This window comes from Mastigoproctus giganteus, chromosome 8 (assembly GCF_048544385.1).
Source record: "Mastigoproctus giganteus isolate SK-2022 chromosome 8, ASM4854438v1, whole genome shotgun sequence".
Taxonomy (NCBI): Eukaryota; Metazoa; Arthropoda; class Arachnida; order Uropygi; family Thelyphonidae; genus Mastigoproctus; species Mastigoproctus giganteus.
The window spans coordinates 122,290,845-123,320,954 of NC_143582.1; the positions used below are offsets into that span (position 1 = coordinate 122,290,845).

General features: G+C 37.2%; 3 protein-coding genes across 5 annotated transcripts; 2 read left to right on the forward strand and 1 right to left on the reverse strand.

The window, feature by feature from the left end:
* Nucleotides 1–56,047: 56,047 nt before the first annotated feature.
* LOC150081794 (RNA-binding protein 25) lies at nucleotides 56,048–825,159 on the reverse strand. Of its 3 annotated transcripts, none has more exons than XM_090378890.1 (21): nucleotides 824,996–825,159; nucleotides 772,617–772,653; nucleotides 727,265–727,375; nucleotides 676,479–676,519; nucleotides 662,227–662,337; nucleotides 639,862–639,966; nucleotides 622,637–622,694; nucleotides 574,749–574,840; nucleotides 554,678–554,939; nucleotides 552,796–552,899; nucleotides 418,451–418,531; nucleotides 239,830–240,140; nucleotides 212,906–213,008; nucleotides 209,744–209,833; nucleotides 200,284–200,357; nucleotides 184,028–184,178; nucleotides 170,640–170,660; nucleotides 113,807–114,062; nucleotides 93,936–94,240; nucleotides 88,361–88,507; nucleotides 56,048–56,289 (listed from the first exon to the last, which is right to left on the reverse strand). In XM_090378890.1, exons 2-21 carry the CDS (start codon nucleotides 772,642–772,644, stop codon nucleotides 56,197–56,199), a joined length of 2,544 nt encoding a protein of 847 aa, XP_090235016.1. In that variant the 5' UTR covers nucleotides 772,645–772,653; nucleotides 824,996–825,159; the 3' UTR covers nucleotides 56,048–56,196. The 3 variants fall into 3 exon arrangements, with proteins under 3 accessions (XP_090235016.1, XP_090235017.1, XP_090235018.1); XM_090378891.1 differs by lacking the exon at nucleotides 824,996–825,159 and adding an exon at nucleotides 813,107–813,164; XM_090378892.1 differs by lacking the exon at nucleotides 418,451–418,531.
* Nucleotides 790,123–790,581, forward strand: LOC150081795 (uncharacterized). Its single transcript, XM_090380323.1, has one exon. The coding sequence runs from the start codon at nucleotides 790,123–790,125 to the stop codon at nucleotides 790,579–790,581; it is 459 nt and encodes a 152-aa protein (XP_090236449.1).
* A 27,682-nt stretch (nucleotides 825,160–852,841) lies between the features above and the next one.
* Nucleotides 852,842–984,427, forward strand: mRpL33 (mitochondrial ribosomal protein L33). The gene is made up of 5 exons (XM_090379672.1): nucleotides 852,842–852,896; nucleotides 874,407–874,493; nucleotides 884,179–884,204; nucleotides 912,008–912,111; nucleotides 984,094–984,427. Exons 3-5 carry the CDS (start codon nucleotides 884,185–884,187, stop codon nucleotides 984,267–984,269), a joined length of 300 nt encoding a protein of 99 aa, XP_090235798.1. The 5' UTR covers nucleotides 852,842–852,896; nucleotides 874,407–874,493; nucleotides 884,179–884,184; the 3' UTR covers nucleotides 984,270–984,427.
* The last annotated feature ends 45,683 nt before the right edge of the window (nucleotides 984,428–1,030,110 follow it).

Consider the following 1,030,110-nt stretch of genomic DNA (forward strand, 5'->3'; position numbering starts at 1 on the left):
TAGGAGAATGGCAGAATTACCAAACAAGTACAGGTGAATGTTGAAAAAAAAAACCACGAGTTAGGGTTAAATTTGAAAGTGCCTGCAATTCTGCCCAGACATGAGAGGATGGAACATATGAGACAGCTTAGTCAATCAATTTGGCCCTGGAGAGATTGTACAAGGCTCATGGGGTAGAATTTTTCTCAGTCTGGTTTGTGCTTGTTAACAGGAGAGACTGCTTTTACAGGAATGGGATACACTTAAATAGAAAGGGTGCAAGAATATTTGCTGACACTATCAAGGCATCATTAGGTGGTAACTTATGTGGGTCAGAAAACTGCTAGCATGGGAGGATACATGGACTAATAGATTAACAGTAGCCACTGGCAGAGGTGAAAGTGATTATTGCACTGATTCTATTGGAATGAGAAGAAGCCTGGAAAACAAGGTTCAGGGGATTTCAGAGACTGATAGGAGTTATTGTGGAACAAGTGAATACATGTGCTGTGTTATGGTAGCTAACAATAACAAAAGGTGCATGTATATGTGTACACCAATGCTAGGAGTTTAGTAAATAAATTTGACGAATTTGAGGTGTTGGTCAAAATATCAAAGGCATATATTGTTTGGATATCAGACACGTGCTGTCACATAGATATAAAGAATGCAGAATTGGAATTTTGGGAGTACAATGTGTACAGGATAGGAAGGGAAGAGGGGTAATGCTATTAGTTGAGAAACACATAAAATCTATAAGCAAGTGCATCCAGTTGATGTGGATGCAAATGCAGTAGGTTTGGTGTGACCTAAGCACTGGGAAAGCAAAATCGAGATTAGGAGTGTGTTATAGGCCTAATGATTTCGATGAGTATATTGAACTGGGCAAGTAAATCAGATTGTTGTATAATGCGCGTTTTTAATTTCCAAAATATTGACTGGGAATTTATGGTTGGTCAAATGCACACTAGGAAGACTTTTGTGGATTTACTGGTTGATTGTTTTCTACAGCAGCATTTTTGAGATGCAACCACAGAGAGTAATGCTCTTGATCTGATTATCAGTAGTGATTCTTCATATATTAAGAATCTGCAGATAAAAGAACCATTAGTTGGCAGTGATCACAGTGTGCTGATGTGGTATTTACTCAAAGAAGTACCTACCATTAGGGGTAACGGGGAGGGTTTTTGCTTTCATGAAAGTGACTACGGTGCTCTGATAGTTTTTAAATTCTATACCATGAGGCCAACTGATGATGTTACCAATAGCAAATTCTAAATGGGAAGCAATCAAAGAATTAATCTAGGAAGCTACTAGGTTTTTCATTCCAACTAAGAAATATTTTTCAAAGTTTAGGACTAAATGGATGTCAGATGAACTAATGAGACGTGGCAGAGAAGAAAAATGAATGGGATACATTTAAATTAACAGATGACATAGAAGCCTATGATAGATGTAAACAGGTCTGTAATCAAGTTACAAAGAAGGTTAGACGGGCAAAGGAAGATTACGAAAAATCTTTACAGAGACTGCTGGAAGTCAGTCTTCCTTCTTCCTTCTAGAGTTCTTTACTTATGTAAACTCTAGAAGGAAGGTGATGAATTAGATTGATCCACATGATATCGATGATTCAACTGTTGATGATCCTGCTCAGGTAGCTAACAAACTGAATGAGTATTTTGCCTCTACATTTACACATGTTATTCAGGGAGGGGAATGCCAGAGTGTATTAAATTCTGGCTGTGAGCCAAATGATTTTGTAATAACTGAGAGCAAAGTAGAGCAGAAATTGTAGAAGATAAACATAAGAAAGACACCTGAGGCGGATGGGATCTATCCAGTTATATTAAAGGAGGCAGCAAAGGAAGTAAGCAAATCCTTAGTCATAATTATGAGAGCTTCCTTGGACTCACGGGAGGTACCATGGACTGGAGATGTGAAAATGTGACCACAATTCACAAAGGAGGATTAAAGGGTGCCACAAGTAATTACAAACCTGTTAGTTTAACTTCTGTTCGGGAGAAATTAATGAAAGCTTTAGTTAAAGAAGCACTGCAGGATCAACTAGACAAGGCTTCAGTTATACCTCGGACACAGTATGGGTTTGTTAAGGGGAGGTCCTGTCTGACCAATTTGATTGAATACTATGATGTGGTCACAAAGGAACTGGAAACAAAAATAATTTTGATATCATATACTTGGAGCTTAGGAAATCTTTTGATACTGTTGCACATGGAAGACTAACTACTGTAACAGCTGGAACAGTACGCATTAATGCCAAATTGCTGCTATGGATAAAGGGATTGTCCAGTAGAAGAAGTCAGAGAGGTAACCAGTGGCCACTGCTCTTTGTGGACTAATGTTATTAGTGGAGTCCCCCAGTGTACAGTGTTGGGACCATTGTTGTTTTCTGTATTTATTAATGACATTGATGAAGGTATATCAGACTTAATGTCTAAGTTTGCAGACGATACGAAGGTTGGCAGGGTTGTTAGCATTAGAAAAGGCACATGATGCAAGAAAGCAAGCTTATACAGCATCAGCCAAAAAAAAAAAAAAAAAACCCCTTATTTCACCCATCCACTCGCTACAAATGTTTGTCAGGTTCTGCCTTGAATCTATTTAAGCTATCATCTTCTACAATGGCAGATGGAAGTTTGTTCCAGCAATCAACCACCCGCTGGCTAAAGGCAAACTTCCGCACATCTATCCTACAATCGTCTTTCCTCAATTTGAATTTATGCCCACTCAGGCATAAATTCAAATTGAGGAAATTCCTTTCTTCATAAGAGGAACCCTTTTTCCATTCACTAATCTTGTTGCCCTTCTCTGAGCAAGAGAAAGAATCCTTCAGCATTCAGCATGCTCAAACCATTCAAGGCTTTATACACCTCAATCAGATCACCTCGCAGGTGCCTAGTCAGCAGACACTGTAATTTGCAAAACTTAAGCCTTTCTTTGAGGCATTGATACCCCATATATTATGATTTTGAAGAAAATATACGAGAGTGCTACCTCCTTTATTAGTCTAGACAAAGACAGTAGGAAATTTAAAATTGAGAGGGTGCTAAGAATCTCTGGGTACGACCAGGCTGCCATGCACGGAAACTGAACTTGGCCTGTTATAACGTAAGAACACTCATCGGTGAAGACAGGATATTAGAGCTGGAAAAGGAATTAGAAAATGTGAATTGGAATATCATCGGTTTGGCTGAAACAAGAAGAAGAAATGAATCACTTATAAGTTTATCAAGTGGAAATCTGCTGTACACCAATGGAAACAGTGAAAGGAGTGAAGGTGGAATTGGGTTTCTGGTCCATAAAGATTTTAAAAACAACATTTTGGAATTCAAAAGTACATCACCAAGAGTGTCAAGACTAATACTCAAGATTTCTAAGAGATACAAGCTAAAGATTATAATGATTTATGCACCAACATCGAGCCATGATGATGAAGAGGTTGAAGAAATGTACACTGAAACTGAGAGTCTTCTAGATGAGCAGAAAACCCACTACACTATTATTATGGGAGACTTCAATGCTAAGGTTGGAAAAAGACAAAACAGCACAGAAAGGGGAACTATAGGAAATTTTGGAATTGGTGAAAGAAATGAAAGAGGTGAAAGACTTGTGGAATTTGCAGAATCTCAAGGACTGTCAGTAATGAACACTTTTTTCAAGAAAAGGGTGAACAGAAAGTGGACATGGAAGAGTCCAAATGGATTAACTACTAATGAAATCGACTTCATCCTCACTAATAGAAGATATATTGTGAAAGATGTCACCGTCCTGAATAAGGTAAATGTTGGAAGTGATCACAGAATGGTAAGATGTACACTTGATATAGATGTGGGAAAGGAAAGGAAAAAACTGACTCGAGTAAATAATACAAAGGTCTTTGAGATAACAGAAGAGGAGAAAAAGCAGTATGTACTGGAACTTAAGAACAAGTTTGAGCTTCTGCAGACTGCTGAGGACCAAGATATCGACGAGGAATATTACAACTTTTTGAAAGTGATAAAGCCCAAGAAACCTATAGGGAAAAAGAAATCCAAAGAAGAAAAAATTAGTCAAGAAACACTTGTCATGATGAACCGAAGACGACAAATGAAAAGTAAGAAAAACACTGACAGGGAGAAAATTGAGTATACTGAGTTATGCAAAGCCATTAGAAAGAGACTCAGAGAGGACATAAGAAGATTTAACACAAGAAAAGTAGAACAAGCATTAAGGGAAAACAAAGGATTTAAATCAGCAGCCATGAGCAGTAATACAGAAAGACAAATGATACTGAAACTGAAGAATAGCGATGGTGTACTTATAAACAGCAGAGAAGGCATAATTCAAATAGCAGAAGACTACTATAGAGAATTATACAAGGAGCAGGGGAATGATGCCAGCAGTGGGGAAGATGGATTGCAAAGTAGCAACACATACGACATACCCAATATTCTTCCTGATGAGGTAGAACATGCATTGAAGAAAATGAAGAATCAGAAAGCCCCGGGGGAAGATGAAGTTACTGTAGAGTTGTTAAAATTGGGAGGAAGAGACATAACACAAAAACTGGCAAGGCTCTTCACAAAGTGCATTAGAAAAGGTGTGACGCCTAAGCAGTGGAATAATGCAATCATAGTTTTGCTGCATAAGAAAGGAGATAAATTGGAAATTATAGACCAATTAGCTTGTTATCCCAAATCTACAAGTTGTTCACAAGGGTCACTACTAACAGATTAGAAAGAATACTGGATGAGAATCAACCGAAAGAGCAAGCTGGCTTTAGGACAGGATTCTCAACTATGGATCACCTTCATGTAATATCACAGCTAATGGAGAAAGCAAATGAATATAAAACACCATTATGCCTGGCATTTGTGGATTATGAAAAGGCATTTGACTCCATACAGCATAAGGCAATGTTTCGGGCACTGGAAAGACAAGGCATTGATACCCCATATATTATGATTTTGAAGAAAATATACGAGAGTGCTACCTCCTTTATTAGTCTAGACAAAGACAGTAGGAAATTTAAAATTGAGAAAGGAGTTCGACAAGGAGACACAATATCTCCGAAGCTGTTTACTGCTGCCCTTGAGGAAGCTTTCAGAAGATTAGACTGGTCGCAGAAAGGAGTCAATGTGAACGGAGAGTACCTAAACCATTTGCGATTTGCAGATGACATTGTGGTCATAAGCCATGATCCCAAAGAATTAGAGGAAAATCTTAATCAGTTATGCACAGCTAGTAAGGATTTTGGACTAAAGATGAATATGGCTAAAACAAAAGTAATGATGAACAAGTATGCCACAGAAAGGGAAATAATGATTGAAGGAGCAGTAATTGAAAAGGTGGAGTCATATACTTATCTGGGACAAGTTATTAGCTGTAATAATGATAAATGGCTGGATGTCAAGAGAAGAATAAATTTTGGATGGATAGCATTCAGGAAATATAGTCACATACTGAAGAGCAATATCCCAGTTTGTCTGAAACGTAAAATAATGGACCAATGTATACTCCCTACCATGACTTATGGAAGTGAAACTTGGGCACTCACCAAAAGAATGGAAGAGAAGCTGAGAACCACACAGCGAAGAATGGAACGAATCATATTGGGAATAAGACTGTTAGATAAGAAGAGAAACACATGGATTAGGCAACAAACTCAAGTAAAGGACATTCTTATCAAAACTAAAGAACTAAAATGGTCTTGGGCAGGACACATAGCTCGAAGACATGATGACAGATGGACTAAGAAAATAACAGAATGGTATCCAAGAGGAGCTAGAAGAAAACCTGGAAGACAAAGGCGGAGATGGATAGATGAAATTCATGAGTTTGTGGGTAGTAAATGGATGTCCAGTGCTCAAAACAGAAGCAACTGGAAAGTTGCTGGAGAGGCCTTCATCCTGCAGTGGATTGAAAATGGCTGATGATGATGATGATGATGAAGCCTTTCTTTGTAAGAGGAACCCTTTTTTTTTCTATTCACGAATCTTGTTGCCCTTCTCTGTACTCGTTCCAACTGATCTACATCCTTAAAATGAGGCCTGCAGACCTGTATACAGTACTCAAGGTGTGGCCTAACCATTGCCTTATACAAGGGAATAATCACCTCCTTATCCCTGCTAGAAAAATTCCTGTATATCATTGAAAAGACAACATGAGCTACTCTTGCAGACTGCACAGAAAACTTCATATCTGCCTGCACAATTACCCCGAGGTCCTTTTCATTCTCTACCACTGGCAGTGTGGTACCACAGAGTTGATACATTACTCTGGGATTACAGCTTCCCATATGTAGTACTTTTCATTTGTCAATGTTAAATTTCATTTGCCACCTCTCAGCCCATCTGCTCAAATTTTCTAGATCCTGTTGCAGCAATGTGCTGTCATTGTCATTAACAAGCCTGCCAACCTTCGCATCATCTGCAAACTTGGACATTAAGCTTGATATCAATATCATCAATAAATACAGAAAACAACAATGGACCCAACACTGAACCCTGAGGGACTTCACTAATAACAGTAGTCCACGAAGAGCAGTGTCCATTGATTACACCACTCTCTGTCTTCACCCACTCAGCCGTCTCTTTATCCATATCCCCTTCCTTCTAGAGTTTACATAAGGAAAGAACTCTTTGCTGTTTTTCTTTAGTATTAGTAAATTGATAAGAGGAGTTTACCTCAATATAGTACGTGGAACACTTCCGTATGATACCCTCCAGAAATTAAAACGGAAAAAACGAAAAAATCGACAACTTACCGGTACATTAAAGTAAAATATAAATAATTAAAGTGAAATATAAATAATTAAATAATCAATTTAACACAATTCAAAATCAATTCAAAACAATTAAAATTCAAATTAACGCAATTAAAAGAATCTAACGAAAATATTCAAAACGATTTTCCTTCCTGAAGCTGACAATGCTTTTCGACCGACTGTCGTGATCACAGGAATGAAAATTATCGAATCAGGCTAAACCTGCAACTTAAATAGTGATTATGTGTCTTCGCGCATGCGCGTAAAGGTCCACGCATCGGAGATCAAATATGGCCGCCGAACATTAACAGAATTCTCGTGTAATTTAATTTCAACGGTTTCTGCAATTAATAGTCGCGTATAATTACGTTGAACGTTAAGTATTTTGGCCTCGTTAACAGCCTCGTTGCTGTTTTTCTTTGCATACTTTGCCAAAGATTTCTCGTAATCTGCCTTCAACTGCCTAACCACCTTTGTAACTTGGTTACAGACCAGCTTATAATTACAGACATTATAATTACAAACCATGTTAATTTATATGTGCCGACCGGGCTAGCCGAGTGGGTAAAGTACCTGCCCGGCAACCCAAAGGTCGCGGGTTCGATTCCCGCCTCGGGCTTGGATCAAAGTACTGCAAAAACCTTGGGAGGTGCAATATGGCCACAGAAGCCGATGCGCCAACAACTACCAAATCAAAAAAAAAAAAAAAAAAAAAAATTTATATGTATCCCTTGCATTTTTTTTCTCTGTCACGTATAATTAGTTCTTCTGAAATCCATTTAGGCCTAAATCTTGAACAATATTTCTTTGTTGGTATAAAAAGCCTAGTAGCTTCCAAGATTAAGTGTTTGAATGCTTCCGATTTTGAATTTGCTGTTGGTAACATCATCATCAGTTGGTTCCACTGTGTAGAATTTAAATACTGTTTCAGACCACTGTAGTCACTTTACAAAAGCAAAAACCCTTATCTTTACCCTTGATTGTAGTTATCTCTTTGAGTAAATCCCAGTTCAGCACACTGTGATCCTGCCACCTAGTGGTTCCTATATCTGCAGATTCTTGATGCATGAAGAATCATTACTGATAATCACATCAAGAGTATTACTCCCTCTAGTTGCCTCCCAAATATGCTGATGTAGAAAATAATCATCCAATAAATCCACAAAAGCCTTGCTAGTGTGTGAGTGACCAACCCACAAATTCCAGTCAATATCTGAGAAATTAAAATCTCCCATTATAAGACTCTCTGATTTACTGTCCCACTCTATTTCTCTGCACAATTGCTCATTATACTCATCAGATTCATTAGGCCTATAACACACACTTACTCTCATTTTTCGTTTCCCAGTCACACAAAAAAAGACTCAACGTTGCATTGTCCACCAACATCAATCGGATGCACTTCCTTAGATTTTGTGTGTTTCTTAACTAACAGCATAATCCCTCCTCCCTTCCTGTCCTGTGTATCCTTTCTGTACACATTGTACTCCCCAAATTCCAGTTCTGCACTTATGTGCAGAACTGGACATAACCTCAAGGACCAAAACATTCTCTCAGATATGCCAGACAAGCTGTACTTGCTACATGAGAGTCTAAAACGCTGATGGAACTGATATTTGGGTGACATTCAAGTCAATTGGACCAAATTTCGGTGAAGTCTGGACGGTCTGTGACAGCCAAATCCTCTGCTTGCACCTTCACAATGGTGCGATGGGTAGTAATCCTGGGTATAACCTCCATGCACAAGCATACTGTGGTTGGCCACCCAGGTGTGAACCGACATAAGCAGGGGTCGAGGTGTGGCACCCACACCACATGGAAGAATGCAGCTCCTCTGTGTTACCAGGCAATACTAGGTGGTAGATGACTCCCATCAACCGGTGCAATACCACCAGTTTGCTTATTGGAGGCTTGAACTGGTATACCCATGTTTAGTCTCCAGAGCCAAGTTCCGGTCAACCCTTCCCCACCTCTTCCGTCATGCATTATGACTGATGAGTTTTGAGGTTATGATGAACATCACGGCGAGATCCAATCTTCCTTAGTTTTTGAGTGTTCAGCTCTAAAACTGTGTTCGCAGGCTGGCCGCCAGTTTGTATACTGGACCGAACCTATTGGTAACTCTTTAGGAGGCTTCCTGATCCGCTAGTGTATAATCTTGCTACCTGTACTCTACCAGATAGTGACTGGAGGGAGTCCGAGTAGTTTGTATGCGGGGCGGGGGATTTCAAGGATCTGGGTGTATTCTTACCACGTGTACGCCATATCCAAAAATTTCATTACTTCATATAGCATGCCCCCCCTCCTACTTTTTCTTAGTATTGAATACACCATGAATTATCAAACTAATAGAGTAAGCTTATCTGCGAAAAGATCTAAACCTCCCAAACACTTCCCAGTTCATTTCACAAATATGCATGGTCTCAATTCTAATCTGAATGACGTCCATTTCCACTTGCAATCTACCTCACCCCATGTTCTCTTTCTGACAGAATCTCAGTTTTCGGTTGATTCAACTACTGGTCATCTCATTTGTCCAAATTATTCACTGTATGATGCCTTTCACTTCAAATGTGGTACTGGTCGAGACGCTTTTGCAATTACTAATGACCTTGCACAAATTGTTCATTTACCTACAAGGATACCAGACAATCCTAATTAATCAGCGAACACGCTTGATCTTTTTCTCACAAACAACACTTCTAAGTACACGGTCGAAGTGAGTGGTCCATTAGGCACCTCAGATCACAACTTGGTGATTGTCTCTTCTCCAATGGAGCCTTTATCTCATGGCTATTCCCAACCTCATATTATTTGGCATTAAAAGAATTCAAAATAGCATGACCTGCGAGATTTGTTTTCCTTGTTGGATTACTGTTTCAAAACTTCTGATGTCAACGTTTGCTCAGATCGTGTCATTGAAATTATTCTTGTAGGAATGGAATCCTTTATTCCACACTCCACTTTAAAATCTCGTCCTTTATCTAAAACTTGGTTTTCCAATAAATATGCTAAGGCTATTCAAGAGAAGAACGTTGCATATCGTAATTGGCTTGTTTCCAATTCTTCAGTTTCTTTTTCTGCCTACACCAAATCTCGCAACAATTGTAAAGCAGTTATTAATCTCTCCAAACTAGATTTTGAACATACTAAGAGTAGAAAACTTGCTTCTTGCCCTAATGGTAGCTGAGCATTCTGGTCTCTTGCCAAAGCTATTGGCTGCAACTTTTATCCATCTCTGTTCCCACCACTGTCAAAACCAGATGGTTCTGTTGTCACTTTAGCCAAGAATAAAGCTGACCTGCTAGCATCCCATTTTCCTTCTAACGTATTTATGATTGTATTTATGTATTTATGATTTTGGTAAAACCCCTCCCACCATTCCCAACACCCCTCCATTCAGTGCCTCCTGTGGTCTTAAGTCAAAAGGATGTCAGAAGGATTTTTACGAATCTTGATGCAAAGAAAGCTCCAGGTCCTGATGGTATTTCTCCACTTGTTCTCAAAACATGTGCTCCTGAACTTACTCCTGTTCTTTGCCACCTTTTTTCACTTTCTTATTCCAAAGGTATTTTTCCTTTTATTTGGAAATTTGCTCATATCCAGCCAGTTCCTAAAAAGGGTGACAAATCCCTCCCATCCAATTATCGCCCCATTGCAATTACTTCTACTCTTTCTAAAGTAATGGGGAAATCGATTAACCGCCAACTCTTAAACTACCTAGAAATCATCCTTCTGATCAACGTTCACCAGTATAGATTCCGTCAGTGTCGATCTACTGGTGATATTTTGGCTTATGGTACTCACTTATGGACAAATTCAATGGAAAAGTTCGGTGAAACTTTTCAATTGAATCAGTTGCTCTTGACATTTCAAAGGCTTTCGATCATGTTTGGTATAAAGGTCTTAGCAAGCTTCCATCTTACTTTGCCAACTGTTTTTTGTAATTGGTTACCAGTTTTCTCTGTGATTGCTCACTGAAGGTGATGGTAGATGGCTTCCTGTCTTCTAGCTTATGCACTAATGCTGGTGGCCCCAATGTTCAGTTCTTTCTCCCACTCTTTTCCTCTTGTATATTAATGACCTTCTTCCATTGATTGGAAATTGTATCCATAGTTTTGCTGATGAGAACACATTGCATTCCACTTTCCATTTTGACAAATCTTGCCCTTCTCAATCAGCTTCAGCTTTTGGAATATCTGCTGCCAAATCCTTAAATGTTGATTTCCATGTAATTCTCCAGTGGGGCAAAGATAGCTTATTTGATTTCAATCCTTCTAAAACTTAGTCTTGTCTTATAACTCGCAAAAAGGATTCTTCTGTTGCTATGCTTATCTTTGGTGACACTCAGATTTCTTGGCAAAAGGTGTCACCACTAGCCAACATCCATTTACCTTCCAACTTCAGACTCACAGAATCAACTTTTCATTTTCCTGGTTTATTCATTCAACTGCCGTTTTCTGGAACAACCTTCTTTTATATGTATTCCTGATAACTACAGTCTACGGAAGTTCAAGTCTAACGTCAACAAATATCTTCTTTCATCTTCTCAACTTCCAACCCAAGCACGGTACTAAGTACTATTGGTTCTAATACCTCTGGTGTTTGGGGTTTTCATAAAAAAAAAAAAAGAGGGAGAAAAAAAATGGAAGTAAAGATGCAATGTAGGTATTTAATTCTAATGCAGTAAATCATTAGGAGTTGAAGTCATTCTGCCAGTTGTGTAGAAATTACTTATTTCTTTAGAAATAAAAATTTCTTATCTCTGTGTAATGATGTTCTGGCTTTAGCAATAACTTCGGCAGTTTTGGCTTCCTTTTCCACTATGTGTTCAATATACAACTGAGCGCATTTTATATTTTGCAGCTTGCAGCTTTTGTGAGTCTAAGCATTTACTTGCAGTGGTTGAAATTCATGCATATATTAAATGTATGGCGCGAAAGCATGCAGCACAATTAATTTTTGAAAGAGTAAATTAAATATTATTCAACTTCCACTTAATTGGGTGCTACTAGCTTTCATAAAATGGTGTAGTATCACTACTTGAGTATTGGAGGCTTGAAGTAGTGAAATCCATATGTAGTCTCTAGAGAAAGCTCAAGCAACTTCCATATCATCATGCAGCATTATTGTTGGCTTTTGATGGTTATGATGGGCATCATCGTGAGATCCAAACTTCCCCACATTTTGAGCATACAATTAGAAAATGGTGTTTTCAGGTCTGCTGCTAGAGAGAAAATGCACCGGATGGGCTGAAGCACTTGGTAACCCTCTAGCTGGTATCAGGACCATTTATGCAGTGGTTTCAAACTGGCGGGCTGCCCCCTCCCCCGAAGCAATTCTACACGGCCTGCAAATACATTTCAATTATGTATTTGTTGTAAATGTGGTGCTTATATTCACTGTCATTTTGTTAAAAAAAAAATTCCGGCCCGTCAGCTGCTTTCAGATTGTGCATTTGGCCCGCATGCAATTTGAGTTTGAGACCACTGATTTAGTGTATAAATTTACTGCATCTACACCTCCAGATAGTGACTGGAGGGAGTTTGAGTAGTGTGTGTGGTGGGCATTTGCGAGGCCACACTGTGTCAAGGAGCTGAGTATATTCTTGATGTGCATGTGCCTTTTCCAAAATTTCATTACGTCATACTCCCCCCCCCCAACACTTTATTCGTACATCTTTCCCCCCACCCCCACACTGACACTTTCTCTTTCACTTCACAAATATATTTTCTCTCAATTCTATTTACAGTCTGCCAAAGCCCAGTTACTTTTTTTGACAGAATCCCAATTATCGGATTCTTCAACCACTGCTTATCTGTTGTTCTATTTATTTGCTGTATGGTACCTTTCACTTCTAAGTTGGCACTTGTTCATATATCTTATCTGATATTCCATGTCAAAGACATCGTAATGTGGAAAGTCCTCTTTTCTTTGGAATCCTCTTTTGTCTATTGATCACTTTGAACTCTTTGGCGTTCTTTCTCTGAAAATCATCATTCTCCAGTCTAACTTTCCTGACAGTGAGGTAATATTCCTTGGCAATTTGAATGGTCCGAACTCCAACTGGCTTCTGTGTTGTAGACACGAATTCAGCTTGTTGAGATGCTGAAGCTTTTGCAATCTAGGCACCTCAGATCACAACTTCTTGGTGGCCTCTTCTCCAATGGAGACATTCCCTAGTGGATGTTCTCAGCCTCATGTTGTTTGGCATTACAGCAATATGGAATGGGATGATCTGTGAGAGTTTTGTTTTGCTTTTCCTTGGTTCAGTCACTGTTTTAAATCTTCTGATGTCCATGGCTGCTTACATTGTTTCTATATAAATTTTTTTTGGTGGGATGGAATCCTTTTTTTCCACACCCCACCTTAAAATTGCCTTGGTTTTTTAGAAAATGTGCCAAGGCTGTTCAAGATAAGAATTTTTATACACTTGGTGTTCAAGAAAGTGCATCACCCCTTAAAATTATAATTGTCCTCTGAATAACGTAAGTTTATGGCAATATTTCTTACAGATTGCATCAGATAAGATTGACACACGTAGGTGATGACGTAATATTGCATCAGCTGCTACTTTCAGTTATATAAGAACACTCTGCAATAGTTGCAGTCATTCCTTGATTGTGTCAGGATGGTGAGTTACGTGCAGTTGACGCCATGAAGAAAGAGTGCTATTGCTGCTTTATGTGAGGAAGGATGTTCTTCCCATCATATTGTTTATAGAGTGTCTTGTAATCAGTCGACAGTGAGTAAATTTCTTTCCAAACTCAAGAATACTGGTTCTGCTGATAGAAAAAAAGAAACCGGACACAACGAGTCTCTATACCAAAATAGGGCCACGTTTTGAAGAACTTATGCCTTAAAAACCGTAAACCTTCGTCTGAGCTGAAGATAGAATTGGAGGAACATACAGGATTGGTAACAAGTGCAGTAACAGTCAGAAGACGCTTCTACAAAAATAACTTGTAACCCGTTGTCCTAAGAAGAAGCCCCTCCTCACACCAAAAATGAAAAAGGCCCAATAAATTTGGTGTAAGGAGCATGTCAAATGGACCCCCAAGCAGTGGAAGTCGGTTATTTTCTCGGATGAGAAGAAATTCAACCTGCATGGCTCTGATGGGAGACAAACGATTCACCGTAGACGTGAAGAATAACATCCAGACTGTGTATGGTGTCTACAGTGAAATCCCCTACCAGCCAAATGATATAGGGGGTGTATTTCGTATTGCAGAGTAGGTTATCTGCAGTTTATAAAAGAGCGAGTGGATAAGAGAATTAGAAGATTTTTTTTTTTTGGCTGATGCTATTATAAGCTTGCTTTCTTGCATTATGTGCCTTTACTAATGCTAACATATGATAACTATGAAAGTGTAGTGCAATTTACATTATAAATATGACCTTTTAGAGAGATAAATAGCTTAGTTATAAATTATCAATGTCCAAGGACTTGAAACGAATTAAAAAAAAAAAAAATTGGGTTCACATTACGATACCTCCATTTATTCCTACTGGATGCAAAATATGTTTCCATGATTTTTTAAGTTTGCACAGGCCAGCAAAAACTTACGTAAAGTCGAATTTCTGTAAGTTGGAGAGTTCCTATACAGGCACTCCCCGACTTACGTAATACTCGACTTAAATAAATTCAACTTTACATAAGTTTTTTTCTGGCTGGTGTAAACTGAAAAAAATATGAAAACGTATTTGCAACCCATAGGAATAAATGGAGGTATTGTTAAAAAAAAAAATAACACATTGTCTTTTTTTTTTTTTTTTTTTTCCCCCGGTAATTCGTTCCACGACCTCAGAAGTTGAAATTTTTGCTATATAACTATGCTATTTAACTCAATAAAAGGTCATTTTTATAATGGAAATTGTATTAGTTTTATACTTTATATGTTAGTCAAATAAGCTCAACACAAAAATCACTTTTAACTAAAGGTGCATAAACAAAACATGCTGCCAATATGTGTGCAAATGCTACTATGGTTGAGAGGAAGAGCTATATGTCCGGCCAGACAATGCACTACACTTTTATCGTTATCATATCTTCCATTATGAGAATCAATTTTGAACACTTTTGTGATATTTTTCTAAAGCACATTTCTGGAGGTCACGGCTATAAAACAGTAAAAACAATTTGCCCTTTCTTGTTTATTGGGCTTCTCTGTTAGTGAAATCTATTATAAAAGGGTAGTAAACTTGATCCTACTGCCCTTGCGTTAATACCGATAGCCGGAATAGTGTGGGTTATTATGGGGAAATGCGTTTTACATTATTATGGTGAAATCTTCAATCATATAAAAAAAACATAAATAGATTTTCAGAATCTGCTTTTCATTCCTATTTACTTATTACAATGATGAAGGGAAAATGACCAACAGAAAGTTCAAGTGGTGGCAGTGCAAGGTAAAAAACAAAATTGATTTAGAAATGAAGATTAAAATGATTAAGAAGCAGGATAAAGTTTATCTATTGCATGGGAATTAGGTCGGTCTCGCTGCTTCAACAGTGAGTGCTATTTCAGAGGACAGTGTTGCTTATAAAGGAACATGTTAAAGGATCAATGGATTTAATGTCAACAGTAATCACAAAACCGCATTCGGTGCTAAATTGAAGATGGAAAAGCTATTAATAATATGGATGGAAAATCAGATTCAGAAGCAAGTGCCCCTGAGTCTAATGGCATTTCAGGCAAAAGCAAAAGTAATTATGAAGATATTAAGGATAAGTACGGCAAATTCGTGGCAAGCAACAGGTGGTTTAATAGGTTGAAGCAGCACTCTGGTTTCCATAATGTTAAAGTAAAAATTTTGTAATTTTGTACACTTTTGAAATTTTTCTTCCGCATGAGATAAAAAAAATTGAATAAATAATTCTATTTCCATGTTCGCTGAACATATATTTTCTGCTTAATTCAAATTCAGTGCGCATAGTTGCGAATGCTGCATAAGCCTTGAAGGAAATTCCGACTTAAATAGAATTTCACGGAATGAAACCCTTACTTAAGTCGGGGAGTGGCTGTAGTTTCCAGCTATAGAGGATGCCCACAAGGTTCAATGCTTGGTCCACTCATCTGGGATTCGCTCTTAGATGAGTGGCTTTAATATGGTTATCTAGAGTGGATTGGTTTTGCAAAAATTATACTAATATTCAGTCATGATGCTTTGTGATTCTTCAGGCTATGTGAATCTCTGATATACTAGTTCTTTTTATCAAATTTTTTTGCTTAAGTAGCTGGTGAGGTTGATTGACCTATAGTTATTTCTTAATAAAGGATATTCCTTGGCTTTGGCGAAAAGTTGTGAAAAGAGCGACACCAAAAGCACAGATAGATATTTTCACTTAAGAACCTGCTATAGAAGATCAAAAGAGTTTTCAAGGCTTTATCATTTAGGTGTTGCAGTGTGATATAGCATATGCCATCTGACTCTGCTAGATGAGTTGTGTAAAGCTTCTTTTGAGTTATATTATTATTAAACTTTATTATGTGCATAGAAAATGGTCATACCAAAAATTATTTCATACTGTTTTGCAGAGGTTTTAATACGTTTAAAATGCTGATCATAAGCAACAGTCTCAGGGGGAGAGGAAAGATTATTATCATTCCATTTCAGGGTCTCTAGTGTAGTCCATTGATATTTTCGATATGATACCTTGTACCTTTGATAATGACGAAAGTGAATTTTTATTCCCAATGCTTGGTTGCTTTTTTTTTTTTTTTTTTTATGAAAACCCCAAACACGAAAGGTATCAAAACCTATAGTACTTAGTACCGTGCATGGGCTGAAGGAGAAGTATGGGGGGAAGAGGATGCCGGAAACTTTGCTCTAGAGACTAAACATGGGTTTCACCACTTCAAGCCTCCAATAAGCAAAGTGGTGGTATTTCACCGGTTGATGAAAGTCATCTACCACCTGTCTTTCCTTCTGCATTTTCAGGCTTCAGCTTTTAGTTTCTTCTAGGCAAGGGAGCAAATTCTGTTTCATTGATCTGTTTGTGATTATGGTACTGTTATAGGAAGCAGCTAATATTTTGTTGATGATATTTTTAATGACATCTTTAGTGGGAGAGCACTGAACTAATGGTTATCAAGTTTTGATATGTTTTGAGTTTTCATTCCTGCCTGCCTGCCTTATGATGGGTTCAGTATATGTGTTGGTTAGGGGGGATAGTGATTAGTTGTGTGGGATCAAAGGATGCAGTATCATGTAGAATAGAGTCCTTTACTATCCTCTTTGGATGAGATGCCTCAAAGTTAATTTTATACTCCTTTTGGTCCCAAGGGTTGATTTTTTTTCACTTTTGTTACTCATTCCCAGGGGAGGCAGGTGTAATGTCAGGATTGGATATGCTGTGTTATGTTATGTTTTGTTCGATAATAAGAAAAATAAGTCCCCCCCCCACCTTCTGACTTCACTTACTGTTAGTAAGACTGAAGTTTGGTGAACTGTACGAACATACTCAGATTACTTGGTCATTGAATCCTTAGCACTGGACCATCCCATTCCATATGGCCAGTTTACAGGTGATTTTAAAAATGCATAACTGCAGTTGTAAGGAAATTGTTTTGTTTGGTTTATGGATGAATTATCTACTATGACATGGTGCATCTTTCAACTGGTTTTGCACAATGTACATTTCTATCACTTCTGTGTAAACATAAGTTTTAAAAAGATAAAAAGAGCAGTGATATCCTGACTGACCTGTATGGCAGGATGACATCTGTTTGAATTAGGGAAGAAAATGCTCTTTGTGTTGTCTGTTGATAGAGAGGATATTGACACTTGACTACACAGATTACAAACAGTCAGAGCACAGGGGAGTGTCTTCTTGCTTAAACAAGTGAATATATAAAAAAATATATGTTTTGTTTGGACTCTTGCAAGTGTTTCTTCCTATGTTCTTTGATATGTGTATTGGATTTCTGGTATTGTTATTCTTTTTTACTGTGAAGAAACATACTATAACTTTGATCTTACCATTATTTTTATTATTTCTCCCTGGTGGGGGTTTCTGCTCCATGATGGGCACTGGTACCTAGTGCACAGGGTGGATGTTATGTCTGGCTATTACTGTTGGTTGAGGAACTCTCAGACTTACAGGTGTTCAGGATGGTTGCTTTCTGAAGTTCCATGTGTGTTTCCATTGCTACTTGATTCTTATGGAGGTTCTTTGGCATCATCCCAGTGATTGACACTATGATTGGGATGGTCGTTACTTGTTCCCTATGCCCCATCTCTTTGATGAACAGAGACCTAAACCTCCTGCTTTAGGTTTCTGTTCGTCATCTTTTCTTTGTAGGTTTTCTGGAGGTTGCGGCTGTTGGGCACTGCTACGTTGATCAGGTAGGTAGGCCATTTCTTCTTGCCAATGAGGGTTATGTCTGGTCTGTTATGCAGGATTGCCTTGTCCATTATTAAGGTGCAGTCCCAATATATGGGGACTGCACCTTAATAATGGTGCAGTATATGGGAAATAGCAACCCCATATATGGGGTTGCTATTTCCCATATATAGTACTTTGCATTTTTCAATGTTATTTGCCACCTCTCAGCCTATCTGCTCAACCTTTCCAGATCCCGTTGCAGCAGCATAGCATCAGTAGTGTCCTTAACAACCCTGCCAACCTTTGTATGGGTGTGTGGGTTGAGTTGGGATCTCTAGTACATCTTAGGGTTTCTACTTTAATATGACACATTTTCTTTGATCATCTGGTATTTCCTTGCTAGCTTCTGATGTATTATTCTGGTGACAGAGTTGTGTCTATGATTGTAATCTGCGTGATCATCTTGCAATGATGTGTTGGATCGTTTCTGAGGACAGGAGGCATTGTTGTCATCTGTCACACTGAGCTCCTTGTCAATGTATTTTCTATAGTTTATGGTGTTGATTTCCTGGCCTTGGAGGATGAGCATAAATGCTTCAGTCTCGGTGAAAAGCATCCCACTTGTGAGCTGTGAAGTTGAAGCTATATTATCTGTGTGGACTTGGAGTAATATCTGCTACAGAGTGTCTTCTTTGCCCATCTTCTATCCTCATTTCTTCCATCTGGATGGGAGGCATCTCCCCACTTAGGATGATCGTGTATGACGCTTGTTTGTGTTCCTTATGGCCTAGCATGTGGCACTGTGATTTTCTGGAAGTTCCTGGTGAGAAACTTCATTCAGGTTCTCAATTGCTTTTTTCTGTTACTCAGTGAGGTCTGCAAGTCCCTTCCCCCCTCCTCTCTTAGCAATGTCAGTCTCTCTTCAGCTGGCTTAGAGCATTGACAGTTTTTGGTCATCATTGTCCTCGTCTTTCTCATGATCTTCTCCAGCTCAGGGTTAGTCCCTTCTATGATCCCGAAGGATATGTCAGCACTGGCACTGCAGAGGTATTAGCATTAGTAGAGGCATATGATGCAAGAAAGCAAGATTATGCAGCATCTGCCAGAAAAAAAAAAAAAAAAAAACACTTCCATTTCACCCCTCCATTTGTTCGAAATACCTCTGAGCCTTAAATTTATTTATGCTATCAACTTCCACAACAAGGGATGGAAGTCTGTTCCACCAACCAACTACCCTCTTGCTAAAGGCAAATTTCCGCACGTCTATCCTACATTTGTCTTTCCTCAATTTGAATTTATGCCTTCTCAGGTGATTATTCTGAGCAAGAGGAAAAATCCCATTGGCATTAAGCATGCACAAACCATTCAAGGCTTTATACACCTCTATCATATCACCTCGCCGGTGCCTAGTCTCTAGACACTGTAATTTGCAAAACTTAAGCCTTTCTTCGTAAGAGCAACCCTCTGTTCCATTCACTAATCTTGTTGCCCTTCTCTCGTTACAGCAGATCTACGTCCTTCTTGAAATGAGGCCTCCAGACCTGTATACAGTACTCAGAGTGTGGCCTGACCATTGCCTTATACAAGGGAATAATCACCTTATCCCTGCTAGAAAAATTCCTGTATATCATTGACAAGACACCATGAGCTACTCTATTAGCTCGTCTGCACTGCTCAGAAAACTTCATATCTGTCTGCACAATTACCCCCAGGTCCTTTTCATTCTCTATCACTGTCAGTGTAGTACCACAGAGTTGATACGTTGCTCTGGGGTTGCTATTTCCCATATATAGTACTTTGCGTTTTTCAATGTTATTTGCCACCTCTCAGCCTATCTGCTCAACCTTTCCAGATCCTGTTGCAGCAGCATAGCATCAGTAGTGTCCTTAACAACCCTGCCAACCTTTGTATCGTCTGCAAACTTGGACATTAAGCTTGATATACCATCATCAATATCATTTATAAATACAGAAAACAATAATGGACCCAACACTGAACAATGAGGGACTCCACTAATAACATTAGTCCACGAAGAGCAGTGTCCATTGATTACCCCTCTGTCTTCTTCCCCTCAACCATCCCTTTATACATAGCAGCAATTTGCCTCCAGTGCCACACTGCTCTAATTTGTGCAGCAGTCTTCTATGTGCAACAGTATCAAAAGCCTTTCTAAGATCCAAATATATAATATCAAAGTTATTCCCTGCATCCAGTTCTTTTGTGATTGCATCATAGTATCCAATCAAATTGGTCAGGCAAGACTTTCCCTTAACAAAACCATGCTGTGTCCGAGCTATAACTGAAGTCTTGTCTAGACGATCGTGCAGTGCCTCCATTAATTTTCCTGGAACAGAAGTTAAACTCACAGGTCTATAATTACTTGTGTCAGCCTTTGATCCTCCTTTGTGAATTGGGTCACATTTGCACATCTCCAGTCTATGGGTACCTCCCCTGAGTCCAAAAAGCTGTCATAATTACGGCTAAGGGTTTGCTTACTTCCTTTGCTGCCTCCTTTAATATAACTGGATTGATCCCATCCACCCCGTGTGCCTTTTTAATCCTCAAGAATTTCTCCTCCAATTTCCTCTCTGTTATTACAAAATCATCTAGCTCACTGCCAGAGTTTACTTCACCTCTGTGATACCCCTTCCTGAATAACTTCACCTCTGTGATACCCCTTTATTTCACCTCTGTGATACCCCTTTACTTCACCTCTGTGATACCCCTTCCTTCCAAAATACTCATTTAGTTTGTTAGCCACCTGAGCAGGATCCTCAACAGTTGAACCATCAGTATCCAGTTGAGCAATCTGATTCATCCCTTTCGTTCTAGAGTTTACATAGGTAAAGAACTCTTTTCTGTTTTTCTTTGCATCCTTTGCCAAGGATTTCTCATAATCTGCCTTTGCCTGCTTAACTCCTTTGTGACTTGGTTACAGACCTCCTTATATCTATCATAGGCGTCCATGTCACCCATTAATTTATATGTATCCCATGCATTTTTCTTCTCTGCCATATGTCTCATTAGTTCATCTGACATTCATTTAGGCCTAAACCTTGAAGAATATTTCTTAGTTGGTATGTAAACCTAATAGCTTTCAAGATAAGTTCTTTGAATGCCTCCCATTTTGAATTTGCTGTTGGTAACAACATCAGTTGGTCCCACTGTATAGAATTTAAATACTGTCTCAGACCATCGTAGTTGCCTTTACGAAAGCAAAAACCCTTCCCTTTATCCTTGATGGTAGTTACCTCTGAGTAAATCCCACTTCAGCACACTGTGATCACTGCCACCTAGTGGTTCCTTTATCTGCAGATTCCTAATGCACGAAGAATCACTACTGGTAATCAGATCAAGAGTATTACTCCCTCTAGTTGCCTCCCAAACATGCTGATGTAGAAAACAATCATCCAATAAATCCACAAAAGCCTTGCTAGTGTGTGAGGGACCAAACCACAAATTCCAGTCAATATCTGAGAAATTAAAATCCCCCACTATAAGACTCTCTGATTTACTGTCCCATTTTATTTCCGTGTACAGTTTCTTATTATACTTATCAGAGTCATTAGGCCTATAGCACACTCCTACTCTCAATTTTGATCCCCCAATGCTTATGTCACACCAAACTAACTCGACACTGCACTGTCCAGCTATGTTGACTGGTTTCACTTCCTTAGATTTTATGTTTCTTAACTAAGAGCATAACCCCTCCTCCCTTCCTATCCTGTGTATCCTTTCTGTACGCACTGTACTCCCCAAATTCCAGTTCTGCATTCCTTATATCTGTGTGACACCATGTCTCTGATATCCCAACAATATCTACCTTTGATGTTTTGAGCAATACCTCAAATTCATCAAATTTATTTACCAAGCTCCTAGCATTGGTGTACATGCAAGTATACATGCACCTGTTCCTATTCTTAGCTACCCTAACGCAACCCATGTGTCTACTTGTACTGCAATGACTCCCAGCAGTCTCTGAAATATCCTGCATCTTGTTTTCCAGGCTGCTGCTCATTCCAATAGAAGCAGTGCAAGAATCGCTTTCACCTCTGTCAGTGGCTACTGTTAATCTATTAGTCTTTGTATCCCCCCCCCCAAACTAGCAGTTTTCCGACCCACCTAACACTGCCTCGATAGCATCAGCAAATATTCTTGCACCCTTTCTATTTAAGTGTATCCCATCCCTGTAGAAGCTGTCTCTCCTGTTAACAAGTACAGACCAGGCTGAAAAAAAAAATTCTGTCCCTTGAGCCTTGCACAATCTTTCCAGGGCTGAATTGATTGACAAGGCTTTCATCATATACCTCCTCCTATCATGTCTGGGCAGAATTGCAGACACTTTCAAATTCAACCCAAATTCACTTTTTTTCAACAGTGACCCGTACTTGTTAAGTAATTCTGCTGGTCTCCTACTCTTAACACCATTAGTGCCAACGTGTACAACTATATCACCTTTTGTGCTTTAAAAGATGATATCCGCTCTACAACGTCATCAACCTTTGCCCCTGGCAGACATACCCTGGTCCTGTTCCACCTATCCTTTTTACAAAGCATGTTCTCCATTTCCCCTGACAATAGTCACCAACAACTACTAGTTCCTGTGGGACCAGTTGTTTCTGCTGTATTGCATGATGACCAAGTGCAAGCTCTGGCGTTGATGTGGGCAGCTGAGAGCTTGATGGACCCCTCAATTTAGATCCTTCGAGGGCATCCACCCTGTCCGTCAAGCTCTCATATAGGCCCATAACAACGCTGAGTTGTCGCCTGATTTCCTTACACTCCTTATATCGCGCACACAGAAAGACATCCCCCATGGCAATATCATGTCCCGTACCCAATTGCTCCACAAACATCATGCAACTAGTGCATTTTAAAAGGCTGTGATTCAGAGGGCAACTGCCCCCCTCAGTTCTTCCCTGAGCCACAGCACTCCCATTAGCTTGAGCCTTTTGCTTTGCTGCTCTGGTCTGAGTCATGATTTCGATTTAATTTCAATTTCAGTACCAAATTATAACCCTAAACTATCCCAACACAGTTATAATGCTATATATATTTTTCAGTATCAAGTTTTATCTACGAGTTCCACATATATAACTTCCGTATCAAGTTATGTATTAATTAATTATGTTATTTTTGTAATCTAAGTCGTTATATGTATTTAGTTAAAAAGTACAATTTAATTGACAATGAAGTTTAACAAGATTTTACTGATTGATTGAAAATATTATATTATATACTATGCTATACTAAACTAAGCTTACGCTATCTAGTTTGGGATATAACGTTGTATATTTATAACAATGGCGGCAAGTTACGAACGGTAAATCTATGGACACTTAAGTATTAATTAACTTCCAGATCTCGCTGTCTCAATTCAGAATAAACTAAGGATGCTGACTAGGTCTATAAGCTACTTATAGAAAATAATTTGATATAACTTTATTGGTCAATAAAGCGGGTAAATATTGCTAAAAAACTTCTCGTTCAGCGGAGCTGAAACTTGTAAGACGTGGATTTGATACCCTTACCGATACTAAGTAATAACTACAAAATCTCTTAAGTTAAACTTTAAACTAAATATCGTAAATAATAATAAAGCTACTCTAGAAAATAAGTTAATATACCAATTTAAGCTAATAAAACAGAAAACTTCTCTATTCCAGGAGCAGTAAAAAACTTCACCTGCACAAGGCTACACTCGTTCTCAGAAGGTATTTATGGATTTAACTGTGTTTATTCAGCTTTATTCAGCTTTATTTTGAGCAGTCTCTGATGGTATTTTTTCTGTGATCTCTTTGTACTCTAACTGCTGACTTTGTCATACACAGCTATTTGTCCCCCCCACCCCTATGATTACTTTACAAGTCTGCAGTTGGCGGAATCAGCTGACTAATTTTCCCTGATGCAGATCAATGGGTATTATTATACAAAAAAAAGAAAAGAAAAGGGTCTTGCATTTGTATTATTGCTGTACTTGGGTTGTCCCCAAGGCTCTATGACAGGCTCCTGAAGATATATCCCAACGTCACATAGATATTTGCCGATGACCTTGTCATTCTCGATGAAGGACCTACCAGAGCCCTTTCCGAGTGGGCTGATAACAACAATCTTTCAGTCTCTACTGAAAACAGCAAAACCCTTATACTGAAAGGAAAGTTGGATGTGAGGCCTCCCACCATCCGTTATAAAGGGCAATCGCTCAAAAACCAACACACTGTCAAATATCTGGGTAATGCACTGGATGACTGAGGAACTTTCATTCCTCACTTAGTCCATCAAAGATAAAATTAAAGTCTATATTACCATGCCTGCACGCTTCCCCTGCAAAGACTGGGGTCTCAAAGGCTGGGTTTTACATCTTCTTTATACTGGAGTATTTATTCCCATTGTCACATATGGCACCACAGTGTGGTATAACAGGATGACGATATGAAACGTCTGATCCTTCAGGTCCAACAGCTTATGATGCTGCAAATGACTTGTCATGTCAGACCATGTCAACCTCCGCATTACAAGTTTTTACTGGATGCCTACCTCTAGATCTCCATGTCATATACTTTGGCCTCTTGCATACCATCAAGAATAATAAAGAGGTTGAAATACTCACCATTAAACATGTACGGACACTAATGTCAAACATGAGATGACCCGTGTGTGGACAGAACTGGTTGTCCAATGGCAGACACGATGGAATAGTTCAACAGGTGAAATTATTAAACTCTTTATTCTGGATGTCGCCTTCCTCAACAAATGACGTTGCCACTGCTTCTATCGTAATGTCTACACATCCTACCTTTTGACTGCCCATGGATCATTTAAAAGGCATCTTCTTGGCTTTGGTCTGGCGAACGATGCTTTTTGCAACTGGAGAGCCAGAGGACTGGAACCATGTGATGCATTCCTGTCTGATCTATCTTGACCTTTGCAACCAGCTTCTTCTGGCCTTCAATGCACTGTCAATCCATCCAGAGGCTAAAGTATTGGAATCAGAAGAAGCCCATAAAGCATTCTCGACCTATGTCACCGCGGTCTTCAACAGACGCCGCTATCACTCACAACCTTCAACTGGCACGCCTATGACTACAGCAGCTCATTCTGTCGACTTGTTCCCCACTGCCAGTCACACCAAAAATTAAATGACTTGTCAGCCATAGGGATATACCAATCCCAGTAATGATTCTGTGCTTCACAGGATGCACCATTCCAATTACATCACCAAGCCTCTATAATGTGGCCACTTGAGAGCCACCTCTAGCTTTGCCCTGTCCATCCATAGTAACTTCATCTTCTCCTGCAATGCTCCAATGTGTTCTCTGCTGCTCCTAGAAGACTTCACCGGGTAATGTTCAACTTCTCTTGACAAAGCATCCACCACAGATTCTTGCTGAAGCTGACACTTCTCTCTGCAGGAGATAAATCAAAGGGATTCCTGCCTTCACCTCTTCTCTTCACCTCTTTCCAATGGGGTGAGATTAGATGCTTTTGGGCACTTTTGCTGGCCTGGGACACTCCCCAGGAGGGATTTTAACCACCCTCAATGAGTCCTCATCAAAGGGTTCTGCTGATGCTGGTCAACTAACAGGCATGGAATCACCTGGCTGTTTGGCGTTCTGCTGGGCCCTTCTGCTCTGCTTACCCCTGCTTCCTTCCCCCTTTTCTTATCTTTCCTATCCAACTCGTTCCATTAATCTAACTTGGTCCCTCTCTTCTCTCACTTTGTAGTTGGGTAGAAAGCCCATCAAGTGTCCCTTCTGCCTTCCTGGCCTAGCTCCTCGTGCGGTGGACAGATGCTGAAAGGCTCCTTCTATGGTGATGGAGCCTCCCAGTAACTAAGAGGCCAGTTAAATAATACAAACAACACACTACTTACACATAACCCATATTGACTGGCAGTGTTGGGCATACATTGCAGAGTGCTCAACAGGGATTTATGGGAAACCACAGGAGCCACTTGGCAAAAACACTGTCCACTATTTCTATTATTACACACACACAGTACCGATTTCATCTGTCAATCCTTTCTACTAATATGCTTAATTCCTCCTTAAGTTTATTCAAAAAAACTGGTAGATTACTCCAACAATCATTTACCTGCCGGCTGAAAACAAAGTTTTCACATCATCTACCTTCATGGTGCTTTGTGTTCTTGAGTAATTTGGTTCTGAACCAGATTATTCTAGAAAGATATCTTTCTTAGAATAAGGCCCCTAGACCTGTATGCAGTACTCAAGATGTGGCCTAATCATTGCATGATATTATGGGGTAATCATCTCCATCCCCCCCCCCCAGAAAAGTTCCTGTATAGTATTAGCAGAACCCAGTGGGCAGTTCTTGCACCCTGTCTGCACACCACAGAGAACTTCTTATCTAACTACACAATTATCCTTCCACCACCAGATATTTTTCATTCTCAACCACTTTTAGTGTGGTACCACAAAGTTGGTATTACTGCTACCCATACGAAGTACCTTGCCTTTGCCAATGTTAAACTGCAGTTGCCACTTCTCAGCCCATCTAGACCTTGTTTGGAGTAGCATACCCTGATTACTGTCATTAACCACCATGCCAACCTTAGTGTCATCTGGGAACCTAGGCCTGATATTCCTTCATCATTATCATTACTATGAGTAAGTACTGAAAACAACAATGGGTCCACCACTGAACCTAGGAACTCCCCTAATAACAGAAGAGCAGTGGCCATTGGTCACAACTATCAGTCTTCCCCTACTCAACCATCCCTTTATTCAGAGTAGTAACTTGCCCTTAATGACACAGAATAAAGAGGTTGTTACAATTTGTACAGCAGTCTTTTATGTGCTGTATCAAAAACGTTAGTGAAATCCAAGTACAGCCACTCCCTGGCTAATGTAATACTCGACTTATGGAAATTCAAATTTACGTAGGTTTTTGCTGGCAGGTGCAAACTTAAAAGAATCGTAGAAATGTATTTTGCATCCTGTGAGAATGAATGGAGGTATCTTGAAAATATCGTAATGTGAACCCAATAACACATTGTTTGGTTTTTTTTTTTTTTTTTTTTTTTTTTGATAATTCCAGACTTCGGAAGTTAAAATTTTCGCTGTATAACTAAGCTATTTATCTCTCTAAAAGGTCATTTTTATAACGGAAATTGCACTACATTTTCATCGTTATCATATGTTCTGTTATAAGAATAAATTTTGAATGCCTTTGCGATATTTTTCTAAAACACATTTCTGGAGGTCACTACCATAAAACAATTTGTGCTTTCCAGTTATTCAGCTTTTCTTTTAGTGTAGTCTATTATAAACGGGCAGTAAACGCAATCTTATTGCATTTGCAATAATACCGATACCTAGTATTCTGTGGCTTTTTACGTTACTGTATTATGGTGAAATGAGTTTCCTTTCACTGAAATCTTCAATCATATAAAAAACAAATAAATTTTCAGAATCTTCTCTTCATTCCTATTTACTTATTGTAATGGTGAAGGGAAAAGGACCAATGGAAAGTGCAAGTGTTGGCAGTGCTAGAAAATGAAACAAAATTGATTTAGAAATGAAGATGATTAATTGAGAAGTACGAAGCAGGACAAAGTTTGTCATCTGTTGCATGAAATTAGGTCTCGCTTCTTCAACAGTGAATATTATTTTAAGGGTCAACGGATTTAAGATCAACAGTGTTCAGGTGCTATATTGAAGATGGAAAAGCTATTAATAATATGGATGGAAAATCAGATTCAGAAGCAAGTGCTGACAAGCCCCCTGCTGATTCCATGCCTCTTCCCTCAGGCATGTTAACTGCAGATATCAGCTCCAGCTGGTGTGGGATCTTATGCAGAGATGTACTGTGCAATCTAATCCCCCCCATAGGGCACTCTGGCCTGACCCTTGAGTCCAATGGCCATTCAAGCAGAAGCAAGAAGTATTTATGAAGATATTAAGGATAAGTATGGCGATCCCAAGCCAAGTTCATGGCAAGCAACGGGTGGTTTAATAGGTTCAAGCATTGCACTGGTTTCCAAAACATTAAAGTATGTGGTGAAGTCGCCAGCTACAGAGAAATTTTGTGATGCGTTGGAAAAGGCCCCTTTGAAATCTCCACAGCCCTCAACTTTCGCAGTGGCGTTCTTATCAGCTGGAGAGTTAATTTTGGTAACGATGCTCGAAAGATATAACTTGCTGACGTTATCCTGTCTCCTCTACTTTGTAGTTTTCTACACTTTTGTAATTTTTCCTGTGCATGAGATAAAAATAAAAAGCTGAATAAATAATTCTATTTACATGTTCGTCGAACATTTCTTTTTTGCTTCAATCAAATTCAATCAAATTTGTAAATGCTGCATAAGCATTTAGGGATACTCTGACTTACGTAAAATTCAGACTTATGTAGAGTTCCGTGGAATGCAACCCTTACGTAAATCGGGGAGTGGCTGTATATGGTATTATTTTTATATAATTTTTTAATTTTTGCTTTTAAAATTAATTTCAGAATTTTGCAGAATTTTTTTTTGCTTCCAGTTCCTTTATTCCTGCATCATAGTATCCAATTAGATTGGTCAGACAAGGCTGCCCCTTAACAAATCCATGCTGCAACTTCAATATAGTTGCATTCCTGTGTAGGTGATCCTTCATTACTTCTTTATCCAGAGACTATTATTTTCCCAGGAACAGAAGTTGAGCTAACAGGTCTGTAAATTCTTATGTCTCCTTTTGATCATGAAATGGGGATACGTTTGCACAACTAGAGTCCACAGGGATCTTCCCTGAATCCAAAGATGCTCTCATAATTATGGCTAAATGCAGGGCTGCACCAAGCTATATAGTCGCCCTGGTTCAAACTTCTTATTGCTGCCCCCCTCCCACGGTAAATTTTTTATATTAATTTTTTTTTTGGTAATTAAAAAAAAATATATTTCCATAATAATTTTATTTTGTAAACACAAAATAACATATATGATGATACATGAAGTAAATGTATCATATATGTTATTAATAAAATAAAAAAACAAACACATTTATTTTGATTTCGTTGCAGACAATAAAATAAAACTATATAAACTAAAAATAAAAATAATAAAATAAATAATAAAACAATAACAAAACATTATATAAATTTAGCTTGTCTTGCTTTGGGTGTAGCAAAATCAGTCATAATATTTTTTATATCTAAAGAATCACAAATATACTACTTTCTATAGATATTATTCATATAAAACAATGTTTCCCCAAACATTGTTCTATATGAATGTTTAAGAAAGGTCTGCAGATTCCTGGGGGGGGGGTCTGTAAACCAGTTTCAGGGGGATACACAAAACGTTCAGAAAGTATCAAATAATATGTTTATTTTCTTAAAAAATATACTGATAGAATCACAACAAATTTTGTCATAGAACATTACTTATTTTCAATAAGATTAGTGTATATTATTACTACTAGGAAGCCTGAGGCTTATGCTGCACCAGCTAAAAAAAATTTCCGAGTTACCCTGAGAGAGAGAGAGAGAGAGAGAGAGAGAGAGAGAGAAAGAGAAGAATGATGATATCCAGCTCAGGACCCTGGGTGTGCCAAGCCCATTTCTCACAAGATGTGAGACCCTGGGTGTGTTTTTGTATACTATTACAAATTAGCATTAGCATTAGTAGAGGCATATGATGCAAGAAAGCAAGCTTATTCAGCATCAGCCAAAAAAAAAAAAAAAAAAACCCACTCCCATTTCACCCCTCCGTTCGTTCGAAATACCTGTCCAGTTGATCTTTAAATTTGTTTAGGCTATCAACTTCAACAACAAGTGATGGAAGTCGGTTCCACCAACCAACCACCCGCTGGCCAAAGGCAAATTTCCGCACATCTATCCGACATCCGTCCTTCCTCAATTTGTATTTATGCCCTCTGAGGTGATTATTCTGAGCAAGATGAAGAATCCCATTGGCATTGAGCATGCTCAAACCATTCAAAGCCTTATACACCTCTATCAGATCACCTCGCCGGTGCCTAGTCTCCAGACTCTGCAATTTGCAAAACTCAAGCCTTTCTTCGTAATAGCAACCCTTTGTTCCATTTACTAATCTTGTTGCCCTTCTCTGTACCCGTTCCAGCAGCTCTACATCCTTCTTGAAATGAGGCCTCCAGACCTGTATACAGTACTCAAGATGTGGCCTAACCATTGCCTTATACAAGGGAATAATCACCTCCTTATCCCTGCTAGAAAAATTCCTGTATATCATTGACAAGACACCATGAGCTACTCTTGCAGCTCGTCTGCACTGCTCAGAGAACTTCATATCTGCCTGCACAATTACCCCCAGGTCCTTTTCATTCTCCACCACTGTCAGTGTAGTACCGCAGAGTTGATACGTTGCTCTGGGGTTACTGTTTCCCATATGTAGTACTTTACATTTGTCAATGTTAAACTTCATTTGCCACCTCTCAGCCCATCTGTTCAACCTTTCCAGATCCTGTTGCAGCAGCATAGCGTCAGTAGTGTCCTTAACAACACTGCCAACTTTTGTATCATCTGCAAACTTGGACATTAAACTTGATATCCCATCATCAATATCATTCATAAACACCGAAAACAACAACGGACCCAACACTGAACCTTGAGGAACTCCACTAATAACATTAGTCCACGTTGAGCAGTGTCCATTGATTACCACTCTCTGTCTTCTGCCACTCAACCATCCCCTTATCCATAGCAGCAATTTGCCTCCAATGCCACACTGCTCCAATTTGTGCAGCAGTCTTCCATGTGCAACAGTATCGAAAGCCTTTCTAAGATCCAAATATATAATATCAAAGTTATTCCCTGCATCCAGTTCTTTTGTGACTACATCATAGTATCCAATCAAATTGGTCAGGCAAGACCTGCCCTTAACAAAACCATGCTGCGTCTGAGCTATAACTGAATTCTTGTCTAGATGATCCTGCAGTGCTTCTTTAACCAGTGCCTCCATTAATTTACCTGGAACAGAAGTTAAACTAACAGGTCTATAATTACTTGTGTCAGCCTTTGATCCTCCTTTGTGAATTGGGGTTACATTTGCACATCTCCAGTCTATGGGTACCTCCCCTGAGTCCAAAGAAGCTCTCATAATTATGGCTAGGGGTTTGCATACTTCCTTTGCTGCCTCCTTTAATATAACTGGATAGATCCCATCCACCCCAGGTGCCTTTTTTATGTTTATCCTCAACAATCTCTCCTCCACTTTCCTCTCAGTTATTACAAAATCATCCAGCTCATTGCCAATGTTTACTTTACCTACATCATTCTCCTTCCTGAATAACTCCTCATGCGTGAATGTAGATGCAAAATACTCGTTTAGATTGTTAGCCATCTGAGCAGGATCCTCAACTGTTGAACCATCAATATCCAGTGGGCCAATCTGATTCATCCCTTTCCTTCTTGAGTTTAAATATGTAAAGAACTCTTTTCTGTTTTTCTTTGCATCCTTTGCCAAGGATTTTTCGTAGTCTGCCTTTGCCTGCCTAATCTCCTTTGTGACTTGGTTACAGACCAACTTATATCTATCATAGGCTTCCATGTCACCCATTAATTTGTATGTATCCCATGCATTTTTCTAAATTATTTTTCTAAATTTTTCTTCGAATTATTTTTCTTCGAAAATTATTCGAATAATTTTTCTAAATTATTCGTTCTATGGATAGCAAATTGATGATAAATAAAGTATAAAGTTATTATTATGTATATTGAAAAAAAAGCCCTGAGTTATGGTTGAATTTGAAAGTGTCTGCAATTCTGCCCAGACACCTTAAGAGGGACTGTATGATGACAGCTTTGTCGATCAAATCGGCCCTGGAGAGATTGTGCAAGGCTCAGGGGGTAGAATTTTTTTCAGCATTGTCTGTGCTTGTTAACAGGAGAGGCTGCTTCTACAGGGATGGGATACACTTAAATAGAAAGGGTGCAAGAATATTTGCTGATGCCATCAGGCAAAGTTAGGTAGGTCGGAAAACTGCTAGCTTGGGGGGGGGGATACATGGACTAAAAGATTAACAGTAGCCGTTGGCAGAGGTTAAAGTGATTCTTGCACTGCTTTTATTATAATGCAATGAGCAGCAGCCTGGAAAGCAAGGCAATGGAGATTTCTAGGACTGCTGGGAGTCATAGTGGAACAAGTAAATACATGGGCTGTGTTAGTGTAACTAAGAGTAGGAACAGGTGCATGTACACCAATGCAAGGAGTATAGTTAATAAATTTGATGATCTTGAAGTGCTAGTCAAGGCCTCAAAGGTAGGTATTGTTGGGACATGAGAGATGTGGTGTCACACAGATATAATCTGTGCAAAATTGGAATTTGGGGAGTACAATGTGTACAGAAAGGATAGACAGGACAGGAAAGGAGGGGGTTATGCTGTTAGTTAAGAAACACATAAAATCGAAGTGCATCCAATTGATGTTGGTGGACAATGGAATCTTGAGTCTGTTTAGTGTGACATAAGCACTGGGAAAGGAAAAATGAGAGTAGGTGTGTGTGTGTGTGTGTGTTATAGGCCTAATGAATCTGATTAGTATAATGAACAATTGTGCAGAGAAATAGTGGGCAAGTAAATCAGAAAGTCTTATAATGGGGGATTTAAATTTCCCAGATATTGACTGGAATATGTCGGTTGGCCCCTCACAAGGCTTTTGTGGATTTATTGCATGATTGTTTTCTACAGCAGCAAGTTTGGGAGGCAACTAGAGGGAGTAATACTCTTGATCTGATTATCAATAGTGATTCTTCATGCAGTAAGAATCTGCAGATAAAGGAATCACTAGGTGGTAGTGATCACAGTGTTCTGAAGTGGGATTTACTCAAAGAGGTCACTACCATCAGGAGTAAAGGGAAGGGTTTTTGCTTTCAAAAAGGTGACTACTGTGGTCTGAGACAGTATATAAATTCTATACAGTGGGACCAACTGATGATGTTAAAATTCAAAATGGGAATCATTCAAAGAAATAATCTTGGAAGCTACTAGGCTTTTCATACCAACTAAGAAATATTGTTCAAAATTTAGGCCTAAATGGGTGTCAGATGAACTAATTCGACATGTGGCAAAGAAGAAAAATGCCTGGGATGTATAGAAATTAATGGGTGACATGGAAGCCTATGATAGATATAAGCTGGTCTGTAACCTAAGGAAGTTAGGCAGGCAAAGGCAGGTTACAAGAAATCTTTGGCAAAGGAAGCAAAGAAAAACATCAAAGAGTTCTTTACTTATGTGAACTCTAGAAGGAAGGGGATGAATCAGATTTGTCCACTTCATATCGATGGTTCAACTGTTATGATCCTGCTAAGGTAGTTTACAAACTAAATGAATATTTTGCATCTACATTCACACATGAGGAGTTATTCAGGGAGGGAATAACTTCTCATATGGGAAGCAGTAACCCCAGAGTAACATGTCAACTGCACGGTATAATTTTGTCTAAAACACTGATATAAAAAAACTAATCTCTATTATCAAACAAAAAATCTGAAGCTAATTCATTGTACTGTGTATATTGTTGTTTGTCTTCAAATTTGGGATCTACCCCGAACTCCTTGGCAATTTGCTCAGATTCGTATGAATTTCGAATGTTTTGTAAATTTTTACTGACTTGGTCCAGTACAGAAGTACATTCATTGAGGTTTATACTATGCTTCTGCAGAGTTTTTGATGCATAATTAATTTTGCACATCACGTTATTCAAAAATATACAAATGAAAATAAAATCAAATGTCATCATTTGCTTCATTTAGTTGATTTAAGACTAATTTCTGTCAATGCTTTTATAATATCTGTAAAACGAACTTTCACAGCTATCATTGACTGTAATCTACCAGACCATCAAGTAGGAATGAGTTTTTTTAATGTAACTTCAGATTCCCCAGTAAATTTAGAAAGAAGTTCCCATCTTTTCGTACCATTTCAAAAAAAATTATACAAAATTTTAAGTAAGTCAAAAAACGATGAAACGTTATTACAGCAATTTACGCTATCATTAATAACTAAATTTAAATTGTGACTTGCACAATGAATGTACTCTGCATTTGATTGGATCCTTTTAATGTGTGACTGCACACCATTATAAACCCCACTCGTAGCATTAGCCCCATCATATCCCTGACCATAACATTTTTCAGTGGGAATATTTAGTTTGTGTAATATTTTAATTATATTATACATCACCATTTCTGCCAAATGATCATTCATGTCATAGAATCCTAAAAGCATTTCACAAATTTCAAAATCTTTGGATTTTTCATTTTCATCGCGAATTATGTGAACATGTCATACAATAACACTTAATAGGTCTTTTTTTGTGATATCTTGAGTAGTATCCAAAATTAATGAATAGAATGGTGCTGAATTAATTTTAAAAATTTAATTTTTAATGTGGTACCTAACCATTCTGTTAACTCATTTTGGATAGTGGATCTTAAATAAGTAACTGAACCAGATGGCTTATTAATAATTTGTTTCCTTACGTCATCATAGCAGGAAAGTAAACGGACTTGAGATAAAAAATTGCTGTTGTAATCTTCCGAAAATCGTTCCTGATGACTGCGAAATCTAAAGAATTTTTAGCCAACATAAGCGTTAACCGAAAAAACCGTTCTAGTACCGTTTTCTAAAATGAGCATCTGTATCTTACTTGTTCCTCAAGAGCTTTATCAATCATTGCGTTCTTTTCACATTTAATGTATAGTACATGCCTCGATATGATGTTGAGAAACACTGTCAGTTTTTATCTGAAAAGATAAGATTTTTCCAGTCTTGTAGTCCGGAGTAGCACAGCCACGAGGAACTGGACCATTCATTAAAGTAGAATATAAGTATGTGTCACTAAAACTTCTATTTTGTTGTTCAGGATTCCTTGGAAATGGTCCTTTAGGTCTCTGTGGTGACATACTCATAATTTTTTTCTTTTTGTTTCATCAGAAATGTTGATGTCAACATATTCTCCAAGATTGGTTGTTTGTTTGTGTTTTTTAGTTAGTTGTTGGCGCATCAGCTTCTGTGGCCATAATGCACCTCCCAAGGATTTTGCAGTACTCTGATCCAAGCCCAAGGCAGGATTCGAACCCGCGACCTTTGGATTGCCAAGTACCAAGATTGCTTGAGGAAATAAATGGTGCAGTGTGTTCAACACTAATTTCTGACAAAGGCATATCTATTATTGTCGAATTGTTTTCATTTGATGACCCTGCTTGATTTAAATGATCCACAGGTATATTTACCCCAGCAGCAGCATTCTTTTCCGATTTACCTTTACCTTCTTCTGGACATCATTCATTACTATGTTTTGTAAAGAATGATCTAATTTAGGTAATTTTTGACTGCTTGTTCTTTTGCTTTCTTCATTGTTCTTTTTTGGGCTACACTCTTTCCCTTTTTCTGTTCATCCATTTTTAACCAAAATATTTATTAATTTAATTTTAAACTTTATATTTTAAAAACAACAGCAATAATAAACAAATACATTTTTGTTTGTCAATTGCTGTTTTGATAATAACTTGAACTTGAACAAACTTGAATTGAAATTAATCAACTAACAACATTTGACCACCATATATGGCTAAATGTTCGTATACGGTGGGGCCTGTCTTCCTGTCAAGTTGGGGAATTCCGAACGGCATACGATATGACGCATACACATACAGTAACTAAATGGGTGTCTGATCACTATACAAAGTTGCATTTGTAAAAGCAAAATAAAGACTGCTGCCCCCTGTGTTTATGTTTTGGTGATAAAATATAAGAATTCATTTCTTATTCATGTATAACAAATATTTTCAACATGTAATGAAAATATTTTCATTACATGTTGTCTGTCTATAGGCCCTAGGGGCCTATAGACATACCTATAGACAGACCTGTCTATAGGGGCCTCTACTTGCATCTGTTTACGGGTCCTGGTGAAGTAGGGCCCTAGGCTTTGCCTACTTTTGCTATATGGTAGCTACGCCCCTGCTGACTACCCACGTCAGCTGGGTGCACTCCTCAGATTTAATGTTTTTTTAGCTAAGAGCATTTCCCCCCACCCTCCTGTCATTTCTGTAGAGTAGAGTTGGGGGAACTCCCAGTGCCAGTAAGTCTTTCTGTACTCATTGTAGTCTCCATATGCAAGTTCTCCATCAGTGCGGAAGGAGCCCATCCTCCACGTGGGGGGGACTGCCAAAACAGTAAAATTTTTGTGGTGGTAGGCCACCAGGTGAGAGATTTGGGTGGGTCGGTGGGGGAAGGTATTGGTTGGGGACAGTCAGGCCCGAGTGCCCTATGGGGGGGATTAGATTGCACAGTACATCTCTGCATAAGATCCCACACCAGCTGGAGCTGATATCTGCAGTTAACATGCCAGAGGGAAGAGGCATGGAATCAGCAGGGGGCTTGTCAGAACACATATTTGGCCCCATCTATACACCTGTGACATATATACAAGTATGCTTTTTTTTTTTTTTTCTTTTTGTATTAAACTTATTTATGGGCAGACTTCTTATATTCAGCCAGACAGGACACAGGCGCTACTTAAACAGCATTTGTCAGGCAATCACATTTATTTTATTCTTATTTTTTTATTGGTCCTATTCACAATCAAGTCACCGTATAGTTTACACGCGTGACCTGACATTCTCTCATATATATATATATACAGGGTGTTTCAGTTAAACGTTTCAGAACTTCTAAGAAGGGTAGGGTACATCCTGACAACTCGAAATCATATAGCAATGTGGGGTCGGAAATGCTTTCCTGAAGCGGTATTGTACACAGAAGTCGTCGTGCGACGTCGTGCAGCACAGATTCGATTTTCGGTCAATGTATGGGCCGGTATTATGGGAGATCACCTCATCGGACCTTACCTGTTACCGTGTCGTCTAACCGGACCTATCTACTTGATCTTTCTGCAGCAAGTATTGCCACAACTTTTGAGAGATGAACAGATTTCTGCATCGACGCAACAGACAATGTGGTTCCAACACGATGGAGCCCCTGCCCATTATAGCGGAGATGTTCGTAACTACCTGGATGTCACATTTGGTCAACAGTGGATCGGACGTGGTGGTCCCGTGCGTTGGCCTGCTCGGTCACCCGACCTATCATGTCTTGATTTTTATTTCTGGGGTCATATGAAATCGCTAGTTTATGACACCCCTGTTGACAATGCTGAGGAGCTGGTTGCAAGAATCGCAGTAGCTGCCGAAGAAATTCGAAATTCGCCTGGAGTGTTCCAGAATGTTCGGATGTCCATGCGTCGGAGATGTGAGGCGTGCATTGTAGCCCGTGGAAGAAACTTCGAACACTTACTTTAATCCATGTACCTTTTGCTTCTTTTCATGTATTATTAAAACGATTTCTCACTTACGGTCTCTTTTCTTTATGGTGCTTCTGTGTACAACACCGCTTCAGGAAAGCATTTCCGACCCCACATTGCTATATGATTTCGAGTTGTCAGGATGTACCCTACCCCTCTTAGAAGTTCTGAAACGTTTAACTGAAACACCCTGTATATATAACTTTATCTGCAGGTACAACTTTATCTATTATTATTTACTCTTTGTTTTTTTATAAATTTATTTTATTATTAGTTTTCATTTTATTTATTTATTATTTTTTATATACATATTCAGGGTACAACACTGTACATATATAGGACATTCTCATTCAGCCATCCTTATCCCACTGATTACTATACCCTTACTACACTTTTTTTTTTTGCAGGTTGAGCAGCCACATTTAACTGTATCCTATCCCTGTAAAAGCAGTATTTTCTGTTCTTAATATCATTAGAGGTCAACATATACAGCAATATCACCTTTCGTTCCATTAAAAGATCATATCTGCTATACGTTATCTACCTTTGCCTCAGGGCTGTTATACACTGCTCCTATTTCACCCATCCTTTTTGCACAAGATATTTCCCTGACAATAACTACTTCCTGTGGGACTGGTGAATTCTGCATTGGGGGCTGCTGCTGTGTTGTCTGATGATCCACATTGTACAAGCTCTCATATGTCCATCATACTTGAGTTTGCACATAATTTCCTCATGCTTTTGCACAGAACAAGCAAAGACATCCCCCCCCCCCCGGCTGCATGTTGACCCATTCTAGATAGTCCTCAAACATCACACAAGTAACACTGCCGACCGGGCTAGCCAGGTGGGTAAAGTGCCTGCCTGGCAACCCAAAGGTCGCGGGTTCGATTCCCGCCTCGGGCTTGGATCAAAGTACTGCAAAAACCTTGGGAGGTGCACTATGGCCACAGAAGCCGATGCGCCAACAACTACCAAACCAAAACCAAGTAGCACTTTTCATAAGGCTGTGATTAATAGGAGAAATGTCTACTTCATTTCTCCCCTTAAAGTAGCACACCCACTACTTTAAGCCCATTGCTTTGCTAGTCTAGTCTGAGGCATGATTTCCATTTAAATTTAGTTTAATTTGTGAATATTACACTAAATGGAGTAATACCTATTTTGCTGTCAGGTTATATGTACGGGAACTCCCGGACTTACGCAAAAACGACTTTACACAAGTTTTTGCCGGCCGGCGCAAACTGAAAAAAAATATGGAAACGTATTTTGCATCTGTAGGAATAAATAGAGATATCGTAAAAATATCGTAATGTGAACCCAGTAACACATTGTTTTTTATTGGTAATTCATTCCAAGACCTCAAAAGTTGAAATTTTCGCTATGTAAGTAAACTATTTATCTCTCTAAAAGATCATTTTTATAATGGAAATTGCACTACACTTTCATCGTTATCATATGTTCCGTTATAAGAATCAATTTTTGAATGCCTTTGTGATATTTTTAAAAACTACATTTCTGGAGGTCACTACCATAAAACAATAAAAACAATTTGCACTTTCAGGTTTATTGGGATTTTCTGTTAGCACAATCTATTATAAATGTGTAGTAGACTCAATCTCATTGCATTTCCGATAATACCGATACTGGAATTCTGTGGGTTTTTACGTTATTATGGTGAAATGTTCAGTCATATAAAAAACAAATAAAATTTCAGAATCTTTTCTTCATTCCTATTTACTTATTACAATGATGAAGGGAAAGGGACCAATGAAAAGCGCAAGTGCTAGGAAATGAAACAAAATTGATTTAGAAATGAAGATGATTAATTAAGAATTTCGAAGCAGAACAAAGTTTGTCATCTATTGCAAGAGAATTAAGTCTTGCTGCTTCAACAGTGAATACTATTTTAAATGACAGTGCGCACATAAAAGAACATGTCAAATGAACAATGCACTTAAGATCAACAACCAGTCAAGTGTATGAAATAAATTTGGGGGTGCTATTCCCCAAGTCTAAGAATGTGCATTTAGCTGCATTAAACCCTACCTACCACTTTTCTGACGATTCTCCTTGAAGGCTGTTTAAATAATGAAAGATGAAATAATTTCCCAATCTTTACACCTGCAAATTTGAAATCAAGCCTTCTATCCCATTGTGGATGTCATTTATGAATATCAGAAGCAACAGTGGTCCAAAAACTGATCCTTGGGAGACCCCACTCTGATGTTACACGAATCTGAAGAATATCCAGTCATTATAACCCTCTACATTTCAGCCACCCTGCAATCCATCTTGGAACAGAAATGCTTACATTTTCCAGCTAATACAGTAACCTCTCCTCAAGGACAGAGTCAACAGCCTTGCTAAAATTGAAATAAAATATGTTGAAACTGTTTCCTACATTTAGCTCATGAGTATATAGCTTACACTTATCAAAACCATGCTGTGTGCCCTTTACAATGTTATTTCTATCTAAATATCCCTGAAGTGCACTCTTGATCATTGCCTCTAAGGTTTTCCCTACCACCGAATTCATTCTAACCAGTCCGTAGTTGCTGGCTTCACTCTTAGAACCACCTTTATTTATTGGCAAGATAGCACTTCTCCAACCCAAATTTGTCCTCATAATTAACCTCAGTGGTTCAATACACTCAGGCCACCTCCCTCAAACTTATTGGTTATATGCCATCAAGTCCAGGGGCATCACTAGCCGTTAGGTTTGAACACTTTTCTGAAAACAGTAATCTGTAATTTTGAAATTAATAATTTCATATGGCTCAGCCTCAATTGCACAGCCTTTCCTCAGCATAAAGGGTCATTTGTCAGTGGAGACTTATGTGAAGTGCCTATTCAGTTCATCAGCTGACATTATCTAGGAGTGTGGTACACCCAAGTACACAAGGGTCTGATCTGATCTGATTTGATTTCTTCTTTGTACAGTAATACCCCGACTTACGCGAACTCGGAGTTACGCGGTTCTTGATTTTTTCGTTTGGCAACGCTGCTGCCCACTATCTTCAAGGTCGTTTTTCATATGTTCATATGTTATCGATATACGGTGCGACGGCGGAGAATGAGAGCGAAAGATGAACAAAATTCAACTTTGCTGCTTTTATGTTTTTTATATCAGTGAAGGGGAAACACATTTCACCATAATAACATAAAAACCAACACAATTCCAGCTATCGGTATAATCGCAAATGCAATTAGATCGAGTTTACTACTAGTTTATAACAGATTTCACTAGCAGAAACGCAACTGGATTTTTATTGTTTTATGGTAGTAACCCCTAGAAATGTGAGGTGTTAATAGTGTATGTTAATAGTGCCTTTATGGTGTTTTTTATTCAGTTGCTACATGCGCGCAGCTTTGTTTATGCGTATCAAGCGTGCCTCCTCGTTTTGTAATTGTGCTTTATTCCCTAAAAATGAGTAAAATACTTAATTAAAAGGTGTGAAAAGGAAGCGTCCTGGTGAAGACACTGCAGATTCAGAGAGAAAAAGAAAAGCAATTATCGATAAACAGAGGCGGACTGGGTCAAAAATTCTTACCCGGGAAAATTTATAGTGGCGTCATACTATGGTTTATGGCCAAAATCACACTGGCCCACCGAGGTTTCCCCGGTAAGGCTTATTGCCAGTCCGCCTCTGTCGATAGAGAAAAAATATGAAATTGTGAAACGCTTTGAGCGAAATGAAAGACCATGTGATATTGCACGTGCTACAGGCCTAAATGAAGCAACGGCGAAAAGCACATGACAATTGCAAACTTGACAGTTTCAAAATTGAAAAGGGCTCAATTGTAAAGGGCTTAAAAATAACATAAACTCCAACGAAGAACGCGTTATAGCTACAAAGCAAGGAATAAAAAAATTATTAGCTTGCTACGAAGAAATTCTGCGTGAAAAAAAGAAGGCGCTGTGTCGTCAGACGAATTTGTTAGATTTTATGAAGCCATCGACATCGAAATAACTTTTTAACATAAGTCATTTGTTTTTTTAATACATATTTTGTATTAATATGTATAAAGAACTGCAATTTTATTAATATTTTTCTTCTAAACTAGTGTTTTTGTTAGTCCTTGGTCACAATTAAGTAAAATTTATATGTATTTATATGCAAAGTTGTACCCCGACTTACGCGAATTCGACTTACACGATTTTCGTCGGACCCACCTATCGCGTAACTTCGGGGTATTACTGTATTCACATATTTGACAAATTCCTTGTCCCCATTCTCTGCTCTCTCTTAGCCAGTGCTTTCTCATACTTGTCCTCTCTAACCTTATCAGTGGTATTATTGTAGGTGTCAGTGCTTTTCATCGCTCTGTAACTTTGCCCTCCTTCTGCAATCTGCCCATTTAATAATGCACTGTCTAGAATTTCCATTGTCCCCTTTCTGAAATTAAAACCGATGCATTTACTTGTGCAAAAATCTGAGATCTCTTCTGCAAAATCTTTGTTCATCTTCCAACAACTACCTGTCAGTGGTTCCAGTATTTTAAGACCTGTGATGGCATCTGATCAATAATATTCTTATCCATTTTCTCTAACATGCCGATACAAATAATCATCTATTTTATTTAAAAATTTTGTTCCCAATGGCAAGTTTCCCTCTAATGGGAGGGAAAATCAGTTAGTGACAGTCACCCATAATGAGACATTTGCTTGGGAATTCTATATGCATGCAGAGACCCTTGTTATATAACCTTCTCAATCTTCTGATCTGTAGATTATTCCCACTTTCATTAAACCTTTGCTTCCAACTAACTGACATCACAAAGATCCCATGTTGGCAGAAGTAACTTTTGACCCAGCAGCAGAACTTTTCACAGTCAGGCTTCTTTTCATAAGCATGATTCCACCATCCCTTTTATCTTTCCTATCTCTTCTAAATACATACATACCATAATGGAACTCATCATCCCCAAATGTCCTACCAAAGATTTCATGTTCACCCATTTTGTTCATAGCACCCCTGATATCACTCTATTCTTCTATAGTTTACTACCCTGATATATACTTCTTGAAGTTACATAAGATTGTTTCCTTAGCTTTATCTGTCCACTCATTTGAAATGTTGCTACCCTGAGAAAATCTTGCCATCATTGGCTGTTGTGCTAACAAACAAGAATTCTTGGGAGGTGTTCCAGCATTACTTTGACCCCTATTATCAGATAAGCACGTGTATATTACCCCCTCTTAACCGTCAGTTTCCCTAAACACTTAGGGTATACTCAATGATGCTGGCAAAAACACTTCATCACCTTTGTTAAAATATATACCATCTCAGCTAAATAAATTACTGATACCTACAAGTGTGGGCAACACTGATAATAATTTTCTCTCTAGAGTTTGCAGATTCTCTGAAGGCTAGAGTTAATCCACAAGGCTTGCAGATTATAATCCCTCCTTTTGTGTCTTTGGAAGAATTGCAGACAAATACAGATTCTTACCTAGCACATGTCATTTTTTCAGTATGGGCCTATTTTTATCCAACAAATCGTCAAATCGTGTTCATTTAATATCTTAGTCCACACATGAGTGATATTACCCTCTCTTTACCCTATCCCCCCTCTCCCTTAAAATCTGACTGTCTGTTAGTAACATCAATTGTTGCTCTAGGCAAACACACTCTAGTTCTAGCGCACTTATCTCTATTACGAAAAACGTTACCCATTTCTGCAGCAGTAGAATTTCCCAAAAAAAATAAATATCCTTTAACAAGAGTGGTATGCACTTAACTGTTCTGGGACCCAAATCAAGGGTGCATCATTTGGGCAGGTGCACAAGATACTTGAGGTCCTGATGAGCATCCAGTTACATTTTTTTTAGGGAAAGCACCAATTTCTTTAACGCCTCAAATTCTACTAATGCACAAAGTTTTACTTTGAGATTTGTACACACCATATGTTGGATGCAAAGAAAAGAATCAATTGGTTTGTCTACTAGACAAACCTTTGACTACATGCCACAGGAGAGAGAAGCAACAATTCATGACACCCCAGAAAAGACCATTGGCATTTTCGTCTGGATAATGATGTCTTTGGACTTTGCATTAAAAGTGAATCTTTAACCATTATTTAGGTAAAATTAGGAATTAAGAAATATTACAAAATTTCAGTTTACAATATATTACAGAAATTAACCTATTAACAAAACTTGACCAAAGTTTTGATGTCTGATGAATTTTAAGTAATGAAATATAAACATTGTAGAGAATAATGGAGATATGGTGTCACTCAGACATGAGGGACAGGAGTTATGCCCTTAGTTAAGAAGCATATTAAATCTAATGCATTGCATCCAGTTGACATACATGCATAAAATGAGGGATTTTAACTTTTCAGATGTTGACTGGAACTTCTTGGTTGGTCCACCACACATTAGCAAGATGTTTGTGGATTTCTTAGTATTGCTTTTATAATGGTGATCACAGACAGTTTTTAAATTTCATGCAGTAGGACCAACTGAAGATGTTAGCAACAGCAAATTCTAAATGGGAAACATTTCAGCAAGTAATCGTAGAAGCTAATACGATTTTCAGACCAACTATGAAATACTGTACAAGGTTTAGAGTTAATTAATGTAAGATGATCTGATGCGACTTGTGGCAGAGAAGAAAAATGAATGTAAATAAATTATGCATATAAATTATCAGGTGAGAAAGAAGCCTATAGAAGGTATAAACTAGTGTGTAATTGAGTCACAAAGGAGGTTAGGCAGCTTAAGGCAAATTATGAGAGCTGCCTTGCAAAGAAAAGTAGCAAATACTTCTTTCCTTACATTAACAGTAGAAAGAAGGGATTAATCACATTGGTCCACTCAATGTTAATGGTTTAACTGTTGATGATCTTGCTCAGGTTGCTGACAAACTAAATAGATATTCTGCATCTACATTCACACAAGAGCAATTTGTTAGGGAAGAGAATGCCAGAAGTTTAACAGACAGCTAAATGATTTTGTGAAAAATGGAAGGGTAGCAGTAATCTCAGATAAATACTACATCCAGGTTAGTGGAAAATGAAAAAGTATTAGTATTAGTAATGGCCACATGGTGTAAGGAAGCCTATGGCTTATGCTGCACCAGCCAAAAGAAGAAAATAACTAAATAACAAAAAAATAAATAAAATAAAATGATAAGAATAAAATAATAATAATAAGAAAAAAAAAAAAAATAAATAAGAGAAAAGGAAATGCACAACCTAAGCATTTCCCTCCTCCTGTAGGTAATTATCCACCTGACCTTTGAATTTCCCCAAACCTGTCAGCCTCTACCACCCATGTAGGCAACTTATTCCAGTAATTTATAACTCGGCTAAAATAAAACTTCCTGCAATCCAGTCTAAAATAGGTGGTAGATGACTTTCATCAACCGGTGAAATACCACCACTTTGCTTATTGGAGGCTTGAAGTGGTGAAACCCATGTTTAGTCTCTAGAGCAAAGTTTCCGGCATCCCCCTCCCCCCATACTTCTCCTTCAACCTATGCACGGTACTAAGTACTATAGGTTTTGATACCTTTCGTGTTTGGGGTTTTCATAAAAAAAAAAAAAAAAAAAAAACCGTCTCCCAGCCCAGTAACTTGAAATTATGGCTCCTTGTTCTAGAATCATTTATAACTGAAAATTTCGTCCTGATTCATTTTGCTTATGCCTCTCAGAGCCTTAAACACCTCAGTCAAGTCTCTAAGGTGCCTAGTTTCCAAGCTCTGAAACCCACATAAATTTGGTCTTTCATCATATGGACACCCTTTTGGCGATCTCACTAGGTGAGTTACCCATCTCTGGACCTTTTCAAGAAGCACAATGCCTTTCTTTAGGTGTGGTCTCCATTCCTGAACACAGTATTCCAAGTTTGGTCTAACAATAGCCTTATACAATGGAATTAAGAAGTCCTTATCTCCACTAGCAATTGTTTGATACATCATCAATAGGACATCATTGGCCTTCCTTGCAACCTGTCTACAATGCTCAGTGAACTTAGGCTGACCGTATCGTACCCAAGTCTCTTTCCTCCACTACTGGCTTTAGTTCAGCTCTGCCAATTGTAAAAGTTATTTTGGGATTACTGTTCCCCAGGTGCAATACCTTACACCTTGCTGGATTAAAGCATGGCTGCCATTTTTCTGACCATCTCTGAAGTCTATCTAGGTCATTCTGAAGCTCTGCTTGGCGGTGATCATTAACTACTTGACCAATCTTTACATCATCTGCCGTGACCACCAAATACGGAGGATGCGGAAAGGTCAGGGAATAACCACCGCATATCCCTGGAGCAATATGGCCTTAGTTGCTAATGCTCCTAAAAACCAAATAATAACAGCAACAACAACATCATCTGTAAATTTAGACATCACGCCCTCTATACCTTCATCGATGTCATTTATGAAAATCAAAAACTGGTCCTAATACTGATCCTTGGGGAACCCCACTTCTTACAGAAACCCAATCCGAGGAATAACCACCCTCTGCCTCCTTGCCCTGAAGCCATCCAGCTATCCATCTAAGGATTTTCCCTATTCCAACCTGTTCCAGCTTATAAATTAACATGATATGAAGTTCACTGAACACTGCAGACAGGAAGAATCATGTGGTTTCTTCCCATGTATGCAGTGTCCTGTATCCAGTACAGCAGGGGTGGCCAACTTGTGATGCGATCTATTTTTTCCCTTCAAAATGTGCCGTGATCTACCATCTCAAAAATTTCATTGCACAAGGTTAAAAAAGTTAATCAACACATATTGAAAAATGTTTATAAATTTTAAAATTCAATACAATTCAGAATTCTTATTTTAAATTTCATACATATTTGAAATTTTAATTTATGCAAAGTTTGTCTTCATGTCATCTGCCAAGCTTTTAAAATTGGAGATATACTGTGATAAGGCCAACCGTAAAGAATATTCTGTATGCAAGTTCGTAAGAGCACAGCGATTCTTCGTCCTTTTTTATTTCAAATAAGAAAAGGCCAATTTTTTTTTTTTTTTATGAAAACCCCAAACACGAAAGGTATCAAAACCTATAGTACTTAGTACTGTGCATGGGTTGAGAGAGAAGTATGGGGGGAGGGGGATGCCGGAAACTTTGCTCTAGAGACTAAACATGGGTTTCACCACTTCAAGTCTCCAATAAGCAAAGCGGTGGTATTGCACTGGTTGATGAGAGTCATCTACCACCTGATTGACATAGATATATGGAACCAAAACAGGAATTTAAAAGTTCACTGCATTTTTTTACATCCGGGTACTTTTCTCGGCAAACATATTTCCAAAAGTCTTCTTCTGATGATTTGGCTTTTAGGAAGATATCATTTCGCAATGTAATATTTTCTCCATGTGAAAAATCGCAGCGGTTTTTCCTGCAATTTGTTTCTTATCTAATTCGACATTAAATGGATAACAAATATATTGAACAATATCTCCAATTGTTTTAAAATCACTGATTCTGGTTTCAAAACCGTCCACAACATTTTCAATTTCAGAAACATATTTCTCACTATTAAATTGAAAAACAGGATATTTTTGCAAATGATCTTGCATATTTGCAAAATAGTCAAATTTTTTTTTCTTTGATATCCTTAGCCCTAGCCAAAAATTGATATTTATATGTAGAAATACTACTAATCACTGTCACCTACATTTTTATTTTTACCTTGTAATTCCAAATTCAAATTACTTATTTTACTGGTAAAATCTGCCCAAAAAAGCTTGATCACACAACCACTCCGTATCTTGAAGATGCTGATAATCATCTCCCCTCTTTGATCAACAAATTTTTTTAATTTCAGTCAGAAAATTTCGAAATCGATGTAGAAACTTGCTCCGACTCAGCCACCTCACATCTGTGTGTAATATCAGATCTGGTTCTTTTTCATCGAGTTGCATTTTGAAAAGTCTCCTTTTCAGAGATTGGCCTCTGATGGAATTCACGATTTCGAAAGCAATGTCCATAACACTTTTAGTATTTAATCTTTTGCTGGCTAATACTTGTTGGTGGATGATACAGTGGTAACTCAATAAATCTGGGAATTCATCATCCTTTTGGCACAATGCAATGAATCCGTTAAGATGCTCGTCATTGCTTTAGCTCTATCTGTTACTGATACGAGCTTAAATAGTGGTAATTTAATTTAATTTTTTCAATAAACTGTTTGAATGAGTTGAAGATATCAAGACCTCTAGTTCTTTTTTTTAACGAAACCATACCCAGTAGTCCTTCTCTAGTGGCAGAATCATAGAAAAACATACCAACAAAAACAAGCAATTTAGCTGTATCAGTGACGTCTGTAGATTCATCTAGTTGTAAAGAAAAGGACACACAATTAGCAATATGAGCACACAATTGTTTGCTCACATTTTTACTCATTTTTTCAATGCGTCGCATCGCAGTATTTCAAGATAATTACAGATCTTGAGGAGCACTTCTAATTTCATTTTTGAAGAGAATATAAAAATAGAATCTATTATTTCTAAAAATGCGCCTTTGATAAATTGACTATCAGAAAATGAATTGCATTTTTTTGCAAGAAGATGACTCACCTTAAGTGATGCTATACAGTTACTGCTTTAGATTGTAAATTAGGTGTCATGAAGAAATTTTGTTGCGCAAATAATCTGGATTTAAGTTCTAATTTATTTTTTGGTCATTGGGTGGAAAATCCAATTGGTATTTACCATAGAGTGCGTTAAAGTGCCTTTCTAAATTTTCTTTTTTGGGTCTAGCCAGGAAGCATTGCAAATCAAACAGCAACATTTTTCTTTCACCATTACAAAAAAAAGTATTCTAGTTCCCACTCTTGATGAAAATGATATGTTTTACTCTTTTTTGTAGTATTTATTTTAAATGAAACGGTATTAAATTAACATATAAGTACTGTCCACTTATTAAATCAGCAAAAGCAATGCTTACCGATTAAAACGCTTTGATCGGTAACAAGTTGCGTGAACCGGAAAAATATTCTGTCTGAACAGCTAACGTAGGATAATTGATGAAGAGGATTCCCGAATGAGGAAGTTGTTTCCAAAATAACTGGACAAACACGCCACCGTTTATTCCTCTGTTTCGTTATATTGTTATAAGAATCAGTTTTGAATGCCTTTGTGATATTTCTCTAAACTATTTCTGGAGGTCACAACCATAAAACAATAAAAACAATTTGCACTTTTCTGTTAGTGCAATCTAATTTTAAATGGGTAGTAAAATCATTGAATTTGCAATAATACTGACAGCTGGTATTCTATCGTATTTTACGTTATTACGGTGAAATGTGTTTCTCTTTCAATGAAATCTTCAATTATGCAAAAAAAAAAAAAAAAATACATTTTCAAAATCTGCTCTTCATTCGTATTTTTGAAGCTTCGTAAAAAAAATAATAAAATAAAAAAGTGCAAGTAGGAAAACCCTCTGCACAATATAAAATTTTGGTAGTATATCTGACCACGCAAATCAAAGGATGACTGTATATTTAAAATTTGTCGCCATGATCGACTCGTTTGCCACCCCTGCAGTACAGAATACAGCATCAAGGAGCATCCTGTATGCATTACTCAAGAATCATCTTGAGTACTGCATACAGAATGCTCCTTGAATGGGTGAGGGTTGCCCCTCCAAGAAGGGCAACGAGATTGGTGAGGAGAACAAAAGGTGTTCTGCAAATTGCAGCTTCTGGAGACTAGGTACCTGCGAGATGATCTGATTGAGGTGTTTAAGGCATTGAATGGCTTAAGAAATTAATTTTCTGATCCAACTAGATTGCTTTCCTTTTCTTGATAGATTTACTAGTACCGCTGTCACTTACTCTCTTAGTCAGCATCATGATAACGGTCAAAATTAAATTTTCTGAAAAGAACTTAACAGGGTTAAAGCGAAAACTCACTATTATCACCCCATGCGAGCTCACATTTTACTAAAGCACATTTCTGGAGGTCACTGCCATAAAACAATTAGCACTTTCCAGTTCATCGGGCTTTCCTGTCTCCGCAATTCATTATAAATGGGCAGTAAACTCGATCTTATTGCATTTGCAATAATACCGATAGTTTTTTTATGCTATTGTAGTGAAATGTGTCCGCTTCACTGAAATAACGTAAATCTGAACTACATATGTCAGCTACTTACTGTATCAAAATATGTTCAGCAACATATGTAAAAAGTATGGTGAAAGGTAAAAACTTACCACGTACTACTCGCATGTCCAATACAATGCTTCCCTCTTTATTTTTTACAATGTTGTGTATGGTTTGGTCACCAACATTTCTGTACAATGGTTCTGTAGAGATTTAATGGATGCACTGTTTTCAAACTTTTGAATAACTTCAAGTTTTTGCCCATCATTTTTGCGATTTCTAAACAAAAAAAAAAAGTTACTATAAAAAAAATTCCAACATTCCTAACATTAATAACGAAAGGAAATTTGTCCATTTTCAGTGCGATGGAAACCAACAATCGATGCCACACAATAAAACAAACTAAACATTTGGTCTCTCTCTCTTTTTTTTTTTTTTTTTTTTTTTAGAGACTAATCACTTAGGAGATTACGACTTGCAAGAACATTTATACCTATTCTAGTTATTACTTGAATTTTATTTCTGGTTGATTTTTTTTTTTTTTTTAAATTTGGAGTCTTGAAATGTCCTGGTTAATCCGATCCCGGTAAATCGAGAGTCTGCTGTGTATATACAGTGAAACCTCCCTTTAATGGACAGCCATGGGGGACGAAAATGTGTCCGTTAGAGAGAAGTGTCCGCTAACAAGAAGTCTGAGGGAGAAAAAAAAAAAAAAAAAGAAAGAAAGAAAGAAACATCGTTAAATGTTTAATGTAAAATTAAATTAAATCATATACAGATTTTGCACAATATTTTTGTAAATAATATACATACAATTGTGCTATGCATATTATGACTTTATCTTAAGAAAAATACATACAGTAATCATTTATTTTCTTCTGCACCTTCTTCCGGCTGATAATTTTGTTTTCAACATTTGTTTGGAGTGAAGAAACCATCGAAAGTTCTTCAGTATCTTCTTCAGCGGCGAAAAACATTTTTAAACGATTGATTTGTATGAGCGCTTCTATTTTCATCGGTGGTTCGTCGTTAATGTTCTTCGACAGAATGACCTCCTTCCATTTCTTCATCCTCATGAGGAACTTCTTGAAAAATATCGATGATAATGTCGTTCATATCATGTTCAAGTTCTTGCTCTTCTTGGTGCTCCACATTGCTGTTCACAATTTCAATTTTTGCGTTTGAGAAGCCAGACTTTACAAAACAGTTCACGACAGTTTGTTTTCTAATTGCATTTACTGAAAAGGAAATCCATTGAATCGCATCTAGGATGCTGAGTTTCTTTGCAAGGTCACTCGCACATGTTACATCGTTCATGTTTGCAATGAGATGTCTTAAAACACGTTTTCTGTAGTGAAGTTTAAAATTTTTTATTATCCCTTGATCCAAGGGCAGATGTGTTGGGTGGTAGATAAACGATTTGAATGTTGGACAATTCAATGTGCGGGTCAGATGCAGCATTATCCATGAAAAGAATAATTTTTCTGTTTTGACGAATCATGTTTTGGTTAAAGTGACTTATCCATTTGCTCGTGATATCTTGTCATCCACGCTTTTTTTATTAGACTTCCAGTCAACATCCAAAAGATTCAACTTTATGCCCTTGAAACAACGAGGATTTTGTGGTTTTCCTATAACAAGAGGTTGTTCAGTCTCCCAGCATATTTGTACACAATAGTACAATCAAGCGTTCCTTAGAAATGTTTCCGCCCTGGCACTTTTCGTTTTTTAGACTCACTGTTTTTTCAGAAAGAGCTTTAAAAAACAACCCTGTTTCGTCACAGTTGTAAATATCCTTAGCTTCAAAATCACGACATAAATCTTCCAATTGGACGGTCCACTCTGTTACAACCCCAGTATCAACAGATCCACCTTCACCACTTACGGTGTTCCAAGAAATTTTATGCCGAGTTTTGAACTTGTCTAGCCATCCCACAGAAGCTTTGAACTCATTTACTCCCATAGATTTCGCAACCTCCAAAGCCTTTTCCCTAATAATAGGCCCATTAATGGGAATTTTATTAGCACGCGCGCTACAAAACCACTCATACGTAACATTGTCAATTTGAAGTCCAACAGTTTTCGGGAATGATTTTTGAACCTGATCATTTCCGTGTTGCCAAAATTGTTTGAGCAGTTCATTTTTTTTCTTTAGGATGTTGCTTACCTGCGTCGTCCCGATTTTGAATTTTGCAGCGAGATTGCAAACACTATTTTTTTGCCGATCATACGCATTAATGAGTTCGACTTTATCTTTTAAAGTTAAATGTTTACGAGAAGACATTGTGCACTTCACACGACACTGAACAAAACTGAAAACACGACCATATCCCCCCCCCCCTGAACACACCGAATTTATCAGAAGTTTTACACGTGCCTTAAAATTCTTGAAAAAGGGTTTAGAACCTTGATAAAATTCAGAGAATCGGAAATAAAAAATAAACAGACGATTGAGGCAATACGTGGAAGAAACGTTCCTAGAAAAAGGGCCGTGAGCTCGCCCGCTGTCCGTTATGGGGAGATCAAATTAAGTGCTAATCTAAACGAAACAGTGCAGATATCCTGTCTGCGTCCGTTACAGAGAATGTCCGCTAGACAGAAGCTGAAAACACCTTAAAACCAATGGAGGTGAGTTGGGGAATTTGAAGATGTCCGTTAACGAGAGGTTTCCGTTAGGAGAAGTTTCACTGTATACAGTAAGTTCCAGTTATTGGAATCAGCTGTTTTAGAGAACCAAATTTCAAATAACCGATTCAGATCAATAAAATGCGCCCTTTCATTGTTTATTAGAATCACATCTTCGGTTATAAGAAATAATTCCAAAGGTCACAACCACAAAATAATAACACTTTGCAATCTAGTATAAATGGGTAGTTACTGTAGCTTTAACAGAAGAAATTGCACAGTCTGTTAATGATAATTTTGCCAAGGAGGAAAATGAAGATGAACAAATTCCAGTTACAAAACGGCAAACTCATGAAGTTATAGATGTCCTGAGGAGAGCACTGGATGAAACTGGTGCAAGTGATCGTGAATATGGACTATTATACAATATTGAGAAATCCACAAATAGACCTTGTAGTGATAATTTAAAGCAATCTAAAATAAGTGACTATTTTAAATTATAATCATGTTACAAAGTGTTATGTTAAATTAATATTTACAGTGAAGCTCCACTTTATGGCATTCCGCCAATAGAGCGGTTTCCAATTACAGTAAACCCCCGCTGTTCGCGGTTTCACGATCGCCGATTTAATATAAAATGAAACCTAAAAAAATGTGAATTTTAAAGCGCCGTGAATATTTTCCGCCATAAAAAACATGGGCGTGGCTAAAATTATCTTTCCCGGTAAAAACAGCACTCAGTGGGTGGGGGGAGAGAGGTGACAAAATCGCGAGTGTGGATGTTTCTCGCTAATCCTTGTTCAGTATGTGTTATGCGCTTGTCATGGAAGGTTCGTCGTTTGCTTTTAATTTATATGCTTATAAATTGAATAAATTTATCAATTTATAAATCGATATGCTTACAAAAAATGATAAATCTACCGTTTTGCAGTGTAAAACAGACTTTTTCGAGTGTGTTAACGGAAGAGTGACTTTATTGTGGACAAGTTCTTTCTAACCCCTACAAAAATATGGCTACGTATAACAAGAGAAATGTGAAAATATCAAAGAAGGTGATGACATTAGCGAATAAAATTGAGTTATTAGACAAAATTTCTAATGGTGATAGTGTCTCCTCAGTGGCAAAACATTATAAAATCAATGAATCAATGGTACGATCAATGAAAAAATCATCGGAAGAAAAAATCCGCTGTTGTGTCCGTGAAAACGCGCTAATTGTTTCAAAAATTTGCTCTGTAACTCGTGATGTTAAATTAGAAAAAACGGAAAAAGCTTTAAATCTGTGGATAGAAGACCGAACTCAAAATAAAATTCCGTTAAAAAAGGCAAAGCACCTTTATCAACACTTGAGCAAAACTGGTGATAGCACTGGCAGAATAAGTTTTTTAGCTAGCAAAGGCGCTGGCTTGAAATTTCTAATAAATATTACATTTAATATTAAATCGTTTCTTATTTTCATTTTGATGCCATATGCTTGCATTTCACTACGTACTGTCTATGTACATAATATTATGTAGGTACATATAATATATACATAGACAATATTCTAGACTAGTTTTTCTTATATATTTCATACTTTGGAACGGAACCCCTTTATTATACTATAGGAGCCATAACTCAGTATTTTTCTCAGGAACGTAACCCCCGCGAATAGCGGGGGTTTACTGTATATCCATGTTTGTTTTGTTCAGTGCTTCCACTTTTTCGGCATTTTTGCGTATGACATGCTCAAGAGAGGGTCCAAAAATGGCGTCGAATGCCATTTCATTTACATTTTATTTACAGCACTTGTGCGCTCTAGATCTCTTTGTATTCTGGTAATTTTCCAAACCTTCAAACGAATTATATATAATATTTTTGTGCTAATTACAATGGCATCTACTAGTGATAAAAAAAAGGAGTCATAAGCCTCTTACTTTAAATGCCAAGTTAGAAATGCTTTCCAAAAGAATTTTGGGAAAGCTTCAGTATTTTGGATGGTAAAAAAAACTATTAGAGATGCATGGGAGGATGTCAAAGAAACAACAACGAAAGGTGCTTGGAAGAAGCTAATTCCCACACTTATGGACGATTTTTAAGACTGAGAATTCAGCGAATGAAGTCACTACAAATGTTGTGGAAATGGTAAGGGAATTAGAATTGGAAGTCAAGCCTGAGGATGTGGCAGAATTGTTTGTCTCTCATGATGAGACCATAACGGATTAAGATCTTTTGATTGAAGAGCAAAGAAGGATGTTTCACGAAGAGGAGTCACATCCTGATGATATTCCTGCTATACCTAGAGAAATGACCACTGAGGAATTGGAAAAAGCTATGAACTGTGTAGAAATGGTGATGGCAGCTTTTGAGAGAATTGATCCAAATTTCAAAAGAAGTTCTAAAGTGAATGCAAGACTTCTAGATATTGCATACTATAAAGAAATTCATGAGGCAAAGTTCATTGTTTTCCTACTTTACGAAAGTACCATCGCAACAGCTAGCCTTGAATAATCTTCAACGTCACCAGCAAGAGCTCCAACTAAGTTTCCATTGTCAAAACGAATAAGATTCATTAATGAGTCAGATGATGAAAATGTGCCCTCTCCTTCATACAATAAATGTATAAAATTATTCAAATTTACATTCATTACATCACTGTAAGTTAAGGGCAAAAATATTAACATAAGCCATATGAGTAGTGCATATTCATTTGATTTTCATATCATTTTTGAAGCCTAGCTATTGCTCACTTAATATATGAGAGTTTAAACATGTTATTAGGCTTTTATATGCACTGGCAAGTGAAAAAAAAAGATTATGTTCCACTTTTCGGCAGGGTCTGGAACCTAACCCGCTGTATATTAATTAAGCTATCTATGTAAGCATAAATTTATTTTCATTGTGCTGACCTGTGGATAATATTCTTCCAATTTTCGCGCATCATTTAATTCAGAATAAAGTGTAAAATTGCTTTATCTCTATTTTTTATAAATATTTGTAAAAAAAATATATTTGTTGATTTTTTACTCATTATAATCAAAATTCAATTTGCAAATGCGATCACTTAACTGGTACTTACTGTATATAGACAAATAATGCAAGTGCTAAGTAACCTATGTGTTATGAAGAATAAAAAGGATAATGATAGTTCTAAATTTGAAAGAAGTCGATTTTACAGAAGTAGTAATTGACAGATTCAGATTTGAAATGTGAAAGTTCACCTGATATGTTCTCTGAAAGTTAATGATTTTGTCTGTATAACAATACAGACAAACTGTTTTGCTTTTGTATGGCTGAAATTAAAGAATCCAAGTTTTATCACTAGCAGTATGCTTTATTAGTTCACTGACTGTCTTTATATTTAAAGAAGATATTTAGTACATGTAAAAATAACCTTGGAATCCTTGCTGATTCACTTATGAAAAATAATACTTGCTTGTATGTTTAGTTCTTTTCTAATTATCTTCTCTACAATATATTAAATTCATGGCAGATAGTGCTTTCTAAAAGTATACCCAACCCAATATGGAGTTTTTCTGTGATGCTATGGAAAATATTTAATGCAGTGCTAAAAGCCATGTCAAAACTTACAAATAGGCCGCCATAGCCTAGTGGTCAGGCGCGCGGGTGCATACGTACACGTGCCTTGAGTAACCGGGGTTCACACCCGTGACTGCTGAATACGGTGCTGTTTCTTGTATTCTGTCTATCTTGTGAACTCCCCTGATCATTTGGTCGTCCCGGAGTATAAACAGAAAATTTATTTTATTTATTATATATGTCAGCATGATCATGGACAACACCCCCCCCCTCCCTCGCACATCTACCAGCAGTTTGCCATCAGTGAATTAAATTATCAGCCTGTATGTGTAACAAACATTATTATACAAGACAGAAAATGAAATAGAATTTTATGAACAATATTTTTTATTAATACCTACACATCTTGAGACAACAAAAAATGATGGAAATGTTCACAATATGAAATGAAAAATGAGTACAGAATTTCAAGATGATAAATCCGCACGGTAATTTTGAAGCACTTTTAGGCCTCCATGTGAAGAAATTCTCTGAGACAGTCTTTGACATTACTCTATGTAACAGAGTAAGCTGCAAGCAGATTATACAAGCACAGTTCTGGTGTATCTAATAAATTAAATGTTCCTGTGCTACCTCATCAGTCCTAATCTTTTGGCTTCTATTTCATAAATAAGGAGACGCCACATTTTTACAACAAAAACTTCAGCTTCTTCATCCAGCACCTAAAATTAATAAGAAACTTAACAATGCAATTTTGCCTACTTATTCAAAGATATTATTATACTACAATACACTCTTGAATGAATGTTATGGAATTTTAACCCTTGCAAAACTGGGTATCAAATTTCTGACTGGAGAACAGGGAGTGAGTTTTTCACTAAATTTTTAAAATAATGTTCTTATTAAGAACAAGAATATGATCTTAATGCTCAACACAAGTAAAATTTTTGTAAAAAAAACAAAAATAAATCCACTATTACATTTTTTGATATAGAAATGTCCTATATATCTATTTATATATCATAATTTAATTTTATCAACCTGTGGATCTGATTCAAAAGTAAATTTGCAACAGGCAGAATCATCCTATTTCCATGCTGTCTTCTATTTTAAACTGTGTTTAAGACTAGTAGAAAACACAGAAAAAAAAGATCACAACATATACTGGAAACTTCAACATGATTTGATGCAACCTTCAAAACATAGATATATGTACTGAAAGGGTTAATCATATTTTTACTAAGTAGCATTCAACTTAACTTCTTAAAGTATGCAGAAAGAAGATTAATTTTCTAAATATGAAAAGAAATTAATTGCTAATTATCATATTAACAGTCTAAGGTTTAGCTATGTTCACATAAATACACTTTAAGCCATTAAATAAAACATTTTCAATTTTGTGTTAACTTTACAGTTAAACAATTTTATTAATCCTATTTAACCAGCTGGCATTCTTCATTTTTTTGAAGAATGCCAGCTGGTTAAATGGGGGGGGGGGGTGATAGCTTTAGTAGAGTTTTTCAATCATTGTTTGGATAAACAGCAAGAGATAAACATCAATTTTATGGGTGATCCATTTATCTGACTGGCATTCTTCATTTTCTTGATAGTGTTCTCAGCTGATACCTTCAGTTTTTCCAGTTTTGTTTGGACTGCAAAAAGTTTAGATTTTTTTTCAAACACTTCTTCATTCAGTAATAATGGCACCTAAACAGTGTAGTAAGAAGTGTGCAGCAGCAATAATATTAGTGACCAGATGAAAATTATTAAGAAATCACACAGAATATTCAATGACTAAGATTGTCGACGGGTTTGGAATAACAAAGAAACCATGTCTGAGTAAAGAAAAGCTTTGATGTAAAACCATTTGTGTAATCAATTGCTATATTTTTGGGCTTGAAAAGAGCACGCAATGCTACTTTAAAATGGAATATTATTATGGAAGCAGGATGAGTGGTACCATTCTGATTATAGGTGGGAATTTATCCAGTAAACACAATGGTCTCTAAAGAACCTGACGATACATTCTTCAGATGCCTGACAGGTGATTCCGAGCAGTTGTTGAGGAGACAGCTGATGCTTTTTTTGGCAGGCTTGCACTGGAGAAATAAGGATTCTAGTGGAGGTTAGACTACCATCACCAGCATATCAAGTAACAGCATACAGCTAAATGATTTTGTGATAAAGGAGAAAGAGATACTGAAGTGAAAAGTGAATAATGCACCTGAAGGCTGATGAAATCTGTCCACTTATATTTAAAGCAGTAAAAAAAAAAAAAAACCTTGAGCCTTTATTATAAGAGAATCCTGGGATTTAGGGATGTCTCTATAGACTGGAGATGAAAGTGAGTAATTACTAACTTGTAAATTTCATTTCTGTTTGAGGGAAAATAATCGATAAATAAGTGATTAATGAAGTTATGCAGTTATATTGCATTTTTAGCGCTCATCTCTTAAGAGAAAACATTGTCAGACTAATCTGATTAGCTACTTTGATGCAACAACTAAGGAACTGGATGCCAAAAATAATTTTGATATCACACACCTAATATCAACAAAGCTATTGTACATATACATTTGCTTACAAATTACAGTACTATGGTGTTGTGGATCAGGAAAATACAAGCAATGTCTATCTCTGAGTGTATTAAACCCCCCACCATATGTACACATTCTAGGTTTTTGATATTCTTAATCACTTGTGATGTCAAAGTTAATCATAAAATTCAAGTAAATGGCACCACACAAAAAGTATAAAAAAAACTTGATTCTTTTCTTGAAATAAAGATTAATGTAATTACACTTATTTGCTGTCAAGGCCACTTTCATGTAAAGCAGCAACTCTATTCCGTACCCATCTTTAACCAGTACTCTGTTCAAACAACCGTAATGTCATTATGCACTAAAATTTGAGTTTGAAACAATTATACCTTGCTTGCCATTTATTTTGTTAGCCAAACAAAATATCAAATTTAATTTTCACTTGGAAGAGTTTTGAATATAACTTACTGTTGGATACTAAGCTTTCCTTTCATAAAAAGAAAGCTTACTACTTAAAAGGAAACGTAATTAAGTCTTATTAGTTCAAGTGATATTATCTCTAACATTATAGTTAATGTGTATTTTCCTTAAATAAGCTTTATATGTGTTGTGTACTTTAATATCCTTATTTCAAAGCACGCAATTAAAATTTAATTTACTCTCCTTGCCTTTAGTTTTATAACCATGCAAAATTATAATTTCAACAATAGCTTAACTTGCATTTTCAATTTTCTTCTATTCTGCTCAAGCAACACATGATATTGTGTTGCGTACACAACAATCATACTTTCAAACAGCATGCATCAGACCTAATGACAATATTTTTTGCTACTGAGACTCAGACTGTTTGGAGCTAAATAGCAAATCTAATAAATCTATGAAGAGCAGTAGTCATTAGTAACCACTGTCTGTCTTTTGGCACTCAATCTTCCCTTTATTCATACTGTGCCCATAATGGCACACTGCTCCAATTTCACAACAAACTTTCATGTGGAAGTGTTACTAAAAAACTTTACTAAAATCTAAATATACGATGCTAAAAATAATTTTGACATCAAAATCCTTGAGACATCAATCTTGTGTGACTACACAGTAATCAATCAGTTTGGTCAGAGAAGTTCCCTCAACAAATCTGTATAGTGCATTCCTGTCAAGATGATTTGGTATTACTTGTTTAATCCTTCTTCTTAAAACTTTTACCCATGATTGGTAATGGAACTTGCAGGAATGAAGTTCTCAGTATTCTCACCCTAATTTACATGTGATTTAATATCATCTACTCTAAATAGTTTGAGTGAAAATTGAACTTGAGAAGGACAATATTCATCCATGCAAGTCACATTAAAGTTTTCAGTTTTCATTTCTTTATACACTGTGTTATTTTATCATATCATATTTAATCATATAGTTATTTTATTCTGCACTCATTATTTTGGCATCAGATTTGATTTAACAGTCCAACATTCCAATTCGCAATATAATTAAATATTTATTTGATTGATGGGCAATAGATGTGCATGTTGTATAAAAAAGAATTGACATACATAGGTAATTTTTAGTGCTGAAAGAGAAACACGACTGTTTCGTGTTTCTCGAGTGGATTAAAAAAGGTACAAATTATGAACTAATTAGATTTGACTGCCCTAGCCCCAGACATTGAGTAGAGGTCCAGACTACTGCCATGGATTACAGAAAAGAGAAATTGGAGGAGATAGATAGGCTCAGTGCAGTGGTTCATTAAAAACAGCCCATGCTGGCTTTTGACATCCTGGAAATACAAACCATAATTCCACTACAACCAGATAGCAGTGGAAAAAGGTTTTAGTGAATTTTCTCTAATAGTGCTAATGATGTTCATGTAAACTGCATGATTGATTGTGCATACAAATTATATGAACATACAATTTACAACTGAATCAAAATCATTATATAATCATTGATGAATAAAATTAAAGTGAAGGTTTCTATATACAATTCAATGGTAAAATTTCTTGGAAGTCGTGAATGTCCTGAACATCATCTGTAACAATATAAATTTTAGATTTCAAAATATAAGAGCAACGAAGCTCAATCCTTCCTACTTAAGTTACTATTTGAAAAATATAAAGAATTGCTCATACCTTTTGATAGGAAACTCCTACTGCCCGTTCACATGAAATTAATTCGATTACTACATTATATTATATAAAAAAGGTCTCAGTATATAATGCAATTATGCTTTTTAAAAGTATAGTTAATATATACGGGCTCGTTAAACACTAATCTTGTCTTCAATTTCCATTATTTACTTACTGCCAGAAGGAAGAGTAAAGTGCAGCCGATGTACATCAACTCACCTAAAACTAAACCAACCAGCAATAACAGACCGCAAACAGAAGACAATTGTTGAAATATCTTAAAATATTTTTGACTAAACTTCTTAATAATGGACTAAGTTATTTCGGGATGATCTGTGCTCACAAAAAGTAAAGTGAATAACTTAACAATATCCACTCCCTTATAAAACAAGATTCAATTAAAATTAGCACTCTGGGGAGAGATTATTTTGTTAACCAATGTAAGGTATATTTACACGATAAGGCCACCCAAATGGCTTTATCGCGAAAATCAATATTGAACTAGTATATTTAAACTCGTATATTCCCAGTTTAACATTTTATGGTAGGTACCTAGACGACATCCTGGTTATTTCTCGTAAAGATATTGTCTCATGGGGGCTTTAAACAAAATTCATACGAGACTAAAATTCATTTTAGAGGAGGAGAAACTGGGAGAGAAATCTGTAAATTTTCTTAACTTTACATTAACAACAGTCAATGATAAGATACATATTTTTTTTAAAAATATACTGCAAACCAACAAACACAGGAAAATTTTTACATTATTTGAGTTATCACCCTTTTATTTATAAAAGAAATATCATTTTCAACCAATTTTATAATGCATACAGATCTAGTTCAACACAGAATCTCTTAATGATGAACTTAGGGAACTCTACAAAATTTTTGAACAGGGGATATGCATTAGGTATAATTGAGAGTATTCAACATTAGGCGAAACAAAAATTGGAATCGGTTTCATTTAGTAAGAACACTACGAAAAATACTTTATTAAAGTTCCTTATGTACAACAGTGGTATAAACAATTTATTAAAATTTTTAAAAACACGGAATTTAAAATTGTTCCACAGACCATAAGTAAACTCTACACAGTATTGAAGATGAGGAAGACAACTACAACTATAAATACAGAACCTACCAACATAGTCTATAATAGGGGTGGCCAGCAAGTCGATTGTGGCTTTAATTTTGGTCAATCACGACGAATTTTAAATATATACCATATTTCCCCATGTATAAAACACATCCTTTTTCGAAAAATTTGGGGTCTAAAAACTGAGTGCGTCTTATACAGTGATTGTAGATTTTTTTACTTGCATTTCGCGCTTGTTTTCTTTGCACTCATTGTTTCCTACTTGTTACTGGTATATTAGGTTATGTATTGCCATGCCCAGAAATGGCTCAGAAAAGATTTTCGTACAGTGCTGAATTCAAGTTAAAAGTGATCCAGTTTGCAAAAGGGAATGGAAATCGTGCTACTGAACGTAAGTTTGGTGCTCCTCCAACTGAGAAAACAATCGGAGACTGGCTACGGGAAGAAGAAACCCTACTGAAAACGGCACGGCAAAAGAAGGCCATGAGAGGCAAGTCAGCAAGATGGCCTGATTTAGAGAGGGAATTGAAGATATGGATTGAAGAGCAAAGGGCAATTGGAATTCCTGTGTCCACAAAGATGGTTCAGCATGAGACAAGAAGAATTGCTGATGAAAAAGAAGTTACTGATTTAAAAGGAGGACACAATTGGTGCTTCAGGTTCATGAAACGGAATGGACTAAGCATGCATACACGCACCAGACTTGCCCAAAAGATGCCTGAAAGCTATGAGCAGAAGGTCCTTGAATTTCATCGTTTTGTCATTCAATGTCGGAAGACACATCAGTTTGAGTTGGGGCAGATTGCAAAATGGACGAAGTCCCCCTTCAATTTGATGTCCCAAGTAACAGAACTGTTGATAAGAAGGGGTCAAAACCGTAACTGTGAAGACAAGTGGACATGAAAAGAGCCATTATACAGTTGTTCTAGCTTGTTGTGCCGACGGAACCAAGCTGCCTCCTATGCTGATTTTCAAATGCAAAACAATGCCAAAAGAAGACATTCCTCAAGGAGTGATTGTCCACGTTCATGAGAAGGGTTGGATGGATCAGGATGGGATGAAGATCTGGTTTGAGAAAGTTTGGAGCAGGAGACCAGGTGGGCTCTTACGCAAACCTGCCCTATTGGTGTTTGATCAGTTCAGGGCACACATAACAAAAAAACTCAAAGAAGATTGCTGCAGAGCAAAAAACAAAACTTGCTGTAATACCTGGAGGCTTGACATCCCAGCTCCAACCACTTGATGTCAGCATTAACAAACCCTTCAAAGCTGCCATGAGAGACGAATGGAACCAATGGATGAAGTCTTCTGGGGACAATTTGACACCAGCAGGAAGAGTGAAGAAACCAACTATAGAAGTTTGTACCTGGGTGAAAAGATCCTGGGATAATATCAAGATTGAGATCGTTGTCAAGTCATTTAAGAAGTGTGGCATTTCAAATGCCATAGATGAAACTGAGGACGAGGCAATATATGAAGACTGATTTGTCATTCAGACACAGATGAGGACAAGCTAATGGATGGGAGTTTTGACAGTGATGAGGAGTTGTATGAATTTTATGATGAATAAAACTTGAGTTCAATAACTTTATGTAATACATTTTTTTTTCAAATTCTGGGCCCCAAAATTAAGGTGCATCTTATACATGGGGAAATATGGTATAATAAAATATCCCCAGGGGCTCACATCTAGTGAGTATGGGTTTGGCAAACCCAGGAACTTGAGCTGGATATCATCATTCTTCTCTTGCTTGGTGATTCCCCTCTACTTCTGACTCTTGTTTTCTTTCTCAGGGTAATTCAAAAAGTTTCTTTTTTTGCTTGGTGTAGCAGAAACCTCAGGCTTCCTTGCAACATATGGCTAATAATAATAATAAATAGATTAGTCAAAATCTAAATGTTTTATTATTATTAATGGCCCCACTGCATACGATTATCACCAATCCATTGAACCATGTGACAACTCTTGTTGCCGCGCAGAGCATAGTGTACGTGTGGAATTCTTATTTAGCTTACTTAATATTAATAACTGGCCAGTACTTACACATTAATTTGATTGGATTTAAAATGAATACTACGAAAAATAGTAAAACATAATTTTCATCAAGAGTTGGAACTAGAATACTTTTTTGTAATGATAAAAGTAAAATGACATGGAATAATATACGAAATATACTAGGACAATTCAGGAAAAACTATAAGAAGAGGGGGGGGGATTAAGATATGGAATGAAGAAATAGCTAAAGCAGTACAATCTTAAATATATAAAAAACAAGACAAGTGAGAATGAAGAAATATATAAACAAGAACGCAATAAAACTCAAGATATAACAAGGAAGGCTAGAATAAATATAATAAAGGAAGAACAATGGAAAAAACATTATGAAGAATTATGGAAAGACCCAAAATATCAAACAGAAGATATACAGCTAGACCCAGTTAGCGATACAGATCCGATAACGAAGGAAGAATTGGAAAAGGCATTGAAAGCAGTAGGAATGGATGGTATAAATGCAGAACTGATCAAGTATGGAGGAAGTTTTTTAAAATACAGGATACTAAATTTATTTACTAAATGTTGGGAACAATATAAAATGCCAGATGAATGGAAGATAGCAAAATTATTTCAGTATTTAAAAAAAGGAAACAGAAATGATGCAAAGAATTATAGAGGGATTAGCATACTAAATACAGTACAGTCACACACACGATAGTTGTGTTCCTAGAAACCCTTGTGCAATATAAATAACAGGCCCAATGGGAAAAATAGGGTTATGTGCCGCGACCACCCAAGATCGAACCCGCATTTATAACCAAATCATTACCAAACAATAAATAATCGTAATAAAATGCATAAGTATTTTATTACGATTATTTACTCTATTTATTCAATATTTTATTACGTAATAGTCGTAATAAAATACTTATGTATTTTATTACGACTATTATGTAATAAAATATTGAATAAATAGAGTAAATAATCGTAAGGAAACTCGTTCTTTGTTTGATTTTCTATCCAAACAGATGATAGCGGTTCCATGTCTTGCTCAAATGGATTTTATTACACTTTGAGTTGTTCCTGCTATGAAAGTTTTTATTTTCTCTGCATTCTTTCTAATTCTGGATGTTGCCTCATTTAGACCTGCACGTGCATTATCACATGTTCTTTCAATTCGCTCAAAGCGTTTCACAAGTTCATATTTTTTCTCTCACAGAGGCAGACTGGCCATAAGCCTTACCGGAGAAACCCCAGTGGGCCGGAGGCCAGAAGTGTGATTTTGGCCATAAACGCTAGTAGGAGGCCACTACAGATTTTCCCGAGTAAGAATTTTTGAACCAGTCCGCCTCTGTCTATCAATATTGCTTTTCTTTTTCTCTCTGAATCTGTAGTGTCTTCACCAGGTGCTTCCTTTTCGTACCTTTTAAGTATTTTACTCATTTTTAGGGAATAAAGCACAATTACAAAATGAGGAGGCACGCTTGATACACATAAACAAAGCTGCACAACTGAATAAACAACACCGTAAAGGCGACACATTAACACCTCACTAGCTCACATTTTACTAAAGCACATTTCTGGAGATCACAACCATAAAACAATACAAACAATTTTCAGTTGTGTTTCTGCTAGTGGAATCTGTTATAAACTGGTAGTAAAGTCGATCTAATTGCATTTGCGATAATACCGATAGCTGGAATTGTGTGGGTTTTTATGTTATTATGGTGAAATATGTTTCCCTCTCACTGATATAAAAAACATAAATACATATTCAGAATCTTCTCTCCATTGCTATCGTGTTGTGTTCAGTTGGGGTGATTCCACGTTCGACTGCCATTTCTTGTAAACACAAAGGCAATCGTGCATAAGCGAATTCGGTTCGTGTTATACACGATATCGTTCCCCTATTTATAAATCATGTATGATCGAATTCGTGCAGTGTAAACACGTGTTATACAAGGACTGACTGCATGTAAAATGTATAGCAAATTAATAAATAATAGAATTAAAATGATCTCTGATGAAATATTAATAGAAGAACAGGCAGGATTCAGAAAAGGAAGATCATGTACAGATAATATATTTATATTAAAACAAATAATAGAAAAACAAAAAGAGTTTAATTTTTAGAAACGCATTTAGCATTTATAGATTATGAAAAAGCATTTTATCGAGTAAACAGACGAAAACTATGGGACATACTGAGTAATAAAGGATACCCAAAGCATCTTACAAAAATAATACAAGTTTATATTAAGGAACAAAAATAGTAATAGATACAGGTAATAAATTAACAGAAGAAAGTATAATAAATCAAAGAGTTAGACAGGGATGTAGCTTGTCACCAATGCCGTTTAACATATATATCGAGGATATGATTTGTAAATGGAAAGAATATATTTAAATACAAAGAATAGGATTAATACACTATTATTATTTGCAGATGAGCAAGTAATTATTCAAGATAGTGAAGATAATTTACAAAGAGCAGTATTTAAATTAAACCAAATAACAGAAGAATATAAAGTTAAAATATCAACGATGAAAACTAGAACAATGGCTTTTAAAGGGAAAAATATGGTGACAATAAAAATAGTTATAGACAATAAAATATTGGAACAAGTAAAACATTTTAAATATCTAGGAAGTGATATAACATATGTCAAAGAAGATAAGAACCAGAAATTGGTGAAATTTCAAAATATATGTGGAACAATAAAAAGAACTCTAGCTAAGAAAACAAGGAAAGAAACACAATTGAAATTTTACAAAGTAATGACAATTCCAACACTTCTTTATGGTTCTGAAACATGGATACCGAAACAAAGAGCATTAATAGAATACAAGCTGCAGAAATGAAATCTTTAAGATATGTTAAAGGATGTACAAAATAAGATAAAATACCAAACGTAAATATTAGAAAGGAATTAAAAGGTTTACTCAATTAACGGAAAAATTATAGAATATAGACAAAGATGGAAAGAACACGTAGAAAGAATGAATGGAAGATAATAAATTCCCTAAATTAGCTTATACATATAGAGCAAAAGGAAAAAGAGACAGAGGAAGACCAAAGAAAAGATGGGCAGACCTCTTCGAGATTGGAACAGACGGATCCCCTAATCCATGAAGGAAGATAAGATAAGATAAAAGAAAAATGTTTTGATTTGCAATGCTTCCGTGGCTACACCCAAAAAAGGAAATTTAGAAAGGCACTTCAACGCACTCCATGGTAAATGCCATTTTCTGCCTAATAATGACTTCAGAAAAAATAAATTAAAAGAACATAAATCCAGATTATTCGCAAAACAAAATTTCTTCATGACACCTAATTTACAATCTAAAGCAGTAACTGCAGCATCATTTAAAGTGAGTCATCTTCTTGCAAAATAAATGCAAACCATTTTCTGATGGTCAATTCATCAAAAATGTATTTTTAGAAATAGTTTCTCTTTTTGAAAATTTTAAGAACAAAAATGAAATTAAAAGTGCTCTTCAAGATCTGCAATTTATCTTGAAATACTGCGATGCGACACACTGAAAAAATGTGAGCGAACAATTGCATGCTAATATTGCTAATGATGTGTCCTTTTCTTTACAACTGGATGAATCTACATACATCAGTGATACCGCTAAATTGCTTGTTTTTATTCGTATGGATTTTGTTAAAAGAAAGTACTAGAGGTCTTGATATATTTAACGGATTCAAAAATTTTATTAATTAGAAAAAAATTAAATTACCACTATTTAATCTCGTATCAATAAGAACAGAGGGAGCTAAAGCAACAACAGGGCATCTTAACGGATTCATCGCATTGTGCCAAAAGGATGATGAATTCCCAGATATTTTGAGTTACCACTGTATCATCCACCAAGAAGTATTATCCAGCAAAAGATTAAATACTAAAAGTGTTATGGACATCGCTTTTGAAATTGTGAATTCCATCAGAGGACAATCTCTGAAAAGGAGACTTTTCAAAATGCAACTCGATGAAAAAGAACCAGATCTGATATTACACGCAGATGTGAGGTGGCTGAGTCGGAGTAAGTTTCTACAGAGATTTCGAAATTTTCTGACTGAAATTAAAAAAATTTGTTGATCAAAGGGGAGATGATTATCAGCATCTACAAGATACGGAGTGGTTGTGTGATCTGGCTTTTTTGGCAGATTTTACCGGTAAATTAAGTGATCTGTATTTGGAATTACAAGGAAAAAGGCACCTCCATAGCCAGGTGGGCAGGAGCGGCAGTGCGTAGCACATGCTTCTTGATTAGACCGGGGTTCAAGCCCGTGACCACCAAATACGGAGGATGCGGAAAGGTCAGGGAATGACCACCGCATATCCCCGGAGAAATATGGCTTTAGTTGCTATTGCTCTTAAAAACCAAAACAAGGGGAAAAAAAAATTGTGGGTGACATGATTAATAGTAATTATGCATATAAATATCAATTTTTGGCAATGGTTAAGGATCTAAAAGAAAATGAATTCGATCATTTTGCAAATATGCAAGGTCATTTGCAAAAATATCCTGTTTTAGAATGTAATGGTGAGAAATATGTTTATGAAAGTGAGAAAGTTGTGGATGATTTAAAAACAGATTTGGTAATTTTAAAACAAATGAAGACATCGTTCAATACATTTCTTATCCATTTAATGTCGACACGAAACAAATTGCAGAAAAAAAAATTGCTGAGATTTTTCACAAGGAGAAAATATTAATTGAAAATGAAGTTATTACATTGCGAAACGATATCTTCCTAAAAGCCAGCTCATCATAAAAACATTTTTGGAAATAAGTTTGCTGAGAAAAGTACTCAAATGTAAAAAAAAAAAAAAAAAAAAAGCAGTGAACTTCTAAATTCTTGTTTTGGTTCCATATACCTATGTGAATCGGTCTTTTCGTATTTGAAACAAACAAAGACGAACAATCGCTCTACTCTTACGGACCTGCACACAGAAGATTCTTTACAGTTGGCCTTATCACATTATATCCCCGATTTTGAAAGCTTGGAAGATAACATGAAGACACAAACTTCACATAAATTAAAAATTGAAATACGTATGAGTTTAAAATAAGAATTTTGAATTGTATTAAATTTTAAAATTTATAAACAACATTTTTCAATCTGTGTTGATTTACTTTTTTAACCATGTGCAATGAAATTCTTGAGATGGTAGATCACAGCACATTTTGAAGAAAGAAAGTAGATCGCATCAGAAATTAAGTTCGCCACCCCTGGTCTATAACATTGAGTGTGGGGAATGCAACTCTTTTTACATTGGTTCTACTCAAAATTATCTATCGATGCATATTCAACAACACCAGGCATCGGTGAGGACAAAAAGGACAGGTGGGTCTGAATATTCCTTTCATGCCATCCATGAGAACCATGTTTTTCTTTTTAATGAGGCAAGAGTAATTAAAATACAACACGAATATACAAAGCTCTTAATAGCAGAAACACTGGAAACCCTAATTCTAAAAATGTATGTAGACCATACACTATTTCAGACTCATGACTTTAACGTTCCTGCGTAAATAGCACTGTTTACGTTGGTTAACAAAATAATCTCACCACAGAGTGCTAATTTTAATTGAATCTTGATTTATAAGAGAGTGGATAATGTGAAGTTAGTCACTTTACTTCTTGTGAGCACGGATCATACCGAAATAACTTAGTCCATTATTAAGAAGTTTAGTCAAAAATATTTAAAGATATTTCGATTTCGACAATTGTCTTCTGTTTGCAGTCTGTTATTGCTGGTTGGTTTAGTTTTAGGTGAGTTGATGTACATTGGCTGCACTTTGCTCTTCCTTCTGGCAGTAAGTAAATAATTGAAATTGAAGACAAGATTAGTGTTTAACAAGCCTGTATATATTAACTATACTTTTAAAAAGCATAATATGATGTGAGCGTTGGGCAGTATGAATTTCTTATGAAATGGTATGAGCAATTCTTTATATTTTTCAAATAATAACAATATAAGGATTTCAGAATGTAGTACTAGATCAAAAATTAGCATTTTTATAAATTTCCTGTTTGGCTTACAAATACCAATTCTGTGTTTTTTCAGAAATAATAAAATGTAAACTAGTCATTATAAGGGAGAATAGTGAATATCTTAGATATTTACAATTTGCATAGAATGTTCTCTTTAACTTTTGAAAGGAATATAGGTAATTCTCAGATGTTTTGTGGTATCATGCCACATTGTAATAAGGGTGGCAATTAATTCCCTGGTAGAAAATGCTGAACTGTTATTCAAACAACACTTGAGCCCTCTTGTGTCTTGTTCAAAGGCACTGGTTGAAACGCTTGTCCATTCAGATTGCTACTTGTGTTATGATTCTACTACATCTTCATCTAATCATCTTGTTGACTAATTAAGAGTAGAGCAAATATCATCTTTTAAGGGCACAAAAGGTGATATAGTTGTACACGTTGGTACTAATGATATTAAGAGTAGGAGACCGGCAGAATTACTTAACAAGTACAGGTCACTGTTGAACAAAAGCCGAGAATTAGGGTTGAATTTGAAAGTGTCTGCAATTCTGCCCAGACACGATAGGAGGGAGTATATGATGAGAGCCTTGTCGATCAATTCGGCCCTGGAAAGATTGTGCAAGGCTCAAGGGGTAGAATTTTTTTCAGCCTGGACTGTACTTGTTAACAGGAGAGATTGCTTCTACAGGGATGGGATACACTTAAATAGAAAGGGTGCAAGAATATTTGCTGATGCTATCGAGGCAGTGTAAGGTGGGTCGGAAAACTACTAGCTTGGGGGGGGAGACAAAGACCAATAGATTGACAGTAGCCACTGGCAGAGGTGAAAGAGAATCTTGCACTGCTTCTATTAGAATGAGCAGAAGCCTGAAAAACAAGATGCATGATATTTCAGAGACTGCTGGGAGCCATTGCGGTACAAGAAGACACATGGGTTGTGTTAGGGTAGCTAAGAATAGAAACAGGTGCAGGTATACTTGCGTGTACACCAATGCTAGGAGTTTAGTAAATAAATTTGATGAATTTGAGGTATTGCTCAAAACATCAAAGGCAGATATTGTTGGGATATCAGAGACGTGGTGTCACACAGATATAAGGGATGCAGAACTGGCATTTGGGGAGTACGTCTACAGAAAGGATAGACAGGATAGGAAGGGGGGAGGGGTTATGCTATTAGTTAAGAAACACACAAAAACCAAGGAAGTGAAGCCAGTCGACATCGCTGGACAGTGCAGTGTTGAGTCAGTTTGGTGTGACATTAGCATTGGGAGATCAAAATTGAGAGTAGGAGTGTGCTATAGGGCTAATGACTCTGATGAGTATAATAAGAAACTGTACAGGGAAATAGAGTGGGCCAGTAAATCAGAGAGTCTTATAATGGGAGATTTTAATTTCCCAGATACTGACTGGAATTTGGGGGCTGGTTACTCACGCACTAGCAGGGCTTTTGTGGATTTATTGGATGATTGTTTTCTACATCAGCATGTTCGTGCGGCAACAAGAGGGAGTAATACTCCTGATTTCATTATCAGCAGTGATTCTTCATGCATTAAGAATCTGCAGATAAATGAACCACTAGGTGGCAGTGATCACAGTGTGCTGAAGTGGGATTTACTCAAAGAGGTAACTACCATTAGGGGTAAAGGGAAGGGTTATTGCTTCCGTAAAGGCGACTACGATGGACTGAGACAGTATTTAAATTCTATACAGTGGGACCAACTGATGATGTTACCAACAGCAAATTCAAAATGGGAAGCATTCAAAGAACTTATCTTGGAAGCTACTAGGCTTTACATACCAACTAAGAAATATTGTTCAAGGTTTAGGCCAAAATGGATGTCAGATGAACTAATGAGGCATATGGCAGAGAAGAAAAATGCATGGGATACTTACAAATTAACACATGACACAGAAGCCTATGATAGATACAAGTTGATATGCAACCAAGTTACAAAGGAGGTTAGGCAGGCGAAGGCAGATTACGAGAAATCCTTGGCAAGGGATGCAAAGAAAAACAGCAAAGAGTTCTTTACTTATGTAAACTCTAGAAGGAAGGGGATGATTCAGATTGGTCCACTTGATATTGATGGGTCAACTGTTGATGATCCTGCTCAGGTAGCTAACAAACTAAATGAATATTTTGCATCGACATTCACACATGAGGAGTTATTCAGCGAGGGGAATGCCAGAGATGTATTCAACTCTAGCAGTAAGCTACAGAATCTTGAAATAACTGGGAGTAAAGTGGAGGAGAAACTGTTGAAGATAAACACAAGAAAGGCACCCTGGGTGGATGGGATCTATCCAGTTATATTAAAGGAGGCAGCAAAGGAAGTAAGCAAACCCTTAGCCATAATTATGAGAGCTTCCTTGGACTCAGGGGAGGTACCCATAGACTGGAAATGTGCAAATGTGACCCCAATTCACAAAGGAGGATCAAAGGCTGACACAAGTAATTATAGACATGTGAGCTTAACTTCTGTTCCAGGAAAATTAATGGAGGCACTGGTTAAAGAAGCACTGCAGGATCATTTAGACAAGACTTCAGTTATAGCTCGGACACAGCATGGCTTTGTTAAGGGGAAGTCTTGCCTGACCAATTTGATTGGATACTATGATGCAGTCACAAAAGAACTGGATGCAGGGAATAGCTTTGATATTATATACTTGGATCTTAGAAAGGCTTTTGATACTGTTGCACATGGAAGACTGCTACACAAATTGGAGCAGTGTGACATTGGAGGCAAATTGCTGCTATGGATAAAGGGGTGGTTGAGGGGGAGAAGACAGAGCGGTAATCAATGGACACTGCTCATCGTGGACTAATGTTATTAGTGGAGTCTCTCAGGGCTCAGTGTTGGGTCCATTATTGTTTTCTGTATTTATAAATGATATTGATGATGGTATATCAAGCTTAATGTCCAAGTTTGCAGACGATACAAAGGTTGGCAGGGTTGTCAAGGACACTACTGACACTATGCTGCTGCAACAGGATCTGGAAAGGTTGAGCAGATGGGCTGAGAGGTGGCAAATGAAGTTTAACATTGACAAATGTAAAGTACTACACATGGGAAACAGCAACCCCAGAGCAACGTATCAACTCTGTGGTACTAAACTGACAGTGGTAGAGAATGAAAGGGACTTGGGGGTGGTTGTGCAGGCAGATATGAAGTTCTCTGAGCAGTGCAGACAGGCTGCAAGAGTAGCTCATGGAGTATTGTCAATGATATACAGGAATTTTTCCAGCAAGGATAAGGAGGTGATTATCGCCTTGTATAAGGCAATGGTCAGGCCACACCTAGAGTACTGTATACAGGTCTGGAGGCCTCATTTCAAGAAGGATGTAGAGCTGCTGGAACGAGTACAGAGAAGGGCAACAAGATTAGTGAATGGAACAAAGGGTTGCTCTTACAAAGAAAGGCTCAAGTTTTGCAAATTAAAGTGTCTGGAGACTAGGCACCGGTGAGATATGATCTGAAAGAAATGTATAAAGCCTTGAATGGTTTGAGCATGCTCAATGCTGATGGGATTCTTCCTCTAGCTCAGAATAATCACCTGAGAGGGCATAAATTCAAATTGAGGAAAGACAGATGTAGGATAGACGTGCGGAAATTTGACTTTAGCCAGCGGGTGGTTGGTTGGTGGAACAGACTTCCATCCCTTGTAGTGGAGGTTGATAGCCTAAATAAGTTTAAGGCTCAGGCTGGACAGGTATTTTGAACGAACAGAGGGGTGAAGTGGGTTTTTTTTTTTTTTTTTTTTGGCTGATGCTGCAAAAGCTTGCTTTCTTGCATCAAATGCCTCTACTAATGCTAATGCTAACACTTCACTATTCATTACTCTTATATTGATGATCTTCATAACTACCCTATTCGCCAAACCCTTTCATTAAATGCCTACTTCAGTTGTCCAACTGACAGATTAGGACAAAGGGGGAGGGGTTCCCAACAGATGTTACCCTTGACCCACTGGTGCAACACAACCCCTTTCAAGTATGCCACAAGATTAGGAAAAATTCCATTGAGTTCGATTGCAATCCCTATTTTGGTATGTTGTTAATATTCATCTTTTAACTAAAAGTATGACTTGAATGACAAAACATTGGGAACCACTGGATGAAAATAATGAATAATGAGTGATGTCAAGAAAATTTCTAGGTCTTGATGGTATTTCTCCACTAATCTTTAACACCTGAGCTTACACCCATTTTGTACTCTCTCTTCCTCCACTGATATTTTTAGTTCTGCACAGAAATTTTTCTCATATCCAACAAATTAGAAGGAGTGAGAAATCCACCCCTTCTAATTATTATTCTGCTAATCTTATCTCAACCCTTTCTGGGATAATCCATCATAAACCGTCTCTTATAGTCCTGAAACCTATGTGATTGTCAATTGGCATTACAGATTCTGTCAGTACTGGTCCACTTGAAAAATCTTGAATTATATTACTTGTTTGTAAAGAAATTGCACAGAAAAGTTTGGGTAAATTCACGCAGTTGCTCTCAACATTTCCATTGCTTATGATCATATTTTGTAAAGACCTAAGAAAACTTCCATTATTTGCAAATGGGTAACCAGTTTTCGCAATGACTGCTTACGGCATATGATTGTAGATTTACTTTCTCAACTAATGCTAGCATTTCTCAAGGTTCATTTCTTTTACCCACTCTTATTCTCCTGAATATCTTACCTTTTTACCAATGACTAGAAATGCTATCCACAGTTTTACTGAATGAAAACACATTATATTCCAACTTTCCAACTCAACTAACACTGCTCTATCAAAAAAAAAAAAAAAAAAAAATTACAATAAAACTGATACAGTCCCAAGTAGCCTAGAGCACTTTCTCCGGCCATTTATTAATGGGGTGTGCACTTTTCTTTTATTTGGCCACCATTATTAATGGGGTGTGCACTTTTCTTTGCAGCTTTCAGTCTGTTCTTTATCCCACAACCACAGCCAGTTCTATTTTTGAATATTAACTGTCTGTTCCTTTTTTAAATATTCACTTCAGTGAAGAGAAGGAACTTTGATCCTAACATAAATATTCCCAAACATTACACGCAGGCAATTTAATGTATATTTTATTATTAAATTCCAAAACGGATATATTTCATGTAGATTTTTTGTGATCTCAGTTGCCCTTTCTTGGAGGGAGGGAGGGTTGGTTGTTTTTTGTCTGTAGTCAATGTTAACAATTTATCCTTACTGCAGAATGCCATATATTTCATTGCTGTGTTGATCACTTTGATTTTCAATTCACAAAGCTATCCAAGTCATGTTACATGGCTCCTAATTTTCACCTCTACTTCTAACAAGGAATTTTTATATGATTCTAAATGCCTGCTTTGTTTACTCATTTTAAATTGAATTCTTTGCATTCTGTATAATGTGCTTAACTGTAGGGGCATATCAGGATATCACTATAATCTGTGATATCAGCACTAACTTGATAACGTATATATCGAACTTGATAGCTAAGGTATAATGCAAAACTATATAATGGAATACGTATTACTGCATTAGTTTAATATAACAGTGTATAGTCAAGTACAGTATATAGTAAATTAATCAATTAAATTTATTAAGCTTATTAATTTTCATTGTTAATTAATTAAATTGTATTTAAACATAAATCATGCCCCAGACTAGAGCAGCAAAGTAGCGGGAGTTCTGTGGAGAACTAAGGGGACAATTCTCCAATGCACACGCCTAAAAAAATGTTCAACTTGTGAAATGTTTGTGGACTTTCTGGAATGGGACATGATATTGCCAAGGGGTATGGCTTTATGTGTGCTAGATGTAAGCAGTGTGAAGAAGTTAAGTGCCAACTCAGCATTGTTACGGACCTTTGTGAGAGTTTGAAGAACGGGGGTAGAAGCCCTCAAAGGACTTAAATTAGGAGACCCATCAAGTTCTCAGCTGCCCACATCAAAGCCAGAGCTTGCACTTGATCATCAGGCAACACAGTGGCAACCTTCAGGGTAAAATGCGCTGGTCCCTAGCTACTGTCGGTGACTCTGTAGTCACCGAAAATAGCTAGGGACCAGCGCATAGCTATTGTCGGTGACTCTGTAGTCTGGGAGATGGGAAATATATTGTGCAAAAAGGATACGTGGAATAGGACCAGGGTATATCTGCCAAGGACAAAAGCTGATGACGTTGTAGAGCAGATATCTTTTAAGGGCACAAAGGGTGATATTGTTGTACATGTTGGCACTAATGACATCAAGAGTAGGAGATCTGCGGACCTACTTAACAAGTACAGGTCGATGTTAAAAAAAAAGTTGCGAGTTAGGGTTAAATTTGAAAGTGTTTGCAATTCTGCCCAGACACGATAGGAGGGAGTATATGACGAGAGCCTCGTCAATCAATTCGGTCCTGGAGAGAGATTGCGCAAGGCTCATGGAGTAGACTTTTACTCAGCGTGGACTGTATTTGTTAACAGGAGAGAGTATTGCACCAGTTCAAATTCCATTTTTTATATCTGTTTCTTAAAACCATAACAATTGCATTTAATTTTAAAGTAGCTTATGCGGAGGTAAACCTGGGGGCTCCAGAGAATAAAGTATTTTGGGTGTTACAGAGTTGTATTCTTCAACATTACAACGATCTGGCATAATTTGGTCTGATGAATAAACTATTTTCAATTCTCCTGGAATCTTTAAATTCGGATAAAATTTTTTCATTCAGCAAACAGTATTATTTTGGTTGCGGCTAAATTGAGCTTTTCTTCCAAAGGAGTTTTGGTACTTAGAAAAACATCATGTATTAAATTTCCTGGACTGTGAGTATTTTCAGGAATCTCTATTTGATCGTTTTTGTCTTTTACCACTTTATCATTTTTATGGTTTTTTTTTCTTTTTTATCAACGATTGGAGTTTTTTTTTATCACAAATTTGTGATTCATTTTTTTTGCTCTTTTCGTATATCTTTCCTTTCTTAATTGTTAAGCCTTTAACTTATTATAATCGCATTGTTTTCTTCAATACAAGGATTTTTCAGTGTTGTTTCATACTCTTCAAGATCTTTTCTTTTTTTCTCAGATACAACCTTTCTGATACAACCTTTCTCTTTTCTGTTACTGCCATTATTAACAACATTGCTAATAGCTGAAGAAAGTTTTAAAAAAATTGAGTCATTGCCTTGAGACATGTAGAATTCTAAAATTAAACCTCACATTTAACAATGGCCGACCATCAACTTTGTGTGACATCATAACGCTACTAAATGCTATCAGGTAATGAGTCACTGCTGTAGTATATGCAGCTTAATTTAAGAGCAAAGTGTCTAGGCATGGTCTTTGAGACAGACCTGTCAATCACTTTGCTGTAGTATGATGCAATAGCAGTTAGCCCCACGTTGTGGAAAGCAGAGTATGTACGTGAAAAAGCCCCATTTCCCAATATATTCTTTTATTTTATTTATTTATTTTTTTTTATGTAAACCCCAAACACGAGGAGTATTAGAACCTATAGTACTTAGTACCGTACATGGGTTGGAGGTTGAGAAGACAAAAGAAGATATTTGTTGACATTGGACATGAACTTCTGTAGATTGTAATTTTCAGGAAATACGTATGAAGGAAGGTTGTTCCAGAAAACGGCAGTTGAATGAATAAATGAGGAAGATGAAAAGTTGGTTCTGTGGGTTTGAAGTTGGACAGTAAATGGATGTTGGCTGGTGGCGGCATGTGTTCGAACTGTTTTGAAAGAGAGAGCGGGAATTATAGAAGCCAATTCAGAAGAACAGTGCCCATGGAAGTATCTGTAGAAGAGGCATGCAGCAGAAACAGTGCGTCTATGAGAAAGCGAGTGGAGAGACTCAGTTAGAGATGAATCATTAATTAACCTACCCTCTTCTCAATGGAATCAAGAAGCCTGAGAGAGGTTTTGGGAACACCACCCCAGATGTGGGAACAATATTCCCTGGCTGGGCGGATTTGCAATTTATAGAGTGAGCAGCTGTTTAGAAGAAAAGTAACACTGAGAGCGAAAGAGAAAACCAAGTTTTTAAGATGCAGAGGAAGCAATATTTGTAATTGTGCTTGTGCCAAGAGAGATTAGAAGTCAGGGTAATCCCCAAAAGAGATATATCATTTTGCCTAGAAATCGGAGTGCAACTAAAGATAAGCATAGGAGCAGAAAAATCCTTTTTGCGAGATATAAGACAAGACTGAGTTTTAGAAGGGTTGAAATAAACTACGTTGTCTTTGCCCCACTGGAGAATTACCTGAAGATCGGCATTTAAGGAATTGGTAGCAGATTTTCGAGAAGTTGAAGCTGATTGAGCAGGACAAGGTTTCTCAAAATGGAAAGTGGAATGCAATGTGCTATCATCGGCAAAACTATGGATAGGATTTCCAGTCAATGGAAGAAGGTCATTAATATACAACAGGAAAAGAGTGGGAGAAAGAACTAAACTTTGGGGGACACTGGCACTAGTGGAGAAGTTAGAGACAGAGAGCCATCTACCATCACGCTCAGTGAACGATCAGAGAGAAAACTGGATAACCAATTACGAAAAACAGTTGGCAAACCATAAGATGGAAGCTTGTTAAGAAGACCTTTATGCCAAACACGATCGAAAGCCTTTGAGATGTCAAGAGCAACTACATGTGTTTCACCGAACCTTTCCATTGAATTAGTCCATAGATGGGTAACATAAGCCAGAATATCACCAGTGGATCGACACACTGAGGGAATCCATACTGGTGATCATTGATCAGACGGAAGGTTTCTAGGTAGTTTAAGAGTTGGCAGTTAATTGATTTCTCCATTACTTTAGAAAGCGTAGAAGTAATTGCAATGGGACAATAATTGGATGGGAGGGATTTGTCACTCTTTATAGGAACTGGCTGGATATGAGCAAATTTCCAAGCAGAAGGAAAAACACCTTTGGAATAAGAAAGTGAAAAAAGGCGGCAAAGAATAGGAGTAAGTTCAGGAGCACAGGTTTTGAGAACAAGTGAAGAAATACCATCGGGACCTGGAGCTTTCTTAGCATCAAGATTCGTCAAAATCCTTCTGACATCCTTTTGACGGAAGACCACAGGAGGCATTGAATGGAGCGTGTTGGGAATGGTGGGAGGTGTTTTACCAAGATCATTAATACATGAGTTGGAATAAAAATGGGATGCTAGCAGGTCAGCTTTATCCTTGGCTGAAGTGACAACAGAACCATCTGGTTTGGACAGAGGTGGGAGCAGACATGGGCAAAAGTTGTGGCCAACAGTTTTGGCAAGAGACCAGAATTCTCGACTACCATTAGGGCAAGAAGCAAGTTTTCTACTCTTAGCCTGTTCAAACTCTAGTTTGGACTGATTAATAACTGCTTTACAATTGTTGCGAGCTTTGGTGTAGGCAGAAAATGAAACTGGAGATTAAGAAACAAGCCAATTATGATATGGAACATTCTTCTCTTGAACAGCCTTAGCACATTTATTGGAAAACCAAGGTTTATTTAAAGAACGAGATTTTAAAGTGGAGTATGGGATAAAGGATTCAATTCCTGCAAGAATAATTTCACTGACACGATCTGAGCAAACGTTGACATCAGAAGTTTCGAAACAGTAATCTGACAAAGGAAAAGAAGAAAATAAGTCTCGCAGGTCATCCCATTTTGCATTCTTGTAATTCCAAACAACACGAGGTTGGGAATAGTCATGAGATAAAGGTTCCATTGGAGAAGAGACAATCACAAAGTTGTGATCTGAAGTGCCTAAAGGACCTCTCACTTCAACCGTGTACTTAGAAGAGTTGTTTGTGAGAAAAATATCAAGCGTATTTTGGCTGTATGATTAGGATTGTCCGGTAATCTTGTAGGTAAATGAACAATCTGTGCAAGGTGATTAGTAATTGCAAAAGCCTCGGCACCTTGACCAGCTGGGTCAGTGTGGCTAGAAAACGGAAGCCAGCTGGAGTTGTAAACATTAAAATCACCAAGTAAAATTACCTCACTGTTAGGAAAGTTGGACTGGAGAAAGTCAAGTTGCAAAGAGAGAGGAAGTCAAAGAGCTCCAAATGATTAGTGGAGTTGGGAGAACGGTAGAGACAACAGATGAATTTGACACAATGAGATAGAGAGATTTTAAGCCAGAGAAGATCAAAGAGAGGAGATTCCAAATTGCCAAATTGTCAAGACATTTTATATTAAATCAGCGACCGTGAATAAAGGGGGTTTACTGTACAGGAATTCTGCTAGCAGGGATAAGAGGGTGATTTTCCCCTTGTATAAGGCAATTGTCAGGCCACACCTTGGTCTGGAGGCATCATTTTAGGAAAGATGTAGAGCTGCTGGAAAGAGTACAGAGAAGGGCAATGAGATTGGTGAGTGGAACAAAGGGTTGGTTTTACCAAGAAAGGCTTAAGTTTCTGTAAATTGTAGCTTCTGGAGACTAGGCACCTGCAAGGTGCTCTAATTGAGATGTATAAGGCCTTGAATGGTTTGAGCAAGCTCAATTCTAATGGGATTCTACTTCCTGCTCAGATTACTCACCTGAGAGGACAGAAATTCAAATTCAGGAAAGACAATTGTAGAATATATGTTGGAACAAACTTCCATCTGTTGTACTGCATATGCAACAACTTAAATAAGTTCAAGGCAGAACCAGACAAATATTTGGAGTGAATGGATGGGTGAAATGGGAGGGTTTTTTCGGCTGATGCTATATAAGCTTGCTTTCTTGCATCATATGCCTCTACTAATGCTAATGCTAATAACAGTCACTACATAAATGCAAGTTGTAACCCATGATATCTTCTAATCACTCTGAGGTTGGAAAAATGCAGTAATTTCCAAAACCCAAAATATTTAAGTAATAAAGGATTATTGCTCCCCAACTATCATAAAGGTTAGCTGCTGCCTATTAACTTTATTTCCATCCTTCTAAAATTAGTGTAATCTGATTTCTGATAAAAAAAAAAAAAAAATCAGATGTGATGGGACATCAGCAGCAGTAATATGGTTTTCTTGGATAATCTTCAACTCCTCCCTTTCCAAGGAAAACTATGTCTTTTCTTAGCTTTTCTTTTCTCTATAGATATTTCTATGGGCTCTGTTTCGCTCAGTTGCCATCTACTGCCCAAATCGTCTTCTCTTTAATTATTTGTGTTACTATAATTTAATTCTTTGAAACAACCACACTTCCTATGTATTTCCTGAAAATTATAATGTATCGAAATCCAAGAAAAAGATAGTAATTCTATCCGATGGATTTCAATTTCTATCTTTTTCTTAACCATAACAGCACGAATTGTACCAGGGTATTATAAATTCTGATGACTTTTCAGTCCAAACATTAAAAAAAAAAAAAAAAAAAGTATAAATAAAACCTAAAAAATTCAATTTCTGTTTTCACATTCAACAGATTCCTAAGTAAAAAATATATATTTCTTTGAAGAAATTATTGGAGCATTCATTACAATAAAGAAACATACAGTAGAACTTGGATAAGAAATTCCCACATAAGAAGTTTTCCCCTGTACTAGGTTTGGTTTCTTAATTCCCAATTTCAACTCTCTATATTGTAATGTATTAGTTTTCCCACAGAAGTTTCTTGGGTAAAAAGCATTCCCACATAAAAAGTACATGATAAAGAATACACTGTGCATTATTATAATACTTAATACGTTTTTCAACTACAGTAATACCCCGAAGTTACGCGATAGGTGGGTCCGACGAAAATCGCGTAAGTCGAATTCGCGTAAGTCGGGGTACAACTTTGCATATAAATACATATAAACTTTGCTTAATTGGGACCAAAGACTAACAAAAACACTAGTTTAGAAGAAAAATATTAATAAAATTGCAGTTCTTTATACATATTAATACAAAATATGTATTAAAAAAACAAATGACTTACGTTAAAAAGTTATTTCGATGTCGATGGCTTCATAAAATCTAACAAATTCGTCTGACGACACAGCGCCTTCTTTTTTTCACGCAGAATTTCTTCGTAGCAAGCTAATAATTTTTTTATTCCTTGCTTTGTAGCTATAACGCGTTCTTCGTTGGAGTTTATGTTATTTTTAAGCCTTTTACAATTGAGCCCTTTTCAATTTTGAAACTGTCAAGTTTGCAATTGTCGTGCTTTTCGCCGTTGCTTCATTTAGGCCTGTAGCACGTGCAATATCACATGGTCTTTCATTTCGCTCAAAGCGTTTCACAATTTCATATTTTTTCTCTATCGACAGAGGCGGACTGGCAATAAGCCTTACCGGGGAAACCTCGGTGGGCCAGTGTGATTTTGGCCATAAACCATAGTATGACGCCACTATAAATTTTCCCGGGTAAGAATTTTTGACCCAGTCCGCCTCTGTTTATCGATAATTGCTTTTCTTTTTCTCTCTGAATCTGCAGTGTCTTCACCAGGACGCTTCCTTTTCACACCTTTTAATTAAGTATTTTACTCATTTTTAGGGAATAAAGCACAATTACAAAACGAGGAGGCACGCTTGATACGCATAAACAAAGCTGCGCGCATGTAGCAACTGAATAAACAACACCATAAAGGCAGAGATACACTATTAACACCTCACATTTCTAGGGGTTACTACCATAAAACAATAAAAATCCAGTTGCGTTTCTGCTAGTGAAATCTGTTATAAACTGGTAGTAAACTCGATCTAATTGCATTTGCGATTATACCGATAGCTGGAATTGTGTTGGTTTTTACCTTATTATGGTGAAATGTGTTTCCCCTTCACTGATATAAAAAACATAAAAGCAGCAAAGTTGAATTTTGTTCATCTTTCGCTCTCATTCTCCGCCGTCGCACTGTATATCGATAACATATGAACATATGAAAAACGACCTTGAAGATAGTGGGCGGCAGCGTTGCCAAACGAAAAAATCAAGAACCGCGTAACTCCGAGTTCGCGTAAGTCGGGGTAGCGTAAGTCGGGGTATTACTGTATAGAAATTCTTTATTTTTACATTAAAAAAATATAAAGCAACAAACATTTTGGTCATAAAACAAGTTAGTGCATAGCATCACTTTAGTTCGTAGTTAATCACCAAAGTAGGTGGAATGCATCGCTTTTGTTACATCTCATATTGTGAATGCCTTTATAATTAGTTGTGCTGATATGGCACTGCCTCGAATAGGCAACGCTTCGCCAGTGGAGAAGACTAATATTAGTATTCTTGGCAGATACTGGTGGCGATATTCTCAGTGGTGGTATCGGTTGAGAATAAGTAACATTAGTCTTCTGCACTGCTGAAGAGTTGATTATTCGAGGTCTCAGCAACTTGTGAAAGCATTTACAATATGAGATGTAACAAAAACGATGCTTTGTCCAGTTCTTCCTTGAATTTTAGGCTATTATAAATTTTAATCTATCAACTTCCACAACAACAGATGGAAGTTTCTTCAGCAATCAACTACGGCCGCTGCAATTTGAAGAACTTAAGCCCCTCTTGGTAAGAGGATTCTTTGATATCCTTCGGTGATTTACTACAAACTAAAATGATGCTACGCACTAGCTTGTTCGATTAGTGAATTTTCCATAGTTAAGGCTTTCAGCCCAAAAACCTTTTTAGGCTGAAACCAATGTTGCCATGTCTTATAATAAAAGACATAGCAAAGGTCACAAGTAATTGTGACCTTTTACGGTATGTTGAAAGCTGAATTTATAACACTATTTATTTCAGTAGATTGCTATTAGTATTTTTGGTAATTCTTTAAAGAATAACTGTATTTTTGTCTATCTTCCATATTGGCCCTAATCATTCGTCCCTCCTTGGCAGTTTTATTTTAATGCTACAAATATTAATAAGACTGATTATATTATAGTATACTGATTATATGAGTATAAAAATTATTAATTATACTGATTATACTAATTATATTATATTTTTCTAATTTGAACTTATATTTGGAAGGATGAGCTCCTTTGAAGTTCATCCTTCCAACTTGGTATTGAGTTTAATGAACAGAATGTTAAGAAATTATAAATCCTCAGTTTAGAAATGTTTCTCATAGGCAGAGTAAAATATTTATTAATTCTGAATAGTACTTAAAAATCATCTTTATCTTATGTATGTGTGTATATTTTCATTTGTATTTGTGTAGTTTTTTTAATATTTCATACCTTTAGGTTATTTTCCCTTCTAAGAAGTTTCCTCTCGTAAGAACTTCTAAACCTCCACTCCTTTGGAAGACTTCTTATCTGGGTTCTACTGTATATTTAATTAAGAAGAAATTAAAATTGTTGGGATATCAGAGACGTGGTGTCACACAGATATAAGTAATGCGGAACTGGAATTTGGGGAATACAATGTATATAGAAAGGATAGACAGGACACGAGGGGAGGAGGGGTTATGCTATTAATTAAGAAACACATAAAGTCAAAGGAAGTGAAGCCAGTTGACATCGATGGACAGGGCAGTGTCGAGTCAGTTTGGTGTGACATAAGCATAGGGAAATCAAAATTGAGAGTAGGAGTGTGCTATAGGCCTAATGACTCTGATGAGTATAATAATATATTGTACAGGGAAATAGTGGGCCAGTAAATCAGAGAGTCTTATAATGGGGGATTTTAATTTCCCAGATATTGACTGGAAATTGTGGGTTGGTCACTCGCACACTAGCAAGGCTTTTGTGGATTTATTGGATGATTGTTTTCTACATCAGCATGTTCATGAGGCAACAAGAGGGAGCAATACTCTTGATCTGATTATCAGTAGTGATTCTTCATGCATTAAGAACCTGCAGATAAATGAAACACTAGGTGGCAGTGATCACAGTGTGTTGAAGTGGGATTTACTCAAGGAGGTAACTACCATCAGAGGTAAAGGGAAGGGTTTTTGTTTTCGAAAAGGCGACTATGATGGTCTGAGACAGTATTTAAATTCTATACAGTGGGACCAACTGATGATGTTACCAACAGCAAACTCAAAATGGGAAGCATTCAAGGAACTAATCTTGGTGGCTACCAGGCTTTACATACCAACTAAGAAATATTGTTCAAGGTTTAGGCCTAAATGGTTGTCAGATGGACTAATGAGACATGTGGCAGAGAAGAAAAATGCATGGGATACATACAAATTAATGGGTGACATGGAAGCCTATGATAGATATAAGTTGGTCTGTAACCAAGTCACAAAGGAGATTAGGCAGGCAAAGGCAGACTACGAAAAATCCTTGGCAAAGGATGCAAAGAAAAACAGAAAGGAGTTCTTTACATACTTGAACTTGAGAAGGAAAGGGATGAATCAGATTGGTCCACTGGATATTGATGGTTCAACAGTTGAGGATCCTGCTCAGGTGGCTAACAATCTAAACGAGTATTTTGCATCTACATTCACGCATGAGGAGTTATTCAGGAAGGAGAATGATGTAGGTAAAGTAAACATTGGCAGTGAGCTGGATGATTTTGTAATAACTGAGAGGAAAGTGGAGGAGAGATTGTTGAGGATAAACATAAAAAAGGCACCTGGGGTGGATGGGATCTATCCAGTTATATTAAAGGAGGCAGCAAAGGAAGTATGCAAACCCCTAGCCATAATTATGAGAGCTTCTTTGGACTCAGGGGAGGTACCCATAGACTGGAGATGTGCAAATGTAACCCCAATTCACAAAGGAGGATCAAAGGCTGACACAAGTAATTATAGACCTGTTAGTTTAACTTCTGTTCCAGGTAAATTAATGGAGGCACTGGTTAAAGAAGCACTGCAGGATCATCTAGACAAGAATTCAGTTATAGCTCAGACGCAGCATGGTTTTGTTAAGGGCAGGTCTTGCCTGACCAATTTGATTGGATACTATGATGTAGTCACAAAAGAACTGGATGCAGGGAATAACTTTGATATTATATATTTGGATCTTAGAAAGGCTTTTGATACTGTTGCACATGGAAGACTGCTGCACAAATTGGAGCAGTGTGGCATTGGAGGCAAATTGCTGCTATGGATAAGGGGATGGTTGAGCGGCAGAAGACAGAGAGTGGTAATCAATGGACACTGCTCAACGTGGACTAATGTTATTAGTGGAGTTCCTCAAGGTTCAGTGTTGGTCCATTGTTGTTTTCGGTGTTTATGAATGATATTGATGATGGGATATCAAGTTTAATGTCTAAGTTTGTAGATGATACAAAGGTTGGCAGGGTCGTTAAGGACACTACTGACGCTATGCTGCTGCAACAGGATCTGGAAAGGTTGAACAGATGGGCTGAGAGGTGGCAAATGAAGTTTAACATTGACAAATGTAAAGTACTACATATGGGTAACAGTAACCCCAGAGCAATGTATCAACTCTGCGGTACTACACTGACAGTGGTGGAGAATGAAAAGGACCTGGGGGTAATTGTGCAGGCAGATATGAAGTTCCCTGAGCAGTGCAGACGAGCTGCAAGAGTAGCTCATGGTGTCTTGTCAATGATATACAGGAATTTTTCTAGCAGGGATAAGGAGGTGATTATTCCCTTGTATAAGGCAATGGTTAGGCCACATCTTGAGTACTGTATACAGGTCTGGAGGCCTCATTTCAAGAAGGATGTAGAGCTGCTGGAATGGGTACAGAGAAGGGCAACAAGATTAGTAAATGGAACAAAGGGTTGCTCTTACGAAGAAAGGCTTAAGTTTTGCAAATTACAGAGTCTGGAGACTAGGCACCGGCGAGGTGATCTGATAGAGGTGTATAAGGCTTTGAATGGTTTGAGCATGCTCAATGCCAATGGGATTCTTCATCTTTCTCAGAATAATCACCTCAGAGGGCATAAATTCAAATTGAGGAAGGACGGATGTCGGATAGATGTGCGGAAATTTGCCTTTGGCCAGCGGGTGGGTGGTTGGTTGGTGGAACCGACTTCCATCACTTGTTGTTTAAGTTGATAGCCTAAACAAATTTAAAGCTCAACTGGACAGGTATTTCAAACGAACGGAGGGGTGAAATGGGAGAGGGTTTTTTTTTTTTTTTTTTGGCTGATGCTGAATAAGCTTGCTTTCTTGCATCATATGCCTCTACTAATGCTAATGCTAATTAGCATTAGTAGAGGCATTTGATGCAAGAAAGCAAGCTTATGCAGCATCAGCCAAAAAAAAAAAAAAAAAAAAAGTAACATAAATAAATAAAAATAACCACTTCCACTTCACCCCTCTGTTCGTTCGAAATACCTGTCCAGCTGAGCCTTAAACTTATTTAGGCTATCAACTTCCACGACAAGGGATGGAAGTCTGTTCCACCCACCAACCACCCGCTGGCTAAAGGCAAATTTCCGCACATCTATCCTACATCTGTCTTTCCTCAATTTGAATTTATGCCCTCTCAGGTGATTTTTCTGAGCTAGAGGAAGAATCCCATCAGCATTGAGCATGCTCAAACCATTCAAGGCTTTGTACACCTCTATCAGATCACCCCGCTGGTGCCTAGTTTCCAGACACTGTAATTTGCAAAACTTAAGCCTTTCTTCGTAAGAGAACCCCTTTGTCCCATTCACCAATCTAGTTGCCCTTCTCTGTACTCGTTCCAGCAGCTCTACATCCTTCCTGAAATGAGGCCTCCAGGCCTGTATACAGTACTCTAGGTGTGGCCTGACCATTGCCTTATACAAGGGAATAATCACCTCCTTATCCCTGCTAGAAAAATTCCTATATATCATTGACAATACACCATGAGCTACTCTTGCAGCTCGTCTGCACTGCTCAGAGAACTTCATATCTGCCTGCACCACCACCACCCCCAGGTCCCTTTCATTCTCTACCACTGTCAGTGTAGTACCACAGAGTTGATACGTTGCTCTGGGGTTGCTGTTTCCCATATGTAGTACTTTACATTTGTCAATGTTAAACTTCATTTGCCACCTCGAAGCCCATCTGCTCAACCTTTCCAAATCCTGTTGCAGCAGCATAGTGTCAGTAGTGTCCTTGACAACCCTGCCAACCTTTGTATCGTCTGCAAACTTGGACATTAAGCCTGATATACCATCATCAATATCATTTATAAATACAGAAAACAATAAAGGCCCCAATACTGAACCCTGAGGGACTCCACTAATAACATTAGTCCACGATGAGCAGTGTCCATTGATTACCACTCTCTGTCTTCTCCCCCTCAACCACCCCTTTATCCATAGCAGCAACTTGCCTCCAATGCCACACTGCTCCAATTTGTGCAGCAGTCTTCCATGTGCAACAGTATCAAAAGCCTTTCTAAGATCCAAGTATATAATATCAAAGTTATTCCCTGCATCCAGTTCTTTTGTGACTGCATCATAGTATCCAATCAAATTGGTCAGGCAAGACTTCCCCTTAACAAAACCATGCTGTGTCCTAGCTATAACTGAAGTCTTGTCTAGATGATCCTGCAGTGCTTCTTTCACCAGTGCCTCCATTAATTTTCCGGGAACAGAAGTTAAACTCACAGGTCTATAATTACTTGTGTCAGCCTTTGATCCCCCTTTGTGAATTGGGGTCACATTTGCACATCTCCAGTCAATGGGTACCTCCCCTGAGTCCAAGGAAGCTCTCATAATTATGGCTAAGGGTTTGCTTACCTCCTTTGCTGCCTCCTTTAATATAACTGGATAGATCCCATCCACCCCAGGTGCCTTTCTTGTGTTTATCTTCAACAATTTCTCCTCCACTTTGCTCTCAGTTATTACAAGATTCTCTAGCTTACTGCTAGAGTTGAATACACCTCTGGCATTCCCCTCGCTGAATAACTCCTCATGTGTGAATGTCGATGCAAAATATTCATTTAGTTTGTTAGCTACCCGAGCAGGGTCATCAACAGTTGACCCATCGATCTCAAGTGGACCAATCTGATTCATCCCCTTCCTTCTAGAGTTTACATAAGTAAGGAACTCTTTTCTGTTTTTCTTCGCATCCCTTGCCAAGGATCTCTCGTAATCTGCCTTCGCCTGCCTAACCTCCTTTGTAACTTGGTTACAGATCAACTTGTATCTATCATAGGCGTCCGTGTCACGTGTTAATTTGTATGTATCCCATGCATTTTTCTTCTCTGCCATATGCCTCATTAGTTCATCTGACTAATGCTAAAATGCTAAAATAAAACTAATGCTAAAATTACCATTGATACGTCATCAAGAATACTCTGGGGAGCACTTCGTGCTAATACTTTAGAACAAATGAAGTCCACCAACGTTGGCTCTTCTTCTCCAATATACTCTATAATTTTCTTATTAATCCATGGGCGTATACGTTTTTCCATCAAATGCTATGAGAGAAGAAAAAAAAAAAAATTGGCAGAATTTTTTATACATTACTAACAACATTTAGTAATGACAGTGTGAATCCCCATACATTTCTTCTATAACTCTGGGCATCAGCATGCGCAAAACAGGGGTAATTTATACATCTTGACTAAATAGTTCTAATACCATTGAACATATCGATAATTTTAAACTGTTTTCAATATTATGATATAGGAGTCAATATTATAATATTGGCTCCTATATCAAAAGTCAAAGCCCTTAACCTAGAAACAGCGACCCCCAGCATATGTTCTATAATATATAGCGTGTTTGTTGTTTTCTGATAACTTAGGAAAAAAAAATTATTAAAGTTCAAATTCTCTCTCTCATTGAAGAACTTTTCTCCAAATTTTTTTAATTCATATAAATTTTAAAACAGATTTTTTACAGTTTTCAAATTACAGATACACAAGCTTGTCTGAGAATTAAACAATGTTATAAGTTGAAATATGAATTCGAAAGGACAACTTTTTTTTCATATTATTATTATAAAGTATCGGGCAGTTCATGGGTATCCAATCTATTTAGGCTATGGGTGAAAACAGATAAAGTGCTAAAGTATGTGGATTGTAAGAAATTGAACATTTTCAAATAGAATTTAATTTATCAACAATTGTATTTACAGTTTAATAAACATTATATATTTAATAAATAAATAATTTATTCCTAAATGCATATATAGAAAATAGAAAAAAATCAATTATTAATGCAGCCATACTGCCAACAGCAAAGCAGACATATTACTAAAAACTCATATTTCCAAACTCAGTATGAAAATATAATTTGTGATGTGCTAATTTTAAACTTGTGGGAAGGGAGACAATTACTACATAATTAATATTTATTGCCATCATGCTTACATTATTATTAGTACTAGCAAATGATGCAAGAAAGCAAGCTTATACAGAACCAAAAAAAAAAAAAAAACCACACATTTCCCTTCCCTTCCAATAGTTTGTCTAGTTCTTCCTTGAATTTATTCAAACTATCCATTTTGACAATGAATGTAAACTTGTTCCAAAAATCAACAAACTGCTGGCTAAAAGCAAACTTACACACATCTATTCTGCAACTATCCAACCTCATTTGAATTTATGCCACCTCAAGTGCATAGTCTGAGCAAGAGGAAGAATCCCATCAGCCTTGAGTTTGCTCAAACTATTCAAAACCTTAATCATTTCAATCAGATCACCTCACAGGTGGCTAGTCTCCATATGATGCAATTTGCAGTAATGTAGCCTTTCTTGCAGCCTAAACATTACCATATACAATCAGGTAATCACCTCCTTATCCCAGTTAGCAAAATTCCTGCATATCATTGGCAGCCTGCCTGCACTGCTCAGAGAACTTTGTCTCTGACTCCACAACTACCCCCCCCCAACAAATGTCCTTTTTATTTTCTACTACCTGAGTGTAGTAACATACAGTTGGTGTGTTATTTTGGGACTACTGCTACCCATATGCAGTACCTTGTTTTTGTCAATGTTTAATTGCCATTTAATTTAATTTAATTGACAAACTTTAATTGACATTTCTCAATCCATCTGCCAAATTTTTCCAGATTTGTTCCAGAAGTAGCATACCTTTATTACTGTCATTAACCACCCTTCAAACATTTGTATCACCTGCAAACCTAGGCATTAAGCCTGAAATACCTTCATCGATATCATTAATAGATACAGAAAACAACAATGGGCCCAGCGCCGAACCCTGTGGAACTTCATCAATAATATTAGTCCATGAAGAGCAGTGTCCACTAATAACAACTCTGTCTTCTCCCACTCAACCACCACTTTCTGCATGGCAGCAACATGCCTTAAGTGCCACACTGCTCCAATTTGTATAGTAGTATTTCATGTGCAACAGTATCAAAAGCTTACAAGAAATACAAGTATATGATGTGAAAATAATTTTTTGCATCCAGTTCATTTGTCACTGAATCATAGTATCCACTCTAAATGATCAGACAAGATATTCCTCTAACGAACCCATGCTGTGTCTCAAGTATAACTGCACTGCTGTCTAGATGGGACCGCACGACTTCTTTAACCAATGACTCCAATATTTGAGCTGGAACAGAACCTAAGCTAACAGGTCTGTCTTGTATCATCCTTTGATCCCCCCCCCCCTTGTGAATTTGGGATATATTTGCACATCTTAAGTCCACAGGGACATACCCTGAATCTGAAGATGGTCTCATAATTATGCCTAAGGGTTTGTTTAATTCCTTTGCTTGCTTCCTTAATATAATTGGATAGATCCCATCCACACCAGGTACCTTTTTTATGTTTAACTTTGAGAATTTCTCTTTCATTTGTTTATGGGCATGACAAATGCAAATTGCACCAGGCCCAAAAAAAAAAAAAAAAAAAAAAAATGCTATAGTAGCTGAATGCTCAATGCAAATGTAAAGTATATGCATTTGAGTGACTGTGGTTCAATTTTTTTTTTTTTTTTTGGTAGTTGTTGGTGCATCGGCTTCTGTGGCCATAATGCACCTCCCAAGGTTTTTGCAGTACTTTGATCCAAGCCCGAGGCGGGATTTGAACCCGCGACCTTTAGGTTGCCAGGCAGGCGTTTTACCCACCTGGCTGGCACGGTCGGTAAACTGTGGTTCAAGCCTGCAGGACTACTAAGTACAGAGATGTTCTTGTATTCTTTCCTCATTGCATGTGGTTGTTCCAGAGCCTAAGCAGATTTTTATTCTTACAAATATATTTTTTATTCATAACTTATGAGTAGAGTTTTATTTGCAGCGCTATTCAAAATTGTTTATTGAGCATGACAATTGCAAATCAAATGGGGAAAAAAAAAAAAAAAGCTAATTGCTGCAGTTGAATGATGATATAAAAAGATTTAGTATACACACACTCGAGTGACTATGGTTCAAGCTTGTTGGCTAAACATCCTGATGTTCTCATATTCTCTCTATAATGTGAATTCCTCTGATCTTATAAAGTTTTTCTTTCAAGATAATGCATTTTCCCCATTGTATATCCAAATCATTCGTTTACAGCTTTGACAGCCAACCGCCACGACTGATGATATCCTCCTTTTTTTTTTTACATAAATGACATGAGAATGTTGCTGCATCTAGTCCATCTTCTGAAAATTTTATGTGATTTAGACAGACTGGTCATGGTGGCAAAGGAAAGAAGTCTTTCGACAGCAGCAGAAGATGGTAATGATTTATTGTACTTAACAGAAACATTTTTTATTCCCAGATTTTTTCAAAGTTAACTAATTCCTGACCGTAATGACATTCTGCCTTACTATTAGCTGTATAGTACAAGTTGTTAAAGGAAACCACCAGCACTGCTAAAATGGCAAAAAAGTAAATAAAATAAGATAAAATAGAATAAAACAAAACGAACATAAAATATAACTAAGCATAAATAAAGAGACATATAAAAATAAATACTAATAAAAAAAAAAAAAAAAAAAAAAAAAGGTAAACACAGAAATATAAAAAACTAGTGTGTTTCCCTCTTCACATATGAAACTACCTAGCTGACTTAAGTATCAATTCATGGAGTTAACTTATTCCTGAAATCAGCAATTTGTTGGCTGAAAAAGAAAACTTCTTACAATCCACTCTAAATCTCTTTTCCTGTAATCTGAATTTATGGATACTAGTTCTAGATTCATTTATAACAGTGAAAATTTTGCCACTGTCACTTTATTATTCTTTCTCAGAGCCTCACAGACCTCAGTCACATGCCTCCAAAGGTGTGCCTAGTTACCAAACAGAAGAGAATACAGTTCACATTGAATCCAGTGCAGTAGCTGAATCTACCTCTGAGATGTGTGGAGTTTGCTTTTGGCAGTGTCTACTGTGAAATTAGTGTTTGGCCATAAGGTGCATTTCTATTTTTTTTTTTTTTTTTTTTTTTTTTGTGCTCTTGTAAACCATGAACACACTGAAATTACAGCAGAAAACAATAAAACAAAGTGCAATTTATCAATATTGCACTGTATTTAAAAGGGATTTTATTTGTCATAAAATCTGTTTCTCACATTTTCGAAACTACTGTATATTTCAAAGACCAGCTCACTTAAAATTGATAAACAATGGCAGAGGAACATTTCAATCTCCAGCTCTCTCTCTCCTTTATTACAATGATGGTGATAAAAATATTTATGTGGATTACATAAACTGTTCCTTTTACTTCACTTTTAAATATCCCTTTATTTATTTATTTATTTATTTTATTTTTTAATAGTGGGTAGCCATTTGATGAAAATTTTTCACTAGCAATGGAAAAATGCAGCTGAGTTTTTGCATATATAAAAAAAAAGCTCTGATACTACTTGGAAATATATTTAAAAACATCCACTTAACATTCTTCAACATTCCCAACTGCAAAGAAGAACAGAAGTTGAAAAATAGATATCCTCTTATGCTGCTGGAAAAAAATTGAAACTATTGCACAATACAGAGATGTGTTTGTTGTTGTGATTGAAGCTTAATGAAAAGATAAGTCCTGAACTCTTTCAGTACGATACAATACAGAAAATGTATTATCCTGTATTTCTATCTTCTTTGTAGACTAACAAACTTAATGGCAAAGTTATTAATAAAAATATTCAGAAATTCATTGTACTTATAAAAAAATTTCAAATTTTAGCAGTTTTACTATTTATTTTGCAAAAAGAAAAAAAATGAGAAAAAAAACTGTCTTTGTGAAAAGATGGAGAAGCGCTTTATAACCAACTATATGATGACAGCGAAAAAAAAAAAAAAAAAAAAAAAGGGGGGGGGGTAAAATTTAGTAAAAAAGAAGGATTATCCATCAGAGATCCATAGAGCTGGCAGTTAAGGTATCCATTCCTTGAAATATTTGGTGTAATACTTGCATTCCATGCAAAAAAAGGAGTGGCATTCTCTCTTTTAGCATTATTACATATAGTAATATTTGTAACTTGTATAAATTGCTCTTGCAAATTACAGCTAGATAAGTTGGTCATACGTCACTTGCATGAATTGGTGAACAGAATGCACAGTATGAGTGCAGCTGGAAAAAGGCATGCTTGATTACATTTCTAAATTTTTACCTTGATTGTGTGGAAGTAATCCATATTTTTGTGTTCATAAATAAGTTGCTATTTATGGAAGAGGTTAACCATTGAAGAACCATGAAAGGAAAAGAAAACAAGCAACTCAATTCATTCTTTCATTCAAAATAAATAAAACATAAAAAGAAAGCATCCATCAATTTTCAAGACATTACAATCGTCCAATTCAAATGTAGATATATGTGCGATAATTTTTATGTTTTTGTACGAACGAAGTGGTATTACTGAATATCAACTGCATCTTTTTTTATATATCTGTTTGTAAAAATTATAAATTTTTATTACAATTGAAAATAACAAAGAACCATATCTTACTTTGTCCACATAGTTCCATTCTAGATTATATGCAAAAAGTTCATTTTTAGCTGTGGGAATTTGGTCAATTAAATTTTTAACATACTTCCTCTTCTCTTCTGAGTTCATCTGCAAAGTTCCGCTAGATGTTTTAGGATCTTCTTGAGTATCATCCAGAAGAATCAATTTTCTTTTCTTCTTTTGATCAGACTCATCATCATTTGTGCTGAAGACTTCATCAACTGTCATTTTTCTTTTTTGTCCTGTATGGGCTATGACATTCTGGGATGTTGAAGGACTTGTTAATTGCTGAGTTGGACTATTTCCTGATATAAATGAAAAGTAAATGCAAAATAAAAGAAAGAAAAACTGGTACAACATTAGAGCACTATACATAATGTATATTTTGTTCAATCTTATACTATCACAGGTTGAAAATTGTTGTACAATTTTCAATTGTACAAAAAACAAAAACAAGTTTGCATTAAAACACATTACCCAGATAGCTTTAATTCCATAACAATGATATAACACAGTGCTATTTTTATAAAAAAAAAAAGCTTAGTTTATGGTCACCTGAAACACCTCATTTCATCAAGTAATTTTTTTTTTCTCTTAATATTTCACTCTACATATGCTGAAAAGCAATACAAAATAAACCACTCGCAATAACCCTCACACCTTACTCTACACACTTCAAATGGTGGGGGGAGGGATGCCATAGAAGAGACCAGATAAAGTGAGCGACATAAGAAAATACAGAAAGTTGTGCAGGGGGAAAAGTTGGGAACAGTTCACAATCATGGATGCAAACTTTTGACTTTGAAAAAGCTGAAGATCAGGTATTTGTAAACAAGAGGTTTTTTGAGACACAACAGAAGTAAAGGCGATTTCTCAGAAAAAAGCAGAGGTTTTACCCACGCTGCACTAGAAATAAAAATAGACTGACAAAATACACATTAAAATATAGACAGATGACTGTCTAACAGCGCTGTATGCTTCTGCACATTATCTTTTAACAAGTTTCTGAATATGTATTTCAGTCTGGATATTGTATTAGACAATAGTTGGTTTTTATTGATTCAAGAAAGATTCTGTTGCAGACTATGCTCAATTCACAAACATTGTGAACTGAGCCAACCCCCAACACCCCTCGCTCCCGGTCGAAGGGTGTTGGGGGTTTCAGGGACGGATGGCAGTCATCGTGAAATAGGTGGGTATATGGGATGTGTTAGGGTAACTAGGAATAGGAGCATGTATGCTTGCATGTATACCAATGCTAGAAGTATAGTAAATAAATTTGACGAATTTGAAGTGTTGGTCAAGACATCAAAGGCAGATATTGTTGGGATAGCAGAGACGTGATGTCACACAGATATAAGGAATGCAGAACTGGAATTTGGGGAGTACAATTTGTACAGAAAGGATAGAAAGGGAGGAGGTGTTATGCTGTTAATTAAGAAAAACATAAAATCAAAAGAAGTGCACCCAGTTGATATATTTTGAACAGTGCACTGTTGAGTCAATTTGGTGTGACATAAGCACTGCGAAAGCAAAAATAAGAGTAGGAGTGTGTTATAGGCCTAATGACTCGAATGAGTACAATGAACAATTGTACAGAGAAATAGTGGGCTAGTAAATCAGAATGTCTTATAATGGGGACTGCTTGCGTACGTTTGGTTGTTATTTGGACATTAGCAACTAAGGCCATATTGCTCCGGGATATGCGGTGGTCATTCCCTGACCTTTCAGCATCCTCCGTATTTGGTGACGGGCTCGAACCCCGGTCTAATCAAGAAGTGTGTGTTACGCACTGCTGCTCCTTCTCAACTGGCTATGGAGGCGCTTATAATGGGGGATTTTAACTTCCCAGGTATTGACTGGAACTTGTGGGTTGGTCACTCACACACTAGTCAGACTTTTGTGGAATTATTGGATGCTTGTTTTCTGCGGCAGCATGTTCGAGAGGCAACCAGAGAGAGTAATACTCTTGATCTGGTTATCAGCAGTGATCATTCGTGTATTAAGAATTTGCAGATAAACGAACCACTAGGTGGCAGTGATCACAGTGTACTGATGTGGGATTTACTTAAAGATTTAATTACCATCAGGGGTAAAGGAAAGGGTTTTTGCTTCCGTAAAGGTGAGTACAGTGGGATCAACTGACGATATTACCAACAGTAAATTCTAAGTGGGAAGCATTCAAGGAATTAATCGTGGATGCTACTAAAAGTTTCATACCTATTAAGAAATATTGTTCAAGGTTTAGGCCTAAATGGTTAACAAATGAACTAATGAGACTCGTAACAGAGAAGAAAAATGCATGGGATGCATATAAATTATCAAGCGACTCAGAAGCCTATGGCAGATATAAGCTAGTCTGCAATCAGGTCACAAAGGAGGTTAGGCAGGCGAAGGCAGATTACGAGAAATCCTTGGCAAAAGATGCTAAGAAAAACAGCAAGGATTTCTTTACTTATATAAACTCTAAAAGGAAGGGGATGAATCTGATTGGTCCACTTGACATCGATGGTTCGACTGTTGATGATCCTGCTCAGATAGCAAACAAACTGAATGAGTATTTTGCATCTACATTCACACACGAGGAATTATTAAGGTTTGAAAATGCCAGAAGTTTATCAAGTTGTAGCAGGATACTTAATGAATTCAGCCTCCGTAGCCGAGTGGGCAGGAACGCGAGTGCAGTAGCACACGTTCTTTGAGTAGACCGGGGGTTCAAGCCCCTGACTGCTGAATACGGTCGATCTGCCAACCCGCACTGGACCAGCGTGGCAGATTTTGGATTATGGCTGCACTTTACTTTTACTTAATGATTTTGTACTAACTGAGAGCAAATTGGAGTTGAAATTGTTGAAGTTAAACATAAGAAAAGCACCTGGGGTGGATGGGATCTATCCAGTTATATTAAAGGAGGCGGCAAAGCAACTAAGCAAACCCTTAGCCATAATTATGAGAGCATCCTTGGACTCAGGGGAGGTTTCCATGGACTGGAGATGTGCAAATATATCCCCAATTCACAAAGGGGGATCGAAGGGTGACAAGTAATTACAGACCAGTTAGTTTAACTTCTGTTGCGGGTAAAATAATGGAGTCACTGGTTAAAAATGCATTGCAGGATCATCTAGACAAGACTGCAGCAATAATTCAGACACAGCATGGGTTTGTTAAGGGAAAGTCTTGTCTGACAAATTTGATAGGATATTATGATGTGGTTACAAAGGAACTGGATGCAAAAAATAATTTTGATATCATATATATGGATTTCAGGAAAGCTTTTGACACTGTTGCGCATGGAAGACTATTGTACAAAAGGAGCACAATGGTATTAAGGGTAAGTTGCTACAATGGATAAAAGGATGGTTAAGTGGGAGAAGACATAGGGTGGTAATCAATGGGTGCTGCTCTTCGTGGATTAATGTTATTAGGAGTCCCACAGGGTTCAGTGTTGGGTCCTCTGTTGTTTTGTATATTTATCAATGATATTGATGAAGGTATATCAGGCTTAATGTCGAAGTTTGCAGATGATACAAAGGTTGGCAGGGTTGTTAATGACATTAATGGCAGTGTGCTACTGCAACAGGATCTAGAAAATTTGGGCAAATGGGCTAAGAAGTGGCAACTGAAGTTTAACCTTGACAAATGCAAAGTACTGCATATGGGTAGAAGTAACCCCAGAGAAATGTACCAACTGTGTGGTGGTACTACACTTAAGGTGGTAGAAAATGAAAAAGACCTGGGAGTAATTGTGCAGTCAGATATGAAGTTTTCTGTGCAATGCAGACAGGCTGCCAGGGCAGGTCATGGGGTTTTGTCACTGATATATTTGAATTTTGCTAGTAGGGAAAAGGAGGTGATTGTCCCTCTGTATAAGGCAATGGTCAGGCCACGCCTTGAGTACTGCGTACAGGTCTGGAGGCCTCATTTTAGGAAGGATGTAGATTTACTTGAACGTGTACAGAGAAGGGCAACGAGATTGGAGAGGGAAATGAAGTGATCCTCTTACCAAGATAGGTTTCAGTTCTGCAAATTGCAGTGGCTGGAGACTAGGCATCTGCGCGGTTATCTGATTGAGGTGTATAAGGCCTTGAATGGGTTGAGCACGCTGAATTCTGATGGGATCCTTCCACTTGTTCAGATTACGAACCTCCTAAGGGGGCATAAATTGAAATTAAGAAAGGACAGATGTAGAATAGATGTGTGGATATTTGCCTTTAGCCAGCGGGTGTTAATTGCTTTAAGGAACTTTCATCTGTCGTTGTGGAAGTTGATAGGTTGAATAAATTTAAGGAGGAACTGGACAGGCATTTGGAGGGAATGGTGGGATTTTTTTTTTTTTTTTGGCTGATGCTGCATAAGCTCATTCACTTGCTTTCTTGCATCACATGCCACTACTACTACTACTACTACTACTATTGCACAAAAAAAAAAAAACCACTGCACTTCATAAAATTGGACCTTTTGTCTACACTTAGCCACATAGTCATATGCAGGCATAGAATATTTCTGAATGCTGAGCAAATGAACAGAATTTTCTCATTTTCGACTTTCCAGAACTTTGCTAGTAGAAACATCTATGATTAAGTCAGAATCATCTTTCTAGTTTAGTCTGCTATGTTAATGAATTTCTAAAATGGAAATGGAAGATTTGAAAATTGTTGTTAAAAGACATTTGTACTTATCATTTTTAGCATACAGCAGACTTTATTTACTGGGATTGGATTAATTGGGAAGCAAATTAATCGGGACACTTCAGATTCCAATTAAAAAAAAAAAAAAAAAAATATTAACCAGAATAAAATTCAAGTAATAAATAGAATAGGTATAAACAGATGTTTTGCAAGTCATAAATATGCAAAAAGAAGCGCCGTTATAAGTCGTCATGAGAAGATTAGTGTGCTTATTATCTTGCAACCACGCTATCTTCACACCTGCCACTCAAAAAAAAAAAAAAAAAAAAAACCTGAATGTTTAGTTTGTTGTGTTCCAACAATCGAATGCATCGATTGTTGTGTTCTATTGCACTGCAAAAGGACAAAATTTGTTTCGTTATGCGTCAGAGATTTCAGAATTTTTTTTTTGCTTAGAAATCGCAAAAATGATGGGCAAACACAAGAGTTGTCATTTCATTTAAACAAAAACTTGAAATATTCAAAAGTTTGAAATTGGCACATCTGTTAATCTCTAAAGAACCATTATAATATTGGTGACCAAACCATACATGACACTGTAAAAAAATAAAGGGTAGCATTTTATTGGACACGCAAGTAGTGCGTGGTAAGTTCTTTATCTATTGCCATACTTTTTACGTAGGTTGCTGAACATTTTTCGATACAGCAAGTCCCCAACTTACGTAGCTTTCACTTACATTAGGTTATTTATAATTTTTTTATATGACTGAAAATTTCAAGTGATATCAGTATTATTGCAAATGCAATAAGATCGAGTTTACTACCCATTTATAATTAATTGCATTAACAGAAAAGCCCAGTAACCCGGAAAGTGCAAATTGTTTTTATTGTTTTATGGCAGTGACGTCCAGAAATGTGCTTTAGTGAGTTTTTGAAAATAGTGAGTTTTTGCCTTAACTCTGTGAAGTTCTTTTCAGAAAATTTCATTTTGACAGTCATCATGGTGCCGACTAAGAGAATAAGTGACAAGAATAAGTACTAGTAAATCTACGAACAAAAGGAAAGCAATCGATTTGGTTCAGAAAATTAATATAATAAGGATGAACGAAAATGGCCAAAGATTAACAAGTATGGTGCAGAATTCAGATTTGTCAGTGGCAACAGTGAACACAATAAAGGAGAAACACAGAATACGAGAAGAGGTCAGCACCAATGAAGGTCAACTATAATAATAACCAAGGCTACAAAATATAAACGTTTTTACAGTACAATAACATGAGTTTTTCCTTCCTTTTATGTACCACTCCGGTTACTTCACCGCTGTCCCCTGATAAAGTTTTTAATTGAACTTATTAAAAATATATAACTATCTTTCTTCATTCTTTTGAGGATATCATGTGGTTTTTTGTAATTTTGGCATATCAGGGATATAGCAGCAATATTTTATTAGTCATTCCCGAGTTATGCAAACCTCGACTTACGTAAGAAGACCTGGAACGTATCTCTTACATATGTTGGATTTTACTGTATTTTTGGATTAACAGGGAAATCCGAGAGTCTACTGTATATGGCAGCTAAGTAAATGGATATGAAAGAGATATTTACAGATTTTCAAAAGAGCTATTTAAAGATTTTTAATATTGGCATAATGTTATACAGAACACTTCACTTTGTGGATGGGCTGGCCCTGCCCAGCCCCCCCACCTAACCAGTGGATGCAATGAATTATATAGTGAAAGTCAGGAATTATATAGTCAGGAAAAATACCTGATGGTTATATCAGTGGAGATGGAAGGTGCATTTGATGAGGAGGCTGAGCCATACGGAGGAGCCCCTTAAACCCGTTTAAGATCATACTGGACTACTTAAAGAATAATACATGTTGGGTCTACCAGATTGAATGGAATCACATGCACAGCAAGCAAAGGATTTCCACAAGTGTCAATACTGAGTCCCTTTTTCTGGAATTCAGTATTTGACAAATATCCAAATGTCATTTTCTTCTTAGGAGAGGTAACAACAAAATTGTACTGGAACAGGCCAATCTTGTATTATGCTAACTAGAATAGTGGGCAGGTGCTTTTTTTTTTTTTTTTTTTTTTTTTTTATGAAAACCCAAAACGCGAGATCTGTTAGATCTAGACTATAACTTTCAGGAAATACGTATGAAGGAAGGTTGTTCCAGAAAACGGTAGTTGAATGAATAAACGAGGAAGATGAAAAGTTGGTTCTGTGAGTTTGAAGTGGGTCAGTAAATGGATTTTGGCTAATGGCAGCACGTGTTCGGACTGTTTTGAAAGATAGAGTGGGAATTAAAGAAGCCAATTCAGAAGAAAAGTGCATGGGGAAGTATTTATAGAAAAGAAATGCAGCAGAAACAGAGCATCTATGAGACAGCGAGTGGAGAGACGCTGTAAGAGAGGAATCATTAATTAACCTAACTGGCCTCTTCTGAATGGAATCTAGACAGCCTGAGAGAGATTTTGGGGGCATCGCCCCAGATGTGGGAACAATATTCAGTGGTAGGGCGGATCAGCAATTTGTACAGAGTGATCAGCTGTCTGGAAGAAAAATAATGCAAAGAGCGAAAGAGAAAACCAAGTTTTTAGATGCAGAAGAAGCAATATTTGTAATGTGCTTGTGCCAAGAGAGATTAGAAGTCAGGGTAATCCCCAAGAGCTGTATCAACTTGCTTAGAAATCGGAGTGTCACCAAAGATAAGCATGGGAGCATAAGAATCCTTTTTGCAAGATATAAGACAAGAAAGAGTTTTAGAAGGATTGAAATCAACTAAGTTGTCTTTGCCCCACTGGAAAATTACCTGGAGATCGGCATTTAAGGAATTGGTAGCGGATATTCCAAAAATTGAAGCTGATTGAGCACGGCAAGGTTTCTCAAAATAGAAAGTGGAATGCAATGTGCTATCATCGGCAAAACTATGGATAGGATTTGCAGTCAATGGAAGGTCATTAATATACAAGAAGGAAAGAGTGGGGGGAAAGAACTGAACCTTGGGGGGATACCAGCATTAATGGAGAAGTTGGAAGACTGAGAGTCACCTACCATCACCCTCATTGAGCAATCAGAGAAAACTGGATAACCAATTACAAAAAACAGTTACAAACCATAAGATGGAAGCTTGTTTAGAAGACTTTATGCCAAACACGATCGGAAGTCTTTGAGATGTCAAGAGCAAATGCTTGTGTTTCACCTAAATTTTCCATCGAATTTGTCCATAAATGGGTAACATAAGCCAAAATATCACTAGTGGATTGACACTGATGGAATCCATACTGGTGATCATTGATCAGACGGAAGGTTTCTAGGTAGTTTAAGAATTGGTGGTTAATTGATTTCTCCATTACTTTAGAAAGAGTAGAAGTATTTGCAATGGGACAATAATTGGATGGGATTGACTTGTCACCCTTTTTAGGAACTGGCTGGATATGAGCAAATTTCCAAGCAGAAATTTGCAGAAAAAGGCGGCAAAGAAAAGGAATAAGTTCAGCAACACAGGTTTTGAGAACAAGTGGAAAAATACCATCGCAACTTCGAGCTTTCTTACCATCGAGATTTGTCAAAATCCTTCTGACATCCTTTTGAAAGAAGACCACAGGAGGCATCGAATGGAGTATGTTGGGAATGGTGGGTGATATTTTAACAAGATCATTAATACACGAGTTGGAAGAAAAATGGGATGCTATCAGGTCAGCTTTATCCTTAGCTGAAGTAACAACAGAACCATCTGGTTTTGACAGAGGTTGGAGCAGAGATGGGCAAAAGTTGCGGCCAAATGGCTTTGGCAAGAGACCAGAATGCTCGGCTACCATTAGGGCAAGAAGCAAGTTTTTTACTCTTAGCCTGTTCAAAATCTAGTTTGGACTGATTAATAATTGCTTTACAGTTGTTGCAAGCTTTGGTGTAGACAGAAAATTAAACTGAAGAATTGAAAACAAGCCAATTAAGATATGCAATATTCTTCTCTTGAACAGCCTTAGCACATTTATTGGAAAACCAAGGTTTAGATAAATGACGAGATTTTAGAGTGGAGTGTGGAATAAAGGATTCCATTCCTACAAGAATAATTTCCCTTACACGATCTGAGCAAACGTTGACATCAGAAGTTTTGAAACAGTAGTCCGACCAAGGAAAAGAAATCTCACAGTCAACCCATTTTGCATTCTTGTAGTGCCAAACAACACGACGCTGGGAATAGCCATGAGATAAAGACTCCATTGGAGAAGAGACAATCACCAAGTTGTGATTTGAGGTACCTAAAGGACTTCTAAGTGCACTTCAACTGTGCACTTAGAAGGGTTGTTTGTGAAAAAAAGATCAAGCGTGTTGGATGTATGGTTAGGATTGTCTGGCATTGTTGTAGGTAAATGAACAATCTGTGCAAGGTCATTAGAAATTGCAAAAGCCTCAGCATCTCGACCAGCTGGGTCGGAGTGGCTAGTAAACGGAAGCCAGGTGGAGTTGTGAACATTAAAATCACCACGGAAAATTACCTCACTGTTAGGAAAGTTGGACTGGAGAAAGTCAAAGAGCTCCAAGTGATTACTGGAGTTGGGGGAACGGAGAATTTGACACAGTGAATTAGAGAGATTTTAAGGCAGAGAAGATCGAAGACAGGAGATTCCAAATTACCCAGTCTCTGACAGGGAATATCGGAATGGACATACGCACAAGTAGTACCTTTTAGGCGAAAGGCACCATACAATGAATAATTTGGACAACTGAGATGAGCAGTAGTTGAATCAACCGATAACTGAGATTCTGTTCAGAAAAAGTACATGATGTTTGGCAGACTACAAGTGGAAATGGACATTGTTGAAATTAGAATTGAGACCATGTATATTTGTGAAATGAACTAGTAAGTGTTTGGGAGGTTTAGATCTCTTTGCAGATAAGCTTACTCTATTAGTTTGACAATTCATGGTGTATTCAATAGTACGAAAAAGCGGTGGGGGGGGGGGACATGCTGTATGAAATTTGTGAATAGGGCATACACATGATAAGAATATACCCAGATCCTTGACGTAACGTGGCCTCGACAATGTCCCCCCCCCCCCCCCCCCGCATACACACTGCTCGGACTACCTCCAGTCACTATCTGGCAAAGTAGAGGTAGTAAGTTTATACACTAGCTGATCCGGAAGCCTCCTAGAGAGTTACCAATAGGTTTGGTCCGATGTACTAACAAGCGGCCGGCCGGCAAACACCGTTTTCTAGCTGTACTCCTCAAAATGTAAGGAAGATTGGATCTCGCCATGATGTTCATCATAACCTCAAAAGTCATTAGTCATACTGCATTTTGGAAGAAATGGGGAAGGGTTGACTGGAACTTAACTCTGGAGACTGAACATAGGTTCCACCACTTGAAGCCTCCAATAAGCAGTGGCGGTATTGCATCGGTTGATGAGAGTCATCTACCACCTAGTATTGCCTGGTAACACAGAGGGGCTGCATTCCTCCATGTGGTGTGGGCACCACACCTCGACCTCTGCTCACGTTGGTTCGTACCTGGATGGTTACCCCACAGTGTGCTTGTGCATGGAGGTTATACCCAGGATTACTAACAGTCCCACCATTGTGAAGGTGAAAGCAGAAGATTTGGCTGTCAAAGATTGCCCAGACTTTGCCGAAATTGGGTCTACTTGACTTGAATGTCACCCAAATATCAGTTCCATCAGTGTTGCAGACTCCCAGGTAACACAGAGGGGCCAGTATAGCTTGTCTGACATGTCTGAGAGAATGTCTGTGAAATCCTCAAGGACAATTATGAGAAGTATCTGGAAGAGAATGCAAAGAAGAGCAGCGAAGACATCTCTACTTATATTAAGAGTAGAAGGAAGGGACTGAATCACATTCGGCCACTTCAGGTCAATGAGTAATGATGCTCAGGTTGCTTATAAATTGAATAGGAATTTTGAATCTATATCCAAAGGGGAAATTCTTTAGGGAATGGGTGCCAGAAGTTTATCAAAACTCTAATGGGGAGCTAAATGATTTGTGACAACTGAAAGGAAAGTGAAAGAGTAACTGTTGAAGCTAAACATAAAGAAGACACTTGGGGGTGGCTGGAATATATCCAATTACATTAGAAGATGCAGCAAAATAGTTAAGAAAATCCTTAATCCACAATTATTTGTGGATTAAGGGATTTGTGGATTAATTATTTGTGGATTGTGGATTTGTGGAAAATCCTTAATCCAATAAAAACTGGAATTTGGGGAGTACAACGTCTACAGAAAAGATAGACTGGATAGGAAGGGAAGAGGGGTTATGCTATTAGTTAAGAAATACATAAAATCCAAGGAAGTGAAGCCAGTGGACATCGCTGGACAGTGCAGTGTTGAGTCAGTTTGGTGTGACATAAGCATTGGGAGATCAAAATTGAGAGTAGGAGTGTGCTATAGGCCTAATGACTCTGATGAGTATAATAAGAAACTGTACAGGGAAATAGAGTGGGCCAGTAAATCAGAGAGTCTTATAATGGGAGATTTTAATTTCCCAGATATTGACTGGAATTTGTGGGCTGGTCACTCACACACTAGCAAGGCTTTTGTGGATTTATTGGATGATTGTTTTCTACATCAGCATGTTCGGGAGGCAACTAGAGGGAGGAATACTCTTGATTTGATTATCAGCAGTGATTCTTCATGCATTAAGAATCTGCAGATAAATGAACCACTAGGTGGCAGTGATCACAGTGTGCTGAAGTGGGATTTACTCAAAGAGGTAACGACCATTAGGGGTAAAGGGAAGGGTTATTGGTTTCGTAAAGGCGACTACGATGGACTGAGACAGTATTTAAATTCTATACAGTGGGACCAACTGATGATGTTACCAACAGTAAATGCAAAATGGAAAGCATTCAAAGAACTTATCTTGGAAGCTACTAGACTTTACATACCAACTAAGAAATATTGTTCACGGTTTAGGCCTAAATGGATGTCAGATGAACTGATGAGGCATATGGCAGAGAAGAAACATGCATGGGATACATACAAATTAACACATGACACAGAAGCCTATGATAGATACAAGTTGATCTGTAACCAAGTTACAAAGGAGGTTAGGCAGGCGAAGGCAGATTACGAAAAATCTTTGGCAAGGGATGCAAAGAAAAACAGCAAAGAGTTCTTTACTTATGTAAACTCTAGAAGGAAGGGGATGAATCAGATTGGTCCACTTGATATCGATGGGTCAACTGTTGATGATCCTGCTCAGGTAGCTAACAAACTAAATGAATATTTTGCATCGACATTCACACATGAGGAGTTATTTATCGAGGGGAATGCCAGAGGTGTATTCAACTCTAGCAGTAAGCTAGAGAATCTTGTAATAACTGAGAGTAAAGTGGAGGAGAAATTGTTGAAGATAAACACAAGAAAGGCACCTGGGGTGGATGGGATCTATCCAGTTATATTAAAGGAGGCAGCAAAGGAAGTAAGCAAACCCTTAGCCATAATTATGAGAGCTTCCTTGGACTCAGGGGAGGTACCCATAGACTGGAGATGTGCAAATGTGACCCCAATTCACAAAGGAGGATCAAAAGCTGACACAAGCAATTATAGACCTGTGAGTTTAACTTCTGTTCCAGGAAAATTAATGGAGGCACTAGTTAAAGAAGCACTGCAGGATCATTTAGACAAGACTTCAGTTATAGCTCGGACACAGCATGGTTTTGTTAAGGGGAAGTCTTGCCTGACCAATTTGATTGGATACTATGATGCAGTCACAAAGGAACTGGATGCAGGGAATAACTTTGATATTATATACTTGGATCTTAGAAAGGCTTTTGATACTGTTGCACATGGAAGACTGCTGCACAAATTGGAGCAGTGTAACACTGGAGGCAAATTGCTGCTGTGGGTAAAGGGGTGGCTGAGGGGGAGAAGACAGAGAGTGGTAATCAATGGACACTGCTCGTCGTGGACTAATGTTATTAGTGGAGTCCCTCAGGGCTCAGTGTTGGGTCCATTATTGTTTTCTGTATTCATAAATGATATTGATGATGGTATATCAAGCTTAATGTCCAAGTTTGCAGACGATACAAAGGTAGGCAGGGTTGTCAAGGACACTACTGACACTATGCTGCTGCACCAGGATCTGGAAAGGTTGAGCAGATGGGCTGAGAGGTGGCAAATGAAGTTTAACATTGACAAATGTAAAGTACTACACATGGGAAACAGCAACCCCAGAGCAACTTATCAACTCTGTGGTATTACACTGACAGTGGTAGAGAATGAAAGGGACCTGGGGGTGGTTGTGCAGGCAGATACGAAGTTCTCTGAGCAGTGCAGACGGGCTGCAAGAGTAGCTCATGGTGTGTTGTCAATGATATATAGGAATTTTTCTAGCAGGGATAAGGAGGTGATTATTCCCTTGTATAAGGCAATGGTCAGGCCACACCTAGAGTACTGTATACAGGCCTGGAGGCCTCATTTCAAGAAGGATGTAGAGCTACTGGAACGAGTACAGAGAAGGGCAACAAGATTAGTGAATGGAACAAAGGGGTGCTCTTACGAAGAAAGGCTTAAGATTTGCAAATTACAGTGTCTGGAGACTAGGCACCAGCGAGGTGATCTGATAGAGGTGTATAAAGCATTGAATGGTTTGAGCATGCTCAATGCTGATGGGATTCTTCCTCTCGCTAAGAATAATCACCTGAGAGGGCATAAATTCAAATTGAGGAAAGACAGATGTAGGATAGACGTGCAGAAATTTGCCTTTAGCCAGCGAGTGGTTGGTTGGTGGAACAGACTTCCATCCCTTGTCGTGGAAGTTGATAGCCTAAATAAGTTTAAGGCTCAGCTGGACAGGTATTTTGAACGAACAGAGGGGTGAAGTGGGAGTGGTTTTTTTTTTTTTTTTTTTTGGCTGATGCTGCATAAGCTTGCTTTCTTGCATCAAATGCCTCTACTAATGCTAAATGCTAATGCTAATGCTAATTATGACAGAATCCTTGGTTTCATAGGAGTTCCCTATTGACTGGAAACATGCCAACACCACCCCATTCCCAAGGGAGATGAAAACGTCACGAGTAATTACACAACTGTTAGCTTGATGATGTTCGCGGGAAAATAATGGAGTTAGTGGTTAAAGTAGTGCAGGATCATTTGACAGTAATTCAAATACTCTTGAGCTACAGCATAGGTTTGTTAAGGGGAGATCTTGTCTGACCAATAAGATGACAAATGAACTGGATGCAAAAAAAAAAATTTTGATATCATATATTTGAATTTCAGAAAGGCTTCTGATACTGTTGCACATAAAAGAATGCTGTACAAACTGGAGCAATGTTGCATCAAGGGCAAATTACTCTTAGGGATAAAGAGATGGTTATCAATGGTCACTGCTCTTTATGGACTAATATCATTAGTGGAGTCCCCAGAGTTGATTAAAGGCCAACCTTTGAATTTATTCCAATTGTGAGCCTCAACTGCCTGAGAGAGCAACTCGTTCCACAAAAACAACTTGCTGACTAAAAGAAAACTTCCTACTAGTTGAACCCCTGTAGCTTGAATATATGACCCATAGTTCTGGAATTAGTATAATGATCATATGGTGTAATGAAGCCTAAACCTTATGCTGCACCAGCCAAAAAAAAAAAAAAAAAAAAAAAGGAAAAAAAAAGTGTAAAATAATAATAATAAAAAAAAATTAAACAAAATAAATAAACAATACAATAAAAGGAAACAGACAACCTATGCATTTCCCTCCACCTCTAGGTAACTATCCTTTGAATTTCTCCAAACTCATATAGGTAATCATTGCAGTAATTTATAACTAGCTGGCTAAAATAAAACTTCCTGCAATCCAGTCTAAACATCTCTCCCAACCCGTAACTTGAAATTATGGCCCTTAGTTCTAAAATCATTTATAACCGTGAAAATGTCATTCTCATTCATTTTACTTTTGCCTCACAGAGCCTTAAATACCTCTATCAAATCTCCTCTAAGGTGCCTAGTTTCCAAGCTGTGTAACCCATATATTTGAAGTCTTTCCCCATATGGATGCCCTTCTGCCGATCTCATCAGGCGAGTTACCAGTCTTTGGACCCTTTCAAGAAGCTCGATGCCCTTTTTTTATAGGTGCAATCCAGCGATGCTCTCATAATTAGTCTCAATGATTCAATGCATTCACTTGCCACCTCCCTTAAAATTATAGGGTATATACCATCAATCCCAGGAGCCTCACTTGCCTATAGACTTGAAAGTTTTTTTCATTAAATAACCATGTGAAATTTCAATATCATTACTTAGATATTTTTCAACTTCACTCCTACTCCCATAATTTCTCACGGACATAACAGTTTTTCTTCTGTAAACATTGCTGTTGTAACTGTTGAGTTCATCCACATTTCTGTAAGTCCTATTACAGTATGTCAGCATTGACTGTCCTAACCAGCAGTTAGAATCACTCATTTTTATTGACGACACTTCTGACATTACTGTATAAATAATTACGACAGTTTCTTGTATAGTTAACTACCCTGACTCACCCCTTGAAGCTATTTATGCCGCTTCCCTGGCTTTAGCTACCTGCTCATTTGAAATATTTCTACCCTCAGAACATCTTGCTAATATGATCTGTTGCGGTAACAAACAAGAACTCTTGAGGTATATGCAAGCGGTACTTTTACCAATATTATCAGATAAACATGTATGTATATTACCCTTACCCCCCCCCCCCAAACTAGCAGTTTCCCTGAACCTTTAAGGTATTCTCAATGATACTGGCAAAAACTCTTGCACCACCTTTAAGTGTATCCCATATCTACAAAACAGACTGATTCCTCCTACCTACACGTGCGGGTCAAGCTGATAAAAATTTTCCTCAAAAGCCCTGCAGAGTCCTTCAAGTATTGAGTTAATCCACAAGGCTTTCAGCATATAATCCCTCCTATCATGCCTGTGCAGAATCGCAGACACATAAGGCACCTCTGTAGCCAGTTGGGCAGGAGCAGCAGTACGTAGCACACGCTTCTTGATTAGACCGGGGTTTGAGCCCGTGATCACCAAATATGGATGATGCGGAAAGGTCAGGAATGACCTCAGCATATCCCCTGAGCAATATGGCCTTAGTTGCGAATGCTTCTAAAAATCAAAATAACAACAACAGCAGCAGACACATAAGACATTTTGATCTAACTCGCAGCATTTCTTTAGCATAGTCCGATATTTGTTTAACAAATCATCAGATCATGTGTGTTTAATATCATTAATATCCACATGGATAATAATATTCTCTTTATCCCCCATTAGAACAAGACAATCTGTTGGTGACATCATTAATTGTTGTTCCCTGCAGATATACCCTGGTTCTAATTCACCTATCCTGTAACAAAAAATATTTCCCATTTCCCTGCCAATGGAGTCTCCTAACAGAACTAAATCTTTCTGAACCAGAGCAGTTTGGGTTATTCTGCTCTAGGACCCAAATCGGGAGTGCATCACTTGGTAGGTTACTAGTCTCGAGTGCCTGACAAGCTTCCAGTTACATTATTCTTTAGATCGGTACACTCCATACAATGGTGACTAAGAAAAGGATTGCCAGATAAGCTACGATTATCCACTGGATTGACCTTGGAATACATGCCACATTTTCTGCAAACGATGATTCATGACTCACCTGATAATTGGCTGTTTCTGTATGAGTCATGATACCTCTGACAAAGAGGTCAAGGTTAATCTTGTCACAACCATTGTTAAAATTAACTAAAAATCACAGAAAGTAACTTTTAAAAAAAAAATTATATTTATATTATTATAAAAATTAAATTTACAAACTATTACAGAAAAACACTAATATCAAAATAAACTTTACAATATAATAAATTATTTAAAAGCAATTATCTAACCTTCTTAATCCTAATCTAATCCTCTCTAATCACCATGCTTTCCCTAGTGAGAATTCCACTTAATTCATTTTACTAATCCCTCTCATAGTCTTATAAACCTCAACTATGGGCTTTCCTGGCTGCCTGTTTACAACTATGCAAATTTATCCCCAATCACAAAAGGAGATCAAAAGGCGACATGAGTAATTATAGCCTTCTTAGCTTAACTTTCATTCCAGGGAAAAAGAGTCACAATTAAAGGAAGTAATGAAGAACCATCTTGATAATGAATATTTTACTGCTTCAGTATGGATTTGTTAATAATGCTGTAACAAAGGAATAGAGTACAACAAATAATTTTGATATCATATGTGTGAATTTCAGAATAGATTTGATATAGTTGTGGCTTTAAGGGCAAGTTATTGCTATGGATAAAGGGATGGTTGAGTGGGATAAAACTGACAGTGATTATTAATAAATGCTGCTCTTCATGGACTAATGCTATTACTGGAGGTCCCCCAGGGTTTACTGCTGTACCCACTGCTGTTTTTTATATTTATTAATGACACCTGATGAAGGTAAAACATGCAGAAATTGGAAAATGAGACTGATGTTATGAGAAGAGCTGATGATACCATCTACTAGAAGTAAACATGAAATGAATGAGTTGTGTTTGTGTTGTGGAGAGAAAATGGAACAAAGAACAAACAAAGTTTTGTGTTCAACTGGGAAAAAGTGCCACAAAAACTTTCAAATGAAGAAACAAATATATAGAGGGAACTGTCTGTCTTGTGCACATGTGTTCAAGTGGCATAAACATTTCACCCGTGGAAGAGAATCACTGGATGACGAAGAACATCCAAGCCCAGCAAAAATGGTCCAAATGACAGAGCTGATCGAAGAGGTATAGTAAATCATTAGCAACGACCGATGTGCAATGCTCTGAATGATTTCGAAAAATCTGTGCATTAACAAGAAAAAAAATTCAACAAATAATAACTTAAGATTTTAAGAAAATGGAGGCTTGTGTGTGATTTAATCAACATTCGTTAACACACAGTCAATGACAGGAACGAGTTGAACACTGCAGAGAAGTCACTGAGGCAAACCCAACTATCCGAATTCAATCATCATGGTTTGTGCTTGATGGCCAAAGTGTTACTGCTGCCTACTATCTGGATGTTTTTTGCAGAGAACATGTTGTGAGCAGCCTCAGTATGGAGAATATGGCAGTTGGTTCCTATAGCATGACAAATTACCAAGACACAAGGTTCTCTATGTTTGGAAGTTGTTGTAAAGCAAAAAAAAAAAAAAAAAAAAAAAAAAAAAAATGTTATTGTCAGCCTCAGCATATTCACAAGACAGCCTGATGTGACTTTTTTTTTTTTTTTGATCCCAAAGCTCACGACACCACTAAAAGGGGCGCACTATAGCCTCAGATGCTGACGCACCATAAAAATCCTAATAACCAACCACTAAAAGGTCGTTATTTTGATGACTGATATACTGTTACTGATGTTTAACAGTATATCAGTCACGGTTTTCCAGCAGTTGTTCGATTCTCTTCATGATTGCTGCATGCAGTGTATGGATGAGAGAGTAAGTAAATTTGCATAAATCAAGTTAGATTTCTCATTCAGGGCATCATTATTTTTTTCTAGCATCAGTCTTCTTTTCCAAATTGCTGCATTGTGTATATTGGGCTTAATATCCAAGTTTCCAGATCAGATAAATTATAATCATTACAGGGTGTCCCAAAAGTCACTATCTATTTGGCTAAATAAGATGAATTCATAAAAATGTCCAAATGACATGATTACATGCATATTTTTCTATAAAATATAGGTATTTACATTCTTCTACCACTTTTCATTATTCATTAATTATTATTTTTTCTTTCAGGACTCTTATCATTCGTGATGAACATGCAAGAAAGTATTAATGAAGTAACATGTAGGATAAGAGGAATTCGTGACCTTCTGGTGAAGTTTAAGCAAACTGGAACTATGCATGATAACATAAAATCTGAACACTCAGGAAGACCTAGTGCAAACATTGAATCTGTGTGGCATTTCTTCAAGGAGGATCAAAAATTATTGGTTCGGGATGCATTGCGCAGATTGGGCATTCCAAAAACAACAGTTCATAGAATCTTATGTTCTAACCTGCATAAAAAGCCTTACCACATTCAAATTTTTCTCAACTTGCATGAGGATGCCCATCCATGAAGAGCAATGTATGGCAATCTTTGCAATTAAACTGAAAACGAAAATCTAATGGACAACATTTTGTTCAGAGATGGAGCGACCTTACATACCCGTGGCAAGGTCAATAGAAATAACTGTCACATCTGGTCACAGGAAAAACCAACCGAAGTCATCAAATGTGAAAGAGACTCACTGAAAGCAAATGTGTGGTTTGGTATGACTAAATCAAAAATCTACAGGCCCTTTTTCTTTGCAGAGGCTACAGTTACAGGAACGATTTACCTTGACATGCTCCAACAAATAGAAAAGCCCAATAAACTGGAAAATGCAATTTGTTTTTATTGTTTTATGACCTCCAGAAATGTGTTTTAGAAAAATATCATAAAGGCGTTCAAAATTGATTCTTATAACGGAACATATGATAACAATGAAAGTGTAGCGCAATTTTTCCTTGAACTCGAACTTCAACAGGATGGTATTTCCGGAACTGTAGTCTTTCAGCAGGAGGTACCACCATTCAATTATGCAAAAATTGTTCAAGGCTACCTCAAAAATTATTTTCCTAATCAGGGAATCAGGAGATATACCCATAGCCTATGTCCTCGGCCATGGTCTCCCGATTTAACACCATTAGATTTCTTTGCCTGGGGCCTCATTAATTTGAATGTTAACAGAAGAAGAATTAAAGATATACCAGATCTTAGAAACCGTATTATGGAGGCAATTTCAAAAATAATCCCCGAGATGCTTATGCGTTTCACAATAATGCAGCTGACCGGTTTGATATAAAGTTTTGAACTATGTACGTATGTAATGATTTTTTCAGTTAATTTTCTGTATTATATATACAAGTATATGCATAATATTGCCATTAAATTTCTTTGAAATTTGCCTTATTTAGCCTAATAGATAGTATTTGTGATAGTGACACCCTGTATAAGTAATTAATTTAATCTGTCTAAATCTGATATTATAAACAGGGAATTACACATATTATAAATGATAATATAAGGACTTCCTAACCAATAGAAAAAATAATAACAATGCATTTTTATTATATATATTGTTCAGCAAGATGCTACCAATTAAACAACTTAAACTTCTTTCAGAAAAGTCAACTTTTTAAATTCCTTAAAATGAAATTCTTTGTCTTTCTCTCACACACAATCCTTTCAAAAAACGTACCCAAACGAAGGGATGCAAAACCCATTGGCTTAACTTCCTCCTGAATAGTAATTATATCAGAAAAACCAGAGAAGCTATTTTCTGTATTTTCTTCATCTAAAGACTGCTTTACAACTTTTGTTTCTTCAGGCTCTTTTGGAGTAGGTGATACTGGCTTGCTAATTGGTTTCAATTTCGATTCATGGTCAGGTTCCTGATCAGATTCTGGGGGCTCCTGTTTTACTTTCTGCTGTAATTTTGTGTCGTCTTGAAGAAGCTAAAATAAAAGTTAAAATTGAATAATTGAGTTAAAAGTGCAACTACACCATCTATGCACCTATCTGAAATGAAATAAACATAAGTTTGTATAAAAGTCACCATTCTACTATATCTCATATTGTGAACTGTTAATAGAAGCTGCCCATCTCTTATACTTTGAATAATTAACACTTCCCACCTCAGAAGAATATTGTTACTCATTCTCAGTTGAGCACTACAACTGAGAGAGCAGTTTGAGATGACTGATCCCACATTAGTGGAGGAAGGGTAGATACCCAAAGCTGCGACTTATTTATGCAATGAAACCTCGATTGTGATCACTTCAAACTATTGAACAAATTAGTGAAATGAACCACATATCATGTCATCCATCATGAGTTAACATTTCACACATATAAAAATTACTTAATATAAATAAGCAAAAACAAAGAACTCCCTTTATTGTTTTGATTTTATATTTTTATCTTTATTTACTATTTTATACCTAAAAGAACATTCAGCTTTTGGTAGCAGAGTATAAATCGTATTGAAAAAGTTAACTGTTTAGTATGATTTCAAATTATTCAACAACTGCGCACTCTGATTAATAAATTTTCATATACAATGGACATGGATATGAAATTCCTGCATAAAAAGTTTTCCCCTGTACTAGGTTTGGTTTCTTAATTCCCAATTTCAACTCTGTATATTGTAATGCATTATTTTCCCACATAAAAAAGTATGAGATAAAACATGAAACGTGTATTATTATTATACTGATGTTTTTCCACTTAATACGTTTTTTAAATATAGAAATATTTAGTTCATAGTAAATCACTGAAGTAGATGAAATGGCATTGTTTTTGTTATATCTCATATTGTGAATGCCTTCACGTGTTGCCCTGATATGGCACTTCCTTAAATAAGCAACGCTTTGCCAGTTGAGAAGACTAATTACTTATTTAGTTACTTATTCTCAATAGATACCACAACCCAGCACTGTTTCAAGGCTTGCTGGCCTTGAAACAGTGCTGTCTTTACTACCTTACTTTTGCACACCACCTGGCATCTCTCATATTGTTAAGTTATACTTCGTAACTGGGTTGTCATTTATTGTATCACCAGGGTATCTGCCAAGAATGAGAAACATTAGCCTTTTCCACCGTTGAAGCATTCCTTATTTGAGGTAGTGCAATATCAGGAAAACTCGTGAAGGCATTCACAATGAGATATAACAAAAACAATGCTATTTCACCTACTTCGGTGATATATTACAAACTAAAATGATGCTATGCATTAACTTGTTATAGAAATTCTTTGTTTTTATATTAAAAAAAATATTAAACAATATAAACATTTTCACATGAGTATTTAAGAGCTCTACTTTCAAAGAGGGCAGGAAAGAATAGAAAAATTATTTTATTTGTCGACAACTGCCCTGCTGATACGAAAAACAATCTGCACTTAATGTTCACGTGGGGTTCTTCTCTGGGGATTCCATGTCAGTTGTGCAACAAATGGATCAAGGAGTGATCAATGTTTTAAACATGCATTTTCGTTAATACCTTGTACATAAATTGCTTACCCTTGAAAAACTGAAAAGTTTCCTTGTTAGATGCAATGCATTATTTTTAGCAGCATCATGGGATACAGTAAGCCCTAACCTTATAATTAATTCTTTTAAAAAGCCTGGGTTCTATAACGATATAGAAGAAAATGTTGATAATGCTGAAAGTGATGAAGAACAGGAAGGGATTCCTTTTGACGAATGGTATTCTGTACACACAAATCCTGTAATGATCTGTCCTCAATTTAAAATTATGCCCAGCTTTATGCATTGTCTGACCAAGAGGAAGAACGCAATCAGCATTTAGCTTAATCAATTCATTCAAAGCCTTAATACCTCACCTCAATCAGATCTCCTTGCAGGCTTCTGTTCCTTGATGTAGAAATTTGCAGAAATTAAACCTTCCTTGGTAAGAGTACCCTAAGTTCCCCTCACTTATCTCATTGCTTTTTTCTGCACCCATTCCATCAGATATACATCCTTCCTAAAATGAAGCTTCGTGACTGAATGCAGTTGTCAAGATGTGGCATAACAATTGCCTTATACCAGTGCTGTCCATATACACCCCGCGAATAATTTTTATACGGCCTGCTCGGAAAGTGAACTAAAACAGCATTTTTGAGTCATGCCACTACATATACTGGCATGCAAGCGTCAATCTGGCCTATCAAACATGTACATGTAGTCCAGTGCAGTCATACGTACGCTAACCAGTTATGTACGTATCAGTCTTTTCGTATTGTGAAATTCTACTATTTTGATATAACTTGTTCATTGTACTGAATTGTTATTAATTTGTATTGAAATAAAAAATCACCCTTAAAAATGTTCCAAAAGAGAAAGTCGATTTGGAGTGTTGTGTTTTTAATCAAAGGTGGACTGAAGAAAACACAATGAAAACGTATCAATCAAGAAATTTATCTGCTGTAAGTGCAAGTTATCAAGTTGTACATTTGATCGCTTTTGAAAGTAAACCGTTCAGGGATGACGAGTTTGTTAAAAGCTGTGGAAGAAATTTGTCCGGAGAAACGAATAATGATAAAAGACATTAGTTTGTCTCGACAAACAATTAAGTGAAGAGTAGAAGACATTGGAAAGAATTTGTTCGAACAACTTTTGGAAAACATAAAAAAATGAAATTTTTTAGTATGGCACTGGATGACAGTATTGATGTATTAGCATTAGCATTAGTAGAGGCATTTGATGCAAGAAAGCAAGCTTATGCAGCATCAGCCAAAAAAAAAAAAAAACCACTTCCATTTCACCCCTCCGTTCGTTCGAAATGCCTGTCCAGCTGAGCCTTAAATTTATTTAGGCTATCAACTTCCACGACAAGGGATGGAAGTCTGTTCCATCAACCAACCAACCACCCGCTGGCTAAAGGCAAATTTCCGCGCGTCTATGCTACATCTGTCTTTCCTCAATTTGAATTTATGCCCTCTAAGGTGATTATTCTGAGCGAGAGGAAGAAACCCATCAACATTGAGCATGCTCAAACCATTCAAGGCTTTATACACCTCTATCAGATCACCTCGCTGGTGCCTAGTCTCGAGACACTGTAATTTGCAAAACTTAAGCCTTTCTTCGTAAGAGCACCCATTTGTTCCATTCACTAATGTTGTTTCCCTTCTCTGTACTCGTTTCAGCATCTCTACATCCTTCTTGAAATGAGGCCTCCAGACCTGTATACAGTACTCTAGGTGTGGCCTGACCATTGCCTTATACAAGGGAATAATCATCTCCTTATCCCTGCTAGAAAAATTCCTATATATCATTGACAATACACCATGAGCTACTCTTGCTGCCCGTTTGCACTGTTCAGAGAACTTCATATCTGCCTGCACAACCACCCCCAGGTCCCTTTCATTCTCTACCACTGTCAGTGTAGTACCACAGAGTTGATACGTTGCTCTGGGGTTGCTGTTTCCCATGTGTAGTACTTTACATTTTTCAATGTTAAACTTCATTTGCCACCTCTCAGCCCATCTGCTCAACCTTTCCAGATCCTGGTGCAGCAGCATAGTGTCAGTAGTGTCCTTGACAACCCTGCCTACCTTTGTATCATCTGCAAACTTCGACATTAAGCTTGATATACCATCATCAATATCATTTATGAATACAGAAAACAATAATGGACCCAACACTGAGCCCTGAGGGACTCCACTAATAACATTAGTCCACGACGAGCAGTGTCCATTGATTACCACTCTCTGTCTTCTCCCCCCTCAGCCACCCCTTTATCCACAGCAGCAATTTGCCTCCAATGTCACACTGCTCCAATTTGTGCAGCAGTCTTCCATGTGCAACAGTATCAAAAGCCTTTCTAAGATCCAAGTATATAATATCAAATTTATTCCCTGCATCCAGTTCCTTTGTGACTGCATCATAGTATCCAATCAAACTGGTCAGGCAAGACTTCCAATTAACAAAACCATGCTGTGTCCGAGGTATAACTGAAGTCTTGTCTAAATGATCCTGCAGTGCTTCTTTAACTAGTGCCTCCATTAATTTTCCTGGAACAGAAGTTAAACTCACAGGTCTATAATTACTTGTGTCGGCCTTTGATCCTCCTTTGTGAATTGGGGTCACATTTGCACATCTCCAGTCTGTGGGTACCTCCCCTGAGTCCAAGGAAGCTCTCCTCTGCTGCCTCCTTTAATATAACTGGATAGATCCCATCCACCCCGGGTGCCTTTCTTGTGTTTATCTTCAACAATTTCTCCTCCACTTTACTCTCAGTTATTACAAGATTCTCTAGCTTACTGCTAGAGTTGAATACACCTCTGGCTTTCCCCTCGCTAAATAACTCCTCATGTGTGAATGTCGATGCAAAATATTCATTTAGTTTGTTAGCTACCTGAGCAGGATCATCAACAGTTGACCCATCGATATGAAGTGGACCAATCTGATTCATCCCCTTCCTTCTAGAGTTTACATAAGTAAAGAACTCTTTGCTGTTTTTCTTTGCATCCCTTGCCAAAGATTTCTCGTAATCTGCCTTCGCCTGCTTAACCTCCTTTGTAACTTGGTTACAGATCAACTTGTATCTATCATAGGCTTCTGTGTCATGTGTTAATTTGTATGTATCCCATGCATGTTTCTTCTCTGCCATCCATTTAGGCCTAAACCTTGAACAATATTTCTTAGTTGGTATGTAAAGCCTAGTAGCTTCCAAGATAAGTTCTTTGAATGCTTCCCATTTTGCATTTGCTGTTGGTAACATCATCAGTTGGTCCCACTGTATAGAATTTAAATACTGTCTCAGTCCATCGTAGTCGCCTTTACGAAAGCAATAACCCTTCCCTTTACCCCTTATAGTAGTTACTTCTTTGAGTAAATCCCACTTCAGCACACTGTGATCACTGCCACCTAGTGGTTCATTTATCTGCAGATTCTTAATGCATGAAGAATCACTGCTGATAATCAAATCAAGAGTATTCCTCCCTCTAGTTGCCTCCCGAACATGCTGATGTTTTCTACATCTATGTATATGACATAACTCAACTATATAAACTATGTTTACATAGTTTACATAGTTGATAGAAAACTATGTAAAGTTTTCTATGTAAAGAGCTATGTCATTTACATAGAAAACTATGTAAATGATATAGCTCAACTCCTTATCTTCATATGTGGAATTAATGATAATTTTGTACCAGTTGAAGATTTAGCTTATCTGCAGAGTATACATGGAACAACTACAGGTGAAAATCGTTTTGAAAATTTTTGCCAATGTATTGAAAAGTTAGGATTAAATATTAAAACCATGGTAGGAGTCGCAACTGAAGGTGCAAAAATATGGTTGGTAAAACCATTGGGCACATGAGTTGAATAACCAAGAAAACGATAGATATCGGAGATGAACCTGAAGATTGGAATTCACTGCTTTGTGCATCAAGAAGCTCTGTATGGGAAGGTATGAGGGGTTTCCAAAAAGTAAGGTAACAGATTTTCTATCTTGAAGATGTTTAATTATATGAAGTTGAAATTACACACCAAGAAATAAGTGAACATGCACTACCTCTCCACAGAGTCTCCAGTTTTATTGATGCATTTGGCCCAACGATGGATCAGTTTATCAATACCAGTACTAAAGGAGTCCTTGCCCACATGCAGTAACCAATATCGCACCGCCTGATGAAGTTCCTCATTCGTGGTGAAATGCTTCCTGGTTGTTTGAGTCGAATGTTGGCTTTCAGTTTTTTCAACATTGCACAGTAAAGCTGTGCATTGATTTTGTTCCTTACTTCGGCAAGAAATCTACCAACAGTACCCCTTGGCAATCCCAGAACACTAGGCCATGACTTTTCGGACACTGGGAACAGTTTGAATTTTTTGCACAAAGGAGATTGTGGATGTTTCCAGGTCGCGGAGTCTTGTTTTCTCTGCAGTGTAAAATGATGAATCCAGGTTTCGTCTGCTGTGACTATGCGAGAAAGAAAATTCTCTCCGTTGCTGTATCGCAATAGGTTCTCCAGACATCCCCACGCGTTTTGCTTTGTCCTCTGATAATTGTCGGGGCAATGAGTGGCAGCACGCCTTTCGAAAGCCAAGGACATTGTGAACAGTCGACTTACTCACGTTCACTATTTGTACAATTTCACTCGCCTGTTTTCAAGAACGATGCCCTTAAAGTGCGAAATGTTATCTTCTGTCTTGCACGATGAAGGCCTGCCCACCCGATGTCGATCTTCAATGTCATCACCTTTAATCATATAGATTTAATCTTCTTTCAGATTTAATCATATAAAGGTGATTTTAAAACCATCAAACAAAAATGATAAATATTTACAAAAGTATACTGCAGCAGAATTTGGCAAATAACTTGTCATGCAATTAGATTCCAAAGTTCATTTGGAACAGTTTATTGTCCATGCTTGAAAGCTTTTTAGAGTTGAGATATTGTGTGCAGAAAGCTTTAACTGATTTAGATTCAAGTATTTATTTTTACGAGGATGAATTTAACTTATTATCTGCCGCTATATCTACAGTAATGCCTATAAAGTTAGCAGTAGATGCGCTATACCGAAAAGAAGCAAATATTTTAACTGCAGACGCGAACATAAAATTTATGATGGAATTCTTGGCAATCAAAATTCTGAAATAGCTAGAGATTTGGATACAGTTTGGTTTGGATTGGTTTTTAATGGCGCATTGGCAGCTAAGGCCATAATGTGCCAAGTCAAATTTAAAATGCTACTAAACATTTTGGTAGCCAAGGCTACCATGTCAAGCAATTAATTATTATGTTAAAAAGGACAAAGTAAAAGCATAAAAAGTATAAAAACTTAGATCCTTGTATAAAAATTAATAGATTGTAAAAAGTTAAAAATGTCGGACATATTGTCTCTGTCACCTATTATCTGACTGAGTGTAAATGGCTCAGTCAAATTATTAAAAGCAGTAAAACACAAGCGTCGTGCTTCTATAAAAACAGGACATTCTATTAAAATATGTTGGACGGTTAAAATAACATTACACATCTCGCACATAGGTGGGTCATCTGCCCTCAGCAAGTAGGAATGGGTTAGATGACTATGACCTATGCGGAGCCGAGCAAGAACAACTTCCTCTCTTCGGACCCTGCGTAGACTGGACTGCCATTGCATAATTACAGGCTTAATGTGATGTCGTTTATTTGTGGTCTGCCCGTGCCAAGAATCTTGCCATTGGGGAAGTAATTTAGAACATATTATTTGCATGTAGTCTGTATAGGGGACTGACAGGCAATGACTATCCAGGAAAATGGCTGATTTGGCAGCGGCATCAGCCGATTCATTTCCCCGAGATCCCAATGTGGTTTGGGATCCAGCAAAAGCGAATATCGAATTCTAATTTCATGAGAGAAAAAAGAATCTGCCGGATCCTGGACAGGATCGGGTGAGGGTTAAAACTCACCGATACCAGAGCCTGTAACACGCTCGATGAATCGCAATAAATCATATACCTGTGGTAGTCACAATTTTTAATGTGATCTAGGGCTGTTTGTATTGCATGCAACTCTGCAGTATAAATGCTAGTTTCTTGTGGGATCTTATAGGATGTTTTGTGAGGGAACACAACAGCAGATCCCACATAACATTCTAACTTTGAGCCATCTGTATAGACTGGCAGAAAGTCAGAATACTGCTGTCTATGTGATGCAAAGAGTTGCTGGTAGACAGATGGCGGTGTAGTAGCCTTCTCCCAGATCTTAAGGGAGAAGTCGCAAGTTGGAAGATAAGCATGCCAGGGTGGAAAGAATTGCCTTGGTGACTGGGCAACGTTGTCTACCGTCAAGTTTAGCTCATTCAGCAGCCCTTGAATGCGAATACCAAAAGGTTTGTTGGCAGTCCGACGGGTGTTGTAGAGGTTTTCTCAGCGCGGCTCAAAAACAGATGGCCACATGGGATGATCGGGCAGGGATTTTAATTTGAAGGCGTACTGTAAGGACAACTGCTTACGTCGAAGAGACAGAGATGGTTCATTTGCTTCAATGTAAAGGCTTTGGACAGGAGATGTGCGAAATGCTCCAGTGGCTGTCCGGATGGCTTGATGGTGGATTGGATCTAACCACCGAAGTGCACTATCTCTAGCAGAACCGTAAACCTGAGACCCATAGTCGAGTTTGGAATGGACAAGTGCTCGGTAAAGACGAAGAAGGGTAGAACGATCTGCGCTCCATTAAGTTGACGAAAGGGCACGAAAGATGTTAATCCCTTTGACACAACTTGTCCTCAGCTGACGAATATGTTGTAAAAATGTCAGCTTTTTGTCGAAAATAAGTCCAAGGAATTTGAATTCTGCTACAACTGGGATGTTAGTTTTCCCAAGCCTTAATTTTGGGTCAGGATGTAAATTACGTTTGCGACAGAAGTGTACACAGTCTTCTGTGATGAAAATCTGAACCCATTAGCCAAAGACCAAGCTGTAAGATGATCAATAGTTTTCTGCAGTTGCCTTTCAATGACTCTCATATTGCATGAATGACAAAATATAGCAAAATCATCTACATAGAGGGCATTGTTAGCATTAGCATTAGCATTAGTAGAGGCATTTGATGCAAGAAAGCAAGCTTATGCAGCATCAGCCAAAAAAAAAAAAAAAAAGTAACAAATAAATAAAAATAACCACTTCCACTTCACCCCTCTGTTCGTTCGAAATACCTGTCCAGCTGAGCCTTAAACTTATTTAGGCTATCAACTTCCACGACAAGGGATGGAAGTCTGTTCCACCCACCAACCACCCGCTGGCTAAAGGCAAATTTCCGCACAGTAGGTGGTTGTTTACAGTAGGTGGAAGTTGTTCTGCGATAGAGTTTATTTTGATTGCGACAAGCGTGACACTTAGAACGGATCCTTGTGGGACTCCCTCTTTCTGAGAGAAAACTCGAGAGAGGGTGGATCCTAAACGGACTTGAAAGTTTTTAATAAAAACAGGAAGGTTACCTCTAAGACCAAAGTTATAGAGGTTTTTTAAAATTCCAAATCGCCAGGCTGTGTCATACGCTTTTTCAGTATCAAAGAAAACTGCTACCAAATGCTCGGATTTAATAAAAGCATCACGAATGGACGTTTCCAATCGGATTAAATGATCCAGAGTGGATCGATTTCTTTGGAAGCCGCACTGTGTCCTGGAAAGCAGACTATTTGTTTCTAAATACCATACGAGGCGTGCATTAACCATTCTTTCCAGGACTTTGCACAAACAGCTTGTCAGAGCAATAGGACGATAGTTACTTGGATTGCTAGGATCTTTTCCTGGTTTTGGGAAAGCAAGGACGATAGCCCTTTGCAAGGAATCCGGATATTGTTTGTGAATAAAAATTCTGTTAAACAAAACTAAAAGGTGATCCTTAGATTGTGGTGAGAGGTGTTTTAGCATTTCGTAGTAGATGTCATCGGGCCCCACAGCACTTGCATGCATGAGAAAGAGTGCTGCATTTAACTCTTCCTGTAAAAAGGGCTTGTTATATGATTCAAGCCCTTTTGAAGAGAAGTTCGGTGGGTTTTTCTCAATTTTCTTTTTCAGGGCCAAAAACGCTGCGGGAAAAGATGTTATTGCAGAGATTTTTGCAAATGTTTCCCCTAAGGTATTTGCAACTGCAGTTCAATCTGCAATTGGACATCCGTTGTGCTTGAGGATCACTGAAGGGCATGGTGAATATTTTCCCTTCATTTTCTGGATCTTATCCCAGACTACTTTTGAGCTAGCAGCCTGAGTTATGGAAGATGTAAAACGAATCCAAGATTTCCTTTGGCTCTGACGTCGTACATAACGCGCTTTCGCACGTGCACGTTTGAATGATATTAAATTTTCAGTCGTGGGATATCGGCGGAATATCCCCCAGGCTTTCTTTTGTGCTTTTTTTGCTGCCGTGCATTCTGAATTCCACCAAGGTTTGGGAAATAGTGGGAACCGGCTGGATGATTTTGGGATTGCAATTGCAGCTGCTTGGACAATCGTTTCTGTGACATGCATGACTGCTTCATTGATTGGCTCCTGACTGACTGACTGTAGCGATGTCAAGGTTTGCCAGATATTGAAAGGCATTCCAGTCAGCCTGATCAATCTTCCACCGTGGTAAGCTAAATGGCAAACATGGTCTGCCACTAGTTAGGGTGGTTATCACGGGGAAGTGATCGCTTCCATATGGATTTTCTTCTACCTCCCAAGTAAGTGAAGGAAGGAGAGAAGGGGAGCAGATAGAAAGATCAATGGCAGAGAATGTACGGGTAGGCATGTGGAAGAATGTGTTTGTTCCCACATTTAAGAGGGAGAGGTCATTGTCAGTGAGCATATGCTCTATGACTCGTCCCCTTCGATTGATGTTAGCACCACCCCACAGAGTATTATGTCCATTGAAATCCCCAAGAATTAAACAAGGGGAAGGCAATTGCATGATAAGATCATCAAGGCCTTTCTGGGGGATGTCAATCCCAGGTGGCAAATAAACAGAGCAGACAGTTAATAAGAACCCCACTTTAAGGCGAATTGCTACAGCCTCAATGCTAGTTGTAAGCTGCAAAGGCTGAAATGGGATCTGGTTGCCGATGAGGATTGCGACTCCTCTGTGAGCAGGACCATCCACAATTCTATCGTTACGAATGATGGTAATGTTATGCATGGTGGGGTTATCATTTGCCTTTAAATAAGTCTCCTGTATGCAAAAGCAAGCTGGTTTGTGCTTTTGCGGGAGTGTCTTGATGTCATCAGTATTTTGCCGGAATCCACAACAGTTCCACTGTAGGAATTTAGCCATTATTTTGGCTTGGTGGGTCCATCAGGCGGCTTCCGAGGTGCTGAGGGCTTACCTTTTTCAGTTTTGGCTTTCTCCTTCCTGGGGAAGTACGGAAGCTGTCCAGTGTCCATTTCCTCCTCAGCAAAGAGCTCCAAAACTGAGTCTTCTTGTACCTCCTTCTGCTCGACATCCATGTTTTCTTAATCTTGCGTATTAAGGGATGCTTCACCTTTCTTATTCTTTTCTTTTGCAATTGCTTTTGTTACTTGTGGAGCATTAGGAGGTACCGATATAGGAGTGGCAGCTGATTGGTCCTTCTGTGCAGGTTTTTGGGAGCTTAAGAGATAACGTGCGATGGGAGTAAATGATTCTTTTGGAGGGATGGACATGTCCGTCTGAGTTCCAATGGAACACCTCCCTGCTACCTTCTGGGCATAGGTATGTTTGTTGATGTTGAGAGGTTTCACCGTTTTCCTTGCCTCCTGGTACGATATGTTTAGCTCTGCCTTCAGCCGTTGAATTTCTTTTTCTTCTCTCCACGGCAGGCCATTTGAGAATGTCCATATTTCTGGCATTTAAAACACCGTAAAGGGTTTGGAACATATGGACGCACTGGACAGTTGATGTAGCCAGCTTTAATCTCATCAGGATGTTTGGGTGAGTTAAAAGTCAGGATAATGCTCCTGGTTTTAATAAGTTTCCCATCCCTACACGCATTAATTCTCTTAACGGCAATAACTCCCTGTGGTTTCAATTCTGAGCTTCACTTACGTCGAGAAGGCCCCATTCCGAAATGACACCTCTTGATGAATTGAGTGTTCCATGTGGTGTCACTGTTATGGGTACTCCTCCGATTGATGTTGCACGGAGTAGCTGCTCAGCTTGCCTGTCAGTTTTGGTTTCAATTAAGAGGTCTCCAGAACAGAGCCTCTTAACTGATTTGGGTGACCCTGCTAACCCATCTAACCCTTTCTGTATAAAGAAGGGTGACATTTTGCCAATCGGTTTTTCAGTGGTAGAGTGTATAATTAAAAATCTTGGGACAGGCTCTGATAATGTTTCAGTTCGCTGCCTGTTTGTAGCAATAATGCTATCTGCCTCTCCGTCTGTATTTTCAGATAGGGACCGGGTTGGGGCCCCTGAAGAAGTAAGTTTATCAGGATTCATGGAGTTTTTTAAATTGTTCAGTGCCCGAGCTGCCTACCCACCATGGAGCCCAGAGGAACGCCCACTACCCGGCATGCAATAAATGCGCTCGGGAGTGGAACGCCAGGGCTACCCAGACACCATACCCGCACCGCCGGCAGCCTGAATCCTGTCCCTCGGACCATGAGGGTAGGGGCATGGCATTGACACGGTTGACCCTAGTAGGCGAGCCTACTAGCCGATTGATCCTAGCCGGGCCTTCCAGGACCTCCCGTCTTGTTGAAGCAGGGGGCCAAAGTGGTGTATTGAAGCTGGGCCCCTCAACCACCAGGATCCCCCTTTCCGAATTTCCATGGGTCGCAGCGCACGGCAAACACGCCAGATTCCATTGATGTAAGCCTGGAACCTGGGCTCTGGGCGTTGGATCCCAGTGATGCTAGTCTGGAAGTCCAGCAGTATCACTGGGAGATCCCCTCACCACGTACAGGTGCCCACGTCAAGGGGTTTGGATACAGCATTGAAACTCTGTATTTCAGGCAGGCTTACACATTTATCACAGGTTCTTCAGTATTTGCAGAGTGGGACACAATACAATAGCAAATTATTTAGAATAAATGTTAGTAATGGCCATATATGGCGCAAGGAAGCCTAAGGTTTATGCTGAACCAGCAAAAAAAAAAAAAAAAAAAAAAGTAAACTAATAATAATAAAATTAAATAAATTAATAAATAATGAAACAAAATCAAACAGACAACCTATGCATTTCCCTCTTCCCATAGGTAACTACCAGCTGACCACTGAATTTCCCCCAACTATCAGCCTTAACCAACGATGTAGGTAACTTATTCCAGTAATTTATAACTCGCTGGTTAAAATAAAATTTCTTGCTGTCCAGTCCAAATCCCCCCCCCCCCATAACTTGAATTTACGATTCCTAGTTCTAGAATCATTTATAACTGTGAAAATTTTGGTCAGAGACTTAATGCCTCAATCATATCTCCTCTAAGGTGTCTAGTTATAAAGCTGTGCAACTCACATATTCGAAGTCCTTCCCCATATGGTTGCCCTTTTTTGATCTCATCAGGCGAGTTACCAGTCCTTTGGAACCTTTCAAGAAGCTTAATGTCTTTTTTAGGTGCAGTCTTCATACTTGAACATAGCATTCAAGTGTGGTTTAACAATAGCCTTATATAATGTAATGAGATTATGACTTACCTCTACTAGCAATTATTCAATAAATCATCGATAAGACACCATGGGCCCTCCTTGCAACATGTCCACAATGCTCATTGTTGTTGTTGTGTGGTGTTTTCTGGTGCAAGGGCTATTTAGGCCATATTGTGCCTTCCAAATTAATTGAGTCACTTATGATAACTGCACAGTGAGCAGTTAGAAATGGTCATACATTTTTATTTGTTTTAAATAGAAAAAGAATTCAGAGAGATTTGCTTTTTTACCTATTATGCTATTCAGAGAGAGAGGGTTCGGTAGATCTGAAATGAAACTAAAAGACATTCGTCGGGCATTGCTGAACAAGTTACATTCATGGAGTATATATTTTACTGTAAGTGGTTGCGAGCAGTGCGCACACTGCGGAGGATCGTTTCCTGTAAGCAGATACAGATGTGTGAGGTGAGTGTGACCCATACGAGTTCTGGCTAAGATTACTTCTTCTTCTCTATTTTTACGAAGGCCAGAAGTCCATAATTGTGGTTCAGGTATTATTTGAAATAGTTTGTTATTAGTTTGCATTTTCCAGAGAAGTGTCCATTGTTCCATAGATGTTCTTCGTATATTATGTCTATAATCAGGATATGGGCCTAGATCATTTGTTGAGGCTATATTGGAAGGATGCTTGGCAGCATCATCTGCACATTCATTTCCTGGAATACCAATGTGGCCAGGGATCCACGAAAAGATAAGTTTTCTGATGCTCATGAAGACGCATCAGCTTATGTTTTATGAGCTTTAATAAATTATTTTAAGGTGGGGAAGTGCTTTTCAAAGCTAAAAGAGCACTCTGTGAATCAGTACATATATTATACTTATATTTTTATTTTTTTAAATTATACTTTTATTTATTGACAGTGCCTCCGTAGCCAGGTGAGAAGGAGCAGCAGTGCATAGCACATTCTTCTTGATTAGACCGGGATTCGAGCCCGTCATCACCAAATACGGAGGATGCGGAAAGGTCAGGAAATGACCACCGCATACCCCCGGAGCAATATGGCCTTAGTTGCTAATGCTCCTAAAAACAAAATAACTAACAAACAAACAAATTTATTGACAGTAGCAAGATGTTTTCCAGAGCAAGCTTAATGGCATGCAGCTCAGCAGTGTAGCTGCTGCATTCGGTTGGAAGTGAAATTGAAACAGTTTTATTAGGGAAGACAGCAGCGGCACCCGCTCGATTGTCCGATTTTGAACCATCAGTAAAGTGGGGATACTTTTTGTGAGTGAGCAATATGTAGTTGTTGGATGTTAATATTTGCTATAGAACCTTTACCCTATTGCTCAAAGTATTCATCAGAAGAAAGTATGAAGTTAGTCCATGGGGGATCCGGATCTTTTAATTCTCTGAGGATATTATCAAGCTGAATATTCCAGCTTTCTGTTAGATTCTGCAGCCTGATACCAGTAGGCCAAATTGCTCTAGGTTTATTTGCATAATGGGTTGGCCATTGAGGATTATGCAACAGTGGCCAAACAGGATGAGTAGCTCATCAGCAACATCTTTCTTCTGATGCTAAGTGGAGGTTCGTGAGCCTCAATATAAAGACTTTGAACTGGTGGTGTTCTATATGCACCTAGGGCTATCCTAAGAGAAGTGTTAGATGGGCCAAGGTGTTCTCCCTAGCTGAGTCATTAACAGGTGCTCCGTAGTCTAGCCGAAATCTAATTAGAGATTTATATAAGTGGAGCAGGGTATAATGATCGGCACCCCAAGATGTACTGGAGTTGACCTAGAGTATATTCATTTTCTTTGTGCAAGTGGTTCTTAGATACTTTATATGCTCCTGGAGGTTTAAATTCTTATCAAAAATTAGTCCTAGGAGGTGAATACTGTTCACAATTGGTAGAGCATGATTGGCCAGGTGCAACTCAAGTTCAGGATGCTGTTGTTGTTTTGGTTTTTAGGAGCATTAGCAACTAAGGCCATATTGCTCCGGGAATATGCGGTGGTCATTCCCTTGACCTTTCTGCATCCTCCGTATTTGGTGGTGACGGGCTCGAACCCCGGTCTAATCAAGAAGCGTGTACTATGCACTGCCCCTCCTTCCCACCTGGCTACGGAGGTGCCTAACTCAAGTTCAGGATGCATTGTGCACTTGGTGCAGAAATGTATAGCTGTAGATTTGTGGCTTGACAGTTTGTATCCATTTTGCGCCATCCATAATTCAATGTTATTAATGGATATTTGTAGATGCCTCTCAATATAGTTCATATTCTGGGAATGGCAGGATATGGTAAGATCATCTGCATAGAGATACAAGTCAACATGTTTGGAATACGGTTTGTGATGTTGTTTATTCGTATTGAAAACTGAGTGGCACTAAGAACAGAGCCACTGTTCATTAACATACATTCAAGAAGGAGTCCCACAAGGAACTCCTTCTTGAACGTATGTTTGAGATAAAACCTGCCAGTAGTTCACTTGGAAAGATCTGTGCTGAATGAAGCTTTGAATAAAATATGGTAAATGGCCTCTCATATGAATACGAATGGAGATCTTTAAGGATACCGTAGTGCCATGTGGTATGAAAGGCCTCTAAATGAAGGCATATCATGACAAGATGTGAATCCAACATAAGAAATGAATGCATTTCTTATGTTGGATTCGGCTTTGGTCATGAGATCTAGGGAAGATTCTTCCAAAAGCCAAACCGATTATTACTGATTATGTTTTTGGATTTAAAGTACCAGGTGAGTCAATGGTGAACCATTTTTTCCAAAATCTTACTCAGCCAGCTGGTTAGAGAAATTGGTCTATAGTTGTTAGGAATTGAATGATCTTTTCCAGGTTTAGGTATGGCTATTACATAAGAATGTCTCCAGGAAGTAGAGAATATATGTTCTGAGAATATTCTATTGTAAAAGTTTAGCAATGAAATTAGTGATTTCTGATTGAGGTGCTGAATCATTATATTGTAGATTCCATCAGGGCTAGGAGAGCTATTTCTTGAGGTATATATAGATTCTTCCAGTTCAGATATTGTGAGTGGTTGGTTATAGGGAAAAAGGACATGTAGTTTTGAAGTTCAGTTTCCTTTTCTCAGCTTCCACTTTAATTATTTGAAAAGATGGTTGATATGCAGTTAAGGTGGACAATTCACAGAACACTGTTCCTAAGGCAGCAATTTCATCAGCAGATGATCTCCTTCCCATTCCAATTAATAATAGGAGAAGGCAACATATGATATTTACCATTTAGTTTATTTTTTCCCAATTATTCGGGTATCGGTATCTTTGTTGATTGAGGAGGCAAAATTTATCCATCAGTTTTTTTTCGCCTGCCGTCAGATATAACGAGCTTTGGCTCTCAGTCTCTTAAAGTTAATAAGGTTGGCAGTGGTGGGATGTTTGCGGAAGGTGTTTCATGCTGCGTTTTTTCTCCCTTCGCTTTGTTACAATCACCATTTCTCAAATAAGAAACCATCGGCAAAGCAGTGATTGGTATGCCGATGGTTTCTTATTTGAGACTGTGGGATGACAGCTTTTGCAGCTGTTAGTATCTGCATTGTGATACGATCGATGACAGTGTCAATAGCAGAAGACTATGATGTCATCATCAAAAGATACATGACTGGTAAATTTTGTCCAGTTTGCATTGGAAAATTTCAATTTTGTTTTTGTTTCAGTTTGTTTGGAATGGGTGGTTTGAATACTACAGATCAGTGGATAGTGGTCACTGTTTAGAGGATTGACATGTACTGCCCACTCTATAGTTGGGAAGAGGATCTGAGAGCAAATTGAGAGATCTACTGCACTGGCTGAGCCAGTAGGAAAATGGATATATGTCGGTAAGTCAGTATTCAATAGTGTCAAATTCTCTCGATCAAGTAACATTTTATTTCCATCTGAGACCAGTGATATCCCCTATATTTACTAGGAGTGATATCTCCTAGTAAAGAAATAGGAGGTGGTAACTGAGAAATTAGATTTAGCAGTTGCTGAATTGTACATGATTGGTTCGGTGGAAGATAAATCGAGGCCAATGTCAATGTGATACCGATTACTATACGGTTAGCAACAGCTTCTAATGGTGTTTGCAATGGAATGTGCCTGGCAGGGACTCGTGATTCCACTAGTATTGCTACTCCTCCAAGGGGGGGGGAGCTGTTCGTTTCAGATTGAAACGGATATTTTTGTTATTAGATTCGTTTCTTGCAAGCATATGGCAGCAGGATTGGTAATGGTGAATTATTTCATAGATATCATCAATATTGCTGCGAAAACTTCTGCAATTTCATTGTACGATTTGTTCCATTATTTGGTTTTGTGAGTAGAAGAGGAGTCTGTTTCCTTTTTGTGAGTGGCTTGTTTACATCTGTTGGATTTTGATTTTTCTTTTCTTGAAAAATTTGGGTGTCTTGAGTCATTGCCTTCTTCCATATCATCATCTGCATGTATTTCAAGCAGATATTCTGAGTTGGTGGTATCATCTGTGTCCATGCTTGATAGGGGGAGATTGCATCACATCAACAGGATCAAATTTCTGCAATTTATCCATTACTTGACAAGGGGGAACTCTCTGGGATGGAACTGTCAGTGGTGTATTACTGCATTGGTCTACTACGTTTGGTGGAGATGGATCGAGAGGACTGATCGAGCCCAGTCTGAGATCGATATGCCTGGAGGGATGGACACTTCCATTTGATCCGTCAGGTCTGACATGCTACTGCTTGGTGACTGTAAGTTTGGCACACTTAATTTTATTTGTTTTCTTGCCTCTTTGTAGGAAACTTTATTTTCAATTTTATACTTTTTCTCCCAACTTCCAGAGGTCGCAGTCTTTGGAATATGCTGGAAGGTTGCCCTTACAATTTGGACTCTGAATGGTTGAAGCCTTACATTCTGTTTGTGTATGAGTTTTACACCCACAGTATGCACATGTTGTGTCTCCACGGCATGCTGTCTGAGAATGGCCGAATTTCTGACATTTAAAACATCTTAGGGGGTTCGGGATATATGGCCAAACATGACAGTTTAAATATCCTGCCTTGACTGAAGCTGGTAGGTTTGGAGAACTGAAAGTTAAAATTATACTTGGTTTATCCCCATAGGTAGGGACTAAACTGCCATCTTTTTGGATCATGATCATCTTTACCTGAGTGACTTTTTGTTCTTTAAGTTCCTGGACTATTTCATCTTCAGGAAAGTTCAATAGATCCTATTCAGTGATCACTCCCTTTGAAGAATTGGGGGTGGTATGTGGTGTGATTTGAACTGGGATGCCACTCAAGGATGTCAGTGTCGAGAATTGGTGGTCTCTATTAATAAATTTCCAGATTGGAGACGTTTCACCATTTTTGGTGAACCTGTGGCATGTTCGAGGCATCTCTGAATGATGAAGGGGGGAGAACTTGCTCACAGGTTGTGTGGACAGAGAATGTATTATCAGGAATGCTGGTAATTCCTGTCTGCCAATGTCTTTTTTCATTCTCTTTGAAAGAGAGAAGTCATGGTCAGTGTCATGGTTGTCATTTGGTTGAGAGCTCGTTGGCTCTAAACGTGGAAAGTCATTTGTTTCCATCTCTGCTCCTTTTAGCCCTAAGGGTTGGTTTATCCCCCAGGTTACTGGCCCGCCACATGAAGGCAGGAGTGGTGCCACCAGTAACCAAGGGGTTGTTTAAATTAGAAGAGTTGGTTAATAATAAATATAAAAAGACTAAGAAAAGAAAGGTGGATTTTTTTGACCTTTAAAGTGCAGAACCACTTCAAGTAAACAAAGGAATAAGCACACAGAAAAGAATCAAAACTATCACTTTAGAGAGCACACTATAAATCACAGTAAGAAAATCGCACTGTTTGTGACTATTGCTTGGCACTCAGGGCCACAATGCTCGTAGAACTTTGTGTCTGACCATATTGTAACTCCCAAGTCCCTTTCTTCCATTACTGATTTTAGTTCAACTACACCAAATGTATAAGTTATTTTGGGGGTTACTTACCTTGCATTTTGGTGAATTTAATCATAGCTGCCACTTTTCTAATCATCTCTGAAGTCTATCTAGGTCATTCTGAAGAAACTCTGCTTAGCGGTGACCATTAACTACTCTACCGATCTTCACACCATCTGCATATTTAGACAACACGCATCTATCCCTTCATCGAAAATCAAAACCAACACTGGTTTTGATTTTCCAATACTGATACTTAGGGAATCCCACTTCTTACATTAACCCAATCTGAGGAATAAGCATTTATCACAACCCTCTGCCTGATTCCATCCATCTAAGGATTTTCCCTGTGATTCTAACATGTTCCAGCTTAAAAAGTAACTGTTCATGTGGGACTGAGTCAAATGATTTGCTGAAATCTAAATAAGCAATGTCGAAATTATTTCCTAAATCCAGCTCACGAGTAACCTGTTGAAACAGATAACCAGATTTGATAAACATGATTTTCCCTTTACAAAATAATGCTGTGCATCCTTCAGAATTCCATTTCTATCTAAATGATCCTGAATTCCATCCTTGTTCATTGCCTCCATAATTTTCCTACTACTGAATTTAGACTGGCTGGTCGGTAATTTCCCATTGCACCCTTAGAACCACCTTTATGCACATTGGCAGTTTTCCAATCCAACGTAAACTCTCAGAGTCCAGTGATGCTCTCATTGTTAGTTTTAAGGGTTCAATACACACTTGCCGCCTCCCTTAAGATTATAAGGTACATGCCATCAACCCCAGAAGACTTACTCACCTGTAGGCACAAAGGTTTTTCATTAAATAATCATGTGAAATTTCAATATCATTAATTACCTATGTTTTCCACTTAGTTCCCATGTGATCATTGACATAAAGGGTTTTGCTTCTGTAAATATGGATGCAAAGTAACCGTTAAGTTCATCTGCAACATCAGCTGTGGTATCTAATACTATCCCACGCAATTACATATAGTTCTAATACCTTTCGTGTTTGTGGTTTTCATTAAAAAAAAAATATATATATATCTTAACAATAAATCCATGCTGTGCTGCAGTATAACTGCATTTCTGTCTAGATGACCCGCCCCCTTCTTTAACTAGTGACTCCATTATTTTTTGTGGAACAGAATTCAAGCTTACAGATTTGTAATTAATCACTTTAACATTCCTTTATAAATTGGGGACATTTACATATGGACGATTACATATGCTGTGACAATTACATATGGATCCTATCTGATTTGTCCTCTTCTTTGCCTTTATATATGTGAAGAATTCCTTATCTACAATCTTTGCTCTTTTCTTTATTCTTATCCCCGCTCTTTGGTTTCTCCTGAACTGACTAAGGATATTACAGTGAAAATTATACTTCACTTAATAAAATGTCTCTCTCTTGCAGAAAATGATGAACAGAATTCAACCTTGGAAGATCAACATGGAACAGAACAATGTTCCGCAAATTCTTTCCAAAATAAGAAATTGCTTGACTCTAATGAGATTTTAAAAGATAAACTTGAGTCAGTAATTAATGAAATACTTTTAACTATTCTTGCTAAAGAAGTTCAAAGCCTAGAAAATATGTAGTGAGATCGTCTACAACTATCTCAGTACAAAAGCATCATCCAGCATAGAATCCGAAAGGGCGCTTTCTGCAGCTAATCAAATACGTACCAAAATTAGATTCAGTTTAAATGATAACGCTTATGTTTCTTAAGAGCTCACTTTATTTAGACAGATAGTACGGATAAAAAAAAGGTAAAGTGCAGCCATTATCAACCCACTGCAGGATGGAAGCCTCCTCAACAATTCATGATGAGGGAAATGGACCATAATCTGCCACGCTGGTCCAGTGCGGGTTGGCAGATCGACCGTATTCAGCAGTCAGGGGCTTGAACCCCGGTCTACTCAAAGAGCGTGTGCTACTGCACTCCCGCTCCTGACCACTCGGCTACGGAGACGGATGCTTAAACATAACTAATCTTTGTAGTATCAATATGTATTTTTTTGTTTTTAGATTAACTGTATTTTTAATATATTTTTTTCAGAATATTTATTATTATAATAAAAGTTTTAAATAAACATGAATTCAAGTAATTACAGTACTTGTTTTTTTTTTCCACACTTTATTGCACCTAATCATCAAAATTTATTGAGAAAAATGTTTCTTTTTGGAACACCAGTAGCCTGGTTTCATAAATTAAAAGTACTGGTATTAAGATTTTGACCGGTATTGTAAGCCCTACTTTCTTATTGGTTTCTAATACCTCTCGTGTTTGGGGTTTTCATTTAAAAAAAAAAAAAAAAAAAAATCTCTTAACAATAAAATCCATGCTGTGCTGCAGTATAACTGCATTTCTGTCTAGATGATCCCCCTCCCACTTCTTTAACTAGTGACTCCATTATTTTTAGTGGAACAGAATTCAAGCTTTCAGATCTCTAATTAATCACTTTAACATTCCTTTATAAATTGGGGACATTTGCACATCTCCAGTCAACAGTGACTGCCATGACCCTAAGAATGTGCAAGAGTCCCCATTTAATTGTTTTTACAAAGTGTTTTTTTTTTTTTTTTTTTTTGTGTTCATTATTATTACTTATGTCAAAGGGTTTCTTGCTTTGATTACTATTATTTATCTATTTCATATTCTTGACAAAAATGTGAGGCAAATAAATGTAAAATAAAGAGGAACTACTTTCCATAGCAGATGCTTGTGGCAGCCAACATCAGTTGATGCACTAATTTCAAAATAAATGTGAAAGAAGTAGGGGACTCACACCCACTATTAACTGAACCAAATCTGTTTCTGAGATACTGAAAGAAAAACTAGCAAGCAAAAGGCAAAAATGGTAGATACATATGTGGACCTGGCACATTTGAAATTTAAAAAAGAATGTTCCTCAAAAAAAAAAAAACATCTTGAATAAAAGACTGCCCACATTTAGGAAGATAAAACAAAAATTAAATTTTTCATTATTACTTTTTGGTTGGTGAACATCAGATATTTTCAAATGGGATTGTCAGGTTCTTAGTCTTTGGGGGGGGGGTGTATATGTATTGCCTTTTGTCAGTTGAACTTTTTTGAAAAAAAAAAAAAAAAAAAAAACATGCAAAGTCTAAAAAATTAAATTCTCCACTCTGAAAGATTTTCCTCTCAGTGCTTATTTCGGTGTAATATATTTAAATAAACTTGACTATTTGATGATTTCTATGACTTATCAGAATACAGTGGATTCCCACTCTCTGACTGGTTCATTGTACAATCAACTCTTCCACAATAAAATATCATTCACTATACAATACTAGATTACAATGACCAGTAACTGCTGGTCATTGTAAGTTTGCGAATTGAATTTTAATTCTATTAAATGGCGATTCTAATAAGAGGAAATAGGAGGAATTTTATCCACAGGCTATAAAAGTAAAGATATAAAGGACAAATTTAATTTTATTACCTTACCAATTAACAAAATTAAATGACACTTGAAAATACTGTCTATTTGAACTACTGTGTTCAAGTATGGAGACGCCATAAAGAAAGACATTGCGTTTCTAGAAAGGGTCCAAAGACTGGTAACTCGCCTGGTGAGATCAGCAAAAGGGTGTCCATATGAGGAAAGTCTTTGAATATGTGGAATGCAGAGCTTGGAAATTAGGCAACTTAGAGGAGACTTGAATGAAATGTTTAAGGCTCTGAGATGCACAAGTAAAACGAACGAGGATGAAATTTTCATGGTGGTTATAAATGAGTTTTAGAACTAATATAATTTTAAGTTACGGTGGAGGGGGGGGTAGACTCGATTGCAGGAAGTTTTAGTTTAGCCCGCGAGTTAAAAATTACTGGAATAAGTTACCTCTCAGCCTCTACCACATACGTGGTGGAGTCTGACAGTTTGGAGAAATTTAATGGTCAGATAATTAACCCCTGGCACCTCTGTAGCCAGGTGGGCAGGAGCAGCAGTGCGTAGAACACGCTTCTTGATTAGACCAGGGTTCGAGCCTGTGACCATCAAATACAGAGGATGCAGAAAGGTTAGGGAATGACCACTGCATATCCCCGGAGCAATATGGCCTTAGTTTCTAATGCTCCTAAAAAACCAAATAACAACAACAGATAATTACCTATGGGAGGAGGGAAATGCATAGGTTGTCTATTTCCCTTTCTCTTATTTTTTTAAAAATTTTCTTATTATTAATTAATTTATTTATTTTTTGGCTGGTGCAGCATAAGCTATAGGTTTCCTTGCACCATGTGGCCATTCCTAATAAAGGTACCGGACCATTTATCCAGCTTCTAGAAAACTGGCTAGTTTCAAATCTGGTGGACTATTTTTTTTTGACAATGTGCAGGTGCAGAATATAGCAAGTGTGAATCATAGCAATCAATCACATGTCAGTTTCAGTATGACAGCTGCTGTGTACAGTTGCCCCTCTACATTTATGTGATTATTTGTCGCAATTTATTATAATTTTCATTTAATACAATGTCTAAAAGGAAACATTTTGCGCTCAATATATATCGATGAAAGTAGAGTTACTTATGAGACTTGATAAAGAAACAGAAGGAACAGATACTTAACTTATATGGTGACAGTGATGTGCCTAAATTAATAGAAAACAAAAAACTTGACACCAGAGTGTAGACATGGACAGTGTTGCTTGAATGGATTAGGCAGCGTCAGAGTGAAAAGTTTCCACTTGATCGTTCCATTATAATGGCCCAAGCTAAACTTTTTCACAACTCTATGTGAATATTCATCTGGGTGGTTCAACAGATTTAAACAAAGGCATGGCATTTGCAAGCTGAAGGGTCATGGAGAAAAGGCTTCTGCAGAAGATGCTGCAGAGGTGGATTTAGATGAATTTGCCAAGTTGGTTTCTGATGAGGGTCTGTCAGCAGAACATGTGTACAATGAAGATGAAACTTCTTTATTCTGATGTTACATAACAAGGAAATTGTATGTAACACAAGATGAGTCAGCACCAGCAGGATATAAGAATTCCAGGGAATGGCTTATGATTCTTGCATGTTTCAACACAGCTGGCACCCACAAGTGCAAATTACTCACTGTTGGGAAAAGTCAGAATCCTATGGCATTTAAGGGAGTCAGATTTGCCTTATAAATCACAGGTGTTTCCTGTGATTTATAAGGCAAATAAGAGAGCTTGGATTACAACACAGATTTTTACCAATTGGTTTCTAAAGAACATTGTGCCTGACACCAGGGGTCATTGTAAATCTGTGGGGCTGCAAAATTATTTTAGTGCTTGATAACTGTTCTGCACACCCTCCTGCTAAATTCTATTCAAGGACAATGTATGTGCTGTTTACTTGCATCCCAAATGTATTAAGCCCAGGTACAGGGATGTATTTCTGCGGAAAATGCTAGACACTTGCAACAAAAGTACAGGGATAAAAGAAATTCAGAAAGCACTTAATATTAAAGACACACTTTGGAGTGCAGCAAAGTCTTGGGACAATGTACCCAAGGTTATTTTCATAAACGGTTGGCATAAACTACGGCCATCTAACTTATTTCTTGACGGTGATGATGATGAACCTGGTTTTTGTATGTCTGGTTAGGAAGAAATAGTGAAGAATTTATTGGAATAATCAAAAGGTTTTTGTCATTTGAAAGAGCCAAGTCACTTGATGAAGGGGCTATACAAGAGTGTACAAATAATGATGGTGATGCTCTAGTTGTGCTCCAACTCACTGATAGTGAAATTGTAGATATGATAATGACAGTGCACTGAAAGGAGATGAGAAAGTGTCTATAGATGAATGGAGCAAAAGAGCTTCATCAGTGAGCAGCATATAATGTGGATGTATAAAATTCAAGAGGTTTTCATTAAAGAAAAACCAAAGTATAAGAAACAACAGAATCTGCAGGACATATTTCCAAAGATCAATCAGAAACTTTCAAGTGAAGGTCAGCCTCAACCTTCAACCTCCAATATGCTTCTTCTCTTCCTGTACCTGACATGCTAGAGGTTGAACTGTCTTCAGATGAAGATTAGTGGATTAATATTGATTAAACAGACCCTCCTTTAGAAGTGTATTAAGTTGTATCTGTTAAATACAATTTCTTTCTTTACTTTTCATTGTTCATTTTATATTTTAAGTATATATTAAGCCTTGGTCCAGAAAACCGCAATATCCAGAAATCTGGATCACCTCTGGCCCAAGCTTGCTGGATAAATGGTCCAATACTAAATTACTAAAAAGGAAGAACATTTTACTATGGGTTAGAAAAATAAAAATAAATTTACGCTGAAATACAAAGGTTAATTAATATGTACATACAAAATAATTGATATTTCCGTCCACTCACATTTTTTTTTTTTTTTTTGGTTGTAAAATTTAAAACAGTAAAAAAGATAAGCAATCAATAACAAAGAACAAGGCATGCACAAATGCAACTAAAACAATGCATGTAAGTGACATATAGAGTAGCAAGTTTATGAAGCTTAAAAAAATAGGAATGAAGAGAAGATTCTGAAAATTTATGCTTTTTTATATCATTGAATAGTATGGCAGGGGAAACACATTTCACCATAATAACGTAAAAATCCGCAGAATTCCAGCTATCAGTATTACTGCAAATGCAATAAGATCGAGTTTACTACCCGTTTATAATAGATTGCACTAACAGAAAAGCCCAATAAACTGTAAACTGCAAATTGTTTTTGTTTTATGGTAGTGATCTCCAGAAATGTTCTTTAGAAAAATAACACAAAGGTATATTCATAATTGAATCTTATAACTGAACATATGATAACAATGAACGTTTAGTGCATTTTAATGATTTGAAATCTGATTCTATATAGTGGCTAATAACCAGTGATCATGTTAACCGGCGCCTGCTTATTTCGATTTATGATGTGCTTAAAACTGTTTTAGACTGGACCACGTGGTCCTTCCTCTCAGTCAATAGTAGCGTTTGTAAAAGTGTTGGCCATGTGTTTTGTTTTTGCATCGTTTAGTTGAAGTAATTTTTTTGTATTGTGCTTATTTGACATAAATTTACTGTATTGAACTCGTATATGTACAACATTGTGTAAACTGATAAATAATGTTTTAGAGAGATAAATAGCTTAGTTAGCAAAAATTTCAACCTCTGAGGTCTTGGAACCAATTAATATTGTAAAGCAGCAGTCTACTGTATTTGCTTTGTGGATATGACTCTTTCTTCATCTGCAGGTCTTGTTCTAGAGGCAGCTGAGTTGCTACTTGATTTATATCTAAGTGAAATGTTAGTAAAAAAAAAAAAAAAAAAGTCTGCTCCTCTTTCAATGTTTTAAAGCACTTTACAATGAGGTAAAGCAAAAAGTGTTTTCCTGCCCTTATTATTGCATACTTTCCTCCAAACACAAGTCTTGAAAAGTATATAATGAATTAATATTATGAATTATTTATTCCTTTAACATAAAAGTTCCTATGCCACTTGTCCGTGGAGAGTAATTTTCCTTTGCTTCTTATGAATGAACTGTGGAAATTAAATGATAGTAGTCAATTCATGGCTCTTAACCTATCTCAAATTATTACCTTTTCCCACCAGCAATATTCAAACTCTCTTTCTATTCACTACCATTAATGTATTTAATCCTGTTGTCAATGATATTTCCTCTGATTCAAAGTATTGTTTCATTTAGGTTTTGGTATTAAAAATATTCACTCTTCTTTCTCTCAGATATCTAAGAAGCTCTCTATGCAAGAAGCTTTCCCCTCCAGAAATTTCAGACCGTAAAAACGTCACTGTCAGCTCGGAAATCTCTTTCTCGTTCCTAGCCTCTCCTGGGTATCTAATTAACTCAGAAATAGTAATGGCATCAACGACCTTCCATTGAACAACACCTCTTGTACTGACATGTTTCCTGTCTTTATATTAAAATTTGCTGGCCCTTTCGTCCACACATCATTTACTGATAACCTCAACAAAATTTTGGAACAGATATAATTTCCTATCTACTGAAATCAATACATCATCTTTTCTGGAAGAAAAGTCCTGACTCCTACACAATCAAAATAAATAATTTGAGACCTATCTCCATCTTGTCCTCCCTGCCAGAACTTCAGAAAATTCTTCTTCCTGCTTAACCTCTCAAATCTTTTCCTTTAACTCTGATTAGGTTTATCTCAGCATATAATGCCTTTTTTACATAAATCAAATAAAAAAGACATCACTACAACTTCCAATTTACTTTATACTACTTGACCCACTACTTCTGAAACTGACAGTAATTCTCAGCTGGACTTTTTCATGTGTTTACTGCTTTTGGCACAGTGTCAGTTTTTAAACATTTATTCATTTTCTTCGGGGAAATACCTTTGGTTAAACGGTATCAGCAAGAATGCCTTGTGATGAGGATATATACACTATCAGCTCTGCTTTTCTCTTCTTTAATCCTTCCACTAATTCAGAAGAACCTCCCAGTAATTGCTCACACAATGATTTAAAGATTTGGCCCTTTTTTTTAATTTTTTTTTTTCCCATTCTCTGGAAGAAGCAAGGGCAAATAATGTTTCTTTAAATGAAATTTTGATATCATTTGTGATGTCCTCCTTTTTCTGTTTTAATCTATATCCTCAAAAATCTGCTCATCTCTCAATAACTAGGAAACCTTTTCCACTTCAGTTCCTGTCACTGGCAATACAGTAATTCAAAAGATGACAGTACATGTGATCTCCATAATTATTTTTATTCTAAACTCATCTAAATTTAATTTAATTTTCATGCCTTTTTAATAAAATAATTAATTATAATTCTATTAACAATTTATACTTATTTTATTAATAAACTTCACACCTCTGATTGAACCATAATAGTGAAGTGCATAAAACTGACCTCCATCTAACAATGCTTTATGGCTCACTCATTTGGAGTGGTGCTACAAAAATCCATCCATTCTCTTCTCCTATTTTGAGAAATCAATATTCTAAAATGAGTAAATATTAAAGCTGGTAATTTTACTTGGTCTAGTTTAGAAAAACATACAACTCTCCTAACTAAATGTCTAAACTGGATGTCAGATGAACTAATGAGACATATGGCAGAGAAGAAAAATGCATGGGATACATACAAACTAATACGTGACACAGAAGCCTATGATAGATACAAGTTGATCTGTAACCAAGTTACAAAGGTGGTTAGGCAGGCGAAGGCAGATTACGAGAAATCTTTGGCAAGGGATGTGCAAAGAAAAACAGCAAAGAGTTCTTTACTTATGTAAACTCTAGAAGGAAGGGGATGAATCAGATTGGACCACTTGATATCGATGGGTCAACTGTTGATGATCCTGCTCAGGTAACTAACAAACTAAATGAATATTTTGCATCGACATTCATACATGAGGAGTTATTCAGCGAGGGGAATGCCAGAGGTGTATTCAACTCTGGCAGTAAGCTAGAGAATCTTGTAATAACTGAGAGTAAAGTGGAAGAGAAATTGTTGAAGATAAATACAAGAAAGGCACCTGGGGTGGATGGGATCTATACAGTTATATTAAAGGAGGCAACAAAGGAAGTAAGCAAACCCTTAGCCATAATTATGAGAGCTTCCTTGGACTCAGGGGAAGTACCCATGGACTGGAGATGTGCAAATGTGACCCCAATTCACAAAGGAGGATCAAAGGGTGACACAAGTAATTATAGACCTGTTAGTTTAACTTCTGTTCCCAGAAAATTAATGGAGGCACTGGTTAAAGAAGCACTGCAGGATCATCTAGACAAGACTTCAGTTATAGCTCAGACAGAGCATGGTTTTGTTAAGGGAAAGTCTTGCCTGACCAATTTGATTGGATACTATGATGCAGTCACAAAAGAACTGGATGCAGGGAATAACTTTGATATTATATACTTGGATCTTAGAAAGGCTTTTGATACTGGTGCACAAATTGGAGCAGTGTGGCATTGGAGGCAAATTGCTGCTATGGATAAAGGGGTGGCTGTGAGGGAGAAGACAGAGAGTGGTAATCAATGGACACTGCTCATCGTGCACTAATGTTATTAGTGGAGTCCCTCAGGGTTCAGTGTTGGGTCCATTATTGTTTTCTGTATTTATAAATGATATTGATGATGGTATATCAAGCTTAATGTCCAAGTTTGCAGACGATACGAAGGTTGGCAGGGTTGTCAAGGACACTACTGACACTATGCTACTGCAACAGGATCTGGAAAGGTTGAGCAGATGGGGTGAGAGGTGGCAAATGAAGTTTAACATTGACAAATGTAAAGTACTGCATATGGGAAACAGCAACCCCAGAGCAACGTATCAACTCTGTGGTACTATACTGACAGTGGTAGAGAATGAAAAAGGACCTGGGGGTAATTGTGCAGGTGGATATGAAGTTCTCTGAACAGTGCAGACGGGCTGCAAGAGTAGCTCATGGTGTCTTATCAATGATATACAGGAATTTTTCTAGCAGGGATAAGGAGGTAATTATTCCCTTGTATAAGGCAATGGTCAGGCCGCACCTTGAGTACTGTATACAGGTCTGGAGGCCTCATTTCAAGAAGGATGTAGAGATGCTGGAACGAGTACAGAGAAGGGCAACAAGATTAGTGAATGGAACAAAGGGATGCTCTTACGAAGAAAGGCTTAAGTTTTGCAAATTACAGTGTCTGGAGACTAGGCACCGGCGAGGTGATCTGATAGAGGTGTATAAAGCCTTGAATGGTTTGAGCATGCTCAATGCCGATGGGATTCTTCCTCTTGCTCAGAACCTGAGAGGGCATAAATTCAGATTGAGGAATGACAGATGTAGGATAGACGTGAGGAAATTTGCCTTTAGCCAGCGGGTGGTTGGTTGGTGGAACAGACTTCCATCCCTTGTCGTGGAAGTTGATAGCCTAAATAAGTTTAAGGCTCAGCTGGACAGGTATTTCGAACGAACAGAGGGGTGAAGTGGAAGTGGTTATTTTTTATTTATTTATTTATTTTTTCGGCTGATGCTGCATAAGCTTGCTTTCTTGCATCAAATGCCTCTACTAATGCTAATGCTAAACTCCTATTTCCAAACTGGTCTTCTCTAAAATGTATATTCAGTTCTTTCACTACTCTCTATTGGGATAACATTGATATGAAAATCTCTCATAAAAATTCTAAACATGATATTCTCTATATGCATTAAAAACAGAATAAAAACTCTTGGAGACATTTCATCACACCCGATATTGAAGCTGTATACGATAAGAAAACAAACATGTGCTTGTTTGTAAATGATACACATCATTCATCAATAATAACTTGTACAACTCTAAATATTTTTTTATTTTCATTTTCTGCCTGCTCAGTATGATATTTAAATCACTATTCATCTATTAGGGGTGAACAGGATACATAATCTGCATAGCAGATATAAGTGGACTAACAGACTGAAGGAAGACACCAGTGTCGTATCCATTCATCAAACTCAAACTGAATTTTTCTTTGTTTATGTATTAAACTTCCTTTGCCTATAAACCTGTATGAAAGTGTATATTTGTATGTATAGTCTGTTTTCACAATGAATAATCATGCATTAAGATACATATTTGTTTTCCTTTTAGTTTAAGTGCATTTGCATATATAATAATTGAATATATATTAAGTTTAATATATATATTTTAAGTTTAATACATACATACATACATATATATATATATATATATATATATTAAACTCCCAGCCATATGGCAAGCCAAATATATGACAAATAGAAAGTAAAGCAGTGTGTAATTACTGCAACAAATGGGGGGGGGGAATAAATCAAGATAATGGGTGCTACAGAAGGAATGCACTTAAGAAAGAATACCAAATAATATAGATTCCAACTGATTCAAATTTAGCAGTGCCTCCTCAATGGCATCAGGTTCAAATTACATGAAATATGACACTAACAGAGATGGAAACTAGCCACAACAATACAACAAACAGGGTGAAACGAAATAAAATATAATAGCCCTAGCATTATTCTTCATCTTGTCATAACGTTACAAGGCCAACAATAGCTGGGGAAACAAATCAATGCATCACTAACCTGAGAGATACACTAATCATGGCCAATGAAATAGATGAATAATGAATGCAGGCCCTTATGTAGTGAAAAATTATATTACAACAGATCAGAGTGACTCAAACAGCAACACCATACCACTAACACAAAGTATCAATTAAATAAGAGTACATACAAAAGATATTAGACATAAAAGACCCAACATCAAAGACATACAAAAACACTGAGAGAAATATATAGACAATGAGTAATAATTTTTTACTAAAGGAAACAGTTAGCAAAATTGAAACTCAAAGACTGCGACTAGCTTGAAACTGCAATAAATAAAGCATCCAAACCATTTCAAAAAAGAAACAACAGGAAACAATCAAAAATATCAGACTACACTAGAAATATGAGGTTAGAGGGAAAGACCATTGTGGTGAAAGGGTGTACCTGGTCAGCAATTATGTTTATGTAGGTAGTAGACATCAGAGTGCCCAGCATATGATTGGACCCAGGGAATCCCATCAGAACATCACCCAAAGCATGACACATCCGCCACCGGCCTGTTTTCATCAAAAGGTGCCATCACTTCCCCAGGTAAACGCATGCCTACTCGGCTGTCAACAGGGTGCAACAGGAAATGTGATTCATCAGACCAAACGACCTTCTTCCAATCACTCAAGGTCCAGTTTTGATGCTCATGTGCCCACTGTAGGCACTGTCACCAGTGAACCGTGTTAGCATGGGAACTTGGAACAGCCTGCGGTAAGGCAGCCCCATTTTCAGTGGGGTTTGATGTACCGTGTGTTGCGACACATTACTCCCATCACCAGCATTCCAATTACTGGCCAGTTGCACCACAGTTGCCCTTCTTTTGCCATGTAACATCTGGGAGAGCCTTTGCTCACCTCAAGCATCGATGAGAGATGGTCGTCCAACACCTCGCCGGCGGTTAATGGGTTTCTCCTGCTCGGACAAGTTTCGGTAGGTACTAACCATGGCTGACTGTGAGTATCTCACCAGCTGTGCCGTTCCGGACATGCTTCGACCCAGTTGTCTGGCCATTACAGTTTGGCCTTTGTCAAATTCACTTAAGTCTGCTGCCTTTCCCATCTGAAGAACAACACTTATTAACAGAGATCAGTATCAGGTGTTTTTTATACTGTGTCCCGACCTGTGCCGCAGTTCACCTGCAGTTGCTTAGATTTGCATAACGACTCGCTGGTAATAATGTTCTGGCTCATCGGTGTAAATAATTACAGACAAATAAGTCTGATACCACAATTACAAAATATTCATTATAATCATCCAAAACAGATTCTCCAATCAACTTGATGAGAACCAACAGTAATATCAAGCAGGATTCAGGAAAAACTTCTCAACTATCTCCACACCATTAATCAGGTCATCAAAAAATATCAAGTATATAACCTACCACTCTAAATAGCTTTCATAGACTACCAAAAGGCATTTGACTCAATTGAACACCAACCTCTTATGAGAGATTTTCAAAAACCAGGAAAAGAAGACCAAGAACATCAGACTACTTCAAAATATCTATAGCAACAACAACGCAGCCATCAAGCTACAGAACAGGACCTAAATTTAAAACAAAGGGGAGTAAAACAAGGTTACCCAATGGCACCAAAGTTCTTCACTTCAGTACTAGATATGGTATTCAGAAAACTAGACTGGAGTGATATCGGAATAAACATCTTACCAAACTCTGTTTTGCAGATAACATAGCCCTCTTCTCTACAAGCTGTTCACAATTGGAATGAATGATCAAAGATCTAAACCTAAAAAGCAAAGAAATTGACCTAAACATTAACTATAAAGAAACATCAGATTCAAGACACAACGATGAAGAGCAGTTCAAATATCTAGGCTATATAATATTCTCCAATAATAGAATATACAAAGAAAAAGAATCTGGAATCAACAACTCTTGGAGAAGTTATTGGAGAATGAAAGAATGGATGAAAGGAGATTTCCTTAAAACGAAAGGTATACAACATTACCATACTACCCACTCTAACATATGCAGCCCAAACATGGTCTTTCACAGCAAAACAAGTAAACAAACTTAGAACATGTCAACGAGCAATGGAAAGAAGTATGCTGGGTATAATCAAAAAAGACAGACTAAATTCTACTTCTATTAGACAAAAAACTAAAATCAATGATGCCATCAAGATATCCAAGTCCTTAAATTGAAAATGGGCAGGTTATCTCATCAGGAAACAAGAGGACTCGTGGGGTAAGCTCACAGAGAACGAAAAAGACAGAAAACCAGGTGGAGAGATGAGTTAACATCTCTCCACCTGGATAGACTGGCCCCACACGGATAAGACTGGCATTTAACTGAGAAGAATGGAGAAAGTTGGGAGAGGCTTTTTCCCAGCAATAAGATTCTACAGGCTAACACAACAACATACAAAAGAAACTGAACTACAGATGGCATTATGAGCAATGCATTAACATGTGAATTAAAAAAAGAAGAGGAAAAGAAAATAAGAAAACACATTTCCTATAAGTAAAATGCTTTGCCACTTCATACATTAGATCAGACCCAAACCTTTTTAGTCACAGAACACTTTTCATTTCACAACACATTCACAGAACACTTAGGACACATAAGTTTAGCAGGAGCCAAAGAACTGTTTTGCTAATATTTTATTACATACAACGTACTATGCATCAAGAGCACCTTTATTTCTAACACAGGTAAAGCCGAAATTCAAATAATTGTCATTATACTTTCGTTTTGCTCTTTTATTAGTTGGTTTCTGTTTTTTCTCTTCGGATTTTTGGGGAACAAAAGGCTGAGATTATTCATCCTTACTTTGAAATGCGTCAATATTGTGTTTGTTTTCATCGACCACAGCTGCACCACTAGAAATACTTTGCTTCTCATTTTAAAGTTCCTTTTTTCAACCACAAATCCATGGTCACATATTTTAATAATATTTCGAAATACTAATAATTATCAAAAAAAAATTTATACAACGAAGCAAGTTTAGTTATGATATCGGTTCGCTTCCTCCTATCCTTTAACCCATGTACTCCAAGCTAAATTGCATATGAATGGCATACTAGATCACCACATTGCTACTTTTTCATAGGTGTCATTACCTCTATGCAGTGTAGTACCCAGGTTTTTCCTTGAGGAGGAGGAGGAGAGCAAAGGTGACAAAATAGGCACTTTAACTGCCTGTTTGTAATATGGTCTATTTACCTGTCAAGAAATTGTGCAGCCTTCCATAGGTGCCATTTAAGGCAAAAATGTTGCAGGGGGGAGCAAATGCTGCCCCCTGCACACCCCTTGGTATGCTACTGCTTCTACACATACTTCTCTATGCAAAGCCTGCCAAAATAAAGTGATCCGCGATCTATTTGATTATTACTCTATGCCAATATATTAATAACCAAAAAAAAAATTTATGTTAAATATCATAATGATACAAAAGTAGTGTACGCTATAAATAATAATAATAAATGATACAAAAATAATAATAAAAAATTATTATTATTTTTTTTCAATTATGAATTACAGTTTTTTGCAGAACACTTGTTCACATCTCACAGGACACCAGTGTTCCGCGGAACACAGTTTGGGAAATGCTGCATTACATAATGTGAATTATTTCATCATATTAGTTCATCTAGAAACCGGTTTTTCAAGAGTTTCCCATGAACATTGCTACTTGCAGAAGAGTCTAAGCTACAGCAGTCTAGCTAATGAGCAGAGTTATGAGGGATAGAGCCCATAATATAGGGCAGAGTTCTCTTAATAGGGAAGATCTCTTTTAATATTGCTCAAGTAAAGTTTAAGATATTTGTTTTTTAAGATGATAATGGATGAGCAACAACCATAACGATTCTATGCTAACATGACTGCAACTGCTTTGACTAAAGAATTAGCTGCTATATTTCCTAAATTTAATAAGGCTAGCTGGTTTCAACAAGATGGCGTGACATCTCATACTGCCGGAGTGTCAATGGGCATTGTACAACTTCTTTTTCATAATATCATCTCCAGGAATTGTGGCATTTCTTGAGCTTCAAGGTGCTCAGTCTGTCAGCATGTGACATTTTTTAAAGGGGCACTTAAAAAGCAAGATGTACTCTCATCACCCACACAATATTGAACAACTGAAAGAAAGAATTCGTATAGAAATTGCCGAAATTCCTTTGGAAACGTTACATCACTTCAGGAGAAACATGCATGGAAGATTAGAAGATTGCCTGCACAGAGACAGAGATCACATTGAAGATACTGTATTATCTTCAAAAAATAAACAGTTAAATAACTGAGACTAAAATTATGCCTCTGACTACAGAAAAATGCTCAAAACAAAATGGTGGAGAGTGTTCCTAGGACATTAGAAGTCCATCTTTATTAGATAAAGGTTTCAGCACACTTTATCAGCTTTCCTATTAATAAAGGTTATTTGTAGATATGCCGGTGTCTGACTATTAATAGTATGACAGGGTATAAAGAACTAAGTGAATTGTTGAACAGTATCCTGAGCCCTACTGCATGATGGAGGAACTTCAGTAGCCATCATCCCTTATGGGAAAACTCCAATTTAGCCAGTAAAAGAAGGCGTTTCAAGAAACTAACTATTAGCCACAATTTAAAAAAAAAATTAAATGATGCAATGCATACACATATATTTCATGACCTGCTGGTTTAAGTATGGCTATAGAACTGGCCAAATGTTCAACAGCAGTCTGCCTTGGACTGGAAGATGTACAATGAACAATTAAACAGCAATCACTATTAAAACATTGATCATCTGTAATGATCAATGTTGTAACAAACACTCCATGCAGACTATACGGAATTTCAAAATAGAAATTTGATGATGCAAACTGGAGACAATATAAAAAAAAAAAAAAAAAAATGACATATCATAACCAGATATTATGTAGAGTCTTATATATGACAGGCATTGCAGCAGAACGTGTCAGAAATCAAACAAAAGCCAGACCCATACTCGCTAGATACATACCCCCCAGGGGTTCACATCTGGAGAGTATGCGCTTGGCACACCCAGGGTTGTGAGCTGGATATCATCATTCTTCTCTTTCTTGGTGATTCCCTTCTACTTCTCTCTCTCTCTCAGGTTAATTCAGAATTTTTTTTTTTTTTTTTTTTTTTTTGCCTGGTGCAGCATAAGCCTTGGGCTTCCTTGCACCATATAGCTAATAATAATAATACTACCACTGGACATAAGCCGAAGCTAAACAGGTCCACCTCCATTGATGGATGATGTCGCAGAGAAATATTAATCATACTGCATCGAGTGTGGTGCAGGATAAATTCACTCACATTCAGGCCTTAGGCAGAGGGGTCGGCTCGAAAAATCAGAAACAGTCTCCCGAGGAAGACAGTGGAGCGAGTGGCGCTGTCCCCCATATGGCTACCACAAGAGAAGGGCAAGACCATCCAGCCCCACCAACTGGAAGTGCTTCCTACGCAACTGTGCTAGTGACCACCCAGGAAGGGAGAAAATGGCAACATATGAAGTGGAGCATAGAAATGAATACGTACATCATGCAAGCATACTACTAAATCATGAAGCTGGAGACCGATATGACAACTTACAGGGTGAGACTACATACCAAGTGGCTGGAACGATTCCCGGATATTCAGGTCAAGGAACAGCAAATAGTAGACCAGAGAAAGACCATCATCATGAAGAACCTGATAGCTCCTGCAACCTTGGAAAAAATCAAGCAGAATGTGAGCGATCAACTACAAAGAACAAAGAATATGGAAACAGAGGAGGAAGAATATACCACCACCAAACCAGAGGAAGAAGAGCAAGAAGAAATACAACCCACAGCAGCTGAAGTGGAAAGAGACGAGATCGTGATATCCAGAATAGGGGACGAGTGGAAGAAGGCCCTAACAGAATTCGAAGGAATGGACCCCACAAAGACTCACGTGATACCGAATAGAACCTCGCGGAGAGTCACAGACCACCTCAATCGGCATATAATACCACATTACCTCGACAGCAATGGTACAACACTGGGGGCCATCCACACAGCCGTGTATTGTGCTGTGGTAGCAGCCACGAGGATTAATGGAAGAGAAGCGAGAGACCAGCAGCAGAAGAACCAAAAACAGAAGGAACAACCAGCTTGGGAAAGAAGATTTCAGCAGAAGATAGAAGAATTAAGAGTCAAGATAGGACAATTGACCCAGTACCAATGGGACAATAGGAGTAACAAATTAATTGGAAAAGTAAAGAGCATCCTCAAAAGAGACAGCGACCACAGCAAACATGAGATAAAAAAATCAGGGAACAGGAGAGTACTTGGACACATTGAAGCAGAACCTCCTTGCACTCAGCAAGAGACTACGCCGATACAAAGAGCTCCCAGAGGAAAATAAACAACAGAATCTTCGATGAGGACAAAAGAGGCTTCTACAGGAATTTTGGAGAAGACGGGAAAGAAGGGTACGGACCATCTGAGAAGATGATGATTGAGGAGTTCAGGGGAAATATATGGAGCAAGGAAGTAAGATATAAGAGCCGAGTCATCTGGATAGAACTAGAAAGCAAGAAAACCAAGGATGTACAAGAAATGAGAGGGTGGGAGATTCGGGATGAAGAAGTAAAACAGACGATCAAGAACTCTCACAACTGGCGAACTCCAGGAATAGATAATGTCCACAACTACTGGTACAAGAAGCTCACTTGCACACACAAGCACCTGGCAGAGCAGTTCACCTGAAAGATAAGGCACCAGAGACAATCCCGAAGTTTCACACAAGGAATCGCATATCTGAAGCCTAAAGACGAAGATGCAAGAAACCTGGCGATACAGAGGCCAATCACCTGCATCCCAACAATGTACAAGATCCTGACCAGCTGCAACGGTTGAGCAAAGGATGCAAGGAGCAATTAACCAGAGATTCCGCAGTTATGGAGCAGGCCTACAAGAAGTGCCGCAACATGTACACAGCCTACATCGTTTACCGCAAGGCCTTCGACTCCGTGCCTCACAGCTGGCTAATAGAGACCTTGAAGATCTACAAAGTCAATCCAATAGTGACAAACTTCCTAGGAGAAATGGTGGTGAAATGGAGTATCACCATTAAGGTCGAAAATATCACAACCAGGTCAATCGCCATCAGAAGAGGAATCTTTCAAGGAGATGCCCTGAGTCCAATGTGGTTCTGTCTAGCACTTAACCCACTATCTACCATGCTCAACAAGTATAGATATATCCTCAAAGAAGGAAGGAAGGAAGAATCTGTACACCCTCACCCAGCTGATGTACATGAATGACATCAAGCTTTGTGAGGGAACCGAGAAGCACCTCCAGCAACTACTCCAGATCACTAAAGAATTCAGCGATGACATTAGGATGGAATTTGGTCTACACAAATGCAAGACAAACGGACTGCACCAGAGAAAATTAGTCAATTGAAACTACCAGCTGCAGAGCTGCAGGTAAAAAGATCGAAGCCATGGCAGAGGGAGAGGCCTACAAATACCTGGGGACGATGCAGGCTCAGCAGTTACAGCACAAGGAAATTAAAGCCTGCCTGACCGAAAAATACCATCAGAGACTCAGAAGTCTGTTGAAAGCAAAGCTGAATGGAGAGAACACAGTTAAAGCCATTAACACTTATGTAGTCCCAGTGCTAACATACTCCTTCAGGGTCATAGATTGATCTAACAACGAGCTGGAAGATATCATGAGAAAGACAAGAACGATGATGACCAAGAGCAGCCAACACCACCCGAAATCTGCCGTGGAGAGACTGACCAATGCCAGGGAAGAAGGAGGAAGGGGCTTGATAGACTTCATTGAGCAACAGAAGACAGCGATAGTTAACCTGAAGGATTATTTCCAGAAACACACAGTAGCACTCCATCAGGCCATAAGGAAGATAGACAAGCGGTAAACCTGACTCAACCTAAGCGAGGAGTACCCCCAAAACAAGGAAGTACAAACAAAGCTAAAAGGATGTGCAGAGAAGACACTCCATGGCAGACAGTACAATCATCTCCATCAAGACCACATCGATAACATTGCTTCCAATGCATGGCTCATGAGTGGGACGCTCTTCCCCTAGGTGCCTCCGTAGCCAGGTGGGAAGGAGCAGCAGTGCATAGCACATGCTTCTTGATTAGACCGGGGTTCGAGCCCGTCACCACCAAATACGGAGGATGCAGAAAGGTCAGGGAATGACCACCGCATATTCCTGGAGCAATATGGCACTAGTTGCTAATGCTCCTAAAAACCAAACAACAACAACAACGCTCTTCCCCGAGACTGAAGGATTCATGCTCGCCATCCAAGACTAGGTAATCAACACCAGGAACTATAGAAAATACATCACCAAGTAGCCCAGAGTGTTTGATGACATATGTCGACGATGCCACCTGGCCTCAGAAACGATCCAACAGATCACCGTGGGATGCAAGGTGATCACCAGACTGAGTACACTCACAGACACAACCAGGTAGCCAGGAAAATACATCAGAAGGTAGCAAGGATATACCAGTTGATCGAAGAAAGTGTATCGTACTACAAGCACGAACCCCGGGCATTACTAGAGACCCAACCCACAAACTGTACTGGGACCGCACCATAATAATGGATAGAACAATCTCGCACAACAGACCAGACATAACCTTGGTGGGCAAGAAGGAATAGGCTACCTATCTGATTGACATAGCAGTACCCAACACTGGCAACCTGCAGAAAACCCATGGGGAAAAAAATCAGGAAGTACACGAACCTAAGACAGGAGATCAAAGGGATGTGGCATATGCAACAAGTAACGACCATCCCGATCATCGTGTCAACCACAGATATGGTGCCAAAGATCCTAAGCCCAGCAGCAATAAGTCTCCCAACGAACATCTACAAGGAACTCCAGAAAGTTGCAACCCCGAACACTTGTAGGATAGTCAGAGAGTTCCTCGACGAACAGTAACACCAGACATAACAACAAACCACCCTGTGTACTTGTTAGCAATACCAGTCACAAGGTGGAACCCCCAGTCAGGGAGAAATAATAATAATAATAATAATAATAAGATATTTCAGATGTTGGATTGCAGGATATTGATCACTATTGTGTTATATTGGAAACATGTTTTGGTAAAATGTAGACTTTATTTAATGGTCTGTAAGCTATAAAACGAAATTCTACTTAGTCGCTGATAGTCTGTCACCTGCTAATTGTGAATAAGCTAATTTTTTCATACTTAAACAAACCTAATTCTTTCTAAACATTCTAGTAAAGGAAGGAAGAATGCATTAATACAAGTTATTTAGCATTAGTAAATTTCTCCCAGTATTTGTGACGACAGGAAGTAAGCTGCTTAATAAATTTTTACTTCAGTCATCATCCGATATCGTGGGAAATTTTGTTTTGGCAACTATTCTAAAGAAAAAAAAAAAATAAGTTATTTGCAGCCTAATTGAATTAAAATAAGAAATTGAGAAGGTTACATAAATGAAGTTTTTTTTATATTTTAAATTTGCTGTATGAAAAGCTTGTATACTTCTTTAATCAAAAATTAAAGTCAGCAGTTTAGTTATGGAACATTCAACAGAAAGGTATAAAATAAAAAGGATTTAAATTTAAGAAGTAGTTGGAAAGTTATTGGAACAATGATCTTAGTAAAGGATATTTTGAAAGGAAAATAGATATATCTATGACCTAAAGTTCGAATACATTTGAAATTATTTTTTATAAACATGTTTTCTTGTGAAATTATTTATGAGGGCCCGACAAAAAACATTAACTTATTGAAACTAAGGTTAGTGTATCTGTGGCAATAGTGAAAACACTTTTTGGATCTGAAGTGACTGTTTTAAAGGGAAATTTTCTTATTTAGATTTGATTTTTAAAATTCAATTAACTATCATAGTTGGTTGCATCAAATGACACTGATACCTGCATATGAATGCTCTGACGTCAGTGTGTTGAAGCATTCATATGCAGGCACATTTCCTGTTACTGCTCAACACACAACTGCTTGGGAACATGAGAGAAAATATTTATTTTGTATTGTAGTGTTTAGTTGAAAGGTACTCTAATAAAAATGCTGAAAAATATCTGCATACCATAATATTTTGTTATATGTGAGTCTCTGAAACTTGTAAGCCAGTGTTATTTTTGTCATGTTAGTTTTGATGTAAGAACACCCTTCATGTGATGCCCAGGGAGGATTGTTCTTCATATACAATGTAATTTCTTTGATGAGTGACTAATAAATTCACATATATATTTATTTATATACCATATGCAACAATGTGTAAGGTATATAAATGGATATACAGCAATACACCACATAACACTGATAATTGGTACTGAAACTATTCCGTGTTATGTGAAACCGTGCTAATTGAGGTATAATTATAATGGATTTTAGTTGAATGCATTGCAGAGAAACAGTCTATAAACAAATTATAATAAACCTATAAACAATTTGCTCTTGATAGCCAATTAAAAGGTTTTGAAATAAAAAAATATCGCAAAAATTTTTTAATGAAAAGGAAACATCATGAGAGATGAGAAAAAACTTTATTTAGGTATTTCAATAATACTTAAAATTTTTTCTCAGCTTTCAAGTCTTTGTAGCATCAAATTCCATCTTGTAAAATTTGCGTATCTTAATGCTGTGTTCAACATTCGGATCTCCAATCAAAATCACCTCGCAGGCCATGACAACCCCCTGAAAAACTTTCTCCAATTCTTCTGTTGAAAATACTTTTGGTGCCACTTCAGAATTATTTTCCTCTTCTTCATATGCAGTTTGCTCATCAATTTCAAGGACAGTTGCTTGTTTGTTTGCTATTTGGATTTTAGGAGCATTAGAAACTAAGGCCATATTGCTCCGGGGATATGCGGTGGTCATTCCCTGACCTTTCTGCATCCTCTGTATTTGGTGGTCACGGGCTAGAACACCGGTCTAATCAAGAAGCCTGTGCTACACACACTGCTGCTCCTGCCCATCTGGCTACGGAGGCGCCTAAGGAGAGTTTCATCATCTAAGTCACTTGCATGTGAGTCAATGCAGTCACGTACATTAACAGTGTCCGAAGTTCCAAATCCCAAGTCTTTTCCGATCATCACAATGTCTTCGGCAATTGTCTGAACTTGCGATTCAAAACCAGTGAAATCATTTACCAAATGGGGCAAAACATGCTGCCAAACAGAATGCATGTTGTTGGCAGTGCTTTCTAACCAAGATGTGGATGTATTTTTGATCGTATTAAAAGGGTAAAAAATAAATTGTGAAATGAAAAGTTTGAAAAGCTGTCACATCTTCTCGTCAAGATGAAATTAAGAATACTGAACAATGTTGCATGTTGCAGCTGACTGCCTGAGGGAAGCTATTTTCACATGTGCATGTGAGACAATAGAGTTGGCACCGCAGCATACATGTACTGTAACTAGGGTACGGCAATGCAGCATACGTGCAGAGTACGTGTCTAGGCTATTGAATGAGTTTTAATATGTACAGTAAATTTTCCATTTAAACTTAACTGAAAACTGTGTTATAGTGAAACCCGTGCTGTTTGAAGCTGTGCAAAACGAGGTATTGCTGTACATATAGCTTCAATTATCTCTTTAAAGGAGAGGTTTTCTTCAAGGGTGTTATCTCAAAAGAAATAAACTATGCAAATACTTTATACAACAAGATGCATACATTTAACAGACAAGCCTCTCGAGTTCGAGTACGAGGGTAGCCTGTGCGAACGTACATTTCTGCCGTTCCTGGAACAGAGAAGTTTTTTCTGATTTATTTTCTGTTTTATTAGCTTAAATTGTCATATTAACTTATTTTCTAGGGTAGTTTTATATTCTTATTTACGATACTTAGATTAAAGTAATTTAGATAGAGATTTTGTAGGTATTACTTAGTATCGGAAAGGGTATCAAATCCACGTGTTTACAGTTCGTAAATAGCTGCCATTGTTACGCGATACAAAATATCTCGAAATAGATAGCATAAGCTTAATATAGTATAGTATAGTACATAATATTGTCAATTAATCAGATAATTAATCTTGTTGAACTTCATTGTCAATTAAATTGTACTTTTAACTATACATATAATGACTTGGGTTACGTAACATAAATAATTAGTAAAAAATAAATAATTAATACTTAAATTGATACGGAAGTTATATAAAGCGATTTTGTAGATAACACTCGATACTGAAACATAAATATAGCGTTATAACTGTGTTGAGATATAAGTTTAGGGTTTTAATTTTGTATTGAAATTGAAATTTTATTGAAATTAAATCGAAATCATGACTCTGACAAGAGCAGCAAAGCAAAAGGCTCAAGCTAATGGGAGTGCTGTGGCTCAGGGGAGAACTGAGGGGGGGGGGCAGTTGCCCTCTGAATCACAGCCTATTAAAATGCACTACTTGCTTGATCTTTGTGGAGCAGTCAGGTACGGGACATGATACTGCCATGGGGGATACCTTTGTGTGTGCGCGATTCAAGGAGTGTAAGGAAATCAGGCGACAACTCGGCATTGTTATGGGCCTATATGAGAGCTTGAAGGACAGGGTGGATGCCCTCGAAGGATTAAAAGTGAGGGGCCCATCAAGCTCTCAGCTGCCCACACCAATGCCAGAGCTTGCACTTGGTCATCGTGCAACACAGCAGCAGCCCCCAAGGCAGAATGCGCTGGTCCCAAAGGAACTAGTAGTTGTTGGAGACTCTATTGTCAGGGAAACGGGAAACATGCTTTGTAAAAAGGATAGGTGGAACAGGACCAGGGTATGTCTGCCAGGGGCAAAGGTTGATGACGTTGTAGAGCGGATATCATCTTTTAAGGGCACAAAAGGTGATATAGTTGTACACGTTGGCAATAATGATATTAAGAGGAGACCGGCGGAATTACTTAACAAGTACAGGTCACTGTTGAAAAAAAAGCCGTGAATTACGGTTGAATTTGAGAGTGTCTGCAATTCTGCCCAGACACGATAGGAGGGAGTATATGACGAGAGCCATGTCGATCAATTCGGCCATGGAAGGATTGTGCAAGGCTCAAGGGGTAGAATTTTTTTCAGCCTGGTCTGTACTTGTTAACAGGAGAGACTGCTTCTACTAGGATGGGATACACTTAAACAGAAAGAGTGCAAGAATGTTTGCTGATGCTATCGAGGCAGCGTTAGGTGGGTCGGAAAACTGCTAGATTGGGGGGGGGGGATACAAGGACTAATAGATTAACAGTATCCACTGGCAGAAGTGAAAGTGATTCATGCACTGCTTCTATTGGAATGAGGCGCAGCCTGGAAATTAAGATGCAGGATATTTCAGAGACTGCTGGGAATCATTGGGGTACAAGTAAATACATGGGTTGTGTTAGGGTAGCTAAGAAAAAGAACAGGTGCATGTATATTTGCATGTACACCAATGCTAGGAGTTTAGTAAATAAATTTGATGAATTTGAGGTATTGCTCAAAACATCAAAGGCAGATATTGTGGGGATTTCAGAGACGTGGTGTCACACAGATATAAGGAATGCAAAACTGGAATTTGGGGGGTAAAATGTCTATAGGAAGGGAGGAGGGGTTATGCTATTAGTTAAGAAATATATAAAATCCAAGGAAGTGAAGCCAGTCGACATTGCTGGACAGTGCAGTGTCGAGTCAGTTTGGTGTGACATAAGCATTGGGAGATCAAAATTGAGAGTAGGAGTGTGCTATAGGCCTAATGATTCTGATGAGTATAATAAGAAACTGTACGGGGAAATAGAGTGGGCCAGCAAATCAGAGAGTCTTATAATGGGGGATTTTAATTTCCCAGATATTGAGTGGAATTTGGGGGCTGGTCACTCACACACTAGCAAGGCTTTTGTGGATTTATTGGATGATTGTTTTCTACATCAGCATGTTCGGGAGGCAACTAGGGGGAGTAATACTCTTGATTTGATTATCAGTAGTGATTCTTCAAGGAATAAGAATCTGCAGGTAAATGAACCACTAGGTGGCAGTGATCACAGTGTGCTGAAGTGGGAGTTACTCAAAGAGGTAACTACCATTAGGGGTAAAGGGAAGGGTTATTGCTTTCGTAAAGGCAACTACGATGGACTGAGACAGTATTTAAATTCAATACAGTGGGACCAACTGATGATGTTACCAACAGCAAATTCAAAATGGGAAGCATTCAAAGAACTTATCTTGGAAGCCACTAGGCTTTACATACCAACTAAGAAATATTGTTCACGGTTTAGGCCTAAGTGGATGTCAGATGAACTAATGAGACATATGGCAGAGAAGAAAAATGCATGGGATACATACAAATTAACACGTGATACAGAAGCCTATGATAGATACAAGTTGATCTGTAACCAAGTTACAAAGGAGGTTAGGCAGGCGAAGGCAGATTATGAGAAATCTTTGGCAAGGGATGCAAAGAAAAACAGCAAAGAGTTCTTTACTTATGTAAACTCTAGCAGGAAGGGGATGAGTCAGATTGGTCCACTTGATATCGATGGGTTAACTGTTGATGATCCTGCTCAGCAGCTAACAAACTGAATGAATATTTTGCATCAACATTCACACATGAGGAGTTATTCAGCGAGGGGAATGCCAGAGGTGTATTCAACTCTGGCAGTAAGCTAGAGAATCTTGTAATAACTGAGAGTAAAGTGGAGGAGAAATTGTTGAAGATAAATACAAGAACGGCATCTGGGGTGGATGGGATCTATCCAGTTATATTAAAGGAGGAAGGAAAGAAAGTAAGCAAACCCTTATCCATAATTATGAGAGCTTTCTTGATCTCAGAGGAAGTACCCATGGACTGGGGATGTGCAAATGTGACCCCAATTCACAAAGGAGGATCAAAGGGTGACACAAATAATTATAGACCTGTTAGTTTAACTTCTGTTCCCGGAAAATTAATGGAGGCACTGGTTAAAGAAGCACTGAAGGTCATCTAGACAAGACTTCAGTTATAGCTCAGACACAGCATGGTTTTGTTAAGGGGAAGTCTTGCCGGACCAATTTGATTGGATACTATGATGCAGTCACAAAAGAACTGGATGCAGGGAATAACTTTGATATTATATACTTGGATCTTAGAAAGGCTTTTGATACTGTTGCAGATGGAAGACTGCTGCACAAATTGGAGCAGTGTGGCATTGGAGGCAAATTGCTGCTATGGATAAAGGGGTGGTTGAGGGGGAGAAGACAGAGAGTAGTAATCAATGGACACTGCTCATCGTGGACTAATGTTATTAGTGGAGTCCCTCAGGGTTCAGTGTTGGGTCCATTATTGTTTTCTGTATTTATAAATGATATTGATGATGGTATATCAAGCTTAATGTCCAAGTTTGCAGACGATACGAAGGTTGGCAGGGTTGCAAGGACACTACTGACACTATGCTACTGCAACAGGATCTGGAAAGGTTGAGCAGATGGGGTGAGAGGTGGCAAATGAAGTTTAACATTGACAAATGTAAAGTACTACATATGGGAAACAGCAACCCCGTATCAACTCTGTGGTACTACACTGACAGTGGTAGAGTATGAAAGGGACCTGGGGGTGGTTGTGCAGGCAGATATGCAGCTTTCTGAGAAGTGCAGACGGGCTGCAAGAATAGCTCATGGTGTATTGTCGATGATATATAGGAATTTTTCTAGCAGGGATAAGGAGGTGATTATTCCATTGTATAAGGCAATGGTCAGACCACACTTAGAGTACTGTATACAGGTCTGGAGGCCTCATTTCAAGAAGGATGTAGAGGTGCTGGAACGAGTACAGAGAAGGGCAACAAGATTAGTGAATGGAACAAAGGGATGCTCTTATGAAGAAAGGCTTAAGTTTTGCAAATTACAATGTCTGGAGACTAGGCACCGGTGAGGTGATCTGATAGAGGTGTATAAAGCCTTGAATGGTTTGAGCATGCTCAATGCTGATGGGATTCTTCCTCTTGCTCAGAATAATCACCTGAGAGGGCATAAATTAAAATTGAGACAGATGTAGGATAGATGTGAGGAAATTGGCCTTTAGCCTTGCTTTAGGTGGTTGGTTGGTGGAATAGACTTCCATCCCTTGTCGTGGAAGTTGATAGCCTAAATAAGTTTAAGGCTCAGCTGGACAGGTATTTCGAACGAACAGAGGGGTGAAGTGGAAGTGGTTATTTTTTATTTATTTGTTTTTTTTTTTTTTTTTTTTGGCTGATGCTGCATAAGCTTGCTTTCTTGTATCAAATGCCTCTACTAATGCTAATGCTAAGACTACATTACAAACGTTTATAGGGTTCTTGTAATGACCTGGTCAGGGTCAAGGTCGTAAACCTTGAACCTGACAAAGGACAAGGTACAGAGTAAAAACAGGTTCATGTGTACTTGCTTTTATACTTAAGCTAGAGAATAGTGAATAAATTTCATAAATTTGAAGTACTAGCAAAGTCAACAAAAGGAGCCATTGTGGAGATATAGATGGATTGTGTCAGGTATAAGGAGGTTCCGAAATTATTTGGATATGGGAAATACAATGTGTACTTCCCATATCCCAGGAAGGAAGAACAAAACAGGAGAGGAGAGTAGGAGAGGAGGGTTATGCTCTCAGTTAAGAAGCACATAATATCAAAGGCAGTGCATTCGGTGGACATGTGTGGCCAGGCACTGTTCTGTACATTTGGTTTGGAGGCATTAGCACTGAAAAACAAAAATGAGAGTAGAAGTTGTTATAGACATGATGACTCTGATGAGTGCAAGACACAACTGTACAGAGAAATATAGTGGGCCAGTAAATCAAAATGTCTTATAATAGAGTATTTTGACTGGAACTTATGAATTGGTCACTCACACACTAGCAAGGATTTGTGGATTTATTGGATACTACATGTGTACAGAGAAATATAGTGGGCCAGTAAATCAGAATGTCTTATAATAGAGTATTTTGACTGGAACTTATGGATTGGTCACTCACACACTAGCAAGGATTTGTGGATTTATTGGATGACTGTTTTCTGCAGCAGCTTGTTAAGGAAAAGGGAAGAGTTCTTACTTTCGTAAAGGTTACCACCACGGTCTAAGAGTTTTCAAATTCTATACAGTGGGTCCAACTGATGATGTTAATCATCAGATTAACATCATCAGTTGGACGATGATGTTAATCATCAGATTTCTAAATGGGAAGCATTCAAGGAGTTAATCATGAAAGCTATTATGCCTTTCATACCAAGTAAGAAATACTGTTCAAAGTTTAGGAAAAAATGATATATTAGATAGACTAAAGAGACTCGTGACAGAGAATGCATATAAATTATCAGGCGATACAGAAGCTTATGGTATATATTGGCTAGTCTGTAATCAAGTCACAAAGGAGGATAGGCAATCTAAAGCAGATTATGAGAAATCTTTGGTAAAGGATACAAAGAAAAACGGCAAAGGAATCTTTACTTTCATAAGCTGCAGAAGGCAGGGGATAAATCAGATTTGACCACCAAATTCTAATAGGAAGCTAAATGATTTTGTAAAAACCTGGAGGAAAATGGAAGAGAAATTGTTTAATTAAAACATAAGAAAGGGACCCGGGGTGGTTAGGTTCTATCTAATTATATTAAGAAAAGCAACAAAGGAAGTAAGCAAACCCTCAGCCTTAATTATGAAATCATCCTTAGATTCAGGGAAGGTCCTCATGGACAGATGCGTAAACGTATCCCCAATTCACAAAGGAGATCAAAGGGTGATAAGAGTAATTATAGACTTGTTAGTTTAACTTCTGTTCCAGGGAAAAATAATGGAGTCACTGGTTAAAGAAGTAATGTAGGGTCATCTAGACAAGACTGTAGTTATAGTTCAGACATAGCATGGGTTCGATAGGGGGAAATCTTGTCTGACAAATTTGACTGGAATGATGTGGTCACAAAGGAACTGGATTAAAAAAATAATTTTGATATCATATACTTGGATTTTAGGAAAGTTGATACTGTTGCTCATGGGAGACTACTAAACAAATTGGAGCAGTGTGGCATTAAGGGCAAGTAGCTGATAGGGATAAAGGATTGATTGAGTTTAGTGTTGAGCCTATTGCAGTTTTCTATATTTATCAATGATATTGATGAAGGTATAGCAGGCTTAATGTCCAGGTTTGCAGACGATAAGAACATTTGGTATGGTTGCTATTGACAGTAAGGACGGTACGCTACGGGAATCTAGAAAAGTTAAGCAATGGGCAGAGATGTGGCAATTTTAACAATGACAAAAGCGAGGTACTGAATGTGGGTAGCAGTAACTGTAGATTAACTTACCAACTGTGCACTGCACTCAGGGTAGTGGAGAAGGAAGAAGAAGACTGGTTAATTGTGCAGTCAGATATAAAGTATATAATATGCAGGAATTTTGATAGTTATATAAGGCAATGATAAAGCCACAGTGGGTGCTGCATACAGGTCTGGAAGCCCCATTTTAGGAAGAATGTAGAGCTGCTGGAATGAGTACAGAGAAGGGCAACGAGATTGGTTGATGACTGGGGTGCAAGAAGGTTTCAAGAAAGGTTTCAGTTCTGCAAACTTCAAGGTCTGGAGAGTGGATGAGGTGATCTGCCTGAGGTGTTTAAGGTTATGAATGGTTTGAGAAAGCTCAATGCTCATGGGATTCTTCCTCTTGCTCAGATTACATGCTCAAGGGGGCATAAATTCAAATCAAGGAAGGAATTGAAAAATAGATATGTAGAAATTTTCGGCAAGTGGTTTATTGCTGGAACAGATTTCCATTTAAATTGAGAGCTTAAATAAATTCAAGGAAAAATTAAGAATACCTTATGGAGGAAATGGATAGGTGAAAGGGGAATTTTTTTTTTGCCTGAGGCGGTATAATTTTGCTTTCTTGCATCATATGCTAATGCTAAATTGGCATTATCAAATCAGTATTAAGTGCTTTTTTGAAGGAATTCCACATGCTTTCAGGTTGTTCACCCTGTAAAGTCACCTTCCAATGCCGGCAGTGAGAGCTGTCAGAATTGGAAGAAATTTTTGATCTTTCGATCTGGTAATGTTTTTTATAATAATAGTTCAACACAATGGAATAGGTTGAAATCACTCTGAGTTATACTATATGGAGCAATTGGCCAGTTTTTCAGAGCCATCACTACCTCTTTCCTCTCCCCTACCCATGCAGTTTCACTAACAAAGTCTGGTGTTTTAGTCCTTCTGTAACCATTTCTGTTTTTTATGTCACTATTGAGAAATGCATATCTCAACAATGTACTTGCACGATCAGCACAACTAGACAAATATTATGTTCTATGATAACTGCAAATAAACATTTCTCACAAATGATATCATATCACCATGAAATGTGACATCAATTTTTGAATTTTTCTTTGTACTGCATGCTGTCAATTTGCATATTTTTTTGCAAATATCTGATTACATCCCATTTTCTGCTGCTCGAAATTGAGAAATAACTTGTGTATGGTACACAAGGCTTATTGTCTTAATTTATATTTTACAATCCACGGAATCCACCCTTGAAATATCAGAAATAATCGATTTCACCATAATGCTCATCATAACCTCAAAAGGCATTACTCATACTGCGTGGTGGAAGAGTCCTTTCCTATTGGGCATGTGATCATCATATACAAAACTACAATCACATGGATGAAATTTGTGAAACCAAGACTACAATGCATGGTATGGTGCCACCAACTACGTGAACATTGTGAACTACAATTCCGAAAACAAATGCATCTTATCCTACAAAATATTCAAATATCTCAGAATAAAATCCACATATATGAGGGCTGTTCCGAAAATACCCAGACTGGCAACACTGCTTCATTGCTATGGAAACAAGTGATGAGTTTGCACTCTAGGAATGTTCCCCCAATTTTCTTAATTTGTGCAAGCGTATTATGTAGTATTCATTTTTGTGTTTGTTATAGCAGTTTATGTTGGGGAATGAGAAAGATATTTCATTAATTATTAGACAAAGAAACGCAACTGAATTTTGTCTAAAGTTAAGGAAAAGTGGTTTTTGAATAAAATAATCACATATGACGAGTCCTGGATCCAACATTTTGATCCTAAGTCCAAAAAGCAGTCAAGCATAAGCAAACACCACAATTCACCACCTTCATAAAAACTGAGTTTTTGGTTCATCAAAAAAAAAAAAAAAAAATCCCGATGTTGAGTTCTTGAGAAACAAACTGTAAATGGAGAAAATTATGCTAACTTGTTATGAGTTCACCTCAGCAGGGCTGGCCTCAGGCCGATGGGCCCTGAGCTTGGCAGAAAAATTAAAATTAAACAAAAAAAGAAATAAATAAAAATAAAAAAGAGAAGGAAAAGGTTTTTTTTTTTTTTTTTTCAAAGTTAAAGGGCTCCTGTGAAACCCAAAACAATGACTTTTTTACATATGTTTAGAAAATATGATCAGCATTTTATTAATGAGTATAAAGGACACAGATAAAAATAATGTTTTTATTATGATTTATTTAATTTTTAATTCATAATATGTGAACAGCAAAGTCTGTATAATTTATAAAGGTGTGGAAATTTTGGCCATTATCTAGGTAATTATCTCAAGGCCAGTTTTTACATATCCCTTGAAATATCAAAAGTAATTAATTTTCACACATGTATACCCCACTTTAGATATGGGCCAGACATAAGGTGGGGTATACATGTATGAAAATTAATTACTTTTGTCTGGCACTCACAGTATGCATCGCTATAAAGTTGTATTGTAACATTGGTGTGTTTTTATTTGAATAATTGTGCTCCTTATTGTGTAAGTAAAATTTATATTATTCTTCATTTTATTTATTGAGTTGGAGCTGGAACACAACACAAACTCAGTGGAAAAACTATGCCAATGCAGCTGCATTGGAGCCGAGCTGGAAATTTGGCCCTGCGAAATTTGGTAGACATATTCATTTGTCAAGACAATTCACAATTTTAATTCATAACAAAGCAAGTTTTTTAAATTAAATGTAACACATTCTTATTGACTCAGCAACTGGCCACCACCTGAGTATTGTTTAGACTGATTCCAAGCTTATAGAAATATTAGTAAATAAAAGAGTCATGAAATATTCAGCAACACCAGTGTCAAATATTAAATATACGTACATCACAGTCTGATTTTATTTTAGTGTTGGTGAATTTACATTTTTTGTGTACATACTCTGTTGTCAGAGGGGAATATGTTTTATTTTACAATACACAAATTTGTTGCTTAACAGTCTGGCTATGGACAGTGTTGTCGTTTTTAATGCCTATCGCGCTAGATTTGGCTTTCTTTTTTATTTTCATCTGAAACAAAAAACTGCAAGGACTAGGAATGAGCTATTACTATGCTAACAAGAGACATATTTCAATCACGGATCGTTTGATCCACGTGTATGGTGTTCGGAAGCTGACCAGTGTATTGGGAGGGACTCTTCCTGTAATTAGCATTTATCCCATGGTGTTCAGAGAAGGAATAAGTAACGACAAGGCAGAGTAAAGCATCTACTTCAGTCACTATAAAGCATTAAGTTTCATTTAGTTTATGGTTTTGAAGTTTTCATTTGCCATTTTCAAAACAACATTCTACCCTTGTCTATTGCTCTGTTTCTATACAGCCAACAAGACCTGGACTATGCTACTGGCCATGAATAATACATTTTATAACCGTTTTATATGTACAGTATCTGTTCTGTGTTTGTTTGTGGTGGAAAAATTTGTTTAAAAGTTAATTGAAGAAGTAACTTGGGAAAAGAGAGTGGGAAATAAAACAAAAAAATTCAGCCAATCACAGAGATTTTCATTTGCTTTATTGGCAGAAAAAGTTCTGCAGCTCTTATCAAGCATCATGTACCATTCTGTGATTCTACATTTCTAAATTTCTCAGAACATTAAAAAATTTACTCATTACCACCAATTTTTTTTCCAACTTGTGATAGAAAGGCTGAAGATGTAAGTAAATTTATTATTCCAGTTTTCATTCCCAAATTGTGGATTCATAATTTGTGAACGTGGGCCATTCACAAATTATGAATGATCCACATGACGTTGTCCAGTTTTGATACTAATATATGTTACTCATTGCTGTAGATCTATTTATTTTTTATTGAAAATTTGTTGAAGGGTCATTTATAGATCAGAGAAAGATATAATATGAATTTCAAAAAGCTGTTTTTCTTGTCCACACTTATTTATTTTTTATTTTTATTTTTTGCGCTTATTGCACAATCAATGCGCACCTCTGAATAGAGAAGTATGCATTGATTTCCTTTGTGTGCAATGCAATGCCAACTTTGTAACATTTATGTAATAAGAGATTTTATTATTGCAGTTTTCATAAGGCAATCATTATATGTTGTATAGTTTATAATAATATATGATTATTAATAGCCGTATGGTGCAAGGAAGCCTGCGGTTTAGGCTGCACCAGCCAAAAAAAATTCCCAAGTTACCCTGAGAGAGAGAGTCAGAAGTAGAAAGGAATCACCAAAAAAGTGAAGAATGATGATATCCAGCTCTGGACCCTTGGTGTGCCAAGTCCATACTCACCACATGTGACCTCTTGGGGTTAATATGTTACTCATTGCTGTAGATTTATTTTATTTTATTTTTTATTTTTCTTTGTTTGTGTGGGTAGCACAGTGGCATCGCCACCATCCTTTCTCCACACCAAGTAGAAAAGGGCCAGGTTCGAATCCCGCGAGGAACTTTAATGGGGGTTTTTTCAGTGCGTGGCTGAGTCAGTCGGTCTCCAGGTATTTTCCCCAGAAACTGGGGTTTTTCGTTCAACATCAAGCAAATCGACCAGAGAACACACGCAATTTACAGACACAAAAACATATGGGTAGATGTAATCAATTACGGGAGATTAATAAATTTTTTTTTCCCTGGAGCCCCTGTAAGAATGATGCCCCGGGCAACTGCCCTGTTAGCTCGTGCCTTAATCCGGCACTGATCAGGAACAAACATCTTGGACAATTAGATGAGTCTCCAACGAAACATTCTGGGTCCCATTAGGAGCTCAGTGGCTAAATGACTAGAGGAACAACGGTACATGACACTACACATATACAAAATCCATATACCTTTAAACCTCTGGCATTGACAGTGTTCTGTTTCACACCCACAATGTATACTACGCGGAGATTAGGGTAACCCCAGGTGTCGTTTGACATTAAACACTCTACTCTCTAATATGCCAGTCGGTGTGTATGAACAGTTCATAAAATTTATCAATGTAAAGAGCAGTACTGGAGAAAATTTGTGCAATGTGCTTAAACAGGAATTCGAAATGTTAGGATTACACAACTAATATCCCAGGGAAAGGTTATGACAATGGAGCTAATATGAAAGGAAACGTTTCAGGTGTTCAGGCAGGAATTTTACAGGAAAATTCAAGGACATTTTTTACACTATGTGCTGTCACAGTTACAATCTAGTTCTAGGGGATATGGCAAAAACCTGTCCTGATGCAATGACCTTTTATGGGACACTTCAACGTCTGTACGAGCTCTTTTCAGCATTAACAAAGAAATGGCGATTATCCGAAAATATGTGAAGGGTCTTTCTTTCTTTCTTTAAAGTTTCTCTGTAAAACAAGGTGGGAGTGTTGAATGTGTTGATTTCGATGATGCACCTTTTGAAAATAGCATCAGAAGATGCTGAAGCAAGAATTGAAGCTGAATCACTAGATAACCAGATTAAGGAATACCAGTTTCTTGTTTCTTTAGTATTTTGGCATGATTTTTTTGTTTCAGGTAAGTAAAGAACTGCAAAGTGATTCTACAGATCTTGCTACAGATCTTTCTTCTTCATTTAAAAACCTTCTGCACTGGATGACCAAGTATAGAGACAATGGCTTTAAACAAATCTTAGTTGGTGCCACAAAAAAAATTATTATTATTATATTTTTGTCTGTAGTCGACTCTCTGGTCGACCTGCCTGTTTTGCTGGACGAAAAATTCCCAGTTACTTGGGGGAAAAAACCTTGCTATCTACACCTGAGACTGGAGTGAAAAAAGCCCATTAAAGTTCCTTGCATTATCGACAGAATTTGAACCCAGGCCTTTTCCACCCGCTGTGGGGAGTATGGTGACAATATCACTGTGCTACCCACACAGACTAGTTGGTGCCACAGAACTTGTGACAGAATTGGAAGTATCTCGAGAATTTCACACAAGAAAAGGCACTTCAATTACCACCTACTGATGAACCTATAACAAATCCTAAGGAAGCTTAGAAGGTAAATTGCTTTAATAAAATTGTAGACAAGCCTTTGCAGTCTCTAGAGTCATGTTTCTAGCAGTTAATAAAACATAATAATCTTTTTGGTTTCTTGAGTCAATTTTTAAGAATTCCAAAGGACGAGTTAAGAAAACAGCTTGCAGATTTAGAAATCACACTTTCAGAAGCTAAAATCATTGAGGGCAACGAATTGGTCAAGTCTGTGCAGGTGGCAGATATTGATGGCCATATGCTAGTGGAGGAAAATGTAAGCATTGAAACCAATTCTTCCAGAATTGTGCTTCGAAAATCCTTTAAATATTTTACAATTTCTCACAACTAATGAAAGAGCCACTGGATTTTTGAATTTAATGATATCACTAAGAATATTTTTAATGATTCCAGTGACTGTAGCTTCTGGGGAAAGAAGCTTTTCCCATTTAAATTTATCAAAACTTAATTAATTAAATAATAAATATTTAAATTATACAAATTATTTAATTAAAACATATCTAAGGCCAACAATGCTTCAAGAGACTCATCAGCCTTGCTATTGTATCCATTGAAAGAGAAGAAGCAAGGAATTTAAATTTTGAGAAAGTCTTCAAAGATTTTACCAATAAATACGCAAGAAAAATATCCTTCTGATTAGTTTTGTTTATATTATCAACATTTCTGGTCACTTGTTAACAAGTTGTAATAATATAAAAATAATAAATAATTATTAATAGTTTTAGTTTTTCATTTTTTCATTATTTCAAAATATTGAGGGATTAATATAAATTTTTCAAGGAGCCCTGCCAGCACGCTCCAATCAGGCACCACATTTTTTTCCACCCTCCATACAGTCCAGACCTTGCACCATGCGATGTCTTGGCTTTCCTGATCCTTAAAAAAGAGTTCAGTTCAAAGGGAAAAAAATTTAACCCAAATGAAGAAGTTAAATCTGCCACATCCGCTATCCTGCAATGACTTTCAGAAAATGGGCTGCAGAAAGTGTTTCAGAAGCTAGTGAGCCGCTGAAAAAGGTGTAAAGAATGTGAAGGACGTGTTTTTTGAAAAGGAGACCTATACCAACCCCCCAAGTGACTCAGATTTACAGCAATGATCTCAGTCCGCACATTTTTGGATCATCCCAAGTTTGTGTATGGCTTGTAAGCATGTTTTATGGCCTGTTTGTTTGCATAGATAATTACTGAATAAATAGCAAGTAAAAAAAAAAAGAAAAAATTTTTTTAAATACTACCTTGATAAGATAAATTTTCAAGATAAAATATATGAAATTCATAAAAGTTAGAAAGGTATATAGCAAAATGACAAAAAATAAACTTACGGTATGGTCAGTCCACAGCAACTTAAGCGAAAAAAATTAAAATAGACAATTAAGTAAGCAATATTGGAATTTCTTCAGAAATAGTAAAAATGTTAAACAATGCAAGTAAATCACACTTTCAAAATTACTTAGAATATCTTGAAAATATAAATTTATTTCTTAAATAGAATTCCAAATATCACGAAAAATGAAATCTAGAAGTGGGGAGAAGAAGTGTCAATGTTGCAAAAGTTTATTTAAAGTCCTAACTGAATTAAAAATTAAATGCTGCTGACAAATTATTCTTTATTTTATAATAAAATACAGAACAAAACATCATATACCAGTACATACATAATATGCTATCAAACATTAGTTTCTCTAGAATTGTTCCATATGCAGATTTTTGTTTGGATTTTCTGTTACAGATGTTCAACTCATTTAAAATGTTGAGCCAAACTTTTATAACCAAGGTGCCTAGACTTGCCTGTCAGGATCATTTCCAAACTCCAACAGAAACACATGCGAACTAAGTTTTTGTTTCTTTTACAGGGCTCAATATTTTGAGACTCAGAACTGTAATAAGGAAATGTCAATAGGCCAAGCACCATTTGTGATAATTTAATTTATTCACAACCGCCTTATGCATCTGTTAGTTCTCTGACAAAGGACCACAGTAAATCAATTCTTTCCGGTTGCTTCATATATTTATTTTTTTTTATTGACAAGTACTGGAAACTTCTCTGCAAATATTTTTAAATTTCAAAATGATATGCTGCCAAGATATGCGGGCTTTTCTAAGAACATTACTTTTCAAAGAAAGAAAGTACACATTGTGCTCATATTCATTAAGTATTTTCTAATAAACAAAAGAATAGAATCTTCACCTCTTGTTTTAATTCTCAACATGATCTTACAGTAAAGGGTGACCAGATTTATAAAATTTATAAATATTTTTGTCATATTTTTTAGATGACTGAATTTCTTCCTAAAGGTGTTCCTTTATGATATTGTTGAAGTCCATACAAGGAATGTCTTTAAAATGTGTTTTTGTTATTAATTATTGCCTGTACAGTTCAAGAGACAACTGATTCCTTTCATCAATTCAAAATGCATTCATTAAAGAAAACACCCTCTCTAATGATGCATTTGTGCCAGCTATTCCTAACACAAAACTCACAATGCATACAGGCAGTTCTTGCTTTACAAGATTTTTTTTTTTTTTTTTTTTTTTTCAAGTATCAACAAATTCGAAAATATAAACATTAATTGCAAAAAATGAATGATAAACATTCATAAATCCCACATTTCAAACCACATTTGTAGCTATACAATACAGTGCACCCCGATTTATGACATTAATCTGTTCCAGAGACACCATTGTATCATGAAAATATCGTAATGTTAATCCAATAACACATTGTTTTTTTTTTTGCTTATTTTGGTTATTCGTTCCAAGAAAGTTGAAATTTTTGCTATATAACCAAGCTATTTACCTCTCTAAAAGGTAATTTTTATAATGTAAATTGTATTAGTTACCAATTCAAATTATTAAAATGCACTATACTTTCATTGTTATCATATGTTCCATTATAAGAATCAATTTATTGGGTTTTTCTGTTAGTGCAATCAATTATAAATGGGTAGTAAATTCCATGTTAGTGCATTTGCAAAAATACTGATAGCTAGAATTGTGTGGGGTTTTACGTTATGATGAAATGTGTTTCTGCTTCATTCCAATCTTCCATCATATGAAAAACAAATAAATTTTCAGAATCTTCTCTTTCTTCCTATTCTTTGTAAACTTGTTACTCCACACGTATTGTGTTAGTTAGTTGCAATTTGTGCATGCTGTTAAAAAATGCTTATGCATGCTATCCTGAAATTTATAAAGAAAAGAGAAGGTCTTGGAAACAAACAAACACCTCGACGTATTTCTGAAGAAGACGACTCCTTGTGCTTCCAACAACGAGTGCCGAGCCAACAATGAGTGATCAACATGTGTGCATTTAGTCGATGATGAAGAATAAACATTCTTTAAATAACATTTGTAAGTCATAAATAATTTCTTTATGCTCATTTCTTTGATAAATCAATCATTGTTTAGCTAACTAATTTCATTGTTGAGAATGTAACTCCTGTTTTCAACATTATGTCTATAAGAAATAAATTCCACACTTTATGAACATGCGCTAAGAATGAATTAACTCGTAAAGTTGGGAACTACCCATATTATGTTCCCAAATTTAATGTCTTCATTTTTCATTGTCTGAATGGTCTCAGTTCACCTGTCACTAGTCGTCACACCACATTTCTTCCAATGATCAATCTTAGATTCACATATATTCATCATGCGAAGAATATATGTGAATCTAAGAATGTGTTATGGGGTCAATTTTGGATATGTTTTAGAGACACTGTTGATCAACACACCAAGATGGAGGGATATTTAACAAAACCCATTTAAAGTAACATAGCTCTGCAAAAGGCTTGGCCCAGTTTTCCACATATTCTAGGAAAGTATCAAAAGAAATTAGTGACAGTTTCAGAAAATTCAACGTCTCTGATGACACCATCCTCTATCAGTTAGTTTTTCAGGTCCAGGAAGCAGATGTAAAAAAATGTTGTTCCTTTCTATTGAGCATTTGTTCTGTCAGGGCAATCAGTTCTTGTGCCACTTCACTGCCACAAATGTCCTCTCGCTCAACCTTTTTGATAGTTCTTACACATTTTAAGTTGGCTGTGAATAAACTTGAACCAGAGAACCAGACTATGGATTATTAAAAAAGTCCTTCAAGAGTTTGATGGCTTTTTTCTTGTGATAGAAAATGACTTGAGACCATCGAACATTTCAATTATTCTTTCCACTGCAGGTAGCAAGGAAAGCCATCACGTCTTCACACTTTCTAAAAGTTGCTTGTATTAAACTTCAGCAAAATTGGAAGGATTTCAGTGCCTAAGCTCTAATAGTGAAAACATGAAAATGTTGAAACACTTTGTGAATAATTGATTCTACATCATCAGCACTTGTTTGCAAAGTGTTATGCATGATATGTGCAGCACAGCCTACTCCCAAGATGTCCAGTTTCACATTCTTGCTTAACTTAAGAAAGACATTATTCTTGCCTTTTCTTGCAATGCCTCCGAAGTTGGTGTTGCAGTTGTCACCACAAAATGCTATTATCTTGTTGGTTAATTTATATTTCTCCAATATGGACAATGTGATCCACTAATGTCTCAGATGTTTCTCCTACGAGATTTTGGAATTCAAACAATTTCACTTGTATTCCTTTTGTAAGTATGAAATACCTCACCAAAACTCGGACCGACTTCAGGCTTGAGTGATTTGATGAATTTATCATAACAGATACACATTTTGCCTCACGTTAGTCACTCATCACATCACGAAATACAAATGGAGCCAGTACATTCACAACTACACTTTTGCATTTTGTACTTTCACATGTGAAACATTTTTGAGAGTAAGTTTTGTATGATGCTAGATGTGCAATCCACTGATCTCAATGAATTGTTATGCTTGATAGAATGGAAAGCTAGCAATCCTCCTTGTGCAGCGAGATGTTTCCATTCACCATTTACATCTTGTTGTTTTGTGATGAAAGAGGTTAATTTTTGGCTTGCACTTTTTGCTAACTGCTTCTTTGTACTTCTTTTTAGCAGTGCGCTGTGTAATATCTGAATGACCACCGGGTTCAATAGAAAATTCAACTGTACAAAAAACAGTGCATAAAACTTTACAGTTATGGAAATGGAATTCTTGGTTCAAAGTCTCCGTGAAACTACATGTTTACTTGGGCATTTTCAAATAATGTTACTGAGCTTACATCAGCACCAACAAATCAATACTTTGAAAAACACCAGAGAAAATGCTACTAAGAAAATACTAAGCTCTCTTCGATGCTGAATAAAGTGTGAATGATCATTTGTGTGAAAACATAATGTTTCCTTGTGCTCTTTACACCACTGTATCCTCTTTTAAGCATTACCATCAGTAATCAGTGACTTGGCAATAGCAGCCCCACCACAATATACACAATGCTGAATTGGTCAAGAAATACGTTCTTCGATGTCTCTACCCCATTCCTCTTTATGCAACAACTATTTGGTCATCAGCCCCTACAACACATTTCGAAAAGTTCCTCAGCCTGGAATACTGGCTCCTGAAATGGCCTTACTGGCGGACTAGCAACCAGTACAGTATTTCTAGGGCCGAACTCTACAAAAAACAAAACAAAACAAACAAACATCACTGCATGTTCATAAATATGTTGAACAGCAATTACAAGAACTACTACTTTCATATCAGGTGTCTCCATTATTTTGTCCCCTTATGCATCAGTAAACACAGATTTTAGTTTTTTTTTTTTTTTTTTTTTGTTAATTTTGGCAGTGCCATTGTTTGATAGCTTCCTTCAATAATTGGTACATGTAGAAAGAACATGTCTGGTTCTGGGTTAATTCTCAGAGGCAGAGCTGCATGCCACCGGATGGGTCCCCAGGTTGCAGATAGGGTGATGGCTTTCAGATATGGAGGCTAGCTACTTTGGTGGCCCCGAACAAGCAGCGCCAGCTACTATCAGAGCATGGTGGGACAAACCTGGCAAGTTGTCCCTACAAAATGCCACACAAACTCTACAACGGTGCTGGGACTGTGGCGAGCCTATGCTGCCACCTTAATCAAAGCACAATCAACCATGAGGGAGGGCAGCAGTACCCCTCATCATCGGCAGAAGGCAGAAAATGGACTTGGTTTCTGAGTGAACATGCAGACGCACCCTTGGCATACATACTCAAGACTTTGTTTCTGCTACTGCGATGTGAAGAGCAAGGGGAAACTACCACATTATCTATCCCATGTTTTAGCACACATGAATTTTCCACACATTTCTTCAGCGGGTGACTCCAACGAGACCTTGATCATTCAAACACCAGGTGTCATGTCCGGCAGGAGGCGATGTAAGGCTTCTCAGGCCATCAACCAACGAAATCCTTACATGAACCTTGGAACATCAGAATTCTGCTCCAGACAGGAAAGTTGGAATGCATTAAAAAAGAAATGAGACAATACCAACTCAAGAATTTAGGATTAAGCGAGGTCAGATGGAAAGAAGAAGGAGACTTCTGGAGTGATGAATTCAGAGTAATTCACTCTGGCGCCACAAATGGACAAGGAGGTGTAGCACTAATTATGTAGCACTAAATAACAGACATACTAGTCATAGGTACGAGAATAATAACAGCAAGAATAGCAGCAGTACCAACAGACATGCTGATCATCCAAGTCTACATGCTAACGTCAAACCACGAGGAACAGGAAGTAGAAGACATCTACAAACAACTGGAGGAAGTACTCAAAGACACACCATCAAACCTCAATGTGATAATCATGAGAGATTGGAATGCGATGGCAGGAGAAGAAAGAGAAGACAAGATCACTGGAAATTATGGACTGGGAAACTGAAATGAACGAGGGCAGTGCCTTGTAGATTTCTGCAGACAAGAGAAACTCATCATCACAAGTTCCCAAAAGAAGATATCAGCTAGATTATATCCTAGTAAAAGAAAGATATCGAAATCAAGTCACAAAGTCCATATCTTACCCAGGTGCAGATACAGATAGTGATCACAATCTTGTAATGTTAAAGAGCAGACTAAAATTTAAAACACTAAAGAAATGGACCAACAGGAAGAAGTGGAATTTAGAATTATTAAGACAAGAAAAAGCAAGGCAAAAATTCAAAGACACAATAGGCGAAGCGGTACAAAAAAACCTTAATGAAAACAAAACAGTAGAAGAAATATGTAAGTTTATTAAAGAAACCATCACCAGAGCAACAACATGAATTGTAGGCTTCAAAGGAGCAGAAGCGAGGAAACCATGGATCTCACAAGAAATATGGGCAAAAGTAGAGGTAAAAAGGAAATGGAAAACCAACAGTACTGAAGAAGGTGTAGCAAAATATAAGAAATTAAGAAATGAACTACAAAGAGAGTGTAGACAAGCAAGGGAAACATGGTGGAGCGAGAGGTGTAGATTCATTGAAGATCTAGATAAAAAAAGGCAGATCAGATCTAGCTTTCAACGAAATTAGACACTTCACAAGGAAGAAGGGAATAAGATCCAGCACAATAAACAACAAACATGGTCAACTTTTGACAGAACCTGAAGAAATAAAAAACAAGATGGAAAGAATATATCACCGAACTCTACCAAAAAGACCACCAACAAGAAATAGAAATCAAAAAGAGTGGCTCAGAAGACAACACGGAAGACCTGTCAATAACCAAGGAAGAATTTGAAGCGGCACTAAAAGCAGTGCCTAATGGAAAAGCAGCAGGAATTGACTCCTTGTCCATTGAGCTCATTAAAGAGGGTGGTGATGAGCTACATGAATGTATTTTCACCTTAACAAACCAGATGCAAAAAAAGTTCATGGCCTGAAGATCACTGCACAGCAGACATGATCCCATTCCCCAAGAAGCACAATACCAAGGAATGCAGCCAACACAGGACTTTCATTCTTATCCCGCATGTATCCCAAATACTAAAAATAATAAAACAGAGAATCAGTGACAAAATTAACAGATATTTAGCACCCAACCAATTTGGTTTCAGGAAAGATAGGGGAAAAAGGGATGCCATCGCAGCCCTAAGGCTCATGGGAGAGAGATTTATTGGCCTAGGAAAAAATCTCTACATTTGCTTCATTGATTACGAGAAACCCTTCGATAGAAAACAATGGCCAAAACTCTTCTCAATCCTGGAAAAAATAGGAATGGACGAAAACATACTAAACTTAATAAAAACATTGTACAAAGACGAGAAAGCCATAGTATACATTGATAACTTTGAAACAGACCGAAGAAAAATAGAAAAAGGAGTACGACAAGGCTGCCTACTTTCACCAGGCATATTTAACCTCTATGTGGAGGAAATGATGGCAGAAGCCCTTGGAAACAGCAATTTAGGAGTGATCATAAATGGCGAACAAATAAAAGCAATAAAATTTGCGGACGATCAAGCAATTGTAGCAACTAGGAGTGACCTGATCGAGATGTTAAAGCTGATCAACCACACAGCAGAGGCTTATGATATGAAAATTAACATGAACAAAACAAAGTGCATGACATTCTCAAAGGACCCCAAAGCTATGGACATCAAAATAGGAAACAATAATATTGAACAAGTAGCAAAATTTAAATATTTAGGAGAAATGCTGAGCCAAGATGTAAGATGCACCAAGGAAATAAAAGCAAGAATTGGGCAAGCAAAACAAGCTTTCAAGGAAAAACAAAAAATTCTGACAACAAATTATTTGAATGAGCATATAAGAAAAAGAATTCTAAAATCCTATGTTTGGAACACGGCCCTATATGCATTCGAAACCTGGACAATAAACAAACAAGATGGACAGAGAATTTAAGCTTTTGAGATGTGGTGTGGAGAAAATAAGCTGGACCGAAAAAAAGACCAATGAAGAAGTTTTAGAGGAGCTAGGAGAAAAACAAAAAATGACAAACCTAATCAAGGAGCGAAGAGGAAGGTGGTTCGGACATAACCTAAGACACAGTGAAACGTTGTGCCTGATTATAGAAGGAAAGATTAATGGAACTAGACCCAGAAACAATTTCATAAAGCAACTGCAAAGGGATACAACAACAAGATCATACCAGGACTTGAAGAAGCTGGCACTCAACAGAGAGATGTGGAAAAAAGTCATCAGTGCTACCAACCAGTTGCAGAGACTGAAGGAACCCATGATGATGATGAGAAAGAACATCCTACAAAATTATTTTTCAGTCTTAGGAAAATGTAAAAATTAAAGAGTAGGTCAAACATGAGTCTAGATTATACAGAACACCACTTCAGGTGGTGGCTTCTGACTGGATTGCAGGTTTGTGCATCAGTAGTTATTTTAAATAAAATAAGGGCTGTTATACAGTTACAAATTATTTTCTTTACTTGGTATCCATAATTTCCCACGAAGCAATATTATTTACATTTACTATAAAATTACAATTTTCTCACATGGTGCATGCAATGACAACATTTTGCAGTGACGGCCTCAAGCACAGTAGCTTTCAAACTGTGTATATGTGGACCTGATGCAGGATGAATGCAGTATTAAGGATTTCATCCCTACAAAGTTTAATTTTACAGTCAAGATCTATGAAAACACCAAATTCAATAGATTTAAAACTGATTCCAACAAGCAAAAGAGGAATAGAAATCAGCTAGTTCATTCCATGTGGCATTACTGTGATTCCAAATGACATGCAATAAAAGAGCCATGTGATAAATTCTCAATTGGGGAAGAGATGATCACCACATTGTGTACTGACATCCCTAGAAGACCACTAAGATTGCCCATATATAATGAAGGGTGCAGGTAGTCAGATTGTGTGATATTCTGGTAGATAAATAAACAAGTTTGTGAAGGTACCAGTAATTACAAAAGCCACAACATCTCAATTAACTGGGTCTGTGTGACAAGAAAACTGAAGCCAATTGAAGTTGTGAATATTAAAATCACCTAACCATTGGGAAAGTTAAACAGCAGAAAGTCCAGTTTTAAGAAAAGAAGTCAAAGAGTTCTTGGTGATTAGGGAATTTGCAACAGAAGTAACAGATATTAGCTAGAGAGATTTTAGCTAGAGGAGACCAAAAAGAGCAAATTCCAAATTAAGGAATGTGTGACAAGAATATCAGAATGGGCATATATGCAAGGAATCACAGAGATAAAAAATTATGTAAACCAACATGGGTACTGGTCAAGGCAAATGAAAATTTGGAATCTGTCAGAAAAATTAAATGGGATGGTTGTATACTGTAAACTGTATACAGTGAAACTTCCCTTTAACGGACAGCCATGGGGAACGAAAAATGTGTCCGTTAGAGAGAAGTGTCCGCTAACAAGAAGTCTGAGGGAGAAAAAAAAAAAAAAAGAAAGAAAGAAAAATCGTTAAATGTTTAATGTAAAATTAAATTAATATATACACAGATTTTGAACAACATTTTTGTAAATAATATACAATTACATACACAAGAGATAAAGAAAAATCGTTAAACGTTTAATGTAAAATTAAATTAAATTATATACAGATTTTGCACAATATTTTTGTAAATAATATACATACAATTGTGCTATGCATATTATGACTTTATCTTAAGAAAAATACATACAGTAATCACTTATTTTCTTTGGCACCTTCTTCCGGCTGATAATTTTGTTTTCAACATTTGTTTGGAGTGAAGAAACCATCGAAAGTCCTTCAGTATCTTCTTCAGCGGCGAAAAACATTTTTAAACGATTGATTTGTATGAGCGCTTCTTCTATTTTCATCGGTGGTTCGTCGTTAATATGTTCTTCGACAGAATGACCTCCTTCCATTTCTTCATCCTCATGAGGAACTTCTTGAAAAATATCGATGATAATGTCGCTGATATCTATAGCACCATCTTCTGTAGTGAGGTTCGAGTCTATATCTTTGTAGCCTGGGTCACTTGTAGCCGAAGTGTCGCACATTATCAATAGATGATGAAGTTCTTGTTCTTCTTGGTGCTCCAAATTGCTGTTCACAACTTCAATTTTTGCGTTTGAGAAGCCAGACTTTACAAAACAGTTCACGACAGTTTGTTTTCTAATTGCGTTTACTGAAGAGGAAATCCACTGAATCGCATCTAGGATGCTGATTTTCTTTGCAAGGTCACTCGCACATGTTACATCGTTCATGTTTGCAATGTCTTCACTACGTTTTCTGTAGTGAAGTTTAAAATTTTTTATTATCCCTTGATCCAAGGGCTGACACTCTGCAGATGTGTTTGGTGGCAGAAAAACGATTTGAATGTTGGACAATTCAATGTGCGGGTGAGATGCAGCATTATCCATGAAAAGAATAATTTTTCTGTTTTGACGAATCATGTTTTGGTTAAAGTGACTTATCCATTCGCTCATGGTATCTCGTGTCATCCACGCTTTTTTTATTAGACTTCCAGTCAACATTCAAAAGATTCAACTTTATGCCCTTGAAACAATGAGGATTTTGTGGTTTTCCTATAACAAGAGGTTGTTCAAAGTTTCCCAGCATATTTGTACACAATAGTACAGTCAAGCGTTCCTTAGAAATTTTTCCACCCTGGCACTTTTCGTTTTTTAGACTCTGTTTTTTCAGGAAGAGCTTTAAAAAACAACCCTGTTTCGTGACAGTTGTAAATATCCTTAGCTTCAAAATCACGACATAAATCTTCGAATTTGACGGTCCACTCTGTTACAACCCCAGTATCAACAGATCCACCTTCATCACTTATGGTTTTCCAAGAAATTTTATGCCGAGGTTTGAACTTGTCTAGCCATCCCACAGAAGCTTTGAACTCATTTACTCCCATAGATTTCGCAACCTCCAAAGCCTTTTCCCTAATAATAGGCCCATTAATGGGAATTTTTTTAGCACATTCGCACAAAACCACTCATACGTCACATTGTCAATTTGAAGTCCAACAGTTTTCGGGAATGATTTTTGAACCTGATCATTTCCGTGTTGCCAAAATTATTTGAGTAGTTCATTTTTTCCCTTTAGGATGTCGCTTACCTGTGTCTTCCCGATTTTGAATTTTGCAGCGAGATTGCGAACACTATTTTTTTGCCGATCATACGCATTAATGAGTTCGACTTTATCTTTTAATGTTAAATGTTTACGAGAAGACATTGCGCACTTCACACGACACTGAAGAAAACTGAAACTGAAAAGACGAAAGGCCGACCAATCCCCCCCCCATCTCAGTTGTCCTAATTATTTGCGATATGATTTCTTTCACTTCAAAGGTGGTATTTGTGCACAATGTCTGCTCTGATATTCCCTGTCAGAGAGGTAGAAAATAGAAATTTCCTCTTTTCAATCTTTTCAGGCTTAAAATTTTTCTACCAATTCTGTCATATTCATCTATTGCCTCATTGATCCCAATTCCACCAGTCACCTGGAACTCATTGACTTCCTCTCTTTACAGCTCGACTTTCTTCAGTCCAACTTTACCAACAGTAAGATAATTTTGCTTAGTGATTTAAATGCTCACAACTCCACTGGCTTCAGTTTTCTAGTCACACAGACTCAGCTAGTTGAGATGCTGAGCCTTTTGCAAGACAGATTTTCATGCAATTTAGCATGCAGTTCATCAGAGCTTGAATTTGAAAGTTGACTTGAACAGTGATCAACCATGGTAGATTCTTGGCCAATTTGGAAACATTTTTCCTAAGAATTTCTTAGCATTTGGAGGATGTCTGCTCAGGTTTACAGAAAACTTGGTGCGCTTGTTCTGATTTTATATGCATTATGATTGTGAGAGAGGCCCAAGGCATCTGAATATCAACATAGCCATTTTAGTGTTTTGGTGGAGTTGAAAGTGGCTTAAACTGATAATGTAAATTTACTTGTCATCTTGTTCACTGCTTCTTTACTAATAAATAAAGTCTTCTAACTTTCTGATCAGATCTTAAGTATTCTGAACTGTTCCATTTTTTTAAAATGACTCTGAATACCATTTTAAACCTGACAACAGAACCATTCATCATGCAAAATCTGGTTATGCATAGTTGTATCAAAATGGTTATGATTTCAGAAAACTTTTCTGGCCAGCCATCTTCAGTTGCAAACTTCATTGAAATTATAAGGATTCTGATTACAATGTAATCAGTGACGTAACAGGAAATACTGTTACAAAAATACACATATTTCATCAACTATATAAATCCCTGCCACACTTAATTAAGTTTCAATTCAGAAAACAGACACTTGGTTAATAATATTTTAGCTATGTAGTGTATAAATCTCAATAACGCTGAACTGGTTTCTGATATGCTGAATAAATATTCTGCTTCAATTTTCACATTTGAAAAAGTTTCCTAGCCAATGGTTTCTAGGAAGTGAACGATTTTGCATTAGTTGAAAAGCAACTAGACTTTAGTTAGCTAAAATAATAGCTAAGACATGCTTTAAAAATGGCACCAACCACAGAACATATAACAAAGAAAATATCTTTTACTTATTAAAACTTTGAGAGAAATTAGCATTAGTAGAGGCATATGATGCAAGAAAGCAAGCTGATGCAGCATCAGCCAAAAAAAAAAAAAAAAGGACAGCCTTCTGTTGAAGGCGTCCTTTTTTTTTTTTTTTTTTCTAGAAGGCTGCTACTCACAAGTTATAAAATGATGTTTTGAATGTGCTACTATTTACATTTATCCCACAAATATTATCAAAATGAAGACAGCATTAACTTTCATAATCATATATTTACACAGGACATCCATTCTGTTCTACCTATAATTGTATCAACCTCTAGCCATGTTTTTTTTTTAAATTACCTTTCTCTCTGAAAAATATGTACTAAGATATGTTGAATTGTTTTCCAAACTCAGTTTAATTCACCATTAGCCTAACATGTTGTCTAGCATTACTAGCAGCACCATACATGTCATGTTAATAACTCAGGTTAGCAAGGAGAATTTATTTCTCTTTTTTTACAGTGGAAAGCTGTTATGAAAAAAAATAAATAAATAAAAAGCAATATGGAAAACAAGCATTAAACATTTTAATGGTAATAAATAGGACAAGCTTCTGCATTTAAAGGAAGTAAAGTTCAGAGCACTTTTTAAATATTCTATATTGTTAAAGCTATAATAGAGATTAGTTTTTTTCTATACAAGGATAGCCTTATTATGTAGAAATCTTGTTTGTTAAATTGCTCAAACTGACAATAAATTTATCAAGTCAGTAATAATAAATTTGCTAATGTTTATCATTGTTTTGCTTAACAATTTACTAAGCTTTTTGCTAAGCTGTTTTATCTTGGAATAAACAAGGTAACAGCTATAATTTTTCTCATCTTGCTTTGCATGGCTGTTCATATGTTAAGTCTTAATGAGGCCATTGCACGAATTTATGTGTAATAATCTGCATCAATAACCCATTTGTTTCTGTGAAACCTCTTGCAAAGCAGGTGGTTTTTTTCATTCGTGGAGATAAAGAAATGTTCATACTGCTCTTAATTTGTGTAGAAAAACCTGTGAGCAATAGAAGAGATCCCAAATTTAACCTACAAAAAATATCATTAGTTTACCACATAGATACTGTAGACCAGTATCCATGTGGTGAACTAATTAAGCTATAATAAATTAAATATGAAAGACATATTGACTTCTATGAGTTGACTACATAGTGGGAGAATTATGTGATCACATTTGTTTCCGTTTTTTTGGTTGAAATTCAAAAATTCTGCACATAAGGCGACTTTCAAATTAAGTCATTCTGTGTGCTAGTAAGTCATTACAAATAATCATTCGTTATTCAAGAGAAAAATCCTGTGTAATAAAATAAACACTTTTGTATATACTTACACGTTTCACTTCTCCTTCTGGATCGGGATGACCCTCTTCTGCTAATTTCTTCCTCAGCTCTTCAAGTTCTTCTTTCTCTTTCTGACGGTCATAATTATCTGCCTCTACTTCTTTCTCTCGATCTTTCATTCGGCGAACTAGAGCACTGCCTCTATCAACATGAAATACAGATCTTATTTTAATATGCTTGTAATTTACTATTCAGCAATTACATCAATAAAACTGAAATGAGAAATTCAATGATACCCTCCCAGTCATGAATATAATGTTTGAAATAAGGACAAGAAATAGCTAAAGATTCTCCAATTTGTAATATGACCTTTTATTTTAACATTAAAATGGAGAATTAAAAGTATGTATTACATATAACACATTTTTCAAAATTTAGAAGGGCATCAAGAAAGAGTGCTGTTATTGTTCATTTTTATAGGTGAAAACATGTTGTGCATTTTATACATCATTCATTAATTATGATGCCTCAAAAGATGTATGCAAAGATCATTATATTTTTATATTTTTGAAATAAAAGCAAATGTGTGCTTTTGGTGACACGGACCTTCAGTACACTTCTTTTGTCACTAAATAGTAGGGTGACCAACTCTTGATCAGCCAATTCCGGAATATCAACGTTAAAAAAAATCAGGAAACAACCAAAAAAAAAATCAGGATATTTTCCTGTTAATAATACAAAATACCTTGTAATATTAATGCATGTACATGTCCCTTCTTGGTTATTGTACATATATAGGTATACCGTGAGGTAGGCTGAATAAATTAGATACATGTAGGCAAACTGTTTATTCATTATTAGATCAACATCAAACAATCAACAGAACATAGCCTTCTATTATTTTTTAATGATAAATATGTGATAAATTGGGACAAATGGCATCCCACCTAGGGTTCTTTTGGGACGCCTCTATAGAGAGCCAAAAATCAGAATGTCCCGCAAAATTCAGGGCTTTTGGTCACCCTACTAAATAGGCACATCCAAATTTAAATACTAAATGTCCATATCACATTTTATACACAGCGAGCTCTATACATCTCACTTATTTGCTCAATGGTTCTAGATATATTGATATAAATCACGTTCCCCAAAATGGATTAAAAAATGCTATACACCCTGTCCTCGAGTAACACAAGTTTTTCATGAACACAAATTTAGCTTAATAGTATTTACAGTGGGACTGGTTTTTGACCAACTCAGCTGGTCATTAATGAGACTTCTCCATAATTGCATAAAGTGGAAGAACTTTATACTGTGAACATTTGTTTATGCAAATATTATTGAATAAAGCATTGTTGAATAATGTCACAGGACATCCTCCACCATGCAAACATTTAACAAATATATTTGCATGATGAGGGATGTCCTGTGACATTATCCTGTGTTTTTCACCACTTAGAAAATTCTTTAAACAGCAAACACTATTTAAAAGTGTTAAATTCTGCAAAGAAAGTAGCAACTACCATTTATTAATTTTTTTTTCTACATGTATTATTGTTTCTTTTTTGCTAAAAATGAGTTACACAAAAGAAATAATACATAAACAATACAAAATAAAACATTAAACAAACTAGCCACAATAAAGGTTAAAATTAACAACGTGTCAATCCTGTTAGAATTACATTCCTGTAATTATGTTATTTCTTAAGAATTTGTGTTCAGTTAACATGAGTTCAGTTCACTCAATTTCATTTAAAAACAGAACTACTCTCTGCATTTTAAACAGGGTGTATATAAGAACCATTAATTTTCTTCTGTAAATTGATAAAGGTAAACATCTTCTGTACCTGTAAGGGGAACCCCAGCTACTGTATTTAATTCTACAGAACTCAGTATCCAATTGTTGACTTACAAGAATTTACTGAAAATTGTTATAAACAACCAGCATTAAATAAGGATAATTACCGTAATCAAATTTCATCTGATTGTATATCAAGTTCAGCCTCTAAATAGACATGCAAATTTAAAAATCTTACCTCTAAGAGTGAGCCACCTCTCATCGGTTGCACTACATTCAGTTAGAAAGTATATTTTTGTGAACAATGGCATCACAAAAATCACACACACACACTGAGAGATAGCTTACTTATTACTAGTTTCAGTTTTGCTGAACATAATTAGTAAAACACACATTTATGGCAGGAAAAAGAAATAAAACTTATTTATTTTTGCAATTGTATAGAGAAATGCACTTCAGTTCTCCCTTTCAAAGTTAAAATCTATACATTGCAACTTTTAGTTATTTCAGAGAGCTTTGTGTTCCACAACTGTAAAAAAATTGCATCACTGCTTGACTGTACAGAGTATTCTTCGATGTTTATTTAAAAAAAAAAAAAAAAACAGTGACTATCGACTTTCCTTTTCTATTTGGTTTTATTTTATAAACAAAGCAATACATATGACTGATGATTGGAAACACTGAAATTTTTGGACACACTCTGAAAGAGTAGGCAGAAACATTACAGCAAAGTATAGTGGTGTAATTTATGAGAAAAATATATTAATATATCCAGGAAAACCACCCTAATTTAAAAGTTTATAAAATCGGTCAAGTAAATTTAGTAATAAATTTACTTAAAATTACTTTCTGCCTTAAACTGCATTAATGACCATTAAAAGGCTGAACCCCAACATAATGACATATCTACAACTGAAAAATAATTTTTAAGATAGAGTGAAAAAAAACAAAAAAATTTCACACTCTTTAAATAGCAAGCAATTACAAAACTTAGTTCACAAACAGATAGTTACAGGCAAATGTTCTCAAACATTTGACAGAAAATAAAACTTGTTAATTCTTAAACTTGATCTAAGAAAACAGACAACAAAAGGTGATATCTGGCTAATAAAAACAGCAAATTGCCATTTCTCACCCATTCAGCAGTATCTGGACATAAAAGGAATTATTCTAGTCAATAATGATCCATGCAGCCTCTTTGTGCAATAAATTCAACCATACTTCCTTCACACAGAAATTCAGTAACTTCAAAGAAATAGAGAAAAAAAAAACTTATCAGTATCCTTTTAAGTTGACAAATGTTTTAAATATTTAAGTGAATCCAAAGCTAGCTGTGAATGTCCAGGTGTTTGTGTGTGTAGTTGTGGGAATTATATTTCTATTTACTGATAAAATCAAAGTTTGATGCTATTGCAAGAGGTTTATAATTTCTGCTCTTTAATTGACTGAAATAATATACCTATTTCCCCTGAATTCATATCAGCACCATAACCAACAATAAAAATAAACATACTATTAAATAAGTAGTCCCCATCCATACATTTGTGACTCATGACACTTGAATATCGACGATTTTACTTTTGTACACTTGCTCACAATTCACAAAATAATCAGGAAGAAAATAAATAAAATGAGGAAGTTGCAACTTCCACAGCCACCGCTTTTAACAAACCAAAATTGGTACATGTGCTCCGTGTTTTCTCACGAAATCTCGATGCCTCTTACATAAAGGTGGTAGTTGATACCCTAGCCGATGCAACAAGCACATCAGCTACCACTTTTGCTGCACCATTTGTTCTTCTGCATGAAATTTATATATATTATTGCATTGCTAAAAGTTAGTGATATGTTATGTTAGTGGTATTTCAAACGTTGCTGGATTCCTTTAATATAGCATAGAATAATTCTCTTTTCCCATATACATGGTGATTCACAAGGATACGGAGTAACCTAAGGATCTGATTTCTGAGACTGAGTTAAAGTTCATGTGAACATGGCCCAATTCTGATTCATGCACTCACACAACTTTGATAGAAAGAAGCAGCATTATGTACAGAGCAGTGTCACTCTTTTGCATTCAAGATGCCTTTTACACTTACAAGTACTAAATATGCCAATATGGTGCATATTCATGAACTTTGCGATGCACATGCTACTGCTGCTGAATACCAGCAACAAGCAACAAATAACTGACATGTTATTTACCAAGTTTTAGAAACATTTGCAAGATACTGCTCACTTTTAAGATGAGCATGCGGTTTGACAAGATGTGAAGAGCAAGACCATTGTTGAGGCAATACAGCATATTACCCATGCTAATATGCAAAGGATATCCCATGCATTATTGTGCTTTCTAATCAAGAGTACAGAAAATATTGCATAAAGAAGGCAAGTATCCAAACCACATGCAGCCTGTTAAACACCTTAAATCTAGAGACTCTGCTCAAATTTTGCAATTGCTGAATGATAACCACCATTTTAATCATTACATCCTATTCAGTGATAAATCTCAATTCACCGAAGACAGTCAATAACACAGACAACTGCCATGTTTAGAAGGAAATAAATCCCCAGAAGGTAATTTTCAATACTGATTCTGTGTTGGTGTGGATCTGGTATGATAAGCTGATTGGTCCATTTATATTTGAGAGTCATCTTACTGGACAAGTCTACAATTTTTGCAAAATGAATTAATGAAACTGTTACAAAAGGCATTTTTGTCTACACAATGTTGAACATAAGTGAAACATGACAGAGCCCTCCTCACTATTCATATGCAGTGGTTCATAAAATTGCCCACATACAGTGGCAGACAAAAAACTGCATCGCCTTAAAAAAATAACTTTTGTAGTGAAATGTATAAGACATTGTTTGATTACATTCATTTTGTTTGTTGCAAAGCAAAGGTAAAAGCTGCATCACCATAAAAAAGTAACTTTTGTAGTGAAATGATAAGACATTGTTTGATTAGTCATTTTATTTGTTGCAAAAGAAAGGTATTGCCTCAGATAACAGTTCTATTGCATCAGGCAGCAATTGCAAGGTATTGCATCAGCTGTTTCTATAAATACGGAATTGGAAGGGTATACACACTCATTAGTATTCTGTTTTGCGGAGGTATAAGCATAGCTCCAATATGTTCAATTGACACTAAGAAAAAAAATTATAGCTGTTGCTCTATCCAAGGAAGGGCTTTCTATGTGTGCGATCACTGGTAAAATAGGCTGCCACCAATCAACAGTATCCGGGATCAGGCCATAAGAGAGTGATTATGCCTTCCAAAGATCGATATTCTCTCACACATTTGAAGTTTCACATGTTTACATGTGAGCTCAATGTATGAGATGATAATAGTGTGTTTCTGCCTAAAAAAGAGAAACACTACAATTCTCACCTAACACACATGAACCTCATGTATCTCTTACCTCAGTTAACCGGTGTGTGTGTTACCTACAAGTGTGTGTGTGTGTGTGTGTGTGTGTGTGTGTGTGTGTGTGTGTGTGTGTGTGTGTGTGTGTGTCTTGAACTGTTCTCCCGCATATGTTAACTTTTCTTTATAAAAAGTATATTCATACAGCATCCCAGACATGGGTGAGCATCCTGGTTTCAAGAAGCCAAGCAGTGAGTGCAAAAGGAAAGCATTAAGTATAGAAGAGAAACATGAAATAATAAAACGTTTTGAAAGAAATGAGAGAACGTGATATCTCGAGGGCAACAGGCTTAAGTGAATCCGCATTGCGCACCATCAGAGACAATTAAGTGAAATTAAAAGCTAGCTGGAACAACTTCAAGTGCTGCAGAGTCAATTAGAACAAGGCCTAAAGAAATAGAAGAAATGGAAAGACTACTAGGCATATGGATTGAAGACCAAACCAAAAGAAAAAAAAATAAAATAAATAATTGGGAGCAAGCACTAACTATATATGAAGACCTTAAAACAAAAAATCATCAAATCCTGCAGAAGTGGTTTCTTTAATGCTAGTAGTGGCTGGTTTAATGGCTTCAAACACCTCTACTCTTTTCACAATGTTAAGCTGTCTGGTGAAGCCGCAAAGGCATTTCCACCTGTGGTACAGAAAATAATTGAAGGTGGTGGCTACACATTGGATCAGATTTTCAATCTGGTTGAAACAGGCCTCTATTGGAAATGTATCCCTTCAAGGACCTACATATCTAAGGCAGAAGCACGTGCCACAGGATTTAAGGCTAAAAATATCGCTTAATTGTGATATTCGCCGACAACGCCAGCGGAGACGAAGTTACAACCAGTAGTGATTTATCACTCTGCCAATCTGCAATCCAGCCTTGGTGTTCATTATAGGTCTAGCAAGAAAGGTTGGATGACTGGGCAAATATTCACGGATATTTTAGTTCCAGCTTACCATGACGCTTTCAAGAATTATTGCAAGAAAAAGAACTTAGATTTTAAAATTCTAATAATTCTTGATAACGCACCAAGCCACCCTAAGACGGTTGCTGAACTCTATCCGAATATCAAATTCATCTTTTTACCTCCTAAAACAATCTCTCTACTACAGCCCCAGTGACCATGGTATGATAGCTGCATTTAAGGCTTACTATTTAAGGCGTGCATTCAAGATGATAATTGCTGCTACTGAAGGTGACAAGGCACAACTGTTATAGAATTCTGGAAGACACTTAACATCAAAGTTGCCATTGATATGATTGTAGAAGCCTGGAAGGATGTAACAAAAGACTGCTGGAATCGTGTGTGGCTGAAACGTATCCCTCATTCAATTTGTTTGAAGGCTTTGAACCTTCAGAGCAACTAAAACAAATCCAAGCAGGTTGTGTTGTGTTGCTCTTGCAAAAGAAGTTCATTTTGAGGAAGTAGAAAACGAAGATGTAGATGGGCTTTTAGAATCTCACAATAAGGATCTATATACTGAAGGTTTGCAACAACTTGTTGCAGCCAGTCAAGTGGAAAGTTTAAATGAGGATGGCGACAAAGTCCAGCAGGCTGCCCCACGAGAACTTAAAACAGTAGAGTTATCAGCTGCTTTAAGTGGAATTCAAAAGCACCTGCAGTGAATTTGAAGATAATGATTATAATGCTGAACTTAGTAGGATAGCACTTGGTGGCATTCAGACCCATTTGAAACCATACAGGTAGCTCTTGTATGAAAGGAGGAGGCAGGAAAAGCAAGAAAAGTTAGATAGATATTTTAACCAGTACAGAAGAAAGAAGAGCAGGACAGTGGATCACACCCTTCCACATCGGGTATAACAACATTTCGTTCTAAGAATGATAACCCTTCTTCTATCTCTTCATTATAACTCACCAGCTACAGCCCTTTACCACACCTACTTCAAACAAGCAAGCTTCATGTCTTGCAAGATACAGTGCTATATTTACTGTAATATTTATTTATTTATTTATTGGGTTTCTTTTGGCAATTTTATTGGGTTTCTAACCTTTTTTTTTTTTAGTTTTACTTACAAGACAACATTTTTTTTGAGTGCTCTGCCCCTCTCTCTATTTTTCTCATAAGCATTGTTGTTTTTAATGCGTGAAATACCATAATGCGGAGTTTCTAGGATCACATGTACCGCATTATAGCAGAACTGACTGTACTTAGTAGACATTTTTCATCACATGAACCAGTTGAAGAAGTCTCTGCAAGGCCCTGGAGAAAATGTTTTCACTTGAAGTGACAAGATTCTTGGATTTAAAAGGAAACTGAATCTTGGACAAAATTGTTGCAAAAGGAAATCTGGAAATGTTTCCACTGCTGCTTGGGTTTGAGAGTGAGGAAAGATATCAGCAAGTCCTCCTAAGTCTTATTCAAAACCACCTCGAAGAACTGCAGAACAAAATTAAACAGCATTTTCCCTCCCTTTCAACACAAGTTTATGACTGCGTGAGGGACCCTTTCTCTGAATCTTCTGCTCAGCCTGAGAATTTGACTTTGAGAGAAGAGGAAGAAATTTATGAGCTGCAGTCTGGTTGTACACTCAAGGTGGGATTTACTGGTCTGCCAAATCAAGACAAATTCTGGGTTTCTTTGAAAGAAGAGTATCCTGCCATTCATAGGAAAGCAATGAACATTTTGCTGCAGTTTTCAACTTCTTACATTTGTGAATAAGGACAGAAATTGTCTCATTTCAGTTGAAGATGAAATACGTGTGTGCTTATCTCAAGTTCGACCCAGAATTGAGTATTTGTGCAGCAGAAACAAGCACAGGTTTCCCATTAAAGAGGTAAATTTCATTCATTTATTTTTAGTTTCAAAAATAACACATTTTATGCATAATAGGCCTATAAAAGAGATCAAAAAATTAACACGTCTATAATAATTTTGTAACTCTAAATATATTTCTTGATGAAATGTCAAAGAGTATGAAAAAAGCTGATTAAGCATAGGTAATGCATCTCCATCATTTCTACTACCCAGGTAGTATGCATGAATCATTTTATTATATCTCATATTGTGAATACCTTCACAACAAGTTGCCTAGGTATTGCACTACTTCGAATAAGTAACACTTCTCTGGGAAAGAAGACTACTGTTACTTATTCTCAGATGAGCAGCACCACAACCACCCAGATGGCACCGTTTCGAAGCTGGTTGGCTTCATCATTCGTGGGAGGGCAGGTGCCCTGTTGCAACACCATCAAGCATCTCTCATATTGTGGAGTTATACTTAATAACTGGGTTTTCACTATTGAACAGGGTCCTGCCCATCCAAAGATGATGAAGCCAACCAGATTTGAAACGGTCCCATCTGGTCTGGGTGGTGGTGGTGGTGGTGGTGGTGCCCCTCTGAGAATAACTAACAGTAATCTTCTCTAGCAGAGAAGCGTTCCTTATTCGAAGTGGTGCAATACCTAGGCAACTTGTTGTGAAGGTATTCACAATATGAGATATAATAAAATGATTCATGCATACTACCTGGGTAGTAGAAATGATGGAAATGCATTACACATGCCTAAACAGCCTTTTTCATAATTTTGAAACTACTAGGCCTATATTTGAGCCTGATCATGTCACTCAGTAAGAAAATGTTTCTCAAATCTTGATAAAATTGCGTCTTAGACTATATTTGTATTCACATTGCTTTGGCTAATGGTTTTAGTTGCTTTACTATTCAACATTGTCAATTTAAAAAAAAAATTTCAACTTGTAAATAATATTAATTAAAATCAATTTACAACTTTTATTTAAATTAATTCTACCAAGCCAACCTTTAGAAAAATTAAATCCCATTTTGGCTTAAGCCAGTTATTTAACAGAGCTTTATTATGTTTGCCTTATGAGTTTTTAAAATTTATAAAAAAAGTTTAATTTCAAGAAAGGTAAGCTAATCTAATCTTAACTATCTGTTTTTTTTTTTTCAAGAAAGGTGGGCTAAAAAGTCATTTTTAATTTTAAATAGGGGAAAAAATTACTCTTGCACATACCATACCTCATTACCATCTTGTATAGCAGAAATATGTGATAAAACTTTTAGGCTACTGGGATAATGTAAAAAAATGGAGTAGGAAATTAAAAAAAAAAAAAAAAAGGATAAACTAAAGTCTCCTCTACATACACTACTGACTTGTATTACAGTTGATATCTTTTGTGGGGGATGGGGAACCTCACAAAAAGAGTAGGCCAATAAGTCGGCAAAAATAAACAGATTCACAGAAAATTATTATATCAACAAATTACTGATCACACTATCATAGATATAATAATGCATTATTATACCAACAGCTCATGCTACCATGAGCTGTAGATATAATAATATTTAAGCAAGGGTTCCCTGAGACCTGAAAATTATTTCAAGGGTTCCTTCAGGGTAAAAAGGTTGAGAAAAGCCGTGCTATAGTTTTAATGTAGATGGCAAGTGAGTACATTGAACCATTGAGGGAAATTATGAGAGCATCACTGGACACCACTGGATTGGAAAAGTGCCAACGTATTGCAAATACATAAAGGCAGTTCTAAGTGTAGATGGAATCTACCAACTTGTTAATCTAACTTTTGTAGTAGGCTTATATAGCAGAAGCCTACTACGAATTGTATAATTGCATGGAGACAAATGATCAAGGGTGGAATTCAGGATCACTTTGATAGAAATAGAATTCTGAAGGATACACAGCATGGATTTGTAAAAGGAAAATCACGTTTAACAAATCTGGTTAGCTATTTTGACAAGATCACTTGAGAGCTGGACTTAGAGAATACATTCTACGTTGTTTATTTGGATTTCAGCAAAGCATTTGACTCAGTCCCACATGAGTAGTTACTTTATCAGCTGGAACAGGTTGGAATCACAAAGAATATCCTTACTTGGATAGCAGGATGGCTTCAGGGCAGGAGGCAGAGGGTTGTGATAAATGGTTAGTCTTCTGTTTGGGTCAATGGAAGAAGTGGAGTTCCCCACGAATCAGTATCAGGACTACTGTTGCGTTTGATTTTCTTAAATGACATCGATGAAGGGATAGAGGGCATATGTTTAAATTTGCAGAATGGTAGAGTAGTTTATGATCACCACCAAGCAGAGCTTCTTCAGTGACATAAATAGACTTCAGGGATGGTCGAAAAGTGACAGCTATGCCTTGCTTGGTATGCCTTGGATGGTCGAAAAGTAGCAGCTTCCTTGCATTAAAATGCAAGGAAGGCACAGGGTGTTCTATAGATGATATATTGAAAATTTTCTAGTAGAGATAAGAATGTCATAATCCCAATATAAGGCTATTGTGAGATCACACTTGGAATACTGGGTTAGACCACATTGGAATATTGTGTTCAAGTATGGAGACCACACCTAAAAAGACATTGAGCTTCTTGAAAGAGTCCAAAGACTGGTAACTCACCTGGTGAGATCGGTAAAAGGACGTCCACATGAGGAAAGACTTCGAATATGTGGGTTACAGCTTGGAAACTAGGTACCTTAGAGGAGACTTCATTGAGTTATTTAAGGATCTGAGAGGCAAAAGTAAAATGAATGAACATGAAATTTTACTTTTGTCCATTTATAAATGATTCTAGGAGTCATAAATTCAAGTTACGGGGTGGGTGGAGGGTTAAATGGATTACAGGAAGATTTATTTTATCCAGTGAGTTATAAATTTCTGGAATCAGTTACCTACATGGGTGGTTGACAGTGTTCGGGGAAATTAAAAGATCAGCTGGATAGTTACCCATGGGTAGAGGGAAATGCATAGGTTTCTATTTTCTTTTCTTTTATTAATTTTATTATTATTTTACTCTTTTATTTTTTAAGCTGGTGCAGCATAAGCCTTAGGCTTCACTGCCCCTTATGGCCATTACTAATACTAGTCTTTGTTATCGATATCTTTGTGGGAACTTCTTAACTTTCAACACCTTAAATTTAACTTCTCTAGTGTTCAAAATTTACCTTAATAATGGATGCTACAAGATCAACTTACAATATAAAGTCCACGGACATCACGATCCATATGGACCACATCTGGATCATCACTCACACCAGAAATGCAGATTCACATCTGCAAGCATTTCTGGTGTGAGTGATGAGTTTGTCATTTGTATAGCCTGCTGCATGTATTCTAAGGTTGGTCTAGTGGACAAACTTAGCTGAACTGACGATTCTTTTCTTTTCACCTGATATAAGGAGTTTAACAATCTCGAATTAGAACTTGGTGCATTATGAGAAGAATCTGAGTCACTGTAGAAACAAGTGTCCTGTGACCTGCCAAGTGATGCATCCCCAATTTGGGTCCTAGATAAGAATAGTCAAATGCATGCCACTCTGGTTGAAGGTGATCTGGTTTTATTGGGAGGAAATGGATAATATTTTTTGTAATAAAGATAAGTGGAACAGAACCAGGGTGTATTTCCCAGAGCAACAATTGATGATGTTACTAACACGATGTCAGATTTTTAGGGGGGGGGGGAGGTGAAGAGAGCATTTCCATAATATTAAAGGAACACAACCTGACCATTTGTTGAATAAATATAGCACCATGCTGAAAAAAGCAGTGTGTACTGGAACATAAGAACAAGTTTGAGCTTCTGAAGACCTTTCAAGACCAAGATAGCGGCAAGGAATACAACAATTTTCTGAACATGAGAAACCTATGAAAAATTAGGAAAAATTAGTCAAGAAACACTTGTCATGATGAATTGAAAACGACAAATGAAAAGTATGATAAACACTAACAAGGGCAAAATTGAGTATACTGAGTTATGCAAAGCCATTAGAAAGAGACTCAGAGAGGACATAAGAAGATTTAACATAAGAAAAGTAGAACAAGCATTAAGGAAAAACAAAGGACTTAAATCAGCAGTCATGAGCAGTAATACAGAAAGACAATGATACTGAAACTGAAAGAACAGTGATGGTATATTTATAAATAGCAGAGAAGTCAAAATTCAAATAGCAGAAAAGGCAAAATTCAAATAGCAGAAGGAGTGAGGAAATGATACAAACAGCGGGGGAAGATGAATCACAAATTAGCAATGCATATGACATGTAATATCCTTCCTGATGAGATAGAACATGCATTGAAGAAAATGAAGAATCAGAAAGCCTCAGGTGAAGATGAAGTTACTGGAAAAGAAGCTGAAACATAAGCCAGAATATCAGCAGTGGATCGACAATGACGGAATCCATACTGGCGATCATTGACCAGACGGAAGGTTTCTAGTTAGTTTAAGAGTTGGCGGTTAATTGATTTCTCCATTACTTTAGAAAGAGTAGAAGTAATTGCAATGGGATGATAATTGGATGGGAAGGATTTGTCACCCTTTTTAGGAACTGGCTGGATATGAGCAAATTTCCAAGCAGAAGGAAAAACAGCCCTGGAATAAGAAAGTGGAAAAAAGGTGGCAAAGAAAAGGAGTAAGTTCAGGAGCTCAGGTTTTGAGAACAATTGGAGAAATACCATCAGGACCTGGAGCTTTCTTAGTATCAAGATTCGTTAAAATCTTTCTGATCTCCTTTTGACGGAAGACCACAGATGGCATTGAATGGAGCATGTTGGGAATGGTGGGAGGTGTTTTACCAAGATCATTAATACAGGAGTTGGAAGAAAAATGGGATACTAGCAGGTCAGCTTTATCCTTGGCTGAAGTGACAACAGAATCTGGTTTTGACAGAGGTGCAAGCAGAGATGGCAAAAAGTTGCAGCCAATGGCTTTGGCAAGAGTCCAGAACGTTCGGCTACCATTAGGACAAGAAGCAAGTTTTCTACCCTTAGCCTGTTCAAAATCTAGTTTGGACTGATTAATAACTGCTTTACAATTGTTGCAAGCTTTGGTGTAGGCAGAAAATGAAACTGAAGAATTGAAAACAAGCCAATTATGATATGCAATGTTCTTCTCTTGAACAGCCTTAGCACATTTTTGGAAAACCAAGGGTTTAGATAAAGGACGAGATTTTAAAGTGGAGTGTGGAATAAAGGATTCCATTCCTACAAGAATAATTTCACTGATGCAATCTGAGCAAATGTTGACATCAGAAGTTTTGAAACAGTAATCCAACCATGGAAATGAAATTTTGCAGGTCATCCCATATTGCATTCTTGTAAAGCCAAACAATACGAGGTTGAGAACAGCCATGAGATAAAGGCTCCATTGGAGAAGAACAATCACCAAGTTGTGAGCTGAAGTGCCTAAAGGACCTCTCACTTTGACCGTGTACTTAGAAGGTTTGTTTGTGAGAAAAAGATCAAGGCCGTTGGCTGTATGGTTAGGATTGGCCAGAGTTGTGAACATTAAAATCACCAAGGAAAATTACCTCTGTGAGAAAAGTTGGACTGGAGAAGGTCAAGTTACAAAGAGAGGAAGTCAAAGAGCTCCAAGTGATTAGTGGAGTTGGGAGAACGGTAGAGACAACAGCCGAATTTAACACAATGAGGTAGAGAGATTTTGAGCAAGAGAAAATCGAAAAGAGGAGATTCCAAATTCCCAAGTCTCTGACAGGGAATATTAGAACGAACATATACCCAAGTACCACCTTTGAGGCGAAATGAATCATACAGCGAATAATTTGCGCAACTGAGATGAGCAGTAGTTGAATCAACCAATAACTGAGATTCTGTCAGAAAAAGTACATTGGGTTTGGCAAACTGCAAGTGGAAATGGACATCGTTGAGATTAGAATTGTGAAAACAACTAGGAAGTGTATATATATATATATATATGTATATACAGGGTGTTTCAGTTAAACGTTTCAGAACTTCTAAGAGGGGTAGGGTACATCCTGACAACTCGAAATCATACAGCAATGTGGGGTCGGAAATGCTTTCCTGAAGCGGTGTTGTACACAGAAGCACCATAAAAAGAAAAGAGACCGTAAGTGAGAAATCGTTTTAATAATACATGAAAAGAAGCAAAAGGTACATGGATTAAAGTAAGTGTTCGAAGTTTCATCAACCTCGTATTGCTTTCGCACAGTGGTACCTTGGAAAATGTGCTACAAATCCCCTTTTTCCTGCTGAAGTGTTGTTTTCCGATGAGGCATCCTTCACAAGGGAAGGAATTTTCAACCCGCATAACGACCATATCTGGGCGGTCAAGAACCCGCATGCAATACGACGTCGTGCAGCAAAGATTCGATTTTCGGTCAGTGTATGGGCCGGTATTATGGGAGATCACCTCATCGGACCTTACCTGTTACCGTGTCGTCTAACCGGACCTATCTACTTGATCTTTCTGCAGCAAGTATTGCCACAACTTTTGAGAGATGAACAGATTTCTGCATCGATGTGGTTCCAACACGATGGAGCCCCTGCCCATTATAGCGGAGATGTTCGTAACTACCTGGATGTCACATTTGGTCAACAGTGGATCGGACGTGGTGGTCCCGTGCGTTGGCCTGCTCGGTCACCCGACCTATCATGTCTTGATTTTTATTTCTGGGGTCATATGAAATCGCTAGTTTATGACACCCCTGTTGACAATGCTGAGGAGCTGGTTGCAAGAATCGCAGTAGCTGCCGAAGAAATTCGAAATTCGCCTGGAGTATTCCAGAATGTTCGGATGTCCATGCGTCGGAGATGTGAGGCATGCATTGTAGCCCGTGGAAGAAACTTCGAACACTTACTTTAATCCATGTACCTTTTGCTTCTTTTCATGTATTATTAAAACGATTTCTCACTTACGGTCTCTTTTCTTTATGGTGCTTCTGTGTACAACACCGCTTCAGGAAAGCATTTCCGACCCCACATTGCTATATGATTTCGAGTTGTCAGGATGTACCCTACCCCTCTTAGAAGTTCTGAAACGTTTAACTGAAACACCCTGTATATGTATATATATATATATATATACATATATATATATATATATATGTATATATATATATATAGTCAGTATATTTTTCCCTTGCAAATATTCAAAAAGTTATGAATTTTTGAGATTATAAAATATATAAACTTGCCTTTAAGAAATGAGTTGTAAATTAAAACAACTTACAGAATAAATATAATTTTAAATATAATACCTATATATAATTTTCATATAAGAAAATATTTATATAAAAATTTTCTTAAAATGAAATGCCACTTTCACTGTTATTGGTACATATTGTATATGTCATATGCAAAATTTTTAAAACATCATCTTAACACAAGGCAAATTTACATGAGTATAATAACTAAATCTTGCTACAAAACTCTACATTATCAACAGCATGCATGCAGTGGCACATTTTTTTTTAAAGGCCACAACAGCATCCATGAGTGACCAGGTTTAAGTACAATTTTGTACAGCAATGATAGAGATTAATATTATTATAACTGAAGAATTGTATTATTAATGGATCATAGGATATACTAAATATACACAATTATTTCTTACCATTTCATTTTGCCTAAATCACCTGCTTAAACAATTTTACATATATGATTCTAAATTTCAGTTAAAAGCAGTACTTTATATAACAAAACAAAATCTGATAACAATCATTCATTGCAGAACTAATAATTCTACAATTACAGCCAAGTTAGAACCACTATCTTCTCACTTGGTTGTTAGGAATATTTCATTTCTAAAATTCAGTTTTAGCTGATAAGCAAGTTGAAATTGTATGTAAAACGGAACCGATAGTTTTTCATGCCTGGATTCCAGTTTGATTGTCTATGGTACAGCAGCAACAGTGATTATGAGATTTTACTCAAAATCAAATGCCATTCTAGTACAGTAGACTTTCAGAATAACGGCACCTTTGGGGATTCAAGATGCTGTTAATTAATGTAAAACACCATATAATCCGTGACATCAGTATAGAATTCACTTTCAAAATGGCGAACTTAAATAAATACAGTAAACAAGTGAAGCCGTTTTCTTTTTTCGGCACTGATCTCAATGTGACATTATTTCCAGTGCCATTATTTGGGGTGCCGTTATTTTGACAGTTTACTGTACTATTTTTTTATGGAAGCAAAATGTGATAAAGAGTTACATTAAATAATTAAAACAGAATTATATGCAATTTTCAAAATTATTTGATAGTTTAAAAAAAAATTATGCTAATCTTTCAGACTATTATGGAAATTAAATTGAAACTCACTTGAAATATTTTAAATCATCTCTTTCATCGTCGTAATCTTCAAGAAATTCTTTTAGCCTTTTTGTTTCTTTAGCCTACAAAAAACACAGAATAAGATTTTGAAGATTGCACTTTTATCTGCATTTCCTCCTCCTCTACTCTACTCCAAAAAATAACAGAAAAAGCCCTTCACCTTAATTTAGTTCCTATGGATCTAGAAATTACTGTTCAAGATGGACCCACTGGAACAAAAATGTAATGCACAGCATTCATTTTAAATATTCAAGGATTTTAAAACCTTTTTTTAAACACTAATGTGTGCAAACTACATAAGACCACTGGTGGAGTATTACTTTAATATGCAATTCAAGCATTAGGAAATTAATTAAAAATAACTGAACTAACAGGTTCACATCAATTACTTGCAAGATAATTAACTGTATATGAAAAAATAATGTGCTTGACAGCTGTATGAGACATTTGGATGTATGACAGTTCAATGTATAATATAAACTGGTGCATGTTTAACAGTTTGACAAGTCCAACAATTCAGCAATTTCAATGTAAGAATTTGGGGTATGGAAAAAAAAAAAAAAAAAAAAAAAGCAAGACAGGCAATGCAAACATTTAACAAGCTGCTGTAAATGGTTAATTAACTATTCACAATAAAATTCAAAATTTTCAAAGTGCACACTGACCATCTTTGTTTTCTATGTTTTTAGAGGGCCTATAACAAAGTACCATGGACAGTTTAAATTTTGAGAAACAATTATATTCCTTTCTATCACACTTTACTTTCACTTCTGTTGGTTGTATTTTTAGGAATTTCATACCGAGGTAACTTGCTCTAGAGACCAAATGTAGAGAAAATTAATGGATACTGGCTGGTTAAGATGTATCTTCTACTGCTCATTTTGAAAGCTGCTTTATACTTTTAATCAAAAGCAGTTAAAATTAGTGCTAGACTAGTTCCACAGATGGTTATGGGCAGGTGAGTAAGCTTGCCTGGGTACTGTGGAGGGGACTTCGAATTGGAGTCAAGGCCCACCTACAGAGAAAGGAAATCTAGCCAGTGAGGCATTTTCCCCATGGAGGCTCTTGGTATTTCTGATTAAGGGTTGGTAAGACAGAAGACACTTGGTTAGCATGAAGGAGAACAGATAAAATAGTGTTTATTTTTGTAAGAAACAAATAAGGCAATGGAACGTCTGTATAGAACTGTAAATTACTTAAATTACACTGTTGATTTTCCTTGTTTACTTAATAAAATACCTGATGTACCCTGATGTATCAGATCATGATGGGATTCGATGTGATGCACAAATGCCCCTACACAGAAGGGATCCTCAAAGCATTTCTTAAAGGGTATTAAGATAGAGATAACAAAAGAAAGAGGGAAGAAAACCAACTATGCACCAGTTTTTCCATTTATGACTGAATGGTTCTGGAATAGCAGAATGGATTGGCCAGTAAATTCCTATTATCCTTAAGAATAAATATGTGCCTCTTATCTTCAGCTTTGTGCCTGTGGACTGCTCATTCTGAAAATTTATATTTTTCCTTTTACACAAAAACCAAAACATGAAAGGTATTAAAACCTATAGTATTTAGTACCATGCGTGGGTAAAAGGGCACGACAACAGAAGATGCTTGTTGACACTGGCCTTGAAATTCCGAAGAAAGTAGTTTTCAGAAAATACACGTGAAGAAAGGTTGTTCCAGAAAAACAGATGTTGAAAGATAAAAGAAGAAGAAAAGTTGTTTCTGTGAGTTTGAAGTTGGACAGTATATGGATGCTGACTGGTTGCTAGATATGTTTGGACTGAATTGCAAGAGAAAGGGTGAATTATAGATGCATATTCAAAAGAAAACAGTGCTCAGTATCTACAGAAAGCTATGCAGCAGAAACGGAAGGTCTATGACACAGAGTAGGAAAATTTGTAAAGATGGATCATTAATTAACCTAACTGCACCCGTTCGAAAAGAATCTAGAAGCCTGTGAGAGACGGTTGGGGCACATCTGTGGGGACAATATTCCATAGCAGGATGGATTTGAGATTTGTATATAGTGAGTAGTTGTTCAGAAGAAAAGTAATAGCAAGAGCTGAATAGAAAACCCAGGTTTTTAGATGCAGAGGAAGCAATATTTTTAAGGGGCTCATGCCAAGAGAGATTAGAGGACAGGTTAATGCCAAATACACACGTGATTCTGTCTACATATCTGAGTGTTGTCGAAGATAAGCATAACAGCAGTAGACCTCTTTTTGCCAGATATAAGACAGTACATGATTGCTTAGTCAAGAGTGCTGTCATCAAAATGGCTGAATTTCAACTACCAGTTAGGACAACAGATGCTGATATAATATGGCTAACAGACACCTGGTGCCACGTGGAAATTGGTGATCACGAGTTCCACTATACTATGTATAATGTATTTATTGAAGACAGAATGTGTGAAGGGATCATGTGTCTTATTAAAATCAGCCTAAACACAAAAACAGCTTTTGCTGAGTCTGAAGTTAATGAAAATAAAACGGTGGAATTCTCACTGTTATAAAGAATTCCAGAACAAGGCCAAATAAAGAAATTAATATGTCATGAAGAAATTAATATGAGGGGCCGATAAAGCTCTCAGCTGCCCAACTCAATGCCAGATCTCACTCCTGTGCACAGGCAACACAATGGCAACCTCCAAGGTAGAATGTGCTGGTCCCACAAGAACTAGTTATTGTCGGTGACTCTACTGTCAAGGATTTACTTTACTTTACTACTGTAAAGTATTTAAGGGCAAAGACCTTAAATACTTAAGCCTTAAATCGGTATCCACTGAGAACAAATAACGATAGTCTTCTCCACTGGTGAAATGTTATTTATTCGAGGTTACAATACCGTGGAAACTCGTTGTGAAGGTAGTCACAATATGAGATATAACCAAAACGATGCTAATTTAATTAATTAATTAATTTAACTACTTTGCTGGATAGCTATGTTAAAATGATTCACTTGCACTAACCTACATATTAGGAGATAGGGAATATATTATGCAAAATGGAACAGAATTAGGGTGTACTGCATGTCAGTAGCAATAACCCCAGAGTAAAATATCAACCATGTGGACTACACTCAGCATAGTGGAGAATGAACAAGACCTGAGGGTAATTGCACAGTCAGATATGGAGATTTCTGAGCAGTATGGACAGTCTGCAAGAGCAGCTCACGGGATCTTGTCAATGTTATATAGGAATTTTTCTAGCAGGGATAAGGAGGTAATTATTCCCTTGTATAAGGCAATGGTCAGACCACAACTTGAGTATTGTATACAGGTCTGGAGGCTTCATTTCAGGAAGTATGTAGATCTGCTGGAACGAGTACCTAGAAGAGCAAAGAGATTGTTGAGGCTGCTAACAAAGGTTGCGCTTTTGAAGAAAGGCTTAAGTTCTGCAAATTGCACCATATGGAGACTAGGCACCGACGAGTGATCTGATTGAGGTGCATAAGGCCTTGAATGGTTTGAGCAAGCTCAATGATGGTAGGATTCTCCCTCTTTTTGAGATTACTCGCTTGAGGGGACGTAAATTCAAGTTGAGTAAAGACAGTTGTAGCATAGATGTGCAGATATTTGTCTTTAGCCAGCAAGTGGTTGATTGCTGGAACAAACTTCTATCTGTCGTTGTGGAAGCTGACAGCTAAAATAAATTAAACGCAGAACTAGACAACTTTTCGAGTGAATGGATGGGTGAAATAGAAAGTGTTTTTTTTTTTTTTTTTAGCTGATGCTGTACAAACTTGCTTTCTTACATTAAATTACCTCTACTAATGCTATTAGCAGAGCTATATCATATACCTCTACTAATCCTAATGCTTTACTTAATCTTACATTTTGTAATTAAGTAAAAGAATATTACCAGCTTCTTGACATAATGTGGGTCCGCAATGACCCTTATAGAAATAGTACTCGGATTCCCCCCAGTCACTATCTGGTAGAGTAGAGGCAGAGAGCGTATATACTAACTGACTCATATGCCTCCTAGAGGTAAGTTACCACTGTTCGGTCCAGTGGACTATCTGGCGACATGACTGTGAGAACTGTACCCTTGAAATGTTAGGAAGATTGGATCTCACCACAAGGCTCATCATAACTCAACAGTCATCAATGATGACTAACACACTTTACACAAGGCTCATCATAACCTCAACAGTCATAAGTCATACTGCATGATGGAAGTGATGGGGGTTGTGGGGGCTTTGCTCTGGAGATTAAAGATAGATTTCACTACTCCAACCTTCTAATAAACAAAGTGGACCGGATGATGAGAGTGATCTACCACCAATTATTGTTTGGTGATACCGGTAATTCCTCTGCATGGTGAAGACACCCCACTCTTAATCTCTGGATAGTCGCCTGCAGTATACCAGGTGCAGTGTTTTGAAACTTGCATCTGGAGACACAGCCAAGATTATTAAAAGTCCTACCATTGTGAGAGTACAAGCAGAGGATTTCGTTGTCACAAAACAACTGCACTTCAACAAAATATTCTGATTACTTAAAATTATCAACAGAATATCAGTCACATCAGCGTTTTAGATTCTGAGGTAACAAGCTTAAGCTCGTCATACCTGAGAGAATGTCAGTGACAAACATAAAGGACCGATAACTTGCTTGAATACTTTTACACAAAATAAATTGATAAAAAAAAAAATATATATATATATATAAATTCTTTCCTTTTTTCTATATTTCTTTATTTCTCTTGTCCAGGTTACTAATATTTCTCTTACTTTCCCAAACTTAATTTCCGGCTTGTTTGCAATACACTGAATTGTAGTGCATATGATATGAATCATAGTACTCACCAAATTTTTTCATACCTCAGATTGTTATTTACAAACTACCATACAACAAGTTCTCTTACATCCAGTTGATGTGATCATTAAAGTAACATCTCCAAAAATCCCAAATGGGCAATTTTACATTCCGGATCATTTGTCAAAATTAAAGATAGGACAGACATGTTATTAACCGAAACTGTATGTAGGGAGCTGTATTCTGCTGAGAAACGGAATAGAGTAATAGCGAGAATGCAGGAACTTATAGCAAACTATATTGGGAATTTGTGTTTACCTTTCTAACTAAATTTCTCATTATAAATTTCTAATGCAGAAATTTTCCAACTTCCAAGGTTGAAATTTCAAGAAAATTCCAAATTTCACCAGACTACCAGCTGACAGTGGAAATGTCAGCTGGTAGTCAATAAGAAGATAAAGTTTAATAAAGAAATGTTGCAGAATCTGAAAACTTTAGAAATCAAGTTAATAATATAAACACGACTTTCCCGAGTCACTACTTTCTCACACTTATTGCATATTCCATTTTTTTGGCAGATAGCAGTTCCTGGGGGGGGGGGGGGGAACTTTGCTTCATTTACTGATATGTTCATCCTATCTATAACTGTAACAAACAACTAAGAATGTTAATGTGCAATTCAGTGATCTGGGGATGATTTTAGTTTGCTGTTAATTCACGCTTTCAACTAAAGTATAGGTTTGTGCTATAGCATCATGTTTACACGAAGCCAACTACTAATTAGTTAAAAAATTGGCATAATTTAAGTATACCTCATATTGTAAATGACTTCATAACGAGTTGCGATGTTATTGCACTACCTCGAATAAGTAACGCTTCTCTAATAGAGAAGACTACTGCTACTTATTCTGCGGCGCCTCCGTAGCCAGGTGGGCAGGAGCAGCAGTGCGTAGCACACGCTTCTTGATTATACCAGGGTTCGAGCCCATGCCCACCAAATATGGAGAATGTGGAAAGGTCAGGGAATGACTACTGCATATCCCCGGAGCAATATCACCTTAGTTGCTAATGCTCCTAAAAACCAAACAACAAACAGCTACTTATTCTCGGCAGATACAACCTTCCAGACAGCACCGTTTCTGAGCTTATTAACTCTTCATCGGTGGGTGGACAGGTGGGCAGGTATGATGGCGTTGCAATAATGACAACTCAGTTGTAAAGTATAACTCCACAATGTGTGAGAGAGGCCCGATGGTGTGCAGTATTTGAAAATTACGTAATTTGTTTAGGGCAATAGCCCCAGGTTATGAATAAGTTAACTAACGTATACTTTTAGGTTACGAAGAAATTAACTAATGTATACAAGCAGTCCTCACTTTGCACAGTACTGCAGGACCATAAAAATGACCGTGCAAAGTGATCTTAATAATCAAAGGGAAAAATTACGATTGTTCCGTGACCTTTAAAATTTTTTGTCAAAACATTAAAACTTTCTTACTGTTGGTTATAAACGTATGAAAAAAGGAGTAAAACTAATATTTATTTATTACACTGTAATTTAAAACATTAGAAAAATTCAGAATAAAGGTGTTTTATTTCTTTGTAAACCACTTATCAAGAGCAGGTTGAGCTTGCCTGCTTCTTGTCATATAACTTACGATATGGAGCGAGCATCTTTTCTATGCCTTGGCGAATTGTCATACTCCTTTATAAGTTTGGATCAGCTTCCAGCATTTTATCCTTTGCGCTTTCAATGTCATGAAATTTCACCGAGAGTTCCTATAATGTAAAGTTTTTGCCGCTGTCACTTCCTCTGGGATATCTTCATCACAACCACTTTCCTCATTTATGTCAATAAGTTATCCTTCACGAAATTCCTCTGGCTGCATATCTAGAGTCTCTTGAACGGCAGGAGTGTCAATATTCCTACAGTCAGCTCTTTCTTGTATAATTTCATTTATGCTCGATTCAAATCCTGCAAAGTTATTTGCACAGTGCAATAAAGGTTTTCGCCATACTGCACGCAAATTACTTGCTGTTACTTCCTGCCCCGATGCTTGAATATTTTCAATCGCATGCTTTATGTCACATTTCTTCCAAAACTCAGCTAAAGAAATTGCATGATCTCCAGTTGTAGCATCAATAGCCTGTCCGAAAGTCTGTCTAAGATAATATGCTTTAAAAGTTGAAATAACTCCTTGGTCTACTGGCTGGATTAATGAAGTTGTTTGGTAGTAAAGAGCAAATTTTCACATTTTCATTGAAGTCCCCAAGAGAACCAGGGTCACATGGAGCATTATCCAACAGTAGTAGGGCTTCAAAAGTTAAATTATTTTGCATACAGTATCTCTCTACAGCTGGACAAAAAAAAAAAAAAAAAAAAATCCTCATCTCTACTAAAAACCTTGAAACAATGTTATTGTAACCCATAACCTTTTATTTCCCTGCAAAATGACTGGTAAAGATGCTTTGTTATGATTTTTTAATGCTCTGGGATTCGCAGACCGATAGATAAGCATAGGTTTTAATTTAAAGTCACCCTCTATGTTGCCTCCTAATAAAGCAGTTAATCTATCTTCAATTCCTTCATGGCCACTTCACAATCCTACATCTTTCATTGCTTAAGTTCCTGATGGGGTTGCCTTCCAAAAAATACCCATCTCATCTCATGAATATTAAATATTTGATGATCATTATAACTAATTGGAATCTGGGTGCAAATTTCAGAGAAGTCAAAATTCCACCTGCCTTAACTAATCCTTGGAATCTGGGTGCAAATTTCAGAGAAGCATCCTTATCTGTGCTACCAGCTTCAACAGATAGCTTAAAATTAATCAGTTCATGCCAACTTCTGAAACAATGAAATCAGGCTTTACTGGCTGCAAAAGGTTCTTCAGTCTCCATGTAACTAACTAACTTCAATGCTTTGGCCTGAATGCTCACCAAACTGATTGGGATTATTTTTTTATTATAGTCTTCAATCCAATGTAGAAGTAAACGCTCCATTTCAACCTTAAGCGGCTTTCTGTTCCTGGTGCAATTTAAACTAAAAGATGTTGAAGCGACTTTACCTTGTTTTTTGTATTCATCGGCTGCTGTAGCCGAGTGGTCAGGCATGAGGGTGCTATTTCTTGTATTCTGCCTATCTTGTGAACTCCTCTGACCATTTGGTCATCCAGGAGTATAAAGAGAAAATTTATTTATTTATTAATATGGTTCGTACTGTAGCTTCATGCATGCTTAAGTCTTGTCCTATCTTCGCTTTGTCGTTGCCAATTTCAAATCGTCTAATTACATTCAATTTCACTTCCAGAATTTTTCGTTTCTTTGCTGCACTTTCATCTTTGCTGGCCAATTCCCTCTTTCGATTATCCATTTTTGTAAAATGTCATGTGGATTTATCTCTGAGAGACAAGGAGGGAATACAACTACACACACTTTGATGTCTGTGCTTGAACTGAATAACAGATGTGCAGTGACCAATGACCAAACAGACTTAGAAAAAAGTCACGTGATTGGTCATGGTCATGATGTGCATCAATTTTTTAGTTATTTGTGGATTGAAAAGCTAGAAACGAAGTTTTTACTTTATGCAGTTATTCACAGTCAATATACCGTGGCAAATGAAAGTTGAACCGTGTTGTTGGGGGACTGGTATTATTTAACTAAAATTCGTGCATATCGGAACTGTGCAAAGCAAGGACTGCCTGTATTACCCCCAAACAAATTATGTAATTCATGCTTTCAATTAATTTAACAGTCATATTATGCATTAAAGAAACACCTGCATTCTTATCTGTTTTCTACAGGTGAGTGTTGTAAATAGATAATGTTTATCAAACTTCAGACATTGATTGACAAACGAACACTACAAATTTTGATCTTAATTAAAAACTCTTGAAATTGATTTGAATTTAATGCTTTGTCAGAAATGTTAAACAAAAAACATTAACAGGCAGTTGATTGATTTTTGTCTCCTGTTTGAAATAAATGCATGAAATTCTTAAAAATTGTTCACTTTTTTTTTGAAAAACCACATTTAATTTCAATTTATTATGAAAAACATGAAAAATCTGTGTTTTTATATTGAAAAAGTATATTTTTATTTAAGTTTTTAAAATCCCCTTCCCTGACACATTTTACATATGCATGTTTCATTGGGGAATTTTTAGGTGCATCAGCATCTATGGCCATAGTGCACCACTTTACACATGCACTTTCATAACAATTTTTAATGCTCACATTTACACTTTATCTTCTCTGTTGGTGAACAAAACTTGAAGCAAAATTTGAAACTCCTAAGTGTCTCAGTAACTGGAGAAGTAAACAACCTCTGACACTAGTGAGCATTTCTATTCATTTGCTTCAGATTTTAGTGGAAGTTAAAGTAGTCATTAATTGTAAATTCTTGCTTTAGTGTACTTGATAATTATATTCAAGAATTGGCTTTGCAAAGTTGAACCAAAACTTTCCTTTTATTATTTTTGATGGCCAAACTTCTTCTATTACAAATGTATTAAAGACAGAGATCAAAAGTCAAACCAATAATGAAGAAATACTGAAGTTCAGATTAACATCACTTTTTTTACATTTTTAATTTCAAATTTAAGACATTTTGGCAGGCAGGCCTGACAAAGAACTACACACAATCAATTATAATGCAGAATTTTCCATTACCTCATCTCGTTTTTGTTCTTCTAATTTACTTCTCTCTTTTTCATATTCCTTAGCCCTTCTTTTTTCTCTTGCTTCCCAGTTTTTCACTCTCTGAAAGAATCAAAAAATCATGAAATTTAGAATTCGAAAAGAGGTACAATTAGTAACAAATTTTGAAAAATTCATGGCTACAGTAGGGCCCAACTCATATGGCAGGATAGGTTCCAGACATCCGCCAAAAAGTGGAAAATGGCCTTTTTTTTTCACTTGTGAATGTATATAAAAGCTTGTTTTAATATAAAACATGTTTAAACTATCATATATTAAGTGAGCAACAGAGCTATGCCTCAACACGATACGAAAATCAAATGAATATATAGTACACACATTGTTTACATTAATATTTTCGCCCTTAGATTATAGTGATTGACGATTGTAAATTTGAAAAAAGGAATATATTTATTGTAGGAAGGCTAAAGGAGATGGCACATTTTCATTATCTAAATAATTAATGAATCTTATTAGTTTTGACAATGGAAACTTGGTTGAAGTCCTTGCAGGGATTTGTGTTGCTGTTGACGGTGAAGATTGTTCAAGGCTAGCTGTTGCTGTCGAAGGTTGCGATGGTACTTTCGTAAAGTAGGAAAACAATGAACTTGGTCACGTAAATTTCCGTCTCCTTTCCCTTAGAATTTCTTTATAGCATGCAATATCATCTAGAAGTCTTGCATTCACTATAGAACTTCTTTTGAAATTTGGATCAATTCTCTCAGAAGCTGCCATTTCTGTTTCTATACAGTTGATAGCTTCTTCCAATTCCTCAGTGAACATTTCTCTAGGGATAGCAGGAATATCATAAGGATGGGACTCCTCTTCGTGAAACATCCTTCTTTGCTCTTCAATCAGAAGAAGATCTTTGTCTGTTAGGGTCTCATCGTGAGAGCTAAGCAATTCTGCCACAACCTGAGGCTCGACTTCCAATTCTAATTCCTTTGGCATTTCCTCATTTTTAGTCACTTCTTTCACTGAATTCTCAAAGCCTTCAAAATCGACAATAAGTGTGGGAATTAACTTCTTCCAAGCACCTTTCGATGTTGTTTCTTTAACTTCCTCCCATGCATCACTAATAGTTTTTATACCATCCAAAATCGTGAAGCCTTTTCAAGATGCTCTTAATTTATTTTGTTTATGCCCAGCTACTGTACCACTGTCTAAGGCATTTATACCCATAGCAAAAGTTAATACTTACTTAATATGATTTAAATGCTGCAATTATACCTTGGTCCACAGGCTGCAACAATTAAGTTGTATCTGCAGGTAGAAAAATAACATTTATCTCCTTGTACAAACCAATCAGAGCTCTAGGATGGCTAGGGGAATTATCTGCAAGAAGTAAAATCTTAAAAGGAATTTTTTTTCCCTTGCAATAAGTCTCAACTGTTGGCTTAAAATAGTTCGCGAACCAATTTGAGAAAAGATCTCCAGCCATCCATGCTTTTGAATTAGATTTATAATAAACAGGGACGCTAGCTTTTGCATACTTTTTTTTTTTTAGGACCCTACGATTTTCTGAGTGATAAACCATCATAGGTTTTAACTTGCAATCACCAGCTGCATTAGCAACTAACAAGAGAGTTAGCCTGTCTTTCGCAGTTTTGAAGCCAGGCAATTGACTTCTCCTCTTTAGCAATACAAGTCCTAGACGGCATCATCTTCCAATATAGGGCTGCTTCGTCCAGGTTGAAAATCTGCTGCTTAGTATACCCACCCTCTTCGATGATCTTAGAAAGATCACATAGATAACTTTCTGCATCTACTGTATCAGAACTAGCTGCTTCACCCTGCACTTTGATATTGTGGAGATGGCATGGCTTCTTTCCTTAAACCCATTAAACCAGCCTCTGCTAGCTTCGAATTTATCCTCAGCAGCTTCCTCACCTCTCTCAGCCTTCACAGCATTGAAGACACTTATGGCCTTGTCCTAGATGATGGCTCGGCTTAAAGGCATGTTGTCACTGGTTTGATCTTCAATCCACATCAGTAAAGGTTTTTCGCTGTCAGCAATAAGGCTATCACATTTTCTTATAACTTTAGTGTTCACTGGTGTAGCACTTCTAATTTCCTTCAACAGTTTCTCCTTAGCGTTCACAATTGTACTAACTGTATGGCGAGCCAAACCTAGCTTATTGCCTCTCTTAGCCATAGACAGCATGCTCACTTAGTTTAATCCTTTCTAACTTGGCATTTAAAGTAAGAAGGTTATGACTTGTTTTTTTATCGCTAGTAAAAAAAGTACTACGCTTAGATGCCATTGTAATTAGCACAAAAATATTATATATAATACAATATAATAAATTAACCCCAGGGGCTCACATCTGGCGAGTATGGGCTTGGTACACCCAGGGTCCTGAGCTGGATATCATCAATCTTCTCTTTCTTGGTGATTCCCTTCTACTTTTAACTCTCTCTCTCCTCTCTCTCTCTCTCTCTCTCTCTCTCTCTCTCTCTCAGGGTAACTGGAATTTTTTTTTTTTTTTTTTTTTGGCTGGTGCAGCATAAGCCTCAGTCTTCCTTGCACCATATAGCTAATAATAATAATAACTTTAAAAAGTTTGAAAAATCACCAGAATACAAAGAGATGTAGAGCACACAAGTGCTATAAACAAACTGAATTACTGCCAATAAAATGGCACACCATGCCATTCTCGGACCCTCTGCTCAGCGTGTAATGTGCAAAAATGCTGAAAAAGTGGAACCACCGTCGAACATAACGAACATGGATATAATTGGAAACCGCCGTATTAATTGAAACTTTAAAAAATAATATTAAACAGGATTAAACAGAAAAAAAATCGAAACTGAATTTGAAAATGTTACTATTTCAAGCAAGATCATTTTTTAACAGGAAATTATTAACTAATTTTTAAGTCTCTGTAGTAAAATCAGCTAAGTTTCAAAAAACCTATATTATTTGCTCTTAAAATAGGAGTTAAGGGTTTTCGATTACTGAAGTTTAGTTTAGTCCCACATAATGCTCTATGCACAAGTAATATTCAAGTTGCATCACTATACCTATGATTTCATAAAAAGAATAGTAATGCTCTATGCCCCACATAATGCTCTACGCACAAGTAATATTCAAGTTGCATCACTATACCTATGATTTCATAAAAAGAATAGTACCTCTTGGTATGCAGCCTCCTTTTCTTTCAATTTTCGTTCCATTTTCTTTCTTTCATAAGTTTCAGCCTCTTCCTCTTCTTTATCCCAGTCTTTGTCTCTGGATCTGTGGGAATGGGGGGAGGGGGGGGGGGTAATTTTTACCTCAAACTTATATAATTCATTAAGAAAAAGAAATCAACAGTCATCAAAAGCAAAATCATATAATGAGTACAAAAAAGGATAATACTGTTAACTTTATCACATTATTACTGGCTTTCAAATTAATGTCTGGTTTTAAGTTAATGGTCTGAAGTTAACAAATTCTTTACTCCGATTATCCAAACGTTGTTAAGAAGTAATGAAAACAATCGTACAGCAAATCTCAAGATGAGTTACGTTATTTTTGGGAAATAATAACATTAAAAAAATAAGTCAGCAGAAGTAATGAATGGCACTCTGAGAAAGTACATATAACTTATGTCTGAAAATATTTGAAGGGTTACTTTAACCAGTGGGCGGTTAATTGCTGGAACAAACTTCCATCTGTTGCTGTGGAAGTTCATAGCTTAAATAAATTCAAAGAGGAACTGGACAAAGTTTTAGAGGGAATGAATGTGTGAAATGGTTTTTTTTTTTTTTTTGGCTGATGCTACATAAGCTCATATGCTTGCTTTCTTGCATTACATGCTCCATTATTACTATAACTATTAGGTCATGAAAATGTAATTTCTCAGCCTAAAACATGATATTCATAAAATGAAATTGATACGATAAAAAAAAAAAAAAAATATATATATATATACACACAGTAATAGTGATCATGCTTGAAAATTGAATGGTGATCCTAATAAATGGCGATTTTAATAATCGAAAATTGACGAATATTAACCACAGGCTATAAAAATAAAGATATAAAAACAAATTTACACTCTATTACCAATTAAATGATATGTGAAAATTGTAAGAACATTATCCACAGGTTAGCAAAATAAAAATAAATTTATACTTATGTACATACCTTAATTTATATACATATTAATTTAACATTTGTAAAATAATAAGAGGAGTTTACCTCAATATAGTATGTAGAACACTTCCGTATGATACTCTCCAGAAATTAAAACGAAAAAATCAGCAACTTACATTAGAGTAAAATATAAATAATTAAAAACCAATTTTACACAATTCAAATCAAAATCAATTTAAAACAATTAAAAATCAATTTAACACAATTAAAAAGAATCGAACGAAAATATTCAAAACGATTTTCCTTCCTCAAGCTGACAACGCTTTTCGACCGTATGTCGTGACCAAAGGAATTGAACCTGAAACTTAAATTGTGATTATTTGTTGACGCATCGGAAATTAAATATGGCCGCCGAACATTAACAGAATTCTCGTGAAATTTAATTTCTATGGTTTCTGCAATTAATAGTCGCGTATAATTACGTTGAACATAAGTATTTTGGCCTCGTTAAATAAAAAAGTATGTTTTTCGTTAATGGCATGAAAGGCTAATTCTGACGCTGCCAAATGAGAAGCACTAACTGAGGCTTCATGTTGATTTACATGAATATTAAGAGAAAATCGCGTCAAACCTTGGTAAGACGAGACGCAATCACAGCAAGAAATGTTGTATACAAGATCATTAATTTGTGTTGCGAACGCGAAAAGAACCGAGCGATTGTTCAGTATAGCGTGTAACTTCCATATTGGCCTGGCCACAATTTTAAACTCGGAATCTTTAAAGAATCTATTAAGCTGTTTGTGCCATTGTTCAATATGGGACAGAAATGAAGTATTTATTGATATTACTATTGTTGGTTGGTGTAGTATTTTGTATCCTATCCTTAGCCTGTACCCTAATTCGGTTTATTGTGGCAATGGAATTAAAGATGTTTTAGTTTTTTTTTGTAGGTGAATGGGCCATATTGGCCATATTGCTCCGGGGATATGTGGTGGTCATTCACTGACCTTTCCGCATCCTCCGTATTTGGTGGTGACGGGCTCAAACCCCGGTTTAATCAAGAAGCGTGTGCTACGCACTGCTGCTCCTTCCCACCTGGCTACGGAGGCGCACCGTTATATACATGTGTGGCTAAGGATGAAAATGCCGAGTTCCTGTAGGAAACAATAGGTCGAATAGGAAATATTGATTGACCAAATTGGTAAACAGTGCCCGGTCTACTTCAAGATAAGTGGAGGTATCTGAAATAACTGAATCTAACTTATTAATATAATCAAGTTTATCTAGTATTATCACTGTATCTCCTTTATCTGCCCTCTGTAAATAATGCCCCTATTTCTCCGAAGTTCTCTTTAGGAATTCGCTTTTCTTTTATGTTATTCACTACTTGGTTAACTTGTTGAATAAATAAATCTTTTTGTGGAACATTACGAAGTCCAAATTCAATATCAATTACACATTGCTTTTTAGGTAGTTTTCGAGGTGGTAAATTATAATTTAGTCCTTTGGACAAAAGTGAAATCTGGTCCTGCGATAGCATACATGAGGAAAGATTTGTAACCTGTTGATATGTCGGTTCGTTGAATACTGGGTGAGGGGATGTTTGTGAACTAGCTGACATATTCTGTGGTAGTACGTTGTGTGTCTGTGGGAAGGTTGTCACCCAACTCGTATGAACTTGGTCGTAAGCCCTCGACAATGTGTTAGAATTCGCATGAATGCGTCTTGACCTATCCGATAATGTTTCCAACTTATTAATGTCTGTTTTTTTATTTCTGAGGCCTGTGCTTCCCGTCGGATATCTATGGAGGTCATCAATACAGACCAATCGTTCGGATGTAGATAATTTTTTAATTTATCGCGAAGCTTCCTAACCTGGAAAAGGAATTTTTGTTTATTCGAATATCGAGATTTTAAGGCAAGCTTAACAATATTACGTGATGTGGCCAGTGTTAGTTGTTTTATGCCTGAAATTTTTTGACTTAAATTAACCCTGGCAAACTTCGGAATGATGTTGTTTTGAAGGCAATATTTTAGAAAAGAAATGTGTAACTTTGGGCCGAGTACCTTAGTGTTGATTTAATGTAATTTTGCACCAAGCCATTCAAAAAATCTCCCATAATTGTGTGTATCGATAGTTTACTACTGGAGAGACAAGAAGTGAATGAAATAGTCAATAAAAGTTTAAAAAATGAATTAGATAGTATGAATCACAGCTGTAATATTTTACAAATATTAATACCAACATAGAACATATTGAGTATTACAGCTCTGATTCATACTATCTATATTAATTTAACATAACACTTTGTAATATGATGACAATTTAAAATAGTCACTTATTTTAAACTGTTTATCACTGAAAAGTCTGTTTATAGAATTTTCAATATTGTATAAAAGTCTATATTCATGATCACTTGCACCAGTTTCTTCCAACACTCTCCTCAGGACGGCTGTAGCTTCATAAGTTTGCTGTTTTGTAACTGAAATTCGTTTGGGTTCATCTTTCTTTTCCTCCTCCTTGGCAAAATTATCAGTAACAGACTGGGCAATTTCTTCATCTGTTAAAGCTGTAGTAACTTGTAGATCACCATCTAGTCCATGCAATCATTAAACTGCTATTACTCATGTCTTTAGACTTTCAAATTGATCAGTATAGTGACTTAGTTGACCATCACATCCACATTTTTTGAAACAGTTGTTAATGCAGGTTTCAAAAACTTAATTCCAGGCACTCATTGTTATATGAAGTGCATCTAGAACAGTTATCTGCTTTGCGATATCAGATGATATGCCCAAATGCCCAAACCATCATCTATAGACTGGATGATTCTTTGCATCATATCTGATTTAAAAAAGGTCTTAAAGGTTTTTATTATTCCCCTGTCAAGAGGCTGAATCAGTGATGTGGTATTCGAAGGTAGAAAAAATTAATTAAATATTTTTGAAAGTAAACTTTGAATGAACTGTGCAGTTGTCCAAAACCAATGCATTTTTTTTTTTGTTTTTGTTTTTCTAATCCAATTGCAAATCCCATTTAAGAAGATAATCTCCAAATAAAGAAGCTGTCACCCAAGCATTGGCATTTCAACATGCATCTCTTTTACTCCTTTAAAACATCTAGGTGATTTACTCTTGCCTGTAACTAACAGCTGTATCTTGATTGTTCCCATCATGTTGCATGTTAAAAGAACTAATTCTGTCTTTGATATTTTTTTCTTGCGGATGCAGAGGAATATTTAAAAATCATGCAAAGGTCTGGGGTAGCCTTGTAGTACAACCCTGTTTCATATGTATTAAAAATGTCTTCAGGATTATAAGAGCTTAACACAGTTTGTCAAGAGGTTTTCAACCAGGTGTCAGCTGCAGAACCATCGGAATTCTGATTTTCTCCATGAAGTCATTTGTACACAATATCATACCTCTCCTTCTATCTTGTCAGCTCTCCATCCGTCGCCATAAACTCTTCATGTAGTTTTTCAGAAAAATCATTATCTTTTTGGAGAAGAATGTTATGATTGATTGGTGCATTAAATGAGCTGGCCTGTTTGAACCTAACGAATAGAGCTTCATCTACTGTTCGCCATTTCCCTTCACACTTCCAGTTTCACTAATCACATTAGTGTTTAATGTGTGATGCAATTTTATTAATTTTGACAAAGATGACTGAGGCACTCCTAATTTTACTGATGCTTCCCTGTGAGACATATTGCCTCAGTTTAATTTATTGTACGTTTCTATATTTCGTAACTTATCTTTTACACTCAAATTCACTCTCTTTCTGTTCACTGACATTTTTTTGGGTAGTAGAATTTAAAACACAGTAAAAAAGATAAGCATCAATCAATAACAAAGCACACAGCATCCTCAAATTGGAACTAAGGGAACACATGCATGTGTTGAAGAGCAGATTTCAGTGAAGGGGAAACACAATTCAACAAAATAAAGTAAAAATACACAGAATTCTAGCTATTCGCAAATATAATAAGATTGAGTTTACTATCCGTTTATAACAGATTGTACAAACAAAAAAGCCCAATAAACTAAAACTACAAATTGTTTCTGTTTTACGGAAACAATGTGTTTTAAAAATATATTTCAAGTGTGTTCAAAATTGATTCTTATAACCGAAAATATTATTCTAATAAACAAAGAAATTGTGGTGCATTTCATTTATTTGAATCAGTTCTTTGAAATTTGATTCTATAAAGAAGCTGTTCTAATAACCAGTTATCACTATAACCGGCGCTTACTATATATATATATATATATATATATACAGTCGATTCCGGTTATTTGGGACACATCGGGACTAGTGCATTTTGGCCCGATAAAGCGGCTGCCCCAGTTATCCAAAGCTTCACGTAAATACTTAAAATTACAATGGATCCCTGCTTTACAATTGGTTCATTGTACAATCAAATCAGCCACTGAAATCTCGGGAAACAAGGTAGCAGGACCTGCCAGAGCAACTTGTTGTGATACTGGACACACCCGGCTAGCCTCCAAGTGGCGAGGTATGGGCAACGTCGGGCCCCCACTAGGGACCTGACAGCCAATAAGCTGGACAAACAATGGGCACAACACATCACACTGCACAGACATGGCCCACACACTTTCAAGTCTCTGGCTTGACAGTGCTCTGTCCTCGATACAGCGAACACACGTGGAGATGGGAGAAATCCCAGGTGCCGTATGACACAAACATACCTTATACCTTATGTACAATCAAATCATGTTATGATGCACTCACCATAGTAAAGTACCGTTCACTATACGATGTGTATTAAGCGCTGGTCATTGTGATCAGGTTTGTGAATTGAATTTTAATTCTAATTAGCAAAAATAGGAGGATATTATCCACAATCTATAAAAGTAAAGATATATATTAAGCACAAATTTACTCTTCATTACTTTACCAACTAAAAAATTCAATGATACGTGAAAATCGGAAGAATAAACGTGAAAATTGGAAGAATAAACGTGATAATCAGATTAATTAATATATACTATTAATATGTAATACATATTAATTACATATTAATATGTAAAATTAATATGTACATACTAACTAGTTGACATTTCTGTTTACTGACATTTGTGGGTCGGGGTTAATATTTAAAACAGTAAAAAGATAAGTAATCAAAACAAAGAACACGGCACACACAAATTGCAAGTAATACGATACGCGCAAGAGAGAACGGAATAACAGTTATGGAATAACGGTTACGTAGCTTTAAAAATACGAATGAAGAGAAGATTCTGAAAATTAATTTTTTCATATGATTGAAGATTCCATGGAAGTGTAAACACATTTCACCATAATAACCCACATAATTCCAGCTGTCGGCATTATCGCAAATTCAAAAAGATAAGAGTTTACTATCTGTTTATGATAGATTGTACTAACAGAAAACCCCAATAAAGAGGTGATAGCTAATTGTTTTTATTGTTTTATGGTTGTGACACCCAGAAATCTGACTGAACCACGTGGTACGGTTGGAGACAATCGTAGGGTAATCTCCAGTGCTGCGGTCTCCTGCCCCAATTAAATGGAATCTTGTCCTAATTAAGTGAAGTAAATCCTGGCTATTTTCTTGATTGGGTTCTGTTTTTTAAGATTTGCCCCAAATAAATGGCTGCCCCAATTAACTGCAATCCACTGTATTTATTATTATTCTTAGATATACAGTATGTATTAAAAAAAAAAATAAATAAATAAATAAAAAAATGTAAAATTCTGACATTTTTGGGGGATCTCGTTATTACAAAACGTGAAAATCTAGTTCCCTTGAACTTTGTATTAATGAGATTTGACCGTAATTATAAGGCATACATATACAGTAAACCCCCGTTATTCGCGGGGGTTACGTTCCTGAGAAATGTTGCAAATACTGAAAACACGAATATTGAGTTATGGCTCCCATAACTGGCTCCGTTCCAAAGTATGAAAGAACGGAGTTATGGCTCCGTTCCAAAGTATGAAATATATAAGAAAAACTAGTCTAAAATTTTGTCTATATATGTATTAGATGTACCTTCATAATATGACTATGTACATAGACAGTACATAGTGAAATGCAGGCATATGGCATCGAAATGAAAATAAGAAACAATTTAATATTAAATGTAATATTTATTAGAAATTTCACACCAGCGCCTTTGCTAGCAAAAAAACTTATCCCGCCAGTGCTATCACCAGTTAGGCTAAAGTGTTGATAAAGGAGTTTTGTCTTTTCAAGAATGATGAGTGAACTTAACAGAATTTTATTTTGAGTTCGATCTTCTATCCACAGATTTAAAGCCTTTTCCATTTTTTCTAATTTAACATCGCGAGTTACAGAGCAAAATTTTTAAGGAATTAGTGCGTTTTCACGGACACTACGGCGGATTTTTTTCTTCCGATTTTTTGATTCATCGTACGCTTGACTCATTGATTTTATAATGTTTTGCCAGTGAGCAGACATTTTCACCATTAGAAATTTTATCTAATAACTCAATTTTATTCACTAATGTCATCACCTTCTTCGAACTTTTCACATTTCCCTTGTTATTCGTAGCCATATTTTTTGTACGGGTTAGAAAGAACTTGTCCACAATAAAGTCAAATTCTTCCGTTAACACTCGAAAAAGTCTGTTTTACACTGCAAAACGGTAGATTTATCACTTTTGTACGCATATCAATTTATAAATTTATTTAATTTATAAGCATATAAATTAAAAGCAACCGAAGAAACCTTCCATGACAAGCGCATAACACATACTGAACAAGGATTATCGAGAAACATCCTCACTCGCGATTTTGTCGCCCCTCTCCCCCACCCACTGAGCGCTGTTTTGACTGGGAAAGATAATTTTAGCCATGCTCATGTTTCTTTATGGCGGAAAATGTTCACGGCACTTTAAAATTCACATTTTTTAGGTTTCATTTTATATTAAATCAGCGATCGCGAAATACGCGAAACCGGGAATACAGATACCGCGAATAGCGGGGGTTTACTGTATTTCCTGGCTGACCCGGCAGAGGCAGAATGCAAAGAGAAAGGTTAAAATGAAAGAAAACTTACTGAGGTCGCACTGGTATATGGCTGAGAGAGAGAGAGAGAGAGAGAGAGAGAGAGAGAGAGACTATACTGCAGTGGAGAATGACGAAAACGTTTCAAATAAGTTTTTCGGTATACACTAGCAACCCATGCACAGAAGTAGCAACCCTACTTCTTACAGCTAGCACACTAGCTGTAAGAAGTAGGGTAAAGGTAAGTTAAGGAAATAATCAAAATTAAAATTATCTAGCTACCCCATGTATGATTTGTAACTCAGTCAAAATCAATTAAATTAAATCAAATTAAAATTCGAATGTATATTGGGGGTAGGAATTAAACACATGAAGTAGAACATCCCAGAATAGCAAGAAATAACAAGCTTACAAAGTAGCAGTAAATAGTCACTGAATTTTGTTTAGGTGAGAAAAGTGTGTTAAAGTAGAAAAGGAGCATCTTGATTTTGCATTCGGTAAACTAATCGCTCACAAGAAATAAAATACAGCTCTGCCCCCATAACCACTGATTCGTTTACCCACTATTAACCACAGAAAAAAAACTTGACACGTACTACTCACATGTCCAATACGATGCTTCCCTTTATGTTTTATGATGTTGATTTTAAATCAAATAGCTTCCCTTCATTTTTTTACAATATTGTGTGTGGTTTGGTCACCAACATTATAATGGTTCATTAGAGGTTTAACAGATGCACCAAACTTCTGAATAATTTCAAGTTTTTGTTTAATTTGAAAGCACAACTCTTGCGTTTGCCTATCATTTTCGCAATTTCTAAACAAAGAAACAAAAAAAATTTTGACATCCCTGACAAAAATAACGAAACAATATCTGTCCTTTTGTAGTGCAATGGCACACAACAATCAACGCGACACACTAAATCAAACTAAACATTTAGTCTCTTATTTATTATTTTTTTTTTTTGTTTTGAGTAGTGTGAAAGCCAGCGGGGATTGCAAGATAATAGGTACACTAACGTCCCAATGACAACTTATAATGCCGGTTCTTGTCGCTTATTTAAGACTTGCAAAATATCTGTTTATACCTATTCTATTTATTACACAAATTCTTTGATTTCTGGTTTATTTTTTTTTTAATCTGGAGTCTTGAAGTGTCCCTGTTAATCCAATCCGGGTAATTCGATTGTTTGTTTGTTTGTTTGTTATTTGGATTTTAGGAGCATTAGCAACTAAGGCCATATTGCTCCGGGGATATGCGGTGGTCATTCCCTGACCTTTCCGCATCCTCCGTATTTGGTGGTCACGGGCTCGAACCCCGGTCTAATCAAGAAGCGTGTGCTACGCACTGCTGCTCCTGCCCACCTGGCTACGGAGCGGGTAATTCGAGTCTGCTGTACTTCATTATTACCATATTTAATGTTGATAATGTCTTACTGTGTGTTTCATTTATCAATTAAATTTATTTTATGTATGTATGTATAAGAAAATCATGTTATAAGATGCATTGCAGGATCATCTAGCCAAGACTGCAGCAATAATACAGACACAGCATGGGTTTGTTAAGGGAAAGTCTTGTCTGACAAATCTGATGGAACTGGATGCAAAAAATAATTTTGATATCATATATTTGGATTTCAGGAAAGCTTTTGACACTGTTGCGCATGGAAGACTATTGTACAAATTGGAGCAGAATGGTATTAAGGGTAAGTTGCTACAATGGATAAAAGGATGGTGGAGTGGGAGAAGACAGAGGGTGGTAATCAATGGGTGCTGCTCTTCGTGGACTAATGTTATTAGTGGAGTCCCACAAGGTTCGGTGTTAGGTCCACTGTTGTTTTGTATATTTATCAATGATATTGATGAAGGTATATCAGGCTTAATGTCGAATTTTGCAGATGATACAAAGGTTGGCAGGGTTGTTAATGACAGTAATGGCAGTGTGCTACTGCAACAGGATCTAGATAATTTGGGCAGATGGGCTAAGAAGTGGCAACTGAAGTTTAACCTTGACAAATGCAAAGTACTGCATATGGGTAGAAGTAACCCCAGAGAAATGTACCAACTGTGTGGTACTACAATTAAGGTGGTAGAAAATGAAAAAGACCTGGGAGTAATTGTGCAGTCAGATATGAAGTTTTCTGAGCAATGCAGACAGGCTGCCAGGGCAGTTCATGCGGTTTTGTCAGTGATATATAGGAATTTTGCTAGCAGGGAAAAGGAGGTGATTATCCCTCTGTATAAGGCAATGGTCAGGCCACACCTTGAGTACTGCGTACAGGTCTGGAGGCCTAATTTTAGAAAGGATGTACATTTATTTGAGTGTGTACAGAAAAGGGCAACATGATTGGTGAGGGGAATGAAGAGATCCTCTTACCAAGAGAGGCTTAAGTTCTACAAATTGCAGTGGCTGGAGACTAGGCGCCTGCGCGGTGATCTGATTGAGGTATATAAGGCCTTGAATGGGTTGAGCACGCTGAATTCTGATGGGATCCTTCCACTTGTTCAGATTACGAACCTAAGTAGGCATAAATTCAAATTAAGAAAAGACAGAGGTAGAATAGATGTGCGGAAATTTGCCTTTAGCCAGCGGGTGGTTAATTGCTGGAACAAACTTCCATCTGTCGTTGTGGAAGTTGATAGGTTGAATAAATTTAAGGAGGAACTGGACAGGCATTTGGAGGCAATGGTGTGATTTTTTTTTTTTGGCTGATGCTGCATAAGCTCAAACACTTGCTTTCTTGCATCACATGCCACTACTACTGCTACTACTACTACTATATTAAATTTAATACCTTGCCCTTTACCCATTCTTGTTCTAAATTGTAATTTTAATTAATCTAATTTCCACAAAATTCCAACACCAAAAAAATTTTTTATTTTTATTTTTTTCCAAATTTACTTAAAACCTACATTAAATTAAAAAATCTTTTTTCCTAATCTAAAAACGCTTATTTATATTTTATTTTAACATTACCCTTATTTTTCCTTAATTTTTTATATCATTGACACTGCGTTAGGACTACCTTGTCCATACTGTAAGAGAATGTGCTAATTTTAATCTTTTTGCCCCTCTCTCCAGGTGTGAAGGAGCAGCAGTGCATAGCACACGCTTCTTGATTAGACCGGGGTTCGAGCCCATCACCACTAAACACTGGAATGACCACCGCATGTCCCGGAGCAATATGGTCTTAGTTGCTAATGTTCCTAAAAACCAAATAACAAACATAACAACAGCCCCCCCCCCCTCTCTCTCACTGTTATGGATAAGTATAAAAATGCAGTTCCTCCTGATACATTGTCAGGTGTAGTCCCTGATGAAATACCTGACAGGTATCAATATTTACTTCAGCTTGCATCAGATTTTTGCATTTTTGCTATCCCTATATTTGACTTATAACTAAATTTGCCAACCTATATCTGAATACAGCTATCCCAGCTTTTATTTTATTTGTTTAATTAATAATTGGTATTAATCATTTTACTTGGCAGTTCCCTCACCTCTAATTGGTCACTGATGCTGTCACAGACAGGACAGATAAGCTGTGCTTGCTACCTGAGAGTCTAAACCACTGACAGAACTGATATTTGGGTGATACTGAAATCAAGTGGACCTAATTTCAGCGAAGACTGGATGGTCTGTGACAGCCAAATTCTCTGATTGCACCTTCACGATGGTGGGAATGTTAGTAATCTGGGTATAACCTCCATCTGCAAGCAAACTGAGGGTGCTTACATTGGTCCACCCAGGTGTGAACCAACGTAAGCAGGGGTCAAGGTGTGGCACCCACACCACACGGAGGAATGCCGCTCCTCTGTGTCACCAGGTGGTAGATGACTCTCATCAACCATCACTTTGCTTATTGGAAGCTTGAAGTGGCAGAACCCATGTATAGTCTCCAGAGCTAAGTTCTAGTTATCCCCCTCCCAACTCTTCTATCATGCGGTTTGATTGATATCATTTGAGGTTATGATGAAACCATGCCGAGATCTAAACTTCCTTACATTTCAAGGGTACAGCTCTAATACGGTGTTCACAGGCTGACCGCTAATTAGTACACCAGACCAAACCTATTAGTAACTTTCTAGGAGGTTTCCATATCAGCTAGTGTATTATCTTGCTACCTCTACTGTGCCAGATAGTAACTGGAGGGAATAAGAATAGTGTGTATGTGGGGAGCATTGTCGAGGCTACGTAATGTCAAGGATCTGGGTATATGCTTACCATGAGTGTACCATATCCAAAAATTTTATTACTCCATAGAGCATGTGCCCCCACCCCCACTTTATTTACTATTGAATACTCCATGATTTGTCAAACTAATAAAGCAAACTTATCTGTGAAAAGATCTAAACCTCCCAAACAATTCTTAGTTCGTTTCACAAATATATGTGGTCTCAGTTCTAATCTCAATGATGTCCATTTCCACTTACAGTCTGCTAAACTCCATGTACTTTTTCTGACTGAATCTCAGTTATCGTTGGATTCAACCCAATGCTCATCTCAGTTGCCCAAAGGTGGTACTTGTGCATATGTCCGTTCCGATATTCCCTGTCAGAGACTTGGTAATTTGAAATCTGCCCTTTTCGAACTTCTCTCACTTAAAATCTCTCTACCTCATTCTGTAAAATTCATCTGTTGTTTCAACCGTTCTCTCAACTCCACTAATCAGTTGGAACTCCTTGGCTTCTTCTCTTTGCAACTTGACTTTCTCCAGTCCAACTTTCCTAACAGTGAGGTAATTTTCCTTGACGATTTTAACGTTCACAACTCCAGCTGGCTTCTGTTTTCTAGTCACACAGAACCAGCTGGTCCAGATGCTGAGGCTTTTGCAATTAGTAATGAACTCACATAGATTGTTATTTACTTACCAGAATACCAGACAATCCTAATCATACAACCAATAAGCTTGATCTTTTTCTCAAAAACAACCCTTCTAAGTACATGGTCAAGTGATTTGACCATGTGGTCAAAGTACATGGTCAAAGTCAATATGAGGTCCTTTAGGAACCTCAGATCCACAACTTGGTGATTGTCTCTTCTCCAATGGAGTCTTTATCTAATGGCTATTCCCAACCTCATGGGATGACCTGCGAGCTTTCTTTTCTTCTTTTCCTTGGTCGGATTACTGTTTCAAAACTTCTGACGTCAACATTTGCTCAGATTAATTAGTGAAATTATTCTGGTAGGAATGAAATCCTTTATTCCACACTCCATCTTAAAATCGAGTCCTTTAAACCTTGGTTTTCGTGTTAAGGCTGTTCAAGAGAAGAATGTTGCATATTGTAATTGGCTTGTCTCCAGTTCTTCAGTTTCATTTTCTGTCTACACCAGTTCTAATTCCAAACTAATTCCAAAGCAGTTATTACTCGATCCAAACTAGATTTTGAACAGGCTAAGAGCAGAAAATTTCCTTCTTCCCTAATGGTAACTGAGCATTCTTGTCTCTGGCCAAAGCTACTGGCCACAACTTTTGCCCTTCGCTACTCCCTCTTTTTTTAAACAAGATAGTTCTATTGTCACTTCAGCCAAGAATAAAGCTGACCTGCAAGCATCCCATTTTTCTTCCAACTCATTTATTAATGATCTTGGTAAAACACCACCCACCATTCCCAGCACACTCCATTCAGTGCCTCCTGTGGTCTTCCGTAAAAAAGGATTTTGACGAACCTTGATGCTAAGGAAGCTCCAGGTTCTGACGGAATTCCTCCACTTGTTCTCAAAACCTGCACTCCTGTACTTACTCCTGTTTTTGCCACCTTTTTTCACTTTCTTATTCAAAAGGCGTTTTTCCTTCTGTTTGACAATTTGCTCATATCCAGCCAGTTCTTAAAATGGGTGACAAATCCCTCCCATCCAATTATCGTCCCAATGCAATTACTTCTACTCTTTCTAAAGTAATGGAGAAATCAATTAACTGGCAACTCTTAAACTACCTAGAAACCTTCCGCCCGATTAACGATTGCCAGTATGAATTCCATCAGTGTCTATCCACTGGTGATATTCTGGCTTATGTTACCCATTTAGGGACAAATTCAGTGGAAAAGTTCGGAGAAACACAAGCAGTTGCTCTTGAAATCTCAAAGGCTTTAGATTGATCGTGTTTGGCACAAAGGACTTAACAAGCTCCCATCTTATAGTTTGCCAACTGCTTTTTGTAATTGGTTTAGCTTTCTCTCTGGCCGCTCACTGAGGGTGATGGTAGAAATCTCCCTCTCTTCTAACTTCTCCACTAATGCTGATGTGCCCCAAGGTTCAGTTCTTTCCCCACTCTTTTTCTCTTGTATGTTAATGACCTACTTTCATTGACAGGAAATTCTATCCATAGTTTTGCTGATGATAGCACATTGCATTCCACTTTCCAGTTTGAGAAACTTCGCCCAGTTCAATCAGCTTCAACTTCTCGAATATCCGCTTCCAATTCCTTAAATGCTGAGCTCCACGTAATTCTCCAGTGGGGCAAAGACAACTTAGTTGATTTCATTCCTTCTGAAACTCAGTCCTTGGTCCACCCAGGGTACTGATCTGGATGGATATCATCATACTTCTCTCCCTTGGTGATTCCCTTCTCTCTCTCTCTCTCTCTCTCTCTCTCTCTCTCTCTCTCTCTCTCTCTCTCTCTCACTTTCTCGGAGTAGTTCAGACTTTTTTTTTTTTGGCTGATGCAGCATAAGCCTCAGGCATCCTTGGCACCATATGGCTAATAAAAATAATAATAAACAATATCTCCCAAAAAGGATTCTCCTGCTCCCATGCTTATCTTTGGTGACAAATGGTATATCTCTTTTCGGGATTGCTCTGACTTCAAATCTTTCTTGGCACAAACACATTACAAATATTGCTTCTTGTGCATCTAAAAAACTTGGTTTTCTCTTTCGCTCTCTGCATTACTTTTCTTCCTAACAGCTGTTTGCTCTGTACAAATTGCAAATCTGCCCTACCATGGAATATTGTTCCCACATATGAGGTGGTGCCCCCAATACCTCTCTCTCAGGCTTCTTGGTTCCATTCAGAAGAGGGCAGTTAGGTTAATAAATGACTCATCTCTAACAGAGTCTCTCTGCTCTCTGTCTCATAGATATTCTGTTCTGCTGCATGCCTTTTCTACAGATACTTCTATGGGCACTGCTCTTCTGAATTGGCTTCTATAATTCCCGCTCTCTCTTTCAAAACAGTCCGAACACTTGCCGCCAATATCCATTTACTATCCAACTTCAAACTCACAGAACCAACTTTTTATCTTCCTCATTTATTCATTCAACTGCCGTTTTCTGGAACAACCTTCCTTCATACGTATTTCCCGAAAATTAGTCTACAGAAGTTCAAGTCTAATGTCAACAAATATCTTCTTTCATCTTCTGAACCTCCAATCCATGCACGATACTAAGTACTATAGGTTCTAATACCTCTCGTATTTGGGGTTTCATTAAAAAAAAAAAAAAAAAAAAATTGGCTTTGCAATTCAGCCTATAATTCTCATAATTCATTATAACTTATAGGATATTCACATTCTTTCTCCTTTTACAAACCTACATTATTTAATTTTTCTACTATCCTCATCCGTATAGTACTTGGAATTTTGTATATTTTTCACTTCTATGCAAACGTTATCAAGACTTTTCAATTCTTACATACTTATATAAACTTTTGCATCCATTTCTACTGCTTTGTGCATTTTAGTGCATCTCTCATACCCAGCTTATTTTTATATTACACATACACACACACTGTTTTGTTTGTTATTTGGTTTTTAGGAGCATTAGCAACTAAGGCCATAGTGCTCCGGGGATATGCGGTGGTCATTCCCTGACCTTTCCGCATCCTCCGTATTTGGTGGTCACTGGTTTGAACTCCCCCCCATCTAATCAAGAAGCGTGTGCTATGGACTGCTGCCTACCTGGCTACGGAGGCACCTATATATATATATATATATATATATATATATATATATATATATATATATATATATATATATAGTAAGACCTCATATCTGTGGGGGATATGTTCCAAGACCTACCTTTGATATAAGCGAACACCTGCTGACCCCATATATAACTTGATTTTCTTGTACATATATAAGTATAATAAAGTTTAATTGATAAATAAAACACACAGTAAGACACTACCAACATTAAATGCGGTAATAACAAAGTACAGCAGACTCCTGATTTACCGGGATTGGATTAACCAGGACACTTCAAGACTCCAAATAAAAAAATGAAAAAAAAAAATTAACCAGAAATCATAAAATTCAAGTAATTACTAGAAAAGACATAAATAGATATTTTGCAAATTGTAAATAAGCAACAAGAACCGGCGTTATGATAAGTCGTCATTGGAAAATTAATATACCTATTATCTTGCAACCCTCCAATGTCTTCACGCCTACCATGGGAAGAAAAAAAAAAAAAAAAAAAAAAGACCAAATGTTTGATTTAGTGCATCGCATTGATTGTTGTTATCTCGCACTGCAAAAGGAAAAGTTTTGTTTCGTTACTTCTATCAGGGATGTCTGAATTTTTTTTTTTTTTTTTTGTTGATAAATTGCAAAAATGATTGGCAAATGCAAGAGTGGCACTTTCAAATAAAAAAAAAAAAACCTTGAAATTATTCAAAAGTTTGAAAACAGTGCATCTGTTAAATCTTTAAAGAACCATTATAATGCTGGTGACCAAACCATACGCGACATTCTAAAAAATAAAGGGCAGCATCGTACTGGACATGCAAGTAGTACGTTTTAAGTGTTTTCGTTTTTTTTTTTTTTTTTTTTTTTTCTGTGGTTAACCACAGGTAACCGAATCAGCGGACACAGGGGCACAACTATAAATATACAGTGGAACTTCTCTATTAAGAACTTCTATTTAATGGATTTCTCTATATTACGAATTTTTTCGCAAAACACTGCACCTTGAAATGAAATTACAGGTAAAATTAACCCCCTTTTTAACAAAGTGTTAGTCTCTCTATAACAAATTTTTAAAAAAATTAGTAAAAGCATTTTTGAAGATTTTCAAGCATTTTCTGCTAAACAGCTGCTCAAATATACTGACTCCTTCCTTCCGAAATTGCACATTAGCATCTGGAATTAAATAATTATCCTTTTAGTGAACACTTGTGGCCACTGACGACCATAGGAGTCTTTGTTTCATTTTTCTTACAGTTATTAAACCAAATGGGTTTTCTTAAAAGTGGTCGTAAACTTTACAATAAATAGGGTAGATTTGTAAATTGATGTTGGCTCAGGGAAAAACGAAATTCACTGAGGTAAACCTTTAGCATGCTGTGGCGGCAATACACAGAATGCTACCATAGTCGGTTTTTAGTAACGCCTACTGAGTGACATTCACTTCTCACCCCAATTGTACCATGTGACCTTCATATCAATCATTATATGATATGTCCGTTCTCATCTAACTGGACTCCCAGTAGATGGTTTTCATGATTATTTTTTTTTTAAATTTCGTTCGTCATCAATCACATAGGCTATATGCTCTTGTCTTTCTTCAAACAGGCCTCTGAGGTTGGGTATATTCATACTGTGGATTTTTATTGTTTTGCACCAACCTTACGTAAAAATAAAAACACAAAGGAAACTGGACTTTTAATAACTGTGTAAAAACACAAAGAAACTGGACTTTTAATAACTGTGAAAAAACCATAGCTTTCAAAGGCTCCAGCCTTCTTCTTCAGCAAAAACCATAGCTTTCAAAGGCTCCAGCCTTCTTCTTCAGCCTAAAAAACCATAGCTTTCAAAGGCTCCAGCCTTCTTCTTCAGCCCAATTGTAATTAAAAGTCCAGTTTCCTTTGTGTTTTTATTTTTACGTAAGGTTGGTGCAAAACACTAAAAATCCACAGTATATGCTCTTGTATTTGTTTTTTCTGAAAAGTAACATACAGCATACATTAATCATAAATTTTCTTTTGTGTATATATGAATGAAAGCAGAATAAAATAAATTCATAAAGTCGTATATTTCTTCAAAGGCAGTGATACTGAATACTTGAATTGGCGAGTTTGTTCCCCTTTTTTTTTCGAGGAGCCGGTGTGAAGACAATAGGCACACTAATATCCCAATGACGACTTATAATGCCGCTTGTCGCTTATTTACGACTTGCAAAACATCTGTTTATACCTATTCTATTTATTATTTGAATAATATAAAATACAAACTTTTGAATAATTTCCATTGAGTAGGCGGCACCTGTACTAACAATTCATTATATGGCCAGCGCAGCGAAGTTTGCGGTGTATGTATCGGCAAGAGCTGCAGTCCAGTAATTTTTACAATTGCAAAAACTATGTCAAAGAGAAAGTGTTTAAGTATTAATGATAAAGCAAAGACTGTTTTGATATTGACCAGGGCTTTAAGAAAAAATATGTTGCGGAGAAATATGGCATATCTGCAAGCAGTTTATCTACGATTTAAAAAAAAAATCGAGAATCAATTTTAAATGCAATTGAAGGAGGAGCAGACAAGAATCAAATTAAGTTGTGTATATATACAAAGATGTTGATAAAGCTGTTCTAAAATGGGTGCAAATGATACGTGAAATGAATATCCCGATATCGGGCCTAATAATTAAGAAACAAGCTCTGAAATTTGCACAGTCCCTTGGACATACAGAATTTAATGCGAGCACTGGGTGGCTAGATAATTTTAAGAAGCACCACAGAATTGTGGAAAAAGTTATTTGTGGAGAAAGTGTTAATGTAAGTGAAGAAGATTTGCAACAGTTGGAGGAACAATACCTTAAAGAAGATTTTAGAAGAATATATGAGCGTAAGGATTTTTTAATGCTGATGAAATGGGTTTATTCTTTAAATGTTTACTGAATAGAAAACTTGCTTTTAAGGATGATAAATGTTTTGGCGGAAAACAAAGCAAAGAAAGAATCACTGTGCTAGTTGGAGCAAATATGACAGGAAGTGAAAAATTAAGACTTTTAGTCATCGGAATATCAAAAAACCCAGGCATTAGAGGCACAAAATCTTTGGAAGTTGACTACACCTTTTAATAAAAAAGCACGGATGACAAGTGATATTTTTGAAGAATGGATATTAAAACTAGACAAGCGTATAACAAAAGAAAAAAGTAAAATCGTGTTGGTAACTGACAACTGTCCAACACATCCTGCCAGTATTTTTGCCAAACTTAAAAGTGCGAAGTTGTTTTTACCACCAAACATAACATCAAAACTCCAATCAAGGAACCAAGGCATTATTAAAAATTTTAAATTTCATTATCGAAAGAGAATAATAATGAAGATTATCAATGCGTTATCAGAAAATAGAAACTTTGAGGTTACAATTAACCTTAGAGATTGCATCTCAGAACTGGCAAAAGTTTGGACAAACTTTTGCCAGTTCAGAGAAGTTGTTTTTCGAAACGGGATTTGCATTGAATACCGAAGTCGAACAACGACTGGACGAACAAGATGAACTGGCCCTTCCACAACTGAAAAACTTTTGGACCTTATTAGAATCGTCTGGAAACATCGAAAATTAAATAACACTGGATAGTTATGTTTATGTTGATCACAGCAGAACATCCAAATGAAGATGAAATACTGCTGAACAGTGTTAACCACTACCATGATCACAAAGAAATTAACGATGACGCATCAGAACAACCTGTAGAAAAGCCAACTCGTGAAGAAATGATTAACAGTTCATATGGGTCTACAATTTTCTGAAAATGTTCCTGATAATGTTTTTAATGTTCTGAACAAATATGAGGTTTTCTTTGAGAATCAGACAATTTTTTAATTGTACTGTGCAAACGAAAATTACAGATTTTTTAAATCTGTGATACTTACTGGTGAAAATTGTGTAAACGTAATTTAAATAAGTATGTTTTTGAAATAAAGTACATTAAAAATAAATGTAGATTCGTTTTCATTTTCTAATTAGATAACAATTTCTAATAAAAAAGATATTCTCTATATAACGAAATTTCTCTGTAACAAATTTTTTCGCTGGATTTATCAAATTCATTATATGGAAGTTCGACTGTATATACACACTGATTTACTCTTTCTTTTCTTTATTTAAATCTGTAATTACTGCACACTGAGTATATATCATGGTTGAAACAGAAGATTTTACTTTTTGCTACGTTTACCTTGGTTTTGAAGGCTGACTCCTGAAGAAAAACGCCGAAATCATCATGAATGTATCACTAAGTTCTTTTTACATAACATAATTTTATTTTATTTACAGGTAGAGTAGACTCTCGATTTTCCATGATAGATGGTAAAATACATAACCCGGATAATCGATTTCCCGGTTAATCCAAAAATACAGAAGTCCACGACATACATAACAGATATGTTCCAGGACTTCTTACTTTGTCAAGTTTTACGTAACTCGGGAATGATTAGTAATATATTGCTACTATATTATTACTGTCAAATCTGATTCCGCGCTATACATGTTAATGTTTGAACATTTTCATACATCCTTATTAGTCCAATTTTCTGATCCAAATCGATCGCTTTCCTTTTGTTGGTAGATTTACTAGTAGCACTGTCACTTTTTCTCTCAGTTGGCACCATGATAACAGTTAAAATGAAATTTTCTGTAAAGAACTTCGTAGGGTTTAGGCAAAAACTCACTATTATCACCACGCGAGAGCTCACATTTTTGCTAAAGCATATTTCTAGAGGTCACTACCATAAAACAATAAAAACAATTTGCACTTTCCACATTATTGGACTTTTCAATTCGTGCATCTAATTATAAATAGGTAGTAAACTCGATCTTATTGTATTTCCAATATTACCGATAGCTGGAATTCTGTGTTTTTATGTTATAATGGTGAAATGTCTTCCCTTTCACTGAAATCTTCAGTCATAAAAAAAAAAAAAAACCATAAATAAATTGTACGAATCCTCTCTTCTTTCCGACTTTTTTGCTTGTTACTCCGTATCTCATTTGTGCAATTTGTGTGCGCAGTGATCGTCATTACTGATTGCATATTTTATTTATTTATTTTTTGTTTGTTTTAAATTTTACAATCCTTAAAAAAAAAAAAAAAAAAAGAGTGAAAACAATTTTATGTAAATCCATAGTTGCATAAATCGGGGACTTACTGTGTCGAAAAATGTTCAGCAACCTATGTAAAAAAATTTAGAAATAGATAGAAAAACACCACGCACTACGTGCATGTCCAATATGATGCTTCCCTTTATTTCTTGTGATGAAGTTTATTTTTTTTACGATGTTGCGTATGGTTTGGTCACCAACATTATAATGGTTCATTAGAGATTTAATGGATGCACCGTTTTCAAACTTTTGAATAATTTCCAATTTTTGTTTAACTGAAAGCGCAACTCTTTTGCATTTACCCATAATTTTTGCGATTTCTGAACAAAAAAAAAAAATTTTTACTATAAAAATTTTTTTTTACTCTAAAAAACAATGTTGACATCCCTGACATAAATAACAAAACAAAATTTGTCTTTTTGCGGTGCAACAGAACACAACAATCAACGCAACGCACCAAAACAAACTAAACATTTGTTCCCCTTTTTTTTTCGAGCAGCCGGTGTGAAGACAATAGGCGCACTAATATCCCAATGACGACTTATAATGCCGCTTGTCGCTTATTTACGACTTGCAAAACGTCTGTTTATACCTATTCTATTTATTATTTGAATTATTATGATTTCTGCTCTTTTTTTTTTTTTTTTTTTTTTTTTTTTAAATCTGGAATCATGAAGTGTCCCGGTTAAACCAAACCCAGAAAATCAAGAGTCTGCTATACTTATATGCATCTTTTCCTATGGTTTTGCTTGCTGGTTCCTTAGACTATACTTGACGTCACATTCATTGTCTATATAATTTATTATCTATATATAAATATATATATATATACAGTCCATTCTCGTTATTTGGGACACATCGGGACTAGTGCATTTTGGCCCGATTAAGCGGCTGCCCCAATTATCCGAAGTTTCACGTAAATAGTTAAAAATACAATGTATCTCTCCCCTCCCCCTTTTTATAATTGGTTCACTGTACAATCAAATCAAGTTATGATGAACTCAACATAGCAAAGTACCTTTCACTATACGATGTGCAGTAAGCACAGGTCATTGTGATCACGTTTGTGAATTGAATTTTAATTCTATTAAACAGCAATTCTAATTAGCGAAAATAGGAGGAATATTATCCACAGGCTATAAAACCAAAGATATATTAAGCAGAAATTTACCCTTTATTACCTTACCAAATAAAAAATTGGTGAATATATACGTGAAGAATATATGCGATAATCGGAATAATTAATACGAACTAGTTGACATTTCTGTTTACTGACATTTGTGGGTGGTGGCGGTTAAAATTTAAAAGAGTAAAAAGATAAGCAATCAATAACAAAGAACACGGCACACACAAATTGCAAGTAACGCAATATGCACAAGTGAGAACCGAGTAACGAGTTATAAAGCTTTAAAAATAGGAATGAAGAGAAGATCTGAAAATTAATTTTTTTATATGATTGAAGATTTCATGTAAGTGTAAACACATTTCACCATAATAACCCACAGAATTCCAGCTGTCGGTATTATTGCAAATACAGTAAGATTGAGATTACTGTCCGTTTATGATAGATTTCACTAATTGTTTTTATTGTTTTATGGTTGTGACCTCCAGAATTTCGACCGAACCACGTGGTACCATCGGAGACAATCGGAGGGTAATCTCCAGTGCTGCGGTCTCCAGCCCCGATTAAATGGCATACTGTCCCAACTGGTGGCCCCGATTAAATGGCATACTGTCCCAATTAAGCGAAGTAAACCCTGGCTATTTTTTCAATTGGTTTCTGTTTTTTAAGATTTGCCCCAAATAAACGGCTGCCCCAATTAACTGGTGGCCCAAATAACCAGAATCCACTGAATATATATATATATATATATATTTTTTTTTTTATTATTATTTTTTTTTCGGAAAAAAATAAAATTTAACTTTTTTTTAAAAATTTTTTTTTTAAATTATGGAAACAGCAAACACAAGAGGTATTAGAACCTATAGTACTTAGTACCGTGCTTGGGTTGCAGGTTGAGAAGAAGAAAGAAGATATTTGTTGACATTAGACTTGAACTTCTGCAGACTGTAATTTTCAGGAAATACATATGAAAGAAGGTTGTTCCAGAAAACGGCAGTTGAATGAATAAATGAGGAAGATAAAAAGTTGGTTCTGTGAGTTTGAAGTTGGATAGTAAATGGATGTTGGCGGCAAGTGTTCGGACTGTTTTGAAAGAGAGAGAGCAATATGGCCTTAGTTGCTAATGCTCCTAAAAACCAAACAACAACAACAACAGCAGTGTCCATTGATTACCACTGTCTTCTCCCCCTCAACCACCCCTTTATCCATAGCAGCAATTTGCCTCCAATGCCACACTCCTCCAATTTGTGCAGCAGTCTTCCATGTGCAACAGTATCAAAAGCCTCTCTAAGATCCAAGTATATAATATCAAAGTTATTCCCTGCATCCAGTTCTTTTGTGACTGCATCATAGTATACAATCAAATTGGTCAGGCAAGACTTCCCCTTAACAAAACCTTAAGAAAACCATGATGTGTCCGAGCTATAACTGAAGTCTTGTCTAGATGATCCTGCAGTGCTTCTTTAACCAATGCCTCCATTAATTTTCCTGGAACAGAAGTTAAACTAACAGGTCTATAATTACTTGTGTAGCCCTTTGATCCTCCTTTGTGAATTGGGGTCACATTTGCACATCTCCAGTCCATGGGTACCTCCCATGAGTCCAAGGAAGCTTTCATAATTATGGTTAAGGGTTTGCTTACTTCCTTTGCTGCCTCCTTTAATATAACTGGATAGATCCCATCCACCCCAGATGCCGTTCTTCTATTTATCTTCAACAATTTCTCCTCCACTTTACTCTCAGTTATTACAAGATTCTCTAGCTTACTGCCAGAGTTGAATACATCTCTGGCATTCCCCTCGCTGAATAACTCCTCATGTGAATGTCGATGCAAAGTATTCATTTAGTTTGTTAGCTACCTGAACAGGATCATCAACAGTTGACCCATTGATATCAAGTGGACCAATCTAATTCATCCCCTTCCTTCTAGAGTTTACATAAGTAAAGAACCCTTTGCTGTTTTTCTTTGCATCCCTTGCCAAAGATTTCTCGCAATCTGCCTTCGCCTGTCTAACCTCCTTTGTAACTTGGTTACAGATCAACTTGTATCTATCATAGGCTTCTGTGTCACGTGTTAATTTATATGTATCGCATGCATTTTTCTTCTCTGCCATATGTCTCATTAGTTCATCTGACATCCATTTAGGCCTAAACCTTGAACAATATTTCTTAGTTGGTATGTAAACCTAGTAGCTTCCAAGATAAGTTCTTTGAATGCTTCCCATTTTGAATTTGCTGTTGGTCCCACTGTATAGAATTTATATACTGTCTCAATCCATCGTAGTCGCCTTTACGAAAGGAATAACCCTTCCCTTTACCCCTAATGGTAGTTACCTCTTTGAGTAAATCCCACTTCAGCACAATGTGATCACTGCCACCTAGTGGTTCATTTACCAGCAGATTCTTAATGCATGAAGAATCACTACTGATAATCAAATCAAGAGTATTGCTCCCTCTAGTTGCCTCCCCAACATGCTGATGTAGAAAACAATCATCCAATAAATCCACAAAAGCCTTGCTAGTGTGTGAGTGACCAGACCCCAAATTCCAGTCAATATCTGGGAAATTAAAATCCCCCATTATAAGACTCTCTGATTTACTGGCCCACTCTATTTCCCTGTACAGTTGTGTGTTTGTTATTTGGTTTTTAGGAGCATTAGCAACTAAGGTCATATTGCTCCGTGGTCATTCCCTGACCTTTCCGCATCCTCCGTATTTGGTGGTGACGGGCTCGAAGCCCGGTCTAATCAAGAAGCGTCCCTGTACAGTTTCTTATTATACTCATCAGAGTCATTAGGCCTATACCACACTCCTACTCTCAATTTTGATCTCCCAATGCTTATGTCACACCAAACTGACTCGACACTGCACTGTCCGGCGATGTCGACTGGCTTCACTTCCTTGGATTTCATGTATTTCTTAAGTAATAGCATAACCCCTCCTCCCTTCCTATAGACATTTTACTCCCCAAATTCCAGTTCTGCATTCCTTATATCTGTGTGACACCACGTCTCTGAAATCCCCACAATATCTGCGTTTGATATTTTGAGCAATACCTCAAATTCATCAAATTTATTTACTAAACTCCTAGCATTGGTGTACACGCAAATATAGATGCACCTGTTCTTTTTCTTAGCTACCCTAACACAATCCATGTGTTTACTTGTACCCCAATGATTCCCAGCAGTCTCTGAAATATCCTGCATCTTAATTTCCAGGCTGCGGCTCATTCCAATAGAAACAGTGCAAGAATCACTTTCACTTCTGCCAGTGGCTACTGTTAATCTATTAGTCCTTGTATCCCCCCCCAATCAAGCAGTTTTCCAACCCACCTAACACTGCCTCGATAGCATCAGCAAACATTCTTGCACCCTTTCTATTTAAGTGTATCCCATCCCTGTAGAAACAGTCTCTCCTGTTAACAAGTACAGACCAGGCTGAAAAAAATTCTACCCCTTGAGCCCTGCACAATCTTTCTAGGGCCGCACTGATCGACAGGGCTCTCGTCATATACTCCCTCCTATCGTGTCTGGGCAGAATTGCAGACACTTTCAAATTCAACCCTAATTCACGGCTTTTTTTTCAACAGTGACCTGTACTTGTTAAGTAATTCTGCCGGTCTCCTACTCTTAATATCATTAGTGCCAACGTGTACAACTATATCACCTTTTGTGCCCTTAAAATATGATATCCACACCTGCCCACCTGGCCACAGAGGTGCTATATTAATCGTATCGAAAATAAGTAATGTTCTATAATGAAATTAATTGTGATTCTATCAGTATATTTTTTAAGAAAATAAACACATATTACTTGATACCTTCTGAACGTTTGTGGACCCCCAGAGGTCAGCAGACCCCAGTTTGGTAAACACTGGCCTAAGCTATTGGTAAATTGGATTTTAAAAAAGATATACCTAGATGCAGTACTGCATAAATTCAATCTTATTAACACCATATACCAATAGAAGCATACAGTATGTGGCCATGTACCATATTTAACATAATTACACATGAGGGCAACTGTGTTCCAGACTAAATAAACAACCTATATCCAATAAACCAGATAAGTGACTAAGCAGAACAACCTACTTTTTTTTCTTTTTTTTTTTTAATAAACCGATAATTGTAAGGATATATATAAACAGAAAGTCTAACAAATTTTAAGATTACAATTGTTATGAATTGTGAAACTAATTCTAAAAATGTAATTCACTAATGAACAAATCATAATAAAAGCTGCTTTCATTAATTAAACAAAAACAAAGAAGAAACTTAACAATGGAGTTGTTATAACCAAAACAGATAAAAAATATTACATAAGGAATAGATTAAATTATAGAAATTATAACGAAAAATTAAGTTTCCGATCAACACAAACTATGCAAAATTAATTATCACAATCAAAGCAAAACGGTGTTTATCAGGCACCATAAGTAGCAGTATATCATGTAAAACATTTATATGTTTTATGTCAAAACAAAAACAAAACAATATAAAGATCACCCAAATTCTCATTTAGGTATTCCAAAATTATATAAAGTTACTTCAACATAAAATAAGTCAGTGCACATGATAAAATGGAATAAATAAAATAAAAGAAGCATTTGCAGAGTATTAAAAAAAATTTGGAACGATACTTAAATAAAGTTGTTGATAAATTTTCAGATTGAGTCCAAAATCAAATTCCTTTCTAAAATGTTTTGATGACTATCAGTGAAAATAGATATAATGAAATAATGTTTTGAGTTAATATTCCTGATTTTAAATATAAAAATTATGTCAGAGATTGTTACCTTTCCACAGAATAATCTCTCTCTCGTGACCATTCTCTATCACGTGACCGTGAACGAGAGTGTTCTGAATGTCTGTCTCTTGACCTATCCCTTGTCTCACGATCTCTATTTGCAGGTGACTCTCGAGGAGACTTGTGATCTCTCTCTCGCTCTCTCTCTCTACTTCTGTGCTTTCGGTCTTCACGACTTCTGGTAAGCACTCTTTCCCGAGATCTTCTGCCACTCCTATTTCTCTCTCTTGCCTCTGGAGAACTGCGATCCCGTTTCTTTGATTTGCGTTCTTTTTCTTTCTCTTTTTCTTCTTCAGCTCTCTGAAGAGGCAAACAGCCTTTTAATTTTGAAATGTATTAACACATAGAGAAGTAATTAAAACAGTACACTTGGTTAATCCTAAAGTATGCATCTGCTACCAAAATGAAAAAAATTCTGAACAGCTATTGAGTTTTGTAAAATACTGAAATCGCAAAGTCTAATTGTATTGTGCAATAATTTTCAAGTTGTTTTAAAAACCTTATTTGTAACAAGCAATCATTGACAGCATCACGATAAGACTGAAATATAAACAGAACTAACGAAATCTAATAAGAAATATAGAATTATGCTGTCGGCTGTCAATGTTATTAATCCTCTTACTCTAGCCATAATTCTTTGATATAAGTATGTGATTTAAGTAGCAGTGATTACTATTACAGTGCCAGATCAATGAAAACATTAGCTGCACAAGAGTAATTATCCAAGGAAATTCCAAATCTATACTACTGTATGTAGGGGGAGGGAGGGAGAGAGAGAGGTTGCTCATTTATAATTAAAAGAAAGAAATTGTGTTTTTATATATATATATATATATATATATATATACCCAATTGTGGGATGTGGTTGGGAAAGTACAGCTATAGTTTTTGGAAAAAAAAATAGACGACTGTAATCAAGAGAAAAAAAGGGTGGGGAGATGGACAAAATAGAATGCAGAAATACTTAAATAACATATTATGCCTGCCAAATTGCATTTTTGATGTATACAATGCTTTTCTAAGAAAACAGTGGAAATTTATATACTGAACTGAGCATATGACATAGGATTTACATACATTATGTTAACATGATGAGAGAGAGAAATTAAACACATGCATATGTATTCTTCCCATCTGTCATACTGAAGCAATATCGACAGGCGAGAAATTCTGTCACAATGACAGAGCTAAAAAAAAAAAAAAAAACAGGACTGTCTCATTATTGTTATATTTATGCAGTTAACAGGCAAAGATGAGGCAAATTTACCAATATTTTTTTCTGAACAAAAATACTGTATTAACTTGAAAGAACAATTTGAAAATAATCAATATAAATATTACAAAAAAAAAAAAAAAAAAAAAAGATAAGAATGGCTAGAGCATCAAAATAAATAAAACCAAAGCAAGACATCCACAGACAACCAATATTCTTTGACACTTTCAAATTCCTGCCTTCCACAAATCATTTTTGAACTTGCCTTTAAGATAATTAAATAAATTCCTCTTATGTGAATAATACATTCAGTGAGAAAGCAGAGAAAAAGTATTCTTGCTTAAATATATACAGGTTGTGTGTTAGAAAGTTGTATTAAAAAAAAAATGAAGCTAATATTTATCCCCATTTTAAAACGTTTAAAAGTTTAATACTGAAATCAGCAAAAGGACAATTTAAGAGATACTCACCCACTGTTCGGTGTAAGAAAATCAACAAGGATGAGAAAAATCATGGAAAAAAAAAATAATAATAACCAAACAAACTTGTGAAAAATGGCTCTTAATCTGAGTAAAAGAGATTATAACTAAACAAAATAAAGAGACTGTGACTATATATAATTGAGTTCATAACAGCAGAACTTGCATCCTTTTGCCATTATAGGCAGAAAATGAACCATCGACTATGAAAAACTGAAGTAACTACTCAGCTTCTTGTGTGATAATAATACCACAGAAGCAACGACATGGTAGTCGCTACCATATATTAATAAAAGTCAATAATACTTCTGAAAAAGAGAAAAGTGTTTTATTGGTAGAGTGATGTCAACAGCATCATGGTGAAATTACTGTATGAAAAAGACAATGCATCCGAAAAACTTTATATTTTATAATGAAAATTTCAAATCAAACTTACGATAAAGGCTACAATTAGTACTGCAAAAGGCTGAAAGTTTTGCTATTATTCATAAAACTTTCTCTAACTTCTTCAGGTTTTTTTTTTTTCTTTATAAAGTAACACATATTCCTAAAATATTAAGAGCAGCAGTAAAATAATACCAGTAATAAAATATATAAATAAAAATAACAGAATATACGTCAGGTTTGTCTATTTTAATGTTTTTCTGGCAGCAACTACAGAGAAAATTACAATTTTCAGGCTCTATTAATGCATTGTAATTTTGACTTACAGCAAACACCTTGCAGGTACCAGAATTACACTAATACTGTACTGGGTTTAATACAATACAATACAATGGAATACTGTACTGCGCAAACTGTACAATAGATTGTATAGTTTCACAGTACAATATAATAATGTCTACGCAAATGTACAATACATTTGCATAGGCATTATCAATTTGAAAAACACTTTATTTATAAAAAAGTACAGGACTGTATAAACATGAATTAAAAACAATACAGATGATGTATTTTAGCATTTCTTTTCACATGTTATTCCATTAACTAATCTGTTTCTAAAGTTAAGTTTACACTAGACACCAAAGTTGCAAAAAGAAGCTATCTGATAGTGATCGGTGCTGAGAGCTAGCTGTTAGACACTAATGCCACATGGACTACAATAAATGATTTAAGTAACAAGGATTACCATTTCCGTACTAGATAAATGAAAACATTTATTAGTTTTTTGTTGATCTAGACACCTCGAGCAATGAAACAAGTGGAATTTGTGTGTTAGACAATTATGGAAGAGCAAATAAGAGTAGAATGAATAATAATACAAATTCCATCCAAATTTGATGAGATGCATGATTTTTCACACTGCAAGAATATAAAATTATATTTTAATACAAAAACATACATTACAACTCAGGAATTACATTGACAAAAAAATTTTTGTTCAATTTTTGTTTGAACAAAAGAATTAAACAAAAAAATTGTTTCACTTTTCACGTCATTTTTATCGGAACATGCACAAAGTTAACTTTTAATAGATATAAAAAATTAGTAAATGCTATGTTCAATAAGCAAGTTTCATAACAGAATGAATCTTTTAAATTCATTCACTAAATTTTAAGTAAATAAAGCATCATTCAGTTTATATATATAAAAACACTTATATATATATAAATAAAAATTACAGATTAAATGTAAACATTACAAAACATTTGGTAAAAGTTTTATTTTTTATATTTACTTGTTATACAAGTAAATATAAAAAATATTTTTTTTATGTTTTATTTTTTATTATTTACTTGTTATTTGTTTACTATTGTCATTGTTTTCCTGACTCAGCATTTTATGCTCAGTTTTCCATTTCCTATACTAACGTAAAAAAGTAACAACAAAAATAGGGGTAACAACAAAAATAGGGGCATACAAAAGTTCTCCCCTCCTAGAGTCATACCTGGCACTAAGGTGACAGATTATATTGAAATTTATTATCACCTGTACTAACCTGCTGTTATTTCCAACCTAGAATGAACAAATGTGCTTGTTTTTTGTTTTAATTATAAAAATATCAATTTTAGCTTTTTTTCCTGAAATGAAAAATAGTGTTAATACTTATTATTTGCTAATAACAATTATTATTACAAACAATAGTACAAATAACAAACAAAAATAATCAAGAAACCAATATTAATAATAATTTTATTTTATTTTTTAGTCACACAATCCCAGAATTGAAACTCAGATGCTTGCAAGGTACTTGACAATGTTAACATTTGTATTTTTGGTAGCTGTATGTGTTTAGCTGATTAAACCAAAGATCTATATCAAACAGCTCTTACTGGCATCCCACAGACTGTATGAAAATAGGTGTTTCTTATAATAAAGATAAATGCTTTTTTTTTTTCCTATTAAATATTAACTTAACATATTCCAAAGAAACTATTGGAAATATTTTCAGAAAACTGAAAATAAATCAGAAAACTGTAAAACCAGCTGGAGAATACTGTCAAGAAAAGTTACACAAGATGATGTTATTTCATTTACAAATTTTTCAGAGCCATGTAAGTCGCTTAGGGTTACCCAAAATTTTCAATGCTATGTTACCAGTGTATGGTTAATTATACTGATATTAACACAGATGGCACGTGAATAAAAATGTCGGAAGTATTAACAAGCAGAGATGCAATGGCTATTATGTGGCCTGTGGACAGCAGCTGTTGGTAGATTTGGCAGCAGAAGACACACCCCTAATATTTCCGGGAATAAAAAGTGACACTTGTCTAGCATAAATGTGCCCTAATCTTTATTTTTTGCCCCGAAACACAAACATTCAATTTTAGCATAATAATTTCAGATTGCACTAAAATTAAATAAGATTATTGAATAAAGCTTTTTTGTACCGGAACAAAAAAAAAAAAAAAAAACTGATGGATTTATTTCTTTTTTTTCCAGGGGAATAGGCACAATATGTGCTATATCATGGAATACTAGAGTAGGGTGGGTGGGTGGGGGGGGGGTAGAGAGAGATAAGTTCCTAAATTGGAATCACCTAGACAATGTGTAGAACATAGACAGTGTTATTCTGAATTCCTCTGCAAACTTTTACCTCAAGCTGTGTGTTTTGTTATCCCTTCCTTAGCTATACTAGCAAACTGAAGGGGAGGGATGCACATTCAACACTATACTGGTAAAAACAGTTGTGGCATTAGTCATGTCCACAACTTGCAGCAAATTCCACATACAGTTCTTTCTTTGTTTCTTTATAAATCAAAATAAAAAAAAAAAAAAAAAAAAACACATTGTGCTGTGTGTTAAGTCAACTATTCATTCAAATAAGACTTGCAAAGCAATAATAATAATGGAAAGTATTGAGGACCGACCCAAAAGTATTTTTTGTTAAATCAGTAGCTATTGCAATATGATTTTACTGTATTTCAAATGATTCATCACGACATCAGGTTTTCCAATTGCAACAGAATCATTAGAATTTTTAGTGATTTCGCAATTGCCTTGTGAATAGGCAATTATTACATGCCTTCTTTACACTTCAAATATAGTGATAAGAACAAAAGGCATCAGAATCACAAGATGTACAGAGAAAAAATAAGCTTAGCAAACAAAAACAGCCAGGATAACTAATTTCCAATAATGAAGTTATAATACACACACAGGAAAATATAGCCTTATACGTTAGTTACAATTCCACATAAATAATAAAAACAAAACAAAACAAAACAAAAATAAATATTAAAATCAAAAATAAATATAAATAAATACCAATAACATCAGCAATATATGTATCAAAGTATTTCATTTAACTAAAATGATAATTTTTCCGGATCAGAAAAGCAAGTTCCCTTTAAGAAATTTTTCATTCAATACCTTGATAACAATCATCCTGGCAAAGAACATGAATCTTCAACCTTTAAATATGTCAATATAAAAATGCAATAGAGGATGATGGCAATACAACTTTGAAAAACAAAATTTGCATTTTTTACTGTTATGTCTCTTTCTTTCCCTCTACAGAGTATAGGTGAAGACAGTATACTGAGTGCACCTGGGTTGGACGTTCACTCTGGTTTGAAGTTAAGGACCACATGTCTACTGAAATTTCCAGCATTCATTATAACAACATATTAAGTTATATAGCTTTGCAGTGGGCTTAGGTAATGAGTTGAGGATCCTTCTCCTAAAAGACATATGGGTATTACACACAGTTACATTCCTTCAAAATAATCTCTGGTTTCCATTCAACTTGATTCAGAACAAGCAGAAGGCATATAATACCACAGGCCACCTAGTTTGTTGAAGACTGTGGCAAGGGTGTGATTATTGCTCGTGGTAGGACTTGAATTGTTCAGAATGGTTTGATTTCTAAGTGTCTCCTTTTTTATGTGGGAGGGGAAAAAAAAATTAGTTATATGAATTTGTATACAGGAAATGGGAGTTCATCAATGATTTCCCACAATCACCTGATCTAAAGATCTTGTATTCACATAAGATCTTTAAAACACCACTCAAATGTAATCTGCATTATCATGAAGGACTACTGCCACTGTCTCCAGGAATTGGTGCTAGCTCACAACATTAAAAGCAAGGTTCCCGTAACAGCATGACACAGAATTTTCCTATCCTAATTTTCTAAAGTAATTAGCACAAACTTCTTGTCTGAATTCTGCTGGACAGACTCTGTCTAAACAATGCTGTCAACAGGAGCAAGAACATCAGCACAGAACAATAATGCTTGACTGTTGATTATTTAAGAACTCTACTCAATACATGTAAATTGTTTGCATTTTACTACTATGATGAATATGGAATTAAAAAGGCTGTTCTCTACAACCAATTATTAGATGCCTTCTTTACACTTAAAATATAGTGATAAGAACAAAGATATCAGAATCACAAGATGCATAGAGAAAACATAAGCTTAGCAAACAAAAACAGCCAGGATAACTAATTTCCAATAATGAAATAGAACAGGAAACTAATTCTGCAGAAACAAATTCATCTTGTTCAAACAGAAAAACAGTTTTTCCATAAAACACTAGCTAAGAAGCAGTTTTTGGGTAAAAAAAGTTTCGTAACCACTTTGCCCAGTGGATGAAGGATTTATTTTATAACATGGAGCACTTATATTTCCTACACATGTAACAAGCCAGGATACCAGATAACAGATGAAAAAAAAGTGATTACCAATTTTTTTTTTTTTTTTTTTTTTCAAAAGATGGAAAAAAAAAAAAAAAAACATCGTACAGATACATCTTATAATCATTAAATAAACAATACTGTGAATATCTCTAATGCCACAGGAAAATTGCCAATATGGAGAAAATGCATAAAGAAATAAGAAGAGAGCGGGTTATTATGATGACAGTTTTTCTTCAGATTATTTCCAGACGGACACATTGGAAACATACTAATAAACATATTGCACATATTTTCATTACTGACAGTGTATAAATGAAGCTCATGTTCACCATTCACAATGTTTAAATTAAAAGCATACTCATCTAAGAAATTAGAAATTAATGACTCTTGACTATTAAAACATTTCAGTATAAACATTCTTCCCCATTTTTATCAGTAATATTTTGAACATTAAATTCTCCCCAGAAAATTCAATAAGTACAACTTTACATTAAAACAAAAATAGAACACATAACCCTCCATAACATAAGCTCACGCATTACTTTTCACTTTTTTTTTCAACACTGGATGTGAAAAATCACCAAATAGCTATATTTTACTAATTTTTACATTCTTAAAAATGAAGAACTGTAAAAACAAACCAAGAAGCACATTCCTTTGAGAAATGTGTTTATAATTTTGGCCCCCATCCCATATCTTTTAAAACACTTTTATATTTTCAATTATCCCACTCAATAAATGGATTGAAAGGAAGACCTAAACCTATAAACAAACTGGTTTCAAGTGCCATGTACAATTAGCTGCTGCTGTTACAAAAAAACCCTCTTCTTTATGGAATAAAAAAGATCATATGTAGCGAAATGACTAAGTGACACCGACAAACAGTAGTCTGCATTGGCCTACATTTTTTATTTTTACCCTGCCTGGCCCGAGCTTGTTTTTCAAATTCATTTCCACCCAGGACCAATTTTTACCCACCCCCACCGCATTCAAATTTTTTATATAAATGAAATATCTAGCATTACTTTGAATTTCAATATTAATAATTATACAACAAGAAGGCAGATTATGAGAAATCTTTGGCAAACGATGCTAAGAAAAACAGCAAGGATTTCTTTACTTATATAAACTCTAAAAGGAAGGGGATGAATCAGATTAGTCCACTTGATATCGATGGTTCGACTGTTGATGATCCTGCTCAGAGAGCAAACAAACTGAATGAGTATTTTGCATCTACATTCACACATGAGGAGTTATTAAGGATTGAAAATGCCAGAAGGTTATTAAATTGTAGCAGAGTGCTTAATGATTTTGTAATAACTAAGAGCAAAGTGGAGGAGAAATTGTTGAAGTTAAACATCAGAAAGGCACCTGGGGTGGATGAGATTTATCTAGTTATATTAAAGGAGGCAGCAAAGGAACTAAGCCTTAATTATAAGAGCATCCTTGGACTCAGGGGAGGTCCCTTATGGACTAGAGATGTGCAAATGTATCCCCCCCAATTCACAAAGGAGGATCGAAGGGTGACACGAATAATTACAGACCAGTTAATTTAACTTCTGTTCCGGGTAAAATAATGGACTCACTGGTTAACGATGCATTGCAGGATCATCTAGACAAGACTGCAGTAATAATTCAGACACATAATGGGTTTGTTAAGGTAAAGTCTTGTCTGACAAATTCGTTTGGATATTATGATGTGGTTACAAAGAAACTGGATGCAAAAAATAGCTGCGAGGTGATCTAATTGAGGTATATAAGGCCTTGAATGGGTTGAGCACACTGAATTCTGATGGGATTCTTCCACTTGTTCAGATTACGAACCTAAGGGGGCATAAATTCAAATTGAGGAAAGACGGCTGTAGAATAGATGTGCGGAAATTTACCTTTAGCCAGCGGATGGTTAATTGCAGGAACAAACTTCCATCTGTCATTGTGGAAGTTGATAGGTTAAATAAATTTAAGGAGGAACTGGACAAACATTTAGAGGGAATGGTTGTGCGATTACTTTTTTGGCAGATGCTACAGCAGCTCATACGCTTGATTTCTTGCATCTCATGCCATGATTACTATTACTATCACAATAATAATTATCCAAAATAATTATCAATATTAATTATATAAAAAAGAAAATGTAATAAATTTTCAATTTATCATATTTAATATAATTCCGAATATCGATATCCACCTCTACTTAAATTAAAAAATTAGAACCGACTGTCACTTCTGTCACCGGCAATTCTCACTATATGAATGAAGTGTAAGCATTCCCCTTACCTGTATTTCTAAATTATTGGTCAGTACTGAATGTAGCAAAGAAGCAGGTAGAATGTGTTACAAGTGAATGTTCTTAGAATTGAAATTAGGTCAAACCAAAATCTCAGATGTAGTAGAACTAGGGATTAATGGTATCACACTTGTAATAAATACTGTACACATACAACTAAAAAGGAACCTTTTGCCAGGGGACATAATGACTCGTTATACTCTTGATGTAACATAAATTGAAAACTTAATACCCACTTAAAAGGTAAAGGCTACTTTACTGAGAAAAAATACAGACCAGGTCATTTCCATGAGAGAGTACAAATTTCAGTGAATTATGGAGATGTTGGCAAGGTGTGCCTTACTGGTCAATTAAAAGTGTGCACAGACAACTAATACACATTTTTTTTTCTTAATAACCTTTAAGAATTTAAATACATAAAAAAATATTTAAAAAAATATATGTAGGAAATAGCCTGAAAAATTCCAAAATGTTTTGAAATAACAATTTGTCATGATTATTTGTACACGAACCGAGGTCGAACACCATCTGTGTCACCCAGCCCAATTCAGACCGAAGCCCTATGGACAGACCCGGGTCCGTGGAGACCTCTAAGATGTAGTGTTGCATATATTTAAGAGCAGTGAAATTTGTATGTCCTTAGAATAAATCATTTTGAAACTAGATTGATATTCAACATATTTATCTATTTCAACCTTGTATGAAAACTTTACTGTTACTTTCAACCTTCCCATAAAATCATACAAACACAGTAGCAGCCACAAAAACTGTATTATTATTTTCTGAACAGCAATAAAACTGGAATAGCCTCTCCCTCCCAACAAATAAATTTTCTTAGAAAACAGTCCAGAAATGATTAAAAACTGTATTATGCTGATAATGGAAATCATAAACACAACTTGAAAAACAAATTTATTTAGAGAAAAAGTTGGAGAAATATCCAACACTACGTGCCAGATACGGGGTGTATCAAACAGTTGATGTGATTGTTGCTTAGGTATGAGACACAAGTAGGGTTTCTTTGCATAAATTTTCTATGTGATTTAAACTCAAACTATTTCTGGGCCACGAAAAGCACCAGATAAAGGAATCTTACATGAAATTAATATCATAATAAAACAACACAACATAATACAATAGAGCATCTGATACAAATGGATCATTAACATACCAGAAATTACATGAAATGATCGTACAATGTTATCATATTACACCTTGCATGCAATGCAGAGAGGGTCAGAATCATACAGGAAAATAGTTTCTGTTTTCTGAATGTGGTGTATAATAAAAGGCTGTACTTTCACATCTTGAGTACTGGAAACATGTCTGGAAGTGTAATTTTAGAAGGATGTGGATCTCCTAAAACAGGTGGAGAACATGCATTGAGATTAGTGATAGGAACAAATGATACTCTTACGAAGAAATGCTTTCGTTGTAGAAAATTTCAACTTTTGGATATTAAGCACCTGTGGGGAAGCCTGAATGAAGTGTTTAAGACTTTAAATTGATTGAGTAAATATGGATGGCATCCTTACTCTTTCTCACTGGTGTACATAGGGAGAAAAGAGAGATGCATGAAAATTTCCTTTCAGCCAGAGTTTATTTGATTGTTGGAACAATCTTGGTAGTTTCAATAAATTTAAAGGAGGATTAAGAAGGGTATTAAAGAACTTTGGTCTAATTTTTTTTTCCCTTTCCTGTTTTTTTTTTTTTTTTTATGTTGATGATGTTTCCTTGCATCATTTACTACTACCAATACTACATTCCACTCAGGGAATACTCAGTGCTCTTTCCACTAGTACTTTAGGTATATTAAAAAGCTATGGATGGCCACCAAGGAAGAATAGTAAGCATGAAGTTTTAGTTAAGAGATGAAGTCTAGAACATGCAATAAAACTGCACAGAGGATATAACGTGCAATTTGTATACTGGTAAGCTCATAAAAGAGAATGTAATAAATGAAATGAAACACACATATATTTAAAGTGCCACAGTACTTCCCCAATAGATCCAAGACTTTCTGTTACAACATACAACTGCCGAAGCTATTATAATAAAAAAACAGATAGACTATTGTGTTGTTAAATGCAAATAACGATGCATTTAATTTGGAAGAAAAGTCTCAGGAAAGCACCTCTAGTGCTTATATTATAACTCATCCAAAATTATATAACGAGGAGTGATTGAATTGAAGAGCAAATCAATTCGGCCACTCCTCGTTTATTTTCTGGGCAGAACTTCTCCAAAAGGTATGGGGTCATAAAAAAAAAATATATATATATATATACTGTATATATAATTTTTTTAAGGCAATAAGGAAGGAAACAAATAATAAATCTTGGAAGCACAGCAATGTCAAAACTATATGAACACCAGAAATTTAACCCCAGGGGCTCACATCTGGTGGGTATGGGCTTGGCACACCCAGGATCCTGAGCTGGATATCATCATCGTTCTCTTTCTTGGTGATTCCCTTCTACTTTTGCTCTCTCTCTCTCTCTCTTAGGGTAACTTGGGAATTTTTTTTTGGCTGGTGCAGCATAAGCCTCAGGCTTCCTTGCACCATATAACGAATTATAATAACAATGTTAATTTTGTATCAAGTAGATAAAAAGATGATAAAAATTACATTAAAAGAAAAAAGCCTGGGAATTTGCAGAGTTCGGGGAGACAGTTCTTCGAAGATAAATAAACAAAAAATCCCATTTCACTGAATGCTCATTTTTCAACACAGATCGCATTTGTTTTGAGTAGAAACTTACTATCAGGAAGACCGTGTTATAAACAATTGAGTACACAGAAATGGTAGTGTAGCCAATGGCTTCTACTAACATTCATAAACTAACCAAGTGTTGGCATTATCAATGATGGTGATGATGGACAAGTCAAGAGTCTAGTGGAAATTTGAAAATCACGTTGAGCAACATGTCAGATGAAATGCTCCTGTAAAGAGAATCTGCAAATAAATGTTAGGTTATACAAATGAGTTCCGATCAATGAGGAAAATACAAATTTAATTATATTAATGATTCAAACTTTAAATGAGACCACAAGTTTCCAAAATCTGCACTCCCACATGCCATGGTAAAACTTAATTCAATAACAAAATTTTTAAGAATGAACCCTAATGAGATAATGTATATCTTCTTCCTAGAATGACATAAGTTATACAAGGAACAAATCACATAATTAACAAGATAAGTGTGTGGAGCATAGAATTCTGGGATCATCAGTCCTCTTCTACTTATTATTGCTACTGATGGATGCCTAAGGAATGGAAACCATTACTTGTCTACTATTCAATTAGTAACAACAACTGGGTTATCTAAGATTTTGGCATATCCCTCTGATCTGATTTGCTCTTTACTTTGTTGCATTCATTATATGTGAATATATTCTTATGCAGTGATTTCTCTGATTCAGTCTTTGCAAGTATCTTTTTTATTGTACCATTTCAGATCAAGTTACAGTTGATATAAGCTTCAGTACTTTTCACCAATATCAAACTCTCAATTTCTTCTAGTCCATTAAATTGGTCAACTCCTTATTCATCCATCTCTGCATCCCCCACACACTATATTTTCTTAATACTAATATTTGTCACTAGCTTCTATAAATAAAAAGCTTCCATAGTTGCCCTGTATTTTCCATCTATGTTAGCTGCCCAAATGATACAATATAGCATCTTAAATTGTAATAGTCTCCTTTCCTGAAATTAAATCCAACTAACCCGAGGGGCTCACATCTGGTGAATATTGGATTGGCACACCAAGGGTCCTGAGCTGGATATCATCATTCTTCTCTTTCTTCGTTATTCCCTTCTACTTCTGTCTCTCTCTGTCTCTAGGTAATTCAGAATTTTTTTTTGTCTGGCGTAGTATAAGGCTCAGGCTTCCTTACACCATATGGCTAATAATAATAATAATAGTATTCCAATTCTAATGTTATCAGAAGTCATCCAACTCCTGTAAGATTTCCTGTAACTAGGGTTGCTAACTATTTGAGAGATAATTCCAAGACAGGTCTTGCATCATAATGCCCACGAGTGGGTTCTATTACCCTGGACAAGGGATTCAATTCCGTGACCATCTCCATCAATCCTGAGATACATACATATCATTGTGCCCTTTCCTTCTAGAGAGTATGACCTTCATATCTTTCTATCATGGATTGAGATATATATGAAATCATATGCAAAAATAGAGTTTAAAAAGTAATGCTTTATTGTTAAACATTTGTCACTACACTTTACTTGTATTATAGAAATCCTTTAAAATATGTAAAAGTATATGGAAGCTGCAAAAATATCAGCATTTTTCCAAAAATATATATATATTTCACTCTTTAATGCAGTGGTTTTCAACCGGGGTGTCGCAACAACATTCCAGGGGTGTCACGTAATTTGGATTTAAGTTACTTAAACTTATTATTTTTTAATTTATATGTTTATTTCATTACAAAATGGTGTACAGTACCTTTTTAATTTTGTGGTGATCTATAATTGACGTTTACTTATTACTTCTATATAAAGAATAAAATTATATACTGTATATATATAATTTGTATTATGAAATGTAATTTTTATAATTATATTATTGTAATAAATATCATATAACATATATATTTTTTAATATTATATATATATATATATATATGCGGATATATACAGAGAGAGAATCAGATCAATCAGGCAGAAGTAGTAAGTACAGCTTGTCTGGCATATCTGAGAGAATGTCTGTGACAACCTCAAGGACCAAGGTCTAACAGATAAAACAATGTCACTGAATTCTCACATTAAAGGGTCATCAACCATTCAATGTGCGAGTTCAAACCATCAGCATAAAAAAAAAAAAAAAAAAAAAGCATAAGATGACTGTGGCTGAGAAAGAACAACTTCTACTTCATGATCCCTGCATAGACTGCATTATCTGTTTTGACTACAGGTTTAATATCATATAGATATTAAACTTGATACTTACCTGTGCCAAGCATTCTGCCAGAGGGAGAATAACTTATTGTGTATTATTTGACTATAGTCTGTATATCAGACCAATAGGCCCATTTTCACTTAATTCAATGCAGCTAAGGATACAACAAAAGTTAACATCAAATTCATGTTCATGAAGAGAAATTATCATCTCCTGAATCTGAGACAGGGCTGGATAAGCAGTGTACAGGCTGACTTCAATTAACGCGATTAATTGATGCCGCGAGCACATCGCGTGAAATGGAAATGCATTAATCGAATATTATAATCAATAGGAAAAATTTGTAATTTGTCCTTGACCTTCAGGAATGTCCATAAACTGAGAAGGTTTGGGGACCTCTGACATAAAATATACAATGAAGAAACAATTAGTTAAGGAAATACTTGAACACAGTTGTTTGAATGGTGTTGACTTTCTCTTTTCATCAATTAATTTCCAATAGCTGACAACAATCTTTTCTGGACCCTGGCAAAATAAATATCGCAGAGAACCTCAAACCTTTTGTTTGAGGTTCCCTGAGACACAAAAGATTTCATCTAGTTCTTTTACTGTTATCTCCTTCACGGTAACATGTTCATCTGGCTCATTGAAAAATTACAATTTTTAAATGCAAGTCTGCATTGACTTTATTAGCGGGAGACAAACAAGCAACATGGGTTTTTCCGATGGTTGATGGAAAACACCGAGGAAGGTAGCATGCAAACATCTGTTTATTGCCCGTCCAATGTGTGATTCAAATCTTTTTCAACTATCACACCTAAAAAAAATGACTGCATTAACTGGAAATCTGCATCGTGTAAAGTGAAAAGTGGTATATTTTTTTCAAATAGTGGTAACTGAAAAACGTGTTAATCAAACTAGCATTATGCAAGGCCTGGATGTATATCAATGCCGATAAAGCTACTAATACACTCGAAGAATCAATAGATATATAATGAAGCATTAGTTTTTGAGTTAGCATTACCATTAGTTGAGGCATATGATGCAAGCAAGCAAGCTTATACAGCATCAGCCAAAAAAAAAAAAAAAAAAACCCTTCCCATTTTGCCCATCTGGTCACTCCAAATGTTTGCTAGTTCAGTCTTAAATTTATTTAAGCATGATGGAATAGCATGAGTTGTTACATAATCCAAGTCTACGGCATGCAGCTCTCCCTGAATATGCTGCAGTCAGGAAGATTCAGCCCAGATATAGTGCCTCTGAGGGGCACTACATTATCAGAGCTCATGTGAGATCTGCTGGACATGCAGCAGCTCTCACATGAGTTTGATTTTCAGCTCTGCATAAACTGGCTAGAAGTCAGAAAGTACAGCTAGTGTGCTGCAGGGAAATAGAGTATCAGGCTTCACCCACTTCTTAAGGGAAAGGCCACATGCTAGAATATAACAATTCAACTTTGGTGGGCAGGCAAACATGTCTATTGTGAAATAGACATGTTTGCCTGCGTAAATAAATCTGAAAATTGCTTTCCGATATGAATTCCAAAAGTACAATTGGATCTGGTAGATTTGCTTTATTGTGGTTTTGGTTTATCTGGTGCACAGACATTTCGATTACAAGCTTAATCAAATAGAACTTGTTTCTGACGTGTCCATGTCGTGTTTCTTGCCAATGGGTTAATAACATGTTATCTGTAAGTCTATACAAGGGAATCTAACTGCTGAATAGCATGGGAGCAATAGGCTGGGATTTTTCTGAGTTGTTCCAATGTGGTTGCAGCATTTGCCAGGTCCTTACCCTGATCAAAATGTGGCTTTAGATCACCAGAAGTATATGTCATATATGAATTAATAAAGGAATAAAACTTCTGCTGAACCTTTGAAAAACTAGAAAGAATTAAACCCCATCATCTCCTAATACTTTTTCTTTTCAGTAACTGACTCTTACATTAATTCTTGGTTCTGCCAGGGAATTTAAATAATTGTTTACAGACTTTCTTCACGTACACCTCTTTTCTAACTTCCACTGGAATTCCGGAAATTTTTGCTCATGGTCCTGGAGGCTGTTGCTGACATTCTCTCAGGTATGCCAAGCTGTGCTTGATGCCTGGGAAGTTAAACCACTAATGATCAGTTCCATTAGTGGTGTGCTGGAGCTGGCTCACATGAGAAGATTGTTAAATTTTCGAGAATTTTGCAAGCTGGTTGTTAAACCAATAATGGCTATAAAATGTAGAGGCACACATTTCAATACACAATGGCTAGCGGCATTTGGGCAATAAGCTTGTGTATGGTGGCATCAAAAATACAGCCGAAGTGAGCTTATTTTGGCACCCTTTGTGCTTACTTTCTCCAGCCCCTTTCATATACGGCAGCCTGTGTAGGGATTATCTGCCCTAGCAATTTTACAGGAATATTATTTCCAACAGACATCCATTTAATTTTGCCTGGACTTCTTGTTTAAAAAAAAAAAAAAAAACCACCCCAGTGATTTATCTCCGGTGTGCAATTCAAATCCACTCCCACACCAGCAATATTATTTGTTGCTTTAAAAGAATTAGTCTCTATTACTGACTGAATCTCATCAACTGGTGCAATACCACCACTTTGCTTACTGTAGCTTTGAAGTGGCGTAACCAATGTTAAGTCTCTACAGCAAAGTCCTGCAACCCCACACCATCTCTTCTGTCATGGATTGATGTCTTTTAAAGTTATGATGGACACCATGGCAAGATCTAATCTACCATAAAGTTCAAGGGTACAGCTCTAAAATGGTGTTCGCAGGGCGGCCACTAGATAGTTCACCAGACCGAACCTATTGGTAATGCTCTTGGCAGCCTCTGGATCAGCTACTGTATAATCTCGCTCTCTCTACTCTGCCAGATAGTGAATGGAGGGTTGTTTCTTTTTTTGGGAATTTATTAGGCACATCGCCATCTGTGGCAATGTGCATGGAGGTAGTCCATCCATCCAACGAGTGTGTATGCGGGGCATTGTTGAGGCCACTTTATGTCAAGGAGCAGGATATATTCTTACCATGTACATGCCATAATCAAGAATTTCATTACTTCATATAGCACATCCTCACCACCTTTTCTTACATCGTAAGTGGTCTCGGCTCTAACCTCAATGATGTCCATTTCCACTTTCAGTCTGCCAAACCACATGTACTTTTTCTGACCAAATTCCAGTTATCAGTTTATTCAACCACTGCTCATCCCATTGTCTGAATTATTCACTGTATGATTCCTTTCACTTCAAAGATGGTGCTTGTGTATATGTCCATTCTGGTATTCCCCCTCACAGACTTAGTAATTTAGACTCTCCTCTTTTCGATCTTCTCTGGCATAAAATCTCTCTTCCATATTTTTTCCAATTCATTTTTTGCCTCTATCGTTCTCCGAACTCCACTAATCACTTGTAACTCTGGCCTTTTCTCTTTGAAACTTGACTTTCTTCGGTGCAACTTTCCAAACAGTCAGCTATTTCCTTGGTGTTCACAACTCTAGCTGGTGCCTCCGTAGCCAGGTGGGAAGGAGCAGCAGTGCGTATCACACGCTTCTTGATTAGACCGGGGTTCGAGCCCTTCACCACCAAATATAGAGGATGCGGAAAGGTCAGGGAATGACCACCGCATATCCCAGAGCAATATGGCCTTAGTTGCTAATGTTCCTAAAAATCAAATAACAAACAAACAAACAACTCTAGCTGGCTTCTGCTTTCTAGTTACCTGGATCCAGATCAGAGCGATGCCGAGACTTTTGCAAATATTAATGATTATTAATGAATTTACCTACCAGAATATCAAGCATTTTTAACCACACAGCCAACTCGTTTGGTCTTTTTCTCACAAACAACCCTTTGAAGTGCACAGTCGAGGTGAGAGCTCCTATAGGCCTCAGATCACAAATTTGGGGTCTCTTCCCCAATGTAGCGTTTCCCTAGTGGCCATTCTCAACCTCATTGTGTGGCATTACAAAAATGAAAAATGGGATGAGATGTGAGATTTCTTCTTTTCCTTGGTTAGATTACTGTTTCAAATCTTCTGATGTCAATGTTTGTTCAGATCTTTGTCAGTGAAATTAATCTTGTAGGAGTGGAATCCTTTATTTCACACTCCACCTTAAAATCTTGTCCTACAGCTAAACCTAGGTTTTCCAATAAATGTGCTAAAACGCCAGGGAAGAATGTGGAATATCGTAATTGGTTTGTTTCCAAATTTCCAGGTTCATTTCTCTGCCTACATCAAAGTTCACAAGAATTGTAAAGCAGTTTTTAATCCGTCCAAAACTAGATTTCAAACATGATAAAATTAGAAAATTCACTTCTTGTCCAAATTGTAGCCAAGCATTCTGGTCTCTTGCCAAAGCTACTGGGCCATAACTTTTGCCCATCTCCGTTCCCACCTCTGTAAAAATCAAATAGGTCTATTGCCATTTTATCCAAAGATAAAGCTGACCTTCTAGAATCCTATTTTATTTCCAACTCATGTGGTGATCTTGGTACACCACCTCCCACCATTCCCAGTACCTCCCATTCAATTCTGCCTGTGGTCTTCCGTCAGAATGATGTTGATTAATCTTTATGCTAAGAAAGCTTCATGTCCTGCTGTTATTTCTCCACTTGTTATCAAAACCTGTGCTCCCAAACTTACTCCTGTTCTGTGTCTACTTTTTTCACTTTCTTATTCGAAAGGTGTTTTTCCTTCTGCTTGGAAATTTGTTCACATCCAACCAGTTCCTAAAATGGGTGACAAATCTCTCCTATCCAATTCTTGTCCCATTGTGCTTAATTATACTCTCTCTAGAGTAACGGAGAAATCAATTAACTCCCAACCCTTAAACTACATAGAAACCTTCTATCTAATCACCAATCGTCACTGTGGATCAAGTAGCATTTGCAATTGATGAATTCAAAGTCATATCAGCCAACTTTTGACTTTCTAAAAAGCTGTACATAAGATATTTTGTAAAAGGGAATAAAACGGCACTATTTTTGCAAAAAAGGTGGATAGCTATCAAAAAACAGAAGGACAAACAGATTTTTCAGAAAAACAAGGTTTCTGTAATATCCACACTGCACTTGAAATTAAATTTTACTGGTAAACTACATTTTTTTTATTAAAATGCAGAGCTCATATTTAATACAGAGCTTTCATATTAAAATAAATTAGCATGCTTTTAAAATTTGGGATACCTAGGATTTTTGTATCTGCTGAGTTCTTTTTCGATGTTCTATTAGACATCAACTGACTTTGATTGCTTCAATAAAGATACTGTTGTAGACATTGCACTCTTCACAAATGTTAAAACAAATTCTTTGTTGTTAAAAATGGCCTTTATGTGTACAATTGGCTTCCAGGAAAAGTTTCAAAGTTTCAAAGCTTCACAGGAAAGAGAAGACCTTGGTTTTTGTTTTACTAAACTGGCTGAATATTTACAAATATTTATGAGGAACTGTTAAAATGCCAAGGCTGGAAACTGGATCATCTGTTAAATTTCATGCTTCCTTGAGCTCTCAGTGCCCTAACCAAACAACCAGTTTACATCAATTATTTCTTCTTTCATAATAGCATCTGATAGTTTTCACAGAGAAGCTGACAGAACTGATGTGATTAAACATCTATGGCAAAATCTATTTATTTTTATTTAAGGACTAAGAAGTACTAGAAATACTTCTTAGTCATTCTATAAAGTACTAGAAGTAATTTTTTTGTGGGCAAGTACTAAGAAGTACTTGCCCACAAAAAAATTTCAAATTTGGAAATGATGCACTGCCAAATGATGAAATCTGTGTTACTTCAGCATTTATAACCTTTTTTTCAATGGGAATTGGGTATCAAGTAACCATATGCAACAATTAAGTTCTTTGTCATGAGCAAAATAACACAATCTGCTTCTCTTAGACTTACCATGATCTAGGTAATCACGACCAATGTTTAAGTCAGAATCATCCTTCAGGTTTAATCTGCTCTGGTAATTTATAAAAGAAGTGACATTTGAAAATTGTTGATAAAATGAATTTGTACCTTAACATTCTTCAATATCTAGTAGAAATAATGACCTCAGTACAAGGTTGTAAAGTGCATTGTATTGAAGAGCTATGTTCAGATTGTCAACCATTCACTTTCAATCCTTTTCTTTTCACCCAAAAGAAATAAGTCCCTTTTCTGCACCCAAATTAATAAAATGACACCAAATGCAAATCCCATTTTTTAATACTTACTCTTGCTAATCTAGTTTTATGTCTACTATAACATTCACATTATCAACATCCAGTGCCAGACAGTTTTTAAAGGAATTGCAAATACTAATGTTGTGCACAAGCTGTGATCCCACTGCAAAAACTTTCAATGCTGTCCCTGAGAACAAGCATTTGACTTGACATTTTTTTTTTTTTTTTTTTTTAATCATTATTATGAATCAGCACAATGAGATTTAACTTGGAATCCCTTTGTTTAATGTCATCTGTAGCAATCAAATGGACAAAGTTTTCAGAGTATCACTTTGTCTTTTTTTCCTATCCAAGCACTTTCTCTAAGAAAGCCTGTATTTCTTGTATTATCATTTCATTTTGCCAATTTTTTTTTGCTAATGGGAAACATAACATGCCTGCATGCATAACCCAGAGAAAGATTATGATCTACAACAAAAGAGGGAAGTAAATACTCATATGATGACATCAATGCTAATATGAAACAACTACTCTATTTTTACCTATCTTTCCATTCACTGCACATTGTTATGCTTATCTGTTGGCAAATGTCTGATTATATTACATTTCCAACATTTTTTGAAATTGAAAAGTTCAAATCAATATACAATGGACAAGGCAGACATATTAGAAAAAAACAATTTACAATACATGCAATACCTTGCATATATGTCTTCTGAAAATTTTCACACTTTTTTGGCATCACTAAAAGACATTATTATTTTACTTCGCCCCACACAAGTCGGATAAAATTTCATATATTACTAACAACAACTGTTCATGCCCATATCTATTTGAGTGTATGCTATCACAGCATATCTCACAGCCAATTTATAAAAAATAAATTAAAATAAAATAAGCAGAATTCATAAAATTGACGGGGGAAAAAAAAGGAATCTCTTTGTTGTTAACTATTTTTGACAATAAGACAGAGTAAAACAAAAGGGTCAAATTGAGTAAAAAGATGGATTCTCCATTGTACATGCAGACAGTTGTCAGCAATGAAAAAAATTATGAAGAGGTCAGGGTTGGCAAGAATATGAGAGACAGAGGGAGGCTCGGAAGCAGAAGTGTTGTAAGTGGAAAGTCTAATGTTGACACAATCTGGAGAGACAAACTCTGGGAAAACTAAAATGACAGTAAGAAGATGTTAGCAGTCAATAACTGTGACAAATATAATGAACAATTATAGAGATAAATAGTGGGTAAGTAAATAAAAATATTTTATAATGGGGAATTCTGCCTGAAATCATTGCACTTTGATACAGGAATGATGTTTCCAAATGCAAATTCTTAATGGGAAGAGTTCAGTGAAGAATCACAGAAGATATTAGGCTTTTCATACCAACTAAGAGACAGTGATCAAAGTTTGTCCAAAAATGTATGTGACATGAATGGATGAGACAGATTAAAAAAAAAATGCATGGCATGATTATAAATTATCAAGGAACACACACTCTTAAAACACAAACTACTCTCCAACTAGGTCACTCATTGGGTTAAGCAAGTCAAGGCAGATCACAAGGAGTCGTTGGCTAAAAATGTGAACAAGTAGGAAAGAATTTATTGCTGATATTAATAGTAAATGGAATGGGATGAAGAACTTTGTTCCTCTACATATATGAATTACTAAAACAGTAATGACCTGTTTTATGTTGCTCACAAACTATAAATTTTTAGAAACTATATTCTAGACTGCCATAAGATATCTGAGAGCTAAATGATTTTGTGGTTACTGCGAGGGAAAGTGGAAGAAAAACTGTTAAAACTAAAAGTGGATAAGACATCCAAGGGCTAATGAAATCTATTCAATTATATTCAAGGAAGAAGCAAAAGGGCAAACAAACCACTGGTCATAATTATGTGGGAATACTTGGATTCAGTAGAAATATCCAAGGTTGGTTACTCAATACTCAATGTCATAAGTTGCCATTCACAAAGTAGGATTGGAAAACGAATCACAGGATTACATACTTAGATTTCGGTAAATCTATCAATACTGTTCCACGTGAAAGACTGCTGTATAAATTGGAGCAGTGTAGAATTATGGGCAAGTTACTACTATGAATAAAGGGGCAGTTGAGTGGCGTGACACAGACAGTGGCTATTAATGGGCATAGGTCTTGGATTATTATTATTAGTGAACTTTGCTCAGGACACAATACCTTTGATCTGCTTTTGTTTTTCAATATTTAACAATACTGATGAATCCCTATTTAGTTTAAGTTTGCTGATGATATTATGGTTGACAAGGTGGTTTATGGCAGGAAGGAGAGAATTCATGGGATACCTGGTTCCTGGGCAACACGACATTGTCACCCCTCTCCCTAGTTGGGTGAGCCCACTGCTTGGCAGGTATACAGGTACCCGGCATCACTGCAGTTATGTAGACGGTAATTCAATGTCAGTATGGATGAATGTCGTGAGTTAGCTGACTTTGAAAGAGCAATGATAGTGGGTGCCTGATGCATGGATCACTCTATCATGGAGGTGGTACAGAAATTGCACTATCCCTGTTTGACACAAGAGTCGGGAATGTGTCATTTCTGAAATAACATCCCATCGTGAACAGCATTGTGGGCAGAGAAAGGTAGTGGATGAACGTGGGCGTCAATGTCTTCTCACATTGTTTCAGTCAACCGGAGAGTGACAGTGACACAAATCACCACCAACTTCAACGAGGGAGATGTCAGAAACGTCTCCACCATGACCGAGGGCGATCATTAGCCGCAATAGGTTATGGGAGCTGCCGACCCACAAGAGTCCCACTGCTAACACTACAACACAGGACTCTAACCTCAAGTGGGCTAAAGAACATTGGAAATGAACATTGGATGGTTGGAGAAAAGCCTCCTGGTTCCATGAGTCCCATTTCCAGTTATTTAGAGGATGGGAGGGTGCACATCTGTCGGAAATCGCACGAAGCTATGCACCCATCATGTCAACAAGGAACTGTTCAAGCAGGGGTATAGTCAGTAATGGTCTGGGGCATGTTCAACTGGCACATGTTGGGACCTCTGGTACATCTCTGAACAGTCCAGGTTATGTGTCAATCCTTGCAGATCATCTGTATCCCGTCATGGTCATCGTGCACCCACAGGGCAATGCACTTCCCCATAGAGGCATGATGGCTAGAATATGGCTGGAAGAGCATTCTGCAGATTATCCAACCATGGAAGTGCCTCCCCATTCACCAGACATGAACCTTGTGGAGCATCTTTGGGATACTGTGGAAAGGTCTGTTCAAGCTTTGGATGGAAGTACCTGTGGAATGCTTTCGTGAACTAGCGGACTCAAGGTCTCACCATGACTGCCCTTATCCGCGAAAAATGTGGGCCTGCCCATCACTAGGTAGGTATCCCATGATTTCAGTCCACTCAGTGTACTACTATTACAAGACCTGGAGAGAAATTAAGAAAATGAGCTGAGTTGTAGCAATTGGCATTCAGGCATTACTAAATGGAGAGTAATGCTAAGGGCTACCTATATTTCCAGAATAACATAGAAATTGGGCTGGGAACAAAAAAAAAAAAAAAAAAAAAAAGAGTGTAGTACAGTTTGAAACAAAGATCTTTAAGCACTGCAGAGAGATTGCTAGTACGGCTTATGGAGTTTTGTCAATGATATACGAGAATTTTTTCAGCAGGGACAAGGAGGCGACTATAATATCACATAAAGCAATGTTTGGGCCAAACCATGAATGCATACATGTCTGATTTTCAGGAAGGATGTGAATCTTTTGGAATGAATGTAGAGAAGGACTAGATTTTATTAATTTTTTTTTTTTGGCCAATGCTATATAAGCTTCCTTCCTTGCATTGTCTGCAAATACTATTAATTGTTGGCAATTAATAACTTGAAAGATAGCATTTAAAGTTAAGTAAGTAGTCGAATATCACACATCTCTACTCGTAACATGCCACCACAAGAATTCAATCTGTGATTTTTTTAAGTCTAGTTCTACCTGCAACATTCAAATTAAAAAAAAAAAAGGGGGGGGGGGGAAAGCATGCTTAATATATTTTTTAAATTTTCAAGAACTGAGTTTTTTTAATTTGTACCATGACTTTTGTTGACCCTATACTGATGGTGCAAAAACCGCTAAACCCAGCACAATTCGCCATCCTTTGTAATAAACAAAACCACCAAGGCATTTTTTAAATACAGTAGACTCTCGATTTTCCAGGATAGATGGTAAAAAAAAAAATCCCAGATAATCGATTTCCCAGTTAATCAAAAAATACAGAAGTCCCCAACATATGTAAGATATATGTTCTAGGACTACTTACGTAAGTGGACTTTTACGTAACTCGGGAATGACTAATAACATATTGGTACTATATTATTATTGACAAATCTGAATTTGGCACGTTACTTGTTAATGTTTATTTTAATTTTCTGATCCAAATTGATCGCTTTCATTTTGTTGGTAGATTTACTAGTATTGCTGTCATTTATTCTCTTAGTCGGCACCATGATAATTCAAAATGAAATTTTTTTTTTAAGAACTTCATAGGGTTAAGGCAAAAACTTACTATTATCACTCCACATGAGCTCATATTTTACTAAAGCACATTTCTGGAGGTCACTACCATAAAAATAATTTGCACTTTCCAGTGTATTGGTCTTTTCTGTTAGTGCATCTACTTATAAATGGGTAGTAAAGTCGATCTTATTACATTTGTGATAACAGATAGCTGCAATTCTGTGGGTTTTTACATTATTATGGTGAAATGTGTGTCCCCTTCACTGAAATATTCATATAAAAAAACCAATTTTAAGTCTTTTCTTCTTTCCTATTTTTTTGCTTGTTACTCCGTATCTCACTTGTGCAATTTGTGTGTGTGCCATGATTGTTATTATTGATTGTTTATTATTATTTATTTGTTTGTTTTAAATTTTACAATCCTAAAAAAAAAAAAAATTAACCTGAGTCCGAAGTTCCACAAGTTGGGGACATACGGTATCGAAAAATGTTCAGCAACTAAAAAGTATGCCGATAGAAAAAAAAAACTTACTACGTACTACACGGATGTCCGGTACGATGCTTCCCTTTATTTTTTACGATGTCGTATATGTTTTGGTCACCAACATTATAATGGTTCTTTAAAGATTTAACGGTTGCGCCACTTTCAAACTTTTGAATAATTTCAAGTTTTTGTTTAATTGAAAGTGTAATTCTTTTGTGTTTATCCATCATTTTTGCAATTTCTAAACAAAAAAAAAATATTTACTATTTTTTTTACATCCCTAACATAAATAACGAAACAAAATTTGTCTTTTTGCGGTGCAACGGAACAAACACAAGAATCGACGTGACGCAGTAAAACAAACTAAACATTTCTTTTCTCTCTCTCTCTCTCTCTCTCTATATATATATATATATATATATTTTTTTTTTTTTTGAGCGGCAGGTTGCAAGATAATAGGTACATCATCTCCCAATGACGACTTATAACACTGCTTCTTGTCGCTTATTTACGACTTGCAAAACATCTGTTTATACTTATTCTAGTTATTACTTGAATTTTAAAGGCGACTCCGCATCCCGGTGGGCAGGAGCAGGAGTGCGTAGCACACGCTTCTTGATTAGACTGGGGTTCCAGCCTGTGACCACCAAATACGGAGGATGCGGAAAGGTCAGGGAATGACCACAGCATATCCCCGGAGCAATATAGCCTTAGTTGCTAATGCTTCTAAAAACCAAATAACAATCAAACTAATTTGAATTTTATGATTTCTGTTTGATTTTTTTTTTTTTTTTTTTTTTTATATTTGGAGTCTTGAACTGTCCTGGTTAAACCAATCCCGGTAAATCAAGAGTGTACCAAAATTTTTGCTCACTCTGTATTGGAATGAGAATCGCTTAACTTAGCACCAATCATGCTGCTGTTTGTTACAAATGCAGTCATGCAGAACCAGACAGGTGCCGAAATAGTTTCTCTTTAATTTTTTTTTTTTTTTTTCGGTCTCCCTGGGAAAAGTTTTTTTTTTCTTTTAATATATTGCTTTTGGAAGAAAAATATGGGAATGCTTAAGAAAAGATGAAATACTGCACCAATATTGCTTCTTTTCTTAGTGGATAATTATATTTGCTGTGTATTTTTTTTTTTTTAATTTTTAAGCAAGATTTAAAGAATGCTGTGTTTTGTTACTCAGCATTTAAAAAATATATATAAAATACAAATAATCTTGCTGAAAATGAAAAAAAAAGGATTTTTATTTTCAGCAGCATTAATCCTTCAGAGATTGTGGTCCCCTTAAGAAAATAGTGGGATGCAATGTATCTGTCAGATACATCGAGAAGTTTTTTTATTAGCATTTTCCATTTTTCAAGTAGTTTCACACTGAATTTAATGTATTAATTAAATATTAATATTTTGTTAATGTTTTAAACCTTAACTTGTTAACATACATTTTTTCTTGAAACTGATGAACAAAAAATTTAAAAAAAGTAATTTCAATTTATTTGAAATCTGAGCATACATTTACACAAAAGAGAAAATAGTGTGGATAATATAATAAAATATTTGCACCAATCATTGTCAATGTTTTGCATTCTTTGAAAACAATGGCAAAAAAAAATCAATCACAGCACTTACAGGAAAACTATTATTATTATCTTTTTTTTGATAAGTAATATGTCAAACAGCATTTTCTCTTTTTTCCGGTGGGGGTCTCAAGCTTTTTCGAAGCTTGTCGAATTTCTTGCAGTTTCAAATGAAGCACCTTATGGATCCCAGTACTACAATCTGATCTTTTTCTTCTTATCTCCTCAGACACAATGGTGACTAGGTTTCTCAAAAACTTCCTCTTGTATTGACCCTCCTGCTCATTTCCTATGCGGTTTGTGCATTTTTGCCACTTAGATTGAGCATGGTATAAAAAAACAAAAAGGTTGTGTTTCTTGCTACATTATATGTGGCACACATTTTATCAACAACATTCACACCCGATTTGGTGCTATTGTAGTGTGAGATAATTTCAGTCTTTCCTGCCCTGGGTAAATGTGTTTATCGAAATGCACATTTGAAATAAGTCTAACATTTTTCCCACTTCTTGGAATAGGTGAAAAAATTGTGCAATCAGGGTCAAACCCAAATAAGTTAGATTCTCTTGTCTGTTTTTGGTGGCAGTAAACTCGAGCAGAAGCTGCAGCCTATTTTTTCGTAATGTACCAACGTATGACAGCCTTTGTTTCTTCAAATCACTTACTAGTTTAATATCAGAAAGCTAGTCTTGAAGATAGGTTCTGCAAGCCTCTTTATAACATCTACCAATTTGTTACTAAAGCAATACAAACCTTCAGGCTATTTCCCTACATAAATTTCAAGGTTTGATGTGCATTAAATTTTATGCATAAACTATACAAAAAAATTTTATGCATCAACTGTAAAAAAACTTTTATGCTATACTTATTAGGGCTTTGAGGGAATATACTGCTGAAACCTCATAAATGCACAATTTTCCCCCTGGATCCGGCTAGCGTTTCATCTATCGTAACATTTTGCTCCAAGGAATAACAAGATTCGAGCAGTTTTAGACAAATTTCATTAAAACTTGCCTCACAGCTGCCAACTTGTCGAGCTTGAGGCAGTCTCCATGGGTCTGCTTGTCATCGAATCGCATGCAATTATGAAGGAATTCGAACATTCACAGAGGCACCATCAATCTCAACAATTCTTCACCTGTTCCATTTGTAGCCCAAGGACTACAAATGGAACAGGTTTGGTATGGCCTTCTAAATTTTGGCAGTTACTCTTATTTATGCCGTCCAAATAAAATAAGCCTCAAAATGCCTTTAATTCTGTAATGTCCACTGTTTTTGCATCTCTCAGGCAATTACAATATTTCATTATCGATAAAACAGTTCCGTACATCATACTCTGTTTTTGCATGCCTACCTTATTTTCTTGCTAATGGCAATTGGGACAATACATTTTGTGATTGTCTTCTCCACTTTTTTTTTTTTTCTTTTCCAACAAAAAATTTTTTTATCTTTGCCAACAGCAATATTTTCGCTATCTCCACTGCTGTTATTTGTTGTTGTTATTTGGTTTTTAGGAGCATTAGCAACTAAGGCCATTTTGCTCCGGGAATATGCGGTGGTCATTCCATGACCTTTCCGCATCCTCCGTATTTGGTGGTGGCTATCTCCACTGCTGCAAGCAACTTTTTGAAAGAGATATCGTTACATCACAATCATATACTTTATTGTCATAATCTGAATCATCTGTCTCTAAAAAAAGTCTATATACTTCTGCAACATTGGCAGGGTTGGATAAATTATAAAATGTTTTCTGTGTTATGTGATCACTACCCATATTTACAGAAACAAAAAAAAAAAAAAAATTACATTGTGTGTCATAGTATCTGACAGATACAAAAAACAGAGTTCTGACAAACATCAAACAAGAACCAATACAGGTAGAGCTGCTATAACAACACTGTTTGTGAAAATTGTAGAGAAGGGGGATGTACTTGAGGCTACATGGAAGCTGGAGTTCATACTTATTTAAACTTTCGAATTATAAAAGAAAATATCATTCATGTATCTCACAGATATATCGCAACCCCCGAAGGGTTAATGTTTATATTAATATTTTACAGTATAAAGTAATACATTAAACTAACAGACATTTACAATTTCCAATTCAGAAAATTGATAGGAAATACAAAAACTTAAATCTTAAATTTGCCCATACATTAATTAATGTGTACAAACAAATAAAAAAATATACAGGTAAATGATAATAATCAAAGAAAGAAGTAATATAATAATAATAATAATAGAAGAAATAAAGAATTTTACATCAATAATAATCAAGAAAAAACATTCTGTACAACAATTAAATATAAATTAAAGAGACTAATTTCTGTAACAAATGCTTCTGCCATATATCAGCCAATGCAATGTGTTGTTTGAAAGATGCTGAAGACAAAACTAGCACCAAATACACATTTGGAATCGAACAGTTCTTTTCATATTGAATTATAAGTAAACAATAATTTTACACTTCCAAAACAAGTTAATCATATTTATAAAAGTAGAAAAAAATTATAGATTTTTAATCATTAAATGACGATTAACGTGCAACATCTTTTTGGAGGCCACATATCAGGTCCTGTGGACTGGTGCCAGGTTAAAACAATAATTATTAAAATATTTTAAAAAATAAAATTGTCTACTCCTAGACTTTAAAGTGCTTCAGTAACAACTTTTCCTTAGAGAAGGGGAGGGGCAAATGCTCTATTCATTTTTGTAACACAGATAACCTTAAGATGCTAGCTGATTTATTACTATATATTATTATTATCATTAGCCACATGGTGCAAGGAAGCCTGAGGGTTTTGCTGCACTAGCAAAAAAAAAAAAAAAAAAATTCTGAGTTACCCTGAGAGAGAGAGTCAGAAGTAGAAGAGAATCACCAAGTAAGAGGAGAATGATGATATCCAGCTGTTGCATATCTCATGAATTGTTGTCTCTTAACAATTTATTATAAATTTCCGTTGAAATATATGAAGAATATAAGTACATATACACTTTGTATCATTTTCCTGCTGTTAAAGAAACTCACTATTTCATTGTGCTTTTAACAAATTGAATTAAAAGATTATCAAATCTTTAATAAGTGTTAGATAAGCTAATATATATATTATTAATAGAGTAAGGTTTTAAATTGAAACTTAATCATTTAGATTTCACAAATATGACTAAAGTCTCAAAACCTTAAGGAACAGAGTGATAACTGAATTTTTAAAATTTCAACTGAAATAGCACCTAGTTTCCAATTAAGGGGGTAATATAAATGCAAGTTCATGTTGCATGTTTTATGGAGAGAGAAAAAAAAAAAAATATATATATATATATATATATATATTTTTTTTTTATATCTTTATATTTGTAATCACTATAAGGCTTATTTACATACTAATATAAATATATGTTTCAATCTTATTCATTAAAATAAAATAGTTCAGTCTGACCTCATCTGAAATCATCCCAGAAAGGTGTCCTATGTGAATATGGAGGATAGGTTGTATAGCCTTAGATTATTAATTTAGAGTCATCAATAAAAATAAAATCTCTACAGACACGCATAAACAAAAAGATCATTTTCAATATGCAATATATACAATATACATATTACATAAGGAAAATGAATATCAAATATTCTGAAATGAGCCTCATGAAATTATAATAAATTATTATGCACTGTTATAAATTATTAATAATTCATTAAACATCAAACTCATTTCTAGGGTGCTGAAAAATTAAAAATAATTATTGTTATTACCTATTATATCTATTTAAGGAGGAAGACTGTTGTTAGGCTATACTTAGATTGGCATGATGGGGCATATCATAAAAATGTGTTATCTAACATGGAACATGCAATCATAGGAAGATATGCAAAGGAAGGTATACAATCATACAGCCATAACATGGTCAGGTATCAACTTTAAAAATGGGAATTCATGTGTGTGCACGCACGCATGCACACACACAAACAGAACAGGTAGAAAATGTGGTATGACTTGTGTAGCTTGCGACAGACTGGGACAAATTTTGGTATGGTGATGTACAACAGAATAACAATAAAATTAGGAGACAGCGAGATACTTCACTTAGCTTTAAGGGACATTTACTGGGGTTGCATGAGAATTTACAAAAACCATACATTACAAAAGTCGATACAAGATGCTTTAAAATATGTTCACATGACATCACTACTGCATACTGACCCCATACATACAGCTATACAGGTTTGATGGCAGTGAATAATGTTCGAGATAATGGTGGCTATAAGATTTTATGGCAACAAATCCCATTCTTCCACCAGCACAGACCTTAGTAACCGAGGAGTTAGCTGTCTGCCTGCAATGCAATGCCCAAGGCTCTCCCACAAATGTTCAATCGGATTTGTCTGGTGATCGTACTGCCATGGCTGTCACTGGATATCTTCAATTTTAAAATAATCTTCCACCACTTGAGCTCTACGTGCATTCGCATTGTTGTGCATGAAGAGAAAATTTGGGCAAAATGCACCCCTAAAAAGCCACACACAGGGTTCAAGTATCTGTTGCTGGTACCTCTGCACAGTTACGGTACCCCTATCAAAAACAGGTGGGGGTGCAGATGTGTATCATTATTCTGCCCACACAAAAACAGTGCCCCTATCATAAAAGATAGGCTAAACAGGAACTCATCAGAGAACAAAACTGTACCCCATTTGTCAGGGCGACATGTCACATGTTCATGGAAACAGTTTTGATGAGATCTGTGGTGGTTTGGGGTTAATGGGCTAAAAACTAATGGCTTCATTGCATAGAGTACACTTGAATTGAGTCTTCTTAACACAGCGTGCGTGGAAATGCTTTCACCTGCGGCTGAAGCAACCTCAAGCGACAACTTAACGGGACATCCTAAGGTTCCATCTTGCTGTTAGAGCAAGATAGCAGTCTGTTTTGGTCGATGAAGTCATGTGCAACCTCAGCCAGCTCTTGTAATGGCTTCTATCTCCTGACACTGCTTCCATAGTGCCCAAACAACAAAAAAATGTGCCACTTCTGCCAACAACTACCCGGCTTCAAGTCATCCAATGACCCGCCATCTCAAAGAATCATCAGAACAATATGATGATTTGCCATCCTGAGTACTGGAGATGTGGCCATCCCCGTAAGTAAGCAAAATAAAAATAGGGGGGGGGGATGAAGTGATGTGGTCACAACCTATGTTTTAATAAACATGAACACTTTTCACGATGTGCAGCTGTGTAATGTGGTACATTGATTTAATTGAACACTTGGAATTTGCATGATTGAATGCTTAGTATATCAAATATTTGCTTTTGGCCACAATGTTCACAAAAAATTAATTGTGATAAATATTTTGTTCTGTTAATTCTGTCGAGCAGTGTACAACTCTTAAAATTTAAGCAAACAATACATGGCCAAAGGCAGTGTTAGCAGCTTTATGTTAGTTATGCATAAATGGACAAATTTTCAGAAAAAATAGCAGAAAAAAAAAGTGAAAATATTAGCATTAGTAGATCCATATGATGCAAAAGAATGTAAGCTTATACAGCCCAGGCCAAAAAAAAAAAAAAAAAACACAACACTTCCCATTTCACCCAGTTGTCCTGTGAATTTATTTAAGCTATCTACTTACACAATGACAGATAGAAGCTTGTTATAGCAATCAACTATCCGCTGACTAAGGTAACCTTCCACACATCTATTCTACAACTGTCTTTCCTCGATTTTAGTTTATACCCCTTCAGATTCCTAGTCTGGGCAAAAGTAAGAATCCAATCAGCATTGAGCCTGCTCAAACCATTCCAGGCCTTATACACACAAATCAGATCGCAAGCAGGTGCCTGGTCTCCAGACAGTGCAATTTTAGAACTTAAGACTTTCTTGATAAGAGCACCCCTTTGTTCCCCTCAACAACCTTGTTGTCCTTCTCTTTACTCACTCTGGCAACTCCAAATACTTTCTAAAATGAGGCCTCCAGACCTCTATGCAGTACTCAATGTGGCCTGAACGTTGCCTTATACAAAGTGATAATCACCTTGTTATCCCTGCTAGCAAAATTCTTATATATCATAGGTGGCCAACAAGTCGATCATGATGAATTTTAAATATATATAAAAAATAGACTAGTCAAAATCTAAATGTTATTATTATTATGCACCCCACTGCATACGCTTATCATAAATCCGTTGAACTACATGACCACTCTTGTCACTGCACAGCAGCTATGCATGTCTAGTTAAAATTCACGCAGTTATGTTACGGAGAGCATAGCGTATGTGTCGAATTCTTATTTGGCTTACTTAATATTAATAAGTAGACAGTACTTATATGTTAATTTAATACCCTTTGAGTTTAAATGAATACCACAAAAAAGAGTAAAACGTATCATTTTCCTCAAGAGTGGGAACTAGAATACTTTTTTTGTAATGATAAAATAAAAATGTTGTTATTTGATTTGCAATGCTTCCGTGGCTATACCCAAAAAAAGTAAATTTAGAAAGGAGCTTCAAAACGCTCCATGGTAAATACCAATCGGATCTTCTGCCTAATAGTGAGCTTAGAAAAAATAAATTAAAAACTTAAATCCACATTATTCGCACAATAAAATTTCTTCATGACACCTAATTTACAATCTAAAGCAGTAACTGTAGCATCATTTAAAGTGAGTCATCTTCTTGCAAAAAAAAGCAAACCATTTTCTGATGGTCAATTCATCAAAGATGTATTTTTAGAAATAACAGATTCTCTTTTTGAAAATTTTAAAAACAAAAATGGAATTAAAAGTGCCCTACAAGATCTGCAATTATCTTGAAATACTGTGATGGGACGCATCGAAAAAATGAGTAAAAATGTAAGTGAACAATTGTGTGCTCATATTACTAATTCTGTGTCCTTTTCTTTACAACAGACTTCAGTGATATAGTTCAATTTCTCGTTGTTATTCGTATGGTTTTCGATGATTCTGCCACTCGAGAAGAACTGCTAGTTATGTTTTCATTAAAAGAAAGAACTAGAGGTCTTGATATATTTAACACATTCAAAAATTTTATCGAAAAAATTTAATTACCACTATTTAAGCTCATATCAACAACAACAGATGGAGCAAAAACAATGACGGGGCATCTTAACGGATTCATTGCATTGTGCCAAAAGGATGATGAATTCCCAGATTTTTTGAGTTACCACTGTATCATCCACCAAAAAGTGTTAGCCAGCAAAAGATTAAATACTAAAAGTATTATGGACATCGTTTTCAAAATCGTGAATTTCATCAGAGGACAATCTCTGAAAAGAAGACTTTTCAAAATTGAAAAAGAACCAGATCTGAAAGTACACACAGATGTGAAATGGCTGAGTCGGAGTAAGTTTCTGTTTGTTTTGTTTGTTATTTGATTTTTAGGAGCATTAGCAACTAAGGCCATATTGCTCCGGGATATGCGGTGGTCATTTCGTGACCTTTCCGCATCCTTCGTATTTGGTGGTGACGGGCTCGAACCCCGGTCTAATCAAGAAGCGTGTGCTACGCACTGCTGCTCCTTCCCACCTGGCTACGGAGGCGCCTAAGTAAGTTTCTACAGATTTCGAAATTTGCTGAATGAAATAAAAAAAAATTGTCGATAAAAGTGGAGATGATTATCAGCAGCTGCAAGCTACAGTGTAGTTGTGTGATCTGGCTTTTTTGGCAGATTTTACTAGTAAATTAAGTGACCTTAATTTAGAATTACAAGGAAAAAATAAAAATGTGGGTGTAATGATTAGTAGTATTTCTGCATATAAATATCAAATTTTGGCAATGGCTAAGGATCCCAAAGAAAAAAAATTCGGTCATTCCCAAAAGTATCCTGTTTTTGAATTTAATAGTGAGAAATATCTTTCTGAAATTGAGAAAGTTGTGGATGATTTTAAAACAATTGAAGACATTGTTCAATATATTTCTTGTCCATTTGAGGTCGACTAAGAAAAAAAAACAAACAGTAGAAAAAAATCGCTGAGATTTTTAACAGGAGAAAATATTACTTGAAAATGGAATTAATACATTGCAAAATGATATCTTCCTAAAAGGCAGACCATCAGAAAAAGACTTTTGGAAATATGTTTGCAGAGAAAAGTACTGTTAAAAAAATGCAGTAAATTTTTAAATTCCTGTTTTGGTTCCACATATCTATGTGAATCACCTTTTCGTATTTGAAACAAAAAAAGATGACGAATCTCTTACGGACTTGCATAGAGAAGATTCTTTACGGTTGGCCTTAATACAGTATATCCCAGATTTTGAAAGCTTGGCAGATGACACAAAGACACAAACTTCACATAAATTAAAAATTTATATAAGTATGAATTTAAAATAAGAATTCTGAATTGTATTTAATTTTAAAATTTAGAAACAAAATTTTTGAATATGTATTGATTAACCTTTTTAACCATGTGCAATGAACTTCTTGAGATGGTAGATTGCAGCACATTTTGAAGAAAAAAAGTCGATTGCATTACAAAATAAGTTGGCCACCCCTGCTATATATCATTAACGAGACTCCATGATCTGCACTGAAGTTTAACATTTGTTAATGTTAAACTTCATCAAAATTAAGTTTATCAAAATTATTTTTTGCATCCAGTTTCTTTGTGACCACATCATAGTATCCAATCAAATCCGTCAGACATGACTTTCCCTTAACACATGTACTGTGTCTGAATTATTATTGCAGTCTTGTCTAGAGGATCCTTCTTTAACCAGTGACTGCATTATTTTCCCCGGAACCAGGTCTGTAAATACTCGTGTCAACCTTTGTGAATTGGGGATACATATGCATATCTCCAATCTGTGGAGACTTCCCAAGTCCAAGGATACTCTTGTATTGATGGCTAAGGATATGCTTACTTCCTTTGGAGCCTCCTTTAATATAACTGGATAGATCCACCACCCCAGATCCCTTTCTTGTGTTTAACTTCAACAATTTTCCCTCCATTTACTCTCAGATAATTACAAAATCATTTAGCTCCCTCTTATAGTCTTATAAGCTTCTGGCCTCCACTTCCCTACAGAACTGCTTATGTGTGAATGTAGATGCAAAATTCTCCAATTTGTCAGCTATTAGGAACAGGATCATCAACAGTCAAACCATCAATAACAAGTAGGCCAATCTGATTCATTCCCTTCCTTCTACAGTTTACATACGTAAATAAGTCTTTGCTGTTTTTATTTGCATCATATGCCAAATTTTTCTTGTATTCTGCCTTAAGTTGCCTAACCTCCTAGTGCCATGATTACAGACTAGTTTATATCTACCATGGGCCTCTGTTCACTTGATAATTTGTATTCATCCCATGCAATTTTTCTTCTCTGCCAAGAGTCATTATTTCATCTGACATTCATTTATTCTTAAACCTTGAACGGTATTTCTTAGTTGGAACAAAAAGCCTAGTAGCCACCAAGCTACTTCCAAGATATAGGTATAAAAAAAATTGCAAAAAATACAAAAGAAATAATTACATATTTTATTCATACTATGTTAAAATTGCTTCATCACATCATTGGAATTCTGAGTGGACTAAAAATAAATAAGAATAAATAAAATAAATAATTGTTTAAAAAATATGTTTTGTTAACCTTATCCAATTTTACTAAGTTTTATTCTTTAATATACAGTAATATACAGTCTGGAATGTATCTCTTATATACGTAAGAGATACATTCCAGAACTTCTTACATAAGTCGAGTTTTATGTAACTCGGGAATGACTAATAAAATATTTCCACTATATCCCTGATATGCCAAAGTTACAAAAACAACATAATATCCTCAGAAGAATGAAGAAAAATTGTTATATATTTTTCAATTAATTAGTTATTTTTTTTATATTAGTTATATATATATAGAAAAATAGTTATGTTTTTAATTAGTTCAATTAAAAACTTTATCTGGGGCCAGGTGTGAAGTAGCCAGAGTGGTGCATAAGCAAAGAAAACATAAAAAAAGGAAGAAAAAACGCATCTGATATGTATATCGTCGCCTTGGTTATTATAGTTGACTTCATTGGTGCCGATCCCTTCACCACTTCTTATCTATCTTTGTCCTTTATTATTGTGTTCACTATTGACACTGACAAATCTAAATTACACATGATACTTGTTAATGTTTAACCATTTTCATACATCCTTATTATTTTAATTTGCTGATCCAAATTGATAGCCATCCTTTTCTTGGTAGATTTACTAGTAGCGCCGTCACTTATTCTCTTAGTCAGCACCATGATAATGGTCAAAATAACATTTTCTGTAAAGAACTTCACAGCTTTAAACCAGAAACACTGTTATCATCACACGCACGCTCACATTTTATTTTACTTTACATTTTAGCACATTTCTGGAATAAAGAAATAAACCAAAGAAATTTCCAGTTTCTGGTTTATTGGCTTTTCTGATGGTGCAATTCATTACAAACAGGTAGTAAACTCGATCTTATTGCATTTGAGACAATACTGTTAGTTGGAATTCTGTGGGTTTTCATATTATTATGGTGAAATGTGTGTCCCCTTCACCAAAATCTTCAGTCACATTTAAAAAACACATAAATAAAGTTTCAGAATCTTCACTTCTTTCCTATTCTTTAAGCTTATTACTCCGTTTCTCACTTGTGCATGCCGTGTTTGTCGTTATTGATTTCTTTTCTTTTCTTATGTTTTAAATTTTACAACACTAAAAAAAAAAAAAAAAAGAATTCAGTTAAAACTGAAATTACCAAGTCTGAATATACATAACTCAGGCTTACGTAAGTCAGGGACTCACTGTGGAACCTTGCAAGTAATTATTGAGTTGTAGATTCTGTATCTCGACATAAAAAAAAAATCACGCATATTAGTTAGCCACAATAATTTTCACATGGCATTGCTGGAGTGGAGGTTGGAACACAAAAAGTAATTAATATTAATTTTGATTAATTAGTTATATTAGTGCACAGCATTGTTACTTATCACAGTGTACTGTAATGTAACAATAAAGGTGTATAGAGTACTTTTGCCAGATTTGGACACACAGCATTATAAATGTACAGTAGAACCTGTCTTAACTGACCGCTGCTTAACCGATCTCCCCCCCCTCCCAATCCACTTTCAATGTCTCATTCCCAAAGCTCACAGAATGTCACAGGCACAGGTCCAGTATATCTGCAGCTATTGTAAAACACCATGCTTGCCTGTAGAGATGTATGCGTCTATAAGGGGTCAGCTGCATGTTTGTTCTTACCTACGTTTCCACCAGTAAAATTACTGTTATTCTAAATACAGTAAGTAATTGAATTAAATATCAAATTGACAATAGAATGATTTGTAGAATTTCTTAAAATACCGAATTAGATTGACTCAAGTTAATAGCGTAGCTTAATTTTTACGGTACACACCTTTTGTATAATCTGCAATTGCTGCTTGAGATAGGATGGATACTAATTTGAATTTAAAATTGGGATTAATATGGATAAATTTAATTTTGAAACAGAGTTAAAATATGCCTAAAGAAATAGAAGTGCACATCTTCGTCCTTGGTTGTCATAGAATTTAAGGTTAGAAATGATTGAACCTATATATGTAAATCGTGGAGGCCAATAGATGTAACAAATTGGCTTTCGTAGTTAACGTCTTCAGTTGGCAATAGTGAGAAGGAAGTGAAATGCGCGTATTTAAAGGACTCTATGTTCCCGTGATGCTCTTTGATACATGCGGGAATCTCAGGTGCATGAGATTCCAAACCGGAGAGAGGTTATAGGGTAATTTGGCATTTATTACATTAAAATTAGAATGAAGGCAAAACCATTCTATGATGAGGGCTTCGCACTGAAAAATTTTAAAACTGGATTTCAATTTAATGATGGGGATGGCTGAATCAACTAAAGGAGTGTGATTGTGGGATTGTACTTGTAGTGTGAGTTCTGTATTTGATTGTCCTGTTCTGAAGCTATTGTAATGATAATACGCTCGTGTATTAGATGTTGTTGTGGAGCAGTATTTTAGAGGTGGTGCTACCAATGTAGCATGCATTGCAGTTTTGTTGGCATTTGATTAAATAAACAATACTGTTCATGTCACTGATTTGATATTTATGTGTATCTTTATATGAATTAAACATTATATGTTGAAAATATGAGAGTGATGTCAGTACCGGCAAATACTCGACGCAATTGTCTGGCAAGATTACTGTGGTAAGGAAGAACAATATGTATGTTACTGCATGTAATGTGTTTGGATGGTTTGCTGATATTATTTTGGACGGTGGAAATAGTTTGTTGAATCAGCTGAAAAGGGTATTTTCTGGATATGAATTTTTCTGTAAGGTATTGAAGTTCGTTAGATAGGTCATCTTGTGTGGAACTGTATTTGATAGCATTATAAATTTGGTTGTAGAGGACGGCTGTTTTTTGTACTAAGTGGATGGTGTGACTCAAAATATAAGTATTTTCCAGTGTGAGTGTTTTTCCTGAAAATTCTAGTTCCAAGTTTGGTGTCCATTTTGTATATGGTAAGGTTAAGGAAATTAATTTGTCAGGTTTCTTCTATTTCAAGAGTATATTTTAATCTGTCGTGTATTGAATTAAATTTAATGAAAAGATTATCAATTATGGTTTTGTTCCCTATTATAAGGATGTCAACTGCATATCGTGCATATAATTTGATCTCTGAAGGGAAAGGTTGTAATATTTGATTCTCTATGAAGGCTAGGTAAATTTCAGATGGGGGGGGGGGGGCTGAAATTCCCAATCCCATGGGTAAACCAAATATTTGATTGTGGAACTGGAAATATCTGGCGTCTAATAGAAGTGATGTGAGTTCTAGTATACTATTGATTGAGAGAAGTGCGATTGGTTACGGTGCTGTCTTCCGTTAGGAAATTACGTAAGGCTTGCAGAGTGGATGGTAGATGTACATTGGTGTATAAAGAGACTATATCGAAAGATGCTAAAATGTCTTTGTTGGAGATTGTAATAGAACTTATTTTTTCAAATGTTTGGTTATTAACTTTATATTTTGAAAATCTTGTAAGGGGGAAATGATCCTTACTAGAAAGGAGGATAAGTTGGCAAAAGCTGATTTATTGAAGGAGACTATTGGTGTTAGTGGATGGTTGGGTTTGTGTAGTTCGGTTGATACCAAATTGTGCAGAAGGATGTTTCGTATGTCGATTTGTTGCAAGGTATGTAAGTTAATTTCTTTATTAGCCCTTAATTTGGCCTCCTCGATTTACATATTTAGTTTCAATCATTTCTAACCTTAAATTCAATGACAACCAAGGACGAAGATGTGCACTTCTATTTCCTTGGGAATATTTTAACTCTGTTTCAAAATTAAATTTATCCATATTAATCCCAATTTTAAATTCAAATTAGTATCCATCCTATCTCAAGCATCAATTGCAGATTATACAAAAGGTGAGTACTGTAAAAATTAAGTTATGCTATTAACCTATACAGCATGTAACTGAATTAAATATCAGAAATTAATGAAATATGGATGAGAAAAGAAAGTGTCATGTGTTATTACTATGAAAATTAAGTTTGATACTCATGAAAGACCCAAATTAAGGGGATATTCTCTAACAATAGTAATAATAATAATAATAAAAAAATTAAAAATAAAAATAAAAAAAACTGTCGAATATGTGTAGGAGAGAACTATAAAAGGCTCAAAAAAAAAAAAAAAAAAAAAAAATCATTAAAAAACAAATTGTTTCTCAAAGATACTTAAGTTCTCACTGCACTTTAACGCTGGTATTCATAATTGGATTACAAACAGACCCCAGCTGACTGTGCCATTGTTCCTATGACAAGAGTAAGTAGTGCAAGTGTTGCTGTTGTTACATGCAATTTCAGTTGAGATGGTACCATTGACATGTGGCGACTTTTGCTCGGTTTGGTATCAAACTGTCACTATTACAAGTGTTTTGGTGTCCTCTTGGGCCCCGTCTTATGCATTCTGCTTCAGTATTTTTTAAACAGTCTGATATTTGTATTAAACTTACCATATCTTTTTTGGTTTATTTTGGGCTTGCAGTTGTTTCTTGCACAACTGCCAACAGTTCTAGTGAACAAACGCAATGATAAAACTGAATCAAAATAGGAAAATGGACAACAAAATGAAATGAGAATAAAAGACTTAGAAAGTGAAAATTACTCCATTCTACAAGACAAAAACAATATACAGTTATATAAAAAAAAAACGTGAATCCCTTGGATGCAATATTATATGCTGTTATTGTTGTTGTTGTTATTATTTGGTTTTTAGAAGCATTAGCAACTAAGGCCATATTGCTCTGGCGATATGCGGTGGTCACTCAATGACCTTTCCACATCCTCCATATTTGGTGGTCACGGGCTGGAACCCCAGTCTAATCAAGAAGCGTGTGCTATGCACTGCTGCTCCTGTCCTCCTGGCTATGGAGGCGCCTATAATATTATATGCCTCCCCAAAGTTACTGTATTTGATTAAAATGTGATAAAAGAATCTGATACTTCAAAAATTCTTGTAACACCTGAAGTGATAAAGGTAATTATTGAGTTTACGAATGAGGAAAACATTCAAATTGACTTGAAACATTTTATGTACAGAATACAAATGCAGAAGAAATCACAACTTTGTTGAGGCTACTTAACATAGCTGTAACTTGCAAGAATGGTCATTTGAACACTAATGAAATGTGTCACCAGTATAACATAACAATTTTTATTAGCTATATAGTGCAAGAAAGCTTGAGGCACCAGCAAAAATAAATAAAAATTCCCGAGTTACCCTGTGTGTGTGTGTGTGTGTGTGTGTGTGTGCGGGCGCGTGTGTGTGTGTGCGTGCGTGTGTGAAAGAGAGAGAGTGTAATAAGTAGGAGGGAATCACGAAGAAAGAAAAGAATGATGATATCCAGCTCAGGACCCTGGTGTGCCAAGCATATACTTAACAGATGTGAGAACCTGGGGTTGATTTTTATTGTGGTATCATGCCGAAATGTCATTTCTGGCTAGAGGCTGAAGGCAATTGAAATCAAAAATATAAGCATCCTCCAATATGTGAGTTTTATAACCTTTTCACAAGAAAACATACAGAGTGGGCTATGTAGAGTGCTGTACTATAGATGAAGAGGTCTATGGTTTTTCAGGCTCATTCAGAATATACTTTGCCTCTAATCCCAACAAATATGATTGAAATCTTAGTGCATCAGACATGATTCCATCAGAAGGGAGGGGGGGAAAACATACAGGAGAAACCCTACTTGCACGATAAGTTTGAGATAACTTCTAGTAATTATGGAACTAAATGCAACTTGACAATGGATTAAAGTCAAATGCATCCATACCTCTGGCTGAGAAAATGCTCAGACAAAGACATGATATTGTTGGCGCGCACTGAAATAATAAGCCAGAAATACAGCCAGGTAGGTCCTGTTTTACGACTGTTTCAAATTATTACCTGAAAAAATTTAAAATAACAAAAAAAATCACAACTCAGTAACACGTTGCAGCAACACCTGCAAGTCCAAACACACACACTAGGCGTTTATTTTGTTTTTCGTGGTGCACTGTGGGTGGAATAATAGCTACGTCAAGAGTTGTTTACATTCAGTGTGCATTGTTCTTTTCTTTGTGAATTTTCCCTCAATTGTTAATGGGTTACACAGTGTTATTTCTCATTAATAATAATTTTTGTGAGCTCTAAGCATAGGGCAGTTTCTGTGTTGGGGGGGGGGGGACAAAAACAGTGTAAAACACTAACAATTAAGGAGAAAATGGATGTGATCATCACATGGAGTCTGGTAAGCATCGGTCGGATGTGTGTAAGGCGTTGAGTTTAGCACCTTCTACTCTATCAACGATTATGAAAATGTTGATAAAATAAAGCGCACATATACAGGGATAACAAGTGTGTCATCCTCCAGAACAACTTATTCATGCAGTGAGACAATGGAAAAAATGGAGAAATTGTTAGTGTCGTGGGTTGATGATATGAACCAAAATAACATTCCTGTTACAGAGGTGGTAATTCTGGACAAGGCAAAGTCGTTATTTTACGAAATATGTGAGGAGTCTGGTAGCACTGAAACATTTACAGTCAGCAAAGGGTGGTTTCATCAGTTTAAAACTGTTGTAAAATTCACAATGTGAAAGTGTCTGGTGAGGCTACTAGTGCTGACATTGCAGTGGTGGAAGAGTATTCTTCCGAATTTAAACGCTTAATAGACAAAGGCAACTACCACTCTGATTTAGTTTTTAATGTGGACGAAACGGGTAGTGGAGTCATCACTTGAGTAAATACATACTCAAATGATTACTCCACAGGGCCAAGGAAAATTTTATTTTATATATAAGTATATAAATAAAATACATTTAATGCACATGTGCATTAAATATTTAAAATATTTAATTATTTATAAAGATCAGAAATATTAGTGCATACTTGGAAAAATTTTGGAACCTATCTTATTCAATTACATTATAATTTGGTCTTGTTTTACGACTTTTCAATTTACAACCCTGTTTTGCTGGAACATAACCATGTCGTAAAACGAGTCCTACCTGTACTGTACTTGTTCTACCCTTCAAGAAATAAGGAGATTGGATCTAATGATATTGAATTTGATCCAAGAAAAGCTATTAGTACCATATACCCGAACAGAGAGGAGTGCGATTTTGTTTGTCTACCAGGCATATCAACATCGCATTAACAAAGAAACTGGAGGTGAAACAAAAGGGGATGTTGACATATAAGACGGGCAGATATTATTATTATTATTAGCCATATGGTGCAAGGAAGCCTGAGGCTTATGCTGCACCAGCCAAAAAAAAAAAATTTTTGAGTTACCCTGAGAGAGAGAGAGAGAGAGAGAGAGAGAGAGAGAGAGAGAGAGAGAAAGTAGAAGGAAATCACCAAGAAAGAGAGAAGAATGATGATATCCAGCTCAGGACTCTGGGTGTGCCAAGCCCATACTCACCAGATGTGAGCCCCTGGGGTAAAATCCAGACCTTGTTCCTTGGAAAATCAGAAGATGGCCCATTCAATTCTTTTACAGCGTCCTAGTCGAAGTGGGCATGAATGCATTGCTTCTTACAAAAACAGTAATTCCAGCCTAAAACTTGACTAAGAAAGTTCTTTAAGATATCTGTCCTTAAAATCTGATCATGTGAATTTTTTTATAACTGGGTACAGATGGATTCTGTGTATCCAATCAATACAGCAAAAATCACCTATGGAGTCAAGGGTTAAAGAAAGCAAAATTAGAGACAGCACACAAATACATTAGAGGTTTTGTTTAAGGAAGAGAGAGATGAAACTGCAGCCAGTTTATACATCAAAGAAAAGAACTTGGTGCTATATCAAAATACTAATGGTGCAGAAAGTTTTAAAAGTGATGGAAGGTTGAGATGTTGGAAAAAATATCATGTTAGTCATGCAGTGAGCAGAGAAGGGAGAAATTATCTACTGATGAGCCTCTTGCTCGAAAATTAAAAAAAGATTTAAGCTTATTTATCAATACGGAGGAAACAAACAACAAGTCTAAAAGAAGTTATAATATCAGTTATAAGAAGTTACAGTTACAAAAATGATGGCAAAAAATAATAATAAATAAATAAATGGAGTCTGTAGCATCAGGATACAAAAGAGTAAGACAGAGAATAATTGCAGCCACTGCAAAAATGCAAAGGGAATTCACAAGTTGATGCTTTTTGTGTTGGTAAATCAAATAATCCAAGAGCAGTGAAACCAAATTGTTCATCATTATAACTTTATTATTACTAACAAAAATTAGCAGGGAGGAACTCTGTTCTATTCAGAGAATATATTTTTTCATGAATTTGCATATTATGTAGAGAAATTCTAGAAGAAAATACTCACCCAAAGGCTGTTCTCTTTCTGGACAATACTCCGTTAACATCCCAGTTGTTAGGAACTGGTATGTTGTCCAGTATTGTCCAGAAGAAGCACTCTCTTATAAAAGTATGTTTTTACCACAGAATATAAAATCCTTGATGCAACCTATGGATCAAGGGAAGAGAGGGGTCTAGAATGTCTAAAGAAAAAAATTGGGAAAAGTTTTTAAGTTCAGTTCTGGTGAAAACAAAAGACACTAATATAGGTCTTACGGAATAGAGGGAAGTCATCAACATCAAAAGATGTGTCTACAATATAGCACTAGCATGAAACTAAATTCAGAAATTAACTAAACTCTAGCCAAAGGTGAACATTGCAAATTAAATGTCCTGAAATAGAAGAAGACAATAAAGAACATATTAAATGATTTAAGGCAAAGTGAAGATTCCCAAAGATTTACGCACAGTAGTACTGGATCCAGCAGCGTATTTAATTAAACAAATCATCACTGGGGGGGGGGGGGGAATAAAAGACAATCATTCATTTCCACAAAGTTTGATTTTGTTGAAAAACGAAATCATCAGCTGATTTTAATTCAAGGCAAAAAATTTCTCGCTCAGCTACAAAAATGTCACAGATACAGATTTACATATGTATTGAAGAACAGCCTAATTCAACAGTCAATACGTAGATTTTATAAAAAATGTTAAATTTCATATCTAAACAAATTGCCGGTTTTATGTGCATTAATGTACATGTTATAAGTAAAATTCTTAAAGTATTTATGCTTGTCTGATTTTTTTTGATTCTACACCTTAGTAACTTTTTATATCAATCAACCATTTACTGGTCCCAATCATGGAGAAGAGCTTCTACTATGTACAAAATTACAAATCAAAATTAATATACAGGATATTTCAACTTATTAAAATGGCGAGGTTAACATGCATAAGCTATTCCTCATTCTTATTGGTTATTAATCCATTCAAAGCCCACAATGATGTAAATATAGAGAGTATGCATATAGTGGGAATAAAATACTAAATTGCGCTTTTTTTTTTTTTTTTTTTTTTTTGCTATTATGTTTGTTTATTTCTTTTAATTCATTTAAGTATGTACAGGCAACAAAAAGCTGCTAAAGCACTCCTACACATACAAGGAGGGAAAAAATAATGGAAAATCTGGAGACAGCACACAATAATATAACAGTTACTGGGTGAACACTGATTTGGTGTTGGGACATCCTTTACTTTTGAAATAGAATGTGTTCTATGTGAAATAGATAGAAATAAATCTTAGAAACTGTCAAATAAATATTCTGAGGAATTTTCAAGTTTCTTGACTGATAAAGGTGGAGGAAATCTCACACTCCTCTCCAAATATGCCCACAGTGGCTTAACTAAGACTTAACATTTAAGTCAGGTGATTGTGAATGCTATTTGAGATGTTTAGCCTGTTTGATCTTCCTCAAAACAAGATTGAACACATCTGGCTATGAATTTTAGAACATTATCACCTTGAGGCAGGTATCGATAGTGAAAAATGATGTTTGCACCATTGAATGAACCTGGTCACACAGGATATTAAGGTAATAAGAGGCAGTAATCTGAATTCTCATTGTCATTGTTTCACAGATGGCACAAAACATTTGTGTCTCCTTTGGCATTAGCTAAATGTAAACCCTCCCTATTTCAGGAAAAGTGAAAATGACAATTCATCTGCAAATTACAAATTTTAACAATTGTAAAGCAGACATAATCCCAATCATCAATTGACCAGATTTCGTGCTCCTTACACCACTGTCCATTTTCTAGCATTACCATCAGTAACAAGTGCCTTGGCAATAGCAGCTCTGCGATAAACTACAGCTTTATGAACTTCTTACTGAACTATTTTGCTATAAACTGGATTGCAGAGACTCACATTAAGTTCTGTAGTTATTGTAGAGGCAACAGTTTTATGTTTTCGGGGTAACGTCCTTTTCATTGCCAAATGGCCTCTTTTGGTCAGCTTCGAATTTATGTAACAATTTGTCCTATCAGATTTTGTCTGACATCACTTTCGATACAGTTGCTCAAGATTGGTAGTTCTCCAGTACAGCTACTGTGGCCAAAAAAAAAAAAAAAATTTTTTTTTAAACGTACAACAATTTTACATGATATTGTTCTACAAAACTCAAAAATATATACGTTTCTAAGCTGACTTTTGGATAGAATCTTAAATTACATAACTTATTAGTTTCAGTTTTTACAATAACTTTATGAATTTTATTATTATTCCTATGCATATAAATTATATATAAATTATGCATATATCCATATAAATTCCATCTAACTATCATTGTTATCAGTAAAATAAATGTCTTAATAAAAAAGGAATTGTGCAGCCACCAGAAAAAAAACTCTTGAAAACCACTGCTGATATTAGCATTAGCATTAGTAGAGGCATTTGATGCAAGAAAGCAAGCTTATGCAGCATCAGCCATAAAAAAAAAAAAAAAGCCACTTCCACTTCACCCCTCTGTTTGTTCGAAATACCTGTCCAGCTGAGCCTTAAACTTATTTAAGCTATCAACTTCCACGACAAGGGATGGAAGTCTGTTCCACCAACCAACCACCCGCTGGCTAAAGGCAAATTTCCGCACGTCTATCCTACATCTGTCTTTCCTCAATTTGAATTTATGCCCTCTCAGGTGATTATTCTGAGCGAGAGGAAGAATCCCATCAGCATTGAGCATGCTCAAACCATTCAAGGCTTTATACACCTGGAGACTAGGCACCTCGCTGGTGCCTAGTCTCCAGACACTGTAATTTGCAAAACTTAAGCCTTTCTTCGTAAGAGCACCCCTTTGTTCCATTCACTAATCTTGTTGCCCTTCTCTGTACTCGTTCCAGCAGCTCTACATCCTTCTTGAAATGAGGCCTCCAGACCTGTATAGAGTACTCTAGGTGTGGCCTGACCATTGCCTTATACAAGGGAATAATCACCTCCTTATCCCTGCTAGAAAAATTCCTATATATCATTGACAATACACCATGAGCTACTCCTGCAGCCCGTCTGCACTGCTCAGAGAACTTCATATCTACCTGCACAACCACCCCCAGATCCCTTTCATTCTCTACCACTGTCAGTGTAGTACCACAGAGTTGATACGTTGCTCTGGGGTTGCTATTTCCCATTTGTAGTACTTTACATTTGTCGATGTTAAACTTCATTTGCCACCTCTCAGCCCATCTGCTCAACCTTTCCAGATCCTGTTGCAGCAGCATAGTGTCAGTAGTGTCCTTGACAACGCTGCCTACCTTTGTATCGTCTGCAAACTTCGACATTAAGCTTGATATACCATCATCAATATCATTTATAAATACAGAAAACAATAATGGACCCAACACTGAGCCCTGAGGGACTCCACTCATAACATTAGTCCACGACGAGCAGTGTCCATTGATTACTACTCTGTCTTCTCCCCCTCAGCCACCCCTTTATCCACAGCAGCAATTTGCCCCCAATGTCACACTGCTCCAATTTGTGCAGCAGTCTTCCATGTGCAACAGTATCAAAAGCCTTTCTAAGATCCAAGTATATAATATCAAAGTTATTCCCTGCATCCAGTTCTTTTTGTGACTGCATCATAGTATCCAATCAAATTGGTCAGGCAAGACTTCCCCTTAACAAAACCATGCTGTGTCCGAGCTATAACTGAAGTCTTGTCTAGATGATCCTGCAGTGCTTCTTTAACCAATGCCTCCATTAATTTTCCGGGAACAGAAGTTAAACTCACAGGTCTATAATTACTTGTGTCACGCTTTGATCCTCCTTTGTGAATTGGGGTCACATTTGCACATCTCCAGTCTGTGGGTACCTCCCCCGAGTCCAAGGAAGCTCTCATAATTATGGCTAAGAGTTTGCTTACTTCCTCTGCTGCCTCCTTTAATATAACTGGATAGATCCCATCCACCCCGGGTGCCTTTCTTGTGTTTATCTTCAACAATTTCTCCTCCACTTTACTCTCAGTTATTACAAGATTCTCTAGCTTACTGCTAGAGTTGAATACACCTCTGGCTTTCCCCTCGCTAAATAACTCCTCATGTGTGAATGTCGATGCAAAATATTCATTTAGTTTGTTAGCTACCTGAGCAGGATCATCAACAGTTGACCCATCGATATCCAGTGGACCAATCTGATTCATCCCCTTCCTTTAGAGTTTACATAAGTAAAGAACTCTTTGCTGTTTTTCTTTGCATCTCTTGCCAAAGATTTCTCGTAATCTGCCTTCGCCTGCCTAACCTCCTTTGTAATTTGGTTACAGATCAACTTGTATCTATCATAGGCTTCTGTGTCATGTGTTAATTTGTATGTATCCCATGCATGTTTCTTCTCTGCCATATGCCTCATTAGTTCATCTGACATCCATTTAGGCCTAAACCTTGAACAATAAAATTAATTAAACAAATCAGCAGTTTTCACTGATGCTCCCATTAAATCTGCACAAGCAATTTGATCGCTTTGGAATTCAGATGAGTTGGACATTTTCTTCATGTTCCTTTACATATCACCTCGAAAAAAATAACACAATTTTTATTGTCTTTCCTTAGACTACTGTTAACTGCCTGAAGGAACAAAAAACAAAAAAGTCACTGCATGTTAATAAATTCACCACACAGTCATTACAAAACTACCCCCACTTTCATATAGAGTTTCCAGTATTTTGTCCATCCCTTGTATACTGTTAGTATGCCAACACTGGTTAAACTTTACCATTAGAAGCCTGACAGATTAACATTAACACAGAGTAAGAGTACTTTGGTTTTCAAAATAACTTCAATTAAAATGAATGCAGTTATTTATATATATATGAGTAATAGGATAATCTGTGAGATTCTTTTCATTGCTTGGATTATTGTTTTACATCTTCTTCTCTTTTATATTTTCGATGTTAGATCAGATCTTTTCCCTGAAATTATTCTTGGTAAACCACCTCTTAACATTCCCAGTACACTCCATTCAATATTTCTTGTGGTTTTCTGTCAGAGGATGTCAGAAAAATTAGGAACATCTTGATGTCAAGTAAGCTCCAGGTGTTGATGCTACTTCTCCATTGGTTCACAAAGCATGTGCTTTGTGAACCAGTTCCTGTTCTCTGTCACCTTTTTATCCTTTCTTATTGCAATTCAGTTCTTCCTTCTGCTTGGTAATTTGCTTATATCGAACCAGTTCCCCAAAAGTTGAGAAATCAATCCTTCCTTTAAATGCCAACTCTTAAAGTATCTATAAACCTTCCATCAATCAATAATTGCCAATATTAATTCTGTGATTTACGATACAATGGTGATATTATAACTTATATTATCCACTTGAGAATAAATTTAATGCAAAAATTTGGTGAAATTTAAGCAGTTGCTCTTGGCATTTCTAAGGCTTTTGATCATTTTTGGCATAAAGAGCTTATTAAAGAAAAATTATAAAAGAAAATCCTATCTTTTCTGATGATACAACTGAATTCCACCTTCCAATTTGAGAAAGGTTGCCCTGCCCAAACAACTTCAACTTTCAACTTCTTGAATATCCACAACCAATTCCTTTTATGATCTCTAGTAAATTCTCAAATAGGGCAAAGATAACTTATTTAACTTCAATCCTTCTAAAATGTATCTTTCTTCAATCTTTCAACACAAGAAAGGAGTCTAAAGCTTTATGCTAATCTTCAATGACATAGAGATTTTTAGAGATCTCTATTAGGGATTATCCTTGCTTCTAACCTCTCACGGAATACGCATATTACAAATATTTCTTCCTCAACATATAAAAAAGCAAGGTTTTTTCTTTTGCTTCTGAAATTAATTTTCTTCTAAACAACCATTCACTCTGTACAAATCTAAAATATGCCCTGTCATGGAATGCTGTTCCCACATCTGGGGTGACATACTCTAAACCTCCCTACGGGTTCTAGACTCCATTCAAAAGAGGACAATCAGATTAATTAATAACCTGACCCTTACAAAGTCTCCCAACTCACTGTCTTATAGATGCTCTACTTCTGATACATATGGCCCCCCTTTAACTTATCTACAGATAAGTTAAAGGGGGGCATATTTCTGAATTGCTTTCTGTAATTTCTCCCGTTCCAAAACAATTCCAAACACATGACACAACCAGGCAACATCCATTTCCTTGCCAACTTCAAACTCAAAGAACCACCCTTTCTTCCTCCTCCTCATTCATCCCTTTGACTTCAGCTTTCTGGAACAACCTCCCACCACATATATTTCCTGAAAATTATAACGTGGAGAAATTATATTATCCAGTTTCAATAAGTATCTTCTGTCTTCTTAACTTTGAACATGAGCAGAGGTACTAACTATTGTAGGTTCTAATATTTTTCACATTTAGAGGTTTTCATAAAAAAGAAAAAAAAAAAAAAAAAAAATGTTTATCAGCTTTATACATTTAAATTTCTAAAGACAATTAACACACACGCACACACACACACACACACACACACACACGCACACGCACGCACGCACGCACGCACGCACACACGCACGCACGCACGCTTCGGGTCTATCATTCTTAGCCCAGTTTTTATCATGGTTCCAATTCTGTAGTATTCTGCACTTCTCATAATGAAATTTTGGATAAACATGGTATATACAGCACTCAGCTGTATATACCATCTTTTAAGGAAAAGCAGCATGCTCACAAAAATTACAGGTTGACTCCATCAATGAACACTTGCAGCCATCACGCAATGGGTGCATTGCATGAATCAAAGAAACTTTTAAATTTTATTTTAAAATTGGACCAAGTATTACTGTTGAGATTTTATAACTTTTAAATTAAATTTTGTTTAACCAAGAATATTTTTCTCACTGGGAAAGTTGTTCTTTGCCCTCAGTTTAGTTTAGTCTAAAAGCATAATCAATGTGTTTCTGAAACCAATAAACAGAGTTTATTTAAAGGGGAAAAAAAAAAACAATGGTTTAACATGAAGAGGGGCAACACAAACAGCCCTCATATAGTCAAGTTGTTCTATAACTAAACATGCATACTAAAGTTTGTGCATTTTTTTCCACTGCAATTAAAATAGTTTTGGATTTGTTTTGTTCATTTTTAAAATCATTTCAAAATACACCAATAGCATTTTACATGAAGAAAAGACTGAAAACAACTTTCTAACTGGAAAAAAAGAGACAAAATAGATAAATAAATAAAATTAAAAAAAAAAAAAAAAAAAAAAAAACACTTGTTAGACAAAATTTAGATATTGCAAAATCTAAACAGTAATACATAGTTCAACTTTGACATCAAATTAAAAAATTTCAGCTCAAATAGGAAGAAGGAAAAAAAAAATCTGGCTAACAAATTGCATAAACTAGAGGTTCCTGAAATGTAGGATGGAGGGGTACTTGCTGTTTCACGAAGCACTTTTAGGAACGAACAACCTCACAATTCGGTATGAAGCGGTTTTATTTATTTCTGTCATTTGTATTTTATTTCTTTGAGATTAAATGTATTGAAGTATGTTTAAATTTATAAAATTGTGTATTCATGGCTAAATTTTATGTGAAGTATTTCTGTACTTGTTTCTGAATTTGGGGACACATGAAATGTATAGTAAATTTTAAGAAGACTCAAGGTATAAAAAATTGGGAACTGGCTTAAACCTTAAACCACATGAACTGGCTTAAAATAAGCAAGACAGACGCTGATTGTTTTAACTGATACACTGTGCATGCATGCATGGCAGTATTCATCCATCTCTCTCTCTCTCTCTCTCTCTCTCACTGCAAAATACTCATAAGGCGCACTCATTAAATTTAATAAGTTTTATTCAAGGAATTACAGCTTTCAGATTACACAATGTGTAATGTCATATTTCGTTTAAAAGAAACCGCTGGAATTTTGTTTGATATCAATAGGTATTAGCTATGATACTTGAAACAATACAACTAAAACAGCATGCGAGTTAGAGCAGAATAAGATGTACACTTATTGTAGAAAATGATCCCTTATATTGGACTTCAGAAGTACTATAACAAAATTGTACTGAGATATTAATTCCCTTCCCAATGAGATCACTGTGAGATCTTTGCTTAAACTGAGAAAGCAACAATAACTAAAAAAAAAATGCTTCAGCATTTAAGAATTTGAGGCATGAGAAGCAACCAGTTCATGGAATGTTATTAATCTTAACATTCCATGAACTGGTTAATGTTAACTTGAGACTTTCATTCTAACTTAAGCAAATCAAATACCACATTTTAAGAGGAATGATAAATAAATTCAAATTAATCCTTTTTTACAAGCAGATTCTCTTAAAATGATGTAGCTCTTAAATATTTAATCCAACCTAGCCTTTTAACAATAACCACAACTACAACACAGAACCAACTACCTGATAACAACGAGCAATAAATGGCAATTTAAACTCTAAGCCATTAATCTTTACAGAAAAACAGGAAGTGAAATTAAAGTATTAATAAATATTTATTACAAAATTTGCACACATACCTGTCAAGGAACATGATATTCAAATTCAGATATATTTTTTCACTTAATGTTGTAAATATGTATGTGCCAGACAAAGGTTACTATACTTAACCAAGAAGGTGGGTGATTCTGACCATAGCAATTACAGCAATGGCACCTAACAGGTGCCCAATTTTTCTTTTATTTCTGGAGAAGGTTTTGCTTTTTTCTTTTTTTTTTTGTAAATTTGGTTTGAAGTACATCAAATATATATTAAATGTACTTTGCGAGGTGCTACCCAAAAGTTCCCGAAATTTAAAGGTTGCATGGGAACTATGTTGAGTATGGACTTGTAGCGCTAGGTAACACTGTACACATCCTTTGGGAATCAATATGTCATGTGGCGTTGGACTGGATAGAGTCATTGAATATTTATGTGCTGTTCTTTAGCGGTGTGTTTTACGTAGTTTGTGACTGTTGCAATGGCTAATGTGAGAGAACAACGTGCTTGCATCAAGTTTTGTTTCCCTCTTACCAATACAGCAGCAAAAACCCACAAGAAGTGGAAACAAGCTTTTGGTGACAATGCTTTAGGCCAGATGCAAACCTACTACTGCTTTAACTGTTTTTAAAAAGGCCGAATGTCAGTTGATGATGACGATTGCTCTAGGCGTCCATCGAGCACCACCCTGGAAAATGTTGCAAGACTTCAGGCGGTGATCCATGAGACCGCAGGCAGACCATCCATGACATTTGTGGCAATCTAAGACTATCGTATGGCGCCTATCAGCAGATTTTGTCAGACTAGTTCGTGCCAAAGACAAAAACCAGCATCACATGAAAGTTAGCAGAGAGGGACAGAAGTGATCAGAACTTCCTTTCTATGGTCCTCAATGGTGACGAGAGTTGGGTATGACCCAGAAACCAAGTAACAATCATCCCAGTGGAAGAGCCTATCTTCACCCCAACCGAATCAACCCCTAAGTGAAGAACAATGTGAAGTCCATACTGATCTGTTTTTAGGACATTGACAGGATTATCTAAAAGAAATTCGTCCCTCCTGGCCAGATCATCAACACAAAGTTCTACTGCCATGTCCTGAGGGGGGTTAAGGGAAGTCAGAAGGAAACATCCGGAGAAGGGGCACACAAAGAACTGGATCTTTCATCAAGACAATGAGCCCGCCTACACACCTCTCACTATGGCACAGTTTTTGGCATCCAACAACAAGACAATCGTCCCCCACCCCCCAATCACAAGACTTAGTCCTCTGCGACTTCCTCTTTCCAAGGATGAAAATCAAGCTGAAGGGCCAAAGATTTGACAGCATAGAGGATTTCACCACCAAATCACAGGCAGTGCCAAACACTATGATGATGAAGGACTTTCAGGGTTCATTCAAACCATGGGAGAAGCACTGGGATTGGTGTTTACGCTTTGAAGGGGACTACTTTGAAGGTGATGGTGGCGAATAAGACGCAGGGTGAGTCTAATTTATTTTATAAATACATTTCAGGTAACACCTCGTATTAGGTTAATGAAAAATCTGAAATTTTAAAAATAGTCTTTTTTACATGTTATTTTCCAAACACAGAAATATTATTAATTTGGCTGAAAAAAGTTTAAATCATAAAACATAAATATGAAACTATTAGTCACTCAAATTTTTCAGTTCAGAAATCAATGTGAACATTCAAACTACACCATGCACATGTATTAATAAATTTTGTGAAAAAAAAAAAAAAAGGAAATAATAGTAAAAACAAAAAAAAAAAAAAAAAAAAACAATGAAACAAAAACCATATTACATCAGTAATAATCAAATTCTAGATTATCTAATTTCTGTAGCAGGCACATAAAGCAAGGGACAAGAAAGACAATTGTTTACACTATGCTAAGGCTAGGAGCAGCACAATGAAGAAGGGAAAAAAAAAAAAAAAAAAAAATTCCAGACAGACTCCTGCTGGACTGACAGGTGATTCACAAGTGTAACAAGAAGTTAACATTAAATGCACATTTTTTTAAGCTTCTCAAATGAAACTTTGTCTTTCAGAAAAGGACTAAAGGTTGCAGCCATTAACATTGAAACAAAAATTTTATCTAGAAAATGACACCACTGCTGGGTTGAATTAAAGCTCAGAAGAGTAGTCTGACATACATTTCACTGATCTGAGGGTGAAAACAAACTGTGTATTTGAAAAACTTGACAAACTCAACTGGAAGGAAAACGAAACTTATCAGAAAAGTCAGGAGACATCTGAGTATCAGAAAACTTTCCACTTAATTGGAGGAGTGGTTAGGAATGGATAATAAACAAGTAATATAAAAAAAACATTTTTTAAAGTCAATTCCTACTTAGGTCAACAACGAACTTTCGACTTCAAAAATTTATCAAAAAATTATTGATTTTTGCAAGAATTGAACTCGCATTCTTCACCTTCACGTGAAAAATACTGAAATCCTTGCATTTTACCGATTGAGCTACTGCCTGTTGATTTCAATTTTATTCCTAAATTTATATCCTGCTAAATATCTTATATAAGAGAAATTTTTTTTCTCCCATATAAAACTACAATTAATTAATTAAATTTAATTAATGAATTAATATTTGAAAAAACTGTATTAACATCAAGTGTCATCCACTACAAGTTTAAAAAAATGTATTTGAACTTGAGTGGATGAATAAAAAGTATTTTATTAACGATTGAAAATTTGAACAAGATATATAAATATATATAGTGAGAGTGTGAACTAATAGTAGGAATTGAAAAATGAAAGAATATTATAGGATCTACAAATGCTCTATAATGTGAACAATATTTCTGAGTCCACATTGAACTCCAGAATATTGGAGCCCAACTGGGCTGGTTTTAAATTAATAGTCCCATCAAATTATACAATATGAAAAGTTTTATGAAGACTTATATAGTAAAATGGACACAGAAAGTCACAGTCAGAAATAAAAATTCCCAAGAAATATGTTGCTCAAGAAATGGTGCAGGCAACGCTCTACAGAGTCTATTATTTATATAAGAGACTCTGTAGTCTATTATATGAATTACATGAACGACAATGGATGCCATTTTTCATTATTCAGAATTTCCAGAAGGGAGTAGACTAAACGTATGAATCAGCAAGAAGAAGCCACCATCATTTAGGATCACCAGTTACTCTTCCAATATGTTCAAAACTAGACAGAATACTTTCAACCACTTAATGTAAAATAAGTGGATATCTGTGCAAGACTGCTAAAGATATTACAAGTTGTGAAGGACTTACCAATGTTTTGTTACCACCATAAATCTTTGGCATCTGCCAATCAGCAGTTATAAATTCTCTAAAATGATATGTACCTAAAGGTGCCAAAGTATAAGTAATCACAGCATCTAATATAGTTTTATTAAAATTCTTAAGCCAAATTGTGAAAATTTGCCTTTCCAATCAACACGCATTAACATATATAAATAAGTAGATGATAAAATCACTTACTCAGTAAAAGAATTAATGTAGGCATTCTTTTTGTCAACTTTTAGAGAACCATATGCCATTTTTGTGTTGTTTATTAAATGTCATATTTATATGTCACACTGAGTAAGTAATCAGCAAAGGATTTAATGATTTAGTGTAACTCTAATAACAAAATTACTTCACAGTATACCCAGTTTGTAAGCAAAAATGATCAGTACGGATCCTAAGATGATTATAAAAAAAAAAAAAAAAAAGATAGGAGTTACCAAAATAAATAATATTATTACATGTTAAAGAATTTTTTACACCAATTTGAACAATGTGCAAAAATTCCTTAAAAGTAATGACGGAGAGGTGACAATTGCTGTAGCCTCAAAAAATTAGATCAATCTACTAAATAAAAATAAATTCAAACTACATAACAGAGAAAACTAAAAATAAACACTTACCAAGGCAAGTAAAGAGGCATGGTTTCTTTCTTCAATTATTGGTACAATCGGAGCCAAAAACCACCCATCTTCCCCGCACAAAGGAAGAAAAACACAACTCAAAGTTGTATTTTTCTTATTAAGTAGATAAACCAAACACTGTAATTACAAAGAACGGGAAGTTAAATGGAGCCACAGAGTCTACTTCTTCAAAGAGAGAGCAGACTCTGTGGACTTACTTAATAGATCAATGTTGAAAAAACGTTGCAAGTTGGGTTAAATTTGAAAGTGTCTGCTATTCTGCCCAGACATGATAGGAGGGAGTATATGATGAGAGCCTTGTCAGTCAATTCAGCCCTGGAGAGATTGTGCAGGTTCATGAGGTAGAATTTTTCTCAGCGTGGTCTGTGCTTGTTAACAAGAGAGATTGTTTCTACAGGAATGAGATACGTCTAAATAGAAAGGGTGCTGATGCTATCGAGGCAGAGATAGGTGGGTCGGAAAACTGCTAGCTTGGGGGATTCACAGACTAATAGATTAACGGTAGCCACGGGCAGAGGTGAAAGTGATTCTTGCACTGGTTCTTTTGGAATGAGCAGCAGCCTGGAAGGCAAGGTACTGGGGATTTCAAGGACTGCTGGGAGTGATCATGGAACAAGTAAATACATGGGTTGTGTCAGAGTAACTAAGAGTAAGAATAGGTGCATGTATAATTGCATGTACACCAATGCTAGGAGTACAATATATAAATTTGATGTGCTAGTCAAGACATCAAAAGTGGATAGTGTTGGGATATCAGAGACATGGTACTACATGGATATAAGCAGTGCAGAATTGGAATTTGGGGAGTACAATGTGTACAGAAAGGATAGACAGGCCGGAAAGGGAGAGGGATTCCGCTGTTAGATAAGAAACACACAAAATTTAAGGAAGTGCATCCAACTGATGTTGGTGGAACAATGCAATGTTGAGTCTGTTTGGTGTGACATAAGCACTGGGAAAGGGAAAATGAGTGTAGGTGTTTGTTATAGATCTAACGAATCTGATGAGTATAAGGGGAAATTGTGCACTGATGAGTATAAGGAGCAACTATGCAGAGAAATAGAGTGGGCCAGTAAATCAGAACCAGTAAAAAAAAAAAATAAAATAATTTTTTTTTTTAGTTCTTCATAGTTCTTGCATCATATACCTCTACTAATGCTAATCTGATAGCTCTCAATCTATGTGAATGCATGATTCATATGTGTGATAATATGCAATGAATATAAAAGCCAGAGTCACTCTAGAGAAAAAAGGAAAACAATAATGTACCAGAATTGGCGAGTAAAGATTTCCTGAAAGAAGAAATTTAAATATTTGCATTTGTTTTAAGCAACCGCGGTATTTATTCTGCAGGCGATTTTAAAGAGTTAAAATTGTTGTTTATATTATATCCACAAAGTATTGAATGCGAAATTATCAACATTTGTTAACATTTGGATATTCTCTTTGTTAATGAAATACGTGATAACTAACAGTTATCCCCCAATTTGCGCAGGGGTTACGTTCCAGGGAAAACACTGTGCAGTCCAAATCCGCATACTGCAAAACTTAGCTAATATATGACATCATGAGGGTTCCATACGTGTGTACACACACAAAAAAAATAATAATAAATAAAATAAAAAAATTTGAATTGAAAAATATTGTTTTCATTCAGTAAGAAAAAAAATTAGAAACATGTCCATAAAATTAATCTTGCTAATACTTCCCTATAGATTTTTAATTCTTTGTCACTGTTGCCTGAGATAACCTTGCAACTGTATCTGGCACTTTTTGAAGAAAAAAAAGCTAAAACTGTTTGCTTAGAAGCATGCTGTTTTTCTGTATAAATTTGTTCTTAAGCAACTAAGGTTAACGATAAAGTTCTGCGAAAATTTAAATTCCTCTCCAAATTAGGATCCATATCCAGCACTTCTTGGCTAAGCTGACTTGCAAATTTTAAAAAACTCAGCTCCTCTCTGCTCAGTCAAATTTCACCTTCTATGTTTTTATCATTTTTGTCATCTTCTTCTTCACTTTGGGAAAAAATATCATCCACTAATAATTGTTCTCTATGAGATTCAAGGACTCTGTTTTATCTACTGGTTCTATTTCTTCAAATCCCTCGCTGCTAATCATTTTGCCAATTCTCACAATCTCAAGTTCCACTGGCATTTCAACAGTGGCTTCTTTAGTGCAGCATTGTCGCCACAGCTTTTTCCACACTGCATTCATTGTTGAGTTCTTAACCTCATCCCCACGAGAATTCAATATTTTTTACAGTATCAAGAATGTTATAATTCCACCAATAATCTTGAATTGAAAGACTGCTTTTCCATCAGTAGTTTCTACCAATTGTAAAAAAGATCTTTTTAGGTAATAAAGTTTAAAGGAAGCTATAACACCTTGGTCCATCGGCTGAATTAACGAACTTGTATTCGCTGAAGGAAATGTAACTTTCATATTTGGGTGCAGATCAGACAAATGTGCAGGATGACTGGGCACATTGTCAATGCTATGTTCTTCTTAAGACAATATCTTTTTGTTTCGAAGCAATAGAAATTTAAAAACCAATCCTCAAAGACTTTAGCTGTCATCCAGGCTTTGTTGCTCGATTTCCAATGAACTGATAAGGAACTTTTTGATATTCCTTTAAAAGCACATGGATTTCTGAGATACAAATTAGCAGCAGTTTACACTTAAAGTCACCCTCTGCATTGCCACAAAACAAAAGTGTTAACCTATCTTTTGCAGCTTTGAAATCTGGGGCAGTTTTCTCTTCTTTTGAAATAAATGTTCAGCTTGGCATATGCTTCCAAAATAAGCTGGTCTCATCAGTATTAAACGTTCGACTTGCTAGATAGCCCTCAGTGGTAATAACATCCTTGAAAGTTTTCGGATAAAAAGAAGCAGCTTCCGTATCTGCACAAGCTAATTCACCCGTCAATTTAGATTGTGAAGACTAACATTTTTTAAAGTTTTCGAACCACCCTTACTGGCCAGAAGGATGTCTGCATTGGATGGACCAGCTTCTTCTTGTAAGCACTTAAATTTGCAGAGCTTTGGTGCAAATAATATCTGAACTAAGAGTTATTCTCTTTTGATTAAGATCTTCCATCCAGAAAATTTTTCGGTTTTCTCTAGTAACAGATATCTCTATTTCGTTGTGCTTTTTGCAGCCAGTGATGTGGAACAGATAACTGAACTTTTAATCTTCTCAGCATTTTCCCTCATTTGTTGAATGCTAGATTCATTTATGCTGTATTTCTTGGCCAATATCAACAACTTTTTTGCCATTTTCTAACTGCGTAATGATTTTTAATTTTTCCTCTAAATTTTATATATTTTTTTATTTATTATTATTTTTTTTTGTTTTAGCTTTCTTCATTTTAGGCACTAATTAAACACACACTTTATATAGACAAGAAATATTAAATCAGCAAAAGCAATGCTTAAAGATTAAAACACTTTACGTTCGACAAACTAGAAAAAGATTCTGTCTGAACAGCTAACATAGGATAATTGATGAAAGGGGTCCCAAATGAGGAAGCTGTTTCAAAAATAACCGGACAAACACACACCACCATTTATTGCTATGTTTCGTTATAAGAATCAGTTTTGAATGATTCTGTGATATTTTTCTAAAGCACATTTCTGGAGGTCACGACCATAAAACTATAAAAACAATTTGCACTTTTCGGTTTATTGGGCATTTCTGTTACCGCACCTAATTATAAATGGGTAGTAAACTCAATCTTATTGCACTTGCAATGATGCCGACAGCTGTAATTCTATGGGATTCTACGTTATTACGGTGAAATGTATTTATCCTTCAATTAAATCTTCAATCATGTAAAAAACATATAAATAAATTTTCAAAATATGCTCTTCATTCCGATTTCTGAAGCTTCCAAACAAAAATCGTGCAGGTAGCAAAACTTGGCGCACAATCTAAAATTTTTGTCATTAAAACCTGACCAGGCAATAGCAAAACCATGCAAATTGAGGGATGACAGTATTCATAAAATATTCATATATGTCCTATTATTACCCATGATTACCTCAATGTTTTTCATTTGTAGCGTACACGAAGGAGAGCTTTTCAGCACTGTTTTATATTTGTAAATTTTTATAACCTCATTCATTTAACAAATATACAGTCTTAGTTTCAAATTCAGTGATGTCGATTTCCATCTACAGTCTGCATAGCTCCACTAACTTTTTTTTACAGAATCCTAAATATTGGATGCTTTAACAAATATTCATCTATTGTCCCTACTTATTTGCATTATGATTCATTTTGCTTCAAAGACAGTATTACTTATGTCTACTCTAATATTCCTTGTCAGGGATTTCCTAATTTGGATCTTCCCTCCTTTTTGATATAATCTTGATTAAAAGCTTTCTCCCTAATTCTGTCATCACCTGTTGTTTCTCTCATTCTACCAACACCACTAACCTGAACTCTGACATGCTTTCTTTGAACTACAACTATACTTCAACTCTCTGCAATCTTACTTTCCTAACAAGAAGGTCATTTCTTGTTAGGAAAGGCTTTCCCAATTAGTAGTGCCCTCACTGCTAGCTCATTCATTTACCTAAAAGGAATACCAGACAATCCTAAGCACATACCCTATACGTTTGATCATTTTCACATTTTCTTCAAGCACACATTCAAGGTGTATCTTCTAGCATCTCAGATTACAACTTGGAGATTGTTTCTTCTCCAATGGAGCATTTATCTCATCACTATTCACACCCTCATGTTGTTTGGCATAAAAAACAATGCAAAATGGAACGAGTGAAAGATTTGTAGTCTTCTTAACCCCTTCCCGGAACATTTTTTTCCGGAAAATGTGCCATAACGGAATGACTTTTTTTATTTTACAGATTAAAAGTATGCATCATGCGAATACTCATTGCATAGTTTTTCTGTTTTTTATTTATTTTTTGTAGAAAATACATGGGAGTAATTAACCCATTTGGTCTATTCCAAGTTATCTCGTGTATGCCAAAAAGTGTGCAAATTATACAGATTTTTTAAACAAATTAATGCTTGAGCTAAAAGAAAGGAAAAGAAAAACTCTTCATTACTCATGATATAAATAAATTTTAAAAATCGAGTGGAATGCACAAGCAGCAACCTCCCGCCACAAGCAATAATCGTGAACTCACTACATTCTGACAGACGGCCACCCCAAGTGGATAGGCGAGGTAAGTGTTGCTTATGGGTGACGAAATATTTTTCTATATTGTTTTTGTGAATTATTTTCGTGGGTTCAGTATTCTGCATTTAGGATGGCAAATTATAATTTGCCTACTGGCAACACAGGAATGCATACTACTGTCTGTACATTGCTGTACATTCCTACATTGCTGTACAATATAAGTAAAATGAAAGTCAGTCGTCTGCTACCAAGCTTAAGAAAATCCTGATAAATCTCAGGATTTACCTGGCTAATGCAAATTAGCCAGATATATTCCCGAGAAAATATGTTTCAGTCCTAAATTTGTATCCCGAGATATTTCGTGTAGTTCCAAATAATTTTTTAAACTAAAAACGAGATATCTCAGGATAATCCTTGAATGGTTTAAGTCAGTGCTTGTTGAGAACATGTCAATGAAATTATTCTAGTATGAATGAAGTCCTTTATTTCACATTGCCACTCCGTTTATCTAAATCATGGTTTTCCATTCCACATACTAAGGTTCTTCAAGACAAAAACGTTGAATATTGGAAGTGACATTCAAATTTCCAGCTTAGCACACAATACTTATGAAAGCAGCGTTACAATAAAGCATTAGCTTTTGAACAAGCTAATGGTAGAAAACTTTCTACTTATCGAACCATAGTCAAACATTCTGATCAGTTACCAAAGATATTTTCCAAATTATTGAAGATCAGAAGGGTCGAGATCAGAATAATTCATCTAAATTTCCATCTCTGTTAAAAACACAGTCTCTTGGTCTGAACTGTACTCCACCACCTCTTAAAACCAGGTGGTTCTATTGCATCCTCAGCTAAAGATACAGCTGACTTAATCACATCCTACCTTTCTTCTAACTATTGTAGTGATCATTTTGATGAACCACCTCCTCCTGCTTCAGCCAGTGCATTCCACTCAATGCCTCCTGTGGTCTTCCAACAGAAAGGAAACAGAATTCTGAACAAACATGATGATGAAACAGCTCCAGATCCTGATGGCCATTCTCCAAGTGTTCCAATCGACTTTTCCACCTGTTCTCAAACTCTCTGCTCCTAAACCTGCCCCTGTTCTCTTATTCCACTGGTATTTTTCCTTCTACTTGGAAATTTGGTCATATATAGCCAGTCCTAAAAAGGGTGACAGACCTCTTAGAATCAATTAACATCCCATTGCACTTACATCTACGCTTTCCAGAGTAATGGAGAAATTATTAAATGCTGCTCTTAAACAACCTTGAAACCTATTATCATCTGATCAATGATCACAAATATGCATTCTTTCCACGTAGAGAAACTGATGATATATTGATTTATTATACAATGTGGATAAAATCAATGGAAAAGTTTGGTGAAATTTAAGTTGCTCTTGACATTTCAAAGCTTTTTTTTTTTTTTTTTTTTTTTTATTAATTTTAACAAAGATCTTCTGCACAGGCTCCCATCTATTGACTTCTGACAGTTTTTTTACTAATGCAGGTGTTTTTGAAGGTTCAGTTCTTTCTCCCAGTTTTGTCCTCTTGTATATTAATGACATTCCTCTGCATACTGAAAATAATATCCATGGTTTTGCTGATAGCATGCCACATCTTCCCTATTTGAAAAAAAAAAAAAAAAAAACCTTGCCTTATGCAAACATCTTCAAACTTCTGGAATATCTGCCATTGGGTCCTTAAATGCCAATTTCCAATTAATTATTTAGTGGGGGCATAGTCATTAACTTTAATCCCTCTAGAACTCAGTCTTGTCTTATTCCTCACAAAAAAGTCTACTGTCCATTTGCTCTTCCACGACACTCAGATTTCTAGACATGATCACATATCTCTACTAGGAATTACTGTACCCTATAACCCTCTTGTCATAAGCATATCACAAATATTGCATCCTCTACATCCAAAAAACTGGGTTTCTTTTTTATTCTCTGCAGTACTTTTCTTCCTCAGATCCACACTGCCATGGAATATTGTTCCCACATTTGGGGTGTTGCCTCTGATCCCTCTCTAAAACTGCTAGATTCCATTCAAAATAAGGTATGTTCATTAATGATCAGTCTCTTCGAAAGTTTCTCCACTCTCTGCCTCATAATGTTGCTATTTCTTCAAGGTGATTTCAAGAGCTGCTGGGAGTCATCGTGAAACAAGTAAATACATAGGCTGTGTATGTAAGAACAGGTGCATGTATACTTGCATATACATCAATGCTAGGAGTATAGTTAATAAATTTTATGAATTTGAAGTGCTGGTCAAGACATCAAATGCATATATTGTTGGGATACCAGAGATAGGTCACAGATATAAGAAATACAGAATTTCAATTTGGGGAGTACAGAGTATTGTTCCCATATCTGGGGTGGTGCCTCCTATCCCTTTCTAGAACTGCTAGACTCCATTCAAGGCAGTCATGTTCATTAATGATCAGTCTCTTAGAAAGTTTCTCCGCTCTCTGCCTCAAAATGTTATTTCTTCAAGGTGATGTCAAGAGCTGCTGGGAGTCACTGTGGAACAAGTAAATAAATGGGCTGTGTATATAAAAACAGGAGCATGTTTACTTGTATATACACCAATGCTACGAGTATAGTCAATAAATTTGATGAATATGAAGTGCTGGTCAAGGCATCAAAGGGAGATATTGTTGGGATATTGTTGAGAGATAGGTCACAAATATAAGGTATACAGAATTTGAAATTGTGGAGTACAGTGTGTTCATTGCACTCCCGAAAAAGAAACACAAAATCTAAGGCAGTGCACCCAGTTGACATCGGTGGATAGGGCAATGTTCAGTCCGTTTGGTGTGACATAAGCACTGGAAAGCAAAATTGAGAGTAGGAGTATTATAGGCCTGATGATTATGATGAATACAATGAACAACTGTACAGAGAAATAGAGTGGGACAGTAATTCAAATTGTCTTATAATGGGGGATTTTAACTTTACAGATATTGACTGGAAGTTGTGAGTTGGTTACTTGCAGACCAGCAAGTCTTTTTACAGCAGTATGTTTGAGAGGAAGCCAGAGGGCCTAACACTCTTGATCTGATTATAATTAGATCAAGATCAATACAATCACTGCTGATAATTATCAGCAGTGATTATTCATGCATTAAGAACCTGCAATAAAGGACACACTAGGTGACAGTGATCACAATGTACTGATGTGGGATTTACTTAAAGATGTAACTACCATCAGGAAGGGAATTTGCTTTCGTAAAGGTGACTATGGTGGTCTGGCAGTTTTTAAATTCTATACAGTGGGACAATTGATGATTTTTCCAACAGCAAAATTCTAAATTTGAAGCATTCCAGGAATCAACCTTGCCAGCTACTACACTTTTCATACCAACTAAGAAATACCTTTCAATGTTTAGGCCTAAATAGATATCAGATGAACTAATGAGACTTGTGGCAAAGAAGAAAAATGCATATAAATTATCAGGTGACACAGGTTTCTGTGTGCCTTATTAACCAGATTATGAGAAATCTTATCTTATAAAAATTATCAGGTAACACAGAAGCCTATGGTAGATATAGGCTAGTATGTAATCAAGTCACAAAGGAGGTTAGGCAAGCGAAGGCACATTACGAGAAAACTGTGGCAAAGGATGCAGAGAAAAACAGAAAAGACTTCTTTAATAATATCAACTCTAAAAGGGGTGAATCAGATTAGTCCACTTGATATTGATGTGAGTGTAGACGATCCTGCTCAGATAGATGACAAACTGAACGAGTATTTTGCTTCTAATATTCACACGAGGAATTCCGTAGGGAAGTCGAGGAAAGATGCTTATTAAACTCTAACAGGGAGCTAAATGATTTTATAATAGATGAGAGCAGAGCGGAGGAGAAATTATTGAAGTTAAACATAAGAAAGGCACCAGTGGTGGATGAGGATTTATCCAGTTATATTATGGGAGGCAGCATAGGAAATAAGCAAACTCTTAGCCATAATTATGATAGCATCCTTGGGATTCAGGAAATGTCCCCATGGACTGGAGATGTGTATCCCCAGTTCACAAATGGGGATCAAACAGTAATACAAGTAATTACAGACCTGATAGTTTATTGTGAGATATGAGTTTTAGGAATGCATAGCGAGAAACAACATTCTTCCTATGCTAACTTTTTTTCCTTCACAAATTTTTAGCACCCTTTTCCTGGCTACTTTGTATGTTATTTATTTGCTTTTTTTTTTTTTTTTTTTTCCCTGAGTTCTAATCTCTTTTGTCTTGGTCTTATATTTTAGACTTTTCTACATGTTCTTTTAGTTTTGGTTTCAGATTGTCCTAGTTGTACCTTGATTAGGTAAATTGTTATAATGTCTTCTTGATACATTTTCCTTTTGCTCTTCCACTGAGCCAACTGTGAACCACATGCCTGCATTATGCGTTCTCCCCACCCCAATGTTTATCTCCTTTTGAGCTGTACTTTTTATATTTCAAATTCTTTAATTTTATCACCCCGGGGGCTCACATCTGGTGAGTATGAGCTTGGCAAACCCAGGGTCCTGAGCTGGATATCATCATTCTTCTCTTTCTTGGTGATGCCTTTCTATTCTCTCTCTCTCTCTCTCTCTCTCTCTCTCTCTCTCTCTCTCTCTCTCTCTCTCTCTCTCACACTCACACACACACACACACACACGCGGGTAACTGAGGAATTTATTTTTTTTTGGCTGGTGCAGCATAAGCCTCAGGCTTCCTTGTACCATGTGGCTAATAATAATAATAATAATAATAATTAAATTCTCCCTACTTCCCCATTTTTTAATTGTACTTTTATTTGGCATATGCTTTTTGATACAAATAGAGGCTCTAAGTTGTGTGCTATAGGACAATATATTTGTCTATTTTTACCTTTGTTTATAATTTAAACTTTTTATATATTATATATATATATACACTGTAATTTATTTATTTCATTTCATTACTGTTCTTACTCTTTTCTATATTTCTTTGCTCTATTTCTTAATTTGTTTTTTTACTCATTTTATATTACTTATATTCAATTATATATTGTCACTTATATTAGCATTAGCAGAGGCTCATGATGCAAGAAAGGAAGCTTATATGGCATTGGCAAAAAAAAAAACCTTCCCATTCCACCATCCATTTGATCTAGAAGTTTAGTCAGTTCTTCCTTGAATTTATTTAAGCTATCAACATCTAGAACGACAGATGGAAGTGTTTGTTCCAGCAATAAACAACCTGCTGGCTAAAGGCAAATTTCTGCACATCTATTTTACAACTGTCTTTCCTCAATTTGAATTTATATGCTCTCAGATCGTAATCCAAGCAAGAGGCATCGGGCCTTTGAGCCTGCTCAAACCATTCAAGGCCTTGTACTGGTTGATCACCTCGCAGGTGCCTATTGATTATTCATTCATCATGTTCAGTGGGTACTTTAAGTCCATCAACGGCCCTTTTCCATATCTTTTTCCTTTTTTCATTTTCACTTACTTCTACTTCCCTTTATATAATATTGTGTGTGTGTGTCTGTGTGTGTTGTGTGTAGAGGTTTACTACTATGTAGAGTAGATGAAACCCAACAACTATAAATAAATAAATAAATGAATAAAAAATTGGAGGTTACGCATTAAGTGTGGAGAGAGAGAACATCAAGTAGTATAATCAACCAACGGGTTAGATAACATGGAAAGGCAGTCATAAAATAACATAATTTGAACCTGCAACACGAAAAGTGAAAAATTATTATATTATATTATATTATAATATAAAAATATTATATTATAAGTACTTAAAGCTGTACTTCAGATGATTTTCACATTGCTCATGAAAATCATCTGCTGTCAAGTTCAAGCAAAATGGTCAGGTTAATTGTAATGCTAATGTATATATCATGGCCAAGTTAATCATAATGCTAACATATATATCATGGCCATGATATATACATTAGCATTACAATTTACCTGGCTTCCAAACATTAACAATAAACTAAAACCTTTTTACCACGTGCTACGTATATTTCATGTTAGAAACAGACGCCTTACTTTTTGCTGCATTTTGATGGCTGGCCCTCATGAATGACGTTAAAATCATCTGAAATAGCTTTAAATACTTATAAAATAATATTTTTGACTTTGTGTTGCAGATTCGAATTGTGTTATTTTATTATTATCATTATTAGCCATATGGTGCAAGGAAGCCTGAGGGTTTTGCTGCACCAGGCAAAAGAGAGAGAGAGAGAGAGAGAGAGAGAGAGAGAGAGAGAGAGAGAGCACAAGTTAGAAGTAGAAGAAAATCAAAAATCGCCAAGAAAGAGAAGAATGATGATATCCAGCTCAGGACCCTAGGTGTGCCAAGCTGATATTGACTGCCTTTCCATATTATCTAACCCATTGGTTGATTACTCTACTTGCTGTTTTCGCTCCACACTTAAAGCATAACCTCCTATTTATATATATATAAAATTGAATTTTAATGATTATTTATCTTTTCTTTCTTATTTAGAAAATATGTTCATTGAAATATTTCTAAACTATAGCAATGATTGTTACCATCGAAACTAAATGTCCCAGCAGCTGTGGATATTTAGAGGAATCCATCACAACTAGTTAGAACCAATTTATTTATTTATAAATACCCCCCCCCCCCAAAACCAAAGTTAAAAGAGATGCAGGGAAAAGTACTCTCTAAATTTGGGTTTACATGACTGCAGGACTGCAGTGTTGGATTCATATTAAAATAAATATACCCCTATTGCTAATATAGTTTGTTAATTTAACAGCAATTTCTGACTTTTCTTGTTTCTTACCTTGCCTGGATAGGTCAGTTAGCATCCAAAATATTTTGTATTTTAAGTTTATTTCTTATTTCATAGTGTGAGCTAATTTTTTAATTTTTGCTGAGAGGTTACAGTTGGCACCTCTTCAGCACTCTACTTTGTAGTTTACAACAATTCCTTTACTGTGGTATTATAGAGTTGCTTAATTTCGTAAAAACTAATCAATGTTTTGTTATTCACAGTAGCAATGAACCACTTTAGAATTAAAATAAAGAGCACCAGGACATTTTGTAAGAGTTTTCACACACCATATCCATTTTTATTTCTTTTCTTTTTTTGTTAACATTTAAGTAATATGTAACATTTTACACCCACAATCTTCGCCATCCAAGTCAAGAAAAGTTAGTATAAAAAGTAACAAGTTATTTTTTTCATATTATAGTTTTGCAAGTCAATTATTTAAAATAAAGATCAAATATAAACTTTGAGTTCAAAAATATTTATACCCATTATAATTTGATAACAACATAAAATTATCTTGATTATATTTTCATACACATGAAAAAAAATTGTTTTCATTGTAAGCCTTTTTTAATAAGTGAATATGAAGTTTTGAGGATTATTGTGAAAACTATTACCAGATAACCAAGCATAAACATTAAAAAAACAGATTAGTTATCAATGATGATAGTATTTGTAAGCTAAATGAATGATTAACTTTCACTGAACGGCTGCTTGAAACGTTGAAAGTTGACTGGTAGAGATATTATTTAACGTTATTATTTCATTTAATCAACAAAATTTATTTTAATGCTTTAAATGTGTTCATTGAACCCAAAGGTTTCAGAAAACGTAGAATGAAACCACTACCACAGAATGCAAGGACAACATACATACTGATCTGGCAAGAATCACTATTCTTGCAACATATATCCATTATAGGAAAAGATTATTTCTTTCAATCTTCAGAAAACTTTAACCAAAAGGAACGCTGGAAAAAGCAGCATAAAAATTTCACTGCTCTATTCTATATTATATAAAATCTGTGCACAATGAAGCACAATTTTATAGGAAAAAAAAAAGTATATATATATATCACACAAGCAAAAATGCTTTCTAAAATCTTCATTAAGAAAACATACTCAATGAGACAAAAAGACAAATCATCTCAAGAGAAATGTATCAGTATTAATATAAAAAAAAACCCCCTCAATTTCTGAAATTACTTTTGTAGATTTCTTCAAAATAAGAAAGATTCTCCTTACTTAAACCAACACCTAAATTCTATTTTATTTTATTTAAAACAGGATGTGGCTTTTTTTTTTTTTAATAACTTTTCTTAATGATACAAAAAAATATCCATTGAACATTCTCAAATATGTAGATAGAAACAAGGTAATAAAAAAAAGCTGATAATTTATGTTCAAGCTTTATATCAGATAGGCAATACAAACACAATGATATTTGAATGCATTAGTTTAGTCAGAAACATAAAGCAGTGATAAACAAACAAATCCATAATTTAAAGATATGATTTTAAAAAAAAAAAATTAAAAGAGGACAATTAATAAATATGATATGAATAACAAATAAAGTAGACCATTACGAATTACATAATAAATGCATTCATTACTCGTTAATAGCCTGGTAACATTATAAATACTACATAAAGAGCAAATAATTTAAAGAAAAAACACATGAAAACGTACCAGAAAAAGAAATATATGAATTTAACACCCATAATTGAGTGTCACACCTGTAGAATTGAGCAGCTGTGTTTACTTCACCCAAAAATAGACATATGAATATAGTAAATCAAATTACTGGTCCCAAGAAAATTAGGAAATGCTGTAAGGGTGACAAACTTGAAAATGCAGACTAAGATATTATACCTTTTGCAAGAATCAGGATTCACATAATAGCAACTGCAAATCTAAAAAAGAAAACTAAAATCTGTCAAAGACAACATTAAAGCAGTATTCCTAGTAAAGCTGAGTAAAACAAATAGCAAGACTGAATAAGCCCAAAATACCCAATGAGATTGTACCAGGTTCACCACAAACTAGAAAGCTGAATTTAAGAGATGTAAAAAATAAATGTTCATGGAAGTTATATTAGAAGAATTGCATTTAAGACAAAAGACAAAAGGGACATAGCTTGGAAAAAATAAAGGAAGATTAAAACACTGATACCCACCTCAGACAGAAAAAACAGCTTCGGGTGAGGTCTTTGGATTTTTCATAATTCAGTATTTCCCATAATTCTCTGGTACCTTTACTTTGATTCAATATATCGATGTCAGTAACAATAAAGCTAATTACTCAATTCAGCAAATTAATTCTGTTTAGTCTCGAATTTTGGCAAAAAAAGTTCTCTCATTAAGGCAAAAAAAAAACACAAATTTTTAATAAGGAGCGTTTCCTAGTAATGGTCTACAATACTGTTGATAATCATCATCCACTAATCTTTTTTTTTATATCTGAGATATGAATATATTAATACATGATGTAACTAGTAAACCTTTGATGGTTACTTATTGGTATATGTATGTCATGTGAAATTAGTTTATATTAGTTGTAAGAAAATAAAAAGTTCATGAACTTACCTCCCAAAATATTGAAGTTCTGCTTGAAGATGTATAATAAATAGCTTACCTTCTCCTCTCTCCTCAGTAAGCAATAAAAAGAACTAAACTGACCACTTAAAACTACTAAGTAAAAACAACAGTGGTTAACTTTAAATAGAACTCATTAGAATTTTTATTATAAAATTCTAACGAGAGTTCTATTTAAAGTTAGCCACTTTACTCACTTTTAACATTCACACTAAAATTTAATAAGAATAACAAAGAGAACATAAACTTCAACTTACCCTCACTTCCTTGCCACCAACAGTTTTATATAGACCAGCACATTTATTACAGTTAACTACTAGATTACAAAAATGCAACAAATAGAAGCTTCATCATATCATATCCTCTCAAAAATAAAAGACTTTCAGAAAAATCAAAAGCTTTTATTCCAACTGAAAATAAAACTATGCTAACACGCTGACTGGCAAAAAAAAAAAAAAAAAAACATTATTATCACTATATCCCTGATATGAAGAAAATATGGAGGTAAATAAGGAAAAGAAGAGGGAGTTTGGCTTAACTATTCTAAGATAAATTTTTCTTTCTGTAGAAAGGTTTTTTCAATAATCAGTCTATTCATCATGAAAAGTAATTTAATAATTTAGAGAGGTGAGTTTTTTTTTTTTTTTTCACCGCCAACTTAGTAAATTCTAAATAAATTCTAATAGAAACTGATCTGCAATTAAAATAAAAAATGTTAATTTGAATATGCTAAAATTCGAAAAGTTAAGAATTTAAGAAAAGTAAGACTAGTTTTTCTACTTTCATTTCCTCTGATAAATGTCAATCATATTTACAATGCAGTTCACCTGGTATACTAACTTTAAAATTTTACTGGTAATCTTTTGCTGACAGCTGATGAGTACTTATGTTTGAAACCTTCCAAGAGTTTATTAAGGGTCTTTAAAATATTAATAGTGAAGATGGTAGCAGGAGAAGATATAAACATATTAGAAAACTTAGGTAACAGGTAATTCAAGAGAGAAAAACGGAAAGGATTTTCTAGGGAATTAGAAGTATTAAACAGTACAATAAGTTATTACTTAACAGAGAAAACAGTAAAGAATATTAGCATGAAGAAAAGAAGAAAGAGGTCAGTGTTATAGAGACAAGGACTGAGGAGACAACAGGAAAACAAGCAAAAATAATTGGGAGATGAGTGGAGTAAATGGAGTTGCATGGGTCAAATGAGAGGTACAAAAGGATGATTCTGACAATATAAAAATAATAGCTTGGTACAGTTATAATGGAACAAGAGGTAAAGGCAACACTAAAGCTAATGAAGGCAGAAGGTATTAATGGAAGATCTGTGGAGGACAAAACGATGTTTGAGTTGGGACAGATTGCAAATATGGACGAAGTCCCCCTTCAATTTGATGTCCCAAGTAACAGAACTGTTGATAAGAAAGGGTGAAAACTGTAACTGTGAAGACAAGTGGACATGAAAAGTGCCATTATACAGTTGTTCTAGCTTGTTGTGCCGATGGAACCAAGCTGCCTCCCTATGCTGATTTTCAAACAGAAAACAATGCCAAAAGAAGACGACATCCCTTGAGGAGTGATTGTCTACTTTCATGACAACAGTTGGATGGATCAGGATGGGATGAAGATCTGGTTTGAGAAAGTCTGGAGCAGGAGACCAGGTGGGCTCTTATGCAAACCTGCCCTATTGATGCTTGATCAGTTCAGGGCACACATAACAAAAAATACAAAGAGGATTGCTGCAGAGCAAAAAACAAAATTTGCCGTCATACCTGGAGGCTTGACATCCCAGCTCCAACCACTTGATGTCAGCCTTAACAAACCCTTCAAAGCTGCCATGAGAGATGAACGGAACCAATGGATGAAGTCTTCTTGGGGCAATTTGACACCAGCAGGAAGAGTGAAGAAACCAACTAAAGGAGAAGTTTGTACCTGGGTGAAAAGATCCTGGGATAATATCAAGATTGAGATCGTTGTCAAGTCATTTAAGAAGTGTGGCATTTCAAATGCCATAGATGGAACTGAGGACGAGGAATTTACCATTCGTAACTTGCTGCCATTGTTACGCGATACAAAATATCTCGAACTAGATAGCATAATCTTAGTATAGTATAGTTCATAATATAATATTGTCAATTAATCAGTGAATCTATTAATCTTGTTAAACTTCACTGTCAATTAAATTGTACTTTTAACTATATACGTATAAAGAATTAGATTACGTAACATAAATAATTAGCTTACGTAACATAAATAATTAATACTTAACTTGATACGGAAGTTATATAAAGGGATTTCGTAGATAACACTCCATAATGAAACATAAATATAGCGTTATAACTGTGTTGGGATACAAGTTTATGGTTTTAATTTTGTACTGAAATTTAAATTTTATTGAAATTAAATCAAAATGATGACTCAGACCAGAGCAGCAAAGCAAAAGGCTCAAGCTAATCGAAGTACTGTGGCTCAGGGGAGAACTGAGGGGGGCAGTGGCCCTCTGAAACACAGCCTTTTAAAATGCACTATTTGCTTGATGTTTGTGGAGCAGTCAGGTACAGGACATGATACTGCCATGGGGGATGTCTTTGTATGTGCGCGATGCAAAGAGTGTAAGGAAATCAGGTGACAACTCAGCATTGTTATGGGCCTATATGAGAGCTTGAAGGACAGGGTGGATGCCCTCGAATGATTAAAAGTGAGGGGCCCATCAAGCTCTCAGCTGCCCACACTAACGGCAGAGCTTGCACTTGGGCATCACGCAACACAGCGGCAACGTACAAAAAAGGCATCTGGGGTGGATGGGATCTATACAGTTATATTAAAGGAGGCAGCAAAGGAAGTAAGCAAACCCTTAGCCATAATTATGAGAGCTTCCTTGGACTCAGGGGAAGTACCCAGGGACTGGAGATGTGCAAATGTAACCCCAATTCACAAAGGAGGATCAAAGGCTGACACAAGTAATTATAGACCTGTCAGTTTAACTTCTGTTCCATTAAAATTAATGGAAGCACTGCAGGATCATCTTGACAAGAATTCAGTTATAGCTCAGACACAGCATGGTTTTGTTAAGGGAAGGTCTTGCCTGAACAATTTGAATGGATACTATGATGTAGTCACAAAAGAATTGGATGCAGGGAATAACTTTGATATTATATATTTGGATCTTAGAAAGGCTTTTGATACTGTTGCACATGGAAGACTGCTGCACAAATTGGAGCAGTGTGGCATTGGTGGCAAATTGTTGCTATGAGTAAAGGGATGGTTGAGTGGCAGAAGACAGAGAGTGGTAATTAATGGACACTGCTCATCGTGGACTAATGTTATTAGTGGCATCCCTCAGGGTTCAGTGTGGGTCCACTGTTGTTTTCTGTATTTATAAATAATATTGATGATGGTATATCAAGCTTAATGTCCATATTTGCAGACGATACAAAGGTTCGCAGGGCTGTTAAGGTTGCTACTGACGTTATGCTGCTGCAACAAGATCTGGAAAGGTTGAGCAGATGGGCTGAGAGGTGGCAAATGAAGTTTAACATTGACAAATGTAAAGTACTACATATGGGAAATAGCAACTGCAGAGCAACGTATCAACTCTGTGATACTACACTGCCAGTGGTAGAGAATGAAAAGGACCTGGGGGTAATTGTGCAGGCAGATATGAAGTTCTCTGAGCAGTGCAGACGGGCTGCAAGAGTAGCTCTTGGTGTCTTATAAATGATATACAGGAATTTTTCTAGCAGGGATAGGGAGGTGATTTTTCCCTTGTATAAGGCAATGGTCAGGCCACACCTTGAGTATTGTATACAGGTCTGGAGGCCTCATTTCAAGAAGGATGTAGAGCTGTTGGAACGAGTACAGAGAAGGACAACAAGATTAGTGAACGGAATGAAGGGTTGCTCTTACGAAGAAAGGTAATTTTGTAAATTACAGTGTCTGGAGACTAGGCACCGGCGAGGCGATCTGATAGAGGTGTACAAAGCCTTGAATAGTTTGAGCATGCTCAATGCTGATGGGATACTGCCTCATGCTCAGAATAATCACCTCAGAGGGCATAAATTCAGATTGAGGAAAGACAGATGTGGGATAGATGTGCGGAAATTTGCCTTCACCCAGCGGGTAGTTGGTTGGTGGAACAGACTTCCATCCCTTGTTGTGGAAGTTGATAGCCTAAACAAATTTAAGGCTCAGCTGGACAGGTATTTTGAACGAACGGAGGGATGAAGTGGAAGGGTGTTTTTTTTTTTTTTTTTTTTTTTTGGCTGATGCTGCATAAGCTTGCTTTCTTGCATCATATGCCTCTACTAATGCTAATGCTAATGAAGACAGTGATTCATCATCTGACACAGACGAGGACAAGCTAATGGATGGGAGTTTTGACAGTGATGAGTTGTATGAATTTTATGATGAATAAAACTTGAGTTCCAATAACTTTAGGTAATACATTTTTTTTTCAAATTTCGGGCGCCAAAATTAAGGTACGTCTTATACATGAGGAAATACGGTACCAATCATTATCAAAACATACTTAATGTAACTTTAAGTATGTTTTGATAATGTGCTGATTTTTCTCTTGAAAAAAATAATTTTAAAAAGTTAGTGATATACATGCAGTGCATTACACTTGTTTGTTTGTTTGTTATTTGGTTTTTAGGAGCATTAGCAACTAAGGCCATATTGCTCTGGGATATGCGGTGGTCATTCCCTGACCTTTCCGCATCCTCTGTATTTGGTGGTGACGGGCTCGAACCCCGGTCTAATCAAGAAATGTGTGCTACGCACTGCTGCTCCTTCCCACCTGGTTACAGTGGCGCCTGCATTACACTTCAAGGTATATTATCAAATAGTAATAATTCAGGATTTATAACTATAAGCACAACATAAAGAAGCAATGCCTAACTGAGACCATTTCATTTCTGCACAAATGTCAGACTGACCATTCATTCCTCCATGTGACTAGCCTGCACATCAGTGGATCACAATAAATGTAATATATAGTGCTTGCCTAACCATATATGGAATATATATTTACAGGGTGATTCACTACCAGTGCGACAAACTTGCAGGAGGTGCAGGGGGCACAAAGACGAATCGGAATCACATAGCATTGCAGGGTCTGAAATGCCTTCGTCGTGTGGGAAGTCGCGTGAACAAACAAGGAAAGAAAAAGAACAGAAACAGCAACTCGTTAGTGTAACAGAAATCGTTTTAATGACAAGTTTTACATTGGCAAAAAGCCGTGCTACAGAAGGTGTTCGAAAGTTCGATCAGAAGCAGTCACACAGACTTCACAGCGCCGCCGCATGGAATCCCTAACGTTCTGGAAGATTCCTGGCGTGTCTCGAATCTCCCCGGCAGCTACAGAGATGCGAGCGATGAGGTCTTCAACTGAATCAACGGGGGTCTCGTACACCAACGTCTTAATTTGACCCCAGCAGAAGAAGGCTAGGCATAATAGGTCAGGCGATCTAGCAGGCCAATGAACCGGACCACCACAACCTATCCAATGCTGTCCAAATGTAACGTTTAGGTGTTGGCGGACGTCATTGGTGTGATGTGGGGGAGCCCCATCATGCTGGAATCACATTGAGCAGCCAACGACTGAGAAACAGCGTTGAGTTGCACGTGTTCGCATACAATGGGGTTCTCCAAAGCCCACAAATGGGCGTTATGTTGATTGAAGGTTCCCTCTTTTGTGAAACTTGCCTCATCCGTTAATAATACGGACGCAGCAAATGCGCTATCTATCTGACGCACTCTGTTGAAGAAACCAAGTAGAGAAAGTCCTCCGGAGTGAATAATCCGCAGGCTCCAATGATTGGACGTGTTGCAGATGGTATAAACTCATTTTGTTTGTTGACAGTATCCTCCATACAGTGGATCGGGAAATACCCAATCGTTGGCCTATCGCTCTAGTACTTGTACTCGGATTGCCGTCTGCAAGACGTAGGACATTCTCCTCATTGTCTGGCGTCCTCGTCATTCGCTCTCGATTCATGGTACCTCCCGTGAAACAAGCAGTCTCACGTAACCTTCTGTGCACACGTGCGAAAATCATATCATGAGGAGCACACCTGTGCGGGAAAGTTCCTGGTACAAGCGCAGAGTGGTGCGCCCGTTACAGTCCACAGCTCCATACGCGAGGTGTATGTAGGCCAGTTCAACGTTTGAATACTCATCCATCCTACTGCCTCGGGAACCGGTTCACAAATGCTGACTTCCAGTGGGATCGCTGTTCACACGACCTCCCGTTCAATGTCCTCTACCGCATGACAAAGGCATTTCGGACCCTGCAATGCTATGTGATTCCAATTCGTCTTTGTGCCCCCTACACCTTCTGCAAGTTTGTCGCACTGGTAGTGAATCACCCTGTATATACATATCACATCGCCTAACCATATATGGCATATGGTTAGGCGATGTGATATGTATGAAAGAAAGAAATTTGTTGAATTTCTTATCAAATTTTAATGAAATTTTGGGAAGCTTTTAAAAATGATTCAAAAGATCCAAATATAGAATTACATAAACTATTCGCTGAGAGTCAAGTTATTACACAAGATAATCAGTTATTATACACTTCAAGCTATTACATACCAATGGAGACAGACATGGCAAAGACAATACATGCTTTATACATATGCTTGAACACAAAAAAGCAGAACATCTATAAATATCAAAGTACAAATTCTATCATATGGCAAGGATGGTTGGTTAGTTGTTTGATATTTCCGTGAAGCATTGACTTCTCTTTATTATGTACTTTATTCATAAAAAAGGTGTCATTATAAGTTAATTTGTATGCTGTGAAACACTCAAAACTGCTCTTAGGAAATTATTCTCTCTCTCTCTCTCTCTCTCTCTCTCTCTCTCGTACACGAAGAGAGACTGAAAACACAACAAAGGTGTTAAAATGTATATGTGATGAAAATATCAACATACTGTGAATGAATACACCATCATCTGTGTCAGCAAAAGAAGATTAGCAGTACAATTTAATTCAGATTTGTTCAGCAAAAACAGATTAGTATAAATCACATATTCAAATTATATAAATATTTAAACATTAATTGGAGAATATAAAATTTTGTATCTAATTCAGAAGAACTAGGCTGCCAATTATATAGCACATATATAACAGAAATACGCCCTTAAAATTATTATTATATTATATTATTATATATAAAATTATTCTTAGGAGAATAGAAAAATACAACTACAAATATGGAACTGTTATAGATCCTTCCAGTAAGGAATAAATAAAAAATATTTTAAAAAATGCCATATATTTCTAATATAAAAGAAGAAAACTAATATATCAGCTGGCATCAGCAGAAGCAAAAATAAGGAACACTTTTTTGTTTTAAAAAATAATCCAATTGGTAATCCAAGGCATGAAAAACTGAATTAGAGCCCTGTTAATATCAGTAGGCAGCACAGCCAAATATATTTTGCTTACTAGCTTAAAAGTCACACTTATTTGAAATATATAGAAAACTTTTTATTTAAAAAAAAAGTAACAATACAAAGAACTACAAAATACAATGAAACCCAATGAAAACTAATGTGAATAAAAATTCCGAAGATATAATAATCTAGCTTCGATACAAAATGTAAATATCAAAATAAACCATATGCATGAGTTGACTAGAGAAGATTAAACTTAATTAAGTTTACTAATAAGTCATGCAAAATTATGTCTATTTATATGCATCCTAATGATTACTTACCACATTACATCCTGGGATAAATCCAACGTACACACTGCCAGTAAAACTTTGTAGAAATGGAGTTTAAAAAAAAAATGACTGAACAATTCACAGATATAGATCAATGTGCATAATGTTACTCACCAGCTCCTAGACAAAACTAAACAGCAATGCCTGATTGTGAGTTGGATGATGTCACTTGTTTTGCCTCAACAAGGTTTATTCCTGGTTTTTGGGGAATTACAATAATCTTAGCTGAATCCAGTAGAGGCTTTGCTACTATATCTCTTAACTCACTCATGCACACAATTGCACATGCATTTACACAGATGCATAAACACAAATAATGTATGCATAACAACAATAAATGTAACTACTTAAACAAATTTCACAACCCTCAAAATTTATTTGTGTATGCATCGCATTCATTTTCATTTCAGAAGAATCTAGTGTGTTATCGTGATTTACTTTTGCAAAAGGTTTAACTCCTTTGGTGCCATTTCTAAAAAAATGTTATCACATAGAAGGCAATAAGACAAATACATTAAAAAAAAAAAAAATACAGTCCTATGCTTAAAAGTATATTTGAAATCCAACATTTTACGTTTTAGTTCTGTTATGCATTCAAACAAGCAATACCTTAAGACTCATTGTCAGGTTTTATAGGTGCAGAGAAACAGGTTTTAAAAAATGAAAAATGAGTTCTCTCAAGGAAGAAGGAAGGGAGGGAGTGAGTGCATGTGTGTGTGTGTGTCAATAGATAGAAGATAGTACATAGAGAATAGCACTGAACCTGTCGACATTCTATTAATCTCACTTCTGGGCCTGTTTAATAAAACTAGTGAGATAAGACGAAAACAGTTTACTGCAAAAGCATTCTATGCATTGGCAATAGCGCAAGAAGCAAAACAGCCCTTTAAATTCAAATCAAAAGGTAGTATCCCATTTCTTAGTATATCTGCCAATCTCTTACAATAAAAGTACAAAGATATTTATGCTTGTATGCACACATTCCTTTCACATTGCAGTCTGTAAGGTTTGGGTGTGGGAGCGGTATATGAAAACTAGCCTATTCCAATGCAACTGCAAGAATAAATAACAGCTATTAAGGAAATCAGTTTTAATTCATATTTGGTAAGATACTAAGCAGATGATGCAGGTGGGTGAAAGTTTTAGTTCTAGTCAGTATGTGGAGGGTTCACAACTGACTGCAACTTAAAACACTGATCAGAAAGGGGGGGGGGATACCAGGATTAAGGATACAGCTATACATTTTGAATAGTTCAATGAATGGCATCCCTAAAATGCTTGGGAATTCATGTTTTTAAAATTTGTAGTGCAATATTAGCAAACATTCCCCATAAGACTTATACCATAATCCATAGTATAAGAGATCAACCAAATGGGACAGCAGCAATAGAACATAAGAATTACAAAACAGTCATTTACCTAGCAAAGCTGTATTCCAGCAGTTCCCAAACATTTTTGACTCGCAAACCCCTTTCAACGTAATATTTTTTATCGCAAACCACTAAGCCTTCTCTGAAATCATATAATAGTTATGAATTTTTATTATAAAATATTTCCAGTACTATGTTTTATAAGTGATATCGCGTAATAATATAAAATTATTACTAAGTACCTATACATCACAATGGTCTTGGAGAATAAAAAAAAATTGTATGGAAGACATTTATTTAACACAATATACTGTAAGTTAGTAAAGTAATTATAAGGAATGGTGGGATATCTGGTTTTTTATGTTGGCATTTCTTTACTTTATATCTATATATATAAAACACTTAGGTATGCTACTCAAATTTTCCAACTGCTAATTGTTGCCAGCACCCATTCATGCGGTTCATCTTGCATGACCACCATACCGGGCATTCTTTATTAATTTTTGTACTAACGTTTTTCGACTGAAGAAAGGCAACCTATGCCTGAAAGCAATCGATGTATGTTTATTTTATCTGTCTTCAATTTTAATAAACCATTCTAAGTTTTAAGAAGTGTAAAATTCGCTGAACAGTGTGTAAGAAATTTGAAAAAAATGTAGAAGACATGCTAAAGCAACATTAGAGGAGAGATCTAATAGACTAAGAGATCGAAACGAGACTCAACGATTAAGAAGACGAACAGAAAACATTGAAGACAGAGAAGTAATATTGGAAACGAGAAGATGGGCGAAACACCATAGGACTAAGCAAATAGAACTAACGGATGCGAATAATCAAAAATCTGTAATTAATGTGGAAGAGTACGACATAGGAAATATCTGTTACTACTGTGAGTTTTGCAATGCAAGAAACTGAGGACATGGGTTACAATCATTGAATAAATACACTAAATGCTGTCATGAGACACTACTCTATTACGAGAGCTGCTTACAGGTATACACGTTAGCCATAGCATGGGCACATGATGCAAGAAAGCAAGCTTATATAGAATGTCACCGACCCTTATTTCACCCATCCCATCGCTCCAAATGTTTGTCCAGTTCTGTCTTGAATCTATTTAAGCTATCAACTTCTACAATGAAAGATGGAAGTTTGTTCCAGCAATCAACAACCCGTTGCCTAAAGGCAAGCTTCCGCACATCTATCCTACAACCGCCTTTCCTCAATTTGAATTTATGCCCTCTCAGGCAATTATTCTGAGCAAGAGGAAGAATCCCATCAGCACTGGGCATGCTCAAACCCTTCAATGCTTTATACACCTCAATCAGATCACCTTGCAGGTGCCTAGTCTCCAGACACTGTAATTTTAAAAACTTAACCCTATCTTCATAAGAGCAACCCCTTGTTCTGTTCACTAATCTTGTTGCCCTTTTCTGTTCTCGTTCCAACAGCTCTACATCCTTCTTAAAATGAGGCCTCCAGACCAGTATACAGTACTCGAGGCGTGACCTGACCATTGCCTTATACAAGTGCATAATCACCTCCTTAGCCCTGCTAGAAAAATTCCTGTATATCATTGACAAGATACCATGAGCTACTATTGCACTAACCGTCAGAAAACTTCATATCTGCACTGTCAGAAAATTTCATATCTCCCTGCACAATTACCCCCAGGTCCTTTCAGTCTCTACCACTGTCAGTGTGGTACCACACAGTTGATACGTTACTCTGGGATTACTGCTGGCCGTATGCAGCACTTTACAGTGTACTGTCATTAGAGTCATTAACAACCCAGCCAACCTTTGTATCATCTGCAAACTTTGACATTAAGCCTGATATACTATTAACATCATTTATAAATACAGAAAACAACAATGGACCCAACACTATCAAAGTCCTTTATAAGATCCAAATATATGATATCAAAGTTATTCTTTGCATCCAGTAACTTTGTGACTACATCATAGTATCCAATCAAATTTGTCAGACATGACTTCCCCTTAACAAACCCATGCTATGTCTGAGCTATAACTGAAGTCTTGTCTAGATGATCCTGCAAAGCTTCTTTAACCAGTGCCTCCATTAATTTCCCTGGAACAGAAGTTTAACAGGTCTGTAATTACTTGTCTCCCTTTGATCCTCCTTTGTGGATTGGGGTCACATTTGCACATCTCAGTCCATGGGTACCTCCCCTGAGTCCATGGAAGCTCTCATAATTATGGCTAATGGTTTGCTTACTTCCTTTGCCACCTTCTTCAATATAACTGGATAGATTCTATCCACCCCCAGGTTCCTTTCTTATGTTTATCTTCAACAATTTCTAGTCCACTTTATTCTCAGTTATTACAAGATTATCCAGCTTACTTCCAGAGTTAAATACACTTGTGGCATTCCACTCCCTGAATAACTCCTCATGTGTGAATGTAGATGCAAAATATTCATTTAGTTTGTTAGCTACCTGAGTAGGATCATCAACAGTTGAACCATCGATATCAAGTGGACAAATCTGATTCATCCCCTTCCTTCTAGAGTGTACATAAGTAAAGAACTCTTTGCTGTTTTTCCTTTGCATCCTTTGCCAAATATTTCTTGTAACCTGCCTTCACCTGCCTAACCTCCTTTGTGTCTTGGTTACAGACCAGCTTATATCTATCATAGGCTTCTGTGTCACATTAATTTATATGTATCCTATGCATTTTTTTTCTCTGTCATATATCTAATTAATTCATCTGACATTTGTTTAAGCCTAAATCTTAAACAATATTTCTTTTTCGGTATGAAAAGCCTAGTAGCTTCCAAGATTAATTCTTTGAATGCTTCGCATTTTGAATTTGTTGTTGGTAGCATCATCAGTTGATCCCACCGTATAGAATTTAAATACTGTCTCAGACCACTGTAGTCACCTTTACGAAAGCAAAAACCTTTCCCTTTACCCTTGATGGTTATCTCTGAGAAAATTCCACTTCAGCACACTGTGATCACTGCCACCTAGTGGTTTATCTGCAGATTCTTGATGCATGAAGAATCACTACTAATAATCAGATCACGAGTATTACTCCCTCTAGTTGCCTCCCAAACATGATGCTACTGTCGAAAACAATCATCCAATAAATCCACAAAAGTGAAGCAAATAAATACATAGAACATATACGAGAGTACAACTCAGCAATGCCATTCGCATCATTGGTTGCAGAAATTACATAACTGCCTGGAAATGGTCCATACTGTTTTAGAATACACAGGCCAGATTTATCATTTGGTCTCACCGGTATATCCAAATGAGGCAAATAAGTAAGGAAGTGGACAACTTCATATTTTCGATTCTGTTGAAGTAACAACAAAACAGCTTGAAAAAAAAATTAAACCAAGGGTACATGGCTCGAATAATGCAACAACTGGACAAAATGCTGCGATAAGTTAACCCTTTTGTTGAGTCATATAAACAAATGCATCAAATAACCCAGGCCAATCCAACAATGAATGTGCACATGGCATTTATAGACACCCGGACTTAGATAAGAGATGATATAATGAACCAATATTCAAAACGGAGGTTGCTGCTATATTTGTTGGAGAAGACGGGGAACCACCCTCAAATAGAGACATATGCATATATCCCACAGGTGACTGCTGAAGAATGAAGGATCTAGATTAAATTATTTATGCTATAATCATAAAGATGGCGTAGATTATGCCGGGTAGAACTAGTTTTATTTTATTTTACTTAATTCTACCTTTGTTTATTATTAGTTATAATATTTAAAAATTATCACTTCTGTTAAAAATTCTGCAATGGCAGATGCCATTATAGAATTTTTAGTATGAACCCTCAGGGGTTTGCAAACCACCGGATGGAAACAGCTCCTGTAGTGTAACTTAGAGGGGCACTCAATGCTGGATTTAGAAAGTAGTCGGACCCAGGTGCACATATCTGCAAAAGTCTTTTTCCAATGTATGCCATGTGATCATGGAGCTTGCTAAGTAATTTAACATGAATGAGATAAGTCAAGTGGACCATTTGACTCATTTTCTTTAATTTTAACATAAAGCAAAGATTCTTTGACACTTTTCTTAACCAAAAGCTTCTTCCACATAAGTTTCCCTTCCTTGCATTACTCAAGCATTTTATTACTCTGCTAGTACTGGCTCTAGACATGTGCACACTATGAACAGACATGAATGCAAAAAGCAAATAAACTGTGTTTTGTTTCTTTCAGCAAAAATTACCTTGTTTAGGGTTTCTGAAACTGACTTTTTAGAAAATTATAGGTTTCAGTTTGCATTTCTTGAAAACTTCAAATATTCATAGTTTAATTTTCTTTTTTTTAAATAATATTAATAAATAACAATAAAATTGGAAAATGGAAAATAATGAATAAAAGTTTTAATGGATTTTTTTGAATTTAAATAATAAAATTTAAGGAATACTAAAGAATTCATCTATTATCAGATAAATAACTGTGAATTTTGTACAGGAATAGGTGCTATGAAAATTTTCTTTCAACATATGTAGATGATGATCTTATAGTAGAGAGAGCTTTATAAATAAATTTAACATTCTTTGTCAACCAGATTTTTTAAACACAGTAAATTCTTGCTTCATCATTTCATTTGTCCTGTTTGATTTTTCTGGATCAATCATTACTGTGTTGATTGTTTCACTGATTCCATCTTTTAAAGAAAGCTCTTTTTTTTTCTCTATAACTAGTTTTGATCCAAATTTGGGTTATTTTTCAATTCAAAGTCTTGATAAAAGATTAGTAGCCAATGTTAAAACTGCTTCACATGGAATACTAGTAGGTTCAAGTAAACACTTAGATAATTCTATCAAACTTTTATTCTCACAATCATTCCATCTTTTCTTGTGGAAGTTGATAGCCTAAATAAATTTAAGGCTGAGCTGGACAGGATTTGGAATGAATGGAGGGGTGAAATGGGGATGTGTTTTTTTTTTTTTTTTTTTTTTGCTGATGCTGCATAAACTTGCTTTCTTGCATCATAGGCTTCTACTAAGGCTAATGCTAATCATGCAGTACATCATGCCTTATGTGGTGAGGAAGCATCTGGTGAAATCAAATATTACTTCCATTTCAGGGAATTAGTTCAAAATGGTTTTTGTAGGCTGAAAATTAGACAGTCATGTTGAACATAAATAAAACATTGGTAACTCTTTAGGGCAACTAGGGAAAGGTTAGAGGCAACTGCTGTGCTTTTGATTCACACATGGTACTTGGTGTGTAGTGGCTGTTCACGCATTCTCATTATTTAACAGTTACACTTTCTATATTGCGACTTTTTTTTTTTTTTTTTTTTTAAATTTCTTTATTTAATAAATTTGGCTGGCAACCACACCATCTATATAAAATAACGAACAAAAAATTTATGCAATACATATAACAGAATACAATAATATAATACATACTGCAGTGATTCCCTAGTTGGTTAAAATCTCTGGCCACATGACAGAGATTTTGAACTGGACTGAAAATATGCTATCCGAGTACTGATAATACGCAAAAAGAAAGAGAGAAGCATTCATGTTTTGACAGGTACATTCCTGGTAAGTCTGCTAGTTGCATTTAAGGCATTGTATCACAAGGGGATGCTCTGGGATCAATAGTTAGTACCACAAAGAAGAAGAAAAAAAGTCCAGTTTGAACCACTACATCAGGAGCAGATCTTTAAATCATGTGTAGTTACATGAAGAAAAGAATGAGCGAACCAGCCCACATCACTATAGGATGCTCACTATGATGAGTGCAGCAGGGGAACAAAGAAAATACTACATGGGAATCACTGCATCACAACGAGATGCAACAAAATCGCCAGTTGCAGTTAAGGCATTCCATCACAATGAGATACAAAAGAGAATGGTACACTTTTTACAGTTTGTTTGGTTTAGTTTTTTGTTTTTTTTTTTTAGGAGCATTAGCAACTAAGGTCATATTGTTCCAGGAATATGCAGTGATCATTTCCTGACCTTTCTGCATCCTCCGTATTTGGTGGTCACGGATTCGAACCTCGGGTCTGATCAGCAAGCAGACCGTGAACCTCGAACCTCGAGGTTCGAGGTTCGTGAGCAGTGCTACGCATTGCTCACCTGGCTACGGAGGCACCTACTTTTTACAGAACACAGCAAAAATCCCCACTCTTCACATTGTTTGTTTTCCACAGCACGCTTAGTTAATGCACAGTACAGAGACAGGAGGCACAAAAGAATTTTCCAACCACAAACTCACAACGAAAGCATGCCATCAGTTGACTTAAAGTTCACTGGGATGATCCGATATATCAATTTTTGTGTCCTACAATGATTGTCACAACTTCACTAGAAGCTCAGTAAGGAGCAGTAAGACATCCATTGCATGCAATGAAGAATATTAAACAGTTCTGGTCTAGTTCTACTCAACTAAAATGCAGACTGAAATGACAGCCATGACATACTGGGATCAAAATGCATAGATGAATGATGCATCACTAGACAAATAGTATAGGGCGCCTCCGTAGCCAGGTGGGAAGGAGCAGCAGTGCGTAGCACACGCTTCTTGATTAGACCGGGGTTCGAGCCCGTCACCACCAAATACGGAGGATGCGGAAAGGTCATTCAGGGAATGACCACCGCATATCCCGGAGCAATATGGCCTTAGTTGCTAATGCTCCTAAAAACCAAATAACAACAACAACAAATAGTACAAATCAGTTTCCTATGTTTATATTGACACTCCTGGTAAGAATGACCACACTTCGCACAAAGTTTCTGTTCCAATTCTACTCAACTGAACCATGGACTGTCCTGACTGTTAGCAGGCTGTCCAGAATGTTCGCAATACATCCTGTCCTGAAAGAGGACGTACTGTGAACAGAATTAACAACAGACAACCCACTGATACACAATAAGCACAAGCTGGTCATATCCTTATATAAATGCTCATGGTAGGAATGTAGGAGTTCTTTGAACAGTGAGAACAAACTATCTTTCACATAATATATCCAGTCATACGTCCATATGGCTGGATTTTTTTTTTTTTTTTTTTTTAATGAAAACCTCAAACACGAAAGGCATCAGAACCTATAGTACTTAGTACTGTGCTTGGGTTGGAGGTTGAAAAGACGACAGAAGATATTTGGTGACATTAGACTTGAACTTCTGTAGACTATAATTTTCAGGAAAGACATATGAAGGAAGGTTGTTCCAGAAAACAGCAGTTGGAAGAATAAGAGGAAGATGAAAAGTTAGTTCTGTGAGTCTGAAACTGAACAGTAAATGGATGTTGGCGGCACATGTTCAGACTGTTTTGAATGAGAGAGCGGGAATTATAGTAGAAGCCAATTAAGAAGAAGAACAGTGCCCATGGAAGTATCTGTAGAAAAGGCATGCAGCAGAAACAGTATGTCTATGGGACAGCAAGTGGAGAGACTCTGTTAAAGGTGAGTCATATTAACCTAACTACCCTCTTCTCAGTGGAATCTAGGAGCCTGAGAGAGATTTTGGGGGCACCGCCCCAGATGTGGAAACAATATTCCATGGTGGGGTGGATTTGCGATTTGTACAGACTGATCAACTGTAACGCAGAGAGAGGAAGAGAAAACCAGGTTTATTAGATGCAGAGGATACAATATTTGTAATGTGCTTGTGAGAGAGGAAGAGAAAACCAGGTTTATTAGATGCAGAGGGTACAATATTTGTAATGTGCTTGTGACAAGAGAGATTAGAAGTCAGGGAAATCCCCAAAAGAGAGATATCAACTTGCCTAGAAATCGGAGTGTCAAAAAAGATAAGCATAGGAGTAGAAGAACCCTTTTTGAGAGATATAAGACAAGACTGAGTTTTTGAAGGATTGAAATCGACAAAGTTGTCTTTGCCCCACTGGAGGATTACCTGGAGATTGGCATTTATGGAATTGATAGCGCACATTCGGGAAGTTCAAACTGATTGAGCAGGGCAAGGTTTCTTGAAATGGCAAGTAGAATGCAATGTAGAATGCTATGAATAGGATTGCCAGCCAATGGAAGAAGGTCATTAATATACAACAGGAAAAGAGTGAGGAAAAGAATTGAACCTTGGGGAACACCAGCATTAGTGGAGAAGTTAGAAGACAGAGAGCCATTTATCATCACCACCAGTGAGTGAACAGAGAGAAAACTGGATAACCAATTGCAAAAAACAGTACGCAAACCATAAGTTGGAAGCTTGTTTAGAAGACCTTTATGCCAAACACGATCGGAAGCCTTTGAGATGTCTAGAACAACTGCTTGTGTTTCCCGGAAATTTTTTCCATTGAATTTGTCCATAAATGGGTAACATAAGCCAGAATCTCAGTGGATCGACACTGACAGGATCTATACTGGCGATCATTGGTCAGAAGAAAGGTTGCAAGATAGATGGCGGTTAACCGATTTCTCCATTACTTTAGAAAGAGTAGAAGTAATTGCAATGGGACGATAATTGGATGGGAGGGATTTGTCACCCTTTTTAGGAACTGAATGGATATGAGCAAATTTCCAAGCAGAAGGAGAAAATACCTTCGGAATAAGAAAGTGACAAAAGGCAGCAAAGAACAGGACTAAGTTCAGGATCAGGTTTTGAGAACAAGTGAAAAAATACCATCTGGACCTGGAGCTTTCTTAGCATCAAGATTCGTCAAAATCCTTCTGACATCCTTTTGACAGAAGACCACAGGAGGTATTGAATAGAGTGTGTTGGGAATGGTGGGAGGTGTTTTACCAAGATCATTAATACATGAGTTGGACGAAAAATGGTATGCTAGCAGATCAGCTTTATCCTTGTTGTCGAAGTGACAACAGAACCATCTAGTTTTTACAGAGATGGGAGCAGGGATGGGCAAAAGTTGCGGCCAACAGTTTTGGCAAGAGACCAGAATGCTCGGCTACCATTAGGGCAAGAAGCAAGTTTTTTACTCTTAGCCTGTTCGTAATCTAGTTTGGACTGATTAATAACTGCTTCACAATTGTTGGGAGCGTTGGTGTAGGCAGAAAACATAAGAATTGGAAACAAGTCAAATACGATATGCAACTTTGTTCTCTTGAACAGCCTTAGCACATTTACTGGAAAACCAAAGTTTAGATAAAGGACGATATTTTAAAGTGGACTGTGGGATAAAGGATTCCATTCCTACAAGAATAATTTCACAGACACGATCTGAGCAAACGTGGACATCAGAAGTATTGAATCAGTAGTCCAACCAAGGAAAAGAAAGAAAAGAAATCTCGTAGGTCATCCCATTTTGCATTCTTGTAATGCCAAACAACACGAGGTTAGAAATAGCCATGAGAGATAAAGGCTCCATTGGAGAAAAGACAATCACCAAGTTGTGATCTCAAGTGCCTAAAGGACCTCTCACTTCGACCGTATACAGTAAACCTCCGCTATTCGCAGTCGCTGATTTGATATAAAATGAAACCTAAAAAAATGTGAATTTTAAAGTGCCATGAACATTTTCCGCCATAAAAAAACATAGGCGTGGCTAAAATCATCTTTTCTGGTCAAAACAACGCTCAGTTGGTGGGGGGAGAGGGGGTAACAAAATCGCGAGCTTGGATGTTTCTCGCTAATCCTTGTTCAGTGTGTTATGCGCTTGTCATGGAAGGTTTCGTCGTTTGCTTTTAATTTATATGCTTATAAATTGAATAAATTTATCAATTTATAAATTGATATGCTCACAAAAGTGATAAATCTACCGGTTTGCAGTGTAAAACAGACTTTTTCGAGTGTGTTAACAGAAGAAAGTGACTTTATTGTGGACAAGTTCTTTCTAACCCCTACAAAAATATGGCTACGAATAACAAGGGAAATGTGAATTTATCAAAGAAGGTGATGACATTAGCGAATAAAATTGAGATATTAGACAAAATTTCTAATGATTAAAGTGTCTCCTCAGTGGCAAAACATTATAAAATCAATGAGTCAACGGTATGATCAATCAAAAAATTGGAAGAAAAAATCCGCCGTAGTGTCCGTGAAAACGCGCTAATTGCTTCAAAAATTTGCTCTGTAACTCGTGACGTTAAATTTAAAAAAATGGAAAAGGCTTTAAATCTGTGGATAGAAGACCGAATTCAAAATAAAATTCCGTTAAGTTGACTCATCATTCATGAAAAGGCAAAACTCCTTTATCAACACTTTAGCGAAACTGGTGATAGCACTGGCGGGTTAAGTTTTTTAGCGAGCAAAGGCACTGGTTTGAAAGATTTGTTTGAAATTTCTAATAAATATTATATTTAATATTAAATTGTTTATTATTTTCATTTCGATGCCATATGCTTGCAATTCACTATACACTGTCTACGTACATAGTCATATTATGAAGGTACATATAATACATACATAGACAAAATTTTAGACTAGTTTTTCATATATATTTCATACTTTGGAACGGAACCCCTTTATTACTATGGGAGCAATATCTCAGTATTCGTGGCATTTCTCAGGAACGTAACACCCTGTTACATTCCTGTACTGTACTGTACTTAGAAGGGTTGTTTGTGAGAGAGATCAAGCTTGTTGGCTGTATAGTTAGGATTATCAGGTATTCTTGTAGGTAAATGAACAAACTGTACAAGGTCAGCATCTTGACCAGCTGGGTCGTTGTGACTAGAAAACAGAAGCCAGCTGGAGTTGTGAAGATTAAAATCACCAAGGAAAATTACCTCACGGTTAGGAAAGTTGGACTGGAGAAAGTCAAGTTGCAAAGAGAGGAAGCCAAAGAGCTCCGTGTGATTAGTGGAGTTGGGAGAATGGTAGATACAACACATGAATTTGACACAATGAGGTAGAGAGATTTTAAGCCAGAGAAGATCAAAAAGAGGAAATTCCAAACTATGAAGCCTCTAACAGAGAAAACTGGAATGGATATATGTACAAGTACCACCTTTGAGGCGAAACGAATCATACAGCGAATAATTTGTGAAACTGAGATGAGCAGTAGTTGAATCAGCCGAAAACTGAGATTTTGTCAAAACAAGTACATGAGGTTTGGAAGACTGCAAGTGGAAATGGACATCGATGAGATTAGAATGGATACCACGTATATTTGTGAAATGAACTAGTAAGCGTTTGGGAGGTTTAGATCTTTTCTCAGATAAGCTTATTCCATTAATTTGACAATTCATGGTATATTCAATAGTAAGAAAAAGTGGAGGGGGGACATGTTGTATGAAGTAATGAAATTTTTGGATATGGCGTATACATGGTAAGAATATACCCAGATCCTTGACAATATGGCATATACATGGTAAGAATATACCCAGATCCTTGACAATGCCCCCCCCCCCTGCATACACACTACTCGGACTCCCTCCAGTCACTGTCTGGCAAAGTAGAGGTAGCAATATTATACACTAGCTGATCCGGAAGCCACTTAAGAGTTACTAATAGGATCGGTCCGGTGTGCTAACTAGCGACTGGCCTGCGAACACCGTTTTAGAGCTGTACCCTCAAAATGTAAAGAAGATTGGATCTCGCCATGCTGTCTATCATAACCTCAAAAGTCATCAGTCATACTGCATGATGGAAAAGATGGCGATATATTATGTGAAATTGACTACCATCTGAGTTAAACAGTATCTCTCAAACTTATAACTTTGACAACATAAGAAAATCTGTGCAAAATACTTGAGCATATCCCTGATACTGAAGCTTATATTCAATATTCAATTTCTCTAATCACGTCTGCTAACTCTTGAAAACAAATACTGCATTCCTTATCAATCTCCTCCTCTGTTAGTCAATAATCCATTAAATTCCAATCATATAATTCGTTCAATAAATCCTGCTCTGCAAAATCTGGAGCAATGTCAAAATATTAATACATGCTGGCAGTTTGAAAGTTCCACTCACCGAAAGTCACAAACTCTTCAATTTAATATGTCATTCGAATAGCTCGACCTCCATACCAGTACCAACCTCCATGATTACCTAATTGCCCTTGTATTCCTTTATACTACAAACTTTTAATGTGCACAGTGATGATCGAGCTTCCACTAAAATTTTCCTATTTTGAGCACCACTTACAGATTTTGTACTATTTTCAATTTTCACTACCCTCATAGACCAGACAATATAATTATGGAGATTTGCAGTATTCTTAACAATCAAAGCCAGAATAGTTCTTACCTCAGCAGTGGAGCTGTCATTGTAACGAATCTCAAAATCATCATTATTCGGATATCACTGAACAATTTCCTAGGTTGTCATGACTTATCTTATCCCCTTGTGAATCTCACACATACAGAACATACACACATTATCTACAGAAGTAGGTGGCACTCCAGATGTCTTTATTTCCTTCAATGACGCCATATATCTCTTAACAGATTCAACCATAATCACATTTTACTGCTCCAAGTGTGAGGTTACCGTGCACCCTGACTCCATCATCCATGAAGCCCATTCACTAGTCACTGGTGGGGTTGAAGGAGCTACCACTGTTGAATGATCGCCCTTGGTCAATGATGTTTTACCTTCCAGAGTTGGAATGCTCATACTACTCAGCAGTCTGTACTCCAAATTAAAATGAACCTTGTCTGGGTTCTCAAAATGTTCATCATATAGTCTGGTAGCAGATTCTTTTATCATATAATTTAAAACTGAATTCTCATCAGGAGTCAAACCACTATGATGACCCTACACATTCCTTCCACCTTGTTCTTTCTTCCAAAGGGGAACAACCCAGAGGAAAAACCCCATTAATAAGTTGCATCTACTCAGCACACCATTATAAGTGCTATGAACTTGTTCAAGTTTATTTAAGATCGAGATAATATTATCTTTAAAAACATCAAAATATTTAGAATCCAATGATGGAACTTCCAATAAACCAAGATAGTTATGCTACTTCTCCTCCTCCTATACGCATCTGTAGTCAACATATAGCAATCGCAATGAATACAATATTTTTACTGGATCCGAACTAATCCAACTGACCACAGTGGTAGACTCATGTTAAATTTTCATTCTTATCATGGAGGTCTGCACAATATTCAGATTGCACCATTAAGTTTCAGTCTTATCAATATCATTTAAATTAGCATATTGGGCAGACTTCATTGTAATTTCTCCAACAGTTACGACATCAACGTTTGTTGAAGAACAGCACTGGACTGCCATTCCAGAGCTGTTCATCAAAAAATGCTAACCACCTGCACCTAAGTAAACTGCCTATTTCGGAATATATAGAATCAGAATGGTGTTATGCGATTCATCTGAATTATTCCATTTCATAGATAATCCACTGCCATCTTTATCAAACAATCAAAAGTCACTGATACCTTGCTGAAGAATCTTTCCTGTATTGGTTGGTTTTCCAGAAGCAGTACCAGAAAATATGCTGATATCATTCATATTTTTCCTAGCAAAATTACTTAAATTGATACCTGCAAAATCTGAATGTGTTTTTTGAGGTTCAGCTACATCCTCACATTCCTCCAAAACTCGGCTGTCATCTCCATCAAAAAGTCGAAGGTTTCTGATATCATCCAGAACAGCATTCTGTGTATTGGTTAGGTTTGAAGAAATATCACCAGAAATTATGCTGACATCAATCATTTCTTCCATAACCAAAGTGACACTTGCCACAGGTAAAGAAACAACAGGAACCTAAAATTAGATATACTGCTCTCACTGTCTCATACCCATTCGAAATCAGATACCCCCCTCCCAACACACATTAACACTTCATTCCAATGTCCCCCTAAATCAATCTTAATTATTCATCTTTGAGCCCTTTGAGAATACCTGAGCTGCACGGGTATCTTTCCCCAGACCAGGCTTCTTTCTTTATTAACAATTTCTTTTTCTGGCCATGTTATATGAATTACCATGATTCAACAAATAATTCCAGTGGAATACCAAAAGTTGGGGTAGAATTTTTTTTCAGCATGGTCTGTGCTTGATAATGCATTTGCAAAGGCAAATATTGTTGGGATATCAGAGACATGGTGTCACAGATACAAGCAGTGCAGAATTGGAACTTTGGAAGTACAATGTATAAAAAAAAAGGACGGTTTAGGCTGTTAGTTAAGAGAGAGAGACAAAATCTAAGAAAGTACATCCAATTGACATTGGTGGACAGCACCTTGTTGAGTCAGTTTGGTGTGAACTGCAGCCATTATCAACCCACTGCAGGATGGAAGCCTCCTCAACAATTTATGCTCAGGGAAATGGACCATAATCTGCCACGCTGGTCCAGTGCGGGTTGGCAGATCGACCGTATTTAGCAGTCAGGGGCTTGAACCCCAGTCTACTCAAAGAGCGTGTGCTACTGCACTCCCGCTCCTGACCACTAGGCTACGGAAGCCTATTTACTTTTTTTACCATGTTGAGTCAGTTTGGTGTGACAAGCACTAGGAAAAGGAAAATGAGAGTATTAGTGATCCAAACAACCCTTCAACTGTTAAGTATTGTAGAAATTGGAATTAAATAAACAATATTATGGAATTTACACCGTTTTGCTAATCACCACTGAACACACTGGTGGCAATGCTGTAGCTCTTTTAACTCTTTTTCATGAAGGAGAAGTCAAAATGGTTTTAACCTTAAATAAGTTTAAGGCTCAGCTGGACAGGTATTTTGAACGAACAGAGGGGTGAAGTGGAAGTGGGCTTTTTTTTTTTTTTTTTTTTTTGGCTGATGCTGCATAAGCTTGCTTTCTTGCATCAAATGACTCTACTAATGCTAATGCCTCTTGTATACTGGTTGATTCAGCAAAAGTATCCTGAAAACTTCTACAGCAAACGTATCAGGTAGCACCACCCTTCTGTTAAGAAGTTCCACTGACTGATCTTAGTCCCTTAAAATATACAAACCTTGAAATTCCCTATGCTTTTCAATTTACTATGATCATAATAGTATACAGTACCATTATATCTGGAGCACTTTGAAAAGCATTGAACATTCTAAAAAATCATTCATAATCTGAAAATGAAAGCACCCTTAAGCACAAAATCTTAGCTTATCACTCACCAAAACCTGTTATCTAAAACATAACTACTTTCTGAGAAATGCTCCCTAAAACCTTTATTAATCAACTTTGTAGAAGCACAAAATCTGCTACCATAGAGCATTGGCTAGCCATATTTTGAATGTCAGTTCAATGGTAAGTTTGACATTATGAGAGTTATGCCATTTGGAAATTACACTCTAACCAAGTTAACACAAATTACACTGTAATTTGTGTTACCTTGGATCGACAGCTGCATCGACAAAGACATATTATGCCAAATATGGGAGGCAATGTATTACAGGACATCTGATGATGTAACTAAACCAGAAACATGCCATATTCATGTTTTTCATAACAGAATTACTCAAATGCATACTTGCAAAATCGGAATGTGTTTCTTGAGGTTCAGCTAAGTCCTCACAATCCTTCAAAACTCAGTTGGCTCAAGATATAACTTGAAGGTATACTGTATCACATGTATGTGGTTTTGGGTTTGTATCTCAAAAATAACATTTTAGGTTTGTGGGCAACTTGTATATACACAGAAAAACCTGATAAATCTGGAATATTCTGAATCTCTCTCTGGTGGCATTCTACCGAACGTCAGAGAGAAAACAGGTTAGTCAGACTTAAAGCACTGCAGGTGCATTATTACATTCCATTGACAATTTCCAGGCACCATGTTCTTTCTGGTTTACATATTTTCCAAAGTACATATCATTTTTATTAGGCACTGGCAGAATATAAAAACAATCATTCTGCAAGACTTTCAATACCAGTTTGCAGGGTAGCACCTAATATAGTGTGTAATGTTTAATATAGGAGTATGTGTGGTGATTTGCTTGATGATAGTATTTTTCACTATTGCAATCTCATATGACCCATTCTCAAGGCAGCATCTGAACCAGAGACTATTATTAATGTTGGAGACTATCACAATCTGTGGAATGAGATCAGAACTACTGTATGATAATAAAAATAACAAATAACCAATGAATGCTGAAGCTCATGAATAATTAAGGTATTCACCACCCAACTGAATGCACTTATCAAAACGTCTTTTAAAAGTTTCTGAAAAGGGTCAGGGAAGGCGTCCAATGAGATAATATTCAGTATAGCCATTACACTTTTCCTCAAACTGCTTTCCTTTGATGGTAATTTTATCTGTGGAAAGAGGAAGAATTCCATTGGTACTAGACTGGGTGAGCAGGGTGGATGACTGATTTGTACAATTCCATGTTTTGTCAGAAATCTCTTTCAAACAATTTCAGAATGGACGGGGCATTTTCTTACAACGAGAACCAGTTGCCTTTCTTTCGAAATTGTGGCTTTACCCCAATTTAGCACATTGCCTTTTTTTTTTTTCTCTCTTTTTTTTTAAGCTATTGCATGTAGAACACAGCACAGACTCTCTCCGCTTCAAGTACAAGTTCCTTGTAAATCACACGGCATAAAGATTCATCACCGTAAACAGTTTTTAACATTTCATACGTTTCTGCTGCATATTAGCATTAGAAGTGGCACATGATGCAAGAAACCGAACTTGGTTTATACAGAATCAGCCAAGAAAAAAATAAACTTCCCATTTCACCTATCCATTCAATCCAAAAGTTTGTCCACCTCTCCCTTGAATCTATTCAAGCTATCAACTTTCACAAGGGCAGATGGAAGTTTGTTCCAGCAATAAACCACTCATTGGTTACAGGCAAATTTCCACACATCTATTGTGCAACCAACTTTCCCCAAATTGAATTTATGCCCCCTCAAGTGCATAATCTGCACAAGAGGAAGAACTGTCAGCATTGATGGGACTGAAAGCCTTAAACATGTCAATCAGATCACCTCACAGGTGCCTAGTCTCCAGATGTAGCCTTTCTTGATAAAAGCTGCCCTTTGTTTCCCTCACCGTAGCCTTTCTTGATAAAAGCTGCCCTTTGTTTCCCTCACCAATATCATTGCCCTTTTCTATACTGATTCCAGCAGCTCTACATCTTTCCTAAAAATGAAGCCTCCAGAGCTGTATGCAGCAGTCAAGGTGTAGCCTGATCATTGCCTTATCCCTACTAGCAAAATTCCTGTAGTTCATTGACAAAACTACATGTGCTGCCCTGGCAGCATGTCTGAACTGCTCAGAGAACTTCATACCTGACTGCACCATTACCCCCAGGTCTTTTTCATTCTCTACTACCCTGTATGTAGTACAAGACAGTTCATACATTACTAAAGGTTTACTGCGACCCATATGCAGTACTTTGCATTTTTCGGTGTGATGTGATTTTCCAGTTTATATCAAAATAAGTTGTCCAAAAACCTGTTGAACTACTAGATACTACAAAAAGACAGCAGTAAGGTGTATTCAATCACCAGCTTCCCATACTCTCTCTCTCTCTCTCTCTCTACTCTGTCACTCAGATTCTAATTATCTAGGAGACAGGAAGTTGTTGTTGAAGTGAGGTTTAATGGCACAAGGGCCACTACGGCCAAATTGAGCCTATTACTTTGGTCTAGAAGTGACTGTATATGTTACAGGAAATAGGTCTAGAAGTGACTGTAAACATTGTTCATTAGCATTAGCAGAGGCATTTGATGCAAGAAAGCAAGCTTATGCAGCATCAGCCAAAAAAAAAAAAAAAAAAAACCCACTTCCACTTCACCCCTCTGTTCGTTCAAAATACCTATCCAGCTGAGCCTTAAACTTATTTAGGCTATCAACCTCCACTACAAGGGATGGAAGTCTGTTCCACCAACCAACCACCCGCTGGCTAAAGGCAAATTTCCGCACGTCTATCCTACATCTGTCTTTCCTCAATTTCAATTTATGCCCTCTCAGGAGATTATTCTGAGCTAGAGGAAGAATCCCATCAGCATTGAGCATGCTTAAACCATTCAAGGCTTTACACACCTCTATCAGATCACCTCGCTGGTGCCTAGTCTCCAGACACTGTAATTTGCAAAACTTAAGCCTTTCTTCGTAAGAGCACCCCTTTGTTCCATTCATTTTCAGATAAGTAAAAAGTTCTAAGAAATTGCTACATCTCTAAGTATATGGGTTAGTTGCAGAGGTTTTTGCAAGTTAAGCTGTGATATCAAACATGCAATTCTTGCTGAATGGTAATGTGCACACTCAATTAGAATATACTTAAAGGTAAGTAGGTTTTTTTTTTTTTAGGAGCATTAGCAACTAAGGCCATATTGCTCCGGGCGGTGGTCATTCCCTGACCTTTCCGCATCCTCCGTATTTGGTGGTGACGGGCTCGAACCCCGGTCTAATCAAGAAGAGTGTGCTACGCACTGCTGCTCCTTCCCACCTGGCTACAGAGGCGCCTAAAGGTAAGTAGGGAGCTACAGTGTAAGCAAAGTAGGGTATCTTCTCCTACAAGAAGAAAGAGGTGTGTTAGATGTGAATGGCCAATTCATGCTCTTGCAAGCACGACCTCTACACCCAGGGTCCTGAGCTGGATATCATCATTCTTCTCTTTCTTGGTGATTCCCTTCTACATCTCTCTCTCTCTCTGTCAGGGTAACTCGGGATATTTATTTATTTTATTTATTTTTTTTTTTGGCTGGTGCAGCATAAGCCTCGGGCTTCCTTGCACCATACAGCTAATAATAATATCTGTTTAATCTGAAACTGGTCTCCACAACTGTGGATTCTGTTTTATCTCACGATGCATGTTTCCTGTCTGGGTATGTCATTTTTCAGACCACATCTCAGTACATATCCATCATACGATTGGTTTGATATCAGGATAAGGAACTGGAATGGAGTCAAAACAAGCAGGTCACTTTACTGCTTCAACTGCATGCTCATTTCCTCGGATTCCGACATGGCTAGGTATCCAGTAAAATTTGACAGTCAACTTGTTTTCGTTGGGGTTACATAACTGTTATCTGATCTGTATGAGAAGTGGATGGGAATTTTGTGATTTATTCTGTACTCACTGCACTTAAAAGAGTCTGTATATATATATATTATGACCTGGTATTTAAAAGGTTATTAAGGAGATTCAAAGCCATTTTGACTGCATTGAGTTCAGCTGTAAAAACACTGAATTCAATTGGTAACTGGACAGAGACAGTAGATGTTGGAAGGATCACTGCAGCCCCTATGGATATATCAGTTTTTGAGCTGTCCGCATATACATGAAGACGTGTGTGTGTGTGTGTGTGTGTGTGTGTGTGTGTGTGCGCGCGCGCGCACACACACACACAATTGTAAAGATCATGATGATCTTTACAATTTGGGCATCGTGGCATTTCTGCAGTGCAATCCATTTGTGAATGGGCTTTGGAGCCGCAGTTCGGGCAGATGGTGTCCCCTCGACATACTATTTGCAAGTGTCCAATTTTTTTGATACTTCAAACATCTAATTGGATTGGGAATGTAGGGATGTCCTCGACAATTAAGGTATCTGGCTTTCACACGTGATGGTAAGGTTGGTGTACTAAATATTAGAATAACGTTCCTAGTGGGAACAACTTTTTATCTTTTTTGAACCTTATGCGTTTAGCTTGAACGACTTTTTGCTCTTGTAATTCTTCTACTATCTCATCTTCAGCGACATTCATCAGAGCCCTCTCTGCTATTACTCCTTTGAAGCTATTTAATGTAGCATGAGGGGTGATCTGTACAGGTATTCCATCAAAAGTTGAAAATTTCAGTAGAGCCTGAGAATGCTGATGTTTAGCTGTTTCAACTAGTAGATCTCCGGATCAGAGCCTTTTCACCATTTCTGGTGAACAAGGCACACTTTCTAAACATTTCTGAATTAGAAATGGTGAAAGGGCACTCATAGGTTTGGATGAAAGATAATGTAATATGAAGAATGTTGGATATTCCTGATGATTCTCATTTTTGCATAGTCTCTTAGATTGGAATGCATCACATTCGGTTTCATTCATGACATGAGCGTCTCGGCTCACGTGCTGGGTAGTTGTCACAATCCATGGTTGCTCCTTTTAGCACTAGAGGATACCTTTTTCTCCAGGTTATGGCCAAGCGATGTGGAGGCAGGAACGGTGCCACCAGTGACAATGCAAGAAGAGATTAGTGGTTAGTGTGTTATGTAGATTAGTTCTATATACAGGAAGAAGAAAGGTACCTTTCCTTTCTTTATGAAAAGCCATTTGATGTAAATAGAAATTTTTTACTATAATTTGTTACTAGCACCACCTTTGTTCAAATAAATCCTATATCTACCAAAAAAATGCATTCTATCTACATATATATAGGTCATGGTGACAAAAATTTTCCCCAAGAAGCCTTGTGGGATCTCTCAAGTCTTGAGTAATTCCCAAAGCTTCAATATAGGCATCCCTCATGCTTCTCACAAACGCAGCCTGGTTTTAGTCCACCTATGTTGTTACAAAAAAAATGTTATCCGTTTACCTAATGGCAGAGTCTCCCAATAACATAATCTTCTTGACTAAGAGTGGTATCCACATGACTATTCTGTTCTGGGTCCAAATTGAGGATACATCAATTGGGAGGTAACCAGATACTTCAGTAGCTGATTAGCTCCCAGCTTTATTTGTCAGTAGGGCAAGCTTTTGTTTCTCTATTGACTCAAATTCATTGAAGAATATACCAAATTTCAATTTTAGATGACTACACTACTTTCAATGAGTACAAAGAAAAGAACTATCAGTTGTACTTAGTGTGTCTAGTAGACTGACCTTAGAATACATGCGACAAGCTATCCAGTTATGAATACATGACTCAAACCAGAAATGTCTGCTGCCACTTCATCTAAGTTATGATGCAATTAAATAAACTACTGAAAGTGGATATTCTAAAAATCACCATTTAAATTAGATTTGAACTGAGAAAACTTCACAGAATTTAATTTGACAAGGTATAACGAAGTTTTCCACTACAATATTTTAGCAGCGACCACTTCAGCCCTGTTTTTTCAACAGTCTCAAATCCTAACCATCCGATAATCCAATTCATACCATAGGTTGCCTATAGGATTGAATTCAGGCCCTGTTCTTGGTGGTCCCACTTTTTAATGCTCAGCTCCTCAATCCAGTCTGTCATAGCAAACAGTACATGGAGAATTGTCCAGCTGATACAGGTTACGGGCCTTCCCTGATGTGTTACCACAAAATAGGTAACGCATTATTGTTCAGGATGTCAGACCTCAGCATTCATGTTTTTGTCCAAAACAAGCATGGTCCCAGGGCAAAACCATGAAAAATAGCCACACACCATCTTGCTCCAGGCATCTGCCACACACTCAGTCATGGCCATTACACTGGTAGACATAATAATGCACAGTGACTCATCACTCCAATGCAGAGCTTTCCATTGGTCCTCCAAGGACAGTGAGCCTTATGCCAAGCTAGATGGTGCTTGGCATTAGTCAGGGTGATTAGTACCTCCTGCACACCTGACTGACAGCATAACCCATACCATGCAGCAATCTGTGCACTGTACTCTTGCTACACATGTCCCAATAATTTCACCGATCACCTGTATGATATAGAACAATGTCAAGCTGCATTCTTAGCAGAAGATTTTGTGCAAGGCTCGTCTGTCACATTCCATCAGTTTCAAAAGTGTTCTGGGTAGTTTTGTGATGGTTCCAGAATAAGTTCACGTCCATTTGCAAATCACATTGCCAACAGTCAAACTATGAACCTTCAATACCAGTGAAATTGCACATAGAGGCTTCATATGTGCTTATGCAATACCCTCTTATCATTTTGCAGTAGAAGTCTGTTGATTCTGTCTGTCATGGCAGCTTGCATTCACAATCATAGCAGTGTCTCCTTGAAGGCACACACGCTTATTTATAGTTGTATCTGACATTTTGGTAGGAGAGGGAACAACTATCAACCAAAAAGTATCAGGATATTAATGGCAGAGCAGTGTATTTAGAGATTAAATTCAACAATGAAGTTGACGATGTTGAAGAGACTATCAACTTTTAAGGCCATGAAAGGTGATATTCTTGTACACGTTCCTATTTATCATATTAAGAGTACAATGATCCGAGGATTAACATATCAAGTAAAAGGCTATTTTGGAAAAACAAAACAAAACTGTGAGTTGTGATTAAATGAAAGCACCTGTAATTCTGAACAGACATAACAGAATGTTATACATAATGAGGACCTCTTCAAACAGTTTGGTGCTGTTAAGAAACTGTAGATTATTCGTGGGATAGAAATTTTATCAGCAATGGACTATGCTTGTTAAAGAGTAGAGGATACACTTAAACAGAATAAGTGCAAGAATATATGCTGATTTTATTGAGGCAGTGTTAGGTGAGTTAGAAAACTGGTATCTCAGAGTGAAACACAAACCAATATAATAACAGTAGCAACAGGCAGAGTTGTAAATAATTCTTGAATTGCTTCAATTGGAACATGTAGCAGCTTGAAAAGTAGCTTGTCAAAGATTTCAAGGTCTGCTGAAGGTTGTCATGGAACAATCAAATACATGGACCATGTTATGCTTCAACAGGTAACGAAACTTGCATTTATGCTAATGCTAAGAGCATATTAAATTAATATGATGAATTCGAAGTGCTCATTACAATTATCATATACAGACATTGTGTCACTCAGACGTACGGGATACAAAATTTTAATATGGGGAGTACACTGTGTAGATAAAGAAAAAACTGATGGTGGGGTGTGGATGAGGTTATGCTCTTAGTTAAGAAGCAAAAGAAATCCAAGGAAGTGCATCCAGTCAGTGTGGATCAAAGATGTAATAAGGAGTCACTTGAGTAATTTAAACATTGGGAAAACATGAGTACAAGTATGTTATAGGTCTAATAAGTGTGATGAATATAATGATACAGGCAATAAAGTGGGCTAATAATCAGAATGTCTTATAATAGGACATTTTTAACTTTACACATATTTTGTTTTAACTTATGGGTTAGTCACTCAAAGAGTAGAAGAAATTTTTTGGATTTAGTAGATGATTGTTGTCTACAGCAGCATGTTACAGAGTCATCTGATTTTCAGCAGTGATTCTTCAAGCATTAAAAAATTTTCAAGTGGTAGTGATAACAGTGTAATGATATGAGATTTACTTAGGGATGTAAATACAGCAAAAATCAAAGTGAAGGGCTTTATCTTTCATAAAAGTTACTACAATAGTTTCAGAATTTTTAAATCCTATACAGTGGGACCAACAGATGATGTTACCAACAAAATATTCTAAATAGGAAGCATTCTGGAAAGCAAACATAGAAGCTATCAGAATTTTTATTCCAACTAAGTGATGCTGTTCAAGGCTTAGACCTAAATGGGTGTCAGATAAACTGATGAGAAACATAACAGAGAAGAAAAACTGTTGGAATGGATATAAATTATTAGGTGATATAGAAGCATACAACAGATGTAAGCTTTTTTGGAATCAAATCACAAAGGAGAATTGATTCCAGTAGGTATCAATTCTTTGCAAATTGCATTGAACTCTCATTTGCGTACTCTGTGTAACAGGGAGCTAAATAATGTTGTGATAACCAAATATTAGCATTAGCATTAGTAGAGGCATATGATGCAAGAAAGCAAGCTTATTCAGCATCAGCCAAAAAAAAAAAAAAAAAAAAAAAAAACACACACCACTCCCATTTCACCCCTCCGTTCGTTCGAAATACCTGTCCAGTTGAGCTTTAAATTTGTTTAGGCTATCAACTTCAACAACAAGTGATGGAAGTCGGTTCCACCAACCAACCACCCGCTGGCCAAAGGCAAATTTCCGCACATCTATCCGACAGACATCCGTCCTTCCTCAATTTGAATTTATGCCCTCTGAGGTGATTATTCTGAGCAAGATGAAGAATCCCATTGGCATTGAGCATGCTCAAACCATTCAAAGCCATATACACCTCTATCAGATCTCCTCGCCGGTGCCTAGTCTCCAGACTCTGTAATTTGCAAAACATAAACCTTTCTTCGTAAGAGCAACCCTTTGTTCCATTCACTAATCTTGTTGCCCTTCTCTGTACCAGTCCCAGCAGCTCTGCATCCTTCTTGAAATGAGGCCTCCAGACCTGTATACAGTACTCAAGATGTGGCCTAACCATTGCCTTATACAAGGGAATAATGACCTCCTTATCCCTGCTAGAAAAATTCCTGTATATCATTGACAAGACACCATGAGCTACTCTTGCAGCTCGTCTGCACTGCTCAGAGAACTTCATATCTGCCTGCACAATTACCCCCAGGTCCTTTTCATTCTCCACCACTGTCAGTGTAGTACCGCAGAGTTGATACGTTGCTCTGGGGTTACTGTTTCCCATATGTAGTACTTTACATTTGTCAATGTTAAACTTCATTTGCCACCTCTCAGCCCATCTGTTCAACCTTTCCAGATCCTGTTGCAGCAGCATAGCGTCAGTAGTGTCCTTAACAACCCTGCCAACCTTTGTATCATCTGCAAACTTGGACATTAAACTTGATATCCCATCATCAATATCATTCATAAACACCGAAAACAACAACGGACCCAACACTGAACCCTGAGGAACTCCACTAATAACATTAGTCCACGTTGAGCAGTGTCCATTGATTACCACTCTCTGTCTTCTGCCACTCAACCATCCCCTTATCCATAGCAGCAATTTGCCTCCAATGCCACACTGCTCCAATTTGTGCAGCAGTCTTCCATGTGCAATAGTATCAAAAGCCTTTCTAAGATCCAAATATATAATATCAAAGTTATTCCCTGCATCCAGTTCTTTTGTGACTACATCATAGTATCCAATCAAATTGGTCAGGCAAGACCTGCCCTTAACAAAACCATGCTGCGTCTGAGCTATAACTGAATTCTTGTCTAGATGATCCTGCAGTGCTTCTTTAACCAGTGCCTCCATTAATTTACCTGGAACAGAAGTTAAACTAACAGGTCTATAATTACTTGTGTCAGCCTTTGATCCTCCTTTGTGAATTGGGGTTACATTTGCACATCTCCAGTCTATGGGTACCTCCCCTGAGTCCAAAGAAGCTCTCATAATTATGGCTAGGGGTTTGCTTACTTCCTTTGCTGCCTCCTTTAATATAACTGGATAGATCCCATCCATCCCAGGTGCCTTTTTTATGTTTATCCTCAACAATCTCTCCTCCACTTTCCTCTCAGTTATTACAAAATCATCCAGCTTACTGCCAATGTTAGTTTACCTACATCATTCTCCTTCCTGAATAACTCCTCATGCGTGAATGTAGATGCAAAATACTCGTTTAGATTGTTAGCCACCTGAGCAGGATCCTTAACTGTTGAACCATCAATATCCAGTGGACCAATCTGATTCATCCCTTTCCTTCTTGAGTTTAAATATGTAAAGAACTCTTTTCTGTTTTTCTTTGCATCCTTTGCCAAGGATTTTTCGTAGTCAGCCTTTGCCTGCCTAATCTCCTTTGTGACTTGGTTACAGACCAACTTATATCTATCATAGGCTTCCATGTTTTGCCTTTGTAAAATCCCCCATTATAAGACACTGTGATTTACTGGCCCACTCTATTTCCCTGTACAATATCTTATTATACTCATCAGAGTCATTAGGCCTATAGCACACTCCTACTCTCAATTTTGATTTCCCTATGCTTATGTCACACCAAACTGACTCGACACTGCCCTGTCCATCGATGTCGACTGGCTTCGCTTCCTTGGACTTTGTGTTTCTTAATTAATAGCATAACCCCTCCTCCCCTCCTGTCCTGTCTATCCTTTCTATACACATTGTATTCCCCAAATTCCAGTTCCGCGTTACTTATATCTGTGTGACACCACATCTCTGATATCCCAACAATATCTGCCTTTGATGTTTTGAGCAACACCTCAAATTCATCAAATTTATTTACCAAACTCCTAGCATTGGTGTACACGCAGGTATACATGCACCTGTTTCTATTCTTAGCTACCCTAACACATCCCATGTGTTTACTTGTACCGCAATGACTCCCAGCAGTCTCTGAAATATCCTGCATCTTGTTTTTAAGGCTTCTGCTCATTTAAATAGAAGCATTGCAAGAATCACTTCCACCTCTGCCAATGGCTACTATAGAGAGACAGTGTTCAAGCTAAATGTGAAAAAAAAAAAAAAAAAAAAGGCAACTGAGGGAAGATGAGATCAGCCCAATTAAGAGCAGCAGTACATTAGATAATGTAAACTGTTATTATGAGAGAAACCTTGTATTCAGGAGAGGTCTCTATGAACTGAAGATGTACAAATGTACCACCAATTCACAAAAGGGGAACAAAGAGTGACAAGAGTAAATATAGTCTTTTTAGCATCACTTCTGCTCAAAGAAAAATTATAGTGAAAGAAGTAATGTAAACCATAGACAAGTATGTAGTGATACTACAATCACACCATGAATTTGTTAAGAGGAAATGTTGTTTGGCCATTTTGATTGGATACTATGATGCAGTAACAAAGGAACTGGATGCAAAAATAATTTTAATATAATATACTTGGATTTCAGGAAAGATTTTTATGCTATTGCAACAAAGAGTGCTGTACAAATAGAAGCACTACAGTATTAAGGGAAAGTTACTGCTATGGATATAGGGATTGCAGAAAGGGAGAAGAAAAATTCGCTATAAATGGCCACTGCAATTTGTGGAATCCGGGCAGGATTTGGTGGTGAGTCCATTATTGTTTTCTGTATTTATTAATCATATTGATGACGGTATATCAGGCTATCAAGTTTTCAGATGATACAGTTGCCAGGCTGGTTAATGGCAGTAATGAAGGTGTGCTGCTGCAAAAAGATCAAGAAAAATTAGAAAGAAGGGCTGAGAAATGTCAATTGAAGTTTACACTGAGATGCAAAGTACTGCATATGGGAAGCATTAATCCCATAGTAATGTATCACATCTATGGTACTACACTCAGGTAGTGAAAAATGAAAGGGCCTGGGGGTAATTGTAGAGTGAGATATGAAGTTCTCGGAGCAGAGCAGGGTTGTCATTCAAATTAATTTCATGAATGATACACAGGAATTTTGCTAGATCGGAAAAGGAGGTGATTATCCCATTGTATGATGCAATAGTCAGGTAACTACTTGAGTACGAGCACTTCAGTTAAGCAAACTGCAGCTTCTGGAGGCTAGGCACCTGTAAGGCGATTTGATTGAGATGTTTCAGGCTTTGAACAGCTGAGGCAAATTCAGTAATAATGGGATTCTTCCTCTTTCTCAGCCTGTTCACATGAGGGGGGAGGCATAAATTCAAATTGAAGAGGGATGGTTGCAGAATAGATACATGGAAGTTTGTCTTCAGCCAAAGGGAAGTTGATTCAAGCTTCTATCCATCATGGTGGAAGTGGATAGTTAGCTGAAATAAATTACAAGGAAGAATTAGACAACCTCTTGGATCAGTGAAATGTGAAGGTTTTTTTGATGCTCTGTAGGCTTTCTTTTTTGCATCAATTGCCTCTATTAATACAGTCAATTCCTGTTATTTGAGACACATTGGGTCTAGTGCATTTTGGCCCAATTAAGCAGCTGCCCCAAATTATACGAAGTTTCACATAAATAGCTAAAAAAACAGTGGATCCCTGCTTTACGACTGGTTCACTGTGCAATCAAATCACAGAGATGGGAGAAATACCAGGTGCCATCTGACACGAACATACCTTATGTACAATCAAATCGCGTTATGATGTACTAACCATAGTAAAGTACCGTTCACTATATGATGTGTAGTAAATGTCAGTCATCGTGATCACATTTGTGAATTGAATTTTAATTCTATTAAACAGCGAAAATCGGAGGTAATATTATCCACAGGCTATAAAAAGTAAAGATATATTAATCACAAATTTATTCTTTATTACCTTACCAATTAAAAAATTAAATGATACTTGAAAATCGTAATAATTAATATATACTGTAATATATGTACGTATTAACTAGATGACATTTCTGTTCAATGAAATTTGTCGGTGGGGGTTAAAATTTAAAACAGCAATAAGATAAGCAATCAATAATAAAGAACACAGCAACACACAAATTACAAGTAACACGATATGTGCAAGTGAGAACGGAGTAACAAGTTACAAAGCTATAAAAATAGGAATGAAGAGAAGATTCTGAAAATTAATTTTTTTATATGATTGAAGATTTCATGGAAGTGTAAACACATTTCACCATAATAACTCAGAAAATTTGAGCTGTCGGTATTATCGCAAATTCAATAAGATCAAATACAGTCCATTCAATACTTGGGAAGAGGATTGGAGAGCAAATTGAGAGATCTGTTACAGAAGTTGCATGTGGGTGAACCAGTGTTTAATAGTATTAAGTTTTATCTCTCCAGCAGCATTTCAATGAGCTGTCCTTGTCTGTCTGTGAGGGGAGAGCCCATAATAGATTATACCATTAAAATCTCCTAATAAACAGAGAGGAGACGGCAATTATTAGAATTATCAGAGGCATATGATGCAAGAAAGCAAGCATACACAGCATCAACCAAAAAAAACACACACACTTCCATTTCACCCCTCCATTCGTTCGAAATACCTGTCCAGCTGAGCCTTCAATTTATTTAGGCTGTCAACTTCCACAACAAGGGATGGAAGTCTGTTCCACCAACCAACTACCCGCTGGCTAAAGGCAAATTTCCGCACATCTATCCTACATCTGTCTTTCGTCAATCTGAATTTATGCCCCCTCAGGTGATTATTCTGAGCAAAAGGAAAAATCCCATCGGCATTGAGCATGCTCAAACCATTCAAGGCTTTATACACCTTTATCAGGTCACCTCGCCGGTGCCTAGTCTCTAGACACTGTAATTTGCAAAACTTAAGCCTTTCTTCGTAAGAGCAACCTTTTGTTCCATTCACTAATCTTATTGCCCTTCTCTGTACTCAGCAGCTCTACATTCTTCTTGAAATGAGGCCTCCAGACCTGTATACAGTACTCTAGGTGTAGCCTGACCATTGGCTTATACAAGGGAGTAATCACCTCCTTATCCCTGCTAGAAAAATTCCCGTATATCATTAACATCATCTGCACTGCTCAGAGAACTTCATATCTGCTTACACAATTACCCCCAGGTCCTTCTCATTCTCTACCACTATCAGTGTAGTACCACAGAGTTGATACATTGCTCTGGGGTTGCTGTTTCCCATATGTAGTACTTTACATTTGTCAATGTTACTCTTCATTTGCCATCTCTCAGCCCATCTGCTCAACCTTTTCAGATCCTGTTGCAGCAGCATACTGTCAGTAGAGTCCTTAATAACCCTGCCAACCTTTGTATTGTCTGCAAACTTGGACATTAAGCTTGATATCCAAGCTTAATGTCCTTCATCAATATCATTTATAAATACAGAAAACGTGTAATGGACCCAACACTGAACCTTGAGGGACTCCACTAATAACATTAGACCACGATGAGCAGTGTCCATTGATTACCACTCTGTCTCCTCCCCCCTCAACCATCCCTTTATCCATAGCAGCAATTTGCCTCCAATGCCACACTGCTCCAATTTGTGCAGAAGTCTTCCATGTGCAACAGTATCAAAAGCCTTTCTAAGATCCAAATATTTAATATCAAAGTTATTCCCTGAATCCAGTTCTTTTGTGACTGCATCATAGTATCCAATCAAATTGGCCAGGCAAGACTTCCCCTTAACAAAACGATGCTGTGTCTGTGCTTTAACTGAAGTCTTGTCTAGATGATCCTGCAGTGCTTCCTTGAACCAGTGCCTCCATTAATTTTCCTGGAAGAGAAGTTAAACTCACAGCTCTATAATTACTTGTGTCAGGCTTTGATCCTCCTTTGTGAATTGGGGTCACATTTCACATCTCCAATCCAAGGAAGATCTCAATAATTATGTCTAACGGACTGCTTACTTCCTTTGCTGCCTCCTTTACTATAACTGGATAGATCCCATCCACCCAAGGTGCCTTTTTTTATGTTTATCCTCAACAATTTCTCCTCCACTTTCCTCTCAGTTATTACTCCTCATGTATGAATGTAGATGCAAAATACTCGTTTAGTTTGTTAGCCGCCTGAGCAGGATCCTCAACTGTTGAACCATCAATATCCAGTGGATCAATCAGATTCATCCCCTTCCTTCAAAAGTTTACATAAGAAAAGAACTCTTTGCTGTTTTTCTTTGCATCCTTTGCCAAAGATTTCTCGTAGTAGTAGTAGTGGCACATGATGCAAGAAAGCAAGTGTAGGAGCTTATGCAGCATCAGCCAAAAAAAAAAAAAAAAAAAAAATCATCACACCATTCCGTCCAAATGCCTGTCCAGTTCCTCCTTAAATTTATTTAACCTATCAACTTCCACAACGACAGATGGAAGTTTGTTCCAGCAATTAACCACCCGCTGGCTAAAGGCAAATTTCCGCACATCTATTCTACATCTATAATTTCTTAATTTGAACTTATGTCCCCGTAGGTTCGTAATCTGAACAAGTGGAAGGATCCCATCAGAATTCAGCGTGCTCAACCCATTCAAGGCCTTATAGACCTCAATCAGATCACCGCGCAGGTGCCTAGTCTCCAGCCACTGCAATTTGCAGAACTTAAGCCTCTCTTGGTAAGAGAATCCCTTCATTCCCCTCACCAATCGTGTTGCTCTTCTCTGTACACGCTCAAGCAAATCTACATCCTTCCTAAAATGAGGCCTCCAGACTTGTACGCAATACTCAAGGCGTGGCCTGACCATTGCCTTATACAGAGGGACAATCACCTCCTTTTCCCTGCTAGCAAAATTCCTATATATCATTGACAAAACCCCATGACCTGCCCTAGCAGCCTGTCTGCATTGCTCAGAAAACTTCATATCTGACTGCACAATTACTCCCAGGTCTTTTTCATTTTCTACCACCTTAAGTGTAGTACCACACAGTTGGTACGTTTCTCCGGGGTTACTTCTACCCATATGCAGTACTTTGCATTTGTCAAGGTTGAACTTCAGTTGCCACTTCTTAGCCCATCTGATCAAATTATCTAGATCCTGTTGCAGTAGCACACTGCCATTACTGTCATTAACAACCCTGCCAACCTTTGTGTCATCTGCAAACTTCGACATTAAGCCTGATATACCTTCATCAATATCATTGATAAATACACAAAACAACAGTGGACCCAACACCGAACCCTGTGGGACTCCACTAATAACATTAGTCCACGAAGAGCAGCACCCATTGATTACCACCCTCTGTCTTCTCCCACTTAACCATCCTTTTATCCATTGTAGCAACTTACCCTTAATACCATTCTGCTCCAATTTGTACAGTAGTCTTCCATGCGCAACAGTGTCAAAAGCTTTCCTGAAATCCAAGTATATGATATCAAAATTATTTTTCGCATCCAGTTCCTTTGTGACCACATCATAATAACCAATCAAATTTGTCAGACAAGACTTTCCCTTAACAAACCCATGCTGTGTTTGAATTATTGCTGCAGTCTTGTCTAGATGATCCTGCAATGCATCTTTAACCAGTGACTCCATTATTTTACCCAGAACAGAAGTTAAACTAACTGGTCTGTAATTACTCGTGTCACCCTTCGATCCACCTTTGTGAATTGGGGACACATTTGCACATCTCCAGTCCGTGGGAACCTCCCCTGAGTCCAAGGATGCTCTCATAATTATGGCTAAGGGTTTGCTTAGTTGCTTTGCCGCCTCCTTTAAAATAACTGGATAGATCCCATCCACCCCAGGTGCCTTTCTTATGTTTAACTTCAACAATTTCTCCTCCACTTTGCTCTCAGTTATTACAAAATCATTAAGCACACTGCTACAATTTGATAACCTTCTTCCATTTTCAAACTGTAATAATTCCTCACGTGTGAATGTAGATGCAAAATACTCATTCAGTTTGTTTGCTATCTGAGCAGGATCATCAACAGTCGAACCATCGATGTCAAGTGGACCAATCATATTCATCCCCTTCCTTTTAGAGTTTACATAAGTAAAGAAATCCTTGCTGTTTTTCTTAGCATCCTTTGCCAAAGATTTCTCGTAATCCGCCTTCGCCTGCCGAACCTCCTTTGTGACCTGATTACAGACTAGCTTATATCTGCCACAGGCTTCTGCGTCACCTGATAATTTATATGCATCCCATGCATTTTTCTTCTCTGTCACGAGTCTCATTAGTTCATTTGATAACCATTTAGGCCTAAACCTTGAACGATATTTCTTAATCGGTATATAAAGTCTAGTAGCTTCCACGATTAATTCCTTGAATGCTTCCCACTTAGAATTTACTGTTGGTAACATCGTCAGTTGATCCCACTGTACAGAATTTAAAAACTGTCTGAGACCACTGTACTCCCCTTTACGGAAGCAAAAACCCTTTCCTTTACCCCTGACGGTAGTTACCTCTTTGAGTAAATCCCACTTCAGCACACTGTGATCACTGCCACCTAGTGGTTCCTTTATCTGCAAATTCTTAATACACGAATGATCACTGCTGATAACCAGATCAAGAGTGTTACTTTCTCTGGTTGCCTCTCGAACATGCTGCTGCAGAAAACAATCATCCAATAAATCCACAAAAGTCTGACTGGTGTGTGAGTGACCAACCCACAAGTTCCAGTCAATATCTGGGAAGTTAAAATCCCCCATTATAAGACATTCAGATTTACTGGCCCACTCTATTTCTCTGTAAAATTGTTCATTGTACTCATTCAAGTCATTAGGCCTATAACACACTCCTACCCTTATTTTTCCTTTCGCAGTGCTTATCTCGCACCAAACTGACTCAACAGAGCACTGTTCATCTATATTAACTGGGTGCACTTCCTTTGATTTTATGTTTTTCTTAATTAACAGCATAACACCCCCTCCCTTTCTGTCCTGTCTATCCTTTCTGTACACATTGTACTCCCCAAATTCCAGTTCTGCATTCCTTATATCTTTGTGACACCACGTCTCTGCTATCCCAACAATATCCGCCTTTGATGTCTTGACCAACACTTCAAATTCATCAAATTTATTTACTATACTTCTAGCATTGGTATACATGCAAGCATACATGCTCCTATGCCTATTCCTTGTTACCCTAACACATCCCATATACCCAACTATTCCATGATGACTGCCATCCGTCCCTGAAACCCCCAACACCCCTCGCTCCAGGTCGCTTCTTATTCTAATAGAAGTTGTGCAAGAATCACCTTCACCTCTGCCTGCAGTTACTGTTAAACTATTAGTCTTTGTATCCCCCCAAACTAGCAGTTTTCCGACCCACTTAACACTGCCTCGATAGCATCAGCAAATATTCTTGCACCCTTTCTATTTAAGTGTATCCCATCCCTGTAGAAGCAATCTCTCCTGTTAACAAGTACAGTCCAGGCTGAAAAAAATTCTACCCCTTGAGCCTTGCACAATCCTTCCAGGGCCGAATTGATCGACAAGACTCTCATCATGTACTCCCTCCTATCGTGTCTGGGCAGAATTGCAGACACTTTCAAATTCAACCCTATTTCACGGCTTTTTTTCAACAGTGACCTGTACTTGTTGAGTAATTCCGCCGGTCTCCTACTCTTAATATCATTAGTGACAACGTGTACAACTATATCACCTTTTGTGCCCTTGATCGTAATCTGCCTTTGCCTGCCTAACCTCCTTTGTAACTTGGTTACAGAACAGATTATATCTATCATAGGCTTCTGTGTCACATGTTAATTTATATGTATCCCATGCATTTTTCTTCTCTGCCATATGTCTCATTAGTTCATCTGACATCCATTTAGGTCTAAACTTTGAACAATATTTCTTAGTTGGTATGTAAAGCCTAGTAGCTTCCAAGATAAGTTCTTTGAATGCTTCCTATTTTGAATTTGCTGTTGGTAACATCATCAGTTGGTCCCACTGTATAGAATTTAAATACTGTCTCAGTCCATCGTAGTCGCCTTTACAAAGGCAAAACCCTTCCCTTTACCCCTGATGGTAGTTACCTCTTTGAGTAAATCCCACTTCCACACACTTTGATCACTGCCACCTAGAGGTTCCTTTATCTGCAGATTCTTAATGCATGAAGAATCACTACTGATAATCAGATCAAGAGTATTACTCCCTCTAGTTGCCTCCCAAACATGCTGATGTAGAAAACAATCATCCAGTAAATCCACAAAAGCCTTGCTAGTGTATGAGTGACAAACTCAAATTCTGGTCAGTCTCTGGGAAATTAAAATCCCCCATTATAAGACACTGTGATTTACTGGCCCACTCTATTTCCCTGTACAGTTTCTTATTATACTCATCAGAGTCATTAGGCCTATAGCAAACTCCTACTCTCAATTTCGATCTCCCAATACTTATGTCACACCAAACTGACGACACTGTACTGCCAGCGATGTTGACTGGCTTCACTTCCTTGGATTTTATGTGTTTCTTAACTAATAGCATAACCCCTCCTCCCTTCCTATCCTGTCTATCCTTTCTGTAGTCGTTGTACTCCCCAAATTCCAGTTCTGCATTCCTTATATCTGTGTGACACCACGTCTCTGATATCCCAACAATATCTGCCTTTGATGTTTTGAGCAATACCTCAAATTCATCAAATTTATTTTCCAAACTCCTAGCATTGGTGTACATGCAAGTATACATGGACCCGTTCATATTCTTAGCTACCCTAACACAACACATGTGTTTACTTTTACTTCAATGACTCCCAGCAGTCTCTAAAATATCCTACATCTTGTTTTCCAGGCTGCTGCTCATTCCAATAGAACAAGTACTTATATAACAGGTATTTTTCTTGAAACTTGTCTCATTCTAACATCCACCCAACCATCTTTGTACAATACAGCTACTGGAAGTACTTGTTATATAATGTTCTTGTTATATAACTATACTTATATGGAAATAAAAAAAAGTCAGAACCCTCCACCTGCAACTAAACTAAATAATGCCCCATTTCATACAATGGAACTGTAGATGTCTTTGCAGCAACACTGATGACATCCACAAGGTACTCATTCGTTGTTGGGCATCTGCTTAGAAGAGATAAATTTAACACCTCTATTGTCTTTTTCACTTAAAAATTATACACGTTTTAGGGAAGACAGAAGTATTAGAGATGCTGCTCATGGAGGGGTTAGCTATACTTCTGGAGTCAGGAGTCCTATGTATACACATTCCTCTTTAAACAAACCTCACCAGAAGCTATTGCAAGACCTATAATGATTGGCATTTTCCTTGAAACTTGTCTGATTCTAACATCCACCCAACCATCTTTGTACAATACAGCAACTGGAAGTACTTGTTATATAACAATACTTTTATACTTGTAACATATAACAATACTTATATACTTGTAACATATAACAATACTTATATACTTGTTATATAATGTTCTTGCACCCCCCCCCCCCGGGCTAAATTGAACACTACAGTTCTATCACTTTTCAATTGTGACAACTGCAGTGGTTTGGAAAAGATTTGACTAGAAAATTTGCTGAAACATGTGCAATAAAGGAAAATCAGCTCCAATAGCTCCCAACTACTGCATGTAAAACAGTTCCAATCAACAGAAAAATCTTGTATAGATTGGATTTTTTTTTTTTTTTTTTTTAATGTCCAAAGGCTTTTAACTTTTGTTTATATATTTGAACTCCTCATGGATAAATGAATGTAAAATCCAGTGCTTGGGCCATAAATAAATATTTAAATTTTAAATTTTGCTCTATTGTAAAGAAGCATGTTTGTTACACAGAAATCTGCTCCTCAGCATCACACATGCTAGTCAGAACATTTCAGCTTAGTGATCTCCAATATGCCTACAGATTTCCTAATAGCTAAATCGGGTTTGATTTACTGTGTGAGTAAAAAGCATTGCTGTTGGAGATTCTTGGTGTGAGGTCATGTCTCTATGACAATAGGGGATACAGTCAAACTGATGTTCATGTTGATCAAAAGAAAATTCATCAAGAGCTTTGAAATATACGGCAGGTTAGATGAAATGGACTGGAGAAAGGTTGCCAAACCTATAGATATGCAATTGATGTTAATACTATAGACCCAAATAAGAAATGGTTATAATTTGGACTTTCAGCAACTTTTATGTTCAAGCCTTGCCATGAGATTGAGTCAACTGCACTTGACTAATAGTGACATAGGTACATGTGCATTAGCAGGATGATATCAGAGATACAGAACAGCAAAATGAAATCAATAAAGCCAATCCAAGAAGAACTAGAAATGTATAAGACTAAATTTCAGAATTAGTATTTCCCTAATGAGTATCTTACCATGTGAGCAACTTCTGGCACTCTAAGAAAATTGATCTGTCAAATTTATTCCTCTAAATGTACAGGAATAAATTATTTGAAATTATATAAAACATTTTGATCTTGTAACATATAAGATTCAAATTGTTGAACCTTGAAGAATACTGTAGAAAACAACCTATGGGTCTGTACATGAAATAATTCTGCATAACAAACCTGTGGAAATTGCAAGGAGACAAGCAGGCCAATTGGTTAGGTAATCTTTGGTATAAACATTGCTAAAATATACAAAAAGTTAACTTATGGCTCTCCACAATAATCAAACTGAAACTCCCAAAGTGTTCTGCCATGCAAAGAAAGAGAAATAAACTGCTCTCTTTTGGCTTCCATAATGAGTGTACTTTGGTTTTCTATTGCCCACCAGAAAAATGAACCTATACTGTATTATATCTACTTCACATAAACCGATATAGTGTCGATCTATGGATGTCTTCATGGCAACATTTTATAGTAAAACAAATATAAGAGGAAGAGCTAATAACATCAAGTTTGTGGTAAATATGATGTTCACAGAAATTGTAGATGAAATGCAGCCTACATATACACAGCAAATCATGGCTATATAAAAGTTAACAGACATAACTTGGCAAGGAGTTGATCAAACTACAAGCAAAAGGAAGGGAAACCATGTCTTAAATGGCAAATAAGATCAAGAAACAAGCACATATCTTCATGAAACCAAAAAAGGTTACAAAACCCGCAGACAGCCCAGATGCCAGGAGGGAACACGGTTACGTCTTGTGGAAACTACAAAATAAAATAATCAGGCAAAAAATGTTATGATTTGTCCCAATCATTTTAATGATACATTTGCACATATACAATGTTTTAAAAATCATAAGCATAACCACTAACTCTATGGATTTATAAAGAAGAATCTATATTTTTTTTACCCAATTTGACCCCTTCTATTCTCATCATAATATAATTCGTTACAAAGAGTTTCTTCATCTTTGTCTTTTCACAAAAAATAATCAAATTATGTTCAATTGAAATTAAAAAAAAAAAAAAAAAATTTAGTGAATTTCTAGTTATTTATTTTTTTACCAAATTAATTATCAGGTGTGCCTTGTTAATCTGCATGGAAAAACAGAAATGGAGAATAATGTGTGATTCTCTATCCTACATGGTACTTGTGAAATGCAAAGCTAACTAACATGTCTTTCGGAAGATGCCAGAGAAATAAGGTAAAATATCAAGACAGGTACAAGATTTTCCATGTATTGCAAAATTTACTTCTGCATTTCCTACAGTATGTTGATGTGACTTTTCAACTTAGAGTTGTGGGAAACGCAATATAATATCTCCATACATTAAAAACGTTTTCCTCCTAGTGATATTTATTCGAGCCAATAGGAGAGGAGGGCGAGGCAATTACATCACTACAAATGCAATTAATTATTGACAACTGCCTCCATAACGTTCACCAATCTCGTGCACATTTCACTGTCTAACATTTGATGTTCCATTGTAATGTTTTTTTGTATATTAATGAATATTATATACAGGTAATCCTGATATAACACGGTAGTTAGGTTCCTATAAAATTTCGTGCAGTGTGAAACAGTGTTATACGGGACTAAGAATCAGTACAAAAAGGGGGATTACATTCCAAAGGTAACAAAAATACTTTTTTTCTATTTTTTTCGTAACTATTGGAAATTTTATTTTTATTTAAAATAGTAATATTCAAATCCGTCAATCTAAATACTTAGTGCTTTTCCATTTTCTCACAATTATTACTGCTCAGGGACGAGCTGTTATATTTGCGGAAATCAAACACCCTACAGCAAGAGCGGATCTAATTTTCTGTTCATTTTTCTTTATGGTCCAGATTGTTGTTTCATTTACTTTTAACCTTTTTACAACGTATGATACCTTTCCCCTTTTTTTAAGACGTTCCAAAATTTGTTTTTTTGATTCTAGAGAAATAAAGTTTCTTTTCAGCGGTGTTTTTTTTTTTTTCTTTCCTTAAGCATAATTTAGGGCTGGAAATTAATTCCAACAAAGAAATTATTCCAATACGGTTCTTAAGAACAAATTTTAGTAATACATGCCAGAAAAAATTTATAAACGATCAAATAAAAACCAAAATAACCTTACGAAAACAGTAGTAATTTGTTTAGGGCTCAGGTTACGAAGAAGTTAACTAATGTATAGGTTAGTGCTATAGCATACTGTTTATATGTAGCCCACTATTAAGTGGTTACAAAATTGGCATCATTTATGTATATCTTATACTGTGAATGCCTTCACAGTGACTTACCATGGTATTGCACTACCTTGAATAAGTAATGCTTCTCTAATAGAGAAAACTACTGTTACTTATTCTCGGCGGATACCAACACCTAGACAGCACTGTTTCAGAGCTTACTGTATATATGTGAGATAATAACTGTACTATCTACTTGCCCTTATTAGACTTAGAAAAGCAAAAAGTAGAGGGAGAGTAATAACAGGAGTGGAAGAAGAAAATAAATGGGGTAGAACAGTGGTTTCCAACCTTTTCCCTGTACAGGGGCCGTATTCAAAGATAGATTTGTTTTGCGGGCCGCCAGGGTGATTCGAGAAAAAAATTGTTTGTCACATTTTCTATATCTTGTTACTCGTAAAAGGAAGTTTCTATTTTCATGTTAACGTTTTTTCTTTTCAAGCTATATATAAAAAAATGCAAATTCCCAGCACTTTTATGTGCAACAAATCTATGTCAGTGATTTATTTTTTAGATTTTATTAAAATTATAAAAATATGACTTATTTATTTTTTTTTTTAAATACTTTACTTTTGTTTCTCTTTGAAATACTGTACTTCACTTTTGTTTCAATAAAAAAAAAAAAAAAAACTTTACTTTTGCTTTTAAATGCTCATTTCAGAAAATTTACAACGTGAAAAGAATCGCTGCTTTTCAATATTAAGGTGAATAAATAAATATAATGATATACGTAAAATTGAAATATTCGAAAATTTTATTAAGTACAAAACACAATTACATTTACTGGACAAAACTTAACGTTTAATGAGATGATTGAAGCTGGATATTTTTAAATAATTATTCAAAATTTGGTTGCAAATTTGTGATGCCAATCTCAATACATAATGAAGATTGTGTCCTGATGGTAATTCTCCACTTATTCTCAAAACCTGGGCTCCTGAACTTACACATGTTCTATTATTCCAAAGGTGTTTTTCCTTCTGCTTGGAAATTTGCTCATATCCAGCCAGTTCCTAAAAAGGGTGACAAATCCCTCACATCCAATTACTTCTACTCTTTAAAAAGTAATGGAGAAATCACTTAACCTTCAACTCTTAAACTATCTAGAAATCTTTCGTCTGATCTAAGATCGCCAATATGGATTCTGTCAGTGTCGATCCACAGGTAATATTCTGGCCTATGTTACCAATTTATGGACAAATTCAATGGAAAAGTTCGTGAAACACAAGCAGATGCTTTCGAAATCTCAAAGGCTTTTGATCGTGTTTGGCATAAAGATCTTCTACAATTGTTCTTTTCAATTGGTTATCCAGTTTTATCTCTGACCACTCAGGAAGGGTGATGGTAGATGGCTCTCTGTCTCCTAACTTCACTACTAATGCCGGTGTCCCCCAAGGTTCAGTTCTTTCTCCAACTCTTTTCCTTTTGTATATTAATGATCTTCTTTCATTGATCGGAAATCCTATCCATAGTTTTGCTGATGATAGCACATTGCATTCCACTTTCCTGTTTGACAAACCTTGCCCTGCTCAATAACCCTTATCATTTTAAGGGTTATTTATTTATTATTATTTTATTTATTTTTTTTTTTTTTCAGTATTGGGCTTTCCTAATCTGTAAGGAGGATCACTTTTTATCTTTTTCCCTGTCTTAAACACAGTCCTGTCTTATATCTCCCAAAAAGGATTCTTCTGCTCCTGTGCTTATCTTTGGTGACACTCTGATTTCTAGGCAAGTTGATATATCTCTATTGTGGATTACCCTCACTTCTGATTCCTCTTGGCACAAGCAATTACAAATATTGCTTCCTCTGAATCTAAAAAAAAAAAAACTTGGTTTTCTAAATTTAAATTTTAATTTTAAAAAAAATTATGTTTATTTTGTTATAAAAAGATGTACAGTATCTTTTTAATTTTATGGTAATCTATAATTGATGTTTACTTAGTACCTCAAAATATTTTTTAATATTTTACAAGCACGCGCGGGGATAATCGGATCTAACAGGCAGAAAAGTGAGTAGGGGTGCCCCAAAATAAAAGAAATGACGTTAGGGGTGCCGTTATTACAAAAAGGTTGAAAACCACTGCTGTAAGGAATAAATCTTTGATTCAACATTTCAATGAGGGCAAACCCTGCAACACTGTCTTTCTTGAAGCAATCAGAATTGTTTCATGTCTAAATGGATATCCAAACAGATATTCTAAATCCAAAGATACAAAAATCCTACTTAGGCTAACGTTTGAAAGCATACTGGACTAGTAAACAATTTTATGTATATATTTTCATATAAAATATATATATTTATCAGTGATGCTTAATTGCTAGTGCAGTGTGGCCCTTATAAAAACCATCTGCTTCTTCAACAAAACTGCCTATTTTTCACTTGATTTGGCCAAAAAATCTTGTTTTCCTCCTCAAGTGTCTAATCTCAACATTTTTGAAAGCCAAAAGTTGGCAATTATACATAAGTGAATAAAACTATTCATTCTGACCAATGAAAAATATTCTACTAAGAGAAATATTTTTTCTTTCAACGTATTTTTTCTAAATCTTCACAAAAAATGGCCTATACTGATAATAGCATTTGAACTTTAAATTAGACTATTTCTAAGCTGTTTCCTCAAAATGTGTATTTATTGTATATTTATTTTTTGTATATTTATTATAACAAAATATAATTCAGTTATTACTTCTCTAAAGAACTATTTCTTGAAAATATACTGTATACTCATATTTCAGAAACCAAATTAAAATGCGAATATTCCATCAATGTTTAACATTATATCAATAACAATCTACTGACTAATAGAATGTACACTATTGACTGCCAATACAAATATTCTATCAATGTTGAAGATCAGATAATTATTTATGGCAATGCTATTGAGCCCAGAAATCGATTACACCAACTCTGAAAGATCATTAAGAACATCTATTATGCCATTAAAATAGGAGGAGGGGGGACTTAAAAATGAATTTTTCATTGGAGAACAATAGTAAAGTATTACTAGTTATTAAAGTATTATTATTCTATAAGCAAATTTTGATCAAATTATGTTGAAGAATTAAAATAAGTGGTCTCAAATTAAAGGTATTTTTTAAATTTATAAATCAATAGATAATTACATTTTGTTCATTTTTATATTGATTTCTAAAATGTATTTAGAAGAGGTTTATCAAACTGATATAGTATCAAATATATAATATTTGATACTTAATATCGGTAAGGGTATCCATCCAATCCACGTGTTTCAAGTTTTGCAGCTCCGGGAAACGGAATGTTTTTTAGCTATATTTAGAGGCTTCGTTGACAAATTGTTATATTAAATTATTTTTTATAAGTGGCTTATAGACCTAGTCAAGATCCTTAGTTTATCCTGAATTGAGACAGCGAGATTTCGGGAGTTAATTAATACTTAAGTGTCCGTAGACTTATCGTTCATAACTTGCCGTCATTGTCAAACAATACATTATATCCCGTACTAGATAGCGTCAGATTAGTATAGTACATAGTATTATAGATAAATCAGTAATATTTATTAATCTTGTTAAACTTCATTGTCAATTGGTCCTTGAGGTTGTCACAGACATTCTCTCAGATAGGCCAGACAAGCTGTACTTGCTACCTGGGAGTCTAAAACGCTGATGGAACTGATATTCGGGTGACACTCAAAGTCAAGTGGACCCAATTTCGGCGAAGTCCAGATGGTCTGTGACAGCCAAATCCTCTGCTTGCACCTTCACTATGGTGGGACTGTTAGTAATCCTGGGTATAACCTCCATGCACAAGTACATGGTGGGTGACAACCCAGGTGTGAACCAATGTAAGCAGGGGTCGAGGTGTGGCGCCCACAGCACATGGAGGAATGCCGCCCCTCTGTGTTACCAGGTAGTACTAGGTGGTAGATGACTCTCATCAACCGGTGAAATGCCACCATTTTGCTTATTGGAGGCTTGAAGTGGTGGAACCCATGTTTAGTTTCTAAAGCTAAGTTCCGGTCAACCATTCCCTATCTCTTCCATCATGCAGTATGATTGATGACTTTTGAGGTTAGGATGAACGTCGTGGCAAGATCCAATATTCCTTACATTTCGAGGGTAGAGCTCTAAAACAGTGTTCACAGGCCGCCCGCTAGTTAGTACACCGGACCAAACCTATTAGTGACTCTCTAGGAGGCTTCCGGATCAGCTAGTGTATAATCTTGCTATCTCTACTCTGGCAGATAGTGACTGGAGGGAGTCCGAGTAGTGTGTATGCGGGGAGCATTGTCGAGGCCACGTTATGTCATGGATCTGGGTATATTCTTACCACGTGTACGCCATATCAAAAATTTCATTACTTCATACAGCATGTCCCACCCACTTTTTCTTACTATTGAATACACCATGAATTGTCAAACTAATAGAGCAAGCTTATCTGCGAAAAGATCTAACCCTCACAAGCACTTCCTAATTCATTTCACAAATATACGTGGTCTCAATTCTAATCTCAATGATGTCCATTTCCACTTGCAGTCTGCCAAACCCCATGTACTTTTTTCTGACAGAATCTCAGTTATCAGTTGATTCAACTACTGCTCATCTCAGATGCCCAAATTATTCGCTATATGATTCCTTTCGCCTCAAAGGTGGTACTTGTGCATATGTCCTTTCTGATATTCCCTGTCAGGGACTTGGCAATTTGGAATCTCCTCTCTTTGATCTTCTCTGGCTTAAAATCTCTCTACCCCTGTGTGACAAATTCATCTGTTGTCTCTACTGTTCTCCCTACTCCACTAATCACTTGGAGCTCTTTGACTTCCTCTCTTTGCAACTTTACTTTCTCCAGTCCAACTTTCCTAACAGTGAGGTAATTTTCCTAGGTGATTTTAATGTTCACAACTCCAGCTGGCTTCCGTTTTCTAGTCACACCGACCCAGCAGGTCGAGATGCTGAGGCTTTTGCAATTACTAATGACCTAGCACAGATTGTTCATTTACCTACAAGAACACCGGACAATCCTAATCACAGAGCCAATACGCTTGATCTTTTTCTCAAAAACAACCCTTCTAAGTACATGGTCGAAGTGAGAGGTCCTTTAGGCACTTCAGATCACAACTTGGTGATTGTCTCTTCTCCAATGGAACCTTTATCTCATGGCTATTCCCAACCTCGTGTTGTTTGGCATTACAAGAATGCAAAATCTGATGACCTGTAAGACTTATTTTCTTCTTTTCCTTGATCGGATTACTGTTTCAAAACTTCTGATGTCAACATTTGCTCAGATCGTGTCAGTGAAATTATTCTTGCAGGAATGGAATCCTTTATCCCATACTCCACTTTAAAATCTCGTCCTTTATCTAAACCTTGGTTTTCCAATAAATGTGCTAAGGCTGTTCAAGAGAAGAATGTTGCATATCGTAATTGGCTTGTTTCTAATTCTTCCGTTTCATTTTCTGCCTACACCAAAGTTCGCAACAATTGTAAAGCAGTTATTAATCAGTCCAAACTAGAGTTCGAACAGGCTAAGAGTAGAAAACTTTCTTCTTACCCTAATGCTAGCCGAGCATTCTGGTCTCTTGCCAAAGCTATTGGCCGCAACTTTTGCCCATCTCTTCTCCCACCTCTTTCAAAACCAGATGGTTCTGTTGTCACTTCAGCCAAGGATAAAGCTGACCTGCTACAATCACATTTTTCTTCCAGCTCATGTATTAATGATCTTGGTAAATCACCTCCACCATTCCCAACACGCTCCATTCAATAACCTCCTGTGGTCTTCCGTCAAACGGATATTAGAAAGATGTTAATGAATTTTGATGCTAAGAAAGCTCCAGGTCCCGATGGTATTTTTCCACTTGTTCTCAAAACCTGTGCTTCTGAAATAACTCCTATCCTTTGCTTCCTTTTTTTCACTTTCTTATTCCAAAGGTGTTTTTCCTTCTGCTTGGAAATTTGCTCATATCCAGCCAGTTCCTAAAAAGGGTGACAAATCCCTCCCATCTAATTATCGTCCCATTGCAATTACTTCTACTTTTTCTAAAGTAATGGAGAAATCAATTAACCGCCAACTCTTAAACCTTCCGTCTGATCAACGATCGCCAGTATGGATTCCGTCAGTGTCGATCCACTGGTGATATTCTGGATTATGTTACCCATTTATGGACTAATTCAATGAAAAGGTTCGGTGAAACAAGTATTTGCTCTTGACATCTCAAAGGCTTTTGATCGTGTTTGGCATAAAGGTCTTCTAAACAAGCTTCCATCTTATGATTTGCCAACTGTTTTTAGTAATTGGTTATCCAGTTTTCTCTCTGATCGCTCACTGAGAGTGATGGTAGATGGCTCTCTGTCTTCTAACTTCTCCACTAATGCCAGTGTCCCCCAAGGTTCAGTTCTTTTCCCCTTGTATATTAATGTCCTTGTTCCATTGACTGGAAATCCTATCCATAGTTTTGCCGATGATAGCACATTGCATTGCAATTTCCATTTTGAGAAACCTTGCCCTGCTCAATCAGCTTCAACTTCTCGAAAATCTGCAACAAATTCCTTAACTGCCGATCTTCATGTAATTCTCCAGTGGGGCAAAAACAACTTAGTTGATTTCATCCCTTCTAAAACTCAGTCTTGTCTTATATCTCACAAAAAGGATTCGTCTGCTCCTATGCTTATCTTTAGTAACACTCCGATTTCTAGGCAAAATGATATCTCTCTTTTGGGGATTACCCTGACTTCTAAACTCTCTTGGCACAAGCACATTACAAATATTGCTTCCTCTGCATCTAAAAAACTTTGTTTTCTATTTCACTCTCAGCATTACTTTTCTTCCAAACTGCTGCTCACTCTGTATAAATCGCAAATCCACCCTGCCATAGAATATTGTTCCCACATCTGGGGTAGTGCACAAAAAACCTCTCTCTTGATTCCATTCAGAAGAGAGCAGTTAGGTTAATTAATGATTCATCTCTAACAGAGTCTCTCCACTTGCTTTCTCATAGATGTACTGTTTCTGCTGCATGCCTCTTCTACAGATACTTCCATGGGCACTGATCTTCTGAATTGGCTTCTATAATTCCCGCTCTCTCTTTCAAAACAGTTCGAACACGTGCCGCCATCAGCCAACATCCATTTACTGTCCAACTTCAAACCCACAGAACCAACTTTTCATCTTCCTCATTTATTCATTCAACTGCCATTTTCTGGAAAAACCTTCCTCCATACGTATTTCCTGAAAATTACAATCTATAGAAGTTCAAGTCCAATGTCAACAAATATCTTCTTTCGTCTTCTCAACCTCCAACCCAAGCACGGTACTAAGTACTATAGGTTCTAATACCTCTCGTGTTTGGGGTTCACATAAAAAAAAAAAAAAAAAAAAAATTGAATTGTACTTTTTAACTAAATACATATAACGACTTAAATTTTACAAACGTGACATAATTAATTAATACATAACTTGATACGTAAGTTATATAACGGAACTTGGAGATAAATTCCATACTAAAAAAATATATAGAGATAAATAGTGTTATAACTGCACTGGGATACAAGTTTAGGGTTAAAATTTTGTACTAAAATTGAAATTTTATTGAAATTGAATTGAAATCACGACTCAGACCAAAGCAGCAAAGCAAAAGGCTCAAGTTAATAAGAGTGCTGTGGCTCAGGGGAGAACTGAGGGGGGCAGTTGCCCTCTGAATCACAGCCTTTTAAAATGCAAGCAGTGCATTTTAAAACACTGCTTGGCAATATCATGTACCAATCAGGTATGGTACGTGTTATTGCCAAGGGGGATGTCTTTGTGTGTGCGCGCGCGATGTAAGCAGTGTGAGGAAATCAGGTGAAAACTCAGCGGTATTATGGGCCTATATGAGAGCTTGAAGGACAGAGTGGATATCCTTCGAAGGATCTAAATTGAGGGGCCCATCAAGCTCACAGCTGCCCACATCAATGCCAGAGCTTGCAGATGATCATCATGCAACACAGCGGCAACCCCCAAGGAAGAATGCACTGGTCCCACAGGAACTAGTAGTTGTTGGTGACTCTATTTTCAATGTTCTCCATTTCCCTGACAATAGAGTCAGACCAAAGCAGCAAAGCAAAAGGCTCAAGTTAATAAGAGTACTGTGGCTCAGGGGAGACCTGAGGGGAGCAGTAGCCCTCTGAATCACAGCCTTTTAAAATGCAAGTTGTTTCAGGCCCTGAAAAGATTCAACCCTGGTATGTCTGCCAGGGGCAAAGGTTGATGATGTTGCAGAGCGGTTATCACCTTTTAAGGGCGCAAAAGGTGATATTGTTGTACACGTTGGCACTAATGATATTAAGAGTAGGAGACCAGTGAAATTATTTAACAAGTACAAGTCACTGTTGAAAAAAAAAAAAAAAAAAACTGAAGGTTAGGGTTGAATTTGAAAGTGTCTGCAATTCTACCTAGACACGATAGGAGGGACTATACGATGAGAGCCTTTTCAATCACTTCGGCTCTGAAAAGATTGTGCAAGGCTCAAGGGGTAGAATTTTTTTCAGCCTGGTCTGCACTTGATAACAGGAGAGACTGCTTGTACAGGGATGGGATACACTTAAATAGAAAGGGTGCAAGAATATTTGCTGATGTTATCGAGGCAGTGTTAGGTGGTCGGAAAACTGCTACCTTGGGGGGGGGGGGAGATACAAGAACTAATGGATTAATGGTAGCCTGTGGCAGAGGTGAAAATGATTCTTGCACTGCTTCTATTGGAATGAGCAGCAGCCTGGAAAACAAGATGCAGGGTATTTCAGAGACTGCTGGGAGTCATTGCGGTACAAGTAAACACATGGGTTGTGTTAGGATAGCTAAGAATAGGAACAGGTGCATAGATACTTGCGTATACACCAATGCTAGGAGTTTGGTAAATAAATTTGATGAATTTGAGGTATTGCTCAAAACATCAAAGGCAGATGCTGTTGGGATATCAGAGACGTGGGTGTCACACAGATATAAAGAATGCAGAACTGGAATTTGGGGAGTACGTGTACAGGAAGGATAGACAGCATAGGAAGGGAGGAGGTTGTTGATGTTGTTATTATTTGGTTTTTAGTAGCATTAGCAACTAAGGCCGTATTAATCCGGAAATATGCGGTGATCATTCCCTAACCTTTCCGCATCATCCGTATTTGGTGGTGATGGGCTCGAACCCCGGTCTAATCAAGAAATGTGTGCTACGCACTGCGGCTCCTTCCCACCTGGCTACGGAGGCGCTCCTGAAGGGAGGAGGAGTTATGCTATTAGTTAAGAAACACAAAATCCAAGGAAGTGAAGCCAGTCGATATTGCTGGACAGTCCGGTGTCCAGTAGTTCGATGTGACACGAGCATTGGGAGATCAACATTGAGAGTAGGAGTGTGTTATAGGCCTAATAACTGATGAGTATAATAAGAAACTGTACACGGAAATAGATCGAGCCAGTAAATCAGAGAGTCTCATAATTGGCGATTTTAATTTCCCAGATATTGACTGGAATATGTGGGTTTGTCCCTCACACACTACCAAGGCGGTAGATGACTTTCATCAACCGTTGAAATACCATCACTTTGCTTATTGGAGGCTTGAAGTGTTGAAACCCATGTTTAGTCTCTAGAGCAAAGTTTCCGGCATCCCCCTCCCCCCATACTTCTCCTCCAATCCATGCACGGTACTAAGTACTATAGGTTTTGATTCCTTTCATGTTTGGGGTTTTCATAAAAAAAAAAAAAAAAAAAAAAGGCTTTTGTGGATTTATTGGATATTTGTTTTCTACATCAGCATGTTTGGGAGGCAAATAGAGGAAGTAATACTTTTGATCTGATTATCAGTAGTGATTCTTCATGCATTAAGAATCTGCAGATAAAGGAACCACTAGGTGGCAGTGATCACAGTGTGCTGAAGTGGGATTTACTCAAAGAGGTAACTACCATCAGGGGTAAAGAGAAGGGTTTTGCTTTCTTAAAGGCGACTAGGGTGGTCTGATACAGTATTTAAATTCTATACGGTGGGACCAACTGATGATGTTAACAACAGCATATTCAAAAAGGGAGGCATTCAAAGAATTTATCTTGAAGCTACTAGGCCTTACATACCAACTAAGAAATACTGTTCAAGGTGTAGGCCTAAGTGGATGTCAGATGAACTAATGAGACATTTGGCAGACAAGAAAAATGCATGGAATACATATAAATTAATGGGTGACATGGAAGCCTATGAGAGATATAAGCTGGTCTGTAACCAAGTCACAAAGGAGGTTAGGCAAGCAAAGGCAGATTACAAGAAATCTTTGGCAAAGGATGCAAAGAAAAACAGCAGAGTTCTTTACTTATGTAAACTCTAGAAGTAAGGGGATAAATCAGATTGGTCCACTTGATATCGATGGTTCAACTGTTGATGATTCTGCTCAGATAGCTAACAAACTAAACGAATATTTTGCATTTACATTCACACATGAAGAGTTATTCAGGGAGGGGAATTCCAGAGGTGTAGTATTAAACTCTGGCAGTAGGCTTTGACACAGGGGAGGTAACTGTGGACTGGGGATGTGCAAATGTAACCCAAATCCACAAAGAAGGATCAAAGAAAGACACAGGTGATTACAGATCTGTTAGTTTAACGTCTATTCCAGGGAAATTAATGGAGGCACTAGTTAAACAAGTATTGCCGGTTCATCTAGACAAGACTTCAGTTATAGCTCGAACACAGCATGGGTTTGTTAAGGGGAAGTCTTGTCTGACCAATTTTACTGGATACTATGATGTAGTCACAAAGGAACTGGATGCAAAGAATAATTTTGAAAAGGAATTTTGAAATATTTTGATAACTTAGAAACGACTTTTGATACTGTTTTGATACTGTTGTTCAGGGAAGACTGCTGCATATAGTGGAGCAGTGTGGCAATGGAGGCAAATTGCTGCTATGGATAAAGGGATAGATGAGTGGGAGAAGACAGAGAGTGGCAATAAATGGACACTGCCGTTTGTGAACTAATGATATTAGTGGAGTCCCCCAGGGTTCAGTGTTTCTTGGACTAATAACATTAGTCCAAGAAGTGCAGTGTCCACTGATTACCACTCACTGTCTTCTCCCACTCAACCATCCTTTTATACATTGTAGCAACTTGCCCTTAATGCCATACTACTCCAATTTGTACAGTAGTCTTCCATGCGCAACAGTATCAAAAACCTTTCCTGAAATCCAAGTATACGATATCAAAATTATTATTTTTTTTTTTCATCCAGTTTCTTTGTGATCACATCATGGTATCCAATCAAATTGGTCAGACAAGACTTCCCTTAACAAATCCATGCTGTGTCTGAATTTTTACTGCAGTCTTTTCTAGATGATCTTGCAATGCTTCTTTAACCAGTGCTTCCATTATTTTCCCTGGAACAGAAGTCAGACTAACAGGTCTGTAATTACTTTTGTCACCCTTTGATCTCCCTTTGTGAATTGGGGATACATTTACACATCTCCAGTCAGTGTGAACTTTCCGAGTCCAAGAATCCTCTCATAATTATGGCTAAGGATTTGCTTACTTCCTTTGCCACCTCCTTTAATATAACTGGATAGATTCCATTGCCCCAGTTGCCTTTCTTATGTTTAACATCAACTATTTCTCCTCCACTTTGCTCTCAGCTTTAAAAAATCATTTAACTCCCTGTTAACTTCTGATTAGCATCTGGCTGTCTTCTCCTTGAATAACTCTTCGTGTGTGAATGTAGATGCAAAATACTCATTTAGTTTGGCAGCTATCTGAGAATGATAAGGGGGCTGGATCCTGAATTTTGATGAATGCCAACACATATATATTATATATAAAACATCTTCACAGTTAAGACAGTGTTAGTATTACTATATTGGTCAATTACATCAGCATTCTTTTTCCAATTATATCTAGGGTATAACCTACTATCTTTACCTCATAACTGCAATATATACTTAATGAAATTAAAGTAAATTATATATGATTAGGAAAGAATTCATAAAACTAATGCCCAGATAAAAATATATAATTTAACTAAAAAAATTAGAACTCTATCTCCTTAGTAAACGCTTGATTTACAATAAATTAGGCCTTCAGCATAATTATGCACCAAATTAACAATAATCTGATTAAGGAAAAGAAATCTTTCCGATTATCCCATTTCGCATTTTTGTAAGGCTAAACAACAAGAGGTTAAGAATGGCCACATGAGAAATGCTCCACTGGAGAAGAGACCATCACCAAGTTGTGACCTGAGGTGTCTAGAGTACATTCACCTCTATTGTGTACTTAGAAGGGTTGTTTGTGAGATTTTGGTTTTGGTTTTTTTTTTTTTTTTTTAGGAGCATTAGCAACTAAGGCCATATTGCTCCAGGATACGCGGTGGTCATTCCCTGACCTTTCCGCATCCTCCGTATTTGGTGGTGACAGGTTCGAACCCCGGTCTAATCAAGAAGCGTGTGCTACCCACTGCTGCTCCTTCCCACCTGGCTACGGAGGCGCCTTGTTTGTGAGAAAAATATTGAGCATGTTGATTGTGTGATTAGGATTACGTAATAGGTAAATGAAAAATCTATGCAAGGCCCTTAGTAACTGCAAAAGCCTCAGGATCTCAACCAGCTGGGTCTGTGAATATTTAAATCACCAAAGAAAATGACCTCACTGTTAGGAAAGTTAGACTGGACAAAGTCAAGCTTCAAAGAGTTCCAAGTCATTAGTGGAGTTTTGGAGAATTATAGAGAAACAGAAAAATTCCACAGAATGTGGTAGAGAGTTATTAAGCCAGAGAAGATCAAAAAGGGGGGAGATTCCAAATTACTAAATCAGGAAATATCAGAGTGGACATATGCACAATTCCCACCTTTTAAGCAAAAGGAATCATACAATGAATAACTAGGACAACTAATATATTTTCATACAGAATCGTTATCGGGATTCTGTCCGAAAATGTATGTGAGATTTGCCAGACTAGAATTACCACTAATAGATATCATTGGAAATAGAAATAGGAAATAGATATCATTGAGATGGGAACTGAAACCATGTAAAATTTCTGAAAAAAACAGTAAGTGTGTGGGAGGTTTAGATCTTTTAGCCGATTAGTTTGTTCTATAGCTTTGGCAATTCATGATATATTCAGTAGCAAGAAAGGGCAGAGTGGATATGTGAAGTAATGAAATTTTTGGACATGGTATACACACAGCAAGAATATAGCCAGCTCCATGACATAATTTAGCCTTGACAATACCCACCCCCTTGCAAACAGAGACACTACTCAGTCTCCTTCCAGTCACTACCTGGAAGAGCAGATAGAGGCAGCTAGATCACAATAAACAACAAAATTTTGGTCATATCTTGTTATGAGCATTAAAGTAAGTTTACTTTATAAATTTTGGGGGTGCTAAATGGAAATAGTGCTTAAAATGGAATATTGGCTCTTGTTTACGAAAAAAGTAGTTTTTTTTTTTATGTTTATACAAGATATTTTTTATTTATATGGCAGTAAGATTGTAGCTACAAATATACCTGTATCAAACTCGGGACCTTTTCGCCTTTCACTTGTATTCAGCTTCAGGAGCTTCCCTTTCCAACATTCAACAATAATCAACAAGCATGGTGGCACTCCACTTGTTTTGTATCTTTGTTCCATCACTGCGATGTCTTGATGGAAGTGCTCACCATGTTCGTCACTGACGGCACCACAGTTTGGAAGGAAGAAATCCAAGTGTAGTGAAGATATGCATCTTCAATGACATGTTGCATCCCAGTTTTCGTTAAGAAGTAGTGCCAGCTTTATCATTTCCTAGAAAACCAGCCGAAACATTTTAAAGTCTTTCCATGCTGATTTCTCCCTATCACTAAGGACACATTCAAACTGTTTGTTTTTGAAAAGTTGCTTTATTTGTGGACCAATGAAAATGCCTGCCTTAATCTTCTCTGTATTAAGTCTTGGGAATTTCTCTTGAAAATTGTAAATATAGGACAGTTCACTTCCAAAGCCTTCAAAAAAATTTTCATGAGCCCCAGTATGATGTGGAGTGGTGGAAGCAAAACTTTATTTGGATCTACCAGAGGTTCAAATAGTACATTCTTCATTCCAGGTGTTAATGATTTTTGTCGAGGCCAACTCCTCTTCTCATAGTGCATATCCTTGGCACAACTATCCCACTAGCAGAAAAAGCAACAATACTTAGTGTAACCCTCTTGTAGTCCAAATAAAATGGCAATTACCTTTAAATCACCACATATCTACCACTTGTACTTCTGATAGTGGAGAACATCTAAGAGGATGTTCTCTACATTTGCATATGTTTCTTTTTTGTAGATGGCATATGAAAGAGGTATTAAAGACTGCATATTTCAATTTTATAATATTACAGCCATAAGGCTAACCTTAGAAGTGTCTATAAATTGTCCCCATTCTTCGAGAACCTGTCTCATGTCGATTGCTACCATTACACCATCAGCATCCTTACAAATTGTGAGTTCACCTTCTGTTTGGCAGAATTTATCTTCTAGTATGTAATGTTGTCACCTTCACAGAATAATCTAGAAGATTGTTGTAGCTTCGAGACAAAAAGCTTTGCGTAAATTCTTCAGCCGTTCGAAATCCCTGATGAGGTCATTAATCTCACTTTCTTTGATCTTATAGGGTTCAGAAGGATAACGGTTTGGACAAAGTGGTGTATTCCTTGATGTAGACTGCTGCTGTATTTCATGTATATCAAGTTGATGTTCATCAGGGTCTTCATTTCATCAGAGTGTACAGGAAAAAAATGGTCAGGTGGTTCAGGAATAGGTAGTTCCCCGTGAGGCACAGGACAAATTGCAGATGATATACTTGGGTACATCAAGATCCACTTTTTCTTCATTACCATCCATTTTCTAATAGGAGGCACCCATACAGAAGTAACAGTCTGTGACGTGATTTGTTGGTACCTTCCATATCATGGGCAGTGTGAGTGGCATAAAACGTCCCTTTCGATTCACCCACGCAGTGACTTTTGATGAACAGGTAGTGCAGCATAAGTGTGGAGCCCAATTCTTGTCCTGGTCGTCTATTTTACATCCAAAGTACAAGAAGTAGGCCTTCTTTATGGCTCTGCATACATAATAGAAGTCGTCTGGACTATTCACACAATTACAGGGCATATTAATCTTACATGACACAAATACTGTGAAAAAAGTAGGAATCTCACAAAGAACAACCATTAACTGAGAATAAATCACCCAGTACCTAGCCGTATCCAAGGATTATTACTGCAACAGAGTCGAAGACGCATTTGAGGTGACAACTTATCAAGTGATGAAGAACGAGGTGACAGTTGCTGATCACATAAGAACGTGGTGGTACTGAAACTGAGGTGTTGCAATGCATTTTGCTAAGAGCCATAATTTATAATGTACAGTAACTCATTATTTAAGAGACCAATTGACTTTTTTACTTTTATTGCCATTTTCTTAACATTTTACTTGTAGACCAGTGTTATACACTAACTGATCGAGAAGCCTCCGAAAGAGGTTCGGTGTGGTGGACTTTCTAGCAGCCGGTCTACAACCACAATTTTAGAGCTGATCCCTCAAATTTAAGAAAGATTGTATCTCACCATGATATCCATCATAACCTGAAAAGACATCTATAATACTGCATGACTGAAGAGATTGGGAGGGGCAGGGGTCGATGAATTTGACGAATTATATATCTTCTTATTCATATCTAACTCATCAGCAATTATTCTGAGGGTCAAGCAGTAATCGCTTGCCACAATTTCCCAAACTTTAGCAGCACTGTTCTCATTTGGAGGGGTTGATTGATGCACATTTCTTGAGTAATTGCAAACATCCACATGTCCATCTCTGAACTGCTTATACCATTTAAAACACGCTAGTAAAACTTAACATCTCCTCAGCACAAAATAAGATTTTTCCCAGTTTAAAGCAAAATTTGGTATTTATTTGTTTCACCGTGGCAAAATTGTGAAATGTAATGTGAATGCTACTAACAAAACCAGTTGTTACTTACAACTCGTCTGTCAGAGGGAGTCTGAACTACAACATACAACTTCTATATATTTCTCAAACTTATTGAACATGTGTGGTGAAAATTAAATATCTCATTTAGAGCTATTCACAGCAAAGATTACAGCTCTAATCTCCAACATTGAGAAAAATTGTTGGGCTGTGAATATCTTGCATATTCCACTTCATTCATAAATAAGGAATGCAAGGTGTAAGATTATGTAGATTAAGATACTTGTCATCACCTTAGCAAAACATGCTTTGACTGTGAAGCTCCAATATTAAAATGGAAGCAATGCAGCAGCACCAGCAGCAATAATTCAAGACTATAGGTGTAACATTCCCCAGTGAAAAGGTCCAATGATACAAAGTAATGTGAGAAAAAAAGACTGTATGGTATCAGAAAAGAAGTCTGGAAGGTGAAGCCAGGAAAAGGATGCAACCCCCCACAACCAAGAGAATGGTAAGGACACATCAATAATTTACTTGTTGACAGAGCTGGGATTTACAGTATACCAGAATTGGCCGAGAAAGCAGAATCACGTAATGATTCTATAGCTTCCATACTACCATATCCGGGCTATCCTGGGTACAACAGCATGAAAGCTATTAAATAAGCTTCATTGGTTCTACCCATATGAACTACATTGTGACTATACATTTACTCTCAACATCTTGGCATGAAAGGAGGTAGACACCAGATGGTAATGGGACATGCTTTGGGGAAATAGAGTCCATACCACTTGATGGGTCTGTGATATCTAAAATTATAGGATTTGGACAAAGAGCCACTTAGCAGCACAGAAGATAACCTAGCATGCATATACAGTCAGTGTCAAGTAGTTTCATAACTATCTTCATTATATGCCACTGCTTTCTGAAAACAATCCTAACAATAGTGTACAATCACCACTAAATGGATTTGAAAAATATAGTAAACATTTACCATTCCACTAATCCACGATGGCACATATTCAGCACTGAAAGATCAATCCAATATTGCCACACAGAACACAAGGAACCATACCAGTGATATTAGGCTAACAAGCTTTGCAAAGGTCATGCCACAGATTTAAATATTGCTAGTAATGCTTTTGCATGGAAAGACCCAGCAATAAAGTGACAATTATACCATACTGGTGGTAACAGTGTGTTATTCATCTAAAGTCTGCACAACCACAGATCATTCAGCAGGGTAACAAAACTTTTCTCAAGTGGTTCTAATTTTTGGAATGAATTCTGTTTCTCATGTGAATGCCTTGCCTTCTCCAGCATCCACCAAACAATGCATATACTGAACTTGGTTGCACTTCTTCCATTTGATTGTAATCCACAAAACTGTAAATAGAGATATTTTAATTATGCCCATCCATTAGACTGATATAGCTGCAGCGCTCTATATTCATTAGCTTTATTGATACTTGTTCACTTTCATCACTGCATTATTCAATCTATTGGTTATATATGTTTGTTTTGTGTAATAATTAGTGGGTTTTTTTTTTTTTTTTTTTTTTAGATACAATAGCCTTGGAGACATAACCACATATGCCCTTGAAGTATGCTTCTTTTTTCTTCATTAATATGTTGTCTGTAGAGAGTTTCTTTGAAATTCTCTCTCTAGAAGGAATAACATATTATGCTACCGGTATATTCTATTAGTATTATTTGCATAAAATCCATCCCCTTTTACCTACTTTTAAATGTCTAATCCTTATTTCAGTGCTCCTAAAACATTAGATTACTAGATGACCAAGGTGGTGCTCTTCAAAACTCAAATTTACCATGCCTACTTTAAACATTTCTCCACTCACTTTCCAAAGATTCGCAATTCCACAAAGAATCTAATTTACAGATGACACATAAAATTGTACATTTAAGTTCATAGTTTGTATGAGGGTAATACAGCAAGTTACTACCAGTTTGCTACAAATAATGCTTGTAACCCTATAGTGGGAATATCAAAAAAAAATCCAGTGGTGAGATCAATTCCATTCACCAATAAACTTTTTTCTCAGAATAAAAAAATTAGCAAGAAATAGTTTAAAATGTGACACTTTAAAATTTCATTCTTAATTCTAACTGTATACTGGATAAAAAGAACACAAAATCTCTTTAACAACAAAAGTCTTTTCATCCAAAAAAAATTTCCCAACTACCTTACAGCTAAATATTAGGATACCTGAGAGTTTACAGAAACAAAGGGAAACCAAAACTTCACAGAAAACCAACACAAAATCAGGTGCACACCGTACTTTGTGAAACAAACATGGAGCTGTAAATAATTTTTTAATGGCTGTTGTTCTTTTCCAATATAAAAAATTAATAATGAAGACTGGAAGCGAAAACAATACTGCTAGAATATATAATATAAACTGAAGAAATCCTAGAAGATATTTAAATTTAAATTTTTTGTTTATTTGTTTTCTGTGTAGAATTAACTTCAGAGACATTCAAAGTACTCACTGAAAGATTAAGGATATTAATCTATGTAACTGAATAAAAACTAGGCAGATATTACCAGTTCTCAGGCTACCAATAAATCTAACATTAGCTAGTGAAATACATCCAGAATGGATAGTTCTAGCCAATTATCGATCAGTTATCTTGAATGGAGTTAGCCCTAACTCATTCAATAAATTTAACTAATAAATGTATACAGTAGTTACACTGATATTGAGCAGTTCGCAAGAAATTTTTCACTGTAGTGCTTTTCTTGCTGCAGAATAGAATATTCATTCAAAACACGTTGGCAGGAACTAAGCATTAAGCAGGTACTTCAGGGGCTGAAAAACCCCAAACCCCATTAAAAAAATAATAATGTTCTCTAATCCACTTTTTCACCTATTACAACTTAAAATGTATGCTTTCAAAGGTGTGTTCTTTCATTTTACTATTAACAATTGGCAAATGTCATTGGCTATTTACACAGAGAGAGAGAGAAATTAACAAGATGCTGGGTGATTGCTGGCAGCACAGGCAATGCCTGCAAAACATTTGCAATTTATGACAAGGAGAAATTTTGAAATCTACTAGTTTCCTGCCCAAAAGTTGTTTTTCATATCGATGAAGTTTCTTCTGCATATCATTTCTTTCACAAAGGATCATTGCACTTCAATTTCCTCTTCTTTCATAAGAGCTTCTGAGATGTTCTCACTGAAACTGTCAGAATTTATACTGAGAAATACCTGCTGATTCATCTACTTCTTTATTTTTAAAAATACAGAGAAAATATTGGAAACCTGTTCTCAAAAAGTTTGAAATATAAAAAGGATGCAGACTGAACCAATGAATATAATGCAATCTCAACATTTATAAAAATATGGCTTATTTTTAAATGTGATACCATCTAATCATATGAGGCAATAAAGTACTTCCTCACTGAATAAAAGTTCTTTTCACCTCACCATGACCTTGAAGTACAGTGGCATAAAAAAAAGTCAGAAAACTGCATAAAGAATAAACTTCCAAGAAAGATTTAATAAATGTTATTCTAAAAAATTTATTCATCACATTCTTCAACATATCAAAGAATAATGACGACATTAAACTGAAGCGATATTCAGATTTTTGAACATTGGCAAAACACTTGAAAGAAAAAAGCAAAATGCTTTTCTTCAAGTCTTAAGGAAGGAACACTAACAGACTTCACTTATCAAGTATGCAGAAATAAGGAAAAAGCATCTTTCAGGTTCTGCATGAATGTTTTTGTTGCAGTTTTTCTGCAGAATGTTGTGGTTCCCACATTGAATTTTAAAATTAAACACCATCAATGGTTTTATATATATAGATATATAATAACAGAAATTTTTTTAGAACAATAATAATAGGGCGCAAAGGAAGCCTGAGAGCCTGAGGCTTTTGCTGCACCAATCAAAAAAAAATTTCTGAATTAACCTCAGCTTGACACATACCCTGGTTGTGTGCCAATACTCACCTGATGTCAGCCCCTGGGGTTATTTATATATATATATATATATATATATATATATGAGTAATATGAAAAGAAAGAAAGTTAATAAATTGTAACAAGCTGTAACTAATAATTATGGGACAGTGCAGTTGCTAGAGCAATTATGCATTACGACCATAATGTGTATAAAATATTTTGTATAATATTGAAGATAATAATATAGAAAGTAATTCAAGCAGACAATACCAAGCTGGATTTAAAGAAACACAAGGGATATAAATATATAACAAAAAAAAAATATATATATATATATATATATATACACCGGGTGATTAACTACCAATGCGACAAACTTGCAGGAGGTGTAGGGGACACAAAGACGAATCGGAATCACATAGCATTGCAGGGTCCGAAATTCCTTCGTCATGCGGAAGAGGACGTTGAACGGGAGGTTGCATGAACAGTGATGCCACTGGAAGTCAGCATTTGCGAACCGTTTCTGTTGAAGAAACCATGTAGCAAAGTCCTCCGGAGTGGATAATCCACAGGCTCCAATGATTGGACGCGTTGCAGATGGTATGAACTCATTTGGTTTGTTGACAGTATCTTCCATACAGTGGATTGGGAAATACCCAATTGTTGGCCTATCACTCGAGTACTCGTATTCGGATTGCCTTCTGCAAGATGTAGGACATTCTCCTCATTGTCTGGCGTCCTCGTCGTTCGCTCTCGATTCATGGTATCTCTCGTGAAACAACCAGTCTCACGTAACCTTCTGTGCACACGTGCGAAAATCGTATGATGAGGAGCACGCCTGTGCGGGAAACGTTCCTGGTACAAGTGCAGAGCGGCGCGCCCGTTACTGTCCGCGGCTCCATACGCGAAGTGCATGTCTGCCAGTTCAACATTTGGATACTCGTCCATCCTACTGCCTCGGGAACTGGTTCGCAAATGCTGACTTAAAGCAGGATCGCTGTTCACGCAACTTCCCGTTCAACGTCCTCTACCGCATGACGAAGGCATTTCGGACCCTGCAATGCTATGTGATTCCAATTCGTCTTTGTGCCCCTACACCTCCTGCAAGTTTGTCGCACTGGTAGTGAATCACCCTGTATATACATAACTTATCGTTGTCTACCCACAATCTAGATGACTTCAACTGGGGCCAACCACCCAGACTGAAGGCAAAAAACGACAAGGAGTTCCCTGTTTCTGTAATGATCAATATCTATTAAGATATATAAAATATAAAAAATCCAGAGATTAAGTAATTTTGGATCTAAACCAATTAAAGGAAGTTAAAAATTTTTGAATCAAAAGGAAGATATTATTAATGTAAGCATATATTGAACATCGTTGACCCGACAGAGAACGTAATTTAATAATTAAAATAAGAATAAAAAATAAAAAAATGAATTATTAAAAATGAACTGCAGTCCAGTAGAACATACAAATACATAGTATCTTCCCCTAATGCAATAATCAAAAAACTAATAGCATTGCATAAAAAATTAAAGTTAAAGTACAATAACCTAAAATATCCGTTTATATATGGTATACCTAAATTTCATAAATCAACTATTGCATTTAAATTCATAACATCATGTAGAGATAGTTATGCTAAAATTCCAGGTAAAACATTAGAAAAGTTACTTAAAATTATATATAACAAAATGCAAATAAAACTATTATAATAAATAACAAGTTACCAATTATAAATGCAATAAAAAATAACAATATTCAGCAAATACAAACATTTGACTTTAACCGTTTATTCACTAGTATCAATCTCGACAATTTAAAAGATGTTCTCCAAAAACTATATTTGGAACATAAAAATGCTATAAATTCATTTAACATACTGGGATACTCTAATAAATTTATGTATTTTTAAGGATTACGTATATGACAGAACTTCGTTATACTTACAAGTGAATGGCACCCCTATGGAAAGTCCAACATCCTGCATTATTGCAAATCTCTATCTATATTCTACAGAAAGAACATTCCAAGATAACCTACTTATGTAGTAGTAGTAGTGGAATGTGATGCAAGAAAGCAAGTGTAGGAGCTTATGCAGCATCAACCAAAAAACAAAAAAAAAAAAAAAATCACACCATTCCCGCCAAATGCCTGTCCAGTTCCTCCTTAAATTTATTCAACCTATCAACTTCCACAACGATAGATGGAAGTTTGTTCCAGCAATTAACCACCCGCTGGCTAAAGGCAAATTTCCGCACATCTATTCTACACCTGTCCTTTCTTAATTTGAATGTACACCTCCTTAGGTTCATAATCTGAACAAGTGGAAGGATCCCATCAGAATTCAGCTTGCTCAACCCATTCAAGGCCTTATACACCTCAATCAGATCACTGCACAGGTGCCTAGTTTCCAGTCACTGCAATTTGCAGAACTTAAGCCTCTCTTGGTAAGAGGATCCCTTCATTCCCCTCACCAATCTTGTTGCCCTTCTATGTACACGCTCAAGTAAATCTACATCCTTCCTAAAATGAGGCCTCCAGACCTGTACGCAGTACTCAAAGCGTGGCCTGACCATTTCCTTATACAGAGGGCAATCACCTCCTTTTCCCTGATAGAAAAATTCCTATATATCATTGACAAAACCCCATGACCTGCCCTGGCAGCCTGTCTGCATTGCTCAGAAAATTTCATATCTGACTGCACAATTACTCCCAGGTCTTTTTCATTTTCTACCATCTTAAGTGTAGTACCACACATTGGTACGTTTCTCTGGGGTTACTTCTACCCATATGCAGTACTTTGCATTTGTCAAGGTTAAACTTCAGTTGCCACTTCTTAGCCCATCTGCCCAAATTATCTAGATCCTGTTGCAGTAGCACACTGCCATTAACAACTCTGCCAACCTTTGTATCATCTGCAAACTTCGACATTAAGCCTGATATACCTTCATCAATATCATTGATAAATATACAAAACAACAGTGGACCCAACACCAAACCCTGTGGAACTCCACTAATAACATTAGTACACGAAGAGCAGCACCCATTGATTACCACCCTCTGTCTTCTCCCACTTATCCATCTTTTATCCATTGTAGCAACTTACCCTTAATACCATTCTGCTATAATTTGTACAATAGTCTTTCATGCGCAACAGTGTCAAAAGCTTTCCTGAAATCCAAATATATGATATCAAAATTATTTTTTGCATCCAGTTCCTTTGTAACCACATCATAATATCCTATCAAATTTGTCAGACAAGACTTTCCCTTAAGAAACTCATGCTGTGTCCGAATTTTTGTTGCAGTCTTGTCTAGATGATCCTGCAATGCATCTTTAACCAGTGACTCCATTATTTTACCCGGAACAGAAGTTAAACTAACTGGTCTGAAATTACTCTTGTCACCCTTTGATCCCCCTTTGTGAATTGGAGATACATTTGCACATCTCCAGTCCGTGGGAAACTCCCCTGAGTCCAAGGATGCTCTCATAATTATGGCTAAGGGTTTGCTTAGTTGCTTTGCCGCCTCCTTTAATATAACTGGATAGATCCCATCCGCCCAGGTGCTTTTCTTATATTTAACTTCAACAATTTCTCCTCCACTTTTCTCTCAGTTATTACAAAATCATTAAGTACCCTGCTACAATTTGATAACCTTCTGCCATTTTCAAACCTTAATAACTCCTCATGTGTGAATGTAGATGCAAAATACTCATTCAGTTTGTTTGCAATCTGAGCAGGATCATCAACAGTCAAACCATCGATGTCAAGTGGACCGATCAGATTCATCCCCTTCCTTTTAGAGTTTATATAAGTAAAGAAATCCTTGCTGTTTTTCTTAGCATCTTTTGCCAAGGATTTCTCGAAATCTGCCTTCGCCTGCCTAACCTCCTTTATGACCTGATTACAGACTAGCTTTTATCTGCCATAGGCTTCTGAGTCGCTTGATAATTTATATGAATCCCCTGCATTTTTCTTCCTTGTTCCAAGTCTCATTAGTTCATTAGATAACCATTTAGGCCTAAACCTTGAACAATATTTCTTAATAGGTATGAAATGTTTAGTAGCTTCCACGATTAATTCCTTGAATGCTTCCCACTTAGAATTTACTGTTGGTAACATCGTCAGTTGATCCCATCTTTGTTCAGATATGTAGATGATCTATGTGTGTTTAATTGTCCGCATTTCGTTCAAGATTACAGCAAATTATATACAGAAGAACTTGTATTGAAAAAAAACTAACAGTTCTGATACTATTGCAAATTACCTGGACCTTCGTATAGAAATATTCCATAATGATATAGATGTAAACGTATATAATAAAAGAGACACAGTGAAATTCAATGTAATCAGCCTTACAAACTGCAGATCTTATATATCAAAATCAGTGCATGCTAATATCATTTTATCCCAATGCCTGAGCATTACTTCTATTTGCAATAAAAACATAACCTGTTCTGCAAACATAATAGCATTGTACAATAAGTTGATAAATAATAATTTCCCTATTGCTTACACCTGAAATACAACTTCAGGAAGGTGATAAATATAATTAATTAATAAAATTTATTTTCTGAACCCTTTGCTTCAATATAATTACCATAATTACGGATTTAGAGCCACTTTGCTTTCTTGGTGTCTTACGGCTTAGAAAACTTGTAACCACCGGCCTGCAATTCATAGTGTATAATTTATAATCACACTGTATATACTTAAGTCCACACTAAGGTGACATGCAAATTAAGCTTAGGGTCCTACTATAGGAACGGGTTTGCGATCCCGAGCATACCGGAGCTACAACTTATATCTTGTATTCTATTTAAGCTGTCCTACACGCTTTGTTCTTATTTCTCCGTAATTATTAGGGTAATCCGAGGATGTAGGAGAAATTATTTCTTATTTGTATTACTATATTTTTGCCTTTATGGAATTCAGGTTCTATTATTCCTACTGTATTAGTTTTTATTCTTACTATCTGGATATTTCTCTTTGAGTTAACTTAACTCTAATTAATTAATTATTTATTTATTTTTACCATAGCCATCAGATAGGGGTCACCGCATATATACTCACTACAGGGATTATTATTTCATAATGACTAGTTGTTACATTATATCCTGTATACGGTAGATATGCTTTATACTTTACATTTATTCTGATTTTAATTATTAAATTACGTTCTCTCTTGGGCCAAAGATGTTCAATATATGCTTACATTTATAAAATCTTCCCTTTGATTCAAAAATTTTTAACTACCTTTAATTGGTTTAGATTCAAATGACTTAATCTCTGGATTTTTTATATTTTTTATATCTTAGCAGATATTGATCATTACAGAAATAGAGAACTCCTTGTCGTTTTTTGCTTTCAGTCTGGCAGGTTGGTCCCACTTAATGTCATCTAGATTGTGGTTAGACAACGGTAAGTTTTATGTGTGTGTGTGTATATATATATATATATATATATATCCATTATTTTAAATTAAATAAAACATAAGCCAGTAGTTATGGCAAAAACTGTAGAGCGAAAATTAACATAAAAATAACCCAAATAAACAATCGAACGAAAAGAAAGAATAGATATAAATAGTAGCCCAGAATTATCTTAATTATTTTAATTTTTATTATAATTTAATTTTCGTCAACATTTAATATAATTCAATAGTAATGGGTCGATATGCTAATTTAGCAACGCCTGTGCCGCCATCTATTTTCTTTTTTCTTCAATATAAGCTGATTCAGCTTACAGTATGTCAGTAGTGTGGCTCTGCTTTAGAGTGCTGTCTTTTCTATAGTTTATTTTCGCTGCATAAGGACCACCGCCATGCAAATCCTCTGCATTGGTTGATCTATCGGAGAATGGAAGGGTGGTTTGGTTCTTCGATATTTCCGCCTTTGCGATGTTTTGTATGACGATTGAAATGCAGCGATTCCATGACCATTATTGGCTTCGCGGTCCTCTGTCGATATGGGGCATGATGGTCAGTCTATTTTATTTTAGTTTATTTTGATTTTGTTATCGTTTGGTAGTTCCTTTAACCCTCTTTGGGTGATATTTCACGTCTTTCGGAACTGGTACCTCTCGGGGGGGTACCGCTAAATTAATAACTAATTGGCATTATCCTAAAATTTGTATAGTTTTTGTTAATTGGATTTAAAGATCGAAATTATATTAGGGTTTCTGGGCTACTATTTATATCTATTCTTTCTTTTCGTTCGATTGTTTATTTGGGTTATTTTTATGTTAATTTTCGCTCTACAGTTTTTCCATAACTACTGGCTTATGTTTTATTTAATTTAAAATAATGGATGTATTTCAGCTTCATATGGAGGAATTGCATGTCGCTGCCTCTAATGAATGCTTAATTATTTATTCATTTTATTATAATTTAACTTTATTCAATATAATTCAATGATAATATATATATATATATATATACATATTTTTTATATATTTATATCCCTTGCGTTTCTTTAAATCCAGCTTGGTATTGTCTGCTTGAATTACCTTCTATATTATTATCTTCAATATTATACAAAATATTATATATAAATATATATATAGTGTTTTCCACAATTTCAATGTCTTCATCAGAGGTCATCCACAGAAACTATGAGAAAGACGGCAATGTTCTCGCTTCTGTTTCCGACATGCTCTGTATGCTATGGTACAAGTCGCCTTTTCACTACTTATTTTTATTTTCCTGTCTCTTCCTTTTTCAGATCATATATTGCTACATTCCTTATCAATTTAATTGAGTTACCTCTGCTGTATACCATGGATTCAATAGGCTTAAAACAAATCTTTTTCTTCACACTTTCTACATACAATAAAATTTTTTATATATATATACACATTATGGTTGTAGGGTACTTTTTGCTAATGCAGTGTCCCTGATCCATATATATATATATATATATATATATAAGAAAGTAAAGGAGGAGAAAAAAGATAAAAAGAAGAGTATATAGGTAAAAGAGAGAAAAATAGAATAGAGGGAAAAAATACACACACAAATATATATATAGAATTAGAAGACTCAAGAAGAAAGAATATTTCCATATAACTCAACACTGGTATCTTCAAGTATCAACCACCAGATTTCCAAGTAAAAACAGCAATAATGTGTCTCTATTTCTGATTGAAAATAAGGCGCCTCCATAGCCAGGTGGGCAGAAGCAGTCGTGCATAGCACCTGTTTCTTGATTAGACCGGGGTTTGAGCTCGTGACCACCAAATACGGAGGATGCAGAAGGTCAGGGAATGACCACCGCATATCCCCAGCACGGATAAAGGGTGTGGGTTGGCATCAGGAAGGGCATCCGGCTGTAAAAATTGCATGCCAAAACAATAAATAAAAAAAAAAAAAAAAACGCTGACCCCATATATAATAGGAAAAGGCGAGGGTGGAAAAAAAAAATTTTCTGATTTAGAATACATGCCAATAAAAATACAGACTAAGCATAAAAAAAAAAACAAAATTCAGTAAAAATTTTGGAAAGGTATCAAAGATAACATTTGATTTATGATGTCACTAGTTTAAACTATACATTTCAAAATTTCAGCTTAAAGATATCTTTAGCACCTTTTGATTATGGAAGTTCTATTCCTATTCTTGTTCTCCTTTCTGTCAACGACATGCATCTACATAAATTATCCCTCCTTTTTTCAACACCTACTTATTTCAGTTGCCATTATTTTTTAACCAAAATTTTCAATAAATTTAATTTTTACTCTACTTATGCTTTGTATGTACCTTTATTGGCATGCATTTTACATCAGAAATAGAGATGCATTATTGCCATTTTAAATTGCAATCTAAATGTGTGTGTGTGTGTGTGTGTGTATGTGGAAACACACACATTTGGATTGCAATTTTGCTTTGTAGAAAATTTTGCTAAATGGAAGTTCTTTAAAGAGAGAGAGCCTACTGTGTGTGTGTGTAAACACACACACACACACACACACACACACACACACAGTAGGCCCTCTCTCTCTCTCTCTCTCTCTCTAAAGAACTTCCATTTAGCAAAATTTTCTACAAAGCAAACTTTTTTGATTTCCCCTTGGTCATTACATTGAAAACAGTTTCCCTATAAAGAAGAAAATTTCCATAAAACGAACTGATTTCGAGAGACAAATTTTTGTACCTCTGGCCTTTATGCAATAAAGCTGATGCTATAGAAAGCACAAATTAAGACCTAAAGGGATTAAGCATTAACCCTTTAGCTTTTAATAGCTAAAGGCTTTAATTCCATGAATTAAAGGCAAAAACGTTTTACAGTTTAATGGTGCCTGTAAAGACCTGGGTATGCACTGTTCGTACCTCTGGCCTTTAGGCGATAAAGCTGATGCTGTAGAAAGCACAAATTAAGACCTAAAGGATTAACGATTAATCCCTTTAGCTTTTAATAGCTAAAAGCTTTAATTCCATGAATTAAGAGCTAAAATATTTTACAATTTAATGGTGCCCGTAAAACCCTGCAGAAGGAAACTGACCAACCACTGCACGGGACAGACAAAGATGGAAGGTTTTGGGAGAGGCCTTTGCCCAGCAGTGGGTCAGCAATGGCTAAAAAGAAGTAAAACCTATACAACTTATACACTACTTGATTTCCTACTGGTCAGCTGTTCACAGCCATTGGCAGAGATTAAGGCATATTTCCTATAAGGGCATTGGCTCTGGTGAACCTATTTTCTACCGTAAGCATCCTATTAGAGAATTAGGAGAGAGAGAGAGAGAGAGAGAGAGTGATTTTCCTTTATCTTGGAAATTCAGCTGCTGTTTCAAAGAAATGAGTCATCCACACTTTCATCCGTTTGTTTACATGGTAGCTACAAGTGGTCCCTAATTTCAGCTTTGTTTTAACTGGTGTACAAGTAACCTTACATTGTCTAAGAGGAAATCCTTGAGTGTAGTGTACTGTGAAAAATTGGAAGTGCTTAGTGTAGATGGGGGTGTTAAAAAAAAAAAAAAAGAAATCGCTTTAAAATTTTATGTCCCTGCCAGCAGTGTGTCAACCATTCTGAAAAACCCTGTTTCAATTCTCAAACTGATTGAAGAAACGGGACCCCAGTCGGAAGAGTGCAAAATTATGTCTTTGGGAAGATTTAGATAAAGCAGTTTTTAAGTGGATGAAGTTGATTCGAGACCAAAACATGCCGATATCAGGGTTATTAATAAAAGAAAAGTTATGGAATATACATCTTTTCTGGGGGCACAAAACATTCCAAGCCAGTTCTGGTTGGCTTGACAAATTTAATGAGTGTCATGGCTTACTTGAAAAAGTTATTTCTATTGAAAGTGGAGTTCCAATTGGAGAATATACCCATTGGAAAGAAACAGTTTTTAAAAAAAATTATGGATGACTACAAGTCCAAAAACATATTCAACGTTGATGAAACATGTCTATTTTTTTTTTATGTTTGCCAAACAAGACACCAACAAATGTGTCTTGAAAAATTTATGTTTAGGTGGTAAAAATAGTAAGGAGAGAATTACACTCTTGGTCGAAAATATATCTGGTAACGAAAAACTGACGGTTATGGTAATAGGCAAAAGTAAATAACCCCAGTTTCAAAGGAATAAAGTCTTTAGAGTTGTACTACAAATACAACAAAAAACCTTGACTGACAAGAGAATTTTTTTTTTAAGCAGTGGATTTTAAATTTCAGTAGAAAGATGGGGAAAGAAAAAAGAAAATTTGCATTGATTGTCGACAACTGCCCTGCCTACCTTCACTCGGTGTTTTTTCGAAACTTGAAGCTTGTTTTCTTCCTTCTGAATAAGTTGTCTTAACTGCAGCCAATGGATCAAGACATTATCAAGAATTTGAAAATGCACTACTGAAGGCACATACTGAAAATAAATTATACTGAGAATAAAAACCAACCAACCTATAGATTCTATTGTAGATTTGTGGATGTGCATATCAGATTTGATTGAGAATTCTTGTCGCAAGAGCTACTGTGGCTAAAATGAGGCAGTAAGATTTTATACAAGTTTTGTTCTAATTCGTTTATTGCTGCTAATAATTTCCAAGAGTCACAGAGAATGACTATAGCTTGCTTCAAAGATAATATTTGGTTTCATATTTGATTATAGTAATTTATTTTCTTGAGGAACTGAAAAACATCTACTATATTTTTTCTATCTTCCAGTATGGTTTTGAGAGTGAGGTTGTGATGTTTGTTTCGCTCTTTGAAGCAGTTTCTGCGCTCGTCTGCAAAAGCTGGACAGGTAATCTGTACATGTTCTACTGTTTGTTGTGTGTGACAGATAGGGCATGGGGGGGGGGGGAATCCTCTCCTCGCAAAAGATAAGAGTGAGCGAAATGTGTGTGACCTATCCTTAACCTTGCAAGTATCACTTCATCGCATCTATTTTCTGAATGCTGGATTTCCATGGTTGGAGTAATCTTTTAATCTGATGCAATTTGTTAGTGGTTAGTACTTGCCATTGCTGTTGCCAGTGATGTATCCCACTGTGATGAATAAAGTCTAAAAAAGGGATATATTCTGATGCAGAAATATTGTTCTTGGCTTCTTTGGCAGCTGTCTGCTTGCTCGTTACTATGTATCCCGACATTGCTTGGGATCCAGCAAAATCTAATGTTACGACGTTGTTCAAGGAGTTTTGATATTCTGTATTGAATTTGCTGTTCTAGTGGAGTTGTTAGAATTGATATTTTGTATTGCCATCATAGAACCACAGGAGTCAGTAAAAATGATGCCATTTTGGAAACTTGAATGGTCGATTTAGTTTAGTGCTAACATAACGGCTTGCAGTTCTGCAGCATAAATGCTACAGTCTTTTGGGAGTTTTTGGGTCAATGTGATGTCAGAAAAGTAAACTGCCGCTCCCACATGAGAATCAGTTTTGGATCCATCTGTATATAGAAAGCAATGATCTGAAAATTGTGCCTTATAAGCAGCATGCAGCTGTTGATGGTTTATATGAGAAAGGGTTTGTTTGCTACAAATGTGGAAGGAGAAGTCGCATAAAGGCTATCTGACTATCCATGGTAGTGTAGACTGCTTTGTCAGTGGAGTTATATTATCCAGATTAGGCTCTCTACTGAGAAGAAGGTTTTGTAATCTCACACTCACAGGTTTATTGATTCTTTGTTTTTGCTGAAAATGTTCCCATTCAGAAGCAAAAAGAGTTTTCTTAGAGGGTGACCTGGTAAGGATTTTATTTTACCACGGGTGAGGTGCAGAAAGCTCTAAGGGCTAAAGGGAGTGTGCAGTGATGTACTGGGTCGAGCCATCTCAGGGCACTACGTCTTGCCGAGTCATAGACTGGGGGACCACAGTCTAGCTTAGACCGAATGAGAAAGCAATATAAACATAGTAGGATTGTCCTGTCTGGTCCCCAGGATATAGTGGATAGGACCTTCAAGATTCTTCATTTTCTTCAGACAGTGGACTCTTATGTGAATGATATGCTCTAGGAAAATCAATTTTTTGTCAAAAACTAGTCCTATGAAAAGGACACTATTTTTAGTGCATATCAGAGTTGGTGAAAGTGTGCAGTCAAGATGGTATGGAAACAACGATTAAGAATTGTTTCACAAACGCAGGTTTTGCTAAAATGCTAATTAACAGATGAGAGGGATGAAACACTAGAAGACATTGAGCAACCTTGGGAAGAGTTCCAAGCGAGGTTTGATAAGTGGAGAAATTGTTCTTGACAAATTTTTAGAAGTTGACAATTAAGTCATAGTAGCTGAATATCCGAGTGACTCCAACATTTTGGAGCATATTTAAAGAATTAGTGACAATATTGACGATGAGTTAGATGAAAATGAGGGCAATATTAAACATTCCAAGCAAACGTTGGCAGCATTTGAAACTTTGCATCAAGGCCTTCAGCAGGAAGAAAATGTAACAGAAAATATATCTGAGTGTTTTTAAAGTTTAAACAAATGCGAACATTTTTTTGAACCGTGTACAGTAGAATCCAGTGTACAACAAAAAATAACCAAATATTTTATGATACAATTCTTAAAAGTGTAGTCATTTCTTAATATGTATGTATTAATAAATTGTTTTAAAATGTTAAAAAATTTATTCATTCCCACTTCTTTCCCATCTTTTACTATACAGTCAGTCCTCGTATAGCATGATAGTTGTGTGTTCCTAGAAACCCTCGTGCAATGCAAAATCGTGCAATATAAACAACAGGCCCTATGGGAAAAGCAGGGTTAGGTGCCAACCACCCAAGATGGAACACACCTTAGTAACTAAAACATTACCAAACACAATAAATAATCGTAATAAAATACTTACATATTTTATTACGATAATTACGTAATAAAATATTGCTAATGCTTTTGCTTTTATCATAAGCAAACTTTTTTGTTTGATTTTCTATCCAAACAGATGACAGCCGTTCCATCCCTTCCAACTCTTTGTGTCTTGATCTAATGGATTTTAATTACACTTTGAGTTGTTCCTGCTATGAAAGTTGATTTTATTTTCTCTGCATTCTTTCTAATTCTCGGCGTTGCCTCATTTAGGACTGTAGCACGTGCAATATCACATGGTCTTTCATTTCACTCAAACCGTTTCACAATTTCATATTTTTTCTCTATCGACAGTGGCGGACTGGCTATAAGCCTTGCCGGGGAAACTCTGGTGGGCCAGAGGCCAGTGTGATTTTGGCCATAAACCATAGTAGGAGGCCACTACAAATTTTCCCGGCTAAGAATTTTTTTCCCAGTCCGCCTCCGTTTATCAATATTGCTTTTCTTTTTCTCTCTGAATCTGCAGCGTCTTCACCAGGACGCTTCCTTTTCACACCTTTTAAGTATTTCACTCATTTTTAGGGAATAAAGCACAATTAAAAAATGAGGAGGCACGTTTGATACACATAAACAAAGCTGCGTGCATGTAGCAACTGAATAAACAACACCGTAAAGGCAGAGATAAACTATTAACACCTCATTGGCTCACATTTTACTAAAGCACATTTATGGGGTTACTTGGGTTTTACTAAAGCACATTTATGGGGTTACTTTGTTATTTGGGTTTTAGGAGCATTAGCAACTAAGGCCATATTGCTCCGGGGATATACGGTGGTCATTCCCTGACCTTTCCGCATCCTCCGTATTTGGTGGTCACGGGCTCGAACCCTGGTCTGATCAAGACGCGTGTGCTACGCACTGCTGCTCCTGCCTACCTACATTTATGGGGGTTACTGCCATAAAACAATAAAAACAATTTCCAGTTGCATTTCTGCTAGTGGAATCAGTTATAAAGTGATAGTAAACTCGATCTAATGGCATTTGCGATAATACCGTTAGGTGGAATTGTGTGGGTTTTTACTTTATTATCGTGAAATGTGTTTCTCCTTCATTGACATAAAAAACAAATACATTTTCAGAATCTTCTCTTCATTCCTATCAGTTGGGTTGCGTTCAGTTGGGGTGATTCAGCATTCGAATCCCATTTCTTGACAACACAAAGGCGAATCGTGCATAAGCAAGTTCAGTTAGTGTTATATACGATATCGTTCCCCTATTTATAAATCGTGTATGATCAAATTCGTGAAGTGTAAATATGTGTTATACGAGGACTCACTGTATTTCTGAATTTATAGTATTTTTCATTGTTGAAAAGGTCATATTTCTTTATAACGAAATTTCCGTATAACGAATTTTTTCAAGGGACGATTGATTTCATTATATAAATATATATATACCGGGTGTTTCAGTTAAACGTTTCAGAACTTCTAAGAGGGGTAGGGTACATCCTGACAACTCGAAATCATAAGCAATGTGGGTTCGGAAATGCTTTCCTGAAGCGGTGTTGTACACAGAAGCACCATAAAGAAAAGAGACCGTAAGTGAGAAATCGTTTTAATAATACATGAAAAGAAGCAAAAGGTACATGGATTAAAGTAAGTGTTCGAAGTTGCTTCCACGGGCTACAATGCACGCCTCACATCTCCGACGCATGGACATCCGAACATTCTGGAATACTCCAGGCGAATTTCGAATTTCTTCGGCAGCTACTGCGATTCTTGCAACCAGCTCCTCAGCATTGTCAACAGGGGTGTCATAAACTAGCGATTTCATATGACCCCAGAAATAAAAATCAAGACATGATAGGTCGGGTGACCGAGCAGGCCAACGCACGGGACCACCACGTCCGATCCACTGTTGACCAAATGTGACATCCAGGTAGTTACGAACATCTCCGCTATAATGGGCAGGGGCTCCATCGTGTTGGAACCACATTGTCTGTTGTGTCGATGCAGAAATCTGTTCATCTCTCAAAAGTTGTGGCAATACTTGCTGCAGAAAGATCAAGTAGATAGGTCCGGTTAGACGACACGGTAACAGGTAAGGGCCGATGAGGTGATCTCCCATAATACCGGCCCATACATTGACCGAAAATCGAATCTGTGCTGCACGACGTCGTATTGCATGCGGGTTCTCGACCGCCCAGATATGGTCGTTATGCGTGTTGAAAATTCCTTCCCTTGTGAAGGAATTTTCACGGTCATATGAAATCGCTAGTTTATGACACCCCTGTTGACAATGCTGAGGAGCTGGTTGCAAGAATCGCAGTAGCTGCCGAAGAAATTCGAAATTCGCCTGAAGTATTCCAGAATGTTCGGATGTCCATGCGTCGTAGATGTGAGGCGTGCATTGTAGCCCGTGGAAGAAACTTCGAACACTTACTTTAATTCATGTACCTTTTGCTTCTTTTCATGTATTATTAAAACGATTTCTCACTTACGGTCTCTTTTCTTTATGGTGCTTCTGTGTACAACACCGCTTCAGGAAAGCATTTCCGACCCCACATTGCTATATGATTTCGAGTTGTCAGGATGTACCCTACCCCTCTTAGAAGTTCTGAAACGTTTAACTGAAACACCCTGTATATATATATATATATATATAATTTTTTTTTTTTCCCCATGTATTTTTTCCCTCTTTTCTATTATTTTTGCTATTACTCTTCTATTATTTTTTTTCTCTTCCTTTCTTATTTCTTTTTATTTTCTTATTACTTTATTTTCCTTGCATTGCTAGGGTTTAGTTTGATGCCTTCAGACTGCCCTATTCATAAATCTTTACCTATTTTCTTGCTTCTTTTTCCTCATATATTTTTTTATACATTTTACACTCAAACATACCCACGCATGCGTGCGTGTGTGCACACATCTGTGGAAGCCTCTATGCATGCATAGAGGCTTCCACAGATGTGTCATCAGGAGTGGAAGTGCAATGGCACATCCTCTTTGAGTACATAAGGGTTCAAGACTCTGACTGCTAAATATGGTCGATCTGCCAACTTTCACTGGACCAACATGGCAGATTACCATTCCCTCAAAATGACTTCTTGAGGAGGCCTTCATCATGCAGTAGATTGACAATGGTTGAAGATTTATTTATTATATGCACACACGTGTGTGTGTGTGTGTGTGTGTGTGTGTGTGTGTGTGTGTGTGTGTGTGTGTGTGTGTGTGTGTGTGTGTGTGTGTGTGTGTGTGTGTTGAATACAATAAACAAAAAAGTGGAAAAAAATAAGGCAGAAAATTGTGGGAAAAAAGAGGAAGTAGTCTACTGGTCAAAGGAAGTAAATGCTAAACCTATGGACAATAAAGTAAAAAAAAAGGGTGGGGGAAGATTGAGAGGATAGAAGATGACAAAAAATATAAGTATAACGAGAGATAAATAATTACAGAATTTTGACAAAATAAGGACGTTGCCACACAATTTATATCAGAAATGAAGACCAACGTTGCTATTTTGAGTATATTTGCAATCCTGGTTGTTGACACCTGACAAGAGGCCAGTTTTGCAAGCTGTGTGTCCTTATTTTCTCATTTTTCTAAATATCTATCTCTCATTATACAATTTTTTTCATTACCTTCCATCCCCCCTCTATCTCCCTCCTTTTTTTTCCAATTTATATAGATATGTATATATATTGAACAGAATATCTAGAAAGTGGAAACGAAGGCAGATGAAGAAAAGGCAACAGAAACACAAGAAAATAGTCTAGTGCAGTCAAAGGCAGCAAATGCTAAACCTATGCAGAGCGTGGACAATGAAGTGAGGGGAAAAAATGATGGATATAGATAGTGACAGAAGGTAACAAAAAAATTATGTATAATAAGAGATAAATAAATACAAAATTGATAAAATAATTACAAAATTAACAAACTAAGGATGTTACTGAATAATTTACAAAACCAGCCTTTCAAAACAGCCAGGACTGTACAAAAAATAGCAACGTGTCTTCATTTCTCATGTAAAGCGCATAAACATGAAGGCAATAAAAATAAGAATACAATTTTTTTGTAAACAAAATAAAAAATTGGAAGATGTTGAAAGTGGCTTGTGAACTTTACAGATGACACTATGAAGATGAGAAATTAAAAACTGGAATCGACAACAGAAATTTCTAGAAACGTATAATTTATTAGTCAAATCCAAGTAAAGGTAAAGAGATTTGAAAACACAGTAAAAAGCAAGTACCCTTAAAAGGGAGCAAGAGCCTTAAGATATGCAGAAAAAGTCAAATATAGATAAAAATAAATATTAAATAAATATTAAACCAGAATCTAGAAATTTCTAAGATTAAAATGAATAGAAAAAATATCTTACATTGTAGATACACATAAGGAAAAGCAGCAACACAACTGAATGCAAGACAAAAACAAAACCAAAACTAATAAGTCATGCCAATGAGATACAAATAAAAGTTAGATAGTATGAATCAGAGCTGTAATACTCAATATGTTCTACGTTGATAATAATATTAGTAAATTAATAAGAGGAGTTTACCTCAATATAATACGTGGAACACTTCCGTATGATACCCTCCAGAAATTAAAACGGAAAAAATGAAAAAATCGACAACTTACCGGTACATTAAAGTAAAATATAAATAATTAAATAATTAAAGTAAAATATAAATAATTAAATAATCAATTTAACACAATTCAAAATCAATTCAAAACAATTAAAATTCAAATTAACGCAATTAAAAGAATCTAACGAAAATATTCAAAACGATTTTCCTTCCTGAAGCTGACAATGCTTTTCGACCGACTGTCGTGATCACAGGAATGAAAATTACCGAATCAGGCTAAACCTGCAACTTAAATAGTGATTATATGTCTTCGCGCATGCGCGTAAAGGTCCACGCATCGGAGATCAAATATGGCCGCCGAACATTAACAGAATTCTCGTGTAATTTAATTTCAACGGTTTCTGCAATTAATAGTCGCGTATAATTACGTTGAACGTTAAGTATTTTGGCCTCGTTAAATAAAAAAGTATGTTTTTCGTTAATGGCATGAAAGGCTAATTCTGACGCTGCTGAACGAGAAGCACGAACTGAGGCTTCGTGTTGATTTACACGAATATTAAGAGAAAACCGCGTCGAACCCTGGTAAGACGAGTCGCAATCACCGCAAGAAATGTTGTATACTAGATCATTAATTTGTGTTGCAAACGCGGAAAGAACCGAGCGATTGTTCAGTATAGTGTGTAACTTCCGTATAGGCCTAGCTATAATTTTAAATTCGGTATCTTTAAAGAATCTGTTAAGTTGTTTGTGCCACTGTTCAACATATGGGACAGAAATAAAGTAATTTTTGATATTACTATTGTTGATTGGTGTAGTATTTTTTATCCTATCCTTAGCTTGTACCCTAATTCGATTTATTGTGTTAATGGGATAACCCCTGTTCAAGAATCTGCTAGTTAATAGTATTATAATATTACTATTAACTATTAGAAATAATATTATATACATGTGTGGCTAAGGCTGAAAATGCCGAGTTCCTGTAGGAAACAATAGGTTGAATCGGAAATCCAGGCTTGTGTAATTTAGTGTTCCACAAAAAGATGTATTTATTCAACAAGTTAACCAAGTAGTGAATAACATAAAAGAAACGCGACTTCCTAAATTGAATACACATGACAGTTCAGCTTTACGAGAACTTCGAGAAAATAAGGACATTATTATACAGAGGGCAGATAAAGGAGACACAGTGGTAATACTAGATAAACATGATTATATTAATAAGTTAGATTCAGTTGTGTCTGATACCTCCACTTATCGTGAAGTGGACCCGACACTGTTTACCAATTTGGTAAATCAATACAATAAAACGTTAACCACATATCGTAAAAACGACTACATTACTATGGTTCAGTTGAAGGAATTAAAGTCCAGAACATACAATATTCCTGCACTTTTTGGTCAGGTAAAATTACACAAGCCTGGATTTCCGATTCGACCTATTGTTTCCTACAGGAACTCGGCATTTTCAGCCTTAGCCACACATGTATATAATATTATAAAACCTTTTAGACAGGTTATACAATTTGGGATTAAGAATTACGATACATTATTTAATAATCTTAAAGACTGTAGACTCGGCGACAATGACAATTTATTCTCATTAGATGTTACCTCATTATATACGAATGTAAACGTTGAATACACATTAGATATTATTTGGGATATGTTAAATAAAAACTCGACACCGATTAATTATACGAAGCTGCCCATTAAGGAAATTTTTCACTTAATTAAACTATTAGCTGAGGCTAACTACATCACCTTTCGAGACAAGGTGTACAAACAAATTTTTGGATTACCAATGGGTTTGAGCCTGAGTGGCTTAATGTCAGAGATCTATCTCTCAACGATTGAGCAGATACATTTGACACCTTTTCGTCCCCATATCACATACTATGGGAGGTATTTAGACGATGTTCTAGTTATTACTGATAGTAGTACTATCCAAGACATTTTACATTCGTTTAATAATATTCATTCTAGACTCAAATTTACATTGGAAAGGGAAGATACGGATACTAAGTCATTAAACTTTCTAAATTTCACGCTTACCCGTGACTCGAACAAAATACAATTTAGCATCTATCGAAAACCCACAAACACCGGTATGCTTCTTCATTATAATAGCTACCACCCGTTCACCTACAAAAGATCGATTATCTTTAATCAATTTCTAAATGCCTATAAATATTCAACGACGGATTCTGCTTTGGACTCAGAAATACAAATATTAACTAGCAGATTCTTGAACAGGGGTTATCCCATTAACACAATAAATCGAATTAGGGTACAAGCTAAGGATAGGATAAAAAATACTACACCAATCAACAATAGTAATATCAAAAAATACTTTATTTCTGTCCCATATGTTGAACAGTGGCACAAACAACTTAACAGATTCTTTAAAGATACCGAATTTAAAATTATAGCTAGGCCTATACGGAAGTTACACACTATACTGAACAATCGCTCGGTTCTTTCCGCGTTCGCAACACAAATTAATGATCTAGTATACAACATTTCTTGCGGTGATTGCGACTCGTCTTACCAGGGTTCGAAGCGGTTTTCTCTTAATATTCGTGTAAATCAACACGAAGCCTCAGTTCGTGCTTCTCGTTCAGCAGCGTCAGAATTAGCCTTTCATGCCATTAACGAAAAACATACTTTTTTATTTAACGAGGCCAAAATACTTAACGTTCAACGTAATTATACGCGACTATTAATTGCAGAAACCGTTGAAATTAAATTACACGAGAATTCTGTTAATGTTCGGCGGCCATATTTGATCTCCGATGCGTGGACCTTTACGCGCATGCGCGAAGACATATAATCACTATTTAAGTTGCAGGTTTAGCCTGATTCGGTAATTTTCATTCCTGTGATCACGACAGTCGGTCGAAAAGCATTGTCAGCTTCAGGAAGGAAAATCATTTTGAATATTTTCGTTAGATTCTTTTAATTGCGTTAATTTGAATTTTAATTGTTTTGAATTGATTTTGAATTGTGTTAAATTGATTATTTAATTATTTATATTTTACTTTAATTATTTAATTATTTATATTTTACTTTAATGTACCGGTAAGTTGTCGATTTTTTCATTTTTTCCATTTTAATTTCTGGAGGGTATCATACGGAAGTGTTCCAAGTACTATATTGAGGTAAACTCCTCTTATTAATTTACTAACAAATAAAAGTTATATGACAGTGGCAACCAGTCATAACATTTTACAAAATGAGAGAGAGAGAGAGAGAGAGAGAGAGAGAAATGCATACAATGCATAGAGACATATAAATGTAGTTATAAGCTATTAAATGTATGCTATATACATAATATACAATCCAGGAGAAAAGATGTGAAATAAAGGAATAAAGTGAGATATAAACAGATATAATGTGGGACAAAAAGATAGGATAGGATGAAGCATGGAAGTGTTATGTATCTGAAAAAATTTTTTGAAATAAAGTTTTAAGCTAAAAAAGTAGGAAATTTAGGCCAGTTCCTAGCAGTAATACTGAAGCTAAAAGTGTGTGTAACACTACAATGATATACACAAACAAACTACACACACACACACACAAAAAAATAATTAATGAGAAATCAGTAGAACAGATGTGCAGAAATTTGCCTTTAGTCAGCGGGTGGTTTTATTGCTGGAACAAACTTCCATCTGTCGTTGCAGAAGTTGACAGCTTAAATAAATTCAAGGCAGAACTAGACAAGCATTTGGAGTGAATGGATGGGAAGGAGTTTTTTTTTTTTTTTTTTGGCCAATGCTGTATAAGCTTGCTTTTTTGCATCATATGCCTTTAGTAATGCTCTACTAAATCCATAATTAAGTTCTGATGGAAATTTTAAGATAAGAATATAAAAGCCTTTTTTGGGACGTACGAATGTAAGATAAAAGCTTAAACTTACAAATGTCATGATTAAATGATAAAGATGAGTAGATTTAAAATGAACAGTTTGAATATATCTGCAATGTGCATTCAGAAAACAAGTTTAAGACCAAAAGGTATATTATGAATAAATTAAACATTGAAAATGTCAGAATCCAATCCATTGAATAAAAGAGAAAAGTCACCAAAATTAGATTTCTTTCTATTTTTGTTGTTAGGTTTTTTTATAAGATCTAACAGTAGTAGCCTTAGAAGGATATTTAACAATCTGAAAATTATAATAAATGTATGCATTAATTATATGATTAGAAATAAATTGGGAGTTAAAGTTCAACAACAGTTTAAGATCATAAGGATAGGGAGATTTATATTTAAGCATAAAGATTTCTTCCCATTTTAACCTCAAACTGGTTATGAATGTGTGTCAAAACTGAAATATAAATATTATAAAAGGTATATGATTGAAAATGTCTAAATTCAATCTCACGTTCAGTAATATTATTTTTACGTTTATTGTGGCTATAGTTATTGGTATCAGATCTATGTAAATTAGCCCTTAAATGTATTTTATTACTTCTTTGTCCAATATATTTAATGTTTCAAGTTCTGAAGGCGAAAAAGTAAATAAGATTATGCAATTTCAGAAGCGAAGTGCAGCAGGATTATCAGTATGTTATTTATGGGTATGAGGCATCTTTTATTATTACAGCTATTAAATTTAGAAACAGACTTGCTATTAGAAGCAAATAACTGCATATTACATTTGCCCAGACACGATAGGAGGGAGTATATGATGAGAGCCCTATCGATCAATTCGCCCCTGGAAAGATTGTGCTAGGCTCAAGGGGCAGAATTTTTTCCAGCCTGGTCTGTACTTGTTAACAGGAGAGACTACTTCTACAGGGATGGGATACACTTAAATAGAGAGGGTGCAAGAATGTTTGCTGATACTATCAAGGCAGTGTTAGATGGGTCGGAAAACTGCTAGATTGGGGGGATACATGGACTAATAGATTAATAGTAGCCACTGGCAGAGGTGAAAGTGATTCTTGCACTGCTTTTATTGGAATGAGCAGCAGCCTGGAAAATAAGATGCAGGATATTTCAGAGACTGCTGGGAGTCATTGGGGTATAAGTAAACACATGGGTTGTTTTAGAGTAGCTAAGAAAAAGAACAGGTGCATGTATATTTGCATGTACACCAATGCTAGGAGTTTAGTAAATAAATTTGATGAATTTGAGATATTGCTCAAAGCATCAAAGGCTGATATTGTTGGGATATCAGAGACGTGGTGTCACACAGATATAAGTAATGCAGAACTGGAATTTGGGGAGTACAATGTCTACAGAAAGGATAGACAGGATACGAAGGGAGGAGGGGTTATGCTATTAGTTAAGAAACAAAATCCAAGGAAGTGAAGCCAGTCGATTTCGCTAGACAGTGCAGTGTCGAGTCAGTTTGGTGTGACATAAGCATTGGGAGATCGAAATTGAGAGTAGGAGTGAGCAATAGGCCTAATGACTCTGATGAGTATAATTAGAAACTGTACAGGGAAATAGAGTGGGCCAGTAAATCAGAGAGTCTTATAATGGGGATTTTAATTTCCTAGATATTGACTGGAATTTGTGGGTTGGTCACTCACACACTAGCAAGGCTTTTGTGGATTTATTGGATGATTGTTTTCTAAATCAGCATATTCGAGAGGAAACTAGAGGGAGCAATACCCTTGATTCGATTATCAGTAGTGATTCTTCATGCATTAAGAATCTGCAGATACAGGAACCACTAGGTGGCAGTGATCACAGTGTGCTGAAGTGGGATTTACTCAAGGAGGTAACTACCATCAAGGGTAAAGGGAAGGGTTATTGCTTTCGTAAAGGCGACTACGATGGTCTGAGACAGTATTTAAATTCTATACAGTGGGACCAACTGATGATGTTACCAACAGCAAACTCAAAATGGGAAGCATTCAAAGAACTTATCTTGGAAGCCACTAGGCTTTACATACCAACTAAGAAATATTGTTCAAGGTTCAGGCCTAAATGAATGTCAGATGAACTAATGAGACATGTGGCAGAGAAGAAAAATGCATGGGATACATATAAATTAACACGTGACACAGAAGCCTATGATAGATATAAGTTGATCTGTAACCAAGCTACAAAGGAGGTTAGGCAGGTGAAGGCAGATTACGAGAAATCTTTGGTAAGGGATGCAAAAAAAAAAAAAAAAACAACAAGGAGTTCTTTACTTATGTAAACTCTAGAAGGAAGGGGATGACTCAGATTGCTCCACTTGATATCGATGGTTCAACTGTTCATGATCCTGCTCAGGTAGCTAACAAACTAAATCAATATTTTGCATCTACATTCACACATGAGGAGTTATTCAGGAAGGGGGATGCCATAGATGAAGTAAACACTGGCAGTGAGCTAGATGATCTTGTAATAATTGAGAGTAAAGTGGAGAAGAAATTGTTGAAGATAAATACAAGAAAGGCACCTGGGGTGGATGGGATCTATCCAGTTATATTAAAGGAGGCAGCAAAGGCAGTAAGCAATCCGTTAGCCTTAATTATGAGAGCTTCCTTGGACTGAGGGGAGGTACCCACAGACTGGAGATGTGCAAATGTAACCCCAATTCACAAAAGTGGATCAAAGGCTGACACAAGTAATTATAGACCTCTGAGTTTAACTTCTGTTCCAGGAAAATTAATGGAGGCACTGCAGGATCATCTTGACAAGAATTCAGTTATAGCTCAGACACAGCATGGTTTTGTTAAGGGAAGATCTTGCCTGACCAATTTGATTGGATACTATGATGTAGTCACAAAAGAATTGGATGCAGGGAATAACTTTAATATTATATATTTGGATCTTAGAAAGGCTTTTGATACTGTTGCACATGGAAGACTGCTGCACAAATTGGAGCAGTGTGGCATTGGTGGCAAATTGTTGCTATGGATAAAGGGATGGTTGAGTGGCAGAAGACAGAGCGTGGTAATTAATGGACACTGCTCATCGTGGACTAATGTTATTAGTGGAGTCCGTCAGGGTTCAGTGTTGGGTCCATTGTTGTTTTCTTTATTTATAAATAATATTGATGATGGTATATCAAGCTTAATGTCCAAGTTTGCAGACGATACAAAGGTTGGCAGGGTTGTTAAGGACACCACTGACACTATGCTGCTACAACAGGATCTGGAAAGGCTGAGAGGTGGCAAATGAAGTTTAACACTGACAAATGTATAGTACTACATGTATGGAGCAACGTATCAACTCTGTGGTAGAGAATGAAAAGGACCTCTGGGTAATTGTGCAGTCGGATATGAAGTTCTCTGAGCAGTGCAGACGGGCTGCAAGAGTAGCTCATGGTGTCTTATCAATGATATACAGGAATTTTTCTAGCAGGGATCAGGAGGTGATTATTCCCTTGTATAAGGCAATGGTCAGGCCACACCTTGAGTACTGTATACAGGTCTGGAGGCCTCATTTCAAGAAGGATGTAGAGCTGCTGGAATGAGTACAGAGAAGGGCAACAAGGTTAGTGAACGGAACGAAGGGTTGCTCTTACGAAGAAAGGCTTATGTTTTGCAAATTAGTTTCTGGAGACTAGGCAACGGCGAGGTGATCTGATAGAGGTGTACATAGCCTTAAATGGTTTGAGCATGCTCAATGCTGATGGGATACTGCCTCTTGCTCAGAATAATCACCTGAGAGGACATAAATTCAAATTGAGGAAAGACAGATGTAGGATAGATGTGCGGAAATTTGCCTTTAGCCAGCGGGTAGTTGGTTGGTGGAAAAGGCTTCCATCCCTTGTTGTGGAAGTTGATAGCCTAAATAAATTTAAGGCTCAGCTGGACAGAAATTTTCGAATGAACGGAGGGGTGAAGTGGAAGTTTTTTTTTTTTTTTTTTTTGCTGAAGCTGCATAAGCTTGCTTTCTTGCATCATATGCCTCTACTAATGCTATTGCTAACAGTTTAAGATCATAAGGATAAACAGATTTATATTTAAGCATAAAGATTTCTTCCTGTTTTAACCTCAAATTGGTTATGAATGTGTCAAAACTGAAATATAAATATTATAAAAGGTATATGATTGAAAATGTCTAAATTCAATCTCACATTCAGTAATATTATTTTTAAGGTTTATTGTGGCTATAGTTATTGGTATCAGATCTATGTAAATTAATGCTTAAATGTATTTTATTACTTCTTTGTCTAATATATTTAATGTTTCAAGTTCTGAAGGTGAAAAAGTCAATGAGATTATGCAATTTACAGAAGCGAAGTGCAGCAGGGTTATCAGTATGCTATTTATGGATATGAGGCATCTTTTATTATTACAGCTATTAAATTTAGAAACAGACTTGCTATTAGAAGCAAATAACATCATATTACATTGAGAATGTCAGTATCCCACTGATTGAATAGAAAAATTCACCTCAATTAGACACCAAACACTATGTGTGGTGTATTAGATGCAAAATTGCTCTGGAACAGCATGTGTATTATGTGTGTGAAGTATTAAAAATGGGTAAAGAGAAGCATTAGACTGTGGAGTCAAGTTTAGCCTATGGCACCCATGTAGCATATGTTTACCATTCTTTTCTGAATTCAGTGTGGATTGTCGATTTATAAAAAAAAAAAAGCAGAGAATAGAAAGGAAGGTGTACACACACAAAACACACACACACACACACACACACACACACACACACACACACACACACACACACACACACACACACACACACACACACACACACACACACACACAGGTGGGGGGGTGGACAAAATAATGGAAACACCTGATGTGAAAGTAGCATATTTTTTTTTTTTTTTTTTGCTTGCTTGTTTATTTATTTATTTATTTATTTATTTCTTCAGGTAGTACTCCAAGGAAAGACAAAACAAACTGTTGTTTACTTAGAGCTGACAGGAAAAGGTATATGAAGAAAATGACCAACCTGTCTGATTCCAAAGAGGTCAAATTTTTGGTGCAGGTTTAGCCTGGGAATCAGTTATTGAAACTGCTGGTTTGTTTACTATATCCAGAGCAACCGTGTTCAAAGTGATGTCTGCATTCATCAAGTATGAAAAGAAAAAATCTGATAGGACAAATTGTTGCAGAAAATCAAAGCCGAATCAAAGAGACCATCAGAAGGTGAATAGGATTGTAGTCTGAAAACATACAACTACTGCAGAACGTATGTGAGGCTCTGCAATCTGTTTCCAGCAAATCAGTTCATCAAGAATTTCATAAAGGTGAAGGCTATGGATGCATTGCTTTTCTCAAGCTGCTCTTTACTAGATGGCAATGCTATAAAAGGATGCAATGGCATACAAAGCACAAAGAATATGGACAATTGATGAGTGGAAACAGATTTTCAGATGAATCATCATTCAAAATTTTTGTGTAATGGAGAGTACATTTGATGAATGCAAAGGCACCACATCATTTTACTGTCTTGAGCCAATTGTCAAATGTGGAGGAGGATCAACAATGGTTTGGGAAGAAATATCATCACCTTAATGGGAAAATTACTGCTACTGATAACCTTAATATTCAAAGTGACAACACATAAAACCAAATATGTCTTGTCTTGGTAGAGGAGGATGAAACTGAGGTGGCACATCTCTCATGGCCTGCACAATTACCACTTAAACATTACTGCGGCTCTGTGGGCATATATATTTTGCGAAGAGAGTGAGAAGCAGATTTCCTCCACCTTCCTCACTCAAAGAGCTCAACACCTTCCTCCGTGAGGAATTTGTCCAATATTCCTCTTAAGACACTTCAAGATTTATTCAAGTATTGCTTGTTTATTTATTTATTTATTTCTTCAGGTAGTACTCCAAGGAAAGACAAAACAAACTGTTGTTTACTTAGAGGTGACACAGGAAAAGGTATATGAAGAAAATGACCAACCTGTCTGATTCCAAAGAGGTCAAATTTTTGGTGCAGGTTTAGCCTGGGAATCACCTAATGATCCACACAGAAAAGAAACTGTGTTAAAAGAAAAGGGTAGCCCAACACCATATTAATGCATATCTGTAAGTTTATCACCGTTGTTTCCCTTATTTTGTCGACCCCCAGTGTGTGTGTGCATGCATGTAGAGTATATAGAATATGGAAAATTACAGACAAATAAAAAGAGGAAAATAGGGAGAAGCTAGTTCCAAAAGAAAAAGTACGTGCCCTAAGCTATAAACAGAAGATAAGCCGCAAAAGAAATATAACAATATATTTTCAAATATTACTAAAATTAAGAATTTATTATAGTTACACACAGAGCGTACAAATAAAGAAGAAGAATTTCTTCTTCTTCTTCTTTATTTGTACGCTCTGTGTGTAACTATAATAAATTCTTAATGAATCCAGAGCGCGTAGGCCTGTTTCGTTATTACTAAAATTATTATAGATAATTTCATATAATGATACATTGAATGGTATGGTATCCAGGGATAGCACCATTCACCAATCTATATCTCTTTCTCAAAGCGGAACCTAATATTATGCCAAAAGGCCTGATTTAGAAAGATATAATAAAAAATAAAAAATAAAAAGTAATAATTTATCAAAATTTAGGAGAATCTGGCAGAATAACAGTTAGCCCAACGGATAGCAGTCTGAACAATTATATAGACAAATAATACACATAAGATGAGAAGGGTGGGGGAGCTAACAGAGGATAAGAAATAAGTCGAGGCAAGAAAGCTGCAATCCTGTTTTTTTGCTCATTTTGCCTTTTTTTTAGCCACAGCTTACTTCTTACCCGCCACGAGTTCCCACAGCCTATCCAGCCTTAAGTATCTAATTTGTGTATATATTTAGTAGTAGCAGCAGTAGTAACGGCAAATTGTGCAAGAAAGCAAGCTTATATAGCATCAGCAAAAAAAAGAAAGGAAAAAAAAAAAAAAAAAAAAACCATAGTTCACCCATCCGTACCTTCCAAAAAATAGTCTAGTTCTTCCATGAATTTATCCAACCCGTCCACTACCACAACAACAGATGGATGACTGTTCCAATAATAAAACACCCGTTGGCTGAAGGCAAACTTCTGCACATCTATTCTTCCTCAAGTAGAATTTATGTCCCCCTCACATGTATAGTTTCGGCAAGTAGAAGAATGCCATTAACGTTCATGCTCGCTCAATCCATTCAAGGCTTTAAACATCTCAATCAGATCTCCCCACAGGTGTCTAGTCTCAAAGACGCTGCAATTTAGAGAATTTCATGTCTGACTGCACAATTACCCCCAGGTCTTTTTTATTCTACACTACTCTGAGTGTAGTACCAAACACCGATAATTTACTCTGGGGTTTGCTACATATATGAGGTACCTTGAATTTTTCAATATTAAACTTAAACTGCCATTTCTCAGCCCATCGACCCAATTTTTCTAGATCTTGTTGCAGTAGATCACCCTGAAGACTGTCATTAAAAACCCCTGCCAACCTTTGTATATCTGTAAACTGGACATTAAGCCTGATATACCTTCATCAATATCATTAATAAAAGTTGAATACATTTATGAGCCCAGCACTAAACCCTGGGGAATTCCACTGATAACAATAGACCATGCAGAGCAAGTGCCCACTGATAACCACTCTGTCTTCTTCCACTTAACCCTTGTTTTATGCATAGCAGTAATTTTCCCATAATGCCACATTGTTCCAGCTTGTATAGCCGTCTTCTATGTGAAATAGTATTAAAAGCTTTCCAGAAATCCAATATATGATATCAAAATAATTTTTTGCATCCATTTCCTTGGTCACTGCATCATAGTAACCTATCAGATTGGTTAGACAAGACCACCGCTTAATAAATTCATGCTGTGATTGTGGAATAATCACATGCTTATCCAGATGGTTCTGCATTACTTCTTTACCTATTAATTCCAAGAAAATAATTATTTCTTTGAAACAATTTTTAGTGATTCCATTATTTCCCTGTAATGGATATTAAGCTAACAGATCTGTAATTACTCAGGTGACCTTTTGATCCCCTATATGATGTGGGAATACATTTGCATAACTCCAATCTATAGGGACTTCCCTTGAATACAAGGATGTTTTCAAAATTATAGCTAAGGGTTTGCTTACCTCACTTAATTTAACTGGATAGATTCCATCCACCCCAGGTGCCTCTTTTATGTCCATCCTCAACAATTTCTCCTCCACTTCAGTTATCACAAAATCATTTAGTTCCTCATTAGAATTTGATAAACTTCTGGTATCCCCTTTCTTAAAGAATTCCTCATGCATGAATGTAGATGTAAAATACCTATTCAATTTGTACGCAACCTCAGCAGCCATAAACAGTCAACCTATAGACATCAAGTCGCCCAATGTGATTCAACTCCTTCCTTCTACTGTTAATATAAGCACAAAGTCTTTTCTGTTTTTCTTTGAATTCTTTGCCAGAGAATTCTCATTATCTAATTAACTTGCTTAACCTCCTTTCTGACTTGATTACAGATTAATGTATATCTACCACAGACTTTTGTATCACTTGATAATTTATATGCATCCCATGCACTTTTCTTTTCTACCACGTGTGTCAGTAGTTCAACTGACATCCATTTAGGTCTTAACCTTGAACACTATTTCTTCGTTGGTATGAAAATCTTGTAGCTTCTTTGATTACATCCCTGAATACTTCCCAATTAGAATCAGCTGTTGATAATATCATCGGTTGGTCCCACTGTGCAGAATTTAAAAGCTCTCTGAGATTACTGTAATCACCCTTATGAAAGAAAAAGCCTTTTCCTTTACCCTTGACAGCAGTTGACTTTAATTAAAATCCACATTAGTATATGCTGTGATCGCTGCCACCAAGCGGACCTTCTATCTGCAGTGTCTTAATGCATGAAGAATCTTTGCTGATAACCAGAACAAGAGCAATGCTTCCTCTCTCTCTCTCTCTCTCTCTCTCTCTCTCTCTCTCTCTCTCTCTCTCTCTCTCACATGCTGCTGTACAGAAATCCATAAAAGTCTTGTTAGTGAGTGAGTGATCAAAATTCCAGTCAAGAATGTTAAAATTTTTTAACATTCCAGTTCTGGAATGTTAAAAATCTCCCCATTATGAGACATTCTGATTTGCTGGCTCACTCTGTTTCTCTGTACAGCTGTTAATTATACTCATCACAGTCATTACGCGTATAAGACACTCCTACTCTCAATTTTGTTTTCCCATATGATCATATTATCACACAGAACTCGCTCAACATTGCACCCATCACCCATGTCAACTGGATACAATGCATTAGATTTAATATGCTTCTTAAATAAGAGCATACCCCTCCACCTTTCCTGTGCACACTGTACTCCCCATATGCAAATTCAGCATCACTTATATCTGAGTGACACACCATATTTCTGCTGCACTTACAATATCTGCAATTGAAGACTTAATCAGTACTTCGAATTGATCAAATTTATTTACAATGTTCTTAGCATTAGTGTATATGCAATTTTTACTCATACATTAAATACAGTTTTATACAATATTGTTGTTAACACATGAACACGGTGTCACTTGTGAAGAGATACATATAGGGAAAAAAGACTTAAAAAAAAAAAAAGGGGGGGGGGGGAGTAATAAATATTATGCAGCTATAGTTAAACAGGAAAATTTAGCAAACATAAAACTGCAATGTTATTAAGTTATAACTTGTTAAAACTGGTCTATAATCTTTAGTAGTTAAATGATAAGGAGATAAGTATCTTACATATAATATTCATAACTAAATGATACAGAAATAATTATATTTACCTCTTCTATTAATCTAAGAACGGGAGAAAAACAATTCAATTAATTTAAGCAAAAAATTAACACGATTCAAAATATGATGCACTAAATACATTAACTAACTTGTTTCATAACTATTTCTGGATCGAAAAGATCAAAATGTAGAATATTCAATGAAGTCAACTGCAGCAATAAAGTAAAAGCTCACTGAACAAGAGAACAGAATCTTCTCTTTTCGTAATCTCCAAAACTTAGAAGTGCACTGACTGAGTGAAATCATTCTTATGTAGCTATGGTAATGAATTTCCTGAAAGGAAGCCTGTATAACCATTATTCGAACAAATCCACACATCACATCTCTTCTCTCAAGCTGTTGAGAAGAAACAATAAATCTATGAAAAGCATAGCTGTTTGAATAGTTGCTTGAATTTTCAATTACTGACAAAATCTAAAAGGAAAAGCAAAATGTTTATTCCAGCCAAAAGAAAGCAAATACAAATAGTCTTTCACATGCAGGAAAAACATTTTTTATCAATATCCTTGAGTATTTTGAAATTCTTGTACCAGCATTTTCTTATTCAGAAATTCATTACTCATGTTACAAAACATTGATGACTGTTGATGATTCTGCTCTGAAAGCAAACAAACTGATATTTTGCATCTACATTCACAGATAGAGATATTAAGGAAGGAAAATGCTAGAAATTTATCAAATTGTAGCAGGGTGCTTAAGGATTTTGTAATAACTGAGAGCAAAGTGGAAAGAGAAATTGTTGAAGTTAAACATAAGAAAGGCACCTGGGGTGGGTGGGATCTATCTAGTTATAGCAGGCAAAGGAACCAAGCAAACCCTTAGTCATAATTATGAGAGCATCCTTGGATTCAGGGAAGGTCCCCATAGACTGGAGATGTGCAAATATATCCCCAATTCACAAAGGAGGACCGAAGGGTGACACGAATAATTACAGACCAGTTAGTTTAACTTCTGTTCTGGGTAAAACAATGGACTCACTGGTTAAAGATGCATTGCAGGATCATCTACACAAGACTGCAGTAATAATTCAGACACATCATGGGTTTGTTAAGGGAAAGTCTTGTCTGACAAATTCGATTCGATATTATGATGTGGTTACAAAGGAACTGGATGCAAAAAATAATTTTGATATCACAAACTTGGATTATAGGAAAGCTTTTGACACTGTTGCGCATGGAAGACTACTGTACAATTTGGAGCAAAATGGTATTAAGGGTAAGTTGCTACATTGGATAAAAGGATGGATGAGTGGGAGAAGACAGAGGGTGGTAATCAATTGGCGCTGCTCTTCGTGGACTACTGTTATTAGTGGAGCCCCGCAGGGTTCGGAGTTAGGTCCACTGTTGTTTTGTATATTTATCAATGATATTCATGAAGATATATCAGGCTTAGTGCCGAAGTTTGCTGATGATACAAAGGTTGGCATGGTTGTTAATGACAGTAATGACAGTGTGCTACTGCAACAGGATCTAGAAAATTTGGGATGATGGGCTGAGAAGTGGCAACTGAACTTTAACTTTGACAAATGCAAAGTACTGCTTATGGGTAGAAGTAACCCCAGAGGAATGTACCAAGTGTGTGGTAAAACACTTAGGGTGGTATAAAATGAAAAACACCTGGGAGTAATTGTGCAGCCAGATATGAAGTTTTCTGAGTAATGCAGAGTAATGCTTCTTTTACTATTGCTGTCAATAAGTTCTTTGTTAGATAATTCCTTCTCTTCTTCCTCTGTTAACTCCTCCACATCTATGGCATCAACCTCCAACTGAAGTAGCTCTGAAACCTTTACAATCTTATCTGTAACCTCTTCATATGATTCATCTTTTTCAAATCCTTCGAAGCCTTTTACGTGCCGTGGGCATATTTTCTTCCATGCGCCATTTAAACAACTTTTAGTAATTTCCACCCAGTCCTTATTAATGTTTAAGATGGTGTGGTAAATATTCAAAGATTTCCAAAAGTATCTTAATGTAAAATTTTTCGCATTGTCTACTGCAGACAATGCCTAAGCAAATGTTGGGCATAAATAGTATGCTTTTAAAATCGAAATAATACCCTGATCCATAGATTGGATGAGCGAAGTTGTGCTTGGTGGTAAAAATATGACTCGCACTCAAACTAAAATCTAGATGCATAGGATGTCCAGGAGCATTATCTAATAGAAGCAAAATCTTGAAAGGAACATTGTTGACTTTACAATATTTTTCAACCTCGGGAATGAAGCAGCATTTAAACCAATCCTCAAAGAGAGATATTGTTATCCATGCTCTGTGGTTTGATCGGAAATGCATGACAATTTCCAGAATGGCGCACAAGCAGTGGTTTTAATCTGTAATCTCCCGATGCATTAGCCCCAAGCAAGAGCATGGCCCTATCTTTTGATGCCTTGAAACTTGGCATTGTATTTTGGCAATGTATGTTCGATCCAGTATTTTTTTTTTTTTTTCAATACAGAACAGTCTCGTCAACATTAAAAATTTGCTGTGTTGAATAGCCGCCTTCATCAATAATTTTTTCCAACACATCACAAAATTTCTCTGTAGCTGCAGAATCGCCACTGGCGATTTCACCACGTACTTTAACATTGTGGAAACCAGCACAATGCTTGAACCTATTAAACCACCCATTGCGTGCTACGAACTTGGGTTGAGGTTCGTTGTACTTATCCTTAATATCTTTATAAATACTTGTTGCTTTTGCTTGAATGGTCATTAGACTCAGGGGAGTACCCCCTTCTGAATCTGATTTTCCATCCATATTATTAACAGCAGTTCCATATTCGATATAGCACCTGAATGTTGTTTTGTGATCACTGTTGATCTTAATTGTGTTGATCCCTTTACATGTTCTTTTATACAGGAACTGTCCTTTAAAATAGTATTCACAGTTGAAGCAGTGAGGCTTAATTCCCTTACAATAGATGACAAACTTTGTCCTGCTTCATACTACTTAGTCATTTTCATCTTCATTTCTAAATCAATTTTGTTTCGTTTCCTGGCACTACCACCACTTGCACTTTTTTGTTGGTCGTTTCCCTTCATCGTTGTAATGCTCAAATAGGAATGAAGGGAGGTTTCTGAAAATTTGTTTTTTATATGATTGAAGATTTCAGTGAAGGGGAACACATTTCACCGTAATAGTGTAAAAACCCACACAATTGCAGTTATCCGTATTATTGCAAATGAAATAAGATCGAGTTTACTAGGGCTTTCCTATTTTGTTTTATGGTAGTGACCTCCAGAAATGGGTTTTAGAAAAATATCACCAACGCATTCAAAATTGATTATTATAATGGAACATATGATAACAATGAATGGGTTGTGCAATTTCCATTATAAAAATGACCATTTAGAGAGAGAGATAAATAGCTTAGTAATATACTAAATATAAAAATTGCGAAATGCTTAAAGCAAAATTCTATAACTTTATACTTCTTAGTAATATAGTGAAATTTTCAACTTCCAAGGACTTGAAACGAATTCCAAAAAAAAAAAAAAAAAAACTCTGTGTTATTGGGTTCACATTACGATATTTTCATGATACCTCCATTTATTCCTACAGGAGGCAAAACACGTTTCCACAATTTTTTTAAGTTTGCATCAACCGCAAAAAATCTCATGTAAAGTCAAATTTCCGTAAGCCGAGTATTATGTAAGTCAGGAAGTTGCTGTACCAATATTTTGATTAGAATTACCATTACAATTTTTACTAATAAACAATTCAATGTTACAATAGAAATCAGATATTAAATTAAGTAAATCTTAGGTAAATACAAAGATAAATTCTTACTTGCTGATAGAGTCTGTCATCAGGAACCCAGAAACCTGATGTTCATAAAGGCAAGGGGCACTGCAGCAGTAAATTTATGGGTGCGGTCTTCATTCTAATAGCCAATAGAATTCTGTAGATTTTATATCCTGGAAGTGGAAGCCTGAAGTGACCTTTTCTCTCATACCTCACCTCAGGTTTCCACTTAACAATTACCCCGGATCCAGGAGAGAAAATCTGCAAAGTTCTATTGGCTATTAGAATTAATCCCTCACATATAAACAAACTGCTGGAATCAACCCTTGCCTGTATGCCCATCAGGTTTCTGGGAGCATCAGCAAGAGAAATCTGTCAGCAGGTGAGCATTTAATCTCTTTGTACTTACCTAAGATTTACTTAATTTAATATCTGGTTTCTGTCGTAACAATAATTCAAAATTAGAATTGTTTAGCAAAATTGTAATCAAAATATTGGTAATTGTAATAATGGCAATGGTAATTGTAATATTGGTAATTATATTTGTAATATATTCAAATTTGCAACCCTTTCTATTTTTGCTCCCCCAACAGAACGGTGTGATGATAGGTATCAGTAAGAAACCTGAAACGTCACCTTATTGCATAGTAGTTTAGGTGAATAGCTTAAAAAAACTATATTATTAATGTCACGTGGTATAAGAGAGGTATTAAATATAGTAATAATGTTAATGGAAAACAATCGCAATGTCCTTCCCTAACTACATTACTTATCGAGTAATGTTTGTGTTTACCTCAATATAATACGTATAACATTTCCGTATGATACTCTCCAGCAATTAAAACGATTAAATCGAAAATCTTACATTACAGTAAAAAATAATTAAAAATTAATTGAACACAATTAAAAATAATTAAAAATCAAATAAATTAATTAAAAGAAATTTAATGAAAAAATTGAAAAATTATTTTTCTTTGATTTTTGAATTTTACTTGCTGGAGAGTATCATACAGATGTGTTCTATGCATTATATTGAGGTAAATTTCTCTTATTATTTTACAAATATTGATATCAACGAAGAACATATTGGAGCATTACAGCTCTGGTTCATACTATCAAACAAAAAGTGTGGAAATCCAAAAACTGGTTGAATCACCACAATAATATGCCATTGCATTCAGCACTCCTTCTATAGACTCTTTTTAGCCAAACATTAAAATTTTCATGTCCAGCAATGCAGTTTTTCATCAGATATAGCTCCATACAACTTTTTTTCCTCCCCGAATCCTAGACCTCCCATTTAAAAAAATTCCTGCAGGGATTTGATGATAACAAAGAATAAAGTGCAATATAACTTAATTTTTCAAAATATGTGGATTGAGCCCTTTCAGTTTAAGGTTCAATTTTCATCAAAATCAGCTTTACGGATGTGATTCCAGGACTGGGTAAACTGATGGACTTAGGGCATTATTTCATATAAACACTATTTTGAAGGGAATTAATTTTCTCACCCTGGAATAATCTGGATAGATTTGTTATTACTGTAACATATCTATCTAGATTATTTCTGAACAGACACTATAAAACATTTTCAAAAATCATCTGGCTATCTACCATATAAATGTCATTATCTATCTGCCTATAATTTAGTTTCCTCCGAAAATGCATTTATTATTAAAGTAAGGGCCTTCGATCCACAAGCCATTATAAAAGTAACAAATGGTGTATTTTGTAATAATTTTTGTTTGAGTCCAACACAATTATTTAAATTAAAAATAAACAAGAATAATAATATGTCTTTGCCCATTCTCTCACATGGAGTAAGGAAAATTTTATAATAGTGTTAACAGGTTTAAAGGTTTAGAATGCAAGTGTAGTATAATCACTTTTAGCCATGGCACATGATTTTGGAAATAGCTTTTGAAGTGTGAGAACAGTGGCAATTGTCTTAGCATTATCAATAAGATAGTGAGATAACAAAGAAACGGGTTTAAATAGGCCTAAATGCGATTCATACAGAAAAAAGGTTTAAATAACTTTAATAGGAAATACCTCAGGATATACTGTCATTGGCCTAAGAAATTAGTTATAAAATTTATATCATTACAAGTGAGGCACTCACAAAGATAAAAACACACAATGAAGTGAAATTACATGCTTTATCTTTGGATATATGGGTGCATTTGTTCTCATTATAAATCCAATTCTAACAAGCCATTGTACTATTAACCCCCAAATACAGTGGGCCTCCTAGATAAATCAATTGGTTCCTTAAAAGTGTGATGAGTAAGAAAATAATGAATAAGACCTACATACCAAGAACTCCAGAAGCTCAATGAATTACTGGGTAATTCACAAATTCATTCCACTCATTCCTGATATCAACAGAGATCAGTAGAAATCACTGTCATTCTGAAATGTGTGTGTTTCTTCATTTCTTTCTATCCACTGCACATTATCCTTATGGTTTTTTGTATGCAACAAATATCTGATTACATCACATTTCTCTCATTTGGACATAGAGCAAACAATACATGGCAAATATTGCATATATATTGTTTGAAATTTTCCATCATATTCCCCTGATATATTACTGTATGACATTGTTAATCAGCTTTGCCCACACCAGTATAATGAAATAGTTGCACATTAAGTAGTCTGGTCAATCTAGTATAACTAGATTGACCATATTTAAAAAAATAAATATGGGGCACATCTGCCAAAATGGCAATGCGATATGAGATTGTATAATGCATATGAGAAACATTCACATGGCATCTGCTATGTATGTTATTTTAGAAATACAGAGTCTATCAAAAATAAAAATAAATAAAAATTCAAATTATTATTTTCACAGCATGATTTCAATCTTGTCACTCATATCATGTAACTTATTCTGGTTGAGGAAGAATGTGACCTTGAGTTGATCTATGTGTGTTTTGGCTGAAGAATTCAGAAAACTCATGGGGTACCTTACTGAAACCACCTGATCTCAGCTACCACTACCATAGTTGAAGAGAATTTTGGAAATTTATCTGGTCCTCAATGTGAATTGAACCCAGCCTTCTTCAAACGTTTCATTACAACTAAGATGTTAAATTGGATCCATATATATCACAATTGATTCTGTGCTTTGACCTATGCTACTAGGTCAAATAATTTTTAACAAAAATGTAATCCATGTAAGCTTTCCTGATAAAACTGAATTACGGATAAATCCGATGAAATGTGTTAACCCCAAGAGAATAAACATTTATTTCTAATTGCGCAGCCAATCTGACCATCATCTAATAAATGGGAGGAGGGGGAACACTAATTATTAAATACATGCATAATGCAAAATTTTCAAAATCTTTCATTATGAATGAGAAAAAAATGGAAATATTTGGCCTATCTGGACAAAATGGGTTTTATCTTTCTTGGGACAATGCGATGTCTGGTTACTCTAGTCTATATAATTATTTGTACCCTAAAATGAAAAATTAAATTAATAAATTGAATTCTCTTCATCTCGGGGGTTCAAAAAATTTATTTCGAATATAGACTAACTATTTAGTTAAAAGTGAGTTATTTTGTGGGTATCTAGAAAAATCACTATTTGGATTTAAAATTCACTTTTTTACAAAATGAATAACTAATAAATACACTGCTATGAATAACAAATTACAAGTAATTTATCTAGATATTTTAACTTTTCTGCTAACTTTTATCTCACATTAACTGCCATATTAGGAAATCCATCAACCACTAAATGAAATTAGTGTTCTCGGTAAAATTTTAAATATTACGTATTGTGAGAACTAGTTAATTTACATAGGGGAAAATTTACATACAGACAAACACATTTCAAATTCTTATATATAATTATAAACCTAGACAGTAAAATGCTGCATAATATCTTAGCAATAAATTACACAATAGTGTATATAATCTATGGGACAATCACTTCAAAAGAAAGAATCTGATAGATTTTTAATAGGGTTAATTAAAAATCTATTCCTAGTGGATATATCCCTAGTGAAAACAAAAAAATAATTTAATAAAAAAATAACATTCAAAGCAATGTCAATCTAAATTTAGGTATTTGGTCCGTATAATATTACCTAAGAATCTGCATCAATGACTGCTAAAAATGAATTTGGACAACAAAAAAAATTCATATCCCTTGCTGCTAGACACACAAAGTGTGAAGTATATTAACCAGCGTAGCAGTTTTCAGTGCTCACGGAAAAAAATATATACTTTATGTAAGATAAAATAAAGAATATTGTTACAAAGTGTACACACTTGACTTTTTTTTATAAATGGGATTATTCTTGATTTTATTTCAGATATTCAGTGGCACACAAAATACACTGTACACCTGCTTATGTGCAGAATGGTAACGAAGGCAGAAGCCGTTACTGGTGTAACTAAAAAAAAATCATTTGTACTTTGTATCAAACAACATATTAAAATAAATATTGATATTAAAAGTTGCGCAATTTTAAACTATTTCTCGCCTTTATTTCAAATATAGCAGCCAGAATTCAAAGATGTGCATACATCTGCTCATGTTAGAATTTCAGTATGTCCACTGAAGAGTTAAGCAAAATACTGACGTTTTAAGACTAATCTAATAAAATCAAAAACTTCATAATAAAACAGTAATTTGACACCAAAGGAGTTTATATAGATAATAGTACTATGTTGTGCATATGTTGTGTATGTGTGCACACACATTTCAAATTGCTCAGTTTTGCCTAATTCATTATTACTATGCTCATGATATACAAAAAACAGACCTGATGTTAACTTGAATTTATTGGTTTCTTTAAGGAGTTTTAATATAAATTCATTTCAAAATATTATAAAACATAACCTATTAACTTTAAGTATGAAAAGTACAAGCACTTATTTCAATGTTACCACCAGTAAGGCTCTCTCTATTGAAGTAACACTTAAGTTTTAAATTCAAGTTATCACAGTTTTCTTTTATTTATTTGTGTTCTTTTTTTTTTTTTATAAGAAAACACCGAATTTCAATAGCTATAATTAAATTCAAAAATAGCTATTCATTAGAACCCAAGAAGAAGAATTCAATGTTTATTTAAAAAAAAAAAAAAAAAAAGTTTTCCTTCAGATTTTCACAGAGGGGGATAATATCAAAAAAACAGTTTGTCAACAGGGACAGCACACCTTTACAGTTACACAAAATAAAGCAGTCCTTCCAATAGGAAGCACTTTTATCTTCTTGGATGGAACGAAATCATTCCTGTTTTGGTATAAAAGTAATAAGAAGAGAGAGAGAGAGAGAGAGAGAGAGAGAGAGAGAATTGAGGGGAGGGGGGAGGAGAGAGAGAGAGAGAGAGAGAGAGAGAGAGAGAGAGAGAGAGAGATGGGAGGGAGAGAGTGTGTGTATGTGTGTGGGGGTGTGAAAAAAACTTTAGGAATTTTACCTTGTAAGTATCACGAAATTTGTCAATTTCTCGGTGAATAAGGGATTTTTTGTCCTCTTCCAGGTCCATTTCATCCAGATCCTTATGTTTCAAAATAAATAATGAGAAGTGATGTTAAATATATATGCTAACTGAAGCAATAACACAGCACTAATAAGAGTAATACACCTAATACACAAACTAGAAATAATAACTTGATTTCTAAAACAAACACGTAAAACCTATTAAAGAAAACACTTCCCTCCCCCACCTCCTTTCTTTGGGTTCTAATATTTTATAGTAGAATCCAGAAAAAGGAAAGTTATGTTCAAGGACTGCAAAGAATAAGCTTCACTATGGAGACCAGCAGAAATCAAGCACAGCTCTTCCTAGGATCTTAACACAACATTTTTCTGAACTATATGCTAAAATAATTCAAAAAATAAACAAATGTACTGCTGTTTACTATATCACTGTATTTTTATTTTTTTTTATTTAAGAAACAAAGAGTGAAGATTTAAACAGTTTCTGGCAGAGATTTAAAGAGTAGAAAACCAAATTCCACTAAAACAAAATATTATCAGTGAAGATTAAGAGCAAGATCTGACATATAGAATAAATTAGCATGGTATTACTTGTCTATTATCAAAGGCCTAAAAATACATATAACTGAAACAAGCATAATAAAAATTAAAAAAAAAAAAAAAAAAAAAATGATTTCATTACACTGAAGCTTTGAGCAAATTCAGGGAACTGATTTATGCAGAGAATTTTATCCAAAAGGCATTTGTTGTTATTCATTTGTTTACGGAAAACAACTGTTATTTAAACAAATTCTTTTACAATGACTTCTCAAAGCAGTGAATTTTGGCAGAGATTTTTAAATATTGCTACTTTATGAAATTACTTTCAACCAGAAAATGAACCAGTATTCACACAATTTATGACAGATGAGTGTCTATATATAGTGGCAGTGTCCATATCTTTTAAGACTGAACTATTCATTTAATTTCATTTAAAGTTCTCACTAGTCTGAAATAATTCCTGGAAAATTTGGCAAAGTAGCAATATGTCACAGCACATTTTACATTCTCAGGAATCCCACAGGTGTTCCTTTCAGTAGGCAAAATAGCCAAGAAGTTGAGCCTCACAATCAAGCAAAAGGCTAAAATTGTGCTTTTCTTCACTGAAACAAAGAGTGTAACTGGATTTCTAGTGTTTTTTTTTTTTTTTTTTTTTTTTTTTTTTTAATAAACTCACTGAGTATCTACAAGAAACGTAATACATGTAGTTCCCACTTTACAAAGTTCCCAGGTATATGAGTTGTTGTTGTTTTTTTTTTTTTTTTCCAAAACAGAATCAAAAAAATAATCTTAATTGCAATAAATAAATGTGGAATTTCAAACCACATGCGTAGTTATACAATACATTACTACTGTGCATGCGGCTATTTTTTCAGGCAGGTCCAACTCAAAGAATTTTGGAAAAAATTTCATATTTTAGATGCAATCAAAATTATAAAATGAGCCCGGGACAAAATTACAGAGAAAGAAGAACATGAAGTGTGTTTGGAATAAACTCTGTCATCATTGTATTGTTAATTTTAAACGATTCCAAGAACCAACAGAGATCATACAAAATGAAATAGAAGCAGTCGTTAATATTGCTAACCAATTGCTGCTTGAGATGTCTGCAACTAATGTTACTGATTTGCTTCAAACACAAAATGAAGAGCTTACAAATCAAGACCTTCTTGATATGGCAAAATGTGAAGTTGAGGAAAAAGATTTAACAGATGCAACTCCTGTTCATTCCTTTACTCTCAAGGGGCTTGATGAAGCTTTTTAACACATACAAAAAGCAATTGAGATTAGAGTCACAAGATTCAAATTTCAAGTGCACTAGAAAAGTTGCTACAGATTTTAAACAATTCTTATGCATGCTATCGTGAAATTTATAAAGAAAAGGGTAGCCTGTCTTGGAAGAACATGACTCTTTAAGCATTTCCGAAGAAGAAAATGACTCCTTGTGCTATCAACAAACCAATGAGTCGACAATGAGAGTGCATTTAGTCGATGATAATGAAAAACAAACATTCTTTAACATTTCTATGACATAAATAATTTATTTATTATTATAATTTTTTGATTTTAAAGGGTATGTTTTCATTTCTTTACATAAATAAATCATTGTTTAGTTGACTTTTATTTAACGTTACTATGGTCAAATTTAATTTTTTTTTTCTGTTGAAAATGTAACCCCTGTTTTTAACATTATGTCTATGGGAAAATAATTCCTGATTTATGTGCTAGTGCTAGTGCTAGGAACGAATGAACTCGTAACGACGGGGAAAACTACTTGTACTTCACTTATCCCAGCAGTGTGAAAATGATGCCAAATGGCCTTTAACACTTTCTGCAGTGTTCATTTCTGCAAAAATAGTTAAATCATTATCAGTTGAAGTACAATGATTAGGAAAGTGAATAAGAAAAGAGGCTTGGGACCGTTAAAATATCCTGATTCTATTCATGAATGCCTCAACTGGATATAAAAATTTTCCCACATAAGTTTACAGTGCTGCATATACTTTCTGAAAATTATAAGTAGAGAATCTGCTACATACACAGAGAGAGAAATGCAGTGAATGAACTCTGGTTTTCATATAAAGCTTACTTTCAATATAACTTTATTGTGAAACAGCAGACTATACAGATTTGGGCAACAGCTTGTGAAAAAAAAAAGGAGCCACAGATGATAACTATGTTGTTGTCTGACACTCAAGTAATGGTTTAATTGGATCCTGCATTTTTAGTGTAAACATTAACTCACAGTGGTCTATGTATGAGTTCAGAATGACTATTTCACAGCTCATGCCAACTTAGCTTCCCGTGGACACACCCAGTGCTTTATATAAAATGGTGCCATGCCATATTCAGTTAATGTAGAGTTAGATTTTCTGCAGTTCACTGGCCTTGCATATTGTCAGTGTTATCCTAACAATCAAAATTCTTGGGCATTTTTGGCCACCTTTGAGTTCAGACTTCAACATGTGACTTGTTCTTGTGGGGTTTCTTGAACCGTAATTCCAGGAATTCTGTTACACTCATGGACTGCAGAGCCATAACTGTTAAGGGTGTCATGAAATCAATGAAGAAATATTACTCCTTAAAAACAATGGTATATACTATCAAGAATTTCATCGAAAAATGGAGGACACACTGAATCGGTGGTAAAACAGAAATGTTTTCCAGAATGAACATGAAAATGTATAGAATTTGCAAGAAATAATGAATAAATGAGTTTCTCAAGAAAAATTAAAGGACATAACTAGGTCACATGTAACCTTATAGACAGAGGATATCAATTTCAAATGCCAACTGAAAATTTCAATATCCCTTAGCTGTAGAGTGAATAATTAACTACCAAATTCTTTGAAATACGGTAACAGAAATGGTGAGTTGACTCGCAGATTTAAGGAAGGAGAAAAAGGATGACATTTCTTTTTCTTCATCTGTACATTTCCTGACATGCCAAAGATTTACAGTAATTCCAAAAATAAAAATAAAAAAATATATTAGGATAACTCTGCATGTATTCCAACATTTGTTCATTTGGATATAAACCTAATTTTATATCAAGAGCAACCATATATTTAATCAATGAAACTCTTTAGATTCAATACATAATAAAATAATGAAATGGGTACTAAGTTGCTGCACACAATATGGCAAAGAATAAATCATTAGCATATGAACTAAGGAATCAAGAATAACAGTCAACAGATATACAGAATTCCCTTAGCAATCACAATAACCAAAAGACAGCTTATGGCATAAAAACCAAAACATAGTTTAAAATGCCTCATCAGGCAACCAACAATCACAATAACTTTTTTATGAACGCAATGACCTGACCACTTTGACCACAATCATTATACACGATAACTATATTTTATAAATTATCATGTATGATAATTACCAACAATAATTATCATAAAGAATATCATTTTAAGAAAGGTTTTCTAGAGATTTCTAAATTATAGTATGGAAGTATCTCTTATGCAGACCATAATGAATATTAGTGATTTTTTAGTAAGTGATCAATGGGGATTTGCACTGGAAATTGATATTGTATTTATTTGGGGCACATAATTACAGTGATTAAATTATTATGGCACATCAAAAAACAATTCCTATCTAACACTAAGCATATCTGCACTGCAGTCATAAATGATGGCGCTCTCTAATTTTTGTAAAATAATAAGAAAAGTTTACCTCGATATAATACGTAGAACACTTCTATATGATACTCTCCAGCAATTAAAACGAAAAAAAAAATCAAAAATCCTACATTACAGTAAAAAATAATTAAAAATCAATTGAACACAATTAAAAATCAATGTAATGCAATTAAAAATTAAATTAATTATAACAAAAAAAATTGCAAAACGATTTTCCTTATGTCATGATCAATGCTTTTCGACGTATGTCGTGACCACAGGAACGAATATTTTCATTCCTGCGATCACAACACACAGTCGAAAAGCGTCAGCTTCAGGAAGGAAAATCGTTTTGCAATCTTTTCGTTAAATTTCTTTTAATTAATTTATTTAATTTTTATTTGCGTTAGATTGATTTTTAATTGTGTTCAAATTTATTTTTAATTGTGTTCAATTGATTTTTAATTAATTTTTACTGTAATGTAAGATTTTCAATTTTTTCGTTTTAATAGCTGGAGAGTATTATACGCAGATGTTCTCTGTATTATATTGAGGTAAACTTCTATTATTTTACAAATATTGATATCAACGTAGAACGTATTGAGTATTACAGTTCTAGTTCACACTATCAAGCTGCAATCTAATGTGTTACCCAATCACCTGAAAATTACTACAACAATAACTTCATTAAACCAAGTCCTCACAGAATGGAGAACACTGAAAATTGTAGACTCATCAAACACAGTAGTACTAACACTGGTACACAATGTAATTAGAGAAAACACAATGTTAATGTTACAAGTAACTGTTGTCAGTTTTTTGCCATCATATTGCTGATGTGTATATGGGAAGAAATTCACATCTGAAGGAATGGCTGATTAATATGGAAGTACAACAGTAGTTCTCTGTAATGCTGAGAAAAGACATACCTTGGACAATAAAAGATGATCTCCAGGAATGAGTAGTCAAAATCCAACAATAATCACTAACAATTTAATTAATACTCATCACCTTAAGAATGGCAGAAACTACTTGAAAGAATATCAAGTTGGGCTCAGGATGAATGCAGTCAAGTTCACTTCATTAGCAAGTTCTTCTAAAACTTGCGACCTGATCAACTCTCATCTGTTTTGTATATGGAGCCCACAACAAAGGCTCTCTTTAAACAAGGATGCCATCAAATTTGTAAATCCATTAATGGTTTCGAAAGGAACTCGCACTTATTCAAACATCTACATATCTTTTCCTTACACTGTGTTCTCCAAAAATCCAAGAGTTGAAGAGAACTTTAGGGTAAACAGAAATAAAAGATTCTGCAGAAGCAAGTAAAACAGTATATACATATTCTTCATGCATTCACATATGAAGTATGAACATGAGTGCCTGAATATACAACTTTTTCTTAATAACAGCCCCAATCTATGAATTAGTGATTCATAACAACTTATTATTATGAATCAGTAATTAATCAGTTGGTATGTTTTAGCATGCATGCTTATTCTTCAACATACTGTTTTACTTTGTTTTTTAACTGTCTTTCTCATCCTATCATGGCCATATTTTTGGAACAATATCTTTTTGGTATATGTTTTCTCTACATAAAATATTCTTATACAAAGCAGTTATCCAGGAACTTTTCATTCTGTTACCACTCATATTACATTCAAATTTTGCTGGTTATATTTATGCAGGTTTTTAAACCTACATAAATATAAAATAACATTTATCCAGGTAGAGTATCATGTTAAGGTATCTGAATTTAAAATTCAAAATCTCTTCATTAATTTTTATATACAGCCCCTAGTAACTACAGTTTGTTCGAGTGCAAAATTAAACTAATAGGATTCTGCATGAATTTTATTTAACAGAACTGTCTGACCAGAAAAAAAATTTCAGAATTTCTACTCGAAGTATACAGGCAAAATGATGATTAGTTGCAAAGCCTAACTGTAATCGGCCATAAAAGGGAGAGGGGGATAATAAAACATTATACAGGGTGACCCAAAAGTCACTGTGTATTTTGGTGAAATCCGATGAATTTGAGACAAATGACTTAATAGAATGATTAAAAGCTTATTTTAATACAGTATCCAAGTTAGAAACAGAAAAAAGAATTATTCCATACAAAGGTCAAAAATTTAATTATTGCGTTCCACATCTTTCCCAGCAAATTTCAAATCGCTCATCCGCATTGCAGAACACATTTGCAAGCATTTCAGAGGTAATTTCCTGTTCTGCCTCCCGAATGTATTGTCTAAGATCAAGTAAATCTTGTATGTTTTTGCAATAAACCTTTGATTTTATGAAACCCGTAGAAACAATATCCAAGGGAGTAAAATCAGGAAAATGCACCGCCCAAGGTCTAGATCCTCTAAACCCAATCCACCGATTTGGAAAGCACCTGTTGAGGTATTTGTGGACAGTTTGAGCGTAATGAGATAGTGCTCAAACCTGCTGAAACATTACAATTGAAATAATACTATCATCAAGACGATGGGGGTTAAGAAACTGCTGAAGCATATCAAGTTACACAGTTCCTCTGACTGTTATGTTGCTTCTGCGAAAAAGTAAGGTCCATACATTTTTGACTTCGTCATCCAAAGCCACACATTTACTTTAGGGGAGTCTCTTTGTCATTCTGTGAACTCAGATGGTTTTTGGGAAGCCCAGATGTAACAATTGTGGCGATTTATTTTACCACAAGCGTGAAAAGACACCTCATCACTGAACAAGATGTGGTCCATTAAGATGTTATTTTGGATATACAGTGGTACCTCGGTATACGTCCTCGGTATACGTTGGACTAATTCCGCTGGAATAAGTCCAACTTGATATACGTCCTGTTTAGACGTGAAAAAGTTTGTTTGGTATATGACCTTTGTTTGGAATAAGACTTGTGTGCGTCAAAATGAGTTACGACACCGCACGCTACCCTTGTTTACCTCTCTCGAGACAAAGCCACGACTCAGAGATGCCAGATCTTACCCCCTCTCCAAAAACCGAATAAAAGCCGACCAAGGACAGACGCTAGCAAAGTACGTGCACCCGACCTCGCTCGGCTTTCCGAATAAAACCGACCGAGGACGTATGTGTGTATGGTGCGCGCTTACGTCCTCGATCGACTGAATTCGGTTTTTGGAGAGGGGGTAAGATCTGGCATCTCTGCCACGACTGCCCACGAGCATCAGTACGACAATTTCTACCGTTCAGTGAACAACCTGCGCTATAACTTTCTGTGATTTTCACATGATTTTGTGTTTTTTCGTGTAAATTTTTTGTAAATTCATTAACCATGAGTTCTAAGAAAGTTAATGGGAAGAGCCAAGCAACGAAGAAAATGGTTAGGATCACCATGGAGGTGAAAAAAGAGATTGTTGAAAAGTAAGGTGGCATGCGTATCCGGGATTTGGCTCCTGCATACTGTATGCCGAGAACGATGGTATCTACGATTGTGAAAAACAAAGACGTTATTAAATCTGCTAACGTTGCGAAGGGTGTGAAATAAATTACCAAACAAAGATCAGGGACATTAGAGCATGTTGAGAAATTGCCGTTGATCTGAATAACAGAAAAACAGTGTGCTGGCGATAGCGTATCGGAGGCAATGATTTGCGAAAAGGCAAAACTGATGCATGCCGATCTTTTGAGAAACAAGGCAGGAACGAGTCAAGAAAGTGAAGTGTTTAAAGCCAGCCATGGCTGGTTTGATAATTTTAAGAAGAGGACTGGCATTCACAGTGTTGTGAGGCATGGAGAGGGAGCCCGTGCTGATAAAGATGCCGCCAATGATTTTGTTACAGAGTTTGGGGAATTTTTGGAGGCTGAGGGTTTTGTTCCCCAACAATTTTTTAATTGTGACGAAACAGGCCTGTTTTGGAAGAAAATGCCTAACAGGACCTATATTACACAAGAGGAGAAGGCATTGCCAAGGCATTAGCCAAAGAAGGACAGGCTAACACTCTTGTTCTGTGGCAATGCAAGTGGGGATTGCAAACTGAAGCATCTACTGATCTACCACTCTGAAAACTCGAGGGCCTTTAAGAAACAACGTGCAGAAAACTCAGTTACCTGTGATGTGGAGGTCAAACAGCAAGGCTTGGGTAACCAGAGAATATTTCAGCGAGTGGTTTAATGTTATGTTTGGGCCAAGTGTAAAAAGTTATTTAGAAGAGAAAAACCTGCCTCTGAAGGCCCTCCTCATAATGGACAATGCTCCAGCTCAGGACTATGTGCTGCCGGAGTTTGACTTCATCACTGTAAAGTTCCTCCCCCCTAACACGACTCATCTCATTCAGCCCATGGACCAGCAGGTCTTCAGTAATTTCAAGAAACTCTACACTAAAGAACTATTCCAGAGGTGCTTTGAAGTGATCTCTGACATAGAATTAACCCTAAGAGAGTTTTGGAAAGATCACTTTACTATCGTCCATTGCATATCAATCATTGACAAAGCCTGGCAGGAAGGAAGTTTCCTACAGAACAATGAACTCTGCTTGGAGGAATTTGTGGCCAGAAGCAGTGACTGAAAGGGACTTTGAGGCTGTGCCTATAGTGGAGGATATTGTCTCTCTGGGCAGGTCCATGGTCTGGATGTGAGTGATGGTGATGTGGAGTTTACCGGCACTGAGTCATCGAAAATGCACTGCCGGTAGTCTTTAGGCCTAATCTGACATTGACCATATAAGACCAGGGTGATTTTCCGAGTATTTGTTCGTGAAAAAAATCGCGTCTTATAAGCCGGAAAATACAGGTAATTGCTTTTGTATGTATATTTTAGTGCACTGCATCATTTATTGCTTTTGTATTTACGTATTAAGCAGTGTTTAAATTATTTTATACAACCCCATCAATGTATAATATGCCAATAATAATAGGATTTTTTTTCATGGGAACGGATTAATCATTTTCCCTTTATTTCTTATGGGAAAAATTCGTTTGGTATACGTCCTGTTTTGTATAAGTCCAAGGATCTGGAACAGATTAAGGACGTATACCGAGGTACCACTGTAATCGACAAGTTCTGCACACATTGTTGCTCAATGGAGAAAATCTTCATGCAGGTAATGCAACATTTGGATGTGGTAAGACTTTTTCATTGGTGCCGAATGCAAAATTCTGTGAACTGATGTCCTGGGTAAGTTCAGTCTTAGAGATCCCTCCCTAACTCAAATATGGGTCCTCTTCTACATGTTGTCCTTGGGCATCCACATCTCTCCTTTTCATACACAGACCCAGTTCTTTTAAAGATATTCACCAGTGAATGAATCGCATTGTCTGTAGGACCAGAACTACGAAATCTCCTTCAAAATCTTTCCCTAATTTCACAAAACTTCATTCTTTGATTCGGGATGTTACAACAAAAATTCGCTCTTGAACATTCATCATGATTTATGGGTCTGAAAATAAAATATTAAAAAATTAATAAAAATTATAATAACATCTCTAATACATTACAAATATTTATGTTTTATGTAAAAAAGAAAAAATACACTTCTTGTAATGAAATTTATTTGAAAATGACAATGTTTCACCAAAATACACACTGACTAGCTTTTTATATAATAAAATAAACTTTATTTAAATACAGACATTATGTTATTACTCACTGTGGAAGTACTAAATTAAAATAATCCTATTATACCATGTGCTAATGTTACACAACTTTACTGAAAACAATTTACGAGCAATACAGTACCAATACTTCAACATGCAAAACAATTAAAGAGTAATACGGTACCAATTCTTAAACATGCAAAGTAATATCCAAATGGTTTAATTAATTATAGGCATAATAAATGCCTATAGGAAATGAAATCATTCAATAATTACAATACAGTCAAAGCTCTTTATAACAATTCCCCAGGATATGAGAAACAGTTATATAAAAAAGATGATTTATTAGTAGATCAGCAGAAGAAATGAGAAAAGTTTGAACTTTTATATAATTCTTCTATTACGATATAATAAAATGTAATATGTACTACAGTATTAAACAAAAAAAATTAAGATTATACATTTTGCATTGATTGCAAAGTGCATTTAAGATTAATTTAAAAATTACATATGCACATAATTGCTATATCCAGTATCACTGATTTACAGTATCTATGTATGTATGTACATACATATATATCAGTGCCTAAATATAGGCAGGGAATTTGCTTCGGACATTGAAATAATCTGTCAAAAATTTGTTGTTTCAGTGCAGAGCCTGTTTTAAAACAGAATTATGAAGGCATGTGAAAGCAACTCACATTTTTAATTGTTGATGAGCATCCTTCAAAAAATTTCCTGCTCAGTCACAGCAGGTTATTCTTCTTCATCGCAACAAATTTCAGATTCCACTGTCTACATTCAACTTCGGCATAAACTTTCAAATGTTTCCCTCTACGTTTACCACCATGATGCACGACATCAAAAATTGCTTCACAATTATCAAACTGTTGTTGAAATTAATACAGAGAGATGCATGCAAAGCATCATAGATTAACGGAGTAGGCATGTCAACCACTGCTACTCGCAACAATCAATTGGAAGGGTTACCCGCTTATAAATTTTAACCAAAAAAGTTTAGTAAGTTTAGAAATAAAAGTATTGGCTTAAAAATTTTAGAGACTGCATAATGAGGGGATGATGCTTATTTCTACTGGAATGAGTAGCAGTCTGGAAAACAAGCTGCAGGGGATTTCAGAAACTGCTGGAAGTCATTGCTGTACAAGTCAACACATAGGATGTGTTAGGGTAGTTAACAATAGGAACGGGTGCATATACACTTGAGTGTACACCAATGCTAGGAGTTTGGTAAATAATTTTGATGAATTTAGGGTGTTGGCCAAAACACCAAAGGCAGATATTGTTGGGATATTAGAGACATGGTGTCACACATGAGCAGTTATTCAGGGAGGGGAATGCCAGAGGTGAATTCAACTCTTATAGTGAGCTAGATAATTTTGTAATAACTGAGAGAAAAGTGGAGAAGAAATTGTTCAGAAAGAAGTGCACTTGGGTAGATGGGATCTATCCAGTTATATTAAAGGAGGCAGTAAAGGAAGTAAGCAAACCCTTAGCTATAATTATGAGAGCTTCCTTGGACTCAGGGGAGGTACCCATGGACTGGAAATGTGAAATGTGTCAATTCACAAAGGAGGTTCAAAAGGCGACACAGGTAATTACAGTCCTGTTAGTTTAACTTCTGTTCAAGGAAATTAATGGAGGCATTGGTTAAAAAAGCACTGCAGCATCATCTAGACAAGACTTCAGTTATAGCTTGGAAACAGCATGGTTTTGTAAAGGGGAAGTCTTGTCTGACCAATTTGATTGGATATTATGATGTGGTCACAAAGGAATTGGATGCAGAGAATAACTCTGATATCATATATTTGTATCTTAGAAAGGCTTTTGATACTGTTGCACTTGGACGACTTCTGCGCAAATTGGAGAAGTGTGGCAATGCAGGCAAATTGCTGCTATGGATAAAGGGATGGTTGAGTAGGAATAGTACTGCTAATGCAGCACTACATGAATATCGGAAACTTAAAGGTTTCTGTAAAGGACCTTTGACGTCAGTAGAACTTCATGAACTAATAAAGAAATATGAAGCAACCAGGGAGTTAGGTGTAATTCCAGGCAGGGGACGACCATGTATCGGAACGGATGTAGTGGATGAAGTGGCAGCTGCAATGGTCAGTATACAAAACACTACTAGTCAGGGGTGCCAGAGGCATGTCAACAGACTTGAACCTTCCTTGGTCTACTGTATGTAAAATGCTTTAAATAATTTTATGCTTGTTCCTGTACAAGATTCATGTAGTGCAAGAACTAAAGCCTTGTGATCAGCAACAACGAATGGACTTTGCTCTATGATTTCTAGCTCATATAGAACTTGACGATACATGGGCTCGAATGATCTTGTAGTCTGATGAGGCACATTTTACTATTCATGCACCAAACTGCCGACTATGGGGAACTTCTTGTTCAACTGCTGTGCATGAAAGACCACTACAAAGTCCATATGTTACAGTATAGTGTGGATTCACAGTAGAGTTTATAATCAAACCATTTTTCTTTGAAGTCTAACACCTCATGGCCCCATAAGGTGTACGGTAACTAGTGCACGGTACTGCGCTCTTCTAAGAGATCACATTATACCCGCTCAACAAGAGAGGCAATGCTTGGAGACCGCAGCGGGTGTGCAAGATGTTGTCCCACCTGCTTTACGGAAAAGTAGCCCCTCACATCTCGCCCCTGGAACATTTTGGCCCCGGCACATTTCGGCCCCAGTAGATAATGAGTACGTTACAAAAATGTAAATACAGTCAATTCTCGATAACTCGAATTTTTAGTGAAGTCCCAGTTCCTTTAGTGGAGATTCAAGATTAAACTCTCTCGATTACTTGAACTGAACTTCCGATAACTCTAACTTTCCTGAACAAATTTTCAAAATTACATTCGTGTATAAACTGTCACGTAGCCTTTAAACTAATTTCTCCCATTTTGTATGTCTTCAGAGTTCTCTTTCCATTGTGAAAGGAATGGAAAGAATACATACTCGACCACAAAGGCAATAGTTACATGGTTAGTGACAAGGAACAGTGAGTAATCTTATAGGAGTCTTTTCAGTAACAAGTGAATCTTGTTCTGATTTGTCTAAATTCAAACAATAAAAGTTCCTGCATCTGGCTCTTCTCACATTTCCTGGCACAGTGGACAGCGCGTGTTTGCTATTTTTGCCGCCTCATTATCGGTGGTGCATCGCATGAACAAGCTGAGTGTCATAGGCAGTGCAATATCTGCATATTATTTTTGCATCTTGATTGATTAATCCTATGTGAACAATAGCAAAAAGTGTTTTGTCAATAAGAGGCAAAAGAAAATTGGTAGACGATGACAACCACATTTACGAGTTTTCAAAGAGAACTCTAGATGAAAAACATGGAATCTGGGTTTGTGAAAAACGTTCCACCTGCAAAGAGCGTGTTTGGACAGAGGGTTTGGAAGGCCCAGTTGTGAAAGTCATTACTAAACATAACCATGCAGCTCAAGCTGCAAGGTTGGAAGCATTGCAATTGATTGGTCAAATACGGCAACATGCAACAACCGCGAATGAACGGCCACAGCAAATTGTAGCATCGTAATTGCAGAGGCCCATGCCAATGTCACGGCATTACTTCCTAAAAAGGTTTCACTTAAACAAACCATTCGTCAGGTTCGATGCAACAACGGTACTCCTGCTTTACCAAGCAATCTCCAAGACCTAGTAATTCCACAAAATTATCATCAATGGCAATGTACAACAGTTTTTGATGTATGATTCTCAGGATGAACTGCTACCAGGTCGCATGCTTATTTTTTCCACTAGTAACAATCTTCAGTTATTGACACGTAGCCAGCAGTGGTTTTCTGATGGAACTTTTAGCACAGTACCCACGCATTTCCAGCAGCTTTATACAATTCATGTGGTTCAATTCAATGCAGTTATTCCAGTGGTCTATGCACTTCTGCCAAACAAAACTCATGCCACATATGTCAAGTTGCTTCAAGAAGTTAAAAATCTACAACTAGGTCTCCAACCCCAGCGACTTATTACAGATTTCGAACACAGTGCCATGCAAGCCTTCCACCAAGAATTTCCTGGTATTGTAAATACCAGTTGTTTTTTTCATCTTTCCCAAAGCGTTTGGCGAAAGGTACAGAATGAAGGTTTAAAAGCCCGATACGAACAAGACCATGAATTTGCTCATTGGTTCCGAATGATTCCGGCATTGGCATTTATTCCTCCTGTTAACGTTATTCTAGGATTTGAAGATACATATATTGGAAGAAGACAGCGGAGATGCCGGCAATTACCCATTTTTGCCATGTTTACACACGAACACTGAATGATCAGCAATGTACCAACAACTGCGTGGAGGGGTGGCACAGGGGATTTCAGAAAACTTGTGCTACTTTATTCCCAAATATTTACCGATTCATTGATACTTTAAAGAAACAACAAGAGCTACACAATTTCGAAATTGTGTAGCCCTTGTTGTTCCTTGTTGTTACATAACTAATTGCCGGTAATTCAGGCAATCAAAGAAACAAGAAGTACACTGCAATTTCTGCTAGAATCAAAAGTATTGTCCAAGATTTTCAAAATCATAATGTGATTGATTGCCTTAGAGGCATTGCATACAATTTTCGAGTTTTAAACAATATAATGTGCATTTATTCTATTAAAACAAAATAAATTAGAATTATTAAAAAATTAGGTGTATCATTTACATTTCTGTAGCCTACTCAATATCTACAGGAGGCGAAATGTGAGGGGCCACTTTTCCGGATCCCGCCCCACCCCATGTTGGTTGACAAGTGAAAGAACTGCTCTGTTCAACATTCAGAAACGATGCAATCATTTCTAAACTTTTACGGATCTTCATCCCTGTGATTTCTCGCTATGGGGATACCTGAAAGACAGAGTATACCGGGGGGAAGCTAGAAACACTTGTCGATTTGAATTAAACAGCTTGTAGCCAACATCCCAAACGAGATGCTAAGCGAAAATGTGACGTGCTCAGTCCTCCATTTTCATAATGTCATATCAAGTGAAGGAAAGGACACATAGAACAATATCTGTATATTTTTAAGTTCTTGAACTAATTTTTTTTCATCTATAAATCGCTTCCCAATGCCCTAAATGAAATATCCACTGATTGTCACAGTACTATCTTTAACCGTTTTGACACTAAGTTCTCCTGAATAGGGAAACTTGTTTTATAACCACCAGTATATTGATTCAGCTATGTACATAAGTGTAAATTTTTTTTTTTTTTTTTTTGCTAACCTGTGGATAATATTCTTCAGATGTTCACGTATCATTTAATTCTGTTAATTGGTAAGAAAAAAAAAATGTAAATTTGTGCTTTATATCTTCATTATTATAGCCTGTGCATAATATTCCTCTGATTTTTGCTTTTTAGAATTGCATTTTGATAAAATCAAAAATTTAATTTGCAAACATGATCACAATACCTGGTGCTTACTGTAATTATTTTATGGCACCAGCATTGAAAAAAAAAAAAACAATGCTAGCTTGTTCGGAATACTGATGTTCGGATTTTCAATGCTCTACTGTATATTAATTCTACTGAAGTAAAAAAAAAAAAGATACAGCCATAAAATATAAATATGAAATTAACTGTCTGTTCAATTTTCCAGCACAAGACAACACTGAGAGCATGAAATTTCAGTGTTGTTTTTTTTTTTGAAAAATTTGTCCTCTGACTTTTTTATAGAGCAATGGTTCACAAACTTTTTTGGCCGTCCCCTTGGTTCCGTAAATTCATCATTAGTGCCCCCTACTCTATCCTGTAAAAGAATTATTCAGAGTTGCAGTTTGCACAACCCACTAAGGAAATTAATAACACAACAGGATTCAAAACAGAAACAATTAATTGCACATTTATTCAAAATCCAATTAAAACTTTTTAGTTTAATTGGATTCAAAAAAAAAAAAATAATAATAATTTATGGACTTGATCCGGGGATAGCAGCTTTTCAATGTCTTATAGTCATTTTGAAGAGTCATAGATACCACATATAGTGTATAATTCAATGAACTATTAATAAAACAGAGAGGCTTCGTGATGTGCTACCTGTTTCCCAATGTCTGGTTTAAAGTAACTTAGCAATCGTAAATAGCCAAGTTCAGTAATCTGGAGTTGATTTATTTGCTCTCCAAGCAAAGAAATTTTGCTTGGAGAGCAAAGTTTCCACATTGAATGAACACACTAAAACAGCATAAAATATTTATATTTAACTACTTAGAAGGAATGCACAAACAAGCACCTACCAAAGATGTACGGTAACTAAATTATAAGAAAATCAATTGCTATTACCAATAACTGGCAGAACAAATCTGAATTGTAAATAGAAACAAAGTGACCAAAAGAAATAGCTTTGAAAACAAGAAGAGCAGTAAAACTTTAATCATAAATTATAGGAGAAAACCTCATACCTTTTTAGCAGGACTGTTAATCTCTCAACACTCAATCACAAATGATTATAATATGAACGTGCATAGTCATAAATAAATCAAATTAAAATAGCTATTAATTAAAATCATCACGCCTTCAACTCTCATATCACGCCAAGATTATCGGAAAGAATTATGGAAAGACTGCGGCCACCACCTCCAAAAAACCAACGAACATCACATGCCACCACGAAAATTGAAAAACAATTGAAGCGAAACCCTAAAAACAACGAAACAAATAAATATCGATTAATTCACACACAAATTAAACTTTAAAACCGTTTTTATAATATTACATTAGTAATATACGCAGACCTTATAATATTTCGGACTCATGTACGCTTACGCACATGCATGAATGGTAATTCATACATTGGTCTATATAAATAATCTCGTGTCAGGTGTCGTTAATTGTATATAAAAAGGGGGGAAGGATATCATCAGCGAATCACTTTTGTACTTCTTGTGAAGACAGTAACGAACCGAATAAGGTGGTCTTTTAAAAGAAGTTATAAAATGGTTTTAAAGTTTAAAGTTTAATTTGTGCGTGAATTAATGGATATTTATTTGTTTCGTCTCACCACACCAACTTCAAAGAAAACACTGCATGAAGTTTGAAATTTTTTTGGGAGATGCTCGGAATTCCACATGCCCAAAAAATTTGTAAGTGGGCCACTTTGGTCACACGTGCCATGGGTTTGCCACCCCTGCACTAGGTACTTCTTCAATCCAAAGGAACCTCTCCCAAGTCCAAATATATCCTCATATTTAAATCCAGTGGTTCAATACACTCCATCAAAACTACAGGGTATATATACCATCAACTCCGGCAGCCTTACTTGCCTTTATGCTCAAATTTTTCTAATAAACAATCATCTGTAATTATGACCTCACTAATTTCATATGGCTTAACCTCACTCACACAGCCTCTTCTCAACATAAAGGATCTTTTGCCAGTTTGTTATTTGTTATTTGGTTTTTAGGAGAATTAGCAACTAAGGCCATATTGCTCCGAGAATATGCGGTGGTCATTTCCTGACCTTTCCGCATCCTCCGTATTTGTTGACTGGCTCGAACCCCGGTCTAATCAAGAAGACTGTGTTACACACTGCTGCTCCTTCCCACCTGGCTACAGAGGCGCCCTTCTGCCAATAAAGACCGATGCAAAGTAAAGTATATGTTCAATTCTTGGACAATATCGGCTGAGTTGTCTAAGACTTTCTCACACCCAGTGCACAAGGATCCAATCTGATTCAGTTTTTTCTTCCTTGTATTCACATACATGAAAAATTCCTTGTCCCCATTCTTTGCTCTCTTAGCTAATGCTTTTTCATATGCAGCCCTGGCCTCCCTGACCTTATTTGTGGTACTATTACAGATCAACTTGTATGTGTTGTAGGTTTCAGTACTTTTCACTGCACTAACTGTCCCATGCTTTTTCTGCTTTATTTCACCAGCCAGCTCCACAGTCATCCATTTCGGAATCCTCCTCCTGCAATATTTTCTTAAAGGTAAGTATGCATTCGTGGCTTCTATAATTTTTGCTTTAAAAGTATTCCATAATTCAAATGTATTCGCCATCCTGCTGCAATCTGCCTAGTTTACCGAAAGCATATAGCGCCTTAAGCTGAATAAGTCCCCTCTTCTGACGGTAAAATCTTTACCTTCAGTAACGTCACTCTCCATCTTCAAGATAGTATGACAATTGCATAATTACTTTCTGACAATGTACTTTAAGTCCTGTGATGTCATCTGATTCATTAGTAATGATGAGGTCAAGAATATTCTCATCCCTAGTTCTTTCTCTAACATGCTGGTCACAAATTATAATCATCTAGTTTATTAAAAGAAATTTTTTCCCCATTGTGACTTTCCTTCCCACGTAGTCCAATCAATTTGGAGCAGATTAAAGTCACCCATAATAAGACATTTACGCTTGCTAGTTGCTTGCCCATTCCATCTGCAAGACTCGCATCATGTTCTTCACAATCTTCTGGTCTGTTGAATTCTCCTGTACTCACTGTTCCTTTGCTTCCAACTAACTTGCAAGACACAGATTCTATGATGGCAGATGTAACTTCAAACTCAGCAAAAGCTCTTTTCACACCCAGATTGCTTTTGATAAGAAGCATGACCCATCCACCCCTTCTATCTTTAGTTCAAATTCAGCCATTTTATTGACAACACACCTGACATTACTGTAGACATGGTTGGGACTAAGTAATCTTCTAAAATTTACAACCCTGACAAACCCCGAAGTTATTTTGGTTTGTAGTCCAATCTTTATCTTCCCCCTAGTTAGAAAAATTCATTAATTAATAAGGAGATGGCTGTATTTCAATTTCATTTCTATTAATCACAGAAAAATAAGAAAACAAATTTCAATTAATTTCAATTAATTTTAATATGTTTAAGCTCTTTTTAATGGGACCAACTCACAATGCAGAAAAATGTAAATTCCAAATTGCAAGTGTTCACAGAGGTAATCAAAACAGGAAACCAAGCGGTTATACCAACTAAAGAGATAACCTTTAATATTTATGTCACAAAGAAATGCCAGATAAACTCATGAGCTTATTGTCTCAGAAGAAAAATGCATGGGATGAATTTAAACTGTCACGAGATAAAGAATCTTATAGGAATTAGTGTGAAATCAAGTTACTCAGGAAGTTAGGGAAAACAGGAATGCGATTATTTTGCAGTCACAGAATAAGTCTGCTAAGGAGGGGATCTTGTTTACCAATCTGATTGGATAGTATGACGCAGGAATAAAAGAACTGAACGCAAAAATAACTTTGAAACTATACCACATAAAAGGCTTCTGTACAAATTGCAGCAATGTGACATTATGAACAAATTAGTGCTATGGATAAAGGGATGGTTGAGTGGTAGAAAACAGTTATTATCAATTGACAATGCTCTTGTACTATTGCCACTGCTGCAGTTCCCCAGGGTTCAATGCTGGGCTTCTTGTGTTCTATATCATTGTCAAAGATATACTTCTAACAGTGAAGTACATATATGAAGTACATTATTCCGTATCATTTATTAATGATATGGATTAAGGCATATTACGTTTAATGTCAAAGTTTGTAGGTGATACAAAGGTTGGCACTGTAGATAATGTCAGAAATTAGGGTATACTACTGCATACAAAATCTAAATAAATTAGGCCAATGGGATGAGAAGTGATAACTGAAGTTTACACTTCAAATACTACACTTCAAAGGTACTTCATATGGGTAGCAATAATCTCAGAATAACAATAACTGTATGGTACACACATAGTAGTGGAAAATGATTTAGAACTGTAGATAAATATAAGTGCAGTAAGACATGAAGTTTTCTGAGAGAAGTGCATACTGACTGTCAGGAGAGATCCAAAGGTTTTGTTAGTATGAAAATATGAGAATTTTGTTAGTACGAAAATATGAGAATTTGCTGTATATGGCAATGTTAAGGCCACATCTTGAGTACTACATTGAGATCTGGAAGCCTAATTTTAGGAGGGATGTAAATCTCTGGGAATGGGGGAGGGGGAAAGCAATGAGATTAGAGAGAAAGAAACAACATGTTCGTCCAAACGAGGCACCTGTGAGATCAGGTTGCAGTTTTTAAGACTTTCAATGGATTGCATAGGTGAAATGTTGATGGCATCCTTCCTCATGCCCAGATAAGAACATTATCATCAAAGACACATGACGATGCATATATTAAACTGAAGGAAAGTGCAGGTTACATGTGTGGTAAAAAATTAGCTTACAGTCAGTGGGCAACTGACAGTTCAAAAAACTTCCATCTGGTAAATGGAAGTTGATAGTCTGAATAATTTTAAAGCGGATCGAGAGAAATAGAGGCGATCGACAGATGGACAAATTCTGCAGCAGCTGTCTCCAAAGATTTCATAACAGGAGGGATGCTATCCTGAAATGTTTGCAGGAAGACCATATCAGTTGAAAGAAATGAGCACTGGTTGTGTTCTCAAAAGACATTCTTTAAAAAAATCAGGGGAAAGTGACAAGTATATTTTATAATTTGCTGCCAAACAAAACAATTGCTGAACACAGTCTTGTAATGATGTTATGCTGATGGTAAAATGGTAGATGGTGCTACAATGCAGATGGTAGTACAAAATTGCACCTACTTGTAGTTGGTAAATTTTCCAATCAACGATGTTTTAAAGAAGGGAGTTAACCAACTTCTGTGTGATTATGAAGCCAATCAAAGTGTTGCATTATGATAAAAATTTTTTGTCTTGGACGTCAGAAGTCTGAGAAGGATGGTTTAAGAAAAAAAAAAGAAAAATTTTGATTATTTTGGATCTCACAGCACATTCTACTGAAGCACTAAAGTTGAATTTGTGTTGTCCATAAAATAAAAAATAAGATAACAAATGTTGTTTTTACTTAAGTGCCAATTTCACTAATTTTATGCAGACACAGGATCAAGGCTAGAGCAGACTCTTCATTTTCCGGGATAGATGGTAAAAAAAAAAATCCCGGTAAATCGATTTCCCTGTTAATCCAAAAATACAGCAAGTGCCCGACATACGTGAGAGATACGTTCCAGGACTTCTTACGTAAGTCGAGTTTTACGTAACTCGGGAATGACCAATAAAATATTGCTGCTAAACTCCCGATACGCCAAAATTACAAAAACCACATAATATCCTCAGAAGAATGAAGAAAAATAGTTATATATTTTTCAATTAATTTGTTATATATTTTTATATATAACTAATATTAGTTATATATAAAGAAAAATAGCTAAATATATTTTTAATTTGTTCAATTAAAAACTTGATCTGGGGACAGTGGTGACATGGCCGGAGTGGCACATAAAACACGAAAGGAAGAAAGAACACATGTTATTGTACTGTAAAAGCTGATACAGTATGTATTTTGTAGCCTTGGTTATTAAAGTTGACTTCACTAGTGTCAATCGCTTTACTGCTTCTCATATTCTGTCATTCTCCTTTATTGTGCTCACCATTGCCACTGACTAATCTGAATTCATTGCGAAACTTGTTAATTGTTTGACAATTTTCATACATCTTTATTGTTTTAATTTTCTGATCCAAATCAATTGCATTCCTTTTTTTGATAGATTTATAGTACCAATGCAACTTATTCTCTTAGTTGGCACAATGATAAAGATAAAAATTAAATTTTCTGAAAAGAACTTGACAGGAAGAAAATTCACTTTAACCCCATGTGATCTCGCATTTTACTAAAGCATATTTCTGGAGGTCACTACCACAAAACAATTTGCACTTTCCGGGTTAATGGGCTTCTCTGCTAGTGCAATTCATCGGGTAATAGTTTATTACCATATTATTGCAAATGCAATAAGATTGAGTTTCAATCTTATTGCATTTGCAATAATACCAATAGACGGAATTCTGTGGTTTTTTACATTATTATGGTGAAATGTGTGGCAGATGTAACTTTACTGAAATCTTCAGTCATATAAAAACAACATAACGTAAGTCCAAAACTACGTAAATCGGGGACTTACTGTATCGAAAAATTTTCCATAACCTATGTAAAAAGTATGGTGACAGATAAAAAAACGAAAAAACCTAACCAAGTTTTACTCAATGGTAAAACGTTTTACTCACCAATACAATGCTTTCTTTTTTTTTCTTTTTTTTTTTTACAATGTTGATTTTAAATCTAATAGCTTCCCTTTATTTTTCACGATGACACGTATGGTTTGGTCACCACTAAACGTTTGCCCAGTTCTTCCTTGAATTTAATTAGATTATCAACTTTCACAACAGAAGTTTGTTCCAGCAATCACCTACCCACTTGCTAAAGGCAAATCTCCACACATATAATCTACAACTGTCTTTCTTCCATTTCATTTTATGTCCCCTCAGGTTTGTAATCTGAGCAGGAGGAAGAATCCCATCAGCATTGAGCATGCTCAACCCATTTAAGGCCTTATACACCTCAATCAGATCACCTCGCAAGTGCATAGTCTCCAGATGCTGCAAAGTCTTTCTTTGTAAGAGGACCCCTATGCCCCCCTCACCACTTGTTGCCCTTCTTTGCACTCATTCTAGCAACTCAACATCCTTCCTAAAATGAGACCTCTAGGCCTGAATGCAGTACTGAAGGCGTCGCCTGACCACAGCCTTATACAAAGGGATAGTAACCTCCTTATCCCTACTAGCAAAATTCTTATATATCAGGAGTTGGCCTGTAAGTCGATCACGGCTTTAATTTTGGTCGATCACGACAAATTTTAAATATATATAAAAAATATATTAGTCAAAATCTAAATATTATTATTATGTGCCCCCACTGTATAAGCTTATTACATATCCATTGAAATACGTGATTACTCTTGTCGCTGCACAGTTGCTAGGCTTGTCTAGGGAAAAATTCACGCAGTCACATTGTGGAGAGCATAGTATATGTATAGAATTCTTATTTAGCTTACTTAATACTAATAATTGGACAGTACTTGTATGTTTATTTGATACACTTTGATTTAAAATGAATACTACGAAAAAGAGTAAAACGTATCATTTTTATCAAGAATGGGAACTAGAATACTTTTTTTGTAATGATAAAAGAAAAATGGTGTTGCTTGATTTACAATGCTTCTGTGGCTATATCCAGAAAAAGAAATTTATAAAGTGACTTCAACGCACTCCATGGTAAATAAAAATCGGATTTTCCACCTAATAGTGATCTTAGAAAAAATAAATTAAAAGAACTTAAATACAGATTATTCTCACAACAAAATTGCTTCATGATACCTAATGTACAATCTAAAGCAGTAATTGTAGCAATCATTTAAAGTGAGTCATCTTTTTGCAAAAAAATTCAAACCATTTTCTGATGGTCAATTCATCGAAGATGCATTTTTAGAAATAACAGATTCTTTTTAAAAATTTTAAGAACAAAAATGAAATTAAAACTGCTCTTTAAGATCCGTAATTATCTCGAAATATTGGGTGCGATGCATCAAAAAAATTAGTAAAAATGTGAGCGAACAATTGCGTGCTCATATTACTAATTGTGTGTCCTTTTCTTTACAACTGGATGAGGCTACAGACGTCAATAACACCACTCAATTGCTCGTTTTTATTTCTATGGTTTTCAACGATTCTACTACTAGAGAAAAACTGCTGGGTATGGTTTCGTTAAAAAAAAGAACTATAGGTCTTCATATATTTAACGCATTCAAAAATTTAATTGAAAAAATTAAATTACCACTATTTAAGCTCGTATCAATAAAAACAGATGGAGCTAAAGCAATGATAGAGGACCTTAACGGATTCATTGTATTGTGCCAAAAGGATGATGAAATCCCAGATTTTTTGATTTTCTACTGTATCATCCACCAACAAGCATTAGCCAGCAAAAGATTACATACTACGCGTTATGGACATAGCTTTCAAAATCATGAATTCCATCAGAGGGCAATCTCTTCAAAGGAGACTTTTCAAAATGCAACTCAATGAAAATGAACCAGGTCTGATATTACACACAGATGTGAGGAGTAAGTTTCTACTGAGATTTTGAAATTTGCTGAAAGAAATTAAAAAAATTGTTGATCAAAGGGGAGATAATTATCAGCAGCTACAAGATACAGTGTGGTTATGTGATTTGGCAGATTTTACTAGCAAATTAAGTGATCTGAATTTGGAATTACAAGAAAAAAATAAAAATGTGGGTGACACGATTATTAGTATTTCTGCATATAAATATCAATTTTTAGCAATGGCTAAGGATCTCAAATAAAAACAAATTCGATCATTTTGCAAATATGCAAGATCATTTGCAAAAATATCCCGTTTTTGAATTTAATAGTGAGAAATAGCTGAAATTGAGAAAGTTGTGGATGATTTTGGTTTGATACAAAGCATACAAACATACAAACCTAGCATACAAACCCACTCCTCCCCTCGTGCCTGCGCGCATTGTTATTAACTTCCATTTATCACTGCTACGGACTTCCACCCGACGCACCAATAGCAGCCACAAACAGACCAGTCCTCCGACTAGCTTACAAAAACGTAGCTCAATCCGTGACAGAAAAATAAAAAAGTGGCGCAGAGAGAGAGAAAGACGGGGGGGGGGGGGTGTTAAGTGGAGGACAAATACGGAGAAACAAAGGGCGTTTCGAAGCTCGACCGACAGGTTTGGAACTAACCTGGCTGTCCGTCGAGTTTGAGGCCAGATGTTGTGGCTAACAGACACAAGGTGATTAACACTTTCCAAAATGATAGAGTAGGGAAGAGTGGCATGTTACTCTAGTAAATGCTTTGGCCTTTAGGGGGCCCTCGCCGAATTTTCAAATATTCACTCGCTGGCCGATGGAAATTTATAATAACGATCCTCCTCCCATTGATTGATTTTAAAACAATTGAAGACATATTTGTTCAATATATTTCTTATCCATTTAATGTCGACTTAGATACAAAACAAATTGCACAAAAAAATCACTGAGAAAAGTACCCAAATTTAAAAAATGCAGTGAACTTTTAAATTCCTGTTTTGGTTCCACATATCTATGTGAATCGGTCTTTTTGGTATTTTTAACAAACAAAGATGAAGAATCACTGTACAATTACAGACTTGCATACAGAAGATTTTTATGTTTGGCCTTATCACATTTTGATAAGGCTTTAGCATCCCCAATTTTGAAAGCTTGGCAGTATGACTTGAGAGGGAAACTTCACATAAATTAAAAATTTAAATACGTACAAATTTAAAATAAGAATTCTGAATTGTATTTAATTTTTAAAATTTATAAACATTTTTCAATATGTGTTGATTAACTTTTTGCAATTGCATGTGCAATAAAATTCTTCAGATGGTAGAGTGTGGCACATTTTGAAGAAAAAAAGTAAATCGCATCACATATTAAGTTGCCCATCCCTGCTATATATCATTGGCAAGATCTCATGATGTACTCTGGCAGCCTGTCTGAGTAAGAAAATTTCATATCTGACTTCACAATTACCCCCAGGTCTTTTTATTCTCTAACACACTGAGTTGGTATATTTCTCTGGGTTATTTCTACCCATATACAGTACTTTCCATTAGTCATGTTACACTTCAGTTGCCACTTCTCAGACGATATGGCCAACTTTTCTTGATCCGGATACAGTAGCATACTGCCATACTGTCATTAACAACCCTGCCAACCTCTGATCATCTGCAAACTTGGACATTAAGCCTAATATCCCTAATTCACTATCATTGATAAATATACAAAACAACAATGGGCCCAACACCGAACCCTGGGGGACTCCACTAGTAACATTAATCCAAGAAGGGCGGCGTCCATTAATTACCACTCTGTCTTCACCCACTCAACCACCCTTTTATCCATTGTAGCAACTTTCCTTTATTGCCATACTGCTCGAATTTGTATAACAGTCTTCCATGTGCGACAGTATGAAAAGCTTTCCTGAAATTCAAGTATTGGAAATCAAAATTATGTTCTGCATCCAGTTCCTTTCTGACCACGCCATACTATCCAATCAAATTAGTCAGACAAGACTTCCCCTTAACAAACATTATGTGCATAATGTTGGTTGGTTGTTGGATTTTTTTTTTTTTTTGGTGCAAAAGCAGCTTTGGCTATATTCCACCAACTTTCTTGATTATGGTTTATATCGGGCTAAAACAGCCTGTTAGTTTTAAATAAGTAAATATATTTTTGTTATTGGAGTTATCGTCGAGGATTTGTGACCAGGTCAGGGAATCGTGAATATTTATAAGGAGATGGAAGGCTGATTGTTGCACCATGTGGACATTCTCTAAGGAAATGTTTCACAGTGAGTTGACAAGAATGGTGAAGACATTTTCGAAGATTTGCTTTGTGAGATGTGTACGTCCAATGTGCAGTCTGGTTAGAATGACTTCTTTGTGCCGATTCTCACGGACTCTAATTCCATGGCTGAAATTCATGTTTTATTTGAAACAGTTTGTTTGGTTCATTTTGCCAGATTTTTGACCACCGAGCTTTGAGAATCTGTTTTATGATAGGTCTGTAATCAGAGTGTAGAACTTTGTAAAGCCTTAGGTTTGTATTTGTAGGATTTTTTGCTGCTCGATCAGCACTTTCATTACCATCAATGCCTGTATGTCTGTTTTTTTTTTTTTTTTTTTTTTTTTGTAGTTGTTGGCTCATTGGCTTCTGCGGCCATAATGCACCTTCCAAGGTTTTTGCAGTACTTTGATCCAAGCCCGAGGCGGGAATCGAACCCGCGACCTTTGGGTTGCGGGCAGGCACTTTACCCACCCGGCTATCCTGGTCGGCTACCTGTATGTCTGGGATCGATCAGAAATTTACTTGCCTTCTTTTGAGTTTCACGAGATGAGCTTGTATCAGGCAAAGAATGGGATGTGATGGAGTCTGCTTTCATTGGACAGCATGCATTGCATTTAATGAATCTGTGTATATGAAATGTTTTAGAAGAAGAGAGGATTCAATGTATTTTAAGACAATTAGTATGGCGTAATAAATATAAATTTATAAAAATAAATATAAATCAGCAGAATAGCTATTGCAATTGTTTGGGAGTTACTGTGAGACGACATTTTGTGAAAGGACCACTGCAGCACCGACTTGGGTATCTGTTTTAGAACTGTCTGTATATATTTGTAGATATTCAAAGAACTGTGATGAGTGAGATGAATGCATCTGTTTTATGTTGACATTTGCCAGTGTTTTTTCGCCACTGTAAAAAATAAGTGTCACAGTTAGCATGAAAATGTGCCATGGTGGAATAGTTATTCTATTATCCTCATATACGTCGTCAAAGCTTAGGGCCCATTTTGAAACAAGTTCTTTTATTCATATTGCAGCCGATTTATTTACTGTGGGTTTATTGCTGTAGAGGTTCTCCTACTGTGGATTGAAGAGATACTGCCAAAAAAAGGATGATGAGAAAGACTGGATTTCAATGGCATAGTTTAATAGCAGCTGTTTGTTGTTTGTTTGTTATTTGGTTTTTAGGAGCATTAGCAACTAGGGGCATATTGCTCCGGGAATATGCGGTGGTCATTCCCTTGACCTTTCTGCCTCCTCTGTATTTGGTGGTGACGGGCTCGAACCCCGGTCTAATCAAGAAGCATGTGCTACACACTGCTGCTCCTTCCCACCTGGCTACGGAGGCGCCATTAATAGCAGCATTTGCCTCTGGAGATATGGTGAAGGCTCATGGGCCTCCGCATATGAGCTTTGTACAGGCAATGTTCAGTATGCCCCTAAGGAAATTCATAAAGCACTGTGATGAATCCAATCAAGCATTTGATGACACTTGGTCTACACAAGCTATACACAGGGGCTCCATAGTCTAGTCTTGATCTGATTATAGAATGGTACAGGCAGCGTAATGTGAATGAATCAGCTCCCCACATCATTGCAGAAAGAACTCTGAGAATATTTAGTTTTTTTAGACAGGATGTTCGGAGGCATTTGATATGTTCCAAAAAGTTAAGTTTTTTTATGGAAAATCAGGCCAAGGAAACATACTATCAGCTGGTTTCCTAGCCTTATTTCCGGATCTGTGTGCATTTTTCACTTTCAACAGAAATGTATGGCCATTTTTTTTTTTTGTTGTTGTTGTTGTTGTGATATTCCATAGTCCACAATTCTATATTCCAAACTGCAGTTTGCAACTGATTTTCAATCATGTTCATGTTTTGTGAATGGCATGAAATGGTAATGTCCTCTGTAAAAAGGAATGGTTCAACTGTTCGGTAGGTCTTTTGTAATACTTTTTTTTTTTTTTTTTATTGCAAACAAAGTTGCACTCAGCACTGAATCCTGAAGAACTCCTTCCTGAATATATGTTTGTGATAGATTGTTTTGATATTTTACTTGGGGTCCAGAGATAATCTAGTTTTACAGAAGCTATACTGATTTGTGTTTAGTAAGTTACATGTTTTCCAAGAACCAGGTTAATAAGTGTTCACCATTTTCTCCAGGGTTTTTGCGAGGCAACTTGTTAGAACTACTGGTCGATAATTTGTGGGGATCATATGATCTTTGTCAGGTTTAGAGAAGGAAATTACAAGGCAGTGATGCCAGGAGTTTGGATAATAGTTTTCCATATAGATTCTGTTGCATAGCATGAGTAAGACCTTCAGAGATTTTTGATTAAGTTGTTGGATCATTTCATAATGAACCCCATCTGACCTTGCTATATGCTTCCTCAACTTAGCCAGAGCTTTTTGCAATTCTTCTATGTTGAAAGGCAGATTATATGGGAGTGGTTTACTGGTATTAAAGTTTAGTTTGTGTTTTTCAGCTACAATTTTAATTTTCTGAAAGGATGGGATATATACTGATATATTTGCAAAAGTAGCAGCAAGTATGTAATTTCCTTGGAGTTATTGATCTCCTGTCCATTCCAGTTTATTAATGTAGGTGGAACTGAAAGAAATTTAAAATTTGAAATAAAGAAAGTTTTCTGATTTTGTTCCATATAGCACAGGTATCTGAATTTTTGTTAATTGTGGAGGTGAAACATATCCACGATTCCTTTCTATTCCTAATGCTGGATATATCTGGTTCTAGATTTAACTTTTTTAAAATTTATGAGATTGATGAAGGTGGGATAATTTCAGAAGAGATACCAACCTCATTCTTCTCTCTCTTGGCAATACTGCATTCATCATTCCACCATGCTGTGGCACATTTATAATATTTTACAAAAGACCAAGATACTGTAGTTCCAGTTGCTATTAAAATTTGGTTTCTGACATGTGTTATAGTATTGTCTATAGGCTGAATGGTGATTATTTGTTTTTCTACTGCTGAAAGTGCTCTATATGTTGTTCACTCAGCTTTATGGAATCTCCATCTCTTTTGGCCGTGTTAATATTTTGCAAACCACAGGGAGATGGTCGCTATTAAGAGGATTATTCAAGATTGTCCACACAGGATGAATATATGGAGACATCAATTGCAGAGGCTGTTCCAGTGGACAAATGGATGTATGTCTTTTCTCCAGTGTTAAGGAGTGAGAAATTTTGCTCTTCCAATGGTTTTTCAATCAATTTACCACATTTGTCTTGGTGGCAAGATCCCCACAGGGGAATCGTGTCCATTTAAATCTCCCATGATACAGACCGGGGGTGGAAATTGGGTTACTAATTCCTCCAGATCTGCATCTGTATACTCTTGATTTGGGCGAAGGTAGAGTGAGAATGTAAACTGCATTGAGATTTGTACTACAACTGCTTCCAAAGATGTTTGTAGTTGGAGGTGTTTGCATGGAATTCTGGAGTCGATTAAAATAGCCACTCCACCATGAGCTCCACTGGAAAGAAATCAGTCCTGTCTGTAGGTACCATAATGGTTCACTGCTATGTTTACTTGTGGAGTTAGGTTAGTTTCTTGAAGGTAGACACCTACCGGATGATATTCATCAATCAATTCACAAATCTCTTTCATGTTACTGTGGAAACCTAGAAAATTCCACTGTATTATTGTATGCATTATATTGGCTTTGTATCTCTTTTTGCGAATGGTAGTCTGCTGAGATTGTTCAGGTTTTTTTATCTTTTCTGGAGAAAAATGGACGAACATCCATTTGTACCTCGGGATGTATCTCTGAGATCGGTTCCTCTGAGACTTCTTTTTCATATGTATCCATATGCTCGTGGACAGAGGGTTTGTCTTTTGTGGTTGGCTACAATGAGGAAGACGTCTTTGGCGGAATTGTAACTGGTGTGTTGATGGCTTGAATGGAAGTTGGCATTGAGAATGACTTTACTGATGATGCTAAGATTGAGCGAGCCCAATCAGCTATAGAGATATTGGGAGGAACTGTCACATTAGTTTGAACTGCAGTGGTTGTGGTGGTAAAAGCAGTTATCTGTTTATACTGTTGGACAGTTGCTGAATATGAGCGTGTTACTGTAATTGGTGATATTTGTTTCTTTTCTTCAAGGATAGGTAACTTTATGCTCAGTTTTGTACTTCTGAATCATTTTTTTCTCTTTTCCATGTTCCACAGTCATTAGAATATGCCAAGTCATTGCCTCTACAGTCTGGACACTGTAAAGACTGTACAGAACATTCTATATGGATCTTTAGATCCACACGAAACAAATACAGCAGTCCCTTAACATACTGCCTGAGAATACCCAAATTTCTGACGTTAGAAGCATCTGATAAGGTTCGGTATATACTGTCGAACATGGCAGTTCAAATATTTGGCCTTTACAAAAGTTGGACGTTAGTATGATGCTTCTGGTTGGAAGTAATAAGCCATCGTTTTCAATTAGGATTCTCTTAACCTGAATATTGTTTTTGTCAGAGAGTTCTTGCTTAATTTCTTCCTCAGATACATACAGAAGATCCCATTCTGTTATAACTCATTTTGAGGAGTTCAAGGTGGCATGAAATGACACTTCTATGGGAGTTCCTCCAAGTGTTTTCAATTTAAGTAACTTTTCAGAGTGCTTGCATTGTGTTATTTCAACAAGCATGTCACCTTATTTTAGTCTGCGAACCATTTTTGGTGAATCAGCAGCATTCTCTAAACATTTCTAGATTAGAAAAGGAGAGAGCTTGCTGACTGGCTGGTCAATCAAGGAATGTATTATAAGGAAATGAGGCCAGATATTCTGGTCTATATCCTGCTTTTGTCTCTTAGCATAGGAAATGTTGTGATCTTCCTGCTCTCCAGAATGTGAAGGGGCATTGATCCTGCAAGTCAGTATTTGTATAGTCCATCTTTGCTCCTTTCTGCCCTTGGCAGATTAACTTTTCTGCCAAGGTTTCCAGCCCCGCCACAGGGAGGCAGGAGCAGTGCCCAGTGTGACCAAGCAAAAAGTAGTAGGTGTTAGTAATAAATTAAGAGAAATAAAAAAAAAGGTGACTTGCCTTCATTGCTCTGTACAAGTACTTTTGTAACAACAGCAGTTATGAAATAAATAGATTTGTTAATGAGAGAAATGTAAAAGAACTACAACATACCAATAGCCATGTGATAGTTACTATATGTTAATTTCAACATCCTTTTCATTGGTACAGAGGTTTTAAATCTATGTTTGATCCAACAGAATATACTGTTATTAAGCCCTGAAGAAGTTAGCTATCATAATCTATCTTTACTCATTTCTATATTAACAATAATATCAATTAAAATGGCGAACATGCAAAATTTATTTAGTAATAGCTTATTTTCTTAAAATGTGTATAAAAAATCTGCAGTACATATTCTAAGCTTATAAACAAAAAACTTTTAAACCGCCTACACTTACACAGTAGTTCAGTTCACTGTAACAGCCAATTTAATTCAATAAAACATTAGTTATTAACCTTTCAATGAATATACATATATATATATATATAAAAATAAATTCAAATACACTGGTGTTCAAAGAAAGTGCAAAGAAAATGGCAGAAAGTTATCAAATTGTAGCAGGGTGCTTAATGATTTTGTAATAACTGAGAGCAAAGTGGAGGAGACATTGTTAAAGTTAAACATAAGAAAGGGTGGATGGGATCTATCCAGTTATATTAAAGGAGGCGGCAAAGCAACTAAGCAATCCCTTAGCCATAATTATAAGAGCATCCTTGGACTCAGAGGAGGTCACCACGGACTGGAGATGTGCAAATGTATCCCCAATTTACAAAGGAGGATCGAAGGGTGACACAAGTAATTACAGACCAGTTAGTTTAACTTCTGTTCCAGGTAAAATAATGGAGTCACTGGTTAAAGATGCCTTGCAGGATCATCTAGACAAGACTGCAGCAATAATTCAGGCACAGCATGGGTTTGTTAAGGGAAAGTCTTGTCTGACAAATTTGATAGGATATTATGATGTGGTTACAAAGGAACTGGATGCAAAAAATAATTTTGATATCATATATTTGGATTTCAGGAAAGCTTTTGACACTGTTGCGCATGGAAGACTATTGTACAAATTGGAGCAGAATGGTATTAAGGGTAAGTTGCTACAATGGATAAAAGGATGGTTGAGTGGGAGAAGACAGAGGATGGTAATTAATGGGTGCTGCTCTTCGTGGACTAATGTTATTAGTGGAGTCCCACAGGTTTCGGTGTTGGGTCCTCTGTTGTTTTGTATATTTATCAATGATATTGATGAAGGTATATCAGGCTTAGTGTCGAAGTTTGCAGATGATACAAAGGTTGGCAGGGTAGTTAATGACAGTAATGGCAGTGTGCTACTGCAACAGGATCTAGATAATTTTGGGCAGATGGGCTAAGAAGTGGCAACTGAAGTTTAACCTTGACAAATGCAAAGTACTGCATATGGGTAGAAGTAACCCCAGAGAAACGTACCAATGTGCGGTACTACACTTAAAGTGGTATAAAGTGAAAAAGACGTGGGAGTAATTGTGCAGTCAGATATGAGGTTTTCTGAGCAATGCAGACAGGCTTCCAGGGCAGGTCATGGGGTTTTGTCAATGATATATAGGAATTTTGCTAGCAGGGAAAAGGAGGTGATTGTCCCTCTGTATAAGTCAATGGTCAGGCCACGCCTTGAGTACTGCGTACAGGTCTGGAGGGCTCATTTTAGGAAGGATGTAGATTTGCTTAAGCACATACAGAGAAGAGCAACAATATTGGTGAGGGGAATGAAGGGATCCTCTTACCAAGAGAGGCTTAAGTTCTGAAAATTGCAGCAGCTGGAGACTACGCACCTGCGCGGTGATCTGATTGAGGCGTATAAGACCTTGAATGGGTTGATCACGCGGAATTCTGATGGGATCCTTCCACTTGTTCAGATTATGAACCTAAGGGGGCATAAATTCAAATTAAGAAAAGACAGATGTAGAATAAATGTGCAGAAATTTGCCTTTAGCCAGCGGGTGGTTAATTGCTGGAACAAACTTCCATCTGTCGTTGTGGAAGTTGATAGGTTGAATAAATTTAAGGAGGAACTGGACAGGCATTTGGAGGCAATGGTGTGATTTTTTTTTTTTTTTTTTTTTTGGCTGATGCTGCATAAGCTCATACACTTGCTTTCTTGCATCACATGCCACTACTACTACTACTCATTAAAATTGTAAATTTTTGTCCAAATAACCTTAGTACATGGCAATATTTCTTACAGATTGCATCAGATAAGATTGACACGCATAGGTAATGATGTAATATTGGATCAGCTGTTACTTCCGGCTATATAAGCACTCTGCAAGTGCTGCAGTCATTCCTTGCTTGCGTCAGGATGGTGAGTTCCGTGCAGTTGATGCCACGAAGAAAGAGTTCTAGTGTTGCTTTACGTGAGGAAGGATGTTCTTCCCGTTATATTATTTATAGTGTCTTGTAATCAGTCAACAGTGAGTGTATTTCTTTCCAAACTCAAGAATATTGGTTCTGCTGATAGGAAAAAAGGAACCGGATGTAAACAAATCTTTAGGCCAAAATAGGACCGCATTTTGAAGTGCTTATTCCTCAAAAACCATAAAGCTTCTTCGTCTGAGCTGAAAAGAGAATGGGAAGAACATACAGGAGTGGTAGCAAGTGCAGTAACAGTCAGAAGATGCGTCTTCAAAAATGGGCTTGTAGCCCATCGTCCTAAAAAGCTCCTCCTCACCAAAAAAAAAAAGAAAAGAAAAGAAAGAGGCCCAATTAATTTGGTGTAACGAGCATGTCAAATGGATACCCCGAGCAGTGGAAGTCAGTTATTTTCTAAGATGAGAAGAAATTCAACCTGCATGGCTCTGATGGGAGACAAACGATTTGCCATTGACGTGGTGAAGAATACCATCCAGACTGTATGGTGCCTACAGTGAAATTCCCTACAAGCCAAATGATATGGGGGTGCATTTCGTATCACTAAGTAGGCCACCTGCAGTTTATAAAAGGTTCCGTAAATGCCAATAGATGCCTGGCTATATTGGAAGGCAAATTGCTACCAACCATAAGAGACCATTTCAACCTGACAAGTAACTGCATCTTTCAGGATGACTCTGCTCCTTGTCGTCGAGCAAAAAGTGTAAATAGGCACTTCTATAGTCACTTTAGCTTCATTTATGCATTAGAGGTTCGACAGTAATGTGTTTACATGTGTTACAGGTGAAAAAATGGTTAGAAGAATAGTCCATTACAACTCTTAGCTGGCCAGGAAACAGCCCAGACCTGAATCCTACAGGGAACCGTTGGCATCATGTGGAATCTACAGTTGCCAGAAAGAAAAAGAACGTCAGAAAGCCCTAATTCATGTTTGGAACCATAAACTGTCAGTTTATTATATTCAGAAATTAATCTTGTCAACGCTTCGACGGTGTGCTGCTGTCATCAGGGCCAGATGTGGTTCAACTAAATATTAGTTTGCACTTGAACATTTCATTTTGTTTTCCATTTAAAATGATAAACTGAAGTAAATTGAAGGCTTCTGGTAAAATTTCGGCCATGATTGTCATATTTACCAAAACTGTTGTATAAAGGTTGCAAATGCTCATTTTGGAATATGTTGAGAACAGCTGTTGTATATTACGTAGCTTTGCCTTACCTATTAATAAATACCTTTTGTTTATATTTCTATTTGTGATGCTAGTCATTAATGTAACATACCATTGTAAAAAAGGGTTAGAAATCTGAAATTCCTAGGTGATACATTTTCTTTGAACACCAGTGTATATATGAATCCCCCCACCCCACCCACATATACAAAATATATTAGTATGACAGGTTTATAGCATTTGGCACAATCCATGTGCATGGACTGCAGGCTGAGGAAGACAGAAAATCCATGTTGACATTAGACTTGAATTCCCATATACCGTAATTTTTGGGAAATATGTGATGGAAAAATCAAAGAGCAGAAATAAAAGAGACCATAGGCATTTGGGAATGCACCCATGGAATTTTATTTTTTTTAAAGGCAGGAACATTTATTGAATACTCGATCATAAAGTACATTATTTTTATTCATCAAAGAAACTAAAACTTAACTAAACTTAGATTTTTTAAAATAACAACTAAAATTTAAATTACAAAATACAAACTGAAAAAATGAGACAAAATACGAAATTTGGTTGTAGTGATAACCAGGCACATACAAAGATAAAGTCAATTTTAATGATTTTCATCAGATCATGAAAATTTATTTTCATTTACTTTCATTATCTTTAATCAGATAATAAGTCAAGTCAAATTGAGAAAACAGATTAAGATTGCATCACCTTCCTGCTCTAGACAATGAGATGTCACTCACCAGGTTGTTGTTATTTGGTTTTTAGGAGCATTAGCAACTAAGGCCCTATTGCTCCAGGGATATGTGGTCATTCCCTGACCTTTCCGCATCCTCCGTATTTGGTGGTCACGGGCTCGAACCCCGGTCTAATCAAGAAGCGTACTACGCACTGCTGCTCCTGCCCAACTGGCTACGGAAGCGCCCACTCACCAGGTATTATCCACTTAAATTCTTCAATAACATCATTGTAACTAACTGATGAAGCTAATTCTTGTTCAGTGTATAAGATCATGAGTGAACCAATGCACTGTTGGAACACTATTTCTGTTTTTATACATGCTAGTTTCAAAAAAGGCACTTTTACATGAACAGCTTGTAAAAGGTACAGCTGCAAAGCACTGAATAGATTTGTAAAAGGCTTGAAACACAGAAGACCAATCTGATTCCTTTAGCCAATCAAGCCACTCTCCAGTGGTGTTCGCAGTGCTACCTTTAGATACAGTTCCATCATAATGCCAAAGCTATCTATCTTCAGCTTCCAACCTATCCAAGGACACCTGAAATTTGTTGGCAATAATTCTTTTCATATCGTCTCTGCCAATGTTTAAGTTCAGTAGTTTTCCCATTGCAGTCACAATTTTACAAGTCTTTAGATCAAATCATTAGTCAATACCAATAATCATAAAGTCTAGGAGTGGATAAAATGAAGTTATTCTCTTCTTCTCTTTTATATCAAAGTTATGTGGGACTCTAACAAAATAAGAGTGGATATTTTCTCTTCTTAATGGAGGAATAGATATATCATTCCTTACACAAATTTTAACAGTGTTATTAAAAATTGATTGAAACTGTTCTGGGCCATTTCTCATCACAGCCACAAAGTTATGCAAGATTTTCACCTCTCTCTCATTGCAGTAAGTTAAGATCTAGAGCTTTACTCACTTTTAACCATCTGGAGAATAGGATGCATCATGTGAAGGGCAAGGATGAACTTAAATAAATTTAATTTCAGGTATAAGGCCCCTGGCTTTTATTTTACCATAAGCAAGGTGAGTTGTTCCAATAATCTCTTGTAAACTTGCAAAATGCACTAGTTTTGTTTAACATCAGCCACTGCTTCTTGTCTGAATGCCAGTCTTCAACTAGGATACTTCTTGTCAAATATTCTCCATTGCTGCATGTCACACAGGAGTACCCCTCCATGAAAGCAAAAAGAGTTTGAATAACACCAAAATAATAAAAGATAGTTCTGTTTTAAGAACTTGAAGTGCATGCATCTACCATGACAAGGTTCACACAATGTGTGCAGCAGCATACATCATCACATTTCATTTGAATGCCCACATTATATTCAGACATAGTAGATGCAACAGTAAAACAGACAGACATCACTCATGACTAGTCAATTTTAAGAATACCATTTAACTTGTCAAAAATAGACTGAGCATCAAAAGTTAATAGTCTTTAAACAGACACAAAATGTTTAATTGCACCACATTTTTCATTGTTAATTTACTACACCACAATGGATATCTGTTCATGGTATAGACTGAGTAGTGTCATTGGTAATTATTGAGAACTTCTTCCAAATAATGAAGACAAACTTTGGGTGTGCAGTGTTGTGCAAGGCCACAATTAAATCATTTTGGATGCATTTACTCAGACAAATAGCATTTCAAGGAGATTTTTGCACATTATTTGCCATTACAGTATCATATTTTTGGAGCATATTAACAAGATTTAAAAATAAACCTTTCTCAAAAATTTCGCAGCCTTTGCATTAGGACCACCCACTCCCACCTTTTGGCAAACACAGAACAATGTCAATAAGTCACTCCATTACACTTCGGTTACGGCCTGTGGGCATTTCCAGAGTCATTAGTTTCTCATTTGTACTGGCATGAATCTGAAGGTTAGTCTAGCAGACAAACCTAACTTAACTGACAATTATTTTCTTTACACCTGATGAAAGCAGTGTACCAATTTTAAATTAGAACTTGGTGTATTACAGACATCAGTCTGTGCAGTGAAGAGGCTTAAGAACATGCATTAATAATAACTTTCATTCACTAAACATTCACACAATTTTACTTTTTATAATTTTTTCTTAACATCAGCCACTGCTTCTTGTTTTTGATAGTGACTTCAAAGTCTTCAACTAGGATACTTCTTGTGAAATATTCCTATACTTCTTCCTATTTTCTTTTATATATTAGATTAGATATCGATCAGTGCATTTCGACAGGTGTCTATTACATAGAAAACATTTGACTTACTCCATCATACCTCTACATATTACGTTGAAAAGTGTGCACAGCGGTTGGCGAGCAGGGGGCAGAGCCCCTAGTTATTATTAAGTATATTATTTATTATATGTTGTTATTTCTATTAACTTGTAAACAAGCAAACTGAAAACGAGACTAAACAGCCAAGAACAAAAAACTGAAATGAAGGAAATTTTGGATACTCTATAAGCTGCTAAGTTTGAAAAGGATGTGTAAAATATAACAAAGAGAAAGGCAGCAAGTGTAGTTGAAATTTGACTGACTGATTTCCATCAGTCAGAGATTACAACTGCACTTAGCAAGTGTAGTTGAAATATGACTGACTGATTTCCATCAGTCAGAGATTACAACTGCACTTGCTGTTGAAATCACCTTGTTCACAATACCTTTTCTAAACGGCAAGTCAGAAAACTAGAACAATACATCCAGTTTTCAATATGAGGCATGGCAATAAACTTCCTGGTTAGTGCAATAAAAAGAACACAAAGTGAAGGAGCTAAAAAATGATTTCATTTTTAAGTGTTTCTGAAAAGAGTCATCAAGAGGTCCAAAGAGATGACATTCAATCATGTTTTTCTTTATGTACTCAACATCCTGAAATCTCTTTCCATTGAGAGCAGTTTTCACCATGGGAAAAAGCCCGCTAATGCTAGTTTAATGACTTGCAGAGTAGTTCGATGGCTGTTGTGTACAGTGCATTTTTCATCAGAAATGTCCTCACATAGGCATTGCCATGCAACAAGAACTTCTGCCGTTTTCTAAAATTTGGGGCCTCACCCATGAAATGTGCTTTAATAGTCGTTGAAGCACCGGCTCTCTCCCTCTCCGCACATACAAATCTCTTTTAAATTGCACCATATTTGTCAGAAAACATGATCAGCATAGTTGTAATCCTGAACTTCTGTAAATGAAACTTTTTTGGTCCTTGTTGGTAATGATGTTAAAATCCACAGTATGCTCTGACACACACCTTTGGGTCATAAAAAACACCTTATCCACCAGCCCATTTCACTAAATATATAACTTTGCATAAATAACCCCTGTCACTTCCAAAATTACTCATATCAAAACCACCAATCTTAAACAGACATTTAACTGCTCATTGCACAGTCAGATGCTAAAGACCAAAGATCAAAATGAGTGTGTTGTATTATTTAAAAGAGTTTCTTTTTACAAATTTCATTATAGTGATTATATTTTCTTAGAGAACTATGAATTTTTATTAAGCTAAACTGATACTTTCATTGCAATGATATTCAGTAAATGAACCATTTTTACATAAAGATACGTAGTAAATCGACATGGGATGAAAAATTATTTATTTTAATCATGAGATGAAAAATGATACCCAACCATGTGATAAGAATAGGATGTAGCAAGATTCATTGCTTCACAGAATCTAGTTCTACTGCTCTGTGAACCAAAACAAATTACACCCATTTTATTATTATTATTTTTTAATCTTTCTCAGACAGTGAAATTGTGTTCAAGCAAGCCATGGCTGAGTTCACGTCAACTGTATTATAACTGTTTATTTATGCATTTTATGCGGTGTCAAATTTAATTATGATTTGTTTTTATTCAATTTTAACTGAAAATGTCTTTCCCAAAACAAAGAAAAGTTGACAGCGAATACCATCAGTTTAAAACAGAATGAACAAATTTTTTTTTCATTCTTTTGTTTCATACTACTTAATTTTTTTTTTTTTTTTTTTTTTTTTATGAGAACCCCAAACACGGGAGGTATTAGAACCTATAGTACTTAGTACCGTGCTTGGGTTGAAACACATGGATAAATAATAATAATTTACCCATGGGTTTAATCTATAAAATGAAGTCCTGTCAGTTGTTAAAGTGTGTAATCTGAAAATACATTATGAGACCAAGCATAACCATTTTCAGGTATAATTTCCCCTGCACCAAATCCAGAGAAAGTTTCATACAGGCAGGTCAACAAAATATTCACAGACCTTCTACAATCATAGGAAAAATGTATCGAAGTTTCTGTGATAGTCTTGTGGATTCTGACTATGTTAATACTACTCTTCACTCATGCTGAGATGGGGAAACAATGCATATTAGAAGCAGTAAAAGAATTAAGGGGAAAAAAACAGTTAATTTAAAAAAAAAATCCTTTATCAAATGATACAACTATGTGACACTGTTATGAACTCGCAAACAATGTAACTGATCAATTACTTGCTGAACTGTCTGCATGCAACTACTCTTCTTTAGCTATAGATGAAACTTTGGATTGCACTCATACAGCCCAGTTTGCAGTTTTTGTGAGATTCTTTAATGGTAAAGTATTTATTGAAGATCTGTTGGGACTAATAGCTCTACATGGATAACAGGAGAAATATTCTGTAATGAAGTCTTAAAATTAGTAACTTCCAAAGAACTTAACCTGAAGATGTGCTTTTTATTACAATAGATGGGTTTCCAGCCATTATAGAATTTGAAAGCAGTGGGCTTGTTGGCTAGCTTAAAGAAACAAAACACAATCTTATTTCCTATCACTGTATTATACAAACTGCAACACTGTGTTCAAAACTCAGTGGAAATTCACTTTCTCCTGGCATAAATGACCCAATTAGTTAATTTTCTGCAATGAAAATCAGCAGTATTATACAGGCAGCTAACAGTTTTAAACAGTTAAAAGATATTGCTCCTGAGTTTCCTCACTTGATTGCTTACATCAATGCGAGGTCGTTAAACATGGAAAGAATATAGGATTTAATTAGTGAAATTGAGTTTTCTGCAGCATATTAAAGACACCGATAAAACTAAATATTTTACTGACATTCTGAGTTATGCCTACCATCTTTTCAATCTAGCATTTTTCTTGATATTTTTTCTTATATTAATTATCTAAACATTTATCTCCAAAGAAAAGATATTAGTGAACTCTATGAGTCTCTTAAGTTTCAAAAAGATAACTTTAGCTTTTCATGCAAGAAGTAATGAATTTATTTTATTCCCCAATTTTAAAAATTTTCAAGATGAAGTAACACGTTATGTATGGAACTGATACAAAATTAGAATACTTAAATAAAGTGGAAAGTGTGTTTGATCATAGATTCAAAAATCTGGAAAGCAAACAGAGGTATGTTCCAATTTGCTGCCAACCTTCTATCAGTATAAACCACATTTGAATAGACGCAGGAAATAAAAGAATTCACTATGTACAAACATGATACTAATGCACTAACCTGTTACTTTACGTGTAGTGATTAGACTCAAATAATTCAGTAATCGTTGGTTGTTTTATTTGAAAATTCAATGGTTACTGAATTATTTGAGTCTAATCACTACACGTAAAATAACAGGTTAGTGCATTAGTATCATGTTTGTACATAGCGAATTACAGAATTCATAAAATGGCATTGTTTGTCATATCTCATATTGTAAATACCTTCACAACAAGTTGTTTGATATCACACTACCTCAAAAAAATAAGTAATGCATGACCAGAGGAGAAGGATTACTTATTCTCAATGGATATCAACACCCAGGTGGACATTTCAAGGCTGTTTGGCTTCTCATCGGTGGATGGGTAGGTACCCGATATTACAACAAGTGACAACCCAGTTATGAAGTATTACTTCACAATATGAGAGATGCCAGATGATGGACAACAGTATAGATTGAAAAGATTGTCATAGATAATAGATTCAAGCCTCAACCTACAGAAATTTAAAAGCATCACGTTTGCATCTAGTGAATTACCGAAAACGGAAAAATCGCATCGTTTTTGTCATATCTCATTGTGAAGCACTTCCAGTTCCATATCACGACAAGTTGGAACTGGAAGTCCTTCCTATGCAACTGCACCAGTGACCACACAGGAAGGCAGAAAACACCAATGCATGAAGTGGAGCATCAAAATAAATATGTTCCTCAAGCGAGCATACTATGAAATAACCAAGCTAGAGGGCGATATGACACTGCACAGGTCGAGACTACATACCAAGCGGTTGAAACAATTCCTGAATATTCGCATCACCGAACAGCAAATAGCAGACCAAAGAAGTACCACCGTCACAAAGAAACTGATAGCTCCTGCAATCTTAGAAAAAAATCAAGAAGGATGTGAGTGATCAACTACAAAGAACAAATAATATAATCAATACGGAACCAGAAGAGGAAGAACATACTACTACTGATCCAGAAAAGGAAGAACAAGAAGAAATACAACCCACAGTAGCTGAAATGGAAAGAGACTGGGTCACAATATTCAGAATAGAAAACGTGCGGAAGGCCCTAACAGAATTCGAAGGAATAGACCCCACAAAGACCCAACTGATACCGAAGCAGAGGTCCAATAGAACACTGTGGAGAGTCACAGAACACCTCAATCGGCAAATAATACTGCATTACCTTGATAACAATGGTGCAACACTGAAGGCCATCCATACAGCCATATACTGTGCTGCCATAGCAGCTTCTAGGATTAATGGAAAAGAAAAGAGAGACCAGCAGCAGAAGAACCGAAAACAGAAGGAAGAGCCAGCTTGGGAAAGAAGATTTCTGCAGAAGACAGAAGAATTAAGAGTCAAGATGTGCCAACTGACCCGGTACCAACAGGGTAATAGGAGTAAGAAATTGATTGAAAAAGTGAAGAGCATCCTCAAGAGAGACAGCGTCCACGGCAAACACAAGACCAAAAATCAGAGAATAGGAGAATACTTGGACACACTGAAGAAGAATCTCTTCAAACTCAGCAAGAGAGCTCACAGAAGAAACAACCGAATCTTCGATGAGGACCAAAGAGCATTCTACAGGAGTCCCAGATAAGATGGGAAAGAAGGGAATGGACCACCTGATCAGAAGATGACTGCGGAGTTCTGAGGCAACATATGGAGCAAAGAAGTAAGACGTAACAGCTGAGCTCCGTGGACAGAACTAGAACAGAAGAAAACCAAGAACATACAAGGGATGAGAGAGTGGGAGATTCAAGAGAGAGGAAGAAGTAAAACAATCATTCAGGAACTCCAACAACTGGCAAACCCCAGAAACATATAACATCCATAACTCTTGGTACAAGAAGCTCACCTTAATGATAAGGCACCCAGAGACAATCCCGAAGTTTCTCACTCAAGTAATCACATATATGAACACAGAGAAGGGCAACAAGATTAGTGAATTGAACAAAGGGTTGCTCTTACGAAGAAAGGCTTAAGTTTTGCAAATTACTGTGTCTGTAGACTAGGCACTTGAGAGGTGATCTGACTGAGGCGTATAAAGCCTTGAATGGTTTGAGAATGCTCAATGCTGATGGGATTCTTCCTGTTGCTCAGAATAATTGCCTCAGAGGGCATAAATTCAAACTGATGAAAGAAAATGGTAGGATAGATGTGCAGAAATATGCCTTTAGCCAGCGAATGGTTGATTATTGGAACAAACTTCCATCTGTCATTGTAGTTGATAGCTTAAACAGATTCAAGGCAGAACTAGAGAAACATTTGGAGTGAGTGAATGGGTGAAATGAGAAGGGGGGGGGTGTGTTTTTTTGTTTTTTTTTTGACTGATGCAAAAAGATGAAGATACAAGAAACCCAGATAAATACAGGCCAATCACGTGCCTCTCAACAATGTACAAGGTCCTGACCAGCTGCATAACCAGGAGGTTTTCACACCACTTGGAGACCAAAACATAATGGCAAAACAGCAGAAAGGATGCAAGCAGATGAGCAAAGGATGCAATGAACAATTAATCATAGATTCTACGGTTAAAAAGCAAGGCTACAAGGCCGCAACCTGTACACAGCTTACATTGGTTATTGCAAGGCCTTCGACTCCATGCCTCATAGACACTGAACACCTACAAAGTCAATCTCACAGTGACAAACTTCCTAGGAGCATAGATGGTGAAACGGAGTACCACCATTAAGGTCGAGAACATCATAACCAGAGCAATCCCCATCAGGATAAGAATCTTTCGGAGAGATGACCGGAACCCACTGTGGATTTGTCTAGCACACAACCCACTAGCACTATCCACCATGCTCAACAGCAGCAAGTACAGATATAACCTCAAAGAAGGAAGGATGAACTTGTACACCCTTACCCAGCTAATGTATATGGATGACATCAAGCTCTACACAGCAACACCAGCAACTACTCTGGATTGCCGAAGAATTCAGCAATGATATCAGGATGGAATTTGGTCTAGACAAATGCAAGACCCAAGGATTGGACTATGGCATATTAGTCGGCTGAAATTACCAGCTGCATACTGGTAAAGAGATTGAAGCCATGATAGAGGGAGAGACCAACAAATATGTGGGGATGATGCAGGTTAGCAGTTAGAGCACAAGGAAATCAAGGCCTGCCTAACAGAAAAATACCAAAGACTCAGAAGCCTGCTGAAAGCAAAGCTGAATGTATGGGATACAGTTAAAGCCATAAATACCTATGTAGCCCAGCAGTAACATTCTCCTTCGGTCCCAAAGACTCTATATAACAGCCTAGCAGCAACAGGTCTCAGGGCAAACACCTTCTAGGAACTCCAGAAAGTCAAATCCTGAACACCTGTAGGATAGTCAAAGAGTTCCTCAACCAACAGTAACATCAGACACAACAACCACACTGTGCGCTTGGTAGCAATACTCATCATGAGGTGGAACCCACAATCAGGGAGAAATAATATAAGAGCAACTATAATAATAATAATCCTCTATTCCGAGGTATACATTAAAATTTAAAATAGCAACGTTTTAAATTATAAAACACTTGCAGAATTAATTATACACTATCAGAACCACACAAAGAAAAATATTTAAGAATTATAAAATTCATCTTCAGTCCTGTTTAGGAACTTTCCCCCTTCTATGGGCAAACAACTTAAACTGTAACAGTTTAAATACTTAATCGTAAGTAAAAGTTACTTACGATCTTGCTGGAATACAAGCAGATCAGAAAAAAAGACTTGCATCAAAAACCTGTATAATTAAGGTGATTAAAAAACACCTTTATTACACATTACAATGTGTTATAAAAAAAGTTACAAAATTTGAAAATATGTCCTGATTTTAAAAGCCCACTAAACTATCAACCACTACAGAAAGCTTTAATCCCAGGACGTTCTTATAATGCTTTAAACAACAACTAGGTTCTCTCGCAGATGCCTGGTTCCAGACTTTGCAAGGTGCAGAAATGGAGTCTTTCATTTGAAATAGCCCTTTCCATCCACAATTTATCTGTATATCCATCTTTCTATCCTTTCTTTCAAATTTATATCCAATACCAAAGTTTCCAAATCTGTATACAGTCTTCAAGGTGCAATCTCACCATTAAAGAGTACAGTATTATCAGCAGCAAAAAAAGTGATACAAACAAAGGCAATCCATAAATTATTCAAACTACCCACCTCCACACACAACCCCAGGGTGAAATTTCTTCAAAAAGTAAAGGAATCTCTGGACAAAATACATTTCCACACATCTATCCTGCAGAAATCCTGTCCCAGTGATATTAATATCCAATTTTTTCTCCTTTTTTTTTTTTTTTTTTTAATCTAAACCCTTAAAGAGTAAGGGTGCCTTCAGAATCAGCCAGTTTGAAGACTTACACTTCAATCAGGTCCCCATACATATTCTCTTTTCAGGATGCTGCAATTTACAAAACTCACGTCTTTCTTAGTAAAAGTATCTCTTTTCAGTATCTGTTCCAACAGATCTGTGCTCTTCCCACTATAAAACTCCTTGACATTTATTTGTGGGTTGGTCACCTGTGGACAGTATTAAAGATGTAACCTAAGTATATATACTGCTGCTGAATTATACAAGATGGTATAATTACCTATTTGTCCATGGTGGAAAAATTTCTGTATATGATTGACAAACCAGCTCATAAGCAGTTCTAACAGCCAGTCTGAACTAACCAGAGAACTTCATGCCAGACTATATATTTACTTTAGGTTTGGATTCACCAAATGTTATGTTATTCTAAGATCACAGCTATCCAAATTTAGTAGCCTGTATTTATCAAAAATAAATGTCAAGTGCTACTGTTCTGCTCATCTCTAGTAGTTAACTGCTGCTATTAACTACATTTCTCATCTTTGTATCATTACAAACTTAGACATTAAACTTGAAATTCCAAAATCAATATCATTACAAACCACGGTGGTACTCTGTGAGAATATTTCTCATCTAATTATTCTTCTCTTTCTTGGTGATTTCTTTCTCTCTCTCTCTCTCTCTCTCTCTCTCTCAGTGTAACTTGGGAATTTTTTTTGGCTGGTGCAGTATAAGCCTCAGGCTTCCTTGCCATATGGCTAATAATAATAATAATAATAAAAATTGTAAGAGGGCCTACACTGAAATTCATGCAATTCCATTAATACAATACTGAAACCACACAACTACAACGAATGGTACCATTATGAAATTGACAATAAAATTGTTTCCTCTGACTATCACAGAAGCTAATCATGTGCTGATCAAACAATCCCTTTAACAAATATTAGTAAAATAATAAGAGGAGTATACCTCAATATAGTACGTAGAACACTTCCGTATGATAACCTCCAGAAATTAAAACAGAAAAAAACGAAAAAAATCGACGACTTACCAGTACATTAGAGTAAAATATAAATAATTAAATAATCAATTTAACACAATTCAAATCAATTCAGGAAGCTTCAGGAAGGAAAATCGTTTTGAATATTTTCGTTAGATTCTTTTAATTGCGTTAATTTTAATTGTTTTAAATTGATTTGAATTGTGTTAATTTGATTATTTATATTTTACTCTAATGTGCCAGTAAGTTGTCGATTTTTTCATTTTTTCAGTTTTAATTTCTGGAGGGTATCATACGGAAGTGTTCTACGTACTATATTAAGGTATACTCCTCTTATTATTTTACTTATATTATTATCAACGTAGAACATATTGAGTATTACAGCGCTGATTCATACTATTTAACAAATATGTACTCTGACTGCCAAAACAGTGTTCTATCAAGATGATCGTGGCCTGCTGATTTAAATAATGGCTCAATTATTTCTCTGACAGAGGTCAAAAGACCTGGGGTTTACCATTTCACCACCCACGTGATTAGTGGATTCATTTAGACATCTCCAATCTAAAGTAACTTTCAGTAAATCCAATAATTCTCTTATTATTGTAGCTAAATATTTGACCGAGACAAGTGACTAAGGCAACTGATACTGTCAGAAAATGTAAGTAGGGCTCAGCAGTGTTTAGTTGGAAATGGACAATGCTGAGACTGGAACACAGAAGTGATATTATTTAAAGGTCAACAACAATTATATTAAGGGTAGGAAATCTGAGGGCTTACTTCACAATTACAGGGCAATGTTAGGATGGAGGGGAGTCATGAATTAGGATTGAATTTTAAAGTGACTAATTATGCTCAGACACGATAGGAGGAAGTATGTGTGTGTTGAGAGAGTCTTGTAAATCAATTCGGTCCTAGAAAGACTGTGCAAGGCTAATGGGAAGAATTTTTCTAAGCATTATTTGAGTTTGTTAACAGGAGAAACTACTTTTACAAGGATGAACACTTAAATTGAAAGGTGCAAAAATATTTGCTGATGCTATCAACACAGTGATAGGCAAGTCAGAAAAATGTTGGCTTGGGGAGATATACCGTCTAATAGATTAACTAGAGCCATGGATAAAGGTGAAAGTGATTAATACACTGTTTCTATTGGAACATGCAACAGCCTGGATAGTAAGGTGTTGGGGATTTCAAACCATACTGTGGGTTGTCACGGAACAAGTAAATACATCAGCTGTATTAGGGAAACTAAGAGTAACAACAGGTGCATGTATACTTGAATGTACACTGTTAGAAGCCTTGCAAATAAATTTAATGAATTTGAAGTGTTAAGTCATCAAATACAGACATTTTTGGAGTATCCAAGATATGCTGCCACTTGGATACAAGGGATGCGGAATATGAATATGGAGATATGGATATGAAGTACATGCTGTGCAATTGTACAGCATGGACAGACAGGGGAGGGTGAGGCATTATTATTTTACTTAAAAAGTTATGTTTCCTCTGTGACTATCGCAAAATCTAAGACCATTCAGCAAGTGGACATGATGGCCAGTGCAATGTGGAATCACTCTGTTGTGACATTAAGCACTGATAAAACAAAAATGAGTAGGAGTTGTTAGAGGTCTAATGGCTGTGATAAGCATACCAAAGAAATAAATACAGATAAATAGTAGGCCAGTAAATCAGAATGCCTTATAATGGAATATTTTCACTTTCCAGATGTTCCCTGGAATTTGCGGTTGGTAACTCACACACTAGAAAGAATTTTGTGGATCTATTGGATGACTGTTTTCTACAGTGGCATGTTAGAGTCACAATACTCTTGATATGGTTATCAGCAGAGATTCTTCATGCATTAAAAATTTGCAGGAAAAACACCCAATGGGTGGAAGTGATCACAGTTTCAGACACTTTTTAAATTCTATCCAGTAGGACCAACTAATAATGTTACCAGCAGAAAATTCCTAATGGCAAGCATTCAGGGAAATAATCATAAAAGTTACTAGGCATGTCATACCAAGTAAGAAATATTACTCAAGTCTTAGACCTAAATCGATGTCAGATGAATTGATGAGATTTGTGGTAGAGAAAGAAAATGCATGGAATATATACAAAAGATATCTTTTGGCAGATATCGAGTAATCTGTAATCAAATTACATGAGGAGTTAGGCAAGATAAGGCAGTTTATGAGACAGCCTTCTCAAAGAATACAGAGAAAAGTAGTAAAGATTTCTTTATGTAACCACTAAGAAAATTGATGCTTCACAATGGTCCACTTGATGTTGATGGTATAACCTTTGGTAACCCAGCCCAGTTTGCTGAAAAAGTAAATAGGCATTTTGCATGAACATTCACATGAGGAATTCTTCAGGGAAGGGAAGCCAAAAGTTCAAGCTCTAATGTGGAACTAAATGATTTTGTGATTAATGAAAGAAACTTGGAAGGGAAATTGTTGAAGCTAAACACAAAAAAGGTCCCTGAGGTGAATGTGGTCTATCCACTTATATTAAAGTAGGCAGCAAAGGAGGTAAACAATCTCTTAGCCATAATTAAGAGAGAATCCCTGGATTCAGGAGAGGTCCCTATGAACTGGAAATCTGCAAACTGATCCCCAGTTCACAAAGTGGGATAAAAAGTAGACATAAGTAATTCCAGACCTGTTTGCTTAACACCTATTCCAGTGAAAATAATGGTGTCATTGGTCAAAGTAGTTAATGAAGTTAAGGAAGTAATGCAAGACCATCTGGACAAGAATTCAATTATACTGCAGCCATGGCATGGATTTGTTAGGTTGTGGTCTTGTCTGACAAATCTAATTGGATACAGGGATACAAATGAACTCGGTGTAAAAAATAATTTCAATAACATATACTTCAATTCATTAATTTCCAACTCAAGTTCATCTTTTAAAATCTCATTGGAGTCGGGCCATTTCTTATTTTGGAAAGAATTTGCGGAACACTGATGTTCTGTTCCCTGTTGGTCTTCCATGGTTGAATTATGTTCATCATTTTCTGAAGGAGAAAGATGTTTTATTAAGTGAAGTATAATTTTCACTATAGCATCTTTACTGAGTCTGGGACAGAGTAAAGAGTGGGGATAAGGAATAAAGAGAGCAAACAGTGAATAAGGAATTCTTCACATATATAAATGCAAAGAACAGAAGGACAAATCAGATTAGACCCTTATGCAATGGATGTGGGATAGTATTAGATAATATTTAAGGTGGTAGATGACTTTCATCAACCGGTGACATACCACCACTTTGCTTATTGGAGGCTTGAAGTGGTGAAACCCATGTTTAGTTTCTAGAGCAAAGTTTCCGGCATCCCCCTCCACCCAATACTTCTCCTTCAACCCATGCACGGTACTACTAAGTACTATAAGTTTTGATACCTTTCGTGTTTGGGGTTTTCATTAAAAAATATATATATATAGCTGAAGTTGCAGTTGAACTCAAACAGTTACTTTGCATCGATATTTACATAAAAAAAACAACCACTTTGTGTCAATGAGATATTATGGAAGTGAAGTTGAAAAAAAAATGCAATTAATGATATTGAAATTTCAAATGATTATTTAATGAGAAGTTTCGCACCTGAAGGTGAGTAAAGCTCCTGTGGTTGATGGCATATACCCTATAATCTTAAAGGAGGTGGGAAGTAAGTGCATTGAACCATTAAGGCTAGTTATGAGAACATCACTGGACTCAGGAGAGATTCCACTGGATTGGTGTAAATTGGAACCTGAAGGCGGTTCTAGGAGTGTAACGGGAAATTATTGACCGACCAGTCTAACTTCAGTAGTAGGGAAAATCATGGAGGCAATGATCAAGGGTGGAATTCAGGATCATTTAGATTGAAATGGAATTCTGTAGGATACACAGCATGGTTTTGTAAAGGGAAAATCATCTTTAACAAATCTGATCAGCCATTTTGACAGGTCACTTGTGAGCTGGATTTAGGGAATAATTTCGACATTGTTTATTTGGATTTCATCAAAGCATTTGACTCGGTCCCACATGAGTGGTTACTTTATAAGCTAGATCAGGCTGGAATCATAGGGAGCATCCTTAGATGAATAGCATGATGGCTTGAGGGCACCAGGCAGAGGGTTGTGATAAATGGTTATTCCTCAGATTGGGTTAATGTAAGAAGTGGGTTTCCCCAAGGATCAGTATTGGGACCACTGTTGTTTTTGATTATCTTAAATGACATCTATGAAGGGATGGAGGGTGTGAGGTCTAAACTTGTAGATGATGTAAAGATCAGTGGAGCAGTTAACAATCACCGCCAAGCATGGCTTCTTCAGAGTGACCTAGATAGACTTCTGGAATGGTCAGAAAAGTGGCAGCTATTCAGCAAAATGCAAGGTCTTACTCCTGGGGAACAGTAACCCCAAAATAACTTATACACTTGGTGGAGTTGAACTAAAGTCAGTAATGGAGGAATGGGACTGTGGAGGTATGATACGGTCAGACATGAAGTTGTCCGAGAATTGTGGACAGGTTGCAATGTTGCATGGTGTCCTATCAATGATTTATCTAACATTTGCTAGTAGAGATAACGATGTCATAATCACATAAAGGTGATTTTATAACCTTTATGTGATTAATAAACAATTTTTTTTTTTTAAATTAGTACCAAAAAACTGGTATTTTTTGTATGAATATTGGAAAGAAATTACAGGGATCCTGGTACTGTAAGCCCTATTATCAGTATAGGTTTGATTGTTTGGATAGTATTGCATGTTTGGCATCTTGGAGGTTCTTTAGCATGCAGCAAATAGCCATGTTTAATGTGTGTATGTCCAATTCATATTCTGGTCAGAATTACTTCCTCTCTCCTTGATTTCCTTATACTCTTTTTCCATGTTCACCTTTTGGTTTTAATTCATATAATTTATTTGATGTTTGTTTTTGCCAGAGTTCTTGCCATCGTGACAGCGGTTTTAAGTGACTGCATTTGCAGTTCTTATATGGAACTGGGAAAGATTGTTCCTCGAGGTTAGTTGTTGATTTTCCAATTTTGTCAGCTTCTTTGTTTCCAGCAGAAAAGCATTTCTTGTTTTTCTTTTGTTAAGTCTGTTAGTATATGTTTAATTTGCCCTAGAACTGGATGGGTTATATTGTTATATAACCCATCCAGTTTGTATGGCTTGTACTGCTCTTAATGAATCTGAGTATATTACTGTTCTCAAATGATAAGTGGTTCTGAAGTGCTTCAGGGCTATCTGAACTGCTACTAATTCTGCAGTGTAGACACTGCATTCTTTTGGAAGTTGTCTGGGAAAACTGCTGATGCTCTTACATGATTCTCTGATTTTGATCCGTCTGTACATAATGGAACATCTGGTTCAATGTACTGTTTAAGTTGTTGAAAGCTGATGTCTGGCAAAGTATTTTTTCCCAGATTTGTGTGGAAAGTGTACAAGTTGTGGAGTGGTTTAGCCATGGTGGTATTATGTGCCCTTGTATATTTGCAACATGTCCAGATCATATGTTATAGTCTGTTGAAGTAGATCTTATAGTCTGATTCCTAGAGGCTTGTTTGCACTTTTGCAGTTCCTATATATGTTCCTATTTTGGTGAGAACAGGCATGTCGAAGTCAGATGGGCTCTTATGGACTGTATCTTGTAGGCATACAGTAGTGACAACTGTTGTGTCCTGAGGAACAATGGTAGTTTATTAGCTTCTGTATAGAGACTATGTAGGGATGTGTGTGGAAGGCTACTGTTGCTATTCGTAGTGCACTACGTGAACCAGCCTTAACAATCTGAGGGCACTCCTATTAGCAGATGCATAAATGGGTGCTCTGTAAGCTATTTTTGACCTTAGTAGTTAGTGTTTTGTAAAGGTTGAGAAGGGTATAATGATCTGCTTCCCAAGATGCTGGTGTTAAGACTTATAGGATATTGAGTTGCCTCATACATTTTATTTGTAATTGCTTTATATGCCCTACGAAGGTCAACCTGTTGTCTAAAGTGCGCCAAAGAAATTTTACACTTTGCTCAACTGGTATTCTGTGACCTTGTATTGTTTGTTCAGGGTGTGGATGTAAATTTCTTTTTCTACACAAATGAACGCAGACTGTTTTTTGTTGTGAAATTCTAAATCCAGTTTCCTGGGCACAATTACTGATTTTGTTAATTGTGCATTGTATGTGCCTTTCTATTGTTCCCACATTTTGTGCCTGATATGAAACACTGAATGTGTTTACATTTTTGCGAATGCGTTTACAATCTTCTCCAAAACTTTGCTTAGGCAGCTAAGGAGAGCTATCAATCCATTGTTGTTTGGGTTATTCTGATCTTTATTGGGTTTTTGGAAATTTAATACTATTGCCTGATGCCATGGTTCAGGCATCTTTTAGGAAAATGTGATTGTTCAGTTTAAGGAAATTTTCTACTTCTTTTGGCTTTAGATATTTAAGCATATCCTAGCGTATATTTCTGGTACAACTGCACTTGGTTTTGTTTTTGATAATCCTACATGTAATGTAATTGGTTGATTATAGGGTTCAATCTTTTTTGTTTAAAAATTCTTTTTTTTTTTTTTTTTGTTTTGTTTTTTCCTTGTACGTTGAAAATTCTGCAGTATATGATTGTTTTGACGACACATTGGCATGGATTTCTCCTCATATATTACCTGTCTCTGAAGGTCCGGTGATGCTTTCTATATTCCAGTGTAATACTAAGGATGGCTGCTTTTTGTACTTCACATTCATTTTCTGTATTTTATTCCATACTGTCTCTGTGTGTTTGTTTTTATATTTACTGAGGAAGTAAATTGGCTCCAGGAATTTTTTCTGGCTTGTTTCCAGGTATACCTAGCTAGCACTCATGCCTGTTTATATATTTGGAGATTATTCATTGTAGGATATCTCAGGAACTTATTCCAAACTTTGTTTTGTTGTTTTTTTGTTCTCATGCAGTCATCATTCCACCAGAATTTTGAGTGTAGTGGAAAACGAGTTAAAGTTCTGGGTATTGTTAGTTAAGGTATCTGTGACATGCTTCATAGCTTAAACAACCGACTTTTCTTGAATGATTTGTGGATTAAATATTGCTAGTTCCCTAAATTTTTCCTAGTTACCCTTTTCTATTTTCCAGCAGAATGGTCTGTAGGATGGTAGGGAGGGTTTCTAGTCATTGTGGTGGTGGTGGTATTCATTGCTGTTTGGGTTTTCTATTACTTGCCACTTTAATTCTGGTTGAAGCGAAAGGGTGCATATGGTTACATCAATTGCAGAGGTTGTATGACTAGGAAAGTGAAAATAAGTATGTTCACCATTCTTAAGTAGAGAAAGGTCATGATGATCTATTATTCTTTCTATTATTCATCCTTGTCTGTTGATGTCAGTGTTTCCCCACAGATGGCTATGCCTATTCAGGTCTCCCATTATACAGAAGAGTGATGGGAGTTGGGAGATTAGCTGGTCTATTTCTTTAAATGGTATATCTGGTCCTAGTACAATGAACAGATGGTTACCCAAAATCTTAGAGTTATTCTTACAGCTGTCACTTCTAGATTGCTGTTTAAAGGAATGTTTTCGGTTGGGATGTGGTTATGTACCAAAATGGCTACCCCTCCATGTGTTGGCCCTTCTCTTATTCTGTCTTTCCTATGCATTGTATAATTTTTTTATTGAAAGAGTGTCTTGTTCTTTAAGGTATGTCTCTTGAAGACAAAAGCATATTGGTGTATGGTGTATTATTAGGTACTGAACATTGTCGTAATTGGCTCGTAGTCCACTGCCGTTCCACTGGACATACCGATCGATTATTTGGTTTTCCTAGGGCTTTTGGGTTGCTTCTGAAATTAAGCATTCTTACACTTTGTCTTTTCTCGGGTAGAAAGGCCGGTCCAAGTCCATTTCTTGTTCTGTAAAGATTTCAAGTACTGGTTCTTCAGATGTGTTTACTTTTCTTATATCCATCTTTTCAGTTTCTTTGATGTTTGTAAGTTTATGTTGGTCTTTGCTGTGGTGCTGATTTGTGGATATCTGTTCAGAATAGAAATTGGAGTATTCACTGTTTTCTCCTGTTTTTGTGGTGTCAATCTAATAAATGGTTCTTTTGGCATCATGGAAATTTCAGTTTGGACTCCTACTGATTTATATTGGGTCACTGCTTAGGATATGTTGGCTTGTGTGTAGCCCATAGCTGTATTATTCCCATTGCTTCTTCGTGTGCTGTGTTCTATTCTGTACTTCTGAATTAGTTTCCCTTGCTTCCATTTTTCACATGTTTTGAGTTAGCTGGATACTCCCCTTTATAGTTTACACATTTCAAGATGTTGGCAGAGCAAGCAGTGGTCTAGTGTTCTTTAGAACCACATTTTTCGCAGGTTGCAGAGTTTCTGCAAACCATTTGCAAATGTCCGAACTTCTGACATTTGTACCATCGCAATGGATTTGGTATGTACTGTTTTACTTGCCAGTTCAGATATCCTGCTTTGAATGTTGGAGGTTTCAATGTATTAAAAGTTAAAATAAGGTTCATGTTGGAATTATATTTCCATATCTTTTAATATTAATTCTCTTCACCCCGTCACTCCTTGGTTTCTCAACTCTTCAGTGAGCTCTTCTTCTGACACATTTTAAAGAGGTCTCACTCGGAAATCACTCGTCTGGAAGAATTCAGTGTGTTGTGCTGTGTTATGCTATTGTTATTCTTCCAAAAATTGTTGCTGCTAACAACTTCTGCGAGTGTTTGGGACTTTGCTTCCACTAGTATGTCACCAGATCTCATAAGTTGATCTGACTTGGGAAATCCTACTAGACCATCTAATGTTTTTTGAATGACAAAGGATGACATACACCCTAATGTTTGATCTCCTGTCGCATGTATGACGACATGCGTCGGTATTTTTGGTGGTTCCATATCTGTCTCTTTTTTTTGTATCATTAATAAGTAGAGCTTTCTATTGAAGCCCTGTAGTAGTAGTTATTTTACTGCCCAGCTTGCTTTTTTGGCTCTGGGAGTGTTACTTTCCTATGCCAGGTAGTAACCAAGTGGATACTGTGTTAGGGTAGTAAAAGTAAGAATGAGAGAGAGAGAGAGAGAGAGAGAGAGAGAGAGAGAGAGAGAGAGAGAGAGAGAGAGAGAACAGTGAATTGCCTTTTTGTGTTTTAACTTACTAATTGTATGATAAAGAGCTGTTTTAATAAAATAAAAGGGAGTTAACGATGAAAATTAAATAAACTAGTGTATTTATCAGAATACTCTATAAATCGCTGATAACCACTTACTCACTAAAAATCACTTGGCTCCTGACTAAAAGAAAACTTCCTAAAACTTAACCTAAACTACTTCCACTGTAATTTGAATTTATGCCCCGAAGGTTCCAGAATTCTCTACGACGGTGAAAATTTTGTCTTCATTCATTTTAAGAACCACTCTCAGAGCCTTATCAACCTCAATCAGGCCACCACTGAGGTGCCTGGATGCCAAGCTCTATAGCCCACATAATTCAGTCTTGACTCACATGGTAGCCCTTTTGCCGATCTCACAGTGTGTTTACAGAATGAAAATCCACCTCACAAACTAAATGGGTATTTTAGAATCTAAATTCTGTAGGAAGGGCAAAAGATTACCAAATTCAAAAAAGGAGTTTGATACTCAAAATTCAGGAGAAATTGTTGAAGTTACACATCAGAAAGGCGCCTAGGGTGAATGGGATCTATCTAGTTATATTAAAGGAGACAGCAAAGGAAGTAAGTAAACCATTAGCCATAATTGTGAGAGCATCCTTGGACTCAAGGGAGGTCTTAATGGACTGGAGATGTGCAAATCTATCCCCAATTCAAAAAGGGGGACACGATTAATTACAGACCTATTAGTTTAACTTCGGTTCCAGGGAAAATAATGGAGTCACTGGTAAAAGATGCATTGCACAATCATCTAGACAAGACTGCAGTTATAGTTCAAACACAGCATGGGTTTTTAAGGGGAAGTCTTGTCTGACCAATTTTCATGGATACTAAGATATGATCACAAAGGAACTGGATGCACAAAATAATTTTTATGTCATATATTTAGATTTCAGTAAATCTATTAATAAATTTGACATGGACGGCTACTGTACAAATTGGAGCAATATGGCATCCGTTTAACCATAGGTAGTTTCTGCTATGGATAGAGGGATGGTTGAGTGTGAGAAGACAGAGAATGGTAAGAAATAGACACTGCTCTTCATGGACTAATGTTATTAGTGGAGTTATTAGTGGAATTTCATTAATAACGTTAGTTATTAGTGAAATTATTTTTGTAGGATTAGAATTCTTAATCCACACTCTCGTCCTTTATCTAAATCTTTAAAATCCCGTCCTTTATCTAAACCTTGGTTTTCCAATAAATGTGCTAAGGCTGTTCAGGAGAAGAACGTTGCATATCGTAATTGGCTTGTTTCCAAATTTTCAGTTTCATTTTCTGCCTACACCAAAACTCGCAACAATTGTAAAGCAGTTATTAATCAGTCCAAACTAGATTTTGAACAGGCTAAGAGTAGAAAACTTGCTTCTTGCCCTAATGGTAGACGAGCATTCTGATCTCTTGCCAAAGCTATTGGCCGCAACTTTTGCCCATCTCTGCTCCGACATCGGTAAAAACCAGTTGGTTCTGTTGTCACTTCAGCCAAGGATAAAGCTGACCTGCTGGCATCCCATTTTTCTTCCAACTCCTTGTGTCAATGATCTTGGTAAAACACCTCACACCATTCCCAACACACTCCATTCAATGCCTCCTGTGGTCTTCCGTCGAAAGGATGTCATAAGGATTTTGACGTGATGCTAAGAAAGCTCCAGGTCCTGATGGTATATCTCTGCTTGTTCAGAAAGCCTGTGCTCCTGTTCTTTGGCACCTTTTTTCACTTGCTTATTCCAAAGGTCTTTTTCCTTCTGCTTGGAAATTTGCTCATATCTAGCCAGTTCCTAAAAAGGGTGACAAATCCCTCCCATACAATTATCGTCCCATTGCAATTACTTCTATTCTTTCTAAAGTAATCCAGAAATCAATTAACCGCCAACTCTTAAACTACCTAGAAACCTACCATCTGATCAATGATCGCCAGTATGGATTCAGTCAGTTCGATCCAATGGTGATATTCTGGCTTATGTTACCCATTTAAGGACAAATTAAATGGAAAAGTTTGGTGAAACACAAGCAGTTGCTCTTTACATCTCAAAGGCTTTCGATTGTGTTTTGCATAAAGGCTCCTAAACAAGCTTCCATCTTATGGTTTGCCAACTTTGTTTTGTAATTGGTTATCCAGTTTTCTCTCTGATCGCTCACTGAAGGTGATGGTTGCTTGCTCTCTGTCTTCTAACTTCTCCACTAATGCTGGTATCCTCCAAAGTTGAGTTCTTTTCCCCAATCTTTTCCTTTGGTATGTTAATGACCTTCTTCTATTGACTGGAAATCCTATCCATAGTTTTGCTGATTACAGCACATTGCATTCCACTTTCCATTTTGAGAAACCTTGCCCTACTCAATCAGATTCAACTTCTTGAATATCCGCTACAAATTCCCTAAATGCCAATCTTCAGGTAATTCTCTAGTGGGGCAGAGACAACTTAGTTGATTTCAATCCTTCTAAAACTCAGTCTTGTCATATCTCGCAAAAATGCTTATCTTTGGTGACACTCCAATTTCTAGGCACAATGATATATCTCTTTTGGGGATTAACATGACTTCTAATCTCTCTTGGCACAGGCACATTACAAATATTGCTTCTTCTGCATCTAAAATCTTGGTTTTCTCTTTCCCTCTCGGTTTTAATTTTTTTTCAAACAGCTGTTCACTCTGTACAAATTGCAAATCCGCCCTACCATGGAATATTGTTCCTACGTCTGGGGCAGTGCCCCCAAAACCTCTCTCAGGCTTCTAGATTCCATTCAGAAGAGGGCAGTTAGATTAATTAATGACTGCTCTCTAACAGAGTCTCTCCATTTGCTGTCTCATAGGCGTACTGTTTCTGCTGCATGCCTTTTCTACAGATAATTTCATGGGCACTGTTCTTTCCAAATTGGCTTTATAATTCCCACTCTCACTTTCAAAACAGGCCAAACGTGCCGACGTCCATTTACTGTCCAACTTCAAACTCACAGAACCAACTCTTCATTTAACTACTGTTTTCTGGAACAACCTTCCTTCATATGTATTTCCTGAAAATTACAGTCTACAAATATCTTCTTTCATTTTCTCAACTTCCAACCGTAGCACTGTACCAAGTACTATAGGTTCTAATACCTCTCGTGTTTGGGATTTTCATTAAAAAAAAAAAAAAGAGAAAAAAAGATATCTCGTATTGTGAATACCTTCACAACGAGTTGCCATGATATTGCATTAAGTACTGCTGTTTCCTGTGTGAGTTGGTTAGTCGAGCTCAGTCCTCACACTACAAGAGAAAAGTCTGGCCTATAAGGGGGAAATCTGCAGCCCAGGGATAAAAAATGTACAGCACAATCCTCTGGTTGATCGAAGCAAAATTCTTCTGTTCCCTTTACAAATCAAACTGGGACTTGTGAAGAACTTTGTTAAGGGGATGAACTAGGATGGAGAAGCTCATCTACCGATGAGTACCATCTCAAGTACCTGAGAGGACAATTTCCACTGTTGAGTGATGCTAAGGTTAAGGAAGGAATCTTTCTTGGTACGCAAATTTGTGAACTTTTAAAGGATGAAAACTTTGAGCGAGTACTCCAGGGTAATGAGCATGCGGCAAGGGAAGCCTTTAAAAGTGTTGTGCATCACTTCCTAGGAAACCAAAGAGCTGAAAACTATGTTGAGACTGTGAACAACCTTCTAGAAAAGTATCATCAATTAGGCTGCATCATGTCACTGAAAATCCACTTTCTCAACTCTCATCTGGACTTCTTCCATGACAACTGTAGTGCAGTGAGCGATGAGCACGGTGAGTGATTCCACCAAGACATTTTAGCAATGGAAAGAAGATATAATGGTAGGTGGAACGCTTCTATGCTTGCAGACTACTGTTGGACAGTAACAAGAGATACCCCGGAAGTGGAATACAAGCGACAAGCAAAAAGAAGGCACCGTTCTAAACAGGCTGCATTTTGAGAAAGTACTTTTGGTTCCTGTGCAGTTTTCTTGTGTTCTTGTTTTTTTACATTTTAATTAAAAACAACTGTCATTCATGTTGTATCAAAGAAATGTAAATATGAGATTGTTTTAATATTACTTTTCACTCTGACTACTACTGAAATTACTATATTCTTAGACAATGGCGAAAGTACTGTATCTCAAAAACTAGAGCTAATAAAAAATTTCTGAAGTCTCATTCATTTTTCTCGACCCGAAATTAGTGTAAAGTTGGCCTATTTTAAGAAAGGAAACAAATTCAAAGAATATTTTTGTTGAACAGTGTAATAAGACAATTATTTTCTAAAAGTTTAAAAATTTTCAGAATTTTGTTTTTTGTTTAATTTTATTTTATCATATTTTATTTTATTATATATATATATATGAATTTATATTACTGCATTAGTTAACATGACAGCATGATCTATATTATAAAATTAATTGTAATTTTGCATGAAGCTATATGTCATTACTTCAACTTTGTATTTCATCTCTATTTTAAGCTTTAATTGAGAATATTAGGCATTCACCTTTTTTTGTGTGGCATCTAAAACATTAAACTGTATATATCCAGGCAGCTGCCTGGCTCCAATCTATATAGCACATACAATTTGTAACAAATTTATCTCTTAATATAACATACACAAACAGAGCTTGACAACACTATTGGAACAACAGCAATATAAACTATATGCAACTGTCTCTGCACATATATGTAAACTGAACATGATATGTAACATGTGTAAGAAAGCAGTGTAAAGCCATGTGACCTAAGTAGTGCCCAATTCTCTCAAGGACTTCAAGAGAAGTGTGATTATTAGCAAACATCTAGATGCCACTTATCTCAGGCACATTTGGCTGCACTGGCACTGTAGACACTAAGGATGGATGCAGGAGAAATACAGTCAAATTACCTCCACTGATAGGTCTCAATTTATGCTTTTCAGTACTAATGAATAAAAAGTACAGATATAGAAAAAACCAATGGGGCATGGAATCAGCTTACTATGTACTGAAAATAAAGGCTGCTAAAGAGTTTAAATGGAGTGGGGCATATTTCTATTCCTTAGAATAACCTTGGCCCCCACTGGAATAACATGAATTCCAGAGCATATTTTAGGCACACCAGCAATGTTTCATATTTATCTCTATGGCAAGGGGTACTTCAAGAAAACGAGGATTTTAAGAATCTACCCAGACAAGCACAATTGAACTTGCCTGGGTAGATTCTTAAAGGGCAAGCCCAATCTCCCAGATCTTGAGCCTATTGAGCAGATATGGCATGAACTGGAAATGAATTTTCATCGGTACAATCCTTTGCTAACATCACTTCAAGTATCAATGGAAATTTTGTTATATAAATGGTTTGATATTCCTTGTGTCCTTTTCAACACCTTTATGATCCCAGGTCACACTGGCGTAGCAAAGATTTGAACTAAGCAATTCGAAAACTCCAATTTGGGTGTGGGAAGAATCCTGAAAGTTGTTGTTTGTTATTTGGTTTTTAGGAGCATTAGCAACTTAGGCCATATTGCTCCGGGATATGCGGTGGTCATTCCCTGACCTTTCCGCATCTTCCGTATTTGGTGGTGACGGGCTCGAACCCCGGTCTACTCAAGAAGCGTGTGCTACGCACTGCTGCTCATTCCCACCTGGCTACGGAGGCGCAATCCTGAAAGTGAAAATACTAGAAAGGTGGGTCAAAAATAATGGTATCAAAGAGGAACTATTCCAACATGGTGTAATAAAACTACACAGGCAAGCCCAATTTCAATCCCAAAAATACCCCTCACACCACATAAAGAAAATAAGGTGTAAGATATGTTTTTACTCGTTTCACTGAAGAGCATATATAATTTATGATTATTTGATGAATGTTTGAAAGTAGTGTTTTCTGCTGTAATTAACATTAGGATAGCCACATATGTTTAAATCCAACAGTACATTTATCTTGAAATTAATTACAGACATTTTTTGTGAATGTTAATGTGATGCTTCATGATTTTATAATGCTTATACTGATTTTCAAAGAAGTGTCTCTCCTTACATCAAAATGATACAGAATGTATTACGATAAACTGATGGGAAGATGAGTCATTGCGAAAATGCTAGAAAAGTTGTCTTACTCAGAGTGCTGCCATTAACGGAAAATTATACTAGCTTTCTAACAAAACTGCACAGAGGCAAACTTGGTATCAAGCCATTCAGATATGTCAAAATGTGCATTCTAACATTCTAAGTAAATTATTCTAAAACTGTTTGTTTACTGCTTTCACTGCTCTTGGTAGCCAACATACTTGCATCACAGTAATAGATCAGTGACATTTTTCTGTGAAAGTGCATGGGATCAATCCTGTAATGGGAGTAACTACAACCATGGACATGACCCACAACACCTGTCCCCTAAAGTAAAAATCACATTATAATTTATCATGTTTTGAATGAGACAAAAATATTTTAAATAACGGGCATAATTCTTAATCCAAAATATTAATTTAGTACCCAACTAATTTGATGGAAAGTGAGTGCATTACTTTACATTAACACTGATATCAACGAATGGATATCATGTTATAATTTATTGTTGTACACGTTGGCACGATTGGCATAAAGAGTACGAGACCAGTGGAATAACTTACAGGTCACCGTTAAAAAAAAAAACTTCTGAAATAGGGTTGAAATTGAAAGTGTCTCCAATTCTGCCCAGATACGAAAGGAGGGCATATATAAGAGCCTTGTCAATCAATTCAGCCCTGGAAGGATTGTGCAAGGCACAAGTGGTAGATTTTTACAGCCTGGTCTGTAACTTGCAAGCAGGAGAGACTACTTCTACAGTGATGGGACACACTTAAATAGAAAGGGTGCAAGAAAATTTACTGATGCTATTGAGGGACTGTTAGGTGGGTTGGAAAACTGCTAGCTGGAAGAGACCAATTTTAGCTTGGAGGGATACAAGGACTAACAGTAGCCACTGGCAGAGGTGAAAGCGATTCTTGCACTGCTTCAATTGGAATGAGGAGCAGCCTGGAAAACAAGATGCAGGGTATTTCGGAGACTACTGGGAGTCATTGCAGTACAAGTAAACACATGGATTGTGTTAGGGTAGCTAAGAATAGGAACAGGTGATTGTATACTTCCATGTACACCAATGCTAGAAGTTTGGTAAATATATTTGATGAATTTGACGTATTGCTCAAAACATCAAAGGCAGATATTGTTGGGATATCAGAGACGTGGTGTCACACAGATATAAGGAATGCAGAACTGGAATTTGGGGAGTACTATGTGTACTTGAAGGATAGACAGGATAGGAAGGGAGGAGGGGTTATGCTATTAGTTAAGAAACACACAAAATCCAAGGAAGTGAAGCCAGTCGACATCGCTGGACAGTCCAGCGTCAAGTCAGTTTGGTGTGACAAGCATTGGGAGATCAAAATTTAGAGTAGGAGTGTGTTATAGGCCTAATGACTCTGATGAGTATAATAAGAAACTGTACAGGGAAATAGAGTGAGCCAGTAAATTAGAGTTTTATAACGGGGGATTTAAATTTCCCAGATATTGACTGGAATTTGTAGTTGGTCACTCACACAGTAGCAAGGCTTTTGTGGATTTATTGGATGATTGTTTTCTACATCAGCATGTTCGGGAGGCAACTAGAGGGAGAAATACTCTTGATCTGATTATCAGTAGTGATTCTTCTTGCATTAAGAATCTGCAGATAAAGGAACCAGTAGGTGGCAGTGATCACAGTGTGCTGAATTGGGATTTACTCAAAGAGGTAACTACCATCAGGGGTAAAGGGAAGGGTTTTTGCTAGCGTAAAGGTGACTACGGTGGTCTCAGACAGTACAGTCATACCTCGGTTAACGTTATCTCTGATAACAAAGCTTCGATATAATGAAGTCCACAATTTCAAGCTCCATTTAACATAAAAAATATTCCAATTTAAGGCCAATGCCCGACAATCATCTGATTGGTGACTGACGGCGAATCGTTACGTACTCCCGAGTGCTCCCGAGCCGTGGGTGTGTCTGTTATAACAGTTTTGCACGACATTTTCCTGATTCAGTCGTTGTTTACACTTCATAGGATGTGTTTCGGTATGGTGCTTTGCAATACGTGATTGACGTTGTTTAAGTGTGGCGCATTGCAATAATTGACGTAGGTTCTTTGATAGCATTACAAAATGTAGATTTTGTAAATTTTAATAGAAATATTTTTTTTTTTTGTTAAAATGTCAGAATCAAAGAAAAGAAAAGCAATTTCTTCTGAAACTAAACTAAATATCGTATGCCGTGTTGAAAGCAGTGAAAGAAAATCCGATTTACCCCATTCTTTAGGATTAGTGCAATCAACTTTAACAGCCATACTAAGTCAATCAGAAAAAATAAAACAGTCTGCTCAGAATTGTACAGATTAGCATTAGCTCTAGTAGAGGCATATGATGCAAAAAGCTGCATCACCAAAAAAAAACCTTCCACTTCACCCCTCCCTGTTCATTCGAAATACCTATCCAGCTGAGCCTTAAATTTATTTAGGCAATCAACTTCCACAAAAAGAGATAGAAGTCTGTTCCACCAACCAACTACCCACTGGCTAAAGGCAAATTTCCACACATCTACCCAACATCTGTCTTTCCTCAATTTGAATTTATGCCCTCTCAGGTAATTATTCTGAGCAAGAGGCAGTATCCCATCAGCATTGAGCATGCTCAAACTATTCAAGGCTTTGTACACCTCTATCAGATCACCTCGCCGGTGCCTAGTCTCCAGAACTGTAATTTGCAAAACTTAAGTCTTTCTTCGTAAGAGCAACCCTTCGTTCCATTCACTTACCTTGTTGCCCTTCTCTGTACTCATTCCAGCAGCTCTACATCCTTCTTGAAATGAGGCCTCTGGACCTGTATACAGTACTCAAGGTGCGGCCTGACCATTGCCTTATACAAGGGAATAATCACCTCCTTATCCCTGCTAGAAAAATTCCTGTATATCATTGATAAGACACCATGAGCTACTCTTCCCGCCCGTCTGCACTGCTCAGAGAACTTCATATCTGCCTGCACAATTATCCCCAGGTCCTTTTCATTCTCTACCACTGTCAGTGTAGTAACACAGAATTGATACGTTGCTCTGGGGTTGCTGTTTCCTTTATGTAGTACTTTACATATGTCAATGTTAAACTTCATTTCCCACCTCTCAGCCCATCTGCTCAAACTTTCCAGATCCTGTTGCAGCAGCAGCAGCAGCAGCAGCAGCAGCAGCAGCAGCAGCAGCAGCAGCAGCAGCAGCAGCAGCATAGCGTCAGTAGCGTCCTTAACAACCCTACCAACCTTTGTATCGTCTGCAAACTTGGATATTAAGCTTGACATACCATCATCAATATTATTTATAAATACAGAAAACAACAAAGGACCCAACACTGAACCCTGAGGGACTCCACTAATAACATTAGTCCACGATGAGCAGTGTCCATTAATTACCACTCCTGTCTTCCACCACTCAACCATCCCTTTATCCATAGCAACAATTTGCCACCAATGCCACACTGCTCCAATCTGTGCAGCAGTCTTCCATGTGCAACAGTATCAAAAGCCTTTCTAAGATCCAAATATATAATATCAAAGTTATTCCCTGCATCCAATTCTTTTGTGACTACATCATAGTATTCAATCAAATTGGATAACAAAACCCTTAACAAAACCATGCTGTGTCTGAGCTATAACTGAATACTTGACAAGATGATCCTGCAGTGCTTCTTTAACCAGTGCTTCCATTAATTTTCCTGGAACAGAAGTTAAACTCCCAGGTCTATAATTACTTGTGTCAACCTTTGTCCTTCTTTGTGAATTGGGGTTACATTTGCACATCTCCAGTCTGTTGGTACCTCCACTGAGTCCAAGGAAGCTCTCATAATTATGGCTAACGGACTGCTGAATTCCTTTGCTGCCTCCTTTAATATAACTGGATAGATTCCATCCACCCCAGGTGCCTTTCTTGTATTTATCTTCAACAATTTCTCCTCCACTTTACTCTCAGTTATTACAAGATCATCTAGCTCACTGCCAGTGTTTACTTCATCTATGGCATTTCCCTTCCTGAATAACTCCTCATGTGTGAATTTAGATGCAAAATATTGATTTAGTTTGTTAGCTACCTGAGCAGGATCATCAACAGTTGAACCATCGATATCAAGTGGACCAATCTGATTCATCCCCTTCCTTCTAGAGTTTACATAAGTAAAGAACAACTTGCTGTTTTTCTTTGCATCCCTTGCCAAAGATTTCTTGTAATCTGCCTTTGCATGCCTAACCTCCTTTGTAACTTGGTTACAGATAAACTTATATCTATCAGAGGCTTCTGTGTCACATGTTAATTTATATGTATCCCATGCATTTTTCTTCTCTGCCATATGTCTCATTAGTTCATCTGACATTCATTTAGGCCTGAACCTTGAACAATATTTCTTAGTTGGAATGTAAAGCCTAGTAGCTTCCAAGATAAGTACTTTGAATGCTTCCCATTTTGAGTTTGCTGTTGGTAACATCATCACTTGGTCCCATTGTATAGAATTTAAATACTGTCTCAGTCCATCGTAGTCGCCTTTACGAAAGCAATAACCCTTCCCTTTACCTGTAATGGTAGTTACCTCCTTGAGTAAATCCCACTTCAGCACACTGTGATCACTGCCACCTAGTGGTTCATTTATCTGCAGATTCTTAATGCATGAAGAATCACTACTGATAATCAAATCAAAAGTATTGCTCCCTCTAGTTGCCTCCCGAACATGTTGATTTAGAAAACAATCATCCAATGAATCCACAAAAGCCTTGCTAGTGTGTGAGTGACCAACCCACAAATTCCAGTCAATATCTGGGAAATTAAAATCCACCATTATAAGACTCTGATTTACTGGCCCACTATTTCCCTGTACAGTTTCTTATTATACTCATCAGAGTCATTAGGCCTATAGCACACTCCTACTCTCAATTTTGATCTCCCAATGCTTATGTCACACCAAACTGACTCGACACTGCCCTGTTCAGTGATGTCGACTGGCTTCACTTCCATGGATTTTATGTGTTTCTTAACTAATAGCATAACCCCCGTCCCTTCCTATCCTGTCTATCCTTTCTGTAGACGTTGTACTCCCCAAATTCCAGTTCTGCATTACTTATATCTGTGTGACACCACGTCTCTGATATCCCAACAATATCCACCTTTGATGCTTTGAGCAATACCTCAAATTCATCAAATTTATTTACCAAATTCCTAGCATTGGTGTACACGCAAGTATACGTGCACCTGTTCTTTTTCTTAGCTACCCTATCACAAGGTAGGGTAGCTAAGAAATCAGAAATATCCTGCATCTTATTTTCCAGGCTGCTGCTCATTCTAATAAAAGCAGTGCAAGAATCACTTTCACCTCTGCCAGTGGTTACTGTTAATCTATTAATCCTTGTATCCCCCCAATCTAGCAGTTTTCCCACCCAACTAACACTGCCTCGATAGCATCAGCAAACATTCTTGCACCCTTTCTATTTAAGTGTATCCCATCCCTGTAGAAGCAGTCTCTCCTGTTAACAAATACAGACCAGGCTGAAAAAAATTCTATCCCTTGAGCCTTTCACAATCTTTCCAGGGCCGAATTGATCGACAGGGCTCTCATCATATACTCCTCCTATCGTGTCTGGGCAGAATTGCAGTCACTTTCAAATTCAACCCTAATTCACAGCTTTTTTTTCAACAGTGACCTGTACTTGTTAAGTAATTGCGCCGGTCTCCTACTCTTAATATCATTAGTGCCAATGTCTACAACTATATCACCTTTTGTTCCCTTAAAAGATGGTCTACAACGTCATCAACCTTTGCCCTTGGCAGACATACCCTGGTCCTTACTGAAGTGTTATTGTAAGCTGTTACAGCGGCAAAATTAACTTGCTTAAGGAGTCCAATTTTAGCAAAAAATGGAGAAATTGTTAAGTTTGTGGATAGATGATATGTCACAACGTCATATGCCTTTAAGTCAAATGGTGATTCAAGAAAAAGCATTATTTTTGTTTAATCACCTGAAATCTAAAACAAACTGAAGAAATTACGGAAACTTTTGGAGCTTTTCGTGGTTGGTTCGAGAAATTTAAAAAACAGGTCAGGATTCATACTGCAAAATTAACAGGAGAAGTTGCAAGTGCAGATGTTGAAGCTGCAAATAAGTTTCCAGAAAAACTAAAGGAAATAATTTAACGTGAAAAATTTCCACCAAATTTGGTGTTCTATGTTGACGAAAGCGGTTTGTTCTGGAAACGGCTACCATCAAAAAGCTTCATTTCTATTGAAGAAAAATCAGCTGCTGGGTTCAAGGAAGCCAAAGACTGTTTCACGTTACTCTTTGGATCAAATGCCTCTGGAAATTATAAATTAAAATTTTTATTAGTTTACCTTTCAGAAAATCCGAGGACGTTAAAAGGTAACATAAAAACGAATTTATCTGTAATATGGAAAGCAAATAGAAAAGCGTGGGTTACCAAGGAGTTATTTACTGATTGGTCAGCTAACCACTTTGTCCTGAAGTAAAACGGTATTGTCAAAAAAACAACTTTGAAGAAAAACCTCTTTTATTGTTAGACAATGCTCCTGGACATCCTACTGATGTTAACACATTGGACACATGCATTCCAGTCAAAGTTGTGTTTCTTCCAGCAAACACAACTTCCCTGATTAACCCCGATTCCCTGATCAGGGAGTAATAGCATTTATTTAAAGCTTATTATCTGCGTAGAACATTAAGCAATTCAATTGATCTAGAGGATAAAGAGGAAATGACAGTTAAAACTTGTTGGAAAAACTACACCATTAAAAACACAATTGAAAACATTGATAGTTCTTGGAAAGAAGTCACTAATAAATGCTTAAATGGAGTTTGGTGCAAAATATGGCCAGAAGTTGTACTGGAAGAAGAAAATAACATACAAGAAATTAGAAATGAAGTTATCCAGACGGCTCAATCAATAGGATTCGAAAATGTCGATGAAGAGGATGTTAGAAATTTATTGAATGCAGAAGATGACGGTTTTTCAGTGGAAGATTTAGCAAACCTTGTTACAACGAAGACAAAGGAAATGAAATGAATTAAAGAAGGTCCTGCCGAAAAAGTGTTCACAACCAAATATTTAAAAAGGTGCTTAAATGGCATTTCTTAGTTGGTATGTAAAGCCTAGTAGCTTCCAAGATTAATTCTTTGAATGCTTCCCATTTTGAATTTGCTGTTGGTAACATCATCAGTTAGTCCCACCGTATAGAATTTAAATACAGTCATATCTCGATTAACGAATAGGAAACGTTTTAAATTTTTTTAGTGAAAATGATCCTGATTTAGGAAGAAGTGTTAAATGCAATAACTCCGTATAGGCAATTGTTAAATGAAAGAGAGAGAGAAAAAAGCATAAACAATCAACTTTAGACTCAAATTTTAAAATGTGATTTCACTTTGTATGTAAGTTGACTATTTATTTAATGAAACTTTTCTTTGTTCGAAAAAAAGCTTTTCATTTTCTTTACGTAGGAACGTATCCCTATTCTGGCCATAGTATTTTTACCTCTGAAAACAAAGTTTTGCTTAACGAAGTAATTTCATGGAACACATCCTATTCGTTATTCGAGATATGACTGTATTTAAATTCTATACTGTGGGACTAACTGATGATGTTACCAACAGCAAATTCAAAATGTGAAGCATTCAAAGAATTAATATTGGAAGCTACTAGGCTTTATATACCAACTAAGAAATATTGTTCAAGGTTTTAGGGCTAAATGGATGTCAGATTAACTAATGAGACATATGGCACAGAAGAAAAATGCATGAGATACATATAAGCTTGTCTGTAACCAAGTCATAAAGGAGATTAGGCAGGTAAAGGCAGATTATGAGAAATCCTTAGCAAAGGATTCAAAGAAAAACAGCAAAGAGTTCTTTACCTATGTAAACTCTAGAAGGAAAGGGATGAATCAGATTGGTCCAATGGATATTGATGGTTCAACTGTTGATGATCCTGCTCAGGCGGTTAACAAACTAAATGAGTATTTTGCATCTACATTCACTCCTCATGTGTGAATGTATTTTGCATCTACATTCACACATGAGGAGTTATTTAGGGAGTGGAATGCCAGAGGTAACTGAACTCTGGTAATGAGCTAGATGATATTGTAAAAACTGAGAGGAAAGTGGAGGATTTGATTGGATACTATGATGTGGTCACAAAGGAACTGGATGCAGGGAATAACTCTGATATCATATATTTGGATCTTAGAAAGGCTTTTGATACAGTTGCACAGGGAAGACTGCTGAACAAATTGGAGCAGTGTGGCATTGGAGGCAAATTTCTCCTATGGATAAAGGGATGTTGAGTGGGAGAAGACAGTTGTTGTTATTTGGTTTTTAGGGGCATTAGCAACTAAGGCCATATTGCTCCGAGGATATGTGGTGGTCACTCCCTGACCTTTCCGCATCCTAGGTATTTGGTGGTCACGGGCTCGAACCCCGGTCTAATCAAGAAGCGTGTGCTATGCACTGCCGCTCCTGCCCACCTCGCTACGGAGGCGCCGGGAGAAGACAGAGTGGTAATCAATGGTTACTGCTCATCGTGACTAATGTTATTAGTGGAGTCCCTCATGGTTCAGATGTACTAATGAGACATATGGCAGAGAAGAAAAATGCATGTGATACATATAAATTAACATGTGACACAGAAGCCTATTGATAGATGTAAGCTGATCTGTAACCAAGTTACAAAGGAGGATAGACAGGCAAACGCAGATTACGAGAAATCCTTGGCAAAGGATGCAAAGAAAAACAGCAAAGAGTTCTTTACTTATGTAAACTCTAGAAGGAAGGGGATGAATCAGATTGGTCCGCTTGATATCGATGGTTCAACTGTTGATGATCCTGCTCAGGTAGCTAACAAACTAAATCAATATTTTGCATCTAAATTCACACATGAAGAGTTATTCAGTGAGGGGAATGCCAGAGGTGTATTCAACTCTGGCAGTAAGCTTTGTATTAACTGAGAGTAAAGTGGAGGAGAAATTGTTGAAGATAAACACAAGAAAGGCACCTGGGGTGGATGGGATCTATCCAGTTATATTAAAGGAGGCAGCAAAGGAAGTAAACAAACCTTTGGCATAATTATTAGAGTTTTCTTGGACTCAGGGGAGGTACCCATAGACTGGAGATGTGCAAATGTGGCTCCAATTCACAAAGGAGGATCAAAGGGAGACACGGGTAATTACAGGCCTGTTAGTTTAACGTCTGTTCCAGGGAAATTAATGGAGGCACTAGTAAAAGAAGCATTGCAGGATCATCTAGAAAAGACTTCAATTATAGCTCGGACAGTGCAATGGGTTTGTTAAGGGGAAGTCTTGCCTGACCAATTTGATTGGATACTATAATGCAGTCACAAAAGAACTGGATGCAGGGAATAACTTTGATATTATATATTTGGATCATAGAAAGGCTTTTGATACTGTTGCACATGGAAGACTGCTGCACAAATTGGAGCAGCGTGGCACTGGATGCAAATTGCTGCTGTGGATAAAGGGATGGTTGAGTGGGAGAAGACAGACAGTGGTAATCAATGGACACTGCTCATTGTGGACTAACGTTATTAGTAGAGTCCCTCAGGGTTCAGTGTAGGGTACATTATTGTTTTCTGTATTTATAAATGATATTGATGATGGTATATCAAGCTTAATGTCCAAGTTTGCTGATGATACAAAGGTTGGCAGGATTGTTAAGGACACTACTGATGCTATGCTGCTGTAACAGGATCTGGATAGGTTCAGCAGATGGACTGAGAGGTGGCAAAACATTGACAAATGTAAAGTACTACATATGGGAAACAGCAACCCCAGAGCAACGTATCAACTCTATGGTACTACACTGCAGTGGTAGAGATTGAAAAGGACCTGGGGGTAATTGTGCAGGCAGATATGAAGTTCTCTGAGTAGTGCAGACAGGCTGCAAGAGTAGCTCATGGTGTCTTGTCAATGATATATAGGAATTTTTCTAGCAGGGATAAGGAGGTGATTATTCCCTTGTATAAGGCAATGGTCAGGTCACACCTTGAGTACTGTATACAGGTCTGGAGGCCTCATTTCAAGAAGGATGTTGAGCTGCTGGAACGAGTACAGAGAAGGGAAACAAGATTAGTGAATGGAACAAACGATTGCTATTACGAAGAAAGGCTTAAGTTTTACAAATTACAGTGTCTGGAGACTATGCACCAGCGAGGTGATCTGATAGAGGTGTATAAAGCCTTTAATGGTTTGAGAATGCTCAATGCCAATGGGATTCTTCCTCTTGCAAAGAATAATCACCTGAGAAGGCATAAATTCAGATTGAGGAAAGACAGAGGTAGAATAGATGTGCGGAAATTTGCCTTTAGCCAGCGGGTAGTTGGTTGGTGGAACAGACTTCCATCCCTTGTTGTGGAAGTTGATAGACTAAATAAATTTAAGGCTCAGCTGGACAGGTATTTCGAACAAACGGAGGTGTGAAATGGAAGTGGGTTTTTTTTTTTTTTTTTGGCTGATGCTGAATAAGCTTGCTTTCTTGCATCATATGCCTCTACTAATGCTAATTTAATTTAATTTCACAATCCATGCCCCACTGCATCATCCCACAAAGAAAATAGGCAATCAGATTGCGACAGAAAAGAATAGTTAACAAAATATGAAGTGTGGAAAACTGGAATCTCTCAGAAGACAGTTTCATATAAAAGTTAAGCATATTTGTAACAAAACCAGTGGCAGGGTAAGACAAGCAAAAGTTTAGTATGAGAAATCCTTGGCAAAGCGCTAAAAACAGGGTCAAGCAGTTCTATTCCCACCCAAAAGATGATGAGGGTAGATACACAGAAAACCAAGACAATGTGGGAGATGAGTTCAACAGATACTTAGCAGTAAAAGATTACAATACTTCACAACTAAGAGAGTTTGTGATGTCTTCACAGTCATGTGAAGTTTGCCAGCCAATGTAATCAGGCAGGTGGTTGGGTGGGTGGATGGATCAACAGGTGGCTATCGTTATTTATTTATATCAGGGGTGGACCACATGTTGCCCAGTGAAACGTTCTGTGTCGCCTATAAAAAATTTTCACAGTTATAATAAATAATAGGACTTGCCTGGAGAGTCTGAAATTTTTGCAGAATAAAGAACAGTATGCATTTAAATAAAATTCAAAATACAAATTTGAAGTGATGTGATCAGAAATTATAACCTGATCCTGACCGCAATGGACTATATTTTTGAGCTGCTAACATTATAACTTATGAACAATTATTATATAGAGTCCACTAGAAACCTCCACTACAAAATGAAAATGTTTGTGTGAAAAGCGTACACATGATACAAACCTTTAATTGTGATAGTGGATATATTCAAGTTATTATTCACTAATTGGAACATATGCATGCTGCATAGATGGCAGCACAACCACAAAACTAATCATAGAAGACTTTACTAAAAAAATTGCATCCTCTTGGTTTTGTTGATTGACAGCTCGTGTGAAAGTTATAACTCATGCAGTTTTACCTTCAAATGGCAATGTAGCACATTACACACTGTTGACTTTGTTGTGTTAAACTCACAGTTTATGTCATATGGAATTCCCTAGGCTTCATTTGAAACTTCCTCCAGCTAACTCCACTGCATCTTCGAGCAAAATTACACAGTCCCTAATTGTGCTTATATTCTTAACCCTTAAATCTTTCAGAGCAGGTCTTAATTCTATCAAGGCTTCTTGTTTAACATCCTCACTTGTGTTGAATCTCTCACTAGCAGCTTTAATCAACATAACTCTTGGTGGCTTCTTAGTTTCCTTCAATGGTTCTTGAACTACACTAGCCTAGCTTTTCTTGTCCTTTTTCTTGTCTTCTAATTTTTCCTTTAATAACAAGTTTTCCATATGAACATCCATAGCCTTTGTTTCAAGAACATCCCAAAGATCTAAAATTGTTCTCATAGCAGCAGTTGGAACTTTACTGTGCGCATCGGCCCAACTCTAATCTCTTTGACATTCTCAAATCCTTCATGATTAGATCTTTCTTTACTTGCATCAGTTCTCCTTTTCTTATAAGAACCTGTTTTCTTTACACTAGCTTGAACCTTCTTGTTAGCACTATTGCCTACTCTAGCTTTTCTCTTCTTAGTATCACTTGGATACTTGTGAATTTCACTGAAGATTTCGGAGAGAGGAGGACCCAAGACTAGGAGGAATACTTGACAGGATCTGCCCAGAAAATACATCCATCTCTGTTAACTCTTGAACTTGTGACAAGATTTCTCCTGTTATTGCCTCTCTTTCATCATCTGTTACCTCTGATGTTGCAGCAGCCAGTTCTTCTTCACTCAAGGCCTCATCAGATTCAACAGCACTCGCCATGTATACAATAAAACTAAATTATGTACAATTAAAAGTTAAATCTCAATTCAGAGAAGCAACAACTATTTACACTACATACAAAGGCTCAAGAGTCCTGGCTCACAGCTTTTCTGAACTATTTTACTAAAAGACTTCTGAAATCTATCAGTAGTCAATAAAAACCATCCACAACCCAAGTTTAACGGGTTGTGGTCCCAGGAGCAAAAATCAAGGGCACGGAAATGCAATTATCAATTTTTTTTCAAACCCAGAATCAATTAGTATAGCCTCTCTAGCCAGTTGGGGAAATCTCCCCAACTGCACATTCCAGACTACGAGGAAGCAGGGCTAGCTAAACTGGTTCTGGCACCAATTAATTATAACAAAGCAAGAAAACAAGAAAGAAAAATTTTAACACAAAACTCTCAATGAAATTTTTATATCACTCAGATTTCTCGCTTTGCAAAGCACCACAGAATAGCCGCTGGGGCTTAGTAACAAGACAGTCAAACTTGCACTATTCTTCAGACCTTCACTCTTTTTATTTTTTCTTTCATTAAACTTAAATTACAGTTTTTGATAGCTTTTAAGCCAATAAAACAAACACTATTTCAAATGGATTTTTAAATTTTTCATTACTGGAATTTTCTTCTTTCTCTGTACTTTTCCCTCTATTATATTTTTCCTTTTTAATCTGTCTGTACTTCTCTGATCCATACATAGTGGGCTTTAATTATAAAATTCTTGTTTCGATTTTTATTTACAAATTTCTTCAATTATCATTTCTGCTGTTTGCTTAAGCAGTGTTTAAGGAATTCTTCTTTGCTGTATTTTTTTAATTAAAATCAGAAGATCTTAATTAATCTATTAAAGTCTTGTGTTTTTTAAGTTAGTACAATCCTGCTGTCAGTATTTCAGACATAGTTTCTTCCTGCACTCCTGATTTATTTCAGGTGAAAAATATCATTCATCTGATATTTTTTGCCACTTTTCAAAATTTCACATCTTGGTTCTTTTTTTTTTTTTTTTTTCATAAATTTTAATATAATTTTAGTCAATTTATATTTTAATAATTACATGACAACCTTTACTACTGAACTCTGGAAGTAGAATTATTACACATTTTATAGATGACCAGTGGTGATGGTTGTAGGAATTCACATTTGTGTTTGCACATTATCCAGTCATTGGTAATGGCTTTGACTGCTTAGTTGTTCAGAAATGTATTTATTACTTGTCGATTTTAGTAGTGGAGCTACAATGCTCAACCCAGTCCCTTGTTGGATTGGTAATTTAACAAAGGATGCATCTCACTGTTCAACCTTTCAGCTCTCCCCTGAAGAAACAGTGCATCAGCAGTCTAATTTCTTATTCTATTTCCTCTCAGGTATTTCCATTTATCTTTTATATACAACAGTGCACGATTTCCTTCAGTACTTCACGAGTCACATCTTAATTTATTTTTCTCTAATTTTACCACTTTAGGTAAAGGAGACTTATAGGCTAACCAGCTTTTTTGGTGATTTTCACATCTGAATTTTTTTATAAAAAATAACTTCTTTTATTTAGTTTTATATAAAAGTTTATTTTATTTCCTTAAAATTAGATATTACTCTTTTTCATATTAGACTTTTTCATTTCTCATGTGACTTTCATTTCTCAAAAGTTTAATTTCCCCATTTCACTGGCATGAGCAATGTTTTTATAAGTGCACTCTATCCTACTGACACAATATTTTTGAAGCATTCAAAAATGCTTCCCCCGAGCCCAGGGAAGCATTTTTGAGCTTCCCTGGGCTTGGGGGAAGTGCCCATGGAAAAGAGATGTGCAAATGTGACCGTAATTCATAAAGGAGGATCAAAGAGTGACACAAGTATTAAACTAACAGACCTGTCAGTTTAACTTCTGTTCTGGAGAAATTAATGGTAGTGCTAGTTAAAGAAGCACTGCAGGATCATCTAGACAAGACTTCAGTTATAGTTCAGACACAGCATGGGATTCTTAAGGCGAAGTCTTGTCTGACAAATCTGATTGGAAACTATGATGTGGTCACAAAGGAACTAGATGCAAAAAAATAATTTTTGATTCTTAGCAAAGCTTTTGATACTGTTGTAGATGGAACACTACTGTACAAATTGGAGCAGTATGGCATTAATGGCAAAATGCTGATATGGATATGGAAGGGATGGTTGAGTGGAAGAAGACAGAGTGGTAATCAATGGACACTGCTCTTTGTGGACTAATGTTATAAGTGGAGTCCCCCCGGGTTCAGTGTTGGGTCCATTGTGTTTTCTGCATTTATTAATGATATTGATGATGGAAAATCAGGCTTAATGTCCAAGTTTGCAGACGACATGAAGGTTGGCAGGGTTGCTAATGGCACTAATGACAGTATGCTACTGCAGCAGGATCAATAAAAGTTGAGCAGATGGGTTGAGAGATGGCAAATGAAGTTTAACATTGACAAATGTAAAGTACTGCATATGGGTAGAAGTAACCAAAGAGTAACATATCAACTGTGTGGTACTACACTGAGGGTGGTAGAGAGTGAAAATGACCTGAGGGTAATTGTGTAGACAGATATGAAGTTTTCTGAGCAGAACAGGCGGTCTGCAAGACTAGCTTATGGTGTCTTGTCAAAGATATACATGAATTTTTCTAGCAGGGATAAAAAGGTAATTATTCCTTTATATAACGCAATGGTCAGGCCACACCTTACTGCATACAGCTCTGGAAGCCTCATTTTAGGAAGGATGTAGAGCTGATGGAACGAGTACAGAGAAAGACAATGAGACTGGTGAGGGGAACAAAGGGTTGGTGTTACCAAGAAAAGCTTAAGTTCTGAAAACTGCAACTTTTGGATACTAGGACCTTTATGCAGTGATCTGATCGAAGTGCATAAGGCATTGAATGGTTTGAGCATGCTCAATGCTGATGGAATTTTTCCTCTTGCCCAGATTAATTGCATGGGGCCAAATTCAAATTGAGGAAAGACAGTCGTAGAATAGATGTGCAGAAATTTGCCTTTAGCCAGTGAGTGGATGATTGCTAGAACAAACTTCCATCTGTCATAGAAGTTGACAGCTTAAATAAATTCAAGGCAGAAGTAGATGAACATTTGGAGCGAAGGGATGGGTGAAATGGGAAGGGGTTTTTTTTTTTTTTTGGCTGATGCTGTATAAGCATGCTTTTTTTTTTTTTTTTTTTTTTTTTTTTGTGTGTGTGAACCCCAAACACGAGAGGTATTAGAACCTATAGTACTTAGTACCATGCTTGGGTTGGAGGTTGAGAAGACGAAAGAAGATATTTGTTGACATTGGACTTGAACTTCTGTAGATTGTAATTTTCAGGAAATACGTATGAAGGAAGGTTGTTCCAGAAAACGGCAGTGGAATGAATAATTTAAGGAAGATGAAAAGTTGGTTCTGTGGGTTTGAAGTTGGACAGTAAATGGATGTTGGCTGGTGGCGGCACGTGGTCGGACTGTTTTGAAAGAGAGAGTGGGAATTATAGAAGCCAATTCAGAAGAACAGTGCCCATGGAAGTATCTGTAAAAGAGGCATGCAGCAGAAACAGTACGTCTACGAGAAAGCGAGTGGAGAAACTCTGTTAGAGATGAATCATTAATTAACCTAACTGCCCTCTTCTGAATGGAATCAAGAAGCCTGAGAGAGGTTTTGGGGGCACCACCCCAGATCTGAGAACAATATTCCATGGCAGGGTGGATTTGCGATTTAACAGAGTGAGCAGCTGTTTGGAAGAAAAGTAACGCTGAGAGCGAAAGAGAAAACCAAGTTTTTTAGATGCAGAGGAAGCAATATTTGTAATGTACTTGTGCCAAGAGAGATTAGAAGTCAGGGTAATCCCCAAAAGAGATATACCATTTTGCCTAGAAATCGGAGTGTCACTAAAGATAAGCATAGGAGCAGAAGAATCCATTTTGCGAGATATAAAACAAGACTGAGTTTTAGAAGGGTTGAAATCAACTAAGTTGTGTTTGCCCCACTGGAGAATTACCTGAAGATCGGCATTTAAGGAATTGGTAGCAGATTTTCGAGAAGTTGAAGCTGATTGAGCAGGACAAGGTTTCTCAAAATGGAAAGTGGAATGCAATGTGCTATCATCAGCAAAACTATGGATAGGATTTCCAGAAAGAAGAAGAAGCAAGAGGAAAAGAGTGGGGGAAAGAACTGAACCTTGGGGGACACCAGCATTAGTGGAGAAGTTAGAAGACAGAGAGCCATCTACCATCACCCTCAGTGAGCGATCGGAGAGAAAACTGGATAACCAATTACTAAAAACAGTTGGCAAACCATAAGCTGGAAGCTTGTTTAGAAGACCTTTATGCCAAACACGATCAAAAGCCTTTGAGATGTCAAGAACAACTACTTGTGTTTCACTGAACCTTTCCATCGAATTAGTCCATAAATGAGTAACATAAGCCAGAACATCACCAGTGGATCGACAATGACGGAATCCATACTGGCGATCGTTGATAAGACAGAAGGTTTCTAGGTAGTTTAAGAGTTGGCGGTTAATTGAATTCTCCATTACTTTAGAAAGAGTAGAAGTAATTGCAATGGGACGATAATTGGATGGGAGGGATTTGTCACCCTTTTTAGGTGCTGGCTGGATATGAGCAAATTTCCAAGCAGAAGGAAAAACACCTTTGGAATAAGAAAGTGAAAAAAGGCGGCAAATAATAGGAGTAAGTTCAGGAGCACAGGTTTTGAGAACAAGTGGAGAAATACCATCAGGACCTGGAGCTTTCTTAGCATCAAGATTCATCAAAATCCTTCTGATATCCTTTTGACGGAAGACCACAGGAGGCATTGAATGGAGCGTGTTGGGAATGGTGGGAGGTGTTTTACCAAGATCGTGAATACAAATGGGATGCTAGCAGGTCAGCTTTATCCTTGGCTGAAGTGACAACAGAACCATCTAGTTTGGACAGAGGTGGGAGAAGAGATGGGCAAAAGTTGCGGCCAATAGCTTTAGCAAGACACCAGAATGCTCGGCTACGATTAGGGCAAGAAGCAAGTTTTCTACTCTTAGCCTGTTCCAACTCTGGTTTGGACTGATTAATAACTGCTTTACAATGTTGCGAGCTTTGGTGTAGGCAGAAAATGAAACTGAAGAATTAGAAACAAGCCAATTACGATATACAACATTCTTCTCTTGAACAGCCTTAGCACGTTTATTGGAAAACCAAGGTTTAGATAAAGGACGAGATTTTAAAGTGGAGTGTGGGATAAAGGATTCCATTCCTGCAAGAATAATTTCCCTGACACGATCTGAGCAAACGTTGACATCAGAAGTTTTGAAACAATAATCCGACCAAGGAAAAGAAGAAAAGAAGTCTCGCAGGTCATCCCATTTTGCATTCTTGTAATGCCATACAACACAAGGTTGGGAATAGCCATGAGATAAAGGCTCCATTGGAGAAGAGACAATCACCAAGTTGTGGTCTGACGTGCCTAAAGGACCTCTCACTTCGACCGTGTACTTAGAAGGGTTGTGAGAAAAAGATCAAGCGTATTGGCTGTATGATTAGGATTGTCCGGTATTCTTGTAGGAAAATGAACAATCTGTGCTAGGTCATTAGTAATTCCAAAAGCCTCAGCATCTCAACCAGCTGGGTCGGTGTGACTAGAAAACGGAAGCCAGCTGGAGTTGTGAACATTAAAATCACCTAGGAAAATTACCTCACTGTTAGGAAAGTTGGACTGGAGAAAGTAAAGTTGCAAAGAGAGGAAGTCAAAGAGCTCCAAGTGATTAGTGGAGTTGGGAGAACGGTAGAGACAACAGATTTTGTCACAATGAGGTAGAGAGATTTTAAGCCAGAGAAGATCAAAGAGAGGAGATTCCAAATTGCCAAGTCTCTGACAGGGAATATCAGAATGGACATATGCACAAGTACCACCTTTGAGGCGGAAGGAATCATATAGCGAATAATTTGGGCATCTGAGATGAGCAGTAATTGAATCAACCGATAACTGAGATGCTGCCAGAAAAAAGTACATGGGGTTTGGCAGACTGCAAGGGGAAATGGACATCGTTGAGATTAGAATTGATGAATGAATTTCCTAATTCTTGTGAGGGAGATTTAGATCTTTTCGCAGATAAGCTTGCTCTATTAGTTTGACAATTCACGGTGTATTCAATAATAAGAAAAAGTGGGTGGGACATGCCGTATGAAGTAATGAAATTTTTGGATATCGCGTACACGTGGTAAGAACATACCCAGATTCTTGACATAGCGTGCCCGCCACAATGCTCCCTGCATACACACTACTCGGACTCCCTCCAGTCACTATCTGGCAGAGTAGAGGTAGCAAGATTATACACTAGCTGATCCGGAAGCCTCCTAAAGAATTACAAATAGGTTCGGTCCGGTGTACTAACTGGCGGCCAGTCTTGCATCATATGCACCTACTAATGCTATTGAGCCACAGAGAGGTTGAACATTATGTTAATAGTTAATTGTAGTTATGACAGACAAAGGTAACTGAGGCTTAATGCCATTAAGGTCATTGAAAATGTTTGTTTCAGCCAATCACTAAGGCATAATTCCCTTTAAAAGGAAGGATGAAAATTCTGAAATCTTGAATAAGTTGGTCTTATTTCTATTGATTTAAATGATGAATCCTGCAAGCAGTAAAGAAATCATATTTTAGTTCATTAAGAGAGAGGAGCATTTATAAATGCAAAAAAAATAACAGGGTTAACAGCTTTGCAATGATATAAATTTTAATGTAATGCTTATAGACCCCTTTTTTTTTTTTTTTTTTTTTTTCCCCCCTTTAAGTTTGCACTTATTTGTTCACAAAAGTGCCATTTCAATATTTTTAAATGCTGGAAATGAAAAATAACCTGTAAAATTATAAATTCCACTTGAAAGTAAACACAGGTCCTGAAAAATTTTGTCTATTACTCTGTTTCACATGTACTAAAAATAGTGTGACAGTATTAATACTTAATTATTAATATTTTTAAAACGGCATTGTCTCATAATCTAAGATTTTCCAAATTCCTTCTTTGCATGAATAAATTTATTTGGATTTGTGTGTTAGCAGGCTTGTAATTTATTTCTTATTATGTATATGGGAACCGTATGCTTGGTCTACATAAATAAAATTTGTTAAAAAACAAAGTAGAACAAAAAAAAAAAAAAAAAAGGAAATGACATGAAATCAATTTAAATTAAATGAAGGGGCAAGAGGTGTTCTTCAAAATTAACATCTTTTACAAAATTTTTCATACCCATGTAAATACTGCAATTCATTTTGGAAGCAGTAATTATAATTAAAGAACCAGCAGTTATTAATGCAATGCATGTAACTAGTATTTAAGCTGAGTTTTGTATAAATTCATTTCTGAAAGGAGCTGAACACTCTATAGCAGGGGTCGACAACCTGTGGCTCTTTGAGCATGTAACTACAGCTCTCTAACTTTTAGACCAAATGAAGCACAATTTGAAATGGAGTTAGAGGACTTAAAATTCAAGGACATGTGGAGTGCAAGATTAAAATGCCTTAAAACTGAAATTGAGGATTTTGAGAAGTAAAAGGCTGCCGTTGCAATTCTACACAAATGGACGGCAATAGATGAGTTGAAAAAACAAATTGTGTACGATGCATGGAGTAATTTACTAGACACGTATATAAATTTGAAAATATTTGAGTTTGGACTCCTCTCAGTTTTTGGTTCGACGAATTTCTGTGGGCAAATATTTTTGAATATGAACAATATGACAAATAAATCAAGAAATCATCTGAAAAATGCAAGTGTCTCAGCATGTTTATAGGTGAAAATTACTGCATACGCGCCTAATGTTGCGAGACTCACTCGAGAACTTCGGCAGCAAAAGTCACATTAATTCGTACCTAACTGAATGTTTGTTACAATTTTTCAGTATTAATAAATAATATTTCAAAATATATATATATTTTTTAATAAAACACCTTCCCACTCTATTCCATTTCTTAAAAATCCCCCCCCCCTTCCCTACCAGATTCAGCCGAGGTGCTGCTCTTCAGATTACCTTTTTTTTTTTTTTTTTTTTTTTTAATTAGATGAAAAATGGCTCTTCACTCAAAAAAGGTTGCCGACCCCTGCTTTATGGCAAAACTAATATGAACTTGTACTTTTTTTATGGTGATATCATTATGTTTCCTGGAAGTATGAAACTGACAAGCTCAATTTAACAAAACATAATTTTGAATTACAATTTATCCTTCTGTAGATTGTAATTACAAAATAAATGTAATTTAATGTAATTTTAATATTATCTATCCTATGCCACAAACTGTTCATTAAAAAGTTTCATTAAATAATAACAACAACAAACAAATTCTTACCTTGTCTGAAAGAATGTGAGAGAAAGAAAGAAAGATTTTGTTGAAGAGACAGACTAGTTTTATAAAATCATATTACTAGTCACTCCCATCCTCACAATATTATAATGCTGAGTAAGGCTTTAAAAGTCATCTGTATAAATCTAATTGCAGCGTGTGCGCACACGCACACTTTTTTAAAGCATCAATTACAGAAAATCACTTTGTAAACTGTGTTCCAATAGCAAGTCTTATTCTTCATAAAGAGAGGAAAACGGAAAGTAACTTAGAAATGCACTCTTTTTTTTTTTTTTTTTTTTTTTCATAAGCTGCCTGTAGCTTTTCAGTAGAATAGGAAACTACAGGAAAGGTGAAAAATTGTATCCCCAAAAAATGCATAATTCACTGTAGACTGTAGTGCTGGTTTATAGGCTTCGTTAAGTAACTACAATGAATGTAAGTACCAAAATGTCACTGGGCATCTCTATAAATGACATGTGCATGCTGCAAAAGGTGAATCTACTGTTGATTGGAACATAAAAGAATTTTGCATGTAGAAATGGCAATTTTCCCCTCACCACATCCACCGACAGAATCCACTCCCAGCTATCCAGTATTCAATCCACTTGCTATTCAAATATAATTCAAATCAGCAAACTGCCACTTTTTTCCATCAAAATATGGATGCTTTCTAGTAGAGAAAGTGTTTATAATGGTGGCAAATATAGTTTAAAGGTAAGACAAGGGTTTGCAAATATAGTTTAAAGGTAAGACAAGAGTTCCCCCAACCTGTGACATTCCACATCATAACTGTGTAACACAGTTAATCAAGAAGTTCTACTCAACACGGTCAGTTCATGATGGTGCAAGCTCTCGCAGACCAACAGACTTACTGAAGTAAAAACTAAATGAAGTTTGAACAGTGTTCCTGGAGGAAGCATACAACTTTTCTCACTCAAGGAATTGTGTACCTGAAGCCTAAAGACCAAGATACCAAATCCCCAGCAAAATACAGGCCAATCACCTCTGTCTGTATCTGTAAAAACAACACCTGTAGAGGACTCCAAAGAAACAGACTACAAGTGTTTGGATATAGGTGTACCCTGATTTTTATTTTTAGAAATATTCAAAGTTGCATGGTTACCTGTTTATATGCATATGGGCACTAATTTGAATCCTTTTGTTATTATGATAAATATTTTACTAATTTTCAGTTTTGCCTCCTGTAATATCTTTTAAATGAAAGTTTTTTTTTATAGGGGTACACATCATTTACAGAGGTACACAGTGAAGTATAAAAAGAAAATCTATCCAGTTATTTATCAGATACAAGAAACTGTTTTTGACAGCAGGTGGAAAATTTAGCATATGCAAAGGTAACAGTGAAAAAGTAGTTATTTGTAATGGCAGTAGGGGAGAAACTTCAATATCCAATAATAGCAAGAGAAACTGTTTTGGAGGTGGGAAAAATTACTATTTTCTCACAACATTCCACAACCTATTTATTTAAGGTTGGAAAAATCAAACTTGGGACTTATTAAAGATTATGATTTAGCAATTAATTTTATTATACTCTGCTTGCATTGAGCATTCAAAGTGTATGATGCTAGATGCGAATCTTCACTCAGGCAATTTAAATCCATTAGGAGCCAGTATACCATGCTGTAAACTGGACATATTTATGACTCACATGGCTGTTTTACTGAAATGAAACCTTGATTTTATGGGAGAAACTGTCCAACCCATTGGTATTATCAATGATTTATCGAACATTTGCTAGTGAAATTAGGAAGTTCACAATCTAAGCATATATATATAAAAAAAAAAAAAAATTGTGAGGTTGCACTTTTACTACTGTATGCAGTATAGAATTCACACCTGAAAAAAAAAAAAATATATATATTGAGTATCATGAAAGGGAGCAACGTACCTGGTAAGTTGGCAAACAGGTCCCCACATCAAGGTAATCATGTGGTTATATATGAATATGTGTGGAGTTTATTAACTGAGTCCCTTAAAAAGAAGTACAGTTCTGGGAGGAATCATAAAATGAATGAAAGTGAAATTTTCACAGTTATAAATAATACTAGAACTAGGGAATACAAATGCGAATTAAGGAGATAAAGTTACAGACCTGAATCAATGGAGTTCTTTTAGCTGTCAAGTTGCTAATAACTGGAACAAGTTGCTTTCATACTTATTTGAAGCCAATAATACCTATGTGAGAAGTGGAACACAAAAGCATGGGGTGTGGGAGTTCTTGCACCGTATGGTTAAAAGTAACTCTTTACCGAGACTGATTAAGGTGTATAATATTCAGGCATTCCTACTTTTTTCCTCCACTTACTAGGCAACACCTTTCATAACTTTATTAAAATTTATCCACTGGTCTGCAAACAAATCTTAAATATTCTCCAATTTCAGTAATTGTTAAGATGCCCATAACAATATACACTTCTGTGTAACCCCACCACCAAATTAATGCATTCATTACAAACTGTCATATATAAGTTCATTCGACACAGTATGAATATTTAGTTTTTGTCTGTTGCTATTTCATCAAAATATTGAAAAAAAAAAAAATAATAATAAATACAATTCACCTACAATCATGATTCATTTTTTGTCCAACAACACGGATACATGATACCTGTCATGTTTCTGGTGTAAATACTAAGGAATAACAGCCTGAAATTTTAGTGTGAATCTCATAGTCTCAACTGCAGTTAGTACATTAAAACCTTCAGATTAAATGTTTCTAATTTTGGAAGGATTCGCAAAGTTACTCTCACATCTCTTCTATCGCAGAAAGGAATACAGCTACCTAGCATCCCTCTTTTAACAACTTTGATCTTATAATATATTTCATGAATTCTACAAATATTTTATGCAGAACACTACAGTTATTCCAATTATATAAATATGTGTTTGCAGGCTGCTTTCCATGATGTGCAGAATAGTGTATGTAGGGGTGAGTTAACTGTTTACCAGAAATTAGTTAACTATATCGCCAACTGAAGATGCCTATAAATGTTTCATGCTACAGTAAAACATATGACTGTGAGCTTTCTCAGAATGTGCATATGGGTTTCTGGTGGCATGTTTTCAGAACGCTCATGAACTAAGTGTTCTTGGATAGTGCGTGTGGTATGTTTAGCAAGTTTTCAATAGCAGCAGAGTTCGTAGTGAGTTTCTTTATGGAATTTTGAAGTTTTGGAGTGAGTTTACTTATAGGATTTTGAAGTTTTGGAGTGAGTTTCCTTATGGAATTTTGAAGTTTTGTAATTTTTCAATTGTAAAAATGGACATTCATTAATTGAAAAACACAAATGTTTTTAAATTCATTTTAATTCAACACATGGTAAGGGGAATAATGAGCAGCAATGTGGAACTAGATATATATATAAATAATGGGGGTGGGAGGTCAATGAACAATAAAATACATAATAGATAAAAATATATAAAAGATAAATATAAAACAGATAAAAAATATATATATAATAATAATACAGTAAACTCTGGCACGCTGGGGGATTGAGATGTGCCAAATTTTAAAATTTTACAGATTTTAGAGAAGTACACTTAGTGGTTAAGCAGGTTTCAATAAATAAGCATATTCCAATAAACATTAAACACAAAGAGCTGAATTATTTATATCTGCACACATTTATAATGGCCATCTTATCCTTCAATTCGTTTTTGAGAGCAACAGGATTAAAAGTGCATGGATATGTCCGTGTTCTTGCACGCACAGACCAAGTGAAAAGAACTTTAGTGTTTAGTGAGAGAGTACACACAGTTAAACTAAAATTCAAGATTTTAATTAATAAAGCACAAACAAAGAACACGGACATAGTAGCTTTCAGCTACTGTATGCACCCTTTAACAGCTGACTGAGCACTGGAAAGCAGTGGTTTTCAGTGTGTGATTTGACCTTCAAGTACGTAAGCAAGTGAGGTCACAGAGGAAGAGGTAGAGGTGGGTGGAAGAGTGATGAGGGAGGTGAGGTTAGCAAATGATGATGGTGACTGGTGGTCTCTCGAAGTTCGGGAGGCTTAGAGATGGGGTGTATACAAGCACTGCGGTCTCTATTGATTGTAGTGTGCTGATTCTAACCAACAGCGAATCTTGTAATTACATGAAAAGCCTATGATTTTAGCATCACTGGGTGTCATTTCATGACCCTCCTTTCCAGTCAAAAGTGTGCAGTAACGCCGAATAGGCAAAGACGGCCCTCCATTGTTTGGAAGACTGTCCTTGGGGACCACCATACTGCTATAACTAGAGCCAACGTTGCCCATTCAGCATTAACTGTGCACTGTTGGCAGGAGGGAGATGAAATTACACCTAATGACGCAAAAACCGTAGGCTTTCCACTTCAATTGAAGATCCACCATTGGTTAGAATCGGCACGCAATGGAACAATTAAAACGACAATCAACAGAGACTGCGGCAATCACATACACCCCATCTTTAAGCCTCTCATATTTTGAGGCCGGCAGTTGCCATCACCATTCGCCCACCAAAACCCTCTCTCTCTCCCACCTCCCCTCCCCAGGCCAGGCCACTCTCTTCCACTCCATCACCCTTCCACACCCCCTCCTCCGCAACCTCGCATGCATACATACTTGAAGGTCAACCCGCACACTTAAAACCACCACTTTCCCATGCTCAATCAGTCAATAAAGGCTACATACAGTAGCCTAAAACTACTATGTCTGTGTTCTTTCTTTGTGCTTAATTAATTACGTTTTATCTTGAACGTTTGTGCCTAGTGTCATTATACATTTTTAGTTTATCGTATGTACTCTCTCTCACTAAATATTAAGGTTCTTTTCACTTGGTCGGTGCATGCAAGAAATTATAATATGTATCGAACCCCCAACCTCATAGGCTTCTTCAGTCATCAATTTTTTACACTTGTTTTGTCTGCTGTTTGTTTGTTTGTTTATTTGGTTTTTAGGAGCATTAGCAACTAAGGTCATGTTGCTCCGGGATATGCGGTGGTCATTCCCTGATCTCTCTGCATCCTCCTTATTTGGTGGTGACAGGCTCGAACCACGGTCTAATTAAGAAGCGTGTGCTACGCGCTGCTTCTCCTTCCCACCTGGCTACGGAGGCACCTGTTTTGTCTACATGTTGTCACTACAGACCACTTGCTTTCTATCTGTTGAGATACCAGTTAGACCTGACCACAGCAACTTGTTGCAAAGGCAAGTTTGTTCTGCTGTGAGAATTAAAACCACTGCACTGTTTGTGCTGTTTAAATCCTGATTGATGCAGAAACAGATTAAAGGAAGAGTCTTGTAAGAAACTTACAAAAAAAAAAAAATTTTATTTTTGACTATAGTTTCTTAAAGATAAATGCTATTATTGATACCAGCACCAGATTGCTGCCTTTATATTTCTGGATTATAAATTACTGATTGTTTTTGTGAAATGTGCAGATTTTAAAGAATTCCGAAGTTAACAATGCTAGATTTTAGAGGATTTACTGTAATAAAAACTACTGGTTCGCACAATGTATAGAAAACAAAGGAATTATATATGAACTTCTGCAGTAAACTTAAATTTGACATTTAAGAAACTAAATAAGACACGGAACTTAACACAAACTACATTCTTGCTGTTATGAAAGATTTCCTTATGCTAAAGTAATTAAGCATTCTCAGGGATGTCATGCGAAATCTAAAACTGGGTAAAATAATGCTATTAAATTAAAAGTTTGAAATGAGAACAATCAATTCTGCCGACATATGCTAAATCATACTTAGCATCTAAATATGATTTTTTTCATTTACATACTGCTTTAACTGATTACAGTACAGACATCATTATTGCTGAAGAAGTTGCTGATGTTGGGTTTGGGGAATATATAAACATCTAAGGATATAAGACCAGATCTCTACCTAAATCAGAAATAATGCTAAGAATTAAAGAGTCAAGTAGAATTACAAGCATTAAAGCTATAAGGACATCACTGTCTTAGAAGTTAAACTAGAGGGTAAAATGAATTAGAATTAAGCAGCTGGGTAATTCAAATTCACCTTTTTTCCTCTCTAGTTTAATCACATTCACTGTGGTGGGAGCTAAGCCTATATACATTTATGAACTGAATTAAGAATATTTTGTCACATTTCTTTTTTTTTTTTTTTTCACCTCAAATTTTTCCTTTAAAATTTAGGTGGAACAAGAAGAATAAATGAAATTACATTTTTAGACATGATGTTGACAGAACATTGATGTGCACAAATGTTGGCTCCCAATTCAGAAGCTACAAGCTGGCAGTGACCTTAATGTTATGGTATGAGAAGAATAGAGAAAAAAGTATATTTATTTTGGTTTTGAAAGAGTTTACATTTTCTGAAAGAAAATTATATTCGCCGTGGAAACAATCATCACTTGAGTCAAATTACTAAAAACAGTTGAAATTACTAAGTGCACACATATCCTATATGGGAAATATTTCAGAAAATAATTTCAGTTACCACACACCTATCAGAAAATGAGGCTGCTTAAGATATCCATAAATTATCAATGGATCCTACTCAAAATAGAATGTAGAGAATGTATAATGTTTCTCCGGAACGATTTAGACAAAGGAAGACTATGAAAAGGATTTCAGAAAAATAAGAATGATGACAGTTTTTTGCACATTTGATTTTAATGGAAAGTAATAAACCACTAGAAAATAATGACAGCCCATTAAAAAAGGGACATTTCAAGGAAATTACTCACAAGATAAATAAGTTCTAAACATCGATTCATACAAAATATATTTTCAAGAGGAGAGTTAATTCAGTTAACAGCCTCCTCCCGAAATATAATTTTTTTAACTAACGGTTCTGGAGAAGACGCATACATGATTAAAAGTAAAGTAAAAACAAGGAACTGAGGGTAGCTCAAAATCAGAAGAAAAGGCAGCAAAGCAAAACATAAGATATCAATATTTCATTACAAAGAGCTTGATCACAAATACTGCATAGCATTCAGGACCAATTACAATAGCAACCACAATCAAACCTCACAGGAACTCTCAACACTTCACTGAATTTCACATTGGCAACTAATAGCACATTTTCATAACTGATCCCACAGAAATAATAACAAGTGCACACACTTTGTAAGTGTCAGGAATAGTCTAACCACTTTGAATGAACATCATTAGGGAACAAGGGATGATGTTCCATGAATATCATCAAGGAAAAAGTAAATACATGGGCTGTGTTAGGGTAACTAAGTGTAAGAACAGGTGCATATATACTTGCATGTACACCAATGCTAGAATTATAGTAAATATATTTGAAGTGCTGATCAAATCAACGGGAGATATTCTTGGGATAGAGACATGGCATCACACAGATAAAAGCAGTGCAGAATTGGAATTTGGGGAGTACCGTGTCCACAGAAAGGTTAGTTAAGAAACACAAAATCTAAGGAAGTGTATTCAATTGACATGGGTGGACAGTGCAATGCTGAGTCTGTTTGGTATTACATAAACACTGGGAAATGGAAAATGAGAGTAGGAGTGCGTTATAGGCAGAGTTAGGTGGTTTGGAAAACAGCTAGCTTTTGGGGGCGGATACATGGCCTAATAGATTAACAGTATCCGCTGGCAGAGGAGGAAGCGATTTTTGCACTGCTTCTATTGGAATGAGCAGCAGCCTGGAAAATGAGATGCAGGGTATTTCAGAGACTGCTGCGAGTCATTGTGGTACCAGTAAACACATGGGTTGTGTTAGGGTAACTAAGAGTAGAAACAGGTACATATACACTTGCATGTACACCAATGTTAGGACTATAGTTAATAAATTTGATGAGCTTGAAGTGCTAGTCAAGACATCAAAAGCAGATATTGTTGGGATATCAGAGACGTGGTGTCACACAGACATAAGCAATGCAGAATTGGAATTTGGGGAGTACAATGTGTACAGAAAGGATAGACAGGACAGGAAGGGCTAAGCTGTGAGTTAATAAACACAAAATCTAAGGAAGTGCATTCAGTTGACATGGTGGACAGTGCAATGATGAGTCTGTTTGGTATTATATAAACACTGGAGAAGGGAAAATGAGAGTAGGAGTGCATTATAGGTCTAATGACTCTAATGAGTACAATGACAGTTGTGGTGAGAAATAGAGTGGGCCAGTAAATAAGAATGTCTAGTAATGGGGGATTTTAAATTTCCAGATACTGACTGGAACTTGTGGATTGGTCACTTGCACGTTAGCAAGACTTTTGTGAATTTACTGGAGGATTGTTTTCTACAGCAACATTTTGGAGGGGGCAACCAGAGAGGGAGTAATACTCTTGGTCTGATTATCAGCAGTAATTATTCATGCATTAAGAATTTACAGATAAAGGAACTACTAGTTAAGAGTGATCACATGCACTGATGTGGGATTTACTTAAAGATGTAACTACCATCAAGGGTAAATGGAAGGGTTCTTACTTTCGTAAAGGTGACTACAGTGGTCTCAAACAGTTTTTAAATTCTATACAGTGGAATCAACTGATGATGTTACCAATGGTGTATTCTAAATGGGAAGCCTTCAGTGATTTAAACTTGGAGGCTACTAGACTTTTCATACCAACTAAGAAATACTGTTTAAGATTCAGGCCTAAATAGATGTTAGAAATTAATAAAGCTCGTGGCAGAGAAGAAAAATGAACAGGATGCATATAAATTATCAGGCGAAACAGAAGCCTCTGGCAGATATAAGCTAGTCTGTGATCAAGTCACAAAGGAGGTTACGCAGGCAAAGGCAGATTATGAAAAATCTTTGGCAAAGCATGCAATGAAAAACAGCAGATTTCATTACTTAGGTAAACTGTAGAAGGAAGGGGATGAATCAGATTAGTCCAATTAACATAGATGGTTTGACTATTGATGATCCTGTTCAAGTAATTGATAAACTGAATGAGTATATTGCATCTACGTTCACACATGAGGAGATATTCAAGGAGGGGAATGCTACAAGTTTATCAAACTCTTAACAGGGAGCTAAGTGATTTGGTAATAACTGAGAACAAAATGTAGGAGTAATTGTTGAAGTTAAAATAAGAAAGGCACCTGGGGTGAATGTGATCTACGCAGTTATATTAAAGCAGGTGACAAAGAAACTAAGCAAACACTTAGCCATAATTATGAGAGCATCCTTGGACTCAGGGGAAAGTCTCCACGGACTAGAGATGTGCAAATGTATCCTAAAATCACAGAGGGAGATCGAAGGGTGACATGAGTAATCACCGACCTCTTAGTTTAACTTCTATTCCAGAGAAAATAATGGAGTCACTGGTTAAAGAGGTGATACAAGATCTTCTAGACAAGACTACAGTAATAGTTCAGGCACAGCATGGGTTTCTTAAAGGGAAATCTTGTCTGACCAATTTGATTTGATACGACGATATGGTCACAAAGGAACAGAGTGCAAAAAATAATTTTGATATCATATACTTGGATTTTAGGAAAGCTTTTGATAGTATGGCACATGGAAGACTACTGTATAAACTGGAGCAGTACGGCATTAAGGGCAAGTTACTAAAATTGACAAAAGGAATTCTTGATTTTACTACAAGAAATATGATATTCAATGTTTATCTTTCCTGTTGATACTGATTTTGAATAACATGTGCAATGTACAAGAATATTTACTGATGCTATCGAGGCAGTGTTAGGTGGGTCGGAAAACTGCTAGCTTTGGAGTATACACAGACTGGCATATTAACAGTAGCGGCTGGCAGAGGTGAAACAGATTCCTGAACTGTTTCTATTGGAATGAGCAACAGCCTGAAAAAAAAGTTGCTGGGGATTTCAGAGACTGCCAAGTCATTGCAGAATACATGGGCTTTGTTAGGGTAGCTAAGAATAAAAACAAGTGCATGTATACTTGCATATAAACCAATGCTAGGAGTTTAGAAAATAAATTTGATGAATTTGAGGTGCTGGTCAAAACAGTAAAGGCAGATATTGTTGGGATATCAGAGATGTGGTGGCACACATATATAAGTAATGCAGAATTGGAATTTGGGGGGAGAACAATGTGTACAGGATGGATAGACAGGATACGCAGGAAGGAGGGGGTTATGCAGCTGGCTAAAATAAAAATCAAAGGAAGTGCATCCAGTTGACATAGGTAGACAGTGCAGTGATGAGACAGTTTGGTGTGACATAAGCACTGGGAAAACAAATTTCAGAGTAGTACTGTGTTATATAATCTTGTCGAACTTCATTGGCAATTAAATTGTACTTTTAACTTTACATATAACCACTTAGGTTACGTAACATAAATAATTAGTAAAAACAAATAATTAATACATAACTTGATACGAAAGTTATATAAAGGGATTTCGTAGATAATACTCGTTACTGAAACATAAATATTTCGTAGATAACACTCGTTACTGAAACGTAAATATTTCGTAGATAACACTCGTTACTGTCGCCGACCGGGCTAGCCGAGTGGGTAAAGTACCTGCCCGGCAACCCAAAGGTCGCGGGTTCGATTCCCGCCTCGGGCTTGGATCAAAGTACTGCAAAAACCTTGGGAGGTGCAATATGGCCACAGAAGCCGATGCGCCAACAACTACCAAATCAATCAATCAATCAATCAACTCGTTACTGAAACGTAAATATTCCGTAGATAACACTCGTTACTGAAACATAAATATTTCGTAGATAACACTCGTTACTGAAACATAAATATTTCGTAGATAACACTCGTTACTGAAACATAAATATAGCGTTATAACTGTGTTTGGATACAAGTTTAGGATTTAATTTTGTACAGAAATTGAAATTTTATTGAAAGTAAATCTAAATCATGACTCAAACCAGAGCAGCAAAGCAAAAGGCTCAAGCTAATGGGAATGCTGTGGCCCATGGGAGAACTGAGGGGGGCAGTTGTCCTCTGAATCACAGCCTTTTAAGATGCACTATTTGCTTGATGTTGGGGGAGCAGTCAAGTATGGGACATGATACTGCCATGGGGGATGTCTTTGTACGTGTGCGATGCAAGGAGTGTAAGGAGATAAGGCGACAACTCAGCGTTGTTATGGGCCTATATGAGAGCTTGAAGGACAGGGTGGATGCCCTCGAAGGATTACAAGTGAGGGGCCCATCAAGCTCTCAGCTGCCCACACCAATGCCAGAGCTTGCACTTAGTCATCGCGCAACACAGCGGCAACCCCCAAGGCAGAATGCGCTGGTCCCAAAGGAACTAGTAGTTGTTGGTGACTCTATTGTCAGGGAAACGGGAAACATGCTTTGTAAAAAGGATAGGAGTATGTCTGCCAGGGGCAAAAGTTGATGACGTTGTAGAGCGGATATCATCTTTTAAGGGCACAAAAGGTGATATAGTTGTACACGTTGGCACTAATGATATTAAGAGCAGGAGACCGGCGGAATTACCTGACAAGTACAGGTCATTGATGAAAAAAAGCCGTGAATTAGGGTTGAAATTGAAAGTGTCTGCAATTCTGCCCAGACACGATAGGAGGGAGTATATGATGAGAGCCCTGTCAATCAATTCGGCCCTGGAAAGATTGTGCAGGGCTCAAGGGGTAGAATTTTTTTCAGCCTGGTCTGTACTTGTTAACAGGAGAGACTTCTTCTACAGGGATCGGATACACTTAAATAGAAAGGGTGCAAGAATGTTTGCTGATGCTATCGAGGCAGTGTTAGGTGGGTCGGAAAACCGCTAGATTGGGGGGATACAAGGACTAATAGATTAACAGTAGCCACTGGCAGAGGTGAAAGTGATTCTTGCACTGCTTCTATTGGAATGAGCCACAGCCTGGAAAATAAGATGCAGGATATTTCAGAGACTGCTGGGAATCATTGTGGTACAAGTAAACACATGGGTTGTGTTAGGGTAGCTAAGAAAAAGAACAGGTGCATGTATACTTGTGTGTACACCAATGCTAGGAGTTTAATAAATAAATTTGATGAATTTGAGGTATTGCTCAAAACATCAAAGGCAGATATTGTGGGGATTTCAGAGACGTGGTGTCACACAGATATAAGGAATGCAGAACTGGAATTTGGGGAGTACAATGTCTACAGAAAGGATAGACAGGATAGGAAGGGAGGAGGGGTTATGCTATTAGTTAAAAAACACATAAAATCCAAGGAAGTGAAGCCAGTCGACATTGCTGGACAGTGCAGTGTCGAGTCAGTTTGGTGTGACATAAGCATTGGGAGATCAAAATTGAGAGTAGGAGTGTGCTATGGGCCTAATGACTCTGATGAGTATAATAAGAAACTGTTCGGAGAAATAGAGTGGGCCAGTAAATCAGAGAGTCTTATAATGGGGGATTTTAATTTCCCAGATATTGACTGGAATTTGGGGGCTGGTCACTCACACAGTAGCAAGGCTTTTGTGGATTTATTGGATGATTGTTTTCTACATCAGCATGTTCGGGAGGCAACTAGAGGGAGTAATACTCTTGATTTGATTATCAGTAGTGATTCTTCATGCATTAAGAATCTGCAGATAAATGAACCACTAGGTGGCAGTGATCACAGTGTGTTGAAGTGGGAGTTACTCAAAGAGGTAACTACCATTAGGGGTAAAGGGAAGGGGTATTGCTTTCGTAAAGGCGCCTACAATGGACTGAGACAGTATTTAAATTCTATACAGTGGGATCAACTGATGTTATTGCCAACAGCAAATTCAAAATGGGAAGCATTCAAAGAACTTATCTTGGAAGCTACTAGGCTTTACATACCAACTAAGAAATATTGTTCAAGGTTTAGGCCTAAATGGATGTCAGATGAACTAATGAGGCATATGGCAGGAAGAAAAATGCATGGGATACATACAAATTAACACGTGACACAGACGCCTATGATAGATACAAGTTGATCTGTAACCAAGTTACAAAGGAGGTTAGGCAGGCGAAGGCAGATTACGAGAGATCCTTGGCAAGGGATGCGAAGAAAAACAGCAAAGAGTTCTTTACTTATGTAAACTCTAGAAGGAAGGGGATGAATCAGATTGGTCCACTTGAGATCGATGGGTCAACTGTTGATGACCCTGCTCAGGTAGCTAACAAACTAAATGAATATTTTGCATCGACATTCACACATGAGGAGTTATTCAGCGAGGGGAATGCCAGAGGTGTATTCAACTCTAGCAGTAAGCTAGAGAATCTTGTAATAACTGAGAGCAAAGTGGAGGAGAAATTGTTGAAGATAAACACAAGAAAGGCACCTGGGGTGGATGGGATCTATCCAGTTATATTAAAGGAGGCAGCAAAGGAAGTAAGCAAACCCTTAGCCATAATTATGAGAGCTTCCTTGGACTCAGGGGAGGTACCCATGGACTGGAGATGTGCAAATGTGACCCCAATTCACAAAGGGGGATCAAAGGCTGACACAAGTAATTATAGACCTGTGAGTTTAACTTCTGTTCCAGGAAAATTAATGGAGGCACTGGTTAAAGAAGCACTGCAGGATCATTTAGACAAGACTTCAGCTATAGCTCAGCCACAGCATGGTTTCGTTAAGGGGAAGTCTTGCCTGACCAATTTGATTGGATACTATGATGCAGTCACAAAGGAACTGGATGCAGGGAATAACTTTGATATTATAAACTTGGATCTTAGAAAGGCTTTTGATACTGTTGCACAAGGAAGACTGCTGCACAAATTGGAGCAGTGTGGCATTGGAGGCAAATTGCTGCTGTGGATAAAGGGGTGGCTGAGGGGGAGAAGACAGAGAGTGGTAATCAATGGACACTGCTCATCGTGGACTAATGTTATTAATCGAGTCCCTCAGGGTTCAGTGTTGGGTCCTTTATTGTTTTCTGTATTTATAAATGATATTGATGATGGTATATCAGGCTTAATGTCCAAGTGACACTACTGACACTATGCTGCTGCAACAGGATTTGGAAAGGTTGAGCAGATGGGCTTCGAGGTGGCAAATGAAGTTTAACATTGACAAATGTAAAGTACTACATATGGGAAACAGCAACCCCAGAGCAACGTATCAACTGTGTGGTACTACACTGACAGTGGTAGAGAGTGAAAGGGACCTGGGGGTGGTTGTGCAGGCAGATATGAAGTTCTCTGAGCAGTGCAGATGGACTGCAAGAGTAGCTCATGGTGTATTGTCAATGATATTTAGGAATTTTTCTAGCAGGGATAAGGAGGTGATTATTCCCTTGTATAAGGCAATGGTCAGGCCACACCTAGAGTACTGTATACAGGCCTGGAGGCCTCATTTCAAGAAGGATGTAGAGCTGCTGGAACGAGTACAGAGAAGTGCAACTAGATTGGTGAATGGGACAAAGGGGTGCTCTTACGAAGAAAGGCTTAAGTTTTGCGAATTACAGTGTCTGGAAACTAGGCACCAGCGGGGTGATCTGATAGAGGTGTACAAAGCCTTGAATGGTTTGAGCATGCTCAATGCTGATGGGATTCTTCCTCTTGCTCAGAATAATCACCTGAGAGGGCATAAATTCAAATTGAGGAAAGACAGATGTAGGATAGATGTGCGGAAATTTGCCTTTAGCCAGCAGGTGGTTGGTAGGTGGAACAGACTTCCATCCCTTGTCGTGGAAGTTGATAGCCTAAATAAGTTTAAGGCTCAGCTGGACAGGTATTTCGAACGAACAGAGGGGTGAAGTGGAAGTGGTTATTTTTATTTATTTATGTTACTTTTTTTTTTTTTTTGGCTGATGCTGTATAAGCTTGCTTTCTTGCATCAAATGCCTCTACTAATACTAATGCTAATAGCCCTAATGACTCTGATGAGTATAATGAACAGCTGTAAAGAGAAATAGAGTGAGCCAGAAAATCAGACTGTCTTATAATGGAGGATTTTAACTCTCCAGATATTGACTGGAACTTGTAGATTTGTCACTCCCACACTAGCAACAGTTTTGTGGATTTATTGGATGATTATTTTCTGCAGGAGCATTTCTGAGAGGCAACCAGAGCGAGTAATAATCTTCATTTGATTATCAGTAATGATTCTTCATGCATTAAGAATCTGCAGATAAAGGAACCACTAGGTGGCAGTGATCACAATCTGCCGAGGTAGGATTTAATCAAAGATGTAGCTATCACCAGGAGTAAAATAAATGATTTTACTTTTGTAAAGGTGACCATAGTGGTCTGAGACAGTTTTTAAATTCTATAGTGAGACTAACTGAAGATGTTACCAACAGCAAACTCTAAATGGAAAGCATTCAAAGAATTAATCATGGAAGCTACTAGGTTTTCGTACAAACTAAGAATTATTATTCGAGGTTTTGGCCTAAATGGATGTCAGATAAACTGAGACTCGTGGCAGCAAAGAAAAATGCATGGTATACATATAAATTATCGGGTGACACAGAAGCCTATGATAGATAAAAGGTGATTAGGCAGGCAAAGGCAGATTAAGAGAAATCTTTGGAAAAGGATGCAAATAAAAACAGCAAAGAGTTCATTACTTATTTGAACTCTGGAAGGAAGGAAGGAAGGAAGGGGATGAATCAGATTGGTCCACTTGATATTAATACTTGAACTGTTGAGGATCCTGATCACATAACTGACAAACTGAATGAGTATTTGGCAACTATATTCAGACATGGAGTTATTCAAGGAGAGGAATACCAGAAGTTTATCAAACTCTGGCAGGGAGCTAAATGATTTTGTAATATCTGAGAGAAAAGTGGAGGAGAAATTGAAGTTAAACATTTCTTGGTGATTCCTTCTACTTCTGAGTCTCTCTCTGTAGGTAACTCAGGATTTTTTTTTTTTTTTTTTTTTGGCTGGTGCAGGAAAAGCCTCGGGCTTCCTTGCACCTTATAGCTCATGATAATAATAATAAGAAGAAAGGCACCTGGGGTGGATGGATCTATCCAATTGTATTAGAGGAGACAGCAAAGGAAGTAAGCAAACCCCTAGCCATAATTATGAGAGCTTCTTTGGACTCAGGAGAGATCCCATGGACAGGACAAATGTACAATGAGGAAAGACAGTTGTAGAATAGATTTGTGAAAAGTTGCCTTTAGCAGTGGATGGTTGATTCCTGGAAGAAACTTCCATTTGTCATAGAAGTTGACAGCATAAATAAATTCAAGCAGAACCAGACAAACGTTTGGAATTAATGGACGGCTGGAATGGGAAGGTTTTTTTTTTTTTTTTTTTTTTGACTGATGCTATATGAGCTTGCTTTCTTGCATCATATGCCTTTACTAATGGTAACACACTACCTTGTTTTAGTTATCAAGAGTCAACCATAGAAATTGTAAGAAAATACCAATGCATAGGCCTCTGTTTCTAACATAATGTGTTATGCAAGTAAATAGTAATTAGATAAGGTATTTCAAATTTATATGTGAAATTCAGAATTTATAATAAAAATAAGGCCAGAAACAGAGACTTGTGAAAGAAAACAGTATAAATAACAAGCATGTGGTTTATGGTTAACCCAACAGAGGACTGATTAGAATAAAGTAAGATTTTTTAATTCTATAGAATAAAGTAAGATTATTTTAATTCTATAGAATAAAGTAAGATTATTTTAATTCTATAGAATAAAGTAAGATTTTTTAATTCTATAGAATAAAGTAAAACTTTTCAAATAGGATATGGAAAGTATAACTGTGAGTTTATGAATTAAGATCCTTAGAAAAAGTGACAGTGTCAAGGATACAAACTGTGCTATAAAGTATGAGAGGTATACAAGAAAAAGCGCACTACAAAGTATGACAGCAGGTAAAAGGAAAATTGGGCTACAAAGTATGAAGGATTACGTGATCTCATACCACAATCAGTTTTGGGAGAATCAAACAGACATTCGAAGATGGTAAAAGTTCGTTTTGTCATTTCATCTTATCAGATATCTGCTGGTTTAACAGGAAATCTATCAAGAGTTAGACATCTAGGATAAAAACAAGTTTATAAAATATCATCAAGAAAACTGTGACGCTGTAAAATGAAAATTATGCCATCTGTATTCGCAACAGAAGTCACCTCAGGCAGGTAAATTTATTAACCTGATGATCAGTAATAACAACAGCAAAAGAAACAGCTCATCACAGACATAGCTTTCAACTTCACTGTCATGAGGTGAAATACAGTCCACAAATTAATAAAGCTTAAATTTAGATGATCATGCATTCAAATCTAAAACGAAAAATGTTTTTAATCATTTTGATATTACCTGTAAATATCCTTCATTCCAAAAGTATAAGCAAATGAGCCTATTAAATGTCTGACTGCCAATTAAATTTTCAAAAATACAGAATTTAAAAAGTCATGGGTTCAAAAAATGGTGTCTACAAAAGGAGACGTCACAACATTCATTAAGTCATTTAAATTACTCTATTCAAATGTTTTAGCTACACTCTCCATGAACTCCTTCTTAGAGCTTCACCCTTTTAATCAATGTTCCAACTAGATTTTAATGGAATAAAAATCCAACAAGCAATGTTCCAACTAGATTTTAATGGAATAAAAATCCACAAGGAAGTAGACTTCAGTTTATGGTTTTTAATTCTTTACATTCTTGCATCAAAGTAAGAATGCCACAATGAGAAATTACAGCCCAGGAAGCAAACGCATTTCAGGAAAATAATGTTGCTGACGCTTAAACAAGTAATGTATGATAGTCTTGGCAGGAATAAAGTTATATGGCAATCACGGCATAGATTATTAAGGGAAGGTCTTCTCTGACAAATCTAATAAGCTACTATTAACACAACAACAAAGAAGTGGATGCAAAAAGTAATTTTGACATGATATATTTAGGTTTTGGCGGCCAAGTTTCTGACACTACATGAAATAATGCTGTACAAATTCAAAGAATGTGGAATTAAAGGGAAATTGCTGCTAAAGGAATGTGGTAGAAAACAGAGACCAGTTATTAATGGGCATTGCTCTTCTTTTTTTCTGATGCTGTTATTAGAGTCCCACAGTGCTGGGTCACTTACTGTTTAAACATTTATTAATAATACTGATGAAGGCTAAACAAGCATAATAGCCAAGTTTACAAATAGTACAAAGTACTGCAGGGTTTTACAGGAACCTAATGAAAAAAAATTAAGTGAGTCAGATAATAGTGTGTAGTTTTTTTTTGTAAGGGCCTGTGAACATATATTACTTAGAAAAGAAAAAAAAAAAAAAAAGTCTGCCGGAACACTGCTAGAGGAATTTTCGTGAAATTAAATAAAATTAACTAAAAAAAAAAGCAGAGTATTTTTATGTTTCATTGACGAGCCATAAATCATCATCATCATCATCATCAGCCATTTTCAATCCACTGCAGGATGAAGGCCTCTCCAGCAACTTTCCAGTTCCTTCTGTTTTGAGCACTGGACATCCATTTACTACCCACAAACTCATGAATTTCATCTATCCATCTCCGCCTTTGTCTTCCAGGTTTTCTTCTAGCTCCTCTTGGGTACCATTCTGTTATTTTCTTAGTCCATCTGTCATCATGTCTTCGAGCTATGTGTCCTGCCCAAGACCATTTTAGTTCTTTAGTTTTGATAAGAATGTCCTTTACTTGAGTTTGTTGCCTAATCCATGTGTTTCTCTTCTTATCTAACAGTCTGATTCCCAATATGATTCGTTCCATTCTTCGCTGTGTAGTTCTCAGCTTCTCTTCCATTCTTTTGGTGAGTGCCCAAGTTTCACTTCCATAAGTCATGGTGGGGAGTATACATAGGTTCATTATTTTACGTTTCAGACAAACTGGGATATTGCTCTTCAGTATGTGACTATATTTCCTGAATGCTATCCATCCAAAATTTATTCTTCTCTTGACTTCCAGCCATTTATCATTATTACAGCTAATAACTTGTCCCAGATAAGTATATGACTCCACCTTTTCAATTACTGCTCCTTCAATCATTATTTCCCTTTCTGTGGCATACTTGTTCATCATTACTTTTGTTTTAGCCATATTCATCTTTAGTCCAAAATCCTTACTAGCTGTGCATAACTGATTAAGATTTTCCTCTAATTCTTTGGGATCATGGCTTATGACCACAATGTCGTCTGCAAATCGTAAATGGTTTAGGTACTCTCCGTTCACATTGACTCCTTTCTGCGACCAGTCTAATCTTCTGAAAGCTTCCTCAAGGGCAGCAGTAAACAGCTTCGGAGATATTGTGTCTCCTTGTCGAACTCCTTTCTCAATTTTAAATTTCCTACTGTCTTTGTCTAGTCTAATAAAGGAGGTAGCACTCTCGTATATTTTCTTCAAAATCATAATATATGGGGTATCAATGCCTTGTCTTTCCAGTGCCCGAAACATTGCCTTATGCTGTATGGAGTCAAATGCCTTTTCATAATCCACAAATGCCAGGCATAATGGTGTTTTATATTCATTTGCTTTCTCCATTAGCTGTGATATTACGTGAAGGTGATCCATAGTTGAGAATCCTGTCCTAAAGCCAGCTTGCTCTTTCGGTTGATTCTCATCAAGTATTCTTTCTAATCTGTTAGTAATGACCCTTGTGAACAACTTGTAGATGTGGGATAACAAGCTAATTGGTCTATAATTTCCAATTTCTGATTTATCTCCTTTCTTATGCAGCAAAACTATGATTGCATTATTCCACTGCTTAGGCGTCATAAATATTTAGCCATAAATATTTCTGCATAAATTTTCAAATTTATTAAAAGCTTCAATGTCAAAATATAAATAATGCACTGCACTTGTTAATTCTCTCCACTGAGGAAACTCAAGTGCAATACAGCAAGTAGCTCACCAATAGGAATTACTAACTGAATAACTGACCAAAACATCAATTTTCAACTCTCCCATGTAACAATTCTACTACTGATCTAGCTTTCACCAAATGGAAATATGAAGATTTTTTTAAGCAGAAAATGTAAAAAGTGCTGACAACAAAAGGAAGAATCCCACTTTTTCCCCTTCTTTAAATTCAGCTTAACATGGCGATGGTAAACGAGCAAAAATACTGCTTTAAAATAATGGATGGGAAATGGATTGTTAGAGCAAACTTTGCCCATAAAAACTTTGAGAGATCATATGGAAACTGTATTTATCACCTATCCACAACAATACCCTTCATTATCTGAAGACAATTTTTTGTGTTGGCTTCATGTTTATAGAAACTATGAAATTCATATAAGATGCAGCATAAATTATCTAATTCAAAACTTGCCTTCTGAGTGTATCTTTAAATCATTAAAAATAATTTAAACATACGATTTGAAAAACTAAAAATAAACAAAGGAACTAAAAGACTGAAATCTTACTGTAGGGGAGGATGGTACATCATTACCATTAGTCGTAGTGTTTTTTTTTTTTTTTTGCTATAGCATTAGCACGTGATGCAAGAAAGCAAGCTTATATAGAATCAGCCAAAAAAAAAAAAAAAAAAACTCTTATTTCACCCATCCCCACGCTCCAAATGTATGTCAAGTTCTGCCTTGAATCTATTTAGGCTTTCAACTTCTACTACAGATGGAAGTTTGTTCCAGATATCAACCACCCACGGCTAAAGGCAAACTTCCGCACACATATCTATCGTACAACAGTCTTTCCTCAATTTGAATTTATGCCCTCTCAGGCGATTATTCTGAGCAAGAGGAAGAATCCCAACAGCATTGAGCATGCTCAAACCATTCAAGGCTTTATACACCTCAATCAGTTCACCTTACAGGTGATGTCCAGAGTTTCCAGACACTGTAATTTGCAAAATTTAAACACTTCTTCATAAGAGCAACCCTTTGTTCCATTCACTAATATTGTTGCCCATTTCTGTACTCGTTCCAACAGCTCTACATCCTTCTTAAAATGAGGCCTCCAGACTTGCAAACAGTACTCATAGTGTGCTTGACCATTGCTTTATATAAGGTGATAATCACCTTCTTATCCCTGCTAGAAAAAATTCCTGTATTTCATTGATAAGACACCATGAGCTACTCTTGCAGACCGTCTGCACTGCTCAGAAAACTTCATATCTGCCTGCACAATTATCCCCAGGTCCTTTCAGTCTCTACCACTGTCAGTGTGGTACCATACAGTTGATACGTTACTCTGTGATTACTGCTTCCCATATGCAGCACTTTACATTTGTCAAGGTTAAACTTCATTTGCCACCTCTCAGCTATTCAACTTTTTTTGATCCTGTTGCAGCACTGTGCTGTCATTAGTGTCATTAACAACCCTGCCAACCTTCATATCGTCTACAAACTTGGACATTAAGCCTGATATACCATCATCAATATCATTTATAAATACGGAAAACAACAATGGACCGAACACTGAACATTGAGGAACTCCACTAATAACATTAGTCCACGAAGAGCAGTGTCCGTTGATTACCACTCTGTCTACTCCCCACTCAACCATCCCTTTATCCATAGCAGCAATTTGCCTCCAATGCTATACTGCTAGAATTTGTGCAGCAGTCTTCCATGTGCAACAGTATCAAAGGCCTTTCTAAGATCCAAATATATGATATCAAAGTTATTCTTTGCATCCAGTTCCTTTGTGACTACATCATAGTATCCAATCAATTTAGTCAGACAAGACTTCCCATTAACAAACCCATGCTGTGTCCGAGCTATAACTGAAGTCTTGTCTAGATGATCCTGCAATGCTTCTTTAACCAGTGCCTCCAATAATTTCCCTGGAACAGAAGTTAAACTAATAGGTCTATAATTACTTGTGTCGTCCTTTCATTCTGCTTTGAGAATTGGGGTCACATTTGCACATCTCCATTCCATGGAGATGTGCAAATGTGTAATTATGGCTAAGAGTTTGCTTATTTCCTTTGCTGCCTCCTTTAATATAACTGGATAGATCCCATCCACCCCGGGTGCCTTTTTTATGTTTATCTTCAACAATTTCTCCTCCACTTTTCCCTCAGTTATAATAAAATAACCTAGCTCACTGCCAGAGTTTATTTAACCTCAGGCATTCCACTCCCTGAATCCTCATGTGTGAATGTCGATGCAAAATATTCATTTAATTTGTTAGCTACCTGAGCAGGATCATAAAAAGTTGAACAATGGATATCAAGTGGACCAATCTGATTCATTCCCTTCCTTCTAGAGTTTACATAAGTAAAGAACTCTTTGCTGTTTTTCTTTGCATCCTTTGCCAAAGAATTCTCATAATCTGCAATCGCCTGCGTAACCTCCTTTGTAACTTGGTTACAGACCAGCTTTTATTTATCATAGGCTTCTGTGCCACATGTTAATTTATATATATCTCATGCATTTTTCTTCTCTGGCACATGTCTAATTAGTTCATCTGACATCCATTTAGGCCTAAATCTTGAACAATATTTCTTTGTTGGCATGAAAAGCCTATTGGCTTCCAAGATTAATTCCTGGAATGCTTCTCATTTTGAATTTGCTGTTGGTAACATCAGTTGGCCCCACCATATAGAATTTAAATACTGTCTCAGACCAACGTAGTCACCTTTATGAAAGCAAAAACCCTTCCCTTTACCCCTGATTGTAGTTACCTCTTTGAGTAAATTCCACTTCAGCACACTGTGATCACTGCCACCTACTGGTTCCTTTAGCTGCAGATTCTTGATGCATCAAGAATCAATACTGATAATCAAATCAAGAGTATTACTCCTTCTAGTTGCCTACTGAACATGCTGCTATAGAAAACAATCATCCAATAAATCCACAAAAGCCTTACTAGTGTGTGAGTGACCAATCCCCAAATTCCCATTAATCTCTGGGAAATTAAAATCTCCCATTATAAGACACTCTGATTTACTAGAAATAGAGTGGGTCATTAAAGGGAAGGGTTTTCTGGTCATTAAAGGCGACTACGATGGTCTGAGACAGTACTTAAATTCTATACAGTAGGACCAACTGATGATGATACCAACAGCATGGGAAGGAGCACGCGCTTCTTGATTAGGCCGGTGTTCGAGCCCGTGACCACCAAATACGGAGGATGCGGAAAGGTCAGGGAATGACCACTGCATATCCCCAGCCACAGGATAAAGGGTGAGAATTAGGGTCAGGAAGAGCATCTGGCCGCAAAAATTTATGCCAAAACATAAATAAAAACGCTGACCCCATATATAATGGGAAAACCCGAGGAAAAAAAAAAAAGTTCGCCATTCATTGCAGAAGGGCCCACTAATTTCTCTGCACAATTTCTCATTATACTCATCAGATTCATTTAGCCTATAACACACACCTACTCTAATTTTTCCTTTCCCAGTGCTAATGTCACACCAAACAGACTCAACAATGCATTGTCCACCAACAACATTTGGATGCACTTCTTAGATTTTATGTGTTTCTTAACTAACAGCATAACCCTCCTCCCTTTCTGTCCTGACTATCCTTTCTGTACACATTGTGCTCACCAAATTCCAGTTCTGCACTGCTTATGTCTGTGTGACACCATGTCTCTGATATTCCAACAATATCGGTCTTCGATGTCTTGACTAGCACTTTAAGCTCATCGAATTCATTAACTATACTCCTAGCATTGGTGTACATGCAAGTATACATGCACCTGTTTCTACTCTTAGTTACCCTAACACAGCCCATGTATTTTCCTGTTCCACTATGACTCCCAGCAGTACTGGAATATTCCCATTGCCTTGCTTTCCAGGCTACTGCTCAATTGCATTTCAACAGAAGTAGTGCAAGCATGACTTTTACCTCTGCCAGCGGCTACTGTTAATCTATTAGTCCGTGTATACCCACAAGCTAGCAGTTTTCAGACACACCTAACTCTGCCTCGATAGCATCAGCAAATATTCTTGCACCCTTTCTACTTAAGTGTATCCCATCCCTGTAGAAGCAGTCTTTCCTATTAACAAGCACAGACCAGGCTGAGAAAAACTCTACCCCTTGAGCCTTGCACAATCTCTCCTGGGCCGAATTGATCGATAAGGCTCTCATCATGTACTCCCTCCTATCGTGTCTGGGCACAATTGCAGACACTTTCAAATTCAACCCTAACTCATGGCTTTTTTTCAGCATCATCTTGTACTTGTGTAATAATTCTGTTTGTCTGCTATTCTTAATATCATTAATACAGCAATATAACCCTTTGTGTCCTTAAAGGATGATATCTGCCCTACGTCATCAACCTTTCCCTCTGGCAGACATATCCTGGTCCTGTTCCATCTATCCTTTTTGCACAATGTGTTCCCCTTTACCTGACAATAGAGTCACCTAGAACAACTAGTTCCTTTGGGACCAGCGCATTCTGCCTTGGGGGTTGTCTCTGTGTTGCATAATGTTCAAGTGCAAGCTCTGGCATTGATGTGGGCAGCTGAGAGCTTGATGGGCCTCCTCAATTTAAATCCTTCAAGGGCATCCACCCTGTCCTTCAAGCTCTCATTTAAGCCCATAACAATGCTGAGTTGGCGCTTGATTTCCTCGCACTCCTTACATCGAGCACACACAAAGACATTCCCCTTGGCAATATTATGTCCTATTCCTGATTGCTTCACAAACATCAAACAAGGAGTGCAGTTCAATAAAATTCCAATACAAAATATAACCCTAAACCTATATCCCAATGCAATTATAACACTATATATATGGATTTCGGTATCAAATATTATCTCAAGTTACGTTATATGGCTTTCTTATCCCCTGTCAACTTATACGTATTAATTTATGATGTTACGTTTGTAATAACTAGGTCGGTATATTTATTTAGTTAAAAAAGTACAATTCAATTGACAATGAAATTTAAAAAGATTAATAAATTTTACTGATTAATTGATACTACTATATTTGCTATCTAGTTTTCCGTTAAACCTTATGCTATCTAGTTTTCCGTTAAACCTTACGCTATCTAGTTTTCCGTTAAACCTTACGCTATCTAGTTTTCCGTTAAACCTTACGCTACCACACGTATCTTATAACAACGGCACTTGTCTCTAGTTGGTCATTATTACTTTTGCTCCTTCAAAAGACAGATATATCTCCATTCCAAGAGAATGATCCCTGAATCAAATGATGCTTTCATTAAGATTACTAATGGTTGGATGCATTCAACTATTGCCTTTTTTAGTATAACTGGAAGAGTAAATCTAGTGATACAGAAACACATGTTACAGTGTAATTAGATGCACTAACTTATATAACATTAAACTCTTTCTGCAGTAAAGGCTTTATAGCCCTAAATCCTACATATATTAATTACACCCCACTTGGAATCTCTCATATTGTGATCTTAATTGACAACTGGATTGTGAGCTGATATTCCATCAGGGTACTTACCCACTCACTGATGGTGCCAGCTGAGAATAAATAACAATATTCTTCTTTATTGGGGAAGCATTACTGAGGCAGGCAACTCATTGTGAAGCAATTCACAATATGATATGTTATATAATGGTAACACTGTGCAACTCTGGTTAGGTTGCTAACCTTTTATAGGCAACTCTGTTTAGAAATGATGTTAATACACTATATTAAATGTGGTGCATTAACACCATTCACTCACACCAGAGCAGCAAAGCAAAAGGCTCAAGCTAATGGGAGTGCTGTGGCTCAGGGGAGAACTGAGGGGGCAGTTGCCCTCTGAATCACAATCTTTTAAAATGCACTGCTTGCACAGCAATCGGGTACGGGACTTGTTATTGCCATGGGGGATGTCTTTGTGTGTGCGCGCGATGTAAGGAGTGTAAGGAAATAAGGAAATCACTCAATGTTGTTATGGGCCTATATGAGAGCTTGAAGGACGGGGTCGATGCCCTCGAAGGAACTAAATTAAGGGACCCATCAAGCTCTCAGCGGCCCACATCAACGACAGAGCTTGCACTTGGTCATCACACGGATATCACCTTTTTTTAAAGGAAACAAAAGGTGATATAGTTGTACACGTTGGCACTAATGATATTAAGAGTAGGAGACCAGCGGAATTATTTAACAAGTACAGGTCACTGTTGAAAAAAAGCCGTGAATTAGGGTTGAATTTGAAAGTGTCTGCAATTCTGCGCAGACACAATAGGAGGGAGTATACGATGAGAGCCTTGTAGATCAATTCAGCCCTGGTAAGATTGTGCAAGGCTCAAGGGGTAGAATTTTTTTTCAGCCTGGTCTGTACTTGTAAACAGGAGAGACTGCTTCTACAGGGATGGGATACACTTAAATAGAAAGGGTGCAAGAATATTTGCTGATGCTATCGAAACAGTGTTAGATAGGTCAGAAAACTGCCAGCTTGTGGGGGGGGGTACAAGGACTAATAGATTAACAGTAGCCACTGGAAGAGGTGAAAGTGATTCTTGCACTGCTTCAATTGGAATGAGCAGCATCCTGAAAAACAAGATGCAGGATATTTCAGAGACTGCTGGGAGTCATTGGGGTATAAGTAAACACATGGGTTGTGTTAGGGTAGCTAAGAATAGGAACAGGTGCATGTATACCTGCATGTACACCAATGCTAGGAGTTTGGAAAATAAATTTGATGAATTTCAGCTATTGCTCAAAACATCAAAGGCAGATATTGTTGGGATATCAGAGACGTGGTGTCACACAGATTTAAGGAATGCAGAACTGGAATTTGGGGAGTACAATGTGTACAGAAAGGATAGACAGTACACGAAGGAGGAGGAGGAGTTATGCTATTAGTTAAGAAACACATAAAATCCAAGAAAGTGAAGCCAGTCGACAAAGCTGGCAGTGCAGTGTCGAGTCAGTTTGGTGTCATAAGCATTGGGAGATCAAAATTGAGAGTAGGAGTGTGCTATACGCCTAATGACTCTGATGAGTATAATAAGAAACTGTACAGGGAAATAGAGTGGGCCAGTAAATCAGAGAGTCTTATAGTGGGAGATTTTAATTTCCCAGATATTGACTGGAATTTGTGGGTTGGTCACTCACACACTAGCAAGGCTTTTATGAATTTATTGGATGATTGTTTTCTACATTGGCATGTTTGCGAGGCAACTAGAGGGAGTAATACTCTTGATTTGATTATCAGTAGTGATTCTTCATGCATTAAGAAACTGCAGATAAAGGAACCACTAGGTGGCAGTGATCACAGTGTGCTGAATTGGGATTTACTCAAAAAGGTAACTACCATCAAGGGTAAAGGGAAGAGTTTTTGATTTCGCAAAGGTGACAGCGATGGTCTGAGACAGTATTTAAATTCTATACAGTGGGACCAACTGATGATGTTATCAACAGCAAATTCAAAATGGGAAGCATTCAAAGAACTTATCTTGGAAGCTACTAGGCATTACATACAAAATAAGAAATATTGTTCAAAGTTTAGAGCTAAATTGATGTCAGATGTACTAATGAGACATATGGCAGAGAGGAAAAATGCATGGGATACATATAAATTAACATGTGACACAGAAGCCTATGATAGATATAATCTGGTCTGTAACCAAGTTACAAAGGAGGTTAGGCAGGCAAAGGCAGATTACGAAAAATCTTTGGCAAAGGATGCAAAGAAAAACAGAAAAGAGTTCTTTGCCTATGTAAACTCTAGAAAAAAGGGATGAATCAGATTGGTCCACTGGATATTGATGGTTCGACAGTTGAGGATCCTGCTCAGGTGGCTAACAAACTAAACGAGTATTTTGCATCTTTATTCATACATGAGGAGTAGTTCAGGAAAGGGAATGCCAGAGGTGAAGTGAACTCTAGCAGTGAGCTAGATGATTTTGTAATAAGTGAGAGTAAAGTGGAGGAGAAATTGTTGAGGATAAACATAAAAAAGTCACCCAGTGTGGATGGGATCTATCCAGTTATATTAAAGGAAGCAGCAAAGGAAGTAAGCGAACCCTTAGCCATAATTATGAGAGCTTCTATGGACTCAGGGGAGGTATCTATAGACTGGAGATTTGCAAATGTGACCCCAATTCACAAAGGAGGATCAAAGGCTGACACAAGTAATTATAGACTTCTGAGTTTAACTTCTGTTGCAGGAAAATTAATGGAGGCACTTGTAAAAGAAGCACTGCAGGATCAACTAGACAAGACTTCAGTTATAGCTCAGACACAGCATGGTTTTGTTAAGGGAAAGTCTTGCCTGACCAATTTGATTGGATTCTATGATGCAGTCACAAAATAACTGGATGCAGGGAATAACTTTATATTATATATTTGGATCTTAGAAAGGCTTTTGATACTGTTGCACATGGAAGACTGATGCACAAAAATTGGAGCAGTGTGACACTGAAGGCAAATTGCTGCTATGGATAAAGGGATGGTTGAAGGGGAGAAGATAGAGTGGTAATCAATGGACACTGCTCATCGTGGACTAATGTTATTAGTGGAGTCCCTCTAGGTTCAATGTAGGGTCCATTGTTGTTTTCTGTATTTATAAATGATATTGATGATGGTATATCAAGCTTAATGTCCAAGTTTGCAGGCGATAGAAAGGTTGGCAGGGTTGTTAAGGGCACTACTGACGCTATGGTGCTGTAACAGGATCTGGAAAGGTTGAGCAGATATGCTGAGAGATGGCAAATGAAGTTTAACATTGACAAATGTAAAGTACTACATAGGAGAAACAGCAACCCCAGAGTAACGTATCAACTCTGTGGTACTACACTGACAGTGGTGGAGAATGAGAAGGACCTGGGAGTAATTGAGCATGCAAATATGAAGTTCTCTGAGCAGTCCAGATGGGCAGCAAGATTAGCTCATAAGAAATTATGAGCTAATCGAAATTTTTCCAGCAGGTATAAGGAGGTGATTATTCCCTTGTATAAGGCAATGGTCAGGCCACACCTTGAGTACTGTATGCAGGTCTGGAGGCCTCATTTCAAGAAGGATGTAGAGCTGCTGGAACAAGTACAGAGAAGGGCAACAAGATTAGTGAATGGAACAAAGGGGTGCTCTTACGAAGAAAGGCTTAAGTTTTGCAAATTACAGTGTCTTCAACTAGGCACTGGCGAGGTGATCTGATAGAGGTGTATAAAGCCTTGAATGGTTTGAGCATGCTCGATGCCGATGGGATCCTTCCTCTTGCTCAGAATAATCATCTGAGAGGGCATAAATTCAAATTGAGGAAAGGCAGATGTAGGATAGATGTTCAGAAATTTGCCTTTCACCAGCGGGTAGTTGGTTGGTGGTACAGACTTCCATCCCTTGTTGTGGAAGTTGATAGCCTAAATAAATTTAAGGCTCAGTTGGACAGGTATTTCGAACAAAAGGAGAGGTGAAATGGGAGTTGCATAAACTTGCTTTCTTGCATCATTTCTATACATAGTAACCCAACCAAAGTTGCACAGTGGTATTAATTTTAACGTACCTTATAACACACTACGTTAAAAAATTGATGCCACAAGAATATTTAACAATAAACATATTATTTAGAACCACAGAAGAATGATGCACTGATAACAGCTCTGGTTAATAAATTGTGAGATCACATCTAGTTGTGTTGTGTTAGCAATCACAATTTGATTGTATGTACATTTGGGAGGATAGACATTTTACAAGTTTATGCAAAGTAAAGGAAAGCTTAGCTGATATTAAAATAAGTGCTGTGTGCATCAGAGAACCACTGATGAAATACTGTTGCTCTATCCTCAAAGTAAAAGCCAAATCTCATTTGGCCTCAATCACATGAAAGAGACACAGGAGATGCAATGAATTCGCTGTTTCTAGTGAAATGACAAATTTCATCCCAAAAATTCACACCCAATTCTAGAACCATATAAAAATGACAACTGTAGATATAAAATCAAACTATTCTTTTCATTACTTTACTCATAAAGTACCAATTCAAAGAGTGCAATATGTATTATATGCCTGTAAGTGCGTGTGTTCACAAGACTTCCCTAACGGTTGAAAAAACAATGGTTAATTCAGAGATGAAAAAACTGTACTAACTACTTTTCATAATGGACAACTACCACCATTCCACAAAAGAGGCATATTTTTAAGATTGCATCAATCTTTGACAGGATCAGATTTCCAAATGAATCATAAATAGTGAATCTACTATACTGTCATGGAGGGCATGGAATTAATAAGAAATACAATTACCAAAATGGGAAATGGGAATCCCAATTCTCAAAGAGACAGTCATACGCAGGTACACAATTGGTGAAAAGTTGTTACCCCTCAACTTATTCCTGGCCAGATATTTGAAAGTGGTAGTTTATGAAAAATAGGCCTAAGAACATTAAAGTGGAATAATATCACCATATCATTTCAGTAAGTTAGCAAGCCTTCTACTTTGACGGCTGAATAGAGATAGTGAATAGAAAAAAAAAAAAAAAAACTTAAAAGATCTAATGTAAATAGTGTAATATTATGAGATTTAATTAAATTTAATTATACAGAATTTTTTAACTGCTATATTATCAAACACCATGATGATGATATTTGAATACCATTTGTTTATTTTTTGATATGACGTTCATTTTAATCACAATTTTATACAATATATTTTTGCATTTCACATATTATTTCAAGTAATTTGATGGTATTTCTCCACTTGTTCTCAAAACCTGTACTCCTAAACTTACTCCTGTTCTTTGCTGCTTTTTTTTTTTCACTTTCTTTTTCCAACGGTGTTTTTCCTTCTGCTTGGAAATTTGCTCATATCCAGCCATTATTCTTCCAAAAAAAAGGGTGACAAATCCATCCCATCAAATTATCATCCCATTGCAATTACTTCTACTCTTTCTAAATAATGGAGAACTCAATTAACTGCCAACTCTTAAACTACCTAGAAATCTTCCATCTGATCAATGATCGCCAGTATGGATTCCGTCAGTGTCGATCCACTGGCTTATGTTACCCATTTATGGACAAATTCAATGGAAAAGTTCAGGGGAAACACAAGCAGTTGCTCTTGACATCTCAAAGGCTTTCGATTGTGTTTGGCATAAAGGTCTCCTAAACAAGCTTCCATCTTATGGTTTTCCAACTGTTTTTTGCAATTGGTTATCCAGTTTTCACTCTGATTGCTCACTGAGGGTGATGGTAGATGGATCTTTGTCTTCTAACTATTCCACTAATGGTGGTGCCCTCCAAGGTTCAGCAGTTCTTTTCTCCACTCTTGTCCTCTTGTATAATAATGACATTCTTCCATTGACTGGAAATCCTATCCACAGTTTTGCAGATGACGGCATGTTGCATAGGGCTTACAATACTGAGATCCCGGTCAATTTTTCATGGTGGAATACCAGAAAAATTGATACAAAAAATACCGGTTTTTCGGTACTAATTTAAAAAAAATAATTGTTTATAATTTAATCACATAAAGGTTATAAAATCACCTTTATGTGATTATGACGTTATCTCTACTAGCAAATGTTCCATAAATCATCAATAGGACACCATGCAACATTGTAAACTGTCCACAATTCTCGGAAAACTTCATGTCTGAGAGTATCGTAACACCCAAGTCCCGGTCCTCCAGTACTGACTTTAGTTCAACTCCACCAAGTGTATAAGTTATTTTGGGGTTGCTGTTCCCCAGGTGTAAGACCTTGCATTTTGCTGAATTAAAGCATAAGTGCCACTTTCTGACCATTTCCGGAAGTCTATCTAGGTCACTCTGAAGAAGCTCTGCTTCACGGCGATCATTAACTACTCTACTGATCTTTACATCATCTGCAAGTTGCAAGATCTCACGCCCTCCATCGATTGCATTTAAGATAATCAAAAACAACGGTGGTCCCAATACCGATCCTTGGGGAACCCCACTTCTTACATTAACCCAAACTGAGGAATAACCATTTATCCTGGTGCCCTTAAGCCATCATGCTATCCATCTAAGGATTTTCCCTATGATTTCAGCCTGCTCCAACTTATAAAGTAACCACTCATGTGGGACTGAGTCAAATTCTTTGCTGAAATCCAAATAAACAATGTTGAAATATTCCCTAAGTCCAGCTCTTGAGTGACCCTGTCAAAATAGCTTACCAGATTAATTAAATATGATTTTCCCTTTACACATGCTGTGTATTCTACAGAATTTCATTTCCATCTAAATGATCCTAAATTACACCCTTGATCATTGCCTCCATGATTTTCCCTACTATTGAAATTAGACTGGCCGGTCAGTAATTTCCCGTTACACTCCTAGAACCGCCTTTCAAATAAACACCAATTCAATGGAATCTCTCCTGAGTCCAGTAATGCTCTCATAACTAGCCTTAATCGTTCAATGCATTCACTTGCCACCTCCTTTAAGATTATAGGGTATATGCCATCAACCACAGGAGCCTAACTCGCCTGTAGGTGTGAAAGTTCTCATTAAATAATCATTTGAAATTTCAACATATTAATTACATTCTTTTCAACTTCACTTCCATAACATCTCATTGACACAAAGGGTTTTTTTATGTAAATATCGATGCAAAGTAACTGTTGAGTTCATCTGCAACTTCAGCTGTGGTATCTAATACTGTCTCACGTCCATTACATAAGGGTCCAATCTGATTTGTACTTCTGTTCTTTGCATTTATATATGTGAAGAATTCCTTAACTGTACTCTTTGCTCTCTTCTTTATTCCTTATCCCCACTCTTTGCTCCCTCCCAGACTCAGTAAAGATACTAAAATGAAAATTATACTTCGCTTAATAAAACGTCTTTCTCCTTCAGAAAATGATGAACATAATTCAACCATGGAAGAATAACATGGAACACAACATCAGTGTTCCGCAAAGTCTTTCCAAAATAAGAAATTGCCTGACTCCAGTGAGATTGTAAAAGATGAATTGAGTCGGAAATTAATGATATACTTTTAAATATTTTTGCTAAAAACAGTTCAAAGCCTAGAAAATATGGACTGAGATCGTCTACGATTATGTCAGCACAGAATCCGAAAGGACGTTTTCTGCCACTAATCGAATACTGTATATACCAAAATTAGATCAATTTTAAACGATCATACTATTGATTGCTTATGTTTCTTAAGAGCTCACTTTATTCAGACAGGTAGTGTGGATGCTTAAACATAACTAAACTTTGCAGTAACAATATGTATTTCTTTGTTTTTAGAATAACTGTATTTTTAATGATTTTTTTCATATTTATTATTACAATAAAAGTTTATTTAAAACATGAATTCAAGTGATTACAGTACTTGTTTTTTCCTTACTTTATTGCACCTAATTGTTATCACAATTTATTGAGAAAAAAGTTTGTTTTTGGAATACCGGTATCCCAATTTCATAAATTAAAAATACCGAAATACTGGTATTGTAGGCCACAACGTTGCATTCCACTTTCCATTTGGAGAAACCTTGCCCTGCTCAATCAATTTCAACTTCTCGAATATCCGCTACCAATTCCTTAAATGCTGATCTACAGGTGGGGTAAAGACAACTTAGTTGATTTCAATCCTTCTAAAACTCAGTCTTGTGTTATATCTCGCAAAAAAGATACTTCTGCTCCTATGCTTATCTTTGGTGACACTCCAATTTCTAGGCAAAATGATATATCTCTTTTGGAGATTACCCTGACTTCTAGTCTCTCTTGGCACAAGCATGTTACAAATATTGCTTCCTCTGCATCTAAGAAACTTGGTTTTCTCTTTTGCTCTCGGCATTACTTTTCTTCCAAACAGCTGTTCACTCTGTACAAATTGCAAATCCGCACTACCGTGGAATATTGTTCCCACATCTGGGGTGGTGCCCCCAAAACCTCTCTCAGGCTTCTTGATTCCATTCAGAAGAGGGCAGTTAGGTTAATTAATGATTCATGTCTAACAGAGTCTCTCCACTCGCTGTCTCATAGATGTACTGTTTCTGCTGCATGCCTCTTCTACAGATACTTCCACGGGCACTGTTCTTCTGATTTGGATTCTATAATTCCTGCTCTCTCTTTCAAAATAGTCCGAACACGTGCCGCCTCCAGCCAACATCCATTTACTGTCCAACTTCAAACTCACAGAACCAACTTTTCATCTTCCTCGTTTATTCATTCAACTGTGGTTTTTTGTACATATTTCCTGAAAATTACAGTCTACAGAAGTTCAAGTCTAATGTCACCAAATATCTTCTTTCGTGTTCTCAACCTCCAACCCAAGCACGGTACCAAGTACTATAGGTTCTAATACCTCTCGTGTTTGGGGTTTTCATTAAAAAAAAAAAAAAACAAATAGGAATTAATGGTATAGTAGACTGCACTTGTGCATGAGTGTGTATGACATGTTCTCATTCTAATATGGAAGGAGTACATTATTTGATTTGTGAAGCAGTTGTTTTATCCACCAACATTTAAAAATTCTAAGTCTACTTACCGTAATTGTTGAAATTTTAAAGTCATTTGTAAACTTTGTATTATACGATCAAATATGCATTAAGTAATTTTCAGCATTTGTGAAATTCCATGTTTTTCTTCTCTACACATATTGTGGAAGATAGTATCATAACCAGAAAAAAATTACGGAACAATATTACTTTGTTATAGAAAATTATTAGCGGTAACAAAATTAATAAATTTTATTAATTTTAAGTATATAATAATAGCAGCACAAAGCAACTGAGATTCATATCAATTGGCGCATAACCATGTTGATAAGGTTTTTGCTACATTTGTAGAGAAACTATGACATTCAGATTGAAACATGCTACTGGAACAATTAAGATAGGTACCATCTAATTAAAAGCTTAATTTAATGGAAGAAGCAGAACTAGGCAGTTATGATGCAGTTAAGAAAAAGCAGAACTAGGCAGTTATGATGCAGTTAAGAAAAAGCAGAACTAGGCAGTTATGATGCAGTTAAGAAAAAGCAGAACTAGGCAGTTATGATGCAGTTAGGAAAAAGCAAAACTAGGCAGTTATGATGCAGTTAGGAAAAAGCAAAACTAGGCAGTTATGATGCAAGGTATCACAGAAACCAAGACAAAGAATACATAAATTATTAGTTTGAAGACTAAATGTGCAAGGCATAATATGTTATGGGTGAAATTAACTATATAATTTGAAGACAATGCCTTGACCATTTAGTCTTCAAATTATTATAATTAACTACACCATTTGGCATCTCTCATATTGTGGAATTAACTTCGCAACCATGATGACATGTCTGCATTTTTAGGGTACCTACACAACCACCAATGAATGAGCTAGCAAGCTCCGAAACCCATCTGGGTGGTGGTGCCAGCTAAGAATAAATAACAGTAGTTTCCTCTACTAGAGAAGCATTATTTATTTGAAGTAGTGCAATACTTGGTATCTCATTGTGAAATTAGCAACAAAATCACATAAAATCAAACAATGACGTTACACTACTTATGTAGTTAAATTTATGGGTAAACTGTGGTGTATTTACAATGATATTATATAAATTATTAGTAATGGCCATGTAGTGCAAGGAAGCCTGATGCTTAAGCTGCACCAGCTAAAAAAAATAATAAAAAATAATATTAATAATAAAATAAACAATTAATAAATAATAATGAGAGAAAAGGAAATAGACAGCTTATGCATTTCCCTTCTCCCATAGCTATCCAGCTGACCTTTGAATTTCCCCAAATTGTCAGTCTCTACCACCCATGTTGGTAACTTATTCCACTAATTTATAACTCGCTGGCTAAAATAAAACTTTCTGCAATCCAGTCTAAATTACATTATAAATTAATTTAATCTGGAAGTAAGAGAATGTGCAAGAAAGGTGTAGCAATAGGCTTACAAAACTAATTGTGTGGAAAAATTTAAGATGATCAGTTGAGTAATGAAATCTGTTTGCACATGCAGATCATTATAAGAGCAAAAGAGAAAGTCCCTTAACATCTTAGACATAGCAACAGCTAAAAATAAGCAAAAAAAAAAAAAAAGTACTAGATGAAGATTTAAACATCAGAAAAGGAAATAATGATCTACAGAGATAATTTATGAAAAATTGAATAGAAAAATAAACCTAGCAATAATGGTAAAAGGCTACTAGCATTCTGCACAAGCCATGTACCCTTACTTGCAATGGGTGGTAAATATCTTTTTACCTTCACCTAAAAATATTTGAGTTAGGGATAGATCTAAAACTTGGTTGTCAATTTAAAGGAAGGGAGGAGAAGATGGTCAAAAGATTCTTTCGACCTTTTCCTCCCTTCCCCTCCCCAAGGATTTTACAATTCCCTATGCCGTTGGCTTGTCTAAACGCTTTTGTTCAAATTTCTCTGAATTTTAATTTTCTACCATGTTAACTTGACAACCTTTCATCCCTTCCACACATCACATTTGTATTATATTTCACTTTACACTTTTGTAAATTTGTATTTATTTTAATTTACATAATTAACTTTATTTTTACACTGCGTAGGGACTACCTTGTCTATTAATATTAAGATAAAGGCTGCATATTTGCTCCCCCTTTTTCTAATACTATAGACAAGTTTGGAAACGCAGTGCCTGGTACATGGTCAGGAGTAGTCCCTTGATGAATTTCCTGACTATGTATCATTTCTTCATCTACTATATTCAGATTTTGCATATTTGCCATCCACTGATTTCACCTCTTGCTAAAATTGCCCTCCCATATCTGAATATAGTATTATGTATTTATTTATTTATTTATTATTATTTTTTGCTTCCTCAGTCCCAGTTTATTTTTGTACTAGGTTTTTCAAATTCTTTCACCTGTTTAATCACTACTTCATTTCCATTTTCGACTATCCCTTAAACTTCTTTTAGTTCAGGCACCTTGTGCACTTTTCATTTCCATTTTCCCAGACTATATCTATTTTACAAATCACACATTATTTATATCCTTTTGCTTCCTTTACTGCTCCAATGCACATTTTGGAGCATTAGACAAACTATAACTCTTGTTACTTTCCTTTTTCTGCTTTTTTTTGTTGTATATTACAAATATATATATATATATATATATATACAGTCAGTCCTCATATAGCACAATACTTGTGTTCCTAGAAACCCTCGTGCAATGCAAAATCGTGCAATATAAATAACAGGCCCTATGGGGAAAATAGGGTTAGGTGCCAACCACCAAATTTTGAACACACATTTGTAACCAAAACATTACCAAACACAATAAATAATCGTAACAAAATACTTACCTATTTTATTACGACTATTACGTAATAAAATATTGCTACTGCTTTTGCTTCTATCGTAAGCAAACTTGTTTTCTGTTTGATTTTCTATCCAAACAAATGACAGCCGTTCCATCTCTTCCAATTCTTTGTGTCTTAATCTAATGGATTTTAATTACACTTTGAGTTGTTCCCGCTATGAAAGTTGTTTTTATTTTCTCTACATTCTTTGTAATTCTTGGCGTTGCCTCATTTAGGCCTGTAGCACGTGCAATATCACATGGTCTATCATTTTGCTCAAAGCGTTTCACAATTTCATATTTTTTCTCTATCCACAGAGGCGGACTAGCCATAAGCTTTACTGGGGAAACTATGGTGATTTTGGCCATAAACCATAGCATGAGGCCACTACAAATTTTCCCGGGTAAGAATCTTTGACCCAGTCCACCTCTGTTTATCGATATTGCTTTTCTTTTTCTCTCTGAATCTGTAGTGTCTTCACCAGGATGCTTCCTTTTCACACCTTTTAAGTATTTTACTCATTTTTAGGGAATAAAGCACAATTACAAAATGAGGAGGCACGCTTGATACACATAAACAAAGCTGTACGCGTGTACCAACTAAATAAACAACACCATAAAGTCACAGATACACTATTAACACCTCACATTTTACTAAAGCACATTTCTGGGGGTTACTGCCATAAAACAATAAAAACAATTTCTAGTTGCGTTTCTGCTAATGGAATCTCTTATAAACTGGTACTAAACTCGATCTAATAGCATTTGCGATAATACCGATAGCTGGAATTTTGTGGGTTTTTACGTTATTAGGGTGAAATGTGTTTCCCCTTCACTGATATAAAAAACAAATACATTTTCAGAATCTTCTCTTCATTCCTATCGTGTTGTGTTCAGTTGGGGTGATTCCAAGTTCGCCTGCCATTTCTTGTAAACACAAAGGCAAATCATGCATAACCGAATTCGGTTCATGTTACATACAATATTGTTCCCCTATTTATAAATCATGTATGATCGAATTCGTGTAGTGTAAACATGTGTTATACGAGGACTGACTGTCTATATTTTTTTTTTTTCTCCAAGCATGATGACACAGTTTTCTAAATTTACTTTTTGATCTTATTATTCAATATTAGTGTTAGAATAATGAATAAATTATTCAAATTTCCGATTTTCAACTATTTCTTGCCATTTTATCCAAAATACCTGGTTGATGAATTCAATGCATCAAAGAACTCACTGCCTTAATTTTTGAGAAATATCTGCCAGTAGAGTAAATCCATATAGAAACCTTCTATCCTAAAAGTTAAATGGCATCGTTGATGCTAAAATTATCTGAGATAAAAGATTATGTGGAAAACAGAGAATGAAAGTAATCATAAACATACTAAGAATCAGTACATAAAAAATGGTTATTTTAGAAATATGGAGTAAATACTTATATGATTTGATAAATGAAGTTTACTCAAGACATCGGAGAAAAAAATATTAAATTGGTAAATTTTGCAATCTACTTTTGTAGTTGTAGTAGAAAAGTTCAAGAATATTATCAATTAAGAAAAGGCAGATATAAATGAAATTATAATTGAAATCTGAAGAGAAAAATGTTCCACATCACATTAACCAAGTACTTATTCCAAAGGTCAAGTTTCAGAGACTTGAACCACAGCATTAATTCCACCCATACATAAAGAGAGAAATAAACAAAAATGTGGTAAATAGCAAAGAATTTCATTCTTTAATGAAAGTCCTTGCCAATTTAATACATAATACTAGGTGGAACTCGTACAAGTATCTTAAGTATTAGCAGTGGAATAAAATGCAAGTAAGCAAGTTTATATGGTATCAACAAAAAAAAAAAAAAAACAACACTTCCCATTTCATATCCATTCCCTCCAAAAGTTTGTCTAGTTCTTCCTTGAATCAACTTCTACAACAGATGGAAGTTTCTTCAAGCAATGAACCACTTGCTGGCTAAAGGCATATTTCCTCACATCTATTCTTCAACCGTCTTTCGTCAAATTTAATTTATGCTGCCTCGAGATCATAATCTAAGCAAGAGGAAGAATCCATCAGCACTGAGCTTGTTCAAACCATTCAAAGCAACAACACAATCAGATCACATCGTGGGTGCCTAGTCTCCAGCAGAACTAAAGCCTTTCTAGGTAAGAACAGACGTTTGTTGCCCTCACCAACCTCACTGCCCTTCTCTGTACTTGTTCCCGCAGCTCTACATCTTTCCTACAATAAGGCCTTCAGGCCAGGATTCAGTACTCAAGGTGTGGCCTGATCACTGCCTTATACAAAGGGACCACCTCCTTATCCTTGCTAGCAAAATTCCTGTATATCATTGACATCTCACGAGCTGTCCTGGCAGCCTATCTGCACTGCTCAGAGAATTTCACATCTAACTGCACAATTACCCGGAAGTGTTTTTCATTCTCCACTACACCAAGTGTAGTACTACGCACTTGGTATTTTACCCTGGTGTTACTGCTACCCACATGCAGTCCTCTGCATGTTAACATTGCCACTTCTCCAGCCCATCTGCCTAAATTTTCTAGATCCTGTTGCAGAAGCATATTGTCATTACTAACCCTGACAATCTTTGTATAATCTGCAAACTTGGACATTAAGCCTGAAACACCTTTGTCAATATCACTGATAAATATAGAAAACAAGAGTGGTCCCAACACCAAACCCTGGAAGACTCCACTAATAACATTAGTCCAAGAAGAGCAGTGTTCTTTGATTACCACTCTCTGTCTTCTCAAACCCCCTGACTTCTCCCACCATAACCTTATCCATAACAGCTACTTGCCCTTAATGCCATACTGCTGCAATTTGTTGTTGTTTGGTTTTTAGGAGCATTAGCAACTAAGACCATATTGCTCCGGGAATATGCAGTGGTCATTCCATGACCTTTCGCATCTTCCGTATTTGGTGGTGACGCGCTCGAACCCTGGTCTAATCAAGAAGCATGTGCTATGCACTGCTGCTCCTTACCACCTGGCTACTGCTGCTGCAATTTGTACAGCAGTCTTTTATGTGAAACAGTATTAAATGCTTTCCTGAAATCCAAGTATATTATATCAAAATTATTTTTTTGCATCCAGTTCTTTTTTATGACTACATCATAGTATTCAATCAAATTGGTCACACAAGATTTCTCCTAAACAAACTAATGCATGTGTGTACTATAACTACAGTCAATGGTTAAAGAAGAAATACAGGATCATCTTGTCTTGGTGACTCTGCATTACTTCTTTAACCAGTGACTCCATTATATTCCCTGGAACAGAAGTTAAACTAACAGGTCTGTAATTACTAATGTCACCCTTTAATTCCCCCCCCCCCCTATGAATCTGGCATACATTTACACATCTCCTGTCTGTGGAAACCTCCCCTGAATTCAAGGATGCTCTCCTAATTAGGGCCAAGGGTTTCCTTACTTCCTTAATATAACTGGATAGATTCCATCCACCACAGGTACCTTTCTTACATTTAACTTCAATAATTTCTCTTCCACTTTCATCTCAGTTATTACGAAATCATTTAGCTCCCTGTTTGAGTTTGATAAACTTCTGACCTCTACTTCTGTACAGAATTCCTCATGTGTGAATGTAGATGCAAAATACTTATTCAGTTTGTCAGCTACCTGGAGCAGGATCACTGATAGTCAAACCATTGATATCAAGTGGTCCAATCTGATTCATCCCCTTCCTTCTATAGTTTAAGTAAGTAAAGATGTCTCTGCTGTTGTTTTTTTTTTTGCATTCTTTGCCAAAGATTTCTCGTAATCTGCCTTCGCCTGCCTAATCTCCTTTGTGACTTGATTACAGACTAGCTTATATCTACCACAGGCTTCTGTTTGGCTGATAATTTATATGCATCCCATGCACTTTTCTTTACTGCCACAAGTCTCATTAATACTTAGGCCTCAACCTTAAACAGTATTTCTTAGTTGGTATGAAAAGCCTAGCAGCTTTCATGATTAATTCCTTGAATGTTTCCAATTTAGAATTTTTAATTTAGAATCTGTTGGTAACATCATCAGATGGTAACATTGTATAGAATTTAAAAACTTTCTGAGACCATTGTAGTCACCTTTACAAAAGCAAAAACCCATCCCTTTAACCCTGATGGTAGTTACATCTTCAAGTAAATCCCACATCAGTAGACTGATCACTGACACTTAGTGGCTCCTTAATCTGTACATTCTTAATGCATGAATAATTACTGCTGATAATCAGATCAAGCATACTCTCTGGTTGCCTCTCAAACATGCTGCTGTAGAAAGCAGTCATCCAATGAATCTACCAAACTCTTGCTAGTGTGCAAGTGACCAACCCACAACTTCCTGTCAATATCTATAAAGTTAATATCTCCTGTTTCTGATTTACTGGCCCGCTATTTCTCTCAACATTTGTTCATTGTAATCCTCAGAGTCATTAGGCCACTCTTACTCTCGTTTTAGGGAAGAGAGTCTTTGGAGAAACATGCCCCAAAGGATTATACTATAGAAACTCATAAGTCTGGCATATCCTTAGGACATATCATATACTTGCTTTTTGAAAACTCCATCCAGTCTTTTGAACGTTATGCACGCACATTAGATATTACAGGTTGGGGGGGGGAATAATTTGTGTTATGTATGCATTTCAAGTTTGCTGGTGTTAATTTGGGAGAACCTTTTAGTTCATAATAAAATATGTACAAGGTAACATGAAAGTCTAGTCAGTCTGTTTTTTGTCTAGTTTGTCTATTTACAATTAACATTTTGTTTTTGTGTATTCCAGAATGTAGAGATGTGTTACAAGAAACTATTCATTAGACCAACAAATTGTGGCTGCTCTTTAAGTTCATGAGAGACAAAGACTATGCATGCCAACAGAAGCAATATACAAAGCATTTTGAAAAAGAGAGTTGATTGTGAACCTTCTCACTAAATTACTCTTCACAAATGGAAAGAAATTCTTTGCTATTCAATCACATAAAAACAAACTTAGAACTGACTGACCATCAGGAAGAGAGATGTGAAAGGATGTTGAGGAGTCTGTTTAAAGTTCTCCACAAATATTCGGCTGAATTTGATATGCCACATTCATTGATGCACACCCATTTCAAGTCAAACCAAAAGTATCCTCATCAATCTTCCCTGAATCAACAGCTATCCAATACAGATTTGGATCAAAGGAGAATTACATGTGAGATAATGAAGAAGTGTTTGACACTACCAAAATGAGGCATAATGTGCAATTTACAGCAACTCAAGGTCATGCAACTCCTGATTGAAGGTTTTCTGATTTCATGGAAGAGCTAGAACACAAACCACCAAATAGGGGCCAGAATTATTAGCAAGCATACTACTGGAACTTTTCTTTTTCTGAAGACAAAGTATATCAAATTAATTATCTCCAAAGGTTATAATCATGACTAATTCCTAAATTTTGAAATCAAGACACTGAATGAAGTTTGGTTCCAAAACATGGAGCAACTCCTGACTGGTGAATTCAGCAAGTGTCCATATCTTTCCCATTCAGATAAAAAGGCCTCTGAGAATAACACATCTGAGTTGTGAGTGCATTTTGGGGATTCAAAAAGGAAGAAGTTTCGGAACAACATTACAATTCCATTATGATGGACTAAAGGAAGATAAAAAGGATGCTTTTAAACTTGTAACACCAAAAATACTGAGATATATGTCACATCAAATCTAACCTAAAATCATTCTGCATTGCAAGAGCAATGGTTTGCACACAGTTCCACTGCATACAGGGCAAACTTGTTTGTAAGTAAATATATTTTCATTACCATACATACAGAACACTGGAGAGACATTTACATAGATGCAATAAGACTTTTCACATATCCTTATGATTTTTACAAACTAAATCTAAAAATACTGTCAGCAATCACAGTTGAATATGGGGGTGGTGGGTTGCAATTGTCCAATATTTTTAATATGAAGTATAAATGGTGCAATTAGATTTCAGCAACCAAATCTACATAAAAACCAGATACATACTACTGCACTACTAAGTACTACACTGAGTGTCTTGCAAAATGAATTCTTCTGTATATTCCAAGTATACAGTAACAATACAGTACAGCCTATGAAATAAAAACAACAGAAACAAATAGATATTTCAAAATTACTAATGGAACATGATGCATAAATCCAGCAAATGCAGTGCTTTTTTCTGTAAGACCAGTCAGTATCTCCTCTGCCCTTGTACAGTCAGCTACCCTTGGAAAAATATTCAAAATAGCAGATTTTTCAAAATTCAAGATTTTGAATGTGAACACAAACTCCTACTGAAAAAGTTCATATAATATTGACAAATCTATTGTGAGGGTTGAAGGTTTAAGGATAAGCATGAAATAAAGAAGGAACACATCTTATTGCTATGCCATTTTATTAATTTTTTGTGTAATAAAAGAATGTTAATAGTAATAACCATATAGTACAAAAAAGCAACAGTCTTTTGCTGCACTGGCCGAGGAGGGGGGGGGAAAGCAGATAAGAAAACAAAATTATATGCTTTCCTGGTCAATTGTATAGTAACATCAGTTACTATCCAATTGACTTTAATTTTCTCGAACTGCTACCTAACTACTTGCAAAGGCAACCTGTCCAGCAATGAACAACTCGCTAGCAAAAAAAAATACTTCCTACAATACAGGCTAAACAACTTCCCTGTAATTTGAATTTATGCCCCAAAAGTCCTGGAATTCTCAATAACACTGAAAATTCCACCTTCATTCATTTTGCTAACACTGCTCTCAGTCCTATATAAATCCCTCTTAGCCTTATAAAACTGTCAGGTCCACTCTGAGGTGCCTGGTTGCCAAGTTCTGTAGCCAATTTAAGTCTTTCTTTCTATGGTCACCCTTTTGATGATCTCACCACGCGAGCTGCCCATCTTCGCATCCTTTCAAGAAACTCACTCTTTTTTCAGATGAGGTCTCATACTTAAACACAGTATTCCAAATGTGGTCTTGCAATTGCCTTATACAATAGAACTATGACCTCCATATCTTTACAGCATAATGTGTGATAAATCTTTGAATAAACACTATGGGCTTTTCTGGATGCCTGTATACACTACTCAGGAACTTCATATCTGCCCGTTATAACTCCCAGATCTCTTTATTCCTCTACTGTTTTTAATTCAACCCCACCAAGTGTATAATTTATTTTGGATTTGCTAATCCCAAGTGTAAGACCTTCCATTTTGGTGCATTAAAACACAACTGCCACTTTTCTGACCATTCTTGAAGCCTATTCAAGTTATCCTGAAGAATTGCTGCTTGGTACTGATCATTAACTACTATACCAATCATTATCTCATCTGCAAATTTTGACATTGAGCCTTCAATCTTATCATCAAATTCATTTACGAAAATCAGAAACAACACTGGTCTGTAACCAAGTCACAAAGGGGATTAGGAAGATGATGAGAAATCTTTGGCAAAGGATGCAAGGAAAAACAGCAAAGAGTTCTTTAACTCTTTGCTGTTTTGCTCTTTGCTTTGTTCTGAATATTGATGGTTCCACTGTTGATGATCCTGCTCAGGTGGCTAACAAACCAAATGAATATTTTGCATCTACATTCACACATGAGGAGTTATTTGGGGGGGGGGGGGTGGCAGAGGTGATTTAAACTCTGGCAGTGAGCTAGATGATTTTGTAATAACTGAGAGACAAGTGGAAGAGAAATTGTTGAAGATAAACATAAAAAAGGCACCGGGGGTGAATAGGATCTATCCAGTTATATTAAAAGAGGCAGCAAAGGAAGTAAGCAGACCCTTAGCCATAATTATGAGAGCTTCTTGGGACTCAGGGGAGGAGGACCCATGGACTGGAGATGTGCAAATGTGACCCCAATTCACAAAGGAGGATCAAAGGGAAACACAAGTAATTACAGACCTGTAAGTTTAACTTCTGTTGCAGGAAAATTAATGGAGGCACTGGTAAAAGAAGCACTGCAGGATCATCTAGACAAGACTTCAGTTATAGCTCTGACACAGCATGGTTTTGTTAGGGGCAAGTCATGCCTGACCAATCTGACTGGATACTATGATGTCTTCACAAAGGAACTGGATGCAGGGAATAAATTTGATATCATATATTTGGATCTTAGAAAGGCTTTTGATACTTTTGCACACGGAAGACTGCTGAACAAATTGGAGCAGTGTGGCATTGAAAGCAATTGTTGTTGTTGTTGTTATTTGGAGCATTAGCAACTAAGGCCATATTGCTCGGGAGATATGCGGTGGTCATTCACTGACCTTTCCGCATCCTCCGTATTTGGTGAGCATTGAAAGCAAACTACTGCTACGGATAAAGGGATGGTTGAGTGGGAGAAGACAGATTGGTAATCAATGGACACTGCTCATCGTGGACTAATGTTATTAGTGAAGTCCCTCAGGGTTCAGTGTTCGGTCCATTGTTCTTTTCTGTATTTATAAATGATATTGATGATAGTATATCAAGCTTAATGTCCAAGTTTGCAGACGATACAAAGGTTGGCATGGTTGTTAAGGACACTAATGACAGTACGCTGCTGCAACAGGATCTAGAAAAGTTGAGCAGGTGGCTGTACGGTGGCAAATGAAGTTTAACATTGACAAATGTAAAGTACATATGGGAAACAGTAACCCCAGAGTAACGTATCAGCTCTGTGGTACTACGCTGACAGTGGTAGAGAATGAAAAGGACCTGGGGGTAATTATGGAGGCAGATATGGAGTTTTCTAAGCAGTGCATACGGTCTACAAGAGTAGCTCATGGTGTCTTGTCAATGATATACAGGAATTTTTCTAGCAGGAATAAGGAGGTGATTATCCCCTTGTATAAGGCAATGGTCAGGCCACACATTGAGAACTGTATACAGGTCTGGAGGCCTCGTTTTAAGAAGGATGTAGAGCTGTTGGAACGAGTACAGAGAAGGACAACAAGATTAGTGAATGGGACAAAGGGTTGGTCTTACGAAGAAAGGCTTATGTTTTGCAAATTACAGTGTCTGGAGACCAGGCACCTGCGAGGTGATCAGATTGAGGTGTTGAAGTCTTGAATGGTTTGAGCACACTCAATGCTGATGTGATTCTTCCTCTTGCTCAGAATAATCACCCGAGAGGGCATAAATTCAAATTGAAGAAAGACAGATTATTATTAGCTATATAGTGCAAGGAATCCTGAGGCTTATGCTGCACCAAAAAAAAAAAATAAATTCCAAGAGTTACCCTGAGAGTGAGAGTGAGAGAGAGAGAGAGAGAGAGAGAGAAGTAGAAGGAAATCACCAAGAAAGAGAAGAATGATGATATCCAGCTCAGGACCCTGAATGTGCCAAGCCATACTCACCAGATTTGAGCCCCTGGAACATTGAAGGGTTGTTCCCCACCCCCTTTAATTTACAGACTTAGTGCCCACAACTTTTTCCTCTTCTCAAGAATGAAATTCAAGCTGAAGGGTCAAAGATTTGACAGTGTAGAGGATATCCAAACCAAATCGCACGTGGTGCTGAACACTGGCAAAGAAAGACTTTCAGGATGCATTCAAATCGTGGGAGAAGCGCTGGGATCAGTGTTTACGCTCTCAAAGGGACTACATTCAAAGGTGATGGTGGAAAATAACACACAGGGTAAGTCTAATTTATTTTATAAATACATTTTGAGAACTTTGGGGTGGCACCTCGCATATATATATTTTTTTTATTTTATTTATTGTTTTTTTGGCTGGGGCTGCAAAGCCTGTGGCTTCCTTGCACTATATGGCTAATACTGACTGAACAGGATGTTCTGATTTGAAATTTTAATGAAATCTTGCTTCCTGTTCTTCGAGAGAAGTACTTATTCCTGAGATAGATGATTAAGGTGACATCATTGGGTTGAATACTAATGTTTGTTTGATGTACAAAGGTTAGTTCTCTATTCCAAATGAGACCAAGATCTTTAGCATTAGTAGAGCATGTGATGCAAGAAATCAATCTTGTATAGCATCAGCAAAAGAAAAAAAAACACCTTCCATTTCACCCATCCATTCACTCCAAATGTTGTCTAATTCTACCTTGAACTTATTTAAGTGTTGATCTCCACTACAACAGATGGAAGTTTGTTCCAAATATCAAACACCTGCTGGCTAAGGGCGGATTTCTGCACACCTATTCTACAATTGTCTTTCCTCAATTTGAATTTATGTCCCCCCTCAGGTGAGTAATCTGAGAAAGAGGAAGAATCTCATTAGCATTGTCTCTTTATGCATCTTTATGCCTATATGCTTGTCAACTTTCGTAACTGAGATCCAAGAAGAACTTTATGACGTTGCATCTAACAGCTTTTTTGAGAAGAGCCATTTGAGCACATTTATCCTTGCTAACAGGCAGACCTATGGTATCTAGTTCAACTGCATTATCTTTGCTTTGATACTGCAATTTAAGTTCTGTTACTGAGTCGTCAGAGCAAATGCGGCAATTTAAAATTTTCAGAAATGGATTCAATGCAGCAGCAAAAAGCATTGCTTGAAGACCACTCTCCCTGTGGAATACCACTTTTGGCCTGAAATGCTAGTAGAAGTTATCATGAGAAAACAAAAGTTTTGGTGTTCAGTTGTAGGATAGATGTGCGGAAGTTTGCCTTTAGCCAGCGAGTAGTTGGTTGGTAGAACAGACTTCCACCCTTTTTGTGGAGGTTAATAGCCTAAATAAATTTAAAGCTGAGCTGGACAAGTATTTGGAACAAACGGAGGGGTGAAATGGGTGCGTTTTTTTTTTTTTTTGGCTGATTCTGCATAAGCTTGCTTTCTTGCATCATATGCCTCTACTAATGCTAATGGTCTATGATCTGATCCTTGGGAACCCCACTTCTGACTTTACACCAATCTTAAGTACTGGAAGAGGTAACAACTGGGTCATTATTACATGTGGATGATATCGTGCAGTTAAATGGTTTCATGCATTATTCTCAAGAAACTTTTAATAAATCAGATTATGCAACACTTATTTATTTCTTTTATTCACTTATATATTAGATATTCCTTTATATAATACTGAAGATATGCAATTAATACTATAAGTGTTGTTATAAGAATCTATAAGTTATAATGTTAATGGGCAAAACAAGATTTAAGTAATTTTGAACATGGCATGGTATTTGGCACCAGATGTACTGGTAAGAGTATCTCAAAAAAAAGCATTACTGATGGGGTTTTATATACAACAGCATTTTGGATGAAGCAATATTAACTGAATTACCAAATAACTCCAGCCAAGACGAATTATGTGGTCATAAACAGCTTGTTGATGTGAAAGACTAACAGATGCAGAAAATACTTGTATAGGATAATAGAAAGGCCACAGTCAGTCAGTCAAATACAAATGCAATAAGTACCCAAAGAGCTATTTAAAAATGTACAATTATTCATTACTTGTCACATATGGTTATTGCAACCAGCAAGCTGAAGTATGTTTCCACTTCTGTCAACAAGTTTCGAAAAAAAAGAAAAAAAAAAAAAAAGTTGCCTGGTCTAGTGAATCATGGTTCCTGAGGTTTCAACCTGACGGAACGAGCAGAATATACTGAAAACCAGCATAAGTCTATACTCATTCTGCCAGCTGTTGAAAACACAGGTTGGTAGTGGCAGCATAATGGCAGGGCCAAAGTGCATCATGAAAAGTAGTGCACACTGGGTCCAGCATTTTTTCAAAAGTTTTTAAACCTACACCTTGGTAGGGTAAATCTCTCCACTTATAATATATATATGTAGCTCTACTATTTTCAGACATGTCACTAGTCTTTGGGCCTGTTCAAGAAACTAAATTTCTCTTCTAAAATGGAGAATCCAAACCTTAACACAGTATTCCAAATGTAGTCCACAAACTTTTATAACAGAACTATATCTTCCCTTCTCTGGATGCACAGGCAAAGTAAATCACCGAAGTGACACTGAGTGCCATGCCATCTACCTGATTATACTGCATACTATCCTTCATGTATGACTATCAAAAAACCCAAGAGTCTTTCTCATTTAGGCCCTTCAGCTCCTTTCCTACAACATAATGTATAAATTATGTAGGAAAGTTCCAGAGGGCCTCCCTGCTTATAATTTTGCAACAATAACCATTTTTCAAACACTCTGCTTCCTGTCCTTCAGTCATCCTACAATCTACCTCAGAATCTTGCCTGCAATCTCAAATCTTGTATAGAAACTTCCCCATGTGAAACAAAGTTCAAATGCTTTCCTGATGTTCAAGTATACAACGGCAAACTGATTCTCATATTCAACTCCTGTGTAACCATATCATACTAAATTATTACATACACTGATGAGCCAAAATATTTGACCAGCGAATCATTATGAAAATCGAAGCAACTGCAGGTGACCTGTGGCACGTGTGCAGGTCAGGACACGGTATAAAAAAACACCTGATACTCAGCTCCGTTAATCAGTGTTACCCTTGTTCTTTAGATGGGAAAGGCAAGTGGACTTAAGCGAATTTCACAAAGGCCAAATTGTAATAGCCAGACGCTGGATCAGAGCATATCTGAAACGGCATGGCTGGCGGGATGCTCATGATCAGCCGTGGTTAGTACCTACCGAAAGTGGTCAGAGGAGGGAAAAACCCACAAACTGCCAGCAAGGTGTTGGATGACCACGGCTCGTCGATGCTCGAGGTGAATGGAGGCTCTCCCGGATGATACGTGGCAACAGAAGGGAGACTGTGGTGCAACTCGCTAGTAATTGGAATGCTGGTGACAGGAGTAATGTGTCACAACACTCAGTACATCGAACCATGCTGAAATAGGAGCTGTGTAGCTGCAGGCACTCCGAGTCCCCATGCTAACATTTCTTGCCCCTGAGGTTAAAATACTGATCTATATTTAGTCATGTTCACCGGCGACAGCGCCTACAATGGCCAAGTGGGCAAAGAAACTGGAACTTGAGTGACTGGAAGAAGGTCATCTGGTCCAATGAATCACGTTTCCTGTTGCACCATGTGAACGGCCAAGTACGTGTGCATCGTTTACCTGGGGAAGTGATAGCGCCTGAATGCACCTTGGGACGAAAACAAGCCAGTGGCGGCGGTGTCATGCTTTGGGCAATGTTCTGCTGGGATACCCTGGGTCCAGTCATCCATATGCCGGGCACTCTGATGTCTACCACCTACCTAAACATCATTGCTGACCAGGTACACCCTTTCATGGCAACAGTCTTCCCCCTGGCAGTGCCGTCTTTCAGCAGCATAATGCGTCATGCCACATTACCCAGAATGTTCGAGACTGGTTCACGGAACGTGAGAAAGACTTCCAAGTATTGCCCTGGCCTCCAAATTCCCCAGATATCAATCCCATCAAGTATCTGCAGTTTGTGTTGGAAGAGCAACCCAAATCTGCGTCACCTCATGGACCTTACAGGAGTTAAAGGATCTGCTGGTTATTTATTTATTTATTATTTATTTTTTTTGTTAGTTGTTGGCGTATCAGCTTCTATGGCCATACTGCACCTCCCAAAGTTTTTGCATTTTATTGTGATCCAAGCCCGAGGCTGGAATCAAACCCATGACCTTTGGGTTGCCAGGCAGGCACTTTACCTACCTGGCTAGCCCAGTCGGCCTGCAGGTTATGTGTTGGTACCACATAGCAGAAGACACATTTAGGAATCTTGTAGCATCCATGCCTCGCTGGGTACAAGCTGTTTTGGCTGCATGTGGAGGACCAACATCATATTAGGTAGGTGGTCAGTGTTTTGGCTCATTGGTGTATACTGTATTATTACACAAGTCAAACAATATTTTCCATTTGAAAATTTGTGCAATCCATTTAGGACACTATAATTCAAGATGTTGTTGTAATCATTTTTGACCATAGGCTTTATAACATTTCTTGCCCCTGAGGTTAAAATACTGATCTATATTTAGTCATGTGATACCTTAGTTTCCCCACTCCCCCTTTGTAATGTTGAGACAGGGCCAGTTCCCCAATCCAAAGGGATTATCTCTGAATCGGATGACAATATCATAATTAACACTAAATAGTTAGCATATTCCTTTGCATCAATTGTACCTAGGGCTACATCCACTTTCAAACTCAACATTTTTTTCTGTTAGACTTTCTTGTGTGATGCAAACGAAAAAGATCATACACTTGAGGTATGCTAGCACAATATCCTTCATATTGAAGTGGATTTCCTGCAGTGAAGATCAGTAGGTAGTATTTATTTAGCTCACCAATAGCAGATGCTGCTTAACTACGATCACCCATTCTAACTCAAAATAAGTCTTGCCAAATATGGTATTACTTCTACATGACACATAATAAACAAAAGCTGCAGTGGCACACAACTTATCTTTGAATACCCTGAAACAGTCCAATATTTAGCACTGTGAAATAAGGAAAACGAATGAGGAAGGCTCTTGGATATATAACTGCAGATTTCCTTTTCCATCAGAGAGTGCAATTATCCCCATTATTTCATTATACAAAAGATGTGGGAAGACACTTTGTAGACAGGCTTACTTATAAATATTTCTTAATTATTCAGATAACCTGGTGACAGTCTTTTTCAATGAAATGGCATAAAATTCTCCTTTGTACCATGTAATTCAATGGTTTCCATCTTCTTTGATAAAATTTATCTTAGATAAAAGATAAAATATCTTTATAAAAATTACTTAGATAAAATTTCAGAAGAAGAATAAAAACTAAGATTTTTTTAATCCATGGAATGTCCAATAACTGACCACTTAAATCATCCTGCTTTGGAAAGATGAATTACTGGAGGAGTAGAAGTTACACTGATGTGATGTTAAAAGAAAAAAAATAAATTTCATTTAAAAATTAAAGAAATATTGTGTAATTTTCCTTTATAATATTTAATTTTAAAGTTGCAGTAAATGATCTACTTTAAAAAAAAAATTAAATTTATACTAGAAAGGTACGTTGCTTTAAAAATACAGAGTAAGACAATGTTATAGGGTAAAATAAATATACCATGCAAATATAGTTTTTAGAAGTTTTAAATTATGGGTCAATCACAAGGATGCCATTAATGTTTCAATCATTGATGATTACCATAAACCAAAACAAAACCTGCTTAAGAAATATTCTAAAGACATTTTAAATATTCTTAGTTTTGTTTTTGGGTTTCTTCCCCCCCCCCCCCCATACTTTTGTATCAAAGGTGTCACCATTATGATTTGATCAGCAATGCAAAAATTAATGGTGGCCACTTTTCACCACTACTCTAATTTTCTCATACGTAAATAACCATTTAAATATGGTTTACTAAGGTTTTTCAAAACACAAATGTAGAAAAATGATTTTGCAGAACTGTTTATAACTACATATTACGAAAACAATAATTACTTCTATGCAACATAATTAATACATACATTTTTTGGGTCCCTTTCAATTTCATGACTTTTCGTTCCCTCTTGTGGTTTATTTACTTTCTTTGTCTTGTCAATAAATGTAGGGGTGACAGTCATAACAACCTCTGAAAAACAGGATAATCACAATTTTTCATGGTATGTGAATATTTGATACTTTTTTCATCAAACTTAAAAAAAAAAAATGTATTTTTCAACTATGTTAAAATTAGCTTGGTACATGGACAAAGCATTATGTATCATCCAGTTTGCTAAAAAAAAATCCAATAACCAACCTGTGTACAACATCACTTCTATATAAGCTACAAAAAGAACCATCGACAACAGAAGTCAAATTATAATCGGGATAAACATTTTAAAAGCAGGGGAAGCTGCATCAACAAGGGGAAAAGAATGTATTCTCTCCATCACATGCCATGAAGCACTGTAACAGATTAAGAGAAGTCAGCAAAGCTTGGCAAAGTTCAATTTACATTAGTAGCCTTGACAATGTGCCTCAAACATTCAACATACAGCCTGTGAACTTGCAAAAAGATCTTAAGGGTTCATTCAGTTAAGGTAGACATTAATCACAATTAAATTATTTGTTACATTTAAAGATACAGTTAAGTAGACAAATTCAAATGTAAGCAACAAAAGTTATGCTGTGACTCTTGCACGGATGGATATGGATCATGTATCATCACAGTTTAATCTTGTCAGTGATGAAGTTACTTTTCATTTGAAACACAGCAATAAAATAAGAATCTGGCTGAATCATGATATAACATGATTTTCTTAACTATCACACTATTCATTGCACATAATGGGATCAGTTTTTTTTTTTTTTTTTTTTTAACTATCTAGGTAACTTACTTGTTACAAGATATGGGGGGGGGAAGAATATGGATATTATCCAAGAATTGACAGTGCAGGAAACAATAGTGTCCACAATGAAATAAAATGGGTAAAATCCAAGGAAATTTTAGTGGCCACAGACAGAGGAGATGGTTTCAAATTTGGGGGCTAGAGGGGATTTTCTTATGCTCTATTAACTGGGATAATAATTTCAGGTTCATGAACACAGATGCACTGGGAGGGATGCTAAGTTACTGGGATTACTACAAACTGGAACTTGCTAGGATTACTGTGGCTCCGAGTTCCATCCTCTGTCTCCTTTTGCGCAGTTGGCTAAGTGAGAGGAGACAGAGTGGAAATTCATGGGCCTTCTTCAGACTGGACTAAGGTAATAAGTGAGGATCATTCGGGGGTTCAGGGTTGGAACCTCGATTTGTTTCCGATTTTCCTCAATGATATGATAAGAGTATATAGTAGAAGCTATCAAAGTCTGTTGATGATTTAAAGTAGGTAGAATGGTTAACAATCAAGTTATGATGCTTCAAAATGACTTAGATCAGATATGCATATCATTTGATTGTAAGTAATTGATATTTAATCCTTCTGCTGAATGGAATCAGTTTTAAATTTTATGAAAAATGCAAAATTAGTGCAGTTGAAAATTTCAGGAATTAGTACTGCATGTCTTGCTCTGCTCACAATATTTACAATCCAGGAAATCCGAGAATGTCTTCTGCTTATGAACTCTTTTAATTCAATTTTTCATTTAGACTATTAGGGAGAAAAATTTAACAAAAAAAAAAAAAAAAAAAAAATTTTCTAAACTAACTTAATGTGAAATTGTCACCGCTAATGATTTTTCCAAATTATGTTAATTCATTATATGGAGAAAAACATTACGAATTAAAGGTTGCCAAAAATAACAATTTGTAATTTAATTTTTCAATTTAACTCATTAATTAACACAGGTCTGCTTTTTGTAAACTGACATAATAAATAATTAAATGAAACCATCTAATGGATGAAATAAATTTAAGCAATTAACTACCTTTAGTTTCATTTGGTCTTGCAAGTTCTGTTTCATGAACTTTAAGAAGAGCATCAATAGACAACTTGATTGAAATATCCTTCTGTTTTGTAGCTTCATCCAGTGGATCATCATCATTATCATCTTTTTTTTCTTCCTCTGAACTTTTACTTTTATCTGTTTCATTACTGTCACTAGTGCTGGCCCCAGATTCATGTTGCTTTGCCCATTTGCTAGCTTTATATTCATCAAGCTTCTCTTTTGTTTTAGCATCCACTTTTACCTGTAAAAAGGAAATTAAAAATGTAGAAATTTAATGAATTTCTCATGCAACTTTTTCTCTTTATTTTTAAATAGAAATTCCAAAAAGAAAATGATACTGGAACCTACAATACTCTAGAACTATGCATGGGTTATAAAATTTGTTTCATGCATTTAGTGTGCTAGTGTGAATAAATATTTATTAACTGATGAACAGGGTCAGAATAAGGAAGAGGATGTATGAATGCGGACTCAAGAGAGGTACTGATAGAGAAATCTGTAAAAATGACATACAGCAGGAACCAAATGGCTGTGGGAGTTACTGGAAATGCAACTAAAGTCATGCAGTGCTGGTGTATTGGCCTTAAAAATTGCATGTATTCTATGGGTGGTTCGTTTCTTTTATAGATGAATGAATTTTTAACCTCTAATAATCAAAAGACCTTTTTTATGCACTTTTTCTCCCTAATTACAAAAAAAAAACGATTTCAGAAAACTGTTAGCTTGTGGGGAATACACAGAATAATAGATTAACAGTAGTTGCTGGCAGAGGTGAAAATGATTCTTGCGCTGCTTCTATAGAAACGCAATTGAGCAGCAGCCTGGAAAGCAAGGCAATGGGGATTTCCAGGGCTGCTGGGAGTCATAGTGGAACAAGTAAATACATGGGCTATGTTACAGTAACTAAGAGTAGAAACAGGTGTATGTATACTTGCATGCACACCAATGCTAGGAGTATAGTTAATAAATTCGATGAGCTTGAAGTGCTATTCAAGACATCAAAGGCAGATATTGCTGGGATATCAGAGACATAAGCAATGCAGAATTGGAATTTGCGGAGTACAATGTGTACAGAAAGGATAGACAGGACAAGAAGGAAGGAGGGGTTATGTAGTTAGTCAAAAAACACAAAATCTAAGAAGTGAATCCAATTGATGTTGGTGGACAATGCAATGTTGAGTCTGTTTGGTGTGACATAAGCACTGGGAAAGGAAAAATGAGAGAGGTGTGTGTTATAGGCCTAATGAATCTGATGAGTATAATGAGCAATTGTGCAATAAATCAGAATGTCTTATAATGGGGAATTTTAACTTTCCAGAGATTGACAGGAATTTGTGGGTTGGTCACTCACACATTAGCAAGGCTTCTGTGGATTTATTGGATGATTGTTTTCTACAGCAGCATGTTCGGGAGGCAACTAGAGGGAGTAATACTCTTGATCTGATTATCAGTAGTGATTCTTCATGCATTAAGAATCTGCAGATAAAGGAACCACTAGGTAGCAGTGATCACAGTGTGCTGAAGTGGGATTTACTCAAAGAGGCAATGACCATCGAGGGTAGAGGGAAGGGTTTTTGCTTTCGTAAAGATGACTATGGTGGTCTGAGGCAGTATTTAAATTCTATATGATGGTTACCAACTGATGATGTTACCAACAGCAAATTCAAAATAGGAAGCATTCACAGAAAAAATCTTGGAACCTATTAGGTTTTTCATACCAACTAAGAAATATTGTTCAAGATTTAGGCCTAAATGGATGTCAGATGAACTAATTAAACATGTGGCACAGAAGAAAAATGCATGGGATACATATAAATTAACAGGTGACACAGAAGCCTATGATAGATATAAGCTGGTCTGTAACAAAGACACAAAGGAGGTTAGGCAGGCGAGGGCAGATTACGAGAAATCTTTGGCAAAGGATACAAAGAAAAACAGATGGGCTGAGAGGTGGCAAATGAAGTTTAACCTTGAGAAATGTAAAGAACTGTATATGGGAAGCAGTAACCCCAGAGTAACGTTTGAACTCTGTGGTACTACACTGACAGTGGTAGAGAATGAAAAGGACCTGGGGGTAATTGTGAAGGCAGATATGAAGTTTTCTGAGCAGTGCAGATGGTCTGCAAGAGTAGCTCAAGGTGTCTTGTCAATTATATATACAGATGTTTTTTTCTAGCAGGGATAAGGAGGTGATTATCCACTTGTATAAGGCAATGGTCAGGCCATACCGTGAGTACTGCATACATGTCTTAAGGCCTCATTTTAAGATGGATGTAGAGCTGTTGCAACAAGTAGAGAGAAGAGCAATAACATTAGTGAATGAAACAAAGGGTTGCCCTTACGAAGAAAGGCTTAAGTTTTGCAAATTACAGTGTCTGAAGTCTAGGCACCTTAGAGGTGATCTGATTGAGGTGCATAAAGCCTTGAATGGTTTGAGCATGCTCAATGCTGATAGGATTCTTCCTCTTCCGCAGAGTAATTGCCTGAGAGGGCATAAATTCAAATTGAAGAAAGATGGTTGTGGGATAGATGTGCGGAAGTTTGCCTTCAGCCAGCGGGTGGTTGATTGCTGGAACAAACTTCCATCTGTTGTTGCAGAAGTTGTTGGCTTAAATAGATTCAAGGCAGAACTTGACAAACATTTAGAGCCAGTGGATGGGTGAAATAAGGGTTTTTTTTTTTTTTTTTTGGCTGATGCTATATAAGCTTGCATTCTTGCATCATGTGCCTTTTTCTAATGCTAATTATGTGCATTGAGGGAGCCTAAATACAAATTGAGGAAAGACAGTTGCAGAATAGATATGTGGAAATTTACCTTTAGCTAGTGGGTGGTTGATTGCTGCAATCTATTGTTTTGAAGTTGACAGCTTAAATGAATTCGAGCAAGAATTGGACAAACCTTAGGAGCAAATGAATAGGTGAATAAGAAGACTTTTTTTTTTTTTTTTTTTGTTTGACTGATTCTGTATAAGCTTGCTTTCTTGCATCATATGCCACTACTAGTGTTAATGCCAAAAGCACCAGGCACCATACATCTCTCTGGTCAAGCATAAACTGACATTGAACCAGAGTTCAATGTAACTGGAAGAGTATACCTACCTGCACTCCAAAAAGTGGAAGACATATCCTCAGACACCTGGTTATTTACTGACAAATGTTTTGAAGAGTCAGCTTCTTGTCAAAGAAAAGATCTAAAAATTTCAGGTCCAATGCAACTGGGATGATATTTCCTAGTTATCTGAGTGTGGGTGAAGGCTGTGCTTACGGCAGAAGTGTACACAATCTATGATCTGTGAAACCATTTAGCAATGGCCAATAGCTAAGATGGTTAATCACCTGCTGGAGCTGTTTCTCAAATATGAGAAAGTTGAAAACATAAAGGGCACGGGACCATGGAAGAAAGTCATTCCACAACAAAGTCAATTGTAATTGCAAAGAGTGTAATGCTTAAAACAGAAGGTAACAGCACACATTCTTCTCTCAAAAAAGTTGAGAAGGGGAAGACTGCACTAATACCTGAAGCACACAACTGATAAGGAAGATTCTAATAAGGACAGAGAGCTGTCCTTATTAGAATTCCAAAGTTAGAGGTCTTTCAGTATGATGAATCTCCAGGTTTTCTCAATATTAAAAAAAGACAAACTAAAAGCTCTGATTTAATAAAGACAACATGAATGCGAGTCTCCAGCCAGATTAAATGGTCCAGGGTGGACCTGTAGCACTGGAAACCACACTCCAGTTTTGAGAATAGTAGACTACTTTCTAAGTAACAGATGAGTATTTATCATTCCCTCTAATACCTTACAGAAACATCTTGTAAATGCCGTGGGACAAGTAGTAGTTGTAACTTTGGGATCATTACCTGCCTTAGGAAAGACTAATACAACTGTTTTAAGTCAGGTGTCTGAGAACTGCTCATCTAAAGAGATTTTATTATGCAAGAGCAAACATTCAAGTGATACTGCTAAAAGATGCTGTAAACACAATCCAGTCCATATACTGTAGTACACATCTAGTCCAAGAGCACTTGCTATAGATTGAAAGAGTACATCTATAGTACATCATTCTCTCTGATACCTTACAGAAACATCTTGCAAGTGCTGTGGGACAAGTAGTAGTTTTAACTTTGGGATCATTACCTGACTTAGGAAAGGCTAATACAACTGTTTTAAGTCAGGAGTCTGAGAACTGCTCATCTAAAAAGATTTTATTATGCAAGAGCAAACATTCAATTGATACTGCTAAAAGATGCTGTAAACACAATCCAGTTCATATACTATAGTACACATCTACTAGTCCAAGAGCAAGAGCACTTGCTATAGATTGAAAGAGTATATCAAGCAGTTCTTCCAAATGTAAAAGATCTACTATAATTATGACGAAAGGGCCTGGTGTACTGTGAGGTCCATGGTTAAGAAAAATACAATTTAATCCAGTGAATGTATTTAATAACACAATAAATACAATAAGATACAGTAGGTAGAAGCTTTCGAGACTGTCTAGTCGCTTTATCAAATAACTGACTGAAATTTGAATAAAACGAATATAGTTATGCGTGCAGTGAACTGAGAGTGAAGTCACATTATTCATTCATTCAAGCTGGTTTCCTATTGTTGTTGCAGGGACATGTGCTGTTGTACTCCAGCGTTTGTCGAGGTGTAAAATGGTTGTCTCCAGGATGGGGTATATTCTCATGCCTTTACAGTGGTTTAAACTTTGCAGTTTAAACGCTGGAGTAAACCAGCGCATATCCGTGCGACAACAATAGGAAACCAGCTTGAATGAATAACGTGACTTCACACTCGGCTCGCTGGACGTATAATTATATTCGTTGTATTCAAATTTCAGTCAATTAGTTGATAAAGAGACTCGACAGTCTTGAAAGCTTCTACCTACTGTATCTTATTGTATTTATTGTGTTATTAAATACATTCACTGGATTATATTGTATTTTTCTTAATCTACTATAATGTTGCTGTGTCTTGGAAAGAAAACTAATTCATAATTTTTCAGGCCTCTCTTTTAAAGTATAAAGCTTAATGGATAACATGCTATTTCTGAAATACTTGCAAAGATTTCCCCTAAAGCATCTGTGATTGAAATAGCATCAGCAATGGCAATTCTGTTGCACTCCAAGATTGATGAGAGATACAAAATATACCTTCTCTTCATTTTATTTATTTTCTCCTATACCACTTCTGGGCTAATTAATTTTGTTATAGATGATGTAAAATGAATCCAAGAGGCTCTCTGGCTCTGATGATACAGCACAGACACATTTGAAAGCTGTAAAATTATTAGGCAGTGTTAAAAATGACCCAATGATTTATTTCGTTCCTTTTGAGCTAAAGTACAGGCTTCTCCTGTTATCCTAAACCATAATGGTTTAGGATAAGAGAAGTTGCTACCTGAATAATGCTCTCTGTAACATATGCAACAAGTGGTCATTAACAACTCAAGCAGCTCTATTTGTATTAATTGAGTAAAATTATTCAAGTAAGCTTGATCTAACTTCCATCATGCTGTTCTGTTTCACTGGCATAGTACTGCTGTAACTAATGTGGATGTCACCAGGAAGTAGTCAATCCCAGGTGAACTTCGAAAAATGGATGAGGGAGAAAACAAGCAGATCTATAGCAGAAAAAAAAAAGTACATGTAGGTGGATGAAGGTAGGCAAAACTTCCTGTACTGAGAATGGAGAGATCATTGCAGTCAAGCATTTCCTCTATAATATAAACTCTGCTATTAATATTGGAATTACGGTATAAATGGCTGTACCCCATTCAAAGCTTCCTAAAAGCATTAAGCATCCTAAAAGCCTTAATAGATAATCTTTGGAAATATCAAACCCAGGAAGTCAATAGATCGAGCAGATTTAAAATAGACTAATAAAAGGCAGACAGCTATCACCCTCTAAGTTAGTGGTAAGGGCAACCTGTTGAAAGGGGTATTAGTTTCCCATGACGACTGTTATCCCTCGGTGGACATACAATCACCAATCTATCCTTGCGAACAATGGTACAGTTTCAAGAGTTATCACCAGTCATTAGATATGGTTCTTGTACGCACAGACAAACTGTTTCTGTAACTGCAAGAGATTTTTGTTGTCTTGTCTTCCATCTTCTGCTTGAAACCGAGACAGTTCCACAGAAACTTAGCCATTATTTTGATTTGTCACACTCTTCAGTGTACTTCCAAGAAGACAGAAGCTTGGTTTTTCCGAATCAGGATTTAATTTTCTTTGGAAAATATGGATGTCCAGTATCTAAATCTTCTCCAAAATGGAATCATCAGTTACTTTTTTCATATCAATATAGATGAAATAAGAGTAATTGCTGCTTTATCTATTTTGTCAGCTGGCTGATTGCTAAAAAGGTATCATGTTTATAGATAATTGAGAGAGGGATGTGGGCATTTGCTTAAATTCGAAAGAAACAGATCTTTGCCACCCCTGCTACATATGATTTCTTGTGGCTATTGACTGGCTGCACTAGTGTTTTTGCTTCCTAGTATGAAATGTTTTTTCCAACTTAATATTCCTGAATTTCTTTTTCTTGCTTGTGTCTTGAACATGCCTGGGAATACACAGGCTGTTCTTCCCCCAGTTTAGACATGCACTTTTAAAATGAGCAAGCCTTCATCTCATAATCCTTTGATCCACATCAAGAACAGACACGAGCATCATGGCAGGCCATTTGTTAGTAACCATACCATTCATTTAAAATACCTTCAGGAATTTGAGATATACATTCTTACATGACAATTAAGGTATCCAGCTTTGATTGTTGGTGAAGGCTGTGGAGAGTTAAAAGTAAAGGTAACGGTCCCAATAGGCATCAATTTTCCATCCCTACGTACTCATATTTGGGAAGGCACTGTGGTCGCAGAAGACAACAGAAGGTGGATTTTCGGATACTAAAAAGGGATAAGTAGTTTTGATATTTTTACTGTATTCTTCATTAATTAACCTACTACATTGTGTTCTACAAAGATATTAAATAGCCTTAGTAGTAATCGTTAGCTTATTTTTTAAATTTAACTCTCATACCAGTGTTGGCGGTAAAATTTTTGAACTTGCTGCCATTGTAGTAGTTGATACGAAATAGCATAACATATATCTCGAACTGATAGTGTAAGGTATAACGTATTTTGCTATCTAGTAAAACTAGATAGCAAAATACGTAGCACTATACAAGGAATCAGTAAGCTTAGTAAAGTATTATCAATTAATCAATAAAATTTATTAATCTTAATAAATTTCATTGTTAATTCAATTGTATTTAAACGAAAATCATGATGCAGTGAAGCAACGTGCAAACATTAGCGGGAGTGCTGTGGCTCAAGAAAAAAACGAAAGGGTCGATTCTCCAACACATGACAGTTTCAGAAAAATGTGCTAAATGTGAAATGTTTGCAGAAATTTCTGGAACAGGGCATGATCTAGCCAAGGAGCATGTCTTTGAGTGTGCTAAGTGCGTAGACTGTCAAGAAAATAGGTGCCAACTCAGCGCTCTGATGGTCATCTATGCGAGTTTCAGGTGTAGGGAACCCTTGAAGAAATGAGGGGCACTCATCTGCAGTAGGCAACACAGCGGCAATCTCCAAGGCAGAATGCATTGGTCCCACAAGAACAGGTTATTGTTGGTGATTCTATTGTCAGATACATTGGGAATATATTATGCAAAAAGGATAGGTGGACCAAGACCAGGGTATGTCTGCCAGGAGCAAAAGTAGATGATGTAGAGCAGATATCATCTTTTAAAGGCACAAAAGGTGACTGTTGTACACGTTGGCACTAATGATCTTAAGAGTAAGGAATCTGCAGATTTACTTAACAAGTACAGGTCAATGTTGTACAAAAGTGACAAGTTAGAGTTGAATTTGGAAGTATCTGCACTTCTGTCCAGATAGGGGGGAGGAAATATATGATGAGAGTCTTGACAATCAATTCAGCCCTGGAGAGACTGTGCAAGGCAAATGGGATAGAATTTTTTTCAGCATGGTCTATGCTAGTTAACAAGAGAGACTGCTTCTACAGGGATGGGGTGCACTTAAATAGAAAGGGTGCAAAAATATTTGCTAATACTTTCGACCCAGTGTTAGGTCGGCCGGAAAACTGATAACTTGGGGGATTACAGAGACTAAAAGAGTAACAGTGGCCGCAGGCAGATGCGAAAGTGATTCTTGCACTGCTGCTATTAGAATGAGAAGCAGCCTAGAAATCAAGATGATGGGGATTTCCATCACCTTGATTTCTAGGCAACACAGTGGAACAAGTTAATACATGGCTGTGTGTGAAGGAATTATGATGTTAGTTCAGAAACACAAAATCTAAGGAATGGCATCCAATTGACATTGGTGGACAATGTTGTTGAGTCAGTGTGGTGTGACATAAGCACTGGGAAAGGCAAAATGCGAGTAGGTGTGTGTGTGTGTTATATGCCTAATGAATCTGACCAGTATAATGAGCAATTGTGCAGAGAAATAGTGGGCCAGTAAATCAGAATGTATTATAATGGGAGATTTTAACTTTCCAAATATTAATGGAATTTGTGGGTTGGTCACTCGCAACACCAACAAGACATATGGATTTCTTGGATGACTATTTTCTACAGCAATATGTTCAAGAGGCCACCAGAGGAAGTAATACTCTTGATCTGATTATCAGCAGTAATTATTCATGCATTAAGAATTTGAAGATAGCGGAACCACTGGGGTGACAGTGATCACAGTGTACTGATGTGGGATTTACTTAAAGATGTAACTACCATCAAGGGTAAAGGAGGGGCTTTTGCTTTCGTTAAGGTGACTACAGTGGTCTCAGACAATTTTTAAATTCTATACAGTGGGATTAACTGATGATGTTACCAACGTTGAATTCTACATGAATTCAGGAACTTAATCTTGGAACATACCAGGGTTTTATACCAATTAAGAAATATTGTTCAAAGTTTGGCATAAATTGATATCAGAGGAATTAATGAGGCTCATGGTAGAGAAGAAAAATGCATGGGACATGTATAAATTATCAGGCGACATAGAAGCCTATGGAAGATATAAGCAGGCCTGTAATCAAGTCACAAAGAAGGTTAGGCGGGTGAAGGCAGATTATGACAAATCTTTGGGAAAGGATGCAAAGAAAAACAGCAAAGAGTTCTTTACTTAAGTAAACTTTAGATGGAAAGGGATGAATCAGATTGGTCCATGTAACAGAGATGGTTTGATTATTGATGATCATGCTCAGGTAGCTGATAAACTGAATGAGTATTTTACATCTACAAACACACGAGGAGTTATTCAATGAGGAGAATGTCAGAAGTATATCAAACTCTAACAGGGAGATAAGTGATTTCGTAAAACTGAGAGCAAAGTGGAGGAGAAATTGTTGAAGTTAAACATAAGGAAGGCACCTGGATGGGATCTATCCAGTTATATTAAAGGAGGCAGCAAATAAAGTAAGAAACCCTTAGCCATAATGATGAGAGCTTCCTGGGATTCTGGGGAGGTCCTCATGGACTGGAGATCTGCAAATATATCAGTAATTCACGAAGTGGGTTTGAAAGGTGCACAAATAACTATAGATCTGTTAGTTTAACTTGTGTTCTGGGGAAAATAATGGAGTCACTGGTTAAAGAAACATTGGAGGATCATCCACCCATGACTGCAGTAATAGTTAATCCACATCATGGGTTTGTTAAACAGAGGTCTTCTCTGACCAATTTGATTGGATACTATGATGTGGTCACAAAGGAACTGGATGCAAAAATGTTGATAACATATAACTGGATTTCAGAAAAGCTTTTGATACTGTTGCACATGAAAGACTGCTGTACAAATTAGAGTGGTATGGCATTAATAGCAAGATGCTACAATGGATAAAGGGACGGTTGAGTGGGAGACGACAGAGAGTGGTAATCAATGGACACTGCTCTTCGTGGATTAATGGTATTAGAAAATTTCCCCAGTATTCGGTGCTGGGCCTATTGTTGTTTTGTGTATTCTTCAATGATATTGAAGGAATATCAGGCTTAATGTCCAAGTCTGCAGATGACACTAAGGTTGGCAGGATTGTTAACAAAAGCAAAGACATTATGTAACTTCAACTGGATCTAGATAAGTTGGGAAAATGGGCTGAGAAGAGCAACTGAAGTTTAACATTGACAAATGCAAAGTACTACATATGGGTAGCAGTAACCATTCCAACTGAGAACGATACCAACGGTGTTATACTACACTCAAGGAAGTGGAGAGCGAAAAAGACCTGGGGGGTAATGGTGCAGTCAGATAAGAAGTTAGCTCAGGAGTGCAGACAGGCTGCCATAGCAGGTAATGGAGTTTTGTCAATGATATATAGGAATTTTGGTAGCAGAGACAAGGTGATTGTCACGTTGTACAAGGCAATGGTCGGGCCACACTATGAGTACTGTGTGTACAGGTCTGGAGGCTTCATTTTAGTGAAGGATGTAGATTTGCTAAAAGACGTATATAGAAGATTGGTGAGGGGAACAAAGGAGTGCTCTTGTCAAGAAAGGCTTAAGTTCTGCAAATTGCCGTGCCTTGAGACTAGGTACATGCAAGGAGATCTGATTGAGGTGTATAAGACCTTGAATGGTTTGAGCAAACTCAATGCTAATGGGATTCTTCCTCTTGCTCAGATTAAGAACTTGGGAGGCACAGATTCAAATTGAGAAAAGACAGTTGTAGAACAGATGTGTGGAAATTTTCCTTTAGGCAGCATGTAGTTGATTGCTGGAACAGACTTCCATCTCTTGTTGTGGAAGGTGAGAAGGTGATAGCTTAAATAAATTTAAGGCTGAGTTGGACAGACATTTGGAGTGAATGGATGGGTGAAATGGAGGGGTTTTTTTGGCTGAGGCTGCATAAGCTTGCTTTCTTGCATCGTCGCCTCAACTAATACTAATATACACTAATTCAACAGAAATCACTGGGTAGGCCCACCCTTTCACTCGGATAAGGGTAGTCACACAGCGAGGCATTCCGTCCACTATTCTCAAAAGCATTCCACAGGTATTTCCATCCGTGCATGCTGCACCGCTGTCCATAATTCCATTGAATTCCTGAATGGAGGATCCAAAGCTCGAACGGACCTTTCCACAGCATCCCAGCAATGCTCAGAGCTAATGTGGAGGGGAACATGGAATGGCCATTTCATGGTGATAAAATCTGCAGAATGATCTTCAGACCATGTTCTAGTCACCACAGCTCTGTGAACAGGTGCATTATCCTGGTGCACATTAACCATTGCCCTGTGGGTGCACGATGACCATGAAGGAATGCAGATGGTCTCTGCAAGGATGGACACAACCTGAACTGTTCAGAAATGCATCTAGATGTACCAGAGGTCCCAATGTGTGCCGGCTGAACATGACCCGGATCATTACCGACCATTCACTTGCCTGAACAGTTCCTTCTTGATATGATAGGTGCATAGCTTCATGCGGTTTCTGCCAGATACACACCCTCCAGTCTGCTTGAAATAACTGGAAATGGGTCTCATTGGACTAGGAAACGCATCTCCAATCATCCAAAGTACAGTGCCGATTTCGCCCAGTTGTGTGTCGTGGTGTTTGCAATGGGGCTCTGGTGGGTCAGTGGATCCCATAACCTATTGTGGCTAATGATCACCTGCTGGTCTTGGTGTAGACATTTCGGGCACCTCCCTAGTTGAAGTCGGCAGCAAATTGTGGTGCCACTGTTGCTCTCCAATTGGCTGAAACAATGTGAGACAGACGTTAACGGCCACGTTCATCCACCACCTTTCTCCACCCACAGCACTATCCACAATGAGATGTTATTCCGGAAATGGTGTATTCCCAATACACTCTTGATACTGTCGAACAGGGATAATGCAATGTGTGCACTATCCCTGTGCAATAGAGTGAGCCATGCGCCGGGCACCCACCATCATCCCTCTTTCAAAGTTGGTCAACACATGACATTTATCCATACTGACACTGAATTACCATCTATGTGAATGCAGTGTTCCTATATACCTGCCAAGTGGTGGGTTCGTCCACTAGTGAGAGGAGTGACAGAGTTGCGGTGCCCAGGAACCCCATGAATTCTGCCCTTTCAGTGTATGTTTAACTGTGGTTAAATCTTGCTCTGTCACCTCTGCAACACATGGAAATTTTCAAAAATATAGGAAGATTATTCCAAAAGATAGAAGAAAGAGGGAAAAGGAGTACTTCAAGTAGTGTGGCAAGTTCGTAATTGATATGGAAGTGGATGTCGAATGGCTAATGCACAAATCTGCAGCGGTTTGAAAGTGGATTGACATACTAATTCAGAAAGTGAGTGCTCATTGAAATATTAGCAAAAAAAAAAAGGAAAATTGATATTATGATAGGGAACAAGCAAAAATAATTATCGAGGAGGACGAGGATCTATTATTTCATTCCATTAATCTGATCTCTTTTTCTTTTAGAATCTAGGGATTTCCAGAAAGTCTCTGAAGGCACCACCCAAGATGTAACAACAGTAATCTCTGGTAATATGTATTTGTGATAATTTCTGACATCTACAGTGTTAGCAACTATTCAGAAGAAAAGTAACAGAGTGAAGTCAGTTTTTTCAATGAAGATTAGCAATATCTGTGGCATGCTTATGACAGAAAATGTCAGAGATCATAGTTATTACCAATAAAGATGTATTTTGTCAACACTGGAAAGCAGTGTTGATAAAGAGGAACATGGCATCGGAGGCCTCTTATTTTTGAAGAGAAGACAGATAAGACTGAGGAATAAAATCAAAGAGAGAATGAGGGAAAAACAGTACGGATTTAGAAGAGAAAGGTAAATGATTACACTTGATATTTTCCTTAAGAGAATTGCTAGAAAGATGCTGAGAGCTTGCCAAGAGCCTTTTTCTGGTATTGTTAGACCTTGAAAAGGCATATGATGGTGTTCAAAGAGAAAAAGTGTGGGAAAGTGTGGCGAAAATAGTAACAGATAGGGAGGAGGTAGCGATGATTAAAAATATGTATTTAAAATGTGCAAGTTGTGCCAGGAAAAAATTTGGGGATTCAGATTAGTTTTCAGTGTGCGACTGGTAGTAGAAGTCCAATGGATTTCGACAGGTAGTGATAGTGTATACAAGGATATTGTCGATGACAATTTTTTTATTGTCATCGACAATATCCTTGTAGCAGTGGATGATTAAAGAGGTGGAGCAGCGGTGACTGCAGATGATGTTGTCCTTTGGGCAAACAAGGAGGAAGAACTTCAAGAGAAACTAACACATTGGGAAAGGGCAGAAAAGAAAAGAGATGGTGATGGATAGAGGGGGGAAGACTTCAATGTAAAAGGTGTGAAATTGGGGAAGGAAATGCCGGGAAGTGTTGGATGATTTTAAGTACCTAGGGAGTTTATTAACAAAGGATGGCAGCATAGATATGGAAAGAACTAAGAGAATAGTCAGTTAAAGCTAGTCAAAATTTCTTTGTAATGTTAATAGCCTATTATCAGCTAAGGAAGTTCAATGAAGTGTAAAAAGCTGATAAATAGGGCATATTGGTCCCTATTTTACCTATGCTGCTGAGACATGGAGGATGAATAAAAAGGATTCTAGCAGAGTCCAAGCAATGGAAATGAGAGTCTAAGAACTATGGTAACTAAAACTAGAAGAGATAGAATAAGAAATACCGATATAAGAATGAATTAGGGAATAGAAAGTCTGAAGAAGATGATTACATCACGTTTGCAATGGTTTGGACACATGAAGAGAATGAACTTGGCCAGATTACCAAAAGAATGTTTGAGATGAAAATGGATGAGAAGAGGTGAAGAGGTGGAGAAAGCTGATCAGAGAAGATGTGGAAACAAAGAGAATTGAGTGGAAGAGAATGATAGAAGACAAGATCTGGGAAGACAGAAAAAGATGGAAGGCTTTGACTCACCTGACCCAACCATAGGTTAGAACATTGATGAAAATGATGATGAAGACAGGCCTTAAAAAAGTAGTAGTAGATATTATACAAATTTCATACAAATTTCAGCAATTTGTGAAGTTTGAGATTTGTAGAACTGGATCAGAATATATGAGGGAAATTCAATAAATTATCTACCTAAGGTACTACCCATAGTTATATTTCAAGTATTCATGGTTTATCATGTTCCTACATTCAACTTGAATCGTACTAATTTTGATCCCACTATATTTTTAGGTTGTGCTGCTGTAATAGAAAGAAAAAAGACACCAGTATAAAATTATGGATTTGCTGAAATTGGAGCATTGAGTTTCTCACCAAAGAAGGAAATGAGCCAAAGCCATTCAGGAAAGGATATTGACTGTGTATGGCATAAGCAGACCTTCAGAGTTCCAAGTGAAATTCTGGTCAAACAATTCAAATGAAGTAGAGAGTCCATCAAAGATGATCCATGTCCAGGAAGGCCTGAGACAGTGACCACTCCAGAAATATGCCAAGCTGTGGACACCCATGGGCTGAATGCTAAAAAACAGACATTTAAAGATGTCACAAATCTCTGGGGAATGTGATATATCTGGGGAAATAGTTCTAACCATCCTCCATGAACATTTCAGGATAACTAAGGTCAGTGCAAGGTGGGTCCCCAGATTTCTAACCCCTGGGCAGAAGCAATTCAGAGAACAGTGTTGTTAAGAGAATTTAGAGCTTCATGGAAGGGATCCTGAAACATTCATCTCCAGAATTGTTACATGGGTTCGTCACTGGAAACCTGAGATCAAGCAAGAATCAAAGCAATGAAAGCACAAAGGGTTCTCCCATACACAAAAAATTTCGGACCCAACTTTCAGCTGGCAAGATTATGGCCACCATTTTTTGGGATGTGGAGGAAATTTTGTAAATTCACTACTTGGGAGACAAGCAGACAGTCATTGAGGAGTCCATGTGCATCCCTATTGCACATCCTAAGGGATGACATAAAGGGAAACCCTGTGGAAAACTTTCCAGAGGTGTGCTGCTTTTTCATGACAGATCACATACCGTTGCTGCTGCTTTGAGAGACTGACTTTACAGTATTTATCCATCCACTACAGTTCATATTTGGCCCCCAGTGACTATTTCCTGTTTCAACACCTCAAGAAAAACATACTTGGACATTGCTTTGCTAATGATAACGAACTGAAGTCTAATATTTTTATGTTCTCTTATGGACAGGACAAAGAATTTTATTTGTCTGGTATTTCATCATTGTCAACAAATTGGAACAAGTGCCTTGAAGTTCAGGGGAGTTACACTGAAAAATAAAAAGATGTTTGGCTCTATCTCATTTCCTTCATAGGTAGGTAGATAATTTATTATATACCCCTCATGGCAATTAGCAAATCTATGAAGAATTAGAATATCTAATTGTCCAAAATTTTGAAGAATCACACATTAATGCATGCTCAAGGGCATAGCCAATCAAACCTTAATATCAAGAATAAATACTTTAAATTAAGCAAAATACCAGTTTTGGGGTCTTCCAGGAAACTTAATTCTTCAGCATTCATTCTCCTCCATACTTCTAAAGAGAGAGTTTCTTTTTCTTTCTCCAGTTTCATTTTTTATGAACATTCAACACATTTCAAAAAAGACTGCTGCCATTCCTATTCTTAGGAGATAGGTATGGATATTGACTACTTATAGTAGACTACTTAGAGGGTGAAAAAAAGTAGCTGATTCTGCTTTGTCACAAATTTCTTGAAATCTGTCTACATTTGCAATACTGTGAGAGCAGAAAACAATAATATTTACAATATACATAGTCTGATCACCTAATTAGGACCATGGAGGTTTGGACTATATGCAAAAATCTAGTCATGTGGCCTGGACTAGAGCCCAAATGAGTTCCATGACAATGGAGAATAAACAGAATCTTGTGCATTTTCGAAGAGGTACAACTGTCAGTAGGAAAACTGCAATTTTTAAAATTTTCAAATCAAGTCTTGGGCACCCATCTTTTCTATCGGAGGAAGATGTACCCTCATAAATGAATTTTATATAGACTACAGACTTTTTACAGCCAGATAAATATGAACTTTATTTGTCTGGTATTTCGTCATTATCAACAAATACAGCACACATTTTGTACAAATTAGAGAAGAACCACATTCATTCAATATCCAGGGCGAGTCACAAAAAAGTAGTCCGCCACTCCACGCTTGGAAGAACCAGCAGCCAATCAACATGCAACTAACCACCTGCACAACCAAATCTTCCCTTCATAGATTAATAACATTCGTCACCCCTCAATGTCAATCTCGTGAAGACAGTGTTTTGCTGGACGTAATCCAGTTTGTGTTGTGTGTGGGGGGGGGGGGAGGTTTCTGCATCATGCCTTAATCAGTTCCAGAAAGAGTTGCAATTGTTGAGGGATATGTGAGTACAGGTTCATTTAAGGAAACAAGAAGAATGTTTGCGGAACAGTTCCCCACTGCCAGGATACCAGCAAAATGCTGTATAGAGTGACTGATGAAGAAGTGGTGTGAAACAGGAAGTGTCCTCAATGTGAAAAAGGACAAAGCCCCATCTATTCATACGCCAACTGTAGTGTGAAATATTCGAGGATGAAATTCGAGAGGATGAAATTAAGCTCCAGGAAGAGTACCCGGAAATTAGCCCAGCAAGTCAGTGTAAGTCAGACAACATGTGTACATATACTGCACTCTGTAAATCTGAAGCAGTTTTGTGCAATGTGCATCCAAGAATTAAAAGGGACAGATAAAGTTAAACATGTAAATTATTGCAGATAATTAGATTTAGGCTCCTTAACAGCGTCATTGACGGGACACTCGATTCAACTCGATATTTTATGTCAGATGAAGCCTGGTTTCATTTATCCAGACACATCAATTCTCAAAACACAAGGTACTGGGCAACTGAAAATCCACACCAACTCCATGAAGACCAGTCTCATGACAAAAAAAATCAGAGTATGGTGTGCCATATCAGCATGGCAGATCGTAGCACCCATCTTCTTTGAGACAACTGTTAACACAGACGTGTACCTTGCAACATTTTAAAGCTTTTATGCACAATTAACCCCTGAAGAGCGGGAGTGGTACAAATTTAGACAAGATGGGGCCACTTGCCATACGTCACGCAGAGCACTGGCCCGAATTCATAAAGCCTTTCCAGATGGAAGAACTGTCAGCAAAGATTTATGGCCCCCTACATTACCCAGACCTGTCCATATGTGATTTTTACCTTTGGGGCTACCTTAAGGGGAAAGTTTATGAGACGAACTGGCACACTCTTCAGGAATTACAGGAGCACATTCGTACTGCTATCGTGGGCATCGATGGTATAGCGTTGCAGAGAGTTTGTCAAAACTTGCTGACATGGGCTCAGCACTGTCTTGCAGCCCAAGGAGTTCATTTCCAACATCATCTTTAACAGCAGATAATGTACTATAATGTACTATACATTTACCGACTTGTGCATGCATGGTATTGTAGTTTCATTGATGGGGCTACTTTTTTCGTGACTCATGATTTATCCAAAAGAAGGAAATCTACATCTGTAGATTTATCCAAAAGAAGGAAATTGAAACCAAAAGCCTATGCAGAACTATGTGACTTATTGTATTCACTCATGAGAGCAGGGGATGCCCTGCTATCAGCTGTGCAACACTACTACTGGAGAAGGGTAGGGGAGAAATGATCAATATATCTACTGATATTGATCATTTCCCACACACACATCTCAAAAAGCAATTGCAATTCTGAACCACCTTCACACACCAATCACCTATGCATACCATGCTAGTCATCATCCTGGAATATCTCTTCTGATATGCACAATCTCACTCTATCCTGATGATCGATTCTTAACCAACTGCAAATTATATTTTTATTCAAATTCTATTTGAACAGTATACCTACTCTCTATCAGTTTTCAACTGTTATTGCTTACCTATGACTCATCTACTCATTAAGGTTTTTCCATTTGTTTTAATTCATTGCATTTATTATTAAAGATTTGTATATGTGACTTAAATAAATATTGTTCTGTTTTCCAGTCAAAAAATCCATTCTTTGAGGTCAAGAAACTGTAAGAACTAAGAAACTCCATCATTCCTCTGTTTTTAAAAAGGTATGTCAGAATATAAAATACCTTTGTTTCACCATATCTGTTCATATGTGTGTAAACATGTAAAAACTCTACTCTTCAAAGATGAATTTTTATAAAATATTACATTTGGTTTCTTTATAAAGTTTATTGAGCCATCAAAATTTCAATAAAATCTTACCAATAGAAATCTGGTAATAATCATTTCTTAGTCTGTCCATGTGTATGAATTTACCTGAATCGCAATATATGCATTTTGATGAAATTTTATAGATTTATCTGTCTCAAATAGACTTATGAAGCCATTCCAGATTTCACTGAAATTGGACTAACTGAAATCTGACTATTATTCTATTCGCACGTAATAATTCAACTCTCAGAGAAAGGACTTTCATGAAATTTTACATTTTGTTCTTTTAGAATGATTTTTTTCATTTCATTAAAATTGTACAAATAAAAATCCAGCAATAATTATTTTTTTTTTTTTTATTTTTTCACACATGACAGGTTATCCATATGCTGTATATTATAGCCAAATCACTGGATATTATCTTTGTTGCTGTGTTGATTGGTGGAATGAATGGGCAATACTGACAGATGCACAGATACTAAATATTACAGGCTCATCCACAAAAGTTGTTTTTTCTGCTTTTTTTTTTTTTAAATAAATCATGTATTATTACTATTTGCTAATGTGCCTCAAATATAATGTACTGCATAGATGAAGTAGCTTTTTAAGATTATTATACCATAATCAACTTTCATAGATGCATAATGCTTTCCTCTCATTTGACTATCTTTTGTGTTTTCTATTTCACGTAATTCTTTCTTTCTGCAAAGCAACCAATACAAAGCAAACTTATACAGCATTGGCCGGAAGAAAAAAAAGTCCACATTGCCTCTAAAAATTTCTCTTCTTCTTCTTTCAATTTATTCGAACTATCCACTTCCACAATAACAACAGATGGAAGTTCTTTCCAAAAATAAATCAACCACTGGTTCAAGGCAAATTTCTGCACATCTATTCTGCAACTATAATTCCTTAATTTGAATTTATAACTTATGACCAGTCTGAGGAAGAGGAAGAATCCCAAGTTTCTGTAAATATGTATGGAACAGTGTGTGCAATCACAAGGAAGTGATTTTGAAGGGGATAACTTGTAAGGCATGAAATATTTCATTATATTTATTTTATTGCATCAGTCTTGTTGTTTAATAGCCATACTTTGTCTGCTGTGCTTAGAGAACTTCATATCTGACTGCACAATCACCCCCAACCCCAGGATGGTTTCATTTTCAACTGCTCTGAGTGTAGTACCACACTCAAGGCAGTTGAAATTGATATTAATCTGACAGGCAGTACCCTGCATTTGTCAAGGTGGGGTACCGCATAATTTTTCTAGATCTTCCTATAGCAGCATACCTTGATTACTGTCATTAACCACCCTGCCAACATTTAGAACATCAGCACACATAAACATTAAGTCTGCTATACCTTCATCAATATCATTAATAAATAAAGAAAACAACAATGGGTCCAGCATCGAATCCTGGGGGATTTTACTAATAATGTTAGTCCACGAAAATCAATGTCCATTGATAACCACTGTCTTCTCCCATTCAACCACCCCTTTGTCAATAGCAATAATCTGCCCTCAATGCCACCCTGCTCCAATGCATACAGCAGCCTTTCATGTACAACAGTATCAATACCTTTTCCGAAATCTAAACATATGATGTCAAAATTATTTTTTGCATCTAGTTCCTTTTTTTTTTTTTTTTAGCATGTCATAATATCCAATCAAATTTGTGAGACATCACCCCTTAACAAATCCATGTTCTGAATGAAGTATAACTGCAGTCCTGTTTAGATGGTACTACATTATTGCTTTAGCTAGTCACTCCATTATTTTTCTCTGGAACAGAATTAAGCTAACAGGTCTGTAATATATAATTGAAATAAAAAAATCTGCAAAAAGATAAAATGAACTCACCACAAGTTTCTTATCCCCAATCTCCCAATCATGAAGTAAGCGAATTGCACGGAGGGCTGATTCAGGATCACCATATTCACAAAATCCAAATGCTGCAGAAATAATAAAATTCAAATTTTTTTTTTTTTTTTTTTATATATATTAAATTTTTTGTTATTACCTGGGGGGGGGAAGACAATATATTAAATGTTACTCATATGATTCTCAAGATCGCATGTAAAAATAACTGATTAACCACTCTAAATGAGTGATGGAAACTAAGAAGCAAACTACTAATCCTGTGAGCATCATAAAGATCATTCTTCCGTATGCATAATAACTGGGTTTTTTCCCACAATTTCCTTATACACATATCTAAGATTTTTATCGGGACTATTAAAACCATACATTACTTTACAGGTTGTTGCATAAGGAATTTTTGCCACCATTCCTGCTTGAAGCTATTCTACTGAATATAAATATATCATTATGGTTGGTCACTTACTGCAGCCTGTGGAAGTCAGATGTAATGCACAGCAGATGGAACTATGATAAATACATATATGAAAATTATGCATATTTAAAAAATGAGGAAAAGCAAAATAGTGTTTTCAGTGGAAACATGAATTCGAATAGCTATAACACAGCTTAACTTTAATTTTAGAAAGCTTTTATAAATGAGATATTCTCATTTTTAACAGATAAAGGAAAATTTTTTTAAATCCTGACAACATATAGTTTACTGATTAATGCAACGATGCATTTTAAAAGCAATATTTCATGGGATAGTTTTTTATATAACGTTTTTAATGTGTATGTGGTCAGTGGGTGATGTTGAAGATAATGCAGATGCATATGAATGCTTTTGTTATTATTATTATTTTTTTATCTACGATAGTACATCCATTACAAAAAAATTAAAATATAATTTTTTTTTTTTTACTGGAAATGATAATTTCTTAACCAGTTCTACAGGCTGATTTTTGAACACCAAGACTATATAACACGGTCACATACTGTTATTTTGCAATGATGCTTTTTTTATTTGTTTTAAAACACTCAATTTAAATAATTATGTCGATAACTATAGCAGTTTAATATTAAAATAAAGAAAAAAACATTTAAAACATTGCTAATATTTTATATTCCAAATGGGTAATTTATAACATACATATATTTTCAATACATTATCAATATACATATCAATATAATTTTTCCCATGCATTGTAAAAGTAAAATAGCTTAATCCTAAAATCAATATTTATCTTTTTTTCCCAAACAAAAAAAAAAAAAAAAAACTGATAACAGAACTAATTTTTAAAAATTCATTACACACCCAGAAACACGTGTTTTTTTTTTTTTTTTTTTGACCGAAAAGGCTTGAGGAGCAATCAGCACTTCTAAACAACTGATGATGTTTAATTAAATGATATGCCATCGTAAGTTCAGCGATGGCAATCTTGTCATGTTCATTTGAATTTTCTTTGACAAAAGTGTTCCAATTTAGATGATGATGCAGTTGCTTAAAATTTCATTGCGTGTTTTTTCAAATTAACGTGATCTTTAATATCACATCTCCCACAGTGACTTATGTTGATAAAACATGAGCACATTCTGCATTCGGCCTCATTTTCGTGTCTTCCCTTTTTAATAAAACTCCATTCTTTCTGGAAGTCCTAATTGAAAACACATTTATGTTTAGGCATTTTTTTTTTTTTATTTTATTATGCAGCTTAAAGTAATTTAAAAAACTTGCACAAAAACTCGTTTATCTTTATCTATAAACTTATCGAGCCACGAGCACTGAAAATAAAGGAAGAAAACACACGTCCAAACATCTAAATCACTGAACTTAAACTAAAAGTCGCGTGAAATGAAACTGATCATGTAACATCGCACGTGCATAGAAAAATGAAGGCCTGCTAATCAATTCTAGACACCACCTCCTCGATTATATGAATTACGTTTTTTGACCATTATAAAGTTTATAGTGAGGTGGCTCCAAACCGGTGGGGAATAGGTGACATACAGGCTATAACTGACGACGCGACTGAAGACAATGCTCCGAACTCGGCTACTAATTTTTTATTGTACACAAATAAATTTTTGCAAAATTGTTCATAATAAAAAAAACTAGGACATTTAAGCGTCCCAAAAAAAATTTCGGGACACTGGGAGTTTCACATAAACAGGGACGAATTCCGGAAAACTAGGACGTATGGACACCCTAGTTATATGCTTATTAACATATAATAAGCATATATATAAAAGGTACCAGTTCAACTGAGATAAATAGAAATAAATACGATAAATGGAGAAGGGCTGATGACTGCATTCTGGAATTCAAACACCCCTCCCAATAAAAACAGCTATTGTCTTCACTTTGAAATTTTACATCCATTTTCACATTTCTTTCATGCAGTGTACATTGTTCTCATAATTATTTGTCAGCAAATGTCCAATAAAAAATTGTTTCCCAATCACACCCACATACCATACAGAAAACAAATGTGTTCTAGATTTTATAAAGCTTATGTCAATGTCTTCTTAAACATTACACAATATTTCTTCAGCAAGTTACAGAAGTTGATGCCTGTTAGTGCAATATCCTCCAGGACACTGTTAAATCAAATTTAGCTTCACACCACACATGCAAAAGAAAAAGTGGTTAAGTGTTAGGACATACAACCTATGTGCGTGCACGTGTGTGTACGCGCAGTGCTTTTTTTGTAAAAAATGGGTGCCGGTACTCATTCTTTGCTATCAGGAAATATTGAAAATTATAAGGATATGAAAAGTACTGTAAAATTTTTTATTTCTCCTGATATTGTTACTTTAGTAGCAATGTTTTTAGAATAAGAACAACAAATTAAGTATATTAACACAGTTTTAAGCATAAATTTATTATTCAAGTATATAAAAAAAATAAGTAAAATGTGAGTAATAACATAAGTAAAAATTTTTATTAAGTTCTCATCCGACACCCTATGCCAGGGGTTGGCAACCTTATTTGAGTGAAGAGCCATTTTTGATCTAATTAAAAAAGAGAGAGAGAGAGAATCCCAAGAGCCACACCTCATGTCACACTGGTAGGAGGAGGGGGAAGGCGAGAGTTTCAGAAATGGAATAGAGTGGGAAGGTGTTTTAAAAAATATATTTTGAAATATTATTTATTAATACTGAAAAAAAGGTAACAAACATCCAATTAGGTACAAATTAATGTGACTTTTGCTGATGAACTTCTTGAGCGAGTCTCTCAACATCAAGCGAGTATGTCGTAATTAAACATGCTGAGCTTTAAAAATGCTCGCAGTGTTCAGACGATAGTTTCTTGATTTATTTTTTAATATAGTTCATGTTCAAAAATATTTGCCCACAGAAATACATCGAACGAAAAACTGAGAGAAGTACAAACGCAAATATTTTCAAATTTATATACGTGTCCGATAAGCTACACCATGCATCAAACACAATTTGGTCTGCATTTGAAATTCATCTATTGTTCGCCATTTGTGTAGAATTGCAGACTTTTGCCTCTCCAAATCCTCAATTTCAGTTTTCAGGCATTTTAGTCTTGCACTCCACGTGTCCTTGATTTTGAAGTTCTCTTAACTCCATTTCAAATTGTGCTTCATGTGAGCTGTAAAAGTTAAAGAGCTGCAGTTACAAGTTAAAAGAGCTGCATGCGGCTCACGAGCCGCAGGTTACCGACCGCTGTCCTATGCCAACTTATTTTCTTCCTCTTTGTGTAGGTTGCTGAATGACGTTTCCGAAGCAGCCACGAATCGACATATTTTGCTGGATCGAAGCGGGTCAGTGGTGGGCCTACAATTTTAAGAAACAGTAGTGAAGAAACTGTTTTTGTCATCAACAAAGTGCTGGTTGGGCTGGCAATCAGATTCATTTGTGAAAATCCTCGTTCACATTCACTCGATGAAACTGGTATGGTACTCAGGGCGTTCATCAAATTCTTCAATTCTTCCGAAACCTTCTTATCAATTAGGTATCCACGAATTGCATCTCTTTCATTTAACTGTAACCTAACTGACAATTTTCCAACTACATTTTCACCAAATGCCAACAATTAATGTTTAGAAGGATTAATACCTGTTATATTAATCCGTCTATCGTCATTGGCATATTGTCACTAGTTTCACTTCCACTTCCAAGGGGAATTCAATTTGAATTTTTTTTTCTTTTCTTTTTTTTTTTTGAAACTGTCCAATATGTCAGTGTCTTTTGGATATTCAGGTACTGTGACCATGTACACAGAGATAAGGAAAATTTACGGAAAATGTGGATAACACACTTCCATGAAACAACAGATGATTATTTATTGGGGTAAAAGAAAATCACTCTTCTAATTCTCAAACAGTGCACTTACAGTTGATTCACAAAGGTGTCCAACCAAGGAAAGTGAACTAAAACAGCATTTTAAATTTTGTTAATGTTCAAAAAAATTCTCATTAAATGTTTTGTTCAGTAAATGTAATTGTGTATTGTACTTAATAAAATTTTCGAATATTTTTAATTTTACTTTTATATGCAACAAGATAGGGAAAATGTATCTTGTATATGTATAGGGAAAATGTATCACTAAAGAAATCTAACTGAATTTTTCTGAACATGGCCCCTGTACGGGAAAAGGTTGGACACCACTGCAGTAGGTGGGCCAGAGCCCATTGGGAATAAAATGTTGAAGTTAAACATATGAAAGGCACTAGGGGTAGATTGGATCTATCGAGTTATATTGAAGAAGGCAGCAAAGGAAGCAAGCAAACTATTATGTGAGCATCCTTGAAGCTCAGACAAGGTCCACATAAGTGTGGAGATGATGTTATGTATCCCCAAACCTTGATCTGCTCACTCTTGACTAGCGCAACTCCTCCGTATGTGGAACAGGTGGTCAGATAGGTTCTACCAGGTACCGCTAAGTTGTAGAATGCTTTAGCTCTTTTAATTCGCACAGCAGCACTAACTGCCTAAATTGCCTGAAGGTGAGAAACGCGAACAGTGCATACCGAGTTAATTCTCTCCTAATCCGTTCGCTATATGAAAATTTTCTTCGCTCAACGGAAGCTATTTTAAATGTAACTTCCAAGGGGAATTCAAAATAATTTGCTATAAAAGGACTTCGTTAAACAGAGGTCCAACTGAGTAATTTAGAATTATAAAAACGGTTATACAGTTTTATATAGAAAATATTTTAACAACAGACAAAATAAAATACAAATTTAGTTAAATAATTTTAAACTTATTTGAATAGTAGGTAACGTGAAAAAAAATTACCAAATATTACAAATTTCGAAATGCATTGCATCCAAATGTCACTGTTAATAAAGGTGCTGCTATGCTGTACCGTTGCCTACCATCCCAAAAAAGCACTGTGTGTGCGTGTGTGTGTACAAACATACTTGCATATATTATGAATTGTAGACCAACACACTCGACAACCAATTCATGAACTAGAAATCAAGAAAACAATTAAACAAAAATTTGGAAAATTATTAAAAATTTCTAAATTTAGTGGAAGGCTGCAGCTTTACTTTAAATAAACAAGTATGTCTTTTGAAATGTTATGCTGTATTTTTTTTAACATCTTCCTGAAGAGCAATGTTAATTAGCTTCACACTACATATATATATATATATATATATACAAAAAAAACGGCCTCCGTAGCCGAGTGGGCAGGAGCGGGAGTGCAGTAGCACACGCTCTTGAGTAGACCGGGGTTCAAGCCCCTGACTGCTGAATACGGTCAATCTGCCAACCCGCACTGGACCAGCGTGGCAGATTATGGTCCATTTCCCTCAGCATGATTTGTTGAGGAGGCTTCCATCCTGCAGTGGGTTGATAATGGCTGCACTTTACTTTACTTTTTATATATACAAAAAGTAAGTAAATAAAAGACAACTGCTATGTAAAAAAGAGAACAAGACATTAATTCTCTGGTTCCACAATTTTAAAAAATGATGCATAAATGATACTACTATGGCCTGACTGTGAAGTGTGCAAAGCAAATACACAAATTACAAATGGGCACAAAACAAACACTCCACATACCAGTTGAAATGATTTCATTTCTTCTATCAGTTCTTAGGAAACCTCAAAGAAAGTAAATTAAATGATTTTTTTTTTTTGATGAAAACCCCAAACATAACAGGTAGTGCAACCTATGGTACTTAGTACTGTGCATGGGTTGACAGGTGAGAAGATGAAAGAATCTTCAAAACAAATTTACTATACAAAAGACAAGGGAAACAGTGGCAGAATGTACTAAATACAAGGAAAATTTAGTCGTGATCCTTCCAAATGGGATGACCAAACTATAAGGATTACAACGGTTACAGATCACTTGGAAATTCTGAAAAATACAATATAATTCTCATTTCGGATTGGGAATTTCATATCAAGAAATGACAGTGAACTATCAAAAAATTTACAATGATTGAAGAGGTGCAATTCTTCACCAACAGCATTTAACTTTTACACGCAGAGATATGTCTTAAGTGGAAACCTATCTAAGAGTGAGCTACATACTGATAGAGCCCACTCTCAGACATGTTCTCCTCGGGTTTCCATTTAATTGGCAGAAGAAAAAAGTCATTTCAACAGGTATGTGGAGTTTTTCATCTTATACAAACTCGCCAGGCCAAATCCAAATTCAATATAATCATACTGATAAAGTACCTTGGATGTGTTCATCACTCGTGTCTCTTCAATAAACTTCCCAGATACTGTCTAGAAATTGTGGGTTGGTCGCTCACACACTAGCAAGACTTTTGTGAATTTATTGGATGGCTGTTTTCTACAGCAGCATATTCGAGAGGCAACTAGATGGAGCAATACTCTTGATCGGATTATCAGCAGTGATTTTTCATGAATCAAGAATCTACAGAAAAAGGAACCACTAGGTGGCAGTGATCACAGTGTGCTGATGCGGAATTTACTCAGAGGTGCAACTACCATCAGGTGTAAGAGGAAAGGGTTTTGGATTTCATAAAGGTGACTAAAGTGGTCTGAGCCAGTTTTAAATTCTATACAGTGGGACCAACTGATGTGTTACCAACAGCAAATTCTAAATGTGAAGCATTTAGGGATTTAATCTTGGAAGCTACTAGGCTTTTCACACCAACTAAGAAATACTGTTCAAGGTTTAGGCCTAAATGAATGTTAGATGAACTAATTAAACTCATGGCAGAGAAGAAAAATACACGGGATGCATATAAATTATCAGTTGACACATAAGCCTAAGGTAGGTACATATAACCTGGTCTGTAGTCAACTGACAAAGGAGGTTAGGTTGGCAAAGGCAGATTACAAGAAATCTCTGCAAAGGATGCAAACAAAAAGAGCAAAGATTTCTTTACTTACGTAACCTCTAGAAGGAAGAAGATGAATCAAGATTATTCCACTTGATATCGATGGCTTCTGTTGATGATCCTGCTCAGGTTTGTCATTCAGGTGTCTCATTCAGTTTGTCTACATTCACACATGAGGAGTTATTCAGCAAGGGGAATGTCAGAAGTTTATCAATGCTGGCAGGGAGTTAAATGATTTTGTAATATGAACAAAGTACAGGAGAAAATGTTGAAGTTAAACATATGAAAGGCACCAGGGGTAGATTGGATCTATCGAGTTATATTGAAGAAGGCAACAAAGGGAGCAAGCAAACTATTAGCCATAATTATGTGAGCATCCTTGAAGCTCAGGGAAGGTCCACATAGTGTGAAGATGATGTTATGTATCCCCAATTCACAAAGGTTGAACCAAAGGGTGATGAGAGTAATTACAGACCTGTTAGCTTAACTTCTGTTGTGGGGGAAATAATAAAGTCACTACTTCAAGAAGCACTGCAGGATCCTCTAGACAAGACTGCAGCAATAATTCAGACACAGCATGGGTCTGTTAAGGGGGGAAGTCTTGTCTGACCAATTTGATTGGATATTATTATGTGGTCACAAAGAAACTGGATGAAAAAAATAAATTTGATATCATCTACTTAGATTTCAGAAAAGTTTTTGATACTGTTGTAAATGGAAGAACACAGTACAAACTGGAGCAATATGGCATTAAGAGCAAATTGCTACAATGGATAAAGGGATAGCTGAGTGGGAGAAGACAGAGTGGTAATCAATGGACACTGCTCTTCGGGGACTAATGTTATTAGTGGAGTCCCCCAGGGTTGTTTTGTATATTTATCAATGATACTGATGAAGGTATATCAGATTTAATGTTCAAATTTGCAGATGACACAAAGGTTGGAGTGATTGTTATTGACAGTATTGAGGGTATGCTGCTGCAACAGGATTTGGAAAAGTTGGACATATAGGCTGAGAAGTTGCAACTAAAGTTTAACATTGTCAAAGGCAAAGAAGTACATATGGGTAGCAGTAATCCCAGAGAAAAATACCAACTGTATGATACAACAATCAGAGTAGTGGAGAATGAAAACGATCAAAGGGTAATTGTACAGTCAGATATGAAGTTTTCAGTGCAGACAGGCTGCAAGAGAAGATCATGGGGGGGCTTGACAAAGATGATATGCAGGAATTGTTCTAGTAGAGATAGGGAGGTGATTATCCCATTGTATAAGGCAATGGTCAGGCCACACCTTGAGTACTGCAAACAGGTCTGGAGGCCTCATTTTAAGGAGGATGTAGAGTTGCTAGAATGAGCAGAGAAAGGCAAAAAGGTTAGTAAATAGATCAAAAGTTGTTGTTGTTGTTGTTGTTCGGTTTAACGACACAAGGGCTACTAAGGCCAAATTGTGTCTCTTCATCGTTAATTGACAAAAGCATATTTTTAGAGAAATTACATTATATGCCTCTGTACAAACCAATATGTTTTAGATATAATAAAAGTTCTTCAATATTTGCTTCATTTCCTAAGATGTGAGATAAATCAGGTGATATATTCAATTTAGAGAGAGACTGAAAAGTGTTTGACCGGATGGTTGAATGTAAGGGACAATCAACCAGGAAATGATGGACTGTAAGTTGCGTCTGACAGGATGGGCACTGTGGTGCCCATCCTGTCAGACGCACTCACCATACTCACCTCTTTCTATTATTGGCTTTCACCCAATAATAGAAAGAGGTGAGTATGGTGAGTGTGTCCAATTCTGAGTCTTGCCAGTACCACTTCCTCTCGTCTGTTTCTTCGGAACCAGACAGCCACAGCTTTGGATCTTCTTTTATCTGGTAAGTTTATTGCTAGGGTCACTTTTCCAGGTCTGTGACCATTTATTGTAGCAGGCTTTGAATAAGACAGACTTAAAATCAGAGAAAGGAACCTGAGGATGTTGTGAGAGAGCGGGTTGAGGATGTTTAGCGGCAAAGTCAGCACTTTCATTTCCCGGAATGCCTGAATGGCCAGGGATCCAGCAAAAACTAAATGACTGATTGGACAAACTGCAAGCAAATAGCTGGGAATGAATCTGTTTCAATGTAGGGTGAGAAATGGAAGAATTCTTCGTTATGGCAGAGACAGCACTAAGAGAATCTGTGTAAATTATGGCAGATGAGATGGAAAGCTCAATTATCTTAGTAAGCGCTAACTTAATGGCATATAATTCAGCTGTGAAGACACTGCAAGCAAGAGGTAGTGTGGCTGAAATTGTACATAAAGGAAAAACTGCCGCAGCACCTACCATACTCTCAGTTTTTGAACCATCCGTATAAATTTTACAGGCATGGTTGTTCATAGCATGAGCTGAATGTAACTGTCTGATATTGCAGGAAGGTATATTTTTCCCCCCACTGGAGGAAGTACGTATCTTGAGAGATAGACACATATGTCCAAGGAGCAACAGGTGTAGTTGTGTCTTGGAAGATTTCATTTAAATCGACATTCCAAGTCTGAACAAGCTCTTTGATCCTGAGAGAGGCGGGTCTTTTTTCATTTGGCTTGCTCTCATAGAAGACATCCCAACGAGTATTATAGAGATACTCCCAACTTGGGTGCAATGGTAGACTCTGGATCTTAGCAGCGTAGTGAAGCAGTAGTGTTTTTCTACGCAGGTGTAATGGAGGATCATGCGCTTCAATATACAGACTTTGGATCGGAGAAGTCCTGAAAGTTCCCAACGCAGTCCTCAGAGCACTGTGATGGATCATATTTAGCCGTTTTAAAGTAGTGCTCCTGGCAGAGTCATACACTGGACAACCATAATCTAGCCTTGAAGTACACCGATCAGCTCCCCATGACATAGATGATACTGAACGACGTATATTCAAATGCTTTAAAGAAGAAGTTCTCAAATAAGTGATGTGAGCTTGGAAATTTAGTTTGCGGTCTAATAGTAGTCCAAGAAATTTAACGGTATTAACGAGAGGGATTGGAGTATTGTTTATTTGTAATTCAGGTTCAGGATGGAGAGCTCGCTTCTTGCAAAAGTGAGTGACAGTGCATTTCTTTTCTGACAGTCTGTAACCGTTCCGTGAAGTCCAGGATTCTATTTTGGTTATGGCAAGTTGTAGCTGCAGTTCAATGGTATTCATACTTTGAGATTGATAGGAAATGGTAAGATCATCTGAATACATATAAGTTTGAACAGTTTTTGGGATATCTCGTGTCATGCTGCTAACTCGGACTGAAAACAGTGTTGGACTGAGTATTGATCCCTGCGGGACTCCCTCTTCCTGAATGTGAGATGTAGAGAGGACGTTTTTGTATCGGACTTGAAAAGAGCGCAATTACAGGAAATTCTGAATTATTTCTGGCAAATAACCCCTAAGCCCCAGATGGTAAAGGTCCATAATAATACCATGCCGCCATGTAGTATCAAATGCCTTTTCAAGATCTAAATTGACCATGACTAGGTGTTGTTTCATGACAAAGGCATTTCGGATATGAGACTCGGCTTTAATGAGCACATCTAGGGTTGATCTATTTTTTCGAAAGCCATACTGGTGATCTGGAAGGAGATTTTCTGACTCCAGGATGTAAGTGAGCCTAGTATGAACCATTCTTTCGAAAATTTTTCCCATGCAGCTCGTAAGAGATATTGGCCTGTAGTTTTCAACACAGGAAGGATTTTTTCCTGGTTTTGGTAAGGCGATAATGAACGAATGGCGCCATGAAGTTGGATAGGCATTTTCAGAGAAGATCCGATTGTAAAAAATTAATAGGGTTCTCAAGTCTTCTCCAAGTAAATGCTTTAACATAATGTAATGAACTCCATCTGGACCTGCAGCACTATTGGAAGATCTGTTTAATGATTCTTGAAGTTCTATTAACGTAAACGGTTGGTTGTACGGGAATGAGCGGCGCATGGAGAAGTTAATTTTATACCGTTCTGCACCTGCTTTGATGTTCTGGAAGGTGGAGGCGTAGGTGGCAGAAGCTGAGATTTTTGCAAATGATTCTGCTAATGCATTTGCAACTTCTTCGGGAGTAGAAATGTCTTTCCCTTTCCAATGAAGTATCGGAGAGGGCAGCCGAACAAATTTGCCATTTAGTGCCTGTATTCTTTTCCAGATGACTTGTGTGTCCGTGTCTTTGGTAAGGGTAGAGGCAAAAGCAATCCATGAATCCCGTTTCGCTTTCCGCCTAACTTGTCTAGCTTTTGCTTTTAGTCTTTTAAAAGCAATTAGGTTACTAGTGGTGGGATACTTGCAGAAATGATTCCAGGCGCGGTTTTTTTCCTGTTTGGCAATTAAACAATCTGTATTCCACCAGTGATTTCTGTGTTTTCGATATAGTGTGGATTTTGAAATGGAAGCCTTAGCTGCAGTCAGAATCTGATTGGTTATGTAAGTGTTTACATCATCAATATGTTGTCTTTGAACATAAAATCTGTCTAAGTGTACCTGGGCAGAATAGCCACACTAGTTTGCCTTTTTAAACTGCCAAGTGGATCGTTGGTCAGGATTTGAAGTTACCCCTGTTTGTAGCGAGCAAATAATTGGAAAGTGATCACTGTTGAAGGGATCGGTTAATACCGACCATGTCATGATTGGAAATATGGATGGAGAACAAATTGACAAGTCTATTGCGGAAGCAGATCCGGTTGCTAAGTGGATGTAGGTAGGAGATCCAGAATTTAATAAATTAAGATCATTATTATGCATGAATTCCTCCATCAATTTGCCTCTTATATCCATTGTGGCCGATCCCCACAATGGATGGTGTCCATTAAAGTCACCAAGAAGACAAATTGGAGTTGGGAGTTGTGCAATGAGGTTGTCAAGTTCTGAAAGCAGAAGTGGTGCAGATGGCGGAATATAAATGGAAACAATGGTAAATGACGTACCAAATGCAAGGCGAGCTGCCACAGCTTCTAGGGTAGTTCTCAATTGGATCGGCCTGGATGGTATGTTAGCGTTAACAAGAATAGCAACTCCTCCACGTGCAGGTGATACTGAGTTCCTATCTCGTCTGTAAATGGTATAACTTGAAAATTTTGGCAAAACTTGGGGTGAAAAGAATGTTTCCTGTAGGCATACACCGATGGGATTAAATTGAGCTATTAAATCTCTTAAGTCATCAGAATGAGTGCTTAGTCCTCTGCAATTCCATTGTATGATCTTATTCATTATTTAGGTTTACCTGAGGGTGATTCATCTGACTGTTTTCTGTACGTGGGACATTTTTTCCGGTAATTTTTTGAGAAAGTGGGGCGTCCAGTATCCATGGTGTCATCTGCATGGAGTTATAGAATAGGTTCCTCATTGTCTAGCAACTCATCTACATCCATGCGTTTGGAGGGAGATTCCATTTTTTTAGAGACTGATTCAGATTTTAATTGTTGTTGTTGTTCTTTTCCAACTGGGACTGATGGGGTATGAGTAGGAATGCTGATTGGAGTATTTGTGGCTTCGCTAGTTCTTTTTGGAGTATTTTCTTTCTCTGAGGTTGAAAGCGTAGATTTGAGCCAGTTCGCTAGAGAGGTGTTAGGTGGAACTGATACTTCTGTTTGAGCTGCAGTAGAAACGAAGTTCCGAGTGCGAGCTGCATAGGAACGACTACTAGGCAGGGTTGACATAACTTGTCTACGGTTGACATCACCTTTCCTGAGGATGAGGAATTTTAATTCCTCAGGAAAGGTGACTTTATTTTCTATTTTGTATTTTTGAATTTTCTTTCCTGTAATCCATAGCTCACATGTTTTGGAAAAAGCTGGGTGGCTTTCTTTGCAGTTTGGACAAACAGGGGTTTTGACTGAGCAATCTGCTTGAGTGTGCTCTTTTGAGCCACAGATGGGACATATGGCCTCACCACTACAAGCCTGCTGCGAATGCCCGTATTTCTGGCATTTTAAGCAGCCAACAGGATTCGGGATATATAGTCTAATACGACAATTCAAATAGCCAGCTTTAATTGAGGATGGTAAGTCTGGCGTACTGAATGTTAAAATGATGGATCTCGTTGCAGTGAGATTTCCATCTTTTTTAGTCATAATCCGTTTCACGTTTGTAACTTTTTGACTACTTAGTTCTTGAAGTAGCTCTTCTTCGGAGACTGTAATTAGGTCCCACTCACTGATTACACCCTTTGATGAATTTAAGGTTCTGTGTGCAGTAATTGATAGTGTGAGCCCACAAAATTATGTTGTGTTTAAGAGCCGCTCAGAATGTTTAGCGGTGGTAGTTTCAATGAGGACATCTCCGGATTGTAGTCTTTTCACCATTTCTGGTGATCCAGTAACTGATTCCAAATATTTTTAAATCAAGAATGGTGATAATTTTCCTATAGGTTGGGAGGATAAAGAATGAATCATCAAGAAATTTGGTAATTCATTATGGCATTGAGGTTCCCTTCTAAGCCTTTTGGGGTTGTTGGTGTCACGGTCGTTGTCAGGAATTTCTGACCTTGAGCTTGATGGCTCTAAAGGTGGATAACTATTCGTATCCATGTTAGCTCCTTTTTGGTTCTGGGGGTATATTTTTACCACCCAGATTACCGGCCCCGCCACGGGGAGGCAGGCTTGTGGCCAAACGTATAGGTTAGTACAGTTAGTAAGATGAATTAAATTAAAGAAAAAGGTTCTTTCCTTCTTCTGGGCTCTTTTCTTAGTGCTTTTAAAAAAGAAGGGCTACTTAACTGAAAAGTTTAATAATCAAGGGAGAAAACAAAAGAGAACCTAGTCACTTAGAGAAAAACGCTTTTCAATCGCACGAGAATCGCTTGGCCACGGAAACGCTTGGCACCCGGGGCCCGTTGCTCTTGTAAAGAAAGGCTTAACTTTTGCAAATTGCAGCGTCTGGAGACTAGAAACCTGCAAGGTGCTCGATCTGATTGAGGTATATGGGGTCTTGAATGGTTTGAGCAAGCTCAGTGCTGATGGGATTCTTCCTCTTGCCCAGATTAATCACCTGAGGGGATATAAATTCAAATTGAATAAAGACAGTTGTAGAATAGATGTGCGGAAGGTTGCCTTTAACAAGCGGGTGATTGATTGCTGGAACAAACTTTCCATCTGTCGTAGAAGTTGACAGCTTAAATAAATTCAAGTCAGAACTAGACAAAATTTAAGAGTGAATGCATTGCTGAAATGGGAAGGGTTTTTTTTTTTTTTTTTTTGTTGATGCTGTATAAGCTTGCATTCTTGCATCATATACCTGTATTAATGCTAATGAATGTGATCTTCCTTAGATATATCACTTTTGTCTAATATGCTATAAAATTTAGCCTTTTCAAGTAATTAATTTCCTCACATTTTTGTAATGAATTGATATTATCATTGTGGTATGCACCTTTTCTTATCACTAAATCTAACTTATTTTCTAAAAAGTACATCTTTATGTTTTTGATATGATCTTTTTTAATATAATTAGCACGCTTATCTATTTTAGTTCTCATAAATTTGAATGAATCTATAAATCTCAAATAACGTTTTGGTAGTCATTGCTTAAGTTTTGCTTAAAAAAATTGCTTAAAACCAGATTGGTGAAGGTAACAAAGGGGTGCTCTCACCAAGATAAGCTTAAGTTCTGTAAATTGCAGGATCAGGATAATATGCACATGCAATATGATCTGATTGAGATGGAGTAGTGGCATGTGATGCAAGAAAGCAAGTGTATGAGCTTATGCAGCAACAGCCAAAAAAAAAAACACACCATTTCCTATAAATGCCTATCTAGTTCCTCCTTAAATTTATTTAACCTATCAACTTTCACAACGACAGATGGAAGTTTGTTCCAGCAATTAACCACCTGCTGGCTAAAGGCAAATTTCCGTGCATCTATTCTACATGTGTCTTTTCTTAATTTGAATTTATGACCCCTTAGGTTCATAATCGAGTGGAAGGATCCCATCAGAATTCAGCGTGCTCAACCCATTCAAGGCCTTATACACCTCAATCAGATCACCGCGCAGGTGTCTAGTCTCCAGCCACTGCAAATTGCAGAACTTAAGACTCTCTTGGTAAGAGGATCCCTTCATTTCCCTCCCCAATCTTGTTGCCCTTCTCTGTACACGCTCAAGCAAATCTACATCCTTCCTAAAATGAGGCCTCCAGACCTGTACGCAGTACTCACGGTGTGGCCTGACCATTGCCTTATACAGAGGGGACAATCACCTCCTTTTCCCTGCTAGCAAAATTCCTATATATCATTGACAAAACCGCATGACCTGCCCTGGCAGCTTGTCTGCATTGCCCAGAAAACTTCATATCTGACTGCACAAGTACTCCCAGGTCTTTTTCATTTTCTACCACTTTAAGTGTAGTACCACACAGTTGGTACGTTTCTCTGGGGTTACTTCTACCCATATGCAGTACTTTGCATTTGTCAAGGTTAAACTTCAGTTGCCACTTCTTAGCCCATCTGCCCAAATTTTCTAGATCCTGTTGCAGGAGCACACTGCCATTGCTGTCATTAACAACCCTGCCAACCATTGTATCATCTGCAAACTTTGACACTAAGCCTGATATACCTTCATCAATATCACTGATAAATATACAAAACAACAATGGACCCAACACCGAACCCTGTTGGACTCCACTAATAATATTAGTCCACGAAAAGCAGCACCCATTGATTACCACCCTCTGTATTCTCCCACTCAACCATCCTTTTATCCATTGTAGCAACTTACCCTTAATACCATTCTGCTCCAATTTGTACAAGTCTTCCATGCGCAACAGTGTCAAAAGCTTTCCTAAAATTCAAATATATGATATCAAAATTATTTTTTGCATCCAGTTCCAAACAACATCTTTGTAACCACATCATAAGATGTGGTTACAAAGATGTATAAGACCACCATGCATAAGACCTTGAATGGTTTGAGCAAGCTCGATGCTGATGGAAATTATCCTCTTGTTCAGATTACAAACCTGGAGGGCATAGATTCAAATTGTTGTTGTTGTTATTTGGTTTTTAGGAGCATTAGCAACTAAAGCCATATTGCTCCGGGGATATGTGGTGTTCATTTCCTGACCTTTCCGCATCCTCCATATTTGGTGGTCACGGGTTTGAACCCTGGTCTAATGAAGAGGCGTGTGCTACGCACTGCCGCTCCTGCCCACCTGGCTACGGAGGCGCCACAATTCAAATTGAGGAAAGCAGTTGTAGAACAGATGTGCAGAAATTTACCTTTAGCAAGCGGGTAGTTGATTGTTGGATCAAACTTCTATCTTTATTTGTGGAAGTTGACATCTTCACTAAATTTAAGGCTGAACTAGACTGACTTTTAGAGTGAATGAATGGGTGAAATGGGAAGGGGTTTTTTTTTTTTTTTGCTGATCCTGTATAAGCTTAGTTCTTGCATCATATGCCACTACTAATGCTAACATTAAAAGTATTAATTTTTCTGCTTGGAAACAGCTAACTTCAAACCTACTACCATCAGTAGGTTTCAGATCAACAGTTTATTTCTTTTTCGTCTCCTGACAGGGAATTCTTGATTTTTCTACAAGAAATTTGATATTCAATGTTTATCTTTCCTGTTGATACTGTTTTACAATAACATGTACAAGGGTGCAAGAATATATGCTGACGCTATCAAGGCAGTGCCAGGTGGGCCGGAAAAATGCTAGCTTGGGGGTACACGGACTAATAGATTAACAGTAGCCACTGACAGAGGTGAAAGTGATTCTTGCACTGTTTCTATTGGAATAGGCAGCAGCCTGGAAAACATGGTGTAGGGAATTTCAGAGACTACTGTGAGTCATTGTGGAGCAAGTAAATACATGGGCCGGGTTAGGTTAGCTAAGGATAGGAACAGGTCCATGTATATTTGCGTGTACACCATTGCTAAGAATTTGGTAAACAAATTTAATGAATTTGAGGTGGTTGAGCAAAACACCAAAGGTAGATATCGTTGGGATATCAGAGACGTGGCATCACACAGATATAAAGAATGCAGAAATCGAATTTGAAGGGTTACAATGTGTACAGGAAGGATAAGTAGGGGGAGGGGTTAAGCTATTGGTTAAGAAACATAAAATCCAAGGAAGTAAAGCCACTTGACACGGCTGGACAGGGCAGTGTTGAGTCAGGTTGGTGTGACATAAGCACTTGGAAAGAAAAATTGAGAATAGTGGTGTGTTATAGGGCTAATGACTCTGATTAGTATAATAAACAACTGTACAGAGAAATAGTGGGCCAGTAAATTAGATTGTCTTATAATGGGGGATTTTAATTTCTCAGATATTGACTGGAACTATTTGGTCACTCACACACTGGCAAGGCTTTTGTGGATTAATTGGATGATTGTTTTCTACAGCAGCATGTTTGGGAGGAAACTAGAAGGAATACTACTCTTGATCTGATTATCAGCAGTGATTATTCATGCAGTAAGAATATACAGATAAAGGAACCACTAGGTGGCAGTGATTAGAGTGTGCTGAAGTGGAATTTACATGAAGAGATAACTACCATTAGGGGTAAAGGGAATGGTTTTTGCTTTCGTAAAGATGACTAGGGTGGTCTGCGACAGTTTTAAATTTCTATATGGTAGGACCAGTTGATGATGTTACCAACAGCAAATTCAAAATGAGAAGCATTACAAGAAATCTTTGGCAAAGGATGCAAATAAAAACAGCACAGAGTTCTTTACTTATGTACACTCTAGAAGGAAGGGAATGAATCAGATTGGCCCACTTGATATCGATGGTTTAACTGTTAATGATACTGCTCAGGTAGCTAACAACGTAAATGACTATTTTGCAACTACATTCACACATGAGGAGTTATTCAGGGAGGAGAAGCCCAGAGGTGTATTAAGCTCTGGAAGTGAGCTAGATGATTTTGTAATAATTGAGAGCAAAGTGGAAGAGAAATTAATGAAGTTAAAAATAAGAAAGACATCTGGGGTGGATGGGATCTATCCAGTTAAATTAAAGGAGGCAGCAAAGGAAGTAAGCAAACCCTCAGCCATAATTATGAGAGCATCCTTGAACTCAGGGGAGGTACCCATGGACTGGAGATGTGCAAATGTGACCCCAATTCTCAAAGCAGGATGAAAGGGAGACCCAAGTAATTACAGACCTGTTAGTATAACTTCTGTTCAGTGAAATTAATGGTGGCACTGTTTAAAGAAGCACTGCAGGATCAACTAGAAAAGACTTCAGTTATAGCTCGGACACAGCATGGGTTTGTTAAGGGGCAGTCTTGTCTGACCAATTTGATTGGATACTATGTGGTCACAAAGGAACTGGATCAAAGAATAATTTTGATATCATATATTTGGATCTTAGAAAGGCCTTTGATACTGTTGCAGAGGGAAGACTGCTGCACAAATTGGAGCAGTTTGACATTGGAGGCAAATTGCTGCTATGGATAAGGGGATGGATAATTGGGAGAAGACAGAGAGTGGTAATCAATGGACACTGCTCTTCGTGGACTAAAGTTATTAGTAGAGTCCCCCAGGGTTCAGTGTTGGGTCCTTTGTTGTTTTCTGTATTTATTGATGAGGGTATATCACCTTAATGTCTCAGTTTGCATGGCTGTTAATGACACTAATGGTAATATGCTACTGCAACATGATCCAGAAAAGTTGTGCAGAGGGCTGAGAGGTGGCAACTGAAGTTTAACATTGACAAATGTAAAGTACTGCACATGAGGAGCAGTAAGCAGAGAGTAACGTATCAACTGTGTGGTACTACACTGGCAGTGCTAGAGAATGAAAAAAGCCTGGGGGTAATTGTGCAGGCAGATACGAAGTTTTCTGAGCAGTGCGACGGTCTCCAAGAGTAGTTCATGGTGTCTTGTCAATGATATATAGGAATTTTTCTAGCAGGGATAAGGTGATAATCCCCTTGTATAATGAAATGGTCAGGTCACACCTTGAGTACATACAGGTTGGAGGCCTCATATTAAGAAGACTGTAGAGCTACTGGAACGAGTACAGAGAAGGGCAACAAGATTAGTGAATGGAACAAAGGGCTACTCTTATGAAGAAAGGCTTAAGTTTTGCAAATTACAGAGTCTGGAGACTAGCCACCTGTGAGGTTATCTGACGGAGGTGTATAAGAATGGTTTGAGCATTGTCAATGCTGATGGGATCCTTCCTCTTGTTCAGAATAATTGCCTGAGAGGGCATAAATTTAAATTTGGGGAAAGCCAGTTGTAGAATAGATGTGCAGAAATTTCGTTTCGCCAGCAGGTGGTTGATTACTGGAATAAACTTCCCACTGACGTTGTAGAAGTTGAGAGCTTATAGATTCAAGGCAGAACTAGACAAACATTTGGAGAGAGTGGATGGGTGATACGAGAAGGTGTTTTTTTTTTTTTCTGGGTGATGCTGTATAAGCCTGCTTTCTTGCATTATATGCTTTTAGTAATACTAATGCCCATTTCTATTCATAGCCTTTTTTTTTTTTTCTCCATTTAATTAAAATAACGGTGTGTGTGTGTGTGTGTGTGTGTGTGTGTGTGTGTGTGTGTGTGTGTGTGTGTGTGTTTTTTTAATTACCCATTCTGCCAGTCACATTTCTGATAAATTTTTCATTAGAATGCAGTGTGTTGTGGTGATCTTTGGAAAATATCTGCCCAGATTTCATTTTACCTTCACTAAGTAACATATAAACCTAAAAAATCTGGAACTATTTAAATATTTCTCCACTGGGCCAACTATAGAAAGGCAGGAAGGAAAATGGTCAGGCAAGTCTTAAAAAAATCACAGGTGCCAAATTTATGCATTATGTTCCATTAATAATTATCAAACACCAATTTCATTTTCTGCCTATTTTCTATACTATCTCATTATTACAATGTGTTTGCAATGTACAAAATCATTCACTTTGCAAGACACATTCAGTACTAGTTAGCAGTATAGTACAGTAGTAAATATTCAATTTTAAGATGATTCAATTGATGACACCATACTATGATATTTATTTATCTTGTTTAAAAAAAGTGAGAAATTGCAACATTTGTATCAGCGGCAGCAATCAAACCCGCAAGTTTATTTTTAGACACAAACTACCCACTGGACCAGTGTCATTCTAGGAAGATTATCAGGATCAGAGCTACTGTATTATCTAATAATAATAATAATAATAATAATAATAACAACAAATTACCCCTAAATACTTAGGCTATATGCACATTCTTCAAAAAACTAAATTTTCAAAATTCCAAAACCTGCTATGTCCTCAAGGATGCTGGATTTATGATGTTGTACTATACAGGAATTCCCCGACTTACATAATACTCGACTTTACGTAAGTTTTTGCCAGCCAGTGCAAAGTGAAAAAAAATCATGGAAACGTATTTTGCCTCCCGTAGGAATAAATGTTGGTATCGTGAAAAAATCGTATAATGTAAACCCAATAACGCATTGGGTGTGTGTGTGTGTGTGTGTGTGTGTGTGTGTGTGTGTGTGTGTGTGTGTGTGTGTGTGTGTGTGTGTGTGTGTGTGTGTGTGTGTGTGTTTTGTAATTCGTTCCGCGTCCTTGGAAGTTGAAAATTTCGCTATATTATAAGCTATTTATCTCTCTAAACGGTCATATTTATAATGAAAATTGCACTACCCTTTCATTGTTATCATATGTTCCCGTTATAATAATCAGTTTTGAACCATGTTACGACCAAAAAACAATAAAAACAATTTGCACTTTCCGGTTTATTGGGCTTTTCTGTTAGTGCATCTTAATTATAAATGGGTAGTAAACTCGATCTTATTGCATTTGGGATAGTACCGATAACTGCAATTGTGTGCGTTTTTACACTATTATGGTGAAATGTGTTCCCCTTCACTGAAATCTTCAATCGTATAAGAAACAAGTTTTCAGAAACTTCTCTTAATTCCTATTTACGTATTACAATGATGAAGGAAAAGCTACCAACGAAAAGTGCAAGTGCTGGCAGTGCCAGGAAACGAAACAAAATTGATTTAAAAATGAAGATGAAAATGATTAAGAAGTACGAAGCAGGACAAAGTTTGTCATCTGCTGCAAGGGAATTAGATCTCGCTGCTTAAAGGACAGTGTGCGTATAAAAGAATATGTCAAAGGACCAACACACTTAAGATCAACAGTGATCACAAAACAGCATATAGGTGCTATATCGAAGATGGAACAGCTATTATTAATATGGATGGAAAATCAGATTTATAGAGATATCTTTATAAATACTTGTTGTTTTTGCTTGAATGGTCTAATAACCATTCAAGTAAAAACAACAAGTACTTATAAAGATATTAAGGATAAGTATGGCGAACCCCAACCCAAGTTTGTGGCAAGCAATGGGTGGCTTAATAGATTCAAGCATCGCGCTGGTTTCCAAAACATTATAGTATTTGGTGAAGTCGCCAGTGCCGATTCTGCAGCTGGAGAGAAATTTTTTGATGTGTTGGAAAAAATTATTGATGAAGGCAGCTATTCAATGCAACAAATTTTTAATGTTGACGAGACTGCTCTGTATTGAAAAAAAAAATGCCGGATTGAACATACATTGCCAAAGAAGAAAATACAATGCCAGGTTTCAAGGCATCAAAAGATAGGACCATGCTCTTGCTTGGGGCTAATGCAATGGGAGATTACAGATTAAAACCACTGCTGTGTACCATTCTGGAAATCCATCGTGCATTTAAGGGCATCAATAAAGCCACCCTACCCATGCATTTCCGATCAAACCAGAAAGCATGGATAACAATATCTCTCTTTGAGGATTGGTTTCAATTCTACTTCATTCCCGAGGTTGAAAAATATTGCAGAGACGATGACGTTCCTTTCAAGATTTTGCTTCTATTAGATAATGCTCCTGGACATCCTATGCATCTAGATTTCAATTCGAGTGCGAGTCATATTTTTACCACCAAGCACAACTTCACTCATCCAATCTATGGATCAGGAAATTATTTCGATTTTAAAAGCATACTATTTATGCACAACATTTGGTTAGGCATTGTCTGCAGTAGACAATGAAAAAAATTTTCCATTAAGATACTTTTGGAAATCTTACAATATTTACCACGCCATCTTAAACATTAATAAGGCCTGGGCAGAAATTACTAAAAGTTGTTTAAATGCCGCTTGGAAGAAAATATGCCCACAGCACGTAAAAGGCTTCGAAGGATTTGAAAAAGACGAATCATATGAAGAGGTTACAGATAGGATTGTAAAGGTTGCAGAGCTACTTCAGTTGGAGATTGATGCCAAAGACGTGGAGGAGTTAATAGAGGAAGAAGAGAAGGAATTATCTATCGAAGAACTTATTTACTTGCAGGCAGCATAGTGAAAGAATAAAATGCTGACGAAGCTCAAGAAGAACCGAATAAGGAGCCAAGACGCTTTTTCACCAGAGAGAGATGGCAATGGCATTTCGTGAAATTGCACGGCAATGCCGAGGTTTGAGAAGATGGATCCTACAGTGAACGATTCTTAAAAGTTAACATGGGGTTCAATGATATGCTTGCTTGCTACAAAGAAATCTACGATGAAAAGAAAAAAGCCACAGCCCAGTCATTCATTAATATATTCTTTCTTAAGGAAATCTTAAGTGGCCAACCCCTTCTAAATCTCCAGAGCCATCAACCTCAGCAGTGACGTACATATCAGCTGAAGACATTGATTCTGGCATCTATGCTCGAGAGGTAAAACTTACTGATGTTATGCCTGTCTCCTCTCTTTTTTTGTAATTTTAAAATTTTGAAATTTTTTAAATTGCACGCTTTTGTAATCTTTCCTGCGCATGAGATAAAAAATTGAATAAATACAATAAATAATTCTATTCGCATGTTCGTCGAACATTTCTTTTTTGATTCAATCTATTCAGCAAGCACAGTTGCGAATGCTGCACAAGCATGGAGGAAATTCCGACTTGCGAAAAATCCTATTTACGTAGCATTCCGTGATATGCAACCCTTACGTAAATCGGGGAGTTCCTGTACTTTATCAGTGGCCCTGGTGTGACAACTGCGTAATCTTAGTTTTTACAATTGAAGGAACTTCACCATCTCATTGAACGGAATCAGAAAAGTATCCTCTCCATTGGCAAAGTTAGCTTAAGTTTATGCTTAATGGTTTAATTTGTTCTAATTCTAAATTCTTATGAGAAATGTGTTGCCCTTGCATCTGTGCCAATTTTATTTGAGTTTCGTTAGTTTTATATTTGTTCTATTTGTTTTTGTTCCATTATTTGGAGTTTAAAAATATAAAATCAATTAAAATGCTAGTTTTCCAATTTTATATACATATTTTATTCTTTTTTATTTTATTTCTCCTTAAAGAATTTAATAGTATTGTAATTTAATATAATAACATAGAGAATTAAACAATCCCTTACTCTTTCTGGTTCCTGTCCTGAGCTGGATATGACAGCTGAAAATCCAATAACCAGTCAGGAGTTGCCGAAAGCAACAACTGACCAAAGACAGAGAGAGAGAGAGAGATATGTATGACTTAAATCGGAACATATTACATGCATACACTTAAATGGCTCTAGGTCACACCACAGCTGGCTCTGGTGCACCTTCTGCTTCACGACTTAAAAGTGATTCAAGTATTGGAGTTTGAAGAGGATGGATTTTAAACCTCAATTAAAATCAGGTCCAGCTAAAAAGAAACAGAAAATAAACAATTAAGGAAAATAAAGGACCAACCCGGATAAAAAAAAAAAAAGGAGTGGAGAAGGAAGCTAAAGGATACATAAAAAATGGAATGAATACTGATCAGTCATAAGTACCTCAGAATGTAGTTAAGGGACCTAATATGACAGAGACGCCCCCCCCCCAATAAAGCAAAAAGTGAAAATACCTAGAGAGCCAACGCTCAGATGAGTCTTTCTGTGAGATGACTGAGTTTAAGAGGGTTAGAGATAATATAATTACACTGAGAGAAGTCTTGATGAAGAAGGAATACAACAACCGAATGTCAGCACTTTAAATATTGGAATCTATGGGATGAACTTGATTCAATAGCTATGAAGACATCTATTGAAATTACAGTTACCTCAGCATAATTAGGGAAGAGAGATCTCCACAAAAGAACCAGTGAAACATCTACATATGCTGAAGTAACTAAAATCAGTGTTAAAGAAGGTGGCAAAAATCAAGTGATAATCATCAAAACTAAATCAGATAAATTTAAAAATAGGTGATGATATAAAGAATGAACTTTTAAAACTATAAGATCCATTCTCAGTGGGACTAAGGTCATAAGTATAAGGGCCATTAAAGGTAAAGTAGTAACTTGATGCTGTAACAAGCAAGACACTGAAAAAAAAAATACTGAAGTGACCAAAGTGAAAGCTCAGGATCTCATGGTTCAGTACCCAAAGAAAATAAACCCAAAATGATTCCGACAAGGACATTATAAGGGAAAAATTTCAACACTAACCTATGTTGTAGAAATATATAAAAGACATGAGTTTCAGACTTAAGGAGGTTAAAGATATGATTAATGTTTTAGCCATCAATACATTTAATAAATGTATTGATGGTTAAAAATTAATTCTGAAAACTAATTTTTAAAAATTAAAATTTACTGATGGTTTATTATTGGCCATCAATAAACTTAAATTTCTGACAGGAGCACCTTGGGATAAATTATGCAAGAGCCATTATTATTTAATTTAAACAAAATCTGTGGAATTTACGAATACCTAAATTACTGTATTTCTGATCCACCTGAATCTGTTTTTTTTTTACTGAAGCGTGGCCATAAAAAAATTAAAAAACCAAGCATTCTCTTAAGCTTATCCTTGTATACTAATTTAGCAAGTGTTGAAAAACAAGAATTTAAAATTAGCAGCATCTTTCCCATCCAATTACTGAAGTGCACTACCATAACACATAATCCATAAATCTCCCAATGGAAGCACTCAAATGCTTCAATAATGTTTAAATTTCTCAGTGGCACCCAATCACTATAACACACAAATTATTCGATTTCAGTTTCTTTCATATTTCGCTCATAGAAAATAAAAATAATGTGGCTATTTTCTAACAATCAAAAGAAATTAATTCTAACAGGAGCAGGGGTGGCATTTATTTAAAAAAAAATGAAAAATGTATGTTTCCGATAAATGTGTTCATTAAAGATTGAAAACTGTGGATACATCAAAATGTGAACAATTTTAAATTTTTTTGTGCCAATTTTCAGGTTACAAAACAGCAAACTTTATCCCAAGGGATAAAGTTTGCATCTGTCAGAAAAAAATCTGCATGCCCATTGGGGGGATAAGAACAAAACGGGTAATAACCGGATAACACAGGTTGCTTGCTAGACTCATAATAAATCAGGAGTGTACATAAATTGGAAAGCATAAAAGATTAAAGATGTGTTTAACTGATGCTCAATGTTTATAAGTGAATGCAATCTGCACATGTATCTAATTTCTATAAAAATTACGTGCACACTGTGGACATTGCTCTATCTATGATCACTCCTAAGTACTCTCCGATAAATGAAGTGAATGCCAAGATATGTAAACTCAGGAGACAGAATCTCCCCTCTGATCATACTGCAATGAAGACAGTGCTTAATAGCAAATCAGGCAAGAAAGCACACCATAAGCAAAAAAGAGGAGGGGGGACACCAACACTTCCCATATCACAGTAATCAATGGATCAGGGGAATGCCAGAGGCGTATTCAACTCTGGCGGTAAGCTAGAGAATCTTGTAATAACTGAGAGTAGAGTGGAGGAGAAATTGTTGAAGATAAATACAAGAAAGGCACCTGGGGTGGATGGGATTTAGCCAGTTATATTAAAGGAGGCAGCAAAGGAAGTAAGCAAACCCTTAGCCATAATTATGAGAGCTTCCCTGTACTGAGGGGAGGTACCCATGGACTGGAGATGTGCAAATGTGACCACAATCCACAAAAGAGGATCAAAGGGAGACACAGGTAATTACAGGCCTGTTAGTTTAACGTCTGTTCCAGGGAAATTAATGGAGGCACTGGTAAAAGAAGCATTGCAGGATCATCTAGACAAGACTTCAGTTATAGCTCGGACAGTGCAATGGGTTTGTTAAGGGGAAGTCTTGCCTGACCAATTTGATTGGATACTATGATGCAGTCACAAAAGAAATGGATGCAGGGAATAACTTTGATATTATATACTTGGATCTTAGAAAGGCTTTTGATACTGTTGCACATGGAAGACTGCTGCACAAATTGGGAGGTGTGTGGCATTGGAGGCAAATTGCTGCTATGGATAAAGGGGTGGTTGAGGGGGAGAAGACAGAGAGTAGTAATCAATGGATACTGCTCATCGTGGACTAATGTTATTAGTGGAGTCCCTCAGGGTTCAGTGTTGGATCCATTATTGTTTTCTGTATTTATAAATAATATTGATGATGGTATATCAAGCTTAATGTCCAAGTTTGCAGACGATACAAAGGTACAAAGGTTGGCAGGGTTGTTAAGGACACTACTGATGCTATGCTGCTGCAACAGGATCTGGAAAAGTTGAGCAGATGGGCTGAGAGGTGTCAAATGAAGTTTAACATTGACAAATGTAAAGTACTACATATGGGAAACAGCAACCCCAGAGCAATGTATCAACTCTGTGGTACTACAATGACAGTGGTAGAGAATGAAAAGGACCTGGGGGTAATTGTGCAGGCAGATATGAAGTTCTCTGAGCAGTGCAGACGGGTTGCTAGAGTAGCTCATGGTGTCTTGTCAATGATATACAGGAATTTTTCTAGCAGGGATAAGGAGGTGATTATTCCCTTGTATAAAGGGAATAATCACCTTGTATAAAGGGAATAATGGTCAGACCACACCTTGAGTACTGTATACAGGTCTGGAGGTCTCATTTCAAGAAGGATGTAGAGCTTCTGGAACGAGTACAGAGAAGGGCCACAAGATTAGTAAATGGAACAAAGGGGTCCTCTTACGAAGAAAGGCTTAAGTTTTGCAAATTGTTGTCTGGATTACAGTGTCTGGAGACTAGGCACCGGCGAGGTGATCTGATAGAGGTGTATAAAGCCTTGAATGGTTTGAGCATGCTCAATGCTGATGGGATTCTTCCTCTTGCTCCGAATAATCACCTGAGAGGGCATAAATTCAAATTGAGGAAAGACAGATGTAGGATAGATGTGCAGAAATTTGCCTTTAGCCAGCGGGTAGTTGGTTGGTGGAACAGACTTCCATCCCTTGTTGTGGAAGTTTTTTTTTTTTTTTTGGCTGATGCTGCATAAACTTGCTTTTTTGCATCATATGCCTCTACTAATGCTAATGCTTGTCCATCCCCTCTAATAGGTTGCCAAGCTCAGTGGTGCGCAAACTATGGGGCGCTACCCCCAGAGGGGTTGCCAAATAAATTAAAGAGCAATTTTTAAATAAAATTAGTTGTGTACATAAAAGCTAAAAAAACCTGTTGTTAAAATTACTTTTTCAATACTGTAGGTGTAGAGACCGTCTACTCAAATGAAGTCAGAGATATGAATGAACCCTACTGACTCTGTTTTTTAGGGTGGTTTCATGTGTGTTGCAGGAAGCTTTCTTACTTATTGTCCTTGTGGGTAATATGCCTTAATTTACTCACTAGCTATGGACACACAGAAAGCAGCTGACTAGTGTGATTTCTCAGTACGTAATACTTCTCAGTACTACTCAATTGCTGAACCGTAATTCCTTTGGCTCTTAATTCATTCTTCTTACAGCAAAAATTTCTGAAATTGCCTAAAGGCCAGAGGTGCGAATATGCTGTGGCACTAAATAGCAAGCCTGTTGCATGCACTCTTTATTCTGCTTCGTAATTTGGTGCTTTCACGTCAACTTGGATGTGTTTTTCATTTTTCTGCTACTTTTTATATTATAATTGTTTTTAAGAAGAAAAAAATTTTTATATTTTATCATAGACAATTGGGTAATCAGAACAAAACGGCAGAAGAGTGATGCCAATAATGTTGCTACAGATACATCAGATGATGAAAGGGTAAGAAATGTATCATGTGAAAATTTGGACACTAAAGTTATTTTAAGTGTAGTGCAACGACCAATTTCTTGTAGACATCTATCATGTTCCAAATGAAAAGGAATGAAAAAGAATAGAAAATATCATTAAGAATTTATGAAGAACGGCTTTACTTACACTGTTGTTGATGATGAGCCATGTTCTTTGTGCGTAATATGTTACAAAAAGCTGACTAACGAAAGCATGAAACCTATTAAATGGAAAAAGACTTCCATATGAAACATCCAGAGATAATAAAAAATACCGAATCCTTTTCAAAAGACATGCCGACACCATACAAGGTCTGAAATCTTTCATGAAGAAATATACGACAATTCCTTGTAAAGCTTTAAGCATGTCATTGGAAGTTTCATATTTAATAGGAAAAAATTTGAAATCGCAAACTATTGTTGAATCTCTTGTTCTTCCTGCTGCTATAAAAATGATTTCAATTATGAATGGAGAAAAGTACAGCAATGATTTAAATACCATTCCTCTGTCCAGAGACACAGTGTATTACAGTTATTGCAGACAACTTAAAATTCAGTTTATTTAATCAATTTAGATAAAGTCCAATTTTTGCAATAGAGTTAAATGAATTCACAGATATTTAAAACTTTGCTCAACTTATTGTAGATGTGAGATACTACTATGATGGAGATATTTTGGAGAATTTTTTATTTTGCAAAGCTTTGGAAGAAGAACGACGGGCAAGAAGATTTCTGATGTTATATTTTCTTTCAAACAAATAATCTAACGTGGAACAACTGCTTTGAGATTTGTACAGATGGTGTGTCTGCATTAACAGGAAAAAATAAAGGTTTAAAAGGTAAAGTAAAGGAAAGGAAACTGCTCCAAATATAGTTTTGAATCATTGCATTAGTAAAAAAGGAAATGCAAACTGATTTTCACGAAAGTTTGAAAGGTGCAATAAGTGTGATCAACTTTATTAAAAAGTAGAGGCTTAAATAGCAGACTTTTCACAATGCTTTGTAATGAAATGAGATGAAATGCTTCTTTTATATATGAAAGAGGTTGTCCAGTGGTAAAGTGTTGCAACGTATTTTTGACCTCAAACATGAAGCGTTGTTTTTATCAGATAAAAATCAGAACCTTGCTAAACTGTATACAAATCAAAAATGGCTTGGAAAACTTATTTCCTTTCTGATATATTTGAGAAACTTACTGATTTAAATTTAAGTCTTCAAGGACAGGGAATATATTAATACTCAGTGATAAAACAAACTTTCAAAGGGAAGCTTAATCTATGGAAAATTGAATTTGAATGTAATAATAATGAAACATTCCCATGATTTTGTTATAATATTGACATTTTACAATCTAGAGATATCATTGCCCTCACCTAACAGTGCTAATTAAGAATTTTTCCAAATGATTTGATGTATCTCCAGAAAAAAAGTTGTACTGAATTTGTGATTCCTTTGCTTTTGATATTTCTTCATATCCCGAAATTACCATTGAGCAAAAAGAAGATCTTATCAACTTGCCATCTGAAGCATTATGTGCTCTATTCAAGACTATTTGTGAAAAATTTTGGCTTTCTCTTCGAGATGAGTATCCAGAATTATCGAAAATGCGATACAAGCATTGCTACCTTTCAGGTCTACATATTTACATGAGGTTGGTTTCTCAAAATTAGCAGCTATAAAAACAAAAAAGGATTCCTGACTTGACCCAGAAGATGACATGAGATTAGTAATTTCAAACATTGCACCAAATAGTATTGGTTATCCAGGCTCATTCTTCTCATTAATTGTTTTGATTTTTAATTGTTCATTTTTTACTGTTTTGTAATCTTAATTGAAGAATAAGAATTTGATTTGTTGTTTGATGTGTAATTTAAAAAGGAAAAGGTTTTTTTATTCCATTCTCAGTACTCAAATAATTTTCTACAGCATAATTTGTAAAATGCCATTTTTGTTCTCTAAAATCTGGTCATCCTACTTCGGGGTTTACATTGAGGGGTCGTGTCAATTTTATATTTAATAAGGGGGTTGCAAGCGAAATAAGTTTGCGTGCTACTGATCTAGCTCATCCTTGAATTTATTCACAAACCTCACCTTCTATAACACCAGATGGAATCATGTTCCATCAATCAACCATCTGCTAGCTAAAGACAAATTTCCACGAATCAATCTTGCAACCATCAATCTTCATGCGTAATGTAACCAAGAGGAAGGATTCCACTGGAAACGAGTTTACTCAATCATGCCTTAAAACCTCAATCAGATTTCCTTCACTAGTCTCCAGATGCCACAATATGCAGAACTGAAGCCTGTCTTGATAAAAGCACCCTTTTGTTCCCCTCACTAATCTTGTTGCTCCTCTGCACTGCTCCAACAGATCCACATCCTTTCACAAATGACGATTCCCAACCTGTATGAAGTACTCAACATGTAGCCTAACCCACTGCTATATATATATATATATATATATATATATATATAATGAAATAATCAACTGCTTATCCCTACTTATAAAATTCCTATAAATCACTGACAAAAAAAAAACCCATGGGCTTTTCTGGTAGCCTGTCTGCAATGCACAGAGATATTCACATCTGACTGCACAATTAGCCGCAAATCTTTTTCATTCTCCACTTTGCTGAATGTAGTACCATACAGTTGGTATATTACTCTGGGATTACTTCATACTGCCAGCCATATGAAGTACATTGCATTTGTCAATACTAAAAGATCAACTGCCACTTCTCAGACCATCTGCATAATTTATCTAGATCTTCTTGCAGTAGCATACACTGATTACTGTGATTTACAACCCTACCAACCATCATACAATTGCAAACTTAGATATTACGCTTGACATGTCTTCAGGGCTGTGTTTGCACTTCTCGGGGCCCGAAGCACTAGGCTCTTGCAGGGCCCTCTTTTAGGATACCAGTCCAAAAAAAAGAGACTTGCATATATAAATATAATCAGGAAAAAAAACCAATTATTTTTACTGATCTGTTTAAACACAAATGTTGACATGTTTGTTTGTTGTTTGTTATTTGGTTTTTAGGAGCATTAGCAACTAAGGCCATATTGCTCCGAGAATATGCGGTGGTCATTCCCTGACCTTTCCGCATCCTCCATATTTGATGGCGACGGGCTCGAACCACGGTCTAATCAAGAAGCGTGTGTTACACACTGCTGTTCCTTCCCACCTGGCTATGGAGGCACCCTGGCTTTTGTGACCAGCCTCTGCTGCCTTTTCATAAGTAGTTCCTCATTTCACAACACAATGATTTCGTAAATTTGGGCCCCCACCGGAATCAAACCCAGGCTGTCTGCACAGAACACGTGAGTGTCAGCACTGAACTACGGGAACCCAACAACAATACAGTAAATTCACAAATAAATACGACAAATTAGTTTAATTACTAATTTCATTACAAAAACAAAACAATATCAAAAATTGTGTTACAAAAATATAAAATATCAACATCTTGTTTGTTAGCAGTAAAATATAGCAGGTACATTATAAAATAGAAATGCAAAAGCTATATTATGAGTTCATACAATTTACATACATAAATATTTTTTTTGCCTTGGCAAAAATATTATTATTATTATTATTAGCTATATGGTGCAAGGATGCTTAAGGCTTATGCTGCACCAGTCAAAAAAAAAAATTCCAGAGAGAGAGAGAGAGAGAGAGAGTCAAAAGTAGAAGGGAATCACCAAGAAAGAGAAGAATGATGATATCCAGCTCAGGAGCCTGGGTGTGCCAAGCCCATGTTCACCAGATGTGAGCCCCTGAAATAAATATCTATTAAATCACCAAAATTAATGCTGCTTGCTAGTCCAGATTCAATAAATAACAATGACAAATTACTCATTTTATCTTTAATTAAATTATTCCTCAAATAGTTTTCTACTAGTTAAAGAACAGAAAATAACTGTCCCCCACTTGCATGATTAAAAATACAGTCAGACCCCTATATAATGAAATTGATTGTTCTCTTGAAAAAATTCGTTATACAGAAATTTCGATAAAAAGAAATATGACCTTTTCAGCAATGGAAAATACTGTAAATTCAGAAATATAGTAAAAGAAGAGAAAGAAGTGGGAATGAATAAATTTTCTAACATTTTAAAACAATTTATTAATACATACATACACATTAAGAAATGACTACGCTTTTAAGAATTATATCAAAATATTTGGTTATTTTTTGTTGTACACTGGATTCTACTGTACACTGTTCATAAAAATGTTCAAATTTGTTTAAAACTTTTAACTAGTGAGATATATTTTCTGTTACATTTTATTCCCACTGAAGGCTTCAATGCAAAGTTTCAAATGTTGCCAACGTTTCTTGTTTGCAATGTTTAATATTGCCCTCATTTTCATCCAACTCATCATCGATATTGTCACTAGTTCTTTAAATATGCTCCAAAATGTTGGAGCCACTCAGATAATCAGCTACTATGACATCATTATCAACTCCTAAAAAGCCGACCGGGCTAGCCGAGTGGGTAAAAGTACCTGCCCGGCAACCCAAAGGTCGCGGGTTCGATTCCCGCCTCGGGCTTGGATCAAAGTACTGCAAAAACCTTGGGAGGTGCAATATGGCCACAGAAGCCGATGCACCAACAACTACCAAATCAAAAAAAAAAAAAAAAAAAAAAAAATCAACTCCTAAAAATTCATCAAGAACAATTTCGCCACTGATCAAACCTTGCTTGTAACTCTTCACAAGATTGCTCAATGTCTTCTAGAAGTTCATCTCTCTCATCTCTGTTAATTAGCATTTTAGCAAAACCTGCTTTTGCAAAACAATTCTTAATCATTGTTTCCATCACATCTTCACTCCACACTTTCACCAACTAAAAGGTGAAAATGTGGAGAAAAGATGCACATCCACAATTCTATAACAGAATCTATAGATTGATTGGTTTCTATTCTCAGTATAATTTTTTTCAGTACGAGTCTTTGGTAGTGTAGTTTCAAATTTTTGATAATGCCTTGGTCCATTGGCTGCAGTCATGGCCAGATTTAAACTTGTGGCCCTAAGCTATAACATGCACAAAGCCCTTCTCCCTTACTGTTCACATATGACAATATTAAAAAAGGATTTTTTTAAGATGGAGTGAGGCCCCTTTGGAACGTGAGGCCCTAAACTGTAGCTTGTTTAACTTATATGTAAATCCAGTACTGGCTGCACTTAAGATGAATTATTCAGAACGAAGAAAATAAGCTTCAAATTTGTAAGTTTCAAAATTACTGAGTGAAGGTGGGCAGGGCATTGTCGACAATCAATGTGATTTTTCTGATTTCTTTGGTCATCTTTCTATCAAAATTTCAAATCCACTGCCCAAAAATTTCATTTGTCATTCAGGATTTTTTTGTTGTAGTCCAACTCTAACGACTTTACTCCTTTGAACCATAGGGGTTGTTTACTTTTGCCTATTACCAAAAGTTTCAGTTTTTCATTATCAGCCATATTTGCAACCAAGAGTGTAATTCTCTCCTTACTATTTTTACCACCTACACATTTATCACCTTTAAAAGTCAGTCTCTTGTTTGGCAAACATTTAAAAAATAGACCTGTTTCATTAACGTTGAATGTGTCTTTGGACTCTTAATCCTCTATAATTTTGTTCAAAACTGTTTCTTTCGAATGGGTATAGTCTTCTTCGATTGCAACTCCACTTTCATCAAATATAACTTTTTCGAGTAAGCCATGAAGCTCTTTAAATTTGTCCAGCTAACCAGAACTGGCTTGAAATGTTTTGTGCCTCAGAAAAGATCTGTACTCCAGAGACTTTTCTTTTATTAATAACCCTGATATCAGAATGTTTTGGTCTCAAATCAACTTCATCCACTTAAAAACTGCTTCATCTACATCTTCCCAAAGTCTTAGTTTCGCACGCTTCCAACTGGGTCCCATTTTCTCAAACAGTTTTTCATAATAGTTGATATACTACTACTTTTTTTTAATGCTCCAATCTACACTATTAAACACTTCCACTTTTTCACACTACACTCAAGGATTTCCTCTTAGACACTATAAGGTTACTGCACAGTAATAAAGATGAAATTAGGGACCACTTGTAGCTACCATGTAAACAGAGACAGGTAAAATTTAGTGAAAGCATGGATGATTCATTTCTTTGAAACAACAGATGAATTTCCAAGATAAAGGAAAATCACTTTCTCCTAATTCTCTAATAGGATGCTTACGGTAGGAAATAGGTTGACCAGAGCCAATGCTCGCGTTGGAAATATGCCTTAATCTTTGCCAATAGCTATGGACAGCTGACCAGCAGGACTTCTCGGTATAGTAGTGCATAAGTTGTATAGGTTTTACTTTTTTTTGCCATAGCTGATCCTCCGCTGGGCAAAGGCCTCTCCCAAAACCTTCCTTCTTTCCTATCCCGCGCTGTGGTTGGCCAGTTACCTCCTGCAGAGTTTTTCAGGCACCATTAAATTGTAAAATGTTTTGGCTCTTAATTTGGGGAACTAACGCCTTTAACTATTAAAAGCTAAAGGGATTAATTCTTAATCCTTTTAGTCTAAATCTGTGCTTTCTACAAATTTACTGCTTAAAGGCCAGAGGAACGAACAATACCCGGGTCTCTCCACAAAACCACAAAAGTCTTGCTAGTGTGCGAGTAACAAACCCACAAGTTACACTCTATATCTAGGAAGTTAAACTCCCCCATTACAAGACAATCTGATTTACTCGCCCACTATTTCTCAGTACAACTGTTTGTTGAACTCATCAGAGTCATTAGTCCTATAACACACTCCTACTGTCAACTTGGTTTTCCCAGTGCTGATGTCACACAAAACTGCCTCACCACTGCACTGTCCATCCATGTCAACTGGATGCTTGTTTGTGTGTTTGTTTTGATTTTATTGGCGCATTAGCTACTAAGGCTATAATGCGTCAAGAACAGGACATATAAAAAAAAATTTTTAACTTTCAGTGACCTAATTAATTAGGTCACTATGTCAAAATGTATAACCAATGTATAAAAGGTATAAAAGGAAAATATAAATTTTATATACGAGTAAAAACGTTTATGGATTTTAAAAAGCTAAAAACAGCAGACACATTGTCATTGTCGGATAAAATCTGACTGAGTGTATACGGCTCAGTCAGATGATTAAAAGCGGTAAAACAGATATTACTAAAATCTGGACAATCAATTAAAATGTATCTGACAGTTAAAATTGTACCACAGGACTCACACATAGGAGGGTCATCAGCCCTCAGCAAAAACGAATGTGCCAAATGACTATGTCCTATGCGGGTCCGGGCAAAAACAACTTCCTCCCTACGATTCCTGCACAGACTAGACTGCCACGGTTCAATTACAGGCTTTATACGATATAATTTATTTGTAGTCTGTCTATTCAACGAATCCTGCCATTGGGAGTATATCTTTTGATTTATTATTTGCCTGTAGTCTGTATAGGGGACTGACAGGCAGCGATTTTTATTGGGAATTGCTGATTTGGCTGCGGTGTCAGCCAAATCATTTCCACTAATCCCAATGTGGCTGGGAATCCAGCAGAAGCGGATATCATATTCCCGTTCATGGAGGAAGTGCAAGACAGAACTGGATGTGGATTATATCTTACAGTTATTAAAGCCTGTAACACGCTGAGAGAGTCGGAATATAAAATGAACCGTTGGTATTGGCATTCACTAATGTGATCCAAGGCTAACTCTAAAGCGTACAGCTCTGCAGTAAATATACTGCATTCAGATGGAATCTGCTCTGATGTAGTGGTGTCTGTAAAGGCAGCAGCAGATCCCACATATGATTCCGACTTCGAGCCATCTGTGTAAACTGGCGCGAAGTCAGAATGTTCAATTCGGTGTGCTGAATAAAGCTGCAGGTAGACAGACGATGGAGTGTCCTTCGTCTTTGCCAAATTTCTAAGGGAGAAGTCACATGCCGGGAGATGAGCATGCCAGGGTGGAAGGGGTTGCTTTGGTGTTTGGGCAACCTTGTCTACCTTGATATTAAGTTCTTTGAGTAGCTCTTGGAGACGAATACCAAAAGGACGAATGACAGTCTTACGGGTGTTGTACAAATTTTCCCATCGTGGCTCAAAAACAAATGGCCACGTAGGATGGTCTGGCAGGAATTTCAGTTTTAAGGCGTACTTTAGAGACAACTTCTTACGTCGAAGTGATAACGGTAGTTCGTTTGCTTCAACGTATAAGCTCTGGACAGGAGATGTTCGAAATGCTCCAGTAGCGATACGGAGTGCCTGATGATGGACAGGATCCAGCCATCGAAGTACACTGTCTCTGGCCGAATTGTATACCAGGGACCCGTAATCTAGTCTGGATCATACAAGTGCACGGTAGATGCGTAACAGGGTGCATCGATCTGCACCCCAAGATGTTGAGGAAAGAGCGCAGAATATTCAGCCCTCTTGTGCACTTTGTGCGGAGTTGACGGATGTGATCCAGAAAGGTCAGCTTTTTATCAAATACGAGTCCCAAGAATTTTGTGCGTGCCACTACTGGAATAGCATTTTGTCCGAGCCTTAATTCAGGTTCAGGATGAAGATTACGCTTACGACAAAAATGTACGCAAACGGTCTTCTCCGGCGAGAACCTGAAGCCATTAGCAAGTGCCCAGGAATTAAGGCGATCGATGGCTTTTTGCAGTTGTCTTTCAATAACCCTCATCTTGCATGACTGACAAAATATGCTAAAGTCATCAACATAGAGGGCACTGTTTACAGTTGGAGGAAGTTGTTCTGTGATGGAATTTACTTTGATGGCAAAAAGCATGACACTTAAAACTGATTCTTGTGGTACTCCCTCCTCTTGGGTGAAGAAACGAGAGAGTGAGGATCCCACACGAACTTGGAAAGATCGATTGGCTAAAAAGTTTTTAATAAAAATGGGGAGTTGCCCTCTAAGACCAAGGCTATGCAAATCTTTTAAGATGCCAAATCTCCAAGTTGTGTCATACGCTTTTTCCATGTCAAAGAATACAGACACTAAATGTTCACGTTTTAGGAAAGCATCCCGGATGGATGTTTCCAGTCTAATAAGATGGTCCAAAGTGGACCGGTTCTTTCGGAAGCCGCACTGGATGTTGGAGAGAAGGTCATTTGATTCTAAATACCAGATTAAACGAAAATTTACCATTCTCTCCAGGATTTTGCACAGACAGCTTGTCAGAGCAATAGGACGATAGTTAGTAGATAGTTAGTAGTTAAAAGTGACTTTTGGATTCTTTCCTGGCTTAGCAAAGGCAAGAACGATTGCCTTGTGCCAGGAATCCGGAAACTGCCCTTCAATAAAGATTCTGTTATATAGAAGGAGCAGATAATCCATAGATCCAACTGGTCCAACAGTGCTTGCTTTGGAAAGAGTGAGGGGTCTTTTCAGTTCCTCCATAGTGAATGCCCCGTTGTAGGGATAAAGGCTCTTAGACTTTAAATTAAGAGCCTGTTTTTCAATTTTGTGTTTCAGGACCAGGAACTCTGGGGAATACGAAGATGTTGCAGATATATTAGAGAATGTTTCCTCAAGAGAATTCGCTATTGCAGTTGGATTTGCAATAGTGCATCCATTATAATCTAGGATTGAAGAAGGGTGGGATGTATATTTTCCCTTCATTTTCTGGATTTTATACCAGACTACCTTAGAGTTGGTAGACTGGTTAGATGATGTAAAACGGATCCACGATTCCTTCTGACTCTGACGACGGATGTAGCATGCTTTGGCTCGTGCACGTTTAAAGGCTATAAGATTAGTCATGGTAGGATATCTGCGGAATATCCCCCACGCTTTGTTTTGGGCCTTTTTTGCTGCTGTGCATTGGGAATTCCACCAAGGTTTGGGAAATTGTGGAAACCGGACAGATGTTTTTGGAACTGCATTCGCAGCTGCTTGGACAATGATTTCTGTGATGTACGTTACTGCATCATTGATAGGCTCCTGACTGACTGTACTTAGGTCAAAATTTGCCTGATGTTGGAAGGCATGCCAGTCAGCCTGATCAATCTTCCACCATGGTAACCTGAAAGGAAGACATGGTCTCCCACTGTGTAACAAGGTTATCACAGGGAAGTGATCACTTCGGTAAGGGTTCTCATCCACTTCCCAAGTGAAAGAAGGGAGTAGAGTAGGGGAGCAGATAGAGAGATTAATGGCAGAAAAAGTACGGGTAGGCATGTGGAAGAAGGTGTTTGTTCCAGTATTTAGAAGGGAAAGGTCATTGTCATTTAGCATATGCTCTATGACTCGTCCCCTTCCATTGATGTTAGCACTACCCCACAGGATGTTATGTCCATTAAAATCCCCGAGAAGTAAGAAAGGGGGAGGCAACTGCGTTACAAGATCCTCAAGGTCTTCCTGGGAGATGTCAGTCCCAGGTGGCAAATAAATAGAGCAGACGGTTAATAAAAATCCCACTGTAAGGCGAATTGCAACAGCCTCTATGCTAGTTGTAATCAGCAATAGCTGAACTGGTGTCTGGTTGTTCACAAGGATAGCCACTCCTCCGTGAGCAGGACCATCTGCAATTCTATCCTTACGAAAAATTGTGATGTTATGCATGGTGGGATCATCTTCTGCCTTTAGATAAGTCTCCTGCAAACAAAAGCAAACTGGCTCGTGCTTTTGCAGGAGGGCCTTGATGTCATCAGTATTTCGCCGGAATCCACGACAATTCCACTGTAGGAATTTAGCCATTATTTAGGCTTGGTGGGTCCATCAGGTGGCTTCCGAGGTGCTGAGGGCTTACTTTTGTCAGTCTTGGATTTATCTTTTTTTGGGAAGAATGGACGCTGTCCCGTGTCCATTTCTTCCTCTGCAAAGAGTTCCAAGACTGATTCATCCATTACCTCCTTGTGCTCGACATCCATTGTTTCTCTTATTACTGTTGGCTCTTTACCACTTGGTTTTGGTAGTGGTGGAGCACTAGGGGGTACGGATATAGGAGTGGCAGCTGACTGCGTTTTTTTGGTGGGCTTTTGTGAACTCAATAAATAGCGTGCAATCAGAGTGAATGACTCTCTTGGTGGTACAGTCATCTCAGTTTGCGTACCGATAGTGCACTTCGCAGAAACCTTCTGGGCATATGAAGGCTTCCGGCTATTTATTGGTTACATGCGTTTTCTAGCCTCTGGGTAGGAGATATTCAGCTCTGTTTTTAGTTTTTGGATCTCTTTTTCATCCTTCCACCGCTGGCATACTCTGGAGTAGGCAGGGTGTTCTCCTTGGCAATTTATACAGATCGGTTTGGAAGCTGAACATTCCTTGCTCTCGTGATCTTTCGAACCACATCGAGCAAAGGCAGGGTTACCACGACAAGCCGTTTGTGAGTGGCCGTATTTTTGGCATTTAAAACACCTCAATGGGTTTGGGATGTAAAGCCAAACTGGGCAGTTTAAGTAGCCTGCCTTGATGGAACTTGGAGGCCGTGGGGTGTTAAATGTTATGATGAGAACTCGGGTAGGGACAAGGTTCCCATTCTTCCGCATTGATATTCTCTTGACAGCCGTCACTCCTTGGTCTTTTAGTTCAGAGACATGAAGAAGATCCCACTCTGAAATGACACCTCGTGAAGAGTTCAAAGTTTTGTGGGGTGTTACATTGATCGGTATTCCCCCTATGGATGTCGCATTCAGGATTCTTTCTGCTTGCTTTGTACTTGAAGCTTCGATTAAAAGATCGCCAGAACGCAGCCGTTTTACGGATTTTGGTGATCCTGCCAACCCTTCTAATCCTTTCTGGATAAAGAAGGGTGACATTTTCCCAATTGACTGCTCTCCGGTAGAATGAAGAATGAGGAAAAGCGGTGTTATAGATGGTGTTTTTTCCTCAGTTTTGGCTCTTTTTGCAGAATTGCTCTCACTCTCATCTGATCGATTAGGTAGGGGCCTTGTTGAGGCCCCATGTCAACTGGATGCACTTCCTGAGATTGTGTTCCTTAACAGCATAACCCCTTCTATCTTTCCCGTATACACTGTACTCACCAAATTCCAATTCTGCATTTCTTATCTCCATGTGAAACCATGTCTCTGATATCCCAACATTAACTGCCTTTGATGTTTTGACCAACACCTCAAATTCATCAAATTTATTTACTATACTCCTAGCATTGGTGTGCATGCAAGTATACATGCACCTGTTCTTACTCTTAGTTACCCTAACACAACCCACGTACACAGAGTGGACAGAAATCATGGGATACCTACCTAGTAACAGGTAGGCCCACCTTTTGCCTGGATAAGGGCAGTCACATGGTGAGGCGTTGACCCCACTAGTTCATGAAAGCGTTTGACAAGTATTTCCATTCGTGCTTGCTGCTCCGCTGTCCATAATTCCGTCGTATTCTTTGGTGTAGGATCCAAAGCTTGAACAGACCTTTCCACAGCAGTCCAAAGATGCTCCACAGGGTTCGTGTCCAGGGAGGCCATTCCATGCTGGCAAAATCTGCAGAATGCTCTTCTAACCATGTTCTAGTCACTACGGCTCTGTTGGTAGGTGCATTTCCTGCTGGACGAATCCATTGCTCTGTAGGTGCATGATGACCATGAAGGGATGCATCTAAATGTGTCAGAGGTTCCAACATTTGCCAAGTGAACATGCCCCAGACCATTTCTGACCATTCACCTGCTTAAACAGTTCTTGTTAACATGTTGGGTGCACAGCTTCATGCAGTTTCCACCAGATACGCACCCTCCCGTCCGCTCAAAATAACTGGAAACAGGACTTGTTGGAACAGGAGACCAGTCCCCAATCATCCAATGTCCAGTGCCAATGTTCTTTCGCAAGTTGAGGCGTAGAGTCCTGTGCCATGGTGTTTAGCAATGGGACACTGGTGGGCTGGCATCTCCCATAACCTACTGAGGCTAATGATCATTAGCCTCAGTAGGTTATGGGAGATGATGGTCTTGGTGGAGACATTTCTGGCACCTCCCTCGTTGAAGTGATTTGTGCCATTGTCGCTCTCTGGTTGGCTGAAACAACGCGAAACAAATGTCAACAGCAACGTTCATCCACCACCTTTCTCCGCCCACAGCGCTGTCCACGATGAGATGTTATTCCGGAAATGGCGTATTCCCAATACACTCTTGATACTGTCGAACGGGGATAGTAAAATTTCCATACCATCTCTGCAATAAAGTATCCCATACGTTGGGTATCCACTATTATCCCTCTTTCAAAGTTGGTTAACTCATGACATTTATCCATACTGAAATCGATTTACCATCTATGTAAATGCAATGATGCAGTGTGCCTATATACCTGCCAAGCGGTGGGTTTGTCCAGTAGTGAGTGGGATGACAGAGTCGCAGTGCCCGGGAACTAAGTGTCCCATGAATTCTGTCCTTTCAGTGAATTTACTTGTTCCATGATAGGGGGGTAAAAATTTACGTTAAGTAACCATAAGCTGGCACACATTATAAGCACTAGTGGATGGCATTACTTTTTCCTTCAACTACTTTTATTCCAGGCCCTATGTGAAGAACTCTATCACAATAAAATGTTTTATTTCTCTGGCATCAATTTCATCACTGTCACTTGCAAAATACTTATTTTTCACAACATTGTGATATTTAACAAAATTCACCAAAAGCAAAATAACAGTGATATTAAAAAGTATATTGAATTAAAGGATATACACAGTTACACATTCTACATTTTACAATTAAAAGTTTATTTGCTCTATCCTAAAAACCTATCCAATTCAATTATTAAACTTTCATATGAAACGTTTCTGGGATCACTATGAAATTATCTCCAAACCAATGTGGAGGCGCATAAACTCCAAGATCAATGAGGAGGATTATTGCTACATAAATTAAAAAAAATGTATTTGCACACTAATTACTATTGGCTTTAAACAATATATTCTCTGCTGCTTCCAAATAAGAATACAAACTTCAACATTGGCACTACATGTGTTAAAATTATTAAGAAAAAATTAAATTTTTAAAGAAAAAGATACTGCTTTGTTGCTTCATACAACGTAACCAAAATTTCACTAAATGCAAAAATAAACATATACCTCAGTAATAAAATAAAAGGTATGTCACAAAATTAATGACAACAATTTTATAAAATGCATTGTGACAGAACAGCAGACACACATACATTTAAGAATGTAGGTAAATGAGAGTAGTCATCTTCATCATGAGGTAATCAATCACGTGTCTGTCAACTGCCATAAAATGGAGCGGAATAATGTTGAGCAATGTTACGCCATCAAATTTTGTGTCAAACTCAACAAAATGCAACAAAAAGATAAAAAGTTAAAAAGAGCTTATGATGATCGAATTTTGTCCCAACCCCAAGTGTTCCAATAGCACAAAGCATTTTAGTATAAATGTAAAGCCATTGAAGCCTAACCATGTGCAGGGAGACCTTGTCTCAGAACATTAGACAAAAAGGTGGAAAGGGTGAGGGCTCTAGTTGTGCCTGACTTACAAGTTGACCATCAACTTGATGGCAGGTGACCTGACCATGAATCTTCAAGCTGTTCATGCCATTTTAACTGCGTACATCTGATGATGTACAAAATTTTTGCAATAAAATCGCACTGAGAAACAGAAGCAAAATCGGAAGAACATCTGCTACAACTTCTCGACTGTATTGAAAATGAGCCAGAGTTCCTTCAGCAAAGTGATAACAGGTGACAAAACATGGTTTTTAGTACGATTCAGAAACAAAATGAAAGAGTATAGAATGGCACACCACAAATTTGCCATGCCTGATGAAAGAATGAATGAGCAAATCCAGAATCAAACTGATGTTCATCTGGTTTTTAATCAGCATGGAGTGATTCTTCAGGCAAAAAGAGTTCATGCCTCAAGGTAAAACTGTAAACCAAACTTTCTACTGAGAATTCCTTGAAAGGCTACAGAATACGCTTCTGTGCTTTTGACACAAAAGTACCAAAAACGATTCTGCATCATGACAATGCACCCTGCCACTGATCAAAGTCTTTTACAGAGTTTTTGACCAACAAAAATATTCCAGTGCTTCTTCAGCCACTGTATTCCCCATATCTGTTGCCGTACAGCCTTTTTCTTTTTTGAAATAGAGTAGGCCCTCGATTTAACAGCCTAATTGGGGGAAGGGGTGTCCGCTATTGCCGAAAGTCCATTTAATCGAATGAATTTTAAAAACATATATTAATAACAAGCTTAGAATATACAGAATGCATTAAAATGTTATTAAAATATATAAGTATGAATAAAATATTATTAAAATGTACATTGAGTAATTTATACACGCCACTAAAGCATCTGTTAAAAATATAAAAATACAGTGAAACTTCCCTTTAACGGACAGCCATGGGGAACGAAAATGTGTCCGTTAGAGAGAAGTGTCCGCTAACAAGAAGTCTGAAGGAGAAAAAAAAAAAGAAAGAAAGAAAAATCGTTAAACGTTTAATGTAAAATTAAATTAAAATATATACAGATTTTGAACAATATTTTTGTAAATAATATACAATTACATACACAAGAGATAAAGAAAAATCGTTAAACGTTTAATGTAAAATTAAATTAAATTATATACAGATTTTACACAATATTTTTGTAAATAATATACATACAATTGTGCTATGCATATTATGACTTTATCTTAAGAAAAATACATACAGTAATCACTTATTTTCTTCTGCACCTTCTTCCGGCTGATAATTTTGTTTTCAACATTTGTTTGGAGTGAAGAAACCATCGAAAGTCCTTCAGTATCTTCTTCAGCGGCGAAAAACATTTTTAAACGATTGATTTGTATGAGCGCTTCTTCTATTTTCATCGGTGGTTCGTCATTAATATGTTCTTCGACAGAATGACCTCCTTCCATTTCTTCATCTTCATGAGAAACTTCTTGAAAAATATCGATGATAATGTCGTTGATATCTAGAGCACCATCTTCTGTGTGAGGTTTGAGTCTATATCTTTGTAGCCAGGGTCACTTGCAGCGGAAGTATCGTACATTATCAATAGATGTTGAAGTTCTTGTTCTTCTTGGTGCTCCACATTGCTGTTCACAACTTCAATTTTTGCGTTTGAGAAGCCAGACTTTACAAAACAGTTCACGACAGTTTGTTTTCTAATTGCGTTTACTGAAGAGGAAATCCATTGAATTGCATCTAGGATGCTGGTTTTCTTTGCAAGGTCACTCGCACGTTACATCGTTCATATTTGCAGTGAGATGTCTTAAAACACGTTTTCTGTAGTGAAGTTTAAAATTTTTTATTATCCCTTGATCCAAGGGCTGACACTCAGCAGATGTGTTTGGTGGCAGAAAAATGATTTGAATGTTGGACAATTCAATGTGCGGGTGAGATGCAGCATTATCCATGAAAAGAATAATTTTTCTGTTTTGACGAATCATGTTTTGGTTAAAGTGACTTATCCATTCGCTCATGATATCTCGTGTCATCCACGCTTTTTTATTAGACTTCCAGTCAACATCCAAAAGATTCAACTTTATGCCCTTGAAACAATGAGGATTTTGTGGTTTTCCTATAATAAGAGGTTGTTCAAAGTCTCCCAGCATATTTGTACAAAATAGTACAGTCAAGCGTTCCTTAGAAATTTTTCCGCCCTGGCACTTTTCGTTTTTAAGACTCATTGTTTTTTCAGGAAGAGCTTTAAAAAAACAACCCTGTTTCGTCACAGTTGTAAATATCCTTAGCTTCAAAATCACGACATATATCTTCCAATTTGACGGTCCACTCTGTTACAACCCCAGTATCAACAGATCCACCTTCACCACTTACGGTTTTCCAAGAAATTTTATGCCGAGTTTTGAACTTGTCTAGCCATCCCACAGAAGCTTTGAACTCATTTACTCCCATAGATTTCGCAACCTCCAAAGCCTTTTTCCTAATAATAGGCCCATTAATGGGAATTTTTTTAGCACGTGCGCGACAAATCTGAAGTCCAACAATTTTCGGGAATGATTTTTGAACGTGATCATTTCCGTGTTGCCAAAATGGTTTGAGCAGTTCATTTTTTTTCTTTAGGATGTCGCTTACCAACGTCTTCCCGATTTTGAATTTTGCAGCGAGATTGCGAACACTATTTTTTTGCCGATCATACGCATTAATGAGTTCGACTTTATCTTTTAAAGTTAAATGTTTACGAGAAGACAATGTGCAAAAGACGAAAGGCCGACCATATTCGCCCCCTGCACACACCGAATTCATCAGAAGATTTACACGTGCCTTAAAATTCTTGAAAAAGGGTTTAGAACCACGACGTAAACCTTGATAAAATTCAGAGAATTGGAAATAGAAAATAAACACACGATTGAGGCAATACGTGGAAGAAACGTTCCTAGAAAAAGGGCCGTGAGCTCGCCCGCTGTCCGTTATGGGGAGATCAAATTAAGTGCTAATCTAAACGAAACAGTGCAGATTGCCTGTCCGCGTCCGTTACAGAGAATGTCCGCTAGACAGAAGCTGCAAACACGTTAAAACCAATGGAGGTGAGTTGGGGAATTTGAAAATGTCCGTTGTAGAGAGATGTCCGTTAACGAGAGGTGTCCGTTAGAAGTTTCACTGTATATTTATGATGGGAACCAAACTTTATTTCAATTAAACACGTCAAAAACTATACAATGGAACCAATGGAGCGTTTCCACCACTTTTTTTATTATTATTACTTTTTTTTTCTTAAAGCTCTCACCAAGTTGTTTTCAATGTGAACATTAGTTTTTTCATTTAAATCCATTTTAGAGGGGGGGAAAATACTTTAAAATTCTTAAACTCCATTGAATAAAAAAAAAAAACACAATAAACAATAAAAAAAGATATATAATATTCAATATTAATATTAACTTAATTGAAAGAATCACAATTTTCAGAGTCCTAAACAACTGTCATATGGAGGGAGAGGTGTTAATTCCTTACTCGTAGAGGGTTCTGGTGAAACAGTTCCGGTTGATGAAGTGGTCTTGAAGAAATTATCAAGCTTCAGTTGCCTTACACTTTGGTGCTGCTTCCTTATTACTGTAGATCGAAATTCTCTAAAATGTTCATAATAATGAAGTGCATCAGAGTCTGATGATGATTCAATATAATGTATGATGTCACCTATATGTTGTCTTATAACAAACAATTCAGGATGAGGTGCAACTGATTCTTGTCATCATCATCGCCCTCTTGTTCTCCATGAAGAAGATTTTCCACAATCTCTCTCTCTCCCTCAGAATTTTTTTCTGAGGGAGAGATTGTGAGAGGATAGCCCGGATCACCTTCATCATTTGAGTCACTGTTCCACATCATTCTCAGTTTCATTTTTGTTGCCGGTCCTCAGAAGGGTGTCCTGAAAATTAGATGTTTCAACTCCCTCAAAGTCCATTTCAGGTTCTTCCGAGCATTGGCAAATAGCAATCTTCATATCTTTCCACGCAGCTGCAAAGTTGAAAATAGCAGGTCTGATGTTGTATGCATAAAATCTGCCATGTTCCCGGTGTCTCTTGTATCTTCTTCTTCTGCATCTTCTGTTTCTTCCAAAACAACCATCACCTCTTCCAAAAACTTCTTCTTATACAACCTCTTACATGCAACGATTACACCCTGACCCATCGGCTGTATCAGTGAAGTAGTGTTAGGAGGCAGAAAATCACTTAATTCTCCCATCCCTGATAACTAATCTCTCAGCATTTGGGTGAGCAGGTGCATTATCTAGCAGTAAAACAGCCTTTATTTCATTAGAATGAATTTTCAGCCCATCTGTCTGATAGCTTCGAACATCAGACAGATGTGCTGTCTGATGTGCGATGCTATCAGATATAAATAGGTTCTAAATTTTTCCTTTAGGACAGAAATTTGTCTGTTAAATCAAGGGCCTAATGTATTAAGAATTGCCTGAAAGGATATCAATTTAGGTTGTCAACAACATCCAAAGCACCATAACCAATGCACTGAAGGTCTTCATAGAAGGTTTCCAGCACTGCTTCTAGGGATGGAAAAAGTGCTATGGTGATGTGTAGCTTCCCAAGGAAGCTATTTTAAAGGACAGAACAGAACCTTCAATTTCAGAAAATTTTACAATATTTTTTTTATAAAATCAGTCATTACTTTTGTGACAGACTTCATACACACTTCTACAAATGAGGCAGAAAAACATGAGAAAGTACACTGAGGAATACAATTTTAATTTATCTAATAATTGAGCCATTTAGTAAACTTTAATTTTCAATTCCAACAGCAGTTCATAATTTGTAACAAATGTCTGAATACATACATGGGAAGCTGTAGCTAAGTGGGCAATTTACAAGTACTAAGTGAAAGAAGTAACAACTTAAATCACACTAACTTTATACTAGAAGAAATCTATTCCAAGTCAAAAATGAATTTGATAATTTATAAGCTTGAATAATTTATTCTCATAATAATACAACATTATTCAAACATCTAAATTTACAGTATATATAAAATACAAATAAGTATTTAACTGAAAATCCTCTAAGTGTTTCCAAACAAATGAAATCATTAAACAATTAAAAACTATTAAATTAATTCCAACAGATGTAGAGAAATTATCTACATATAATAAGTGCATTAAGAAATATCCAGCTAAAGTAAAAAATCTCTCGTTGGTCTAGAATGAGTACAAAATTCACAGACCTTGTAATCTTCCATTTGCTCCCTGAACCCTTTTCCAATTAATTACTGTTCCACACCGCTAAAATAGAAAGAGACAAAAAAAATATTGTATTATTGGACAAATAAAAACCAGTTTATCAGATGACATCAAATATATTTTGTTTACTTTACTAAAAAACAGAAACATTCTTTAATAACAAGTAAAGCTTCATGCTGGACAATAACAAAAAAAAGGTAAAGTGCAGCCATTATCAACCCACTGCAGGATGGAAGCCTCCTCAACAATTCATGCTGAGGGAAAATGGACCATAATCTGCCACACTGGTCCGGTGCAGGTTGGCAGATCGACTGTATTCAGCAGTCAGGGGCTTGAACCCCAGTCTACTCAAAGAGCGTGTACTACTGCACTCCCGCTCCTGACCACTCGGCTACGGAGAACCTCTAGACAATAATACTTAATGACTAATCTGATAGAGATAAGTGACCATATATTATATTTTCTTTGTCTAAGCAGCAGTGGAAATCTCCCTTAATGACGATGTGCCCCCTTTGTAAGCCTCAAGTGTGGATAGTCTTGGAAGTGAGTTTGGTATGAAATGTGGTTTGTGTTGGTTGTGTGACTACCCTGTTAGCTAACAGGAATCTGCAGTCAATTGGAAGGCAGCTCCTTGGCACGTGAAACCAGGACTCAGCTTTTCATTTACAAGCCATCTTCAAGTCTAACTTACACAAGGCAGAAGCTAGCAATGAGATGACAATGTCAAGAGAAAGGGAGCAATGGCAGAGTTGAAAGGAAACAGAAAGACAGCAAAGCCAGGGAAGGAAGTGTAAGGCTCCCCAAAAGAAGGAATAAGAGATGTAGAGTAGGAAAGAGGTAAGTAGTGACAAAACTTTATCCACACATCTGCAGTAAAATGGTACCACTGGTGTCAGCAATGTCCCATCTCCTAAGAAGTCTGCTGAACCATCCCATGTTGAGGAGCATTCCAACATCACCAAAGTTGATCAGGAGAGATTTCAGTGATCCTACCTAAACCCTGAAATCCTACTATGGCAGCAGTTGCACCAGAGTCTGGTGAAACTGCATCAATAAAGCCACCCTATCCGTGTTGCCCTATCCGTGTTTATTGATGCCCTTTGCACCAGACGGGTGCAAAGGGCATCAATAAAGCCACCCTATCCGTGCATTTCCGATCGAACAGAGAGCATGGATAACAATATCTCTCTCTTTGAGAATTGGTTTAAATGCAGCTTCATTCCAGAGATTGAAAAACATTGTAAAAACAATGACGTTCCTTTCGAGATTCTTTCTATTAGATGATGCTCCTGGACATCATACACATCTAGATGATTTCAATTCGAACATGAGAACCATATTTCTGCCTCCAAACACGACTTCCCTCATCCAACCTATGGATCAGATTGTTATTTCTAATTTAAAAGCATACTATTTACGCACAACATTTGTTCAAGCATTGTCTGCAGTAGACAATGAAAAAAATTTTACATTAGGATACTTTTGGAAATCTTACAATATTTCCCACGCCATCTTAAATATTAATAAGGCCTGGGCAGAAATTACTAAAAGTTGTTTAAATAGCACATGAAAGAAAATATGCCCATGGTACGTAAAAGGCTTCGAAGGATTTGAAAAGATGCATATGAAGAGGTTACAGATAAGGTTGTAAAGGTTGCACAGCTACTTCAGTTGGAGGTTAATGCCAAAGACGTGGAGGAGTTAACAGAGGATGAAGAGAAGGAATTATCTAACAAATAACTTATTGACTTTCAGTCAGTGATAGTGAGAGAAGAAATTGCTGATGAAGCTGAAGATGAACCAAATGAGGAGCTGAGACACTTCATCACCAGGGAGATGGCAATGGCATTTTGTGAAATTGCATCATAAATGGTGAGGTTTGAGAAGATGAATCCTGACGGCAAACGATTCTTAAAAATTAACAGAGGAGTGAATGATGATATGCTTTGATTGCTACAAAGAAATTTATGATCACCATCCAGTCATCCATTAATATGTTCTTTCGTAAGGGTAAGCGGCCGACGCCTTCTAAATCTCCACAGCCCTCAACCTCCGCAGAAGCATACTTATCAGCTGAAGATGTCTATTCTGTCAACGATGCTCGAGAGGTATAACTTACTGATGTTATGCCTGTCTCTCTTTTTTTGTAATTTTATAATTTTGAAATTTTTTAAATTGCCAGCTTTTGTAATTTTTCCTGCGCATGAAATAAAAAAAATTGATAAATACAATAATTCTATTTACATGTTCATTGAACATTTTTTTTTAATTCAACCAATTCAGCGAGCACAGTTGCGAATGCTACACAAGCATGGGAGAAATTCCGACTTACGTAAAATCTGACTTACATAGCGTTCCATGGAACGCAACCCTTACGTAAGTCAGAGAGTTCCTGTACTCATAAATCTCATAGTGGTCTGTAAGTCATCCATGCTTTTTTTTTTTTGTCTTCTCCTCAGTCAAACACATGACCTCTCAATGTCATCCACTTGGGCATCTTTTGGGGAACTGTTCCACTGGTACCAGCATATGTGGCCTCATAGTTAATAGGAATATCAAAGAAATAGCACAACCCACTATACCCTGCTGCCTTGAAATTTTCTCACTTTTATTTGCACCAAAGAAATTTCTTTAGTTATTACAAATGTTAAGAAATTAGTTTCAAGGTTAACCAGGGAAGATTTCAATACTGTGGAATACCACTTCTTGACTTACATCATTTACTTGTTTCTCTTTTAATGCAGTCAAAAACTATACAGCAATGCCCCCTCATAGCACTGAATTGGTACCAAAACTGTTTCGTGTTATTTGAAACCATGCTGATTAAGGTATTATTATAATGGGTTTTAAATGAATGCATACCAGAGAAACAGTCTATAAACAAATTATAAGAAATTCATAAACAATTTGCACTTGATGGCCAATTAAAAGGATTTTAAATTAAAAATATTATTAATGAAACGATAACATCATGAAAGATGAGAAAAAAGCTTTATATTGTTTATTTTGGTATTTCAATAATGAAGTCTGAAGTATTCTCTTCTTTTTCTTGGCACATAAGTCTTTGTAACGTCGAATCCCATCTTGTAAAATTTGTCATCTTGAATGACAAATTTTACAATTTGTCATAAAAATATTATTAATGAAACGATAACATCATGAAAGATGAGAAAAAAGCTTTATATTGTTTATTTTGGTATTTCAATAATGAAGTCTGAAGTATTCTCTTCTTTTTCTTGGCACATAAGTCTTTGTAACGTCGAATCCCATCTTGTAAAATTTGTCATCTTGAATGACAAATTTTACAATTTGTCACCCCCCCCCGAAAACTTTCTCCAATTCTTCAGTTGAAAATTCTTTTGGTGCCACTTCAGAATTGTTTTCCTCTTCTTTATATGCAGTTTACTTGTAAATTTCAAGGAAAGATGCATCATCTAAGTCATTTCCATGTGAATCAATGCAGTCACATACATTGACAGTGTCCAAACTTTTCAAATCCCAAGTCTTTTCCAATCTTCACAATATCTTTGGCAATTACCTGAACTTGCGATTCAAAACCATTGAAATCATTTGCCAAATGGGGCGAAACATGCTGCCAAACAGAATGCATGTTGTTGGCAGTGGTTTCTAGCCAAGATGCAGATGTATTTTCAATTGTATTTAAAAGGGTAAAAAATTAATTGTGAAATGAAAAGCTATCAGGATGGAATTAAGAATTTGTACGTCGTCAGGATGGAATTAAGAATACTGAACATTGTTGCATGTTGCCGCTGACTGCCTGAGGGGAGCTAGTGACACGTGCATGCAGGAGTTAGCACCACAGCATATATGCAAGCATACCTAGGCTACAACAATGCAGCATATATGTAAGTGTACCTAGGATACGACACCGCAGCATATATGTAGAGTATGTGTCTTAGCTATTGAATGAGTTTTAATATTTACGGTAAATTTTCAACTTAAACTTAATTGAAAACCATATTAGAGTGAAACCCATGCTAACCAAGGTATTGCTGTATATCAATTCTTAATTTAGGATGCAATACTACTTGCTTCAATGTCAATAGCAACAAAACACATCATTTAATATTTAATTTAACTAACTGTAATGTAAATGCCTGAAACTACTTTATCTTAATATTATAATTCACTTTATAGTTTTATATACTAACCTAAGGCAAGACTAAACCTTTAAGCCTTATTTTAATTTAATAAACCTAAAAAAAAAAAAAAAACACTAAAACTGTTAGAAGGAATGAACATGTAAAAGTATTAGTGGCAGCAAATGATGCAAAAAAACCAAGCTTAGAATGCAGCATTAGCCAATAAAATCCATTTTGTCTATCCATCCCCTCCAATAGTTTCTCCAGTTCTTTCCTGAGTTTATTCAAACTATCCACTTCCACAACAATGGGTGGAGACTTGTACCAGCTATCAATCACCTGTTGGCTGAAGGCAAATTTCCACACATCTGTCCTGCAACCACCCTTACTCAATTTAAATTTATTGCCCCCCCCACCTAATGTGCATAGTACAAGCAAGAGGAAAAATCCCTTCAGCATTCAGTTTTCTCAAACCAGTCAGACTTAAACACCTCAATCAGATCATCTTGCAAGTGACTTGTATCCAGACACCACAATCTGCAAAACTGAAGACTTGACTGGTAAGAGCACACCTTTGTCCCATTCACCAATCTCAATAGATTAGAATAGGCCTCCAGACCTGTACACAGCACTCCAGATGTGGACCCACCATTGCCTTATATAATGGAATAATCACCTCCTAATCTCTGCTAGCAACATTCGTGTATATCATGACAAAACTCAATGAACTCTCATGACAGACTGTCAGCACTGCTCAGAGAACTTTACACGTGGCTGCAGATTACCACAGTCCTTTTCCATGACCCTGAAAACACACTTAATATGTTAGTCTGGAATTACAGCTACCCATATGCACTACCTTGTATTTGCCAATGTCAAAAAATTCAATTGCCATTTCTCACCTGATCTGCCTAATTTTTCTAAACCATGTTGAAGCATCAAACCTTCATTACTGTCATTAACCACCCTGCCAAACTTTTAATCATCTGCAAACTTAGACGTTAATCCTCATATATACCTTCATCAATGTCATTAATAAATACAGAAAATAATAATGAGTCCTGCACAGAACCCTCTGGATCTCCACAAATAACATTAGTCCACATGGACTAATAACATTAATCCGCATTGTCCACTCATAACCAACCTGACTTCTTCCACTCAACCATCTCTTTATCCATATCAATTTGGACATTAAAAAATAAAAGATTTGTACAAGTCTTTTATGCTCAACAACATCAAAAGCTTTCCTGAAATTTAAATATATGATATTAAAATTATTTTTTGCATCTAAAAGTTTACAATTAAACTTTTCAGACAATATCTCCACTCAATGAACCCACAATGGGTTCAATTAGTGGAGTCTTGTCTAGATGATCCTGCAGTGCTTCTCTAACCAGTGCCTCCATTATTTTCCCTGGAACAGAAGTTAAGCTAACAGGTCTGTAATTACTCTTTGATCCTACTTTTGTGAATTGGAGATACATTAACACATACTGCATACCTTCCCTGAATCCAAACACATTCTCATAATTATGGCTAAGGTTTGCTTATTTCTTTTGCTACTTCCCTTAATATAACTGGATAGATCCCATCAACCTCAGGTGCCTTTCTTATGTTTAACTTCAACAATTTCTCTTCCACTTTGCTCTCAGTTATTACAAAATCATTTAGCTCCCCAGTAGAGTTTGATAAACTTCTGGCATGCATTTCCCTAAAGAATCCCCTATGTGTGAATGTAGATGCGAAATATCCATTGGCTGTCCATATCCTGAACAGGATGAATAACAGTTACCAAAAATTTCAAGTGAACCTATGTGATTCAACCTTATCCTTTTGGTGTTTATATAAGTAAAGAAGTCTTTCCTGTTTTTATTTCCATCCTTTGCCAAAGATTTCTCATAATCTGCTTAGGTTTGACTAGCCTCCTTTGTCACTTGCTTGCAGACTAGTTTGAAAGTATTCAGGAAAATAATGATAGAAGCTACTAGGCTTTTCATACCAACTAATAAATACAGTTCAAGGTTTAGATCTAAATGGATGTTAGATGAACTGAGGCATGGGCTCACACCTGGTGAGTATTGGCTTGGCCAACCCAGGGTCCTGAGCTGGATATCATCATCATTCTTCTCTTTCTTGGTGATTCCCTTCAACTCTCTCTCTCTCATTCTCTCTCTCTCTCTCTCTCTCTCTCTCTCTCAGGATAACTTGGGATATATTTTTTTTGGCTGGTGCAGCATAAGCCTCAGGCTTCCTTGCACCATATAGCTAATAATAATGTGGCAGAAAACAAAACTGCATAGGATGCATATAAATTATCAAGTGATTCATAAGTCTATGGTGTGTATATACATAAATTAGTCTGCTATAAAGTCACAGGGGAGGTTAGGCAAGCCAATTCAGATTTTAAAAATTTTTTTCTAGCAAAGAATGCAAAGAAAAGCAGCAATGACTTCTTTACTTATATTAATAGTAAAAGAAAGGGGTTCAATCACAATGGTCCACTCAATGATGATTTCATGATCTTGCTTAGGTTGCTCAGAGATGAAACAAATGAGGAATTCTTCAGGGAGGAGGTTGTTGTTATTTGGTTTTTAGGAGCATTAGCAACTAAGGCCATATTGCTCCGGGGATATGTGGTGGTCATTCCCTGACCTTTCCACATCCTCCATCTTTGGTGGTCACGGGCTCAAACCCCAGTCTAATCAAGAAGCGTGTGCTACGCACTGCTCCTGCGTACCTGGCTACAGAGGCACCTCAGGGAGGAGGAAGCCCAAAGTTTATCACACTCTAACAGGGAGCTAAACGATTTTGTGATAACTGAGAGGAAAGGGGAAGACAAATAGTTGAACTTAAACATAAGTAAGGTGCCAGGAGTGAATAGGATTTATACAATTATATTTAAAAAAAACAGCAAAGGAGGTAAGCAAATGCTTAGCCATAATTATGAGACAATGTAAATTCAGGGGAGGTCGCTGTGGAATAAAGATACGTGAATGTATCCTAATTCACAAATAAGAATCACATGGTGACATGAGTAATTACAGACCTGTTAGCTTAACTTCTGTACCAGTGAAAAATAATGGAGCCACTGATTAAAGTAATACAACAACATGTAGACAGGAGTGCAGTTATACTTCAGTCACAACATGGGTTTGTTAAGGAGAAATCTTGGCTAACCGATTGATTGGAGACTATGATAGATAGATATAATAAAACTTTAATTGGTTACAACAGTACAAAAGGCTTTCAGGAAAGCTTTTGGTACTGTTGCATATAAAAGACTGCTATACAGACTGAAGTAGTACAGCATTAAAGGAAAGTTACTGCAATGGATGAAGGGATGGTTGAGTAGAAGAAGACAGGCAGTGGATATCATGGACACTGCTCTTCATGGACTAATGTGATTACTGCAGACCCACATGGTTTGGTGCTGGGTGCACTCTTCTTTTCTATATTTATTAATGATATTGATGAGGATATATAAAAGTTTAATGTCAAAGTCTGCAGAGGATACAAAGATTAGCAGGGTGATTAATGACAGTTATCAAGGTATGATGTTACAATATCATCTACAAAATTTAGGCCGATGGTTGAGAAATGGCAATTAAATTTAAGATTTAGAAATGCAAGGTACTGCATATGGGTAGCAGTAACCCAAGAGTAATCTCAGAGTAGTAGATACTGGGACCAATTGTGCAGTCTGATATATATTTCTCTGAGCACAGACCTTGAGGTTGTCACAGACATTCTCTCAAATATGCCAGACAAGCTGTGCTTGCTACCTGGGAGTCTAAAACGCTGATGTAACTGATATTTGTGTGACACTCAAGTCAAGTGGACCCAATTACAGCTAAGTCCGGACAGTCTGTGACAGCCAAATCACCTATTGGCACCCACACCAAACGAAGGAATGCCGACACTCTGTGTTACCAGGCAATACTAGGTGGTATATGACTCTCATCAAACAGTGCAATACCACCACTTTGCTTATTGCAGGCTTGAAGTGGTGGAACCCATGTTTAGTCTCCAGAGTTAAGTTCCAGTCAACCTTTCCTCATCTCTTCCATCATGCAGTATGAGTGATGTCTTTTAAAGTTATGATGAACACCATGGCGAGATCTAAACTTCCCTACATTTCAAGGATACAGCACTAAAACAGTGTTCGCAGGTCGGCGGCTAGTTAGTACACCGGACCAAACCTATTGGTAACTCTCTTCAGCTAGTAATACACTAGCTGAAGCTTCCACATCAGCTAGTGTATAACCTTTACTATGCCAGGTAGTGATTGGAGGACTCCGAGTAGTGTGTATGAGAGGGGAATTGTCGTGCTACATTATGTCAAGGATCTGGGTATATTCTTACCATGTCTATGCCACATCCAAAAATTTCATTATTCATACAGCATGTCCCCCAAACCCCCACTTTTTCTTACTATTGAATGCAGCATGAATTATTATTATTAGCCAGTAGTACAAGGAAGCTTGAGGCTTATTCTGCACCAGCCAAAAAAAAAAAAAAGTTTGAGTTACCTTGAGAGAGAGAGAGAGAGAGAGAGAGAGAGAGAGAGAGAGAGAGAGAGAGAGAGAGAGAGAGAAGGGGAATCACCAAGGAAGAGAAGAAAGAGGATAGCCAGCTAAGGACACTGGGTATGCCAAGCCCATACTCACCAGATATGAGCTCCTGGGGTTAAATTGTCAAACTAATAGAGCAAAAAGCTCTAAACCGCCCAAACACTTTCTAGTTCATTTCACAAATATGTGATCTCAGTTCTAATCTCAATGATGTCCATTTCAACTTTCAGTCTGCCAAACCACATTACTTTTGCTGAGAGATTTTCAGTTATCGGTTGATTCAACCACTGCTCATCTCATTTGCCAAATTATTCACTGTATTATTCCTTTCACCTCAAAGGTGGTACTTGTGCCTATGTCCATTCTGATATTCCCTGTCAGAGACTTGGTAATTTTGAATCTCCTCTTTTCGATGTTCTCGGGCTTTAACTCTCTCTACCTCATTCTGTCATATTCATCTGTTGTCTCTACTGTTCTCCCAACTCCACTAATCACTTGGAGCTCTTTGACTTCCTCTCTTTGCAACTTGACTTTCCTAAGATGGTCGAGATGCTGAGGCTTTTGCAATTGCTAATGACCTCGCACAGACTGATCATTTACCTACCAAAATACCGGACAATCCTAACCATACAAACAACACGCATGATCTTTTTCTCACAAACCACCCTTCTAAGTACACATCCAACGTGAGTGGTCCTTTAGGCACCTCAGATCACAACTTGGTGATTGTCTCTTCTCCAATGGAGCCTTTATCTCATGGCTATTTGCAATCTCGTGTTGTTTGGCATTACAAAAATACAAAATGGGATGACATGCGAGATTTCTTTTCTTCTTTTCCTTGGTTGCATTACTGTTTCAAAACTTCTGATGTCAATGTTTGCTCGGATCGTGTTGGTGAAATTATTATTGTAGGAATGGAATCCTTTGTTCCACACTCCACTTTGAAATCTCATCCTTTAGCTAAACCTTGGTTTTCCAATAAATATGCTAAGCCTGTTCAAGAGAACAATGCTGCATATCGTAATTTGCTTGTTTGCAATTCTTTAATTTCATTTTCTGCCTACACCAAAGCTTGCAACAATTTTTAAGCAGTTATCAATCAGTCCAAACTAGATTTTGAACAGGCTAAGAGTAGAAAACTTGCTTCTTGCTCTAATGGTAACCGAGGATTCTGGTCTCTTGCCAAAGTTATTGGCCTCAACTTTTGCCCATCTCTGTCAAAACCAGAGGGTTCTACTATCACTTCAGCCAAAGATAAAGCTGACCTGCTAGCATCCCATATTTCTTCCAACTCATGTATTAATGATCTTGGTAAAACACCTCCCACCATTCCCAACACGCTCCATTCAATGCCTCCTGTGGTCTTCCGTCAAAAGGATTTTGACGAATCTTGATGCTAAGAAAGCTCCAGGTCCCAATGGTATTTATCCACTTGTTCTCAAAACCTGTGCTCCTGAACTTACTCCTCTTCTTTGCTGCCTTTTTTCACTTTCTTATTCCAAAGGTATTTTTCCTTCTGCTTGGAAATTTTCTCATACCCAGCCAGTTCCTAAAAAGGGTGACAAATCCCTCCCATCCAATTATTGTCCATTTGCAATTATTTCTACTCTTTCTAAAGTAAGGGAGAAATCATTTAACCGCCAACTCTTAAACTACCTAGAAACCTTCTGTCTGATCAACGATCAGCAGAATGGACTCAGTCAGTGTTGATCCACTGGTGATATTCTGGCTTATGTTACCCATTTATGGATAAATTCAATGGAAAAGTTCGGTGAAACACAAGCTCTTGACATCTCAAAGGCTTTCGATCCTGTTTGGCATAAATGTCTTCTAAACAAGCTTCCATCTTACGGTCTGCTAACTGTTTTTTGTAATTGGTTATCCAGTTTTCTCTCTGACTGCTCACATAAGTGGGGGTAGATGGGTAGATGGGGAGGTAGATCTTCTAACTTCTCCACTAATGCTGGTGTCCCCCAAGGTTCAGTTTTCCTCCCACTCTTTTCCATTAATGACCTTCTTCCAGTGACCGGAAATTCTATCCATAGTTTTGCTGATGATAGAACATTGCATTCCACTTTCCAGTTTGAGAAACCTCGCCCTGCTCAATCGGCTTCACTTCGAATATCCACTACCAATTCCTAAAATGCCAATCTTCGGGTAATTGTCCAGTGGGGCAAAGACAACTTAGTTGATTTCAATCCTTCTAAAACTCAGTCCTGTCTTATATCTCACAAAAAAGGATTCTTTTGCTCCTATGCTTATCTTCAATGAGACACTGATTTCTAGACAAGATGATATATCTCTTTTCGGGATTACCCTGACTTCTAATCTCCCTTGGCACAAGCACATTACAAATATATTGCTTTCTCTGCATCTAAAAAACTTGGTTTTCTCTTTCGCTCTTGGCATTACTTTTCATCCAAACAGCTGTTCACTCTGTACAAATCACACATCCGCCCTACCGTGAAATATTGTTCCCACATCTGAGGAGGTGTAGCCAAAACCTCTCTTAGGGTTCTAGATTCCATTCAGAAGAGGGCAATTAGGTTAATTAATGACTCATCTCTAACAGAGTTTCTCTACTCTGTCTCATAGATGCTCTGTTTCTGCTGCCTTTCTTTTCTATAGATATTTCTATGGGCACTGTTCTTCTGAATTGCCTTCTATAATCTCCACTCTCCCTCTTTCAAAACAGTCCAAACATGCGCTGCCACCAGCCAACATCCATTTACTGACCCACTTCAAACTCACAGAATCAACTGTTCATCTTCCTCATTTATTCATTCAACTGCCGTTTTCTGGAACGACCTTCCTTCATACATATTTCCTGAAAGTTATAGTCTACAGAAGTTCAAGTCTAATGTCAACAAATATCTTCTTTCGTCTTCTCAACCCCCAACCCATGCATGGTAAATACCTCTCGTGTTTGGGGTTTTCATAAAAAAAAAAAAAAAAAAAGACAGGCTTCCAGCATAGCTCATTTGGTGTTGTCAATGACATTTTGAAATTTTGCTAGCAGTGATAAGTGATTAATCCATTCTATATGGCAATGGTCAGGCCACATCTTGAATCCATCATAAGATGCTGACTACCATAGGCTTTTGCATCAAATGATAATTTATATGCATCCTATGAATTTTTATTCTCTGACACATGCCTCATTAGTTCACCTGACATCCATTTAGGTCTAAGCCTTGAACAATATTTCTTGGTTGGTATTAAAAACCTATTAGCTCCTAAGATTATACCTCGGAATGCTTTCCATTTAGAATTTGTTGATTTGTTGATTTAGAATTTTTGCTTTCATAAAGGAGACTACAGTTGCCTTAGACTGTTTTTAAATACTATACAGTAGGAACAACTAATGAATAGTATTTAAAAACTGTCTAAGGCAACTGTAGTCTCCTTTATGAAAGCAAAAATCCTTTCCTTTACCCTTGATGGTAACTACAACTTTAAGTAAATCCCACATCAATTCTGTCATCACTGCCACCTGGTAGTTCTTTTAACTGCAGATTCTGAATGCATAAAGAGTCAGTGCTTATAATCAGATCAAGGGTATTTCTCTCCCATGTTGTCTCTCTAACATGCTGCTGCTATAGAAAATAGTCATCCAATAAATCCACAGAAGTTTTGCTAGTTGTTTGTGACCATCCCACAAGTTCCAGTCAACAGATAGATTTAAAGTTAAAATCTCCCATTGTAGAACACTGATTTACTGGGCTACATTATTTCTCTATATAGTTGTTCACTATAGTCATCACAGTCTGTATACATATAACACACTCCTACTCTCAATTTAATATTCTCATTGTTTATGCAACACAAAACTGACTCATCATTTAACTGGCCACCCATATCAACAGGATGCCCTAGATGATTTTATGTGCTTCTAAACTAAGAGCATAACCCCTTACACCTGTCGTTTCTGTCTAGGTAGCACAAAAAATAAATGCCTTAGACTAGACATAATGGAGGTAGAGGATGCTAAAAAATTGCTTTAGCCTTTCTAAACCAAATACTTCACCTCTACAATCAATTCTTTGCCCATAGGGTATTCTGCATCCCATGGAAACAGGCACTTTTGAGGCCAAAAACCTGGAGAATCACTTTTAAAAAGCTGGAGAAGTCACTTATGGAGCCAGATTTTAATGGCCAATACCTCTGCCCCAAGCTGGATACACTCCTGGAGTGACTAGCATGTGCTGGCTATTTGACCATTACCAGTCAGCAACTCTGCAGACAAACAATTTGGCTGGAAGCCATTCCACTAACTGAAGATACAATGCATCTAATAACTGCAGCAAATAACACACAGCAGAAATACATGCTAGCTATGTCTGTAGATTTTGCTGTTGCCTTCAACACTTTGGTGGCCCACCATTCTCAGAAGGCTACACAGGATAATGTGCCCCTTAATCTGTACAACGACACCATCTGCAGTTATCTTGATAATAGTAATGTAATAGTTTGTACCAGATACCAAGAAATGCAGAACAGTCAAAATAGGCTGTCCACAGGGCTCTGCTCGATGCATTCTTTTGGATCATAGTGCTTGACGAGCTCCTGATCATCTGCAAAGCGAATGCCTTCACTTTGCAGATAATCTTGTTATCATTGCAAGGGCGGACACCTGTGCAGGGCTAGAAAACCAAGCAAACCTCACCCTTCAAAACACTGCAACAGTGGACACTACTCCACAAATTAAAAAAACTTTCCAGAAAAAATTAAAACAATTGTGTTGAAATGAAAACTAAAAACAATTTTTCATAAATAAATCTGTTACCTCTATCAAAATGGTTCAATAATTAAAATACCTTGGTATCATTTTTGATAGTAAGCTCTCTTCGGCCTCAAATTGACCATCTAGCCAAGAAAATTATGAATTATGTAGCCATGATCCACAGATCTGACCATAACATTAAAATATAACATTAAAATAAAACACTTACTCTGAGCTATAAAGCTGTTTTCGTTCCAGTCACCTCTTATGAGGCTGGCTTTCATATAACAGAACCACAATAGAGCATTAAAAGAAAACTAGAAATAGACAGAGAAATGTTCTACTAGCCATAACTAGAGAGCTTGCTGCATGGTGAATATTCCTGCCTTGGAAGTATTGGCAGGTTCTCTCCCCTTGGATTTGAAAACAGTACACTGAGGTCGTTATTATAGACTTAGCCCATTGAAAATCGGGATATCACCCTAGCCTTTGTAGCTGAACCAAAGAGAGAAAGGAAAAGAATCACCACTGAGCTTACACAGCAGTGGCAAGCAAACTAGGAACAGTCTACAAAGGGAGAGGTGACAAGGCTGATGAGTGAAACTGGTTTGTATGTCCTCTATAAATCAATTTTGTTTTAAGAAGAGTTGGAACTGAGGATGTAATCCATAGCTTAATCCAGGCTGTTAAGAAGAGCAATACACGGTATGTTTTGGGCATTTTTACTGATTTTAAAGGTGCTTTTGACAGATTGTGGTATGAAGGCATCCTGGCCAGAATTAGGGAAACAGAGTGTTCTACGAGTTTATATTCTGTTTTTAGGAATTATTTTAACAATAGGAAGGTGATTGTTAAGACTTTGTATACCAAAGTAGAAAAAAGGAAAAAGATGTACAAAGAGGATGTCCACAAGGCTTGGTCATCGGTCCCTTTGCGTGGAACAGCGTCCTAGATAAATATTTGAATCAAGAAACACAAGGCATAGAAATGACTGCATATGCCGATAATCTTACAATCTTAATATCTGGCAATTCTCGAACAGAAATTGAAAAGAAGTCTGAAGAGATCTTAAGGAAGTTAGAAAGCTGGAGTAGGCTGTATAAATTATAAACATCCTGTGACAAAACCATTCAGATGTTGTTGAAGGGGTGTTTGAGTATGAACAAGGCTCCTACAGTGAGGCTCCTGGGGCACCCAGTTCATTATGCCAGAGTTACTGAATATTTGGGACTGTCCTTGGAGGAACATTTGTTCTTAATGAAACATACAAAATACCTAAACACTAAAAGAAGAACCTTGTATGCAATGCTCTGGAAGACTGTGAGGAAAGATTGGGTCATAAAAGGCTGATTACTTAACTTATTATATGAATGCTTGTTTGTCCCGATCATAACTTATGCCACTGGACCTTGGTTGCATCAGGGTGAGAATGTAATTAAACAAAAGTATTTATTACGGGTGCAAAGCTAAGCATTACTCGGGATGCCAGACCGTGTCTAGAGAGGACTTGAAGATTATATCCAGGAGGATGCTGGCACAGTTTAAAGTCATTATATCAGGGATTTTGTATTATGCCAAGAGGAATATTAAGCAAACAATTACGGGTAACATCGTGTCTGGATGATGAAAAGATTTATACAAGAGCTGACATTAGAAATGAAAAGGATCTATGAGTTGATGGAAATGTGGCAAAATAGACGGAATGATGTTGAAAAAGGTAGAAAAACATGTGTTTATTCCAAATGTCGAAAGAAAGAAACCATTAAAATGAAACTGATTCCCCATGTGAAGGTCAACTGAAACCAGGAAGAAACCTACAATTTGAATTAAACACTACCTATCTGATAACTGGCCCAGGTTTGTCTTATAGATTATTTCAGCTTGGACTTAGAGATCGGGGTACCTGTACTTGTGGAGAACTCGAAACAGCTGAACATATAATAATGAATTGTAATTTATATGCTGACTTAAGATCTACTTTAGAAATGCCATTACGAATTCTGGAGAAGGAGACTCTGGATCATGTTCACGGAAAGGAGGCTATTTTAATAATTTTGTGACCTTGATGTTTAGAAGACAAGCTATGATAATCAGATAGTAGAAGCCTGCCTTCAGGTGACAGGGCAGTAACTCGATTCATTAAGATCAGTGGATGAGGAAAAATGCCAAGACTGAATTTTTCTAAGATGAGGCCAAGTGGCTATAATTTAATTTGTTATAGTTTATATTTTGCAGCATTGTGTTTCAAATTTAATTAACATTTTTTTGAGCTTGGAACTCTGATGCCATGAAAATTAGACCATATCCACGAATAGACTTCAGCCTAGGTAGTGTATTGGTTAAGACAGCAGTTCTCAAACTTTGAGCCGCCTCCCTTGATCTGTAAAATTTTCCCGGCACCTCGCTTGAAGTAAAATAGTTATAATTGTGCAATTTCTTATTTTTAATATGTTAATATGGTAATTATTAATACATGAAATAATAATCGGGATATTATTTTATTCTTAAAAAACATTGTGATGTTTGCTTTTTACTAAATAATTCAAACAAAACTTATGAGTCATTTTTGAAATGGCGACACGCATTTCTTTTATAACATTTAATTTTGATCTGTACTTAGATTTAATGACTGCTAATGCCGAAAATCCAACTTCATAATACAGATCAAATAGTCGTAGATATCTAATAGTATAAAAAAAAATTTTTTTATATTTGATATTTGCAATGGAAATCTTACATAAACTATTACATCATATGCGACGCTCCTGGTAAATTATGGCACCTCCCCGGGTTGTCACAACGCACAGTTTGAGAACTGCTGCATTAAGGTGTCTTAAATGTGTGTGGGTCCCTCAAAAAGTTTCAGAATCAAAACATGGTTTTTCAGAATGGTTGACACATTACTGGCAGGAATACCCAAATTTTAAAGTGATTTCTTTTTTTTTTTTTTAAAGCCTCGATCTACACTATTAAGCACTTCCACATTTTGCAATACACTCAAGGATTTCCTCTTAGACATTGAAAGGCTACTTGCAGAGCAGCTAAAACAAAACCAATTTACTTGTACCTACCATGTAAACAGAGACAGGTGAAATTTAGTAAAAGTGTAGATGACTCATGTTTGCAAAACAATAGATGGATTTCCAGGATAATGGAAAATCACTCTTAATTCTTTAATGGGGTGTTTACAGTAGAAAACAAGATGACCAGAGCCAATGTTCACTTCGGGAATATGCTTTAATCTTTGCCAATGGCTGTGGATGCATAGATAGCAGTTGACCAGCTGGACTTCTCGGTACAGTAGTGGCAGCTGTATAGGTTTCACGGGCACAACTGTAGAATGTTTTAGCTCTTAATTTGTGCTCTTAAGAATTAATCCCTTTAGCCCTTAAAAGCTAAAGGGATTCTTAACTTTTAGCCCTTAATTTGTGCTTTCTACAGCATCAGCTCTATGCCTAAAGGCCAGAGTTGCGAACGATGCTTACTAGGGTCTCTCGAAATTAGTTCGTTATATGGAAATTTTCCTCATTATAAGAAACTATTTTCAATATAGGGGCAAAGGAGAAATCAAAAAAAATTTGCTAAATAGAAAAATTCACTATATGGAAGTTTGTTAAAGAGAGATCCAACTGTATATATATATCAATTCATTATGAATTGATATATACTGAACTTTAACTAAATAAGTATTTTGACAGAACACTTGCTCAGATTTATTTACACACAAACCATGTATTCACCTTACATTTATTTTCTTTAATTCAATAAAAAAAAAAGTAATTTACTGCACATTTGAAAACAAAAATTACCTGTAATAGCTGACGAACAAGACTGTCAGAAGCTCTATCAGTTATATTACCAACAAACACTGTTACTGGTGGACCTTTTGGAATGTTATTTAAATCACATCCAGCCTATAAAAGTACCAAACAGAACTAAAGATTTGTCATTGTATCAAAATATACTAATCACTTAAAATCTGAAACAAAATTGAATAACATGCAGCAAATCACATTTCTGAAGAGATATATGCCCAATGATGATCTATACACTTCCCTATCATTAACATCCAGATATCCCACCCCTCCATTAATAGTAAACATTCTATCCATGCATCATGTGTCACACAAGTATAAATACAGTAGACTATCGATTTTCAGAGATAGATGGTAAAAAAAAAAAAAAAAAAAAAAAAAAAATCCCGGATAATCCAAAAATACAGTAAGTCCCCGGACATACATAAGAGATATGTTCCAGGACTTCTTACGTAAGTCGAATTTTTTCCTTAACTCGGGATTGACTAATAAAATATTGTAATATATCCCTGATATGCCAAAATTACAAAAACCACATAATATCTTCAGAAGATATGAAGAAAAATAGGTATATATTTTTCAATTAATTAGTTATATATTTTTTATATATATAGAAAAACAATTATATATTTTTAATTAGTTCAATTAAAAACTTTATCTGGGGACAGCAGTGAAGTCACCAGAGTGGCACATAAGAAAAGAAAACATAAAAGGAAGAAAAAGTGAATGTTACTGTACGGGCAACCCCGCATAACACAGTACTTCTACAACACGGTTTTGCTCTAACAAGATTGTAAATTGCAGCAATCGTTGCTGCCATTTACAATCAATTTATAAAGTATAGCAACCGTGTTATACTTATATAACAGGGTTTGAGAATTGGGAAATTCTCGCATAACAAGGTATATTTAAGCTTTTGCGCTGGGAAAACGCTGCTATTATGTTGGATGTATTTTTCCGTGTTTCCATTCCTTTTTGTGAATCCCTGCTATTGACTCGCTAGTCATTATCGCCTTCATGGTATTTTTCTAAAGCACATTTCTGGAGGTCACTACCATAAAACAATAAAAACGATTTGCAGTTTCCAGTTTATTGGTCTTTTCTGTTAGTGTAATCAATTATAAACGGGTAGTAAACTCGAACTTTTTGCATTTGCCATAGTGCCAATAGCTGCAATTCTGTGGGTTTCCACGTTATTATGGTGAAATGTGTTTCCCCTTCCACGAAATATTGAATCATAAAAAACAAACAAATTTTCAGAAACCCATTACTCTGTATCTCACTTGTGCGTATAAAGTTTTGTTGCAACTTGTGTGTGCCGTGTTCTTTGTTATTAATTGCATATCAATTTTACAACCAAAAAAAAAAAGTCAGTGAACAGAAATATCAATTAGTATGTACATATTACAGTACATATTAATTAAACTATATATGTAAGCATAAATTTATTTTTATTTTGCTAACTGGAAAATATTCTTCTGATTTTCATGTATCATTTAAAGCGGGGGTCCACTATATTTTGTTGGGAGATCACTGGGTTAGGTTCTGTACTATTGAATTTGTGCTTGTTTGAGACCATAAAAAATTGACTTCGATGTGTGCAGATTGACTTTGAAAGAGAGCAGAAGGTACACGAAATCTAGATGCTGCAGAAGAGATCGTGCTTAGCGGTGATGAAGAGAAAGAAAATTAAATGAACGTACATTATCTGACATATAATGTATCACAGTTTGTAAGGTAAGACATCTGTTCAGTTATTACTATTTAAGTTTCTACTATTATAAAAATAAAGTTAAAATATTAAGTTATTACTAGTATAAAAATTAAGTTTCTGATAGTTATAAAAAACAAAAATGGTGCATTTTTGTTAGCTTTTGAAACTTAACTCCCTTTTTGTACTGGTTCTTAGTTCCGTCTAACACGGTTTACATTACACAAGATTTTACAGGAACCAAACTACGCTGTTATACGACGGTTACCAGTACTGTAAAACCTGATACAGTATGTATTTCATAGCCTTGGTTATTATCATAGTTGACTTCATTGGTGCCGACCGCTTCTCATATTCTGTCTTTCTCCTTTACTGTCTTCACCGTTGACACTGACAAATCTGAATTCTGCACAATACTTGTTAATGTTTGGCCATTTTCATACATCCTTATCATTTTAACTTTCTTATCCAACTTGATTGCTTTCCTTTTCTTGGTAGATTTACTAGTACTGCTGTAACTTATTCTCTTAGTCGGCATCACGATAACAGTCAAAATTAAATTTTCTGAAAAGAACTTCACAGGGTTAAGGTGAAAATTCACTATTATCACCCCACGCGAGACCACATTTTACAAAAGCACATTTCTGGAGATCACTGAAATAAAAAAATAAAAACAATTTGCACTTTATGGGTTATTGGGCTTTTCTGTTAGTGCAATTCATTAAAAATGGACAGTAAACCCGATCTTATTGCAGTTGCAATAATACCGATAGATGGAATTCTGTGGGTTTTTACGTTATTATAGTGAAATGTGTGTCCTCTTTCACTGAAATCTTCAGTCATATAAAAAAAAAAAAAAACAGAAATAACGTAATGTAAGTCCAAATCTATGTAAGTTGGGAACTTGCTGTATCGAAAAATGTTCAGTGACCTACATAAAAAGTATGGCAATAGATAAAAACGAAAAAAACCTTACCACGCACTACTCACATGTCCAATTCGATGCTTCCCTTTATTTTTTATAATGTAAATTTAAATCTAATAGCTTCCCTTTATTTTTTATGATATAAATTTAAATCTAATAGTTTCCCTTTACTTTTTACAATTTTCACGTATGGTTTGGTCACCAACATTATAATGGTTCATTAGAGAATTTTAAAACTTTTGAATAATTTCAAGTTTTTGTTTAATTGAAAGCACAACTCTTGCGTTTGCCCATCATTTTCGCGATTTCTAGACAAAAAAAATTTTTAAAAGTTACTATAAAAAAAAAAAATTCCGACATCGCTGACATAAATAATAAAACAAACAAAATTTGTCCTTTTGCGGTGTGATGGAACAACAATTGACACGATGCACTAAAGCTAAATATTTGGTCTCTCTCTCTCTCTCTCTCTTTTTTTTTAGTAGCAGATGTGAAGACAGTGGGGACTGCAAGATAATAGATACATTAATCAACCAATGACGACTTATAACGCCACTTCTTGTCGCTTATTTACGACTCGCAGAACACCTGTTTATACCTATTTATATTATAGGTAAAACCTATAATATAAATAGGTTTATTTACATTTCTGTCAAAATAAAATGAACAAAGAACAATGGTCTTTGTTCATTTTATTTTGTTAAAATGCCTAAGAGTGCTGTCTAGCAAAACCAAATTGTTAGACAACATTGTTAAGCCTTAATGCCTGAAATGCCATCCATCCAAAATATAAATTACACAACATACACAATCCAAAAATAAATAGGATAATGCCCTAATTCAAACAATGTGCATATAATATTTAATTGATTACTTTCACAACAGCCATTAATGGCACATATCTACAACTACAATACAACTGAAAATTTATTCCTTTAAATCGCATAAATTTATCAATTAAGATGCTGTTAGTATCCTTGTTATGCTAGTGTCTACAGGGACAACAGTTTAAATAATTTGTATTTAATAAATTATTCAAAAAATTCAGCCTCTTAACGGAAGCATGGACATTAGTGGCCATTAGCCTTAAATTCCTACTTCTAATTAACCAGGGTGTGCACATTAAAACAACCCCCCCCCCCCAATATGAAATATTAGAAACAGAGGTGTCTGATATTTCATATCATAAACAGAACTTTATTTTCCAATGTTATTACACCTGATGTTGTCAGCATTCCTCCATTTATACTCTAATCTACTTATCTATATTCCATTACTGTTGTTGGGAATTTCTGCTATTACCTGCAGTACCCCTTGTCTCTAAACCATCCCAATATTTCCTATCAGAAAACACGAACAATAAAGTAAATTAATGTCCTTCCCCAGTTAGAAAAGTAGCACCAATGGGCGGAAAAATGATCTATCGGATAAACAACAAAAGATGGCATTCCGTTAGTACATGGCTGCATACTCTTGTTGTTGTGCTCTAAGAGGATGGAACTCAGCCACAAAGGGCTATGACAGCTACGTGAAACAGTTTCGATAAGAGGCATAAAGATAATGAAGATGTGCAACTCTCGTCACTAGTGTTGCCAACTCTTAATAATACTTCCCGCTAGCCGCGTGCTCAAAATCCGCTATTTTTAACACTTAACCCGCTAACTTTTGAAATTTTCATTTGGGTTAAATCCTATTAATGGTGCCATCAAAAAAATAATGGGTGCCTTAAAAATTTTTAAGACCTCAACATTATGTCCAAACAAAAACTTCCAAATTGCATATTAAATGCAGTTTATTCTGAGAAAGAAGTCAAAAATGACAAGAACCGTTTAACGGAGTTGATTAATTTATGCAGTGGCATGATCACTGAATTTCTTGGTTGGCGAAAAATTACATTTTGCAGAGTACAGCTTTTTTTTTTTTTTTTTTTTTGTTAGTGCATCAGCTTCTGTGGCCATAATGCACCTCCCAAAGTTTTTGCAATTTACTCTGATCCAAGCCCGATGCGGGATTCGAACCCGCGACCTTTGGGTTACCAGGTAGACACTTTACCCACCTGGCTAGCCCGGTCGGCACAGCTTTTTTTTTTTTGTGAAGACAAAAAGTAAATGTACAACTAATGTTTAGATGGGGTTGTAAGAAACCTTGCCGTAAAACAAAGAGTATTAGACATAAATCATTTTTTAATGATAGTAGATTATCGTTATCTCAAAATTTATTATTTCTATACTTCTGTTCCCAAGATTGGAATCAAGATTGCATTGCTAAATATCAATAAAAACATTGTTAATGAAAAATGCAAAGATCTGAGGGAGATCTGCATGATATCAATAATTGATTAAGATAGTTAACTAGGGGGGATTTCAGAAAATGGAATACCTATCGAAGTTGAAATTGATGAATCAGCATTTTTCAAAAGAAAATATAATTGAGGACGACTAATAGGAACACAATGGGTTTTTGGTGCATTCGAAAGAATTGCAAACATATTTTTTTAGTTACAGTAGAAAATATAGATAAAACAACTCTATTATCAATTATAAGAGAGAGAATATTGCCAGGTACAAGAATCATCAGTGATGGATGGCCTGCATATAAAGATTTCTACCGAGACATTAATTATACCCATGATGAGGTTATTCATCGCTATAATTTTGTTTCTCCAGATGATTCAAGTGTTCAGACTCAATATATTGAAAACACTTGGTTACATGCCCAAAATAAAATTAAAATACCAGTTTGGAACACAGGATAGTCAACTAGAAGGTTATCTATATGAGTTTCTATTTAGAAGAAAATTTTCTAAAGAAAAATTATTTAATTATCTTATTTTAGAAATAAATAAATAAGAAAGGTAAAGTTTTTTGTGTTTTGAAAGTTAATTGAATTTTTGATTTTCCCTAATTTTTTATTTATTAAATTTTTTCTAACTTTTTTAAGCATATATTTTTTATTTTTTTTGGCATCCATTAATAGGATTTAGCCTTCATTTGTTTGTAAGGATTTAAAAAATATATTACATATAAATAGTTATTTATTTTCTGTTTTTAATATAAAATATCTAAAAATCTAAATTAAAGTCGAAATTCAATACCTCCTCATCATATGCTTCTTGTGTACCCATTTTGCGAAGCACTTCTTCAGGTAAAACATATTTTTTACAACACTTTTCAACTCTTTTGAGCCCGTATCGTAGCCACATTTCTCGATTTGATTCAACAATTTAAAGGTATGACCCAACGGTCATGTCATGTCGTTTGTCCGCGAGTGTAACTACGTATTGAAATTGTTGGGTTCCCCTCAGGGGAATCCCTGAATAATATAAAACCGATTCTTCGCTTTATTAAAAAAAAAAAAAAAAAACTGTGAAATAAGATATCTCTCTATGTTCACGATGTATATAAATAAAACATTTCAATTATGAAATATTTATACATATTATTAAATAAATATTTCTTAATTTAAATATTACACTGCCGAAATATATAAAATGCTAAACATATTTAAAAGTTTTGCATTTATACTCTTTCCGTTAAAAAATCTGCTATCACATATTTTAATCCACCAAATCTGAAGCAATTCCGCTAAAACTAGCGGGAAACCGCTAAATTGGCAAGACTGCTCGTCACCCCTTATCAAAGCAATAGGGAGGCCTTGCTTCTTGCTATATTTCATTTGGTTTTGGCTGCTGACCCTTCATGATGAAGTTAAAATCTATAGTATTAAGTACTGTATTTTTTATTTAATTTTATTTTACAGGTACCTATTTATTTTTTACCAATGTTACTACATCTGATCTTGTCAGCATTCCTCCATTTATACTCTAATCTACTTATCTATATATATATATATATATATAAACCAGTCAAGTATTAAAAAAAAGAGAGAAAAACGTGGTACATCCAAAAACACATCAATATCAGTGCATCCCACATGCACTAGTGAATATGATAAGCCTGATCTTAACTATTTACAGGAAAAGATTCCAAAATTACCTAATTCAAAACTCCAAGAAAGAATCTATTTTGGCCAGCACACTAGAAAACTACTTCGTAATAGCAGTTTCAAAAAAAAAAAAAAAAAATTAAATCCCCTCACTCACAGTATTTCATATCCTTATTTGTTTTTGAGAAATAAGAGAAACTATAAAGAAATGAAACAAGAGATACTATTTAGCTATAAAAATATAAGTTGCCAGTGTCTCTTATACGAAATGTAGCTATTAAATAACGAGACTGTGCATGCAGCCACTACGTACTCATCTGCTTTGCAGTGAGACAGGTTTTCATTACCGTGAGTTTTTGCAATTTGTCAGAAAAATGAGACAAAAGAATCAAGAAACGAATCAACTTCAAATATTTAACAAAACTAAAGAAAACACCAACGGAAAGTTATGATTTGTTACATCAAGTTTACGGGGAAGATATTTTGTCAAGAACTCACAAGTTTGAATGGTATAAAAGATTTTTAGAAGGAAAAGAGAATGTGGAAGATGAACAACCAGGCTGTCCAGTAACCATGAAAACTGATGAAAATGTGGACCAGGTAAGGACATTAATTAGAAGTGAACATCACTCACTAAGCATTAGAATGGCTGCATCATAATCAATATAGACAAAGCAAGAGACATATTTTAGCTGAAATTTTAGGCATGAGAAAAGTGTTTGTCTATGCCAAGATGGTGGCAAAAATTTTGAATGAAGATCAAGGAATAGAATAGACCAAATTTCTGAAAACGTTTGGAAAAAAAAAAAAAAAAAAAGAGGAAGATTCAGACTTTCACAGTACAGTCAGTCCTCATATAGCACGATAGTTGTGTTCCTAGAAACACTCGTGCAATGCAAAATCGTCCAATATAAACAGGCCCTATGGGAAAAATAGGGTTATGTGCCGACCACCAAATTTTGAACACACATTTGTAACCAAAACATTACCAAACACAATAAATAATCGTAACAAAATACTTACCTATTTTATTACGACTATTACGTAATAAAATATTGCTACTGCTTTTGCTTCTATCGTAAGCAAACTTGTTTTTTGTTTGATTTTCTATCCAAACAGATGACAGCCACTCCATCTCTTCCAATTCTTTGTCTTAATCTAATGGATTTTAATTACACTGAGTTGTTCCTGCTATGAAAGTTGTTTTTATTTTCTCTGCATTCTTTGTAATTCTTGGCGTTACCTCATTTAGGCCTGTAGCACGTGCAATATCAAATAGTCTTTCATTTCGCTCAAAGCGTTTCACAATTTCATATTTTTTTTCTCTATCGACAGAGGTGGACTGGCGATAAGCCTTACCGGGGAAACCCCAGTGGGCCAGAGGTCGGGGTGATTTTGGTAATAGCATGAGGCCACTACAAATTTTCCCGGGTAAGAATCTTTGACCCAGTCCACCTCTGTTTATCGATATTGCTTTTCTTTTTCTCTCTGAATCTGCAGTGTCTTCACTTGGACGCTTCCTTTTCACACATTTTAAGTATTTTGCTCATTTTTAGGGAATAAAGCACAATTACAAAACGAGGAGGCATGCTTGATACACATAAACAAAGCTGCACGCGTGTGGCAACTGAATAAACAGCACCGTAAAGGCTATAAACTGTTATACACTATTAACACCTCATATTTTACTAAAGCACATTTATGGGGATTACTACCATAAAACAATAAAAACAATTTCCAGTTGCATTTCTGCTAGTGGAATCTGGTAGTAAACTCGATCTAATTGCATTTGCGATTATACCGATAGCTGGAATTATGTTAGTTTTTATGTTATTATGGTGAAATGTGTTTCCCCTTCACTGATATAAAAATCATAAATACATTTTCAGAATCTTCTCTTCATTCCTAGCATGTTGCGTTCAGTTGGGGTGATTCTGCGTTCGACTGCCATTTCTTGTAAACACAAAGGCGAATCATGCATAAGCGAATTCGGTTTGTGTTATATAAGATATTGTTCCCCTATTTATAAATCGTGTATGATCGAATTCGTGTAGTGTAAACACATGTTATACGAGGACTGAGTACTGTAATTATTTGCAATGAAAGCTGGCTGTTCCAATATGATCCAGAAACTAAAAGACAGTCAATGCAATGGAAGACAAAGCAATCTACTGCACCAAAAAAAGCAAGAATTTCAAAATAAAAAATGAAAAACATACTTCTTGTTTTCTTTAATATTAAAGGAATTATTATGGCTGAATATGTACCACCAAATCAGATTGTCAAACCCTCTGTGTTCAGTTTTGGGCCAAAAAGCAAATCCTGCAAAGGAATGTGCACCCTGTTCACCAGAGCTAGCCTCTTGTAACTTTTTTCTCTTTAATAAACTAAAAAATGTGCTTAAGGGGAGCCCACTTTCAGTCCACTAAAGACGTTCAGAAAAAAAACGACCAAAGTGTTAAAAAGGGCATACAGGAAATGACTTCCAGAAATGCTTCTGTGCTTGGAAGAAATGTATAGAACTGTGTGTATGCAAGCCCACAGCAATTATATTGAAGGGAATAACTTGTAAGGTATGACATATTTCATTATATCTATTTTATTGTAACACTTTCATTATTTAATAACCATGCCTTGTATGAGTGAAGATTAAAAACTAATGCTGCCTTACATAACTTTTGAAGAGAGAAATCAAAAATAAAAATGCACTTACATATAACAAATTTAATGCATAATTTTTCTACAAACACCCAACCTAACTTTATACAATTTTGTGCTTAACTTGTTTCTGAATGCCATTCAAGTAAAATGCTTTCAGCCAAGAGGTCACCCATCTTTCCACATTACTTTAATTTCAAAATTTTATCTGTTACCTTGAAAATGTTTTATAAAACTTGGGGAACAAAATAATAATAATAGTAATAATAAAATAAAATATAATCAAGTTGCATGGGGATAATCTCATCTGCAAGCATGATGTGGAATATTATCAAATCTCAATGTTTCGTGGCTGTGTGGCTTTTTTTTTTTTTTTGAGCATATACAGTGTTTCAATACACACTAAACTGATTGTGATCCCTGTTGTTTATCAAAAATCAGTGAAACATTTCCAGCAGTCAAAAATGCAACTGCACACTGTTTAAGCAGATTCATTCAAACAAATGTCTCCAGCTAAAAGTGTAACTTGTAAATGAACACACAGAAGCACTATTCTAATGCACTAACTAGAAACCATTAGCTACATAGAGAATCAAATTACAACTTGCGGTGCTACCTAAAAACTAAGGTTACGAACCAGGTATGACCTTTCATCCCATCTTCATAATATACAGTAAACCCTCGATTTAACAGACCCTGACATAACAGATTTCAGATTTAACAGACCGGACAAATAATAATATAGTAATGTACATATTAATCTTGACCATATTATTTTTTTTTAGATTATACAAAACTTCGCTGTTATTACTAATTAAAAATTAATAATAATTACCTATTTCCACATTATTATTTTGATAATTACCTACTTTTACTTTTATGATCAAATTCAGAAAATTGTAGTCAGGAAATTGTTTTTTATTCTTTCTGAAAACGTGTTCAAATAGCTCTTTTCCCAGATTACAGATAAGAGCAGGTGGTGACTTCAAGCTGAACATGACTCGGGACACTAAGCTGCAGGTCTACCAACTCGCTTTGTTTCGGTCTCAGTCTGCCTCAAGCTATCGTGCGGTCAGGGTGTTTCTGTGATTTCTGAAGTGTGACTTTATTTATTAAATAATTTTGCAATCTTTACAATTTAAAATGACTTCAAGTGATAGAGGAGTTAAAAGAAAGCGTGTGAACTTAAATGTGGCGCAGAAATTAGAGCTAATTGAGAAATTAGAACAAGACTTCTCAGTAGTAAGTGTTTGTGAAATTTACGATTTGTAAATCAAAAGCCAAATTGCAACATTTTTCTTTAAAATAACAGTGTAGATAGTTTTTTTATATTAAGAACAATAAAAAATGCCCCCCCCCCCAGGTTACATTCAATTTAATGGACTTTCGGCATTAACCTTTCTCCCCTATTAGTCCATTAAATCGAGAGTTTACTATAATGTGCAGCTGAATTTTTCCCTGATGACTCTGGTGTGGTTACTGATGAAAAAGGCGAAAGTTACCACAAGGATATAACACAACAATGATAACTTATTACTCAAGTACAATTACCCATAGTGATTGTACCACTGATTTTTGCAAAGCAAATGTGAAATTGTACAAAAGAAAAAGAAATTTTATTTCATTAAATTTTTAGCCAATTTTGTTTTATAAATAATGTTTTCACATAATGAAAGAGTATGCTTCATTAAAGAATAAAAGCTTCTCTTTTAAATTATTTTATTTCAGATACATACATAATAAATGAATATTTACTTACGCCTTGCATAAAATAAGAGTTAAAAAAATGAGGGAGTTAGGGGTGGGTTACAACAACTTCTTCCTGCTTGTCACTTTCAAAAAAAAAAAAAAAAAAAGGATCACCACTCAAATTTCAAACACCACTTTTTCAGACATTTACTTGTCAACTACACTTGGATGAAGTTGCTATACACAGGTGCTGTTTACAGACACAATAAAAATGTTATGTCAGCCTATATGCTTTACTTAAAAACTGTGCGACCAAAAAAATTCATTTCCAAAAATTGCTAATTTGGTTAAATAATAGGAACAGGCAACTCAAGCAAATTTCCCATGCCATAAATTAATTATACTATACAACCTTGCCTTAATTCTAAACCAACTGTATATGCTGAATGTTACAGTATTCCCTTTTGAAGTTTGACGTGGCAAGTACTTTTATCTCAGGCAAAATATCCATCCTACACATCAGTAATAGAGGGAAGTACAAAAATCAGCTGCATTTCTTATTCAGTTCTGTTATTTTCTGCTTCAATTAATATTGCAACGGTACTGTAAAAAGTATCTTTGTGATCTTGCATGGGGTGTAACTATGACTTATAACACTTTTTATAGGATGATGCCTTTTGAGATCCTAAAATCTAATTTATCAATGACCTTTTGAAACTCAACCCATTTGGACTCCTTTAATTACAAAAAATTGCAAGTATATTCACAGGAAGCCAAATGGATTGTGTTCTAAAAGGTCACGATAGCAACATTATCAGAACAAACTTTCTTTGTAACTAAAGCAGAGAGAAATGAAAATGCAGTGTGCAATGCAGTTGACTTATTCAGATGCAAGTTTATTTGAATTTTCAATACGAGAAGAGTAGAGAAGTCTTACCCTCTTGCTAACTACTTAACTAATGGTTTGAATCAGAGCAAGCAAATGAAAGTTTGAATGAAGAAATTTTCATTCAAACTTTCAGTACTCCTTTACCAAATAACGGAAATGAAAAAGAGCTAGGAGTACTAGTGCTTTCAGATATGAAGCTCTCTGAGCAGTGCAGAGAGGTTGCCAGGACAGCTCATGAGATTTTTTCCAATGATATAAGGGAGGTGATTATCCCTTTGTACAATGCCATGGTTAGGCCACACATTTTATACAGGTCAGGTTTAGAGGCCTCATTTTAGGAAGGATGTAGATCCACTGGAACAGGTTCAGAGAAGGGCAACAAGATTGGTGAAAGGAACAAAAGGGTGTGCTTAACAAGGAAGGCTCAGTTCTGCAAATTGCAGCATCTGGAGAGTATGCAACCATGAGGTGCATCTGATTGAGGAGTTTAAGACCCTGAATGGATTGAGTAAGCAAAATATTGATGGCATTTTCCTCTTGCTGAGACTACACATATCGGGGGATTAAATTCAAATTGAGCAAGAATGCTGCAGGATAGATGAGCATAAATTTGCTCTTGGCCATTAGGTAGAAGATTGTAAGAACAAACTTCCATCTGTTGTTAGACAAATTCTTGGAGGGGACCAGTGAGGTAGGTTGGTTCTTTTTTTTTTTACTACCCCTCTCAGAGCCTTATAAACCTCAATCAGCTTCTTCGCTAAAATACCTGGTTGTCAAGCTCTACAGCCCACATAATTGTTGTTGTCTTGTTGATCTCATAATGTCTTGTTGATCTCAACCATGTGATTTGCCTGTCTTTGGACCCTTTCAAGAAGCTCAGTCTTTTTTCAAGTGAGGTCTCCATAACTGAACACAGTATTCCAAATGCCTTATACAGATTATCGCCTCCCTATCTTTACATGATGTTATTTGATAAATCATCGAGAGGGCACCATGGTCTTTCCATGCCACCTGTTTATACTGTTCAGAAAATTTCGTACCACTGATTTTTGGGCTTTTATTCTCCAAGTGTAAGACCTTGTATTTTCCTGCATTAAAGACTAGCTGCCCCTTTCTGACCATTGTCAAAGCCTGTTCAAGTCATCCTGAAGGAGTGTTGCTTGGCATTGAACATTAAAGATTCCCCCAATTTTCAGTCATCTGCAAATACTGACACACCCTTCATCCATGTTGCTCATAAAAATCAGAAACAACAGTAGCTCACGAACCAAATTTTTTCAAAAGAACCCTAACATTTTCAAAATTTTCCATTAAGTATACTGAACGGATTACAGAAAAAGATGCATACTTGTTTCCATTATGGAGCACTCGTTTAAGGCTGTTTGTTTGTTATTTGGTTTTAAGAACATTAGCTACTAAGGCCATATTGCTCCGGGGATATGTGGTGGTCATTCCCTAACCTTTCCACATCCTCCGTATTTGGTGGTCACAGGCTCGAACCCCAGTCTAATCAAGAAGCGTATGCTACGCACTGCTGCTCCTGCCCACCTGGCTACAAATGCGCCTTGTTTGAGGCTTTATTTCGATAAGTCATGATGGTACATGTTCAAGAAGAAATGGTGGGGTGGTACTACCAGTCCATGGAAGTGTGGACTGGTGGTACTACCAGTCCACATCTCCATGGAAGTCCATGGAGGTGTGTCTATTTGGCTGAAATAATGTTGTTGTTGTTGGGGGGAGCTTGTTCTTCACATTATAATTGGCTACATTTATGAAAAAATGGCTTCAGTAATTAATGAGGTTCTCTCACATTAATTACTGCTGAAGTTCTCTATGTACCCTTAGAAGGGCAAATTTTATGCCTCTTCTTTTTTTTTTACGTTTCCATAATCATATGCCCTCCACACATATACGACAAAATTTATGGCAGGCCTACTTTTAATATGGTCATAATATTTAATTGCAAAATATGCGGTATATACATTATTCACAAATGATGTTAGCATTAGCATCAGCCAAAAAAAAAAAAAAAACCCTCCCATTTCATCCCTCCATTCATTCCAAATGCCTGTCCAGCTCAGCCTTAAATTTATTTAGGCTTTAGCTTCCACAACAAAAGATGAAAGCCTGTTCCACCAATCAACTACCCGCTGGCTAAAGGCAAATTTCTGCACCTCTATTCTACAACTATCTTTCCTCAATTTGAAACTGTGGCCCCTCAGGTTCTTAGTCTGAGCAAGACGAAGAATCCCATCAGCATTCAGCTTGCTCAACCCATTCAAGGCCTTATACACCTCAATCAGATCACCTCGCAGGTGCCTACTCTCCAGGCACTGCAATTTGCAGAACTTAAGCCTTTCTTGGTAAGAGCATCCCTTTGTTCCCCTCACCATATTGTTGAGGGGGCACAGTTTCAAACTGAGCAAACTTCATATTTGGCTGCACAATTGCCCCCAGGTCTTTTTCACTTTCCACTTCCCTGAGTACCACCCAGTTGGTATGTTTCTCTTCGGCTATTGCTACCCATATGCAGTACTTTGCATTTGTCAATGTTAAACTCCAGTTGCCACTTCTCAGCCCATTTTCCCAACTTATCTAGATCCAGTTTGAATAGTATACTGTCATTATAGTCGTTAACAACCCTGCCAACCTTTGTATCATCTGCAAACGTGGACATTAAACCTTATATACCTTCATCAATATCATTGATAAATATACAAAACAACACCGAACCCTGGGGAACTCCACTAATAACATTTGTCCACGAAGAGCAGTGTCCATTGATTACCACTCTGTTGTCTCCCACTCAACCATCCCTTTATCTATTGTAGCAGCTTATTCTTGATGCCATACCTCTCCAATTTGTTCAGCAGTCTTCCATGTGCAACAGTATCAAAAGCATTCCTGAAATCCAAGAATATGATATCAAAATTATTTTTGGCATTCAGTTCCTTTGTGACCACATCATAGTAAGCAATCAAATTGGTCAGACAAGACCTCCCCCTTTGACAAACCCAAACTGTATCTTAACTATTACTGCATTCTTGTCTAGATGATCCTGCAATGCTTCTTTAACCAGTGATTCCATTATTTTAGTATTAGTAATGGCCACATGGTGCAAGGAAGCCTATGGCTTATGCTGCACCAGCCAAAAAAAAATAAATAATAATAATAATAAAATAAAATAACAAAAAATACATAAAATAAAATAATAAGAATAAAAACAAATTAATAATAAGAAGAAGAAAATTTGTTTCTTCATCATTCTTACAGTGGCAAGGCACTGTAAGAATGATGCCTCCTGCAAGCATTGTGGAGGTTGAGATCACTCTTTTAAGGAGTGTTCAAAGATTGCTGATCCTTCTTGCTTTGTGAACTGCTAGAGGAGTAAGCTCCACTCTCAGCAGAGAGTGGAGCTTTCTCCAATCCGCAGAGAACAAACCCTCTGCAGAGAACAAATCCTATCCTGAATTTGATTGAGCATTAGATATTGTTTGACAAAGGACAGCGTATGAGTAGTTACTCATTCAGGGTGTTCTGGGGGTGAGATGATGCAGTGGTTCACCCGGAGTTGAGTTAATGCCGATTGCATGGATTGAGACTGACATAGTGCCAGGAAGGAATTATTTGTCATGCTTAAGATTTTTGCATGTTGTATGTCTTGGTGGGGGGGGGGTACCATCCTTGTGTTGCAGTCCATTATGACTTAATAGGACTTTAAAGTTGTTATTAGACCTGTGCTGACTGTCCATCAGGTTAGATCAAATGAAGACATATATGTTGTAGAAAGCTGGGATAGTAGTGACTGACATCATGGTGGTGGGGTGTGACACCCCCATCAAGAGGCCAAAGATTGCTCTCTTTCTGATTGAATCTTTTATCTTTTATTTTTGCATTTAAGTTGACCCAGGGATTGTGGTCTCTGTTTACAGCTGTTACATAATACACTGATATTGTTTGATTGAGCCACTATGAACAGATGTCTCCTATTCTGAATATGTGTGGAAACACCTTGGGGGGGGCATATAGGTATATCGGTTCACTTAAATACCAGACAGTGTCATCCCAACAATGAAATTTAGAAGAGGCAATGATGATCTATGGCTGTTTTTCATGGCCTGGGACCACTGGGTGTTTTGGACAAACCATGAATATTAAAGCCTATCTAGACATCATCCTGGACATTAAAGTGTTACCTACATTGTAGCAGCACATCAGGGAAGGCCCACACTCATATCAGCAGGGCAACACTCAAAGTCATGCTGCTCATATCATGAAGGGCTGGTTTGAAGATATAAATGTCAAAAAGTTGGACTGACCAGCCCAGAGCCCTGATCACACAATCCTACAGAGAACCATCTAAGATGAATTGGATCATTGAGTGTATATATGAGGTTGTTGTTATTTTGTTATTTAGGAGCATTAGCAACTAAGGCCATATTGCTCTAGGGATATGCAGTGGTTATTCCCTGAACTTTCCACATCCTCCGTATTTGGTGGGCACGGGCTCGAATCCCGGTCTAATCAAGAAGCATGTGCTACACTCTGCTGCTCCTGCCCACCTGGCTACGGAGGCGCGCCGTATATACGAGGAGAGACTGCCCAAAAAACAGAGCTGAATTGGTTGCCTCTTTGAAGACCTAATGGTGGAAAATATCAGAGGACATTTACAAAAAACATTGTGGAGAGTGTTCCATGGAGACTAGATGCTGTCATAACAGTTCAAATGTCTAGAATAATAATGGTCAGATTATTAGATTTTACTGGTTAGATTTTAATGAAATTTGGGAAGGCTCAACAAATCATCCTTAAAGAGGCAAATATAAATCATGAAAATCCATTCACTGGGAGTGAGTCAAGTTATTGCGTATGGTTGGACAAAGAAATAGTAATTGCCAGATTCATTCAGATTGGCTCAATTTGAATGAAATTTTGGAAAGATCTGTTGAGCCATCCCAAAGAGCCAAATATAAAATTTTATGAAAAATCTATCCATTAGGAGTAGAGTTATATGTACATACATGGTAAAGACAACAGACACTTTAAATAACATGCCTAAAAAAATCAGAGATGAGGGTTTTGTGATATATTAACAATATTTTACTATGAATTAAGAAATATCCAAGATACAGAACTGTCTAAAGCAATAATTTTCAAAGAGTGTTCTGCAGAACCTCAGAATTACGTAAAGAGATCCCAGAAATTCTACTAATGGTCAATTAATTTTATTAAATCTGTACACACGTATTTCTGTATTTAATTTATTGTTAATTATTGCTATTTTTAAAGACATTAGGATTCCATGAAAACAAAAAATAGACTGACCATTATATCCATTAGGAGTAGAGTTTTTTTTTTTTTTTTTGATTTGGTAGTTGTTGGCGCATCGGCTTCTGTGGCCATATTGCACCTCCCAAGGTTTTTGCAGTACTTTGATCCAAGCCCGAGGCGGGAATCGAACCCGCGACCTTTGGGCTGCCGGGCAGGTACTTTACCCACTCGGCTAGCCCAGTCGGCAAGAGTAGAGTTATATGTACATACATGGTAAAGACAACAGACACTTTAAATAACATGCCTAAAAAAATCAGAGATGAGGGTTTTGTGATATATTAACAATATTTTACTATGAATTAAGAAATATCCAAGATACAGAACTGTCTAAAGCAATAATTTTCAAAGAGTGTTCTGCAGAACCTCAGAATTACGTAAAGAGATCCCAGAAGTTCTACTAATGGTCAATTAATTTTATTAAATCTGTACACACGTATTTCTGTATTTAATTTATTGTTAATTATTGCTATTTTTAAAGACATTAGGATTCCATGAAAACAAAAAATAGACTGACCATTATGCCCCATCTCAACAGAGGACCACAAGGCCAATAATGGTCAGGGAATCGCTGCATTTCTAACGCTAAACAAATCGCCACAAAGGCGAAACGATCGCAAGATCAGTCCACCACACCGATCCCCAGATCGAACCGTCAATGCAGGGAATTGAACAGCGGTGGTCCTGATACAGCGAAAATCAAAAATAGAACAGACTATTTTTTATTTTTGTTTTATTTTGTTTTATTGTGAATGGTTTAAATCTCTGTTTGGTGATATTTCACATAAATTTGGACCTGGTGCCCATCAGAGGGGGCACCGCTAAATTTCTATTTAATTGGCTTAAATTTCAATGAATTATTATTCGTATAATTAGATTTTCTAAATTATTAGAGTTTCCGTTGCAATATATTTTTATTCTTGTTACCTTTCTCTTCCCTCCCTGTTAGATTTGAATCTAGGTTTAAATTTGTTTTTTCACTCTTGTCTTGCCGTACTGCTGACATTTTTTTAAACCTTATTCTAATTTATATGACTATATTTCAAGCATCATGTAGAGGAATATGCTTTTTGCTGCCTCTGATGTGTGCTGTACCCTCTTTTTATTAAGTAATACTTCTTTTCCAACATTATTTAAATATATATAGATATATATAATATTTCTTTTTTTTTTCTTATATTATTTCTTAACCTAATATTTTAGGTTAGGTCACTAAATATAAGGAAACCGTTTCTATTATTTCCTAACCTACAATTTAAGGTCGGGTTACGAAATATAAAGAAACCTTTTCCTTTTTTTGTAACCAAACCTAAATCAACAGTATAGTAAAAACATTCATGAACTCCAAAAATCTGCTTTTAATAATGAGAAAAAACATAATGAAGAACATAAAAATGAACAGAACGAAACTTTTATTAATTTAGTTTTCATCAAAAAATCAACCAAAGTTTTATTTTCCTTACAAATTTCTTCCATCTTTAAACGATTCATCGCTACTATTACCTGTTTACCTTTCTTTACTCATAAATACACATTATAATGCCAACCAATGACTACACAGTAGCTTATCCTCGTCACGTCCACCACCACCAATCATTTTATTGTTTGCCACGCCTACTTGTCAATCAATATCATTTCATCGTTTGCTACGCCTACCTGTCAATCAACATCATTTCATCGTTTGCCACGCCTACCTGTCAATCAATATATCCTTATCGATTTTGGCTCCAGACCGACAACACCTACCGTCTTTTTACTACCTAACATCAAGCGAGCAGCGCTAGAGTCCAGTGTCAGGAAACTAATTTTCCGCCTAAGTTATCCAATGTTTCTCGTCGTTCTCGTGTTGGTTTTCTTTACCTTAGCCCAGATTTCCAGTAGGGACGACATTCCCATCCCTACATATGAACATTCATTTTGCAGGTGTAACTCTTCAAGGTCACGCCTCAGGTGAATTCTGTCTATGGGGTGTTATAGCAATTCTCCCAACAGATGTGGCCCAGAGGATTGTTTCTCACAATTTGTTTCAATGAGAATGTCCCTGGAATACAGCCATATTACACATATGGAGGAGCCTGCCAATCCCTCTGAATAAAGAAAGGTGATCTTTTCTACAAACTTCTCTCTATTGAGTAAATGATCAGACAAAGGTGTTGAACCTGCTAGGGTTTCAGTTCTGGGTCTCTTTGCTGAAGCGACTGTTTCACAGTCGTTTTCTGGTAGTGACCACGGTAGGTTCCAAAATGAAAAGTTTAGATTAATAAGATTCACAGAGGTCTTTATTTATTTATTATTTCTTTTTCAATGTCTAGCCTCCCACCCACCATGGAGTGCAAGAGGATGTCCACTACCCAGCAAGCAATAAATGCACTGGTGGGAATTCTGCATTCAGCAGTAGGATGCCAAGCTATACAAAGCACCATAACTGCATCACCGCAGCCTGAATCTTGTCCTTTGGACTATGAGGATAGGGAAATTGTATTAACAGGGCTGACCCTTACATGTGAACTCCATTAGCCGACTGATCGCTTATGGATATTATTGCAAATTCTTGATTTAGCTACCTGTCATATTAACCCTCTAACAGGGGCGTCCTTACTTAAAGTCACAACAGACACATTTCAGTCTTCGTGATACCAAGGAAATGTTTGAAATAAAGGCAATCAATTAATTTAAATTTGGGCATTTCTTAATGTATTCATTATCTTTACAATAATAAGAAGAAATAATATACATTTAAGATTTAATTCAATGTCATCATCACAACAGCTAGCAAATATTTTCATAAGCATGTAAATACAAAAAAAGAGATATCTTATGAAATACCAATTAGGAATATATTGCAAAGGTATATTTTTAAAGTTTTAAAATAAAAATTTGAATAAAATTCTGTATTCTTAGACTTTTCTTTAAAATAAGTATTTTAAAATAAGTTTTTCTTGATATGCTTCATTTTAAAAATATTTAAAATTTACAGAATATGAGCCAGATAAACTCCCATCAGTTTCCTGCACTTGATTTAATTTCCACAACCAAGTGCATTAGATGTTTTTTTTTTTTTTATGCAGATGCTGTATATAGGCTTGTTTCCTTGCATCATTTGTCATTACTATATATAAATCAGATCACAAATAATACTTGACAATATGAAATCAATAACCTTGGATGCTGATGTAATAATAAAGAATTAATATTTTATTTTTTAGCATTGTGGACAATAACAATGGGCTCATGCAGAACTGAAGTGTAGATAAATTTGGAAATTGTGTCATATCAACAGTCCACTAGTTACAACGGTATTTCGCATGCTAGACTAACACTAGTAACAAGCTAACACTAGTAACAAAAAAACAACAAAAAGTTTTATAAAAATTAAATTAAGAATTCCAATAACATGGAACATGTCCACTAACAAAGTAAAATAACAGTCAACCAAACACTTGTTATCTGAATTATGTTATCCACCAGACAATTATAATCCAACTAAAACACTTCAAACAGAAATAATGACATGTAAAATATGAAATCAAAGACCAAAAATAAATTAAATATTGGATGGCGAGTGTTTAGTGGGGTTTTACCACACTGCCCTTTTTTAACATATATTTAAATATAAGTCTGGTAAAAAGAAAAATTCTATCAAAATTAATAAAAATTTGTGAAAAATCAAATTTTCTTTCATGATTTTTAAAGAAACCTGATGTGATGGAAGCAAATGGAAGTCATTTTTTTCAATCAGCATTAGAAAATGATTCAGAAACACCCTTTACTAAGAAAAGATCAGTGAATTTTTTTTTCAAAAGGCAGACCAGAACTGTAATCTTAAAGCAAGTACTCAAGGTAAAAAACATGGAAAATGTTCATATACAGTTGCATCATATGCTTTTAATATCTGAGTGAAAGGTGACACCCCTATCCCTTGCAAGCATGTGCAATGCTCTCACACCCCAATTAGAGTTGGAGTCCATACACTTCACTGCTTATGGATTGATAGTCATACATATTTGCCATAAAACAATGTTATTACTAGATTTATATTCATTTACAGCCCTATGCTGACTGCTAGTTCCACATATTTTTCAAGTGTTTATTCTATTTTCTTACATTTCTATATATTCACAGCTAACTAACTAACCAATCACATGTCAATTTAATTTTTTATGGATCATAACATCAGATCACAGTCAAACTCATTTCTGTATCTTACTATTAATTCTAAGAATTTATTTAATAGCCAATTTATACAAACATAACTAGTTAATTTCCATGCAGTTTTACATATGAGGTCTATTCAAAAAAGTATTCATGCTGCTAAGATATAGTGACAATAATTATACTTAAGGGATGGGCAACTTAAATCTCCTTTGAAAGTGTGTTTTCCTAACGCGGCAACAACAACAACCCACTTAGCACAATTAATGAAGGTTGCTGGACTTTAGATTTCAGCAATTTCATATCTGGACATGGCCTTCATTGTTTTGTACACTTGCTGGTTGTTGGGTTTTTCTCCTTTTTTTTTTTTTATAAGGTGAAGAAATTTTCCACTGCAATGACTCCTATTTAATTTCAGGATCATACCTATAAACTCATCTCATCAATAGTTATGACACATTTCAAAAATATATATTCATCAGTTGCCCTGTTAAAGAAACTGAAATTTGCCTCCCATTAATATAGGCTGTGACAAAAACTTTGCAAAAATGCACCTCACATTGAAAGCTGAAAGAAAATAAAATTACATGATCCAATATAAGTGCAAGTTTCTTTAGCAATTCCACAAATAGTTAATCTTTAGACACTTCATACCAAAGTTCACACTAAGGATACAATTTCATAATTTTTCAAAGTAGTGGGACAGCCAGATTGCAAATCACTTTTGACAGACTTCCTACCCACTTTGAAATAACAATGCCCCTCAAAAACCTTGTACACAGCCCACTGCAGAATCCTCATACAATATTTTAAGAAGATCTGATGTTGCACTTGTGGTTTGTCCAATTTTATTTTACGAATAAAGCAAAATTTAACTCACTCACTTCTATGCACTCTGACATGTTGTAAGAAGATGTGAAAACATGTACAATCCAGATACTTTTTGAACACGCCTCATAAAACAGCTTTATCAAGGGTGTCATCTAAATTAATAAAATAACTGTGCATCAAAATTATAACAAAACTCAGCCAATTAAAATTAAAAAAATAATTTAATTTTACCTCTATTTTCCTGAAGGGTGGATTAGTAGATGTTAGTTTCTTCAGTGGTATCTTCTGATGTGGTGGAAGTGGTATTGCTGGTGGTACAGACATTGCAACTGGAGTCATCATCTAGAATTAAGGAAAAGTTCTGTTATCAACAAGTACAATGAAAATGTTATAAGTAAAAAAAAAAAAAAAAAAAGTTTTATTAAATTGTCCGACTGCCAAGGAGGCAAGAATATACTAATCTGTGGTTAAATGTAAAAAGCTGCTAACACTGCCCATAAACTGACAGCTGATATTCTGTTTTATATTTATGTGAAAGGTGCAAACTACATATTTAGTAAATGTAACTGTATAGTAACAGCTACCTTGCTTGCTTGAGGCTATTTTGGCACATTGACAACTACGGTTGTGGGAAGCTATTTTGCTATGTTCACTGTACATTATATCAAATGTGCTCACAAACCAATGTGAGCTGAGGAACCCATTGTGTCTCAGATCAGCTAACTACCCATTCAGATGAAGAGAACATTAAAAATTCCCCCCGTCTCCAACAAAATTAAACCTAGCCTTCTCCAAAATAGTGACAAAATCCCTACACTGTCACAGGGAACAGAAATAGGCAGATTTTTTAATATGTACTTCTATTTGTTAAAAGTGATGCACACTGCCTAGAATATGAAATGTCCATACACAATAGTATCTTAAACTTAAGAAATGCACTAAAATCTAACACTTTCAATATCTTACAAACAATAAAAAAATGGATCATTACACATTACATAATCAGAAGATGGTGCTGATTCCGTGTTCCATAAACAAAATTTTCAGTAATCCAACAAAATTCCACATTGATGTATTCACTGATACAGCAGCAGCAGATACTCAGCAGCCACAATTTATAAGGGAACAAGCATGAGGTAAACTTATTCCTCATTCAGTGAGCTAGCCAGCAATGTCAGGGTTGCGAATTCATTAAGAATGTCTCAAAACCACCTGCCTGAAAAGATGCTGTGCAGAGAGAGCAACTGGTTGAGCCAGTTAGCTGTAGGTATGGAAGACCAATGATGCATGTTACACTCACCAACATCACAGAGTATCAGATGTTGGTGAGTGTAACAATGTTAAACTGGTGTACACACTAATAGATGTATCCAAGATGTACTGTTTATGGCTGAGTCTAGATTTGCTCAACAGAGTGACACTCATCTGAGAGGAACTAAGGACATGGTATTTTTCCAATAATGTCATGAAAAGAAACTCCTATAATAGAGAATTGTTGTGCTGGTGTTAGAAAGCTCCTTTTTGGCTGGGCATAACAATTTTTATATGCTTTCAAGGACTGCAGAGAGACACAAAGATAATAATCTATATCCCTATGTGACTCCTTATGCAGGTGAAAGATGGGATTTCCTCTTCAGGCCAATTAGGTCCAACCACCACAATGCAGACAGGTTGATAATTATCCAGAGGGAACAACACTGAGTATGGTACAAACAACCCAATCTCCTAATCTCAATGCTACAAGGCATGCCTGGGAAACTACTCCTGGGATGTAGTGCTACCTTCTAAGCACCTCAACAATCTCTTCAGTACCTTAGAAGTGTTCTAATGGACCACTGGAAATAATTACCATAATTAATGACAGATCCATTAAAAAATATACAGTAATGTGAGTCCTGTATTATAATAGAGAAATGTTTAAAGATTCAATGCACAAGGCATAATATCATATGGGTTTAAATTAACTATATAAAATTGGTGTAGATACACCATAGTTTACCCATAAATTAAACTACGTACATAGTGTGAAGGTATTGTTTTTTAATTGTATCTCATATTGTGGCTACCTTCACAACGAGATACCAAATATTGCACTACTTCAAATAACGCTTCTCTAGTAGAGAAGACTACTGTTATTCATTCTCAGTGGATACCACCACCACCCAGACAGTCACCGTTTTAAAGCTGTTGGCTTATCATCGGTGCCTGGGCAAGTATCGAGATCATACAAACATGACATCACAGTTGCGAAGTGGTCCACAATATGAGAGATGCCAAATGGTGTACAGAATGATACAATAAAGATAGATTCAATGCACAAGGCATAATATGATATGGGTTTAAATTAACTATATAATATCGGTGAAGATACACAATAGTATACCCATAAATCAAACTATGTATGTAGTGTGTAGGCATCGTTTTTTTAATTGTATCTCATATTGTGGCTACCTTCACAACAAGATACCAGGTATTGCACTACTACAAATAAAAACACTTCTCTAGTAGAGAAGACTACTGTTATTTATTGCCTTCACACTACGTACATAGTTTAATTTATGGGTAAACTATGGTGTATCTACACTGATATTATATAGTTAATTTAAATCCATATCATATTATGTTTTGCACATTGAATCGTCAAATATTGTATCATTCTGTACATCATTTGGCATCTCTCATAGGGTAGAACCACCATAATTGTGATGGCATGTTTGCATTATCTGGGTATCTGCCCACCCACCGATGATAGGCAAACAGCTTTGAAATGGTGCCTGTCTGGGTGGTGGTATCCACTGAGAATAAATAACAGTAGTCTTCTATACTAGAGAAGCGTTACTTCTTCGAAGTAGTGCAATACCTGGTATCTCGTTGTGAAGGTAGCCACAATATGAGATACAATTAAAAAAAACGATGCCTTCACACTACGTATGTAGTTTAATTTATGGGTAAACTATGGTGTATCTACACCAATCCAATATTATATAATAGGGAAAGTAGAATTTGCCAGATAGATTTGCCAATCTACTCGTATGCTAGTCATTACTATCATCTCCAAGTTTCAATTTATTACTGTTATAATGGGTTCCTACAATATGCTTCATTTTGTGGTATTACCCAAGTTTAGTAAACAGCATACTTAATGTCTATTAACAACTGAGTTTTAATCCAAGAAATAAGTAAAAAAAAAAAGAAAAAAAGTTGAATTTACATGTATTCCTTTGGCAGTAGGGAGTATCATCCATGGACATATGACATAACTAGTTACCAAAGCTTTTGTAAAACAGATTTACAAATATATAGTATCCACACTTGTAATACAAGTATTACAAATATAGTATCCACAAAAAAGTAACCCTGTACAATTAAAGACATAGAAGAATATTACCTGTAGAGTCCAGAACTGGACTCTACAGGTAATATTCTTATATTTGGTTCCAATCAAATGGTCACAGTGCAAACTATTTTAATTTCTAAGTATCATGAAAGAGTTATAGTATAGGAGTAACCAGTTGTAATAAAGGACAAAAATCCAGAAATCTAGAGGGCACTGGATTGCAAACTGGTGATATATTTTGAAACAAGTTTTGAAAAATAATTAAAAAATTAATTTGTTCAAATTGATATTATAATACTGATATTGAAAAATAAAACTATTTCGCACTGCAAACTGGTTTTATTGTTCAATATCATTTGAATAAATCAAGATAGATACTAAGTATAAGCTGAGAAATTCTTGATGGCTTCAAAATCAAAAAGTTTACCTTACATATGTAGAATAATTTCCTGATGTTCCATATGGAACATCAGGCTTCAAATACAGAGAAAACTTTTTTATATATTACCTGAAAAAATCCATCTTGTTCTCAGTTCATTATAAAGTGAGTGAAATTCAGAGATTATTGTATATCTGGTCAGCACTAGCATTTGTTATACAGAATTTTGTAGAACAAATCCATATGATGACACACCCAGAGTCCTCAGCTGGATATCATCATTCTTCTCTTTCTTGGTGATTTCCTTCTATTTCTTTCTCTCTCTCTCTCTCTCTCTCTCTCGCACACACACACACACACACACACACACACACACACACACAGTAACTCAGAAATTTTTTTTGGCTGGTGCAGCATAAGCCTCAGGCTTCCTTGCACCATATGGCTAATAATAATAATAATAATGACAATCTTGCATTTCTCAACGTTTATATTTATAGTTCTGACATATTTTTGTTGCACAACAGTCAAAGTGATATTGAATTGTTTTTGGTTTAATCTGAAGTGCAGATGATGGTACTGGTAATCACATAAAACCAGGTTTTATTAATTCTCACATAAAGAGTGCACATATGACTGAAATAAATAGGAATGAGTGCTATATTGTGGTATACAGGCATAACTGTTTTGGATCAAACAGTTACACATGCATATAATATTTCATTACATTGAAATATATGAAATTAAGCATCATCAGCCATGCCCTCAAAGTTCATTTTATAACATCAACTTATACATTCAATACGTTTTCTGACTTCCCAAGGCCCAAAACTAAGGGTTGATTTACACCGATGAGCCAAAACATTATGACTTTGATGCAAATCGAAGCAACTGCAGGTGAACTACGGCACATGCACAGATTGGGTCACAGTATAAAAAAACACGTAATACTGAGCTCCATTAATCATTGTTACTCTTGTTCTTTAGATGGGAAAGGCAAGCGGATTTAAGCGAATTTGACAAAGGCCAAATCGTAATGGCCAGACAACTGGGTCAGAGTATATCTGAAACAGCATGGCTGGTGGGGTGCTCACAGTCAGCCGTGGTTAGTACCTACCGAAAGTGATCCGAGGAGGGACCACTTTCAGTAGGTACTTAAGAGAACCACCAGGAAGGTGTTGGATGGCCACGGCTCGTCGATGCTTGAGGTGAGTGAAGGCTCTCCCGGATGATACATGTAAACAGAAGGGCAACTGTGGTGCAACTGGCCGGTAATTGGAATGCTAGTGACGGGAGTAATGTGTCACAAACACACAGTACATCGAACCTTGATGAAAATAGGACTGCATAGCCGCAGGCCACTCCAAGTGCCCATGCTAATCGCGGTTCACTGGCGACAGCACCTATAATGGCACACGAGCATAGAAACTGGACCTTGAGTGACTGTATGAAGGTCGTCTGGTCCGATGAATCAGATTTCCTGTTGCACCATGTGGACAGCCGGGTACGTGTGCATCGTTTACCTGGGGAAGTGATGGCACCTGGAAGCACCATGAGACGAAAATAAGCCGGTGGCAGCTGTGCCATGCTTTGGACGATATTCTGCTGGGATACATTGGTTCCAGTCATCCATGCACTAGACAATCTGATGTCTACCACCTACCTAAACATCACTGCTGATCAGGTACACCCTATCATGGCAACGGTGTTCGCCTCTGGCAGTGCCATCTTTCAGCAGGATAATGTGCCATGCCACACAGTCCGGATTGTTCGAGAGTGGTTTGCGGAACATGAGGAAGACTTCCAGATATTGCCCTGGCCTCCAAATTCCCAAGACATCAATCCCATCGAGCATTTGTGGTTTGTGTTGGAACAGCAACTCCAATCTGCGGCGTCTCAACTACGGACCTTACATGAGTTAAGTGTTGGCACCAGATAACACATGACACATTTAGAAATCTTGTAGCATCCATGCCTCACTGGATACGAGCTGTTTTGGCTGCATGTGGAGGACCAACATCATATTAGGTAGATGGTCATGATGTTTTGGCTCATCGGTGTATACTCCAAGTCAACTTTTACTCAAGTATCAAATGAAACTTAACTTTGTGAAAATAATTCTTTTCTTAAAACTGGAAAGTGATAAAATAATGTGCACATCAACCTGCAGGAAGTGTAATCTGCCTTTCTTTTCTTAAAGAATTACAAATTATTCTACTGATAATAAATTATTAATAAATATCATACTTTATTATTTTACTGAATTGAAAATGGTGATCTATTAATTGATTTGCTAAAGCCAATTAAAAATTTTGGAAAAAAAAAAAATAATAAGTGAGAAAAATTAATAATAATTATAAAGAATGTTCTTATATTTTTTAGACTAAGATAACTGATCCCCTAGATTGAAACTCAAATGCTTCATGGCATTTGGCAGTTGCAACATGAGTGTCTATATTTTTATTAGCTCTTTGTGTTAAGCTGGCTAAATCAAACCTCTACAGCAAGATCATTCACCTGTTGCAAGCACATAACAGACCCCATGTGGGAATGGGAGTTACCTTCAAGAAAGGTATACCTGGCATCTATTAAATGCCAAACAATTTGTGATATAATTCATATTATATTGAAATTACAACAGAAAATGCAGTATCGCCAGTTATATAATATTAGTGGAGAAAGTTATGTGGGAGGAACTGACTTTATTTACAAATTTTAAAAAAATTAAAAGAAAAAGTTTAAAAAGTAGCACCTGTCAAATGTTAGTAACAGAAGATTAAAGAAGGCATTTACTGAACAGGCATCTTTCCTCGGTGAATACATTTAATAATCATCCATAGTTAAATAATACTGAATGCTCCATAACTGCTAAATTATCTCCAGTAGAAGAGTTATGAGGTATTTTGTTTACGAAAATTATTTGGAAATGCTATTAAAGTTTGGAAGAAAAAATGTAAACTTTGTCACTTCGGTCAACAAATTCATAATAAAAAATTTGTAATTAAAACAAATTTATAATAATAATATTTTTTGTAATAAAAGCAAAAAAGTGGTATCATACAGATGCCACACAAGTGCCACTGTTAAAATTGAGGTGTGAGTAACAGAACACTGAAACTGTGGAAAGTTAGGGGAGGAGGAGGTTAAATTGGCAGAGGATGATCTGGTTGCACAACTGCCAACTTTTGGCTTTAAAAATACTGGAGCTCAATCACACATTTGTAAGCAGGATGCAAACAGGAGTTTTTTAGGACAAAATAAATGAAAAAACAAGATTTTTCACAAAAAGGAAGTTTTTTTAAAGTTTACACTGCACTAGAAATTAAATTTTACTGTAAAAATACACATTTCATATTAATAGTACAACCACAAGAACACTGGAAAAAAATCCTGTGGCTATATTATTAATATGAAATAAAATATTAATGGTAAGCGTTTAAACATTTGCTTACCTAACATATTTCTGTCTCGGATTTGTGTTTGAATATTCTGTTAGACATTAACTGATTTTAATTGCTTCAAGAAAGACACTGTTGAAACTTTTTCCCAGTGTTGCAAGAGTCTTAAATCCAATTTTTTTCATAGCAAAAAAAGTTTTATTTATAAATGCTTCAAGAGAACATCTGAACTCAGTTTGTTTTGCTAAACTAGCTGAATACACTCTCACATTTGGCACTGCTAGAAGGAATTTTTAAAATGCCAAGCATTACTTTGGTAATATGTTATATTTCAAGTTTCCTTGCATACTTTCCAGATTCCCAATCACTACACATCACCTGACAGAAGTGATGCTGCAAAATATCAATTTCTTTATCCCTAATGTCACCAAGAAATACTGAAAACTGTACACAAATTTCAAATTTTGAAAATGATGTTAAAGTTTGGAAGAAAAAACAAACTTCAGTCAACAAATTCATAATGATGAAATGTGTTAACTCAGCATTGACAAGAACATTATTCAATGGGAAACTTGTGCAGCCATAAAGCATAAAGTACTTCCACACAGAGGAAAAGAACAGAAACTTCTCTTATTTGAGAATCTCCACAACTTTGGCAGTACAAAATGCCTGTGACTAAGTCAGAATCACCCTACTGGTTTAGTCTGTTGTAGTAATTAATCCCTAAAATGGAAATGGTAGATTTGAAATTGTTAGAAAATTAAATTTTAATATAATATTCTTCAATATATCTAGGAGTAATGATCTCAACATGTGGATGCAAGATAGACTAGATTCAAGAGCAAAACAAAAAGCAACCTGCTTTATTCAAACCAGAAGAGAAAAACATTAACACAAGCCTAGTATTATCAACTTGCTTGGCCTGGCTAGGTTTGCTTTTACCAGATAATTGCAATTCAGAGGTTTTTAGTACTAGCAAATGATACAAATGATACAGTACTAGCAAATGATACAATAAAGCAAACTAATACAAAAAGCCAAACTATATCACCTACCCATTACTTCTAACAGTGTCTAGTTCTTCCTTGAATTTATTTAAACTATCCACTTCTACAATGCCAGATGGAGGTTTGTTTCAACAATCAACCACCTGCTTGCCTTGAAGGAAAATTTCTCCACATCTATGTTTTGCTTTTTTTTTTCCATCTTTTTCATCTTTAAACCATCTTTTTCAATTTAAATTTATGCCACATCATGTGCATAGTCTGAGAAAAGTATGGATTCCATCAGCATTCAGCTTAATCTATTCAAAGCATTAAACACTTCAATCAGATCTATTTGTAGTTGCCTAGTCGCCATGGGGATATTGTTTGCAGAACTCCTGGTAAGCATACCCTTTTTTTTCCCCTCTCACTAAACTTGTTGCTCTTCTCCGCACCCATCACAACAGTTCCATGCCTGCTCCAGACCTGTGAAAGTATTCAAGATGTGGTCTGGCCGTTGCCTTATACAATGGAATAATCACTACCTTATCCCTGCTGCCCAAATTCCTGATATCATTGAAAAAATTTAGCACACTGTCTACCCTGCTCAGAAAACTACATATGTACCCCACATATTGCCCCACAACCCCCAGGTCTTTTTCATTCTACACTACCTTGAGTGGTAATCAATGGACACTGCTCATCGTGGACTAATGTTATTAGTGGAGTCCCTCAGGGTTCAGTATTGGGTCCATTATTGTTTTCTGTATTTATAAATGATATTGATGATGGTATATCAAGCTTAATGTCCAAGTTTGCAGATGATACGAAGGTTGGCAGGGTTGTCAAGGCCACTACTGACACTATGCTACTGCAACAGGATCTGGAAAGGTTGAGCAGATGGGCTGAGAGGTGGCAAATGAAGTTTAACATTGACAAATGTAAAGTGCTACATATGGGAAACAGCAACCCCAGAGCAACGTATCAACTCTGTGGTACTACACTGACAGTGGTAGAGAATGAAAGGGACCTGGGGGTGGTTGTGCAGGCAAATATGAAGTTTTCTGAGCAGTGCAGATGGGCTGCAAGAGTAGCTCATGGTGTATTGTCAATGATATATAGGAATTTTTCTAGCAGGGATAAGGAGGTGATTATTCCCTTGTATAAGGCAATGGTCAGGACACACCTAGAGTACTGTATACAGGTCTGGAGGCCTCATTTCAAGAAAGATGTAGAGCTGCTGGAACGAGTACAGAGAAGGGCAACAAGATTAGTGAATGGAACAAAGGGGTGCTCTTACGAAGAAAGGCTTAAGTTTCGCAAATTACAGTGTCTGGAGACTAGGCATCAGCGAGGTGATCTGATAGAGGTATATAAAGCCTTGAATGGTTTGAGCATGCTCAATGCTGATGGGATTCTTTCTCTTGCTCAGAATAATCACCTGAGAGGGCATAAATTCAAATTGAGGAAAGACGGATGTGCGATAGACGTGAGGAAATTTGCCTTTAGCCAGCGGGTGGTTGGTTGGTGGAACAGACTTCCATCCCTTGTTGTGGAAGTTGATAGCCTAAATAAGTTTAAGGCTCAGCTGGACAGGTATTTCGAACAAACAGAGGGGTGAAGTGGAAGTGGTTATTTTTTATTTATTTTTTTGGCTGATGCTGCATAAGCTTGCTTTCTTGCATCAAATGCCTCTACTAATGCTAATGTGACTGCACAATTACCCCACAACCCCAGGTCTTTTTCATTCTACACTACCTTGAGTGTAGCAGTGAAGAATAAAATTACATTAACCCCAGATTAAAGTATCACACAACTTGTATGTTATTCTGGGATTAATGCTCTTTGTTTGTCAATATTAAACTTCAACTGCCAATTCTCAGCCCATCTACCTAATCTGTATAGATGTTGTATTTCATTGACATACCCTGATCACTGTGATTAACCAATTTGTATCATCTGAAAACTTAGAAATTACACCTGGTATGCCTTCATTAATATAATTAATAAATACAGAATGTAACAATTGACAAGGCAATGAACCCAGGGGTGGGGGGGTGCCCTCTATCCATAGTAGTAACTTGCCCTTTTCTATTTCATGTTATCAATGTTTTTTGATTTAAGTAACTAATAAACTTTTCATTTCATTAAAACTAATGAGTATTTCTAATGGAAAAAGAAAAAGAAAAAAAAAAAAAACCATTTGAAAAATTTTCAATTATTAAAAAAAAAAAAAAAAAAAAAAATGTAGAATGGAAATTAACAAGCATTGCAATCTACAGGTAAGAGGTCAAGTATTAATACACTAAAAACACAATTCAAAAAACTAGGTACTTTTTCAAATATTAAAATTAAAATCTGGGCCTGTCAGAGAATACGATATCACTTGTTTTACAAAGGGGTGGGGCAATACTAATGCCAAGTTAAATTACTGAAAAGACATTCAATATTTATTTGAAAAAGCAGCAAATATTTGTTATCATGGAGAATGCAACAACTAATCCAATTTGTTTGAGTGCACCATATGAATTTTCATTTATAGTATTTATAATTTTTTTTAATTTTAATTATGGTATGACAAGAATGTACGTATACATATTAAATAAACATAAATTTATGTTTGGATCAGTGACAAATATATGTCCTTGCTGGCAATATATGCCTTTGTTGAAACAAAGACATATATTATCAGTTACTGACAGGAATATTGACCAATTACTGACCAATTTTCTTAAGTAAATATAAAGGATACTTGTGAAAAGAGGGGAACCAAATTCAGTATTTCTTGATTTAAGGAAACTACTATACAATCAAAACAGTATGACACCCACGTGTTTTACCAATCAGCCATTTTTCCCCTTGGAACACACGTGTTGTGATGAGAACCAGTAAATGTCATATTGCAGGTTCATGGAATGCAGTCCATACAAAGTACTTGATTGACATATCTGAGGTAGTAATCTGATGAACTTCAAAAAAGGGATGACTGTCAAGGTAGCCTTTGAAGAGTGGCAGGATTATGGAAACTGCAAGTCTTGTGGGTTGTATGCTGAGTACTATAATTAAGGTGTTGCACGAGTGTAGTGACACTGAAGGAGTAGCAGGAAGTTGCCCTCGGCAACACAAACATTCATGACTCACTGATGGTCATGGTTACCATAGGCTGTCCTGCCTTCTGTGAGTCGATATAGGGAAAACCAAGAATGGCTGATCATGGCTTTAGCCAGGGAAAGGCCAACAATGTTTTCAAGACAATGATCCAAAAACCTCCTCTGTAGGGTCCTCTGCAGTAAGCACCCAGCCAAGCTACCCACGCATCAACACCACCACCACCTAAAGTTTACATCTGAATGACATCAGTGGACCACTGAGAAGTGGAAAAAGGTTGCCTTAACTGATGAACCTCATTTCCTGCTATACCAGGTAGATAGTGAATGGATGGTATGGTGACAAACTGTGCAGAGGAACCATTCCACTATCCTTGTCCAACAGAAATAGGCAAGTGGTAGCAGTGTTTTGGTATGGAGGATGTTTCCCAGGAATCTCTTGCAGCCCTCATACCTAAACTGCATTCTGAATGCTAAAAATTAACTATCCACAGTGACTGATCAGGCACACTCCTTCATAGTTACTGTCTCCCCAGTGGCACAAGTCTGTTCCAGCAGAATAATTCACCCTGCCATATTGTTTAAAGCAGTATACTGAACACAAAATTAACTCCTTGGCTGCCAAATGTGAATTCCACAGAGCATCTTTGGGATTACATGGATCAATATATCTGATATTTCGATCCTCCCCACAGAGTATTGCAGATTTTTGGGACACAATGTTGGTAACATGGTACAACATACCTCCTGCAACATTCAGAGCCTTATAGAGTCCATCCCTCACCATGTGACAGGAGTGCTGGTGAAAAAGAGGACAAACCCACTATTATTAGTAGGTAAGGTTTTACTATACAATGTATATTGTCCAGTGAGATAACATTAACTCTGACATGCAAAACTAAAGAGAGAGCACTTTCTGTGAATGTTTCATTCTCTGCAGACTATTAAAGTGCTTTTAATTAGTATAACAGAAATATTCACTTTCCATTCCAAAACAGCTGAAACCCCATATTTGAGAGAATAAGAAAACGTTTTTGTTCAGTACAGAAGACAGCAGATGATTCAGGGATATAGCTACATACCTTCTAACTTCTAATTTTCAAAAAGCTGGATATGGGGTCAATTTAACAGCATGAAAGTAAAATATTTCTTGGAAAAAAAGGAGGATTTTTTTTGGGTTTTTTTTTTAAATAAACTTCGGACTTCAAATTAAACTTTACTAAAAACATATACAGGGTTGTTAAAGTATCCCTATGGGTTCTGGAGCGAGTTCTAAGGCTCGTACTGAAGAGAAACTTGGACAACAGGTACAATAAAGAATGCGCTCGCCATTTATTGCAAAAAAAAAAATTGTTACAAAATTTGTCACTGTATGGCACGTAACTATCTTAGTTATGATTATGCAAATAACTTACGTTATTTGCATAATCGTAAGTTATTGCCACAGTGCCACTACTCAGCTCTGTTGTACTGTATAAAAGCAAAGCAGTCTCTTCAAAATCATAAAGTAGATGTTTGCCTGTACTGCAGCAGCAGCAGCAGCAGCAGCAATGCCAACAACGTTGCAGGAAAAGGCACTATTAGTGAAGCTGCACTCAGAACAGCAACAGTGCAGCTGTGGCTATTAGAGAATTCCGGTGTCAGATGTGGACCTATAACTGTTTGTGCTGTCCGCAAAATGATCGAAATCTGAAGTAGCAGGACATCTTGGTGTTCAACCAGGTAGAGATCAAAAACGAGTGGACTCCTCTCGCATTGAAGATGTGGCTATGGCTGTCGTGGATTTATCAAGTCAATCTCCACGTGGTAGCAAAAGTGTGCCAGCTGTTTCTCGTGAAGTGGACATGGACAAGTGAATACGCCCTTAAATGGACAAGTGAATATGCACAACTGTCGCATTTAAGCAACAGAAAACCCTCGAGTTATCCAAGAGTTATCCAAAAGGTCCCGTTGCATTATCCAAAAGTGACAGTGTGGTGTAGATTTACGGACAGATTCATAATTGGATCATATTTTTTTGAATAGGTAACACCGACTGGACCCCGCACCTGTTCTGTCACTGGACAGCGATATTATCAAATGTTGGCAAATTTCAAAATACCAGAGCTGCAACGACGTGGGTGCCTTCAGGATACCATATTCATGCAAGATGGTGCACCACCCCACATCCACCGTTGTGTCCAAAGATTGTTAAGGCAACACTTTACAGACGAATGGGTCATCAGCCGTTGTTTCCAGACATTTGGCAACCCCAATCATCAGACCTCACCCCATGCGACTTCTGGTTGTGGGGTTTTTTGAAGAACCGGGAAGGATGTCAAACTCTGGCAGATCTGAAAGACAGCATTAGACGTCACATTCTGGCTATTCCAGTTGACATGTTACGCTCTGCTGAGGAAAATACTGCTTTTCGAATGGAAACTGTTGTTGACCAAAATGGAGCACTGTTCAAGTGATTTGTATTGCCGCAGTGCATATATTAAAACAGTGCTTAATAATGGCTCTGATAAGATAAAGCTTTTCTCTCCATATCGCTTTCAGACATGGTGAGATATTTCCACAAGAAATCAAATAAGTCAACTGCGCAGTCGCTACATCATGCAGCTTGGCTGGGTCTTAAATTCAACAATTCAGCTAGAAACAACAAAAAGTACAGTTGTTCACAAAAAAATGTGATCATTCTTTATCGAACAGCCCTCGAACAAGGCAATGATCAGACCACATCTTGAGTACTGCATACAGGTCTGGAAGCCTCATCTTAGGAAGGATGTGGATCTGCTGGAGTGGGTGCAGAGAATAGAAAATGGGTGCTCTTACCAGGAAAGACTCAATTCTGTAAACTGCAGTGCAGTGTCTGTGAGGAGATCTGATGACTGGAGCACACAAGGCATTTAAGGCTCAATGCATTGAGTAAGCTCAATGCCATTATGATCCTTCAGAATAATGGATATAATAAGTTTTAACTGGAAATGAATTCTGACTCAGATTCTCACCAGCTGGAAACAATCCCATCGGACATAGGAGATAATGAGGGGAGACAATATAACATCAATACTCTTAAAACTTATTTTGTTTAATATTCAAAAAATGAGATTCACAAAGAGGATAATATAAAAAAGAGAATTACAAAATTCTTACTATAGAATGAAATAATTCTTATTATTTAATGTCATGTGCATATAGTTTAACATTATTGGTATTTGTGTTACTTTTTTTTTCAGGTAAAATATTGTAAAGAAACATAGCAGTTAAGTTATAACATAAATTTGATTAACTTACTGGAGCAGGCATCATTCCAACTGTCATTGGAATCATTCCACCTAAAAGAATTCCTATTTTTAATAAATATAATATTTAAACAGCCAAACAACAAACTTATAATACAAGACAAAGTAAACTATGGATACACAACTAATGTGAAGTAAAAATGATACTCTAAAATGATTATTTTTATAAAAGAAATTCAACTGATCTGTTAACTGTTTATTTAGCATATTCTAAAAAATTTACACTTGTATTACTTTGGATATATCAAGGATTTAGTGTCAAACAAGGTTACCTACAAAATTGCATTTTTGGTTTGAGAAAATTTTAGTTTTACTTTATACAAATAACAATGAATATCATATCACACAGCTGTGTGTGTCTCTCTCTCTCGTACTTTACAAGTTAGCTTGGGCTATAAGCACATTTCCAGTAAACCAAGAAAATGTCAAATGAATTTCTTGATTAATTACAAAACATTTACTACAAAATGATTTAAGTTAACACTGTTTAACACTAAACCTTCAATATTAGAATTATTATAATTAGAATATTAGAGTAATTCATTTTATGAAAAAAGCTTGTTTTGAAATATTCATTTCAGATTAAAATTAAGCCATTAATAAATATAATCTTAAGTGTGTGCAGACATTCCTGAAACACAATGAAGTGTGCACAATCACTCATATTCCAAATGGGAGCAGCTAACAAAGTGCTGTCGGGAGACCACTGCAGCAAGGGGTTAGAATGACAATTCATAAGAGTTTAAGCATTGGGCTGCAGAAATACCCATGAAGAGTTACTACATCATACCTTTTTCCTGGTTGTTGAATGCCTGCTGTTGTCTCTTTGCAAGAAGAAGACCTTAAGTTTCTGAGAGGGGAAAGCACAGTTACAAGTTCTGCCTCCCTGCCTCACCCCTACAAGACTTTTGTGACAACTAGGCTCTTATAGTACAATAATAAAATTCTTCTAGTACCTTTACTCTTGAAGGAATGAAATGAACCGTAATAGTCTCCAACAGAATAACTCTGATAACATCATGCCTCAAAATAGGTAGCTAATTAGCTAATTTTTTGAATTACCATTTCATGTGATCATTCTTGTAGACTTGAGAGCACTAATGGTTCACATAACAGGTACTGGAAACTAGACAACTATTTAATTGCTGAAAATGGATTGGAAGAGAAATTAATGATATTAAAAGTAGCAGCAGTACAGATTACCAAACTCCCATCTATTATAATGCTAATACACCTCTGTACTCCAGTGAGCCCCAACAGATTAAAAATGTGAAAATGCCTATAATTTACAAAGATAGTTCCACTGGTGCAATAGGGAATTACAGAACAAATTCTCTGGCAAGGAAAATTACATAATCCATGATTAAAGATATACTACTGAAACTTGTGGCAAACATCTGCTTTTCAGATTTAACAACCCACAAAACTGAAGTTAGAGTTGTAGGCATCCCACAATAGGTATAACCTCTCTGCAACAAAAACAACTAAAGTCAGGAATGCAAATATACATGAAACACATTATGGGCTAAACAGAAATCATATCTAAATAATCTGATAAGATATTAAGAGATTGTGAGAAAATAACTGAATGTAGCAAACATTTCTCACGTATATTTAAAATTAACTAAAGCTTTTGATACTATCCCATATGAATGCATTTTGTGTAAATTGAAACAATCTGCCATTAATGGGTGGCATAATCACCTAAGTCAGAGGAGTTTACAATAATCATTAACTGTACTTAAACAATCACAGGGCCTTCAGCCATAGTCAATTCAAAAAATGTGCTAATGCACTCCTACACTGCATCACTTGGCTACACCAGTATGGCAGATAAAAAGTTGACATACAGGGTGATTCAGGAGGAATAGTAAATATTTTGGGAGGTTATAGTATCAATTATTCTGAGTAAAAAAGTTCATATAAACATGTGTCCAATTCTCAATTAATATGGAGATACAGCTGTTTGAAACTGGCACACACAAAACCATGAGAGGCATCAAAGAACGATAAATGACTTATTGTCTGTATTTATTGACTTTTTGAATGATACAAAACATAAATAATTGACAAATTTCTTACAGTTCATAATAAACATTCAAAAATCCCACCAACCTCAATGCACTTTGCAACTCTTGCGGTAATATAATATGTTGTTCTTCTGAGTCACCATGGCCCTCCTTTATGAGGGCAGCAGTATCCAAAATGCGAGCGGGCAATTTGTCTCTTGTATTCACCTTTTCTTTGTATACTGCACTTTTCATCCATCCTCACAAACAAAAATCTAACAGAGCAAGGTCTGAAAACCTTGGTGGCCAATGAATGGGTCCACAGCAGCCGATATATCGATCAGGGAAAGTTCGATTTGGATATTGTATCACCAGAGGGGTTATGATGTGCAGGAGCTCTGTCATTCTGAAAGTACATACCAATCCACGTAACCAAGGGAACATCCTCCAATAACAGTGGAAGTTCGTTTTACTGAAATTCTAGGTAAATGGGTCATGTAAGACGATTTTGTAACACAACATGCCCAATCAACTGGATGTCGATGATACAGCACCACATGTTTACAGAGAAGCGATGTGGAAAATTTGTTTCTACAGTGGAATGTGGATTTTTGCCTGACCACCTATGAAAGCCGAGTGATCAGGAGCGGGAGTGCAGTAGCACACGCTCTTTGAGTAGACCGGGGTTCAAGCCCCTGACTGCTGAATACAGTCGATCTGCCAACCTGCACTGAACCAGCGTGGCAGATTATGGTCCATTTCTCTCAGCATGAATTGTTGAGGAGGCTTCCATCCTGCAGTGGGTTGATAATGGCTGCACTTTATCTTTTTTTTTTTTTTTTTTTACCTATGAGAGTTACGGGTGAAAGTAGCTTCATCGCTGAACAGTATTAATGGAATTAATAATTAATCAGCGATTAGCATTTACCCACCGACAAAATTCCAATCGCTGGGCCTCGTCTCCTGGTTGAAGATGTTGCACCGCTGTAAGTGAAATGGATACAAGCTCTGCTGGTGTAACGTTCGCCATACTCTTGACTGTGAAACACCGATATGCATAGAAATTCATCGTGTGCTAATAGCAGGACTACATTCTACCGAATGAAGAATGTGTTCTATTTCATCCACATTTTGTTCATTTGCAAGTTCAGAAAAAATATGAGCGCTGGGAACTGTACCAGTCTCACGCAGTTTGGTGTAAACACTCTTGAATCCGGTATTTTGCAGTTAGGAAATGATCAACGGTATTCTCTACAAGCAGCAGTAGCAGTACCACCACAAACCGTAGATAAACACCATATTGGCGTATTGAGCATGTGTGAAGATGTGCAGCATTCTTAACACTTCTAACACCAAACAGCGTCAGGTTATAACTGCTTCTTGGTCATATCTGATTCAGGGAGCTGTGCGCACCAGTTTCAAACAGCTGTATCTCCGTATCCATTGAAAATCGCACACATGTTTATATGAACTTTTTTACTCAGAATAATCGATAGTATAACCTCTCAAAATATTTACTATTCTTCCTGAATCACCCAGTATATCCAAGGGTGGTTATAGTTATACAACATCAAACTGAAAAGTAATGCCTCTCATGGAACAACCTTAGTGCTAGGGTGGTGCAGTACAGTTCTTCATGTAACTAATAGTTTCTTCAACTAGGTTCTCCAAGTAGCTAACAGTGTCTCCAACTAGGTTCTCCATGTAACTAATAGTTTCTAGTTAGCACATGAGCAGTAGCTTTTGGGTGGTTGTATTTTATAAGTTACAATATTTCAAATGGAAGCATTTGAACAGGTTTTTCCAAAAAGAACAAGCTATCAACAACTTCTGTTCCACATCAAAGTAAAAACAATGTACTTTTCAGTGTCATTGTAACTTAAAACTGGTCTGCTGACGAGGCTAGTAGGGGCCAGACGTGTTCAAAGCCGCTAAGTAGATTTTTCTTATTTACTGATTTGAAATTATTAGTATAGCATTATTTTGTGATTTTCTGATTAATTTGGTGTATTTATTCTTTACTCGGCCTTGCAATTGCATAAAAGTATCGGTAAGGGTATCCACGTGTTACAAGTCGCAACTCCGCTGAACGAGAAGTTTTTTAGCCATATTTAGCCGCTTATTGAATATTTTTTACATCAAATTATTTTTTGTAAGTAGCTTATAGACCTAGTAAGGATCGTTGGTTTATTCTGAATTGAGACAGCGAGATTTGAAAGTTAATTAATACTTCAGTGTCCATAGATTTACCGTTCGTAACTTCCCGCCTTTGTCTTTGTCATACGATCGTTATATATCGAACCTAGATAGCGTTAGTATAGTATAGGTTATAATATTTTCAGTGATCGGTAAAATCTATTAAACTTGTTGAACTTCGTTGGCATTTAAATTGTACTTTTAACTAAATACATATACCGACTTAGATTACAAACGTAACATAATTAATTAATACATAACTGATACGGAAGTTATATAAAGGGAACTCGGAGATAATTAATACTTGACACTAAAAAATATATATCCCGTTATAACTGTGTTGGGAGATAAGTTAGGGTTATAAACTGAAATTGAAATTTTATTTAAATTAAAAGAAATCATGACTCAGACCAGAGCAGCAAAACAAAAGGCTCAAGCTAATGGAAGTGCTGTGGCTCAGAGGAGAACTGAGGGGGGCAGTTGCCTTCTGAATCACAGCCTTCTAAAATGCACAGCTTGCATGATGTTTGTGGAGCATTCAGGTACGGGACATGATATTGCCATGGGGATGTCTTTGTGTGTGCGCGATGCAAGGAGTGTATCGAAATCAGGCAACAACTCAGCGTCCTTATGGGCCTATATGAGAGCTTGAAGGACAGGGTGGATGCCCTCGAAGAAACTAAATTGAGGAGCCCATCAAGCTCTCAGCTGCCCACATCAACCCCAGAGCTTTCACTTGGTCATCGCGCAACACAGCGGCAACCCCCAAGGCAGAATGCGCTGGTCCCAAAGGAACTAGTAGTTGTTGGTGACTCTATTGTCAGGGAAACGGGGAACATGCTTTGCAAAAAGAAAGGATAGGTGGAACAGGACCAGGGTATGTCTGCCAGGGTCAAAGGTTGATGACGTTGTAGAGCAGATATCATCTTTTAAGGGCACAAAAGGTGATATAGTTGTACACGTTGGCACTAATGATATCAAGAGTAGGAGACCGGCAGAATTGCTTAACAAGTACAGGTCACTGTTGAAAAAAAGCCATGAATAGGGTTGAATTTGAAAGTGTCTGCAATTCTGCCCAGACACGATAGGAGGGAGTATATGATGAGAGCCTTGTCGATCAATTCGGCCCTGGAAAGATTGTGCAAGGCTCACTCAAGGGGTAGAATTTTTTTCAGCCTGGTCTGTACTTGTTAACAGGAGAGATTGGTTCTACAGGGATGGGATACACTTAAATAGAAAGGGTGCAAGAATATTTGCTGATGCTATCGAGGCAATGTTAGGTGGGTCGGAAAACTGCTAGCTTGGGGGGAGACAAAGACGAATAGATTAACAGTAGCCACTGGCAGAGGTGAAAGAGATTCTTGCACTGCTTCTATTGGAATGAGCAGAAGCCTGAAAAACAAGATGCAGGATATTTCAGAGACTGCCGGGAGTCATTGCAGTACAAGTAAACACATGGGTTGTGTTAGGGTAGCTAAGAATAGAAATAGGTGCATGTATACTTGCGTGTACACCAATGCTAGGAGTTTAGTAAATAAATTTGATGAATTTGAGGTATTGCTCAAAACATCAAACGCAGATATTGTTGGGATATCACAGACGTGGTGTCACACAGATATAAGGAATGCAGAACTGGAATTTAGGGAGTCAACATCTACAGAAAGGATAGACTGGATAGGAAGGGAGGAGGGGTTATGCTATTAGTTAAGAAATACATAAAATCCAAGGAAGTGAAGCCAGTGGACATCGCTGGACAGTGCAGTGTCGAGTCAGTTTGGTGTGACATAAGCATTGGGAGATCAAAATTGAGAGTAGAAGTGTGCTATAGGTCTAATGATTCTGATGAGTATTATAAGAAACTGTACGGGGAAATAGAGTGGGCCAGTAAATCAGAGAGTCTTATAATGGGATATTTTAATTTCCCAGATATTGACTGGAATTTGGGGGCTGGTCACTCACACACTAGCAAGGCTTTTGTGGATTTATTGGGTGATTGTTTTCTACATCAGCATGTTCGGGAGGCAACTAGAGGGAAGAATACTCTTGATTTGATTATCAGCAGTGATTCTTCATGCATTAAGAATCTGCAGATAAATGAACCACTAGGTGGCAGTGATCACAGTGTGCTGAAGTGGGATTTACTCAAAGAGGTAACTACCATTAGGGGTAAAGGGAAGGGTTATTGCTTTCGTAAAGGCGACTACGAGGGACTGAGACAGTATTTAAATTCTATACAGTGGGACCAACTGATGATGTTACCAACAGCAAATGTTAAAATGGGAAGCATTCAAAGAACTTATCTTGGAAGCTACTAAGCTTTACATACCAACTAAGAAATATTGTTCAAAGTTTAGGCCTAAATGGATGTCAGATGAACTGATGAGGCATATGGCAGAGAAGAAACATGCATGGGATACATACAAATTAACACATGACACAGAAGCCTATGATAGATACAAGTTGATCTGTAACCAAGTTACAAAGGAGGTTAGGCTGGCGAAGGCAGATTACGAGAAATCTTTGGCAAGGGATGCAAAGAAAAACAGCAAAGAGTTCTTTACTTATGTAAACTCTAGAAGGAAGAGGATGAATCAGATTGGTCCACTTGATATCGATGGGTCAACTGTTGATGATCCTGCTCAGGTAGCTAACAAACTAAATGAATATTTTGCATCAACATTCACACATGAGGAGTTATTTAGCGAGGGGAAAGCCAGAGGTGTATTCAACTCTAGCAGTAAGCTAGAGAATCTTGTAATAACTGAGAGTAAAGTGGAGGAGAAATTGTTGAAGATAAACACAAGAAAGGCACCCGGGGTGGATGGGATCTATCCAGTTATATTAAAGGAGGCAGCAAAGGAAGTAAGCAAACCCTTAGCCATAATTATGAGAGCTTCCTTGGACTCAGGGGAGGTACCCACAGACTGGAGATGTGCAAATGTGACCCCAATTCACAAAGGAGGATCAAAGGCTGACACGAGTAATTATAGACCTGTGAGTTTAACTTCTGTTCCAGGAAAATTAATGGAGGCACTAGTTAAAGAAGCACATTTAGACAAGACTTCAGTTATAGCTCGGACACAGTATGGTTTTGTTAAGGGGAAGTCTTGCCTGACCAATTTGATTGGATACTATGATGCAGTCAGAAAAGAAATGGATTCAGGGAATAACTTTGATATTATATTCTTGGATCTTAGAAAGGCTTTTGATACTGTTGCACATGGAAGAGTGCTGCACAAATTGGAGCAGTGTGACATTGGAGGCAAATTGCTGCTGTGGATAAAGGGGTGGCTGAGGGGGAGAAGACAGAGAGTGGTAATCAATGGACACTGCTCGTCGTGGACTAATGTTATAGTGGAGTCCCTCAGGGCTCAGTGTTGGGTCCATTATTGTTTTCTGTATTTATAAATGATATTGATGATGGTATAGCAAGCTTAATGTCGAAGTTTGCAGACGATACAAAGGTAGGCAGGGTTGTCAAGGACACTACTGACACTATGCTGCTGCAACAGGATCTGGAAAGGTAGAGCAGATGGGCTGAGAGGTGGCAAATGAAGTTTAACATTGACAAATGTAAAGTACTACACATGGGAAACAGCAACCCTAGAGCAACATATCAACTCTGTGGTACTACACTGACAGTGGTAGAGAATGAAAGGGACCTGGGGGTGGTTGTGCAGGCAGATATGAAGTTCTCTGAGCAGTGCAGACGGGCTGCAAGAGTAGCTCATGGTGTATTGTCAATGATATATAGGAATTTTTCTAGCAGGGATAAGGAGGTGATTATTCCCTTGTATAAGGCAATGGTCAGGCCACACCTAGAGTACTGTATACAGGTCTGGAGGCCTCATTTCAAGAAGGATGTAGAGCTGCTGGAACGAGTACAGAGAAGGGCAACAAGATTAGTGAATGGAACAAAGGGGTGCTCTTACGAAGAAAGGCTTAAGTTTTGCAAATTACAGTGTCTGGAGACTAGTCTCCAGGTGTATAAAGCCTTGAATGGTTTGAGCATGCTCAATGCTGATGGGATTCTTCCTCTCGCTCAGAATAATCACCTGAGAGGGCATAAATTCAAATTGAGGAAAGACAGATGTAGGATAGACGTGCGGAAATTTGCCTTTAGCCAGCGGGTGGTTGGTTGGTGGAACAGACTTCCATCCCTTGTCGTGGAAATTGATAGCCTAAATAAGTTTAAGGCTCAGCTGGACAGGTATTTTGAATGAACAGAGGGGTGAAGTGGAAGTGGTTTTTTTTTTTTTTTTGGCTGATGCTGCATAAGCTTGCTTTCTTGCATCAAATGCCTCTACTAATGCTAATGCTAAAAACGAATCCTTGATTCATTATTATGATCCAGAAAACATCAGACAGTCGAAGCAATTTCAACATAAAATAGTTCCATGTCTAAAAAGAATTTAAAGTGCAAGCATCAGCAGCAAACTGATGTTAACCACACCATACTTTTGAAAAAAAATTTATAATAATAATAAATAAACACAATCAATTTAGTCTGCTACACTGAGATACTTGACAAATTCAAATAAATAATCAAATAAGTAAAGGGGTAAAAGCTTGTCTTGTGTTGAAGCAATACAGCACTGTTGCTGTAATACAACCCACTGCACCAGGAAACATTGATAATAATTTTTATGAAATGGGATTTAAAAGCATTCAGCATCCTTCCTATATACTACATTTGGCACCAATCAACTTCCTTTTTTATCTCATAGCCTCTGAAGCAACAAATATAATTCCAATGAAGAAGTTAGAACAGAAGTGAAACTCTCAGCTGAAACAGTATTACTTGATGTCTTTTGAGGTTGTGATGGGCATCACGATGAGAACCAGCCATTGTTACATCTTGATGGTACAGGCTCTAAAACAGTGTTCATAGGCTGACTGCTAGATAGTCCACTTGACTAAAATAATGGTACCTCTTCAGGAGGCATCTGGATAAGCTAGTATATAATCTCACTGCCGTACACCGCCTGACAGCAGCTAGAGAGAGAGAGAGAGAGTCCGAGTAATCCATGTGGGAGACATTAAGGGGGTTGGGTGTGTTCTTGCTGTGTGTATGTCATATCTAAAGATCTCACTGCTTCATACAACATGCACCCCCCAACTTTTCTTTACTACTGAATACATCATGAATAGTCAAACTAATGGAGCAAACATACGTGTGAAAAGATTAAAACCTCCCAATCATTTATTCATTTCACAAATATACATGGTCTCAGTTCCAATTTCAATGATGTACATTTCCACATAGTCTGCCAAGCCCCACTTACTTTTCTGACAGAATCCCAATTATTGGTTGCATCAACCATAGCTGATCTCAGTTGTCCTAATTATTTGCCATGATTCATTTTGCTTCTACAGTGGTATGTGTGCACATTTCTGCTATGACATTCCCCATCAGAGACTCAGTAGACGTACAGAAGCCAGTTCTTCTGAACTAGCTTCTGTAATGGTACTAAATACTATAGGTTCTAATACCTTTCATGTTTGGGATTTTTACATTAAAAAAATAAATCAAATTTGAAAGAATGTAGCATTGCTAAACTGGAAGGCAAGTGTGGGTGAGAACTGTATTTCCTTGCTGATAATGATATGCTGAATATCTCATTGCTAATGAGGATATGGCAAATTATATTTCATTGTAAGGATATTTGAAAGTCAAAAACATGGCAGCTATACTTTAAGCATAGCCACCATTGTCCTTTCCTACATTCCATTCAGATTTAATTTTCCCTGAAAACTTGGAAGCAGTCTCCGATGAACACGGTGAAAGGCTTCACCAAGATATTTCTCAAATGGAAAAAGGATACAAGGGAAAATGGAATCCAAATTTGTTAGCAGACTACTGTTGGAATCTTGTACGGGGAAACCCAATGGACGATTGTAAAAGGCAAAAAAATGACAAACTAAGTGTTTTGTTATCAGATAAAAAAATTATTGTTATCAGATAAAAAATAGAATAAGGTTAATAGACTCTTTGTTCAATATTTAGTACTGTATGTAGCTTCTTAAAATATATAAAATCTTTTTTACTTTAATCCCTTCTCCCTTAAAATTGATGGTTGTTACAGCAATATGGTTCTGATATTTGAATTCAGCAATGTCAAATCTACAAGAATCACCCTGAAAAAATTAAAAAAAAAAAAAAAAAAAAATTTTTTTTTTTAATTTTTTTATTTTTTTTTATTAGTTTCTGGGTCTTCTCATTCTCTGATCTTCATTAAAAAATGAGATTTCTACTGGGCACCAGCAGGGTGCACACTTTTCTCATGCCTAAATTTTAATTTAAAATTTGTTTGTTTCTTTGTCCATATTGAATTTAATGTTTAAATGATTACTTCTAATCAGTGTCCTTAACCAGTCCACATTTTCATCTGTTGTCAGCGACTCTGGACGGCCTGGTCATTCTTAGTTTTCCACATTCGCTGTCTTCCTTCTAAAAATCTTTTATGCTACTCAAATACATGAGCTCTTGACATAGTATCTTCCCCATAAACTTGACCAACAACTCAACTTTCAGCATATTTTCTTTAGGTTTGTTAAAGATCTGAGGTTGATTTGCTGTTCAATCATTTTGTCTGTCATTTCTCCATCAAACTGCAAAAACACAAGATAATGACAACCCGTCTCACTGCAAAGCAAACATGCAGTTGTCTAGTTGTCTGCCAAGTCATGTTTGAACATGACTTGGCAGACAACTAGAGAAAGGTTCAAAGTCAACTGCTGTGCCTTTGTTTCAGAGGCAGTATGTATTTGGTGTATAGTGGCTGCGTAAAAGCCACACAACGCATATATAATTTTATCTCTCTCTCTATATACATTAAAAAAGTTTTCCTCCTAGTGATATTTATTCGAGCCAATGGGGGAGACGAGGCAATTAAGTCACTACAAATGCAATTAATTATTGACAACTGCCTCCATAACGTTTACCAACTTTGTGCACATGCTTCCCTGTCTAACATTTCATGTTCCATTGTAACGTTTTTAGGGTCTGTAGTCTAATGAAAGACCTTTATAATGTCACTCGTTTGTCTGTCTGTCTGTCTGTCTGTCCATCCGTCTGTCACAGCATTGTATCTCTGGAACCACTCAACTTATTGACTTGAAATTTTGCATGGGTTTGTACATCATGTGGGCCAACATAACACCATATTGATTGTTGTTGACAAAAATCTGTCTGAGATGGGGGGGGGTAAATTTGTGGGGTAGCAAAAAATGTTGTCGGCAACCTATAGCTTATTATACTTGTTGAACTCTTTTCAATAATGTAAGTTTAAAATATAATTTTTAAATATTTTTAAAATTAAAAATGGCTACACCAGACAGGAAAATGCGAGTAATTTTTGTGCCTCCCTCTATTTCTGTTGCTAATGGAGCTAAAAATTTAAAAATCACATTAGCTATGACATTCTTATTCTTCAAGAACCATATCATAGTAAAGGACAAATTGTCAGATATCCTTGCTCTTCTCGGATTTTACGACCAACTCATCCGGATCCTAAGGTAGCCATTGTAATATTTAATAAAAATGTTGACGTTTTACTTTTGTCCTGTTTAACATCACAGCAAGCCATTTGCATTCAAGTCTTGAGCCCTAATCACTCGACTTATGTTATCTCAATGCATTGCCTATTAATTTTACTCGACTCAAACTCCAAGTCTGCATTGTGGAGCTAAAAGTTCTATCACAGATGCTAGGGGATTACTGCTTGAGGATACCATCTTTTCCCATCAGCTTACTGTCTTGACTCAACCAAACCAGCCATGTACTTTTTCTAATTTCCTGGGTGAATCAAATATAGACATTTCTCTGCCCACAGCCTGTATTGCTCCTTATATCACTGACTGGCACGTAGAAATTGACCTAACAACAAGTGACCATTGCTGTATCGTCTTCCTGCTGGTATCAACTCTTTCTTTTCAACAAACTTTTCGTAATCTCATACGTTACTCTCTTAGAAACATAAAATGGGATCGATTTAATCGTTCCTTTCTAACTCTAAATTGCCTGAAGACAACCTAGAAAATTTTAATTCTCTTACTGCCGAACAACTAGCACTGCAGATTCAAAACATTAACATTACTGCTATTCAGAAATCTACACATTAAAAGAAGCTAAAAACTAACTGCACACCTTGGTGGAATAACAAACTTTCTTCTACTCGGAAACTTGTACATAAAGCCAGAAGAAATTTTCAGAGCAAATGGCGTACTTGGCCTCAAGAAGAAGTTAACAGATTACATGAAGAATACAAAACTCTCAAAAGAAAATACGTAAAATTGATTTATGAAAGCAAATTGCAATGCTGGCACAATTTTGTCAGTACATCTGGGAATAATAATCCTCGAGGTGTCATTTATAAAATTGCTAAAAATAAAATGATCCTAGGTGACATTTTTAACTCCATTACCTCCAACAGTATGGAAACTCTTACATTAACAGACTCCATAAATGCCATCTTGGACCAACTGCTGCCTAATGATGATCTCACTACTGACACTTCATACCATATATCTATTCGAGATTTAAACAAAAAATACCTTACCTGAGAAGAAAAAAGTCCATTCACTGCAGAAAACTTACTTCAATCCTGAATAAAATTCAGTCAAACAAATATCCTGGTTGATTGTTTTAGGATTTTATGGCGCATTAGTATCTAAGGCTATAATGCGCCAAGTCAAAAAGGTATAAAATATAAAAGTATAATGTTATAATTGTTTATATATTATTGTGAAAGAGTATACGACATAAAAAGTTTATAAAGCATAGAACAATAAAAACATTCTAGATAAAGTTATTTAGATTAATAAGTTAAAAAAATTAAATATAGCTAACACGTTGTCATTGTCCAATAAAATCTGTCTGAGCGTATTAGGCTCAGACAGATGGCTAAAACATAAACGACGATCATTATAAAAAGACGGACATTCAATTAAAATATGTTGGACTGTTAAAATGGTGTCAATTTCTACACACTATCTGCCCTCAGCAGATAGCAATGTGTCAAGTGACAATGTCCTATGCAGAGCCAAGACAGGACAACTTCCTCTTTTCGGTTCCTGCGGAGACTAGACTGTCAATGTTCAATTACAGGCTTAATCTCATATAACTTGTTTGCAGCCTGTCCACGCCATAAGCGTTGCCATTGAGATAAAGTTTCTTTCGAATTACTTGTTTGTAGTCTGTATAGGGGATCTGTAACAGGCAAGAGTTAAAGAGATTTGCTGATTTGGCTGCAGTGTCTGCCAAATCATTTCCTGAGATCCCAATTTGGCCTGGGATCCAAAGATCCTGGGACAAAAACTCTGAATTTGATGTTCGCATAAACGAACATCAAATTCAGATTGTGAAAGGAAGTGCAGCTTCTGCTGTATCCAGATCAGGATAGGATGAGGGTTGAACCTCATTGATGATAAAGCCTGCAATAAACTCAGAGAATCAGTATATATAATATATTTTTTGCAGTGGGTGGTTTGTATACGATCCAAGGCTAGCTCAACTGCGTGCAGTTCTGCAGTGAACACACTGCATTCGTGGGAAATCTGCTCAGATACCGTGATGTCTGGGAAAACAGCTGTAGATCCAACAGACACTTCTGATCTCGAGCCATCTGTGTAGACGGGCAAAAAGTCAGAAAGTTCAGAGCGCTGTGCTAAAAAGAGCTGCAGTTAGATAGCGGACAGAGTATTGTCCTTTCTCCAATTGTTAAGAGAGAAGTTGCAGTTTGGGACATGAGCATAAGGCAGAGTACGTTGTTGTTGTTGTTGTTGTTATGGGGGTTTAATGGCGCATAAGCTACTATGGCTATAATGCGCCTATTCATTTTTTATATAGGGAAATCAGAAAAAAAAATTTTTTTTTTTTTTTATAAAAATCACAAAAGATTAAAAAGCCCAATCTGCTTCAGAAAGTTGAAAAATTCGAAAATATTTGCATTGTCACCTATGAGATTCACTAACGTTATTGGTTTATTAAGATTTACCAGTGAAAGCAGGGTTGATGTTCTGTCTTGTCTATAGTAGGGGCAGTCAATAAGTATGTGTTTAACAGTCAGATTTATAGTACAATGTGGACACTGTGGTGGATCGTCTCCTCTAAGTAAATAAAGATGGGTTAGATGGGTATGCCCTATTCTTGCCCTTGACAGGACTACTTCTTCTCGTCTTGATGTACGGATACTGGAGCTCCAAATTTTTGGATCATGTTTAAATTGAAAGAGTTTATTATTTGTTTGAGAGTGCCAGATTGTTGTCCATTCTGACAAGCAGGCAGCTTGAATAGTTAAGGCAAAATCTGACGGCGGAACAGGGATGTTAGTTAAGTCTAAGCTAGATGGATTTTTTGCAGCTTTATCAGCCAGTTCATTGCCCAGAATACCAGAATGTGCTGGAATCCAACAGAAGATGACCTGTTGATGCCGTTCTTCAATTTTTAATAATATACTTTGAAGTTCGTCTATAAAAGGGTGAACTTTATCTGAGAAATTACATAAAGCCATGATTGAACTAAGCGAATCGGTGTAGATAACAGATTTTAAAGATCCATCAGCACAGAGATTTTGTAAGGCCAGTTTAATAGCATATAATTCAGCTGAGAAGATACTGAATTCAGGTGGAAGTGATACTGAAATAACAGTATTCGGAAACACCGCAGCTGCTCCAACGTTTCAATTAGATTTAGATCCATCTGTATAAATTGGGGTAAAATCACTATATCTTTGAGTGTGAGCTGCATGAAGCTGTATGATATTAGATGCTTGTAAAACTCCCTTTCCCCATTGGCAGAGATAAGTGTCACAAGTCACCAGAGGAAGAGAAGCCCATGGTGGTTGACAGCAGGTTGCTACCTGTTGTACGGAATGAACGGAAAGATTCCAAACTTCCATCAGTTCAAGGAGACGAAGACCAGCTGGCTTTACTATGCTAGGTTTATTTCTGAAGAGGTTTTCTAGTGGTGGATTGAACAAGTATGACTGAATCGGATGCGAGGCACAGCTTTGTATCTTAACGGCATACTTTAGTAACAGTGTTTTTCTACGTAACGATAATGGAGGCTCATGAGCATCAATATAGAGACTATGTTTGGGCGACGTTCTAAAAGCACCAAGTGCAATCCTCAAAGCACTGTGTTGAATGGGATCAAGCCAGCGTAATGCGCTCATTCGGGCAGAATCATAGATGGGAGCTCCATAATCAAGGCGGGATCTGATTAATGACCTGTATAGCCGAAGCAGAGAAGTACGATCTGCACCCCATGTTTGGGCGGATAAAGCTTTGAGAATGTTTAACTTTTTTAGACAGGAAGTACGTACATTTTTAATATGGTCTATAAAATTTAACTTGTTGTCAAGGATTAATCCTAGAAATATGATATTATTAGTGACCGGGATGGAGACATTAGAAATTTGAAGTTCGGGATCTGGATGAAGTTTGCGCTGCCTACAAAAATGAATTGCAACTGTTTTCTGCTGCGAGAGCCGATAGCCATTGATGCTAGCCCACTGTTGTATTTTATTTAGTGATATCTGAAGCTGCCGTTCAATAGATCTCATATTTTGGGAATGGCAGGAGATGGAGAGGTCATCTGCATAAAGATAAGTCTCGATTGAATTTGGAAGCTGTCTTGTAATAGAATCTATTCTAAGAGAAAACAGAGTGGCACTCAGTACTGATCCTTGTAGAACACCCTCTTCCTGCATGAACGTTGTAGAGAGAGCATGTTGGTACTGAACTTGAAACGATCTGGTACATAGGAAGTTTTGAATAAATATAGGAAGGTTGCCCCGCAGACCAAGGGCGTGTAGATCACCAAGTATGCCATGCCGCCAGGTGGTGTCAAAAGCCTTCTCTATGTCTATTGAAACCATTACAAGATGTTCCCGTTTAACGAAGGCATTTCGAATGGCGAATTCAGCCTTGACCATAAGATCTAAGCACGACCTATTTTTACGAAAGCCATATTGACTATGGCTCATTAGATGTTCTGACTCAATGATCCAGACGAGTCTTCTGTGGACAATCTTTTCTAAGATTTTGCTGAGGCAGCTTGAGAGAGATATCGGTCTATAGCTATGGGGGTTGGTTGGATCTTTCCCAGGCTTTAGAAGTGCCAAAACAGTAGAGTGATGCCAGGAAGCTGGAAAAACATTTTCTGAAAATATACGATTGTAAAAAACCAGCAGCAAGCGCAAAGCTTTGTCATCAAGATGTTGTAGCATCACATAATAAATCCCATCTGGCCCTGCAGCACCATTGTGGGCTGTTCTAATAGCATGCAAAAGTTCAGAGTATTTCAGAGGTTTGTTATATGAAAGGAGGCGGGCAGTGTGAAAGTTTATAGAATGCTTTTCTTTGGTGTTTTTAATTCGTTTGAATGATGTAGAAAAGGCTGATGCTGCTGAGATTTCAGCAAACGTACTGCCCAAAGCATTAGCAATATCTAAGGGACTGGATAGATCTTGTCCTTTCCAGGAGAGAATTGGAGAAGGTATAGTAGGAAACTTACCAGATAACTGTCTAATTTTTTTCCATATAGTTTTCTGATCAGTGTTTCTGTTAAAGGTCGATGCAAAACGGGTCCAGGATTCTTTCTTGGCTTGCCTTTGTACAAATCGTGCTTTTGCTCTTAGTTTCTTATAGTTAATGAGATTGGTTGTGGTTGGACATCGCCGAAATAAATTCCAGGCTTTAATTTTTGCTTTCTTTGCTTTTGTACATTCCTCATTCCACCAGTAATTATAATGCTTGCGACCAGGGGGATTTGATAATGGTATTGTCTCCTTGGCCACTTTTAGAAGATGTGACGTGATGTAGTCTGTCACATTATCAATATTCTGGAGCTGGATTTTTTCCTCATCAAGAGAGATTGATGTTCGAAATTTTGCCCAGTCTGCCCGAACAAATTTCCATTTCCTGCGGGGTTTGTTTGAGGGAGTCTTTGATATTAAAAAATTGCATATGATTGGAAAGTGATCACTGCCCATAGGATCATTTGAAACATGCCACTCTATGCTTGGGACCAGGACTGGAGAACAAATTGAGAGATCTATTGCTGAGGTGTGTCCAGTTGGGAGTTGTATATGAGTGTGTGCACCAGTATTGAGTATGGTAAGATTTTGCGACTCTAGAAAGCTTTCAATTAGTCGACCCTGTCTATCTAGTTTAGGATCGCCCCATAAGGGGTGGTGCCCGTTAAAATCTCCTAATATACAGAGGGGTGAAGGTATCTGTATGAAGAGATCTTCAAGGTCTTTTAAGGAGTAAGTATGGTTTGGTGGTAGGTAAATTGAGACAATTGTCATTGAAATACAGTGAGTTATATGAACAGCGACAGCTTCTATTTCAGTTTGAAGTGGAATATGTTTAGTTGGGATATTGGAATTTATTAGGATTGCTACACCACCATGGGCAGCATTTGTTCTATTACGATCTCTTCGATAAAGGCAATAATTCTTTATCGAAGGAGAAATTTGTAAGGTTAGGTAAGTTTCCTGAAGACAAAGAGCAATTGGAGAATACCGGTTAATTAAAGCATGGATGTCATCTGTGTTGCAACGAAAGCCTCTGCAGTTCCATTGTAAAACACAGGCCATTATTTATGTTTAGTTGATGGAGCTGTATCTGACTGCTTTTTGGAGGTGACTGGCTTATTTCGTTCCAATTTTGATTTGTCTTTTTTGAAAACTGGTCGACCAGTATCCATTTCTTCTTCAGCGTAGATTTCTAAAATTGGTTCTTCATGTATAGTTGTCCCATCTGTATCCATGATTATGTCCTGGGTATTTTTCTTTGATTTTGGGTTTGTAATATCAGATGTATTAGCACATATCTGAGGAGGAGATGCGGCTGGTATTGTCAGTGGAGTGTTATTTGCCTGGTCTGAGAGTTTGGGTTGTTGTTTATGCACACTTGGTTGTTGCTCAGAGAGGACAGTTCTAGCCCAATCAGAAATTGACTTGGTAATGGGAACTGTGACATCTGTTTGAGTGGAGACTGTTTGGAATTTTTTTACTACATTAGCATAGGTACTATTTTTGTTTATAATAGGTGAAACTAGTTTTCTTGCTTCTTGGTAGCTGACTTTGTGTTCGATCTTGTATCGTACTATTTTTTTTTCAGTTTTCCATTTTTCACAAATTTTGGAATATGCCGGATGGTCACCTTTGCAGTTCGCGCACGTCATTTTTGCAGCAGAACACTCACTCTGGTTGTGATCTAAGGACCCGCAATTTGGACAGACAGAAACTCCCCTGCATACAATTTGCGAATGGCCAAATTTTTGGCACTTAAAGCACCGGACTGGGTTCGGGATGTAAGGTCTTACCTGACACCTAAGGTAGCCAGCTTTTATAGTGGTAGGCAGGTTCGGTGTTTTAAATGTGAGTATCACTGTCCGAGTAGGGACAGCCTCTCCATCTTTTTTGATGACGATTCTTTTTGCGTGTGTCACATTTTGATCTTGTAGTTCCTGGACAAGTTCATCCTCCGATACGTTTAAAAGATCCCACTCTGATATTACCCCTTTTGAGGAGTTTAAGGTGGCATGTGGGGTAACCTTCGTGGGAATTCCACCAAAGGTAGATACTTTTAACAGTCTCTCAGCGTGTCTACGTTCGGTCATTTCAATTAATAAGTCTCCGGATCTCAGTCGCCTAACCATTTTTGGAGGGCCAGCCACATTTTCGAGACATTTTTGTATCAAAAATGGGGAAAGCTTACTCAATGGTTGGTCTGTGGAGGAGTGTAGAATTAAAAAGAGAGGTACGGTATTATCCGTTCCTTCTTTTTTTTGTCGTTTAGCATGGGATGTTGTGTCATCATGATCTCGATCATGTCTATCTAGGTCTGGATCAAAAGATCCATAAGTGGACTGTTTAATTTTGTCCATCTTTGCTCCTTTTTGCCCTGGGAGGGTGGCTTTCTTCTCCCAGGTTTCCAGCCCCGCCACGTGGAGGCAGGAGCGGTGCCACCAGTGACCAAGCGATAAAGGAAGGTTAGTAGTTAGTGCGTTAATAAATAATCCTATGTACAAGAAGAAAGGTGTCTTTCCTTTCTGTTAGGTACGCTAAATTCTTTACTTTAGAACAGCAAAATTAAATAACTGTGAGAAACGAAGGATACTACTATAATTATCAGCCGCTCTTTGAGAAAATCGCTTTAATATCACTTAGAAATCGCTATAGTCACTCGCTTGGCACTCGGGGCCTGGCAGAGTACGTTGCCTTGGTGATGGGGCAACACTGTCTAATAACATTAGACAGTGTTGCCCCATCAAATCGTTCAGTAGCCTTTGGATACGAATACCGAATGGTTGATTGGCAGTCTGGAGAGTGTTGCACAGATTTTCCAAACGTGGCTCAAAAACGGGTGTCCACGTGGGATGGTCTGGCAGGGATTTCAGTTTCAAAGTATACTGTATAGACACCTGTTTCCTGAGAAGCGATAACGAGAGCTCATTCGCTTCGACATACAGGCTCTGGACAGGAGATGTTCGAAATGCTCCATTGGCAATACGGATCACTTGATGGTGGATGGGATCCAGCCATCAGAGTATGCTGAGTCTAGAAGATGCGTATACCTGGCACCCGTAATCTAACTTAGATCGCACGAGTGCACAATAGATGTGTAAAAAAAGTGTACCGGTCATCACCCCAAGAATGTGAAGAGATTGCACGTAGGATATTCAAGCCTCTTGTGCACTTCACATGAAGTTGATGAATATATTGTAGAAAGGTCAACTTTCTAGCAAATACGAGCCCAAAAATCTAGTATCAGGTTCTATTGGAATATCAGGTTCTATTGGAATCAGGTTCTATTGGAATGGATAAGATCTGGTCCAGCAGCACTTGCCTTGGTAAGAGTTAGAGCTGTTTCTAACTGTTCCATGGTGAAGGGCCCATTATAGGGATGAGACCTTTTAGATTTAAAGTTAATTGTATGCTTTCTGAGTTTGTCTTTCCAGACCAGAAATTCTGGGGGAGTAAGATGTTGACGGGAAGGCAGAAAAGTTCTTCCCAAGTGCGTTGGCTGTTGCAGTTGGGTCTGCAATAATGCAGCCATTACATTCCAGGAGTGATGAAGGGTGCGATGTATATTTCTTCTCCATTCTCCAGATTTTATCCCAGATAGCTTTACTGCTGGTTGACTGGGTAATGGTGGATGTAAAGCGGATCCACGATTCTTTTTGGTTCTGATGATGAATATATCGTGCTTTCGTGCACATTTGAAGACTAAAAGATTGGCTGTGGTAGGATATCGTCGGAATATCTCCCAAGCTTTATTTTGTGCCTTTTTGCTGCTGTGCATTCAGAATTCAACCAAGGTTTTAGAAATGGCGGAAACTGGGTAGATGTTTTTGGAATTGTAGTTGCAGCTGCATGGACAATGCTTTCTGTGATGTACACCACTGCATCATTGATAGGCTCCTGACTCACTGCACTGATGTTAAAGTCTACAAGGTGTTGAAAGGTATTCAGTGTCAGCCTGATCAATCTTCCATCGCGGTAACCTAAAAGGTGGGCACGCTTCGCTTTAGGTAAATTGGTTATCACGGGAAAGTGATTGCTTCCATAAAGTTCTCCTCTACCTCCCAGGTGAGTGAAGGAAGGAGAAAGGGGAAGCATATAGTGAGGTCAATAGCAGATAACGTATGTGTACGGGTAGGCATGCGAAAAAGGTGTTAGTTCCCACATTTAGAAGGGAAAGGTCATTGTCAGTGAGCATATGCTCTATGACGCATCCCCTTCCATCAACGTCAGCACTACCCCACAGGGTAGTATGTCCACTGAAATCGCCCAGGAGTAAGACAGGAGTAGGCAGTTGCACAATGAGATCATCAAGGTCTTTCTGGGATATATATATCAGCCCCAGGTGGCAAGTAAACCGAACAGACTGTTAATAAGAACCCTACTGTAAGGCGAACTGCTACTGCTTCTACATTGGTGGAGAGCAGAATAGTTTGAAATGGGGTATGGTTGCCTAGAAATATAGCGACACCCCCGTGAGCAGGTCCATCCCCAGTTCTGTCCTTTCGGACGATAGTAGTGTTGCGAAGGGAAGGGTTTTCATTTGCCTTCAGTCAGGTATGTCTCTCATAAGCAAAAGCAAACCGGCTCATGCTTTTCCAAGAGGGCCTTGATGTCATCATTGTTTTGCCGGAATCCACAACAGTTCCATTGTAGGAATTTAACCACTATTTTGGCTTGGTGGGTCCAGCAGGTGGCTTCCGAGGTGCTGAGGGATTACTTTTGTCAGTCTTGGCTTTATCTTTCCTGAGGAAGTGCGGATGCTGTCCATTGTCCATTTCCTCCTCAGCCAAGAGTTCCAAGACTGAATCTTCTTGTACCTCCTTCTCCTCGACATCCATGTTTTCTTGGGTACTAGGGGGTACTTCAATTTTCTTAGTCTTTTCTTTGGCAATTGCTTTTGTTACTTGTGGAGCATTAGGAGTGCCGATATAGGAGTGGCAACTGATTAGTCTTTCTGCACAGGTTTTTGTGGGCTTAAGAGGTAACGTGCAATAGGAGTGAATGACTCTTGGAGGAATAGTCATGTCCGTCCGAGTTCCAAGGGAACATCTTCCTGCTACCTTCTGGGTGTAGGTGGGTTTGTTGATATTTAGAGGTTTCACTGCTTTCCTTGCCTCTTGGTATGATATGTTCAGCTCTGCCTTCATCTGTTGGATTTCTTTTTCTTCTTTCCACCTCTGGCATACTCATGAGTAGGCTGGATGTTCTCCCTCGCAGTTAATGCAGGTGGGTTTTGTGGCTGAACATGCTGTTGTTTCGTGATCCTTTGCACCATATCGAACGCATGCAAGGACTCCGTGGCAGGCTATTTGAGAATGTCCATATTTCTGGCATCTAAAACACCGTAAGGGGTTTGGAACGTATGGACGCACTGGACAGTTGATGTAGCCAGCTTTAATCTCATCAGGAGACTTCCGTGAGTTAAAGGTCAAGATTGTTTTTAGTTTAAAAAAAGTTTCCCATCCTTATGTCCATTAATTCTCTTAACGGCAATAATTCCCTGTGGTTTCAGTACTGAGCAGATTTCCTCCTTGGTAACGTTGAGAAGGTCCCACTCTGAAATTACACCTCTCGATGAATTGAGAGTTCTATGTGGTGTCACTGTTATGGGTATTCCTCCAATTGATGTTGCTCGCAGTAGCTGCTCAGACTGCCTGTCAGTTTTAGTTTCAATTAAGAGGTCACCAGAACGAAGCCTCTTAACTGATTTGGGTGAACCTGCTAACCCTTTCTGTACAAAGAAGGGTGACATTTTGCCAATCAGTTTTTCGCTGGTAGAGAGTATAATTAAAATCTTTGGGACAGGCCCTGATGATTTTTCAGTTCACTGCCTCTTTGCAGCAATAGTGCTATCTGTGTCGCCATCTATATTTGCAGATAGGGGGCGGGTTGGGGCCCCTGAAGAAGTAGGTTTATCAGGATTCATGAGTTTTTGAAGTAGTTCAGTGCCCCGGCTCCCCACCCACCACGGAGCTCAAAGGGATGCTCACTACCCGGCATGCAATAAATGTGCTTCGGTGTGGAACGCCAGGGCTACCCAAACACCATGCCTGCAGCACCGCCAACCTGAATCCTATCCCTAGGACCATGAGGGTAAAAGGCATGGCATTGACACGGTTGACCCTTGCAGGCGAGCCTACTAACCAACCTAGACAGGCCTTCCAGGAGCACCCGTCTTGACAAAGCAGGGGCAAAGTGGTGTATTGAAGCTGGGCCCCCTCAACCGCCAGGATCTCACTTTCTGAATTTCCACAGATCGCAGCACACAGCAAACATGCCAGATTCATTGATGTTAGCCTGGAAGCCAGGCTGTGGGCATTGGATCCCAGTGATGCTAATCTGGAGATCCAGCATCGTCAGTGGGAGGTCCCCTCACCAAGTACAGGTGCCCACGTCGAGGGGCAAATGTCCTGGCGATGACCTGATTGATAAGGTATTTATAAAACATTTTTATGACCTAAGGCCCAAAGTTCTACTTAAATTATTCAACAACTGCTTAAATACTGGAACATTTCCCAAACCATGGAAACACAACATTTTTCTTAAGATTGTACATAAACCTGGTAAGCCACTAAACAATGCCAGATCATACTGCCCCACAGCCTTGCTCTCTCACCTGGGAAAAGTGTTAATTGCTAATAAAATTACCACACTGCAGGGAGCTACAAGTTCCACATCCTTTCTTCAATACAGTTTTAGGCAAGGGCTAGGATGCGAAGATGCCTTACTAGAACTTCACCTTATTGATAGCTCCACTTCCAAGTACATTATGGTGATCTTTATCGATTTTGAGGTTGCTTTTGATACCTTATGGTGGGAAAGCGCCCTCAGTAGACTTCGTTCCAATCATTGCTCTCTTCGGCTTTATAAACTTGTTAGAAACTACTTTGCTGATCGCACTGTCACCATCATCACTAAAAGCACGAAGATTCCCAGATCTGTCTCCTGTGGTTTCACCCCAAGGATCAATTTTCGGTCCCTTAATTTGGAACCTAGTTCTTGATGATTGGCTGCTTAGAACAACCGACTTTCAAAATGTGCAACAACTTGCATTGCAGATTATCATTTTGATGATGGAAATTCAAGGTCTAATTTAGAATTCTATGCCAATAAAGTACTTTTTGAACTATCATCTTGGTCCTCTAAGAACAAATTGAAATTATCCCCAATCAAATCGAAGATCGTGATTTTTAAACAAAAATTAAACTACAGCAGACCACCAGTTGTAAAACATGACAAGAAATCACTTCCACTTGTCCGAAGCACCAAATTTTTAGGAGTTATCATCGACGTCCACTTTTCCATTACTGCACATATTCAACACCTGTCATTTTATATGTTAAGAGTTTTACCACAATGCTGCTCCAAATTACCAGACAAGACTGAGGATTGAACACTAAAACCCTACATCTATTTATAATGATGCCATAATCCCAATTACAACCTATGCTGCCAGTCTTTGGTTCAGACTAAGTTCTGAACCAAGTCTTTGGTTCAGACTAAAAATTGTACAGACTAAGTTATCCACTATTCAACATTGTTTTCTCCTAAGCCTACTTCACGTTCGCTGAACAGTATCAACTCCAGCTCTACAGACTCTTGTGGGCACTATACCACTTGACCTGCATGTTGTGTTTAGAGATCTGTTTTTACATTCGTCAAATTTCTATGGAATTCCAGGGATTCATTGTCAATCCTCAGGCTGATCCCAAAAATGAACAAACCCAATGCTGGAATTCGTTAGTCAACACCTGGCAGAATAGATGGAATTCTACTGAAAAAGGAGCTATTACCAAAAAAATTTGTTCCTGACGTAACTGCACTACTTTCATCATCCACCAGAAAATGGTTTTCACCCTCACTGTTTACCTCCTATATAAACTAGACACAGTTCGCTTAGCAAAACTCTACCAATTCCGACTTTCTAATACAGTCTCCTGTCGATGTGGTACCAAATTTGACTCTCCTCTTATACGTTTTGAATGCTCCATTTATGAGGACCTAAGATTGGCTCTTAAGGCAACAGTACCAAACTTGTCTCCCGGATGCAAGAAGATACTCATATCTCTCAATAATTTCCAGGCCCTTCAAACTTTCTGCAGTGTTGCTTTTAATCACAGGAAGACTTTCAACATCAATGTTAATGTAAGCAATCAAACTGAAAACACTTCATAAATGAAAATACAACCTGTTGCCTCGTTTGTCGTCCTGATGACATAATGTCCAAAATTTTGTAGGTTTTCAAGAACACACGAATGTTTTAACAGATGCTGCATTTTCTGGTTCATTCTTTATCAAGACTCTAACAACTAAATCCTTCCTCTGCACAGTGATACCGTTATAAACCAGTGACTTTGATGCCACTCCAGATTAACAGAATTATATCTAGAACTTGTTCCTGCTGATCTTATTTTTGGATGACATTACTACTTACTTCTGTTTGACAGTACAGGTAATTCTCAACTTTACGAGTTAATTCGTTCCTAGCGCGTGCATAAAGCAGGAATTTGTTTCCCATAGACAATGTTAAAAATAGGGGTTACGTTCTCAACAATGAAGTTAGTTAGCTAATTAGTTTATGTTTAAACAATGATTGATTTATCCAAAGAAATGAAAATTTCGCCTGTAAAATCAAGCAAATTATAATAATAATAAAGAAATGATTTATGACTTACAAATGTTAAAGAATGTTTATTCTTCATCATCATCGACTAAATGCAATGCACTTGTTGATCACTCATTATTGGCTCGACACACGTTGGTTTGTTGCATAAGGAGTACTCTTCTTCAAAAAATGCTTTAAGATGCGTTTGTTTCCAAGATAACCTTCTCTTTTCTTTATAAATTTCAATAGCATGCATAAGCATTTTTTAATGAAACACACAAATTGCAACTAACATGATTTGCACGGCGTAACAAGTTTACGAAGCTTAAAAAAAAAAAAAAAAAACAGGAAATGAAGAGAAGATTCCGAAAATTTATTTATGTTTTTTATACGATTGAAGATGTCAGTAAAGGGGAAAGACATTTCACCATAATAACGTAAAAAAACCACACAATTCCAGTTTTCGGTATTTTCTCAAATGTAATTAGATCGAGTTTACTACCAGTTTATAACTGCTTGCAGTAACAGAAAATTCCAATAAACTGGAAGGTGCAAATTGTTTTTGTTTTATTGTCATGACCTCCAGAAACGTGTTTCAGAAAATTATCACAAAGGCGTACAAATTTGATTCTTATAATGGCAACATATGATATTGATGAAAGTGTAGTGCATTTAATGATTTGAATTGGCAACTTAAAGAGTGACATAGCAAAAATTTCAACTTCCGAGGTTGTGGAATGAATTATCAAAAAACAATGATGTGGTTACAAAGAAACTGGATACAAAAAATAATTTTATATCATATACTTGGATTTCAGGAAAGCTTTTGACACTGTTGTGCATGGAAGACTACTGTACAAATTGGAACAGAATGGTATTAAGGGTAAGTTGCTACAATGGATAAAAGGATGGTTGAGTGGGAGAAGACAGAGGGTGATAATCGATGGGTGCTGCTCTTTGTGGACTAATGTCATTAGTGGAGTGCCACAGGGTTCAGTGTTGGGTCCACTGTTGTTTTGTATATTTATCAATGATATTGATGAAGGTATATCAGGTTTAGTATCGAAGTTTGCAGATGATACAAAGGTTGGCAGGGTTATTAATGACAGTAATGGCAGTGTGTTACTGCAACAGGATCTAGAAAATTTGAGCAGATGGGCTGAGAAGTGGCAACTGAAGTTTAATATTGAAAAATGCAAAGTACTGCATATGGATAGAAGTAACCCCAGAGAAACGTATCAACTGTGTGGTACTACACTTAAGGTGGTAGAATATGAAAAAGACCTGGGAGTAATTGTGCAGTCAGATATGAAGTTTTCTGAGCAATGCATATCATTGACAACACCCCGTGACCTGCCCTGGCAGGTCACGGGGTGTTGTCAATGATATACAGGAATTTTGCTAGCAGGGAAAATGAGGTGATTGTCCCTCTGTATAAGGCAATGGTCAGGCCACGCCTTGAGTACTGCATGCAGGTCTGGAGGCCTCATTTTAGGAAGGATGTAGATTTGCTTGAGCGTGTACAGAGAAAGGCAACAAGATTGGTGAGGGGAAAGAAGGGATCCTCTTACCAGGAGAGGCTTAAGTTCTGCAAATTGCAGCAGATGGAGACTAGGCACCTGCGAGGTGATCTGATTGAGGTGTATAAGGCCTTGAATGGGTTGAGAATGCTGAATTATGATGGGATTGTTCCGCTTGTTCAGATTACAAACCTAAGGGGGCATAAATTGAAAGTGAGGAAGGACAGATGTAGAATAGATTGTAGAAATTTTCCTTTAGCCAGCGGGTGGTTAATTGCTGGAACAAACTTCCATCTGTCGTTGTGGAAGTTGATAGGTTGAATAAATTTAAGGAGGAACTGGACAGGCATTTGGAGGGAATGGTGTGATTTTTTTTTTTTTTTTTGGCTGATGTTGCATAAGCTCATACACTTGCTTTCTTGCATCACATGCCACTACTACTACTACTGTGTTATTGGGTTCACATTACAATATTTTTGCAATACAATGGTAACAGATTATCGTAAAGCAGGGTACACAGGGTACACTGTATCATACAGCTACGAGAGCGGTATTTATGAATGTTTAACATTCATTTTTTTGTAATTAATGTTTATATTTTTCATTTTGTTGATACTTGAAGAAACCAAAAACTCATAAACCCGGGAACTCGTAAAGCGGGAACTGCCTGTACACCTTTTTTCTCTTTGTGAACAACTTTGGGCAGCACTGCATAAAGACGGGCAAAGACATGGATAGAGATTTTATTTTATTTTATTTATTTATTTTTTTTTACTTTATGCTATTCTCTTTATTTCTTTGTCTTCTGCTGTTCTGTCTCCTGGGAATGGCTGTGTATGTGTGCGTGCATGCATGCACACTGTTGCCGGCTTGCTGGCACGGGTTTCTTTTGAATGGCTTCAAACTCTTTGGACATTCAGTGCATGAGTGTGAGGTTGGCCATGGTACATGCGTGGTTGTGGTCTACCTCCCCGTGGTGTAGATGGACACTGGGCAGGCTTTCCAGGTTATCGCCTGCCTGGTGACAAAATGGCCAGAAACAACTAAACAACACACACACACGCTGCACGAATATAATACTACACACATTTCTGGTCTGTTACAGTGCTCTGTAACCATAGCAGTGTACAAAGGCAGAGTTGAACTTTTGTTTTGGTGCCATCCTACATAAGACATTATACATGTCTACATTAACTATGCATTATTCGATGCTTATCAAGGGAAAACTATTCCAATTGAAATCTATCATTTAATTTTTGTGTTAAAATTAAAAGACCAATTTTTTATTGCACTTCAATAGTGCACCTCTTTGTACCAGGTAACTCTCCTTTTGGTGACAAAAAGGTTGCTAAATAGTTAGTTGATAATTCTATAAAGGTCTTTTATAAATATTGCAACGAGAATATTTTTTAACAATTTTCAAAGCACGTGTTGTCCCGGCAAGGAACTACTCAGAGAGCCAGTGTTGAAGCGGCAGTGGCGGGAAGGTGCCTGTGCAGAGTCTTGCACGACCCTCACTAACTTCCCAGTCGCTTCTCCCCCAAGACTTTAATCGCTTCTCCAGGAAGAAGTCAAAGTCACTTCTCCCATCCTTGTCATTCACAACAACTGGAAAGACTCAAATAGACAATGTTTTTGTTAGTTCCGCAGTTTTAGGCCAAGCCGGGTACTAGAAACTTTTTTCAGTTACCATAAAGCTCTCTATTTGAGATACTACACTAACTACCATTCATGATTACGGACCTTTCACCGTCTGGCAACTCAGTAGTTGACCAATTTATTTGTATATTAATGAATATTGTATAATTTAAATACAGTAATTTAGTATTTTGTAAATATTTTAAATATTTATATAGTTTATAAATATTTCAGTGAAATATTTTAGTCCTCTTCTTTGGGATGCAACAATATTCCTCATGCACTATGAAACCCAAAGCAAAAGGCCTTTTCCTAAGTGACCTATGTAAACGCAGGTAAATAATTACATAGCAATATTTATTCGACCTTGAAAATGCTGTGCACTACAAATGCACAGGTAAATAATTACATAGGTCATTTCCTGATTAGATGTCGATCACAGTGACAGTGGTTTTTTTTTTTTTTTTTGGCGGCACCGGGGGATCTCCCCGAATTCCACATTTTTATTCTGTGTAGAATACAATACTCTGCATAAGGCCAGGATGTGTGTTTTTTGCAGTATTAATGTGGGTTGTGTTGTTCCTCTGACCACTTAGCCTGGAGGAGGGCTGTGAAGACCCACTAAAAGCTATGGCGGGGTGAACCCTGGAGTAGTCTAGGCATCCAAGGAGATGCCCAAAAAAAAAAAAAAAAAAAGAAAGAAAGAAAGAAAGAAAGAAAAATAATTTTTATTGGAAAGGAGATAATAGGCAGATAGGAAGAGGGTGGGATAAAACGGATAGAGAACAGAAGGGGTGGTGTGTTGAGGCACACACCTGATTTAAAAGGGGGACTGTAAGGGGACCCCTGGTACAGGATGCCCATCCTGGTCCAGAGGGTGAGTTGAAATTGGGTAGTGGGGTGAGCCACCTGGGTGGGTAGAAGGGAATTGGGGTAGTAGGAATAAAAGAACATAGGGAAAGAGATTCCTATGGTGGAGTGTGCTTTTTGCAGCTCTGTCCCGCACTGGCCTGCGGGTTGCCCTAATGGCCAGTGTCCGTATGCCACACCATGCCAGCTAGGAAAAGCTACAGCATGGTTTCAGCTTGGATAACCATGAGGGCCTGCATAGCCATCAGTCTGTCTAGTGAAGAGGCTAAGATAGAACATGCAATTAATAATAACTTTCATTCACTCAACATTCACACAATTTTACTTTTCTATTTTCTTTTATATATTAGATTAGATATCGATCAGTGGATTTCAACAGATCAGTGGATTTCAACAGTGGATTGTCTTTTATGTACAAAAGATTTGAATTACTCCGTCATACCTCTACATATTACATAGAAAAAGCGTGTGCGGGGGTTGGCAAGCAAAGCAGGGGGGGGGGCAAAGCCTCCTAGCAAATTATTATTTTATATAATGATAATTTTACAGAAAATACAGCCACGTGGATATTTACCAGTTTTAAACATTAGCTTACCTATAATTTTAATGTCTGCAGATATTTGTTGGGGTATTCTAATAAACATCAAATGATACTGATTGTTTCAAGAATGATGCTGTTCCAGACTTTGTCCTCTTGAAAAATATTCAAAGTTCTGTTCATAACAAAGGACTGCTGTCTAGATTTGCCTATCAGAAAAATTTCCTAAGCTTCACCAAAAAATGGTAGAGCTAAACTCAGTTTTTGTTTTTCTAACCTGGATGAATATTCTCTCAGGCTCAGCATTGCTATAAAGAATTATTAGAATGTGAGGTATGAGTGTGGATAATCTGTCATATTTCAAGCTGTCTTGTGCAGACCCAAGTTCTTTCCCTGAACAAGGGCCAATGTACAACAATTCTTTCTTTTTTCCTTCATAATAGCATCTGGTATATTCTGTTCACTAAAACCAATAGTTCACTAAAACCAATAAAACCATTAATGCTACAAAATATCTATTTTATATTTATTTATTTATCTTAACGACACTAAGAAATACTGGAAACTTATAAACTTTTCAAACTGGAAACTTTTCAAATATTAAAATATGCAGAAATATGCTTTTGGATCGTAAAACTTTGTGCTGCCTAAGCAGTTATAAGAACATCATCATCATTAAACAAAAGAACAGAATCTTCTTCTCTTGTTTCAGACTATTCATAATGCTGGCAGCAGAAAAATGCCTATAACTTAATCAGAATCATCTTTCTAGTTTAATCTGCTGGCATAATCAATACCCAGAATAAAAGTGGAACATTTGAAAATTATTGAAAAAATAAATTTGCACATAACATTCTTGTGAGGTACATTGGATTGAAAAGACATTGGATTTTAAAACTGCCACATAACATTTAAAAGAAACAGGGAAATTGCTTTATTCAAGCCAGAAAAGAGAAACATGAACAGACTTGTCTGCATGAGTTAGAATGGCTAGAATAATCAGCTAGCTTGGCTTGGCTTGGCTTTAGAACTGCTTTTACCAGAAGTTTGTAATTCACAGGTTCCTTTTCTTGAGTTCATAAATTTAACTTCTTTTATAATTTCTGGAAAATGAACTGGATTTTAACATTACTCATTGTCACTCACTACTTTTTTCAGTATGGTAACTTTGAAAAGTGCTCACATTGTTTTTCTAACCTCTTCTAAATACACTTGTCAAAAGTACCACTTTTCTACCAGTCTAAGACAGCTTACGATATATACAAACATGCTTCAAAATCTTCCTATTTCAGTGAATTACATCCGTAGCTTTTTGTAGCTGGCATGGTGTGGGATACTGACACTGGCCATTAGGGTAACCTGCAGGCCAGTGTGGGACAGAGCTGCAAAAAGCACGCTCCACCATAGGAATCTCTTTCCCTATGTATTTTTATTCCTACCACCTGGGCTGGTTGAGATTCCTTCCCCCAATCCCCTTCCACCCACCCTGATGGCTCACCCCACCACCCAATTTAAACTGTTTAAATCTACCTTTCCTTATAGCACTTCTTTCTAGATAGTAGTAGACTTCCACCAAATATTCATCAACTTTCAGAGGAAAGCATGCAGCTCCTTTTTAAAGATGCAAATTAATAAGATAACAAGGACAGCCTATTACTATCAAGTAATCCATCCGTTTTATTACCCTTGCTACTCCAGCTTTATACTTATCATCACAGGTGTATTTATCAATGAAAAAAAAATAAATAAATAAAAGAAAGGCATGTAAAAATCTCAGCCAGCAGGTAATTGATTGGTAGAACAAACTTTCCTCTGATCTCGAAAGATATAGGTCTAGAACATAGGTTCCCAAAGTGGTCGGTACCGCCCCCAGTGGGCACTGAAGCCTTCTGGGGGGGGGGGGGGGCGATAGTGCGTTCAGAAGCAATTGGGGGGCATTCAGGCAGTCTAGGGGTCGGTGGCTCCTTATCGGTATTTTTATATCCTCGGGTCCAATGGACTCAGTTCATAGGTCAACTAATAAATTCTATAATTTTTACTCTATGGACACAGCTGAAATCCGCTATACATGAAGCCAGAACTATTTTCTTCGATTTTCCCACTTCAATTTTCAAAACCTATTGAATTTCACGCAAATGACAAAAATGTGATATCAAGTGTGTATTTTTTTAGGCCTTTTTTCTGTTATTTTTCTAAACCCACCCTAATTAGCCTAGGGCCTTTGAAACGCGACAACGCAAGCTATGTGAGTTGACATAAGAAGCAATAAAGCGAAACAGTAGCAACAACTGTTTTTGAAAGGCAAACAGATCATATTTCCTTTCTTCAACGTGTATTGCTCCTATGAACAGAAAATCAGGGAAATTCATCTTTTAGAAACAAGAAAAACTGGTGTAAAACTGATAACACTGCAATGCGCATTTGATAAAAAAAAAAAAAGTTTGCTTTATTGTAATTGTTTTTAGTAAACAATATCGGAACAGCAGTTTCCTGGGTTTGATCCTCTAACGAAATTGAGAAAATATTTCTATTTGTAGCTGCATTATAAACTTCGAAAACGTGTGTGTGCAAAAGAAGAAAAAAAAAATCATCCACTATTAATAACGGATTGTTTCTTGAAATATGCATTGTTCACAAAGCTAACAGATTGCGACTAATGGCTGCTCAAAAAGTATTCTTAGAAGATATTTGCTTGTTACGCTTTGATGTCATCGCAAAGGGAGAAATTTTTTGGTGTCATCGCAAAGGGAGAAATTCTGTTTTAGTATAGAAGCCGAATAAATTCAATATCCACAGTCATAATGCTGTTCTGAACTGCAATAAACAGATAAACCCTGCTGAAAAATTGATTTTCTCCCCATCACTTCTCTTGTTTTGCTGTGGTTTATGGCAAGCAATTTCACACAATCAAGTCTGTAACTGCTAAATGCGATGCGGTTTCTTGTATTCTCTCTCTCTCTCTCTCTCTCTCTCTCTCTCTCTCTCTATTTCGGGATCTCTGACCGTGTGGTCATCCTGGAGTATAAACAGAAAATTTGTTAGTTGGAATGCTGCCCACCAATGGCATCAATTATCAACTCTTTTACTGTCCTTCTAATTTTCAACATGTGCAGATAATCGACTTGGGCAAAAGTGCTACTTCAATTAGGAGCAAAAACCGTTTGCCTCAACATAACAAATTACTTTAGGTACAATAAAGGACGACTACTGATGATTTTGCTGACTGGAAGGAAGTGTCCACAACTGTACAAGGCGGTCACTCAAAGGGAAATAACTGTAGTCATTTGTATTCAAGGACAAGCTATACGGCGATGTTTGAAATGTATAATGCAGTTCACTGGCTAATATTTCCAGGGGAATTATTGCAAAATATTGTTCCGAAAAACAATTACAATAAAACAAAGAGGGTTTTTTATCGAATTTACACCGGACAAAAATCGGAGTAATCTGAACTTAGGCATCCTACGATGAAGCTGACTTATTAGAACTTTAGCATCTGTTGTGAAACTGAATGCAATAAAGAAATACTTTCGAATCCACGATGAAACTGACTTAGTAGAACTTCAGCATCTGTGATGAAAGTTACAGTTGTGGACCTTTGACAATCTCCTGGCCTTCCTCCCACCAAAAGAGTATTTTTATTTCTTTCTCTCTGTCTCTTTCCCTAAACTTCACAAACTGGGACTTTCACCAACAACATCTTGTTTTTGTGTCCAGGAAGAAACTGTTAACCATATTCTTCATCAATGTCATTATTATAACGATCTTCGACGTGACCTACTTAGTGTAGTTCCTAACTTGGACTCCAGCAACAATAAAATTCTGGTTGAGTCTCAGACAGCTTTTAATGCTATGAATGTGTTTGCTTCTCGTGCATTTAAAAGAAGAACCAAAATTAGGTCCTAGTTTTACTGTTCCTGCGATTTCTAGGATCCTTTATTGGATTAGGAAAGAAATATCTCTCATTTTTGATTGGATTCTATATTTGCAACTGATTAGTATCATTAAATGCTACACTATACTTTCCTGGATTTTATAATAGACTTGTTCTTGATGTGAAACTGTTTTCTGCAGAATAGGTATTTACTGTATAAGGAATTTTGCTCTACTCATCGAGATACTATTTGGCCTTTAGCGTTTCATAGTTTTTGGAATTAATATTTCTTTGTGAGTGAATACCACACACAAATTGTATTTAGGCAAGAACTTTTTAAAACATAATTTTGAACCCTGCCTAATGTGATCTCATCTAAGATTTGGACATGTATATTACTTTTGCGTTAACCCTGAAACATTTTATTTATTGGGCCAGGTTATGGCATTACCCTGGCATTACATTGGACGAATCTGTACATAGTGTATATTCTGCTGTGTTCCTGAAGAAGAGGATATTGTATATATTGCACATAGTGTCTTTCTGTGGAGCTTTTCAGAATTCGTGGAATTTGCTTTCACTGTTTTTTTTTTTTTTTTTTGTTAGAAGATCAATCATTTCTTCAACAATTGAAGACGTTCTGCCTACAAGGGGTTAGGCAAAGTGTAAATTAAGATGTTTTGCTGATCCTAGTTCCTAGGATGGGATTTTCCATGAGGTAGGTCTCCATGGTTAGAGAAGTTAGTCCACTTCTCCACTTCTTCCTACTTTATTCTTGCTTAACTTCTTCTCACTTCTAACTATGGGGGAGTCCCTCTGTTGATTCTCCTCTATTCTATCCATTTACCTCCCCAGATCCCAAACTTCTCCCTCTGTATTCCTCTTTTTCCACTTCACTCTCTTTTTCGGGCACTCTCAGGTGTTATGCCCTGGGCTTGCCCAGCAGGAGATAATTGATCCTGGCCGCCTCCACGTGGCAGGGATGGGGGGTGAGACGTAGTGACCAGGTGTTACTGCTTCTTATCTGCTAAGAGCCAGGCACCGGCCGATAACATAACAACAGAACACATCATAATACTTACACGTCCAACACACTACATACAATTGGCCGGTTTTGGCATAAGCTTCAACACAAGAAGTACAATAGCGGCTTATGGGGGAAACCCTGGGATCCGCCACAACAACACATGAATATCCCTGAATATCCCTGTCTCTTTCCCTTAGGGTCGGACTAGAAAGGGTGAATTCCCTCCCCTAAGGAGTTTTTCCCCCCAAGTGAATGAAAGGAAGTGGAAATATCAGGAAAATGAACCCAGTTTTCCTTCATTCGGCAAACAGCAGCTCTGTCAGCGCAAGAGAAGTGAAATTACATTTGCAGCTCAGAATGGAATTCAAACAAGCAAACATATGACACATGATGGTGAATTTTTCGGGCGTGTGTGTGATAGTGAAAATTCAATTTTTCCCTCAAATTTTTTGATGGTATCAAATGCACATAAAACAACCCGTTACTCGTAGCATATATATACATATACATATATATATTTCGTTTGCACACCAGGTAAGATGCATGCAAAGAATTTAAGTGAATGCCTGCATACGTCGCTCCATTACGTTATTAGAGCAGTCAACAAGATTAGAACAAATTCATTGAGTGACAGATTGTTTAGCCAACTTTGTAGTGAAAACGATGAAGATTTCAATCGTTTGCTACTTCATACAGAAGTTCGTTGGCTTTCAAAAGGTATTTTCTGAATCAATTTTACAATTTGTTTGATTCAGTACTAGAGTTCCTAGAAAACAGAGACGACAGATTGTGAGCCAACCTGATTACATCCAAAAATGACATCGTTTATTTGACAGACCTCTATAAAATATTTAATGAAGTCAATCTACAATTACAAGGTGATGAATGGAATTTAATTAAAACAAAAAACGTTATTGCCGCTTTTGTGGGGAAACTTCTTCTGTTCAAGCGGAATCTAGGCCAAGGTTGTTGTTGTTTTTGTTTTTTTTGGTTTTTAGGAGCATTAGCAACTAAGGCCATATTGCTCCAGGATATGCGGTGGTCATTCCCTGACCTTTCCGCATCCTCCATATTTGGTGGTGACAGGCTCGAACCCCGGTCTAATCCAGAAGCGTGTGCTACGCACTGCTGCTCCTGCCCACCTGGCTAAGGAGGCGCCGTTCTAGGCCAAGGGGAATATAGCCACTTTTCAAATTTATCAGCAGTGTCTCTCAAAAAGGAAGATTTACTTACATACTGCCAACACTTGGAGGTTCTCCATGCTGATTTTAATGAGCGATTCAATGATATTCTAAATGTGAATATACTAAATTGGGTTCTAGATCCTTTCTCACATGTAAACACAGCAGGATCATCAAATTTAGAAGAGGACCTCATAGAACTCACAACAAATGAAGAACTAAAAATAAAATGCAAAAGTGGATACAAGAGTTTTAATTATTACAATAAGATTCTTACTAATGCATTTGCAATCCCTTAATATGTATTCCGAATTTTCATATTTAAACCATTGTATGAAACTGTGCATAATGTTATTTGAGCATACACTTTACAATCTTTACATATGGGCTATATTTCATCAAAATCAGTATAGCAATAACAGTGTTCAAGATAAAGCACATATTGGCCACTACTTTTTCAATAATTTAATGGCATAAGCAGTAATGTATCATTAGTTGCTATTTACGTCGAAAATATCAAACGGCTTGAATGCGGAAAACTGTTATAATGGGGGGGGCGTTACAAAATTTATGTCTTGCAAAGTGGGCGGTGTCCCGAAAAAGTTTGGGAACCTATGGTCTAGAAGTAGGTAGTTTAAATAAATCAAGGAAGAACTAAAACTATTAGAAGGGATGGACAGATAATGGGAAGGGTTAGTTTTCTTTTCTTTCCCTGATGCTGTTAAGCTTCAAGGGGGAAAAAATAACACCACAATGAGATATAGCTTGGAATCTCTTTAACAACATCTGTAAATTTTTGAAAACTGCATATTTTTCAGAGCTATCACTACCTATTCTTTTCCTGACCATGCAATTTCACTGACAATGCTGTGAAATATGGTTGTGGAAGAACTTTTGTTCTTCCACAACCATATTTCTTTTGCTATGTAGCTATCAAGAAACATTTCTGAAAAATGTACCTGCATGATCAGCACAATTCAAAGATTATGTTTTAAACAAAAGATGCAAATAAACATTAAACACATATAGGTCTGTCACCATCAAATACAACATTATATTTTTGCAGAAGGAAAAACAAATCTGGAATAAGAAAGCAAAAAAAAACACAGAACAGAAGTTCAGAAGCACAGGTTTTGAGAACAAGTGGCGAATACCACCAGGACCAAGAGCCTTCTTAGCATCAAAATTGTTAAAAATCCTTTACATCCTTTCGCGAAATATCACAGGAGTTACTGAATGGAGTGTACTGGGAATGGTAGGAGATGGTTTACCAAGATCATCAATACAGGTAGCCCCCATATAACATGGTAGTTAGGTTCCTATAAAATCTCGTGTAGTCAGAAACAGTGTTATACGGGACTAAGAACCAACAGAAAAAAGTGGGTTGCATTCCCAAAGCTAACAAAATTATTTTTTTTTGTAACTATCGGAAACTTAATTTTTATTAAAAATAGTAATAACTGAACAAACATCTTACAAACTGTGATACATAACGTGTCAGTTAATGTACATTCATTTAATTTTCTTCCTCTTCGTCACTGCTAAGCACAATCAAATGAGAATGTTTTCTCTGTTGTAGAATATCTTCGCCTTCTGAACTTTCTTCTGCAGCATCTAGATTTTGTGTATCTTCTGCTCTCATTAAAATATCTGTATTGTGGTATTTTTTGCTTTTGCTTGATAGATCTTTGTAAATTGCATGGTATGGAGCGGAGCTAAGCATTTTTGAAGTTCCCTTTAGAATTTTGTGCTCCTTTCACAGTCAAAGGATTTTCATTCAAAAAATAAGATTATAACTGCTTGGCTAAGGGTATGCCTCGCCGTATGCATTTTAGTTTAAAATTTGTAACTTCAGAATTTATCTGCGCTTTTAATCCTCCAAATTGATTTCGTTTACCTCCGATGCCATTTCCACCAAATCTACTTTGCCACCCTCTTTTCTACCAATAGTTCATGAACGTCTTCAATAGTCGTATCATCAAAATCTAGCCCTCCTACCGACTTAGCAAGTTCTACTATTGCACCGATTCTGTTTTCTGCTGGTTCAACCATATTTCCTGAATGGACTGACTCTGGCCATATATTTTTCCAATGCACACATGTTGACAGTATTACTTCTTTGAACGATCAAGATATGATTCCAATACAGTCCAAAATTGAGAAATTTTTCCAAGCTTTAATCACTTCAATAGATTTGGAATAAATCTTTTCCAAAATCCATGAGTTTAATGAGTTTTAAAGGTAGATCTAATGTCTGAATTAAAGAAGTTGCATTAGGTAGTAGGAATATTACTTCAACATTTTGGATGACTTAAATCTTTTGGATGGCCTGGCACCAATAGTAATACAACTTTGAAATCTAGATTTTTCCACTTTAAATAGTTTTCCACAGCTGGTGCAAAACAATTTAGAATCCATTCTTTAAAAAAAAAAATCGACAGTCACCCAAATTATGTCTAATTTCCTTAGGCATAATTTGGGGCTGGAATTTAATTCACAACAAAGAAATTATTCCAATATGGTTCTTAAGAACAAATTTTCTTAAAGTTTAGTAATACATACCCAGAAAAATTTATAAGTGATCAAATAAAAACCAAAATAACCTTACAAAAACCTTCAAAGTTCTGAACTACACACTTCAAGTCAAAACTTTTTCTGCTCTCAAACAATCGTAAGTTCAATAGCCCAGAAAAACACACGGGGATTTCCCAACAAAATAAAATATGCGGATTTCCCAATAATTATTTTTATTTTTATTTTATTTTATTTTATTATTTTCTTTTTGCATAACTAGCGAGTTAACAGCGGGGATTCACAAAAAAGAATGCAAATGTTGAAAATTAAATCCAACACAATAGCAGGGTTTCTCCCCACACAAAAGCTAAAAAATACCGCATTGTGTGAGGATTGCCACAATTTATCAATAGTGTTAAAGCAAAACTGTGTTATATAAGTACCGTGTTGTACAAAGATTGCCACAATTTATCAATCGTGTTAGAGCAAAACCATGTTGTAGAAGTAACGTGTTATACAGGGGTTGCCTGTACGCAATTTGGAAGAAAAGTAGGATGCTAGTAGGTCAGTTTTATCTTTAGCTGAAGTAGCAATAGAACCATCTGATCTTGACAGAGATTGGAATAGAGATGGGCAAAAGCTGCAGCCAATGGCAATAGACCAGAATGCTCAACTACCATTTGGACAAGACGCAAGTTTTCTACTCTTAGCCTGTTCAAGATCTAGTTTGGAGTAATTAATAACTGCTTTGCAATTGTTGCAAGCATTGGTGCTGGCAGAAAATGAACATGGAGATTTGGATACAAGCCAATTAGATATGCAACATTCATATCTTGAACAGTATTAGCACAGTTATTGAAAAACCAAGGTTTAAATAAGAGACAAGGTGTAGTGTGGAATAAAGTTTATTATAAAGAATATTTAAGGTTTAGTTTGGAATAAATGATTTCATCCCTACAAAAATAATTTCACACACATGACATGAGCAAAATGCTGACATCAGATTTGAAACAGCAATTTGACCAAGAAATAGAATAAAGTAATAGCGCACATCATCTACCATTTTGCATTCTCATAATGCCACAACATGAAGTCAAGAAAGGCCACGAGAAAAAGGCTCCACTGGAGAAGAGATCATCAAGTTGTAATCTGAAGTGTCTACAGAACCACTCCCCTTAATGCTTTTTACTTAGAAGGGTTGTTTGTGAGAAAAAAGATCAAGTGTGTTGACTGCATGGTTAGGATTGTCTGGTATTCTGGTGGATAAATGAACAATCTGAGCGAGGTCATTAGTAATAAAAGACTTGGCATCTCAACCAGATGGTGTTGTGAACATTAAAATCACCAAGGAAAATTACCTCACTGTTAGGAACGTTGGATTGGAGAAAGTCAAGTTTCAAAAAAAAAAGGAAGTCAAAGAGTTCCAAATGATTAGTGGAGTTGGGAGAATGATAGAGGCAACAGATGAATTTGACTTTGATTTGATTTGATTTGGTTTTTTATGGCGCATTGGCAGCTAAGGCCGATGAATTTGACAGAATGTGGTAGAGAGATTTGAGAAGATCGAAAAGAGGATTGTTGTTGTTGTTGTTGTGGGGGTTTTCTGGCGCATAAGCTGCTTTGGCTATAATGCGCCTATTCCTTTGTTGTAATAATATATGAGAATTTCTTGTTATGACAGAAGAGGCAAAAATCAGAAATGACTAAAAACTCCAATTTTCTTCAGAAAGTTAAAAAATTCAGGGATATTTGCATTGTCACCAATGACATTCTCTAGAGTTATTGGTTTCTGAAGGTTAACCAAAGATAGCAGGGTTGTATTTCTGTCTTGATTATAGTGTGGGCATTCAATGAGAATGTGTTTCACAGTCAAATTTAGAAAACAATATGGACACTGTGGTGAATCATCTCCTGTGAGTAAATGAAGGTGAGTCAAATGTGTATGGCCTATTCTTGATCTTGAAAGGAGTACCTCTTCTCGTCTTGATGAACGGACACTGGAACGCCAAATTCTAGGATCCTCTTTAAATTGAAAAATTTTGTTATTTGTTTGAGAGTGCCAGAGTGCTGTCCATTCTGTTAGGCATGCATCACGAATGATTTGTGGGTAGTCTGATGCTGGAACAGGGATATTGGTTAAATCTAAGGTAGATGGATTTTTTGCCGCTTTATCGGCCAATTCATTACCAGAAATTCCAGAATGTGCTGGAATCCAGCAGAAGGTGATCATTTGATGGCGCTCTTCAATCTGCAGTAATAATCTTCTAATTTCATTTAGAAAAGAGTGAACTTTATCTGTGGAGTTAGATAATGCCATAATTGAGCTGAGGGAGTCAGTGTAAATAACAAATTTTAATGAGCAGTCAGAACAGATTTTCTAAGGCTAGTTTAATTGCATATAATTCTGCTGAGAATATACTGAATTCAGATGGAAGGGCTGCTGAAATAGTGGTATTTAGGAACACTGCTGCTGCTCCAACGTTTGAGTTAGATTTAGAGCCATCTGTATAAATTGGAGAAAAGTCAAAATATTTGTGAGTGTAAATTACATGAAGTTGTTTCACATTTGATGCTTGAAGAACATTTTTTCCCCACTAGCAAAGGTGTCACAGGTGGGTAGAGGTGTGAGAGTCCATGGTGGTTGAGTGCATGTTACTACTTCTTGTACAGAATGAATGGAAACTTTCCAAACTTGCATCAGTTCAAGAAGGCGAAGACCAGCTGGTTTTACTATACTAGGCTTACTTCTGTAGAGGTTTTCTAATGGTGGATTAAATAAGTATGACTGAATTGGATGCGAGGCACAACTTTGTATTTTGACAGCATACTTCAGTAGCAGTGTTTTCCTACGTAGAGTTAACGGGGGCTCATGAGCGTCAATGTTGAGGCTATGTGCTGGTGATGTTCTGAAAGCTCCAAGTGCAATCCTCAAAGCACTGTGTTGAACTGGATCAAGCCAGAGCAAAACACTTGTTCTGGCAGAATCATAGACAGGAGCACCATAATCGAGACGGGATTGGATTAATGCCCTGTATAGCCGAAGTAAGCAGGTGCGATCTGCACCCCATGTTAGGGCGGATAAAGTTCTGAGTATATTTAACTTTTTTAAACAAGTACGTACATTTTTAATATGGTCTAAGAAATTTAATTTGTTGTCAAGGATTAATCCTAGAAATCTGATGTTACTATTGACTGGGATGGAGATGTTGGAAATTTGGAGTTCAGGATCCAGATGGAATTTGCGTTGTCGACAAAAATGGATAGCAACTGTTTTCTGTTGTGAGAGTCAATAGCCGTTAAGGTTGGCCCGTTGTTGTATTTTATTCAGTGATATCTGAAGCTGCCTTTCAATTGGTCTCATGCTTTGGAAATGACAGGAAATGGAAAGGTCATCCACGTAAAGGAATGACTCAACTGTGTTTGGAAGCTGTTTAGTGATGGAATCGATTCTAAGAGCAAAAAGAGTGGCACTCAGCACAGATCCCTGAGGAACACCTTCTTCCAGAATGAAAGTTGTAGAGAGGTCATTTTGGTATTTTACTTGAAAAGATCTAGTGTATAGGAAGTTCTGTACAAATATGGGAAGGTTTCCCCGTAGACCGAGAGAATAAAGATCACTAAGTATGCCATGTCGCCAGGTGGTGTCAAAGGCTTTCTGTATATCTATAGTAACCATTACCAGATGCTCGTGCTTAACGAACGCATTGCGAATGGCAAATTCAGCCTTGATCATGAGATCTAAGCATGATCTGTTTTGTCGAAAGCCATGCTGACTATTGCTCATTAGATGTTGTGACTCTATGATCCAGACAAGTCTATTGTGGACAATTTTTTCAAGGATTTTGCTGAGGCAGCTTGACAGAGATATAGGTCTATAGTTATGGGGATTGGTTGGATCTTTTCCAGGCTTTAGGAATGCCAAAACAATAGAGTGGTGCCAAGAAGCTGGATAAGTTTTTTCTAAAAAAATACGGTTGTAAAAGACCAGGAGGAGGCGCAAAGCTTTGTCATCAAGATGTTGCAGCATGACATAATAGATCCCATCTGGTCCAACGGCACCATTACGAGCTGTTTTAATGGCATGCAATAATTCAGAATATTGTAGAGGTTTGTTATATGGTAGAATGAGGGCAGTTTGGAAGTTAATAGCATACTGTTCTCGACTTTTTTAATTCGTTGGAAAGATGTAGTATAAGCTGTTGTTGCTGAGATCTCAGCAAAAGTATTGCCCAAAGCGTTAGCTATATCCGAGGGACTAGTTAAATCTCGCCCATTCCAGGAGAGGACTGGAGAGGGTATGGTTGGAAACTTACCTGAAAGCTGTCTAATTTTTTTCCAGATTAATTTGCTGTCAGTATTTCTGTTAATTGTTGATGCAAAACGAGTCCAGGATTATTTTTTGGCTTGCCTCTGTATGAAGCATGCTTTTGCCCTTACTTTCTTATAATTTATCAGATTGGCTGTGATTGGATATTGCCGAAACAAATTCCACGCTTTATTTTTTGCTTTTTTTGCTTTGGTGCATTCCTCATTCCACCAATAATTATAGTGCTTATGGCCCGGTGGATTTGATAATGGTATTGTATCTTTAGCCACGTTTAAGAGATGTGATGTGATGTAATCTGTCACATCATCAATACGGTGGAGACGGATTTTTTTCTCATCGAAAGAGATTGATGACTGAAATTTTGCCCAGTTTGCTCTTGTAAATTTTCATTTCCTGCAGGGTTTAGTTAAAGGAGTCTGTGCTATCAATACCTTGCATACGATTGGGAAGTGATCACTGCCCATAGATCGTTTATAACATACCACTCTATGGTCGGGATCAGTACTGGAGAACAAATGGAAAGATCTATTGCTGAAGTATGTCCAGTTGGGAGCTGAATGTGAGTGTGCGTGCCAGTATTCAATATGGGGAGGTTTAGTGCATCTAAAAGTCTTTCAATGAGTCGATCACGTGTATCCAATTTAGAAGCACCCCATAGGGGGTTGTGCCCATTAAAGTCCCCTAATATACAGAGAGGTGGAGGTATCTGTATGAGGAGGTCTTCAAGTTCTTTTAAACAATAAGTATGGTTTGGCTGTAAATAGATTGAGACTAGTGTTATTGCAATATGAAGAGTTATACGAACCGCAACAGCTTCTATTTCAGTTGGAAGTGGGATATACTTAGTTGGGATCTTTGAATTTATCAGGATTGCTACACCACCGTGGGCAGTATTTGCTGTATTGCAATCTCTTTAATAAAGGCAGTAGTTCTTTATCGATGGAGAAATTTGCGAGGTTAAGTAAGTTTCTTGGAGACAGAGAGCAACTGGAGAATACTGGTTAATTAGATTATGGATATCATCTGTGTTGTAACGAAAGCCTCTGCAGTTCCATTGTACAATGAAGGCCATTATTTGTGTTTAATTGTTGAGATGTATCTGACTGCTTTTTGAAGGTGACTGGCTTATGACGTTCCAATTTTTGTTTGTCTTTTTTTAGGAAAACTGGCCGACCAGTGTCCATTTCTTCTTCTTCGGCATGAATTTCTAATATTGGATCTTCCTGTAGAGTAGATGTCGCTGGTATTGTAAGAGGAGTGTTACTTGCCTGGTCTGAATGCTTGGGGTTACTGGACTGTTGCTGAGAGAGAACAGCTCGAGCCCAGTCAGAGATTGATATGTTTGAGGGGATGGTTACTTCAGTTTGGGTGGACACTGTTTGTTGTTTTTGTGCAACATTTGCATAGGTACGTTTGGGCATGGTAGGAGCAATTATTTTCCTTGAAAGCAATTATTTTCCTTGAAAGCTTACCTTGTTCTCAACCTTATATTTAACAATTTGTTTCTCAGTTTTCCATCTCTCACAAGTTTTAGAATATGCTGGATGGTTACCTTTACAGTTGGGACATGTCTTTTCTGTCGCCAAACATTCAGACTGAGTATGATCGGAAGATCCACAGTTTGGACAAACTGGGTTTCCTCTACATGTTGTCTGAGAGTGACCATACTTTTGGCACTTGTAGCATCTCAAGGGATTGGGTATATACGGGCGAACACGGCAAAGTAGATAGCCAGCTTTTACTGTTGATGGTAGGTTTGGGGAATTAAATGTAAGAATGATATTCCTGGTAGGCATAAGGTTATTGTCTTTTTTAATCATGATTCTTCTTGATGCAATAACATTTTGATCCTGAAGGTTCTTGGGTTAATTCATCCTCTGTCAGGTTCAACAAATCCCAACTAGAAATCACACCTTTGGATGTATTTAAGGTAGCATTGGGAGATACTTTAATTGGTATCCCAGCAAAATTTGAAAGTTGTAAGAGTTCCTCTGAATGTCTACTTTTTGTTGTTTCTAAAAGAAGGTCTCCAGATTGCAGCCTCTTCACAGTCTTCAGAGATCCTGCAATACTCTCCAGGTGTTTCTGGTTGAGGAAAGGAGATAATTTGCTGAGAGGTTGTTCTGATGTTGTTATTTGGTTTGTTGTTATTTGGTTTTTTAAGGAGCATTAGCAACTAAGGCCATATTGCTCCGGGAAATGCGGTGGCCATTCCCTGACCTTTCCGCACCTCCGTATTTGGTGGTGACAGGCTCGAACCCCGGTCTAATCAAGAAGCGTGTGCTACGCACTGCTGCTCCTTCCCACCTGGCTACGGAGGCGCCGGTTGTTCTGAAAGTGAATGTAAAATTAAAAAGGAAGGAAACTCTTTTGTTGTTGAATTTGTTTTCAACCTCTTGGGTTGTGAAATGTCATAATCAATTTCAGTATGTGGCCGAGAGCTTGTCGGCTCTAAAGATGGATAATCATTTTACTCCATCTTTGCTCCTTTCGAAAAGAGGAGCTTCCATATTACTAAGTCTCTGACTAGGAATATGAGAATGGATAATATACTAGCAGTTTGCTAATTTGAGGTCCAACAAAAATAACTTGTTTTAGCTTCTCTTGGGTAATCGATGGGAATTTAGTACAAAGGTAGTCAAAGCAGGGGAAAGCTTTCAGAAACTATTTCATCAAACCCAATCTGATGTGCACAGTGGAGGAAGGACAGTTTTGGCAATGCTTTTTGATCCAGGAAACAAACTGTCCCTCACATTTCTCAACAACTTCAAGTCCTCATACGTTTCTCTCAAAGGCACAGAGCTACTGGAATTGAACCATATTTATTTCCATTCTGGATCAAGACACCTTTGAAACTCCTCTTTGATGAGTTAATAAAAAGTCTCCACTGTGCATGATTGTAACTAATTCTTAAATAGTTCATTAAGTCATTTATATTAGGGGGGAAAAAATGAAAGAATCGTCCTCACAAACGTAGAGGACTAGTTCTCATTCTCCCTGTCTGTACCACGAGAAAAACTACCCATGTGCTAGAAGATATGACCAGTCTAAAACCAAGAAGTTCTGCAGATTCCTTTGGTAAATTTAAATCTCTTACCAGCTCATTGAATTCATACTGTGAAAACAGTTGAAGCTGTACTGAATGTCTCCTCTAGGCATGTAGACTTCAGTTTCATCTTCAGGATATTCACTTTCAGCACTTTCTGCTGGTACATTCTCCAATATAAGTGGAGGGCATGGAATCATCAGGTTATTATCATTTGGGACTGGTCCAATGGCAAATGGAATATTAGGACACTCTTACACTTTGCATTGTATCCCTTTACGCAAAAGTAACTGTCATCACAGTGATTTGTAGGCTTCCATCAAATCATGGTAATTGCAAATGCTATAGCCTTCTTTATACCATTTTTCACAACCTCTATGCTTCAACACAGGTTCAGCAAATTTTATGTGGAGCCCATCATTTATCTTGGTCATAGTTTCATTCCAAAATAAGCATAATACACATTTTTTATAAATTCTGTAATATCTTTTCTTTGCTTGATGTCTACATAACTTCCACAAATATAACAAAATAAGTTCGGATTGTTCAAATATGTGTAAAGACATTTTACTCACTTTGCAGCACAAGTTTTACATGATATCCTCAAAAGTAAACTGAACTCACAAAATAAGCATAATACACTCCAAAATAAGCATAATACACTATTGTTATATAGAGAAGACTATTGTTACTTATTCTCAGTGAGTACCACACCCAGATGGCACCGTTTCAAAGCTATTGGCCTATCATCGGTGGGTGGGCAGGTAACCTGGTATTACAGACATGACTACCCAGTTGTGAAGGTAATCACACAATTATATTTCTCATAAAGTTATATTTCTCTCAAATGTAACTCAGTGTTCTCTAGGTTAAATGTATAAAACTGCACAAAATATAAATAAACTAGTTGTACCTGGCATACATAGTTTAAATCTAGATCCTTCAGTCTTCACAATTCTTGTTTAGCAGTGATATAATTCTACACCTGTGTGATATATGCAGGTGGTTCCCCATCTTCTCCAACAAATATTGCAGCAACCTCCTTTTTGGATGTAGGTGCATTATATTGTCTCTTATCAAAGTCCGGATCTTCAATAAATGCCATGCGCACATTGATTGTTAGATTGGCCTGGGTTATTTGATGCATTTGTTTATATGACTCAACAAATGGGTTAACTTGTCTTAGCATCTGGTTCAACTGTAGCATTACTTCGGCCATATACCTTTGGTTTGATTGTTTTTCAAGCCGTTTTGTTGATGCTTCAGCAGAATCAAAAATATAAAGCTGTCCATATCTTGGCTTATTTTCCTCATTTAGATATTGCAATGAGACCAAATGGTAAATCTGGCCATGTATTCTAAAATAGTATGAGCCATTTCCAGGCAGTGATTTAATCTCTGTGCCCATTGATGTGAATGCCATTGCTGAGTTTTACTCTCGTATATGTTCTCTGTAGTTATTTGCTTCACGTAAATCCCCTGTAGGCATCTCTCGTAATAGAGTAGGTGACTCAGACGGTGGGTCAAGTGACACCTTTCCATCATGACAGCATTTAGTGTATTTATTCCATACGTTTAACTCAGGTCCCCAATATCTTGCATTGCAATACTCACTGTTGTAACACATATTTCCTATGCCATGCTCTTTCACATTAATTACAACTTGTTGATTATTAGTATCTGGTACTTCTATTTGATTAGTCCTACGGCGTTTTGCCAGTCTTCTCATTTCCAATCTTGCTTCTCTTTCTTCAATGTTTTCTGTCCGTCTTCATAGTCACAGAGTCTCGTTTCAGTCTCTTAGTCTGTTATATCTCTCCTCTAATGTTTCATTAGCATTTCTTCTACATTTTTTCAGAGTTCTTACACACTGTTCAGCAATTTTTACACTTCTTATTAAAATTGAAGACAACTTTCAGGCATAGGCTGCCTTTCTTCAGTCGAAAAATGTTAAAACATAAATCAATAAAGAATGCCTGGTATGGTGATCATACAAGATGAACCGCGTGAATGGGTGCTGGCAACAATTAGCAGTCGGAAAATTTGGGCAGCATACCTAAGTGTTTTATATACATATATATAATTAGGAAGGTCTCGTTGAAATACATTTAAAGCCTCCACTACAATTATTCTTTATTTTCTCTCTCTCTCTCTCACTCACTCTCTCCCCCCCCCCAATGTTTAGGAGTACAAATAACACCAAACAGTAATCAGAAAGAATTGCACTACAATAATGAAACGGCTGACAAAGCAACAATCTAGCATAGTTCAGATATACCTAAAACTTAATTTAAAACTGCTAAATTACACTACATACATAGTTACTACCTAAAATAAAAATTGAACAATGCCATGACTATAATTTCTAATTAACAGAACACAAAAAATATCCAAACAGGCAATTACATCTGTCACATGAAAGAAGATTCTTTTGTTCATACTCCAAAATAGTTGCACAGGTTCAGAGTCAACAAGCTAACAGATTACAATGATATTACCATACTTCCCATGGATCTGAACATGACATGTATAATGCTGACTAACTACAGTCATGCAAAAAGTTGTTCAGTGAGAACAAATGCTTTGGCACTAAGCAAAGCAGCGCCTCCGTAGTCGGGTAGGCAGGAGCAGCAGTGCATAGCACACGCTTCTTGATTAGACCGGGGTTCGAGCCCGTGACCACCAAATTTGGAGGATGCGGAAAGGTCAGGGAATGACCACCGCATATCCCGGAGCAATATGGCCTTAGTTGCTAATGCTCCTTAAAAAAAAATAAAAAATAAAAAAAAATAAAAAATAACTAAGCAAAGCATTACCATTCTAAACAGCTTTTCGCATTCATAAGCAGTGCATATATTTTAAAGTGGACTGTATGTCCATTTCAGAATACTTCAAAAATTATATGAATGTTATATGAAAAATTATATGAACAAAGGGGCTTCATATACAGTATTCACAATCAGGTTTTCTTCTTTTCACTATAACAATGAAATTTCTGCCACATATGCCTTGGCCAATTGGAGACACAATAAACAACTATCATTGCTCATATACTTTTTAAACTCCCATAAACATTTCATTCTATTACTCATTTACTGGCTGCTAATGATATCTCTGGTGTTTGCTGTCCACCTTTACACTGAGTGGCCACTTTAACAGGTGCACATAACCTCTTCATGAAATTGAGTACTCCTTCAATAATAGCATAATGTGTTATATACTTTATATTATATACATACTTCATGTTATAAACTTGTTACTTGTTATGTGATATAAAGTAGGTAGGTAGGTAGGTAGATAAGTTAAGGATCCTGCATGTGAAATTCAAAGAGAGAATGGGCAAGAAGAAAGATTTAAATGACTGAACTTTGCATAGTAGTCAGAGCCAGATTCACTGTTATGATTATCTCAGAAACGGCAATCCTGCTAGAGTTTTCACGTACAATTGCACTGCCACAAGAATGCATGAACCTCTTCAGATAGCTTAAATCAAAAACTCTTTTCTCTTCCTTAGAAATATATGTACAGTTTGTCATGTGCATGCATAAAAAGCCCACTCATCAGCACTAAATATTTGTGACATATATCTATTAGCTTCAATTAAAAATTGTGGCACCTTCTGAAATACAGCAATTGCAGCCTAATCTGCACTAGCAAAATCACCTGTAATCAAAAATTGAAATACTGACACTTTCAATCAAACTAATCTTTGGCTTGCAATGAAACCTTCTACACTTCTAGTCTTACTTCTTGCTCTTGCTCAATAACTGCTCTTTTCTTCTGATCTAACACTCATCATTAAATTAAGATTTCTGGTTATTATTTTCAGTCAATTGCATTCACAAAGCCTACAGCTGATCTTGAATGGAAAAATGATAAAAAAATAAAATAAAATAAAAATAAAGGAAAAACTTCTGAAATAATGAATAAAATATATTTTTTTCATGGATATTTGGATGTCTTGACCAGTGAGATCACCTGTTAGACACTCTTATGAGCATGAGCAGTTGCCTTGGTGAATGAAATGCACATTCAACAGCTAATGTGCACTTCTTAACCAAAAACTATTATGTTCACTAAGCATCAGCTCTGTGCTTTCCAAAGAAATTATCTGATACAATATCTATTCACAAATTCAAATTATAAAGGTCAAAATGATCCTTAAACTGGCAATATCTTCCATATGATATTGCCAGTAATTCACTTTGTAACTCACTTTACTTGCAGGCAGCAAGTAAAGTGAATTACAATAAAATTCATCACATCACAAAATATATTGAGACAACACATAACACTCACGTGTCATATACACTGGCTCATATAGCCTGCTAGCAACTATCTCCTGATGTATGTGCAGGAGACAGTTGCTAGTAATGCACCTGTTATAAGATAACATGGATATGAACACTGATACATGACAAAGTGCTGCAAACTTTAAGGAATGCCGCCTCCATAGCCAGATGCAGCAGTGCGTAGCACATGCTCCTTGATTAAACTGGGGGGTTCAACCCCATGACCAAATATGGAGGATGCGGAAAGGCCAGGGAATGACCACCGCATAGCCCCGGAGCAATATGGCCTTAATTGCTAATGCTCCTAAAAAAAAACCAAACTTTAAGGAACAGAAAGCTATTCAAGAGTTGTGTAAAACCACACTTAAATCACATAAATAGACTACTGGACCTAAAATATAAATTGCATGCACCTAACTAGCATGAATATATCTTATATAAACTTATACATGAATAAATCTTATAATCTTACATTTCACAAGATATTTAAAAATATTCATCACTGAAACAATTACAGTTAGATATAAATAAACATCTACAAAAAAAATAATTTGCCAAATAAGTCAAAATAATTATGTTTATAATAAGTATTGTATTACCCATAGGTGGAACAGCATAAGGAGGTGGCATCATCGGTGGTACAGGAGGCATGCCAGGCATAGGCATTGGGGGTCCTGGTGGAGGAAATGACATCCTCTGTATGGAAAATGCTGTACAAAATTAAAACAATTACCCATCAGTTATGAAGTATTTCACAAAAAAAAAAAAAAAAAAAAAACCAAGACAACTAATTATTATTATCGGCTGTATGGTACAAGAAAGCCTGAGGCTTATGCTGCACCAGCCAAAAAAAAATTCCCGAGTTACCCTGTGAGAGAGAGAGAGAGAGAGAGAGAGAGAGAGAGAGAGAGAGAGAGAGAGAGAGAGAGAGAGAGAGAGAGAGAAAAGTAGAAAGGAATCACCAAGAATCATATATCCAATTCAGGACCATGGGTTTGCCAAGCCCATACTCACCAGATCAGAGCCCCTAATAAAAAAATAATAAAATTAAGGTTATCAAAGAATATTTCTTTGAAGATTACATTTCATTGAATTTTGACTGCAAAATACATAGAATAGTTACAATTAAATTCCACTAGGTGACATATATATAAGGCGGTTATAATTAGTGTCATTTAACCACATGTAAACGGCAAACGTAAATTTAGTCAAGAAACACTTATCATGATGAACCGAAGACGACAAATACAGACAAGATAACAACTGACAAGGACTGACAAGGTTTGTTTGTTTGTTTTAGAGTTTTACGGCGCATTAGCATCTAAGGCGCCAAATAATGTGCCAAGTCAAAACTGACAAGGAGAAAACTGAGTATACTGAGTTATGCAAAAGCATTAGAAGGAGACTCAGAGAGGACATAAGATTTAACACAAGAAAAGTAAAACAAGCACTAAGGGAAAACAAATAACTTAAATCAGCAGCCATGAGAAGTAATACAGAAAGACAAATAATACTGAAACTGAAGAATAACAATGGTGTACTTATAAATAGCAGAGAATGCATAATTCAAATAGCAGAAGACTACTATAGGGAATTATACAAGGAGCGAGGGAGTGAGGCCAGCAGTGGGGAAGATGGATCGCAAATTAGTATCACATATGACATTCCCTATATCCTTCCTGATGAGGTAGAACACGCATTGAAGAAAAAGAATCAGAAAGCCCCGGGGGAAGTTGAAGTTACTGTAGAGTTGTTAAAATTGGGAGGAGGAGACAGGGCACAAAAACTGGCAAGACTTCACAAAATGCATTAGAAAAGGTGTGATGCCTAAGGAATGAAATAATGCAATCATAGTTTTGCTGCATAAGAAAGGAGATAAATCAGAAACTGGAAATTATAGACCAATTAGTTCACAATCAGTTGCAAGTTGTTCACAAGGGTCATTACTAACAGACTAGAAAGAATACTTCATGAGAATCAACAGAAAGAGCAAGCTGGCTTTAGGAAAGGATTCTCAACTATGGATCACCTTCACCTAATATCACAGCTAATGGAGAAAGCAAATGAATATAAAACACCATTATACCTGGCATTTGTGGATTATGAAAAGGCATTTGACTCCATACAGCATAAGGCAATGTTTCGGGCACTGGAAAGACAAGGCATAGATACCCCATATATTACGATTTTGAAGAAACTATATATGAGAACACTACCTCCTTTATTAGACTAGACAAAGACAGCAGCAAATTTAAAATTGAGAAAGGAGTTTGACAAGGAGAGACAACATCTCTGAAGTTGTTTACTGCTGTCCTTGAGGAAGCTTTCAGAAGATTAGACTGGTCGCAGAAAGGAGTCAATGTGAATGGAGAGTACCTAAACCATTTACGATTTGCAGATGACATTGTGGTCATAAGCCACGATCCCAAAGAATTAGAGGAAAATCTTAATTAGTTATGCAGAGTTAGTAAGCATTTTGGACTAAAAATGAATAGGGCTAAAAAAAAAGTAATGATGAACAAGTATGCCATAGAAATGGATATAACGATTGAAGGAGCAGTAATTGAAAAGGTGGAGTCATATACTTATCTCGGACAAGTCATCAGTTGTAATAATGATAAATGGCTGGAAGTCAAGAGAAGAATAAATTTTGGATGGATAGCATTCAGGAAATATAGTAACATCATCATCAGCCATTTTCAATCCACTGCAGGATGAAGGCCTCTCCAGCAACTTTCCAGTTCCTTCTGTTTTGTGCAATGGCCATCCATTTATACCCACAAACTCATGAATTTCATCTATCCATCTCCGCCTTTGTCTTCCAGGTTTTCTTCTAGCTTCTCTTGGGTACCATTCTGTTATTTTCTTAGTCCAGCTGTCATCATGTCTTTGAGCTATGTGTCCTGCCCAAGACCATTTAGTTCTTTAGTTTTGATAAGAATGTCTTTACTTGAGTTTGCTGCCTAATCCATGTGTTTCTCTTCTTATCTAACAGTCTGATTCCCTCTCTTCTTATCTAACAGTCTGATTCCCAATATAATTCGTTCCATTCTTCGCTGTGTAGTTCTCAACTTCTCTTCCATTCTTTTGGTGAGTGCCCCAGTATCACTTCCATAAGTCATGGTGGGGAGTATACATTGGTTCATTATTTTACGTTTCAGACAAACTGGGATATTTCTCTTCAGTATGTGACTATATTTCCTGAATGCTATCCATCCAAAATTTATTCTTCTCTTGACTTCCAGCCATTTATCATTATTACAGCTAATAACTTGTCCCAGATAAGTATATGACTCCACCTTTTCAATTACTGCTCCTTCAATCATTATGTCCCTTTCTGTGGCATACTTGTTCATCATTACTTTTGTTTTAGCCATATTCATTTTTAGACCAAAATCCTTACTAACTGTGCATAACTGATTAAGATTTTCCTCTAATTCTTTGGGATCGTGGCTTATGACCACAATGTCATCTGCAAATCGTAAATGGTTTAGGTACTCTCCATTCACATTGACTCCTTTCGGCGACCAGTCTAATCTTCTGAAAGCTTCCTCAAGGGCAGCAGTAAACAGCTTCGGAGATATTGTGTCTCCTTGTCGAACTCCTTTCTCGATTTTAAATTTACTACGGTCTTTGTCTAGTCTAATAAAGGAGGTAGCATTCTCATATATTTTTTTCAAAATCATAATATATGGGGTATCTATGCCGTCTTTCCAGTGCTCGAAACATGGCCTTATGCTGTATGGAGTCAAATGCCTTTTCATAATCCACAAATGCCAGGCATAATGGTGTTTTATATTCATTTGCTTTCTCCATTAGCTGTGATATTAGGTGAAGGTGATCCATAGTTGAGAATCGTGTCCTAAAACCAGCTTGCTCTTTCAGTTGATTCTCATCAAGTATTCTTTCTAATCTGTTAGTAAGAACCCTTGTGAACAACTTTTAGATGTGGGATAACAAGCTAACTGGTCTATAATTTCCAATATCTGATTTAACTCCTTTCTTATGCAGCAAAACTATGATTTCATTATTCCCCTGCTTAGGCGTCACACCTTTTCTAATGCATTTTGTGAAGAGCCTTACCAGTTTTTGTGTTATGTCTCTTCCTCCCAATTTTAACCACTCTACAGTAACTTCATCTTCCCCTGGGGCTTTCTGATTCTTCAACGCCTGTTCTACCTCATCAGGAAGAATATCGGGTATGTCATATGTGTTGCTAATTTGCGATCCATCTTCCCCACTGCTGGCATCATTCCCTCGCTCCTTGTATAATTCTCTCTAGTAGTCGTCTGCTATTTGAATTATGCCTTCTCCTGCTATTTATAAGTACACCATTGGTATTCTTTAGTTTCAGTGTCATTTGTCTTTCTGTATTACTACTCATGGCTGCTGATTTAAGTTGTTTGCTTTCCCTTAATGCTTGTCCTACTTTTCTTGTGTTAAATCTTCTTATATGTCCTCTCTGATTCTCTTTCTAATGGCTTTGTATAACTCAGTATACTCAATTTTCTCCTTGTCAGTGTTTATCTTGCTCTTCATTTGTCGCCTTCGGTTCATCATAACAAGTGCTTCTTGAACTAATTTTTTCTTCTTTGGATTGCTTTTTCTCTATAGGTTTCTTGGCTTTTATCACTTTCAGAAAGTTGTAATATTCCTCGTCGATATCTTGGTCCTGAGCAGTGTACAGAAGCTCAAACTTGTTAAGTTCCAGAACATACTGCTCTTTCTCCTCTTCTGTTATCTCAAAGACCTTCGTATTATTTACTCAGGTCAGTTTTTTCCTTTCCTTTCCTACATCTATATCAAGTGTGTATCTTACCATTCTGTGACCACTTCCAACATTTACCTGATTCAGGACAGTAACATCATTCACGATATATCTTCTGTTAGTGAGGATGAAGTCGATTTCATTAGTTGTTAATCCATGTGGACTCTTCCATGTCCACTTTCTGTTCACCCTTTTCTTGAAAAAAAATGTTCTTTACTGACAATCCTTGAAATTCTACAAATTCCACAAGTCTTTCACCTCTTTCACCAATTCCACAATTTCCTATAGTTCCTCTTTCTGCGCTGTTTTGTCCTTTTCCAACCTTAGCATTGAAATCCCCCATAATAAGTGTAGTGGGTTTTCTGCTCATTTAGAAGACTCAATTTCGGGGTACATTTCTTCAACCACTTCATCATCATGGCTCGATGTTGGTGCTGTTGTTGTTAATTTGGTTTTTAGGAGCATTAGCAACTAAGGCCATATTGCTCCGGGATATGCGATAGTCATTCCCTGACCTTTCCGCATCCTCCGTATTTGGGGGTCACGGGCTCGAACCCCGGTCTAATCAAGAAGCATGTGCTACGCACTGCTGCTCCTTCCCACCTGGCTTGGAGGTGCCCGATGTTGGTGCATAATTCATTATAACCTTTAGCTTGTACCTCTTAGAAATCTTGAGTATTAGTCTTGATGTACTTGAGTATTAGTCTTGAGTATTAGTCTTGGTGATGTACTTTTGAATTCCAAAATGTTGTTTTTTATATCTTTATGGACCAGAAACCCAACTCCACCTTTGCTCCTTTCACTGTTTCCATTGGTGTACAGCAGATTTCCACTTGATAAACTTATAAGTGATTCATTTCTTCTTCTTCTTCTTGTTTCAGCCAAACCAATGATATCTCAATTCACATTTTCTAGTTCCTTTTCCAGCTCTAATATCCTGTCTTCACTGACAAGCGATCTTACGTTTTACCAGGCTAAGTTCAGTTTCATTGCATGGCAGCCTGGTCATACCCAGAGATTCTTAGCACCCTCTGCTTCCACTCTGATCCTCTTGCTGCCATAAGAGGTGGAGTGAAAGCTGCTGGGGACTGAGTGCCATTTGTTTCATCGTGCTGTCATATATGCTGGAGGATTTGGTCTTTTCCTCTTCACACTGACCAGGCGTCTTGAAGAGAACCACTCTACACGTTCGTTGCCACCTAAGTGATGTAACAGAGCTTACCATTGAGAAGGTGTGCATGAGTGGATTTTAGGGAGGCAGGCCAACCGGAATTCTCCTAAATCTTCTGCAATAGAAAGATATTGGATCCATCAGTGTAAAAAAGAGAACAAATGTATAATACCCACCATGACTTATGGAAGTGAAACTTGGGCACTCACCAAAAGAATGGAAGAGAAGCTGAGAAATACACAGCAAAGAATGGAACGAATTATGTTGGCAATCAGACTGTTAGATAAGAAGAGAAAGAGCTGGAAGAAAACCTGGAAGACAATGACGGAGATGGACAGAAGAAATTCATGAGTTTGTGGGTAGTAAATGGATGGCCACTGCACAAAACAGAAGGAACTGGAAAGTTGCTGGAAAGGCCTTCATCCTGCAGTGGATTGAAAATGGCTGTTATGATGATGATGAAATGGAAAACTATGGATCATAAAAAAAAAAAAAAAAAAATGTAATTTCGAATATGCAGTGTTTAAAACATTATAAAAAAATAAGATTTAAAAAGGAGGCACAAGGCTGCATTTGAAGCTACATGCAACAGCAGAGCATGATACATTCAATCAAGTTGGAGTATATTAAGCCATCAGTGTAAACTTGCAATGCAAGCTCTGTACCCTCCAAGATTTCTCAATTTCTCCCAAGAATTTGTCAAGTTCTCCCTTGCATTTATCCAACACATCCACTTACACAACAACAGATGGAAACCTGTTCCAACAATAAAAACCTTCTACTCAAGGAAAACTCAGCACATTTATCCTGCAACCATCCTTCGACTTGAATTTATGCCCTCTCAATATGTGCAGTCTCAGCAAGAAGAAGAATACCATTAACATTCATTGAATTCCAAGCAATTTTGTTAGCAGGGATAAGGAGGTGATTGTCCCCTTGTATAAGGAAATGGTGAGGCCACACCTTGATTACTGAATACAGGTCTGGAGGCCTCATTTCAGGAAGGATGCAGAGTTGCTGGAAAGAATACAGAGAAGGGCACAAGATTGGCGAGTGGAACAAAAGGTTGCTGTTACCAAGAAAAGCATAAGTTCTGCAAATTGCAGCTTCTGGAGACTAGGCACCTGCAAGGTGATCTGATGTGTATAAAGCCTTTAATGGTTTGAGCATGCTGATGGGATTCTTCCTGTTGCTCAAAATAATCACCTGAGAGGGCATAAATTCAAATTAAGAAAAGACAGTTGCAGGATAGATGTGCGGAAGTTTGCCTTTAGCCAGCGGGTAGTTGATTGGTGGAACAGACTTCCATCTTTTGTTGTGTAAGTTGATAGCCTAAATATATTTAAGATTAGATGTGCGGAAATTTGCCTTTAGCCAGTGGGTAGTTCATAGTTAGAACCACTGCCATCTCTTGTAGTGGAGGCTGCCAATTAAAATAAGATCAAGGTAGAACTAGACAAACATTTGGAGTGAATGGATGGGTGAAATTGGTTTTTTTTTTTTTTTTTTAGACAGATACTATATAAGCTTGTTTTCTTTCATTTACATAAATTTACATAAATTAACATTTAAAAAATTTACATAAATCCGTAGCTGCATAAGTCAGGATCTTACTGTATCGAAAAATGTTCAGCAACCTACATAAAAATTAAAAAAACTTACCACATACTACTCGCGTGTCCAATGTGATGCTTCCTTTCATTTTTTGCGATGTTGATTTTAAATCTAATAGCTTCCCTTTATTTTTTTTATGATGTTGCGTATGGTTTGGTTCATTAAAGATTTAACGGATGCACCATTTTCAAACTTTTGAATAATTTCAAGTTTTTGTTTAACTGAAAGCGCAACTCTTTTGCATTCACACATCATTTTCGCGATTTCTAAACAAAAAAAAAAAAAATGAGCGACTTGCAAAACATCTGTTTATACCTATTCTAGTTATTACTTGAATTTTACGATCTTTGGTTGGATTTTTTTTTTTTTTTTTTTTTTTGAGTCTTGAAGTGTCCCAGTTAATCCGATCCCAGTAAATCAAGTCTGCTGTACCTATTTCAGAAACTACAACCCTGTTGGAGTTTTCACATATGACTGTGTCTTCAGTTTATTGAACTTAGGCCAATAGCCAAATAACATTCAGCCAAAGGTGACCCTGTGACAGAAAACAGCTTGTTAAGGTGAAAGAAGACAATGAAGACTAAACACTTGTCAGGGTAGTATTGAAAAAATGATGCCTAGTCTGGGTGCACAGTTCCTGCTGTTCTCTGATGGGAGGACTGCAATACGGTGAAAACAGCTTGAGTCCACAGATCTAACCTGCTAGGTATCAGCAATGCAGACTAGTAGTGTGGTGTAATTGTTTGGAAGTGTTTTCATCGGCTCTCTCGATATCAAAGCAGCAGTTGGACGATGCAGACTTACCTGGAAATTGTTTCCAATCAAGTACGAGGGGCATTCAATAAATTTTACCTACCTAGAGGCAAAAATCTGTTTTTATTTTTCAATGTAACTCCCCAGAACTTCAATACTTGTTCCATTTTGTTGGCAAAGAAGAAATACGAGAAAAATAAAATTCTTTGTCCTGTACATTAAAGAATGCAGAAATAGCAGACTTCAGTTCAGTTCATTATCATCAGCAAAGCGATATCCATGTACATTTTTCTTGAGGTATCAAAACAGGAAATAGTCACTGGGGGCCAGAATAGGAACTATAAGGTGGATTGGTAAGTTCTGTAAAGTCACCGTCTTCCAAAGCAGCAACAAGAGCATGTGATCTGTGTATTCCTGCATTGTTGTGATAAAGCAGCACACACGGAAAGTTTTCCATGGCATTTTTCCTTTATGACATCCCTTAAGATGTACAATAGGAATGCATATGACTCCACAGTGACTGTGCTTGTGTTCCAAGTAATGAATGTACAAAATTCCCTCAGCAGCCCAAAAAATGGTGGTCATAAACTTGCCAGCTGAAGGTTGTGTCCGAAATTACTTTGGTGGGAGAGAACCCTTGTGCTTCCATTGCATTGATTCTTGCTTGATCTCAGGATCCCAGTGATGAACCCATGTTTCATTGCCTGTAACAATTCTGGAGATGAATTGTTTCAGGATCTCTTCCAAAAAGTTCAAAATTCTCCTCACAACATCGTACACTGAATTGCTTCTGCACAGAGGTCAGAAATCCGGGGACCCATCTTGCTGTCGTTGTTATTTGGTTTTTAGGAGCATTAGCAACTAAGGCCATATTGCTCCAGGAATATGCAGTGGTCATTCCTGACCTTTCCGCATCCTCCGCATTTGGTGGTGATGGGCTCGAACCCCAGTCTACTCAAGAAGCGTGTGCTACGCACTGCTGCTCCTTCCCACCTGGCTACGGAGGCGCCACCCATCTTGCACTGAAAGTCATCCACCATCATGGAGGATGGTTAGAACTGTTCCCCCCAGATGTCACATCCCCTAGAGATTTGGAACACCTTTAAATGTCTGTCACATTCAGCAAAAGGATTTCACAACTTGGCACATTTCTGGAGTGGTCGCAGTCACAGGCCTTCCTTAATGTGGATCATGTTCAATGGACTCTCAACCCTACATGAATTGTTTTGACCCGAATTTCACCTGGTACTCTGAAGATGCAATGTTGCCATACACAGCTACCATCCTTTCATGAATGGCCTTTGGCCCATTTCCTTCTTTTGGTGAGAAACTTGATGACTGAACAATGCTCAAATTGCAGTGTCTTCCTTCTTTCTGTTACAACAGCACAACCTAAAAACAATTCGATCAAAATCATTGAAATTTAACCATGGGAAGTACCTCAGGTACATAATTTATTGAATGCCCCTCATACATACCTTTGTGGTTGTTGCGTATTCATCTGTGAATGGTTTCTTCCAACAGAATAAATGCATCGTATCACAAGGCCCAGAATTGTACATAACTGGTTCCAGGAACATGAGGGTTAATTCAGATTAATGCAGTGATCACCCCAGTCACCAAATCTCAATCCAATTAGTCTACCTTTCAGTAATGAATGCCCTGATCATATTTTCCTCTGACTACCAAAATTTCTCAGGACAGATAGTCTTTGGTATCCATTGATGACATTACGATTCCTCCTACTATCGATTCTCCTCCTGCTATTACGATCCCATCAACTATCAATTTTATTCAATTCGGTTAGCAACTTAATGGCTAGTTAAATATCAATCAGACCTGATCAGATCATATATGCAAGGGACTGAATAATTCCTTTTTGAAGCTGAAGGGCACTCAGTGAAAGGGTCCTTAGAATTAGTAGTAGGATTTTAGAAGTATCAGCAATTAAGGCCATATTGCTCTGTATATACTGACTGTAAATTATGTGTTATGTGGTCATTTTCTGTTGCTGGAATAAAAACTCACATTTCTGGGAGGCAAAAAGCATGCTACCCTATCCTCAGACCAACTAACTCAGCCATGTTGTGAAAAAGGCCCATAAAAATTCCTCATGTTATCAACGGGACGCAAACTCAGATCTTTTCCACCCGGTTTGAGGAAGACAGCAATTCTACCAAGTGTGATACCCATAAAGGGAACAACAGAATTCCTCTTTAAACTTCGAAAACCACTGAAAATAGTCTTAAAATGAAATGCCACACTTTTGATCTGTGTTTAGATCAAAACCCCTAATACCACAAGGAAATTGCTAATGGACATATATATATATTCCCCCCCCCTTAATGGTTGGTTTGTCGTATCATATCTGTAATATTTCAAACTATTTCAGTCAAAGCACATTCAGGTGGCACCGGTCTAAATGTATTATTTATAGGCTTATTATTTATAACTTTATATTTAATATTTTTTAATATACATATTCCTTGCACTCTCATTCAATTTCTACTTGTGTCTTCATTAACACACACACATATATAACTGCAAGCAAAATAGCAACGTGTCTATTTCTGACATAAACCACAAGCCAAAGGTCAAAAAACAACCACAAATAAAAATGAGAATGAAATTTTATTCATACAGAAATATAAACGTTACCGTAATAATAGAAAATGAAAATAAAATTTTTGGGAGCAAATTAAATTTTTTTTTTACAAAAAGATTGAAAACGGAGGTATTTTAAAAAAAATAGCTTGTGAATTTTACAGTAAAGTATGAAAGTGAGCTACAAATTAAGGATGTGAATGTTGCTGGAGGTTGATTTGAAATTTAACCCTCTACATTTAGTAAATTAATTAATTTCTACTACAATTAAATCACTAGTATCTAAACTGATAACATGGTTATGTTGTCTACTTCTTTATATAGAAGAATGTTGTTTTATGTTATTTACTTCTTTATATAGGGTAGAATATCGCCTGATTCCCTGTTTCTACATAAAAGATTTGAGAGCTGTGTTGAGATGATTGGGGTAGAGATGTGCATTGGTGGTACTAATAGAAATCACTATGCATTTTGCTAAAATTGTTTTCTGAGGTGTAATTTTAATTCTGCTAAGGACTGCATGACAGCTTTGCTATGTCTAACCAAGCTTGTCTTGTTTTAACTTTAAAAGAATCAGGCTTATTTTTTCTTCAAAACAACTGGCAAGAAACCTATGTCTACATTTAACTTCTGTTTCTTTGATGCTAAAGCATTTAATTCTAATATGCAATGGATTGTGTTTTACCCATATCTAGATCTAATGTAATTTTGGAATGATGATATGGTGATTATCCAGAGAAAAAAATAATGTAATACAGCCAACATATGCTTGATCTTTTTTCACAAACAACACCTCCAAGTACACAGTTGAGGTAAGTGGTACTAGACATCTCAGATCAAACTTGGTGATCGTCTCTTCTCCGATGGAGCCTTTCTCTCATGGCCATTCTTTTCCTTGGTTGGATTACTGTTTCAAATCTTCTGATGTCAACACCTGGTCAGATCGTGTCAGTGAAATTATTCTTGTAGGGATGAAATCCTTTATTCCACATTCCACTTTAAAATCTCGTCCTTTATCTAAACCATTGTTTTCAAATAAATTGTTTTCAGTTGTTGCAAGCTTACACCAAAGCTTGCAACAACTGAAAAGAGGTTATTAATCATTCAGTCCAAACTATATTTCAAACAGTCTAAGTGTAGAAAATTTTATTTTTTTCCAAATGGTAGTCAAGCATTCTGTTCTCTTACTAAAACTATTGGCTGCAACTTTTGTCCATCTCTGTTCCCACCTTGGTCAAATCCAGATGGTACAAGTTCCACTTCATCCAAAGATAATGCTGAACTGCTAGCATCCTATTTTTTTCCCAACTCTTGTATTAATGATCTCGGTAAACAACCTCCCACCATTCCCAGTACACACCATTCAATGTCTCCTGCGGTTCCATCAAAAAGGATGCCAGAAGGAGTATGAACAATTTTTGATAAGAAAGCTCCAGGTCATGATGATATTTATCCACTTGTTCTTAAAACCTGTGCTCCTGAACTCAATTACCCTTGAACAGGAAAACTTGTTCTCCTGTTCAAGGGTAATTGAGTTCAGGAGTTCTTTGCCACCTCTTTTCACTTTCTTATTCCAAAGGTGTTTTCCCTTCAGCTTGGAAATTTACTCATATTCAGTCAGTTCCTAAAAAGGTTGACAAATCCCTCCCATCCAATTATCGTCCCATTGCACTTACTTCTACTCTTTCTAAAGTAATGGAAAAATTAGCAGGGAAAGGAAAAATGAGAGTAGGTGTGTGTTATACGCAAAATGAATCTGATGAATATAATGAGCAATTGTGCAGAGAAATAGTGGGCCAGTAAATCAGAGTGTCTTATAATGGGGGATTTTAATTTCCCAGAGATTCACTGGAATTTGTGTGTTGGTCATTCACACACTAGCAAGGCTTTTGTGGATTTATTGGATGATTGTTTTCTACAGCACCATGTTCGGGAGTAATACTAGAGGGAGTAATACTCTTGATCTGATTATCAGTAGTGATTCTTCATGCATTAAGAATCTGCAGATAAAGGAATCACTAGGTGGCAGTGATCACAGTGTGCTGAAGTGGGATTTACTCAAAGAGGTAACTACCATCAAGGGTAAAGGGAAGGGTTTTTGCTTTCGTAAAGGTGACTACGGTGGTCTGAGATAATATTTAAATTCTATACGGTGGAACCAACTGATAATGTTACCAACAGGAAATTCAAAATGGGAAGAATTCAAACAATTAATCTTGGAAGCTACTAGGCTTTTCATACCAACAAAGAAATATTGTGGTTTTAAGAAATAATTGTGTTTTACAAATAGATTAAATAGGCTTAGTGGCATTCGTTATCTTATTTTTTTAAATTTAGCTAGCAGTTCTGCAAGTTACAACTTGTTAATCACACCGCGAATGTATCAGATTTTTGGGCATCAATATCGTAGCACATAACCAGAAGTGCAGAAGAATAGTAGGGTTTTAATTGTAAGAAATAATTAGTTTCAAGGTTATAATCACTTTTTTGGACATATATCTTTGTGTTTAGCTAAGGATAGAACTAATTTAACATTGTGATCATTACGGTATAGCATAACTTGATAGCATATATCTCAAACTTGACAGCATAAGGTAAAACAAAACTAGATGGCATAATATGTATCACTGCATTACCTTAGTTTAGTATAGTATAGTATAGCAGTGTTTCTCAAAGGGTGTGCCGCGTCACATTAGTGTGCCGCAAAATTTTCCAAGTGTGCCGCGAAATTTAGAAATTTCTTCTTCTATGACTACGTAGGTGTGCCGCGAAATTTTTCTTCTTTGGAAAATGTGCCACGAGAGTAAAAAGATTGAGAAACACTGTAGTATAGTATAGTATAGTATAGTATAGTATAGTCAAGTGTAGTATAGTACAGTCTATGAATCAATTAAATTTATTAACCTTATTAAATTTCATTGTTAACTAATTAAATCGTATTTAAACAGAAATCATTACCCATAGAGCAACAAAGTAACGTGCACACCCAGGGGCTCACATCTGGTGAGTATGGGCTTGGCACACCCAGGGTCCTGAGCTGGGTATCATCATTCTCTTTCTTGGTGATTCCAAATTTTTTTTTTTTTTTTTGGCTGGTGCAGTACTGAAGGGGTCGATTCTCCAATGCATCACAGCCTTAAAAAAAGGTGCAACCTGTGAAATGTTTATGGAACAGGACACGATCTAGCCAAGGAGTGTGTCTTGGTGTGTGCTAGGTGCAGAGAGTGTCAAGAAATGAGGTGCCACATCAGTGTTATGATGGGCATCTATGAGAGCTTGAAAAGTAAGGTAAATGCCCTCGAAGGAATTAAAATGGGGACCCAGCAAGCTCAGCTTCCCAAGTCAACACCAGAACTCAGTCTTGTGCATCAGGCAACACAGCAGCAATCTTCATGACAGAATGCGCTGCTCCCACAGGAGATAGTTGTTGTCAGTGACTATTGTCAGGGAAACAGGAAATATATTGGGCAAAAGGGATAGGTGGAATAGGAACAGAAGCTTGCCAGGGGCAAAAGTAGATGACGTTATAGAACAGATATCTTTTAAGGGCACAGAGGGCAATATTGTTGTATGTTGACACTAATGATATTAAGAATAAGAGATCTGCAGATTTACTTAAAGTACAGGTCAATGTTGAAAAAAAGTCACGATTTAGGGTTAAATTTGGAAGTGTTAGCAATTCTGCCCAGACACAAAAGGAGGAAGTATATGATGAGAGCCTTGTCAATCAATTTGGCCCTAGAGAGATTTGTGCAAGGCTCATGAGGTAGAATTTTTTTCAGCATGGTCAGTGCTTGGTAACAGGAGAGACTACTTCTACAGGGATGGGATACACTTAAATAGAAAGGGTGCAAGAATATTAGCTACTACTATCAAGGCAGTGTTAGGTGGGTCAGAAAACTGCTATCTTGGGAGGATTCACAGACTAATAGATTAACAGTAGCCGCAAACAGAGGTGAAAGTGATTCTTACACTGTTTCTATAGAATTAGCAGTATCCGGGGAAAGCAAAGTGCTGAGGATTTCCAGGACTGCTGGGGGTTATCATGGAACAAGTAAACACATGGGCTGTGTTAGGATAACTAAGAATTCTTATTCTTAGTTATCCAACACAGGTGTATGTATACTTGCATGTACACCAATGCTAGGAGTATAGTGTAAATAAATTTGATCAATTTGAAGTGATCAAAACATCAAAGGCAGATATTGTAAGGATATCAGAGAAGTAATGTCACACAGAGATAGGGAATGCAGAACTGGAATTTGAGGAGTACAATGTGTACAAAAAGGATAGACTGGAGAGAAGGGGTAATGCTGTTAGTTAAGAAACATAATAATAAGTAGTGGGAGTGCTGTGGCTCGGGGTAGAACTGAAGGGAAATCTAAGGAAATGCATCTAGCTGACATGGGTGGACAGTGCAATGTGACAAAAGCACTGGGGAACCAAGTTGACAGTAGGAGTGTGTTATAGGCCTAATAACTCTGATGAGTACAATGAACAACTGTACAGAGAAATAGTGAGCCAGTAAATCAGATTATCTTATAATGGGGGATTTTAACTTCCCAGATATTGACTTGGACTTGAGGGATGGTCTGGCGCATATTGGCATGGCTATGGATTTCTTGGATGACTGTTTTCTACACCAGCAGCATGTTTGAGAGGCAACTAGAGGGAGTAATACTCTTGATCTGATTATCAGCAGTGATTCTTCGTGCATTAAGAATTTGCAGATAAAGGAACCAGTGCGTGTGCAGTGACCACAGTATGCTGATGTGGGGTTTACTTAATGATATAACTAAAATCAGGGGTAAAGGAAAAGGTTTCTGCTTTCATAAAGGTGACTATAGTGCTGTCAGACAGTTTTTAAATTCTATACAATGGGAATCAACTGATGACGTTACAAACAACAAATTCTTAATGGTGGGTAATTACTCGTGTCACTCTTTGATCCATCTTTCTGAACTGAGAATACATCTGCACATCTCCCATACATGGGGACTTCTCCTGAATACAAAGATACTGTCGTAATTATAGCTTTCTTAACTGAAGTAATTAGGGTTTTCTTAACTATTTTGCTGCCTCCCTTAATGTAACTGGATAGATCCCATCCAGCCCAGGTGCCTTTTTTATGTTTAACTTTAACAGTTTCTCTTCCACGTTCCTCTCAGTTATTACAAAATCAAAGATCAAGCGTATTGGCTGTATGATTAGGATTGTCCAGTATTCTTGTAGGTAAATGAACAATCTGAGCTAGGTCATTAGTAATTGCAAAAGCCTCAGCATCTCTACCAACTGGGTCGGTGTGACTAGAAAACGGAAGCCAGCTGGAGTTGTGAACATTAAAATCACCAAGGAAAATTACCTCACTGTTAGGAAAGTTGGACTGGAGAAAGTCAAGTTGCAATGAGAGGAAGTCAAAGAGCTCCAAGTGATTAGTGGAGTTGGGAGAATGGTAGAGACAACAGACGAATTTGACACAATGAGGCAGAGAGATTTTAAGCCAGAGAAGATCAAATTGCCAAGTCTCTGACAGGGAATATCAGAACGGACATATGCACAAGTACCACCTTTGAGGCGAAAGGAATCATACAGCTAATAATTTGGGCATCTGAGATGAGCAGTAGTTGAATCAACCGATAACTGAGATTCTGTCAGAAAAAAGTACATGGGGTTTGGCAGACTGCAACTGGAAATGGACATTGTTAAGATTAAAACTGAGACCACATATATTTGTGAAATTAATTAGGAAGTGCTTAGGAGGTTTAGATCTTTTCACAGATAAGCTTGCTCTATTAGTTTGACAATTCATGGTGTATTCAATAGTAAGAAAAAGTGGGTGGGACATGCTGTATGAAGTAATGAAATTTTTGGATATGGCGTACACGGGGTAAGAATATACCCAGATCCTTGACATAACGTGGCCTCGACAATGCTCCCCGCATACTCGGACTCCCTCCAGTCACTATCTGGCAGAGTAGAGGTAGCAAGATTATACACTAGCTGATCCGGAAGACTCCTTGAGAGTTACCAATAGGTTCGGTCCGGTGTACTAAATAGTGGCCGGCCTGCGAACACCGTTTTAGAGCTGTACCCTCGAAATGTAAGGAATATTGGATCTCACCACGACGTTCATCATAACCTCAAAAGTCATCAATCATACTGCATGAGGGAAGAGATAGGGAATGGTTGACCGGAACTTAGCTCTAGAGACTAAACATGGGTTCCACCACTTCAAGCCTCCAATAAGCAAAGTGGTGGTATTTCACTGGTTGATGAGAGTCATCTACCACCTAGTACTGCCTGGTAACATAGAGGGGTGGCATTCCTCCATGTGGTGTGGGCGCCACACCTTGACCCCTGCTTACGTTGGTTCACACCTGGGTGGTCACCCACCATGTTCTTGTGCATGGAGGTTATACCCAGGATTACTAACAGTCCCACCATCGTGAAGGTGCAAGCAGAGGATTTGGCTGTCACAGACCATCTGGACTTCGCCGAAATTGGGTCCACTTGACTTGAGTGTCACCTGAATATCAGTTCCAACAGCGTTTTAGACTCCCAGGTAGCAAGTACAGCTTGTCTGGCATATCTGAGAGAATGTCTGTGACAACCTCAAGGAATAATGGCAGACTGATAAAGAAAATAAATAAAAGTGGCCTTCTACACCTAAATTGAACTGGCCATAACTGTTATAATAATACCAGCCCCAGTGTGCGAAATTTCAAACGTTCACATGTACATATATTTCTGCAGATCACCGACAAGTAGCCAACTTTTTAAATTTTTTTTTTCAATTTACAAAAATTGTTTTGCATTTTTTTGAATCCTTCTTGGAGAATACCAATATTTTATCTGTACTTAATGGATTGCAATATTTATTGTAAACATTGTTTTAATAAAAACTGAAATAGTTTTTAAAAAAAATGCTGTTTTATACACTTTTTATTTTTAAAATAATATATTAATTCTGTTGAAAATTAAATAAAAAATATACATTTCAGCCGAAATATGTAAACATGTATACTGAAACACCAAATGTGAACATGGGCATATATTTTTTGCTTATGTGTATAACTATATTTAAAGAAATTTAAAAAACATACATATTTTGAAATCAGTTACTTCCATTTTTAAATTTATTTCAAAAATCATCTTTTAAGGATAGAATGGGCAGTGTTCTCTCCAAAAAATTTCACCAGCCGAGTGGCATTATGAAGTAGCCAGGTGGGGAAGTGTAATACTTCGCAATATTATAAAATTTTCTGCTATTTATAAATGTGACTTAAGTGATCCACAGCAAAAATTGATTGCATAATTAAACATTATATGCTCCTATCACATTGACTTGGATCGCACAGTATGTTCGAATTAATATTGATCGAGGAAAGTGTGCAGTACCATACAGTACCGCAAGAATCGCTTAAATTTTAGCCAGTCAGTTAAATTCACTGGGCAGTGCTCCCATTCAATAGGTGCTGGGAAGAACACTGATGGGTGATATTGTTGTAGACGTTGGCACTAATGAAATTGCAAGTAGGAGATTGGCAGACTTAATTAACAAGTACTGTACAGTTCAATGTTGAAAAAACGTGGCAAGTTAGGGTTAAATTCAAAAGTGTCTGCAATTCTGCCCAGACACGATAGGAGGGAATATATGATGAGAGCCTTGGCAATCAATTTGGCCCTGGAGAGACTGTGCAAGTCTCATGGGGTAGAAGTTTTCTCAGCATGGTCTGTGCTTGTTAACAGAGGTGACAGCTTCTACAGGGAGGGTATACACTTAAAGAAAAAAGGTGCAAGAATATTTGCTGATGATATTGAGGCAGTGTTAGGTGGGTCGGAAAATGGATAGGTAGGGGGAATTCACAGATGAATATATTCACAGTAGCCATAAGCAGAAGTGAAAGTGGTTCTTGCACTCCGTCTTAACTAAGAGTAAGAACAGTTGCATGTATACTTGCATGTACACCAATGCTACGAATATATTAAATAAATTTGATGAAGCTGAAGTGCTAGTCAAAACATCAAAGGTGGATATTTTTGGGATATCAGAGAAGAGGTGTCACACAGTTATAAAAAATGCAGATTTGGAATTTGGGGAGTACAATGTGTACAGAAAGGATAGACAGGAGAGAAAGAGAAGAGGGATTATGCTGTTAGTGAAGAAACAAAATCTAAAGTAGTGCATCCAGTTGACTTGGTTTGCAGTGCAGTGTTGAGTCAGTTTGGTGTGACATAAGCACTAGGAAAGCAAAAATTAGGGTAGGATTGTGTAATGTAAAGACTCTGATGGGTACAATGAACAACTTTACAGAGAAATAGAGTGGGTCAGTAAATCAGAATGTCTTATAATGGGAGATTTAACTTCCCAGATATTGACCGGAACTTGTGGGTTGATCACTCTCACACTGGCAACACTTTTGTGGATTTACTGGATGATTATTCTCTACAGCAGCATGATCAAGAAGCAACTAGAGGGAGTATTACTCTTGATCTGATTATCAGCAGTGAATATTCATGCATTAAGAATCTGCACTTGGCAGTAGTGATTACAGTGTACTGATGTGGGATTTACTTCAAAGATGTAACTACCATCAGGGGTAAAGGGAAGGGATTTTGCTTTCATAAGCAAAATCAGACAGTTTTTAAATTCTATACTGATGCTCAACCGATGATGATACCAACAGCAGTCAAGTCTTGGAAGATTAATCTTGAAGAGACTAAGCATTTCATACCAACTAAGAAATACTGTTCAAGGTTTATGCCTAAATGGATGTCAGATGAACTAATGAGACTTACTTGTAGCACAGAAGAAAAATGCATGGAATGCATATAAACTATCAAGTGACACAGAAGGCTATGATATGAATTTTTCTGAGCATTGCAGACGGGCTACTAGAGCAGCCTGTCTGCACTGCTCATGTGGTCTTGTTCAGGAATTTTGCTAGCAGGGATAAGGAGGTGATTATTCCCTTGTATAAAGCAATGGTCATGCCGCACCTTGAGTACTGCATACAGGTCTGGAGGCCTCACTTCAGGAAGAATGCAGAGCTGTTGGAACGAGTACAGAGAAGGGCAACAAAATTGGTGAGGAGAACAATTGGTTGCTCTTACCAAGAAAGGCTTAAGTTCTGCAAATTGCAGCATTGATCAGGTACTGCAAGGTGACATGATCGAGGTGTATAAGGCCCTGAATGGTTTCAGCAAGTTCAATGCTTATGCATAATCTGAGCAAAAGGGATTCTTCCTTTTGCTCAGATTATGCACCTGAGGGGACATAAATTCAAATTGAGGAAAGACAGTCGTAGAATAGATATGCAGAAATTGCCTTCAGCCAGTGGGTGGTTGATTGCTGGAACAAATGCTAATCGCTTGAAACAGGGAGACACTTTCTTTGAAATTCTACCTTCAGTCCAACATTCCTAAGAGGTAATATTCCTTGGTGACTTCAATTTTCTAGTCACATGACCTACATGGTTGAGATCATTCAGACTTTTTTCAATTACTAATCACCTACCACAGATTGCTCTATTCCTACAGAATACCAGACAGTTCTATCACCCCAGGGGCTCACATCTGGTGAGTATGGGCATGGCACACCCAGGGTCCAGGGTATCATCATTCTTTTCTTTCTTGGTGATTCCCTTTTCTCTCTCTCTCTCTCTCAGGGTGGCTCAGGAATTTTTTTTTTTTTTTTTTTTTTTTGGCTGGTGCAGCATAAGCCTCAGGCTTCCTTGCACCATATAGCTAATAATAATAATAACTACACAGCCAATACTTGATCTTTTCCTCACAAAGCACCCTTGAAAGGACAAGGTCAATGTTACAGCTCCTCTAGGAATATCAGATCACAACTTAGTTGATGCTCCCTTGTAGAAGAGACCATCAACTAAGACATTTATTAAGGCCCAAAAGTAGGAAATGGGATAATCTGAAAGAGTTCTACTCTTCTTTACCTTGGTTGGATTACTGTTTTAAATCATCTGATATCAACGTTTGCTCAGATCGTGAAACTGAAATTAGTCTTGTAGGGATTTCATCTCTACAAGAGGGATGAAATCCCTAGCATATTCAAGAGGCAACCAGAGGGAGTAATACTCTTGATCTGGTTAAGAGCAGTGATTCTTCACGCATTAAGAATCTGCAGATAAAGGAACCACTTGGTTATTTGATTGTTGATTTGCGATTTACTCAAAGATGTAGCTATGATCAGGGGTAAAATGAAGGGTTTTTATAATAGTGACTACAGTGGGACCTACTGATAACATTACCAACAGCAAATTCTAAATGGGAAGTATTAAAAAAATTAGCCTTGGGAAGTATTAAAAAAATTAGCCTTGAATGGTTTGAGCATGCACAATGCTGATGGGATTCTTCCCTTTGCTCAGAATAATCACCTGAGAGGGCATAAATTCAAATTGAGGAAAGACAGATGTAGGATAGACGTGAGGAAATTTGCCTTTAGCCAGCGGGTGGTTGGTTGGTGGAACAGACTTCCATCCCTTGTCGTGGAAGTTGATAGCCTAAATAAGTTTAAGGCTCAGCTGGACAGGTATTTCGAATGAACAGAGGGGTGAAGTGGAAGTGGTTATTTTTTATTTATTTTATTTATTTTTTTTTTTTGGCTGATGCTGCATAAGCTTGCTTGCTTTCTTGCATCAAATGCCTCTACTAATGCTAATGCTAATTAATCATGGAAGCTACTAGACTTTTCATAATCTTGAAAAGTCTTAAGAAATATTGTTCAGGGTGTAGGCCTAAATGGATGTCAGATGAACTAATGAGACTCTTGGCAGAGAAGCAAAATTCATGGGATGCATATAAACTATCAGGTGACACAGAAACCTATGGTAGATATAAGTTTGCCAGTCTGTAAAAAAAAAAAAAAAGGTCTTAATCAGATTGCGAGAAATGCTTGGCAAAAGATGCAAAGAAAAACAGCAAAGAATTCTTTACTTATTTAGATTCTAGAAGGAAGGGGGAGAATCAGATGGTCCACTTGATATTGATAGTTCTAATGATGATCCTGCTCGGGAAGCTGACAGACTGAATGAGTATTTTGCATTTACATTCATATAAGAGGAGATATTCAGGGAGGGGGAATGCCAAAAGTTTATCGAACTCTGGTAGTGAGCTAAATGATGTTGTAAAAACTGAGAGCAAAGTGGAGGAGAAATTATTTAAATTAAACAAAAGAAAAGCACCTGGGGTATATGGGATCTATCCAGTTATATTAAAGGAGGCAGCAAGCAAACCCTTACCCTTAATTATGAGACCTTCCTTGGACTCAGGGGAGGTCCCCACGGACTGGAGATGTGCAAATGTATCCCCAATTCACAAAGGAGATAGGGCAACTCCGTAGCCAGGTGGGCAGGAGCAGCAATGCGTAGCACATGCTTCTTGATTAGTCCAGGGTTCAAGCCTGTGACCACCAAAAACGGAGGATGTGGAAAGGTCAGGGAATGACAGCCGCATATCCCCAGAGCAATATGGCCATAGTTGCTAATGCTCCTAAAAACCAAACAACAAACAAAAAAACAAAGGAGATTAAACATAAGTAAACCATCTGGGGTGACAAGTAATTACAGACCTGTTAGTTTAACTTCTGCTCCGAGAAAATTGATGGAGGTACTGCAGGATCATCTAGACAAGACTGCATTAATAGTTCAGCCACAGCATGGGTTTGTTAAGGGGAAGTCTTATCTGACCAATTTGATTGGCTACTATGATGTGGTCATAAAGGAACTGGACGCAAAAAATAATTTTGATATCATATACTTCGATTTTAGGAAAGCTTTCGATACTGTTGCACATATAAGACTACTGTACAAATTGGAGCAGTATGGCATTAAGGGCTGGTTTTTTTTGTTTTTGTTTGTTATTTGGTTTTTAGGAGCATTAGCAACTAAGGCCATATTGCTCCGGGGATATGCAGTGGTCATTCCCTGACCTTTCCGCATCCTCCGTATTTGGTGGTCACGGGCTCGAACTCTGGTCTAATCAAGAAGCGTGTGCTACGCACTGCCGCTCCTGCCCACCTGGCTACGGAGGTGCCGGCATTAAGGGCAAATTACTGTTATGGATAAAGGGGTGGTTGAGTGAGAGAAAACAGAGTGGTAATCAATGGACTGCTATTTGTAAACTAATGTTATTAGTGGGTGTTTCTCCTCCCCCCCCTTAGAAATAGCAAAGGCACAAGGTGCCTTTGCTATTTCTAAGGCTTTTAATCATATTTGGCATGAAGCTGTTCTAAACAAGCTTCCATCTTATTGATTGCTAGCTCTTTTTAGCAAATCGGTATCAAGTTTTTTTTTCTGAGTGCTTACTCTGGGTGATGATATATGGCTCTGGCTTCTAAATTCTACACTAACTCTGGTGTTAGTAGTGGCAAATAATATAAGAATTCAAGCTTATACAGCATCGATGAAAAAAGAAAAAAAAAAATGGCAACACTTTCCATATTACCTGTCCATCACTTCTAACAGTTTGTCACGTTTTTTTTTTTTTTTTTTGTTTAGCTTCAATTTATTTAAATTACCCACCTCTACAACACCAGATAGGAGTTTATTACAACAACTGACCACCCACTTGTTGAAGTGCAAATTTCCACACATCTATCCTGCAACCATCCTTCCTCAGTTCTCATTCACACCCATTCGTAGTCTCAACGAGAAAGATTTCATCTATGTTCAGCTTACTAAATCCATTCAAAGTCTTAAACATTCCAAACGTATCTTCTCGCAGAAGCCTCACATGATAAGAGTAACCTTTGGTTCTTCTCGCAGGTCTTCTCTGCATGCATTCCAACAGATCCATATAATTACTAAAATCATGCCTGCAAACCTGTATGCAGTACTCATGCAGTGGTCTGAGTATACACCTTATCCCTGCTGGCAAAATGCCTGTATATCATTACAAAGCCCTATGATCTGTCCTGGCAGCATCTCCATAGCCCGAAGAACTTTATATCTGACTGCACAATTCCCCAAGGTCTTTTTCATTCTCCACTAACCTGAGCACGGCACATTTAATGTAACTGCCCCCCCATAGGAAGTACTTGGCATTTATCAATGTTAAACTTCAATTGTAATTTCTTAGCGCAACTGCCTTGTTGCAGTGTCACACCATGTTTACTAAATTAATGACCCTCCAAAGGTTCATATCATCTGCAAACGTAGACATTAAGCCTGATATGCCTTCAGCAAAATCAACAATAATAAATACAGGGGGGTAAAAAAAAAAAACATTGAACCATGGAGGAATCTGCTAACAACTTCTTTATCTTCGCTTTCTTCCCACGTTTATATGGAGTCGGCATTTCCGTCCTTAATTCTTTTCCTCCATTCCTCCCTATCCTGGGCTTCCTCTCTCTTTTAAATCCTCTGCCACCTTGTCCTTCCATCTCAGCTAAGGTCTTCCCCTCTTCCTCTTCCCTATCACCTCCAACTTTTCACACCTCTTCCCCACATACTCTCCTCACTTCTTCGTTCCACGTGTCCAAGCCACCTGAACTTAGATTCCTGCACTTTTTTACTCAGAGGCCCCATCTTAACCGTACCTCTGATGTAGTCATTTCTTATCCTATCCTTCCTCGTCACACCACACATCCATCTTAGCATCCTCATCTCCGCCACTTTCATCTTCTTCTTATTCTCCTGGGCCCCTGTAGTCGCCCATGTCTTATCACACAGCACCCCACTCATCTTTCTCCAGTTCAACCATCCACATTGCACTCTATGCTGTATTTCTGCACTCAATCCTCCATCCCACTCAACATTCAATCCCAGATACTTAAATTTCAAAACTGATGGTAGCTTTTCCTCCTGCAGTTTTATAGAACTCTCATCTTCTCCATTCAATACCATATATTCTGTCTTTGTTCTACTTATCCTCATGCTTATCCTCTTCCAACGCTTTCTTCCATTCCTCCAATTTCTTCTCTACCTTTCCTTGGGACAGTACGATATCATCTGCAAACAGCATACTCAATGGGGCTCTACTCTTCACTTCTCTCACCAACACAACCATTACCAGATCAAACAGATATGGGGTAAAAGCTGATCCCTGGTGCAGTCCAACTTCTACAGAGAACCCCTCAGTCATACCTACACTACTCTTAACCTGAGTCACCGCTCCCTCGTACATTTCCTTCACAAGCCTTACGTACTTTTCTGATGCACCCTTCTCCCTCATGAATCTCCATACCTCTTGTCTGGGCACTCTATCATATGCTTTTTCCAGGTCTATGAACACCATGTGCAACTCTACTTGCATCTCCCTGTATCTTTCCATCATCTGCCTTAAAGCAAAGACCGCAGCTGTTGTTCCTCTTCCTGGCATGAAACCAAACTGTTCCTCTCCTATTTCCGTCTCCTGCCTTATCCTTCCTTCCTTCCACAATTCTTTCCCAGATCTTCATTGAATGAGACATTAACTTTATTCCCCTGTAGTTCCCACATTCCTGCACATCACCCTTTCCTTTATGGATTGGCACAAGTATACTTTCCCTCCACTCATCGAGTATCCTCTCCTGCTGCCACAGTTTTTCCATAAAGTCCCATAGGATATCAATCCCTTCTCCCAGACTTCTCCATACCTCTACTGGTATATGATCAACACCTACTGCTTTCCCCCCTCTTCATTTTTCTGAGTGCGCTTTCCACTTCTTTCCTGCTTATGCCTTCCACTACTCTTTCATTCATCTCTCCATCCTCACATAATGCTCTTGGCTTTTCCTCATTTAATAACTTCTTAAAATAGTCTTTCCACCTTTCCTTTACCTTCTCCTGGTCCTATATAACCACTCCCCTCTCATCTTTTACTTGTTTTATTGATGAGAAGTCCTTTGAAGCCTTGTCTCTCGCTTTGGCTATTGTCATCAAGTGCCTATCTCCATCTTTCTCATCTTTCCTTTCCAGTTCCCCATAGGCCTCGTCCACTGCCCTTGCTTTTGCTATTGCCACAGCCCTTTTTGCCCCCTTATTTGCTAATTTATATGCTTCTTTATCTTCCTGGCTACCTGTTAAATCCCATCTTTCCTTCATCTCCTTTTGTTTTATCACCGATTGCACTTCCTCATTCCACCACCAAGCCTCCTTTCCCTCTGGCACCCCCTTTCCTGATGTTTTCCCAACAAATCTTCTCCAACTTTCCTTATGATACAACTATTTAACTTCCAAAACTCTTGCACGTCTTCCGGTAACTTTATTCCTTTTAGCACCTTTTCCCTAAACTCCTTCCTCAAACCCTACTCTTTTAATCTCTACCATTTTATCCTTTTCTCCCTCTGTCTTGAATATTTCCCACTTTTGTCCACTGCAACCTCCCAATCGACCACAAGCAATCTATGTTGTGCAGACACTTTCTCTGTTTATCACCTTGCTGTTCCTCATTTCCTCCTATGGCACATGATATAGTCAATCTGGCTTGTCCTTTCCCCACTTTTGTATGTTATCAGCTGTCTTTCTTTCTTTTCGAAGTAGGAGTTAACTATCACCAGTTTGAATGCCACTGCGTGGCATTCAACCTGGTGATAGTTAACCTGGTGATTCAACCTGCTCTACTATCCTATCCCCTTCTCTATTTCTTTCCCCAATACTCCACCTTCCTCTCTCTTGCTTCTTCCTAAATGTCCATTTAAATCGCCCCCAACAATCAACCTCTCTTTCTTAGGTATTGCCATGTCCACCTGATCCATTTCCATCCAAAAACTGTCCTTTTCTTCTTCCCCGCATCCTACTTGCGGGGCATATGCACATACTATTGTGGTCAAGTATCAACCAACTTCCAGTTTGATGCTCATAATCCTATCACTTGATGCTCATAATCCTATCACTCTCTGTTAACCTCACACTCCATCTTTTAACTCCTTATCAACGACAATACCTACTCCATTTCTTCCTCTCTCATCCGCTCCCCTAAAGAACAACTTGTACCCTTCACCGAGCTCTTTTGCTTTATTTCCCTTCCACCTTGTCTCTTGTAGGCATAGGATCTTCGCTCTTCTTTGCATCAAATCCACAATCTCTCTATCTTTCTATTCATCGTCCCAATGTTCAATGTTCCTATTTTAACACTTTTTATCCTCCTCTTCTTCTTCTTCTCTAGCTGGACTAACTTCTTTAACCAAACTCTTTCTTTGTTTAGTACCCCTGACCCTTTTCTCACAGTTTCTGGGTGATGTGACTGCACGTCGCTTATGGGGTACGCCCTAGCCATTCCACATCTATTTTCCGTCATTCTATCGTTTTCTTTTGTTTTGGCATGGTTTTTTTAAGGCCGGATGCCCTTCCTGATGCCAACCTTCACCATTTATCCAGGCTTGGGGAATCTGCTAACAACATTAGTCCAAAAAGAGCTGTGCTCATTGATAATCCCTCTCTCAACCCTTAATCCATAACAGTCAATTGCCCTTAATGCCACAATGCTACAATTTGCATATCAGTATATCCAGTTCCAGTCTCTATCTGGAAAGTTAAAATCCCCCATTATAAGACAATCTGATTTACTAGCCCACTATTTCTCTATACAGCTGTTTGTTGTACTCATCAGAATCAGTAGGCCTATCCCTCTTTCCCTCATTTTTGATTTCCCAATGCTTTTGTCACACCAAACTGACTCAACATTGCACTGTCCACCTATGTCAACTGGATGCACTTGCTTAGATTTTAGGTGTTTCTTAACTAACAGCACGACCTCTCCTCCCTTTCTGTAAATATTGTATTCCCCAAATTCCAATTCTGCATTCCTTATCTCTGTGCGACACCACTTCTCTGATGTCAGAACAATATATGCCTTTGATGTCTTTACCAGCACCTCAAATTCATCAAATTTATTTACTATAATCCTAGCATTGGTGTACATGCAAATATACATGCAGCTGTTCTTACTCTTAGTTACCCTAACACAGCCCAGGTAGTTATATGTTCCATGATGACTCCCAGCAGTTCTTGTTATACCCTGCAACTTGCTTTCCAGGCTGCTGCTTATTCTAATAGAAAGAGTGCAAGAACCACTTTCACTTCTGCTTATGGCTACTGTGAATCTATTAATCTTTGACTTCTTCCTATCTAGCAATTTTCCAACCCACCTAACACTGCCTCGATATCATCAGCAAATATTCTTCAACCATTTTTCTTTAAGTGTATACCATCCCTGTAGAAGCTTCTCCCCTATTAACAAGCACATACCATGCTGAGAAAAATTCTACCCCACGAGTCTTCCACAATCTCTCTAAGGCCAAATTGATTGACAAGGCTCTCATTGTATACTCCCTCCTATCGTGTCTGGGCAGAATTACAGACACTTTCGAATATAACCCTAATTCGCCAAGTTTTTTCAACATTTACCTGTACTTGTTAAGTAAGTCCGCAGATCTCCTACTCTTAATGTCATCAACGATATCACTCTTTGTGATCTTAAAAGATGATATCTACTCTACAATGTCAAATTTTGCCCCTGGCAGACATACCATGGTCCTATTCCACCTATCATTTCCCATTTCCCAGACAATAGTCACCAACAATAATTAGTTCCTGTGGGACTAGTACAGTCTGCCCTAAAATTTGCCACTGTGTTGCCTGATGCACAAAAGTGAGCTCTGGCATTGAGTTGGGCAGCTGAAAGTTTGATAGGCCCCCATTCTAATTCCTTCGAGAGCATCTACCCTACTCTTCAAACTCTCATAGACACCCATCAGAACGCTGAGTTAGCACCTAATTTCTTGACACTCTCTATACCTAGCTCACACAGACATCCACCATGGCTAGATCATGTTTTTACCAGATGGCCGCAAACATTTCACAAGTCGCACATATTTTTTTAGGCTGTTCGGTTCTTCCCCAGACATTCTGATATACTGGCCCACTCTATTTGTATGTATAGTTGTTTGGTACACTCATCACTGTCATTAGGCTATGACCCACTCCTACTCTCATTTTTGTTTTACAATGTTTGTCACACCAAACTAACTCAACATTGCATTGGTCACCCATGTTGACTGGATGAATTGCCTTAGATTTAATATGCCTATCAACTAAGAAGCATAACCCCCCCCCTTCTGTCCTATATATATACATTGGACTCTCCATATTCAAATTCTGAATCCTTCATAATTGAGTGATACCAATTCTCTAATATGCCCACAATACCTGCATTTGATAACTTCGCTAGTACTTCAAATTCGTGATGTTCCTCAAGATTCAATTCTTTCTTGCACTTTTTTCCCTCTCGTTTATTAGCATTAGCATTAGTAGAGGTATTTGATGCAAGAAAGCAAGCTTATGCAGCATCAGCCAAAAAAAAAAAAAAAAAAAACCCACTTCCACTTCACCCCCTCTGTTCGTTCAAAATACCTGTCCAGCTGAGCCTTAAACTTATTTAGGCTATCAACCTCCACCACAAGGGATGGAAGTCTGTTCCACCAAGCAACCACCCGCTGGCTAAATGCAAATTTCCGCACGTCTATCCTACATCTGTCTTTCCTCAATTTGAATTTATGCCCTCTCAGGTAATTTTTCGGAGCTAGAGGAAGAATCCCATCAGCATTGAGCATGCTTAAACCATTCAAGGCTTTATACACCTCTATCAGATCACCTCGCTGGTGCCTACTCTCCAGACACTGTAATTTACAAAACTTAAGCCTTTCTTCGTAAGAGCACCCCTTTGTTCCATTCACTAATCTTGTTGCCCTTCTCTGTACTCGTTCCAGCAGCTCTACATCCTTCTTGAAATGAGGCCTCCAGACCTGTATACAGTACTCTAGGTGTGGCCTGACCATTGCCTTATACAATGGAATAATCACCTCCTTATCCCTGCTGGAAAAATTCCTGTATATCATTGACAATACTCCATGAGCTACTCATGCAGCCCGCCTGCACTGCTCAGAGAACTTCATATCTGCTTGCACAACCACCCCCAAGTCCCTTTCATTCTCTACCACTGTCAGTGTAGTACCACAGAGTTGATACGTTGCTCTGGGGTTGCTGTTTCCCATGTGTAGTACTTTACATTTGTCAATGTTAAACTTCATTTGCCACCTCTCAGCCCATCTGCTCAACCTTTCCAGATCCTGTTGCAACAGCATAGTGTCAGTAGTGTCCTTGACAACCCTGCCAACCTTTGTATCGTCCGCAAACTTGGACATTAAGCTTGATATACCATCATCAATATCATTTATAAATACAGAAAACAATAATGGACCCAACACTGAGCCCTGAGGGACTCCACTAATAACATCAGTCCACGATGAGCAGTGACCATTGATTACCACTCTCTGTCTTCTCCCCCTCAACCACCCCTTTATCCATAGCAGCAATTTGCCTCCAATGTCACACTGCTCCAATATGTGTAGCAGTCTTCCATGTGCAACAGTATCAAAAGCCTTTCTAAGATCCAAGTATATAATATCAAAGTTATTCCCTGCATCCAGTTCTTTTGTGACTGCATCATAGTATCCAATCAAGTTGGTCAGGCAAGACTTCCCCTTAACAAAACCATGCTGTGTCTGAGCTATAACTGAAGTCTTGTCTAAATGATCCTGCAGTGCTTCTTTAACCAGTGCCTCCATTAATTTTCCTGGAACAGAAGTTAAGCTCACAGGTCTATAATTACTTGTGTCAGCCTTTGATCTTCCTTTGTGAATTGGGGTCACATTTGCACATTTCCAGTCTATGGGTACCTCCCCGGAGTCCAAGGAAGCTCTCATAATTATGGCTAAGGGTTTGCTTACTTCCTTTGCTGCCTCCTTTAATATAACTGGATAGATCCCATCCACCCCGGGTGCCTTTCTTGTGTTTATCTTCAACAGTTTCTCCTCCACTTTACTCCCAGTTATTTCAAGATTCTGTAGCTTACTGCTAGAGTTGAATACACCTCTGGCATTCCCCTCGCTGAATAACTCCTCATGTGTGAATGTCGATGCAAAATATTCATTTAGTTTGTTAGCTACCTGAGCAGGATCATCAACAGTTGACCCATCAATATCAAGTGGACCAATCTGATTCATCCCCTTCCTTCTAGAGTTTACATAAGTAAAGAACTCTTTGCTGTTTTTCTTTGCATCCCTTGCCAAGGATTTCTCGTAATCTGCCTTCGCCTGCCTAACCTCCTTTGTAACTTGGTTGCATATCAACTTGTATCTATCGGCGCCTCCGTAGCCAGGTGGGAAGGAGCAGCAGTGCGTAGCACATGTTTCTTGATTAGACCGGAGTTCGAGCCCGTCACCACCAAATACAGAGGATGCGGAAAGGTCAGGGAATGACCACCGCATATCCTGGAGCAATATGGCCTTAGTTGCTAATGCTCCTAAAATCCAAATAACAAACAACAAACAAACTTGTATCTATCATAGGCTTCTGTGTCATGTGTTAATTTGTATGTATCCCATGCATTTTTCTTCTCTGCCATATGCCTCATTAGTTCATCTGACATCCATTTTGGACTAAACCTTGAACAATATTTCTTAGTTGGTATGTAAAGCCTAGTAGCTTCCAAGATAAGTTCTTTGAATGCTTCCCATTTTGAATTTGCTGTTGGTAACATCATCAGTTGGTCCCACTGTATAGAATTTAAATACTGTCTCAGTCCATCATAGTCGCCTTTACGGAAGCAATAACCCTTCCCTTTACCCCTAATGGTAGTTACCTCTTTGAGTAAATCCCACTTCAGCACACTGTGATCACTGCCACCTAGTGGTTCATTTATCTGCAGATTCTTAATGCATGAAGAATCACTGCTGATAATCAAATCAAGAGTATTACTCCCTCTAGTTGCCTCCCGAACATGCTGATGTAGAAAACAATCATCCAATAAATCCACAAAAGCCCTGCTAGTGTGTGAATAACCAGCCCCCCAATTCCAGTCAATATCTGGGAAATTAAAATCTACCATTATAAGACTCTCTGATTTACTGGCCCACTCTATTTCCCTGTACAGTTCCTTATTATACTCATCAGAGTCATTAGGCCTATAGCACACTCCTACTCTCAATTTTGTTCTCCCAATGTTTATGTCACACCAAACTGACTCAACACTGCACTGTCCAGCGATGTCGACTGGCTTCACTTCCTTGGTTTTTATGTGTTTCTTAACTAATAGCATAACCCCTCCCCCCTTCCTATCCTGTCTATCCTTTCTGTAGACGTTGTACTAGCCAAATTGCAGTTCTGCATCCCTTATATCTGTGTGACACCACGTCTCTGATATCCCAACAATATCTGCCTTCGATGTTTTGAGCAATACCTCAAATTCATCAAATTTATTTACTAAACTCCTAGCATTGGTGTACACGCAAGTATACCTGCACCTGTTTCTATTCTTAGCTACCCTAACACAACCCATGTGTTTACTTGTACTGCAATGGCTCCCAGCAGTCTCTGAAATACCATGCATCTTGTTTTCCAGGCTTCTGCTCATTCTAATAGAAGCAGTGCGAGAATCTCTTTCACCTCTGCCAGTGGCTACTGTCAATCTATTGGTCTTTGTCTCCCCCCAAGCTAGCAGTTTTCCGACCCACCTAACACTGCCTCGATAGCATCAGCAAATATTCTTGCATCCTTTCTATTTAAGTGTATCCCATCCCTGTAGAAGCAATCTCTCCTGTTAACAAGTACAGTCCAGGCTGAAAAAAATTCTACCCCTTGAGCCTTGCACAATCTTTCCAGGGCCGAATTGATCGACAAGGCTCTCATCATATACTCCCTCCTATCGTGTCTGGGCAGAATTGCAAACACTTTCAAATTCAACCCTAATTCTCGGCTTTTGTTCAACAGTGACCTGTACTTGTTAAGTAATTCTGCCGGTCTCCTATTAATATCCTATTAATAACCTTCTTCTGCTAAACAAAAATCCTATCCATAGTTTTGCTGATACCATATTGCCTTCCACTTTGAGAAACTTTGCCTTGCACACACAGCTTCAACCTCTGAAATATTCACTACCAATTTTTTAAATGCTGATCTCCAGATAATTCTCCAATAAGGCAAAGATAATTTAGTTAATTTAAATCTTACTATAACTCTGTTCTATCTTACATCTTATGCATATCTTTGATCATCTCATTTTTAGACGAGATAAATATATCTTTAGGGTTCAACTATATCGTTCATATATCGATGGCTCAACTGTTGATGATCCTGCTCAGGTAGCTAACGAACTAAATGAATATTTTGCATCTACATTCACACATGGAGTTATTCAGGGAGGGGAATACCAGAGGTGTATTAAATTCTGACAGTAAGCTAGATAATCTTGTAATAACTGAGAGTAAAGTGGAGGGGAAATTGTTGAAGATAAACATAAGAAAGGCATCTGGGGTGGATGGAATCTATCCAGTTATATTAAAGGAGGTAGCAAAGGAAGTAAGCAAACCCTTAGCAATAATTATGAGAGCTTCTCTGGACTCAGCGGAGATACCCATGGACTGGAGATTTGCAAATGTGACCCCAATCCACAAAGGAGGATCAAAGGGAGAAACAGGTAATTACAGACCTATTAGTTTAACTTCTGTTCCAGGGAAATTAATGGAGGCACTGGTTAAAGAAGCACTGCAAGATCGTCTAGACAAGACTTCAGTTATAGCTCGGACACAGCATGGGTTTGTTAAGGGGAAGTCTTGTCTGACCAATTTGATTGGATATTATGATGTAGTCACAAAAAAGAACTGGATGCAAAGAATAACTTTTGATATCATACATTTGGATCTTAGAAAGGCCTTTGATACTGTTGCACATGGAAAACTGCTGCACAAATTGGAGCAGTGTGGTACTGAAGGCAAATTGATGCTATGGATAAAGGGATGGTTGAGTGGGAGAAGACAGAGTGGTAATCAATGGACACTGCTCTTCATGGACTAATGTTATTAGTGGAGTCCATCAGGATTCAGTGTTGGGTCCATTGTTGTTTTCTGTATTTATAAATGATATTGATGATGGTATATGAGGCTTAATGTCCAAGTCTGCACAAGACACGAAGGTTGGCAGGGTTGTTAATGACTAATGACAGTACTCTGCTGCAACAGGATCTAGAAAAGTTGAGAAGATGGGCTGAGAGGTGGCAAATAAAGTTTAACATTGACAAATGTAAAGTACTACATATGGAAAGCAGTAACATAAGAGTAACGTATCAACTCTGTGGTACAACACTGACAGTGGTAGAGAATGAAAAGGACCTGGAGGTAATTGTGCAGTCGGATATGAAGTTTTCTGAGAAGTGCAGACGGTCTGCAAGAGTAGCTCATGGTGTCTTGTCAATGATAAACAGGAATTTTTCTAGCAGGAATAAGGAGGTGATTATCCCCTTGTATAAGGCAATGGGCAGGCCACACCTTGAGTACTGTATACAGGTCTGGAGGCCTCATTTTAAGAAGGATGTAGAGCTGTTGGAAAGAGTACAGAGAAGGACAACAAGATTAGTGAATGGAACAAAGGGTTGCTCTTACGAAGGAAGGCTTAAGTTTTGCAAATTACAGTGTTTGGAGACTTGGCACCTGTGAGGTGATCTGATTGAGGTGTATAAAGCTTTGAATGGTTTGAGCATGCTCAATGCTGATGGGATTCTTCCTCTTGCTCAGAATAATTGCCTGAGAAGGAATAAATTCAAATTGAGAAAAGACTGTTGTAGGATAGATGTGTGGAAGTTTGCCTTTAGCCAGTGGGCGGTTGATTGCTGGAACAAACTTCCATCTGGCATTGTAGAAGTTGATAGCTTAAATAGAATCAAGGCAGAACTTGACAAACATTTGGAGCGAGTGGATGGATGAAATGAGAAGGGTGTGTGTTTTTTTTTTTTTTTGGTTGATGCTATATAAGCTTGCTGTCTTGCATCATGTGCCTTTGCTAATGCTATTAGGGTTTACCCTGACTTTTAATCTCTCTTGTCATAAGCACATAGTACAAATATTGCTTCTTCCACATTTAAAAAAAAACTGGGTACTCTCTCTTTTGCTTCCAGCATTATTTTTCTCTTTAAAAAACTACTCACCTTATACACATCTGAAATGTGTCCTATTCTAAGATACTGTTTCTACATCTAAGGTGATGCACCCAAAACTTCCCTCAGGCTTCTAGACTCCATTTTGAAAAGACGCAGGCAGGTTAATTTACAACCTGTTTCTAACAAAATGTCTACACTGTCTCATAGATATTTTTTCTGCTGCATGCCTTTCTATAGACACCTCCATGGACATAGTTTTCTTGAATTGGCTTCTATAATTTCCCCTCTCTCTCTCTTCCAAACAAGTAAGAACACATGCCATAACCAGTCAGCATCCATTTACTTTCCAACTTAAAACTCACAGAACCAACTTTTCTTCTTCTTCCTTATTTATTCCTTTAACTTCCTTTTTCTGGAACACCTTCCTTCACATATATTACCTGAAAATTACACTTTAAAAAAAGTCAATCTAATGTCAACAAGTATTATCTTCTTCTGTCTTCTTAACCTTCAACCCATGCATAGCACTAACCTTTTATGTTTGGGGTTTACATAAGAAAAAAAAAAAAAAAAAAATGCTGCATACACCGATGAGCCAAAACATTATGACCAAGTGCCTAATATGATGTTAGTCCTTCATGTGCAGCCAAAACAGCTTTTACCTGGCAAGGCATAAACATTACAAGATTTCTAAATGTGTCTTGTGGTATCTGATACCAACACGTAACCAGCAGATGTATAGTAACTCATGTAAGGTCCATGGCTGAGACGCCGCAGATTGGAGTTGCTGTTCCAACGCAAACCACAGATGCTCGATGGGATTGATGTCTATGGAATTTGGAGGCCAGGGCAATACCTGGAAGTCTTCCTCATGTTCCGCAAACCAGTCACGAACAATCCAGGCGATGTGGCATGGCACATTATCCTGCTGAAAGATGGCACCACCAGAGGGGAACACTGTTCCCATGAAAGGGTGTACCTGATCAGAAATGATGTTTAGGTAGGTAGTAGACATCAGACTGCCCAATGCATGGATGACTGGACCCAGGGTATCCCAGCAGAACATCACCCAAAGCATCTACCACAGGCTTGTTTTCATCCCATGGTGCATCCAGGAGCCATCACTTCCCCAGGTAAACGACGCACACGTACCCGGCCGTCCACGTGGTGCAACAGGAAACATGATTCATCGGACCAGACGACCTTCTTCCAGTTACTCAAGGTCCAGTTTCGATGCTCGTGTGTCATTGTAGGTGCTTTCACCGGTGAACCGTGATTAGCATGGGCACTCAAAGTGGCCTACAACTATGCAGCCCCATTTTCAGCAAGGTTCGATGTACTGTGTGTTGTTACACATTACTCCCATCATCAGCATTCCAATTACTGGCTAGTTGTGCCACAGTCGCCCATCTGTTGCCATGTATCATCGGGGAGAGCCTTCACTCACCTCAAGCATCGACGAGTCGTGGTTGTCCAACACCTCGCCGGCAGTTCATGTGTTTCCCCTCCTCGGACCACTTTCGGTAGATACTAACCACAGCTGACAGTAAGCATCCGACCAGCCATGCTGTTTCAGATATGCTCTGACCCAGTCGTCTGACCATTACAATTTGACCTTTGTCAAATTTGCTTAAGTCCACTTGCCTTTCCCATCTAAAGAACAAGAGTAACACATTAATGGAGCTCAGTATCAGGTGTTTTTTATACCATGTCCCAACCAGCGAACATGCCATAGGTCACCTGCAGTTGCTTCGATTTGCATAACGACTCGCTGATCATAATGTTTTGGCTCATCAGTGTATATTTCCACTTGGACTTTATGATAATACTTAAGACATTATCAAAATTTTAAAATTATAAAAAAAAAAATTACAAAAACATTTTTTGAATATACAGGAAATATAAGAAAAGCAGAAGCATTGCAGCATGTGGTGCTACAAGATTCCATGTTAAATGATCCTACTCTACCAAAAAAATTCTGTGTACAATGCTGGCATATTTCACCTGAAGATAACCAGAGAAACAACCAATCGGAATTCTTTTTCATCGTGGTAATACACATCTGCATAAGCTTATGCATATTACCATGATGAAAAAGAATACTGATTGGTTGATTTTCACTTTACGCAGGAACAAAGGAATTAGGATTGTATCACATTCTTCTTACAGCTAGACACACAACCTGTAACTTCTGGTTCTAACCTGACTTGAAAAAAAAAAAAAAAAAAAAAAAGACTTCAGGTAGAATATTTTTGCAAGGAATATATACGATATGGACAAACTCAAAGGTATTATCCAAGAATAGTTGCCCAACATATTCCAATCATTGGTCAGGTGACAGCATTAGTGCAATGCATTGCATTCCAACTTGGATACGTTGAAAACAATTAAATTAATTTGTAAAATTGAATATATCACACTGCAGCATGCACACTGGTTATTACCTTTTTTGAATAGTCCTCATATTTACAAGGGTCAGTCCATAAGTAATGTCACTTGCACGACAAATTTTTTTGTAATTGGGTCAATATCATGAAGTTTCCTATATTGCTGATACAGATATTAAGATACAGTAAACCCCCGCTATTCATGGGGGTTACGTTCCTGAGAAATGTCGCGGATACCGAAAACGCGAATACTGAGTTATGGCTCCCATAGTAATAAAGGGGTTCCGTTCCAAAGTATGAAATATATAAGAAAAACTAGTCTAAAATTTTGTATCTTCATAATATGACTATGTACATAGACAGTACATAGTGAAATGCAAGCATATGGCATCGAAATGAAAATAAGAAACAATTTAATATTAAATGTAATATTTATTAGAAATTTCAAACAAATCTCTCGAACCAGTGCCATTGCTAGCTAAAAAACTTATCCCGCCAGTGCTATCACCAGTTTCGCTAAAGTGTTGATAAAGGAGTTTTGCCTTTTCACAAATGATGAGTGAACTTAACGGAATTTTATTTTGAGTTCAGTCTTCTATCCACAGATTTAAAGTTTTTTCCATTTTTTCTAATTTAACATCACGAGTTACAGAGCAAATTTTTGAAGCAATTAGCACATTTTCATAAACGTTATGGCAGATTTCTTCTTCCGATTTCTTGATTAATCGTACCGTTGACTCATTGATTTTATAATGTTTTGCCACTGAGGAGACACTTTCACCATTAGAAATTTTGTCTAATAACTCAATTTTATTCGCTAATGTCATCACCTTCTTTGATCTTTTCACATTTCCCTTGTTATTCGTAGCCATATTTTTGTATGGGTTAGAAAGAACTTGTCCACAATAAAGTCACTTTCTTCCATTAACACACTAGAAAAAGTCTGTTTTACACTGCAAAACGGTAGATTTATCACTTTTGTAAGCATATCAATTTATAAATTGATAAATTTATTCAATTTATAAGCATATAAATTAAAAGCAAACGAAGAAACCTTCCATGACAAGCGCATAACACATACTGAACAAGGATTAGCGAGAAACATCCACGCTCGCGATTTTGTCACCCCCCCCCCCCCCCACACACACACTGAGCGCTGTTTTGACCAGGAAAGATAATTTTAGCCACGCCTATGTTTTTTTATGGCGGAAAATATTCACGGCGCTTTCAAATTCACATTTTTTTAGTTTCATTTTATATTAAATCAGCGATCTCGAATACGCGAAACCGTGAATAGCGGGGGTTTACTGTATAAACATACTAAAACAAAAGCTTCTGTCTATTACAGATCTAAAGTTAAAAACTGAAACTGATATCTATTTCTGCCAACAGTGTGACAGAATTCATTTTCAAGTCAGCAGGAAACTGATCTGTCCATACTACTGAAAAAGCAAAGAGAGAGTACACAAACAAGACACTATGATATCAAGACAGGCAGCTTTCACATTTTAAAGAAGACTAAATTAGTGAGCAGCCAAAAAGCAGAAGATCAAAGTACACTGAAGATAACACTAAGATTTTAGATGAAATAATTCAAAAATGACAGAACAATAATCACATATGGAATGATGCCAACACTAGGGTATTCAGAGAAGTGTATTTAACCATTTTAAACATCTAAGACCATAGGAAAATACAGTAAACCCCCGCAATTTGCGGGGGTTACGTTCCTGAGAAATGCCGCGAATATCGAAAACGCGAATACTGAATTATGGCTCCCATAGTAATAAAGGGGTTCCGTTCCAAAGTGTGAAATATATATGAAAAACTAGTCTAAAATTTTGTCGATGTATGTATTATATGTACCTTCATAATATGACTATGTACATAGACAGTACATAGTGAAATGCAAGCATAAGAAACAATTTAATATTAAATGTAATATTTATTAGAAATTTCAAACAAATCTTTCAATCCAGCGCCTTTGCTATAGCTAAAAAACTAATCCCGCCAGTTCTATCACCAGTTTCGCTAAAGTGTTGATAAAGGTATTTTGCCTTTTCACGAATGACAAATGAACTTAGTGGAATTTTATTTTGAGTTCGGTCTTCTATCCACAGATTTAAAACTTTTTCCATTTTTTCTAATTTAACATCATGAGTTACAGAGCAAATTTTTGAAGCAATTAGCACATTTTCACAAACGTTATGGCAGATTTCTTCTTCCGATTTCTTGATTAATCGTACCGTTGACTCATTGATTTTATAATGTTTTGCCACTGAGGAGACACTTTCACCATTAGAAATTTTATCTAATAACTCAATTTTATTCGCTAATGTCATCACCTTCTTTGATCTTTTCACATTTCCCTTGTTATTCGTAGCCATATTTTTGTACGGGTTAGAAAGAACTTGTCCACAATAAAGTCACTTTCTTCCATTAACACACTCGAAAAAGTCTGTTTTACACTGAAAAAAGGTAGATTTATCACTTTTGTAAGCATATCAATTTATAAATTGATAAATTTATTCAATTTATAAGCATATAAATTAAAAGCAAACAACGAAACCTTCCATGACAAGCGCATAACACATACTGAACAAGGATTAGCGAGAAACATCCACGCTCGCGATTTTGTCACCCCTCTCCCCCACCCCACTGAGCGCTGTTTTGACAGGGAAAGATAATTATAGCCACGCCCATGTTTTTTTATGGTGGAAAATGTACACGGCGCTTTAAAATTCACATTTTTTTTAGGTTTCATTTTATATTAAACCAGCGACCGCGAATACGCAAAAATAGATACCGCGAATAGCAGGGGTTTACTGTATGCTGAAAATGGGTACTTAAGCTGTTAATAAGAAAAATCAGAGTAAATGGGCCTGTTGTACTGGAATCCATTGTACATAAGAAATAATAACATATATATCCAGTAAAATATAACTTTAATTAAATAGTTTGGAGCTTTCATAACTGAATGTGCCTCTTTGTCAACAAATTCTAACAGAATGGAAACTTTAGAGATAACAATTATTTTAACAGACACAAAGTTGTGCATGCAGTGAGGCGTGCGAGGGCACGAGATAGGCCATTCAACCATTAAATTGGTATTCATTGTTGCTGCATGGACGTGTGTAGTTTTGCCTCCAGCGCTCCAACAATGAACACCAATTTAATGGTTGAATGGCCTATCTCGTGCCCTCGCACGCCTCACTGCATGCACAACTCTGTGTCCGTTAAAATAATTTTTATCTCTAAAGTTTCCATTCTGTTAGAATTTTTTGACAAAGAGGCATGTTCAGTCTCGAAAGCTCCAAACTATTTAATTAAAGTTATATTTTACTGGATATATAAGAAAAAATCAAGCAGGTAATCTAACAAGATCTGCTGCACGAGAGCTTTCAGGGATATTTTTTTAACCCAATCATCATGGCACCCAAAATGTAGCAAAAATGGTGAAAGATCAGCTATGTGTCCGACTTTCTTACTAATTTCTCTGAATTATTTATTTATTTTTATTTTATTCTGCTTAAACAATGCCAGTACAGGCAATTCTTGCTTTACGAGTTCCCAGGTTTACAAGTTTTTTTTTTTACACGTATCAAGTATCAACAAAATCGAAAATATGAACATTAATTGTAAAAAATAATGTTAAACATTCATAAATACTGCCTTTCAAACCACATGCATAGCTAAACAATACAGTGTACCCTGCTTTACAATATTAATTCGTTACCATTGTATCGCGAAAATATCGTAATGTGAACCCAATAACAATTATTTTTTGATAATTCATTCTATGACCTCTAAAGTTCAAATTTTAGCTATATAACTCCCTAAATGGTTGTTTTTATAGTGTAAATGATATTAGTTAGCAATTCAAATCATTAAACGCACTACACTTTCATCGTTAATCATATGTTATAAGAACTAATTTTGAACGGCTTTGTGATACTTTTCTAAAGCACATTTCTGGAAGTCACAACCATAAAACAATAAAAACAATTTGCACTTTCCGGTTTATTGGGCTTTTCTGTTACTGCAAGCAATTATAAACGGGTAGTAAACTCAATGTTATTGCAGTTGTGAAAATACCGAGCTGGAATTGTTTGAGTTTTTACGTTATTATGATGAAATGTGTTTGCCCTTTACTGAAATCTTCAATTGTATAAAAAACAAATAAATTTTCAGAATCTTCTCTTCATTCCTTTTTTTTTTATGCTTCATAAACTTGTTACTCTGCGCAAATCGTGTTAATTGCAATTTGTGCATTCCGTTAAAAAATTCTTATGTATGCTACTGAAATTTATAAAGAAAAGAGAAGATTATCTTGGAAATAAACGCCTCTTGAGGCATTTCTGAAGAAGATGTAGACCTTGTACTACAAACCAATGAGTGCTGAGCCAATAATGAGTGATCAACGAGTGTGCATTAAGTCGATGATGATGAAAAATAAACATTCCTTAACATTTGTAATTCATAAATAATTTCTCTATTATTATAATTTGCTTGATTTTACAGGCTGTTTTCATTTCTTTGGATAAATCAATCATTGTTAAAACAAACTAATCAGCTAACTAATTTCACTGTTGATAATGTAACCCCTATTTTTAACATTATATCTAAGGGAAATAAATTCCTGCTTTACGAGCACGCGCTAGGAACAAATTAACTCGTAAAGTCGAGAACTGCCTGTATTTCATTTTTTCTTAATGGATTATAGCTTATTATAAGTAATTTAAGCTTTAATAAAAAAAAATTAAAAATCTTATCTTATCTTCCTTCATAGATTAGGCGATTCACTGTTCCGATCTCGAAGAGGTTTGTCCATCTTTTCTTTGGTCTTCCTCTGTCTCATTTTCCTTTTGCTCTATATGTATAAGCTAATTTAGGGAATCTATTATCTTCCATTCTTTCTACATGTTCTTTCCATCTTTGTCTATATTCTATAATTTTTCCATTAACTGAGTAAATCTTTAATTCCTATCTAATATTTACGTTTGGTATTTTATCTCATTTTATACATCCTTTAACATATCTTAAAAATATCATTTCTGCAGCTTGTATTCTATTAGTCTCTTTGTTTCAGTATCTATGTTTCAGAACCATAAAGAAGTGTTGGTGTTGCCATTACTTTGTAAAATTTCAATTGTGTTTCTTTCCTTGTTTTCTTAACCAGCATTCTTTTTATTGTTCCACATATATTTTGAAATTTTGCCAATTTCTGGTTTGTATCTTCTTCGACATCATATGTTATATCAGATCCTGGATATTTAAAATGTTTTACTTGTTCTAATATTTTATTATCTATAACTATTTTTGTTCTCACCATATTTTTCCCATTAAAAGCTAGTTTCTAGTTCTAGTTTCTTGGTTCTAGTTTTCATCGTTGATATTTTAACTTTATATTCTTCTGTTATTTGGTTTAATTTAAATACTGCTCTTTGTAAATTATCTTCACTATCTTGAATAATTACTTGATCATCTGCAAATAACAGTGTATTAATCCTATTCTTTGTATTTAAATATATATACCTGTATTAATTTCTTATTTCATTTACAGATCATATCCTCGATATATATGTTAAACAGTGTTGGTGACAAGCTACATCCCTGTCTAACTCCTTGATTTATTATACTTTCTTCTGTTAATTTATTACCTGTATCTACTACTATTTTTGTTCCTTGATATAAACTATTATTTTTGTAAGATGCTTTGGGTATCCTTTATTATTCGATATGTCCCATAGTTTTCGTCTGTTTACTCGATCAAATGCTTTTTCATAATCTATAAATGCTAAATTAAACTCTTTTCGTTTTTCTATTATTTGTTTTAATATAAATATATTATCTGTACATGATCTTCCTTTTCTGAATCCTGCCTGTTCTTCTATTAATATTTCATCAGAGATAATTTTAATTCTATTATTTATTATCTTGCTATACATTTTATATACTGTATTTAGTATGCTAATCCCTCTATAATTCTTTGTATCATTTCTATTTCCTTTTTTAAATATTGAAATAATTTTTGCTATCTTCCATTCTTCTGATATTTTATATTTTTCCCAACATTTATGAAATAAATTTAGTATCCTGTCTTTTAAAAAACTTCCTCCATATTGATCAGTTCTGCATTTATACCATCCATTGCTACTGCTTTCCTATTTTTCCAATTTTTCCTTCGTTATCAGATCTATGTCACCAACTGGGTCTAACTGTATCTCTTCTGTTTCATTTGATGGGTCTTTCCACAATTCTTCATAATGTTTTCTCCATTGTTCTTCCTTTATCATATTTATTCTTGAAGTATCTTTCTCTGTGCTATTCAAGTGTTTCATCATTTTATATGCCAAATTTTGTCTTCCATGAACATCATGTTCTATTGTGCTTATAAATCTATCCCATGACTCTGCTTTAGCCTTCCTTATTATATCTTTAGTTTTATTGCATTCTTGTTTATATATTTCTTCATTCTCACTTGTCCTGTTTTGTATATATTTAAGATATTTATCTTGTACTGCTTTAGCTATTTCTTCATTCCATATCTTTACTCCCTCTTCTTATAGTTTTTCCTGAATTGTCCTAGTGTCTCTTTTGCTATCTTTTGAATTATATTTCGTATATTATTCCATTTTTCTTCTATTTGTTCTCTCTCTGATGTTTTATTTATTTCGTCTTTAATCCTTTTTACATTTAAATTTCATATACTTTCTTCTTGAAGTAGATATACTTTATAATCCAACTCCTCCTTCCCCTGTTTTCTTTTTAAAATTAAAAATTTTAAAAAGAATTCTACTTTTATATTCAGCCATATAATATAAAACAAACAATACTGCCAAAATTGTGAAATAAATTTTAGACATAAAAATGAAACATCAGTACTCTCCACTTTCCAGTTTAAAAGACCATTAAGTGTGTGAAATTTGAAACATGCACATATAATTCTTATCATGCAAATAAATATTTTAAAAAATTTTAAAGCATATAATATATATTCAATACTATCAGTTACTTCCATTTTCAGGTTTTTTTCAAATATCACATGTTTCACAGTGCACAAAATTTAAAACTACATATCTTGCTTCCTGCAAGTCCTGCAGGAAACAGTATAGATGACTGCTATACTGCTTCTTTGAGAGTATCAATTTTTGTATTATCACCTTTACTTTGTGAAACACAATAAATCTTTCAAATTAATATCAGACAAAAGATATTTACTGAATTAGTGGGAGAGAGGAAAAAGGAACCTGAAGCATTAATCAGCACCAGTGCTTGTTCATTATGCAACTCTTCAAGCAAAAGCCAAATAGTTGCAAACAATGGTGGATCACTGACAGGTTCTTGCATGCAATTTCTGTACAAAAACCACAGAAAAATCACTACAGAAACTAATGCATTAAAAAGTTTAAATGTATTTTGGAAGAGAATGTAGAAAATTTTTCAGATTTTTAACATTAATTAACATGGGAGCATTATTTTTGGGGTCACCTGTCAAGTGACCTACCACTACCACCACCACCAGGTTAAAGGCCTAATGAGACTGATTTCCAATATGATCCTTATTCTAAATAAGTAACATAACGTGAACTTAAGTTCAATGGATATATTTGTCATTTCTGGTGAATCAAAAACCTCAACTGCCAGATCATCACAAAAAAATTATGGCCCAAGTGTTTTTGGATAGAAAAGGCCAAATTATAGTTGATTTTTTAGAAAAAAGGTCATATTTAAAATTAGGAAAGATACTGCCAAACATGCAATAAGGCTATAAAACTATAAGGTTACATTAATAGGGTTATAAAACAAAAAATAGGACATGAAAGAACATTACACCATGATAATGCCAGGCTACACACACACATTGCCCCATAAGATTCAGATGAATTGCAGATCTAGAGATTTTTGTTTTATCCTGCATGTGGCTTGGCTCTATCTGGTTTTGTTTTTTTTTTTTTTTTTTTGGAGCAAATAAAGAGATAACTCCATTGAAAACACTTTTGGAGTAATGAAGGGTTGAAAAAAAGTAACAAGTTGGCTTCACCAGCAGAGTCCATCCTTTTACCACAGTGTGCATGCATATTGGAAAGAACAATGGCCAAACTGTATTAATAACCAAATTAGGTATATAGAATAACATACACCTGCTTCCCAGTGTTTGTTTAATAAATGTTATAAATTTTAATATATGTTGTCTTTATATTTTTATGCCCAAAGAGGCATCACTTATGAACCGACCCTTGCAGGAGGCCCTCAGGGGTCAGAGGATGCATAGTTAGCATGCCAACTTTTTAAAAGGTCCCACATGCATCCAGGACCAATCAGAATCAGTTACAGCCCCATTCAGCAGGAACCAATACAGGAAAATACCCCTTTTCAGTAGATCTTTGTTCACTTAGTTGTTTTTCAGTGACTTGTCACCATGTCATTCTGCTTCCAATTTAAACAGAATCTTAAAATTATTAATTTCAACTAATGTTGTTATTATTGTTATATAATTTGTTTATCATGTAAATATTTCAATATAACTTAATCTAATCCACTAAGAAAGGAAGCAGTTAGAGTTAGAGCTCAAAAGAGAGCTGTAACATCTGTAATCTCATTAATTTTCAAATTTAATTAATCAAATTTCTCTATATATATTCTGACTACGTCAGATAAAAAGAAATGTCACTAAAACTTATTGCTTCTCTAGAAAAATATTCAAGTTTAAACTGACTTACCAGCTGGCAGTGGAGGATTGTGAGACATTCCTGGTATCTACAGATTAAGAAAATTGAATATCTATTAGGTTCAAAAACACTGTTTCCCCTTCTTATACTGCCACTCCTACCCAAATTAGTAAAGGTTCAGTAATACAAGAATTCATTTCCATAAAACTTTAACAGTTAATTCAAGGATTATGCCTCATATCTACTGCAGAATACCTACTTAAAAGGCTAAATTTCACATGCTCCCTAAGAGATGGGTGAACAGAACAAGAAACAGCTTATTTCATTAAGACAATGCCTTCATACAATGGTATTAATCTCTCATAATGTAAAGGGTTTATAGGGGAACAGGCATTCTGTGTGTTATCAGACACTCCGTCTAAAACATTGATGGATCCAATATCTTTCTATTAAAGAAGATTTAGGAGAAGTCCAGTTGTCCTGCCTCCCTAAAATCCACTCATGCACACCTTCTCGATGGTAAGCCCTATTACATCACTTAGGTGGCAACGAATGTGTAAAGTGGTTCTCTTCAAGACACCTGGTCAGCGTGAAAAGAAAAAGACCAAACCCTCCAGCACATGACAGTAAGATGAAACAAAATGGCCCTCAGTCCCTAGCGGCTTTCACTCTCCCTCTTACAGCAGCGAGAGGATCAGAGTGGAAGCAGAGGGTGCTAAGAATCTCTGGGTACAACCAGGCTGCCATGCACGGAAACTGCACTTGACCTGTTACAACGTAAGATCGCTCATCGGTGAAGACAGGATATTAGAGCTGGAAAAGGAATTAGAAAATGTGAATTGGAATGTCATCGGTTTGGCTGAAACAAGAAGAAGAAATGAATCACTTAAGTTTATCAAGTGGAAATCTGCTGTACACCAATGGAAACAGTGAAAGGAGTGAAGGTGAAGTTGGCTTTCTGGTCCATTAAGATATAAAAAACAACATTTTGGAATTCAAAAGTACATCACCAAGGGTGTCAAAGACTCAGGATTTCTAAGGGGTATAAGCTAAAGGTTATAATGATTTATGCACCAACATAGAGCCATGATGATGAAGAGGTTGAAGAAATGTACACTGAAATTGAGTCTTCTAGATGAACTACACTCTAGCTCACTACACTATCATTATGGGGGACTTCAATGCTAAGGTTGGAAAGAGACAAAACAGCACAGAAACGAAAACTACAGGAAATTTTGGAATTGTGAAAGAAATGGACTTGTGGAATTTGCAGAATCTTGAGGAATGTCAGTAATGAACACTTTTTTCAAGAAAAGGATGAACAGAAAGTGGACATGGAGGAGCCCAAATGGATTAACAACTAATGAAATCAACTTCAACCTCACTAACAGAAGATATATCGTGAATGATGTTACTGTTCTGAAAAAGGTAAATGTTGGAAGTAATCATAGAATGGTAAGATGCACACTTGATATAGATGTAAGAAAAGAAGGGAAAAGACTGACTCGAGTAAATAATACAAAGGTCTTTGAGATAACAGAAGAGGAAAAAAAGAAGTATGTACTGGAACTTAAGAACAAGTTTGAGCTTCTGCCCACTGCTCAGGACCAAGATATAGATGAGGAATATTACATCTTTCTGAAAGTGATAAAGCCCAAGAAACCTATAGGTAAAAAGAAATCCAAAGAAGAAAAAATTTGTCAAGAAACAATTGTCATTATGAACCGAAATGAAGAGCAAGAAAAACATTGACAAGGAGAAAATTGAGTATACTGAGGTATGCAAAACCATTAGAAAGAGACTCAGAGAGGACATAAGAAAATTTAACACAAGAAAGGTAGAACAAGCATTAAGGGAAAACAAAGGATTTAAATCAGCAGCCATGAGCAGTAATACAGAAAGACAAATGATACTGAAACTGAAGAATAACGATGGTGTAGTTATAAATAGCAAAGAAGGCATAATTCAAATAGCAGAAGACTACTATAAAGAGTTATACAAGGAGCAATGGAATGATGCCAGCAGTGGAGAAGATGGATCAAAAATTAGCAACACATACAACATACCTGATATCCTTCCTGATGAGGTAGAACATGCGTTAAAGAATATGAAAAATCAGAAAGCCCCGGGGGAAGATGAAGTTACCGTAGAGTTGTTAAAATTGAGAGGAGGATACATGGCACAAAAACTGGCAAGACTCTTCACAAAATGCTATGTTATGTTGTTGTTATTTGGTTTTTAGGAGCATTAGCAACTAAGGCCATATTGCTCCGGGAATATGCGGTGGTCATTCCCTGAAGTTTCCGCATCCTCCGTATTTGGTGCTGACAGGCTCGAACCCCGGTCTAATCAAGAAGCGTGTGCTACACGCTGCTGCTCCTTCCCACCTGGCTATGGAGGCACTGCTATGTTATGTTACGTTATTTTTGGTTTTTAGGAGCATTAGCAACTAAGGCCATATTGCTCAGGGAATATGCGGTGGTCATTCCCTGACATTTCCGCATCCTCCGTATTTGGTGGTGACGGGCTCGAACCCCGGTCTAATCAAGAAGCGTGTGATATGCACTGCTGCTCCTTCCCACCTGGCTACGAAGGTGCCTCACAAAATGCATTAGAAAAGATGTGACGCCTAAGGAGTGGAATAATGCAATCGTGGTTTTGCTGCATAAGAAAGGAGATAAATCAGAAATTGGAAATTATAGACCATTTAGCTTGTTATCCCAAATCTACAAGTTGTTCACAAGGGTCATTACTAACAGATTAGAAAGAATACTTGATGAGAATCATCCAAAAGAGCAAACTGGCTTTAGGACAGGATTCTCAACTATGGATCACCATACGTAATGTCACAGCTAATGGAGAAAGCAAATGAAAACAATTATGCCTGGCATTTGTGGATTATGAAAAGGCATTTGACTCCATACAGCATAAGGCAACGTTTCGGGCACCAGAAAGACAAGGCATGGATACACCATATATTACGATTTTGAAGAAACTATATATGAGAACACTACCTCCTTTATTAGACTAGACAAAGACAGTAGGAAATTTAAAATTGAGAAAGGAGTTCGACAAGGAGACACAATATCTCTCTGAAGTTGTTTACTGCTGCCCTTGAGGAAGCTTTCAGAAGATTAGACTGGTCGCCGAAAGGAGTCAATGTGAATGGAGAGTACCTAAACCATTTACGATTTGCAGATGACATTGTGGTCATAAGCCACGATCCCAAAGAATTAGAGGAAAATCTTAATCAGTTATGCACAGTTAGTAAGGATTTTGGTCTAAAAATGAATATGGCTAAAACAAAAGTAATGATGAACAAGTATGCCACAGAAAGGGACATAATGATTGAAGGAGCAGTAATTGAAAAGGTGGAGTCATATACTTATCTGGGACAAGTTATTAGCTGTAATAATGATAAATGGCTGGAAGTCAAGAGAAGAATAAATTTTGGATGGATAGCATTCAGGAAATATAGTCACATACTGAAGAGAAATATCCCAGTTTGTCTGAAACGTAAAATAATGAACCAATGTATACTCCCCACCATGACTTATGGAAGTGATACTGGGGCACTCACCAAAAGAATGGAAGAGAAGTTGAGAACTACACAGCGAAGAATGGAACGAATTATACTGGGAATCAGACTGTTAGATAAGAAGAGAAACATGAATTAGGCAGCAAACTCAAGTAAAAGACATTCTTATCAAAACTAAAGAACTAATATGGTCTTGGACAGGACATATAGCTCGAAAACATGATGATAGATGGACTAAGAAATTAATAGAATGGTATCCAAAAGGAACTAGAAGAAAACCTGGAAGATAACAACGGAGATGGACAGATGAAATTCATGAGTTTGTGGGTAGTAAATGGATGGCCATTGATCAAAACAGAAAGAACTGGAAGGTTGCTGGAGAGGCCTTCATCCTGCAGTGGTTTGAAAATGGCTGATGATGAATGTAAGGATATATATCACAATCAAGTGACTATATTGCACACTGATAAGTGCCTACTGTCACTGATGGCATACCAAAAGTAAGTACTAAAACAGCCACCAGGGATGTGACACTAAGCTACTAATAACATTATTAGTGATACAGTGACACCATTCCTAAAAAGTTGCATACTTCTTCTAGAAGTAGTGTTGCTTATTAGTAGTGTACAATACGTAAGTAAAGTGGCCTTGTGTTACAGATCAATGCTGTTGCATTAAAACTTTACAATTTATCTGTTCAAGCTACTGTTTGTTCTGTTTACACCTTTTCATTGATATAAAAATGAGTTGAGTGAAAATAAATTCTGTACCATATCAAAAATATATCTTAATCCGTATATCCTACCAGACCCTGTGCCAAACGTGTCTCAGTCACCAGACCCTCACAGCTACACCTCATTCACAGTAAAAACACAATTATCCAGAACTGCATTAAAGAAAGAAATTCACAATATGAGATATACTTAATGATGCCAATTTATAACTGCCTATGTAGCTGACTATGTACAGAAATGATGTCAATGCACTAACTTGTATATTAGTTCATAATACTCTCGTGTAAGTGAAAATTCACATAAGTTGGGGTTCCCCTATAGAAAACTACTGCATTAAAGCGAAACTAGGTGAATTCATATAAGTCACATATATGTGTATAAACTTTATATGTGTAAATAATATACATAAAAAATCTTAAAAAGTACAAAGTCGCATTTTTAGGCTAAAGACACATTATCCTATTAATCTATAAGTTATCTATTTTAAGTACTGAACTCTTACTCTTATGAACAAAAACCGATACTTGATATCATATCTGTGATGACATCAACCTTTCCATTCCTTTCCTTACCCTCTTGTATGACTGGCCTCACAGAAGCATGTGAGCCAGGAATGGGTAGTGTGCAGTATGTTCCATTAGTGCAGCCAATGAAAATTTTACTTCCACTTCCCCATATTAAATTTGACCTAATGAAAAGTTTTGTGAAAGAAATGAGAGTAAGATGCATTTGAGAGGATTTCAATACTTAAATAAGAAATTTCTAAAAATCAGTGCTGTGAACATAGAGGGAATCTTTGTAGGCCCTCAAATTCAGGAGTTTCTACAGGATAAAAGCTTTGAAAACTGTCTCAATGTATTAGAACTAAAAGCATGCAGGCTTTCAAATAGCACTGTGGAAAACTTTTGGGTAATCATGATATGGAGGGAGCCCAAAGATAAATATGAGTTTGGAAACTGCTCAATACATACAAAAAATGTGATGCCATACGTTACTGAAACTTCATATTTCTTGCATTTGCATTTAGACTTCTTTCCTGAAAACCTTGACATGGTGAGTGACAAATGGAGGGGATGATTACATCAAGATATTGAGTCAATGGATAATCGATACCAAGATTTGTGGAACAAACATAGGTAGCCAAACTACTGCCACATTCCAGACAAAGTGTACCAAATGAAATCATCTATAAAACACTTTTAAATTGTAAATATCTTCTTTTTTTATATTATTTTACAATAATTTATTGTATTATTTTAACTATGTTTATAAAGTTAGCATTAGCAAGGGCATAGGATGCAAGAAAGAAAGCTTATATAGCATCAGCCAAAAAAAAAAAAAAAAAAACACACACATACTCCCTTCTCATTTCACCCATCTACTCGCTCCCAACGTTTGTCTAGTTCAGTCTTGAATCTGTTTAAGCTATCAACTTCTACAACAGATGGAAGTTTGTTCCAGCAATCAACCACCCGCTGGCTAAGTTTATTGGGTTTGAACAGTAAAAGATAATAAAAATATAATTATAACCATATTTGTGGTGAAATGATCTTGATTAACTTGTAATGATATTATCTGCAGCTGCAATACAAAAACTACACATGTTAGGAAAGTAACCAAGAGCATACTTGAAATCAACATACAAAAATGGTTCAGAAAAGTGTGTTTACATCTTTGAACAGTTCAATACATCTCGCTTACACAGACAGTAACAAGCTTATGTCTACAAATTTCATCATTGTTTCATACCCATTATGAGTATAATCAGTACAGCTGTCAGAATTTACAATGAAGAGAAACAGCAGTTAGTGTCTGATAGACTGTTCACTCCAGTAAAGCCTCACTGTCATTAACAAATTGGTATGTTTGTTCTCTTAAACCCTGTTACAAAGGATGTAACTAAAATGAGATTTTGAAGTCCACATTATAAAATGTGTAAAGGAAAGGGGAGTGTTAGTAAAAAAAGGAAAGAAAGAAGAGTGGACTGGCAATGATTAAGAACAGATGTGAGTGTGAATTGTTAAGAAACTCTCAAAATGATCAAGATGAAACCATACAACCTCAAGCATCCCTTTTATATCAATTTAAATATGTTAAGTCTTACTATTCATAAAGAATACCAGGGCACACCAATAATTGCCTCTAAAAAAAAAAGAAAATACATCAAAAGATTGAAAAAAAACAATGCACAGTGTGGCAAGAGGTGAAAATGCGAATGCACTAGAAGCCTCATACAGCCAGTCATGCCAACAGCAACATTACCATTTTAGCATTAGCATTAGTAGAGGCATTTGATGCAAGAAAGCAAGCTTATGCAGCATCAGCCAAAAAAAAAAAAAATAAATAAATAAATATAAAATAACCACTTCCACGTCACCCCTCTGTTCGTTCGAAATACCTGTCCAGCTGAGCCTTAAACTTATTCAGGCTATCAACCTCCACGACAAGGGATGGAAGTCTGTTCCACCAACCAACCAACCACCCGCTGGCTAAAGGCAAATTTCCTCACGTCTATCCTACATCTGTCTTTCCTCAATTTGAATTTATGCCCTCTCAGGTGATTATTCTGAGCAAGAAGAAGAATCCCATCAGCATTGAGCATGCTCAAACCATTCAAGGCTTTATACACCTCTATCAGATCACCTCGCTGGTGCCTAGTCTCCAGACACTAATTTGCAAAACTTAAGGCTTTCTTCGTAAGAGCACCCCTTTGTTCCATTCACCAATCTTGTTGCCCTTCTCTGTACTCATTCCAGCATCTCTACATCCTTCTTGAAATGAGGCCTCCAGACCTGTATACAGTACGCTAGGTGTGGCCTGACCATTGGCTTATACAAGGGAATAATCACCTCCTTATCCCTGCTAGAAAAATTCCTCTATATCATCGACAATACACCATGAGCTACTCTTGCAGCCCGTCTGCATTGCTCAGAAAACTTCATATCTGCCTGCACAACCACCCCCAGGTCCCTTTCATTCTCTACCACTGTCAGTGTAGTACCACAGAGTTGATACGTTGCTCTCGGGTTGCTGTTTCCCATATGTAGTACTTTACATTTGTCAATGTTAAACTTCATTTTCCACCTCTCAGCCCATCTGCTCAACCTTTCCAGATCCTGTTGCAGTAGCATAGTGTCAGTAGTGTCCTTGACAACCCTGCCAACCTTCGTATCATCTGCAAACTTGGACATTAAGCTTGATATACCATCATCAATTTCATTTATTAATACAGAAAACAATAATGGACCCAATACTGAACCCTGAGGGACTCCACTAATAACATTAGTCCACGATGAGCAGTGTCCATTGATTACCACTCTCTGTCTTCTCCCCCTCAACCACCCCTTTATCCATAGCAGCAATTTGCCTCCAATGCCACACTGCTCCAATTTGTGCAGCAGTTTTCCATGTGCAACAGTATCAAAAGCCTTTCTAAGATCCAAGTATATAATATCAAAGTTATTCCCTGCATCCAGTTCTTTTGTGATTGCATCATAGTATCCATTCAAATTGGTCAGGCAAGACTTCCCCCTTAACAAAACCATATTGTGTCCGAGCTATAACTGAAGTCTTGTCTAGATGATCCTGCAGTGCTTCTTTAACCACTGCCTCCATTAATTTTCCGGGAACAGAAGTTAAACTAACAGGTCTATAATTACTTGTGTCGCCCTTTGATCCTCCTTTGTGAATTGGGGTCACATTTGCACATCTCCAGTCCATGGGTACTTCCCCTGAGTCCAAGGAAGCGCTCATAATTATGGCTAAGGGTTTGCTTACTTCCTTTGCTGCCTCCTTTAATATAACTGGATAGATTCCATCCACCCCAGGTGCCTTTCTTGTATTTATCTTCAGCAATTTCTCCTCCACTTTACTCTCAGTTATTACAAGATTCTCTAGCTTACTGCCAGAGTTGAATACACCTCTGGCATTCCCCTCACTGAATAACTCCTCATGTGTGAATGTCGATGCAAAATATTCATTTAGTTTGTTAGCTACCTGAGCAGGATCATCAACAGTTGACCCATCGATATCAAGTGGACCAATCTGATTCATCCCCTTCCTTCTAGAGTTTACATAAGTAAAGAACTCTTTGCTGTTTTTCTTTGCATCCCTTGCCAAAGATTTCTCGTAATCTGCCTTCGCCTGCTTAACTTCCTTTGTAACTTGGTTACAGATCAACTTGTTTCTATTCATAGGCTTCTGTGTCATGTGTTAATTTGTATGTATCCCATGCATTTTTCTTCTCTGCCATATGTCTCATTAGTTCATTTGTATGTATCCCATGCATTTTTCTTCTCTGCCATATGTCTCATTAGAACTAATGAGACTAATGATTCCCATCATTAGTCCATCTGACATCCACTTAGGCCTAAACCTCGAACAATATTTCTTAGTTGGTATGTAAAGCCTAGTAGCTTCCAAGATAAATTCTTCAATGCTTCTCATTTTGAATTTTCTGTTGGTAACATCATCAATTGGTCCCACTGTATAGAATTTAAATACTGTCTCAGTCCATCGCAGTCGCCTTTACGAAAGCAATAACCCTTCCCTTTAACCCCTAATGGTAGTTACCTCTTTGAGTAAATACCACTTCAGCACACTGTGATCACTGCCACCTAGTGGTTCATTTACTTGCAGATTCTTAATGCATGAAGAATCACTACTGATAATCAGATCAAGAGTATTGCTCCCTCTTGTTGCCTCACGAACATGCTGATGTAGAAAACAATCATCCAATAAATCCACAAAAGCCTTGCTAGTGTGTGAGTGACCAGCCCCCAAATTCCAGTCAATATCTGGGAAATTAAAATCCCCCATTATAAGACTCTCTGATTTCCTGGCCCACTCTATTTCCCTGTACAATTTCTTATTATACTCATCAGAGTCATTAGGCCTATAGCACACTCCTACTCTCAATTTTGATCTCCCAATGCTTATGTCACACCAAACTGACTCGACACTGCTCTGTCCAGCAATGTCGACTGGCTTCACTTCCTTGGATTTTATGTATTTCATAACTAATAGCATAACCCCTCCTCCCTTCCTATCCTGTCTATCCCTTCTGTAGACATTGTACTCCCCAAATTCCAGTTCTGCATTCCTTATATCTGTGTGACACCACGTCTCTGAAATCCCCACAATATCTGCCTTTGATGTTTTGAGCAATACCTTAAATTCATCAAATTTATTTACTAAACTCCTAGCATTGATGTACACGCAAGTATACATGCACCTGTTCTTTTTCTTAGCTACCCTAACACAACCCATGTGTTTACTTGTACCCCAATGATTCCCAGCAGTCTCTGAAATAGCTTGCATCTTATTTTCTAAACACTCAGCTTTGTGATGAGATGGTAGACTATGCTCAGCTTCTTCTATCTGAAATACCCTGGCTTTCACATGGTAATCCTAATTCACCTATTTGAGCTGTGATAAGAAATTTAGGTTGTTTTTTTTTTTTTCCTTTGGATAAAACCTGCAGCCTATGAGGCTGCATGCCTGACTTTAAATGGCTATGTAAATTAGCATACCTTTGAGATGTATGCTAATTTACATCTCCAATGTACACAATAACAAAATGGAAGCTGTGGAGTAAACACCTTAGCCATGGTGAATTGGATTCCTTTCCATCATTTTATGAATGCATTGTCTAGTCAGATAAAGACCTCATTACTATAATACTATAGTTTACAGTACTATAGGATTTCAGGATAAGGCTAAGGTAAAAAAAGCCAACACGAGAGCCACAACAAACTTCAGGAAACTTACCGAACAAATTTGTTTACTACTACTGCAGTTTCTCCCTGCATTCTTGGTAAACAGACGGTGTGTGTTATCGGTAGTGGCAGTAGAAGTCAAGAACTGATATATAGGTGTGACAGACAATGTAATGATTAGTTTTTTTTCTCAAGCAAATTATTGGAGTTCATGGGTGTTGTTGCTATTAAAAAAGCAATATTATTGATTTCCTTGTATGTTTTTAAGGTCAGGTTTCATAACCTAACCTTAAAGGATAGGTTATGAAAAAAGGCTCTAAGGTTTTTTTTTTTTTTATTTTTCATTATATTTCTTAAGCTGACAAATGTTAGGTTAAGAAATAATAGGAAAATGTTTCTTTAAAGGTTAGGTTATGAAATAATAGGAAAGGTTTCCTTATATTTCCTAACCTAACCTTTAAGGTTAGGTTAATAAACAGGAAAAGAAAGAAAGATTTTTCTTTTCCTATATATATATATATACAGGGTGCCTCAAAAATATTGGTACAAACGTTTAGGGGAGGTAGGTAACATCTAAAGGAATGTGAATTGCATAGGAACCCATAACCGGAAACGTCACCGTAAGTCGGTATACGGCGCTGTTCATCAGTTCGCGAGAGGGAAAATTTCTGGTTTACTCATTCAAGCTGTAGTCGCCGCACGAAGAGCATGCATCGATATACGAACTGTGAGCTGACAGACATGCACCTAGTGTAGGGATTGGCAGAGGGCAATGGACGAGCCGCTCAACGAATTTATGGAGAACGCTTCCTAGACAGACATGTACCAGACCACCGTTTGTTTGCGTGTGTGCATCAAAATTTGTGCGATTATGGGTCATTTAGAGGTAACAGGAGTAGTGCAGGCAAACCACGTTCGACGCGAACTCCCGCCATGGAAGAAAGTGTGTTGAATGCCGTCCAGAATTATCCTACTACCAGCACACATGCCGTTGCCTCAGGAGTGTCTCATTGCAGTGTACAGCGTGTCTGGCACCACGATTCCTTACACCCCTTTCATCTCCAAAGGGTTCAGTTCCTGCTCCCCCAAGATCATCCTGCACGTGTGGCTTTTGCACAGTGGTTTCTCCAAGAAAGTGTTCAAGACTTGAATTTTCCAGCCTATGATTTGTTCATAGATGAGGCTTATTTCACTCGGGAAGGTTTATTCAATCAGCACAATGCTCATGTGTGGGCTCACAACAACCCACACGGTGTGCACCCCCATGAAGCACAACTTCACTTCGCAATAAATGTGTGGGCAGGTATGGTCGGTGACTGCTTAGTCGGCCCATACCTGTTACCATCCCGAACGAACTCCGCTAAATATCGGATCTTTCTTGAACAAGTTCTACCAGGGTTACTTGATGATGTTCCAGCAAATGTGAGATGCAACATTTGGTTTCAACATGACGGAGCACCTGCCCATTATGGAAGGTGTGTTTGTGACCATTTGAACAGGCATTTTGGGCATCAATGGATTGGCTGTGGTGGACCCGTTGCCTGGCCCCCACGCTCACCTGATTTATCGAGCCTTGATTTCTTTCTGTGGGGGGGCACTCAAATCTATCGTGTATGAATCGGCTGTGGAGACGGAAATGGATCTTGTGGCGAGACTCGTCTGCACTGCTGCTACTGTCAAAAACTCCAGGTGTGTTCAACAGTGTCCGCCATTCCATGCTGCGTCGGTGTCATGCATGCATCGCGTCTCACGGTGGAACCTTCGAGCATCTGTTGTAACATCATGAAATGCACCCATCTCATACTCCATTGTTAATATTATGTCAAATAAATGTTTGCCACTAATTACTGTCTTGTGTCATTTCTGCTTCTTGTGCCTCTGCTACTACTTTCCCATGACGTTTCCAGTTATGGGTTCCTATGCGATTCACATTCCTTTAGATGTTACCTACCTCCCCTAAACTTTTGTACCGATATTTTTGAAACACCCTGTATATATATATATATATATCAAACTGTCAATGAATCACTTAACGCTATGATCATCTGTCATGCCTATGTGTCAATCAAAATTATTGTTCTCGACTTCTACTGCCAATACTGAAACACACCGTCTGTTTACCAAGAATGCAGGGAGAAACTGCAGTAGCAGCAAACCAGTTTGTCCGGTAAGATCCCCATAGTTCTTGTGTTGGCTTTCTTTACCTTTGCACAAGATAATATTTCAATGCAGTAATAAAATCAAAGCAATGAAGACTGAAGCTGAATACCCAGTATTAATATCTAATATGATATCTTTGTAAATTGTAAGAGTTGAATGTGTTAAATTGTCAAAGCTGAATCTGCTATGCATTTAAAAATCTAAGACAAAGCTGGGGCAGGCAGTTCAAAACATACTGGCTTATCAGCTGGTGAGTGGTCCTAATAGAAGATAGGCTGAAATAGGAATAATGAAATTCTTCTAACTGAATATCTCATACTTTTATATGCATAATGGATTTGACTTTTAAAGCAATACTATACAATTTAAAAAGGTGTTAGAAACTTAGGCAGAACTAAGGCAGGCTTGGCACACCCAGAGTACTAAGCTGGATATCATCATTCTTCTCTTTCTTGGTGATTCCTTCTATTTCTGACTCTGAATCTCTCTCTCACAGGAGTAACTCAGAAATTTTTTTTTTCGGCTGATGCAGCAAAAGCCTCAGGCTTCCTTGCACCATGTGGCTAATTATAATAATAACTGTGGATAATGGTATTTTTGTTTCTAAGACATGTACTTAATTGTGAGTAATTGGCCTTCAAGTGGGAGAGAGAAATGTTCTCCAAAATTGAAAATGAAATGTGGTAATGCATACAACTTTTATCCTTTAAGCTATTGTGATTCACTGCAAACTACGAAGAGGAACTTGTAAGGCTTGGGACAAGGGGGGGGGGGAGGGAGAGAGAGAGAGAGAGAGAGAGAGAGAGAGAGAGAGAGAGAGCACTTCATAAGTACTTTTCCAAACTAGAAGACAGATTTATTAAATAAGAAACGCTTTCCTTGTCAATGTCCAAATGCTGCAAAACCAAATAACATCTGAACTTTACAAAAAGAACAGCTCTTGGAGCATGTCAATGTCAGTCAGGTGACTTCCTGAGAACAGTGTTTCAACATAAGACTAACATTATTTTGATTGAGCATTTATTATTATTATTATTTTTTTTTTTTTTTTTTATGAAAACCCCCAAGACAAGAGGCATTAGAACCTATAGTACTTAGTACCGTGCTTGGGTTGGAGGTTGAGAAGATATCTGTTGACATTAAACTTGAACTTCGGTAGACTGTAATTTTCAGGAAATACGTATGAAGCAAGGTTGTTCCAGAAAATGGCAGTTGAATGAATAAACAAGAAAGATGAAAAGTTGGTTCTGTGAGTTAAGTTGGATGGTAAATGGATGTTGGCAGCACGTGTTCGGATTGTTTTGAAAGAGAGAGTGGGAATTACAGAAGGCAATTCAGAAGAACAGTGACCATGGAAGTAACTGTAGAAAAGGCATGCAGCAGAAACAGTATAGCCAGTCCTCCTATAGTACGATAGTTGTGTTCCTAGAAACCCTCGTGCAATATAAACAACAGGCCCTATGGGAAAATTAGGGTTAGGTGCCGACCACCGAAGATTGAACACACATTTGTAACCAAAACATTACCAAACACAATAAATAATCGTAATAAAATACATATTTTATTATACATATTATAAAATACGTATTTTATTACGACTATTACGTAATAAAATATTGCCAATGCTTTTGCTTCTATCGTAAGCAAACGTTTTTTTTGTTTGATTTTCTATCCAAACAGATGACAGCCGTTCCATCTCTTCCAATCCTTTGTGTCTTAATCTAATGGATTTTAATTACACTTTGAGTTGTTCCTGCTATGAAAGTTGTTTTTATTTTCTCTGCATTCTTTCTAATTCTCAGCGTTGCCTCATTTAGGTCTGTAGCACGTGCAATATCACAATATCACATGGTCTTTCATTTCGCTCAAAGCGTTTCACAATTTCATATTTTGGCCATAAGCCTTACCGGGGGAAACCCCGGTGGGCCGGAGGCCGGTGTGATTTTGGCCATAAACCATAGTATGAGGCCACTATAAATTTTCCCGGGTAAGAATTTTTGACCCAGTCTGCCTCTGTTTATCAATATTGCTTTTCTTTTTCTCTCTGAATCTGCAGTGTCTTCACCAGAATGCTTCCTTTCCACACCTTTTAAGTATTTTACTCATTTTTAGGGAATAAAGCACAATTACAAAACAAGGAGGCACACTTGATACATAAACAAAGCTGCGCCCGTGTAGCAACTGAATAAACAACACCGTAAAGGCAGAGATACACTTTTAACACTTCACATTTTACTAAAGCACATTTCTAGGGGTTACTACCATAAAACAATAAAAACAAGTTCCAGTTGCGTTTCTGCTAGTGGAATCTGTTATAAACTGGTAGTAAACTCGATCTAATTGCATTTGCGATTATACCGATAGCTGGAATTGTGTGGGTTTTTACGTTATTATGGTGAAATGTGTTTCCCCTTCACTGATATAAAAAACAAATACATTTTCAGAATCTTCTCTTCATTCCTATCGTGTTGAGTTCAGTTGGGGTGATTCTGCGTTCGACTGCCATTTCTTGTAAACACAAAGGTGAATCGTGCATAAGCGAATTCAGTTTGTGTTATATAAGATACCATTCCCCTATTTATAAATCGTGTATGATCGAATTCGTGTAGTGTAAACACGTGTTATACGAGGACTGACTGTACATCTATCAGACAGTGAGAGGAGTCATTAATTAACCTAATCTGCCCCTCTTCTGAATGGAAGCCTGAGAGAGGTTTTGGGGGCACCGCCCCCAGACGTGGGAACAATATTTCGTGGTACGGCGAATATGCGATTTGTACTGAGTGAACAGCTGTTTGGAAGAAAAGTAATGCCAAGAGCGAAAGAGAAAACCAAGTTTTTTAGATGCAGAGGAAGCAAAATTTGTAATGTGCTTGTGCCAAGAGAGATTAGAAGTCAGGGTAATCCCAAAAGAGATATATCATTTTGCCTAGAAATCAGAGTGTCAGCAAAGATAAACACAAGAACAGAAGAATCCTTTTTTGAGAGATATAAGACAAGACAGTTTTAGAAGGATTGAAGTCAACTAAGTTGTCTTTGCCCCACTGGAGAATTACCTGGAGATCGGCATTTAAGGAATTGGTAACGGATATTCAAGAAGTTGAAGCTGATTGAGCAGATCAAGATTTCTCAAAATGGAAAGTGGAATGCAATGCGCTGTCATCGGAAAAACTATGGATAGGATTTTCCAGTCAATACAGAAGGTCATTAACATACAACAGGAAAAGAGTGGGGGAAAGAACTCAACTTTGGGGACACCAGCATTAGTGGAGAAGTTAGAAGACAGAGAGCCATCTACCATCAGTGAGTGATCAGAGAGAAAACTGGATAACCAATTACAAAACACAGTAGGCAAACCATCTTGTTTAGGAGACCTTTATGCCAAACACAATCGAAAGCCTTTGAGATGTCAAGAACAACTGCTTGTGTTTCACTGAACTTTTCCATTGAATTTGTCCATAAATGTGTAACGTAAGCCAGAATATCACCAGTGGATTGACAGTGATGGAATCCATACTGGCGATCGTTGATCCGATGGAAGGTTTCTAAGTAGTTTAAGAGTAGGCGGTTAATTGATTTCTCCATTACTTTAGAAAGAGTAGAAGTAATTGCAATGGGACGATAATTAGATGGGAGGGATTTGTCACCCTTTTTAGGAACTGGCTGGATATGTGCAAATTTCCAAGCAGAAGGTAAAACACCTTTGGAATAAGAAATGAAAAAATATGGCAAAGAACAGGAGAACAAGTTCAGAAGCATAAGTTTTGAGAACAAGGGGAGAAATACCATCAGGACCTGGAGCTTTCTTAGCATCAAGATTCGTCAAAATCCTTTAAAATTTAAACTATTTCCGCGGCACAAGTTTCGGAACTGCTGTTTTATGAAATAAACATTTAATTCCATAATTATTTTCATTATCTTTTACATTGTATACAGTTAAAAAGTTATTTAAAAGGTATTTTTAAAATTCTTTATGGACATTCCAGAAGGTCAAGGACCAATTATAATTTTTCCTATTGATTATTATATTCGATTAACGTGTTTCCGTTTGCGCAATGCACTCGCGGGACAAATTAATCGCGTTAATCGAGGCCAGCCTGTATATATGTATATATATATATGTATAGGAAAATATTCAAGATGCTACTTTTCTGCTATCTCTCACTTTTTTTTGTCTACAACTAAGTTTAGTCTTAACGCTGCTTTGTAAGTTATAGATTTCTCTCCTATTCTGGTCGATATGCCTCATCTGTTTAATTACCAACTTCCCTGTCACTCAGTTATGTTTACATTGACCTATTTACACCTTCTCCCCAAATACTCAGGGATACTTTAGTGTTATAAATATGCTGGGAACTCATTTGCTAACTTCTCTGGTCACCGATACAGCCTTGTTGACATTTGTTTCCCTCAGCCCATTTCACCGACACCTGACCAACACCACAGTAAGTTGTCCTATTTTGATTATATCCTTTCGTCTTCACATTACATTTCCTTTGTTTAAATTTACTTAGGGCTGCTTGCTATTTTATTCTATTTAACTTTTTTTGGAATTAACTTTAACTTGATTTTTGCTTTTAATTTTAATCTGATTTGCTTAAATTCACTTATAGCTGCTTGCTCTTATATTCTATTTAACATTTACTGGAATTAACTTTGTCTTGATTTTTGCTTTTTACTTTTAATTTTAATCAGATCTGTTTAAATTCACTTATGGCTGCTTGCTATTTTATTCAATTTACATTTATTGCAATTAACTTTATCTTGTTTTTTACTTTTAATTTAATCAGATTTGATTTGTTTTCTATTTCTTTTTACTGTTCATTTTGGTTTCTCTCTCTCGGATCGGCTATGATATATAAATGAGCTCGATTTTCCCATTTGCTATGTATATTTCATATCAGAAACAGAGGCTTTGCTATTACTTACTTCCTTTGGTTTTGGCTGCTGACACTTGAAGTTAAAGAATCTTACGTAAGGCATTAAGTACTATTTATAGTATTTGATTTTATTTTGTTTAATCTGCTTTTATTTTTCAGGCACTTCATTTTTCCATCGTAACTACACCTGACAGGTCAGCATTACCCACTCATACTCTAATCTATTTATATACATTCCATTATGGTTGCTGGGCATTTCTGCTATTACTAGCAGTTCCCAGAATCCATAAACCATCCCAATATATTAATTTATCATAACTTTTTTCAGCCGTTACTTTTCACTACTACTAATTATTATTTTTACAATATATACATATATATATATATTTTTTTTTTTTTTGACAACGACCCCACTCTGAGCAGCAGAACTTCACTATCTGCCAACGATGTTTGCACCACCTCAAGTTGTGCTTGACCGGTGCTGTTATGTTCAGTGAATTCCTCTACTGTCAAATTCATGGTACAGCTATGGGTGCACCCGTCAGCTCAGTCATAGCAAACATTGCTATGGAAGAGCTGGAGGGTCGAGCGTTTGTGGAGTTTCCAGATCCTATAGTCTTTTGGTGTCGCTATGTCAACGATGTGTTCATCATCGTTGCCCGCAGGTCAGGGGACCGACTTTTGCGACACCTCTACTCTCTGTCACCCTTTATTCAATCCACCATTCAACTGGAGTCTGCCAATACCCTCCCCTTTTTAGATACTCTTGTTCGGCACAAGGGCACACATTTAAAAACTTTGGTCCACAGCAAACCAATGTGTGCTGGCCAATTCACCAACCACCAGTCAGCACGCACTCATAGCCAGCTTCTCAGTACTGTGCGAGCCCTACTAACCTGCGCCTGGACTTATTCCAGTTCAATGGATGAAAGATGCGATGAGATTGTTAAAATAAAAGCAGATCTGGCTATCTTGCCAGTGCCCTAAATAAGTGTGACCTACAGGCCTGAGGGCCCCCATTATGATGACACCACCTCCACCACCTTTATCCCCTACTACCCGAGTGTGTCACAACAGCTCTCTAAAATCTTACAGGCCCACGGGATAAAGTGCTTGCAGCTACCAGGCAGGATGTTCAGTGTACCACACATCCTGCTGTGACTGCACTGGCAGCTATGTTGGGGAATCTGGCAGGAGACTCCAAGATCGAATCTCTGAACATGAGAAAGCAATCCGTTCCACAGATTCAGAACACAGAGCAATCGCAGAGCACTTCTGGTCTTTCCAGCACACCCTTGATCCACGGCGCAATGTTGAAATTATCAGCCAATCCCGACACTACAGTCATCACATCTGGTTGGAATTGCTACACATTTCCTGTTGTTGAGATACCTTTAACCGAAATAAAGGAGGACACATCCACCCCCATCATGGAAGCACTTATCCTCCAGAATGATAAGCGTTGGCACAAGCTTCATACTCAAGCACTACGTTTACAACCACAAACCTCCATTTCCAACAACTGATTGTTACCTGCACTCATGTCACGCGTTTCACCTCGCATGACCACCATGGCTGAGCACCTGGTATTATTTAGCTTTATAATAACACTCATTCCCAAACTGAAGAAAGGCTACGCAAGTCCGAAAGCTTTAGGTAGATGCATCTATTTTTGTTTTCTTAAATTGCCTTTACTAATATTAAAGGATTTTTGCTTAAACCTTGTTTTTAATCTGTTACTCTGGTACAACTGAAATATCTTATATTTTATTTTATTATTTTATTTTTTTCAGACTTACCTGAAAGAAAGCCTTATTTTTAATTCATACCTAAAATGCAATCATGAAGTGGCATTTCAGTTAGCTAATTCTAATACAAATGAAGGTGGATATATGCCAAAGATTTTGAAAGGAGGTACATAAACTTTTAGTGTGGGAAACACTGATCTAGACTATAATAAATATAACAAAATAATGCTACACATAACCTTCATATATAAAGTTCTGTTCCAATTTTCAATTATGAAGAGTTTGTCTGTGCTGGAACCTTTTACTGGTCTCGAAAGAACTCAAATTTCAGAGGCTGAGGCTTCTATACCTTAATGTCAAGGACAATGAATAAATATTAAATTCTTACACTATGCACTATTATTCTCAGTTTTTTTCATGATATATGAAGATCAGCAATCTTTACATTAACAAAACTCCCATTCATTCTTTCAACATCCATTTTCAAAGTATGTTGAAATATGCTGCAATAATAAATACAGCAACAATTTTACACAGCATCTATAGCAGTAGCTATTTACTGCTAGACTCACTAGCAGGAAAATATGGAATATGTGAAAAATCATGAAATGAAAAGGATGAAAAAAGGTTGATAAATCATAAAACGAAAAGGATGAAATCAGAATCATTCAACCAATGACAGATTCCTGAATGTAATGTTATAATGTGAAGATTAAGTACCAGTTGCTTGAGTTTCTGAAATGCTGGCTGCCAAATAAATGAGCTTCAATGTATTCCAATTACATCAGGAATGGAATTAATAAATAACGCATACTTAAGAAAATAATAATAATAAACTTGGATTCCGAGCAAAGCATTTGACTCGATCCTGCATGAGAGATGTTAGACAGTAAAATCACAAGGAAAATATTTAAGTGAATCACAGGGTAGAAATCAGAGGGTTATTCGTTTAATGGTTACTCTGTAGATTGGGCTAACATAAGAAGTGGGCCCAACAAGGATTAGTACTGGGACCACTATTGTTATTGATTTTCTTAAACAATATCAACAAAGAGATACAAGTTGTGATGTCGAAATCTGCAGAAGATCTCAAGATTGATACAGTTAGTGATCAGTGCCAAGCAGTGCTTCTTCTTCTGAATGACTTAGAAAAACTTCAGGGATTGTCAGAAAAGTGGTAACTATGTTTTTATGCAACAAAATGCAAGGGCTTCCACTTGGGGAACTGCAAACCCCAAAAATAACTTATATATATTGGGATTGAATTAAAAAAAAAAGGAAAAAAAAAAAGGGAATTGGGAGTTGTGATACAAAGTTCTCCAAGCAGTGTAGACAGGTGACAAGAAAAGCCCTTAGTATCCCCATTGATGATTTATCAAACTAGAGATAAGGAGGTCACTGATATAAGGCAATTGTAAAACCATTAGAGTACTGTGTTCAATATAAACACCATACCTAAAATCAGACATCATGCTCCTTGAAAGGGTCCAAAGGTGGGGCAATGCTCCTGGCGAGATTAGCTACAGGAAACCCACATGAAGGAAGACTTCAAATACATAGCTTGGTAACTAGGCACCTTTGAGGACTAATTGAGATGTATAAGGTTTTGACAGGAAAAAGTAAAGTGAATGAGAGTGAAACTTTGACTGTTATGATTCCAGAACTTGCAATAAATTCAAATTATGGACAAGAGGTTCACACTGGATTGCAAGAAGTTTTCTTTTAGCTAACTCAATGGGCAAATTCAATGGAAAAGTTTGATAAAATTCAAGCAGTTGCTCTCGACATTTCAAAGGCTTTTGATCATGTTTGGCATAAAGGTCTACAAAATAAGCTTCTGCCTTATGGTTTGCCAACTGTTTTTTTTGTGACTGGGTATCCAGTTTTATCTCTGACGCCGTTCACTGCGGGTGATAGTAGATGACCCTGTTTTCTAAATGGAAATCCTATCCAATTTTGCTGATGGAAGGTGGAATGCTGTGTGCTATCATCAGCACACAGCATTCCATCTTCTCTAACACAGAATACTGTTCCCACATCTGGGGCAGTGTCCCCTAAACCTCTCCCAGGCTTCTAGATTCCATTCAAAAGAGGAGCTATGTTAATTAATAACTCATCTCTAACAGTTTCTCCACTCTCTCTCTTTCATAGATGTTCTGTTTCTGTTGCATGCGTTTTCTTTAGATACTTCCATGGCACTGTTCTGAATTGGCTTTATAATTCACACACACACTCACTCTCTCTCTCTTCCCAAACAGTCAGGACATGTGCCACAACCAGTCAACATCCTTTTACTGTACAACTTCAAACTCACAGAACCAAACTTTTCTTCTTCCTCATTTATCCATGCAACATCCATTTTCTGTAACAACCTTCCTTAACACATATTTCCTGAAAATTACAATCTATAGAAATTCAAGTCTAACGTCAATGTACCTTCTTTCATCTTCTCAACCTTCAACTTATGCACAGTACTGATTACCATAGGTTCTAATACATCTTGTGTTTGGAGTTTTTCATTAAAAATAAATAAATAAAGAAGGCAATAGCCAGGCTACATCTTGAGTGCTAGTGCTGCAGAAAGGTTAAAGAGCCTCATTTTAGGAAGGATGAGGAACTATTGGAATAAGTACAGAGAGGGACAAGGTTACTGAAGGGAACAAAATGGTACTCTTACCAAGAAAGGCTTCAGCTATGCAAACTGCTGCATCTGAAAACTAGTCTTCTGCAAGATCTGATTGAGGTGTTTAAGGCTTTAAATAGACCGAGTAAGCTAAATACTGATAGTACCCTTTCTCTTGCTCAGACATAAGAAAATATAAATTTAAATTGAGGAACGATGGCTGCAGGATAAATGTGTGGAAATTTACTTTCAGCAAGTAATTGATTATTACAAACTTCCATCTGGTGTTGGGGAAGTGGACAGTCTGAATAAATTTCAAGAAGTTGTTGTTGTCTTTATTTGGTTTTTAGGAGCATTAGCAACTAAGGCCATATTGCTCCGGGGACATGCGGTGGTCATTCCCTGACCTTTCCGCATCCTCCGTATTTGGTGGCTCACGGGCTCGAACACCGGCCTAATCAAGAAGCATGTGCTACGCACTGCTGCTACTGCCCACCTGGCTGCGGAGGCGGCATTTCAAGAAGTACTAAACAAATTATTAGCAGGGTTGATAGGCTGTGTGGGAAGGTTTCTTTTTTTGGCTGATGCTGTATAAGCTTGCTTTCTTTTGACATTTGCCACTACTAATACTTAAAAGAAGGTTTCATTCTAATTCATTCTCTATTAAAATGGTTATGACATAAAAATGTTCTGAGTTCTTAAAAGTTTTTATTAGCCTCAGTCATAATAGCATTTTCCCATTCAAACGAAGAAGTGAACAGTGATGGGATTCATGTTATGCTCATACAACCAACTATCACCAGTTCAGTAACATTAGGTGGCAAGAACCAATGGACAGCTGTTTTTAAAAAGAAAATACAGCCTCAGTTGCTGCAATCATTACCTGAAGCAAGAGCAAATAAAACAGTATCATTAGCTATAATAGACAGCTGAATCATGGTCCCAAAAGTTTTTAAAAGTGGACAAAGAACAGCAAGAACTTCTTACCTAGCTGCCCTTGACATAGCACAGCACAGCACTACGCTACATAGAAGAGCAAGAAAAAAAAAAAAAATCTAAAACACCTTCTGAAAGGAAGGGGTGATTTTCCAGCAAAGTTATCTCAATTTCAAAAGCAAACAAGCCTAACCTTTTTTTTGGATTAAATTAGAAGGAAACTTTTTTGATGATTTTATAACTAACATAAATTTATACAACAGACCAGGGGTGGGCAACCTCCAGCCCGCAGGCAACTACAGCCCACAAATGTGGTAATCCAGCCTGCGGTCATTTTCAAAATATATTTATTATTATATATATTTTTTTAAATTAATGGAATTTCTGACAAATTTAGAAAATACTCTGCACATTGCTATGACAAATATCGATCCCAATATTGAATCACTGATAAAAATAAACAGTATCAAATCTCTCATTAAATATTAGAAAATATTACAATTTTTGTTACTGGAATTGTATTTGTATTTTGTTACTATAATTGTATTTTTGTAATTTATCTTGAATTTGTATTTTGTTCTTCTTACTAATAAAATTAATTATATGTAGTGTATGTATAAATATTACAATAAATAACAAAACTATTTATGACAATTTTTTCATTATACACCATTTTAATAATCCTAAAAATCTAGGAAAGCTAAAAAAAATTTGGCCCACGTGTACCTCACAGATATTTTATTTGGTTTTACTTGATTTTATTTGGCCTACCATTTATAAAGATTGCCCACCCCTGCAATAGACTATTATTTATAAAATCCTAAACGCTGTAAATTGTCTTTTGTTTTAATTAATTTTTTGCTTTTCAATAGTTTGATGTGACCTCAGTTCTGTTCACCTCAAACCATCAAGCTTCTACTTTAGATTTCTTTCATTGGCTTCCAAATGATTCTCTAACATAAATCCAACAAGGTAATTTTTGTTCTTTAGAAATCCATTTTGAGAACTAGGTACAAAATATTTGTTAATCCCATCCCCGAACACCATGTGCAAGTGTAACACATTATTTCTGTTGGTTTCTTCTTTTTGCAATTCATTTAGATATTTTGGGCTGTTATTATTACTTACCTGTTAAATTTTCATTGGGAAATTGCTGAATTCAAAGTAAAAAGCAGAATGAAACCTCGATAAAATATGCATGTCAGGCAACAACTTTAATACCCACATTATAAGCAAAGCACATTATAGCCAAAAAAATTTTACTATTTTTTTTTCAGTTTTTTTTAACCTAAATACACTTTACTTAGTAAATAAATACTTTATTTACAAATGTTTTATGAGAATACATACTTGGCAACTAGGCAAAAGTGATCTCATTGAGATTTAAAAAAAAAAAAAAAACTCCTAACAGAAGAGGACTTTAAAAAGCAAATGGTGCAATTTCTTGTTTTCCAAAGACAAGAGAGCAAAAATTATTCAGAAATTATAAAACAATGTCAATTTTTTGTTACTATTTGCATGTAAAAGATATTAAGATAGAGGGATAGAGCAGGGTAGAATAAAAAAAACGTTTCAAATCTAGGAAATTAATCATACCTTATAAGCAAAAATGTAATATATATAAAAATATTAACAATGGAGTAGCATCAAGCGTAATTCAACTTGCACAATAAAAATGCAATGCACACTTGATAATTTAATTAATACTACATAGAAAAAGCTAATAAAATAGTTATTTTATGCTGTAATATATTAATTTTTTTTTAAATTATTGTAATAAATTACTTACATTAAAAAACTGAAACTGCAACATGAGTGTAAATTATTGTAATAAATTACTTACATTAAAAAACTGAAACTGCAACATGAGGAGTGAACTACAAAATTACTTGTGATTTGACCCAATGTAGAACTCAACATCAGACTCATGTGGATGAACCTCCAAAAAAGAAGGCTGACATAATAACCATAGCAGTGAAATTACACTGCTTATAAATTACAATAAAAATGACAAATGCAGTAAAATTTAATCAATCCACTACACATGAATATTCTCTATATCTGACCATACAGAGGGTTGTTACATTAGCATATACTAGTAAATGAATCTCACCAGTTCACTTGACTGTTCAACTTGCAAGAACTGAAGAGGATCACTTGAGGTCAGGAACATTTTATATGGGTACCAATGTAACCTTGCTACACTATAGACAATTAAACATGAAAGATTTGTTTCAACAGAAATAGGACTGCTATTAAGCAAGCACATTTTACTTATACAGGGTGATTCACTACCAGTGCGACAAACTTGCAGGAGGTGTAGGGGGCACAAAGATGAATCGGAATCACATAGCATTGCAGGGTCCGAAATGCCTTCGTCATGCGGTAGAGGACGTTGAAAGGGAGGTCGCGTGAACAGCGATCCCGCTGGAAGTCAGCATTTCCGAACCGGTTCCCGGGCAGTAGGATGGACGAGTATTCGAACGTTGAACTGGTCGACATGCACGTCGCGTATGGAGCCGCAGACTGTAACGGGCGCACCGCTCTGCGCTTGTACTAGGAACGTTTCCCGCACAGGCGTGCTCCTCATCATACGTGCTCCTCATCATTTTCAAAATATATTTATTATTATATATATTTTTTTAAATTAATGGAATTTCTGACAAATTTAGAAAATACTCTGCACATTGCTATGACAAATATCGATCCCAATATTGAATCACTGATAAAAATAAACAGTATCAAATCTCTCATTAAATATTAGAAAATATTACAATTTTTGTTACTGGAATTGTATTTGTATTTATGTGTGCAAAGAAGGTTATGCGAGACTGGTTGTTTCACGAGAGGTACCATGAATTGAGAGCAAACGATGAGAACGCCAGACAATGAGGAGAATGTCCTACATCTTGCAGAAGGCAATCTGAGTACGAGTAATTGAGCGATAGGCCAACGATTGGGTATTTCCCAATCCACTGTATGGAGGATACTGTCAACAAACCAAATGAGTCCATACCATCTGCAATGCGTCCAATCATTGGAGCCTGCGGATTATCCACTCGGGAGGACTTTTGTTACTTGGTTTCTTCAACAGAAACAGTTCGCAAATGCTGACTTCCAGCGGGATCGCTGTTCACGCGACCTCCCGTTCAACGTCCTCTACCGCATGACGAAGGCATTTCGGACCCTACAATGCTATGTGATTCCGATTCGTCTTTGTGCCCCCTACACCTCCTGCAAGTTTGTCGCACTGGTAGTGAATCACCCTGTATATGCTCCTCACATGATCATCACAACAGCTTTCAAAACCTGGTCACTTTTTTTCACTGAAGGTGATGATCCTCCTATGAATCATGGCCTAACGAAATGTACTACTTATGAAATGTTTGTGGACTGTATGGAACAAGACATGTGGGTGTTCAGTGCAGAGAGTGTGAAGTGATTAGGTGTCAACTCAGCATTCTGATGGGCTTTTATGCGCTCTTGAAGAGTAGATTGGATACCTTTCTCTTCAAGCTCTCATAAATGCCCATCATAAAATGACCCATTTTAATTCCTTAAATAAAAGGAATTAAATAAGAGGAATTAAAATGGGAGTCAATCAAGCCCTCCGCTGCACAACTCAGTGCCAGAGCTCACATTTGTGCATCTGACAACACAGTGGCAATCCCCCAAGGCAGAATGAGCTGGTCCGACATGAGGTAACTATTGTTGCTGACTTTTGTCAGGTAAATGGGAATAATAATGTGCAAAATGGATAGGTAGAATAGGATCAGGGTATGTCTGCGAGGGACAAAAGTTGATGACGATGTAGAGATGACATCTTTTAAGAAAAGGTGATTTTGTACACTCTGGCACTTTCAAATTTATTTAACAAATATAGCGTGATGTTGAGAAAAAGTTGCAAGTTAGAATTAAATTTGAAAGTGTCTGCAATTCTGCCCAGACACGATAAGAGAAAGTATATGATGAAAGCCTTGTCAATCAATTTAACCCTGAAGACACTGTGCAAGGCTCATGGGGTAGTATTTTTCTCAGAATGGTCTGTACTTGTTAATGGGAAGGAACGCTTCTACAGGGATGGGATACAATTAAACAGAATGGATGGAAGAATATTTGCTGATGTTATCAAGACAGTGTTAGGGTGGGGTAACAAAACTGCTAGCTGGGGGAATACACAGAGGAAAGTGATTCATGCACTGCTTCTATTGGAATGTGCAGCAGCAGCCTGGAACGCAAGGCGCCAGAGATTTCATGCTCTCAGAGCAGCTTTTCCAGCTGTGAGTTACATCATGGAACAAGTAAATATATGGGCTGTGGTAGAGTAACTAAGAGTAAGACCAGTTGCATGTACACCAATGCTAGGAGCACAGTAGATGAATACAACGCTGGTCAAGTCATGAAAATGCAGACATTGTTGGGATATCAGAGATGTGGTGTCGTTCAGATATAATGGATGTGGAATTTGAATATGAGGAGTACAGAAATGACAAACAGATTAGAAGTGGGGGATGAGGTGATGCTCTAAGTTAAGAAGCACAAAATCTAAGGGAGTGCATCCAGTTGACATGGGTCGCCAGTGCAATGTTGAGTCAGTCTGGTGTGACATAACCACTAGGAAAGACAAAATGAGAGTACGAGTGTATTATAAGCCTAAAGACTCAGATGAGTACAAAAAACAACTACAGAGAAGTAGCGTAGGCCAGTAAATCAGAATGCCTTATAATGAGGGATTTAAACTTTCAAGATAATGACTGAAACTTGCGAGTTGGTCCCTCACACACTAGCAAGACTTTTGTGGATTAATTGGATGACTGTTTTCTACAGCAGCATGTTATACAGGCAATAAGAAGCAATACTGTTGATCTGATTATCAGAAACAATTCTTCAAGCATTACGAATTGAGAGGTAAAAGTGTCTGTGGGTGGTAGAGATCACAATGTGCTGATGTGGGATTCACTAAAAGACAACTATTGTCTAGGGTAAAGGTAAGGGCTTTTGTAAAGGTGACTAAACGTAGCCCAGTGGTCAGGAGCGAGAGTGCATAGCACGCGTTCCTTGAGTGGACCGGGGTTCAAGCCCGTGGCTACTAAATACGATAAATATTTGTATTGACGATTTATTGTAAACTCTACTGACTTGGTTGTCGTGCCGGAGTATAAACAGAAAATTTATTTATTTATTTAAAATGTTCTCAGTTTTTAAATTCTGTACAGTGCAACCAACTAATGAAGTTAGGAACAGCAAATTCTAAATGAGAATCACTGAGGGATGCAATTATAGAAACTATTGTGATTTTTATACCAACTAACTAAGAAATACCATCAAAGGCTTAGAGCACTGTGAGACACATGGCAGTGAAGAAAAATACATGGGATGTATATAAATTAACGGTGATACAGAGGCCTATAGTACATATAAACTAATCTGCAATCAAATCACAAAGGTTAGACAAGCCAAGGCAGATTATGAGAAATATCTTTGGCAAAGATTTCTTTAGTAGTAGTAGTAGTATAACACTATAAGGAAGGGGTAAATCAGATTTGCACACTTGATATCAGTGGTTCAAGCAAAAGCAAACAATCTCAGATTATTGATTTTTTAAAGAGAGCAGAAGATACACGAAATCTGGATTCTGCAGAAGAAACTTAAAAAAGTGAAGATATTCTGCAACAGAGAAAACGTTCTCCTTTGATTGTGATTAAAAACAATGAAGAGGAAGAAAATTAAATGAACGTAAATTATCTGACATATGTATCACAGTTTGTAAGACATTTGTTCAGTTATTACTATTTTTAATAAAAATTAAGTTTCCGATAGTTATAAAAATTATGTAATTCTGTTAGCTTTTGGAACGTAACTCCCCTTTTTGTATTGGTTCTTAGTTCCGTATAAATGGTTTCGCACTACACAAGATTTTATAGGAACCTAACTACCATGTTATACGAGGGTTACCTGTACTAACAACATCAACACACCCACTACATACCTCCCCAGCATGCAAGATATATAGCCAGGACTGCACCCCAACTGAAAAAAAAAAAATAGTAAGTTGAGGCCTGAAACAGCAGTGCAATGAGAATGAAATAGAATAAGTAAAAAGAACACTAGTAAGAATGAATGGAAGTATGAGTGTTAGTGGGAAAGAATATATCATTAAAGTCTTTAATAAGTTACATAAATAGTAACCTTATTTTTTAACTGTCTTACTTTAATTACCTTATTTAACTAAACTTAATTTCATTATGTTAAATTACACTACACACTATTGCATCCCCCCTGGTGTGAAATAGAAGATGATGGATGTGGGAAAAAAAAAAAGAAAAGAAAAAAACAGCTTAAAACCTCACAGAAAATGTAAGAACAAAGTACAAAATAGTATAAAACATAAGAAAAAGTATAAAATGTAGAATGGAAGCTAAGTGTGAATGTAGTTTGTGAGTGAAGTAAATTGTGTCCTTCCCATTTGTTCCTCTCCCTATAAAGGATGGGCAGATGGCTCATTATGACCCCCCTGCCCATCCAAGCAGATACCAGGCCATTGCTACTCAGCCAGCGTGGTGTGAAATGCTGGCACTGGTCAGAAGGCCTAAATTCTGACCAGTGTAGGACAGAGCATCACACAGGCACTCCAAGATAGGGATCCTTTTCCCTATGATCTTTCATTCCTACCACCTGAGTTGGTTGTTCTCTCAATCCCCCCATCACCTCCCCTCCAACCTGGGTGTCACTCCCCCATTTGCCTGATGGGTAAACCCACTACCATAAACGGGTAGTAAACTAACTTATTCATTTGCGATAATACTGATGGCTGCAATTCTGTGTTTTCACATTATTATGGTGAAATGTGTTTCCCTTTTCTTCTGCTCTTCATTTCTATATCTAAACTTCATCTCACTTGCAGCTGTCGTGTTAATTGCAATTTGTGTGTGCTGTGTTATCGATTGACACTTATCTTTTGTACTGTGTTTTAAATTTTACTACCAAAAAAAAAAAAATGTCAATGAACAGAAAGAGTGAATATGAGTGTAAAAGATAAGTTTAGAAACATAAGAAAAATTAAATTTAGGCAATATGTCTCAAAGGAAAGCGGCAGTAAAATTAGGAGTGCCTCAGTCATCTTTATCAAAATTGTTAATATCACATTACACATTAAACACTAATATGATTAGTGAAACCAGAAAAAGGAAGCGTGAAGGGAAATGCCAAACAGTAGATGAAGCTCTGTTCGTTTGGTTCAAACAGGCCAGCTCATTTAATGCACCAACGAATCGTAGCATTCTTCAAAAAGCTAATGATTTTGCTGAAAAACTACACGAAGAATTTAAGGCAGCGGACAGTTGGCTGGCTGACAAGATGGAAGGAGAGTCGTGATATTGTTTACAAAAAACTTCACAGAGAAACACATAATTCCGATAGTTCTGCAGGTGACACCTGGTTGAAAACCTCTTGGCAAACTGTGTTAAGCACTTATAATCCTGAAGAAATTTTTAATACAGATGAAACAGGGTTGTACTACAGGGCTACCCTAGACCACTGCATGATTTTTAAAAATTGCTTTGCGTCTGCAGTAAAGAAGATCAAGGACAGGATTACAGTTCTTAACATGCAACATGATGGGAACAATCAAGATGAAGCCATTTAGGCAAGAGTAAATTGCCTAAATGTTTTAAAGGAGTAAAACAGCTGCCTGTTGAATATGCCAATAATACCAATGCTTGGATGACAGCTTCTTTATTTGAAGATTATCTTCGTAAATGGGATTTGATATTGGATAAGAAAAACAAAAAAATTGCATTAGTTTTGGACAACTGGCCAGCTCATCCAAAGTTGACTTTCAAACACACTGAATTAGTTTTTCTACCTTCAAATACCACATCACTGATTCAACCTCTCGACCAGGGAATAATAAAAACCTTAAAGACCTTTTACGTGCGAAGTTTTTACGGCTCCATCAAATAGAAAAGTTTTTGCTTTTTTATTGACTTAAATTGGCATATTAATTTATTTTTTAGAGTTGCTTTATATTCCTAGTAACAATACTTTAGTTTAAATTGAATTTAGATAGACATTTTGTAGGTTATTACTTAGTATCGGTAAGGGTATTGCAGCTCCCGCGAACGAAAAAGTTTTTATTTATACTTAGCTGCCTTATTGATTGTTAGATTAAATTATTTTCTATAAGTAGCTTATAGACCTAGTCAAGCTCTGTGGTTTATTTTGAATTTAGATAGCACGATTTGGAAAGTAAATAATACCTGGTGTCCGTATATTAACCGTTCGTAATTTTCCAACATTGTTATGCGATACAATGTGTGCTAGCATAAGGTTTAACGGAAAACTAGATAGCGAGTATAGTAGTCTCAATTAATCAGTAAAATTTATTAAACTTATTAAATTTCATTGTCCTTTTTTAACTAAATAAATATAGCGACCTAGTTATTACAAAAGCAACATCATAAATTAATACATATAAGTTGACAGGGGATAAGAAAGTCATATAACGTAACTCGGAGATAGTATTCAATACCAAAATATATATAGTGTTATAACTGCATTGGGATATAGGTTTAGGGTTATATTTTGTATTGGAATTTTATTGAACTTGAATAGAAATCACGACTCAGACCAGAGCAGCAAAGCAAAAGGCTCAAACTAGTGGGAGTGCTTGGCTCAGGGGAGAACAGAGGGGGGGGGGACGGTTGTCCTCTGAATCACAGTCTATTGAAATGCACTGCTTGTTTGATGTTTGTGGAGTAATCAGGAATGGGACATGATATTCCCAAGGGGAAATGTCTTTGTGTGTGCGCAATGTAAGGAGTGCGAGGATATCAGAGGCCAACTCACCATTGTTATGGGCTTATATGAGAGCTTGAATAACAGGGTGGATGCCCTCTAAGGATTTAAATTGAGGGGCCCATCAAGCTCTCAGCTGCCCACATCAATGCCAGAGCTTGCACTTGAACATCACGCAACACAGAGACAACCGAGGTTGTCTCTGACAGCCTCAACAGAGACAACCGAGTGACAACAGACTGACAACAGAGACAACCGAGGTTGTCTCTGTTGTCTCTGACAACACAGAGACAACAGAGACAAGCGAGGTGATCTGATAGAGGTGTATAAAGCCTTGAATGGTTTAAGCATGCTCAATGCTGATGGGATTCTTCCTCTAGCTCAGAATAATCACCTGAGAGGGCATAAATTCAAATTGAGGAAAGACAGATGTAGGATAGACGTGCGGAAATTTGCCTTTAGCCAGCGGGTGGTTGGTTGGTGGAACAGACTTCCATCCCTTGTGGTGGAGGTTGATAGCCTAAATAAGTTTAAGGCTCAGCTGGACAGGTATTTTGAACGAACAGAGGGGTGAAGTGGAAGTGGTTTTTTTTTTTTTTTTTTGGCTGATGCTGCATAAGCTTGCTTTCTTGCATCAAATGCCTCTGCTAATGCTAATGCTAAACCCCCCAAGGCAGAATGCGCTGGTCCCAAAGGAACTAGTTGTTGTAGGCAACTCTATTGTCAGGGTAAGGGGGAACATATTGTACAAAAAAGGACAGATGGAACAGGACCAGGATATGTCTGTCAGGGGCAAAGGTTGATGACACTGTAGGGCAGATATCATCCTTTAAGGGCACAAAGGGTTACATTGTTGTACATGTTGGCATTAATGATATTAAGAATAGGAGACAAGCAGAATTACTTAACAAGTACAAGACGATGCTGAAAAAACGCCATGAGTTAGGGTTGAATTTGAAAGTGTCTGCAATTCTGCCCAGACACGATAGGAGGGAGTACATGATGAGAGCCTTATCGATCAATTCGGCCCTAGAGAGATTGTGCAAGGCTCAAGGGGTAGAAATTTTCTCAGCCTGGTCTGTGCTTGTTAACAGGAGATACTGCTTCTACAGGGATGGGATACACTTAAGTAGAAAGGGTGCAAGAATATTTGCTGATGCTATCGAGGCAGAGTAAGGTGGGTCGGAAAACTGCTAGCTTGTGGGGATACACGGACTAATAGATTAACAGTAGCCGCTGGCAGAGGTAAAAGTCATGCTTGCACTACTTCTGTTGAAATGCAATTGAGCAGTAGCCTGGAAAGCAAGGCAATGGGAATATTCCAGGACTGCTGGGAGTCATAGTGGAACAAGTAAATACATGGGCTGTGTTAGGGTAACTAAGAGTAGAAACAGGTGCATGTATACTTGCATGTACACCAATGCTAGGAGTATAGTTAATATATTCGATGAGCTTGAAGTGCTAGTCAAGACATCAAAGACATATTGTTGGGATATCAGAGACATGATGTCACACAGACATACGCAGTGCAGAACTGGAATTTGGTGAGTACAATGTGTACAGAAAGGATAGACAGGACCGGAAGGGGTTATGCTGTTAGTTAAGAAACACATAAAACCTAAGTAAATGCATCCAATTGATGTGGGTGGACAGTGCACTGTTGAGTCTGTTTGGTGTGACATAAGCACTGGGAAAGAAAAAAAATGAGTGAGTGTGTGTGTGTGTTATAGGCCTAATGAATCTGATGAGCATAATGAGCAATCGTGCAGAGAAATAGAGTGGGCCAGTAAATTAGAGTGTCTTATAATGGGGGATTTTAATTTCCCAAATATTGACAGGAATTTGTCGGTTGGTCACTCACACACTAGCAAAGCTTTTGTGGATTTATTGCATGATTGTTTTCTACAGCATGTTCGGGAGGCAAATAGGAGTAATACTCTTGATCTGATTATCAGTAGTGATTCTTCATGCATTAAGAATCACACACATCAGGAATCACTAGGTAGCAGTGATCACAGCGTGCTGAAGTGGGATTTACTCAAAGAGGTAACTACCATCAAGGGTAAAGGGAAGGGTTTTTGTTTCGTAAAGGTGACTACTGTGGTCTGAGACAGTATTTAAATTATATATGGTGGAACCAACTGATGATGTCACCAAGAGCAAATTCAAAATGGGAAGCATTCAAAAATTAATCATGGAAGCTACTAGGCTTTTCATACCAACAAAGAAATATTGTTCAAGATTTAGGCCTAAATGGATGTCAGATGAACTAATTAGACATGTGACAGAGAAGAAAAATGAATGGGATACATATAAATTAACAGATTTGATAATAGAGAGCTATTAAGTTCTCGATAATTCCTATATTCTATTATATTATGAATGAACAGGGATTACCTTTATTTTAGATATAGGAAGCTTCTTTTCCAACTAACTCTCCTAGTCCAACTCGCTAATAATTCTTGGGGAAGGCGATATCAATTTTGCAAAACATGTGGGACATCTTCCCCACTATAGAACCGTAGTGTTCAGACCGTACAGTCTCAACAATAAGTGCTCAACACTTCTGTCTTCAAACACCATACCTCTGGCAGCAAGGAAACCATTACGTGGATAGGCATAAAATTAGATTTTTGAAGGTCTAAACTGCTTAATAAATATGGACCGATTATTTCTTTTGGTCCTGTATCTTGACTTTAGAGTTAAATTTAGGGGTCTAAAAAATTAGGATATGGGGGGGGATTATTCTCTACATTCCTTGTCAGACTAGAACTTTTCGGGGCGTCATGTTCACAGGAACAGAGCAACTCACAATTAATCTGAAACTTTTGTGTTATGTTGTAGTGTTTGTTCTTCACGCATGCGTATAAGTGACCAATCGTCGGACAATAGGAATGGTCTACGGATATTGATTGAAGTTTCATGTAGTTTCATCTCTAAGGTTTTCGCAATAAGTAGTCTGTGGTAGTTGTGTTGAATATTTATAATTTTTGTTTTATTAAAGCCAAATGAATGTTGTTCATTTATTGCATGGAACGAAAGTTCCGATACATTTGAATGACCCACCGGCACAGAAGCTTCCTGTTGTTTTGCTCGAAGCTGTGCCACTCCCATGGTAGATCCTACATAAACAGCGTCACAATTTTTGCACGGGATGCTGTATACTAGGTCATGCTGTGATTGGAATGTGGTGTTTGAAGGTCGATTTCTGAAGAATGTGTATAATTTGTTCATGGGTTTTGCTATGATTTTCATGTCTGTTCTCTTGCATATTTGGTTAAGTTTATTGTACCAGTACTTGACATATGGAATGGTGATGAAATGTATTTTGATTTTGGTCTTGTCAAATTTTTGTGCAATGTTTGTTGCGAGGCTGTTGTTATTTATTTTATCACAGGCTATTGTTTTAACTTTGTTTATATAGGTTAGCGGGTAACCCCTATTTGAGAATCTTCTAGTTAATTCATTTAATTCAGTGGTTAGAGAAATCTGGGTGGAAGAATATTTAAAGGTGTTAAGAAATTGATTCAGCATGACCGATTTTTTGTATGGTTGGAGATGATAACTGTGGAAATGCAAAAGCATCCCCTTATTAGTGGGTTTTCTATATATGCTGAAATTTAGTTTTTGGTCTAATCTGTGTATGGTAAAATTAAGGAAATTTATGGAGTGGGTTTCTGCTTCAATTTCTAATTCAAATTTTAATCTCTGATGGATGTTATTAAAAACCTGTAGAATATTGTTTATGGTCAAATGATCTGTGATAATTATGATGTCATCAAGATATCTTCCGTAATATATGATCTGTGGTGTAAATGGATCAAGATGGATCTTTTCTAATTTGTCTAAGTATAGTTCAGCAATGAGTCCACTGTTGTTTAGGCCCATTGGGAGGTCGAAAATCTGTCTGTATATTTTTTCTTGAAAGAGAATGTAATTAGCATTTACTAATAGTTTTATTAATTCGAATATTCTGTCTTTGGGGAGTGTGGTGTTATTAAATTTTATGTTATCATCTTTTAAGTAGACCCAGACTATGTCTAAGGCGTAAGGTACATTTACATTAGTGTATAGTGAAGTCACATCCAGTGAATATAACTTCATATCCTGATATGGAGATCTTTGAGGTTCATGAATAAAGCATCGTAATTTTTTATGTTATATGTTAGGAGTTCTCGGAGTGGTTTAAGAATTGGGTAGATGAACATGGCTAAGGAAGCAAAGCTGAATTCATATATGACACGATTGGACGTATTGGATATCCTGTTTTGTGTAATTTTACTTGGCCGAATAAGGTTGGGATATTGTATGTGCGGGCTTTAATTTGTTTAAGTTGGGCCATAGTGATGTGGTCATCTTTCCTATAGGTGGTGAGCATTTTGTTATATTTGTTAACTAAGCTGTTGAACTCTGATGGTGCAACCTCTTCGTATGTCGTTGTGTCTGAAATGATGGTGCATAATTTATTTATATAGTCTTCTTTATTGAGAATAACTACTGTATCACCTTTGTCGGTCTTTTGAATAACGATATCTCGGTTTTGTCTAAGTGCGTGTAAAGCTTTTGCTCTATGTCGTTTTGATATTGAGGGGATAGTTTGGTTTATGAATCGATTAGTCTGTTGGATTAATAAGTTTTTTTGAGGGAAATCTCTAAGAGCGAACTCAAGATCAATAATCATTTGTTTCTTCGGAAGGGGGGGGGGGGAATCTCGGGGGGAAATAAAGGTAATCCCTGTTGATTCGTAATATAATAGAATATAGGAATTATCGAGCACTTAATAGCTCTCTATTATCAAATCTTTTAAATACCATAGATTGTCGACTTTACACTTTGCTTCTCCCTCTCCGCTCAAAATTCAAAATTTGATTGCCCCTTTTAGAACTATACTTCATGCATACGTGTATACTGACTTAATTGACCATTCGAGTCATACAGTAATATACAACACTATGGCTAAATGGCTAACAGGGTTAAAACAAGACTATACTAGAATTACATTGAAATATGCGGCCCAAAAATATCATATCCAGTTTTTAAAACAATGTCTTTCTGAAAATTTAATACAGAAATTTGCTAAATTTTGGCTAGGTTTGAAAATCCAAGGAATACAAAAATTAGTTCTTACCATGTCAAGCAACATAGTAAAACTAGCTTTAAAATCTCGATTTAATCTAAAAAAGATATATTTTAAACAGATTCAACAATATCGCAATATTTTTTGAAAACACCTAAACAGTATTGATTGGAATACTCCAAAGCAAGCCATTCAATTAAAAATCGACACCCAATCCACCACATTAGAGAATAGATATAATCTAAAATTACAAGCCCTTAGGGGTTTTCCACACAACAGAGGTCATCATTCGTCACACAATCGTTTTGAGAATTAGAGTGCATACCGAAACAACAAAAATGCAGATAAAAATTCCCACACCTTTCTCAAAAGAAATCTACCACATATTAATGACTTCCAGGTCTATTTAAACACCGGTTCCCATAACGACCCTAATCCATCAGATAATGTAAAGAACTTATCATCTATTAAGCTAACTTCTCAGCAAATAGCCCTATTAAATAAAGGTTTAAATTATAATTTACCGCCGAGATTCCTTCAGAACTTCGCTCCACGCAATAAATGAACGACATTCATTCGGCCTTAATGAAACAAAAATTATAAATATTCAACACAACTACCACAAACTACTTATTGTGGAAGCCTTAGAGATGAAACTACATAAACTTCAATCAATATCCGTAGACCATTCCTATTGTCCGACGATTGGTCACATATACGCATGCGTGAAGAACAAACACTACAACATAACACAAAAGTTTTGGATTAATTGTGAGTTGCTCTATTCCTGTGAACATGATGCCCCGAAAAGTTCTGGTCCGACTTAAGGAATGTAGAGAATAATCCCCCCATATCCTAATTTTTTTAGACCCCTAAATTTAACTCTAAAGTCAAGCTACAGGACCAAAAGAAATAAACGGTCCATATTTATTATGCAGTTTAGACCTTCAAAAATCTAATTCTACGCCCATCCACGTAATGGTTTCCTTGCTGCCAGAGGTATGGTGTTTGAAGACAGAAGTCTTGAGCGCTAATTGTTGAGACTGTACGGTCTGAAAACTACGGTTCTATAGTGGGGAAGATGTCCCACATGTTTTGCAAAATTGATATCGCGAGTTGGACTAGGAGAGTTGGTTTGAAAAGAAGCTTTTTGTATCTAAAATAAAGGTAATCCCTGTTGATTCATAATATAAATTAACATGTTACACAGAAGTCTATGATAGATATAAGCTGGTCTGTAACCAAGTTACAAAGGAGGCTAGGCAGGCGAAGGCAGATTACAAGAAATTTTTGGCAAAGGATGCAAAGAAAAACAGCAAAGAGTTCTTTACTTATGTAAACTAGAAGGAAGGAGATGAATCAGATTGGTCCACTTGATATCGATGGTTCAACTGTTGATGATCCTGCTCAGATAGCTAAGAAACTAAATGGATATTTTGCTTCAACATTCACACATGAGGAGTTATTCAGGAAGGGGAATGCCAGAGGTGTATTCAACTCTGGCAGTAAGCTAGATAATCTTGTAATAACTGAAAGTAAAGGGGAGGAGAAATTGTTGAAGATAAACACAAGAAAGGCACCTGGTGTTGATGGAATCTATCCAATTATATTAAAGAAGGTGGCAGAGGAAGTAAGTAAACCCTTAGCCATAATTAGGAGAGCTTCCCTGGACTCAGGGGAGGTACCCATGGACTGGAGATGTGCAAATGTGACCCCAATCCACAAAGGAGGATCAAAGGGGGAGAGAGGTAATTACAGACCTGTTAGTTTAACTTCTGTTCCAGGGAAATTAATGGAGGCACTGGTTAAAGAAGCATTGCAGGATCATCTAGACAAGACTTCAGTTATAGCTCGGACATGGGTTTGTTAAGGGGAAATCTTGTCGGACTAATTTGATTGGATACTATGATGTAGTCACAAAGGAACTAGATGCAAAGAATAACTTTGATATCATATATTTGGATCTTAGAAAAGCCTTTGATACTGTTGCACATGGAAGACTGCTGTACAAATTGGAGCAGTGTGGCACTGGAGGCAAATTGCTGCTATGGATAAAGGGATGGTTGAGTGGAAGACAGAGTGGTAATCAATGGACACTGCTCTTCGTGGACTAATGTTATTAGTGAAGTCCCTCAGGATTCAGTGTTGGGTCCATTGTTGTTTTCTGTATTTATAAATGATACTGATGATGGTATATCAGGCTTAATATTCAAGTTTGCAGACGATACGAAGGTTGGCACAGTTGTTAATGACACTAATTACAGTACACTGCTACAACAGGATCTAGAAAAGTTCAGCAGATGGGCTGAGAGGTGGAAAATGAAGTTTAACAGAGACAAAATGTACTACATATGGGAAGCAGTAATCCCAGAGAAATGTATCAACTCTGTGGTACCACACTGACAGTGGTAGAGAATGAAAAGGACCTGGGGGTAATTGTGCAGGCAGATATGAAGTTTTCTGAGCAGTGCAGATGGTCTGCAAGAGTAGCTCATGGTGTCTTGTCAATGATATACAGGAATTTTTCTAGCAGGGATAAGGAGGTGATTATTCTCTTGTATAAGGCAATGGTCTGGCCACACCTCGAGTACTGTATACAGGTCTGGAGACCTCATTTTAAGAAGGATGTAGAGCTGTTGGAACAAGTACAGAGGACAACAAGATTAGTGAATGGAACAAAGGGTTGCTCTTACGAAGAAAGGCTTAAGTTTTGCAAATTATAGTGTCTGGAGACTAGGCACCTGCGAGGTGATCTAATTGAGCTATATAAGGCCTTGAATGGTTTGGGCATGCTCAATGCGGATAGGATTCTTGCTCTTGCTCAGAATAATCGCCTGAGAGGTCATAAATTCAAATTGAGGAAAGACGGTTGTAGGATAGATGTGCGGAAGTTTGCCTATAGCCAGCGGGTGGTTGATTGCTGGAACAAACTTCCATCTGTCGTTGTAGAAGTTGATAGCTTAAACAGATTCAAGGCAGAAGTTGACAAACATTTGGAACGAGTGGATGGGTGAAATGAGAAGGGGGGGGTGTGTGTGTGTGGTGTGTTTTTTTTTTTTTTGGATGATGCTATATAAGCTTGCTTTCTTGCATCATGTGCTTTGCTAATGCTAACGCTATAGATCAGATATAAGGCGAAGAATCATCCAGTGTATAGATGAAGATTTGGGAACACCATCCAATATCGCAAAGCAGATAACTGTTCCAGATGCACTTCATATGACAATGAATGCCTGGAATGAAGTTTCCGAAACGTGCATTAGCAACTGTTTCAAAAAATGTGGATTAATTATTCATAATGGGCAACTAAGTCAGGATATTAATCACGTTGAAAAGCCTAAAGACATGGGTGAACAGGAGTTTAATGATTGGGTGGACATAGATGGTGATCGACGAGTTACTACAGCTTTAACAGATGAAAAAATTTAATAGTCTGTTACTGATAATTTCACCAAGGAGGAGGAAAATGAAGATGAACCCGAATGAATTCCAGTTACAAAACAGGCAAACTCGTGAAGCTATAGCCATCCTGAAGAGAGCGTTGGAAATAACTGGTGCAAGTGATCGTGAATATAGACTGTTATACAATAATGAAAAATCTATAAATAGACTTTGTAGTGATAATTTAAAAAGCAATCTAAAATAAGTAACTGTTTTAACTTATAATCATATTACAAAGTTTAATTTTACACATTATATATAATTACATTATGTTTAATTAATTAAGCTATGTACATTAGCATAAATTTATTTTTATTTTTCTAACCTGTCGATAAATTTATTTTTATTGTTTGGAATGTAAAAATTGGAAGAATATTCCAATTTTTATGTATCTTTTAATTGGTAATAAACCTTTGGTAATAAAGTGTAAATTTGTGCTTTATATCTTTATTTTTATAGTGTCTGGATAATATTTGTTGATTTTTGCCTATTAGAATCACTGTTTATTAGAATCAAAATTGTGATCACTATAACCAGCGCTTACTGTATATATATATATATTTATATATCAAGCAAACTATATCATGACCCCTAGAAGAATGCAAGGAATAGCAGAGGAATAAGTAATATCACAGGTGGACACAGCTACTCTGGACATTGAGGAAGGAAGCTATAAGATGTGTGCTATAAGCTACAGAACTATACCTGTTAATGATGTTAATAATTTAGCATGGTTTAATCAATTTGATCCCCATTTCATTTTCTATATATGTATATAAATTCGAATTTATGGATGTGTATGCCTGATAAGTAGTGTTACAAATTTAATATTGTCATATTTGCCTAATTTCATATAATCTTATTTTCATATTTTAAAGATTAAAAGTTTACCTTTCTGTGTTACAAGGGTTCAATTCCATTGAGGGGTGATTTATCAGAGGATAAGCTATCCGCAGATCTATAAAAATAAAATCAGGGATATATAAGTTTACTATATTAATGAAAATTTAATAACATTTCATCGAATCCATTTCACTGTTGTCGTATAGTATTTTAATATTATATATTTTCTCTGCTATTATTCCATAATTTTTCCAATATTTGTGATGCAGTACATCTACATGTCAGCAAGTACTTTTCCATTCCTCTCTACAGTAACTGAATTAAATTCTGCCTCTGTAGCTTTCAAAACATTACTTCCATATTCTGTTTTGCAATACATGATTTTACCCAGAATATATTCTATAGGATTAAAGTCACAATGGTACAGTATGATGGCAAGCATAATACAGAACATGTTTTTTTGTTTAAATGTTCACTGGCCTCATATGCATCTCCCTTCATTTCACTTAACAATTTCAACTGGTTCAGATTTTCTAAAGTCATCGAATTTAGTTTGTTTTCCAACCACTTTAAAACACCATCATATGATCATTATAGTGGGCCTACATCTCTGAGAAAAATCTGCCTAAGGATCAACCTCCACAATGTATTAATTGCAGAAGACAGAAAAATAAAACATCAGTAATCTGTTTAAGATGAGAATTTCTGTGTATATAAAAAAGCTCTAGAACAAGTATGATTAAGGACCAATTATGAATAACCAACTGAATAATTCATCTAATGGTCAACAATCAAATTCTGCCCAAACGACCACCCTAAAAATCTGTCAAATAAATGGTCACAGATCTACAGTTGTTGCTGGCAAAATTTGCAAAAGCTCTGAAGAAAATAATACTGATATAATAGCTATACAAGAATTGTATGCAACAAAAGTCCCTTCTAATAATATGTACAAAATTATGGGCTTCTCAACTCCTCTCTCAAATAATACTTGCCAATGTACCACCAGATCCAAAAACTTGTAAATTAATTGTACTAAACAAATCCTGCAATGTGACTGTTATAAGTATTTGCAATCAATTTGCTACATGCGTACATATTAGCCATACACCATTCTTGTGCTATCTGTTCAATTTATTTCCCACCATCCACTGATATTAATATACAATAAATTACCTTGAAACAGCTCTGCATTTCCTTGGACCTTCAAATTTTGTCATTACCACTGACACAAATTCGAAATCTTTGACATGGTTCAGAAATTTTACTGATGAAAGAGAACATCTGGAAAACTTCTTGATCGCTAACAACCTTGTTATCAGTAACTGTCCACAACAACCTTCTGCTTACAGAAGTTTTTCAGGAGAATACAACAATGATCTCACTACAACTTCAGCAAGCAAATAAGCTATAATAATATTCCAAACTGGCTTGTTGATCCTGACTGGTGTTCCAGTGATCATCATGGAATACTCTTCCAAATCAGACTTCTGCAAAGATCTAATCATGATGATTATATACTTTCCAAGCTAACACATTTCTCTATTCAGAATATTAAATAGGATAGGTTCAATTCTTCAATTCAAAAAGACTTATCTGCAAATGCTACTTGTATTTGGAACAATTAGATGCTCAAGAAATTGTTAATTACATGCAGAAAACGATACTGAAAGCTTGTTATCTGTCAACTAAAAAGAAAAAATTACTCCAAAAGCATGTGTATGGTGGAACAGACTATTCAACAAATTTGAAAAAACAAATTTATCAAGCCAGGTGTCGATAGCAACAGCACAGAAACTGGCTTCTAACAGAAGTTGAATTTTCTGAAGGTGAAAAACCAAAGATTAAAAATAAATTTTGATAAAGCTACTGCAACTGCCAAAAGGGAGTCTCAGCAAAACCTTATAAATAAGGTTTTGCTGAGACTCCTATTCTCAACACGCTCTTTCCTCTGGAACACCCTATCCTAGACGAGCTTCATGCTGGAATCAGATTAGAAAAGTCTATATAAAATCCCGAGGAGACTACCTTTCCATTCTCACTGGAAAAATTACAAACAGCAATGAAAAAGGTCGATGTTTCTAAATGTCCTGGTAGTAGTAGTAGTAGTAATGATAAATGATGCAAGAAAGCAAGCTGAAAAAAAGCAGCAAAAAAAAGAAAAAAAAAAAAAAAAAAAAACAGTTCACCTGACCGTGCCCTCCAAGAATTTGTCTAGTTCTCCCTTGAATTTATTCAACTCAACCACTTCCACAACAGATAAAAACCTGTTGCAACAATCAACGCGAAACACTGGCTGAGGGCAAACTTCCACACAAATATCCTGCAACCATTGATGTCCCTCCATGTACAGTCTCCGCAAGTGAAAGAATACCATTAACATTCAGCTTACTCAATCCATTCATACCTTAAACACCTCAATCAAATCTCCCTGCAGGTGTCTGGTGTCAAGATGCTGCAATTTGTAGAACTGAAGCCTTTCTAGATTAGAGCACCCTTTTGTTCCTTTCACCAACCTGGTTGCCTATTGCCAACCTGACCCATTCTAGCAGATCAACATCCTAAAGTGAGGCTCTACACCTATACACAGAACTCAAGATGCAGCCTAACCATGGCCTCATACAAAGAGATAATCACCTCCTTATCCCTGCTAGTAACATTTCTGTATATCATTGACAAAACTCCATGAGCTGTCCTAGCAGCATGTCTGCACTTCTCAGAGAATTTCATGTTTGACTGCACAGTTACCCCCAGGTCTTTATCATTTTCCACTACTTAGAGTGTAGTACCATACAATTATAAGTTACTCTGGGATTACTGCTACCCATGTGCAGTACCTTTCATTTGCCAATGCTAAACTTAAACTGCCATTTCTCAGCCCATCTCAATCCTTCTCACAAGATATAAAAGCCTGGACTGAGTTTTACAAGGATTTAAAGTTACCTTTTCCCCAAATGAACAATTACCTGGCCACTGGCATTTAAGGAATTGGTAATGGATATTTGAGAAGTTGAACCTGTCTGTACAGTGCATGGTTTCTCAAACTGCAATGTGGAATGCAATTTGCTATAATCAGCAAAACTATGGATAGGATTTCTGTTCAATGGAAAAAGTCATTAATATACAAGAGGTAAGGGGCGAGAAAAAGAACTGAACTTTCGAGAACACCTGCATTAGTGCAGAAGTTAGAAAACTGAGAGATGTATACCATTACCCACAGTGAGCAATCAGACAGAAAACTTTAGGCCCAATCCCACAGCGCCAGTTCTGCTTACCAAAAGTGGCCCACTGGGCACTCATAAAAAACAGTTGGCAAACTATATGGTGGAAAATTATTTAGAAGACCTTTATATGCCAAACATGATCAAAAGCCTTTGAAATATCAAGAACAACTGCTTCAGTTACACTGAAGTCTGCTGAATTTGTCTATAGATGGATAATTGATGACAGTATATCACTAGTGGATCGACAATCACAGACTCCATAACTGCAATCAGTGATCAGATGGAAGGTTTCTACACAGTTCAGGAATTAGCAGTTAATAGATTTGTCCATTAATTCAAAAACAGTAGAAGGAAATGAAATGGGACAATAATCAGATGGGAGCAATTTGTCACCCTTTTTATGAACTGGCTGTATATGAGCAAATTTACAAGCAGAAGGGAAAACACCAGGTGTATAAGAAATTGTAAAAAAAAAAAAAAAAAGGTGATGCAGCAGAGGGATAAGCTCAGGAGCAGAGGTTTGGATAACAAATAGAGAAATTTGTTACCATCAGGACCTGGCACTTTCTTGGCATCAAGATTGTTCAAAATTCTTCTGAAGTTCTTTTAATGGAAGATCACAAGAGGCATTGAATGAAATGGACTGGGAATGGAAGGAAGTGGTTTACCAAGATCATCAATACATGACTTAGAACAGCAGCTCCCAAACTACTGAAACCTGCAGACCCATATATATATATATATATATATATATAAACATATTACTTGATACCCCCTTCTGAACGTTATGCAGACCCCAGTTTGGGAAAAGCTAACTTAGAAGACGAGCAGGATGTAAGCAGGTCAGCTTTATTTTTAGTTGAGGCAGCAATAGAACCATCTGGGTTTGACAGATGTGAGAAAAGAGATGGGCAAAAGTTGCAGCAAATAGTTTTGGCAAAAGACCAGAATGACTCACTGACTACACCTCTGCATCCATGCTAGCAAAATTTCTGTACATCATAGACAAAACTGCACAAGCTGTCCTGGCATCTGTCACTGCACACAGAACTTCATAATCTGACTGCACAATTATCCCCATGTCTTTAATTTTCTTGTACTGCTTCTTTCAATGCCATTTCTCAGCCAATCTGCCTATTTTTAGGCCTTGTTGCAGTAGCTTACCTTGATTACTATCTTAACAACCCTAGAAACCTTTATATCATCTGCAAATTTAGACATTACGCTGGATATACTTTCAAGATCAAGAAAAGGTGGGCAGATGGACTGAGAGGTGGCAACTGAAGTTTAACATTGACAAATGCAAAGTAGGACATACGGGTACCAGTAATCTTAGAGCAACGTACCAATTGTGCTGTATTACACTCAGGATAGTGGAGAATGAAAAAAACTGGGGTAATTGTGCAGTCGGATACAAAGCTTTCTGAGCAGTGCAGACAGGCTGCCAGAGCAGCTCAAGAGGTCTTGTCAATGATATACAGGAATTTTGTTAGCAGGGATAAAGAGGTGAATATCCCCTTGTATAAGGCAATGGTCAGGCCATGCCTTGAGTACTGCATACAGGTCTGGAGACCACATTTAGGAAGGATGTAGAGTTATTGGAACAAGTACAGAGAAGGACTGAGATTGGTGAGGGGAACAAAGCATTGTTCTTACCAAGAAAGGCTTAATTTCTGCAAATTGCAGCATCTGGTGACTAGGCACCTGGGATGTGATCTGACTGAGTTGTATAAAGCCTTGAATGGTTTGAGGAAGCTCAATGCTGATAGAATTCTTCCTTTTGCTTAGATTACGCACTTGAGGGGCATAAATTCAAATTAAGGAAAGAGTTAAGACAAATGTGTAGAAATTTGCCTTTAGCCAGCGGGTGGTTGAACTGGCAAGAAAAAACTTCCACCAGTCATTGTGGAAATTGATAGTTTAAATAAATTCAAGGAAGAACTGGCAAACTTTTGGGGTGAATGGATGGGTGAAATTGCAATTATTTATTATTTTTTTTTTATTGGCTGGTGCTGTATAAGCATGCGTTCTTGCATCATATATCTCTACTAATGCTATCGATTGCGGCATCTTGCATTCACAATCATCAATTTCATTAATAAATACTGAAAACAACAAGGTAGAAAATAACAATATAGCTTCCTATAGACACTTCTACTGTTCTTCTGAATGGCTCATATAATTTCCTCTCTCTATTTCAAACTAGTCCTAACACGTGCTACAACTGGCCAGCATCCTTTTACAATCCAACATCAAATTCACAGAACCAACTTCTCTTCCTCATTTATTGATTCATCTTCCATTTTCTGGCACAACCTCCTTTCACGCATATTTCCAGAAAATTACACTTCAACCCACTAAGTACTATAGGTTCTAATATCTTTCGTGTGTGGGGGTTTCATAAAAAGCAAAAAAAAAAAAAAAAAAAAAAAAGAAAGCATGTTTTGAGAACAAGTGGAGAAATGCCATCGAGACCTAGCTGTCTTGGCATCAAGGACTGTTCAGAATTCTGACATCACTTAGACAGAACACTGCAGGCAGCACTGAGTGCAGTGTAGTCAGAATGGTAGGAGGTGGTTTATCAAGATTATCAAATTATAAGAATTAGAAAAAAAAAGGAGGATAAAAATAAGTTGCCTTAATCTTTAGCTGAGGAGTTGGTAGAACCATCAGGTTCAACTGACTCCTCAGCTTTAACAGAGGTGAAAGCATAGATAGGCAAAGTTTGCAGCCAATAATTTTGGCAAGAGAACTTCAACCTACAATGCTTGAATAACATGTGGACTAGAAACAAGTTTATACTATTAGCCTATTCAAAATTTAGTTTAGACTGATTAATTACTGCTTACACTTTTTGAACTTTAGCTTAGGCAGAAAATGGATCCGAAGTTTAGGATACCACCTGTTTTCTATATATGTATAATTAACTTGAACAGCCTTAGCACATTTATTAGAAAACCAAGGTTTAGATAAATGACAAGGTTTTGAGGTGGAGAGCAAAAATAAAGGATTTCACTTCTACAAGAATTTCTCTGACTTGATAGGAGCAAACATTTACATCAGAAGATTTAAAATAGAGACCCAAAAGATAAGAAAAATAGAAATCTCGTAGTTCATCACATTTTGCATTATAGTAATGCCAAATGTGAGGCTGAGAATGGCCACAAAAGGAAGACTCGATCAGAGAACAGACTATCACCGAATTGTGATCTGAGGTATCTAGAAGACCACTCACCTCAACTATGTACTTTGAAGAGTTTTGTATGAAAGGGAAAAAAAAAAACCAAGGGACTAGGGTGTGTGGTTAGAATAGTCAGTTATTCTATTAGGTAAATGAATGATCTGTGTGATTAGAAAACTGCAGCCAATAGGAGTTGAGAATGCTAAAATCGCCAAAGAAAATTACCACACTGTTACAAAAGTTGGACTGGAGAAAGTTAAGTTTCAGAGAAAGGAGGTCACATAGTTCCACATAAATTATGGAGGTGGGAGAATGATAAAAACAATGGAAGAATTTAACAGAATGTTTCAACATTAAAGTATGTGGGGTTTGCATACAAGGAGCAACAATAAAGTTGCTGGACTGGTGCTGTTGCGGTCATGTTTGATGAATGTGAAAATAAATGGAAGTGATATGTTGTACTTCAAACTTCCTCCAACAAATGGTAGTATAAAGATTGTCCAGTAGGCTGACAAGTTGCAAGTAACAACCAGTTTCATTTGTAGCATTAACATTTCGTGTCATTGCATGAGCCAGAACATTACAAGCACAAATTTTGCAATGGAGCAATGAATAACAAATTTTGCTTTAAACTGGGAAAATCTACAAGAGAAACATGTGAAATGTTAAGAACTGTTCATGGTCATGAAGCATTAAAGTCATACCAGTGTGTTTGAATAATTTCAGCAATTGAAAGATGTGAGGATGTGTGCAATGACACTGGAACTGAGCATCAGTCAACCTCTCAAAATGAGGTCAGAGCAGCGATTGTCTTCTGACCTCCAGAATGATGGGTGATGAGTTGGATATGAAAAAGAGAACGATTTGTCAAATTCTTCATGAAGATTTAGGGAAAAGGAAGGTCTGCAAAATTTGTGCTTTGAAACCTGTCCTCAGAGGAACAAGATTTCAAAATGTTGAGGCCATAAAGAAAAACGTAACTGCTGAACTGAATATCATCTCTTTCGATGTGTTCGCTGACTCTTTTCAAAAATTTTTGAACCCCTTCAACTTTCTGTTCATTTTATTGCACCAGTCCAGAAACTTTATTGCCACACCTCATATATAACAATGCATATGTATTTAATAAGGAATTTGAAAAAAATGAACTTTCTTGTTGTTGCCTTGTATTAACCAGACCCTTCTTTGTTCCTACTGACATTTTGCTGACTAGGAAGAAATCTTGTATTTCCAATTGAAACAAATAATTTATTTCGTACTGAAAAAATAATTAAAACCTATTAATAACATATTTGTAAAGCTGTTCATTTATAAATATTAATGTATTAAAATTTTTACTGCTGTTATTGATGGGTTGTTATAGATAATGTAAGGTACTTCATCTATCAATATCAAATATTTCTTCAGCAATATCTTATTGATAAATAAAATAAAAATGAATCGATTTATTGTATGGAGTCCAGCTATCTATCAACATCATACAGTGTTATGGCTTTCTAAATCACTGCTTGTTATTTGGTTTTTAGTAGCATTAGCAACTAAGGCCATATTGCTCCGGGAATATGCGGTGGTCATTCCCTGACCTTTCCGTATCCTCTGTATTTGGTGGTGACGGGCTCGAACCCCAGTCTAATCAAGAAGCGTGTGCTATGCACTGATGCTTCTTCCCACCTGGCTATGGAGGCACCTCTAAATCAATGCAGTGCTGACTGGGTCCCTCTTCATCCCATCCCAACTCTCAATGCCCCTGAGCACAATTAACAGAATGTCACCTCATTTCAGTTGATTTTATTGAAATTATTAAAATTTCACCAACTAGAAGACAACCTGTGTACTATATTTAAAAGGCGAAAAAAAATTATATGCTGTTCATCAAAAAAATAAAAGGCTAAGAAAAAATAAAAGGGGTTTGCTCAAAATTCTAATATTCACTTCTATTAGAATAAGTAGCGACCTGGAGCGAGGGGTGTTGGGGGTTTCAGGGACGGATGGCAGTCATCGTGAAACAGGTGGGTATATGGGATGTGTTAGAGTAATTAAGAATAAGAATAGGTGCATGTATACTTGCATGTATACCAATGCTAGAAGTATAGTAAATAAATTTGATGAATTTGAAGTGTTGGTCAAGACATCAAAGGCGGATATTGTTGGGATATCAGAGATATGGTGTCACACAGATATAAGGAATGCCGAACTGGAATTTGGGGAGTACAATGTATACAGAAAGGATAGACAGGATAGGAAGGGAGGAGGTGTTATGCTATTAATAAAGAAAAACATAAAATCAAAAGAAGTGCATCCAGTTGATATAGATGAACAGTGCACTGTTGAGTCAGTTTGGTGTGACATAAGCACTGCGAAAGCAAAAATAAGAGTAGGAGTGTGTTATAGGCCTAATGACTTGAATGAGTACAATGAACAATTGTACAGAGAAATAGAGTAAGCTAGTAAATTGGAATGTCTTATAATGGGGGATTTTAACTTCCCAGATATTGACTGGAACTTGTGGGTTGGGCACTCACACACTAGTCAGACTTTTGTGGATTTATTGGATGATTGTTTTCTGCAGCAGCATGTTCGAGAGGCAACCAGAGAAAGTAATACTCTTGATCTGGTTATCAGCAGTGATCATTCATGTATTAGGAATTTGCAGATAAAAGAACCACTAGGTGGCAGTGATCACAGTGTACTGACGTGGGATTTACTTAAAGATTTAACTACTATCAGGGGTAAAGGAAAGGGTTTTTGCTTCCGTAAAGGCGAGTACAGTGGTCTCCGACAGTTTTTAGTTTCTGTACAGTGGATCAACTGACGATGTTAGCAACAGTAAATTCTAAGTGGGAAGCATTCAAGGAATTAATCGTGGAAGCTACTAAAAGGTTCATACCTATTAAGAAATACTGTTCAAGGTTTAGGCCTAAATGGTTGTCAAATGAACTAATGAGACTCGTAACAGAGAAGAAAAATGCATGGGATGCATATAAATTATCAAGCTACTCAGAAGCATACGGCAGATATAAGTTAATCTGTAATCAGGTCACAAAGGAGGTTCGGCAGGCGAAGGCAGATTACGAGATATCCTTGGCAAAAGATGCTAAGAAAAACAGCAAGGATTTCTTTACTTATATAAACTCTAAAAGGAAGGGGATGAATCTGATCGGTCCACTTGACATCGATGGTTCGACTGTTGATGATCCTGCTCAGATAGTAAACAAACTGAATGAGTATTTTGCATCTACATTCACACGTGAGGAATTATTAAGGTTTGAAAATGGCAGGTTATCAAATTGCAGCAAGATACTTAATGATTTTGTAATAACCGAGAGCAAAGTGGAAGAGAAATTGTTGAAGTTAAACGTAAGAAAAGCACCTGGGGTGGATGGGATCTATCCAGTTATATTAAAGGAGACGGCAAAGCAACTAAGCAAACCCTTAGCCATAATTATGAGAGCATCCTTGGACTCAGGGGAGGTTCCCACGGACTGGAGATGTGCAAATGTATCCCCAATTCACAAAGGGGGATCGAAGGGTGACACGAGTAATTACAGACCAGTTAGTTTAACTTCTGTTCCGGGTAAAATAATGGAGTCGCTGGTTAAGGATGCATTGCAGGATCATCTAGACAAGACTGCAGCAAGAATTCAGACACAGCATGGGTTTGTTAAGGTAAAGTCTTGTCTGACAAATTTGATAGGATATAATGATGTGGTTACAAAGGAACTGGATGTGAAAAATAATTTTGATATCATATATTTGGATTTCAGGAAAGCTTTTGACACTGTTGCGCACGGAAGACTATTGTACAAATTGGAGCAGAATGGTATTAAGGGTAAGTTGCTACAATGGATAAAAGGATGGTTAAGTGCTAGAAGACAGAGGGTGGTAATCAATGGGTGCTGCTCTTCTTGGACTAATGTCATTAGTGGAGTCCCACAGGGTTCGGTGTTAGGTCCACTGTTGTTTTGTATATTTATCAATGATATTGATGAAGGTATATCAGGCTTAATGTCGAAGTTTGCAGATGATACAAAGGTTGGCAGGGTTGTTAATGACAGTAATGGCAGTGTGCTACTGCAACAGGATCTAGATAATTTGGGCAGATGAGCTAAGAAGTGGCAACTGAAGTTTAACCTTGACAAATGCAAAGTACTACATATGGGTAGAAGTAACCCCAGAGAAACGTACCAACTGTGTGGTACTACACTTAAGGTGGTAGAAAATGAAAAAGACCTGGGAGTAATTGTGCAGGCAGATATGAAGTTTTCTGAGCAATGCAGACAGGCTGCCAGGGCAGGTCATGGGGTTTTGTCAATGATATATAGGAATTTTGCTAGCAGGGAAAAGAAGGTGATTATCCCTCTGTATAAGGCAATGGTCAGGCCACGGCTTGAGTACTGCGTACAGGTCTGGAGGCCTCATTTTAGGAAGGATGTAGATTTACTTGAGCGTGTACAGAGAAGGGCAACAAGATTGGTGAGGGGAATGAAGGGATCCTCTTACCATGAGAGGCTTAAGTTCTGCAAACTGCAGTGGCTGGAGACTAGGCACCTGCACGGTGATCTGATTGAGGTATATAAGGCCTTGAATGGGTTGAGCACGCTGAATTCTGATGGGATCCTTCCACTTGTTCAGATTACGAATCTAAGGGGGCATAAATTCAAATTAAGAAAAGACAGATGTAGAATAGATGTGCGGAAATTTTCCTTTAGCCAGCGGGTGGTTAATTGCTGGAACAAACTTCCATCTGTTGTTGTGGAAGTTGAATAAATTTAAGGAGGAACTGGACAGGCATTTGGAGGGAATGGTGTGATTTTTTTTTTTTTTTTTTTTTTGGGTGATGCTGCATAAGCTCATACATTTGCTTTCTTGCATCACATGCCACTACTACTACTACATTGCTACAATAAAAATAATGACTCCTTGTTTCAGCCTACACTGTGAATTTTCACTACAACTAAAACATGCCACACAAAGTGTATCTTTCCCAGACTAAACTAACGGGAAATTCATTTTTAAACGTATTTTTGCTTACGAGCTACTTTGGTGGAACGCACCTGTTTCTTAAAACGAAAAATTTTAGTGTATTTCGAAATATTCTGTAGAAGGAAAATACCAATGATTACATACACAATTATAAATGAACAGTGGGTGGCGAAACTACTATACCACTAAATCCACTAGCCAACGAATTAGCGGACGGCGGAAATCATTAACGAGTGCCAGGGACCCGTCGTACCTCTATAAATTTGGCAGTTCTACAAATTCGTCTCACCCCCCCCCCCTCCAGCAGGGAGAGAATTTGTAGTTTCGCTACTGTGACAAAATAAAACGAATGGACATAAGTCACTAACCTACCTATGTAACAAAAAAAGCGAAAGGTAAAAATCAGATATATTCGCATATATCAGTCAAAAAGTTACAGAGCAAAAACATGGATTTCAATATTACGCCAATAACTAAAATCAAACGATCACATAACGTGGTAGAACCTAATACATTTAAATAGGCTTAAAGTACCAATTTCGAACTTACTTATATATATATATTGATCTTTCTATCACAGTAATGTAACACGAATGGTAAGTACTCGCTTCAATACATCATCCGAAATTCACAAAATACCAATTTACAAACAATCACTCAAAAATAGCGAACTTGGAATTTTCTTTCCAACCATACATACAAATACGATTCAGTGCAACATGTAACCCAGAATTCTAACCTATACAAAAATAAATCCATATGCAATGATAAAGGAGACGCAAACATTTAGCCCAAAATCCAGCGCAAACCATAAGAGAATAGAATAACGTATTTACTCTGTAACCAAAATGGCATAAAAAAAATGTATTGCTATTAAAATTAAATTCAGCCGTAATTCCAGAAAATATAATAAACGCAAATTAGAAATAAATAAATACGAGTCCGTTTATAATATGAACGGCCGAGGACAGAACGGTAAGCATTACTAGTAGCAAATGATGGAAGAAAGCAAGCTTATGCAGCATTATGCAGTTGACAGCTTGAAGTACAGGGTGCAAGCCCTCAAAAGATTTCAATTGAGGGGCCCATCAAACGCTCAACTGCCCACATCAAATGCCACAGATTGCATTTAAACATCATGCAACACAGCGGCAAACCCCAAAGAAGAACGCGCTGTTCAAAAAGGAACTAGTTGTTGTCGGTGACTCTATTCTCAGGAAAAAGGGGAACATATTGGGCAAAAAAGGAAAGATGGAATATGAACACGGTATGACTTCCAGGGACAAAGGTTAATGACGTTCCAGAGCAGATATCATCTTTAAAAGCACAGCGGCTGATATTGTTCTAAACGTTGGCACTAATCATATAATGAGGTTTTGCTAGCAGGGAAAAGGAGGTGATTAACCCTCTTTATAAGGCAATGGTCAGGCCACGCCTTGAGTACTCCGCTGGTCTCCTACACATCACAGGATGAGTAGGAGACCAGCGGAATTACTCAACAAGTACACGTCAATGTTGAAAAAAAGCCGTCACTTAGAGTTCAATTTGAAAGTATCTCAAATTCTAGCCAGACACGATAGGAGGGAGCATATGATCAGAGCCTTGTCGATCAAATACATGTATACTTGCAGATATACCAATGCTAGAAGTACATTAAATAAATTTGAAGAATTTGAAGTGTTGGTCAAGACATCAAAGGCGGATATTGTTGGGATATCAGAGACATCCCAACAGATATAAGGAATGCCGAACTGGAATTTGGGGAGTACAATGTGTACAGAAAGGATAGACAGGATAGGAAGGGAGGAGGTGTTATGCTGTTAAGAAAAACATAAAATCAAAAGAAGTGTATCCAGTTGATATAGATGAAGAGTACACTGTTGAGCCAGTTTGGTGTGACATAAGCAATGCGAAAGCAAAAATAAGAGTAGGAGAGTTTTATAGGCCTAATGATTCGAATGAGTACAATGAATATTGTATACAAAGAAATAGAATGGACTAGTAGTAGTAGTAGTAGTAGTAGTATTGGCATGTGATGCAAGAAAGCAAGTGTATGAGCTTGTGCAGCATCAGCCAAAAAAAAAAAAAATCACACTATTCCCTCCAAATGCCTGTCCAGTTCCTCCTTAAATTTATTCAACCTATCAACTTCCACAACGACAGATGGAAGTTTGTTCCAGCAATTCACCACCCGGTGACTAAAAGCAAATTTCCGCACATCAATACTACATCTGCCCTTTCTTAATTTGAATTTATGCCCCCTTAGGTTCATAATCTAAACAAGTGGAAGGATCCCATCAGAATTCAGCGTGCTGAACCCATTCAAGGCCTTATTAACTCAATCAGATCACCGCGCAGGTGCCTAGTCTCCAGCCACTGCAATTTGCAGAACTTAGTCTTCTCTTGGTAAGAGGATCCCTTCATTCCCCTCACCAATCTTGTTGCCCTTCTCTGTACACGCTCAAGTAAATCTGCATCCTTCCTAAAACGAGGCATCCAGACCTGTACGGAGTACTCAAGGCGTGGCCTGACCATTGCCTTATAAAGAGGGTTAATCACCTCCTTTTCCCTGCTAGCAAAATTCCTATATATCATTCACAAAACCCCATGACCTGCCCTGCCAGCCTGACTGCATTGCTCAGAACACTTCACATCTGCCTGCACAATTACTCCCAGGTCTTTTTCATTTTCTACCACCTTAAGTGTAGTACCACACAGTTGGTACGTTTCTCTGGGGTTACTTCTACCCATATGCAGTACTTTGCATTTGTCAAGGTTAAACTTCACTTGCCACTTCTTAGCCCATCTGCCCAAATTATCAAGATCCTGTTGCAGTAGCACACTGCCATTACTGTCATTAACAACCCTGCCAACCTTTGTATCATCTGAAAACTTCGACATTAAGCCTGATATATCTTCATCAATATCATTGATAAATATACAAAACAACAGTGGACCTAACACCGAACCCTGTGGGACCCAACTAATAACATTAGTCCAAGAAGAGCAGCACCCATTGATTACCACCCTCTGTCTTCTCCCACTTAACCATCCTTTTATCCATTGTAGCAACTTACCCTTAATACCATTCTGCTCCAATTTGTACAATAGTCTTCAATGCGCAACAGTGTCAAAAGCTTGCCTGAAATCCAAATATATCATATCAAAATTATTTTTGCATCCAGTTCCTTTGTAACCACATCATAATGTCCTATCAAATTTGTCAGACAAGACTTTCCCTTGACAAACCCATGCTGTGTCTGAATTATTGCTGCAGTCTTGTTTAGATGATCCTGCAATGCATCTTTAACCAGTGACTCCATTATTTTACCCGGAACAGAAGTTAAACTAACTGGTCTGTAATTACTCGTGTCACACTTCGATCCCCTTTTGTGAATTGGGGATACATTTGCACATCTCCAGTCCGTGGGAACCTCCCCTCAGTCCAAGGACGCTCTCATAATTATGGCTAAGGGTTTGCTTAGTTGCTTTGCCGTCTCCTTTAATATAACTGGATAGATCCCATCCACCCCAGGTGCTTTTCTTACGTTTAACTTCAACAATTTCTCTTCCACTTTGCTCTCAGTTATTACAAAATCATTAAGTATCCTGCTACAATTTGATAACCTTCTGTCATTTTCAAACCTTAATAATTCCTCACGTGTGAATGTAGATGCAAAATACTCATTCAGTTTGTTTACTATCTGAGCAGGATCATCAACAGTCGAACCATCGATGTCAAGTGGACCAATCTGATTCCTCCCCTTCCTTTTAGTGTTTATATAAGTAAAGAAATACGTGCTGTTTTTCTTAGCATCTTTTGCCAAGGATTTTTCGAAATCTGCCTTCGCCTGCCGGACCTCCTTTGTGACCAGATTACAGATTAACTTATATCTGCCAGAGGCTTCTGAGTCGCTTGATAATTTATATGCATCCCATGCATTTTTCTTCTCTTTTACGAGTCTCATTAGTTCATTTGACAACCATTTAGGCCTAAACCTTGAACAATATTTCTTAATAGGTATGAAACTTTTAGCAGCTTCCACGATTAATTCCTTGAATGCTTCCGACTTAGAATTTACTGTTGGTAACATCGTCAGTTTATCCCACTGAACAGAATTTAAAAACTGTCGGAGACCACTGTACTCGTATTTACGGAAGCAAAAACCATTTCCTTTACCCCTGATGGTAATTTAATCTTTAAGTAAATCCCACGTCAGTACACTGTGATCACTGCCACCTAGTGGTTCTTTTATCTGCAAATTCCTAATACATGAATGATCACTGCTGATAACCAGATCAAGAGTATTACTTTCTCTGCTTGCCTCTCGAACATGCTGCTGTAAAAAACAATCATCCAATAAGTAAACAAAAGTCTCACTAGTGTGTGAGTGACCAACCCACAAGTTCCAATCAATATCTGGGAAGTTAAAATCCCCCATTATAAGACATTAACCCCGATGGCTCACATCTGGTGAGTATGGGCTTGGCACACCCAGGGTCCTGAGCTGGATATCATCATTCTTCTCTTCCTTGGTGATTCCCTTCTACTTTTGACTCTCTCTCTCTCTCTCTCTCTCTCTCTCTCTCTCTCTCTCTCTCTCAGGGTAACTTGGGAATTTTTTTTTTTCCTGGTGCAGCATAAGCCTCAGGCTTCCTTGCACAATATGGGTATTAATAATAATAATAATAATAATTCCGATTTACTAGCCCACTCTATTTCTCTGTAAAATTGTTCATTGCACTCATTCAAGTCATTAGGCCTATATACTCTTATTTTTGCTTTTGCAATGCTTATGTCACACCAAACTGACTCAACAGTGCACTGTTCATATATATCAACTGGATGCACTTCTTTTGATTCTATTTTTTTCTTAATTAACAGCATATCACCTCCTCTCTTCCTATCCTGTCTATCCTTTCTGTACACATTGTACTCCCCAAATTCCAGTTCGGAATTCCTTGTATCAGTGTGACACCACGTCTCTGATATCCCAACAATATCCGCCTTTGATGTCTTGACCAACCCTTCAAATTCATCAAATTTATTAACTATACTTCTAGCATTGGTATACAAGCAAGTATACATGCATCTATTCTTATTTTTAGTTACTCTAACACATCCCATATACCCACCTGTTTCACGATGACTGCCATCCGTCCAACACAACTCGCTCCAGGTCGCTACTTATTCTAATAGAAGTTGTGAAACAATCACCTTCACCTCTGCCTGCGGCTACTGCTAAACTATTACTCTTTGTAACCCCCCCCCAAGCTATCAGTTTTCCGACCCACCTAACACTGCCTCGATAGCATCAGCAAATATTCTTTAACCCTTTCTATTTAAGTGTATCTCATCCCTGTAGAAGCAGTCTCTCCTGTTAACAAGTACAGTCCAGGCTGAAAAAAATTCTATTCCTTGAGCCTTGCAAAATCTTTCCAGGGCCGAATTGATCGACAAGGCTCTCATCATATACTCCCTCCTATCGTGTCTGGGCAGAATTGCAGACACTTTCAAATTCAACCTTAATTCACGGCTTTTTTTCATCACTGACCTGTACTTGTTAAGTAATTCTGCCGGTCTCCTACTCTTAATATCATTAGTGCCAACGTGTACAACTATATCACCTTTTGTGCCCCTAAAATATGATATCTGCTCTACAACGTCATCAACCTTTGCCCCTGGCAGACATACCCTGGTACAGTTCCACCTATCCTTTTTACAAAGTAAATCAAAATGTCTTATAATGGGGGATTTTAACTTCCCAGATATTGACTGGAACATGTGGGTTGGTCAATCACACGCTAGTAAGACGTTTGTGGATTAATTGGATGATTGTTTTCTGCAGCAGCATGTGCGAGAGGCAAACAGAGCGGGTAATACTCTTTGATCTGGTTATCAGCATAGGTCATTCGTGTATTAAGAATTTGCAGATAAAGGAACCTCTAGGTGGCAGTGATCACAGTGTACCGATGTGGGATTTACTTAAAGATATAATTACCATCAGGGGTAAAGGAAAGGGTTTTTGCTTCCAAAAAGGTGAGTACAGTGGTCTCAGACAGTTTTTGAATTCTGTACAGTGGGATCAACTGACGATGTTACCAACAGTAAATTCAAAGTGGGAAGCATTCAAGGAATTAATCGTCAATGCTACTAAAAGTTTCATACCTATTAAGAAATATTGTTCAAGCGTTAGGCCCAAATGGTTATCAAATGAACTAATGAGACCCGAAACAGAGAAGAAAATGCATGGGATGAATATAAATTATCAAGCGATTCAGAAGCCTATGGCATATACAAGCTAGTCTGTAATCAGATCACAAAGGAGGTTAGGCAGATTACGAGAAATCTTTGGTAAAAGATGCTAAGAAAACAGCAAAAATTTCTTTACTTATATAAACTCTAAAAGAAAGGGGATGAATCTGATTGGTCCACTTGATATCGATGGTTCGACTGTTGATGATACTCCTAAGTTAGCCAACAAACTGAATGAGTATTTTGCATCACACATGAGGACGTATTAAGGTTTGAAATGGCAGAAGGTTATCAAATTGTAGCAGGGTGCTTAATGATTTTGTAATAGCTGAGCAAAGTGGAAGAGAAATGGTTAAAGTTAAACATAATAAAGGCACCTGAGGTGGATGGAATCAATCTAGTTATATTAAAGGAAGCGGCAAAGAAACTAACCAAACCTTTAGCCATAATTATGAGAGAATCCTTGGACTCGGGGAGGTCCCCACGGACTGGAGATGTGTAAATATATCCTCAAATCACAAAGGGGGATCGAAGGGTGACACAAGTAATTAGAGACCACTTAGTTTAACTTCTCTTCCGGGTACAATAATGGAGTCACTGATTAAAGATGCATTGCAGGTTCATCTAGACAAAACTGCAGCAATTATTCATACACAGCATGGGTTTGTTAAGGGAAAGTCTTGTCTGACAAATTTGATAGGATATTATGTTGTGGTTACAAAGGAACTGGATTCAAAAAATAATTTTGAAATCATATATTTGAATTTCAGGAAAGCTTTGACACTGTTGCGCATAGACGACTCTTGTACAAATTGGAGCAGTATAGTATTAAGGGTAAGTTGCTTCAATGGATAAAAGGATGGTTGAGTAGGAGAAGACAGAGGGTGCTGATTAATGGGTGCTGCTCTTCGTGGACTAATGTTATTAGTGGAGACCCACAGGGTTCGGTGTTGGATCCTCTATTGTTTTGTATATTTTATCAATAATATTGATGAAGGTATATTAGTATTAAAGTCGAAGTTTGCAGGTGACACAAAGTTTGGGAGGGTTGTTAATGACAATAATGGCAGTTGCTACTGCACCCTATCTAGATAATTTGGGCAGATGGCCTAACAAGTGGCAACTGAAATTTATCCTTGACAAATGCAAAGTACTGCATATGGTTAGAAGTAACCCCAGAGAAACGTCCAACGCTGTGATACTACATTTAATGTGGTAGAAAATGAGAAAGACCTAGGAGTAATTGTGCATTCAGATATGAAGATTACTGTGCACTGCAGACAGGCTTCCAGGGCACGTCACGGAGTTTTGTCAATAATTTATAGGAATTTTGCTAGTAGGGAAAAGGAGGTAATTGTCCCTCTGTATAATATAGGAATTTGAATATTTCAGTACTACGTACAGGTCTGGAGGCCTCATTTTAGGAAGGTTGTAGATTTGCTTGAGCGTGTACAAAGAAGGGCAAAAAGATTGGTGAGGTGAATGAAGGGATTCTCTAACGAAGAGAGGCTTAAGTTCTGCAAATTGCAGTGGATGGAGACTAGGCACCTGCGCGGTGATCTGATTGAGGTTTATAAGGCCTTGAATGGATTGAGCACTCTGAGTTCTCATGGGATCCTTCCACTTGTTCAGATTGCGAACAAAACATTGGCATAAATTCAAATTAAGAAGAGACAGATGTAGAATAGATGTGCGGAAATTTGCCTTTAGCCAGCGGGTGGTTAATTGCTGGTACAAACTTCCATCTGTTGTTGTGGAAGTTGTGAGGTTAAATAAATTTAAGGAAGAACTGGACAGGCATTTTGAGGAAATGGTGTGATTTTTTTTTTTTTTTTGCTAAAACAGCATGAGCTCATACACTTGTTTTCTTGCATCACATGCCACTACTACCGCTACAACTAATTCACCCCAGGGGAGATTGTCCAAGGCTCAATCAGTAGAATTTTTCTCAGCCTGGTCTGTGTTTGTTAACAGGAGAGACTGCGTCTAGAGGGATGGGATCCACTTAAATAAAAAGGGTGCAAGAATATTTGCTGATGCTATCCACGCACAGTTAGTAGTGAATGAAAACTGCTAGCTTAAGGGGACATTCGGACTAATCTTTTAACAGTAGCCGCAAGCAGATGAGTAAGTGATTGTTGCACTGCTTCTATTGAAATGCAATTGAGCAGCAGCCTGGAAAGCCAAGGAATTGGCATTTATAGGACTGCTGGGGGTCATAACGGAACAAGTAAATACATGGGATGTGTTAGGGTAACTAAGAGTAGAAACAGGTGTATAATAATTGCATGTACACCACTGCTAGGAGAACAGTTAATAAATTTCTTGAGCTTGAAGTTCAGGTCAAGAATTATGCTCGTTTTTATCCAGAATGACCTATCCAGTTACATTATGCAATGCAGCAAAGGAAGTAAGCAAACCCTCAGCCATAAGTATGAGAGCCGTCTTGGACTTGTGGGTGGTATCCATGCACTAGAGATGTGCAAATGTAACCCCAATCAACAAAGGAAGATCAAACGCAGATATTTTTTGGTCAAAAGAGGATTAAAGCCAGATATCCTTCGTATATCAGAGACGTGGGGTCATAAGAAATGCAGAATTGGAATTTGGGGAGTACAATTTATACAGAAAGGGTACACAGGAAAGGGAGTAAAGTAGGAGACATTATTCTGTTAGTTAAGAAACACATAAAACCTAAGGAAGTGTATCCAACTGATGTTGGTGGACAATGCAATGTTGAGTGTATTTGGTGCGCATAAGCACTGGGAAAGGAAAAATGAGAGTAGATGTGATCTGGTCCTAATTACTCTGGTCAGCATAATGAGCAATTGTGCAGAGAAATAGTGTGGGCCAAAAAATCAGAGTGCTTTTTATGGGAGATTTTAATTTCCCAGAGATTGATTAGAATTTGTGAGTTGGTCACTTAAACATTAGCAAGACTTTTGTGGATTTATTTAATGATTGTTTTCTACAGCAGCATGTTCAGGACAAATACAGCAAGAAAAACTCTCTGTCTGATTACCAATAGTGATTCTTCATGCATTAAGAATCTGCAGATAAAGGAACCAGTATGTGACGAAGATCACAGTGTGCTGAAGTGGGATATACTCAAATAACAACCATCAGGGGTAAACGGAAGCATTTTTATTTGACTATGATGCTTTGTGATACTATTTAAATTCTATACGATGGGAGCAACTGATGATGATGGCAACAGCCAATTCAAAATAGGAAGAATTCAAATAATTAATCTTGGCAGTTACTAGGCTTTTCATACCAACAAAGAAATATTGTAAAAGATTTAGGCCTAAATGGATGTCAGAAGAACTAAGTAGACATGTGGCAGAGAAGAAAAATTAATAGCATTAGCATTAGAATTCGTAGAGGCATATGATGCTAGAAAGCGAGCTTATGCAGCATCAGCCAAAAAAAAAAAAAAACACCACTTCCACTTCATCCCTCCGTTCGTTCGAAATACCTATTCAGCTGAGCCTTATATTTATTTAGGCTATCGACAAATTTTCGCACATCTGTCTTTCCTCAATCTGAATTTATGCCCTCTGAGGTGATTATTCTGAGCAAGAGGAAAAATCCCATCGGTATTGAGCATACACCTCTATCAAATCACCTCGCCGGTGACTAGTCTCCAGACACTGTAATTAACAAAATTTAACCCATCTTTGTGAGATCAACTCTTTCTTCCATTCACTAATCTTGATGCCCTTTTCAGTACTCGTTCCAGCAGCTATGCATTCTTCTTGAAATGAGGCCTCCCGACCTTGAGTACACAGAAATCAAGGTGTGGCCGGACCATTTCTTAATACAAGGGAATAATACCACCTTATCCCTGCTAGAAAAATTCCTGTATATCATTGTCAAGACACCATGAGATACAATTGCCGCCCGTCGGTACTGCTCAGAGAACTTCATATCTGCCTGCAAAATTTCCCCCAGGTCCTTTTCATTCTCTACCACTGCCAGTCTAGTACCACAGAGTTGATACGTTGCTCTTGGTTTGCTGTTTCCCATATGTAATATTTTACATTTGTCAACGGTAAACTCATTTGGCACCCCATCTGCTCAACCTTTCCAGATCCTGTTGCAGGAGAATAGCGTCAGGAGTGCCCTTAGCAACCCTGCCAAACTTTGTATCGTCTGCAAACTTGTACATTAATCTCGATATACCATCATCAATATCAATATCATGAATATCATCAATACTATGATTGTCTACACCATTGCTAGGCGTTTAGTAAATAAATTTGATGAATTTAAGGTATTGCTCAAAACATCAAAGGCAGATATTGTGGGGATTTCAGAGACGTGGCGTCACACAGATATAAGGAATGCAGAACTGGAACTTGGGGAGTATTCAGAAAGGATAGACAGGATAGAAAGGGAGGAGGGGTTATGCTATTACTTATGAAATACATAAAATCCAAGGATGTGAAGCCAGTCGACATTGCAGGACAGTGCAGTGTCGAATCAGTTTGGTGTGACATAAGCATTGGGAGATCAAAATTGAGAGTAGGAGTGTGCTATAGGCCTAATGACTCTGATGAGTATAATAAGAAACTGTACGGGGAAATAGAGTGGGCCAGTAAATCAGAGAGTCTTATAATGGAGGATTTTAATTTCCCAGATATTGACTGGAATTTGGGGACTGTTCACTTACACACTAGCAAGGCTTTTGTGGATTTATTGGATGACTGTTTTCTACATCAGCATGTTCGGGAGGCAACTACAGGGAGTAATACTTTTGATTTGATTATCAATAGTGATTCTTCATACATTAAGAATCTGCAAGTAAATGAACCACTAACTGGCAGTGATCACAGTGTGCTGAAGTGGGATTTACTCAAAGAGGAAACTACCATTAGGGGTAAAGGGAAGGGTTATTGCTTTCTTAAAGGCGACTACGATGTACTGAGACAGTATTTAAATTCTATACAGTGGGACCAACTGGATGTTACCAACAGGAAATTCAAACTGGGGAGCATTCAAAGAACTTATCTTGGAAGCTACTAGGCTTTACATACCAACTAAGAAATATTGTTAAAGGTTTAGGCCTAAGTGGATGTCAAATGAACTAATGAGACATATGGCTGAGAAGAAAAGTGCATGGGATACATACAAACTCACACGTGACACAGAAGCCTATGATAGATACAAGTTGATCTGTAACAAAGTTACAAAGGTAGTTAGAGAGGCGAAGGCAGATTACGAGAGTTCCTTGGCAAGGGATGCGAAGAAAAACAGCAAAGAGTTCTTTACTTATGTAAACTCTAGAAGGAAGGGGATGAATCAGATTGATCCACTTGATATCGATGGATCAAGTGTTGATGATCCTGCTCAGGTGGTTAACAAACTAAATGAATATTTTGCATCTGCATTCACCCATGAGGAGTTATTCAGAGAGCTTCCTTGGACACAGGGGAGGTACCCATGGACTGGAAATGTGCAAATGTGACCCCAATTCACAAAGGAGGATGAAAGGGCGACACAAGTAATTATAGAACTGTTAGTTTAACTTCTGTCACCCGAAAATTAATGGAGACACTGGTTAAAGAAGCACTGCACGATCATCTAGACAAGATTTCAGTTATAGCTCAGACACAGCATGGTTTTGTTAAGGGGAAGCCTTGCCTGACCAATTTGATTGGATACTATGATGCAGTCAGAAAAGAAATGGATTCAGGGAATAACTTTGATATTATATACTTGGATCTTAGAAAGGCTTTTGATACTGTTGAACATGGAAGTCTGCTGCACAAATTGGAGCAGTGTGGCATTGGATGCAAATTGCTGCTATGGATAAAGGGGTGGTTGAGATGGAGAAGGCAGAGAGTGATAATCAATGGACACTGCTCATCCTGGACTAATGTTATTAGTGGAGTCCCTCAGGGTTCAATATTGGGTCCATTATTGCTTTATGTATTTATAAATGATATTGATGATGGTATATCTAGCTTAATGTCCAAGTTTGCAGAGGATACGTAGGTTGGCAGGGTTGTTAAGGACACTACTGACACTATGCTGCTGCAACAGGATCTGGAAAGGTTGAGCAGATGGGCTGAGAGGTGGCAAATGAAGTTTAAAATTGACAAATGTAAAATCCTACACATGGGAAATAGCAAACCCAGAGCAACGTATCAACTCTGTGGTACTACACTGGCAGTGTTAGAGAATGAAAGGGACCAGGGGGTGGTTGTGCAGGCAGATATGGAGTTTTCTGAGCAGTGCAGACGGGTGGCAATTGTAGCTCATGGTGTATTGTCGATGATATATAGGAATTTTTCTAGCAGGGATAAGGAGGTGATTATTCCCTTGTATAAGGCAATGGTCAGTCCACACCTAGTATACAGGTCTGGAGGCCTCATTTCAAGAAGGATGTAGAGATGCTGGATCGAGTACAGAGAACACAAAACAAGATTGGTGAATGGAACAAAGCGGTGCTCTTACAATGAAAGGCTTCAGTTTTGCAAATTACAGTGTCCGAATACTAGACAGCAGCGAGGTGATCTGATAGAGCTGTATAAAAACCTTGAATGGTTTGAGCATGCTCAATTCTGATGTGATTCTTCCTCTTGCTCAAAATAATCACCTGAGAAGGCATAAATTCAAATTGAGGAAAGAGAGATATAGGATAGGCGTGAGGAAATTTGCTTTAGCCAGCGAGTGGTCTGTTGGTGGAACCGACTTCCATCCCTTGTCGTGGAAGGTGATAGCCTAAATAAGTTTAAGGCTCAGCTGGTCATGTATTTCGAACAAACAGAGGGGAGCAGTGGTAGTGGTTATTTTTTAGTTATTTATTTTTTTTGGCTGATGCTGCATCATCTTGCTTTCTTGCATCAAACGACTCTACTAATGCTAATGCTAAGGCTAATTTATAAATACAGAAAACAATAATGTACCCAACATTGAAACCTGTGGGACCGCTCTAATAACATTAGTCCACGATGAGCGGTATCCCTTGATTACCACTCTCTGTGTACTCCCCCACATTTACACCTTTATTCATAGGAGCAATTTGCCTCCAATGCCACACTGCTCCAATTTGTGCAACAGCATCAAAAGCCTTTCTAAGATCCAAATATGTAATATCAAAGTTATTCCCTGCATCCAGTTCTTTTGTGACTGCATCATAGTATCCAATCAAATTTTGTCCGGCAAGACTTTCCCTTAACAAAACCGTGCCGTGTCCGAGTTGTAACTGAAGTCTTTTCTAGATGTTCCTGCCTTGCTTCTTTAACCTGTACCTCCTTTAATTTTCCTGGTGTAGAAGTTAAATTCACAGTTCTATAATAACTTGTGTCAGTCTTTGATCCTCCTTTGTGATTTGGGGTCCCATTTACACATCTCCAGTGTATGGGTACCTCTTCTGAGTACAGGGAAGCTCTGGTAATTATGGCTAAGTGTTTGCTTACTTTAGTACAACTGGATAGATCCCATCCATCCCAGGTGCTTTTCTTGTGTTCATCTTCAACAATTTCCCCTCCACTTTACTCTCACTTATTACAAGATTATCAAGCTTATTGCCAGAGTTGAAAACATCTCTGGCATTCACCTCGCTGAATATCTCCTCATGTGTGAATATCGATGCCAAATATTCATTTAGTTTGTTAGCTACCTGAGCAGGATCATCAACAGTTGAAACATCGATATCAAGTGGACCAATCTGATTGCTCCTCCACTTCCTTCTAGAGTTTGCATATGTAAAGAACTCTTTGCTGTTTTTCTTTGCTTCCTTTGCAAAGATTTCTCGTAATCTGCTTTCGCCTGGCTAACCTCCTTTGTAACTTGGTTACAGATCAACTTATATCTATCAAAGGTTTCTGCGTCACATGTTAATTTATATGTATCGCCTGCATTTTTCTTCTCTGCCATATGTCTCATTAGTTCATCTGACATCCATTTAGCCCTAAACCTTGAACAATATTTCTTAGTTGGTATGTAAAGCCTAGTAGCTTCCAAGATAAGTTCTTTGAATGCTTCCCATTTTGAATTTGCTGTTGGTAACATCATCAGTTGGTCCCAATGTATAGAATTTTAATACTGTCTTAGACCATCTTAGTCGTCTTTACGAAAGCAAAAACCGTTCCCTTTACCCGTGATTGGAGTAACCTCTTTGAGTAAATCTCACTTCAGCACATTGTGGTCATTGCCACTTAGGGTTCCATTATCTGCAGAATCACTACTGATAATAAAATCAAGAGTATTACTCCCTCTAGTTGCCTCTCGTACATGCTGATGTAGAAAGCAATCACGCATTAAACCCAAAAAAGCCTTGCTAGTATGTAAGTGTCCAACCCACAAATTCAAGTCAATATCTGTGAAATTAAAATTCCCCATTATAAGACTCTGATTTACTGGCCCACTCTATTTTCCTGTACAGTTTCTTAATATACTCATCAGAGTCATTAGGCCTATAGCACACTCCTCTCAATTTTGATCTCCCAATCTTTATGTCACACCAAACTGACTCGGCACTGCACTGCACTGTCCCGCGATGTCGTCTGGCTTCACATCCTTGAATATTATGTGTTTCTTAACTAATAGCTTTGGAAAATTAAATGCACTAGGCATAATCCTTATGGGTTTTGATAATTAACTATATAATATCGGTGTAAATACACCATAGTTAACCCATAGATTTCAGCTACGATTGTAGCGTAGAAGGCATCGTTTTAATTGTATCTCATAATGTGGTTGCCTTCACAACAAGATAGCTACTACAGAAAGCTGAAGGCAACCACATTATGAGATACAATTAAAACGATGCCTTCTACGCTACAATCGTAGCTCAAATCTATGGGTTAACTGTGGTGTATTTACACCGATATTATATAGTTAATTATCAAAACCCATAAGGATTATGCCTAGTGCATTTAATTTTCCAAATACATTACCACCACACCCTTCTGGCATCTCTCATAATGAGGATATAACTTGGCAACTGAGATGGCATGTTGTATTACCTACCCGCCCACTGATGACGAAGCCAAATAGCTTCGAAACGATCGTCTGGGTGGTGGTACGCTGAAAATAAATAACAGTAGCCTTCCCTACTAGAGAAGCGTAATTTATGTGAAGTAATTTAATAGTAGCTATGTTGTTGTGAAGGCAACCACATTATGAGATACAATTAAAACGATGCCTTCTACGCTACAATCGTAGCTCAAATCTATGGGTTAACTATGGTGTATTTACACCGATATTATATAGTTAACTAATAGCATAACCGCTCCTCTCTTCCTAACCTGTCTATCCTTTCTGTACACATTGTACTCCCCAAATTCCAGTTCTGCATTCCTTATATCTGTGTAACGTCATGTCTCTGATATCACAACAATATCTGCCTTTGATGTTTTGAGCAATACCTCAAATTCATCAAATGTATTTTCCGAACTCCTAGCATTGGTGTACGCGCAAGTATACATGCACCTGTTCCTGTTCTTAGCAACCCTAACACAACCCATGTGTTTACTTGTACCGCAATGACTCCCAGCAGTCTCTGAAATATCCTGCGTCTTGTTTTCCAGTCTGCTGCTCATTCCAATAGAAGCAGTGCACGAATCACTTTCACCTCTGTCAGTGGCTACTGTTAATCTATTAGTCCTTGTATCCACCGAAGCAAGCAGTTTGCCGACCCACCTAACACTGCCTCGATAGCATCACCAAATATTCTTGTACGCTTTCTATTTAAGTGTATCCCATCCCTGTAGAAGCATAGGAGGCACAGAAGTCTATGCTAGACATAACAGTTTTTATCCAGTATAATCTATCCAATTATATTTAACAAGGCAGCAAAGGAAGTAAGAAAACTATTAGTCATACCTACGCGAGCTTTCTAGGATTCGAAGGATGTATACCTGGATTCGAGATGTGAAAATTTCAGCCCATTTGCACAACCCGATATCAGAAGGATATCAATCCACAAAGGAGAATCAAAGGAAGACACAGGTAACTACAGAACTGTTACTTTAACTTCTGTTCCAGGAATGGGGCACTGGTGAAATAAGCATTGTAAGATCCTCTAGAAAAGATTTCAGCTATATCTCGGACACAGCATGGTTTTGTTAAGGGGAAGTCTCGTCTGACCAAATTGATTGGATACTATGATGTAGTCACAACGGAACTCAATGAAAGAATCATTTTGATATCATATGATTGGATCTTAGAAAGGCTTTTGATACTGTTGCAAAAAGAAGACGGCTGTACAGATTGGCGCAGTGTGACAATGAAGGCAAATGGCTGCTATGGATAAAGGAACAATTGAGTGGAGAAGACAGAGAATAGTAATCAATGGACACTGCTATTCGGGGACTAATGTTATAGTGGCGACACCAAGGGAATAAGTGTAGCTTCCGTTGTGGTGATATTTTATATTTATAACTGCCCTCTTTATGCTGACCTACGGAACTCCCTAGAAGACTGTATAAACACCTTCTCACCTAGCAACGGAAAACATCTAGTAGAATCTGCCTCACACCTTAGAATCCTGTAACAACTTGCTTCTGATTTATTTGCTAGAAGAAAACTTCTGTTGGCCAATCCTGCTTCAGCTTCACCTCCTATGGTGCCTCCAGCACCTTCAATAATGTCAACCTCAACAGTGAGCGGTGTCTTGCAAAGATAAAATATTGTCACCTTGAATAGCTCTTCGAAGATCACATAGATCCAGTTTTTTTTATTATTATTTATTTTATTATTTTTTTTTCTTTTATTGCCTCAGGCATGGGCAAACCGAGAATTACTGGCACCCGCTGGTATTGCAATGCCTCTAGGGTGCGGGATTTGTCCAATCATAGACTTTTTTTTTTTTACTTTTTTTTATCTACTTTTTTTATTTTTTATTTTAAATTTATTTATATATTTTTTTCTCTTTCTCTTTTTATTTTATTTAATTTTTTACTTTTTTTTATCTACTTTTTTATTTTTTATTTTAAATTTATTTATATATTTTTTTTCTCTTTCTCTTTTTATTTTATTTAATTTTTAAAATTTTTATTTTTACTTTTGTATAAATTTTTTTTTCGTCTTTTCTTCTATTTTTTTAAATTTATTTATCTTATTTTATTTTATATAATTTTACTTCACCATCATTTTATTTATTTATTTTATTAGCAATTTCCTTTTTTTTTAACTTTGTATCTATATATATATGTATATTTTATTTTACTTTTTTTTAATACCGTTTTATTTTATTTTCATTTTTTAAATTTAATTATAATTATAAGTACTGTATAATTATAATTAAATAATATACCAGTATAATTATAATTGGCTTGGCACACCCAGGGTCCTGAGCTGGATATCATCATTCTTCTTTTCTTTTCTTTGATTCCCCTCTACTTCTCTCTCTCTCTTTCTCTCTCTCTCAGGGTAATTCAGAATTATTATTATTTTTTTTTTTTTTGGCTGGTGCAGCATAAGCCTCAGGCTTCCTTGCACCATATGGCTAATAATAATAATAATAATAATAATAATTATACTGGTATAGCACTATCACCAGTGGGTGAGGGACTTCGGTCTCTTCAGGGCAGACAAAGATTGTAATGGTCTATCTCCACTTGTCTAAGGACATATCTAGTTGTGGCCCATCTCCTCGTGGTGTAGGCGGGCATCGAGCCGCTTTCCAGGAGATTGCCTGCCCTGTGGCAAAGAGGCCAGAAACAACTAAACAACCCAACACATAATATACATAAACATAACTACACGTTTCTGGCCGCTCTGCAGAGTTTTGTATCATCCCAGAGTAACAGGGCGGAGATGAACTTATGTTTCTGGAGAAGCTATACAAAAGATCTATACATGTCTACTATCCTACAGGTGTTCAGGATTGCGACTTTCTGGAGTTCCTTGTAAGTGTTCTCTGGGAGACCTATTGCTGTTCGGCTGCTATGTAGAGTCTTTGGTACCATACCAGTGGTTTACACAATGATTGGGATGGTTGATACTTCTTGCATATGCCACATCTCCTTGATCTGATGTCTCAGGTTCGTGTACTTCCTAATTTTTTCCTCATGGGTTTTCTGGACATTGCTTGTGTTCTGCACCACTATATCAATCTGATAGGTAGCCTTTTCCATCCCATCCAGAAGGGTTATTTTCAGTCTGTTGTGTGGAATGGTCTTATCCGTTATTATGGCACGATCCCAGTACAGCTTGTGGGTTCGGGTCTCTAGTACCGACTGGGGTTCGTACTTGTATTATGGTACACTTTCTTTGGTCAACTGGTATTTCTTCGCTAGCTTCTGATGTATTATCCTGGCTACCTGGTCGTGTCTATGAGAGTACTCATTCTGGGTGATCACTTTGCACCCCCACGGTGATGAGTTGGATCATTTCTGAGGTCAGGTGGCATCGTCGACATGTCATCTGACATTCCGGGCTTCTTTGATTTGTATTTACTATAATTTCTGGTGTTGATTACTTCGTCTTGAATGGCGAGCATGAATCCTTCAGTCTCGGGGAAGAGCGTCCCGCTTGTGAGCCCTGCTTTGGAAGCAATGGTGTTGATGTGATCTTGATGGAGGTCATTGTAGTGTTTGCCATGGAGTGTCTTCTTTGCCCATCTTTCTAACTTCGTTTCTTGTATTGTCTGGGCGGGAGGGGTTTCCTCACTTAGGTTGAGTGGGGTATACCACTTATCTATCTTCCTTATGGCCTGGTGGAGTGGTGCTGTGTTGGTCTCAAAGTAATCCATCAGGTTAACTATCGCTGTTTTCTGTTGTTCTATCAGGTCTACCAGGCCCCTTCCTCCCTCCCTGTTTCCGAGGTATTGTTATTCTCTCCACTGCTGACTTCGGGTGGTGTTGGCGACTTGATTATCATTGTTCTTGTTTTTCACGTGATATCTTCTAGCTCAGTGTTATTCCAATCTATGACCCCAAATGTTATTATTATTATTACTAACAGAAATTGTACCAATAAGGAAAAAAATGGAAGACCTCAAAACAGAAGTAGATGATATCAAAAAATTGATTGCTTTTGTCTCGGATTCTTTCGATAAAATACAAAATAGCATAAGCAAGCTGCAGGACTCGAACGCTGCTATCAATAAAAGACTTGTGGATCTGGAAGCTTCTTTCAAGAAAAATGAGGAGAATTCTATTCTACTTAATTCATGGATTGACTCGATAGAACAACAGTTATTAGAAAATAATGCAGAAATAGTAGGATTAACAGGATTAGCGGCCCAAGAGCATGTTATTCAGCAGCTGGGGCTTGCATTGAAGCTACAGCACAATAACAAAGTGGAACACTACTACATACCTAACAACAAAAAAACAAATGACAAGCCTACACTAATTGTGAAATTTTGAAATCATGTGGTGAAGGAAAAATAGTTGAGAAAGGCAAAGGAAATTCGACTCACAGCAAATGATGTATTTCAGAACAACAGCAGTGCTCCAAACTACATAAATGACCACTTAACAACACACCTCAAGCAATTATTTTGGGAAACAAAACAATTAGTAAAAACTCACAGTTTCAAATTTTTATGGTTAAAACATGGAAGGATTTACGTGAAGCAAAATGACTCTTCAAGAGCCATAAGAATCTTGAGTTAAAAGTACCTGCAGTATATAAAATACACTCCTTCATTGTGAATAATTGTAATTTCTTGAAATCTAGGCCTAAGGTAATATTAAGACATCAGGTATGCTTTTGAGGAATCACAAACTTTTAATTCACCTTCACGTTTTTTAAAAAATCCAAATATCCAAGCTATTTTAATTGATAAAAAACAGTTTTTTCTGGTAGCTCTAAACATCAGGTCATTAAGAAAAAATTGGTTTCACTTTTTGCAATATGTAAATGCAGTGAAAAAATATATTTCCTGTATAGTTTTAACAGAGGTTAACATAAAAAGTGATGAAATTGCCAACTATAACATACTAGGATATGACAAGATCTATAAGTTGAGAGAGTTGAGAAGGGGTGGTGGAATAATAATATACTATAGAACATGCTATAAGGCAATACAGGTTTACTACGAGACTCAGTTTTGTGAAAACTGCTGTTTCAAATTATTAGGAGAAGATCCACAGAACACATTAATGTTTTGTGCTTTTTATAGGCCACCATCAGATTCTATAAACACTTTTCTAATAGAATTAGATAACATAATTCTGCATTGAGAAGACATACAAGCTGATAAGACCATACTAGTGGGAGACTTCAATATCAATTTACTAAACGATGAAACAGAAAATGTAATACTCAGATACTCTGCAATCTTAAATAATTATGAATTTGAACATACTTTATTTGGAACAACAAGGCAACAAAGAATGGAGGGGGATAGAACAATAAGCTCCTGCTTAGATAATCTTATAACAAATATAGTATGCAAATTCCTACATACTACTAAATCAACTTTCAGATCATAGAACATGCATACATGCATACTAATAATAGATATGTACTCAAAACAACACCCATGTGAACATAAAAAATTAACAAGTGCTGCAAAGAACAAATATTTATCAACAGGCAAGCTGAAACACAACACAGAAAACATGTTAAGACAAGAGCAAGCATCTTACACAACTAATGTAAATATCTTTTCAAATAAAATAATACAAATGATAAACAATTCGAGGATTAATACGGAGAGAAAAATAAATCTCTCAGCTTGCAACAAATTCTACGAGTAGCAGGATTAAACATAAGAAACCTTGGATGACAAGAGAAATAGAAGAATTAATGGTACAAGGAGATAAATACTTCAGGAAGTATAGAAATTGTCCATCATAGATAGAACATTATCACAATTATAAAACAATTAGAAATAAATTGACAGGGTTGATTAGAAAGCAAAAAAACACTTACTACAATCAACTTTTTATGGATAAACAGATAACTCAAAAGGATAAATGGAGCATTATAAATAACCTGCTAAGTACAAGGAAGAAAAAGTCAATGGGAAATCAAATCAAAACACTATTATAACAGATATCTGGTACAAATAAACAATATTAGGCTGCAAACAGATTTGCCAAAGCTGTATTAGAGCTCAGCAGATACACTATACACTATTGCCAAGACTCCCTTGCTCAAAAAGATAATTTTCCTCAGGTAGTGAACTCCTGTGTAATCTTTGCTCCACAGTACACAGAGATTCTCAAGACCATAGAACAGTTAAAGAACAAGATATCTTATGGACTTGACTGTATTACAGTAACCGAAGTAAAGAGAAACAAAGAACAGTTCACTGTTCTCTTGGTGGAGCTTATAGCACAGATGATGGCGTCAGGAGTCTATCCTACAAACTTACTTGCTTTTGTAATTATAGACTGATGACTTTTGTAATTATAGACCAATAACAATACAGTCAATTATAAATAAGATAATAGAAAATTATATATTTACCCATATAAGTAAATATTTACATCAATATGGACTGTTAAATAACTCTCTATTCTCATATCAGAAGGGTAAGAGCACATAGACATTATTAGAGAGTTTAGTAGACTCTTTTAACTTATATTTGAACAACAATAACTTCATAATGACCTTATTTATAGATTTGACCAAAGCATATGACTTAATTGATATATCAATTTTGAAACAGAAATTACTGAAATATGGTATAAGGGGAACAGTCACTTAACTCTTAATATCTTATTTAACCAAAAGAAAAATCACAGTTGAAGTAGACAACACAAAGGGAAAATCATACAATATAAAGAGAGGAGTACCACAGGGCACCCATGCAGGGCCAATCATGTTCAACATCTATATAAATGACATATTTGAAGTAATTAAAAAATCCTTTTTAAAAATTTATGCAGATGATTTAATCTTATATACAATTGGAAAGAATCTTATAAAAATGGCTTTAGATTTACAGCAGGATGTAATACATTTATAAAATTGGTTGCATGACAATAAATTAGCACTCAGTTTTGAAAAAACCAAATTCTTGGTAATTAGATCCCCTGACCAAAACCTGGACATTCATCCCTCTATTAAATTACATAAACATGAATGCCTACATGAACAGAACTTCCAGAATTGCAATTGTCTAACAGTTGAAGTTTCAAATCACTGTTACCTTGGGTTATCAATAGACTATAATCTAAGTTGAGCAATGCAAATAACAAATTTGTACAAAAAAAATGAGATTTTATGTGTACTTCTTTTATTATATTAAAAATAAATTAACAAAAGTCACCTTATATTATGCATTAGTGGACTCCCAACTCAATTATTTAGTAAATGTATGGGCAAGAGCAAACATAACTGAAATAAGGGTTATAAACAATTTACTAAACAGGATTCTGAACCTGTTAATGGGAACAAACTCTTGGAATGATCTGAATAAGAGAAGTCAATTTTTGTTAAAATACAAAATACTATATCCAATTCAAAAACTGAAGTTAAATTTATTCTTGAAAGTTGAATCTTCAAAAGAATCCAAAAGCAGTTGTTTTGCCTCACCCTAGGGTACTAAATAGGTTTGGAGATAGGCATACAATGAACATATCAAATAACTTGTTGGCAAGCATTGATTTCAGGCTCAGGAGAGGTTATTCAATCTCCAAATTAAAATTCCTAGTAAGAAAATTTTTGATAATTTTCAATGCGGATCAATCACTACCTCAGTTTACAGAGTGGCAGGGTTGTTAATGACAGTAATGGCAGTGTGCTACTGCAACAGGATCTGGATAATTTGGGCAGATGGGCTAAGAAGTGGCAACTGAAGTTTAACCTTGACAAATGCAAAGTACTGCATATGGGTAGAAGTAACCCCAGAGAAACGTACTAACTGTGTGGTACTACACTTAAAACTGCTAGTTGGGGGGGATACAAGGACTAATAGATTAACAGTAGCCACTGGCAGAGGTGGAAGTGATTCTTGCACTGCTTCTATTCAAATGAGCAGAAGTCTGAAAAACAAGATGCAGGATATTTCAGAGACTGCTGGTAGTCATTGCGTTACAAGTAAACACATGGGTTGTGTTAGGGTAGCTAAGAATAGAAACAGGTGCATGTATACCTGCGTGTACACCAATGCTAGGAGTTTGGTAAATAAATTTGATGAATTTGAGGTATTGCTCAAAACATCAAAGGCAGATATTGTTGGGATATCAGAGACGTGGTGTCACACAGATATAAGTAATGCGGAACTGGAATTTGGGGAATACAATGTATATAGAAAGGATAGACACGACAGAAGGGGAGGAGGGGTTATGCTATTAATTAAGAAACACATAAAGTCAAAGGAAGTGAAGCCAGTTGACATCGATGGACAGGGCAGTGTCGAGTCAGTTTGGTGTGACATAAGCATAGGGAAATCAAAATTGAGAGTAGGAGTGCTATAGGCCTAATGACTCTGATGAGTATAATAATATATTGTACAGGGAAATAGAGTGGGCCAGTAAATCAGAGAGTCTTATAATGGGGGATTTTAATTTCCCAGATATTGACTGGAATTTGTGGGTTGGTCACTCGCACACTAGCAAGGCTTTTGTGGATTTATTGGATGATTGTTTTCTACATCAGCATGTTCGTGAGGCAACAAGAGGGAGCAATACTCTTGATCTGATTATCAGTAGTGATTCTTCATGCATTAAGAACCTGCAGATAAATGAACCACTAGGTGGCAGTGATCACAGTGTGTTGAAGTGGGATTTACTCAAGGAGGTAACTACCATCAGAGGTAAAGGGAGGGGTTTTTGTTTTCGTAAAGGTGACTATGATGGTCTGAGACAGTATTTAAATTCTATACAGTGGGACCAACTGATGATGTTACCAACAGCAAACTCAAAATGGGAAGCATTCAAGGAACTAATCTTGGTGGCTACCAGGCTTTACATACCAACTAAGAAATATTGTTCAACGTTTAGGCCTAAATGGTTGTCAGATGGACTAATGAGACATGTGGCAGAGAAGAAAAATGCATGGGATACATACAAATTAATGGGTGACGTGGAAGCCTATGATAGATATAAGTTGGTCTGTAACCAAGTCACAAAGGAGATTAGGCAGGCAAAGGCAGACTACGAAAAATCCTTGGCAAAGGATGCAAAGAAAAACAGAAAGGAGTTCTTTACATACTTGAACTCGAGAAGGAAAGGGATGAATCAGATTGGTCCACTGGATATTGATGGCTCAACAGTTGAGGATCCTGCTCAGGTGGCTAACAATCTAAACGAGTATTTTGCATCTACATTCACGCATGAGGAGTTATTCAGGAAGGAGAATGATGTAGGTAAAGTAAACATTGGCAGTGAGCTGGATGATTTTGTAATAACTGAGAGGAAAGTGGAGGAGAGATTGTTGAGGATAAACATAAAAAGGGCACCTGGGGTGGATGGGATCTATCCAGTTATATTAAAGGAGGCAGCAAAGGAAGTATGCAAACCCCTGGCCATAATTATGAGAGCTTCTTTGGACTCAGGGGAGGTACCCATAGACTGGAGATGTGCAAATGTAACCCCAATTCACAAAGGAGGATCAAAGGCTGACACAAGTAATTATAGACCTGTTAGTTTAACTTCTGTTCCAGGTAAATTAATGGAGGCACTGGTTAAAGAAGCACTGCAGGATCATCTAGACAAGAATTCAGTTATAGCTCAGACGCAGCATGGTTTTGTTAAGGGCAGGTCTTGCCTGACCAATTTGATTGGATACTATGATGTAGTCACAAAAGAACTGGATGCAGGGAATAATTTTGATATTATATATTTGGATCTTAGAAAGGCTTTTGATACTGTTGCACATGGAAGACTGCTGCACAAATTGGAGCAATGTGGCATTGGAGGCAAATTGCTGCTATGGATAAGGGGATGGTTGAGTGGCAGAAGACAGAGAGTGGTAATCAATGGACACTGCTCAACGTGGACTAATATTATTAGTGGAGTTCCTCAAGGTTCAGTGTTGGGTCCATTGTTGTTTTCGGTGTTTATGAATGATATTGATGATGGGATATCAAGTTTAATGTCTAAGTTTGCAGATGATACAAAGGTTGGCAGGGTCGTTAAGGTCACTACTGACGCTATGCTGCTGCAACAGGATCTGGAAAGGTTGAACAGATGGGCTGAGAGGTGGCAAATGAAGTTTAACATTGACAAATGTAAAGTACTACATATGGGTAACAGTAACCCCAGAGCAATGTATCAACTCTGCGGTACTACACTGACAGTGGTGGAGAATGAAAAGGACCTGGGGGTAATTGTGCAGGCAGATATGAAGTTCTCTGAGCAGTGCAGACGAGCTGCAAGAGTAGCTCATGGTGTTTTGTCAATGATATACAGGAATTTTTCTAGCAGGGATAAGGAGGTGATTATTCCCTTGTATAAGGCAATGGTTAGGCCACATCTTGAGTACTGTATACAGGTCTGGAGGCCTCATTTCAAGAAGGATGTAGAGCTGCTGGAACGGGTACAGAGAAGGGCAACAAGATTAGTAAATGGAACAAAGGGTTGCTCTTACGAAGAAAGGCTTAAGTTTTGCAAATTACAGAGTCTGGAGACTAGGCACTGGCGAGGTGATCTGATAGAGGTGTATAAGGCTTTGAATGGTTTGAGCATGCTCAATGCCAATGGGATTCTTCATCTTTCTCAGAATAATCACCTCAGAGGGCATAAATTGAAATTGAGGAAGGACGGATGTCGGATAGATGTGCGGAAATTTGCCTTTGGCCAGCGGGTGGTTGGTTGGTGGAACCGACTTCCATCACTTGTTGTTGAAGTTGATAGCCTAAACAAATTTAAAGCTCAACTGGACAGGTATTTCGAACGAACGGAGGGGTGAAATGGGAGAGGGTTTTTTTTTTTTTTTTTTTTGGCTGATGCTGAATAAGCTTGCTTTCTTGCATCATATGCCTCTACTAATGCTAATGCTAATGCTTAAGGTGGTAGAAAATGAAAAAGACCTGGGAGTAATTGTGCAGGCAGATATGAAGTTTTCTGAGCAGTGCAGACAGGCTGCCAGGGCAGATCATGGGGTTTTGTCAATGATATATAGGAATTTTGCTAGCAGGCAAAAGGAGGTGATTATCCCTCTGTATAAGGCAATGGTCAGGCCACGCCTTGAGTACTGCGTACAGGTCTGGAGGCCTCATTTTAGGAAGGATGTAGATTTACTTGAGCGTGTACAGAGAAGGGCAACAAGATTGGTGAGGGGAATGAAGGGATCCTCTTACCAAGAGAGGCTTAAGTTCTGCAAATTGCAGTGGCTGGAGTCTAGGCACCTGCGCGGTGATCTGATTGAGGTGTATAAGGCCTTGAATGGGTTCAGCACGCTGAATTCTGATGGGATCGTTCCACTTGTTCAGATTACGAACCTAAGGGGGCATAAATTCAAATTAAGAAAGGACAGATGTAGAATAGATGTGCGGAAATTTGCCTTTAGCCAGCGGGTGGTTAATTGCTGGAACAAACTTCCATTTGTCGTTGTGGAAGTTGATAGGTTGAATAAATTTAAGGAGGAACTGGACAGGCATTTGGAGGGAATGGTGTGATTTTTTTTTTTCTGGCTGATGCTGCATAAGCTCATACATTTGCTTTCTTGCATCAAATGCCACTACTACTACTATGTGTAATGACTTCATTGTCTTTTCTGTTAGCTAACAATTTTGTATGCAAAAACTGATTTAACTAATAAATTGCAACTTGTTGTCAAGAAATTTACTTTTCTTAATGAGTTCTTGTATTGTAAAAAAATTCAAATGATAAATAAATTTGTAATGTATTGTATTATTATTATTATTATTATTATTTTTTTTATTATTATATATCCCTGACGGGAGTTCCACTCTATGACGGGTATTGCTACCAAGTACACAGTGTGATTGCTATTTCTGTTGATATTTTTGGGCGAGGAACCCTCTGACTATCCTACAGATGTCCAGGATTGCGACTTTCCGGTGTTTCTGGTAGGTGTTCTCTTGGAGAAGTATTGCTGGTAGGTTGTAATGTCTGAGACGGTAGCAAAGTGGTGTCACTGTCCTGCCCACACCTGGTGGAAAAGGCCCAAGTTTTAATCCCGTCGATGGCGCGAAGAACTTTAATGGGCTTTTTTCAGTACGTGGCTGAGTTATTCCGTCTCACACGTCTATAGCAAGGTTTTTCCCCAAGAAACTGGTGTTTTTCGTCTAGAAATACAGACAAATCGACTGTAGAACACACGCAATTAGCAGACACAAGCAGCAGGGTAGATGAAATTAATTATTCGGGTGGCTTAAATATAAGCTTTTTTTTTTTTTTTTTTTTTTGTTTTGCTAGGCTGTAATGTGGGGTATTTGACCATAGTGGTGGTTGACATGGTCGGTATGGCCGTTTTTTGTTGCGTCTTCCAACATGTCTTTGATCTCCTGTCTTTGATTCGTGTACTAACTGATTTTTTCCTCATGGGTTTCTTGGAGGTTGCCAGCGTTGAGCACCGCCATGTCTCATTGACATGGCAGTGCTCAACACGACATTGTGGCATTTTCCTTTTTGTCGACAAGCATTATGTCCCGTCTGTTGTGCGGGATTGTCTTTTTTTTATTACGACACAGTCAGTCCCAGTACAGCTTGTCTGTAGTACTGGCTAGTGTTCGTACTTGCAACACAGTACACTTCTTTTGATCAACTGATATTGCCCTGCTTACTTCTGATCTATTATCCTGGCTACATGGTTGTCTAGAAGTGTACTAACTCTGGATAATCACCGTGCATTACTCAGTGATGTCTTAGATCTTTTCTGAGGATAGGGGCATCGTCGACGTCTGTCCTCTGCATTCCGATCTCCTTGGCAATGTATTTTCTATAGTTTCTGGTGTTGATTACCTGGTCTTGGATGGCGAGCATGAATCCTTCCGTCTTGGAGAAGAGCGTCCCACTCGTGAGCCATATATTGGAAGCAATTTTATGTCTGTAGTTTGATGGAGTTGATTGTTATTTTTGATAGTGTCTGCCATGGAGTGTCTTCTTTGCCCATCTTTCTAGTTTCGTTTGGCGGGAGGGGGATCCTCGCTTAGTTTGGGTGGGTGTGCCGCTTGTCTATCTGCGTTATGGCCTGGTAGTGTGCTGCTGCATTTTTCTGGCACTATTATTATTATTATTATTTTTTTTTTTCTATGGTTAAATCCACAGCGTAGTAACATATAGACCATTATGATGAGATTTATTTTTATTTTTGAGCAGTTTGTGACATAGGTGGCAGGGTTGGAGAAAATCCGGATGTAGGGAATCTGTAAGTAACTGTTCGTATGTACTGTTTGTTTAAATTAGATCATTGTTCCATGTGTTTATTTATTATTATTTTTTTTACAATATTGCGCATTTACAATCTGTTCGAGATAACGAAAATTAAGTAAATATGATGTACGACTAATGTTAATAGGATTGTTTTGAATAAAGGAGACTTGCAGTAACAGAAGTAAAATATGTTACTACTCTGTGCGTCCAGTGACGACACTTCTGTTTTAAGCACTGATAACTGCATTGTGTTTATTAGAAAAATAAATCATATGTGTTTTATTTGACATGAGTAGTAATTTTGCCAATCAGCATAAATGTACAATAAAAATTAAATAACTTCTATATATTGTTTACCAGAATCCTCGATCATGGCGGTTGATTTTTCGTTATTATGGCGGCGGGCGATGGTGTGAATGTGTTGGTAGTAAATTTTAGCTGTAATTTTTACGCTTAATGTATTTAATCGCATTTTTTCTGTTAAAGCAACCAAGGCTACTAGATTGTAGTATATAGTATCTATAACCAGTGTATGTTCGAATGGAAATTTTATCGAAATTGAATCGGAATCATGACAGACCAGAGCAGCAAAGCAAAAGGCTCAAGCTAAATAGAGTGCTGTGGCTCAGGGAAGAACTGAGGGGGGCAGTTGAACTGTGAATCACAGCCTTTTAAAATGCACTGCTTGCCTGATGTTTGTGGAGCAATCAGGTACGGGACATGATATTGCCAAGGGGAATGTCTTTGTGTGCGCGCGCGATGTAAGGAGTGTGAGGAAATGAGGTGAGAACTCAGCGTTGTTATGGGCCTATATGAAAGCTTGAAGGACAGGGTGGATGCCCTCGAAGGATCTAAATTGAGGGGTCCATCAAGCTCTCAGCTGTCCACATCAACACAAGAGCTTGCAACACAGCGGCAATCCCCAAGGCAGAATGTGCTGGTCCCGCAGGAACTAGTAGTTGTTGCTGACCCTATTGTCAGGGAAACAGGGAACATGCTATGTAAAAAGGATAGGTGGAACAGAACCAGGGTATATCTGCCAGTGGCAGAGGTTGATGACGTAGAGCAGACATCATCTCTTAAGGGCACAAAGGGTGATATTGTTGTACACGTTGGCATTAATGATATTAAGAGTAGGTGACCGGCAGAATTACTTAACAAGTACAGGTCACTGTTGAAAAAAAGCCGTGAATTAGGGTTGAATTTTAAAGTGTCTGCAATTCTGCCCAGATACGATAGGAGGGAGTATATGATGAGAGCCTTGTTGATCAGTTCAGCCCTGGAAAGATTGTGCAAGGCTCAAGGGGTAGAATTTTTTTCAGACTGGTCTGTACTTGTTAACAGGAGAGACTGCTTCTATAGGGATGGAATACACTTAAATAGAAAGGGTGCAAGAATATTTGCTGATGCTATCGAGGCAGTGTTAGGTGGGTCGGAAAACTGCTAGTTGGGGGGGGATACAAGGACTAATAGATTAACAATAGCCACTGGCAGAAGTGAAAGTGATTCTTGCACTGCTTCTATTGGAATGAGCAGCAGCCTGGAAAACAAGATGCAGGGTATTTCAGAGACAGCTGGGAGTCATTGCGGTACAAGTAAACACATGGGTTGTGTTAGGATAGCTAAGAATAGGAACAGGTGTATGTGTACTTGTATTTACACCAATGCTAGGAGTTTGGTAAATAAATTTGATGAATTTGAGACATTGCTCAGAACATCAAAGGCAGATATTGTTGGGATATCAGAGACGTGGTGTCACACAGATATAAGGAATGCAGAACTGAAATTTGGGGAGCACAATGTGTACAGGAAAGATATAGGAAACACATAAAATCCAAGGAAGTGAAGCCAGTTGACATTGCTGGACAGTGCAATGACGAGTCAGTTTGATGTGACATAAGCATTGGGAGATCAAAATTGAGAGTAGGAGTGTCTTTTAGGCCTAATGATTCAGATGAGTATAATAAGGAACTGTACAGGAAAATGAGTGGGCCACTAAATCAGAGAGTCTTATAATGGGGGATTTTAATTTCCCAGATATTGACTGGAATTTGTGGGTTGGTCATTCACACACTAGCAAGGCTTTTGTGGATTTATTGGATGATTGTTTTCTATATCAGCATGTTCGGGAGGCAACTAGAGGGAGTAATACTCTTAATCTGATTCTTGATGCATTAAGAATCTGCAGATAAAGGAACCACTAGGTGGCAGTGATCACAGTGTGCTGAAGTGGGATTTAGTGAAAGAGGTAACTACCATCAGGGGTAAAGGAAATGATTTTTGTTTTCGTAAAAGTGACTACAGTGGTCTGAGACAGTATTTAAATTCTATACGCTGGGACCAACTGATGATGTTACCAACAGCAAATTCAAAATGGGAAGCATTCAAAGAATTTATCTTGGAAGCTACTAGGCTGTACATACCAACTAAGAAATATTGTTCAAGGTTTAGGCCTAAATGGATGTCAGATGAACTAATCAGACATGTGGCAGAGAAGAAAAATGCATGGGATACATTTAAATTAATGGGTGACATGGAAGCCTATGATAGATATAAACTGGTCTGTAACCAAGTCACAAAGGAGATTAGAGAGTCAGAGGCAGATTATGAGAAATCCTTAGCAAAGAATGCAAAGAAAAACAACAAAGAGTTCTTTACCTATGTAAAGCCTAGCAGGAAAGGGATGAATCAGATTGGTCCACTGGATATTAATGGTTCAACTGTTGATGATCCTGCTCAGGTGGTTAACAAACTAAATGAGTATTTTGCATCTGCATTCACCCATGAGGAGTTATTCAGGGAGGGGAATGCCAGAGGTAAGTTTAACTCTGGCAGTGAGCTGCATAATTTTGTAATAACTGAGAGGAAAGTGGAGGAGAAATTGTTGAAGATAAACATAAAAAAGGCACCCAGGGTGGACGAGATCTATCCAGTTATATTAAAGGAGGCAGCAACGGAAGTAAGAAAACCCTTAGCCATAATTATGAGAGCTTCTTTGGACTCTGGGGAGGTACCCATGGACTGGAGATGTGCAAATGTGACCCCAATTCACAAAGGAGGATCAAAGGGCAACACAAGTAATTATAGACCTGTGAGTTTAACTTCTGTTCCAGGAAAATTAATAAAGGCACTGGTTAAAGAAGCACTGCAGGATCATCTAGACAAGACTTCAGTTATAGCTCGGACACAGCATGGTTTTGTTAAGGGCAAGTCTTGCCTGACTAATTTGATTGGATACTATGATGTGGTCACAAAGGAACTGGATGCAGGGAATAACTTTGATATCATATATTTGGATCTTAGAAAGACTTTTGATACTGTTGCACATGGAAGACTGCTGCACAAATTGGAGCAGTTTGGCATTGGAGGCAAATTGCTGCTATGGATAAAGGGACGGTTGAGTGGGAGAAGACAGAGAATGGTAATCAATAGACACTGCTCATCGTGGATTAATGTTATTAGTGGAGTCCATCAGGGTTCAGTATTGGGTCCCATTATTGTTTTCTGTATTTATAAATGATATTGATGATGGTACATCAAGCTTAATGTCCAAGTTTGCAGATGATACGAAGGTTATCTGGGTTGTTAAGGACACTAATGACAGTACGCTGCTGCAACAGGATCTAGAAAAGTTAAGCAGATGGGATGAGAGGTGGGAAATGAAGTTTTTTTAACATTGACAAATGGAAAGTACTGCATATGGGAAGCAGCACCCCCCCAGAGTGATGTATCAACTCTGTGGTACTACACTGACAGTGGTAGAGAACGAAGAGGACCTGGGGGTAATTGTGCAGGCAGATATGAAGTTTTCTGAGCAGTGTAGACGGTCTGCAAGAGTAGCTCATAGTGTCTTGTCAATGATATACACAAATTTTTCTAGCAGGGATAATGAGGTGATTATCCCCTTATATAAGGCAGTGTTCAGGCCACACCTTGAATACTGTATACAGGTCTGGAAGCCTCATTTTAAGAACGATGCAGAGCTGTTGGAACGAGTACAGAGAAGGACAACAAGATTAGTGAATGGAACAAAGGGTTGTTCTTACAAAGAAAGGCTTAAATTTTGCAAATAACAGTGTCTGGAGACTAGACACCTGTGAGGTGATCTGATTGAGGTGTATAAAGCCTTGAATGGTTTGAGCATGCTTAATGCTGATGGAATTCTTCCTCTTGCTCAGAATAATAATGGCCCCTGCTTGATGCAGCTGTTCCATCACAAAAGGGGATGGAAAGGAGATGCTAGCTGGATAGATCTCGTCCACCCTGGGTGCCTTTTTTATGTTTATCTTCAACAATTTCTCCTCCACTTTCCTCTCAGTTATTACAAAATTATGCAGCTCAATGCCAGAGTTAAACTTACCTCTGGCATTCCCCTCCCTGAATAACTCCTCATGAGAGGGCATAAATTCAAATTGAGGAAAGACAGATATAGGATAGATGTGTGGAAGTTTGGTGGAACAGACTTGGAACGAATGGAGAGGTGAAATGGGACCATGGTTTTTTTTTTTTTTTTTTTTTTGGCTGATGCTGCATAAGCTTGCTTTCTTGCATCAAATGCCTCTACTAATGCCAATGCTATCGGTATTTTCGCAAATGCAATAATATCGGGTCTACTACTCATTTATAATTGCTTGCAGTAACAGAAAAGCCCAATAAACCGGAAAGTGCAAATCGTTTTTATTGTTTTATGGTCGTGGCTTCCAGAAATGTGCTTTAGAAAAATATCACAAAGCCGTTCAAATGTGGTTCTTATAACATGTGATAGTGATGATAATGTAGTGCGACGAACATTATCAGAATTCTCGTGTAATTTAATTTCTACGGTTTCTGCAATTAATAGTTGCGTATAATTGTTGGACAAAATTACGTTATACACAACCATTAATTGCAGTAACCGTAGAAATTAAATTACAAGCGAATTCTGTTAATGTTCGCCGGCCATATCTGATCTCTGATTCATGGGCTTTACGCCTATTCGGTAATTTTCATTCCTGTAATCACGACATACGGTCGAAAAGCGTTGTCAGCTTCAGGAAGGAAAATTGTTTTGAAATTTTTTCATTAAATTCTTTTTATTTTTAATTGCATTAAATTGATTTTTAATTGTGTTAAATTGATTTTTAATTGTTACTCTAATTTAAGATTTTCTATTTTTTCATTTTAATTTCTGGAGAGTATCATATGTACTGTATTTCCCCATGTGTAAGACGCACCTTTATTTTGGGCCCAAAATTTGGAAAAAAATGTATTACATAAATTATTGAAATCAAGTTTTATTCATCATAAAATTCATACAACTCATCACTGCAAAAACTCCCATCCATTAGCTTGTCCTCATCTGTGTCTGATGACGAATCACTGTCTTCATATATTGCCTCGTCCTCAGTTCCATCTATGGCATTTGAAATGCCACACTTCTTAAATGACTTGACAACGATCTCAATCTTGATATTATCCCAGGATCTTTTCACCCAGGTACAAACTTCTCCTATAGTTTGTTTCTTCACTCTTCCTGCTGGTGTCAAATTGTCTCCAGAAGACTTCATCCATTGGTTCCATTCGTCTCTCATGGCAGCTTTGAATGGTTTGTTAATGCTGACATCAAGTGGTTGGAGCTGGGATGTCAAGCCTCCAGGTATGACGGCAAGTGTTGTTTTTTGCTCTGCAACAATCTTCTTTGTATTTTTTGTTATGTGTGCCCTGAACAGATCAAGCACCAATAGGGCAGGTTTGCGTAAGAGCCCACATGGTCTCCTGCTCCAAACTTCCTCAAACCAGATCTTCATCCCATCCTGATCCATCCAACCCTTGTCATGTACGTGGACAATCACTCCTCGAGGAATGTCTTCTTTTGGCATTGTTTTGCATTTAAAATCAGTATAGGAAGCAGCTTGGTTCTTTCGGCACAACAAGCTAGAACAACTGTATAATGGCTCCTTTCATGTCCGCTTGTCTTCACAGTTACAGTTTTCGTCCCCTTCTTATCAACAGTTCTGTTACTTGGGACATCAAATTGAAGGGGGACTTTGTCCATATTTGCAATCTGTCCCAACTCAAACTGATGTGTCTTCCAACATTGAATGACAAAACTATGAAATTCAAGGACCTTCTGCTCATAGCTTTCAGGCATCTTTTGGGCAAGTCTGGTGCGTGTACGCATGCTTAGTCCATTCCGTTTCACGAACCTGAAGCACCAATTGTGTCCTCCTTTGAAATCAATAATTTCTTTTTCATCAGCAATTCTTCTTCTTGTCTCATGCTGAACCATCTTTGTGGACACAGGAATTCCAATTGCCCTTTCCTCCTCAATCCATATCTTAAATTCCCTCTCTAAATCAGGCCATTTTGCTGACTTGCCTCTAATCACCTTCTTCTGCCGTGTCATTTTCAGTAGGATTTCTTCTTCCCGTAGCCAGTCTCGGATTGTTTTCCCAGTTGGAGGAGGACCAAACTTACTTTCAGCAGCACGATTTCCATTCACTTTTGCAAACTGGATCACTTTTAACTTGAATTCAGCACTGTACGAAAATCTTTTCTGAGCCATTTCTGGGCAGAACGTTGCAAAACATAACCTAATATACCGGTAACAAGTGCGAAACAATGAGCCCAAAGACAAGAAGCGGGAAATGCAAGTAAAAAAAAAATCTACAACCACTGTATAAGACGCACCCAGTTTTTAGACCCCAAATTTTTCGAAAAAAGGTGCGTCTTATACATGGGGAATACGGTAAGTGTTCTACATACTATATTGAGGTAAACTTCTCTTATTATTTTACAAATATTGATATCAATGTGGAACGTATTGAGCATTACAGCTCTGGTTCATACAATCTAGTACTGTAATATGTACATACTAATTAATTGACATTTCTGTTCACTGACATTTGTGGGTGGTGGTTAAAATTTAAAACAGTAAAAAGATAAGCAATCAATAACAAAGAACACGGCACACACAAATTGCAAGTAACACGATACACGCAAGTGAGAACGGAGTAACAAATAGGAATGAAGAGAATATTCTGAAAATTAATTTTTTTATATGATCGAAGATTTCATGGAAGTGTAAACACATTTCACCATAATAACCCACAGAATTCCAGCTGTCGGTATTATCGCAAATTCAATAAGATTAAGTTTACTATCCGTTTATGATAGATTGCACTAACAGAAAAGCCCAAAACTGGTGACTGCTAATTGTTTTTATTGTTTTATGGTTGTGACCTGCAGAAATCCAATCGAACCACGTGGTACAGCCGCAGACAGTCGTAGAATCTCCAGTGCTGCAGTCTCCTGCCCTGATTGAACGGCATTTTGTCCCAATTAAGTGAAGTAAACCCTGGCTATTTTCTTGATTGGGTTTGTTTTTTAAGATTTTCCCCAAATAAACGGCTGCCCTGATTAATCGGTGGCCCAAATAACCAGAATCCACTGTATATATATATATATATATATATATATATATATATATATACACACACACACACACACACACACACACTGGTGTTCAAAGAAAGTGCATCACCCCTTAAAATTGTAATTGTCGTTCGAATAACGTAAGTGTATGGCAATATTTCTTACAGATTGCATCAGATAAGATTGACACGTTTGGTAATGGCATAATATTGCATCAGCTGTTACTTTCGGCTATAAGCACGCTCTGCAAGAGTTGCAGTCATTCCTTGCTTGTGTCAGGATGGCAAGTTATGTGCAGTTGACGCCACGAAGAAAGAGTGCTATTGTTGCTTTACGTGAGAAAGGATGTTCTTCTTATCATATTGCTTATAAAGTGTTTTGTAATCAGTAGACAGTGTGTTGATTTCTTTCCAAACTCAAGAATACTGGTTCTGCTGATTGTAAAAAAGGAACTGGATGCAAACGAGTCTCTAATTTCGTCTGAGCTGAAAAGAGAATGGGAAGAACATACAGGAGTTGTAGCAAGTGCAGTAGCAGTCATAAGATGCCTCTTCAACAATGGACGTGTAACCCTCGTCCTAAGAAGCCCCTCCTCACACAAAAAATGAAAAAGGCCCGATTAATTTGGTGTAAGGAGCATGTCAAATGGACCCCCGAGCAGTGGAAGTCAGTTATTTTCTCAGATGAGAAGAAATTCAACCTGCATGGCTCTGATGGGAGACAAATGATTTGCCATAGACGTGGTGAAGAATACCATCCAGATTGTATGGTGTCTACAGTGAAATTCCCTACCAGGCAAAATGATATGGGGGTGCATTTCGTATCGCTGAGTAGACCACCTGCAGTTTATAAAAGGTTCGTAAATGCCAATGGATGCCTGGTTATATTGGAAGGCAAATTGCTACCAACCATTAGAGACCATTTCAACCCGCCAAGCAACTGCATCTTTCAGGACGACTATACTCCTTGTCATCGAGCGAAAAGTGTAAGTAGTCACTTCTGTAGTTACTTTAGCTTTATTTCTGCATTACAGGTTCAACAGTAATGTGTTTACATTTGTTACAGGTGAAAAAATGGTTGAAAGAACTGTCCATTACAACTCTTAGCTGGCCAGGAAACAGCCTGGACCTGAATCCTATAGAGAACTGTTGTTGTTGTTATTTGGCTTTTAGGAGCATTAGCAAGGCCATATTGTTCCGGGGATATGTGGTGGTCATTCCCTGACCTTTCCGCATCCTCCGTATTTGGTGGTCACGTGGTCGAACCCCAGTCTAATCAAGAAGCATGTGCTATGCACTGCCACTCCTGCCCACCTGGCTATGGAGTCACCTATATATAGAGAACTGTTGGCATCGTGTGGAATCTGTAGTTGCCAGAAAGAAATCAGACCCTTTGTGAACTTGTGGAAGCCATAATTTGTGTTTGGAACCACGAACTATCGGTTGATTATCTTCAGAAATTGATCTTGTTAATGCCTTGACGGTGTGCTGCTGTCATCAGGGCCAGAGGTGGTTCAACTAAATGTTAGTTTACACCTGGTGAACTTTTAATTTTGTTTTCCATTTAAAACTGCACTTTAAAATGCACTGTTTGCTTGATGTTTGCGGAGCAGTCGGGTACGGGACATGATACTGCCAAGGGGGATGTCTTTGTGTGTGCACGATGTAAGGAGTGCAAGGAAATCAGGCGACAACTCAGCGTTGTTATGGGCCTTTATGAGAACTTGAAGGACAGGGTGGATGCCCTCGAAGGAAATAAATTGAGGGGCCCATCAAGCTCTCAGCCGCCCACATCAACGCCAGAGCTTGCACTTGGTCATCAGGCAACAAATAGGCAGCCCCCTAGGCAGAATGCGCTGGTCCCACAGGAACTAGTAGTTGTTGGTGACTCTATTGTCAGGGAAGCGGGGAACATGCTTTGCAAAAAGGATAGGTGGAATAGGACCAGGGTATGTCTGCCAGGGGCAAAGGTTGATGACGTTGTAGAGCGGATATATCATCTTTTAAGGGCACAAAAGGTGATATAGTTGTACACGTTGGCACTAACGATATTAAGAGTAGGAGACCGGCGGAATTACTTAGCAAGTACAGGTCACTGTTGAAAAAAAGCCGTGAATTAGGGTTGAATTTGAAAGTGTCTGCAATTCTGCCCAGACACGATAGGAGAGAGTATATGGTGAGAGCCTTGTCGATCAATTCGGCCCCGAAGGGATTGTGCAAGGCTCAAGGGGTAGAATTTTTTTTAGCCTGGACTGTACATGTTAACAGGAGAGATTGCTTCTACAGGGATGGGATACACTTAAATAGAAAGGGTGCAAGAATTTTTGCTGATGCTGTCCAGGCAGAGTTAGGTGGGTCGGAAAACTTCTAGTTGGGGGGATACAAGGACTAATAGATTAACAGTAGCCACTGGCAGAGGTGGAAGTGATTCTTGCACTGCTTCTATTGAAATGAGCAGAAGCCTGAAAAACAAGATGCAGGATATTTCAGAGACTGCTGGGAGTCGTTGCGGTACAAGTAAACACATGGGTTTTTAGCATTAGCATTAGCATTAGTATTAGTAGAGGCATTTGATGCAAGAAAGCAAGCTTATGCAGCATCAGCCAAAAAAAAAAAAAAAAAAAAAAAGTAACATAAATAAATAAAAATAACCACTTCCACTTCACCCCTCTGTTCGTTCGAAATACCTGTCCAGCTGAGCCTTAAACTTATTTAGGCTATCAACTTCCACGACAAGGGATGGAAGTCTGTTCCACCTACCAACCACCCGCTGGCTAAAGGCAAATTTCCGCACATCTATCCTACATCTGTCTTTCCTCAGTTTGAATTTATGCCCTCTCAGGTGATTATTCTGAGCAAGAGGAAGAATCCCATCAGCATTGAGCATGCTCAAACCATTCAAGGCTTTGTACACCTCTATCAGATCACCTCGCTGGTGCCTAGTTTCCAGACACTGTAATTCGCAAAACTTAAGCCTTTCTTCGTAAGAGCACCCCTTTGTCCCATTCACCAATCTAGTTGCCCTTCTCTGTACTCGTTCCAGCAGCTCTACATCCTTCTTGAAATGAGGCCTCCAGGCCTGTATACAGTACTCTAGGTGTGGCCTGACCATTGCCTTATACAAGGGAATAATCACCTCCTTATCCCTGCTAGAAAAATTCCTATATATCATTGACAATACACCATGAGCTACTCTTGCAGCCCGTCTGCACTGCTCAGAGAACTTCATATCTGCCTGCACAACCCCCCCCAGGTCCCTTTCACTCTCTACCACTGTCAGTGTAGTACCACACAGTTTATACGTTGCTCTGGGGTTGCTGTTTCCCATATGTAGTACTTTACATTTGTCAATGTTAAACTTCATTTGCCACCTCGAAGCCCATCTGCTCAACCTTTCCAAATCCTGTTGCAGCAGCATAGTGTCAGTAGTGTCCTTGACAACCCTGCCAACCTTCGTATCGTCTGCAAACTTGGACATTAAGCCTGATATAACATCATCAATATCATTTATAAATGATGTGTTAGGGTTGTGTTAGGGTAGCCAAGAATAGAAACAGGTGCATGTATACCTGCGTGTACACCAATGCTAGGAGTTTGGTAAATAAATTTGATGAATTTGAGGTATTGCTCAATACATCAAAGGCAGATATTGTTGGGATATCAGAGACGTGGTGTCACACAGATATAAGGAATGCGGAACTGGAATTTGGGGAATACAATGTGTATAGAAAGGATAGACAGGACAGGAGGGGAGGAGGAGTTATGCTATTAGTTAAGAAACACATAAAGCCCAAGGAAGTGAAGCCAGTCGACATCGATGGACAGGGCAGTGTCGAGTCAGTTTGGTGTGACATAAGCATAGGGAAATCAAAATTGAGAGTAGGAGTGTGCTATAGGCCTAATGACTCTGATGAGTATAATAAGATATTGTACAGGGAAATAGAGTGGGCCAGTAAATCAGAGAGTCTTATAATGGGGGATTTTCCCAGATATTGACTGGAATTTGTGGGTTGGTCACTCGCACACTAGCAAGGCTTTTGTGGATTTATTGGATGATTGTTTTCTACATCAGCATGTTCGTGAGGCAACAAGAGGGAGCAATACTCTTGATCTGATTATCAGTAGTGATTCTTCATGCATTAAGAATCTGCAGATAAATGAACCACTAGGTGGCAGTGATCACAGTGTGTTGAAGTGGGATTTACTCAAGGAGGTAACTACCATCAGAGGTAAAGGGAAGGGTTTTTGTTTTCGTAAAGGTGACTATGATGGTCTGAGACAGTATTTAAATTCTATACAGTGGGACCAACTGATGATGTTACCAACAGCAAACTCAAAATGGGAAGCATTCAAGGAACTAATCGTGGAGGCTACCAGGCTTTACATATCAACTAAGAAATATTGTTCAAGGTGTAGGCCTAAATGGTTGTCAGATGAACTAATGAGACATGTGGCAGAGAAGAAAAATGCATGGGATACATACAAATTAATGGGTGACATGGAAGCCTATGATAGATATAAGTTGGTCTGTAACCAAGTCACAAAGGAGATTAGGCAGGCAAAGGCAGACTACGAAAAATCCTTGGCAAAGGATGCAAAGAAAACAGAAAAGAGTTCTTTACCTATTTAAACTCAAAAAGGAAAGGGATGAATTAGATTGGTCCACTGGATATTGATGGTTCAACAGTTGAGGATCCTGCTCAGGTGGCTAACAATCTAAAAGAGTATTTTGCATCTACATTCATGCATGAGGAGTTATTCAGGAAGGAGAATGATGTAGGTAAAGTAGACATTGGCAGTGGGCTCTATGATTTTGTAATAATTGAGAGGAAAGTGGAGGAGAGATTGTTGAGGATAAACATAAAAAAGGCACCTGGGGTGGATGGGATCTATCCAGTTATATTATTGGAGGCAGCAAAGGAAGTAAGCAAACCCCTGGCCATAATTATGAGAGCTTCTTTGGACTCAGGGGAGGTACCCATAGACTGGAGATGTGCAAATGTAACCCCAATTCACAAAGGAGGATCAAAGGCTGACACAAGTAATTATAGACCTGTTAGTTTAACTTCTGTTCCAGGTAAATTAATAGAGGCACTGGTTAAAGAAGCACTGCAGGATCATCTAGACAAGAATTCAGTTATAGCTCAGACGCAGCATGGTTTTGTTAAGGGCAGGTCTTGCCTGACCAATTTGATTGGATACTATGATGTAGTCACAAAAGAACTGGATGCAGGGAATAACTTTGATATTATATATTTGGATCTTAGAAAGGCTTTTGATACTGTTGCACATGGAAGACTGCTGCACAAATTGGAGCAGTGTGGCATTGGAGGCAAATTGCTGCTATGGATAAGGGGATGGTTGAGTGGCAGAAGACAGAGAGTGGTAATCAATGGACACTGCTCAACGTAGACTAATGTTATTAGTGGAGTTCCTCAGGGTTCAGTGTTGGGTCCGTTGTTGTTTTCGGTGTTTATGAATGATATTGATGATGGGATATCAAGTTTAATGTCCAAGTTTGCAGATGATACAAAGGTTGGCAAGGTTGTTAAGGACACCACTGACGCTATGCTGCTGCAACAGGATCTGGAAAGGTTGAACAGATGGGCTGAGAGGTGGCAAATGAAGTTTAACATTGACAAATGTAAAGTACTACATATGGGAAACAATAACCCCAGAGCAACATATCAACTCTGCGGTACTACACTGACAGTGGTGGAGAATGAAAAGGACCTGGGGGTAATTGTGCAGGCAGATATGAAGTTCTCTGAGCAGTGCAGACGAGCTGCAAGAGTAGCTCATGGTGTCTTGTCAATGATATACAGGAATTTTTCTAGCAGGGATAAGGAGGTGTTTATTCCCTTGTATAAGGCAATGGTTAGGCCACATCTTGAGTACTGTATACAGGTCTGGAGGCCTCATTTCAAGAAGGATGTAGAGCTGCTAGAATGGGTACAGAGAAGGGCAACAAGATTAGTGAATGGAACAAAGGGTTGCTCTTACGAAGAAAGGCTTAAGTTTTGCATATTACAGAGTCTGGAGACTAGGCACCGGCGAGGTGATCTGATAGAGGTGTATAAGGCTTTGAATGGTTTGAGCATGCTCAATGCCAATGGGATTCTTCATCTTGCTGAGAATAATCAGCTCAGAGGGCATAAATTCAAATTGAGGAAGGACGGATGTCGGAAAAATGTGCGGAAATTTGCCTTTGGCCAGCGGGTGGTTGGTTGGTGGAACCGACTTCCATCACTTGTTGTTGAAGTTGATAGCCTAAACAAATTTAAGGCTCAACTGGACAGGTATTTCGAGCGAACGGAGGGGTGAAATGGGAGTGGTGTGTTTTTTTTTTTTTTTTTTTCGGCTGATGCTGAATAAGCTTGCTTTCTTGCATCATATGCCTCTACTAATGCTAATGCTAATGCTAAAACGTTAAACTGAAGCATTAGCATCATTATTATTATTATTATTATTATTATTATGAGCCATATGGTACAAGGAAGCCTGAGGCTTATGCTGCACCGGCCAAAAAAAAAAAAAAAAAAAATCCTGAGTTACCCTGAGAGAGAGAAAGAGATGTAGAAAGGAATCACCAAGAAAGAGAAGAATGATGATATCCAGCTCAGGACCCTGTGTTTGCCAAGCCTATACTCACCAGATGTGAGCGCCTGGGGTTAAATAGTAGAGGCATATGATGCAAGAAAGCAAGCTTATGCAGCATCAGCCTGAAAAAAAACTTCAACTTCACCCCTCCGTTCGTTCGAAATACCTGTCCAGCTGAGGCTTAAATTTATTTAGGCTATCAACTTCCACAACAAGGGATGGAAGTCTGTTCCACAAACCAACTACTGCTGGCTAAAGGCAAATTTCCGGACATCTATCCTACATCTGTCTTTCCTCAATTTGAATTTATGCCCTCTCAGGTGATTATTCTGAGCAAGATGCAGAATCCCATCAGCATTGAGCATGCTCAAACCATTCAAGGCTTTATACACCTCTATCAGATCACCTCGCCGGTGTCTAGTCTCCAGACACTGTAATTTGCAAAACTTAAGCCTTTCATTGTAGAGCAACCCTTTGTTCCATTCGCTAACCTTGTTGCCCTTCTCTGTACTCGTTCCAGCAGCTCTACATTCTTCTTGAAATGAGGCCTCCAGACCTGTATACAGTACTCAAGGTGTGGCCTGACCATTGCCTTATACAAGGGAATAATCACCTCCTTGCTAGAAAAGGGAATAATCACCTCCCTGCTAGAAAAATTCCTGTATATTATTGATATGACACCATGAGATACTCTTGCAGCCCGTCTGCACTGCTCAGAGAACTTCATATCTGCCTGCACAATTACCCCCAGGTCCTTTTCATTCTCTACCACTGTCAGTGTAGTACCACAGAGTTGATATTTTGCTCTGGGGTTGCTGTTTCCCATATGTAGTACTTTACATTTGTCAATGTTAAACTTCATTTGCCACTTCTCAGCCCATCTGCTCGGCCTTTCCAGATCCCGTTGCAGCAGCATAGCATCAGTAGTGTCCTTAACAATCCTGCCAACTTTTGTATCGTGTGCAAACTTGGACATTAAGCTTGATATACCATCATCTCAGCAAACTGAGAGCTTCTGATAACATTTCAGCCATAATTGTTGTGCTTACCAAAACTGTTGTGTAATGGTTGCAAATGCTCATTTTGGAATATTTTGAGAGCACCTGTCAATATTACTTAGCTTTGCCTTAACTATTAATAAATATCTTTTGTTTATCTATTTGTGATTCTAGTCATTAATGTAACATACTATTTCGAAAAAGGGTTAGGAATGTGAAATTCTTAGGTGATGCACTTTCTTTGAACATTTCCTCTGGTTTTGGCTGCTGACCTTTGACGAAGAAGTTAAAATCTTGGGAACTATATATAGTTTTATGTATCATTTATAGAATTTCATTTTATTTTGTTTAATTTGCTTTTATTTTTTAGGCACTTATTTAATTTTCCATGGTAACTACATCTGACAGGTTAGCATTCCCCACTCATACTCTAATCTATTTTATATATATATATATATAAAATAACCCTATTAGCAAGTCAGTATTCTTGCCAGACCCTATCTTCAGATCATAAATGATACATATAAATGTATCATTTATGATCTGAAGGTGAGGAATTTCAAGCATATGCAATTGGATGTATTTCTTCATTATCTGCATATGAATATTTAAAAAAAAAAAAGCATATATATTGCATACTGTTATTTTCTTCCATTTTCAAATTTATTTCAGATTTGTTATGGTGGGAAGTGTGCATAATTTGAATATACTGCATGTTGTTAACGAAGAGTTAGCAAGATGCAGATCACTTTCTTTATTTTCTAACAAATGTAATTGCTAATCAGCATGCCTACCAGTGTGAAAAAATAAGTTTATTAATGTACACAGTGCATTACATTTCAGGCATGTTAGCAAATAATAATAATGCATGATTTGTATATAAATTTGGGATTGTTCCTCAGATCTTTTTAAAAGAGACAAATATAAAATTTCACAAAAATTCATCCAGAAGAACAGACACAGATGAACGAGCATGGGCAAAGGAATAATATGTTGTGTATCTATTGCCTACAACAGTTACAGCTTAATCTGTAATAGTACCACAAATTAGGTAAGTGAGGCCAGTGCTGCATATAAGAAAGCATTGGATAAGAGAGCAAAGAATGGGGACAAGGAATTTGTCTTGTATGTGAATGCAACAAAGAAGAAAGCAAATTTGATTGGACCCTTGTGTATTGGGTGAGGGAAATTCTTAGATAACCCAGCTGATGTGTGGATGAATTGAACAGGTACTTTGCATCTATCTTTACTGAATAAAGACCCTACATGCAGAGAAGAGGCTGCGAGTGAGGCCGAACCATATGAAATTAGTGATGTTGTAATTACAGATGATGGTTTATTAGAAAAACTTTTGAGCATAAAGGGAAGTAAGGCTCCTGGAGTTAATGGCATATACCCTGTTGGCCTCCGTGGCCGAGTGGGCAGGAACGGGAGTGCAGTAGCACACGCTCTTTGAGTAGACCGGGGTTCAAGCCCCTGAATACGGTCGATCTGCCAATCCTCACTGGACCAGCGTGGCAGATTATGGTCCATTTCCCTCAGCATGAATTGTTGAGGAGGCTTCCATCCTGCAGTGGGTTGATAATGGCTGCACTTTACTTTTTTACCCTGTTGTTCTGAGGGAGAGCACGAAGGAATGTATTGAACCATTGAGGTTAATTATGAGGGCATCTTTGGACTCAGGGGAAACTCCTTTGAATTGGAGAAATGCCGATGTATCACCAATACATAAAAGCAGTTCTAAGTGTGAAGTTGGTAATTACAGACTGGTTAGTCTGACTTCAGTTGTAGGAAAAATCTTAGAGGCAGTGATTAAGAATGCAATCCAGGGACATTTAGATAGATGTGGCATTCTGAAGGACAGCATGGCTTTGTTAAGGGTAAATCATGCTTAACTAACTTAGTAAGCTATCTTGACTTAGTTACTCATGAGCTGGATTTAGGGAATAATTTCGACATAGTTTATTTGGATTTTAGCAAAGTATTTGACTTGGTTCTTTACAAGAGGTTACTGTATAACAGGTATAGCCAGCCCAAATAGTTCTGCAGTCTACCTGGATGAACTACAATTTTATGCAGGCCACACATAAAATAAAATCATTTAAAAATGAAAAATCAAATGCAATAAATATTTTATTAAGACAGTTTATCTTAATTAAAAAAGCCAGAAATATCCTTGAAACCATTGCAATGAGCATTGCTGAAGCTGAGCTAGCTTTCAGCATAATGAATAATATTGTGACAATGAAAAGAATACTGACAATTAAACACGTTACAGATATGATGACCATAAATGCTGCATATGCTGCATAAGCTTGCTTTCTTGCATCAAATGCCTCTACTAATGCTAACATCCTTTGCGTTGATTACGAAATAAAAGAGGTTTTGCATTGTAAATATTTTATTGATCATTCACAAATTTCCATAATTTCTGGGCCGACTGGGCTAGCCAGGTGGGTAAAGTGCCTGCCTGGCAACCCAAAGGTCGTGGGTTTGAATCCCGCTTCGGGCTTGGATCAAAGTACTGCAAAAACCTTGGGAGGTGCATTATGGCCACAGAAGCCGATGCGCCAACAACTACCAGAAAAAAAAAAATAAAATAATAATAATTTCTGGAAGACATAATACAATGGATTTATGATAACTAAAGTAAGAGAAGTATAATTGCGATTGCAAATGTATCTAAACTCTGGAAAACAGCGTTGATTGTGGTACCTGATCTTGTGATTGCAATGATATACTCAGCTGTTCGGGGCACCCAACAATGAAATGTAAATGAAAATGCGAGACGAAAAAAGAAATTTCGATAAATATTATCGAAAAATACAAGTATCTGTCATATGACAAATACTTGTATTGTTGCAGTCATATTTACTTCAATAGTAACTGCAGGAAATATGATTCATACATCATTCAAAAATTCTAAAAAGTTAGAACTCGAGACACTATTGGAACCAGGTATCATAGTAAGGGGGGGCATGACGACCAGGTTTTTGAGTGTTTTTTTTTTTTTTTTTTGTTAGATAGACCTAGGAACACTTATATGCATGGTTAAGGGGCAAATATGCCCCCTCTTTCCTCCTGAATACATCCCAGATTTGAGATATTGTGCTGGTCAAGAAAAATGCTTCATGTGCTCTGGTCACACTACTAGTGAGTGATCGGCATAGATTAGTGGTGTGAGCATGGGAAGCCACGGATGATGTTACCTCCGTGACTGATCAGATATACTCGGTAAGTACCTCCAAGGATGTTTTACATGAAAAAGTCGGCAAAACTGTGAGCCCATTGTTAAAATAGTCACAGCTCACACTGTTCATGTCCCACTTAAATAGTGATTGCCATTGAACTCTGTGGAGTTGATCCTAATCTTGCAGAACACTGGAATAGTTTTGTGACACACCAGTGTGCCAGATCCACTATTTGAGAACTAGTGGTGTGGAGGTATGTCCATCCTCTATTGAATATGGACCTTGTATGTTAAAGAGAGAAAGACAAAGATTGAAAGTTGAATTGGAGATAAAGTGGTAAGAAGATTTGGATTCTTCAGAGAAGAAATACCCGTTCTTTTATTGTTGATATGGGCTGTGTCAGTAACAAATCAAGACATTGGTGTATTTTCAGTACATCAGTTTGTTACTTCTTAACTGGATGTCATCCTTTTAAAGGCAAGTTGAATAAATTAGGATTTGTTGAGTTTCCTTTTTGTTCTTACAGAGAATGAGAAACATTATAAATAAATAAAATAAATTTTCTGTTTATACACCAGGACGACCAAATGGTCAGAGGAGTTCACAAGATAGACAGAATACAAGAAACAGCACCGTATTCAGCAGTCATGGGTTTGAACCCCGGTCACTCAAGGCACGTGTACTTATGTACCCGCGCGCCTGACCACTAGGCTATGGCGGCCTGGCATAATATGATTGTCTTGGGATATGTTTTATATCATGGTGGTAATAACAGGCAAGTCCTGTGAACTAAATGGCCATTTTATTCATATAGTATGTTTCCTTCACCTCTGCTTTTACCTTATCTACTAAGTACGTCATGAATAGTCAAAACAGTAGAACAAATATCTGAAAAAAGATGTAAATCTCCCAAATGATTCTTTGATAATTTCATAAATATATGTAGTCTCAGTTTCCATTTGAAATCTGCCAAGCCCCGCTTACTTTTTCTAACAGAATCTCAGCTTTTGGTTACAACAACCACCACTCATCTCAGTTGCTCTAATTATTTGCTCTGCAATTCCTTTCCATTTTAAAGGTGTTACTTGTATGCCTGCTTGGATCCTCCTTGTAAGAAATTTCCTCACCAGGACACTCCTCTTTTTGAACTCTTCTGGCTTAAAATCTCTCTACCCTATTTTATCAAATTCAGCTGTTGCAACTGTCATTCTCGCAACTCAACTAATCACTGGAACTGTTTGACTTCCTTCCTTTTAAACTTAAATTTTTCTAATCTATCTTTCATCACAGTGAAGTAATTTTAATGTTTACAAGTACAGCTGACTTCACTTTTCTAGTTACACAGACTATGCTGGTTAAGATTATTGATGACCTTAAACAACTTGTGCATTTACCTAATTGGATACCAGACAATCTTAACCACACATTCAACATCAATCTTTTCCTCCCCTAACAGTGCTTAAAAGTTGTCACTAGCCATCTAGGTACCCAGAGTATCTCTCTCTGATAGGTTGGGTTATTTATTTATTTTTAAATCTTACAACCCTAATGTTCACTCAGATCATGTCAGTATGATATTCTTATAAGAATGAAATCTCATCTGCTAAAATCTCATCCTTAATGTGAATCTTGGCTTCTCAATAAATTTGCTGAGACTGCTTAAAGATAAGAATGTAGCATATTGCAATTTGCTTGTATCAAACCTACACTTAAACTCTTGACATTTGTAAAATAATTATTAATCAGTTGAAACTCAATACTGAATAGGTTTAGAGTAGAAAAATTTGCAACTTGTCCATTTGGTAATGAAGCATTTGGTCCCTTGCCAAAGTTTTGTTGGCTGCAACTTTTAGCCATTTATATTTGCATCTGTTACACCCTGATCGTTCTATTACATCCTCAGCTAAAAATAAAGCTGATTTATTAATATCCTAAGAACTAAAAACTTTTCTTCAACTTTTTGTATTATTATTATTATTTTATTATTATTATTATTACTAGCCATATAGTGCAAGGAAGCCTGAGGCTTATACTGCACCAGCCAAAAAAAAAAAAGGCGCCTCCGTAGCCAGGTGGGAAGGAGCAGTAGTGTGTAGCACACGCTTCTTGATTAGACCAGGGTTCGAGCCTGTCACCACCAAATGCGGAGGATGCGGAAAGGTCAGGGAATGACCACCGCATATCCCGGAGCAATATGGCCTAATGTTCCTAAAAATCAAATAACAACATAACAACAGCCAAAAAAAAAAATAAATAAAATTTCTGAATTACCCCGAGAGAAAGATAGAGAAAACAAGAATCAGAAGTAAAAGGGAATCACCAAGAAAGAGAAGAATGATGATATCCAGCTCAGGACCCTGGGTGTGCCAAGCCCATACTCACCAGATGAGAGCCCCTGGGGTTCACTGATCTTAGCAAATCACCAAACACTGTACTGAGTGTTTCCCATGGGCTTCCAACAGAAGTATGTTAGAAGAATTCTGTATAGTTTGATGCCAAGAAAGCCCCAGGTCCTGGTGGCATTTTTACACTTGGTCTTAAAATCCCCTGGTTTGTTTTTCCTTCTGCATGGAAATTTGTTCACTGGATTTGTCCCAGTTCACAAAAAGGGGTGACATCCCTTCATTCCAGTTCTTTGCACTTGCCTATATGCTTTCCAAAGTATTGGATAAATCCGTCAACCACCGACAGTTGTGTTATCTTGAAACCTTCTATCCGATCAGTGATTGTCGGTATGGATTCTGATAATGGTATTCCACTGATGATGATGATGATGTTGACTTATGTTACTCACTTTTGGACAAATATGATCTAGGCTTTGATATGTGCATGTATTAAATAACACTATAAGTTTAAAAATGAATTTAAATCTGAATGTTTCCTTATTATTTAATTAGCCAGGGGGAGTTGTCTAAGCAAATTTATTGGTTATTTTCTGTGTATAAAATCACTGTCAAAAAAGAAAAAATCTATTATTGTTTAACATAAATAAATTAATACGAGTAATTGTTACTTAAATTGCTGAATACACATCTCTCATTCATCAGTGAGCATGCAATGGAACACTAATGTTGCAGAGAGAGAATAAAAATGAAGTTTATTGGAATATGTTAATGTTACTTTCTTAACTTAGAATAGAAATTGTATACTTTAATAGATTTGCCTAAGTATGAATAAGGAGTCATAATTATTCAACACTTTTTTACATATGTGCTTATTACTTTTAAGTTCTCATATCAAATTGGATATATATTATTTTTGATTTAAACATTTGTAATGTTGATATAAAGTATGTTCATTTCAGAATTGTTAAGTTGGCTGCATTAGGTATTTTTACTGAAGTTTATTAAAGCTCTTACAAAAAGTCTGAATATAACTATCGAGATTAAAAGTGAGCTACTTTGATCGTAATTTATGTTTTTGTGCATGCTAAAATTGTGAGATAAAATCCATGATTAAAAGAAAAGCTAATTTGAGGAACAGTGAATTTAATAATTAAAAGCTAGCATTCTAGCTGATCTTTGTGATTTATTTGAACTTACATTAATATAGATTTTATGCATCTTGTACTTTGAAAATGATGTGCATGTATTGTTTTTACAGCATTATTAATAATACCAGTATTTAAAGTTAACATGGCTAATCTGATTTACTTACTGCATAATGAAATAGAAATTTGTGTAACCCGAACCTGTGCAAATTTGAGACAAGGAAAAGGGGGGAACCATTTACACAAATTTGTGTCATTTCTTAACAGAGTTATACATTTATAGAAAAAGTTCATAATTGTGTGTTACTTGATTTAAGAATACAGTAAACCCTCGATTTAATGACCCCGATATAACGGATTTCAGATTTAACGGATTGGACAAATAATAATACAAGATGTATGTTAGAAAAGATTAATATGTACAGTAATGTACATATTAATCTCGACCATATTATTTTTTTAGGTTATACAAAACCAGTGTTATTATTAATTAAAAATTAATAATAATTACCTATTTCCATTATTGTTTTGATAATCAAAGAAATCAAAGAAACGCACTCTTAAAGACATTATGAATCAGTTGCCTGTTATTTACACCAGCTCAAAGAATGCGTGGTTTACTTCAGAGATTTTTTCTGTCTGGTTCTTCAACCACTTTGTCCCTGATGTGAGGCGCTTCTGGACAGATTTTCCGAAAATTTCCCCCAATAATGTAAAAGCATTGTTTCTTCTTGACAACGCCCCTGCTCCTCCTAGTGCTGAGAAGTTAATTAGTAAGGATGGCAGAATTAAATGTCTTTTTTTGCCTCCTAACACAGCTTCAGTTATTCAGCCAATGGAACAGGGAATAATTGCAGCCTGCAAGAGGCTGTATAAGAAGAACTTTTTGGAAGAAGTAATGGTTGTGTTGGAGGATGAAGAAGATGCAGAAGAAACCAAGAGGAGCCAGGACACTTCAGAATCTATGAGGCTACAACATTAAGCCTTTGCTCTTTAACTTTGCTGCTGCTTGGAAGGAGATGAAGACTACAACTTCGGCAAATGGTTGGAAAAAGTTGTAAATATTGAACTGGATTTTGATTTTGAAGGATTTGAGGCAAATGACTTTTGGTGCACCCTTGTAAATGCTGGCAACGGGAAAACAACAACTGAAGATGATGGTCTGAAATGGCTTGAAAATAATGGAGGTGATCGCGGCTACCAAGTCCTCACTGAAGAAATTGTGGACATGGTTCAATATGGCAAGGCAGGGGGAGAAGAAGAAGACATTGAGGAAGAGCAAATTACACCAGTACAGCCTACACTGTCTAAAATGAGAAATCTTGTAGACATCGCCATCCACTACTTAGGGAATGGGGACATATGTTTCAGTAGCCAATAAAGGGGTTGGTGATTTGAAGCATCACACAGACACCTTCTGACCCTGAAATTGTCCCTTACTATGAACATTTTCGGCAGTTCAGGGCGATCATTATTAAGAAACAACATCAGAGTGGCAAACAACTGAAGCTGGACGCTTTCTTTAAGGGAACTGCACCGACTCCCACTCCTATTTCACCTCCAACTGCTTGTACATCTCGACCATCTACAAACAAACAGATGACATCAGCGCCTCCATTTGTGAACATTTCAGAAGAATCTGAAGCTGAGGATTCCCCTTCACTTCTGCCTTCTGATCCTGAATAACGACTACTGTGCTACTACCACTATGGTCACGGCAAGATACTCTTCAACTACAAAAAGTTGAACATACTTTTCAAAAAGGTGAGTAAATATTACATATTCTTTATTATAATTTTATATTGTACAGTACTGTATATTGTATTAAAGTTTTTTTTTTTTTTACATTAAGAACAATAACCCCCCCCAGGTTACATTCAATTTAATGGACTTTCGGCGTTAACGGTCACCACTTCTCCCTTATTATTCCGTTAAATTGAGGGTTTACTGTACTTACAGCACAAACAATTCTCAGATATTTTAGAAGTTTCCTTTGAATTTGACAATAAGTCACAAATATAGTACAAGACAATTTAGAGGCTACAATGGAAATTTTTGGTGAAGCGTTTACTGTTGACATATCCAAGCTATTTCGTGTGTGTGTGTGTGTGTCATAAAGGTGCTTTGAATGACCTCTCATCTTAGGAATTACCATGTTCACTGCTGGTGATGATATAAGGCTCAGTATTTTCTAACTTCTCAACTTGACTGGGAATTCTATTCAGTTTTGCTACTGACAGCATGTGGCATTTCATTTCTGGTTTGAGATACCTTGCATAGCACCAGTGGTTTCAACTTCTTGAATATCCTCTAATTCCTGTAAGCATGTGCAAAGAAGTGTTATACATGTGGGTATTACCTTAACTCTGCATATGTGCAAATGTAAAAGGTCAATGGCGTGAACGCATTTATGAAAATTTCTTATCGCTCTTCCCCACCCCAGTTAGTAATACCACTGTCTATTTTGCAATGCAAAATTTTGTTATATTTATTAATCTCTGTTAAATTTATTAATCTTGTTAAATTTGTTAATCTCCATAAATCATATTTATTCCAGTTTATTTTGAATTGATTCTGTTTTATGGAAAATGTAATGTAGCTTTCAATAGAACATTTTCCCTGAAATTTTAAGGCAAATATATATCAAAGCAAGATCTTTTAAAAATACAGTTTTCAAAAAACAATCTATTATGTATTTTGTCTATAGTGTGTATGGTAACAATGGATACAACACTTTCAGGTTAAACTGCTTTTTGGAAGTTTATAAGGTGGCTGCTAATGGAAATATTTTCGTGACCACCGGTCCAAAGGAGTTAAATTCCTTTCAACAGTTAATGCAGTTGTCGACCTTATCTAGCAGTCACATAGGCTTGAACCACAGATTACTCAAATGCTTATGCTACTGCAATCTTGTGCTTGACCTCTCACCTACATCTAGGAAAGATGCTATTGCAATTTCATTTTTGAAAAATAATTCTGATTTTTTTCATTTATGTGAGTAATGAGACATCTTTTTTGTTCAGTGTGCAAAGTATTTTTTCTGTTCGACATCAGTTTTTGCAATTTATAATGCAGCTGCCAATAGATGAATTTCCTTGAACTTTTGTTAATAAATGCAGTACATACCGAAGAAAAAATACATAATTTTATTTTCGAAAAACAGTTCATTGTGAAGTGCATGCATTTTTTTTTATTATTTGCACACAGTGAAAGTTATAATGTATTTCTTTTCTCACAGAAACCACTGCTCATCTCAGTTGTTCTAATTATTTGTTATACAATTCCTCATTCCTTTCACATCAAAGATTGTGCATGTGCCTGATCTGATATTCCCTGTCAAAGACTTACTAATTTGGAATCTCTCAACTCTGTTCTATACAAATCTCAAATCATCCCTACCATGGAATATTGTTTCCATATTTGAGGTGAGTCTGCAGAAATTCAAGTTTAATGTCAACAAGTATATTCAGTTTTCTCAACCTTCAATCCATGAACAGTATTAACAAAACTGTTGTGTATCCTTTAGAATTTCATTTATATCCAAATGGCTCTGTATTGCTCTTATTTTTTATTTATTTTTATTCTATCCATGGCTTTGGTTTCCATTGAGGTCACACTGGCTGATTGGTTATCCACTTTGTTCTTAGAACTGCATTTATGTGGTCCTTCACCAATCCAAAGGAATATCTCCCAAGTCCAGTGATGCCCTCGTAGTTAACCATAATTGTTCATTTCACTCTCTTCCTGCCTTCTATATTGCTAGTTTTATGCCATCAACTCCAGAAGCCTTACTTACCTTTAGGCTCTAGAGTGTTTCCAATAAAAAGTGAACTGTAATTTCAGTATTACTAATTGAGGCTGTGCAACCTCATTCGCACAATCTCATCCACTCACAACGAAGAGTCTTTTGTTTGTAATGTTTAATGTGAAGTAGCTCTACAGTTCATCATTAACATCATTTGAATTTTCTAAGAATTTTCCACACCCATTATGTAGGGATGTGATCTGGCTCATTCTCATCTTTGCATTTGCACACAGAAAAATTCAATTCCTTGCTCTCTTAGCAGGTGATTTCTTATATTCCGCTCCTGCCAACCTTTTCTGTAGTACTATTAGATTGACTTGCAGCTGTTACATGATTCAGTGCTTTTTCCATGCCATTTTTTCTGTTCTGTTAGACTAGCCAACTCTGTATTCATCCATCACAGTGTCCTCCTCTTGCTATATGGTATACATGACCCCCTGTTGTGGAACTTTCAAAGGGCACTTATAGTGCCCTTTGAAAATATTATAAATGTAATACCCACTTCACAGGATTGATCAAAAGAAAAGAGCACCAAAAGTTCACTGTATTCACGACTGACTTCTTGACTATTATTTTATGCTCCCATGATCACTTCCTAATAATAGCTTGCTTTCTTGCATCATGTGCCTTTGCTAATGTTAATGCTTCCTATAACTTTAGCACTATGATGTCATTTGGTTTACAGGTTATGGTCAGCTCCAGAATATTCTTACTCCTAGCGTTTAATATGCTGATACAATAATAATTATCTAGTATATTTAAAAATTTTTCTCCCTGTGGCAAGTTTCCCCTACCATTTGCTCTGGTCAGTAAGTGGCAAATTGAAATAACCTATAATAAGACATTCAGACTTGCTCACCCCATTCCATCTGTATCTAAATGCTCCCATCATAATCATTCTGTAGCATTCTACCATCCTCATTTTAAATTGCATCTAACTACTTCACAAAACAAAATTTAATTTCTGAATCTTGGAAAACTTTTCTTGTGCTCAGGCTGTTTTTAATACGAAGCATAATTCTCACCCCTTCTGTCTTGAAGCTCATCTTCCCCTATTTTTGAGTGACACCAAATTTCTGTTAGTGCCATTGTGTCAGCAATAATCATCATCATCAGCCATTTTCATCCACTGCAGGATGAAGGCCTCTCCAGCAACTTTCCAGTTCCTTCTGTTTTGTGCAATGGCCATCTATTTACTACCCACAAACTCTTGAATTTCATCTGTCCATCTCTGTCGTTGTCTTCCAGGTTTTCTTCTAGTTTCTCTTGGGTACATTCTGTTATTTTCTTGGTCCATCTGCCATCATTTCTTAGAGCTATGTGTCCTGCCCAAGACCATTTTTGTTCTTTAGTTTTGATAAGAATGTCCTTTACTTGAGTTTGCTGCCTAATCCACGTGTTTCTCTTCTTATTGGTCCTTGAGGTTGTCACAGACATTCTCTCAGATATGCCAGACAGGCTGTACTTGCTACTTGGGAGTCCACGATTCAGGTAACACTCAAGTCAAGTGGACCCAATTTTGGCAAAATCCAGGCATCTGTGACAGCCAAATCCTCCACTTGCACCTTTACAATGGTGGGACTGTTATTAATCCTGGGTATAACCCCCATACACATGCACACTGTGGGCGACCACTCAGGTGTGACCCAAGGTAAGCGGAGGTCGAGGTGTGGCACCCCTCTGTGTTACCAGGCAATACTAGGTGGTAGATGATTCTCATCAACCGGTGCAATACCACCACTTTGCTTATTGGAGGCTTGAAGTGGTGGAACCCATGTTTAGTCTCCAGAGCTAAGTTCCAGTCAACCTTTCCCCATCTCTTTCATCTTTTTTTTTTGCCGCCTTTTTTCACTTTCTTATTCCAAAGGTGTTTTTCCTTCTGCTTGGAAATTTGCTCATATCCAGCCAGTTCCTAAAAAGGGTGACAAATCCCTCCCATCCAATTATCATCCCATTGCAATTACTTCTACTCTTTCTAAAGTAATAGAGAAATCAATTAACCACCAATTCTTAAACTACCTAGAAACTTTCCATCTGATCAACTATCTGCCAGTATGGATTCCGTTAGTGTCGATCCACTGGTAATATTCTGACTTATGTTACCCATTTATGGACAAATTCAATGGAAAAGTTCGGTGAAACACAAGCAGTTGCTCTTGACATCTCAAAGGCTTTCGATCGTGTTTGGCAAGCTTCCATCTTATTGTTTGCCAACTGTTTTTTGTAATTGGTTGTCCAGTTTTCTCTCTGATCGCTCATCGAAGGTGATGCAGCTGTTTGGAGACAGCTTAATATATAAAATGCTCCATACAATACCCTGCAAAACAACTGCCAGACTTATTGATAACATACTCACAAATAGAACTTTCCAGTGATAATGGGATACACAATGAGCAATAAAAAGAAACTCAGCAATGGCGTACCCCAAGTCTCTGTTCTTGCTCCATTACTTTTCAGCCTTTACATTGCAGAAACGACTGAGACTCACTCCAAAGAGTTTGGCTACGCGGATGATCAGGCAATAGCAACGAGACACAAATCATTTGAAAAAACAAGGGATTTGAACAACTGACCTTATCCACCTTGGGAAAATTCTTTTGCAGGTGGTGGTTCCAACCTAGCACAGCCAAGACTGAGGCATCTTGCTTCCATCTCAATAATAAGATGGCGACTAGAGAGCTGAACATACACTTTGAAAATGCCTGTCTTAACCACAATAAATATCCGAAATACTTGAGTGTCACACTAGACAGAACATTATCTTTCAGCGAACATTTGACAAGGATTGCAGCAATACTGAAAACAAGGAATAACATTCTGCAAAAGCTGTGTAGCACCACATGGGGCTCCTCTGCCTCGACCTTATATTCGTCAGCTCTCGGTCTTGTCTATGCAGCTGCAGAGTACTGGGCTCCAGTTTGGCTTAACAGTAACCACAAAAAAAAAAGCGGATTTACAGTTAAATAACACTATGATCATAACTGGAACAGACAAGTCCAGCCCTACCTTTTGGCTACCCATCTTGCGCCACATCCCGCCAGTAGACCTCCGAAGAAAATGTGTCCTCATCAGAGAATACAGAAAAATAATAGACAATCCTGAACTACCAACAAGCTCTGACATTCGAGACCTAGGAATGAACAGGCTCTGTTCCACACATCCAACAGTCCTGACGGATAAAACATCGCAACAAGCCAGTTTCAACCTTCTGGATACCTGGATACAAGGGTGGCTACAAAACTCCCCTCCTCGATGTCACACCATGCCTTGTATCTCTGAAACACCACTTGGTTTTGACCAGCTTTGTAAGATATGGCTAGCATTAAACAGAGCACGGACATGGTACAGTAGATGTGCAGATCTTCTCTATAAGTGGGGCAAAATTCCTTTCTCGACGTGTGACGGCAGAGCTGATTGACAGACCATCCAACACATAATAGAGGACTGTGCCTTGCGAGAGCATGAAGGAAACGATGGAGATTTAATTAATGTTGACCAATGCAGCAGTTGACTATGTACTAGTTAGTGCAAACGCATCATATTATTATGCAGCTAAACTCTGAATTAGCAAAAATTCAGATGTGTTTGCACTAACTTGTACGTTGTCTAAATCTCTTGCAGCCTGAGGCTAAAGCCCTTAACATATTGCAGTTAACTATTTAAATAAGTTAAATGTGTTCATCTGTGATTCTTTTCTATTTAATTTAATTTAATTTAATTTATACTTAATTTTATATCCATCATTCTTGAGTCATGTAATTTGATTCCATGTGTACTGTACAAGCCATATGATAAATAAATCAACTTCATTTCTAAATCAATTTTGTTTCGTTTCCTAGCACTGCCAGCACTTGCACTTTCTGTTGGTCCCTTTCCCTTCACCATTGTAATAAGTAAATAGCAGTGAAGAGAAGATTCTGAAAATTTATTTGTTTTTTATATGATTGAAGATTTCAGTGAAGGGGAACTTATTTCATTATAATACCGTAACGTAAAACCCACAGAATTCTAGTTATCAGTATTATTGCAAATGCAATAAGATCGAGTTTACTACCCATTTATAATAGATTGCACTAATAGAAAAGCCCAATAAACCTGCAAATTGCAAATTGTTTTATGGTGGTGACCTCCAGAAATGTGTTTTAGAAAAATATCACAAAGGCCTTCAAAATTGATTCTTATCAATTAATGGAACATATGATAACGATGAAATTGTGTAGTGCAATTTCCATTATAAGAATGACGTTTTAGAGAGATAAACGGCTTAGTTATATAGCGAAAATTTGAACTCCCGAGGTCTTGGAAAAAAAAAAAAAAAACAAATTACCAAAAAAAAAAAAAAAAAAAAAATGTGTTATTGGGTTCACATTACGATATTTTCACAATACCTCCATTTATTCCTGCGGGATGCAAAATATGTTTCCACGATTTTTTTAACTTTGCACCGGCCGGCAAAAACTTATCTAAAGTTGAATTTCCGTAGTTCAGTATTACATAAGCCGGGGAGTGTCTATACTGCATATGGGTAGAAGAAACCCCAGAGAAACGTACCGACTGTGTGGTACTACAATTAGAGTGGTAGAAAAGGAAAAAGAGCTGGAATAATTGTGCAGTCAGATATGAAGTTTTCTGAGAAGTGCAGATAGTCTGCACTGCTCCGAAATATACAGCAATTTTGCTAATAGGGAATAGGAGGTGATTATCCCTTTGTATAAAGTAATGGTGAGGCCACGGCTGGAGTACTGCATCCAGGTCTGGAGGTCTCATTTTAGGAAGGATATAGTATTGCTTGCACGAGTACAGTGAAAGGCAGCAAGATTGTGAAGGGAACGAAGGGGTCCTCTTACCAAGAAAGGCTTAATTTCTGCAAATTGCAGCATCTGGAGACTTGGCACCTGCATGGTGAACTGATTGAGGTATATAAGGCCTTGAATGGGTTGAGCAGGTTCAATTCTGATGGGATTCTTCCTCTTGCTCAAGTTACGAACTCGAGGAGGCATAAACTCAAATTGAGGAAAGACAGTTGTAGAATAGATGTGCGGATATTTGCCTTTAGCCAGCAGGTAGTTGATTGCTGGAACAGACTTCCATCTGTTATTGTGGAAGTTGATAGCTTAAATAAATTTAAGGCTGAACTAGCCAATACTGTATATTCTTGCTTTCTTGCATCATATGTCTCAACTAATGCTAACGAGTATAGCTTCTAGTATTGAGTTGGGCATGTGAGTGCATAATGGGTCGATTATTTTAATTCTCTCAAGGCATTAACCCTTTTCTTCAAGTTTCCATATCTGATTTGCACATCAAGAAGATTGAATTTTTGCGTAATCTACTCACTATTTGCATGAAGCATAAAGACATCCCCTTTTTACTGTATTATGTCCAGTTACAGACATCTCTGCAAGTTGTGCATAGAATTTTTTTTTGAGAGAATGTCATGGCTTGTGGGTATAACTGCCAAAGCAGTTCTACCCACAAGCCATGACATTCCCTCAAACTTTGCATGTATTATTTTAATTTATCATGTTAAATTCTGAATATTTCTCTTGAACATTTAATAATTTTACTGCTTTTGGTTTTGTATAGCTGTATAGTTGAAATGCTAGTGTTTCCTGTATAGCATAATAATAATAATGATAACAAAATTTTCAAGATTCTGGTAACCCATGTGTTAGGAAATGCTGAAATAGATTTATGCTTAAAAAGTTTTCAAAAATTATACTTCATGAAAATTAAAATGGTTTCATTGGTTCTGATAAATTTCATTATTTAATTTTGCAGACAGAGATGGGAAAGTCAAAAGCAAAGTATGTATATGTTCTGTATCATATTAACTATTTATTTTTATTAATTTTTATATTCTTCTGAGTAATATAACATAAGACATTTTTCATTTCAGTTACCCATTGTTTTAAATACATCTGGGTCGTGATTAACGCGATTTCGAATAATGCAATATTTGATTTATTGCAAATTTTATAGCGATACCAGGTCACGTTTAATGCCAACCAAAATTCAGTTAATGTATGGCTAGTGCATGTGCAGTTGAGGTTACCATTAGGTAGGGTTACCATCCATCCTCTTTTAACCGGATTTGTCCGGATTTTTTGTCTAAAATTTTTGTTCGGGTAGATTTTTATAACTTTGTCTAAATGTCCAAATTTTTATATTATACGGCATTTTTTTATGCAAGCTCGATGAAACTACGAAGTTATGTTATACAGAATCTTTTTCGGATTCAGTTCTTTCGGATTTCGGAGGAGACGATTCTTCAATTCGAATTTCCGTGTTGACAATTAGGCGGAAGACCCCAACGACGCTCAGTTTAGTGCATTGAGATTGTTACCAACGCCTGCTTCAGAATTTACACAAATATAAATTTTATATAGTCTAGCAATACAATATTTTGGTTTAGAGAGTAGATAACACGTGGAGATCAGATGGTGTGCTAGAAAAAGATATAGGGAATTCCAGCATGTCAAATAAATATTGACAGTTAGAGGGACTGTTTTCTCTAGAAATTGATTGCAGCATATGAAAATGTGGATTTGAGCTGTGTGCACACCAAATTGATCGAAAGTTGCGTACTGTCCACTAAATTTGGTATACTTATCAACGATCCAATCAAGAGGCAGACACTAGTTTATTTAACCATATCCCTGTCCGTTGGGGTACGTACCAGCCCCAACTGGGTTCAGCAAGTTAATTCTATAATTTTTACTTTAATTACAGAGCAATTAAAGTAAAAACTGAAACTCGCTATAGTTGGAACCAGAACTGTTTTCTTGGATTTTCCCACTTAAATTTTCAAAACATTCTATTGAATTTCACGCAGATGACAAAAATGTGACATCAAGTATGCATTTTTTTAGGCCTTTTCAATTAATTTTTTTACCCCCGCCCTAACCATCCTAGAGCTTATGAAACCCGACACTTGATTCATTTCTTGGTGTAAAGCGCGCGAATTTCTTTTTACAGAGAGTAGCAGTTCTGATAAACAACTCCGCCTGAATACGAGTGAAGCGTGGGAAGTATATATCACGTCACCCGTACAGCTACATTGAGACGGAAAGGGAGAAGTGTAAATAAACAAAAGACGAACGGGAGCTACTGTTTTTGACATAAGAAGCAATAAAGCGATACAGTAACAATAACAGTTTATGAAAGGTGAACAGATCGTATATCCTATCTTCAACGTGTATTGCTCCTACGAACAGAAGATCAAGGAAATTCATCTGTTGTAAATGGGAAAAACTGGTGTTAAACTGATACACTGCAATGCGCATAAAAAAAAAAAAAAAGTTTGCTTTATTGTAATTGTTTTTAGTAAACAATATCGGAACAGCAGTTTCCTGGGTTGGATCTTCTAACCAAATTTCAAGAAAATATTTCTATTTATAGCTGTGTTATAAACTTCGAAAACTGGTGCATCGAAGGAAAGAAAAAAAAATCATATGCTATGAATAACGGGTTATTTCTTGAAATATGTATTCTTCACAAAAATGCAAGATTTCAAACAATACAAAGCTAACAGATTGCGGCTAACGGCTGCTCAAAAAGTATTGTTAGAAGATATTTGCTTGTTATGTTTTGATGTCATCGCAAAGGGAGAAATTCAGTTTTAGTTCAGAAGCTGAATAAATTCACTATCCACGGTCATAAAGCTGTTCTGAGCTGCAATAAACAGATAAACTCCGCTGACAAATAGACTTACTCCCCATCACCTTTATTGTTTTACTGTGGTTTTTGGCAGATGAGTCGGTGACTGCTAAATGCAGTGCGGTTTCTTGTATTCTCTCTCTCTCTCTCTCTCTCTCTCTCGCTGTCTCTCTCTCTCTCTCTCTCTCTCTCTCTCTCTCTCTCTCTCTCTCTCTCTCTCTCTCTCTCTCTCTTGCTCTATTTCGGGATCTCTGACCGTGTGGTCATCACGGAATATAAACAGCAAATTTGTTTGTCGGAATGCTGCCCATCAATTATCAACTCTTTTACCTTCTAATGTATGTTGTGTTCAAATAATCCACTTTGCGAAATTCGAAAGTGCTACATCAATTAGGAGCAAAAACGGTTTCCCCCAACGTAATGATTTTACTGACTGGAAGAAAGTGTCCACAATAAAACAATTGTACAAGACAAACACATGCGGTCACTCAAAGGATAAGCAATACAGCAATGTTTGAAATTTATAATGCAGTTCACTAGCTAATATTTCCAGAGGAATTATTCTGGATTTTTTATCAAATGAGTGCCAGACCAAAATCAGACTAATTAGTAATTCTGCATCCTAGGATGAACTGACTAATTAGAATTCCAGCATCTGTGATGAAATGTCGTGCACGATATTGTTCGCTACAACAATAACGTAAAGCAACAAAGCAAAACATTGTAACAGAGCAATAATGTAAAATATTGTTAGAAAGTAAAAATGCTAAATACTGTTCCCTAAAACAATTAGTACAGCAAAGTGTTTTTTTTTTTTTTTTTTTTTTTCCCCGTTTCTACTGGGGCTTTCAGTTGAATTTTCTTGATTTTGTGTCAGTAGACAGAATATGTATTGTAATACATATTGAAGAAAGGATACGATAGTAAAATACACATTGGAAATAAAAATATTTCTGTGTTCAAACAATTTGGGAAATTTGTTTGAACACAGGAATATTTTTTTTTGTAATTGTATTTTGTAATTTTGTAAAATCAAATGTGATTGTATTCAAACAATTTGGGAAAATTGTTTGGGAAAAAATTGTTTCCCAAATTGTTTGTATTCAAACAATTTGGGAAAATTGTTTGAATACAATTACATTTGGGAAAATTACAACAAAAAGACTGATTTTACCCGAAGACATCAGGTCAGTCCAAAGTAACTGTGTAGTCATTTGCATTCAAGTGATGTTTGAAATGTATAATCCAGCTTCCAATATGGCTAGTATATCCAATTGACGAAAAGGGGATTGAATGCCGTCCATTGTCCCTTCTAAGCTGAAATTATTCCCCTTTGGGAATATTGCAAATACCGATATCTGTCGAACAGAAGACAGTTTATGTTCTCCTACCGTAACGAATTACTTGCGGTAACATGAAGAGTAACTTCCTCTTTGATTTTACTGCAAGAAACTCTCAGAACAAAACATCTGTTCTAACTGCATACACTTATTGTTACTGTCCTGACATTATTTCTAGATGACAACTACTACCATGCAAAAAAGATTACTGTACTATGGTTTGATCTTACGGTAAGATTTTGATCTCCCCTACCGTAACGAATTACTGTCGGTAACATGAAGGGTAACTTCCTCTTTGATTCTACTGCAACGGACTCTCAGAACAAAACACCTGTTCTAACTGCATAGGCTTATTGTTACTGTCCTGACATTATTTCTAGATGACAGCTACTTTCCATGCAATAAAGGATTACTGTACTATAATTTGATCTTACCGTAAGGTTAGAATGAAACACTTCCCAATATTTCCAGAAGGATTATTGACTACTATTTGCTGAATTTACCGCAAAGAAGTTTTCACAATTATACATATGTAGAAGGCGAAAACACATACTCCACCAAACAAATTATTTTCACTACAAGAAAGAGTTGCTAATGGTATTCTCCCCCCCCCCCAACGGATTTTCCACATTTCTTGATTCTGCGCAACTCGAGAACTTCAATTTAAGTAGTGACAACCATTGATATTTCACACTTAGATTTCAGACTTAGATTTCATATTTAGATTTTAGATTTACCTTAGAACATGCATAGGAGTTACTTGGAAGGGAATTATGAAGAAAGGCCAGCTGATGAGCAGTCATCATCAGAAGATGATAGCTCCTTCTGTGAGGAAATGGACCATCGGAGTAGCACTGAGACAAGCGATGGCAGTGACAGCGACTGGGAGCAGCTGGAGGAGGATGTTTATATCGGGAAAGATAAAAGCACGGTGTGCAGGAAAGTTGCCCCTTGTTTAAATATTCATGCAGCTCGAGGTAACATTATTCATTTACCAGGTGTGAAGGCTGCAGGTAAGTCCGCCAAATCACCAATTGATTGTTTTTTATTATTTTTCGATAATGAAATGATAACCCATATAGTGAAACATACTAACGAATATGTTGATAAAATATCTTCTAATTTTTCGTTGGCCAAGGATGCTAGAAGAACAGATAACGACGAAATGAGAGCTTTGATAGGTATTTTAATATTATCAGGAATGTCTGGGCTAGCAGGGATAAAAGCGGAACATATGGGGCGTAAAGATGGACTTGGTCCGGAATTGCTGTCATCGGTTATGACCCATAAGAGGTTTTCATTCCTCCTTCGGGCTATGCGATTCGATAGCAAGAGTGGTAGACACATTAGAAAAGAATCGGACCGACTTGCAGCGTTTCGTGAAATGTTTTTCATGTTTTTGGAGAGATGCCAGAGATTTTACTCACTTTTGGAGTATGTAACTGTAGATGAACAATTAGTGCCATTCAGGATAGATGCTCATTCCTTCAATACATCCCAAGTAAACCGGCAAAATATGGACTGAAAATATTTACATTAGCCAATGCTAAGATGTGTTTCACGTTCAATATGGAAGTTTATGTGGGGAGACAACCTCCTGGGCCATATGCCCTGTCAAATTCGCCCCTCGATGTGGTGATGCAGCTTGTTCACCCAATTGAAGGAACCAACCGTAATTTGACCATAGACAATTGGTTCTCCAGTGTGCCTCTGGCTTCTAAATTACGAGAAAAAAACATTACTCTTGTTGGCACACTAAGAAAAAATAAACGTGAGCTACCAGCTGAATTGGTCAATGTGAAGGAATGCGAGCCGACTAGTAGTTTGTTCGCATTCCAAGATCAGACCACAGTTGTGTCCTATGTACCAAAAAAAAAACCAGAAATGTGATCCTAATATCGACTAAGCACCACGACGATACTATAGATCCTGACAGTGGCGACAAAAGAAAGCCGGAAATTATTACGTTTTATAATATGACCAAAGGTGGAGTTGATGTCTTGGATGAAATGTGTGGAACGTATACTACTTATCGGAAAACCAGAAGGTGGCCAATGGTACTTTTCCACAGGATTTTGAACATTGCTGGAATAAACGCCTTGGCTATTTCCCGTAGCAATAATCCAGAAGTGAGACTCCCTTGAAGCGAGTTTCTCGCAGAGATTGGAAAAAGTTTAGTGAATCCACAGCTCTGTAAAAGAGCGGCCACGGTAACTCTTCCAAAATATCTCCGTGTGAAAGCAGCGAAATATGCTTGTATTCCACCAGAAGAAATTCCTGGACCTTCCCAACAGTGTCCACCTAAGCCAGGTAGATGTTACAAGTGTCCCAGGAAGAAAGATCGTAAAACAAAGAAATTCTGCAAAGCATGTTTAGAACGAGTTTGTAAGGAGCACTCGAAGACTATCTGTGAATTATGTTTTGGGAAGATACCTAAAGAAAATGTTCAAAGTAGTGTGACAGTGATGACTAAAAATACGCACTTATCAAGTTGGCTTTTTTTATTTAGCTAAACTGCTTTATATTAGCATACATAATTTATATCTATATTTATATACACAAACGTAGCAAAAATTATGTATGCCAATATAAAACAATACAGCTAAATAAAATAGTCTACAAATGTGTGTGTGTCGTTACTACAACTTTTTCAGCAGGTCACTTCTTATGAGACATTCTTTCAGAAGTGGGGTGTTTCTTGCAAGTTAGTTTGAGAAACATAATGCAGAAGGCCTTAGTTTTATTCTATCTTCCTGGTGCACTTGTACATTATGACAAAGTAGATTTAGTTTATATTTAGAATTCAGCATAGCTTTTCATTATTCAAGCAGATAAGTTCAGATTTTTTTTTTATTTTAATTAATTTAGAAATTAGCTTGATACAGCTTCTTCGTATTCATTTAGGGATTACACTATTACAGATATATATTCATTTAGGAATAAGACTAATACAACTTTTTCATTCACTTCGGTTTACTAATGGAAATTTGCACACTTTTTTTATTCAGTTAGAAATTAAATTTACACAACTTTTCTTATATTCCTTTAGGATTACACTAGCACAGTTTTTTTTATTTGTTTAGGATTACATTAGCACATTTATTTGTTTTTATTAACTTAGAGATTAAGTTGACACATCTTTTTTTATTCATTTAGGTTTAGGTTACCACATCTTCCTTATTTAGTTAGAGATTAGCTAAACATAGCTCATTATTTTTATTGCTAGAGATTAGATTGACACGTTAATTTTTTTTTTTAAATTCATTTAGGGATTATATTAGCATAGGGATTATATTTAGGGATTAGTATTAGCATAGCTTCTTGTTTAGGTGTGTACACTTCAGAAGGATCAGAAATCTTCTTTTGGCTGGATGCAACTGTACTTCTGCAGCTTTTACATGAAGTAGTTTTGGCAGAGACCGAATGGCTACTCTTTTTTAGAGTTGTGTGATTTCACTACTGATGCCAATCGCTATGAGAAGCTCTTCGTGTGTATTATTCACTTCTGGATTTTTGTTCTGCGGGTTGTTTATGGCATTAATTCCTGAAACGTCAGGAATCCAAAAAAAAACGCCATTGGTCATTTTCTGCTTTCCTGAGACATGAAGTAGATCACGTTTCATCCTATGGGTCTTCCACATTCGATCATATTGAAGCGTAATTTCTGGCTTTCTACTGTTACCACCGTTGCTATCTATAGAGCTGTCAAAGTGGGTTGTGTAGGAGCACATTTCTGGTTTTTTTTGTGATATTCAGCTGGCAGTTCTCTCTTTTTTTTTTTTTTTTTTCAGCGAGCCAACAAACAGTGTTTCCTTGTAAAATTTTAGTAGTCAAAGACAAAGACTGCTAGAACCAGTTGTTATAGGAGCATATTGTGATTAGTTTCTTCAATAGGGCAAACAAGCTGATTCATCACATCTGGACGTCCTTGAAAAGTTGTCTGGCTGTTGTCTTTCAACATAAATCTCCATATTCTTTGTGTATAAAATCATATTTGCATAGCATAATGTAGTATGCAGTTCACATTTTGCGATTTTACTGGTACATATTTGGGAAAAAAAGAACATTTATCGTTGAATGAAACTAGCTGTTTATCTTCAGGATATTACAGCACTATGTAATTTCTTCGGCATCTATCTAAAAACAAAAACCAAAAAATCTGTAAATGCTGCTAATCGGTCTGTTTCTTCCTCTTTTGAGTCTGTTACTTCGGACCAACCATTATTATTCCACATATTTTCCAAGTTTTAACTTGCTGCATGATACGTTCCTAAAAAGTTTGTTAGAAAGCTAATTTCATTGTTGTCTGTTCTTCTAACATCTGGAGTGAATCACTATCTGGGTTAACATTACATTATCGAAAGGACAATCCTATAGTGATTGGTGTTCTTGCTGCAGCCCTTGTACCTGGCAGATGACATATAATGTTCTGGGCTGTGTGGATATTTTGGAGGCCAGCAGTTTTTCTTCATTCGGTGACTTTATTCTTTCCGATATAGTCATGCTTTGTCTGTGCTGTTGTGATGTTCACTTTCTCGGCAGTCATCTTCATCAGTGGATGCTGAAGTTCCAATAAGGCATCCATATTGTAACCTTCAGCGCTGGAGTCTGGTTTCAGAGGTTACAGAATAAAACATTTCAAAATAAATTAATTTCTATAAAAAGGAGCATACTACTAGCCCTGATGCGTGCCTCTTGTACAGTTTTATTAGCTCTTCAAGTGCTGGCAGGATCTATTCCACTAGATCTTTACGTAGTTTACAGAGGGTTGTGTTACAGATTGAAAACAAACAATTCCAACCGACTTCTTTGATATTAGAATCAACATGAATAATCATAACATCTAAGGTGAGAAGAAAAACAACAGGAACAAACTTTCTACCTTATGACAGACACAATGGGACATATCGCTGACCGGGCAGGTTACTAGAAAGTTTTCTCCAGAGGTTACCTACCTAACGGATAAAGGCAGAAGATAATGGTTCTCCCTATCGATGCAGAAGTCATATCTCATCACTGGACACTGTTGCTAAACTATAAACTGTGCATATTCGGACTTTTTCATACTAACTTCTGCTCTTGCGGACAATGTGAAGACTGACAGCATGTGTTATTTGACTGTGACATTTATGAGGACTTGAGAAAAAAATTGTGTTAGAGATTTTCATCCTGGATTGGAACATCATCTTGTGGAAAACAAAGAAATTCATTCCAGCTTTCAGAACTTTGCTTCTCTTGTTTTCGAAAGATGCTGATCTATTGGACAAACACCAACTGCTGCCATCTGATTGTTTTTACCTGGGCACTATTTGTGTTATACGCAGAATGTAAATATGTACTGATGAACCATATACCAGCTTAGTTTCAGTTCTAATATTATGTTTTATGCTGAATGTAAATATGAGTGTTAACATATTATTATAAAAATAAAGATATTTATTTGAACTTCATTTTGCTTTGCTGTATTAAAAATACAAGCCAAAATTTACTTTTTTTCATTTTTTTTGGTAGAAATATCAATAAATTACAGCCATTAGAATGTCATAAACAAGAGACAAATTAAAAAAAAAAAGTAGTATGCCCTAATCAAAAATAAAAAAGAGAATGCAATCAGATTTTGGAAAGCTTTTCAGATCAAACTCAGTAATAGGAAACAACCATTCTGTGGAACAAAACTTTCACATGCAACATTGCATATTGCAATTCAATAGCACAGCATAGGAATACACTGAACACAAACATTATTCATGATAACATTGTTTATTTATAAATTACTTGCATTTCATACATGTAATAATATAATATTGTTTACTAATAATTAATGATTACACTATTTTTTCTAAAATTGAAAAAGATTTGTATTTCATTTATTATAACATTGCCAAGTAGTTAGCTTTGGACCTTTAACAACCTCCTGGCCTTCTTCCCACAAAAAAAGAAAAAATACTTTTATTTTTCTCTCTCTCTAGGGTAAAAATGCAAAATATTGTTCCCTAAAACAATTGCAGTAAAGCAATGTGGATTTCTCAAATGTGCGCCAGACCAAAATCAGACTAATTAGTACTTCTGCATCCTAGGATGAACTGACTAATTAGAACTCCAGCATCTGTGATGAAACGTCATGCACACCGATATCGTTTGCTACAGCAATAATATAAAGAAATGAAGCAAAATATTGTAACAGAGCTATAATGCAAAATAATGTTAGAAAGTAAAAATGCAAAATATTGTTCTCTAAAACAATTGCAGTTTCGGCATCCTAGGATGAAGCTGACTTAGAGCTGCAAAGCTGTTTTATTATTATTATTATTATTATTTATTTATTTTTTGTTTTTGTATGGGTGGCTCCTAGAACAAAAGTTCATCTCGGCCTCTTTGCTCTGTTCAGTTTTTACGCATTGTCAGGGTAAGGCCAGTGTGTTTCGTGAAAAAAAAAAATCATCCCGCTTAGGAATATCCCATGTTGGATGAAGACAGATGAAAAGGGAGGCAAGATAGAGAGAAAAAAATTTTTCATCCCGCACGGGAAAAACTGTTTGTGAGCTTATTGTGTGTGTTCTGTATTGTGATGTTGTATTTGGGCATTTTGGCTACCTGGAAGCAGTGATCACCTGGACGACTGCCTCCAGGTACTCGTCCCTAGCAGGAGGGCAAGGTCTCCCCTACTATCTGCACGCCCTCCTCCCTGGGGAACTAGTTTCCCAGGGAGGAAAGAAAAACTTGTATAAGAGAGGGAAGGAGAAAAGAGGAGAAGCACTATCCCGACCCAGGGAAGCCCCAATCCAGGATGGATTGCTAGAACAACACAAGAAAAAAAAAAAAATAATAATAAAATAAATAAATAATAATAAATTTTAAATAATAATAAATAAAATAAATGAAAGTTAGCGCTCTGGACCTTTGACAATCTCTTGGCCTTCTCCCCACCAAAAGGGTATTTTTATTTCTCTCTCTTTCCCTAGGGTCGGACTAGAAAGGGTGGACTCCCTCCCCTAAGGAGTCCCCCCCCCCCGAGTGAAATAAGGGAATTGGAAATTTCAGGGAAATGAACCCTGTTTTTCTTCATTCGGTGAACAGCTACTCTGTCAGTGCAAGCGAGCTGACTTTATTACAGTTGCAGCTGTAATAAAGTCAGAATGGAATTCAAGCATTGCAACACATGACATTTTATGGTGAATTTTTCGGGCGTTGTGTGATAATGAAAATTCAATTTTTCTCTTGAAATTTTTTGATGATATCAAATGCATATCAAGGAAATATTGAAGTATTCAGTAACAATTACAATTTTCCAATCCCTCACTAAGAGTAACGGATTGTTCTCACAATCTGTTACTAGCAGCACTTTTTTTTTTTTTTTTCTTCCCCGTTTGTACACCAGGTGAGATGCATGTGAAGTTCCTTCGACACAAGTTTTCGAAGTTTATAACGCAGCTATGAATAGAAATATTTTCTTGAAAGTTCGTAAGAAGATCAAATATACATCCATGAAACTGCTGTTCTGATTTAGTCCTCTAGAAACAATTACAATAAAGCGAACTTTTTTTTCTTTTTTTTTTATGAAATGCGCATTGTGGTGATCAGTTTTTGACAGTTTTTATTTTCCTTCTGTTTCCAGTATAGCTTCCAATAGATGAATTTCCTTGATTTTTTTGTTAGTAGATACAATACATACTGAAGAAAAGAAAGAAGATATTTTTGTTCTTCAAAACCAATTCATTGCAATTCTTTCGTACAACAATTGCGAAAAGCAGTAAAGCAACTGTTGTGAGAGAGCCATGCAAATTAGTGTTCGCAAGTAATGATGCTCAGCTGTTTGTTTTCCACGAAAGTCGTTTACTTTTTTATTTTCTCCTTGGATCACCTTGGTAACGCTAATGACATAAGCTTGACCAGTCAATTATCTCTCCGCGTGTGTTGATTCGTTTTAGCCAGAGGTGCCGAGCTGACGCGCGAATTTTTGAACTAATGCTGTAACGCGTTTTATTTTCAAAGCTTGGATCTTGTTTTGCCGACATCAAAATTTAATAAATTGAAATGTGATCGTACATTTTTGCTGTTTTAGAGGTGAATTAATAGTTTTTGCCGAGCGCGCTAAAGGTAGGAAATCAAAGAATATACTTCTGTTTATGTATATTGAGAGTTTCAATTTTGTAAATTGAGTAGAAATTATGGAAATTATTAGTTTTCTTCGGGGGGAGCAACTTTCAAGTTAGGGTTAAAAATTAGACAAAAACAGGGCGGACTTAGACCGGGTTAATACCAAAGTTTACCTTTTTTTAAAAAACCATTTTTCACTTTAATTACAAAAATATTTTTATCCATCTTTATACCTGTAGGTACTTTTCTGCAATTAGGTTAGTTTAGTTGTGAATGTAAAACATAACTTAACCTTAATAAAAATTTATGCTTCACTACTTACAATAAAAAATATTTATTATTATTTCAATTATAAAATTAATATTATAAAGACTATACTTCCCCTAAAATGCCTAAAAGGAAGTGCATGTTTACAGAAGAGATGAAAAACAAATTTCCATGTTTTGTATCTGGCCGAGAGGAATGGGAAGCAGAATGTAAAGTTTGTAGAATGGGGACATATGTTTCAGTAGCCAATAAAGGGGTTGGTGATTTGAAGCATCACATTGAAACTGAGAAGCACAAGAAAGCAGTTCAAGGTGAGGCCTCTTCGGGAAAGGTGACAGATTTTTTTGTCAAAGCTGTCGGTAAAATAGAATATGATCTGGCTGCTGCAGAGGGTACCTTTGCTTTTCGCACTGTTAAACATCATAGTAGTTACAAATCAATGGATTGCGCAGCTGCCATGTTAAAAAATGTATTTTTTGATTCTGAGATAGCAAAAAGATTTTCCTGTGCTAGAACCAAGACAGAAGCCATTGTAAACTTTGTACTTGCAAATCATTCTCTTAATGTTACTGTAAAAACTTTAAAAGAAAATAAAATTGCATACTGTGGGGTTCTGAAAAAATCTTCCCATTAATTATTCGGTATTTTGATGTAAATGAAGGAGGGTTACAAACAAAATTAATTGAATTACAGAAGATGCCTAACGAGACTGCAGATACCATTTCTGCGTATGTTAAAGAAACGCTTGAAAAAAATGGTTTGTGTGAAAAGCGTATTGCATTCACTGGGGACAATTGCAATACAATGTTTGGAGGACTGAGACGAAATGAAGAAGGGAATAATGTCTTTGCAAAATAAAGAAATTGTTGCATAACAAAACTTTGATTGGAGTGGGCTGCCCTGCACATATTTTGAACAATTGTCTTCAGAATGCCGTAGAACTTTGGAAAGTTGATGTAGAGAACATTGTTTTTAAAATTTACCAGTATTTTCATAATTATACAGTGCGGACTGAAGAGCTTAAGGAATACTGTGAGTTTGTTGAGATTGAATATAGACAGTTCCTTTCTCACAGCAAGACGAGATGGCTTTCATTATTTCCAAGCATCGCAAGGCTCATAGATATGTTTCCAGCTTTACAGGCTTATTTTCTGTCCCAAGAAAAACCTCCCATTGTGATTAAAAGGTTCTTTGAAAATGGATTTAATAAGGTTCATCTTTGGGTCATGCAATCACTGATGAGTGTATTCCATACACAAATACAACGAATTGAAAAGTAACTCAGCTGCAGAAGTGCTAGATGTCTTAGTCTCAGTGAAAGAAATTATCTCGATGGATCACAACTTCATGCCATTAAGAGTAAAGGAAATGCTATACAAAAAACATGATGAAGGACTTGTACTTGAATGTGAAAAATTTTCTAGTGATACAAAAAAATCTGTATAGAAATTGCATAGAATATTTAGATAAATGGCTTCACCATATGGAATCCATTTCCTGTTTTATGTGGATGAAAATGGATGCAGTACCAAGCTGGAACGATGTAGAATGTTCTATTTCCTACTTGATTGACAAAGGGGTAACAATTGATGATGTTAAGTGTTTTGACCAATTTAACAATTTGAAGAAATTTTTTGAGGGTCAAATGAATAATAAAGACTTTAAAAACACGCTTATACATGACAAGTGGGCCAAATATTTTAGTAATTCAAAAAATATTGAATTCCATTCAGAATTGTTGAAAATTGCCCAGTTTTTCTTTGCAATTCCTCCTCACAATGCAAATGTAGAGAAAGTATTCTCTTTAATGCAAAGTCAGTGGATGAAAGAAAGGAATAGGATAAATGTCAATTCTGTTAAAGGTATTTTGTTTTTGCAGTACAATTTCAAACATATGTCATGCATTTATTTTTACACATATTTGAGAGGCAATTCAGAGCTATTGAAAGAAATAATTTCTCAAGACAAATATGAATGTACTAATCCTAAACATCAGTAAACGTGGTTTACATTGTCTTTATTTTATTATTTGCATAATATATTTGTCCTCTTTTCTGTCCTCTTTTTTTAATCCAAGATGAACTTTTTGTCCTCTTTTATTCACCCCAAAACATGTAAATGTCCTCTTTTTATGAGTGCAGAAGATGGTAACCCTACCGTTAGGATTTTAGACGCTGTGACTTGTCTACGCTTATTTATCTTTATGTGAGCTGCTGTCTGTTGTAATATATGTTAGTTTTGACCATTTTGTTAAGGGCACTTCTTAAAACGATTTAAAAAAATAAATCGTTTTAAGAAGTGCCCTTAACAAAATGGTCAAAAGGAAGATTCCTTCAGATGAAAACACTACAAGCGCAAAAAAGAAGAGGCTCGTTATTAGATTAGAGAAAAAATTTTATGTGATTGAATGACATGAACGTGGCCATAGCAACTCTAAAATAGGATATGTCGGAATGCCTGAACCTACCGTATGGAATATTATAAAACATGCAGGGGAAATAAAAGAAAAAGGTAAAGTTGCATCAGCTTTTTTGGTTTGCAAACATCCACAAGGAATAGAAGTGTTACAATGATAGAAATTAAGCATCTTTTAGCTGTATGGATTGAGGATTGCAATCAAAAACGCATTCTCCTAAGCAGAACAGCCATTCAGACAAAAGCTTTAAATTTGTTTAAGAGAGAGAGAGAGAGCGTGAAAGAAAAAAATAATGATGTAGAAGAAACGTTTAGTGTAAGTGTTGGTTGGTTTGATTGATTTAAAAATTGAATTGAGCTGCATAATGTTAAAATTACTGGTGAGGCAGACAGTGCAAATGAGGACGCAGCATCTAAATATCCTGATGTTTTAAAAATAATAATCGAAGATGGTGGATACACTGATCAACAAACATTTAACATGGATGAAACTGGTTTATTCTGGAAAAGGATGCCTTCCAGAACTTACATTTCTAAGAAAGAAAAAAACTCAACCTAGATTTAGGCAGTGCACAAGGTGATTTAAATTGAAACGGATGCTTGTTTATCAGTCTCCAAATCCTCACGCTCTAAAAGGTTACAATCATAGATCACTTCCAGTTATTTGGCAATCAAATAAGAAAGCATGGGTGACCAAAGCTGTATTCACTGACTGATTTCGAGCTATTTTTGCCCATCCGTTGAAAAATATTGCAAGGAAAGCAACATCGCATTTAAAGTCTTACTGATTTTAGATAATGCTCCAGGTCATCCAACTTGGTTCATTATGTGAAAATGTAAAAGTCAATTTTTTGCCGCCAAACACAACATCTTTGTTGCAGCCCGTGGATCAAGTTACCATTGCAACATTTAAGGCCTACTACATAAGAAAAACATTTAAACAGGCAATTGCTAAAACTAAAGGAGACAATGCAATTTCTTTAACAACGTTCTGGAAAAATTATAACATTAGACATGCAAAATATTCAGCATGCTTGGCAACAAATAACTGCAAACAACATGTGGAAGTGCATTTTGCCACATTGCGCAAATAGTAGTGGTTTCGAAGAAAAAACTGTTATAGAAGAAATAACAAATATTGGAAGCAAACTTGGATTTGATGAACTAGAAAATGACGATGCTTGGGAACTGCTCAGTTCACATTCGGAAGTATTGACTGATGATGATCTGCTTTTAGATCAACAAAGAGCATTTGAAGAAGCTGAAAATGACGATGCTTGGGAACTGCTCAGTTCACATTCGGAAGTATTGACTGATGATGATCTGCTTTTAGATCAACAAAGAGCATTTGAAGAAGCTGAAAATGATGCCGAAGAATGAGAAAATGTGCAAATGAAGGAGTTTACTCTCAAGGAATTCAAAGATATCTTTTGAGCTGTAGAAGTTGTGAAGCAAAAAATTATGGATGCTGACCCTAACCTCAATCGAAGCATGCAAATTCGCCAAGATGTGGATAAAGCACTCTGCATCTACCAGCATATATATGAAAATTTAAAGAAAGAGAAAACAGCTAAAATATTTTAAATGACAATAAAGATGTTTTCATCAGTGTAAGCTTACCTTTAGGATGATATTTAGAAATTATTTTGCTTTCTATAATTACAGTATTCTATGACTTTGTACAATAAATTTAAATTATAAGTATATTCTTTTTATCCTTTACTGTAATATTTCATTAATAAACATATAAAAACTTATGTTTAAAATTTTCATTGCCTATTTCCATCGAGCTGGAACCAGTTACCATATTTTATACATAATTATAACTTTGAATAATGTGACCACTTCGTGGGATTAATTATGTGCACTAATTACGACCTAGTTGTAGATCATAAGAATTTGCCGTACAGATGTCTTCCAAAAGTTATTTTTTTTTTAGTAACTTCTTTTTGCCATTTAAAGTAATAAGTAATAACAAAAGTATATCTGCTCATTTATTTTTCTACAATCTCCATAATGTTCTATATATATGTGTCAGTGTTATGCAGTGGTGACAATTTTATTTTGTTATTTAGCCATTTCCTGTATTGTTGTGACATTTCACTACATTTGAACTGGTAATAATTTGTTCACAGGATAGATACAGCTTGCAAAAGAAACTGTTGGTTTTGAAATAGTTTATTAACACTGGGATAACAATTAATTTTTAAATATATACAGTAAACCCCTGCTATTTGCGGTATCATGTATTCGCGGTCGCTGATTTAATAAATAAACCTAAAAAAATGTGAATTTTAAAGTGCCGTGAACATTTTCCGCCATAAAAAAACATGGGCATGGCTAAAATTATCTTTCCTGGTCAAAACAGCACTCAGTGGGTGGGGGGAAGAGGGGTGACAAAATCATGTGCGCTTGTCGTGGAAGGTTTCGTCGTTTGCTTCTAATTTATATGCTTATAAATTGAATAAATTTATCCATTTATAAATTGATTTGCTTACAAAAGTGATAAATCTACCGTTCTGCAGTGTAAAATGGACTTTTTCGAGTGTGTTAACGGAAGGAAGTGACTTTATTGTGGACAAGTTCTTTCTAACCCGTACTAAAATATGGCTACGAATAACAAGGGAAATGTGAAAATATCAAAGAAGGTGATGACATTAGCGAATAAAATTGAGTTATTAGACAAATTTTCTAATGGTGAAAGTGGCAAAACATTATAAAATCAGAGTCAACAGTACGATTAATCAAAAAATCGGAAGAAAAAATCCACCGTAAAATCCAACACGTAGTGTCCGTGAAAACGCACTAATTGCTTCAAAAATTTGCTCTATAACTTGTGATGTTAAATTAGAAAAAATGGAAAAGGCTTTAAATCTGTGGATAGAAGACCGAACTCAAAATAAAATTCTGTTAAATTCACTCATCATTCGTGAAAAGGCAAAACTCCTTTATCAACACTTCAGCGAGACTGGTGATAGCACTGGCAGGATAAGTTTTTTAGCTAGCAAAGGCGCTGGTTTAAAAGATTTGTTTGAAATTTCTAATAAATATTACATTTAATATTAAATTGTTTCTTATTTTCATTTCGATGCCATATGCTTGCATTTCACTATGTACTGTCTATGTACATAGTCATATTATGAAGGTACATATAATACATACATAGACAAAATTTTAGACTAGTTTTTCTTATATATTTCATACTTTGGAGCGAAACCCCTTTATTACTATGGGAGCCATAACTCAGTATTTGCATTTTTGGTATTCACGGCATTTCTCAGGAACGTAACCCCCGCAAATAGCGGGGGTTTACTGTATTTTAAATTTGAAATTCCATATATTTCAGGCCCTCTTAAAATTCGTTGGTTTGATGTTAATCAGTGCACGTATAGCACACATTGCTGTTCCTGATTGTATACAGCACTATGCATTTTGGAACTTCATAGCTGGTTAGTTTTTGGAATAATTTTTTGAGTTTTTTTTATTTAACATACTAAACTGTAGTTAATATATACAGGTAACCCTCGTATAACACTGTAGTTAAGTTCCTATAAAATCTCATGTAGTGCGAAACAGTGTTATATGGGACTAAGAACCAGTACAAAAGGTGGGGAGTTACATTCCAAAAGCTAACAAAAATACACCATTTGTTTTATAACTATCGGAAACTTAATTTTTATTAAAAATTGTAATAACTGAACAAACGTCCTACAAACTGCAATACATATATGACAGATAATGTATGTTCATTTAATTTTCTTCCTCTTCATTGCTGCTAAGCACAATCAAATGAGAACGTTTTCTCTGTTGCAGAATATCTTCACCTTCTGAACTTTCTTCTGCAGCATCTAGATTTTGTGCATCTTCTGCCCCCTTTTAAAATATCAGTATTTTGGGATTGTTTTCATTTGCTTGATAGATCTTTGTAAATTGTATGGTATGAAGTTAAGCATTTTTGAAGCTCCCTTTTGAACTTTGTGCTCCTTTCAGTTGAAGGAGCCTTCCCGTATACTCTTTAGTGTAAAATTTGGAACTTCAGAATTTTCATCTGCACTGTCTTCCTCTGAATTGATCTGGTTTATCTCCGATGCTATTTCCACCAAAGTCACTTTGCCAGCCTCTTTTTCTACCGGTATTTCGTGAATGTCTTCAGTAGTCATATCATCAAAACCTTCCCCTCCTACCGACTTAGCAGTTCTACTATCGCACCAATTCTATTCTGCTAGTTGGACCATATTTCCTGAATGAACTGACTCTGGCCATACATTTTTCCAACACGCATGTGTCGACGATTTTACTTCTTTGAGTGATAAAGCTAAATGATTTCGATACAGTCCACAATTGAGAAATGTTTCCATGCCTCCATCACTTCAATAGATTTGGAATCAATTTTTTCCAAAATCCATTGTAATGATTTTCTGACGTAATGAGTTTTAAAGGTAGATATAAAAGGCTTGATCTAATGGCTGAATTAAAGAAGTTGTAGTAGGTGGTAGGAACATTACTTCAACAGTTTGGATGACTTAAATCTTTTGGATGGCCTACCGCATTATCCAATAGTAATAAAACTTTGAAATCTAGATTTTACTGCTTTAAATAGTTTTCCACGGCTGGCACAAAACAATTTAGAAACCATTCATTAAATAAATCGGCAGTTACCCAAATTTAATTCACAACAAAGAAATTATTCCAATGTCCTTCTTAAGAACAAAGTTTAATAATATATACCCGGAAAAATTTATAAATGATCAAATAAAAACCAAAATAACCTTACAAAAACCTTAAAGTTACAAACTGCACTCTTCGAAGTCACAAATTTTTATGGTCTCAAACAAGCACAAGTTCAGTAGCACAGAACCTAACACGGGGATTTCTCAATATATATTTATTTTTTATTTTTTCATAATGACTGGTGAGTTAACAGCGGCGATTCACAAGAAAGAATGGAAATGTTGAAAAGTTACATCCAACATATAGAAGGTTTTTCCCCACACAAAAACTCAAAAATACTGTGTTATGCGATGCTTGCTGCAGTTCTCTAACCATGTTAGAGTGAAACTGTGTTATTTAAGTATCATGTTATGCGAATATTGCTGCAATTTATCAATCATGTTAGACCGAAACCGTGTTGTAGAAGTACCATGTTATATGGGGGTTGCCTATATTTGAAAAGCTACCGCTTAATTTTCAGATAGCCCTTGATTTTATTTATATTTTGGTTGGGAACATCGTAACTTTCGTTCATTAGATTATATTTATTTTCTCTTGTTGTCAACAGTTTCATTTCTGTAATATTTTGATAATTTAAACTTTGTAATTGTTCTAAAGGTCAAATTTTACCTTAATGATGGTTGCTACAAGATCCACTTACAATACTTTGGCCAAGGATATTGTGACCCAGACGGAAATGCCTACTGGCATTTCTGGTGAGTTGTGAGATCATCATTTGTATAGCCTGTGGCATGTATTCTAAGGTTTGTCTAGTGGACAAACCTAGCTCAACTGATGATTCTTTTCTTTACACCTGATAAGGAGTGTACCAATCTCAAATTAGAACTTGCTGCATTGTGAGAAGAATCCGGTCGTGCTTGCTCTAGAAACAAATGTAACTGGGAGCTCGTCAGGTATTCAAGTATCTTGTGACCTCACAAGTAGTGCATACCACTCTAGTTCAAGGTGATATAGCTTTATTGGGAGACTATTGTAAGGGAAATGATTAATATTTTTTGTAATAAAGATAGGTGCTCTAGAATCAGTGTGTGTTTGCCAGGAGCAACAATTAATGATGTTACTATCAGATTGTCAGATTTTAAGGGCAGTTGATATGGGTGGAAAGAGAGAATTATTATTATTTATGTAGGGACTAACAATATTAAACGTACATGACCTGACCTGACCATCTGTTGGAGAAATATAGGACTATGCTGAATAAATGCCGCGATTTTGGTCAGAACGTGTGTCTGCAGTTCTGTCCAGACTCAATAGGAGGGATTATATGTTGAAAGCCTTGTAGATTAACCTGACACTTGAGGGAATCTGCAAGACTCGAAGGAAATTTTTATCAGCATGGCCCACACTTGTAGATAGAGGAATTTATTTTGTAGAGATGGTATTCATTTGAACAAACGTGGTGCAAGGAATTTTGCCAGTATCATTGAGGACACATTAAGGGTTCGGGAAAACTGCTAATTAGTGGGGGGAGAGAAGTCTAATATAGATCTGTGTTTATCTGATGATATGAGTCAAAGTAATGCTTGCATTACTTCAAGAATTCTTGTTTGTTGCTACAACAGCCGATGATAGCAAGATGTTCTGAGGGTAACAATGTTTCAGTTGAGCAGGATGAGAAAGATAAGGAAACAAGCCTAAATAACTTTGAGGGGTGTGTTAGGGTAGAAAACTACAAAACAGAGGCTGAGTCATAATGTTAACTGTGTCTGTAGGAGTGTCAAGAGTGTTGTCAATAAAATGGCAGAATTTGAACTCCTGGTTAGGACAAATAATGCTTGCATAATAAGGCTAACAGAAAGATGGTGCTACCTGGAAATTGGGGATGACAAGTTCCACTATGGTCTGTGTGATATATTTAAGAAAGATAGGGAAGATAGAAGGGGTGGTGTCATGCTTCGTAACAAACAGGAGGTTAACAGGAGAGATTGCTTCTACAGAGATGGGATACACTTAAATAGAGTGGGTGCAAGAATATTTGCTGATGCTATCAAGACAATGCTACGTGGGTCGGAAAATTTCTAGCTTGGGGGGATTCACAGACTAAAAGATTAATAGTAGCTGCAGGCAGAGGTGGAAGTGATTCTTTCACTGCTTCTATTGGAATCAGCAGCAGCCCGGAAAGCCAGTTGCTGGAGATTTCAGGGATTCCTGGAAGTCATGAAACAAATAAATGCATGGGTGTGTTAGAGTAACTAAGAGTAAGAATGGGTGCATGTATACTTGCATGTACACCAATGTTACGAGTATAGTAAATAAATTTGATGAATTTGAAGTGCTGGTAAAGACATCAAAGGTGGATATTGTTGGGATATCAGAGACATGGTGTCACACAGATATAAGTGATGCACAATTGGAATATCATGCCTGGGCAGAAATGCAGACACTTTCAAATTTAACCCTAACTCGTGACTTTTTTTTCAGCATTGACCTGTACTTGTTAAGTAAATCTGCAGATCTCTTATTCTTACAGTTATTAGGGCCAATGTGCACAACAATATCATCTTTTGTGACCTTAAAAGATGGTATCTGCCCTACAACGTAATCAACTTTCGCCCCTGGCAGACATACCCTGGTCCTGTTCCACCTATCTTTTTTTTTTTTCATAATATATTCTCCATCTCCCTGACAATGGATTCACCAACAATAACTACTTCCTGTGGGATCAGTGCATTCTGCCTTATAGATTGCTGTGTTGCCTGATGCAGAGGAATGAGCTCTGGCATTGAGTTTGGCAGCTGAGAGCTTGATGGGCTCCTCATATTATTTTCTTCAAGGGCATATACCCTACACCTCAAATTCTCATAGATGCCCTTCAGAACACTGAGTTGGCACCTAATTTCTTCACAGTCTCTGCACTTAGCACACACACAAAGATATCTTCCTTGGCTAGATCATGTTATGTTCTAGACAGGTCTGCAAACATTTCACACATATTTTTTAGACTGCGATGCATTGGAGAATCGTCCCCATTCGGTTCTCCTGTGAGCCACAGTACTAACTCTACTTTGTGCTCGCTGCTTTGATGCTCTAGTCTGGGTCATGATTCAGTTTATGTATAATTTAATTAACAATGAAATATAATAAGTTTAATTAGTTTTACTGTTTAATTGATAATACTATACTAATCTAACAGATTTTTAATACAGTGCTACATATTTTGCTGTTTAGTTTTACGTTAAACCTTACGCTATGAAGTTCGAGATTTGTGTTACGCTATTCCACATCTTATAACAATGGCTGCAAGTTACGAATGGTAAGATCTACGAACACTAAGTATTAACTTTCAGAATCACTATCTAAATTCAAATAAACCAAGGAGCTTGACTGGGACTATAAAAGCTACTTATAGAAAATAATTTAATATAACAGTTAAATCAATAAAACGACTAAATATATCTAAAAACTTAGCATTCGCAGGGGGTTTTACAGCTCTGGCGAACAAGATGAATTTGTGAGAAGAATTTGAGTCACTGAAAAAAATAGTGCTTGCCCTAGAAAAAATGTAACTGGGAACTAGTCAGTGATTCAAGTATCACTTGACCTGCTAAGTGAAGCACCCACAATTTGAGACCCAGAAAAGAATAGTCAAGTAGAGCACTCTTATAGAAGGTAATCTAGTTTTATTGGGTGGCTCTATTGTCAGGGAAACGTTTAACATTTTTTTAATAAAGATAGGTGGTCTAGAACCAGCATATGTTTGTCAGATTTTAACAAAGGTGTAAATAGAGAATTATTATTTGTGTGGGGTCTAATGATATTAAAAAAAACACGACCAGACCATCTGTTGGATTAGTATAGGACCATGTTGAAAAAATGCTGCAAGTTATGTCTGAATGTATATGTGTCTGCAATTCTGCGACACTTACACATTTCATACACGATAGGAGGGACTATATGCTGAAAGCCTTGTGGATTAACTCGATACTTGAGGGAAGATGCAAGGCTCTTCAGGGGAAAATTTTTATCAGTATGGCCTGCATTTGCAGGTAGTAGGAATCTATTTTGTAGAGATGATATTTATTTGAACAAAAGTGGTGAACAATTTTTGCCAGTGTCATTTAGGATACCTTACGGGTTCAGGGAAAACTGCTAGTTATGAGTGAAAAGGGTAATTTAGATCGGCATTTATCTAGTGATATGGGTCAAAGTAATGCTTGCACTCCCCTCATGAATTCTTGTTTGTTGCCACAACAGCCAATGTTGATAACATATTTTGATGGTAGCAATGTTTCAAATGAGAGGGAAGATATAGCTTGGGATACAAACCTAAATATGTTCAAGGGATGTGTCAGGATAGTAAACTGTAGATGATTACTTAGTCTGAAGTGTGTCTACAGTGATCTCAGGTGTGTTGTCAATAAAATGGTGGAATTTGAACTCCTGGTTAGGACAACTAATGCTGATATAATAGGGCTATCAGAAACGTGGTGCCACCCAAATATAGTAGGAGTAATCTACAGGATCAGAAAGTTGTGAAAAATATGACGAGAGTCTTTGCATGCAGGTGGAGTGGGCAAGCAACTGTGTATGTCTTATTACAGGTGACTTTAATCTGCCCCAGATTAAATGGAAGGGAATTATATTTTAAATTTAACAGATGATAAGAAGCTTTTCTGCATGACATTTAAATTCAAGATTGATTGTTGATTCTGATGATAATAATGAGAATTCTCTCTCTAATAGTAATAAACTATGCTATTCCATAGATGTCTCTTCTTTCTTGTTTTCTTTTTTATGTAGCAGCAACAACAAAAAGATAATGCATTATTAGGAGGCTACAAGTACTGTTTAGTCAATTTAGAGTGCTTCATATAGACAGTTCCAGGAAACAAATTTCAGTTAATTAAAAAAATTTAATGAAGAAGCTCAGCTCCTACAGACTTACACACTTTCTCAGGATTACAATGCATTGCCTTAAAGTCCATCAACAGTGACACTAGTTTTGTTCTGCACTTTATTGTGCTTCATAAATTTATCAAACAGCACTTTATTGGTTTGAAATTTGGTGATTTTTTTTTGATCTTTTGCTATTCACATGGTTGATACAAGTGCTTTGAAGAGCATTCAATGCATCTCTCTCTCTCTCTCTATATCTCTATGCTTTTATGTATATTTATAATATAAATTAAATTTTTTTAAATTTTATATTGTGGTATTTCACAATTTGGCTTTGTTCTCTTAAATTTTTTCCTAAATTATGTGCCAACAAGATGGGGGATGCATCAGTCTAAATTTACTTCTAACTGGCTTATAAATCTGCTGTATTGGCTTTTTGATTTTTTTCGAAATTATTCAAACACTCCCGATGCATCACTTATTCTTAATTTAGTTGTTTTTTTTTTTTTTTTTTTTTTGTTTTTTTTGCGAATTGTGGTTTTGCAAGTGGGTTCCAAGGATATGAAAGAAACTCACAAAAGTAGTAAGCAGTGCAGCTCCCTTGGCTAGATCACTCCTAGGGAAATTATTTAGACCTACATAGTAGCAGTGCAGCAGTAGCAACCAATGCTTTGGAAATATCGGTGTTTCAATTGGAAGGGTCCAGTAATTAAACTTCCATCTATATAGAATTCACATTTATGCCTTGCACTTTCATGCCAGAAATGTGCAGATAAATATGGTAGTGGAACACTTTCTGGGGAGACAAAACCACTTCACTTCAATGGGATGCAGATACCCATGACTTCATTTTTGGCTATTAAAAATCTTCATATATACACACACAGTTCTGCTGGATTCCCTGAGTGTGAAAATTTACTGTAGCTCCACTACTTCAAGATCTCTCTCCAGCTTCATTGCAGCATAGATATTGGAATATGCTGCTAAAAGCCGTCATTAATTAATTTGTTCTGACAGTGGAAATGCATAGAATGCAGGATAGAGTTCCATTCACATTGTTTAATCTATTGCAAGAATTGTTCCAAAGGCATTTCAACATGACGAAATGATTGGGTAACCTCACAGTGATCCTGTTCACTTGACTTTGTCCCCTTTGGTTTTTGGCTTTGGGAATGTGGGAATATGTACTGGCAGGTTACATTACTCACAACATTGACTGTAATGTGAATTGAATACATTGTGTTTATTAGTGATAATCCATTAATAACACCCTTTTAATTTCCTCTCATGACGACACACCAATTTCTGCTTAGGGGGATATTTAAACTCCCCCCCTTCTGTTCTCTTATCCACGTTTTGAACTCTGTATATACCAAATTTCATTTCAATGTGGAGTGCCATCTAATGGCACTCCACATCTCTGAATTATAAATTTTAATTTAAAGAGTGAGAAAATACTTTAATTATAATGATTTTAAATTTGTTATATACATATCAGAATATACCTCACTCCTTACTGTAGTCTGGAGCCTCAGAATTAACCCCTGCCTTCTAGAATACATACTGGTGGAAATTTCTCCGATCGGATAAGGTAAAGAAAGCCCACACGAGAAACATGCAAAAGTTCGATGAAATTTACCGGTAAAAGTACTTTGCCGTAACGGCATTTGAATTGTTGCTTGCTCAGTAAACAGACGGTGGGTGTTATCGGTCCTGGAGTAGCAGTTGAATCCCACAGGAGCTTGAAACCCTCCCGAAGTGGAGGGGAGTAACCTGACCTTTTTTATTTAGAATCACTAATTGAATTAACTAATTGATCACAAACAGAGTCATATTGGAAGTTCTGGTGTCATAAAAAATGTTCGTAACGTAGTTTCACTGGTAAACTTTTTTGAAGTTTGCCATGCCTCTCGTGTGGGCTTCCTTTACCTTTGCCTTTTTTTTTTTCTTAATGAACAATTTATCCACTAGTCCACCTGTGATTCTAAAGAAAAAAGGTCAGGTTACCCCCTCCACTTCGGGAGGGTTTCAATCTCCCGTGGGATTAAATTTCTGCTTCTGACTGATAACACCCACTGTATGTTTACTGAGCGAGCAACAATACAAATGCCGTTACGCAAAGTACTTTTACCGGTAAATTTATCGAACTTTTGCATGCTTCTCGTGTGGGCTTTCTTTACCTTCGCCCTCCGATCATAGCTGATAGAATAGACGTAGCAAGGTTATCTCACTAGCAACATCCCAAAGCACTGCTATTAGGTTGTCTGATGGACTGTCTGGCACCCAACTGTGAAGACCATATTAATGAAGTCTTCATCATCATTCATCATTCTACTCTTCCGTTTGGCATGAGTTGAGTCTATTTAGATATCGACCTCCATTATTGTCAGTCTCTTGAATCTTTCATCATTTGTTGATAGCTCTGAAAGCCTGTGTTTTCCTTTAGATATTGGAACCATTCTCTTTTGGGTCTTCCTAGTGATCTCTTATCTCCAGTGAAGTCTTAATATGTTTCAATCCATGTTATGCCTTAAGATCAAAACTCTGGTCACTTGTCATATCTTCTGTCATGCAGTATGAGCCATGTCTGCTGAGCTTATTATTATTATTAGCCATATGGTGCAAGGAAGCCTGAGGCTTATGCTGCACCAGCCCAAAAAAAATTTCTGAATTACCCAGAGAGAGAGAGCTTGAGTCAGAAGTAGAAGGGAATCACCAAGAAAGAGAAGAATGATGATATCCAGCTCAGGACCCTCAGCAGATGTGAGCCCCTTACGATAGGCATCACAATAAAACATAGCATCCGTAGTATATTAAGAATATGCATAACTTTCTGGGCAGGAGTTAACGTACAGGGACTGTCAAAAAAAAAAATTGTGACAATTTTATTATTACCCAGGTGTGGTATTTCTCTCCCCAACATCATTATTAATTATTCTTTGATCAGAGTAGGGTAACCACAAAACATTTTCAAGCTCTGATTTGGAGTAAAAAGGTCACTACTGTGTCACACATGTTAATTTTTCATAGAATTTTTTGTGTCCTTAGATTTTGCCAAGTTTACAATCTTGAAATATGACCTTAATGATAGTCAAGGATTTTTATTTATTTTTTTTTGGGTAAAATGATATTGTTTCTAATGGTATTTTTATTAAGAATAAAATTTAAAATTTGATCAGTGAATCTGATACTGGGGCCATGAGTTTTTTTTTTTGGCATTCTCACTAGAGTTTTAAACAAAATGGTGATATTGCACTAAGTAATCAGAATAAAATACTACTTGGTATTCTCCAATGCCACAGGAATACCTGCTTTCCTCTTGCCAAATGTGAGCACCACTCTAACTTTGCTTGTATTGGTTTGTACCTGAGTGGCTCTTATCCTGTGTTTTTCGGTTTAGCAATGGCCATATGGTGCAAGGAAGCCTATGACTTATGCTGCACCAGCCAAAAAAATAATAATAATAATAATAAATAAATAAAATAAGTAATAATAATAATAAGAAGAAAATTTTAAAAAATAAATAATTAATAAGAGAAAAGGAAATAGACAACCAATGTGTTTCCCTCCTCCCTTAGATAATTATCCAGCTGACCTTTGAATTTCCCCAAACTGTCAACCTTTACAACCCATGTAGGTAATTTATAACTCACTAGCTAAAATAAAACTTCTTGCAATCAGTCTAAACATCTTCCCCATAACTCGAAATTAGGGCCCCTAGTTCTAGAATAATTTATAATCATGAAAATTTTGTCCTCATTCATTTTACTTATGCCTCCCAGAGCCTTAAACACCTCAAACAAATCTCCTCTAAGATGCCTAGTTTCCAAGCTCTGCAACTCACATATTCGAAGTCTTTCCTCATATGGACACCCGTTTGCCAATCTCACCAGTTAAGTTACCAGTCTTTGTATCCTTTCAAGAAGCATGATTCTTTCTTTAAGTGCGGTTTCCATACTTGAACAGGTGCGGTCCCCATACTTATACTTGACATAATTTTTTATAGTATTTTTAGACCTTGCACACTGGGGTCTATCTGCAGTGTTACTAACAGTCCCAACAGTGTTTTAAACCTCTAAGTGACAGCCTTAGTTATCATTGATGGAAGATTGTCCACAACAAAATTGGACTACTAACTTGCAGATACAGAACTCTTGAATCAAGCACCTGTGAATAGCAAGGATCTGCTGTATTTTTAATGCTCAAGTTTTAACATATCTAGCATGTAATTATAAACTGTTATTTAAATACTGTTAATCCTTTAGGCTTGTTCTTGTTGCATTAGAAAGTATGGTCACAGGCCACAGAATGTTTTTTATGCGAAACAAGCTTGATGATAAATTAGAAATTATGAGATTTGATCCCTATAGTAAGTATCTCTATTATGTTTATAAATATTATGTAGAATGTTTTTAGTTCAAAGAGAGACACTATATTTCATTAAGTTATAGTAAAGGTGTGCCTGTTCCATGATCCTTAATCATGGAACAGGCACACCTTTCATAAGTGAATCCAAGCCTGTTAATTTTTTAAATTTAAATAAATATTTGAGTAAAGGCATTGGCAGTTTTAGTATTCCTCAAGTATTGTTTTCCTTTTAATTGACATACTTGATTATGTTAAACTTACAAAAGTATGACCATGAAAAAAATCATATTTCAGGTACACTTATGCCCTTGCTTTTATATTGAGTACACCTGCTTGTGTAATTGACATGAATGCATGCTGCATCTCAGCATGCATTCATGTCATTCATGTCAACTGTTGCATTGCACTGTTGCAAAATTTGTTATAGTGAACTGGTTTTAATCTCTCTGTCCTCTCATCATCAGTGTTCACATAAGTGTATATGGCCCACTTTTTTGCAATGGTAAAGACATGCCATGGAATTTATTGATTTCTTGAAGGCTAAATGCTGTACTATGATTTTTATTACTATTAGAGAAGTGCATGCATGCTCATATTCCTCTGAGCCCATTTTATTTGATAGTTATTAAGGCAGGGGTTCTTAACCATTTTTAATACAGCTGGTGCATACCTTATTCAAGGTTTCAAGAATTGTAAATGAAATATATGCTAGAAAATTCAGTTTTGTATAGACTTCGTTTATAACCATATTCTGTCCATTACAAAAACTTCGAAGGCGCCTCCATAGCCAGGTGGGAAGGAGCAGCAGTGCATAGCACACGCTTCTTGATTAGACCGGGGTTCGAGCCCGTCACTACCAAATACGGAGGATGCGGAAAGGTCAGGGAATGACCACCGCATATCCCGGAAAAATATGGCCTTAGTTGCTAATGCTTCTAAAAAAAAAAACCAAAAACAACAACAAAAACCTTGAATTGAACAGGTGAACAAAAAAAAAAAAAAAAAAATTGGAAGCAAAACATTGATTAGGTTTCATTTTGGGAGGCCCCAAAAAGATAAGCAAGCCTCCGTGGTTAAGAATCTCAAGAAATTAATCAATATTTCAATTACTAGGAAACAAAAATTCATTCAGTAATATTTTCATGCAGCAACGTTTATGATGATATGAAGAGTGTTAGGTGCAGATCAGTAATGTCACTGACAACTAGCACTTAAGTTATGAAATTAAAAAAAAAAAAAAAGACTGCCATCACAAATAACATTAATATTTCAGAGTATTACATTGAGAATTTCAGCCAGAAACATTCAAAAACTGCTCCTATGATAAACATTTCAAGATTTATGTTATTTGACTTCGCTTTTCAGAATTTTGCTCAGATATTGGTTAGGTAGAAGCAGAAAATTGTGAATTCATCTAGTTTTTTTTTTTAGATTTAAATTTGCACTTTAGGTCTTATATGTATTCATTATATTGTTAAAATAAAGAATGATATTTGAAGTACAATTCTGAACTTTTTGACATTATTTCAGTATGGTAAGTCCGTAACTTCGGACATGTAATATTTTTCACTCAAATTTTTTTTTTTTTTTTAGGATTGTAAAATTTAAAACAGTTAAAAAAAATAAATAAATAAAATAAGCAATCAATAATGACGAACACGGCAAGCATAAATTGCACAAGTGAGATACGGAGTAACAAGCTTAAAAAATAGGAATGAAGAGAAGATTCTAAAAATTAATTAATTAATTTTTTTTTTTATATGACAAGATTTCAGTGAAGGGGGGACACATTTTGTCATAATATAAAAACCCACAAAAATCCAGCTATGATTATTATCGAAATGCAAAATAGATAGTTTGCTACCCATTTATTATAGATTGCACCAACAGAAAAGCCCAGTAAACATAAACTGCAAATTTTTTTTTTTGTTTTATGGTATTGACCTCCCGAAATGTGCTTTAATAAAATGTGAGCTCGCGTGAGGTGATAATAGTGTGTTTCCACCTTTGTGAAATTCTTTACAGAAAATTTCGTTTTAACCATAGAATAAGTGACAGCAGTACTAGTAAATCTACCAAGAAAAGGAAAGTGATTGATTTGGATCAGCAAATTAAAATAATAAGGATCTATGAAAATGGTCAAACATTAACAAGTATCACATGGAATTTAGATTTGTGAGTGAGTGTCAACAGTGAATACAATAAAAAAGGACAAAGATAGACGAGAAGCGGTGAAGGGATTGGCACCAGTGAAGTCAACTGTAATAACCAAAGTTACGAAATACATATCAGTTTTTATAGTAGATGCAGTAACGTGTTTTTTCTTCCTTTTATGTTTTCTTTTCTTACGTGCCATTCCGGCTACTTCACTGCTGTACCCAGATAAAGTTTTTAATTGAACCAATTAAAAATGTATAACTATTTTTCTATATATATATAACAATTTTTCTTCATTCTTCCCAGGATATTATGCAGTTTTTGTAATTTTTGGCATATCAGGGATATATTTTCAATATTTTATTAGTCATTCCCGAGTTACATAAAACTCGACTTATGTACGTCGGGGACTTACTGTAATACTTTTCTTAAATGAAATCGTCTGCTGGTGATTTCACTTCTTGAATGCATAGAGGTAGCAAAAAAGATTGTGAGGACTTGCACCAACATCTTTTGAATGCACATACCATTTTTAACTTGTTAGTGCCAGGCTGGTGGAAATATGGAATTAAGCAAACAATTGAGGTGAATACTTTCTCATTTCTCATGTGTACTGAAAATGACTAAATTTGAACAATGTGTGAACATTAAATTTTGTTGTAAACTTGGAGGGGAAAGTCAGCCATGGACATACATGAAATGCTTGTTACAGTTTGCAAAGATAATGCTATAAGGAAAAAAAAGAATAAGTGGTTTTGCGAAGAAACTTTTACACATGAAGATGAAGAAAGAAATGGTTGCTATGAAATGATCAAAAGATCAGTGAAGTCTGCACAATTATTCAATTAGGTCAGCAACAAATTTTTTGTTGATCTAATCATCTACTCAGTAATTTTTTGATTTACCACTCAAAAAATTAACGAGCATATGTATTTCCTTTGGTTCTGTTCAGCTATTTTGACTGAGGATTTGGGCAAGAAGTAAGTGAGTGCCAAGTTTGTTCCAGTCTTCTCCTCATTTCATCAAACTCTGAATTTTATAACAGGTGACAACTGTAATATCTGTTACAATTTTTGTAACAAAAATTGTAACAGGTGATGAGTGCATAGATATGACCCAGAGACCAAGATTCAAAGCTCCTAATGGAAAACATTGTCAACAAGGTCAAAAAAGGTATGGCAGTCAAAATCATAAGTTCATGATTTTGACTGCCAATGGAATAAGCATGAAAAGGTCATGCTGATTCCATTTTTTTTACAATGGCAGGATGGTGTTATGATAATTCTGTTGTTGTTGTTTGGTTTTTAGGAGCATTAGCAACTAAGGCCATATTGCTCCGTGAATATGTGGTGGTCATTCCTGACCTTTCTGCATCCTCCGTATTTGGTGGTGACGGGCTCGAACCCCGGTCTAATCAAGAAGCATGTGCTATGCACTGCTTCTCCATCCCACCTGGCTACGGAGGCGCCTTATGAGAATTCTGCGAGTTGTCACTGTTAATGCGGTCTGCTACTAAGGAGTTTTGAAATGATTGATGGACACAGTCAATCATAAACAACCTGAAGCAGTTGGACAGGTAACATCACTTCTCAAAATATCCATAGTGCCACCTCCCCATTCATCTGATTTGGCACGTGCAAAAGGACATGAAAGGAAACAATTTACCAATTCAAGGAATCCACTGAAACACAACAGACCACCTAAAAGCAAACAAAAAATAAGGTTTTGATAGTAGCAAGCATGATCAAGTGTGTTTGTAGAAGAAGAATATGATAAGAATCAAGTCATTTTTAAGGGCACAAAGGGTGATATTGTTGGACACATTGGCACTAATGACATTAGTGCCAATGTGTCCAACATTGGCATTAAGAGTAGGATATCTAATGACATTAAGAGTAGGATATCTGCAGACTTACTTAACAGGTATAGGTCAGTATTGAAAAATAGTCACGAGTTAGGGTTAAATTTGAAAGTGTCTACAATTCTGCCCAGACACAATAGGAGGGGGGATATGTGATGAGAGCCTTGTCAATAAATTCAGCCCTGGAGAGATTGTGCAAGTCTCATGGGGTAGATTTTTTTTTAGTGTGGCCTGTGCTTGCTAACAGGAGAGACTGCTTCTACAGGGATGGGAGACACTTAAATAGAATGGGTGCAAGAATATTTGTGGATGCTATCAAGGCAGTGTAAGGCGGGTCAGAAAACTGCTAGCTTGGTGGGATGATTCACAGACTGATAGATTAACAGTAGCCACAGGCAGAGGTGAAACTATTCTTGCGCTGCTTCTATTGGGATGAGCAGAACTGTGGAAAGTGAGGTACTGGGGATTTCAAGAACTGCTGTGGGTCATCATGGAACAAGTAAATACATAGGTTGAGTCAGGGTAACTAAGAGTAAGAACAGATGTGTATGTATACTTGCATGTGCACCAATACCAGGAGTATAGTAAATAAATTTAATGAATTTGAGGTGATGTTGTTGGGATATCAGAGACATGGTGTGACACAGAGATGAGGAATGCAGAATTGGAATTTGGGGAGTACAGTGTGTATAGGAAGGATAGAAGGGGGGATGAGTGATGCTGTTAGTTAAGAAACACAAAATTTAAGAAAGTGCATTGTTGACATGGATGGACAATACAGTGTTGAATCAGTTTGGTGTGACATAAGCACCGAGAAAACCAGTTTGAGAATAGAATTGTGTTATAGGCCTAATGACTGGAACTTGTGGGTTGGTTATTCACACGCTATCAAGACTTTTGTCGATTTATTGGATGATTGTTTTCTACAGCAGCATGTTCGAGAGGCAACCACAGGGAGTAATACTCTTGATCTGATTATCAGTAGTGATTCTTCGTGCATGAAGAATCTGCAGGTAAGGGAACCATTAGGTGGTAGTAATCATTGTACTGATGTGGGATTTCCTTAAAGATGTAACTACCATCAGGTGTAAAGAGATGGGTTTTTGCTTTCCTGAAGGTAACTACGGTGGTCTGAGTCAGTTTTTAAATTCTATACAGTGGGACCAACTGATGATGTGTTACCAACAGCAAATTCTAAATGGGAAGCATTCAAGGAATTAATCTTGGAAGCTACGAGGCTTTTCATACCAACTAAGAAATACTGTTCAAGGTTTAGGTCTAAATGGATGTCAGATGAACTAATGAGACTCGTGGCCGAAAAGAAAAATGCATGGAATGCATATAAATTATCAGGATTTGTATAATAAAAAGAGAAGTTTACCTCAATATATGGGGGATTTTTTTAGCATTACAACTCTGGTTCATACTATTTAAATTATCAGGAGACATAGATGCCAAGGGTATATATAAGATAGTCTGTAATCAATTCACAAAGGACATTAGACAGGCAAAGGCAAATTATGAGAAGACTTTGGCAAAGGATGCAAAGAAAAACAGTAAAGACTTCTTTAATTTGTGTAAACTCTAGAAGAAAGGGGATGAATCAGATTGGTCCACTTGACATTGATGGTTCAATTGTTGATGAGCTAAAATACTCATTCAGTTTGTCAGCTGAGGTAGCTGGCAAACTGTGAGTATTTTGCATCTACATTCACACATGAGGAATTCTGTAGGGATGTGGAGGCCAGAAGCTTATCAACCTCTGGCCGTGAGCCAAATGATTTTGTAATAATTGAGAGCAAAGTGGAGGAGAAATTGTAACATCTGGAGAGTAGACACCTGCAAGGTGATCTATTGAAGTGTATAAGTGATTGAATGGTTTGAACAAGCCCAATGCTGATGGAATTCTATCTCTTGTTCAGATTCTGCACCTGAGGGACATAAATTCAAATTGAGGAAAGACAATAAATAAGGATGCAATCCATTATGCTGCAAAGGAGCAACTGTATGGGAAAAGAATTTGATTACACTGTGGTCAGCATCAATTTCTTCCCTGAAATAAAATTTCAACAGATTCTCATAGGAAATATGTTTCAAAAATTCAGATATGTGCTTAAAAAGTTCTATCAACCTCAGTTTTCAAATATAGTAGATTAATGACTGCTATTGGGATGAGCAGCACCGTGGAAAGTGAGGTACCGAAAACCAAGACCTGTAGTTGTTTTAATCACCTTTTCCATCTATTTATTTATTTTTATTATTTATTTATTTTTTTGAACGTTTGTGATATTTATAAAGCATATAAATGGTATGTCTGAAATGTCTCAAACGTTATAGCTTTCTATAACGTTTGAGATGTTCCAGAATATTGTTACATGCGGTAGGAAGGTCAGGATGTTTCTTGAAGGTTCTAGAACTTTCAATGGTATTCACTATAAACATTTTGAGTCTTCTAGAAACTTCTGTACTAATACTGGCTGGCTATAACTTTAGTTTCCCTATTCAGGAGACCCTAGTGTCAAAACGGTTAGAGATAGTGCTGAGAAAATTGGTGGGTATGTCATTTAGGATATGGGGAAGCGACTTGTAGAAGAAAAGAATTAGTTTGAATTTCTGCCACCAGGGGAAAATTGTCACTGTAAACATGAGATGGAATACTTAATTTATGATTAGATTTTAATATCAGAACTTAGAAATCTACAGATATTGTTCTATGTGCTTTCCTTCACTTGAGATGACATTTTGAAAACGGAGGACTGCTTGCAACACAGTTTCGCATAGCATCTCATTCGGGTTTTTGGCTACATGCTGTTGAATGCTTGCTTTCAAATCGACAAGCGTCTGTATGCTGCCAAATTCTGTCTTTCAGGTATCCCCATAAATGGTATGTCTGAAATGTCTCAAACGTTATAGCTTTCTATAACGTTTGAGATGTTCCAGAATATTGTTACATGCGGTAGGAAGGTCAGGATGTTTCTTGAAGGTTCTAGAACTTTCAATGGTATTCACTATAAACATTTTGAGTCTTCTAGAAACTTCTGTACTAATACTGGCTGGCTATAACTTAAGTTTCCCTATTCAGGAGACCCAAAAATCACAGGGATTGAGATCTGTGATCGGGCTGGCCAGAACTGCAGAAAGTCTTTAGAAATGGTGTGATGATTTCCGAATGTTGAACGGAGCAGTTCCTTCACTTGTCGACCAATATGGGGAGGGGCACCATCTTGCATGAACACTACGATCTCCAAGCATTGCCTTTCTTGTGGAGAGGGAATAATGTGATCTCTTAGAAGAGTACAGTACCGTGCACTAGTTACCGTACACCTTATGGACCATGAGGTGTAGACTCTTCAGGAACAATGGTTCGATTATAAACTCTGCTGTGAATCCACACCATACTGTAACGTATGGACTTTATAGTGGTCTTTCATGCACAGCAGATGGACAAGAAGTTCCCCCATATTCGGCAGTTTTGTGCATTTACAGCCCCACGAAGAGTGAAATGTGCCTCATCAGAACACAAGATCATCAAGTTCCATATTAGCCAGAAATCGTAGAGCAAAGTCTATTCGTTGTTGCTGATCGCAAGACTTTAGTTCTTACACTATGTGAACCTTGTACGGGAACCATGGTAAAATTATTTGAAGCACTTTACATACAGTAGACCAAGGAAGGTTCAAGTCTCTTGACATGCCTCTGGCACTGCTGACTGGTAGTGTTTTGTATTCTGACATTTTGTATTCTTCATCCACTACCTCCGTTCCGATACATGGTCATACCCCACCTGGAATTACACCTAACTCCTTGGTCGCTTCAAATTTCTTTATTAGTTTTTGAAGCCCCACTGACTTCAAAGGTGCTTTATTGTTGTTGTTTGTTATTTGGTTTTTAGGAGCATTAGCAGCTAAGGCCATATTGCTCCGGGGATATGCGGTGGTCATTCCCTGACCTTTCCGCACCCTCCATATTTGGTGGTGACAGGCTCGAACCCCGGTCTAATCAAGAAGCGTGTGCTACGCGCTGCTGCTGCTCGTGCCCACCTGGCTACGGAGGTGCCAAAGGTGCTTTATGCAATCCTTTTAAGTTTCCGATATTCATGTAGTGCTGCATTAGCAGTACTATTGTTCTGGTAGATCAGTTTTACTAAAAGAGCACATTATTTTTTTTGTAAGAGCTATAATGGTTATTGAGGTGCCATTAGCCTTTCTGCTTTTATCTAACAGATGTCATTTGCATAAGCAGCTTGTCTTGAAGTAAATGACAACTTTTACATGTGCAGTGCCGTTTTCCCCTGGTGGCAGAAATTTTAACTAATTTCTTCTACAAATCGCTTCCCCATACCCTAAATGACACACCCACCGATTTTGACAGCATTAACTGTTTTGACACTAGAGTCTGAATAGGGAAACTTATTTTATAACCACCTGGTATATACAGGATGATTCACTACCAGTGCGACAAACTTGCAGGAGGTGTAGGGGGCACAAAGACGAATCGGAATCACATAGCATTGCAGGGTCCGAAATGCCTTCGTCATGCGGTAGAGGACGTTGAACGGCAGGCCACGTGAACAGTGATCCCACTGGAAGTCAGCATTTGCGAACCGTTTCTGTTGAAGAAACTAAGTAGAAAAGTTCTCCGAAGTGGATAATCCGCAGGCTCCAATGATTGGACACGTTGCAGATGGTATGAACTCATTTGGCTTGTTGACAGTATCCTCTATACAATGGATTGGGAAATACCCAATTGTTGCCCTATTGCTCGAGTACTCGTACTCGGATTGCCTTCTGTAAAACATAGGACATTCTCCTCATTGTCTGGCGTCCTTGTCGTTCGCTCTCGATTCATGGTACCTCTCGTGAAACAACCAGTCTCATGTAACCTTCTGTGCACACGTGCGAAAATCGTATGATGAGGAGCACGCATGTGCGGGAAACATTCCTAGTACAAGCGCAGAGCGGCGTGCCGTTACAGTCCGCAGCTCCATACGCGAGGTGCATGTTGGCCAGTTCAACGTTTGAATACTCGTCCATCCTACTGCCTCGGGAACCGGTTCGCAAATGCTGACTTCCAGCGGGATCACTGTTCACGCGACCTCCCTTTCAAAGTCCTCTACCGCACGACGAAGGCATTTTGGACCCTGCAGTGCTATGTGATTCTGATTCGTCTTTGTGCCCCCTACACCTCCTGCAAGTTTATCACATTGGTAGTGAATCACCCTGTATATGAGTTGGTTCCACACCAAGCAAGCATTTTCATATTTCAAAAAGTGTATGTTTTTCAGAGAGCGAGTGTGAACAAGTGTTTTAGTGAATTAGTGTTTGTAAACAAATGTTTTGTGCAGTTGTATAAATCATAAACTTAATTTAGAAATAAAAATCTACAATTTCTTAATTGTGTTTTTATGTGTGCATTCATGAAATATGTGTTCTTGCCTAAAAATAAGCCAGATAGATTTTGCTACATTTGCGTAGAAGTGGTATTAAAATCACAGCGAATGCCACTGTCACAACTTGTGAGAAAAGCCTGTGAACTCTATTTTGGATGTAAGGTCATAGATCCAGGTAAAGTATGGGCTCCAAAGATTTCCTATGGCTCATGTTGAAGGACATTAACAGGCTGGCCTTAGAGATAGTTATAAATCATGCCTTTTGCTGTTTTGGTGTTAAGGTGGGAACCTCAAAACCACATAAACATTTATTACTTTTGCATGACCAATATTTCTTGTTTTTCTGGGAAAAATCCAAGCATAAAATAGAGTATCTCAACATACAATATGATTTGGTTACAAAGGAACTGGATGCAAAAAATAATTTTGATATCATATATTTGGATTTCAGGAAAGCTTTTGACACTGTTGCGCATGGAAGACTATTGTACAAATTGGAGCAGAATGGTATTAAGGGTAAGTTGCTACAATGGATAAAAGGATGGTTAAGTGGGAGAAGACAGAGGGTGCTGCTCTTCGTGGACTAATGTTATTAGTGGAGTCCCACAGGGTTCGGTGTTGGGTCCACTGTTGTTTTGTATATTTATCAATGATATTAATGAAGGTATATCAGGCTTAGTGTCGAAGTTTGCAGATGATACAAAGGTTGCCAGGGTTGTTAATGACAGTAATGGCAATGTGCTACTATAACAGGATCTAGATAATTTGGGCAGATGGGCTAAGAAGTGGCAACTGAAGTTTAACCTTGACAAATGAAAAGTACTGCATACGGGTAGAAGTAACCCGAGAGAAAAGTACCACCTTTGTGGTACAACACTTAAGGTGGTAGAAAATGAAAAAAACCTGGGAGTAATTGTGCAGTAAGATATGAAGTTTTCTGAGCAATGCAGACAGGCTGCCAGGGCAGGTCATGGGGTTTTGTCAATGATATATAGGAATTTTGCTAGCAGGGAAAAGGAAGTGATTGTCCCTCTGCATAAGGCAATGGTCAGGCCACGCCTTGAGTACTGCGTACAGGTCTGGAGGCCTCATTTTAGGAAGGATGTAGATTTACTTGAGCGTGTACAGAGAAGGGCAATAAGATTGGTGAGGGGAATGAAGCGATCCGCTTACCAAGATAGGCTTAAGTTCTGCAAATTGCAGTAGCTGGAGACTAGGCACCTGTGCGGTGATCTGATTGAGGTATATAAGGCCTTGAATGGGTTGAGCACAATGAATTCTGATGGGATCCTTCCACTTGTTCAGATTACGAACCTAAGGGGGCATAAATTGAAATTGAGGAAGGACAGATGTAAAATAGATTGTAGAAATTTGCCTTTAGCCAGCGGGTGGTTAATTGTTGGAACAAACTTCCATCTGTCATTGTGCAAGTTGATAGGTTGAATAAATTTAAGGAGGAACTGGACAGGCATTTGGAGGGAATGGTGTGATTTTTTTTTTTTTTTTGTCTGATGCTGCATAAGCTCATAAGTTTGCTTTCTTGCATCACATGCCACTACTTCTACTACTACCTTCTTCTCTAAATCCAGTTCCTCACGATGATACAATACCACTGCCAAAGCCACCGAAACTTCTTGACTCTGATTCAGGATCGGAAAAGGAGCCTCCAGAAGACAAGAAAACAAGATTAGTGAATGGAACAAAGGGGCGCTCTTACGAAGAAAGGCTTAAGTTTTGCAAATTACAGTGTCTGGAGACTAGGCACCAGCGAGGTGATCTGATAGAGGTGTATAAAGTCTTGAATGGTTTGAGCATGCTCAATGCTGATGGGATTCTTCCTCTCGCTCAGAATAATCACCTGAGAGGGCATAAATTCAAATTGAGGAAAGACAGATGTAGGATAGACGTGCAGAAATTTGCCTTTAGCCAGCGGGTAGTTGGTTGGTGGAACAGACTTCCATCCCTTGTCGTGGAAGTTGATAGCCTAAATAAGTTTAAGGCTCAGCTGGACAGGTATTTTGAATGAACAGAGGGGTGAAGTGGAAGTGGTTTTTTTTTTTTTTTTTGGCTGATGCTGCATAAGCTTGCTTTCTTGCATCAAATGCCTCTACTAATGCTAATGCTAATCACTTGGGCAGAATTGAGAGATTTGGACTTTTCCAAAACCAAGGCCCAATTTTTTTTTTTTTTATATGAAAACCCCACACACATGAGAGGTAGTAGAACCTATAGTACTTAGTATCGTGTTTGGGTTAGAGGTTGAGAAGACGAGAGGAGATATTTGTTGACATTAGACTTGAACTTCTGTAGACCGTAATTTTCAGGAAAGACATATGAAGGAAGTTTGTTCCAGAAAACAGCAGTTGAACGAATAAACAAGGAAGATGAAAAGCTGGTTCTGTGAGTTTGAAGTTGTACAGTAAATGGATGTTTGCTGGTGACGGCACGTGTTTGCACTGTTTTGAAAGAGAGAGAGCGGGAATTATAGAAGCCTCAGAAGAACAGTTTCTGCTGCATGCCTCTATAGAAAAGGCATGCAGCAGAAACAGTACGTCTATGAGACAGCGAGTAGAGAAACTCTGTTAGAGATGAGTCATTAATTAACCTAACTGCCCTCTTCTGAATGGAATCTAGAAGCCTGAGAGAGGTTTTGGGGCACCACCCCAGATGTGGGAACAGTATTCCATGGTAGGGCTGTTGGCGATTTGTACAGAGTGAACATCTGTTTGGAAGAAAAGTAATGCCGAGAGCGAAAGAGTAAAACCAAGTTTTTTAGATGCAGAGGAAGCAATATTTGTAATGTGCTTGTGCCAAGAGACATTAGAAGTCAGGGTAATCCCCAGAAGTGAGATATCAACTTGCCTAGAAATCGGAGTGTCACCAAAGATAAGCATAGCAGCAGAAGAATCCTTTTTTGCGAGATATAAAACAAGACTGAGTTTTATAAGAATTGAAATCAACTAAGTTGTCTTTGCCCCGCTAGAGAACTACCTGGAGATCGGCATTTAAGGAATTGGTAGCAAATATTCGAGAAAAGGAAGCTGATTGAGCAGGATAAGGTTTCTCAAAATGGAAAGTGGAATTAATAGGAATCAATTACTAGAATTGATTCCTAGTAATTCCAAAAAGGGTGTCAAGGTGTTTTTTTATAGGAAGAGGTAATCTAACATAATGACCAATTGCTCCATGGATGGTGCTTTGATTTATTGTAACAGTGTTCGGGAGTTAATGAAAGAGTTAAATCTGGAGCACGTCCCCGAGCAGTGGAGGCTTTCCATTGATTTATCCAAGGTCAGTTTGAAAGCAGTTACTTAGTTCCATAATGGAAATGAGTATCCATCTATATCATTGGCTCATGCAGTTCACATGAAGGAAATGTACGAGAACTACAGTTCCTTCTGCAAAAAATATGCTATCAAGAATACAAATGGAATGTCTGTGCCTACCTAAAAGTGGTAGCTTTGCTGACTGGGTTGCAAGGTGAATACACTAAATACTGCAGCTTTATTGCAAGTGGGACAGGTGAGTGAAATATATCCCCTACAGGGTAAAAAAATTGCCCATCTGTTTAGAAACTACATTAGGCCAGAAAAATGTAGCACATTCTCCTTTCAATGGGGGTAAATCTATTTACCTCCATTGCACATTAGGCTAGGTTTGGTAAAAATATTTGTGAAAGCTTAAAAAAAGAGAACTATTTTCCCTTTTGAGATAAAAGTGTCCTCGAATCAATGAGGCCAAGATAAAATCAACTTGCTATTCCAAGATGAGAAATTCACTGCCTTGAATCAACTTGCTATTCCGAGATGAGAAATTTACTAAAAATTAAATGCTACAGAAATAAGAGCCTGGAAGGCATTCAAAAATGGCTGCCTGAAATTTTTAGGTAATGAGAAATCACAAAATTACACTTTGTGTGTAATTTTGTGATTACACTTTGTGAAATTGTGGATTAGCTAGTTTATACATTCAGAAAGTTGCACTGCAATGTGTCATTAGAGCTTAATTTCGTACATACCCATTTAGACCTTTCCTGAAAACTTGGGAGTGGTCTCCAATGAACATGGCGAAAGGCTTCACCACGATATTTCTCAAATGAAAAAATAGGTACTAGGAAATGGAGTCCAAATATGGTTAGCACTGGCATTAGTAGAGACATATGATGCAAGAAAGCAAGCTTATACAGCATCAGCCAAAAAAAAAAAAAAAAAAAAAAAAAACCTTCCCATTTCACCCATCCATTCACTCCAAATGTTTGTGTAGTTCTGCCTTGAATTTATTTAAGCTGTCAACTTACACAACAACAGATGGAAGTTTGTTCCAACAATCAACCACCCGCTGTCTAAAGGCAAATTTCCACACATCTATTCTATTACTTTCTTTCCTCGATTTCAATTTATAACCCCTCGGGCAATTAATCTGGGCAAGAGGAAGAATCCCATCAGCATTGCACAAACCATTCAAGCCTTATACACATCAATCAGATCACCTTTCAGGTGCCTAGTTTCCAGAAACTGTAATTTGAAAAAAGTTAAACCTTTCTTCGTAAGAGCAACCCTTTGTTCCATTCACTATCTTGTTGTTCTTCTTTGTACTCATTCCAGCAGTTCTACATCCTTCCTAAAATGAGTCCTCCAGACCTGTATGCAGTACTCAAGGTGTGGCCTGACCATTGCCTTATACAAGGGGATAATCAACTCCTTATCCCTGCTAGAAAAATTCCTGTATATCATTGACAAGACACCATGAGCTACTCTTGCATACTGTCTGCACTGCTCATTAAACTTCATATCTGACTGCACAATTACCCCCAGGTCTTTTTCATTCTTTACCTCCCTGAGTGTTGTACCACACAGTTGGTGTGTTTCTCTTGGGTTACTTCTACCCATATGCAGTATTCTCAATGTTAAACTTCAGTAGCTACTTCTCAGCATATCTGCCTAACTTTTCTCAATCCTGTTGCAGTAGTATACTGTCTTTACTGTCATTAACAACCCTGCCAACCTTTTTATCATCTGCAAACTTGGATATTAAGCCTGATATACCTTCATCGATATCACTGATAAATACACAAAACAACAATGGGCCCAGCACTGAACCCTGGGGACTCCGCTAATACCATTAGTCCACTTAGAGCAGTGTCCATTTATTACCACTCTCTGCCGTCTCCCACTCAACCATCCCTTTATTCATTGCAGTAACTTGCCCTTAATGCCACACTGCCCCAATTTGTACAAGTAGTCTTCCATGTGCAACAGTATCAAAAGCCTTCCTAAGATCGAATGTTGGCAGACTACTGTTGGAATCTCGTATGAAAGACACCAATGGATGATTATAAAAGGCAAGAAATGACAAAATAAGTTTTGTTATCAGATGAACATTTTTGTTAATAGAATAAGGTTAATATTCTCATTGTTCAATATTTAGTGCTGTATGTAACATTTGCTTGAAATACATGAAATCATTCTTTACCAGAAACTTAGTTTTTGACTTTAATCCCTTCTCCTTTAAAATTGGATTACAGCTATATGGTTGTCACATTTGAATTGAGCAAAGCAAAATCTACACGAGTCGCCCTGAATTTTAACAGGGAGTGAATTTTTTTTTTTTTTTTTTTTTTTGCATATGGCCAGCAAAATGGGGCACCTATAAGCTCTAATATGGCTTTGAGAGGGTGGTAGTAAAATGAATAAAAACATAAAGATTAAACTTTCACTGTTATAAAGGATTCCAGAAAAGTTCCATAAATTCAAATTGTGGGAAAAAAAGTTTAGATTGGATTATAAGAAGCCTTCTTTTAGCCATTGGTTGTTTGTTGGTTACTGGAACAAATTACCTCTGTTGAAAGGGTTGACAGCTTAAAGAAATTCAAAGGTCAACAGGATAGCTACCTTTGTGAGGGAAGCATATAATTAGTCTCTTTTCTTATCTACTTTTTGTAGATAAGAAACAAAACAATATAAACATATATAAAAATATATAAAAACACATATTGTTTTTATATATTCCTTTATGTTTATATTTTAAATTTATTATTATTGTCTTATTCTTTTGATATTATTGTTGATTATTGGACTACTGTTATTGGTGGAGTCCTCCACCACCAATGTTTGGTGCTGGGGCCAGTTGTTTTCTATATTTATTAGTGATATTGATGAAAGCATATCAGGCTTAATGTCAAAGTTTGCAGATGATACAAAGGTTGGCAGGATGATTAATGACAGTAATGACTGTATGCTGCTGCCGCAAGAGGATCTAGAAAAATTAGGCAGATGGGCTGCGAAATGGCAGTTGAAGTTTAACATTGACAAATGCAAAGTACTGCATATGGATAGCAGTAACCCCCAGAGTAATGTACCAACTGTGGGGTACTACACTCAGGGTAGGAGAAAAAAAAACCTGTGGAAATTGTGCAGTCAGATATGAAGTTCTCTGAGCAGTGCAGACAGGTGATTAGGATAGCTCATGAAGTCTTGTCAATAACATAGAGGAATTTTGCTAGAAGGAACAAGGAGGTGATTATACCATTGTATAAGGCAGCGGTTCTCAAACTTTCTGAGCCCATGCCTCCCTTGGCCTGTAAAATTTTCCCGGTGCCTCCCTTGAAGTAAAGCATTTTCTGTGCAATTATGCAATTTATTATTTTTAATATGTTAATACAATAATTATTTCATGTAGTGTTAATAATTATGTAGTTCTTCTAAATTACTAATGATTATTATCAGTAAGTAATCACGCCAAAAACAAAAAACACAATCGCACGCTGCTGAAACCATATTTTCAACCATGCAGCTAATGCTATACTATGCAATCTACCTATATATGTCATACATAATACACACTAAATTATATATATTACATTACATCATATCAATCATAATTAATCAATCCATTTCAACAAAATATTTTTTTTTTCCAAATAAATGTTTATCTCATGTTTATATCGAAGTTAGAGTGAGATAGGTGGTGGTAAATGCTTTAAAAAATAGGTTATAAAATTTAATGTTATGTTATGAAAGTTTATTTATATGTATATATTTTTTTATTTATATATGTTATGTTATGAAAATTACATTTCTGTTAAACTTTACGCACCTCCTTTTGCACTAGTCCGCCCCTCCCCAGGGAGACGCACCTCCCAGTTTGGAAATTGCTAGTATAAGACAATGATCAGGTCACATTTTCAGTACTGCATACAGGTCTGGAGGCATCATTTTAGGAAGGATGTAGAGCTGACAAGTACAGAGAAGGACAATAAGATTGGTGAAGGGAGCAAATCTTACCAAGAAAGGCTTCAATTCTGAAAATTGTTGCTTCTGAAAATATCCACATTTGGTGGAATTCCAGTCACGGTGTCACCACATGCTACACTCAATACCTCCAAAGGTGTCATCTCAGAATGGGACTTAATGAATGTCTCAGAGGAGGAAATTGTAAATGAATTGCAAGATCAGAAGGTCATACAGGCGAAAAGAATTATGCTGAAGAAGGATGGCGAACTTATCCCAACTCGCAGCATCATACTGACATTTAGTTCACCAAACCTACCTACATCGGTGAAAGCTGGGTATCTGAACTGCCGCATTCGCCCGTATATTCCAAACCCATTAAGATGTTATAAATGTCAGAAATTCGGACACTCCCAAAGTCTGTCGAGGTGATGCGGTATGCCCTAACTGTGGCTCGAAGGAGCATGCCCAAGCTGATTGTAAATCACAGTCCTCACTCTGCCTTAACTGCAAAGGCAACCACCCAGCCTTCTCTAAAACATGTGACCAATGAAAGTATGAAAAGAAAATCCAGAAATACAAGGTAGAAAAAAAAAGTCTCATTTTCAGAAGCAAGTAAACAAATACAGCAACTGATACCAAAACATACATATGCTGATGCTACCAAAAGATTTCACACAATATCCGTTCAGACTGACACATCAATACCACCAAGCATTTCTATTTCTGAATGGGCACGATCTATACTCTCTTCCGTACCACAGTCCTCAAAGCAACAGACTTCAACCAGATCTAGTAACACGCCAGTCACGATACCACCTGTTGCTGCTTCAGCTTCCGTAAGACCTGCCCAAAGAGAAAATTCTGATCCCATTAATAAGCAGCATGCTGAATCTTCTTCTGCTATGGACACAAATGAGGCTTGCAATCAAGAAGAAAATGAAACCATTCTGGAAATCCATCCAGAAGACGAAATAAAAACCAGACCTGTTTTTTTCAAAGAGAGAGAAAATGAAAGCTGACCGCCTGAAACAGATTCCCAAAAAAGCAGACAGATGCAGCTACTCCATTTAAATCCAAACAATGAAAAACATCGTACAATGGAATTGCAGAGGCTTTCGCAGCAATATTGACGACATCCACGAAATAATCGTGAACCATAATCCAATTGGAATCTGCTTACAAGAGACATATTTAACACCTCAGTTGTCTCCCTCGATAAAAAATTATACTGTCTTTCGGCAAGACAGACCTATAACCACAAATGCTCATGACATTCTATAATCGCATCTTCATGGAACATTCATTCCCCAGTTCCTGGCGTGGATTCACGGGTCCATTGGCGTGGATTCACGAGTGCCTTGTAAACGCATTCCGCTACAAACTACCATTGAAGCTGTTGCCACGCGAATAGCGATTGGCATTAGCCTAACACTAGTTTCTATCTATCTGCCACCCGGTTATCCTTGTACCTTTCAAGAACTTCAAGATCTCATTGTGCAGCTGCCAACCCCTTTCTGTTTATTGGGCGACTTCAATAGACACAATCCTTTGTGGGGATCTCCGAACATAGACGCCCGAGGACAACTCATTGAAATGCTTGTCGACAGACAAAATCTAACCATATTAAATACAGGCTCACCAACTTATTTCCATCTCCCAACCGGATCAGTCTCTGCAATAGACCTATCCATCTGCTCTCCTATCCTCTTTCCTAGTATTGAGTGGACTGCTCTGGACGATCCACTCAGTAGTGACCACTACCCAATAATCTGTAAAATACAAACTTCACTCTGCATAACTTCAGAAAGCAGCACAAAATGGAAATTTTCTAAGGCAGATTGGACAAAGTATGCTTCCCACGTATCCTTTGACAACCAGACCATTGAATATCATCCAATTGACAAGGCTGCCAACCATATTACAAAACAGATCCTAGTAGCTGCATCTATTGCCATTCCACAAACACAGTCAAGCATCCGTAGAAGCAGAAACTACTGGTGGAATGAGGACTGTAGAAATGCAAAAAAAGAAAAAAACCGTGCTTGGAATTTATTCCGCAAATACCCTACCACTGCTAACCTGATAAACTACAAAAAACTTAGAGCTAAGGCCCGACATATTAGGAAGAAAGCAAAAAAAGACTCTTGGATTCGATTCGCAACTGAAATTAATAAAAATACTGACGTAAGAATTATATGGAAAAAATCGGGCAATTAAATGGAAAATTTCACCCATTGTTCTCCCCACTTATCACCTGGAATGGGCTGGAACTGTCTACTCCTGCAGAGATTGCAGATGCTCCAGGCGCCGTATTTTCACAGTTATCTCAATCAACAGCATACGAACCATCTTTTCAGAAGATTAAGACTTCAGCTGAAAAATCCCAGCTTAATTTCAGAACCAAATCGTTTCTACCGTACAATCAACCACTCACTATGCTAGAACTTCAAGAGGCTCTATCCACTGCAAGGAACAGCGCTGCTGTCCCTGATGGAATATACAACATAATGCTACAACATCTAGATAATAAATCGCTATCTTCCCTTCTGACATTCTGTAATCGCATCTTCATGGAACATTCATTCCCCAGTTCCTGGTGTCACTCTTTTGTACTGGCAATACCCAAACCAGGGAAAGATCTCTCTATGCCTAATAATTATAGACCCGTTTCTCTCACCAGCTGCTTAAGTAAAACCCTAGAAAAAATAATACACCGTAGACTAACATGGTACCTTGATTCCCAAAACATGATATCTGATAATCAATTTGGTTTCAGGAAAAACCGATCATCACTGGATCTTATGATCAAAGCAGAAATAAATATTAGGAATGCATTTATTCAAAATAAGCATCTCGTCATGGCATGTCTCGATATAGAGAAAGCCTTTGACACCACTTAGCGTTTTGGCATCCTGAGAGATCTTCATTCCCTGGATCTGAGAGGTCACTTACCTTACTTCATATAGAATTTCCTACAGCAAAGGACCTTTCAAGTTCGCTACCGGCAAGCCCTTTCCAAAACATATATACAAGAAGAAGGAGTCCCTCAGGGCTCTGTTCTTAGTGCAACTTTGTTTGCAATAAGAATAAACCAGTTGACTAAAATTATTCCCAATACTGTGAATTCATACCTTTATGCTGATGACCTGATGGTTTCATGCAGTTCACAAAACATGAGTTATATTGAGAGGCAACTTCAAACATCAATCAATAAAATCGAACTATGGATGACACAGAATGGTTACCGACTGTCTTATCAGAAATCTAGTGTTATTCATTTTTGTAACAAACGAAAGATGCACCCAGATCCTGAAATACATTTAAGAAACCAACCTGTCATTGTTGTGAACAACGTTCGTCTTCTTGGTGTGATTTTTGACAATAAATTGAACTTTAAAGAACACATTAAACATCTACGGACTGTTTGCCAGAAAAAAATTAACTTACTAAGAGTTATTTTTCTACATCGTGGGGGTGCAGATCGTTGCACCTTACTTCACTTATATAGAGCCCTAATCAGATCTTGCCTTGATTATGGTGCCCCGGTGTATGATTCTGCTAGAGAAAGCGTGCTAGCATGTCTTTCCCCTATTCAACATTCTGCCCTCAGGATTGCTGTAGGTGCTTATAGAACATCGCCAGTACAAAGTCTTTATATTGAAACCCATGAACCTCCCCTCAGACTCAGGAGAAAGATGTTACTCCTAAATTATGCGGCCAAAATTCAATGTATATCTACTCACCCCATTCGGCCAATACTTAATGATCCACAGTTCTCTATGCACTATAGAAACAAACCTAGAGCAGTTCAACCTACTGGTATCAGATTGCAGGCATTATCACAAACCTGGAATATACATCTTGACAAAGTCTTCGAAAAGTGCAGATCCTCCATGGTATTCTATTAAAGCATCCTGTGACAGCTATTTCCTAAACTGGGGAAAACACTCGCATGAAAATATCAATATACAGCAACTCCATACTGCTCACACACAAAATTATCCACATTTTACAAAAGTATACGCTGATGGATCAAAGTCTGAAAGTGGAGTCAGGGCTGCAGCTGTCTTTCCCTATAACACCATCTCTGTTTCCTTGCCTACTGAATGCAGCAGTTACACAGCAGAATTAGGGGCCATCAACCTTGCCTTAGAAAATATCCTCCATCTTTCCATCCAAAAAACTGTGATATATACAGACTCACAGAGCGCACTTATAGCCTTGCAAAATTCCTCCTCGGCAACACATCTTGTAATAGCAATAATAAAATCTCGGCTGATGCATATCCAAGAACACCAGCAAGTAGTCATCTTTTGTTGGATCCCAGGCCACATGGGGATATCAGGGAATGAAAAAGCGGATTATGCAGCAAAACAATCATCCAACATAGCATCGACAGATTACTACGTTCCATATATTGACTACAGATCCTATATAAGACATTTATGTAAGGAACAGTGGACACTTCTATGGCAAGCTGAACCGCAGAACAAACTCCTGCAAATAAAATCTGAACCGCAGTTATGGGCATCCAGTTTCCGTGTAAACAGAAGGGAAGAAGTCCTGTCCAGAGTGCGAATCGGTCACAGTCACCTCACCCATCTTTATCTACTCACAGGAGACGATCCTCCTAAGTGTACGAACTGCTGCAACTCTTTTCTTACAATCAAACACATTCTCATTGATTGTACACTATACACTGATGCCCGAAAAGCCTCATTCAGTATTCTTCGAAATCTTCAAGAACCTTTAACACTTCGTCATATTATAGGCAATGATGCAAATCTTCAAGAATTTTTCTGCTTCCTCAAAGAGATACAGCTATATGACCGCATCTGATATGATTTCATAATCACAATGTCTGAACTCCATACCCTTGATAGGCGCAATATGGCCCTAGTAGCCTTTGCGCCAGAAATACTAATACCAATACCCAACTCTGTGTCAAGCAATGTGATGAATACAAAACTCCGTAAAGGCCAGATTTATGTAGGTAGTGAGTGTTCAATTAATGCTAGTGTTTGGGTTGTGTTGTTTTTCTGGCCTCTTAGCTTAAAGGTCTCTGTTTTTGCACAAAACCTCTAATTTACAGCCCAGTGCCACGAGGAGGCAGGGTGGGCAGTAGGAAGTGTAAAGCACATGAAGATAGCAATAATATACATGTAAGGTTATTAATTGCAGTTAGTTTAGCCTATTTTCGGATTTTTTAACATGTTCTTGATCATCGTGATTGCTACAGTGCAAGCAGTAGCAATTATACTGGCATATTCAGTGGATGAGCAGAAAACCCACTACACTATTATTATGGGGGACTTCAATGCTAAGGTTGGAAAAAGGCAAAACAGCGCAGAAAGAGGAACTATAGGAAATTTTGGAATTGGTGAAAGAAATAAAAGAGGTGAAAGACTTGTGGAATTTGCAGAATCTCAAGGAATGTCAGTAATGAACACTTTTTTCAAGAAAAGGGTGAACAGAAAGTGGACATGGAAGAGTCCAAATGGATTAACAACTAATGAAATCGACTTCATCCTCACTAACAGAAGATATATTGTGAACGATGTCACCGTCCTGAATAAGGTAAATGTTGGAAGTGATCACAGAATGGTAAGATGTACACTTGATATAGATGTAGGAAAGGAAAGGAAAAAACTGACTCGAGTAAATAATACAAAGGTCTTTGAAATAACAGAGGAGGAGAAAAAGCAGTATGTACTGGAACTTAAGAACAAGTTTGAGCTTCTGCAGACTGCTCAGGACCAAGATATTGACGAGGAATATTACAACTTTCTGAAAGTGATAAAGCCCAAGAAACCTATAGGGAAACAGAAATCCAAAGAAGAAAAAATTAGTCAAGAAACACTTGTCATGATGAACCAAAGACGACAAATGAAGAGCAAGAAAAACACTGCCAGGGAGAAAATTGAGTATACTGAGTTATGCAAAGCCATTAGAAAGAGACTCAGAGAGGACATAAGAAGATTTAACACAAGAAAAGTAGAACAAGCATTAAGGGAAAACAAAGGATTTAAATCAGAAGCCATGAGCAGTAATACAGAAAGACAAATGATACTGAAACTGAAGAATAGCAATGGTGTACTTATAAACAGCAGAGAAGGCATAATTCAAATAGCAGAAGACTACTATAGAGAATTATACAAGGAGCGAGGGAATGATACCAGCAGTGGGGAAGATGGATTGCAAAGTAGCAACACATACGACATACCCGATATTCTTCCTGATGAGGTAGAACATGCATTGAAGAAAATGAAGAATCGGAAAGCCCCGGGGAAGATGAAGTTACTGTAGAGTTGTTAAAATTGGGAGGAAGAGACATAACACAAAAACTGGCAAGGCTCTTCACAAAGTGCATTAGAAAAGGTGTGATGCCTAAGCAGTGGAATAATGCAATCATAGTTTTGCTGCATAAGAAAGGAGATAAATCAGAAATTGGAAATTATAGACCAATTAGCTTGTTATCCCATATCTACAAGTTGTTCACAAGGGTCATTACTAACAGATTAGAAAGAATACTTGATGAGAATCAACCGAAAGAGCAAGCTGGCTTTAGGACAGGATTCTCAACTATGGATCACCTTCACGTAATATCACAGCTAATGGAGAAAGCAAATGAATATAAAACACCATTATGCCTGGCATTTGACTCCATACAGCATAAGGCAATGTTTCGGGCACTGGAAAGACAAGGCATAGATACTCCATATATTATGATTTTGAAGAAAATATATGAGAGTGCTACATCCTTTATTAGACTAGACAAAGACAGTAGCAAATTTAAAATCGAGAAAGGAGTTCGACAAGGAGACACAATATCTCCGAAGCTGTTTACTGCTGCCCTTGAGGAAGCTTTCAGAAGATTAGACTGGTCGCAGAAAGGAGTCAATGTGAACGGAGAGTACCTAAACCATTTACGATTTGCAGATGACATTGTGGTCATAAGCCACGATCCCAAAGAATTAGAGGAAAATCTTAATCAGTTATGCACAGTTAGTAAGGATTTTGGACTAAAGATGAATATGGCTAAAACAAAAGTAATGATGAACAAGTATGCCACGGAAAGGGAAATAATGATTGAAGGAGCAGTAATTGAAAAGGTGGAGTCATATACTTATCTGGGACAAGTTATTAGCTGTAATAATGATAAATGGCTGGAAGTCAAGAGAAGAATAAATTTTGGATGGATAGCATTCAGGAAATATAGTCACATACTGAAGAGCAATATCCCAGTTTGTCTGAAACGTAAAATAATGAATCAATGTATACTCCCCACCATGACTTATGGAAGTGAAACTTGGGCACTCACCAAAAGAATGGAAGAGAAGCTAAGAACTACACAGTGAAGAATGGAACGAATTATATTGGGAATTAGAATGTTAGATAAGAAGATAAACACATGGATTAGGCAGCAAACTCAAGTAAAGGACATTCTTATCAAAACTAAAGAACTAAAATAGTCTTGGGCAGGACACATAGCTCGAAGACATGATGACAGATGGACTAAGAAAATAACAGAATGGTACCCAAGAGGAGCTAGAAGAAAACCTGGAAGACAAAGGCGGAGATGGATAGATGAAATTCATGAGTTTTTGAGTAGTAAATGGATGGCCAGTGCTCAAAACAGAAGGAACTGGAAAGTTGCTGGAGAGGCCTTCATCCTGCAGTGGATTGAAAATGGCTGATGATGATTCAATGGATTTTCAGCAGCTCAAAAATCCAACAAATTTCAGCATTTAAGGATAGCTGTGTATGCATTATTTTTGACAGGGAACACTTTTTTGTTCTGACCTCCAAATTAACTTATTGTTAGATTTTAAACTACCTTTCTTTGTTAAGAAAATTTTTCCCCCCAAAACAGAAATTGTCCTAAATCTGAATTGTAACAGCTTAAATGACACAAATAAGATATCTTTGACATTATTAAAATGAGAAGAGCAACTATAATTCATGGAGAAAGGAGTGAAATCATCAGTAATGGAAAAAGAAATAACAACCAAACATAAGTAATGAAATGGAGGATATCCCTGGGGCAGAAGTAAGAATCCTCAGGGAGAGAACCCCAAATAACGACGATATGAATGGTGAATTCAATAATTGTCCACATGACCCCTTAGCATTCAGATAGCCAAAAAAAGTAAAGCTCAAAGAGAAAATAAAGACACTGAAAATGAATCTCAGAAAACTGAGGAACAGAAAAAATTTGAATACTTAAACAATATAATAGATCCTGTAAAACAGGCCAAAGAAGCCTGTTTTTTTTTTCATGCACAATGAAACCAGTAGAATTACCTCTGCTATGAGATTACAAATAGTGAATTGCTGTATAATACTAGAACAGAGGCTAATAGAGTTAACTGTAGAGAACCAAGTTCTCAAAACTAGACAAACTATAATAGATCCTGTAAAACAGGCCAGAGAGGCCTGTTTTTTCCTTCATGCACAATCAAACCAGTAGAATTACCTCTGCTATGAGATTACAAATACTTAAATTTGAATACTTAAACAATAATAGATCCTGTAAAATAGGCCAAAGAGCCCTTTTTTTTTCTTCATGCACAATCAAACCAGTAGAATTACCTCTGCTATGATATTACAAATAGTGAATTGCTGGATAATACTAGAACAGAGGCTAAGTTAACTGTAAAGAACCAAGTTCTCAAAACTAGACTTAAACAATATAATAGATCCTGTAAAACAGGCCAAAGAGGCCTGTTTTTTTCTTCATGCACAATCAAACCAGTAGAATTACCTCTACTATGAGATTAGAAATAGCGAATTACTGGACAATACTAGAACAGAGGCTAATAGAGGTAACTGTAGAGAACCAAGTTCTTGAAACTAAACTGGAAGTGACAACTGAAGAAAAAAAATCACTATAAGCAAATTAATATCATGAAATATGCCCAGGCAACTAAGACTGGAACCAAAACAAGTAACAATAAAACAAGGAGGAACAACCAAGGAAGCTAACATTGTTATTCTAAAACCAAAAGAAGATACTGCCTTGAAAACTAGTGAAGCAGTCAAGGAAACAGTAATAACCAAGTTAAAACCACATTTAAAGGATGGTAAAGTTAACAATTTGAGAAAAATTGGGAACAGTGGTGTTATAATTGAAGTGGCTACAAAGAAAGATTTAACAAAAGTACAAAATCATCCTGAGATAATTAAACTAGGATATAACTGATAGGCCCAAGGTTAGAAGACCCAACATATTAATATTTGATATAATAGAGTCAACTCCTGAAAGGGAGTTAATGACAGACATCTATTTTAAGAACTTTACAGAGACTCTCAAAATTGAAGAGTTTGCAAAAGAGTAGAAAAAACAGACGGCTAAATGTAATAGCAGAAATTTCATCCCGAATCTGGAAAGCTTTGCAAGGACAACAGAGAATCTATGCTGGCTGAACCAGCCATAGATTGAGGTAGCAGTTCTCTGTACAAAGGTGCTTTTATTGTCACAAATTTGGTCACGCTGCCAGGAATTGCAGTCAAAAAGAACCTGGCTGTGGTCACTGTGCAGTGGCTGGACATGACTACAAAAATTGCAGAAATAAAAATCAGCAGCCAAAATGTGCTACCTGCAAGGCAGCATGCTGACTGACTATGCGCACACACACACACACACACACACACACACACACACACACACACACACACACACACACACACACACACAGCATCAGGGATGACGAATGTCCCTGCTATAAAAAAAAAAAAATGGTAAAACTTATACAATCTAGGACCAATTATGGGCCAGGTTTAAAATATAAATGTGATTAGGGTGCTAAATCTTGTCCAATTGAATGCGCAAAGAACAAGAGCTGTTGTAGATCAGATAAAGCTCAAATTAGAAAAAAATGAGAGACTTTTGGTACTCAAAAAAACCACACACGCACATATGGGTAGGGTTCAAGATACCCAGTACGCTATAAAATCATAGAATACACCTCAGATGCCCCTTCTGCAGCAATAGTAGTTAAAAATACTGACTGTAAGGTCAGTATTTTTAACACACTGCCACCGGGTCACCTCTGCTCCCCAGTGGCAGTGTGTGCTCATATCACTAGGACAGTTCTATGTTATCTTACTTTATTTTAGACCTGGTGAAGGCATTAGTAGAGGCATATGATGCAAGAAAGCAAGCTTATGCAGCATCAGCCAAAAAAAAAAAAAAAAAAAAACCACTCCCATTTTACCCCTCCGTTCATTCAAAATACCTGTCTAGCTGAATCTTAAATTTATTTAGGCTATCAACTTCCACAACAAGGGATGGAAGTCTGTTCCACCAACCAACTACTCACTAGCTAAAGGCAAATTTCCGCACATCTGTCTTTCCTCAATCTGAATTTATGCCCTCTCAGGTGATTATTCTGAGCAAGAGGAAGAACCCCATTGGCATTGAGCCTGCTCAAACCATTCAAGGCTTTATACACCTCTATCAGATCACCTCACCGGTGCCTAGTCGCCAGACACTGTAATTTGCAAAACTTAAGCCTTTCTTCGTAAGAGCAACCTTTTGTTCCATTCACTAATCGTGTTGCCCTTCTCTGCACTCGTTCCAGCAGCTCTACATCCTTCTTGAAATGAGGCCTCCAGACCTGTATACAGTACTCAAGGTGTGGCCTGACCATTGCCTTATACAAGGGAATAATCACCTCCTTATCCCTGCTAGAAAAATTCCTGTATATCATTGACAAGACACCATGAGCTACTCTTGCAGCTCGTCTGCACTGCTCAGAGAACTTCATATCTGCCTGCACAATTACCCCCAGGTCCTTTTCATTCTCTACCACTGTCAGTGTAGTACCACAGAGTTGATACATTGCTCTGGGGTTACTGTTTCCCATATGTAGTACTTTACATATAAATCCTACCATAGAATATGTACAAGCAGTCAGACTTGCTGCCTACTGCAAATACCATAGTGTGTGTGCTGATATCAAGTGCTGGTCAGCCTTATGCCATAGCCGTGCAGAAGACAGAGCAGGCACACACACATTGGCCAGATACCTTCAGATTATATAGCTACCATACCATTTCAAGTACTAAATCAACAAAATCACCTGCCAACTTTTAGCAGTACCATGTGGCGAGTGACATTGATGTTACTCTTGCCACAAATTCAATAGCCTACAAAAGTACAGACGTGTGTCCAGCCAGCGTGGATCACATCAGATCATAGAGCTATCACCTTTAACCTCAACAGGCAGTTACAACCAGGCCAATCATATCTATTAGATGTTAAAAGGTTTAATAAAAAAAAAAGGCAAACTGGCAGGTCGTCACAGAACTTACAGCAGCTGAGCTGCAAAAACAGGAAAATGAGTGGTCCAGATCGAACAACAGATGTAGCCTGGACAAGCAAGCACTGACTATGACAAACATCCTAACAAAAACATCAAACCCGTCTATCCACTGGAAAAAAACGAGGAAGCAGATAGTCCCCTAGTGGTGCACTGAACTGACTATACTCAAGAGAAGGGTGCACCTGGCGAGGAGACACTTTCAAAGAGCCAGAATGTCTTGGCCACAAAATGAGGTGAATGCACTAACAGATTCTTATAGAACTCTCAGGAATCAGTATACAGCTCTCATTAGAGACAAGAAAAAAGAATCCTAGAGGCACTTGGAGGGAACTACTGGAAATAATGACCCTTAGGGAGTTGTCTACAGAATAGTGACCAACAAGCTGCCAGGAGGAGATGTTATAGAAACAACTGTCAAACCTTAACCTTGTGTTTTGGCCAGACTCTGTAAAAAATATCTTAGACAGTATTATTGTCTAAGATGTTTAATATACTGTCTAAGATTGAGACTGGGGATTATTATCCTGCCCAAATTTTAACATTATGAAAGAAAATACTGAATATGACAATGCAACCTCTATATTGAACCTCTGTTTACAATAGAAGAATTGGACATAGCGTTATCTAAAACCAAAAATAATAAATGCCCAGATTATGACCGCTTGGAGGTAGAAATAGTCCTAACAAACTAATAGACCTATATAACAACTGTATTATAGCAGAAATTTTTCCAAAATATGAAAAAAAGCTGTTTTATGATTAATTCTTAAAAATCCAGAGAAACCCCCTACTGAACCTAAATCATATAGCCTTACTCCCTGTACTTGGAAAAATATATGAAAGATTATTATATAGCAGATTATCTCAAGCAGGATTACATTCTAACAATCAGTATGGTTTTAAGCAGGGCAGCTCTATGGAGAATGACATGCATCACTACTGAAAACAATTAAAAATACAGAGGAGAAATATATGCTGGCAATCTCTATTGAATTTGTTGGGGCATTTTATGTATTCAGTGCCTTGACAGTAACCTGATAAAACTTTGGAAAGGTTTGTAATGGACAATAATTGGATGGGAGGAATTCGTCACCCTCGCATAAGAAAGTGTAAAAAGTCTAAACAGAAGAATAGGTTTTAAGAGCAAGTGGAGAAATGGTGCCATCAGGACATGAAGTTTTCTTGGCTTCTAGATCGTGAAAAAGTTTTTGACACCCTTTTGATAGAAGACCACAGGAGGTATTGAGTAAGTGTACTGGAAATGGTAGGAAGTGGTTTGCCAAGATCATCAATAGAAGAATTAGAAAAAGAACATAGATGCTGGTAAGTTAGCTTTATCTTTAGCTGAGGAGCCAATAGAACAATCAGATTTTAATAGAGGTAGGAGTATAGGTGAGAACACAATCTGAATGGCGTGCAAAGTCAAATGGGCACAGATATGGAGTACAAAAATAAATAAACTCCATCAAATAAAACATGAACTGCAAATATGGATATAAAGTTTCTGGTGAAACCAATGAGATGGATATAAAGTTTCTGGTGAAACCAATGAGAGGTAGTTATTTTTGAACAGCTACGTATTGGCCATACACATCTTACCCACCTCCATTTGCTCATGGGCAAAAATCCTCAATGCTCTATGTCAAACACAGCTCAGTGCTAAACATTTTAATTGATTGTCTGTACTTGTTAAATGGAAGATCCTGCATCTTAGAAACACTTTCCAATTTACAGAACCCTCCAACAGTAGAACACATCCTCAGAGATAAAGTAAATTGCAAACTTTGCTGTTCTTCAGCAAGTTTAGATGTATTCCTGCATCTAATTTTCCTCTGGTGTATAGATTAAGCTTTCCAGCAGATGAACCATAGAGAGACATATTTTGGCCCTAGTTTCCCTTGTGTTGTTAATCTTACAACAACAGCAAAGAAGATTTTGTTAACTTCAATCCTTCTAAAAATTAACCCTGCCTTATTTCTTGCCGAAAATATTAATGCTCTGTTCATCTTTGATGACACTCAGATTTCTAGACAAGGTTACATATTTCTAGGGTTTTCATTATCTTCTAATCTCTCTTGTGCATAAGCGCATCACAATTGCTTCCTCTGCATCAAAAACTGGATTTTATTTTTCCACCATCTGCATTACTTATCTTCTATACGATTACTGACTCTGTACAAATCTCAGATGCACCCTGTTAAGAAATATTGTTCCCACATCTGGGGTAGTGCTCCCATAACCTCCCCTGAAGAGGTTTTGGGGTTGGTGTGGGAGCATTACCTTCAGAACTCCATTCAGGAGTGCAGTCAGCTTAATTAATAACCTTTTCTCTTATAAAGTCTCTCCACACTGTCCCATAAATGTTCTTTTCTGCCCCATTCCTTTTCTTTAGAGACTTCTATAATTATGTTCGTGTCAACCAGTCAGAATCCATTCACTGTCCCACTCCAAATCCACAGAGCTGATTTTTATCTCTTCCTCATTTATCCCTCCTCCTCCTCCTGTCCTCTGGAAGAACTTTTCTTCACATATATATCCTTAAACTTACAATCTACAGTAATTCAAGTTTCATGTCAACGTGTATCTTCTGTCTTCTCAGCCATCAACCTGCACAATGCCAAGTACTATAGGCAGGAGCTTCGAGAGCCAATGTAGATCCTGGTAGAAAAATGCATGGACCCCCCGTGTGTGTGTGTGTGTGACAATTCATGCTGTGTGCCAAGCGATTTTTCCTCAGCGATAAATAGTGATTTTTCCCAGCGATCTCGTTCTGTTTAATTTCTAGTGCTTTTCAAATTTTAAGTTTATTATAAGTGGTTCTGTACTTTACAGATATTGAGTAAGAACCCAGAAAGGGAAATCACCTTTCTTTTTCTTAGTATATATATATTAATTTTCACTAACAAACTAACTTTTCCAGCCGCTTGGTCAATAGATGGCACTGCTCCTGTTTCCGTGTGGTGGGGCCAGTAAACTGGGGGGAAAAGTACCCTCCAGGGCAAAAAGGAGCAACCATGGATATAAATGACTATCCACCTTTAGAGCCTTCAAGCTCAAGGCTAGAGACATCACCTGATAATGAACTAAATCAACCCAAAAGGCTTCGTAGAGAAGCACAATGCCATGACTTGACAAATATTTTGGTAATTCACTCCCTATCCACCCAGCCTGTGGGAAAGTTATCGCCATTTCTAATCCAAAGATATTTGGAATCCATCGTCAGATTACCAAAAATGGTGAAACGACTGCAATCGGGTGACCTCCTGATTGAAACAGCTTCCTCTAAACATTCTGAATGGCTGCTAAAAACAAAAACGTTTGGCGGACTGCCAGTATCTGTCACTCCCCACAACACCTTAATAACATCTAAAGGTGTTATCACAGAGTGGTACCTACTTAAAGTCTCTGAGGAAGAAATAGCTCAAGAACTTAGCAGTCAAAAAGTGATCAGTGCCAAATGAATAATGACAAAAAAAGATGGAAATCTCGTTCCTACTAGATCCATCATCTTAACATTTAGCACTCTACAATTGCCATCCACAGTAAAAGCTGGCTATTTAAATTGCCGAATTTGCTCTTACATCCCAAACCTGATTTGATGTTTTAAGTGCCAGAAATGTGGACACTCTCAGCAGGCGTGCAGAGGGGATGCCATCTGTCCAATTTGTGGATCAAAGGACCATACACAAACAGATTGTGCAGCCTCAACTCTCATTTGCCCCAACTGCAAAGGAAGCCACCCTGCTTATTCCAAATCAATGTGAAATGTGGAAAACTGGAAAAAAAAAATCCAAAAATACAAAATTGAACATATCCTGAGGCACGCAGACAGATTATGTTAGCCATGCCTAGTCGAACATATGTGTCTCACACCCGGAGCTATTCGTCAACTGCAGTTCAAACAGATGTGTCAATTCCACCCAGCACTTCTCTAACTGAGTTAAAGCTACCCTATCAACATCTGGAAAAGACACTCCTAAAACTAAAACCAGTGAAGCCACTAACACTCCAATCAGTATTCCAACTGATACTCCAACGGTCTCGAAAGTCAAAGAAAAATTGAAAACTCCTAAAGGCTCTAAGAAAGCTGAAGCACCCACTAACAGTATGGAAGTGGATGACCACCAAGGTTATGAGGAACCCGTCCTGGAACTTCATGCCAACGACACAATGGATACTGGACGCCCCATGTTCCCAAAAAAAGACCTGAAGGAATGCTCCGTACAAAAAAAAACCAATCAGATGAACCTTCCACAACTCAACTCAAATAATGCAAAACATCATACAATGGAACTGCAGAGGACTAAGAAGCCATTCAGATAACTTGATGGATTTACTCACGCAACTTAATCCCATAGGCGTATGTCTACAGGAAACGTTCCTGTCACCACAAATCTCACCAAAATTTTCAAATTATGTCATGTACAGATGAGATAGAATATCAGAATCTCCTGCACATGCAGGAGTAACTATTCTTATTAATTCCAATATTCCATCGAGACTCATCCAGTTACAAATCTCCCTAGAAGTTGTGGCAGCTCATATTGAAGTTGGTAATTCAATTACCCTTGTTTCTATTTACATTCCACCATCTCTACTGTTTCCTGATTCAGAAATGGATCATCTCCTCACACAACTCCCAACACCAATTTGCCTTTTCGGTGATTTTAATGGCCATCATTCATTGTGGGGATCCACTAAAATGGACGCAAGAAGCAAATTGATGGAGGAGTTTTTGAATAACAATGATCTAAATTTACTAAACTCTGGATCTCCCACAAACATCCACCTACCTACAGAATCCACGACTGTAATTGACTTGTCAATTTGCTCACTGTCAATTTTTCCAATCATGACATGGTCAGTGTTAACCGATCCCTTTAATAGCGATCATTTTCCGATTATTTGCACATTACAAACAGGGATAACTGTAAATCCAAACCAAAGATCCACTTGGAAGTTTAGAAAGGCGAACTGGGATGGCTATTCTGCCCAAATATATCTAGACAGACTTTATGTTCAAAAACAACCCATTAATGATGTAACTGCATACATAACCAATCAGATTCTGACAGCATCCGATGGATCTATTCCAAAATCCATTCACCAGAATTACTGGTGGAATACAGACTGCCTTCTTGCCAAAAAAGAGAAAAACCGTGTGTGAAATAATTTCTGAAAGTTTCCTACCACAACTAACTTAATCACTTATAAGAGGCTTAAAGCTAAAGCAAGGCAAATTATATGGATAGCAAAACGTGAGTCATGGATTGCCTTTGCCTCAGCCATCACCAAAGACACCGACACCCGGCTCATCTGGAGAAAGATAAAAAAAAAGTAAAGTGCAGCCATTATCAACCCACTGCAGGATGGAAGCCTCCTCAACAATTCATGCTGAGGGAAATGGACCATAATCTGCCACGCTGGTCCAGTGTGGGTTGGCAGATCGACCGTATTCAGCAGGCAGGGGCTTGAACCCCGGTCTACTCAAAGAGCGTGTGCTACTACACTCCCACTCCTGCCCACTCGGCTATTTGCTTGGCTTCCCTCTCCAATACTTAATTGGAAAGGGAAAGACATGTCTACTCCTGAAGTTGCTAATGCACTAGCAGAAGCTGCAGAACAGCATAAAATCAACTTCTTCACACACCGCTCTTTCCCATACAATCAACCTTTTACACTAACAAAACTCAAAAGAATCATTAAATAGATCATCCAATAGTGCCGCAGGCTCAGATGGTATTCATTACATTATGCTGAAGCGTTTACCTGAAAAGGACTGGCTAACTTGGTTGATCTTCTACAATCGAATTTTCTATGAAAATGCTTATCCTTCTTCCTGGTGCCATTCTTTTATTATTGCCATACCAAAAACAGGAAAAGATCCTACCCTGGTTCAAAATTAATGGCCCATATCTCTCTCAAGCTGCTTGGGTAAAATTTTCAAAAGGATGGTTCATAGTAGGCTCACCTACATCTTGGAGTCACAGAATCTCCTCCCAGATCATATCAGTATGGCTTTCGAAAAAATAGATCAACCCTAGATGTGCTCATCAAAGCCGAATCTCATATCTCCAATGCCTTTGTCAGAATACAACATCTAGTTATGGTCAACTTAGATCTTGAAAAGTCATTTGACACTACCTGGCATCGTAGTATTCTTATGGATCTTTACCATCTGGGATTTAGGGGCCATTTGCCTGAAATAATTAAAAAATTTCCTGCAGTTGCGCACTTTTCAGGTCCAGTATAAAAAGCATACTCTCTGATTCTCACATTCAGGAAGAAGGAGTCCCGCAGGGATCGATACTTAGTTCAACACTTTTTGCAGTTAGAGTCAGCACCATGACACATGATATCCCAAAAACTGTTGAAACTTATATGTATGCAGACGATTTTACCATTTCCTATCAGAGTCAAAGTATCAATACCATTGAATGCCAACTCCAACTTGCCATAACCAAAATTGAATTATGGACTTTAAGGGATGGTTATCGGCTATCAGAAAAGAAATGCACTGCTACCCACTTTTGCAAGCGTCGGGTTCTCCATCCTGATCCTGAATTACATAACAATATTCCAATCCCACTTTCTACTAACGTCAGATTTCTTGGTCTGATATTAGACAGCAAGCTTAATTTAAAAGCTCACATCAATCAATCAGTCACGTCCGTGTCTTGGGGAGCTGATCGATATATCTTACTTCACCTTTACAGGACTTTAATCCGTTCACGCCTACATTATGGTTGTCTAGTATATGACTCTGCTAGAAGCACTACTTTACAACATCTAAATATCATTTAGCACAGTGCTCTGAGGACTGCGTTGGGCACCTTCAGGACTTCTCCGATCCAAAATCTTTATATCGAAGAGCATGATCCTCCATTACATCTTCGTAGGAAAACATTGTTGCACCAATACCCTGTTAAAATCCAGAGTATCCCATCTCGCTCAAGTTGGGAGTATCTTTATAATACTCGGCAGGATTTGTTCTATGAGAGCAAACCAAATGAAAATAGACCTGTTTCACTCAGAATTGGAGCTTGTTCAGAATTGGAATATTGATTTAAGTGATATCTTTCAGGACACGACTGCTCCTGTTCCACCTTGGACATACGTTTCTGCATCTTACGATGTACATTTTCTTCAGTGGGGGAAAATGTCATACCACCTTGCAACATCAGGCAGTTGCACTCATCTCATGCTATCTGAACTCCTGTGCCTGAAAAATCTATACTGACGGATCGAAAACTGTGAGTACGGTAGGTGCTGCTGCAATTTTTCCTTCATTTACTGCTACAGCCTCACTACCATTAGCCTGCAGCATCTTCACTGCTGAATTACATGCTATCAAATTAGCACTTAGTAAAATTATTGAGCTATCCATCTCACCTGCCATAATTTACACAGACTCCCTCAGTGCTGTGTCTGCCATAAGAAAGAATTTCTCATCTTCCCATCCAATCTTGAAATACATTCATTCCCATTTAATCTCCTGCAATGTGTCCAATCAGTCAATCAGTTTTTGCTGGATACCTGGTCATTCTGGCATTCCAGGAAATGAAAGTGCTGACTTTGCCGCTAAACATCCTCAACCCTCTCTCTCACAACACCCTCAGGTTCCTTACAGTGACTATAAGCCTATCATTTGCAAAGCATGCTACGACAACTGGTCACAGATCTGGAAAAGTAACACCAACAATAAACTCTACCGGATAAAACAAGATCCAAAGCTGTGGCTCTCTAGCTTCCAACCAAACAGAAGAGAGAAAGTGGTATTGGCACTACTCAGAATTGGACACACTCATCTTACACATCTCTTCCTGCTATTGGGAGAAAATGCCTCAGTGTTCATCCTGTCAGACGCAATTTACGGTCTGTCATTTTCTGGTTGATTGTCCTTTACATTCAACCATCCGTTCTACCACTTTCAAATCTCTCTCCACATTGAACATTTCTCATGATTTATTGCACTTCAAAGGAAATGAACTAAACGTAGAAAAACTTTTGATGTTCCTAAAATATATTGACCTGTACATGAGCATATAATTTAATATCTATAACTATATGTTGCCTGTAAATAAACAGGAACAGACACAATTTGGCCTCAGTAGCCCTTGTGTCGTTAAGCTCTATAACAATAACAATTCATGCTGAGGGAAATGAACCATAATCTGCCACGGCAGGTTATGCCAACCCATATGGACGATCTGCCAACCCAGTGCGGGTTGGCAGATCGTCCATATTTAGCAGTCAGGGGCTTGAACCCCAGTCTACTCAGAGCATGTGCTACTGCACTCCTGCTTCTGGCTACTCGGATACGGATATAAATAAAGCAGCAAGTAAATTAGATGCAGAACATACATATGAAGTATGTTCTGTGCAGTGCTGTAGTCGTAAAATTAGCAAAAGATAAACTCCTTGAATGTTACTATGCAGAGAGTATACTGTAGCTGACCGTGCTAAAGTGCCAACTCAAAGGTCATGGGTTCGAATCCCGCCTCAGGCTTGGATCAGAGTGAAATGCAAAAACTTTGGAAGGTGCATTATGGCCACAGAAGCCAATACGCCAACAACTAACAAAAAAATATACTGTGCTTATTAATCAAATTCCAGATTGTATATGGCATATAACTGTGTATGTTTATATTATTATTATTAGCTGCATGGCGCAAGGAAGCCTGAGGCTTATGCTGCACCAGCCAAAAAAAAATTCCCTAGTTACCCTGAGAGAGAGAGAGAGAGAGAGAGAAGTAGAAGGGAATCACCAAGAGAAGAATGATGATATCCGTATGCACACATGGCATATTTACTTACCTATTTATACGGAATATATATTAAAAATAATAAAACTATAAGTATTGCCTAAGAATAAAATTCTAATAAATTATTTTTTATTTTCAGTAAATATTTTAATTTACTGAAAATAAAATTTTTCTTTGTTCTTCAAGTCTTTCAAAAACCAGAAGGTATACGCTATTCACCTAAAAAAAATCCAGGGGATGTACGGCGTATACCCTCCACTATAGCTCTAGTTCTGTGTCTGTGTAGATGAGGATTAAAAAGCAGTATCAATTGTAACATATAATGTATTAGTAAGATAAAAAATTAATAATATAAAAATATTTTTATTATTTTAAGTTTGTAGATGATTTTTGCCTATTAAAAATTAATATAATTATTTAAATGTAGTATTATGTTTTTGGCCTGGCCCAGGTACTACAACCACCATATTCTCCCCACACACATACACTCTCATCATGCCTATGGATATTTGGCTATAAATTGTTCCTCATGCAGCATACTTATCAGCTGTAGACCTATCTGATTTCCACTTATTCTCAAAACCAAAAACCAAATTGTCTGTAAGGAAATTTGGGATTTTGGATTGGATTAGTATTAGCAATGGCCACATGGGTGCAAAGAAGCTTATGGCTTATGCTGCAACAACCAAAAAATAAAAAAATAAAAAATAATAAGAAAATTTAAAAATAATTAATAAGAGAAAAGGAAATAGACAACCTATGCATTTGCCTCCTACGTGGGTTCCAATTATCTAACCGACCTTTGAATTTCCCCAAACTGTGAGCCTCTACCACCCATGTAGGTAACTTATTCCAGTAATTTATAACTCACTGGCTAAAATAAAACTTCATTCATTTTACTTATGCCTCTCAGGGCCTTAAACACCTCAATCAAGTCTCCTCTATGGTGCTTAGTTAGTATTAGTATTAGCAATGGCCACATTCGTGCAAGGAAGCGTATAGCTTATGCTTAAAAAAATAAAAAGAGGAAGAAAATTTAAAAAATAAAAAGAAGAGGAAGAAAATTTAAAAAATAATAATAATTAATAAGAGAAAAGGAAATGGACAACCTATGTGTTTCCCTCCTCCCACACGTAATTCCCATCTGACCTTTGAATTTCCAGCTTTAGTGCAACCTTCAAGTGTATAAGTTATTTTGGGGTTACTGTTCCCCAGGTGCAATACTTTACACTTTGCTGGATTAAAGCATAGCTGCCATTTTTCTGACCATCCCTGAAGTCTATCTACGTCATTCTGAAGAAGCTCTGCTTGGCGGTGATCATTAACTACTCTACCAGTCTTTACACCATTAGCAAATTTAGACATCATGCCCTCTATTCCTTCATCTACGTCATTTATGAAAATCAAAAACAACAGTGGCCCTAATACTGATCCTTGGAGAACCCCCACTTCTTACATCAACCCAATCTGAAGAATAGCCATTTATCACAACCCTCTGCCTCCTGCCCTGAAGCCATCCAGCTATCCATCTAAGGATTTTCCCTGTGATTCCAACTGTTCCAACTTATAAAGTAACCGCTCATGTGGGACTGAGTCAAATGCTTTGCTGAAATCCACTTAAACAATGTTAAAGTTATTTCCTAAGTCCAGCTCTTGAGTGACCCTGTCAAAATAGCTAACCAGATTAGTTAAATATGATTTTCCCTTTATAAAACCATGCTGAGTATCCTTCAGACTTCATTTCTATCTAAATTAATTATAAGGTGATAGTGGCTACATACTCCTTTCGTTAGGATTTTCAAGAAAGCATCTAGAAAACTGGGATCAGTAATCTGCAGCATCTCTGAAAAGTGCATTGAGTTACAAGTAATAGACTACATCAAAAACAGTATAAAGTATGCATCAGATAACTGTTATGCTTGGCTAGAAACTTATCAAACAGCCCTTGTATAAAATTTCTCTTTGAATTTAATTGGAAAAAAAAAAAAAAATTCTTTCTTTAAAAATTGCAGCCTACTTGAATAACACAAAATTTTTGTAACTGAAATTACCCTACGTGTGACTTGATAAACTTGTTGTAGGTTGTCAACTTGTGTGTGATGTGGGCATAAAGTTTTATTTTGTAACTTATTTTGGAGTACCGGAGGCCCTTGTTATAATGCGGTTCGCTTTACACTGATTCGCTATAATTCTGTTCTTATATTATAATCTGGTATCTGACTATAACGCTGTCACAAACCACTATAAAGCTCTTTTACTAGCATACAGGTTACATTTTTTGGCATATTTGACAAAAACATTTCATCTGATGGAGTCTGATAGCTTGAAAATGAATAGCAAAACACATTAAAATGTTTCTCACAATGACTTGAGAAATTTTCCCACACCCAGTGAAAGTTTCTCGCACGCTAATTGAATTGCAGTACAGTGACTTTTATGTAGTTCTGAGATCAACATTTTAAAAAATTATCAAGTATATTGCTTGTAATATTTGTGTTATATGCATTTATCCGAAGTCTAGTCATCACTCAGCACACTGTTAGACATCTTGCGTATCGGACAGTTTACTCGAACATTGTATCATAATTAATGCAACCAACGCAGTTACATTTTCGAAGAGTTAATAATGGTGGATAAGAATGAAAAAGCAAAGTCTGAATGCAGTATGAAGACTACAAATGTAAGAAAAAGACTGAATTTCAAAATTAAATTAGACATTTGAAGCAAATTGATTCTGGTCAACAACAAGCGAACGTGTGCCATAATTTAGGACTGGCAGGTTTAACTGTAAGAAAAAAAAAATAAATAAATAAGCAATTATAAAAATAAAGAATTAATTTAAACGGTGGGAAAGACAGTTGTTCCGCTGCAAGCAATTAGGGCTAGCTGGCTAGTAGGATTGAAATGGAGAGACTTCAACTAATTTTATTGAAGATAATATCCAACGCAGAATTCAGTTAAGTTAAATATTATAAAAAAGATTCAAGAGATTAGCCTATATGATGATCTGAAGAAAGCTCACCTTAAAAAAAAAAAGAAAAAAAAAAAGTGGAACCATTTAAAACTAGTAAGGGCTGGTTGAATAGATTTTAAAATCCAGGGAGAAGCTGCAAGTGCAGATCAAGGAGCCAAAACTTTCAAAAAAGAACTTGTTAAATTTATTGAAAAGGGATATTATGTGTTATACTTCTCAACAAGTTTTTAACATAAATCAAGCAGGACTTTTTTTGGAAACAAATGCCTAAAAGAAGTTTCGTATTGAAAGAAGAAAAAAAAAACATTCCAGGTTTCAAAGTGGCGAAGGATCGGTTTACTTTATTGTTAGGTGGTAATGCTGCTGGGGATTTTAAATTACACTCCCTTTTAATTCACCAGGAAGAGGGCCAAAATACAACTTAAAATCGACACATTTTTCATGATTAAATTCATCAATTAAATTAAATCAATTTAGATCAATTAAATTCATGCTTTTAATTGAAATTTTAAGTTTAATTTTGATACTTAAGTAGTTACCACATAATTATATACGTTTGTAATCCAGAATATTTTATATGCACAAATATTTGAATATTAAATATTTTGACCGACATTTGTGAATCTTTTCACTACCGTTTATTATTGATTAAGAAATATCCTATGGCACCGACCGCAACTCACAAATACTTATGTTACCTTATGAGAATGCGGCACTTGCTTAGCGTGGACACTTCTTGATTAGACCTGGGTTCGAGCCCATGACTACCAAATATGGAGGGTGCTGAAAGGTCAGGGTATGACCACCGCATATCCCCGGAGCAATATGGCCTTAGTTGCTAATGCTCCTAAAAACCAAATAACAACAACAGCTTAGCACGGATTCACTTAATGCTCTGTTTATCAGAACTTCTCTATTTGTGAGTTTGAGATGCTCCTTCATTGTTTTTATGCTAATCTCTCATTCATAAGGATTAGCATAAAAATAATGAAATGTTTCATTGTTTTTATGTTGTTTTTATTAGCATAAAAACAACCAGTCGAATTGATGCAACTACTATTGTTTTATGCACTGTTATAAAACATTACACAATTCAGTTATGACTGACTGAGACCATTGCTTAAATACAGTATAAGGATGCGTCAACTTTTCTTCAGTAGAAATTGTTAACCTGGAAGAAAGGTTGATGTTTTCACATGTTGGTTTTAAATAACAGTCTCAGTCATGTCATAATTATTTATTTGAGTTGTCCAATTGTATTAGTAGTGGAAAATAATGCAGTAAAGCCAATCTTATACATCATCAATCAAAAAAATAAATAAAATATTAAAAACATAAATCATCATCATCATCAAACTCTAAAGGCTTCACCTTGTCGCTGCAACCATACATCTGTCTACTGCTGAACGTTTCATTTTCCTCATTAGGTTTTCCAAAATTTTCTTCCTTGGTCGTCCCCTTCCTTTCTTTCCCAATATTTTTCCTTCTAAGATATTCACTAAAAATTTGTTATGTCTTAAGGTGTGTCCTAAAAATTTAGATTGTCGTTTTGCCGCCATCGTGAGTAGCTGCTGCTTTTCTTGCATCTCATTCAAGACAGATTCATTAGATTGTCGCTCGGTCCAGCTAATCCTCAACGTCCTCCAGACCCACATCTCCAATGCCTCTATTCTCTTGATATCTTGCTTGCATAATGTTCAGGTTTCACTTCCATATAACAGCACACTCCAAACGAATGACTTAGCAAACTTTTTCCTAGTCTCCTTGGTGATGTGTCTGCTGGTGAGAATATTTTGCTTGTTACTGAAAGCTTGCTTGCTTGGCAAGGGTGATTCTTCTTCTGATCTCTGTAGCACACCGGTTGTCCTGGGTAATGAAATTCCCCAAATAACAAAACTGTGTCACTTGTTCTACTTTGTTGTTCCTATTTTGATGTTTATTTGAGGTTGTTCATCATTCTTGGTGACGACAAGTATTTTAGTGTTTTGTGCATTTATCTTTAGATGTGAATCTTGTAGCCTTTCCAACATCTTACACAGCTCCTGCTCTGAGTCAGCTAATAATGCTATGTCGTCCACTAATCTGATGCAGTGAATCTGTTGTCCATTAATCTTGATACCCTTTGTTTCCTGCTTCATTTTTGTTATGGATTCCTCGATGAACATGTTGAAAAGGTACAGGGATAAAGAGCAACCCTGCCTCACACCTCCTTGATCCTTGCTTCCTTTATAGTACCATTAATATCTATTTCAGTATGTTGTGTCTTGTACAGATGCAGGATAAGCCACATGTTTCTCCAGTCCAGGCCAAAGTTTTTCCATGACTCTGAACAACTTCTTCCAATTTATGTTATCAAAGGCTTTTTGTATATCAACAAAAGCAATGTATGTTCTCCTATTCATTTCCATTCTTTTTTCAAGAATTGTTCTCATTGCTAGAAGCGCCTCCCTTGTTCCACATCTAGTTCTGAAGTCAAACTGATCTTGATCGATGACATTTTCTGTTCTTTTCTTGATCCTGTTCTTCACTAGATTCAAGATGATTTTGAATGCATGGGACAGTAGGGTTATAGTCCTGTAATTGGCACAGTCAGACGGCCTCCATAGCCGAGTGGGCAGGAGCGGGAGTGCAGTAGCACACGCTCTTTGAGTAGACCGGGGTTCAAGCCCCTGACTGCTGAATACGGTAAATCTGCCACCTCGCACTGGACCAGCGTGGCAGATTATGGTCCATTTCCCTCAGCATGAATTGTTGAGGAGGCTTCCATCCTGCAGTGGGTTGATAATGGCTGCACTTTACTTTTTTTTTTACTTTAATTGGCACAGTCATTAGCATTTCCTTTCTTTGGAAGAGTGATTGTTCTGCTTTTATTAAAGCCATCTGGGATTTCACCACTTTCATAGATTTTTTCTATCACTTGATAAAGCCTATCTTTCATGTCTCCTCCTATATTCTTGAATTGCTCTGCCTGGACATTGTCTGATCCTGCTGCTTTCTTGTTCCTTAATTGACTTAATTCTAACTCAAATTCACTCCTTGTAATTGTTGGGCCTTTAGCATCCTCTTCCACCTTGTCTTCTGTTTCAATATAGTCGTTCTCATCAATTGTTTCTTCTCCACAGTAGAGTTCTTCTAGATATTCCTTCCAATACTCACCAATTTCCTCTGGGTCCATCAGTAGGTTCCCTTGTTTGTCTTTAATCATTGTGTTCCTCGTTTTGGGATTGTATTGTAATAACTTAATATTTCTATACGCTTTGTCTGTTCTTCCCTTTGTCAAATCCTCGTCAATGTCTTCTGCCATTTTATTCATCCAGTCTTGTTTTGTTTCCCGACATTTGGTTGTAATTGGGTTCTTTGTGTATGTATAGTATAGTTCTTCTGACCTTCCTCTGTCTGTGTTTTCCTATATTTGTTACATCTTTGTATGAGTTCTAGTATTTCTTCCGTGATCCATGGTTTCCTTAGACCAAGCTCCTCCTTCCTAATGTCTCCTGCGTTACTTTTAATATACCTTGCTTTATCAAATCCCAGTTGATTTCTCCTATTATGTTAGCTATGATTTCATTTGTTTTCTCTTCATAATTCCTTTTAGCTTGTTCATATTGTAATTTATCCAACTCCCAGCTAGTCCTTCCAATTCGTTTCAATTTCTTAAATCTAAGATTGCACTTTGCCATCATGAGACAGTGGTCACTGTCAACTTCTGCTCCTGGATAACTATGGCTTGACTTAATTTGGTTGCAATATCTTGTCTTGACTAGTATATAATCAATTTGATAGCATTGTATATCACCTCTCCAGGTGTACCTTCTTTTCTGTGGTACTTCAAATAAGGTATTGGTTTTCACCATATCGTACTGTTCACAGAAGTCGAGCAGCCTGTCCCCTCTGCTATTCCTGTTTCCCAGTCCAAACTTCCCAACTCCTACTCTATCATATTGCGATCCGACCACGGCATTGAAGTCTCCCATGATTACAACGTTGTCACCATCCTTTGTCAATTTCAAAAGATCTTCAATTTTCTCATACATCTCTTCTATTTCCTGGTCCTCACTGTTAGATGTCAAGAAGTACACCTGAATAATTACTAAGTTTCTCGGTGATGTTTTTATTTTCACCATCAGTAGTCTGTCATCTACATGGTAGGTATTCATAACATTCTTTGCCCAGTTTTTCTGGATTAGGATACCAACACCATTTTGTCCAGTGTCTGTACCTCCACCGTAGATCATTCTGTACTCATCGCTGAAGAAATCACCATTACCTTGCCATCGGGTTTCACTCAAGCCCAAGATGTCCATTTCCCTATCATGCAACATCCTTTTCACCTCTTCCAGCTTCCCCAATCTCAGTAGAGTTTGTACATTCTGTGTCCCAATTTTCATTTCCTGTTTGTTGCAAGGGTTTCGCTGGCTGACGACTTGAGAATCCTTGCTTATTTTCCTGCCGGATCTTGGGATTTCCGCCACATGATCAGTAAATGAAGTATGATTTTGTGTTTGCATGGTTGCTTGTCTTGGGAAAAATAATGCTGTGGTTTCCCGTTGCCTTCTGCATGCTGTTTATACCTCAGCCAGCCAGGTGTTTTAGTCAGCCGCTCTTAACATGGAGAACAGATGTTGTTTGTAGCCGCTCCTCACATGGAGGCTACTGTTGTAGGGTTATACCACCCTATACTCGGTCGCCTTATCCCCATTTGTAAAAACAAGATGCACCACGAGAAGGTGGGGTTGGAATTTTAATAGGAGAGGCTGTGTTTTGCATGTCACTGCTGCTTGCATCCCAAAAAAAAAAAATAAATAAATAAATAAAAATTAAAAAAGTATTACTCTGTAATGGGAAATTTCATTTAATGTTTACCCTTTCCTAAACACTAGTCACTCTGGCGATCAAACAGTTGCTCACTGCCTATGGTGGTGTTCTTATTACACAAAGCCATTGTCTGTTGTCAAAGAAATTTATAGGAGTTGTTTGATCAACATTTCAGAAAATGCCCTGAATTAGTTTTTAAAATTCTTTTTTAAGGCATATTATGAGGAGGTAATTCTGAAGTCTTTTATGCTTGAATGTCTCAACTACATCAATTTTATAAATATTTTAGCATCTGTTTTCTGTAGTTGTAGTAATTCTCAGGTTGACTCTCCTTTATGGACTGTTATATGTGGAAAATTCCTTTCTGCTCCAATAATCTTAAACCTAAAATAATTCCTTTGGCAAACAGATAATGGAGAATTAAAAACTACTTCTTTTCACACAGTTAAAGGAACTAAACCTGAACCTGTAGTCAGCTTCTTGCTGACTACAAGAAAATATTCAAACAAAACCATAAAAAATAAAAAAAATCTGAACCCGCATTGATTTTTCAGTAATCCAGGCTTTTCACTTTCATTTTACTTTATATTATTTATTTATTTTATTATATTTTTTAATGTTATTATTTTATTCCCTTTCAACAATGGTGTAAACCAGGGGTGGGCAACAGCCGGCCCGCGGCCACATCCGGCCCGCGACGATGTTGAATCCGGCCCCCTCGGTAAATGCATAAATATAGAAAATCCATACCTGACTACGCTCGCCGTAAACGTTCGGTTTAATTCGGTTCAATCGGGAATCGCGGCCAGTACAACAGTAACCAAGTGATTCTACGCAGCGTCAAAGAGTTATTTCCTAATTATTATTGTAGCATCGATCGAACGAAGTTCCTTTGGGTTTGACTTCTTATTGAAAAAAATAATATTGGTGCGAGATATTTTATGTTTTATGCCTTTTCTAATTATTACAATTTTTAATTTAATATAATTTATAGCCCATAAAATGAGCCAATTAAAAAAAAAAAAGAAAAATTGATGCCGAATGCTGCATTTTCAATGATAATTGGACATTCAGATATTTTTTTTAAAAATACATTAATAATTTGGTAATTCAAGTAATATAACATTTTTTAGGTTCTGATTTTTTTTATTAAATCGTTCAATCTATTCCGGCCCGCATCATGATGCGAAATTTTCATTCGGCCTGCATCATGATATGAAAATTTCATTCGGCCCGCTGACGAAAAAAGTTGCCCACCCCTGGTGTAAACTGATCTCAACAGCTTAGTATAATCCTTATGACTTATGTAGTATTTTGTACTTTTTATCAAGAGATTTCATTGTATTATATTATTCATATTCTTGTAAATTAATCATTAAATACTTCAACAGAGTGCTTAAATCAGATATCCCTTATGCTTCTGTTATTTGATCAGGAGTTGTATTTAGTATTTTGTACTTTTTATCAAGAGATTTCATTGTATTATATTATTCATATTCCTGTTAACTGGTTTTGTATAAAATTATGCATGTGTATAATACACACATACACAATGGTTGAGATGTAGTTTTACTTGATAGCATAATATAACATTCTGGTGTGTGTTTTGTATGCAATTTTTTTTAGGTATTTACCTATACAACTTTTTTTTTAAACACTCCTTGCCTTATATATGTTTCAGGCAATTGTTTTCTTGTCCATTAAAATTGGGGGGAATGAAATTGAAACCAGACCATGTAATTTGAAATTATTTATAGCGCTTAAATAACATAGTTGAGAGAAAATGCAACATCATCACTAATTCCAGTTTTGTAACAGCTGAGTTGCATTTTTTCCAACCCAAGAGATCTTCTGTGCTTGGGTAGCAGTGTTATCACAGGCATCTTGGCTGCTGATAATAGTGTACAACTTATTATGTAAAAGGCTTTCGATGATAGCCTTTTACATAATAAGTTGGCTTTAACCAGTGTTCATGAGACGGCAAAATTTTTTTGATATTGTTTTCTGATTGGTTAATGCTTATCAGTATTCAACATTTAGGGCAGCAAATTTTATCTTGCTTACTCATGGCACATAGGAACACAGCACTACTGGCTTTAACAAAGTGGCACATGTGAGGCAATTATGTTGTGAACAGAGAGCTTTTTCAGTGACTTGCAAGGCCATTAACAGTTACCTGAACGTGAGGTGGAGATAACATCACTCAATGACCTTGATAGTGAAACGTAATCATGAGATGAAATAGGGTTAATTGGCAGAAGGGGACACCATTAAATCTAGCGGTTGAGGCTTTTTCATTGTAAAAATCATCACTTCAAAAATGTCAGAGGCAAATTGTGTTGTGCAAGGTTTTATCTCTGTCCCCCCTCATAGAGAAATTTTATACAAAGGATACTAGGAAAGTTTTGCAATATGATGCAACAATGAATCACAGGAAGCTGCTTGTTGCTGCATGTTGAGACATGTTCATACGTGCATAGTAGCCGCCGCGGCAAGTCGATGGGCTCAGTTATTCATTAGTAGTGAGTGTAAAGTGCTTGCGATGGCATCATGGTCACGAAATGAGATAAGGACAGTTTTGCGGTATAATTTCGTGCGTGGTTTAACCATAGACCAGTGCTTAGAAGAAATGACTCTTGCACTAGATGATGATTGTCCACATCGTACAACGATATTCAGGTGGTATAGAGGAGGATTCTGAGAGGCCGGGAAGGCCACGAACGTCAGTTACGGAGGAAAACGTTACTGCTGTGAGGAAAATGCTTGACGAAAACAGGCGAGTGACCTACCAACAGATAGAGGATACTTTGGGCCTAAATGCACCAGCAATTCGTTCGATTCTGCAAGATCATTTGCACGTGAAGAAACTTTGTTCTCTCTGGGTGCCGCATCAACTGACTGAAGAGCAGATGACACGACGTGTGACTTGGTGCCGGGAGATGTTAAAAAAGTTTGATAAGGGACAATCTCGGTATGTGAACAACATCGTGACAGGTGACGAGACTTGGCTGTACTATTACGATCTGCCGACCACGGCTCAAAACAAAGTTTGGGTCTTTGATGATGACGACACACCCGTAATTGTCAGAAAATCCCGATCTGTAAAGAAGAAAATGATAGCTGTATTTTTCAAATGGAGTGGGATTGTGGAACGTGTCGTTTTGGACACGCAGAAGACAGTCACAGCTAAGTGGTATACTGAACAATGCCTGCCTAAAGTCATTGGATCTATGAAGAACCTGCGGCCAAAGTCAAGAATGGACACCTGGTACCTCCATCACGATAATGCTGCAGCTCACCGCGCCAAAGCCTGCACCGAATATTTGACCACCACGGGACTGAAACTTCTCGAGCACCCTCCCTACAGTCCAGACCTTGCTCCCTGCGACTTTGCACTGTTCCCGCATGTGAAAATGAAGCTAAAAGGGAGGCAGTTTTCCAGTGATGAGGACCTTCTACGGGCTTGGGACAACGAGTGTGCTTTACTCCCTAGTGAAACTTGGCAGAACTGGTTTAAAGATTGGTTTCGGAGGATGGAGAGGTGTATTGAATGTAGAGGAAATTACTTTGAAAAAATTAAATAAACAAAGCTGTATTGCAAAACATTCCTAGTACCCTTTGTATAACCAGGATATGAAGTATGTTGCCAAAATCATATGTTTCTCACTTTCCTTTCAATAGGTCTAGAAGTGTTTAGTTGGGTGATAGATTGATGTGCCGACCGGGCTAGCCGGGTGGTAAAGTGCCTGCCTGGCAACCCAAAGGCCGTGGGTTTGAATCCCGCCTCAGGCTTGGATCAAAGTACTGCAAAAATCTTGGGAGGTGCATTATGGCCACAGAAGCCCATGCGCCAACAACTACCAAAAAAAAAAGATAGATTGATGTTGATTTAAATAAATCTTATTGCGTTGATTGATCATACATACATTCAAAATACCAAGCAAGTCTCCCACCACTAAAGCCATAGCTTATGTGGTTAAAGACTTATCTTTTTCTAACTTTTGCTGTGCTTAAAAGAATTTCAAATTAAAAAAGGATGAAGTGCAGCCATTATCAACCCACTGCAGGATGGAAGCCGCCTCAACAATTCATGCTGAGGGAAATGGACCATAATCTGCCACGCTGGTCCATTGCAGGTTGGCAGATCGACCGTATTCAGCAGTCAGGGGCTCGAACCCCTGTCTACTCAAAGAACGTGTGCTACTGCACTCCCGCTCCTGACCACTCGGCTATGGAGGCCTTCAAATTAAACACAACTCAAATTGGAGAGTGCAATGCTGCAGTGCCACTTGGCCCTAGCAAAGAGGAAATAATAGACTTTAAATTCATTGTTCATCCATGCAGCCTATCCCAGTGGGCTGGGTTTCCATCCCTCCCTCTGGCAGGTGGACTCTACTATCTAGCTTTAATTGCCCTCTCCTTTTAAACACAGAGTAAACAAAATTATTAAAGTAAATGAATTTCCATGTATCCACGAATATGTTCCAGAGGAGCTGCTGTTCCAAATTTCCTAGTGCTAACTCTAGGCAGGCAACTTCTCATGTCAACATAGTTCTCACAATAAAACATAATACGGGCTGATGTTTTCTCCACACCACATACACATTTATCATTTTCTTCCAGACCTAGCTGAAATAGTCTCTTCATTAAACCATGACCTGAAATCGGAATGGTCCTTAAGGTTGTCACAGACATTCTCTCAGATATGCCAGACAAGCTGTACTTGGTACCTTGGAGTCCAAAACGCTGATGGAACTGATATTCGGGTGACACTCAAGTCAAGTGGACCCAATTTCGGTGAAGTCTGGACAGTGTGACAGCCAAATCCTCTGCTTGCACCTTTAGTATGGTGGGACTGTTAGTAATCCTGGGTATAACCCCCCATGCACAAGCACACTGGACGACCACCCGAAGAAATGCTGCCACGTGGAGGAATGCCGCCCCTCTGTGTTACTAGGTGGTAGCTGACTGTCATCAATCAGTGCAATACCACCAATTTGCTTATTGGAGGCTTGAAGTGGTGGAACCCGTGTTTAGTCTCCAGAGCTAAGTTCCGGTCAACCCTTTCCCATCTTTTCCATCATGCAGTATGACTGATGACTTTTGAGGTTCCGATGGACATCATGGCGAGATCCAATCTTCCTTACATTTCAAGGGTACAGTTCTAAAACGGAGTTCACAGGCCAGCTGCTAGTTAGTACACCGGACCGAACCTGTTGGTAACTCTTTAGGATTCCAGATCACCTAGTGTATAATCTTGCTACCTCTACTCTGCCAGATAGTGACTGGATGGAGTCCGAGTATTGTGTATGTGGGGCACATTGTCGAGGCCACTTTATGTCAAGGATCTGGGTATATTTTTGCCATGTGTATGCCTATTCCAAAAATTTCATTACTTCATACATCATGTCCCCCCACTTTTTTTTACTATTGAATACACCATGAATTGTCAAACTAATAGAATAAGCTTATCTGCGAAAAGATCTAAACCTCCCAAACATTTCCTAGTTCGTTTCACAAATATACGTGGTCTCAATTCTAATCTCAGCGATGTCCATTTCCACTTGCAGTCTGCCAAATCCCATGTACTTTTTCTGACAGAATCTCAGTTATCAGTTGATTCAACTACTGCCCATCTGAGTTGCCCAAATTATTCGCTGTATAATTGCTTTCACCTCAAAGGTGCTACTTGGGTTCTTTCCGATATTCCATTTCAGAGAGACATGGTAATTTGGAATCTCCTCTTTTCAATCTTCTCTGGCTTAAAATCTCTCTACCTCATTGTGTCACATTCATCTGTTGTCTCTACCATTCTCCCAACTCCAGTAATCACTTGGAACTATTTGACTTCCTCTCTTTGCAACTTGATTTTCTCGGGTCCAACCCTCACAGTGAGGTATTTTCCTTGGTGATTTTAATGTTCACAACACCAGCTGGCTTCCATTTTCTAGTCACACCGACCCAGTTGGTCGAGATGCTGAGGCTTTTGCAATTACTAATGACCTTGCAGAGAATGTTCATTTACCTAAAAGGATATGGTACAATTTCAACCATACAGCCAACACATCTTTTTCTCACAAAAAACTCATTCTACGTAGACGGTCGAAGTGAGTGGTCCTTTAGGCACCTCAGGTCAGAACTTGGTGATTGTCTCTTCTCCAATGGCGCCTTTATCTCGACTTCCCAACCTCGTGTTGTTTGGCATTACAAGAATGCAAAATGGGATCACCTGCAAGATTTATTTTCCTTGGTTGGATTACTGTTTCAAAACTTCCGATATCAACATTTGCTCAGATCGTGTCAGTGAAATTATTTTTGTAGGAATGGAATCCTTTATCCCACATTCCACTTTAAAATCTTGTCCTTTATTTAATATATATTTAAAACCTTGGTTTTCCAATAAATGTGCTAAGGCTGTTCAGGAGAATAATTTGCATATCGTAATTGGCTTGTTTCCAATTCTTCAATTTCATTTTCTGCCTATACCAAAGCTCGCAACAATTGTAAAGCAGTTATTAATCAGTCCAAACTAGATTTTGAACATGCTAAGAGTAGAAAACTTGCTTCTTGTCCTAATGGTAGCCAAGCATTCTGGTCTCTTGCCAAAGCTATTGGCCACAACTTTTGCCCATCTCTGCTGCCACCTCTGTCAAAATCAGATGGTTCTGTTGGTTCTCTTGGTCCTTTGGCCAAGGATAAAGGCGACCTGCTAGCATCCCATTTTTTTTCCAACTCATGTATTAATGATCTTGGTAAAACCTACCACCATTCCCAACACGCTCCATTTAATGATCCTGTGGTCTTCTGTCAAAATGATAAAGGATTTTGATTAATCCTGATGCTAAGAAAGCTCCAGGTCCTGATGGTATTTCTCCACTTGTTCTCAAAGTCTGTGCTCCTGAACTTACTCCTGTTCTTTTCCGCCTTTTTTCACTTTCTTATTCCAAAAGTGTTTTTCCTTCTGCTTAGAAATTTGCTCATATCCAGCCAGTTCCTATAAAGGGTGAAAAATCCCTCCCATCCAATTATCATCCCATTGCAATTATTTCTACTCTTTCTAAAGTAATGGAGAAGTAAATTAACCGGAAATTCTTAATCTAACTATTATTATTATTATTATTATTATTATTATTATTATTATTCATATGGTGAAAGGAAGCCTGAGGCTTATACTGCACCAGCCAAAAAAAAAAAAATTTCCCAAGTTACCCTTTGAGTGAGGGGGGGAGAGAGAGTTAGAAATAGAAGGGAATCACCAAAAAAGAGAAGAATGATGATATCCAGCTCAGGACCCTGGGTGTGCCAAGCCCATATTCACCAGATGTGAGCCCCTGCATTTCATTTAGCTTCAGCATACATGTGTAAAGCACCTGTTGTCTTCACCATGTCCATCCATCTGCATGTAACAACTTGACACTAATAGTAAGTGTATTCACTATATAGTGCACAAAGCCACAGGCTTTTGCCACACTGGCTAAAAAACACCAAGTACAGGTAGCCCTCGATTTACGTCGGGGTTAGGTTCCTGGGGGGGAGGGGAGACAGGCGTAAATGGAATCGGCGCAAATGGAACCCTTGATATAATGGAGTCAATCAAAAATCAGAGACACCAAAAATTTTACCTAGTATTTTGCATTGATTGTTTTATTTTATTAGTGTTCTTCATAGTTGTAATAATAGTCGATGGAGGCATATTCATAGCACCGCACATTAGGGTGGCTTTCATCAGATCCTATCCTCCGAATATTGCACTAGGATTCAACGAACTACTTTTACCAGACATGGCGTGTCTTTATTCTATTAAATTAAAAACTTTATAACAAGACTGGAAAAAACTGCCCAAAGCTATCACTATTATGATTATTTAATTTATTAATAGCACAATTAATAAAAAATGTTAGCGTAATAAATTTCCAACATGTGAACAAACAGCATAAACAAAAACCAACAATGCTTCACCGCATGGACCTTTACCACCCGCATCCACAAGTGGCTACTTTGAGGGCAGGAATCTTTCTCGTCTCTGATACGAATGCGCTAATTGCCTCAAATTGTCCTAAATCACGTGAACAGTGCATGATACACAGCACAGTATGATGCTAATAAATTTCGTCTGACGATTTTAAACTTTCAATTTATAAAAAAAATTGCGAAAATAAATAAATAAAAATTGCAAAAATAAATAAATGAAAATAGCATTGTGGTTAGTGATAGGCGCTATCGTGAATCGGCGCAAATCGGACCAACGCAAAGGAGGGCACCTGTATATAAGAAAATGCAAATTATATGCTTCCTTCCTCACACATGTAACTATCCAGTTAATCTTTGAATTTATTCAAACTGTCATCCTCAACTACCTGTGAGGGCAACTTGTTCCAGTAATCAATGACTCACTGGCTAAAAGAAACTTTCCTACAATGTTTGTTATTTTGGTTTTTAGGAGCATTAGCAACTAAGGCCATATTGCTCCGGGATATGCGGTGGTCATTCCCTGACCTTTCTGCATCCTCCGTATTTGGTGGTGACGGGCTCGAACTCCAGTCTAATCAAGAAGTGTGTGCTACGCACTGCTGCTCCTTCCCACCTGGCTATGGAGGCGCCTCCTACAATGTAATCTAAATCGCAAGCCCTGTAATTTGAATTTATGATCCCTAGTTCTGGAATTCTTTAGAACAGTGTGTTAGTTAGTTGTCTGACAGCACCAGGGGTTTCCCCGATCTCCATGTTGTATTCTTTGTGAATGACACAGAACTCTGTGGAGGCCAGAAATTTAAAAAGTATGTGGGGAGTGGTCTGTTGTGTAGTGTTATGTTCGGTTGTTTCTCTGACCATTTAGCCGTTGGGCCCCTATTGGGACCCACTGTTGCCCACACTTGGCCACGAGCAGGCAGGTCAGGCACCCAGTAGATTATTTAAGCACTCTGGCAGGCTCCATCACCTAATTTCCAAGGATTTCGGTGGCAAGCCCTAAAAGAAAAAAAAAAGGGGTGTACACTAGAATTTGGCCAAAAGAGATTTACAAGAAAACGGTAGAATTTAGACGTTGTTTAGAATTTGGCGGTATTGTTAAGGGGTGTACTTGGTCGGTTTAGTGAGAGAGAGGGGGAGACTGAAGACGGGAGGAAACAGAAGAACAGGGACGAAAAAGTAGGCATACCCAAAGAAGTCAGTGGAGATGAGCCCCAACAGGCGAAGTATGGGGGGTAGGCAGGAGGAGAGGAGACAGAGACCTGTTTCCTCTTCCCCTGCCCGGGGATGGGGTTTTAAAGGGAACCGGATTAGAGTACCCAGGTTCAGATCGCCAATGGCGTGTCGGCAGCAAAGCCGCAGAATGTCTTCGTCAGTGTTATGTCCAAGTAGTGTCGAATCCGGTAGGAAGGTTAAGCTGCCCATCTCCCTCCGGGGGTGGGATATGTTAGTTGGCAGTGGGGAACCTACCAGGTGAAAGGGTGGGATGGGAGAGAGACACATTTACATTACATCATTCATAATCTGCATTCTCACTCTACTTGCATTCTACTTTTTTTTTTTATTTATTTATTTTTTAAATACTTTTTTCTGATGTTTTATATATATATATTTTTTTTTTTTTCCCCCACTCATTCATTTTTCTCACACACGGGGGGGGATGCAATGATGTGTAATGTAAGTTTAAATACTAATTAAAACTAGGGTTAGTGTGTACTTAACTATAGCATTTATGGTTTGTGTTTTTTTTCTCACACACTTACACTTTCATTCATTCTTCTGGCTTTCATTTCATTTATTCGATTCTTGCTTTCTGCATTGCCCTCTCTGGGCAACTCACTGTTATTCTTCAGTTGTGGTGCAGGCCTGGCTGCAAGTTTTTTGCAAGCCAGGGGAGAATGCAGTGATAGTGTTTGTGTTGTTAGTAAATGTTTGTTTAGTATATATAAAGTAATGTAAATTATTATTAACTTTGTATTCTTTCAGCCAATTACATTTGCTCTTCCACTCATTCCCATTCACTCTCTTTCCCTCATGCTAGGTCACTCTTTCTTTCACCAAAACTGCTATTTACTCTCTTTTATCATAATTCCTTAGAACAGTGAGAATTCCACCTTCATTCATTTTACCAATTCCTCTCAGAGCCTTATAAACCTCAATCAGGTCAACTGTGAGGTGCCTGGTTGCCAAGCTCTGTAGCTCACATAATCAGTCTATCATCATAAGGTCGTCTTTCTGCTGATCTCACCATTCGAGTTGCACATCTTTGAACCCTTTCAAGAAGTTTGCGTTTTTTTTACAGATGAAGTCTCCATACTTGAACATAGTATTCTTAATGTGATCTGACAATTGTCTTATACAGTGGGATTATGAGCTCATCTCTACCGAATAACATTCAATGAATCATCTAGAAACCTTCCATCTGATTAACGATCGCCAGTATGGATTTCGTCAGTGTCGATCCACTGGTGATATTCTGGCTTATGTTAACCATTTAAGAACAAATTTATTGGAAAAGTTCGGTGAAATGCAAGCATTTGCTCTAGACATCTTAAAGGCTTTTCATCATGTTTGGCATAAAGTTCTTCTATACAAGCTTCCATCTTATGGTTTTCCAACTGTTTTTTTGTAATTGGTTATCCAGTTTTCTCTCTGATTGCTCACTGAGGGTGATGGTAGATGGCTCTCTGTCTTCTAACTTCTCCACTAATGCCGGTGTCTCTCAAGGTTCAGTTCTTTCCCCCACTCTTTTCCTCTTGTATATTAATGACTTTCCACTGACTGGAAATCCTATCCATAATTTTGCCGATGATAGCTCATTGCATTCCTCTTTCTAATTTGAGAAACCTTGCCCTGCTCAATCAGCTTCAACTCGAATATCCGCTACCAATTCCTTAAATGGTGATCTGCAGGTAATTCTCCAGTGGTGCAAAGACAACTTAGTTGATTTCGATCCTTTTAAAACTCAGTCTTGTCTTATATCTTCCAAAAAGAACTCTTCTGCTCCTATGCATATCTTTGGTGACACTCTGATTTCTAAGCAAGTTGATATGTCTCTTTTGGGGATTATCCTGACTTCTAATCTCTCTCTTGCACAAGCACATTACAAATATTGCTTCCTCTGCATCTTAAAAACTTGGTTTTCTGTTATGCTCTCGGCATTACTTTTCTTCCAAACAGCTGTTCACCCTGTACAAATCGCAAATCCGCTCTACCATGGAATATTGTTCCCACAGCTGGGGCAGTGCCCCCAAAACCGCTCTGTCTTCTAGATTCCATTCAGAAGAGGGCAGTTAGGTTAATTAATGACCCATCTCTGAGTCTCTCTGCTCACTGTCTTATAGATGTACTGTTTCTGCTGCATGCCTTTTCTATAGATACTTCCATGGGCGCTGTTCTTCTGAATTGGCTTCTATAATTCCTGCTCTCTTCCAAAACAGTCCGAACACATGTTGCCACCAACCAACATCCATTTACTCTCCAACTTTAAACTCATAGAATCGAGTTTTCGTCTTCCTCGTTTATTCATTCTACTGGAACAACCTTCCTTCCTATGTCTTTCCTGAAAATTGCAGTCTACAGAAGTTCAAGTCTAATGTCAACAATATCTTCTTTCATCTTCTCAACGTCCAACCCAAGTACAGTACTAAAGGTTCTAATACCTGTCCTGTTTGGGGGTTTTCATAAAAAAAAAAAGCCAGCACTGACTTCGAATTGCTGCCAAGGATTCTTCCTTACTTGTAATATATCCACTCCAGGCTAAAACGTTTCACGACCTTTTTCTGAGGTTTCCCACCTTCTTTGCCATACTTGTATTAATTCACTTTGAATCCTTTTCTTTTCTTCTCTAGCATCCTGCCTTGTATATAACCTCTCTAAATCTGCACAGGAACTCGCATTCAAGGCCGACTTTCCTATGTTATTTCTTGGACATTTCATTAATGCTGTAAGCACTATTTGTAAATCATTTTTAACCCCCCATGTAAATGTAAGTAGCCTTGCAGAAATCCCAGCCAGCCAATCTATAGAAGAACTAGATATAAATATTGCATCTGTTCTTTAGATTTTGGATAAATGGATTTTTGCTATGTTTATATGAAATTTGGATGTTGTATAATTAAATACACTTTTTTTTTTTCTCTCTCTCTCTCTCTCTCCTCCCCCCAGTTCAGATGCCAGTTGTTTATCGTGAAAAAAAAAAGATGAAAAGCTGGAAGAAATAAGCAATATTTATGGATAGTTTACTAAAAACAAATGACCCATTGGTGATATATATAAGTTGTTATTAGTCTGTTCTTTGATTTTGCTTAATAAACTTGCAGAGATCATCATTGCTTTGTTTTTAATAACACTATTAATAGAAGTTAATATTTACAGTTGAAAAAGTTTAGTCCTTTTCAAGTTTATTTGCCATAAAATCATCTGTAAAAAAACTGTTCTTATTGCATAATATTATTAAGTCTACCCAGCTACCTTCATTGCTTCCCTTTCATAAATTTCAACCCAAATAGGGCAGATTCAAGAGTGCTTTTAACTCAGTAATGTCAGTCTTAGCCAGCTAACAAAGAACAGCATCCCAAAAAAAACAAGAAAATCTGTGAGACTAACAGTATTCAATTCTTCCTGTGCATCTAGCACTCACTCTGTGTTTCTGCATCCTTCTGGACTCTCCTCCAGAAATATCTCAAAAAAAAAAAAAAAAAAAAAAAATTTTCCACCCCTCATTCCCTGTTGAATTCACTTAAATGATCTAAAAATGAAGTCATACTATCCATGTTTCACAGAGCTGCAAACTCATTATTACAATAAAACTTGACAAAGCTTTAATTGTGCCATAACACTGCTCACCAAAAGACTACTGCTCTCAAGAAAAGTTGCTTCGTATACAGCCACTCCCCAACTTGCATAAGGGTTGCATTCCGTGGAACTCTACATAAGTCGGAATTTTCCTAAATCTTTATGCAGCATTCGCAAATTTGACTAAAGGAAAAAAGAAATTTTCAGCAAACATTTAAATAGAATTATTAATTCAATTATTTTATCTCATGTGCAGGGAAAATTGCAAAAGTACAAAATTACAAAAAGAAAAAGGAGACAGGCGTAACATCAGAAAGTTTTACCCTTCAAGCATTGTCGCCAGAATTAACTTTCCAGCTGATAAGCACGCCGCTGTGGAAAATCTCCACAGACCACTTGAGGTTTTAGAAGGGTTTTTTTCCAACACATCACAAAATTTCCCTGCAGCTGCCAAATCGGCACCAGCGACTTCCCCTCATACTTTAATGTTTTGGTAAACAGCTCGATGCTTGAACTTATTAAACCACCTGTTGCTTTCATGAACTTGGCTTGAGGTTTCCTGAACTTATCCTTAATATCTTCATAAATACTTCTTCCTTTAGCTTGAATGGCCATTGGACTCAGGGGCACTTGCTTTTGAATGATTTTCCATCCGCATTAATAGCTTTTCCATCTTTGATATAGCACTTGAATACTTTTGTGATCACTGTTGTTCTTAGATGCGTTGATCCTTTAACATTCTTTTATATGCGCACTCTCCTTTAAAATAGTATTTGCTGTTGATGCAGCAAGACCTAATTCCATGCAATAGATGACAAACATTGTCCTTCTTTGTACTTTATTTCTAAATCAATTTCGTTTCGTTTCCTAGCACTGCCAGCACCAGTGCCGGATTAAGGCACAGTGCTGGCAGTGCCCTTGCCACGGGCAAATTCTTTAAGACGAGCCAAATTTTAGAAATGAAAATATATATATATATATATATATACACCAATGAGTCAAAACATGTCTACCTACCTAATATGATGTTGGTTCTCCACGTGCAGCCAAAACAGCTCATGCCTGGTGAGGCATGGAAGCTACAAGATTTCTAAATGTCTTCTGGTATCTGGTCCCACGGGCCTTATAGGTGTTAAAGATCCTTTAACACCTATAAGGCCCGTGGTTGAGATGCCGCAGATCGGAATTGCTGTTCCAACACAAACCACAGGTGCTCGATGGGATTGATGTCTGCGGAATTTGGAGGCCAGGGCAATACCTGGAAGTGTGGTATCACGCATTATCCTGCTGAAAGACCTGCACAACCAGAGGGAAGACCGTTGCAACGAAAGGGTGTACCTGGTCAGCAATGATGTTTAGGTAGGTGGTACACGTCAGAGTGCCTGGCACATGGATGATTGAACCCAGGGTATCCCAGCATAACACTGCCCAAAGCATGACACTGCTGCCATCAGCTTGATTTCGTTTCACGGTTCATCCAGGTGCCATCACTTCCCCAGGTAAACGACACACTCGAACCCTGCCATTCACGTCGTGCAACAGGAAACATGATTCATCTGACCAGGCGACCTTCCAATCACTCAAGGTGCAGTTTCGATGCTTGCATGCCCATTGTAGGTGCTGTTGTCGGTGAACCATGGTTAGCATGGGCACTCGGAGCAGCCTGCGGCTACGCAGCTCCATTTTCAGCAGAGTTCGATGTAGTGTGTATTGTGACACATTACTTCCGTCACCAGCATTCCAATTACTGGTGAGTTTAAGCCATAGTTGCCATTCTGTTTCAATGTACCATCCAGGAGAGCCTTTGCTCACCTCGATCATCGATGAGCCATGGTAACCTAACACCTCACCAGCGATTCGTGGGTTCCCCTCTGACCCATTTCGGTAGATACTAACCAGGGCTGACCTTGAGCATCCCACCCCCTCTGCCATTTCGGATATGCTCTGACCCAGTTGTCTGGCCATTACAATTTGCCTTTGTCAAACTCACTGAGTCTGCTGCCTCTCCCATCTGAAGAACAAGAATAACACTTACGAACGGAGCTCAGCATCAGGTGGGTTTTTATACCATATCCCAACCCGTGCACATGCTGTAGTTCACCTGGAGTTGCTTCGATTTGCATAATGACTCACTGGTTGATGTTTTGGCTCATCGGTGTATATCCTTAGTAAAGGGAGGCACCAAAAAATCTTTGTTCTGAAAATTTCCTTTTTTGTATGATTGAAGATTTCAGTGAAGGGGACACATTTCACCATAATACCGTAACGTAAAAACCCAAAGGCGTTCAAAATTGATTCTTATAACAGAAGATATGGTAACGATGAAAGTGTACTGCAATCTCCACTATAAAAATGACCTTTTAGAGAGGGAAATAGCTTAGTTATATAGCGAAAATTTCAACTTCCAAGGTCTTGGAACAAATTACCAAAAAAAAAATGTGTTATTGGGTTCACATTACGATTCATTTATTCCTACGGGATGCAAATTACATTTTCCCGATTGTTTTTAGTTTGCACTGGCCAGCAAATATTTAAGTAAACTTGAATTTCCATAAGTCGAGTATTATGTAAGCCGGAGAGTGCTTGTATATTGATTTGTTTCCATTGTGGTCCATATTTTCATTTCTGATGTACAGGGCCCAGTCACATTATGACCACCTACCTAGTATCCACAAAATGCACCTTTCACACCATGCACTGCATTCAGCCACTGTGGGAGGGACTCGTAAGTCCACAGAAAGTTGCTACGTGGATCTATGACCAAGCAAACTGGAGTGCACACTAGCGTTCCTGTTGGTTTCTCGATGGAGGATTCATCTGTCTAATGTGTCGATCGAGGTGGTCCCATAGATTTTGAATTGGGTTAAGATCCGACTAATTCGGTGACCATCGGAGTAGCTTGAAGTCTTCGTGCTCTTCAAACCACTTACAGACAATTCTGGTGACATGGCATGGCACATTGTCTTGCTGATAGAGACCATCGCGCTCAGGGAACAGTCAACATGTACGGGCAGTGATGAGCTATATTGGGCTCGCGAGAGCCCATTGTTATTATTTTTTTTAATTTGCGAGCCCATTGTTCAGACGATTATTTTACAAATGAAATCCTTGATGCAATTGAGTATCCAGAGCCGATACTACGGTGGGGCGAGGGGGGCCCATTCCCAGCATTTTAATGGCGCAATCGATCAGTTATGTATTTTAAAATTGCTTCATTTTTGATTTAATTACAGTCGGATCTCTGTTTAACCAACTTCTTTATACCGAATTTTTTTTAAAATTCCCCTTGGCAATTACATTTAAAATACTGTAGTTTCCGTAGAACGAAAATAATTTCCACGTAACGAACAGATTAGGAGAGACAACTTTGTATGCATTGTTTTCACCTCTGGCCTTTAGGTAATTAGAAAGCGCAAATTAAGGGTGAAAGGATTACCATTCCACAACGTTAGTGGTGTTCGTAAAACTTATGCAGGCACCTCCGTGGGCAGGAGCGGCAGTGCGTAGCACACGCTTCTTGATTAGACTGGGGTTCGAGCCCATGACCACCAAATACGGAGGATGCGGAAAGGTCAGGGAATGACCACTGCATATCCCCATAGCAATATGGCCTTAGTTGCTAATGCTCCTAAAAACCAAATAACAACAACAACAAAACTTATGCAGCCACATTCCCAGAATTCGCACTCGTCAATCTGCTTTCCATAGCCAGTCAGAGAATTAAGAAGATTCCAGACATGGATAATAGCCTCTGGTCAACCTGTGTTGTGTTTCCCCTTTACTCCGACAAATGGGCATATGTTTTTCGGAGAAGTGAGTGATCCACACGTTTCAGTAAATTTCTCCGTCTATGTTTACATGGTCACATTAGCTGAATATCTGAGTGATTCTGATATTTTGCACAGTATTCAAAGAATTAACGACAGTAGCAATGTGGGGGAGTGGGATTGAGGCAACTAAGATATTATATAAACTTTACGAAAATGAAATGTTGGCAGATTTTGAAATTTCGTCGAAGCTTTCACTATGTAGAAAATGTTCTAAAATATAATGGCATAGGGGCAATAATTAAAAAAAAATTTATCCGTTATATCACCAATCTCCAAAATCCAGCGTGAATTAAAGATGATTGCTAAAGAACTTGATGTGGAAACTACAAAGATCGGTCTTGTGTTCGAGCTACGAAGAACAGCTTGTAGCTTGCGGATGGTAATTGTGGGTTAAGGGAATTATCCTGCTTTGTGCAAACATTTTGAATCAGAAGTTAAATATTCGGGATTTTTAAATCTGGAATTTCAAAAAAGCACTAAGGATCGACATCCTGCAGGAGCTCTCCTACATTTCAGAAGGCTTTACAGAATCAATATGGTAAAACATAAATTAATTATTCCGACTATCAATGCTATCGCTAATTTGCAAAATTCTGAAGGAAATTATTAAGCTAAAATTGAGACCATGTTGAAGTGGAAAGAATTTGAAGAAATCAAAATCGAAAGTAAGAACAGTAAAATTTCCTCGTGACAAGTTATTAAATGCATCGTTTTATCCTTAAAGGATAAGTTATTAATGCAACGGTAATTTTAAATTAAATAAAGAAAATAATGATACCATTCAACAAAATTTTAAACCTGTTCTACTGGAAATCGTGGAATTTGAAAGACCTTTCGTCTCGTTGGCAAGACTGTGAAAACCGAATAAATTCGTTTTTTGATAAAATATGAAATAAAAATTAATGATTTTAGAGATTTTGTTGAAGACGGTTTATCTTTAAAATCGAGTGAAATTCCTTTTACAAATAAGAAAGCCAGAAATATCTTTGAAACCATTGCGATTAGCAGTGCTGAAGCTGAGCGAGCTGTCAGGGTAATGAATAATATCGGCTGAATCAATGAATGAATAATGTTGACAATTAAACACATTGCAGATTATGATGATCATACATCTAAATGGAAAACCATTGGTTCAATTTGATCCGGATCATTATGTCAAATCATTCCTCCTTAATAATAGCTCAGCTATTGAGCAAAGAAGAAGATAGAAAACAAATATTAATAAAGCAGTAAATTGCATATGGCAATTTTTAGAATAAAATTTTCTTGAATATTTGTGCAATATTTTTTTCATGTAATCTGTGATTTTTGTGTACCTTTTCGAGAACAGTTTGTTTTTTATGTAATATTTGTTTTTATATTCTAGAATGTTTTATGATAATTCGTTATTTGTAATATGGGAAATATTTTTATTTTTTATTCTCAATATTAAATTTTTTTCGTGAAAAAAAAAGTATCCATTATATTTCCCTAGTTGTACATAAAAAAAAAGAATAAAAAAAATCGCGTGTCTGCCGAGCACGCCCGGTAGATGGTTTTATGTGAAACATCCTTTGCGGATGTGACGTTACACTATTCAAAAATTCCAAAAAGTTAGAACTCGAGATATTGTACTGATCATGAAAAATGCGTCGCGTACTCTAATCTAATCATACTACTGGTGAGTGTTCCGTACAGACTAGTGATCTCAGCGTGGGAAGTTCCTCTGGCAGATGCTGCGGGTGACGTCACTTCTGTGACTGATAAGATTTACTCGGTAGGTACCCCCCAAAGGATATTTCAAAAATCGGCAAAAGTGCGAGCCCATTGTTAATTCAGAGCCCACCACTGTGTACGGGTGTACCTGATCAGCAACGATCGATAGGTTTCCATTTGCTTTCAGGGTGCCCTCCAGAGGTACCAGCAGACCCATCCCATGGCATCAAAACAGTCCCCAGTCGATAACACCACCCCCACCAGCCTGCCTTCTGCCAACAATCTTGTCCGGGTGTCTGTTCTCTGAGGTTTCATGCCTAATACACCACCATCCATCCAATCGGAGCGGAAATCATTACATCAGAGAAAGCCACTCGACTGGGATCGTCGGTATTGCTGTGCAAACTTGACGATGTTTGCGATGAACAGCGGTCACGTGGGTGCTGTAACCAAGCCCTGCTCCGGAGCCCAATGCACAACAGGGTTTGCTGCACTCATGTTAGAGACCTTTCTGGTGTCCCCATGGTGGTTCATTTGGATTGCCAGTTAAGCAACAATAGCGTGACGATCGGTCCTGACCAACCATATCTGCTGACGTTCACCTCTGGTATCAATGGTGCATGAGGCTCCAAAATTGGCACGTTGGGTCAAAACTGTCCCATTCTTGATACACTCACCACTGCAGCATGTGAGCATTTCACATGCCACTCCTGGCCCGATATCCAATGATCATGCCTTTTTCCCCTGTCTCATTGGTCTTGTGTGTTGCCCATGACAGAGCCTGTTACTGTGTTCACGGATACCAAACATCAAGCCTTATATGCTTGCGGTGTGTGAACGTGACACGTGCACTGTGTGATTCACTAGGCGTGTGTGATGTCGTCATTGGGGGGGTCATAACATTGTGACTGGACTATGTTAGTGCTAAATTGTACATTAGAGCGTGTGCTATTAGTAACAACTATGTAAATACAAGGTGTGGCAGTGGAGTTGGTTCTGTCATGTTTGACGAGTGAAAATAAACGGAAGTGGTGTATTGTCGTTCAAACTTCCTGTAACAGATGGTGGTACAGATTGTCCAGTAGGCTGACAGGTTGTAACAACCAGTTTCATTAGCAATACAATTCCTTGTCATGATTTTGCAATGGGGCAGTGAACCAGGAATATCTACTACAGAGGTGTGGTATGCTAAAAACTGTTTATGGTGAAGAAACATTAAGTCATACCAGTGAATCTGACATAAGCAGATCAAAGACAAATGGCAGAATGAGCACAATGACCCAACATGTTGGCATCTGTCAACCTCTCAAAAAAGGGCAGAATTGCAGAATTTTGGAAATTTTGGCAAGGGATTTTTGGTTGACCCTCAGAGCTGATGAGTTGAAAATAAATAAATTGATTTGTGAAATTCTGCATGAAAATTTAGTGGAAAGGAAGGTCTGCAAAATCTGTCCCACACTGCCTCCCCGATGAGCAAAAGCAACAAATAGCGTCATCGCACAGACTTGTCAAGACAATTCTAATTTCCCCAACTGTATTGTTACTGGAAATGAATGTTTAGCATTTCTGTATGGCCAGAGACCAAGCATCAGAGCATACAGTGGACTTTGAGATCATCACCAAGGCCTAAAAAGTTCTGTTTACCAAAAATTCCAGGGTCAAGATGATGCTGATCATGTTTTTCAATAGTATGATTCACAGTCTGCACAGTGGTATCATCACCATCTCCCCCACACTGGATGCTGTTCGAATCCCATCAGTGATGCGAGGAATTTTAATGGGTTTTTTTTCACTCTGTGGCTCAGTCAATCTCAGGCATAGTTAGCAAAGTATTTTCCCCAGGAATGGGTTTTTTTCGTCCAACAAAACAGGCAAATCGACCAGAGAACACTCAATTTACAGATATAATACATACTTTGTATATGGGCATGTATTAGAAATTATGGGTGGACCTGATATAATAGTTTGAGTATGATTCACAAGGAATTACACCTGAAGAAGGTAGAGAATTGATGCTGTGTTCACTGTAAAGGTGCTTCAAAGATTACTGAAGCACATAACCCAAGTTACCATTAGCATTAGTAGAAGCATATGATGCAAGAAAGCAAGCTTATGCAGCATCAGCCTATAAAAAAAAAAAAAAAAAAACACCACTTCCATTTCACCGTTCCGTTCATTTGAAATACCTCTCCAGCTGAGCCTTCAATTTATTTAGGCTATCAACTTCCACAACAAGGAATGGAAGTCTGTTCCATTCTAACCAACTACCCACAGGCTAAAGGCAAATTTCCGCACATCTATCTTTCCTCAATCTGAATTTATGCCTTCTCAGGTGATTACTCAGAGCAAGAGGAAGAATCCCATCGGCATTGAGCATGCTCAAACCGCTGAAGGCTTTATACACCTCTATCAGATCACCTCGCCAGTGCCTAGTCGCCGGACACTGTAATTTGCAAAACTTAAGCCTTTTTTTCGTAAGTGCAACCCTTTGTTCCATTCAATAATCTTGTTGCCATTCTCTGTACTCGTTCCAATAGCTCTACATCCTTCTTAAAATGAGGCCTCCAGACCTGTATACAGTACTCAAGGTGTGGCCTGACCATTGCCTTATACAAGGGAATAATCACCTCCTTATTCCTGCTAGAAAAATTCCTGTATATCATTGACAAGACACCATGAGCTACACTTCCAGCCCATCTGCACTGCTCAGAGAACTTCATATCTGCCTGCACAATTACCCCCAGGTCCTTTTCATTCTCTGCCACTTTCAGTGTAGTACCATAGAGTTGATACGTTGCTCTGGGGTTGCTGTTTCCCATATGTAGTACTTTACATTTGTCAATGTTAAACTTCATTTGCCACCTCAGCCAATCTGCTCAACCTTTCCACATCCTATTGCAGCAGCACAGCGTCAGTAGTGTCCTTAACAACCCTGCCAACCTTAATATTGTCTGCAGACTTGGACATTAAGCTGGATATACCATCATCAATATCATTTATAAATACAGAAAACAACAATGGACCCAACACTGAACCCTGAGGGACTCCACTAATAAAATTAGTCCACGATGAGCAGTGTCCATCGATTACCACCCTCTGTCTTCTCCCCCTCAAGCATCCCTTTATCCCTAGCAGCATTTTGCCCCCAATGCCACACTGCTCCAATTTGTGCAGTAGTCTTCCATGTGCAACAGTATCAGAAACCTTTCTGAGATCCAAATATATATCAAAGCTATTCCCTGCATCCAGTTCTTTCGTGACTGCATCATAGTATCCAATCAATTTGGTCAGGCAAGACTTTCCCTTAACAAAATGATGCTGTTTCCGAGCTATAACTGAAGTCTTGTCTAGAAGATCCTGCAGTGCTTCTTTAACCAATGCCTCCATTAATTTTCCTGGAACAGAAGTTAAACTCACAGGTCTATAATTACTTGTGTCAACCTTTGATCCTTCTTTGTGAATTGGGGTCACATTTCCACATCTCCAGTCCGTGGGAACTCTCCTGAGTCCAAGGATGCTCTCAGAATTATGGCTAAGGGTTTCCTTAGTTGCTTTGCCGCCTCCTTTAATATAACTGGATATATCCCATCCACCCCAGGTTCCTTTTTTATGTTTATCCTCAACAATTTCTCCTCTCCACTTTCCTCTCAGTTATTACAAAATCATCTAGCTCACAGCGAGAGTTTACTTCACCACTGGCATTCCCCTTCCTGAATAACTCCTCATGTGTCAATGTAGATGCAAAATACTCATTTAGTTTGTTAGTCTAGCCGCCTGAGCAGTATCATCAACTATTGAACCATTAATATCCAGTGGACCAATCTGATTCATTCCTTTCCTTCTAGAGTTTACATAGGTAAAGAACTCTTTTCTGTTTTTCTTTGCGTCCTTTGCCAAGGATTTCTCATAATCTGCCTTTGCCCGCATAATCTCCTTTGTGACTTGGTTACAGACGAGCGTATATCTATCATAGGTCACCCATTAATTTACTTGTATCCCATGAATTTTTCTACTCTGTCATGTCTCATTAGGTCATCTGACATCCATTTAGGCCTAAACCTTCAACAATATTTCTTAGTTGGTATGTAAAGCCTAGTAGCTTCCAAGATAAGTTCTTTGAATGCTTCCCATTTTGAATTTGCTGTTGGTAATCAGTTGGTCCCACTGCTTAGAATTTAAATACTGTCTCAGACCATCATAGTCGCCTTTACGAAAGCAAAAACCCTTCCCTTTAGCATTAGCATTAGCATTAGTAGAGGCATTTGATGCAAGAAAGCAAGCTTATGCAGCATCAGCCAAAAAAAAAAAAAAAAAAAAAGTAACATAAATAAATAAAAATAACCACTTCCACTTCACCCCTCTGTTCGTTCGAAATACCTGTCCAGCTGAGCCTTAAACTTATTTAGGCTATCAACTTCCACGACAAGGGATGGAAGTCTGTTCCACCCACCAACCACCTGCTGGCTAAAGGCAAATTTCCGCACATCTATCCTACATCTGTCTTTCCTCAATTTGAATTTATGCCCTCTCAGGTGATTTTTCTGAGCTAGAGGAAGAATCCCATCAGCATTGAGCATGCTCAAACCATTCAAGGCTTTGTACACCTCTATCAGATCACCCCGCTGGTGCCTAGTTTCCAGACACTGTAATTTGCAAAACTTAAGCCTTTCTTCGTAAGAGAACCCCTTTGTCCCATTCACCAATCTAGTTGCCCTTCTCTGTACTCGTTCCAGCAGCTCTACATCCTTCCTGAAATGAGGCCTCCAGGCCTGTATACAGTACTCTAGGTGTGGCCTGACCATTGCCTTATACAAGGGAATAATCACCTCCTTATCCCTGCTAGAAAAATTCCTATATATCATTGACAATACACCATGAGCTACTCTTGCAGCTCGTCTGCACTGCTCAGAGAACTTCATATCTGCCTGCACCACCACCCCCAGGTCCCTTTCATTCTCTACCACTGTCAGTGTAGTACCACAGAGTTGATATGTTGCTCTGGGGTTGCTGTTTCCCATATGTAGTACTTTACATTTGTCAATGTTAAACTTCATTTGCCACCTCGAAGCCCATCTGCTCAACCTTTCCAAATCCTGTTGCAGCAGCATAGTGTCAGTAGTGTCCTTGACAACCCTGCCAACCTTCGTATCGTCTGCAAACTTGGACATTAAGCCTGATATACCATCATCAATATCATTTATAAATACAGAAAACAATAAAGGCCCCAATACTGAACCCTGAGGGACTCCACTAATAACATTAGTCCACGATGAGCAGTGTCCATTGATTACCACTCTCTGTATTCTCCCCCTCAACCACCCCTTTATCCATAGCAGCAACTTGCCTCCAATGCCACACTGCTCCAATTTGTGCAGCAGTCTTCCATGTGCAACAGTATCAAAAGCCTTTCTAAGATCCAAGTATATAATATCAAATTTATTCCCTGCATGCAGTTCTTTTGTGACTGCATCATAGTATCCAATCAAATTGGTCAGGCAAGACTTCCCCTTAACAAAACCATGCTGTGTCCTAGCTATAACTGAAGTCTTGTCTAGATGATCCTGCAGTGCTTCTTTCACCAGTGCCTCCATTAATTTTCCGGGAACAGAAGTTAAACTCACAGGTCTATAATTACTTGTGTCAGCCTTTGATCCCCCTTTGTGAATTGGGGTCACATTTGCACATCTCCAGTCAATGGGTACCTCCCCTGAGTCCAAGGAAGCTCTCATAATTATGGCTAAGGGTTTGCTTACCTCCTTTGCTGCCTCCTTTAATATAACTGGATAGATCCCATCCACCCCAGGTGCCTTTCTTGTGTTTATCTTCAACAATTTCTCCTCCACTTTGCTCTCAGTTATTACAAGATTCTCTAGCTTACTGCTAGAGTTGAATACACCTCTGGCATTCCCCTCGCTGAATAACTCCTCATGTGTGAATGTCGATGCAAAATATTCATTTAGTTTGTTAGCTACCCGAGCAGGGTCATCAACAGTTGACCCATCGATCTCAAGTGGACCAATCTGATTCATCCCCTTCCTTCTAGAGTTTACATAAGTACAGAACTCTTTGCTGTTTTTCTTCGCATCCCTTGCCAAGGATCTCTCGTAATCTGCCTTCGCCTGCCTAACCTCCTTTGTAACTTGGTTACAGATCAACTTGTATCTATCATAGGCGTCCGTGTCACGTGTTAATTTGTATGTATCCCATGCATTTTTCTTCTCTGCCATATGCCTCATTAGTTCATCTGACAACCATTTAGGCCTAAACCTTGAACAATATTTCTTAGTTGGTATGTAAAGCCTAGTAGCTTCCACGATAAGTTCTTTGAATGCTTCCCATTTTGAATTTGCTGTTGGCAATATCATCAGTTGATCCCACTGTATAGAATTTAAATACTGTCTCAGTCCATTGTAGTCGCCTTTACGAAAGCAGTACCCTTTCCCTTTACCCCTAATGGTAGTTACCTCTTTCAGTAACTCCCACTTCAGCACACTGTGATCACTGCCACCAAGTGGTTCATTTATCTGCAGATTCTTAATGCACGAAGAATCACTACTGATAATCAAATCAAGAGTATTACTCCCTCTAGTTTACCCCTGATGGTAGTTACCTCTTTGAGTAAATCCCACTTCAGCACACTGTGATCATTGCCACATAGTGGTTCCTTTATCTGCACATTCTTAATGCAAATCAGTAGTGAAGTAGATTATCAGTAGTGAAGAATCACTACTGATAATCAGATCAAGAGTATTACTCCCTCTAGTTGCCTCCGGAACATGCTAATGTAGAAAACAATCATCCAATAAATCCCCAAAAGCCCTGCTAGTGTGTGAGTGACCAACCCACAAATTCCAGTCAATATCTGGGAAATTAAAATCCCCCATTATAAGACACTGATTTACTGGCCCACTCTATTTCCCTGTACAGTTTCTTATAATCATCAGAGTCATTAGGCCTATAGCACACTCCTACTCTCAATTTTGATCTCCCAATGCTTATGTCACACCAAACTGACTCGACAATGCACTGTCCAACGATGTCGACTGGCTTCACTTCCTTAGATTTTATGTTTCTTAACTAATAGCATAACCCCTCCTCCCTTCCTATCCTGTCTATCCTTTCTGTATACACTGTACTCCCCAAATTCCAGTTCTGCATTCCTTATATCTGTGTGATACCACATCTCTGATATCCCAACAATATCTGCCTTTGATGTTTTGAGCAATACCTCAAATTCATCAAATGTATTTACCAAACTACTAGCATTGGTGTACATGCAAGTATACATGCACCTGTTCCTATTCTTAGCTACCCTAACACAACCAATGTGTTTACTTGTACCGCAATGACTCCCAGCAGTCTCTGAAATATCCTGCATCTTTTTTTCCAGGCTGCTGCTCATTCCAGTAGAAGCAGTGAAAGAATCACTTTCACCTCTGCCAGTGGCTACTGTTAATCTATTAGTCCTTTTATCCCCTCCCCAAGCTAGCAGTTTTCCAACCCACCTAACACTGCCTCGATAGCACAGCAAATATTCTTAAACCCTTTCTATTTAAGTGTATCCCATCCCTGTAGAAGCAGTCTGCCCTGTTAAGAAGTACAGACCAGTCTGAAAAAAATTCTACCCCTTGAGCCTTCAACAATCTTTCCATGGTCGAATTGATCAACAAGGCTCTCATTATGTACTCCCTCCTATCGTGCCTGGGCAGAATTGCAGACACTTTCCAATTAAACTCCAATTCGTAGCTTTTTTTCAACAGTGACCTGTACTTGTTAATAATTCTGCCGGTCTCCTACTCTTAATATCATTAGTGCCAATGTGTACAACTATATCACCTTTTGTGCCCCTAAAAGATGATATCTGCCCTACAACGACATCAACCTTTGCTCCTGGGAGACATACCCTGGTCCTGTTCCACCTATCCTTTTTATAAAGCATGTTTCCCGTTTCCCTGACAATAGTCACCAACAACTAGTTCCTGTGGGACCAGCGCATTCTGCCTTGGGGGTTTCCCCTGTGTTGCGTGATGACCAAGTGCAAGCTCTATCGTTGATTTGGGCATCTGAGGGCTTGGTGGGCCCCTCAATTTAGATCCTTCGAGGGCATCCACCCTGTCCTTCAAGCTGTCATATAGGTCCATAACAACGCTGAGTTGTTGCCTGATTTCCTTACATCGCGTACACAAAGACATCCCCCATGGCAATATCAATGCCCGTTCCCAATTGATCCACAAACATCATGCAAGCAGTTCATTTTAAAAGGCTGTGATTCAGAGGGCAACTTCCCTGTCCTTCAAGCTGTCATATAGGTCCATAACAACGCTGAGTTGTTGCCTGATTTCCTTACATCGCGTACACACAAAGACATCCCCCATGGCAATATCATGTCCCGTTCCCAATTGATCCACAAACATCATGCAAGCAGTGCATTTTAAAAGGCTGTGATTCAGAGGGCAACTGCCCCCCCCCCCTCCAGTTCTCCCCTGAGCCACAGCACTCCTATTAGATTGGGCCTTTTGCTTTGCTGCTCTGGTCTGATCCTGATTTCGATTTAATTTCAATAAAATTTCGATTTCAGCACAAAATTATAACCCTAAACTTGGATCCCAACACAGTTATAACGCTATATATATTTTTCAGTATCAAGTATTATCTATGAGTTCCGGTTATATAACTTCCTATTAAGTTATGTATTAATTAATTATGTTAAGTTTGTAATCTAAGTCGTTATATGTATTTAGTTAAAAAGTACCATTTAATTGACAACGAAGTTTAACAAGATTAAAAAATTTACTGATTGACAATATTATATTATATACTATTCTATACTAAGCTTACGCTCTCTAGTTCGGGATATAACATATCATATAACAATGGCGCCAAGTTACGAACGGTAAGTATTAATTAACTTACAAATCTCATTGTCTCAATAATTTGGTATAACAATTGGTCAATAAAGTGGCTAAATATGGCTAAAAAACTCTCGTTCGGCGGAGCTGCAACTTGTAACAAGTGGATTTGATACCCTTACCGATACTAAGTAATACCTACAAAATCTCTATCTAAGTTAAACTTTAAACTAAGTATAGTAACTAGGAATATAAAGCTACTCTAGAAAATAAGTTAATATGCCAATTTAAGCTAATAAAACAGAAAAAACGTCTCTATTCCAGGAGCAGTAAAAAACGTCGCCTGCACAAGGCTACCCTCGTTCTCAAGCCATGGCTGCATTTTTGAGAGAAAGGCAGCTAGTTCACATTGCATGATAGTGTCCACTTGTGAAGACATTTCTGACCAACCATCCACCTTGTCCAATCTCTTACCAGTCTTCCTCTTTCTCAAAGTGTAAACTGCTCTCAAAGGAAAGAAATTTCACAACATTGAGGACATAAAGAAAAATGGAATTGCTGACCTGAACGTCATCCCTTTGCATGTTTTTCAGAAACTTTTAGAACAGTGCAATAAGTGCATTCAATCATGTGATTTATTTGAGCTCTTTCACTTTGTGTTCTTTATTGTACACCAGTTTGTGAACTTATTGCCACACCTCATAGGTAATTAGTCCACCCTTTTGTTCTATCCTCTGCAGAAAAACATGAAACCCTTTGGTAACAACAAATTGTTATTAACATAATGCGTTAAACTCCATAGATGCAAAGTTGAACAGAAAATTTTTAAAAAAATTGTTGCGTTCAGTGCAAAATTCAACTGTAGCGATCCCACAAAGAAAAAAAGAAAAGAGTGTGTACTTGATATGTGTTTGTGGGTACAGTGATACTTTTGTGGTAGAAACAAAAGTGGAGTATGAAGGATGACTTACCTTTCATAAAATATCAAAATTCCATTTGTTTTTTCTAAAATATACATTTGATTACTTAGCTATGCATTTTGTGTAACTCCTAGAGGTAGTGCCATTCAAAGTTACCCCTGTGCTATCAGCAGCTTAATTAGCATTAGCATTAATAGAGGCATATGATGAAAGAAAGCAAGCTTATGCAGCATAAGCAAAAAAAAAAAAAAAAAAAAAATGCTCCCATTTCACCCCTCTGTTCGTTCCAAATACCTGTCCAGCTTAGCCTTAAATTTATTTAAGCTATCAACTTCCAAAACGAGGGATGGAAGTCTGTTCCACCAACCAACTACCCGCTGGCTAAAGGCCAACTTCCGCACATCTATCCTACATCTGTCTTTCCTCAGTTTGAATTTATGCCCTCTCAGGTGATTATTCTGAGCAAGAGGAAGAATCCCATTAGCATTCAGCATGCTCAAACCATTCAAGGCTCTATACTCCTCAATCAGATCACCTCGGATGTGCCTATTCTTCACCTTATTAATGAATGAGTAGTTAAGTAGTTAAGAAAAAATTATTACCACAACTGTTTTGTTGACAGTGTGCACTTATGTATAGAGATAAGTGATTTTATTTTTCGGGTACCGAAGGTATAAAAACAGATTTCTCTCCTTAAAATGACGGTACATATTTTTAGAAAGATGATTACAGTTGATCAAGATAAAAAGTTCTGTGAGGACAATGGATAGATGTTGCTGGCAGAGGCACATGTTTGCCTGGTTTGGAAGGCAACAGTGGAGTTATAGATGCCAGTTCAGAAGAACAGTGCCAATTGAAGTATTTATAGAAAGACAGCAGAAACAGTGTCTGTGAGATAGGGTGGAGAGCCTTTATAAGAGACAGGTCATTATTTCTCTGGCAACCTTTTTTGATTCATGACTAGGAGCTTTTATGGCACCACAGCAGATGTGGGAACAATATTGTGTGATAGGGCAGATTTGAGATTTCTGTTGAATAAGTAGTTAAAAAAAAAGTATGATGGCAATTAAAGCTCCCTTGCAGATGAAGCAAAATCTGTGCATTGCTTATGCTGTGTGAGAGATTAGATAGGATTATTGCTAATAAAGACAGTGTGATCGTGTCTAGACATATATGCCATTGAAGATTAGCACAGGAGCGTGACACTCTTATTTTATATCTTGGGAAACACTACCATTAGTTAAGATAAAAAAAATGAGTCATCTACACTGCCCAGCAAAACAGAACAAAGTGTTTTTCGTGAGTTATTGTGAACAGTGTTACAGAAGGCGAATGAATATTTGATATAATGGCACCCTGCCGTGCAAATTCTGAGTATCCAATAGAAATTGATCTACCACCTTACAGAGTTGTACATTATGCAATTTATTCATGCCTATAAAATTGGATTTCACCACACATCATTTCCGTTTTTTTTTTTTTTTCTCTCTCCTTTCCCTGTGGTATTAGCCACATCTCCAGTACTCAGGGTGCCTCCGTAGCCAGGTGGGAAGGAGCAGCAGTGATAGCACACGCTTCTTGATTAGACCGGGGTTCGAGCCCGTCACAACCAAATACGAAGGATGCGGAAAGGTCAGGGAATTACCACCGCATATTCCCAGAGCAATATGGCCTTAGTGCTGACCGGGCTAGCCGGGTGGGTAAAGTGCCTGCCTGGCAACCCAATGGTCTCGGGTTCGAATCCCGCCTCGGGCTTGGATCAATGTACTGCAAAAACCTTGGGAGGTGCATTATGGCCACAGAAGCCGATGCGCCAACAACTACCAAAAAAAAAGTTGCTAATGCTCCTAAAAACCAAATAACGACAACAACCAGTACTCAGGATGGCAAGTCATCATCATTTAGATGATTCTTTAATATGGCAGGCTGTTGGGCAACTTGAACCGGACAAAATGCAGGCAGAGGTGACATGTTGGCTTAATGTGAAATGCAGCGTTGTCTCGGTACTATGGAAGCAGTTTAAGAAAATAGAAACCATTACAAGAAGAGTTGGCCAAAGTCACCTGAACGCTATGTCTACAAGAACAGACCACTATCTGGCTCTGACCGTAACACTGAACTCTTATGTTTTCCTATCATCAGCTGTCTCTTGAGGTTGCTGTGGCCACAGAATACATTTCTAACCGGACTGTTAAGAAGGTGGCCGCATCAGAATGCATTTCCAACTTGACTGTTAAGGTGGCAACATTTCCACCAGACTGTTAAGAAGGCTGTATTCAAGTGGACTTATGAAAGGCAGCCAGCGGGTTGTGTGCAATTTTTAAAATTAATTCCAAATCATCGCAGAGCTCGTCAAAACTGGTGCTATGGGATACAGTTCTGTTCTCTGATGAGTCCCGTTTTAGCCTAAAAACAGATTCTATACAATATTTCATTTGGAGACAAACGTGGTACCATCCCTCCAGCATCAGAGAAAGGGACACGTGGAGGCAGTGTTCTCATGTGGTGCGGGATAATGATGAACGGCCGCATCCCTCTACATGGTTTTGAAAGGGGTACCTAACTGCAGAGGTACCAAGAACAAATACTCGAGGGAAGGTGATGCCAAGAGTTAACAAACTCTTAAGAGAGCTCAATGATTTTGTATTAAGAGAAGAAAGTAGAAGATAAATTGCTGAAGTTAAACATAAGAAAAGCAACTGCTGAGGATATGGACTATCTAATTATATTAAGGGAGGCAGTAACAAGAAGTAAGCAAACCTTTAGCATTAATTATGAGAGATTCAGGGGAGATCTACGTGGACTGGAGGTGAGAATGTATCCCCAATTCACAAAGGGGGATTTTGTGTAATTACATACCTGTTAATTTAACTTCTATTCCATCGAAAATGAAGTCACCAGTAAAAGAAGTAATGCAGGATCAACTAGAGAAGGCTGCAGTTATGCTTCAAATGCAGCATGGGCTTGTTAAGTATTGTTTGACGAATTTGATTGGACTACGATGTGGTCACGCAGGAACTGGATGTAAAAATAATTTTCATATATACTCTACTTCGATTTCTTGAAAAGCTTTTGATACTGTTGCATTAAAGATTGCTGTACAAATTGGAGCAGTGTGGCATTAAGGGCAAGTTGCTCGTATGGACAAAGATGGTTCAGTGGAGAAGGCAGAGAGTGGCAATCAGTGGACACTGTTCTTCATGAATTAATGTTAGTAAAGTTCCCCAGGGGTTATTAATGTTAGTAATGTTGAGTATAATGTTGTTTTCTGAATTTCTTAATAACATTGAAGATATTTCAGGCTTAATATCTAAATTTGTAGATGATGCAAAGATTAGCAGGGTGGTAATCATAGATAATATAAAAGTTGACAGGATAGTTAGGAATGATGGTATGCTACTTTAACAGAATCTAGAAAATTTAGGTAGATGAGCTGAGAAATGGAAATTGAAGTTTAACATTGACAAATCAAAGTACTGCATATGGGTAGCAGTAACCCCAGAGTAAAGTACCAACTGTGTAGTACTACACTCAGAGTACAGTAAAAGTAAAATACCTGGGGTAATTGTGTAGTCGGATATAGATTTCGCTCAGCAGTGCAGACAGGCTGTCAGAACAGCTATTGGTGTTTTGTGAATGATTTACAGGAATTTTTCCAATAGGAATAAGGAGGTGATTTTCTCATTGTATAAGGGAGTAGTCATGTCACATCTTGAGTACTGCATACAGGTCTGGATGCTTTGTTTTGGGAAGGATATAAAGCTTACGGAAGGAGTGCAGTGAAAGGCAACGAGATTGGTCAGGAGAACAAAGGGTTCTCTTAAAAAAGGCTTGTGCAAATTGCAGCATATATATACTAAGCACCTTCGAGATGATCTGATTGACATTTAACGCTTCAAATGTATTGAGCAAGTTCAATGATTATGGGATTATTCTTGCTCGGACTACACACAGTGTGCTCAAATTCAAATTAGAGGACAGTTGCAGAGTAGATGTTTGAAGATTTGCCTTTAGCTAGCGAGTGGTTAATTTGTAGCAAAACCTTTTGTTGTGGAAGATGAAAACTTAAAATAAATTCAAGGAAGAATTTAACGAACTATTGGAGTGAACGCGTCCTCCCCACACTGGGTGGAAAAGGCCCGGGCTCGAATCCGGGAGATGACGCCAGGAACTCGTGGGCTTTTTTCACTCCGTGGCTGAGTTAGTAGGTCACAGGCATAGATAGTAAGGTTTTTCTCCCCAGAAACGGGTTTTTTCATCCAGCAAAACAGGCAAATCGACCATTGAACACACGCAATTTATAGACAGGTTAATGTATTCAATCAAGGGCAACCCTAAAATAATAATTTTATTATTTTTTTATTGGAGTGAACGAATAGGTGAAATGAGAAGTGGCGTTTTTTTTTTTTTTTTTGGCTAATGCTGTATAAGCTTGCTTTCTTGCATCATTTTCCAATAATAAAACTAATGTTAATACCATACCTTACAAAGAACCACTCGACCCACCCCAGAGGGTTTTTTGCGATTGATTAGTGCTTTCAAATAGCAGATTGGTATCACTTACTGGTTTTTTGTGTTTCTGTTTCTGTTTAGCATTTTTGAACTGCCCGTGAGTTTATTGCCATAACTTCCTCAGAGTCGGGTGGGCGGCAGGGAGATTCCCTGTCTGGCAAAATCTGGCTTATAGGACTAAGTTGGGAGGGTCAATAGGGAAAATCTCGAAAATGGCATTTCTATCCGCTTGTGGCATTATTGTCCCTGGGAACAGCACCCATTGATCTTGGATGGTGGCATTTTATTACTGAGGATAAATTTTTTCCGTAGGATTTTAAAGTTCCATTTAAGATTGGTGTGGATATTTTGTTCCCTGCTCCTTGATATTGAATGTATATACACCAATGAGCCAAAACATTTTGTGACCAGCGAGTCGTTAATGCAAATCGAAGCAATTGCAGGTGAATTTCTGCACGTGCGCTGGTCGTGACACGGTATAAAAAACACCTAACACTGAGCTTTGTTAATCTGTTACTCTTGTTCTTCAGGTGGGAAAGGCAGCGGACAGCGAGTTTGAAAAAGGCAAATTGTAATGGCCAGATGACTGGGTCATATCCGAAACGGCACGGGTGATGAGGTGCACATGGTCAGCCGTGGTTTGTACCTACCGAAAGCAGTCCTAGGAGGGAAACCCCACTAACTGCTGACGAGGTGCTGGACGACCACGACTCATCGATGCTCGAGGTGAGAAAGGGCTCTCCCGGATGGCACGTGACAACAGAAGGGAGACTGGCGCAACTAGATGGTAATCGGAATGCTGGTAATGGGAGTAATCTGTCACAACAAACAGTATATCAAATCCTGCTGAAAATAGGGCTGCATAAGCGCTGGCCACTCCGAGTGCTCATGCTAACCACGGTTCACCGGTGACAGCACCTACTATGGGCATGCGAGCATCAAAACTGGACCTTGAGTGATTTGAAGAAGGTAGTCTGGTCCGATGAATCTCGTTTCCTGTTGCACCATGTGGACGGCTGGGTACGTGTGTATCGTTTACCTGTGGAAGTGATGGATTCTGGATGCACCGTGGGATGAAATCAAGCTGGTGACGGCTGTGTCATGCTTTGGGCGATGTTCTGCTGGAATACCCTGGGTCCAGTTATCCATGTGTTTGTGCCGGCCACTCTGACATTTACCGCATACCTAAAATAGCTGTGCGGGGAACGGACAGCGCCTTGAGGAGTATCTTGCAAATAGCTCTACTCAATACTAAACCAGCCAAACAATCTCCCGACATTCTCTAGTATGATGGGGAAGACCACAATAGACATTACTCTGGCCACCAGATCTATCGCGGACCACATCACCTCTTGGACTGTCACTGAAAACGACTACATCCGACCACTGTCATCCGTAAAGTTTCCTGTATAGGGGCCGATTGTCCCCTATACAGGAAACTTTACGGATGACTGCACATACACTCAAAATGGAAGACTCAAGCCCAGGCCAACCAAGCTGAACTGGTGAAGCTCATCACAGAGCCTGCAGACAAATTCATGGGAGCATCTAGTCTCCACGGCAGGAAATGAAAACCCCTGGGGAGTGATCTATCGGGTAACCACTAACAAAATCCCAAGAGGAGAAGTCATCCCCACAACCAGGAAACTGCAAGGAGAATATACAAAGACATGGCAAGAATCAATTAACAACATCCTAGATGCCATGTTTCCAGAACATCTGGATCCATCCGCCCTGGAGCAAACAGAGCTTTGACAACAAAATATCTCCTACACAACAACACAGGATGAGGAACCCTTCACCAGGATTGAGCTGGAGATTGCGGCTGCCAAGCTGAGGAACAAGAAGTCCCCAGGGGAAGATCTCTTAGAACCAGAGATTATTAAGAAGACAGTCGAGACCAGTCTGGAGGAAATATTAAAACTATACAACAAATGCCTAAAAGAAGGATACCTCCCCCCCCCCCGCACTTGGAGGGTGGCAACGCTCCGACTAATCCTAAAAAATCCATCAAAGCGGCAGGGCCTCCCGGGGTCCTAATGTCCCATAGCACTCCTGACAGTACTCAGCAAACTGCTGGAACACCTGCTAAGAAATAGGATAGAAAACCACTATTCAAATACAGGTCTAGAGGCCTCGAATCAGTTCGGCTTCTGGAAAGGACATAGTGACAGTATTTTTTGACAGGCGGCACCGGTGCTTTTGCACAACTCTGCATTTGAATCTCTTGTGAAGTAAGACAGTACTGTCAAGGCCAGATAGCATATGTTAGTGTATGTTCATGTTCGCTTAGTGCGGGTTATGTTGTTCATCTGGCTGCTTAGCCTAGGGTCTGTGGAACACCACAGACTGCTAGTTACCATCACTGGCACTGGGAGCCGGACCAGGTAAGTGGGAAGAGAACTCTGGCTGGTTAGCCTGAGCTTCCCAGGGAGGGCAAAAAAAAAAAAAAATAAAATAAATATATAAAAAAAAAAAATAAATAAAAATATTAAAAATAATAATAATAATAATAAATAAAATAAAAATTAATAAAAAAAGTACCGATGCCCTGCAAAACATTTTCAATGCTGCCACAACAACAGATCAGAAATACTTCCTCATCATTGCAATCGACTTCACCAGGGCGTTTGACACCCTCTGGTGGCCAAGCAATCTCGGCATGCTCCGGGAGGCCAACTTATTTATGTGCATAAGTAATACAAATTTGTACATATCTATCCAACAGATCTGTCAGTCACTGCTCCATACTGCACAGTAACAAGATCAATTTACAGAGGATGCCCACAAGGCTCCGTTCTGGGCCCACTTCTTTGGAACGTGGTCCTGGACGGATTTCTAAATCTCAATCTCGGAAATCTCACATCCCAAGACAACCTCATTCTGATGCTGGCCGAGGACAGCAGAGCAAATTTGGAAAATACAGCAAACCGGGCACTTGCCACCCTACAACAATGGGCCAATAGAAACAGCCTAGCAATACGTTCAGCAAAAACAAGCCCGATCCTACTTTTGGGGACCCAAGGCGTCAGGAGACCTCCCCAAATCAAAGTAAATGGGACCACTATCATACTCACAACAGAAATGAAGCATCTCGGTGTCATTCTAGACAGAAATTTATCCTTCACCGCCATAGAAACTACCTCCAGAACAAAATTAGAAATTCCTTCTCTCTCTTTGCAAGAATCACCAGTAACAACTGGGGTCTGAGGAAAAAGACCCTCGCCCTCTTCTACAAAACTGTCTTTCTGCCAGTCATCCTATATGCTATATGCTATATGCTACATCCAGACATAAACTATATGCGTTGGGAGTCTGGTATAAAAAAGCAACAACCGCCACAAACAGAAGAAAGCTTGAAACTGTACAGTGATATACAGAAGATGTACAGAGATACATCCTGCTCATGATCTCCTGAGCCTGCAACTCGGTCAGCACTCATGCACTCCAGGTCCTTTTGGGAGCCCTTCTGCTGGACCTTGAGATAGTTCGCTGTGGCCTCCTCTACAACCTTTCCAAAAGCAAACCTGCTACCTGTCAAGATTTCACACTAGACTTAACCATTAACCCCAAAATAGAGAAGAGGAGACTCACCTTACATCTTCAACAAATCTGGCAAACACACTGGGAGAACTCATCAAAAGGACAAATTACACGGAAATTCGTGCCAATAATACAAGTCGTCTACCTGGAATATCTGCACTGGTTCTCCCCAGGACTGCTGGTTACTATCTGCTTAATGATCACAGTGCCATCGGACATAAACTATCAAACTTTGGACTCAGTGACACCCCCCCCTATGCTATTGTGGAATGATAGAAACATGGGAGCATCTTATGCGCCACTATCATTTATATAACGACCTACAATGCTGACTTATTGCTGAAATCCAATATGTATTACAGAATCAAGAGGACCGTATACTGGAGGAGGAGGGTAGTCACAGGGCACTAACAAAATATGCACAGGACCTCTTTGACAGAAGACACCTTCCCTGTGCCACAATCCCAGCAACCACAACCAACATAAACCCTAGCTAACTCCCTCAACGAAACCACCAAAAGTCACAGGAATCTACCAAACCAACCATGAATAACCTGGCCGTGTAAACCACTACACGATTTCCATGGACGGACACTCAGCCACCCGAACCAAACTACTTAGGATAGGACCACATCCCATGAAAGATAAACACTGATTGTGCTGAACGAGAACCTGGAGGTGAAAACCACAGGCAAGACCCATGGACTCGACCCAAGGAACTGACCAAAAGCAGACATTGCTACTACGTGACAAACACGGACTGGACCAAACACCTCGATTTGATAACTACGGACTCGACCCAAAGATTTGACCAAATAACAAGTATATTTTCACCGAGCCTTATTGGCGATCTGTGCCAGTTCCCTTGTCTGGCCCACTTTATCCTCCCTGGTGGCCCCTCCTCGCCACCCTTCTTTTTCTCTCCGGTTGATCATGGGATGCCCCACTGACATCTGATTGGGATCGTCTTCACTATTGGCCCCCCATCTTTCAGCGCCTTTCTCCCCCCCCAGCCTTCAGTCTCCCTCCCCTCTCTATCTTCACGCTAGCGTATGCCCCAAACATCAAAATCTTTGTCCAAATTAATTTTTGCTCACAATTCGATAATTGTAGATTTCTTAAAATACCATTTATAATTGACAATATGATAGCAGAGCTTAATTTATTATGGTACCCACCTTTATTATGGTTGTCAATATTAAAGTTGAAAATAACCATTTATTTTCAACTTTAATATTGACAACCAAGGACGAAGACGTGCACTTCTACTTCCTTGCGCATATTTTAATTTCTGTTTTAAACCACAACTTACTTACTCCCAATTTAAATTAAAATTATCATCCACCCTATTCAAACATCAATTGCAGATTATAAAAGAGGTGAGTACCATAATAAATTAAGCTATGCTATCATATTAAGACTTTTTGCTCATATTAAAATCTAACTTTATCCAAAATACTTTTGGCTTCTCAGAGTTCAAGCGCTCTCCCCACGCAATCGATTATTAAATAATCACTATATGTATATATAGATTTATTTATTTGTTTTTTTTTTTTTTTTTTTTTATTTACTTTTCCTTTTAGGTCCTAGCTACTGAAATCTCAGGAAATTAGGTGGCAGGACCGGCCAGAGTAAATACAAACTATTAGGTACCTGGTCTGCCTCCACGGGGCGAAGTCCAGGCAGCGTTGGGCCTCAGTAGAGGTCTGGCGGCTAAATGGCCAGAAGAACAACGGTACATGACACCACATTCCAAGATCCACACACTTTTAAATCTCTGGACTTTACAGCGAACTCTGTCACACCACAATGTAAACTATGTGGAGATGGGGGAAACCCCTGGTGCCGTCTCACCCTAAATATACTTTACCTAAAATACTGCCCAGAATACGAAGATCTCAGAGGCATCCTGATCACAAAGATACACTACCTTCCGAATGGACTGGAATCCCACTTCATTGACACAGAAGAGGAACACAGAGCACTTTGTTATACGCGCAAGGCCTCTTCGAGAGGCGAAAACTGCTAATTACCCTAAATCGTTTCTGACGAAAGACCATCATAAGTTAAACTGTAGAAGACCATAAAATACCATCCAATGGAGTTACTACAGAGAAAAACCCTGAGACAAGAAAGTGAAACACACAAGGACGGGGGCTTACCCATGAGCGACTGGACTGAAATTGACTGAACACTGAAGAAAAGAGACTTAACGCAGCACAGCTGCCGAACGCCAATTCGACTTAGCCTCCATCTTTAATACTCCTATCCCCCGCAGGAGGGGGGAGGAAACGGTCTTACTGTCTTCTCCCCTCCTCGCCGTTTCCACTTTCCCTCCTGGTGGGGTATGGGCATGCCCCACTGTGACTTGGGGGATATCTGCATGGGTAGCACAGTGGTATCATCACCATCCTCCCCACATCGGGTGGAAAAGGCTCGAGTTCGAATCCCGTTGATGACGGGAAGGACTTTAATGGGCTTTTTTTACTCCGTGGCTGAGTTAGTCAGTCTCAGGCATAGATAGAAAGATTTTTTCCCCATAAAACGGGTTTTTCGTCCAGCAAACAGACAAATCGACCTTAGAACACATGCAATTAACATCATCATCATTTTTGTTTCTGTTCTATGTGGCCCCAAGACTTGTCCAAATCCACCTAGAACTATAATTAAACATGTACTCTATGAATATTACAGGTGGCCCGAACATGATATTCAGGCAACACCACCAGGAAGCAATCACACCTGGGCATCTGCTTCCTGGCACGTTTTCCAACCTGGGTCTACTAAAACTCTCATTGTGCGAATTGGCACCAATCCCGCACCCACCTGAGGTAGTGCTCTACAGGTGGGTGCCAACACCCTGCACCCAGGCTGCCTAATCCCGAGTGCCAGCAAAAAAAAAAATAAATAAATAAAATTAAATTTAAAAAAATATACAATAAAACAAATAAATAAATATATTAAAATAAAATAATAAAAAAATAAATAAAAGAATAAAATAAATAAAAATAATATAAATAATAAAATTAAATTAAAAATAATAATAATTAAACAAAAACAACAAAAATTCAATTAAAATTTCTCTACACAGCCAAAGTAAGCCAGGGAAAAAAAATAAATAAAAATAAATAAATAAAATAAAAAAAAAATAATAAAATAACTAAACAACCTGCCATTCCATTTATGGAAAAACACATTACAATCCCACACCAAGTAGTCATCTAGTATTCTAGTAACTCATTAGATTGCCAGCAAAAAAATTTTAAAAATAAAAAAAAAAAAATATATATATATATATATATATATATATATATATATATATATATAAAATAAGTAAAATAAAAATATAAAAATAAGTAAATAACAATAAAAAATAATAATAAAATAAAAATAAATAAATTAATTAAATAAAATAAAAATCCTCCCCCTCCACAAGGCCAAATTAAGCCACACGCAATTAACAAACATAAGACACAGCACGGGAGATGAATTTAATTATTCGGGTGGCCTATATATATAATAGTTTATAATATTTCGTGACTTGGGGTCGCCTCATCTCTCGACTTTATACTTCTTTCTTTCCCACCAGACTTCAGTCGCCCCACCCACTCTACCTGCACTTCGGAATTGATTTAAACATCTCCAAATTACGTTTTTCGCCCATACGGCCTTTCAAAAATTTTGCGTTATCCCTCATCGAATTTAACAAAAAAAAAAAAAAAAAAATATATATATATATATATATATATTTTTTTTTTTTTTTTTTCCCTCTCTTTGTTTTTTTAGGTCCTAGCCACCGAAATCTCAGGAAATTAAGCGGCAAGACCTGCCAGAGTAAATCTTAGTCTACTGGTGTTTCCTGGTCTGCCTCCATGTGGCGAAAGTGGGGAAACGTTGGGCCTCAGTAGGGTCCAGCGGCTAAACGACCAGATGAACAACGGTACATGACACAACACATACAATATCCATACACCTTTAAATCTCTGGCATTTCCCAGCAAACTGGTTCACCCACGATGAAAACAATGCGGAGATAGGGGAAACCCCTGGTGCCGTTTGTCTAAACACACTTTATACTTTAAACTTTACCTAAATATCATTGCTGACCAGGTACACTGGTACATTGCCTTTTGTGGCAATGGTCTTCCCCAGTGTCGGTGTCGTCTTGTGGCATGCATCATGCCACACCACCCAGATTGTTCGCGACTGATTCGTGGAACATGAGGAAGACTTCCAGGTATTGCTCTGACCTCCAAATTCCCCAGACATCAATCCCATAGAGCATCTGTGGTTTGTGTTGGAACCGCAACTCTGATCTGCGGCGTCTTGACCACGGACCATACAGGAGTTAAAGGATTTGCTGGTTACATGTTAATACCAGATACCACATGACACATTTAGAAATCTTGTAGCCTCGCCGGGTATGAGCTGTTTTGGCTGCATGTGGAGGACCAACGTCATATTAGGTAGGTGGTCATAATGTTTTGGCTCATCGATGTATATTGTAAATAGTTAATCAATTAGCCTTTGGTTTTTATTGTATATAGTTGAGTTTTAAATTATAGACTATTAACTAAAATGTTTTCTTCCAGCGTGGATTTTATGGGAGAAGAATTGATGGCAACTTCCGAGGTTATGGAAGAAATGTGAAGAGATTAGTCGAGAAATGCTGTCACATGTGGAAATAATGACTGAAATAGAAGGGTTCTCTGGGAAATCAATCCCAAGAACATCTGTTAAGGCAAGATCGTCTTTTTCCAGTGCTCACGCAAGAGCCTGCGGCTCTTGCGTGAGCACTGGAAAAAGACGATCTTGCCTTAACAGTTGAGGCTTTTCCAGTGGGAAACACTGGAAAAGCCTCAACTTTCTACTTAGAACTCAACTTAGAACAAAAGCCTCAAACCTCCATGTTCTAAGACAGTGTAGTCTTAGAACATGAAGGCTTTGAAAAGATTAAGGAGATAAGGAATAGACTGAGGACTTATCTATGGGATGCACATAGTAAAGTCCCGACTGCGTCGATTCGAATCACACTAGATCTCTGATACAATCTGGACAAAAAAGCTTATGATGTCTTCACTGAAAATTTGATGTTGAAAGAAAACCTGAGAAAGCAAACAGTTAAGGACACTAAAGAAAGCTTTGGATAAGTAAAAAAGTCAAGAAAAGAGTCTGCTCCAAAAAATAATGATAATTCTGGCTCTAGCAGACAACTATAAATTAAGCGAAGAAGTGAAAGAACAGTTGATGAAGAAAGTGTGTTCAATGGTGTCCAAAATGAAAGTGGAAAATGTCAGGCCAATATGTGACCAGCCAGTCATTGTTGAGGCTGAGGGAGACAAAATTTTTAAACTGGAAGGATGTTTGAGAATACAGGAGTGAGGATTCAAATATACTTTGCCAAGACCGATAAATCCAAAGTTGGTCTTATTTGACGTTGAAGCTGACATTGATAAAAAAAAAAAAAAAAAAAAAAAAAAAGAGCTGAAGAAACAGGTTTGAAAAAAAAAATTTAGAAGATTATAATTTGAGTGAGAAATGTTTGGAAGAAATCAAGTTTCCCACTGTTAATAAAAAAAAGGACTCAAATATGAACAACTTGGATCGTAAAAGTGTCACCAAAGATATGGCAAGTAATTTAAAATAGGACAAGGTAGACAGCCCTGTAAATTTACGAAGTTATTTACAAGCACTTAATGTTTTAAATGTTTAATGTATGGAGACGTGGCCAAGTAATGTAAAAGGCAGATGCTGTGTGGATATTGTTCCACATAATCTTCTTTAAAGATTGCCCAAATAAAGGAACGTCACCTGTATGTTGTAAATGTAAAAGGAGAGGTGTGAATTCCGCCCATGACGCTGTGCATAACCCTGCATATTGTAGCGCATTAGAGATGTATAAAAAGAAAATCAATTATGGGTAAAAGCATAAGAGTAATTCAATTAAATGCCCAAAGAGCGAAGAATTTTGCTCTACAGCTAAATCAACAAATGGAAAAAGATGACATTGCTGTGGTTCTTCTGCAAGAGCAATATTCTGTTCATGAACAGATAAGAGGGTATCAAGTAAGCTATAGCACAATATCAGAGGGTAACTCACCAATGGCTGCCATCATCGTAAGTGACCAAGCTTTAGTGATTACTATGGTTCAGTCCTTATATAACCGAAATGTAATATGCTGCGAAGTGATAGGCAGCTTTAGTCCAGTTTATCTGGTAACAATCTATTGCCAACATTCTGAAGCAATAGAGCCTTATGTGGTGTAACTGGAGCAGGTATTGAATACACTTGGCTCATAAGGCATTGTCATGGTGATGGATTCAAGTGCAAATTATCCTCTTTGTGGTGGTGATGAAACCTGATAGGCGAATGATTCTTGAGGATTTTGTCGCCTCCTCTGGATCTGAGGTAATAAATGAAGAGGAACAAGATTCTACCTATGCCACGGTTCATGGGCGATCTTACCTTGATCCTACAATTCCAACAGAGTCAATCAGGAATAAAATCAAACATTGGCGTGTAATTGAAAATCACATTACAAGTAATTATAACAGCATCTCCTTTGATTTAGTATCTATAGATGAGCTTAGAAATCTGTATAATGCAGAGTGGTTCCTAGGTAAAAGTGCTAAATAGGTTAGCGCTAACCTATATAAACAAAGTCAAAACAATAGCTCGTGATAAAATAAATAACAACAACCTCGCAAAACATAGCACAAAAATCTGACAAGACCAAAATACATTTTATCACCATTCCATACGTCGAGTACTGGTACAATAAACTTAATCAAATATGCAAGGGAACCGACATGAAAATCATAGCAAAACCCACGAACAAATTATACACATTCTTCAGAAATCGACCTTCAAACACCACATTCCAATCACAGCATGACCTAGTATACAGCATCCCATGCAAAAATTGCGATATACACAGCTTCGAGCAAAACAACACAAAGCTTCTGTGCTGGCGGGTCTTTCAAATGCATCGGAACTTTCGTTCCACGCAATAAATGAACGACATTCATTCGGCTTTAATGAAACAAAAATTATAAATATTCAACACAACTGGGACGTTCTGATCAACGCTAAAGAAAAATGTGCTTAAATATGCGTTTTAATTATAGTTATTGCCATAAAAAGTGTTCTCAACTAAAGAAGTCAACTAGTGGACTCTCACGGTACGAAATTTTTTAAATTTCAACTGGGAATTTAGCAGGCTATTTGCGATTTCATCTATATCCTTTGTTTGCGAGACCGCAGTGGTCACCATGTGGCTGGCAGCAAGGATATAGAGAGGCGCCAATATAAAGTGGCGGCCACGTAAATACCCTGCATTTGACTGGGGAGGTGCCCCAACTTGTGCTAAACCCGAGCTGCAAGAGCGTTCCATCATCTGTGCTGAATTACCGTTACTGTGCTAGTGAAACATGTATTTTTTGTCTTCCCCCCCCCTCTGCAATAGACATACCGTGAACAGAATGAATCTTAGCAAATATACGTGTAGTGCAAAAACTGATGTCACCACTGTAATCGGCGCCAAGAAAAACCCCCAGAGAAATTAACCCCGTTTTCCTAGGGCCACTTATATACTAGGCTGTTCCCCCCCCTATACTGCCAGTGGGGGAGAGCCCGAATCTTCGCCTGCAGATCACACGGCAACAAATATACCCACGGACTAGTGGTTTATATCCTCCAACAGCTCTCAGAGCCCTCAAACAAAATAACGCGTCTAGACCTCACTAATCCGGATAACTTCGAAAATCCGAAATGGATACAAACATGATGGTAGAACCACACGAAAAAGATTGTGACTCTGACTGTGAACAAGTTAACCCTGAACACCAATTCCATACTGAAGAAGTTAAACCGACACCTTTGGCTAAAAGAAAAAATAAAAATCAAATAGTCTCTAATTCGGACAGAGCAACTAGAAGCCAGAGCCAACCAAAGGATGCTCATGATGATCCTGGCTCCCTACAACCAGGAAAACAAGTTGAAACCAAGCCGAAGGATTCCCCCCTGGACTCTGCACTCCCAGAGGGATCCCCCTTGGATCAAGCACGCACTCTCAAGACAGCCCTAGAAGACCTATTTACGGACCAGAGCAACAGAATCTCAGCGGGGTCTCAGAGGCCAAATTGCTACTTTATGGAATAAAATGGAGTCCCGTTTTATTCCAAACATACTTAGAATCTGAAATAGCCACAGCTAAACTGCAGGCTTATAAGGAAGGAGGAGCAAAAAATATGCCACAGCGCACTCCCTCCTATGCAGATGCGCTGAGGATACCGGCTCAGTGTGACCACACAGCCACCCAACCAATACAAGCCAAGGAGAAATCCACCACTCGGCGACCTAACATGTGTTGAGACCCCTTAATAAAGTGGACAAACATTCTAGTGAAGGCATTAAGCAGGCAATAATTAATAAACTCTCCGATGACCTAAGGACCACGAAAATAAAATCGGTACGAAAGACAAGGAATCCAGGTGTAGTCATCGAAACAGAGACCACAGAGGAAATAAACGAAATAATAGCCAACCCCAAGATAGCAACCCTGGGACTCAGAAGGAAGGGGCCCTCCATCCTTATATACGACCTTGATAAGGATATCAAACCCGAGGAGGTCGCAAGAGAATTGTTTGATAGAAATCTGTCCAAACATTTGCCAGATCAAAATCTAAATGATCATGTGATACCCAAGCACACCATCAAGACCAAGTCCTCGAGCACAGTCAACTGGTCGGTAGAACTGAGCCCGCTGGCTTGGCAAATACTTATAAATCAGACTAGAGTTTATATATATTGGAGCGGCCACCGATTCCGCGAACATGTGGCTATCATCAAATGCTACAACTGCTGCAAGTTCGGACACACATCGCACACATGCTCCCAGGCTGTGCCAACCTGCGGCCACTGTGCTGGCAAGGGCCACAACTTCACCGACTGCCCAAATAAGAGCACAGACGCCGTTTGTGCAAACTGCAAAAGTCAGAAAATGGATGCCTCCCATTCCCTCAGAGACAGCATGTGTCCCATATACCAAAAATACAAGAGCTTGACCCAATCCAGAACAGATTATGGCACCATACCATAAACAATTCAACACTAAAGTAATCAAATTCTTCCAGCTAAACGCTCATAGAACCAGGGCAGTGGCCGACCAGGTCAGGATGAAAGCCGACGACGAAAATATAGATATCATCATACTCCAAGAACCATATGCAGCCGCCAATCAAGTAAGGGGGATACCCCCTACAATACAAGATCATACAACCTGAAAATGAAATCCCCTCTGCCGCTATTGTGGGCAGAAACCCAGATATAACAGCTACCAGGATCACTCACCTCTGCACGGCCTGGGCAGTCTGTGCGCATCTTATCTCAGCACAGGGAGCCTTCTACGTCGTAGCCCTTTATTGCCGCCCTGGAGAGGACATAACGATGGCTACAAGGTACCTAGAACATGTAACAAATATCCTCCCTGACCAGAAACTAATAATAGGAGCGGACGTGAACTGCAGGTCACCAGCTTGGTACAGCCATACCCCTGACAGGCAGGGGACAAGGAATGGGCAGCGCCTGGAGGAATTCCTAGCAACATCAACGATAACAGTGCTAAACCAACCTAATCAACTACCGACTTACTGCAACCTACGATGGGAATCAACCATCGATGTCTCCCTAGCCACTAGAAATATTGCTGGCAATATAACAGACTGGACGGTTCAGGATGCCTGGACAACGTCCGACCACAGGGTCCTGACCTTCCAACTCAACAGAGACCATCAGAGACAATATCCTGAGAGAAAAATGCTGCAGAGATATGCGGTGAACACTGCAAACTGGAACCAATTCAGAGACACCCTAATAGCAGAAAAAGATACACAGCAAGCTGCAATTCAAACAATCCAAGACCCTGACCAACTCCAAAAAATAGTCACAGCGATCATTACTAAAGCAGTGAATGCTGCCATAAAACGAAGAAAACCTGCCTCAGGTGCTGTACCATGGTGGAGTCCGGAGCTCCAGAGGCTCCGAAGAGAAGTCCAGGACAAACGAAAACCATTCAGGAGAGCCAGACGCTCCTGGCCTGCCTCTGAAGTGGATGCACTACGTGAAATCTACAAAGAGGCCAGAAACCAGTACACCTCGCTCATACGCAGAAGTAAACAACTCTCGTGGGAAAATCTGGTCGCAACCACTGGCAACACTGACCCCTGGGGGGTGGTCTACAAAGTAACCACTAATAAACTTCCCAGGGGAGAGGTAATTTCAACCACCATAACACCACAGGGAGATGCTACCAATTCTTGGGAGGCATCTGTTAACAATATTTTGGATGCAACCTTCCACCCTCATGTAGACCCACAGACACCCCAACAAATCAAGATGTGCACAGAGAATGACGACTACCGAACAGAAGACAGGGAACCGGATTTCACAATAGAGGAACTACAAGCGGCTGCGCACCTTATTAAAAGTAAGAAATGTCCGGGTCCGGACCTCTTGGAGCCCGAAATCATCAGGAAGGTGGTGGAGATAGCCCCTGACATGCTACTGAACCTCTTCAATCTATGTCTCCAAACTGGAACCTATCCGAAGGACTGGAAAAAAGCAAATATTAAACTCATAATTAAAAACCCGACAAAACCACCAGACCAACCAACTTCCTACAGACCAATAGCCCTACTAACAGTCTGCAGTAAACTCTTGGAACGACTCCTGTTAACCAGAATACAGGCTCACTACCTACAGGCAAACCTAATGTCCCCAAACCAGTACGGCTTTAGACCGGGAACGTCGACTGTAGATGCCCTGAAGAACTTCCTTGCACGTGCAGCTGCCACAGAAAACAAATATTTCCTGGCTATCTCTATCGACTTTGCTGGGGCGTTCGACACCCTTTGGTGGCCGAGCATCCTGGCCCGGCTCCGGGGGAGTGGGACGCCAGGCAACCTCTATCGAGTAATCCAAAGCTACCTCTCCAGTAGACTCATCATGGTGAATGCTCCATATAAAATACTCACCAGAAAAATCAACAGAGGCTGTCCACAAGGATCCGTTTTAGGACCTATGTTATGGAACATCGTTTTGGATGAATTCCTAAATACCGATATTGGAGAGGCGTCTTCACAAGCCTTTGCAGACGACCTCATCCTGATGATAGAGGGAAACAGCAGAATCCAGCTGGAAAGAAAGGCAAATCATGCCCTTAAAATCCTACAAGAATGGACCAATATCCACTTCCTTAGGATCTCAGCAACCAAAACGGACTCCATTCTCCTCAAGGGTGCCCTAGATTACAGGAGACCCCCACAGATTAAGATTGATGGTATCACATTACGACTGTCCAAGGAACTTCGATACCTGGGAGTAATACTGGACCCCACTCTCTGCTTCCAGGCACACTTGAAATACATCCGTAAGAAGATACGGGGCTATACAGCCCTTGTTACCAGAGTTGCAAAAAGGGATTGGGGATTGAAAAAGAAGACCCTCAAGCTGTTTTACAAAGCCGCCTTCCTGCCGATAGCTACCTATGCTTCCGGAGCTTGGTACCCCAAAGTCACCATGGCTGTAAATCGCAGAATCCTCGACTCTATCCATAGAGCCATGCTGCTCGCTATAACCCGGGCCTGCAGAACAGTTAGCACCCACGCGCTGCAGGTGCTGGCGGGAACCCTACCTTTAGACCTCGAAGTAGCTAAATGTGGAGTATTATATGAACTCTCCAAGGGAAGAGCCTGCACCTTCGCCGGCTTCGACGCAGATCGTACCACAAATCGTTTGACTGAGAAAAAGAGACTTGCAAATCATCTCATGCAAACCTGGCAAACCAGATGGGAGAATTCCCCAAAGGGAGAAGTCACCAAACGATTCTTCCCCAACGTTGGAAAACTCTATCCAATGGCTCCAGCATGGTTCACGCCGGGACTCCACGCGACCTTCCTGCTAACAGGACATGGTGCCTTTAAGGCTAAACTCAGCCCTGGGCATTGCAGATGACCCTACTTGCTGCTGTGGAGAGCTGGCACCACCTCATGCATAAATGCCAGCTTTATGATGACCTCCGCTGCCAACTCATCACTCGGATCACTTTTTTGCCCAGAGATAGAGAACAACACCTCCTGGATGGGAGACAGGAATATATTGCCTTCTCAAAGTTCGCTGAAGCCCTGTACAGAAGAAGACGGGACCTGAATGCACATTAGCCACATAATGGCTAGAAGCCAAAATGTGCATAACACCAAAGATGGACTACTAAGCAACCATGAAGATAGACAAAAAATCTGAATGAAGGACGAATAGCAGCTGTTCTGGCGGCCTGAGCCAAGCACTAGCCTGGCTCTCCTTTAATATCCCTTCCTGGCAGGAGGACGAGATGACCAGTCGCCTCGCCCCCTGCTACCCCACCTTTCCTTCTGGTGAGGCATGGGCATGCCTCACTGACCACCTGGGGGAATCTCTTCTGTGTCCCCCACACTTCTGCCTTTTCCCCCCAACCTTCTTCCTCCCCTCCCCCACTCTATCTATACACAACGCGAGCGCCCTACACACTAAATTTAATCTAGCAAAAAAATAATCTTCGCCCAGTCTCGGCCTAATTATCCTACGCAATGCCCTACTCCTGCCATATGAATGCATGCACACGTGCTGTATGCAAACATCCAAAGTAATTACGATTGCATCGATGCGTATATATTATGTATCACTGTTGTGTATATGTGCATATATGTGTATGTGTACATAAGTTTTTTTTTTTTTTTTTTTTAGGTCCTAGCTGCCGAAATCTCAGGAAATTAAGCGGCAGGACCTGCCAGAGTAAATCTTAGTCTACTGGTGTTTCCTGGTCTGCCTCCACGGGGCGAAGGTGGGGCAACGCTGGGCTCCAGCAGGGGTCCAGCGGCTAAATGACCAGATGAACAACGGTACACGACATTACACAGGTACAATACCCACACACTTTTAAACCTCTGGCATTCCCAGGAAACTGGTACACCCACAAAGAAAGCAATGCGGAGATGGGGGAAACCCCTGGGGCCGCATGACAACAATATACCTTACACCTTACACCTTATTCAACACAACTACCACAAACTACTTATTGCGGAAACCTTAGAGATGAAACTCCATGAAACTTCAATCAATATCCGTAGACCATTCCTATTGTCCGACGATTGGTCACTTGAAGAACAAACGCTACAACATAAGACAAAAGTTTCAGATTAATTGTGAGTTGCTCTGTTCCTGTGAACATGACGCCCCGAAAAGTTCTAGTCCGACTTAAGGAATGTAGAGAATAATCCCCCCCCCCCATATCCAATTTTATTAGACCCCTAAATTTAACTCTAAAGTCCAGCTATAGGACCAAAAGAAATAAGATGTCCCACCTGGTTTACAAAATAGATATCGCCATCCTCAAGAATTATTAGCGAGTTGGACTAGGAGCGTTGGAAAAGAAGCTTCCTATATCTAAAATAAAGGTAATCCCTGTTGATTTATAATTTCATTTAAACATCACAAATTTACAGAATCGGAGGTTACCTCTTCAGGACTTGAGAAGATTTCCTATAAAGCATATAAAATGGCCACTGTTCTCGAAATCATTTAAACATGACTTCCATTATGAAATTTTAGATTCATTTAATCAGCTTAATGCCGAAGAACAAGCCTTCTATATCCAAACTGCCTTACTATGAGCAACTGTATGCTCGACTAAGAAAATAGCTCCAAAAAAATCATCTGTTCCCTGGTGGAAATCCCCATCTAACGGTTTTAAGAAGATGTGTTCACCGGGCAAGGAAATGGTATCAAAGACGACGCTCTTGGCCTTCCAATGAAGTACAAAGACAGAAATGAATACGGAACCATAAAACATCAGTATAATCTCGAAATCTCAAAGCAAAAAATCGATACCTGGCAGTCTTTCGTCTCCATTGTGGGCAACTCGAACCCATTGGGACTACTCTATAAACTTAGCAAGGATAAAGTGCCAACTAATGATATTTACAATTCCATAGTGACCAATGACTCTTAAACCCCGACATGGCATGATACTGTCACAATAATTCTGGATAAACTTTTCCCTCGGGATGATCAGTCAACAGACTCTCCTACTCAATCTATAACAAGAACCCTCAATCTTCAATACTCCTCCACTGTGGATACTGATCGGTTTAACCAACAAGAGTTTCAAACATTTTAAAATAAAATCAATGTCCAAAAACGTCCTGGACTTGACTTGCTGGAGAATACTGTCATTAAGAAGTTCGGAGAAACTTATCCTAACATCCTGCTAAATCTCTTCAACAAATATCTTCTCTGTGGTACTTTTCCCTGTTTCTGGAAGAATGCACTAATGAAACTATTGGGAAAACCCAACAAGATCCCAGAGCCTTCTGCCCCATTTTCATCCTACCAAATTTGGGAAAACTCTACGAACGACTACTCGCCCCAATAATCTATGATCTTTTCCAATCTCAAGACATCTTTTCACCTCACCAGTATGGATTCGTTAAGGGCAAGTCTTTTAAAGATGCACTTCTTGCGTTAAAAAATTACGTCCAGAATTCAACATCAAAATATGAAATGGCCATTTTCATAGGCTTCGAAGGTGCTTTTGACTCCCACTGGTGGGAGAGCGCCCTCGCACCTCTTCGGTACATCTCATGCTCCTCTCAGTTGTACCAAACTATCCGAGCCTACTTTGATCATAGGTCAATACAGGTTACTTCACAAACCTGCAACACGAGCTGTCAATAGAATGTCTTCAGGGCTCTGTTCTGGGGCCGCTCTTCTGGAACATTACACTAAATACATGGCTAATCAGACCATTTTGATTTTGCTATTCCATTCGCACATGCTGATTACCTTGTCATTGTCTTCTCAGGCAACTCCAGGTCACAAATTCAAGAAAAACTCTGGTCTTAATGGATCTCATTAAAAGGGCAACTGCCAACAAGCTTAAAATATCTCCATCCAAAACCGGGCTCATGATCTTTAAAGGTCAACTGACTATCCATCGTCTTCTTATCTTTAAAATAGCTAACAAGCAAATACCATATGTCAAGCACTTAAAACATCTTGGTGTGATCATCCATGATTGACTCAATTTTACTCTCCACGTAAACCACCTAATAGATAAAATCAAGAAATTTACTATGGCTATTGTTCGGATTACAAGAACTGACGGGAGGTTTGGACGCAGTGTTCTCTTATATTACAAGGCAATATTCGTACCTATGCTGCTCCAGTTTGGTATGAGAATTAAGAACGTCAAACTGAAATCAAAACTACTCTGCTTGCAAAGATCCGTGATTCTTACAATGGTCCTTGCCTGCAGGACTCTCAACTGATACTCTGCAGGTCATAGCTGGAGTATTACCTCTGGACTTGCATATTTTACATCATAACTTCTGCTACTTTCAAAAACATCAGACTTCCATGGAATTCTATGGAATACAGAATGATGTCCTTGCAGACACCAAAGCTGAAAAAACCAGGATTTGGTCTGCTTTAACAAAACTTTGGCAAGATCATTGGAATACAACCCCTAAAGGTAGAACTACATATAAATTTAAACCAGACATCTCCTTTACTGCCAACAAGAAAAATTCCCTATGGTTCTCTCTAAACCTCTACACATCATTTATCATAACTGGACATGGCTCTTTTAACTCCAAACTCTTTCAGTTCAGAATAAGTAATACCGATTCTTGCCCTTGTCTCCAACTGGAAGACTGGAACCACCTGCTCTATCACTGCCCTTTTATGCTGACTTACGGAAATCCCTACCAGACCGTATAAACACCTTCTCACCTGGCAACGAAAAACATCTAGTAGAATCTGCCTCACACCTTGGAATCCTGCAACAATTTGCTTCTGATTTATTTGCTAGAAGAAAACTTCTGTTGGCCAATCCTGCTTCAGCTTCACTTCCTGCAGTGCCTCCAGCACCCTCAATAATGTTAGTCTCAACAGTAAGCAGTGTCTTGTAAAGATAAAAAATATTGTCACCTTGAATAGCTCTTAGAAGATCACACATTGATCCAGTTTGTTTTTTAGTTTTTTTTTACTTTTATCCCCTCAGGCCTGGGAAACCCGACGATTGCTGACACCCCCTTGTATTGCACAGTGGGTGCGGGATTTGTCCAATAATAGACAATAGAAAATAATTCACTTTTATTTTCTTTTATTATTTTTTTTTAAATATATTTTTTTTCCCCTTCTATTTTCTTTTTCCTTACCGGGTAAAGAAAATAGAATTTCCTTACCGTGTAAAGTCTGGGCAACTGTGGGGTTTTTTATTTTTTTATTTATCTTATTTATTTTATTTTATATTTACAATCACTACTTATTTATTTATTATTATTTTTCTTTTTCTTACTTTTATTTATAATTTTTTTTATTATTTTATTTCTTTTTTATTTTATATAATTTTACTTCACCTTCATTTTATTTATTTTATTAGTAATTTTTTTTACTTTGTATTTGTATATATATATTTTTTATTATTTAATACTTTTTTCTTTTTTTTATTACTGTTTTATTTTATTATTTTTTTCCTGCTCTTATCTATAAATTTTTATCTTAGTTTAATTTTAATTTACTTTTTCTTTTTTTTTTTAACTAACTTATTTATTTTATTATTTTTTTAATTATGATTTTTTTGTGTAGCTGTGGGTACGGGATTTTCTGGCACCCACTGGTATAGATCGATCTTGACAAATGCAAGTAGTGCGTACAGGTCTGGAGGCCTCATTTTAGGAAGGATGTAGATTTGCTTGAGCGTGTACAGAGAAGGGCAACAAGATTGGTGAGGGGAATGAAGGGATTCTCTTACCAAGAGAGGCTTAAGTTCTGCAAATTGCAGTGGCTGGAGACTACGCACCTGCGCGGTGATCTGATTGAGGTGTATAAGGCCTTGAATGACTTGAGCACGCTGAATTCTGATGGGATCCTTCCACTTGTTCAGATTACGAACCTAAGGGGGCATAAATTCAAATTAAGAAAAGACAGATGTAGAATAGATGTGCGGAAATTTGCCTTTAGCCAGCGGGTGGTTAATTGCTGGAACAAACTTCCATCTGTCGTTGTGGAAGTTGATAGGTTAAATAAATTTAAGGAGGAACTGGACAGGCATTTGGAGGGAATGATGTGATTTCTTTTTTTTTTTTTTTGGCTGATGCTGCATAAGCTCATGCGCTTGCTTTCTTGCATCACATGCCACTACTATTACTACTGCTACTACTACTACTATCTCTGGTGGGCGCGGGACTTCACCCTCTTCAGGGCAGATAGATTGTAATGGTCAATCTCCACTTAGCTAAGAACATATCTAGTTCTGGCCCACCTCCTCGTGGTGTAGACGGGCACCGGGCAAGCATTCCAGGAAATCGCCTGTCCAGTGGAAAAGAGCCCAGAAACAACTAAACAACACATAATATACGCAAACATAACACTACATGTTTCTGGCCGCTCTACAGAGTTTAGTATCATCACAGAGGAACATGGCGGAGATGAACTTATGTTCCTGGAGCCACTGTACGATGATACTATACATGTCTACATCTAGACATGTATAGTATCTTCTGTCAGTATGTATAGTCAGTATGTTAACACTTTAGTTATAATAATAAATTATGAGAAAAAGATTGCTTGTAAGTTGTTCTATGTATTTGCAGATTTGTGCGTTGACAGAGTTGAGAAAAGAAACTTTTAAATTAAGGAAACAACGTCAGCAATATAGGAATGGCAACGTTAATATGTATGAAATGTATTGTAAATCTGCACGGTAGTAAAGTGGTACCGTCACCGTCCTCCCCAAACAGGGTGGAAAAGGCCCGGGATCCAATGAAAAAGGCCCTTCTATGACGCAAAAAACCTTGATGGGCTTTTTCACTCCATGGCTGAGTTTGTCTCAGGCATAGATTACAAGGTTTCCCCCAGAGAAACTTGGTTTTTTCGTCCAGCAAAACAGGCAAATCGACGTAAAACAAAATTCAAATTATTATATATTAGTATTGCCCTAATATAATAATTTGAATTTTTTTTTTTTTTTTTTTTTTTTTTGTATGAAATGAAAAAGCTCATTGGAAAATATGTGTAAATGCAGTCAATATGGCTAAGGTCGTGGCATGGAGATGCTATGTGCAGCTGCGGGGATCTCATGATCCTTTGGGTACCATTTTTAGAATTGTAACTATTAAAAGAAAATTTTCGAATTTTTCCAGTACTATCGAAGATAAAAATAACCAAACAATTAGACTGAAAGTACAGAATTCATGGAATGTCTGGTTCCTCGGCAACATGACGCTGTCACCACTCTCGCTAATGGACGAATCCACAGCTTGTCAGGTATTTAGGCACATTGCATCAGAGCATCACTGCATTCACGTAAACGGTAATTCGATGTCAGTATTTGATGTTTTTTTTTTTTTTTTTTGGTAGTTATTGGCGCATCGGCTTCTGTGGCCATAGTGCACCTCCCAAGGTTTTTTGCAGTACTTTGATCCAAGCCCGAGGCGGGATTCGAACCCGCGACCTTTGGGTTGCCAGGCAGGCCTTTACCCACCCGGCTAGCCCGGTCGGCAATATTTGATGTCTAATGGCACCATGGGTTTCCTCCATCTCCGTGTTGTATGCATTATAGATGTAACACAGACGTCTGTGAAAGAGACTTCTGTGTTACATCTATAATGAATTATAGATGTGTAATACCATGTGTGTAATACCATGGTATGTTGTATCTCTGACCATTTAGCCGTTGGGCCCCTAGTGGAATCCCCCGTTGGCTCCACTTGCTCCATGGAGGAAGGTCAGGGTACCCAGTAGATTTATATCAGCACTCTGGCAGGTCCTGCCACCTAATTTCCAGGGATTTCAGTAGCTAGGACCTAAAAAAAAATAATTTGATTTTCGCTTGACAAGAACTAAGCCGAGAGGTTTAGTATTTATTAGATTTTGAACTCAGTTAACTTTAGACTATGGCAAGACGAACATGGTGCGAAGAAAGAGTGGGTGTAATAGGTAGAAGTGTAGAAACAAGAGGGAGGCATCCCCAGGTTGTACTTGTTAAGTAATTCTGCTGGTCTCCTACTCTTGATATCATTAGTGCCAACGTGTACAACTATATCACCTTTTGCCAGCGGGTGCTGGCAAACCTTTAGCCTTAAAAGATGATATCCGCTCTACAACGTCATCAACCTTTGCCCCTGGCAGACATACCCTGGTCCTGTTCCACCTATCCTTTTTACAAAGCATGTTCCCCGTTTCCCTGACAATGGAGTCACCAAAAACTACTAGTTTGTAATACCATGGTATGTTGTATATCTGACCATTTAGCCGTTGGGCCCCTAGTGGAATACCCCGTTGGCTCCACTTGCTCCATGGAGGAAGGTCAGGGTACCCAGTAGTTTATCCACCCTGTCCTTCAAGCTCTCATATAGGCCCATAATAACGCTGAGTTGTTGCCTGATTTCGATACACCCCTTGCATCGCGCACACACAAAGACATCCCCCATGGCAATATCATGTCCCGTACCTGAGTACTCCACAAACATCATGCAAGCAATGCATTTTAAACGGCTGTGATTCAGAAGGCAACTATCCCCCCTCAGTTCTCCTCTCAGCCACAATACTTCCATTAGCTTGAGCCTTTTGCTTTGCTGCTCTGGTCTGAGTCATGATTTATATTAATTTCAATTTCAGTTTAAAATTATAACCCTAAACTTGTGTCCCAACACAGTTATAACGGTATATATATTTTTCAGTGTCAAGTATTAATTATCTACGAGTTCCCTTTATATAACTTCCGTATCAGTTATGTATTAATTAATTATGTTACGTTTGTAATCTAAGTTGTTATAGGTATTTAGTTAAAAGTACAATTTAATTGACAACGAAGTTCAACAAGTTTAATAGATTCTACAGATCAACTGAAAATATTATAACCTATACTACACTAACGCTATCTATGACAAAGGCGACAAATTACGAACGGTAAATTTACGGACACTTAAGTATTAATTAACTTTCGGATCTCGCTGTCTCAATTCAGAACAAACTAACGATCCTTATTAGGTCTATATGCTACTTACAGAAAATAATTTGAAGTAAAAAATACTCAATAAAGCGGCTAAATATGGCTAAAAAACTACTCGTTCAGCGGAGTTGCAACTTGTATTTGATACTCTTGGATTTGATACTCTTACCGTAGATTTCACGTGGATTTGATACTCTTATCAAATACACGTGAATTTTGATACTCTTACCGATACTTTTATGCAATTACAAGGCCGAATAAAGAATAAACACACCAGATTAATCAGAAAATCACAAAATAATGCTATACTACTAAATTTAAATCCAAAGTTTTAGAAAATCAATAATTTGAAATCAATAAATAAGTAAAATCCACTTAACGGCTTTGAACACGTCTGGCTCCTACTAGCCTCGTCAGCAGACTCCTCAACGGGTCCCTGAATCTCAGCACCATAGCAACGAGCGGTCAGATTGCCAGGGGATGAATAATGGTCAGTTTTGCAGGATTTGGATGGAATGGTTGGCGTCTCTTCTAGTTGCGATCTACAGTTTGCAGCCACCATAAGAATAAAGTCGTCTGGAAAGGCTTGTGGGCTAACTTCGCCGATATCAGTGCTGGGAAACTCGTCAATAACTATGTTACACAGCGTTAGTCCCAGCACAGAACCCTGTGGGCAGCCTCTGTGGAGTAACCTCGAGAGCCCCCTGAACAGGGTATTTATCTTGATGCATCTGTCTGATAGGTAGCTTTTCACTGTGTTGTATAGGTTGGCCTGCATGTCAGTCCAAATGGGGCCAGGACGCTCGGCCACCTTTGCTTCCGTCAAGGTGAGTACAGTGGTCTCAGAAAGTTTTTAAATTCTGTACAGTGGGATCAACTGACGATGTTACCAACAGTAAATTCTAAGTGGGAAGCATTCAAGGAATTAATCGTGGATGCTACTAAAAGTTTCATCCCTATTAAGAAATATTGTTCAAAGTTTAGGCCTAAATGGTTATCAAATGAACTAATGAGACTCGTAACAGAGAAGAAAATGCATGGGATACATATAAATTATCAAGCGACTCAGAAGCCTATGGCAGATATAAGCTAGTCTGTAATCAGGTCACAAAGGACGTTAGGCAGGCGAAGGCAGATTATGAGAAATCTTTGGCAAAAGATGCTAAGAAAAACAGCAAGGATTTCTTTACTTATATAAACTCTAAAAGGAAGGGGATGATTCTGATTGGTCCACTTGACATCGATGGTTCGACTGTTGATGATCCTGCTCAGATAGCAAACAAACTCAATGAGTATTTTGGATCTACATTCACACATGAGGAATTATTACGGTTTGAAAATGGCAGAAGGTTATCAAATTGTAGCAGGGTACTTAAGGATTTTGTAATAACTGAGAGCAGAGTGGAGGAGAAATCGTTCAAGTTAAACATAAGAAAAGAACCTGGGGTGGATGGGACCTATCCAGTTATATTAAAGGAGGCGGCAAAGCAACTAAGCAAACCATTAGCCATAATTATGAGAGCATCCTTGGACTCAGGAGAGGTTCCCACGGACTGGAGAAGTGCAAATGTACCCCCAATTCACAAAGGGGGATCGAAGGGTGACACGAGTAATTACAGACCAGTTAGTTTAACTTCTGTTCTGGGTCACTGGTTAAAGATGCATTGCAGGATCATCTAGACAAGGCTGCAGCAATAATTCAGAGACAGCATGGGTTTGTTAAGGGAAAGTCTTGTCTGACAAATTTGATAGGATATTATGATGTGGTTACAAAGGAACTGGATGCAAAAAATAATTTTGATATCATATATTTGGATTTCAGGAAAGCTTTTGACACTCTTGCGCATGGAAGACTATTGTACAAATTGGAGCAGAATGGTATTAAGGGAAAGTTGCTACAATGGATAAAAGGATGGTTAAGTGGGAGAAGACAGAGGGTGGTAATCAATGGGTGCTGCTCTTCGTGGAATAATGTTGCTAGTGGAGTCCAGCAGGGTTCGGTGTTGGGTCCACTGTTGTTTTGTATATTTATCAATGATATTGATGAAGGTATATCAGGCTTAATGTCGAAGTTTGCAGATGATACAAATGTTGGCATAGTTGTTAATGACAGCAATGGCAGTGTGCTACTGCGACAGGATCTCGATAATTTGGGCATATGGGCTAAGAATTGGCAACTGAAGTTTAACCTTGACAAATGCAAAGTACTGCATATGGGTAGAAGTAACCCCAGAGAAATGTACCAACTGTGTGGTACTACGCTTAAGGTGGTAGAAAATGAAAAAGACCTGGGAGTAATTGTGCAATCAGATATGAAGTTTTCTGAGCAATGCAGACAGGCTGCCAGGGCAGGTCATGGGGTTTTGTCAATGATATATAGGAATTTTGCTAGCAGGGAAAAGGAGGTGATTGTCCCTCTGCATAAGGCAATGGTCAGGCCACGCCTTGAGTATTGCGTACAAGTTTGGGGGCCTCATTTTAGGAAGGATGTAGATTTGCTTCAGCGTGTACAGAGAAAAGCAACAAGATTGGTGAGGGGAATGAAGAGATCCTCTTACCAAGAGAGGCTTAAGTTCTGCAAATTGCAGTGGCTGGAGACTAGGCAACTGCGCGGTGATCTGATTGAGGTGTATAAGGCTTTGAATGGATTGATCACGCTGAATTCTGATGGGATCCTTCCACTTGTTCAGATTACGAACCTAAGGGGGCATAAATTCAAATTAAAAAAGGACAGATGTAGAATAGATGTGTGGAAATTTGCCTTTAGCCAGCGGGTGGTTAATTGCTGGAACAAACTTCCATCTGTCGTTGTGGAAGTTGACAGGTTGGATAAATTTAAGGAGGAACTGGACAGGCATTTGGAGGGAATGGTGTAATTTTTTTTTTTTTTCACTGATGCTGCATAAGCTTATACGCTTGCTTTCTTGCATCACATGCCACTACTACTACTTCTACTACCACAGGATGTCGATCGGCCCGGAAAAGTCGACAGAAATGGCGAGGAATTATTTTTGATCAGCGGCTGCAGCGTGTGTTAGGAGATTTCGGAGGGGGTCGACCGTTGACAGTCTGTGGTTTTGGCGATGCCAGGTTTGCTTGGAGATAGTGGTTTCGGATTGTGTTTAAAAGGAGCCTTTCTAAGTGTTTTCTGCATACCGATAGCATGGCTATTGGCCTGTAAAAGTTTGGTTGCTTTGGGGACCCATTGGACTTTTAATGATCAGCTGTCTTCCCTTCTCTGGAAGACAGCTAATCATTAAAAGTTGGCTGTCTTCCATTCTCTCGGGAAGGTTCCAGTTCTAAGGCACAGATTGTAGATATTTAGGCGAATATCAGGGGCTATGTCAACTAGTTTTTTCACCATCTCCGGTTCCAGAAGATCTGGGCCCTGGCATTTTTTCCCTTTGATGAGGGATGTGGTCGTTTGGAATTCGTCCAGTGCAAAGGCTCGCTCCCTAGTGTCTGTCCAGTGGTTATCGGTCTTTTGGGAGATCAAGATTTGTTCTGACGCTTCTGGGTTAGCATGTGGGGGAAATTTCAGGTCCAAAATATTGTTAATTGATTCTTCCCAAGAGTTTGTGTCTTCCCCCAGAGGGGTCTTGGTAGTTGCCATCACCTCCGGTTCTGGGGCGTTTGATAGTGGTCAACTTAAAGATCACTCCCCAGGAGTCAGCATTTCCAGTTGTTTGGACGAGATTCTCCCAAGATTGTTGCTTATTTCGGCGGATAAGTTGAGTATATACATTCCTTGATTCCTTATAAATTTCACGGAGAGCATTCACTTCTGGGGCAGACCACGAGCGTCTGGTTCTCTGGAAAGCCTTCTTCGTGCTTTGTACTTCTTTGCGAAACCGTTGAATCTCTGGGGTTCACCAAGGGATGGCACCAGCGGTAGGTTTCTTTCTCTCATTTGCGGTGTTTGCGGCTTTGGTAATGACTGCAGTAACTGTTGCAATTTATCCGAGTCGTGGGTTGTTTCCAAGTCTGGTTTGTGGGCAAATTTTTCGTTGTTTATGATATTTTGGAACAGGCTCCATTCAGCTGTATGCACAGCATATTTGTGAAGCGTACTTCCTACAGAGCGTTGTTTCTGGAGGTCTCTGTTCAATTGGAAGGTTAGGGCCCTGTGGTCAGATGTTGTACAGGCGTCCTGGACCCTCCAAACAGTTATGTTCCTTGCAATGTTCTATTTGTGAGGGAGCCGTCTATGCTGGATTCCCATCTGAGATTGAAAAACGTTGGCAGGTCATTTGGCTTGTTTAACACTGTAATGTTTGTGGTGGCAAGGAACTCCTCAAAGCGTTGACCTTTCCTTGTCCCCTGTCTGTCCAGAGTGTGGATGTGCCATGCTGGCGATCTGCAATTTGCATCCACTCCTATGATTATTTTTTGGTCGTGGAGGATGGTCAGCCTGGTGTGTGCTTGAGGGACAGGAGAGACTGCTTCTACAGGGATGGGGTACACTTAAATAGAAAGTGTACAAGAATATTTGCTGATGCTCTCGCGGTAGGGTTAGTTGGGTCAGAAAACTGCTAGCTTGCAGAGATACACAGACTAAAAGTTTAAAAGTGGCCGCAGGCAGAGTCAAAAGTGATTCTTGCACTGCTTCTATTAGAATGAGCAGCAGCCTGGAAAGCAAGGTAATAGAGATTTCCAGAACTGCTGGGAGCAATAGTGGAACAAGTAAATACATGGACTGTGTTAGGGTAACTAAGAGTAGGAACAGGTGCATGTATATTTGTATGTACACAAATGCTAGGAGTATAGTTAACAAATTTGATGAGCTTGAAATGCTAGTCAAGACATCATTGTTGGGATATCAGAGATGTGGTTTCACACAGATATAACGGATGCAGAATTGGAATTTGGGAAGTACAAAGTGTACCGAAAGGATAGACCGGACAGGAAGGGATGAGTGGTTATGCTGTTAGTTAAGAAACACATAAAATCTAATGAAGTGCAGCCAACTGATTTTGGTGGACAATGCAATGTTGAATCTGTTTGGTGTGACACAAGCACTGGAAAGGGAAAAATGAGAGTAGGCGTGTGTTATACGCCTAATGAATCTGATGAGTATAATGAGCAATTTTGCAGAGAAATAGAGTGGGCCAGTAAATTAGAACATCTTATAATGGGGGATTTTAACTTTGCAGATATCGACTGGAACTTGTGGATTGATTATTCATTCATTAAAAATTTGCAGATAAAGGAACGACTGGGTGAGAGTGATCACAATGTACTGATATCGGAATTACTTAAACATATAACTACCATCAAGGCTAAAGGGAAGGGCTTTTGCTTTCGTAAAGGTGAGTACATAGGTCACAGACAGTTTTTAAATTTTGGACAGTTGGATCAACTGATGATGTTACCAACGTTGAATTATAAATGGGAAGCCGTCAGGGACTTAATTTTGGAGGCTACTAGGCTTTTCCTTCCAATTAGGAAATACTGTTCAATGTTTAGGCCTAAATGGATGTCAGCTGAATTAATGAGGCTCGTGGCAGAGAAGAAAAATGTATGGGATGCATATAAAGTATCAGGTGACACAGAACCTATGGCACATATAAACTAGTCTGTAATCAAGTCTGCCAGGGGCAAATGTTGATGTTGTAGAGCGGATATCATCTTTTAAGGGCACAAATGATGATATTGTTGTACACGTTGGCACTAATGATATTAAGAGTAGGAGATCGGCGGAATTACTTAACAAGTACAGGTCATTGTTGAAAAAAAAGCCGTGAATTAGGGTTGAATTTGAAAGTGTATTCAATTCTCCCCAGACTTTCAACATGCACAGAACAATACATCAAGAGCCCATCACCAACGATAAGTTCCAGAGATACGCTGCGGAAAAGGCAGAGTGGAATGTTTTTCAGAAAGCGATCAATTCAAACGCACAGAGACTGTCGACTGAGCACTACCAAACCCAAACTCCTGACCTCCACTGCGTGCAGTCACCAACGCAATTGTAGACGCAGCAAACCAGGCCATTAAGAGAAAATCCCCATGACCAGGGGCCGTTCCCTGGTGGTCTAGGGAACTGGATGCCGTGCGCAGAGAACTCAACCAAAAGAGACGAGCATTCCAAAGAGCCAGGCGTTCCTATCCCCTCCCCCCCAGAGTTGGAGGCCCTCAGACAACAATACCAGGAAACCAGGAATGCCTACACTGCAATGATCAGGCAGCGGATAAAGCTGTCCTGCGAGCACCTGGTCTCCACGGTGGGATACTCACACCCCTGGGGCATAATCTATAAAATCACAATAAATAAACTGCCCAGAGATGAGGTGACACCCTTTACCAGGACGCCCCAAGAAAGCATGACGAAAAATTGGAATGAACCGGTCAACAACATCCTAAACACCCTATCCAAAACCCTGGACAGCCAAAAATCCCCTGAGCAAGAGCAAATCTGCCGGGAGAATGACACATATCGCACCATCCTCACAGCAGCACCCTTCACGCAGGTGGACCTAATATCCGCAGTCGGGAAACTAAGAAACAAGAAATCTCCAGGAATGGATATGATAGAACCTGAAATAGTCAAAAAGATGGCAGAGCTTGCCCCAAATCTTCTCCTGGACCTATACAATCACTTTCTCCAAAGCGGCAGCTTTTCCACAGACTGGAAAACTGCCAAAATTAAACTGATTCTGAAAAGCCCCACCAAGCTACAACACATGCCTGATTCATACCGCCCAATAGCTCTTCTCTCTGTACTAAGCAAAGTCTTTGAGCAGCTCCTATGTCAAAGGATAGAAATCTACTAAAACTCAGCACAGTTTCCTGCACAGAACCAATTTGGATTTAGGAGAGACTGATCCACCAGTGACGCACTTGAAAAAATCATCACCGCAGCTGAAAACTGCCAAAGAAAATACCTCCTCATCATATCAGTCCATTTTGGTGGGACGTTCGCCACCCTCTGGTGGCCAAGCGTCCTTGCGCGATTGAGGTGCTCAAACCTTCCCATGAACCTATACAACTGCCTGCAGAGTTATCTCACCGAGAGAAGAGTGGTGATCTAGGCACCTTACTCTAGAGTTGAAAGACATATCTACAGAGGATGCCCGCAGGGCTCTGTGCTTGGACCGCTCCTTTGGAACTATGTATTGGATGAATTCCTCTCCATGGACCTTGGGGGCATTCGGGCGCTGGCTTTTGCGCACGACCTAACCCTGATCTTGGAAGCTGACTCAAGGGCACAGATGGAAACATCAGCAAATGGAGCCCTATCCGTCCTTCAGGAATGGATCAGAAAGCACAACTTGCAAATATCTCCAACCGACACTCGATCCATGTTCCTCAAAGGATACCTAACACCCACAAGGCCTGCACAAATTAAAATTAACAACAAAACCATAAAACTGGTCATGGAACTAAAGCACCTCGGAATCATTCTCGACAGTAAACTGTCTTTTTTTTCCCCTTCCATATCTGAATTACATCCAAACAAAGATGAAGAATTACGCAGAAATGGTGGCAAGAATCGTCCGCCGGGACTGGGGCCTAAAGAGGCGCACACTCGCCCTCCTCTACAAAACAGTATTCATTCCAACAGCTACGTATGCCTCAGGTGTGTATTTAACAAGGCTAAAAAAAAGTGGCAAATAGCAGGATACTCAATATTATTCACCGACCAGTTCTTCTTACCTTAACGCGTGCCTGTAACACTGTCTCCACCCACGCCCTGCTTGTGATCATAGGGCCTTGCCTCTTGATCTGGAGGTGATATGCACAGGCATGCTGTACCAGCTTGGACGAGAAAGAGCACGACACACAGGGACCACATTACGGACCCCACTGGGAATCGATCTTCAGAAAAAAAACGACTACAAAATTACCTCCAATTCAAATGGGAACTACGTTGGATGGAGTCCACAAAGGGGGGGGGGTTCCTCGCAAGTTCATTCCAGACGTACAAACAACGTATTCAAAATCACCTTCATGGTTCTCCGCGGAACTCTATTGCACCTACTTATTAACAGGACACGGTGCTATATGCAGCAAGCTAACAACACTGGGAATAGCCAACAATCCATTTTGCTCATGTGGATCACAGGAGACCTGGGACCACCTGATGTATGACTGCCGACTCTATGAGGACCTCCGGGGTTATTCATCACTGAGCTACAGTTTATCCCTAAAGACAGAGAGCACCACATCCTAGAGAGTGACATCACCTACACAGCATTCTTCAAATATGCCCAAAGTCCCTTCACAAGAAGGCCGACCCTGCCGCAACCACCAAAAGCACTTGACTTGACAGCAACCTGCTACCATGAAAACTACAGTGCAACAAACCGAAGCAGCAATGACTTGTTGCCTGGACAGAGGCACCTAACCACAATAGGATAGGATGATGCCCTCACGAAAATCAGAGCAAACCAGATTAAGACATAACCATCCCCAGATGTGATTCAAATTCGGAGGCGACTGACCGCAGAACGCAACAAAGCCTGGAGAGATCTCGGATTCCCCGATAAGTCAGCAAGAAATGTGAGTAACTGAAACACGACTACTGTGGATGACAAAATACCACGAGGAGGCTATGAAAATCGCTTATGCCGACGACTTAGTAATTGCTGTAGAGGGCCGTTCGAGGAGGATACTCGAGGAAAAAATGAAAATTATGTTAAATGATCTATTTGCATGGACCAAACTTAACAAACTAAAAATATCACCAACAAAGACCAAATTTATGACCTTCAAAGCTCATATTAACTATAATCGACCTCCTAAGATCTTGATAGACAACTCTCAAATCCCATATGTATCCCAAAACAAATATTTAGGCATCCTAATCGATGATAAATTAAGCTTTCTGCCACATGTATGTAAACTTAGAGATAAAATAAGGAATTTTACTGCCTCAGTCATAAGAATATCAAGGAAAGAATGGGGACTTAGTAAAAGAATCTTGTTTTTATATTATAAAACAATATTTCTGCCAATAGTCTCATATGCTGCAACCATTTGGTATCACAGAGTCATAACGGTTAAAATGAAAATGAAACTTATTTCTCTTCAAAGATCCATGTTATTATCTGTTTTAAATTCTCCTAGAACTGTATCAAACAACGCATTACAAGTCTTAGCAGGAACTATTCCCCTGGATCTGTATATCGTATTCAAGGGGATGACAGGTCGGCTTAGGAAAGGTTTGGCTTCGGAACTAATGGGAATAACATCTGATCCTGTGAACGAGGTCAAACAAGAAAAGAAAAGATTGTGGGAACATCTGACATCTGTGTGGCAGGATCGGTGGAATGCCAGCGAACATGGAACAGTTACGAGGCAATTTATAACCAAAGTGGATTTTACTTCCGCCAAGGAAATAAATCCTTGGTTTGGTCCTTCGATGAATACAACGTACTTATTAACGGGACATGGGTCCCTTAGAGCCAAGTTACACGAACGTGGACTTGAGCCAGACCCTTACTGCACTTGTGGGGGTGTGGAAACTTGGTCTCATGTTTTGTTTGACTGCCCACAGTATCTTCAGGCACGTTTAGTGTTGTGTAGCAGTGTATCGGATCTGACAGAAGATAACGTAAGTCCCTTAGTAGAAAGCTGTAGGAATTTTAATGCTTTACAGACATTTTCAGCGACTGTTTTTAAAAGAAGACTAGAAATAAGATCCCTTCACCCTCGAGGAAATTAGATGTAAGATATACAGATTAATTAATAAAGTCACAGTGGTCTTCTCCGTTCTGTGCCAGCATGTCGTAAAACTCTTCTTTAGGTGGTTCTCTTCTAGTTGCTGAAGACTTCTAATTATTCTTTTTCCCGAGAGTCCTAACTTGTGTATGATTTGGAATTCCAGTGACAGTCCATGGGTAAGAGAATGTAGTTCATATCTATATAGTCACAGATCTAGATGTCATTTAAGACCACACAAGGTATAACTCCAAAAGTTTCAGAGGAGGTTGTGCTTGTAAACTGTGTTTCCATCTAGCTCCTTAGTTTTTGATTTCAGGTGTCACGCCCCAGAATCAATCAACATTCTTATGAGAATCCTGTTAACACCCGAGGGTCCCTGTATATCCTCCCATTAGAGTTCTATCGAGGCATCCAATCTGCGACTTCCAACCAGCTGAGATCCGGGGAAGACTACTGGAACTGACTTCTTTTTCTTGAATGAAATCAAACTGGATAGTTCAACTTGTGACTTCATTTGAAAATAAGAAAATGTACTGAGAATAAATGAACTGTGGTGAAAAAGACTAAGACTAGGAAATCATGTATATATGTTAATATAATTGTTACAATTGTTTTGCTAGAACATCATGTATATAACTACTAGTTTGTTTTTTTTTAGCTGGCTCTCCGGTAAGGGCAAACTGGGAGCGGGATTGCAGGCACTCGCCAGTATTGCACTCCCTCTGGCGGGTGCGAGATTTTCGGTGGTAATAACACCGGTATAGAAGGACTGTTGACCCAGGCCCGGTGCTAGGGATGGGCAACAGGCAGCAGCTGCCCATGCGTTGGCTGCACCCTGGTGGCATAATAGCTTATCACAAACCAAACAACACACATACACTGACACTTTTCAGGCCCATTATGCAGAGTTCCTGCACCATAACAGAGTACAAAGGTGGAGATGGGCTAAGGCCTAGGAGCCATCGCGATATAAGAACACACATGCAAACACACACAGTACCTTGCTTACCATTATATAGAATGGATATATATATATATATATATGATAATGTCCATAAAACTGTATATAATCTTGTATATAAATTGTTTATATCATGAGAATGTACATAAAATTGTGTGTGTAAATAAATGGAAAAAAAAAAAAAAAATACTGATGACCAACAGATCCGGCCAGTAAACTGCACTTCCCGGACAAGAGTGATGAAAACGCGACAAACACTGGACTTGACTACCAATTGCAAATACTACAATCAAGACAGAATGGACGGGACCTGAATCTCTTGAACGACAATTATTTGATCAGGCCTCTGTGGAGGCTAGTCGGATACTACTGGAGTTTACAGTGCAGCTCTGCTGCAAAGCACCTTATTGGCTCTCTAAATCGAGCTCCCTGTCTCGATTTACTTTATACTCTCCTTCCCGGCAGGGGGGGGTAACGATTCCCGTCTCCTCCCCTCCATGCCACCATTCCTTTCCTCTGGTGGGGCCTGGGCACACCCCACTGACCACTGGGGTTGTCTTCAGTCTCCCTCCCCCCTCTACCTACACACCAGAGTATGCCCTAAATATCAAAATTGAATCATGCAAAATTGAACCTCGCACGACTTTTGGCTACCAATTCTAGCGTTTTCCCCCTTTTTATTTTCTTTTATATGTTATTTATTTTTATTTTATTTAATTACTATATATATAAAATAAAAAAATTATTTTTTTATTATTATCACTATTATTATTTTATTTTATTTTTTTATTATTATAATTTTTTTTAAGGTCTTAGCCACTGAAATCTCAGGAAACTAGGTGGCAAGACCTGCCAGAGTAAATAATATCTAAACTACTGGGTACTTAGTCTGCATCCACGGGGAAGAGTGTGGACCCTTGGGTCCCATTAAGAGCCCAGCAGCTAAATGACCAGAGTCAAAACGGCACTACACATATACATAATCCATACACTTTTAAACCTCTGGAATTGACAGTGTTTTGTTTCACACCCACAATGTATACGCGGAGATGAGGAAAAAATCCCGGTGCCGTTTGACCCTAAACACACTCTACACTCTACTCGATAGGAGGAAGTATATGATAAGAGCTTTTTGTCGATCAATTCGGCCTTGGAAATATAGTGCAAGGGTCAAGGGGTAGAATTTTTTTTAGCCTGGTCTGTACTTGTTAACAGGTGAGAATGCTTCTACAGGGATGGGATACACTTAAATAGAAAGGGTGCAAGAATATTTACTAATGCTATCGTGGCAGTGTTAGGTGGGTCGGAAAACTGCTAGACTGGGGGATACAAGGACTAATAGATTAACATTAGCCACTGGCAGAGGTGAAAGTGATTCTTGCACTGCTTCTATTGGAATGAACAGCAGCGTGAAAAACAGATGCAGGGTATTTCAGAGACTGCTGGGAGTCACTGTGGTACAAGTAAACACATGGGTTGTGTTAGGGTGGCTAAGAACAGGAACAGGTGCATGTATACTTGAATGTACACCAATGCTAGGAGTTTGGTAAATAAATTTGATGAATTTGAGGTATTGCTCAAAACATCAAAGGCAGATATTGTTGTGATATCAGAGACGTGGTGTCACACAGATATAAGGAATGCAGAACTGGAATTTGGGGACTACAATATGTACAGAAAGGATAGACAGGTTAGGAAGAGAGGAGGGGTTATGCTATTAGTTAAGAAACACATAAAATCCAAGGAAGTGAAGCTAGTCGACATCGCTGGACAGTCCAATGTCCAGTCAGTTTGGTTCGACATACGCATTGGGTGATCAAAATTGAGAGTAGGAATGTGTTTTAGGATTAATGACTCTAATGAGTATAATAAGAAACCTACAGGGAAATAGAGTGGGCCAGTAAATCAGAGAGTCTTATAATGGGGGGATTTTATTTTTCCAGATATTGACCAGATATTCATTTACACACTAACAAGGCTTTTATGGATTTATTGGATGATTGTTTTCTACATCAGCATGTTCGGGAGGCAACTAGAGGGATACTCCTCCTGAACTGATTATCAATAGTGATTCTTCATGCATTAAGAATCTGCAGATAAAGGAACCACTAGGTGGCAGTGATCACAGTGTGCTGAAGTGGGATTTACTCAAAGAGGTAACTACCATTAGGGGTAAAGGGAAGGTTTTTTGCTTTGGTAAAAGTGACTACTGTGGTCTGAGACAATATTTAAATCCTATACGGCGGGACCAACTGATGATGTTACCAACAGCAAATTCAAAGGATTTATCTTGGAAGCTACTATTGTTTCATACCAACTAAGAAATACTGTTCAAGGTTTAGGCGTAAATGGATGTCAGATGAACTATTGAAACATATGGCAGAGAAGAAAAATGCATGAGATACATATAAATTAATGGGTGATATGGAAGACTATGATTGATATAAGTTGGTCTGTGACCAAGTCGTAAAGGAGATTAGGCAGGCAAAGGGAGATTATAAGAAATCTTTGGCAGAGGATGCAAAGAAAAACAACAAAGAGCAGCAAAGCAAAAGGCTCAAGCTAATGTGAGTGCTGTGGCTCAGGGGAAAACTGAGGGGGGTTAGTTGCCCTCTGATTCACAGCCTATTAAAATGCACTACTTGCTTGATGTTTGTGTATCAGTCAGGTACGGGACATGATAGTGCCATGAGGGATGTCTTTGCGTGTGCGCGATGCAAGGAGTGTAAGGAAATCAGGCAACAACTCAGCATTGTTATGGGCCTATATGAGAGCTTGAAGGACAGGGTGGATGCCCTCGAAGGATTAAAAGTGAGGGCCCATCAAGCTCTCAGCTGCCCACACCAATGCCAGAGCTTGCACTTGGTCATTGCGCAACACACCGGCATCCCCCAAGGCAGAATGCGCTGGTCCCAAAGGAACTAGTAGTTGTTGGTGACTCTATTGTCAGGGAAACGGGAAACATGCTTTGTAAAAAGGATTAATTAATTAATTAATTTAATTACGGGAAACCATAGAATAATATTTTTTTGTAAAAAGGATAGGTGGAATAGGACCAGGTTTGTCTGCTAGGCGCAAAGGTGGATGACGTTGTAGAGCGGATATCATCTTTTAAGGGCACAAAAGGCTATATAATTGTACACGTTGGCACTAATGATATTAAGAATAGGAGACCGGCGGAATTAGTTAACAAGTACAGGTCACTGTTGAAAAAAAGCCGTGAATTAGGGTTGAATTTGAAGGTGTATGTGATTCTGCCCAGACAGGATAGGAGGGAGTATATGATGAGAGCCTTGTTATTCAATTCGGCCCTGGAGAGATTGTGGAAGGCTCAAGGGGTAGAATTTTTTTCAGCCTGGTCTGTACTTGTTAACAGGAGAGACTGCTTCTACAGGGATGGGATACACTTAAATAGAAAGGGTGCAAGAATGTTTGCTGATGCTATCGAGGCAGTGTTAGGTGGGTCGGAAAACTGCTAGATTGGGGGGATACAAGGACTAATAGATTAACAGTATCCACTGGCAGAGGTGAAAGTGATTATTGCACTGCTTCTATTGGAATGAGCCGCAGCCTGGAAAATAAGATGAAGGATATTTCAGAGACTGCTGGGAATCATTGGGGTACAAGTAAACACATGGGTTGTGTTAGGATAGCTAAGAATAGGAACAGGTGTATGTATACTTGTATTTACACCAATGCTAGGAGTTTAGTAAATAAATTTGATGAATTTGAGGTATTGCTCAAAACATCAAAGGCAGATATTTTGGGGATTTCCGAGAAGTGGTGTCACACAGATATAAGGAATGCAGAACTGGAATTTGGGGAGTACAATGTCTACAGAAAGGATAAACAGGGTAGGAAGGGAGGAGGGGTTATTCTATTAGTTAAGAAATACATAAAATCCAAGGAAGTGAAGCCGGTCGACATTGCTGGACAGTGCAGTGTCGAGTCAGTTTGGTGTGACATAAGCATTGGGAGATCAAAATTGAGAGTAGGAGTGTGCTATAGGCCTTATAATTCTGATGAGTATAATAAGAAACTGTACGGTGAAATAGAGTGGGCCAGTAAATCAGAGAGTATTATAATGGGGGATTTTAATTTCCCAGATATTGACTGGAATTTGGTGGCTGGTCACTCAGACACCAGCAAGGCTTTTGTGGATTTATTGGATGATTGTTTTCTACATCAGCATGTAGAAAACAATCTTTTTCTACATCAGCATGTATTGTTTTCTACATCAGCAACTAGAGGGAGTAATACTCTTGATTTGATTATCAGTAGTGATTCTTCATGCATTAAGAATCTGCAGGTAAATGAACCACTAGGTGGCAGTGATCACAGTGTGCTGAATTGGGATTTACACAAAGAGGTAACTACCATTAGGGGTAAAGGGAAGGGTTATTGCTTTCGTAAAGGCGACTACGATGGACTGAGACAGTATTTAAATTCTATACAGTGGGACCAACTGATGATGTTACCAACAGCAAATTCAAAATGGGAAGCATTCAAAGAACTTATCTTGGAAGCTACTAGGCTTTACATATCAACTAAGATATATTGTTCAAGGTTTAGGCCTAAGTGGATGTCAGATGAACTAATGAGACATATGGCAGAGTAGAAAAATGCATGGGATACATACAAATTAACACGTGACACAGAAGCCTATGATAAATACAAGTTGATCTGTAACCAAGTTACAAAGGAGGTTAGGCAGGCGAAGGCAGATTACGAGAAATCTTTGGCAAGGGATGCAAAGAAAAACAGCAAAGAGTTCTTTAATGTAAACTCTAGCAGGAAGGGGATGAATCAGATTGGTCCACTTGATATTGAGGGGTCAACTGTTGATGATCCTGCTGAGGTAGCGACAGAAGTAATTATAGACCTGTTAGTTTAACTTCTGTTCCCGGAAAATTAATGGAGGCACTGGTTAAAGAAGCACTGCAGGATCATCTAGACAAGACTTCAGTTATAGCTCAGACACAGCATGGTTTTGTTAAGGGGAAGTCTTGCCTGACCAATTTGATTGGATACTATGATGCAGTCACAAAAGAACTGGATGCAGGTAATAACTTTGATAGTATATACTTGGATCTTAGAAAGGCTTTTGATACTGTTGCACATGGAAGACTGCTGCACAAATTGGAGCAGTGTGGCATTGGAGGCAGATTGCTGCTATGGATAAAGGGGTAGTTGAGGGGGAAAAGACAGAGAGTGGTAATCAATGAACACTGCTCATCGTGCACTAATGTTATTAGTGGAGTCCCTCAGGGTTCAGTATTGGGTCCATTATTGTTTTCTGTATTTATAAATGATATTGATGATGGTATATCAAGCTTAATGTCCAAGTTTGCTGACGATACGAAGGTTGGCAGGGTTGTCAAGGACACTACTGACACTATGCTGCTGCAACAGGACCTGGAAAGGTTGAGCAGATGGACTGAGAGGTGGCAAATGAAGTTTAACATTGACAAATGTAAAGTACTACATATGGGAAACAGTAACCTCAGAGCAACGTATCAACTCTGTGGTACTACACCGACAGTGGTAGAGAATGAAAGGGACCTGGGGGTGGTTGTGCTGGCAGATATGAAGTTTTCTGAGCAGGGCAGACGGGCTGCAAGGGTAGCTCATGTTGTATTGTCAATGATATATAGGAATTTTTCTAGCAGGGATAAAGAGGTGATTATTCCCTTGTATAAGGCAGTGGTCAGACCACACCTAGAGTACTGTATACAGGTCTGAAGGCCTCATTTCAAGAAGGATGTAGAGATGCTGGAACGTGTGCAGAGAAGGGCAACAAGATTAGTGAATGGAACAAAGGGGTGCTCTTACGAGGAAAGGCTTAAGTTTTCTAAATTATAGTGTCTGGAGACTAGGCACCGGCGAGGTGATCTGATAGAGGTGTATAAAGCCTTGAATGGTTTGAGCATGCTCAATGCTGATGGGATTCTCCCTCTTGCTCAGAATAATCACCTGAGAGGGCATAAATTCAAATTGAGGAAAGGCAGTTGTAGGATAGATGTGAGGAAATTTGCCTTTAGCCAGCGGGTGGTTGGTTGGTGGAATAGACTTCTATCCTTTGTCGTGGAAGTTGATAGCCTAAATAAGTTTAAGGCTCAGCTGGACAGGTATTTCGAACGAACAGAGGGGTGAAGTGGAAGTGGTTATTTTTTATTTATTTATTTTATTTTTATTATTATTTTTTTTTTGGCTAATGCTGCATAAGCTTGCTTTCTTGCATCAAATGCTCTACTAATGCTGATGCTAATGCTAAACAGTTTTTTACCCATGTAAACCCTAGAAGGAAAGGGATAAATCAGATTTGTTCACTGGATATTGATGGTTCAACTCTTGATGATCCTGCTCACGCGGCTAGGCTAACATACTAAATGTGTATTTTGCATCTACATTAACCCATGAGGAGTTATTCAGGGAGCAGAATGCCACAGGTGAGTTAAACTCTGACAGTGAATTAGATGATTTTGTAATAACTGAGAGGAAATTGGAGGAGAAATTGTTGAAGATAAACATAAAAAAAGGCACCCGGTGTGGATGGGATCTATCCAGTTATATTAATGGAGGCAAAAAAGGAAGTCAGCAAACACTTAGCCATAATTATGAGAGCTTCTTTGGACGCAGGGGAGGTACCCATGGACTGGAGATGTGCAAATTGGAGCCCAATTCACAAA

What these genes read in the sequence shown, in the direction of transcription:
- LOC150081795 (XM_090380323.1), top strand. Translation starts at nt 790,123, where the DNA reads ATGGGTGCACCCGTCAGCTCAGTCATAGCAAACATTGCTATGGAAGAG.
- LOC150081794 (XM_090378890.1), bottom strand. Translation starts at nt 772,644, where the DNA reads ATGTCTCACAATCCTCCACTGCCAGCTG. An exon ending in TTGGGGATAAGAAACTTGTG is followed by an intron (nt 554,940 to 574,748) that starts GTGAGTTCATTT and finishes TCCTTTTTACAG; the next exon opens with GTAAAAGTGGATGCTAAAAC. An exon ending in AGAGATTATTCTGTGGAAAG is followed by an intron (nt 213,009 to 239,829) that starts GTAACAATCTCT and finishes CCATTCCCACAG; the next exon opens with ATCCAGAGACAAAGACTGGG.
- mRpL33 (XM_090379672.1), top strand. Translation starts at nt 884,185, where the DNA reads ATGGGAAAGTCAAAAGCAAA. An exon ending in ATGGGAAAGTCAAAAGCAAA is followed by an intron (nt 884,205 to 912,007) that starts GTATGTATATGT and finishes TTAATCCTTTAG; the next exon opens with GCTTGTTCTTGTTGCATTAG. An exon ending in TATGAGATTTGATCCCTATA is followed by an intron (nt 912,112 to 984,093) that starts GTAAGTATCTCT and finishes TCTCTATTCCAG; the next exon opens with GAGCAGTAAAAAACGTCGCC.